Genomic DNA, 1,153,433 nt, shown 5'->3' with positions numbered 1-1,153,433 from the left:
ATTCATAAACATGAAATAATAAATTATACACAGTTAGGGTCCAAGAACAGAAACCCCCCCCCCACTCAAGTGTTATGGCCCACTACATACAACTATCATTCAGAAAGTCAATATCCAATCCATATAAGCAATCTATCTATCCACATCTTCACAGCCTGATAACGTCACATTTGTCATGTGCACAGTATCAAGAACCCTTGAAAAGTCCAAGAATATTACTGTATATATGCAAGTCTCCTATACTCATTTTATCATAAAATGCAAGTAGAATACTAAAGCAAGGCCTAGCCTTCAATCATATGATTGTTTGGATTCAGAGATGAAGAGACAAGGCAAATGAAAAGACCCAGTAGCAGGAACTGTGATGGTATAGTGCATAAGGTGATGTGCTTAGAACAGAAATATGACAAACGTAAGCAGGTAAAGGGATCTTAAAAGCTTATGGCAGGTGAGCTGTCTTTTCAACACTTGAAGCATGCCTTCAGGCCAGCATCAACTATCACTACTAGATTTTGAATCTCAGTGAATCACACTTATAGTACCAATACACCTGTTCAAATGGCATATAAAAACAGGACATTACTTTGTTGTAGGATTTTATTCCTTCACTAGGGAAATCAGGCCAGTAGTTGATAAAAAAAAAAATTAGTGTTACTTTAGCATACTGTTTGAACTGCAGTGTAACTTGCACATAATAGAGATATGACAGAAACATAAGTTTTTTTAAATTTGCATTTGTACCAGGTTTTGGGGAATAGGTGCATTTTCAGTCAAGTCTATTCTGCACTGAGTATCCAGGGCATGATCAGAAAGGCCACATTTACCATAGTTAGTACATTCCTATCTGAAAAAAGAAACATAAAATGACACATTAACTTTTAATAATTATGGTAAATCTGGCCTTTCTGATCATGCCCCCAGATACTCTATGCAGAATTGACTGGAAAGGCACCTGTTCCTTATCACACCAAAACCTGGTATGGATACAAATTTTAAATAAAGCCTGTGAAATAATCAGCTATCTTTAATCTCAACAATTATGGTATAAAAATCTCAAGAATATGGATGCACATATTTGACCCACAACCTTTTGTTAAAACAGGTTATAATTATTACAACTTTGGTATTCCAGGATCTTAGTATCATCTGTTAATAACATACCACAATACTTACTTCATATATTGTTGAAAGTTTATTTTTCACTTGGTTAGAGTATAATAAAATTAGTTGAATCCTTTATCCAAGTGTGATCAAAGTTTGCGCCTGAAAGTATCTTCAGGACTGGGGTAAGGTGGTACAACACCAGGGCAACTCGTTGCAAAGGTGGGCAAGCTACCAACACTCCTATCTTAGTATCTCCTATAATGCAAAACACATCTCCTTGCAGATATGTCTAATGTTATGCATTAAGGGAAGGGCCACTACCCAGACTAGTTTCAACCTTTATTGAGGTCGAATGGGAGTTCATGTCTCTCATCATCGGCCTTTGGAGAATAAAGCATGCTGAGGGTCAGCAAACAGTAAGAGAGGAGAATAATGAAAGATAGAGTAGGATAGTAGGAGGTAAAAGAGGCCTGTCAACCTGTTTAGCCTTATATGGCTAATTGGTCTGTGACACATATTCTCAATTTATCTGTTAAAAAAAAAGAAAATTTAACCATACAAATTTTGACTAAAGTTCACTTATAAATTTATCCTTAATAATTTCGTAAGTTATCTATGAAGGAGATCCATTGACCTTTTTTGAAAACAATATTTTCAGTTAGAACATTTTTTTTTTTTATATATATATATAAATTACATAAAAATTAAAGGACTTAAGGTCCGGTCAGTTGAGCTGAAAGGGAACAAAATAAGGAACTTACAGACCTGGTACCACTGGGACTTAGAATGGGGTAGAAGACTGGCCCGGGAGATGCCGCTCACAAGGAGCAGCACCGCCTCGCAGTAAGCCTTCGCAGCCCGGGTTCTCAGATCTACCCCCCTTATTTGGAGTAAAGGAAACCGTGCCAGCGAAAGCTTTGTGGCGAGGAAGAACAGAGTGGTTGTTACTTTTCCTAGGGAGAGTTAGGTGGAGTTTTTGGAGATACTAAAGAAATATACAGGGCTTGATTCGTCCCTGTATAAGAAAGCATATTTTCGGTGGTTTGCAGTATTCGTTCACAAATTTAAAGTCGCCTAGTAGATGTCTCTCTTGCGCAAGAAATTTAGGAAGGTAAAAAAAGAAACCTTTCCTTATTCCTGCGTACATTAAATTTGCGTCCCGTACCTGGGATTTTTTCCGTACCTTCCAGATGTAATACTTTAAGACGTTAATTAAAAAAATGGCGAATTTTTGGCTCTTGTTGACTGGTGGCGGGAATTGCAGGTGTATGACCTCTTCTAGTGATAGCATCGGGATTCCCAGTGCTGTGCTCAGTCTTTGCCAGACGCGTTGGGCTGGTTGGCAAAAATAAAAGAAATGCTCCACCGTTTCCACGCCCTGGCAGACATCACAAAAGGGATCGCATGGACTGGGTATGTACCTAGATTTAACCTATTTCACCAGGAGCTGGCCATAAGCTATTCGCCAGGCCAGATCCCGATGAAAAGGCTGTCCCCAGCTATTCTTGATGTTTTTAAAGAGAATTTCATTGTTTGTCCCGAGGTTTGGTGTATCATGCCTGGAGAGTTGGAAGAAATCCCAGTATACTGCTTTCGGTTTGTGTGTGAGGATTTCTGTTCCTTTGTCTCTAAGTACTGCGAGTGATTTTACTAGTGTGCGGTACCACTTGGGCACAACCCTTGCACGGGGTCCAGCATAGTCTGTGGTTCCAAAGAGGGGGAGGAAAAGTCCTATAAAATATCTAATTAGGAGGCCTGAAATATGGTTTGAGTTTAAGGCCTTCCGTACGGTTTTGAATGTATTTGCATAAAGCAAGCTTTTGAGATCAGGCAGAGCATACCCCCCTTCTTCATGTTTTAGTTGCAGGTATTGTTTTTTAACCTCATGTTTTTTTTCATTCCAGAAGAAATCTATGAGTTTTTTGGATAATTGGTTTTCTTGTAGCAGTGTGATGCCTGTGATATTGACTGTGTGCATCAGCATTGGGGTAATGATTGTTTTTATCACTGTGGCTCTGCCATAAAAGGAGAAAAAGGTCGGTTTGAATAGACTTATCTTTTCCGTACTTATTTCCTGTAATTTTTTAACTGGTAAAGCTAGCGACTCAGAAAAGGGAACTCCTAGTATTGTTAGCGGCTGCGTATGCAGCGCTAAACCGTAGGGAAGTCCGGTGTTATGGAAATTTCCAAAATTTTTGATTTTGGTTTTTTGGGCATTAACTCTGAGACCACTGACTATGCTGAAGTTTTGCAGTATGTCAAGATAGATGCAGATAGACTCAGTCTCTGAGTGTGGCCACTACATCATCTGCATATGCTACTATTTTGCACTGTTTGGAGACTTGGGGCAGTGGAATACCATTAATTGCAGAGGTGTTCTCTATTCTTTTGATGAGGGGTTCTAATGCTAGGGAAAAGAGAAGGGGACTTAGTGGGCAGCCTTGCCTAACCCCTCTCTTTATACGGATTGGTTCTGTCCTATTAATAGACATTAATAAACCCATTAATAGACAATTGTGTCGAGGCCTCCGCATACATATGTTTAATTGTACGCCGAAGTCTCGGGCCTATGCCTACTTTTTTTAGGGTGTTCTGTAAGTACGTGTGGCTGACGCTGTCGAACGCTTTTTCCAGGTCGGTGGAGAGAAGTGCCAGGGGGTATTTTTTTCCTTGGCCAGTCTGATTAGGTCTCTTAGCAGGAAGAGATTAAATTCCATAGATCTACCTGGGATTCCATAGACCTGTGAACTTGTTATTATGTTTTCTATTCCGCCCTTAATGCGTGTACAGATAATTTTTGCGAAAAGTTTATAGTCTAGGTTAGTTAAGGAGATGGGACGCCAGTTATTTGACAAGGTCCGATCTCGGTCTTTTTTGGGGATAAAGATTGTATAGCTCTTAGCGAATTCCTTGGAGATGTTTCCCGAAGTGAGGAATTCGTTAAGGATCTTTACTAGTGCTGGCAGTACAAGGTCCCCGATAGATCTATAGAATTCTATCCCCAGTCCATCTGGCCCTGGGGTCTTTTTTGTCTTCATCGTTTTGCATGTGGCTTTTATTTCAGCTACAGTTATCGGCCTGTCATGTAGGGCACTAAGATGCTCGGGAAAAAGGTTTGACGTCCCACTCACTGAAGTCATCCGTGCCCTGCTGGTCAGCGAAGATGCCGAGATACTGCTGGTGAAAGTGACGGAGTATTTCATGGGTTGAATTTAGAATCTGGCCTTTCTCCTTGATCTGGTAAATCGTTCCTTCATCGTTTGCTGCCACCCGTTGTTGATTGTAGAATGCGGCGGAGGGTGTTTCCAAATTTCTGAGATAGAGTCTCGTGCGAAAGTCGAGGTCATCGACTCTACTCTGTCGCTCTTGCTGCAGCTCTATTTCTACCTGTCTGATAAGATATCCGTAGGGAACTCCGCTCCGTTCACTTGACCGGTACCAGCCGAGTTCCCTGGAGAGATCCCTCAGCCGTTTACGTTGTTGGTAGACCCTTTCGCGCCCACATTTTTGAAACAGTTCCTTAGCCTGCCACTTAAAGTGCAGCCAGTTTTCCCAGTCCCAGTTGATGTTTGTCCATTCATCACAGAGTTTCTGTAGCTGGTCGCTAAAAAGACTGGGAAAGGTAGGAGGAAGCCTCCAAGGACCTCTGGCTGTTTCCATAACTTCTGGGAGTGTAATTTTTAAAATGACCAATTTGTTGTCTGTTGACATGTTGTGTGCTGTGGTGTGATGTGTCCTTTGAACATACTGTTCCAAGTTTTGGGACACGTACACCCTATCTAGTCTCGTCGATATCTGGCCGCGGCACCACGTTGTTTCTACCTTCGATGGGTTATTCCTCCTCCAGACATCGACGAGATCAAAATTTACACAGCATCTTTTTAGAGCGGCGGTTCCGGAGTTTGCGTTCCCGCCTACTTTGTCCAAACGTGTGTCTTCCACACAATTCCAGTCCCTGGCTACTATTAGGTGTTCTGCTCCCAAGAGGTAGTTTTCAAGGGCAGAGAAGAAACCGCTTCTGTGGTATGGGCTGTTCGGGGCGTATACTGCAACAAGCCGGATGGTACGGCCACCTTACTTCCAGTCTACCGTTATTAGACGTCCCATGGCATCCTTCTGGACGTTGAAGAACCCCCTCGCAATTGGGGGGCGAATTAGTATCCCCACCCCTCGCGAGTGAGCATCCCCAAAGCACCAGTAGCTAGTGACTGGGTAGCTTCTCGAGAAGTTCTCCACGTCCCAATGCTTAAAAAAATGGGTTTCTTGAATCAGGAGGATATTAATTTTGTACCTTAACATTAGCTTCCAGACAGTGCTTTGTGCAAAGGGGTTGCGTAAACCGTTGGTGTTTAATGTGGCAATTTTAAAATCCATGTTGGTATTTGGAGGAAGGGGGGGGTGTTGTCTGTTTGTTGCTCTACATGTTCCACCTGTGATTCACTATCGGAGCTGTTTGGAATATCCATAACGAGGTCGTTTTGAAATTCCATTTCTGTGATGCTATAAATGTCCGTGCTGCAGATATGTGAATGGGGTTCTGCAGGTTGGTCCGCTACTGGGGATAGGTTTACTGTCTTTGTTACTGCCTCCTCAAGGGGCTAGGTGCCTTCGCGTTGGCTTGTAGTTTGGATGTTGTCCATTTCATCTTCTGACGAGAGTAGGCTGCTTTGTTTAGCCTTTTTTGCCTCTTCTGTTTCTGCCTCTCTTGTGCACTTTATTGGGGCGCTGGTTGTTACAACTTCTTCCTCTTTGCTGCAGGTTTCGAAGTTGGCTGTTATTTCCTTGATGTGGCGGGTTGCCCTGGGTGTCTTACCCGTTACGGGTTTCATGGAGGTTGTGTTTTCTGCTAGTGTTTCTTTTTCGGTCTGTTGCCGGAGCTCTGGAAAATCGCTCCCTGATGATACCTCAGGTGTACCGAGGGGTATAGCCCTGATCAGTATTATGGTCCCTCCGGCTGCTTCTGAGGTTGTTCTGTGCGAGCACATGTTCACTTTATGGGTCAAGTCCCCACATTTAAGACAAGCTTCTGTGCAGTTTACTATTTTGTGCTCTGTTGATTTGCAATTTGTGCACTTTAGTTTTGGGCATTCTGCCCCTAGGTGACCCTCAGAGTTACATCGGAAACACAATCTTTTAACCCCCGGGTAGTTAACCATGACTCTTGTTTGGCCCACTAAAATGAAGTTGGGAACTTCCTTTTTCATATCCATCTGTACTTCAACGTCGCCTGTTTTCCAGCCTTTGTAATATGGATGTTCAAATGCTTTGATATTAATAATATCGCCCCATTGGCTAAAACATTTCTTGACGTTGTCTTCATTCTCCAGGTATTCCCAGGGAAATCTAGTTATTCTTAACGTTTTTCGTAAACTCCCTATTAAATAAGGTTTAATTGTTTGTCCCGCACAGGGAAAACCTTCTAATAATTTGCTTCTTGTTTGGTCATTTTTAACTACAATTTGGAATCTTTCTTTTGAGTATACGGTGTGAAACCGTATATGTTTTCTGCCCCTATTGTATCAATCAGAGCTTTTACTAACGTCCGCTCAATCTGGGAGCCGCTTGACTTCGATGCCAAGCGTTCTAGTTCTGGGTAAGAATAACGGCATTGTTAGGGGAAGACCTAACTACTGGCTGTAGAAGGGGGGGGGGGGTAAAGGAGGGCGAAGTCGGGGAACGCCCGGTGTCCCTCACAACAAGCAAAGAGATACCAGAAGGAATGGATAAAAGAGCCAATAATAAGAAAAAAGGTCTTACCAACGCCGAGGTACTTCTGTAGAAAGTGAGCATGGAGCTCTCTCTTCGAGCCGCGGGAAATGGATCCTCTTTTCGACTGGTAGGCACAGGTTCTTTCTTCTTCGAACTGGAGCTGTCTTTCACGTCTTGGCGAATAAGGTCTCTTCAGTGGGAGCCAGGCCCAAGTGGAGATACCAGGCAGAAGCATTAGCAGATCATCTCTACCTATAGGAGTTGCCAAATGGTGTGCCACCCTTTTTTAATAAATTACTCTGGATTTAGAGAAAGATGTTGAAAGTTTTTCACTTGGTTAGAGTATAATAAAATTAGTTTAATCCTTTATCCAAGTGTGAGCAAACAAAGTTTGCACCTGAAAGTATCTTCAGGACTGGAGTAAGGTGGTACACCACCAGGGCAACTCGTTGCAAAGGTGGAGCAAGCTGCCAACACTCCTATCTTAGTATCTCCTATAATGCAAAACACATTCCTTGCGGATATGTCTAATGTTATGCATTAAGGATAAAGGATTAAACTAATTTTATTATACTCTAACCAAGTGAAAAATAAACTTTCAACATCTTTCTCTAAATCCAGAGTAATTTATTAAAAAAGGGTGGCACACCATTTGACAACTCCTATAGGCAGAGATGACCTGCTAATGCTTCTGCCTGGTATCTCCACTTGGGCCTGTCTCCCACTGAAGAGATGTACCTAACCTGTGCGACCCATTCTGCGATGTCTGCCGGGACGTGGAAACAGTGGACCACTTCTTTTATTTTTGCCCACCAGCCCAACGCATCTGGCAGAGACTCAGCACAACATTGGGAATCCCCATGCTGACAGTAGAAGAGGGAGGTCATACGACTACAATTCCCGCCACCAGTCCAAAAAACCCAAAAGTTCACTATCTTCCTAATCAATGTACTAAAATATCACATCTAGAAAGTATGGAAAAAATCCCAGGTACGAGACGCAAATTTAATGTATGCAAGAATAAGAAAAGGTTTCTTTTTCTACTTACCCAAATTTCTTGCACAAGAAAGGCACTTACTAGGAGACTTTAAATTTGTGAATCAATACTGCAAACCACCGACAATATGCTTTCTTATACAGGGACGCATCAGGCCCTGTATATCTCTTTAGAACCCAAAAAACCCACCCCAGGAAAAAGAATAACCACTCTGTCTCCCCTAGCCACAAAGCTTTTGCTGGCACGGTTTCTTTACTCCAAACAAGGGGGGGAAAGCTGAGAACCCGGGTGGCGAAGGCTTACTGCGAGGCGGTGCCGCTCCTCGTGAGCAGCATCTCCCGGGCCAGTCTCTTCCCCATTCTAAGTCCCAGTGGTAACAGGTATACAAGTTCCTCAGTAAGTTCCTCTTCATTCCTACTTACCGGACCTTAAGTCCTGTTATTTTAGATTTAAAATAAATATTTAAATAAGTCCTGTTATTTACATCTTGTTTAAAAAAAAAAAAAAAATTATTTTCCTGGAATAAAAATAAGGATATTATATCTAGTAACATAAAAAGAACCTCCATTAACACTGGAGTAAATCATTACTTTAGATAAAATAATATGTGAACTATAGACAAAAGTCTATGTTTAACCTTTTTTCTGAACAGATAAATTGAGATTATATGTTACAGACCAATTAGCCAATAAGGCTAAACAGGTTGACTGAGGCCTCTTTTTACCTCCTACTATCCTACTCTATCTTATATCATACTCCTCTTTTACTGTCTGCTGATCCTCAGCATGCTGTATTTTCCAAAGGCCAATGATGAGACACATGAACTCCCATTCTACCTCAATAAAGGTTGAAACTAGTTTGGGTAGTGGTCCTTCCCTTAATGCATAACATCAGACATATCCACAAGGAGATGTGTTTTGCATTACATTATAGGAGATACTAAGATAGGAGTGTTGGTAGCTTGCTCCACCTTTGCAACGAGTTGCCCTAGTGTTGTACCACCTTAACCCAGTCCTGAAGATACTTTCAGGCGCAAACTTTGTTTGCCACACTTGGATAAAGGATTAAACTAATTTTATTATACTTCATATATTGATTAGGCCACAAGTATTGCTTTATCAAAAGTTAATTTGAATTTATTCTCTGGCATGTAAAACAGAACAGAGGGAAGGAGTTTTGCTAATGATAGACAAAGAGTAGAAGTGCCTCAAGAGGACAGGTATGCAGAGGGCAGTTCATTTGAAGCTCAAATTTGTGTGAGATAGAGATCAACAAGATGAAATATATAATTGGCTGCTATTATATAACACAGGGGGTAAACGGAAGAATATAGATAGTATACATTGCCAAATTACCATGATCAGTGCAGGTCGAGTAATTATTATGGGGATATAGACTGGAAGAAGGAATGATCACAAGGAAGGAAATGGAGTTTATACAGTAAAGAGATAATTACCTAAGACGACACATATGGGGTGCTTAAGGGTCAAAGCTATATAATTGAGAGGAGGCCTCCACATAGCCTTGATAGGAATGCACAGAACCGACCACGGCTTCTGACATAATGTCCAATTGTCACCTTCTCGTGGTACACCCTGTTGGGTATCTATCTGGATACCGAACGAACGAGGATGGGCTGGCAATTTGGGATTTAGCCGACCAAATTGTATTCTTATTAGCTTAAACCAATATACAAAATGATGGTACAACATGACAAAATTTCATGCCAGCTGGGGTGTCACCCGGTTAAACAAGGCCCCCGTTATTTTTGCCAGGGAACCAGGGCGAACACCAAAAAGTCAGCTACTGGAACAAATCTAAAAGCACACGCCAACTCAACATCACCAGAGTTAAAGATCGGTATTATCAACATAAGAAGCCTGAATGGCAAAAAAATGGAGCTAGCTAAAGAATTAGATAAGTACCAGATCGATATAATAGGGGTGACTGAAACAAAAAAAGACAAAAATTGGTGAGATCTTTCTCAGCAATAAATACAAAATGTTATATTCAGGAAATGACAATTAAGGAAAAGAAGGAGTAGCCATAGTATTCAACACAAAATACGAGGCTAATTTTCTTGAATGGCAGGCAGTCTCAAGTAGAGTGATGTGGGCAAATATCAGAATGGGGAATTGCACAATTAGACTTATTTGTGCCTATGACCCACCAGAAGGTTCTACTAAGTTAGAAGTGGAGGAATTTTTTTTTTTTTTTGATGCTTTAGAAAAAGCAACTGACACAATGAAAAGGGAAAAGTTGGTCCTTGTTGGGGATCTAAATAGCAGAGTAGGAAATGATTGTCAGACATACAAAAATATTTTGGGAAAATTTGGAGAAAAGAGCAAAGCTAATAATAATGGCAAATACCTGTTGGATTTCTGCTCAGGACATGGACTGGTTATTATTAACACCATGTTCCAACATAAAAATGTGCACAAATTCACATGGAGAGAAGAGGTAAGGAATAAGAAAAGTCTCATTGACTATGTTATTGTTGATACTGATGTTTTCTCCTTGGTGCAGGACACCAGAGTGTACAGAGGATTTGAAATTGAAAGTGATCACTATTTAGTCTTGAGTAGGATAGAAATGAATTTCATATTGAAAAGAATGACATGTAAGAAAGTTTTAAAGCAAATAAGTCAGCTTTTGCTCTTAGAGAATACAGAGACAAATGTAAGAAAGCAAAACAAAAGTCGTGGGAAGACGTTGGCAAGAACATAGAAAATAAATATCAAGAAGGTGGTAAGATATTCTGCAGGTTTTTGAAGAAGCTTAGAAATGGAGGAAAGAGTGCTGTAAAAGGAGTTAGAGATGATAAAGGTGACATGAAAACAGGAGAAAAAGATATCCTTGAAGTATGGAATATTTACTTTGAAAAATTGCTAAATGAAACAAGCAGTGATAGCACAGTGGTAAAAAACACTCAACAGGCATACAGTCAGGAATACATATCCATATTTGAAGTAGAAAAAGCCATCAAAGGCTTGAATGTGGAAAGGCAGCAGGAGTAGATGATATTCAACCAGAAATGCTGAAGTATGGTGGTATAAGTCTTACAGTGGCTGCACTGCATGGTTCAGAAAGCCTGCATAGAGGGAAGAATTCCGGATGATTGGAGTAGAGCTCTAATAGTACCCATATATAAAAAGGGAAATAAAACTGAATGTGTGAATTACAGAGGTATTTCCCTACTGAGAGTTCCTGGCAAGATCTATGCAAGTATACTTGAGAAACGGTTGAGAAGAATTGTGGAAGAAAAGCTTGGTGAAGAACAAGCTGGATTCAGGCCAAATAGAAGCTGTCAGGAAAAGATCTTCACTTTACGACAAATAGTTGAGAAAGCCTAGGAATATAACAAAGACCTGTATTTAAGTTTTGTCGATCTGGAAAAGGCATATGACAAGGTGCCAAGAGAGGAGCTATTCAATACGCTACAGCTATATGGTGTCAATGGAGCATTATATCATATCAAACAATACTTAGTCTTTATTTGAGTTGTAAGTCAGCAGTTAGAATTGAAGTACAGGAAGATGGTTTAATGTTAAATCTGGTGTGGGACAAGGATGTACATTATCCCTTCTGTTATTCATTATCTATATGGATCACATTATGAAGGAAAGTGGTATTAAACATGATATCAAAATTGGAGATAATGTCAGCTCTTTGCATTCTGCGGATGATGTTATACTTCTAAATAAATCCGCTACAAGTTTGCAAGATTCTCTGACTAAATTGAATAGCTGTTGTAATAGATATGGTATGAAGGTCAGCAATAAAAAGACAAAGACAATGAAAATAGGCAGAATCACTGAAAATGTCAACTGTGTTGTGAATGGAGAACCTGTGGAACAAGAAAAATATTTCAGCTACTTAGGCATGATTTTTACTGAAGATGGTAAATTAAATATAGAAATAGACAACAGAATCAACAAAGCTGGTATGGTAGGCAGTCAATTGAATAAATTCATATGGAATAAGAGAGAAATAAGTCGGAACACTAATTTAGTATACAAGACAGTGTTCAAACCAGTTTTAACTTATGAATTTGAGAGCTGGGTCAGAAGTAAAACACTTGACCAAAGACTAGAGACTGCAGATATGAGAGTTCTGAGAAAGATTATAGGCATGAACAGATGGCAATATCATATTAAAAATGAGGATATTAGGAAAGAACTTGACATTGTCAGCATCCAGGAATGTGTTAGCAGAGCTAATCTCAGGTGGTATGGTCACTTAAACAGAATGGGTGAGGAAAGATTAGCAAAACAAGTGTTCTCTGCCAGGTTGGCAGGAAAACAACCCAGAGGAAGACCAAGATATAGGTGGATTGATACAGTACAATGTGCCTTTGACGATAGAAATATAAGATCTGATAATGATAACATTGGAGTCTTGACAAGTAAGAGACTGATTTGGAGGGAAATTGTAGATAGGAAGTTAGTAATGATGTAAATTTTTCATGTAGTACTATCATATCCTGTACACCCCTTGAGTGTACATGTCAGGAATTTGATGATGATGGCACATAATGGAAAGGATAAGAGATGAGGGTATTGGATCTGGTTATAGCATCAGAGAACATATCAATATCCAATTTAGTCACATTGTCTCCACTTAAGGAAAGCTAGCAAGTGGGCTTGAGCTGGAAGACTGCAAGAAGTTTTCTGCTAACTACGAGGGTGGTCTGAAAAGTTCTTGGCCTTGACAAGAGATGGCAAGATTTTTTTTTTCTAAGTTGATACATCTGTCATAATATGAAGAAGTCTGTTAAAGAGAACTAGTTGTGCCATTAAAATTTGTTTTTATTTCTTATCTCGATTTCCTGGTCATTTAATCCTAAAAAACATGTACCTCAACTGAGTAAATCAGTCTTCTAACACAGCGCTTCCCAAACTGTGGGCCGTGGCCCCCTTGGGGGTCGTAGGTTTTGTTGAGGGGGGCCGTGAAATAATGAAAACAAGTTTAAAATGTTTTAAGACTAAGTAGATTTTTTTTATTTTAAAAGAAACGTATTTAACTTTTATTATTTATGATTTCTTTTTTATTTTTTATATTTTAATGCAAAAATTCACACATTGGTGTTAGTTCACAAACTTTGCTTCCTGCGTATTTCGGCGCTTAATGAATATTAGTAAATACTGCTTATTCGTATGTTTCATTTCAAAGCAGTGGTTAACTGTATTTGCTTCGAATGCTCTCCAGGGAAGAAGGGTGAATGTTTTTGATGAGAACTGACGTGTTACTTTAGACTGAGCCTGATTACATTGCATACAAGGTTTCTCAGTAATCTCACATTGCACTGGTGCTAACACAGTGTCATTCTTACTGTCTCCCCCTCTGCACGAAAAGTGCAAGAGGTCAAATACCCGGCAGGCCCCACCCGCAATGAGGACCAGTGGTGGTATTAAGGTTTTATAGGGAGGTAGGTTTCTAACTGTGGCCAAGTGAGATATTGATACTTCTTTTCCCAAACTAGTAGGTTCTAAGACGACTATGCTAGTAGACAAACTCAGTCTACAGGACATTTGCTAGCAGGCTTCAAGTCCGGCAGGATCATATATTGCTAGTAGTCTGTCTAGGTCTACAGGATACTTTGCTGGTAGGCCCCCGGCCCTGCGGGATTATTATACTGCTTTTAACCCATCTCTGCTGGCAGGAAATCACCACTTTGAGATGGACAACATCAAAGATCACATCCAGTTCCTTAACAAGGAACAGTCTCTAGAAGTGCTCAAACTTATAAGCAAATTAGAAACTGACTGGCCAGGATTTATAAAAGAGTACATTCACTCTAATGATGGAGAGGAGGAGGAGAAAGGTAGGGAGGTAGGTTAGAAACCTACCTACCTACCTCTGTGAGATCCTCAGATCTCACAAGAGGATCTCATTGCTGCTCTGTCACTAAAATCCCCCTGTCAAAACATCTCTCAAGGGGAGCACTCTTACAAAAGAAGAAGAATCATAGAAGACCAGATGGATGAAGACACATGTACATTAGAAGTCCCAAAGAACACCGAAAAGGTTCCACCAGTAATACTAAGGGACAAGGACAAATGGTCCATTTGTCCTTGTCCCTTAGTATTACTGGTGGAACCAGTAATACTAAGTACCAGTAATTTTTCCTGGGCAAAAAATCAAGATGGAGTCAAAATCCAACCAGCCTCAGTCACTGACTAGACAGCTGACAAGACTAATGGATAACAAAAGTCTCCCATATCATACTTTTGCTTTACCCAGTGAGAAATATCTCAAGGTTGTGCTTGGCAGAGTGACCGAGGGTGTCACCTGTGAAGAAGTCACCACTGACCTTATGAGTCGGAACCTAACACCAGTGAAAGTGAGCAGGCTGCTTAGGGCAGATAAGCGGCCAATGCCACTGATACTTGTAGAAATTGATAAGACACAAAAAGAGATCTATGAATTAACAACAATATGCGGCCTCAGAATTTCTACTGAACCACTAAGGAAGAGGTCAACAGCTGGGCAGTGCCATAGGTTTGGCCATGCCCAAAAACTCTGCAAGGCAAATTACAGGTGTTTAAAATGTGGCGAGAGCCACCAGACAGTCATGTGTACAAAACCAAGATCCACTCCAGCTAAATGCGCCAATTGTGGAGGACCTCACCCTGCAAACTACAAGGGATGCATTACACACCCAAATAACTGAGGGCTACAAAAAAACTACCCTCCCAACACAATTCAGTGATGCTCAAGACAGCCGTGCCAGTCACACCCCAGCCCAAACTATCTCTATCAAGAAAGGAAACAAATGCCTAAAACTTATGCAGAGGCAGCACGAACAAAGGCTACTCAATCTCATGATCATATAGGCTCAAATCTAACATCAGTACTAACTGCCTCACTAGCTACCATGCTACAAGAATTCAGTATGACGAATCCTTCACCGTCCTCCACAAAAAGATTCCTACAAGGCACCCACTCAATTCTGACAGCCCTCAACAATGAATAGAAGAAAATTCCATCCCAACTCTCTCATGATCAATATAGGTGTTAAAGTCCCATGGCAGAATACAGTCAAATATCTTGGAGTAATTCTGGATAAAAAACTACAATTCACCAACCATATAGAACACATAAGTTCAAAGACATACAAAGCAATAGCGCAGCTCTACCCCATGATCAACAAAAAAAGTAAATTCGATACTCAGAACAAACTGCTCATATACAAGATGATAATACGCCCAGTCATAACTTATGCATCTCCTGCTTGGAGTCATACTTCTAAAACAAATATTCAAAAGCTGCAGAGAATACAAAACAAATGTCTGAGAATGAGTTTGGATGCTCCGTGGTTCATCAGAAACTCCCAAATTTACAGAGACGTCAGCATTCCCTACATCACATCTCTTCTTCATGACTAGCTGAAAAGTTCTTCAATAAGACAATTAATCATCCGAACCCACTGATCAAACATCAGACTATAATGAAGCAGATTTCTGCAAGTACAAGAGACCCAAGTCAATTCTATGCTCAGCTGAACACAGTTAATCTCACTGCCCTTTCAGGGCGAGCATAAAGCTGAATAATTCTCCACCCAAAGAACTTTCCTTTTCAGATGGAGGGGAATATGAAAAGCATTCATGCTTCACCCATCAAGTCAGCCGTTATGCGTGGGAAGCTCCAAATCTTCCTGTCCCTTTCATCACGCGTTCGTAATCAGGGACTGTAGATATTGACTTTATATACATATCAAAACTCGTTTTATATTATCACTGTCATCCGAGCTAGTTTTCTGTTACCAATAAAAGTTTCGCATATACTTCACACATGAAAAAAAGCTTAAACAAGTTCATGTGGGGAGATAGTAACTCGCTTGCAGTGGTAAACAACACGCCCTCTCTAACAGCCACTATACTGCAGAGGCAATAAAAACAAGTACTTTTATTATGCCAGTGAAAAAGGTATGAGGAGTCTGTGTAATATATTTCTCAAGAAATAGTGCAATTAGAGACAACTGGGATAAAAACACACTAATTAATGAATCACATGTCCCCTCATACATAAACTATGCTGTATAGACTGAAACAAAACCATATGTTGCATGGCAAACATAGTATCTAACTAAAAACTATTGTTATTAATTAGATGTGCGAGTTCGATTTCCCAAGGCAGCAATAAAATTCAACCAAACGTGTTAAAATTCGTAAAAACGTAAAAGTGTTAAAACTAAGTAACACATATATATCTAATGAATGTTATAGCAGTTTCACATATGGAATTCGGTTGAAAAGAGTTAGCATTTCAGCTCAATTGTCAGCTATGATTTTATCTTTCAGTTGCGCGATCTTTTGTTAATACCGCACCAATCATATGCATGTTTTAATAACCCCTTTGCTGTCTGTTTCGCGTTAGGCTTAATTACCGTAAAGGGAGAAAAGTCACAAAAGAGAAAAATGTTCCTGGTCCGGGGATCTCTTATTCAGGTAATATTCACTAATTTCATGTTATCAGTCTGTGGTGTGCCAGTATCGGTAAGTGGTGATATTATTTGATCTATTCTACGTTAAAAAAAAATTAATCCCGAGATGGATAAGTGGCTGATAAAAAATATTAAAAAAAATCCCCACGAACAATCAGAAGAAGCAGAAACAGACTCAAAAAAAGACAGTATTTCATATTTTACCAGAACAGCCTGCATCATCTTGAGAACCAAACGGTAAGAGGCAAAAAATTTAATATATGCATTTGATTTTTGCGATATTCGCTGTGTATGTTTTGTATTGAATATAAATACAATAAATATTATTATAATATATCTCTCTATTACGATTTTTTTCCGAGGGGGGGGGGGGCGTGAAATATTTTAATTTTTGCAAAGGGGGCCCTGACATCCAGAAGTTTGGGAAGCACTGTTCTAACACACACACACACACAAATAGTGAAACTAATTTAGGAAAGGTGTGACAAAAATATGCTCCCTTCCCTGTCATCCACAGCTTAGCAAGCTATGTTGGATACCACAAGTAATAATTTAAAAGACCCTAAAGTGGCATAGTTAATTTCTATCTAATGCAAATTGTGGAGCATTGTAATGTATCATTTTGTCTGCCCTGCCCACTGTTTAGTGGGCAGGGCAGACAAAATGATAAATTCTTTCATTTTTTTCCCCACCTTATTTTACTACACACAAAGAATCTTCACAGTTTCTTCCCTCCCCACTTACTGTTTCTCATTAATTGGACACATAAAAACAGCAAAGCTCCCAATTTCTCCTCATTGTAATGAAAAGATGTATCTCATTATGGTATACACTTTAATTTACTTGTGAAAGTGCATCGCCTTCACAAGCAAAGTTTGTATGTGAAGATACTTCATGCATAAACGTTTGCTAACACTTGTATAAAGGATTATACAAGAATATGATTTCTTAGCAAGATTAATTTGAATATAACCAAGTGAAAAAATCTATCTCTAATTTAGAGTATTTTAATAATAAGGTAATACATGCTTTGCTACTTGGTCGTGCCTTATTAATTTACTAACTTCTTATAATAGAGTAATGGCTGAGTTGGATGAAGGAAATGGCTACACGATGATTGTGCAAGGCATTTGACAGAATACCACATGGAACTCTGTTACACAATTAGAACAAATGGGGCTGGATATGACACTGGTTAAGACAATGGCTGCTGGACAGATATCAAAAAGTGATATATGGAGGGGAAGAATTGAAACAAAAACAGGTGATTAGTGGTGTGCTGCAGGGTTCAATGCTGAAACCATATTGCTGTTTAATTGTACAAAAATGATGTAGGAAATAACCTGAAAGGAAATATTCAGTTGTTTGCTGATGATGCAAAATTAAGAAGAGTAATAGTTAATCAAGGCGATGTAGATGGCTTGCAGTAAATAAGCTGTCGGTATGGGCAAAAGTTAATGAGTGCCAGTTTAATATCTAGAAATGTAAATTTCTAGACATTGATGGCACTGTACTCCAGGAAAATAGATGAAGCTAGAGTTAGGGGGTAGTGGTAGAGTTAAAGTTTAGAGGACATTTTGCCAAGGTTGCTAAAGTAGCCTATAAGATTGCTTGGCTATTGAAGAACACATCAACAAGTTGTTATTCCTCTTTATAAGGCTTGATATGCCCACATCTGGTCTCCTGGGTTTCTTGAGGATGAGGAAGCAGTGAAGAAGATTCAGAAGCGATGACCAAGATGGCAAGTGGCCTGTTCTCTATGAGGACTGCAGAAGTTGGTTGATAGGAGAAAAAGAGGGAATATGATAGAAACATTTAAGTTGCTTAAAGGGTTTTATAGGATAGATGCAGTGGAAATGTTTCAGCACTTAGCCAGAGAGAACAGGACAAGGGCATCTCTGGAGGTTAAAGGTGTGGTTACTAGTGGTATGAGGAGTAGATTTTTTGCTTGGAGAGTTGTGAATGGGTAGAATGGGTTGCCAGAGTCAGCTGTGAGTACTTTGTTAATGGGTTCAAGGAGAGGTATGATAGATTGTGTCTCCAGTGACGAGTCTTCAGACTCCATGGAGGTACCCATATAATAATATATATGATTTCTGCATTCCTTCAGCCTTGTTATCTCTTCTGGGTGAAAGGAAAACTGATCTGGGTAGTGACTCTTCTCATAATGCACAGCATCATACTTGTACAAAATCATATGGGCTTTGCATTATGGAATACTAAGACAATTAATGGGAGTCAGCCTCTAATATACAAGTAACATAGTTGTGAAGATGCTTCACATGCAAAACTTCGTTTGCTAACACTTGGATAATAGATTAAAAAGGAATATAATTTCTTGCCAAGCTTAATTTGAATTATAACCAAGTGAATAAAACTTTCAACAGCTTAGATGCTAGTTTCACTAAATCTTCAAAAGATTATGTTAATAGATTGTAAGAAGGATCAGATGAATCTTTGTTGAATGAGAAGGATTTAGAAAGAGTTGATGAATACAAATATTTAGAAATGTTAGGTGTGAACATTCAAGTTGGAAACAATAGGAATACAACTAGTCAAGGTAAGAAATGAAGCTTACTTAAAGGCTCCACTTGCAAAACAAAGGAAATTCTGATGGTTATACAAGTATCTGTCATGGAAATTTTGATTACAGCTCAACTTTATGCTTGCAGGTTTTTTTTATCATGATAGTTATTGAATTTGGTTGATTATTTGTAATTTGTTGAATTTATATAACAGGACATGAAGAGGAGATTTAACTGAAGTTTATAAGTTGATTAATGGCATACACAAAATACAAAGCTTGTTGCATTTGTGAGGCTGGATGGCCAAGCAGAATAATACATTACCTTACTGTTATCTCGATAGCAACATAAAAATTATTTGCAGTTCATGTAGAATCTTGAAGTTCGTTTTCAAACTCAGCAAAATAAACTATGCAATAAATTTTATGGATTTAATTTCTGCAAAATTAAGAGTTGTTGAACTAACTTCTTTATGAATTTCTCAATAAAGAAAACAAAAAAACACTTAATTTATTTTCTTTTTTTTTTTAACTTTGCCATCTTAGATTTACATCATATTTTATTTAGTCATGAATAACCATAATAAAAGTATACTAAGCACAATAGACTTGTGCACAGTCTTGAAGATTCATTTTATATGACTTAATTATACTATGGTATTATTACAAAACTGTAGATAAGTTTGAACTAAAAAAAAAAGTAACTATTGAATCTATATAAAGAATAATTACAAACAGGAAATACTGCATCAAATTCATATTGGGATACTGATTTAAAATGGAAACATAAATGTTATTTCATTCATCCAATACTCAATTTATTAAAATTGATAATGATCTAAGCCTACTATATTTCATTCAAAAATATTTAAGCTCCAGTTATACAAAGGCAATTTTAAATTTCTTTAGCCAGCTTAAAATTATATTTCTCAATATAGTAACATAAAAACTATGCAAAGAAAGAAAGAAAGAAAGAAAGAAAAATTGGAATAAGTTTTGAAAAAAAATGTACCATACAAAAAAAAGTGCATACGTTTTAGAAAACATTACAGAAAATATAGAAATAAAATAATAAAAAAAACCCTACAAATTCTGATATTCTTGGTGGACTCCTAATCTTATTATTCAATTCAGCTGCTCTAGTAGCTCAATTCTATAGTTCAAACTTTAATCAAAGAAGTTATTAACTACAGGAATAAAGCTTACATCCTAATGGGTGAACTGTATGACATACACTGCATGCATGTTACCTAATGATCAGAACTCGTCCACAAACTTGTCATTAGAACTCCTGAGTAGAAGTTACATAAACTTATACTCAGAAGAGAAGCACAAATGTTTCACTGCTAAGAATATTCATATGTTCATATCATATTCATATAAATATCTTTTTTATTGATTATACATCATGTGGTTAGTTAGAGGACTGCTGTACCTTCACTTTCTTGCATTCATTATATGTATACAGAAAATAGTCATTATTACATGAAGATACCCTTCACTGTTAATTTAATATTTCTATTTTCTAAAAGCCCTTGATCAATTTAATATTTACAATATTTTCAGAAACTATTAACTACAACATTTTTTTTCTCCTTCAAATATTTAGTGACTGGCTGACAAGTGCAACTTGCCAAAGCCAACAGGCTGAACGTATAGTGATCTAAATTGCCATAGATAGAAGGCACTAAGTGATAGCTAAACAAACTAGATGACACCTAATATCAACATCGGTAGTAAGTGTTAAACAAAATGCAGTCTTCCAAGTAAAATTATTTGCAATGCCTTTGACTAAGCAAACGTTTTAAGGTATTTTCAGTACAAAGAATGTTGTTAAACACAAGGAAAAATAAAAAAGAAATTGCATAATTTCTTTCCATAAGTTGAAAAAAAAAAAAAAGATGACTTTTATTTTAAATTGTGTTGTAAAACCATGGCTGATATTAGATAAGTCAAATAATTCCCTTTATTACTTACTATAATTAGAAAAATGACATTAAAAATATAGCAGTCTGATTTTTCATAATCAATGTACCACAAATAAATCTGAAATACTATATCATCCATGACTCTTGCATACATGTAAAAACATTCCAAAGACTAAAAAATGCTACTCTTCATTACTCTTACTAAAAATATTTATCCAAACAAATACTACAAAATGCACTGTTTATTATTAGAATATGACAGCAGACAAATAAAACAACTAACATTAAGTGAAGACAGTAAACATGCTAAAATAAGCACCTCCCACTTTTATTAAATTATCCTTAAACTTTTAGTCTTTGATTCTGAATTAATTTACAAGGGATTTCTATAAGACACTTGTTCAGAGAATTCTAAAACTTGTTCAGATATAACAATTGTTCAGTGAGCATAATTTATAATACTGGGTCAGATGAGAGCTTCTTTTTAGGAATTATATTTAACTAATATGAGTTATTTATTAGTTAATTAACCTAGATTTATGCTGAAAATGCTCAGTTGATATTTTCATAACTGGCAATACCAGTAGTTACCATGAACAAGCTTGGAAGCTTTTTTTTAATTTTTTAATATTAATGAATTTATTTACAAAGTGAGAGGTAAAAAAAAAAATAACATACCTTATGTTACATTTAAGAAAAGAAAAGGAAAGGAAAGGAAAGGAACTCACTGCATTTTTTTTAAAACAGTAACAGGTTGTGATCCTTGGAAGAAGAGAAGGCTATTCCAGAATGAAAGAGAAGACTGCTTTTGAAGTCTGATTGAAATGAGGGTATTGGTCAGCTGTTGCTGATTTTTTTATTTTTCATAGAATTGGAAGCAAGCATGGAGGAATTATTGGTACTAGTTCATTGAGTAATTGCTATTGAGGTACTTTGTGTGTGTGTGTGTGCGCACGTGCGTGCGTGTACATGAAAAGCAATGTAATGAGGTGTCAGTAGCCAGAATATGGGTTTAGGGAGATTTCTGGTACTCTGCCTCAGTTATGTGCCACAGCATTTCAATGTAGAGCAGATGTATAATGAGAATAGTTTTAAATACAAGAAACTATAGCTATAAAGAAGATATGGGCTGTGTGTAAGGATCTAACCATTAACAAACTTTTTTTTGCAAGAAACAAGGCATGACAGTAATTTACATACACTGATATTGAATGAATTTTCTCCTCAGAAGACAGCATGGAGATCTACATTTAAAGTTTAAGTTTTGAATGAGGCGTTAACAGTGAAAAAAAAAACAGAATACAGTATCGTCTAAGATCAGATCTACAACATCTGAGCATAATGTTAGTAGTGCACTGTGTGTGCACGCATGCATGTAGGAAAACTTCCATCAAACTGGAAAATCTACAGGAATGGATCTTTTAACCTTAACACAGTTATAAAATTATATTTACTTGTTTTTCGAAAGTAAATAAATAATTGTGGAATCACCATGCCTGCTTCTTCCATGGAATGGAAAGATAAGAAAGAGAGAGAAGTAAATAAAGCAATTATACATTATCCCTTTGTCTTCTGTGATACACACAGGAGAGGCGAACCCTTTGCCTCTCTACAAAATGTCACATCTGATGTTATACGTAACCACTGCAATTGCAGCTATTCTTAAGATATATTGTGAAAAAATTACTACAACAATTTTAGATTTCTTTGGCATTTAGTTTTTATTCACTACATTAAATCAATTATATCAACTAAAGAATTTCCAGTCTTGAATTACATAATAAAATTCGTAATAAACATTTATGTTAATCAGATATCTTAAAACCTAAATAAAATCTGTTTGCAATAGAATGTTTTAACAAAAATCTTGAGAAACTACTATTATTCATATACAATAAGATAGTTTCTTGAGCAGTTTAAGGATTCCAATATATATATATATATATATATATATATAGGAACAAGATACAGTTGACTCACTATAGCAAACCTGTAGGGAACCACAAGAGTATTTTATCATAGTGGATAGTTTGTTATGGTGAACTTCCTTTAGAATAGCAGTGTCTATTGGGCTTTGGTTGGGACTTGTTCTTATAGTGCATGGTTTGTTATAACAGTGTTTGCTATAGTGAGAAGAAGTAACAGGAATGGAAGCCTGCTAATAAGAATAAAATTATGACATCCGTGTCTTCTTCATTTTGAAATAAATTCCACTTGGAATTTAACTTAAGGAATCAGCAGTTTCAAAAAATTCGAGACAGTTTGAAATATATCAAGCCTGATGACTGCAGATGGTATGAAACTTATATCTGATATTTTTCATACTAATTACAAAACACAAATAGGCTGATTAAAGCAGAAGTTGACTTCTCAGACAGTCATAGGCATCAGCTATGGAACTTTTGGATGACTATCTACTAGTGCGACCACAGGATAGCTGTCTTGCACTGGAATGGAATCACTCAAAAGGAATGACTCTGGAAAGTTTCAGAAGTATATACAAATATATTATATTATAGTGTGTGTGTGTATGGCATTCCAAAAATTAGCTGCTTACAGTTAGCTCTAGACTACTGATTTTTGTAAAGCTGTAACTTTCTATTTAAGTTGTATGATGCTACTACTACAATAGACAAATTCTAAATGATTAATTTTCTTTAAATCTGCAGCACTATTTGACATATCAAGCTCAAAGCTGCATCTCTATGAATGAAATATGAAAACTAAATGGATGTTTCCATTTTTATTTTTTGTTTTGGTCCAGTCCCTTTATGTAAATGTTGAGATAAGTATTGAATAACCTATCGATTAGTCCAAGAATTCTCTAAAAAAAATAAAAGTCTTCATAGCACCAGTATAATCTCATTAATTATTACAACTTCTCAAATGACTTTTCTATTTGATAACAATTCAAAACAATGCTAAATAAAATTTTGAGATAACAATAATTCAAGCTGTAGAGCAGGCTCATCACAACATGATAATCATATTAAGATAAAAACCATATTCATATCGCTCTTCAGACAGAGACTCAAACCAAGATATCAAAAGAAAGAAAAACAGTAATTATATATTAAAATAGCTTTTTTTTTTTTTACTGCACATATAACATGCACCATATTAATAATTAAAATTTCCAAGCATTTTCCACAGACTTACTTTACAATAATTTACAAAAGGGCCTATAAAACAAAGATCAAGTGGTCTATCTACTGTTTATGAGCAATTGTATAAATGCTCCATATACTTATCATAATCAAAAATTAGTACAGAAATCTTTATTAATGCACTGAAAAAAAAAACAAAAAACCTTACACCCTTCCAATAAACAGGCGTATATGAAAACATAACATCTGTAGAGAAACAAGGAAGCTAGTATGCATTTAATCACTGCAAACTAATACTTTATTTATGAACTGTTTACAAGACAGACATTTGTCACATTATTAATGAAAAATAATGCTTATGTCACATAGTGCATATAATATTTGTTCCCATTATTCTCTAGCTAAATTTTAAGAAATTATTGATTTAGCACATCTGTTTATCATAATTCTGACAGCCACCTTGCAGATGACAGTAATACAGCTGGGATTTTCCATAGGGCACAAGGAAAGATATCAAATAGGCTAAAGGATTAGGAGTTAGAAGTAAACAGAACCACAGAAATATACCAATCGAACATCATGATTGTTGGCAGCTAGCAGTTACTGCAGATGAGTTCTTTTCACAGTTCTTTAGTCCATTTGTTATCTCTCAGGAGACTCCCAGCTATAAACATTTGTAGTATACTTCTATACACGGTAACTGAGATACAAACGATACAAACATGAAGCTATAAGAGCTACACTGATTGGAATGACCCAACTTTTCCAAGAGCTTAAAAGAGAAAATAAAATAGCAACATTAATGGCTAAAAACATATGAAACAAAAATGATTTTATATATACAAAAAACACACACACAAAATTATTATATATATACAAGGTGATGAGTGAGAAGAAAATTCTGAATAAATTAATGTCTACAATACGTGAAATTTGATTCAATGTTTTTTTTTTTTTAATGACTTGACAAATTCATTCAGACATTGATTTGATGATAAAGCTATCACTAAAAGCTCACTGCATATTTATCTGCAAGTAATGTAATTACATCTCTGATGAGATAAATTGACTAATTTCTCTGTGAATGTGAAACATATTCATTAATCATTGGATGCAATGTGCTGTAACACAACTTATCATAAAATAAAGAGTTCAGTTTATAAGTTTATGAAAGGCAGTTTTACTGCTGACAAGGTTCAGTTTGGAAACCTGCTGTCACACACAGTAGGTTTCCCACTGTTATGTTAACTGAATAATGCACTCCAGCAGAATCTCATCATTTATCTATTCCCCAGATCCAAAGACAAAGCATATTTCTGCTCCAGAGAATTAGTCCGTCAAAGAATGAGGATTGTCATACTGTCATAAATATTTAGACAAACTTCATAATACAAAACTTACGCATCATAGATTTGCATGCAACAGTTCTCTAAAAGTTAACATTCATTTATAAAACCATTATTATTTATTATAATAATTATATTATAATTATTAACATTTTTATAAAACCATTGCATAATCTTACTATTAAACAACCTTAAATCTTTAATTTCTATGCTGCATATTAGCACATTCACTAATGCTAGAACAGGTTTAATTTTTAGTCTATGCTGGCTACCAAAAGTCCTAATATGTTTACTATTATGGATATTTAATTTCAAGGGATAAAAATGAATATCATATTGAATATACTAAAAGTTTAAAAAAAAAACTGAAGAGTTTGAAAATAAGGACAAAATTGTGGAGACTCAATGACAAAATCTAGTTTACTAAAGTTCATTTTAGTTTCTTGGCTGATTTTACATATTTTAGTGTGACAAAAAAGATGTCAACTACCCAGATAAATTTGGCATACACAGACATTTGTTAGGCAGTTTCTGGAAAGGCAATCAGTTTGGCCCATAACTTTCATTAATATTCAAATTCATTCATTTAATCACTCTTTATTGCTGTCATCAATTTTCAGTGTATTCCTTCAAGGCAGCACTTAAAAGTGCCGTATGCTGTACCCATTGGCTACCTTCCCGATTTTTCTCTCTCTCAGTGGTCAACAGTTATATTTTTCTAATCCAACTGTAACATGCATAAGCTCAAACTGTTTTAACACTGCCTAGTATGCTGCTAACTTGATGTTACAAATAAATATACTCAGCTGGACTCCCATTACACAAGCCTTACTTATTCAGTTATTTACTGGGCCTAAATAGCTATTATATGTTTAACCTATTCTATAGGTCCACGATTGAAAATGAATGCATCTGACCATTTCCTGTTTTTCTATTTATTTTCATACAAAATTTATCATATCAATTATTTAATTTGCTTTTGTAAATTTATTAAGGAGGATGTCATCTGCATAGAGTAAAGAACCAACTCTAACTCCTATTTGCATATTATTATTATTAAGAGAGAGACCTCTAGGGAGTCAGAGACTCATCGAGGGAGGCCACACACTACACACACACCAGCTATTCTTGAATTCATTCACACTGCGTGCACTCACAACATCCAAAGGCAATCCATTCCAACCACACACCACCTCTGAAAGAAAAATATGGCCATCACCCCTTCTTGGCAGCCGTCATTCTCAGCTTCAATTGATGGAATTAAAAAATTCCATCAATTGAAATCCTGTTTGACCCTTTCAGAAGTTTGTAAGTCTCAATCATATCTCCCCCCTCTTTCTCCTGTTTGCTAGTGTCTGCAGTCTACAAATTCTCAATCTGTCTTCATAATCAGTATTCCACAATCCTGATATCCTTTTTAACACTCTCCTTTGTATTCTCTACAATATATCAGAATCACAACAGAAACCAGGAGATCAGACCCGCAAACAATAGTCCAAGTGAGGTCTTATCAAGGCCTTGTAAAGAGGCAAAACAACATCCTTATCTTTACATGTGAGCGTTCGTTTCAGCATTGCAATTATCTTTTGAGTTGTATTTGCAATCTTTGCCACATAACCCCTGAACTTCAACTTCCTTAACACTCCAATATCCCTAGACTCATCAGTTTCTTCTAGCCTAATCCCACCAATATAATGCGACACTGGATATCTAATCATGACGAAGTGAATGACTTTACATTTACTGCCATTGAATTGACACCATTTTCCCATGCCCACAATTCCAGTCTATTCAAATCATTCTGCAAGACTGATTATCAGCAGCATTCCTGATTACCCTATCTATCTTTGCATCACCAGCAAATAACTGTATGTCGCTTGTCAAATCCTTCCCAATATCATTAATGTACAGATTGAATAACAGTGGGCCAAGCACTGATCCTAGTGGTACACTGCTTGTTATTATTTTTATTATTTTTTTAAATCTTTGTACTGGCTATGAGCAGTACTACCCTTACATCACTTCCAGACTTGATATAGGTGTAAGTCTTTACAAGCGTTTTACCCTATGCCTGTTCTAGTTATCATTGTAGTCATTCTCTGGTGGCAATGCCATGCCATTAGTTTGCCCTGTAGGGCCTTCAAGGAAAGAACTTTTATATCCTTCTGCATAAGCCAAAGCTGTTTTAAGTCCTTATAGCTATCTGTGCTCCATACACCATGTAAAGAGATGGTGGCACCGCTAAACCTCGGAGTTTCCCATGCTCCTCCCGTATCTTGCTAACTAGATCTTGGTAATTCTTAGAATAGTTTACCTTATTATTATGGCTATAGGCTAGTGGGTGCCCTGTTCCCACCATCTGGGCATCAACTACCCAAATGTCACCATCTCTTTTTAATCACTATCCCTGACTTACGCAAACCCGCGGAGGTCCTATAATGTGGTTCGACCATGGTCTCCCAACTTTTGTTCTTAAAGCAGTTGTTCAGAATGGAGACCACGGCGCCATGCCTCCGCACGTGGACCGCATGGGAGCGGAAGCAACACTGGGCTATATGAGACAACGTCTCAATGTAGTGGCAGCCAGCCCTACAGTTTGAGTCATCACTACCCCATCAAGCTGTGCGGGCTCGAGTGGGCGGGGTGATCCTCGTCCTGATAAGGTCAATATACCCGAACCCAGGGAGGAGTCTGTTGCCATCCCTTACCCAATCATGCTGGGGAAGTACCAGATATGACTCTTTGAAAGGAGCACCATCTAGAGAACAGTGCAGCAGAGATGCCCATCTCTTGTGTTCTGCAGGTGCTGACTCAATTAAGGTAACTTGATAATAGGACCAGCCTCTAGCCCACCTAAAGTCTTCTTGTATTAATGGGCTATAGAAAGCCTCTCTGCAGATAGGGGAAGAAGATAATTCTAACTTTGCGATTCTGGACAGCTGCAGGTGTGAGATCAGCCATCTAAGTGATGGAATCCCGAGTCAGGCGTCCTTCACCCTCGAGTGGAAATATGCAGTAGGAGTGTCAAGCAGCAGTCGGAGCAATGATCTCACAACTGAACGGATAGCCCTGTCAATTCGGGACAGTACCGAGATATATGTTCTACCAAGCACCAACTTGTGGTAAAAGCGACTTAGGAGATAGTGGGAAAGGAAAAACAGTCTTTGCTGGGGCTTGAGAGGAGCTTTCCTCAAAGAAGTGATCCCAGCTTCTAGGATAGAAGATCTTCCCTTTGGGGTGAACATGATACCGAGGTATCTCCACTCTTCCAGGATGGTCAAAGCATGCAACGGCCTCCAGTGCAGGGGAAACTCTATAGTCTCGACCTTAAGCTTCTTGTCACGACTAGAGGGGACAAGAGCTAAAGAGCAGGATGGAACCCCGAGTCAGGCGTCCTTCACCCTCGAGTGGAAATATGCAAGAGGAGTGTCAGGCGGCAGTCGGAGCAATGATCTCACAACTGAACGGATAGCCCTGTCAATTCAGGACAGTACCGAGACATATGTTCTACCAAGCACCAACTTGTGGTAAAAGCGAGTTAGGAGATAGTGGGAAAGGAAAAACAGTCTTTGCTGGGGCTTGAGAGGAGCTTTCCTCAAAGAAGTGATCCCAGCTTCTAGGATAGAAGACCTTCCCTTTAGGGGTGAACATGATACCGAGGTATCTCCACTCTTCCAGGATGGTCAAAGCATGCAACGGCCTCCCGTGCAGGGAAAAACTCTATAGTCTCGACCTTAAGCTTCTTGTCACGACCAGAGGGGACAAGAATTTTCTCTATTTGAGGCCTTAATAGAAAGGCCTCAAATAGAGAAAAAGTCAAATGCCCGGTCGAGGAGTTCCTGCAAGCCTACCTTATTAGAGGCTACGAGAATAAGATCGTCTGCAAAGGCCATAGCATTAAAGGAAGAAGCGCCTAAAGAGAAGCCTATGTTTCTTCACTCTCTTCCTAGCCATATAGGCTTCTCTCTAGGCGCTTCTTCCTTTAATGCTATGGCCTTTGTGGACGATCTTATTCTCGTAGCCTCTATGACACATTTGAAGAAAAGGGGAGATAGAGGAGATTAAACCTTGCAGACTCAGATCCCCATATACCACTTTTTGATATCTGTCAGTCAGCTATCCTCTTATCCATGCTAATATTGTATAACCCAAACCCATTTACTCCAATTTATGCAACAGTCTTCCATGCTGTATTCTGTCAAAATCCAAAAGTATCATGGTGTATCCATTCCCCTCTTCTAGTTCAATGGTAACATTGTTATTATAGAATGTGAGTAAGTTGTTAAAACATGACCTTCCCTTAGTAAACCCATGTTATTCATTGCAAAGTAGAGATTCACTGTCAATCCATTTCTGAATGGGGCCCTAACCAATTTTTCCAAAATCTTCACCACCGCTCCTGAGATACTAATTGGTTGATAGGTGGATACATCGGTCTTTGCACCACCCTTATGCAATGGAATTACCATACATTCCTTCCATTCCAGCAGAATCTTCCCTGTTCTGAGACTCATATAAAACATCCTGGTCAAAGGAATGGCGTTCAGCTGAACACTCTTTTAGCACACGTGCTGATATTCCATCAGTCCCTAGTGCTGAATTCTTATTCAATTTGTGGAACAGCTCTAATACCTTGGCCTCACAACATGCATTTCTTCATCTAGTGAAGAGGTAAGAGTGAGCTCAATGTTGCGTTCACCAGGCTGATAGATTTTAACGAAATGGGCACTCATTAACTAAACAACCTCTTCTGCATCTGTAACCCTCACGCCACCTGATTTAGAAGAATTAATAGACACATTAACTTTTCATACTCTTTCTTTTTTTTTTTTTTTTTCATACAGTTTCTCTTCATATTCAGACTTTGTTTTCCATACAACAGTTGTGACTATTCTAGTGTCTGCTGCTTATAACATTGATAACGGACATCATCCTTATGCAAACGGTATTCCTTCCACATCTTCCTTTTTGTACGAATCTCTTGCTTAATAAGATTACACATCCATTTGACTCCTACACTATTTATTCCTCGAACTCATGTTCAATATAAATTTTCTGTAATAATGCAATCCATATTAACCAATTTGTTTGGCTAAATTGATAACTTGTCTGTGTTGCAACCAACAGACTGTTTCACATCTCAGTCTGGAATATATTTTTCAAATGTCTTTAGGCAGTAGACAATTTTCATTGCCCAATGGGATACTGCCTCTCATATAGGAAGCTTGGAGTTGATTTTAAAAATACTGCACTCAGTTTCTGGAGATAGATTTTGGAGTATCTAACTCTAAGATATGCAAAGCACATCTTTGCATTATGGGAGATACTAAGGCAAGTGATGAGAACTTATACCACCTTTACCACGAGTTGCCCCAGTCCTGAAGATACTTCAGGTGCAAACTTTGTTTGCTTACACTTGGATAAAGGACTAAACTAAATATAGAATTTATAGTCTAACCAAGTGAAAAAACTTCAAACAAATAGATTTCTGTTCAGAATATGGACTAGTTATTACTAACATCATACAAAAAATAGGAAAGTCTTCGATAATGACATCAACCCATTGATTCAGAATTGAAGCACATACAGTGAATTTGAAATAAGTGTTCGCCATTTAGTTTCAAGTAAAAAACAAAATGCAAAAAAGGAAAAAATATGTACAAATATGTTAAAAAGCATCAAATGTGGATAAAGGTGAAATGTAAATTCAAATATTATTCCATCACATTTTCAATTTCATTCCATCTACTTCAATGGCCTGTCACAGTCAAGTAAATAAACTGAGCAACTACTGTAACAAATGTGGTATGAAAATCAGAAGTAAAAAATAAAGGAATGCAGAGAACCAACCAGGGCTTCTGACCTAATGTCCGATCCTCACCTTCTCGTGGTGCACCCTGTTGGGTATCTAACTGGATTCTGAACGAACAAGGATGGGCTGGCAATTTGGTATTTAGCAACAATAAGAATACAACCAAATTGTATTCTTATTGGCTTAAAAACCAAAATACAAAATGATGGTACAACATGGCAGAATTTCATGCTGGCTGGGGCGTTCATCCTATTAAAGGAAACCAGAGCGAACAGCGAAAAGTCAGCTACTGGAACAAATCTGAAAACACACCCCAACTCAACATCACCAGAGTTAAAGATCGGTACTATCAACATAAGAAGCCTGAATGGCAAAGAAATGGAGCTAGCTGAGGAATTAGATAAGTACCAGATCGACATAATAGGGGAGACTGAAACAAAAAAGACAAAAACTGGTGAGATCTTTCTGAGCAATAAATACAAAATGTTATATTCAGGCAATGACAATCAAGGAAAAGAAGGAGTAGCCATAGTATTCAACACAGAATACGAGGCTAATCTTCTTGAATGGCAGGCAGTCTCAAGTAGAGTGATGTGAGCAAATATGATAATGGGAAACTTGACAATGAGACTTATTTGTGCCTATGGTCACACAGAAGGTTCTACTAAGGTAGAAATGGAGGAATTTTTTGAGGCTTTAGAGAAAGCAACTGACACAATGAAAAAGGAAAAGTTGGTCCTTGTTGGGGATCTAAATAGAAGAGTAGGAAATGATTGTCAGACATACAAAAATATTTTGGGAAAATGTGGAGAAAAGAGCAAAGAGCAAAGCTAATAATAATGGAAAATACCTGTTGGATTTCTGCTCAGGACATGTACTGGTTATGACTAACACCATGTTCCAACATAAAAATGTACACAAATTCACATGGAGAGATGAGGCAAGGAATAAGAAAAGAAATAAGAATATGTTATTGTTGATAGTGTTGTTTTCTCCCTGGTGCAGGACACCAGAGTGTACAGAGGATTTGAAATTGGAATGATCACTATTTAGTCTTGAGCAGGATAAAATTGAATTTCATATCGAAAAGAATAACATGTAAGAAAGTTTTAAAGCGAATAAAAGTTAAGCAGCTCTCAGATGTGAACTGTAGACTAAAATACACAAAGATTATTGAAGAAAAAATGAAAGAGTTTGAAAACTGGAACCAAACCTTGGAGATTCAGTGGCATGCCTTGAAGAAAACCTTGATTGATTCAGCCAGAGAGGCATGTGGTGAGGTTGTCTGCATGGAAAGAAAAATCAGAACTCCATGGCAGACACAGGAAGTTAAAGAGACAGTGAAGGAAAAGAAGAAAGCATATCAAAAGTTCTTGGCAAATAAGTCAGCTTGTGCTCTTAGAGAATACAGAGACAAATGTGAGAAAGCTAAACACTGTGTAAAACTAGCTAAACAAAAGTCATGGGATAACTTTGGCAATAACATAGAAAATAAATATCAAGAATGTGGCAAAATATTCTGAAGGTTGTTGAAGATGCTTAGAAACGGAGGAAAGAGTGCTGTAAAAGGAGTTAGAGATGATAAAGGTGATATGAAAGGAGAAAAAGATACCCTTGAAGTACGGAGTAATTACTTCAAAAAATTGTTAAATGAAACAAGCAGTGATAGCACAGTAGTAAAAAACATTCAACCAGCATACAGTCAGGAATACATATCCCTTGAAGTAGAAAAGGCCATCAAAACCAAAAGAAACACACGTATTAACCACAGCGAAAATTATTTAATCGTAAATATTTCATCCTAAGTATCTCAGGACATCATCAGTACAGTAGTTTAAACAATAATATGAATAACATAGTTAGGGTGCATGATTACAATAGAATCTCATTAAATGTGCGTAACGTGTTACAGAAGTAAAAAAAAAAAAAAAAAAAAAAAAAAAAAAAAAAAAAAAAAAAAAATTATTTTACAGAATTTTGTATGACAATTTCCCATATTTTAGGAATAGTAAGAACGTCATTGCGGTTTAAATTTGGTCTGTGCAGTAGGGCTTCAGAACTTTCTTTATATAAATGTTCATGTTTATATAAAGATCTATGTAAAAGTTTAAACTTTTCCCAATGGATCCTATGGCTTGGATGCTTGGATTTTCAACTCCGTGTTGAGAGAGACCAGATTTCTGTGGTTTAAAAAGACGAATGTGGTCTTGATGTTTTGAGATGCGTTTCTGAACAGACCTACCTGTCTGTCCAAAGTAAGACAATTTGTATGAGCATGGAATCTCATAAACACCAGGCAGTATCATAAGTGAGAGTTTGTCCTTAGAAGGTAAATAATTTTCACTGTGGTTAATACATGTGTTTCTTTTAGTTATGAACTCACCAGAGGTTTCATTATTTAAAAAATCCATCAAAGCTTGAAATGTGGAGAGGCAGCAGGAGTAGTTGATATTCGACTAGAAATGCTGAAGTATGGTGGTATAAAAATCTTACAGTGGCTGCACTGCATAATTCAGAAAGCCTGGACAGAGGGATGAATTCCTGATGATTGGAGTAGAGCTCTCATAGTACCCATATATAAAAAGGGAAATAAAACTGAATGTGAGAATTATAGAGATATTTCCCAACTGAGTGTTCCTGGTAAGATTTATGCAAGTATACTTGAGAAACGGTTGAGAAGAATTGTGAAAGAAAAGTTCGGTACAGAACAAGCTGGTTTCAGGCCAAATAGAGGCTGTCACTTTATGACAAACAGTTGAGAAATCATGGGAATATAACAAAGATCTGCATTTAAGTTTTGTCAATCTGAAAAAGGTATAAGGGGGACCAGAAAGTAATCAATTATTTTTAATAGGTCATTTTTAGTCAATTGTTTTTCTTAAATAAAACAGATAAATTATTAAATTTTAGATTATTATTTTTAATATGGCGGACTTTAAAGATGAAGAGCACCATTACGTCATTGTAAGCTGTTTTTGTTTCACCAAGGATAGAATGCTACCAAGGCTACCAGAATCATTTGTTCAACTTATGGAGATGTATTGAAGGTTAACAAATGTCAGTGATGGTTTAGGAGATTTGCAGAAAAAAATTTTGATCTTTCAGATCATCCTCGATCTGGAAGAACTCTTACTCTAGATGACTATGTTCTTAAGACTCTCGTTGAATCAGATCCAAAACAAACCATACAAGAATTAGCAGAGAAACTTAATTCATCATTGTCAACTGTCCAAGAGCACTTACATAAGAGTATCAAAGTTCTTAAACAGGGTGTATGGGTACTGCATTAACTGTCAGAAAACAAAGCACAGAGATGGGCGATTTGTAATTCATTGTTGACAAGACAACAAAATGACCCTTTTTTGGAATAAGTCGTAACTGGTGATGAAAAATGGGTGCTGTATAAGAATAATAAAAGCAAAAAACAGTGGCTTTCTCCAAATCAAACTCCAATTCCAACACCAAACGATGGACTTCATCCACAAAAGGTTCCGTTGTGCATTTGGTGGGATAATTCATGGAATTATTCATTACGAACTCATGGAACAAGGTAAGACTATCACAGCAGCCATCTACTGTGAACAATTAGAGCGACTACATCAAACACTGTTAATCAAATGTCCTGTGCTTGTCAATCGAAAAGGGGTAATTTTGCAGCAAGATAATGCAAAACCGCATTCTGCAAGAATGACTCAAGAAAAAATTAGGCAGTTAGGATGGAAACTTCTACCACATCCTCCATATTTGCCAGATATTGCCCCTAGTGACTATCACTTATTCAGGTCCTTAGAACACAACATAAGAAATAAAACCTTCTGTTCGCAAGATGATGTCCAAAGGAGTTTGATATCATTTTTTGCCTCCAAAGAAAAACTTTTTTCAAAAAAGGAATTCTAAACTTAGTAGATCGTTGGAATAAGGTTATAATTAACGATAGCGATTATAGAATTGAATAATGTTAATTTGTTCTTTAATAAAATTTATATTAAAAATGTAGTTCAAACAACTGATTACTTTCCGGTCTCCCTTATATATGGCAAGATGCCAAGAGAGATGCTATTCAATACACTACAGTTATATGGTGTCAATGGGGAATTATATCAAGCAATACTTAGTTTTTATTTGAGTTGTAAATCAGCAGTTAGAATTGAAGGAAGTACAGGAAGATGGTTTAATGTTAAATCTGGCAATGAGACAAGGATGTACATTATGAAGGAAATTGGTATCATCATCATCATCAAATTCCTGCCATGTACCCTCAAGAGGTGTACAGGATATGACAGTACTACATGAAAAATTTACATCATTACTAACTTCCTATCTACAATTTTCCTCCAAATCAGTCTGTTGCTTGTCAAGACTCCAACATTATCAGATCTTATATTTCTATCTTCAAAGGCACTTTGTACCGTATCAATCCACCTATATCTTGGTCTTCCTGTGGGTCGTTTTCCTGCCAACCTGGCAGAGAACACTTGTTTTGCTAATCTTTCCTCTCCCATTCTATTTTAGTGACCATACCACCTGAGATTAGCTCAGGTAATTGGTATTGGTATAGGAAATTGGTATTAAACCTGATATCAAAATTGGAGATGTTAATCTCAGCTCTTTGTTTTATGCGGATGAATTTATACTTCTAAATAAATCCGCTACACATTTTCAAGATTCCCTGACTAAATTGAATAACTATTGTAATAAATATGGTATGAAGGTCAGCAATAAAAAGACAAAGACAATGAAAATAGGTACAATTGTTGAAAACGTCAACTGTGTTGTGAACAGGGAACCTGTGGAACAACTAAAATTTCAGCTACTTAGACATGATTTTTAGTGAAGATGGTAAATTAAATATGGAAATAGACAACAGAATCAACAAAGCTGGTATGGTAGGAAGCCAATTGAATAAATTTATATGGAATAAGAAAGAAATTAGCCAAAACACTAAATTAGCTGTATACAAAGACATATTCAAGCCAATTTTAACCTATGGATCTGAGAGCTGGGTCAGAAGTAAAACCCTTGACCAAAGACTAGAGACCGCAGACATGAGAGTCCTGAGAAAGATTAGAGGTGTGAACAGATGGCATCAATAGCAATATCATATTAAAAATTAGGATATTAGGAAAGAACTTGACATTGTCAGCATCCAGGAATGCGTTAGCAGAGCTAATCTCAGGTGGTAGGTCACTTAAATAGAATGGGCGAGGAAAGATTAGCAAAACAAGTGTTCTCTGCCAGGATGGCAGGAAAACAACCCAGAGGAAGACCAAGATATAGGTGGATTGATATGGTACAAAGAGACGATAGAAATAAAAGATCTGATAATGTTGGAGTCTTGACAAGTAACAGACTGATTTGGAGGGAAAATTGTAGATAGGAAGTTAGTAATGATGTAAATTTTTCATGTAGTATTATCATATCCTGTACACCCCTCGAGGGTACATGGCAGGAATTTGATGATGATGATGAAAAAATATAAAAACAGGAATGGAAACATGGAAATGTTTTCCGTGGAATGGAACTATGGAAAACATCAACACATTTGCAGTGAAGAACCTACAGCTTTGCATAATTTATTCCCATATGGAAATAGAATATGCAAAGCTGATATAGTGTAGAGTCAGGCGAATAAATTTATATGAAATAACAGAAATTACCCAAAACAGAAAGGCAGTAGTTACACAACAGTTGTTCAAATGAATTTTAATTTAAGATCTGAGATCTGAGGTTTATTATTCTTATTAGTGATAATCCCATACATGAGAGGTTTGTAAACATATAGCATGTGAATTTTGGTTTAGAAATAAACAACCAATGAAAGTGAAGGCACATGAGAGTTCTGAGAGTAAACAGATATCAACGGTGGCAGAATCATATGAAAATATGAATATATTAAGAAGGAATTTGGCTTTATTAACATTCAAGAATATGTAAGCAAGTTAATCTAAGGTAATTTAAAACAGGGGAAGAAAAGCTAGCAAACAGGTTTTTGACACCAGGATAAAGATCCTGGTGTCAAAATTATTGACAGTGCACTTTCTCCAAATCCTGCCCCTCCCCACAAAATTATATCTAGAATTGATTTTCTATTTTATTGTTTAAATCCCCAAACAAATTTTCTATATCAATTCGCATTTTGATATTTTCTATATCAACTGCCTTCTCTGATGATTTAAAAGAATTCTCTTACTTGATTCTTACTAGAATCAGTGTGATTATAAGCAAAAGTAAGTCTCATTATCCAATTTTCCACTATGAAATCAATTATAGTAGTCCTACTTGAAATTTGTTACTGCTCAAGTAAATTTATCAGTGTTTCATGTTAATTACTACAGCTAACCAACTCCTCTCCCTCTAATCTCTAGTACCTGTTTCAACAATTCATCTGAACTATTATTTAAATGGATCTCACCTAATTTGCTCTTCTTAGTTTCTGTAACAACATAAATAAAGTGTTTCCATAATCTCTAACAACACTGCTAGAATAGGAAAAGAACAAACTCCATTTGTTCTCTTCTAATGCTTCGCATATTGTTATTTTCTTCAGTTCTGCTGGACTGATTCAACAATCTCAACATGAAGTAAAAGTACCTATATGAATTGTATTACAAGGTTGGTATCGATTTGGATGCTGAACAAAAATGGACTAGTTATATGGGACTTAATTGATATCTGGCTTAGCCAGTCTCTAGAATGTGGTAAGCTACAAGAAGATTTAAATAAATTTTTATACCGGAATTAACTTACGTAAAACATTATTTATCCAGGTGTCTACCAGATTCCTTGCTCCCGTGGGTTATCTTATTTTGGACAAACAGGAAGATCTGCTTTTATTCGGCTAGAAGAACACAAGTCTTATATTCAATATTTTGAATCTGAACAGCCTGGACTTGCAGAGCATGCCATCAACATTAGACAGAATTCATTGGAAGAAGACAAGAGTCCTTCACTAGTCAGTTCCTCATGGAATGGCTTTATAAAGCAACATGTGAAACTTTACTACACTCTCCCAACTTAAACAGATCTGATGGTCTACATCTATCACCTTTGTGGGAGATGATACTTTTTAAATCAACTAATCTTTCCTAACTTTTTTAAATTATATATATATTATTTTTTTTAATTTAAGAGATTTTTTAAATAAGTTAGAAAATTTAATGACCTTTTTTAGTTCTATTACATTAGATATTTAGGTGGCACTTTTTTTTAATTGTCAGTTATTGTTCTATTAGCTTTGTACTGAAGATACCTTTGACACTCAGGCAAAAATTATACTAATAAATAATATTTTACGAGTTAATTCTGGTATAATTTATTTAAATATGCTTACTCACAGTATTTCCTCATTGAAACACTACAGGAAGATAAGATGGGATGTAGACACTAGATAATAAGTCTTCACTACTGTTCTAATTAGAAGGAAATTTCCTTCTGGTTATGTAGCTATCCTTTCAGCAGTGACCCATTTCACTTTCAGTATACAGGTAGTCCTCGACTTTCAACGGCCAAAAATTATTATTAAAAATTCTCTAATTTAACTTTGCACCAGCATATACATACATATATCATTATATGTGATATATGTATATCACATATAATGCTTTATATGTGATATATACATATATCACATATACCAACCTAGTAATACAAATCAGAACAACAAGAATGGGCCAGCAATTTGGGAGCCAACCAAATTATATACTCCAACTGAGTATATAATTCCCCTCCCCCAATGACTGTAGTGGGGGAGGGGAATGAGATTCTAACGAGCATCCTCAAATTAAAAATAGAAATTTTAAATATAGATACCTATCATCAGATGAAGATGAAGATGGCCAATGAATCTTCTCCTGAAAACAATAAAATACCTTATTTTACAGGCAGTCACCACAATATATATATATATATATATATATATATATAAAATCATTGAATAGAGAAAATTAAGAGATTTCTTTTAAATTTTATTTGAACAGATTAATTACTTAAGCACTCATTTCTCATATTAAAGTCTTTAGCAAACACTAATTCATACAAATATTGGTACTTGACTTACAATATGAAGCTGAATTGTGGAGTAAATTTAAAACAATAGTGGAAAGTATAAGACCCCCACAACAAACACAAATCTTAAAATCCCAGAATACCAACAGAAATTGATGAACAGTTCTATTTCTTGCATTGAGATGAGGACTGTACACCGGGAAGGGAAGAAAATAGTGCGAGTGAGTGAGAGGTCCCACAGAAATTACATTTCTTTGGAGTTTTTTTTCTACTGCTGAAGCAGTGTCAATTGTTAAGAATTAAACACAGAAGTAAATAAAATATAAAACAGAAATTTTAAAAAATCAGTAATAATTTAACAAATATAAAATTTGATTTTTAAGTTGCGCAGTGAAAAATATATGAAAAGATAAAGGGTTACTACAATTTCTAGACTGTGTTTTTGTCAAAACTGCATTGAACATGGGTTACTACAATTTGTAGACCGCGTTATATTGAAACCGGGTTGTATAAGTACTGTGTTATACGAGGGTTACCTGTACTGACCATTTAAAACTAAATATTTAGAAATTTATGTACATTGAATCATACAAATACAACATTTATTTTACAAATGATATTCTATATTTTTCAATTTAGCTACTTGAATACAAATTTACTATTTCTAGATATACACAAAGCTTTTGACTCTGTATTGCATGAAATTTTAATAAAAAAAATTAGAAGTCATAGGAATACGAGATACTGCCCTAAACTGGTTCAAAAATTACTTAAATGCCAGATCACAAATTGTAAAAATAAGTAACAGCAGCTCCAAAACAGTAGACTGCAGTGTACCACAAGGATCTGTCTTGGGACCAATTTTATTTAATATTTATATCAATGACTTCTGCAATCTTAAACTAAACAGTAAAATAAATACTTTTGCAGATGATACAGTACTGATTTTCTTGACAGACAAAGCCGAAATGAAAACCATCGTGAATGCTGATCTTTTGAAAGTATCAAATTGGTTCCAGTCAAACAAACTCAGTCTGAATGTCTCAAAAACTAAATACGTACCAGTAACTGTACCAGTCATGCAATGGGGGAAGTCCATCTTGCATATAAATGTCTTATCCAGGCATTGTCATTGCTGAAGTTGCGGAATGATGAAATTGTTCAGCATATTGCAATATTTCTGTGCAGTAATGGAACAAGTTACTGATCCTGTTGAAGTGATGTCATTAAAAAAGAATGGCCCTATTATAAAATCTGCTGTGAAGCCAAATGGTAATTTTTGGTGAATGTAATGGGAGTTCTTGGAGCACATGGGGTGAATCAGAAGCCCAAATTCAACTATTTTGGGTGTTTACAATCCCATTTAGATAAAAATATGCCCCATCTTCCCACGGAATTTCCAAGGCTATGCATCATCAACAATCTGACCAGAAACATCAGAGCAAATGTCAGTCACTTATAATCATTGTGTAACAGCTGCTGTACGTGGCTCATCCTGTATGTCTAAAATGGAATAATTTTGTGCAAGACTCTGCTCTCCAGCCAAGAGGCCATGCCATGGGTTCGAATCCCACCATGGGCATGGATGTTTGCGATCCTACAAACTTTGTGTGGAAAGGGAATCTACAACCCTACCACTTATTCTAGCAGAAGACATCATTGCCAAAACCATGTGAGGTACAGCATCTATGGACGTTAAATGTGGAAAAAAACTTTCCATACTGTGGAATAAGGCATATCCAATTGTTGCACTACTCCACAGGCACTGCTACTATCAGTAACATTTTTTGTATGATCTATCAACAATCACAGTGGCAACTTCTTCAATTATCCATGACATTGATTTCCATCCTCTGCCAGGTCAAACTTCCAAAGATCCTGTTTCTTCAAATTTTCAAATCATCAATCTAACTGCATTAGGACCTTTACACAAGTTCTGGCAGGTTCTAAACTCACAAAGAGTGGCTGATGCATTGCGCTCGCTAAGGTAAAATAACTTTACAAGTAACATGAGGTAAGTTAAAATGAGGTGAATGTTGAACATGACTATCAACAGGAATGCATATGTGAAGTTTTCCTTTTACTTTATAGTTCTTATGATGGCAGTAAAACAGGTGTTCAACTAATTTTTATGCAAATTTCCAGCTTCCTAGGCTACAACAGTGCCATATTTCCCTTTTGGTGAATTTTTGAACTTTTTTTTGCAGAATCCTCCTTCCCATGTCTTGATTAGTCCCCCTACCAAATTTGGTCACATTCTGGTTGTTAGATCGAGCTACATAAGGCTCCAAATAGGGAAGTTTCATTATGACCACCATATATATACACACACACACACGTGTGTATATATATATATATATATATATATATATATATACAGGGTGGCCAATAACACATGTGCACGTGTATTTTTTTTTTTTTTAATACACTTATCTACATTTATGTTGAGGAATCAGCTCTGTAATGATTACACAATTAGCAAAAGGCTGCTTTGTTAATTTCAGATTTTTTTTTCTTCTGTTTACTATTAAACTTAGTTGTTTTCAAAATGATCCCTCATCTTTAAACTAGACGCCATCAGTTTAGCCAATTCTAATCCAGTTCTTTAAATTTTCTGCCAATGTGTTATTCTATATTCTTTCTAAATGATTTTACCATTATTCTGTTTTCAAATACAATAATTGTATAGTTATACTACTATACAATTATCTGATTTGTGTTCCTAATTTTCTTTATTATTGTTACATCTTTCATTTTTTTTATCAAGTTTGTAATCTAGTTTTATTTATCCACAGTTTCTGTTGCATATATTAGTACTATGCCTGACAGCTCCTTTACAGATTATTTCTTTATTTATGTTCTTAATTCTTCAGAGGAGAACATTAGGTCACCATAATATAATGATTGGCATTTACTACTTGGTCTTGTAGTTAATTGTGTATCATTCCATATTCTTAAATGTTTTTATTAACTTAATTATATTGATTTCGAATTTATCCTGCAGATTCTCTAGCATCTCATAACTCCATTAAACCTCCAACATGAATTTTCCTCCTCTATTGATATCTTCAGATTTTTTTCTTTTCCACTTCACTACAAAAGGCATTTAAAAGCTAGTCAATGTGGTTACGATATCTTAATTAATCCTCCCTGTACTGCCTCACATTGTGGACATAAACAGGTAATGTAGGCAATGCCACCAGAAATATATACTTCTAGATGGTCTACTCTAGGTATGAAGGTGACATTAGTATACCCAACTAACATAAGGGGAATTCTATGGTGCTGTTAGCAGCTCACCAGAGAATGTTATACCTAACTGCTCAAAGAATTCAGCTTCAAAGACAACCATACAACTACATCAGAAATGACAATTGCAAGTGTGTATTCCATAGCTTTTTAAACATGTAACTAAAAATTATCACAGCTACAAGCAGTAAAACTTATATTGATTCCTTCTAATTGTCCCAATACCAAAAATGTTTGAATAACTAGCACAGAGAAAAATGAAAGTATCTGGAAATCATTAGCCACCAAACCAGCCACGATGTGCTTAAACATTAATAACACAGGCCTGCAAAATTGTCATGCAAATTTTCGAGTCATGAAAAGTTGTTTAGAAACTATTAACTGTTAGAGATTTATTTTTGACTGCTGATGTCAAATATCTCTTCCATTTTTCTCTATCAAGTAAGGATTTTTCACAAAATGGATCTCAATATTATAGTAAAATAGCTTTAAAACCCATTATATTAAGTAAAATAACAGGATTTAAAATATTCTGTATGCATTTTTGGAATGAAAGTATTGGAAAAAAAAATTTTAAGTAATTAAAGATTAATCTTTAGTACATACTTTATATGTCGCTGTGGTGTCTTTTTCCTTCAAAGCTTCTTTTTGAACTTTTTCTGTGAAATTCTTTTCCTGGGTCGTCTCTGTGCAACATCCAGCAATAGTCTGCCATCATGTTGATTTCCACCTGCCTTGATGCCTTCTTTCCATCTCCTTGCTCTTTGCTGACAGTTCCCAAATTCTCAGGAAAGTAGTCTAAATGAGAGTTGAGAAAGTGCATTTTTAAGCTCATCCCAAATCCTCAAATTTCTGTAGCAAGTCTGCCACAATCATTTTATAGTTGGGATCCTTGTGATTTCCTAAAAATTTGGTCACCACCTCTTTCAAAGCTTTCCATGCTTCTTTTTTAACAGTTGCCATTTTTTCTTCAAACAGTTTATCCTTCATACGTTTCCTGATGTCCAGACCAATAAAAATATCTTCTTTCAAATTTGTTGTAGATAATCCTGGAAATTTTGCACAGATGTATTTAAAACACTCTCCTTCTTTCAACAAAGTCTTGACAAATTGCCTCATCAATCCCAGCTTTATGTAAAGTGGGGTAAAAGGATTTTTTCCCGAGCAACCATAGTTTTGTGTAACACATTTTTACTTCCAGGTTCTAATGCGACTCTTTCTGGTCATTCCTTCTTGATCCATTGTTGCTCTCGATCTCGGCTGTTCTACTCACATAAAAAGCACGGGTATTTGGTGTATCCTCTTCATTAGGTGAATTTTTCAACCTCTTGAAGCCATTACAAACACCATTTAAAACACAGTTAAACGAATTTTAACAAATGATATCAACACTATTACACGACACTACGTAAAAACATTAAAAAACCCACAAGCACATTAAATTAAATCTTCACACTAACTTAGAAAACATGCCACCTTTCAGAAATATGATAACTTTAGTAGTCAACGACTAAAGTTCAACTAAAGAATCACAGAAGAAAATGTGTCTGTGACAACAGGAAAGTCATCCGTTATCTCGGCAAATCAGATTCAAAGTAGTCATCTGCACTCCTCCCTCTCCTATCTTAAGAATGAGAAGTTTCGTGGAAATTTCTTTATTTATCATAAAAAGGCACTTATACAACTAATTAGTTGTAAATAAAGGAGAATGAAAATAAATACCAATGCGCTGAATTTAAATCCAAATACTACTAATAAAAATGATAAAATTAGTGGGTGATAGAATTTTTTTACTATTTTTTCTGAACTCAGCACCTAAAAATCTATAAGAATCAATTATTACTTCTCAGACAACTTTTCGATCGCAGGCCTGTGTAATTACATAGATGCAAAGTGGTCACTGAAGTTAATATATCATTTGGATACAGCATGGGTACGAAGCTGATATTTTTGATGCATTTTATTCCATATGGGCAATTAAATAGAATAGAATCTTCTATCCAAATACAGAGTGGAAGTATGCTTGCAACATTATGCTGTTTTTTTTTGCAGAAACCACTGCAACAAAACACTTATCCAGATAATGGCAGACATTAAGCAATGCACGAGTTTCATCACCTGTACCACTACTTCTTGCATATTGGAAGCTTTAAGCAACTGAAACCATGCTCCGATTTCAAAATAAAATCTCATACTTTTTCACTATTTCTCTTAACATGCAATGTGAGTGATGTTTCCAGAGTTACAATAAACATCATGGAGAGATCCAACATTCTTTTTAAAGGTATGGCTCATAATGCTGATACCACTATTCTGCCAGAAAAAGAGTCTTAATAATGGTATGTGAAGGTAAACAACTGCCAATGTCATAATTTACAGAGGAGTTGGGTGAAATTCTCCATGTCTATGGCTTGAAAAATTTAATAGAAATTCATTAATGTATATTCAGTATCTCTCAATTTCAACTCATTTAAATCCATATCAATCATGAAAGAAAAGAAGAACAGATTACATCCAGAAAAGGGCAAACCTCCGTAAACTTGATTCACGTATACAGTCTTGATTCTAACCTCAATGTTCATTGGTATCACCAATCTGCAAAAAATTAATTACTTTTCCTATGAGCAACTGAAATTTCAGCTTCTACTAGCATTACTCATCTCAGTTTCACCAATTACACACACTGATTCTTTTCATCTAAGGTGAAATTTATGAAATATGCCTGCTCTAATATTCCAAGTCATACATTCCAACTTAAAAATCTCCTCTTTTTGTTCCTCTCTGGCATCATTTGCTCTCTCTATTGTTTCTCTAACAAGCTGGTTTTCAGTGAAATTTTCCTTTTTCTGTTTATACTTAAAAGCTTAAGCTAGTTACTAGAAATTATTAACACACCCAGAAGAAATTTTAGAATGGCTGAAACAATAAACTAACATCATGTACAAACACCAGATATGCTTTCTACTCTTTTGCCCAATCCAACTTCAACAGACAGAAGCATGGTTCTACTGTATCATTAATTACAGAAAAATCCAATCTCCTAGCTTTTTACTTTTCCAATTCTTGTACTGATGATTATGGTAAACTGAATCCTTTTTGATTTTTTGGCTGGGAACAGATAACAAACCTTTCCAAAACTGAGTCCAATGTCATTCCTACAAATGTTCTAAAGATTCGTATTCCAGAGTTCTATATCACATTTTTTTTTATTTTTTATTCTTTCCTATTTTACTGGGTCTACCTTCACTTTGAAATCAGTCACTATACCTAAGGACAACATCTATTTATCAAATTATTATTCAAACTTCCAATCTTTCTAAAATAACTATGCTATCCTGGAAATTTGTCTGCTAATGATCAATTACCATGGATTATACAACTGCTGATCAAGAAAAGGTCTTCTTGCTTATGCCATCTGCCTTTCGACAAATGGCAAGAATAATTACAAAGTGGCTGCTCTTGATATCTTAGACATTTCATTGGATTCGACAAGTTCCCATACTGCATTTTCTAATTTCTGCAAGTGGATAAGTTTTCTTTTTGGAACCAAATTTATCCATTCTTTAATGAAGGTTCTGATGACTTTGTTCATTTCAATGCTAGTAAAATCTAATCCTGTCTTACAAAAAAAAAAAGAAAAAAAAAAAAGAATTTCTTTTCTTTCTTACTTTTGACAAAATGCAAATCTCTGAAAAAAATAAGATTTCTCTTATTAGGATAATTCTAACTTTCAATATTTCTTGGCATAAACATGGCAAATACTGCCAGCATTTTCAAGGTTTTATCTCATCACAATTATTAAATAATTCTCTTACTCTCCTCTAAGTATTAAAACAAGTGCAAGCAGCTAATGAATACTTCGACATTACTCCAAATTCACACAATTTTTTTTTTTTTTCTCTCATCATTCTGACTTTGGAAATAGGTTCCTCTTATTTATCTGTGTTTTCTAAAGCTTTTGTTGAGGAGGAAGGGGTACATGTGTACTATATTTGAACAACTTCTTATTACAAAAAGTCTAGCTCATTTGGTATCAACAATGCAATCTGATTAAACCTTTTAAGGAAATATTTCAAATTTTTATGAAGTGAGTAACAGTCAACATATGAAAAAAAGTAAACAAAAATATATTTGTTACTTCTAACATTTCTTCCCCGTTAAAGGACAGAGAAAATAAAATAAGAAACAGGTAAAACAACATTCATAGCTGACAAACATTGAATAACATGCATTTGTTCTCTTTCTTGCAGTATCTGAGCAAGAGAAACTATTCGAGTTCAAAAGAAACAATCAAAAGTTACGTAAATTAAATACAAAGGTTACACATAAGTAAACACACACACACACACACAATATATATATATATATATATATATATAAATTATGGACAGTTATTTAAATTTTTGCCCCAGAATTATTTGCGGAGTATCTGAGTCTGATTCTGGCAAATTCTGTGGCTAGTGTCAATGACATGGAAAGAGAGGTCAGTTTATCAATTCAAGTGTCTCGGTGATGACCTATGCATTTAATTAACATAAGTGTTCACTATTTCCTTTGAACTCTATAATAGTTTGTTCTCTTGCTCACAAAGTTGTGAGTGTGAGCAATAATGTGAGTTGTTAATGTTGTTTACTGTTCCCTTTTTATTTTCTCTCACTCTCTGACAATGTCCTTGTAACAAGGATGAAATACTGGAGGTAGTATTTCATCCTTTCACCTATTTTTGCATTTTTTTCCCTCCCCATGTTAGCTGTTATTCGTTTAAAAAAAAAAGATGCCCTTTGGTTGGAAAGATAGATTCAAATCCTGTCTAGTGTGAGACAGTCTTGCATGGAGGTAACAGGATTTTTCATCCTGCAATTAGGTAAACTGACCAGAAGAACACATGGAATTTGTAGAAAAAACATTTATATGCATAATATTAACCACCTTATCCTATTAAAATTATGGTAATGGAAAGGGTAAACACCACTGATGAATGACTTGAACTGAAGAGCCATGCTGGATTTCTGGCATTACTACTTAATTTTCCCCAAGCATAAGAATTCTCCAAACTACTATAGCTGATGAAATACAATTAGAAACCTCTAACATTTTAAATAATGCTAAAACAATAACTAGCAACCTCACCAAAAGTGAATTAGCAGTTGTGAAATCTTTAAAAGCAAGTCAGGATATCCTAATTCTTGCTCCATGGTTATTTTAAACCAAACAACTCGCTTCAAAAAAAAAAAAAAAGTATCAATTAGTCTCAGACAACAGTACCTATCAAACTGGATCCACTAATCAGATTAAAAAGAAAACAGTAAAATTACTTGAATCAGTCACTTCCTGGCCTGCAGATATTGTTAAAAAACTACTTCCTTGCTACGCTAGTCCTTTGATAATTTATGGTTTGCTAAGATTCATAAGCAGAACATACTGCTTCAGCTGATAGTTGAAGGTATCGAGAGCTAAATTATCATTTAGCCAAGAAGCTAGTGTCAGCACTCAAGGAGAAGGTAGGTCATTCCCCCATTTTATATATAAAAAACATACAACACTTCGTAAACAAAAATTCAGGACATCATACTTGATAAAAGTGATTTATTAGTCAGTATTGATATCTCTGTCCTTTTCAAAAATGTTACAAGATAAATTCCTGCTTGACATCAGAGTACTCTTTGCCCAAGTACTATGTCATGGTTATTTTGTGTGGCAAAATACTTTTTACCTGCAAAAGAAGACAGAGCCATGCATTATCATCATCATCAAATTCCTGACATGTACCCTCAAGGGGTGTACAGGATATGATAGTACTACATGAAAAATTTACATCATTACTAACTTCCTATCTACAATTTTCCTCCAAATCAGTCTGTTGCTTGTCAAGACTCCAACATTATGAGAGCTTATATTTCTATCCTCTAAGGCATTTTGTACCGTATCAATCCACCTATATCTTGGTCTTCCCCTTGGTCAATTTCCTGCCAACCTGACACTTGTTTTGTTACTCTTTCCTCGCTCATTCTGTTTAAGTGACCATACCACCTGAGATTAGCTCTGCTAACGCATTCCTGGATGCTGACAATGTCAAGTTCTTTCCTAATATCCTCATTTTTAATATGATACTGCAATTGTTGCCATCTGTTCACGCCTTTCTCAGGACTCTCATATCTGTGGTCTCTAGTCTTTGGTCAAGTGTTTTACTTCTGACCCAGCTCTCAGATCCATAAGTTAAAACTGGTTTGAACACTGTATACAGCTAATCTAGTGTTCCGACTAATTTCTCTCTTATTCCACATGAATTTATTCAATTGACTTCCTACCATACCAGCTTTGCTGATTCTGTTGTCTATTTCTATATTTAATTTACCATCTTCAGTAAAAATCGTGCCTAAATAGCTGAAATGTTTTACTTGTTCCACAGGTTCTCCATTCACAACACAGTTGACATTTTCAATGATTCTGCCTATTTTCATTGTCTTTGTCTTTTTATTGCTGACCTTCATACCATATCTATTACAACAGCTATTCAATTTAGTCAGAGAATCTTGCAGACTTGTAGCGGATTTATTTAGAAGTATAACATCATCCGCATAAAGCAAAGAGCTGACATTAACATCTCCAATTTTGATATCATTTTTAATACCATTTTCCTTCATAATGTGATCCATATAGATAATGAATAACAGAGGGGATAATATACATCCTTGTCTCACACCAGATTTAACATTAAAGCATCTTCCTGTACTTCCTTCAATTCTAACTGCTGACTTACAAATCAAATAAAGACTAAGTATTGCTTGATATAATGCCCCACTGACACCATATAACTGCAGCGTATTGAATAGCTTCTCTCTTGGCACCTTGTCATATGCCTTTTCCAGATCGACAAAACTTATATACAGATCTTTGTTATATTCCCATGCTTTCTCGACTATTTGTCGAGAAGTGAAGATCTGATCCTGACAGCCTCTATTTGGCCTGAATCCAGCTTGTTCTTCACCAAGCTTTTCTTCCGCAATTCTTCTCAACCGTTTCTCAAGTATACTTGCATAGATCTTGCCAGGAACACTCAGTAGGGAAATACCTCTGTAATTCTCACATGCAGTTTTATTACCCTTTTTATATATGGGTACTATGAGAGCTCTACTCCAATCATCGGGAATTCGTCCCTCTGTCCAGGCTTTCTGAACTATGCAGTGCAGCCACTGTAACTCTTATACCACCATACTCCAGCATTTCTGGTCGAATATCATCTACTCCTGCTGCCTTTCCACATTTCAAGCCTTTGATGGCTTTTTCTACTTCAGTATGGATATGTATTCCTGACTGCATGCCTGGTCAATGTTTTTTACCACTGTGCTATCATCACTGCTTGTTTCATTTAGCAGTTTTTTAAAGTAATTACTCCATACTTCAAGGATATCTTTTTCTCCCGTTTTCATGTCATCTTTATCATCTCTAATTCCTTTTAAAGCACTCTTTCCTCCATTCTTAAGCTTCTTCAACAACCTCCAGAATATTTTGCCACCTTCTTGATATTTATTTTCTATATTCTTGCCAAAGTCCTCCCATGACTTTTGTTTAGCTAGTTTTACATAGTGTTTAGCATTCTTGCATTTGTCTCTATATTCTCTAAGAGCACAAGCTTTGACAGGAACTTTTGGTATGCTTTCTTCTTTTCCTTCACTGCCTCTTTAACTTCCTGTGTCCACCAGGGAGTTCTGATTTTTTTATCCTTACAGACAACCTCACTACATGCCTCTCTGGCAGAATCAATCAATGTTTTCTTCAGAGTTTGCCACTGAATCTCCAAGGTTTGATTCCTGTTCTCAAACTCTTTCATTTTTTCTTCAATAATCTTTGTGTATTTTAGTCTACAGCTCACATCTGAGAGCTGCTCAACTTTTATTCGCTTTAAAACTTTCTTACATGTTATTCTTTTCAATATGCAATTCAATTTTATCCTGCTCAAGACTAAATAGTGATCACTTCCAATTTCAAATCCTCTGTACACTCTGGTGTCCTGCACCAGGAAGAAAACATCACTATCAACAATAACATAGTCAATGAGACTTTTCTTATTCCTAGCCTCTTCTCTCCATGTGAATTTGTGCACATTTTTATGTTGGAACATACTGTTAGTCATAACCAGTCCATGTCTTGAGCAGAAATCCAACAGGTATTTACCATTATTATTAGCTTTGCTCTTTTCTCCAAATTTTCCCAAAATATTTTTGTATGTCTCACAATCATTTCCTAGTCTGCTATTTAGATCCCCAACAAGGACCAACTTTTCATTTTTCATTGTGTCAGTTGCTTTTTCTAAAGCCTCAAAAAATTCCTCCACTTCTACCTTAGTAGAACCTTCTGTGGGACCATAGGCACAAATAAGTCTCATTGTCCAGTTCCCCATTCTCATATTTGCCCACATTACTCTATTTGAGACCGACTGCCATTCAAAAAGATTAGCCTCGTATTTTGTGTTGAATACTATGGCTACTCCTTCTTTTCCTTGATTGTCATTGCCTGAATATAACATTTTGTATTTATTGCTCAGAAAGATCTCACCAGTTTTGGTCTTTTTTGTTTCAGTCACCCCTATTATGTTGATCTGGTACTTATCTAATTCCTCAGCTAGCTCCATTTCTTTGCCATTGAGGTTTCTTACGTTGATAGTACCGATCTTTAACTCTGGTGATGTTGAGTTGGGGTTTATTTTCAGATATGTTCCAGTAGCTGACTTTTCGCTGTTCGCCCTGGTTCCCTGGCGAAAACAACGGGGGCCTTGTTTAACCGGGCGACGCCCCAGCCGGCATGAAATTTTGTCATGTTGTACCATCATTTTTTATATTGGTTTAACCAATAAGAATACAATTTGGTTGGCTAAATCCCAAATTGCCAGCCCATCCTCGTCCGTTCAGTATCCAAGTAGATACCCAACAGGGTGCACCATGAGAAGGTGAGGATTGGACATTACGTCAGAATCCCTGGTTGGTTCTCCGCATTCCTTTAAAGGCTATGTGGAGGTCTCCTCTCAGTTATACAGCTTTGACCCTTAAGCACCCATGCATTATCCACCTCCCTAATTGCTAAATTTTTATATGGAAGCTTTTGAGCAACGTGCTCTAGGTTCCTTTACTTCAAAAACCCCGTTTGGCAATATTAGGTATGTTGACAATATTTTTCATTATCCAACCTCATGGTAGCCAAGCTTTAGAAACCTTCCTCAGCTGCCTAAACAAACACAATACAATTCACAATTGAAAACACACTTCCATTTCTGGACCCAACAGTCACACCTCTTCCTTCTGGCAGTCTTTGTTTACGGCAAGCCTACACATACTGGCCAATATATATATGAAAAACTTACCGACACCAATAGAAACACTATGTGTCATTAACACACTAAAGAAAGGGCTTTAGGGATTTGCTCCAATGAGCAAGCACTTAAGCATGAATTAAAAGTTATCAGCAATACTTTCCTAAAAAATGGCTACAGCAAAATTCTTCACAAGACAGCACCCAATAATAAAAATAAGCTGGATTACAATAAAACTACAGCCATTCCATACATTAAAGGGATATCAGTTCAAATAAACAGAATACTACAGAAATACAACCTAAATGCCACCTTTAAATCTGCCAAAATGAACTAATTCAATTCCTCCACGGATCACTGTCATTCCGAGGCCCATCCTGTATTCAGTATACCTGTACTTTGCCCTGTATAGGTGAAACTGGATGGACAATTGCTATCCAAAAACAAAAGGTACATAAGAGACACATTAAGTTTAATGGCAGATCTGTTCTGATCATGCCCTGGGTACTCTACACGGAAAGGCACCTGTTCATTACATCACACTAAAATGTGGTATGAGTGCAAATTTAAAGAGGCATGTGAAATTCTGATAAACCAGCCTGGTCTTAACAATAATGATGGTCTAAAAATCCCTAGAATATGGATGGCATATATTCCATCCACATAACCTTTTCTTCTAAGAGTTGATTACAAATTATAATTAGGAGTCTAGTAATCCAGGATCTTAGCCTTAATATAACAAACACTTAGGTTAAATTATTGATTAGGTCACTACTATTGCTGCATTTAAAGTATTAATTTGAATTTGTTCTCTGATCATATTATATATATATATATATATATATATATATATATATATGATATAGCTTTGATGTAGGGTCCCCCCCACTAGAGATCAGGATTTGCTGAAGTCCTGATCAATATTTAGGACTTGCTTCATGAAGTCCTAAATATTGTTCGCCAGCAGGTAAAATGGGTACCCTTGGTAGCTGGGCTGAAGTATAAAGGTTTGAGAACTTTGCAAATTTGTAGAAGTTTCATGCAACCAAATTTGATGAGATCTGGGCAGTTTCTTAAGACAGAAGCAGATTCAAGGAATAGTCTTTTGTATTTATATTTGCTGCAATGGAGTAGAGCGGCCTTCTTCCAGCATATCCTATGGCAGGTGTTCAAAGTATAGTAAGCAAGTCCTGAATGGTTGTAATGAAGGAAACAGATATAGCCATTCAGCACTTGTACTATATTCAGAATTCTGATGTTATTTGTACTGCCTCATTAGACATAGAAAGATAGTTTACAACTGCAATGGAACTGATTAACACCCGACAGGTCTAGGGACTGTGGCTGGTCTTTGGTGGAGCAGATAAGGAATGCCAGTTTTTTTACATGGTCTGTGAGCGGTTATAAAGGTGTATTTTTTTTGGATTTTAGTAAAGCTTCTCAGATGTGTTTCAGATAAATGGAATTGTGATAGCTTTGGTGTAGTCTCTGTTCTGGGTTCTAAAGTTCCATGTGGTAATCTGTCAAATATCTTTGCAAAATCCAGTAGTATCATTATGTAGCCATTCCCTTTATTTACCTCAGCTGTCACTACAGTAATCCTCCTCCTTATTTGGAGATACGTTCCAAGATCCCCATTGGATACCTGAAACCACATATAGTACCGAACTCTGTATATACTATGTTTTTTCGTATACATACCTATGATAAAATTTAATTTATAAATTAGGCACAGTAAGAGATTAATAACAATAACTAATAATAAAATAGAACGATTATAACAATATGCTGTAATAAAAGTTATGCAAATGTGAATGGAATCTTAGCAACCTCAGCATATGATTTTTTCTTTCTTTATGAAGTCGAGAACTTTCACCTTTTCACTTAAAGCACCTTACGGCTTCTCTTTGGCATATCCGAATTGTCAGCATCACTACTCTAGCGATTTGAGGCCATTATTAAGTAAAATAAGAGTTACTTGAGCACTGTGATACTGTGACAATCAATCTGATAACCGAGTTATTAGATTAATTTAGATAAAAACCTTTAGAGAGGACTACTAAGTGACTAACAGGCGGTTAGCATATATAGTACAGAGTGGATACATTGGACAAAGGATGATTGATGTCCTGAGTGGGGCAGCGAGAGATTTCATCACGCTACTCAGAACAGTGCGCAATTTGAAACTTATGAATTGTTTATTTCTTGAATTTCCCATCTAATACTTTAAGCCCAGACTGACTGCAGGTAACTGAAACCATGGTAAGTGAACCTGTGGATAAGGGAGAAAACTACTGTATTATAAACATTTAGTAACTTACTAAGGCATGCTGCCCCTCAGGGAAGCATATTCACTCATTCCTCAATTCTCTTTGAGAGTTTAGGAATTATAGACGAACTCCTGGTCTATAATTTGCTAGTGCAGTCTTAGATCCTCCTTTATACAAAGGATTTTTTTTTGCTCTCTTCATTCCCTTGGGACTTTGCCATTTCCCTTGTGCATTCTTGTTAAACATAAGCTGATATATCATCTAATCCCACAGCTGTATTTACATTGAGATTCTGCAATATCCTAACCACCTTCAATTCACCAACTTCTGTTGTTGCACCTGTAACCAATCTCACATGGATAATACACCCGTGAAAAGCAGTCATTCAACAACTCAACTATTTTGTCTGCTTCAGTCACCTTACTATCGTCAACACTCAATGTTATCCTTCCACAGCCATTCTTCCTCTTTCCTTCTAACATAATGAAAGAATTCTGTGAGATTTCCTTTGGCTTGATCAGATTTCCACTTTAAGATTACAAAGAAAAAGCAGTTCAAAAAGCTACAGTTATGTGGGGAGAGCAATACATGGCCAAATTAGAGGAGCTTTAATTCAGCAAGCAGTTAGAATTGAAGCAGGTAGAGAAACATGGTTTGATGTTAAATCAGGTGCAAGACAACAGCACACATTATCATGAATGATCATCTTGAATGATGGATCACATTATAAAGGAAAGTGGGGTTAAATCTGATATCAAAACTGATGATATTAATCTCAGTCTTTACTTTATGCAGATGATGATGTATTCCAAAATACAAGTCTACAGATTCCCAAACTATACTAAATAAAAGCTGTAATAAATTTGGTATGAAAATCGACAATAGAAAAACCATCATCATCAAATTCCTGACATGTATCCTCAGGGCTATACAGGATATAATGATAGTACTATATGAAAATGTTACATCATTACTAACTTCCAATTAAGAATTTTCCTCCAAATTAATTTGTTATTTGTCAAGATTCCAATATAATCAAATCTTATATATTTCTGTCATAATTTAGCTCTGCTAACAGTGTCAAATTTCTTTCCTAATATCCTAATTTTAATATGATCTCAAACCACATAGGTGTAGTGTTCAGTCCTTGATCAAGTGTTTCACTTCTAATCCATCCATAAGTTACAATTCACCTGAACACTGTGTTGTATACAGCTAGTTCAGTGTTTTGACTAATTTCTTTCTTATTCCGTATAAGTTTATTCACTTGAGTTCCTACCATACCAGCTTTGCTAATTCTATTGTCTCCATTTCCATATATAATTTCCCATCTTCACTAAAAATTGTGCCTAAATAGCTTAAATGTTTTACTTGTTAGGGGTGCTTAAGGATCAAAGCTGTATAACTGAGAGGAGACAACCACATAGCCTTTAAAGGAATGCAGAGAAGCGACCAGGGCCTCTCCCATAATATCCAATCCTCACCTTCTCGTGGTGCACCCTGTTGGATATCTACTTGGATACTGAACTAACGAGGATGGGCTGGCAATTTGGGATTTAGCCGACCAAATTGCATTCTTATTGGTTAAATCAAAATAAAAAATGATGGTACAACATGACAAAATTTCATGCAGGCTGGGGTGTCGCCAGGTTAAACAAGGCCCCCATTGATTTCGCCAGGGAACCAAGGTGAACAGCAAAAAGTCAGTTACTGGAACAAATCTGAAAACACACCCCAACTCAACATCGCCAGAGTTAAGGTACTATCAACATAAGAAGCCTGAATGGCAAAGAAATGGAGCTAGCTGAGGAATTAGATAAATACCAGATCGACATAACAGGGGGTGACTGAAACAAAAAGACAAAAACTGGTGAGATCTTTCTGAGCAATAAATATAAAATGTTATATTCAGGCAATGACAATAAAGGAAAAGAAGGAGTAGCCATAGTATTCAACACAAAATACGAGGCTAATCTTCTTGAATGGCAGGCAGTCTCAAGTAGAGTGACGTGGACAAATATGAGAATGGGTCACTGGACAATGAGACTAATTTGTGCCTATGGTCCCACAGAAGGTTCTACTAAGGTAGAAGTGGAGGAATTTTTTGAGGCTTTAGAGAAAGCAACTGACAAAATGAAAAAGGAAAAGTTGGTCCTTGTGGGGGATCTAAATAGCAGAGTAGGAAATGATTGTGAGACATACAAAAATATTTTGGGAAAATGTGAAGAAAAGAGCAAAGCTAATAATAATGGTAAATACCTGTTGGATTTCTGCTCAGGACATGGACTGGTTATGACTAACAGTATGTTCCAACATAGAAATGTGCACAAATTCACATGGAGAGAAGAGGCAAGGAATAAGAAAAGTTTCATTGACTATATTATTGTTGATAGTGATGTTTTCTCCATGGTGCAGGACACCAGAGTGTACAGAGGATTTGAAATTGGAAGCGATCACTATTTAGTCTTGAGCAGGATAAATTGAATTTCATATTGAAAAGAATAACATATAAGAAAGTTTTAAAGTGAATAAAAGTTTAGCAGCTGTCAGACGTGAACTGCAGACTAACATACACAAAGATGATTGAAGAAAAAATAAAAGAGTTTGAGAACAGGAACCAAACCTTGGAGATTCAGTGGCAAGCCTTGAAGAAAACTCTGATTCAGCTAGAGAGGGATGTGGTGAAGTTGTCTGCAAGGATAGAAAAATTAGAACACTAATGTGAACACAGGAAGTTAAAGAGGCAGTGAAGGAAAAGAAGAAAGCATATCAAAAGTTCCTGGCAAATAAGTCAGCTTTTACTCTTACAGAATACAGAGACAAATGTAAGAAAGCTAAACAGTGTGTAAAACTATCTAAACAAAAGTCATGGGAGGACTTTGGCAAGAATATAGAAAATAAATATCAAGAAGGTGGCAAAATATTCTGGAGGTTGTTGAAGAAGCTTAGGAATGGAGGAAAGAGTGCTGTAAAAGGAATTAGAGATGATAAAGGTGAAATGAAAACAGGAGAAAAAGATATCCTTGAAGTATGGAGTAATTACTTTGAAAAACTGCTAAATGAAACAAGCAGTGATGACAGCACAGTGATAAAAAACACTGACCAGGCATGCAGTCAGGAATACATATCCATACTTGAAGTAGAAAAAGCCATCAAAGGCTTGAAATGTGGAAAGGCAGCAGGACTAGATGATATTCGACCAGAAATGCTGAAGTATGGTGGTATAAAAGTCTTACAGTGGCTGCACTGCATAGTTCAGAATGCCTGGACAGAGAGACAAATTCCCGATGATTGGAGTAGAGCTCTCATAGTACCCATATATAAAAATGGAAATAAAACTGAATGTGAGAATTACAGAGGTATTTCCCTACTGAGTGTTTCTGGTAAGATATATGCAGGAATACTTGAGAAACGGTTGAGAAGAATCGTAGAAGAAAAGCTTGGTGAAGAACAAGCTGGATTCCGACCAAATAGAGGCTGTCAGGATCAGATCTTCACTTTACGACAAATAGTCGAGAAATCATGGGAATATAACAAAGATCTCTATTTAAGTTTTGTAGATCTGGAAAAGGCATATGACAAGGTGCCATGAGAAAAGCAATTCAAACTCTACAGTTATATGGTGTAAATGGAGCATTTTAGCAAGCAATACTTCGTCTTTATTTGAGTTGTAAGTCAGTAGTTAGAACTGAATGAAGTACAAGAAGTTGGTTTAATGTTAAATCTGGTATGAGACAAGGATGTACATTATCCCCTCTGTTATTCATTATCTATATGGATCACATTATGAAGGAAAGTGATATTAAACATGATATCAAAATTGGAAATGTTAATGTCAACTCTTTGCTTTATGCGGACGATGTTATACTTCTAAATAAATCCACTACAAGTCTGCAAGATTCTCTGACTAAATTGAATAACTGTTGTAATAGATATGGTATGAAGGTCAGCAATAAAAAGACAAAGACAATCAAAATAGGCAGAATCATTGAAAATGTCAACTGCATTGTGAACGGAGAACCAGTGGAACAAGTAAAACATTTCACCTACTCAGGCACGATTTTTAGTGAAGATGGTAAATTAAATATGGAAATAGACAACAGAATCAATAAAACTGGTATAGTAAGAAGCCAATTGAATAAATTCATATGGAATAAGAGAGAAATTAGTCAGAAAACTAAATTAGCTGTATACAAGACAGTGTTCAAACCAGCTCTCAGATCCATAAGTTTTAACTTATGGATCTGAGAGCTGAGTCAGAAGTAAAACACTTGACCAAAGACTAGAGACCACAGATATGAGTTCTGAGAAAGATTAGAGGCATGAACAGATGGCATCAATGGCAATATCATATTAAAAATGAGAATATTAGGAAAGAACTTGACATTGTCAGCATCCAGGAATGTGTTAGCAGAGCTAATTTCAGGTGGTATGGTCATTTAAACAGAATGGGCAAGGAAAGATTGGCAAAACAAGTGTTAGGTGGTTTGGTAGGGTACAAAGTGGCTTAGACAACAGAAATATAAGATCTGATAATATTCATGTCTTGACAAGTAACAGACTGATCTGGAGGAAAATTGTAGATAGGAAGTTAGTAATGATGTAAATTTTTCATGTAGTACTATCATATCCTCTACACCCCTTGAGGGTACATGACAGGAATTTGATGATGATGATGGCGATGACGATGCTTATGTATATTCTTACTTTAAACTAGTCGTGGCATAATTATAAATCCCATAAACTTCTATCTTATTCGAATTTTTTTAGGAGAGTGCATTGGCAAAATCAGTCCAATGTGTTGTTCACAAACCATTTAATTAAGTCAAAAGGAATTATTTACAGAATGATTCACATATATACACAGTCATTATAATACTCTTGCTAGTCTCAATTCCTTGTAATCTAACCTTAGTCCTAAGCTAATTCACAATCTAGCATAGCATTAATTGAAGATAGGGCATACCTTATTTAAGCCTAATTCAATATTAATATACATTATCTCATGAACATACACTTGACATACATTCCTGTTCAGTATAACTACTTACAATTTTTGTTCAGCACACAGTTTTTCACATTAACTTTTGTTCACATGTAAGTCTTGTCTTTCTTCCCACTTGCTGACTCGTTCCTGTTTTCCTGCTAAATTTCTTCCTTGTCAAGGTTGTTGACTATGCATTGCCGTATAGGACCCTTAACATGGCGGTGATGTACAGCTCCTTCCTTTTGAGACGATCAACGCTATTTCTCATGTGGCAACGGACCTAGGTAGAAGACTTGGAACCCGCATCACTTCTCTTTAGATTCCTGACAACTACTTTACTTGATGGTGTGCTCAGGTAAAAGAGAATATTTAGACAACCCTAAGGCAAACGATGCTTCTCTTTCAACTTCCAACAGTGAACTTGGTGTGAAATTATAAACTTTACATCAGATTAGAAATAAATTAGTTTGACATGTTTGGCAATTTTTTTTTATCAATTAATAACTTTGATTATCATTTATCTATTCATTTTCAATCTATTTATTCGTTTAATTTGCTACATTTGTTAAGAAACGAATAATTTGCTACATTCAGGTGCCTTGCGGTCGACATCTTGGCCACACCTGCTATAGAGCGTGATAAATAAGATATAGTAGAAACAGGTAGATGATAGTTAAGGCAGCCAAACCATTCACGAATAGTAAGTAAAGAGAAAGCAGACACAAAGGAAGGTAGTGGAAGTACGAAAAATAGAATACAGAAAGTAGTTTAACAAAATAACGCAGTCTTTATTATTACAAATGGCACAATCTGCTATATGTGTTATTACAATACCAAATTTATCACTGCAGTTATTCAATTTAGTCAGAAAATCCAGCAGACTTGTCCTGGATTTATTTAGAAGTGTATCATCATCTTATTGTTATTCTTCATTATAGAGATGAAGAATAACAGTAGAGATAATGAATACCATCGTCTCACTCTGATTTAACATCAAACCATCTTACCATGCCGCCTTAACAATTTTAACTGCTGATTTACAATCAAATATAAAGTAAGTACTGCTTGAGGTAATGTCCCACTAAACCATATAACTAGTTTTGAACAACTTTTCTCTTGGCACTTAGTCATATGCTTTTTTCCACATCTACGAAAGTACTGATCCTGACAATTGGCATGAATCCAGATTGTCATTCTGCAAGATTCCCTTCCATAATTTTTCTTAGCCATTTCTCAAATATACTTGCCTAAATGTTATCAGAAATACTTGGTTGGGAAATTCCACCATAATTCTCACATTCAGTTTTATTTCCCCTTTTTATAGATAAGTACTACTTTACTACGAGAGCTCTTACTCTAATCATCCAGAATGCAAACCTTCGACCAGAACCTCTAAATTATGCAGTATAGACACTTAGAAACTTTCATATTTCCATATTTCATCATTTTTGGTCAGATATTATCTGTTCCAGCTGACTTTCAACATTTCAGATTTGTGATGCTTTTTCTACTTTAAGTATTCATGTTGGAAGTTTAATGGAGATTGACAGCACTAAGAAAGGATTAAAAACAATTTTAATGCTTCCAGTATTTTATCTCAGTCACTGAGACATCTTCAGAGAGTACACCAGCACTTGTAACACACACAAAGGCAACATGATATTGAATGAAAGACATGGATATGTTTTAAAGTCCTATCTAGGTACGTGCTCTCTAAAGGCATTTGTAGGAGGCGATTCCAAAAATGTTGTTTCGTTTTTAAATTTACTGTGATGGAACATGGTGGTTTTTTCCACCGAAGATTCTGGCATCCAATACATGATCAGTGAGACCGGATTGAACATAGTTTTGATTGCAGATATAAGTTTTGTGTTCATCCAACCTTTGAAGAGACAGGTACATCATCCAGTTAGATGAACATACGATGCAAAGCCCACACATGACGATGTGTGCTTTGCGTTATGGGATACTAAGACAATTGATGTGAAGCCATTAGCCTCTATATGCAAGTAGCCTAAGTCGTGAAGATACTTCAGAGGCAAACTGTTTGCTTACACTTGGATAAAAGATTAAACCAAGAATTTAATTTCTTGGCATCTTTAATTTATAGTATAATCAAGTGGAAAAAAAACTTTCAACATTTAAGAGCAAAAGCTGACTTACTTACTAGGGAACTTTCAACATGCTTTCTTCTTTTTCTTGACTGCTTCTTTAACTTCTTGAGTCCACCATGGAGTTTTTGATTTTCTAGCTGAATCAGTCAATGTTTTCTTCAGGATTTGCCACTGAATCTCCAAGATTTGGTTTTCATACTCATTTTTTCTTGAATAATGTTTGTGTATCTACAGTTCACCTCCAACAGCTGCCCAACTTCGATTCATTTTGAAGCTTCCTTACACCCATGTCTTTTCAATAAGAAATTCAATTTTATCCTGATCAACACCGAATGATCACTTTCAATTTCAAATCCTCTATATACTCTTCTGTCCTGAATCAGAAGGAATATTGAGATCAGAAATAATACAGCCAATGAGATTTATTTCTTGCATCTTCTCTCCATGTGAATTTGTGCACATTTTTATGTTGGAATATGGTGTTAGTAATAACTAGTTCATGTCCTGAACAGGAATCCAACAGATATCATTAATATTAGTTTTGCTCTTTTCTCCAACTTTTCTCAAAACATCTAATAATCATTTCCTACTCTGCTGTTTAGATCTTCAACAAGGACCAACTACCTGTCATTTTCATATTAAACCTAATAGTGTAATTTATGTTATTTGCTAAATGACATCGATAAGATTTCAGAGATCAAAGGATCTTATCCTACCCCCCCCCCTGCAAAAAAAAAAAAAAAAAAAAAAAAAAAAAAAAAAAAAAAAAAAAAACTAGCACTGAAACAAATCAGAATAGTGAAATCAACTCCATTCAAGTTTAAGATCTGAAACCAGTACTAGTAAGTAAATGGCATCTTCCATTTAGAAATTTGGATTTTAGAGCAATCTTTCATTTATTTTCTAGTAAATTCTTATAGACTAAAAACCTAAAGAATACACAGAAACTCTGATCTTCAAGAACTTTACAAAATGGATAAAACAGTATGATTTATACAAAAGGGATCAAAATGGGTTTACTAAATCTCAACAGTTTACTGCAATCATGAAAATTCACTAAGCACAGAAGTGCATTTATATTTTAAGGGATGATAAATGAACTTAATTCCAGTAATATTTGCAGTAACAATGTTGAAATATATATCACAAGTATACAGAACATCAAATAATATTCAAGAAAAGTTAATATATATAGTTTAAGGATAACTGCAATGTAGTACACTAATATTACTACTCAGTACTTACTGCTGTTTCAGCTATTTTCTTGCGATCTGTCTGAAAAATAAAACAAGAATTATATATAAATTTATTGATGTACAATCAATTCTCACTACAGCAAAGTTGTAGGGCCCACAGAAACAGTTTGCTATAGTGAATTTCCTTTAGCACAGTACTATAACTGTGGGACTTTTCATTGGCTTGTTATAATAAGAGTCAACTCACTAAAACAAAAATATTAATTTATAAATAAGTATACAAATGAAACAATTATTAAAAATGGTAAGCATGAAAATGATAAACAGTTTACCAATAGAGAGGAGAAAATATTGACTACTCTTAACACTTAATGTCTGGGATTGCTAATTTAAAATATTCATGCTTCTGATGTATTAAAGTAATACAGAAATCTAAAGAAATTGATCAAAAATGCCAATGAGTACAAAAACTTACTGTTTATTTTAATGAGTGTACATTAGAGAAGAATAATCAGCAGCAAAAGAGACTTAATCAATAAAACTGATAAGTGAACCATTAAAGAAAGTTTTATATACTCAGTTATTTTAACCAATGTTGTTATAGCTGATGACTATAACTGAACCTATAACTTTTTCTATGCTTTTTTTTTTCCCCAGCTAATTCTTACATGAATCTTTATAGATAATTTTTTTTTCTCCTCCTGGTAGGAAAAACCCTACAACTCAGAAAAAGTAACCATAAAAATCCACCCCATTCTCTACATACAATACTGGTTAGGGTAAGAAACACAAGATGTCAGTCAGTGGTTATCTGTTGTATTTGCATTGCTGTTCACCAGAATATTCACTCTGTAGTTTTAATGAGAAAGCTGTCACTTAATAAACCATAAATTCAGAAGTTGCATCATGCAGCAAAAGTGCTTTTAATTCTCTCTGTTGGTTCCAGTTACAGAACCACATATTGCTGTTAAAATACAAAAAGAAAAAATGTTTCCCAGAAAGTGAAATTACTTAGTTAATGGTCTTAAATAGTAGTTCATTTAGATATTAATTTTTATGCAATGTACAGAGCATCCCCCCCGCTGAGATGTTAATGTTATTTATATTATATAGGGACACACACACACAATTATATCCCAAAATATAGTATTTTCTTTCTACTTCTTTTTTTTCCTTTTGTAATTTTAAGCTTAAATGAAAGAAACTGTTATGCACGTTCATAGAACAAAGCAGAAAATTGGGAAATCAATATTAGATAATGCAGTTAACCGGCATACTAAACAATGTTTTCTTTTATACATGAATCTAGGATTGTAAATAAAGAGAGATGAGTTTGAGGGCTTACCAGTCTGCTGAAAGATTATTTGTATGAAAAGTGGCAACAGAAGATGTTTTAAAGAAAATCTGAAGAGAATATTTTGAGGGGACATGAGAGAAAAACAAGATGAAATGTTTTTCATGACAACAGATGAGAGGTGTCCACTTAGGGTAGAAAACATTAACGTGCTTCTAATCAGTATGGCTTACATCTGACAGACAGCACTCATTGCCAAACAGAAGTGAAATTATATCCATAACACATAGCATGAAAACCATTTCAAAAAGAAAGAGAGAGAGAGAGAGAGAGAGAGACTTGACACTTGAACACTGCATTATTAATATTACATGGGATATCTCAATGGAGTCAAAGGGTTCATCATGGGACACCTATACTAATCATTATTCATACAATAACTATCATACATTCCTTACATTTATTCCTTGTGAGGCACTCACAACTACCCCTGGCAATCTATTCCACTCATTCACCTCTTCAAGCAAAGAATCTTGTTCCTACATCCTTACTAACCACACTCTTATATAACTTGAGGTGATCCCTTGTCCTCTCCCTACTCATCATATATAGAAAAATTTCTTTTGTCTCAATCTTGTAGAATCTTTTTAATAATTTCTAAGTTTCTAAATCATAATCCCCTTTCTTCTACCTGTTAACTAAACTTTGCAACCCATAAACTTCAATCTATCTTCACAGAGAGCATTCTCCAGGCATGTCACTAACTCAGTCACCACTTCCTAATCCCCCCAAAAAATCCAGGTGATCACTGTGTACAGTAGTCAAACTGCAACAGAATCAGAGCTTTAAAAAGAGGGATGGTAACCTCCATGTCTTTACTTGTCAATGTAAAGTAATCTTTCCAAGTAATCTTTTGATTTATTTTGCCAACTTTTGTAATATGTCCTCTGAATTTAAATCATTTGTCCACGATCATCCCCAAATCCCTTACTTTGTCAATTTCCTGTAATCCAGTACCATCAATATGATACAAAGTATGTAATCTTTTCATTCCAATGTACATATCACCTTTATCAACTATTGCCCTCAACAGTTTTGCTTTACCAGCAAAGACAACTGAATATCCGCTCTCCTTAAATCCTTCCCTATATCAGAGAAAGTTGTTGGAAGTTTTTCCATTTGGTTATAGTATAAATTATATACTTGGTTTAATCCTTTATCCAAGTGTAAGCAAACAAGTTTGTGCCTGAACTATTTTCAGGAGTGGGGCAACTCGTATAAAGAAGCAAATGACTCTACTCTGATGTCTACAAGCTGCCTCCCGCTATCCATGCCACCAACCACATATCCATTCCCATTTGCAACAACTTATGTAATGCATGGTATTCGATCAAATGCTTTTGCTAAGTCTTACAGCATAAATCCTTATCTAATGCTGTAAATTAAAGCTACCAAGATATTATATACTTGGTTTAATCCTCTATCCAAGTGCAAGCAAACAAAGTTTGCACATGAAGTATCTTCAGGACTGGGGCAACTCATATATAGAAGCTGACTTCACATCACTTGCCTTAGTATCCCATAATGCAAAGCACATATCCTTACGGGTATGTATAATGCTATGCATTATGGGAAGGGTCACTATCCAGACCAGTTTCGACCTTTATTGAGGTCTCATCAGTGGGAGCTAGACCCAGAGGTGATCTAAGGTTGAAATAATGCCGAAGTCTTAGTATCGTATCACCTCTCTGTCTGGCTTCCATCGATAAGACCTCAATAAAGGTCGAAACCAGTCTGGGTAGTTACCCTTCCCATAATGCATAGCATTATACATGTCTAGGGCAAATGATGTGAAGTCGTTAACTTCTATATACGAGTTGCCCCAGTACTGAAAATATTTCAGGTGCAAACTTTGTTTGCTTACACTTGGATAAAGGATTAAACCAAGTGTATAATTTCTTTGTAGCTTTAATTTACAGTATAACCAAGTGGAAAAACTTCCAACAACTTATCTAATGCTGTTGTCACTATTATAAAATGCAAGTAAATTACCAAAGTCGACCTACCTTTTACAAAGCCGTGCTACTCCTATAGAGTATCATATCCCTATCCGACCATTCCTGAATTTTACCTTTAACCAACTTTTCAAATACTTTAATCACTACTCCCAAGATGGTAGCTGGTCTGCAATTTGCTACTTCCATCTCAGAGCCTTTATGTAATGGAATTATCTTATCCTCTTTCCACTCCATTGAAACCCTGCCAGAGCTGAGACACTTAGATTAAACTCATTCATCACAAGCACTGCCAGTTCTCTTGCACATTCTCATAGCACAAAGACAAACATAGCATCCAGTCCTGTTGCTATTTTCACACTGATATTTTTCAATATGCTGAGCACCTCCATTCTCACATCTGCAACAATCTCCAGCTCAATAATGTCCTTGCAAAGTGATCATTTAGCAACTCAAATATTTCTTCTGCTTCTCGCACCTTCCTACCAATGACGGTGATTAAAGTTATCCTTTCACAATAATTCTCTCTCTCTCTCTCGTATTTACTGAAAAGCAATTTTGGAATTCCCTTTTCAAAATTTTGGAATTTTGAAAGTGGGAATTCAAAATTGGGAAATTTTGAATTCCCAATTTTGAATTCAAAATTTTGAAAGTGGGAATTTTGAAAGTTGCCCCAGTACTGAAAATATTTCAGTACTGGGGCAACTCGTATATAGAAGCTAATGACTTCACATCATTTGCCTTAGAATCCCATAATGCAAAGCACATATCCTTGGCCTGTTTAGCTAATTTTCTCTCATTATCTGATTTAGCTTTTTTACCACACTGGTCACCATTCATGCCAGAACTTTGTTTTGCAGCTCATGCTTTATATTCTGCTTGTCTATTTCATTCTGACTTGGTTTATCCTCCTGATCCTGGGTATGCAGTCTAATACTGCTTCTCTCAAACAATCCCTGACCACTTACCACACTCACACTACTGACATACTTTCCTTGTAGCTTCCTAAGCTGACATTGCTCCAAGCTACCTCCTAAGTTTTCATAATCACAAGCTTTGTTGAAGTTCAATATAAACCCTTTCTTGTTGGCTGAGAATTCCACAGAACAACACTGCAGGTCACTTTACCTGATCAGAAGTGAAGTTGCTGTTTCTAATGGTATTACCAGAGCCAACACTTCAATCCTGGTCCTCCACCACATGCGTTTCATTTAATTATTCCTTACTGTATAAATTCTATTTTCAACTTGCCATGTGCCGTTTCATCCTTTCAAATTTATATCCCCACAGATCTTAAAAGTCCCCCATAAATGCTTCATATGCACTCATTGTGCCAATTTGCTGTTGCGTGGCATCCACATATGCCTCTGGATCACAGGTCTATAGCAGCAATCAGCAACATATTTTATCTTATTGGCCTTTATCTCACACCAGACAGTCTTAGATGAACCATCTCCCTGAGATCTAAAGTTCTCATTAATTTCTGTTTTTATTGTTAATCACATTAACAATAAAATATTATTAATGATAGCCAAAGGGCTATCATTAATAATAATAATATTATTAATAATAATAATATCCCATTAAATAATAATAATATTAATAATATTATTAATAATAATAATATCCCATTATTAAAATTAATAATATCCCATTATTAAAATTAATAATATCCCACCAATGTCTTATTCCCTCCATCCTCTCTGAAAATACAATATCCCTTCCATTCTATTTCTGTAACTAAATCATTCTCTGTCGATGAAGTCTCACTGATCACTTTTGGCCATGTCAAGCCTACCAATGCCAGAAACTCCTCTCTTTTATTTCTGATACTTCTCGTATTCGTGCACATGCATTTCCTCTAGGTATTTTTTTCCTGACACTAAGAGTCTGTTTTGCTAACCTTTCCCTGTTCAAGTAACTATTCCACTTGAGATCAGCTCTGCTCACACGTTCCTGAATTCTAATATCAAGTTCTTCCTAATAGCTTCATTTTTAATATGTTTCCATCAATGACGCCTAATTCCAATATGTTAATTTTAATGTTTCTATCAATGATGACTCTCCCAATGTTTTCTCACAACTCTGATATCTGTTGTCTTTAGTCTTTGATCACCAGTTTTACTAACTCAACTCTCAGATAAATAGCTTAGATCTGAACAATGTCTTGTATCCTGTACAATTACTGTTTTAGCTAATTTCTCTCTTATTCAATATTATTTAGCTGATTCTGCATGATATGGTTTTTCTTATACTGTCTATTTCCATATCCAATTTTTTGGCTAAACAGCTGAAATGTTTGTTATTCTACATTCAATATGCAGCAGATGTTTTCAAGTGCTCTCCTTATTTTTATACTCTGCCTTTTCATTGCCAATTTTCATACCAAATTTGTTATAGCATTTATTTAATTTAGTTAAGAAATCTTGCAGACTTGAAGGGTAGAACATCATATGCATGAAGTAGGGCTGATATTAATATCTCCAATTTTGATTTCTGGACAAATGCCATTATCCTTCATAATGTGATCCATATAAATTATGAATAACAGTGTAGACAGCATATGTATTTGCCTAACACCTGACTTTATATCAAACCATCTTCCCATTCTCCATTCAGTTCTAAATGCCAACTTACAACCCAAATAAGCTATGTATTGCTTTATGTCTTATTTACACATCATATAACTGTAGTTTTTTTAAAACTTTCTCTTGGCACCTTGTTCATATGCCTTTTCCAGATATACAAAATTTAAATCCAGATCTCTCTTATATATACATGATTTCCCAACTATTCCTTTTAAAGTGAAAATGAGATCATTATTTGGCTTGAATCCAGCTTATTCTCCATAGTTTACCTCCCACAATTATTCTTAGTATGTTAACAAATATGCTTACATAAAACACTCAGTAGAGAAATTCATCTGTAATTTTCACACTGTTTTGTTTCCCTTTTTATAAATGGATACTGTGAGAGCTATATTCCAAAAATCTGGAATCAGACTGAGCCTTCAGAATTATGCACCACAACCACTATAAAACTTTCACACCTGCCATATCTCAGCATTGTTAGTCGAATATCATCTACTCCAAGTAACTTTCCATATTTCAGGTGTTTGATGGCTTATAAGACAAATAAGTCTCACTGTTTAATTTGAATTTATTTGCACACATCATTCTGACTTATACTGCCTGATGAAATAGCAGTTTAATGTTCAATATTATATGCATTCCTTTAATTCTCTCATTATTGCCTAAATATAATGACTAATTTGTTATTTGGAAGAAACTCACCTGTTTTGTTTTTTTATGTTTTGGTAATGCCAATTATACTGACATGATACTTCTCTACTTCTGCCAGTTCTGCTGATAAAACTCAGGCTGATGGGCCTATCTTTAATTCTCCTGATATTGATATTTGACATAAATAGAAGGTTGTGTTTAACTGGAAGAGGTAACAGCCCAGCCATCATGGCCTTTTATCTTGTTGTACTATCACTGTCCTTTGGTTTATGGCAATACAGAATATAAAATGTATAAGGGAATTATCTGCTTCTCTGATCAAGCTGTTTATTTTGAACCTTAGTACTGAGAAGGTGATAATAAAGTAAAAAGAGGCAAAATACTTTAAGTCATGAGTTTCTATCTCTGCTCCATCGTCAGTTTGAAAAAAAAACTGAATGAACATGCTATTCTTCTGTTGCAATGCATGCCTGCTTAGTCAAATACTTCACTTAAAACAAAAACTTAAAATAACAACAAAGCTTCATATGTTTATAGTTGTTCATAACATTGGAAACAGTCAAATAAAAAAATTTGGATAAGATATTTTGGTCATTTTCTGACTGATCCTCACATTACATGTATATATAACTGACATATTTCTTACTATAAGAAATATCATTCAATGAACAACAAAAAATTTACTTTTTTTTTTTTTTTTTTTTAGGTTCACAAGAATACATAAGCATATATTAGATTTTCTCTCTTCGTCTATCTAATGAATAGCAGTATTGAGGATCCTTGTTATAATTTGTCAGGTAAACAATTCAACTTTACTTGAAATCAGACTAATTTTAGTTACAGAATTATAGGAAAATCCAGATATTAAATCGACTGTTTTTATTCATGTTTCTCTTTGACTGATTAAATTAATAAAAAACAAAGGTTATTACTTCACAAAGTTCTCCAATCATATACTGTTTCATTAGTTCCCTAGCATCTGTCGAGTGTCCAATATCTTCGAATGCTTCAGAAGCATCTTTACCTGAAAAGAAATTTGATCAGTAATTCATACTTGATAAAAATAAAACATTAATACATCTATAATTTTTTAAATATCAGTTCAGTAATGTTTTCTACTTACAACTTCTGAGAACTAAATCTTTTTCTTTGTGTAAGTCCACAACTAACAAAGAAAATTACCTTTTTCTGTAATCTGAACTGCTGTAACTCAGTTGATTTGACCACAGTTCAAATTCTATCTAGGAATTTGAACTGTGATGTGAAGAATCTTTTATAAGGACTATTATATTTACGTCTATTTTGCCTGCTTCTGTTTAGGAGTGCCCCTGTTTAAATGTCATTGGCTTTTTTACTCACGGATTCTTAGGGCATTCTAGATGTATATTTACCAATAAATATATGTAGCATAAACGAAGAAAAATTTACACATACCTTTTTATGGGTGTTGTGGCTTTTCTTCTTTCTGCGATGTCCAAACTACTGTGTGTGTGTGGGGGGGGGGGGGGGGGGGGAGTAGGCAATGTGGGAGAATTAAATAGAAATGGAAAAAACCATGAGTAAAAAAGCCAATGACATTTAAACAGGGGCACTCCTAAACAGAAGCAGGCAAAATAGCGTAAAATTCTCCCAGAAATAATATCCATAATTTTATAAGGACTTTTCAATGGAAGATGAGTTAGCCAGTCTCATATGGAAGGAGCAGATTTTTCTCTCCCAGACACACAGGTTGTTGTTGTTCCTCCTCCTGCAAAACTGGCTAGAGAACACAAGCAATTAACAGACAAAGATACATTTGAAGTAGATTAATATGAGGTAGCTACATGAGGCAAACCAATATTCTTTTCTTTTACAATGAATCCTAAGATTATGGAAATGCCATGTAATAGGTTTTTATGCTGAGTAGTTGGACAGTTATTCTATTTGAAAAGAAACTGTTTCATCCATATTCTATCTTATACAGCATAAGGAAATAAACGCGTGTGCATGTGGAATATCTTCAAATGAGATATCCATTATAATTCATATGGATAACCCTCACTTCCCAGACCAGTATCAACCTTTGAGAAGGTATCTGTATATCTTTATGGCTAATTTTGCAACTACTATCATGGAGCCAGCAGAGATAATCTCTTGTAATAAGGAATGGAAAGGTTAAGAACAAGATGCATTTTTTCCTTCAAATCCAAAAGATTGAATGGTTATTCTGAAATTACAGCTGAAGCAACCAAAGCTATGAAGCAAATACATTGTTATTTAGCTGCAAGTGGTTCGGCTAGTTTACTGGTTTTTGTAGGATGACAAATCCAAAGGCACACTGTCATTACTAAATGCATAGAGAGAGAGCTAAAAGAAAGGAATGAGCTACTGTATGACTATTCTAAATTTAGTTTAATCCTTTATCCAAGTGTGAGCAAACAAAGTCTGCATCCGAAAGTATCTTCAGGACTGGGGTAAGGTAGTACAACACCAGGCAACTCGTTGAAAAGGTGGAGCAAGCTAACATCACCCATATCTCAGTATCTCCAATAATGCAAAACACATCTCCTTGTTAGGCCCAAGTGGAGATATCAGGCAGAAGCATTAGCAAGGTCATCTCTACCTATAGGAGTTGCCAAACGGTGTGCCACCTTTTTATTAAATTACTCTAGATTTAGAGAAAGATGTTGGAAGTTTATTTTTCACTTGGTTAGACTATAATAAATTTAGTTTAATCCTTTATCCAAGTGTGAGCAAACAAAGTTTGTGCCTGAAAGTATCTTCAGGACTGGGGTATGGTAGTACAACACCAGGCAACTCGTCGAAAAGGTGGAGCAAGCTAACAATCGCTCCTATCTCAGTATCTCCCATAATGCAAAACACATCTCCTTGTGGATATGTATAATGTTATGCATTAAGGGAAGAAACGCTTAATAGGTTTACATTAACAACTCCTATAGATAGAGATGACCTTGCTAATGAAGAGACCTCAATAAAGGTCGAAACTAGTCTGGGTAGTGGCCCTTCCCTTAATGCATAACATTATACATATCCGCAAGGAGATGTGTTTTGCATTATGGGAGATACTGAGATAGGAGTGATGTTAGCTTGCTCCACCTTTGCAACGAGTTGCCTGGTGTTGTACTACCTTACCCCAGTCCCGAAGATATTTTCAGACGCAAACTTTGTTTGCTCACACTTGGATAAAGGATTAAACTAAATTTATTATAGTCTAACCAAGTGAAAAATAAACTTCCAACAGTATGACTATTCAATGAGTTTAGTGACGGTTCTTTTGTAATTTGTCTAAAAAATAGCAAACAGATTGCAGAAATTGGAAACTTAATATTAAAATAAAGAAATAAATAAAAAATCAAAGCTCTGAAATGGTGTTTCAGAGGCATTAATTCTCCAAACATTTCTTCTGAAAGGACTGTTCAGAATCACTGCCTCAGAGTGAGGCATTGATTCCCAAAATATTTTTATATAACTGGCAGCTCAAAACCTGCTCATGATGTTTAAAGTCCTGCTAGATAACCAAGAACTTTCAGCAGTGAATTTTCAGTCTTATCTACTAAAAGCATGAATGATTTCAAAATTGTTTATGCTTTTAGTAGATAAGACTGAAAAGATATTAAGAAATTATATACTTGGTTTAATCCTTTATCCAAGTGTAAGCAAACAAAGTTTGCATCTGAAGTATTTTCAGGACTGGGGCAACTCGTATATAGACGCTAATGACTTCACATCACTTGCCTTAGTATCCCATAATGCAAAGCACATATCCTTATGTATAATGCTATGCATTATGGGAAGGGACACTACCCAAACCAATTTCTATCTTTATTGAAGTCTCATCAGTGGGAACCAGATACCTAGTCCATATCCTGAACAGAAATCAAGCAGGCACTTTTCCTTTTTATTAAGATTTGTCTTTTTCACAAATTTTCTGATATTTCTATATGCCTGCAATTCATTTCCCACCCTTGATGTCCAGGAAGAAAACAAAAAAGCTGATTATTGTGGGATGTTTTAAAGAGATGGCAAATGAGGAAACAAAAGCTAGTAATATGGAAGTGAAAGGAAGTAGGAATGAGGAAGAATTCAAAAGAAAAGTACAGCAGAACGAGAGGGAACAGAATGAAATTGCTAAAATGCAAGATTTGAAGAAAAAGCTGTTCAAAATGAGAAATGAAATGAGGAATACGCAAAGTGATATTTGATGTTTAGTAGAAACAAATGAAAGAAAAAAGAGAAAAAGAGGTAATGAATAACTCGAGAACAGTAATGCATGGTGATTCCATTATTAGAGATTTGGTAAACGAGAAAGTGCATAATTGCTGCTTTCCCAGTGGGAGAACAAGAAAGATAATTCATGCTTTGGATATGAGGAAGTGAGCAAGAGAGTGGTAGTTGTAGGAACAAATGATTTAGCTAGACATAAAAAGAGTGCAAGGATGGATATCAAGAGGTTAATGAAATATAACAGTATAGTGGGAAAGGTTGTCAGTATGTTCACAAGGTATGACAATGATTTGAGATGGAGAGTGAGATTTATGAATGATATGCTGGAAGAGTATGTGAGGAGAAGAGAGAGTTCAATTTGTAGATGTGTGACATGTATTTGAGGGAAAAATGGATTTGTTACATATGTGACATATTGCATCTGAATGGCATTGGAGTGAGAAATGGAAAAATATGAGATGAGGAGAGTGAAAGGGATGATACTGAAGTACTTGGTAATAAAAACAGTAGTAGTAGTAGTGTGAGATGGAAAGGATAGGCATACAAGAACAAGGAAATGGGGGGAGGGGTGAACAGGGAGACATGGCATAGGGCGAGTTGATGCTGGCAGCAGTAGTGAATTTGTGTATGGGAAAGATCAACATAGGAATGAAATGGACTGGGGTGTGAGGGGAGAGGGATAGTTGTTAAGAAGGGGATAATGGGGTGGGGCAAGGGCTGATGTGATAGGGGGAAATCATTACCAACAGATGGCTGGGTAGGACTAGTTAGAGACCTAAAAGTGAACTGCTGTGTTGCCAATGTTGACAAATGCAGGAGCATCAGAAATAAGCGAGACAACTGTTTCACTGATTGAGTTTATTTGCCCAAAAATTGTGAAATATGGTTGGATGAAGATAATATCTTGACAGAATAGAAATGGAAGAATGCAATGTTATTTGCAAGTACAGAAAGGACAAGAAGTGAAGGAGGGGGGGGGGGGTATTATTGATGATAGTAGGGGAATTATTATTATTATGTAACACCTCCAGGAAGTCCAAAGACTTCACCGAGAGAGGGTACCTACTCTACACCTCTCCGTCACTTCACCAACCGTAATTACCAACATCTACACCAACGCCATCTACCATCGACCACCACCACTAGTATTTTCACAAACAAACAAACATCCACGTCCATAGCGGGATTTGAACCCACAGCCTTGTGGATGGAGAGCGGATACGCTAACCACTCGGCCAACCAGGCTGGCTACATTATGTCCACATAATGTAGACAAGAAAGAGGGAAATACGCATACCAGTCAATGAATTAGAAACCTTGCAGAAATCAGGCTTCCAAATAGGCATGTGGCTGCCAATACCAATCCTCTTCAATTCCCTGTGCATAGTTCAGTGTGATATGGATTGGGAACAGCCTTCATCAAATGCTTTGGTCAACTGCTGCACACGGGAAATTCTGTTTACCTGTAAAAAGCCTTTTCAGACAACAGCAAACTCATTCCTGACAAGACTGTTTTAGGACCACAGTTACACCTCTTAGATAAGCAATGTGAATTATTTTTCCACTCATTAAACACTTGGGATCTGACTAGTTTCTCAAGTACCTTTTGAGAAACCAAGCAGCTCTGCTGTTTTCAAAATTTCAAAGTCTCATTTTCCTTAATTCCAATGTAGCCATCACAACCTAACATCAAAATTAACAATTTTCATTTTGTACAACAGATTTAACACCTCACACAGTACTGGATGCAGATTATACACAGAAAAGGAGATAGCCTGGAAAGAGCGCAATGAATCTGTATAAATTACACACTTTTGGTAGTAGTTTTCTTTTATATGCACAAGTGCAAGCTGAATGACATTCAACTCTTCTGTATAATTACTGCAATCAGGTGGGCGATGGTAATATCAGAAACAGTGGTACAGCCAACACAAGTGTCAGTTCTTGAATCATTGGTATAGATGGGCAAGAAATCTGAGTACTTGATGGCATGTCACTAGATGTCATAAGGGAATGTACCAAGAAGTTTGATCAAGGAATGTTCCATCAACCTTGGCCTACCTGCTTAACAAAGTCATGCAACAGAACAAGTCCCAAAGGAGTGGAAGGAAGGTAAAACTGTTTCAACTTCATAAAGGTGGTGATCAGGATAAGGCTCCAAATTATAAGCCAGTCTGTATATCTGGAGTTGTAGCTATGGTATCAGAGAGGTTGGTGAGAGAAAGGATACAACAAATGTGGATAACATATTCTTTGTGCTTGTCAGCATGGGTTTGTTAAAGGGAGGTCATATTTTACCAACAAGTTGATGAATGTGTTGGGCAAGAGTGAAAATGAATGACTTTCTGAAAAATATTATAACAAGATTATGTTGACATATTTTTAGAAAAAACAATAAAACCAAATAATCACTGGATAATACCTGAGATAATGTGATTAAGGGAGAAGAAAAGACAAGCTAAAGCACATCTCGATAAACTATATAATGACCAAAATAGAATATATTACAGAAGCCTACAAAACCAGCTAGACAGAATGTACCGAAATGCAAAAATAGACTAAATGATGAAGCAGACAAATGTACAGAAGCCTGTTACACTATGACTCCAAATTTCTCTACTCTACAGTTAAAGAGATTACTGAAGACTACATTCATTCACCTCTCACCATGAGATTCACAGGACAAGGTAACTGGAAATATTACAGAAATGGAACACATCTGATAAAACTACTTATCTAATACCTTTAAACATAAAAGCTTTCACTCACATATACTGACCAGTGAGAAAGATACAGCATCCATAATCCTAGAAGAAAAAGTATTCCTTTCACACTTAATCAAAAATGAAATCATCAAAAGTGTCTGGATTTGATGAAATATCCAGAGTTCTATAATAGTGGACCTGATCCAATTAAACAGTTAACAAACTTTTCAATAATATTTTCAGTGGGACTACCCTAATGATTGGGAAATAGGCAAAATCTTACCTGTACATAAAAAAAAAAAGTGATGTTCGAAAATGTAACAATTATAGACCAATTACTCTTCTTTTCACTCATACAAACATTTTTGTAAAAATAATACAGAATCATCTAAATAACATTTACAAACAGCTAATAGAAGAAGAACAAGCTGGCTTTAGAAAAAACAGATCAATAATTGACGATATCTTTACTTCTTCGTAATCTGGTTGAAATCACATGGAACAAGGGGAAGAGACTTTTATTGCTGTTTTTATGGATCTTAAACAAGCAGTTGATTCTGTTGATAGAGGAAAAATTATTCAACAAAGACTATGAAATACTAAGATTTGTTTCAAAGTGAATCAGCATACAAGTGCAGTAGTTAAAATATAAAAATATCAAAACGAAACAAAAACCTTGAAATCAAATGCAGAGTTATGATGCCCACACTCCCCATGCCTTTTAAACATTTCATTTCCATTTCTCAGAACTTGTTAAAAAAGCATTGTCCTCAACAAAAGTAGTAGTAAAAGTTAATGGAAGACCAATCACACATCACATATGCAGATGTAGTAATTATAACAAATCAAATCTCTAATACCATCTTTCAGAATTACAAAAAACCTGCAGAAATTATAATATGATTATAAATTCAAGTAAAACAAAGATAATGAAAATTAGAAGACACTCAGAAGATATACAGATAACACTTAATCAGAAAACCACAGAACAAGTTAATGGTTTTAATTACCTAAGAGCATGCTTGACTTCAAATTTAAATGGCATAGCAACAATAAAACAGATTCTCCATAGCATGGTCATTGATGAATAGACTTAATAAAAATTGGAAAAACAACAACATTCCTAGAACCTAAAAATAAAATTACATGCAAGTATAATACTACCAACAGCTCTCTACAGGGCAGAAATTTGGACCTTAGAGAAAGAAGCAGAGAGGAAACTGTTGGCTTTTGAAATGAAATCCTTCAGGAAAATCATAGAACTCATTGGACAGAACATAAGACTGATGCATAAGTTCTGCAAGATTTGAATATCTGTAACTCAATAATTCTTGACACAGTTAAAAAGCATCAACTCTATTTGTTTGGTCACACCAAGTGAATGAAATCAGGCAGATTTCCATGCATGGTATATGAGGGTAATATGAAGGGTACATGACCCAGGAGAAGACCAAGATTAACATGGTACAAGGCCCTTAGAACTGCAGTGGACTTTCAAAGCTGTTCACACATGAAAGAACTTGCTCTGTACAGAGCATGGTGAAAGACTCTTATACATATGGGACTCAACCTGTTTTGAGGACAAAAGAGAAGAAGATGCATATACAGTTGTATATTTAAATTTTGCAAATGTTTCTGAAAGACTGCCACACCACAAGTTGCTAAACTGAAGCATATGGGATTGTATGATAGATTATTGATATGGATGGGCAAGTGAGTGGCTCACAGACAGGTAGCAAGTTGTGTATGGGGATGCAATATCCCAGAAGAAGTCATGTTGTGCTGCATGGGTCTGTTTCAGCACCACTGTTATTTAATTTGTATATTAATGATATTGGAATGGTTTTAACTGGTGATATACAACTGTTTGCAGATGATGAAAACCTGCCTAGTGATTAGGAATCAAGCAATGTTGTGGCCTTACAGGAATTTAGATTGTATGAGTGGGTAACAGTATGGAACTGACAGTTCAATATTGCCAAGTATGTACTTTGTGAAGAAATTTTGGAGAAAAGATATCTTGGGGTGATGGAGGACAAGGATCTGAAGTTCAGAGATCACACTGAACAAGTTGTGAAGTCATCACCATAGTGATGCAGAGGATCTTAACGTGCAAAAGTAAAGTTCTGGTTCCACTGTATGAGGCCTTGATCAGGCCTCATGGATTACTGTGCATAGATTTGGTCTTAGGATATGCAGACAGAATGGAGATAGAGGGAATATAAGAGACATTTAAATTGGTAAAGAATTGTTACCAGGTTAGTGTGGAAGAAACTTTTCACAGAATGGAAAAACAGGGGTAGAACAAGAGGACATCCCTGGAATTAAAGATACCAAGAAATTATATACTAGGTTCAATCCAATTATCCAAATCTAGGCAAACAAAGTTTGCACCTGAAATATTTTCAGGACTGGGGCAACTCATGATAAAGGTGGTATGACTTCGCATCACTTGCCTTGGTATCCCATAATGCAAAGCACACCTCCTTGCGGATATATATAATGCTATGCATTATGGGAAGGGTCACTACCCAGACTGGTTTTGATCTTTATTGAGGTCTCATCAGTGGGAGCCAGACCCAGAGTCAAGTGATGTGAAGTCATACCACCTTTACCACGAGTTGCCCCAGTCCTGAAAATAAATCAGGCACAAACTTTGTTTGCTTACACTTGGATAATAGGATTAAACCAAGTATATAATTTCTTGGTATCTTTAATTTATAGTATAACCAAGTGGAAAAAATTTCAATGACATCCCTGGAAGCTGTCTAAGGAGGGTGTGAGCAGGGGCATAAGGAGCAGGTTCTTTGCATGGAGAGTGGTTGGTGAGTGTAATGCAGTTACCACTACCTGACACTGTGGTGAATACATGAGTTTAAAAACATGGTTTGATGGGCTTAATGTGTGTAGTTTTTTGACTCATGAAGGTATTGTGTTAATAATAATAAACTGAATAACTAACACCAAATGCAGTACTTCTGCCAGTTCAACTTCTTTTCTATTAATGCTTCTTATGTTGTAGTACCAATCTTCAATTCTGCTGATGCATAGTTCAAATTAGCTTATTCATGAAATGGGAGAGGAAACAAAAAGAATATGTACGCAGAGGATATTCATTTTATTATAGCACATACAAACATGCATGCTTTTTGTTTAGTCACTCCAACATATAGCATATACACTGTTTGGAAAGACGTCAACAGACACCATGTAATAAGTCACATGTTTGTAGTGAGTATAAATTGGAGAAATACAATGCACCAAAGTCACTGCAACTGTGTCCATGCGAAATAGATGTGAAAAAGGAATTGAGGAGGATAGGATGCCATGTTGCAGGCCTATCTGTTCAGCAAGTTGTTGACAAAATGTGCCTTCCCAGGTCAACAATATGTGATACCATACTGAAACAGTCTCATTGACTGTTGATCAATCACGGGGAGTCAACTGCAAGCTACCTGAAGTGGACAACCCACTACACTCACCAAACATAACCATAGAGTGCTGCCAAGCATAATAGGCAAAAATAGTCATTCCTCAGCCGACATGTTGAATGTGGAGTTCCAGGATCGATTGGAACACGAATCAGCACAAAAACATTCAGAACTGAAGCAACAACATGGGTTTTTGTGATAGGACAGGAATATGCAAGCCCCACATTACCCAGACCAACATGCTGCATGTGTCATTTATAGAGGTGCAAAAAAGCATGTACGGTGCAACAGCAAAGATTGGAAAGCTGTATGATGGAGCAATGAATCACAACACACCCTCTACCAAGCAGATTCATGGATGTGGCAGATGCCCAGTGAACATCTCTTACAAGAGTGCATAACCCCAACTGAAATTTCCAGGTGGCAGCATGATGGTATGGTCCTGTTTTGGCCTCAGAAGTGGTACCATGAATATTGAACTATGAGAGGTATCTGAACATTCTGGACAATGCAATGCTTCCTACTTTGTGGTGTTTCTCAGAACTGACCATTGTCTCTTTCAGCAAGACAATGCTGAAAGGCTGCTGTAACTGTGTGGTTTTGGAAATGAAGGTCGCCACACTTGACTATCCTCCATAGAGCTCTGATCTCAACTCTACTGAACATCTCTGGGATGAACTGGAGCATCAGGGGAGGTCAAGAGATGTCTACCCTACAAGAAACATTCAGAACAAAATAGCCAAAAATTTCCTGAGTCATCATACACTTGTGGAAAGTAGTATGCTCGTAGGATTGTTGCAGTCATTGCAGCGAAAGGAGGTTCTATATCTTATTAAGGTGGGTGCAATGGCTGTTTGTTCCTTACACTATGGTCTCCATTAACTTCTTTCCAAGTATATCATCAGAAAGGGAACCACTTTGGCATCCATTATAAAATAAAAATCCTTGTGTAAAAAAAAATTTTTTTTTTAAAATATATATATATATATATGCATACCTCCTTGTTCTAGTAAAACTTCTTCTCCTCCTGGATGCTAGAAAAATAAATGGTTAAACCATTAGGAAAGTATTTAAATATATAAATGCTATATTTTTAGATATTAAATTTTCATAAAATGTATAAATATGCCATGATCTTAAATAGATTTGGGATTGTACTTTAAACAGTGTATTAAAAGAAAATGACTTGATTGGAATATTGTAATGAATGGAAATATTCAGTACAATAACCTAGTCTTCACTAATCTTTTCATAGAATTTGTCCAAAAATCAACGTTCATGAGAGGACAAAAGACTCATCATGGGAGAGTGGTGGTTATAAAAAAAAAAAAAAAAAAAAAAAAAAAAAAAAAAAAGATGTGAAATGATATCAAAAAAAAAAAAAAAAAATCATGATATCTGTTTTGAAATTAAAAAAAAAAGCCCTCTCCCATATACTTACTATCTACTTGCTTCATGTTGTTTAAGGAAATTAACAAAATAGAACAGATAACTAAAAATATTTAATTACTTCCTATATTTCACCTAAGTAAAATCAGCATCTTCAGGGATTAATACATTGGTATTAAACATGCGCATGCAGACACACTTCAGTAACAAAGATGAAACAGGAGAAATACAGGATGACCTCTAAAGTTCTATACTTATGTCACCTATTGGCTTTTGTTTACTGTTGATGGCTATTAGGCTGACTGTCTGTAGATGAGGGTTTCTCGTGTGAGAGGCAAATACAACCATATTTGTTAAAGTTGGGATAGTTGATAAAATCGGTAAATTTCCTAACAAGGGCATGGTCTGCTAATCCTGAGCAGCCATAGTGGTGGAAACAGATGCAATCCTGGTGCTCCAATATATGGATATTGGCTATTCTACCTGTTTGCCATAGTATAAACAGCTGCAGCTGCAACAGTTCATACTGTGGGTACTTATACACTCCAGGTAAATCCAGGGGTAGTAAACTGGTCTTTGGAGGAGCCAATAAGGGTTACTAGCTTTTTTTTGTGTGTGGTTTATAAGTGTTAACAAGATTGTGCTTTTTTATGATCTTGGCCACTTTCCTGAGGCACCATGAATATAAGGGATGGTGATGGATTTGCTACAATCTATGTTTGTAAAGGGGGGGGATGTTAAAATTCTTTTTATGTGGGGAGAGGTGTAGCCATTGGTGAAAAGATGCTTTTTTTTATGTGGGTAAGATCCATGTTGAGTGCAGTATTATCTGAGCAAATTAATTTTGCTTGGTGGACTAAGGTTTTTATAGTTCCAAATTGTTGTGAGGTGGGGGATGATGTAACTGTTGATGGATGTATTTACCTGTGTGTGTGTGTGAGGGGGGGGGTCTGTAGACTGTGACAGTCAGAGAGACATTTGGCTTGCAACTAGGGTATCTAGGATGGGCAGATTATAATATTTGTGAATTGGAACCTAGGATTGCAAACACACTGTCCACATAGTATAGCCAAATAGTGGGTTTAAGAGAAGAATTTAGGGCATTCTTTTCAAATGTCTTCATGAAAAAGTTGGGCGAGAGGGGGGGGGGGGAGCACATGCCAGTACTCTGTTTGTAGAATTTTCCTTGCCAAACAAAATAGCCAGAGTTCATAGTGAACTACAGGACTGAGATATTGGGAAGAAATTCTGCTTGGATTCTTAAAAGCCAAGATGTTCTTAAGTGGGATATTTCTTTTCCACTGTTTAATGAGAAATCCCATATCTTTTTAAGATTATGGCATATTTAATAAGCCCTTTATCACAGTTTGAAAGATCCTTTGTTTTTCTCATTGTGATCAACACTATTGACAATTACTGACAGCAGTATTCTTAAATAATTGCCGAGAACATGTGATGATGCACGTGACCAATCATTTTGCATATATACTATGTAAATGATGTTTACATAAGTACATCTGCATAAAGGTTTGTAATTCAGTGGTCCAGTATGCATATATGTTTGGAATTGTAGTTAAGCCAATTTTAATAAAAGACAGACTGTCATAAAACAAAGTACAATTACAGCATAAATGATTTCAATGCAACTGGATTTGAAAGAAGATCTAGAAATGGCAAAAAGAAATTCAGAATTTCTTAATAGAAAAGAGATTACTACATAAATCAACTAAACATCTGCTATTCAAAAAAGAAACAGGGATATAAACTATATAAATTTAAAAAAAAAAAAAAAAAGACAAACTGTTCCTAATCACACGATAATGCATTTAAGTGTAATTAAAAATACAAATTTAAATAAAATTTTAAAGCTGATTTAATATTGCTAGCTGATAAAAATAAAATAAACTTTGGTAATAATATAGAAAATAAATATGAAGAAGGTGGTAAGATATTCTGGAGGTTGTTGAAGAAGCTTAGAAATGAAGGAAAGAATGCTGTAAAAGAAGTTAGAGATGATAAAGGTGACATGAAAACGGGAGAAAAAGATATCTTGAAGTATGGAGTAATTACTTCGAAAAATTGCTAAATGAAACTAGCAGTGATAGCACAGTGGTAAAAAACATTCAACAAGCGTACAGTCAGGAATACATATCCATACTTGAAGTAGAAAAAGCCATCAAAGGCTTGAAATGTGGAAAGGCAGCAGGAGTAGATGATATTCGACCAGAAATGCTTAAGTATGGTGGCATAAAAGTCTAACAGTGGCAGCACTGCATCGTTCAGAAAGCCTGGATAGAGGTACGAATTCCTGATGATTGGAGTAGAGATCTAATAGTGCCCATATATAAAAAGGGAAATAAAACTGAATGTGACAATTACAGAGGTATTTCCCTCCTGAGTGTCCTGGCAAGATCTATGCAAGTATACTTGAGAAATAGTTGAGAAGAATTGTGGAAGAAAAGCCTGGTGAAGAACAAGCTGGATGCAGGCCAAACAGAGGCAGTCAGGATCTGCGACAAATAGTTGAGAAAGCATGAGAGTATAACAAAGATCTGTATTTAAGTTTTATCGATCTGGAAAAGGCATATGACACGGTGCCAAGTGAGAAGCTATTCAATACGTTACAGTTATATGGTGTCAATGGGACATTATATCAAGAAATACTTAGTCTTTACTTGAGCTGTAAGTCAGCAGTTAGAATTGAAGGAAGTACAGGAAGATGGTTTAATGTTAAATCTGGTGTGAGACAAGGATGTACATTATCCCCTCTGTTATTCATTATCTATATGGATCACATTATGAAGGAAAGTGGTATTATACATGATACCAGAATTAGAGATGTTAATGTCAGCTCTTTGCTTTATGCGGATGATGTTATACTTCTAAATAAACCCGCAACAAGTTTGCAAGATTCCTGACTAAATTGAATAACTGTTGTAATATATGGTATGAAGGTCAGCATTAAAAAGACAAAGACAATGAAAATAGGCAGAATCGTTGAAAATGTCAACTGTGTCATGAACAGGGAACCTATGGAACAAGTAAAACATTTTTACTGAAGATGGTAAATTAAATATGGAAATAGACAACAGAATCAACAAAGCTGGTATGGTAGGAAGTCAACTGAATAAATTTATATGGAATAAGAGAGAAATTAGTCGGAACACTAAATTAACTGTATACAAGACAGTGTTCAAACCAGTTTTAACTTATGGATCTGAGAGCTGGGTCAGAAGTAAAACACTTGATTAAAGACTAGAGACTGCAGATATGAGAGTCCTGAGAAAGATTATAGGCATGAACAGATGGCATCAGTGGCAATATCATATTAAAAACGAGGATATTAGGAAAGAACTTGACATTGTCAGCATCCAGGAATGCGTTAGCAGAGCTAATTTCAGGTAATATGGTCACTTAAACAGAATGGGCGAGGAAAGATTAGCAAAACAAGTGTTCTCTGTCAGGTTGGCAGGAAAATGACCCAGAGGAAGACCAAGATATAGGTGGATTGATACAGTACAAAGTGCCTTAGATGAACAGAAATATAATATCTGATAATGTTGGAGTCTTGACAAGTAACAGACTGATTTGAAGGAAAATTGTAGATAGGAAGTTAGGAATGATGTAAATTTTTCATGCACTACTATCATATCCTGTACACCCCTTGAGGTTACATGTTAGGAATTTGATGATGATGGCTGACTGACATATCAAAAAGTGGTATATGGGGATGCGAGTCTGCAAGATTTATGGTATTCAGTAGTGTACCACAAGGATCAGTGCTTGGTCCACTGTTATTCAGTCTATACATTAATGATATTGGGAAGGATTTGACAAGTGAGACAGAGCTATTTGCTGATGATGCAAAGATAGGTAGGATAATCAGAAATGCTGAGAAACAGCTGCGAGCCCGGCATCTTCAGTGGCTGGGGCACCTGTACCGTATGGGCCCCAAAAGGACTGTGACACAAGTGCGGGAGGCCTGACCCCGATCAGGGAGGCTGAGAAGGAAGACCTGCAGGCTGTCTGGCTGGAGAGCAGAACGTGGTGGACAGTCGCAGAGGACCGTGCCCAATGGTGACATGTGGTGCTTGAGGCCAAAAGTCCCCCTGGGCTGATAGTGCCTGGCTAATGTAATGGAATGTATGCAGTACTGCAGAATGATTTGAATAAGCTGATATTGTGGGCATGGGAAAATGGATGTCAGTAAATGTACAGTCATTCACTTTGGTATGATTAGATATCCAATGTTGTGTTATATTGGTGGGATTATGCTTGAAGAAACTGATGGGCCTACGTATCTTGGAATGTTAGTAGATAGGAAGTTGAGATTCGTGGGATGTAGCAAGGATTGCAAATACAACTCGAAAGATAATTGCAGTGCTCAAACAAATATTCACATGTAAAGATAAGGATGCCCTTTTGCCTGTTTACAAGGCCTTTGAAGACCTCACTTGGACTATTGTATGCAGGTCTGGTTTCTGTTGTGATTCTGATGTTTTGGAGAGAGTGCCAAGAAGAGTGTTAAAAATCATATCAGGATTGTGGAATACTGATTATGATGACAGATTGAGAATTTGTAGACAGGAGAAAGGAGTGATATGATTGAGACTTGCATATTTCTCAAAGGGTCATACAGAATTTCAATTTATGAAGGGTGGAGAAAGGACAATAGGACATCCTTGGAAGCTGAGAATGAATGCTGCTATGAAGGGGATGGGGACTAGATTTTTCTCTCATAAGGTGGTGCATGATTGGAATGGATTGCCATTGGATGTTGTGAGCACAAGCTGTGTGAATGAATTCAAGAATAAATATGATGCTGGTGCATGTAGTATGTGGTCAACCTCGATGAGTTTCTCACTCTCTGGAGGTCTCAATAATAATAATAACCGAGATCTGTATTTAAGTTTTGTAGATCTGGAAAAGGAATATGACAAGGTGCATATTGAAAATGCTACAGTTGTATGGTGTCGATGGGGCATTATATCAAATAATACTTTGTTTTATTTGAGTTGTAAGTCAGCAGTTAGAATTGAAGGAAGTACAGGAAGGTGGCTTAATGTTAAATCTGGTGTCAGGCAAGGATGTACATTATCCCCTACGTTTTTCATTATCTATATAGATTACATTATGAAGGAAAGTGGTATTAAAACTGATATCAAAATTAGAAATGTTAATCTCAGCTCTTTATTTTATGCAGATGATGTAATACTTCTAAATAAATCTGGTACAAGTCTGCAAGATTCCCTGACTAAACTGAATAACTGTTGTAATAGATTTGGTATGAAAATCAGCAATAGCAAGACACACACAATGAAAATAGGCAGAAGCACTGAAAATATCCACTGTATTGTGAATGGAGAACCTATAGAACAAGTAAAACATTTCAGCTACTTAGACACAATTTCAGTGAAGATGGTAAATTAAATATGGAAATAGACAACAGAATCAACAAAGCTGGTATGGTAGGAAGTCGACTGAATAAATTCATATGGAATAAGAGAGAAATTAGTTGGAACACTAAATTCTGTACACAAGACTGTGTTCAAACCAGTTTTAACTTATGGATCTGAGAGTTGGGTCAGAAGTAAAACAGTTGACCAAACACCAGAGAATGCAGATATGAGCGTCCTGGGAAAGATTAGGGTGTGAACAGATGGCATCAATGGCAATATCATATTAAAAATGAGGATATTAGGAAAGAACTTGACATTGTTAGCACCCAGGAATATGTTAGCAGAGTGCTAATATCAGGTGATATGGCCACTAACTAGTGTTCTCTGCAAGGTTGGCAGGAAAAATACTCAGAGAATGACCAAGATATAAGTGGACTGATGCAATAAAAAGTGAATTAGAATGAGAAATATAAGATCTGATAATGTTGGCGTTCTTGACAGGTAACAGATTGATTTAGAGGACAATTGTAGAGTGGAAGCTAGTAATGATGTAAGTTCTTCATGTAGTACTATCATAATATCCTGTACACCCCTTGAGGGTACATGTCAGGAATTTTTTGATGATGATGATAATACTGATTCAGATCACAGTTTATATTAACACCACTTTAAGTGAAAAACTGCAATCCATGAATTATTCAGAATGCAAAGTGCATAATGAAATCAAATTCCATTATATAAAATTATGGAGAAAAATAAGTTGATGAAACTCAAATTTATGAACAACAGGTTTTGATTAAAAAAAAAAAAATTAAAGTTCACATAATATATTAGGATAAGTATATCCACTTTATTTTATCAAAAATGTTTAAATAATAATAAAAAAAATACTTAGGTGAGAATCTATAACCACAATGCACCTTAATTGTTGTAGAAATAAATAGAACCATCATCATTTTATGAATATGGACTTTCAAGAGATTTGTACAAGATATGATAGTCCAACAATAAGTTTTCATTCCTACTATGCTACTAGTAAACTATTTTCTTTCAAATTAATTTGTTATTTGCAAGGTCTCCAATTTGGTCAGCAGTGCTTAGAAGCCACTGCTAATCCAACTAATCACTGTTGTCCAGTGGGTCTCTTTCCTGCCATTTTAATTTAAATACCTGTTTTGCTATTCTCACATCTCTTAACCTCTTAAAGCAACAATATGGTTCACATTAGATTAGCATTTACGGATTCTGCCAAGTGGTGTGCTGGTAAATTTTTAACAACAGGCTTGCAGAAGAGGAAAAAAAGAATGTGTGTATGTTTATTGCAAGTTTTACTGATTTATAACAATTTATAAAACAAAAAATTCAAACAATAAAATATGTATTTTTTATTGTAATTTCCACATAACCAATTTGATTCTCAAAATATTTTAAATTCTTTAGCTGAGCTCTTGTATCCACAATCAATCTACTGTTATGATTCAACAATGAGAAATGGAATTGTCCTAATCTGCTCTTTTCCTAATAAAGTCAGCATTAAATTCAATATGTAATCCACTGTTAAACTATTTTTCATCATTCCTTGTACAATTACATTCATTAAACTGAAACCTAGCTTCAGCAGTACTGATGCAGCAGTTTTTTTTTTTTTTTTTTTTTTTTTTTTTACTTGCAAGGACTGAAACATCTTTTGATTTTTAAAGATAGTTCATCACATGACCAAGTAGATGGCTCTAATAAATTGAAATAATTTAAATGTTTTCATCACCTGATAAAAGAAATTCAGGTGTTGAATAATATTTTCTAGTAATGTATTCCTAGGATGAGCACTCAATTTAGTATTTTACAGTCTAATAAATTTAGTTTAATCCTTTATTCAAATGTGAGCAAACAAAGTTTGCACCTGAAAGTATCTTCAGGACTGGGGTAAGGTGGTACAACACCAGAAACTCCTTGCAAAGGTGGAGCAAGCTACCAACACTCCTATCTCATTATCTCCCATAATGCAAAACACATCTCCTTGCGGATATGTCTAATGTTATGCATTAAGGGCAGGGCCACAACCCAGACTAGTTTCGACCTTTATTGAGGTCTCTTCAGTGGGAGCCGGGCCCAAGTGGAGATACCAGGAAGAAGCATTAACAGGTCATCACTACCCATAGGAGTTGCCAAATGGTGTGCCACCCTTTTTTTAATAAATTACTCTGGATTTAGAGAAAGATGTTGAAAGTTTATTTTTCACTTGGTTAGAGTATAATAAATTTAGTTTAATCCTTTATCCAAGTGTGAGCAAACAAAGTTTGCACCTGAAAGTATCTTCAGGAGTGGGTAAGGTGGTACAACTTCCCACTGAAGAGACCTCAATAAAGGTCGAAACTAGTCTGGGTTGTGGCCCTGCCCTTAATGCATAACATTAGACATATCCACAAAGAGATGTGTTTTGCATTATGGGAGATAATGAGATAGGAGTGTTGGTATCTTGCTCCACCTTTGCAAGGAGTGTCCTGGTGTTGTACCACCTTACCCCAGTCCTGAAGATACTTTCAGGAGCAAACTTTGTTTGCTCACACTTGGATAAAGGATTAAACTAAATTTATTATATGCTAACCAAGTTGAAAAATAAACTTTCAATATTTTACAGTCATTGATAGTTGGCAGTGTAACTTGCTCATGTCCAGGTGGCTGCAGGGTTGGTTGTTAAGTCCATTGACGATTCTCTTGTCACCATTTCGCCTGGAATCTTCTGATACTCCTCAGTGGAGAAATATTCAGACAATGAACCAGAGTATTACAGACTATCATACTTCCTTCCACACCTCAATTGAATTCCAACACAGGCTGCCATGTAGGAAAGGAGACCAGGAAAAAGAGGCACAAAGGATGCTGAAATAAGCACACGACAGATATCCCATGTCACCATATATAAGCTTATCACTCAAATGCCGTTAGCCATTGTGGATTGAAAATTTAATTTGGCAAAATTTAACAATCAGCTCTTGCAAGCTGGCTCCAGCACACCACTGATTCTGTCATTGATAAACAATTTACTCTCCTAATTTTTCTGAGAACTCTTGTATTGTGGTCTTTTCATCAAATGGTTTATTTTTAATCCAGCTCTAATTAACTGTAACAGCTAAAACCAGCATGAACATAGTACTGTTAGTTTGCTGTTTAAACTAACTTTTTTTTTTATTATTCCATAAACATGTTCAAATGACTCCCTACTACACCAGTATCACTTTTCTATTATCTATTTCAATATTTAATTTGCCATCTTCACTAAAAAAGTTTCACACCAGCTTCATACCAGTCATTCTGTGGAAGAGAAGCATGGACAATAAGAGAAGGAGATATGAAAAGAATCACTGCAGCAGAAATGAAATATATAAGAAACAAGTTATACACAAGACTAGATAAAAAGCAAAATGAAGACATACTGAAAGAACTAAACTCAACACTAATAATGGGAATAATATAAAAATACAGAACTAAATATAATTTCTGTAAAGAAGGCCTAATAAAGCTTAACGGTATAACTAACACCAAGAGGAAAAAATACATTTACTAAACACTAATATTTCACTGGTTTTCTACCCACCACCATCATAGTACAATGATAACCGTTACATGCACACAGCACTAAACCAAGTAATCTCTTGGTTTATGACATGAAAGAACATCTAGGAAAATGAGTTACAAACCAAAGAGTCAAAGACAAAGGGATACTGATAGAATGCTAGGCAAAGACTGAAACAGACAACCTGGCCTAGATTTGTGAAAGAAGACAACTAAACATTTTAACTCAATAGCTGTTGTTCTACAGGTTTCTAGGTCTAGGACAATGTTGCCAGCCTGTGTGGTTGAGTGGATAGTATCCCTGCAATGCAACCAACAGGCTGTAGGTTCAAATTCCCAACATCTGTGGCTGCCTTCAGGACTCATCAATGTGGCATGAGACCAGTTAATGATAGTCATTTAGATGATGCTATCTTGCTTAATAAAGGCCAGCAGTGGCTTAAAAAAGTGTAGCTTGATCTTAAGTAGGGTTCTCAAATTACCTAATCAATAGACAATCTACAAACCAATGTGCTATAAGTGTCTGACTTGACATCAGATGGATAAAAAAAGAAAGTTAACAATTGAAAATTCAGTTACTGGTTTCCATATTCCTATCTATTTTTCATAGTTTTTTCTCTTACTGATTTTCACACCAAATTTTTTACAGCAGTTATCAAGTCTTCAAGATAACAGTAAGTAGAAATTTATTATTGCTAAATGTTTATTTTGTTATAATAGAAATAAATTTGAAGTTCAGAGCAAATATTGCAAAGGCTATGAAGACAACCTAGAGAACTGCTGCATATTGAGGAAGACACTAACCAACAGAGATTAAAGAGTGGTACATTCATTGTATAAAGCCTGATCAAGGCCACGGGAGTAAATTTGGTCACTGGGATTCAAAGAAGATGGATTAATAGTAGAGAAGGAGCAGAAGCAGATAACAAAAATGTCAGGACTGTAGAACATTGGTTATGAGGATGGACTGTAATCTTTAGTTAGAGGAAAAGGAACAGGTAACATTATTATTATTAGATACCTCCAGGGAGTCCAAGAACTCGTCAAGGGAGGGCACCTGCTCCACAATTCCATCTCCACCATGCAATCACCAAATGACCACAAATACGCCAACACCATCTACTGCCGAACACCACTGGTATTTCCACAGACAATCACATACATCCATGCCCACAGCCTATTGGCTGGAGAGCAGATATGCTATCCACTTGGCCAACCAGGCCAGCTAACATGACAGACATTTAAGCTGTTGAGAGTTATTTCATTAATGACACTAGGGAGATTTTTCATATGGCAAAAAAGGATAAGAGGCCATCCCTGAAAGTGTTGTTTAGCAAGTAAGAGGAGAGGGTAAGAAGAAAGGTTTTTGCACAGGGTGGTAGGAGCATGAAATTCAGTGCCTACGAGGGTAGTGAGAATGCAGACAGTGTTCAAGGAGTGGTATGATATGTGTTAAGGATCTCCTATGATTTAGTCCTTAGGGAATACTTTATCAAAGCTGATCCACAAAGCTGAAGCAGATGGAATGTAATTATATATAATAATAAAATGCAAATACTTATATAATTCTATATACAGATAATGATGTCACTGAAATCTGAATAGAGAACAAAATATAAATGTGCACTGTAACAAATTGATGTTCTTATTCTTTAATTTTCTAGAGTTATATATTTCAGAATGATTTGTTCTTGGCATTAAGGTCATTTGAAGGCATTTAAAACTAGATAGCAATCTCAATACTCTCCTGCATACTGATTGAAAGATATCTGACATATGTACATTTTGTTTATCAATATAGGTTGGTAGTTTCAAATTATCAATAATTTTAAATCAGAGTAAATAATTTACTCTCTAGTAACAAACTAATCTTCTAACACAAATCATTTAGTCATTTCACAATGAGTTAGAGGTCAAGTAGAAAAAATATTTTCTGTATCAACACAAACTACTTTCACAATATTACTAAGAAATTTCTTACCCATAATTTGTTTTAGGTTAGCTACAATTAATGAGTGTTTTCTAGCTATGACCACATAACCTTGTGACCTACTTTTCAGCCTACATTCATGGATCAATAAAACAGTGTTTTATTCCATAGATACTCAATGAAGTTTAATTAAAAAGAAACTAAAAACAATTCTATCTCAACTGAACTTGTAAAAGTTTTAATTACCAGGAATTAAAATAGATTACTCAAGATTTTTTTTGCAATCACATTTGTTTTCATTTTATATTTAAGTCAAAATCTGTTTGTATTTACTAAAAGAAAAAATTTAAATTTATGCAGACTAAATAGAGAGAGAAAATAAAAATTCCAGAAACAACATATGTAATTGTTTTTCAAAATGTATGCATCATATTTTTTTTTTTTATAAAAAAAAAAGCAGAGCTGTGTTTTCCCTAAATAAAGTTAACTTGAAACATTCTTAATAATAAACCAACATGAAAAAATCAAGAAGAGATATATAATTACATAATTTACATTCACCAGCCTGGTTAGCATATCTTTTCTCTAACCAACAGGATGTAGGTCTGAATCCCACCATGGGAATAGTTGTTTGTGATTGTCTTTATGTGGAAGATGAATTTCATTGCCTGTTGTGAGTTTCCCACCATCCTGCTTACTGAAACTCTGAAGTGGTTTGAAAAAGTTCCGTGTTTAATCTATAGAGTAGAATTTCTGTATTATGTTAAAAAATAAAAAAGACTATATATATATACAGGGTGTTCGGGATAAATTTGATATATTTATAATTAATTATATTTTTCCGTAAGTTACATGTATTAACACACACTTCTCTTCATTTAAAAGTTTGGACCCTTCTTCATTCATATACAAGATGTCAGAAAGGATGGATAGCTGGAACCCACCTGAATCATGGAAGAGAATAACTTGTATCATGATGATTTGTGCCCGCCATCAAAATAAGGATATTACGACTGCTGCCCAATGCTCCCTGAATACAGTAAAAACAATCAGGCATGAACTAGAGACTTGCAATGGTGACTACGAGGATGTAGCAAGAAGAAAGATCCCTAGCAGACGATCTGATTGCGTTCGTACAGCAGAATTCCTCGCAAATCTGCAGGAACAGGTGTTGAAGAACCCTGGCATTGGAATTCGGGCTTTGTTCGTGGAGTTGCTAACTGTAGTCAAGCCCTGGATAACAAGGGTAGCCAATGGTAGGCCGTATGTATGGCAGCAGGATTCGGCCCCTTGCCACACCTCTGGGAAAAGTCAAAAATGGTTGTCTGAAAATTTCTACGACTTCACCAGTCCAAATGTTTGGCCTCCAAACTCCCCAGACCTTAACCCCATGGATTATTTTGTATGGGGCGCAGTTGAAAAAGACACCAATCGCACTTCCAGTAATACAAAAGCCCAGTTAATGGATAAAATTAAAACAGTTTTTGCGGCCCTTCCCAGGGAGACTGTAGCATCAGCTTGTTCGAGGTTCCGAAGCAGAATTGAAGCTGTGATCGATGCTAATGGTGGTTATTTTGAGTAAATCTTGTTGATAGTATTGTAATTAACTCTGCCTGTAATGTTTTTTTGTCAATTCATTAAATTTAATAGATACAAAGAAGATTTTCTTTTTCCTTACGAAACTGTCAAATTTATCCCGAACACCCTGTGTATATATATATATATATATATATATACAAAATTGATAAAAACAAAAACAAATTCTTAGCCCACCCACAATACTAACGTACTATAGATTCACAACATTTCTTGGTATTCTTATTTCTTGGTAAAAAAAAACTGATCAAAAATTGATGAGTATTAAAAGTTAAATTTATTAGAAATAAGTGGGAAATTATAAACTAAGCTAGTATTATATATAGTTCTTGGTCAAGTGGGTATTCTTTTTCCCACTTGTAGTGCATGTGCAATATTGCTCATTTTAAAATGAATGGCAGAAAAGTGATTTGAAATGACTAATTTTGCATAGCTAACTGGTCCAATCTAGATAGAGAAATGGTCAAGTAACAAAAACTGACTGGAATTAAGTGAAATTTTAAAGCCAGCAAAAATTGTTAATATAGTTGTTACTTTCAGCTTATACTCAACACACTATAATTAGCTAAGAAGCCAGTACTGACTCCACAAAAGGGGGGAGGGGTGCGAGGGACACTGGAAGTAAAGTGATTCTGCATGCCAGCTGCTTGATACGGCATGGAATTGACTGGTATTTACACATCAGGCAACTTTCCAACAAGCTAGCAAATAACCCTGCCACTTAGCCTACCAGATCATGTCTTGAGGGAATATGAGTACAGTATAGCAGCATGCGAGCCTCCGTAGCTCAGTCAGTATAGACAAAGCCCTTTAGTCAGAAAGATCTGGGTTCAATTTCCATCAATGATGCGAGGAACCTTTATCTAGTTTTTTCGATGAAAGGTGAGTCAGCCAGTCTCATGCAGATGTAGGGGATTTTTTTGCCTGGAAACTCTGGTTTTTCGTCCCCCAGAACATGCATGGATTACAGTCCCAGCCATATGCTGGCCTGAGCCCAGATAAAATTGGGAGGGTTTGGGAAAGCAAACTACCCTGTAAAGATCTCACCAGGAACACCCACAAAAAAAAAATTTATGGGCAATGCCTACAAAGTCACCTAGGGTCGGAAAGGACTGAAAGGGAAAAACCGCCACCACCACCATAACAGTATGCAGTTGACATTATAAGGGCTATGCATGGACAGCAGGATCGGGCATCTCCCTGGGAGGAAATGATTATTAATATATGATACTTCCAAGGACTAATCATGGAAATGTTTAAGTTTTCCTTTATAAAGTATCCTACCATAAGTTTCCAAATCAACAAAAATTATACTGCAGCTCAGGAAACACTTTCTTGTGCTGGCAGCAAAAAATAAACATGGCAGAAAAACATTAAAAAAAAATGACAAAGGCATAACAAAAATACAGCCAAAAAGAAGGGGGGAAAAAAATCCATGCAAAAAAAATAAGAATTCCACATCAACTTCAGAATTTGGGGCCTTAATAACAATGCACACTTCCACCAAAACCCGATATAAGTGGTACTGCACGTGCACAGAATTTATGATTAATACTGTGCTCAACAATCTAACTTACATTCTACATGATTACTTCCAGAAGAAGAGTATGTGCATTCTTATATTTGACATCCCATGCCAGAGATGCCAAACCATAAATAGCATGGTTGAGTGATGATATTGCCAATCCTCTTTATGATTAAGATTAAAATTGCCACACTATCCTGCTTCATTTGCTGCCTTTACCACTCCTCTCCAATAATACCATTCTGACTTCGTTATTGCTGAAAACTGATTTTTCTACAATTTATTTACACAAACAGTGAGATCATAATTCAAAAAACTGGCTTTCCTTGTTAAACAAGAGATGTCAAGTATCTGTTGTCAGTAATGATTTACAATAAACCATCCATTTACTGACCAGAATAACAGGCAATTCTCATCATTCTCTCCACACCTTGTGTCTTTTCTTAATCATTCCTCCTCCTAAATACAGAGCAGAATAACACCTCTTCATGGTAAGTGGCAACAACTTCCATTTCTTTTTACTACAGACAGTGGCGTAGCTAGGAAGGGGGGGGGGGAAGTCTGCCCTGGGAGGAATTTTGTGTTTAAGAAATCTTGCCATACTGTCTATAGAACAGCAACTGAGTGATGAAACAGACTTTGATGTCATCGACGATTTTGCTAACAGAAAAGCAAGAAAAATAGCATTTTATAATGTTGGAATTAAAGCTTTACTTCAAAAATAAACATAGTGTTTTAATTTATTTCCCTATATATCATTTTGACTTTTTGTAGTATTTTTCGTGGGTATTGAGAGGGGCGGCAAAAGCTCTCGTTATGCCACTGACTACAGATCAATCTTCAACCTAGCAAATCATAGCCATTTGTCCTTTGGCACTACAACAGTATTAAATGGTAGGACCACACAAGTAAAAAGACGTTTGATGAGCTTGGTATGTGACAGCTTGTACCTCCAGCAATAACTCTGTGGAAGCATTCTGACAGAAAGTTTTCCTCCTGCTCAAATGACAAATAGCATATATGTCAGCATATGGACGACCGGCATATAAGATGATGCCTAAATTTTAGGTTTTAAGCTTATGTCAGTTGTATAAGACAACTCCTTTCTTGTATTAATGCAACGTTGTTATATCCGTTATTTTTTTGCATAGCACAGATTTAGCATTTACTCTAATTATCCTAATTAAAAGTGATTAGCCCCAATTTTAATTAATTATTAATTCTGCATTTTTTTAAATTTTAGAGTATTAAAATTGTTATCATTTAAAATCATGGAACCAGCAACAAAATGAAGAAAGTATGAAGCTTGATTTAAAATAAGGGTAATTGAAATGGCAAAGCAAACTAATAACTATGCTGCTGCAAGAAAGTTTGACATAACCGAGAAGATGGTAAGAGAATGGAGGAAGAAAGAAGATATTTAAAAAAAATTGCCACAGAAAAAATGTGCTATGAGAACGGGGATCACCTGATGGCTGCAACTGGAAAATCACATTGCAGAATGGGTATTCGAACAAAGGCAGAATGGTTATCTTGTTACAAGAAATATGATCAGAACATATGCACTAAAATGGTCAAGATTGAATTCAGATGAAAGTATAGAATTTCAAGCTACTTCAGGATGGTGTAATCGTTTTATGAACAGACAAAATCTGGTAATACAATAAAAAACGAAAATTGCCCCAAAACTACCAGCAGATCTCGACCACAAACTTACCAGTTTCCATAAATTTATTATTCAGCTGAGACAAGAACATAAATTTCTATTGTCAAATATTGGAAATATGGATGAAACTCCTATGAGCTTTGATATAATAAGCAATAAAACAGTGGAGTCTAAAGTTAGTAAGAGTGTGCTAGTTCGAAGTACAAGTCATGAAAAAACAAGGTTTACGGCGCTTAAATATAAAGAGCCAACAGGCTTCATTTCGGCGATATACACACTATTTAAATTAAGGGAATATTAAAACCGAATAAGAAACTCAGAGATTGGAATCAGAGTTTCATGCCAAATATAGTAAACTATAAAAATATCGGCGAATACTAGCGTGAGTTAATGCAAGCATCCTAGTACGTAGTACAATACCGGGCAACTCGTTGCAAAGGTGAGTAAAGTTCTGATCGCTATTCTTTGGTATTTTCCATAATGTAAAAACACACTTCCTAGGAAATGTATGCTGTTATTACATTATGGTAGGAGGTCACTACCCAGACCGGTTTCAGCCTTTTTTTGAGGCTTCATCAGTGAGTAGCTAGACCAAATTAATACCAAAGGGTATAGCAAAAAGAACTTATATACTCTGCCATACGAGTTGTCCAAAAGGTGCACCCATTAAGTTGCTTAAATATAAAGAGCAACAGGCTTCATTTAGGTGATATAAACACTATTTAAATTAAGGGGATATTAAATCCCAGATTGTTTTAAAAATGAATAAGAAACTCAGAGATTGGAATCAGAGAGTTTCATGCCGAATATAGTAAACTATAAAAATATCAGCAAATACTAGCGTGAGCAAATGCAAGTAGTCCTAGTACGTAGTACAATACTGGGCAACTCGTTGCAAAGGTGAGTAAAGTTCTGATCACTGTTCTTTAGCTACTCAATGATGAAGCCTCAAAAAAGGCTGAAACCGGTCTGGGTAGTGACCTCCTACCATAATGTAATAACAGCATACATTTCGTAGGAAGTGTGTTTTTACATTATGGAAAATACCAAAGAATACGATCAGAACTTTACTCACCTTTGCAACGAGTTGCCCAGTATTGTACTATGTACTAGGACTACTTGCATTAGCTCATGCTAGTATTCGCCGATATTTTTATAGTTTACTATATTCGGCATGAAACTCTCCGATTCCAATCTCTGAATTTCTTATTTGGTTTTAAAACAATGTGGGATTTAATATCCCCTTAATTTAAATAAGGTTTATGGTTGTGTTGTCATGTTTGGCTGATGGAATCAAGTTAAAACCAATGATCATCTTCAAACGTAAAACTAAACCTAAGATAATGGTGTTTTTGCACATTTTCAGGAAAAAGGTTAGATGGATGAAAATGGTGTGAAATTATGAATAAATAATGTGTGGAAAATGTGACCAGGCAGTATAATGAAACAGTTTATTAGTATGGGATGTTTTGTAGTCATTTAACTGAGAATACTAAAAGTCTTCTAGAAAAAAATAACACAAAAATTGCTGTTAAACCAGGTGGTTTAACTTCTATATTGCAACCACTAGACGTCTGCTTGAACAAACCATTTAAAGATCAAATGTGAGAAGAGTGGAATAATTGGATGTTGATTGGAGAAAAATCATTTACAAACGGTGGATCTATGCGTGCTGCATCACTTGATATGTTGTGCAATTTTGTGATCAAAGCATAGAATAAAGTAAAAGTAAAGACTATAATAAAATCATTTAAAAAGTGTGTTGTCTCTAATCTTATAGATGGTACGGAAGATGATCTGTTGTGGGACACTGATTATGATGACAATGAAATCAATTCACCAGATTCGAACTAGGATCTATATGACGATCATTTAAACAATGAATCTGAAGAACTACTTTCAACAGACGAAGAAAATTAACACGAAAATTGAGATTAATAATTATTATTTGTTTTTTAAGACTTACATCTATTGTAATATTTTAAATAAATTTATGTAACAAAAAATTAATCTGATCTGTTTATAAACACTGCCTATTTTCTTATATAACGATGTATCGTAACTACCTAAATGTTCATCCAAGAAATTAAGCTTTCCTTTTTTTTATACTCACCGTATAAGACAACCCATGATTTCGAGGGGTTTTCTGTAGTATTTGAGAGTTGTCTTTCTTTCGTCTTATGAGAGCATTTACTGTATATGTCAGTATGCTGACATATACAGTAAATGCTCTTGTCCTCTTTTTTGAGTTCAATTTCTGCGATTTCATTGTTACTATCTTCTGCCAGAAAGATATCAGAAAAATATTCATTAGTTCTAGATCCAGTAAGTCTTCAGGTCCAAATGGTATACCTCCCCAAGGAACTCGAAGTGTTGGAGAGGTATTTTTTCGTACCCGAACTCTCGGTCGGTGCGTAAAGTATTTTCTAAAATAAAGAGGCTTCAGTTTAGTGATGTAAAATTATAACTATGAGTTTCATACGAAATGTCTTCTATAAGGTCTACGCTAGGGCAACTTGTAAATGTCGGCAAGTGTATTCCCATAAGCTCTCTGATCAAATTTTGTATGAAACTTTCATAGTTTCTACATTCAGCTTTGAAATAATGCTGGATTTAATATCCGCTCGATTTATATAATTTTACATTGCCGAACTGAAGCTTTTTGGCTCTTTATTTTAGTAAATACAGACTTATGTTTCTACAGAAAGATCTTAACACTGATATGTGGCAGAATCCACAGCAGTTCCATTATAAATGTTTACACATTTTTTTGTGGTTTTGTAGACTTAGCCGATTTCGGTAAATGCTCACCACTGTTGGTCTTGTGTTTTTCTTTTGCACAATTGTGCACGGCCAGTTTCAATCTCCTCCTCAAGAAAAAAAAAAAAAAAATCATTATCGCATCTGTTACATTTACATTTTCATCTCACTGGATACAGAAGTATCCACTCCTTATTGTGCTATTTCGTAATGGAATCATGTTGGGTTTCAGGGGTGAAGCCATAATGGTTGATGCTATTAATGTGCTCCAAAGAAAAGCAGGCAAGATCAGTGTTCAAGTGTAAGTATGCAATCATTGTGAAATGGTGTATATTTGAGAACATTCATACATGTGTGTTCCTCTTTTGATATTTTCTTTCTTGTCACCTTCTCACCATAAGAGAACTTCAGAAATGGTAGTAGCTGACTATCCCATGATAGAAGGTTCTTTTTATCTTTTTTTTATATTCTTCAACCTTTTGGCATGCTCTACAATAAGATGGATTTCTCATGCTCTTTAAAACTTCCATATTCTCTGACATTTACAGCCTCTGAATGGATTAGGGATGTAGTTTCACAGAAGAATCAAGATATCATGCTTTTGCAAATGCTGAAGTCTGAGGAGTGTCAAAAAAAGTAAGAATGATATTCTTGGTCAGAACCAAATTACCATCCTTACTTATCAGAATGCACTCATTCTGTCGTCACTCATTCTTTAAGTTCTGAAAATATCTCCTCACCCAAAACATCAAGATCCCATTCTGACTCCTCTAAAATACATCAGGGTTTTATGGCTGTTATGATAATTAGTATTCCCAGATACCAATTGATCAGAGTAATTATTCTGAATGTTGCTGACATTTTCATTGAAAATGTTATCTGAATGTTTTTTTTTTTGGGGGGGGGGGGGATGTTGGGGGAGAGCATCCTGCATATCCTTTTAAACCATTCTGAACAAAGAGCAATTTTCTCTGTTGTACATCATTCACCTTGCATGAATGAGGAATAATGGTACCCCCCCGCCCCCAAAAAAATACATTCAGGAGAATGTAGGAGGAGGAGATATATTCAAAACTTAAAGAATGAGGGATGACAAATTATAAAGTGCATTCTGATATTTAAGGATGGTAATCTGGTTTTAACCAAGAATATCATCCTTACTTTTTGACACACCTCAGTCTCTTCAGCATTTGTAAAAATGCATGATATCTCAACTGTCCTATGAGAATGACATTTTCCATTTCTTACTTTTATTAAAAAAATTGTGTCTAAGGTTTCTTGTACCTAGTACAGAAGCTACTGAGGGACCTGCTAAATTTAAGGATGAAGGATTTGTACTCAGATATTTCAGATTTGGTATCAAGATCTTTGATACCAAATGACCAAGGAAGTGGAATGCCAAGAGACTACAAGAGATCTTATGAGCACTGCAGCAAGCACCAAGAACAGGTGCTTCACATGTGGGAATTTGTAAAGCTGCTTCATAATAACACTCTTGTTACAGCAAGACCATTCATAATCACAGCCACTGAACCTAGAGCCATTTTTGAATTGTGTACTGTGGAATGCTATTTATTGTTTGTTCTAAATTCCTCTCCTGCCCGAATTTTGTTGATAAAATTTATTCCATTTAAAAGAAAATTGAGACAACTTGAAAAATTATGAATAAATGCAAATTTTAATATTGTTATTATGATTATTATTAGACCTCCAGAGAGCCAGATATTCATCAAGAGACACAATGCATCACCTGCACCAGCTATCATACTTTTCTTTAATTTGTTCCCTCTACTGATATCCTATATGATCCTTTCAAAAGTAGGTCTTTATCATGTCACCCATCATCTGTTTGCTAGTGCTTCTACTTCACAAGTTCTCAATCTACAGCAACCTACTGTTTATCAAAGACAATTTGACATTCTGATAATTCAAGGGTGAGATAATTGAAGCATAATTGCATGGTTCTAAAACCAGAAGTTTGCTGGCATGTAAGGGTTGTTCTTCTGAAGGTCAGATTACTGTATATATACACACACACACTCTACAATCCCAATATCATCTTCATCTTTCTTTCAACCCCTCCACTATAACCGGAATAATCTTGAAAACCATGAGACCAGATCTGTGCACAATAGTTCAGGTAAGGTGATATCAATACCTTATAAAGAGACAAAAATGACTTCCTGATCCTTACAAATCAAAATACATTTCAGAATTATTATTTTCTGAGCTGTATTTGCAACTTTGCTATATTCCTCTAGAACTTCGACTTCCTATTAATTACAATTCCAAGATGTCCTAGTCTAATCAGTTTCTTCTAGAATAACCCCACCGATGTACTATGCCATTGGAAAACTTACCCCAGAGTGCATAACTTCAAAATTACTAACATGCAACACTGATATCCACTTTCAATTTTCCAGTGTTACATGCTAGATCTGCAAAAAACTGTCTCTGTTCAGATCCCTCCCAATGTCATTAATGTCAAAATGAATAATAATAGACCAAGAACTGATCCATGGGGGATACAACACTGGTCACCTTAATTCTTACAGACTCACATTCCATATAACAATTTTTTCATACTTGTCACAGTCAGTCATCCCCCTTATCCCCCCCAACTTATGCAACAGCCTTCCAAAAACCTCAGGAAAGGCTAATAATATCAAGGTATATATATCCATTCCCTGTCAACTCATCTGTAATATAAAATGTGAGCAAGCTACTCCAACTCTCTAAGTAAACCCATGCTGTTCATTTCAAGTATAGATTTTCTGAACACAATCTATTAACTTGAGAAATTTAACGGGTCCAAAAATTAGGATGACAAGTTAGTGACTCCCAGTTTTTGGAATTCATCATTTTTTTTTTTTTTTAAAGCTAAAACTCTCAGTACATTTATATAGTTATTGCAAAGCCGTCAATTCATTTTCGACTTCTCTGCAAGTGTTGAATAAAATATCATGACTGCAAGTTTTATAATGACTATTCAGCATCTCTTCCAACTTTATATTTTTTGATAAATCACTATGTAATATATAAATCACAATAAATTACTATTCCATACAGAAGGATGACTGGAAACAATATGCCAACCTAGAAACCTTATGGCAATGCCACTATTCTGTGTGAACAGAACTTAAGGTAAATTTACATGGAATGTTCAAAAAAACAATTACTAACAATAATAAAACATGTACTTAAAATGAGAATAAGTGGGGAATTAAATATAATAGGCTGTCATAAATAATTCTGAGATTTTATTTTTATTATTCTAATTACACAGTATTCTAGATTTAATCTGATTGGAGCAATTTTAAACTAGTCTAATATCTTTAGATGAGGATATACCTTCTAAGAGGAAAATGTTCTGTGTGTCCTTCACAAAAGACAGTCACAACTACCTTGAAGCAGCAGGTATGTCATACAATGGGCAAAATGTGTAGAATGTGAAAAAAAAAAAAAAAAAAAAAAAAAAAAAATTTAAAATAACTACTGAAAATAAATCACAATTTTTATAGTATCTGAACCATATTAGTGTTCTTTCAAATTAAATTTCCTCTAACAGTGGTTGCTTTGTAACAATCGAAATAACTGTTTAGCAGTGATTCTAAATATAAATTCTCTGCACCCAGTCATCATTTTGCACAATTCTTAACAGTAGTGAACTCAGGATTAAATCTTGGTGGTGGTGGTGGGGGGTGTTGAGTAGATGATTTGAGAATACACACTATGCATAGCATACGACCTGTGACTGCGCATCTGCAATGATCGCTAATTCGTTAAGTAGTATAGAAATAGAAGACACGAAACGACATAAATAAAAAAAAAAAAAAAAGAATTTAATTAGGAAAAGCTTTTTGCAAAATTTTCTAGTTTTTTTTTTTCTCTTTTTCTTTGGAGGGCGCCAGGGTCCCTTGGCCCCCGCCTCGGGGTGCGCCACTGATTCTGAAATCTTTCACGATATTTAGTTCATGACAGAATAACTTGTTAAATTTTTATAAAACTTGAGATATCGAATTTTAATAAAATCTGTCCAGCCAGGACGTATAATAATAATATACATTTTTATTTAAGGAAAAAACTTAAGAGGTGTTGAGGAACTTCGCAGAACGCAGCATAAACAACGGTTCTGTAGTTTGCTCTTTCCATCTGAGAAGATGACCACAAAAACAAGGCACACACAAAACTCGCAATGTTCCTTAATCCTATTTTCATAGTAAACAGAACTATTTCCAACCCGCACAAAGACTTATCCCCAGTGTTACATCATGTCAAAAGTAAAATATAACTTGATAAAGTTCATCCAGAATGGACATTCGCACAGCGACAAGAAGTGATTAATGAAGTAGTCAACTGCCTACTTAATGTGATTTAATTAAAAACTATGCAAGATGAATACTCAGCTTTAAGTAATATTTATTAATTCTGCAAAAATGGGCAATTGGAAAAACAGACAACACTAACAGATTTTTGTGAACTGGATTAGAGCAAATGCTTGGCTTCTAAATATCGTCCATCCATTATCTTCCTATAATATACTTGATTGTATGTCTACAGAAGTGATACGATATTATTGTTTGCGTGTATTTATACTCAATGAGAAGATTATACATACTGCATATCGCAATGATAAGCCGCTAGTACAGTTTTACAAGGACACCTGCAATCTCGTGAAATGGGGAGGGAGTAGAATGGAGTAACCGTTTTAGTGAAGACAAATACATCACTTTAGCGTCCTTGACGCTAGAAATTGTTTCACGGGAAAATATGTCAATCAAAGATTAACAAGAAATAACGTGAACATGGTTCCGAGTTCTAAAATAGAGAAAAATGTAAACTGAATATTGTACTGCGGCCCTTTGAGTTCTAATAAACAAATTCATTATATATGTGTTGTACAGATTACATTATTTTTAATTATACGCAAATTGAGTATACGGCTATAACTGCATGCAGTGAATCTAAGGAGAAAGGAGATGATAACCGATTTTTTTTTTCTTTTCCATATAGATAATAAAATTCGATTATATAAGCGTAGTCATTCGAAATACATAATATAAGAAAATTCTTGATTTTACAATCTGACCGGATAAGGATTTTTTTTTTTTTCAAGTTTTATCCATTTTTATTGTAATCCTTACCCCATACAAATTGTTCCAGCATACAAGTATGCTACTGGGTGAAATATAAGCATAAAATAAAGGCGCAATCCAATTATTTGGCTCAGGGTAAATAACTGCCACCTGGCAGTAGTATTTCCTACTCAGATGTTACAATATTCGTGTGAGAAACTGGGAAGTTATCGGTAAAAGAAGTATGGGAAACAGGACACCTATCAACCAGCAAAATGCTAAATATTTCACTTCAAACCACTGGTAATACGTTATTAAGTGCTGAACAACAGTTGCTTCAGAACACACCCTGCAAAACCTACCTGTAACCTTCATTTTTGAGACACTGCTTCCTCCATTAGTGAGTGAGACAGCCAGTTTCCTATCCTTTTTCTTGTTCATTCTACCATATTATTATTATTATGTGACACCTCCAGGGAGTCCAAAGACTCATCAATGGAGAGTATGCCAACAGCATTGGACGCTTGGTCCCCTTCCAACTACTAACCTCGCTCAAACTTGCTTAACTTTTTGTGTGAGCCATTAGTAGCAGGCTCTACCAATCAACCAACTTTTGCAAGTAAACCTGCCTACCCTCAGTAACTCAGTTGGTAAAGCTATTGCTTGTTTAACAAATACATCATGCCTTATGCAAGTCCTGTGCAAGATTGATGCTCAGAAGTTTTATATCCTCTTGGGTTAAAAATGAAAACCTAAAGCAAGTCCCATTCCCCAAAAAACTAATGCTGAACTTCATCTTGTATCAGTACCTTACCAACCTAATCCACACCAGATATATCATTGCTGAACAGATTTGTTGGTTATTTGAAACTTTTTTGGGCAATGCTTAAGCAGTGGCTATTGCAGAATTTCTTGTGCCAGGACTCTTAATTAACAGCAGCCACGAGCACAATCAGTCATAAGAAGCAATATATAATCTAGCATCACTATCTTATTAAGATCAGGTTCATCCTCCCCACTTTAAATGGAGTGCAAAATTGATTCTATATGTATACCTCCTCCATAAAACCTTTCACAGAAACATTAGTTCAAAGAAAAGCATGTGAAAAATTTTCTTATTTTCCTCATCTTTATAATTTGCTGTTTTTCTGAATATTTATAAATGAAGTCTAGAAAACATTCTGAAAACTAATCTAAAATAAATCTTTCAGCTGAAAAAACAGGAAAACTTTAAAACAAAATCTCAAAATTGTCAACCAAGATAAAGTTGGCAATATTACCAACTAGCTGTTGATTTGAGTATTACAGATATATTACTTAACCCTCACCATACTATCTGTCTCTATATTATCTCTACATTCTATTATACTCAACCAGAATCTACTTTGCAGTACTGGCATAAGCTTATATGAAGTGATGTGCCTTTATAGAGTGAGTGTCAAAGGTCACTCTAAAAAGGCACATCACTTCATTTTAAGGTTTAAGGTAATGAAATCATCACAATGAAATAATTAAACAATCGTCTAATAGTTGTGATACTTCATCTCTGTTATGGAAACATCATCGGGAATGAAATATAAAATTTGGAATAACATAGAGAAAAATGCACAATAAGTGGAATATGCTCAACTAGAACCCCTAACTAAGTCCTAAGATAGGTGCTGGTAGTTAGATTTGGCTGTTGGGCAAGTCTAAGAATTACTATCTCCCAAATCTTGGGAAGTTTCACATAACCATATTTATTTAATTATTCATTTTAATCTGCTGCTGATTCCAAACAGTTTTAAGCTTGTACTTGCTACAGTGAAGCCCAGCAGTTTTCCTCCATTTGATACTGTGTAATTTAAAGCATGGTCAGCTATGGCAGCAGATATTTGTGTTACTCAAGATGCTAACAGATCTCCCAGTTTGTCCATAATACAAGATACAAGAACAAGTGACCTTGTAAACATCTGGAACAAAGAGGGGTGGAAGGTGATCCTTAGGAGAAGAGACAATGACATCCAGCTGAATGTGAGGAGCTCCCGAATACAGAGAATAGTAATAGCACCACTACAATCTGTATCTTGAGATAAATGTGAGGTGATGGGAGAAACTACTTTGATCATCTTTTTTGGCATTGTAGCCATTCGATAAGAAGGAAACTTGATTGGAACAGGGGTTGGAGACTGTTAACAAGGGTTTTAGGATAACACTGTTGGAAAGGGTGATAGGAGAACTTGTATATGCAGCTACCTATGTGGATAGAGTTGCTATAAACTGAGAAAGAGTACCATTGGGAAGCTGTGTATTTAGTGTTGTCTAGAAAGATATCATTATTTTCTTTTTTGCATAACAAACCACAGGGTCTTTTCTCATGAATTTTTTCATCTAGTCTGGTTAAAAGATCGGAACAATATTTCCCGGTTATTGTTTTACCTTTTCAAGATAATTAATAAACAAAATGCCTTTAGCATCCCAAAACACCATGCAATGACCTTTCCTGCTGCTGGAACCAACTTTGCCTACTCTGACGCTAAACAACCGGCTTCTGTCCACTGTTTTGACTGCTGTTTGAATTCTGGTGTGTAATAGTGAATCTAAGTCTCATCCATAGTAATAAATTGATGCAGAAAATCAGTTTTATTCTTGTTAAAACACTCCAAGCACTGTTCAGAGATTTTCATGCAAGTGCGTTTTTGATCTGCTGTGAGCAAGTGTGCACCCATCGTGTGCAAAGCTTTTTCATTTGCAAGTCTTCATGCAAAACATATCCTACACATTCTTTTGAAATGCCTATAGTCTCAGTAATTCAAGCACTTGAACTCGCCGGTCATCCAATACCATATCATGCACTCGATCAATGATTTCTGGTGTGTTGTTACACTTTTTGGACATCCTTCACGTGGATCATCTTCAAGGTTAGTACAGCCACATTTAAACTAGGCAGCCCATTTCTTAATTGTCGAAAACGAAGGAGAAGAGTGCCCTTAAACTTTTATGAATTAACTTCGAATGAATTTCTTTTGGCGTTAAACCTTCTTTTACAAAGAATTTTATAACTGCACGATACTCAATTTTATCAATTTCAAGGGATGCAGACAACACTTTTGCTTCAGACAGCTGTATAAAACAAACTACTTGTAGAATGACTTGCAATTTCACATGGATGCTTATGAAAACTGTAGTGCCGATAGCGTTGCCATCTATTGAGGCTGAGAACTTTCAGACGACGCACATAAGAGGGTCTGAAAATTGCAGTATTAAGAGTGTTTTTTGAAATGCTCCATATAGAAATTTGCTACGATAGAAGAACCCATAACTGTATCCTATGTTTATACACAGGTTGGAAAGAAGTCAATGGACATCCCTATGGGCAAGATACATCATGCCATGTAATGAGTCACGTGTTTGTAGCCAGCATAAATTGGAGAAATATGATGCTCCCAAGTCAGTGTAACTGTGTCTGGGTTAAATAGCTGTAAGAAGGGAACTGATGAAGGGAAATGCCTGGAAGAGACATTGTGAAGGATGCCATGTTGCAAGCCTATCTGTTCAGCAAATTGTTGACAAATTGGGCAATCCCAGGTCAACAATCAGTGATACAACACTGAGATGGAAGCACACAGGGAGTCGACTGTAAGTGCTACCTGCAGTAGATGATCCACCACATTTACCAAACCTGACCATAGGATGCTACAAAGAATAATATGTAAAAACATGGGCTTACTATGGTAGGACAACAATATACAAGCCCCATATTACCTGAACTAACATGCAGTCTTCAGTGGAAGCAAAGAGCATGTACAGTGGGATGTGGAAGCTTGGAAAGCTGTAGCTGTATTATAGAGTGATGAATCACACTACCCCCCTCTACTGAGCAGATGGACAGGTGTGGCAGGTGCCTGGTGAATGACTCTTACCAGAGTGTATAGCCCCAACAATCAAATTCGGAGGTTCTGGTGCAGTGTTATACTCCCGTTTTTCCTGGTTTGGCCTCAGACCTCTGTTTGTGGTGCCATAAACAATGAACTCCAAGAGGTATCTCAACATTCTGGACAATGCAATGCTTCCTACTTTGTAATGTTTCTACAGAACTGACCATTGTCACTTTCAGCAAGACAATGCACCTTGTCATAAGGCTGCTACTGTTGTAACTATGTGGTTTGTGGAAATGAAGGTCACCACACTTGACTGGCTTCCACAGACTCCTAATCTCAACACTACTGAACATCTGTGAGAACTAGAGCATCAGGTGAGGTCAAGAAGTGTCTGCCCCACAGCAGTCCTGGACCTCATTACAGGAAGAATGGTCCAAAATTCCCATTGATTGTTATCCTATGCTTGGAAAGTATGCCCCATGGGATTGCTGCAGTCATCACAGCAAAAGGAGGTCCTACATCTTACTAAGGTGGGCACACAAAGTATCACACCATAGTGTGAGGAGCAAACCACTATTCATTGACTTCTTTCTAAGCAGTACATGGTGTCTTAAGTAAAGTAACCAGTATGGATGGCGAAACGGAAGAGATCAGTAATGCCAAGAGAAAAAACATTAAGTTAATATATCAAAAAAGGATATTGGTGAATAAAGAAGGAATATCAAAACTAACTTGGATAATGTCACCAAAAGAGATAATATGGATATCATCACATGTGAGAAGTATACCCATTACAAGGAGTTCAGCTGAATTAAACTTTTGACATGTTTGTATGACTAGAATTTCAGCTCAGGAAAGATTATTATTATTATTATTATCTGAGACCCATTGAGAGAGGCTATAAATCATCCAAACCAGCTATCATACCTTCCTTTAAATTCATTCAAACAAGACGCACTCACTACCCCTAAGGGCAAATTATTCCACTCACTCACTGCTCTCTAGGAGAAAAAGCTTCATATTCCAATCCCATATTCTCCAGTTTATGCAACGGCCTTTCGTGTGGTATCCTATCAAATGCCTTCAAAAAATCCCACATTATCATAGTATATCCATGGAAAATTAATGTTTGGAAAACATTGATTTTCCAAACATTGTTTGGAAAATTAAAGTCACCCATAATGATCATTCGTTTGATACCCATAAGGATAATTGGCGATGCATTTCTTCGTCCCCTGCAACTGAACTATCAGGTCTGTAGCAACACCCCTACCGTATACTTCATTCTGTTAACCTCCACTTCACACCAGATAGACTCAATCTCATCACTACATGGGGCATTGTTACCATCATTGTTTTCTTGTGTTTCTACACTAACTGGACTTAAGTCATCTGATATCATTAGTAGCACTCTTCCTCCTATCTCTTCTGTCATTCCTAAAAATAGTATACCCATTACACTTAATCCCACTTACCATATCTGATTCTGATAGCCCGGTTTCACTAATGCCAACAATCTTAAGCCATGTCATATTCAATAAAGCAACAAACTCAACCCCTCTGTTTCTAATGCGCCTGGCATTTGTGTATAAGATCCCACAGGAAAGGAAAGAATATGTGATAACCTATTGTTCAAGGGGTAGTACAAAGACTGATGTGTCTACCTGTCAACTTATCAGTATCTCTGGAGTGGTACTGAAGGTTTTAGAGAAGTTGATAAGAACTAGCATACAGAAATGGGTTGACAGACAAAATATACTTTGCAAGGAATAGCATTAGTTCAGTACAAGATGGTCATGTCTGCGCAATTTTCTCATTTTACAATGCTACAGCTGAGTTGGAATATAATTTTGGTATAAATTGGAGGATATAGAATTGGAGTGTTGACTTGGATAGGCAGGTGGCTGCTGATGGAAAAGTATCAAAGTGATAAAGAATGAATAATATAAGCACGTAAACACAAGAAAGATATTTAATTAACCAAATAATCTGGATTGGCTCAGCACGGGATTGAAACTAACCACAACATCCTTTGGTCAAAAACTTGCCTCTTACATAGATCCCGTTATAAATTTGAACATTTATTCAAAGAAAGTGTAGAGGCCTTACTCCACTGTCCTAACCTGAATCGAAATGACTGTATATCTATATCAAAAATCTGGGAAAGTCTAATCAGGATAACTCTTTAATTCATATTAATTTTATGTTATTTAATATTATTAATTAATATCTTTATTTCAATCATGTCTCTGCTTAAAAATATTCCCTTTAATACTTAGTGATATAACATCACGCAGCTTGTTCTATTTTTAAATGATCTATTGTTAGTATTCCACCTTGTATTTTTTTTTTAAAACTGTTCTTGTAGTGCCACTGAAGATGGTCTGCTATTTCCAGACCGAAATATTTGGTTAATTAAATATCTTTCTTGTGTTTACGTGCTTATATTATTCAGTCTTTATGTCACAAGTATTCTTAAAACATCAAAATGATAAAGTTCAGTCAGGTCTAGCTGACCAATCCCTGGACACCTTGCAGAGAATCAAATGGAGAAAATTAGTGCTTCACTTCAGCAAATACAACTTGACTCTTGTTTTGGAATCAGCAAATTTAGAAAAATAAACAAACCCATAAGGTTGTGTGAAACTTCTCTTAATTCTTAGACCTCCCACCCCACAAAGAGCACCTTTTTAGGACTTGAGGCTTCTGATTAATATCCTTCATTTATTTTGTGTGTTATTACAATTTTTATATTGTATCCCAACTTATGACATATGTTGCTAAGAGAGATGAATTGTTGGAACTATTAAACCATTTCAATGTGCTGATTATTCCACTCAGGTTTTAAATAACCTGAAAATGAGTGTAAACTAGACCTAAAAAATTGGTACGCACAGTCTTACCAATTCCATCACCCTCAAATATATCTGAAAACTAATGGAAAAGGTTATCACCATTAGCCAACTTCTTCACTAGAGGCCCACCATTTAATCAGTTATCACCAAAGTGCATTTCACTATTCTCAATCCCCAGCAGATCTGAACCAGATCTACCACTTCTGGACATAATCCAATGGAATAATTTCAAGAATCTTGTGTGGCTGCTCTATTGACATTTCTAAAACGTTTGGATTGGGTTTAGCATACACTTACTAAGCAAACTTCCATTTTATGGTCTTCTTTCTATCCTTTGTAACTGAATGACCAATTTCTGTCCTGTCAATGTCAGAATACACACTTGCTTTGTCCAATATGGCAATGATGTGTTTACTAATAAGGACACTAAAACTTTTCAAATTTACTACATTGCACCTAAGATCAAATATCTTAAAAGCAGCTATCCTTTTCCTATCAGACTTCTTTAGGCTTCAAGTCTCACATCCATAAGTCACTGATGGAAAACAGCTGCATCCAAAATCCTCAACTTTGTTCCTGTGGGGGATAGATCCATCCTTCCAGATTTTAGACAAATTCTCTGACTGACTGGTTTAGCCATTCCTAATCTTCTTCAGATGTCTTCTAAACAGCAATTCTTCACGTTAATAATGGATCCATGGTACTCAAATTTGAATTCCTCAATTCTTTCTCCATTAAGGTACACCTGTTTCTCAGGAGCTTCCCTGTCTGTATTTCCTTTGAGAACCATAACCTTTGTCTTGCTAGGAGAGGTGAAGTCCTCTGTTCTTTATTGATCTGATTAACTTTGTCAAAGACTTGACTTAGTTCTTCCTTGTCATTAAAGGACTACTGTATCATCAGCATGCTTCAGATTACTGACCAGTCTATCATATATCCTAATTCCTGTGCTAAGCTCATCCAGTACTTCACACACAATGTCCTCAGCATAGATACTAAACAGGTGAGGAGAAAGTAGGCATCCTTGCCTAACTCCCCTTTCCAACCAGCACCTGTTCTTATTGTGGCTTCTTGATCACTGTACAAGTCACACACACACACACACACTAAAAAAAAAATAAATTCACATCTCAGCTTATCACTGCTTTTGGTATTGGAGTAATCCTGTATTTGCAACCATTTCTGCAATATATTTCCAGAACTTCACTGTCTCATTCACGATCATCCCTATGTTTCCACTTCTTGCGCAGGTTACTGACCTGGTTGACCAGGTGGTTAGCATATCTGCTCTAACCAACAGACTGCAGGTTCGAATCCTGCTGTGGGCATGGGTGTTTGTGATTGTTTTTTTGGAGGAAGATGAATTTCACTGTTTGAAACACTGTCTAGCTTAAAAGAAAAGTTCCATGTTTGGTATTTGGAGCAGGGTTTCTGGTTTATGTAAAAATTTAATAAATACAAAAAAATTATATGAATTTAATTAAAAAATATCCTTAGCACACTCATGATACTAATATAGTATAGGATTACAACCTTTTCAGAATAAGAATCAGATAAAAAAACTTCTGCCAATTCTGAACTAGTATCCTCACTATCAGTTCAAATCATGTTTCACCACCCACCCCCTTTTAATGCGAATCTCACTTAGGAAAAGATGTAAACCTACTATACCTTTTAGGACTATGAATGGGATAAGAACATGGAACTTTTTTTTTGAGCCACTTTAAGCCCTCAATAGGTATGGGAGCAGTCTCATAAGGGGTGACAAAAATTACCAAAAGACCAGGACTATCACTATGATTATACACAATTGGTTTCTCTCTAATCAAAAAACAGTAATACAAGAGTGGGCTGAAATATGTTCTCGGCCTAATAATGAAAAAAATGAATTTATAATTTCAAATTTCTTTTAACATAATCTCCCTTAACACTAATGCATTTATTCCAGCGATGCTCCAGCCCCATTATCTCTTCCCCGTAGTGGTTCTCAGTGATATCTGCAAAATACCCCCTCTACAGCTGCAATCACCTCTTGATTCGAAGAAAAAGCTGACCAGTGAGGAAGAGTTTTAGTTTTGGAAAAAGAAAGAAATCAGAGGGAGCCAAATCTAGGAAATAGGGTGGATTTTCCAACAATTCATAGTGCAGATCCCTTATGTTTCCCATTGTCAAAACACCTTTGTGGGCAGGTGCATTGTCCTGATGAAAGATGATTATTTTCTTCTGCAAACTGGGTCTTTTCTCACAAATTTTTTTGTCTAGTCTGGTTAAAAGATCAGAATAATATTCTCCAGTTACTGTTTTAACCTTTTCAAGATAATTAATAAACAAAATGCCTTTAACATCCCAAAACACCGATGCTATGACCTTTCCTGCTGATGGAACAGACTTTGTCTTCTTTGGCACTGAACAACCAGCTTTTATCCACTGTTTTGACTGCTGATTGGATTCTGGTGTGTAATGGTGAATCCAAGTCTCATCCATAGTAATAAATCGATGCAGAAAATCAGTTTTATTCTTGTTAAAATGCTCCAAGCACTGTTCAGAGATTTTCATGAGTGTGTGTTTTTGATCTGCTGTGAGCAAGTGTGCACCCATTAGGTGCAAAGCTTTTTCATTTGCAATTCTTCATGCAAAACATATCCTACACATTCTTTTGAAATGCCTATAGTCTCGGTAATTCATGTACTTTGACCCATCGGTCATCCAATACCATATCATGCACTTGATCAATGATTTCTGGTGTTGTTACACTTTTTGGACATCCTTCACGTGGATCAGAAGAGTGTCCATAAACTTTTATGAACTTCGAATGAATTTCTTTTTTCGTTAAACCTTCTTTTACAAAGAATTTTATAACCGCACGATACTCAATTTTATCCATTTCAAGGAATACAGACGACTTTTGCTTCAGACAGCATGGATGCTTATGACAGCTGTACCAACTTAGAAAAAAAAAAAAAAATCTTGCCAGTAGTGTTGCCATCTATGGTCAAGGCCGAGATTTCAGCCTTGACTAATTTCAGACACCCTTGTTTACAAGTTAAACAGCACTGATCCAAGAATACGAGTAGATCCTTGCAACATTTTTTTTTAGTACTTCCTGCCTTATATGCAAAAACTTAATCAAGCTTGAGTGCAGTTAGTAGTTGGAGTGGGTTCAATCATTCGATAGTGTTGGCACACTCTCCTTCGATGAGTCTTTGGACTCCCTGGAGGTGTCACATAATAATAATGCACAGCTGAATGATTTATTAGACAGCTGGTGTCCTATCTAAAATTTTCTTTTTGTCAATTTCATAAAACAACCTACATAACAAAATGTAATACAGTTTCAGTAACAATTTACTATGAAAGTGCCTTGTGGTAACTTCTAGAATGCTAAAATTGGGAGGAAGTAAAGTTTGATTCTGGTTTTCAACTAGAGCTTTTTTAAAAACCATTTTTTCCCCAAATTCCTGAGTTAGTTGATCTTTGGCACAACAAGCAATATTTGTTCAAAAAATTCAGGGTTAAAAAAAAAACTGACTACAGAACTCTCACCTTTTCAGACAATAATACAACATAGGATTAGGAACAAGATGGTGACAGTCACTCTTCATATGCAAATCAAAATCAGTGTATTTTTTATTATTATTATTTAACACCTCCAGGGAGTCCTAAGACTCACTGAGGGAAGACGCCCACTCTACATCTCCACCACTCAACCTCATCCACAAACCGCCTCATCTACACCAATGCCATCTACTGTCCACCATCACCACTATTATTTTCACAGACAATCACAAACATCCATATGTATCTAATTGTATTTTGAATATTGATCTAAAGAAGTCTGATTACCAACTACAACAATTATAACCTTGAATATGTAATTATAACTGTAAATATTATAACCTCAAATCTAGTCTGTCTGCTGTTACGCTTGCAAATTCTAATTAAGTCCAACATATCTCCTTTCAATGATTAATATGAAACAATATAATGAACTTTGTATTTGAAAAATGGAGAAAAAATTTATACTTGCTGTTTTGCAAGTGAATGCTTATTTTCCACACTACCATATGAAAACTAAGCATCACAATGAATGCCCATCATGATAACTTAAGCAAATAATTTTTTGTAAAAAAATATATCAAAAACAAATTGAGAAACTATGCTATAACCTTGACTACTTATTATGCAGTGCATAGGGTCTGAAAGTTTACTGTTACTTCCATCCTTCCTTATGCATGAGCAAGATTTTCCTTAATTTCAGCTTTATCTATTCAATTAGCTATTACATCAGACAAGAGGAAAAGCAACAAGGAAAGTGTTAACTGCATTAGTCAAGAGATAAAAAAAACAAACAATAAAAGAGGGAATGATATTGAACTTTTACATTAAAAATGACTTAATTACCTATGACCTATTTCCTATGTATGCGCAACATAAATAAAATTTTATTTATAATTCCAGAATGTAATAGCACTTTCAGATATGAATTTACAATCCACAAGCAATGCATTAATTAGAGAAATACAACTAAATTAAAGGAAGCAAAATTTTCTAAAATATTATGTTACTTTCATGAAAAGAAAGCAATGAACACGGCATGAGTGTGTGTGAGGTGCAGATAAGGATTCAGAAAGAAGAAATCTATTGACATTTTTCTTAAAAAGCTGGAAGTTAAATAGTTGTTGGGAATTATGGTCTCTGTGACTGTCTTATTATTATTCAGTTTGTCTCTGTGAGGATAGAGATAGACTGAATGAATGGGGAAGATGAGAAGCAGGTTTGATATATTTACAGTTGTACTGTAAAGGGATACTGGATGGCTGCTACCCCTTGTTTTAACAGACCCAATGGGAAGCAGAAAGAATTATCTTTGCCACTTCATGAGAGAGCGGTGGCCAAGGAAGTACCTGTACAAGAAACAGAGCTGAAGCTGTACACCTGTTAGAGGTGGGAATGAGTCTGTAGTATGTAATGTTATACATGTCCTACAGATACATGCATAGTTATTTCATGATAGACTGATATGATAAACTGCTGCAGTAAATATCAGGTAGTTATTTCAACTGCAGCAGTTTAACAAGAGATTAAAAAAAATATATTAAAAATAAAAATGTCAAGGCTATGCTTAGTTTGGAGTTCTGGCCATTTCCTGTCTGGGAGTAGTGACCATCAGCCCCTGCTGCACACCCTTGCTCAATAAATTTTTCTAATATTCCATTCATTACCATGAAATAAACTAGCATATACTGCTAATAAACAAGCCTTTCTACTCGTTACAAAAAAAAAATATATATATATATATATATATAATTAAAAAATCACAAAATAACAAAATTTCATGTAAAAAACACTTCTGGACTGATGTTAGAATTGAGCCTCATTCAGAGATCAGCTCTATCATCAATGACACACACATCACCACTGAGGCATCCAAACCTGATATTATTCATCAGGTTTATTGTATTATTCATCAAACCTCAAATGGCATCATCTGCGACTACATCTTTCCACATTACATTGTGCAAGATCTGCCCACATCCTGCTCTTCCTTTACAAGAAGGGCACGATTGTGTGCATTTGTTAGGTCTGATATTCTATGCCAAAGGTTATCAGACATGGAATCCCATTTATATGATATACTTTAGCTCAAGATTTCCTCACCTCACCTTGTCGCCTTCATTTGCGACACTACCACTCTCTTAACTCAGATAACTTAACCAACCTATTTGATCATCTCTGAAAGTCAATCACATACAGTCTAGTTACCCTAACTGTGAGATAATCTTTCCTGGAGATTTCTCATTACTCAGATCTAATAACCAAAATTATTCTCAGTGGGGAGTGCTTTTATTCCCCACTCTACTCAAAATCCTTGACTGTTATCAAAGCTCTAGTTCTCTAACAAGTGCTAAAGTAATCCAAGCCAAAAGGCCAGCATAAATTTAATGGCTTAACAAATTCAAAGCTGATTTTATAAGAAGGTACTTCTTTTCTGCTCAACTCTTGATACTACAAATCTTAAATTTACCAACCCTTAGAATACTGCTCTCACATTTGGGGTGGTGCATTTTTATCTACTTCAGAATGCTTGATTGCATTCAGATAAATGATCCCTCCTTCCCTCCCTCTGTGACTTCCTCCAATCACTTTCCCACAAAATTTCTATGGATGCTGCTCTGCTGAACTGCCCACTACCATTAATTCACTTTCCTCTAATCATGTATGAGCAGCTGCTGGTTGACACATCCATGCAGTTCGACTACAAACTTACTATAACAACTTCTCATCTTTTTCCTTCATTCTGCATATCACTGTTTTTTGGAACAATCTTCCTTATACTATTTTCCCCAATGATTACAATCTCCCAGCTCTTCAAGAAATGCATCAATAATTTCCTTTCTTTTCTCTTATCACTTACTCGCACATCAGTGGTGTGCCATAGGTTCTCAGACCTCTCGTGTGTGGAGCTGATATGGGGAGACAGAGGGGGAAAGAAGAGAAGCAAGCATGACAATGGTACCAGAATATTAATGGAAGTTATACTTCAAAATCTTTACAAGGCTTCCTTCTGACTCATCTACAACAGGATCATTATGATTAGCCATAGCAATTAATTTATGAATGCTACAGATATGTGCTCTTACCTTGAACCATTCAAAAAGACAATACTGAAAGGTATGAAAAGATATAGGAAACATGTTAAGGCTGAGCTGAGCACTTGGTGCTGATAGGTGACATGACTGCCAAACAAGGCAAAGATATATATATATATATATAAAAGTGACATCGCGTGCCCATTTCGGTTGGGTGTGCTGTTGTGTGGGTTATGCAACCCACACTACAAATTTCACGTGAATTTGACCGTATACATGGACACCAGCAGAAAATTTTCCGGGGGGGAGGTGAAGACAAAGCTTGGAGACAAATAATTACATCAATAAATTTTTAGAATTATTGATGTAATTAAATAATTACATCAATAAACGTCTTTTAGCATTTTTGATGTAATTATTTGTCGATGTAAACTATAAATACATTATTTTCATTTTACATCGATTTCAATGATCTTTAATTCTTGGAAAAAAAGGTATTCGGAATTAATATAGTTTTCAGCACAATTTCATATAAAAAAAATTTACTGGCATATTTTATTAAAAATCAACTAATTAACCCCAAAATCCTAAATCAAATTTCAGTTTAAAAGCAAAAAAAAATCATAAAACTAACAAGTAAAATAATATTAAATTACATACACTTAACTTTTAAAAATGTATTTTTCTGTTTAAATTTGTTTCACTATAAATTTACAATTCACACTTCACTCAGTGAAGTGTGATTATGTATATATAAGTATATTAAAAGTTTATTTTCCACTTGGTTAGAGTATAATAAATTTAGTTTAATCCTTTATCCAAGTGTGAGCAAACAAAGTTTGCGCCTGAAAGTATCTTCAGGACTGGGTTAAGGTGGTACACACCAGGGCAACTCGTTGCAAAGGTGGAGCAAGCTACCAACACTCCTATCTTAGTATCTCCTATAATGCAAAACACATCTCCTTGCGGATATGTCTAATGTTATGCATTAAGGGAAGGGCCACTACCCAGACCGGTTTCGACCTTTATTGAGGTCTCTTCAGTGGGAGCCAGGCCCAAGTCGTGATATCAGGCAGAAGCATTAGCAGGTCATCTCCACCTATAGGAATTGCCAATTGGTGTGCCACCCTTTTTTAATAAATTACTCTGGATTTAGAGAAAGATGTTGAAAGTTTATTTTCCACTTGGTTAGAGTATAATAAATTTAGTTTAATCCTTTATCCAAGTGTGAGCAAAGGGGTTAAGGTGGTGTGTACCACCTTAACCCAGTCCTGAAGATACTTTCAGGCGCAAACTTTGTTTGCTCACACTTGGATAAAGGATTAAACTAAATTTATTATACTCTAACCAAGTGGAAAATAAACTTTCAACATCTTTCTCTAAATCCAGAGTAATTTATTAAAAAAGGGTGGCACACCAATTGGCAATTCCTATAGGTGGAGATGACCTGCTAATGCTTCTGCCTGATATCACGACTTGGGCCTGGCTCCCACTGAAGAGACCTCAATAAAGGTCGAAACCGGTCTGGGTAGTGGCCCTTCCCTTAATGCATAACATTAGACATATCCGCAAGGAGATGTGTTTTGCATTACATTATAGGAGATACTAAGATAGGAGTGTTGGTAGCTTGCTCCACCTTTGCAACGAGTTGCCCTGGTGTGTACCACCTTAACCCAGTCCTGAAGATACTTTCAGGCGCAAACTTTGTTTGCTCACACTTGGATAAAGGATTAAACTAAATTTATTATAAGTATATTAAGAATGTATATTATGTATATTATGACAATAATATATGAAGACATATTATTGTAATATTCATTGAATTTATATTAAAGATTTTGCGTTTGTAAGCTTTTTCGTGCTTCTTATCAATAGAAATGAAACTTATACAAATAAGCATATATTTACTAATATTCATTAAATGTCAAAATATGCAGGAAGCAAAATTTGTGAACCAACACCAATAAAAAATAACAAAAAGGAAATAATAAATAATAAAAATTAAATACGTTTCTTTTAAGATTAAAAAAAAAACTACTTAGTCTTAAAACATTGTAAATTTGTTTTCATTATTTCACAGCCCCCTCAACAAAACTCACGGGCCCCGGTTTGGGAAGCGCTGGTCCAAAGTACCCGACAAGCAATCAAACTGCTTTTGATAATAATTAAAAACAGGTTTAGAAATTAAGTAAGCCAAGTTTAAAACTTGTACTAATGCCAACTGTAATTCAGATAACTCATTAGAAGTCACAACAGAAATAAAATCGAACTTCACAAATAGTAGTTATAAAAACTCTTAAGTAAATCTTAATGATGCAAAACCTTAGAGAAATGTGCACAATAAACAAATAATCAATTCAAAAAAATAAAAAATAAATAAAAATTATAGTGAAAATGGGAAGTGGAAAATGAGGGCAGCAAAGCAGGTGTAATAATAACATAATAATTTCAAGGAAATAATGCTCAAAACATCAGAAGACTTAATCCTTCAGAAAACAAGGAAAAACTGGATGATTCATGAAATATGGACTTAATTAAAAACAGGCAAAAAGAGAAACATAAGTAAATATATAAAATTTAAGGAAATAACTCAAAAATGTGAGGAGGCAAAGGATGACAAATGTCAAGAAATTGAAGACTTGGTCGCCATGGTTTTACAAAATACAAAATAAAACTTGCAAAGGGAGGGAGGAAAAAAAAGCAACAAAAACTCAAATATATAAAAAAGAAACAGATGGTCCTTCAATTCTAACTAAAGAAAGAAATTCAGATATTTCTTTCTTTAGTTAGAACAAAAATATAGATATTTTTGAGAACGGGGCTGGTTGTGGGATGACCAGGGGACATCCATGGAAGCTGGGCAAAAGTGTGGTTAGTAAGGGGATTAGAGCTGGGTTCTTTACTTTTAGAGTGGTGAATGAGTGGAATGGGCTGCCAGAGTCTGTGGTGAATGCTGTGACAGTGAATGAGTTTAAAGCGAGGTATGATAGATACTGTATGAATATCGTATAGTTGTTATGAACATGATTTGGGGCCTCCCTCAATGAGTCTAAGGACTCCCTGGAGTTGCCCGTAATAATAATAATATCTTCACATGGAGCAAGTTGAGGAAGATAGGGAAGAATAAAAATTGGTAAATATACAAGATGGAAAAGTTAGGGAAGAATATAGACTGAGGAGATGGATAGATCAGACATCAGCAAGAAGTGTACTGGGAGAGAGGGCTGATCCTGAAAATGAAGATAACCAGTAACATGCAAAGCTCTAGAACTACCACCACCAATATTCAACATGTTCATTAATAATATTTCATAAGGTTTAACTGTGGATATTCATTAGTTTGCTAATGGAGAATGACTGATCTCTTCAGTTGTTGTGTGCACTCCAGGTGGAAGATTTTGGATCTAGAGTTCAGGGAACACACAGTATATTGCTACTGTGATAGGGTGAACACTATTAAATTCAGATGAAAAGATGACTATATCATTAATATTCATATAAGACTACATCTAATCTAATGTGTAAATATTTAGTCACCTCATTTCCACTGTTATAAAAAAATTCTGGAGCAAATACCACAAACCAGGTTTGATGATTATGAGAAGATGAGAACGTAAATTATGGAGTTTGATGGATAGACCGAGAAGAAGCAATACAATACAGGTTTGGTTGGTGAGGAGATTTTAGCATAATGTGTATTCAATTTTTTTTTTAAACAGTAAATAAGGAAATGAATGAGAAGCCATTCCTGGAAGTTGTAGATGAGCGTGTTGAACAAAGATATTTCTTCTTATTATTATTACTACAGGCAAGACACCGTAGATTAATTGGGGCATGTCCCTAAATGCCATTATGCCAAGTGCTATCCAATATTCCTACAATATCTATCATACTTCACTTTGAACTGACATGGCACTCACAACACTCTCATAACCTATTCCACTCATTCACCACTCTCCAAATAAAAAATCTCATGCTTACACCCTTGCTCAATTTCCAGGGATGATGCCAAGTTCTGTCCCAACAAACATGATATGAAAAATTTCCTCTATCAATCCTGTAAAAACCTTTCAGTAATTTCTGTCTCAATCAAATATACCTTTCCTGCCTATCAATCAATATTTGTAATCCACAAATCTTCGACCTATCATCATAAGAAGTATTCCCCTCAGCTGGCTCCCCTACTCTTACAGATCAAGCTGGTAGGGAAGTTGAATTATTTGCCATCAGTCATAACACAAATAGTCAATCTACCAACCAGAACATGACAATCCTCACCATTCTGCCAACATTTTTGACCTTTTCTTTCTCCCTCCAAATATACCGTGGATGTCTGCTGTTCCCTTGGCAACTCTTACCACAATCTGATTCAAGTCTCCTTCTCTGCAGTTCATCATCTGCCCAGCCAATCTCAGCCACATACCCTATGGCACTATTATTGTGCCAACTGGGATGATGTCCAGAATTTTTATCTGCTTTCACTCTCATGATCCAAACATCTGCAGTGAACTGGTAACCAAAATAATCCTCACTGGAATGAGAACATTCATTCCCCACTCCAGTGCAAACTGACCTATATCGAAGCATGGTTCACAAAAATATGTGCCTCTGCCATCCATGATAAAAATGCAGCTTATGCTCAATGGCTTAAATTAAAAATTCCAACTTCTCATTCAGCTTACATAACAGCCAGAAACATGTGCAAAAAAGTTATCAATGATTCCAAAACAGATTTTGTAAGAATGAAATGCAATAAATTTGCATCCTGCTCAACTGGAAGTTAAGTCTTCTAGTTCCACAGTAACCTCATCTAAGGAAAAGGCAGAAATCTTGGCATCAGTCTTATGCTCCAACTGCTGCCTGGACAACCAAAGCAAATCACCTCCCATATTTCTGCCCACTGCATATCTCCTCTGGACTTTCATCAAAAGGACATTTGAAAAATCCTCGTTAATCTTGATACTAATAAGGCTCCTGGTCCAGATACTATTCCTCTGGTTGTGCTCAAGACTTGTGGTGAGAATTGATCCCATTCTCATCTATATAAACTTTCATATTCTACTGGCATCTACCGCATAGCATGGAAGAAAGCCCACATTCAGCCTGTACTCAAAAAAGAGAGACAAAAGTCAGACATCTATCATCCCATTGCTCTCATCTCAGTACTTTCAAAAATGATGAAGGTTATCAACAACCAGCTTCATCAGTTAATTAGTGATCACTAATATGAATTCTGTCATTCTTGTATAGTAGGCCAGTGCTTCCCAAACTTCTGGATGTCAGAGCCCCCTTTGCAAAAATTAAAATATTTCACAGCCCCACTCGAAAAAAAAATCGTAATAGAGAGTTATACTATTATAATATTTATTGTATTTATATTCAATACAAAACATACACAGCAAATATTGCAAAAATCAAATGCATATATTACATTTTTTGCCTCTTACAGTCTGGTTCTGAAGACGATGCGGGCTGTTCTGGTAAAATATGAAATACTGTCCTTTTTTTTTTGAGTCTGTTTCTGCTTCTTCTGATTGTTCACAGGAATTTTTTTTTATTTTTTATCAGCCACTTATCCGTCTCAGGGTTAAATTTTTTAACGTAGAATAGATCAAATAACATCACCACTTACCGATACTGGCACACCACAGACTGATAACATGAAATTAGTGAATATTACCTGAATAAGGGAATCCCCAGACCAGGAACATTTTTCTCTTTTGTGACTTTTCTCCCTTTAAGGTAATTAAGCCTAACGCGAAACAGACAGCAAAGGCAGGTTATTAAAACGTGCATATGATTGGTGCTGTATTAACAAAAGATCGTGCAACCGAAAGATAAAAGCATAGTTGACAATTGAGTTGAAATGCTAACTCTCTTCAACCTAATTCCATATGTGAAACTGCCATAACATTCATTATATATATTACTTAGTTTTAACACTTTTAGGAATTTTAACATGTTTGGTTGAATTTTATTGCTGCCTTGGGAAATTGAACTCACACACATCTAATTAATAACAATAGTTTTTAGTTAAATACTGTGTTTGCCCATGCAACATATGGTTTTGTTTCAGTCTATACAGCATAGTTTCTGTATGAGGGGACATGTGATTCATTAGTGTGTTTTTATCCCAGTTGTCTCTAATTGCACTATTGGTTGAGAAATATATTACACAGACTCCTCATACCTTATTCACTGGCATAATAAAAGTACTTGTTTTTATTGCCTCTGCAGTATAGTGGCCGTTAGGGAGGACGTGTTGTTTACCACTGCAAGCGAGTTACTATCTCCCCACATGAATTTGTTTAAGATTTTTTTCATGTGTGAAGTATATGCAAAACTTTTATTGGTAACAGAAAACTAGCTCGGATAACAATGATAATATAAAACGAGTTTTGATATGTATATAAAGTCAATATCAACAGTCCCTGATTACGAACGCGTGATGAAAGGGACAGGAAGATTTGGAGCTTCTGTGGAGAGCATTTGAAGTAAATACAATTAACCACAACTATATAAATACGCAGGAACAAGATTCAAAGAAAGAATCATTATTTTTAAATAAAATTTACTCAACTGGTATCCCCCCAATAGAATGGAAAAAAGCAATTGTGATTCCTATCTTTAAGAAAGGTAATAGAGATGACCTAAAAACTATAGAGGTATCAGTATACTAAATTCCTGTTACAAAATATATAGCAGAATATTAAATAACAAACTAATGAAATATTCCGAAAACTTTATTCTAGAAGTACAGAATGGATTTAGAAAAGGATGATCATGTATAGACCCAACCTTTTGCCTAAAATTAATAATAGAGAAAAGAAGAGAATATAATTTAGAAACACATATTGCATTTATTGACTTTGAAAAAGCATTTAACAAAGTTAAAAGAAACATTCTATTTCCTTTCTTTTAGGCTTGCACGGTGATCCGAATGCATTTTTGGAAATTATGGAGACAACTACCGTGTTTGAATAAAAACTTTAGTTTACTATTACTAAAATTTTACAATTCGACGTTTCGACCTTTATGTTAAGGTCATCTTCTGGAGCGTACAAATATACACAGGAAACAAGCTATACCACAATCATACTGGTTCGTTAAAGACACTGACTAACCGCTACCACAATTATTATTATTTTTTTTTTTTTTTTTTTTTCGCCAGAGGTCAGGCCAACAATTGTGGTAGCGGTTAGTCAGTGTCTTTAACGAACCAGTATGATTGTGGTATAGCTTGTTTCCTGTGTATATTTGTACGCTCCAGAAGATGACCTTAACATAAAGATCGAAACGTCGAATTGTAAAATTTTAGTAATAGTAAACTAAAGTTTTTATTCAAACACGGTAGTTGTCTCCATAATTTCCAAAAATGCAAACATTCTATTTAACATATTAAAAGAAAGACAAATACCAAATAATATCCTAAAAGCTATCACAAGTATATATGAAAATAATCAAATACAAATAAGATTAAATCATGAGCTATCATATACAAGAGAGATAAACCAAGGGGTCTGACAGGGATGTCCCCTCTCAGCAACTCTTTTTAATATCTACTTAAATGAAATAATAATAAAATGGAGTAAAAATTTACATCAAGGAATTAAACTTTCACCTACAGTTAACTTAAACACTCTCCTCTTTGCAGACGACCAAATAATAATTACAAATTCTGAAGATAACTTACAGAAAGCTATTTCAAATCTAAATGAGATATCCAAAGATTATGGTATGATAATATCAATGGAAAAATCAAAAACTATGGCCTTTAAAGGACAAGATCCAGCAAGAACTAAAATAGTAATAGATAACAAGATCTTAGAACAGGTGAATTCATTTAACTACCTAGGATGTATGATCACATATGAAAATGAAAAAGATATAAACGTAAAAATTGCAAAATATTTAAAAATAACAGGAGTAATTAACTCTATATTTAAACCAAACCTAGTTCAAAAATAAACCAGGCTAAAAGTATACAATACATTAGCCTTACCAGTCTTAATGTATGGAAGCGAAATCTAAACAATAAAACAAAAAGACAAACAAAGACTAACAGCAGCAGAAATGAAGTTTATGAGAAAAACTGCAAAGTATACCATATTTGATCACAAAAGAAACGAAGATATTATGAAAGAATTAAACCAAGAACCAGTAACAGAAAAAATTAAAAAATATAAACATAAATGGATGGAACACGTTCAAAGAATGAAAACAGAAAGATTACCAAAACAAGCCTTAAAGTACAAGCCATTAGGAAAAAGAAAACCAGGACGACCTCTTAAACGATTCAACGATGACTTCTAAGGCCGGAACAGGCCATGCTAGGCCTAAATCCTTGATACGTATGATGATGATGATGACAATTAACCACTGCTTTGAAATGAAGCATATGAATAAGCAATATTTACTAATATTCATTACGTGCCGAAATACGCAGGAAGCAAAGTTTGTGAACCAACACCAATGTGTGAATTTTTCCATTAAAATATAAAAAATAACAAAAAAGAAATAATAAATAATAAAAGTTAAATACATTTCTTTTAAAATAAAAAAAATCTACTTAGTCTTAAAACATTTTAAATTTGTTTTCATTATTTCACGGCCCCCCTCAACAAAACCTATGGCCCCAAGGGGGCCACGGCCCACAGCCCACAGTTTGGGAAGCGCTGCAGTAGGCCACCTAGCTAATCTCACTTACCTTTGGATTTAGGCCATGGAAAGATTTGGAGAAACTCATGTTATTGCTCTCAATATTTCTAATTTGATCATATCTGGCACTTAGGCCACCTGAAAAAACTGCCATCTTATGGCCTCCCATCTACACTCTGTGATTGGATTGCCAGATTCCTCACTGGCCATTCATTTGTGTCATGGTTGATGGCTTCCTCTAATCAGATTTCCCAATCAATGCTGGAGTGCCTCAGGGTTCTGTGTTCTCACCTCTGCTGTTCCTTCTTTACATCAATGACCTCCATTCTCTGACTTCAAATTCTATTCACAGCTTTGCTGATGACAGTACTCTTTATTCCTCATCATTCGATAAACCCTGCAGTACCCTAATGTTAGATGCCTCAAGATCTTAACCAGTGACTTGAACACATAAATTTCAATGAGAAAAAAAAACAAAAAAACTCGAGCCTGCCTTATTATTACCTGAAAGAAAAATCCTTCCTCATCACATCTCATTTTTTATAATGTTCCAATTTCCTTTCAAGATCATTTTTCTCTTCTTCGGTTGACTGTCACATCCAGTTTACCCTGGCACAAACATATTACTCACATATCCTATAAAAAGATTGGTGTTCTTTTCCATTCTAAACATTACTTCTCTTCTAGAGAGTTTTTTTACCTTGGACTTGCACTACCTGCAGGGTCAGCTAGACTTGCAACACTTGCAGGTGCAAACTTGACTGACTTGTCTGTTTGCTTACTTGGGAAATGGAGTAAAAAACCAGGTTTATATTTAAAATAGCTTGGTATCTTTAACATTACTTCTCTTCCTCTTAACTCCTAACACTGTATAAGTCTCAGATCAATCCAACTTTGGAGTATTGTTCATGCATTTTGGGCAGAGAACCCAATACCTCTCTAAGAATTTTTGATGATATTGAAGAAAGCAATCCACTTAATAGATGACCCTTCCTTCACAGACTCCCTTCAGTCATTTCATCATAGGTGTTCTGTTTCAACATTGTGGCTTTGCTATAAGTACTCTCATATGGGCATTGCTCCTCTGAATTTGCTGCAACCATTCCTCCACTTTTTTCTAACCATAGAAGAAATAGATTGTTCCACCAAACTTCTCATCAGCTTCATTCATTCTATCCACTTCTATTCTGTGGAACAAACTCCTCCATACTGTTGTTCCCACTGAGTACAACCTCCCGCTCCTTAAGAAACATATCGACAGGTTTTTTTTTTCTCCTTAATCACTTGCCCACACATGGCACTGTCGTGTTATAGATCTTGTATCGACAGACGTGCTACATCATGATAACTTGCCACTAGATCTTCTCTAACTCTTCCTCATTCCCAAGAACAATAGGTGACCAGATCTGTGTAATGAAGTCTTATCAAGGTCTTATAAAGAGATATAACAACCTACTAATCTGATAAACTGTTTTAGGCACTTTTGCAAAATTCCCTCTAAATTTCAATTCCCTATACACAACACTCCCAAATCCAAGGCTTCATCAATTTCCTAGAGTACATTTCCATTAATATGGTACGTCGTCCGGTAGCATCATCTAGCAAGAGGGTTGCAGCAGATGAGTAGCTCCTCTCCATTTTTCTCGGTCTATTGCCTCCGTCATTCTTAAACCAGTTCATTCCACGATGTCATTGAACCACTCTCTAGTTGGTCTTCCACGTCTTCTCTTCCCCTCAACTTTCCCTTGTAATATAGTTCTTGTCAAGTGTCCCAAAGAACCTCTCAGAAGTTGTCCTGCAAATCTGGTCTTTCTTTGCATAATATTCTTGAGCAGTGTTCTTTCCATCCCAACTGTTCTTAAAACTTCTTGATTTGATATTCTCTCTGTATAGCTAATCTTTTCCATCTTTCTATAACACCACATTTCCAATGCATTAATTCTTTCCATATCTCTCTTTCTGAGTGTCCATGACTCACTTCCATTACTTGCAATACTCCAAACTGTTGCTTTAACTATTCCAACTCTAACACCTATATGGTACACAGATGGTAATCTTTTCACTCCAAAATGCATAACGTTACAACTTGCCACATTAAACTGTCATCTAGGAGCCTCTGTAGCTCAGTTTGGTATAGACAAAGTCCTTTGGTTGGAAAGACCTGATTTTGATTCCAGTCCATGTGAAGAACTTTTATCTAATCTCTTTCAACTAAAGGTGAGTTAGTGGATCTCATACAGAGGTAGAGAGTTTTTCTCCTGGAAACTCTGGTTTTTCATCCCTCAGAACAGGCAAACCAGTAGAACACACGCAATTTATAGACAAGAATACTTAGAGGCATAGGGATAACTGCCTTATCCTCATATTGCAGTTAGAAAATCCAAGGGTACTTGAAAGGCTATGGGCACTTAAGTGCCTGTTAAAGCCACTGAGTGAGTGAAACTGACATCTCTTCTCCTTTGTCGATACTGCCAGTATATTTAAATCATCCAGCAAAATTTGAACATGTGTATTGACTATTGCTCTACCTAATTTTCCATCATCAGCAGATAAGAGCCCTCAGTAAAGGTCAAAACCGGTCTGGGTAGTGGCCCTTCCCTTAATGTATACATGTCCACAAGGAGATGTGCTTTGCATTATGGGAGAGACTGAGACAAGGAATGATGAGAGCTTGGTCCACCTTTGCTACGAGTTGCCAAAGGATGTACCACTTTACCTCAGTCCTGAAGATATTTTCAGGTGCAAACTTTGTCTGCTAACACTTGAATAAAAGATTAAACTAAATTTATTATATTATAATATACTTTAATGTTGGCAATAATGTACTTTTACCACCACCCCTGAGATACTGATTGGTCTATAATTTGCTACTGCAGTCTTAGAACCTACCTTGTGCAAGGGAATTATTTTGCCCTCTTTCCACTTTCTTGGAAGTACACCACAGCCGAGACTTCAATTAAAGAGCCTAGTCAAAGGCATTGCACATTCTCTCAAAACCCTAGATGATATCCCATATCATTCCACAGGTGTATTTACATTGAGATTCCATAATATCTCAAGAACCTCCAATTCGATACCAGGATGATTACCCTTGCAAAGTAGTTACTCAGTAACTCAACAATTTTATCTGCTTCTGTCTCCTTGTGACTATCATCACTCATTAAGGTTAATTTTCCATAGTCACTTTTCCTCTTACTTGCCAAATAACAAAAGAACTCTGAGATTTCCTTTGGTCTGCTCAGCTAATTCTTCTCATAATCAGATCTTGTACTGTTCATGAGTTTGCCAGTCACCTTTCTCATTATATATCCTCCACAGCATTTTTCTTCTTCTGCAGCTAGTGCTTAATGATATTACTCATCCATCCAACTCCTACCCAATTATCCACATCACCGTTTTATATCCATCCCCATTCGCTACAATTTTTTTCAGAATTCCATGCAGTATCGTATCCTGTCAAGTCTTTGCATAGTTCAGCAATATTATAATGTAGCCATTACCAATATCCTACTCAACTGCCACTGTATTATAAAAGGTGACTATGTTACTGAGGCATGATCTACCTATCACAAAACCATGTTGTCTCCAATAAAGTATCCCATTCCTAAAGTTTCTACTTAACTACTTCTCCAATATACCTTGACTACCAATCCTGAGATACTGACTGGGAAATAATTTGCTACCTCAGTCTTGGAACCTCCTTTATGCAGTGGAACTATTTCCCCCTCTTTCCACCTCCCTTGAGACCAACACAAACCTGAGACTTAGCTTAAACAACATGGTCAAAGGCACTACCAATTCCCTAACAACTCATAATACAGAAGTTGATATATATATATATATATATATATATATATATATATATACACACACACACACAGACTAGACAGTGAGTCTAAGATGCCAGAATTAGTGCGGGATAATGGACAAAGGCAGACAAGACAGAAATACAGATTGCCTGGATGGGAGCAGCATAGTTGAAAGACTTGAATGATGGAGTAAGAAATTGTGGGAAGAAAAGGGGGAAAGCTACTGAGTCTATATACCAATGTAAGGAGCATTAGGAATAAGGATGCAGTGTTTGTTGCCTTACAGTTAGTCCACAGATCATTGGTGTCAGTAAGACTTGGTTAATGGAGAATGAAGTACACGTGAGAATAAAATAATGAGTACATTTTTCGAAAAGATGCAAGAGGAGAATGGGTATTACTAATCATTTCAGAAGAGTTGTGTTCTCTTAATGTGGAACTTGAAGAAAACAATAACGATAATGGTTTTGAAGCCATTTGGTGTGAGGTTCAGGTTAGTACAGCTTATATATTTAGTGGGATGTTGCTACAGGACAGAGAAGAGAATACAGAAGATGATTCAGAAATTTCACACAGAGGAGACTAGTGAGCAACAGGAGGATAATAATAACTAACTACGACAGCACTGACTGAAAGCAGGAACAACTAACTTATGCAGCAAGCGGTTGAAGCAACACACTCAAGTCCCATGTGTTGCAGCAAGTGGTTGAAGCAACATATGGGACTTGAGTGAAAGACTTAATAATATGTCATACACCGATAATAGAAGATGTCACCAGTGGCAGCTCGTCCATAAGGGCTGCAGCCCCTCCAGTATAAAATGAAAGTTCCTGTTTTATTATCACCATTCTTAAATTTTTATATATTTATCTAAAAACCATTATATTCTTGTTTATAATACAATGCTTCTTGATAGTATTTTATATAATTCATTTTGTAGCAATAGTCAATGTGTTGTGCAGGCTAGGGATAGTACTGGCTAGTATGCTCAATGCTAGAGCTGCATTCAACGCAGACCGCACCAAACTGCTGCCTAGTGGAGATAATGTAGTGGGGGTAATGCTCAATTTATGTGCAGTTTGGGCTGGTAGCACTGCAGTTCAAGATACACTGCTACTAAACAAGCACAAACAACACAAATTAATGTCATCATTATCGTAGGTAAATATTGTGCAGTTTTTCTTTTTCTATTTAATTTTAGCAGTTATTTTATATCTTTGTAGAAATGAATGAAGAGAAGAATTCTGTTAAATTTTGTTATATTTAGGTTTTATTAATGATATAATTTTTTTCGATCCATATTGATTTTTTTTCTTTTTTTTACTTTTATTGCTACAGCCACCACCTGCAAATTCTTACGAGCTGCCACTGGATGTCACCACAATGGCACCAACAGAGGCTTTGAATGGGAGAGTGGCTAGGCAAGTACAAGCTACACAGAACAAGAAAGATGTGTGGAATTACAGATTTGTTTTGTGATGTGAAGTGGCTTAATCAGCTGAAGGGGAGAGAAATCGGTAGTGCCTTGGAAAGTCGACAGAATCAATTACTTATGGCAATGTCAATTATAAGGAAAATAAATAAAGGAGTAAAATGGATGAATCATAAAATTATGCAGGAGCTTCTGGGAAAGAGGACATTATAGAGGAGATATAAAGAACAGGATTTCCCTCAGTAGCATGAGGAGTACAAGGTGCAGGGCTAGGAAAATTATAAGAATAATAAGAAAAGAGAAATTGGTATATGATAAGAGATGCTGAAGCAATAAAGCAAAATCATAGAGAATTCAACAGTTGCTAGTAGAATAAAGAGTAAATATGGAAGACTGACTTAAGTTGCTGAAGATGGAACATGAATTACATCTGCTGAAGATATTGTGGAAATTTCAATGAATATTTGGTTAGTGTAATTCATGTGTGTGTGTTATGGGGGGGGGGGAGTTAAGGGTAGTGTTGGATAGCAATAGGAAGGAGGAAAGAAGACTGACAGTTCAAGAATGGAAAGCGTTTAGAATATTAAGCAACGTGCATGTTAACAATGCTGTGGGACTGGATGGGATATCACCACATATACTATAGGAATGTGAAAAACAGCACTCCCCTTCACTTGGTTGTTGAATAGAAATCTGTCAACAGGAATAACAATCCCAGAATAAAAAAAGGGGGGAAAGAGGGGTAGTGCTACTGCATAAGGGAAAATACAAGTCAATAGTGTCAAACTGAGTAGGCTAGGCTAGTGTGTATTGATGAAGGTGTTAGGCTAGTTAAAGACAGAATACAAGCCTAGATTGATGAGAATGGAAATCTTTCAAGAAAGCAGCATGGGTTTGTTAAGACGAGGGTCATTCTTTAGAAACTTGGTTATATTTTACAATAGGGTGACTAGTGTATTGGATAGTCTGCATGATAAACTACTGTTGAAACTGCACAGAATGGAATGGTAGTCATTTGGTAGCTTGGTTACAGGGATGGTTGACTGAAAGGTGCCACTGAGTTGTGTATGGAGGTGCAGTGTCCTGAAAAATGAAGGTTATGAGTGGTTCACAGAGTTCTGTTCTGGGAACACTGTTGTTTATAGTTAATGGTGTGAAAGGAGACGTTCAATTTTTTGCTGTTGATGCTAAATTAGAAAGAGAAATGTTAGGAAGCCTGATATGTTGTTATTACAAGAGGATTTGAATAGGTTGTTGCTTTGGGCTGAAGAATAGTGATGATATTTTGATGTTGCCAAGTGTAAAGGTTTGCAGTTTGGCCAGAGAAAATGAGGTGGCAAGGGAACTGAAGATCAGGAGACACATTGCAAAAGCATTACCCAGAAAATTGCTGCAGTAATGCAAAGAATGCTGACATGGATAAATAGGTAATAGTTCCATATATAAAAACTATTAAGCATTATTTGAATTTCTGTGCACAAATCTGGTCACTTGACTTTATTAGGAGAAAGTGCAGAGGCAAATAAATAAGACTGTTCTCAGAACTCTGGAATATTGAGGACAAGGACAGATTGAGAGAATGTGATCTTCAGAGCTTGGCAGATAGAAGAGAGATTATATGGTGAGAGGAGCCTATCAAATAGATACAGGAAATTACTGCATATGATGATGGGAGAACAAGAAATCATCCCTGGAAACTGTACAAAGGTCATATAAGTATGAAAATGAGATTGTTTGCTTGGCAAGTGGTTAATAGGTAGAAGGAATTGCCAGAGCAGGCAGTGAATGTTTCAGCAGTGAATGTATTCAAGGCAGGGTATAACGGTTATTGTGATCTGTGAGTGTTCAACCTCCAGCAATGAGTCTTCAGACTCCATGGAGGCCTGGATATAATACTAATAACAGTTATGGGATTAGATGGTCTGCTGCAGTTCTATCATTTATATTTTTACTCAAAATTATTGTTCCATAATCATTCTTCCTTTTACTTGCCATATACCAAAAGAACTCTGGGATTACCTTTAGTCTGCACAGCTGATTGACTCCCAGAACTTGATTTCAACTTCTTACCATACTGGTCACCCTTTTAGCCTGTGCTTTGTGCTGCTCTTATTTCCTTGAATTCCCATAACAATTTTTTTTCATAAGGGCTTCTGCTTAATGATGCTGTTCATCCATTTAACTCCCACTCAATTTATCCTCCTGACTCTAGGTATGTAGCTTGCAATTACTTCCCCTTAGACACTGCTTTACTACCTCCCATGCACTGTCAACAACCAACTCTTCCAGTTTTTCATGCCATGACATTGCTCCAAGCAGTCTCCTGAGTTTGTTGCACTTAATTCCATATATCTATCTATCCCAATGGCTTTAACAGGCCTTTAAGGCCCACAACCTTCCAAGCATGCTTGGATTTCGTAACCGAAATACGAGGATAAAATGGTCACTCCTATGCCTCAAGGTATTCTTGGCTGTATCCCTGTGTGTTCACGGGGCCGGTTTGCCTGCTTGCGGGATGAAAAACACCAGATAAACTGGCGGAAAAAACCCTACTGCCTGCGCCCAAGACCGGCTAACTTGGCTATGGCTGAGGAAGATCCTTCAGCTCCTCACATCTCCGACGGGAATCGAACCTAGGACACTCCTTCCCCAGACATATGGTTGCGAAGCGCAAAGCCACTAGGCTAACCGTGCAGACTTAATTCCATATATACTTCCTCTTAATTGAAACGCTTATATGGAAAATGAGTATGTGAACAGTTTATATGTTGTTGGTCAGGACTTCCACACAATGAGCCAATTGCCTTCATGGAGGTGGATTAATAATGGGACTGACATTCAGCTTATCTTCCACTAGAAAATAAATAAACAAATAATGCAACAAAAATATGTTAACGTAAAGAGAAACTGGACTGATAGGATGCTGGCAGAATGTACAAATAAATAAGCATGTTACATGTGTAATGAAGATTTAAAATTTTATTCTGTGAGATCTAACCTGAAGTCAGAAGAATGAATAAATGTATATTTCACTAGTTAAGTTGGAAGGAATTTTACAAATTAAACCAAAGAATGAATGAATGTATATATGTCACTCCCTATCTGATGGATGGGCTATGGGCTTTTCATAACTTCATTGTATTTCTATACCAGTGCCATAGAATAAACTTTCACTAGTGATATCGCTGCTTCTTGATTACCTACTGATCTAAATATGTAATATTTAAACTCGTGACTTCTTATCGCGTTTAAACAACCAACACTGAATTCTGATCAGGTGCAATTTAAAATAATAGTATTTTGTGTTTCATATGATTGATCTGAAGCTTGAAAATCTTCACTATATTATTATGTAACATAGGATAAAAGTGAAATTACACAGTTTAGAAGGCCATCGGATCTGTGTTAGAACGAGAGAACAACCTCAAGGCCATCTCTCTCGCGTACACACATACGCACACACACAAAAAAAACGGCCAATGTAAAAATATTTATCTTACTAATTTCAAAAAGTAACACAATACATAAACAAAAACACATGCCAATTATAAGATACCAGTGACAGCATTTTCCATACTGTAATACACTAAGATGTACCAACCTCTTCCAGGAATTTTGTAACATCATACACATTTCCATGTATTAAAACCCACGCGGATGTCTTGTTACAATGCTTCGCAACTTCATCCAATGTGAAAATTTTCGTTTCCGTTTTCTCTGACATTATATACTTTAAAAACAGCTAAAATAAAAGGGTCAATCCCGTTCCGTTCCTTATTACACAGTTAAAAAAAATAAAAACACTAAACTACACTGAAACTACGCGTCACTATCCTACGGCAGCCAGCTAGTATAATACGAAAGTTCGCCCAAGTATGATATACACTTCGAAATCCACAAGTGGCTATTTTCGCTCCACACGATTTCTATGAAAACCAGCTCCATCTAGAGAGGGATATTTCATGCACAAATATAAAATATTATTTTTATGACGGACGATTTGATAAGTCCAAGATATTCTGTCATATTTTTTTTACATGAAAAATCATGGAAATGTTGCTCAGGAATAAATCGCTTAGATTATTTAGCTTTAATAGAGAGAGAGAGAGAGAGACTATAGATAAAACATGTTCACCTCAAAAGTGACATTTATCTGGAAGAAAACAAAAATTAATAATGTCTTTAGCCTAACTTCTCAAATTTGAAATAAATAATGTGATTACAGTATAGACAACTGTTTGCTATGTATTTCTATATAGTAAACAGTTGCTATACTGAAATCACGTTATTCACGTGGTTCTTCAATCAAGTTTGCCCAGGTCCAGGAATAAGCAACCAAGAAACTTGGTTGCTTAATCCTGAATCTTTCGAATTTTTAGAATCTTTAGACTCTTTAGTTCGCATAATACAATCGGTTAAAAGAAGGTATAATAGAAAGACCATTCCGATTTTCATCTGCAAATCTGAAGTCCTAGAAGTTACCACAAAGTTATGGAATCAATTTTATTATTATTATTATTATTATTATTATTATTATTATTATTCATGTATTAATTATATTTAATTGTAACAAAATGAAAGCAGTACTCTAAACTGAAACTTTTGTATCATTGTGTTATTTATTATTATTATTATTGCTATACATACACCTCCATGGAGTCCGAAGACTCATCGCGAGAGACCCACTTTATCCATACAATCTATCATACTTTTCATTTTAAAAGAAAAAGTACTCACAACTGTCTCTGGCGACCCACCACTCATTCACCACTCTCCAAGCAAAAAATCTAGTCCTCACACCCCTGCTAATCATACCTTCATTCAACTTCCAGTAGTGAATCCTTGTTCTGGTCACTCTGGCCAAGTGCTGAAATATTTCCCCTGCATCTATCCTATAAAATCGTTTAAGCAACTTAAATATTCCATCTTTGTCTCCTATCAACCAACTTCTGTAATCCATACACCTTCAATTTATCCTCATAGGGAACATTCCACAGGCGACTCATCATCTTGATCACTTGCTCTGAATCCCGTCCACTGCTACCTCATTCTCAAGAAACCCAGGGGACCAGACTTGACCACAGTAATTAAGATGTTGGTGTATCAAGGCCTTATAAAGAGGAATTACAACTTCCTTATTTCTACTTGTTACTGTTTTCTTCAATTCTTTGTTTATCTGCTTTTGTGTACATGTAATTTCTTTACAAAAGAATAAATATTTAAAAATATAAAGAGAAATCAGCTAACGCCTTTTTATTCCCGTATGTACAGGGAGTAGGCAAGGCCGTTTAGTCCTATCTAACTTTTGAAGACTGTTGAGGACATTCAATCTCCACTGGTATCCAATCAGAGATAGCTGGCCCAAGGCTATCACTAATTAAGTGACACGCAGTGAAGAGAGACGGCTCTACAGGTCCGGCCGTCTAGTGGTCCCTAACCCTAACACTCGTATTTTTTTAATGTCTGAAATAATGTGGGTTCTACGGTCGATTTTCTTCAGTTTACGGCATGAAAAACCCGAGTTTCCGGAAGAAAAAACTCACTTTCCCGTGCCAGAGATCGACTAACTCGGAAACCAGTCGAAAAAATGCTTAGAAAAATTTCCTCTACTCACCGACTAGACTCAAAATGAAGTCTTTTTTCGTGCGGCCAAGCGCCGTGGTATGCAAACGCCACATCCACTGAGCTACACAGGCTCTATTATTTAAAATAAATAAAATAATAAATCAGCTAACTCCTTTTATTCCCTTATAAATTTAATAAACTTATAAACTTATTAAATATAAATGATTTTTATTAGTAATGATAAGATAGCAGCAGTAGCGTTTTTTAAAATATGGAATCTCTGGCTCAATCATCAGTAATGCGTGTATTTTGGTCAGAAAGACGTGAGTTCAATTTCGTCATAGTATGAGGGAAATCTTTAAATTGACTTTCTGTATCTTGTATTAATGTTGCTACACATTTACTTCACAAAATGCATTTACAGGCCTTAAATATAATCATCATTCTGCCTTAATACTAATATCCAAACTTAGTGTAAGTGTTGTTGTTGTCAGCAAACCATTCTTTTTGATGAGTTTGATAAGGTGGATCACTTTTGCATATCATGCTCAATGACTGTTCTAAAATTTATTATTATTATTATTATTATTATTACTAGTAGTAGTAGCATATAACACTTCCAGGGAGTCAAGGACTCATCGAGGGAGGTTACAAATCATCCAAACCAGCTGTCATACATTCCCTTAAATTCATTCACAATAAATGCACTCACTACCCCTAAAAGCAAACTATTTTACTCACTCATTGCTCTCCGGGAGAAAAACCTAGCTCTTACCCATTTCTTGACTGTGAACGAACTTAACTTTCATAAATGACCCTAAGTTATCTTCCGACCTTCCATAGACTGAAAATTTTCATCTGACGATATCGTATAACACCCATGCAAAAGTTAATACGAGTAGACCTCTGTCATATCACTCCCTTTCTCCTGTCAGAGTGTAATCCACATATTTGCAATCTGTCCTCATAATCTAAATCCCATAATTCAGACATAATCTTTGTAAGTCTTCTTTGCACTCTAAAGAGGCAAAATGACTCACATAAAGAGGCAAAATGACTTCCTTATCCTTAGAAGTCAAGGTTCGCTTCAACATCCCAATTATCCTCTGAGTTGTATTTGCAAATTTTGCTATGTGACCTCTGAACTTCAAATTCCTATCCACCAATATGCCAAGATCCCTTGCCTCCTCAGATTTTTGCAGCATAACTCCACTAATATAATATGCTGCCTGAAATCTAGTATGCCAAAGTGTATAACTTTACACTTACTAACACTAAACTGATAGCTATTTTCGTTTGCCCAAATTTCCAGCATATTCAAATCATTTTAGTAAGTGCTGAATATCAGTAGATGAATATCTGATATCTGAAGATGAAGATAATATCTAATGATGAAAAGGGCAATGTATTGATGAATAAAGAAAAAAATGTAGTGCGGTGGACAAGATACTGTAGTGAGTTATATGAAGAAAAACTAGATTCAGATAGGGTTTGGAAACTGACTGAAGAATTGAAGCAGATATCACCACTAGGTAATGAGCATGATATGGACATTTTAAGAGGAGAGGTAGAAAAAGCAATAGGACGGCTAAAACACAACAAGAGTCCTGATAACGATAACATTACTGGAGAAACGATTAAATATGGTGGTGAAAGTATGGTTACAGAAATGCACCAACTATGTAATATGGTATGGATAGAAGGGAAAATGCCAGAGGAGTGGATGAAATCAATATTAGTAACATTACACAAGAAAGGAAATAAACTAGAATGTAAAACGTATAGAACAATTGCCTTGATAAGTCACTTTGGTAAAGTGATGATGATCATATTGCCAGAAAGAATGAGAACACAATTGGAAGCATACCTTGAAGACGAGCAAGCAGGATTTAGGAAGGATAGAACTACAATTCAATAGATTTTGACAATGAGGTTAATAGCAGAGAAAACTTGCAGAAAAAACAAAAACATATATACTTGCTTTGTTGATTTTCAGAAAGCATTTGACAGTATTGACCAGAAAGTGACATTAGCAATTCGGGAATCCTATGGAATTGATAAAAAAACTAATAGCTATATTAAAAGATGTTTATCAGAATGCAATTGCAGCAGTTAGAATAGGTGATGATTTGGGGAAATGGTTTAAAACAAGCAGAGGTACTAGACAGGGAGACCCAATACCACCAAGCATTTTCATCGCAAATTTAGAAAGAGCAATGGATAAAATGAAAGAAGGTGCCAAAGGAATATCTGTATACGGAATGAGAATTAACAATCTGAGATTTGCAGATGACATTGTTATTATTGAAGAAGACAAAAGAGAACTACAAAAAACACTGAAACTGTTAAATGAGGAAGGGAAGAGATTTGGACTTGTTATGAACTTTGAAAAAACAAAGACAATGGTATTTGGTGAGAAGAACATGAAACAAAAGATACAAGTGGATGGAATTGATATAGAAAATGTAGAACAATTCACATATTTGTGAAGTAAACTGACATATGACTTGGACTGTAAAAAAGAAATAAAGATCAGGATTGCAAAGGGAAGAATAAATCTGAAGGCCATGGATAACATCTGTAAAAGTAAAGTGATTAGTCTGCAAACAAAACTAAGAGTATTGGAAACATGCATCTTCAGCAGTGTACTGTACTGATCTGAAACGTGGGTAATAAATAAGGAATCAAGAGAAAGAATTTTGGCATTTGAAAGAATTTGTTACAGGAAGATTCTAAGAATAGGATGGGTACAGAAAATCACAAATGAAGATACAACCAAAACAGAATCTAATGCAGAAGATTATAAAACGGAAGCTGCAATTATTTGGACACATCTGTAGAATGTGTGAGGACCGGAAGATAAAGACATTTATGTTTGGTATTTTGGATGGTTTAAACAGAAGAGGCAGACCATACAGAGAATGGATAGACGATATAAAAGATTGGTGTGGAATGAGTGTATAAAAACTGTGACTTTGTGCACTGGACATAGAAAGGTGGAAGAAGATAGTGAAACAGGCATCAGACATCAACGGGCAGTGAGCCCATGGTTCGTGATGATGATGATGATGAATATCAGTAGTTTCCCTGATTGCTCTGCCTATCTTTACATCATCGGTAAACAATTGCACATCTGATGTTAGATAATTCCTGATGTCATTGATATATAGATGGCCCAAGGACGGAATCCTGAGATACATCACTGGTCACCTTAAATCTGTTAGAATCACACCCACTGTATACCACGTTTTGATATCTGTCAACCATCCCCTGATCCAAGCCAAGAGTTTCTATTCCAATACCATATTCTCCAGTTTATCCAACAACCTTTCGTGTGGTATCCTATGAAATGCCTTAGAAAAATCCAACATTATAAACTGTATCCATTCCCTTTATTCAACTCGGCTATAATATTGTTATAAAATATGAGCAAATTATTAAAACATGACCCTACTTTAGTAAACCCCATGCTGCTTGTAGAGTACGCTTGTTTGTTTACCCATTTCTGTATGTGAATTCTTACCAACTTCTCTAAAATCATCACTACCACTCCAGAGAGATACTGATAGGTTGTTAGTTAGATACATCCATTTTTCCACCACCCTTGTACAATGGAACTATTTTACATTCTTTCCATTCCTGTAGTATCATTCCAGAGCTGAGACACAAGTTATACAAACATGTGAAAGGCCTAGCCAATTCTACTGAACATTCCTTTAGCAAATGGGGTGATATTCCATATGTCCCTATTGACAAATTCTTATCCAGATTATGCATTAGTTGCCGTCTTCATCCAATATAGCAATAGCACTGTGCACCATGTTACATACCTCTTTGATTTATCTTAGCAGAGAGGGTTCATTAATTGAAAAGTCTCATTTGCTTCCAACACTAGATTAGCATCTGCATTCAATAAAGTTTTACTTTCACATTCATTCTTTCTTTTGGTTTGTGGCATAATGATATAATTCTTTTCGACTGCCTTTAGCTTACTTTGATAATTATTTTCCGTACTCTTCGATTTAGCTTTTCGGCTTTTGTGTTATCCAAGGAATTTGGCTTCTGAATTGTTCAAAAACTTCTGAATTGTTTTTGATCAATTCAGAAGTTTTATTTTATTTTTATTTTTTGTAGCTTTCTTATATATTTCCTCAAATATGAATTTAACGTTGTTGTATAGAGTATCTATTGAATCTTGTGACGCCATGTGTGTTTTCAGTCAACAATAAATAAAAAATCAGCTAACTCCTTTTTATTCCCGTATAGGGAGTAGGCGAGGCCGTTTAGCCCTGTCTAACTTTTGGAGGAGTGGGCCGTTCAGTCTCTACTGGCAGCCAATCGGAGATAGCTAACTCAAGGCTATCACTAATTAAGCGGCACGCAGTGATGTAAGGCTCTAAATAGATGGTATGTTTACTTGCCGCCATTTTAGATCTAGGGTCGCCGACAGTCGCATTCGTGACTGTCGGCGACCCTAGATTCAAAATGGCGGCAAGTAAGTGTACCTTCTATTTAGAGCCTTACAATGAAGAGAGACGGCTCAACAAGTGCCGCCATCTCGTAGTCCCAAACACAATATATTTAATGTCTGAAATAATGTGGGTTCTTCCGTCGATTTTCTTGAGTTTACGGGACGAAAAACCCGAGTTTCCCTGAGAAAAAACCAGCTTGCCCGTGCCAGAGATCGATAAACTTGGGAACCGTACGAAAAAAAGGCTTAGAAAAATTTCCTCTAGTCACCGACTAGATTCGAAAGAAAGTCTTCCTTTGTGCAGTCAATCGCTGTGGTGTGCAAACGCCAGATATACTGAGCTACGCAGGCTCGATTTTTCTTATTAAGGAGTTGACTTATTTCTTCATCTATTATTATTTTGTGTTGCTTTTCAGATGTCAAGCATTCCTTGGATATTGTTTTAGTGTGCAGGGTAAGAGCCGTGAGATAATCATCTGATACCTTACACTTCATTACTGCTGCAGTGTCACTCTTTGGTGGTATCCGAATGTTCATATGGTCTACACAAGAGGCAGTGATAGCATTTCCGACTATTTCTTCTCTAGTACATGATGCTATGGTTGGTATTAGGTTATACATAGATATATGTATATAGGTTATACGTATATCTATGTTATACAGCATAATAACACAGTACAATCTAGGTATTGTACAGTGTTGTTATGCTTTTCATTTGCAATATTGATGTTTATATCACCGATTATCATTAGGTATTCAATTCTTGGCGTGAAAGCCGGCAAGAATTTTTATCAAGTTTAAGTTTGGTGGCCTGTAAACAGAGTTTATTATTAAGGAGTGCTCTCGATTGGCAGTATTAATTACTTCTATACAAAGGATTTCCGCATGCTCAAACTTATAAACAGTTCCATTTTTATTAATTTATGTTCGATAAATATTAATATTCCACACTTCTTTTTGTTTGCCGGCAGGATCTATGTTGTTTAAAGCAGTGCTTCCCAAACTTCTGGATGTGAGGGCCCCCTTTGCAAAAATTAAAATATTTCACGGCCCCCCTTGAAAAAAAATCGTAATAGAGAGATATATTTTTATAATATTTATTGTATTTATATTCAATACAAAACATACACAGCGAATATTGCAAAAATCAAACGTATGTATTACATTTTTTGCCTCTTACCGTTTGGTTCTGAAGACGATGCGGGCTGTTCTGGAAAAATATGAAATACTTTTTTTTTTTTAGTCTGTTTCTGCTTCTTCTGATTGTTCGCGGGAATTTTTTTTTCTATTTTTTTTATCAGCCACCTCTCCATCTCAGGGTTAAATTTTTTTAACGTAGAATAGATCAAATAATATCACCACTTACCGATACTGGCACACCACAGACTGATAACATGAAATTAGTGAATATTACCTGAACAACGGAACCCCCCCCCACGGACCAGGAACATTTTTCTCTTTTTTGCTTTTTTCTCCCTTTAAGGTAATTAATCCTAACGCGAAACAGACAGCAAAGGCAGGTTATTAAAACGTGCATATGATTGGTGCTGTATTAACAAAAGATCGCGCAACCGAAAGATAAAACATAGCTGACAATTGAGTTGAAATGCTAACTCTCTTCAACCTAATTCCATATGTGAAACTGCCATAACATTCATTATATATATATATATATTACTTAGTTTTAACACTTTTACGAATTTTAACATGTTTGGTTGAATTTTATTGCTGCCTTGGGAAATCGAACTCACATCTAATTAATAACAATAGTTTTTAGTTAAATACTGTGTTTGCCCATGCAACATATGGTTTTGTTTCAGTCTATACAGCATAGTTTCTGTATGAGGGGACATGTCATTCATTAATTAGTGTGTTTTTATCCCAGTTGTCTCTAATTGCACTATTTGTTGAGAAATATATTACACAGACTCCTCATACTTATTCACTGGCATAATAAAAGTACTTGTTTTTATTGCCTCTGCAGTATAGTGGCTGTTAGGGAGGACGTGTTGTTTACTACTGCAAGCGAGTTACTATCTCCCCACATGAATTTGTTTAAGATTTTTTTCATGTGTGAAGTATATGCGAAACTTTTATTGGTAACAGAAAACTAGCTCGGATAACAGTGATAATATAAAACGAGTTTTATGTATATAAAGTCAATATCAACAGTCCCTGATTACGAACGTGTGATGAAAGGGACAGGAAGATTTGGAGCTTCTGTGGAGAGCATTCGAAGTAAATACAATTAACCACTGCTTTGAAATGAAACATATGAATAAACAATATTCACTAATATTCATTAAGCGCCGAAATACGCAGGAAGCAAAGTTTGTGAACCAACACCAATGTGTGAATTTTTGCATTAAAATATAAAAAATAACAAAAAAGAAATAATAAATAATAAAAGTTAAATACGTTTTTTTTAAAATAAAAAAAATCTACTTAGTCTTAAAACATTTTAAATATGTTTTCATTATTTCACGGCCCCCCTCAACAAAACCTACGGCCTCCAAGGCGGCCGTGGCCCACGGTTTGGGAAGCGCTGGTTTAAAGCATGGAATGTGGAGGACAGTTGCTTCTTCATTAGTAAGAGATACTTCAGTTAGAACAGTATATCAATAACACCGGTGTCATTCATCAGATGTGCCTGTAACATTAACCAAAGTTTTCGAATGCTTGTGACGTTATTTTTTTTTAATAATGATAATATTTTTTATTGATTGCTAAAATATTTACATATACGATAAACATCTTGAGTGACATTGCAACTTATAATTTTACAGAATTCAGCACTAAGTGCTGCAATTTCTACATTGGATTTCAATAATTTTTTTAACACTTCATTATGTCTTGCATACATATAATAATTACATTATAAAATTATAGAAATTAAGAAAAATATAAAAATTACATTTTTTTTTTCAGATAAATTACATACATTATATGAACACAACTTTGCATAACAAATACTTTCTCATACATAAAGCTTTTTTTAAAATAATAATAACAATAACTGTTTAATAACGTATATTCTTATAATATTCATAATGCTGATTATTACAGATGTTTTTAATTATTAATTAATTTTTTAAAAAAAAAATTTTAACGTTTTATTATTTCTCATTTGTAATAATAACAATTAATAATAGAAATAATTACAATTATTATTTCTCATTAATCTTTATTTATATATATTTTTTATTTTTTATTTTTAAAGTTTGAGAAAGTGATTATTCATACAAATTTCTGCATCTGCTGATTACTTGTACATGAGTGAGGCAAGTTAATCCCACCTACTTCGAACCTTGGGTTAGCTTTTACGAAGAGTGGGATTTAGCCTTCATTATTTGTGTTGTTGCTACTGTTTATGTGTGGGGTGTAGGCATTGGATGCTAGTGATTTATAATGTGTATATTAGTGTTAATGGTTTCTTAACTTTGTTGGTATATTTCCCAGAGTTCGTTTTTTAATGTTCTGTAGTTATCTACGTGTTTTAACTTTCTTGGTAGGTTGTTGAGTTACGTGAGTATCTGATGTGATCTCACAAAAGAACCGTATGAGTTGTTGAAGGGTGTGGGGATGTAGAGAGTTGTTGTAGGTCGTGTTATACGATATGTGTCTCTGTTGTTTCGATAGATGATGTTGAAATAATTCCTTGTTAATGTCATGTAGTGTTTCAGGTTTTTAATGCTCAGAATTTTGTATATCGCCATGTGCTTGTCGGATATTGGTTGTGGCGTAAGGTGTCCAGATCACTGTTGACACGATTTTCCTGTGTAGTGTTTCTAATTTTGTTAGGTGGCTGTTTGATGTATTTGCATAGACTGTTATTCCGTATCTGAGTAGGGATTCGCTTGGAGGGAATAATATCTTTAACTTGAAAGAGTTTTGCTGCGATGATCCGGAGTTTAGTGTGTAGGTATTCTATATGTTTTGTCCATTTAAGGTGGGAATCTATATAGAGACCGAGGTATTTTTGCGTGTTTTACAGGTTCGATTTCGGAACATTGGCAGGTATTTTTGCTGTTAATGCAGCAGTATGTCTGACAGTGTATCGATAGTGATGTAGGGCGTATGATTCATGGGTTGTGTATTATCAACATCTGTGTTTTGGTGCCGTTGATTAGAATTGCGTTTTAGTGGAAGTATGTTGTGATTTCGTTTAGGTAGTATTTCGTTCATAATAATAATAATAATAATAATAATAATAATAATAATAATAATAATAATAATAATAATAATTATTATTATTATTATTATTATTATTATTATCATAGAGAGGGCGCTGTGTAGGCATACGAACGGTCGCACGGTGATATCGCTGCTCCAGTTTTTTATAGTTCTAAAGTGGTTCCAACTCCTGTTTTAAGTTGAAAGTGCTCCCAAGTAACCCTACTCATCACGCCGAAGACAGTGACATAAAATTCAACGAGATCGTATAAGAAGAAACCAAATTTTGAAGTGTTGAAAAGGGAACAGAGAGGACCGTGGTCAACAACCAGCGAAGAACAAAGGACGTCGCCATCTTTATAATCACGCCTCTCCGCCTAAGGGAAGAAAGGTGAGTCATGAAGTGTATCAAATGCCTGGAGGAGTTATCGTCCAACGGAAATAATATAACTTGTACGAAATGCAGTAGGACTCTACACTTAAAATGTGCCGGCTTTTCAGAAACAACCGGGCAACATAAATATGAACCCGATGTAACACGTGAAGAATGGAAGTGTGTAATCTGCAAGAGGAACAAAGAAACGCACGTAAGGCAACCACCTACGATGCAGCCGATTATACCGGAGGCGAAATCAGATGACGAACTGAACAGACAAAAAAACGCAGGTGAGTCCTATAATTTAAACTCTTTAAGTATACTAATAGAAAACGGTCTAGTGACTATAAAAGCCAGCTTAGTATATCTTGTGCAAGAACTCTTTAAGAAACAGAACGAACAAATAACAAAAAAATCTAGCGAATATGAAGATTTGGTAAAACATAATAATTTAGCAGTTATAGAAGTGTTGCAAACGGTAAAAGACATTAAAATGAGCATTGACGCACTAAAAGACAGGCAACACAATTTGATGAAAGAGACATCCGAACTCCGTCAAGAACTTCATTCTCTAAAACTACAATACGAACGTTTAAATCAGCAACAACATAAAAAAGATCTTGTCATAAACGGTCTTCCTGAAACTGCACCTACAGAAAACCTCAGAGACGTGATTTTAAAATTAGGCCATGTAATTGATATCCCCCTACAGCTTAACGACATTCAGTCCGTAAATCGGATTCCTAGGAAGAGCAAAAACCAAGGCTTCTCACGACCTGCCCCAGTCATAATTCGTCTTAAGAGCAAGTCCACAAGAGACAATCTCATAAAAGCCAGCAGGCAGAAAAAACCAGTTGCCAAGGACTTGAACGCACAGCAAGACAATACACCAATCTTCCTATCCGAATATTTAACACCATTCAACCAGAATCTGTTGTACCAAACACGAAAAGCAAAAATGGAAAAAAATTACCAATTTTTGTGGACCAGAGATGCCAAAATATTCATAAGGAAGTCACAAACTTCAAAGCCGATACAAATTAAAAGCGCAGAAGACATAGAAAGGCTGCCACTGTGAAGAAAAAAGCCTCCTAAATAGTTCAAAAAGAAGCCCGCAATAAAAAAAGAACGTGAACCATCAAGACAGATGCAATAACACAGGATATATCGGCAATTTCACTTTGATCCGACCTTTCAGATCATTCATTTGACCTCCCAAAGATCTGCCTACTTCCAACACAGCAACCAAATCAATAACAAATATATGTATATATAACCAGTATCACCCTCAGATAAGCTAATTACAAAGCTTCGAGGGTGCAGTTGAGTAATATCCCAGTAGTAGTATTTATCTAACATTATTCACTTAACATTCTGTAATGAATTCTAGTAGTAAACAGAAAATGTGATAGTAATACTTCAGTTATATATTTAAGTTTAAAATTATATATTTAATTTACAATTTAAATTTAAAAAAATTATTATTATGTGAACTGCAACATAAGTAATATTGTTTAACTTGTGAGTCATTAATAACAAACACCATTACCATGATTATTATTAATGGTAATAATACACAAAAAAAAAAAAAATTATGTATATTCTAAAATCAAAAATTCTGTATAATCCTTATACTAATTACTGTAAATATTATTATTGTATGAAACTGAGACATAATAACTTTTTTTTTTTTTTTTAAACAAAAAAAAAATTTAAAAAAATAAATAAATAAATAAAAAATTACTACTATTATACTCAAAAAAAAAAAAAATTATTATTAAGGGCAACAGGGCAACTCCATGGAGTCGACAGACTCATCGAGGGAGGCGCTAACATCATGTCAAGAATAACTATTCCACATTCACACAGTATCTATCATACCTCGTCTTGAACTCATTCACCGTCATGGCACCCACAACAGACTCTGGCAGCTTATTCCACTCATTCACCACTGTCCAAGTAAAAAACCTAGCTCTAACACCCTTGCTAACCACATTCTTGCTCAGCTTGCATATATGGCCCCTAGTCTTCCCACCACCAGTCCTATTCTCAAAAATATCTTCAGAATTAATCTTATAGAAGCCCTTCAGTAATTTGAATGTCTCAATTATATCAACCCTTTTCCACCTATCAACCAATTTCTGCAACCCACAAATCTTCAACCTATTCTCATAAGGTTCATTCCATTGACCTGCTATCATCTTGGTCACTCGTCTCTGGATCCTCTCCACCTCCTCCTCCCCATCAAGAAGAAACCCTGGCGCCCATATCTGGGCACAGTAGTCTAGATAGGGTCTTATCAAGGCTCAATACAGAGGAACAATAACTTGTTTGTCTCTGTTTGTTATTTTTTAAAGTATTTTTCAGAACCCAAGTGATTTGATGAGCTAATTTGGCCACTTTTGCGATGTGAACCATAAACTTCAACTCCCTATCCACCAACACTCCTAAATCCCTGGCCTCGTCAATCTCCTGGAGTACGGTTCCACAAGTGTGATATACTGCTGCTAATCTTTTCACCCCAAAATGCATAACCTTACACTTTGGTACATTAAATTGATATCCTTTCTCCTTAGCTCAGTCCTCCAAACGATCCAAATCATCTTGCATAATTTTGACATCCTGTGCACTCACTATTGCTCTATCCAACTTTGCATCATCGCCAAACAAATGAACACTTCCTTTCAATTTGTTCATCGTTAATGAACAAATTGAAAAGTAGTGTTCCAAGAACAGAACCCTGCGGCACACCACTAATCACAGGCAGGCCGTCTTTTGGACTCTACTCCTGAATAAACCACTCTCTGATATCTCTCCATCAACCATCCTCCTATCCATCTCACCAACCCTATATCCATCCCCCATATGCTGCAATTTACTGATTAGAATTCCATGTGGTATCCTGTAAAAGGCCTCAGCAAGGTCCAGTAGAATCACTGTAAACCCATTACCCTTATCCAGTTTAGCCATTACTGTGTTATGAGGAAGTTACTGAGACATGATCTACCTTCTCAAAACCACGCTGTTCCCCACAGAGTATCCCATTTTCATCTATCCAATCCTGTATTTTTCTCCTGACTAATTTCTCCAAGACCTTGACAACGATTCCTGATATGGTGATCGATCGGTAATTTACAACATCAGTCTTGGAACCTCCTTTATGCAGTGGAACTATTTTCCCCTCTTTCCACACCTTCGGGACTAACCTAGACCCGAGACTCAAATGAAACAAAATGGTCAAGGGCACTGACAAATCTTTAGCCGCTTCACGTACGACACGAGCTGGTATACCATCCAATCCCACAGATGTATTGACATTGAGGTTTTGTAATAGACTATTCACCTCCACTTCATTCACCACAATTCCTGTATATATGCAGAAGGTACAATTCTGAAGGTACATCAAAAGTACAATTGCTAGTATATTCTAGCATTATTACATCTATGTGATGGTTCACATTCATTTTTTTTTGGTGTGTTAGTCTTCTTTTTGATCTAATTAGGAGAATTTTGTTTTCGCTTGAACAGTTTATCTATGTTTTCTGACTTTTCATTTGTATACACTTTGAAGTCTGTAACTTCCTGATGAATATCTTATCATCTCTGATCCACAAGAATTAGTAATTTTTTTTTCTGTTTTTCGTTTTCTTGCTTGGAACAACAGATTCTGGCAGAACGGTGTTAAATACTCAGATAGGAAGACTGTAATATCTTGCAATGAGTTCAAGCTCTTGACAACTTTTTTTTTTCAGTCTGCTGACTTTTACGAGGTTATCTCTCATGGACTTGCTTGTGAGAAGAACCAAGTTTGTAGAGGGTCATGGCAAGCCTTGCCTTTCACTTTTCTGGGGAATCCGATTTACTAACTGAATGACATGAGATTGTAAAGGGATATCATTAGCATGGCCTAATTTTAAAACTACACCTTTGAGATTTTCTGTAAGTCTACCAGGTCCACCAATAATAATAATAACAATAATAATAACGCTAAAGCCTTTGATTCCCTTACAGGAAGTAACGAAGCTGTTCCAGCCATATCTAACTTTCGGAGACTAAGGGGATTTTCAATCTCTTCTGGAGACCAATTAGAGATAGCCGGCCCCTGATTATTACTAACAATATCCGGCATCCGGTGAAGAGAGGCTGCTGGCAAGTGCCGCCATCTCGTCGATCCTAATCCTAACACTATTTTTTATCATCTGAGATACTGTGGGTTCTAGGTCGATTTTGTTGAGTTTACGAGGCAAAAAGCCCAATTTCCAGTTCGGATAAACCCACGTGCCCATGCCAGAAATAGACTAACTCGGGAACCAGGTGAAGAAAAGAAATGCGGGTGAACAAGGGCCATAGAGTGCAAACGCCACTCTACTGAGCTAAACCGGCTATCTTTAATAATAATCAAAAAATCAGCTAACGCCTATGTTGTTCCCGTATAGGGAGTAGGCGGGGCCGTTTACCTTATCTAACTTTGGAGACTGAGTGGGCAGTTCAATCTCCACTGGTAACCAATCAGAGAGATAGCTAGCCCAGGACTATCACTGATTCATTGGTACGCAGTGAAGAAGGCAAGCTAGTGCCGCCATCTCGTGGTCTCTAACCCTAACACAATATTTTTAATGTTTGAAATTAGTGTGGGTTCTACGGTCGATTTTCGTGAGTTTACGGACGAAAAACCCGGGATTCCGGGAGAAAAAACCCGCTAGCCCGTGCCAGAGATCGACTAACTCGGAAACCGGCCGAAAAAAGGCTTAGAAATATTTCCTCTAGTCGTCGACTAGATTTGAACCACCAAATCCTTTCTTCTTGCAGGTAATTGCTGTAGAGTGCAAATGCCACCTCTACTGAGCTACACAGGCTCTCTTCACATTAAAAATATTGTGTTAGGGTTAAAGACCACGAGATGGCAGCACTAGCTTGCCTTCTTCACTGCGTACCGATGAATCAGTGATAGCCCTGGGCTAGCTATCTCTCTGATTGGTTACCAGTGGAGATGGAACTGCCCACTCAGTCTCCAAAGTTAGATAGGGTAAACGGTCCCACCTACTCCCTATACGGGAACAACATAGGCGTTGGCTGAATAATTTTATTTATTTATTTTTTTTTTTATTGCATGGCATACATTTGTTACAGTTATTATATACATTACACATTTTTTTTTTGCTGTGTTGGGAATTAATTTTTTTTTTTTTATATTTAAAAGAATTTTTTTTTATTTTATTACATTGCATATACTGTATTTGTTACAGTTATTGTATACATTACATACATTTGATTACATATGATACATTACTTACATTTGTTTACATGTGTTACTTACATTACGTACATTGGTTTACATATAATACATACGTTACATACATTGGTGTTCATGTGATACGTACATTACATGCATTTGTTTACATATGATACATCTTGGATGAGAAGTAATTGCTTTGCTTTCATCCTCGAAGCTTATATGTAAGCTTATCTGAGGATAAGCTTACATATTAATATTAATAATTATTAATTTTAACATTATTATTAATTATTAATAAAATTATTAATTATTAATTACATAATAATAATAATAATAATAATAATAATAATAATAATAATAATAATAATAATAATACCCTGAAGGAACGGAACAAGGCCTTGTCCTGGTGGAGGGGATTGCGTGCTTCAGTGATATTGAGAGCTATTCTTGTGGTTGCATTGCTGCCAGCAGGGCCACTCTTGTCAGGCAGATCTCAAGGAGCCAGACTAACAGTGTTCCATCCCCCATTTAATGGTGAAAAGGAAGAAGAGATCCTTACCAGATCAGTCGATGCCCAGGTCATCACGAACTGCATCAGATGTTGAGGATCCTGGGCATCAGGCGACAAGTGGGCTACAGGACACAGCTCTCCTTGCTGGAAAATCAGGACAGGAAGCTGAAAAGCGACTGGAAGAAACCAAACGTAAAAAATGGACTGTAGAAGAAAACAGAGAAATTATGAAATGTTTTTACAGATCAACACCAGGAAAACGAGGTTTCAGAAAGCGTATGCATTTAATTGGAAACAAAAATTCCCAGAATCTGCAATAACAGAATAAAGACTTTTGGACAAAAAGAATTTCATTTTCCGTAACATAATATTTACTGAACTTGAGCTATAATAGTTACATAATAAACCAACAACTCCAGTAACAGAAATTCATCAGGCGGCAGCTATATCAAACTTTGGAATTCAACTCAGTAAACATGAAGCTGACGACATACATCAGATTGTTTTGACAGAAGGGCAGTGTAAAATGAAATCAGGGATATTGGAACATATGAACTCCATAAACGACCGTATAAAACTCCACAATTAAAAGCTTTACAACAATCTAAGCTAAAACAGCTCCTCTCAGATGCAAATGCTGTCATTGAAACCATCACAATCAATAGTATAAAGGAAACAAATCAGCTCCTATACAGCACAGCCTGTATCATTTCAGTGAAGCTTGGTTGCAAACCAAAGGAGCAAAAGCTGAGGATGAAACAATCTGCACCATGGAAAATCCGGTTAGAATGAAAGGTCAACAGGCTTCGAGCTGATCTAAGCAACTTAAAGAGTTTTAAAGAAGGACGGTTGAAAAATAATAACATCAAAAACAAACTGATTAACACATATAATTTGGCCAACAAAACAATTGCTGAAGTTACTAAAGAGCTAAAACAAAGAATTACAGCGACTGCACAGAAAATTAAAAGATATGAAGCAAGAATAAACCAATATGTAAAAAATATGCAATTTCGACAGAACCAACGTTAGTTCTTCCAGTCGATCCAGAGAAATACAAATGCAAACTATCATTCACCCGGAAAAGAATAAACATTCAAATTTTGAAAGTCAATCTGGGATAATCCTATTGAACACAATAAAGTTGCTTCATGGATTAATGAAATAGAATCAGAAATGAAACAAAAACAAATGCAAAATGTCCTTATCACTAAAGAAATGGTCAGTTCTCAAGCTAGAAAATTAAAAAACTGGAGTGCACCTGGCAAATACGAACTACATGGATTTTGGTTAAAACATCTAACCAGTCTACATGATCGAATGACAGAACAATTTAATTATTTGTTGCAGTCTGGCTCAGTGGAAGACTGGATGTTATCTGGGAGCACTTTTCTCTTCATGAAAGATAAGGATAAGGATGCAGATCCAAGTTACTATCGTTTAATAGCATGCCTACCAACTATGCTTAAGCTGTTCACTGCAATCATGGCAAATTCCATATACCGCTACTTATCAGATAATGAGATTTATCCGATTGAACAAAAACAGACAATTTTCAAAAATCTAGAGGAACAAAAGATCAGATCCTTATTAATAAAATGATTCTCAGAAACTCAAAAAGACGAAAAACTAAGTTAAACATGGCATGGATAGATTACAAGAAAGCATTCGATTCCCTCCCACACTCCTGGATCCTAAAATCACTAAAAATATTTGGAATTAGCAAAAACATGTTCGTTTCTGGCTACTGCTATGAAATTATGGAAAACAACATTAATAGCGAATAATGAACGATTTGGAGATATCAGCATTAAACGTGGAATTTTCCAAGGTGATTCCTTGTCACCATTGCTCTTCAAACATTTCTTTGATACCTTTGTCAATGATCCTGAAGAAAACAAAACTTGGATATGAAATTCGTAAATGTAACATTAAAATTTCTCATCTGTTGTATATGAATGACTTGAAGCTATATGGAAAATCAGCCCAGCAAATAGATTCTATATTGAACATAGTTCGTATTTTCAGTCAGGACATCAAAATGGAATTTGGTTTAGATAAATGCGCAATTTTATATATTAAACGAGGAAATATTAACGACACTAGCAATTTTAATGTTTATCAAGAGAAATATATAAAAGCAATTTCAGCTGACGAACACTATAAATACCTAGGATTATTAGAAGCCAATTATATTCTCCACTCGAAAGTTAAACAACAAGCAGCATCAGAATACATCAAAAGAGTTAGAAATATTATGAAAACAAAACTAGATGGATTAAACACAATTAGAGCAATGAATTCTTGGGCTATACCAGTGATCCGATACACAGCTGGCATAATAAATTGGACAAAAAAAGACCTGGACAAACTAGACCGCAAAACTAGAAAATTAATGAATATGCATCATGCATTACATCCACGAAGTGATGTTCACCAGTTGTACCTACGGAGGAGAATAGATGGACAGGGTCTGCTGCAAGTGAGACAGACTGTGGAAGAAGAAGAAATTGGTTTAAGAAATTACATTGACAATAGCTCTGAGCCAATGCTTCAAGCAATTACACAAGAGGGTCTTCTAAAAGCAACAGGAAACAAATCCGATTAAAAAAGGAAAAACAAAATATCCGATATGTGCGCTGGAAAAATAAGTACTTGCATGGCCAATTTCTTCGAGATACTGAGGACAAAATTCGCGTGAACAAGACATGACAATGGCTACAACACAGATACATTAAAAAAGAAACAGAAGGATTTATTCCAGCAGCTCAAGAACATGCATTACAAACTAATGCAATCAAAATAAAAATTTTCAACATCAATAATAACAGCAGATGCAGATTATGCGATCAGAAAGATGAGACTGTAGAACATGTAATTAGTGCCTGCAGCAAAATAGCTCAAACTGACTATAAATACCGCCATGATCAAGTGGCCAAAATAGTTGATCGGCATGTATGAAAAAAATATGGCTTTCCTACTTCTGATAACTGGTGGCTGCATAAAATGGAGACTGTATTGGAAAACGAAACAGCAAAAATTCTCTGGGACTTTCGAATACAAACTGATCGGCATTTGGAACACAATAGACCTGACATCACAATTATCGAACATCGACAGGTGTGGATTATCGATATCACAGTACCCAGTGATAACAACATTAACGACAAAGAGCTGAAAAAAAATTACTAAATAACGAGATCTGGCAATCGAAGTTGCTGAGTGTGGCTTAAACACACCAAAATCATCCCAATAGTTATCGGTGCTCTTTGTGCAACTTTAAAGAAGCTGTCCAACTATTTACGGCAATTAAAAATCAATGAAGTGACCCTATGTGACCTACAAAATATAACATTACTTGGAACAGTCCATATTTTACGAGGCTACCTGATGGACTATTCTTAGATTCTTGGGTAGAATCTGAATTGTTCTGAATCACCAGTCATATTTTATTTATATGATATCTTGTTTTGACTGTGTATCAATTATGTGAATAAAATAATAATAATAATAATAATAATAATAATAATAATATTTTTTTTCATATGATAATATTTTTATTGATGTGCTAAAATATTTACACATACAATAAACATCTTGAGTGACATTGCAACTCATAATTTTACAGAATTCAGCACAAAGTGCTACATTTTCTACATTGGATTTCAATTAAAATTTTAAAAAATACTTTTTTGCCTCTATATTATGCATTTACAACACATGTTCTTCTAATATTAACAAAAAAGATTATACAGAATTTTTGAATATATAATAATAATAATAATAATAATAATAATAATAATAATAATAATAATAATAATAATAATAATAATAATAATAATAATAATAATAATAATAATAATAATAATTTATTATTTTTTATTATTATTATTATTATTACTACTATTATTACGGGCAACTCCAGGGAGTCATTGGACTCATCGAGGGAGGATCCAAATCTATCAACCAATTTTTGCAACCCACAAATCCTCAACCTGTTCTCATACGGTTCATTCCACAGACCTGCTATCATCTTGGTCACTCGCCTCTGGATCATCTCCACCTCCTCCCCATCAAGAAGAAACCTAGGTGACCAAATCTGAGCACAGTAGTCTAGATGGGGATCAAGGCTCGATACAGAGGAACAATAACCTGCTTGTCATCGTATTCTTCAGCAACCAAGTGATTTGATGAGCTGTTTTGGTCACTTTTGCAATGTGTCCCATAAATTTCAATTCCTTATCTACCAACACTCCTAAATCACGTGCCTCATCAATTTCCTGGAGCACGGTTCCACCAATGCAGTAAACTGCCGCCAATCTTTTCACCCCAAAATGCATAACCTTATATTTTGCCACATTAAACTGACATCCATTCTCCTTAGCCCAGACCTCCAATCTATCCAAATCATCCTGCAAAATTTTGACATCATCTGCATTCACTATTGCCCTACCCAACTTCGCATCATCCGCAAACAAATGAACTGTTCCTCTCAGATCATTTCCTATATCATTTATGAACAAATTAAACAGCAGTGGTCCAAGACCAGATCCTTGTGGCACACCACTAGTCACAGGCCGTCTTGTGGACTCTACTCCCGAGCAAACCACTCTCTGATATCTCTCCGTCAACCACCCTCCTATCAATCTCACCAACCCTATGTCCATTCCCATATGCTGCAATTTACTGATTAGAATTCCATGTGGAATCCTGTCAAAGGCCTTGGCAAGGTCCAGTAGAATCACCGTAAACCCATTGCCCTTATCCAGTTCAGCCGTCACTGTGTTATAATACGTGAGCAAGTTACTGAGGCATGACCTACCCTTCACAAAACCATGCTGTCCTCGATACAGTATCCCATTTTCTTCTATCCAATCTTGTATTTTCCTCTTGACTATTTTCTCTAAGACCTTGACAATGATTCCTGATATGCTAATCGGTCGGTAATTTACTACAGCAGTCTTGGAACCACCTTTATGCAGTGGAACTATTTTCCCCTCTTTCCACCCGCTCGGGACTAACCCAGACCCGAGACTCAAATTAAACAAAATGGTCAAGGGTACTGACAATTCTTTAGCTGCTTCTCGTACAACACGAGCTGGTATACCATCCAATCCCACAGATGTATTGACATTGAGGTTATGCAATAGACTACTCACCTCCACTTCATTAACCGCAATTCTCGTATAATCTACTGGTTTATTCGTTTCTGCAATGTCACCACCTGGATGATATACTTATGCAAAGTGCTCACTCAGTTACTCAACTATCTCAACTGATTCAGTTACCTCCCTACCATCGGCATTCTTTAAAATCAATCTGCCATGTACATTTTTCCTTTTACTTGCTACATATCTAAAAAACTGTTTAGGATTCTCTTTAGCCTGCATGGCCAATGTTCTTTCGTAATCCTTTTTCTTTTCTTACCACACTCGTCACCCTTCTGGCCTGTGCTTTATAACGTTCATGTGCCTGCCGGTCACCCTTCTCCTTAAATTCCCTCCATAGTTGTTTCTTTTTTTGCAACTCAAGCTTAATGGTTTTATTCATCCATTTAACCCCTACTTGATTTATTATTCGGACTCTAGGTATACAGTCAGCCATTGCTTCATGCAAGCACTTCTTAACTACCTCCCATGCACTATCATCTTCTAGTTCTTGCAGTTGTACATGCCATGGCACTGAACCAATCAAACTCCTAAGCTTGTCATACTTTCCAGCCCGATAATTCCACATGTACCCTGTCTTAATTGAAAATTCTACACCTTTAGCCACCTCCCAAGTTAAGACCCTATGATCACTCTCACCGATTGGTGGTAATGTGGTCATATTTGTTACAGCCAAATCCTCAGATGTAATTACTCGGTCAAGCACTCTCTGACCCCTAGTATTTTCCATTACATGCTGTCGCAGATAGTTATCCCTTAATAACCGCATAAAATCCAGTTCCTTCCTCCCGTGTGTCCTCTCCTCACTCCAATCAATGCGACCATAGTTGAAATCTCCCATAATAATCACCCTCCTTCCACCCATTTCTTCTATTTGCTTGTGCATACTGTCACCACCATCTTTTCCATCACCTGGTCTATAGCAGCACCCAATTGTATATTTAGTTCTGCTAGCCACAATCTCACACCAAATGGCCTCAAATGTGCTCTTTTCTCTATCCTGCAATTCAACTTCTATTCTCCTTGGCTGGAGCTCATCAGCTATCATCAACAATACTCCTCCCCCCATTTTATTCTCTCTGTCATTCCTGAACACACTATACCCATCACATTCAATCCCACTAGTTATATCATCTACAGTCAGCCATGTTTCACTAATACCTATAACCTGTGGTCTGGAAGTGCCAACCATGGCCAAAAACTCTTCCTTCTTGTTCCTAATACTCCTAGTATTAGTGTACATGAATTTAAGACCCCCATTAGCCCCAACCCGACCTTGATGCCTTATATTAACTATCCCACTCTGATTTGTTGTCCTTATTTGCTCTGGCATATTATATTCATTCTTACATTCAACTGCCTCCATAAGGACTGTATCTCTACTCCCCCCCCCCCTAACAAATCTAGTTTCCCTGAATTTGCACATCCACTACATTCAGCAACACTTTCTCAAGTCTTCTTACACCGTAACCATTCAAATGCAAGCCATCCATCTTATATAGATCCTTTCGCCCATCAAACTCACTCCACACATCCACAAATTCCACACCACTCGTCATACATAACCCACGCATAAAGTCATTTGCAATTATAGCCCTCCTTTTAAACATTTCACTGTCATACCGTGGCAAAAGACTAATCATTCTAACTCTCTCACTCTTTTCTTTTGCTACCTCAAACAATTCATTCAGGTCTTCTATCATTTCCATTTTATCTTCTTTCAAATCATTCGTACCTGCCACAACAATCATTTCTTTCACCCTTTCCTTTTGCTCTCTAATAGACGCAGTTACGTCCTTTATGGTCGCACCAGGTTGGTACGATTTTGTCAAATCCTCTACTAACACACCTCGTACTAACGAGTCTCCATACAGCACTCTATCCTTCATTTTGTTCATGTTCACATTCATACGTCTATTTTTCCTGTCATACCTTTTATGTCTCAGATAAATTGCATACATAGATGCTGTAATAATTTTATATATATAATATTTATAACACATTACAATTGTGAATATCAGATACTTGCAAGTTAATAATTTTCTTCCTCGAAGCTTAGCAGAGCTTATCTGAGGAAGATAATAGATGACAGAGGGTGGTGGTTTCATGGTTATGTTCCTATACTGGTCACGAGCCAGGTGTTGATTTTACTGTTTGTTGGTACGTGCTTGGAAGACTTCGACTGCTATTACAGTTTAACCTTTTTTTTGTGCAAATAGGGTTGGATTTAAACATGGTGTGTTTGTTTCTTTGTGTTCTTGTAGTGAAGGTTGTTGAGAGGGGGTTTGTCATAGGTGTGTGTGTGGGGGGAGAGAAACAGGAATTGCTTTAATTTTCATTCTCGCTATAATATTTATATAGCTCCTGTTTCAGCTCTCTGTACGCTTCTAGGTTTCTATTGTCGAACGGCAGTTTGTTCATCATGTCAGGTACGTAGAAGTTTCAGTTGGCTTTGCCGTTGAGATTGTTGTACTTATACGTTATGTAGTTTGTTGACTGTGGTCTTGTTATTTGATAAGTTGTTCTGGTTACTCTATATGTTGGGCTGTAGTAGTATTTTAACATGACTGTGTAGTGGCATAAGTGTTTCACCTTAAATATTTTGTGTTTTGTCCGTGCTTCCTGCATAAGAGTGGGTTGTTCCCAGAATATCAGTTTTACCATTTTATCTTGCAACCATTGTAGCCTGTTAAGTCTGTAGTCTGCGCAGAATGCATATGATGTGATTGCATATCTTAAAATGTTTTCACATAATGCTTTATAGATTAGTATTTTTATTTTGGTTTGGCAATGTCTTTTAATCTTTTGCTTGCTATTATCCTAAGCTTGGTATATAGGTAGTTTGTATGGCTATTCCAACTTTGATCAGCATCGAAGTGAAGTCCGAGATAGCGTGTTGTTTTCACCTGTGTGACGATTGTGATTTTAGGTGGATTAATGTTGGATAGTGAGATATAATAATAATGATAATAATAATAATAATAATAATATATAAATAAATTATATATATAATAAATATATAACAATTTTATCCATTAAACGAGGAAAAATCAATGACACTAGCAATTTTAATTTTGATCAAGAGAAATATATAAAAGAAATTTCAGCCGACGAACACTATAAATACCTAGGAATATTAGAAGCCAATGATATTCTCCACTCGAAAGTTAAACAACAGGCAGCATCAGAATACATCAAAAAAGTTAGAAATATTCTGAAAACAAAACAAATGGATTAAACTCAATTAGAGCAATGAATTCTTGGGCAATACCAGTGATCCCATACACAGCTGGCATAATAAATTGGACAAAAGAAGACCGCAAAACTAGAAAACTAATGACAATGCATCATGCATAAACCCACGAAGTAATGTTGACCGGTTGTACCCACCGAGGAGAATAGGTGGACGGGGTCTGCTGCAAGTGTGACAGACTGTGGAAGAAGAAGAAATTGTGTTAAGAAATTACATCAACAATAGCTCTGAGCCAATGCTTCAAGAAATTACACAAGATGGCCTTCTAAAAGCAACAGGAAACAAATCCGATTACAAAAAGGAACAACAAAATATCCGATATGTGCGCTTGAAAAATAAACCCTTGCATGGCTAATTTCTTTGAGATACTGAGGACAAAATTGACGTGAACAAGACATGCCAATGGCAACAAAACGGATACATTAAAAAAGAAACAGAAGGATTTATTCTAGCAGCTCAAGAACAGGCATTACAAACTAATGCAATCAAAACAAAAATTTTCAACATCAATAATAATATCAAATAGCTCAAACTGACTATAAATACCGCCATGATCAAGTGGCCAAAATAGTTCATTGGCATGTATGAAAAAAATATCGCTTTCCTACTTATGATAACTGGAGGCAGCATAAAATAGACACAGTATTGGAAAAGGAAACAGCAAAAATTCTCTGGGACTTTAGAATACAAACTGATCGGCATTTGGAACACAATAGACCTGATATCACAATATTCGAACATCGACAGGCTTGGATTATCGATATTGCAGTACCCAGTGATAACAACATCAACAACAAAGAACTGGAAAAAATTACGAAATATCGAGATCTGGCAATCGAAGTTGGCCGAGTGCGGCTTAAACACACCAAATTCATTCCAACAGTTATCGGTGCAACTTCAAAGAAGCTGACCAACTATTTACAGCAGTTAAAAATCAATGAATTGAATCCATATGACCTACAAAAAGTAGCATCACTTGGAACAGTCCATATTTTACGACGCTACCTGACGGACTATTCTTAGATTCTTGGGTAGAATCTGAATTGTTCTGAATCACCAGTCATATTTTTATTTATATGATATCTTGTTTCGACTGTGTATCAATTATGTGAATAAAATAATAATAATAATTTTTTTTAACATTTTTATTATTTCTCAGATAAATTACATACATTATATAAACACAATTATGCATAACAAATACTTTTTCGTACATAAAGATTTTTTAAATAATAATAATAACAATAACTGTTTACAACGTATATTATTATAATATTCATAATGATGATTATTACAGATGTTTCTTTGCAATTTTACACTCTATATATACAATATCAATGGATATAATCACTTTATATTGCATACTTTTGTTACAGTTATTACATACATTACATACATTTGATTATAAATGATACATTACTTACATTTGTTTACATATGATACTTACATTACATTACATGCAGTTGTTTACATATAATACATACATTACATACATTGGTTTACATATGATACGCACATTCCATCCATGCATTCGGTTACATATGATACGTCTTGGATGAGAACTAATTTCTATGCTTTCATCCTCGAAACTAATATGTAAGCTTATCTGAGGATGACGCCAGTTGGTTATTATTTATTGTTTTTTTTGCTGTGTTGGGAAGCTATGAAATCTATGATTGAGAAATTCGCACGCACGCACGCACGCACGCACACACACACACACACACACACACACACACACACACACACACACACACACACACACACACACACACACACACACACACACACACACACACACACACACACACACACACACACACACACACACACACACACACACACACACACACACACACACACACACACACACACACACACACACACACACACACACACACACACACACACACACACACACACACACACACACACACGATAACTTGAAATGTGTAGATGTGTCACTGAACTGGAAGCCTGAGCGAATATATTGTGTTTCATTAAGTTTGTATGGTATTTTGGGTGCGTGATTCTTGTTCATAGTACGTCCTTAGAGCTCTTTTCAGGCTATTGTAGTTTGTAAGGTTTCTGTATTCAAAAGGTAATTTGTTTATCATGTCTGGGATGTACAAGTTTCGCGTGGCCTTTCCGTAGTGATTATTGTATTTATATGTGATATAATTCGTTGTCTGAGGTCGAAGAAATGCAAATGGCGGCTCGCGTATTAGTTCAGTGCGATAGTTTTGAATGATAAATGATATATATAGAGGTAAGCGTTCTTCATTTTCTGAAATTTCATATGCTATTGATTTGCGCATTTAGCTAATCGCTCGATATTGCTGGCAATCCTTTTCATCTGCAATATCCTCTACAAAATTTCTGCTGGCAGGTCTCAAGACCTGCGGGATTTCTAATTGCGATCATAAGCAATTTTCCAATCACTACCTACTAGATATAACAACAAATAAAACAGACATGGATAATATTACTGATCTGCTAGAGCATCTAAACAAAGAGCAAGCATTAAAATTGTTTAAATTACTGCTTAAAAAATTTAATACTGAATGGCCAGGTTTCCTAAACCTGTACACACAGCCGGAAGAATCCGATGATATGGAGGGCGAAGTGGAAGAGATCAATGACACATCCATCTCCCTGCCCGAGAACCACAGTCAGACGGTCTTCAGAGGAGAACAGACGGGCAAGAGACGAAGAATCGAGGATGATCATGTGGAAAACGAAACACCCTCACAAATAGTCCCTGAAAAAAGGGAAAAGGTCCCCCCGGTAATTCTCCGTGAAAAAGAAAAATGGACCACAGTTGCAAGAAACCTAAGAGAACATCAAATTGGATACTTCTGGGCCAGAAACACCGACGAAGGTGTAAAAATTCAACCAACAACAGTCACAGACTACAGAGGAATAACAAAAATGATGGATAACAACAAACTACAGTACCACACCTTCGCACTAAGCAGTGAAAGAAATCTAAAGGTTGTACTGCGAGGTGTCACCGAAGGCATTACCTCCGAGGAGATCGCGGCTGACCTTACCCAGCAGGGCCTAACACCTATCAAAGTCAGCCGGATGTACAGATCCGATAAACAACCGATGCCATTAGTATTAGTTGAGATACAGAACACACAGAGACAAATTTATGACATAACTGTGGTCTGTGGACTTAAAATATCAACAGAGCCACTCAGGAAAAGGGCATCAGCAGGGCAATGCCATCGTTGCCAAAAGTTTGGCCATGCCCAAAGACTCTGTAAAGCCGAGTTCAGATGCCTGAAGTGTGGCGAGAAGCATCAAACCATTACATGCACAAAAGCAAGAACCACACCAGCCAAATGTGCCAACTGTGGAGATCCCCACCCAGCAAACTACAAAGGATGCAGCCACCATCCCAGAAATCACGGAACTACAAGACCCGTCCAACCTCCCCCAATCTGGACCACCACTCAAAGCATCTCTGCTGCACAGTCATCAAACCATCAAAACCCAATCCAAGTCAGGAAAGGGCTCAACCTTCCACCAAGACCTATGCAGAAGCAGCCCGCCCAAAGGACACAATACAAAGCAATCAAATGGGCTCCAACATCACAGCAATACTGACTGCTTCGCTAGCCACTATGCTGCAGGAATTCAGCAGAACAAACCCAACTCCATCCTCCACAAAGAGATTCCTGCAAGGAACCCATTCCATACTCACAGCACTCAACTATGAATAAAACAAAAGTAAAACCTAACTCGCTTCTAATTGCAGCCTGGAATGCCAATGGCCTCACCAACAAAACATTAGAACTACAGGAATTCGCACAAAGACACAACCCGGACATAATGCTGATCAACGAGACCCACCTAAGGCCTGCCAACAACCCAGAAGTGAGAGGATACACAATATACCGAACGGACAGACTCCGCTCCAGAGGGGGAGGCACTGCCATCTACATCAAACCATACCTCCACCACAATGCCATATCCAACCCACAGACTACAAACCTGGAAACCACAGGAATACAAGTCCACACAAACAATTCTGGAAGCCTCAAGATATTTGCTGCCTACAACTCACCAAGCAATCCTCTACTGACAACAGACCTGGATGCAGTCCTCAACACCACAGACCCCACCATCATAGTTGGTGACTTGAACGCCAAACACACAGCATGGTTCAGCACCACCAACAACAGAAGTGGTCGCATACTACACAACTATTCAACACTTAACTCAGTTGTGGTAGCAGGACCCACTGAGCACACTCATTACAGCCCTCATGGCAGATCAGATGTACTTGACATAGCTATCCTTAGAAACATCAGTTATCAATACAAACTAGAGACGCTCAATGAACTATCATCCGACCACAACCCAATCCTGATCAAACTTGGCATGCAAGATCAACTAGCCCACCAGCACACCTTCATATCGTGGGATAGGCTAGCTAAAATCCTACCAGAATACATTGGTCCTGTACCAATCATCCACAAAAAAGAAGACATAGATGAAGCAATAAGCAATTTAACAAGCCAAATTAAAAAAGCACTAGAAGCAGTCACCAAAACCACAACCAACCACCCATCCGGTCGGCTCCCAGAAAACATAATGGACCTCATCAGAACAAAAAACAAAGCCAGGAAAAGATACCACAACACAAGAGCCCCACAGGACAAGAAAACTCTGAACAAGTTGAACAACCAAGTCAGAAAAGCACTTCAAATCCACAGGAACCAGGATTGGGACAATAAATTATCATCACTCAACCCAGAAGATCACACAATATGCAAATTTCTGAAGATTCTGCGCACTAAACACAATCCCCTACCGCCCATGCAAACTGCTCATGGAAAGGCGCACACTGATAAAGAAAAAGCAGAAGCAATAGCAGAAAACCTAGAAAAACAATGCAGCCCGTCATATGATAATATAAACATCACCCACATATATAAAGTCCACCAGCAGGTCAAGCGTACCTTAAGTCAGTCCGAAGACAAACCAGCCAGCATCATCCCCACTACTCCAGTTGAAATAACCAACATCATAAAACATCTAAACAACAAAAAAGCTCCAGGGCCAGATGGAATTACTAACAGAATCATCAAATTACTTCCTAGAAAAGCTATTATGCACCTGGTTAACATAACCAATGCAATATTGAGGATACAACACTTCCCCTCTGCATGGAAAACAGCAGGCATCATACCAATAAAAAAGCCAGGAAACAATCCGCAACTCCCGCAAAGCTACCGTCCAATAAGCCTGCTTTCCAACCTGGGAAAGATTGCTGAAAAAATTATCCTTTCAAGACTACAAGAAAAATCAGATCAATTAGAAATAATTCCAAACGAACAATTTGGCTTCCGCCGTATGCACAGCACAGTGCAACAAATACACCGACTAGTGGAGCATATCACTCAAGGATACAACTGGAACCTTCACACAGCTGCAGTTTTTCTGGATATTGCCAAGGCCTTTGATAAGGTATGGCATCAAGGATTACTCTATAAACTCATTCAGGCCAACATTCCAACAAACCTTACCCATCTAATAAAATCATACCTCACTGACAGATCCATGCAGATAAAAATAAATGGCACCATCTCAACTAGGCGCAAAATCCTGGCAGGAGTACCACAGGGATCTCTTTTGGCTCCTTTACTTTTCACAATCTACTTAGCTGACATTCCACAGAACCTGAGGACTACCATCACAGCCCTATATGCTGACGACACAGCCATAATGACAAGATCTCTCCGCCCACACCTGGCGATCAGTCGTCTCCAGGATACTATCACAAAGCTAGAGAAATGGTTCACGGACTGGAGGATACAAGTAAACCCCGTCAAAAGCTCAGCTATACTGTTCACCAGACGCAAAGCCTTCATCCAAGATGACATTGAACTTCTCGGAAAAAAGATACCATGGCAGACAGAAGCCAAATACCTTGGAGTACAGCTAGACAAAAAGCTAAATTTCAACAGCCATATCAAGCTCATGGGCACAAAGACATCCAGAACCATAGCCCAACTCTATCACCTGATCAATCGCAACAGCAAATTGGATAAACTCAACAAGCTGTTATTATATAAGATGGTAATTCGACCAGTAATCACATATGCATCCCCGGCACGGAGTCACACATCCAAATCTAACATCCAGAAACTACAGAGGATACAAAACAAATGCCTGCGGATGATCATAGACGCCCCATGGTTCGTCAGAAACACGCAGATCCACAGAGAAACCGGAACCCCTGACATCCGTTCTCTCCTTCATGACCATGCGGAAAAGTTCTTCAGCAAGGCACATTCTCATCCCAATCCACTAATCAGACAAGCTTCCAGTTATAGTGAACATGACTATCAAAAACACAAAAGACCCAAGGCAATCCTGCTTTCAGCAGAACAGAGCTAACTCCATAGTTCACAAAGTGCGAGCATAAGTCTCACAACCTCCCCATCAAGCTTCTCCACACAGATAAAGGGGAAAATAAAAAGCATTTTATGCTTCACCCAGCAAGCCAGTAACGTTGTTGTTGTTGTTGTCTGAGGTCTTGTTATACGGTATGTATTTCTGACTGTCCTGTAGTTGGCATCGAAATAATATTTTAGCAAAGCTGCATAGCGACATAAATGTTTTGCTGTCAGTATTTTGTGTTCTGACATTGCAGTGTATATAAATTTCGTTATTTTCTCTTTGTTCCCAAAAGATCAGTTTTATCATTTTGTACTGTAGCGACATTAATCTATTTAATTTGTAAGGTGCACAGAAAGCATACGTTGTTATAGCGTATATTAGTATACTTTGGAATTTTCTTAGGCGTATGGGAACTATATCTTTTAACCTGTAGAATTTGCCACTTATTGTTCGGAGTTTGTTTTTTAGATGGTTTATGTGGCTATTCCAGTTCATATCTGCATCGAAGTAAATTCCAAGGTATCGTATTGTTTCAACCTGAGTGATTGTAGTGGTTGGTTTTGCTGTTCTGTGTGTTTTTTATGTTGGAAAGTGGATGTCGGATGGTTATATATTTGTTATCAACTGGTCGCGTCAGTGGATATCTGATTTGTCTTTTCTGAATTTAGGTGTATGGAGTGAGCCAGTCTATGATCAGATTTATGTCATGTTGCATATTTGTTTGGGCTATGCTTGCGTTATTGTGGATGGATATTATTGCTGTATCGTCTGCGTATTGGAATATCTTACCTTTGAGTGGTAGCTGATTAATATCGTGCGTGTAAATGTTGAATAGATTTGGGGAGAGTACATCTCCCTGTGGTACTCCACAGGTTACTGGTAGCTCTCTGCTTCGGTTTGATCCGATACGTGTGATATGCTTTCTATTTTGAAAGTAGTTTGTAAACCACCTGTGAAGAGGCCCCGTCTATTCCAACATGCCTCAGCTTTTTTAACAAGGTTTGATGTGTGAGTGTATCGAATGCTTTAGTTAGATCAATAAAGACTACCGTGGCAATTTTGTTTTTGTCTAAGGCGGTATTAATTACGTCTGCGAAGTCTTCCAAGAGAGATGTTGTTCCCTTATTTTTCTGAAAACCATATTGTGTTTTGGGAATAATATAAAAGATCTCAGTGTATGCTGTGAGTTTTTTCGGTATGATCCGCTCCATAATTTGAAAGATAATTGGTAATGTTACTATGGATCTTTAATTGCTGATTAAATTTCTTTTTCCATGTTTGTATATGGGTGTGATTATGGCGGTCTTTAGCATACTAGGTATCTGTCCTGTTTTAAATATTTTATTTATTAATTTTAGTAGGATAGGACTTAAACTAGTTGCATGTTGCTTTATATCTTTAGGTCTGATACCATCAATTCCTGTGCCTTTGTTTGGTTTGATTTGATGTACTGCAGAGAGAAGTTCCGCTTCTTTTATGGTTGGGAACCATAATGTCTGTTTTGATAGCGGTCCAAGTGGAGGGTCACGTTTTGTGATTGGGGGAATATTTCTGAGCAGTTCTTGGATGGAGTATGCAAAGTATTGGTTAAAGTCATTTGCTAGTTGTTGGATAGGTTTTTCGTCTTTCATGAAGCTGTGTTTTATGGTTTCGGAGACGGTGGTGTTGGAAACACATATTTAACACAATAATTTAACACAATAATAATAATAATAATAATATTTTTTTATTGATTTCATTTCTGAAATATTTATACAATTACAATAATCATCTTTAATGACATTCCAACTCGTAATTTTTACAAAATTCAGCACTGAGCGCTGCATATGTGATTCATTTTCTACATTGCATTTCAATTAAAGTTTTGATAATAATACTTTTTGCATCTATATTTAAACAAGAGTTCTTCTAATATTAACAATGAAGATTACATGCAATTTGTGAATAATGAATACTAATAATAATAGTATGATAATGTCTCAGATAATTATATATATGATTTTTACAGATGATTATTACAGATATTTTTTGCATGTTTACACATTATGTATAAAATAACAATTTTTTCATTTTCATCATACAGAGTATTTACAATTAATGCATATTACACTTGATACCCTGTACATTATACTGTACGCAGTTTAAGGCACATTATTTCTTTTCAATCTTTTTTTCTTTGGATACAAATTCATATATATTATTTTTTTATTTTTATAAAGAATTGAATAACTAGAATTGAGATTTGAGTAAAAAGGTTTTAATATAATAACACGACTAGGTTCGGCTTGTAACAGCCTTCATCAGGTGACATTATAAAAGATAGAAAAAAGAAAAAACACTAAAACACTGACGCTTAAATAATATACATATCTGTATCTGCATTATTATTATTACACACCGTACTGACTGTTTTGTTACATAATTTGCAGTGTTTGATTATGAGGATTACGTGTGTATGAATGAGGCGGATTAATCCCACCTACTTCGAAGCTTGGGTTAGCTTTTATGAAGAGAGTAGGATTAGCCTTTACTATTTATGTTGTTGTTACTGTTTATGGATGGAATGTAGGCATTGGATGCTGGTGATTTGTGATGTGTATATTAGTGTTAATGGTATATTAACTTTGTTGGTATATTTTCCAGAGTTCGTGTTTTAATGTTCTGTAGTTATCTATGTGTTTTAAATTTCTTGGTGGGGTGTTGAGTAGCGTGGGTATCTGATGTGATCTCACAAAAGAACCGTATAAGTTGTTGAAGGGTGTAGGGATGTAGAGAGTTGTTGTAGGTCGTGTTATACGATATATGTCTCTGTTGTTCGATAGGTGATGTTGAAGTAATTCCTTATTAATGTCATGTAGTGTTTCAGATTTTTAATGCTCAGGATTCTGTGTATCGCCATGTGCTGGTCGGATATTGGTTGTTGCGTATAAGGTATCCAAATCACTGTTGACACAATTTTCTTATGTAATTTTTCTTTTGTTAGGTGGCTGTTTGATGTGTTTGCATAGACTGTTATACCATATCTGAGTAGGGATTCACAGATACCCCGATATAGGAGTTTTTTTACTTGGAATTTGCTGCGATGATCAGGAGTTTGGTATGTCGTTATTCTATATGTTTTGTCCATTTAAGGTGGCAATCTATGTAGAGACCAAGGTATTTTGCATGTGTTACAGGTTTGATTTCGGGACATTGGCAGGTTTTTTTTTTTGTTAATGGAGCGGTATGTGTGACAGTGTATCGATAGTGGTGCGGGACGTATGATTCTTGGCTTGTGTATTATCAACATCTGTCTTTTGGTGCCATTGATTACAATTGTGTTTTGGTAGAAGTATGTTGTGATTTCATTTAGATCTTGTTGTGCTTTGGAGAGAGTCCTGTTAATGTCTGTGTAGACTGCTAGTAGTGCGGTGTCATCTGCGCACGGAAATATTTGATTTCTTATGGCCATGTTATGAACATCGTTAATGTGTATGTTGAATAGAATGGGTGATGATATGGAGCCTTGAGGGATACCGTGTTTTATTTGTATACCCCGGCTGTGACATGTACCTATTTTTGTTACTTGTGTGTGTCCTGTTTGAGAGGTAGTTCCTGAACCATGTATGCAGTGTTCCTCTTATACCTATTGAGTATAGTTCGTGAGTAGTATGTCATGTTCAAGTGTATCAAATGCTTTGGTTAGGTCGAGCAGTATAAGAACGGCGAACTTGTTTTTTTTTTGAGAGCTTTGCTTATTTCGTTAAAAGTAAAGGTGTAGTTAAATGATTCTGCTAGTTTCTTCTGGTTCTTCTCCTGGCTGAAGTTCTTAGTGTTAAAATCTCTTTGGGGAGGTTTTCCTTTTTCTGGTTAATTGCTCATTAAGTTTGGACCATGTTTCTTTCATAATGTTACTTTCATTATAACACACCGTAATAGAGTTACTTTCATTATGAAAGTAACTCTATATTATTTCACTACTAATTTTGTTGTTAAAAAAAAATCAGCTAACGCCTATTTGTTCCCATATAGGGAGTAGGCGAGGCCGTTTACCCTATCTAACGTTTGGAGACTGAGTGGGCAATTCAATCTCCACTGGTAGCCAATCAAAGAAATAGCTGGCCCAAGGCTATCACTGATTCATCGGTACGCAGTGAAGAAGGCGGCAAGCTAGTGCCGCCATCTCGTGGTCCCTAACCCTAACACAATATTTTTAATGTCTGAAAATAGTGTGGGTTCGACGGTCGATTTTCTTGAGTTTACGGGACGAAAAACCCGAGTTTCCGGGAGAAAAAACCCGCTCGCCCATGCCAGAGACCGACTAACTCGGGAACCGGTCGAAAAAACGCTTAGAAAAATTTCCTCTAGTCGGTGACTAGATTTGAACCACCAAATCCTTTCTTCGTGTAGTCAAGCGCCGTAGAGTGCAAACATCACTTCTACTGAGCTACTCAGGCTCTACTTAGCTACACAGGCTCAGTAGAGCCTGTTGTTGTTAGTTTTGTTGTTGTTGTTAATTTTGTTGTTAGTTGATTTTTTGTGTTTTTGTACAATATTTGTAGGTGAATGTCATTGGGTGACTTTTTACTGTCTTTGATAAAATGTTTCTAATTGCAATGCTGTTAAAGATTTCCTCATTTATCCATGGATTATTTAGTGCACATGTCCTGTTTCTTTGGTGTTTTATTGCTTTTCTGTATATTTCTGTAAACAGAAATTTGAGACTGTCGTATAAAATTATTGTATCATTTATAGTAAGTACTTGTTCCAGTTTGTGTCTTTCATAAGGTTATCAGAGATTCTTTATACTATGATGGTTGTGTGGTGTTAATCTAGTGGGGTTTTATAGCATGTAACTGTGGTCTTGTGGGGTGATTGCGATAAAGTAGTGGTCAGCTAATTTAGTGGTGATACCGATGACGTATGTGTATTAGTAGGAGCTCGTATGTTTATGTGGTTTATGCATGATTGTGTTAGTGAGTCGTTTAGAATTCCTTCTCTTGTTGGGGAACTTATAGTCCGGTTTATATTGTACTGGCTTAATATATCAAGATATATATTAGTAGTTGGAGAGCCACGGTCGAGGGTGTTAATATTAATATCACCTATTAGGATAAGTCTATCTGTTACCCAACTAGTGCACAAAGTAGACTTTGTGCACTAGTTGATGTGATTTAGCCATTTTTCTAATTATTGTAGGAAGCTGAGTGGGTATCTATCTGGGGGGGGGTCTATATATTGTGTTTATCATCTATTTTGGTTGTAGTTAGTCATGATTTCCAATTGTAATGTTTCTGAATGTTCGAAAGTAGGTGTGGTTTCGGTCACATTGTGCTTTTCATTTACAAATGCGATTATGTCGCCTTCTCCTTTTTGTGGTCTACATAATGTGTTGCGTTGGTAGTTGTTAATGTTATAAACAGATGCATCTGTATCATATATAGAAACTTCGGTTAAGATTAGAACATCGATATATATCAGGAGGTTGTTGAGCAGGGTTGATTGTGTAAGCCAGAATTTCTTTGTGCTTCTTTGTGTAGTATGGTGAATTAAGAATTTGTACAAAAGTTACCTATCTAATTGTTTAAAGATTCGATTACAACACAACACAATTAACGTTTTCCTATTGAATATATTTGACAGGATTTATTGTAGCTATATTAGTGTGAGAAAACAGTGTAAAACTTATTCTTTGTAGTATAGAAAGGGGAGATTAAGCACCATATTGGGAGACTAGTTAGATCGGAGTCACATAAGACGATATGAATGCGAGTGTTATTGTCCTTTCGCAAAAAGACCAAAAGGAATCCTTACTCCATAGAAACTTATAGTTTTTTTTTTGTTTTTGATCCCTTCGCTTGGTACAATAAGTTTCTGTAATATGAGGTGCAGTGTTTTCTTATGTAGATTGAAGTTGAGGGTTGCCTGTTATTGAGAACTGACGTTGTTGGCTTTACCTTCTGACTCACAACTAGGATGTGATCTCTCAAGCTCTTTCTGGTGAAGCGTGCTATTACAGGTGGTGCTGTCTTTATTTCGTTGTGGTCCTCGATTTACAGAAGCGATGTCAGTAGATGTGACTAGTATGACAAATTGCTGTGCAATCTCTTGTATTAGAGAGTTCAGCTCTTCTGACCCTGCTTTGGGTATCCCATCTATTTGCAGTTCTTTTTTCGTTATTTCTATATGACATTTTCGTTTTGAGACTTAAAGGTTTTCAATTTCTTTCTCAACCCTTCGTTCTCTCGTTTAAGAATCTGTTGTTCTTCCACTACTGTTCACAGATCAAATTTAACAGTGCGCACAGGTTTAAGCATTTCGTCCACGCTGTGTTACTCCACTATAAACAGTCTTTGTAATCCTTAAATTTTTGATTGATTTGCGCCATCTGAGAATTTAGTATTTTTTTCACCTTGTTCGTAAAGGAATCTAAATTGTCAATATCGATATCAGTGAGGTGAGGACACTTCCCTTTCCGTATGTCGCTGCTTTTGCCAGGGGACTGATTTTTTGCATCTCAGTTTTTCTCGACATTGTGGGAAATGCCATGCGGTATTACACTGGTAGTATGGCTTCTGTTGACAACCACAGAAAGATGGACCATCCCTTTCTTCACACAATAAGGTATTTGTCTGCGCTTCTGATATGAGATAATGAAGCAACTGTTTCTATTAATGCTACTAATAAATCAGATATATCGTTAAAGAGAAAGATTTGCACTTATTGATTGAAATAATTAATAATAATAATAATATACAAACAAAATAGGGTCGCTTAAGGATAAAAGTAAAATAACTGGGAGGAGACCTACACAAGGCCTTTCAGGAATGCAGAGAACCGACTCGGATTTCTAATCTAGTGTCCAATCCTCACTTTGAAGTTCTGCACCCTGTTAGTAGGTATCTACTGGGTACTGAACGAACGAGGATGGGCTAGCAATTTGGGACTTAGCCGACCAAATTCTACTCTCTATTGATTAAACGGGGAGACTTCCCAGCAGGAATGAAATCTCATCATGTTGCACATATGATGGTACAACATGATGAGATTTCATTCCTGCTGGGAAGTTGACCGGTTAAATAAGGACCCGCTGTTTTCGTCAGGGAACCAGGGCAAACAGAAGCAGGTCAGCTATTAGAACAAGCTCCAACTGAGCATCTGGAAGAAGAAGAAGAAGAAGAATAAACCCGACCTCAGAAGAACTGAAGATAGGAACCATCAATATAAGGAATATTAATGGAAAGGAAATCGAACTTGCAGAAGAATTACAAAAGTACCAAGTGGACATAACTGGCATTACTGAGACATATAAAACAAAAACCAGGTGAGACCTTACTAAATAGTAAGTATAGGATGTTATTTTCAGGCAATAAGGATCAAGTAAAAGGAGTAGCGATAGTATTCAATGTCAAACATGAAGATAATTGTTTCGATTTGAAATAAGTTTCAAGTAATGTGGGCAAACTTCAAAATGTTAACATGGACAATGAAATTTATTTCTCCTAAGGTCCCACAGAGGGTTTTTCCAAGGAAGAAGTGGAAGAATTTTTTGAGTCATTAGATCAGGCAACTGACATAAAGAAAATGGAAAAAGTGGTCGTTGTTGGAGATCTGAACAGCAGTGTAGGAAATTAATCCCACCAAGCATATAGGACCATTTTGGGAAAATTTGGTGAAAAGGAAAAAGCTAATAATGGTAAGTATTTACATAACTTCTGCTTAGAGCACGGACTAGTCATTACGAATATCATGATTCAACATGAAGATGTGTACACGTTGACATGAAGAAGGCAAAATAAATAATAAAAGCCTCATTGACTATATCATTGTTAATAGCGATATCTTCATGCTGGTTCAGGATATAAGATTCAGGATATGTACTAAGCAGAATAAAAATGGATAGCACATTGAAAGGAACAGTATGTAAGAAAGTTTCAAAAAGAATTAAAGTTTAGCAGCTTTTACAAGTAAATGGACACGACTATACAAATATTATTGAAATAAAAATATAACAAATTGAAAACAAGAAACAAACCTTGGAGTTTCAGTGGCAAACTCGGAAGAAGGCAATGATTGACCAGCTAAGGAGGTATGAGGTGAAGTTGTCTCCAAGGATAGAAAAATAAGAACACCATAGTGGACACTAGAAGTTAAAAGAGCAGTTCTGGATAAGAAGAAAGTATATGAAAAATTCCTAGAAAATAAGTCAACAGATGCCTTAAAAGAATACAGAGAAAAATGTAAGAGAGCTAAGCTGTGCGTAAAAGTAGTTAAACAAAAGTCATGGGAAGATGTAAAAATAAATATCAGGAAAGTGATAAAATGTTCTGGAGGCTAATGAAGATGCTTATAAATGGAGGAAAGAGAACTCTAAAAGGAATCAAAGATGATAAAGGTGACATGAAAAAAAAAAAGAAGATAAGGATATTCTAAATGTTTGGAGTAATTACTTTGAAAAATTGTTAAATAAACTAAGAGGTGACACCACTGTACTACAAAATTTTCAAGAGGAATGCAAAAGAGGAGTACATATCAATAATTGAGATAGAAAAAGCTACAAAAAACCTGAAATGTGGAAAGGCAGAGGAAGTAGATGATATTTGACCATAAATGCATAAGTATGGAGGTATAAAATTTTACGGTGGCTACACTGCATAATTCAAAGGCTCCGAATGTGGAATTCCCAATGACTAGAGTAGAGCTCTCATAGTACCCATCTATAAAAAAAGGGAATAAAACTGAATGCGAGAATCACAGAGGGATTTTTCTACTAAGTTTTCCGGGTAAGATATATATGCATGCATACTTGAAACGAGGTTGAAAAACATTGTGGAAAAGAAACTTGGAGAAGAACAAGTTGGATTAAGACCCAAATAGAGGTTGTCAAGATCAGATTTTCACTTTAAGATAAATAGTTGAGAAATCGTGGGATATGACAAGGATCTGTACTTACGTTTTGTAGATCTGGAAAAGCCATATGGTATGGTGCCTAGAGTAAAACGTTTCAAAACACTACAATTATGTGGGATGAATGAAGCATTATACAGAGCAATCCATCCATCCAGTGCCTTTAAACGCCAACTACCTTCCAAGCATGCTTGGATTTCGTAACCGAAATAAGAGGATAAGATGGTCAGCCCTATGCCTCTAAGTATTCATGACTGTAATCCGTGTGTGTGTTCAGGGGGCCGGTTTGCCTGCTTGCGGGATGAAAACCCCCAGATAAACTGGCGGAAAAATCCTGCTGTCCACGCCCAAGAGGGGCTAACTTGGCTATGGCTGAGGAAGATCATTAAGTTCCTCACGTTGTCGACGGAAGTCGAGCTTAGGACACTCCTTCCCCAGGCATATGGTTGCGAAGCTCAAAGCCACTAGGCTGACCACGCAAATTTATACAGAGCAATGAATAGTCTATATTTAGTATGTCAATCAGCAGTTAGAATTGAAGGAAATACAGGAAGATCGTTTGATTCAAAATCAAGGATAAGAAAAGGACGCACGTTATCTCCACTCTTATTCATCATCTATATGAATCACATTATGAATGAAAGTGACCAATCCTGATATTAGAATTGGAGATACCAAACTTAGCTCTTTGCTTTATGCAGGTGATGTTGTACTCCTGAATATATCCAGTGCAATCTCCAGGATTCACTGACTAAATTGAATAGAAGCTGTAACAAATTTGGAATCAAAATCAGCAATTAAAAACACCAAAAGTATGAAAATAGGCAGAAACATAGAAACCTTCAGCTGTATTCTGAATGGAGATCCTATAGAACAAGTAAAATATTTCTTTCCTAAATAGGCACAGTTTTTAGTGAAGTTAGCAGGTTAAATTTAGAAATGTACAACAGAATATGCAAGGCTGGTATAGTGCATAGCCAGCTGAATAAATTTATGTGGAATAAGAGAGAAATTAGCCAAAACACGAAACTAGCAATATACATGATAGTGTTTAAACCAGTTTTAAGTTATGGATCTGAGAGTTGGGTTAGAAATAAATCACTTTATCGATTACTAGAGACCACAGGTAAGAGGGTTCTGAGAAACATTAGGGGCGTGAACCTATGGCATCGATAGCAGAATTATATTAAGAATGAAGATATAAAATTCTTGAATGCCAACATTATTGGCATTCAAGAATATGTAAGCAGAGCTTATCTAAGGTGGTATGGCCACTTAATAGAATGGGTGAAGAAAGGTTAACAGAACAGGTTTTGATGCCAAGATGGTAGGAAAGAGACCTAGAGGAAAACCAAGGTCTAGGTGGATTGATTCAGTCAGAAGTGCTTTAGAAGTGCGAAATGTTATATATGACAATATTGGAGTGCTCACAAATAGTAGATTGATTTGGAGGATAATTTTTGATAGGAGATTAATAATAATGCAAACTTAATCATGTATTTCTGTCACAGTAACCTCAACGCCACTTGGGGATACATATCAGGAAATTGATGATGATGATAATGATAATCCAGAACGTTACAAACAAAATAGCAAAAGTCCTACAAGAACATAACGTAAAAGCTGCCTTTGGACCTCTACTCACAATCTTACTTGTCAATCATATCACCCTATGAAGTGACCAGCAGTTTATAAAATCTATTGCATTTGCGGTATTTGTAGCGTTGGTCAGATGGACAACTGGACAAAAATTCGTCAAAAAGATCATCCAGAGATGTGGAGAAAAAAACGAGCTCATAAAGCTGAATTGGCCTTTCATATCGACAATGGATACCATCACTGTAATTGGCAAATCATCCAAATACCATACATAGAATTTGATACTTATGTACCCAAGTTTAATGATGCTAGTGAGATGATACGATAAAGGAGCCGTCGTAATATAATCCAAGGCCTGATATTATATGAACTCTGGGAAGTATAGTTAAGAGATCTCCGTATCGTGATAAAGCGATGAGACAAAGTATGCTATATTCAGTAAAAATGACCCACGTTTATGATATCTCCTTTTTCATTCAAGGTCTCGTGTTGAATGAATTAAAAAGAATATGCTTTGTTATAGAAATCTCAATGTTAATACCTCTTTTTATTTGCGTTTTATTGAATCAATCTGAAGAAGTATTATTCTTCGAAACTATTTATTGATTTATTAAATTGTTTTATATGTTTTATGACAGTATTAATTAAATAAATTATATTGTTGTGTTAATCCTTTAATTATCTATTTCTTACTTACTATGATTTATTGGTAAACAAGCGAAAAACTTTCCATAACTATTTCTAATTCAGCACATTTTATTAATATGGTGATACGCCATCTTACTACTTGTATAATGAAAAATATATGACTACTGCGTTGCATTTTCCCGAGTGTACATTGCACTGGCTCCGACCCAACTCGAAACCTACTTTCTCCCCTTCTGCACGAAAAGTGCATGATGTCAAATGGCTACGCAGGCCCCACGGAAAAGAGGACAAGCGGTGGTGGACACTTGGTTTCACAGGGAGGTAGAAAATTTGAATTGAGGTCAAGTGGGAACACGACACTCGCCCCTCTACATCACGCGTTTTCTGATCCACGGACTTTTGCTAGTAGACTTTTGGGTCTACAGGATTTTCGCAGATAGGTCTCCCGATCTACGGGGTTTTGCTAATAGGCTCTCGCGTCTACAGGATTATTTGAGGAGCAACGCTCTTGTATTCCAAATTCTTGTATTCAAGTAAATCTCAGATAAGTCAATAAATATGAGTGAAATTGATCCCGACGGTTTTATAGAAACACTTGAATGCCATCCTTGGTGTTCGGGAGCCTATTATCATCGCTGGGGATCTAAATTCCAAACATCCATCTTGGAGCAGTAAAAATACCAACAAAAATGGCTGCATCCTTTTCAGTTACGCAGGATTTAACTACGCTGTTGTGGCAGGTCCTACTGGCAAAGCTGACATCCTAGGTATTGCCATTCTGCAAAACATTAAATATCAGTACAGCCTCAGAACATTAAATGAACTGTCGTCAGATCATAACCCCGTCCTACTTCAGCTAGGAAAACAAGAACAACTGTGTCCCCCCTTCTTTTTTCACAGCTTGGGAAAAATTATCTAAAGTACTTCCGGAATATATTAGCACTGTTCCCTGTATAAGATCTAAGGAAGAAGTTGACATAGCAATAAACAATCTCACAAATCAAATCAAGGAAGCTGTAATAGCAGTCACCCAAACTACAGCTGCCCTGAAGCCCATCGTCTTCCTGAAGACATTCAGGGACTTAATAAGAAAGAAAATCAAATCAAGGAAAACATATGATACACATGCTCCACAAGACAAAATAATCCTTAACAAACTGATTAGCTTAGTCATAGATGCTCTCAAAAATTACAGAAACCAACTATGGGAAAATAAGTTAATATCTATCACCCCTGATGATCATTCCATCTGGGGAGGCTCTTGAAGAATCTCAGAAACATGAGTAAATCTCTCCCCTCCCCCTCTCCAATCAAACCTGGGCCTTACTCATATGGATACAGAAAAAGCAGAAGCCATAGCAAGGAATTTGGAAAAGCAATGTAGACCAGCATATGAAAACTTAAACATCAACCATATATACAGTATTCATCACCATGTCAGATACACACTAAAACTCTCTAACAATAGTTCCAGCTTGATCACACCTACTTCATCAGTGGAAATAATTGCCATCATAAAGAACCTTAAGAATTAAAAAATTCTTGGCCCTGATAGCATTACAAACAAAGTTATCATATTATTGCCCCCAGTAAGACTATTGTGCATCTCATTAACATAATTAACGCAATCCTCAGAATTCAATATTTTTCTTCCTCTTGGAAAATTTCAGACATAGTCCCAGTACATAAACAGAGCAAAGATTTACATCTACCTCAAAATGTCGTCCTATTAGCCTGCTTTCAAATCTAGGAAAAATTGCTTAAAAATCATCCTCTCCAGACTCCAAGATTCACTAGACAAACTAAAAATGATTCCACAAGAACAATTTTGATTTCGCCAATATCATAACTCCACCAAAAAATACATAGATTGTTCAAGTATATCATCACAGCAAGTAATTAGAAACAACACACTGGAGCCGTATTCCTAGGCATCGCAAAAGCTTATGACAAAATTTGGCACTATGGCCTGTAAAAAAAAAAAAAAAAAAAAAAAAAAAAAAAAAAAAAAAAAAAAACAGGTAACGCCTTTTTATTCCCGTATATACGAGAGTATGCGAGGCCATTTAGCCCTATCTAACTTTTGGAGACTGAGTGGGCAGTTCAATCTCCATTGGTACCCAATCAGAGACAGATGGCCCAAGGCTATCAGTAATTAAGCGGTACGCAGTGAAGAGAGACGGCTCAAATGTGCCGCCATCTCGTGGTCTCTAACCCTAACACAATATATTTAATGTCTGAAATAATGTGGGTTCTACGGTCGATTTTCTTGAGTTTACAGGACGAAAAACCCGAGTTTCCGGGAGGAAAAACCTGCTTGCCCGTGCCAGAGATCGACTAACTCGGGAACCGGTCGAAAAAAGGCTTAGAAAAATTTCCTCTAGTCGCCGACTAGACTCGAAACCAAGACTTCCTTCGTGCGGCCTAGCGCGGTGGTGTGCAAACGCCACATCCACTGAGCTACACAGGCTCTGTAATATAAACTCATTATTACTGCTAACATTCCGTTGAAAATGGTATTGTTAATAAAATCATATCTCATGGACAGATCAATGCAGGTCAAGGTAAACGGAACTGTTTCAACCGAACGTCATATTCTAGCTGAGGTTCCACAAGGGTCCTTACTTGCCCCTAGTCTGTTTTCAATCTATATGACAGATATCCAGCATAACCCTATATCATCCATCATGACCCTTTATGCAGATTACATGCCTGCATTAGCTCACTTCATCTACATCATGTAACCAAAAACTTCAAGAAAACCTACAAGTTGAATAATGGTTTTCCGACTGGATATTACAAGTTAACCCTCAGGAGAGTGTAGGTGTGCTTCACTAGAAGATTAGCATCTCCCAAAGGGGACATCTTTCTGTTTAATACTAAAATTTCAAGGCAAACAGAAGTCAAATATCTGGGAGCACTGCTGGACAAAAGATTGAGCTTAACAACCATATTAAGATATGCAAATTTCTAAAACAATTGCCCAACTTTACCTCCTGATTAACAAAAACAGCAAATTAAACACAAGAAACAAACTGCTTCTTTACCAGATGGTGATACGTCCTATAATTATACATGCTTCTTCAGCTTGGAGCCATACCCCTAATACTAATGTTCTTAAATTGCAACTAGTTCAAAACAAATGTTTACTAATGATTCTAAATGCTCCATGGTTCGTCGGAAGCATACAGATTCATCGGGACAAAAATATCCCATATATCTTCTCTTTCTTACTCTCTCTAGCAATAAAGTTCTTCTGGAAAACGACTTCACACCCTAATGAACTGATACAACAAGCCGTAAACTACAATGAAAAAAACCCCTACAAACATATAACACCTAAAGCCATCTTAATATCAAGTGAAAATACGTAAACTCCATGCCCTCACAGGGCGAGCTAATAGCACATAAATTTTCCCCTTCATTGTATCTTAGATATCAGACACCGAGGAGTATAAAAAGCATTTTGCTTCACCCTTTGAAACAGTAATATTCTGTGTTCTGAGTTCTTTTCCGAGTTTATCTACCACTTACCGAACCTTATTAAAAGTCGAAACCTGTCCAGGTAGTGGCCCTTACCATAATGCAGGGTAATATATCCGAAAGCGTGTGCTTTGCATTATTGGATACTGAAGAAATAGATTTTAGGTCAAAATCCTCTATATACATTTCGTGAAGGTACTTCTAGTCATGATGATACACCTGGTATCATCATGGCAAAGCATATTCACGAGGTGAATACGTGTATACTTCACCTCGTCATGAGGATAGGTCATATGCAAATCATGTTGATTTTGTTTGGGTAAATGATTAAAACAGAAATGTAACTTCTTGTCTGATAGATTTTCCTCTCTGCGAGAGGAGAAACTCCTAGTCTAGCTGATCCATCCGCATGAGATCGACTAACTCACTTTCAATTGAATAACTTCTTTTGAAGATTCCCTTTCATGAGAATATCGAATTCAAATATTTTTCAGTCGAAGAGCGATCTACATAGTCATTCTTACATCTCACTATGGAGGCGTTCGAATTACATTTCTGTCTTGACTCACACTTCGTGTGAGTGTGATGGGCAATTACCTCCTTCATTACACAGAATCCTGGGTTTCACCTGGTCGCTTCCTTCTATATATGGTGAACCATTTCTGGGAACCAAACATGAGTTTCTTCAAGCCACTTCAGGTCATTGATAAGTGGGACAGTGGTATCACACTGGAATGTGATATCTAGTGCCTACCATTCTGGGTGAAAAATGTCATTCTGGGTGGCATGTTTATTTCCGTCCTTCTGAAAATTTGATTCTTTTGCTGTCTGCTATTTTGTCCTGAACATAGACAGTGTTGAACATTTCTCGAATCCAAATACCATATAAATGATCTAATGAAAATTCGAGCAGTATTGTGCAGCTACTCAATTTTTGTGGATGGTTTTCTGTATCGTTTAAGATCATCCATGTTTATCATGGTGAACAATTTTTCCTGCTTGATTTTATGTTTCATCGAATTAATGTTGAAAAAGAATCAATGCTAAAATGAACAACAAGGTTGAATGAATTACTTTGGAAAAGTCTCTTGATATTCACTACACCAAGATTGTTTCAATTGAGTATTAAGTGAGTTTCCCACATGGTCATAAGTGCTGACTGGGATTTCTTGATGTTTGTACACACGACAAATATTTGTAGACATTTTTCTAATCCGAGTAAGTAGCAAGAAGTCAAATGATTTCTTGTAATCAAACCAAGGAAAGATGTTTGTGTTTTGTCTTTGAATTTTTGAAAACTATTTTATCAATTAACAAATTGTCTTTTGTTCCTCTGGAGTTTCTGTAACAATTATTATTATTATTATTATTATTATTATTATTATTATTATTATTATTATTATTATTATTATTATTATTATTATTATTATTATTATTATTATTATTAAAAGGGAGAGGGGAAGAAATTGTCTATTGTCAGATGTGGATCATATTCATGTTGGCCATCATTCATTACTACGATTATATACTATAGTCCATTCTAGAGTCCATCCCACATAGCAATTCAGGTCAGTGAAAAATGCACATTCTGATCCTCTCACTTTATGTAGAAATGATGATAATAACCAAAGAGGTTCTATATGCCACAAGTGCATTATCTTCATGTAAAAAAAAAAAGAAATAAAAAAAAGAAAAAAATACACATAAAGAAAAATACTAAGATTAGTTTGATGAGCCCAACTGTATGTATAGTTGAGGTTTTACCTTAAGTAAATGCCATTTACTTGTGGTCTCACGCTTTGTAAGTGCAGCTTTTTTAGTGGTGCAGAGATGTTTTCACAGTTAAATTTTGCTATTGTAGTTTATAATGAACATCACAAAGTAATGCCAATGTAATTATTACTTTAAAGAATTTTGTAGCACTCAAATTTGACAGTTAAGCTTTCTACTAACTGGTACATTGGTACTCTTATGAGTAGTAAAAGTTTTGAAATATCAAAAGGTTACGTTGCAAAACATTGAACTCTTACATCCATCGAAGGGTGTTTGTTGTTTGTAGGGTGATTCTATGCATATGCATTTCTTTTTGTAAAGCGTTTTGGTGATATGCACAAATGATAACAATGCATGTTTTGTTTTGTTTTTTAAATGCTTGTGTAAAATAGTGTTACTATTCAAGTCTTGCAACATGATGTTTACTTTTCAAGGAGAAAGAAAAAAAAAACATTGATCCTGAGCTTCTATGTTTTTACTATGATAATAATCTCCCTGATAGCATGTAAGCTGTGCACGTTTTTTTGTAGTTAATGTTCACAAACTTTCATCACCCTTAATCTTGTATGCCTGGTACAGCCAGCAATGTGTTCGTCTTCATCTTGAGTTTGAGCTTACGTAGGTGACTAGCATCTTCACTGTTTAGTTTTTTTTATATAAAATCATGCCATTGCTGCCTTCCTCACAAATGCTGAGGTGGCACTGTAATAAACGTTTTATACACTGATGGATGTTTACCTAATGAGCAATGTGGATGTGTAAAGTCCATGTACTGCTAGACATTTTGTGGTCTTATTATTAAAGTAATGTGATTTGAAATTTTTTTTTTTTTTTAAATTAAGTTAATTTGATTTTTTTCTTATGATAGTCCTTCCCACTATAGATCCTGTAATATTTTTTTGCGTAATAAGTAGACGAACTGTTTATTTAGTGTCGTAAACAAATATATTTTATGTAGAATGGACCACACCAGTGTGGTCGATTCTACATTTTATATAGTGAACCCACATGTTGCAAAAGGGATAGAAAAAACAAATCTCTCTTGCATCACTGTTTGTAATTGTTATAAATACAAATAGTTATTACATAATTATTAGTATGCATTGCATTAGTAAAATGAATCATATTAAAACTGTATGACTTATATATAGCAACGCCAATGTAAAAAAAAAAAAAAAAAAAAATCGGATTTCATGAAATATTCAGGAATTAATTGAAGATTAAGTCAGCAGCATGCTATTACTGTTATCCATTATTATTAGCGAAAGCACAGATAGATAGATAGATAGATAGATAGATAGAGATCATATCTTATTTTGCAGTGACTTAGCAAAACTGTGTTTATCGATAACCAATCTACAGCAATTCATGACGAAATCTATATCAAAAGAGATAAATTCTTTATCTGACTAGCGCTGTCATATTCCTTTTTTTATGCTTATTCTTGTTTCTCAATTTTTTGATAACTGTTTATTTAAGTCTCTTGAATTTATATTAATTATTCATGTGAACCACCTAACTTATTTTCAATGCTTAAAACTGAAATTACCTTTACTAGCCCACATGAGCAAGTAAAGGTTTCGATAGAGGCTAGATCTCAAAAATTTACCTAATCGGGCTCTTACGGGTCCTCTACATCAGTGCTTCCCAAACGTATGAATGCCAAGGCCCCCTTTGGAAAAATTAAAATATTTCACGCCCCCCCCCTCGGAAAAAAATCCTAATATTGACATATATTATTATAATATTCATTGTATTTATATTCAATACAATTTATATTCAAGATTATGCGTTTATAATCATTTTTGTTTCTCATCAATACCTTTGAAATGAAACTTATATAAATAAGCATATATTTAGTAATATTCATTAATCGCCGAAATACGCAAGAAGCAAAATTTGTGAACCAACACCGATGTGTGATTTTTTCCATTAAAATATAAAAAAGAACAAAAAAGAAATAATAAATAATCAAAATTAAATACGTTTCTTTTAAGATTAGAAAAAAAATCTACTTAGTCATGAAACATTTTAAATTTGTTTTCATCATTTCACGGTCCCCCCCTCAACAAAACTTACGGCCCCCAGTTTGGAAAGCACCGCTCTACATAAAGAATTGTGGATGTTCTGAAAGGTTCAAAAGGTGTTCTACTTGATATTTATAAGTGTTTCGAATAATTCCGAGCAAAAGACATTTGCTCGGAATTATTCAGTCATAGTGAAAGAGAATTTTGCAAGAGAACATTTGTATTTTTTTTTTTTTAGTTACAGTGGGCGAGGCGAAAACCACGCGTTACCATGTCGTATTTTAACATGGTAGTGACGGATACGATTCACCTGTCATTAATGATAAGATATTGGATTCATATCATGCTATTGTTTTCATTATCTTCCTATATGAGAAGAAATAATTATTATTACGTGACACCTTCGAAGAGTCCAAGGACTCATCGCGGGAGGGCACTCTACTCTACTTTGCTAAATACATTTTACCCTCTCCACTACTACTTAAGACTGTAAAAATTAGAGCATTACCACTACTTAATCCTCCTACTACGACGCTACTGCCATCAACGCCACCTACCGCCCATCATCAGCAACAACAGTATTTTTTGTCTGAAAATTACTTGTGATCTAAAGGCCGATTTGTTTGTACGCGAGATGAAAAAAAAAAAAAAAAACCTATAAGAATTCCCCTCGTCTTCCAATTTCACTATGGAGGCACTGGAATCCTTGTTAATAATAAAATCTTTGTTAACTTATTTTCTAATACAAACATGTAATTCCAAAGTTTCCAAACTTTTTCATGTTTCTGAACATTAATAATAATAACTGAATCATTATTAGTTCGTTATTAATTATAATTAATAACGAATTAAAGGCAATTAATAATTATTAATTGCATTTAATGTTCAAAAACTGTTTTCACAAACCTCTGTATTCATAAATGTAATCTTATAATACCTTTCTTATAAATAAACAAGAGCAATAAAGCATTTATTAACAACTTTCTGAAACTGACACAATCAGTAATCGATGAATTTATTATAATTTATTTCTTATTTAATTATGACTTTGTAATTAAAATGAAAAGCCAAACGGCTAGTTTTCTGGCAACTTAATAGTTATTAAAGGGATAAAAATCCTAACTTACTGGCTATATAAAAACAAAGGATTTTTATCCCTTTAATAATTACACATACACACGTCTTTTTAGCCAGTGATCGTTAATTGGGCTAGAAACGCAGAATATAATTTACGGACAATCGATATATTTGTCGGTGAATGCATTTCTGGTTTTGAATTTAATTACTCTCATTTAAATTTTAAGGAAGGAATTTCTGGTCAATCGACATCGTTTCAACAGATGACAGCAAATACAATAAAAACTGATTTTTTTTTTTTTTTAAATCTAAATTCAGTCATCTTTAAAGGTATTGTGAGGAAAATCTTTTGCAAATACGTTTTTATTAATACATGATTTATACAAGTTTGGACATCAGCTGTTTATGGAATACATAAACAGCTACATAAATCATGAAAGATCAATGCAAGGTTCGCAGACGAAAAAGGTGGCTTGACGATGTATGTTGAAATGTCGGCTTGATGAGCAGAAGAGAGAAATATAAAACTTAAAATGCATTGAAGAAAAAAAAAAGAGCAAGACGTCGTTAAAATGAAAAATATGTCATGAGAAACGAATAACAAATATTAGGCAGCATAAATTTTGAAAATTATAATATTATAAATTTCTTTAATATGTAGCTTTGAATATAGGATCGCATCAAAAACGGCTATTGAAATGTCTGTAGATTTTAGATTTTTAGCTGTAAAAAATACTATAAAACTTTTATTGGTATATTATGGGTAGGTATTTTAGAAGACAAAATAAAACAAAAAAAAAGTTCTGTACCTGCTCTTGTTGGAACAGCCTTTCAATTAGCAGAAATGAGATATACAAATGGGCCATAAATATAAAAAATGGGTCATAAGTAAGCACACCTAAGAAGCTAAAAGAGTAATCTTCCTGCTCACAGACAAGGAAACTTTTAGACCGATCTAGCACGTCATGTATGTGGTATATACATGACGTGCTAGATCAAATACATATGGTATTTGCATCGGGCCGTTATGTTTATATACATTTGTGTATTTGCATATAATTCGATTCTCATCGTGATCAATAGCACACGGAATCTTTATTAGCTTGTTCAATTGAAGGTGAGGTAGAAGTTTCAAGTAGAGTTTTTTCGCTTGCAAAACAGACAAAATTAAATCTGGGGGAGTATATTAGGTTAGTGTCGTGTTGGAGTGAACGCCACCATGATTCCTTTGAGGCACCATGTAACAGTGTTACTATTTATAATAATAATAATAATAATAATAATAATAATAATAATAATAATAATAATAATAATAATAATAATATAACAGTCCTTCGATAATCCAAGTTATACCTCAGTAGCCTGCTGATGGAAAATGACTTATTTGCTGATTCTGATAACAAGAACATTCCCTCCTTCTTCTGTAAAGTAGCATGTTCATATTCTGTTCTTCTATCACTAAAATAATTCAAATTAGGAGCGGTTCTTATTGTGTAAATTACTGGAATAACTAAGACTATGAGACTAAGTGTATTATGTCTGTTAGTTCTTCGTATTCCTCTTGAAGGCTTGTCTGTTTTCTGGGATGCAAAACCCGAATTCCGGTGAGGAAAAATCACTCCACATCCGTATGAGACCGGATAATTCACCTTCATTTGAAAACCGCTGATAAAGCTTTCTCGCGCATTGGGTTTTTTTTTTTAATCAAAAGGCCAAATGGAATCTATTATATTTTTCTATTTTATTTTGTCTATTTTATTTTTCCGTGAAAGACAGTAAATATTCTTAAAGAAACCCATATTATAATATGGTTCAATTTTTATACTGTTCCTCCCTCCCTCCCTTCCTTAGCGGCATTCACTCTCAACTTCCAAGGATGCTCTCTCGACCTTTCCCCACCCTACATAAAATGAAAAAATCCATCTCCTGATATCCTGTACGACCCTGTCGGGAGTTTGTAAGTCTCATTTATATCACCCACTTGTCTTTCTCCTGTTTGCTAGTGGCTGCAGTCCACAAATTCTCAATGTATATTCATAATCTGTCTTCCACAATCCTGATATCATTTTTAACACTCTCCTTTGCACTCTCCCCACTGTATCAGAATCACCACGGAAACCAGGAGACATGTCCTGTGCACAATAGTATGAATGAGGGCTTATCAAGACCTTGTAAAGGGCAAAATGACTTTCTTATCTTTACATGTCAAGGTTCGTTTCAACGTATATATATTTTCTAAGTTAATGAAAAAAAAAATCAATTTTTTTTTGATCAAGCAGCCGTGGTAATCTTAAATAGCGATGAACTTTGTTCGTAACCTTCGATCTAACTATTGGCACAGGTTAAATAACCACGTGGTTATTTAATCATTTTCTGTTTTCTTAGTATTACAATCATAGATTTCATCTATGATCAGAACCACCCATTTAGATATAATGACGCCATTTGTGACAAGTGCTTCCATCTTGTGGGCATTAACAGAATCTTTAAATTAATTTATTTTAAACAAAATTGGAGCTATGGTCTTATTTATAGCAAGTGTAGATATAAATCTGCATAGAACGAAGAAGGCTAAAGTATTAACAGTAAATATGAATAATAAAGAGGAAGTATTCATGCTATTCATTTCGTTCCTTTATTTATTCCAGAATTCTATATACCACGCTTAGATTTCGATCTCCGAGTTTCGTATCCGGCTTTAAAATAATGAGGGATTTATTATCCCCTTAACTCTCAATATAGCATTGTAATGAAAGAGTGTGAAATCGGGAATAAATAATGGGATATTAAGAATGCTATAACGTCTTATCACGTGAATTACCAAATATTAATAACTGTTCATATGGAGCTTTACTTTCAAAGATGTACAACTTACATTTGCCTTAGAACGACTGAAAAGAAGGATGCATATCCTGAATTGCAATGTGCAATCATTAAACTATTGAAATTCGCTCTTTCTTATTTTCAAATTTTAAGTTATTTCAGTGTATTTTGTAAGTTACAGCGAATTTTCATTTTATTAAATTATACTAGTATTAGATTCTTCTTTTAACCCTTAATCCGAGTGTCAGCAGTTTGTGCGTGATATATCTTCATGACTTCGCTACTGGTGTATGGAGCAGACGACTTCGCACCAACTTGCTCTAGTATTCTATAATGCACAACACACTTGTTTCCGAACGTATATATTGCTATGCTTTAAGAAAAGATCAATGTACAGAACGGTTTGCCTTTATTTGTTTATCTATTAGTGTTTATTTATTTATAACCGGCCTGGTTTTGCCACTAACCAAGTACGCAAGTTGGCGGTTTGGGGGTAGGCTAACCATTCGGTTACGCATACCCTCTGTTCTATGTTTGGTCTCTAAAGCAGGGTTTGAGGACTATGTAAAAATAAATAAAATATTACAAATTGATAATTGCAATTCTTCTTCTTCTTCAAGTGTCATCCCCTAGAAGGAGGTTGGCAACCATGTCACGAAACCTTTTTTTTTCTTTTGCTGCTCTGGAACATTTATGGTAATTCAAGTGAGTCCAGTCCTTAATATCTTCAAACCACATTCCTCTCCCTCTTTTTCCATCCAGTTTCCCTTCTAATATTAATTTCTGAATGCCTTCTTGTCTAGTTAGATGTCCAAAATATTTAAGTTTTCGTTCTTTTATGATTTTCATTAATGTTCTTTTCATTTTTGCTTTCTTTAAAACATCTTCGTTTTTCATTTTCTCTGTCCATGGTATTTTCAACATTCTTCTGATGGTCCACATTTCGAAAGCTTCTAATTTTTTCTCTGCTTCTTTATTTAGAGTCCAAGTTTCACTGTTGTAGAAAAGGCTTGACTAGATATAGCATTTTATTAATCTTTTTCTTGTGTCTATATTAATGTCTCTGGATGTTAGAACAGTTTTCATATCAGTAAACGCTTTTCTTGCTATCTCTATTCTTCTTTTTATTTCTTTAAGGGAATTTCCTCTGTCTGTAAACATTTGTCCCAAATATATAAAAGACTAAGCCTGTTCAATTTTCTTTTCGTTAACAGTTATGTTCAGTTTCATATTTATTGGTTCTTTTGATATAATCATGCACTTTGTTTTCTTTAGGTTAATGGTTAGTCCCATGTCTAAGCTTCTGTTATAAATTTCTGTGATTACGTTTTGAAGATCATCTTCAGATTCAGCTATAAGAACTGTGTCATCTGCATACCTGAAGTTGTTGAAGTTCCTACCTCCGACATTTACACCCTTCAGTTCTGAAATATTTTTAAAAACTTGCTCACTATATACAGTAATACACAGGATATTCATTTTTATTGAGGAATAGATATTTTTTACTGTCTGTTGTTTCTGAAGACTAGAATGAAAATGTCTCGATATACCATTAAAAAACTTTGTAACCTCAACAGATGCTATACTGCACAAGCAAAAGAAAAAACAATTAGCATTCTTCCCCTAATATCGACTTTCAAATTTTCACTTCCAGTGAACATGTATAACAACTGTTTTTAATATACATCAGATGCGAAACACGCTCACCTCATGACAAGTGACAACGTTCAATTGGATTGGTTGACACAATAACCAATAACAGATGCTAAAATTTTAGCTCAAAATTTTAGCTCACTCAAAATTCTCAGCGGATTAAAAATACTACAGCTCTAAGAATTTTTCCCACTGTGCCCTCTTCACATATTTTCAAAGGGCAAAAGTGTATGCATTTCGAAAGCACACCCGGGCTATTAACGCGAATGTGTCGCAATTTACGCAGCGAAAAGTGCCCTCTTCATGAAGCACTAATGCTTTATTACCCTCCTGAGGCATTAGTATATGGATTAGTATATTGTGTTCAATTTTAATTCTGCAACTAATTGGGGGAGTCTTTAACGTGAATAAATACAAAAAATATAATATGGGTGATACTGATATTTCGTCGATGATCACTGCACACCTAGCACACCCATAGTATTCACCCCTGATATATATATATATATATATATATATATATATATATATATATATATATATATATATATATATATATACATCATATATATATATATATATATATATATATATGTTAAGAATACCAAGTAATTTTTAAACCTGGTTTTACTCCATTTCCCAAGTAAGCAAACAGACAAAAAGTCAAGTTTGTGCCTGCAATTGATGCAATTCTAACTGATCCTACAGGTAGTGCAAGACCAGGTCAACTCGTGGTAAAGGTGGGGCAAGCTCCGATCATTAATCTTAATATTTACCCTTAATGCCAAAACACATCTCCAAGAAGGGGATGTATGATGTTTTGTATTAAAGGCAAGGGGCCACTACCCAGACCGGTTTCGACCTTTATTGAGGCCTCATCAGTGGGAGCTAGGCTAGAAAATACCAAGATTTAGTAATACAGAGCTCATAAGTATTTTACCAGAACAAGTTGCCATAAGGTGTTTTAACCTTATTAAATAAAAAATCTCTGGAGGAGATATAAATGTAGAAAGTATTTTACCTTGGGTATAATAAATGTTAAGAATACCAAGTAATTTTTAAATCTGGTTTTACTCCATTTCCCAATACGATTTTGTCACACCTTAATTAAGTTCTTCCCTGATCATTACGTCTCTGTAAATAATTTTCTCCATAACTTGTTTTTCTTTGTTGTTCGTTTGTTCTTTATTACTATTTCAGATTGCCTGCTTCTTTCTCTTCTTGGTCTTGCTAAGGACCGTAATGAGAATGAAGCCGGCAGTTCGAATTTTTCAATTTCAATTTCTCAATATTATGAAGAATAACATTCATTGTTAAGTTTAATTTTTTTGTAAACATTTCTGATGACTTCTTGGACAGTGCATTATATTTCAAAATAAACTGTGTTTAGCAATATTTTATCCTGAACAGCATAAGCAAATAGAGGTATGTATGTAGAATGTTGTCACACAAGCCATCTTCTTCTTATTCTGCAGCTTCTCCCACTTAAGTGGGGTCACTATTGATGATGAGTCTCCTCCACATCCTCCTGTCTTGGGCTGTCACCACATCCAAGTTCTTTATCCTCAAGTCCTCTTCTACCAGCTCCCTCCATCTTTTCTTTGGCCGCCCAAGCTTCCTCCTTCCTTGCGCATCCATCTAAATGACCCTTCTTCCCACATATTCGTCCTCCCTCCTCATCACATGACCAAACCATCTCAACCTTGCCTCCTGTATCTTCGCTCCTAAGTTCGTAACTTTTACTGTTCCCTGTTCCCCTCACATAGTTATTTCTCAGACGATCCTTTCTGGTCACACTGCATATCCACCTAAGCATTCTCATCACTGCTGCTTCCATCCTGCGATGTTATTTTTTCTCAGGACCACAGTTACTATAGCATACGTCATAGCTTCCCTCACTACTGTCCTATAGATTTTGCCTTTCAGATTGATCGGCACCCTCTTATCGCATAACACTGCAGCCATCTCCCTCCAGTTCCTTCAACCCGCTTGTATCCTGCATCTCACTTCCTTCACAGCTCCTCCATCTTCTTCTACTGCTGAACCTAAGTATCTAAAGTCCCTCACCTTCCTGATGACATTTTTTTCCAGCTCCAGATTTGTCTCCTGGCCACCGCCCACTGTGCAACACATATACTCTGTCTTACTTCTGCTCAGTCTCATACCACTCTCTTATAGTACTCTTCTCCATCTTTCCAGTTTAGTTCCCGCTTCTTCTCTTGAATCTGCACACAGCAAGATGTCATCTGCATACAACATTGTCCAAGGCGCATCTTCTCTTACCTCCTCCGTCACCACCTCCATCACAATATTAAACAGAAACGGACTTAATGCTGACCCTTGATGCAAGCCAACTGTTACGTGAAAACTTTCTGTCTGTCCCAGACAGGTCTGAACACTTGTCTTCACATTTCTGAACATCTCCGCACCAACCTGACATATTTCTCTGGAACCTTCTTCTCCCTGACACACCTCCAGACTTCTTGCCTTGTGGCACTCTATCGTATGCTTTCTCCAGATCAATAAATGCCAGAAGTAGCTCCCGTTGTTTCTCGAAACTTTTCCATCATCTGCCGTAACCCAAAGATAACATCTGTTGTTGATCCACCAGGCATGAAGCCAAATTGTTCCTTTGCAATCTCCACCTCCTTCCTCAATCTTCCATCAAGAACCCTTTCTAGGATTTTCATTGTGTGGGACATCAACTTTATTCCTCTGTAATTCTTAGTCTTGTGCATCCCCTTTACCCTTGTAGATGGAGACAAGAGTACTCTCCCTCCATTCCTCGGGTATATTTTCCTGTTGGAAAACTTTCATGAAGATGTTCCACAGCAGGTCAAACATCCCTCTTTCCCGAGTGCCTTCCATGCCTCCACTGGAATCCTGTCGGGGCCCACCGATTTTCTATTCCTCATCTTCTTCATGGCCTCTGTGACGTCTACTGATGTCCTGCACCATCCCCTCAGAAGGCTGCCCATCTCCTCTGTGAGTCCTTGCATTTTCCTCATTCAAAAGTCGCTCAAAGTATATTTTCCATCTGTTTCTTATGTCCACATCCCTCCATAATACTCTTCCTTCAGCGTCTTTGATCTGCCTCATATGTAAGATGTCCTTTGCTGCTTTATTTCTACATTTCGCTAGTTGGTAAAATTTTCCCTGTCCTTCCTTAGTTTCTAATTGATCATACAGATCTTGATATGCCATGGCTTCTTGCTGTTTCTCTCTATACACCTCTCTGTTCTCTTCCACTCTTGATTCATCCCACTTCTGCTTTGCCTTCCTCTTAGCTGTCACTGCCACTTGTACATTATTATTCCACCACCAACCCTCCTTCTGCTCTCTAATCCTTCCAGATGTCTCACCAAACACCTCGAATGCACAGCTCAGGATTACTTTTGAATTATGTTTCCACCAATCTTATACACTTTCCAGTCCATCCGAAATCATCTCTAACACCCTCTCCCTTAAACGATTCCTCGTGCTCTCTTCTTTTAAGTGAAACCACTTAATTGTCTTCATCCCATGGCTTCCAGAGGTTCTTATCTTCGATCTTATTTTAAAGTGCGCACAGCAGTCGGTTTTGCTGTGCACTTGATCTGTTGGAATTACGTTACAATTTATCACAACCTTAACATGTTTTCTTCTAGTCAAAATGTAGTCAATTTGTGAACTGTTGTTACCACTCCTAAATGTTATCAAATGTTCTTCCTTCTTGTAGAAAAACGAGTTCACAATTGTCAGATTAAACGCTACTGCAAAGTCCACATCCCTCTCTCCTTCCTGGTTCATCATTCCCACTCGGTGGCCACCATGCACCCTTTCACAGTCTCTGTTCTGTCTCCCTATGTATCCGTTCAAGTCTCCTCCGACAATCAGCATCTCGTTTTCTTCCAGTTTCCCTCATTTTTTCATCTAACACGTTCCAGAACTCATCTTTCTCTTCTGCTGTACAGCCAATTTGTGGGGCATATACACATAATACGACCACCCGCTCTTCTCCAAGAACCAATTTCATTCTCATGATCTTGTCGTTCCTTCTACCCACTTCCAATACTTCGCCCTTCATTCTGCTACACACCACAATTCCTACACCATTTCTTCCCTCGTTATTCGCTCCAGAGTAGAACAATTTATATCCATCTCCCAGTTCCGTTGCCTTTCCCCCTTTCCACCTTGTCTCCTGCACACATAATGTCAAATTCCTCTTCCTCGTCATGTCTGCCACCTTTCTTCCCCTTCCAGTCATGCTTCCAACATTCAGTGTTCCCACTCCCAACATCCGCTCCTCCTGCTGGGATCGCTTCTTTAACCGCACCCGCCCTTGATGCGGTAGCCCTCGTCCACTTCTCGCAGCTGCAGGGCGATGTGGCTGTTCGTCGCTTAAGGGATACGTCCTAGCCCTTATATCATTTTCTCTTTGACTCATATCATAGCTAGAGCTGGCCGTGAAGTTTTACGACCGGATGCCCTTCCTGATATTAACCCTCGCCATTTATCCAGGCTTGGGACCGGCACCTATTGAGGCTAGCTTGCCTCCTTCGGTGGCTGCATAACACGAAATGACTTAGGAAGATAGGAAAGATTCACCCCAGCCATCGAATACTCTAATATCATCGGGGAAAGGAGCAAAGAGAGGAGAAAGAAGGAAAGAAGGGGGAGAGACCAGTTTACAGAATAATATAACAGATGTATATTACATGAAGTAAGGCATGGTCCAGCATCTGGTACCTCGGGTTTGCCATGCCGGTACTCACTAAAGTGAGCCCTTCAGGAATGATCTAAAGTGAGTCCTCACACAAACCATCCAAATATTGAAATAAGCTAACTTCGCTCCCTAGATTGTATCATCGATGAAGCATTGTCCTTGGGAAGTTATTTATATATCTATCAATCTATTTGGCTACACCTGCGTCTGAGGCAGAGATATCCATTTTGTAGTACAAACTGAAAAAAAAATGAGAGGCTAAATATTGAGTGTTTCATAGAATGGAAGCGAACTCAATGGCAAGAGTGATTTGTTGATATGCTCTTACTAAACGCCTTCATATCGCCATTGGAAGAGGTGAATGGAATAGGCCTGATTTCGATTCTCGCTGTGAAGAGAAGAACCTACGTTTATTTTATTTATTTATTTATTTTTAGATGAAGTTGATTTAGCCACAATTGTGACAGGTTTTTTATTTCTTTTTTCTTTTTCTTTTCTTTTTTTTCTTTCTTTTTTTTAAATCCTGCACACAAGCAAATAGACTGGAGCAGTGTTTCTCAACCCCCGGTCCGCGAAGAAATTTGACTGGTCCGGTTGCAAACAAATTTGCAACCGACACCTTGATGTAAATGTTGAAAGGGAGCAAGAATAAAGAAGCCATTAAATTTTGTATGTTTATTTCGTCATTATTATATACCTACTTTATAAGTTATGACATGATGAATATTTTAAATATGTTTTTTTGTACTTTTTATATTGCCGGGCAACGAAATATTATTTGAGATTTAACTGGTCTGCGATAGACAAAAGATTGAGAAACACTAGGCTAAAGGATACATGCTATTTACACAGAAACAATAAAACAAGGTGGAGGACAGAGGGCTTGGTGTGATAATGTTCGTAGTTTTTCTGCAGAGTTGGAGAGTATATTGTTATTGATAATTTTGTTGGAATCTATTTTATCCTAATCAGGTTAAAAACTAAAAATGTAAATTATAAACTAACCAAAATATACAACTTAAACAGCTAAACAAATAGCCTGTGTAGCTCAGTGGATGTGGCGTTTGCACACCACCGCGCTAGGCCGCACGAAGGAAGTCTTGGTTTCGAGTCTAGTCGGCGACTAGAGGAAATTTTTCTAAGCCTTTTTTCGACCGGTTCCCGAGTTAGTCGATCTCTGGCACGGGCAAGCAGGTTTTTCCTCCCGGAAACTCGGGTTTTTCGTCCTGTAAACTCAAGAAAATCGACCGTAGAACCCACATTATTTCAGACATTAAATATATTGTGTTAGGGTTAGAGACCACGAGATGGCGGCACATTTGAGCCGTCTCTCTTCACTGCGTACCGCTTAATTACTGATAGCCTTGGGCCATCTGTCTCTGATTGGGTACCAGTGGAGATTGAACTGCCCACTCGGTCTCCAAAAGTTAGATAGGGCTAAATGGCCTCGCCTACTCCCGTATATACGGGAATAAAAAGGCGTTAGCTGATTTTTTTTTTTTTTGAACAGCTAAACAAAAGAGTATTTTTATAATATAAAACAGGAGTGTAATTTTATATTACCTTCACTTTATTGTGCTGTTATATTATACTACTGTCACAATCATTTATATTCATCCCTCAATCCATTTTTCTGTATGTGGGGATACAGTGATTCCATATGGCCCTCTATAGTAAGATTAAATTCTTAACTTTTTTTCATGAGCGAATCAAAGCCAAATGTGATGCGGCTACAAACTAATTTGATAATCAGAAGAAAATGACAACCTGAATGAACCAACTAATACAATTATTTTAAGCATCAGTTGAAATGAAAAAGATTCAAAGAGAGAGGCGGCCAGCATATCCATGAACAGCACAAGCCAGATCAGTGACTGGTATGATAAGGAAAGCAAACTTGGAGTATAGGAGATTAGCTGAGAAAGCCAAGTAAAGTATAATCCGAAGGAGTTTTTTCATATGCGGCAAGTAAAAGAAAGAATAACCATAGTAGAATGAATTTGATGAATTCAGATGGTAAGCAGATGACTGAAGCAAAGAACTTGAATTGTTGACTAATCATTTCATGAGTATCATCTAGATGAAGATATTTCAGTAACAGACTTTACCGGGCTTAATGTAGATGTAAGGGTAGAGGAAGCTGAGGTACATAGGATATTATACAATCTAAATGTAAATACAACTATAAATTTGGAAAGGATATCGCTGGTTGATATTAAGAGAATGTGCCAGGCAGGAAATGGGTAGTGCCTTAGACTAGATGGTTAATCCGAGTTTCAGCTATGGTACAGTCCCGAGGGAAGGAAGGGAAAATAGTTCTGAGACAAAAGTAGCAAATGATTGACCAATTCTCACTTCAGAAGTGGTGGTCAATATATTGTGGAAGTTGGTAAAAGAAAAAAAAAGGAATGGGGTACTGTATGGGGGCAGCATATAGGTAGATCATGCTTCAGTAATTTTTTCATATTTTATAATAAAGTGACAGCTGAGTTGTATAAGTGTAATTACTATCCTATTATACTGTTGCAATTGGCAGACACATTCAACATGATACCGCTGTAATTCTGATACATAAATTGCAGTAAATGGGTATAGGGAAATTGGCAATGTTGATAAGCAGGTGGGTGATAGACTCTTCACAGCAGGTTATTCAGGAACAGATACCCGACATAGGCTAGTGACTAGTGAAGTGCAACAGGGTTCTGTATTTGAGACAGTGCTATTTATTTTGTGCCTCAGAGAAAATATTCAGTTGTTTGGAGATGATATACAATTAGGTAGGTCAAGAATCAATAACGATGGTGACCATATTTACAGGATGATATGAACAGACTTGCACAAGCATACGATAGGGATTAACGGGAATTTTGGACTATTCTTCCTGTAGGCATGTTATGAGGTCCTGGACTGTTGTGGATATGATAGGGATATGTTGTGGGACAGACCCAAACCGACATTCCGGTTCATCCCACAGATGTTCAATACGGTTGAGATCAAAGTTCTGTGGAGTCAAGTGTGGAGACATTCATGTCCACAAACTACGCAGTTACACCAACAGAAGCAGTCTAACGAAATGGTACATTAACTATAACACTTTTTTTGAAGGTTAGTCAAGTGAGTTTTAATTTATCGTCCTACATGTTTCACCGATTTTTGCTATCGGCATCTTCAGGGAATACAATTAGTAAGAAGGTAACAGACTAAGTTTTTAACTGGCAGTTCTAATTCATACAAAATTAGTATTATTACATCTCCAATCACAATACTAATTTTGTATGAATTAGAACTGTCAGTTAAAACCCTAGTCTGTTACCTTCATATAGATTTACCAATTGTATTACCTGAAGATGCCGATAGCAAAAATCGGTGAAACATGTAGGACGATAAATTAAAACTCACTTGACTAACCTTCAAAAAAAGTGTTATATTTATTATACAAGTAGTCAAGAAAGAAAATCACACGAAATGGTACATTGTTTTGCTGAAAAAGACCATGGCCAATTCCATAGAAACACCACAAAGTAGGAAACATTGCATTGTCCAGAACGTTCAGATTTCTCTGAGTTCAATGCTTGTGGTTAAGTTTCTAAGAGAAACAACCCTAGTATGGCTGTAAGAGATCAGCTAACTCTCCTTGAATTGAAAAAACCATTTAAAGATTCCATGATAATTATTAGTATGAGACGTCTCCAAGGAGTCCAACGACTCATCAAAGGAGGGCACTACTCTACAACTCTCCGTCTTCACAATTCAGTCTACCAACTACAACGAACCACAACTACCACCATCATCATTCACAACAACGCCATCTACCACCACTAGTATTTTCACACACAATCACGCCCACGGCGGGATTGGAACCCGCAGCCTTTCGGTTGGAGAGCGAATACGCTAACCACTCGGCCAATTAGGCCGGCAAATAATAATATATAAAATAAATTTGCTATCGCCTTTTATTTTCGATCGAAGAAAGGGTTGGAAAAGTTCATCTATAGATTTGAAATGAGAAAGAACAGCTTTTATCGGGAGGTCTAGCGCAGTAGATGCACCCGCCACTTCTACAATCAGGTAAACAAAAGTTTATTATTATTATTAATATTAAATATTTGGTTACTTGACTATAAAATAACAACGATATTTCTTAACCTTCCTTTAATCAATCTTTTCCGATGATTAGAGAATTTCCCGCCAGGTTTGCCGCAATCGTTGTACATGTGCTATTGGATTGTTTTTCGGATGTTTGTGTGTAAATTGTGTTTATAGCTACAATAACAAATCATGATTTTGGAAGTGTTGATTTCGATTAATCTGAAAATTTCTGATAACTGAACACGATAGCTGAACTAAAAACAAAATTACCCTTTTTCGAAAGAAGTTTCTGTATTTTGATCGCAATGGTATGTAGTCTGATTTTTCAGTCACTGATTTTTATTTTATTAGATTATTTTAGTTTTAGTGTTCTCGTTGGTTGGTAAATTTCATAGGATTTCTTCAGGTATAAAAGCGAAAACTAGTAGACTAAATAGTAGAAATTAACAAAGGTAACAACCAATCTAGTTATACAAGAGTGATGATTTAAAAAAATTTCTCATTGTGCGTTACATTATTGAGTATGTTGTGCCTGCTTACGCATTCATATACATGTGCTTGGCTAACGATGGCTAGGATGTATTCCAGTAAGTTGATATTTGGGTTTATATTTAATGTTTTGGATCCAGTGTCATTTCTAAGGGTTCCCAAATTCTTATCTCGGTTATGTATTAGTTCAGAAATAAAATACTACCAATAACCTCGACATGGTCTTACTTTGGTATTGGTTGTGTTCTTCAATACATTGCTCGATAGCCAATAAATATTAAGATATTTTAGTGGGTCTTGTCGCGGTTATTGGTGGTATTTTATTTGCAATTAGTCTTAGTTTGGTTGTGATTGCAATTCTGTTATCTCTCCACAATGGTTTTAACTTATGTAGGACCACAGTTGCCTTAGCAATTTGGTATTTAATGTCGGTTTTGGAGCGACCATCTTGACTCAGCGTGCTTCCTAGATAAGTGAACTTGTTTACATTCTCAATTTGTTTATTGTCAATTTGTATCTTTAAGGGTTCAATGTCTGATTTTGAGGTTATCATTGTTTTTTGCAGGTTTATGTATAATTCATATTTTTTTAATGTTTTGAAAATGCGGCTGGTTATCTTTGTAATTCTTCTTCACTTTCTGCCAGAAGATCGATATCGTCTGCAAAATGTAAGTTGTTTATTCTTAGTCCGCCAACTACTATTCCAGTGTTATATTCATGAAGAGCTTCATCTATGACATATTCCAGAAAACAATTAAAAAGAAAAGGGGACAAGATGCATCCCTGTCTTATCCCCCCCTGTTCTGCTCGGAATGGTTCACTGTTGTAATTTTTAATTTCAATTCTCATATCAGATGAGGAGTAAAGAGATTTAATAATCCTAATGATTTTATTGTCTATACCATAATATTCTAAAATTTTCCATAATGCCTCATGCCATATTGAGTCAAAAGCTTTTTTAAGGTCTAAAAAAGTTGTGACAAATTATTTTGTTATGTTCTATGTATTTTTCACCTACTATGTGTATTGTAAAAATATGGTCAAGTGTACTTCTGGACTTCCGGAAACCTGCTTGTTCATCTGATGGTCTGCTTTCTATTTTCTTTTCGATTCTTGACAATAATATTTTTAACAGGATTTTGCTTGGATGGCTAATAAGGCTTATTGTTCTATAGTTGCTACATTTATTGCTGTTTCCCTTTTTTAGGAATAGGTACAAGGGCAGAAGTCTGCCAATCAGAAAGCCAAGTCTCTGTGTTCCGTACATCCTGAAATAAATTTAGCAAGGTTTATATGATGATGTCACCTCCTTCACGTTATTTAGCTAATTTTTTTCGTATAACCATGAGTCCAAAGAAGGTGAGTGTAAAGAACAGTGGTGAGCAAAGGAAAAAGGTGATATCCATGGAATTAAAGTGTGAGATAATAGACAAACATGAGCAAGGTGTAAGAGTAATAGACTTGGCAATGCAGTATGATCGCACTACTTCTACGATATGTACTATTCTGAAGCAGAAGGATCGATAAAGGCTATAACTCCAGTTTAAGGGCATTAAAATTATTTCAAAGTTACGCAACTCTGTCTATGAAACGATGAAGAACCTGCTGATTTTTTGGTTGACAGGGAAGCAGCTCGCAGGAGACACCATGACAGAGACTATAATTTGCGAGAGGGCATGAGCCATTTGCACAGATTTGCTGCAGCAGACCCCAGATACTTCAGCACAGGAGGCTTCAAAAGAGCAGTTCAAAGCCAGTCGGGTGGTGTGGTTCGAAAATTTCTGAAAAAGGACCGGCATTCACTCCATTGTCAGGCATGGTGAGGCAGCAAGCTCTGATTCTTAGGCAGCTGAGGAATTTGTAAAAACCTTTGCTGAATTGATCGAAGCCAAAGGATACAACCCCCAACAAGTTTTCAACTGTGACGAGACAGGGCTCTTCTGGAAGAAGATGCCAAGCAAAACTTACATAATGGCAGAAGAAAAGAAGATGCCAGGTCACAAGCCCATGAAGGATAGGCTGACCCTCGCACTGTGTGCAAATGTGAGTGGCGACTGCAAGATCAAGCTGCTGCTCGTATACCACTCAGAAAATCCCAGAGCCCTTCAAGACACAAGGTTTTAAAAGAAAAACTGCAGGTTATGCAGAGGGCAAACCCAAAGGCATGGGTCACCAGGCAGTTTTTTGTGCAGTGGGTCAACTTTGTCTTTGGTCCTGCCGTTAAGGAATACCTGGAGGTCAGTGACTTACTCCTGCAAGCCCTTCTCGTCCTTGCCAATGCTCCTGCCCACCCACCAAACCTTGAGGACGACATCCTCGAGGAGTTCAGCTTTATAAAGGTTCTCTACTTTCCACCCAACACCACCCCTATTCCTACAGCCCATGTACCAACAGGTGATCTCCAATTTTAAGAAACGTTTTACCACACATATTACAGAGAGCACAAACCTCACCCTTCGAAAGTTCTGGAAGGACCACTACAACATTGTCATATGCCTCAAAATTATTGATATGGCCTGGCAGGGTGTTATAAAAAGGACTTTGACCTCTGCATGGAAAAAGCTGTGGCCTGAGGCTGTGGCTGAAAGGTACTTTGAACGATTTAGACCTGAACAGGAAGTGCTGGAGGAGATTGTCTCCCTTGGAAAGTCCATGGGCCTGGAGGTGGATGAAGGAGACATCGAAGACCTTGTCGCCGCACATCCTGAGGAACTGACGATGGAGGAGTTGACGGAACTACACACGCAGCAACACACAAAGATTCTGCAGGAGATTGGTATAACCGCAAAGGTGCTTATCTCTTCAAGTGAGATAAAGAAAGTGTTGGCAATGTTTGAAAAACTTTCGGACTTTGTTGAAAAGAAACACCGTTAATCAGATCTGTTTAAGTTAGGACAGTAAAGTAAAGTTTTATAGGTTTTCTTTATAAAGACATTCTATGAAGAAATGACATTTATGAAGGACTGGTCTTGTTTCAATAAGCTCTATATTTAGTGTTGATAGCATGCTCTGCAAGTCCATAGTTCTTTTGATTATACCAATTCACAGTATTTCATTATTGTAACAGAAGAATTAGACTGGACATTGAGGGTTTCCCGAATTGCAGAGTTTCTGACTGTCGAGTCGTCAGCCCCACAACCCCTTTCAGGAACCTCATTTCAACCACTTGGATTCATGTCCGCATTCTTTCAGTCATTACCCAGCTCTCGTGACCATAGGTGAAGATGTATTGAAGACAGCCAGTTTTGCCTTCTGGCTTAACTCCCGCTTCAGTACTACCGAACGGCCAAGCTCCTGCAATATTGCGCTTGCTGAGCCAATTCGAGTATCTAGCTCTACGTCCCACTTTCCATCACTCGTGAATATGGACCCAAGGTATTTAAACTTCTCCACTCACATGTAGAGTGCACTGGGATGGTTGTCTTGAGACCACAAATGTTTCCATTTTGGCCACACTGATCTTTATCCCAGCTTCTGCACAAACAGCTACAAACCTAGCTGCTGGATGTCATCTGTGGAAGAGCTAAGCAGAACTAGGTCATCTGCAAAAAGCAGCCATCCAATGCTACATCTCCCAATTCTGACACACTCACTGCCTCAGCTGTGCCTATCAATCCAGTCCATAAATATTATGAAAAGGAGGGGTGACAGTACACACCCTTGGCGGAGATCAATGGAGACCATGAAAGGTTCAGACTTTGTGCCGTTTACTCTGACACAAAACTCCGGGCATTCATACTGGGACTTGATGGTAGCTAATAGTTGGCCATCCACTCCATGCTCCTGTACTACTTGCCAAAGCTTATCTCGAGGAACCCGGTCATATGCCTTCTCCATGTCCACAAAACATGTGTAGACATTCTTGGCATATTCCCAAGATTTCTCAAAGACTTACCTTAAACTGAAGATTTGGTCAGTTGTGCTTCTACCAGGATGAAAGCCACATTGTTCTTCCTGGAGCTTTGGCTCAACTATGCTCCTGCACCTTCTTTCCTAGGCAGGCTGAGCAGAGAGAGATGTCACGATAGTTGCTGCTGTTATATTGTTGTCTGTCATATATTTAATTTATTTTTGGTATTTTATATTATGTGTGTTCTTCTGCTTATATCACTTATCTTATTTATCTTATTCACCATTATAATCTATTAACACAATTTGGCCAATTCTTAGAATGATTACGTATATTAAATAAATTGATAAAGGATTGACTTTTGAATAGAGTCTGATAATGGTCTGGAGTTACCTCCTAATCGGGTTCTGGCAATATTTATTTGTAAAAGCTGTGCCAGCCAGCTTCCTAGGTTAGAAATTCCTTTTAACCAAAAAGTAACCCTCAGAAAATATACAAAGTAAATCAATCTATTAATTACTTCTTATATCAGTTTTATCTATCTCTCTTAAAACACTTGTAGATTGCAGTCGTGGTCTCTCTTGCTCAGATTCAAATATTAGCAAGTGGTGCATTGGATTCGAATCAAGGCACAAAACAGGTTAAGATAATCAAGATACATTTATTAGATTCAAAAGATTACACATTTACAATAAAAACATTCAATAGGAATAGAGTTATCCCAAGTTATATGGTTAGACATATCAACTGTAATTCACATATCACATCTAAGAATAGGCTCATTTCACTACACAAAATTCTAGCTAGCATCCCTTAAATATGTTTACTATCTTACACATATTCTTAAAACATTCACATCGATAATTCTATAGATCATTACGTATGGCAAATTAACTACTACTCATTCAGACAAATATTAAAGAAATAGCTATTTGGTTCTAAACACGGGTAACTAAAATCTCACTATAGTTCTTCATACAAGTTTAGAGTTATATAACCTAACATCTAGTTTCTTCCATGACACATTATTCCGTTCTTTCTTAACAAAGGAATTATAAAGGGTTTTACATTACCACATTCCTGTAACTTATTCCGTGTATCCTTTCTTTATAATTTCCCTCCGAATGTTCGATCTCATCCTTAGTGATTATAACTCACGGCTAGGTTTGGCCTTCTTTGTTCTGATGTTTCATCGCATTCTTGACTGGAAACAGCATGGATTGAATCGATCCACGTGGACGTATGTGGCGGCCAGTTTCTTCAGGCTTACTCGGAAAGGTACCTAACATTTCTTCATCTATTCCTTCCGCCCGACATCGCGAAACAACAGAGAATATCTGCCTGCTATCGACTAGACCTCGAACTGGAACTCTTCCTGACTCCAGCAACTCCCGATGGAAAATCCTAAAAAAAGCCCTGAATGCAGGGGGGGGGGGGACAAACCCATTTTATACTTCGTATCTCTAGTGCCCTCTTTCACTCAAAACTTTCTGCCCAACTCCTGATTCATTCCTATCTTTCTGGAATCTTCCATACGATTGCTGCGTCTTCCCGGAAAAAACATTGTGCGCGTGCCATTCGCACAATGGCACGCGCACAATGGGCTACAATTTATCCGAGGTTGTCGTTAATGGACTTTGATCCTTCTTTATTATGCTCTGACATATATCTTAAAGAGAAACTTCTTACATTATAATCTTTTTACAAAAAAATGACCTTTTTTTCACTTTTAATTAATATTACAAAATTTTGTATTAGTACAATTCTTTAACCAAAATTTGGTAACTTCACTTATTTACAAGTATTTCTCCTTTTAGTTTTTTTCTTTTTCTTGTTAAATTCTAAATGAGATATTTCTTAGTAAAAATATTTTCATTTAAAATTCAACACTGCTATCTCTCTGGTCTCCCTTCTTGAAGACTGGTATTATTATGCCTGTCTGTCATTGCTTTGATGCTCACCCAGATATCCAAGCAGCCTGACGCACTCCAGTCAGCCAGAGACCACTGTCTTGATTTAAGGCTTTTAGCATTTCTAGCCAAATTTCATCATCACCAGCAGCCCTGCCCATTAGTGATTTTATTGCTAAATGGACCTCTTCTGCTGTGAGAGACTAGTCATCGCCTTGATCTGCACCTCTTGAATGTCCACAACTGCTGTGCCACCTGGGTTGAGAAGGCTCTCAAAGTATTCCCTCCATCTGTGGAGGATATTCTTCTTGGTTGTTAAAAGTGCATCAGAAGCCTTAATTGCCCTTGCTGTGCACAATTTCCTCCCTCGAAGGTGGCGGATGGTCTGCCAGAATACTTTGTTTGCATTTGCATAGGATGAGCCTAATCTTTCTCCAATGGATTCCCAAGCCTTCTGTTTTGCTGTCTTTACTGCCTCAGCAGCAGGTTTTCGCACCTCAGTGTGCCAGAAACGCATCTCAGGTGACCTGACCCTAAGCCATGTTAAGTAGGCCTCCTTTTTTGCCTGGACAGCTTTTTGGACCTCTTGGTTCCACCAAGAGCCTCACTAACTGTTGCCACGCCAAGCCGCTTTCTGCCACAGCATGAGAGTGCAGAGGCAGTGATAGCTTTTCTGAACAGCTCCCACTTCTCCTCAACATCTGCAGTATGTTTGGGAATCTCTTTGAATCTGGAGCAGATGTTATCTGCAAAATTCTTCCTCACAGCCTCATTTTCCAATGCTTCCCATTTCACGCAGTATAGCTGCTTAGGTCTACCAGCATTGATGTTAGTATTTGGTTTCTTGCCCCTCTCCTCACACGAACTTCCAGCACTGAAGATAATAGGTCTGTACCTTGTATCCTTGTACCAGGTATACTTAGGGACTTCTCGGTGCTGGAAGAAGGTGTTCATTATGGACAAGCTGTTATTACAGCAGAAGTCCAATAATTTCAACCCATTCGCGTTTAGGTCAGGGTCTCCATTCCTCTCAACCACACCCCCTCTGTCAGGTCATCTGTTCCAACATGTGCATTAAAGTCATCCATTAGCAGGACTAATTCCATTTCTGTCACCCTGTCAAAAGCAGCATCCACTTCCTTTAGGAAGGTAGAATATTCTGACTTCAGATTAGGTGCATGGCTTGCACCACAGCCAAGTTGTGGTTTTTCATCTGGAGCCTTAACACCCACATACCCATCCCCCCCAGTGGGATCCACTCAGCAACACAGTCTGACAATCGGGGTCTTGTGAGTATTCCCACACCCGCCTGAGCAGACATTGTCAGGCTCACACCAGAGTGGTCAAGCTTCCAGCGCCTCTCCTCTTGGTTGAAAAAAGCCTGACTAAATCTAGTTGGTGGTGCTTGGTCTCCTTGACCAGTTCCTTCTCTTTCACTGTCAGAGAAAAGATGTTCCAGTTCCCTAAAGTCATAGTTTGGTGCCATTTTCGTCCTTTTGCAGAACCATTTCTTTGTACTGCCCCTAAACACCTCCTCAAACAGGTAGCGGGCCCATTGATGGAGTTTCCTCTAGCAGAGTGCTGAGGAATGATGTCTAAGGGAGACTGTAACATGTTTTTCGAACGGGTCCCTCCCCCTAAAACCTGAACGCATCCCTTGGTAACCTGCACGATGGACCATGCGGTATGACCCTTTGTATGATGACCTGACCATGTTACATGTTTGGTTATACCCTAAGAATAAGGAATTACTCATCGTAAAAACTAACAAAAGTAGTACAACAGTTGCTTTAAATAGAAAATATTTCATTCAAAAGATGAACTTACTCGTGTCTCATGCAAGTACCTACTGTAAACTACAACTCTTAAAAAAGAATCAAAAATAAAACTAAAAGATTGAAAGAGTTTACTTCTTGGCCTGGTTGTGAAAAAATTAATACCACACTATTCAACACTGCAAATGTTTTGGACATATATAAAACTTACAGCCAAACATGCTATATCCTCAGTCTTACAAGAGAACGTTGCTATAGGTACCTATCTCCCCAAATGAAAATTACAACTTTAAATTAAAAATAAATTAAATAACTTTAAAAAGTCAAAAGGAGATCATAGTTTTTATTTATTTATTCGGTAGTAAGTCAACTGAATAAATTTATATGGAATAAGAGAGAGAGAGAGAGATTAGTTTAAAACACTAAATTAGCTTTATACAAGACGGTGTCCAAACTATTTTTAACTTATACACATGAATGCTAGGTTAGAAATAAAATTCTTGTTCAAAACTGACTGGAGAGTCCCGAGAAAGATTAGGGTTCTGGACAGATGACATCAATGTCAGTATCATATTGTTAGCATTCAGGAATGTTTTAGCAGATCTAATCTCAGGTGGTATGGCCACTTAAACAGAATGGGAGAGAAAAGATTAGCAAAAAGTGTTCTCTGCCAGGTTGGCAGGAAAAAAGACCCAGAGGAAGATCAAGATATAGGTGGATTGATACAATTAAAATTGCCATAGAAGAAAGAAATAGAAGATCTGATAATATTGGAATGTTGACAGATAACGGACTAATCTGGAGGAAAATTGTTGATAGGAAGTTTGTAATGATGTAACCTTTCATGTAGTACTATCATATGATCCTGCACCCCCCCCCCTCCCATGAGGTTATATGTCAGGAATTTGATGACGATGCTAAATACTTTGTCAAACCAGTAAATCATTATAGTAATATACAGTATCCAACTAAAAGTAAGGTGCAAGAACCAGATGTCATAAATAGGGAAATTACGACTAGCAAATGTAATTATTAAATTTACTTTTTTTTTTTTTTGTAAAAATTTTAAGTTTCTGTAACAGGTAACCAAGTAGACACTAGAATGTAAATAGATAATTTGCTAGCTAAAATTAATTATTTACAGGAGATGTTTCACCACCTTGAGCTAGCATTGGAGTCAATTTAACACCACACACTCAGTGAAGACACAAACTGAAAAAGGAAAAAAAATGTAGTGCTAGCTTAAGCTAATGAAATGTTGGCTGTAAATAATTACTCTTAGGTATTAAATTATTTACATACCAGTGTCTATATAGTTTTTTGTTGAAGAAATTTCATCATGAATAATAGCAACATGTATGGAAATTTAAACATGGACATTATTCTGGAATTTATTCCATTTGTTGTTCTTAATTCAGACTTAGTTCTAATTTGCTTCCTTTTAAGCTAAATCACAATCTAGAACATGACAATGCTGACAATAAAGCATACCTTGAATAGGCTTAATTCAATATCAGTATGCATTATCTTATTATACCCATGAACAGACACACTTGATGTACATTCTTGTTTAGAATTATCACATATATTAGTATTTATAATTCTCGTTCATCACTGGCTTTTACATGAATATTTTGTTCACACGAAAGTGCTCCTTTATTTTCCCTTCTTTCCTTTTGCTGGCTTGTTCTTGATTTCCCGCCAAATTTCTTCTTTGTCTGAGTCATCTTTTATTCTATGCCCTTAGGACTCTCATGACTTTCAGTGCTCTTTCGATTACTGACAACTGACCTCACGTGGTGCCAAATAAGACTTACGACTCTTCTCTTTCAATTACCGACAACAGACAACGGACCCAGCTACCCTAAGACCTACAGCTATTCTCTTTTGATCACTGACAGCAGACCTCTCATTGTGGGGGACCCAGGTAAGAGAAGGTGGAAACCCTAAGACAAAGTCCTCAACGTCTTGCCTTATGTAGGCCTGGACCTCCGTTGTACTCATGCACTCGAATCTCTCGAAATTTCCATATATGGTCACATATTGACATCTGTCCATGATGATGTCATACTTTGTGCATCTTTTGAAATTGCCATATATGGCAATTCTTAGAATTCTTCACTATTGTTAGAATTAGACTTACTGATAATTAATTAGTAATTAGACATTATTTTAACAAATGCTTATGGTTAAATCATTACAAATCCAAAATAATATATTACAGACAAAATGTGACATTTCTTTAAGTGCAATCTCCTAAAAAAAAACATGTAAAAGCAAACATGATAAGTTACATAGTTACATATAATGAGAGATTTTACAGACTTATACACTGCTTGGAAAGAAGGCAATGGGCACCACCGTGCGAAGAACAATTAGCCAAGGCACCCATCTTAATAAGATGTAGGAACTCCTTTCACTGTGATGACCACAGCAATCTTGCAGGGCATATGATAGTGATCATTGGGGATTTGGAATTTTGGGCCATTCTTCCCTTAGGTATGTAATGAGGTCCTGGACTGTTGTGGAGTGGACGCCCCTTGACCTCACTTGACACTCCAGTTCATCCCACTGATGTTCAGTAGGGTTGAGATCAGGATTCTGTGGAGGCCAGTCAAGTGTGGTAATGTTCATGTTCACAAACCACACAGTTACAGCAGCAGCAGCTTTATGAACTGTGCATTGTTATGGATAATGAACAACCCCTAAGACTCCATCATCATTAAATTCCTGATATATACCCTCAAGGGGTGGTGTACAGGATATGATAGTACTACATGAAAAATTTACATCATTACTAACTTCCTATCTACAATTTTCCTCCAAATCAATGTTTCCTGTCAAGACTCCAATATTATTAGGTCTTATATTTCTGCCTTCTAAGGCACTTTTTACTGTATCAACCCACCTATATCTTGGACTTCCTCTTGGTCTTTTTCCTGCCAACTTGGCAGAGAACACTTGTTTTGCTAATCTTGTCTCTCCCATTCTGTGTACGGGACCATACCACCTGAGATTAGCTCTGCTAATGCATTCCCGGATACTGACAATATCAAGTCCTTTCCTAATATCCTCATTTTTAATATGATATTGCCATTGATGCCATCTGTTTATGTCCTTAATCTTTCTCAGGACTCTCATATCTGTGGTCTCTAGTCTTTGGTCAAGTGTTTTACTTGACCAAATTGACCTTGATGAGATTTAAATCTAGGCTAGACCTAGATTTAAATCTCATCTAGGATGCAAAGAATCTTTATAAGGCCTTTTCATCTGAAGGTAAGTTAGTCTCTTATAGAGATAACCTGGAAGTTCCAGTTGTTCATCCTACAAGATTAACTGGCAATAGAATACGCACAGCCAAAATAAACTGTGCATATAGGATTAATTGCCATGTAGCATTTCATTCTATCCACCTATGTGGATGGAATGAAAAAGCAGGAAGAGGAGTTGGTTTATTAAATTTGGAAGTGGTTTATTAAATTTGGAATTAAATTTGGATGATAAATGAATGTTGACTGTTGGCTGCTCTTGTTATTATAGTTTTGAAAGAAAGAGGAGGAACGATGGTTTCTAGATCTGCTGAATGTTATCCATAAAAGTACTTAGAAGAGACAGGGAAGAACTCAAATGTGTGTGTGTGTGGGAGAGAGAGAGAGAGTGACTGGAGGAAATCTCTGAGAAAGGAGTCATCATTTAATCAGATTGTCTTCTGTATATCACTGAGTAATCTTGGAGAGGTTTTGGGCATATCCCAAATATGTTTGCATTATTATGTGGCTGGATGAATTTGGAGGTTGCAGAAGCTATTGCTGAGATGTATTTGTGCCAGGAAAAGCTTTCAGCGTAAGTAAGCACTAGAAGAGAAATCTGTATTATAAAAATACAAGTAAGGGAAGTTATGTGAGATCTTTCTTGCAAGAAATTTAGACAGGCTATGTTTTGCTTAACGCTGTGGTTGACAAGGTTATTGTCACCCCACTGACAAATACCAAGGCCAAAGTTAAGGACATTACTTATGGAAGATCTTGAGGCTACTCTACTGCAGTGTTTCCTAAACTTTCAGTACCTGTATACTCCTTTTAAAATTTTAGTAACACTGGTGTTCCCATGCTCATGGGTAAAGTTACAATATTTAATCATCATTATCAATTTATTGATATGTAGACCCAAGGGATGTTCAGGTTACTATGTGAGCACTACATGATAAAGTTTACATTATTATTAATCTCCTATCAACAATTTTCCTCTAAAGAATATGCACAACTGACAGCCAAAATAAACTGCATATAGGATTAATCATTTCATTTCATCCACGTAGGTGGATGAAATGAAAAAGGAGGAAGAGGAGTTGGTTTATTAAATTTGGAGTTGCTTAAGGGTCAAATCCAAATAACTGGGAGTAGATCTCCAAATGTGAAGATCCAACTGGGGCTTCTGACCTGATGTCCAGTCCTCACCTGAATTCATGCGGTGCACCCTGTTTACTGGATTCTGAATGACCAAGGATGGGCTGACAATTTGGGACTTAGCTGACCAAATTATACTCTGTATTGGCTTAAACAAGAAATGCACATGATGAGATTATATTTCATTAAAACATAATCAAGAAGGTATTTATTTTACCATTGGCATTGTATTGAAAGTTTATTTTTCACTTGGTTAGAGTATAATAAATTTAGTTTAATCCTTTATCCAAGTGTGAGCAAACAAAGTTTGCACCTGAAAGTATCTTCATGACTGGGGTAAGGTGGTACAACACCTTAGACATATCCGCAAGGAGATGTGTTTTGCATTATGGGAAATACTGAGATAGGAGTGTTGGTAGCTTGCTCCACCTTTGCAAGGAGTGCCCTGGTGTTGTACCACCTTACCCCAGTCCTGAAGATACTTTCAGGCGCAAACTTTGTTTGCTCACACTGCATTGGTAAAAAAGGGAAGGATAAAGGATTAAGCTAAATTTATTATACATTGGCATTATAATAAGTTGCAAACATGTGAAACAGTTGTTTTATTTATTTATACAAATCCATCATATATACATATATATATATATATATATATATATATTGAAGGAATACAATTGAATAGAAGCAGAATACCTAAACAAATTCTAAATTACCACCCAAAAGGTACTCGATGCAGAGGAAGACCCTTAAAAAGATGGAATTGAGTCTGGAACAGGCCACTTAGCCTATAAGCCTGGAAAGGAAGAAGAGGAATACAATTTAAAGTCATTCAAATCAAATGTAAACAAATTCTTCCTTTTCCAACTCACTATCTATACACGGTACTAATGTACTATAGGTTGACCAACTAACCTCCTGTGTATGGGCCCAACATAAGCCAAAGTTGAAGGTGTAATTCTAACCTTATAGTCCTATATGATGTTAGAAAGTTTTTTACCTTGGATGTAAAATACGTTAAAGACCCCAAAAAAATTTATATACTTGAAGGGTCAAAGCTGTATAACTGAGAGGAGACCTCCACATAGCCTTTAAAGGAATGCGGAGAACCGACCAGGGATTCTGACATAGTGTCCAATCCTCACCTTCTTGTGGTGCAACCTGATGGGTATGTTGGGTATCTTCCTGAATACTGAACGAACGACGATGGGCTGGCAATTTGGGATTTAGCCAACCAAATTGTATTCTTATTGGCTTAAACCAAAATACAAAATGATGGTACAACATGACAAAACTCCATGCCAGCTGGGGCGTCTACCAGTTAAACAAGGCCCCCCCTGTTGTTTTTGCCAGGAAACCAGAGCAAACAGCAAAAAGTTGGCTACAAACAAATCTTAAAACACACCCCAACTCAACATCACCAGAGTTAAAGATCGGTGCTATCAACATAAGAAGTCTGAATGGCGAAGAAATAGCGCTAGCTGAGGAATTAGATAAGTACCAGATCGACATAATAAGGGTGAGTGACTGAAACAAAAATGACAAAAACTGGTGAGATCTTTCTGAGTAATAAATACAAAATGTTATATTCAGGCAATGACAATCAAGTGAAAGAAGGATTCAACGAGGCTAATCTTCTTCAATGGCAGGCAGTTTTCAGTAGAGTGATGTGGGCAAATATCAGAATAGGGAACTGGACACTGAGACTTATTTGTGCCTATGGTCCCACAGAAGGTTCTACTAAGGTAGAAGTGGAGGAATTTTTTGAGGCTTTAGAGAAAGCAACTGACACAATGAAAAAGGAAAAGTTGGTCCTTGTGGGGATCTAAATAGCAGAGTATGAAATGATTGTCAGACATACAAAAATATTTTGGGAAAATGTGAAGAAAAGAGCAAAGCTAATAATAATGGCAAATACCTGTTGGATTTCTGCTCAGGACATGTACTGGTTATTACTAACACCATGTTCCAACATAAAAATGTGCACAAATTCACATGAAGAGAAGAGGCAAGGAATAAGAAAAGTCTCATTGACTATGTTATTGTTGATAGTGATGTTTTCTCCCTGGTGCAGGACACCAGAGTGTACAGAGGATTTGAAATTGGAAGTGATCACTATTTAGTCTTGAGCAGGATAAAATTGAATTTCATATTGAAAAGAATAACATGTAAGAAAGTTTTAAAGCTAATAAAAGTTGAGCAGTTCTCAGATGTGAACTGGAGACTAAAATACACAAAGATTATTGAAGAAAAAATGAAAGAGCATGAGAACAGGAACCAAACCTTGGAGATTCAGTGGCAAGCCTTGAAGAGAGCCCTGATTGATTCAGCCAGAGAGCATGTGGTGAGGTTGTCTGCAAGGATAGAAAAATCAGAACTCCTTGGTGGACACAGGAAGTTAAAAGAAGCTGTGAAGGAAAAGAAGAGGGCATATCAAAAGTTCCTGGCAAATAAGTCAGCTTGTGCTCTTAGAGAATACAGAGACAAATCTAAGAAAGTTAAACAGTGTGTAAAACTAGCTAAACAGAAGTCATGGGAGGACTTTGGCAAGAATATAGAAAATAAATATCACGATAGTGGTATAATATTATGGAAGTTATTGAAGAAGCTTAGAAATGAAGGAAAGAGTGCTGTAAAAGGAGTTAGAGATGATAAAGATGACAGAAAAACAGGAGAAAAAGATATATTTAAAGTATGGAGTAATTACTTCGAAAAATTGCTAAATGAAATACATATCCATACTTGAAGTAGAAAAAGCCATCAAAGGCTTGAAATGTGGAAAGGCAGCAGGAGTAGATGATATACGACCAGAAATGTTCAAGTATGGTGGTATAAAAGTCTTACAGTGGCTGCACTGCATAGTTCAGAAGGCCTGGACAGAGGTACAAATTCCAAATGATTGGAATGGAGCTCTCATAGTACCCATATATAAAAAGGGAAATAAAACTGAATGTGAGAATTACAGAGTTATTTCCCTATTTAGTGTTCCTGGTTGCAAATATTCTTCAGAAACGGTTGAGAAGACTTGTGGAAGAAAAGCTTGGTGAAGAACAAGCTGGATTCTGGCCAAATAGAGGCTGTCAGGATGAGATGTTCACTTTACGACAAATAGTTCAGAAAGCATGAGAATATAACAAAGATCTGTATTTAAGTTTTGTCAATCGGGAAAAAGGCATATGACAAGGTGCCAAGAGAGAAACTATTCAATATGCTACAGTTATATGGTGTCAATTTTTATACAATTATATGTAGAGCAAGTGAGACAATACAAATACCTTGGTAGTATAATACAAGAAAATGTGACATGGAAATAAAAGAAAGAATTAACAAAGGAAAATATGCCTTTTATAGCAAGAAAAATTTGTTTATTAATAAAATGAATAAAAATCTAAAGAAAAGGCTATTAAGTGCTATATTTGGAGTATGACCTTATATGGGTCAGAAACATGGACAATTAGGAAGAAAGAAGCTGAAATGTTGGAGGCATTTGAAATGCGGTTATGGAGAAAATAAAGTAGACTGAAAAAATCATCAATGAAGAAGTATTACAAAGAGTTGAAGAAGAAAGGAATTTACTAAAGACCATAAGAAGAAGAAAGCATAACTGGATAGGACATGTATTAAGAGGAGACCGCCTACTGAAAAGAATGATAGAAGGGAAAATTGAAGGAAAGCATCCAAGAGGAAGAAGACGACTAACGATGCTTGATGATATAATGGGAACAAGAAGATAGAAGGAAATGAAAGAGGAAGCAAGAGACAGAGGAAATTTGGGGAAGAGAATCTGCTGAGTTATACCATTGGACCTGTCAAGAGACAAAACACTAATGATGATGATGATGATATGGTGTCAATGGGGCATTATATCAAGCAATACCCCATTAACACTATATAACTGTAGCATTTCTATTTGAGTTGTAAGTCAGCAGTTAGAATTGAAGGAAGTACAGGAAGATGGTTTAATGTTAAATCTGGTGTGAGACAAGGATGTACATTATACCCTCTGTTATTCATTATCTATATGATCACGTTATGAAAGAAAGTGGTATTAAGTATGATATCAAAATTGGAGATGTTAATGTCAGCTCTTTGCTTTATGCAGATGATGTTATACTTCAAAATAAATCTGCTGCAAGTCTGCAAGATTCCCTGAGTAAATTGAATAACTGTTGTAATAGATATGGTATGAAGGTCAGCATTAAAAAGATAAAGACAATGAAAATAGGCAGAAACATTGAAAATATCAACTGCATTGTGAATGGAGACTTATAGAACAAGTAAAACATTTCAGCTACTTAGGCACAATTTTTAATGAAGGTGGTAAGTTAAATATGGAAATAGACAACAGAATCAACAAAGCTGGTATGGTAGGAAGTCAACTGAATAAATTCATATGGAATAAGAGAGAAATTAGTCAGAACACAAAATTAGTATTATACAAGACTATGTTCAAACCAGTTTTAACTTACGGATCTGAGAGTTGAGTCAGAAGTAAAACAGTTGACCAAACACCAGAGAATGCAGATATGAGTGTCCTGAAAAAGATTAGGGGTATGAACAGATGGCATCAATGGCCATATCATATTAAAAACGAGGATATTAGGAAAGAACTAGACATTGTCAGCATCCAGGAATGCGTTAGCAGCGCTAATCTCTTTTCGTATGGTCACTTAAACAGAATGGGTGAAGAAAGAATAGCAAAACAATTGTTCTCTGCCAGGTTGGCAGGAAAATGACCCAGAGGAAAACCAAGATATAGGTGGATTGATACGGTACAAAGTGGTTAGGATCTGAAATTGTTGGAGTCGTAACAAGTAACAGACTGATTTGGAAGAAAATTGTACATAGGAAGTTAGTAATAATGTTAATTTTTCATGTACTACTATCATATCCTGTACACCCCTTGAGGGTACAGGGCAGGAATTTGATGATGATGATGGTTTTAATCATCATCATCATCATCAATCCTTTTCCCAAGTAAGTAAAACAAAGTTTTGTGCATGAAATATATTCACGCCTGAGCTACTTGTGTGTGTGTGTGTGTGTGTGTGTGTGTGTGTGTGTGTGTGTGTGTGTGTGTGTGTGTGTGTGTGTGTGTGTATAGAGGCTAATGACTTCATATCACTTGCCCTTCCCATTATGCATAGAATCATTCAAGCCTGAAAGGGGGTGTGCTTTGCATTATGGGATACATGCTAAGGCAAGTGGTATGAAGTCATTAGCCTCTATATATATATACAAGTAGCTTAGACATCAATATATTTCACTCGCAAAACTTTGTTTTGCTTACTTAGGAAATGGATTAAAACCAAGTATATAAAAGTATATAAAATTTCTTGGTATCTTCAACGTATAGTACCGGTGTTAGTTTTGTCCACACTTTTTTTTAACATAAAAGTGGAATACTTACCTGATGTGATGACTTGTTGGTATCTAAGTTATTCAGGATTTTTCTGTTTTCTTTTTGGTGAAAAACTAGGGATTGCATCCTGATTTGGTTCCCATGTATAATTTGGTAGCACATCTCAGAATATTGTTTTATTGCTTTATCCTTGAGGAGTCACTTGCAATGTCACCTTACACTGCAAGTGATATTGGGGGGGGGGACTAAAGACTGATGCTTTTTCTCTGAAGACCAAACATGACAGCTGACTACTTCAGGCCTCAATGGAATCCCGAAGTATTATCTCCTTCAACTAGAGAAGATATGCCTTTTACAATGACTAGTATGCCAGAGCCCTGTTTGTGGAAAGAGGCTACACCACTAGAAGTTGGAATTATTATTATTACAGGTATCTCCATGCAGTCGGTAGACTCATCGTGGGAGACCCAAACTAGCAAGACAATATCTGTCATATCTCTTCTTGAATTCATTTACAGACGAAGAGCTCACAAAAGTCAGGCAGTGAATTCCACTCATTCACCACCCTCCAGGCAAAATACTTTGTTCTCACACCCTTGTTAACCACACTCTTCTTTAATTTCCAGGGATGACCTCTTGTTCTTCCATCACTATCACACAGCTGAAACATTTCCCCTGCATCAATCCTATAAAAACCTTTCAGTAATTTAAATGTTTCTATCATATCCCCTCATCTCTGCCTATCAACCAATCTCTCAATCCACAAGCTCTCAATCTATCAATGTAGGGAGCATTTTTTACATCACTCACCAACTTAGTCACTCTTCTCTGAACCTTCTCCACAGCCTCCTCATCTCCAAGGAATCCAGGTGACCAGACCTGAGCACAGTAATCCAAATGTGGAACTTTCAACGCTTTAAAAAGGGGGATACTAACCTCTTTATCTCTGAATGTCAGTGTGTTCCTCAACAACCAAGTAATCCTATGTGCAATCTTGGACACCTTAGCAATGTGTCCCCTGAACTTCATCTCCCTATCTACCAACACTCCTAAGTCCCTAGCCTCATCAATCTCTTGGAGTACTGTTCCATCAATGTAGTGCACAGCTGGTAATCTTTTAATCCCAAAATGCATAACTTTCCACTTTTCCACATTGAACTGACATCCATTACCTTTTGCCCATTCTACCAGCGTATTTAAATCATCCTGCAAACTTTCAACATCAGCTTGATTTTTTATTGCGCTTCCCAACTTTGCATCATCAGCAAACAACTGAATATCTCCCTTTAAGCCATTTCCTATATCATTTATATACAAATTAAACAACAGTGGCCCAAGCACAGAGCCTTGAGGCATACCACTGGTCACCTGCCTCATCCTAGACTCGGCTCCTCCATACACCATCTCCTGGTATTTCTTCCTGAGCCATTCTCTTATCCATATCACCAATTTAGTATCCATTCCCATCTGCTCCAATTTGCATAACAGTGTTCCATGGGGTATCCTGTCAAAAGCCTTAGCAAAATCCAGAAGTACCACTGTATAGCCAGTTCCTTTGTCCAACTCAGATGCCATTCTATTATGAAAAGTTAATAGATTGCTAAGGCAGGATCTTCCTTTAACAAAACCATGTTGGCCTCTATAGAGTATCATATCCTGATCCACCCATTCTTGAATTTTGTCTTTAACCAACCTTTCCAATACTTTTACCACTACTCCTGAGATGGTGATTGGTCTGTAATTAACTACCGCTGTTTTAGAGCCACCCTCATGCAATGGAACCACTTTGCCTAACTTTCACTCCCTAGGGACCATACTAGAGTTCAAACTTAAGTTAAATATCCAAGTAAGAGGGGGTTGATAATTCCTTTGCACATTCACGCAACACTGGAGCTGATATTCCATCTAAATCTACAGTAGTGTTTGCATTTAAATTTTGCAATATATTAAATACCTCTGATTTCTTAGCTTCAATTCTCACATTAGTTATTGCTACAGGTACAGAGATATCCTCACTTGGGTGATAGACTTTTGAAAAGTGATCACTCAGTAACTCTACTATTACATCTCAGTTAGTCACCTCAATACCATCAGCACCCACTAAGGTTATCCTTCCAAAGTCATTCTTCCTTTTACTTGCCACATAGCGGACGAACTCTTTGGGATTACCCTTGATCTCCTTGGCTAAGGCCTTCTCATAATCTGATTTAGCTTTTCTTAATATGCTGGTAACCTTCCTAGCTTGAGCCTTGTACTGCTCATGGGTGTACTGATTGTTTCTTCTTGTACATTCTCCATAACATTTTCTTTTTTTGCAGATCATTTTTCTGTTAAGAAGGGGGCATTTCCCCCCTGCAATATGTTCTGCCATGGGATGGCTGCAAGCTCACTCCGAAGCTTGTTATCTGAATATAATTGCCTAACCTGTAGTTCCGTATATACCCGCTTCTTAACAGAAAAATCCACAGATTTTGCAACTCTCAAGTCAATACCACATGATCGCTTTCACCAATTGGAGGTAACGAGGGCACCTTACTTATGCATATATCATCTGAACCAGTAACCAGGTCCAACACTCTCACACCACATGTCTCTTCAGTTATGTGCTGTTTCAAGTAATTATCTCGTAGAAGATGTATGAACTCCATTTCCTTTTTGCTACGTGATATTTCTTCCTTCCAATTGATATCACCATAATTAAAATCCCTCATAATAATCACTAAACCTGCACTAATTTGCTGATACATGAATTCAATATTCAATATCTCCCCCTGTATCCCTAGCCTATAGCAGCATCCAACTGTATATTTGGTTGCGTTGGTCACTATTTCACACCAGACCGCCTCAAATGAACTCTCATTCACATGATATACTACTTTCTTTGGCTGCAATGCATCAGCTATCATCAACAGTACTCCTCCCCCTGTTCTATCTTTTCTATCCTCCCTGAATTGACTTAGCCATATTCGTTTAGTAGTCTGCAGATGAGATTAGAATGTTTGGAATGCATTAGATTGTAAGGTAATTTAGTCTACTTGCAAAATAATTGTATTTACATAGTTCTTATTGCATTTTTCTGTAGCTTTTAACCAAGATTAATACTTTACTATCATTCAATTTATTTGTTTTATTAATAGCCAAAAGTCACTTCCCAGAAGCATCACAATATGTTACATCCAAACAGTCGAAAAGCTGCCCAACTTGCTAGGAAACAATGTCATTATTCAAAATTAAACAGGTATTTTTTATTATTATTAATAATACTTGTAGCAAGGCTTATACGTTGGTCATACATAACTGGTAATTAGCTTAAGAAATTAACAATGCATATAACGGATATTAATTAAAACAAACTTTAATGAATACCTTCAATATTTTGGCAACGTCACGTTGCCATCTTCAGGAACATACAAATATGGTATGTGCACGCAGGCACTAACAAAAGCAAATGAGGAAGAAGGCAAGAAACTTCTGCCAAAGACCAACCACTCCTCCCCTAGACCTACCTGGTGTATACCAGGTCCCTTGCAGCTGTAAATTGTCCTACTTTGGCCAAACAGATAGGACAGCGAATATCAGGATTTGAGAACACAAAGACTACATCCAGTTTCACCAGTGCAGCCACTATGGGCTGGCAGACCATGCCTTAGATACCTGCCATAGAATTCGTTGGAAGAAAACTAAAATAATACACCACAGCAAGTTCATATGAAAGATTATTCATGGCATCATCAGCAGCTCTAAAAAATATTCCAAACCTCAAGAAATTTGGGTGCATGAAACTACCCCAAATTTGGGAAGCCTACATTATGAGAACTTCAGCCCAGCGGCAAAGACAACCCAATTAGCTCACTAGAGTGCACCATTAGGACTTTAGGAACAATATTAGTTTCTTGCCTTCTTCCTCATTTGCTTTTGTTAATGCCTGCTTGCACATACCATATTTGTATGTTCCTGAAGATGTCGAAATATTGAAGGTATTCACTAAAGTTTGCTTTAATTAATATCTGTTATATGCATTGTTAATTCCTTAAGCTAATTACCAGTTATTATTAATAATAAAACTTAACCTTTTGATTCCTTAAGCTAATTACCAGTTATTATTAATAATAAACCTTAAGAATAAGATAAGCATTGAGTGGTAACCCTCTCTTGGAAGATTGCTGGTTTCAACATGTTAGAAACAAGAAAAAAGTTCTGTATGTCTAATCATTTGAATCTGTAGTATCAAAAAATAATGTGAAGAGGAAAAGTTTTGAATTTAATTCAAGAATATTGCTTAATGATTGCATTTTTACTTTGCTTCTGAATTTTTATACACTTGTCTGAAACCTCTATAAGAACTTTTTAAGTGAAACTTCTTTCAGTGCTTCTATGAATTAGCCAAGATTTTTTCTCCCAGAAACCTGAAACAAAAACTTAGATAAACTGGCCAGAGAATTTGTGCAGTTGGCAAAAATGCAAAGTTAAATAATCAGACAAAGCAGCTGCATGGATAACTGTCCTACCACTGCATTAATTAGTAACTATGGTGCTAAATTTCTTGGCTGTTACAGGCCTTATACATAAGATTAAAAATAAGTAGCAGTAAAATACAGACAGCAATGAACTTTATTTTTTAATAAAATGATATGATTTGCTGATTAATTAATAATAAGACAACCAGTCTACTGTTATATAAAAAAAATTAAGAACTAAAAAAAGTGTAGTAAAATTGCAGTCAGTGACTTAATAAAGTCTTGCAATATTTTAAGCCATTTCAGGCTTACCATAAGCAAGAAGGTATTCTTATACAGGATAATGAAGTAACTTTGAAATTTATAATTTGCATTTATAATGAGAACCTATAACATTTCCATCCAGCTGTTTGCGTATTTTTCATTTCCATAGGAAGTAACCTGTACATATATGGTGAATCTAAATAATTCAGTTATGTCAAGAGGGAAATGTGGCTTAATGAGGTTAAGGGTCTCTGTCAAATGTCCATTAGTGAATAGTGAAGTAATATTGAAACTGAGCATGACCAGAATTTATCAAAGTTAGAATTTTTATTAATGTTTTAAAGTGCAGAGAGTTTTTAATTGATGAGGAAGAGTTGCCTGTAAGGGAGGAAAGTGCTTTGGATAAAGATTTGGCCAGTTTGTAGGAAGGGCTGTCTATAGGTCGAAGGGGTGGGGGTATTAGGTTTGTGAATTTTATTGGCCTTGTATATCTGGAGTGGTTTGACATGATAAAGTTGGAGTTCTTTGCTAATTTCTTTGGGCCAAGATATGACTTTTCTTAAATAATTTATACACTTTTTTCTTACGATTTTGTAGGATCCCAATCTGTGATCTAATAATAGAGGATTCTTTAAGATGATTCATTTTTCTGTTGTAGTCTGCTTAGTTCATAATGACTGTAACATTTCTCTTATCAGCTTTAGTTACAATAATTTACTTGTTCCTATATAACTTTTTCATGATATTTCTTTAGGTGGAATGATATTTTTAGGAGGTTTGGATTGTTACAATACTAGTCATATCCAAACAAATGTTATTAGTCATTGTGAATTTAAGATAGCACGTTCTATGCTAGTCATAATTTTCAGATTTGGTACTGTTTTGGACATGAAGGTGAAATTATGCCCATGACCAAGTGTGTTTGACTGCATCTTCTGAGAGTGTCTGCAACGATAGATTCAACACTAAGCATTCTTGTCGTGGTTGTAGTCGGGAATAGCTTCACTGGTGAAGTGCTGCAAACATTTTCAGATGCCGATTCTTAACTTTTTCAAATTCTTTACTAGCAGCATTTTCAGATGTATTGATTATAATTGACTGCAGTTCTGGATTAAGTATTTCCAAAAGCTTTTCTTGTAACATGGTGATAGCAGTGTTGATTTTTGCTAACTTGATGTGAGTGCTGCCAATCTGTTCTCAAATTAGCACTGATCTTGTCTGCGTATAAATACTTTAGCTTTTGTGGAATTCAACTTTAGTCAGAATCTTAGACAGTTTGGAATGGTGTTGAAAGTTTATTTTTCACTTGGTTAGAGTATAATAAATTTAGTTTAATCCTTTATCCAAGTGTGAGCAAACAAAGTTTGCACCTGAAAGTATCTTCAGGACTGGGGTAAAGTGGTACAACACCAGGGCACTCCTTGCAAAGGTGGAGCAAGCTACCAACTCTCCTGTCTTAGTATCTCCCATAATGCAAAGCACATCTCCTTGCAGATATGTCTAATGTTATGCATTAAGGGAAATGCATAACATTAGACATATCCGCAAGGAGATGTGTTTTGCATTATGGGAGATACTAAGATAGGAGTGCTGGTAGCTTGCTCCACCTTTGCAAGGAGTGCCCTGGTGTTGTACCACCTTGCCCCAGTCCTGAAGATACTTTCAGGCGCAAACTTTGTTTGCTCACACTTTAATAAAGGATTAAACTAAATTTAGTTTGGAATGGTATTTGTGTCCTGGCATTTATTTAAGAAGGCCAGTTTATTTGGTTGTCAGTTACAATTTAAATTGTTTTCCTCAGTGCTCTGATGATGCTGGTTACTAAACCAGCAAAATATTAATGAGTCGGATAAAGAAATTTTTCTCTCTCTTGATGTTGTTTATACCGTAAAATAGTTCAGAGTCCTGTAGTGAAAAATGTATTAGATGAACTTCAATCAAACTTGTTATAAGTACATTCTAGAACATGAAGTTTTGATTTACAGAAAAAAAAAAAAAACAAGTACAAAATTCTGCCACCAGCTGACAATTAGCACTAGAATCACATGATACTTGCATAATCTCAGACAAGTTGGTGGATACCAGGAAGACTGAAATGGATTTGTGTCATTCTGATAAGGAAGTGCTATGGATCTCACCTTACCAGAACATGTGTTGCTAGTCAAGCTTTGCTATCAACAATACAGTGACGCTAATGCAGTGCTTTGAGAATTCTGGTGTTTGAAGGATAGGAGAAAAGGTCTAATGACAATTACAAATCTTAGTAAAATAATTTTATAATTTGAAAATAGCAAATTTTCAAAATGTAACAAAATATCAGTGAAGCCAGTACATGGGTGCAAACAGATTATTCCTCAACAAGTTGACAAAGCTGCAACTGCCATCGCGGAACATGGTATGAACAATGCACAAGGGTCCAGCAGTGCTTGGGCTATATAAAGGCAACTGGAAATGCCATACTCAGCTGTGTGGAAAATCCTGCATCAAATGGTGAAGTTTTCCCCCTACAAGATCTTCCATACTCAAACTTTTCTTCATGGTGATGCAGAAACCCTACTGCAGGTTTGCCCTGATGTTCTTATTTCGAATAGAGATGGATGATGCATGGCCATAGAAGATATTTTGGAGTGACGAAGCACATTTTTATCTGAATGGTAGCGTGAACTCATGCAGTTGCCGCATTTGGGCTGCAGATAACCCTCATATGTTCCATCAGACCCCTTTACATTCACCAAAAGTCAGTGTGGTTTCACTACATCGTTTATTATTAGTCTGTACTTTTTCGAAGAACTTTGCCTGACAGGACCAGTGACGTGTACCATATCTTCTGTTAGATATCGAGAGAAGCTGTGCATCGTTGTTTTTCTGCAACTGCAGCAGTGACGTTGCCTTAGCTCTACCATATTCATGCAGGATGGAACATCACCTGACATTGGATTGCCAGTACAGCAAATGTTACAAAAACACTTCATAGAACACAGAGTGATTAGTCATGCATTTCCCACAGCATGGCAACCTCGTTTGCCTGGTTTTAACTCCTGTGACTTTTGGTTGTGGGACCATCTGAAACGCTTTCCGTATAAAGGATGTTCTGATTTAGCAACCTTGAAAGACAGAATAATGCACCATGTGAGGCAAATCAATGTAGATCTGTTGTGTTCCACTGTACAAAATGTCATTCATAGAATGACATTTTGTACAGCATTTTTAGAATGCTGAACTTAAGATGTTCTAACTTTCAGATGTTCTAAGAATGCAGTTCTTAGAACATCTGAAAGGAGGACATAATGAACCACATCTGTAAGTTATATGAATGTTAAAATTGATTTGTTGTGTCTCTTCTAGCCACTGTCCCCTGCTGTCAGAATTGATACTATTTGTTATCTTCTGTAAATAAAAACCCCATGTTCCAGAGTGTACTTACACCAAGTTTGGTTGAATTTCGCCTAATACATTTTTTGCTACAGGGTTCTGAACACTTCCTCTTTAATTATGGCCACCCTGTATATAATTTTCATCTTTTCCTCCACATGTTAGGTTCATTGGCCTGGTATGGCTGAATGCTTCAATTCTTGTAAACCTAGTTAATGCTTATCAGGGAAGTCAGTCTTATCGATATTTTCTGCTGTGTCTCAGTGCATTTGTGTGGGAAATAAAATCCTGCCGTGTGGTATTAGACTGCTAACTCTTGCATTTATTTGGAAAATAATTATAAATATACCTTAGATCGGAAGATTTCTTCTTATGCTGGCCTTGTTGGCTGAGTAGTTAGTGTATCCACTCTCCAGCCAGAGGGCTGCTGGTTCGAATCTTGCTTTGAGCATGATGTTTGTGATTGTCTGTGAAAATACTAGTGGTAGTGGGCTGTAGATGGTGTTGGTGTAGTTGCAGTTCGTTGTAGTTGGTGGAGACAGAGAGTTGTAGAGCACGTGCCCTCCCTTGATGAGTCTATGGACTCCCTGGACGTGTCATGTAATAATAATATTCCAGTTTTAATTTGGCATCATAGTCCACTGTCTTAGACCATAAACATCAACTTGCTGCTAAAGTTTAATACAGCAGTTGCTAAGGATATGAATGATCTTGAAAATTCATGATAAAGTAAACTGAATGGTCATCAGGAGTCAAATTGGTTTTTGTGGAGTGTTGAAATGAGCATATGGTATACGGATGTGATTTTGTTTTTGTAAATATTTCATAATATTGCTAATTATCTTATTTTCCTGTTTATGACTGCAATTATGTTTTTGTTCAATAATATTTGTTGTGTCTTTTAAATAAACAATGTTTTACTTGGCTACAAACGAGTAGCCAAGGTGTCCTTGGCTACTCGTTTGAATTTTCAATATACTGTATGCTCAGAGTACTCATTACCAAGTGTGATTGGCCTATGATATGATAGTGCTAGAGAAGGGGGAGAGAGAGAGAATGTTGAAAATGTTTTGTGAGCAAGTGCTAAAAATGTGGAACTTGTCAGAAACAGGAAAATGAGGTGTCAAATGTTAACGATGAAAGGTGTAATATCGAGAGTGTTTGTAGAGAAGGTAGTTGAAGAGTGAGTGATAGTGGATGAAATAAGAATGAGATTTTGAAAGAAGAATGTAATGTGAATGATGAGGTGACACTGAGAAGAGAAATAGTATACTTATGTGGAGTCTTTCATTGGACAAAAACGATCTTGAGCAAGTTGAGAAGTGACTGGCATGTGACACAGCAGAAGCAAGAAAGAAACTGAGAATAAGGAGAGATTACTATATGAGGATTCTGTGATAAGAGCTGTTCTTAACAAGAACATGATAGTGTGTTTCTTGGATGCAACCTGGTTTTCCCTTTCAGTCGTTTCCGACTGAGGTGATTTTGTAGGCATTACCTGCATAGTATTCCTGGTGAGATTTTTATAGGGTAGTTCACCAATGCTCCCCCCCCCCCCCCCCCCGAATTTTATCCAGGCTGGGACATATTCATGACTGTAATCCATGTGTGTTCACGGGGGCCAGTTTGCCTGTTCTGGGGTATGAAAAACCTAAGTTTCCAGGTGAAAAAACCCTACCTCCATATGAGACTGGCCAACTCACCATTATAAATTTAGGGACACAAAAACACACATGTTGAACAGATTATTTTATTAATTACTAATAAAATAAAACTTGAATAAATTTAGTTTAATCCTTTATCGAAGTGTGTGCAAACAAAGTTTGTGCCTGAAAGTATCTTCAGGACTGGGGTAAAGTGGTACAACACTGAGCGACTCCTTGCAAAGGTGGAACAAGCTACCAACACTCCTATCTCAGTATCTCCCATAATGCAAAACACATCTTGCAGATATGTATAATGTTATGCATTAAGGGAACGGCCACTACCCAGACTAGTTTCGACCTTTATTGAGGTCTCTTCAGTGGGAGCCAGGCCCGAGTGGAGGTACCAAGGCAGAAGCATTAGCAAGGTCATCTCCTCCTGTAGGAGCTGCCAAATGGTGTACCACCTTTTTATTAAATTGCTCTTGATTTAGAGAAAGATGTTGAAAGTTTATTTTTCACTTGGTCAGAATATAATAAATTTAGTTTAATCCTTTATCCAAGTGTGTGCAAACAAAGCTTGCGCCTGAAAGTATCTTCCGGACTGGGGTAAAGTGGTACAACACCGGGCGACTCTTTATTGAGGTCTCTTCAGTGGGAGCCAGGCCCAAGTGGAGATACCAAGGCAGAAGCATTAGCAAGGTCATCTCCTCCTATAGGAGCTGCCAAATGGTGTACCACCTTTTTATTAAATTGCTCTTGATTTAGAGAAAGATGTTGAAAGTTTATTTTTCACTTGGTCAGACTATAATAAATTTAGTTTAATCCTTTATCCAAGTGTGTGCAAACAAAGCTTGCGCCTGAAAGTATCTTCAGGACTGGAGTAAGTGGTACAACACCGGGCGACTCCTTGCAAAGGTGGAGCAAGCTACCAACACTCCTATCCCAGTATCTCCCATAATGCAAAACACATTTCCTTGCGGATATGTATAATGTTATGCATTAAGGGAAGGGCCACTACCCAGACTCGTTTCGACCTTTATTGAGGTCTCTTCAGTGGGAGCCAGGCCCAAGTGGAGATGTCAAGGCAGAAGCATTAGCAAGGTCATCTCCTCCTATAGGAGCTGCCAAACGGTGTGTCACCTTTTTATTAAATTACTCTGGATTTAGAGAAAGATGTTGAAAGTTTATTTTTCACTTGGTCAGACTATAATAAATTTAAAGGATTAAACTAAATTTATTATAGTCTGACCAAGTGAAAAATAAACTTTCAACAAAATAAAACTTGACGTTTCGACCCCTGTATCGAGGTCATCATCGGAAGGATACAAGTGTATAAGGAACCAAGCTACATGCTCTACCCCTGTATACTGGTAAACTAAATCTACATATTAATTAATCCTTTTTCCTAGCCTGATCTCTAGTGATAAAAAAAAAATAATAATAAAAATATATAAAAAAATATTAAATAAAAAAATATAAATACAACTACAATAAACTGCTAAAGTCCTCATGTATTAATATTCTTCTGAATTTGTACAGTTCTGATATAATATGATTTCTTTCAGTTGCTGTTGAATGTTACAAACACTTCACCAGGTTATCTTCTTGTAGTGGGATTTTTCTATGGCTAGTTTAGCTCGTTATACAGGTTGTAGTTGGGTCCTCCACATTCTTGAAATGGTTAGGCTATCATTTTTGTTGAGATTTGGATTGTGTTTGAGTATTTCACGTGACTCTTTAAATTTTCTCTCAAACCAGGTTTTGGTGCTGTGTAGGGACTTGGTATTTTTCCAATCAATTATGTGGTATGTTTGGAGTGCGTGGTCAGAAAAGCCAGTTTTCCCAAAATGGAAGTATTTAATGTGTCGTTTGTGTATGTATTGGCCTGTGTGTGTGTAGGTTTACCGCAAACCTACACACACACAGGCCAATACATACACAAAAATTCTTACCACCACCCAACACAAAAACTAGGTGTCATAAGCACCCTTAAACACAGAGCTCTAACAATTTGTTCTAATGAACAAGCTCTAAACCAGGAATACAAGATCATCAACCAAACATTTATAAAAAATGGATACAGTAAAAAAACTATTCACAAGATCCTCCATAAAGATACCAGTAAGAACAAAAAAAGATTTCAGGAATGCTATTGCCATTCCTCATGTTAGAGGCATTTCTGAAAAATTAGACAGAACACTATGCAAATACAGCATTAAAACCACCTTTAAATCCCCAAACAAGTTAAGACACCTACTCAGTTCTTCTAAAGATCCTCTTCCACACCTAGCCCACCCAGGGGTATACAAAATACAATGCACATGTAACATCCCATACATAGGGGCAACAGGGCGAAGTATCCCAATCAGACAAGACGAACACAAACAACACATTAAATACCTCCATTTTGGGAAAACCGGCCTTTCTGACCACGCACTCAAAACATACCACAGAATTGGTTTGAAAAATACAAGTCCCTACACCACACCAAAACCTGGTTTGAGAGAAAATTTAAAGAGTCATGTGAAATGCTCAAACACAACCCAAATCTCAACAAAAATGATGGCCTGACCATTTCAAGAATGTGGAGGACCCATCTACAACCTGTATAACAACCTAAACTAGCCATAGAAAATTCCCACTACAAGAAGATAACCTGGTGAAGTGTTTGTAACATTTAGAAAGTATTTTTAACTTGGGTATAATTATGTTAAAGATACCAAGCAATTTTGAACTTGGTTTTACTCCATTTTTCCCAAGTGAGCAAACAGACAAAATGTCAAGTTTGCGCCTGCAATTGATGCAAGACTAGCTGATCCCACAGGTAGTGCAAGACCAAGGCAACTCGTGGTAAAGGTGGAGCAAGCTCTGATCACTAATCTTAATATTTACCCTTAATGCCAAAACACATCTCCAAGAAGGGGATGTATGATGTTTTGTATTAAAGGCAAGGGGACCACTACCCAGACCGGTTTCGACCTTTATTGAGGTCTCATCAGTGGGAGCCAGGCTAGAAATACCAAGATGAGACCATCATCTCCCACTGATGAGACCTCAATAAAGGTCGAAACCGGTCTGGGTAGTGGCCCCCTTGCCTTTAATACAAAACATCATACATCCCCTTCTTGGAGATGTGTTTTGGCATTAAGGGTAAATATTAAGATTAGTGATCAGAGCTTGCTCCACCTTTACCACGAGTTGCCTTGGTCTTGCACTACCTGTGGGATCAGCTAGTCTTGCATCAATTGCAGGCGCAAACTTGACATTTTGTCTGTTTGCTCACTTGGGAAAAATGGAGTAAAACCAAGTTTAAAATTGCTTGGTATCTTTAACATGTTTGTAACATTCAACAGCAACTGAAAGTTGCTGTTGCATATAACAATCAAAACTGTACAAATCCAGAAGAATATTAATACATGAGGACTTTAGCAGATTATTGTAGTTGAATTTATATATATATTTTTAATTTTATTTATTTATCTATTTTTATTTATTTTTTATTTTTTTATCACTAGAGGTCAGGCTAGGAAAAAGGATTAATTAATATGTAGATTTAGTTTACCGGTATACACGACTAGAGCATGTAGCTTGGCTCCTTATACACTTGTATCCTTCCGATGATGACCTTGATACAGGGGTCTAAACGTCAAGTTTTATTTTATTAGTAATTGATAAAATAATCTGTTCAACGTGTGTGTTTTTGTGTCCCTAAATTTATAAATATGAATGCTGATCACTGTGTAACCTTAAAAGAAAGAATAACTCACCATTAGTCGAAAGAGACCAGATAAAGATTCCTCATGTCACTGACGGGAATCAAACCCAGGTCTTTCTGACCAAAGGGCTTTGTGTATACTGACTGAGCTATGGAGGCTCTCTTGGTTGCAAAGATTAAACATGTCAGTGAAGCTATTAATATGCATATGAGGGAAGAAAAAAATTGATTGTTTGGTACAAATGAAAATGTGAAAAATATTCAGTGAGAGAAGATATGAAAGATGTTCTGGAAGAAGTATAAAAGATGAGTGAGAGAGAGTTATGATTGTGAGTCTGCTGCCTTGGTATATGAGAAAAAGAGCCATAATTGTGAATAAGTCGATGAGAAAATTGTGCAGGAGGAATGGTGTAGTTTTTTACATGTTTGGAGTGAATTTGAAGGAGATGAAAGGACTTGTATACATCTAAATGCATAATTGCATTTAAATGGTTTTGGAGTTAGGTATCTGAAGAAAGTGGTGTTCACTGAAAGGCTGAAAGTTGTTTACTTTCCTTCTTAATTCTAAGAATGCAGAAGGTTTTTTTATATACTAAGTAAAGACGGTTGCCTTGAAATTAACCGATATTAAGAATAAGAAATGAATTTTTTCTCATACATTGAATGAGAGTTAGGAGGATTGTGCATAATCAATGTGGATTTCTGACAGTTTGAATTTTGAAAATATGGAGTTTTCAGTGGTTAAAAAATAAATAGTCAGGTATGTGGTAGAGTGTTTATTATTCATGAATCGGCAGTTCATGCTGCGATAGATTATCAAAAATACCATTCTTGGCCTCAACAGGATGCACCATGCTTTTGTATGACATTGTTTAGCTCATGCTTAGCACATTGACTTCGGGCACTGTCCGCACATGGTATTACTGCCTGCCAGAACTCCCTTCAGTGTGTGTATGTTGCTTCCACTTTGGGCAAGTGCATTTACACATAAAGTTTATATGGTATGTTAGTTACAACTTTTTTTGTTAGTATTTTATTTGTAAAATTAGCATTTGGGAACTGTCTTAATGATATTGAAAATCTCAATACAATTTGAACTGATTTCAAGCTATATATATATATGTATGATTAAATAAATTTAATAACAAAGTCAAGAGATACCAAAATATAAAAAATATTATTTATTTGAGTGCATAACTAGTTTCATTTTCTTAGAAAACATCATTGGGTGCATTAAATACAGAAAATATACATTACAAGTGGCAGCTATAAATTAACTTGCAAAAGTATTGCTGACATTCTGGATGCCATAGTACTGGTCGGCATGTTCATGCAGGCATGATCTTGTGTATGCCAACGTTGGATAGCTGACAAGTGACAATCAGATTGGTTATAGCTAACGTTAATATTAAGATGGAGCAGATTGAGACAATTTTGTTGATTCCACAACTCCTCTCTTCTCTCTCTCTCTCTCAGATTACTGGATGAATGACAGAATCTTCCTCGTTAGGGCAGCAGAGTTAAGAACGTGATTAGATAGTGTGCTGGCTTTAGTTCTACCACTATCTAATCATGTTCTTTATTCTGCTTGCCCTAACACGGAAAATTCTGTCCAGTGATCATCCTGTGATCTGGAACAAATTAGAAAACATTTTTAAATGATACAATGAACTGGAGAGAAGAATTGTTGAATCAACAAAAAATTGTCCTCAATCTGGTCCATCCTAATACTGACCTTAGCTATAACCTATCTGATTGTCACTTTTCAGGCTATCCAACATTGGCATACTGCATACAAGATCATGCCTGCATGAATGTGCCCAACAATACTGTGGCATCTAAAATACTTTGAAATGTCAGCAATACTTTTGCAAGTTAATTTATATGCCTCTTGTAATGTATATTTTTGTATTTCTCTTTTCATGTTATGCACCTGATGATGTTTACTAAGAAAATGAAACTAGTTGTGCACTCAAATAATAAATAGTATTTTTTCTATTTTGGTATCTCTTGGTTTCTAGTCATTACATTTATTTAACTATGTCATATAGCCTAGTAAATCTGTTACATCAAATATACACACATCTTTATTTGCTTTTTTTTTTTTTTTTTTTTGCACCCAATGACTGTGTTATAGACAGTTGTTACTATTTATTTTCTACAGCTGAAAATTTAAAACAGGATGTTAGGACAAATGTTTTTAGTTAGTACTGTGTTTGGTGCTATAATAAAACTGTTTTTCATTATGAAGGATCCTTCCATTTGTCTCTAATTACATCAATTGTTACTAAACTTAGTACGTTAACTTTAAATGTCTCTGTGCTGTATTTAGTGATACCGTATAACTACCTTGTTGTTCTTGCTTCTGCAAAATAGTGTCTGTTGAGAATATTTTTATTCCACTCATTGGAAAAAACGTGAGATCTATTATTGATAAGACAGAAAAGTTGTTGAAATAAAGAAAAAAAAATTGTAATGAAAGTAGAATTCATTAAAGAGTGGATAATTCTGATGATGATGATCAGAAATTATTTATGTATATATTATTATGTAAAGAGTGTGTACTGATCATCGGTGAATAAAATAAAATTTTTAGAAAACAAAGTGAGATATAAATAAAACATAAATATACAGGGTGTCCACAAATGTTTACTGATTATAATATATTATAACTCTTCAGTGGATACTTGAAATGGAACACAAAGTTAGACTTCAATGCATAACATATGGGAAAAAAAGTCAATGAACAACTTCAACATGTGCACTGCCGGTAACACGTAAAATATCCAAGCGGTAATCAATAGCACGCCACATATCCTCCAGCATTTGTTGTGTGACTCCTTCAACTGAATTTCTGATGCGCTGCCAAAAGGTCTAGAACTGGTGTTGCATAAACAAGATCCTTAACATATCCCCAAAGAAAAATGTCTAGGGGTGTAATGTCTGGTGACCTCGGGGGGCCATGGGATTGGACCATCTCTGCCAATCCAGCGATTCGGGAATTCTTGATTAAGACGATTGCAAACATCATGAGACCAATGAGGAAGGGGTTCCGTCTTGTTGAAAGATAACATTTGGTTGCATCTCCTGTAGTTGGGGAATGGCATAATTATTGAGCATGTCTAAGTACACATTTCCATTAATTTCTTTTTCAAGAAAGAAGAAAGGGCCAATTACTCGATCATGCATTAGTCCACACCACACATTGAGTTTTGGACTAGCTCGAATGTGTTCTCTTATGGTATGTGGGTTTTCAGATCCCCAGATCCTTACATTGTGTCTGTTGACTACTCCACTCACGTAAAATGTTGCCTCAGCAGAGAAACAAACACGCTGCAAAAAATCATTGTCCTCATTGATGCGGTTCAAAATGAGGTTAGCAAATTCTTCATGCTTTGGATGATCATCTAGCTTTATCTCCTGGACAATTTGGACTTGGTACGGAAATAATTTCAAATGTTTGCATACCACTTTGTGGACTGTACTCCTTGGCATTTGAAGTTTTAGTGAAGCTCTTCTGATTGAATTCTGTGGTGACTGGGTGAAGGCAGTTCGAACTGCCTCAACTGTTTCCTTGAAAACCGATGGTCTGCCACTGCTTGTACCCTTATGAACTGACCTTTTTCTGAAAACTTTGTCTTCCATGACTTAATGAGCTTGACATCAGGTGGTTCTTTCCATACTGTGCCCTAAACATTCATTGCACTGTAACTGGAGATTTTTGTTTCTGCTAGCCGCAGAACACATTGGGCTTTTTCCTGTACTGAAACCATTTTTAAAGAAAATCAGCAGCAGCGCTCCTGGTGCCAAAAGCAATATACTGAAGATACCAGTATGGAAACTTTATGAGTGCCCAAGTTTACTTGCAACAGAATTTATTCAGTTAGTTTCATTGTTAAAATATTATAGCCAGTTGAAATCAGGGTAATCATTTGTGGATACCCTGTATATACATAAGAAGCATAACAAATTGTTGTGATATCTGTCAGTCAACCATTCTCTTACCCATGCCAATAGTTTATAATCCAGTCCCATATTCTCCAATTTGTGCAACAGTTTTACATGCTGTATTGTGAAAAGCCTTAGCAAAATTCAAAAGTATCATAGTGTATCCATTCCCCTTTGTCTAACATTATTATCAAATGTGAGCAAGTTGCTAAAACATGACCTTCTTTTTATGTCCAGGATGAAAAACCCAAGTTTCCAGAAGACAAAATTCTGCTACGTCTGTATGAGATTAACTCACTTTCTGTAAAATGTCCATATAAAGATTCCTTTTGTTGTGACAAGAATTAAACTTGAGTATTTTCCAATCGATGGGTGCAAAGTCCCATTGGTTTTCTAATTTCACTATGGAATCACTTAAATTGTTGATATTAAATCACTGTACTAAGTGATAATGTTGTAGATAGGGATCTCTCTCTCTCTCTCTCTCTCTTGTAAGCAGATGTATGTCAAAAAGTGGAGACATTATTATTATTATTACATGACACCTCCAGGGAGTCCAAAGACTCATCGAGGGAGGGCACTGTCTCCACCACTCAGTTCACCAACTACAACTACTTTCATCATCTACACAGCCATCTACCGTTGATCTGTCATAATCAATCTCCTAAGAGGAGATTGGTTATGACAGATTTGCTGTCTTTTTTTTTTTTTTAATATGATGAAGTCACAAGTGAAATAGAACAGCTAAAGTGTAATGGCTTTGAAGTGATTTATTTGGATTTTAGCAAAGACTGATAGTGTTCCACATAAAAATCTACTGATTGCAATGTGCCAAATAGATATTGATGACAGAAAGTAATGTTTAGAGGTGGGGGGGGGGTGCTCTGAACAAAAGCTAGATTATGAGCAGGATCCTACAGTGTTTGGTATTAGGATCCTTGCTTAATACATTCATAAGTTATTTTGGTTCAGATGTTTGTTAGGAATAAAATTTTTCCTTTGTTCATATAAAGTTGATTAGAGTAGTCACTTGTTTGAATGACCGAAGTTCTTTATAGGATGATCTTAAAAACTTGGATTAATTTACATTAAAATTTGTGTGAAACTATCATCCTCCTTATTGGAGGTTTGTGTTTGATCTCTAGAACAGAATTTCTGGACTTTGGGAAAAATAAATAATAAAATCCTTATCCCACTTACAGTACTAATATTCTATATGTTTACAGCGGTTTTTTGGATGGGAGTCGCATAAAAGATTGATAAAGTTTAAATGGACAGATTTTAAATGTCATGTTGTACCATCATTTTATATTATATTCTATTCATATTATAGAATTTGAGAACAGGAACCATACCTTGGAGGTTCAGTGGCAAATCCTGAAAAAAACATTGATTGATTCAGCCAGAGAGGTATGTGGTGAAGTTGTCTACAAGGATAGAAAAATCAGAATCCCATGGTAGACACAGGAAGTTAAAGAGGCATTGCAGGAAAAGAGGAAAGCATATCAAAAGTTCCTGGCAAATAAGTCACCTTGTGCTCTTAGAGAATACAGAGACAAATGAAAGAAAGCTAAACACTGTGTAAAACTGGCTAAACACAAAAGTCATGGGAGGACTTTGATAAATAAATATCAAGAAGGTGGAAAGATATTCTGGAGGTTGTTGAAGAAGCTCAGAAATGGAGGAAAGAGTGAGTGCTGTAAAAGTAATTAGAGATGATAAAGGTGACATGAAAACAGGAGAAAAAGATATCCTTGAAGCATGGAGTAATTACTTTGAAAAATTGCTAAATGAAACAAGCAGTGATGACAGCACAGTGCTAAAAAAACACTGACCAGGCATGCAGTCAGTAATACATATCCATACTTGAAGTAGAAAAAGCCATCAAAAGCCTGAAATGTGGAAAGGCAGCAGGAGTAGATGATATTCGACCAGAAATGCTCAAGTATGGAGGTATAAGCATCTTACAGTGGCTGCACTGCATAGTTCAGAGGGATGAATTACAGATGATTTGAGTAGAGCTCTCATAGTACCCATATATAAAAAGAGAAATAAAACTGAATGTGAAAATTACAGAGGCATTTCATTACTGAGTGTTCCTGGTAAGATATATGCAAGTATGCTTGAGAAACAGTTGAGAAGGATTATGGAAGGGAAGCTTGGTGAAGATCAAGCTGGATTCACGTCATTTAAACGGAGGCTGTCAGGATCAGATTTTCACTTTATGATAAATAGTTGAGAAATCATGATCATATAACAAAGATCTGTATTTAAGTTTTGTAGGTCTGAAAAAGGTATATGACAAGGTGCAAAGACAAAAGCTATTAAAAAACACTACAGTTATGGTGTTAATGGAGCATCATATCAGGCAATACTTAGTGTTTTTCTTTTTATTTGAGTTGTAACAGTTAGAATCGAAGGAAGTACAGGAAGATGATTTGATGTTAAATCCAGTGTCAGACAAGGATGTACATCATCCCATCTCTTATTCATTATTTATATGGATCACATTATGAAGGAAAGTGGTATTAAACCTGATATCAAAACTGGAGGTGTTAATCTCAGCTCTTTGCTTTATGCAGACGATGTTATACTTCTAAATTTATCCGCTACAAGTTTGCAAGATTCCCTGACTAAATTGAATAACTGTTGTAATAGATATGGTATGAAGGTCAGCATTAAAAAGACAAAGACAATGAAAATAGGTAGAATCATTGAAAATGTCAACTGTGTTGTGAACGCTGAACCTGTGGAACAAGTGAAACATTTCAGCTACTTAGGTACGATTTTTAGTGAAGATGGTAAATTAAATATGGAAATAGACAGCAGAATCAATAAAACAAGTATGGTAGGAAGTCAACTACTGAATGAATTTATATGGAATAAGAGAGAAATTAGTCAAAACACTAAATTAGCTGTATACAAGACAGTGTTCAAACAAGTTTTAGCTTATGGATCTGAGAGGTGGGTTAGAAATAAAACATTTGACGAAAGACTAGAGACCACAGATATGAGAGTATTGAAAATATCAACTGCATTGTGAAATTAGAACCTATAGAACAAGTAAAACATTTCAGATACTTAGGCATGATTTTTTAGTGAAGATGGTAAATTAAATATGGAAATAGACAACAGAATCAACAAAGCTGGTATGGTAGGAAGTCAACTACTGATTAAATTTATATGGAATAAGAGAGAAATTAGTGAGAACACTAAATTAGCTGTATACAAGCCAGTGTTCAAACCAGTTTTAACCTAAGGATCTGAGAGGTGGGTTAGAAATAAAACACTTGATGAAAGACTAGAGACCACAGATATGAGAGTCTTGAGAAAGATTAGAGGTAGGCATCAGTGGCGATATATTAAAAACGAGAATATTAGTGTTAGTATCTAGGAATGTGTTAGCAGAATTAATCTCAGGAGATATGATCACTTAAACACAGGACTGTCACCAAATTAGATCGCGTCCTGAGGCAAACATTTAAATATCGCCTCTAATGGATTATAAGACAAAAATATAAGAAAATCTCCAATTGCTATTTTGTTTTTATTACAAGAGAAACATTAATGCAAAACGATTACATAATAATATTAATTAAATGTTTTAATTAATATTGCTCTACTGGCATATAACACAATAGAACTCTTTATATGCTTTTCTAAATTTAAGTTATAAGCTACGTTCACCTCTCTCGATATACTTGCTATACCAACCAATCTTTCTTGGGTCATTGCTGTTCACAAATAATTTTTAATCAGTTTAAGCTTGGAAAAACTTCTTTCTGCAATTGCTATGCTAACAGGAATTGTTAATGTAGCGACAGCGTCTGCTAATATGGCTGAACGAGCACCCTTATTAAGCTGCATTGTGAGGCAGGCTGCCTCTATGCTATACCCTGTCAAATAGTACTGCTTAAACAGAATGGGAAAGGAAAGATTAGCAAAACAAGTGTTCTCTGCCAGGTTGGCAGGAAAATGACCCAGAGGAAGACCAAGATATAGGTGGATTGATACGATAAAATCTGCTTTAGAAGATAGAAATATAAGATCTGATAATGTTGGAGTCTTGGCAGGTAATGGATTGATTTGGAGGAAAATTGTAGATAGGAAGTTAGCAATGATGTAAATTTTTCATGTAATACTATCATATCCTGTACACCCCTTGAGGGTACATATCAGAAATTTAAATGAGTAAAGAGGCTTATGTGCTGGCGGTTCATGTTAATTTATTGAATGGTATTAATTCATAATACAAGAATAGTAAGAAAATAATATTTAAGTTATTTGCTGATATTTTGCAGGTATTTTATCCAGCATCTTCAGAGCACAATGTATGCCAAACTTGGTTTAAAAATTGTAACAGACAACACAAAGGACTATAGTCCTAATTGGTACCAATAATAGGAGTTTAGTCCTAAAGTCCTATTATTGGATAAAGAGAGAGAAAAAAAACACGTATCAATTTGATCTTAAAATGATCTTCCAAATTTTTTTTGTTACATTGATACAACTATCTTTGTTGAGGTTTGGGAATGTTTTAAAGCTGCTGCTGATTCTAAAAGCAATCTCTCTGACTTATGACTTCTGTATAGCATTTTTGTTTTCTTCCATTTTTTTTCTTTGGATACCCCTTCACAGAGGATGAAATGGAAGAAAGCAAAAGTACTACACAGAAGTCATAAGTCTGAGAGATTATTTTTGGAATCATCAGCAGTATGTACTACTTTACAACATTCCCCAAACTTCAACAATATGGTGTGTCAATTTAACAAAATTCTGGGAGATAGTCATTTTAAGATCAAATCAATACTTGTTTTTTTTCTCTTTTTATCCAACAATAGATGGCGTCAATTAGAATTTTAGTTCCTTGTGTTATCTGTTACAATTTTTTTAACTGGTCTCACTGTTAACTGAATTGATGCTCGATACATTACTAGCAAAATATCAGCAAATAATTTAAATAAATATTAATTATTTTGTTATTATTCTTGTGTTGTGAATTAATACCATTAAATAAATTAACGTGGACAAGTTTAGAAAAAAGTTAATGAATAGAGGAATTTGAGTATTTTAGTTTATTGGTGCATAACATAAAAAAGACAAATACAGAAAATATACATTACAGGAGAACAACCGCTATAAAGTTCCAAATGTATATTGCTGGCATTTGAAGCTGTTCTGAATTCAATAGTATAGCTTGGCACATTCATGCAGGCATGATTTCATATATGCCAAACTTAGCTGACGAATGACAATCAGAGAGGTTATAGTTGAGGTTAGTATTAAGATGGATCAGATTGAAGACAGTTCCTGCGGATTTTACCATTCTTCTCTCAAGCTAATGCACAAGCATATGCATAACATCTAAAAATGTTTTCTGGTTTGTTCCAGATCACTGGATAAGTGAATAGAATCTATATAATTAAGGTTAGCAGAATTAAGAACATGATTAGATAGTGCGCTGGCTCTAGTTCTGCCATATGTGATGTCTCACATGCTCTTCCATATGCAACCCAGTGACCATCTTTGGTACTCCAGCTGTCTCCGTCAGATGACAATGACTGGTATTGGGCAAATGGCCTTTGATTTGGCAAATTGCCTAATTTTTTTACTTAGTGATAAATATTTATGTGGCATCTTGATAAGGGGCCAAAATTTTATAAAAATAAAATTAAAATCAAAATTATCAAAAAACAGAATACTGAAAAATCACTACACTTTTTTTTGATTAGACATTGGCTCAGCATAAAAGATGCCACAAGTGCATGCTGCTATTTAGAAATTGTTCTCCTTAGAAGGTATATGCTGTATAACCTGAGTCAATGAAAGGAGTGATGAATCATTTATAAGCTGTGGTTTGCCACACTATGACCCCTGTACTCCTTTTGCCAATTATCTCAGAGGGATAATCTTGAGTGCTACATCTCCTGTCATAAGTAAACAGCTTGTTGTTCCAAATAAGCGAAGAAAACTCACTCCAGTAATTTTCTTGATTTGGTTTTGTTCTTGAAGATTTGTCTCAAATAAGCAACCACCTCAGGTTAGCTGGATTCTGCTATATATAAAGTCTCCATCAAACTACTGACTGATTGCTCTCACTTCAGTGCTTTCCTTACTGATGGTGAAAATCTTCAACAGTCATCTCCTTCACTATCTAGAGGCCTGCCAATTAATCAGTGACCACCAGTACTTTCTCTATGTCTTCCATCATAGGTTCTGTTCTATCTCTTATACATAAGCAACCTACTCTGTCACTAATCATCCTTTCCATAAACACCCATTTGCCCTATGCATTTGACAAACTGCGTAGTGCACAAACATCTCAAACTTCACGATTTGCAACCACTGCCATAAACACTAATTTCCATAACATCCTTTAGTGGGATGAAGATAACACAGTCATCTTTAGTACTACCAAAATGCAGTCTTTCCTTTATTTTTCTTGTGGTGATCTTTTTTACCAGTCCTCAGTAATATACAAATCACTAGACATGATCAGATCACTCTCTTCTGATCTTTAATCAGTTGGCTTAAGCATTGGTTTCCATTCAAGACCTTTTTGCCCATCCAGCTTTTAATCCTATATAAATCCCAAATCTGTCCATCCTTATACTACTGTTCTCATGTTTGGAGTGATGCACCTAACACCTCAAAAATTGTTGCTGCTTTCAGAGACAGCCTCCTTAGCTCTGTCGGTTTAGAGAGACCTTTGGTTGGAAAGATTTTGGTTTGAATCCTGTCTAGAGTGTGAAGAACCTTTATATCAGATGTTTTCATTTGAAAGTAAATCAGCCAGTCTCATACAGGCCCCCCCTTCCCCCCAGATATACAGGTTTTTCATCTCACAGAGCAGGTAGCCCAACCACCAGAACACAAGTAATTTACAGAAATAATAATATACTCGCCTCATAGCCTTAGTTGCTTTGGTTCTAAATCCAAAACAAGCAAACAAATTGTACAGAGCAGTTCAGATGAAAGATAATCCCTTCTTACTGACTCAATACAACCATTTTCTCAGAGAGACACTGTCTTTTCTATAGGTATTTCAATGGACACTGCTGTGCTTCACTGGCATCTATCATTCTTCTGCTGGGCCTTTTAAACATGAGAAACAGCTGCCAACCATCTTTTTTTCAGTTTATCTGCAAACACATCAAAACTTTCACTAATATTTTATTTTATCTGCCATATGTGATGTCTCTTCCTCTGTCCTCTGGAACAGCCGTCCTCAAAAATGGTTGCCCTTGTTCCCCAATAAGTACAACCTCCATCTCTGAAAAATATCATTAGGGTTCTTTTGCTCCTCATGTATGTGATTGATACATGCAGGAGTTTGTTGCATTTGACCGAATCAAACTCTCTTTTGGGCATAATAAAATGCTAATGAAGAGAGTGAGAATAAATATAAGAAATTAATATTTTACTGTTAAAGTAGAAAATATGTGAAATGGCTTTCTTCAGCTGTTATGTGAGTAGTGAATTTATGTAACTTGAATAAAGAATTAGATAGCTGAGATATATCTGTGATGTTAAAACTTATGTATGATGATTGTCTAATTTGACATTGTTGAACAAGTCTGTTTTGTTATGTGTGTATATGTAGAAATTCATATGTAAAAATAAATAAACAGGAGAAAATAAGCTGAGTTGAATATACATAAGCCAACGTATATTAACATCCCAACCGGCCATGACGTCTGTAGACATACAGCAAAATCTGGATGCAATTTTGTAACACACCTATTAAATAACATGGATAAGAAGTACAATTTGGTCTCACTATTTCATTCACCACGGCCAGTAGAGAGGTTAATGACGTAGAATTTTATGATACGCGTATCAATTTGACGACAGTGGTGATTAGTTATTATATGTTTTTTTTGAGTTAGTGGTTTTCAAACTATGGGGTTGGCTTTGCTCTGAATGCTGCAATTCCTCCTTAATAACCTTGAACACATTTGGTAGTAGCTATATATATATCCCAGTATAAATATTAATTTGGTAATATGGAGTTCATGCATTTTGCCATGGATTCATGCCTCCTTATGGCACAGACTGATTATAATAATGATACGGTATAGGTTTCATTTACAATGGAGGTTTTTTTTTTTTAATACCAGTGAAGTTTTCCAAATCCAAGAATTCTATGGTAATACCTATCTCTCCCCCCCCCCCCCCAAAAAAAATGTTGGCGAGTAGAACATTTCCTAGCATTCATATTTCATTTGAGTTTGTGGCTGGGGGAAAAAAATATATATATATATTCAAAGTAGATTGAATGACTGGAAGCTGAGAAATAAAAAAAATAGAAACACTATTATTTATTTAATTAAAATGCACAACTACTTTTGTCATCTTGTTGGGCACATAAGCACAATCATGGTCTCATGAACACTAAAGTTGGACAGCACAGTGACAATCAGATATTATAACTGAGGTTGGTGTTAAGATGTGATGGATTGAGGACTATTTCCTTACATTCCACAATTCTTCTTTCAAGTTCATTATAGCATTTAAAGTAGGGTTACCATATTCTAAAATGCCAAAATGCTGACACCCCATCGCCTGACCAACTCTTTCCGGACACAAACATCTAACACAAAAATAAATACATATGTTTGAAATCTTTACCCTTGAGCTTTTCGTTAATTACATGTGATGAGTATGCTTATTAGAACACATAAAAATATGAGATTTTAAGTGTCATCATAAGTCTTATGAAACAAGAGTAAGCCTACATGAAAAAGAAGACTTATCATACTACATACATTACTTTGCAGCCCATGCATATTTTCACTAGACCCTAATTTTCTTTGGCAGTTCTTTGTTTCGACACAAATGGTCGAACATATTTTTACATGTGAAATGTCTGTAATTAACTTAAGTATAAAGAGCTAATAAGCTTCATTTCAGCAATGAAAACATTACTTAAATTAAGGGGATATTAAATCCCACATAGTTTTAAAACCGAATAAGAAACTCAAAGATCGGAATCAGAGAGTTTCTTGCCGAATATAGTAAACTATAAAGTATCGGCGACACTAGCGTTAGCCAATGCAAGTGATCCTAGTACGTAGTACAATACCGGGAAACTCGTTGCAAAGGTGGGGGAAGTTCAGATCGCTATTCTTAGGTATTTTCCATAATGTAAAAACACATTTCCTAGGAAATGTATGCTGTTATTACATTATGGAGGGAGGTCACTACCCAGACCGGTTTCAGCCTTTTTTGAGGCTTCATCAGTGAGTAGCTAGACCTAATACCAAAGTGTATAGCGAAAAGAACTTATGTACTCTGCAAAACTCTCTGATTCCGATCTTTGAGTTTCTTATTCGGTTTTAAAACTATGTGGGATTTAATATCCCCTTAATTTAAGTAATGTTTTCATTGCCGAAATGAAGCTTATTAGCTCTTTATACTTAAGTAACTTAATGGTTGCACCTGTTTGGAAAACTCGTTCGCAGAGTACATAAGTTCTTTTCGCTATACACTTTGGTATTAGGTCTAGCTACTCACTGATGAAGCCTCAAAAAAGGCTGAAACCGGTCTGGGTAGTGACCTCCCTCCATAATGTAATAACAGCATACATTTCCTAGGAAATGTGTTTTTACATTATGGAAAATACCTAAGAATAGCGATCTGAACTTCCCCCACCTTTGCAACGAGTTGTCCGGTATTGTACTACGTACTAGGATCACTTGCATTGGCTAACACTAGTGTCGCCGATACTTTATAGTTTACTATATTCGGCAAGAAACTCTCTGATTCCGATCTTTGAGTTTCTTATTCGGTTTTAAAACTATGTGGGATTTAATATCCCCTTAATTTAAGTAAGGTCTGTAATTAAATTTAACTATAGCAAGTCCTTTCACAGATTCTATGGTAAGTCTATTTCTTTTCTTGGTCCACTGAGCTTGTATTAATGAAATGAGCCTTTCAACACTGGCAGATATTTTCATTATCAAAATGCAGACATGTCCACATAAATGCTGACGTGTGGTAACCCTAATTTAAAGATGTCTGATTTGCACCAGGTGACTGGATGAGTGATAGAATTTTCATCATTAGAGTCAGCAGAATTAAAGACGTGATTAGATAATGTGGTGGCCATAGTTCTGCCATATGTGATGTCTCTCATATGTTCTTCCAGATGTAATTAAGTGGACTTTTCGGTCTGACCCAAATAGGGTATGTTGCAGTTGCACCAAAAACAGAAACACCACGATATTTTAAGCTGTTATGTTTTTGTTTAGGTGTACTGAGTAAGGAACAGAGCTAGCGTAGAGGAGTGGAAGAAGTCTGGATTTTAAATTTCTTGCAAGCATTAGCTAACTTAGGAGAAACGGATATGATATACTGTAGAGATATATAGCATTTTAAGTCATTCCTATCTTCAGTATGGTGAGAAGGTGGATTAAATAGTAGCTTTCTAACTGTCTGGTTAGAATAACTGTTTTTCTGAAAAGGTTGTAAGAAGAATCTCTACTTCTTTGTTGATATCCTCTTTTTCACAGAGGAGGAAGCGAGCACATTTACCTAATATAGAGTTCATGCCAAGTTTTTGAGGTGGATAATGATGGGATTGTGCATGAAGATATTGGTGTGAGTGGGTTTTCTATAAATAGAGATTTTTATTTTTTCACATACACAAGTGTGATATCTAGGAACCGGAGAGAGCCATAAACTTCTAATTCTAACATAAATTGTATTTTTGGGTGTTGACTATTGAGATAGTTCAGAAACCTCTTTAAGGAATCAGGTCCATAACTTTAGATTAAGAAAATACCATCTATATATCTCTTTATATAACCTAGACTTTAATGAGAATAAAGAGATAGCTTTTTCCTCAAATGTTTCTGAGTGTAAATTTGCTAGTATAGGAGATTGCCCATGGCCAGCCAAAGTTCTGTTTATAATAGTATCTTTAAGAAGAAAATAACCAGAATTATGTATAGAGTCAGGGAAACTATAATTATAATGAGAATATTCATGTAAGAGCAACAATGTTATGTAACTGTGTTAATGACTGGAATGGGCTCTCGTGTTAATGACGGGAATTGTTCAACATAATCATTTCCATGATGATCATGGAAATGATTACGAGAGAACAATTTTGACTTTGTCTTCATCCATTTCAAACATCCAATGTGTGCAAAGATGTCTGCATATATAAGGCATTGGAGAAGAACAGATCTATAAGTTGCCCAACTGCATCATGCAGGTAGATTATTATGTCTGTACAGGAATGCGAGTTTGTTGCCTTGGTCAATATGTTGGGACCTCAGATTATAGGCATTGGCTATCAGAATCAGACACACTAACTGGTATTGAGTGTAAAGGGTACAGTATTTTTAGGAAGGATGGACAGGATAGGAGAGGAAAGCACGTGCTGTTAATGATATCTGATGACTTGAATTCATTTATTGTTGAAACCTATGATTGTAATACTATCATAGGTTTACTATGATACTATCATACCATCATAGCAGCAGGTCAGTAACAGTTTTTCATGACTGTGAGTTGAAGCCATCTGGTGTTAGGTGGAATCTAACAAGATCAAGTGGGGAGTTGTTACAGACCTGGTGGATCAATTGCTGGAGATGAAGACAATGGGCATGAAAAGAGTAATCATAATGTGAACTTGAATTAGCCAAGCATTGATTGGGTAAGAGTAAAATCTCATGAGAAGAATGAAACTGAATTTATTGAGCTGTTGTGAGACAACTTTCTCAAACAGCATGTGACTGAAGGAACTCGAGTTCAAAGAAGTGTCAGAGGTTGTTTCAATTAAAGATATAACTATTCTTTCTCCAGTTGGTGACAGTGATCATGTGATACTCACTTGGGAAGTGGCTAAGTTTATGAATATTCCATTCAGAAAAGGTTATTTGCTGAACTACAGAACAGGAAATTATGACCAACCGAGGAGTATACTGAGTTCAGCGCAATGGTGTCTGTTGCTGGATGAGAAGAATATTGACAGTGCATGGGAAGCATTTAAAAAATACTTAAATGATACAATATTAAAATGTGTCCCTAGAGTTCGAAGAATAAATAGGGTAGGAGTCAAATGGATGTGTAATCTTATCATACATAAGGATGATATGTTATGAAAATTATAAGCAGCAGGTCAGAAGAGTCGCAACTGTTGTATGGAAAGCTAAGTCTGAGTATGAAAAGAAACTGGCTCTGCAAGCTATAGATAACCCTAATGAATTCTATTGATATGCTGCAAGTAAAAGAAAGAATAAATGTGAAAGAATAACTCTACTGAATGCAGATAGTGTGATGGTGACAGATGCAGAAAAGGTTGTTCAACTAATGAGTGCCCATTGAACTTGCTGATACCTCTTCACTGGATGAAGAGGAGGTATTAGAATTGTTGCATAAACTGAATTTTAGACTGGTTAAAGTTTGCACAAACTGAATAAGAATTCAGTTTGTGCAAACTTTAACCAGTCTATATAATTTTTGTCTCAGAACAGGGAAGATTCTGCAAGAATGGAAAGAATGTATGGTAATCCATTGCACAAGGGTGGTGCAAAGACCAATGTATCCAACTGTCGACCAATCAGTATCTCAGGAGTGGTGGTGAAAAATTTAGGAAAAGTTGGTTAGGGCTCTCGCATTCATAAATGAGTTGGTAGAGAATCTCTACTTTGTATAATGAACAGCATGGGTTTACTAAGGGAAGGTCAGGTTTTAGCAACTTGCTCGCATTCTATAATAATGTTACTATTGAGCTAGACAAGGGGAATGGATACACCATGATACTTTTGAATTTTGCTAAGGCATTTTGACAGAATGCAGCATGGAAGACTTGCATAAATTGGAGAATATGAGTTTGGATTATAAAATATTAGCAAGGATAAGAGGATGGCTGACTGACAGTTATCAAAAAATGGTATATGGGGGATGTGAGTCTGCAAGATTTATGGTAACCAGTGGTGTACCACAAGAATCAATGCTTTGTTCACTGTTGTTCAATCTTTACATTAATGATATTGGGAAGGATTTGACAGGTGACATACATCTGTTTGCTAATGATGCAAAGATAGGTGGGGTAATAAGGAATACAATTGATATGCAGTACTTGCATAATGATTTGAATAGGCTGGAATTGTGGGCGGCATGGGAAAATGCATGTCAGTTCAGTGTCATTAAATGTAAAGTCATGCACTTTGGCATGATTAAATATCCATTGTCGTACTATATTGGCAGGATTATGCTAGAAGAAACTGACCAGGCTAGGGTTCTTGGAGTGTTAATAGATAGGATGTTATAGTTTAAGAGCCATATGGCAAAGATTGCGAATACAACTCCGAGGATAATTGCAATGCTGAAATGAACCTTGACATGTAAAGATAAGGAAGTCATTTTGCTTCTTTACAAAGCCTTGATAAGACCTCAAGATTATTGTGCACAACTCTGGTCACCTGGTTTCCATTGTGACTCTGATATGGTGGAAATGTGTTAAAAATGATATCACGATTGTGGAATGCTGTATATGAAGACAGAGTGAGAATTTGTAGACTGCAGATACTAGTAGATAGGAGAAAGAGGGATGATATGATTGAGACTTATAAACTTCTGAAATGATCATACAGGATTTCACTTGATGTTCTTTTCCATTTTATGAAGGGTGTGGAAAGGGTAAGTGGGAATCCTTGGAAGCTGAGAATGAATGTCATTAAGAAGGGAAGAGATCTAGAGTTTTTTCTCATAGAGCGGTCTGATTGGAATTGATTGCCATCTGATGTGTGTGCAACAGTGGAAATGAATTCAAGAACAAGTGTGATAGCTGGTGTGTGTGTAGTATGTGGCTTCTCTCGTTGAGTTCCTGGATGCCTTTCTTAATAATAATTAATGCAGTGGGTTAATAGAGACATAACTTTTTTTTTGATAAGTTATCCTTTAAAATGCAATTCTCGTATATGTGGATCGTGTTGTATTTTATATAGTTCGTTTATTGGTCCAGTTATTTTCAAAAGCCATCTTACTATCACATTTATATATACGTAGGCTGTTCAATAAGTTATAAGACTATGTTTATACAGAAAACAGATTACCTTTAATCGTCATCATTTACACGGTCTTTTTCAAAGTAACTACAGTGGGATGTGATATATTTGTCCCAACGTTGCGTCCACTTCTTAAACACATGTGAAAGTCCATTTTTTGAGAGTTCTTTCAAAATTGCCTCTGCAGCTTTTACACATGCTTTGTTGCTTTTGAAATGGCAGCCTCTTGGTGGTTTCTTGAGCTGAGGAAACAGCCAGAAATCTCACGGTGCGAGATCAGGACTGTATGGAGGGTGTAGTAGGATATCTGTGTTGTTCTTCTGCAAAACGTCCACTGCACAACCAGCAATATGTGGCTTTGCCTTATCGTGGTGCAATAAGAAGCCATTCTTCAGCAATGGACGCTTCCTTTTGACGTGCTGTACCTTTGTCCGTAAAACATCTGCATAGTATGAGCCGTTTACAGTATTCCTGGGTTCTATAGCATGTTGGTAAACAATGGCTTCGTAGTTAAAAAAAACATTATGGTCATAACTTTACCAGCTGATTTTACAGTTTTTGCCTTCTTGGGGGTAGGCAAAGACGGATGCTTCCATTCACTGCTTTGTTGTTTCATTGTAGGGTCATAGTGATACAACCAAGCTTCATCTGCTGTAATGATGCGTTTTAAGAAGTTGTCGCCTTCTTGTTCCAGTCTTTCTTTCTGTTCTGTGCACACATCCACTCGATGCTGCATTTGTTCCGGTGTCAAGAGTTTGGGAATCCATTGGGCGCAAACACGTTTCAGTCCCAAATGTTCATGAGTGAACACTTCCCACAGAAATATTCAGGACAACATGCAGCTGGCATACTGTAATTCTGCGATCCTCCTTGATGATAATCACTGCTGTGTTGATCATTGTCTCTGTGATGGATGTTGAAGGTCTTCCCTTACGTTCAAGATCTACTTAAAAGTTTTATGCCAGCGAAAAACACTTGCCCTCGACATTGCTTCATCGTGAAAAGCTTCGCGTATCATGTTAAAAGTGTCCGATGGCGATTTTTGCAAACACACACAAAATTTAATCGCATAACGCTGTTCCAAGGATGCTTCCATTTCGACGACTGGTCGCAGCTTGTAGGCGCGTCGAAACAAGCTTGCATTTAGTCACGTGACGCTCTGGCACATCAGCCCATATACGCCATCTATCAACCTCTTTTGTTAATACAGACAGCAACATTTCTTTATTCCACACAAATTAATATTGTGATGAGTGGTTTCACGGCAGTAAAATTAGTCTTATTACTTATTGAACAGCCCTTGTAATTTCAGCATGAGAAATTACTGCAGCTGTTAGATGAAGTACCTTTGTCTGTATATGTTGTGAATGCATCCAACGTGATGGATCCCCTTCCATTCAGCAAAGACATTCTGCCATCCTCAGTGACCTATAGTGAGCTATGGGTGTCACACACAGATTTACAGTTCATGGTTAACTCCAAACACTTCACCAGGCAAATATCTGCTAGTTTTAAATTGTTAAATTATTATTCTTAAAGTAGTCATAGTGCTATAATCATTCAATCAGCTCCATGTTGATATGAAGTTGACTCAAAAGATCTCTGCTATAAGTTGAAGTTTAATATTCTACCTGACTCATTCTGTCTTATATGTGTGTGTATATAAAGGTTATAAATTATATATGGTTTACTGTTTTTCAGGAGAAAAGATGAATTGAATATCAAACAGTTTTCTAAATGTAAGTCATAGTTTTAATTATTAAATGAAGTAATTGGTATAAAATTTGAAAACATTTTGCAGGCTTGGATAATTCAAAATAGGGTTGATAAACTTAGCGCTATAGCCTGGTGTTTTGGTTGCAGATACTTGAAGGTGTAATCCCAGTATGTTCAAGTATAGTTTCTCATTTTGGATAAAGAAAATATAATGCAATGTACTTGAGCCTCCATAGCTCAGTCAGTGTAGACGAAGCCCTTTGGTCGGAAAGACCTGGGTTCAATTGTCGTCAGTGACATCAGGAAACCTTTATCTGGTCTCATATGGAGGTAGATGGTTTTTTCTCCCAGAAACTCAGGTTTTTCGTCCCTCAGAACAGGCATACTGGCCAATTGAACACAATTTACAGACAAGAACACTTGTCTTAGGGGTAACCGTTATGCCTTATCCTTGTGTTACGGTTAGGAAATCCAAGGATGCTTGGAAGGCCATGGGCACTTTAACTGCCTGTTAAAGCCACTGAAAAAAAAATGCACTCTATTATATTGGTGGTAATGTATACATTAGGAATCATGAAAAATGATTTGGGAGTAATGAATAGAAAACAGTTGTAGTTTAATAGGTTATCTATAATGATGATGTTTACACAAATGATTACTAAACTGATGCAGAGGATGCTCACAAGTTGTGACAAAGTAATTCCATTATACAAGTCATTGATCTGCATTTGAACTATTGTGCACTGATTTAATCATCTGGTGTGTGCAGATATTATCCTACGACCCATGGTGTCACAGACTCATCTAAGAGATCCCTTTTGTCATACACACAGCTCATCATATTGTGCTTTAAACACATCCAAATTCTCTGCAGACACCACACTCTCAGGCAATGCATTCCAGTCATTCACAACTCTCTCCATGCAAGAAACCTGCTTCTTCTCAGTCCCTTTTCTGACATGCTATAGGTCTTGTGACCAGTACTATGTCAGAATTCTTGTTGAGAGGCTTATACGCTGGTTAAACATGATAACTAATATTTAAGGAATTGACAGCATATACTAGAAATATAGATTAAATAAACTTTAATGTATACTTTCCGATATTTCGGCAAACGTCACGTTGCCATCTTCTTGGGAACTTACTACAAAGACACGTGCACACAAGTACTAATAACAGCAAATAAGACTGAATCTAGGAAGCTAGCGTTTTCCTAAAGTCCTGATGGTGCTCCCTGGCGGGCTATATTGGTAGTTCTTGGCCTTTGGGCTGAAGTTCTTCTGATAAAAGTTTCCCAAATTTGGGGCAGTCTCATGCATCCAAATTTGTTGAGGTTTGGCATGTTCCTAATCAGCCTCGGCCGTTAGGAACATGCCAAACCTCAACAAATTTGGATACATGAGACTGCCCCAAATTTGGGAAACTTTTATCAGAAGAACTTCAGCCCAAAGGCCAAGAACTACCAATATAGCCCGCCAGGGGGCACCATCAGGACTTTAGGAAAACGCTAGCTTCCTAGATTCAGTCTCATTTGCTGTTATTAGTACTTGTGTGCACGTGTCTTTGTAGAAAGTTCCCAAGAAGATGGCAACGTGACGTTCACCGAAATATCGGAAAGTATATATTAAAGTTTCTTTAATCTATATTTCTAGTATACCTGTCAATTCCTTAAATATTAGTTATCATTACTATGTCAGAAATTACAAAGATCAGTTTCTGATATGATTGAATTATTAATATTTTTTTAAAGAAATAATCAGTACAAGTGATATATTGATGATTATATAACTGGCAATACTGAAGATGGCAATGAACACTTTGCTAATCTTTTCTCTCCTATTCTGTATAAGTAACCATACCACCTGAGATTAGCTCTACTAACACATTCCTGGATGCTAATAATGTCAAGTTCTTTCCTAATATCCTCGTTTTTAATATGATATTGCCATTGATGCCATCTGTTCACTCCTATAATCTTTCTCAGGACTCTCATATCTGCAGTCTCTAGTCTTTGGTCAAGTGTTTTACTTCTGACCCAGCTCTCAGATCCATAAGTTAAAACTGGTTTGAACACTATCTTGTATACAGCTAATTTAGTGTTCCGACTAATTTCTCTCTTATTCCATATGAATTTATTCAGTTGACTTCCTACCATAACAGCTTTCTTGATTCTGTTGTCTATTTCTATATTTAATTTACCATCTTCACTAAAAATCGTGCCTAAGTAGCTGAAATGTTTCACTTGTTCCACAGGTTCTCCATTCACAACATAGTTGACATTTTCAATGATTCTGCCTACTTTCATTGTCTTTTTATTGTTGACCTTCATACCATATCTATTACAACAGTTATTCAATTTAGTCAGAGAATCTTGCAGACTTGTAGCGGATTTATTTAAAAGTATAACATCATCTGCATAAAGCAAAGAGCTGACATTAACATCTCCAATTTTGATATCATGTTTAATATCACTTTCCTTCATAATGTGATCCATATAGATAATGAATAATAGAGGGGGATAATGTACATCCTTGTCTCACACCAGATTTAGCATTAAACCATCTTCCTGTACTTCAATTCTAACTGCTGACTTACAACTCAAATAAAGACTAAGTATTGCTTGATATAATGCCCCATTGACACCATATAACTGCAGCGTATTGAATAGCTTCTCTCTTGGCACCTTGTCATATGCCTTTTCCAAATCGACAAAACTTAAATTCAGCTCTTTGTTATATTCCCATGCTTTCTCGACTATTTGTCGTAAAGTGAAGATCTGATTCTGACATCCTCTATTTGGCCTGAATCCAGCTTGTTCTTCACCCAGCTTTTCTTCCACAATTCATCTCAATCGTTTCTCAAGTCTACTTGCATAGATCTTGCCAGGAACACTCAGAAGGGAAATACCTCTGTAATTCTCACATTCAGTTTTATCTCTCTTTTTATATATGGTTACTATGAGAGCTCTACTCCAATCATCGGGAATTTGTCCCTCTGTCCAGGCATTCTGAACTATGCAGTGCAGCCACTGTAAGACTCAGCATTTCTGGTCGAATCTCCTGCCCTTTCCACATTTCAAGCCTTTCATGGCTTTTTCTCTACTTCAAGTATGGATATGTATCCCTGACTGCATGCCTGGTTGGTGTTTTTTACCACTGTGCTGTCATCACTGCTTGTTTCATGTAGCAGTTTTTCAAAGTAATTACTCCATACTTCAAGGATATCTTTTTCTCCCATTTTCATGTCACCTTTATCATCTCTAACTCCTTTTACAGCACTCTTTTCTCCATTCCTAAGCTTCTTCAACACTCTCCAGAATATTTTGCCACCGTCTTGATATTTATTTTCTATATTCTTGCCAAAGTCCTCCCATGTGTTTTATTTAGCTAGTTTTACACAGCGTTTAGCTTTCTTTCATTTGTCTCTGTATTCTCTAAGAGCACAAGGTGACTTATTTGCCAGGAACTTTTGATATGCTTTCTTCTTTTCCTTCACTGCCTCTTTAATTTCCTGTGTCCACCATGGTGTTCTAATTTTTCTATCCTTGCGGACAACTTCACCGCATGCCTCTCTAGCTGAATCAATCAGGGCTTAATTCAAGGCTTGCCACTGAATCATCAAGGTTTGATTCCTGTTCTCAAACTCTTTCATTTTTTCTTCAATATTCTTTGTGTATTTTAGTCTACAGTCCGCATCTGAGAGCTGCTCAACTTTTATTCGCTTTAAAACTTTCTTACATGTTATTCTTTTCGATATGAAATTCAATTTCATTCTGTTCAAGACTAAATAGTGATCACTTCCGATTTCAAATCATCTGTACACTCTGGTGTCCTGCACCAGGGAGAAAACATCACTATCAACAATAACATAGTCAATGAGATTTTTCTTATTCCTTGCCTCTTCTCTCCATGTGAATTTGTGCACATTTTTATGTTTGAACATGGTGTTAGTAATAACCAGTCCATGTCCTGAGCAGAAATCCAACAGATATTTGCCATTATTATTTGCTTTGCTCTTTTCTCCAAATTTTCCCAAAATATTTTTGTATGTCTCACACTCATTTCCTACTCTGCTATTTAGATCCCCAACAAGGACCAACTTTTCCTTTTTCATTGTGTCAGTTGCTTTTTCTAAAGCCTCGAAAAATTCCCCCACTTCTACCTTAGTAGAACCCTCTGTGGGATCATAGGCACAAATAAGTCTCATTGTCCAGTTTCCCATTCTCATATTTGCCCACATTACATTACTTGAGACTGACTGCCATTCAAGAAGATTAGCCTCTATTTTGTGTTGAATACTATCTATTCCTTCTTTTCCTTGATTGTCATTGCCTGAATATAACATTTTGTATTTATTGCTCAGAAAGATCTCACCAGTTTTTGTCTTTTTTGTTTCAGTCACCAGTATTATGTCAATCTGGTACTTATCTAATTCCTCAGCTAGCTCTATTTCTTTGCCATTCAGGCCTCTTATGTTGATAGTACCGATCTTTAACTCTGGTGATGTTGAGTTTGGGTGTGTTTTCAGATTTTTTCCAGTAGCTGACTTTTCTCTGTTCGCCCTGGTTCCCTGGCGGAAACAACAGGGGCCTTGTTTAACTGGGCAACACCCCATCCGGCATGAAATTTTGTCATGTTGTACCATCATTTTTTATGTGATATTCTTATGGTTTAATAAGAATACAATTTGGTCGGCTAAATCCCAAATTGCCAGCCCATCCTCGTTTGTTCAGTATCCAAGTAGATACCCAACAGGGTGCACCATGAGAAGGTGAGGATTGGACATTAGGTCAGAAGCCCTGGTCAGTTCTCTGCATTCCTTTAAAGACTATGTGGAGGTCTCCTCTCAGTTATACAGCTTTGACCCTTATCTCTAATGCTTTAAAAAATTCTTCCATTTCTTCCTTGGTAGAAACTTCTGTGGGACCTTAAGCACATATCTCATTTGTCCAGTTCCCCATTCTAATATTTGCACACATCACTCTTCTTGATATTGCCTACCATTCAAGAAAATTATCCTTATATTTAGTGTTGAATTTTTTATTTTTATTTTATTTATTGTTGATTTTTTTTTAAATATCCCGATAATGTAATAGTTTACAGCCTGGACCCTCACATCTGCACATAACTATTGTTTATGGTGCTCAGTTTCAGTGTGTTGTATTTGAATTTTCCATTATACTATATGCCAAAGATGGTTTTTGTATCACAAACCAAATATTCTTATGTCAAGCATGAAAATTGAATTTTATTAAAATATTTTTAAAACTGTGGTTACGTGTGTTTTCATTTTAACATGGGATTGAAAAGTAGATTGTGTATTCTTTTTCTTATCATAACAGAGAATCTGTGGAACAAAGAATAAACCTAGTGGACAAGTGTCCTTATAAATCACTATATTTGTGACATGAATTATATGGTTTAATAGAGCATATATCTTCTGGAAGAATGAGAAATGAAGGGCCTCCATCTGACTGGCCAAGAAAGGAATACAGTTATCATTTTCAGTTTCAAGCATAAATTATATCCTTGAATTAATGACATTAATTTTGTTTACAAGTTCTTGGAGATCTGATTTTACCATGCCACATGGCAAGAATATCATTCATGAACCTGTACCATACTGAAGAGTTAAATGTTCAATGCAAAAGAGTTGTTCAGATTTCTTCATGAGCTACCTAGCACGGTTGAGAACAGATTACAGCCATTGCTGTATGATGTGTGTGTATGGTGTGTGTACACGCGCGCGCGCGCACACACACACAAAGGGTTGTCTGAAAAGTAATCAACCTAACAATAAAAAAATGAATTCATAATTTCAGAATTATTTTTATTTTTCAACATAATCTCCCTTAAGACTAATGCATTTATTCCAGTGCCATTATCCCGTCTCTGTAGTGGTTCTTAGTAAGATCTGCAAAATACCCCTCTACAGCTGCAATCACCTCTTGATTCGAAGAAAAATACTGACCAGTGAGGAAGAGATTTAGTTTTGCGAAGAGATTGAAATCAGAGGGAGCCAAATCTGGGGAATAGGATGGATGTTCCAACAATTCATAGTGCAGATCCCTTATTTTCCCACTGCTAAAACACCTTTGTGGACAGGTGCATTGTCCTGATGAAAGATGATTTTTTTCTTCTGCAAACCGAGTCTTTACTCATGAATTTTTTCATCTAGTCTGGTTAAAAGATCGGAATAATATTCCCCAGTTATTGCTTTACCCTTTTCAAGATAATTAATAAACAAAATGCCTTTAGCATCCCAAAACACTGATGCCATGACCTTTCCTGCTGATGGAACTGACTTTGTCTTCTTTGGTGCTGAACAGCCGGCTTCTATCTGCAGTTTTGACTGCTGTTTGGATTCTAGTGTGTTATGGTGAATCCAAGTCTCATCGATAGTAATAAATCGATGCACAAAATCAGATTTATTCTTGTTAAAACACTCCAAGCACTGTTCAGAGATTTTCATGCGAGTGATTTTTTGATTTGCTGTGAGCAAGTGTGGCACCCATCTTGTGCAAAGCTGTTTCATTTACAGTCTTCGTGCAAAATATATTCTACACGTTCTTTTGAAATGCCTATAGTCCAATTTCACGCACTTTGATTCGCTAGTCATTCAATACCATATCGTGCACTTGATCAATAATTTCTTGTGGTACACTTTTTGGATGTCCATCACGTGGATCATCTTCAAGACTGGTACGGCCATGTTTAAACTCGGCAGCCCATTTTGTAATATATAGAATTTTCGAAAACAAAGGAGAAGAGTGCCCATAAACTTTTATGAATTTCTTTTGATGTTAAACCTTGTTTTACAAAGAATTTTATAACTGCACGATACTCAATTTTATCCATTTCGAGGGTTATAGACAATGTCTTTGCTTCAGACAGCTGTATAGAACAAACCATTTGATGGAATGACTTGCAATTTCACATGGATGCTTATGACAGATGAACCAACTTAGAAAAAAAAAATCTTGCTGATAATGTTGCCGGCTATGGTTGAGGCCGAGATGTTCTCAGACCACCCTCATATACATATTATATGTGTATATATATATATTATTATTATCTGAGACCTCCATGGAGTCAAGGACTCATTGAGGGAGGCTGTAAATTACCCAAGCTGTCTATCATAGCTTTCTTTAAATTCATTTATACTAGATGCACTCACTACCCCTAGGGGCAAATTATTCCACTCACTCACTGCTCTTTAGGAGAAAAACCTAGCTCTTACTCCTTTCTTGACTGAGAACAACCTTAACTTCCATGGATGCCCCCCCCCCCCGTTCTCTTCCCGCCTTCCATAACGAAAAATTTCATCATTTGAAATGCTAATACCCATTCAAAAGTTTATAGACCTCTATCATATCAACCCTCTTTCTCCTGTTAACCAGAGTCTTCAATCCATATGCTCACAGTCTGTCTTCGTAATCTAAATCCCATAATCTGGATATAATCTTTGTAACTCTTCTTTGCACCCTTTCCACAGCTTCTTTATCCCCTTGGAACCTGGCAGACCAAATCTGTGAAAAGTAATCCAGGTGTGGTCTTATCAAAGCTTTATAAAGAGGTAAAATTATTTCCTTATCCTTACATGTCAAGGTTTGCTTCAACATAGCAATTATCCTCTGAGTTGTATTTGCAACTTTTGCTATGTGACCTTTGAACTTTAAATTCTTATCCATCAATACACCAAGATCCCTTGCCTCTTCAGTTTCTTATAGCATAACTTCACTAATATAATATGCTGCTGTGGTATCCTGTCAAATGCCTTAGAAAAATCCAACATTATCAGTAGTGTATCCATTCCCTTTATTCAACTCGGTTGTAATATTGTTATAAACATATATATATATATATATATATATATATATAAACACCTGTGTGGATATTTCTGAGAACCAAGCAAGAAAGAAAGTGCCATTGGGAAGATATTTGATTAGAGTGTCCAGAAAAGACTTGGTATTTTGTTTTTCTTTATAGAACTAGATTCTATTAGTGCTGGTTGTTCAGGTGGAAGAGAAGGAAAGGGTCATCAATGTATCATAGCCATATAGGTGATTTGAGAATGGTAGTATGAAAAGTATGTTTTACAACATGCTCTGTATAGAAATTAGCTAGAGGATAGAGGGTACAATGGGCTTTCTCCTCTAACCAATCATTTCCCACCCAAAGCCATCGCCCAAATCTATGCTCGTTGTGGGACATGATCCTGCAGTCTGGTAGTTGCTTGCAGAATGGGTATATGAACCACTCAGCCAACCAGCTTGGATGTAGATTATTCATTTAGTAGCTTTATAGCTGGGATGAAAAATTCAGTCCATTACATTTCCTAATGGAACAGATTGTTTATAAACTTCAGAGAAACCATACAGTCTCAGCAGATATCCATAGTATGTTCTTTGTTTCTTTTTGCATCTGAATTCTAGCATGTAATACTGTAGATTCTAAGTGACTTCACTTGCACATTTGTTATACATTGCACTTTCCATCACTAAACAGATTTTATTTGTTATTGTTCTTTGTCTCTTTTATAGTGGAAAAGCTGAAGTGGTTTAAAAGTAATGTTGACCTTACAAAGACTGAGCTTTCTCCAGAGGATGTGCTGGATGCTGTAAACAGGTTAGTAATATTTTTCAGTTTCAAAATATTGCCTTGCTACCAATCTGCTTTTAATGACGTAATACATTCCATTAGCTGTTGTTCTCTAGCATATTTCAGTGAAGTTATAAACTATTAATCGTTATGAAATGCTAAACAAGTATTTATTCTATTTGGTATGGGCTGTTGTGAGTTGTTGGCAGGGGTTAACATTTATACTACACAATGCTTACTGCATCTTGTCCTCCCTTCCCTTATATTTCACACTCTTCAGAAGATAGTAATATTATTATAGTAAAAATTGCTTTTACCAATAAGTGAATAAAAAACATGAATTACAAGAGTCTATAGAGTATGAATTCCAGTATTCATTGCCAAATACAGTAAAACAGTTTACAATTTGGGTATATGCTATCATGGAGGCAATTTATCACCAGAAACATGGAGTGGAAGCTTTGACAATAATCAACCATGACCTTTAGCCATTTCACGAGCAAGTAAAGAACTCTAATATACATAGTATCTAGCCTTTGATCAAGTGCTTTATTTTTAACCCAGCCGTCCAGTCCATAACTTAAAACTGATTTAAGCACATGTATACTGCTAGTTGGGTGTTATGGCTAATTTCTCTCACATGCCATACTCACTGCTTGAAAAGAAGTCAACGGACACCATAGTGAGAGGAACAAACAGCCATGGCACCCACTTTAATAAGATGTAGGACCTCTTTTTGCTGTGATGACTGCAACAATTCTATGAGGCATACTTTCCACAAGCGTACAATAGCACTCAATGGGAATTTTGGACCATTCTTCCTGTAGGCATGTAATGAGGTCCTGGACTCTTGTGGGTGAACGTCCCTTGACATCACCCAATTCTCCAGTTCATCCCACAGATGTTCATAGGGTTGAGATCAGGGCTCTGTGGAGGCCAGTCAAGTGTGGTGACATTCATGTCCACAAACCATGTAGTTACAACAACAGCCTTATGATGCAGTGCATTGTCTTGCTGAAAGAGACAGTAGTCAGTTCCATAGAAAAGCCACAAAGTGGGAAGCATTGTACTGTCCAGAATGTTCAGATACCTCTTGGAGTCCAGTGTTTGTGGCACCTCAAATAGAGGTCCGATGCTAAACCAGGAAAAACAGCACCAAATTTCATAGTTGGGGTTGCACATTCTGGTAAAGGACATTCACCAGGCGTCTGCCACACCCACACCTGTCCATCTGCTGGGTAGAGGACATAGCATGATTTGCTGCTCCATAACAGAGCTTTCCACTGTACATGCTCTTTGCACCATTTTTTTTTTTCATGGTAGGACTGTAATATACAAGCTCCACATTACACAAACCAACATGTAGTGTCGTCTTCAGTATTACAGTCCTACCATGAAACCCATGTTGTGAGCCTCAGTTCTAAATGTTTTTGCGCAGATTCGTGTTCCAATCGATGCCCAGAACTCTGCATTTAATGTGTTTGCCGATGAATTGTGTGTGTGTGTGTGTGTGTGTGTGTAGTGGGTCATCCACTGCAGCTAGCACTTGTAGTTGACTCCCTATGCTTCCATCTCAGTATGGTATCACTGATTGTTGACCTGGGATGGCCCAATTTGTTAACAGTTTGCTGAACAGATAGGTCTGCAACATGTCATTTTATTACAACATCCTCTTTCAAATTCCATCAGTTCCCTACTTGCAGCCATTTCACCGGGACACAGTTGCACTGACTTGGGAGCATCATATTTCTCCAATTGATACTGGCTACAAACACATGACTCATTGTGCAGCATGATGCACCTTGCCCGTGGGGGTGTACATTGACTTATTTGAGTTTGGTTTGTTTTATTTGTATTTAAGTTGATGTCCATAACTCCAGCTTCACCATTCTGTAGCCCCCCTGGCCACATAAGCTAGTGTGTGTGTGTGTGTGTGTGTGTGGGTGTGTGTGGTGGGAAGGGAAGGATTGGCAACATTCATTGTTGACTGGAGTGAATTTATTTGTTATGAATATCTTTGGTAACCCATATATCCTTTTGGCAGGGTTAGAGAAAATACCACACTCTGCTGCAATTTCGTGTTTGTGTATTGGCAGATTCACCACATATTGTAATGAATTCTTTGATTGCAACTAAATTTGTGTGTGGGGGGGGGATGCGCTTGTTTAGGATATATTAGAAAACAGTAATTATGGAGAATGCTATATTTGGTTGGTATATTTGTATTACTAAAAAGTGTAAATATGTGAACCATCATTAATGAGCCATGTGAGAATGACAATATAAGGAAAAGAAAGAACAAGTGTGAATAGAAATGTTTTTATTGACAAATGAATAATTAATAATATATATTTGTTATATGTGTGTATCCTATAAGTTGCTGGGTCAAGCAAATAACATGCGATCGTATAAACTCTAGAAATATATATTTTCATTTATGATGGACATAATTAAAAAAAAACTATGAGGTGAGGGAAAGAGATTTGTTTGCAAACTAAATAACCAACCAGTAATAAACAGCAGCTATATACCTTTGGTAGCTTAGTAAATAATTATGGGGAGAGGCTGATCCAACTAATGTTGATCAGGTGATTCATTCACATAGGTGTAGCAAGTTTGTATTGTTACAGTACAGTTTGTATGTGTGGTGTATGTTTATTTGTTTAATTTATATTTTGCTTTGTTTTCTGAGAATTTCTTTTTTTCACTGATGATCAGTATGCACTTTTTTACATAGTAAAAATACCTAAATAATTTCCGTTCATCATTGGAATTACCCACCCTTTTACAAATTCTACATTCATTGCATAACTTTTTTCTTTTTGTCAGCAAAATGTACAATACCTATTATTCATAAGGCTGAAGAGTATGCCCCTTCTGTCTTATCAATAATAGATATCTGGCATATGCTAGTATTTTGTTATAATTCAACTACTTATAATACATAGAGGTATTCAAACAGACACTATACTACAGAAGCAAAAAAAAAAAAAAAAAATGTTTTATTACATGTAGACACGAGTATAATTAGACAACTAGAAGAATCCCCTCTCACATACGCTTACTGCATGCACGGTAAAACAATTTATTGTAGCATCAAACATAGTATCTAACTATGTTTGATGCTACAATATGATCCAATTCTGATATGACTATATCAGAATTGGAGACATCCCTATTTCTGATTATTTGGGAAACTGTGGAGAACATATATGCAATAACAACAGGAAAAAATTAATTGATTTTTTAGTATTTAATAGTTTAAAAATCATGAATTCATTCTTTAAATATAAAGACTGCTATAAATATACTTGGTCAGCACACAGTTTGCAGACAATTATAGATTAAGTAATAGCTAATAAAAAAACTTGCAAAATTCATTCTTGATACAAGAGTATACTAAGGTATACTCTTGTATCATGGACCACTTTCTTCTTGTTTCATACATAAGATTTCCACCTCATTGGTTAATGAGAAAAGCCCATTCATCTGAAATAGGGAAATCTCTTTTCAGATTGGCCTTTTAAATAACCTTAGCATTAAATGGCTCTATAAAAAAGGAATTAATGAAAAAGTAGCAAATATGAACTTAGGCAAAACTGTTGAGGAAGAATGGAATAACATCAAAACAATTATAACAGACGTGGCCAATAAATCACTGAGAAAGAAGTGGAAATGGTGGAGAAGAAAGGGAATTAGAAGATGGGATGATCAGATTGCCCAAATTATTGAAGACAAAAGAAATGCTTTTAAAAAAATACTTAGCAACAAAATCTCAAGATGGCTGTAGAATGCAAGAGAAAAGGAGTGATCACTAAACAAGCTGTAAGAAAAAAACAGAGTCCTAGGATAAATTTGTCTCTTAACTTGAAACAGATATTACATGCCTACAGTCCAAAACTTTTAAAATAATAAATAATTTAAATAGAGATCTAAGAGAAAATGCATGTCTTTCACTCACTGATCAGAATACTTGGCTAAGCTATTATAAAAACCTTAGGGCTCATAATAAAGATTTTGAAACAAACTTCAATACTGAGACACTCTTAGATCCAGTATCAATAGACGAGTTAGAAACTGCTCAAAAAGTTGTGAAAATCATAAAACATCAGGCGAAGATGGGATAAATACTGAATTAATCAAATGTGCAAGCCTAAACCTCAAAATTTTTTTCCTTAAACTAATAAATAAAATATGGAATGGTGAACCATAACCAAAAGCTGGCAAAAGGCAATAGTTATTCCTACACACAAGAATGGTGATATTAACAACTGTGAAAATTCTAGAGGAATTAGTCTCCTAAACTCTGGATATAAAATCTGTAGTAAAATTCTGAAAAATAGACTGTCCCATAGAAATATTCTGGTTTTGTGACCACATGTTTATTATTATTATTATTCCTGATACCAAGGAGTCAAAGACTCATCGCAGGGGGACACCTACTATACAACTGTCTCAACCATTACACCGAACCTCTACTATGAATCATCTCCATCTACCGCCCACCTCCACCACCACAACTACTAGTATTTTTTTGTTAGATTTTTTTTTATTAGAGAACTGTTTTTAAAATACTAAACAAGTACTAAAAATAAGCTGACAAGTTTTGTTAGTTGTAAGACTAACATCTTCAGGGATAAAGAGAACTAACAGTTTAAAGCGCAAACTATAGCAAATTACGAAAAAATATTCACTTGAGATTGACTGTCTCAATCATATTGCCTATCTTTTCCGCCTATCAACCAATTTCTGCAACCCACAAATCTTCAACCTGTTCTCATAAGGTTCATTCCATAGACCTGCTATCATCTTGGTCGCTCGTCTCTGGATCCTCTCCACCTCCTCCCCATCAAGAAGAAACCCTGATGCCCATAGCTGGGCACAGTAGTCTAGATGGGGTCTTATCAAGGCTCAATACAGAGGAACAATAACTTGTTTGTCTCTGTTTGTTAATTGTTAAAGTATTTTTCAGCAACCAAGTGATTTGATGAGCTAATTTAGCCACTTTTGCGATGTGAACCCTAAACTTCAACTCCCTATCCACCAACACTCCCAAATCCCTGGCCTCGTCAATCTCCTGGAGTACGGTTCCACCAATGTGATATACTGCTGCTAATCTTTTCACTCTAAAATGCATAACCTTACACTTTGCCACATTAAATTAACATCCATTTGCCTTAGCCCAGTCCTCCAAACTAACAAATCATCCTGCAAAATTTTGACATCCTGTGCACTCACTATTGCTCTACCTACCTTTGCATCATCAGCAAACAAATGAACACTTCCTCTCAGATCCTTTCCCATATTGTTAATGAACAAATTGAACAGTAGGTCCAAGAACAGAACCCTGCGGCACACCACTAGTCACAGGCCATCTTTTGGACTCTACTCCTGAATAAACCACTCTCTGATATCTCTCCATTATGAACATCAAAAAAGTTCATTAAAAATCCAAATAACAGATAGATACAACCGTTAATGTATGTTAGTTGGAGACAATGCTATTTGTTGTCGCATTCTGTGGTTCATGCTCACTCTGTCTGAGGTTTGAAGTGTGTAAATTTTTAATAAACAATGACCAAACTTGATTTAAAATCAAACCTTGGTTTTTGTTGCATTGTGTAGGAATTTTAGTCATATTTGCTGCCTCTTTGAATTTTCTTGTGAAACAATTCTTATCAATATAGGACATGTTTGTTCTATCCCAGAGTACATCATGACCGGTAGAAGCTGTGTTAACCACAGAAACCTACGCATGAATATAGACTGTCCCAGTTCTATGAAGATTAGATAGAAGAAAAGCAGAATGGATTCAGGATGCAGATGGACACTTTACCTTTAAAATTTTATTGGAAATGCATAAAGAGTATAATGTGGAAACCCATATTGCTTTTATTGATTATTCTAAGGCATTTGATAGAGTTCCTCATCATCTTAAAGCAATCCATGATACATATATACACAACATTATTGTAGTAAAAGTTAATGGAAGAATCTGACTGGAAACCTATAAACGGGAGTAAGGCAAGGCTGTAGCCTATCACCCATTCTCTTCACAATCTATATGAATTCTATAGTAAGACATTGGAGACTCACAGTACATGGTTATATCCCAGTTAATAAATGTACTAATATACACTGTCAAAACAATTAGGGGATATTGTAGTTTGTCAGATAATTATAAATTTCTGCAAATAATTATAACTATTGGGTACTTTATACATGAATAAATATTTCTTACTTATGGATAGGGTGTAATTGATGAGATATTGTTTAAATAATCGATATTTATTACAAATTTAACAAATTATACATTTTAGCTTGAAATAATTATAATTTACAAGAAAACCAAAATATCCTCTAATTGTTTGGAGCAGTATAGATACAATACTGTTTGCAGATGATCAGGCTATACTTGCAACCCTGAAACTGATCTGCAATACTCTATCCATCATCTTAATAGTAAAAAAATTTAATATGAAAATTTCAAAAGAGAAGACAAAGGTACTTCCATTAAGGAAAGAAAACCAGTAAGAAATAAAATCTGTTTGGATAATGCAATTATTGAACAAGTCAACTCTTTCAAATTCCTTGGATATCACCTAACCCTACAGAGAAGAAAAAGACATAGAAATGAAAATTACAAATTCAGTAGAGCTTTAAATATTACAAATCAAGTTTTTAAACTCTCGACGGTACAAAAGCATACCCAGATTAGAGCTTATAAAACATTGGCAAGACCAGTGCTGACTTATGGAAGTGAGGCATGGACAGTCAGAAAAAGAAATGAGATTTATGAGGAGAACTACAGGATACACCTTGTTAGATCATAAAAGAAATCATGGAAGAAATGAATGAAAAACGAATAATAGAATATATCCACAACTATATGGAAATGGAAACAGCACATTGAGAGAATGGACAACAGTAGAATCATCAAACAAATCCTTGAATACAAACCTGTGGGGAAGAGATCAGTTGGAAGACAATATAAAAGATGGAATGAGACTGTAACAGGTCCTGAGGCCTAATACAAGATAGGAAGATGATGATGAAGGTTTGAAGTAGTATTTTGTATGAAAAAGTTTTTGGGTGGCTGCAGAAGGTATAGTTGAAATATGGTTGTGCCAGGAAAGATCAGAAGTGCATGGCATTCCAAGAAGAGAAATCTGATCATGTTTGGATATCTCAGTGTTACTGAAGATAAGAGGGAGGGATGCGAGCTCTTTCTTGTGAGAGATTACACAGGGGTTTTGGTGGCATTGAAGTTTACATGGTTGTCCTTGCCCCACTAGGGTATAGCTGGATCTGAGTTCAGGTCCCTAGTCATGGTAGATCTTGAGGATTCTAATACTTGAGCACTAACATTGTTCAATGAAAAGGAAGAATGGAGTGCACTGTTGTCGGCAAAGCTATGGATAGGATTGGAAGTCTGTGAGATCAGGTCGTTTATAACCAGAGATAGAGAATGGGTGAAAGAACAGAACCCTGGGGGTACTTCTGCATTGGTAAGGAAATCTGAGTAGAGTAACCCGTCCACCATGACACATAGTGAATGACCAGTGAGAAAGTTACCGATCTAGTTGCAGAGTAAGGAAGGCATACCATAGGATGGCAGTTTGGTGAGTAGACTTGTGCCAAACCCAATCAAATGCTTTTGAAATGTTGAGGGCAACCACATGAGTTTCTCCAAATTTCTCCATGGCTTGAGTCCATAAGTGGGTGGTGAAAGCGAGATCATCTGTAGGTCATGAGTGGCAGAATCCATACTGCTAGTCGCCGATTAGTTGGTATGTCTGAGTGGTTCAAGAGTTGGTTGTTGATGACCTCCATAATTTTTGAGAGAACAGAAGTGAGAACAGTTGGATGATAAGTCATTGGTTGACTTTTATCACATTTCTTTGGAATGGGCTGGATGTGGACCTGTTTCCATGTTGTTAGGTAGATGCTAGCTGAATAGGATAGATTGAAGAGGCAATAAAGGTAGGTGTTAGTTCTAGGGCACAATTTTTTTTTACAGGACCAGATGCCTTGTTTACGTTCAAGTTATTCAGGATTCTTCAGATTTCTTTTTGTCAGAAGATTGGAAGACATGAAAGGGAGCTCTTTGTGGAGTGAAGGGAACTTTCCCAAGGTCATCAATGCAGGAATAGGAAGAGAAGAATGATGCAAGTAAGTTGGCCGTGTCTTTTGGTGAAGTGACTACAGTACCATCTGGATGTGAGAGTGGCAGAAACTTGGGTGGGCAGAAGTTGCATCCATTGGCCTTTAACATATGTTTATAACATATGGGCAGTGTGTACATATATGTAATGGTTCCTACACATTTGGTATTTTGTAGCAATGTATTGATTCATAATTAACGCTTGTTGTGTTGTACATTTATATCTGTATGTTCATCCAAAACCCAGGTGAAGCCACTAGGTTATGTGGCGAAACTAGTAGGTGACTTAGTAGTATTAAATCTTTACGACCAAGTGTTAAAGTTGCTAGATTTTTTAATATGCTTATTTTGTTATTTTAATGAATTCTTTTTTGTTCTGAATCTTTCAGATAATTGAAAGGAGGGACACCAAAGATCTGGGTTGAGTATAGAAGAAAGCTTGCTTTATAGCAGTGTGTTATAGCTACGCTTGCTTTATAGCTAAACTTGTTTTATTGAGGTGGATGTGAATAGCATCAACTTTGGATAGTAGGAGCAGAGCACATAAGCTCTGGCCATTTCCACTTTGCTAGATTTTTTAATATGCTTATTTTGTTATTTTTATAAATTCTTTTTTGTTCTGAAGCTTCCAGATAACTGAAAGGAGGGACACCAAAGAGCTCTGGGTTGAGTATAGAAGAAAGCTTGCTTTATAGCAGTGTGTTATAGCTGTACTCGTTTTAGTGAGGTGGATGTGAATAGCATCAACTTTGGATAGTAGGAGCAGAGCACATAAGCTCTGACCATTTCCACTTCCTTTGCATTGTCTGCATGCATATTTAGTCTTTTATTATACATTAGACAGAAATAGAATAATTGGAGTCATTAAACTGAAAATTTCATTTCTCAGTGCTGTCAATTCATTTCTCTCAATTCCATTAAATTTACAAAATGACTGAAAGCAAATACCTCTTAAATAATATGTATAAGTACTGGTACTTGATAAAGTGATGATTATAATTTGCTTAGATATATATAAGGAATTGCTTATTTTCTTGAATAACTGAATTTAATGAATTATTTCTAGATATTTGCACAGGTTTGATGTTGAACTAGAGCAAATAGATATTGTTAACAGCATCAGAGGTAGAAAATCTAATCAGCACGCTGCTAGACAAGACGGCATTCAATTTAAGATAAAGCGGGAAATTGAAGAGTTTGATACATGTGGGTTAGGTATGTCAACTATAATTTTTTTTAATTAATTTTTCTATGATAATCTTGCCCTTCCAAGTGCAACTGTCCACCCAAGGTGCAAAATGTGAGGCACTTCTTAGTATTGTAGTAAACTGAATTTGCTTAATCATACAAGAGGGAGGGGGGTCTGGAAAGTTCTGATAAACACCTAGAACAAAAATGATATTAAAGCAACTGATATAACCACAAGGAAGAACGTACGAGGATATAAGAATATAAGTTACCTTCATAACTCTGCTACCAGTATGTAATTAAAATAACAACACTGGGTTTATGCCATAAAGACTTAATACTATTAGTCACCTACTAGTTTCACCACATAACCTAGTGGTGAAATCATCTGGGTTTGGATGAACATACAAATATAAATGTACAACACAACAAGCATTAATTATGAATCGATATGTTACTAAAAATATCAAATGTGTAGGAATTGTTACACAAGTACAACAAAAACACATGGGGTGTGGATGCTGGCATGTGGAATCAGAGATGATTCCTTTTACCGTACTCTTTCTTCCATTTCTAAGCTTTTTCAATAGTCTCCAGACTATTTTGTCACCTTTCTGATATTTACTTTCTATGTTCTTACCAAAGCATGTTTAGCTAGTTTTACATAGTGCTTTGTTTTTTTACATTTTTCTATGAATTCTCTAAGTGCACAAACAGAATATATCTAGTAATGTGATGGCTTCATAACCTTAGCTGCATGAGCCATAATTTCAAACAACTACCATCTTCTTGCTTATGTCACCCTGTCATGCAGATGCCATGAAAAAGTTTGTAGAAACTCAAGTGGCTGTTTTTAAGGCTCTCAGTATAAAAATTTCTGAAAATCTTTCATGATCTTCTAAAATTAGAGAAAAGTAACTAGCCAGGCTCATTGTGATTTTCCAAATATTGGGGAAGTCCACCCAACCAAATGTGTTGAATTTGAATTGGTTTCAATGATCTGCTCTTGATTCCAGAAAAAGTCTTTTCATGCTTGTGTTTACTATGGTGAAGCATAGTAGTTTATGCCCTTTGATTCTGTGTATGGTGTTCAAGACATGTTTTCCAGATGGATATTAGCAGATCTTTCGGCTATACAAGATGTACAAATAAGGAATCTTTGTATACCCTGGAATTGAAAAGGAAGAAAGATGTTTGTGTGTGTGGGGGGGGGGGGGGCAATCAACTCGACATAAGATTTTGAAAACAGTGCAGGTTCAGAGTAACCATAGATATAAGGAATGGTAATTGTATTACTGTTATTTGTTTTTCAAACTCCGGAATGTTCAGGTGAAATTTGAGATAATTTCTGGAATAATCCCCTTGAAATAAATCTTTTCTCTCTTACTACTCATACTGGTAAGAAAATGATTCATTTGCTATTCTTGTTAGGCATATTATGTTTTTTTTTTTTTTTTTTTTTTTTTTTTTTTTTTTTTTTTTTTTTTTTTTTTCAAACTGAAATTTGATACCTATATTAGTGACAAATGTGTATCTGCGAATAGAGCACAACTTACAGGATGATATACCATAAATATATATGAAATAGAAATAGAATAGCACTCAATATATTTTTTTCAAACCTGCTAACATTTCAAGAACTTTTACATATTTATATATTTGTTAGATGTTTTTGATCCTACTTAGGGGGGGGGGGGTTTAAATCATCAGTTTTCTTCTCATCTTGTGAGATACAAGTACAGCACCAACATGCACATACTTTGCCTTTTTTTAGGATTGATTTCAGAACATTTGAACAATTTTTGTTATTGAATTCAAACTTTATTATTTACAGAGTTATAATACACGCACACAACAACAGGGGGGTAATAATGCAAGCAAATGTTTCAAACAAAAGCAGAATAGTATATTTAAAAAGTTCATGAATGTGTTTGAGTTTAGGGTTTTTTTTTTAATATGAAACATCTTATCTGTTAACAAAGAGGTGAGCATGGTGTCCTTTTTTTTTTATATATGTTGAGTCTATACACAAGAGGTTGGTTAATCAACCTATAGTATTTTAGTACTGTATATGAGCAGTGGGTTTGGAAAGGGAAGATGTTTACATTTGATTTAAAAGCCTGTATGTTGTATTCCTTGGGAAACACATAAGGAGAAGACTGTTCCACAACACAACAGTAACAGGGATGGAGGAGGAAAAGAAACTTGTTCTGTGGATTTCAAGGTGTACTGTGAAGGGATGTTGGGGCAGCTGCATGTGTTCCAATGGACTTGTTACTGAGTAGAGGAATTATTGATGCTATTTCATGTGAACATTTGCCATGGAAATATTTACAGAATAACACATGTTGCAGAAACCAAACACTTGTGTGAAAGTCAGAGGAGTGAGTTGGTAAGAGATGGGTTATTAATCAATCTAATTGCCCTCCTCTCTATTGAGTCAAGCATTTTGAGGGAGCTATTAGTGGTCCCACTCAAAATGTGAGAGCAGTTTTTAATAGCTGGGTGGATTTGTGATTTCTCTAAGGCTAACAGCTGTTCAGATGTAAAGTAACATCTTGAGAGAAAGAGAAATCCTAGTTTTTTTAGAAACTGAGGAGGCAATGCTAGTGATGTGTTTATGCCAGGAGAGGCTTGATGTCAAGATGATTCCAAGAAGAGAAATTTCCTCTTGTCTAGATATTTCAGTGTTGTCTCATATCACATTCCCGATATGTACACTCAAGGAGCTATGCACGATACTGCAATAGTACTTACATTATTACTAATTTCCTGTCTGCAGTTTTCCTCTCATTAAAACAGCAAATAAAGCTATTCAGATATTTATATAATGATTTAAAAAAAAAAAAAAAAAACTGATATCATTGCTCACCAGTTTTGAAATTAACTTACTGAGTTTATTTTTATGTCAAGTAGCTTGGTCAGTTTCATCCATACTGTTTGGTTTGAGTCCCATATAGGATGTGGAGAACCTTTATCAGGGCTTTTCCTCCCAGAAAGGTTGTTTCATCCTATGCAGATGGGATTAACCGTCTTATCAGAGTATTAATTAGATTTCAGAAAGGCCATTAAGCTTAACACACACACACAAGGAATGAGAATCATGAGCAGACATCTACTGTATTCACATAAATTTTGAAATAAATAGAACCGTGTTTAATAGAACAGTATTGTGGTATTATGAGTAGTAGAGATGATCTGTTCCATTTCATTAGTGGACTTGAATATTCTTGGTAAGTTCTGTATAGTAGCTGGTATTTGGTTATGTACATCTTGCACAAATGTAATGAGCTCCAGGAGATTTAATGGATTCTAATTCTTGCAGTAATAGTAGTAATCTGATTCTTGGCATCTTTTGAGAACAATCTGTGAATGAAGCATATGTTGTTAAACAGATTATCTAATTTACCAGTCTGTTTAGTAATTTTCTTTCCTGTGAAAGATGAGAGGACATAATTTTAGAGTTACTGGTGGCACATGGATATGTGCATGATTCTTAGAAGCTGTTTTAAATGCAAATATTTGTTTATAGAGAGTGCTGAGGTCTTATAACATCATCCCAGTTTAAATTGGGTTGATGCCTGTCCTTATCTGAATTTGGAAAATTAAACATTGCTTAATCCTCTAAAAGTATATATCAATCATTCATTTGTGTTGAAAGACTGATAATGATATCGTTGCATCTTAGATGGGATTTGAACTTGGGTTCATCATCATTACTGATTGAGCTGCAGAGGCTCTTGGCGTGTATAGATGCCATCTACTAACCATGGCTAGATTTATGCATAATCTAGACAAGCTACAGCTTAGGGCCTCCGAAAAGCTATTAAACCTAAAATTTACTCAATGGCCTGTCATAACCAAGTAACCCGATATCTTAGGAACCTGATTACTGCTTATGATAGGGTGTTAATCCTATCTGTATTGTCTGTAAATTGGGTTTTTCTGGCTGGTATGCCTGTTTTGCAGGATGATAAACCAGGGTTTTCAGGAGGGGAAACTATGTCACCTTTGGCTCTAGCAGCCTGACTAATCAGCTTCACTTGAAAAGCCCTGATAATGGTTCTTTGCATCCTGGACCAAATTTGAACCCAGATCCTTGCAACCTGTGGGCATTGTCAATATCTACACAGCTATGTAGGCTACATTAGATATATAACTTGATAATTTGAACAACATTAAATATAGTCAATTAAACATAGTATTAATATGCTTTATTTCTGTAAACAAACCTTCCTTTGTTTACAGACACTGTCCACAGAGTATGGCAGCGTTTCTCAAAGTGTGGTACATGTACCCCTGGGGTACTTGGCAATTTTCAGCTATATCATTAACGCATGGAATCATTATTAAGAAAAAAATAATTATTTTAAACATATATATTTCTCAATAAATTATATATTATATATGAATTCTCCTACTCAAATTTTGAGTTACTATCTCGCTCCCTGTGGTAAACAGCACTCCTTCCCCAACAGCACCACTATACTAGTTTTTATACTAAGTAGTTTTATTTTATCACTAAATAAGTTACAGAGACATTTGCAGTCTCTGTAATATATTTCTTGACAAATAGTGCAATTGGAGACAAATGGGATAAAAAAAAACAGTACTAACTAATGAATCACATCACCCCCTCCAACAGAAACTGCTGTATAGACTCAAGTAAAACCATATGTTGCCAGTGCAACATATGGTTTTAGTCTATACAGCTTGAGTCTATACAGCACTCTGTCATGAACATCTTAAAACTAAGAAATATGTAGTGAACTTGTTTCAGATATTATGGAATTCGATTGAAGAGAATTAGCATTTCAACTCAACTGTTGGCCTACCTTTGTCTTTGGTTCATGTGATCTTTTGTTAATACTGCACCAATCATATGCACACTTCTTCATACCTGCTCTATCTCTACTGACCTACCATTGCTGTCTGTTTCTCGTGCTGCTTTTACCTCTCATTAGTCATTTGTGAAGGATTGTTCATTACGTATCTCAAGTCTTGTAAATTACTGTTAATTTTTGCTTGAAACAATGGGAAAGAAGATGATGCTATTTGGGTAGATGACTTTGACGATGCACACAAGGAAATTGTTCTCGGTGCCAAAAGTAGCGATAGCGAATAGGAGCTTCTTGGTAAGTCGCACCATTTTCAGTTTTTTTTTTCTGAAAACTTTAGTTTCCGAATATCCCCGCATATATCTTGCACCACGATTTTTTAGATTTAATTTTGGGAAAAAAGTGAGAGTTATGTTCGAATAAATACAGTAATTTTTTAGCTTTCAAATTCTTAAGTATGGTCATTGGTTAAAGACTGGATTTATAAAACGCACAAAAGAGAGCAATATAGGAAATACAAGTAGCTGTAAGCAGCAAGAAAATGTTGATATTGTATCTGGATCAAATGAAATCGATAAGGGTGTGTTGTCTGACATCTCTAGAGAACCAACTAGGAAGAAGATGAAAAATCTTCGTAAGTATGATATGAATTATTTGAAATGTGGATTTTCATGGACAAGAAATGAAGAACCGATTCCAAATTTTGTTCTATTAAAAATAAATCTTTTTTTTTTTTATATGAACATATAAATTCAAATAAAATAGACATTTACAATGCAATATACTTTATTTATTTATTTATTATTATTTTGATAAGGTGGTACTTGGTAATAATGAAAATTTAAGAAGGGGTACACGGATATCTGAAGTTTGGGAAACACTGGAGTATGGTATATCTACTTAGAATCTAAATCAAAAGTATGTAAACCAAACATTGGTGACATGCTATAAACATTTTCATATTATTTTTTGCTATGTAAGCTATAACTGATCTAGAGAGATTTTGTTAAGAGATAGGACAAAAGAACATTCTTTATTGTACCAAGAATCTGAAATAAATATTCACATGTAAAGATAAGGATGTTATTTTGCCATTTTACAAGGCCTTGATAAGATCTCACTTGAACTATTGTGTGCAGGTCTGGTTTCTGGATTTCCATTGTGATTCTGATATATCAGAGAGAATACAAAGGAGAGTGTTAAGAATGATATCTGGATTATGGAATACTGATTATGAAGACAGATTGAGAATTTGTAGGCTGCAGACACTAGCAAACAGGAGAATGAGGGGGGGGGGAGATATGATTGAGACTTACAAACTTCTGAACGGATCACACAGGATTTCAATTGATGGAATTTTTTAATTTATGGAAGGTGAGGGAAGGACGAGAGGGTATCCTTGGAAGCTGAGAATGAAGGCTGCCAAGAAGGGTATGAGGGCTAGATTTTTCTCTCAGAGGGTGGTGCATGATTGGAATGTAATGCCTTTGGATGTTGTGAGTGCAAGCAGTGTGAATGAATTCAAGAATAAGTATGATAGCTGGTGTGTGTAGTATGTAGCCTCCTCGATGAGTCTCTGACTCCCTGGAGGTCTCTCTTAATTATAATCATAATTATTATTATAAGCATTATGGGTGGAAACAGAATGTAGTGTGGATAGTTAAATGATTAACTAAATACTTTTAGCGACAGATCATGCTACAGTATTTTCTTTCTGATTTGAAACAGCAGTGGAAGCTTATCGAGTTGTATTTTACAGTTGATTATTGTCAGTATTTTGTCTTTACCAAGACTAAAGCTTTTGATTTGTTATAATATGTCTTGACAAGGTGTTGATTGCATCATACCATTATAACATAATGTGGAACCCTATGGAAAAATGATTTCTGAAATTTGACTTTTCTAGGAGTGTATCTCATTGATATAACATGAGTTGAAGTTTTAACTGAGGCAGGAGTTTAGGGTTCCCTTGTATTAATATCCTCATTATAGAAATCCACTATTTACTTTGAAATAACATGAGCCTCCATAGATAGCACTGATACCCTTTGGTTGGAAAGATCGAAGGGAGAGACCAAAGACATGGATTTATCCCATCTAAGACAGATGGGATATTTTTTTACAGGATCTGGCCGGAGAATATACACAATTTACAGAGAAAAATTATTACACTCGGTAGCATTATACTCATCATCGTTATCATCATCATCAATTTCCTGCCATGTACCCTCAAGGGGTATACAGGATATGATAGTACTACATGAAAAATTTACATCATTACTAACTTCCTATCTACAATTTCCCTCCAAATCAGTCTGTTACTTGTCAAGACTCCAACATTTCAGATCTTATATTTCTATCTTCTAAAGCAGATTTTACCCTATCAATCCACATATATCTTCGTCTTCCTCTGAGTCATTTTCCTGCCAACCTGGCAGAGAACACTTGTTTTGCTAATCTTTCTTTGCCCATTCTGTTCAAATGACCATACCACCTGAGATTAGCTCTGATAACACATTTGCGGATGCTGACAATGTCAAGTTCTTTCCTAATATCCTCATTTTTAACATGATATTGCCATTGTTGCCATCTGTTCATGCCTATAATCTTTCTCAGGACTCTCATATCTGCTGTCTCTAGTCTGGTCAAGTGTTTTACTTCTGTTAAAACTGGTTGGAACACTGTCTTGTATACAGCTAATTTAGTGTTCCAACTTCTTCTTCTTATTGTGCTATCTTCTATCGAAGGTCAGTGACCATCTTGGCGAACAACTAAAGTGTTCCAACTAATTTCTCTCTTATTCCATATGAATTTATTCAATTGACTTCCTACCATACCAGCTTTGCTGATTCTGTTGTCTATTTCTATATTTAATTTACCATCTTCACTGAAAATCGTGCCTAAGTAGCTGAAATGTTTTACTTGTTCCATAGGTTCTCCGTTCAAAACATAGTTGACATTTTCAACGATTGTACCTATTTTCATTGTCTTTGTCTTTTTAATGCTGACCTTCATACCATATCTATTACAACAGTTATTCAATTTAGTCAGAGAATCTTGCAGACTTGTAGCGGATTTATTTAAAAGTATAACATCATTTGCATAAAGCAAAGAGCTGACATTAACATCTGCAATTTTGATATCATGTTTAATACCACTTTCCTTCATAATGTGATCCATATAGATAATGAATAACAGAGGGGATAATGTACATCCTTGTCTCACATCAGATTTAACATTAAAAACCATCTTCCTGTACTTCCTTCAGTTCTAACTGCTGACGTACAACTGAAATAAAGACTAAGTATTGCTTGATATAATGCCCCATTGACACCATATAACTGTAGCGTATTGAATAGCTGCTCTCTTGGCACCTTGTCATATGCCTTTTCCAAATTGACAAAACTTAAATACAGATCTTTGTTATATTCCCATGATTTCTCCACTATTTGTCATAAAGTGAAGATCTGATCCTGACAGCCTCTGTTTGACCTGAATCCAGCTTGTTCTTCACCAAGCTTTTCTTCCACAATTCTTCTCAATCGTTTCTCAAATATACTTGCACATATCTTACCAGGAACACTCAGTAGGGATATATCTCTGCAATTCTCGTATATTCAGTTTTATTTCCATTTTTATATATGGGTACTATGAGAGCTCTACTCCAATCATCAGGAATTTGTCCCTCTGTCCAGGCATTCTGAACTATGCAGTACAGCCACTGTAAGACTTTTATACCACCATACTTCAGCATTTCTGGTCGAATATCATCTGTTCTTGCTGGTTTTCCATATTTCAAGCCTTTGATGGCTTTTTCTACTTCAAGTAATGATATGCATTCCTGACTGCATGCCTGGTCAGTGTTTTTTATCACTATGCTGTCATCACTGCTTGTTTCATTTAGCATTATAGTGGTTTAATAAAATAGTGCTACACCAGCTCATGTATGCCTTGTGGCCGTTATATCATCACATGGTAATGAATTATTTTTGGTTAAAATTTGTAATAAAATAGCAAGTACAAGTAAATGGAATTTGAGTATGTTTAAATTTATGTGTTCGTTAGACATACTACTAAAGAATTTAATGGTAATTTACAACACAGAAGTTAAAAAAATAATTAAATAGTTTTATTTGAGTACTTTATTTAACAGTAACTGAGGCATTGTCACCAAAAAAAATCATAGAAGACAAAGTAATTTGAATAAACACACAGAATATCAAGCAGCAGTAATAATGTCATGAACCAATATGGACAAAGTGAATTAGCAGACCATGTGTTTGATACCGTACATCCACATAGATGGAGGAGGACTGATGCTTTAAAAGCTACAATTCAAAAGTGACAGATTATTCTGGGAATCTGCTGCAAAAAACTTCCAAACATCTGGGAGAATAATTGTACTTTTTAATAAAAAAACTGACCACCTTTGACTCTCCCCAGATTACATGGTCAAAATAATTGAGCGGTTGCTTGCACAAGTTGAGAGCAGTGGCTGCTTGTCTTTAAATAAAGGCAGGGAGGATGTTTCTGTATATGTTTTGAATGTAGTGTATCTGTTAAACTTACAGAAAACTTTAGCTATTCATTTGAATATTCCTTTCAAGTGATGGGATGATATTGATCAATAATATGTTTAATACTCCTTATGTTATAATAGTTGTTTATTGTTAAGCTTTAAAAAAATGCTTAATTTGAACAGTTGTTTATTTTGTTAGATTTTATATTGTGTAGCTTTTGAAGGCAGAAGTATGATACCATTCTGCTAAGCAAGATGTTGTTGAGATTCATTGTAGACATACCTCATCATCATCATTGGCTTGACAGCCCTTTTTCAGAAACTTCTGCCAGCCTTCCTTCTTCATTGCTAAGATCCTTCAGTTTTTAACTCCCAAAGTCTTATTATCCTGAATCATTCCATCTTCCCATCTCAATTTAGGTTTTCCAATTTTCCTTCTAGCCTAGCATTGAATATCTTCTTAACAACTCTGTTATTATCCATGTGTATAGTATGCCCTGCCCAACTTAATCTATTGACTTTAATGTACTTAATAATGTCTGGCTCATTAAACAATCTATACAGTTCATAATTATATCTCTTTCCTCCACATTCCATTATCTTGTGCTGCTCCAAAAATATATCTGAGAAACCTTCTTTCAAATAGACTAACAGTCTTTCATCTATCATTGGTAATACCCAGTTTTCAGAGGAATAAGTTAATACTGGTCTTATAAGCACTATGTACATAGTGTTTACTAAAACAACAATCATCATCATCACAAGTTTTTCTTGTTACTGTCATATATTTTGTTTTTTCTTGGTTTATCTGCAGATGCATCTTCTTTGCTGCCTTTTTCTCTCATTGTTTTTTGTGTCCTTCTTTTAAAATTGATATCATCTGCATATGCCAGAACTTGTATTGACTTGTAAAAGATAGTTCCTCTTGTATTAATACCAGCATCTCTAAATACCTTTTCAAGCACTATATTGCAGGCTAATGCATCCCCTTGTCGAACATCATTTTTTATATGTATTGGATCAGACAACTTGTTTTTATTCTAATCTGACAATGAATGTTTCCCATTGTAGCTTTAACTAGGGCAGTAAGTTTCTGAGGTATTTGTAGTTCCTTCATTGCAATAAATAAATTAGATCTGTATGCTATTATGTGTAGCTCTATATTGTTATTATAAAAGATGGTGTGATTCAATTCCAAATTCATAGCATTTTTCAAGTATTTGACATATAGTAAAAATCTGGTCATTTGTAGATTTTCCTTGATGGAATCCAACTAATGATCATCAGTAGCACTCTCTACATAGGGGTAAAGTCTCTTGAATAGAATGTTGGAGAAAAATTTTATAGGTGGTACATAATAAATTGATTCCTCTGTTGTTACAGCAGTTCATTACATCACTTTTCTTATATATAGGGTATATTATACTCGGATTCCACTCATCTGAAATTGATTCATTAATCTAGATTTTGGTTCTGTTCCTTTCTGGAATAAAAAATATTTCCTCTACAGTTTTACAAGTATGATTCCTTTGCTGCAGTCATCTATATTCTCGTTCTTTGCTGGAGTCACATGTTTGCATTCCACATGGAACATACTTTCTACTTATTGGTCTGGAGTCCTAAGCATGCTGCTGGAGCAGTTAGATAAATATAACTTACATGTTACTGCTATACAAGAAATGAGATGGATAGGAGAGGAAATCATAGAAAAGAAGAATTTTATAGCTGCCAAAAAAAGATCACACACGTTTGGAACAGGCTTCATTCATCTAACCAGTGGTTATATTCAACTCTGCCTATTTTTTGTAATACTATATCTGCTATTCTCGCTATGACATTCTTAAGAGTTTCCCAGGCATCATTAACACTCACTATCAATTAGAATTGCTTTCATTAATTTTTTTCACTTTACCTTGTATTTGAGATTTTGCTTCTAATCTTTGATATAACTAGATAGTGGTCAGAGTCAATATTGCCCCCCCCCCCCCCCATGTGTAGGATCTGACATCCATCATATTGGACAAGCATCTATTAAGATGTGATCAATTTAGTTGAAGTTGCTTCTTTTTCAGGAGACTTCCAGGTTATTTTATGGATGTTTTAATGATTAAACATTATACTGCCAACAGTTATGTTTCTTGAACAAGATATATGGTTTCAATCTATTCCCTTTATTACTGTCTTCATTATGTCAGCTATATCCCAATGGTGGACCTGTATGTATCCTCTTTGCCTATCTTAGCATTCAAATTACCTGTGATAATTTTAATATCCTATCTTGGGCATTCCTCATCGATTTTATCTAAATCATCATAAAAGAGATCTTTTCAGCATCATCTTTTCTTCAGTTGAAGCATGTGCACAGATAAAACTTTAGTTAAAAAAACCTTTAATTTGTAATCTACAAATTCTAGGTGTTTTGCATTGAAGTCCATGATAAGGTGTTTCATTCTTGTGTTTACAATGAAGCCTGTTCCAAACGTGTGTGATCTTTTTTTGGCAGCTATAAAATTCTTCTTTTCTATGATTTCCTCTCCTATCCATCTCATTTCTTGTATAGCAGTAACATGTAAGTTATATTTATCTAACTGCTCCAGCAGCATGCTTAGGACTCCAGACCAATAAGTAGAAAGTATGTTCCATGACCCAATTCTCAAATCCTTTAAAACATTTGTAATTTTTTCATCATTTAGTCTGTCTGGCTTATTGTTTCCTCAAATTTCGTGACAAGATCATTTTTCCAGGGTGGGGTTGTCAGCCCCATGCCTGATCCCCAGGAATCGTGGAGGACGAATATTTTCTGTTAGGATTGTCTCCTTCAGATGACTGGTCCCAATTTGAAAGCGCTGGGAATTCACTTATATGCCCTTGCATAACTTAGCCATAAAACATTGCCTAGGAGCCACGAGGACATGCATCAGACTTGTAGGAATAAATGGCATTTCCCGAGTTTAATTAGTACACATCTGTCAGCAAGATATGCACCCTCGAGACCACATACTACCCCTTTGACTTCCCCTCAATAAATATCGGTATACGAAATAAATCCATCAGAGAAGCTGATGGATTTTACTTCAAAAACAGCTGTCGAATGAAAAGTAAAACTGGCCACCTTTGACTGTGCCTGGTTTTAATGATAAAATGAAAGGTGTTAATAGCAGTCTTGAAAGAAAAAAAAAAAAAATTGGAATTAAGTTGAGAGATGATGTCAAAGCTGATGATTATTTTCATATAAGAAGATGATCTTTGATTTTATTCTTGATTTCACTGGTATTCTTTGTTTAAAAAAACTGAATGGCCTAAGAAAGAACTAAAGATTAAAAAATATATATTTTGGCATTCAAGGTTCAGGAATTCATTCAATTCTAGATTAGGCAGAAGAATATCATTTCCCTCCACTACCACCACCACCACCACTACTACTACCTTAACTAACATATAACTCTTTATGCATGGTGGTGCAGACATAACTTTTCAGCTGTTGAAGATCTGTGATTGAATTTTGGTTACCAAGTTAAGTTTATTCATTTGACTTTTAATTGTATTTCTGTTATTGATTCTGTTCTAGATTGATCTTCAAGCAGACAGTTTCTAGTCATATTAAGAATTAAGAAAAGTGTCAATACTTTTATCTGATCTTGTAATGCTGCTATTCTGTTATAGTGAATGCAGAGCATATAAGGATACCCTATTATTTTCTCCAGAATGCTACTGACCTCTTTTACCATAAAATTGTAATATTTCCCCTAATAAAAGCAACATCTACTATTAGCTTGAAGACACTGCAGTTATTCACCCAGTCTCTTCCACACTGGTTTGGAGGAGACTGGGGAAATGGACTTTATGGAAAACACTGAAGAAAAACTACTCATCACCATATTTTCTCATCATGGTGTTGACTTCATTGCTATTTGATCATACATTATAATAGAACTTTTATGGTTTTAATGAAAATTAATAATCTTTATGCCTTGTCTGTTTATCACAAATCCACTTGGATTTGTGGTAAACAGACAAGGCAATTTTGTTCACAGCTTGTATCTTTTCAAGATCCTGCTTAAAATAATACCATTAGTAGCAAATCCTTGTATATGTAATAAACAATATCTGCTCCCAACTTCGTCTGCAAAAAAAGGTTACCAATGTGAAATATACTGGTTTCACTTAAACTCAAAAATGTAGATGAAATAATTTTGCAAACAAAAGCATATCTTGGTTTTAAATGTTTTATGTCTATATATTTAGTGTGGCTGTTTAATTGAACATCCTTCATGGAGATAAAAGTGACTCTCCTTTTCATAATATTTATCACACTTTAATCAGTGTTTTTATTCTTTTTCAGAAATTCCAGATCTTTTAGATAAAAATTCATATGAAATTTTCAGGTATGTATAAATTTAAAAGTACAAATTAACTATTTAAGTTGGGATATAATAAGGATGGCTAATTTTCTTTGCATGAACTAATATTCAGATCTTTACCAGAACCATGGTATAAATGTAAATATTGAATAAAAGATTTTATTTTTAAATATATGTATTTTTCAAACTAACTTGTTGATAATTACTTTGCATCATATTTTGTCCCCCCCCCCTTCCCTTACTGTGAAACATTTTGTGTGCTTGGTGCCTGTCCTATTGTAATCAGGAAGTGTTTGGGTCATGGCTGTTTAATTTGTACATGAATGATCTGAGGTGGAATATTCAGTAATTATGCTGAACTGACAAGAGATAGATGATGATTCTCTGCAGGATTATTTGAATAACAGACACTCTGAGCAAAGAATAGTGGTTGCCAATGTAATGTGGTAAAGTTATATCTTTTAGGCAGAAGAAATTGCATGCTGTGCATTTTATTGATAATTGGACTGTGGAATGAGAGTTGAATGTCAGTGAATATTTGCAGAAGTGTGCAGATTAGAGGATCATGTGGATGTTAAGAAATATTCCAAAAAAGCGGGAATAAAATAGTTATCCCTTTATACAAGCCTTTGGTATGCTCACATCTGGATTATTGCTTGCAAATATTTTTTTGGGATCTCAAATTATAATCCCAAAAACTGAAGATTTGGGGATTATAGAGTTTGGCTAATATGCAAAGAGAGAATATGATAGAAACATAAGTTGCAAAACATATTTTATAGAATATGTGTCAAAGAAATTTTCCAATATGTACTGGACAGGAGACAATAAAAGGACATCTTTAGAAGTTGTGAGGGAGTTGATAGCAAGGTTATGCTGGACTAGATTTTTTAAAGAGAGTTTTGAATGAATGGAATTGATTGTTAGAGGAACTGTTAGCACTTCCTACCAAAGTCTTTAGACTCCATGGCTTTGCACATATAAAATAATAGTTTTCTTTTAATTTCACGCATTTTTATGTTAAGTGTTTAAATAAACATTGATCTCATTTGTATATATTTGTATATATCACATACTACCCGACTCCTGGAGCAGACCTTTTAACCATTCATGCAATTAATTGGCTACCATATTGATTTTCAACTGCATATGAAGAATTGAGACAACACTACAGTTTTGTTTTGTCAAAATATGTTGGAAGGTTGATTTTTTAACTATTATTATTGCACAGGCACCTTCATGGAGTCTGAAGACTCATTGCAGGAGACTCAAACTATCCACACAGTCTATCATACCTCTCCTTTAACCCATTAATACACAAAGCACTCACACCCCTACTAACCACACGTTATTCAACTTCCAGGGATGACCCCTTCCAGCCAGGTGCCAAAACATTTCCCCTGCATTAATCCTATAAAACTCTTTAAGCAATTTAAATGTTTCTAACATATCCCTTCTTTTTCTCCTATCAACCAACTTCTGCAATCCACATGCCTTCAATCTATTCACATAGGGAACATTCCACAGGTCACTTGCCTCTGAATCCTCTCTCCACTCTTCCTCATCCCCAGGAGACCAGAACTGAGCACTGTAATCCAGATGTAGCCATATCAATGCCTTATAAAGAGGAATAAAAGCTTCCTTATCTCTACTTGTTGCCCATGTTCTTCAATAGCCAAGTAATCTAATGGGTAACCTTAGCAGTATGTCCTCTAAACTTTTAACTCTCTATCTACTACCACCCCTATCTATTTTCTGGAGTACAGTTCCATCAATGTGGTACAGAGCTTGTAATCTTTTTATCCCAAAATGCATAGCTTTACATTTCTCCACATTAAACTGACAACCATTGTCTTTTGTGCATACTTAATTATTTAGCCTATTAAAATCGTCCTGCAAGTTCTCCTAATTTTCCTAATTTCACATCATCAGCAAACAACTGATTTCCTTTCAGGTTATTTCCTATATCGTTTATCTACAAAATAAACAGTAGTGGTCCCAGCACTGAACCCTGCAGCACACTAGTCACCTATTTTTGCCTTCATTGTGCTCCTCCATATATCACTTTTTGATATCTGTCCAGCAGCCACTCTCATCCACATTTGTTTTAATTTGCATAACAGTGTTCCATGTGGTATTTTGTCAAATTCCTTTGCAAAATCCAGTAAAATCATCATATAGCCATTTCCTTTATCCAACTCAGCTATTATAAAAAGTTAGTAAATTACTAAGGCATGACTGACCCTTCACAAAGCCATGTCCCCCCCCCCCTCCATATGGTATCCACCCATTCTTGAATTCTCTTTTTGAACAATTTTAGTTTGCTACTGCAATCTTGGGACCTCCCTTATGCAAGCGAATAATTTTGTACTCTTTTAAATCCTTTGGAACTCTATTAGAGCTGAGGCATTGCCAGTTTACTTGCACATTCTTGCAAAACCCAAGCTGAGATCCCATCTAATCCCACAGCTGTATTTACATTGAGATTCTGTAACATCCTAACAACTCCAATTCATTCACCTCTGTTATTCTCACATTAGTGTCTGTCACATATGTTACTGTAGTAACATCATTTGGATAACATACCCTTGCAAAGTGGTCACTCAGTATCTCAACTATTTTATCTGCTTCTGTCACTTTGTCGTCACCATCATCGCTCATTAAAGTTAATTTTCCATAATCATTCTTCCTCTTACTTGCTACATGACGAAAGAACTCTTTGGAATTTCCTTTGGCCTGCTTGGCTAGATTCTTCTCGTAATCTGATTTTGACTTCCTTCCTTATAATGCTGGTCACCTTTCTTGACTGAGCCTTGGACTGTGGACTGTTCATGAGTTTGCTAGTCACCATTCTCTTTATATGCCCTAAACAGCATTGTCTTCTTCCGCAGCTCATGCTTAATGATATTTTTCATTCATCTAACTCCTACCTGATTAGGTTAATTTATTTTCACGATATTGATGACATCACAGAATGATAAGAAAATAATTATTATTTATTAACTTATTTGCTGGTATTATATCTAGCATTTTTAGAGCACAATCAGTTTGTCGCAGTACGCAAAGCAACAACAATTTGGTATAACGGTGAGACTAGTTTAAAAATTATAACAGACAACATTTATATGTTGATAGGATATTAGAAAAATTGGAGTAATTGTGCAAGAATTTCCCCAGGCCCATTAAAATAATTTTAAATTATGTAGTAGTTTTGAATTTCAAAATATGCTTGCCCTTTTGTTTATTATGCTTCTTGCTTATTTTTATTTAGAGCCTGGAATTGTGAATTACAGTATTTAACAGCAATGAAAATGAAAAGGGAAACCAGGAAAACCTTGCAGTCCCTCACAAAGTGTGAAAACAAAAGGATTTTAAGTTTGACTGAAAATATGGCTCATAAAATTCATGATGCTGTAATGGTAGAGAACACCTGATATTATTAAAGATCTGCTTGCAGGTTTCGTCTTGTGCATGTTACTTATAGAACGCTTGCAGTGTATTATAGTACAGAAACTTTGTGTTATATTCATCATCAAATTCCTGCAATGTACCCTCAAGGGGTGTACAGGATATGATAGTACTACATGAAAAATTTACATCATTACTAACTTCCTATCTGCAATTTTCCTGCAAATCAGTCTGTTACTTCTCAAGACTCCAGCGTTATCAGATCTTATATTTCTACCATCTAAGGCAATTTGTACAGTATCAATCCACCTATATCTGGGTCATTTTCCTGCCAACCTGGCAGAGAACACTTGTTTTGCTAATCTTTCCATGCCCATTCTATTTGAGATTAGCTCTGCTAACGCATTCCTGGATGCTGACAATGTCAAGTTCTTTTCTAATATCCTCATTTTTAATATGATATTGCCATTGATGCCATCTGTTCACACCTCTAATCTTTCTCGGGACTCTCATATCTGCGGTCTCTAGTTTTTGGTCAAGTGTTTTACTTCTAACCCAGCTCTCAGATTCATAAGTTAAAACTGGTTTGAACACTGTCTTGTATACAGTTAATTTAGTGTTCTGACTAATTTCTCTCTTATTCCATATGAATTTATTCAGTTGACTTCCTACCATAACAGCTTTCTTGATTCTGTTGTCTATTTCCTTATTTAATTTACCATCTTCACTAAAAATCGTGCCTAAGTAGCTGAAATGTTTCACTTGTTCCACAGGTTCTCCGTTCACAACGCAGTTAACACTTTCAATGATTCTGCCTATTTTCTTTGTCTTTTTATTGCTTACCTTCATTCCATATTTATTACAACAGTTATTCATTTTTTTTAGGGTATCTTGCAGACTTGTAGCAGATTTATTTAGAAGTATAACATCATCTGCATAAATAAAGCAAAGAGCTGACATTAACATCTCTAATTTTGATATCATGTTTAATACCACTTTCCTTCCTAATGCGATCCATATAGATAATGAATAACAGAGGGGATAATGTACATCCTTGTCTCACACCAGATTTAACATTAAACCATCTTCCTGTACTTCATTCAATTCTATCTTCTGACTTACAACTCAAATAAAGACTAAGTATTGTTTGATGTAATGCCCCATTGACACCATATAACTGTAGCGTATTGAATAGCTTCTCTTGACACCTTGTCATATGCCTTTCCTAGATCGAGGAAACTTAAATATAGATCTTTGTTATATTCCCATGCTGTCTCAACTATTTGTCGTAAAGTGAAGATCTGTTCCTGACAGACTCTATTTGGCCTGAATCCAGCTTGTTCCTCACTGTGTTATTTATAAATTAATTACCTTAGTCATTTATATATTATATATATGTAACAATTTCCTGCCCCACATATAATAAAAAGTTGAAAAACCTATACCACATCAATAACATTGGAAAATGTAAATATACAAAAATTGGTAGACAATTCCATGAAAAACTGTTACTGCATACTGAACATCATTATTATTCAAAACTGCTTTCAGAGATGTTTGGTATATCTTTGTCAACAAAGGTGACATTAGCTACTACCACTGTGGAATACTCTCATTTAGAACTATTATTGCATCCTCCTTCCATTTCCTATCTTCATTTGTACAATCCACATGTCGAGCAACATTGAAGATAAGTGTTTATTAACAGTGTATAATTTTTCTTCATTGGATATTTTTAGTTTGTAAGAGGTAGTCAACATTCTGAACTCCCACCACTATGTGAAATGTTAAAATTTGAAAGATTGTTCATTGAACAGTTTAATCTGTTACTTTGCTATTCCTTTATTAAGATAATTTGTCATTGGCTGAGAATGTCATATCCAAAATTTACTGGATTTCACACATTAATTATTGGATAAAAATCATGTTTCACTTTTAGAACATTGGAACTTACATATGTCATATTATCTATTTCTGTAAACTTACTCAGTGAAACTAAATATCTCATTACATTTTAAGAAATAATACAGTGAGCCCTTGTTTATATGGCCGCCTTCAGGCAGCTGAACCAGTTAACCAAAATTTTTAAAGTAATTGAATAATTAAAAATCATTTTCAAAAAACTTTTTATTTCTCGTGTGTGTGTGAGAGAGAGAGAGAGAATTCTCCTCACATATGAAGACGCTTCTACAATTTGGTGGAATTGGGAATTGTCTGATCAATCTTAAGTAGATATGGTATAGCCATATACAGTGGTACCTCGACTTACAAACCGTTCGGCATACTTTTTTCATATCCCATTTTGACTTCGAGATAAGAACTGTGATGGTTTCCTTTTCAAATTAACTAAAGCCTGTTTTACATTATACTTTTTTTAACTTTTACCCCTAGTACTAGAAATGGGCGTAATGCAGAGTACAGCACCAGCATATATGTATGCACATTTAGCTGAGCTCGTGCTGAACTGTCTCTTGTGTAACGATTGTTGTTACTTCGTCGTATTTATCTGCAATACGACGAACTCTGCATGTATTTGCTTTTTTGTGTATCTATTTCGGTATTTGTATAAACAAACGATACACTTTGTGAAGATTTTTTAGGTTTGTATTTATTATATAAAAGAAACGAAGAAATTATGAAAGAATTAAACCAAGAATCAGTAATAGAAGAAATTAAAAAATATAAACATAAATGGATGGAATACTTTCAAAGAATGAAAATAGAAAGTTTACCAAAACAAGCCTTAAAGTACAAACCATTAGGAAAAAGAAAACCAGGACATCCTCTTAAACGATTCAACGACGATGTCTAAGGCCGGAACAGGCCACTCTAGGCCTTAATCCTTGATATGATTTATATATGTGTACTGTATGTATTTCTTTTTATAAGTGATGTGCTTAATTGTAGCTTCACGTTTATTTTCTGAATAATTTACCAGATAAGCGTCATTTCATGATCAGGGTATTATTTTCAACATGAGGCCAAAGAAAACTAAGAAAGAAGAGAAGATGAAGAAAATTACAATAGAAATTAAGAAAGAGATTGTGGAAAAATATGAGAAAGGAGTCAGGCAAAGTGATCTGTGCAAGCAGTATGACTTGTCCAAATCCACCATATCTACAGTTGTCAAGAAAGCAGATTTTTATAAGGAACTGGATGTGGCCAAAGGAGTATCTATCGTGTCATCTCGAAGAAATGGTTATGAAAGAAATGGAAACTTTAGTACTCGTCTGGATTAATGACATGCAGCTGTCATTAATCCATAGTGTATATGGATTAATATACACTATGGATATAAGAGACAGTACATCTCAAAACATGATCTGTTTACAAGGTCAAACTATTTAGAAAGATCTTTTGCAGAACCTGCCATCCACTAGCAGTAGCAAAGACATCTGCAAAGAGTTTAAAGCTAACAAAGGATGGCTTGAGAAATTCAAGAATAGAACCGGTGTCAGTGCTAACAAAGAAGCCGCTGAAAGGTTCATGAAGGAATTTCGGAAACTGACGGAGTCAGAAGGTAACAGACCAGAACAAGTTTTCAACTGCGATGAAACTGAGTTTTCTGAAAGAAAGTGCCTAAGAAAATGTTCATCACTAAGGAGGAAATGGCATTGGCAGGACACATGCCAATGAAAGACAGACTAACTTTGCTTTTTTGTGCCAATGCCAGTGGGAACCTGAAGATAAAATCTCTGTTGGTTTACCACTCTGAAAATCCTAGCCTTCAAAAAATAGAAAGTTAACAGGCACAAACTCAGCGTTATGTGGAGAGGTAACAGCAGAGGCTGGGTAATCAGACAGTTCTTCTGTGAGTGGATGACAGAGGTCTTTGCTCCCACAGTGAAACTGTATCTACAAGAAAAGTGTTTATCTGAGAAAGTTCTTCTTATAATGGACAATGTTCCAGCACATCCACCACAGTTGGAAGAAGATTTGGATGAAGAGTTTTTCATCAAAATTAAGTTCTTGCCTCCTAATACCACACCACCTATAACCAATGGATCAGTATGTTATTTTCAACTTCAAAAAACTTTATACAAACGCTCTTTTCCAAAGATATTTGAAGTTATCACCGACACAGAATTAACCCTCAGGGAATTCTGAAAGAATCACTTCAATATTCTTAATTGTTTGCGTCTTATTAGTCAGGCATGGGAAGATGTTTCTGTGAGAACTCTGAAATCAGCCTGGAAAAAGTTATAGCCCGACTGTGTCCGAGGAAGGACCTGAAAGCGAAATTGACATTGTAGATACAGTTGTCTCCCTGGGCAAGACCATGCATTTGGAAGTTGAAGCAGACGTAGAGGAGCACAACGTTGAGCTGACCACTGAAGAGCTACAGGAGTTAAGAAGAGAGCAGGAAAAAGAAAGGGATGAGGAGGAAAAACAAATGTTTTCAAAGGATGAAGAGGACAGCAACAAAAAGGGAGCAATTCCAACAAATGATGTAAAAAAAATCTTGCAGTACTGGGGCGAATTGCAAGAATTGGTTAACAAGTGGCATCCAAATCAAGGTGTTGTTTCTAGACCCACCAACATTTACAATGACAATGTCATTAATCACTTTAGAAGGGTGTTAAGGAAACGACAGATTCAGTCAATGTTAGATAGGTTTTTAAACCTCTGTCACCTAAGAGACAAAAAGAAGCAACTAATGACAACAAATCGAAAACCCCTGAACCACAAAGTCAGCCACAAGAAAATTGATTTTTTTAAAAATTTAATGGAAGATGATTTTCATATTAATCATATAAAACCAAAGATTTCATAAATAAAAATTAATATGGAATGGTATACAAAATGCATATTTATAGTGTAAAAATGCTCCTTCTCACACCTCCGTTTCTTTGCATTTTCTTCATTTAGTTGAGAATAGTTTTTTATTTTATTTTTTTTAATTTTTGAATCTGGGAATGAATTAATTGATTTGTTTCCCACAAGATATAATGGAAAATTGGCTTTCGAGATACGAACTGCGGTCAGGAACGAATTAAGTTCGTAAGTCGAGGTACCACTGTATGTGAAATTAAAGAGATGCTGTTTCTACAGTGTGCTATGGATTTCTGTTGAAGTGCAAGAGCTGAGTTGAATGTGCACCAAGCTATAATGCACAATGCTTTTATTACTGCTGTGTGTTAATATTTTCAATAAATATTTGCATTTGTATATTTATTGACAGACAAGCTAGTGAAAAGAGAATTACATATCAATGCATAAGGTAGAAAAAGCTGTCAAAAACTTGAAATGTGGAAAGGCAGCTGGAGTAGATGATATTTAACCAGAAATGGTTAAGTATAGAGGTATAAATGTTTTGCCGACAATGTCAAGTTCTTTCCTAATATCCTCGTTTTTAATATGATATTGCCATTGATGCCATCTGTTCACGCCTCTAATCTTTCTCAGGACTCTCATATCTGCGGTCTCTAGTCTTTGGTGAAGTGTTTTACTTTTGACCCAGCTCTCAGATCCATAAGTTAAAACTGGTTTGAACACTGTCTTGTATACAGTTAATTTAGTGTTCTCAGTAATTTCTCTCTTATTCCATATGAATTTATTCAGTTGACTTCCTACCATACCAGCTTTGTTGATTCCGTTGTCTATTTCCATATTTAATTTACCATCTTCACTAAAAATCGAACCTAAGTAGCTGAAATGTTTTACTTGTTCTATAAATTCTCCATTCACAATGCAGTTGACATTTTCAATGTTTCTGCCTATTTTCATTGTCTTTGTCTTTGTCTTTTTAATGCTGACCTTCATACCACATCTATTACAGCAGTTATTCAATTTAGTCAGGAAGACTTATGGTGGATTTATTTAGAAGTATAACATCATCTGCATAAAGCAAAGAGCTGAGATTAACACCTCCAGTTTTGATATCATGTTTAATACCACTTTCCTTCATAATATAATCCATATAGATAATAAGAGGGGATAATGTACATTCTTGTCTCAGACCAGATTTAACATTAAACCGTCTTCCTGTACTTCCTTCAATTCTAACTGCTGACTTACAACTGAAAGACTAAGTATTGCTTGATATAATACCCTATTGACATCATATAACTGTAGCATATTGATTAACTTCTCTTGGCACCTTATCATATGCCTTTCCCAGATCGACAAAACTTAAATATAGATTTGTTATATTCCCATGATTTCTCAACTATTTGTCGTAAAGTGAAGATCTGATCCTGACAACCTCTATTTGGCCTGAATCCAGCTTGTTCTTCACCCAGCTTTTCTTCCACAATTCTTCTCAACCGTCTCTCAAGTATACTTGCATAGATCTTTCTAGGAACACTCAGTAGGGAAATACCTCTGTAATTCTCACATTGTTTTATTTTCCTTTTTATATATGGGTACTATGAGAGCTCTACTCCAATCATCGGGAATTCGTCCCTCTGTCCAGGCCTTCTGTGCAGCCACTGTGAGACTTTTATACCACCATACTTCAGCATTTCGGGTCGAATATCATCTACTCCTGCTGCCTTTCTACATTTCAAGCCTTTGATGGCTTTTTCTAATTCAAGTATGGATATGTATTCCTGACTGTTGTTTCATTTAGCAATTTTTCGAAGTAATTACTCCATACTTCAAGGATATCTTTTTCTCCCATTTTCATGTCACCTTTATCATCTCTAATTCCTTCTACAGCACTCTTTTCTCCATTTCTAAGCTTCTTCAACAACCTACAGAATACCTTACCACCTTCTTGATATTTATTTTCTATGTTCTTGCCAAAGTCCTCCCATGACTTTTGTTTAGCTAGTTTTACACAGTGTTTAGCTTTCTTACATTTGTCTCTGTATTCTCTAAGAGCACAAGCTGACTTATTTGCCAGGAACTTTTGATATGCTTTCTTCTTTTCTTTCACTGCCTCTTAACTTCCTGTGTCCACCATGGTGTTCTGATTTTTCTATCCTTGCGAACAACCTCACCATGTGCCTCTCTGGCTGAATCAATCGGGGTTTTCTTCAAAGTTTGCCACTGAATCTCCAAGGCTTGGTTCCTGTTCTGAAACACTTTCATTTTTTTTCTTCAATAATCTTTGTGTATTTTAGTCTACAGTTCACATCTGAGAGCTGCTCAAGTTTTATTCGCTTTAAAACTTTTTTACATGTTATTCTTTTCAATATGAAATTCAATTTTTCCTGCTCAAGACTAAATAGTGATCACTTCCAATTTCAAATCCTCTGTACACTCTGGTGTCCTGCACCAGGGAGAAAACATCACTATCAACAATAACATAGTCAATGAGACTTTTCTTATTCCTTGCCTCTTCTCTCCATGTGAATTTGTGCACATTTTTATGTTGGAACATGGCGTTAGTAATAACCAGTCCATGTCCTCAGCAGAAATCCAACAGGTATTTTCCCAAAATATTTTTGTATATCTCATGATCATTTCCTACTCTATTTAAATCCCCAACAAGGACCAACTTTTCCTTTTTCATTGTGTCAGTTGCTTTTTCTAAAAGTCTCAAAAAATTCCTCCACTTCTACCTTAATAGAACCTTCTGTGGGACCATAGGCACAAATAAGTCTCATTGTCCAGTTCCCCATTCTCATATTTGCCCACATTACTCTACTTGAGACTGACTGCCATTCAAGAAGTTTAGCTTCATATTTTGTGTTGAATACTATGGCTACTCATTCTTTTCCTTGATTGTCATTGCCTGAATATATAACATTTTGTATTTATTGCTCAGAAAGATCTCACCAGTTTTTTTCTTTTTTGTTTCAGTCACCAGTATTATGCCGATCTGATACTTATCTAATTCCTCAGCTAGCTCCATTTCTTTGCCATTCTGGTGGTGATGTTGAGTTGAGTTTTCAGATTTGTTCTGGTAGCTGACTTTTCGCTGTTTACCCTGGTTCCCTACTGAAAACAACACGGTCCTTGTTTAACCAGGTGACGCTCCAGCCGGCATGAAATTTTATCATGTTGTCTTGTAAATTATAAAGTTATAAAAATAATTTACAAACGTAGCACATTTATTTTAAAATATTCTTAATATACAACAGTGTAGAACATGCAACTGCATACAGAATCATGTTAAGACTTGTCGAAACGTGTCTTAGCCATATTAGCATGTGTGGTGTATAAAAGCCTGGCTTATTGCACTGACTTCCGCAGTGTATAATTATCACTTCAATTGTAAAGTTGTGTCACCTACCACCCATTATTTTGTTAAAACTGGCAGAGTAACATGATATCCTGGAATTCATGGCTTGGAGAACCATTGGTTGATTGAAAGCTGGACAAACACAGCAAATTGTCGCTCAGGCATGTCTTGTATCTCAAAGCATAATTTCGCGACTTTGTTATCTCTTTCTGGAGACGGGAATTGTTTGAAATCATCTTCATTGCATAGGTTTATATGCTTGAAGACCAATGGTTTGCATTTTGCACTTACTGCAAATCACAAAAGAGCCCGAAGAATTTGGGCACGGGAACACCGCAATTGGACAAATGAAGATGGGCTCGTGTACTTTTTAGTGACGAGTCCAGGTTCTGTCTGTAACCAGATAACCGATGTATCTTGATATAGCGTGAAAGTCGCACAAGATATCCACAGTTTGTTCGAGAAAGACCGCAACATCAAGGTGGCAATTTGGTATGGATTGGAATGACTACAGGTGGCCATACTGATCTCTATTTTATCAGAAACGGTTCTTTAAACAGCCCAGAGGTGAGATTTTGGAACCTATAGTTCGTCCATATGCTACTACAATTGGCCAAGAATTCATTTTTATGGATGACATTGCTCGTGCACACTGTGCGGATTGACTGACCTTCCTGTTCACCGAATTGTAATCCAATCGAACATGTCTGGGATGCTTTAGGTAGACGCGTTTCTGCTCGACTGGTACCACTGCAATAGCTTCAAGAGCTCGAAATTGCTCTCACATAAGAGTGGGGAAAATATCCCACAAGAATTGTTGGATCATGTTATCTGGTCCATGCAATCAAGGTGTACTGCTGTTCATGGAGACCATATGCCCTATTAAAAATTGACAAAAGGATTTTTAGCTATTGTTGTTAAAATGATTTCACTCTGAAATGTATAATTTGTTAAATTTGTAAAAAAAATATTAATTATTTAAACAATATCTCATCAATTACACCTATCCTTAAGTAAGAAATATTTATTCATGTATAAAGTACCCAATAGCTTAATTATTAAAATATTTATAATTATCTGACAGAAACTAAAATATCCCCTCAGTGTATATGGAACATATAGGACTTCTACTTATTTAACCTTGTTACCTGCTTCAGTCAGGCTCTCAGAAACATCGGTAAAAGTCAAAACCAGACTCACTTCCGGCAATGTAAAAACATCATCGGATACTAATTTATGTGATATCAGCAATTTATATGTTAAAGTATAGTAGTCCTGAAGTTACTTCAAGTTTATACTTGGATGTAGGATTAAAACAATATAATTTCTTGTTATGTATAATATATAGTGTAACCAAGAGGAAAAATTTCCATCTCCTCTTAATGCATTGTGACTGTCTTTTTCAGGGCACGTATGTAAGAGGGTGGTCTGAAAAGTTCTCGGCCTAACAATGAAAAAACGAATTTATAATTTCAAAATTATTTTTATTTTTCAACATAATTTCCCTAAAGACTAATACATTTATTTCAGCACCATTAACCTGTCCCTGTAGTGGTTCTCAGTAGATCTGCAAAATATCCCTCTACAGCTGCAATCACCTCTTGATCGAAGAAAAACGCTGACTGGCTAGGAAGAGTTTTAGTTTTGGGAGGAGATAGTCAGAGGGAGCCAAATCTGGGGAATAGGGTGGATGTTCCAACAATTCATAGTGTACAACCCTTAATTCTTCCATTGCCAAAACACTTGTGAGCAAGTTCATTGTCATGATAAAAGATAACTTTTTTTCTTCTGCAAACCGGGTCTTTTCTCATGAATTTTTTCGTCTAGTCTGGTTAAAAGATTGAAATAATATTCCCTGGTTATTTTTTACCCTTAAGATAATAAACAAAATGCCTTTAGCATCCCAAAACACTGCCGCCATGACCTTGTCTTCTTTGGCGCTCAACAACCAGCTACTGTCCACTGTTTTGACTTCTGCTTGGATTGTGGTGTGTAATGGTAAATCCATTCTCATCCATACTAATAAATCGATACCAAAATTCAGTTTTATTCTTGTTAAAATGCTGCAAGCACTGTTTTGTGATTTTCATGCTAGTGCGTTTTTGATCTGCTGTGAGCAAGTGCAGCACCCATCTTGCTCAAAGCATTTTCATTTCCAATTCATGCAAAATATATCCTACATGTTCTTTTGAAATGCCTATAGTCTCAGCAGTTTTACACACTTTGACTCCCCAGTCATCCACTACCATATCGTGCACTCGATAAATGATTTCTAGTGATGTTACACTTTTTTGGACGTCCTTCACGTGGATCATCTTCAAGGCTGGTACGGCCACGTTTAAACTCGGTAGCCCATTTGTTAATTGTCGAAAACGAAGGAGAAGAGTGCTCATAAACTTTTATGAACTTCAAATGAATTTCTTTTGGTGTTAAACCTTTTACAAAGAATTTTATAACCACATGATACTCAATTTTATCCATTTCAAGGGATACAGAAAACATTTTTGCTTCAGACAGCTGTATATGAAACAAATTACTTGATAGAATAACTTTCAAGTTCAAGTGGATACTTTTGACACATGTACCAACTTAGAAAAAAAAATCTTACTGATAGCGATCCAGCAATAGGATTGAATACAATTAAGAACAAAATAATCGATTTGGACGGTGGAATCAAATCCCACTTATAACACGAAGACCTCGATATGACTACAGTGTACATAAGTCAAGAAAAAACTGAAGGTTTTATTCTAATAACTCAAGATCCGAGGTTACAAACCAATGCAATTAAAGAAAAAAATTGCTCAAACCGATTTCAAATATCTCAAATTAATGATAACTCTTATTATTACTTCAAGTTTTTTAGGAGCAAAAGACAAAAATATAACAAACGAATTTTAAAAATATTCAAAAGATATGGTAAGCGTAATAGGTACAAGATATTTAACTAGCAATAAATTGAATTCGTCCATCAATCCCTTCAAACTGTCACATGGTAGAGGATGAAACTAGACGGAACCAGGGTATTTCATCTGGAGATTGCATTTACATCCTAGTAGGGTCAAGCTTAAAGTATAAATGGAAGTAATTCCAATTTGTCCAGCAAAATATTTGCTGGCAAAAAATAAAAAGGATATGGGTGGCTCTCCTGAATTATGCTGTAAACATATATCAGAAAAAACCTTACAGAATATCTCTCTGCAATAGCCCTTTGCACAATGGACTATCACAGAAATAGGAAAACTATAAAAAAAAAACAAAAAACCTGTTGCTGGTGACTAGAGAATATTTAAATATAAAGAGCTAATAACCTTCATTTCGGCGATATAAACAATATTTTAAATTAAGGGGATATAAAATCCACATTGTTTTAAAACCGAATAAGAAACTCAAAGATTGGAATCAGAGAGTTTCATGCCGAATATAGTAAACTATAAAGTATCGGCGATCACTAGCGTGAGCTAATGCAAGTGACCCTAGTACGTAGTACAATACCGGACAACGCGTTGCAAAGGTGGGGAAAGTTCAGATCGCCATTCTTAGGTATTTTCCATAATGTAAAAACACATTTCCTAGGAAATGTATCCTGTTATTACATTAGGGAGGGAGGTCACTACCCAGACCGGTTTCAGCCTTTTTTGAGGCTTCATCAGTGAGTAGCTAGACCATAATACCAAAGTGTATAGCGAAAAGAACTTATATACTCTGCTATACGAGTTTCCAAAGAGGTGCAACCATTAAGTTACTTAAATATAAAGAGCTAATATGTAATAACAGCATATATTTCCTAGGAAATGTGTTTTTACATTATGGAAAACACCTAAGAATAGCGATCTGAACTTTCCCCACCTTTGCAACGACTTGTCCGGTATGTCCGGTATTGTACTACGTACTAGGGTCACTTGCATTAGCTCACGCTAGTGATCGCCGATACTTTAGATACTTTATAGTTTACTATATTCGGCATGAAACTCTGATTCCAATCTTTGAGTTTCTTATTCGGTTTTAAAACAATGTGGATTTTATATCCCCTTAACTAGAGAATATAATATTTAAATGCGAATTTCTGCTTAGAAACAGGTAAATGATATAACCTGGAATGTTAGATTATTGTACCGTCATGGCGAACTCAAGATACTGCAAAAAGGATTAATACGCTATGAAATGTTCATCATTGTTTAGCCAGAATCTGGAGAATTAACAGAGGAGTGAAATCCTTGCCACCATGAAGGAGGGCGATAAACATCCTGAGTTCTTGATCCAAAAGAATATTAGCACTGTGTCATACACTTCGAACCTGTGAACAGCACGAGTTGAACTTGAACTTAATTGGTTGATGGACTGAGTCCTTGACTATCCCTTCATCTGGATTTTAGATTGTGGGTGATGAGATTATTGTGGGTAATTTACCCGCTCATTGTGAGCATTGAGGCTGTATCAGCTTTCTCTTGCGATGGAGGATTTCGGTTTTTTATGTTTGAAACGATCTGAGGGCTTGTAGTCTGCTGCCTGTCGAACTAACTGATTTGGGTGATTATCCGTGATTGTGAAGAATTTCTCTGCAATGCTTGTCATGTAGGTCTTAATATCTGGAAGATTGGCTTCTTGATGTAACTGGATGTGTCTGATGAACCATGGGGCATTAAATGCCATTCTTAGGCATTTATTCTGTATTATCTGAAGTCTGTTGATGTTGCTTTTAGTTGTGTGACCCCAGGTTGGAGAGGCATAAGTTAGTTGCGGTCTGATTACCGATTTGAAAAGTAAGATATTGTTGCTTATGCTTAGGAAGCTGTTCCTGTTCAAAAGTGGATATAGCTGTGCTATAGTCTGACTTGCCTTAGTGGCAACACTATCCATATGTGACTTGAAGTTTAGACGTCTATCAAGATGAATTCCCGGATATTTGGTAGAATTGCGCCAAGGGATGATTTTACCAAACATTTGTATGCTTGTATTCGGTTCTGCTTTACGTCTGGTGAAAAGTACTGCAGAGCTTTTGTTTGGATTAATTGCGATACGCCACTTGGTGTACCAATCCTCCAATTCATTGACTGCTCTCTGCAGCTTGATTGTGGCCAGGTGTGGATGGAGGGATCTGGCTATAATGATTATATCGTCGGCATACAGAGCGGTGATAGCTGGAGACAGTTTGGGGAGATCTGCCATGTATATGGAGAAGAGTAGCGGAGATAGTAGAGAGCCTTGAGGTACTCCGGCCGTGATTCTCCTCTCTGTGGATCTGATACCATTGAGTTTTATTTTAAATTTTCTGTTGTGTAGATATGATTTGATAAGTAGCACTAGTGGCAATGGAATACCAACTTCGTGTAGTTTAAAAATTAGTCCACTCTATCAAATGCCTGAGTGATGTCTAGAAAAACTGCGCCAGTGTGTTGGTGCCATTCATACCCTTGGGTTATATGTTCGATAACTCTGTAAATTTGTAGCGTTGTGGAGTGATATTTCCTAAAGCCGAATTGTTCATCTTGAATTATATGGTTGATATCTGTTGCCTCTTGAAGCCGTGCGAGAATAGCACGTTCGGCTATCTTACATATGCATGAAAGAAGGCTGATTAGTCTAATTTTCAGGAAACTGTGTATTTTTCCCAGGTTTGGGAATTAGGAAATCGTCGGCAATTTTCCATCGTTGTGGGAAATAATATAGCCGGAAGATGGCATTAATGATGGCTACTAGATGCATAACTCCTTTGCGAGGAAGTAACTTGAGTACCTTATTTGTTATTCCATCTGGACCTGGAGCCTTTTTTTTATTTAGTTTTCTTAAAATCTCATATACTTCTGTTGGTGACACAGATTTGTTATTGGATTGGAATGAGGCATTTTGAGTTATTTTACGCACTTGGGTGTGAATTTTACTTATGAAATTTATATCTGTATTGATATAATTGGGGCTGCATTGTTTTTCTAAACTGTCAGCAAATGCTTCAGCTTTTTCCTCGTCGTTGTAGACATTAGATTCACCTTGGATTGGAGGAAATGTAAAACGCTTTGAACGGAGTGATTTCATCATTTTCCATATTGATTGATCCTCTGTGTTTAATTGGAGAATTTTGTTATTCCAGAGTTGGTTATGGTGGTCCTTTAGGGCATATCGAACCTGGTTTGTTGCTCTATCGACTGCTTGTTTATCCGCTGGGTCCATTGTTCTCTGATATTGTCTTCTTAATCTGTTTTTCTCTTGGATAAGACGTTTTATATCCTGTGGAAGTTTATTTGATGGTGTACATTTGGTTATATTTGTTACCTGCGTTATAGCTGTCAGCAGTCTTCACTGCTTTTTCTACATCTTCAGCAGATGTTATATGCGGTATTGGACCAAGGTTTTCCTGGATGGCTGAGGGAACAGCACGAGTTGGTTGTCGAAAGAAATGATAAACACCTAGAACAAAAATGATATTAAAGCAACTGATATAACCATACGAAACATATCTTAAAACCTTTTAACACTGATGTTTCATCAAATTGTAATAATTTGTTCTCTTTCTTCTAGAATAGATATATGAGAAGACGTAAAATTAATTATTTTTTGATCTAGGTGTTTATCACAACTTTCCAGAGCTTCCAATATATATATATATGGAGTTAGGGTTAGGCCGTTTTAGCCCTAGCTCACTTTTGAAGACCAAGGAGCAGTTTAATCTCAGCTGGTAGCCAATCAGAAATGACTTATTAAAGAGAGTCACTAATTGTACACGAACCCGGTGAAGTGAAACAGTGACAAGTGCCACCATCTGGTGGTCCTAATCCTCAAAATATATTTATATGAAGTGTAGTTGGTTCTACAGTCGATATTCTTAGGTATTCAGGTATTAAAAAAAAAAAAAACCTGTAGAAAATCGCGCTTGCCCGCGCCAGAGATTGATTAACTCTGTAACCATCTGATGAAAGTTTTAGAACTAGTTGCTCTGTCTAGTCGGAGAGTATAATGGAACATAGAGGGTTCTTTCTGTGGACAGGTTGTGCTAAAGACAAAACACGTCGCTTCGACTGAGATACACACAGGCACTTCTGATTTTTTGAGAAATGTCTTTTAAATGACAATTCTCACAATGAGCTACAAATAGTAGCTCATTGTGAGAATTGTAAGCGCCTGCTCATCCAGAGCAGGAGCTTACAAAACTCAATACCCACAAAATGTCAGTGGGGAGCAAACATGATTTGATTTGAAAAAAGCAGCAATAAATGGACGAGTCCACATTTTAGGATGGCAGTTGAAGGCCTTAGATTTTGGGTAGAATCTGAATTGAACTGTCACCAGTTCAATTATTGTTGCCATCTGTTGATTTCTGGGTGTTTCTATTTTATGAATATGCGAAATAATGAGTATTATTACTAAATATGAAAGTGTGGGATATGTGATTTTTTACACAGTAAGTGTAAAATCGGTTGAAAATAATCATACTAAAGACAGGTGTGAAGGAAAGGCTACCAGGTTGAAATATTTGTGGGATGCTTCTAGAGTCCTAGGGGTTCAGCTGCAGGAGTACGAATTACACTGATGGTGACTAAACAACTAATAATTATGGGTGAATTAAATAATCTGATCTTTGGGCAGCAGAAAACTCTCACAATAAGGAGAATTTATTAAGCTGTTTTGCAAGACAGCTTTCTGAAGCAGCATGCATTAGAAGGAACTCTAAGTAACACTCATTGATACCGAAGGTTCATGGGAAGTACAAGGGTGGCCTGAAAAGTTCTCGGTCTAACAAAAAACGAATTTAAAATTTCAAAATTATTTTTCTTTTTCAACATAATCTCCATTAAGATTAATGCATTTATTCCAGCGCCATTATCCCGTCTCTGTAGTGGTTCTCAATAAGATCTGCAAAATACCGCCCTACAGCTGCAATCACCTCTTGATTCAAAGAAAAATGCTAACCAGCGAGGAAGAGTTTGTTTTAGGAAGAGATAGAAGTCAGAGGGAGCCAAATCTGGGGAACGGTGGATTTTCCAACAAATCACAGTGCAGATCCCTTAATTTTCCCTTTGCCAAAACCTTTGTGGGCAAATGTATTATCCTCATGAAAGATGAATTTTTTCTTCTGCAAACCGGGTCTTTTCTCACGAATTTTTTCTATTCTGGTTAAAAGATCAGAATAATATTGCCTGGTTATTGTTTTACCCTTTTCAAGATAATAAAATGCCTTTAGCATCCCAAAACACCATGCTATGACCTTTCCTGCTGATGAAACTTTGTCTTTGTTTCTGAACAACCTGCTTCTGTCCACTGTTTTGACTATTTTGATTGTGGTGTATACAAAATCAGCTTTATTCTTGTTAAAATGCTCCAAGCACTGTGCAGGCTTTCATGCTAGTGCGTTTTTTATCTGCTATGAGCATCTTGGGCAAAGCTTTTACATTAGTTTTGGAAATTTCATGCACTTTGACTCGATGGTCATTCACTACCATATTGTGCACTTGATGCATTATTTCTGGTGTTGTTACACTTTTTGGAAGTCTTTCAAGTGGATCATCTTCAAGGCTGGTATGGCCACGTTTAACTTCGTCAGCCCATTTCTTAATTATCGAAAACGGAGACGAGTGCCCATAAACTTTTATGAATATCGACTGAATTTCTTTTGGCATTAAACCTTCTTTTACAAAGAATTTTATAATTGCACAATACTCAATTTTAACCATTTCATGGGATACAGACAACACTTTTGCTTCAGACAGCTGTATAAAACAAATTACTTGATAGAATGACTTGCAATTTCATATGGATGTTTATGACAGATGTACCAACTTTTCAGACCACCCTACTAGCTGACTATTAAGACAGGTTTTATATATATACTGAACTATCAGACTGAAAACCTCAGGAGAACATCCTCTTTGATTGATCCAATATTATCAGTTACTGAATGGGAAAGACAGTAATGCAGGGGAGACTTTGAAGGTGTCTATACGATGCAGTATCTGAATGCGTGCTAAGTGTTTGAAGAACAAATGAAATGGGATTGAAATTGTTATGCGCCGTTATTCAGTACGATATATCAGATGATGAAAGATCCCACAGGAATTGAAAGAATTGATAGTTCCATTTTACAAGTGTGGTACAAAAAACATTCGTCTTTCGACCTCCGTATCTCTGAGTGGTGATTATAGTGAAGTTGGTGAGAACGTACGAGATAAACTATTTTTCCAAGAACAGCATGTAAAAGGGAGGTCATGTTTTACCGATTTATATATATTTTATATTATCGCTGATATGGATAAACAGAATAATATTTATATATTAAATGCGGTTTACATAACTGGATGGCATGGGAATTGAATATAAACGATTGACTTAGATGAGTAGGTGATGAATAGGTATCAGAAAATGGTATATGGGGAATGTGAATACATCGGTTTTAAGGTGATCAGGCCACTCTCGTACTTCTCATGACCGTTCATTATCAACTCTGTCCCAAATGGTGTAAGAGGAAACTCGACATCAGAGTGTTAGACTTAGAGTTCCTACTAATGTATACTGCTTCAGAAAACTATCTTGCAAAACAGCTTAATAAATTCTCCTTATGAGAATTTTCTGCTGCACAAAGGTCACATTAATTCACCCATAATTATTTCCTGTTTAGTCACCATCAGTGTAATTTGGATTCCTGCAGCTGAACTGCCAGGTCTCTAGTAACATCCCACAAATATTTCAATCTTTCCTTCAAAACTATCCTTGGTATGATTATTTTCAAGCGTTTTTACTTACTGTACAAAAATCACATGCCATGCTTTCATATCTAGTAATACCACTCATTATTTTGCATATTCATAAAATGGAAACACCGAGAAATGAAGATTGCAACAATTGAACTGGTGACAGTTCATTGCGGATTCTGTCAAAAATCTAAGACCTTCAACTGCCATCCTAAAATGTGGACTCGTCCATTTATTGCTGCTTTTTTTCAAATCAAATCATGTTTGCTCCCCACTGACATTTTGTGGGTACTGAGATTTATAAACACCTGCTCTGGACGAGCTTGAGCAGCTATTTGATAACTCTGTGAAATTGTCATTTAAAAGACATTTCTCACAGTCATAGAAGGTATACTGTCCTGTGTATTTTGTCCCAAAAACCTAAGAATATCGACTGTAGAACCCAATACTACATTTCAGATAATAAAGATAACGCCTTTTTATTCCCATATAGGGAGTAGGTGAGGTAGTTTAGCCCTATCTAACTTTTAGACTGAGTGGGCAGTTCAATTTCCAATTGCAATCGGAGATTGAACTCCATATATATATATAAAAAAAACATTAGCTAACCTCGATTTTATTCCCATATAGGGAGTAGGCAAGGTGGTTTAGCCTTATCTAACTTTTGGAGACTGAGTGAGCAGTTCAATCTCCAATTGCAGCCAAACAGATATCTGGCCCGAGGCTCTCACTAATTAAGTGGCGCACAGTGAAGAGAGACGGCTCAACAAGTGCCGCCATCTCGTGGTCCCTAACAATATATTTAATGTCTAAAATAATGTGGGTTCTACGGTCGATTTTCTTGTTTATGGGACGATAAACCCCAGTTCTGGAAGAAAAAAAACCCTTGTCTGTGCCAGAGATCCATAAATCGGGAACCGGTCGAAAAAAGTCTTAAAATTTCCTCTAGTCGAAGGCTAGATTCAAAAGGAAGTCTTCCTTCGTGTAGTCAAGCGCTGTGATGTGCAAACGCCACATCCACTGAGCTAGACAGGCTAGCTGGCAAGTTCTGATAAACATCTAGATCAAAAAATAATTAATTTTATATATGCTAAAAGAAAAAGAACAAATTGGTTTTAAGATATGTTTCTTATGGTTATGTCAATTGCTTTAATATCATTTTTGTTCTGTGTGTTTACAGAACTTTTCAGACCCAACTTTTACTATTTACAGGTTCGAAATCTATGACACAGTGCTAATATTCTTTTGGATCAAAAACTCCGGAAGTTTATTGCCCACTGGGAGTGCAAGAATGATTTCATATCTGTGTAAAGAAAGCGATTTCACTCATCTATTGTTAATTCTCCAGATTTTGGCTAAACAATGATGGACGTTTCATAGCGTATTAGACCTTATTGCAGTATCTTGAGTTCTCCATGCCGATATAATAATCTAACATTCCACGTTAGATCATTTATCTGTTTCTTAGCAGAAATTTGCATTTAAATATTATTATGTTCTATGAATGGTCAACAGCAGGTTATTTTTAATGGTTTTCCCGAGTTTCCGTAAAAATCGTCCGAAGGACGATTATGCCGTGAGATATTCTATAAGGTTTTTCTGATATCTGTCTACAGTGTAATTCAGGACAGCTACCGAAATCCTTTTTATTTTTTGCCAGCAGGCATTTAGCTGGACAAATTGGAACTACTTCCATTTGTACCCTAGGCTTGACTCTAACATGATCGTATAAATGAATTCTCCAGACGCCATATGGTAGTTTCACCTTCTACCACGATGTGACAGTTTGCAGGGATTAATGGACGAATTCAACTTATTACTAGTTAAAGATCTTGTACCTATTACGATTACCATATATTTTACTATTCTTTTCTATTTTTGAAATGTGTTTGTTATATATTTTGTCTTTTGCTCCTGGAAAACTTGAAGTAATAATGCAGTTATCATTTATTTGAGGTATTTTAATTGCTTCGAGCACTTTTTTCTTTAATTGCATTAGTTTGTAATGTCCGATCTTGAGTTATTAGAATAAAAAAAATTAGCTAACGCCATTTATTGGCGTCTGAGTGGGCAGTTCAATCTTCACTGGCACACAATCAGAGATAGCTGGCCCAAGGCTATCACTTATTAAGCGGCCTGCAGTGAAGAGAGATGGCTCAACAAGTGCCGCCATCTCGTGGAGAAAAAAACCGCTTGCCCGTGCCAGAGATCGACTAACTTTGAAGCAGTCGAAAAAAGGCTTAAAAAATTTCCTCTAGTCGCCTACTAGATTTGAAACCAAAAAGTCTTACTTCGTGCGGTCAAGCCCCGTGGTATGCAAACGCCACATCCACTGAGCTACACAGGCTATTAGAATAAAACGTTCATTTTTTTTTTTTACTTATTCATGCTGCAGTTATTTCAAGGTCTTCGCGTTATTAGTGGGATTCCACTGCCCAAATCGATTATTTTGTTCTCTTTCTTGTATTCAATCCTATTGCTCTTAAAATTTTGAACTTTTGATCTGGCTTGGAGCATTTCCATAGTACTAATGTGACTACAATTTTCTACTGTGCTTGTCTGATCTGCAGATCCCTTTTGCGTATTTTTCGTAGATACTTTCGGTCGACATCAATTTGTGAATATAATATATGATGGACAGTCATTAATTTTCGAAGTTTGCAATCTAATTTATCCTGATATTCAGCCTCGGTCTACTATTCTAGCTCGGTATCAAATAACTGGTAGCGCCTGAAAGCTTATTGCTTTCGAAACGTATTCACTATCAAAATTTCTTCTGAGAACACCATTATTTTTATTTCAATATTAACAATCACACTTGAGTGACTCCCAGCATCATCAGTTGTATTACTAAATATTTCATTTCTCCCACATAAATAGCAAATAAAACAATTCATCAGCATAATCCAGGTCTAATATTCTAACACTGCAGCAATCCCCTGTTCTTCCATTGTAGAGTCTTGTTTTGCTTATCAAAATAAATTGCAAAACTAAATAGAGAATATGTCAGGACACACAACGTCATACAAATGCTTTATCAACTCGGGCACAAGCTCCACTCATATATATATTGAGCAGTCAAAATTCTTATAAGTTTGTCAAGTATTCCGAAAGTATTCCATTAGTCTTTTCCTATAAATTTTCCTTATCGACAGAATCAAAAGCTTTTTGAAGTCAACAAACTCGTGATAACAGGTTTCTGAACATTTCTCAAGAATTTGTGTCGTAGAAAAATATTGGGTCTGTGCAACCTATTTCCTTTCTAGCTCTGCCTTGGTCATTTCCAAGTTGGTTGTGAATCAAGTATTTCATCTTTTTGAGTATAATGATGTAGACGGCCTTATGTAGAATAGATAATGAACCATACCGTCTGGGGAATTTGCAACCAAGGTAACCACATTGCCTCCGATTGATGAAAGTGACCATGCGGTTTTGACTTGGGAGATTGTAAAACATGAGGAATATTCTTCCAAGAAGTGGAAAATGTCGAACTACAAGTCAGGTGATTATGACAAGCTTAAGATGAAGCTTGAATCTGTGCCATGGGATAAATCCCCACAAGGGAAGGATGTTAGTAGTGCATGTGAGATAGTTAAGGATCATCTAGAGGATGCAATATTAAATTGTATACCTAAGATAAGGTGGTTTAATCAGGTATGAGTTAGATGGATGAGTAATATCATTAAGCACGAGCTGCTGAAGAAGAAAATGCTCTGGGTGCATATATATAAAGAGAAAGATACCCAGCAAATTCACGAACAGTGTAAGGCTCAGGCAAGAAAGGTGATTATCTTGGCATGGAAGGCAAAATCAGATTACCCGAAGAATATAGCCAAGCAGTTCAAAGTATATCCCAAAGAGTCCGTTCGTTATGTGGCAAGTAAGAAAAAGAATGACTATGGAAGATTAATCTTAATGAGCGATGATGGTCACGAGGTGACAGAAGCAGCAGATAAAAGTCAAGTTACTGAGTGACCGCATTGCAAGGATATATCATCCTAGTGAAGTTACTGGTTTAATATATGTTATAACACTAATGTTGGAACAGAGGTGGATGAATTGGGGTTCTTAGGATATTGAAAACTCTCCATGTAACTACACCTGTGCGATTAGATGGGATATCAGATCGCTTCTTTTTTTTTTTTGAGTTTGTAAAGGGAACTGGAAATGCCTCTGTCTAGGCTCTTTAATTTAAGTCTTAGCTCTGGTAGAGGTCCATGGGAGTAGAAAGAGGGCCAAATAATTCACTTCCATAAGGGAAGTTAAGTAATGAGCGATGATGGTCACGAGGTGACAGAAGCAGCAGATAAAATAGTCAAGTTACTGAGTGACCGCATTGCAAGGATATATCATCCTAGTGAAGTTACTGGTTTAATATATGTTATAACACTAATGTTGGAACAGAGGTGGATGAATTGGGGTTCTTAGGATATTGAAAACTCTCCATGTAACTACATCTGTGCGATTAGATGGGATATCAGATCGCTTCTTTTTTTTTTTTGAGTTTGTAAAGGGAACCGGTAATGCCTCTGTCTAGGCTCTTTAATTTAAGTCTTAGCTCTGGTAGAGGTCCATGGGAGTAGAAAGAGGGCCAAATAATTCACTTCCATAAGGGAAGTTCTAAGACTGCAGTAGCAAATTATAGACCAATCAGTATCTCAGTTGTGGTGATAAATGTACTGGAAAAATTGAATTCCAGAAAGGATAAATAAAAATATTATTACTGTATGTGGGGCAACATGGCTTTGTGAAAGGTCAGTCATGCCTCTATAATTTACTAACTTTTTATAATACAGTTACAGCAGAGTTGGAAAAAGGAAATGGCTACACAATTATTCTGCTGAATTTTGCTAAAGCATCTCACAGAATACCACATGTAAAATAAAACAAATGGAATAAGAGGGGTAGGTACTGGACTGATATGAAAGAGTGGTATATGGAGGGGCAGAATCGAGATGAAAGCAGGTGACTAGTGGCGCTGGAAAGTTCGGTGCTGGGACCATTGCTGTTTATTTAGTATATTAAAAAAAATCAGCTAACGCCTTTTTGTTTCCGCATAGGGAGTAGGCGAGGCCATTTTATCCCTATGATAGCCAATCAGACATAGCTGACCCAAGACTCTAATTAATCGATACACAATGAAGATGGCGGCTAGCAAGTGCCGCCATCTCTTGGTCCCTAATCCTAGCATTATTTTTATGTCTGAAAATAGTGTGGGTTCGACGACCGATTTTCTTGAGTTTACGGGACGAAAAACCCGAGTCACCGGGAGAATAAACCACCTTGCCAGTTCCAGAGATCGACTAACTCAGGAACCGGTCGAGAAAAGGCTTAGAAAATGTTCCTCTAGTCGGCGACTAGATTCAAACCAAAGTCTTTCTTCCTGCGGTCAAGTGCTGTAGAATGCAAAGGCCTTCTACTGAGCTTGACAGGCCCTGAAAGGAAATATTCAGTTGTTTGCTGATAATACGAAATTAGGTAGAGTAATAATTAATCAAGGCTATGTGGTGAGCTTGCAGGATGATTTAAATAGGCTGAATTATGGGCAAAAGATAATAGGCATCAGTTAAATGTGGAGAAATGTCAAGTTATGCATTTTTGAATAAGTAGATTACAAATAATGCATCGCATTGATGGCACTGTACTACAGGAAATAGATGAAAGGTGGTTTTAGACAGAGAATTAAAGCTTAGAGGACCTACTGCTAAGGTAGTCCATAAGATTACTTTGCTATTGAAGAATACAATAAGTAGAGATAAGGAAGTTGTTATTCATCTTTCTAAGGCCTTGATACATACACATTTGGATTACTGTGCTCAGATCTGGTCTGCATTTCGTGGGGATCAGAAAGTGGTAGAGATGATTCAGAGGTGAGTGACTAATATGATGGTAAGTTGTTTGTGGAATATTCCCTATGATGATAGACTGAGGCTGTATGGATTGCAGATGTTGGTAGATAGGAGAGAAATAGAGTATATGATAAAAAAATAAATCAGTTAACGCCTTTGATTCCCTTATAGGGAGTAGGCGAGGCCTTTATACCCTATCTAGCTTTTGGAGATTGAATAGGCAGTTCAGTCTCCACCAGTAGCCAAACAGTGATAGCTGGCTCATGTCTCTCACTAATTATAGCAGGCACCGATGAAGAGGCTGCCAAACAAGTGCTTCCATCTCTTTGTATATAACCCTAACAAGATATGTTACTGTCTGAAATAATGTGAGTACTACAGTCAATTTTCTTGAGTTTACGGGAAGAAAAACCCGAGTTTGCGGGAGGAAAAACCCTCTTGCTTGTGCCAGAGATCGACTAACTCGGGAACCGATTGAAGAAAGGTTTAGAAAAAGTTCCTCCAGTCGGCGACTAGACTTAAATCTAACTTAGCGACCAAGCGCGCATCCACTGAGCTACACTGGCCTGGAGTATATGATAGAATCATTTATTTTGCTTAAAAGGTTTGTAGGATTGATGCAGGGAAAATGTTTCAGCACTTGGCTGGAGGGACCAGAACAAAGGGGTCATCCCTGGAAGTTGAATAAAGGTATGGTCAGTAGGAGTGTGAGGACTAAATTTTTTTCTTGGAGAGTTGTGAATGAGTGGAATGGATTACCAGAGTTAGTTGTGAGTGCTTTATCTGTTAATAGTTTCAAGGAGAGGTATGATAGATTGCGTGGATAATTTGGATCTCCCGCGATGAGTATTCGGACTTAATGGGTATGCACGTACAATAATAATAGTAATGATACCACAATCTTGTAGGCTTTCTCTTTTCTAAAACCTCTGCAACTCATCATGGCAAATTCTGGTATTATTAGCGTGGCATATTTCTTCAGTATTAAAATATACAGCGAAAGCCTTTAGATTAATTTTCGAAGCTTCAATGATAATGTGCTCTTAGTGGTCAGATAATATTGCTGCACTTTTGCATGTCCTAGTTTAGCATACAACTTGCCCATATTCTATTAATTACAAAATAATCATTCATACTCTTGGTTACAAAAAGACAAGACCCACTTGAACTTGGAAATATCCTTATACCCGAAATAGGTGTTGGTTATTCTCAGTCCATTTAACTTAATTAACTTGAAGTGTCTCACACCATTGTCACTGAAATTACCAATTGTACACTGTCCAATGATTGGAATTGGACAGTGTATTTCGAATCAGTAGCGTACGGTGGTAAGGTAACATAACATTGTAAATTATTCATTATGAAAAAGCAGATCTGGTTATTCATAATATCAATCCTTCTTTTCCGAAATGGTAAGGGCTACGAAATTTGGAAGATGCAGACTTTTTTTTGCCAACTCTTATCTACAGTTTTTAACCTAATCTTGTATTCTCAGAAGGTATGTACAAAATATCTTCAACACTGTTTTGACTTATCAAAGGGATAAAAATAAATCGTTTTTTTTTTTTAACTTGTTGAAGTACACAGTTTATTATTATTCCTGATACCTCCAAGGAGTCCGAAGACTCATCGCGGGAGAAAATCTTCAACTGTCTCTACACCTTACCTCTACTACGAATCAACGCCATCTACCGCCCACCTCCAACACCACCACAACTAGTAATTTTTGTCTGTAAATTGCGTGTGTTCTGAAGGGCCGATTTGTATGTATGCGGGATGAAAAAACCGAGTTTCCTGGAGAAAAAACCCTGCTACCTCCGTATGAGATCGGCTAACTCACCATCGATTGAAATCGACCAGATAAAGATTCCTCCCGTCCCGACGAGAATCGAACTTAGGCCTATTCCAATCGAAGGGCGCAATGTACCGTCGTTCTTTCAATTGCGCTACGGAGGTTACAGTTATCAGACAAACTGAAGGAGTAAATAGCTGCACTTACTTTCTCGTCTGCAGGCCTTCCTATTACTTGGACAAAGCTAATTCTTCACTTTTAACTAGTGAAGGCCTTCTTCCAAGCAACGCTGGTCTTATCCGTTTTATAGTGAATGTCTTGGTATTCATAACAGTTCATGACAATTTCTTTCAAATAAATAACTGATATAAATCATAAATAAAAAAAATTTATTCAAACAAATGACTGATAGAAATCATAAATAAATAAATTTGGCCGTGTAAAGAACAAGTATCACAAAAGGAAAATACTAACATCTTTAAAGACTACGGACTTACTGACTTTACTTTTTTATGTCCGATAAAAAAGGAATTCGCCCACTTTGTTCGCAATGCATCTAAAACAGATAGAATATATCCTTCCAAGCTATCGATGTATAATTGTTAAATGCGATAAACATACTTCAGTCGTCTTCAGAGATCATCACTTGCTAGAGGACAAACCTCAGTTTTCCCAAAAATATTTATTAATTGGTACTTTCCCCTTATGAAAATTCAATCAAAACCTAACCGAGGAAAGTGAATTTAATACAGAAGTGAACAAAAATAAGCACAAAAATTTGAAATAGCAAGATGTTCATGGGAAACATTTATATTAAATAGCAAAAGGAAGCTAGCCAATTAGGAAGTAAAATAAAGCACCAGAGGAAGATAGAATAGGAAGATGTTAAGAATTATCTAGCCTATGCCACTCAGACAAAACAAACAGACAAGTAAATACAGAAATAGATATGTTAAAAAATAAATAAAAGAACTACAATACAAGGAAATAGAAGCTCCTAGACGGGGAGGTAGGTTCGAAACTGTCGAAAATGAACACCAGAACGCAAATAACAAAGAAGCATGAAAGCATTGCATTATCAAGGGGAAATACTGCAAGAAGACGCAGACTTACTGAATCAAAAATTCAGCTAACGCCTTTTTATTCCCGTATACGGGAGTAGGCGAGGCCATTTAGCCCTATCTAACTTTTGGAGACTGAGTGGGCAGTTCAATCTCCACTGGTACCCAATCAGAGACAGATAGCCCAAGGCTATCACTGATTAAGCGGTACGCAGTGAAGCGAGACGGCTCAAATGTGCCGCCATCTCGTGGTCCCTAACCCTAACACAATATATTTAATGTCTGAAATAATGTGGGTTCTACGGTCGATTTTCTTGAGTTTACAGGACGAAAAACCCGAGTTTCCGGGAGGAAAAACCTGCTTGCCCGTGCCAGAGATCGACTAACTCGAGAACCGGTCGAAAAAAGGCTTAGAAAAATTTCCTCTAGTCGCCGACTAGACTCGAAACCAAGTCTTCCCTCGTGCGGCCAAGCGCGGCGGTGTGCAAACGCCACATCCGCTGAGCTACACAGGCTACACAGACTTACTGAAGGTGTCTCGCAAACATTTACAGCATTATTCACAGAAAGAAAAGATCGATACCATCGAAAGTAATAAAATCACGTCAATGATTTATTGATGCCAATCATGTCAAAGGCAGAAGAAAATGACGCCCCATTACAATCGCAGAATGCAAGAATACAATAAAGTATCTCCCAAGAGGAAAATCTCCCGGAACAGATGGTCTAACTAGTGAATTTCATAAAAGGTATTTTCAAAAGTTTGAAAATTTATTTATGAATATGAAATGTTGAAATACAGACATAACTGTAAAACGTGAACACTCGATATAGTGATACAGTTTCCGATCCAGAAAGACTGAAGAATATAAAAGATGGAGAAGTATAACTTTTTTTTGTTAAATACAAGATTATAAAATTATAAAAATAATTTTATAATCTTGTATTTAAAAAATACAAGCTTTAAAAAATAATACAGGATTATAAAAAATACAAACAGAATACATAAATTTCTACAGAAGCTTGTATCACCTGATCAAACATGTGCAGTAAAAGGAAAAGTATAGCAGATACCATAACATATCAGACATGAGTATATGAGTACTATCAATTGACCAACAAGCCATGCATATTATTAAGACAAAGAGCATTTGACATTCTGAGCGATGAGTACATCTTCGACGTAGTAAAAGAAATTGGTTTTGGAGCAAACTTCAAGAGCTGGTTGAAAGAAAGCCGTGTAATAATAAATAAAAAACTATACGCACGTACCCAAATCAACTGTTCGAATATAACCCTATTTCTATTCCCCCACTCCCTCGTATTAGTACTTGAACTACTAAATAGAGCAAGGCAAATAAATCAATTCATGGAACTAATGTTCATGCAGTAATTGAACCATAACTGTTATGCCGATGATATAACACTCACACCATAAAAAGTGAAAAATCTATGGCTGAAACAATACGAATATCGGTTTCCTTCGGAAAAGTCTCAACTCTTAAATTAAACATGACATGATCTTACTGTATGATAATTGACAACTGGAAAAATGAATTTAAAAGACTCAGGAATGTCGAGAAAAAAAATTATTTACCAGTGTCAGGAATCGAAATTAGAGGCCTGGATACCTGTGCAGATCAGTGGAAAGGGAGCATGAAGAAACATCTTTAAAAATCTTTAAAACAACAACATCTAAAGCAATATGCGAATAAGACATTTCTGTGAGAACTAAGCCAGGATTTGCAATATATTCTTAGCATCTCGCTTGTGGTACAAAGTAAACAATATCCCATACCATGGAAAATTGACAGATAAAATTCAGAGGCTCCTTGCAACATATTTAGTGTTCATAATATGAACCAATGCGACGTACACTACTCTTCCACGAAATAGAAGTTAGGGTCTAGACCTGGTCAATATACACCTGAAAACATTGATAACCAGATCCATAATTGCAGGAAAAGCACAAAATAAGTCATACCACGAATATACGATTGCCTTTCTAAAACAAATGCCCTGACAAAGTCAAGTGTTCTCTTTCTTTGATTAAACAAAGACCACCATAGAGAATTTATTAAATACCAAATCACGAGCAGTGTATGCAAACATTTCTAGATTCACTTTCCCTATACCCCAGCACTGAGAACAAACAAGAAGAGAGATCATTCTAATCCCTGCTCTTAACAATGTATTTCGACTTCTAATAAGTCCGTCCATGATACAAAAATGTTTTTCTTCAAAGTGCATCAGGCATGTTTGTTGATCAACATGGCGGCTGTTGCAAAAGGCATACTTGGAAAATCCTGCAACCTGTAAATTTTATAAAGAACCAGAAACATTTAACCACATGATAAACACACACATATCCATCTGCTTGGTAGAAAGTGTGGCGTGATTCGTCCTCTACAACACAGCTTTCCAAGCTTCCTCGTCCCACTGTACACACCCTTTGCACCACTGAAGATGTGTATCCCCTACTCCCCGTTTCCTTTCTTATTTCTTCGATAACGAAATAGTATTCCAATTGCTATTTGTTTACGTCCTCTATCCGAGTATCATGGGAAATATACAAATAGCAATTGGAATCGATGAACATTATCTTAGTATCCACTTCATCGTTGCCAAGTGCTATGAATATATGGCAGAGGTAGTGCGCACAAGGTTAGGATACAACATGCAGCATAATACGTAAGATGCACGAGATTCACACATAAGGGCACACATATCTGATTGTCCTCTTAAGGAGGGAACTGCCATTTTTCATAGAGTAAACTGCGTTGTCACACTTCGATTTTTACTAAGACTGCTGTTTGTGGGAGTGAACTGACATACTTTCGCTGTAATGTAGCTGGCGAGTGCTCGGTGAGAACTCTCTCTGGCACTGTAGATTGCCTCATGTAGAACTCAACAAAATTTCCCCTCATTCAATAATAACTATTCTGTTGCATGCTAGTATACTTATCCTGACTCTTGAGAATGTTGTGAGCGTCAACATGAGTGGTACGTTATTCACTCGATGTCTAAACAGCATCACGTGCTTCTTTTCAGAAATAAAAGGCATTACGTAATTTATTTACTACAATAAAGATCCAAAAGGCTTCAGTTCGGCGAAGCAGAATTATAGAACTCAATCGGATATTAAATTCAGCATTATTTAAAAGCCGAATGTAGAAACTATGAAAATTTCGTACCTCAGTTTGACCAGAGAACTTACGGGAATACATTCGTCAGCATTTACGAGTTGCCCTAGCGCGTACCTTATAGAATACATGATCTCTTGCCCAGGAGTCAATATATTCACCTTCTATTGGTCCATTTTGATAAGGTTTAACTAGCCTGACAGCTGTTTCAAACTTGTTGGTTTTCCTCAGAGACCAGGCAGAAACCTTAAGAGAGAGAAAACTTTCGTTCAGTACTAAGGAATTTGACAATTGACATTTATGACTTAAGGGGTGAAGCGAAAAGCTTTTCATATTCCCCGTTGTCTGTTACGGTCACAGTGAGGGAAAATATTATGAGCAGTTTGCTTGGCCACAATGGGCAGGGAGATTATACATCACTAAAGGAATTTAAAATGGCTTCTGGTCTTTTGTGTTTGAATGTATCCGTAGGCACATAGGCTACAACTTGCTTAACTAGATCACTGGGATGAGTGGACGTCTTTACGAAGAGCTTTACAGCTAGTTTGTAGGAAGGAGAAGATATAATTGTATCTCGGTGAAGTTGATGATTTCTGACGAACCATGGGGCGTTTAGGATCGTTCTCAAGCATTTGTTCTGAACACGTTGCAATTTGATAATATTTGTAGTGGAGGTTTGGCTCCAGGCTGGAGTAGCAAAGTAACTATAGGACGAATTGTCAGATGGTATAAAAGCAGTTTGATTCTGATGTTTTAGCTTGCTGCTGTTTATTAGGGGATAGATCTGTGCGATGGCTTTAGATGCTTTTGTACATGTAGGCTTGATGTGGTGGTTAAAAGTTAATTTTTTTGTCGAGGACGACACCTAAGTATTTGTTTCCGTCTGCCAGGGAATTTTGTTGTTGAATAATAAGATGTCTCCTACAGGAGATATCGACCTTTTTGTGAAGAGAATAGGTGAAATTTTTAAGGGATTTACTTGCAGTCTCCATTTGGAGAACCATCTTTCTAATTTTAGAAGGTTTTCTTGAAGTTTTCTAGTAACGAAATGTGATCGGAGAGATCTGACTAATAATACTGTGTCATCTGCATACAGGGCCATGATGGATGACATTGGGTTGTGCGGTATATCAGACATGTATACAGAGAACAGCAATGGAGCCAGTAGTGATACCTATGGCATTCCGGCCAAGATTGGTCGCCGAGATGAGATAGTGCCGTTAATCTTGACTTGCATGGTTCTGTTTTAGAGATATGAACTAACTAAATGTGTCAATTTCATTGAGATACCAGCTGAGAGAAATTTATGTAACAATCCAAATGCCATATTTTGTCAAATGCTTTGGATAGGTCAAGGAAAACAGCCCCGTGTATTGACGCTAGTTGTAGCTGGTAGTAATGTATTCCACCATTCTGTAGATTTGGTGAGTAGTACTGTGGTATTGCCAAAAACCGAACTGTTCTTTAGAAAGGATGTCTAGTTCATTTATTGAGGTTTGAAGACGTGCGGGGATGACATTCTCCGCAATCTTGCCTAGGTTGGAGATGAGACTGATTGGACGATAATTTTCAGGCAGATGATCTTTGCCTGGCTTATGTGTAGGAATTACATCGCCAAGTTTCCAGGTGGAAGGAAAATAGTGAAGACTTACTATTGCATTTATAATTATGTTCAGGTGCACTACTGCTTTTCGGGTCAGAAGTTTGATCACCCGATTAGTAATGCTGTCTGGCCGAGGAGTTTTTTTGTTCTTTAATTTTTTAATAATCTTATATATATGATCAAAGTCAAGGTTTTTCATACGAAGGCCTGCATTGCTCCTCCAAATTATTTGCTATAACTTCTGCTTTGTCTACATCTGTGTGAGCAAGGCCATGGTCAGAGAATATTGGGGGAAGGGATTTGTCTTTGTTTCTGATATTTCTGATTTTTCAGTAGTCCCGAGATGGAGTGATCAGTATGTGAAATAGAGGCTCTTTTCTTCTGATACTTGGTCTCTATGAGCTTTGAGTGCATCTCTTACTGCCCCATTTAGCCTGTTTAGAGCTGTTTTATCTTGTGGTGCACACGTATTACGGAATCTTTTTCCTAGTTCTGTTTTTGTCTCTGATCAAGTTCATGATGTCATCAGGCAAATGATCTGGCTTGCACGCAGATTTGTAGGAAGTAGCTACCGTTATAGCAGAATTAATTTGTTGTGTGAGATTTGTAACTGCAGTCTCTACTTCTTCTTTTCTGCATATGTGAGGAACAGGTCCAATATAATCCTTGAGTGCTGTTGACAGTCTTTCCCATTCTATGTAGGAGCGAGAAGGAGGAAACAGGTATTCTTGTTTTCCCAGCTGTAGTAGAATTGGGTTGTGATCGGATGATTGTTCATCCATAGATATGATACTGTATTGAAGTTTGATATCCTGCAGGTTAGCTATATCCAGGATGTCAGCAGTGCCAAACGTACTGAGATGAGTTGGTTCGGTGGGCCTGTCACAACAGCGTTGCTTGATCCTAAGTAATTGGAAAGGATGCAACCATTCTTGTTGGTGGTTGTGCAATTCCATGCAGGGTGCTTGGAGTTCAGATCCCCGGCTATAATGATGGGCTCTCTGATGCATCAGATGGCATTTAGGTAAGAGTGTCGTAGAGATTTTTGGGGAGGGTTGTAAGCTGAGTAGATTTTCAGTTTGCCAGTGGAGCTGGTGACTACTTTTACACCTATGTTCTCAAGGTTAGTGGTTGAAGGGCTGCTCAAAGATTGGTGCTTAATGTAATTTTTAATAAAGATGACAGTGCCGCCGCCTCTGTAGCGTAATCTATCATTTCTGCATAGGCGATAACCCCTTATTTTGGGATTGCCTGAGGATCTTAAATGAGTTTCACTGATTAATATAACAACTGGTTGATACTTATTTGTGAAATCTCGGAGTTCCAGAATTTTGTTTTTGAGGCCATTTGCATTCCACGCAACGATCTGAAGAGATGCTGGAATGAGTTTGTTACTATTCATTTATGAGAGCTGTGAGGATGACCTGTGTTTCACGAAGAAATCTTTTAGTGGAGGTTGCAGTAGGGTTTGACAGGCTGAAATCTTGTAGCATGTTTGCTAGTGATGCCGTAATAACAGCTGTTAGATTTTTAGGTGCTATTGGTTGATTTTGTTCTGGTATTGGTCTATTTGTACGGGTCACATCGGCATAACTTCGTTTTTGCTTTTGGGTGTCTCTATTTTTGGAGGTCTCCGACTGAGTGTGGCCGCTGAGTCTCCGGTTTTGATGCTTGGGCCTCTGGTGTTCTTATACTGTAGGAGGAGAGCTGATTGACTGTCTCCATACGTCTGTTCTTTGGATGCTGAGTACATCCTTTGTAGTTCGCAGGATGAGGGCCACGTAGTTGGCACATTTGGCCGAGGTGGTCCTCTGCTTTGTGCAAGTTAGTTGGGTGGCTGTCCCCACATTTCAAACATCTATATTCCGCTCTACATAGATTCTTGGCATGGCCAAACTTCTGGCACCTGTGGCACTGCCCAGAAGATGATCTCTTCCGGAGTGGTTCTGGTGTGACGATGAGTCCACAGACTGTTTTTAAGTTGTAGATATTTTTGCAAATTTTATGAATCTCTACTAGGACTAATGGCATGGGAGTCTTGTCTGCTTTGTACATTCTGCTGACCTTAACTGGAGGCAGATCCTGAGAATTAAGGTCAGCAGCTGTTTCTACTGTGTCAATGTCTTCACAGAAACCACGAAGGACCACTTTTAATTTTTTTCCGAGCTCAGCGCAAAGGTATCATACTGGATCCCTCTATCGTCCAGTTCTTTGGTCAACCTTCTATAGTCTGTCACTGTTTCTGGCTGGATCTTTATGCCTTCATCCATGTTTTTGGCCTTAATGAAGCCAATGTGCAGATTGGACATTGTGGATCTTAAAGCTGCCCATCTCTACTTTTCTCTAAGGATGATCGGAGGCACCTTTTTTTTGTGAGAAATAGCGGCATCCGAACCCTGAGCATTCTGTTCCATTTCGTTGTTGTGCGGTTCCTCTGTTGTTCTTCGCTTTTTGCGTGCGCGAACTTCTACAAAGTCTGAAGGAGTAGAAGGCAGCGAGTCTAACTGATCTGCGACAACGTCTGTGACACTTTCCGGGGGAAACGTGTCGTAAAGTTTCACACTTCCCGGCCAATTGTTGTTAAGTAGTTCACCTAGTCTTATAAATTCTCTATACACCTCCTCGAATATTGTCTCATATAGCTGTTTTTCCATGACTATCAATGTGAAGTATCTAAAGTTGAGAAAATAAAAACCAAAAAAAAACCCCCCTCACCGTGCAGTTGAAGCCTTACCAGCACTTATACAGGACTCTGAAGTTTTTGGGTAAGAGCACTGATATATAATGGCGTGGTATTCAGGACACATTTACAACAAATATCACTTTCCGGTCACTCAGTCGGTCTCTTCACAACTTAATCATAATCTCCAGAATCACAGATTTCCTAGATTTCCCCACTTTCTGTCAATACTAAGGAATTGGAAGTGTTGGAGAGGTATATTTTTCGTAAGCAAACTCTCGGTTGGTGCGTAACGTATATACTAAAATAAAGAGCCAAAAGGCTTCGGTTCGGCAATGCAAAATTATATAACTCAAGTGGATATTAAATCACCCATTATTTCAAAGCCGAATGTAGAAATTATGAAAGTTTCGTCGAAATTTGTCCACAAAGAATATGGACGTTTTGGCAAGCGATCATGTCTTCTATAAAATCCTCACTAGGGCAACTCGTAAATGCCAAGGAGTGTATTCCTGTAAGCTCTCTGGTCAAATTTCGTACGAAACTTTCACAATTTCTACCGGTCCTGGGCGTGGACAGTAGAGTTTTTATCACCAGTTTAGCTGGGATTTTTCATCCCGAAAGCAGGTAAACCGGCCCCGTGAACACACATGATAGAGTCAGGATATAGTACGGCATGGAAGGCAACGGGAAACCACTTTGCTCATAGTAATTTCCCTAGATTGTGGTGTGTATATCTGCCCCTAAACAGCCGAAAGGCTATAAAAACAACAATAATACACCCTATGTAATGTATTTTATATACACCACCATACCAAACTTTCTGCTTCATCGTAAGCTGCATGAGTTATGCTATATTTTTCTTTGTTCTGTTTTAATGTGTCAATCAGTGTATTATTGTATTAAATATTATGAGTTCAACGGTCGATTTTCTTCGGTTCCTGGATTAAAAATCCGAATTTCTGGGAGAACGTCCTATTAGTATATAGGCAGTAATATGGTTTTAAGGGAACTGGCATTTATCTTTGCAGTATCTTCACCATCGTTCCATATACCTACATCAGCATTAGATGCCTACAGACCATCCTTAAATTTTTCATCTGTATGGAGTGGAAGGGGGGGAGGCATCCAGGGTCTTGAGGGTGTTGATAGTGGGATACTTGATAACGGAAAAGGGTATGTACAGAACAATGTCGAATAACATAAATGGCTAAAGTAAAAGTGCCCTAACGCAATCGTCATTAAAATTCCTAATAAAAGTCATTAAAATATAATAAACATAATTAGGCAAACTAGAAGGGAAATTTTAAAGCTAAAGGAGAGAAAGATATTTGATAATTTATTACTTTTTGATGAAAGGGTAAAATTATCTCGAAGCCTCTATAAAAATTGGGGTATTATTTAATTATCCTCCTCAGAGCTGCTTTACTGAAACAGTTTTTGTAAATTTTTGTAAGCGTCGGATATATTATATCCGACGCTACTTGTCTTAAGAGACAAGTAGCGTCATCGCCCCAATATGCAAATCTTTATGTAAAAGTATTAATCTCTGTAGGAGAAATATTCATTGCTAGTTACTGTGTGTGTTGGTGGAGGTTAATCTCATTGATGACAAATACATAAAATAATGGAGCCTCCTTAGTTCAGTCGGCATAAACGAAGCCCATTGATCACGAAGACCTGAGTGTCGATTTCCGTCTATGACGTGAAGAATCCCTATCCGATCTCTTTTAATTAAAGAGGTGAGTTAGCCGGTCTCTCTCTCTCTCTCTCTCTCTCTCTCTCTCTCTCTCTCTATATATATATATATATATATATATATATATATATACACACACCTAATCATTCATTAGGAGGGCTCAACCCGCTCCCCCACAAGAGATGGGGGAGAAAAAGGGGTGAATCCCATACGAATAAATATATAATTAAAAATAAAATAGTCAGCTAACGCCTTTTATTCCCATATAGGGAGTAGGCAACTTGCAAATAAACACGAAGTAGGTTTAAATGCCGGTAACTACTAAAGGTATATTATATCCGAAAATAAAAGTTACTATTATTTAAATTAAGGGGATATTAATCCCAGATTGTTTTAAAACCGAATAAGAAACTCAAAGATTGGAATCAGAGGATTTCATACCGAATATAGTAAACTATAAAAGTATCGGCGACTACTAGCGTGAGCTAATGAAAGTAGTCCAATCTCGGGCAACTCGTTGCAAAGGTGGGTAAAGTTCTGATCGCTATTCCTGGTATTTTCCATAATATAAAAACGTTATTATATTATGGTGGGAGGTCACTACCCAGACTGGTTTCAGCCTTTTTTGAGGCTTCATCAGTGAGTAGCTAGACCAAATAGATACCAAAGGGTATAGCGAAAAGAACTTGTATACTCTGCTATACGAGTTGTCAAACAGGTGCAACCATTAACGCATACATTTCCTAGGAAATGCATTTTTATATTATGGAAAATACCAGGAATAGCGATCAGAACTTTACCCACCTTTGCAACGAGTTGCCCGAGATTGTACTACGTGCTAGGACTACTTGCATTAGCTCACGCTAGTAATCGCCGATACTTTTATAGTTTACTATATTCGGTATGAAACTCTCTGTTTCCAATCTTTGAGTTTCTTATTCGGTTTTAAAACAATGTGGGATTAATATCCCCTTAATTTAAATAATGTTTATATCGCCGAAATGCAGCCTATTGGCGGTTTATATTTAAGTATAAAAGTTACCATTGTGAAATAAAAAAAATTATCTTATTTTAAAATTATTATTTTTAATTCCTTCTGTTTCTCATCTGGAAAAAATTATCAATCAAACTGAAATATCTATCTATCTATCTATATAGGGAGAGAGAGAGAAATTATATTCTGATTTTCTTATTTTGCTTTGTGCATAATTTAAATCGTTAAATGCGGTTCTTTATTTATGTGAAAGATATATGTATATAATTTCCTAAATATAACTATGCTTATGGATAATTTTTAATATAACCTAGATATGCTTAAGAGATATAGCATCTGGTTTATGTAGTGTGCTTGTCGATAAGGGTCGCTTTATATTTTATACCTATTATAATTGGTATAAAACTGTACTAACTCAAATTTCTCATTGGCTGGTGCTGTACAGTTATCCGGCTGTCAAGGGTGTAATGGCGACCTCCTGAAGTTTCAAGTGGACCAATGCTAATAATTTTAGCAGGGGAAATTTTTAGTAGATATTAGCAATTTGTCTATAGACATGGCCGTCAGAGAAGATTTCTTGGCATTGTTTAAAGATTTAAGTGGAGCAAAGAGAATAGACATAATGTGTGGCTTACTAAGTATGTGTTTTCCTCTGGAGCTGAGATTTTTTGGGACGTGCCTTGAAGATCTTGGTAGAAAGGATTACTATCATCTCAGGGAAGTAGAGCAGAAAGCTAATGACTTTTCTTATGTTTCCAAATTAACTGATATCAGAGACACTGTACTCAGAAGTAAATTGATCGTATCAGTAGCTTTGCTGCGGGCGCAAAATCGCGAATGTTCTAATGCAATATACAAGATTTTAATGGATGCAACCGAAGTAGAAAATTTGCCATACTTTTGTACTTTGGCTGATGAAAAGATGATAAGTGAAATACTTCTTTTATTTTCAATGGTTATTCATCATCCGGCCTTTACATTTGAACAGAAAGCAACCTTAAGTAATCGTGTTAATACGATGGAACAACTTAAGAATACACCACCCACTCCTCCACAACTAGAGAAACAGGTAATGCATTTCAAAATATATTGTTTGTTAATACTGATGTCTCTGGTTTTCATGTGATTGGATTAAGTTAAAATTCAGTTTGAATTTGTTTAAATTCAAAATGCAATTTAAATGAAGGTTAAGTAAAAATTTGCTTAATCAATGGTGGCCGTTGAATACTTCTGCATACCCATAAATTAACTCTAGAATTTGCAGCCTATAATAATAATAATCATAAAAAATTAGTGTTGTATACGTGGGACGATAGCGGGGAGAGATGGGCGTAGAAACTTAAGTAGTCGGGCTTCGGTAAATTAGAAAAATAATGCAGTTAATTGTCCAAAAGTGTTTGGAAACTTAATGTTTTCTTTCACTCACAATTTAATTTCTGCATTACATAGAATGCAGTAATGCTGCATTAGAAATAATATAGGAATAGCATTTCATATTAAAATTAATATATTTAAAATATTAAACAACAGATTTTTGTTTAATCTGTATATTTATGATATTGGAGGCAATTTACAGATTGATATCCAGTTGTTTGCTGACAATGATAAGTTGGGAAGAGCTATAGTAAATAAAGATGAGGTAATGATTCAGCAGGGTGATTTGAATAGGCTTTCATTGTGGTCAGAGATAATAGTTATTCTTTTAATGTGCCAAAATGTAAGATTATTCACTTTGGATTGAAAAAGTTTGTCTTTGTATTCTATTGATGAGGTTTCATTGCTGGAAATTGATTGGGTCACGCTTTGTCGGGTGATTTGAATAGGCTTTCATTGTGGTCAGAGATAATAGTTATTCTTTTAATGTGCCAAAATGTAAGATTAATCACTTTGGATTGAAAAAGTTTGTCTTTGTATTCTATTGATGAGGTTTCATTGCTGGAAATTGATTGGGTCACGCTTTGTCGGGTGATTTGAATAGGCTTTCATTGTGGTCAGAGATAATAGTTATTCTTTTAATGTGCCAAAATGTAAGATTAATCACTTTGGATTAAAAAAGTTTGTCTTTGTATTCTATTGATGAGGTTTCATTGCTGGAAATTGATTGGGTCAGGGATCTAGGAGTTGTGATTGATAGGAAACTGAAGTTCAGAGATCATATTGCCAAATTTTGCAAAACAGTTCAGAAAATCACTTGGATGCTCAAAAATACACCAACAGAAAAGTCATTATTCTTCTTCATAAGACTCTGATATGTCCACATCTGGACTATTGTGCTCATATTTGGTTGCATGGGTTTCTTGGAGATGGTTGAGAGGATTCAGAGGTGTGTAACCAAGATGGTTTTGGGCTTGTGGAATGTTCTGTATGAGGATAGGTTGAGGATTTGTGGGTTACAAAAATTGACAGATAAGAAGGAAAAGAGGTAACATGATAGAAACATGCAAACTTCTAAAAGTGTTTTATGGAATGGAGGTAGATGAACTTTTTTTTGAGTATATGGCAGGTGGTGACAGAACAAGAGATCATCACTGGAAGTTGAGTAAAGTTTTAGTTAGCAAGGATGTGAAATTATTTTTTTTTACTATATGGGTGGTGAATGAGTAGAATGGGTTGGCTGAGGTGGTTGTCAGTTCTTCATCAGTGAATCAATTAGGAGAGATATATTAGGTATTGTGTTAATAGTTTGTTCCTCCCATTTGGAAATTTTGGATTCATTGTAGGGAGGTATAATAGGTATATTGTGAACAATATGTTTGTAGGCCTCTGCAATGAGTCTTTGAACTCCAAGGAGAATACCTGTTAACATAATAATAAAGTGCTTGTGGTGCTGCCAGTCCTTTCAGCATTGTGCGCACTGGTATTTAACTCCAGATTCTTATGATTGCTTTGAGATGAGTCTGTATATTTGCGTGAGTTCATTTTAAGTGATATTTAAGTCAAAGCTGCAATGTGCCAAAAGATTTTTCTATAGTGTTATTTCAATGATAAAATTTTGATTTCTTTGAAAACGTTATAGTTCAACTATTCAACCGTACTCATGTAAATGAAATTTCCAGGGAAGTGGACTTTGAAAAAGGAGAAAGTATGCATGTAAACAAGCATTGGGACAGCCTCTTAGCAAATTCATACTAATTGTCAATATTTTCAGGTTATTTCTTCAGAATATCCTGGGGGGGGGGGAGAAGCTTTAATTTTGTCTCGCATCTGCTTTAGAAAATTGATTCGTAATAAAATTCTAATTTAGTATTTCATATATAATATATTGGGAAATAAAAGATGATAGTGGATTTATATTTACTTTTAAACTGTTATTTATTTTATTATTATTATTACGTGGCACATCCAGGGAGTCCAAAGACTCATCTAGGGAGGGTACCTACTCTACAACTCTGTCTCCATTACTCAGTCCACCAACTACAATCAACCACAATTACACCAATGGCATTTACCGTCTACCCTCACCACCACTAGTATTTTCACAGATAATCTAAACATCCATGCCCATGTGTGGGATTTGAACCTGCAGCCTTTTGGCTGGACAGCGGATACGCTAACCACTCGGCCAACTAGGCAGGTTTAACCAGAGTTAAACTAGATGCCCCTCTCCCCTCCAAAAACAAACAAACAAGATTTCATTGTGCAGTTGACTTGTTATGGAGGTGGAGACAGTAGTTAGGTGACAAATGCAGATAATGTAGTAGAGCTATTTAATGCTCACTTTATTAGGGTGTTTTCATCTTGGAAAAGTAGGCTTTATTCCTGGAGATATAAGAAGAGGATGTATTTTGAATACTGAATCTGACTGTTTGCTGAGTCCTGCAAGGGAACAACTTCCTAACAACTGGATGTAGGCAAGATAGTATTATTACATAAGGACAGGTTAAGAGTAGAAGTATCAAACTGTAGACTGGTTTGTGTCACATGGTTATGGTTTTGGAAAAATCAGTAAGAGGTTGTATACAGAATTTGGCAGATGAGAGCAGCATTTATGAAAAAGCATAATTTGGTAAGATATAGAAATACTTACATTCTTGTAAATAATCTGGCTACCTTTTTAACAAGATTCTAGTAGAATTGTAGACATTGATAAAGAGTAACAAGAGCATTTGATCATAAACCTATACTGCCATTTTTCCAAAGGCAATTGGCAGGGTGCCAGTGATAAACTGATATTTAAGTTACAGCATATGGGTTAAATATTAGGTTAGTGAATCATATTGGAGATTAGCTGTCTGATAGATATCAGAGTTGTGTATGAGGGTGTGTTTATCAAGGAAGGAAGATCATAAGTGAGAGTATCACAAGGTTCAGGACTGAGGTCCCAACTGTGTAATCATGTCAGTGACTGAGTAATCTTGTTAGTGGATTGTGAGAGGAGATATTCAGGTTGCAGAAGATAAACTTATAAGGGTAATTAGTTATGGTGCCAATGTTGACCCTTCAGGAGGATTTGAATAGGCTGGACAAGTAGGTAAATGAATGGAAATGCCATTTTAATGCAGCTAAATGCAAGATCTTCGCATTTGGAATCCGTTGCTAAAAAGTTTCATCCTCTATTTGTGGTACTTGACCAGAGGAAGTAGAGGAGGAGGCAAGGGATCTGGCTAATAGAAGTTTGAGTGTAGGGGTTTAATATATCATGAAGGTAATGAAGGTAACCTGGCGTATTGCTGTCATACAGAGAACATTGGCCAACAGATCAGAGTGACTCCATTGTGTGAAGTTCTTATTGGTGATCAGACCACATCTTGAGATTGTGCTTAGATCTGGTCACTGGGATTTGAAGATAGATTAACCTTGAAGAGGGGTACTAAGGCAGGCAGCAAAAATCACAGGATCGTACAGTGTTAGGACTGAGGGAATGCAGACTGAGTTTGGTATGTGGTGATATCTTTGAGACATTTAAACTTGTTATAAGAATGATGTTGACATATCTTTCATATTGTAAGAATGAGGGGCCATCCCCTGGAATGGAAGTGACTCTTTTCACATAATAGTGGTAGGAGCATGGGATGCAGTGCACCTAAAATGGGTGGTGAAAGTGCAGGAAGTGACTGAGTTTAAGGAGAGGTACTTTGTGTTGTCTTAGGCAGATCTCCTATGACTGTCTTGTGTCTCCATCTGTGGACCACCCATTGGATAAATGAGTTGTGGTTTAATTTACCATCAAAGAAACAAACAAAAAAGACATTTAAGTAAGATACAACTTTGTTATTCATTTTCAAATGTTAAGTTTTTCATCATATGTTCTTAACGTAATAAGAAATCCAAAATCTCCAATATTCAAAGTACTATATGGTAAATATCTCGAGTTCCGTTTTTATTATTATTATATCAACTCTCCTGGTGTCAAAGACTCATCAAGGGAATTATTTTATCTCTTAAACTTGAAATACTTCTGAAAGTATTCATATTACATAAAACATATTAGCAAAGTAGGTATTTAATGATGCTAAGATGGCAGGAAAAAGAGACCAGATGAAGATCTAGAGGAAATTGATAATGATGATGAAATGTTTTGACATTGATAAGAACTAGAATCATGATGCTGTAGTGTGAGGAGCAGATTTTTACATGCAGATTGGTTTGTGGGAGGGGATGTATTGTCAGAGCACATTGTGAATGCAGGGAGTGTGATTTTAGGTTTTCAATATGATAGACATGTTGATGGTTGAATTGACCTTCCATGACAAGTACACTGACTATGTACTATAATAATGATATAATTTTTGAATTCCACAGATTTTAATTTTATTAATTTCATTTGTATTCCTTTTCAAATGTTCTTTTGTCTAAGTTGCTATCTTTCTCTTTTTTTTCTTTTTCTTTTTTTTCTCTCTCATGCTGAACCATAAGCAGTTATGAAGTAGGTCCTCTGCTGAAAAATTTCACTTTGCCATTGCATGCAGTTATTAAAACATCAAGAGTATCTGAGAAAGTCTATCTGTACACTTGATTATTATTAATAATAAAACTCCATGGAATCAGCAGATTCAGTTCAGAGGTTTCATTCAATGTGTTATATTGAACTAAGATGAACTATGCATTCTGTTTACTCTCCAAGTAAATCCCTTGTTCTCGGTCTCTTCTTTGACAAAGAACAGACTGAGAACAAGGATAGTTTCTTGTTCTCAGTCTGTGGAACTAGACCAGAGAAAGTAGAGAAGGCAAGTGATCTTGCCAAAGGTGTTGATAGTTAAGAGAAATTTGAGGTGTAGTGGTTAACATGTATTATTTCTCCTGTAAAATCTCGCCAGCTTAAACATCTGTTGTCATCCAGAAATTTCTATATACCCTCGAGTATGTGTAGAATATTATGATAATAAAGTTTGCATTATCATTGTGCTATTAACAATTTTATTTCTCCAAATTAATCTGCCACTTGTCAGGACTCCAGTATTGGTCTTTGAAAAGCACTTTTGGCTGCATCATACCATGTAGATCTTGGTCTTTTCCTTACCATCTTAACATCAAACACCTGTTTTTTCCAGCCTTTCTCTTCCATTCACTAAGTCGTCATACCATCTTCCATCAATTCTGATTGCTCATTCTTTAATGCTAATGAAGTTTTCTTTTTAATATCTTTGTTTTTCATATGATGCTGCAATTGACATCTGTTTGCTCCTTTGATTTTTTTCCCCTCAAAACTTATCTTTAATTACAGAATTTTAACTTAAGATTCATGTTAAAATTAGTTTGAACACCGTTTTATTATACTGCTAGTTTTTCAAAATACCAGCTTTGTTTATTCTGTTATATACTTCCATATTTCATTTGCCATTTTCACTAAAAATTGAGCTTAAATAGCTAAAATATTTTGCTTGTTATATAGGTTTTCCATTGAGAATGCAGGTGGTATTTTCCATGTTCCTATTTTTATTGCAAGTTTTCATACTGTCAAAGAATCCTGAAGAACTATACTGGGCTTATTTAGTAGTATGACATCTTTGTAAAGTAAAGAGCCGGGTTTGATGTCTTTAATTTTGATATCGGGTTCAGTGCCATTTTCCTTCATAACATGAACCATGTCGATGATGAATAATAGTGGAAATAGTGTGTATCATTGCCATAACTTGACAGATTTCCCACTTTCATCTTGTGTGTTAGGCTTAATGGCTGTTTGGCCAAGTAATTTGGCTTTTAGAAAATATAATTAATGCTGTGATGGGCAGTTAATCCTGTCAGCATAGTGTATTATGGCTATAAATCACATGTTACTCTGTCAGGTTTGCTTGTTCTATGGCATGAAAAACCAATGTTTCCAGGAAGAAAAACCCTTCTGCATGAGATTAGCTTCTAACTCATGTTCAGTTGTGAAAATCCTTGATAAAGGTTCTTTGCATCCTAGACAGATTCATTTGAAGTTCTTGCCAGCCAGAGGGCATCATTGAAACGGACTGAACTATGGAGGTTCTAGCCACTGGCTTGCAACTTAAATATAGGCTATGTATTATTCTGTATAATGCACCATTTCCTTCCATATATTGTAGCATTTTAATAAGTTATACTCTTGGCATCTTGTTATATACCTTCTCTTAATGATGCCTTAACTACACTGGAGTCAAAAAGCTAAGGACGAACTACATTTTTACCTGTATATGAAAAAAATTTCATGACTACAGCCAAATGTGGCTGTAGTCATAGCCAGCATACTAATAAATTATATTACACAAAAAATGTTATAAATTTTGTACACATTAAATTGCAATATGCTTTTGGCAAAAGTTACAAATTTCCTGAGGAAGTAGTTAAGGAATTAATGTAGTGCTTGCAGAAAACTATGTGGAGAGACATTTTGATGTGGAATATGTTCACCACGAATGGTGATGCAGCTTTCATGATGTCGTACCGTGCTTGGTACCAAGCGATTCAGGAGTTCTTGCTGCAAACTGGCCCACTCTTCCTTCAGGGCAAGTATAAGGCCTTGTTTGTTTTCTGGAAAGGAATTTTGAGCAGCAATGCATCTCTCTATTGCATCCTAAATGTGTTCTAAGCGGTTGAGATCTGGAGAACGTGCTGGCCACTTTGATTTGATTAATATCCTTGGTCTCCAGAAGTATCTCTACTGCTCGTGTATGATCTGTTGTGACATTGTCATCCATAAAAATGAAGTTTTCCCCTACAGAACCATGGAACAATCAAAGATGATGTTGAAGAACTTTGTTGCACTATCGTTCACCAGTCATAGTCCTCTTTGCCAACACTTGTAGCTAGCTGGGTGTGTCCAGTAAGCATAATGCCTCTCCCTACCATGACTCCAGCACCTCTGTATCCCTTTTAAGAACATTCTCATGGCAGTAAGCAGTACCACTTTCATGCCAGATCAAGCGTCATTTAGAATCGGAGGAAAGACTAAAATGACTCTCTCATCTGTAAAGAGTACATTAGCCCACTGGCATCTAGTCCAATTTTTGTAGACACAACACCACTAAAAACATCTTTTATGAAAGATGTGGATAAAGGGGTTCAAGACTATAAACATTCGGGCATATAAGCCTACTTGTTGCAGACATCTTGCCACAGTTTGTCAAGATATCTGCATACTGTGCTTGAATGGAGCCGAATTGCAAGCCGACCTGCCTTGATCCATCGTTTACATTTTGCTGTTATAACCAAAACAAAAATCTGTCTTCATGCTCTGTGGTAGAGCGAAGGTGACCTCTTTGGGCTATATCTTGGCCTTCAACTTTTTCTTACTGTTTTTTGCTTCATATAAATGCTGTGCGTCTAAAAATTTAAAGTAATTTGAAACCACTTATTTTAGTTATGAATTTAATTTCAACTTCTAAGTGTATTGTACGGGGGGGGGGACAGGAAGTCAGTGCTCATTGGTATTTGATGCTTTTTCACTATTCATTTCCAGATGACTCAATCCTGCTAACTCTTTGTACTCCATTCCTTCACATCATCTGCCTATTCTTGTGATTAGGATGGGAGAGAGAAACTCATGATCATCTCTAGAAGCCAAGTAAGGATGGGATTAGTGTTCTTGAATCTAATCTTTCTTTTACCTTGCGGTGTTGAGGATTTATTAATCATCGGACCTCAAGCTGATCACAGGATAAGGTGGTCATCCCTATGCCCCAGTGTATCCTCTGTCCTGTAGTGTTGAGTTCTCAAGGCTGCTTTGCCTGCTTTGTGGGATGAAAAACCCCAGGATAGACTGGGGAAAAAACCCTACTGTCCATGCCCAAGACTGGCTAACTTGGCTGTGGCTGAGGTAGATTCTTCAGCTCCTCGCGTCACCGATGGGCATCGCCCCTAGGACACTCCTTCCCCAGGCATATGGTTGCGAAGCGTACAGCCACTAGGCTAACCACACAAACTTATATTGTGTTCTTGAATCTTTACTTAAAAACATTGGCTTAAGTGAATGTTTTTAAGGAAAGGTGTGAGATGTACCAATGCATGACCCTCAAGGGGATCATTCCTCAATGATTTTCCAGCTCCCCTCCTTGAAGATGGCTATACAGTAATAGCCCTGTATCTCCGAGTTTAGCGCTGAGCTTTATTACAATTTTTTTTTGACTCAATTATTATATAACATTCCATTTCCTGTTATGTTTAAATGGCTATCCCATATCTGAATAGCTCTGTTAAGACAACATTGCTGTTTATTATTGAAATTACAAAGTATTTTCTAATAAACAAATGTATAAAGTATCTGTTATTGCATATACACAGACAAGTGTAAAATGTTGCATATAATCGTATGCATAACATGAAATTATACATCTGCATAATTTTGAATATAATCATGTAATTGCCTTATTAATATTATTTATATGGGTACTCCATGGAATTGAAAGACTCATCAGAGACTCACTCTGTCCATTAACACAATACCTATCATACATCTCCTTAAACCTATTCACTATTGGAAGCTCAAAACACTCTGGCAATCCATTCTACTCATTCATCACTCTCCAAGTAAAGAACTCAGTCTGCCCACCCATGCTAAACTCTTAGGCCACTTCCAAGTGTGACCACTGGTTTTCACCTACTCTCCATGTATTGAAAAATTTCTTTTGTGTCAATCTTATAGATTCCCCCAATCCCCAAGAAACTCAGGTGACCAAATCTGCTCATATTGTCAACATGTTGCTGAATCATAGCCTTATAAAGAGGGCTAATAGCTTCCCTATCTTTACTCATCAATGTGTTCTTCAGCATCCAAGTAATCCTCTGAGCTGGTTTGCCAACTCTTGCAATATGTCCTCTGAATTTCAAATCTCTATCCATCATCACTCCCAGATCCCTAAGCGTCGTCAATTTCCTGTAAACTAGTACCATCAATATAATATGAAATATGTAATATATTAATCTCGAAGTGCATTCATTGCCTTACATTTTACAACATTGAATTGACAAATGTACAAATTAAAGAGTAGTCATTCTAGTATACAGTCCTGGGGCACTCCACTTGTCAACCTCATATGCCTTAATTCCATACCACCAGCCTCATGTCCATTCCCATTTTATCCAACTTATGTAATAATTTTTCATGTGGTATTCTGTGCAATGTCTTTGCAAAATCAATCGGTATCATGGTGTAGCTATTTCCCTTTATCCAGTTTGTCACCTTTATAATGTGAATAAATTACTAAGGCAGGACCTAGCTTTGTAAAAGGTATATTCCTATCTACCCATTCCCAAATTTTACTTTTAATCATCTTTTCCAATGCTTTAACCACCACTCCAGGGATACTAATTGGTCTGTAATTTGTTACTTTTGCTTGGAGCCACCTTTATGTAACGAAACTCTTACACTCTTTCTCCACTCCCTTGGAACTTTGCCAGAGCTTAGATAAACAACATCAGAGGCACTGCCAGTTCCCTTGCACATTCTCATAGCACACGAGCTGACATCCTATCAAGGCCCAGTGCTGTATTCACATTGATATTTTTCAGTACACTATCTCCAGTTCATCTACCTCAGTGCCGGATCAGTCTCTGTCACCACCTGGATGATATATCTTGCAAAGTGATCACTTAGTAACTGAACTATTTGTTCAGTGACCATGCAGTCTTGGTCCTCTGGTTTATCCTCTGCTTCTGTCACTTTCCTACCATCAGCACTGAGTGAAGTTATCTTTCCATAATCACTGTTTCTCTTACTTGCTACCTAGTGAAAAAAAACTCTTTTGGATTTACTTTGTCCCGCTTAGCTAATTTTCTCTCAAAATCTGATTTAGTCTTCCTTACCATATTAGTTACCCTTCTTTCTTGTGTTTATACTGATCACCTTGTTTATATTTCTTTTTTTGCAGCTCCTGCTTTATATTACTAGTCATACACTTAATCCCAACTCGGTTTATCTTCCTAACTCTGGGTATGCACTCTGATACTGCAATGCCTCACTCAAACAATCCTTAGCTGCTTCCTATGCACTAATAATATTCATTCCTTGTAATTTTTTATGCCAAGACATTGTTCTGACATGAAATTTTGACATGTTGAGCAACCTCCCAGGACTTGACTGCACAGTCACTTTCCATGATTGGAGGTAGGTTACGACTGCAATTACAGATAGCATCTTCTGATGCTATTACCAGATCCAACAATCTCAAACCTCTGGTCCCTTCCATCACATGCTGTTTCATCTAATTATCCCTTTTAGTATCTGTTTAAATTCCTCCTTCCAATCTATATCATCATAGTTGAATTTTCCCATGATAATTGCTCGGCCTACACTCATTGTGCCAATTCTCTGATCATGCTATTCACATCTTCTGTACCCCCTTCCCCAGGTCTATAGCTGCAACCAACAGTATTTTTTGTCCTAGTGAACTCTTTCTCACAAACAGCATCAAATGAACCATTTCCATCAGATCTACATTCTTCCTTAATTTCTATTTTTATTGGTTAAAGTTCTTCAGCTATCATTAGTAATATCCCTCCTCTTGTCCTATTTTTCTATCTTCTCAGTAAATACAATATCAATTATATTCTATCTCTCTAACTACATCATTCTCTGCACTGATGCCAATAATTTTTGGCAAAGTTCAGCTAACCAATGTCAAAAACTCCTCCTCTTTATTTCTGATACTTTGGACATTTGTGTACATGCATTTCAACCTTCCCTTGGGCTCACAGTTACCCTTACATAATGTGATTACTTGCCCATTCAGATTTGAAACCTAGGAAACTTCTCTCAACTCTTCACAATCATTCCTGCCCTTGTATTTATATATTCCGGGGATGGCTATTTCTCACAGTCATTTCTGCACTCACTCATTTGTACCAATGGTGGCTAGAGATGTGCTTGATTTGCTTCCCCCTCTTTAATATTTCTAATTTTCCTGGTTTTGCACTTCCAAAATCTCACTGAACAACAATTTCTTCAAGCACCCAACTCCAAAATTTAAGTGCAGTCCATCTGGCGTATGGACTGCACTTTAAATGATTTTGGAGTTGCATTTAAATGATTCTTACAGCCATCAAATTCACTCTACACATCTATAAATTGATGTCATTCATCCTGCACAATCTTCTCATTGACAATCAATCATTGTCCGTATAAATTCTGTCTTATCAAACCAAGGAAGTGGACTCACAACCTTCTTACTCTTCATTTTTGCATCTTCTAACTACTCTCTCATATCTTCTCTCATTGTATATTTCTTGCCTTTCAAATCATTTGTGCCTGCCAAAACAATTGGCTCATTCACTTCTTTCTTCTGTAAAGTTAAAGCTTCACTAACATTCTTTATCTTCACACCTGGAAAACATTTTTTTGTTACTTTCTCATTAAGTATATCTCTTATCATCAAATACAATACTATCTCTTTTCTCCCAGTTTCTTTTATGCTTTTCCCATTCACTCTTTCGTCCATTCTCCATCCTTCTGCACCCATGTTACTCATTTGTCTAGTCACTCGAGCTCGTGTTGTCCTGTGAAGGAGTCTGCATCTGCATAAGCATTCAATTTCTTTTCATGCTAGCATCTCATCATCCACATTATTACTTTCAACCACTTTCAAACTCTCATTTGTATTTCCTGCACCATCATTCACTGCTTCAGCTACTTTCTTCACAACAGTTCCAATTCTGCCTTATATCCATAATATCAGTCACTACAGTCTTTCGCTCCCAACATGACTCGCGTTTCTTATACTTGCTTATGAAACATTTCTGATAATCTCTCCATTCTCGCTCTCATATCATAAAAGAAATACATTAAAGAGAGAGTACGTTGCACTAAATCCTGCACGTTGATATCAGTCAACATTGATGTCTTGGTCGCCATTATTCTCTTACACATTGGTGCCATAATGAAGAATGTTTTTGAAAGAATATTGCATAATAGTTGTCAGGCCTTAACAACACAGAACAAAATTAAACAAAATACTGCAAATTATATTTAACAATATCTCCAGTATCTACTAAAAATGACTTATTTGAGTAACATGTGTATGTCAGCTGTTACCTAAGATGATACTATTGCCCTCCTCATTTTAATATGGCAACTGAAGTTTGGACTGGAAAGTTTCATCTATTTCTGAAACATTGGTAACATGGAACAGTATATTTTCTTGAATAATCTTCCTGGTAATAATCGCTTCCAAGTCCTAATCGGGTTCATATAAATTGCCTTTAATAGTGTTTTAATGGGGTACTAGCAATGTGATTCTGCCAAGAATCCGGTCCCCTTATTTTCATCTCAAAATTCATGTTTAATCAAAAAAAAGTCATTGGAAGTTTATTTTTCACTTGGTTAGACTATAATAAATTTAGTTTAATCCTTTATCCAAGTGTATGCAAACAAAGTTTCCAACTGAAAATATCTTCAGGACTGGGGTAAGGTTGTGCAACACCAGGCAACTCCGATCAAAGGTGAACCAAGCTCTCATCACTCCTTGTCTCAGTATCTCCCATAATGCAGACATGTATGCTGCTATGCATTATGGGAAGGGCCACTACCCAGACTGGTTTCAACCTTTATTGAGGTCTCGTCAGTGGGAGGCAGACCCAAACATGGAGATACTAAGGCAGAAGCAATAGGAGAGGTCATATTTACCTATAGGAGTTGCCAACAGGTGTACCACCTTATTATTGAATTACTCTGGATTTAGAGAAACCTTACCCCAGTCCTAAAGATATTTTCCGGCACAAACTTTGTTTGCATACACTTGGATAAAGGATTAAACTAAATTTATTATAGTCTAACCAAGTGAAAAATAAACTTCCAACATCTTTCTCTAAATAGTACAGGTACTTTCTCTAAGTAGACAGGCATAATCCCTCTCCCTCAAGACTGATTACAGTACCTACATCATGCTACCTAAAAAAAAAAAAAAAAAAAAAAAAAAAAAAAAAAAAAAAAGGAAATGCAAAAACTTGTAATGACTATAGAATGATCAGTCTAATGAGTCATTATTATTATTACCCCAAGATCTCATGGAGTCAAAAACTCATCTGGGAGGTCCTTTTATCACACATAAGCTCATCATACCATGCCTTGAACACATTCAAACTCCTTGCAGACACCACACTCTCAGGCAAGGCATTCCAATCATTCACAACTCTGCATGAAAAAAACCTGCATGTTTTCAAAATGTTTCTGAAAATAATAATTCAAAAAAGAATATACAGAAAATGTGAAGTCACCATCAGTGATACCTAATTCAACTTTATAAGCAGTTTGGGAATTAGAGAGAGGTTCTTTTCTGTTCTCAAATCTTATTCCAAAACTGTAGTGACCAAAACATGGAATATTCATTTGCTTCATCAACTTTGAGAAAACTTTTGGCAAAGTCCAACATACTAAAATGATTAAATTATTAAAAAGAATTGGATTAGATGATAAAGACATCAGAATCATCAAAAGCATCTGTTCAAGTTAATTACATTTTTACAGATTCCATTAATATCGAATGAGTAGTAAGGGAAGGATGTGTGCTGCTGCCTCTCCTTTTTAACATGTGCCCAGAAGCCATATTTCAAAAAATCTTAAAAGGAAGAGAGGAAAGGATTAATGTAAATGGTGAAATCACCGGTAATATCCAATATGCTGATGACACAGCTCTGTTTGCTGACAATATTCAGGATCTTCAAAACTTCTGGAACTAGTGAATGAAGAGAGTGAAAAAATGGGATTAATATATCACCAAAACTAAATTCATGGTCATAAGCAAGAACCCAATTCTTGATTCAGCACTTTCTTTAAACGGGGGAAACAAATATTAAGAGCGAGAAAATTTAAATATCTCGGATTCTGGTTAAATGAAGAATGCAATCCAGAAATGGAAAGAAAAGTTAGAATTGAAATGACAAGAAAAAATTTTCTCCTGATGAAATCAACACTGTGTAACTACAGCTTAAATTTAGAACTTAGAGTATGTATGGTCTGTACCTGTACAGTGCAGAAACTTGGACCTTGAAGACAATATTGTGGTTATACAGACAAATGTTAAAAATCCCATGGGCAACAAAAACATCTAATCAAGACTTACTGGAACAAATTGGGAAATCACATGAACTTGTAGATACTATAAAAAAGAAGAAAAACTGCATGTCTTGGTCACCTACTTCGTAATGAAAAATATAAGATACTTTAGTTGATTATAAAATGGAAGAAGAGGACAAGGAAGACTCAGAAAATCTTGGCTGGCATACATCAGACAGTGACTAGCATGAGCTCTGAGGGACTGTTCAGAGTGGCTGAGGATTGCTGAATTTGCCAAGGTGGTTGCTTACCTCTAATAAGAGATTGCACTCAAAAAAGAAGACTAAGAGTAAAAGTAAAGGATTTTATTTTATTTTTATAATTATCCAATTTTTATGTTCTAGATTCTTCACATGAAGATGAAGAATTAGATACTTTCTACCAGCAACTACAGAATTCCCTCCCCTCCTTTTTTTTTTTTTTTTTTTGACAAAAACAAAAGGGACATCCTATTAGTAATGGGATTTATACCAGACATGAAAGATGTAATGGGCAAATTGGAGTGGAAGAGAAAAACAGAAAGAGGCAAAAGCCTACTGTAATTCTATAAATATGATCTATTCATATCAAACACCATATTTTTTCATAATCATCACACTAATACACATGGACATTTCCAAATAGTATGATTAAAAATTGTACTGTATTGATTTATATTCTGATCAAAAAATAACTGAAATTCCTGAATTCAAAATGTAAGAACACTAAAGAAACCAGATTTTGACTTTGATCATGAGTAATAGCTTATTTAAAAATTTAAAATAAGCATAGGTTTGTTATTTAAAAATAGCAAACCAAAGACCCTTAGCAATACTATTAAAAAATCCTGAAAGATATAATTGTGCAAAACAATTATGGAACATAATAGAAACAGAGTTAAAGAAAATAACCTTTGATAAGGTTGAAAACAGGGCAAAGCAGTTATGGTAAATGCTGCAAGAAAAACACTTAGTGCAACAATTAAAGCAAATAATGAATGGAAAACCACAGAAATTTTGGAAACCTTAGGAAAAAAAAAGCTGCAGAAATACTTTGAAAAGAAAATACAGAGGAAAATAAGCAACATTATAAAAGACTAAAAAACAAAATAGATAGAATGTGCAAACCTGCCAAAAATGCTGTTAGAAAAAGAAAAAAAAAAGCAAAAATGTATGAAGAATTCAATAAAAAGAATGATAGCAAGGCTGTATATAAAATTATAAAAGAATTAACAAACTCACTCTAAATCACAACTAAAAATGAAATATAAAAATAATATGGAAGCTGGAACAGTTCAAAAGATAAAAGAAAAATGTTTGGAAAGAATATTACCAGATCCTTTTCCATAAGGAAGAAGACTGGGCAAGAAATTTTGAATGCAGTAAGCCAAATGAACTTGTATAAGTCACCTAGTTATGATGAACTTCCTATTGAACTCTGGAAATAGGTAGCATAGCAGCCATCAGTTTCCTACTTGAACTTTTTAAGTAAATAATATATACTAATAAAATTCCAGATTCCTCTAAGGCAGGCATCATAATACCAATTTTCATGAAGGGAGATAAATGAAGGTGTGAAAATTATCGACCCATAACATTAAGTCATAGCTATAAAATTTTCACATACATTATACAAAATGGAATTCAGACTTGAATGAATGAAACAACAGAAGATCAAGCAGGCTTTAGACCTAAGAGGTCTACTATAGATCATAATTGTACTTTTCTGCCAGGCTATTAAATGTAAAACTCATATACTGCAGTTTTATTGGTTTCAAACAAGCATTTCATTTCATTGATAGGAACAAAATGATAAACATCTTAAATTCTATTAAATTAGATTCGGAAATACAAACCTTTATTATGAATTATTTATGAAAAATACCAAAGCAACTGTCAAATTTAATAAAATAAAAATAGACAAATTCAAAGTAGAAAAAGGAGTCATGGAGGGTTACCCACGCTCTCATCAAATTTGTTTACTATCCATTTCGAAGAGCTATGCAAAATCATAGCTAAAGAACCAAGTCGACAAATAAATGGCATGAATATCAACCATATTCAATATGCAGGCATATTGATTATGGTTGAATTATTCTTGCAGTATCTAGAGCACAGTTAGAAAAGACAATAAAAATTTTAAATGAAGAGTGCAAGACTTGGAATGAAAATCAATCTAAGCAAAACTAAAACAATGTAAAGTCAGCTTAAAAAATCATATACTTGAACAGGTAAAGCAATTTACATATCATGGCAGTCTCATTACTCAAATAACCTTGACAACACAGAAACAGTTAAATGCAGACTTAACATAGGAATGTCTAATATGAATAAATTAAACAAAATATAGAAAACTAACAGCATTTCAAAAAAGCCTCAAACTAAAACTCTATGAAACGATTATTATACTTATGGCAACATTTGGAACTGAGACATGGAGACTCAGCTCGAAAGTATAGAAAGTCAGAGCATTAAAAATTAAATGCTTAAGAAAACTAACTTACTGGTCAGAACACAAAACAAATGAGCAGGTCAAATGTGAATTAAACCATAGAGACATCATAGATATAATTCTTAAACAACAATTAAGATGGTTTGGATACCTCCAGAGAATGTCCTTTCAGAGATTACCAAATAAAGCCTTGAATGGGAGCATTGGAACAAGATGAGCAAAAGGCAGACCAAAAAGAAGGGAAGTCACAATTATTGAGCTTCAGAGAGATGATAGAAATTGCCAGATGACAAAGATTTCTTATTCTTAGAGGTCTCTCTCTTGTAGTATTTAAAATTGATGCATTATTATTTTTATTTCATCTTTACACCTAGTGGGATGGATGAAAAAGAAGGTCTGGATACTCTAGTAAAGTATTTCAGATCTGTGTTTTTAGTTTGGTTGTGCTCTTTGGAATCAACCCGATGTTAATTAGAATGATGGTTTAAAAATTTCTAAATTCTGGGAAATAGTAACTCTGAACTCTCACCAATAATCCTACCTTCAAATTGCAATATGTATCTGTTATGGGTACACTTTTTTTTAAAATTTCTCTCTCTCTCTCCTTCCCCCCCCCCCCCTTCCTCTCCACTGTTCATGTACTCGCGTACAATAATCGTTTTTCTTATGTAAGACTCCTTATGATATTCAAGATGCAAATATCTTGATTTAATGTTAGTAATAAAATTAAATTTAGAACAGTTTAACCATAAAATTACTATGCCATCCTTATCTTGAAAATAGATTTGCCTCCCTTGCCTTTCGGCCATGTTAATGACTGAGTCCTATGTTCCCACGGTCCTAATAGTACCCACACAAGTGGCCAGAGATCAGTAGAATAGAACACTATAATCTTAGTTCAGTTCTTTCTTACTTCATTTAACTTCACTAGCTGGTTGTGTGTTTCACTCTGATGTGATCTAAGACATCACAAAATCTTAGTGCATTATATTAACTTCTTTATTTCATTATGTAATTTACGTGTATAGTCAATTAAACTAAATAGAATTTTAGCTTGGACATTAATTGGGGTCTGAGTTTTAATATTAATAAATGTAAAGTGCTGCACTTTGGATGTAGAGATATAAGGATGCATTCTATATTGGTGGAGCTGTTCTTTAGGAAGGAAGTGTGTGAGATTTGGGATCTTGTGGTGATGCTAGATGGTGGACTAAATTTCTGACAGCTCATTGCAAGTGTTGCAAAGGCTGCACATTGTATTGCTACTATAATAAGAAGCATCGATATGTAGGAATAAGGGGATTATGATGCCTCCGTGTAAGGCATTGATTAGATGACACATGGACTATTGTTCTCAGATTTGTTCACCTAGTTTTCACTGTGATGTGGAAACACTGGTAATTGGTCCCCAAATCTTCTTTTAAGTGATATCAGGACTGGAGTGTTCGTTAGGTATAATAGTTGAGGGAATGTAGATTACAGGGTTTGGTGGAAAGAAGAATGATGTTTGTGAGGCTATTAAAGCACAAAAGGGTAAAGTGAAAGAGTTAATTGTTTTGGTTGGAACAAGTAATTTGAAAGGAGAAAAGTATGTCGTGAGGAAGGACATGAAAGAATTACTGGAAGTAACAAAAGAAAAGAGTGAGAGTTAAGATAGGGAGTCTGTTGCTGTGGTATGACAGAGTAGAGCTGAGGAGGAGGGCCATAATAGTGAATGACTTGATGCATAGGTTATGCAGGAGGAATAATGTGGAGTTTGTGGATGTGTGGAATGAGTTTAGATGGGCAAAAGGACTTATAAAAGAAGGATTATTTGCATCAGAATGGATTTAGTGTTCAGTCTGGAAAAAGTGTTGTTGAATAAAGTGGATGTGCAAAATCAGACAAACTAGAGCTTTTAGGGGGGGCCAGGAGAAAGCTGAAAGTGGATATGCAGACATCATTTAGGCAGTTGAGTGTAAGAATGTGTGTAAAATGCCTAAGTTAGTATCATTTGTAACAAATTAGAATGGGATAGTTAGTGGAACACATAAAGATCTTTTGTACTTTGTGTACACTAATGCCAGGAGCATTTGGAATGGGGGGGGGGTTGGCATTGGTTAGTTCATTCTGGCCAAAGATTATTGGCATTAAATGAGACATGGCTGACAGAAGATGATATAGTTAGTGGAATAGAATGTGAAGAGTATAGTGTGCTCAGGAAGGATAGAAAAAAGAATGGGGGGGGTGTTGATGATGATAGCTGATGAACTGCAATCAAAGAGAGAAGTTCAGCTGCATGCCAGTGAAAATAGCACATTAAGGCTCGTGTGATAGAGGCCAGCAGAACAAAATATTGTTGTTCTGCAGGGGATGGAAAAGATGATGGGGATAGTATGCATCAGCAAATAAGCTCAATGAGTGCAGGGCAGATAATTATTATGGGAGATTTCTATTATGGGAACATATATTGGAAGGAGGAGGAGAGGACACGTGGGAGGAAGGAAATGGAATTTATGCACTTACTAAGGAATAATTACCTGAGGTAGCATGTGATGGAATATGTATTAGAGGTTTCAGAGTACTTCATCTAGTAATTGCATATGAGAATTTGTCTATAACCAATATGACCATGTTGCTGCCAATTGGTAAGAGTGATCATATGGTTTTGACCTGGGAAGTGGCAAAATGTGTAGAATTTCTGTTGAGGCGGGTACATGTGGAAATACAGGGCCGGTAAGTATAAGTATGAAAAGCTTAGGAGATTGCTTGGATCAGTGCCGTGGCATGTGAAACTGCAAGGGCTGGATGTTGATAGTGCATGGGGAAGTGGTAAAGGAGTGTTTGAGGGAATGGCAGACTGTACACCTAGTCAGGAGAGTAAATCAAGTGGGAGTTAAATGGATGAATATCATCATTAAGCTGGAGCTGCAAAAAAAGAAAAAAATTGTAGGGGGAATTCAAGGAGAAAGGTGCCAGCAGGCACACGAGCAGTACAAAGCCATTGGCCAGAAAGGTAACTAGTATGGTAAGAAAAGCAAAAGCAGATTATGAAAGGAAATTAGCAACGCAAGCTGAAGACAATCCCAAACAGTTCTTTCGATATGCTGCAAGTAAAAGAATAAATGTACACGGCAGAATGATTTTAAGGAATGCCGATGGTAGGGAGGTAACTGAATCAGTCGAAATAGTGGAATTACAAAGCAAACACTTTGCAAGAGTATATCATCCAGGTGGTGATATTGCAGGAATTTGGGAACCAATGGCTTATATGGGAATTGAGGTGAATGAAATGGAGGTGAATACTACATTACAGAACCTTAATGTGAATACATCTATGGGGATAGATGGTATACCAGCTCAAGTCTCAGCCCTGGGTTAGTCATGAGGAGGTGGAAAGAGGGGAAAATATTTCTACTGCATAAAGGATGCTCCAAGACTGATGTAGCAAATTGCCGACCGATCACCATATCAGGAGTCGTTGTCAAAGTATTGGAGAAGTTAGTCAAGAGCAAAATACATGAATGTTTTGATGTAAATGGGATACTTTTTGGGGCAGCATGGTTTTGTGAAGGGTAGATCATGCCTCAGTAACTTGCTCACATTTTTTGATACGGTGGTGTGCCACAGTGCTCTGTTCCTGGGCCATTACTATTTAATTTATGCATTAATGATATAGGAAAGGAACAGAGAGAATCAGTTCAGTCGTTTGCTGTTGATGCAAAGTTAGGTAGAACAATAATTAATGCAAATGATCTTACACTTTTTCAGAATGATTTGGATAGACTGGCAGTCTCGGCAAAGGCAAAAGGATGTCAGTTGAAATAGTAGAATTACTAAGCGAACACTTTGCAAGAGTATATTATCAAGGTGGAGATATTGCAGTAATGAGAGAGGCAAAGGCTTATATGGGAATTGAGGTAAATGAAATGGAGGTGCATAGCATATTACAGAACCTTAATGCAAATACAGCTAAGGGATTAGATGGTATACAACGCTCGAGTTTTACGTGAAGGTGCGAGGGAATTGTCAGTGACCTTGACCACATTGTTTTGATCTAAATCTCAGCTCTAAATTAGTCCAGAGTGGATGGAAAGAGGGGAAAATAGTTCCATTGCACAAAGGAGTCTCCAAGACTGATGTAGCAAATTACTGACCGATCAGTCGTCTATGAGGAATTGCTATCAGGGTACTATTGGAGAAGTTGTGCAAAAACAAAATGCAGGAATGAAATGGATAAATGGAAATGCAATACTGTATTGGGGGACACATGGTTTTGTGAAGGTATATCATGCCTTGCTTAAATTTTATAATACAGTGACAACCGAGTTGGATAAAGGTTTACAGTGATATGCTGAAATTTGCAATAGCCTTTGACAGGATACCACATTGAATTCTAATCAATAAACTGTAGCACATTGGAATGGATATAGGGTTGGTGAGGTGGATAAGAGGCCTGTGACTAGTGGTGTGCCACAGTGCTCTGTTCCTGAGCCATTATTATTTAATTTATGCATTAATGATATAGGAAAGGATCTGAGAGGATCAGTTCAGTCGTTTGCTGTTGATGCAAAGTTAGGTAGTGCAATAATTAATGTAAATGATCTTACAATTTTTCAGGATGATTTGAATAGACTGGCAGTCTGGGCAAAGGCAAATGGATGTCAGTTTAATGTGGCAAGGTGTAAGGTTATGCATGGGGCAAAAAGATTACCACCTATACTGCATTGATGAAACTGTACTCCAGGAAATTGACAAAGCCAGAGATTTGGGAGCGTTAGGGAATAGGGAGTTAAAGTTAGGGCACATAGCAAAATTGGCAAGCAGCTTAAGATTACTTGGTTAGTAAAGAATATCTTGATGAGCAGAGACCACGTTATTATTATTCTTTATCGAGCCTTGATAAGACCTCATCTTGATTACTGGTGGTGACAGATCTAGTCACCAGGGTTTCTTGGTGATAAGGAAGAGGTGTAGAAGATCCAGAGGCGATTGATCAAGATGGTAGCAGGTCTATGGAACGAACCTTATGAGAACAGATTGAAGATTTTGGATTACAGAAACTGATTGACAGGTGGAAAAGGGGTGGTATGATTGAGACATACAAATTACTGAAGGGTTTTTACAGAATTAATCAGAGGAAATGTTGAATTTTGGGCCATCCATGGAAACTGAGCAAGGGTGTTTAGAACTAGGTTTTTGGCTTGGAGAGTGGCAAATGAGTAGGATAGGTTACCAGTCTGTTGTGGGTGACATGACTATGAATGAATTCAAAGCAAAGCACAATATGTTGGATAGTGCTTGACATGATGTTTAGGGCCTCCCTTGATGAGTCTGAGGACTCCATGGAGCAGCCCATAATAATAATAAAAGCAGACAAAAGAAAAAAAAAATTGCGGTGAAATAAAATGCTGATAGAAGTAGCTTTGACATTGACTATACATCTTTTTGACCACACATGCACACTGTGTGTATGTGTGTGAGAGAGAAAGAGAAATTACTACACTATATATAATGAAGTGAAAACAAAAGTGTAAAATTAATATCAAACATGAATTTTATCAACATTTAAATACAACATAAAAAATAAAATAAAAAAACTCAAACAACAAAAACAGGAATACTGCCATGGATGTGTTTGCTCTAAGCATAGAATTCATTTTTATTCAAGGTATCATGAGTAAAACTCTGTTTTACTCATGATACCTATATTTTCAGAAGATGAGAGTTTATCTCCCTGTTTAATGATAAATATCTGCTCTCCAACAGACACCATACTGCAAATGCAAGAAAAACAAGTAGCCTTTATTTACTACTAAATACAGTATGTGCACAATTAGTCAGTGTACGAGGGTATGGGGGTGTGCTGAAAAGTTGTGATAGTCACCATGAAGGAATTGAAGTAGAACCATGTAACATACACATTATTCTACACCCCCCCCTCTACAAAGTGTTATACACTTGTTACAGTGCTGCTGCATCATTTGCAATCTTCTGAGAAAATGTCTTTCCTTTTTTGCACAAACCAGTCCTTAGTTGCAGATATCACTTCATCATCTGTGATAAATTTTGTTCCTTACAAGTGTTTCTTTAAATTTCGGAATATGAAATAGTCAGATGAGACTAGGTCTAGCAAATAGGGTGTGTGAGGCACACATTGAAAGCCTAAGTTATGTACACAACTTAGGCTTTCAATGTCTGCCTCACCCACCCTAAGTTGTGTTGGGGCACAGTCCCTTTTGTCTGTTGGATTTCGTGAGCAGGTGCATTGTCCTGCAAAAGCAACACACCTCTGCTCAGTTTCCTGTGGCATTTTTTCCTTCAGTGTTCAGCCATTCTCAGTTCACTACTGGCTTTAAGGTCCTTCCAAGATTTTCTCCACTTGGTCTTGTCTAGGCTGATTGTTGCCATGCCTCCATATTTCCTTTAGAACTGTTGAATAAACTACTACTGTAAATAGTTTCACCTTTTTTGAAATATGGGTAATGATTACATCATCCATATCCCAAAAGACAACTTCTTTGGCTGTGGAGAACCTTTGTTTCTCTACTCCATTGACTTGTTTGGCTATGGGTCATAGTGATGAAATCATGTTTATCAACGTCACATATGAACCAAAAATTTGCACCTGATTTCTCAAAATGATCCCAAATCCCTTGAGATGACAGCACACGTTCTCTCTTTTGGTCAGCATTTACACATTTGGGGATTCACTTTGCTGAGAGTTTCTGCATGTGGATAATAATCCCAACTTGTTTCCTGGATATTCCCAGAGCGTTTGCAGTGTTTTTGACTGGTTGTTCATCAAGGATCATGGTATGCACTCCTTTGATGTTTTCAAGTGTGATTGCTGTGGAAGATCTTCCCTACATGGCGACATCTGTTATCTCAGGATGTCCATTTTTAAACTTGGCCACCCACTTGGCAACTCTTTGATATGCTTGGGCACAGTTCCCTAAAGTCTCACACAATGAATCTTTGTGGAGTTTTCTTGCATCATGAAAAACTTGATGATAGCCACTGTCTTTGAATTTCTTCAAAACATCTGACATCTTATGTATTATAAAAGAAAAAGAAGAAATTATTACAATTTGATGAAACTTGGGGGTTAAAGAGTTTTAAGGTATGTTTTTCTTTTAATTATATCAGTTGCTTTAATATAATTTTTTTTTTCTAGATATTTATCAGAACTTTACAGTCTTTTACAGACTGTAACAAATCTAGAGGGGATCCAGCTTATTTCTGTAGTTCATTGTTTGTCAACTCTTCTAGCAGTGTGGGCTGCTCATTTCCATCTTAGGGTTTTCACATGGATAATAATGTTTTCCAATCTTGTCATTCCTCCTTCATTCCATCATTCTTCTCTGAGTGGTTTCCAGCTTTTGGTTGTGTCTCTGGGTAAGGATCCAAGTCTCCAATCCATAGATAAGAATTGGTAGCTACTGGTTAAATACTTTTCTCTTTATTCATAAAGGTAGGGTACTCCTAAAGATATTATGGTTTTTACCAAATGCACTCCATGCCAGTTTCACACACAAATTTCTCCCTGGATTCTGTCATAATTTATAATCTTTTGACCTAGGTAGATGTAGTTATTTACATTTTCCAACATTACATCCTCAACATATATATATGATTTATTTGTGAAGTTGATGTACATCACTTAAGTCTTCTTCAAGTTCATCCTCACTCCCACTTTACTGTACTAGTTCCTGAATCATGTTTTGTAATTCAGGTGGAGTATTGGCAAAAATAATGTCATAAGCAAAATGTAGAAGGGTAAGGCAGTCTCCATTAATTTTTGATTCCTTTCTTTCCCAATTCATTGTTTGCAAACCACTCTGTTGTGCTGCATTAAAAAGCTTTGGTGATATGATGTTGCCTTGGCATATACCTTTCCCAATTTTGAGGCTTTGCTTCTTCAAAAAAGTGTGAATGGTGCTGTTATAGTCTCATAGTTGTTGGCAATAATTGTAATATGGTTGTCATCTATAAAGCAAGACTTCAGGGAGTTAATGACTGCTGATGTTCTTATGGAATCGAATGCTTTCACTCAGTTAATGAATCCAAAGCAGAGTAGGAGTCTGTAGTCGTTGGCCCTCTCCATTAGTTCTCACAGTCCTTGTATGATCTGTGGTGCTTAAACCACTTCTGAAACCTGCTTGTTCACATGGCTGAGCAAAGGATAGCACTCCTGTAAACACTTTGTAAATTACAGGTAAGAGACTAATAGGTTGATAGTTTTTCAGTCTTCTCTGTCTTTTTTTTTTTTTTTTATGTAAAAGAATCACTGTAGCATTGTTCTACTCCATGGGAATTTAGTTTTTGTCAAGGCATTTAGTAAATAGTTGGGCAAGTGCTGTCTCCACCTCTGGACTAGCAGCTTTTAAGAAGTCCGCAGTAATACACCCTTCTCCTGGGTCTCTTCTTCAGCTCATTTTCTTGATAGCATGGGCAATTTTCTCTCCTTTTTCTTTAGGTATGACTTTTTATTGTACCATTTTCACCTTAACTATATAGTTTTCCATAGAATTCTACAATCTTCAAGATGTTAGGAGCAGCTATTTGCTTGCTTCCATTTCTCAGTTGGTTCCAGGTGTTGTTCAGGCTGTGGTTATTGTCAGTTGTTTTAGGAATAAGCTCACAGTTGTACTTTGTCTTTTATAATACACTTCTGTACAGTATTATGAAGTTGAGCATACTCTGCTGCAGATGATAGATTTTCTTTGTTGAGCTTCATATTTCTTCCTTTCTGCATGAGTATTCTGGTCTTTTCTGAATGCTTTTTTTCCAGGTTCTTTAATTTCTTTGTCTCCTATTTATATTCCAGTTAATGTATATTGGAGACATTTGGAATGAAAATGATCTGTGTAATAAACATCCTCCTCCCACAGATGCTATATGCTGTGATTAAGATGCTACTAATTTTGTAGTAAAATTTTAATCAAGAACATTCCAACTAGCATGTCATATATATTTAAAATCTTCTAAAAATGTGCCCATTCAATGCAGAAAGCAGACAATATACCTTCAAGTGAGTTTCTCTTGAAGGGAAACATGGGATTTCTTTTAACACTTTCATGCTCAGTGTGAAAGTGTTAAGCTACAAAATCTATGGGATACATTCTGATATTTTCTATTATATTTCATTTTAAAAAAATTATTGCAACCCTAAACCAATTTGATGGGTCACTAATGGTTCGTGACCTACAGTGTGAAAACCACTGTGCTAATTATATTACAGTTACAATTATGTAGATGGTCAGTATTATGTCTGTAGAAGAGAAATTTTGAGCAGTAGTTTTAGTAACAGATTTCATTGGCCGATTCATTTTTTCCGTGACTTTCTTGTCGGCCATTGAAATCAAGTTTTTTTATATAGAGAATTTCAGAAAAAAAATTACTTGATTAAAAAAATTGATATATACCAATAAATAATTATGCTAATTTCATTTTTATTTCTTTACGGTATAATTAAAAGTACATAATTAAAAGTATACATACTTTCATTTAGGTAATACCTGATGGACTTCTACAAAACAAATGTGGAAACTCATTGTCTACATCAACTATACCTTCAGCAGCTTCATTGCCTAAACTGGTAACACAAGCATCTATAGCAACAACTGTTGCCATTACACCTACCACAACTACATCGCATCATCAACAAGGAGATTCAGGTGTAAAAAGTTCAGAAAGACGTAAGTAATCTTTCCCCTAGTCAGTGATCATTATATTACAGATTCAAATAATTGTGTAGTTTATTGGTATTATGACTAAAACAAGATGTTTTGAACAGTATTTTTTTGTAGAAACAGATTTCATTGGCTCAGTCATTTGTCCAAGTATTATAATTAGTAAATGCATACTCCCTCCATAATGTGTGTGTGTGGGGGCATTCGTTATACTATTTCAAAGATGATTTTGCATGTGATCAGTCGAGTTGTTTGGCACTGTTATGAATGTTTCCACAAAACTGAAGATTTTGAGATTATCTTTCCTGTAACTTTTCAAAATAAATTTAAAACTAATTATTGGAGGTGAGATTATTGGAATTTTAAACTGATTATTGCATGTGAAAGAAAGATCAAACGATTATTACAGAAGATGGTTTGATGTCTACGATTCTAATATCAGGTTTAATGCCTTGTTCTTTCATAATGCAATTCTTATAGATGATGAATAAGAGTGGAGATAGTATACACCCTTGCCTTGTGCCTGGTTTTACATCTTTCTGTATTTCTTTGTTCTAATTGTTGACTCACAACTTACATATAGACTATATATATTGCTCTGTATAATGTTCCATATAATTGTAGTGTTTTGAAAAACTTTTCTTTGGGCATCTTGTCATATTCCTTTTCCAGATCTAACATTGAGTACAGATACTTGTTATATTCCCATGGTTTCTCAACTGTTTGTTATAAAGGGAAAATCTGATCTTGACATCTTTTGTCCTGAACCTAGCTTGTTCTTCTCCAAATCTTCTTCCACAATTTTTCTTATCCTCTTCTGAAGTATGCTTGAGAAGATTTCTCTGTCTAGCCAAAGTACGGTATATCACAGTTGCACCAAATCTGGTAGATGCTGGGATACTTGGGGTTGTTATGCCTAGGTTTAGGTCGGCTCAGTAAGGAGCGGAGTTTCAGTAGAGGTGTGAATAAAGTCTGTATATTGTATTTCTTAAGAAGCTTGGCCAATTTGGGAGAGACAGAGCTGATGTAAGGTAGAGAAACATTACCTTTTAACACTTGTGGTATCTTCATTATGACGAGGGAGTAGACAGGAACAGGAATTTAATAGTTTTCTGGGAATAGCCATTCGGTTACCATGAGGATACAACATGAAGATTGGTGCAACTGTGATAAACCATACTTTGGCCAGACAGACAAATCCATTGAGTTATGCATAGAAAACATCAGAGAGACATAAGTTACTGGAGAATGTGATTCAGTGCTCTGTTAAGCCATGTTCTGTTTTCTGCAAATTCTAATGAAGAGTCTACTAATATTTTCCATTGTTACGATGAACTGGAAAGAAAGATAGTAGAATCTAAGGAAATCATTGTTAATCCTATACATCTCAGTAACAACCTAAGTTATAATCTATCTAACTGTCATTGTGCTGCTATCCAATATTGGCGTACACAAGATTGTGAGTGCACACCGTATGCCCAACAATAAAGTTGGAGAGAGAACATTTTTAAATACACAAATGTCAATGCATTGATGTTTAAATGTATACGCTAACCTTTTTGTACTGTTTAGAGTTAATTCCTTTACGGTTCTTGTTGGTTATGAAATTTGTTTTTATTTCTTATCTCGGTTTCCCAGTCATTTAATCCTAAAAAACATGAGTAACTCAGTCCTCTAGCACAATGCTTCCCAAACTTCTGGATGTCAGGGCCCCCTTCGCAAAAATTAAAATATTTTACGGCCCCCTCGAAAAAAAATCGTAATAGAGAGATATATTATTATAATATTTATTGTATGTATATTCAATACAAAACATACACACATCGAATATTGCAAAAATCAAATGCATATGTTACATTTTTTGCCTCTTACCATTTGGTTCTGAAGACGATGCGGGCTGTTCTGGTAAAATATTATTGTCCTTTTTTTGAGTCTGTTTCTGCTTCTTCTGATTGTTCGCGGGATTTTTTTTTTATTTTTTATCAGCCACTTATCCATCTCAGGGTTAAATTTTTTTAACGTAGAATAGATCAAATAATATCACCACTTACCGATACTGGCACACCACAGACTGATAACATGAAATTAGTGAATATTACCTGAAATGGACCAGTAAATTTCTCTTTTGTGACTTTTCTCCCTTTAAGGTAATTAAGCCTAACGCGAAACAGACAGCAAAGGCAGGTTATTAAAACATGCATATGATTGATGCGGTATTAACAAAAGATCGCGCAACCGAAAGATAAAAGCATAGCTGACAATTGAGTTGAAATGCTAACTCTCTTCAACCGAATTCCATATGTGAAACTGCCATAACATTCATTATATATATATATATATATATATTTTAACTTATGGATCTGAGATCTGGGTCAGAAGTAAAAAACTTGACCAAAGACTAGAGACCGCAGATATGAGAGTCCTGAGAAAGATTAGAGGCGTGAACAGATGGCATCAATGGCAATATCATATTAAAAATGAGGATATTAGGAAAGAACTTGACATTGTCAGCATCCAGGAATGCGTTAGCAGAGCTAATCTCAGATGGTATGGTCACTTAAATAGAATGGGAGAGGAAAGATTAGCAAAACAAGTGTTCTCTGCCAGGTTGGCAGGAAAACGACCCAGAGGAAGACCAAGATAAAGGTGGATTGATACGGTACAAAGTGCCTTAGAGGATAGAAATGTAAGATCTGATAATGTTGGAGTCTTGACAAGTAACAGACTGATTTGGAGGAAAATTGTAGATAGGAAGTTAGTGATGATGTAATTTTTCATGTAGTACTGTCATATCCTGTACACCCCTTGAGGGTACATGGCAGGAACTTGATGATGATGATGATATATATATATATTACTTAGTTTTAACACTTTTACGAATTTTAACACATTCGGTTTAATTTTATTGCTGCCTTGGGAAATCGAACTCTCACACACATCTAATTAATAACAATAGTTTTTAGTTAGATACTGTGTTTGCCCATGCAACATATGGTTCTCTTTCAGTCTATACAGCATAGCTTCTGTATTGAGGGGGCATGTGATTCATTAATTAGTGTTTTTATCCCAGTTGTCTCTAATTGCACTATTTGTTGAGAAATATATTACACAGACTCCTCATACCTTATTCACTGGCATAATAAAAGTACTTGTTTTTATTGCCTCTGCAGTATAGTGGCTGTTAGGGAGGGCATGTTGTTTACCACTGCAAGTGAGTTACTATCTCCCCACATGAACTTGTTTAAGCTTTTTTTCATGTGTGAAGTATATGCGATACTTTTATTGGTAACAGAAAACTAGCTCGGATGATAGTGATAATACAAAACGAGTTTTGATATGTATATAAAGTCAATATCAACAGTCCATGATTATGAACGCATGATGAAAGGGACAGGAAGATTTGGAGCTTCCGTGGAGAGCATTCGAAGTAAATACAGTTAACCACTGCTTTGAAATGAAACATATGAATAAGCAATATTTACTAATATTCATTAAGCGCCGAAATACGCAGGAAGCAAAGTTGTAAACCAACGGCAATGTGTAAATTTTTCCATTAAAATATAAAAAATAACAAAAAAGAAATAATAAAAGTTAAATACGTTTCTTTTAAAATAAAAAAAATCTACTTAGTCTTAAAACATTTTAAATTTGTTTTCATTATTTCACGTCCCCCCCCCAACAAAGCCTACGGCCCTCAAGGGGGCCGCAGCCCACAGTTTGGGAAGCGCTGTTCTAGCATATATATAATTATTTTATTTTATTAGTCAGGATTGCAGTTACTGATTTATGAGTAACTGCAATTCTAACCTAACCTAACTCAGCTGATTTAGACTAAATCCTTATTTCTCCTGAATCTAGGTTGGAATATGAATTTCTGAATAAGTATTCAGAATTATAGTGTAGCTTCTCTAAAACTTTTTTTACTGCTTATTTGTTGATTTTAGGTTAGACACTCTAGTTGCCTTTTTAGTGTTTCAGGTTTGTAAGGACTTTTTCTACCTCAAATTTCTACTTGAGTAGAAAAATCCTGAAGTTTGCATTCTTCTTGAATTTTTTCTGATTCCATCTACTCTATTTAATAATTTTTCTAAGAATGACGTCTCAAATATACTTGTTTTTAGTTTTTATGTCACCTTTCTCTTTGATTCCTTTAGTACTCTTTCCCTCCATTTCTAGGTTTTCTTAATAGTATCCAAATGATTTTGCTACTTTTTTTTTTTGCAGAACAGTTTTTGCATAGTTACTATTATTGTTGCAGTAACCTTCATGGAGGCAATAGACTCATCATGAAAAGGCCACTAAACCAGTGACATGTCTATCATATTGAACTTTAAAATTATTTACATTCCACTCACTAACAACTCCACATAAAAAAAAAAAAAAAAAAAAAAAAAAATCTACTTGCACACCCTTCACCACATCTTTATACAGTTTCCAAGGATGTTTTCTCATCTTAATGTCCACTCTTTTTATAATTCCTTCTGTATTAATCTGGTAGAATCCCTTAACCAACTTAAGTCTCTTTTCATGGGACACATGATAATAATGAACACATTTTTTGTATCCTTGCAGACAACTTCACCATATGCTTCCCTGGGTAGTTTTTCACGGTTTTCTTAGATTTGGCGATTGTTTTCAACATCTTCCCCATCTTCCGCCACTAATATTGAAGGAAAGCAGTAGTTGATGGCTTTGAGGCTATTTGGTGGGAGGTAAGCACAAATTTTAAATGTTTATTCGGGTGTTACTACAAGCCAGGAAATGTAGAGACAAATGAATGACAGAATGGTGATAATAATGGATGACTTTAACTGTGGAAGCAGAAAACAGTTAGTCATCCATTATTATCGCCGTGAGTAAGGAGATTGAATTCCTTGTGCTACTGGGGGGACAATACCTTGCACAGCATGTAGTTGAAGCATTACATGAAACAAGAGTATTGGATTTAATATCTTTTAAAGGGATAATACAAGATATCGCCAGATGCCAAGTTGGTAGAGTGATCTTGCAATTTTGACATTGGGTAGTGGCTAGGCAAGCACAAGCTTCATTGAAAAGAAATGTGTGGAATTACATAGCAAGAGATAAATGAAGGAAAGAGATTGGTGATATGCAGTGGCTTCATCAATTGAAGTGAAGAGAAATGTTTAACTGATTAGTTAAGTAACTGATTTAAGACTTGGTCCAAAATCAGTTACTTATGGCAAGGTCAGATTGTATTCCTAAAGTTAAGAGGATAAATAAAGTAGGGTTTGAAATGGATGAATCATGGAATGATGCAGGAACTCTTGAGCATGTTATGGAGGACATATAAAGAGCAAGTTACTGCTCAGCAGCATGAGGGATATACAGGCTAGGGAGGTGATAAGTGTAGTTAGGAAGAAAAAATTGGCATGTATAAGATTGGCTAAAGCAGTAAAACAAAACTCTAGAGAATTCTACAGTTTCTTTACCAGTAGAAGAAAGGGTGAATATGGTAGGCTGACTTTAGTTGCTGGAGATGGAACACAGATCACATTTGCTGACAATGAAGTGGAAATGTTCATTGAATATTTTGTTAGCATATTTATGTAGGGGTTAGGAGTAGTGTAGAATAACAATAGCAGGAGGCCAGAAGGTTGACACTTCAAGAATGGGAAGTGTTTAAAATATTAAGCAACCTTAATGTTAATAAGACTGTGGGACTAGATAGGATATCATCATGTATTGTGTGTGTGTGTAGGGGAAGGGGGCTGAAAAGTTCTGATAAACACCTAGAACAAAAATGACTGGTTTGTGCAACAAGGGAAAGACTTCATTCTCAGAAGATTGAAAATGATGTAGCAGCATTGTAACAAGTATATAACACTTCATGAGGAATATGTAGAATAATGTGTAAGTTGCATGGTGATTATCACAACTTCTCAGCACACCCTTGTATATTACAGGAATATGCAAAAGATATGGCAGTGATCTTGACATAGCTGTTCAATTTGGATTTTCCCTTATGTGCTGCTACATAAGGAGAAAATGCAAGACACTAGTTTCCATTTATATGCCAGTGTGTGTATCAAGTATAGTGGTGAAAGTGGTAGAGAGGGCTGATTAATGACAGAATACAAACCTAGATTGAAAATAGAAATCTTTTGAGAGAGTAGTATGGTTTTGTTAATGAGAGATCTTGCTTTGGTAACTTAGATGCTGAATAGGGTGACTAGTTTTGTACATAGGTGGTGCATGTATAGTGATTTATTTATGTGAAATTTGATTGAGTACCACATGATACACTACTTTTGAAATTGATAGGATGAATTGATCGTAGTGGAAATTGACACATTAATGGTGTTAATGGGTAAGATTTGAAGAGTAGGGAAAACTTCAAATATCTGGGAAGTATACTTTCTAGTGATGGAAGTTTAGACCAAGTGATAACGGAGAGAACTTCATTAGGTCAGACTTTTTTTTTTAAGTGTAAGTAGCTGCTTTGGGGCAGTGAGGTTCCACTAAAGAGCAAACTTTGGAATAACAAAAGTTACTTTTTGCCCATTTTGACTTATGCATCAGAGGCATGAAGATTATTAAGAGACATGAATAGGATACAAGCAATGAAAATGAAAGATTTAAGGCCAATGTTGGCAAGAACAAGGAAAGAGAATAAGAAATGTGGACCTTTAGGATAAATTTAAAGCTAAAAAGTGTTGAAAAAAATGCTTATGAACTCTCGCTTGAAGTAGTTTGGACACCTAATGAGAATGAATTTAAAAAGAATACCAAGAAGAATGCATGAAATGAAATTTGAAGGGAAGAGACCAAGAGGAAGACCACAGTAAAGATGGAGAAATCAGATAAGAGAAAATCTAGAAAAGAGAAACCTGAACTGGTGGGATAGAAAGATATGGAGAGCTTTGATCAGCCTGGCATGACAGTTTTTGTTGGAACAGTTGCTGCTAAAGAAGAGGAATTAATAGTCAGTTGTAGCTTGGTTATAGGAATGGTTAACTGACAGGAGCTGTTGAGTTATGTATGGGGTTGCATTGTCCCAAAAAGAAAGTAATGAGAGGATTCCATGGTTCTGGGACCATTGTTTAGTTTATCATCAATTTCCTGATTATGTACCCCTGATGGGTGTTCAGGCTACGATGACAGCACTACATGATTAAGTTTACATTATTACTAATCTCTTATGAATAATTTTCCTCCAAATTAGTCTGTTACTTGTCAGCACTCTAATATTGTTGTCTAACATTTCATTTTTCTAAGGCAGTTCCTACTGAATCAATCCACTTACACCTTGGTCTTCCTGTGGGTCTTTTCCCTGCCATCTTGGCATCAAACTCTGTTTTTCTAATCTTTCCTTTCCCATTCTATTTAAGTGACCATATCACCTCTAATTAGCCCTGCTCATGCATTCATGAATGCAAACTTTGAAGTTCCTTGCTGATGTCTTCTTTTTTAATATGATTTTATTATTGATACCTCTAAATTTTTCTAAGAACCATAGTCTCTAATCTTTGACCAGGTGCTTTTTTTCTAATCCGACTCTCAGATCCATAACTGGTTTGAACACTGTCTTGTATACTGTTAGTTTGGTATTTTGGTTAATTTCTCTCTTATTCCATATAACTTTATTCAACTGGCTCCCTACCATACTACTTTGTTTATTCTGTTGTCTATTTTCAGACTTGCCATCTTCACTAAAAACTGTGCCTAAATAGCCAAAATATTTCACTTTTTCTGTAGGCTCTTCATTCAGAATGTACCTGAAGTTTTCTCTGTTATTTTCATAGTTTTTTTATTGCTCATTTTTGTGCCAAGTTTGTTACAGTTGTTATTCAAGTTATATGGAGAATTATGGAGACTTTCACTGGATGAGTTTAGGAGTACATCTGTAAATAAAACAAAGAATTAAATTTGATATTTCCAATTCTAATATCAGGTTTAATGCCACTTTCTTTCATAATGTGTGCATCCTTGTCTTACACTCAATTTCACATCAAATCATCTTCCTCTACTTCTTTCAATTCTAACTACTCAGTGACAACTTAAGTATAGACTATATTGCTCTGTATAATGTTCTGTTTACCATATACAACTATAGGGTTTTGAATAACTTTTCCCAGTAAATCTTGTTGTATGCCTTTTTCCAGATATAAAAAAAGATCCTTGTCAGATCCGTACAGATCCTGTCATATTCCCATGATTTCTCAACTATTTGCCATAATGTGAATATCTGATCCATACAACCTCTGTTTGGCCTGAATCCACTTGTTATTCTCCCAATTTCTCTTCCACAATTTTTCTCAACCTCTTTCCAAGTATGCTTGCATAAATCTTAACTGAAACATTAGTAAAGAAACTCTTTGCTAATTTTCACATTCAGCCTTATTTCCTTATATAGATAGATAGATAGATGGGAACTATGAGAGCTCTATTTCAATCAACTGGAATTTGACCTTCTGACCAGGCTCTCTGAATTAAGCAGTGTAACCACTGGACCTTTTATACTTTTATACTAGCATTTCTGGTTGAATATCATGTACTCAACTTCCTTTCAACATTTCAAGTTTTTGATGGCTTTTTCTACCTCAAATATTGAAATATACTCCTATTTGCATTTCTCGAAATTTTCTGCTACACTTCTGTCACTTGTTTCATTTAAGTCTTTCAAAGTAATTATTACAGACATCTAGAATATCCTTATATTCAGTTTTCATGTCACATTGATCTTCTTTGATTACTTTTCTGTTTCTAAGCTTTTTCAAGAATACTTTGCCACCTTTCTGATATTTACCTTCTATATTCTTACCAAAGTCTTCCCATGACTTGTTTCACTACTTTGAAAAATACCTTAGCTGTCTTACATTTTCTCTGTATTATTTTAGGGCATCTGTCCACTCTTTTGCTAGGAACTTTTGGTATGTTTTCTTCTTTTCCAGGACTGCTTCTTTAACTTTTTGTGTCCACCACGTGGTTCTTATTTTTTTTCTCCTTGTAGGCAACTTCAACACATGCCTAACTAGCTGAATCAGTCAGTGATTTCTTTAAAGTTTGCCACTAAGGTTTGAAGATTTGGTTTTTCTTTTCAATCTGTTTCATTTTTTCAATAATGTTTGTATAGTCGAGTCTGCAGTTTACCTATAAAAGCTGGTCAACTTTAATTCTTTTTAAAACTTTCTTACATCATACTGTTATTTTCAGCGTGATATCCATTTTTGTCCTGCTTAGCACTAAAATGGTGACTTCCAATTTCAAATCCTCTGTACACTCTTGTATTCTGAACCAGCATAAAGATATCACTATCAACAATGACATGGTCACTGAGGCTTTTCTTATTTTCTCTTCATGTGAACTTGTGCACATCTTTATGTTGAAAGATAGTGCTAGTAATGACTAGTCTGTGTCCTGAGCAGAAGTCCAGTAAATATCATCATTATTAGTTTTGTCCTTTTCTCAGAATTTTTCCAAAACATTCCTATGTGTCTGGTGGGATTCATTTCCTACTCTGCCATTCAGATCCTGACAAGGATCACTTTTTTTCCATTTTCTTTGTCAGCTGCCTGTTCTTATGACTCAAAAAATTCCTCCACTTCTTTCTTAGAAGAATCTTTTGTATGACCATAAGCACAAGTAAGTTTCATTTCCCCATTTTGAAGTTTGCCCACATAACTCTACTCAAAACTGCTTTTCAATCAAGTTTATCTTCCTGGTGGGTGTTTATTGTTATCACTACTCCTTCATTTCCTTGATCATTGTTTCCTGAATATAACATCTCATATAACATCCTATCTCACCTCTTTTTTTTGTCTTTGTTTCAGCGATGCCAATTACATCTGTGGTATTTTTGCAGTTCTTCTGTAAGTTCGATTTCCTTTTTATTGATAGTTGCAATCTTTAGTTCTTTTGATGTGGGGTTTTTTCTTCTAGATGTTGAGCTTGAGTCTCTTCCAATATCTGAATTTTCACTGCTCACCCTGGTTCAGTGATAAAAACAGTAGGTCTTGTTAACTGGACAATGCCCCATGAAATCTCATCTTGCACCATCATACTGTTTGTGGTTTAAGCCAATAGAGAGGGGTACAATTGGCTGGTTGAGTCCCAAATTGCTAGCCCATCCTTGTTCATTCAGTACCCAGTGGGATACCTACTAACAGGATGAACAATATGAAGGTGTGGATTGTCCATTAGATCAGAATCCCCAGTCAGTTCTCCGCTTTCCTTGAAGGTATACTTCTAAATTTTTTAGGAAATGACAATGTAAGCTAAATTATTAATTATAAAAACTTTAATAACTAACTATATTTTGGCAATGTTAAATTGCCATCTTCAGGGATCTCAAAAAGATATGCACACGTAGGCACTCGCACTTAGCAAATGAGGCTGAAGAATGACAACTGAAGTCTGTCCTAGTCCTAAAAGGTGCCCCCCAGTGTGCTAAATTGGGTTGTCTTGGTCGTTGGGGGGGGGTGACATATCTTATAATGTATACTTCCCAAATTTGGGGCAGTCTCATGCACCCAAATTTGTTTAGGTTTGGGAAGTTTTTCAGAGCTGAGGATGATTCAAGGAATTTTTCATACTTGTACTTGCTGTGGTGTAATAAAGTAGCCTTCTTCCAGTGTATTTTGTGGTGCAAGGCCAGCAAGTTCTGAGTGGCTGTATTGGTGGACCCAGATGTAGTCCTGATGTTGGCTGTCCTGCCTGTTTGGCCGTAGTAGGATGGTAGAAGTGCTGAACGTCGACCTTTGGATGATCCTTTCCAATGTCTTGAATTCTTCAGCAAAAAAGAATTTCAAAGAATACGATGTTAGCACATTAAAAAATTTGAAAATTTACAAAAGAACTGTTTCCAAACCACAACCACCTATCAACATGGTAATAAACCCTATCCTCTCTTGCCCTGAAGCAATCAGCGCACTCGTGCATGACTACAACTTTGCTATAGCACCTAAAAAGATCCTTGCAGAAGAAATAATGATACAGGTAAAACAGGTATCAGCAGCATTCCCAACCATATTGCCAACAATATCAGATGGATGTAGCCAGTATTTTTACCTAAGCCAAGCCACCAGAAAGTAACCTATCAAAAGAAGAATTCAAAGCTCTGCAAGAAATGAAAAGCAACAAAAAAAAAAAAGTAATTACTAAAGTGGATAAGGGAAATTCAACTGTGGTTCTAAACCAATCGGATTACACAGGTAACTTGCCTCTTTACTTTCAGATCGTTCTACCTACCTCTCTATTGCATATGATCCCACCAACACTCAAATCAGAACATTCCATAGACTCCTTAAGAAGGTTACTTCTTGGCCTGTGTAAGTGACTAACAGACTAAAACCTTTTAGCTCTATATCCCCCCCCCCGAATGTATGGAAATACCATAACCATGTACCAATTTGTTCTGTTGTGGATGGCATTGATTTCCCCCACATACAAATTAGCCAAACATTCAGCCAAAGTGCTCACACAATATACTGGCAACACACCTTCATACATATAAAAACACTCAGCCCACTTTACACCAGTATACAAAACCTCTCACTCTAGCACACTAACATAATGGTAGGTTTTGATGTCTCCTCCTTATTCACCAATTTCCCACTCAAAGATACCTTAGACCTCATCCAAGCCAGATTTCTTCCCGATATCTTCACCCTATTTCAGTTTGCGATGAACTCTGTTTTGTTTGGCAAAGAAAATTCTACAAATTGATAGAGAGGACAGCCATGGGTTCACTTCTGCCTCCCCTGGTGGAGACCTTTGAAGAAAAAGCCTTAAATTCTGCCCCACATAAACCCACTCTTTGGCTATGCTATGTGGATGATGTGTTTGCCATTTGGCTGCATGGCTTGAATACACTCCACAATTTCTCAACACTTAAAAAATAATCAACATCCCAGGATCTATTTTACCTTGGAAAAGGAAAACAACAGTCTCTCTTTCCTAGACACTGATTACATGCCAGCCTGATAGATCCCTGATTTGTTCTGTTTGCAGAAACTTACACTTACAGGTAAATACATTCACCAGCAGTCACACTCCCCTTTCTCCAAGCAATATGGGATTATAAAACTCCTATATAACGGCAAAATTAATCAGTTCAGATAACAGTGCCCTAACTACTGAACTTAACCATATATTTAATATCTTCTTAGCCAATGACTACAACCCCCAAAAAATATTAAAACCAGTTAACCACAACTCCCCCCTCCCCTTCATAGCAGAGATTACTCTGAATCTATCACCATTCCATATATCTGGGGTACATCCGACTGCTCCACCAAAGACCAGCCACTCCTGGACCTACCCAGAGTATACCAGGTCCTTTGCAGTTCCAAACTGTTCTACTATGGCCAAACAGGCAGGACAGCCAATATCAGGATATCTGAACACAAGGACTACATCCGGTTCTACCAGTACAGCCACTCAGAACTTGCTGACCATGCATTAGATGCCCACCACAGAATACTCTGGAAGAAGGCCACTTTATTGCACTGCAGCAAGTACAAAAGATTATTCCTTGAATCATCTTCAGCTCTGAAAAACTTCTCAAACCTCAATAGATTTGGACGCATGAGACTGCCCCAAATTTGGGAAGTATACATTGCAAGATCGTCAGCCCAACAGCCAAGACAACCTATTTTAGCCCATTAGGACTCTACAGACGACTTCAGTTGTATTTCTTCACCTGCATTTACTTAGCGTGAGTGCCTGCATGCACATATGATTGTTTTGTGATCTCTGAAGATGGCATTGTAACATTGCCGAAATATAGGTAGTTATTAAAGTTTTTATAATTACTAATTTAGTTTGTTGTAATTTCTTAAAAAATTGGAAGTATGTTTATTGAATGTATAAACTTATCTACAGGAATTCCTTAAAGGCGATATGTAAATCTCCTCTCACTTATTTGGCTTTGACCTTTAAGTTACCCAGTTTAATTTATATATCAGTGTTATAGTCCAAAGTTTGAGAGGAGATATTCAGTTATATGAGGAAGAGCAATGTCAGAAGTACTGACATGTTATTGCAAGAAGGTTTGAATATGTTAGTGCTTTTGGTTGAAGAATGAGATTTCAATTCAGTTTTGCTTATTGTATAGTTATGTACTTTAGCCGGACAAGGTGGAATGAGGTTTATTATATATGAGAGGAACTTTGTTTAAGGAAGTAGAGGAGGGGAGGGATTTGGATCTTGGTGGATAAGAAACTTCAGTTCATGGGGGTCATATAATGAAAGTTATAATTTTTACCCATAAAACTGCTGCTATAATGCGAAGAGCTCTGACAAGTACTGATAAGGAGGTTAGTCTCATTTCACTGTATGAGGAACTAATCAGGCTTCTTGGATTTTCCTGCATAGATTTGGTCACCTGGCTTTATTATGATAAGGAAACTTTGGTGTGTGTGGGGGAGAGAGAGTGCAAAGACAAATAACTAGGACTGGATGTTGAGTATGAGGGAATGTGGTCTGTAGAATTTGGTAGATAAGAGAGGTGATATGTCTGGAACATAAGTTGGTGAGAGAAAACAGTCAGATAGATACACAGTAATGAGAGAACAAGAGGTCATCCCTGGAAACTGTACAAAGATCATGTAAGGAAATTAAAATGATATTTTTTGCAGGTGGGTGATGAGTGGAATGTGTTGTTGGAATGGGTAGTGAGATATTTTATGCTGAATATCTTTGAGGTAAGGTATAATAGTTGTGGTGGGCTGAGTGTTTGACCTCATGCCATGAGTGTTTAGATTCCATGGAGGCTTGGAGAATACTAATAATTTTATGCAGATTGCATCTGAATGTCATTTTTATCCTTCTGTACCATCACTTTCTGTTGTGCAATCTGAAATATCTATATGCACAATAACATAAGACTTGCTTTTTTATGCATTTTCTTCACATGAATTCACAGGTTCATGAATTCGAGATCTATGTATAATTACAAATATATACTGGAATCAAGTGGCCTCAATAAGATACAAAAATTCATATTCTGACAACTTTGAAATCAAAAAAGGAGTAACACTAGGGTGTGGCTTATCACCCTTATTGTATAATATATATAGTGAACAAGTTCTTAAAGATATTGTAGAATTGAAGGGTATGAAAGTAGGGGGTAGAAACTATAACAACTTCAGGTATGCAGATGAGAATCAAAACTTAATTACAGAAAATTACAACAGAAGCTGAGACATGGGATTAATTATTAACCTGAACTGTCAAAGTGCATGATTATATCAAAAGAACCAATAAATAAGAAACTGAATCTAACCGTTAACCAAAAGAAAATTGAACAGGTTCAGTCTTTTATATATTTGGGGCAAATGTTTACAGATGGAAGAAATTCCCTTAAAGAAATAAAAAGAAGAATAGAGATAGCAAGAAAAGCCTCTATTGATATGAAAACTATTCTAATATCCAGAGACATTAACATACACACAAAAAAGATTAATAAAGTACTATATATGGTCAAGCCTTCTCTACAACAGTGAAACTTGGACTCTTAAAATTGAAGATAATCTACTTGTACAGAAGTTGATTTCAAGCAGAGTGAGAGTAACAAATTTCAAATTAAAAAATTGGATAAGGCAATTAAGTATATTAAGGCTCTAAATAAAGAAGCAGAGAAAAAATTAGAAGCTTTTGAAATGTGGACCATCAGAAGAATGTTGAAAATATCATGGACAGAGAAAATGAAAAACAAAGTTGTTTTAAAGAAAGCAAAAATGAAAAGAACATTAATGAAAATCATAAAAGAACGAAAACTTAAATATTTTGTACATCTAACTAGACAAGAAGGCATTAAGAAATTAATATTAGAAGGCGAAACTGGATGAAAAAAGAATGAGAGGTAAACCCAGGAGAATGTGGTTTGAAGACATTAAGGACTGGACTGGCTTGAATTACCATAAATGTTCCAGAGCAGCAAAAGAAAGAAAAAAGTTCCATGATGAACTTCCTTCTAGGGGATGACACTTGAAGAATTCATGAGCATTTTTATTATGATGAATCTATAGACTTAAATTGAAATACACCTGTAATATGAGCCTTGCCCTTCTCAGCAATTTTCTTCACATCTGTTTATATGCAGGATGTGTTTCATATTCTGTTATTTTTGGGTTTCATATAGGTCTCCAACAAGAACAGTCTTTTACTTTGTGTCGGCTGACCTTTCCAATGACTCAAAATTCCTGTATTTCTTTCATACTGGAACCTGCAGTAGAACTGTAGGCACAAATTGCCTTATCCAATATTTTAATTTGAAATTTGTTACTCTCACTCTGCTTGAAATCAACTTCTGTACAAGTAGATCATCTTCAATTTTAAGTGAAAGAGGAAGAATGTAATTTATCATACTTTGGACAAACAGGCCGTTCTGTGGAAAAAAGAATGAAGGAACATCAGCATTATATCAAATACATGAAACCTCATAAATCTGGTTTAGCACAACTTAGCATTGACACTAAACATAATATCCAGTGGGATAAAGCTTGTCTTCTCCACAGATGTAGGTTTAAATATGAACGCCTTTTTAAAGAAAGTTGTGAAGCCCTTTTACATCGGCCAAATTTGAATCGAAATGACTGTCTCTCTCTCCCAAAAGTTTGGGAGATTCTTATCTTATGCAACTGTCAATGAATTCTTAAAAACTACAGGTAGTTTTTAAGAATTATTTAATAATATTTTATTAATTTTAATCTGGCACACGGCAACAATTTAATTGGTAATCCACCGACTGTTCTGTACTTTGTATTCCATTCCTTTTAACTGTTTGTTCTACACTGATGATGTACTGTTACTTTCAGTACGAAATATTTGTACATTTAATTCATTAAAGTTATTACTGTTGGTTTTATACGGGTTAAGTTATTAATTGTAATCTTTCTAACAAACAATGGCTATGATGTAACTCTATAGTCTTCCAATTATACCCATTCTGCTAGTAAAAACAGTATGAATTGTGACACACTGATTTATCAGAATTACATAACTGAAGTTTGATCTTTTTTTTAACTGTACTTGTGGAAAACTGCTCTGTCTGTCATAATACAAAAAGACTGAACAAGCAAGAAATTCTGTTAACACTTTGATAGGAAAGGGGAGGAAATTTATTCTTTGGAGAGTGCAAGAGAGAGAGAATGTTTAAATTTCCAGCATCTCCCTTCCATATGTCAGGTCTGAAAAAAAAAACTCTACACTGCTATGACAAGTAAACCTTAGAATCTATTGGGTTGCATCCAGCTGGATGGAAGGAAATTTTTTGACAGGAAAATATATTCAAGTACTGTCTTTAGGCTTTTAAAATAAAAATATTAATATCCTTATTTCTATTCAAATCTTGTCTTCACATAATAATGCTGGTGCTATAGCCCCCCTCCCTCCATGTGAGGCACCTGTTTGTGATGGAGGGAGTGGGGAACAAACACCCAGTTGATGGTACTGGTACTTTTTGTTCTTATTCGTTTTCTATACCTCTTTGTTACTATCCTGCCTTACAGACCACTATCACTGGGATCCAACACCCTTGCCTCTGTGTTTGCAATGCAGTGTGGCCCGTCGATATCTGGAAGTAGGGATGGGATCCTGGTAGTCTTACATTACTTTGATTCTGCTTTGGCCAGACAGGTAGTCCTGGATGGCCCAGCCAGGATCACTTGGCTAGTAGGCTTACCTACAAGGGTGTTGCAGTGGGTCCCCCCCCCATGGTCTGGGGATAGGGTCCAAGCATTTCACCCCCGAGTACAATCACTGCTTGCCAGAGGGTGGACATCCATGTGTGACTCCATGGTGGGTAGGGAGCTAAGGCACTGAACTCAACTTCTCCTGGGAATGAATACTTCTTCATCCTCTTGTTTATCAAGGGTCTCCAATCAGGTTCAGAAACCACAGTGTCATCAATAGGAAAACCAAACTAAGAAAGCTGAATTTTGCAGTTGTAATCCTCAGAGATAGTGTTCATCCTTACGTTTTGTACACCAGGGTATATAGTCAGTCTCACAAATTTCCCTTTAGGCAATGTGAAGTCTAGTGCTCAAGAAACATCAGTACTCTTTCAAATTCAATGCCTCTTTCAGTTATGGAAGCTACACTTTAATATATGCTTCTGTTAGGTTTAAAGCCATGTTGTTATTAAGGGAAATAAGGCTGCAGATACTGCATCTAGGTCAGCTCTTACCTCAAACATCCAATCCGTGTATGCTTGTACCATACACATATTACTGACAGATTATCAGACAAAAATTACTATGTCACTTGCAGTAATCTTGTAAACAAGAGACTAATAATAAGCTCTACCAAATTAAGCCTGAAATTAAATTATGGCAAAGTTTGAACAAAATTTGTTCTTTCTTCACTCTCTCTACGAATTAATGATATATTTATGAAACTGTCACTTACTTAAAGAGAAACTTAACATTTAATGAAGTTAAAATGACTGAAGTCATCCTTCATATCTGATCAAAATGCAAAACTTGAGTACAGTACAGTGACACAGTGTAAATTTCATAATGATAACTGTAGGCTAGACAGTGTTCTAATTATCAGGAATTGAGCAAACTAGTGGATAAAAAGGTGGAAGAAGTACACACACACACACACACACACACACTGCCTAATCAGAAATATGGCTACTGTCCTAACAGTTTGCTGCCAGAACTGCCACCATTCATGGACTCAATGAGACCTTTTGAACATTGCAGAAATTTTGCTATACATCTCATTAGAATTATTTCCATAGATCTGTGATTGTTTAAGGTGGAGGATACAAACACTGGATCTCTTGATTCAAGTAGAGATAGTGAAAATCTGTGAAATTCAAATTCAGTGACCATTGCAATACTTGGAAGTTGCTGTTATGTTTGGCAAGCCACTCTTGAACAATACCAGCAGCATGACACCAGTGATGTCTCTCAGATGCAAACTAGACCTTGCAGACTGGGTTGAGTCAGTGATTAGACATAAACACAGGGTATCTTGAATGGACAATTACTTCAGAGGCCCATGTGCAGATACAGTTGAACTGTGATCTGGGAATCTGCTATTCATCCCCTTGTTAAATTTGTGGTATGCCTTTTCACATTTTTTTGTCAGGCTAGCACAAGTTGAGACACCTGCGTTCATCACAAACATTGAGGTGTGGAAATTTACCATTGGTTCAGTAACTCATCATCAAATTCCTGATATATACCCTCAAGGGGTGTACAGGATATGATAGTACTACATGAAAAATTTACATCATTGCTAACTTCCTATCTATAATTTTCCTCCAAATCAATCTGTTACCTGTCAAGACTCTAACATTATCAGATCTTATATTTCTATCTTCTAAGGCAGGGATCAGCAACCTTTTGAGACCCGCGGGCCATATTCAGCTTTTGTTTTTACATAGGCTGTTCAATAAGTTATAAGACTATATTTATATAGAAAACAGATTACCTTTAATCGTCATCATTTACATGGTCTTTTTCGAAGTAACTACTGTGAGAAGCAATGCATTTGTCCCAATGTTGCGTCCACTTCTTAAACACGTGAAAGTCCGTTTTTTGAGAGTTCTTTCAAAACCGCCTCCTCAGCTTTTACACATGCTTTGTTGCTTTCGAAATGGCAGCCTCTTAGTGGTTTCTTGAGCTGAGGAAACAGCCAGAAATCGCAGAGGGCGAGATCAGGACTGTATGGAGGGTGTGGTAGGATATCTATGTTGTTCTTCTGCAAAACATCCACTACACAACCAGCAATATGTGGCCTTGCATTATCGTGGTGCAATAAGAAGCCATTTTTCAGCAATGGAAGCTTCCTTTTGACGTGCTGTACCATTGTCTGTAAAACATCCGCATAGTATGAGCCGTTTACAGTATTCCCGGGTTCTACAGCGTGTTGGTAAACAATGCCTTCGTAGTCAAAAAAACATTATGGTCATAACTTTACCAGCTGATTTTACAGTTTTTGCTTTCTTGGGGATAGGTGAAGACGGATGCTTCCATTCACTGCTTTGTTGTTTCATTGTAGGGTCATAGTGATACAACCAAGCTTCATCTGCTGTAATGATGCGTTTTAAGAAGTCGTCGCCTTCTTGTTCCAGTCTTTCTTTCCGTTCTGTGCACACATCCACTCGACTGCATTTGCTTCGATGTCAAGAGTTTGGGAATCCATCGGGCACAAACACGTTTCAGTCCCAAATGTTCAGCCATTATTGAGTGAACACTTCCCACAGGACAACATGCAGCTGGCGTACTGTAATTCTGCGATCCTCCTTGATGATAATCGCTGCTGTGTTGATCATTGTCTCTGTAATGGACGTTGAAGGTCTTCCCTCGCGTTCAAGATCTTCCACATTTTGCCTTCCTTCCTTAAAAGTTTTATGCCAGCGAAAAACACTTGCCCTCGACATTGCTTCATCGTGGAAAGTTTCGCGTATCATGTTAAAAGTGTCCGATGCTGATTTTTGCAAATGCACACAAAATTTAATCGCATAACGCTGTTCCAAGGATGCTTCCATTTCGACGACTGGTTGCGGCTCGTAGGTGTGCCGAAACTAGCTTGCATTTAGTCACGTGACACTCTGGCACATCAGCCCGTATACGCCATCTATCAACCTCTTTTGTTAATACAGACAGCAACATTTCTTTATTCCACAGAAATTAATATTGTGATGAGTGGTTTCGCGACAGTACAATTAGTCTTATTACTTATTGAACAGCCCTCGTAATAATCAGGCCTCAAGCGTTTAATTAATACATACAGAAAATAGTGAGTGAAAAAAATACTTAAGTTATCAATTTTTATTATATAAATCTTAAAAAACACAGATTATTATTTTTATGGCTATTTAGCCTATTTTTGTTTAGAGGAGTAACATGGGAATTTCATCATCATCAAATTCCTGCCATGTACCCTCAATGGGTATACAGGATATGATAGTACTACATGAAAGATTTACATCATTACTAACTTCCTATCTACAATTTTCCTCCAAATCAGTCTGTTACTTGTCAAGACTCCAACATTATCCGATCTTATATTTCTGTTGTCTAAAGCACTTTGTACGGTATCAATCCACCTATATCTTGGTCTTCGTCTGGGTCGTTTTCCTGCCAACCTTGCAGTAACTCCTCTTCTGTAGTTATTCTTCCATTCTTGGAATATTTTACAGTACTCCCCAGAAAACCTGCAGTATTGCAGTTTGTAGACAGTTTTTTTGTTATAATTTAAATTAAATTTGCCAAAAAATTATATTGTTTAATCCTTTTATCCAAGTACAAGAATTTGCATGTGAAATCTCTTCATGACTAGGCTACTGGCTTCACATTAATTACCTTAGCATCCCACAATGCAAAGCAGATATCCTTTCAGATGCATGTAATGCTCTGCATTATGGGAATGCTGCTATCCAGATCAGTTTTGACCTTTATTGAGGTCTTATCAGTGGGAATGCAGAAGTCATATATTTCACACTTGGTTATAATTTAAACTTTCCAAAAAATTATATTCTTGTTTAATCTTTTATCTAAGCTTAAGCAAACAGACTTGATATGTGAAGTATCTTCACAACTAGGCTACTTGTATATAGAAGCTAATGACTAAATATGAATTGCTTTAGTATACATTCCATAATGTTGTAGTATTATACATGCCTGAAAGGATGCTTTCTTTACATTATGGGATACTAAGGTAGTTAATGTGAAGTCATTAATTTCTATATATACAAATAGACTTGTCATGAAGATACTTCATGTACAAATTCTGTTTGCTTGGGTTGAAGGTTAAATAAGAAGGTGGAAATATCCAGGAAACTGGATACTTCCACCCTTCAACTGATATACCACAACCATACTTTTTTTGAGTCCATCTAATGACTATTATTCATGTCACTATGTTCGAATGAACACTATGCTACACTCGGCCGGTACCTGTATTGACTTTCACTGGTAAGTGTGCCATCTCTCTCTCAGGATGAAATAGGTGATTATCAAATATGGAAGTGGGCATAATGTTTTGAATGGGCTGTGTGTATTGGGGGGGGGGGGGGTTCCTCCCTCATTTTTAAAATGTCAAAACAGAAGCTTTCACAAATAGGAAGGTGACTCAACTATATCTAGAGAAGAAGGAAAACGAGATTCTGAAAAGAAGAGGAAAATGAATATCTAAGAACACGAAATCAAATGCAGACTTAATTGGCCAAGTAGATCATCACCATTTACCAGCCAGCAGGTGATAAGCCAGAATCTTTTGCAGACATGGATGTTTGTAAATGTCCATAGGTGGTTCACGAATATCATTATCCATTGTGAAACCAGCACCCTGCTTATTGGAGCCTGAAGTGATTTGGAAAAGTTTAGTTCTGGTTGAAAGGCTTATACATTGGCTATTCATAACTATTATTTTTCAGAAAATAATAACATATACTATAATTATTATAATTAATTATATTATAATTAATATTATAAAGATTAATTATAATAACTTTAATTAATACTTCATATATTTTGGCAATGTCATGTTGCAATTTTCAGGGATCACAAGACAATGATATGTACATGCAGGCACTAACACTGGGTATATGAGGCTGAAGAAAGACAACCAAAGTCAGGGCCTAGAGTCCTAAATGGCTCCCTCCAGTGAGCTAAATTGGTTGGCCATTGGACTGAAGATGAGTGCTTTCAAATTTGGAAAGTTTCTTAGGGTTGAGGCAGATTCCTTAAACTCATTCACTGTCACTCACAACTACCTCTGGCAGTCCATACCAGTCATTTGCAAAGCTCCAAGCAAAAAAAATTCTAGCCCTCATGCTCCTCACCAACTAGACTCTTGCATAATTTCTAGGGATGACTCCTAGTTCACTTCCACACTTGTCATGTATTGAACAGTTTCTTTTGCATCAATCTTATGGAACCCTTTTAGTAACTTATAAAAGGGTTCCGTAAGATTGGTGTTGTCATGTTCTTTGTTTTTTTGCCTGTTAACTAAACTTTGCTACCCACATACCACACACCTTCAGTCTATTCTCCTAGGGAGCATTCCACAGACTTCACCATCTGGGTCACTTCTCTCTGGATTCTTCCATCACCTTCTCATCATTGTGACCAAATTTATGCTTAGTTAAGATACAACTATATCATTGCCTTATAAAGAGGGATAATAACTTCCCTTTCTCTATATGTATTTTTCAACATCCAGGTAATTCTTTGTCAACTTTTGCATTATGTACCATTATCCCTAAATTCCTAACTAGCCTCAAATTTTTTGGCAATCCAGTACTATCAGTGTAATACACAGCATGTAATCTTTTTTCATCTCAAATTGCCTAACAGTACACTTTACCATACAAAATGGACAACTGTTATTATCCATGACACACATTGCCAATTTATTTATGCCCTCTGTCCAAAAAGAAACCGAACTTTTGATAGAAAATAAAACACAGGCCAATTATAATTATTCAAATAATTTATTTCAATCAATATACTCTCCCTCAGCTTAGATACAGCGTTTGGCATGGTCAATTAATTTGTTAAATGAGTTTTTTATATCGGTTTTTGGGATACTGTTGAGGGTCGTGGTTACTGCCACTTGAACGTTTTCAGTGGTGTCATATCGCTTTCCTTTCATTGGCAAATGAAGTCAGGGGAAGAGAAAGAAGTCACAGGGTGCTAAATCAGGTGAATACAGCGAGTGATCCAACACACAAACTTGGTTTTTGCTCAAAAACTTTCTCACACTGTTCTAACGATGAGATGGTGCATTATTGTGCAAAAGTGACCAGCTGCCTGCATCACGATATTCATGCCGCACATGATGAATCCTTGCTATAAATCGCTTCAAAACTTTGAGATAAAACACTATTGACTGTTTGGCCAGGCAGAACGAATTCTTTGTGGATAATGCCCTTGGAATCGTAGAAACAAATCAGCATTGTCTATTTACTTTTGACTTCTCCAAGTGACTTTTTTCGGATGCCCTTCTTCTTCTGATGGTGTCCACTCAGCACTCTGATGGTTTGTTTCAGGCTCCTACTCAAAACATCACGTTTCGTCACCAGTACGATCGTTTCAAGGAAGTTTGAGTCCTTACGAGCAGTTTTAACGACCTCCTTGCAGTGTTCAATTTGATACGTTTTTTGGTCGTCGGTCAACTTGTGGGGAACAAATCGCGAATTCAATTTACGAAGGCCCAACTCTCAAGCAACATGTTGTGCACAGCTGATTTTGGAATCCCAAATTCATCTTCAATCAATCTCACGGACGATTTCGGGTTTTCTTTGATGAAATCGCACTTTTTGGATGTTAACTTTTGCTCAGTTCAATTTTTGGACTTTTCGTCGTCCTCAAGTGTCTCATGACCATTTTGAAATCGCTTAAGCCACTCATAAACTCGAGTATGGGATAAGCATTCATCACCGTATGCTTATTGAAGCATTTGATGCGTTTCGGTAAAACTTTTATCTAGTTTAACACAAAAGTCAATCGCAGCTCTCTGTTTGAAACTCATTTTCCGACCATTCGTCAAAACACACTGTCACTCTTGGCACTATAACCCGGCTTCTAATGAAACATATGTCATAAACAGTTGACACAATACTACTGAAGGTTGCCGCTTTTGACAACCAGAAGATACAACAGGCTGCGCCACTAGTTTCTTCTATTTTCGAAAAGTTTGGTTTCTTTTTGGATGGAGGGTGTAAATCATCCTACAGATCTGTATGTTGCCTTTTTCAAATTAGACCAACTTAAAAGCATTTAAAAGTTTAGCCAAATTAAACTAATATAGTACAGTATGATAAGCAAAGTTATCTCAGTTAACTGAATTTATATAAAACATCAAAATTACACTATAACCACAAATAAAGTATCATAGGCATCGTCAGTACAAGATCACAGAATGGCAATTAAATAATAACAGGCAATTCTAAAAAAGTGTCACTGTAGTAGTTAATCTAAGAGACTTAAAAAAAGGTCAGTCATTTCCTAACTTATTTTTAAAAAAATTATATAAATATAATTTTGAGATATGCCATTTGACTGCATGCACATTTATAGAAGAGCACTTGTAGAATCTACAAGTGCTCTTTGGACATTGGAAGAAAAGATCTTTATTGTTGAGCATTATTTTAGTTCATACGGAATTAGTAGAGCAAACAATCTTGTCAAATGGGGCTTCCTCACTAGTTCTGATAACTGTGAGTGTGGGACAGCTCAGTGCATGAAACACCTTTCTTGCCTCCTTCACCTTGCACCAAAGAAGACCTTACATCTTGCACAGAAAGAGCTGTTCATATTTGTAATATATCCTAATTAGCTATAAATAATGTTGTACCAATCATTTATTAATGTACCACTTGTGTTTGGATACAAAACAAATAAGTAGGTCAAATGGTCCAAGCCTATAACATGTTTGTGAGTAGTTTGTTCATCATTTCCATAAGTATGCTCCAAGCAATAGTGTCATCATTGCCTTAATTGAGAGGTTCCAATGTCCCAGGAGTGTTCTGCCACAATGCAAAGGACACTCAGGGAGACCACAAATGAAATGCAGTCAATGCCAAAGAGTGGTAAATCTTGGGATAGTGAGGCAGTCACATACAGAGAATCTTATGGAGCTGGGTACCTTTTTTGTATGTCATTCAGATGGGTCAGTGTTTAACAGCAATGGATTATGCCGAACGGCAGGAATACTGTGTATGTGTGCTGGCCAATGTCTATGAAGATCTGTCCTCCTGCCTTAATGTCTGGTTTTTGGACAAAGCATTTTTCATCTAAGTGGTCATGTAAACAGATGAACCTACAGGTTTCTTGGTCTTGTGACAGGAATTTGTCCAAGAGAAACCTCTTCGCAGCGAGAAGGTCACTGCATGTGCAGTTTCCAGCCATGGTGTAACGGGGCTCTACTTAATTGAAAAGGGTGGTGTAACCGTGATGTTGAATAGTAATCACACAATCAAGAATGTGTTGGCTCCATTCACCCAGTATTTGCATAGGATGTGTCGTCCAAAAACATTCTATTTTGTGTGCACAGGTATTCCAACAGGATGGAGCAACCTGTCACACATCACAGAATTCCCGTACCTTCACGTTCTCCTGATCTCACTTCACTTAATGCCTTCGTTTGGGGTATGTTGAAGGAAATGGGCATTCCACTGTAACCTCCTTCAAACCTTGATGAACTCAGGGATAAAATTATACAATATGTCCAGCAGATGTCCCAACCCTTGTTCTACAAGATGACAGAGAACCTTTGCATGTGCTACAATGCCTGTCTTGAAAGACAGGGTGCCCATTTTGAGCATGTAATCTACCGTAGTTAATGCTTTATTCAGCCAAGATTCCACTAATAGTTGTGGATGTACATATCATCATGTGCAAACATAAACATATATTAATAAACCTGTTTATTCCATAACATATATCATTGTAGTTATTCAGTACTGTTTTCACCATACTGTACATAGACAAAATAAAGTTAGCACTTTTAAATCTGCTTATCTTTCCAATCTCCTGCAAAGGGGATAGACATAGACCATCAGATCTATGTAAGATATGACAGTGAATTAAATTTCACATTTCTTTATAAAAATGTTCTATGAGAAAACGACTTTTCTGAAAGACTCTTGTCCCAGCAAACTCAATGTTTAGTGTCGATAGCATGCTTCACAAGTCCAGACTGTTCAGGTTCATGATATTTAATATAAGACTTGTGTTCTTCCAGATGAATAAAAGCTGATCTTTTTGTTTGTCCCCCACAAGAGCAAGGAAGAATCAGATTCTTCCTTGCTATTGTGATATTTGCCTGGATAACTGAGAGGTGGAAGTTTGTCCTTAGGAGAAGTGCAAAAGGTAGAGATTTTTCTAATGGAGAGAAAGGCAACAAAAATATTCAGTGGTTTTAAAACTTTTGCTATGTATTCACTAATGCCATGCACAAAAGGGATAGGAATGTGAGCCATTTCTTCTGTATTTGAAGAGGTAGAGATAACATAACTTGGCTTTTTTGATGAAAGAATCCTTAAAACCATTAGATAAAAAGGTGGAATTAATGTCTTAATTCTTTCTGTAAAGGTTCGTTTGAAGAACATAAAGAATGGGCACAAAGTACTAGTCTTAATAGTTCCAACCTTCTGACTAAGATGATGCGATTCAGCATGGATATAATGGTCTGTATAAATCTTCTTCCAAAAAAAAAAAAAAAAAAAACCTGAAAAATGTAGGCAGCCATCTGGTTGATGAAGAATTAGATCTAAAAAAGGCTAATTGTTTATTTACTACTTCTGTAAAGTGAATTTGGATCCTGGGATGAAGTACATTTAATTTAGAAAGAAACTGATGTAACTTAGAGAAAGAGCCATTCCAAATTCTGTGTAGGTGAAATGTTATCAACAATACCTTGTTCAAATGTTTCATGAAGAAGTTGGCAATAGTAGGAGAAATAGGATTGCCCATGGTTATTCCTTCGAGTTATTGATTATAATTTGTTTTTAAAGTATAAATAATCCAGAATGTATTACAAAATCAAATAGTTCAAGAATTTCCTTCAGATTTTATTAAAGTAATTCAGTGCTGCCAGATAAAGGAATATTAGTAAACAAGGATATAACATCTAAACTAATCATATCTGAAGCATCTAGATGATCAGAAATTTTATTTTTAAAATTCAAAGTGTTTTTATTTCTCATCATCATCATCTTAGTCAAAAGGCTGGAACTATTAAGACCTTAGTATATTGTGCCCATTCTTTATGCTCTTCAGATATTCTTTTACAGAAAGAATTAAGACATTAATTCCACCTTTTCTACATAGTTAGTTTTTAAGGATTCCTTCATCAAAAAGCTTTTAACAATTACGATCTCTACCTCTTCAAATACAGAAGAAATAACTCGCATTCTTATCCCTTATATGCATGGCATTATTGAATGCATAGCAGAAGTTTTCAAAAAAACCATTGAAATATTTTTGTTGCCTTTCTCCACATCAGAAAAATCTCCACCTTTCTCACTTCTCCTAAGGACAAGTTTCCAGCTTTTAGTTATTCACACATCAACCAGATTCCTTGCCCTAGTGGGTGATCTTATTTTGGAAAAACATCAAGATCTGCTTTTATTGATCTGGAAGAACACAGGTCTTATTTTAAATACCACAAACCTGAATAGTCTCAACTTAAGGGGGTATGCTATCAACACTAAACATAGAGTTTGTTGGGACAAGAGTCCTTCAGAAAAATTTTCTCATAGAACATCTACATCTATTCCCTTTGTGGAAAATGGTATACTTACAAAATCTATTAATCTTTATTTTGTCTATGTATATATTTATATAATTTATTTTATTTATTTATTTTTAAATAGGTTAGTAAATTGTTGACCTTTTTTTAGTTTCTTACATTAGCTACTCAGGTGGTGCTTTTTAGAATTGTCTGTTATTGTTTAATTGCCATTCTTTGATTTAATGATGACGCTTATGATACATAAGCAAAAATTCTTCATTAATAAAGTTTTTATGTGAGTCTTCCTCCATTTTTATAATTCTTTTCATTATGAAAAACTCATGGTATTTCATTATTGAAACAAAGTAGATTTCTCTTCCACAATGTGCCCTTGAACTCCTTGGAGGTGTCACATAATAATAATATAAATCTTTTCTTAATGGAATTTACTTTGTAATCAGTTACTTTTAAGTTTGTATAGTTTATTTATTTTTCTAATTTTCATATTTTTCAGCAAACCATTATTTCTAATTTTTATTAAACATTTGCAAAGAATGTTACATTTTGTAATGGACAATACCATTGCATATAATTTTAAATATTAATTATAAATTCAAATTCTGATTTAACTCTTAATATTTTATTTGCTTAGCAAAAATTGTTGATTTGGAGCTGAAAGGAACATCTAAGAAGAGATCATATAGAATACAGGTAATACAGTTCTATTATTATAATTATTGCAAAAGTTCAAAATGTATAGTTTTTTTAATCAGGCTAGGCAACTCGTAAATAATTCTCATTGCATTGAGCTCTTTTTTATGGTTGATGAAGAATTAGATCTGTATGGGGCATACTTGGAGAAGGTAAACAAAGTTGGAATTCTTGGATTATGTTGCTTGCCATTTTCCTTGCAGTTACATATCTAGTTTAGGCATTTTTGTACTTGTTTATTGAATAATTTAAAAATATTATAATATAAATTCAATGTGAGTTGATTAGATTCTTTGGATAGCCATTTTTTATTAATGTCTCTGATATATGAGTAATTTCATCATAGAGTTCTTTTTCTTCTGAGATGATGTTCGTAGCTCTATTTTTGAGCATATGTATTATACTGAGCTTCTGGGAAATATGGCGAGTTGATTTGAAATGAAGGTAGCATCTGGTGTGTGTTGGGTTCGGTAAATTGTTAGTTTGATATGTCCATCTGCTAGTTTCTTGATAAGGGTATCCAAAAGTGGTAGTTGATTATCTTTTTCAGTTTCTGGTTGTGTTAATATATGTTCAAAAAGATTGATTATCTTTTTCCAGTTCCAAAGTGAATTTTATTTTTTGATGAAAAGAATTAATTTTGGTTAAAAAGTCGAAAAGAGCTGTTTTTGTGTCCCTCCATATTATGAAGCTATCATCTACATACCTCCACCACGCTAAAGGTTTTGGGTCTGATTTTGAGAGAATGTCTGTTTCTTGCTTTTCCATGAACAGATCTGCACAGAGTAGCGAAAGGGGACTGCCCATAGTTAAGCCACTTAGTTGCTCATATCGTTTCATTCCATTTAAAATAATTAGATTTAAAGCAATGGTGAAAAAGGTGAGCCGTATCTTCTGGGAAGAGATTGTATAGGATACTGATAACTTCTTCTACTGGGATGTTGGTAAATAAAGATACCACGTCCAAGCTAGCGAGAAAGTCTTTAAGATCGAGATGCTTTTCAATTTTTCAATAAAGTGCTTTTAATTCTTAATGTAAGTGTTCGATTTTCTGATATGTCCTTTTAGGAGGTTGGAGAGGTGTTTGAACAATAAATATGTGGGAGCATTTCTTCCGTCAACGATCGGGTGTAGTGGAACTCCACTTTTGTAGACTTTTGGGACTCCATACAATCATGGCGTCAATGGGTTTGTGACTTCAGATTTCGTTGCAAGTCTGTGGACCAACTAGTCATGTTCCGTAATAAGTTATTAGTGTCCTTGTGGTTTTTCCATGTTGGGTTCGACTCTAATATGTGATACATTGATGGATCTGATAGTAATTTTGGCTATGTAGTCTTTAGTGTTTAAAATGACTGTTGCATTACCTTTGTGTGCTTTTAAATTGGTTATTTGTTTATCCTTCAAGTTTGAGAGAGCTCTTTTTTCTTGCAGTGTTATGTTTAGGTTAGGTGGCTTTGAAGTTGAAAGGATAATAGCACTCTTCGATCTCAGATCATTTGCCATTGTTTTTTGAAAGGACGAGAGTGCTTTCTCTATGTTACTGATGATGTCGACCTTAGGAATATGACCAGAAACTGAAATATTTCTTAAGTATTTCAGTTTCTGGTTGTGTTAATATATGATCCGAAAGGTTAAAAATCACTTTTTCTTTAGGGAGGCTCGGCTGGAGAAAAAATGATGTTATAGGAGATGTTAATAACAACAGAACAGATGGCTCGGGTCTAGCCCATCATTTCTGGAGTACTAACCATACTGTGTACCTTCCCAAACTGTGGGCTGCAGCCCCCTTGGGGCCATTAGTTTTGTTGAGGGGGGCCATGAAATAATGAAAACAAATTTAAAATGTTTTAAGAGACTAAGTGTGCCATGTCAGATGTGTATGTAAGATGCTAAAAATGTAATATTTGCATTTGATTTTCGCAATATTCGCTGTGTATGTTTTGTATTGAATATACCGTATTTTTCAATAGATAATGCGCACGTTATCTATACAAAAAAGTCGAAAGTCGTTAAAAATGAACATGCGTGGTATACATTTGAAAGGTATGAGAGGTGAATCAAATGTAATAACAAAACCAAGGTAGAATAGTGCAATGTTCAATATATATTACTTAATATTTATTGAACATTGCACTATTCAAATCCAAAAAATTCTTCATCAGACTCATTATTGAAAGAATCGATTGCATTAAAAATTTCGTTTGGTATTTCTTCAGCTTCATAATCATTGTCACTGGACGCCACTGCATTCCCTTGTGCTTTAATTAAACCATTTCTAACACAGTTTCACTTACAGCAGCCCAACTTTCTACAATCCACGTAATTATATCTTTATATGACGTTCTTTTCAAGGGTGTTTATCAAAGGTTGTTGATCTTTATGTAAAACTAGAGATGAAATTAGCTTAACCCTGATGCAAAGTTTGAAGCATCCCTAATTTTGAGCAAGTTACTTGTTTCATCACAAGCTACTTGCTCAAAATTAGGGATGCTTTGAACTTTGCACCAGAGTTGAGCTAATTTAACATGGGTTAAAATAAATCAGGATACCATTGCAATTAGAAATAGCACTGGGTTCTGCCTTTATCAGATGCAGTAATTTAGCTTAGGTAATATTAAATGATACCTTTTGCCATTTGGCTATTGTCTCCAAGCTATTTATACACAGACACACACGCACACTAAACTGTATACATTCCTGGAATAAATTTTATAATAAAATAAATTGAAGATTACTTTTCCTCAGTATACTAATCAGAAAAATCTCATTGGTGTCTGGCAGCATAGCAAATTCACTTTGTTAAATCAAATTGTATGATGATACAATTAGAGTTGAGTTGGCTATTTATTAATAATGATATTCATTTTATAGGTGTGATATTCATGTTTCCTCTTTAGCATAATACAAGTAACTGTACTAGAAAAAAATAGCAGCAGTGCACATCAGCATTTGGTATACTTTTAAAATGCTTATGTATTTATACTGTAATGTTCTTACACTATCCTATCAAGAGTCATCTCCATCAGGAGGTTAGCTGTTCTTGATCTCCATGTATATCTATTTTTTTTTTCCCCCTTGTATCCCTAAATGTTAGTATGTTTTTCATTCTGTTAAAGGATAATTATTTAATTTCTATTCTTAGCCTAATCTCTGTGATCTTTTACATTTTCCACCTATAATTAAATGCCCTAAATAAGTGTAGCATTTGACTTGTTTCTCAAATTTGGTTTTCTGCTTTAATTTTAACTTTTGGGGGTATATTTTCCTCTGCTTATTATCATAACTTTTGTGGAATTTAATGTAAGGATATATACTTTGGGAATTTATTTGATGTATTACTTTATTGAAATTATTCATCTTTCTCTCTCTCTCTCTCTCAGCAATCAGTACGGTATCTTCTGCGTAACAAATGTTATTTATATTCCTTCCTCCTATTTACATCTTCCAGCTCATCTATACTTTCAAACATTTCTTCACTATAGAATTTGAATGGAAGAAGAGAAATTACACAACTCTGTCTAGCACCTTTCTTTAATTTGAAATGTATCACAGTTCACTGTTGATTTTTTTTTTATTTGTAGATTGAGTCAATATATACTTTATCAGTCATATATATCGGGGATGCTTAAGGGTCAAAGCTATATAACTGAGAGGAGACCTCCACATAGCCTTTAAAGGAATGCGGAGAACTGACCAGGGCTTCTGACCTAATGTCCAATCCTCACCTTCTCGTGGTGCACCCTGTTAGGTATCTACCTGGATACTGAACGGCAATTTGGGATTTAGCCGACCAAATTGTATTCTTATTGGCTTAAATCAAAATTTCAAATGATGGTACAACATAACAGAATTTCATGCCCAATGGGGCATCACCTGGTTAAAAAAGGGCTTGGCCCCCATTGTTTTTGCCAGAGAACAAGGACAAACAGTGAAAAGTCAGCTACTGGAACAAATCTAAAACCCACCCTAACTCAACATCATAAAAGTTCAAAATTGGTACTATTAACATAAGAAACCTAAATGGCAAAGAAATAGAGTTAACTGAGGAATTGGATAAGTAACAGATCGACATAATAGGGGTGACTGAAAACAAAACAAAAAAAAAAAAAAAAGGCAAAAACTAGTTGAGATCTTTCTGAGCGATAAATACAAAATGTTAAATTCAGGCAGTGACAATCAAGGAAAAGGAGTTGCCATAGTATTCAACACTAAATAAGAAGCTAATCTTCTAGAATGACAGGCAGTCTCAAGTAGAGTGATGTGGGCAAATATGAGAATGGGGAAACTGTACAATGAGATTATTTGTGCCTATGGTCACACAGGAGGTTCTACTAAAGTAGAAGTGAAGGAATTTTTTGAGGCTTTAGAGAAAGCAACTGAAACAATGAAAAAGGAAAAGTTGGTCCTCCTTGTTGGGGATCTAAATAGCAGAGTAGGAAATGATTGTCAGATATACGAAAATATTTTGGGAAAATTTGGAGAAAATTGCAAAGCTAATAATAATGGCAAATACCTGTTGGATTTCTGCTCAGGACATGGACTGGTTATTACTAACACCATCTTCCAACATAAAAATGTGCACAAATTCACATGTAGAGAAGAGGCAAGGAATAAGAAAAGTCTCATTGACTATGTTATTGTCAACAGTGATGTTTTTCCCACTGGTGCAGGACACCAGAGTGTACAGAGGATTTGAAATTGGAAGATCACCATTTAGTCTTGAGCAGGATAAAACTGAATTTCATATTGAAAAGAAGAACATGTAAAAAAGTTTTAAAGCGAATAAAACTTGAGCAGCTCTCAGATGTGAACTGTAGACTAAAATAAACAAATATTATTCAAGAAAAAATGAAACAGTTTGAGAACAGGAACTGAACTTTGGAGATTCAGTAGCAAGCCCTGAAGAAAACACTGATTGATTCAGCCAGAGGCATGTGGTGAGATTGTCTGCAAGAATAGAAAAATCAAAACTCCATGGTGGACATAGGAAGTTAAAGAGGCAGTGAAGGAAAAGAGGAAAGCATATCAAAAGTCCCTGGCAAATATGTCAGTTTGTGCTCTTAGAGAATATAGAGACAAATGTAAGAAAGCTAAACACTGTGTAAAACTGGCTAAACAAAAGTCATGGGAGGACTTTGGTAAGAACATAGAAAATAAATATAAATAAGGTGACAAGATATTCTGGAGGTTGTTGAAGAAGCTCAGAAATGGAGGGAAGAGTGCTGTAAAAGGAATTAGAGATGATTAAGGTGGCATGAAAACAGGAGAAAAAGATATTCTTGAAGTATGGAGTAATTATTTTGAAGAATTGCTGAATGAAACAAGTAGTGATGACAGCAATGTGGTAAAAAACACTGACCAGGCATGCAGTCAGGAATACATATCCATACTTGAAGTAGAAAAAGCCATCAAAAGCCTGAAATGTTGAAAGGCAGCTGATGTAGATGATATTCGACCAGAAATGCTAAAGTATGGAGGTATAAAAGTGGCTGCATTACATAGTTCAGAAAGCTTGGACCGAGAGATGAATTCCTGATGATTGGAGTAGAGCTCTCATAGTACCCATATATAAAAAGGGAAATAAAACTGAATGTGAGAATTACAGAGGTAATTATCTGCTGAGTGTTCCTGGTAAGATTTATGCAAGTATACTTGAGAAGGATTGTGGAAGAGAAGCTTGGTGAAGAACAAACTGGATTCAGACCAAATGGAGGCTGTCAGGGTCAGATTTTCACTTTACGTCAGATAGTTGAGAAATCATGGGAATATAACAAAGATCTGTATTTAAGTTTTGTATATCTGGAAAAAGCATATGACAAAGTTCCAAGAGCGAAGCTATTCAAAATGCTACAGTTATTATATGGTGTTAATGGAGTATTATATCAAGTGCAATACTTAGTCTTTATTTGAGTTGTAAGTCAGTAGTTAGAATTGAAAGAAGTACAGGAAGGTGGTTTAATGTTAAATCTGGTGTCATACAAGGACATACATTATCTCCTTTTTTTATTCATTATCTATATGGATCACATTACGAAGGAAAGTGGTATTAAACCTTATATCAAAATTGGAGATGTTAATCTCAGCTCTTTGCTTTATGCAGATGATGTTATACTTCTAAATAAATCCACTATAAGTCTGCAAAATTCCTTGACTAAATTGAATAACTGTTTTAATAGATATGAAGGTCAGCATTAAAAATACAAATCCAATGAAAGTAGGCAGAAACATTGAAAATCTCAATTGCATTGTGAATGGAGAACCAATAGAACAAGTAAAACATTTGAGCTACTTAGGTAGGATTTTTAATGAAGATGATAAATTAAATATGGAAATAGACAATAGAATCAACCAAAGTAGGAAGTCAACTGAATAAATTTATATAGAATAAGAGAGAAGTTAGCCAAAACACTAAATTAGCTATATGCAAGACAGTGTTCAAACCAATTTTAACTTATGGATCTGAAAGCTGGGTCAGAAATAAAACACTTGACTAAAGACTAAAAGACTAGAGACTGCAGACATGAGAGTCCTGAAGAAGATTAGGGGCATGAACAGATGGCATCAATGACAATATCATATTAAAAATGAGGATATTAAGAATGAACTTTCAGCATCCAGGAATGCATTAGCAGGAGTAATCTCGTGTAATTTGGTCACTTAAACAGAATGAGAGAGGAAAGATTAGCATAACAAATGTTCTCTGCTGGGTTGGCAGGAAAAATACCCAGCAGAAGATCAAGATATAGATGGATTGATAGAGTAAAAAGTACCTTAGAAGATAGAAATATAACCTCTGATAATATTGGAGTCTTGACAGGTAACAGACTAATTTGAAGGAAAATTGTAAATAGGAAGTTAGTAATGATGTAAGTTTTTCATGTAGTACTATCATATCCTGTACACCCCTTGAGGGTATATATCAGGAATTCGATGATGATGATATGATGATTCAATGCGAGATCCTTGGATGTGGTGCGAACCTTCGTCAGTATATTTTCAAATCAATCATCATTCTAACACTTTAATATGGAAGAATAAATCGTTTGCTACATATCATTTTAACAAGTCGATTAATATCCTTCCTGCACTAAGTTTTAGATTATGAGCTTCCATCTTTTTTTTTTTTTATTTTTAAGTACAGATTCTCTCATAGTCATTATGCAGGAGACCCTACTTGTCTTATAAGATTTCAAGAAACCTCTGCATAGAAATTGCTCTTGATATTTGATCATTTGTAGCACAGTGGTCTGTAATTGGTTATCTAGTTTCCACTCTATTTGAAAGAATGATTGATTGCTTTTTAAGTGCAAAAGCAATATATATTTCTCTTTGTCCATCCTTATTTCCATTATTCTGAGACTGAACTTGATGGATTTTACTCAGATTTGGTATTTGAATTATAAAAAAATTTGTCATGCTTCCAATTTTGGTTTTGGTCAGGCCATTTGCAAGGATACAAAATGTGTAGAAATTATATATTGTAATAACTGTTCTTCAATAGAATTTAATAAAATTCAGGATTAAAGAAACACATGGTGTTTATGTGATTCAATTTTGATTTTGATCATCATATTTCCCTTTTCAAAATGAATTGAACTAATATTGATAACTGAATATGCTAGTTGTAATTTAATGAAATTTGGTATTTAAGATGTCTGAAAAACCAAGCCATTTCATACTGCTTTCATTCGGACCATTTGTAGGGGACAAAATTAGGTAAAACAAGATTTACATATCTTACAGTACATAAGCCCAAGTTTGATGTACAGTGATATAACAAGGTACTGGCTATTTATATATCTTAAAATTGCATAACTTAGAGTACATGAACTAAAATTTAACTGGTTGATGTACACAGTGATATAATTCAGTAACTGACTACTCGGAATTTCATATTTAGAATTTCTTATAAAGTGAGGTGTCATTTCATCATCATCAAATTCCTGCCATGTACCCTCAAGGGGTGTACAGGATATCATAGTACTACATGAAAAAAATTACATCATTACTAACTTCCTATCTACAATTTTCCTCCAATCAGTCTGTTACTTGTCAAGACTCCATCATTATCAGATCTTTTATTTCTGTCGTCTGAGGCATTTTGTACCGTATCAATCCACCTATATCTTGGTCTTCCTCTGGGTTGTTTTCCTGCCAACCTGGCAGATAACACTTGTTTTGCTAATCTTTCCTCGCCCATTCTATTTAAGTGACCATACCACCTGAGATTAGCTCTGCTAACACATTCCTGGATGCTGACAATGTCAAGTTCTTTCCTAATATCCTCGTTTTTAATATAATATTGCCATTGATGCCATCTGTTCACACCTCTAATCTTTCTCAGGATTCTCATATCTGCGGTCTCTAGTCTTTGGTCAAGTGTTTTACTTCTGACCCAGCTCTCAGATCCATAAGTTAAAACTGGTTTGAACACTGTCTTGTATACAACTAATTTAGTGTTCCAACTAATTTCTCTCTTATTCAATATGAATTTATTCAGTTGACTTCCCACCATACCAGTTTTGATGATTCTGTTGTCTATTTCTATATTTAATTTACCATCCTCGCTAAAAATAGTGCCTAAGTAGCTGAAATGTTTCACTTCTTCCACAGGTTCACCTTTCACAACACAGTTGACATTTTCAATGATTCTGCCTATTTTCATTGTCTTTGTCTTTTTATTGCTGACCTTCATACCATATCTATTACAACAGCTATTCAATTTAGTCAGAGAATCTTGCAGACTTGTAGCGGATTTATTGATAAGTATAACATCATCTGCATAAAGCAAAGAGCTGACATTAACATCTCCAATTTTGATATCATGTTTAATATCACTTTCCTTCATAATGTGAACCATATAGATAATGAACTGCAGAGGGGATAATGTGCATCCTTGTCTCACCCCAGATTTAACATTAAACCATCTTTCTGTACTTCCTTCATTTCTAACTGCTGACTTACAACTCAAATAAAGACTAAGTATTGCTTGATATAATGACCCATTGACACCATATAACTGTAGCATATTGAATAGCTTCTCTCTTGGCACCTTGTCATATGCCTTTTCCAAATCGACAAAACTTAAATACAGATCTTTGTTATATTCCCATGCTTTCTCGACTATTTGTCGTAAAGTGAAGAACTGATCTTGACAGCCTCTATTTGGCCTGAATCCAGCTTGTTCTTCACCCAGCTTTTCTTCCACAATTCTTCTCAACCGTTTCTCAAGTATACTTGCATAGATCTTGCCAGGAACACTCAGTAGGGGAATACCTCTGTAATTCTCACATTCAGTTTTATTTCCCTTTTTATATACGGGTACTATGAGAGGAGCTCTACTCCAATCATTGGGAATTCGTCCCTCTGTCCAGGCTTTCTGAACTATGCAGTGCAGCTACTGTAAGACTTTTATACCACCATACTTCAGCATTTCTGGTCGAATATCATCTACCCCTACTGCCTTTCCACATTTCAAGCCTTTGATTGCTTTTTTCTACTTCAAGTATGAATATGTATTCCTGACTGCATGCCTGGTCAGTGTTTTTTACCACTGTGCTGTCATCACTGCTTGTTTCATTTAGCAGTTTTTTAAAGTAATTACTCCATACTTCAAGGATATCTTTTTTTTCCATTTTCATGTCATCTTTATCATCTCTAACTCTAACCTCCATTCCTAAGCTTCAACAACCTCCAGAATATTTTGCCACCTTCTTGATATTTGTTATCTATATTCTTGCCAAAGTCCTCCCATGACTTTTGTTTAGCTAGTTTTACACAGTGTTTATCATTCTTGCATTTGTCTCTGTATTCTCTAAGAGCACAAGCTGACTTATTTGCCAGGTACTTTTGATATACTTTCTTCTTTTCTTTCACTGCCTGTTTAACTTCCTGTGGCCACCATGGAGTTCTCATTTTTCTATCCTTTCAGACAACTTCACCACATGCCTCTCTAGCTGAATCAATCAGGGCTTTCTTCAATGCTTGCCACTGAATCTCCAAGGTTTGATTCCTGTTCTCCAACTCTTTCATTTTTTCTTTAATAATCTTTGGGTATTTTAGTCGACAGTTCACATCTGAGAGCTGCTCAACTTTTATTCGCTTTAAAACTTTCTTTTGCATGTTATTATTTTCAATATGAAATTCAATTTTATCCTGCTCAAGACTAAATAGTGATCACTTCCAATTTCAAATCCTCTGTACACTCTGTTGTCTTGCAACTGGGAGAAAACATCACTATCAACAATAACATAGTCGATGAGACTTTTCTTATTCCTTGCCTCTTCTCTCTATGTGAATTTGTGCACATTTTTACGTTGGAACATGGTGTTAGTAATAACCAGTCCATGTCCTGAGCAGAAATCCAACAGATATTTGCCATTATTATTAGCTTTGCTCTTTTCTCCAAATTTTCCCAAAATATTTTTGTATATTTCATGATCATTTCCTACTCTGGAAATGATCATGAAAGGACCAACTTTTCCTTTTTCATTGTGTCAGTTGCTTTTTCTAAAGCTTCAAAAAATTCCTCCACTTCTACCTTAGTAGAACCTTCTGTGGGACCATAGGCACAAATAAGTCTCATTGTCCAGTTCCGCATTCTCATATTTGCCCACATTACTCTCTACTTGAGACTGACTGCCATTGAAGAAGATTAGCCTCGTATTTTGTGTTGAATACTATGGCTACTCATTCTTTTCCTTGATTGTCATTACCTGAATATAACATTGTGTATTTATTGCTCAGAAAGATTTCACAGTTTTTGTCTTTTTTATTTCAGGTACTTATCTAATTCCTCAGCTAGCTCCATTTCTTTGCCATTCGGACTTCTTATGTTGATAGTACCGATCTTTATCTGGTGATGTTGAGTTGGAGTGTGTTTTCTGATTTGTTCCAGTAGCTGACTTTTCGCTGTTTGCTCTGGTCCCCTGGCAAAAACAACAGGGGCCTTGTTTAACCGGGTGATGCCCCAGCCGGCATGAAATTTTGTCATGTTGTACCATCATTTTTTATTTTGCTTTAACCAATAAGAATACAATTTGGTCGGCTAAATCCCAAATTGCCAGCCCATCCTCTTTCGTTCAGTATCCAAGTAGATACCCAACAGGGTGCACCACGAGAAGGTGAGGATTGGACATTAGGTCAGAACCCCTGGTCGGTTCTCCGCATTCCTTTAAAGGCTGTGTAGAGGTCTCCTCTCAGTTATGCTGCTTTGACCCTTAAGCACCCCGTGTTTCATTTGTATTTTAATCTGGCTCTTTGTAAGTGGCAGAATTAAGAAAGAAATGATTATTTATCTGGAGCATCTTCCCAAAAGAGGTTTTTTAAAATTTTTTTTTGCTAATTTTGGTTGCACTTATCAGACTTCCAAAAGTATCACTGCTCTTTGAATAAAGTATGAAGGTGCATTTTAGAAATCATGCTTGCATGTACATGGCACCTGGTGTGCTGATGAGTAACCTTGAAATGTGTTTAGTATCCTGTATGAAAAGAAGAATAAACAGCGGGCATGGGCTAAGATAATACTTATGTTAATTACCATCAGATATTACCATATTACTGCAACTTATGTTAACTATGGAGACATAAATATGTTGATTATGGAGCCAACTACCGTGTTTATTCAAACACGGTAGTTGTCTCCATAATTTTCAAAAATGTATTCGGATCACCGTTTAAGCTTAAAAGAAAGGATTATGTTAAAGACACTTATGAATGAATTTCTAAGATAATACTTATGTTAATTGGTCAAGCAGCTTTCTGCTTGACCATATTATCATCAGATCGTTTCATAGTTGGGGGAGGGGATCCCTCTGTCATGCACACTCACACAGCTTGTCATACAGTGCCTTAAATACACTCGCATTCTCTGCAATCATCACACTCTCAGACAGTGCATTCCAATCATTCGTCACTCTCCATTCCATAAACCTACTTCTCACTCTCTTGTTCACACCCTCCTTATACAGCATCTAGGGATGACCTGTGTCTACCTCCATTCTATGAAAAACCTCATTCACATTAATTGGCCAATAAGCACCTTACCAACTTAAATGTCTCATATCTTCCAATCATCTTCCTGCATTTTCTCAACCTTTCTTCATACTCAGCGTTCCAGAAATCAGCTTTCTCTGCTATCATCAGTTCTCTTTCTGTCCTATCTGTCTTCACAAAAAAAAAAAAAAAACATCATATCCCTTCATTTCTATTCATGTCAGAATGTTTTTGTGTTCTCATCCAACTATATCTTACATATTCAGATATTTTGTAGGTGAATGAACTTGATCCTGGCAATAATGTCTTTCCACTTCTTTTTGGATACTTATGGAAATGGCATAAGTATCCAAAAAGAAGTGGAAAGACATTATTGCCAGGATCAAGTTCATTTATAAACTAATGTAACAGCTTATTTCTGAATCTCTGACAACTCCCACCAGTAGCCCCACTTCTCAAATGTGACCTTCGTATCTCTACTGCTGCCATTCCTCACTTTCACAACCATTTCCACAATTCTCTCCAGACCCATATGTCCCTTCCAAGCTATTCCATTCCTTTCTTGTGTGCTCTTGCATCAACACTTCTCACATAGCATCTCTTGTTTGCCTTAACTCTCCCCCACCCCTCATTTCCTTATCTGTTTTGCTTTCCTATTCTCTCATTCCCCTCACTCACATTACTTTCCTATTCATTCACAAGCACTCCATCAGTCTCTTACCCTACAGTTTCTACTTTTTTGCTGTTCCAGATCATCTCTTACTTCCTCAGATCTTCTATTCAAGGGAGTCATTACTCCCCTTTCCAGTCAATTTCAAATGGAATTTATATTTTTCTTATGGAAATTTTGGTTTTTTATCTCACAAAACAGACAGAATGGTTAGAAGAGCACACCAGTGCAATAAGGTGGATTTGAGTTGTTGGTGAAATAATGAAAAAGAGTTCTGCTGAAACTGAAGGTGAAAAGCATAATAGTTTAACATCTGGCATATGCATGAGTCATATCTGGTTTGATTTTAATAAACATTTCATAGCACAACTATTTTATTTTAAATGTGAATCAATTCATAATAGATGTCAAGTAGTATATAAATAAAAAAATTATAAAAATTTGGAAAGACTAATTGAAATCAATATATATAGACTAAAACTGATTTAAAAAAAATTATCAACCTATCAAAGGTCTTCAAAAAAATCTAAACATATCACCATATATGTATCTCCCTTGTCCAATGAATCAGTCACCTTGTCGTAGTAAATAAGCAGATTGCTAAACATGACTTTCCTTGAACACATCCATGCTACTCATGATGGGTAGCATAGATGTGTTCAAACTATTATCAACTCAGTTTGAAATCTTACCCCTTGTCATCCTCTCCAGACATGCACAGATTGGTCTATAACTGTGGTGGTGAACCTTCTTATGTGCGCGTGCCAAAAATTTATAATTTGAGTTGTTGACGTGCTGGGGAGTTTTTAATAGGGGAAAAATTAATAGAAAATTAATCTAACTTAATATATTTATTTATAAATTTATAATATATATTTATTTATAATATTTTATAAATAATTTATAATTTTATGAAAAAAATTATAATTTTATAAATAATATATTTTATTTATACAGTAAAACCCCTTTTTTACACTTTTCAGGGAACTGATGGAAAAAAGTGTAAATAGCAGGAAATGTAAAAAAACATTAAAAAAAAAAGGCTAAAAGATGACTTACAGTATGACTTACAGACTTACATTATGTGAGTCTACATACTAGATTACAAAATTTAATAACTGAAAATAAATGAATTTACAATTACATTTATCTATTTAAAAAAATATTTCATTGTTGATTGTTTTTGTTTTTCGTTCTTTTTGACATAACACCAGATTGCTTTGCATTGAGTTCAATGCTTGACCTGTTTTTTATTATCGTGTTCAAAGTGGACACGGAGAATCCATGATCTTTTGCTAAATGCGCACGTATTCTGGCATGCCAATCTACACATTGCAGAATTGCCATCTTTTCTTCTACTGAAATACATTTTCTGTCTTTTTTCTCCATGTTACTAACATGGATAATCCACCACCGCAACTTGAAAGCAACTTTCACACGCTAAATTACATAGCAGAAATTCTGCAATATCAATTCATACTGTGATTGAAAAATCACGGTATCGCTTATCACTACATTACTGCTGCAAGCGTGCAAGTCACCGTGATGGTGGAAACGAAACTACAGCCGAAAGCAGCGCCATCTGGGAACAGAAATGCGCAGATTTCAGCAGAAATTGATTCGAAAATCAGTATTGCCACCCTAGAAAAAAACGCAGATCATGGGAAATAACATCCACATCAAGTTGTTAATGGTGGGAAAACAATATATCATAAGAATAGGCCTTAAGATGGGACCAACAGAAAATGACGTAAATGGCAGGAAAACGTAAATTGCGGGAACTTCAAAACGGGGTTTTACTGTATCTATTTATATATAAATTTATATTATTCAGTGTAAAATTGATTATTATATTATTAAATAGATTTTAATGATGTTGGTTTGAAAAAAAAAACAGTGAGAAAAATATTTATGCATTGTTAGTAACTCACCATAGAAATCAGCTGAGCAGGGGAAGCAGCAGAAGGATGTCAACTTGTCAGCAAAACGCTTGCCGTATTTACTCGAATATAACTTGCCCTCGCGTATAACTCACACCCTTGATTTTACTTTACGAAAAAATACTTTAAAATGTTTTCCATATACCTCGCACACGAAAAATGTTTTTAAACATGTTTGCATCGAGGCGATAGTAATATGCGCCCTGCTGTTAACAACATGCCCTTCGCAACAGCCATTATATTGCAGATGCAAGAAAACCAGGTCCTTTTATTGTATCTCTGAATAAGGTACAGAGCCTTTTGCAGTCTGTGTAATATATTTCTCAAGAAATAGTGCAATTACAGAACAGCTGGAATAAAAACTGTGCTAACTAATGAATCACATGTCCCCCTCTCACAGAAACTATGCTGTATAGACTCAAGCAAAACCATATGTTGCACCGGAAACACAGTATCTAACTAAAAACTATTGTCCAGTTTTTCAGTTACAAGAAATAAGTGTTTGTTTTACTGCATTTGAAATTCTCAATGTCATTATGACAGATCACAAATAAAACTCTACCACGAATTGAAACATGCCATATAATGTGTGTGTGAATTCGCCTGTTGGCTCAAATGCAAATAAGCAGCAATAAAATTCAACCAAGGGTTGAAACTTCGTGAGTTGAGCCCGCCAGTAATGAGAAGTTCTGTCAGAGCGATAAATGACACCCCATTATGAAGGCGTTAAAATTAAGAAATATATATGTATATATAGTGAATGTTAAGACAGTTTCAGATGTTATGGAATTCGGTTGAAGAGAATTAGCATTTCAACTCAACAATTGTCGGTTGCATCTGTATTTGGGTCAAACGATCTTTTGTTAATACCGCACCAATCATGTACGTCTTCATAGTTGCTCTCTCATGTAAAATAAAATTTAACTTGTACGTATTGTAACAATTTAAAAAAAAAAAAGGTTGAATAATTTATAAGCGTATAAAAGGATATCACCTGTAAATCGTTGACTTGCCAGCAAAATTCTCGAACTTGCCACTGGTTCGCAATCTAGGGTCTATAATATCTAACTTCAGTCTTATTACCCTTTTATGAAATAGTGCAGTGTCAACCTCTTTCCACTACTTTGAAAGTTGCATGTCTTGTTAAAAAGGTATGTTAAAGATGCTGTTTGTACCCTGGAACATTCCTTTAATACATGTAATGATATATGTTCCTCATGATGCCACATGAGGACCTTACATATGACTTAATGAGGATGAATACCTTGTTAATTGAATATCCTCTTCAGCTGCTACTAATCTGCCATTTTCATCCACTAGGATCATTTCCATAATCGTTCTTCTATTCTTGTGCATATCTTAAAAATTATCTAGGGTTTTTCTTGGCTTGATTGGCCAAATTCTGCTCATACTGCACTTTTTGTTGTCTTTACCTTCTTGGAGTGTTCTTTGAACTCCTTATGCAACATTATTTTGCCTCATCTTGTTGCTGCCTCCATAAAGCTTTCTTTTTTCTTGATTGCTGGCTATTCTAATTTTTACCTCTTTTTTTTTGGGGGGGGGTTCAAGTCATGCATCATGTGGCATCCAAGATATGTGAAGTGTTCCACATTTTCCAGTCAAAATCCTTTTGTGGTAATTTTGTTCAGTAACTCCTGTTGTCTGAATGTCGTTTTAGTTTTTTCAAAATTGACATTCAATCCATATCTTTTTCCTTCTGCGTATGGTGTTTGCAATGTCCATTCCAACCTTGCTGCATCTTCTTCAATTAGGATGATATCATCTGCAAAGCAGAGGTAGTTTATTGTCATGCCATTTATTGAAATACCTCCACCTTCTTTAATCTTATCTGGTGTTCTTCCCAGATGTGTGATGAAGATGAAAGGTGATATTGGGTTCCCTTGTTTTGTGCCTTGACTAGTGGCAAACCAATCTCCAGTCACACCTACTATCCTGACTGTTGCTGTATTTGGCTGTTTATATCTTTCAACAGGTGGATCAATTTATTGTCCACATGATAGGATTCCAAGACTGCCCATGTTATATTTTGGTCAAAATATTATCAAAGGCTTTTTGGAAGTCCACGAAACAGCAGTACACCCAATTCTCCATTTACACAGTAGATGGTTCCAGAAAAACCATGTAAAAAAGTACATATGAAAAAATAAAAGAATTGTCCCAGATGTGAAAATCCAATACAAACAATAAGTTATTTTCAAACAAAACATATGAAAATCATTGAATAAAACTTATTTAATTTTAATGGAATATTTTTTATTTTTAATATTTATTTAAAATATATACATATATCTTTCTTGAAGAAAATAGTGTCACTAATAACAGAAATTCATAAAGGCCAAAATACACCTGTGCATATGGTTATTAGTAAAATTTTATTCTCTATCTCTTTCTGACAGTGGCCACATTCTTTTCTGTGAGACTGGAATGAAATCACTTCCATCACTTGAAATGCTCTTTGTATTGTAATGGCAAAACGTTTTCTTCAGTAAAAATAACTAAATTTGCACTTATTTCTAATAATTCTGAAGATTGATTTTTTTTTTTCTTTTTTTTTTTACCACGAACTCTGTAATTAATCGTTGAGATCCTGTTTTGACTAGATCTTTGCATGATTCTTCATATCGCACCATACATGACTTCAGTTCACGTTTAAACTTTTACCTCGTTCATTATTTGGATCATGTCTAAAAAAATGACTTTGCAGTTTACTAGCCATTTGAAGCCCTTCTTTGATTAATCCTGCAGTGAGTGGAATCTCTTCATCATCATCATTTTTCTTTTTCATCGAGATTCTCAAGAACAGCTTCTATTATTTCATCATCACTAACAGCCCTGTCAACCATCAATTCTTCAATATCTGCAGACAAAAAATCATCAAATCCTTTTCCATCAACTGCATGTGCTAATCTGATGATATTGGGATATTCAGTTGTATGCAAAGATACAAGAGTTTTCTTTTTCACGCATTTTGGCTAAGTGGCTTTCCAACATGCATTTAAAGTTGATGGTCTCAATTCTGATAATGCCAACTTAGCAAGTTTGATGCAATCCAAAATAGAAAATTTCTTCCACACATCAATAACTGTCAGGAAATTATCCTTATCTAGTTTATCCAAAATGTATTGGAATGTTCTTATATAGTAAGTTTTGAAGGTAGCAATCACACCCTGGTCTAGTGAAGTGTATTAAGGATGTTGTATTAGGTGGCAGAAAACAAAATTTCGCATTTGGGTGTTCTAAAACAGAATGGCCAGGGGCATTATCTATAATCAATAAAACTTTAAAGTCCAGATTTTTTCCCCCCATCAAATAGCGTTTAACTTCTGGAACAAAACATTGATGGAACCATTCATTAAAAATTTCTTTTGTAACCCAACCTTTCATTGCCTGTAGTCTTAGGGATCGATTAATGAGTAATGATTTTAATATACGATCTCCTGAAGCATTGCTGCAAAATAATAGTCACATGATCCTTAGCTGCTTTTAAGCCACCAACACTTTTTTTTTTGTGATTTTGCTATATAAGTTCTACTTGGCATTTGTTTTCCAAAAAAAAAAAGCCAGTCTCATCTGTGTTCCAAACTTTATCAGGAGCATAGCCACCATTTTCAATAATATGGTGGTTTTAAGTACATATGTACTGTTCAAGGAAATTATAATTATAATGGAAATATCCTTTTTAACAGAACTCAATTCAAACAGAAATTTTAAATAAGTGCCATTTGAACCATGTTAAATCAAAATATATCATGTATAAATTGAACTGCCTTTATTTTCTAAACCGTTATTTCAAAATTGTGTAAACAGAGAATTAGCTGTATATCTTTTTGCCCTTTCTTCAAGCTTTCTCTGCTATTAGTCTTAGGGCGAGTATTTGTTGCACTGTACTTCGATCTTTTTAAAATTCATCTTGCTCATCAGGAAGATGTGCCTCCATGTGACCTTCAGGTATTCTGTAAGTATCTTCATCAGCACTTTGCCAAGATGACTCATTAGTGCAATAATTCTGTAATTGGTGCATTCTAAAGCACTGCCTTTCTTATGAAGACAACCAAGATCAATTTTTTTCCCCACTCTTCGGTGGACATACCCTGATCTCCATATTTCATTACATAGCTTATGCATTCCTTTTACAATCAATTCTTCCTCCATATTTTAGCATCTCACTTGTTATGTTGTCATTTTTAGGACTCTTGTTGTTCTTGATGTTTTATAGCCTTGCTCACTTCCTCTTCCAAGATGTCATTTTCAAAGATCTCTGCTAGTGGAGAGATTGCTTTTAGTTCTTTGATTACTTCTGTTGCAGTATTATAGTTCGCTGAAAATATCTTGTCCATCTGTGTATGATTTTGGTCTTGTCCATGAATACTTTATCATCTTCATCTTTGACTGCTACTGATCTTGTTTGCCACTTCCTATTGACATTTCTTATAAGTTTTTATAGACCTCTCTAGTTTTGTGTTCTCCATAGTATTGTTCAATGTCTTTGCATTGGTCCTCGTGCCATTTGGCTTGATCAGATCTTGCTGATTTCCATACTTCATTGCATTTTTGATGATACAACTCATCTACTGCTGCTGAAATATCTTTAAAGTTTCAGTTCTCTTTTCTCTATTTATTTCAGGGTTTCAGGGTATCTATTTCAGGGTTTCCTGATTATCCATTTCTTGTTGATCTTCTCTCTTTCAGGAATTACTTCCTCTACTGCTTTTTTTGGTACTCTTGTCAGTTGTTCTGCTCTTGTATTTATATTTTGTTTTTCAACTGTGGTCTTAAGCTTAGTTTCCAGTATGCTGTTCTTAACCTGTCTTAATAGTCTTGAGATGTCTCTAGCTTTTTGGAACTTTCCTTTGTACTTCTGTTTCAGTTTTAGTCTTATATTTGCAATCACTAAGCTGTGATCCGAATCAATATCAGTTCCTTGAAATGATCTGCACTATTGAACTGATGTTTTCTGGTCTGTTGATATCAGGTCGATCATATTCCTATGCCTGCCATCGAAGGAGCAACAATGTCCATTTACGACAATCTTTTTGTTGGAATTTGGTATTGCAAATCATCAGGTCATTATCAGTGACAAATTCTAGAAGCATCTCTCCACATTTGTTTCTTTCTCCATATCCAAATTTTCTCATAACCTTTTCCCATCCTGTGTTATTTCTGCCAGTCTTTGCATTCCAGTCTCCTCCAATGATGAGTATATCTTGCTTCAGCACCTCATCAATTTCTAGTTGTAGATCTCTGTAAAATCTCCTAATGTCTTCATTTGCACTCTTTGCAGTCGGCACATATACTTGAATGATCATGATTTTAAATTGTTGGGCACTGAATCTTGCAACCATTATCCTTTCACTAACTAGTTTGAATCCTATCATTGCTTGACAGGCCTTGTTACTTAGCAGGAAACCTATGCTGCTTCATGCCTACTTTCCTTTCCTTGCCAGAGAAAACTCTTCCACCATTTGTTTTCTCCTAACAGTATCTATCTCATTTCTGAAATACCCAAGATGTCGCATCTATATTTCTTCTTGGAGCAACTGCAATTTTCCAGTTGGCCATAGTGTGTGGACATTCCATGTACCTATTGATATTCCATCCCTTACAGGCTTGAGTTTGATTTCTTTGTTTTCAGTAGCTGATTTTTCTATCCCACCCTGATTGCTCAATTGGGGATGCAGACCTTGTTTGACTGGGTGATGTCCGAGCCGGCATGAATCTTTTCTCTTGTTCTTTGGCATCAGATTTCAATCATGTTTTCCCTTTACCAGCACATTGAGACTTATGTGACAAACCCTCAGTCTTCTTTGAAGAGCTTGGGAAAGATGTAAGAAAGAGCACATAGGTTATGTTTAGGCTTAGGACAGCCTAAGCTTGCCTCGATGCAGTACCATCATTGGACTCCTGTGGCATTTTATGGAGTTATTGGAGTTGTCCACTAACCCGCCACATCTTGTTAGTATTGCTGCTTCTTTTCTGAGACCGCTTATTAGCTAGTCACCATCTCTGGTGGCATTTCCCGATCTGCAACCTGGGGGAAAGACCTCAGACCGGATGACATCTCAATATAGTAGGCCTTAAAGGCTGCTATTAACACCATGCGCCATTAGTTGTGGAAGTGAAATTATGTTTGGCAAAAGAAAAATCGTTTTGATAGGAATGCATGTTTGAAGTGAGCCAAGGGTTAAAGATGGCTTGGAGCATTGTTCAATAGTAAAAGCAAGCACCTTGAGTTCAAAATTATTTTGTTTGCAGTAATGCTGGAACCTATCCTCTAATTACTGGACATCATCAGATGCCATACAGTCATTCTGTTACTCGGTGATGTGCCAGTTTGGTCCAAGTGTCTGTCCAGAAAAGCATAAGCTTTTCTGGAGGCCTGATCAGTCACTCCAGACACCATCCATTCATCTCATTGAGGGTCTGTCCCTTTCTCTTTTTCTAGTAAATCCTTTCAACGAGTCCAAAGTATTTCAGCTTTCTTCTGTCAATATTCTTCAGGCGCCTTAAAGTTCTACTGATGCTTTTTAGCACCCATTCATTTGTCTGGCTTTCTTTATATGATAACCTCAACAGACTGCTTTAGGTTCCAAGTCTTGCATTCATAAGTTACTGGATAGTAGCACAAAATTTAGTTGACAAACCAAGTTGGCATTTCAGAATGATAACTATTGATTTTAACTTCACATCCCCAGATACATTTGCATCCATCAATAGTGTTAATCAGTTTTTGGCTCTTTAAACCTAGAAGCACTTTTCTCATCTTAGGAGATCAGGTTTGGAAGGCAAGCATTTCCAGAATAGCATATTTAATTCACATTAAATACCAAATTTAGTGGATGCCTTCCTTGCTTAATGATATACAGAAATTCTGCTGTTGCCATTGCCTGAAATTTGGCAATTAAGGCTACACTTGTCATTCTAATACAAGTGTTTTTAATTTCTCAAACTATCCACGAGAAGCTACAAGTCTCTTTTTTTTTTCCCAGCTTCCTGTGCCACTAAATGGTTAAATAACTAATTCTTTTGTGTTGAATTGTCACCTGAGTTAGTGGCATATGGAAATGTCATATCATATACCCAAACACTTAACATTTTTTTTTGTCTTTATAATGTTACTGTGTGTGTATGTTAATTTAGATGCATTGATGGCACCACAATTGTGCACAGAATTCTTGAGTTTATCAGGCTGATTTAAAATTGTTTTTAAAGGTGATTGTGTTACATGACGTTTTCTCCAGCTACTATCCTTTTTTCGTTCTTTTGATATACTAACAATATTTTATTTTATAAAAAAAAAAAATTAAAACTACATATAATTACATATATATTCTTACAGTATGTATGATATCAGTGATCTTTAAATACTACTCTCCATAACATAGTGACTTTATTTACATAAAAAAATGCACACTACAAATTTATGTTCTCATAGACAGGCTTATACGTTGGTTATGCATTACTAAATCACTTAAGGAATTGACAACGTGGATACGAATATAAATTAAATTGCACTTTAATAAATATTTCCGATATTTCGGCAACGTCACATTGCCATCTTTAAAAGGAACTTACAAAAAAGGCACTTGCACATAGGCACTACAACACAGTAACTGAGAAAGAAGTGATGAAGCTATTGTTCTCCTAAAAGTCCTGATGGTGCCCCCTAGCAGGCTAAGTAGGTGTTCTTGGCCATTGGGCTGAAGGTCTGCTGATGTAAGCCTCCCAAATTTGGGGCAGTCTCATACAACCAAATTTGTTGAGGTTTGGAGAGTTTCTTAGGGCTGAGGCTGATTCCATAACTAGTCTTTCAAATTTGTATTTGCTACGGTGTATTACTGTAGCTTTTTTCCACCGTATTCTGATGCGTGTATCCAGAGCATGGTCTGCAAGACCAGAATGGCTGTATTTGTGAAAACGGATGTAGTCCTTGTGTTCCGAAATTCTGATATTCGCTGTCCTGCCTGTTTGGCCAAAGTAAGACAGTTTACAGCTGCAAGGGACCTGGTTATACACCAGGTAGGTCTAGTGGAAGTGGTTGGTCTTTAGTGGAGCGAATAAGGGATGCCAATTTTCTGTATGGTCTGTAACAGGAGGTCAAGTCATGTTTTTTTAAGATTTGGTAATTTTTTCAGAGGTGCCTCGGATGTAGGGAATGGTGATGGATTTAGAGTAATCCTTGTTGTGGAGGTGGGTTGTGGTTTGTAGGTTTCAGTATTTTTTGAATGTTTTTGGGGAGATAGCCATTGGCTGAGAAAGTGTTTGGAATGTGATTTAGTTCAGTGTTTAGGGCCATTTCGTTAGAACAGATTAGTTTAGCCCTGTTGTATAGTGTTTTCACTAATCCGTATTGTTGTGTGTGTGTGTGGGGGGGGGGGATTGTTGGTGAATGTACCTGCCTGTATGGGTGGGTTTTCGATAAACAGAGAAAACCAAGGTTCCATCAGGCTGGCGGGTGACTAGTGTATCTAGGAAAGGGAGGCAGTTTTTTTCTTTTTCCAGGGTGAACTTGATTCTGGAGTGTTGGTTGTTTAAGTGTGTTAAGGAGAGGAGTGTATCAGACACATGTGGCCAAATAGCGAACACATCATCAATGTACCGAAGCCATATGGTTGGTTTTTTGGGGCAGAGGCTAAGGCTTTTTCTTCAAAGGTCTCCATAAAGAAATTGGCCAAGGGTGGGGAGAGTGGTGAACCCATGGCTGTCCCCTCTATTTGTTTGTAGAATTTTCCCTGCCAAACGAAATAGTCTGAGTTCATTGTGAACTGAAATAGGGCTGAGATATCGGGAGAAAATTTAGCTTGGATTAGCTGTAAAGTTTCCTTGAGTGGGACCTTTGTGAATAAGGAGGAGACGTCAAAGCTGACCATTATGTCAGTATGTTGGAGTGTAAGGTTTTCTATGCTAGCTTTGAAGTGGGCTGAGTTTTTTTATGTGTGATGGTGTGTTGCCAATATAGTGTGTGTGAGCACTTTGGCCAAATGTTTAGCTAATTTGTATGTGGGGGAATCAATGCCATCCACTATGGGACGTTATGGCACATTTTCTTTATGTATTTTTGGGAGTCCATAAATACCGGGGGGGGGGGGGGTATAGAGTTAAACGGCTTTAATCTGTTGGTAACTTACGATTGAAGGTAAACATACAGAACAATTGAATGAATCATCGGAGAATAAAAATGATGACACTGATGCAATGAGTGAGATTGCTTTATTACGTGGAGTGATACATAGGGCAAATCGGCAGCTGGAGTGTTGGCAAAAATGTTTCCAAGCGTACCGACTAATAATCGGCAAAAGTATGATAGAAAAAATAAGGGTATGATAGTGAGTGTAAACAAAATGAAAGAGCGTGTGTTGTATGAAGATTCCTTAGTAAGAAGTGTGTTAGTTAAGAGTTTAACAAAATCGTACCAACCCGGTGCGAACGTTAAGAATGTAAGCGAGTCAATTAGAATGCAAAAACAGTGGGTGAAAGAATTGATATTGGTAGCAGGTACAAATGAGTTGAAAGGAAACAAAAAGGCTATGAGTGAGGATGTGAAGGAATTGCTTGAGGTAGCAAAAGAGAAGAGTGAGAGAGTTAGGATGGTGAGTCTGTTGCCGCGGTATGACAGTGAAGAGTATAGAAGGAAGGCCATAATTGCTAATGACTTTATGCATGAATTATGTTTGAGTGGTGTGGAATTTGTGGATGTGTGGAATGTGTTCGATGGGCGAAAGGATTTATATAAAATGAATGGTTTATATTTGAATGGGTTTGGTGTACGGAGACTTGAAAAGATGTTGTCGAATGTAGTGGAAGTGAATGTGCAGAATCGGGGAAAACTAGAGTTATTGAGGTGGGGGGGGGGGGGAGTAGATATGCAGATTTTAGGGAGACAGTTGAGTATATGAATGTGTGTAATATGACCAAGTGAGTAGGAAAGACAGAATGTGATAGTTAGTATAAGGCATCAAAATAGGGATGGGACAAATCGGCTTCTGTAATTCATGTATACAAATGCCAGAAGTATTAGTAGCAAGAAGGAAGAATTTTTGTCCTTGGTTGGCACTTCCAGACCACAGGTTATTGGTATTAGTGAAACATGGCTGACAGAAGATGACACAGCTAGCAGGATTGAATGTGAGGGGTATGGTGTATTCAGGAGTGACAGGGAGATTAAAATGGGGGGAGGAGTGTTATTGATGATAGCTGATGAGCTACAGCCAAGAAGAATTGAAGTGGAACTGCAGGACAGAGAAAAGAGCACATTTGAGGCTATTTGGTGTGAGATTGAAACTAGCAGAACAAAATATACAGTTGGGTGCTGCTATAGACCAGGTGATGGAATAGATGGTGGAGATAGTATGCATAAGCAAATAGAAGAAATGAGTGGAAGGAGGGTAATTATTATGGGAGATTTCAACTATGGTAACATTGATTGGAAGGAGTAGAGGACACATGGGAGGAAGGAATTGGATTTTATGTGGTTATTAAGGGATAACTTTGCGACAGCATGTAATGGAAAATACTAGGGGTCAGAGAGTGCTTGACCTAGTAATTGCACCTGAGAATTTGGCTGTAACGAATATGACCACGTTGCCACCAATTGGTGAGAGTGATCATAGGGTCGTGACATGGGAGGTGGCTAAAGGTGTGGAATTTACAATTAAGACAGGGTACATGTGGAATTATCGGGCTGGTAAGTATGACAAGCGTAGGAGATTGATTGGCTCAGTGCCATGGCATGTACAACTGCAAGGGCTAGAAGTTGATAGTGCATGGGAGGCGGTTAAGAAGTGTTTGTATGAAGCAATGGCTGACTGTATACCTAGAGTCCAAATAATAAATCAAGTAGGGGTTAAATGGATGAATAGCACCATTAAGCTTGAGCTGCAAAAAAAGAAACAACTATGGAGGGAATTTAAGGAGAAAGGTGACCGTCAGGCACACAAACTGTATAAAGCGCTGGCCAGAAGGGTAACAAGTGTGGTAAGAAAAGCAAAAAAGATTACGAAAGAACATTGGCCATGCAGGCTAAAGGGAATCCTAAACAGTTTTTTCAATATGTTGCAAGTAAAAGAAAAAAAATGTATATGGCAGAATGATTTTAAAGAATGCCAATGGTAGGGAGGTAATTGAATCAGTTGATTTAGTTGAATTCCTGTCAGTTGTTCCTGTCAGTTGAATTCAATGTCCATACATCTGTGGGATTGGATGGTATACCAGCTCATGCCGTAAGTGAAGCGGCTAAAGAATTGTCAGTATCCTTGACCATTTTGTTTAATTTGAGTCCTGGGTCTGGGTTAGTCCCGAGGGGTTGAAAAGAGGGGAAAATAGTTCCACTGCATAAAGGAGGTTCCAAGACTGCTGTTGTAAATTACCAACCGATTAGCATATCAGGAATCATTGTCAAGGTCTTGGAGAAATTAGTCAAGAGAAGAATACAGGATTGAATAGATGAAAATGGGATACTGTATGGGGGACAACATGGTTTTGTGAAGGGTAGATCATGCCTCAGTAACTTGCTCATTGTTTTATAACAGTGACTGCTGAACTGGATAAGGGTAAGAGGGTTACAGCGATTCTACTGGACCTTGCCAAGGCCTTTGACAGGATATCACATGGAACTCTAATCAGTAAACTGGTGCAGATAGGGATGGATATAGGGTTGGTGAGATGGATAGGAGGGTGGTTGAAGGAGAGATACCAGAGAGTGGTTTATTCAGGAGTGGAGTCCAAAAGATGGCTTGTGACTAGTGGTGTGCCATAGGGTTCTGTTCTAGGACCACTACTTTTCAATTTGTTCATTAACGATATAGGAAAGGATCTGAGAGGACGTGTTCGCTTGTTTGCTGATGATGCAAAGTTGGGTAGAGCAATTGTGAGTGCACAGGATGTCAAAATTTTGCAGGATGATTTGGATAGTTTGGAGGACTGGGCTAGGGAAAATGGATGTCAATTTAATGTGGCAAAGTGTAAGGTTATGCATTTTGGAGTGAAAAGATTAGCAGCAGTATATCACATTGGTGGAACCGTACTCCAGGAGATTGATGAGGCCAGGGATTTGGGAGTGTTGGTGGATAGGGAATTGAAGTTTAGGGGGCACATTGCAAAAGTGGCTAAATCAGCTCATCAAATCACTTGGTTGCTGAAAAATACTTTAACAAGTAGAGACAAACATGTTATTGTTCGTCTATATTGAGCCTTGATATGACCCCATCTGGACTACTGTGCCCAGATATGGGCACCAGGGTTTCTTCTTGATGGGGAGGAGGTGGAGAGGATCCAGAGACGAGTGACCAAGATGATAGCGGGTCTGTGGAATGAACCTTATGAGAACAGGTTGAACATTTGTGGGTTGCAAAAATTGGTAGATAGGTGGAAAAGGGGTGATATGATTGAGACATTCAAATTACTGAAGGGTTTCTATAAGATTAATCCAGAAGATATTTTTGAGAATAGTACTGGTAGTGGGAGGACTAGGGCCATACATGGAAGCTGGGCAAGAATGTGGTTAGCAGGGGTGTTAGAGTAGGTTTTTTACCTGAAGATTGGTGAATGAGTGGAATAAGCTGCCAGAGTCTGTTGTGGGTGCTATGACTGAATGAGTTCAAGGAGAGGTATGATTGATACTGTGTGAATGTCGAATAGTTGTTCTTGACATGATGTTAGTGCCTCCCTCAATGAGTCTGTCGACTCCTTGGAGATATAATAGAAGAGCATTAAGCTTACCTGTGTGGTCCTTTTGGTTAAGTACTACAGTTGGATTTCCCTTGTCCGCTTTGTTGATAACTATTTTTTTATTATACCTCATATCCTGCATAGCTTTATATTCCTTGTTGGTTATGTTGGTCTTGCTTTGGAGAGGACACAAGCTACATCCAGTCTTAAACTGTTGGCAATTTGATTTGGAAGGTGGCAGATTCCGCGTTCGATCTGGATCATAATATCCTCACTAGGTATTTTTCTGGCAGCAATGGCGAAGTTGTGGCCACATGAAAGCGTGTCGAGTGCTTCAGGGTGACTGTAGAAAGGTTGATTATGGTGTTGGTAGGAAGTTTTGGATTGATTATTATTAATTATTATTATTATTAAACAAGACCTCATGGAGTCAAAGACTCATCTAGAAGGTCCTTTTATCTCACACACATCTCATCATTCCGGGTCTTAAACACATTCAAACTCCTTGCAGACACCACACTCTCAGGCAAGGCATTCCAATCATTCACAACTCTGCACGAAAAAAACCTGCCTCTCACTCCCCTACTCGCACCCTCTTTATACAGTTTCCAGGGATGACCTCTGGTTCTCCCCTGATCTCCCACTATTCTCTGAAGAACTTCTCCACCATTGATCCTATAACAACCCCTTACCAACTTGTAGGTCTCTATCATATCTCCCCTCTTCCTTCTCTCCACTAGACTCTGCAAATTACATCTTTTCAATCTTTCCTCATACTCGACATTCCAGAGGTCAGAAACTACCTTAGTCAGTCGCCTTTGGACCCTTTCCAACATCTCTTCATCCTTCTGAAAACCAGGTGACCAAATCTGGGCACAATAGTCCATGTGTGGCCTAATCAAAGCCTTATACAATGGAACAAGAATCTCCCTACTTCTACACGTCAGTGTCCTCCTCATCATTCCCAGAAGTCTTTGTGTTGTCTTCACAATTTTGGCGATGTGTCCCCTAAATTTTAGATCCTTATCCACTATCACTCCCAGATCTCTTATTTCCTCTACTTCCAACAATATATTCTCACCAAGCATAAATTCTGCATCCCATCTTTGTTTTCCAAATTTTAAAACCTTACATTTTGCAACATTGAACTCGCATCCCCATTTGCTTGCCCAATCACTCAATTTATTCAAGTCTTCTTGCAAGGCCACAACATCTTCACTACTCTTTATGGTTCGTCCCAACTTTGCATCATCTGCAAACAACTGAATATCTCCATCCAAATCTTCGCCAATATCATTAATATACAAGTTAAATAGTAATGGCCCTAAAACAGATCCCTGAGGCACTCCACTAGTGACTTTCCTTTTCCTGGATATTGCACCCCCATACACAACATGTTGATACCTATCAGATAGCCAGTCTCCAATCCAATGCACTAATATCCAACCCCATCTACTGTAGTTTGACTGTCAACTTATCATGAGATACTCTATCAAATGGTAGAGTTCTTTTTTAATTTTTCGAATTTTTTCATCTGTCTACCTCAGAATGGTAAAAACAATATACAACAGGGCTGAACTAATCTGTTCTAAAGACATGGCCCTAAACACCGAACTAAATCACATCCTCAACACTTTCTCAGCCAATGGCTACCCCTCCCCCCAAAAAAAAAAATCCAAAAAATATTGAAACCTACAAACCACAACCCCCCCCCCTCCCCCACAACAAAGATTACTCTAAATCCATCACCATTCCCTACATCTGAGGCACCTCTGAAAAAATTACCAAAATTAAAAAAACATGACTTGACCTCCTGTTACAGACCATACAGAAAATTGGCATCCCTTATCTGCTCGACTAAAGACCAACCACTTCCCCTAGACCTACCTGGTGTATACCAGGTCCCTTGCAGCTGTAAACTGTCTTACTTTGGCCAAACAGGCAGGACAGCGAATATCAGAATTTCGAAACACAAGGACTACATCCGTTTTCACAAGTACAGCCATTCATGGTCTTGCAGACCATGCTCTGGATACACGCATCAGAATACGGTGGAAAAAGCTACAGTAATACACAGTAGCAAATGCAAATTCGAAAGACTAGTTATGGAATCAGCCTCATCCCTAAACAACTCTCCAAACCTCAACAAATTTGGTTGTATGAGACTGCCCCAAATTTGGGAGGCATACATCAGCAGACCTTCAGCCCAACGGCCAAGAACACCTATTTGGCTCGCTAGGGGCACCATCAAAACTTTTAGGAGAACAATAGCTTCATCACTTCTTTCTCAGTTACTGTGTTGTAGTGCCTATGTGCACATACCTTTTTTGTAAATTCCTTTTGAAGATGGCAACGTGACGTTGCCGAAATATCGGAAATATTTATTAAAGTGTAATTTAATTTACATTCGTATCTACGTTGTCAATTCCTTAAGTGATTTAGTAATACAAATTTATGTGTACACTGCGGCATGTAATTTGCTAACTTCATTCTTAGGAAATTCGTTCAGTCTAAGGTATTATTGTAATGGAAATTTGCTGCAAGTGAGGAATGAAGCTAAAGTTTAGAGGGTACATTGATAACATAGTTAAGTTATCATATCAGATATTTGCAATGTTAGAAAATAACTTGTAGAAATAAGTTATTTTCCCACTTTACAAGATTTTGATAAGATCACGTATGAACTACTGCATGCTTAATGTGGTTGCCTGGATTCGATGGAGATAAGAAAACATCGAAAATGCAGAAAGTGATGTGGCCTGTGGAATTTTGCATATGAAGCCAGAGAATAGAAAGAGAGAAGATATAATAATATCATGCAAGTAATTCATGTTAGAGGCTTAATGAAGTAAAACAGCACTGTGAAAGGATTAAAAATAATATGAATAATATTTAATTTTTCCATTATTTCATCTCTCATTGAGACATCTTCAGGAAACACAATATGAGACTTGTAACGTACTCACAGCATGTTTTAATGGCACATCATGATCAGGTTTTCACTTTGCACCAAACAGTTGAGAAACTAGGAATATAATAAAGATCTCATCTTACAGGCTCTTTGCATGTCATATAATGACTGATTATCCTCTCCTTGAAAAGATTCCTTCATGTTTTTTTTTTTTTTTTTAAATACAACCTCAAAGCCACCTTTAAACCCCCTGAAAAATTAAAAAGCTTACTCAACTCATCCAAAGACCCACTCCCTCTGCTGGCCCGACCCGAAGTATACCGTATTTATTGCACCTGTAATATACCATATGTAGGGGAAACAGAATGCACAATTTCTATCAGACAAAAGGAACATAAACGACACATTAAATATAATAACTATGGTGAAGCTGGTCTTTCTGATCATGCCCTGAACACTCTACATAGAATTGACTGGAAAAGCACCAGTTGTTTACATTATACCAAAACATGGTATGAACACAAATTTAAGGAAGCCTGTGAGATTCTTATCAACCATCCCAACTGAACAATAATGATGGTCTAAAAATCCCAAGCATATGGAAGGCACATATTCTACCCACGGAACCTTTCTCTCCAAGAGTTAACTATAAACAGGACTGTAGATAATCCTAAATCAAAAATGACAGTTGTAATGATAAAAATAGGACATCATTGTTACTGAAAGACAACTATTTATATAATAAAAAAGTTTTTCTCATGTTATGTTAAATAGAATTTAGCTTTGATGTAGTTTCTAAATAATTAAGCTGTAAAAAATTTTTTTTTTTACTAGAGGTCATTACAGTAGAATAACCCGTGATCAAATCATTGGTTTCTTTAGCTTATTGTGTGTAATGTGTGTGTAATGTAACTCAGCTTGTCCTTGTATATTTGTATATACTCCAGATGACGATCTTAATATGAAGATTGAAACGTCAGGAAATTAAAATAGTTATTTATAACCCGGTTGTAAAGTCCGTAATTTCTAAAATGAATGCCGATCACCATGCAATGCTAAAAGAAAGGATTCATTCATGGAGTCTCCTTGGTTTCATTGTGGTGATAGTGTTTTATAATAATAATATTGTAACTGGAGAGAATAGTGATAGCAATTGAGTTTGAGTTAAGTTAAAAGAAGCCTTTCACAAAAAAAAAAAAAAAAAAAAAAAAAAGACAAGGTCATTTTGGTTCTTAATGTGCAAGGTCCAATTGGGATATGTAATATTTTACTATGTGTGTATTTTGTATTTCTCATAATATTCATTACTTCAGAAAATTTTTTTAAGGAAAAGTATTTGCAAACCTTTTAATTTTTTTTTTAAATAGCAGTTTGTCTTTTCCCTTCATGTATATATATTTTATATTTAAAAAAATAATAAAAGATTGTCATTAAAAATTTCTTATGAATCCCCTTGTGTGCGTGTGTGAGAGAGAGAATGAATGAAATAATAAGAATGATGTTTATGTTATATTTTTCGCTATTTTTAGGTAGTTTGGTCTAATGGAAAACAGGCTGAAGTGCAGAAAACATACAAGGAGATTAGTAATTTTCACAGAAGGGTAAAGCTTTACTTCATGTTAATTTTTGTGCTTTAAATTGCAGTTAATTTACAATTAACTTAGTCTTTTCAATCCTTTGAAGGAAGTAGCTTAAGTTATTTGTGAGATCTCCATACTAGAGATCTCACAAATATTACATCATCAATACAGATAGGTCTTATGTTTTTCCTCTTCTGAAGCACTGTTATCTGCTTTAATCCATCTTTATCTTCCTCTGAGTCTTTTTTCCTGCCATTTTTAGAGCCACCTCAGTTCATTTGGCATTGACAGTGTCCTTTAGTTGAAAAGATGTAAAGTTCATATCCCTCTAGTTGGCAGAAAATTTTCATACTGACTTTTCAATTGAAAGTCAGCTGGGCTTATATGTAGGGATCGGAGATTTTCCTCCTCGTAAACTTTTTATTCTGTAAAACCTGGAAGAACACATGCACAGTTAAGATATAATACACAACTAAATTGTGAAGTTATAACTCCAAATAGCTCTGCCAGTTTTGCTTTGAATATCTGTTTTTGCTAATCTTTCATTCTGTTTAATCGATCTTGCCTACTTTAGATTAGCTTTGTTTACATATTCTTGTAAACAAGATTGGTTTGAACACACTTTTGTATACCAATTGATAATCTGGTCTTCTGGTTAATTTTTCTCTTATTCTGTATAAATCAGTTTATTTGGTAACCTCCCCCTTCCCATGCCTTTCACCTGTTTTCATATTTAATTTATTATCTTCACTTAAATAGCAATAGCTGAAATGTATACATTTTGTGAGTTCACTATGTGCAGGTGGTAATGATTTTTATTAACTAGTGCAAGACCCTGCTTGTTAGAACCCTGAAGTAGCTTGGAAAAGTACAGTTCTGTCTCTAGAGGAAACCAGATTGTTTTAATGTTAATGTTCTTCTAAATTTTTCATAGTAGTTCAATTATGTTGAAGACTTATAGCAGATTTATTGAAGCTTTTAACATGTGCACAGAATTTAAAAAAAAAAAAAAAAAAAAATCTGAGTTCACTTATCTCCAATTCTAATATCAGATTTAATTGCTTCATGATGTGATCAGTATAGATGATAACTTAGTGATAGCATACAATCTTTTTTTTTTTTTTTTTTGAAAAATGTACAAGATATTTTGATGTAAAGCAAGGTTGTACACTGTCAATGCTGTTATTCATCATCTGTACTGATCAGGTGTAGATTTTATGAGTATAAATTAGTTCTTGTAACTCAGTTTTGTGTAACTTTGCAGATGTTTTTTTTTTTAACATAAATTTAAAATAAGATTATACAGTTGCTCTGTAAAATATTTTTTATGCTACATATATAAAGTTGACAGGAGTTTTCCCTATCAGCAGTTTGGGTTTATTTTTTCATCTTGAAAAACTTGCTAGAGGAGAGAGAGCACATGCAATTAGCAGATAACAAATATTAGTCTCATAGCTTTAAGTTTCTTGGGCTATAATTCTAGCCAGCCTAACCAATATACTTGTGTTTTTGTTTAAGGGAAGAAATGAGTCTAGGGATAAGAGCCAGTATTTTGCCTTGGTCATCAAGGTATCTTCAGACATAAAAGTAAGAATATGCATGCAGAAGAAAGGAAATAGTAGAATTAGTACTGCTAAATGGCATAATCTTGCAGTCCTGATTTGTGCCCTCTACACATAAGGTAAAGAGATTTTGATTGTTCGACTTACATTCTCACAAGTTTCACAGATTTTTGTTAAGATTTTTGAGACAGCATTATTTATGATGAGAGACTCTTATGGCAGATTCCAAAAACAGTTTCACAGATTTAAATCTGCATTTGTTTTTCTCCACTGAATAACATAATCTGAGTCAGTGGCATGGTAAATTCATCCAGTAGTTGTTGGCAGTTTTTCCATTTTGGCTTAAGTAGTTGGCAATAGTAGGTAGGATCCTGTAGGCACCAAAAGAATTCAAGAAAGAAAAATTCTTCATCTCAAGAAATTTATTTAAAAATACATACACAAAATAGTAGCCTCTATTGTCATGCACATATCATAATTAATCATTTATCATTCAGCTCAAGAAACTATCACAGCTAAAATTACTAAGTAAAAGAAATGTTAAGTCTGCGGATCATCTGAGAAAGGTATCTATAGCATCCTATATACTACCAGAAATATCTGGCAAGACATAGCCACTGTTTTAAAACACAAAGCCTCCCAAATGGAATCTCTACTACCTTGAATTTACTGTACTTAGTAAATGTTAAGTCTGCAGATCATCTCAGAAAGGTATCTATAGCATCCTATATACTACCAGAAATATCTGGCAAGACATAGCCACTGTTTTAAAACACAAAGCCTCCCAAATGGAATCTCTACTACCTTGAATTTACTGCACTTAGTAAAATGGTTTCTGATATGTGTACTGGTTAATTCTTACTCAAACACAGATTACACATTCTAAATAATGTTACACCCTGTCCTTAAAGGATTAGGTAACTTAATTTTATTCTGTTTTCAGTTTTTTAAAGCATTTACCTCAGAGTTTAATTTAATTTTATTTACTTAAATATAAAGAGCCAATAGACTTCATTTCGGCGATATAAACGTGATTTAAATTAAGGGGATATTAAATCCCGCATTGTTTTTAAAACCGAATAAGAAACTCAAAGATTGGAATCGGAGAGTTTCATGCCGAATATAGTATAATGAACCATAAAAGTATCGGCGATTACTAGTGTGAGCCAATGCAAGTAGTCCTAGTACGTAGTACAATCTCTGGCAACTCGCAGCAAAGGTGGTAAAGTTCTGATCACTATTCTTGGTATTTTCCATAATGTAAAAACACATTTCATAGGAAATGTATGCTGTTATTACATTATGGTGGGAGGTCACTACCCAGACCGGTTTCAGCCTTTTTTGAGGCTTCATCAGTGAGTAGCTAGACCAAATAGATACCAAAGGGTATAGCAAAAAGAACTTATATACTCTGCTATACGAGTTGTCAAACAGGTGCAACCATTAACGCATACATTTCCTAGGAAATGCATTTTTATATTATGGAAAATACCAGGAATAGTGCTCAGAACTTTACCCACCTTTGCAATGAGTTGCCCGAGATTGTACTACGTACTAGGATTACTTGCATTAGCTCACGCTAGTAATCGCCGATATTTTTATAGTTTATTATACTATATTCGGCATGAAACTCTGATTCCAATCTTTGAGTTTCTTATTCGGTTTTAAAACAATGTGGGTGACTTCAATGCAAAAGTGGGAAGAGGGGGTGATGGAGAAATTGTTGGCGAACATGGCTTAGGCACCAGAAATGACAGAGGAGATCGCCTAATCCAGTTCTGTCAGGAAGAAGATCTAACAATAGCAAATACCTGGTTTAAACTTCCACCCAGAAGACTGTACATTTGGAAATCAAATTGATTATATACTGATAAATAAAAGATTCCACAGTTGTATAAAGAGTGCAAAGACTTATCCTGGAGCAGATATCTCATCAGACCACAATCCCATAATTGCAGAAGTACGTCTTAGATTAAAATCAGTTAAAAAATCACAAAAGAAGAAAAAGAAAATTGATGTAGAAAAACTGAAAGACCCGAACATAAATAAAAGTGCCAAGACACAGCTTAACCTGCGATTACAACAGATTAACATAGAAGAAAATAAAAGTGTGGAATCTCTTTGGAATAGCTTAAAGAATGCCATCGTAACAACAAGTATTGAAAAAGTAGGTTATGTGAATAATATAAAACAACAGGAATGGATGACAGATGAGATTCTTTCTCTTATTGATACAAGAAGAATGTACAAAAACAAAGATCTTGCCAGGTATACAGAAACACATAACATCATCAAGAAAAAAATAAAAGAAGCCAAGGAAAATTGGATGAAAAATTTATGTACTGAAATTGAACTGCTTCAGAAGAAACATGATAATTTCAATCTGTATAAGAAAATCAATGAAATTTCTGGAAAACTGAGGAAAAAGCAAATAGTGTCTCTAAGAGACGAAAATGGAAAAATAGTTCTAGAAGAAGAGAATAAAGCACAGATTTGGATAAAATATGTAACAGAACTTTTCAATGATACTAGACAGAAGCCTATAAATATAAAAGATAACATTCAAGGACCAGCAATCATGAAATGCAAAATAGAGAATGCTATACGAACAAGTAAAACAGGAAAAGCCAGTGGACCAGATGGTGTGCAAACAGAATTTTTAAAATTAATAGAACCAGATAACATCAAACTTCTTGAAAAACTATTTAATAAAATATATGAAAGTGATGAATTTCCATCAGATTTGCTCAAATCTACATTTCACTGTCCCAAAGAAACCCAAAGCAAATTCCTGTGGTGACTTCCGACTTATTAGTCTAATGAGCCAAACATTAAAAATATTTTTGAAAGTAATTCAGAATCGTATTTATAGAAAAAGTGAAGAAACTCTAAGTGAAACACAATTCGGCTTTCGGAATGGTTTTGGTACTAGAGAGGCCCTTTTCTATACCCAAATATTGATACAAAAATGCATAGAAAAACAGAAATCTTTGTGTTTCATAGATTTTGAAAAAGCATTCGACAAAGTCAGACACACTAACTTAATAGAAGTCCTTCAACAAATAAGGCTAGACGAACAAGACATAATACTAATAACAAATCTGTATTGGAATCAGTCAGCTACCGTTCAATTAGACAACATTACCACCAGTGATATTAACATCAAAAGAGGAGTGAGACAAGGATGTATGCTCTCACCACTCCTGTTCAACATATATGCTGAGGTAATCTTTAAAAAAGCATTGGAAGAATGTCCAGAGGGAATCACAATAAATGGAAAGATTGTTAACAACCTATGATATGCAGATGACACCATGCTAATTGCAGATAATATTATGGATCTCCAAAAACTCATTGACAGAGTATACATAGAAAGCCAAAGAATGGGACTAAATATAAACATCAACAAGACAAAATACATGATCATCAGCAAACATCCAGCCTCATCATTGAAACTGACACTCAATGGGAAAAATATTGATCAACTGTCAAGATGTAAATATCTTGGTTGTTGCTGGCTTAATGAACGGTGGGATCCAGAAATAGATATAAAGACGAGGATTGAAGTTGCACGGCAGTCCTTCATGAAAATGAGAACACTATTCTGTAATAAAGACCTAAACATGGAAGTCAGATGCCGAATGCTGAAATGCTACGTGTGGTCTCTTCTGCTCTGTGGAGTTGAAACATGGACATTGAAGGCGACAACTATCAAGAAAATCGAAGCCTTTGAGATGTGGCTATACAGAAGAATGCTAAAGCTATCATGGACAGAAAAAATTACCAATGAAGATGTCTTAAAATCCATTGGCAAAGCTAAACATCTTGTACAAATAATCAAGAAACGAAAAACATCATATCTTGGCCACATCATGAGAAACAGCAAATACCAACTTCTACAAACTATTTTGATAGGAAGAATTGATGGCAAAGGAACTAGAGGAAGAAAAAGAATATCATGGTTTGACAACATCAAGACATGGACAGGAAAGAGCAGTGCACAACTGCTCAGATTAGCACAAGAGTGCAGTGTGTTCGCCAACCAAGATGGTCGCTGACCTTTGATAGAAGATAGCACAATAAGAAGAATTTAAATTTTAATTAATTTTATTTATTTTTATGAATAGAAGGTTATAAACCAATTATAATTAGTACTGTGGATAAGGTGGAAAAACTTGCTCTCTAGAACAGGATTCAAGCTTACCTAATTTTTTTGGATATATTCATATCTAGTCTTGACTAAAAACTGATCAAACCCATGACATATTATTTGCAGAGCATAAGCACTGTCCACTTGGCCAGCAAATCCAGAAAATCTGTTTTTCATTCTTTTATTCCACCTTTATCATTTCTAATTTCTTCTATAGTACTTTCCTCTATTTCTAAGCTCTTTTCAATGTGTTTTTCAAACTTTTCTCACCACAACCCACTATAAAAAAAATATATAAAAAAGATATCCTGCACATATACATGCATGCACACTGCACCTTGATCTTCAGTCAAAAGAAAGAGAAGTGAGACCCCCTCCCTCCCCCCTCCCAGAGGAGTTAGGTACTACAATACCAGGTCAACTCGCCTTAAAAGTGGAGCAAGCTCAAAACGCCTTACTATCTTCCAAAAAAAATTTTAATATTTTGTGTCTTGATGGGACCATACTAGATTTTTGATATCTGATATGAAAATCTGAAAAGCTCGTATGAAAAGCTGTTCTTATGAAATGAAAGATATGAAATCGATTTTTTGAAAGTTTGGAGCTTGATCCACCTTGAACATTGAAAACATCAAATGCATCTTGAATGCAGAATGTATAGAGCAAGTAAAACATTTCAGCTATTTAGTTCAGGCAGATTTCTTATTAATTTGCTGTTTTCACTTTTTAGTGAAGATGGCAATTTAAATTTGGAAATAGACAGCAGAATTAGCAAAGCTGGTATGGTAGGAAGTAAACTGGATAAATTTATATGGAATAAGAGAGATCTTAATCAAAACACTGAACTTCTGTATATAAAATCCACAACTTAAACCAATTTTAAGTTGTGGATCTGAGAGCTGGATTAAAAATAAAACTCTTGATCACAGACTGGACCAGTCTGTGATCAAGAGATAGGGAACTGAACAGATAGCATCAGCGGCAGTATCGTATTAATGAGGATATTAGGAAAGAACTTGACATTGTTAGCATTCAGGAATGTGTTAGCAGAGCTAATCTCAGCTAATATTTTTCCTGCCAAGATTACAGGAAAAAGGCCCAGAGTAAGACCAAGATAAAGGTGGATTGATACAGTAAAAAGTGCCTTAGAAGACAGAAGTATAAGATCTAATAATATTGGCAGATAACAGGCTAATCTGGAGGAAAATTGTTGATAGGAAAAAATTTGTAATGATGTAACCTTCATGTACTATCATAAGATCTTGCACACCCCCTTGAAGGTATGCTGTCAGAAATGTGATGATGATGATGGTGGTGGTGGTGGTGGTGGTTACTTATTGAAAAACAGTGTACTCTTTTTTTATATAATGTATAAACAAAAAGTTAATATTAAATACAATTTATTAGCATTTAATTACAACATATAAAACAATAAAAAACAAATTAGGAAATATAGTTTTTAATTCAAGAAAGTGTGCTTTCCATAAAACAGGTTCATTTTTATTCACAAGAATAAACAAATTTTCGTTCACTAGGCCTATTCTTTCCAAAGGCTGAAATGCAATTGTCCCTTTATACTCGCAAACATCCCTTCCCCAGGATACCATACTTTAAATGCAAAAAAAACAAGTAGCTTTATTGCATCACTAAATACAGTATGGGAGGTGACAAAGTCTATGTACTATATGTAGTGACAGTTAGTGGAAATTGAGACAGACAGAAAGAAAATGACCATGCATAATAATAATAATAATTTTAAAAAGAATTTTTTTCTCCCACAGGCACTACTGCATACAGGCAGGCAAAACAAATTTTATTGTAGCACAAAATACAGTAACTAAATACCTTGTCTTAACATCCCTTTAAAATTTTTAGTTTGTAGGAAATGTGGTCACATCTGTTTCATAATGCTGTCATTAGGAGCAAAAACCAACTGATTTATGTAAAGCAAGTTTTCAAAAGCAAATGTGTATGTGTGTATGCATGCATATGTACGCATGCATGCGCACACGTGTGTTTATGCTTTCCTCTCTATTAGGAGGTAATTTATTTCCTACATGCTCATTGCATACAATGCATATATTACATCACGCTAAAATATTACATCGCGTTTAAATATGAACGTTTGAAGTAACCTTTAAATGTTCATATTTAAAACTGTCACCTCTATCATTAGCTAGTGTTTACCAGATTTCTTGTGAATGCAATTTGACATACTTTGGTCAGATAGACAATTATGCGGATAAAAGAATTAATAAATATCAATATTACATTGAATATGTGAGACTTCAAAAGTCTGGTCTAGCACAGCATAGCATTGACACTACGTGCAATATCTGGTGGGATGAAGCTCATCTTTGTTAATGTTATGCTTAATCTAAAGATGATTATTATGAATGTGTGATTGTGTGGATTGGACTTATTAAGTGTGTGTAAGGATGTCAGTACAGGTGTTAGCTTTGCATCTGAACTAGCTGTTTGTTTCACCTGACTGTATAATTTGAGTTTCAGCACAGGGAAGATTCTGCAGGAATGGAAAGGATGTGGTATGATAATTCTATTGCACAGGGGTCATCTTAGATTAGATTAGGGTGTTTGTTCAACGTTTCACAAGCTTCCATATATTTGCATTTATGCCAAGTTTTAGTATGACGCAAAGAACATGTTCCTTTCAGTCAGTAATTATATTGGTGATGCATGATTCTCATCTGGAAACAAGAATGCAAATTACCCGTTCAGTTTAACAATTTTGGAACATAAAGTCTTTCTGATCATGCTCTTACCACTGTACACCAAATTGGTTGAAAAGGAAGCTTATGAAATTTTGATCAACTATTATAATATTAGATTAAAATCAAATATTATAATCTAAACCAGGACTTCTCCAACCTTAGGTAATCTGAGGGCCGCATTAAAAAAAAAATTTATCTGAGGGCTGCATCACAATGCGTACCTAGTAATTTGTTGAGCAGCAGCGACACAACTTCGAAAGCTGAACAAACGAACAACAGTAATCGTGCACTAATCGCGTGCTTGCGTTACCCGTGAGCACCCGGAGCATGACCGTTTGAACAAAACAGTGTAAGAACACTTCTTTGACAGATCTAATATTTGGAAAACACGTGGGTATATAGTGATGTAAAAGCACCAAATAAAATTACTAACTTTGATATTATCGATTAGTGATAGAATTAAAATATCTAATACACATTCGATTCAAATTGTCATTTTATTTTTTCGCTCATGAAAATCGAAACCCACAGGCAAGCCACACAAAATCGCACCATGGGCCGCATGCGGCCTGTAGGCAGTGCTTTGGACAGCCCTGATCTAAACAATAACAGTGGCTTAAAAATACCAAAAATACAGGTGGAAACATATTCAACCCATGTAACTTCTGCATTAAGTTCTCCAACAAGATCTCACTTTAAGATTCTAATTTTAGCTCTTATTTCATATATTGTCCACAACCAATAGTGTTTTATTTTAATTTGTCTGTTAGTAGTCTCCAGCCTGACAGATAGGAGGACTAACTTTGATATGGTAGATTTTTTTTTGCCAGCAGTCAGGCCAGTATCATTAAGGTACCATTTCATTTCTATATTAGTTATTTTAACACGGTGATTGGTTCCATAATGCTGATCACAACTATGAGACAAATAATAATTCTGAAGATCAAATATCATTCTCTAGTGAGAGTTCCAGCTTTTAGTTGCCTTCAGAGTTTATTTTTAATACACTTTGTTGATATGATTTAAGATTTGTGATAATTATCTGTTCCTTCATTTTAGAAATTATGGACTTTACAACCATGTTATAAATAATTATTTTAATTTTCCCAACACTTCGACCTTCATATTAAGTTCATCATCTGGAGTATATACAAGGACAAGCTGAGTTACATTTCACACAATAAGCTAAAGAAACAATGATTCGATCACAGGTTATTCTACTGGCATGACCTCTAGTGAAAAAAAAGTACAGATAAAAATTAATTATTTAAAAACTGCATCAAAGCTAAATTATTTTTAAGGTAACATGAAACATTCTTTCATATAGATAGTTTTCTTACAGTAACAATGATATCCTATTTTTAACATGACAATTGTTATTTTAGATTTAGGATTCTGGATTATTTACAGTCCTGTTTATAGTTAACTCTTAGGGAGAAAGGTTCCGTGGGTAGAGTATGTGCTTTCCATATGCTTGGAATTTTTAGACCATCATTATTGTTCAGATCGGGGTGGTTGATAAGAATCTCACAGGCTTCCTTAAATTTGCATTCATACCATGTTTTGGTGTGATGTAAAAAACTGGTGCTTTTCCAGTCAATTCTGTGTAAAATGTTCAAGGCATGATCAGAAAGACCAGCTTCACCATAGTTATTATATTTAATGTGCATTTATGTTCCTTTGTTTGATAAGAAGTGTGCATTCTGTTTCCCCTATATATGGTAGATTACAGGTGCAATAAATGTGATATACTCCAGGGTGGGCCAGCAGAGGGAGTGCGTCTTTGGATGAGTTCAGTAAGCTTTTTAATTTTGCAGGAGGTTTAAAGGTGGCTTCGAGGTTGTATTTCCGTAGTATTTGTTTATTTTATCTGATGCCCCTTTAATGTAAGGAATGGTTATAGTTTTATTGTAGTCTGGTTTATCTTTGTTTTTTATGAGGTCTTGTAGAGAATTTTGTTAATAGTGTTTTGGCTGTAACTATTTTTTAGAAAAGTATTGCTGATAACTTTGAATTTGTCTTTCAGTGCTTGTTCATTGGAGCAGATATTCAAAACCCTGTTTTTTAGAGTATTAATGACACCTAGTTTTCGTGTTGGGTGGTGGTAGGAGTTTATGTGTGTGTGTATATGCATACACCCACATAAATATAGCAGTGTGAGGACCTCTGCAAGAAAAGGATATGTGTGGAACTACAAGGAGGGGGTGATTATGAAGAGCTCATGAGACAGCTTGCAGGTGGAGCATGGAATGAGGAGTTAGCTGGAAAAGAGATCAATGCAGCTTTGGGGATTTTCAAAAACTGTCTAGTAGATGCAATGTCTAAATATATTTCAAGGGTGAGAAGGTTAAATAAGGTAGGTGTGAAATGGATGAATAAAGAGATTAAGCATGCGATACAGAGAAAAAGGGCATTATGGAGGCAGCATAAGATAAGTGGAAATAACCAATTCCATGAGGACTGCAAAGACCAGGTAAGGTGGGTGACTTGGTTGGTGAGGGTAGCTAAAGAGAGGTATGAACAGCCGTTAGCTAATGAAGCCAAAAAGAATCCTAACGAGTTCTTTCGACATGTAGATTCTCGTAGACAGGCTTATACGTTGGTTATGCATTATTAAAACACTTAAGGAATAGAACAACGTAGTTAAGGATATAAATTGAGAAAACCAAGGATCCATTAGGCTGGCGGGTGACTAGTGTGTCTAGGAAAGGGAGGCTGTTGTTTTCCTCTTTTTCCAGAGTGAATTTGATTCTGGGGTGTTGGTTGTTTAAGTGTGTTAAGGAGAGAAGTGTTTCAGAGCCATGTGACCAAATAGCGAACACATCATCAACGTAGCGAAGCCATATGGTTGGTTTTTGTGGGGCAGAGGCTAAGGCTTTTTCTTCAAAGTCTCCATAAAGAAATTGGCCAAGGGTGGGGAGAGTGGTGAGTGGAGGGTGGAATAAGAGGAAAACAACAGCCTCCCTTTCCTAGACACACTAGTCACCGGCCAGCCTAATGGATCCTTGGTTTTCTCAGTTTACAGAAAACCCATCCATACAGGCAGATACATTCACCAACAATTCCCCCCCCCCCCTCACAACAATATGGAGTAGTGAAAACACTATACAACAGGGTTAAACTAATCTGTTCAAACGACTTGGCCCTAAACATTGAACTAAATCACATCCTCAACACTTTCTCAGCCAATGGCTACCCCCCCCAAAAAATATTAGAACCTACAAACCATAGATCCCCTCCCCCCACAACAAGGATTACTCTAAATCCATCACCATTCCCTACATCCAAGGCACCTCGGAAAGATTACCAAAATCTTAAAAAAGCATGACCTGACCTCCTGTTACAAACCTTACAGAAAATTGGCATCCCTTATCCTCTCCACTAAAGACCAACCACTTCCCCTAGACCTACCTGGTGTTTACCAGGTCCCATGAGGTTGTAAACTGTCTTACTTTGGCCAAACAGGCAGGACAGCGAATATCAGAATTTTGGAACACAAGGACTACATCCGTTTTCACAAATGCAGTCATTCTGGGCTTGCGGACCATGCTCTGGATACACGCCACAGAATACGGTGGAAGAAAGCTACAGTGATACACCGTAGCAAATACAAATTTGAAAGACTCTTTATGGAATCAGCCTCAGCCCTAAGAAATTCTCCAAACCTCAACAAATTTGGTTGTATGCGACTGCCCCAAATTTGGAAGGCCTATATCTGCAGACCTTCAGCCCAACGGCCAAGAACACCTACTTAGCCCGCTAGAGGGCACCATCAGGACTGTTCACCATTAGGAGAACAATAGCTTCATCTCTTCATTCCCAGTTTCTGTGTTGTAGTGCCTACGTGCACGTAACTTTTTTGTAAGTTCCTTTAGAAAATGGCAATGTGATGTTGCCGAAATATTGGAAAATATTTATTAAAGTTTATTTTAATTTATATCCTTAACTAAGTTGTTCTATTCCTTAAGTGTTTTAATAATTCAATATGTAGCCAGCAAAAGAATGAATGATTATGGAAGGATGGCATTGATTGGAGAAAATGGTATAAAGACAGCTGTTGCAGAAGGTGTGGTAGAGATACTTAATGAGCAGTTTATAAAGGTCTTTCAATCTTGTGAATGACTTCATCGAGAGATTGAGAGCAGTTGATGATGGGAAAGATACTTACTGTAAGTGGGCAAGAGGCATATGGGGTGGTGAACAAACTAGATGTAAATGCAGCTGTGGGACTTGATAATATGTCACCATGTATTCTGAAGGAATGTGCCAGGGAGTTGACGCCAGCTCTGACATATTTTTTTTAATAAGAGTCTCGCACTTGGTCAAGTTCCTAAGGAGTGGAAGGAAGGCAAGATTGTGCCACCTCATAAAGGAGGTGATAGAACTCAAGCATCAAACTATAGATCTATCTGTGTGTCAGGTATTGTAAATAAGTTGTTGGAGAAGCTTGTGAGAACTAGGATCCAGAATTGGGTTCACAACAATGGTATCCAAAGGCTTCTGGCAATGATGTGGAGGACACTGACTTGTAGAAGTAGGGAGATTCTTGTTCCATTGTATAAGGCTTTGATTAGGCCACACATGGACTATTGTGCCCAGATTTGGTCACCTGGTTTTCAGAAAGATGAAGAGATATTGAAGAGGGTCCAGAGGCGATTGACTAAAGTAGTTTCTCACCTCTGGAATGTAGAGTATGTGGAAAGATTGAGAAGATGCAACTTGCAGAGTCTGGTGGACAGGAGGAGTAGGGGAGATATGATAGAGACCTACAAGTTATTAAGGGGTTGTTATAGGATCAGTGCTGGAGAAGTTCTACAGAAAATAGTAGGAGATCAGGAGAGAACCAGAAGTCATCCCTGGAAGCTGTATAAGGAGAGTGTGAGTAGAGGAGTGAGAAGCAGGTTTTTTCATGCAGAGTTGTGAATGAGTGGAATGCCTTGCCTAAGAGTGTGGTGTCTGCAGAGAATTTGAGTGTGTTTAAAGCACAGTATGATGAACTGTGTGTTTGATAAAAGGACCTCCTAGATGAGTCTTTGACTCCATGGGGGTCTTGGGTAATAATAATAATAATAATAATAATATTGGCCAGTATGTATCGTTTCAGGAATATACCACCGCATGGAGAAAGCGTTACTGAACTTTCAAGTTACTTGAACGCAGATATTTGAAATATCCTTAAAGATTACAGACAACACGTTGAACCATATCCTTCAAACTAAGAAAGAAAATCTTATATCAAAATTTCATAAACTGAAATTTCGACAAAAAAAGGACATATTTGAATTTCTCCACAGTGAACGTTAACAACCAACCAGAAGCAAGAAACAACAGGAGCCACCAGTGGCCTTTCAGGCAACAGTAACATAGTTAATCTATCCAACCACGTCTTAAATAAAGATGAACTCTCACTGCTCAGCAAAGGCCTAAATTTTGCCATAGCACCCAGATCGATGAACAAACTGGATTTTATTTGTAATATTGAAAGAGGCTTAAGATTCATAGCAGATAAAATACATTTAGAAACTGCCAACATTTTAAATATAAATTATAAGAAAACAATAACAAGCAACTTAACGAAACATGAATTAACAGCATTGAAATTATTAAAATCAAATCCAAACATAGTAACAACTAGAGCCGATAAAGGAAGTGCCACCGTTATTCTTAACCGGACCACATATTTAGAAAAAATGAATCTGCTAGTCTCGGACAATAGTACATACCAACTTGTTAACTAAGACCCAACCAATAGAATAAAAAAGAAAATAAAGAAACTACTTAAATCTATTACTACATGGATGGAAGACACAGTCAAAAAACTACTTCTGCACTATGCTCGTTCCTCGAGAATTTACTGTCTACCAAAGCTACACAAACAAAACACACCACTCCCGCTGATAGTCGAAGGTAAAGATAGCCCGAAATATCACCTAGCCAAGAAATTAGCGACAACACTCAAGGAGTTAGTAGGTCATTCCCCCTCCTATATCAGAAACACACAACACTTCATAAACATAATCAAAGACATTACATTAGAAAAAGATGATTTATTAGTCAGTTTTGATGTCTCTGCCCTCTCTACGAATGTCTCAATCAATGACACAATCCTTCTTTTACAGAACAAATTCCCTCCAGATATCACGGTGCTCTTTGTGCATGTATTATGTTCTGGTTATTTTGTATGGCAAAATGCTTTCTACCTACAAAAAGAAGGTACAGCCATGGGCTCGCCATTATCCCCCCCCATTGCCAACTTTTATATGGAACATTCTGAGCAACTTGTTCTAGATTTCTCTCCTTTAAAACCCAAAGTCTGGCTTAGACACGTTGACGATGTTTTTGCGAACTGGTCCCATGACCGCCACACACTGGACACTTTCCTTAGCCACCTAAACAAACAACACAAACGCATACAGTTCACAATTGAGATTAAAAATCAGAACACACATCCGTTCCTAGATACACTTGTCACACATCTTCCTTCTGGCAGTCTTTCCTTCACTGTTTACCGGAAACCAACACATACTGGCCAATATATACACATAAACTCCTGCCACCACCCAACATAATTACAAGGTGTCATTAATATTCTAAAAAAACAGGGCTTTGAATATCTGCTCCAATGAACAAGCACTGAAAGATGAATTCAAAGTTATCAGCAATACTTTTCTAAAAAATGGTTACAGCCAAAACACTATTAACAAAATTCACTACAACACCTCATAAAAATCAAAGATAAACCAGACTATAATAAAACTATAACCATTCCATACATTAAAGGGACATCAGATAAAATAAACAGAATACTACGGAAATACAACTTAGAAGCCACCTTTAAACCTCTTGCAAAATTAAAAAGCTTACTGAACTCATCCAAAGACCCACTCTCTCTGCTGGCCTGCTCTGGAGTATACCGTATTTATTGCACCTGTAATCTACCATATATAGGGGAAACAGGACGCACAATTCCTATCAGACAAAAGGATCATAAACGACACATTAACCCTTTCTGCCCTAGTGATTCCAATTGGAATCACTAACTGTTTTGGCTTTCGTAACCCAGAAAGCCAACACAGTTAGTGGCTTTCGTAGCCCATATTACATGGCGAATGAATTCCAATTGGTATTGTATGTCATAGTTCCATTTCTTTAATATAATAACAGGTATGTATTATACGTATAAATCTTACCAATATTGGTATTTATGACTTAGTAGAATAATATGCATATATTGGATTATAGAGCATAAGCTCAGAAGTAATATTTGCTACCAGAATATAATGATTCCATATGCAATCAGTCGGTCGGAATTCCTATCCTGAAATGTATTTTTCGTCAAAATACTTGATACTCTTGCTTTTTTAGACCTAAAGACAAAATAAATAGAAAGAAATTTTTTTCACTTTGAAAAAAAAAATTCAGGTCAGAAAGGGTTAAAATATAATAAATATGGTGAAGCTGGTTTTGCTGATCATGCCCAGAACACTTTACATAGAATTGACTGGAAAAGCACCAGTTGTTTACATCACACCGAAACATGGTATGAACGCAAATTTAAGGAAGCCTGTGAGATTCTTGTCAACTACCCCATTCTGAACAAAAAATGGTCTAAAAATCCCATTCATATGGAAGGCACATATTCTCCCCACGGAACCTTTCTCCCTAAGAGTTGACTATAAACAGGACTGTAGATAATTGAGAATCCTTAATCTGATGTAACAGTTGTCATGTTAAAAATAGGACATCAATGTTACTTAAGAAAACTATCTATGTGAAAGAATGTTTCATGTTATCTTAATTAGAATTTAGCTTTGATCGTAATTAATTAATTTTTAATTTTATCTGTATTTTTTTTTCCAATTAGAGGTCATGCCAGTGTTTCTTTAGTTTACTGTGTGAAATGTAACTCAGTTTGTCCTTGTATATTTGTATATACTCCAGATGATGACCTTAATATGAAGATCGAAATGTCAGGAAAATTAAAATAGTTATAACACTGTCGTAAAGTCCATAATTTCTAAAATGAATGCTGATCATCGTGCAACACTAAAAGAAAGGATTATCTGTTCCTGATTTAACACATTATCTTGTTCCTACATCATATCATTTAGCCCCTCTATGATGGAACAGATGTTTATTTAATTAGCCACTTCATTGAATAGAATATTGAATAGAAATTTGGATAAAACAAGAACACTGTTGTGTCCCAATTTATGATTATTATTCTAACAATTATCCTTACAAGTGAAATTCTACTTATCTTTATCCAACTTTCATCTATGTACAAGATATTACCCAAAATACAAATATTTAAGCTATTTCTCCCCTTAGTGTCCCTAATATTTATATTATACTGTGCCTTTTAGGACATTTAGTTTGAGATAAAATACAAAAACAAGGAGCAATTACCAAAATATGTCTGAATGTGAAACAATATTGCAGTCGTGACACTTTATCTCGTAACTCATCTAATATTCTCCCCTCCTGCATGATTAGGTTCGTACATTTTCAAGTGGTGCATTGGGCAGCAATTTCAGACAACTGTATTATCAATGAATAAACTCATTAGCATGGTACAATTCAATTTCTAATATATATAACTCAATTCAATACTAAGAAAACATTTACAAAATAACATTAGCTAATCACAAGTATTTGGCTAAGATTCTATATGGGTATTGCAATCATGCTGCCATAACAAATTCAACACATACAATCGTGTATAATCCTAGATCTAATTAACACTTTAGTTAACCCTGTATTAGTCTGAATATGCTGTAGCACATGGACATATGTGATCAACTCACTCTATTTAACTATCTAAAACTATGTAGATTAAACTATCCTTTCACTGTGTTAACACATAACTTTGACATTTAAAACCTTCCTATAAGTTTCAATACACATGCATAAATCTCAGGACACTTGAATAGTTATATAATTAATATTAACAAGCATACTCTCATTACAATCAGTCATGTACTATAGTCCTAGTATAATTTTCCTTAGTCTCATCAACTGTTCAGTAATAGAACAATGATTACAGTTACCTACGATTTCAATTAACATGAGATTTTTACAGTACCTTTTGACTTGGGTTTTCTATATTGGCCTCTACTGTTTTTCCGATTGTACTATCCTGGGATGAACTCCTCTATAATCTGTCACTCCTAAGTTCTTTTGGCATTAAACTGGGCTTTTGCGATCTTAACTTTTCGTAATTGAATTAAGGACACACTTAGAATCATCTATACAATGGCTGTGAAACTCACCACGTGGGCACTGACTTCTTTACAGACTTCTATCTCTCGTTGTTGTCACAGAATGATGAAACACATAGACAATACCTTCTTTCCTTTAGCTAAATGGCATTCCTCGTTTCTTACCATAGGAATACGGAATCGAAATCCCGCTTACTTTTGTTTTCTTGTTGTGTCGGACGGAGATTAACTCCAACCCTGCCACTCAGGAAAACCTCGTGAAAAACCTAAGCGAAAAAGCTCGTGAAGAAACTATCCAGGAAAAAGCCTCATGAAGGGGGGGGGGGTTCCTAACCCTTTTAAACCTGATCCCTACCGGCACCTTCTTTAATTTCTTTTCTCTGCCTCTTATTGGATTCGACTTCACCGACCAATTAGGGTGGTGTTTTTCTGCCAAACATCCTGCTGCAGTCGGCGAGCACGTGACGACGTCTCATTTCAGGAATTGACCCTGAGCGATTAGTCTTTTGCTTTTGCTAGCCTCAAATTAATCAAAATAAATAAGAATTTACTTAATATTTTAATCTCTCATTTCAAGTGTTAAAACTAGCCTCTCACATACAATTTCTTATGACTAATATTTTGTCTTTCTTAACTAATTTTTTTATATCACAACTGTAATATATTCCTTCTTTTATTAAGTTCAACAAACACCTTTTTTTTTTATATATTTTTACTTGGATGCAAGAATATTTTTCTTTCTTTAAATAATTTATGAATTAGCTCTTATACAGGGGTTTTATTTTATTTTCTCTTCATGTTACACACCATGATAACTGAAAATTCCACATAGTGAAGGTATCAGGGTGTAACAACACTCAAATAAGCCAGTCAAGGAGCTATCACAGTTATACTGAACATTAAAATTGCATTGTAAATTTTGTTTGAGGTGCCTGTCATAGACTTGTTGTTACACACCATAATTCCTCCTCCTCCTCCTCATCATCATCAAATTCCTGCCATGTACCTCAAGGGGTGTACAGGATATGATAGTACTACATGAAACAAAAATTGCATCATTACTAACTTCCTATCCACAATTTTCCTCCAAATCAGTCTGTTACTTGTCAAGACTCCAACATTATCAGATCTTTTATTTCTGTCGTCTGAGGCACTTTGTACCGTATCAATCCACCTATATCTCGGTCTTCCTCTGGATTGTTTTCCTGCCAAACTGGCAAAGAACACTTGTTTTGCTAATCTTTCTTCGCCCATTCTGTTTAAGTGACCATACCACCTGAGATTAGCTCGGCTAATGCATTCCTTAATGCTGACAATGTCAAGTTCTTTCCTAATATCCTTGTTTTTAATATGATATTGCCATTGATGCCATCTGTTCACGCCTATAATCTTTCTCAGGACTCTCATATCTGCGGTCTCTAGTCTTTGGTCAAGTGTTTTACTTCTGACCCAGCTCTCAGATCCATAAGTTAAAACTGGTTTGAACACTGTCTTGTATACAGCTAATTTAGTGTTCCGACTAATTTCTCTCTTATTCCATATGAATTTATTCAATTGACTTCCAACCATACCAGCTTTGCTGATTCTGTTGTCTATTTCTATATTGAATTTACCATCTTCACTAAAAATCGTGCCTAAGTAGCTGAAATGTTTTACTTGTTCCACAGGTTCTCCATTCACAACACAGTTGACATTTTCAATGATTTTGCCTATTTTCATTGTCTTTGTCTTTTTATTGCTGACCTTCATGCCATATCTATTACAACAGCTATTCAATTTAGTCAGAGAATCTTGCAGACTTGTAGCGGATTTATTTAGAAGTATAACATCATCCGCATAAAGCAAAGAGCTGACATTAATATCTCCAATTTTGATATCATGTTTAATACTGCTTTCCTTCATAATGTGATCCATATAGATAATAAATAACAGAGGGGATAATGTACATCCTTGTCTCACACCAGATTTAACATTAAACCATCTTCCTGTACTTCCTTCAATTCTAACTGCTGACTTACAACTCAAATAAAGACTAAGTATTGCTTGATATAATGACCCATTGACACCATATAATTGCAGCGTATTGAATAGCTTCTCTCTTGGCACCTTGTCATATGCCTTTTCCAAATCGACAAAACTTAAATACAGATCATTGTTATATTCCCATACTTTCTCGACTATTTGTCGTAAAGTGAAGATCTGATCCTGACAGCCTCTATTTGGCCTAAATCCAGCTTGTTCTTCACCAAGCTTTTTCTTCCACAATTCTTCTCAACCGTTTCTCAAGTATACTTGCATAGATCTTGCCAGGAACACTCAGTAGGGAAATACCTCTGTAATTATCACATTCAGTTTTATTTCCCTTTTTATATATGGGTACTATGAGAGCTCTACTCCAATCATCGGGAATTCGTCCCTCTGTCCAGGCTTTCTGAACTATGCAGTGCAGCCACTGTAAGACTCTTATACCACCATACCTCAGCATTTCTGGTCAAATATCATCTACTCCTGCTGCCTTTCCACATTTCAAGCCTTTGATGGCTTTTTCTACTTCAAGTATGGATATATATTCCTGACTGCATACCTGGTCAGTGTTTTTTTACCACTGTGCTGTCATCACTGCTTGTTTCATTTAGCGGTTTTTCAAAGTAATTACTCCATACTTCAAGGATATCTTTTTCTCTCATTTTCATGAAACCTTTATCATCTCTAACTCCTTTTACAGCACTCTTTCCTCCATTCCTAAGCTTCTTCAACAACCTCCAGAATATTTTGCCACCTTCTTGATATTTATTTTCTATATTCTTGCCAAAGTCCTCCCATGACTTTTGTTTAGCTAGTTTTACACACTGTTTAGCTTTCTTACATTTGTCTCTGTATTCTGTAAGAGTAAAAGCTGACTTATTTGCCAGGAACTTTTGATATGCTTTCTTCTTTTCTTTCACTGCCTCTTTAACTTCCTGTGTCCACCAAGGAGTTCTGATTTTTTTATCCTTGCAGACAACCTCACCACATGCCTCTCTGGCAGAATCAATCGATGTTTTCTTCAGAGTTTGCCACTGAATCTCCAAGGTTTGATTCCTGTTCTCAAACTCTTTCATTTTTTCTTCAATAATCTTTGTGTATTTTAGTGTACAGTTCACATCTGAGAGCTGCTCGACTTTTATTCTCTTTAAAACTTTCTTACATGTTATTCTTTTCAATATGAAATTCAATTTTATCCTGCTCAAGACTAAATAGTGATCACTTCCAATTTCAAATTCTCTGTACACTCCGGTGTCCTGCACCAGGGAAAAAACATCGCTATCAACAATAACATAGTCAATGAGACTTTTCTTATTCCTAGCCTCTTCTCTCCATGTGAATTTGTGCACATTTTTATGTTTGAAAATGGTGTTAGTAATAACCAGTCCATGTCCTGAGCAGAAATCCAACAGATATTTGCCATTATTATTAGCTTTGCTCTTTTCTCCAAATTTTCCCAAAATATTTTTGTATGTCCATAATACCATAATTCCTTTGTTACTGAAATGTTTGTTATGGATATTTAATCACTAAATACAAAAGTCTTGTTCAGGTTAGGTCTCCTGAATTTAGTCCGTATAGGTTGTCTTATATGCTTGCTTGAATTATCCATGCTGTTCAGAAAGATAAATTGTTGTAAGATTTGTCAAATAGAATAAACCTTTCTTTTAGTGTTACACAGTGATCAGCATTCATTTTTGGAATTATGGATTCTACAACCATGTTAAAATAACTCTTTTTATTATCCCGACATTTCGATCTTCATATCAAGATCATCATCTGGAGCATACGTAAATATACAAGACAAGCTGTGTTACATTTCAAACCATAAGCTAGAGAAACAATGATTTGATCACATGCTACTCACTGTCATGACCTCTATTGGGAAGAATAATTATTATTATTACGGGTATCTCCATGGAGTCAGTAGACTCATCGCGGGAGACCCAAACTAGCAAAACAATATCTGTCATATCTCTTCTTGAATTCATTTACAGACAAAGAGCTCACAACTAAGTCAGGCAATGAATTCCACTCATTCACCACCCTCCAGGCAAAAAACCTTGTTCTGACACCTTTGTTAACCACACTCTTCTTTAATTTCCAGAGATGGCCTCTTGTTCTTCCATCACTATCACACAGCTGAAACATTTCCCTTGCATCAATCCTATAAAAACCTTTTAGTAATTTGAATGTTTCTATCATATCCCCTCTTCTTCGCCTATCAACCAATCTCTGCAATCCACAAGCTCTCAATCTATCAATGTAGGGAGCATTTTTTATATCACTCACCAACTTGGTCACTCTTCTCTGAACCCTCTCCACAGCCTCCTCATCTCCAAGGAATCCAGGTGACCAGACCTGAGCACAGTAATCCAAATGTGGAAGTATCAATGCTTTATAAAGGGGAATAATAACCTCTTTATCTCTGGATGTCAGTGTGTTCCTCAACAACCAAGTAATCCTATGTGCAATCTTGGACACCTTAGCAATGTGTCCTCTGAACTTCATCTCCCTATCTACCAATACCCCTAAGTCCCTAGCCTCATCAATCTCTTGGAGTACCTTTCCATCGATGTAGTACACAGCTGGTAATCTTTTAATCCCAAAATGCATGAATTTACACTTTTCCACATTGAACTGACATCCATTTTCTTTTGCCCATTTTACCAGCTTATTTAAATCCTCCTGCAAACTTTCAACATCAGCTTGATTTTTTATTGCACTACACAACTTTACATCATCAGCAAACAACTGAATATCTCCCTTTAAGCCATTTCCTATATCATTTATATACAAATTAAACAACATTGGCCCAAGCACAGAGCCCTGAGGCACACCACTGGTCAATAATAATAATAATAATTACATCAAGCTAGATTTAATTTATGATTACATGAATAAACATTCTTGCTTACAGATGGTTTTCCTTCCAATAACAGTGATGTCCTATTTCTATTATTACAATTGTTATTTTTGATTTAAAAAAAAAAAATTATAAATTACAACATGGATAAACATTTTTTTTCTTTATTTTATTTTTTAGTATTAAAGTTGTTATTTTAGATTTACGATCCTGGATTTTCTACAGTCCTGTTTATAGTTGTTCTTAGAGAGGAAGGATTTGTGGGATGAATATATGCCTTCCACATGTATGGGATTTTTAGACCATCATTATTGTTTAGATTGGGGTGGTTGATAACGATCTCACAAAAAAAAAACGGAATAAAAGATTATTATAAATATATAAAATCTCATGCAAGCGTGCCCGTACTCACACACATCTCCTTGTTTGGCAATGAATAGTGTTACAGATTACCTGAATAGTTACTGAGGGAACTCGCTTATTTCTATATTATTCTACTGTACAGGGCACGTCATTTGGTGTTATAAGATTGAATGTTCATTATTTGTAATCTAATGGCTTGTGAAGTTTTCCAGCCTTATTACTTTATATGCCATAAGAGGAAATGTATGACCTAATGCCACAGGTTTCATCTTTTTGATGATTTCAAGTGTTATTTTTCTTATGGGGTAACTGTGTTACTTTGATGCAAACAAAGTATACATGAAAATAACACTCAAATCTATCCCCCCCCCCCCCAAGGTTTCTCTTAGTAGCAAACTCCAGCTCTTTTAGCATATCTGGAAATCTCTTGGACTTCTGTTTTTAATCAAAAGTCAGTTGATTCAATAGTTTAATCAACACATTACCACGGATTGGAGTACTACCTACAATAAAGAAATTGGTCATTTTTGCAATAATACTGCTACAAGGACTTGTTTACAAGGCTAACTGCTTGCTCTCCTGGATGATGCTCCCTAATGGACACTCCATTCTTTCCGAAGTGCATGTCACTAAAATGGTTTAGGCTCTTTAAGAGGTGTTTGCATTTTTCTAATAATAATAATTATGAGCTTATTGTTCATCCACAACTAAACAAAATTTTCTCAATATATAAATGTCTAAATGAAAAATTCAAATTATCATATAACCTATTCATGATGTGACCATTGATGAAAATCTGATGCTTTATTTTAATACCTTCTTGGTTGGGTGCAATATATTTCATTGATAAGACCTAGATTCAGAATAAAGTTTTGTATGTTATATAAATCAGACTGTGTTTAGTCTACTAAAATTCATGCAGCAATAAACACTCCTAGACCAGGATTATAATGACCTTCTTATATTTTCAGAAGTCATTTTGATTTTCATTAGACCTTTATTAGGAAAGGATCATTGTTCAACTACTGACACTTTTTGACATTTATCCATCTAGCAAATATATTGATAAACATCGAACATGCACATATGGTATCAAACAAGAAAAGAATTCCTCCCAGAGTTAAAGAAGAAGAAACTGAAAAGAGGTAAAAAAATAGCATTGCAGCAAGGCAAAGTAACCTAATGAAATGGGTCATTCAATGGTTAATTCAGATATTGTTGTAATTCCCCACATTGTACCTGATTATTATTACCTGACACCTCCATGGAGTCCAAGGACTCATCTACAATTCTGTCTCCACCACTCAATCCACCAACTGACCGCAAACTACACCAATGGCATCTACTGCCGACCACCATCCACTAATATTTCCACAGACAATCACAAACATCCATGCCCACGGCGGGATTCGAACCCACAGCCTTTTGGCTGGAGAGCTAACCACTCGGCCAGCCAGGCCGGCCAATTATAATAATATTCCTTCCATCTTTTGGAGTTAGCTGTATTGAATTCATACATTCTGTAGGAAAAATTGCACCAAAATGAAGCCCATTGATTTCAGAATGGAACTAATGGGCCTTCTATTTGGAAAATACATTTCATTTTTGAGTATTCCTGCTTGTCTTGGAACAAGTCCAATGTCTTTTAGGCTTACTGTCTGTCATTTTCCAGAAGCTATTACTCCCATAGAAAAGAAACCAGCAAGGATGTGTGCAAAGAAAAAAAAGATGCAAATTGGGGATGAGTGCAGGAATCGAGATATTCCTGCCCTGATTATGATGTTGGGTTATGTATGATTCCATACGTCAGAGATTACCACACATTAAAGTTAATTTTTAAAATGATTTCTGATTATTTTTTTATTTTTGTAACCTTTCACAAAGGAATTGTCACTTAATTAAAAAAATTTAATTGGATTATATTTTTGTACTCAGTCGAAGTTTTGTACTCTTGAGGTGGATTTCATTATAGAAAAATGATTACTTTATATATACATAAAAAAATTAAATTTACTAACAAGAATTTGTTTTTCTGAATAGTTCATTATAGCATAATAGAAAAAAGGTATTTTTTGGTCAGCTTTCTCTCAAAAAATTAAGAGGTTAATATATCTATATGTGAACTTTGGGCAGGAAACGATTGAATGTTGTGTATTATATTATATTGATAAGTTTGGACTACAGGAATTTGATGAGGCTGGGCTTTTGGGGGATCAGTGGTAAACAAGAAGTTGAAGTTCAAGGGATATGTTGTAAAAAAGGACAAAACCCATATGATGATGTAGAATTTAAGACATCGTTAATATGCTAAATTAGGAGATTATCCCTCTTTTTAATGCTTTCATATGACCATCCCTGGACTGTTCTACTGAGATTCAGTCGCCTAGGTTCCTTGGGAAGTTGTGTGAAAAAAAATGCCTTGTGAAAATAGACTGAAAGTTGGTATCCTTAAAATTGTAGCAGATTTCAGAAAATTGGAAGTTATAATAGAAACATATGTTAATAAAAAGGTTTTGCAGAGTAGATGCTGAAGAAATTTTCCATTTCATGTTTGAGGGGAATAAAAAAAAAAAAAGGCTATCCCTGAAAACTTTTGTGAGGACTGGATTTCATGATAGTGAGTAGTGAATGGGTTTGTCTGAAGTGAAGATGAATTCTCTGTAAAAATGGTTTAAGAAGAGATAATAGGTATTGTATTGTAGTGAGTGTGAATCTCTCACAGTGAGACTTGAGACTCCATGGAGATTCCTGTGTAATGACAATAAAAATAAATGACTGTATGCCATCTTGAATGTAATCAGTGTGCAGCTGAAACTTCACAGTGCCTTAAGCAGGATTAGATTGAATACTAATTAATGATACTTATTATATGGTCATCTCCAAAGAGACCCTATATTAAGTATAAAGAAAATAGAATTTCTGTAAACATATGGAATGCATTGAATTATAAGAAAAGCATAAAATAAATTATGAAGAGAAAGTCAAAGTAAGCAAATTAACCACTTAAAATTTTATTGGTTTTATGTAAGTTCAGGCTTTTTTCCCCCCCTCCATATTCTGATTTAAATATAAGTGTGACCTTTCATTTTAATCATCGTCAATTTCCTGATAAGTACATCCAAGGGGGGTGTTCAGGTTACTATGACAGCACTACGTGATTAAGTTTGCATTATTATTAATCAGCAATTTCCCTCGAAATCAGGCTATTACTTGTGAGCACTCCAATATTGTCTATCTAACATTTTGTGCTTTAAAGCCACTTATAACTGAATCAATCCACCTAGACCTTGATCTTCCTGTGGGTCTCTTTCTTCCCATCTTGGCATTGAACACCTGTTTTGCTAACCTTCTCTTACCCCCCCCCCCCCCCATTCTATTTAAGTGGCCAATACCAGCTTATATTAACTCTTATATCAAATTCCTTTCTGATATCTTCATTTTTAATATGATTCTGCCATTGATGCCATCGGTTCACTCCCTTAATTTTTCTCAGAACCTTCATATCTGTGCTCTCTAGTCTTTGATCAAGTGCTCTATTTCTGGTTTCAGGGCATTTCATCCAATCCCTAGATTTAGTCTATTACTTTTCTCGTCCAGTAGGAGATTTCGTCCAATGCTATTTGTCTAATTCTTCATATTAGTCCAAGGAGTTACTTATAACTTGTGATCATTAATAATAGTCAGTTGACACAAAAGAGAAGGGCGCAAGACAATATGCGTGGTCCACACGCACATGTTAGGTTAGTTACTTGACACATTGGTTAGTCAGTTGACACAGCTGGCAATAATAGTCAGTTGACACAAAAGAGAAGGGCACAAGACAATATGCATGGTCCACCCTCATGTTTGGTTAGGTTAGTCAGTTGACATCGATGGGACAAATTGAGATTGGACGAATGTTCCCTTGGACAAAGTTATAAAAGGACAAAAAATCTTGGACCATCTGCCTTCAAATCCTATTTCTAACTCAACTCTCAGATCGATAACTTAAAACTGGTTTGAACACTCCTGTATATTGCTAGGTTGGTGTTTTGGCTAATTCTCTCTTATTCCATATAAATTTATTCGACTAGCTACTCACCATATCAGCATTGCTTATTCTGTTGTCTGAAATAGTTTACTTGTTCTTTGCTCTTGCTTATTTTCATAGTTTTGGTCTTTTTATCACTGATTTTCATGCAAAATTTGTTACAGTTGTTATTCAATTTAGTTAGAGAATCCTGGAGACTTACACTAAATGTGTTTAGGAGTACATTTTCTGCAAAGAGCTAAGTTTGATATCTCCAATTCTAATATCAGGCCCAGTGCCACTTTCTTTCATAATGTGATCCAGATAAATGATGAATAATAGTGGTGATAATGTGCATGTTTGTCTTACCCCTGGTTTTACATCAAATCATCTTCCTGTATTTCCTTCAATTCTAACTCTTTCCTCTATTTCTAAGCTTCTTCAATAGCCTCCTGAACACTTTGTTCCATCCTGATCTTTATTTTCCATACTATTCCATATTCTAACTGCTGACTGACAACTTAAATATAGACTATGTATAATGGCTCTGTATATATAGCTGTGTGTGTGTGTGTGTGTGTGTGTGTGTGTGTGTGTGTGTAGCTCTGTATAATGTTTCATTCACCCAATACAACTGAAGTGTTTCAAAAAGCTTTTCTCTGGATACCTTGTCATATGTCTTTTCCAGATCTACAAAACTTAAGTACAGGTCCTTGTTATATTCACAAGATTTCTCAACTATTTGTCTTAAAGTGAAAGTCTGATCTTCTCAACTTCTATTTAGCCTGATCCTAGCTTTTTCTTCTGCAAGTTTCTCCTCCACAAACTTTCTCAACTTCTTTTCAATTATGCTTGCAGAAATCTTACCTGAAGCACTTAGTAGGGATATTCCTCTGTAATTTTCGCATTCAGCTGTATTCCCTTTTTTATAGATGAGTACCATGAGAACTGTACTCCAATCATTGGGAATTCAACCTTCTGACTATGCCCTCTGTATTATGCAGTGTAGCCACTGCAAAACTTTTATACCTCCATAGTTAAGCATTTCTTGTCGAATATTGTCCACGGCAGCTGCCTTTCCACATTTCAAGTTTTTGACAGTTTTTTCTACCTCAAGTATTGACATCCTACTCCTCTTTGCATTCCTCTTGAAAATTTTCTTGCAAATACACTTCTGTCACTGCTTTCTTCATTTAAGTCTTTCAGAGTAATTACTCCTGACATCTAGGATGTCTTTCTCTTCAGTTTCATGTCACTTTTATCATCTTTGATTTCTTTACAGTACTCTTTTCTCCATTTCTGAGCTTTTTCAATGGCTGCCAGTGTAATATTTAGTAATTATATTTTTATTTACTGTTAGTAGTTGGTACTGTTGTCTTTATCTGTTGACTGCGCCTTTGTATTATTTTCTTCTTATCTTATCTTTACTATGTTTACTTCAAAATTTTCCCTTCCATTATATCTATACTATACTATATTATTGCTTGTGCTCCTTACAGTTACTATCCATTTAATACACCTTACCTTATTCTAATCTGATTAACTTAGTCCCTGCTTGTAATCCTTTGTACTTCCCACAAGTGCTCGTGCTGTTAGTGAAAAAGGCCTCTGAAATAGGCAATTCACAGTTACAGTTTACTATCTCCCACACTATGTAATTCAGGAAAAATTTATATTATTTATCGACTGCACCATCCTGAATTAATTTTATAGCACGAAAAGATTATAACATTTATAGGATAGATCACTTTCTAAAATAAACCTTAGTTATTCAGTCATGTCAGTTTCTCTATTTTAGACACACAGGTTCGATTATTTTTTGTGAGACAGTGCGTCAAAGATCAGGTGATAATTTTTAACAAACAAAACATGTTTATTTAACCTTAAGCAACTTTTACAATATATACACAATTGAACAATTTCTCTCTAATGCCTATCTTGAGCTCAAATTGTAACCTTCACAATTAAACCTGCTACTCACAATACTTAAATAACTTGTTTACAAATCTAGGCAATTACTGGCTGTTGCAAATGACGTTGTTGGCTAAACATTCTTTCTTAATATATGCTAGCTAACACTCGACCTCAGTTATCTCTTATGGTGACTTTACAATTATTTTAACAGAGCTATGTTCACTGGATATACGTACAACTCTTAATCGTCACCATTAGTACAATAGAATCGACTCACAAATTTGCAGTATCTCATACAGTCCTACCAGCTTTGAAGATTGTTCGTTGGTGGTTCTGCTGACTGCTTCCTTCCATCCTATATACTGGCCTTCACTAAACGGCTCTTGGCGGTTGTCCTTCTGTAGTTCTTTCCCGGGAATTATAGCATTGCTTGCTGTCGATACTGGATCTACTGTAGGCGCTGTGTACCTGGTCTCACGTGGCACGTTCCGTTACTGGAAACACATCTCCGAAGAATAAACTGCCTCTCCTAGGGGTCACGCTCCAACAAAATTCTTGGGAGTCCGAGCCGGCCAATGAACTACAGCAAGAGGAAAAACTGAGAGCCTTTTCTGAGGTTCTCAAGACCTCTTTTATACGATCCGAAGTTCTTTGTTTTGGGGTCGGAGATCCCCCAGATCTTTTGTAAACATACTGCTGTCAATTGTCTTGATCTTCAGTTTTTGGCAGCAAAATCTCCACATACGAGTGACCTTCAGCACCTTTGTTTACTCTCAGGTCGCCAACATAATGCTGTCTAATCCTCTTAACTTGAGGCAGAAATACGTTAACATTCGGTTACTTTTACAATTTTGCATCGGAATTTTACATTAAATCATCATTATGTACAACGTGAATCTTTACAATATTTTATAACTCATGTACAATTCTGTCATTCTTTTAGTCAGCTACCTTTACAAGTTAACAATTGATATTTAACTGTTAAGATACAGTAATATAAAAACTTTGTACCTCTGTAAAATCGATGTCGGAGAATTTTAACAAAATTTCACCGCATCGAATTTTACACCAGAACATTTTGCCACCTTCCTGATATTTATTTTCCATACGCTTACCAAAGGCTTCTCATTACTTTTGTTTAGCTACTTTTACACATAGCTTACTCTCTTACATTTTTCTCTGTATTCTTTTAGGTCATCTGCTGACTTATTTGTCAGGATCTTTTTTGTATGCTTTCTTCTTTTCCAGCACTGCTTCTTTAACTTTTTGTGTCCGCTATGGTGTTCTTATTTTTATATCCTTGCAAACAACTTCACCACATATCTCCCCAACTGAATCAATCTGTCTGTCTTCTTTCAAGTTTGCCACTGGGACTCCATGGTTTGTTTCTTGTTTTCAGTTTGTTTCATTTTTCTTCAATAATGTTTGTATAGTCAAGTCTACAATTTATCTGTAAAAGCTGCTCAACTTGAATTCTCTTTAAAATTTTCTTACATATTGTTATTCTTAATGTGATATCCATTTTTATTCTGCTTAGTACTAAGTAATGGTCAGTTCCAATTTCAAATCCTCTGTACACTCTTGTGTCATGAACCAGCATGATGTCACTATCAACAATGACAGTTATTGTTGACAGTGATAATTCAAATTAATTTTATTTTTTTTAAATATACACATGTTATAGGATTTATTGCAAATTGTGTATATTGATAAAAATTTGCTGATACCATTACTTTTGTAAATTACAAAACTTGTTTTTTTTCTTTCTTATTTAGTTAGCACATTTATCTCCAGAAGAAGCAAGAGGTAACATGCCTGACAAGTATATTCCTTCATTGCCAAGTGAGTGATATGTTATATTTATAGTTTTTGATTTTTCATGTATGTTTTTACATTCTTCAGTAGCAGATGCATTTCTTATATTTTTGAAGTTTTCAATGCAGATAGTAACATATCTTCCTCTCTCTGTATAGTGGGCTAAGTTGCAGTCACACAGGACACCTTATACACATTCTTGTGGAATGTGTCCTTAAAAGAGAACAGTTAAGAGTTACTAGTTTGATTTATGGGTTTTAAAAGTGTGTGAAGACTGTTTAGCTTTGATTATCTTTTCTGATGTAAAGATAGCCAAAGTGATAAATAAACATAATCAAAACTATTCCCACCAATATCAAGGCAGATCTGCCTTGCTAGGGGTGGCAATAGTTTTGCTGTAGTCTTGGTTATCATTGAAGGGCATGTAGTATTTTGACTCTTTCACAGAGATGGTAGACATTGGCTTAAAAGTGTATAAGGAACATAATTAAATCATCCACAAAAATCAGCATCAGTTTTGGTAATGGAATTATTATCATCAGCAGTGAAGTGCTACCTAAAACTCTACAGGTTTAACGGACTTAATTCGGGAGTCATTTCAGGACCTGTTTCAACTTAACTGCAAATTCTTGTCCATTGTCCTTAGAGAACACCATTAAAAGGTTTGTTCTTTCCTTTCATTCTTTGTAGTTTTAACAAAATGTATATCACTTGTAATTTTTTAGTTCTGTTTTTCACCATTAATATGCTGTTTTAATTATTTCCTTATGGACTTCATTAACCGAGATGATCAAAATCGGATTTAGAAAATGCAGAAATGTTTAACTGCAGGAATTTGAATCGAGAAAAATACAAATTTATTTACAAATGAATACTCACAAATGATGAAACTCTATAAATAAACTGTCACTTCTCACTTCAAATATTTCGAAAAAGAATTGTCTTTTATATCTATAGTGATATAGATTTAGCCCCCCCTCCAAAAAAGGAAAAAAAAAAAGAATGAAATAAAAAAGAAAAGAAACCTTAGTTTAGAAATTTACAGCCTGTTAGCATGTACTACATTTAATCTCTTCTAGATAAATGTTTTTGGTTTTTGTGACTGCTGTTCAAAAACAGTATTTATTCTTCTATGCTAATGTGTAGTCAAAGTGCAAATTATCCCCAGTCAAATACATAACTTCCACACAGTTAATAATTAGTGAAAATAGTTCTTTCTTCCAAATGAAGTGAGGCACATTCTTATTATAAGTGCAGCCCTAGAAAATTGTACTTGCTTTTTTTTTGTATTCTCTTCAAATATTTTCTGTTTTCTGAGCTATGCTCCCAGCATTCCCAGGTGTATGATGCTAACTCCTTTTGAACATGGTATTGCATAACACCAATGAATCATACTAACAACACTTAATGGCTGACAGCTGGCATTGATCACATAACATATAAAAAAACATCTTTGAAAGACAAAATATATCTCATCCAAAATTTCGAATGAAGAAGAGATTCAATAAAGCAACTAGGTATGTATAATAATTTGCCATTCATATATATGTGGAGCAATGTGCTGGTATATTTTAAGTTTCTATACATTATATTATTTCATTTGAAACCTGTTGCAAGCGAATAAAAAAAAAAAAGGTAATTCATAAGCAAATTTTAAAACCCATTCTCTTAATTGGACTGCTTTAACAAATTTTAGTAATAATATAGAGAACAAAAAAAAAGTTGCAAATATTTGGATGAATTGGATAGTTTTACAAGTTTTTAGTCTAACAGCTATAAACTCCTCTAGTCTGGCCCTAGAAGATGCCATTAGGATATTTGTTCTTTTGTCCTTTATAATTTTGAATTGTTTACAAAATTATTTGATTGTTTGTATTTACAGTGACAGTTTTGTACTATGAAAATTTTGTTTGAATTCAGAGAAATATCAGTAGTTTAATAGATTCATTTATTTTGTTTGTGGGTTGTTTATACTGTTAAAGAAATAAGATGAGTGAAGATAAATTTATTTAGTGGCAGTCAATTTCAGTACATTGCAAGAATTTCGCAGTGACAATTCAACACTTTTTTTTACCTACATGTAGAAAGTTATGTGTGAAAGAAAAAAGTTCAGTCTTTATAGGGCAGCTGACAGGAAGGATGGAAGAGCAGGCTATTGTTCGCAGGCCAAATAATGGACTATTGAATGAATTCCTAATATATATACAAGGGTGGTCGGAAAAGTTCTTGGCCTCGACCATAAATGGCGACACTATAGGCAAGATTTTTTTTTTTTCTAAGTTGTTACATCTGTCATAAGCATCCATGTGAAATTTCAAGACATTCTATCAAGTAGTTTATTTTATACAGTTGTCTGAAGCAAAAGCGTTATCCCTTGAAATGGATAAAATTAAGTATCACGAGGTTATAAAATTCTTTGTAAAAGAAGGTTTAATGCCAAAAGAAATTCATTCAATGTTCATAAGTTTATGGGCAATCTTCTCCTTCGTTTTTGACAATTAAGAAATGAGAGTTTAAACGTGGCTGTACCAGCCTTGAAAATAATCCACGTGAAGGACATCCAAAAAGCGTAACAACACCAGAAATCATTGATCAAGTGCACGATATGGTATTGGATGACCAGCGAGTCAAAGTGTGTGAAATTGCTGAGACTAGGCATTTCAAAAGAACGTGTAGGATATATTTTGCACGAAAAAGCAATTGCAAATGAAAAAGCTTTGTGCAAGATGGGTGCCACGCTTGCTCACAGCAGATCAAAAATGCACCCGCATGAAAATCTCTGAACAGTGCTTGGAGCGTTTTAACAGGAATAAAACTGATTTTTGTGTGTAGATTTATTACTATGGATGAGACTTGGATTCACTATTACACCAGAATCCAAACAGAAGCCAAAACAGTGGACAGAAGCCAGTTGTTCAGTGCCAAAGAAGACAAAGTCAGTTCCATCAGCAGGAAAGGTCATGGCATCGTTGTTTTGGGATGCTGAAGGCATTTTGTTTATTAATTATCTTGAAAAGGGTAAAACAATAACCGGGGAATATTATTCCGATGTTTTAACGAGACTAGACAAAAAAAATTCGTGAGAAAAGACCCGGTTTGCAGAAGAAAAAATCATCTTTCATCAGGACAATGCACCTGCCCATGGGTGAAATTAAGGGATCTGCACTGTGAATTGTTGGAACATCCACCCTATTCCTCAGATTTGGCTCCCTCTGACTTCTATCTCTTCCCAAAACTAAAACTCTTCCTCGCTGGTCACCTTTTTTCTTCGAATCAAGAGGTGATTGCAGCTGTAGAGGTATTTTGCAGATCTTACTGAAAACCACTACAGGGACGGGATAATGGCACTGGAGTAAATGTATTAGTCTAACGGAGATTATGTTGAAAAATAATTTTGAAATTATGAATTCGTTTTTTACATTGTTAGGTTGAGGACTTTTCAGACTACTCTTTGTGTGTGTGTGTGTGTGTGTGTGTGTGTGTGTGTGTGTGTGTGTGTGTGTGTGTGTGTGTGTGTGTGTACACATACAGGTAACTCTCGTATCACACAGATGTTAGGTTCCATAGAAATGCTCCATTATTTTATTTAATTCAGGTAATTCATGTAAGTTAAGATAATATAAACTTATAAAAATTACAAATTGTTCGTACCTTCATTGCACATAATGCATAAATGTTTTAGGCAAAATAAAATAAAGTGCATACTTTAATTGTCATCACTGTCTTCAAAATGAACATTTTTTAGATGTTCTTTATTTACAAGTGGCTGGACATCGTCATCACTTGAAATCTGTTGGACATCATTTGTATAATTCTCATTGCCTACTTCGGCTGGTTTAGTTATCAAGAAGTCAGTAATAAGACCTTGCTTACCACTATGCTGCAATTTTTTATTAAGTTCATAATATGGAGCTAAATAAATATCCAATTGTCTCGTGAATTTTCCAGAGGAATTTTTATCCATGAAGTAACTTTCTTGTCAAGTCCAATCCTTCTGCTAATTTTTTTAAACTGAATTCTTTAATGGATTCATCACAATCAGAATCTTCAACAGATCTTTCCCTACCACGTGGTTCAACGTCATCTATTAATTGTACCAGTTCCTCCTCATTTTAAATCTGTTTCTCCATCAATTAATTCACTAATTTTGTTTTCAACCATATCACAAAACCCTCTAAGTGGCCATTACTAAGAGTATAATTTTTTTTTTTTTTTTACCTAAAAAAGCATTACATATTGTATATAACTCACCAGAAATAGTGCTCAGCTTGAGATTAATACACTTATGATTTTTAATGCACTTTCCTGGCAGAAAACGAAGACAACTTTCAATAATAAACACTTTATACGGTAAACAATTGACATGTGCGTGCTAAAGGGTATTTCCCCTAATATAAATTTGCTACTTATAACTACATGTGTGATACGGACAGATGCAAATTTAACGAAGATAAAATTTGATTTTTAAGTTGCGCGGTGAAAAATATATGAAAAGATAAAGGGTTACTATACTGTGTTATATCGAAACTGTTGTATTAGTACTGTGTTGAACAAGGGTTGCTACAATTTGTGGACCACGTATAAGTACCGCGTTATACAAGGGTTACGTGTGTGTGTGGGTGTGGGGGAATGTTTGGAAAACTTTAAAAATGGCTTTGATTTGGTGGGAATTATGGTTTAACAAAGTTATGAGGCCATTGTATTATGTTTGTTAATTGCATATATTCTCTTGTTGGTTTATCTGTTTTTCAGGAGGAAAAATCTAATGCAATTGCAAACAATCATTTTTGAGCAACTCTTGTGATGTAAACTGTATACTCAGATGCACAAATATTTGTGAGGAAAAGTTGGAGTTTGAAAATAAGAATGAAACCTTAGAACTTGATGGCAAAAATCCTGAAGAAAAGGCTTATTCACCTGGTTAAGGTAGGAAAGTATTTGGTGATGTTATGTGCAATGATAGAAAAACAAGGACTCCATGGTGGGACACAGTTAAGTTAAAGAAGCAGACCATGAAAAGAATAAACCATAGAAACTTCCTGGCTGGTAGTCAGCATGTATTCTTATAGAATATGTGCTATAAAATTCTGAAATTCCATTCTTGCATATAAAAGCCCTTTGCTTGAATTCTTAGAAAAGCCTGATGTACAAAAGAGGCTGAAATTTATATTTAAAACCACTTTGTTTAAAATAAAAAAAAAAAAAAAAAACTCATAAAACATTATTTTTAGTCATTATAATATGAAAGTTTTGATGCATATCTGTATCATGTTCTAATTGTAATTTTTGTATCAAAAATATAAATAGATAATTAATATTTTTCTTACTGCTTTTCTATATTCTTATAATATGATTTTTTTATTTTATTTATTTATTTTTATTTTTTTTTATGTTGGGTCTCATACACAGGAGGTTGATTGGTCAACCTATGAATAATACTGTTCTTGGGAAGACAGTTGAGAAAGGAGGAAATTGTTCAGATTAGATTTGAATGCCTGTGCATTTTCTTTTTTGGGAAACACATAGAGAGGAAGTTGTCCCAAGAGTACAGCAGCAGTAGAAATGGAGGAGGAGGAAGAGAAACTTGTTCTATGAGTATGGAGTTGAACTGTGAAGGAATGTTGGGTGGTAGCTGCATGTGTTTCAATGGATTTGGTAGAGAGGGAGGGAGGAATTATTGATGTTAGTTCTGATAAATATTTTCCATGGAAATATAGTTATAGCAGATGAATTCAGTAGATAGTAGTTGATAATGCCTGTGCAAGAGTGGTTGGAATGAGTTGGTAAGATATGAGCTATTAATCAGTCTGATTGTTCTCTTCTGTATTGCATCGGACATTTTTTTAGGGAGCTCCTACCCAGATGTGAGCAGTATTTGAAGGGTGAGCAGATTTGTGATATGTACAGGGTTAATAGTTGTTCAGAGGTAACATTAATGCCTTGAGTGAAAGAGGAATCCTAATTTTTTCAATGTCAAGGAGGCAATGGTTGTAATGTGTTCATGCTGAGAGAGTCTTGATATTAGGATAATCTCAAGGAGAGAAATCTTCTTCCTAGAGATTTGGATGTTATCAGAGCTGCCATGTTATGTCAGAGTGAATGTATCCATAAAAGCCACCCTCCAGCTGAGAGTAGTCGAAGAGTGCACATTTGGGGAAGTTGTAATGATAGTACTTGGAGAGGCTGAAATTTGGGTTTTGTCAGGAAAAACAGGTGGTATTTTAAGCAGACTGGAGATGGAAGTGGACACTGAAGTTGGACCTGAGACCACATATTATATGGGCACCTCCATGGATTCCAAAGACTCATTGCAGGAGACCCTATCTATTCATACCTCTTCTTGAATCCATTAACAGACAAACCACTCACAACTGACTCTGGCAACCCATTCCACTCATTCACCGATTTTTTTTTCAACTTTATTCAACTTCCAGGGATGATCCCTTGTTCTGGTCCCTCTAGCCAAGTGCTGAAACATTTCCCTTCCTATAAAACCCCATTGAAGCCAGTGGTTATTAGCCTTCTAGTAGTCGCCCCCCCCCCTAAGTATCCTAAAATATTTTCATGGCCCCTATTTTGTAGTAAAATAATAATAAACTTTAAAATAAAAAAAAATAGTAGTTTTACTTACTGATTATAATGACAAAAAAAATCAAACAGAAATCAACCTTACTTATATTACTATAAAAAACTTTACTGTATTTATATTTAGAAAATTAAAGAATGTGCTTTGTTTGCTCATTTTATAAGGAAGTAAATTTTAAGAAATAATAAATCAGTATTACAGCACTGAAAGTTTCGAAAAGTAATTGCATTCAAGTAGCACTTAACAATGTTAAGTTCTATGTATTCATACTAGTATTGTTTAAAACTTCAGAGAATTGCTTCTATCACAAGTTCACACATCCAGTAGGCAGATGTCACAACTTGCAGTGTTGCCAGCAGTGAAAAGTCAACTTGTGACACCACCACAAAAGAAACTACTGCATTAAACTGCATAATTCAGATTACTAATACAAAACGATACAAGTTTGAAATAAAGAGCAAAAAATAATTATTTTAAGTGATTTCAAAATTTTAAAAACTAGAAACGTTTTATAATCCCCTCCTGGTTAAGAATCACTGCTTTAAGCAACTTAAATGTTTCTATCAACCAACTTCTACAATCCACATACCTTCAATCTATCCTCATAGGGAACATTCCGCAGACCACTCACCATCTTGGTCACTCGCCTCTGAATCCTCTCCACCATTTCATCCCCAAGACACCCATGGGACCAGACTTTTATTATTATTTGACACCTCCAGGGAGTCCAAAGACTCATCAAGGGGAGGGCACCTGCTCTTGAGCTCTGTCTACACCTCTCAATCCTACAACTGACCACTACTACACCAACGGCATCTACTGTCGACCACCACCACTAGTATTTCCACAGACAATCGCAAACATCCATGCTCATGGCAGAATTCGAACCCCCAGCCTTTTGGCTGGAGAGCAGATACGCTAACCACACGGCCAACCAGGCAGGCAGACTTGAGCACAGGAATCCAGGTGTGGGCATATCAAGGCCTTATAAAGATGAATAACAACTTATCTTTATTTGTTAATGTGTTCTTCAATAGCCAAGTAATCTTAAGGGTACCTTAGCAATATGTCCTTTAAATTTTTAACTCTCTGTCCACCACCACCCCTAAATCTCTAGCTTCATCTATTTCCTGGAGTACAGTGCCATCAATGTGATACACTGCTTGAGATCTATTTATCCCTTACATAACTTTACATATCTCAACATTAAACTGACACCTATAACTTTTGCCCATACTGACAGCTTATTTAAATCGTTCTGCAAGCTTTCCACATCATCAAACAACAGAATATTTCCTTTGAGTTTATTTCCTATATCATTTATGTACAAATTAAATTGCAATGATCCCAGCACTGAACCTTGTGGCACACCACTAGTCACCTGTTTTTGCCTCAATTCTGACCCTCCATGTATCACTTTTTGATATCTGTCCAGCAGCCACCCTCTTTCACTTAACCAGTGTCATATCCATGCCATTTGTTCTGATTTCTGTAACAGAGTTCTATGTGGTATTCTGTCAAATGCCTTTGCAGAATCCAGCAAAATCATCATGTTACTCTATTGTAAAAAGTTAGTAAATTACTAAGGCATGACCAACTCATCACAAAGCCATGTTAACCCTCATATAGTATCATATTTTTATCTATCCATTCTTGAATTCTCTTTTTTACCAATTTTTCTACTACTTTTATCACTATGCCTGAGATACTGATTGGTCTATAATTTACTACCGTAGTCTTAGAACTTCCCTTATGCAAAGGAATTATTTTGCCCTCTTTCCACTCCCTTGGAACTCTACCAGAGCTAAGACTTAAAAAGCCTAGTCAAAGGCATTGCCATTTCCCTTGCACATTCTCGCAAAACCTTAGCTGATATCCCATCTAATCCCACAGCTGTATTTACATTGAGATTCTGCAATATCCTGAGAACCTCCAATTCATCCACCTCTGTTCCCACATTAGTGTCTATCACATAGATTAAAGCAGGAACCTCACTAGGATGATATACTTGCAGAGTGATCACTGAGTAACTCAACTATTTTATCCATTTCTGTCTCCTTGTGACCATCATCACTCATTAAGGTTAATCTTCCATAGTCATTCTTCCTCTTACTTTCCACATAACGAAGGAACTCTTTGGGATTTCTTTTGGCCTGCTCGGCTAGATTTTTTCATAATTTGATTTTGCCTTCCTTGCCATGCTGATCACCTTTCTTTTTATATACCTTCCACAGCATTTTCTTCTGCAGCTCATGCTTAATGATATTACTCTTCCATCTAACTCCTACCTGATTAATTCTCCTTACCCTGCGTATACAATTTAATATTACTTCCTCTAGATGACCCTTAACTATATTCCATGCACTACTAACGTCCTTAACCTGCATTGTTATATGCCATGGTACAGATTTAAGCTTTTTCCTAAGCATTTCATAATCATCTGTCTTATAGTTCCACAAATACCCCTTTTTGATAGACTATTACTCGTGTTTTACAATCTTCCAAGTCAAGACTGCATGGTTACTTGAACTAGTTGGAGGCAATGTTGTAACGTTGGTTATGAATAGCTCTTCTGATCCTATGACCAGGTTCAATACTCTCCCACCTCTAGTCCTCTCCATTACATGCTGCCTTAAGTAATTATCTCTTAGCTGGTGTATAAATTCTATTTCCTGCCTGCTATGTGATATTTCTTCTTTCCAGTCTATATCTCCATAGTTGAAGTCCCCAATAATAATCATTTGACCTGTACTCACTGTACTAATTGAGCAATCCATGTCTTCCAGATCACCTGTGGAACTCCCTGACCTATAGTAACAACCAATTGTATATTTTGTTTTACTGGTCTTAATCTCACACCAGATTGTTTCAAATGAACAGCTATCCTCCTGCCTGTCTCCTATTCTTTTTGGCTGCAGTTCATCTGCTGTCATCATCATCAGTACTCCTCCCCTCATCATATCTTCCCTGAAATTACTGAACCCTTCACATTCAATCCCTGTAATTACATCTACTTGTTAGCCAAGTCTCACTAATGCTTATAACCTTTGGTGAGGTTGCACTAACCATTGCCAAAAATAATCTTGTTCCTGATACTTCTGGCATTAGTATGTAGAAACTATAGCATTCCTTTTGTCCCCCACCTTTACTTTCTGAATTGACTACCCTATTCAATATTTTTTCAGTATTCAATATTTTGCTTGAGAGACTAGATTTATCACACTCACTGACTTCCACCCTAATTGCTTAAGTTTCCCTTTCCCTGAATTTGCACTTCGACATGCTTGGTGAACAAAGCTCTCTCCAGGCACTTAACACCAAAACCATTGTAGAGATACCCACAAATTCAACATCATTCCTTTTGTACAATCTATGTATATACTCATTGGCTATCAATGCCTTCCTCCTCAGTTCACCTTTCCAACATGACCATTAATTTTCATTTCACTTACTACTTCATCACTGTACTGTTTTCATATTTTGTTAACTGCTTTTCATAATTCATGTACTTCTAATGGATTATGTCCACACCTTCTTGCTCTTCAGTTTTTGCCTCTTGTAACAACACCTTTACATCCTCTCTCATAGAATACTTCTTGCACTTTAAATCATTTGTACTAACCAAGACAATTTTCCTTTGACTTACTTTTTTGCACCTGGATGACATGGCTAATAGTATGAATTTTTGCACCTGCTCGGCTATTTTGTCACACTTTTGTTCAAGTACTCCCCTGATCCATTGAGTCTCCATACATAATTTTCTCCTTAACTTGATTTTCTTGTTTGTTTTCAGTCAGTCTTTATATTCCTTTGGATCACCTGCTTCTTTCTTTTTTCAAAGAATGAAGAATATACTTGTCAAGTAGATCTGGAAGTCTCTGGAGCATTTGTTTTTAACCAAGTGAGTCATTCATATTCCCTTTGCAGTAATGTATTTTGGTTTTCAAGTTGGCTTTTGACAGTACTCAATTTCTGTAGTCCATGTGCGATATTTCAGCACTACTGTGTCAATTTTCTTCCAGTGGGTGGCAAAGTCATCATCCTTGTTCACATTGACTGAAAGTTTGGCTAGGCTTGTATATGTGACTGAAGAAAACTGACTTTCAGGTTAGTTCTGATGCACTCACCAGTGCGTCACAGGTTACTTTCATAAATTGCAGGAGGGTCCAAAGTGGCATCTGATGATTTTTCTGCAAACAAAACTAGATTTCTTCCATTAGTTTGTGTATTGTGGCTTTTGGTGAGGAAGTTGAGATAAATGGCACTATTTTTGGCTTGATTGCACAATCAACGTGATGAGATTACAGAGCTGGCTGATATCAGTGTCAGGTGACTTTTTGTTTAAACTGATTGTGGATCTGCTCTAGCTTAGCTTTATTTAATTTTATTTTGTAGGAGAAAGATTTTTTGATAGCAGTGAGGCTCTGCTCCAAACTTTCAATGCATTTTTCTAAGTTCAGGAACTGTTTTACTGAAGGAAGGCACAGTGGGCAGAAGGAAGACTGGTTTACATTTGTGAGAGGTTTGTGTTGATTTTTATATACTGAGCATATGAATATTGGCAACAAAAATCGCACAGAAGGTGTTGTCTGATGTCTAGTCTAGCTGTGACACTTCATAGCACCATTGATTTATCAGTGCTGGTCATTGGGCTTTGTTGCTGCCATCTTTACTTTAATAGTGAAAGATGATATGAACTGATGAAGAATTTGCTGTTAACAAATGAAAAAAAAAAAGTATATATATTTTGTTCTTGAACTAATCTGATGATCAAGATTTTCTATTTTTCAAGCTCAGAGTATAAGAAGAATTATTTTTAATGCTATAGAGGAAAATTAGTCAAATCAGATATCTTTATCGTGGTGTTTTTATAAAGTAAAGAGGTATGATTAATAGACATAGAGGATAGTATGTATCCATTCATATTTTGTATTTTATAGAAAGTTTCAAAAGATAAATCAGGTTGCCTATGAGAATAGTGCCTTTTGGCTTCAGAATTGTCTTGGACTTGCACTACTTTCACTACATGAGCTCTGCCGAGGACTTCATATATTGCTTCTTTTTTTTTTTTTTTATTAAAGATTTAGGTTTTGCTGGAATGACAACTGTTTGAACTGTCAGTTCTTGTAATCTATCTCGTCCATCTTTTCAGATTTCCTTAGTTTCTTACAGCAAATGTGAAATAAGGACTGAAACGAAGCATTTTAACTTTTTTTTTTTTTTTTAATAAAGAGGAAAGAGATTTCTTATCCTTGTGTGTGAGAGAGAGAGAGAGCTGTTCTGAGCATATGTGATAATTCTGTCTCTTCATTGATCTCTTTGAATAAATGGCATAAACAAAAAAGCAGAATATTGGAATGTCTAAACAAAGGCAGAATTGCTAAGGGAAATAATCAAGGAGAAAAAAAATATATCAGCATTCATTAGGTAATATCTACATTGGAGTAATAATGTATATTTAAAATAATTACATTTCAACCTACATATTAAGGATGTCATCATCAGGACTACAGACACGAAGAAGAGATATAAGCTGCATAATGATTCACTGCAGTATGCTACTGCATTACTACTTTGGGCAGCTGTTGACTCTAACCTGATTTCTAGTGAGGATAAAGTTATCAGATGGAAATTAATTCCCTGAAGTGCTCTTATTTTGCAGTCTTACAGCAATCTCCTGTTTTATCCAACCATCAAAACAATTACCTTTCAATTATTATTAAGACAGACCTCCTGGGAGTCAAGAACTCATTGAGAGAGGCTATACTCTTTGCACCAGCTGTCATCCTGTTCTGAATTCATTCACACTACATATGCACACAACATCCAATGGCAGTCCATTACCTCCTTCTTGACAACATTCATTCTCAACTTCCAAGGATGCTCTCGCATCCTTTCCCTACCTTCCATAAAATTAAAAATTTCATGTACCAAAATTCTGTGCAACTCTTTATGAAGTTTTAAGTCTCGATCACCTCGGGGTGCTTAAGGGTCAAAGCTGTATAACTGAGAGGAGACCTCCACATAGCCTTTAAAGGAATGCAGTGAACCGACCAGGGCTTCTGACATAATATCCAATCCTCACCTTCTCGTGGTGCACCCTGTTGGGTGTCTACTTGGATACTGAACGAATGAGGATGGGCTGGCAATTTGGGATTTAGCCGACCAAATTGTTTTCTTATTGGTTAAACCAAATTAAAAAATGATGGTACGACATGACAAAATTTCATGCCGGCTGGGGTGTCGCCCGTTTAAACAAGGCCCCCGTTGTTTTCGCCAGGGAACCAGGCCGAACAGCGAAAAGTCAGCTACTGGAACAAATCTGAAAACAAACCCCAACTCAACATCACCAGAGTTAAAGATCGGTACTATCAATAAGAAGCCTGAATGGCAAAGAAATGGAGCTAGCTGAGGAATCAGATAATTACCAGATCGACATAATAGGGGTGACTGAAACAAAAAAAAGACAAAAACTGGTGAGATCTTTCTGAGCAATAAATACAAAATGTTATATTCAGGCAATGGCAATCAAGGAAAAGAAGGAGTAGCCATAGTATTCAACACAAAATGCGAAGCTAATCTTCTTGAATGGCAGTCAGTCTCAAGTAGAGTAATGTGGGCAAATATGAGAATGGGGAACTGGACAATGAGACTTATTTGTGCCTATGGTCCCACAGAAGGTTCTACTAAAGTAGAAGTGGAGGAATTGCCTGAATATAACATTTTGTATTTATTGCTCAGAAAGATCTCACCAGTTTGAGGCTTTAGAAAAAGCAACTGACACAATGAAAAAGGAAAAGTTGGTCCTTGTTGGGGATCTAAATAGCAGAGTAGGAAATGATCATGAAATATACAAAAATATTTTGGGAAAATTTGGAGAAAAGAGCAAAGCTAATAATAATGGCAAATATCTGTTAGATTTCTGCTCAGGACATGGACTGGTTATTACTAACATATTGTTTCAATGTAAAAATGTGCACAAATTCACATGGAGAGAAGAGGTAAGGAATAAGAAAAGTCTCATTGACTATGCTATTGTTGATAGTGATGTTTTCTCCATGGTGCAGGACACCAGAGTGTACAGAGGATTTGAAATTAGAAGCGATCACTATTTAGTCTTGAGCAGGATAAAATTGAATTTAATATTGAAAAGAATAACATTTAAGAAAGTTTTAAAGCGAATAAAAGTTGAGCAGCTCTCAGATGTGAACTGTAGACTAAAATACAAAAAATTATTGAAGAAAAAATGAAAGAGTTTGAGAACAGGAATCAAACCTTGGAGATTCAGTGGCAAACTCTGAAGAAAACATTGATTGATTCTGCCAGAGAGGCATGTGGTGAGGTTGTGTGCAAGGATAAAAAAATCAGAACTCCCTGGTGGACATAGGAAGTTAAAGAGGCAGTGAAGGAAAAGAAGAAAGCATATCAAAAGTTCCTGGTAAATAAGTCAGCTTGTGCTCTTAGAGAATACAGAGACAAATCTAAGAAAGCTAAACAGTGTGTAAAACTAGCTAAACAAAAGTCATGGGAAGACTTTGGCAAGAATATAGAAAATAAATATCAAGAAGGTGGCAAAATATTCTGGAGTTTGTTGAAGAAGCTTAGGAATGGAGGAAAGAGTGCTGTAAAAGGAGTTAGAGATGATAAAGGTGACATGAAAATGGGAGAAAATGATATCCTTGAAGTATGGAGTAATTACTTTGATAAACTGCTAAATGAAACAAGCAGTGATGACAGCACAGTGGTAAAAAAACACTGACCAGGCATGCAGTCAGGAATACATATCCATACTTGAAGTAGAAAAAGCCATCAAAGGCTTGAAATGTGTCAAGGCAGCAGGGGTAGATGATATTCGACCAGAAATGCTGAAGTATGGTGGTATAAGAGTCTTACAGTGGCTGTACTGCATAGTTCAGAAAGCCTGGACAGAGGGACGAATTCCCGATGATTGGAGTGGAGCTCTCATAGTACCCATATATAAAAAGGGAAATAAAACTGAATGTGAGAATTACAGAGGTATTTCCCTAGTGAGTGTTCCTGGCAACATCTATGCAAGTATACTTGAGAAACGGTTGAGAAGAATTGTGGAAGAAAAGCTTGGTGAAGAACAAGCTAGATTCAGGCCAACTAGAGGCTGTCAGGATCGGATCTTCACTTATGACAAATAGTCGAGAAAGCATGGGAATATAACAAAGATCTGTATTTAAGTTTTGTCGATTTGGAAAAGGCATATAACAAGGTGCCAAGAGAGAAGCTATTCAATACGCTGCAGTTATATGGTGTCAATAGGGCATTATATCAAGCAATACTTAGTCTTTATTTGAGTTGTAAGTCAGCAGTTAGAATTGAAGGAAGTACAGGAAGATGTTTTAATGTTAAATCTGGTGTGAGACAAGGATGTACATTATCCCCTCTGTTATTCATTATCTATATGGATCACATTATGAAGGAAAGTGGTATTAAACATGATATCAAAATTGGAGATGTTAATGTCAGTTCTTTGCTTTATGCGGATAATGTTATACTTCTAAATAAATCCGCTACAAGTCTGCAAGATTCTCTGACTAAATCGAATAACTGTTGTAATAGATATGGTATGAAGGTCAACAATAAAAAGACGAAGACGATGAAAATAGGCAGAATCATTGAAAATGTCAACTATGTTGTGAATGGAGAACCTGTGAAACAAGTGAAACATTTCAGCTACTTAGGCACGATTTTTACTGAAGATGGTAAATTAAATATAGAAATAGACAACAGAATCGGCAAAGCTGGTATGGTAGGAAGTCAATTGAATAAATTCATATGGAATAAGAGAGAAATTAGTCGGAACACTAAATTAGCTGTATACAAGACAGTGTTCAAACCAGTTTTAACTTATGGATCTGAGAGCTGGATCAGAAGTAAAACACTTGACCAAAGACTAGAGACCGCAGATATGAGAGTCCTGAGAAAGATTAGAGGCGTGAACAGATGGCATCAATGGCAATATCATATTAAAAATGAGGATATTAGGAAAGAACTTGACATTGTCAACATCCAGGAATGTGTTAGCAGAGCTAATCTCATGTGGTATGGTCACTTAAACAGAATGGGCGAAGAAAGATTAGCAAAACAAGTGTTCTCTGCCAGGTTGGCAGCAAAATGACCCAGAGTAAGACCAAGATATGGGTGGATTGATACGGTACAAAGTGCCTTAGATGATAGAAATATAAGATCTGATAATGTTGGAGTCTTGACAACTAACAGACTGATTTGGAGGAAAATTGTAGATAGGAAGTTAGTAATGATGTAATTTTTTTCATGTAGTACTATCATATCGTGTACACCCCTTGAGGGTACATGGCAGGATTTGATGATGATCATCATTTCACCCATCTTTCTCTTTGCTAGTGTCTGCAGCCTACAAATTCTCAGTCTGTCTTCATGATCAGTATTCCATGAACTTTATCATTTTTGACACTCTCCTTTTTACTCCCTCCACTGTATCAAAATCACCACAGAAACCAAAAGACGAGGCCTGCTTGCGATAGTCCAAGTGAAGTCTTATCAAGGCTTTGTAAAGAGGCAAAATGACTTCGTAATCTTTACATGTCATGGTTCGTTTCAGCATTGCAATTATTCTCTGACTTGCATTTATGATCTTTGCTATGGGACCCTTGAATTATTCTCTGACTTGCATTTATGATCTTTGCTATGGGACCCTTGAACTTCAACGTCCTTCTATTCCAAGATCCCTTGTTTGATCAGTTTCTTCTAGCATAATCCCACCAATACAATACAATGGATATCTAATTACACCAGAGTGCATGACTTTACATTTATTAACATTTGAGTAACATTTGAGTAACATGGTCCAAGGAATGATCTTCGAGGCACACCACTGGTTACCTTGACTCTTGCAGATTCACCCCCCCCCCCAGCATATAAGAGTTCCTTATATCTGCTGATCAGTCATCCTCCTATCCATGCCAATAGTTTATAATCCAATCCCATATTTTCCAATTTACGTAACAGTATTCCATGCTGTATTCTGTCAAAAGAATCTGAGAAATCAAAAGTATCTGATGTTTCCATTCCCCTTGTCTAACTCAATGGTAGCATTATTATAGAATGTGAGCAAGTTGCTAAAACATGACTTTCCCTTAGTTAACCCATGTTGTTCGTTGCAAAGTAGAGATTCTCTGTCAACCCATTTCTGAATTAGAGCTCTAACGAACTTGTCCAAAAATATTCACAACCACTACTCCTATGATACTGATTGGCAATAGTAATGTAAAATAAAGTTGACTGTTGTAAAATAATATCGGTTGCTGCTATTGTGAATTTCTATTAATCTAATATCAATTTTCTATTTACTGTCAACCGCGCCTTATATTATTCTTTACACGTGCACTTTAAGCTTAACTTATTTCTTTTACTTTACTGAAATAAAATTATGCTCTGCTTAATATAGACCTCACTATTAATCCTTTATAATCATCTGTATGTTTGTACTGCTGTGGAATGACCTTCGTTTTCAGTCTATTCATGATAAGCAGGTTATCAACTCTCAAACTATGTAGTTTAGAAAAATTTATTATTTTTTTTTTTTTACGACTGCACCATTCTAAATTATAAATATAGCTTAAAAGTTTAAGTATGGAACATATACAAGATTAAGCTTAACATATACAATCCTTTATAGTTAGTCGTGGCAATTCTTACTTAAACAGTTTGTGCAACAGCTCTAGTATGGTACTTTCTCATACATAAGAGTTCTTCATACATACATCTTTTTCTTATGAATCACTTGCTTAATTAGATTACACATCCATTTCATTCCCACTCTATTTTTTGAACTCTTGGGACACATTCTAATAACACATAATTTAAGTATTTTTTAAACACCTCCCATACTCTGTCGATATCCTTCCTATCCAACAATTGATACCATAGCACAGGACCCAACATGCTCCTTAGGTGATCATAATTTCCTTCTTTGCAGTTCAGCCTGTAGCCATTTTTGAATTGAACATTCATAAACTTAGCAACTTCCCAAACGAATGCTACATGATTACTATCACCCACCAGAAGCAGAATAGTATGCCTTTTAACTGAATCCTCCCCTTTGACACTGTAATCAGATTTAACACTCTTCGACCACAAGTTCCTTCTCTCACATGCTGCTTGAGGAAGTTGTCTAGCAGCAGCTCAATAAAAATTAGATTCATTCATCTTGTGCAATTTCACAGCTACCCAATCAATGTTCGGATAATTAAAATATCTAATTATTATGGTTACTCTTTTCACACCCATCTTTATTTGGTGATACATTTCTTCATCACTAGCGACCTATCCACCAGGTCTCTAACAACACCCCATTATATATTTAATCTTGTTAGACTTCACCTCACAACAGATTGCTTCAAATTCACTGCCACATAACACTTGACAGATTTCAACTCAAACTGGATTCAAGTCATCTGATATCATTAGCAGAACACCCCTTCTCTCCTATCCTTTCTAAAAAAAATACTATACCCTTTGCACTCGATAATTGTATTCTGCTTCTGATAGTCGGGTCTCACTAATGCCTACAATATGAGGTTCCAATATATTTATCAAGGCAACGAACTCCTTTGTTTCTGATGCTCCTAGCATTTGTGTACAGATACCTGCATGATACAGTTCGACAATTTGCAGATCTCTGTTCTTATCTTATTCCTAACTTATGCAGACATCTTTACACTTGCTTGATAGATCTGAACTGCATGATTTCATAATAATTATTCTCTTTTTCATAATTTCCATAATAATAACCATTCCGATCATTAACATAGTTAGCTAACATTTTCACTCTTACACACAGATTCTTCTTACACACTGATTCCTCTCATCATAATTTAGTTTCTCTGACTCTGTGGTAGGTCTCATATCAATTAATAATTATTCAAGACTTTTAATGCCATATGCATTCAAGTGTGAGCAATCCCTCGTTATACAAATCCATTCTTCCCTCAAACTCACTCCACACATCCAAAAACTTACGTCCATTTCTTCTACACAGCCTACACGTTGAATTACTTGCTATTATTGCACTTCTTCGTAATTCATTTCCATCATATTCAAGTAATATACTAACGATTTTTACTTTTTTCTCTCTCTTGCTTCTTCCAACAACCTTTTCATATCCTTTCTCAATTAACTGACCCTTGCATGTCAACCAACTTCTGGTACAGTATCTTGTAATTGTACTTCATTTATCCACCCTTCAGTTATTAGAATGGCCTAGATTGCTTTCTTAGTGTGGTTGGATAAATGGTAGATTACTGTACACTAGTTTTAGCCTGTAGTTCTTTTCTCATTGCTTGCTATATCTGATATCTGGGATTTGAGTTCTGGCTTTGAGAATTGTTCAATTCCTGCACTACAGTTCTTTGATTTGTGACTCAGTTGACTTAAGAGTTATATTATCCTTTGTATCTTGTGAAACATGTTGCAAATGATATCATCCATATCCAAGAGACAAAAATTAAGGCCGTAGAAATAAATTTAAAGAATAGTGAAATGGGAGACTTTTAGTTGTGTGATCAGTTTTCTTTAATAGAAATGTAGGGAGAAGAATGGATTTGAGTTTTGTTCACCTATGCTATATGCAGAACAAGATTTTATATATTTCAAGCTATAAAATTATTATTCTGAATGTTGAAAAGGAAAGTATGTCAAGTTAGATGACTGTATCCTGGTGTGTATTAATGTAAAGAGATAAGCAATTTGTTATATTTGATGTATTCAAGGAGGTTTAATGATCAATGAGGATTTTTTTGACTGATGCCCTTAACTATTAAACAAGAATATATATATATCTTTTCTGACATTTAGTCATGTTCAATTCAAACAGTTTGTGAATTTTTTTTATGCTGAAGATTGGTTAAAATGAATAGTCTTTCCATTTATTTTTGAAGCTCTGAGGCAAATATGCCAAGATTTTAATCAGGTCATATTGAAAATACTCCATGCATGAAAGACACATTAGACATTGTTTTGCATAGTAACAGTCACTTTATTTACTTTACTGTAAATTCCTTTAATTAATTTTTTATATTTACTACTGTTCTTAAAATATTTTTTTAAATTAAGTGAATTCTCTTCCAAAAACCAGAGATTTTATTTTGCTGTCTGCTCACGAAAAATAGTATTTAAGCCTGAATATTTGTTTACTAATTCTGCATGGAGATGATATAGCATGCAAAGCTAAACAGTACGGTAAGTGTTTATCCCGGGAATTTAACTGGCTGAACTTCCTTAAAAGGTGTAGGGACAATGGAATCATGCCTACTTGTGTAAAGTTTAAAGCAAAATTACACTCACAGCATCTACAGATGCTCCAGCTTTGCTTTGTGAACAAGTCACTGCTACTCGTGCTAAATTATCTACTATTAATATGCCATTAGCTTTCTTCAAGTTGAACTATCCTCTATTCTCAACCCAAACTTTGGAGTATTCTGTTTGGTATTTCTGAGAAATCCTCTCATAAGAATTTCAGAAGATAAAGGACAAACATAAAAAATTTAATAATCTTCATAGTTCTTCTCAGCTGCAGTCAGCTATTACAAGTTGTCATTAACTTGTCATCAAAAATACTCAATGAGTGTGCCATTAAGTGTGCTTAGCCTTGGTCAGAACTTTGTAGTAGCACCTCAGCAAGTTCCTAGTTTATAAATCATGTGGCATATAGAAACATGGCATATGCAACTTATCTCCTAATGTTGCCCACATCAGGCTTGACATTGCTAAAAAGAAATCTCTCCAATAGCCAGCTGCACGCAGTACATAAAGTCAGCAAAGACAACAATATAATCATTATTAGAACTGACAAAGGTGATGCTACTGTTCTCATTTCCAGTGATCAGAAAATGAAAGTACTGCTTAGACTGCATCACTTATAAACCATTAGATTATGATCCCGCTAAGTCTCAATAGAAAACATTAAGAAGGCTTCTAAAATGAGTCGCTCTCAATTATAGTGAAGAATTTATGGAGACACAACACACGTTAGAATAATTACTTTACTCAACATAGGAAAGTAACATTAGACGTTTCGACCTCTGTATTGAGGCCATCATCAGGAAAAATACATATGTATAAGATACAAGCTGCATTGACACTGCACTATACAAAAGTAAAATGAATCTAAATGCTTGTTAATCTTTTAACCTAGCCTGACCTCTTATTGGTGGAGGGGATTAAATAAAATAAAAAAATTTAAATACAAATAAATTTAGAAATGTTTAATGTAGTTCCATTTTTAAGTCTTCTCGTATTGAGATTTTCTTCTGGGCTTGTTCTGGTTGTTATAAGGGTTGCAGATAGGTCCTCCACATTCTTGGAATGATTAATCCATCATTTTTGTTCGAATTTGGATAATGTTTCAGCATTTCACAATCTTCTTTGAATTTTCTCTCAAACCAGGTTTTGGTGCGGTGTAGGGACTTACTGCCTTTCCAGTCAATTCTGTGGTGTTTGGAGTGCATGGTCTGATAGGCCTGTTTTACCATAGTGGAGGTATTTAATGTGTTGTTTGTGTTAGTCTTTTCTAATTTGGATAGTGCGTCCTGTTTCCCCTATGTAAGGTAGGTTGCGGGTACATTGGATTTTGTAAACCCCTGGGTGGGCCAGGTATGGAAGAGGATCTTTGGAAGAGCTAAGTAAATTTCTTAATTTTGTCAGGGGGTTTGAAGGTAGTCTTAATGTTGTATTTAAGTAGTGTTCTATTTTTTCTGAAATACCTCTAATATAGGGTATGGCTATGGCATTCTGGTAATCTTTTTTTGTTTTTAGTGGCATTTTTATGGAGGATCTTGTGAACCATATTTTTATTGTAGCCATTTTTTACAAATGTTTGGCTAATGATTTCAAATTCTTGGTTCAGAGCTTGTTCATTAGAGCAAATTGTTTGGGCTCTGTGTTTGAGGGTTTTCCCACAAGAGGTCAGGCTAGGTTAAGATTAACAAGCATTTAGATTTATTTTACTTTTGTATAGTGCAGTGTCATGTACCTTATATCTTATACATATTTTTCCATGATGACCTCAATACAGAGGTCAAAACGTCGAATTTTACTTTCCTAATGTTAAGTATAGTAATTATTTTGACATGTGTGTTGTTTCTCCATAAATTCTTCACATCTTGGCCTCTAAAGTTAAAAAAAAAAAAAAAAAAAAAAAAAGAAAACTCAAACCTTTTAGTCTCCCTCCTCCCCTGGATATACAGATTGCGAAAAATTCATAAAGCCAACTATCCTTTCCATCCCATACTAATGCTACTGAATCTCCTCCTTTAAATTAGCCAAACAGTTATCTAATACTTTAATTCCACTTTCAGCCACCCTTTTTTATATTAAAAAAAAAATTCTTCAAATTTCAAATCCTTAATCCAAAATTTAGTTTTAAACAATAATGATGTCATGGATCTCTGACACTAAATTTATTGAAAAATGCTCTCCCCCTCTGACATTATTGATCTCTTTAATTTTGCTCTCCATACTGTTTTTTCAAGAAGGGCATTTATATAAACAGAGGGTATTTCCATGGGCTCCCCCCCCCCCCAGCCAATTTCTATATGGAGCATTTTGAAAAACATGCTCTTGATACTGCTAGTCTCAAACCTTCTTTTGGGTAAGATGTACTGATGATGTGTTTCCTATTTGGCAATATGTTTCAGAGACATTACTCTTTCCTTCTCCACCTCAACAATTCATCACCCTAGGATTTAGTTCACTGTTGAAAAAGAAACCAATAGCTTGTCTTTTTAAAATACCCTAATTGTACGTCTGCCAAATGACACTCTCCCTTTCATTTGCAATTTACAGAAAACTCACCTACACAGGTAGATACATATATAAACTTCCTTACCATTCCCTTAATGGTATTACTTAACAATATACCATCAAACCCGTGCCATTACTATTTCCTCTCATATAGTCTAATTTCATTTCTTCCACCTATTGTGTATTATTTCTTCCACTTGTGTGTTATTACAATTTTAACATTGTATTCCTGAAGATGTCTCCATGGCAGATGAAATATTGAAATGATTAAACCTACTGTTATGCTGTATTTATTCCATTAAATTGTATTATGAGCATTATCTAAAAATGAATCTTTCCCACTACCACTCAGGAGGACCATAAAATATCTCTTATCTCTGATAAATATTATTACAACTTTAATCTATCACTAAATCATTTACTTTCAGCACATACAAACAACATGTATAATGTGCATAAAGTTTGCACATTATACATGTTGTTATATATACATGATGAAATGCCCATCTCCCTTTTGCCTTCATGCAATACCAAAGTGTGCGAGGCCACATATCGATGGCAGCACAAACAACATTCACTGGAAACTGCTTGCTTTAAATCCACCTTCAGACTGGTAATGCTAAGGTGTTATTTCTTGCAGACTACTCTGTCAAGCTCCAACCACAATTTGAACACCAATGGATTCAGATAGGATGTGTGGCTGTGCACATTGGCCTCCAACCACTGTTGTGTTTTTGCCTTGTGTGCATTGGCTGAGTCCTGTTGGAAGGTTCATTGCCTACCATGAAATAAGGGGTTGTTCAGGGGCTGTACCCTGAACAACAGGGTACAGCCCCTGGTACAGTTCAAGTGTATCAAGACACAGTTCCAGCACAATGTTTTGATATAATTTGACAGAGGTTTTCACTCCTTTCTTGCAGAAATACTACTGGGATACCCTGATATGCTCTCCCCCCCACACACACACATGCACTAAACCATCACTTAATGGCCTCTCTGAAATTCTCAGTGATATGTGACCATCTGGGGTTTATACCCGATCGTTTTGGCAGTTAAAGAATCTTCAGTGGTGAAAATCTACTCATCTGTGAAAAGAATATCTCTGTCTGCATAACCACACCATCTCCCTCATTACAGCCAACTTTTCATTCTTCACATGTATCCTACTACTATTCTTTTTAATGTCACTTGTATACTCTCTCTCATTCCTGTCTTCTGCTGTGCCATCACACACATTTTCACATGTATTCCCTGCCCATCCTTCTCAACTCAACTGTCATACCGTGGCAACACACCTGCTGTCTTAACTCTCACTCCTTTCTTTTGCTACTTTCAATAATGTTCATTTCCTCCCTCATAACATACTTGTCTCCTTTATTCATTCCAGCTAAAACAGTTAACTCTTTCACTTTACTTTTGCATTCCACCTTGCTAATAGCATTAATCTTTGCACCTAGGAAGTATGATTTCATCATGCTTGTTCAAGCACACCTCTTATAATAGAAATGCTGTACAAGATTCTAATTAATTTTTCTTTCTCTCTTAATCAAGCATTCTTTTCTCACACTTCTGTCTCTCTGTTCTCAGCTGAACCACTCACCAGATGTGTCTTCATTTGCTTTAACTCATAATTCATCCTTTGTATCACTGTGCATAACCACACTATCTTATTCATTACAGCCAGCTATTCATTCTTTACATGTATCCTACTACTATTCTTTTTAATGTCACTTGTACTCTCTCTCAACATGACCTACACTTCTGACACTCAGTTTTGTAATATTTTTGGCACACATTTTCATCAGTCTTGCTTTCTAACCAAAGTCCATTCACCTTCGGTATGAGTACATTTCACAGACACTGTACTGAATGAAGTCCCTCTGGTCAAATTCCTTGAACAGTGATGCTTTGGAATGCATTGTTTTCTTTGCATTGATGCCATGCTATGTAAATTTTTGGTGCTGAAAGATAAGTTCTTTTTGGAAGTATTTATTGACAATTAAGTCATCCTTTTTGCATCATTTTATTTATGAGTGTTTGTTTGTTTGATTAACTGTAAAAGTGGTGGGCTTAATTTTCTTGTCTTTGCATTAGTGCATATGCCATGCTATGTAACTTGACATACAAAATAACTTGTATTAACTTATTTAAATTAAAAAAAAATTGACTTAAGTCTAATTAACCCCACAATATAATGTAGTTCTAGTACAATTTTTAACTAATATTTTCATTTTTCTAAATAACTTAGCTTTTGGAACTCTCTAAACTCAGGCCACATCCACTGAGCTACACAGGCTCTCAAGAGAGCCTGTGTAGCTCAGTGGATGTGGCGTTTGCACACCACAGTACTTGACTGCACGAAGGAAGACTTTCTTTTGAATCTAGGAAATTTTTGCTGGCATGGTTGGACAAGTGGTTAGCGTATCCGCTCTCCAGCTAAAAGGCTACGGGTTTGAATCCTGCCATGGGCATGGATGTTTGTTGATTGTCTGTGGAAATACTAGGGGTGGTAGTGTGCTGTAGATGCCGTTGGTGTAGTTGGTGAACTGAGTTGTGGAGACAGTTGTAGAGTAGGTTCCCTCTCTCTCTCTCTGAGTCTTTGGACTCCCTGGAAGTGTCATGTCATAATAATAAACACAGGAACTGCTACGAAATGCCATCTACTCAATGAAACCATGATATTTGATATTTGTTGCAAAGAGTTATTAAGTAAATCCGGGGCTAATTGGCTACTGCTGTAACAGGCCATTTTAAAATGCAAGAAAAAAAATGAATTATATAATTCATTAAGCTACTGATATTTCAACTGGATTTTAATTTCAGATGCAAACAAATCTTCAAATCACATTTTTGAGAAGAGAAAATATAAATGATTTTCAATAAATGCAGCATGACATGTTACTTAGAATGGGCACTTAGAAAAGGTAACCCATCAAATGGTTAAGAAATTATTCATATTTGATAAACCAAATTAGTTTATAGAAGTATATTTTGGCCTAGGATTGATATTATTCTTGAAAAATGTATTTGATTTGTTTCTTTACGGTAGTCTTTATTTTACAGGTTTCACAGCAGGTAATAATAGTCGTGGAGAAATTGCCAAAGATCAAACAACCCAGATGGCAGAATATGTAAAGTACTGTGTCATTTCTTATTATTTGTATAAAACATATATTTTAGTGTAGTTATATCATTAAAACTGCTTCTTTTATCTTTTATTTATTTATTTTTTTAAATCATTTCTTTATATGACATATCAATTGACTGTTTTGATTTTGACATCATCCTTTTAAGTTTTTTATTAAGCCCAGTGGCTTATTTCAGTCTCATTCCATTTTTTCCTTTGTCGTTCCTGACTTCTGTGTTCTTCAACTATGGGGGGGGGGGGTATTAGGATATCATTTTGGGTAGTCTTGAACTGTCCATTTTTTTTTTTTTCAATATGGACAGTTTAAGTATATTTTCAGCTTCAGTATATTATTACATATGGGCACCTCTATGGAGTCTATAAATGTATTGATGTAGTGTATCTCTCATTGCTAGAGAGAGAGAGAGAGAGAGATACACTTCATCAATACCTGTTGTATTTTGCCTTGAACTCATTCACCAACAAAGCACTAACAACTGACTCTGGCGATCCATTCCACTCATTCACCACTCTCCAAGCAAAAAATATATATATTTATCATGCCCTTGTTAACCAGACTTATTTCCATAGATGAAGAGGCTTGGACTCAGAGAGGCTCACTTGCCTCTGAATCCATTTTGAATCTCCAAGAAATCCAGGTGAACAAGTTTGTCCTCAACAATCCAGATGAGGCCTTATAAAGAAGAACAATAATCTGCTTATCTCTGCTTGTCAGGGTGTTCTTAAATTAGCAGGTAATCCTATCTGCTGCTTTAGCCACTTCTGCAGTGTGCTCTCAGAACTTCAACTCCCCATCCACCAACATCCCCAAATCCCTGGCTTCATCAGTTTCCTGAAGTACATTTCCATCAATATTATTATTATTATTATTACGGGTATCTCCATGGAGTCAGTAGACTCATCGCGGGAGACCCAAACTAGCAAAACAATATCTGTCATATCTCTTCTTGAATTCATTTACAGACGAAGAGCTCACAACTAAGTCAGGCAATGAATTCCACTCATTCACCACCCTCCAGGCAAAAAACCTTGTTCTGACACCTTTGTTAACCACACTCTTCTTTAATTTCCAGAGATGACCTCTTGTTCTTCCATCACTATCACACAGCTGAAACATTTCCCCTGCATCAATCCTATAAAAACCTTTTAGTAATTTGAATGTTTCTATCATATCACCTCTTCTTCGCCTATCAACCAATCTCTGCAATCCACAAGCTCTCAATCTATCAATGTAGGGAGTATTTTTTATATCACTCACCAACTTGGTCACTCTTCTCTGAACCCTCTCCACAGCCTCCTGATCTCCAAGGAATCCAGGTGACCAGACCTGAGCACAGTAATCCAAATGTGGAAGTATCAATGCTTTATAAAGGGGAATAATAACCTCTTTATCTCTGGATGTCAGTGTGTTCCTCAACAACCAAGTAATCCTATGTGCAATCTTGGACACCTTAGCAATGTGTCCTCTGAACTTCATCTCCCTATCTACCAATACCCCTAAGTCCCTAGCCTCATCAATCTCTTGGAGTACCTTTCCATCGATGTAGTACACAGCTGGTAATCTTTTAATCACAAAATGCATGACTTTACACTTTTCCACATTGAACTGACATCCATTTTCTTTTGCCCATTTTACCAGCTTATTTAAATCCTCCTGCAAACTTTCAACATCAGCTTGATTTTTTATTGCACTACACAACTTTGCATCATCAGCAAACAACTGAATATCTCCCTTTAAGCCGTTTCCTATATCATTTATATACAAATTAAACAACATTGGCCCAAGCACAGAGCCCTGAGGTACACCACTGGTCACCTGCCTCATTCTGGACTCGGCTCCTCCATACACCACCTTATGGTATCTCTCCCTGAGCCATTCTCCTATCCATATCACCAATTTAATATCCATTCCCATCTGCTCCAATTTGCGTAACAGTGTTCTATGGGGTATCCTGTCAAAAGCCTTAGCAAAATCCAGAAGTATCACTGTGTAGCCAGTTCCTTTGTCCAACTTGGATGTTATTCTATTATGAATGGTTAATAGATTGCTAAGGCAGGATCTACCTTTAACAAAACCATGTTGGCCTCTATAGAGTATCATATCCTGATCCACCCATTCTTGAATTTTGTCTTTAACCAACTTTTCCAATACTTTTACCACTACTCCTGAGATGGTGATTGGTCTGTAATTCAATACCGCAGTTTTAGAGCCACCCTTATGCAAAGGAACCACTTTGCCTAACTTCCACTCCCTAGGGACCATACCAGAGTTCAAACTTAAATTAAATATCCAGGTAAGAGGGGTTGACAATTCATTTGCACATTCACGCAACACCCGAGCTGATATTCCATCTAAGCCTACCGCAGTGTTTGCATTTAAGTTTTGCAATATATTTAATACCTCTGATTCTTTAGCTTCAATTCTCACATTAGGTATTGCTATAGGTATAGAGATATCCTCACTTGGGTGATAGACTTTTGAGAAGTGATCACTCAGTAACTCGACTATTACATCTGATTTTGTCACCTCAATACCATCAGCACCTACTAAGGTTATCCTTCCGAAGTCATTCTTCCTCTTACTTGCCACATAGCGGAAGAACTCTTTGGGATTACCCTTGATCTCTTTGGCTAAGGTCTTCTCATAATCTGATTTAGCTTTTCTTACTATGCTGGTAACCTTCCTAGCTTGAGCCTTGTACTGCTCATGGGTGTCCTGATCGCCCTTCTCCTTGTAAATTCTCCATAACATTTTCTTTTTTTGCAGTTCAAGCTTGATACTACTGCTCATCCATCTAATGCCTGCCTTGTTTGACCTCCTGACCATAGGGACACAATCTGATATTGCTTTCCTCAGATACCCGCTGATTTTATCCCAAGCACTGCTAACATCTTTCCCTTGCAATATGTTTTGCCATGGGATGGCTGCAAGCTCACTCCGAAGCTTGTTATAATTGCCTAACCTGTAGTTCCAAGTTAGGCAATATGGAACATAGCTGGTACACACTCCATCACCTTACACTTAGCCACATTAAATTGACATCCAGTCTCATTTGCCGATACTGCAGTCTGTTTAAATCATCTGTAAAATTTCAAGATCCACATCGTCGTTATTGACTTTATCCTTTATTGACTGTTTCTCTACCTAATTTTGCATTGTCTGCAAACAGCTGAATATTTCCTTTAAAATAATTTCTTATAATTAATGTGCATTTTAAATAGTAGTAGCCTAAGTACAGAGCCCTGTGGAACACCACTAGACACAGACCCTCTACAGGACTTCTCCTGAATAGACTACTGTCTGATATATCTATTAATCATCCTCTTATCCATATCACAACTTCATCTTCATACCTTTTGCAGTAATTTATATATCAGAAATGCAGTATCCTATCAAATGCTTTTGCTTAGTCCAACAGTATCATTTTGTAGTCATTACCTTTACCACCTCATCTGTCACAGCATGATCTACCTTCACAGAACCATACTGCTACCCATCCCCCCCATACTGTATCCTATTCCTGAATTTTGTCTTTCATCAACTTCTCCAGTATCTTATCACCACTGCTGAAATGCTGATTGGTCAGTAATTTGCTACTTTGTCTGAGCAATATGCTGTACTAATGCTTCATTTTCCTCTTCACGAGGGTAATAAAGCATTAGTGCTTCATGAAGAAGGCACTTTTCGTTGTGTAAACATTGCGTCGCATTCGCGTTAATAGCCTGGGTGTGCTTTCGAAATGCCTACACCTTTGCGCCCTTTGAAAAGATGTAAAGAGGGTGCAGTGGGTCAAATTCTTAGCTTTCTAATATTTTTAAATCGCTGAGAAGGTGGGGCTGGGCAAGCTAAAATTTTGAACTCGCCTAACAGCTGTGATTGGTTATTATGTCAACCAATTCAATTGAATGTTGTCATTTGTCATGAGTTGAGCAATTACTATATCCGATAGCTTTATTACAATCAGCTGTTACACGTGTTTTCTGGAACTGAAAATTTGAACGTGGATGTTAGGAGAAAAAAAACTAAATGTTTCTCTTGCTATGCAGTATAGCATCTGTTGAGGCTGCAAAGCTTTTTTAACAGTATAGAGACATTTTTATTCTAGTCTTCGGAAACAACAGACAGTAAAAAAAAAATCTGTTCCTGAATAAAAATGAATATTCTGTGTATTATAAGATGTTGATCTACAACAAAATACCAGCATATATGAGATTGATAAGACAGAAGAACTGCTGATACCATTTAAAAAAAAACAACTGATGAATGTAGGATTCTTGAAAGTGTGGATAATTCCAATAATGATTGGATGTTATGTATACTGAGTTTCAGTAAACAAAAGAAATTTCTTGGAAAATGGAGCGAAATATACACAAACCAGAAAAATACACATAACATGGGCAACAAATTTTACGAGATGATTTGCTGCTCCATCAAATATTTATTATTATTACATGACACCTCCAGGAAGTCCAAAGACTCATCAAGGGAGGGTACCTACTCTACAGCTCTCTGTCTCCACCACTCAATCCACCAACTACACTAATGCCATCTTCTTCCCACCACCACTAGTGTTTTCACAAACATCCATGTCAATGGCGGGATTCGAACCTTCAGCCTTTTGGCTGGAGAGCGGATACGCTAACCACTCGGCCAACCAGGCCGGCTTTTTCCTGCCATTCTCCGTCATCAAACTCTCCTCGTAAGTTTTTTTTTTTTTTTTTTTTTTTTAATTATCCCATCATAAATTCACTTATTCATATCTAGACTTTATAGGATCATGCTATTTGCTCTACCCAGCAACTTATAGGACACACATATCACAAATGTTAATTATTAATAATTCGTTTACCATTAATGAAAGTATTTCTACTCACACTTATTCTTTTCATTTCCTATTCTAATATGTCTTATAAATAATGGTTCACATATTTTCATCTTTGAGTATTTCAAATATACCAACCAACTATAGCATTCTCCTTCATTGTTGTTTTCTAATAAATCTTAAAACAGACAGATTATTCCCCCACTGTAGAAGTATTCAAAGTTATCCTGCAATTAATTGCATTGGACCAATTAAGATGAGCGCTGATGCGCTATGCACTCTCAAAACTTTCATACATTGATTAAAAAAAAAAAAAAAAAATGCAATCATACGGTCATGGGCGTCTTCAGAGGGAGGGAGGCAAACGGGTAACTCCCCTCCCTGGGCTCAAGTAAAAAATTACACAAATTATAATCGTAAAAGCGATTGAGACATGTAACCTTATGTTTTTTAACCTTATATGTAAGCTTTGTCTGTCTTAAAATTTTATTATGAGTTGGCCTGTTTCGGCCCATTTCTGGGTAGCCATAGAATACATGTTTTATTGCAGCAATAAAACAGGTGTTCCTGTTTTTGGTTCATCTTTTTCTGATTCGTGAACAGCGAGACCAGTTCATTTTCCCTCTGTGTCTAGCTAGTCACTGAGTGAAGTGTAAATTGTAAATTTACACTTCACTCAGTGAAACTTCACTGTAGTGAAACAAATTTAAACAGAAAAAATACATTTTTAAAAGGTAAGTGTATGTAATTTAATATTATTTTACTTGTTAGTTTTATGATTTTTTTTTGCTTTTAAACTGGACTAATTTAATTTAGGATTTTGGGATTAATTAATTAGTTGATTTTTAATAAAATATACTGGTCAATTTTTTTATATATGAAATTGTGCTAAAACTGTATTAATTCTGAATACTTTTTTTCCCAAGAATTAAAGATCATTAAAATCGATGTAAAATGAAAATAATGTACTGTATTTATAGTTTACATCGATAAATAATTACATAAAAAATGTAATTATTTGATTGATGTAATTATTAAATCAATAATTATAAAAATTTATTGATGTAATTATTTGTCTCCAAGCTTTGCCCCCCCCCAGAAAATTTTCTGTGCATGCACGGCCATGCATACAATCAAATCGACATGAAATTTGTAGCGCGTGTTGTATAACCCACATGACAGCACACCCAACTGAAATGGGCATGCGACACCACTGATTGGTACCCTCACTTGCTTCTTCCCTTGCAACTTTAGTTTCCCCTGATTTTGCACATCTCATGCTACTCCAGTCAGTAATACTTTTCCTAAACTCCTTACCAAATTCATTCAAGTACATACCATCTGCCTTATATAGTAAGTCTTTTTTGCCATCAAACTCACTTCACACATCCAGAAACTGTACACCATTCTTCTTACAGAATCTGCACATTGAGTCATTTACAATTATGGCCCTCCTTCACATCTCCCTGTGAGACAGAGAGTGTAAAGACACTGTCTTTACACTCTCTCTGCTACTGTCAATAACTCTTTCATGTCTTCTCTCATACCTATTCTTTACCTTTCAGATCATTTGTACCTGCTAAAATGATCAACTCCTTCACTTTCCCTTTTTTTTTTTGCATGCTAATAGCTTCACTAACATCATTAATCTAATCATCTGAGAAACATGATTTCGTTGTACTTTCATCATGCACTCCTATTACGTAACTCCATTTAACCCCTATGTTTCATCAAATTGTAATAATTTGATGAAACATAAGGGTTAAAGGGTTTTAAGATATATTCTGTCTTGTGGTTATATCAATTCATTTAATATCAGTTTTGTTCTAGGTGTTTATCAGAACTTTTCAGTCTCCCCCTCCCCCCCCCTTTGTGTATATATAATAAAATGTACTTATTAGCAACACTATTGTTTAATTTGAATGTAATGTTTTAATTGCAATAAAAAAGGGCTAAGAGGTGATATCTGTCTAAAGAACAAGTTACATATATTAGCTGCTCAGGCTCAAGTGAAATTGAGTGGCATTTTATTAATTTATCATTTTCACTCAAGTGAGTGAAAAAGATCATTGGAATAAGTAGGGCTCTTATGACCATTTAATAATAAAATGGTCATAAGAATAAGTATTATTGTACCGGTATCTTCATGGAGTCAGAAGACTCGTTGTGGGAGACTCATTATTCAAACTAGCAATCATTCACTGATGAAACACCCAGAGCCACCTCTGGCATCCCATTCAGCTCATTCACCACCCTCCAAGCAAAAAATCTAGCCCTAATCCTTTGCTAACCACTCTTACACAGCTTCTGCTGGTGATCCCTTGTTTTCTCTTTTCCTGCCATGTACTGAAAAAAAAAGTTATCAGTTCTATAAAACCTCTTTAAATAACTTTAATTCTTCTTTCGTGTCTCCTCTTTTTTGCCTAACAGCTAACTTTTGAAGCCTACAGACTGCCGATCTATTCTCATAGGAAGCATTCCGCAGACCTGCCATAATCTTTGTCAAACACCTCCACAAGAAATCTGGGAGTCCAGATTTGTATACAGTGATCCAGATATGACCTTATTAAAGCCTTATATATGAAACAATAACCTTTCCATCCCTCCTTGTTAGTGTATTCTTCAATAACCATGTGATAATGTGTTGCTTTGGTTATCTTTGCAATATTTCCTCTAAACTTTAACTCCTTGTCCATAATCACACCCAACTCCCTGGCCTCATCACTTGCCTGCAGTTCAATTCCATCAATATATAGTACACAGCTTCTCATTTCTTCCCAAAATGCATCACCTTACATAACATTAAACTGGTAGCCATTTACCTCTACCCATATGGGTAGTCTCCTTAAGTCTTCTTGCAGGATCTCTATATCACCTTTATTTATCATTGCTCTTCCCAGTTTATCATTGTCAGCAAACAATTGAATATTTCCTGTCAGATCATTTCCTGTATCATTGATCTATGAAATAAACAACAGAGGACTAAGTACTGAGCCCTTTGGTACACCACTGGTAACTTGCCTTCTCCTGGACTCAACTTGTCCGTAAAAAAAATTCTATCTGTCCATCAACCACCTTTTAATCCAAATCAATAGATCCATCCCTGTTTCCTTCAATTCATGCGACAGAAATTCTATGTGGAATCGTGTCAAATGTTTTGCCAAGTCTGGCAGTATCACTGGGTAGCCATTTCCCTTATCCAACTTAATTGTTACTTGATTATAAAAAGTAAGCAAATTACTAAGGCAAGACCAACCCTTCAGAAATGTTGTCCCTTATAGAGTATCATATTCCGATGCACCTAATTCTGAATTCTGTCTTTCACCAATTTCTCCAATATCTAAACCACCACTCCTGAGATGCTGATTGGCCTAATTGGCTACTTCGTCTTGGAGCCTTTATGTAAAGGACTATTTTGCCTGCTTTCCACTCCATTGGTACCTTCCCAATATTGAAGCTTAAATTAAACATATTGGTCAGAGGAGCTGACCTTGCACATTCTCATAATACATGCTCTAATCCCATGGCTGTTTTCATATTGAAGTTCCCTGTCACATTGGAATTTGCAGCTTCTAGATCAGCTCATACTTTCTTGACATACTGTTTGATGGTCCCTTACACTGGCTACACACACACAGGTTATACAATCAGTTAATTGCCTAATAGCACTGCCGAACAAATTGCATGAGATTAAGCCCCTGAAATTAAGCATTTAGTCAACATAGGAACAGAAGAGAAGTTGTTCTTGCTGGGCTCTGCATAGGTCAGTCATCTCCCACACACTTATTTACTGAGGGATGATGACCCACCTATGTGTGAGAAATACAACACAGTCTTACTATTAGTCATATTCTGGTGGAATGCTCACATAAGATAAATGAGATTTTTATTTATCTGGCCAAGCCCTATACACTCAGGCATTTGTTATCAGACTTTGGACAAATTCTATGACATTTTAAAATTTTTTACAAACCAAAATTTATTCAGCCATTTGATTATTACTGTATAAACATTCTTAATTTTGTTTTATTTAAGTAGATTTTTTCTTGCATAAATCATAAATACCACTCAGTTTTATGGATGTCCTTTATTGTGCACAAAATGTGCATAGTTCTTTTGAAAGTACGTACTTATCAAATTACCCTTGAGGGTATGTAAACACAGTTTTTTTTATCCTATCAACTGCTGTGCCATTGTAATACTTTCTAGTTTATATTAAATGACTGTTATCTTGTCGTAGTCATAGTTTTTTCTTTATCCTTATTTATATATATAACATTATGTGCTATGTTGTTGTCACTCATAATATATCACTTTATCTCTTTACTTTATATCGACTTCTAATTCCTCTTAGGGGTTTCTCTATATACTCAATCTTACTCCTGGTTTACTTCCCTTTTGTCCTATTCTCAGGTACTCCCCCCTTGCACCTGGGATCTCTAGATATTTATTTGAATTTCAAGACTGCGCCTCAGAAGTTCCCCTTTTGTTCAATACCTTAGTTGAACAAATAACATATCTTAACTTAGGCACAGTTTGCAGTCATGGCCTAAATTTCTATATTAAACTAAAATAACCTAAAATAAGGAGCCTGTGTAGCTCAGTGGATGTGGCGTTTGCACACTACCGCGCTAGGCCGCACGAAGGAAGTCTTGGTTTTGAGTCTAGTCGGCGACTAGAGGAAATTTTTCTAAGCCTTTTTTTCGACCGGTTCCCGAGTTAGTCGATCTCTGGCACGGGCAAGCAGGTTTTTCCTCCCGGAAACTCGGGTTTTTCGTCCTGTAAACTCAAGAAAATCGACCGTAGAACCCACATTATCTCAGACATTAAATATATTGTGTTAGGATTAGAGACCACGAGATGGCGGCACATTTGAGCCGTCTCTCTTCACTGCGTACCGCTTAATTAGTGATAGCCTTGGGCCATCTGTCTCTGATTGGGTACCAGTGGAGATTGAACTGCCCACTCAGTCTCCAAAAGTTAGATAGGGCTAAATGGCCTCGCCTACTCCCTTATATACGGGAATAAAAAGGCGTTAGCTGATTTTTTTTTTTTTAACTAAAATAACCAGTAACTTCTGGGTTCCCACCTTACAGGTCCGAATTAGTTTTATTTGGGATCAGTGCATTGCAAAAAGATTAAACTGAGACAGAATCATTATGTATTAATAAACAATCAAAATTTAATTACTGGTCAGATAGTTATATACAATACATGAAATTAATACTTTGTTCACTTTAGAAATTCTAGGTCTTGAATATATTCTCAGGTATGATCCTTAATGAACTCTCTCAAGCCCTCTCAATTAAATCTCAATTGGTACATTTCATATTACAAGTTTTTCAAAGACTTATCACATATAAACAAGCAAATATTCTAGGTGCGAATAACAATGTTAATTTAGCCTTTACACATGCATCATACATACATCACACATCTCTTAGATTCTCACTCTCTAATTTAAGAACTTAGTTTTGAGACTGGTGATCACATTAGCATAATTTCATCCTTTCTAGATTAAATATTCCTATTATTGACAACAAGCAATCAATTTAGCACATACAATTATAAAAAAAAATTCAGTTAGCCCAATTACTTCCTAGGGAATTCAACTACACTCGTGTTTATCTTATCAACCATTTATACTGATCTAAGAGTAATTCATGAATGTTAAAATTCTTATTTTTTCTATACCAAACAGTTCTTTAGGGGAATTTTCTTAATTTGCACACATAAAAGAAATGAACATACTGACTCACATGGGTCTTTGACTATCTTGCACACGTCTTCCCTCCTTGTTTCGTTTATTTTCTACCGGTACTTCAGGGGTCTCTTCTCCATTCCGTGTTTTCTTCTTTTCCTTGATGGGAGTCTCAGGACACTGTTGAGGGATCGCGTCAGCCAATGGGATACTGGATAGGTTTCTTCTGGCGTCTGAACTAAGTGGCGAGGAACTGCGTAGGTCGATGGGCATGCATGTACTCAAACAGAGCAGCAAGGCTTGGACCACGGCAAGTTTTCTCCTTAGACTGTAACCTCCTGTTTATCCTTTGCTTCGGACTGGGAACTCCCTTCGTGGACAGACTCCCATCTCTCCCCTCCAGAACTAATTGGCACCTCTTGTGGACTGGATGTGTTGCAAACAGTGCAACCATTCAAACATCTACATTATCAGCCGAAATCATTACTTTGGCACATGAAATTGGTGGAGAAGGTTTTGATACATTTAACCAGAATGATATAGATGAATTGCTTGTGGATAATGCCTTAAGTGATGATATTATTGGATATTGATTAACTTTAGATATCGTCGAAGATCCAGAAACCGATAGTAAAGCGGAAGAAAAACCTGTCTCCCTCACTGCAAATATAATTCGAGAAGGTCTTGAACTGTGCAATGAATAGGAAAATCATTTTCTTGTTAATGACACAAATTCTGAATGAGCCTCTAAATTCCAATGGGAGCTGAAGAACAGTATGTCTGGATATCGCGAGCTGTATAAAAAATTAGTAAAATCATAGCAAATTTTAATCACTGATTACATTGTCAGAAGAAAAAAATCAGCACACAGAACGAGGGTGAAGTAATTCTGTTTGTGAAGAACCATTGCCTTTACCATACAGATCTGATGCACTTGCTATCTCTTCTGGTGATGAGTGATTTTGCACCATTTTGCAAACATTGCCGAATATTGTCTAATAGCGACGATAAATCTGATAAAAAAAAATATTTAAAAAAAGTGTTACTTTTCAATAAAATTAATGAACAAAGCTTTAAAACAAACTCTGGCATTCTTATTTTCCTGAATTTTTATAAACTTTTTTTTATGCAATTTTAGGTTTATTTTAATTCATTGCTTCAGTTTTGTGCAGTTTTAAAAAATTATGGAACGTATCCCTAATTTTTCAACTTAAGTTAGGTCTTTTTTGTGTGATTTTTTTTTTATATGCGGTTTTCTGTGGAACATATCTACAGCATAAAAAGAGACCTCCAACTGTACATCAGTCTTTCTTCTCAAACAGTGCATTTCTCTAAAAAAAAAAAAAAAAAAAAAAAATCCATTTGTATTCTGGCAATAAATATTTTTTTGCATCAAATTTTGTTTCTCCTAAAAAGTAAATTTTAATCTTGAAGCTAATATGGTTATATTTTTTAAGATGAGATTCAAGCAGTACTTGAGTTTGTGTTACAATATTCCTTGATGTAAAACAGGTTCAGATATGTTCAAGCCAGGAGACGCCCCAATTCATTTTTAAAACTAGTACTACATAATCTTAAGAGTCAACAGTAACTGCAAAAGAACAATTAAATTATATTAGTTTAAAATTTTAGTACTGTTAACAACTAATTCATAGTAAAAAATATTCTAGAACCTATGAAAAGAAACCATTATATGTTTAAAAATAATCCTTACATGTTGGAATTTTTTTAGGTTTGAATTCAGCACTTTGAAATGTATTTAAATAACCCAGATTAATTTGTTACAAGAAAGTTAATTTGTTGACCAGTGTTATTTACCATTTAGTCAGTATTATTACGGATGTTATTCATCATTGGAGTAGACTATGATAGGTTTGAAGTATCTTGTATATATAGTTAGTATAAAAAGTTCAGAGTTTAGCATAGATGATTCTTATTCTATAGAAATTTTTTCTTGTTTTTCAGAAATTAAAATTTAAAAAAAATTAATCTTTTCAGGAATCTGGTTCATCATTTGCCACTTCACATCTTGAATAGCGATTTGGTGTTTACTTTCTTCCAGCCTTTGTCTGGTGGTCGTCCACCTCCTGTATTAGTTGGCAGGACCACTACTCCAAGTACCTTATACTGTAATACATCAGTTAACAGTCTTCCATGGCATCTTCTGAATCTTTGCAATTCTCAAGTAGCTGTGAACTCTACTGCATCTTCTGAAGGACGGTGTTTTACCCGTAATAACAGGAATGTGCCATTTAATGCAAAGCAGAACAACAGTATTTCTTCTGCTCAGAACAGGTTGCAATATTAATTTCTTTAGCTAGTTTTCATATAGTCTATTACATGCTAATATACTATCCCACCAAAATTCATTGGACATATTCAGATATAAACAATTTTTTTTTTATTAGTAGAAGTTAATTCATTGTTAAAAAGTTTTTTACTGATTTCTAGTTTTTTTTTTAAAGTGGTATTTTGCTCCACACCTTCTTTGAATCATTACATAGTTTTAGTAATGAACATATGGAAAAAGTAGCTGTATGCTACTTCTACATTAGAATATGTTGCAGGTGTTCTCTCATATTGAGGTCAGGATATTATTTTGACCATTACAATCTTCTGATGTTCTCTTCAGATCATATGTTTACAGTAATTTCTTTGTGACAAGGGACTATTATGATTTTAGAAGTTGTAAGAAGTGGTATCACAAAATTGTTCTACTATAGTGTAGGATATGCACACTTCTGCATGAACCATGTGGGAACTTGCAGTCATGATTCTGTGCACGATGACTGGCAGACCTAATCTATACAGTGAAGCAGCTCCAGCTTTACATTACTTCCTCTAAGTTACATTGAAGGGGCAACATACTCAGGTGAAAAGAGTGTGTAGTGTAACTTGTTGCTCCACAGAAGTTTTTTCATAGTCCAGATTTTATATTCTTTGATTCATGCCACCAGCATATTGTGTTTAGCAAAGTGTGTCCATGGTATGTAGAAAGTTGCTGCCCTCATGCTTTTGTTAAAAACAATGTAGAATGGCATGGAGCAAGGAATATAAAATTTGGATTTCGGGGTGGGGGAGAAACTGTCCTGTGGAGCGGCACTTGTCCAAGATGTGATCGGTAGGCTCTTGCCATATCATGGATATTAACAGGCAAAAGTCAGTATGCCTTGAGAAGGCCAATTACCTCTTCTCATCACAGGGAATCTGTGTTCAGAGATGCAGTCAGCCATGGCGATCAAACAGCAAGATAGATACAGCAAGAGAGGCTGTCAGCTATGAACTTCCATTTTTCAGCACATTGTCAACTATGAATTTGGGAATGCCTAATTATTGCATAATAGCACATATACATTTTTCCCAAATGGCTCAACCTGTCACTTAACTCATTCTGTGTTGAGATAGCTACAAGCTTGGAATGACTTCTCAAAACTACAGCGAATCTTTATACACTAAGAAATTATATTAGCATAATAGACTAGTATAGAACTTATTTGATTAATTAGAAAATGTCTTAAATTATTTGAGATGTCATTTTAATTATTCATTACATGTTTGTACATTGTTTTTCTGAATGTCAGAAAACTTAATTGTTGTGCTATTCATATATTAAACTCTTTGATGGAAATATTTGGACAAAATGGCCTTAATTGTACTACATAAAGACTGAGTTTAATTTGTCTTTCAATACTGATAAGGGAGAGTATATTGAGTTAGTTGTATTGCTAACTCTCATTGTAGATAATGTCATTATAGTGAAGTAATTCATTGAAACAAACTATTGATAAGCTCCAGCCAAATCCCCATTGCATCATTCTAAAAATCTTATAATATTTTCTGTGAGTCAACTCATCATGAGATGTCTCGCATATCTATCGTATTGAACCTTAAACTCATTTACGCTCCCATAGTACATTCTAGTTCTGGTATTCCATTTATGTTGGAACATAGTGTTAGTAATGACTATTTCATATCCTGAGCAGAAATCTAGTAGATACTTACCATTATTATTATTCCTGTCCTTTTCTCCATATTTCCTTAAAACGTTTCTATACGTGTACTGGGATTCATTTCCTACTCTGTTGTTTAGATTTCTAACAAGTACCACTTCCATTTTGTTTATCAGCTGCCTGTTCTAGTGAATTAAAAAATTCCTCCACTTCTTCCTTAGGAGAATTTTTGTGCGACCATGGGCACAAATAAGTTTCATTGTCCATTTCTCCATTTTGTAGTTGGCTCACATAACTACTTGAAAATGCCTTCCAATTTAGAAGTTTATCTTCATGTTTGGTGTTGAATACTACTACTCCTTCCTTTCTTTGATTGTTATTGCTCAAATACAACATTCATTGTATACTTGTTATTTAGTAAGGATCTCATCTGTTAGTCTTCTTTAACTTAATAATGTTAATTATATCTATATGGTACTTTTCCAGTTCTTTGGTAAGTTTGATTTCATTTCCATCGATGCTTCTTATATTGATGGTTCCTCTCTTCATTTCTTCTGACATTGGATTTGTTCCTCTTCTTCTAAATGTTGAACTTAGTTTGTTCCAGTAGCTGACTTTTCACCATTTTTATTATTATTATTATTTGACACCACCTCCAGGGAGTCCAAAGACTCATCGAGGGAGAGTGTGCCAACAGCATCAAACGATTGGGCCCTTCCAACTACTAACCACGCTCAAACTTACTTAACTGAGCCATTAGTAGCAGAGGCTCTACCAATCGACCAACCTTTGGTTGTCTCCTCTCAGTTATACAGTTTTGACCCTTATGAGCAGAAAATAGCAAATCAGGCAAAGAAAATCGTAGAGTTTTTTTTTAGATATGTGACAAGTAGAAGGAAGAATGATATGATAAGATGATGTCAATGGATGAAAATCGTAGAATGGTAACTGCTACAGAAGACGTTGAGGTATTCAGTGATCAATTTATAAGGATGTTTCATCCTCATCATGGTGGAATCATGAACTTGTGTAGAGGACATAGGAAAGGATGGTTTAATTGTAAATATGCAGAAGGTATTTGTGGAAATAACCTTGATGCCAATAAGGCGATAGGATTTGATGACATATCACCACCTGTCTTAAGGGAGTGCTCCAGGGAATTGGCAATAGCATTGGCATGCCTGTTTAATAAGAATCTTACAACAGCACTGTTCCAAGAGAGTGGAAAGGAGGTAAAATAATTCCACTACATAAAGGTGGTGATAAGGCAGTGTTTACAGATTATAGGCCAGTCTGTATATCTGGAGTTGTAAAGGTACTATAGAGATTGGTGAGAAGTAGGATACAAAAATGGGTTGATAATTGCAGTCTTCTCTGTGATTATCAGCATGGGTTTGTTAAAGAGAGAGATCATGTTTTACTAACTTATGTACTATAACAAGGTGACAAATGTCTTGGTCAAGGGAGGTGCATATACAGTGGTGTACTTAGATTTTTCAAAGGCTTGTGATAGACTGCCATATGACAAGCTGTAAAATAAATTGAAATGGATGGAATTGGATAACATACTTCTGAATTGGATCGGGGTTGCAGTATCCCGAAAGAGGAAGGTCATTAGTGAAGTGCCACAGGGGTCAGTTTTAGGATCATTGTTGTTTGATTTGTATATTAATGATATTGGGATGGGTTTAACTAGCGATATGCAGATAATGCAAAATTGGGGAGAGCAGTACAGAGTCAAGCAGAGGTTATGGCCTTAGGAGAACTTGAATAGATTGAATGAATGGGCATGTAGGTGGATCTGTCAGTTCATTGTTGCAAAGTGTAGGGTTTGAAATTTGGTAAACAACGATGGAATGCAAATTACGCATTCCATGTATTCATTCAGGGGCCACATTACACAAGTTGCGAAGACGTCACATTGGAGATAATGGCAATGATACAGAGGACCCAGACATACAGAAATAAAGAGGTTATGATGCTATTGTATAATGTGTTGATCTGTGAATTATTATGTACAGATTTAGTCACTGGGGTTTCATGGTGATGATATGTTAGAAAGGGTCCAGAGAAGATTCTTAAAGGTGGTCAGTGGACTTTGGAATGTGGAGTACGAGGACATATTGAGAGAATGTAAATTGCCAAGCCTTGAATGGCTGGGGTAGGGGAGGTATGATTGAGACAAATAAGACATATTATCACATTGACATAGAAGAGATTTTTCATAAAAGGCTATTGGTGGAAACTGTATATGGAGGATGTGAGGAGCAGATTCTTTACATGGTGAGTTGGTGAATGGAATGCATTGCCTCACTGTGTTGTGAATGTAGACACATTGAATTTGTTTAAGGCATGGTTGGATGAGCATTATGTGCAATGGTGTGTACCTCCCACGATGAGTCTCTGACTTCATGGAGGTCAGATGTTAATAATAATAATAATAATAATAATCTCCTGTCAAATCATTTTCTATAGTATTCATATACAAATTAAACAACAGAAGACAAAGTGCTGAGCCCTGTGATACACCACATCATTTGCCTCCCAATTTATGTCCCCATAGTTGAAATAAGCTTAAGGGTCAAAGCTGTATAACTGAGAGGAGACCTCCACATAGCCTTTAAAGGAATGCGGAGAACCAACCAGGGCTTCTGACCTAATGTCCAATCCTCACCTTCTCGTGGTGCACCCTGTTGGGTATCTACCTGGATACTGAACGAACAAGGATGGGCTGACAATTTGGGATTTAACCGACCAAACTGTATTCCTATTGGTTAAACCAAAATACAAAATGATGGTACAACATGACAAAATTTCATTCTGGCTGGGGTGTCGCCCGGTTAAACAAGGCCCCCATTGTTTTTGCCAGGGAACCAGGGCAAACAGCGAAAAGTCAGCTACTGGAAAAAATCTGAAAACACACCCCAACTCAACATCACCAGAGTTAAAGATCGGTACTATCAACATAAGAAGCCTGAATGGCAAAGAAATGGAGCTAGCGGAGGAATTAGATAACTACCAGATCGACATAATAGGGGTGATTGAAACAAAAAAGACAAAAACTGGTGAGATCTTTCTGAGCAATAAATACAAGATGTTATATTCAGGCAATGACAATCAAGGAAAAGAAGGAGTAGCCATAGTATTCAGCACAAAATATGAGGCTCATCTTCTTGAATGGCAGGCAGTGTCAAGTAGAGTGATTTGGGCAATTATCAGAATGGGGAACTGGACAATGAGACATTTGTGCCTTTGGTCCCACAGAAGGTTCTACTAAGGTAGAAGTGAAGGAATTTTTTGAGGGTCTAGAGAAATCTACTCACACAATGAAAAAGGAAAAGTTGGTCCTTGTTGGGGATCTAAATAGCAGAGTAGGAAGTGATTGTCAGACGTAATGTTTTGGGAAAATTTGGAGAAAAGAGCAAAGCTAATAATAATGGCAAATACCTGTTGGATTTCTGCTCAGAACATGAACTGGTTATTACTAACACCATGTTCCAACATAAAAATGTACACAAATTCACATGGAGAGAAGAGGCAAGGAATAAGAAAACCCTCATTGACTGTGTTATTGTTGATAGTGATGTTTTCATCCTGGTGCAGGACACCAGAGTGTACAGAGGATTTGAAATTAGAAGCGATCACTATTTAGTCTTGAGCAGGATAAAATTGAATTTCATATTGAAAAGAATAACATGTAAGAAAGTTTTAAAGTGAATAAAAGTTGAGCAGCTCTCAGATGTGAACTGTAAACTAAGATACACAAAGATTATTGAAGAAAAAATGAAAGAGTTTGAGAACAGGAACCAAACCTTGGAGATTCAGTGGCAAGCTTTGAAGAAAGCCTTGATTGATTCAGCCAGAGAGGCATGTGTTGTCTGCAAGGATAGAAAAATCAGACCTCCCTGGCGGACACAGGAAGTAAAAGAGGCTCTGAAGGAAAAGAAGAAAGCATATCAAAAGTTCCTGACAAATAAGTCAGCTTTTGCTCTCAGAGAATAGAGACAAATGTAAGAAAGCAAAACACTGTGTAAAACTAGCTAAACAAAAGTTATGTGAGGACTTTGGCAAGAACATAGAAAATAAATATCAAGAAGGTGGTAAGATATTTTGGAGATTGTTGAAGAAGCTTAGAAATACAGGAAAGAGTGCTGTAAAAGGAGTTAGAGATGATAAAGGTGACATGAAAACAGGAGAAAAAGATATCCTTGAAATATGGAGTAATTACTTCGAAAAATTGCTAAATGAAACAAGCAGTGATTGCACAGTGATTAAAAAAAAAAAAAAAACACTCAACAGGCATACACTCAGGAATACATATCCATACTTGAAGTAGAAAAAGCCATCAAAGGCCTGAAATGTGGAAAGGCAGCAGGACTAGATAATATTTGGCCAGAAATACTGAAGTATGGTGATATAAAAGTCTTACAGTGGCTGTACTGCATAGTTCAGAAAGCCTGGACAGAGGGACGAATTCCCGATGATTGGAGTAGAGCTCTAATAGTACCCATATATAAAAAGGGAAACAAAACTGAATGTGAGAATTACAGAGGTATTTCCCTACTGAGTGTTCCTGGCAAGATCTATACAAGTATACTTGAGAAACGGTTGAGAAGAATTGTGGAAGAAAAGCTTGGTGAAGAACAAGCTAGATTCATGCCAAATAGAGGATCTCAGGATCAGATCTTCACTTTACGACAAATAGTTGAGAAAGCATGGGGATATAACAAAGATCTGTATTTAAGTTTTGTCGATTTTGAAAAGGCATATGACAAGGTGCCAAGAGAGAAGCATTTCAATACGCTGCAGTTATATTGGTGTCAATAGGGCATTATATCAAGCAATACTTAGTCTTTATTTGAGTTGTAAGTCAGCAGTTAGAATTGAAGGAAGTACAGGAAGATGGTTTAATGTTAAATCTGGTGTGAGACAAGGATGTACATTATCACCACTGTTATTCATTATCTATATGGGTCACATTATGAAGGAAAGGGGTATTAAACATGATATCAAAATTGGAGATGTTAATGTTAGCTCTTTACTTTATGCAGACAATGTTATACTTCTAAATAAATCTGCTACAAGTCTGCAAGATACCCTGACTAAATTGAATAACTGTTGTAATAAATATGGAATGAAGGTCAGCAATAAAAAGACAAAGAAAATAGGCAGAATCATTGAAAATGTTAACTGCGTTGTGAACGGAGAACCTGTGGAACAAGTAAAACATTTCAGCTACTTAGGCATGATTTTTAGTGAAGATGGTAAATTAAATAGGGAAATAGACAACAGAATCAAGAAAGCTGTTATGGTAGGAAGTCAATTGAATAAATTCATATGGAATAAGAGAGAAATTAGTCGGAACACCAAATTAGCTGTATACAAGACAGTGTTCAAACCAGTTTTAACTTATGGATCTGAGAGCTGGGTCAGAACTAAAACACTTGACCAAAAACTAGAGACCGCAATTATGAGAATCCTGAGAAAGATTAGAGGTGTGAACAGATGACATCAATGGCAATATCATATTAAAAATGAGGATATTAGAAAGAACTTGACATTGTCAGCATCCAGGAATGCGTTAGCTGAGCTAATCTCAGGTGGTATTGTCACTTAAATAGAATGGGCGAGGAAAGATTAGCAAAACAAGTGTTCTCTGCCAGGTTGGCAGGAAAACGACCCAGAGGAAGACCAAGATATAGGTGGATTGATACGGTACAAAGTGCCTTAGATGATAGAAATATAAGATCTGGTAATGTTGGAGTCTTGACAAGTAACAGACTTATTTGGAGGAAAATTGTAGATAGGAAGTTAGTAATGATGTAAATTTTTCATGTAGTACTATCATATCCTGTACACCCCTTGAGGGTACATGGCAGGAATTTGATGATGATGATAGTTGAAATCCCTCATATTAATTTCTCAACTTTTACTGATCATGCTAATTTGCAAGTGCATGTCTTGTACATCCTCCCTTATATCCTCTGGATTATAGAAACAACAGATTACATATTTAGTCCTGTTGGCCTCTATCTCACACCAGATATCGTCAAATGAACTGCTCTCTGAATCCGTGTTTCCCTTGATATTTTTCGGCTTTAATTCCTATACTATCATTAGCAAAACCTACCCCCCCTCCCGCACCTCCATCCTTTTTCTATCCCTCAGAAGACACTATATCTCTTCCATTCTATTCCTGTTACCATATCATTCTCTGTCAACCAAGTCTCAACTTCTGGCCAAGTTATGCTAACCAATGCCAAAAACTCCTCAACCTGATTTCAAGTATTTCTGCACTTCCAAAGTCTAACTGAACAACACTTTCTCAAGACTACTGACATGAGATTTATTTAAATTCAAGCCATCCACCTTATATAAGTCCTTCCTTCCAAACTCAATCCACAAGCTTCACACCATTCCACTTGCACAATATGCACACTGACTCATCTGTGACCATGGTCTCCATCTCAACTTGTCTATCATGCCATGGTAACAGATTCACAACTCTTACTCTCTCTCTCTTCTTTTTCACATGCACAAGCAACTCTTTCATGTTTTCTTGCATACCACATTTGTCACTTGTTAAATCATTTGTACCAACCAAAAATAAACATTTCTTTCACCTTAACTCTCTGCATCCTTACAGCATCAATGACATCTTGAATCTTAGCTCCAGGAAAACATGATTTTGTCACACCCTTCTCAAGGACTCCTCTTATCCATGAATCACCATACAAAATCCGATCATTATTCTCATGCTTTTGCCCTTTTATGCTCTCCTCTCTCTTCCTTTTCACTTCTGTGGCATGCCATTTGCCAGGCATTTCTCTAGCCCTCAATATCAATTTGTTCTATGAAGAATTTCATGTAAGTGTGCAATCTTTTTCATTATCATTTGGTCATTCTGTTCATTTTTAACCACATCGTTCTTAGTCACTTATATAACTTGTAACACTAACTAAGCCAATCACATTATCACGCATTTCGTCTTTCAACTTATTGTTATCATTCTTTGTCTCTTCACACTTTTGGGATTCAGTCAAGAAACACTTTTGGCAAACACGTTCTCCAGTTTTTCTCCTTCCAGAAATCTCTAGTTCTACAAAGACCATACATTTTACACATGATGCAGTGAATATCTTCATGTACATCAAAATCTCCTGCCATCGTTTTGTTCATCAGCACCATGACAAGAAAACAAATATTAAACCTTTGGAAATCAGAAAATTAAGTTACAGTTAATCCAACAAACACTAATAAATATAATGATGCAAAAAAGATTCTTTCAGCCAATGTGATGAGCATTGTGTGCAATAGTGTCTACCTCCCACGATAAGTGAATCTGCTGAAAGAACTTCAGCAGAGAAATTCGCATGTGAACTATCAAATCACCAGAAACTCAAAATTTATCTATAAGTCAGCCATTCTCTGATGTGTAAGCAGTTAAGAATTTCATCAAGAGGAATTGGTGTTATATATCATAAAAACAACAGAATTGGAAGATGATTTGTCAAATACAAATCCCAACTTACTACATATGGTTATTAATATATCAAAAAAATGCAGACACTAAAGCAGTTGAAAATCGTATTGTCAATCTCGATAAGAAATACTCATCCTTACTAGAATTGCAGAAAAATACAACCAAATTACCTACAGACAATTCATTTAACTCACCTGGCTGTCCTCTAGCAAAGATGAGTATTAGTATATTGTCATCCTCATGACCTGAATGTGTTAGCACGAGGCCACAAGCTCATGATTTCGTCCAAACGAATTTCCTATTTAGATTCATGCACAACATGGAAAAGAACATCGGTCATCTGTCTAGTAATGAAGCTATTATATTACGTTTTGAAGTAGCGAAGGTGATCTCTGAAGCACATCCATTAGAACTGGATATTCTGCCATCAGAATTAAAATTCTTAAAGATAATAGCATAGTTATCATCCAAGCTTACAAAAGTAACACCATTGCAGAAATTCTTGCAAGAATAAAAGACATAAAACTGGTAGAAATAGGCAAGCTTTGACATTGTCTCTCTTACAGATATCCCTCACAAAGAGAGAATAGAATTTTTAGCCCAAAAATTTCCATTGGACATATTCAAATTTACAATTATATCTGGTTATAAACAAGATGAAGGAACTGCAGTATGCTCATCCCTGTTGCCTAACCTAGTCAACTTTAACACCTAGAAGAAAGAATCTTCTCTTCCGACCCAATACCAACAATTTGGTTTTGGCCTGGTTGACTAAGTGGTTAGCGTATCCGTTCTCCAGCCAAAAGGCTGCAGGTTCGAATCCCTCTGTGGGCATGGATGTTTGTGATTGTCTGTGAAAATACTAGTGGTAGTTGGTAGATGGCATTCATGTAGATGATGGTAGTTGCGACTTCTTGTAGTTGCTGGATTGAGTGGTGGAGACTGAGTTGTAGAGTAACAAACTCACCCAACCTCGATGAGTCTTTGGACTCCCTGAAGTGTCATGTAATAATAGTAATAATTTGGCTGTGGTACATTGATGGCATCTTTGCAGTTTGGAGTCACTCAGAACTCCACTGATTTCTACAAAAGAAAATCAATATCCTACATCATCGAAAAGGCATTTCCTTTCTAGATGTACACAGCCAATGAAGCAAGATGGAACCATTTCCAGTTCTGTCTACCAAAAACCAACTTTTATAGGTTATTATATCCACAATACATCAGCCCACCATCCACCTCAAAAATATGGCATCACAAAATCTCTAAAACAAGAACTGAAAACTATCAAACAAACAGCCTTACTCAATGGCTGCAATCCAAGAATAACTCAAAATAATTAATTTTGTGTTATTCTTGGATTGCAGCCCAGACAAAAAAGTCCATGGGACTGCTATACCATATATTAAAGCCATTATGAAAAAATATAAACCGAAACTCATTGGTAATTATAAACCCATCAACCAAATTCAAAACCTGCTACCATCTCTAAAAAGACAAACTCTCACTACTGATGCTATCTGGTATATAAAAAAGTATCATATTCATGTAACTTATCTTACTATGGACAAACAGGAAGATCTGTCAATAAACATATCACTGAACATCAAGACCACAAAGCTTATCAAACACTGCAAATCTGGTCTGGCACAGCATGGCATTGAAAACACAGGATCCAGTGGTAAAACACCAAACTGCTACACAGATCCATGTAAAGCATGAACATTTATACAAAGAAAGTGCTGAAACCCTACTTCATTGACCTAACCTCAATCATATGACTGCTTTACTATTCCAAGAGTATGGGAAATTTTCATCCTCGTGTTAAATAAATTTATAATATCTTATATTTTAACTTGTCTATTTTAATTTCTTTTTAGCCTAATAGTATTAACCTATGAACATGCAACCATACATAGAGGGATTCCAATTTATAAATTAAAGATGCCAAGAAATTATATTCATGGTTTAATCCTTTATCCAAGTATAAGGATGAAGGATTAAACCAAGTCAGGGTTCAGGTCAACTTTGTGTAGAGGCTAAAGATTTCACTTCACTTGCCTTAGTATCCCATAATGCAAAGCACATCTCCTTACGGACATGTATAATGCTATGCATTATGGGAAGGATCACTACCCAGACCGGTTTCGACGTTTATTGAGGTTTCATCAGTGGGAGCCAGACCAAGAGGTGATCTGAACCAACTGTGTCTTAAGAACCAAGAGGTTCTTAAAACATAGCTGAACATTCGCAGTAGAAGTTCAAAAAAAAAAAAAAAGTCCCAGCAAGGACATTAGATCTCAAGTTCAGTCATAATGTGATTTAATGCAGGAGGAGATATGAAAATTCTTCTTTCAAATGAATTCATTCCTGGCTTTCTGCATTTTTTTGGGAGTGCCTCGTGACAATAGCAAGAGTTGCAATACCGAAAAGCTATCGGCGAATCCAAGTGTAAATGATCACTTGGTAGAACAACACCAAGGCAACTCGAAGCAAAGGTGAGCAAGCTCCCTCACTATCCTTGATATTTTCTCATAATGTAAAAACACAGCCCCTAGGGGAAGTAATACTCTAATTACATTATGAGGAGAGGTCACTACCCAGACCGATGAGACCTCAAAAAAGGTCTCACTGATGAGACCTTTTTTGAGGTCTCATCAGTGAGTAGGTAGACCTGGGCCGATAGTTTTTCGGTATATATGAAACTCATAGATTCGTAGTTCTCGATCTTAGTTTTGCTTACTGGCAGTTGAACAACAAGGGATTTGTATCCCCTTAATTATTATTAAGGATGCCAGAAAAGTAGCCGTTTGGCTTTCAATTTATGTTATAATATACAAGCACACCTTTATGGCATTCGTATAGCAAAGGTATGCAAGTTCTTTTCACTTAAACCTTGTTATTATTCCAGGTCTACCTACTCACTGATGAGATCTCAAAAAAGGTTGAAACTGGTCTGGGTAGTGACCTCTCCTCATAGTGTAATTACAGTATTACTTCCCATAGGGGCTGTGTTTTTACATTATGAGAAAATATCAAGGATAGTAAGGGAGCTTGCTCCACCTTTGCTTCGAGTTGCCTTGGTGTTGTACTACCAAGTGGTCATTTACACTTGGATTTGCCGATACTTTTTCAGTATATATGAAACTCAGATTCGTAGTTCTCGATCTTAGAGTTTTTGCTTACTGGCAGTTGAACAACAAGGGATTTGTATCCCCTTAATTATTATTAAGGATGCCAGAAAAATAGCTGTTTGGCTTTCAACATATATTGCTCTGTTTTAAAATTTTTGTCCATTTTTAAAATAAATTCAAATTAAATACATTAAGTAATCTGCCTAGTGAATTTATTATCATCTAAATTGCAGGTCAGTTGCCATTGTGTTGTGGATGTTTTTAGATGCAAGATTATTTTCATTGTCTGGTGTAATACCACTGCCATCTTATTTTAGAGGCCAGAATTGGCTTGAAATCTTGTTTGGTCTCCTGAGTACAGTTCATGAGTCACCTAGCTTTTTGTGGTGTGACTATTATTAAAAATGTAATTTGATGAATTAGCTGACTTTGACAATAAGGAAAAAGAAGAAAAAATTTCCTATATGAAATTGGGCCATTTCGAAATCCTGTATCTTGCAGGTATGAAAATATTATCACATAACGTTTCCAAAGAGTCACTCATTGTGGGAAGGCATTCCACACAGCTGCTTAAATCTCTATCTACACCCATGTGCTACAACCTACACATTATTGCTGCAATCCATCAGCCACACACCCACACATACACAATGCCATCTACAGCCACTAATAGTATTTTTTCATAATAATGTTTTATGGTATAAGCAACACCAAGAGAGTAAAAATATATATTTATTATACTTATTGATATTTTGCTGGTTTTCTAACCAGCATCATCAAAGCACAATTATAACCATGATAGGCATGCTTTTATTAATGTAAATTAATTTTATGGTTATCTGATCCATAGAGGATACCATATAAGGACATCAGTCTGTTGTCAGTTGCAATTTAAATTGTTTTCCCCAGTTATGTAGCTTAATGTTGTGTGCTGGTTAGACAAACAGCAAAATATTAACGTGAGTGTAATAAATATATTTTTTTCTCTTGGTAAACATACTGTAAAACATTATAATGAATCATTGACACCTAAGCCTTTTTATATGTATTCAAATTGTACTTTTTTGTTTACCAGGGCTTGTTTGTCTGCCTACAGGATGAAAACCCAAGTTTCTAGAGGGGGGAAAAAAGCTGGTAATAGTAATTACCAAACCATGGTTTGGAATACTTTATTAGGAGGACTATTTCAGAGGACAGAGATAAGTATAATGAAAGAGGAAGAGAAGTAGGTTCAGTGTGTTTGAAGTTGCACTGAAAAGAGATGCTGGGATCCTGCTCTTATTTAACAGGTCCAACAGAAGTTGAGGAATGACTGCTGTCAGTTCAGTGGACCAGTGACATGGAAGTACCTGTAGAACAGATACATTGCCGAAACATTGTGAACTTGAAGCTTGGGATGTCTGTGGGATAAAAGTTGAAGTGAATCTATAATGTAGAGATCATCTGCGAGCTGAATTGCTCTCCTCTGGACAGCATTGAGAATTTTTAAGGTGATTTTGGGTGCATCACTCCAAACATATGAGCAGTATTCTAAGGATGGGCAAATTTGGAATTCGTATTAGTGGCTAGGTGGATGAAAAATAGCATGAGAGTGCCTAATTTTTTAGATGCTGAGGAAGCAACTTATGTGATGTGTTTATGCCAGAAGAAGCCAAAGGTAAATGTTAGTCCACAAATAGAGATTTGATCCTTTCTGGTGATAATAAGAGTAGGTGGTATGGGATCTCTTCTGTGAGCAAAAAAGCAAAACTGTGTTTTGGTGGCATTGAAGGCAACCAAATTGTCCTTGCCCCATTAAAAGATGGTATGGAGACCAATGTTTAAGACTTCGATTGATCATCCCAAGCTTCAAGATCAAGTTGATCTTGAAGCTTGGGATGTCTGAGCACTGCATGGTTATTCAGATGAGTGGAATGGTGGAGAGTATTCTCATCACCAAGCTGTGAATAGGATTAATGGTGATTAAGAGTAGATAATTTATGTATAGTAGAAAAAAGCAGGTGATAAAACAAAACTGAGGCACCTCTTGCATTAGTGGTAATGCTCGGGGGGGGGGAGCAATCCACCATGACATGCAGTGAATAATCACAGAGAAAGCTTGATTACCCAGTTACATGGGATTGCCATCCGTTGCAGGTAGACCAACGGATGGCAATTTGCTTAGCAAGCCTTAATGGCAGACATGATTAAAAGCTTGCAAAATGTCAAGAGTGACAGTACGTTTTTTCTCTAAACTTTCCATGGCACATGTCTGGTGGTGAGTGATGTAGGCTAAGAGGTCAGCTGTTAATTTTGAATTGTAGAATCCATACTGGTAGTCACTGATTACCTGGTGGGCTTCTAGATAGTGGAGAAACCATTGATGATCCTCCTCCTCCTTTTTGAATATATGTGTGTGTGTGGTTTTTTCCACATGTTGTGGTAAGTGCCAGCAAAGTAAGAAGATAGTGGAGACAACAGGACAGGTTTTTGCTGAGGAGTACATTTTTAGTACAATTGGAGAAGTGCCATCAGGACCAGAAGATTTTAGTATCCAAATTGTTTAGTATTCTTCTGATATCCTTTTTTTTGAAAAACTTCAGGAGGCACACTGGGTCCCAGATTCTGGTGGATGATTTGCCTTGGTCTTTGGGTGCTGTAACAGTGGGGACATCTTTTTGGGGGAGAGAGAATGTTTGGGTCAGAAAAGTAGAAGCAGTTGTCATACTATGGAAAGGAAGAGCAGAAATCACAGAGGTTATTTCACTTGGTACTTAAAGGTACTAAGGGAAATTTATAATGCCAAAGAACATGAGGTTGGAAGTAAGTTTTGGAGGAAGGGCATTCTGTAAGAGATGAGAAGGTGAGCTCTATAATGTATCTGGAATGAGAATGGTTCTAAAGAGATTAGAGTATTGGAAGAGTGAGGAGAGTTATCAGGAATTTGAATAGGTAGATGTAAACTCAGTTGTCAGACAGTTGTCATACTATGGAAAGGAAGAGCAGAAATCACAGAGGTTATTTCACTTGGTACTTAAAGGTACTAAGGGAAATTTATAATGCCAAAGGACATGAGGTTGGAAGTAAGTTTTGGAGGAAGGGCATTCTGTAAGAGATGAGAAGGTGAGCTCTATAATGTATCTGGAATGAGAATGGTTCTAAAGAGATTAGAGTATTGGAAGAGTGAGGAGAGTTATCAGGAATTTGAATAGGTAGATGTAAACTCAAAGTGAGTTGTATAAATGTATGTGTTACATTTAGTATGGTAATAATTAATTTATATTTCTTGGTTCAGTTTTATTTACTTGGGTAATTTTTATGTGAATTCCACCCATGAAGGGTTGTAAATCTATTCTGCTTTAGTATGGTGGACTTAAGTATTCTGCGTAAATATGGGTGGACTAAGAATTACATAATCCATTTCTCCTACTTAAAACCACACATGGAATTTTTTAAGCCACCTCTACTCCAGTAAACAAGGTGATAGTCTCATGCAAGGCAGTGATATTTGTCCATCACCCTAATGACTTTCACGAACATGTCCACGGCAGGATTTGAACCACTAGTCTGGTGGTTGATGAACAGAAATGCTATTCACTATGGGTTTTCTCCTCCAATAAAGAAATACCTTTACAGCATTTCCATTATATTAATTAACAGCTTGCATATAGTTGACTTTTGCTTGGGAACTCTAATTGTATTTTTTGAGTATATACTAGAAATATTCACTGATTCAGTCTGCTTGAATCTATAATGAATATATGAAATTCCTTATAGTTAAGATGTTCATCTTAGAATGAAATATCATGTTTAAATATAGTTTTTGTCCTAAAAATTTGTTAGTAATTCTTTTACACATTTCCAATAATAAAATTCAATCAGTATTAATAGGTGGCCAGCTGGTGCTACATCTCAGACATCCTCTATGTCTTCCAAGTCATCTTCTCCTCAAGTATCACCACCTGAATCATGTAATAATTCTCGATCTGGATCCCCATGGACTCAACCTCCAACAAATACAGACTGTTTACAATTCGAGCAGCTAAAAATCCTTGGCCTTGAAAAGCATTTTGATGTTCTGAGGCAACGTAAAATACAAGAAGTAGGCAACAGTTGCATCATATTTGTAAAACTCTTAATTTCTGTTAGACATTTTCTTATATTACTATGAATTTTTATATTAGGCAGGTGCTAAAAGTTTTAATTAATAAAAGAAGTTTTTAATGTTAGTTATTTTACTTACGGGACTCATCTTTGAATTTTTGCAATTTGACTCGCAACACAAGAGAGTAATAAGAAAATAAATAATACAGTCCTCGACATATGATTGGTTTTTTCTCTGGGGCAGCCACTTAACTGGGACAAAGTGTTCTAGTCCCAGTTAACTGGAATTCATTCTATATCAAACTTAGCTCTTTGTTTTATGCAAATGATGATTAGTAGTAGTAGTAGTAGTAGTAGTGCATAACTGCATAAAGCAAAGAGCTAAGTTTGATATATGGCAGATTCCAGTTAATTGGGACTAGAACACTTTGTCCTAATTAAGCAGCTGCTCCAATTATATGAAATTTTATGGAAAAAGCTAAAATATCACAGTTAAAAATGTTTAAAAATAGACAAACTTTCAGCATACCTTTTGTTAACCATGTTTTAATTTAAAAAAACTAAATGTACTCGTCATTATACCTGAAGAAGTTAATTATATGTAGGTACTGTATGCCCACAGATGCGAGACCCTTCGGCACTTCTATGCATCTCAAAAGAAGGAGAATCCATTTCTATATTAGAGTAATCAGTGGGATGAGTGTTTATTATTGTACATCAGAAAATTAGCTTTTCTTTTATGAAAATTCTAGTTCTTAAAGTGGTAACTATTTTGCTGTACAACAGTTGAACATTTATGTATAAAGCACGTGACTTCACGTGTTGGTGGCCAATTCATACATCCATTTGTGCCAAGAATTGACTATTCTTGGCACAAAGCCAAGGTCGGTTCTTCGAAGTGTGGGTGTACAATACAGTATCTATTAAAGAAGCATATTTTCTCTAACAGTTATTTTGGAGAAATTTATCGAATGTACCCTGACATGTGTTCCTTTTCTAGACTTCAACTGAACAAAATCAGCACAGGTATGTAATTCAGATAAAGGACTGCCTTGCATAAAGCAGCATCGTAATTCAACAATAAATTTCCTGGCTTCCTGGTTAGTCACTCGCTCATGTGAGGTGTGTTATCCTCATTACTTGTCTTCTGTGGTCTTATGTAAAGATCGCATGTTGATATTTACATATGATTGTAACAATGAAGGCTATTGTCAATGCATAAGAACTCTTCATAGTTTCTGATTTGGTGCAGCTCCAAAATGATTTCATTTTCATTATGAGTCATATCTGTCATTTTCTGGTCTAAATTCTTAAAGCCACAATGAGCAAAGCAGTTTCAAATTGTTTTGCTACTTATTTCTCGCCAACTATCTGCAACAAATTGTACTGCCTGTAAGATGGTAACCTTTGTGCTGATTTCTTTGGTTGTTGAAGATGGCGCGAGTGGATTTTCTTCAATTGTTTCAAAGATGTAATGTACCAACTTTCCACGATACAATGTCTAATGATTATCATGTCCAGTGGCTGTATGAGGGATCCGGTGTTAGCAGGAAGAAATTCAAGTTGAATGTTTTTCAAACAATCTAATTGAAGATGTGCCACATAGTTGTCCAGAAGCAGAAGAAAAGAATCTTTCTTGAATTTCGTTGCAATTCTGCATCCCAACTCATTAGCCATTCCTGAAAAATAACAGAAGTCATCCATGCATTCATGTTGGCATAATGCAGAACTAACAAACTATCTGTTCTAAGCCCTTTAAAGCATCAAGGCTTGGCTCTTTTTCCATAATCAACAGCTTCCATTTGTCACTTCCCAACATGTTACAGCAGCACTACACGGTAACTCGATCCATTGCTTTTTTTTTTTTTTTTGAACCTGACAGCACTGCAAGTTTAGCTCAGGGAACCATGTGGTGTGGCACAGTAAAACAGACCTGTTTCATCAGCATCATAGATTTCCTCAGGACCAAACTTCCACAGCAATTCGGGTAGTTTAGTTGATTTCCACTGTTCAGCACTGTCCTCACTGTGTGCCTTAAATTTTATTTCATGTCTGGTTTTCCATCACGATAACCAACCATCTGTAGCTTTAAAACTCACATGGCCCAGCTTTCTGGCTAACTCTTCTGATTTGGTTTTTAACATTTGACCATTATGCCTGGTGTCCAGTTACAATAGAGAACCATTGATTTAGAGCCTCCTCCACATCTGGATCCTTGCCTTCTCACCTCTCTTTTTGGGCTTTTCCCTGTTGTCCATCATGTGATGCCCATTCTTCTCACAATTTGTTCTGCTGTCCTAACAAACGTGTAATTGTAAATTTTGGAACACTGGTTATCTCTGCCAGCTGATGACTGGTGTTAGATGGTTGGCTCTTTATTTTGTCAAATAAGGTGATTTGATTTACTTCATTAGATCTTTCCTAGCATCTTGACGGGGGTCCAATAAAAATAATAATAATCTCTACACTGTTAAACTTTTACTAAAAAATTAACACACACCTGTTTTAATCAAAAATACACTACCAGCAGTCACTGTAAGTAGAATTGCTGTTGTCAAAATACACACATCTCTCTCTACTCTGTATCTCGGCACTTACTAACAGCAACACGCTCTATGGAACTCGCTACACGTGCACCATCTACAGCCACTTTCCTGATGAAGCAGCAAGGTTGCCCCAAATAAGCGAAACAACTTTGGTTATATTTTTGATTTGTTTCCGTTTTTCAGGATTTGTCCTAAATAAACAGCTGCCCTGATTAACTGATGCCCCAATCAAACCAGAATCTACTGTATATGCTTCTAATATCTGGTTTAATGCAATTGCTTTCCTAACGTGATCCATGTGGATCGGTGTTTCCTAAACTTCCAGTACCCACACACTCCTGAAATTTTGTTGACACAAGCACACCCTTCTCAGTCAAAGGCAGATTAGGAAAAGTTAGTATTTCATTCAAACATGATTTTTTTTTTGTTTAACATTTGCATAATAAATTAATGGCTCACACTCATTACCTTCATTACGAATATTTGATCCTGATGCATCAACATGCTCTTTGTGACATTTACCACAGTCATTTGCATTTCCTTCACTATTTTCTGTTGTGTGTTTCATTTTCACCAGTAATCCATCTTAGAAGGTTTAAGAAGTACAAAAGAAAGATACTAATTATTATTGGAGTGCACTTCAGTCTTGGTTAATAACAACACAACTTCTGGAAAAGTAAGAGTATTATCCACACTTTATAACCTGTACATTCGTCACAACTTGACATGATAAAAGATACATAGATGCATGCATGGATGATGAAACAATTGCTGAGGATTATTATCATTTAAATGCAATAGAATTCGAACCACACTGTTGGAACGTGATTGTGCTGTTGTGGCCCTAACAGTGGCTCAGCTGATACATGTAAAGAGACAAGTTTTGTTTAAAACTTGCTTTAGTTTTTTTTAGTATTTGAAAAATTAATTCTGGAATAGAACTACACATATCATTTTTTATTTTGGTTTAACCAATAAGAATACAATTTGGTCGGCTAAATCCCAAATTGCCAGCCCATCCTTGTTCGTTCAGTATCAAAGTAGATACCCAACAGGGTGCACCACGAGAAGGTGAGGATTGGACATTAGGTCAGAAGCCCTGGTCGGTTCTCCGCATTCCTTTAAAGGCTATGTGGAGGTCTCCTCTCAGTTATACAGCTTTGACCCTTAAGCACCCCAGTTAGTAATGATGTAATTTTTTCATGTAGTACTGTCATATCCTGTACACCCCTTGAGGGTACATGGCAGGAATTTGATGATGATGAACTACACATATCTTTAATAATACAGATCCTCATTTCTCTGTTTAAGAATATACAGTACATGCTGAGTAGCTGTTATCATAGTATGTTGTTGACAATAATGTTCTCTAACTGTATTTTGTTTGCAGTTACATTCGTATGGAATAGAAAATCTGAAGCATTTAGGATTAGCAGATGTTGATGCAGTAAAGCTGTTGAAACATTTGGATAATGTTGCGTAAGTATACCTTTTTCATGTGTTTGTTAAAATAACATATTCCAGTAGACTTCATAAACTGTAGTTTAAGGATAGCCAATTCGATTATCTTTATACTAATATAAAGTTTAATATTCTAAATAGTAAACTGTCAGAGTACAAATGTTTATCCATTGTCTCCACATGCATGTACACACAGCTCCATTCTTTCATTGTAACATTGTATAATGCTTTTTTTCACAACACTTCCATTACCTTTTAATAATACTGAGATCTCTATGCAAGCTCAGATCTCTTCCTTGGCTGACTTACATCACTTTGCTGTGCTGCAGAAACTAATGTCCCTTTCTGAGTGAGCTTCAATAGTGTAGTAGGTATTATTGATGCCATTGGTTTGAATTCCATCTAGGATGTGAAAAACTTTCTAAGGGCTTTTCAGCTAAAAGTGAGTTAGCCAGTCTCACATGGAGATAGTAGGGTTTTACATCTCCAAAACAGGCAAACTGGCCAGAAGAACAACATACATAATTTACAGATATAATATGTTGACCTCTTAGCTTTAGTTGCTTCAGATGAAAATCCAAAACAAACAATTCTTTTCTGCTCAAGACATTACTCTCACATATATAACTTCTAGCACTACACGAGGGTGTGCTGAAAAGTTGTGATAATCACCATGAAGGAATTTAGGTAGAACCATGTAACTTGCACATTGTTCTACATATTTCCTACAAAGTATTATACACTTGTTACAATGCTGCTGCATCATTTGCAATCCATGGAGAAAAAAGACCTTTCCATTGTTGCACAAACCACTCCTCAGCTTCAGATATGACTTCAACATCCGTGGTAAGTTTTGTTCCTTTCAAGTGTTTCTTTAAATTTGGGAATAGGAAATAGTCAGATGGGGCCAGGTGAGGCAAATATTGAAAGCCCGAGTTGTGTATTGTCTGTTGGGTTTCATGAGCAGTGTGAGCAGGTGCATTGTCCTGCAAAAAAAAAGCAACACACTTCTGTTCAGTTTCATGTGGTGTTTTTTCCTTGAGTACCTCCTTCAGTCCCTTCAGAGCTGATGAATAAACTGCTTCTGTAACACTTTATTCTAGGTAAGGATTACACATCCATATCTGAAAAGACAATGGCAAGAACCTTCCCTATTGACTTTTGTGTTCGGAACTTATTTGGCCATGGAGAACCTTTGCTTCTCCACTCCATTGACTTGTTTGGTCTCTGGGTCATATTGATGAAGCCATGTTTCATCAATAGTCTTTGCAATATGTTTGGCTATCATTTGTCTATCATCGAGGATCATAGCATGCATTGCATTGATGTTTTCAGGTGTGATCGCTGTGGAAGGTCTTCCTGACATGGTGGTGGGGGGGGGGGAGCATCTGTTAACTCAGGATGTCCAGTTTTAAACTTGTTACCCATCTGGCACCTGTTGGATATGCTGAGGCACAGTCCCCTAAAGTCTTGCACAAAATTTGGTGAATCTCAGTTGTGGACTTTTCTTGCAGCATAAAAAACTTGAAAGACATTATTACAATTTGATGAAACATAGGGGGTTAAAGGGTTTTGAGATGTGTTTGTTGTGGTTATATCAGTTGCTTTAATATAATTTTTGTTTTAGGTATTTATCAGAAATTTTCAGCCCTCTCTCTCTCTCTCTCTCTCATAAATCCATAAAACCTCCCCAAAAATGCTTGATTTTCTCCAGAAGACAAGTCTGATTAAATGATCACCCTCTTGCTGTCTTTCACACAGATTCTTTCTCTAGTCAGTTTCTTATAGGCATTTTCTTCTTCCATAGGCATTTTATGGACTCTGAACTGGCTGCCACCATCCTGTAAATATATGAACAGTTGCCAGTCAACATCCATTCATTGATCAGCTTCAAACCTACCAAATAAAACCAACTTCTTGTCCTCCTCTTTCATTCCATCTACTCTGTCTTCTGGGACAGTCTTTCGTATACCATTTTTACTGACTACAACTTTCAGTTCAAAAAAAACATATTGGAAGATTACTTCTTTCTCCTTAACTGCTTTCCCACTCAGCTTGATGTGCAATAAGATTTGTAATTTTTTGTGTATGCGGGGTGGATATTGAAAGAAAAATCTGAAACTTAAATAATTTCACTAAGATATTGAGAAATTAGAGTTTCTATAGCCCAATCAGTTTTGATGAAGCCCTTTGGTTGGAAGGACCCAGGTGTGAATCCCATTTAGGATGCAAAGGACCTTTATTATGCTTTTCAGTTGAGGTGAGACCAGTCTTATCTGGGAGTGGCATTGTTTTTCTTCCACATGGAATGTGGAAGAAAAACTTCTATGAATGGTATTGGCTAAAGAGCAGCATAATTCATAACTTAAAAGATCTGACATAGTAATAGCAATTCTGCTGAATAAATTCTTTCTCGTAGCAGAGAAAGAATTTATGATTATGAAAACCCTTTTTAGTTTGATTCTTGTTGGGGGGGGGTGCATCACACATTTTTATTTTTCATGTAATGTACCTGATTTTGATTTACATCATTTAAATTAAACACTTTTTGATACACCTTTATGACAAGCTAACAGTAAGCTATTAAAATCCCAATTTCTATCATATTATGAATAGTAGAGATCTATAAAGTTTAGTCAATAAATAGTATTGACTGAAGAACATGTGATGCAGAAGTGTGAAATGGGGTAAATAATTTGATAACTTGTTCCTCATACACAGTGGCTCTCATTTATAGAAACTGTCCTAAGAAAAAGATCAAAATTTGCAAAAAGAAATAAAATATCTACTGAAAAAGTGGAAATAAAATTTCAAAATATATTCTAAACTTAATAAAACTAACGTTCTTAACACTGAGTCCTATCGATGTAAATATACATTGATCGCATATGAAACCAGTATCCCATTGATATATATTTACATCGCTAAATTAAAAATTCCGAAAATAATAATATATACTTGAAATTCATTATCCATGAGGATGGTTGACTTTTATCAATAAAAAAAGAATTTATATTAGTATATGGTAATAATGCCTGCCCATCAGCTGCATCATGTATGATCGCACATGTTCATGTTTATATTACATCGCACTGTCATAACTGGCTGCTCCAATCTAAACAATATAAGGGATTCACAACTCTCTCCTTGTGACCTGAGAGATCAGTTTGAATTTCTCTGTCACCGCGGATAGATCAGGACCCAGATACCCAAAGCAGCAGCATCATCAAATTCCTGCAATGTATCCTCAAGGGGTGTACAGGATATGACAATACTACATGAAAAATTTACATCATTACTAACTTCCTATCTACAATTTTCCTCCAAATCAGTCTGTTGCTTGTCAAGACTCCAACATTATCAGATCTTATATTTCTATCGTCTAAGGCACTTTGTACCGTATCAATCCACCTATATCTTGGTCATCCTCTGGGTCGTTTTCCTGCCAGCCTGGCAGAGAACACTTGCTTTGCTAATCTTTCCTCTCCCATTCTATTTAAGTGACTGTACCACCTGAGATTAGCTCTGCTAATGCATTCCTGGATGCTGACAATGTCAAGTTCTTTCCTAATATCCTCATTCTTAATATGATATTGCCATTGATGCCATCTGTTCACGTCTCTAATCTTTCTCAGGACTCTCATGTCTGCGGTCTCTAGTCTTTGGTCAAGTGTTTTACTTTTGACCCAGCTCTCAGATCCATAAGTTAAAACTGGTTTGAACACTATCTTGTATACAGCTAATTTAGTGTTCCGACTAATTTCTCTCTTATTCCATATGAATTTATTCAATTGACTTCCCACCATACTAGCTTTGCTGATTCTGTTGTCTATTTCTATATTTAATTTACCATCTTCAGTAAAAATCGTACCTAAGTAGCTGAAATGTTTTACTTGTTCCACAGGTTCTCCATTCACAACACAGTTGACATTTTCAATGATTCTGCCTATTTTCATTGTCTTTGTCTTTTTATTGCTGACCTTCATACCATATCTGTTACAACAGCTATTCAATTTAGTCTGAGAATCTTGCAGACTTGTAGCGGATTTATTGATAAGTATAACATCATCCGCATAAAGCAAAGAGCTGACATTAACATCTCCAATTTTGATATCAGGTTTAATACCACTTTCCTTCATAATGTGATCCATATAGATAATAAATAACAGAGGGGATTGTGTACATCCTTGTCTCACACCAGATTTAACATTAAACCATCTTCCTGTACTTAAATTCTAACTGCTGACTCACAACTCAAATAAAGACTAAGTATTGCTTGATATAATGCCCCATTGACACCATATAACTGCAGCGTTTTGAATAGCTTCTCTCTTGGCACCTTGTCATATGCCTTTTCCAAATCGACAAAACTTAAATACAGATCTTTGTTATATTGCCATGCTTTCTCGACTATTTGTCATAAAGTGAAGATCTGATCCTGACAGCCTCTATTTGGCCTGAATCCAGCTTGTTCTTCACCAAGCTTTTCTTCCACAATTCTTCTCAACCGTTTCTCAAGTATACTTGCATAGATCTTGCCAGGAACACTCAGAAGGGAAATACCTCTGTAATTCTCATTCAGTTTTATTTCCCTTTTTATATATGGGTACTATGAGAGCTCTACTCCAATCATCGGGAATTCGTCCCTCTGTCCAGGCTTTCTGAACTATGCTGTGCAGCCACTGTAAGACTTTTATATCACCATACTTCAGCATTTCTGGTCGAATATCATCTACTCCTGCTGCCTTTCCACATTTCAATCCTTTGATGGCTTTTTCTACTTCAAGTATGGATATGTATTCCTGACTGCATGCCTGGTGAGTGTTTTTTATCACTGTGCTGTCATCACTGCTTGTTTCATTTATCAGTTTTTCAAAGTAATTACTCCATACTTCAAGGATTTCTTTTTCTCCTGTTTTCATGTCACCTTTATCATCTCTAACTCCTTTTACAGCACTCTTTCCTCCATTCCTAAGCTTCTTCAACAACCTCCAGAATATTTTGCCACCTTCTTGATATTTATTTTCTATATTCTTGCCAAAGTCCTCCCATGACTTTTGTTTAGCTAGTTTTACACACTGTTTAGCTTTCTTACATTTGTCTCTGTATTCTGTAAGAGTAAAAGCTGACTTATTTGCCAGGAACTTTTGATATGCTTTCTTCTTTTCCTTCACTGCCTCTTTAACTTCCTGTGTCCACCAGGGAGTCCTGATTTTTCTGAATCCTTGCACACAACCTCACCACATGCCTCTCTGGCAGAATCAATTAATGTTTTCTTCAGAGTTTGCCACTGAATCTCCACGGTTTGATTCCTGTTCTCAAACTCTTTCATTTTCTTTTCAATAATTTTTGTGTATTTTAGTCTACAGTTCACATCTGAAAGCTGCTCAACTTTTATTTGCTTTAAAACTTTCTTTCATGTTATTCTTTTCAATATGAAATTCAATTTTATCCTGCTCAAGACTAAATAGTGATCACTTCCAATTTCAAATCCTCTGTACACTCTGGTGTCCTGCACCAGGGAGAAAACATCACTATCAACAATAACATAGTCAATGAGACTTTTCTTATTCCTAGCCTCTTCTCTCCATGTGAATTTGTGCACATTTTTATGTTGGAACATGGTGTTAGTAATAACCAGTCCATGTCCTGAGCAGAAATCCAACAGATATTTGCCATTATTATTAGCTTTGCTCTTTTCTCCAAATTTTCCCAAAATATTTTTGTGTCTCACATTCATTTCCTACTCTGCTATTTAGATCCCCAACAAGGACCAACTTTTCCTTTTTGATTGTGTCAGTTGCTTTTTCTAAAGCCTCAAAAAATTCCTCCACTTCTACCTTAGTAGAACCTTCTGTGGGACCATAGGCACAAATAAGTCTCATTGTCCAGTTCCCCATTCTAATATTTGCCCACATTACTCTACTTGAGACTGACTGCCATTCAAGAAGATTAGCCTCGTATTATATATATACTATGGCTACTCCTTCTTTTCCTTGATTGTCATTGCCTGAATATAACATTTTGTATTTATTGCTCAGAAAGATTTCACCAGTTTTGGTCTTTTTTGTTTCAGTCATCCCTATTATGTCAATCTGGTACTTATCTAATTCCTCCGCTAGCTCCATTTCTTTGCCATTCAGGCTTCTTACATTGATAGTACCGATCTTTAACTCTGGTGATGTTGAGTTGGGGTTTGTTTTCAGATTTGTTCCAGTAGCTGACTTTTCGCTGTTCGCCCTGGTCCCTGGCAAAAAGAACGGGGGCCTTGTGTAACCGGGCGACGCCCCAGCCGGCATGAAATTTTGTCATGTTGTACCATCATTTTTTTTTTTTTTGGTTTAACCAATAAGAATACAATTTGGTCGGCTAAATGCCAAATTGCCAGCCCATCCTCGTTCGTTCAGTATCAAAGTAGATACCCAACAGGGTGCACCACGAGAAGGTGAGGATTGGACATTAGGTCAGAAGCCCTGGTCGATTCTCCACATTCCTTAAGGCTATGTGGAGGTCTCCTCTCAGTTATACAGCTTTGACCCTTAAGCAGGGGTCTAAAATGGTTCATGAGTGAACGCAAATTAGAACAAATCTTGAGGAAATACTTGATAATGAAGGATCTGAATTAGATGATTGGGCAGACAGTGATCCAGAAAAAGAGGAAGCAGATCTACCCATAAATGAGAGATCTGAGTCAAGTGACAGTGATGCAGAACTTCGAACGAGGAGTGACCAAATTCGAGGCCATTCAGTGGCAACTTTTGTGGCCAATAGTGGATATCAAATACGATCCCTCAGCCATACTAGGAAAAAATCCAACCTGATCAGTATAGATAAAAATGATTTATTTGTAAAATACTTCACTTGCCATTTAAAAGTCACTGTAAAATCACCTTACCCTCTAATTTTCACATGCCCAAAATTCCAGCCTATTCAAATCAGTCTGCAAGTATTATTTATCTATGATTACCCTACCTATCTTTGCATCATCAGCAAATAGTTGTATGTCACATATGAAATCCTTCCCAGTATCATTACTGTACAGATTGAATAACAATACATCAACAACTGATCCTTGAGGCACACCACTGGTTACCTTGAATTTTGCAGATTCATGCCCATATATGACGTTTTGATATCTACCAGTCAGCTATCCTCTTATCCATGCCAGTAGTTTATAATCCAATCCTATATTCTCCAATTTATGCAACAGTATTCCATGCTGTATTCTGTCAAAATCCTTAGCAAAATCCAAAAATATTATGGCATATCCATCCCTCTTGTCTATCTCAGTGGTAACATTATTATAGAATGTGAGCAAGTTGCTAAAACATGACCTTACTTTAGTAAATCTATGCTGTTCATTGCAAAGTAGAGATTCTGTGTATACCCATTACTGAATGCGAGCCTTAACCAACTATTCCAAAATCTTCATCACCACTCCTGAGATACTGATTGCTCAATAGTTGGATATGTTGGTCTTTGCACCACCCTTGTGCAATGGGATTAACATACATTCCTTTCACTCCTGTGGAATCTTCCCTGTTCTGAAACTCAAATTATATAGCCTGGTCAAGGAATAGCCAGTTCAGCTGAATACTCTTTTAGCATCTGTGCTGAAATATCATCAGTTCCTATTGCAGAATTCTTATTCAGTTTGTGCAACAGCAGCTCTAGTACTTCTTACTCATCCATGAGTTTCCTCATACAGTGAAGAGGTAGCAGTGAGTTCAATGTTACATATACCAGGTTGATGGCCTTTAGCAAAATGGTTATTCATTAGATGAACAATCACTTCTGCATCATTTACCCGTATACCATCTGCATTCAGTAGAGTTATTCTTTCAGATTCATTCTTTCTTTTACTTGGCATCATAACGAATTGTCTTTAACTTGTAGAGCCAGTTTCTTTTCATACTCGGACTTAGCTTTCCGCATAACACTAGTGATTCTTCTGTCCTGCTGCTTACAATTATCGTAACTGACATCTTTTTCTTACAAATCTCTTGCTTAATTAGATTACTCATCCATTTTACTCCTACTCTATTTATTCTTCAAACTCTAGTGACACATTTGTGAATGGAATATTCATAAACTTAGCCACTTCCCATGTGAATACTACATGATTACTGTCACCAGAGGCAGAATGGTTACATCTCTAACTGAAACCCCAATCTGACACTATAATCAGATTTAACAATCTTTGACCACGAATTCCTTCTGTCACATGCTGCTTGAGGAATTTGTCTCGCAACTACATAAATTCATTTTCATTCTTCTCACGCAATTTCACAGCTGCCTAATGTTCGGATAATTTTAGTCCCCATTATGATCTCTCTTTTCACAGTTCTTCGTCACTAGCAACCAATCCACCACATCTCTAACAACACCCCACTGTGTATTTAATCTTGTTAGACTCCAGCTCACACCAGATGCATTCAAAATTGTTACTAGTATTCCAGTCATATGTCTCAATTCTACCTGGATTCAAGACATTTGATATCATTAGCAGCATGCCCCTCCGCTACTATTCTGTATATCCTTAAAAATACTGTACTGTTTGCACTCGATACCATTTAGTCCATCTGTTTCTGATAGCCAAGTTTCACTAATGCCTATAGCATCAGGTCCCAATATATTAACTAAGGTAACAAACTCTACTTTGTTTCTAATACTCCTAACATTTGTATACAGACATAATAAATTACTTGCATTCTCATTATTCTCTTTTGCATACACTTGTCTGTGGTCTGCATGACACAGTTTGACAACTTGCAGATCTCTGTTCTTATCTAATTCCTTACTTATACAGACATTGTCACGCATGCTTGATAGATTGTTTCATCTGGTTTGGACCTTTCTCTCTTCGTAATCATAATATTTCCCTAATAATATCAGGTCCCAATATATTAACTAAGGTAACAAACTCTACTTTGTTTCTAATACTCCTAATATTTGTATACAGACATAATAAATTACTTGCATTCTCTTTTGCATACACTTGTCTGTGGTCTGCATGACGCAGTTTGACAACTTGCAGATCTCTGTTCTTATCTTAAATTTAGTTTAATCCTTTATCCAAGTGTGAGCAAACAAAGTTTGCACCTGAAAGTATCTTCAGGACTGGGGTAAAGTGGTACAACACCAGGGCACTCCTTGCAAAGGTGGAGCAAGATACCAACACTCCTATCTCAGTATCTCCCATAATGCAAAACACATCTCATTGCAGATATGTCTAATGTTATGCATTAAAGGAAGGGCCACAACCCAGACTAGTTTCAACCTTTATTGAGGTCTCTTCAGTGGGAGCCAGGCCCAAGTGGAGATACCAGGCAGAAGCATTAGCAGGTCATCTCTACCTATAGGAGTTGCCAAATTGTGTGCCACCCTTTTTTAATAAATTACTCTGGATTTAGAGAAAGATGTTGAAAGTTTATTTTTCACTTGGTTAGAGTATAATAAATTTAGTTTAATCCTTTATCCAAGTGTGAGCAAACAAAGTTTGCACCTGAAAGTATCTTCAGGACTGAGGTAAAGTGGTACAACACCAGGGCACTCCTTGCAAAGGTGGAGCAAGCTACCAACACTCCTATCTCAGTATCTCCCATAATGCAAAACACATCTCCTTGCGGATATGTCTAATGTTATGCATTAAGGGAAGGGCCACAACCCAGACTAGTTTCGACCTTTATTGAGGGGGGGGGGCTTAATTTGAAGAAATGCCAAGGTCAGAGTGAGATAAAAGGCCGGATCACAAAAGGAATACATGAATAAGAAATCAAACCAGTCTCTGACATCATAGGAAGAGTGAAACATGGGCTGGGAATACTGCTCAAGGACAAGATCAATGATGAACAAAAGAAGTACTGGATTGGATTCCAAGGGGCATACAGGATATGATAGTACTACATGAAAAATTTACATCATTACTAATTTCCTATCTACAATTTTCCTCCAAATCAGTCTGTTACTTGTCAAGACTCCAACATTATCAGATCTTATATTTCTATCATCTAAGGCACTTTGTACCGTATCAATCCATCTATATCTTGGTCTTCCTCTGGGTCGTTTTCCTGCCAACCTGGTGTTGAACACTTGTTTTGCTAATCTTTCATCACCCATTCTGTTTAAGTGACCATACCATCTCAGGTTAGCTCTGCTAATGCATTCCTGGATGCTGACAATGTCAAGTTCTTTCCTAATATCCTTGTTTTTAATATGATATTGCCATTGATGCCATCTGTTCATGCCTCTAAGCTTTCTCAGGACTCTCATATCTGTAGTCTCTAGCCTTTGGTCAAGTGTTTTACTTCTGACCCAGCTCTCAGATCCATAAGTTAAAACTGGTTTGAACACTGTCTTGTATACAGCTAATTTAGTGTTCTGACTAATTTCTCCCTTATTCCATATGAATTTATTCAATTGACTTCCTACAATACCGGCTTTGTTGATTCTGTTGTCTGTTTCCATATTTAATTTACCATCTTCACTAAAAATTGTGCCTAAGTAGCTGAAATGTTTTGCTTGTTCCACAAGTTCTCCGTTCACAACGCAGTTGACATTTTCAATGATTCTGTCAATTTTCATTGTCTTTGTCTTTTTATTGCTGACCTTCATACCATATCTATTACAACAGTTATTCAATTTTGCAAGGGAATCTTGCAGACTTGTAGCAGATTTATTTAGAAGTATAACATCGTCTGCATAAAGCAAAGAGCAGACGTTAATATCTCCAATTTTGATATCAGGTTTAATACCACTTTCCTTCATAATGTGATCCATATAGATAATGAATAACAGAGGGGATAATGTACATCCTTGTCTCACACCAGATTTAACATTAAAACATCTTCTTGTACTTCCTTCAAATCTAACTGCTGACTTACAACTCAAATAAAGACTAAGTATTGTTTGATATAATGCTCCATTGACACCATATAACTAGCATATTGAATAGCTTCTTCTTTGGCACCTTGTCATATGCCTTTTCTAGATCGACAAAACTTAAATACAAATCTTTGTTATATTTCCATGGTTTTTCAACTATTTGTCGTAAAGTGAAGATCTGATCCTGACAGCATCTATTTGGCCTGAATCCAACTTCTTCACCAAACTTTTCTTTCACAATTCTTCTCAACCCTTTCTTAAGTATACTAGCATAAATCTTACCAGGAACACTCAGTAGGGAAATACCTCTGTAATTCGCACATCAGTTTTATTTCCATTTTAATATATATATATATATATATATATATATATATATATATACAGTAGAACTCGGTTATAACGATCACAGTTACAGCGAATTCACGTTTATAACGAATAATTTTGAAGGTATATTTGAATTACATTTGATTTAATGCATGTATACGATTTATTACGAATTCGTTTCACTGGAATAACAAACGAATAATACACGTTGGTCATTCCTTTACTGACATTTCGTACGTACACATTTTCTGGCTGTGGAAAAATGTTGGGAGTCAAATGGAAAATTTTATCGGTTTCCGAAAAAGTAGAAATTATACGGGAGGTGGAAAGTGGCCAATCAAATCTGACAGTAGCAAAGAAGTATGGTTTGTTCCCATCAACAATTTGGAAGAATCGCGAGTTGACTCTGAAAGCTTTTGAAAACAATTTATCAAAGTGTAAAAAACTTAAAAAGTGTAATAAAAGTGACGTTGACGAGGCACTTCTTTCGTGGTTTAAAGTGCAATGAACCACTGGCTTACCTATTAGCGGACCAATTTTGAAAGTTCAAGCCGAATAATTTGCTGTTCAACTTTATTATAGCGATTTTAAATGCAACAATGGGTGGATTGATCGCTTTAAGAACAGAAACAATATTGTCTATGCAAAAGTAAGTGGCGAGGCATTGTCCATTGACAAAAACGTTGTTACTGATTGGATCAAGAATGTATGGCCGGACGAAGGTATGGATACAACAACCTTTATAATGCAGACAAAGCAGGGTTTTTTTATAGTTTAACGTCAATAAAACTTTTCAATTTAAAATCGAAAAGAGCATTGGCAGAAAACTTATCAAAAATAGACTCACAGTTTTAGTTTGTGCAAACATGACCGGTAGCGATAAAAGAAAGCTTCTTGTAATTGGAAAATCGGCAAAGCCTAGATGCTTTAAAAACATAAAGAAACTTCCCGTTGATTATACAGCAAATAAGAAGGCCTGGATGACATCTTCAATTTTCGAAAATGAAATTCACAAGTGGGATAAAAATCTTCGCAGTGAAAACCGGAAAATTTTGTTATTGATAGACAACTGTCCTGCCCATCCTGTAGTGGCTGATTTAACAAACATAAAACTTGTTTTTTTGCCACAGAATGTGACAGCTGTCTTGCAACTACTTGATCAAGGCGTAATTAGATGTTTTAAATCCCATTTTCGTCATCTGTTAGTCTTGGAACTGATGGAAAGCAGAGAAAAATCTGCAGAAAATGCTTATGCTTACGACTCGAAGATCAGTGTACTTCACGCAATACGTTTAATGAATGATGCTTGGAATTTGGTGTCATCGTCTACGTTACAAAACTGTTTTAAGAAAGCCGGTCTTGCGGAATGCGAATCTGAAGAAGATGAAGAGGATAACTTACCGTTATCAGCGTGGTTAAAAGCATGAAACTTGAAAATTTTTGAAACGTGCACAGATTGATAATTTTATAGACATTGATGATGGCGTCGCAACTTCACAACGACAGACACTGACATCTTAAAACAAATCTCTCATACACCAGAAGAAGATAATAGTAGTAGTGACTCAGAGGAAGAAAATTATGCAATGATGAGAAAATCGTTACCTGGTGTGAAGCAGAAAGTGTTTTGCATATTTTAACAAGATTTATGGTATCGCGATCTGTAAATTCAGATGACACATTCAAGCATCTTAGTGGTATAAGGAACAATTTCAAATGCATGAAATATGCGTATTGTGCAAAGCAAAGCACGCTTGATGATTTTTTATGTAAAAATGTGAAGTTTTAAAAATAAATTTTTGTTCTTTATATGTATGTATGCACATATGTATTTATGTTACCCAATATACCTATGCTGAGAAAAATCTGAAAACATTTTTAATTCGCTCAAATTATGACCTTATTGGATATAACGAATAACAGTTATTATGAACAAATATATGCGGTCCCGTGGAATTTGTTATAACTGAGTTCTACTTCATATATATATATATGGGTACTATGAGAGCTCTACTCCAATCATCGGGAATTCGTCCCTCTGCCCACTCCTTCTAAACTATGCAGTGCAGCCACTGTAAAACATTTATACCACCATACTTCAGCATTTCTGATCGAATGTCATCTACTCCTGCTGCCTTTCCACATTTCAAGCCTTTGATGGTTTTTTCTACTTCAAGTATGGATATGTATTCCTGGCTGTATGCCTGTTGAGTATTTTTTTTACCACTGTGCTATCACTGCTTGTTTTATTTAGCAATTTTTCGAAGTAATTACTCCATACTTCAAGAATATCTTTTTCTTCTGTTTTCATGTCACCTTTATCATCTCTAATTCCTTTTACAGCACTCTTTCCTCCATTTCTGAGCTTCCTCAACAACCTCCAGAATATTTTGCCACCTTCTTGATATTTATTTTCTGTGTTCTTTCCAAAGTCCTCCCATGACTTTCGTTTAGCTAGTTCTACACAGTGTTTAGCTTTCTTACATTTGTCTCTGTATTCTGTAAGAGTAAAAGCTGACTTATTTGCCAGGAACTTTTGATATGCTTTCTTCTTTTCCTTCACTGCCGCTTTCACTTCTTTTGTCCACCATAGAGTTCTGATTTTTCTATCCTTGCAGACAACTTCACCACATGCCTCTCTTGCTGAATCAATCAGGGTTTTCTTCAAGGTTTGCCACTGAATCCGCAAGGTTTGGTTCCTTTTCTCAAAATCTTTCATTTTTTCTTCAATTATCTTTGTGTATTTTAGTCTACAGTTCACATCTGAGAGCTGCTCAACTTTTATTCGCTTTAAAACTTTCTTATATGTTATTCTTTTCAATATGAAATTTGATTTTATCTTGCTCAAGACTAAATAGTGATCACTTCCAATTTCAAATCCTCTGTACTCTGGTGTTCTGCACCAGGATCACTATCAACAATAACATAGTCAATGAGACTTTTCTTATTCCTTGCCTCTTCTCTCCATGTGAATTTGTGCACATTTTTATGTTGGAACATGGTGTTAATAATACCCAGTCCATGTCCTGAGCAGAAATCCTACAGGTATTTGCCATTATTATTAGCTTTGCTCCTTTCTCCAAATTTTCCCAAGATATTTTTGTATATTTCATGATCATTTCCTACTCTGCTATTGAGATCCCCAACAAGGATAAACTTTTCCTTTTTCATTGTGTCAATCAATCAGGAAGTTTGAATATTTTTTCTAGGCACGCTATGAATAATTTTGGAGATATTGTGTCACCCTCTTATACTTCTCCATATTTCCACAGAAGAGATGTTTCAATGGAAATGAATTGTTGCTGTGGCATTGATGTATGCTGATTTGATGGTCTTGACATATGGCTCCTCCACTTGTTTGTTTCGTAATGCTTTAAGTACTGCACAAGTTTTTACTGATGAAAGGCTTTTTCATAGTCAATAAAACCAAGAACTTACAGAAAGCTATTTTAGATCTAAATGAGATATCCAAAGATTATGGCATGATAATGTCAACAGAAAATTCAAAAACTATGGCCTTTAAAGGACAAGATCCAGCAAGAACTAAAATAGTAATAGATAACAAGATCTTAGAACAGGTGAATTCATTTAACTACCTGGGATGTATGATCACATATGAAAAAGATATAAACATAAAAATTGCAAAATATTTAAATATAACAGGTGTAATTAACTCTATATTTAAACCAAACCTACCTAGTTCAAAAACAAACCAGACTAAAAGTATACAATACGTTAGCCCTACCAGTCTTAATGTATGGAAGCGAAATCTAGACAATAAGACAAAGATTAACAACAGCAGAAATGAAGTTTATGTGAAAAACTGCAAAGTATACCCTATTTGATCACAAAAGAAATGAAGAAATTATGAAAGAATTAAACCAAGAACCAATAATAGAAAAATTAAAAAATATAAACATAAATGGATGGAACACGTTCAAAGAATGAAAACAGAAATATTACCAAAACAAGCCTTAAAGTACAAGCCATTAGGAAAAAGAAAACCAGGACGTCCTCTTAAACGATTCAACGATGACTTCTAAGGCCAGAACAGGCCATGCTATGCCTAAATCCTTGATACGCATGGTGGTGATGATAAAACCAAGACATAATGATAACTGATATTCATTACACCATTTCAACAATCTGTTGTACAACTTGAATATGGTTCATTGTAATAAAGCCACTTCGAAAGCCTACCTGTTCTTTTGGTTGTGCTAGATCTAGTTGTACAAAACCTATGTGCTAAGACTTTGGTAAACACTTTGTAAACCACAGATAGCAGACATAATGTCTTCTATCTCACCTTTTTTATGTATCAGAATAGGGTAGCCTTCTTATGTGTTCTTGATACATCATTTTCTTTAGACATAAGGTAAATAGTATTGCTGAGATTTTGTAGATCATTTCTCTACCTGCTTTTAGAAGTTTTTAAAAATAATCATAATTTAAAATTCTGAATATTTTTGCATATTGTTTATGTTAGTATGTTTATTAGTTTTAGTTTCGTAACACGCATTGTCGGCACTTGCGATGTGCATGTTATTGAAATTGTTTTGTCAAAATGAAATGTAAAGAAGTTAAAAAAAAAAAAAAAATTTATATTGTTACTATTCAAATCCAGTAAGATATACTTACTGGATTTGAATAGTCATGTTACTTTAAACAATTTTATTGTAGTTTAAAATATTAAGTTTTGTGTTTTTTCTGAAAACATCCTCGTTACATTAACGGAGACAACGTGTCGGCCATTATATTTAGTTTCTCACTTGCCACTTTCATGGAGTGCACATGCTTGCCAAGAAGTTTGATGTGTGATTGACAACTGACAAGGAAAGTGTTTGATATCAGAGTAACGGCTGTAAACAACGGAGTGTTTGGAGAGAAAATTAAAACACATGCCAGCAGATATTTAGATTCGGAGGAAATTGAGTTTTTTTATGACAGTCGGAGGAAAATTAATAGTATATTCCGAAAAGGGAATCATAGAACTGTGAATTTTTTAAAGTGGAAGAGTTAAGACTGTCAATAAGCATTAGTGAATAAAAGAAGAAATTGCTATTTATGTTCTAAAGGAATGTTCGAGAAAACTCTGATTAGGAAGTTTCGTCTGTCTTAAAGACGCCGGATCTAACTCTTATTTCTACTAAAAAGAGGCAGAATTGAGTTAGGAAGAATTAATGTGTGCTATATGTGTGATGAGAAAGGGCCTTGACATAGAGAGAACCTGGCTATGAACATTTTGTCATTGTGAAAACAAAGTGTTTAGTCTAGTCTTAAGTGTTAAGTTTATTTTTAAAAAGGCCTTGAATCCAATTATATTTGTAGTTATGTAATATTGTTTGAAGTGTATATATATATATTGCTTTTGTTTTATTAAATGTGTTTATTTTGGTCTTGAGTCAGTGATTTATTTGGATTCTGAAAGAAATAGTAAAAAATAGGTCATTGCACCAATCGGAGTGAACCCTTGTGCATATATAGGTACACTCAGAATTAAAAAAAATAATTGTTAGAAACAGAGATCATCTCTATAAACAGGATTAATATTATTACAAAAATCTCTTTCTTTATACAAGTTCATCTAACTCCATCCTCACCTGTAGCTTTTCCATTTTGCAAGCTTTGGATGCTTCACTTAACTATTTCTGGTAGAATCTGTGATACTTCAGCTATTTCGTAGTTGTTTTCTTCATTTATTTCATCCTGATGTAATACTGAGTAAAATTCTTCAATTCTTTTTTCTGTAGCATATCTATCTCTGGTTATGATCCCATCTTGTAGTTTGACTGCAACCATCTGTTTATTGCTATTCGTCATTCTGTTTGGCTTTTTTGAGATTGTTTTTTCATTTGTTTCGTTTTGCACAATTCAGTGTATTCAATTTTATTCTGTAGGTTATTTGATTGTTTCATTTCTTCGTAAGCTGTTTTGTTTCTTCAGAAATTTTGTCTTGTTTCTGTTCTGGTACCAGCTATTTCAAATGAGCATCGTAAAAGGTTTTGGGTAATAACATCATTACTTTCTGATGGATCAGCATTGTCATTAATAATAAGATTTTTAAATATGTTGTTTAGTTCATGTTGGAATATCTCTTTTAATGTTTAGTTTATGTACATCTATGTTTTGCATTGATCTTAGAAACATTTTCATCTTTCTTTTTAGTAGTTTATTTGAATCTTACCACATACCATATAATGATCACTTCCAAAGTTGAAGGTGTTTATAACAAAACATTCTTGAAAGATGTTTTTCTTATTGCTGAGGATAAAGTCAATTTCACTAGTTTTTCCATTTGGACTTTTCTATGTCCTCTTCCTCCTATGTGTTTTTTTTTTTCTCCTTGGAAAAAAGAATTCATGATGTACAGGTTTTCTTTTTCTGCAAATTCTATTAACCTTGCTCCTCTATTATCTCTTATGCCATATCCAAAATTTCCCATTGAGCTTTCATCTGACTGTTGTATACCAATTCTAGCATTAGTCTCCCATTACAATTCTGAAATGATGTTTTCCTTTATTGTAAAGTTGGGATACATCATAATAGAAGTCTTCAATTTCTTCATCAGTATGACTTTTTGTTTGTGCATAGACCTGGAGATCTTAGGAGTGTATCTCTTTGAGATTTGAACAACAATACTTGCTATTCTACAGATCTACTGTCAAATTCTATTATGCTGTTCTTCAATTTTTTGTTAATCATGAATCCAACTCCACTGATTCTTGGCCTCTATAATGCAGTATTTTTTTTTAAAGTTAGACACAGGCTAAGTTAGACTATTATGTCTGACTTCACGCAGTCATAGAATGTCCCATTTTATTTGCTTTAGCTCTTCAGTTAGCCATGCTTCACTGCTCAGAGTCCTACAGTCTAAAGTTCCAAGGTCTAGTTTCCAATGGCAGCATTATCTGGTTACCCTGGATTCTTAGCACCCTCTGCCTTTATGTTTAACTGCCTGCTGTCATAAGTAGTAACAATCTGGCCTCCTGGGAATAAGGGTCATTTTATTTCTGTTTGATTCATCTTGGAAGATTGGTCCATAATTCACCACGTTTGCCACTGTGGGTTGGTGAATGGTAATGTTTACACATAGGATCACCAGTCCCAAAACCACTGGTCCATGGCTCTTTATTCAGTATATTCAGAGCTGCTCTGATATCCAACAGATTGTAGTCGGGGTTTCCCCTATATATACATATATACATATATATATATTATGAAAAATCTTGGCAACATTGCTCAAAACTGGAATGATAAATCAAGTCTAATTTTTACATAAGGGTCAAAGCCAAGTAACTGGGAAAAGAAGCCTTTTAAGGAATACAGAGAACCAATTCTTGCTTCTGGTCTAATGTCTCTCTAACTTGTGGTATGCCCTTTAGTAGATTTATCTGATCTATATGCTTTAATACTTTGTAATTCAGGTTCCCTGATGATATCTATGTAACAATGAATGAAATATGTTGGAGTTTTGGTAAATTTTATTTTTCTAAACATTAAAAAATTGATTGCATTTGGGAAATTTTTTACTTTAAGCACATGCTTTTAATTATCCTTTCATGTGTTAATTTTATGGTTTCGTAATTTTAAATAGAAAAAAAAATTGGGGGGTAATTAATGGTTCTAGAAAGTAGTATGTTGAATGGCAGTGAATTGCATTAAAAGCAGTGATACTTCTAATATTATCGTCAATGATATATGACACAATAATATCTTGCACTGTGTTTTTTATTGTCAATTTAGTGGGTTTTTTTTTTTTAAGACAAAAACTTAGCTGTTTGAATAGTTCAAAATTGAATTTTTACAAATTTATTTTACATGAAGAATACCTGTGTGTATTGTTGTACGTTATTAAAAAGCAGTTGACTATTAAAATACATATTTATCTTTAAAAAAATTCTTGGTATAGGATTAAAGCTGTGTATTCATTGTTTTACTTAGATAATTAATTTAGTTAACTGCCACTATTAAAACAAAAAATTGATGTTTCTGTACATTTGGATATTCTTGCCTTAAACTTTTATATGATAGTCCTTTGTCTTACATGTTAGCGCATAAAACATCTGGTTTTAATCTGGGATATTTTCATTCTGAAGTTGCTGAAAAAGAAACTTCTTAAGATTTCTGTAAATGAAATTGTTTTAAAAATTTTGGCAAGAAGGCAGGAAAAACGAGAAACCCTTTTAAAAATTTAAATGCAACTTATTTTTGACTTTTAACTTCATGAATTCTGGTTTCCAAATGGCCTGTGTAACACTTGTGGGAATGGCATTTGCAATTCTCTGCTCGATTCTATTGCCCACTAGACGAATTTCTGCTAAGCCTTTTTTCCACAGGTTCTGAGTTAATCGATCTCCAGTATAGTTTTTCTTCCTGTAAATCAAGCAAATCAACCATAGAACCTACACTATTGTAGACGATAATATGTTGTGTGTTAGGGACTATAATATGATGGCAGGTGCCTGCTGTATACTCTCTTCACTAGATGCCATTTAATATTGATAGTTTGGGTTGGCTGTTTCTGATTAGCTATGGGTGGAGATTGATTGCCTCAGTCTCCAAAAAAGCTACACAGGGCTAAAAACTCCCTCACCTATTCTCTTTGGGAAATAATGGCATTAGCAGATAATTATTATAATTGTAGTTCCTCTTTTTAAATCACAACTTACAAATTTGTAATATATTAGGTATTGTATTTGTCTGAAATTGAAGTTCAAATGGAAGAAGTTTGATTATTCCAGACTGATGTTGAATATCAAAAATAGTTTCTCTAGTATTTATTAGGGAAGAATGATAAGTTCTTTCAATGATTTTATTTTCCAAGTTGTATTGATGTAATAACATCAGAGGAAGGACCTTATTTTAATATATAAGAAATAAGTGCCTTCAGTCACACTCCTTGATGAAAGGTAGAACCATATTTTATGCTTGTGTTTCTTGCTGTATGAAAATGAACTTTTGAGCAAAACATTCAGGTATGATGTAGAATGGTTTATCTTTTTAATTTTTTTAAAAATATTAAAGTATATAAAAAGTACTATGTGAAACATGAAATTCTGCATTGAATTTTTAGCTTATTAGTTCAGCTGAAAGTGCTGTTGATGGTAATTTTTGTCATACTAGATGTTGCATTAAACGTTGTCTCTTGTTTACAAATTTGTTATTAAGAAGTTTTGTTTTTGATTTTCATAATATAATTCTGAGCATGTTTAATGTTTGTGAATGTGCAAGGAGTGTTTACAAGCCTCATCTGATGTTTAATAAAAATTAGCTTCAGTGGATTCTTCTGTACATTTTTTTATTTGAGATTTTTTAGTTAATTTATAAGAAGTCAAGTTTTTTTTTTTTTTTAGGAAATTTGACTAATACTAATGATCTCCAAAATATCAGTGACCTATTAAATTCAGATTTATATAAATTAAAATATTCTTCTTCCTTCATTCCTCTTTTACCCTTGCATTGTCAAGGGTTTTCCATTCATACACAAGGATAAGGTGGTTAGCCCTATGGCACCCATTGTATCCTATGTCCGTAGAAGTGTTCAGTTCTCAAGGCCGGGTTGCCTGCTTGCGGGATGAAAAACCCTGCAGTCCCTGCCCAAAACTGGCTAACTTGGATATATCTGAGAAAGATCCTAAGCTCCTCACATTAGCGACAGGAATCAAACCCAGGACACTCCTTTATTAGGCATATGGTTGTGAAGCGCATAACCACTCAGCTAACTGCACAGACTGTAGCAAACTGTAGTAGTGAACTTTCATCTTCATACAACTGTTGAATGGCAGGACACAACAGATACTTCTAACATGGAGATATCAGTGCCACTAATTATCCCTTCTGGAAAATAAATAAAAACAAAGTTCATTCCACAGATGAGACAAGACACCAGATTACACCATGGTAAATTCGATGGATTAGGTAGATGAATATTTAGATTTTCAGGAGAATAGTATACAATTCACAGGGACTTCAAATGGCTTAATCCAATTAATAAATTTAAATATAGAAATTTAAAATTATGCTGAAACTAATGAATGGATAATAGAGATGTTTTATTAAGGCATAATATATTCAAGTGTATTGTGTATTTTGAGATATTTCATAATTTAAATTCATTTGTTTTAAAACTAAAGATTGTTTTTCATCCTTCTTAGAACACCTAAAATTGAATCCACCATTAAACCTGTTTCGAATTCCCAAACAAGCAGTGAAAATTGTTTTTCATCTGACTCCTGTAGTCCACCTCAGAGTCCACCTCCATCTGAACCTTGTCAAACTTCACTTAGTTCAGGATCAGAAGAAAATTATAATACTAGGGGTAAGCAGCTTGTTTTGCTTCTTTCATAGTTTTTTTAATGAAAATGGTTTCTCAAGTGTGATGTGATACTGATTTATAGATATTTTTCTCTTTTCCACAATGATATCAAGGATAGAATTGCCCTAATGAAAGACATCTTGATTAGAACTGTATTTATTTATCATCATTTGAAACTAGAATTTGAAAATTAGTGCTTTAGTTAACTTATCTGACAGCTGCATTTTCAATCCTTAAAGGTTTATCTACAGCACTTGTTATAACATGTGCATCCACATCATCCCATGATGTGGTAGTACATACATTTATGAGATGCATTGCTCTTTTAGCATTTATTATTGCTATATGGAAAGGTCTGGGGAGATCGCCAGCTTGGTTGGGCAAGTGGTTAGCATATCCACTCTCTAGCCAACAGGATGCAGGTTCGAATCCTGCCAAGGGCATGGATGTTTGTGATTATCCTACTAACCAATTACCATATGTACTGCTGTGACCTGTGTGGTGCAGTATGACCTTTGATGTCTTTACGCCATTTAAAAAAAAAAAAAAAAAAAAAAAAATCAATCAATCTGGGGAGATCCACATGTCTGAACACATTAAAGACATTGAAAAAAAGAAGACAGCATAATCAGGTTTAATATCCCATACAACAAACACAGGCCATCAAGTACTTTGGCAAGAAAAAAACCGCAGATCCCCACACATTTTCAAGACTTAATCCTTCATTAGTTGGTCTATTTTCATTAAAAATCTAACTATTGCATACTTCGGATGTGACATGTACCATGCTACAGAACATGATAGCAACAACTAGCATTGTTCCAACATCATCACCTATCGTCAGTAGTACTAACGACATCAGTCCAAAGACTTACAAAACTTGTAGGGTTATATTGTCCACTTTATTAAGCTTGTTAATGTCTACAAACTTACCGTCTAAGTACTGAAAATTTACTATAGAATTGCTAAACCACAAACTAATGTATTAAAACTTTTCATTATTTAAAATTTAAATTTCAATATTCTGTTTCTTCTGTATGTACAGTGTGATCAGAATTAAAGTATCCCTGTTTAATGCCTTGGGAAGTACCATCCAGGGATCCAAATGTTGCAAAACTTTGCAGGAATGCATTGTGCATCATACAGAAGCATTATCTGAGGGGGAATGGGGGGGTAGTTCCAGAATTTCCTACCAGGGGCATTGTAAACGACAACTGCATGAAATTTGCATATCACACAACTCGGCAGGAGCCAGGAGAGTTTAAAAAGGTGGACATAAGATTTTTCATTCTGGTTGTTAATAATATCCACAGTGATGGCACTAACCTTGCCCAAACTTTCTTTGCTACCTAAACAACTGCAGTATGGTCGCTGCCTGAACAAATGACATCCAGATCCACTATCTCCATGTGCTCTGCAATGAATGATTAGTCGTTTTGAAGACATAGGATCGCTGGGAGTTAGACCTGGCCGAGGTTGCAGATCAATCAATTCACGACAAGTGAATTAAGTTGCTGCTGCCTTTTGTGGAGCAGGCCATGAATAACAGCGTTGGTTACTGCAGTCCGCATGCTGTATCAAGACACAGTATGTGCCTTACACAACCACCAGGAAAATTCTACAGAAGATTCTTCATTTCTATTCATTCAAGATAATCCTGACACACTAGTTGCTCCCTCAAGACTTTGAAAGTTGACTGATATTCACTTTAACATCCTTGCGTGAGTGGAATCGGATGCTGCATGACTGTGGATGATTTTGTGGGGACACGAGGCTCACTTTCATCTGAAGAGAGGTGTGAATACCCACAATTTTTTGTATGTTGGGCCCATATATGAGAGGTTGGTTAATTAACCTACAGTACATTAGTACTGTGTATGGGTAGTGGGGTTGGGAAAGGAGAAACTTGTTTGCATTTGATTTAAAAGCCTGTGTATTGCATTCCTTGGAAAATATATCAGGGGAAAGACTGTTTAACAGTACAGCAATAGTAGGGATGAAGGAAGAGGAAAAGAAACTTATCCTGTTGATTTCAAGGTGTACTGTGAATGGATGTTGGGCAGCAGCTGTACGTGTTCCAATGGGCTTAGTACTGAGTGGAGAAATTATTGATGCTATTTCAGATGAACATTTGGCATGGAAATATTTATAGAATACACAAATTGCAGAGACCAAATATCTGTATGAAAGTGAAGAGAGTGAGTTGATAAGAGATGGGTCATTTACCTGGTTGGCCAAGTGGTTAGCATATCTGCTCTCCAGCCAAAAGGCTGCAGGTTCGAATTCTGCCACGGGCATGGATGTTTGTGATTATCTGTGAAAATACTAGTGGCAGTGGACAGTAGATGGCGTTGGTATAGATAATGTGGTTCGCTGTAGTTGGTGGGTTGAGTGGTGGAGATGGAGAGTTGTAGAGTAGGTGCTCTCCCTCAATGAGCCTTTGGACTTCCTGGAGGTGCCAAGTAATAATAATAATAATTGCTTGCCTCTGTATTGAGTCAAGCATTTTGAGGGCACTTTTAGGAATCCTACTCCAAATGAAAGAGCAGTATTCGATAGCTGGGTGGATTTGTGATTTGTATAAGGTTAATAGCTGTTTAGAGGTGAAGTAACATCTTGAGCGAAAGAGAAATACTCTATTTTTGGAAGCTGATGGTGCAATAGTTGTGATGTGTTTATGCCAGGAGAGGCATGATGTCAGGATAATTCCAAGAAGAGAAATCTCATCTTGTCTGGAAATTTGAGTGTTATCAAAAATAATACTGGGGGGGGGGGGGTTCTTTATTTGTGAGAAATAAGACAACTGGGTTTTATTAGCATTGAAGTTGATGAAGTTATCAGAGTTCCATTGGAGGATTGCTTGAAGGTCAGAATTGAGGGTAGCATTGGTTGATGTTCTGAAAGTTGAAGTGAGTTGTGTAGAGTACGGTTTATCAAATGAAAGGGAGGAGTTCAATGTGCTGTCATCTGCAAAACTGTATTAGGTTGGAGGTGAACTGAAGTAGGTCATTGATATATACAGAAGGAAGAGGGTTGGTGAGAGAACCTTGTGGAACCCCCACATTAGTTGGACAGTGAGTGGATAAGGAACCATCTACTATCGCACATTGTGTGTGTGTGTGTGTGTGTCCAGACAGAAAGCTGGCAATCCTACTGCAGAAGTCCTGAGACAGTCCAAATGATAGGTGTTTGCTTAGTCAGCCTTTGTGCCAGACCCAGTCAAAAGCTTTAGAGATATCAATTGCAACCACTTGAGATTTGCCAGATTTCTCCATGGTATTTGTCCAGAGATGGGTGATATATGAGAGTAGATCTCCTATTGATTGGCAGCGATGGGATCCCTACCGGTGGTCGCATAGTAGCTGGGTGCCTTCAAGCTAGTGTAGGAGTTGAGAATTGGTTTTCTCCATCACTTTAGATAGGACTGAAGTGAGTGAGATAAGGTGGTAGTTAGATGGCAGTGATTTGTTGCCCTTCTTAGGAATGGATTGAATATAGGCCATTTTCCAGGCTTTGTGATAGCCAGTGGAGTAAGAGAGTATGTACAGGTGGCATAGGATATGAGTCAGTTCTGGTGCACAGACCTTCAGGACAATTGGAGGAATGCCATTAATGCCAAGAGACTTAGTGTCTAATATAGACAATCAGTTCCTGATCTCTTTCTGGAAAAAATATATGGGGGCATTTGCCATTGTCAGTTATTTGTGCATTGGAGGCAAAGTGTGATGCCAGAAGATAAGTTTTTTGCTAGGTATAAGCTATAGTATTCAACAAATTCCTTTGCATTTACTTTACCCAAAGTTACTGACTGGTGCAGGTTTACAGCTTTGTTTATCATTGGACTATTCTTCTTTCAGGACATTTGCCAGTTGGGTTCCGTAACCTACTCAGTTACTGCTAAGGGGTATTGAGATATAATAAACAATTTTGTTGTGCCACATCTACAACAGTGCCTGTGCATGGATTGTCATTTTCATGGATGATAGAGCCCTTCTACACATCAGTTAATCTGATAGTTATTCATGTTTGAGTTAAATGTTGTTGTAACAGCTTCCAAATTGCCTTTTTTTTGAGAGAGGATATCATTCTCTTCAATGAAGTTCAGGGTGGACATATTCCATACTGAAATGTCTCTCCACATAGTTTTCTGTAAGCACTGTACATTAATTCCTAAACTACATCCTTAAGAAATTTATAACTTTTGCCATAAATGTGTGGCAGTTTAATTTGTATGAAATTTATGTCCACATTTGGCTGTAGTCATGAAATTTTTTCATATACGGGTAAAAATGTAGTTCATCCTTATCTTTTGGACACCAGTATATATTGATATTATCATAACCTTTTAGCTTATGTAGTATAGACATTTAATTTGATTTTGTCTGCGTTTTTTATGTGACTTCCATACATAAAAGGTTTTTGTAAACCTGTAGTAGATTGGTACTGTGTGAGCTAAGGATTTTTTTAAATTTTTTTTTATTTTCAATTTTGTATTAATTTTATATGTTATTATTTTGTATGTCATCCAGAAAAACCCTGTTTAGAGGCTAAACATGGAACTATTTAAGCTACTTCCGGCCTCTAATGGCTAGGGGGGGGGGTTGTCTCATATCAAATAATGAAATTCATCTCTCACCTAAAGTTACAAAAATAATCCAATTAAACCAAAATAAAGATCATATCTTACATACCAAAGTTTGTTAAATAACATCCAACCAAAGTAAAATTATTGATATTTGAATTCTTTTGACTTCAATATGACTATGAAAAATGACTTGATTGTAATTAGAATTAGCATACTAAAATACTACAGATCCTGAATATCAAATTGCAATAAATTATATCCAACAGAGTAGGGTTATTTGCTTTATTATCATCATCAAATTCCTGATGTGTACCCTAAAGGGATATACAAAGTACTGTGACTGTACTGCTTGAAAAGTTTATATTATTAGTGACTTCCTGTTGACAATTTTCTTGTGAATTAATATTCTGCCAAGACTCCAGTATCTAGATTTTATATTTTGCTGCTCTTGTTGTATCACTTTACCTAGATTTTGGTCTTCCTCTGAGTCTTTCTTGTATTCTGTTTTAAGTGGCCATACCACATTCTTCTTGAATGAGTTCCCTGATATTGCTAGGTTATTTGTATGGACAGTGTATTTACATACTGTGTGATTTCCCAGTGTATTTACTGCTTGAATATTTGTACTGATTCAAATTCTTGTTTGATAATTGCAGATATTAAATGAACACTAATTCAAAATTAAATGATTAATGGGACTACATTTTGTGTTCCAATAAAAATTAAAATGACTAAACCAAACAACAAAAGTTTATTTTATCCTCCCTCTAAATATACTGCTTTATGCAGCCCATGAAGATATATGCTGGCAGTTGAATATGCTCCCGTCTGTGATGTTTTTATCACATTCAGGTGTAAGTTTCCAGTTATTTGGTTTGCACTGCTGTTTTAAACATATTTTGCTGTTGAAGGTTAGCTTTAGATGAATCTTTACAAAGGCATAAAATGTTCCAGAAAGCAAAAGGACAACCCAGAAAAGAATCTGCATGCTCTAACATTGTAACTCTGAATTAATCAAATTGCAATGATTGCAAATCAGGTAATTGAAAAACATGTTTGAGGGAATGTGGATTACAGAGGTTGGTGGATAGGAGGAAAAGAAGAGATAATAGACCTTCAAGTGAGTTTAGGGATTTTATCAGATTAGTACAGAAGGAATTATAAGAAGAGTGGGTGTTAAGATGGGAAGAATGAGAGGCCATTTCTATAAAGGTGTGGTGAAGAAGGGTGTGAGGAGATTTTTTTTTTATTTTTTTATGTGGAGAGTCATTAGTGAGCAGAATGCATTGCCAGAGTGCATTGTGAATGTAAGTAGTGTAAATAACTTCAAAGCTCATTATGATAAACATGTTGCTGGTTAAGTGAGCCTCCCCACAATGAGTCTGTTTACTCCATGGAGGTTACTAAAAGAATAATATTTGGTTGGTGAGAATGAAATCTTCTTTGGATCAAACAATATATAGAATAATAAAAGGTGGAATTAGATGGGATTTACTATATTATAAATGGATCACTTAAGGGTTAAATCTAGATAACTGGAAGTAGACTCCCAAATAGCCTTTTAAGAACTTCCAAATTGTCAAAAACTGATCCTCACCTCATTGTACACTCAGTTAGTATGCATCTGCCTAGATAATGAACAAATGAAGATTCATTGACAATTTGGGATTTTTCTGATAAAATTATATTCTTATTCATGTCAACCAAAACAAAGTGATCGTACAACATGGTGGAATTTCATTCCATGTGGAGCATTGCCTGTTTAAAGAAGCCTCTGCTGTTTTCATCAGGGAACTAAGGTGATCAATGAAAACAGCAGAGGCCTCATTAAACTGGAACAAACTTCAAATTACTATCTGCAGAATTCAAGATTGGCAACCATCAGTGTAAGACAGATCAACAGAAAAGAAGTAGGACTGCCCGAAGAGTTGAAGAAGGAACAGGCCAAAAAAGCCAAAAACAGATAAGATTCTTCTAAAAAACCAATATAAGATATTATATTCAGGCAATAATTATCAGAGAATAAGGAGTATACTATTCAGCACTAAACATGAGAATAATCTTAAATGGCAGACAAATCAAGGAGAGTGATTTGGAAGTTTATGTTTGAGAAACATGAAAGTGGGAAATTGGACAATAGACTTATTTTGTCATTGATCAAACAAAGGTTGTAATAAGGAAGAAATAGAATTTTTGAATCAGAGATGGCAGCTGATAACTAAGAAAAACTTAGTCTTGTTTGGAAATCTGAACAGCAGAGTAGAAATGAATAACAAACATAAAAATATTTTGGCAATATTTAGAGAAAAAGAGCAAAGCTAATAATAATGAAAGTACCTACCTGGATTCCAGAACATTGAATAGTCATCATTAACACCATGTTACAACAGAGATATGCACAAATTCAAGTGGAGAGAAGACAAGAAATAAGAAAAGTCTCATTGACTATATTCTTAGTGATATCTTCACACTGGTTCAGGACAAGAGTATATGAGAGATTTGAAATGGGAAGTGATCATCATTTAGTTTAGAGGAGTATAAAATTAGGAAAGATTAGCAAAATCCGTGCGGTTAGCCCAGTGGCTATGCACTTCGCAATCATATGCCTGGGGAAGGAGTGTCCTGGGTTCGATTCCCGTCGATGACATGAGGAGCTTAAGGATCTTTCTCAGCCATAGCCAAGTTAGCCAGTCTTGGGCGTGGACAGCAAGGTTTTTCCCCCAGTTTATCTGGAGGTTTTTCATCTCGCAAACAGGCAAACCAGTCCTGTGAACACACGCTGCTACAGTCAAAAATACATCCCCCCCCCTCAGCGGCAGGCTTGGTGACAGGCTGGCTGGGGGTTGTACTAACAAGAGTTGTATCTACATAACATGCAAACCCTGCAATGGAAGCAGCAAAAATGCGCAGAGGAAGAAGAAAAATTAACAAAACAAGTGTTCTCTGCCGGGTTGGCAGGTAAAAGACCCAGAGGAAGACCAAGATATAGGTGGATTGATACACTAAAATGTGTCTTAGAAGATAGAAATATAAGATCTGATAATGTTGGAGTTCTGACAGGTAGCAGACTGATTTGGAGGAAAATTGTAGATAGGAAGTTAGTAATGATGTAATTTTTCATGTAGTACTATCATATCATGTACACCCCATTGAGGGTATATATATATCAGGAATTTGATGATGAGTATAAAATTAAGTATATTGAGTATAAAAGTGTATAAGAAAGTTTTTAAAAGAATCAGAGTTAATTAGCTTTCAGAAATGTAGAATTAACTATTTAAAATTAACTATTCAAGAAGAAATGATAGACTGAAGACAAGAATTAAACCTTGACGTCTCAATGGCAAACTGGAGAAAACATTGATTCAACCAGGGAAACTTGGTGAAGTTGTCTGCATGGATAGAAAAATTGGGATTCCATGGGTTGTTAGGCAATGGCAAGAGTTTAGAAAGAATATAGAATATGAGGAGTGCTGGTAAAATGTACTGGAGGCTATTGAAAAAAAAAGCTTAGTACTGTGACATGAGAATTAAAGATATTCTGGAGGTCTGGAGTAATGAAATGAGAAGTAACAGAACAGTGGTAGAAGATATTGAAAAAGAATAGGCAGGAATTATATATCAATACTAGAAGTAGAAAAAGCTCTCAACCCAAAATGTGGAAAGACAGCTGCAGCCTAATTCAGAGAGTTGAATTATAGGTGATTGGAGTAGAACTCTCATAGTACCCATCTATAAAAAGGAAAAATAACTGAATGTGAGAATTAGCCAGGTAAGATTTATGCAAGCATGCTTGAGAAAAGAAGAAAAATTGATAAGGAATAAAAGAAATGTGTAAAAACTGGAGTGATGAAAATGTGCTGTTTACAAAACAGCTTCAAACTGGCTTCGGACAAAGTAGAGGTCAGTAGGATCAGATTTTCACTTTAAGACGAATAGTTGAGAAATTATAGGAATATAACAAGGAACTTACAACTCAAATATAGTCCATTACTCAATATAATGTCCCATTTACACCCTGAAATTGTCAATCTGGAAAAGACATATCACAAGGTGCCAAGAGAAAAGCTAATAACTATTGCCTAAAAACACACAATTATGCGGTTTAAATGGAACATATCAAGCAACTCGTAATCTATATTTGAATTGTAAGTCGGCAGTGAAAATTGAAGGTACAGATATTTAAAGCAGGTGTGACACAAGGGTGCATGTTATCTCGACTATTATTCAGATCAACTCTTTTCTTTGTGTAAATGATGTTATACTCTTAAATAATTCCAGTCTGTAGGATTCCTTAACTTAATTGAATAACTACTGTAACAAATTTGGCATGACATTCAGCAGTACAAAGGCTAAGACTGTGAAAATGGAGATCCATTAGAACAAGTAAAACATTTCAGCTATTTAGGTACAATTTTTAGTGACGATGGCAGATTAAACTATTGAAATATACAATGGAATTAGCAAAGTTGATGGTTGAGAGTTAGCTGAATAAAATTGATAAGGAATAAAAGAAATGTGTAAAAACTGGAGTGATGAAAATGTGCTATTTACAAAACGGTCTTCAAATTACTAGAACAAAAAAACAAAACATATTTGCTTTATAGAAATGTGTAATGACAATAACACACACACACACACACACGGGGTCCTTGACCTACGTTGTCCTCGACATGCGTTGTTTCGACTTTACGGCGGTAATCCCATAAATAATTTAAAAAATAAATTTCGTCTTGAAGCAGCGCGACATAAAATTCAAACGTCGCGGGCGAACTTGTTTGTGAGCGAGGTAGAAGAATACGCTGTTACGCAGAGTTTGTTTGGGAGGGGTGGCGTCGCTTGAGTCCCAGCATACACTCTTTGGGTACCACATGCTTTGTTTATATCTGCTCTCTCACTTTTTGTGACTTTTTACCCTTCAATATGACTCCCAAACATAAGGCAGACTCTTCCGATGGTGGTGTGTCGAAGAAAAGGAAAGCCATTACGTTAAAAGTGAAATTAGACGTTATTAAAAGGGGAGAAACGCCAACAAACATCGGCTGCGCATTGAACTTAAGTCGTACCACAGTTGGGACTATTATCAAGGATAAAGTTCGTATCCTTGAACATGTGAAAGGATTGGTGCCCATGAAATCGACTGTGATTACGAAAAAAACGTAGTAGGCTCATAATTCAGATGGAAAGTCTTCTTGTTCTTTGGCTGGAAGACCAGCATCAATGCCGTATCCCAATTAGCCTCATATTAATTCAAGAATATATAGTACAGAAAAATTCTCATTTTTTTTACTATACAGTAATTATGTTCTCCCTTTCATTTTCCAATGGTCTAGTTCTGTTTCTTGATATATACATATGACTTTAGGGTGTTTTAGGTTAGGTAAGTAACTTAGGCTTGCATCAAAAATCGCCTTACGTTGGTCTGCAGGAATGGATCTCCGATGTGACTCGAGGACCCCCTGTATATTAAAAAAATGGGCTAAAAGAGTTTATATTAAATTCTGATTTCCTTTACATGTGTCAACTGTTTATCAAAATATCTAGTAACAGATCTTTACAGTGAAGAGTACAAGAAGGTTGTGAGAAGATTTGTAAGCTAATCATTATCCTGTGTTGTCTCCAGGAGGTTGACTACCATGATGTGACTCATGGTTGACTACGGGTGTTAAGGGTAATGTGGTAATGAAGATTCTATCTCTTCCACATTGCTATAAGTATCCATGGCTGTAGATCTGTGTGTTCATAGGACATGTTTTGCAGGATGAAAAACCTTAAAAGAACCTAAAAATTTGTAAGGTACATGTAAAAAAATAGCAAGTTTATATAACAAACTTGTGTTTCTGAAGTGGCATCACAATGCTGATATAATTTTATTAAAAATCAAGCAGGCTGTTAAGTTGCATACCGCACATAGGATTTATTAGTGCTAGTAAGACCTGATTATTAGTTCAGATATATTATATTAAGAAACTTTTCAAATGCTCAAATCAATGAGCTTTGAAACTGTCAGAGGGGAAATTGTTGATAGGAAGTTAATAATGGTGTATTTTTCATTTAGTACTATCATAATATCCTGTACATCCTTTGAGTGTACATGTCAGGAATTTAATGATGATGATGATGACAATTACTGAAATAATATGGGCTCTGAGTTGAATCTTTGCCGATTATAGCATCGCCACCATCTGCTCTTTTGTGATGGCAGTGTTAATGTTGTGTTTGTAATATTCAAAAGGTTACTTGAGAGCATTTTGTTGTAGTTCCTAGAATTTCTGTTTCCTTAGCCAGACAGGCACACTTAAAGTGTAAGCAAAGATTGATTCATAAGTTTGAATTGTTAGAACAAAGAAACCAGCACTTGGTTCAACTGCCCCACCCATCTTTTTTATGTTACTTCCACCCACAAAAGGTTATTAGCAAACCTGCAGCACATTTTCTATTGTGGATGGGCTAAGGAAATTTTTTTTTCTATTTTTATCAGTTTTATTATATATAGATAGATAGATATATAATAAGTCTGGAAATCCCACTCTAGATACCAAAAATGGAACTTTTTCAAGCTTCTTCGGGCCTCTATCACCCCTTGTTGGCCTCACCGGGTAATGAAATTCATTGCCCACCTACATTTCATTCACAATTAGTTGAATGTATTATCAAAAAGTCTAAATTTTACATTATCCCATCAATAGATACCTTATTTAGAATTCATAAGTTTGATCTCTCTAACTTATGGATTTTTTAGATCCATAAGTTAAAATTGGTTTGAACATTGTCTTGGGAGGAAAAAAGCATTAGATACACTTAGATTGACATAAAGTAACAAACTATGGTTTGAAATTGTGCAGGTGGTTTTTTTGTAAAGCTAAACCTTCACCTTTTGAATATTACTAACACAGCACTAACATTGCCATCACAAAAGAGCAGATGCAAATGATGGTAATGCCATAATCAGCAGAGATTCAACTCGAAGCCCAAATTATTTCAGTAATTGTTATCGTCATCAAATTCCTGACATGTATAGGATATTATGATAGTACCACATGAAAAACATATACCATTACTAACTTCCTATCAACAATTTCCCTCCAAATCAATCTGTTATCTGTCAGATTGATATAAGTAATAATCTAAATCCCAACATTATCAGATGTTGTATTTCTGTCTTTTAAGGCACTTTTTACTGTGTCAGTCTACCTATATCTTGGTCTTTCTCTGTCATGCCAACCTGGCAGAGAACACTTGTTTTGCTAATCTTTCCTTTACCATTCTGTTTAAGTGACCATACCACCTGAGATTAGCTCTGCTAACATATTCCTGGATGTTAACAATGTCCAATTCTTTCCTAATATTCTCGTTTTTAATATAATATTGTCATTGATTCCATCTGTTCATTCCTCTAATCTTTCTCAGGTCTCTCAAATCTGTGGTTTCTAGACTTTGGTCAAGTGTTTTATTTCTAACCCAGCTCTTAGATCCATAAGTTAAAATTGGTTTGAACATCGTCTTGTATACAGCTAATTTGGTGTTTTCGGTAATTGTATTTATTATTATTATTTCAAACCAAAGAGAGTCCAAGACTAATCAAGAGAGGCTATACATTACCCAAATCAGCTGTCATGACTTCCCTTAAACTCATCCACACTAGATGCACTCACTGCTCTGTGAGAGAGAGAAAGACCTATCTTTTACCCCTTTCTTGACTGCAAACAAACTAAACTTCCATGGATGCCCCGTGTTCTCTCCCAATCTTCCTTGTAACAAAAACATTTGTCAGATGATATCCTATAACACCCATTTTAGAAGTTTATGCACCTTTGTCATATCACCCTCCCCCTGTTAACCAGAGTCTGTAATCCACATACATGCAATCTCTGCTCATAATATTTGTAGCTCTTCTTTGCACCCTTTCCACAGTTTCGTTGTCATTTTGGAACTTGGGAGATCAAACTGCACACAACAGTCCAGGAGCAGTCTTATCAAGGCCTTATAAAGAAGCAAAATGTGACTTCCTTATTCTTACATGTCAAGGTTTGCTTCAACATTGCAATTAACCTCTGAGTTTTATTTGCAGTATTTGCTATGTGAACTTCAAATTCCTATGCATCATTACACCAAGATCCCTCGCCTCATCAGTTTTGTGTAGCATAACCTAGCTAATATAATATGCCACTGGAAATCTCATCTTACCAAAGTTCATAACTTTATACTTACTCTCATTAAACTGATAGCCATTTTTGTTTGTCCAAATTTCCAGCTTATTCAAATCATTCTGCAAGTGCTGGATATCAGTAGCATCCCTGATTGTCCTGTCTATCTTTGCATCATCAGCAAACAATTGAATGTCTTTTAGACCCTTCCTAATTTCATTAATGTGCAGAATGAACAATAATGGGCCCAAGGACCAAACCTTGAGGGTCACCTTAAATCTGGCAGATTCACACCCACTGTATACCACTTTTTGATATCTATCTGTTAACCATTCCCTGATCCAAGTCAAGAGTTTATATTCCAAACCCATATTCTCCAGTTTATGCAACAGCCTTTTGTGTATCTTATCAAATACCTTAGCCAAATCCAACATTATCATAGTGTACCAATTCCCTTTATACAACTCGTCCGTAACATTGTTATAAAATATCGGCAAATTACTAAAACATGATCTTCCTTTAGTAAGCCTATGCTGCTCCTTGCAAAGCATAGCTTTGTCTATCCATTTCTGTATGCGAATTGTTACCAACTTCTCTAAAATCTTCACTACCATAGATAGGTTGGTAGTTAGACACATCACTTTTTGCACCCCCTTGTACACTGGAACTATCATGCATTCCTTAACTGAGACTCATGTTATTCAAGCATGTGAAATGCATAGTCAATTTGGCTGAACATTTCTTTAGAAAATGTGCTGATATTCCATCTTTCCCTATTGATGAAGTATCATCCAGATTATGCAACAGCCACTCAACTTTATTCTCATACACCTCTATCTCTTCATCCAATGTAGTAGTGGCACTGTGCTCCATGTTACATACACTTGGTTGATATATCTTTGCAAAGTGAACACTCATTAATTGAACAATCTCAATAGCTTCTGACACTATATTACTTTTTGCATTCAATAAAGTTATTCTTCCACATTCATTCTTTCTTTTGCTTGTGGCATAACACCAAAATTCTTTTAGGATTGCCTTTTAGCCCACATAGCCAATTTTTCATACTCTCATTTAGCTTTCTGCACAACACTAGTTACTTTTCTAGCCTGCACGCTATATATATTTCATAACTCTTCTCACTCTTATTCTCACAATATTCTTTCCACATCATCTTATGGATCTTCTTGTGCTTAATAAGATTGCACATCCATTTAACTCTCATCCTATTAAAGGTATCAAAATAAATGATTTTGCTAGGCATTTTCTTTACATGCTGACCTTATTGAAACATTGCAAATTCATCATGCTCATTTTCCCCGCATATCTAAGGTTACCCAAGTTACACTAAGCTGATTATCTGTTATGTCACATAGTTTATTGTATTGGCTCTTCCAGCTATTATCTAGCTAAGTATCTTTCTAATCTTCTTCAAAAAACGTCACCAGCCACACCAGATTTTATATAAAAAGTAGGAGTGATTGGGAAAAATTAAAGAGATATATTTGCTGGTAAAGGAAATTATGGTTTCCTTTGATATAGTTCCTGTATTTTATAAGCATACCACTCCAAGAAATTTTAAGAGTTTTAATAGATGATTTTCCAAATGACAATGTTAACTTGCTTAAATTTACCATTAATGCAGGATACTTCATGTGGAAGAATAAATTGTACAAGTTAGTTGAGGAAACAACCATGGGCAGTCCTATTTCTTGGACTTTGGCTGATTACCTTATAGAACATTTGAAAAACCCACTTTTCAACACCATTTCTCCTCAACATCATATTTTGTTGATATCTTCACAGTTTAGTCCTATTATAAAGCAGAATTACTTCAATTTTTGAACAAAATAAACTATACGTGGGTGGTCTGAAAAGTTCTTGGCCTAACAATGAAAAAATTGATTTATAATTTCAAAATTATTTTTATTTTTCAACATAATCTCCCTTAAGACATACATTTATTCTAGCGATGCTCTAGTGCCATTATCCCATCCCTGTAGTAGTTCTCAGTAAGATCTGTAAAATACCACTCTACAGCTGCAATCACTTCTTGATTCAAGAAAAAACACTCAAGGAAGATTTTTAATTTTGGGAAGAGATAGAAGTCAGAGAGAGCCAAATCTGGGGAATATGGTGGATGTTCCAACAATTCATAGTGCAGATCCCTTAATTTTCCCATTGCCGAAACACTTTTGTGGGCAGGTGCATTGTTCTGATGAAAGATGATTTTTTTCTTCTACAAACCGGGTCTTTTCTCATGAATTTTTTTGTCTAGTCTAGTCTGGTTAAAAGATTGGATAATATTCACTGGTTATTGTTTTACCCTTTTCAAGATAATTAATAAACAAAATATCTTTAGCATCGTAAAACACCGATGCCATGGCCTTGTCTTCTTTGGCGCTGAACAACCGACTTCTGTCCACTGTTTTGACTGCTGTTTGGATTCTAGTGTGTACTGCTGAATCTAAGTCTCATCCATAGTAATAAATTTACGCACAAAATCAGTTTTATTTTTGTTAAAATGCTCCAAGCACTATTCAGAGATTTTCATGTGAGTGTGTTTTTGATCTGCACGGCACTCATCTTGTGCAAAGCTTTTTCATTTGTAATTCTTCATGCAGAATGTATCCTATACGTTCTTTTGAAATGCTTAGTCTCAGCAATTTCATGCACTTTGACTTGCCCATCATCCAATACCATATCGTGCACTTGATCAATGATTTCTGGTGTTGTTACACTTTTTTTTTTTTTTGGACGTCCTTCATGTGGATCGTCTTCAAGGATGGTATAGCCACATTTAAACTCGGCAGCCCATTTCTTAATTGTGAAAAACAAAGAAGAAGATTGCCCATAAACTTTTATGAACTTTGAATGAATTTCTTTTGGCGTTAAACTTAAATTCTCATCTCTGTCTTTATCTAGTGCTTATCAAGTGCCCTGTTCTTACCAACTTTGCTACTTTGGATCGACTTGCTGTTCTGCTAATATCAGAATCCAGGAACATCAAGACTACATAAGATTTTTAAAATCACAAAGTGCAGGCCTTGCTTCTCATGCCATAGACATCAGACAGGGTTTGTTGGAATCAAAGATTTTGCACCACAATAGATTTAAATCCAATCATCTATTCCTTTAAACTGATGAAAATTATCGCAGTAATCTTAACTGATCAGATTGCAAGTTTTCAGAGTTTGGGGAAGTAATTGCAATGAACTGTTCATAATTTTGATTGTTATTTAGTTAACTTTGAATTACATAACTATACTTGGTTTCTTGGAATTTTAAATGGTACTTTCTCCTGTTTACTGAGCTGTGACCAAGAGATGAATTATGCTCATGCTGAATGATTCGTGTTTCATGTTTTGAATGCTGTAACCAGTGTCTTTTACATTCTCTGAATGATGCTCATGTTACAGTTGGAAAAATATATAGGAGTTTGTATTAAATTTTAATTTCCTTTACATGTGTTAACCATTTTTTAAATATATATAATACTGAGTGTTCAAATTAATTTTAACTTGTGCATTTCAGAGTTTGGTTAGAAATACTTGATTAAAGAATTGGAAACTAGAGATTTGAAAATTCTGAGAAATGTTAGGGCAATGAAAAGGTGGCATTGATGGCAGAATCATTTCAAAAATGACAATATTGGGAAGGAACTTCATTAGCATTCAGGAATGTATGAGCACAGCTAATCTAAGTTTATATGGTCATTTGAACAGATTGGTAAGATGAGCAAAACAATTTTGTTACCATTATGATAGAATAAAGGCTCAGAAGAAGATCAAAACTTGGGTGAGTAGTTAGAAGTGCCTTATAAGATCAAAATATATTTTCATCTTCTACAGCACTTCTATGGTTGCCAACCTCCTCCTAGGGCAGTGTTTCTCAAAGTGTGGTACGCGAAAGGTCGTTAGAGGGTACGTGGCAATTTTCGGCTATGCATAATTAAAGGAGTGCTTATATTTTTCAACAAACAGTTCAATTAGAGACAACCAGGATAAAACGGCACTAGCTAATGAATCACATTCCCTCTCCAACAGAAAATTATTTATAGACAAGCAAAACCATATGTTGCCGGTGGAACATGTGGTTTTGCATGACACCATCCCCGTTGTTAACATGTTAAAACTTAGAAATATATAGTGAATGTGTTTCAGATATTATGGAATTTGGTTGAAGGGAATTAGCATTTCAACTCAACTGTTGAAATGCTAATTTTCTAATTGTCTTTGGTTCGCGTGATCTTTTGTTAATACCACACCAATCATATGCAGTTCTTTGCTGCTCTACGTATCTCAAGTCTTGTAAATTACTGGTAATTTTTGCTTGAAATAATGGGAAAGAAGATGACGCTATTTGGGTAGATGACTTTGACGATGCACACAAAGAAACTGTTCTCGATGCCAAAACTAGTGATAGCGAGTAGGAACTTCTTGGTAAGTCGCACCATTTTCAGTTTTTTTCTGAAAACTTTAATACTTTAATTTCCGAAAATTCCCGCAAGTATCTCACAGCGATTTTTTAGCTTTAATTTTGGGAAAAAAGATAGAGTTGTATTCGAGTAAATACAGTATTTTTTTTTTAGCTTTCAAATTCTTACATATGGATCATTGGTTCAAGATTGGATTTATAAAACCCCCAAAAGAGAGCAATATAGCAAATACAAGTAACTGTAAGCAACAAGAAAACATTGATATTGCATCTGGATCAAATGAAATTGATAAGAGTGTGTGTCGTCTGATATCTCTAGAGAACCAAAATTTAAAAATAAATCATATTTTTTGTTTACATGAACATATAAATTCAAATAAAATAGATATTCAATTTTAATTAATATTTTAAATTAAGTTTAATTAATTTATTTTTTTAATTAATTAGGGGGTACTTGGTAATAATGAAAATTTAAGAAGGGGTACGTGGATATCTGAAGTTTGAGAAACACTGTTCTAGGGGATGACACTTGAAGAATGGCACTTCTGTCAAGACTTCAACATTGCCAGATCTAATAAGACCTGATGATATTGGAGTCTTGACAGATATACTAATTTAGAATAAAATTGATGATAGGATGTTAGTAATGATGTGAACTTCATGTAGTAGTATCAAAATATTCTGTACACTCCTTTGAGGACGAGTCAGGAATTTGATCTATTACAGATTTATCTTCTGTTTACTGTTGGTTAATGTATCTGGTGTACATAAATTAATAAAATTATCTGTAAACTACTTTTCATTCCTTGGCTAGACTGCTTGATTAATTTGCATTTCAGTCAGCTCTCATAGTGAATTTACTTTAAAATATCTTTGTTCCTAAGGAGATTTGGTCATGACTTTTCAGTATTTTGTTATAACGATGTGTTTTGTATAGTGAAAGAGTAGGCAATAAACAGTCATTAGTTCTTAAAATAAATGCTACTCTACTACAATAGTTCTATGAAATATGTATGCAGTTTATTAAGATGACATGTGCATATAGACATGAATCAAGTTTGATGTGTTAAAATGATTTGTATTATAGTAGTCAAATTTTTTATAAGAATGATAGTTTGCAGTACATTTCTTTAAATCCCATTACAACTGTATAACTGGATATTCTTGCATGCTCACAAATCTGTTGGAATTAAATAAAAATTTATGTAAACAAGTTGGGTTATTAATCATATTCCTGACATGTACCCTCAAAGGGTACATGTCAGGAATATGATGATATAGTCTATGTTGGAGTTGTAGTAAGCAGCTACAATTGGAAGTCGGCTTGATGTAAATTCAATGCTAAGACAGACAAAGATGCACATTATCTCCACTCTTACTTGTCATCTCATATGGAGTGCATTATTAAAGAAAATGTCATTAAACCTGATTTTAGAATCTGCGATATTAAAATTTATTAAAACTATTTGTTTTATGCACATGATGATTTACTCTTAAACACATCCAGTGCATGTCACAACAGAATTCTCCAACTATATTGAATAAGAGCTGTAACAAATATGGTATAACAACCAGCAATAAAAAGAGCAAAACTGTGAAAATTTAGCTGCATTCTCAATGGAGAACCTGTAAAACAAATAAAATATTTGTTATTTAGACAGTTTTTAGTGAAGATGGTAGTTATATATGGAATTAGACAAGAAAATAAACAAAGTTGGTGTGGTAGGAAGCTAGTTGAATAAGCTTATATTAAATAAGAGAGAAATTAGCCAAAACGCTAAACTAGCAGTATACAAGACAGTGTGTTTAAACCATTTTTAAATTATGGATCAGAGAGTGGGGTTAAAATAAATCACATGATCAGACTAGAGACCATAGATATGAAAAGTTCTGAGAAAAATTAGGGAGCGAGCAGATGTCATTAGTGACAGAATCATTAAAAGTGAAAACATTTGGAAGGAATTGACATTGTTAGCATTTAATAAGGTGAACAAATCTAAGGTAGTATGGTCATTTAAACAGAATGGGAGAGGAAAGGTTAGCAAAACAGGTGTTTGATACTAAAATTGCAGAAAAAGACCCAGAGGAAGACCAAGATCAAGGCAGATCAATTGTCAGAAGTGCCCTAGAAGCACGAAATGTTAGATATGACAGTATTGAAGTGCTGACAAAAAATTGTTGATAAGAAATGAGGTAGTAATGTAAACTTAATAATGTAGTATGGTCTTAGTATCTGTGCATCTCTTGAAGGAACATATCAGGAAATTGATAATATATTGATAATTTAAATTGATATATAGCATATTCATAACTTATTTTAACAGTGTTAGATCAAACAAAACTAGATTGTAAAAGGATGTTTATTAACTTGTTTATAAAAACATGTATTTCTTTATAAATCAAATTTAGCTTTTCCTGTTGTGTGTGAAGTTCTCTGTGACTTAGCCTGCTATGGAGAGACATGAAGATTTAACATCTGCCTTGGAGCACATAACAAATAGATTTCTTTACCATTATTACAACAAGTTAGAACAGGCAAACCACTCTTTGGACACCTCTTAGATGGAAGCAACGGTGTAGAAGGGGCATTGTATTCAAATATGAGTTTGAATGTGAATTTATATTGGGAATATTAGCATTTTTGTGTTCACTGAATGGACAGCTATACCTTTTTAAAATCCATGAACTGTGTAGGTGTTTTTTTGCAATTCTGTTCTTTAATGGTGTTGTCGAAGCTTAATCTGAACATTACATTCAGCTGGCTTCCGATCCTGTTACGGCTGCGTAATTTTTCCCCACTCTCCCCTTAGGTCTTTTTTTAATCATGACTGAATTACCTAATCTCTGTCATTGATTTCAGGAGTTGTATGTCATGAGCCTTGAAGCTGTTAGTCAAATGTCAGGCTGTTTGACTCGGTGTTCTCTCAGAAATAGTACAATATTTTAAGTAATGGCTACCTACATGTAAAAGTAAAGTAGAATTTATTAATACTACACTATATATTTCACTCAATATGTCATGAGCTTTCTCCCTGAATAATGCTCATGACATATTAATACTCCTATATATTCTGCTACCCATCATAGTATTCAGCACTAAATACGAGGCTAATCTTCTTGAATGGCAGGCAGTTTCAAGTAGAGTGATATGGGCAAATATCAGAATGAGAAACTGGACAATGAGACTTATTTGTGCCTATGGTCCCACAGAAGGCACTACTAAGGTAGAAGTGGAAGAATTTTGTCAGGCTTTAGAGAGAGCTACTGACACAATGAAAAAGGAAAATTTGCTCCTGGTTAGGGATCTAAATAACAGAGTAGGAAGTGATTGTCAGACATACAAAAATATTTTGGGAAAATTTGGAGAAAAGAGCAAATTTAATAATAATGGCAAATACCTGTTGGATTTCTGCTCAGGACATGGACTGGGTATTACTAACGCCATGTTCCAACACAAAAATGTGCACAAATTCACATAGAGAGAAGAGGCAAGGAATAAGAAAAGTCTCATTTACTGTTATTGTTGATAGCGATGTTTTCTCCCTGGTGCAGGACACCAGAGTGTACAGAGGATTTGAAATTGGAAGTGATCACTATTTAGTCTTGAGCAGGATAAAATTGAATTTCATATTGAAAAGAATAACATGTAAGAAAGTTTTAAAGCGAATAAAAGTTGAGCTTGAAATGTGGAAAGGCAGCAGGACTAGATGATATTTGACCAGAAATGCTGAAGTATGGTGGTATAAGTCTTACAGTGGCTGCACTGCATAGTTCAGAAAGCCTGGACAGAGGGACGAATTCCCGATGATTGGAGTAGAGCTCTCATAGTACCCATATATAAAAAGGGAAATAAAATTGAATGTGAGAATTACAGAGGTATTTCCCTACTGAGTGTTCCTATGCAAGTATACTTGAGAAACGGTTGAGAAGAATTGTGGAAGAAAAGCTTGGTGAAGAACAAGCTGGATTCAGGCCAAATAGAGGCTGTCAGGATCAGATCTTCACTTTACGACAAATAGTCGAGAAAGCGTGGGAATATAACAAAGATTTGTATTTAAATTTTGTCGATTTGGAAAAGGCATATGACAAGGTGCCAAGAGAGAAGCTATTCAATATGCTGCAGTTATATGGTGTCAATGGGGCATTATATCAAGCAATTCTTAGTCTTTATTTGAGTTGTAAGTCAGCAGTTAGAATTGAAGGAAGTACAGGAAGATGGTTTAATGTTAAATCTGATGTGAGACAAGAATGTACATTATCCCCTCAGTTATTCATTATCTATATGGATCACATTATGAAGGAAAGTGGTATTAAACATGATATCAAAATTGGAAATGTTAATGTCAGCTCTTTGCTTTATGCGGTTGATGTTATACTTCTAAATAAATCTGCTACAAATCTGCAAGATTCTCTGACTAAATTGAATAGCTGTTGTAATAGATATGGTATGAATGTCAGCAATAAAAAGACAAAGATAATGAAAATAGGCAGAATCATTGAAAATGTCAAATGTGTTATGAACGGAGAACATGTGGAATAAGTAAAATATTTCAGCTACTTTGGCACGATTTTTAGTGAAGATGGTAAATTAAATATGGAAATAGACAATGGAATCAACAAAGCTGGTATGGTAGGAAGTCAATTGAATGAATTCTTATGGAATAAGGGAGAAATTAGTCAGAACACTAAATTAGCTGTATACAAGACAGTGTTCAAACCAGTTTTAACTTTTGGATCTGAGAGCTGGTTCAGAAGTAAAGCACTTAACTAAAGACTAGAGACTGCAGATATGAGAGTCCTGAGAAAGATTAGAGGCATGAACAGATGTCATCGATGGCAATATCATATTAAAAATGAGGATATCTGGAAAGAACTTGACATTGTCAGCATCCAGGAATGCATTAGCAGAGCTAATCTCAGGGTATGGTCACTTAAACAGAATGGCAAGGAAAGATTAGCAAAACAAGTGTTCTCTTCCAGGTTGGCAAGGAAATGACCCAGAGGAAGACCAAGATATAGATAAATTGATACTGTACAAATTGCCTTAGACGATAGAAATATAAGATCTGATAATGTTGGAGTCTTGACAAGTAACAGACTGATTTGGAGGAAAATTGTAGATAGGAAGTTAGTAATGATGTAAAATTTTCATGTAGTACTATCATATCCTGTACATCCCTTGAGGGTACATGGCAGGAATTTGATGATATATTCTGCTCAATAATTTCTAATTTTGTTTTTCATGTATGAAGCCACTACTTAAAATATTGTACTGTCCAACATGCATGTTTCTGTTAAATGTCTAGTCTCTCAGAACCTGGTTTTTCTGTTCAAAATAGACATTGGCCAGTGAATGCACATGCTCCAGACATTCAAATGATACCTTGCAAGTTGAATTGAGTTGCTGTAGTGCTAATTCTGAATAACTTGAAGGCTCTTGCTGAGGATATATGTAGCATATTTTATTTGAAAAAAATCATAGTATGATAATGAAAATTGCATTTTCTTTTTATTTATATTTTTTTGTAATAGGCATGCAAATCAAAATCAGCAAAAGTTGGAGCTTAATATTATCCTTAATTATCACGACTAGTAAATATTCATGAGCCTCCGTAGCTCAGTTGGTATAGACGAAGCCCTTTGGTCAGAAAAAACCTGGATTCAATCCCTGTCAGTGATGTGAGGAAGCTTTATCTGGTCTCATATGGTGGTAGGGATTTTTTCACCCAGAAACTCTGGTTTTTCATCTCCCAGAACAGGCAAACTGGCCCTGTGAACACATGCATCTACAGACATAAGACACACACCAGGAGGTGTAAGGCTAACCGCCTTATCCTCAGGTTGTGGTTGCAAAGCCCAAGAATACTTGGAAAGGTCATAAGCATTTTAGTGCCTGGACCACTGATAGGATGATAGTAAGCGTTCATAGCAATCATGTTAAAGTGGTTGTGAGGAATAAAAAAAGAGTGCTAGTGAATAATATTACATTCCTGTATATATTTATATTGTGACCTCTATAAAACATTTTCTGAAACTATCATGTTCATTCTTATCAACATATTAAACTTCTTTATATGCATGAATTGTATTTTTAGTTATTGTTTATCCTGCTTTTAATTTGATTTTAATCCTGATTTGTTTTTGACAATTATTTCATTTCAGGACCACCTGTTGGAGGTATTTTTCATAAAACTCCACGTTCTGTTTGTGCAAGCAGTACTAGTAGCAGCAATGATGAAGGAACAGATGTATCTACAGCTAAAGGTCATTCGAGAAAACCATCTTCTGTGAGAGAACGAAGCAGAATCTCAGTTCCTTACATTTACACATCATCTCAGCCTAGAAGTTATGGAGCACCTTTTACAATAGGAAATAGCAATAATAACAACAATAATAATAACATTCTGCCTGGTGCTCCATTTCCTCAAACTCTTGGCCTCCCATCTAGTCTACCACTTAATACTTTTCACGCACCAGTTACGTCAAATTGTAATACTACATTACCTGTTCCCCACTTTGTTTCTGTAAATAGTTCCATTGCTTCAGCTGTAACTACTACAACTTGTGGTACAGGTCAGATTCATAGGGAAGCTCCATGTGGAGATGGTAAAGCACCACAGCAGACAATGCCAGTGAATAGTGTTTCAGGTTTAAAAAATTCTGCATATTACATTCCACCAGTTAGTAGTTCAACGTGTGTTAATACGACAAACTCCATGTCTGTGCCAGTCACATCACCTTCTATGGCAATGCAATATGGATACCTGGGCTTTTTGCCTCAAGTGATTCCTCAGCCTATGCTTCATCATGCAAATAATGGATTTCCTCCTGTGAGTCCAAGTTTTCTATTTCCTCTTCTTCACAGCATGCCTCCAGGACTATTGCCTGAATTACTTTTAGCTAACCAACTTCATCATCCACCTCCAGGCTGTCCACCACAGCCATCAGCACCAACCAACAATACACCAGTTAGGACACCTGCTTGTTATAACTGTGGAAGTACAGGTCATAGAGGACATGAATGCAGAGCTGCTACGGTAGATGATTTGAACAGTTCAGGTTGGTATAGTCACTAATATGTATTAAAATATTCACTTAAATCTAAGTGAATATTTGTGTGTCTAATATGTTCCTTTTCATGGCAGATGAAGTCATTTAATGGAAAGATCTAGTTCTCTGTAGACCTAGACCATCCATTCATAATCAGAATATTTATAATCTGTTAAGATTGTTATATAACATTGAGCACAACAGTTTACTATTAGTATAACTGTCAGGTTACTATATTATCATTATAATGCATTAGTAGTATATCTTACTGCCTTATATATTTGGGCACTGTTATGGTGACTCATAAGCAGGTGCCTGAATGTCCCTTGCTCTTTGTCTCCTAATTAACCATAAAAGTAATGATAGCTTGAACTATTGCAGTTATTTTATGACAATCATAAAAGATGCTTCACAAAAAATTCCAAAGAAACCGATGAAAACAAAAATCCAGCCCCCCCCCACACACACACTCCTCAAAAAAATAATAATTGCAACATAAAATATTTTCTCATCCACTTCACCGACATTGATGTCCTTAGCACTAACAAATAATCTGTACCTCAATTGACATCACTAACACTGGCCATTAGATCTTGAGATTGTATCAATAAATCCAAAACCTACATTGTTAACTTCTGAATTTGCTGACTTCATCATTCTCCATATTTAGATAACTACTGTGATCGCTGATTGTTTAGGTGATTTTCTATTATTCAGACATCTAAAACAGTAATATTGGACACTGCTTCATCTCTATTTCTGTTGATCAAATTGATAGGGATGCTAAGGCTATTACTGTTAACAGTGACCTAACACAAATAGTAAAACTCACTAGAATACCAGATAAATCTTTCCAATCTTGCCATTCAGATATACTATGGATGTTGGATTTTTTCTTAGTTACTCACACATAACTTGCATATGGAATATAGTGAAGTTGGTTCCATAGCAATTTTGCTTGCTATTAAACATATTTCACCCAACCATTGTCATTCTTGTGCCCTTTGGAAGATTCAAATTCTGTCTAGAACATGCCCTTTTATAAGGAAGTTTTTTTCATTTGAAGGTGATTTAACCTGCTGCAACTCCTGGGAACATATATCTCTTGTCCCACAAAGCAATCAAACCAGCCAGGCAGCAAATGTAATTTACAAAAATAATAGTGGCCTCATGGCCTGAATTTAGCCACCAGCAATATGGATTCTGCCACTCTTGATCCACTTCAAACATCCTAGTAGTCACTATCAACCTTTGAGCATAAGCCATAGAAAGGTTTGTTGAAACTTATGTTTCCATGAAAGCATTTTTCATCAGCTCCCTCTTCTCAGATTTCCTAGCCTTCCTAGAGTACTTTCATCCACTCTGTGCATAAACGATCCTCTCTTAAATGACCTCAAACCTATCCATAATTTTTTTTTTTTTTTAATGAGAATATACTCCACTCTTCTTCATTTGACAAACCATATAGTGCAGTTATTTGAAGCTTCAAGTTTTTACATAACTAATGCCTTAACCCCCCCAACCAGCCATGACATCTATAGACGTCAAGCTAAATCTGGATAAGATTCTGTAACACCCACTGAATATCATGGATAAGAAGTGCAATTAGGTTCCACTATTTCATCCACTTTGCCGCTAGGGAAGTTAAACTCTTCCTTGCCATTATTCTTTTCACACACACACACACACACACACACACAAAAAAAAAACGCTTGTCATTTCTTTACATTTTGATAATAATACCTAGATCTCTAAACAATATCAGATTTCTCCTTTTGGACTGGCTATAACTGTTAAAGACTGGCTATACCTCCAGTCTTTCATAGAAGAACACACATCTTAGCCACAGCCTCTAAAAAACTAGGTATCATTTTCTGCTCAAGATACTGCTTTTTGCTGCACAACTCTTAATGCTAAGTAACTCAAATCTGTCCAACCATAATTGTTCCTATATTTGGAATGATATACCAAAAACCTCCTTAAAAATGTTTGATGCTGTCCAGAAGAGAACAATGTGATAAATTAACAATGAGAATGCTACTCTGACAGTACTACATGATTAACTTTACATTATTGTACATATAGAAAAGCTCAACTGTTCTTATTTATAATAGTGCTTCATCATATAAAAAAACACCTGGAGAGGTAAAAATAAATTAATTTATTGAATTGACTAATATTTTTATGGTTTTCTGCAGAGCATAAATTATAACTGTGAATTTCCTAAGTTTTCTTCTATTACTTGTCAGAACTTTTTAAATGTATCAACTTTTTAATCGAATCAATCCACCCAAATCTGGGTGGATTGATTCGATTAGACAGCAGGAAAAAGACCCAGAGGAAGATGATTTTTTTGGCTAATTTCTCTTATTCCCTATAAATTTATTCAGCAAGCTCCTCATCATACCAACTTTGCTCATTCTCTTATCTGTTTCCATATTTAATTTGCCACCTTGACTAAAACCTTTGCCTGAATAGCTAAACTATTTTACTTGTTTTATAGGTTATCCATTGGGAATGCAGCTGAAGTTTTCTATTTCCTGCCTATTTTCATAGTTTTGATCTCTGTCTTTTTTTGTTACTGATTTTTATGCCAACTTTGTTACACTGTTATTGAATTTAGTTAAGGAATCCTAGAGACATTTTATTTAATGTTTAGGAGTGCATCATCTGTGTAAAGTAAAGAGCTAAGTTTGATTCTCCAATATTAACATCAGCTTTAATGCCACTTTCTTTCATAGTGTAATCTATTTGAATGATGAATGAGAGTGGAGATAGTGTGAACCCTTGTCTTACACTTGATTTTGCATCAAACCATATTCTGTATTTCCTCCAGTTCTAACTGCTGCCTTACATCTTAAATATTGTTGCTCTGCATAACATTCTATTTACCTATTTACCAGACTGTAAATAATTCTTTGGAACAGCTTCCCTCACTCAGTCTCCCAAAAAAAAGTGTACAATGATATATGAAAGGTTTTGAAACTTTTTGTATGTGGGATGATTAAAAATGTATAAAATTAACTTAGTATTAAGCTGATAATTATACCCTGAGTACAAATATTCTTGTATAGATAGTCATACAGAATGACAGTTAACAGCAGATGTTCTGTAGTTGTTCCCTCTTCAGAGTAAAGTGATCTTGAATGTTCGATTAAGTCTCTGAATTTTTGTTTGAGGCCTTTGTTTTCATCACACACACATTTGAAATACATAAACAATCGTGCCATCATACATCAATTTCAGAGTTTTCCTTTATACAGGAGAAAAAATTTGAAACAGTACATCATTGTTGTGAGTACATATGGTACAATGACAGAATCTTGTATTAACAAAAATCCTCCCATCTGAGAAATGTCATTATATAAATAAATTCCAGTTTCATTTAATCTACCACATCCTGCTGTTGAATGTGACTTCTGCCCTTGATTGTTTCTGCTGCATCTTGATAGCACCATGGTAACATGACCTAAAGCAAGGGTAGACCTCTCAGGTATTCTTTTAATATATTAAGTTCTCTTCTTGAATTGCCTTTCACATCTAACTTATCTTGGCAAACATCCCAAAACTATAAATCCCAAATCATCCTTCAGAATGCTAGATTGCATTAAGCAGAATGTCTTTCATCCATAAGAGAGTAATCTGCTTATTAGATTATTCACTTTCTCATAGACATTGCTTCTGCATTGTTTTTTTTTTTTTTTTTTGTAAGTACAGGGTGTTCGGGATAAATTTGACATATTTATAATTAATTATATTTTTCCGTAAGTTACATGTATTAACACACACTTCTCTTCATTTAAAAGTTTGGACCCTTCTTCATTCATATACAAGATGTCAGAAAGGATGGATAGCTGGAACCCACCTGAATCATGGAAGAGAATAACTTGTATCATGATGATTCGTGCCCGCCATCAAAATAAGGATATTACGACTGCTGCCCAATGCTCCCTGAATACAGTAAAAACAATCAGGCATGAACTAGAGACTTGCAATGGTGACTACGAGGATGTAGCAAGAAGAAAGATCCCTAGCAGACGATCTGATTGCGTTCGTACAGCAGAATTCCTCGCAAATCTGCAGGAACAGGTGTTGAAGAACCCTGGCATTGGAATTCGGGCTTTGTTCGTGGAGTTGCTAACTGTAGTCAAGCCCTGGATAACAAGGGTAGCCAATGGTAGGCCGTATGTATGGCAGCAGGATTCGGCCCCTTGCCACACCTCTGGGAAAAGTCAAAAATGGTTGTCTGAAAATTTCTACGACTTCACCAGTCCAAATGTTTGGCCTCCAAACTCCCCAGACCTTAACCCCATGGATTATTTTGTATGGGGCACAGTTGAAAAAGACACCAATCGCACTTCCAGTAATACAAAAGCCCAGTTAATGGATAAAATTAAAACAGTTTTTGCGGCCCTTCCCAGGGAGACTGTAGCATCAGCTTGTTCGAGGTTCCGAAGCAGAATTGAAGCTGTGATCGATGCTAATGGTGGTTATTTTGAGTAAATCTTGTTGATAGTATTGTAATTAACTCTGCCTGTAATGTTTTTTTGTCAATTCATTAAATTTAATAGATACAAAGAAGATTTTCTTTTTCCTTACGAAACTGTCAAATTTATCCCGAACACCCTGTATATTCATTGGCAAACTGATTAACATCCATACATACACAGTTCATCCAAGCAACTATATAATGACAGTTGTGTTTGTAACATACAAACTAAATTTGTGCAAATATTTCATGAAATTTGGCAGACACCAGGTGATAAAGGCAGCTGGAATATACAACGTTTGACCAGAGCTCACATATGGAGATGTAAGTTTTACATTTGCTTCCTTGTGTAATCCAGAAGTCAGATTCCAGATTGAGTAGAACTCTCATAGTATCACTCTGCAAAAAAGGGAAATAAAATTTGATGTGAAAATTAAAGGAAATTTCTACTGTGTTTCGAGAAAGATTTATGCAAGTATATTTGAGAGCAGTGTATAGAAAAATTGTGGAACAGAAAGTTGAACAAGCCATGTTGTCCAAGAAATGGGGAATATAACAAACATCTGTATTTTAGTTTTGTAGATCTGGTAGAGGCATATGACAAAGGCACCAAGAGAAAAACTGTTAAAGCACTTCTTGTAGAAAGGCTTGTATGTTGGCAACACATGACAATTTAATTGTTTAAGGAATTTACAATGTATACTGGAATATTAATTAAAAGAAAAATAAGGAAATAGTAATCACCAAAGCGGATAAGGGAAATGCCCCTGTGGTTCTCAACCAAAAGGAATACACAGGTAAGCTTAATGCTTTATTATTAGATCGGGCTACCTACCTCCCTATTGAATATAATCCTACCAACTCTCAAATTAGAACACTCCATAGGCTCCTTAAGAAGGTCACTTCTTGGCCTGTGGAAGTGATCAACAAATCACTTCCACCTCCCCCCCGATTATATGAACTTCCAGAAATACATAAAATAAATGTGCCATTTCGTCCCATAATGGACAACATTCATTCCCCCACATATAAATTAGCCAAGCAAGCCAAAGCTCTTGCACACTATACTGGCAACACACATAAAAAAAAACTCAGCCCACTTCAAAGCCAGTATTGAAAACCTCTCACTCCAACATACTGACATAATGGTCAGTTTTGACGTCTCCTCCCTATTCACAAATGTCCCACTCAATGAAACCTTAGAGCTCATACAAGCCAAATTTCCTCCTGATATCTCAACCATATTTCAGTTCACAATGAACTCAGGCTATTTCGTTTGGCAAGGAAAATTCTACAAACAGATAGAGGGGACAGTCATGGGTTCACTGCTTTCTCCACCCTTGGCCAACTTCTTTATGGAGACTTTTGAAGAGAAAGCCTTAAACTCTGCCACACAAAAACCCACTATTTGGCTTCATTACGTGGATGATGTGTTCGCTATTTGGCTGCATGGCTCAGATACATTCCACTCCTTAACACACTTAAACAACCAACATCCCAGAATCCTGTTCATCCTGGAAAAAGAGGAAACAACAGCCTCCCTTTCCTAGACACTCTAATCACTCGCCAACCCTGATGGATCCTTGGTTTTCTCTGTTTATAGAAACCCACCCATACAGGCAGGTACATTCACCAGCAATCCCCCCCCCCTCACAACAATATGGGGTTATTTAATACACTATATAACAGGGTAAAATTAATCTGTTCAGATGACAATACTGTAACCATTGAACTAAACCACATCCTTAATACTTTCTTAGCCAATGGCTACAACCCCTAAAAAATGTTAAAACAGTAAACCACAACCCCTCCTCCCCTTCACAATAAAGATTATACTAAATCTATCACCATTCTCTACATCTGGGGTACCTCAGAAAAAATAACCAAAATCCTTAAAAAATATGACCTGACTTCTTGTTACAGACCATATAAAAAGTTGGCATCCCTTATCTGCTCTACCAAAGACCAACCACTTCCCCTAGATCTACGTGGGGTATACCAGGTCTCTTGCAGCTGTAAATTGTCCTACTTTGGCCAAACAGGCAGGACAGCAAATATCAGGATTTCAGAACACAAGGACTACATCCGGTTTCACCAGTATAGCCACTCTGGGCTAGCAGACCATGCTCTAGATACCCACCACAGGATACGTTTCAAGAAAGCCAAAATAATACACCGCAGCAAGTTCAAGTATGAAAGATTATTCATAGAATCAGCCTCAGCTCTAAAAAAACGTTCCAAACCTCAGCAAATTTGGGAGATTTAAATCATGAGAATATCAGCCCAACGGCTAAGACAACCCAACGCTAGAGGGCACCATTAGGACTTTAGGAACAATAGTAGTTTCTTATTTTCTGCATCATTTGCTTTTTGTAGTGCCAGCGTGCACGTGCCATATTTGTATGTTCCCATGAAGATGGCAATGTTACATTGCTGAAATATAGGAAATATTTATTAAATTTTCTTTTAATTAATATTCCAGTATATGTTGTAAATTCCTTAAATAATTTAATAGTCATGTTAAAGCACTACAATTACATAGCATAAATAAGATATATCAAGCAACACAGTCTATATTTGAGTTGTAAGTCAGAAGCTATAATTGAAAGAGGTACAGGAAGGTAGTTTGTTAAATCAGATGTGAGACAAGGGTACACACTATCTCCACTGTTATTCACCATTTGTATGAATCATGTTATGAAAGAAAATGACATTAAACCTATCAAAATTAGAGGTGTTTAATCTCAGTTCTTTACTTGATACAGATGTCATAATCTTAAATTAATCCTTTATAGGTTTGCAGAATTCTTCAACTAAACTGACAACTGCTATAACATATTTGGTTTGAAAATCAGCAGTTAAAAAACACTAAAAATAGGCAGAAGTACTGCCTATTAAATTCATCTGAAAACTTCAGTTTTCAGATGCATTTAAAATTTACTTTAATGAAGAACCTATAGACCAAGTAAAATATTCAACTATCATCATCAAATTCCTGCCATGTACCCTCAAGGGGTGTACAGGATAGGATAGTACTACATGAAAAATTTACATCATTACTAACTTCCTATCTACAATTTTTCTCCAAATCAGTCTGTTACTTGTGAAGACTCCAACATTATCAGATCTTATATTTCTGTCATCTAAGGCACTTTGTACCGTATCAATCCACCTATATCTTGGTCTTCCTCTGGGTCAATTTCCTGCCAACCTGGCAGAGAACACTTGTTTTGCTAATCTTTCCTTGCCCATTCTGTTTAAGTGACCATACCACCTGAGATTAGCTCTGCTAACACATTTCTGGATGCTGACAATGTCAAGTCCTTTCCTAATATCCATGTTTTTAATATGAAATTGCCGTTGATGCCATCTGTTCATGCCTCTAATCTTTCTCAGGACTCTCATATCTGCGGTCTCTAGTCTTTGGTCAAGTGTTTTACTTCTGACCCAGTTCTCAGTTCCATAAGTTAAAACTGGTTTGAACACTCTTGTAACAGCTAATTTAGTGTTTTGGCTAATTTATCTCTTATTCCATATGACTTTATTCAACTGACTTCCTACCATACCAGCTTTGTTGATTCTGTTGTCCATTTCCATATTTAATTTGCCATCTTCACAAAAAATCGTGCCTAAGTAGCTGAAATGTTTTACTTGTTCCACAGGTTCTCCGTTCACAACACAGTTGACATTTTCAATGATTCTAGCCACAATTTATGTAATAGAGGAATCAGTCAACAAAGCTAGCTGCATACAAGAGTGTTAACAATTCAGTTTTAACTTATAGATCTGAGAGTTGGATTAGAAATAAACAATTTTTACCTTCTGAAGGCATTAAGCAGGACAGATTAGCCCTCCCTATCATTTTGAGGAATCGTAGGCAGACGAGCTGGCCTAAGGCAGTCATCTTCCTCATTCTTGTGGTCTCTAACATTATGTATTGTTGTCTGAAATAGCTAGAGTTGTATGGCTAGTTTTTTTGATGTGGGATTAAAAATCAGTTTCTGGTGGGGAGCTGAATCAAAATACCTACTTGCCTGTGCCAGGAACCTACTGTGGAACCAATTTAAAAAAAAAAAAAAAAGCCTAGAAAAAATCTAGTAGAGTTTTTCAAACTTTTTTTTTTAATGCAATCAACAATATGAAATATATTTTGCAACACAGTACACATATGCATGAAAAATGTGCTCCCTTGATCATTCATGACATGAGAATTTTAAGTTTGAAGGTAAAAAAAAATTGAAAAGAGGTGTTTCAGTTTAATCGCCATTTTTATTTATGTAATGCTAATTTTTGTTCCATATTTTGTGCTGTAAATTGGGCTTATATTTGCAATCGCAGCTCACATCAAAACTAGAGGTAAATGTGTGTTTTCTAATTGCATATCCCCTTGCAAAAGAATATGTAACTAATCATACGATTTTTTCATTTCAGTTACCTCTAAATGCTTATCCTTGCCTCCTTGTAAAAAAAATACAGAACTGCACATTTTGCAATTACAGCAATTCCTCGATTAGTGCGCCTAATGCGTTCTTTAAAACAGGCACATTAATCGAAAACGCACTAATCGAATATAATAACCTATGGGAAAATGTATAATTCGTCCCTCAGATTTCTTTTTTGACCCTTAATTTTTATAAAAGAATTAGGGTATGTCTCAGGACCTAGTTAAAGGAAAACCATGAAGCTTAAAGACAATAAAACATATTCAGAATATAAATTTATTCATTTACATAAATTTAACATAGTTTGGTAGGCAAACTAAGTTAGCTCAATTTTGAGATCTTACAAGGTGAAGTGGAAATGGCACTGTGGGAAATGAAGAATGGAAAGGCCTCAGGAGAAGATGGAATTATGGTAGACTTCTTAAAACTGGGAGGAAGCCCTGTCATCAAACAGCTGACTAAACTCTTTAATAAATGCCTAAAACAGAGAAAAATTCCAAAAAAATTGGAACAATTCACTTCTAATATTAATTTTTTAAAAAGGCACTAAGGAAGAAATTAAAAACTACAGACCTATAAGCCTACTCCCCACCATATATAAAGTTTTCACAAAAATTATAAATAATAGAATAAATTCTAAACTAGAAGGAATGCAATCCTGTGAACAAGCTGGATTTAGAAAGAATTACAATACTTTGGACCATATTCACACATTAAGACAGCTCATTGAAAAATCAATTGAATACAATAAACCCTTATGTCTGGCCTATATAGACTATGCAAAAGCATTTGATTCAGTTAAAACATCTGTGACACTAAAAACACTTGAAACCCAGGGAACTGAGAAACCATATATTGAAACACTGAAACATATTTACAATAATGCAACTTCTGTAATTAAATTATATAAAAACAGTGAAAAGTTCCCAATACGAAAAAGCATCCGACAAGGCAACACCATATCTCCCAAATTATTTACAGCTGCACTAGAGGAAGTCTTTAGAAGCTTTGATTGGGAAACAAAAGGAATAAATATAAATGGAGAAATGCTGCATCATCTGAAATTTGCAGATGATATTGTCCTGATAGCAGATAATCTTGAAGATCCAGAAGAAAGGCTAAATCAGCTAAATGAAGAATCCAGAGTAGGATTAAAAATAAATAGAAAAAAACAAAAATAATGATGAATAAATATATTAACCATAGAACTGTCAAAGTTGAAAACCATGAAATAGAACAAGTTACTTCATATGTATATTTGGGCCAATTGTTATCCTTTGAGGAGTGCCAAAGAAAAGAGATTGAACAAAGAATTCACCTTGGTTGGATGGCTTATGGGAAAATGAGAGCCATTCAGAAGTAACATCCCTATGAGTCTAAAAACTTTCAACCAGTGCATACTTCCTGTCCTAACATATGGAGGAGAAACATGGACTTTAACAGAAGCCCTAAACAGAAAGCTGAGAACACAACATTGCATGGAAAGAAGTATGCTAAAAATAATATTAAGAGATAGGAAGACAAATACCTGGATAAGATCTCAAACAGGTGGCATGGATATTGTAAAATACATTAAACAGGCTAAGTGGAGATGGGCTGGCCATATTGCCAGATGCAGTGACGGGAGATGGACTAGAAAAACAACAGAGTGGAGACCAATGGATGGAGCAAGACAAAGAGGAAGACCGAGAAGAAGATGGAGGGATGAACTGGAACAAATTGCAGGAGTGAGATGGATGGGAGAGGCAGAAAACTGAGTGATCTGGGAAATCATGGGGAAGACCTTCGTCCAGCAGTGGACAGAACCAAAAGGTTGAAGAAGAGTTTGGCGGGCATTCTATTTCTTTTTATCATACAGCTGACGGTATGGCCCTATTGCCTCTTCTGCAAATTTTACTGGTTCTCTCTTCACCATGGTCAGTTTCTAAGCATCATCATCAAATTCCTGCCATGTACCCTCAAGGGAGGTGTACAGGATATGATAGTACTACATGAAAAAAATTACATCACTACTAACTTCCTATCTACAATTTTCCTCCAAATCAGTCTATTACTTGTCAAGACTCCAACATTATCAGATCTTATATTTCTATCGTCTAAGGCATTTGTACCGTATCAATCCACCTATATCTTGGTCTACCTCTGGGTCGTTTTGCTGCCAACCTGGCAGAGAACACTTGTTTTGCTAATCTTTCTTCACCCATTCTGTTTAGGTGACCATACCACCTTAGATTAGCTCTGCTAACGCATTCCTGGATGCTGACAATGTCAAGTTCTGTCCTAATATCCTCGTTTTTAATATGATATTGCCATTGATGCCATCTGTTCACGCCTATAATCTTTCTCAGGACTCTCATATCTGCGGTCTCTAGACTTTGGTCAAGTGTTTTATTTCTGACCCAGCTCTCAGAATCATAAGTTAAAACTGGTTTGAACACTGTCTTGTATACAGCTAATTTAGTGTTCTGACTAATTTCTCTCTTATTCCATATGAATTTATTCAATTGACTTCCCACCATACCAGCTTTGCTGATTCTGTTGTCTATTTCTATATTTAATTTACCATCTTCACTAAAAATCGTGCCTAAGTAGCTGAAATGTTTCACTTCTTCCACAGGTTCTCCATTCACAACACAATTGACATTTTCAATGATTCTGCCTATTTTCATTGTCTTTGTCTTTTTACTGCTGACCTTCATACCATATCTATTACAACAGCTATTCAATTTAGTCAGAGAATCTTGCAGACTTGTAGCAGATTTATTTAGAAGTATAACATCATCCGCATAAAGAAAAGAGCTGACATTAATATCTCCAATTTTGATATCATGTTTAATACTGCTTTCCTTCATAATGTGATCCATATAGATAATGAATAACAGAGGAGATAATGTATATCCTTGTCTCACACCAGATTTAACATTAAACCATCTTCCTGTACTTCCTTCAATTCTAACTGCTGACTTACAACTCAAATAAAGACTAAGTATTGCTTGATATAATGCCCTATTGACACCATATAATTGCAGCGTATTGAATAGCTTCTCCTTTTCCAATCGACAAAACTTAAATACAGATCTTTGTTATATTCCCATGCTTTCTCGACTATTTATCGTAAAGTGAAGATCCGATCCTGACAGCCTCTAGTTGGCCTGAATCTAGCTTGTTCTTCACCAAGCTTTTCTTCCACAATTCTTCTCAACTGTTTCTCAAGTATACTTGCATAGATGTTGCCAGGAACACTCACTAGGGAAATACCTCTGTAATTCTCACATTCAGTTTTATTTCCCTTTTTATATATGGGTACTATTAGAGCTCTACTCCAATCATCGGGAATTCGTCCCTCTGTCCAGGCTTTCTGAACTATGCAGTGCAGCCACTGTAAGACTTATACCACCATACTTCAGCATTTCTGGTCGAATATCATCTACTCCTGCTGCCTTTCCACATTTCAAGCCTTTTCTTCATATTCTTCAGGATCTTCCCACTGTGTATCTAAATTTAGCAGGTCAGAATCACTCAACTTTTCAGAATGAGATTTAATTAACTTAGATTCATTTGAGAAACCTCTGAAATCATTTGCACAATGTGGAAGAATGTGCTTCCAAACAGCTCACATATTGCTAGCAGTAATTTCATTCGACTTTGTGACTTTATAATCAGGCTGAGATTTCTCTGATTTGGCTAGAAAAGTCTTGGAAAGCATTCACTTCCAAAAAAGGCCGGTTTCATCTGATCAACAAATATTTAAAACTTCAAAATCTGTGGATATTTCCTTATCTGTACTTGTAGCTTCTCCTGTGATTAGAACATTATGTAGGCTATTTCTCTTTTTGAAACGCTCAAATCACCCAGCTCTTGATTCGAAGAAAAACGCTGACCAGCAAGGAAGAGTTTTAGTTTTGGAAGAGATAGAAGTCAGAGGGAGCCAAATCTGGGGAATAGGGTGGATGTCCCAATAATTTATAGTGCAGATCCCTTAATTTTCCCATTGCCAAACCACCTTTGTGGGCAGGTGCATTGTCCTGATGAAAGATGATTTTTTTCTTCTATATAAACCGGGTCTTTTCTCATTAATTTTTTTGACTAGTCTTGTCTGGTTAAAAAATTGGAATAATATTCCCTGGTTATTGTTTTACCCTTTTCAAGATGATTAATAAACAAAATGCCTTTTACAAGTAGCATCCCAAAACACCAATGCCATGACCTTTCCTGCTGATGGAACCGACTTTGTCTTCTTTGGCACAGAACAACTGGCTTCTGTCCACTGTTTTGACTGCTGTTTGGATTCTGGTGTGTAATGGTGAATCCAAGTCTCATTCATAGTAATATATTGATGCACAAAATCAGTTTTATTCCTTTAAAACGCTCCAAGCACTGTTCGGAGATTTGCTGTGAGCAAACATGGCACCCATCTTGCGTAAAGTTTTTTTCATTTGCAATTCTTCATGCAAAATATATCCTACATGTTCTTTTGTAATGCCTATAGTCTCAGCAATTTCACGCACTTTGACTTGCCAGTCATCCAATACTATATCGTGCACTTGATCAATGATTTCTGGTGGTGTTACACTTTTTGGACGTCCTTCACGTGGATCATCTTGAAAGCTGGTACGTCCATTTTTAAATTTGGCAGCCCATTTCTTAATTGTCGAAAATGAAGGAGAAGAGTACCCATAAACTTTTATGAACTTTGAATGAATTTCTTTTGGCTTTAAACCTTCTTTTACAAAGAATTTTATAACCACATGATACTCACTTTTATCCATTGCAAGGGAGGGATACAGACAGCACTTGTGCTTCAGACAGCTGTACAAAACCATCTGCTTGATACAATGACTTGCAATTTCACATGGATGCTTATGACAGATGTACCAACTTAGGGAAAAAAACCTTGCCAATAGTGTTCCCATCTATGGTTGAGGCTGAGAACTTTTCAGAACACTCTTGTATTTGATAAATGATAGAGGCAGTACCATTTATCTGCAACATATGGATGTAATGGCATGTTATCATTTTATAAAGAATTTGTTAAAATTTAACTGAATAAAATACAAGAAATTCATGGTTTTTTCTCAGTTTTGATGTGAGCTGTGATTGTAAATTGTTTTTTGTGTATTTAATGGGGGTACTGGGCATTATAAATACCTGTTTTGCTGATTTTGTTGTAATGGAATATGACCAGTAAGAGGATAGGACATGTACACATCGTTTTATCTTTAGAGAATGCTCAGTCATACCATCAGATAACTAGTTAATTGCATTGTGGCGACCTAAAATAGATATGCAACAGACAGCAGTAATTTGCTGAAATGGTTGGCCATGTGGTTTGTGCACCTGCTACCAGCAGACTGCATGTTCACCACTGTGAGCATGGATGTTTGTGATTGTCTTTATGTGGGAGATGAATTTTATCACCTGGTGTGAGACCACTGCATTGCTTATTAAAGACTTGAAGTGACTTGAAAAAGTTACATTTAGTCTCTAGAGCAGGATTTCTGGACTATATTTTAAGATAAATTAAAAATACAAATATATAATTGATAAAAATAGATTATTTCAAACTATTAAGTTTGCAAATAATCTTTCCTGGGTGGGAGCAACGTGGAAAAAAAAAAAAGTTTGTTTCCTATCCAGTGAATATGCAGAATTTGATCCTTAATAGTGGTTATTAAAAACTTAATGTTGAAAAAATGTTTTTTTTTTTTTTTTTTTTTTTTTTTTTTTTTTTTTTTTTTTTCCAAAATATTTTATATTGATTCTATGTTTTTAAATTCTTTGAATTGTCAATGTTTCAGTATCAAAACGTACTGATGTAATTATATATGTAGACAGAACTGAGAAAGAACCAAAGGAATTTGTTTTTGTAATCTCTAGCAGCACCAGGAAGATACTTTTTTTGTGCTCCCAGCACTTAAGCCTTAACACACAGTTGCAAAATGTGAAGCCAGGAGATTGACTTTTTTTGTGGGTTGACTTTTTCTTTTTTTATGCAATAGAGCCATCTGGGTGTTGGACAAAAGTCACAACCAATTGCTTTGGCAGGAGATCAAAAGGCTTGACTGCCATTTGGATAGGCTGTAAGTTTCCTGCTTTTTACTATTTTGAAAGAGTTGATAGTTTTTTGGCAGTATTTCTTGTTTGAGTATAATCACTAAAAGAGGATGGAGTTCTTGGTGTAAGCCAGTTGTGGTATGCTTGATTTTTTTTATTTGTGCAGCCTTGACACATCTTTTGGAGAACCAGGACTTTGGGGGATGGCAGTTCAGAGTAGTGTGGGGAATGTATATTTCTATGCCAGTAAGGATTATAAATTAAAGATACCAAGAAATTGTATACTTGGTTTAATCCTTTATCCAAGTGTAAGCAAACAAAGTTTGCACCTGAAGTATTTTCAGGACTGGAGCAACTCATGGTAAAGGTGGTATGACTTCACATCACTTGCCTTAGTATCCCATAATGCAAGACTCATCTCCTTGTGGACATGTATAATGCTATGCATTATGGAAAGGGTCACTACCCAGACCGGTTTCAACCCTTATTGAGGTCTCATCAGTGGGAGCCAGACCCAGAGGTGATAACAAGTTAGAAGTAATGTAGAAATCAGTACTTCAACCTTGGTATCACCTCTGCTATCATAATGCATAGCATTATACATGTCTGCAAAGAGATGTGCCTTGCATCATGGGATACTAAGGCAAGTGATATGAAGTCAATACCACCTTTACCATGAGTTGCCCTAGTCCTGAAAATACTTCAGGCACAAACTTTGTTTGCTTACACTTGGATCTTGGATAAAGGATTGAACCAAGTATATAATTACTTGGTATCTTTAATTTATAGTATAACCAAGTGAAAACACTTTCAACAGCCAGTAAGGATTACTTCAGTGATGCACTCAGTGCAACATTGGGTTGGAAAGCCAGAAACAAAAGTCCAACCATGGGAATGAGGCATGGAAATCACAGAGGCTGTCCCAGTTGGCACTGTTATAATTCCAAACTAGTCTTGTGTGGGAGTGGCTGTGGGAGCATTGTTGCATGGGGAGGAGACAAGCACTAGATTATGGTTGGATTACCTAGGGAGGATCACTACATTCACTCTATTATATTTGGACAGGTCACTTGAGAAGAAGAAATCTAGTGTGTTTAGGGAGTGGGTTGGATTATCTAGTATTTTGGTTGGCATGTGAACAATTTCTATAAGGTCATTAGTGATGGCAAATGTTTCAGCATCTCTACCTGCTAGATCTGTATGACTGGAAGAGGAATGCCAGTTAGTGTTGTGGATATTAAAATCTCCTGGGAGGATAAGTTCACTGATAGGGATAGTGGGACTGGAGAAAATTAGTGTTTAAGGAGAGGAAATTAGAGCTCAGAGTGGTTGGTGGCATTGGAGGAGAGATAGTGACGGAAGTGAATTTGATTGGGTGGGAAAGAGAGATTTTCAACTGAAGACGGTCAAAACTAAGCAATTCTAGGTTGGTCTCTCTCTCTCTGGCAAGGTATGTCAGAGCAGACATATGTGCAGATGGCATCTGTACATATGTCTGCGGGTTGAAAGGAGTTAGAGTGTGTAGTTTGGAAAGTTGAGATGAATAGTGCTGGGAGTGGTAAAATTTAAGTTTCTGCCAAGAAGATTAGTTAGGTAGGTTTGGTAGACTGGAGATGGTAGTGGGTACTATTAAAGTTGGAGTTGAGACCACAGATGTTAGTGAAGTAGATATGCAAAGTTCTGTGAGGCATATATTTGATCACAAGGATCTTGAATATTTTCTATACAGTGCCTGCATACTGGTCTCCATGGTAACTACTAATAGTGGCACTGTTTATTGCACCAGTTTTCCTTGCTTGTAGTCAATGACCCAACTGTTGTCTCCTTCTGGCATTTTTCTTCAAATTGATTCTTGTTCTCTCTGGGTGAAAGTTAGATCAGGTTGAGCATGTATTGGAGGTAAGTGCCTTTGAACTTGTTATTAATCTACTACTGAATTCCGTGTGCTGCTTTCATTAAAACAAAAGAGCCATATATCTAGTTCTCAAGCAGATAAAGGAAAAGCTGTTGTTGTGGTAATGGATAAGGCCGACTGAGAGGAAGATAGACTGCCTTTTATAGGATGCCTCCACCTTTCAAGAAATTAGTTATAACGCTACAAAAACACAGATTAAACAGTTCAACTCCTTGATGAAGTTGTTAGCTAGGATCAAAATATAGAGTGTGAGTTATGCACTCATTTTGGAAGTACTCCTCATTTATACAGTCTTCTAAAAATCCATAAAGGAGGCATATAACCCATTGTAAATTGTGTTGCCTCTCCCACATATAGAAGTGCTAAATTTCATTCTCATTTATTAATTGCCCATACTGGACATTCATCAAGAATTCCACACATTTTCTTGAAAAAAATCAAGGATATTAATATGCAAGAGTCAGATAGTTTAGTCAGTTTTGACATTGTTTCTTTGTGATGATTTCCTGCCTGATGTGGAGATTTTTGAATTCGTTATACAATCAAGATATTTCAGCTGAAAAATAAGATCTATAAGCAGATTGAAGGCACAACCATGGGAAGCCTTTTGAACCATCTGAAAAATATTTTATTTTCATCCATTCATTCCCAACCCTCTGTTTTCATTATAACAATGACATTTTTGCTGTTATCCTCATTCTGAAAACTGACTACCTTCCTACATCAGATCAATAGCCTTCACCCAAGTTTTCAATTCACTATGGAAAAAGAAAATACTGGTAGTTTACCATTCTTGGACATCCTTCCTACTCACACAGCCTTCAGTATTTTGTCAACCAGAAATCTACCTTTACTGGCAGATATATATTCATCAAAGTCTGTTCATTACACCACCCAAAAAATTGGTGTTGTCAAGTCATTAATTAATAGGGTGCATAGTGTTTGCTCCTTTCCCTCTGGCTCCCTCATCAAATTCAACAGATAACTGGCTCCTACATTCCGACACCTAAGAATTCTTAGATATACCACAGGGTTCTATCTTATATTTCTGGCATCTTTGAACCTGTTGATTCTCTGAAACTATGGAATTAAGGTAAATTAATTTCACCTTAATCCCACATATTTTCCTATCAACAAAATTTCTCATCTAGTACCCTCTGCAAAAGATGAACTTTTGCCTCTATCTTTAGTTGGTGTTTATCAGCTCCCTTATAAATAATTTGACATACTTTAAGCAGACAGACTGTTTTCTAGAAAAAAAAAAAAAAAATAATAATAATGAACATTAGTACTGCATTGAATACTTGAAACCTCAGAGGTCTGGTACAACATGGTATTGATACTAAACATGGTATTGTTATAAAGGGATTTTAATTGTTTAATTAATTTGATAATTATCTATTCTGTTGGCTGCACCAATTGTTTTGATAATTATCAATTCTCGTTTGTTATGAGATATTCTCTATAACGATTATTTCTATTTCCGAGTGTTTTTATTTATATGCGCAAGGGTTCAATTCTGATTGGTGCGATGACTTTTTACTATTTCATTCAGAATCCAAAAAATCATTGAATTTTGTATTGAATTGAATACAAAATATACACATTTAATAAAACAAAAACAAAAAAACAATATATACACTTCAAATAAAATTTCACAACTACAAAATTTCTGGATCCAAGGCCTTTTAAAATAAACTTACTCTTTAGAGATCACCCATTCTCTGACTCATTCTATTACTGGTTTGTTTAACATATACTTAATCACGTTTACTAGACTAAACACCTTTGTACGCAATAACAAAATGTTCATAGTCAGTTTCTTTGTTAAGGCTTTTTTCCGAAGATATAAGATTCTCTTCTTCTTTTTCATAGGATCCTTTCTCATCTCCCTTATGTAGCACACATTATTCTTCCTGACTGAAGTAAGATATTCTGAATTCACCGAAGTATACATACTCTTACCTCATGCAGTTCAATTTTTGTACCAGCAAAAAAAGTTTCTTCTACTGCTTTATCTAAGTTGCTAAATTCAGTCTCCTTTTCCAATAGAAATAACAGATAGATCTGGCATCCTTAAAACAGATGAAATTTTCAATCAGCATTTCCTCGAACATCCTATAGAACGTCAATCGCAATATTTTCTCTTATTTACCAATACTTATTTATAGTTCTAACTCGTCCACTTTAAAGCTCAGAATTCTACGATTCCTTTTTCGGAGTCTTCTATTAATATGCCCCTCAACTGTCACATAACTTAATTTCCTAAGAACAAAATTTTGCCGGCCTGCATTCTTAAACTTCCATTAGCTCTCTCTTGTGTTCCTCGATACCGAACACTCTCTTCTTGTTTCCGTCACCTTGATACTGAACACTCTCTCTGTCAGCTGTCAATCCCCCATCAAACTCCTTGACGTGCACTCCATGAAAGTGGCAAGCAAGAAGTTATGTATAATGGCTGACGTGTCGACTACGTTAGCATTACGAGAATGTCTTTACAAAACACATATCTTAATCATTTTAAATCATAATGAAATTTCTGAAAGTAACCCAACTATACAAATCCAGTAAGTACATTTTTTTTTTTTAAGTGCTTCACATTTCATTTTGACAAAATAACATCAATAACGTGCACATCGCCAGTGCCGACAATACATATTATGAAACCAAAACTAATAATGTACTAACGTAAACAATGAGTAAAATATTTAGAATTTTAAATTATGGCTATTTTTACAGTATCCTATGGGATGGGGCTCATCTTCTCCATGGAAGCAGTTTTAAATATTAATACCTTTCAAAGAAATTTGTGGAGACCTTTTAACACTGACCTAACCAAATTGGAATGATTCTCCCCTCCCCCTTTTCCCCCAGAAAAATATTTGGGAGATTCTCATTTTATAAAATAGTTTTTAATATTATTGTTCTAGCCTGTAGCAACTATTTTTAATTAGTCAACCGATTGCCGATCTAATGATCGCTTTAATTTCGTTATTTTATTTTATACACACACACACACACACACACACACACACACACACACCTTGTATTCCTCTTCCTTGATCTGCCTATTATTTCCACACGCTGATGATGTACTGTTAATTTCAGTATGAAATATCTATGCTTTTCATTCAAGTTTATTATTATGGTTATTGTATTATTGTCATTATTGTATATATTCTAAATGTAAGATCTTTTGTGAAGACAAAATCTGGTACTTTAAAGTGGCTTTACACTTAGATTGTGACAAGAAAGTGGCTTATCTCTTTCTTTTCATTGTGGTGATGAATAGTGTTCTAGATATAGTTAATGATGAAAATGAAGAAACAGCTGTTTGCAGATGTGGTGATTAGGGCACATTCATAAGAGCTACAGAAGAAATTGGACAAATGGAACAGAGTGACATGGGTTACATAGTAATAGTAAGAATAGTGAGCATGTTTTAAATAATAGAGAAAATGGACAAATTGATGGTGTTGGGCAGGTCTTGAAGAGTAGTGAAATATATCACATTTCATGTGATATTGAGGATGGCTTCACTGGGCTAAAGCTGTTTTTACCAGTGTAATGGGACACACTGAAGTGTAGGCTTTTGATTAATAGAAGTTACTTTTTTGTCTGTTTTGAATAGGCAAAATGGACCAAAAGGATCTAAAATAAACGCTCTCATTTCCATTGTTGTTAAAAACAAAAGATAGAATAAGAAATATAAACATTAGGAATCTTGGAAACTTCCTGAGCTCAGTCAGATTAGACAAAGCCCTTTGGTCAGAAAGACATGGGTTTGATTCCCGTCAGTGATGTAAGGAACCTTCATCTGGTCTCCTTCGACGAAAGGTGAGTTAACTGATCTCATACAGAAGCTGGGGGGGGGGGGGGGGGAATTCACCCGACATAGGACACACCAGGATGGATAGGACTATCCACCTTATCTTCGATGCAGTTGCAAAGTCTAAGAATAACCTCAACACTGTAAAAGGTAGAAGAGGAAGGATTAAGTAAAGTACTGTAAAAGGTAGAAGAGGGAGGATTAAGTAAAGTAAAAGGAATCTTGGAGTTGTGAACTCCCACTTGAATCCACTGGTATTAACAATATAATGAGAATGAATTTAGAAAGAATACCAAGAAAAATCTATGAAATTAAAATTGGTTGGAGAAAAGTGGAGAGAGAAACTTTGAGTAAGAACAGTGTTAAGATGGAATATAAGGAAATAGAAATGGAGAGCTTTATATCAACCTGACTTGACAGTTTCTGTTGGAGCACTTGTTGATTAAGTTGTAGCTACATCTTGCCAAAAAACAAACCTCACCATGTTAAACCACCATAGATATATGGGTTCACAAAAATCCAAGTAGAGCCAAACAAAAATTGTCAGAATCAGATTTTTATTTTATGACTAGTTGAGAAATCATGGGAATACAACAGGGATCTGTATTTCAGATTTGTAGATCTGGAAAATTAATTCTTGGTACCTTGCCATTAATCAATGACAAGGTACAAGAAAAAAGCCCTTCAAAGTGTTACAATTATGTGGTATAAATGGGATATATCAAGCAACGCAGTATATATTTGAATTGTAAGTCAGCAGTTCAAATTGAAAAGAGATTATCTGTTGTTCATCTATATGGATATCATTATGAAGTGACATTAAACCTAATATTAAAATTGGAGACATTAATCTCAGCTCATTTTTCTTTGAGTGCCAACTCCTTTTGGAAGTCGGCAACCACCTTGGCAAAATTTGAGCGATCCTCAGCCATTCTTTACTTTATATAGATAGACCCCTAAATAAATCCAGAACAAGTCTGAAGGTTCCCCTAACTAAATTGAATAACTACTGTAATAAATTTAGTACAAAAATGCACTGTGAAAATAGGCAGGAATTGAAAGCATTCAGCTATTGAGGCTCAATAGTGAAGGTAGTAAATGAAATATAGAAATAGACAAGACAATTTGAGAAGAATTAACAAAGAATACGTTTTATGTGAAATAAGATAGAAATTAGTCAAACCACTAAACTAACCTATACAACACTATCTTAAAGCACTTTTAACTTATCCATCTGAGAGTTGGGGTAGAAGTAAAACATTTGATTAAAGACTGGATACCACATGTACGAGGTTCTGCGAAAGATTATGGGAGTGAACAGGTCATCAATTGCAGAATCATATTGAAAATGATATTAAGAAGCAACTCAGCATTTTTGGCATTCAGGAATCTGTGAAAGCTAATCTCAGATGGTATAGTCATTTAAACAGAACGACAGGGACAAGGTTATCAAAAACAACTGTTTTTTTACCAAAATGACAGGATGGATCTAGAGGAAGGAAAAAAAATTGGAGTGGATTGATTCAGTAGGAAGTGCCTTAGAAGACTGATATAAGATCTAATAATATTGGAGTCTTGATAATTTTGAGAAAAATTGTCTATGAGAAATATTAGTACTACATGAAATGCTTATATCATTACTATCATATCTTATTCACACCCAAGGATGCATATCAGGTATTTGATAATGATTATTATTTAATATCAATCCAATTGGTACGGGCACCTGGTCAGAATGCCACAAGAGAGTTAACCTCAGCAGGCCCTCTTTGCCAAGCCAGATGGTGGGAGGCCACGTGGAAGGCCAAGGACTCGCTGGATAGATTATATCCAAAACCTTGGGTGGACACGTTTGGGAATCCCACTAGAACACCTGAGCTTGGTGGCAGAGGATCATGACCATTGGAAGTTCCTCTTGCAGCTGTTGCCCCCACAACCCAATTAGGAAAGTTGGGCCTTGAAGATGTATGTATCGATCTCATCCAAAAGGTTGCAAAACTGGAGCATAGGAAATGGGCCTCCATCAAGCAGGTTGGTGGTAATCTCATACCAGACAATGAAATTTATTTACTGTGCACAAGTATCTAGTCAAGGAAATGATCTGAAGACTATTTCAGGATAGTACCATCCCCTCTCCAATCCCCTAGAGCAGTGTTTCTCAAACTTCAGATATCTGTGTACTGCTTCTTAAATTTTCATTATTACCAAGTACCCCATTATCAAAATAATAAATAAAATAAAAAGGTATATTTCATTGTAAATGTCTTGTTTGAATTTAGATGTAAACAATAGAATATGATTTTTTTTTAATAGAACAAAATTTATAAAGATAATATAAATTTTTATTTAAATTTATCATCAATGAGAGAAGTGAAATTGCTTATGGTGGTATAAAATTTCAGCAAAATTTGGCTCTATAGTTGTTAATTTCAATCTCACATGCAATTCCTCTTCATCTTAATATCTACAAGGGTGAAAATCCAACTTTGCACAGATATGAGCTTGGTGGCAGAACCTTAGAGGAAAACTGAACCTTAGAGCTTTATCTGTTAATTCAGGAAATTCATTCTGTATTTGCAGCCAAAGTGATAATGTAATCTCGTTGTATTTATTTTTTAGGAAACCACCAGAAGCTAGTTCTAAAAGTTGTTCTTCTATTGGCGACAGACCCTTTGGCATAGATTTGTTGATATTGAAAGTTTATCTTATCTATTCAATATTAACGTCCAATTCAGGGAAATACTTTTCTAGATTCATTTGTAAGCTTTGTAATTTTCACATCATCATCAATTTGTTCATTTGAACTTGCAAGCAATTCGTGAAGAGATGGAAGCTTGTCAAATTCTCCATTACCAACCTGCTTTTGCGATAACTTCATCTTTGCCAATGTGGCATTCACTTTATCTTGGACATGAAATATAGAAATTTTCTTGCCTTGTAAAGACAAATTAAGATTATTTAATATATCTGCCAGATATATTTACTATGCTAATTGACTGAGCCATTTCCAATTATGTAAATGTTTTTCGATTCAAAATTTTCATCAAGAAAAACTTGTAATTCATTCTGAAGTTCAAATAAACGAGTAAGGACTTTTCCACAAGAAAGCCAATGAACATTGGTATAGAAAAAAAAGTTATGCGTGATTACTTCCCATTTCTTCACAAAGTTGAGAGAAAAGTCTGGCATTTAGAGGACAGCCTTTAATATATATGATTTTTAGCTTCATCCAGAACTTTTCTTCGCTCTGTAGATATCATATTTAAGAATTATCTACAATTTAGCACAAGAATATTTTAATATTTGCCAATTTCAGTCTGAAATTAACAGACTATCATCAATGGCTTCATAGAACAGTTTTTACAAGGTGGAATACAAACAGTTGATCATTCAAAAGTAGAACGAGCCGTGATGTTACATTGCTAAGCACTAAAGAGAGGTAAATTTCATCAGAGTGGTGAATAAATTATAGGTATTAATTCATAATTTCATATAACAATCTTAATTTATAAACTCAATTAAAGATAACATTAGACTAATGTAAGAATTAGATCTCAATTGAAAAAAAAAAAACTTAGTGTGTTATCCGGATTAAACTTTCCCATATTTTTGAAAGGATAGGCAATCGTTTAGATTCAAGTTAGGGCATTGAAGTGAGGCCTCAGCACTCTCTTTGATAGGCGTTTGAATTTATAGCGACATCTGTGTGGAAGGTGAGTCCTGGACTAGAGAATATTGTGGCTTGTCTCTATCCCGTGTTGTGCCAATCCAGACTTATCAGATTTCTTGTGAAGAATGTATGATTGATGTTCTTATATTCTTTTTTCTATAGACCGTCTGGTTTGTCCAAAGTGTGACAGATTGCAGTCACATGGAACTTGATATATACCAGGCAGCGACATAGTTGACGTTTATCTTTAGAAGAGAGGAAGTAGGTGGATACTTTGTTAAGCGGGATATAAGTGGCTGTTAAATCATATTTCTTCAGAATTCTTGAAATTGGTTCTGAAATTCTGGAAATATATGGAATTCGAACTCGACGAATTGATTCTTTGTTATTCTGGATTGGATTGTAGAAATCGAACAGATGTTTTGGAGAAGCCATTTAATTTCGTGTAATGTTTGATAGTTGAAAGTTCTTTCTGTAATTTGTGCTGAGTTGAGCAATTAGTTCTAGCTCGTCGAATTAAACATTTTATGATTCCTGTTTTTTGATAAGGATGATGGGCAGATTGTTTGAGAATGTAACGTCCAGTAAAAGTGGGTTTTCTATAAACTATTGTTGTCAGAATACCTGAAGGCGAGTGGATGAGAAGGATGTTTAAAAAGGATAACTTGTTGTCTTTTTCAATCTCCATGGTAAACTTGAGAATTGATTTTGGCTAAAAAAGGAAGATTAAGGAATCTCTGTTGTGAGGCCACACTGAAAAAATATCATCTATATATCTAACCCAAAAGGATGGTTGAGGGTATATAGATGAAAAAAAAGGATGTCTTTTAGATGTTCCAAATAAAAGTTGGCTAGAGCAGGTGAAAGTGGACTTCCCATGGCTGTTTCTTCCACTTGGTTGTAGAATTTGTTTTGACACAAGAAATATCCAGAGTGCATCACGAAACCGAATAATTTTATGATATCTTGTGGAAAGATGTCAGCAAGTAAATGTAAAGTCTCTTTGAAAGGTACATTTGTAAATAGAGATTCTACATCGAAGCTCACCATAAGATCAGTAGGTTGTAATGAGATATTTTTTAATTTGTTTAAGAAATCAGAAGAGTTTTTCAAAAAAGAGTGTGATTTGCCTATATGTGAGTTCAATAATTTTGCTAAATATTTGGCTATGCAGTAAGTAGGTGAATCAATACAGTCAACTATAGGATGGAGAGGAATGTCTGTCTTGTGCATTTTTGGTAGACCATAAAATCTAGGAGGTCTTGCAAAATGGGTTTTTAACCTTTCTATAATGTCTGCATCTAAACTTATAACCTCATCTAGAAGGGAATTTAATTTCTTCTAATCTTTCTAATCTCCTTCTGAAAAGAAAGCACTACATTCCTTAAGAAGCAAGTCACCTTGTTATTACTAAAGCAGACAGTAATTACGGATTCTTCAAATTACAGAAGAAAAATTTCTCTTTTACTTCGAAATCACTCAACATACCAAGAACTTGATCATGAACCCACTAACAGGCAACTGAAGAAATTAAATTCTCTTCTAGATGAGTTTATAAATTTAGATGCAGACACTTATAGAAAGGTTAAAAATGCATTTTGCAAGACCTCCTAGATTTTATGGTCTACCAAAAATTCACAAGACAGACATTCCTCTCTGTCCTATAGTTGACTGTATTGATTCACCTACTTACTGCATAGGCAAATCATGCTCTTTTTTTTTTGAAAAAAACTCTTCTGATTTCTTAAACAAATTAAAAAAATCTCATTTACCACCTACTGATCTTATGGTGAGCTTCAATGTAGAATCTCTATTTACAAATGTACCTTTGAAAGAGACTTTACATTTACTTGCTGACATCTTCCCACAAGATATCATAAATTATTCGATTTCATGATGCACACTCTGGATATTTCTTGTGTCAAAACAAATTCTACAACCAAGTGGAAGGAACAGCCATGGGAAATCCACTTTCACCTGCTCTAGCCAACTTTCATTTGGAACATCTAGAAGACATCCTTTTTTCATCTATATACCCTCAACCATCCTTTTGGGTTAGATATATAGATGATATTTTTTCAGTGTGGCCTCACAACACAGATTCCTTAGCTTCCTTTTTAGACATCCTTCTCATCCGCTCACCTTCAGGTATTCTGACAACAACAGTTGACAGAAAACCCACTTTTACCGAACGTTACATTCTCAAACAATCTGCCCATCATCTTTATCAAAAAACAGGAATCATAAAATGTTTAATTTGACGTGCTAGAACTAATTGCTCAACTCCCCACAAATTACAGAAAGAACTTTCAACTATCAAACATTACATGAAATTAAATGGCTTCTCTGAAACATCTGTTTGATTCCTACAATCCAATTCCATATGTTTCCGGAATTTCATAACCAATTTCAAGAATTCTGAAGAAATGGTTAACAGCCACTTATATCCCTCTTAACAAAATACCCACCTATTTTCCCCTCTTCTAAAGATAAATTCTCAACTATGTCGTTGCCTGCTTTATATCAAGTTTCATGTGGCTGCAATATGTCATACTTCGGACAAACCAGATGGTCTATAGGAAAAAAAAGAATACAAGAACATCAATCATACATTCTTAACAACAAATCCCGATAAGTCTGGATTGGCACAACATGGGATAGAGACAAGCCACAACATTCTCTGGTCCAGGACTCTCCTTCCACACAGATGTCGCTATAAATTCAAACATCTATCAAAGAGAGTGCTGATGCCTTACTTCAACGCCCTAACTCGAATCTAAACGATTGCCTATCCTTGTCAAAAATATGGGAAAGTTTAATCTGGATAAGTTTTTTTTTCAATTGAGACCTAATTCTTACATTAGTCTAATGTTATCTTTAATTAAATTTATAAATTAAGATTGTTATATGAAATTGTGAATTAATACCTATAATTTATTCATCACTGATGAAATTTACCTCTCTTTAGTGCTTAGCAATGTAATATCACACGGCTCGTTCTACTTTTGAATGATTGTTTGTGTTTCACCTTGTAAAAACTGTTCTTATCAAGCCACTGATGATAGTCTGTTAATTTCAGACTGAAATATTTGGCAAATATTAAAATATTCTTGTGCTAACGTGTTAATAATTCTTAATTTCATGTCACAAGTGTCTCTCAAGAGTAGATATCATATTTATAGCCAAAGCCTTCCTGTGTATGCAGCAGTGTGTTGACTTTGCATCTGGTGCGACAGCTTGAATCCTTGAAACAAGCTCTTTTTTAGATCTGATAATAGATTTTGCTCTGTCCGTACTTATTCCAAAGTTTCAACAACTTTTCCAAACAAGCTTGTTTTGATGCATGAATGTATTTATATTGTTGAATATTTCTTCTCCTGTTGTATGTTCTGGCAAGGGTTGGCAAAATAAAAGATCATCATGAAGTTTTTGATTTTTTTTCATACCTAAAGAACCCTAGAAGATTTGCAAAATTTGTTATGTCGGTGGATTCATCGAACTGCAACGCATAATAATGACTCTTATGTACATCAAATAACAATGTTTGTTTTATATTTTCAGCCGTTTCAGTGATGCTTCAATGAACAATACTATTTGTTAGATAAATCCAATCGAAAGGCCTTTTTGCATTATCTCCAATCATAATTTCTGCTGTTATTTTTGCTACACGCTTGACCAAAGTTTCATCAATTATTTTTGCTGCCCCACATTTTGCTATTAATAGCAACACACGATATGAAACTTCTAAAGCTTTCACATTTTCACCTCCTGACACGATCACACCATTTCTTGAGATTTTCTTTTACATTTTTTTAGTTTATTTTCAAAAAATTCTGCAGATTTGTCCTTGTATTCATTATGTTTTGATCGAAACTTACTTACTTATTACTCTTTACACCAATAAGGTGCATGAGGCCACGAGTTTAGCGTGCCATCCTCTTCGGTCCAGTGGCGCTTCTCTTGCTCTTCCCCATCTCGACCATCCTACTTTGTTTTGTTCTTTGATTACCATCTGGCGCCATGTCATTTTGGGTCTTCCACTCTTCCTTTTACCATCAGGTGCCCATGTCAATGCTATTCTTATGTGTTCTGATGTTGACATTCTCAATACATGGCCTATCCATGTCCATCTGCATTTCTTTAACTCTGTTGTAATGGGTTTGGTTTTGTTGTAAATTTCAATATTTGAGATTTTATTTGGCCAGTAAATTTTAAGAATTCTGCATAACATTTTGTTTGGAAGGCATCTATTTTATTTTCCTGTTGTTTGGTTAATTTCCATGATTCACTTCCATAAAGTAATACTGATTTAACAGTTGAGTTAAAAATTTCCACCTTAAAGTTTGTTTTTATGTTGGATGATTTCCAAATTTTTCTGTCAAGTTTTAAATGTGTAGCGATATTTTTTTTATTCTTATTGCAGTGTCTTTGTTGGTACCACCTTCCATGTTGACAGTTGTTCTGGGGTAATTAAGTGTTTGTCACTTCTATTTGATTTCCATTTATAAAGATTGGGTCATTCTTTTTACTGTTGATTTTTAATATTTTGGTTTTCTTCTCATTGATGTGTAAGCCTATTTGTTTAGCAGTTTCCTCTAACTTTGCTGTCTTAATTTTCATGTCTTCAAATCTAGATGATAGTAGTACAATGTCATCAGCACGGTCCAAATCTTCTAATGTGTCAGTGTTCCATCTTATTCCAGTTTTCAGGGTATGCCACATTATCCAATCTTTGACAATGATGAAAAGTGTTCCAGACATGACATAACCTTGCTTAACACCACAACTTTTGAAAGCTGTTCCATTTAACAGAATTTGTCCTTTACTTCCATCATACAAATCTTTTATATTTATTATTTTGTCAGGAAATCCATAAATTTTCAGGATTTTCCATAGACATTCTCTGTCTATGCTGTCGAAAGCTTTGGCGAAATCAATAAAATTGAGTTACATAGTTTAATTTAGTTCAGCACTCTGTTCAATTATGTTTCTAAGAATAAAAATTTGATTCATTGTGCTTCTTCCATTTCTAAAGCCTGCTTATTCTGTTCTCAGAATTTTCTCAGTGCTATTTTTTATTTTATTTATTATGATTCTAGTGAAGATCTTTGATGGTACTGATTCCTCTCCAATTGGTGCATTCTGTAAGATCACCTTTCTTTTGGAATTTTTACTATTTGTGATTCTTTCCAGGTACCCGGAACCTTCTCAGATGTCCATATGATATTAAACAGTTTCTACAGTATAGTTGCTGATGTTTTTAGGTCAGCTTTGAGCAGTTCAGCACTAATGTTATTATTTCACTTGCTTTTGGATCTTGATTTCTTCCATGATTTCTTTCACTTTGATCTCTCCCATGTTTACAGGAAATTCAAATTGATTTGGTATCTCTTCGAAAGGGGATTCGATATTTGGATTTATAGAGTCGTGATTAACAATTAATAATTCTTCAAAGTACTCTTTCCATCTTTGTTGGACTTCTTGCCCTTGAGTTAGTAGTTGACCATGTTTATCTTTAACCCCACATTCATTCATCTGATAGGTTCCTCCAAGTTGTCTTATAATTTTATAAACTACTCCAAGATTTCCAAAGTATCATTCGCTCTCTGAATATCCTCAGTCAACAGCTGATAGTAGTTTCTCTTGTCATTTCTGGCGGAGCGCTTTACCATCTTATGTACTTGATATTGGTTCTGATATTCTCCACGTAATCTTTTTGATTTGCAGTTGTTTATCATCGTCATCATGCCTATCAAGGATTTAGGCCTAGAGTGGCTTGTTCTGGCCTTAGAAGTCATCGTTGAATCTTTTAACAAGACGTCCTAGTTTTCTTTTTCCTAATGGCTTGTACTTTAAGACTTGTTTTGGTAATCTTTGTTTTCATTCTTTGAACTTGTTCCATCCATTTATGTTTATATTTTTTAATTTTTTCTATTACTGATTCCAGGTTTAATTTTTTCATAATTTCTTCATTTCTTTTGTGATCAAACAGAGTATACTTTAATAAATTTAGTTTAATCCTTTATCCCAGTGAGAGCAAACAAAGTTTGTGCCTGAAAATATCTTCAGGACTGAATATAGTGTTGTACTATCTTACCTGAGTAAGTAGTGCAACTCGTAGCAAATCTCACCGGGATAAAGGATTAAACTAAATTTATTATAGTCTAACCTAGTGAAAAATATATTTTTAATATCTTTCTCTAAATCCAGAGTAATTTAATAAAAAAAAAAATAATAAAAAAAAAAGGTGGCAAGCCTTTTGGCAATTCCTGTAGGTAAAGATGACCTTGCGACTGCTTCTGCCTGTTATCTCCAACTCTGGGCCTGGCTCCCACTGAAGAGACCTCAATAAAGGTCGAAACTAGTCTGGGTAGTGGCCAATCCCTTAATGCATAACAGTATACATATCCACAAGGAGATGTATTTTGCATTATGGGAGATACTGGGTTAGGAGTGTTGGTAGCTTACTCCGCCTTTGCTACGAATTGCCTGGTGTTGTACTACTTACCCAGGTAAGATAGTACAACACTATATTCAGTCCTGAAGATATTTTCAGGCTCAAACTTTGTTTGCTCTCACTGGGATAAAGGATTACACTAAATTTATTATAGTCTAACCTAGTGAAAAATATACTTTCAACATCAAGAGTATACTTTGCATTTTTTCTCATAAACTTCATTTCAGCTGTTATTAATCTTTGTCTTTTTGTTTTATTGTCCAGATTTCACTTCCATACATTAGGACTGGTAGGGCTAATGTATAGTATACTTATAGTCTGGTTTGTTTTTGAACTAGGTTTGGTTTAAATATAGAGTTAATTACACCTGTTATTTTTAAGTATTTTGCAATTTTTAAGTTTGTATCTTTTTCATTTTCATGTGTAACCATATAACCTAGGTAGTTAAATGAATTCACCTGTTCTAAAATCTTGTTATCTATTACTGTTTTAGTTCTTACTGGATCTTGTCCTTAAAAGACCATAGTTTTTGATTTTTCTGTTGATATTATCATACCATAATCTTCGGCTATCTCATTTAGATTTAAAATAGCTTTCTGTAAGTTAGTTATCTTCAGAATTTGTAATTATTATTTGGTCATCGGCAAAAAGGAGTGTGTTTAAGTACACAGTAGGAGAAAGTTTAATACCTTGATGGAAAATTTTATTCCATTTTATTATTTCATTTAGGTAAATATTAATATAAATATTAGTAATTACATCTCCTAATGATTCATATAATTACTTTTTTATCAGTCGCTATCATACGCTCTTTGCATTGTTGCAGGCTTGCAATGTACATTCATATACGAAGCTGAACAAAGATTCACGAGTGATCGCCTGTGAATTCGCAAAAACTATTCAAATGAAACAGTTATCACAATTTGAGTAGGAGAATTCATACATAATATATATATTGAGAAATATATACGTTTAAAATAATTATTTTTTTCTTAATAATGATTCCATGCGTTAATGATGCATAGCTGAAAATTGCTACATATCCCCAGAAGATCTTTCACATACCCCTGCGGGTATTCGTACCGCACTTTGAGAAACACTGCCCCACAGTAACCATTAGCCACTTCATTCTGAATAATTTTTATTGGTTATTATTGATTTTGAATTAATTCCAGACTTCAATATATGAATGTGTATGTGCACACATGCAAACACACACATCCTGTAGTGGAATTGTAATCCATTTCCGAGTGTTGTTCACAATAATTAAATAGCCATCTAGGACTGTCCTGAATCCTCAAATCTGAAATATAAAATTTGTATTTTGTACATGTTGTCGAGGTTCAGGACAAGACAAAGTTTTATGACTAGTGTTAGAAATGAGATGGTTGGTGATATAGTAATGTTTTTCCCCTCTCTTTAGCTCCTGCTTATGGCAATTTGCTTAGTTAGCCTAGCTCTAAAAGAAAGATTATGTAAAAAATAAATAGTGCTACACCACGTTGTAACATGTAATGCTATGTATTATATATTACAACTTCATGTTTTTGTATGTATTCATCATTTTTAAATTAACAAGGATTGCACAAATTAATATGCTAATATTGTATCTAATTTTTTCTCCTAGAATGAAATGTTTTTATTTTGCGCTCTACCTTTAAGTTTGCTATTCATGTCTATAATGGCTCAATTTTTATAATCAACATTTATGTTTCATTAATAACTACCCAAATATGCATTACATGCATATTATTCACTCATAGTATGCAATAATTTTTCTTCAGATTTGGGAGGGTCTAAGAAGTCCTTGCTTTTTAATGTTAGTGGGATGCTGCTTTTGTGGTTTGCAGACTGATATTTTCTCTTGTGTGCATTAATGGTGCTATATATATATATATATATATATATATATATATATATATATATATATCATATTAGTTTTAATGGTAACAATTTTTATCTGGTATTATTTAGATAATTTTCATTATTTGTAATTATAGAGACTGAAAAAAGCTTCATCTGCATCTAATGATTCCCGAGTTTTTCATTACTGGTTTAAAAATAAATGAATAAAAATTTGCAAGCTGTAGTTACAATTATATATGTTTATCTTACAGGAACGTTTCGTCTGAATTATGCACCAACATCCAGGGTGGTGGAAACACATAATTGAGGTAGCTGAGATTCTGTTAATCCAAAGTATTATTTCTTTGAAATCTTTTATCTGAGTGGAATATATATACTGATCAGAAACTTGCACTGTGACTATAAAAATGGAATGTACTTAGTAGAACAAAAAAAAAGTTTGAAGTTTTTCTCTGGATCTCAAATATTTAGCTGACTTAGGCCATAAAACTTGTATTGAGCATATGACTAGATGTACTGGTGCTACTGTTTATCACGTAATCAAGTTGATGCAAGTTTGATAAAACTTGGCTTGAGTCTGCTGGCTACTCTAGTCATGCAAGTGTTAATACGTTGTATTCCTTGTGATAAAAGATGCTGTAATAAAAGTAATTTGAGCCTTCAAAAATGAAATAATAAAAAACAGTGTGTGCTCTCTACCTCTTGGCATTCATCTGTTTTCAATTAAAGGATGCAATTCTGTTTTCAAAGACTGATATAAACTGTGCTTCTAGAATTAAAAAACAATAAATAAAAATACAAATGCATGTTTTGGACCCAGGCTCATGTCTAGGCTGATTGACAAGGCAGTGGTAGTCAAGTGTATTTTAGCCAGATTGTAATATAATGCTACCACTGTCACAAGTGATGTCTTCTGTACAAATTTTTATTGCTTAAAATATCACCTAAGTCACAACTGCTTCAGAATGAAGTCCATAGTTATGTACATATCGCAAACTCGAGCCTGGTTTTAGGCTGGGTAAAGTGGTTTAACATCCTTTGTTGCCAGATGTATCAATATTGTAAAAAAATTTGACAGTTAAACATTTTGTAATTATTTTATGTACTGCAAGTTAAGTGTACAAAACATGTTGCTTCGAAATAAAGACTCAAGAAATATCACAGATTAAATTCTTGCTGGTTTGCCTCTTTTGTCATTCTTTAAATTACATAAACATGATTAAGTTTGTTTGTTTGTTTTTTTAAAAAAGCCTATATATATAGTGCTTTTGAAGTACTAGTTATTTTTATGTTATATCATACATGTTTGATCTGATCTATGATGTTAACAAAATTTAACTTTAACATTAATATCCTTATTAAATGTATTATCAAAGGGATTAATTAATTTTAAATTAAATTTCATTCTGCAAACTTGAAAAAATTGCTAAACGAAACAATCAGTGACAGCACAGTAGTAAAAAAACACTCAACAGGCATGTAATCAGGAATGCATATCCATACTTGAAGTAGAAAAAACCATCAAAAGCCTGAAATGTGGAAAGGCAGTGGGAGTAGATGGTATTCGACCAGAAATGCTCAAGTATAGAGGTATAAAACTCTTACAGTGGCTGCACTGCATATTTCAGTAGGCCTGGACAGAGGGACTAATTCTGGATGATTGGAGTAGAGCTCTCATAGTATCCATATATAAAAAGGGAAATAAAACAATGTGAAAATTACAGAAGTATTTCCCTACCGAGTGTTCCTGGTAAGATTTATGCAAGTATACTTGTGAAACGGTTGAGAAGCATTGTGGAAGAGAAGCTTGCTGAAGAACAATCTGGATTCAGGCTAAATAGAGGCTGTCGGGATCAGATTTTCACTTTATGACAAATAGTTGAAAAATCGTGGGCATATAACAAAGATCTGTATTTTGTAGATCTGGAAAAGGCATATGATAACGTGCCAAGAGAAAAGCTATTCAAAACGCTACAGTTGTATGGTGTCAGTGGGGCATTATATCAAGCAATACTTGGTCTTTTTTTGAGTTGTAAGTCAGCAGTTAGAATTGAATGAAGTACAGGTAGATGGTTTAATGTTAAATCTGGTGTGAGACAAGGATGTACATTATCCCCTCTGTTATTCATTATCTATATGGATCACATTATGAAGGAAAGTGGTATTAAACATGATATCAAAATTGGAGATGTTAATGTCAGCTCTTTGCTTTATGCGGTTGATGTTATACTTCTAAATAAATCTGCTACAAGTCTGCAAGATTCCCTGACTAAAATGAATAACTGTTGTAATAGATATGGTATGAAGGTCAGCAATAAAAAGACAATGAAAATAGGCAGAAGTGTTGAAAATGTCAGCTGCATTGTGAACAGAGAACCTGTGGAACAAGTAAAACATTTCGCCTACTTAGGCACGATTTTTAGTGAAGATGGTAAATTAAATATGGAAATAGATAACAGAATCAACAAATCTGGTATGGTAGGAAGTCAGTTGAATAAATTCATATGGAATAAGAGGGAAATTAGTCAAAACACTAAATTAGCTCTATACAAGACAATGTTATACAATTTTAACTTATTGATCTGAGAGCTGGGTCAGAAGTAAAACACTTGACAAAAGACTAGAGACCGCAGATGTGAGAGTACTGAGGAAGATTAGAGGCACGAACGGATGGCATTAGTGGCAATATTAAAAACGAGGATATTAGGAAAGAACTTGACATTGTTAGCAGAGCTAATCTCAGGTGTTATGGCTGCTTAAACAGAAGGAGAGGAATGATTAGCTAAACAAGTGTTATTTGTTGGGATGTAGGAAAAAGACCCAGAGGAAGACCAAGATATAGGTGTATTGATACAGTAAAAAGTGCATTAGAAGATAGAAATATAATATCTGATAATGTTGGATTCTTGATAGGTAACAGATTGATTTGGAGGAAAATTGTAGATGAGAAGTTAGTAATGATGTAAGTTTTCATGTAGTGCCATCATATCCTGTACACCCCTTGAGGGTACATACATATCAGAAATTGGATGATGACTGCAAACTCAAAATTCTTTCATTGAACTTGAAGTGTTGGTTACCTGATTTAAAAATTTATATAGAATAACATTGGCAGCACTAGTTAAATTTAATTATTGAAATTTTGTCACTGTGACAACTGAATTATGTCTGCCTACCTGATATCCTTACCTGGCTCCCTTTCACTTGGAATCAATTCCATGGAAGTTAGAAGTTGTTATCCATGTTTGATATTGTGGATGTGTATTTGTGTCTCACAGCACATTCCAGGACATCTACTGTTCAGTCGACTTAAGCCGTTCTTCAAGATGGGCAATGTCCTCCATATGTGTCCTTGAGTAAATTGCCTACAGTGTAGGCAATCTCAAGGACAATAAAATATACTTCACATTATACTACTTCCACCAACCTGGAAGAAACCATGCGCAAGGTGTTCATTAATTCATGCTGTTTGTGCTGTATTGTATATCTGCATGTGTGGAGCAGAAATAAGCCAATCATCAGACCAGTATGCTGATGACACCCGATGCATTTTGGCAAAGAGAGGCTTCAGTTCAAGACCTCCCTTTACACATGAGGATAGTATTTCATCACAAGAGTTGTTGCATTCCCACTCCATTATTGTGACATTAGCAGTAATAACATCACATGTCACTAATCTTGCATCTTTCAGTAACCATAGTGTATGCTTTCTGTGCCTTTTATAGCTCATTAATGATGTGGTTTCTCCATTTTGGAGCAATTCACCACATTTAGACTACCAGTAACCAATAAAGCATGCCATACTAAATATGGAACCATGAGATGCTTGAGCTCCACTCCTTGATAGCATGCCTCTTCCCATGACTTTTTGGTTTGAAAGTTATTACTTCTTTTAGAGAAAATTCAGTAGCTGGTCTCAAATGATTACTTGTTCATCCCACAGAGCTGGAACAATGGAGAACACTTGCAGTTAACAGATAAATCTGCTGGACTCAGCCTTACTTCAGTAATATCACCCAAAATGAAATCATACAAAATGTAACTAGAAATCAGCAGGGAGTTAATGGCCCACTGGCCCCATTCCCAACCCTTTATCAGTAGGTCACATTTTACAACTAGAGGTAAGCCTTCCTATGTTACCTCCCAAGAGCAGAATTGCAGAGTAGTTATGACATACACAACCTTAAAGTAAATAAAATAAATCAGGTAACTTCTTTTATTCCGTATATAGGAAACAGGCATGGCAGTTTTAGCACTATCCAGGAACAGACCAAGCTTTTTAATCCATGGTAAATTTATAGCTACATGCCATTTTAGTGTGACAATTTCACTAATTGGCAAAAATATCCTGTCACTGGCAACTGCTCCAGCAGAGTAGTGTTCCTATGCCTGTAGCACTAACTTTTGGACACGGGGACAGTTCATTCTCCACTGGTAGCCAATCAGAGATAGCTGGACTAAGACTCACTAATTAAATTATATAAATGGAATCTGATGATAGGAGTATCTCGTGGTCCTTAATGTAGTATATATGATTTGTCTGAAATAATGCAAGTTCTTCAATTGATATTTTTTAGTTTACAGGAGGAAAAAAAAAAACATTTGGTCTTACCCAAGATTGATTAACTCAGAACTGGCCAAAGAAAGAGTTAGAAAAAGTTCCTGTTGTAGATTCGAACTCAGAATAGCTTTCTTCAGACAGCCTAGTGCTATGGTTTCCATTAAGCAGGAAAAAAGGCCATCATCCATAATAATATATTTCATTTCAGTGGAAAATTAGGATAGCATAGCTTCAAGAACACATAGGGTTGTTGATAATTGAGCAATACTGTAGAAATAAGAGTGAGAGGAGTCATGATATATATATATATATATATATATATATAAAGCACAAGCCAGAAAACTTGAGTATTGTACCAAAAGCTGACCTGGAATATGAAAAAGTTGCTGTGCTGGCCAAAGACAACCCAAAATAATTTTAATTATGCCACAAGTAAAAGAAAGATATGAAGCTGATTATTGAACACATTCACAAGTAGAGATAAGGAAGTTGTCATTCCTGTTTATATATAAGGCCTTCATATGCTCACATCTGGGTTCCTGTGCTCAAGTCTGGTCCCCTGGGCAAAAGTTTAATGTGGAGAAATGTAAAGTTATGCATTTTTTGGGATAAACTGATTACAAGCCGTGTATTAAATAGATTGAACTATACCTCGGGAAATAGATGAAGGTGGGGGATTTGGGAGTAGTAGTGGATAGAGGGTTGAAATTTAGAGGACATATTGCTAAGGTAGCGCATAAGATTGTTTGGCTATTGAAGAACATACAAGTAGAGAGAGAGAGAAAAGGAAGTTGTCATTCCTCTTTATAATGCCTTGATATCCCCACGTCTGGTCCCCTGGGTTTCTTGAGGATGAAGCGTAGGAGAGCCAGAGGTGAGCAACAAAATGGTGAGTAGTCTGTGGAAAGTTCCCTATGAGGATGGATTTAGGGTGTGTGGACTGTGCAAGTTGTTTGATGAGTGAAAAGAGGTAATATGATAGAGATATTTAAGTCACTTAAAGGGTTTATAGAAATGCTGCCTGGGAAATGTTTTTGCACTTAGAGCTAACAGAACACTAGCTCATCCTTGGAAGTTGAATACAAGTGTGGTTAGTAAGGGCTTGAAGGCGATTTTTTGTTTGGAGAGTTGTATAAGAGGAATCGGTTGCCAAAGTTTGTTGTGAGTGCTTTGTTAATAGGTTCAAGGAGAGGTATGATATATTGTGTGGATAGTTTGGGTCTCCCACGATGAGGCTTTGAACTCCATGGAGATGTCCATATAATAATAATGAACATGGGAGAATAACTACTGAATGCAGATGGCACCTTTGAGTCAGAAGCAGATTAGTTCAAATCAAATAATGAATGCTCACTTTGATAAGATATATCACCTGGTGTATATATATATATATATATACAGGGTGTTCGGGATAAATTTGACAGTTTCGTAAGGAAAAAGAAAATCTTCTTTGTATCTATTAAATTTAATGAATTGACAAAAAAACATTACAGGCAGAGTTAATTACAATACTATCAACAAGATTTACTCAAAATAACCACCATTAGCATCGATCACAGCTTCAATTCTGCTTCGGAACCTCGAACAAGCTGATGCTACAGTCTCCCTGGGAAGGGCCGCAAAAACTGTTTTAATTTTATCCATTAACTGGGCTTTTGTATTACTGGAAGTGCGATTGGTGTCTTTTTCAACTGCGCCCCATACAAAATAATCCATGGGGTTAAGGTCTGGGGAGTTTGGAGGCCAAACATTTGGACTGGTGAAGTCGTAGAAATTTTCAGACAACCATTTTTGACTTTTCCCAGAGGTGTGGCAAGGGGCCGAATCCTGCTGCCATACATACGGCCTACCATTGGCTACCCTTGTTATCCAGGGCTTGACTACAGTTAGCAACTCCACGAACAAAGCCCGAATTCCAATGCCAGGGTTCTTCAACACCTGTTCCTGCAGATTTGCGAGGAATTCTGCTGTACGAACGCAATCAGATCGTCTGCTAGGGATCTTTCTTCTTGCTACATCCTCGTAGTCATCATTGCAAGTCTCTAGTTCATGCCTGATTGTTTTTACTGTATTCAGGGAGCATTGGGCAGCAGTCGTAATATCCTTATTTTGATGGCGGGCACGAATCATCATGATACAAGTTATTCTCTTCCATGATTCAGGTGGGTTCCAGCTATCCATCCTTTCTGACATCTTCATAGATGTCAGAAATAAGAATTCAGCAATGGGGACATTGCTGAATTCTTATTCATGTGGTGTATGGGGTGTCGAGGAAAGATAGTACCCCTCTCCACTTGGACGGTCACGCATAATTGTTCAGGTTGATTGGTTCTCACTGGACATCTAACTTATGGCTCCAAGAAGCTACTGTAAACTGGTAGCGGCCACACCTTGGTAAACTGTCTTTCCCCACAGGCTAAACTAAGGGAGGGTGGCCAGATATTTGATCTCAAGCAGCAACTATTCGGTGAATCGGCTGCAAGTGGTGATTGACACCTGATGAAACTGAATGAAGTGAAACCAGCCTAAAGATGCATGCTAGCTCGACTGTCGCCTGGTCAAACAAGGGGTGTGCCCACTATTAGGGAACCAAGATAGTGAAGGTGAAAAACATGTTATTGGAACAAATCATCACCTAGTAGACAAGAAAAACAAGTATAGCAAAATAGAATGTAAGAACCCTTCACCAGGAAGATGCATTGGAAATATTACTAAATGAATTACACTACAGATGGGAAGTGATTTGACTTTGTGAAACCAGATGGACTGGAAATGGAGAATTTCACTGGACAGTACAAAATAACTTCAGGCAGGAAGGAGAACAAACACCAAGAGGGAGTAGCACTTATATTAAAACCGAAACTCGAAACTCTATTGTCCTACAATCCTATCTCACCTAGAATAATTAAAACAAGATTTAAAACATCAATTGGATCGCTGACTATTATTCAAGTATACTCACCAACTTCAACATCAGCAGAAGAAGACATTGAGGAGTTCTACACAGATCTGCAAAAAAGCAGTACAGGAGACATCATGTCAGGACCTCCTAATTTTAATGGAGGATTTAAAAGCAAAAGTAGGCAAAAACGGTGATACATGGCCATGAGAAATCGGACAGTTTGGGTATGGCAAAAGTAATGAACATGGCAAAAGACTGCTAAACTTCTGCTCATATAATAGACTAACAATAACCAGACAGCCATCCTGCCAATTACAGAGGACGTAGTTTTTATTTTAAAAAAAAGATTTACTGGGAGGAACACTCCTTCCCAATAAATGTCAAACAAGATGATCATACATCCACTGAAATAAATTTTAATAAGCAGGAAGGAAAGCTACAATCAAATAAAACTTATGCAGATATGGTACGTTCAAAGAAATCATCACACATTGAGTAAACAAATCACAACTTAACTGTAGTCATAACTGCTTCATTAGATATCATGTTACAGGACCTCAGTAAATCCAGCCCAAATTTGATTTATGTAAAAAGATTTTCTCAAGAGTCACTCCATTTTAACCGCACTTACAATGAATACAATCAAAATCCGTCCAAACTCTCTGCTGATCCCTGCATGGAATGCCACCGTCCTCACCAACAAAATTCTTGAACCGCAAGAATTCGCACTCAGATACCACCCATTAGTAATATTAATTAGCGAGGAGCATTTTCGGCCAGCAAACAATCCAAAATTAAGATAATATATACACTATATAGAAACGACAGATTTCATGCCAGAAGTGGTGGCACTGTCATTTATATTAAAAACTACCTCAAACATAATGCCACCACCAAACCCAAAACTTAGAGATTACAGGAATAGAAGTTCACACCAACAATGCTGGAAAATTCAAAATCTACGCATCGTACAGCTCACCTATCAAACTATTGATGTCGGATCCATACGCCATAGGCATCAAAAATTCCACCATCATTGTAGGGGATTTAAATGCCAAACATCACGCATGCAACAGTAAAACGACCAATAGAAATGTTCGTATACGAAACAATTATATGAGGTTCAATTACATTGCCGTAGCCGGTTCCACTAAATCTACCCATCATGGTCATTTTGACAGTCCGGATGTTCTGGATATTGCTACCCTAAGAAACATCAGATACCAGTATCAGCTACAAACGATAAATGAACTGTCATCAGATCATAACCCAAATTGGGCACTCGAGAACCATTTACCCCATCCCATTCCTTCATAGCTTGGGAAAAATTATTCAAAGTAATCCTAGAACACATTGGTCTAGAGCCCACCATACAAAAACAGGATGAGATAAACCTAGCAATAGCCAACTTCACAAATCAAATCAGCAAAGCATTAACAGCAGTCACCAAGACCAAATCTCCTTATAAGCTTAACCCGGACGATATTATGAATTTAATCATAGAAAAAGAATAAAGCTTGGAAAAGATATCACAATACACGAGCTCTGAGCTACGTGTAGCTAAGTAGAGGTGGCGTTTGAACTCTACAGCGCTTGCCCGCACGACAAAAGGAGTTCGAATCAAGTCGCCGACTAGAGGACCTTTTTCTAAGCCTTTTCTCGATCTCTGGCACAGGATAGCGGGTTTTTCCTCCCGGAAACTCGGATTTTTCGTCCCATAAACTCAAGAAAATCGGCCGTCGAACCCACACTATTTTCAGTTATTAAATATATTGTGTTAGGGTTAGGGACCACCAGATGGAGGCACTTACTAGCCGCCTTCTTCACTGCATGCCGATTAATTAGTGATAGCCATCTCTGATTGGCTACCAGTAGAGATTGAACCCCACTCAGTCTCCAAAAGTTAGATAGGGCTTTAAAACGGCCTCGCTTACTCCCTATACAGGAACAAAAAGGCGTTTGCTGAATTTTTTTTTTTTTTGCGAGCTCCACAAGATCGAAAAATCCTTAATAAAATGAACAACCAAGTTAGAGAAGCTCTTAGAAGCTACCGAAATCAAAAATGGGAAATCTTCTTTCTTCTTCCCTTTATTAGGCCTTGGCCTGTTACGGAGCTATCTTTAGCCATACCAGTCCCTAGGAGAAGGTGGCTAGCCCTATGCCTCCCTGTGTGTCCTATGTCTGTAGATGCGTGTGTTCACGGGTTCGGTTTTCCTGTTTGTGGGAGGAAACACCCAGATAAACTGGGGAGAAAAACCTTGCAGTCCACGCCCAAGACCGGCTAACTTGGCTATGTTTGAGAAATATCCTTAAGCTCCTCACGTCGGCGATGGGAATCGAACCCAGGACACTCCTTTCCCAGGCATATAGTTGCAAAACGCATAGCCACTCGGCTAACCGCGCGGATGAATGGGAAAATAAGCTAACATTTCTTAGTCCTGAAGGCCACTCAATATGGAAATTTTTGAAAATCCTTCGTAACAAACAAATATCTACCCCATGCAAGCCAAATGGGATATTGTATATACAGATGCAGAGAAAGTCAGAGCTCTTGTCAGCAATCTAGAAAAGCAGTGCAGTCCAACGTATGAAAATATAAATACTAATCTCTCTTACAAGATTCACAAATCTGTCAGGCGTACCTTAAAACAACCCACAAAACAACTTAGAGCTGATTAGCACTAATCCTCCAGCAGAAATAAATAATATCATTAAACATCTCAAGAACAAGAAAGCACCAAGTCCTCACTGTGTCACAAACAAAATCATCGAGCTGCTCCCATGCAAAGTTATAATGCATCCTGTCGACATCATAAACGCAATACTAAGATCGAAATATTTTCCTCCAATATGTAAATATGCCGACATTATTCCCATACATAAGCCAGGAAAAGATTGGCAGTTTCCTCAAAACTTCTGACCCATCAATTAACTATCCAATTTAGGGAAAATTGCAGAAAAAATCATCTTATCTAGATTGTAAGAAACAACAGATAAATTAAACATCATTCGAAATGAACAATTCACTTTCCGGCAAACTCATGGACTTGTCGCATATATTACTGCAGGATATAACTGGAAACAACACACTGGTGTTGTATTTCTAGACGTTGCAAAGTGTTCTGATAAAATCTGGCACCAAGATCTTCTATTCAAGCCTGTGGCGGCTGGTGGCTTGACATGGTGGGGATGCTGCAACTGTCGAAATATACATACACACTGTAAGCACAGTGTATATGCATGTTTAAAAAAAATAAAATAAATACAAAGTATACATGTTTGGATATAAATATAAATAAATTAATAAAATATCAAAATTATGGTAAACATTTAAAAAAATTAAACACGAAAAAGTGTTTACTTTTTTTTGTTTAATAAACTGATGAGACCTCAATAAAGGTCGAAACCGGTCTGGGTAGTGGCCCCTTGCCTTTAATACAAAACATCATACATCTCCTCCAGGAGATGTGCTTTGTATTAAGGGTAAATATTAAGATTAGTGATCAGAGCTTATTCTACTTTTACCGAGAGTTGCCTTGGTCTTGCACTACTTTGAGGGTCAGCTAGACTTTCAATACGTGCAGGCACAAACTTGACTTGTTTGTCTGTTTGCTTACTTGGGAAATGGAGTAAAACCAGATTTAAAATAGTTTGGTATTTTTAACATTTGAGATATCATCAGCAGGAACCAGACAAAGAAGTGATACAAAGGTTGAAGTAATGCAGAAGTCGTATTTCCATATACAAGTAGTCACAAGGTGTCACACCTTATTTCTAAAATACTCTAGATTACGATCTGGATTATCCTCTGGTATATCAGCAGAGGAATCTTGTCTATAGGGACCATAGGGCTGGGCCCCACCTATATTTGTATAAGTAGCCCAATAATTTTAGGTTTAAAAAATATGTTTCTTGTAATTATTATTTTTTGATCTATTTCCAACATGTTTTATTGATTAACCACTGAGCTACACAGACACAAGCCTGTGTAGCTCAGTGGATGTGGCGTTTACACACCACGGCGCTTGGCCGCACGAAGGAAGACTTGGTTTCGAGTCTAGTCGGCTACTAGAGGAAATTTTTCTAAGCCTTTTTTCGACCGGTTCCCGAGTTACTCGATCTCTGGCACGGGCAAGCGGGTTTTTCCTCCCGGAAACTCGGGTTTTTCGTCCCGTAAACTCAAGAAAATCGACCGCAGAACCCACATTATTTTCAGACATTAAATATATTGTGTTAAGGTTAGGGACCACGAGATGGCGGCACATTTGAGCCGTCTCTCTCTTCACTGTGTACTGCTTAATTAGTGATAGCCTTGGGCCATCTATCTCCGATTGGTACCAGTGGAGATTGAACTGCCCACTCAGTCTCCAAAAGTTAGATAGGACTAAATGGCCTCGCCTACTCCCCGTATACGGGAATAAAAACACGTTATCTTATCTGATTTCTGATTTTTATTGATTAATAAAAAAATACTGCAGTATTTTGTGGCAATATTGTATAATGAGACTTAGAACGATCTCTTGGGCCAGCCACGGTTGGCCCCATTTTATGGGTGTAGAACACAGGGCATGTATGAGCATGTACACTAGCGATCGTATTTGTTTACTGGGTGCAACACTTATCTTATGGACAGATTAGTCTGGCCCAGTCACTGTGTTGCACGTACGTACATAGCGTGCGATTCTTTGATTGTGAACCACATGCACTAGCAATCGTGTTAGTTTACTAGGCATAACGCTTATTTTGGGACCCATTTAATCTGGCCCAATCACTGTGTTTGTACGTAAATAGCGCACAATTCTTTCATTGTATTATTGTTCATTCTCGTTGTTGATCTATTTTATTGATTAATAACAAAATTACTGTAGAGTTTGGTAGCAGTATTGTATAATGCAACTTAGTATGGTCTCTGGCCATGTATGAGGTATGTACAGTAGTGATCATGTTTGTTTACCAGGTGCAATGCTTATTTTAGGGCCTGTTTAGTCTTGCCCAATCACTGCATTTGTACGTAAATAGCGCGCGATTCTTTCATTGTCTCATTAATTCTTCTTGTTGTTCTTCCGTTGAATTAGTAGTATGGGTGTCACTAGTGACAAGCTCAAGATAAGATAAGGAATCGAAACGTGTTTGAGATGATGACGTTATTGTGTGTGTAACGTCTTGAGTTTCTAATGCTTGGCATATCCCTGGGGGCATAGGTGTCAATGGGTTCAGTTCTCGTGTTTTGTTTGCATATGGAATTATGGGTGATTATTAGAGATAAGGATTCGTGTCGTGATTGTGGAGACACTACTGACAAGATCGATCAAGATATGATAAGGAATCGTGTCGTCAGTGTGTGTTATTATCAGATGTAGATAAGTGATGTCATTTGTTAGTTATAAATAAGGGATGTTATTGTTTTGAATGGAAAAGGGAGATATATTAGTGGATAAGAAATCGCGTCGTGATTGGTGGGAACACTTTTAACCAGATCAAGATCAATAATATGATAGCTGATGAGCTCCAGCCAAGGAGAATAGAAGTTGAATTGCAGGATAGAGAAAAGAGCACATTTGAGGCCATTTGGTGTGAGATTGTGGCTAGCAGAACTAAATATACAATTGGGTGCTGCTATAGACCAGGTGATGGAAAAGATTGTGGTGACAGTATGCACAAGCAAATAGAAGAAATGGGTGGAAGGAGGGTGATTATTATGGGAGATTTCAACTATGGTCGCATTGATTGGAGTGAGGAGAGGACGCACGGAAGGAAGGAACTGGATTTTATCGGGTTATTAAGGGATAACTATCTGCGACAGCATGTAATGGAAAATACTAGGGGTCAGAGAGTGCTTGACCTAGTAATTACATCTGAGGATTTAGCTGTAACAAATATGACCACATTGCCACCAATCGGTGAGAGTGATCATAGGGTCTTAACTTGGGAGGTGGCTAAAGGTGTAGAATTTTCAATTAAGACAGGGTACATGTGGAATTATCGGGCTGGAAAGTATGACAAGCTTAGGAGTTTGATTGGTTCAGTGCCATGGCATGTACAACTGCAAGGACTAGAAGTTGATAGTGCATGGGAGGTAGTTAAGAAGTGCTTGCATGAAGCAATGGCTGACTGTATACCTAGAGTCCGAATAATAAATCAAGTAGGGGTTAAATGGATGAATAACACCATTAAGCTTGAGCTGCAAAAAAGAAACAACTATGGAGGGAATTTAAGGAGAAAGGTGACCGGCAGGCACATGAACGGTATAAAGCGCAGGCAAGAAGGGTAACGAGTGTGGTAAGAAAAGCAAAAATGGATTACGAAAGAACATTGGCCATGCAGGCTAAAGAGAATCCTAAACAGTTTTTTAGATATGTAGCAAGTAAAAGGAAAAATGTACATGGCAGATTGATTTTAAAGAATGCTGATGGTAGGGAGGTAATTGAATCAGTTGAGATAGTTGAGTTACTGAGTGAGCACTTTGCAAGAATATATCATCCAGGTGGTGACATTGCAGAAACGAATAAACCAGTAGATTATACGGGAATTGTGGTTAATGAAGTGGAGGTGAGTAGTCTATTGCATAACCTCAATGTCAATACATCTGTGGGATTGAATGGTATACCAGCTCGTGTTGTACGAGAAACAGCTAAAGAATTGTCAGTACCCTTGACCATTTTGTTTAATTTGAGTCTCGGGTCTGGGTTAGTCCCAAGCGGGTTGAAAGAGGGGAAAATAGTTCCACTGCATAAAGGTGGTTCCAAGACTGCTGTTGTAAATTACCGACCGATTAGCATATCAGGATTCATTGTCAAGGTCTTAGAGAAATTAGTCAACAAAAGAATACAGGATAGGATAGATGAAAATGGGATATTGTATGGGGGACAACATGGTTTTGTGAACGGTAGATCATGCCTCAGTAACTTGCTCACGTTTTTTAACACAGTGACGGCTGAACTGGATAGGGGTAATGGGTTTACAGTGATACTACTGGACCTTGCCAAGGCCTTTGATAGGATACCACATGGAACCCTAATCAGTAAACTGGAGCAGATGGGTATAGATATGGGGTTGGTGAGATGGATAGGAGGGAGGTTGAAGGAGAGATATCAAAGAGTGGTTTATTCAGGAGTGGAGTCTAAAAGATGTCTTGTGACTAGTGGAGTGCCACAGAAATCTGTTCTTGGACCACTGCTTTTCAATTTGTTCATCAATGATATTGGAAAGGATCTGAGAGGAAGTGTTCACTTGTTTGCTGATGATGCAAAGTTGGGTAGAGCAATTGTGAGTGCACAGGATGTCAAAATTTTACAGGATGATTTGGATAGCTTTGGAGGACTGGGCTAGGAAAAATGGATGTCAATTTAATGTGGCAAAGTGTAAGGTTATGCACTTTGGGGTGAAAAGAATAGCAGCAGTATATCGCATTGGTGGAACCATACTCCAGGAGATTGATGAGGCCAGGGATTTGGGAGTGTTGGTGGATAGGGAGTTGAAGTTTAGGGGGCACATTGCAAAAGTAACTAAAACAGCTCACCAAATCACTTGGCTTCTGAAAAATACTTTAACATGCAGAGACGAACAAGTTGTTCTTCCTCTGTATCGAGCCTTGATAAGACCCTCATCTGGACTTCTGTGCCCAGTTATGGGCACCAGGGTTTCTTCGTGATGGGGAGGAAGTGGAGAGGGTCCAGAGACGAGTGACCAAGATGATAGCAGGTCTGTGGAATAAACCTTATGAGAATAGGTTGAAGATTTGTGGGTTGCAGAAATTGGACGATAGGCGAAGGAGGGGTGATATGATTGAGACATTCAAATTACTGAAGGGTTTTTATAAGATTGATCCAGAAGATATTTTTGAAAATATAACTGGTGGTGGGAGGACTAGGGGCCATGCATGGAAGCTAGGCAAGAGCGTGGTTGACAAGGGTGTTAGAGCTAGGTTCTTTACTTGGAGTGTGGTAAATGAGTGAAATAAGCTTCCAGAGTCTGTTGTGGGTGCTACGACCGTGAATGAGTTCAAGGCAAGGTATGATAGATACTGTGTGAATGTTGAATAGTTGTTCTTGACATGATGTTAGGGCCTCCCTCGATGAGTCTGTCGACTCCTTGGAGTTTCCCGGAACAATAATAATAATAATAATAATATAAGGAATCGTGACGTAGATGTGTGTTACTATAGAGTTTGGAATGTTTGGAATTTTACTGGGGCCGTAGTCTGTCAGGGACATCACGTGGTGTGTTCGGTTCGCGTAAAGCATTGGGGGTGATATTTAGAGTTGAGCAATCGTGTCGTTATGTGTTTGGAAATTTCTGGGGAACATATGTCTCTCTGTGATATCACATGGTGTTTTGGTTTGTCTATGGAATTGTGGGCAATGTTTTGAGATAAGATATCATGGAATTTTCGCAGGGTGACACACATCCATCATTGTCAGCATGTTTTATCTTTGGTTGCCTATAGATAGGGGTACTAATTTTCCAATACATTTTGAGGTATTTCTTTTCTGTTAAAGGGTGGGTGAGAATTCTTAGAGTAGAGTTGTAATGACAGCAGTGTTTGGGGTTTTTTTGAATAATTTATTTAAATGCTGGTGTCCCTCAAACATACACCTTTTTTTTTGCTCCGAAGTTATCATTATCAGTTGGAAGTGACATCACTAAAGCTTATTGGCAAATGACAACCTCTTTTTCGAATTAACGTTATCTTGTTTACAAATGTTTGGGTAATGGTGTTTTTTTAGTTTACATGAAGAGAAAAACCAAACGGCGTTTTAAAAAAATTAATTAAAAATAAAAGGAGACATAAAAGCTTACAATAACTTTTTTGTATGTAGTCTAGAAATTCTAATGATAATTTAAATTTACTTACAGTCTTTCCAGAATGATTCTGCTTAATGCAAATAGATATTCCAAAATACTTGAATTTTTATCCACACCACAACACACAAAAACACAATCTTGAAAGAACGAAATTTCTGTATTAACCTGAAAATATATTTGACTTTTGTTCCTTAGATTTTCTGTCCGTTTGTGTTTTTATTCTCAAGGTGGCGAGAGTAACTTGAAACTGTCTTTTGCTGACTAATATATCCGCCAACGATCGGTAATTGTTGTCTCTACTTGTGAACTTTTCTGACTGAGGAAATTGGAATTCTCCTGGTTTTACTTGAGGCTTTGATAATATTTCCCACACGACAATCCGAACGCCACCTTTTTCATCACTCATATTCTCCCTTTGATGTTTTGCATGGTATTATCAGTTCGGGGAAGTACGACTGTTTTCCTAGTGTAAAATTCTTATGATACATATCCTAAAATTATTCATATCTGATCAAGGATTTTATACACTTATTGTTTTCAAGTATGGCTTTGTTTGTTTACATTTTGTGTAACTCGGAAACTGTAATTTATTTCAAATGAATATTAGTTCTGTAATATATATACTTTGTTAATTTCTATGTTACTTTTTATTTGACTGTAATATTATTAACAAATTGTATTAACTGAATCTAACATACAGAAATTAAATAAAGTGAAAAAAGACAGTATTTTTTTTCTTCTTATTCTTTTGATTTCACATTTGCGCTGATGTTCATGCTATACGATTTCCCACTTGTGCTTATGTATTATTCACGTGATTTTTCTCCAAGTGACATTTCAAAACAGGTTGAACTGTGGGTTTCACATAGTTCAATTATGTGAAACTCATTTCCGTTAGTCCCAATTGACTGTTGTCCTCTCAGCCCCACATTTATTTCAGAGTAGGGATATATATATATATATATATATATATATATATATATTTTAACACAATTATTATATTAGATATTCTTTCCAATACAAATAAAGAATTATTTATGCTTATTTCAAATGAAAATTAGCTCAGAAAGAAAGAAAGAAAAAAAATATTTTTACCCTGAAATAAATATTTATGATCACAGCAAACAAGAAATTCATGAGCTTTTTCAAAGTTTTCAAATTTGTGAAAATATTGTTTTCATCATTTGGTATCATTTAAATGAAAAACGGGTCTGACAATCAAGTTTGTTAAGTTTTTTTTTTAATTTTCTCTTCCAGTGACGAGTATTATTTGGTATACGCATGTTGATTCGCTTGCTATCTGCATGCTACGATACTTTTTTTTTTCACTTTTCAGGTGAAATATTCTCTACTAAAATTCTGCCTAATAATTTAATATCCGTTTCTTTTTGCTTCCAAGAGTTGACACAGTTTCAGTTAGTGGATTTTCAAAAAAAAAAAAATCTCTGGTTAGTTTGTGGCATGAAATTTCAGAAGGAAAAAAAATGTTGTGGTCTTCTTAAATTTGTATAACACATCAACGACACCTAATTTGTTCATTTAAATTGACACATTTTATTTGAATGAAATATTATTTACAAATTGTATTTACTGAATCTAACATACAGAAAATAAATAAAGTGAAAAATACAATATAATTTTTGTTCCTTAATCTTATTGTTAAATTTGCATTGTTGTTCCAAGGTACTTCCATGCTTGTGGAATTGCCATCATGTGGTTTTTGACAATGTGACTCTCATCTGAAAGTTAATTTTCATTTGATGATCACTGGGAATTTATTACTGTAGTAAAACTAAGGGTTGCATATTTATTTTTTTGAAACCAATACATGTATTTCTTAACATTATTAAAAGCAGGGACTCTTTCTTTATGTTTTCCAAAAGCAATTAATTGTACACGTTATGTTTTCACGTTTTGGGCATCCAATTTCATTTAAATCAAGAACAGGCCTCCCTATTAAACTGGTTAATGTTTTTGATTTTTCTCTTCCTTTGGCGAGTAATATTTGATATTTGCATGTTGATTCTATCATCCAATTTCTTAGTTTGTCCAGAGATAGTGAACCAATTTCCCACTTCAACTGATGGTTATATTTTATTAACCAAGAATTCTGTTTTTTTAACGCTTTTAGGTAATTCTTTCCAAGTACAAGGTGATTTTGACAATGCATATCTTACAATAATTCCATCAGAAATGCAAATTTCTTTAGAAAATAAATTTGAAGTCTTATTCAAAAGCAATTGAGAATCAATTATTCCAATGATAACTGAAAATTCGTATTTTTCACCCACTGTCGATTTTTCATATACGTTTTCCTTCATTCTTCTTCTTAGATTACTTCATATGGCACCACAACTAAATAGTTACTTTATTATTATTATTATTATTATTATTATTATTATTATTATTATTATTGTTATTATTTCACTGATTATTAGCTCTGATCTTATATTTTATGTTAACTTTGTGTTACAAATTCTAAATAATTAGAACTTTTCAAAATGAAACTTTCAAAGAATTTTGTGGCTCACCTGTTATTTTTACATTATCAAACACAAAACATCGCAACACAAAACAGCAGCTGCAGTGGATGAATGATTACCTTAAGTCCAAAGTCACTCGATTCTATGGTATTTTCTTATAATCCTGTTTACTATGCCCTACCCTGAACGTTCCTTCAAAAATGAACCTTTTGCACAGATGACTCAACGACATGTTTTCACATGCTGTTGGATATACTGTTGGTGTGCTTTTGTCTTACTTTTGTGGGGAAAGGTAAAGTTTGTATTTGTGTTATCTGGAGAATACAAATATTTTTTCTATACGAAACTTTAAGAGTTTAAGTCACGTTTTGGGGTTAATTATCTGCTGTCTCTCTGTAAAACAACCAAATTCTAACAGTTCGGATTTTCGATTATGTGAACGAATTGTTTTCAGATAACTCAAACAATGTCAATAGGTAGCATTAGGCAATTTCTAAAATAATCAATTACATGGATATCAGTGTTCAACACTTTTTTTTCACACCAACAGTATATCCAACAGCATGCAAAAACATGTTGTTGTGTCATCGGTGCAAAGGCTTAATTTTTGAAGGAACAGTTAGGGTATGGCATGGTAAGGGTAAACAGTACTATAAGAAAATACCATAGAGTCGAGTGACTTTGGACTTAAGGTAATCGTTTATCCACTGCAGCTGCTGTTTTGTGTTGTGGTGTTTTGTGTTTGGTAATGTAAAAATAATGGGTGAGCCACAAAATTCATTGAAAGTTTCTTTGTGAAAAGCTCTGATTGTTCAGAATTTGTAACAGAAAGTTAACATAAAATATAAGATCAGAGCTAATAATCAGTGAAATAATAATAATAAAACTAATGATAATAAATAACTTTATTTGTGGTGCCATATGAAGTAATCTAAGAAGAAGAATGAAGGAAAACGTATGTGAAAAATCAACAGTGAGTGAAAAATACGAATTTTCAGTTATCATTGGAATAATTGATTGTCAATTTCTTTTGAATAAGACTTCAAATTTATTTCATAAAGAAATTTGTATTTCTGATAGAATTTTTATAACACATGCATTGTCAAAATCACCTTGTAGTTGGAAAGAATTATCTGAAAGAGTTAAAAAACAGAATTCTTGGTTAATAAAATATAACCATCAGTTGAAGTGGGAAATTGGTTCACTATCTCTGGACAAACTAAGAAATTGGATGATAGAATCAACATGCAAAAATCAAATATTACTCGCCAAAGGAAGAGAAAAATCAAAAGCATTAACCAGTTTAATAGGAAGGCCTGTTCTTGATTTAAATGAAATTGGATGCCCAAAACGTGAAAACATAACGTGTACATTTAAATGCTTTTGGAAAACATAAAGAAAGAGTCCCTGCTTTTAATAACTTTAAGAAATACATGTATTGGTTTCAAAAAAATAAATATGCAACCCTTAGTGTTACTACAGTAATAAATTCCCAGTGATCATCAAATGAAAATTAACTTTCAGATGAGAGTCACATTGTCAAAAACCACATGATGGCAATTCCACAAGCATGGAAAAACCTTTGAACAACAATGCAAATTTAACAATAAGAAGATTACGGAACAAAAAAATAGATTGTACAATTAAGGAACAAAAAAATATATTGTATTTTTCACTTTATTTATTTTCTGTATGTTAGATTCCTTAAATACAATTTGTAAATAATATTTAATTCAAATAAAATGTGTAAATTTAAATGAACAAATTGGGTGTCGTTGATGTGTTATACAAATTTAAGTAAGACCACGACATTTTTTTTCCTTCTGAAATGTCATGCCACAAACTAACTGGAGATTTTTTTTTTGAAAATCCATTAAATGAAACTGTGTCAACTCTTGGAAGGAAAAGGAAATGGATATTAAATTAATAGGCAGAATTTTAGTAGAGAATATTTCACCTGAAAAGTGAAAAAAAAGTATCGTAGCATGCAGATAGCAAGCGAATCAACATGCGTATACCAAATAATACTCGTCATTGGAAGAGAAAATTAAAAAAAACTTAACAAACTTGATTGTCAGACCTGCTCTTCATTTAAATGATACCAAGTGATGAAAACAATATTTTCACAAATTTGAAAACTTTGAAAAAGTTCATGAATTTCTTGTTTGGTGTGATCATAAATATTTATTTCAGGGTAAAAATGTTTTTTTTCTTTCTTTCTTTCTGAGCTAATTTTCATTTGAAATAAGAATAAATAATTCTTTATTTGTATTGGAAAGAATATCTAATATAATAATTGTATTAAATATATATATATATATATATATATATATATATATATATATATATCCTTACTCTGATATAAATGTGGGGCTGAAAGGACAACAGTCAATTGGGACTAACGGAAATGAGTTTTACATAATTGAACTATGTAAAACCCATAGTTCAACCTGTTTTGAAATGTCACCTGGAGAAAAATCACGTGAATAATACATAAGCACAAGTGGGAAATCGTATAGTATGAACATCAGCGCAAATGTGAAATCAGAAGAATAAGAAGAAAAAAATACTGTCTTTTTTCACTTTATTTAATTTCTGTATGTTAGAATCAGTTAATACAATTTGTTAATAATATTACAGTCAAATAAAAAGTAACATAGAAATTAACAAAGTATATATATTACAGAACTAATATTCATTTGAAATAAATTACAGTTTCTGAGTTACACAAAATGTAAACAAACAAAGCCATACTTGAAAACAATAAGTGTATAAAATCCTTGATCAGATATGAATAATTTTAGGATATGTATCATAAGAATTTTACACTAGGAAAACAGTCGTACTTCCCCGAACTGATAATACCATGCAAAACATCAAAGGGAGAATATGAGTGATGAAAAAGGTGGCGTTCGGATTGTCGTGTGGGAAATATTATCAAAGCCTCAAGTAAGACCAGGAGAATTCCAATTTCCCCAGTCAGAAAAGTTCACAAGTAGAGACAACAATTACCGATCGCTGGCGGATATATTAGTCAGCAAAAGACAGTTTCAGGTTACTCTCACCACCTTGGGAATAAAAACACAAACGGACAGAAAATCTAAGGAACAAAAGTCAAATATATTTTCAGGTTAATACAGAAATTTCGTTCTTTCAAGATTGGGTTTTTGTGTGTTGTGGTGTGGATAAAAATTCAAGTATTTTGGAATATCTATTTGCATTAAGCAGAATCATTCTGGAAAGACTGTAAGTAAATTTAAATTATCATTAGAATTTCTAGACTACATACAAAAAAGTTATTGTAAGCTTTTATGTCTCCTTTTATTTTTAATTAATTTTTTTAAAATGCCATTTGGTTTTTCTCTTCATGTAAACTAAAAAAACACCATTACCCAAACATTTGTAAACAAGATAACATTAATTCGAAAAAGAGTTTGTCATAAGCTTTAGTGATGTCACTTCCAACTTATAATGATAACTTTGGAGCAAAAAAGGTGTATGTTTGAGGGACACCAGCATTTAAATAAATTATTCAAAAAAACACTAAACACTGCTGTCATCACAACTCTACTCTAAGAATTCTCACCCACCCTTTAACAGAAAAGAAATACCTCAAAATGTATTGGAAAATTAGTACCCCTATCTATAGGCAACCAAAGATAAAACATGCTGACAATGATGGATGTGTGTCACCCTGCGAAAATTCCATGATATCTTATCTCAAAACATTGCCCACAATTCCATAGACAAACCAAAACACCATGTGATATCACAGAGAGACATATGTTCCCCAGAAATTTCCAAACACATAACGACACGATTGCTCAACTCTAAATATCACCCCCAATGCAAACGCGAACTCAATACACTATGTGATGTCCCTGACAGACTACGGCCCCAGTAAAATTCCAAACATTCCAAACTCTATAGTAACACACATCTACGTCACGATTCCTTATCTTATGTTGATCTTGATCTGGTTAAAAGTGTTCCCACCAATCACGACGTGATTTGTTATCCACTAATATATCTCCCTTTTCCATTCAAAACAATAATGTCCCTTATTTATAACTAACAAATGACGTCACTTATCTACATCTGATAATAACACACGCCGACGTCACGATCCCTTATCATATGTTAATCGATCTTGTCAGAAGTGTCTCCCCAATCACGACACAAATCCTTATCTCTAATAATCTCCCATAATTCCATATGCAAACAAAACACGAGAACTGAACCCATTGACACCTATTCCCCCAGGGAAATGCCAAGCATTCGAAACTCAAGACGTCACAGACACAATGATGTCATCATCTCAAACACGTCACAATTCCTTATCTTATCTTGATCTTGATCTTGTCACTAGTGATACCCATGCTACTTTTATTGTTTTTAGTGTGTTTAATTATTGTTGTCATTTTTTGTTATCATTTATTTTATAGTTTAAATTTTTATTACGTCCATTGAAAATAAATTTAACTCTGAACAAAATCGATAGTTTATTGGAAAAACGTTTCTCGTTTTTCCAATTTTACAAAAATTAATAGCTCAATGCATCAGTGGAGTCTGACTAAACCGTATTATAATAGAAATAATAATTATAAATCAATAATAGAACCACTATATAAATATAAAAAAATCAAATTTTTTTCGGCCCCTTGCCCCACCTGTTTCTATTGTCAACAACCGCCACTTTATATAAGTAGTATATGATTTCTGCATTACTTCAATCTTGGTATCTCTTGTAGGTCTGGCTCCCACTGATAAGACCTCAATAAAGTCAAAACCGGTCTGGGTAATGTCCCTTCCCATAATGATATGCATTATACTCTGTGAGGATGTGTGCCTTAAATTATGGATACTCCAAGGCAATTGATATGAAGTCATTAGTCTCTGTATATAAGTAGACCAGTCATGAAGTTACTTCATGTGTAGACTGTGTTTGCTTACACTTGGATAAAGGATGAAACCAAGAACCTATACTCATCAAGATCTCATCAGTTCGCAAGAAGACTTCTCAAACTTAAAGCTCATCTGCAACCAGTGTCTGCTTAACCACTGATATCCCTAACAGCCTTCAATGGGGGTGAAGATAACTTGGTCTTTAATGCTATAAAAAATGCAGTCTTGTCTGTCAGCTAACCTACCCTTTTACCATTACTGAGTTATATACATATCACCATACAGGATGAGATCTCATTCCTCAACCACCTTTGGCATCTCCGAGCATGAAAACATCACATCAGTAATTGCTTGGCCGCTATACTTAAAAATATACTTTATTTTCAAGTATAGCGTTATAAAATAAAAATAACTTTTATTTATAACGGTGCGACTACTAATCCCGATCTTCTTCAATTCCCTAGGCATAGTTCAATGAGATATACGAGGTCTAACACGAATAAAACGAGACTGTGTCTGTATCTCTTTTTATTTAACAATTTGAGAAAATCAACTACGATCTGCTTCAAACCAGTTTCCTTCTGAGTTGACACACAGCTGCGTGCGATGCTGCCAACGTTCAAAGCAATTCTGCAAATCATTTTCTAAAAGACTGTTGAGGGTCTCCGTCGTTTTTGCTTTCACATCTTCTACTTTGAGCACCGACTTGATCTTTGGGAAGGGGTAGAAGTCTCAGAGAGCTAGGTCTAGCGAATAGGTTGGATGCTTAAGCACAGTGATGTTGTGATTAGCTAAAAATTGCTCCACAGACAAAGCATTGTGGGCTGGCGCCTTGTCGTGGTGCAAAATCCAACTGTTTCTCCACAATTCTGGTCGTTTTCTCCTCACGCGTTCTTGCAATTTCGTCAAGACTTCAAGGTAATATTGCTGTGGCTGCTGTGAACCCATTCTGCCATTACAATACCCTGAATATCGAAGAAAACAATCAACATGGCCTTGAACTTCGAACGACTCATGAGTGCTTTTTTCGGTCTTGGAGATGTTGCTGACTTCCACTGCACTGATTGTCGCTTGATTTAAAGGTCCAAACACAGTTCCTTGCAACATTCTTTTTGTTCATCTGACAACATTTCTGGAACCATTTTTGTACAAACCTTTTTCGTGTTCAATTCTTCCTTTAAAATGCATTGAAGACTTTTCCTATCCAAAGGAACTTTCTTAGTTACAGCTCGAACACGCAATCGTCTGTCTTTTCGAATCACACTTTTTTATGTTGTCATCAGTAACTGTTATGTGTGGGTGGCCTGGGCGATGATCATCTTTTACGTTTTCTCTGCCTTCCGAAAATCGTTTGTGCCATTCAAAAACGCGTGAACGAGACATACGCCCTTCACCATAAGACTCAGTCAATAATTGAAAAGATTTCCGTAGAGGATTTCTTCAGTTTCACAAGAAACGTGATGTTAATTAGCTGTTCACTCTTGCACTCCAACATTTTCCGACCGAGAGCAAGGAAACGTCAATATTTGAACACGCATCCACTTGTACTGAGTAAAGCGATGAAGTTAAGCATTGCTCTAACTTGTCTATAGTGTTAATCCCAAGCTATAGGGTTAGTCTCGTTTTATTTTATTTTTTATTTTATTTTTTTTTTTATGTGTCGGACTTCGTAGGTTGGGAAAAATCTTCATTAAATGCTTCAGTCATTTGCTGCACACAGGAAGCTCTGTTTGTCTGCAGAAGCCTTTGCAGACGACGGGAGATCTCCATCCTGATGGACTGTTTTTGGACCACAGTCACCTTTTAGAGAAGCAATGTCGGTTATTTTTTCACTGCTTAAACACCCCGAATATCTTACCTTTTGAGAAACCAACGATTATTTGCTAGCATTCTTAAATAGCTGCTTAGAAACATGGTTATCAAGTATTTTGCACATACAATGTCTAAATGACGTTTACGTATATCTGCATAAAGGTTTCTAGTTCAGCGGAGGTGTGTACCTTTAGGAATTGTTCATTTAATATCTCTACTATATCCTCTTCAGTGGTTATCATTTTATCATTCCATTCAACCAGTATAGCCACGAAATGATCCTGCAAATCGCTTTCCGATCTAGGATGAGTAAACTGTAGGTTACTGTATATTGGAGAATAGTTTTAAGTAAGTAAAAAAAAAAAAAGAAAAGAAAAGAAAAAAAAAGAAAAGAAGACATGTTTGGTCTCCAGAAAAGATATTTTACGTATTTTTTTCCAGGTTGTGTAAAACACATAATACACGAAACACATACACTGACTGAAAGGAATAAACACGTTTACATAACATATACACTATCTATACCAAGAAGTTATATAAATTGTTCATATAATTTATTGTTTTTTTGTTGAATGAATTAAACCATACTTGGTTTAATCCATTCTCCAAGTGTAAGCAAACAAAGTTTGCACCTAAAGTATCTTTCAGGACTGTGGCAAAGGTGATATGACTTCACATCACTTGCCTTATTATCCCATAATGCAAAGCACATATCCTTGCAGAAATGTATAATGCTATGCATTAAGGGAAGACCGGATTAGACCTTTATTGAGGTCTCATCAGTGGAAGCCAGACTCAGAGGTGGAATACTAAGGTGGATACTAATGGAAAAGTCATATTTCCATATACCATTTGCCAAAAAAAGAAAAAAAAATATATATATATAGTTTTATGAAGAATCATAAAATGATTATTCTGTCATATATATATATATATATATATATATATATATATATATATATATATATATATATATAACTTCTCATCACTTGACTCAGTACACTTCGATAATGGATTAAACAAAGTATATAATTTTTTGGTATCTTTAATTTATAATATAACCAAGTGAAAAACTTTCAACAACATATGCACTAAAACTAATAATAATAAATCAGCTAATGCCTTTTATTCCCTTGTCCGAGTCCTTTATACCCTATCTAGCGTTTGGAGACTGAGTGGGCAGTCTCCAAATGCTAGATATCGTTTGGAGACTGCCCATCGGTAGCTAATCAGAGATAACTGGCCCACGTCTATCACTAATTATAGTAGCCACCATAGCCACATGAAGAGGCTGGCAAACAAGTGCTGCCATCTCTTGGTACCTAACACTAACAGGATATATTACTGTCTGAAATAATGTGGGTAGTCGATTTTCTTGAGTTTACGGGATAAAAAACCCGAGTTTCCGGGAGGTAAAATCTGCTTGCCTGTGCCAGAGATCGACTAACTCGGGAATCGGTCGAAAATAGGCTTCGAAAAGTTCCTCCAGTTGGCTAATCGATGACTGAACTTGAACCTTAAGTCTAATTTTTCGAGCGACCAAACGCCGAGGACGCAAGTGCCATTTCCATTGAGCTACACAGGCCTATACATACCAATAATTGTCCGGACACTTTAGCAATTTACAATTCATACCAGCAGGCGAACCTTAATATTGGGTGTGTCCACCTTTGACTTTGATCACCTCCTGCACCCTTTCAGAGAGACTTTCCACCGATATGCGGGAGACATCAGGTGGAATTTGTCTCCATTGCTCCATCAAAACAGCACTTAGTTCAGCGGAAGATCGAGGAGGTGTTTCAGTCGCCTCTCCAACTTGTGCTATGTTAGAAGGGGTCAGGTCTCTGCACAGGCCAACGCAGTCGTTTAACACCCATATCTTCATATCATTCCATAACAGCTGTAGCTTTGTGGCATGAGGCATTGTTGTCTTGATAGTTACATAGGTCTGTTCCATAAAAACTCCACAGTATAGGCAGCATGTGATTATCCAGAATATCAAGCTGCCTACATGCAACCATAGACAACGACCAGTGGTCTCACTCCAAACCAACTGAATACATCCCACACCATTATATCTCCTTCACCACCAAACCTTACTGTGGGTACAACACACTATGGTAGCAAGCGTTCACTAGGGTACCACCACACCCACACCCTGCTATCAGATTGGAAACAGATGAACTTTGATTCCTCCCTCCAGTTGAGGATATGAACTGGACAATTTTCCACTGGTCAATTGTCCAGTTCATATGCTGTACCAGCCTTGTCGGATATATGCCGCTGCTCGTCTGTGGAAAACTAGTAAATGGAATTTTTTTTGTACAGTATGTGCTCACTATGGTGGTACTGGCGCTCTGGAACTCATCACGGATGGTCTGTGCCGAATTGTAGCCGGTTTTTGTGTGCCATCCGTTTTAACACCCTCTCGTCTCTGTCAGATATTTTAGGCGTCGCCCTGGGTATTTTCCTTCAGTAGTGATGCCAGAACGTCTCCATTTGTTGATCACATCGCCAACCGCTGATTTTGGATGCTCCAGTTGAGCTGCAATGGCACATATGGACATGCTGACACCTCTCTTGAAGTTACTGAGTTCACGGCGTGTTGCCATACCACCTGTGTTTCATTGCTACGACGAAATACTGCTTCCCACTATCTGTACACCGTTTTTTTTTTTTGTTATTAACAAACCTGGAATGTTCAACAACTTCAAATAGACAACCATTGGTAGATAGTTTAAAGGGAATATCATGCTAAGTTTCAACTGCATCATAAGTTAATCCAATAAAACTGCAGTTTTTTTTTTCGATAAGTACACTTCACTTAATCTAACCTTATAATTTATTTTTCGGCGAACTGTTCATTCGATAAATTGTAATTTTTCGATGAACTGTTGATTTTTGGTGAACTGCCTTTCGGTAAACTGTGTCTTCCATTAATTACTGATCGATGAATTGTTTTTTTGATGAAGTGTTTATTCGATTAATTCTCTCTCAGTAAATTGTCGTTCGATGAACTGTCTTTCGATGAATTGTTTCCGGTGAATTTTCTGGATACAAGCATACTGTAATAACTCCCTTATCTAAATTTAGCGCTTCTACTAAAATCTTTGTTAAAATATTCCAAATTTACGATAAAAAAATACTGATAAACTCTTCCAACATATCAAGCAAAGTACCTTATCTCTCAGGAATATTCTTTCTTCTTTAGCTGCTTTACATTATATACAAACATTGATATTCCCCAAACCATTGACATTATCCACACCCTGCTTATAAATTACCAAATCTTATTGGATCATAGAAACTTATCTTCTACAGATAAATTCTTTCTCGATATCAAATTATTTTTAATACAATGCCCAATTTTACAAATACATTTTTGGTCTTCCTATGCGTCAGAACATTAGTGGTATACTAGTTGAACTTTTTCTTTCCTAGATATGGAAATATACTCCTTATTCCCATATTTACCGATGGACGTTGCTTATTACAGTAGATAGGTAAATGATGTACTGTGCATCAGCAACGTGGATGCCATACAACGGTTAACCCGTTTACTCAACACCGTTAGTCCCAAATTAAAATTCTCAGTTGCACACGAATAAAATGAAACCATACATTTCTTGAATTTGGTCCTTATTATATTCGATCACCATATCAATATCAAAGTATACAACAAACCTGAAACGCTTGAAATTATGGGACAAATGGAATAGACTGGTTTGTGTATCTTAACTTGTCCAGAAATTGTGGGTGAACGGTTTGTGCGAGGAGTGATTTTTTAGCAGGCGTGTTTATCTAATATGTGTTCTGCCTTGAACTGGTGTAAACGTTTTTACATTTGTTTCACAATGTTAGGATTGGGATGTTCAGAGATTGCTTTATAAGTGTCTGGATCACTGGTGATGTCAAGAACATTATTATGGTAATCTGTTTTTGTTTATCGGCCTTATTAAAAATAAAATTGTTTTTTTTTTAAATTTTTTATAGCATGTAAAAGTCTTGGTGGGAAATTCTGAAAAGGAAATATTTCACTATTTATGATATTATTTATATTTTTGAAGTCACGTCTTTGTTTGGTTCACTTTCTAGTTTTGTTTGGGCTTGAATGGTGTATTATTTTCTAGGGAAAGTTTTTGGAGGGATAACAAAATTTAGATCTATATTTAATACTTCTGTTTAACCAAGGAAAAGCATATAGTTAAATAAATTTATATACTAACTAAAGGCATTATATTTACTTGCTTTGGGTGCAGAGAAAGTGAGGATGGGGGAGGAAGGTGGAATGTGATAGTCTGTGTTGATGAATTGGTAAGACTTTTCCATTTTTCATTATGATGTTCTTCTATTAAGCAGGAATCAATATTAATTTTTAAAAAAAATCAGATAATGCCTTTTATTCCCTAATAGGGAGTAAACGTTTTAGCCTCTCTAACTTGTGGAGACTGTGTGGGCTGTTCATTCTCCACTAGTAGTCAATCAGAGACAGCTGGCCCCGGCCAAAATTATCACCAGTTATAAGCAGCAACCTATTAACTATCATACAAGTGCTGCCATCTTGTGATGCCTAACTTAACTGGATGTTATGTTGAATTTTTTCTTGACAATTATTCATAAGACTATTACACTTTTTTTAATCTAATCTTTGTCAAGTAGCTTTGTTTTATCCTCCTACATGTTTCGCCAATCTTTTTCTATTGGCATCCTCAGGGAATACAAACTAGTAAGCTAAAATGAAGGTTACAGACTAGGTTATAATTGATGGTTCTAATTCATACAAAAAAATTGGTATTGTGCGTGACAATGTGCGTGTCTCGTTAACGTGATTTATTCGTTATGGCTCATGACGTAATTGTTATGAAAGTTCATTTCTTTGATGTTTAATGATCTGATAAAAGTTTTCCAAATTTCTGGTAAAATTAGACCTTGATTCTTGTTTAGGTTTTCAGTTTTACGGGCGACTCTAGCTGCTTCTTTAAAGGTTCTTGAATGGTAGTTATCTTCTATGTATGGCATAAAACTCTTATCCCATTCAATGTGATGGTTAGTAGAGGCAAAGTGGCACGAAAGGCCTGAAATGTCTTGTCTGTTATTTCTGACATATCCTATGTGTTCTTTCTTTCTCGTTTCAAAGCTTCTAGAGGTCTGACCTACGTAACTAATACCACATGAGCAAGGTATATTATATACTCCAGAGTACTTGTAGAATGGGTGAGGATCTTTCGGTGATCTTAAAAATTTCCGAATAGTGTTGATTGGTTTGAATGGCACTCTGATCTTATGTGGTTTTAAAAGGTTAGCTAATTTTTTGGAAAGGTTGTTGACAAAAGGAATCGCAATTGTACTGATGTATTGGACGTCATCACGTTTTCGATGTAGTATATCAGTAAAGAGAATCTTGTTATAGAGTCTTTTTGGGTAACCATTTAAAGAAAGTTCTCTGAATATTGTGGTTAATTCCGTTAGTAGGTTATCCTTGTCTGTCGTAATCTGTATAGCTCTTTTCTTGAGACTATGGATAATGCTAAGTTTCTGAGCTATGTGATGAGCTGAGTTGAAATGGAGGTAATGGCCAGTATTTGTAGGTTTTCTGTATACAGATTTTTTTAAGAATTAAAATTTAATTCAGTAATACATCCAACCATAAAAAAATCAGATTCTAATTTTGTTCCACCCATTATTTATCAATTTCTGGTTATAATGGTTTATTAAAACAGAAGTAAATAACTGAATATTTTAGCCCAGTATTTTGCCAAAAAGTAACTGAGTCATTTTGAATCTCCTGGGCAAAGTCAAAACTTTTTTAAAACAAAATTGAAATGCGGAATTACAGTTTTCTAGATGATCAGAAGTTTTTTTACTCGTATATCCAAACTTTTTTTTTAACATGTAGATCCCATCCATGAATGGTTGGGCAACTTATAGTTTAGTATTGTGGATGGACATTAAGAAACGTGTTCATATTTGATTGAAAAGGCTGTGGATTGTATTACTTGGGAAACACATCTGAAGCCTTTGGCTCTTCACATATCTAGTAACATCTGATAGTATGCTGTTCTTTGTGATTGGAGTTGAACTGTGAGGGGGTGCTGGCTGATTGATGCAAGAGTTTAGATGGACTTGCAACAGGTAGGGGAATTATTTATGCCAATTTTGATGAATATCAGTCACAGAAATACTGTATTTATAGAAGATGCAGCCAACTGATGAAACTGAATACCTGTTTGAAAGTGAGTGGAGTGTGTTAGTGAGAGAAGAGTAATCAATTAACATGACTGCCATTTTCTGTAGAATCCAATATTTCTAGGTAGTTCTTAGGGGCATCACCACAGATGTGAGAGCAGTATTCAATGGTTGGGAAGATTTATGTTTTGTATAGTTTAGGAGCTGTTTATAATTAAAGTAACACCCTCGAACGAAAGAGAAATCCAAATTATATGGATGCAGAGGAAATTAGACTTATCACAAGAAGGTAAATCTCTTCCTAAATAGAGATTTTGGTATTAATAAGGGTAAGACAAAAAAGAAAAGAGCTCATTTTTGTAGGAAATAATGCAAAGCTGTGTTTTTCTAGCATTGAAATTAAGAAGGTTGTCCAACTACATTCATAAATGTTTTGAAGATCAGAATTTAAGAGAGAGAGTTACATTTCTGCATGTTGTGGTGATTTCTGCTTTGCAAGGTTTGTCAAATGCAAAGAATGAGTACAGTGTGCTCTCATCTGCAAAACTGTATTGGATTGGCAGTGAGCCAGTAGATTATTTATATATAGAAGAAAGAGGGTAGGTGAAAGAACAGAACTTTGTGGGACTCTAGTATTAATTGTACAGTTAGAAGATAAGGAACCATCTACCATCACCTGTATTGAGCGTCCAAGCTGAAAACTGTTCTACACAATTGCAGAAGAGGGGATGAGCAAATGACGGGAGTTTACTTATAGATCTTTGCACCAGACTCATTCAAAAGCTTTGGAGATATCAAGGACAACCACTCGAGATTTGCTAAACCTTTCCACAATGTTTGTCTGGTGACATAGGCTAGCAGATTCCCTGTTGATCGGAAGTGATGGAATCCACGCTGTCATTTATTAGATGAAAGTTTCAAGATAATGCAGCAATTGGGTGTTAATGGTTTCTTTCCAATGATTTAGGAAACTTGAGGTGAGAGAAACTGGACGGTAATTTGAACGTTTGACGATTTGTAACTTTTCTTAGGAATGGGTTGTATAAAGGGTAATTCATAGACATCAGAACACATACTAGTTGAAAAATAGTGTACATAGGCAGCATAGAGTGGGAATCAACTCTGGAGCACAGATTTTCAATCCGCAGAAAACCATTAGTTCCAGGAGACTTTTTGGTATCCAACTTGAGCAAATTTTTTCTGATCTCTTTCTGGAGAAAGGTCAAACACAGCATTGGGTGTTTGGAATGGTCGGGACATTTACAATGATTAGCTAATGCAAGAATGGGAGAAGTAGGAAATCAGGAGGTTGACCATTTCTGTGTGTGATGATGCAGTTACACAAATAGTTCAGGTGTGAATTATTTGTGTGAGATAGTTGTGATTGCAAATGCTGTACTTTCTAATGGCTCGATCTCAGCAGTGGGAAGCACGCTGCTAGTGTTGTGAAGTTAAAGTCACAAGGAAGATGACGTCACTGTTGGGAAAGTTGGTTTGAAGAAATCAGCATTGAAGAAAGGCAATGGAGAAGTTCAAAGCTTCTGTTGGCATTAAAAGAGCAGTAGAGACAGCATATAAATTTGTGGAATGAGCTAGAGTGATTCTTAGCCAAAGGAGGTCTAACTTAGGAGATTCCAGATTGGATTTAGTATGGTATATTGGAGTAAACTTATGCACAAACCTCACCTCTGAGGAAAAAGGGAAAGTAGAAAAGAGAAGAGTACTGATTGAGGAACGTTTGCATTTATAGCAGGCAAAATAGGTGAGGTTTGGCTATCTGGAGGTGCAAGTGAACATAACTGAGGTTAGAAATGAAACCCTGCATTTTTATGAAATGGATCTGAAAGTTTGTGTGAAGTTGGCTGTTAGCTATATGGGTCCCACACGATATCTATGCTATATTTGAGTTCAGGTTTCTCCACTGGTTATTTCAGTTTGTTTTTTTTTTACTAATGCTCCTTCTTTATAATTAATTGTCCATACTTTGTCTCCACTTTGATGTTTCACTTCCAGTTGTCATAAACCCATCATTGTTGGCACTGAGTGTAAGTCAGATCTGGTCGGGTTTGTCCACGGGTTGATAAGGAGCTGGTATATATTAGGATTAGGGAACAAGAGTTGGCGGCACTTGTCAGCTTCTTCTCTTCACCAGATATCAGTATAATTAGTGATAGTTTGGGGCCAGATATCACTGATTGGCTACCAGTGGAAATTGAACTGTCCACTCAATCTCCAAAAGTAAGACAGGCCTAAAACGGCCTCACCTTCTCCCTATACGAGAATAAAAGATATTAGCTTATTTTTTATGAGAACATTATTAGTGTATTCAAGAACAGAGCTAGGGCTATATGTCGCTTGTAGAAATAGCGCTAGCTCTGTGTTATTGTTGTCGAGTCCACTGAAGAGCATCTAGATATTACAGTTGATCTGTAGAACTGCTTTGGCAATCTGTTGAACTTTGATGACGTAGAGCTTTTCTCTAGGGTTATTGTCAATTTTCTGTAGAGCAGCAGCAGCAATTGCTGGACAAGAATAGATATGGGCAGGTGTTAGTTCAACTCCTAGACAGTTCTTGCATGCTTCATAGCTCCTACTACCATCTGATTCTATTTTCATGCCCTTAAAATGTTGTCCTTAGACTGGTATAATTGTGGTTATTTCTCTAGTTTCATTAATTGCACTGATTTCATTTCTTCTTCTTGATAGCTTGTTTTACCAATCTTATTTTGGCGGCAGAGTTAGCATCAGTTAGTGATAGTGGATGTAATTTAGAGGTAACTTGCTTCTTTGGCTAGTCTGTGTGCTCTTTCCTTGTCTTCAATATTTACATGGGCTGGTATTCATTGCAGTGTACAGTTCTTATAATTCAAATTTAAAGTTGTTAGTCGATCATGAATTTCCCGTCTGAGTTTCGAGTTTTGTTTTTCTATTTTTTAATGCCTGAAGTGAGGATTTTGAGTCACTGTTGATGGTTATTCCCCCTGTAATGTTTATTACAGAATTGAGAGATAGAACTTGACAGTAGTTTGTATGGTTTGTTCATTCAGAAGTGAAGTTTGAAGCTGTTTTGCCAGGCTGTGGTTTTGATTTGCTTTTCCTCGCCTCCAGGTAGAGTTAGAAAACCCCTGAACCTCCTTGGTTGAGTGCTTCATCAGATGATCCATCAGTGTAGGCGATTACATGGTTTATATTATTTAAGTGATGTATAGTGTCAAGTCCGTTTCTTTTATTTTCTTGCCGTGAATCCTTTTTTGGACATGGTTCTAGGAGATTTAAGTTTATCAATGTTTTATTTTTTTTTGGTAGAATATGGAAAAGAATGGCTCTTTGCTTATTTCAATGGACAGTGCTCTAAATCGATCAGTTGTCTAATTTCATGATCATATTGTAAAGTAGATGATCTCTAGTCTAGATTTTCCGGTCCGGGCATCGAATGAGTGAGATGTGATCCTGTTGTTGGTTCCTGATTCTGTTAATGAACTTAACTGTAGAGCGTTTCTTCTGTCTTCTAGAATGTGAAGCCCACACTCTTGTTAAGCTTTTATTAAATTATTTGTGGATGACACTGCACCTATAATAATTTTTGCTGCCCTTCATTGTACTCTGTCAAGTTTTTCTTTTGAGCTAGTAGAAGCTGGAGCCAAGATTACTGAGGCATATTCCATAGTGGGTCTTATGAGTGTATATGTAGTTTTGAGTGTCTTCGGTTTTGCACCCCATTTTGTTCCACCAAGCATTTTGCTGATATTACTCTTTTTAAAAGTTTTATTAGATATATTTGGTATTTGGCTGGTATATTAAATATATTATATATTTGGCTGGTATGGTGGGAAGTCAATTGAATAAATTCATATGGAATAAGAGAAATTAGCCGGAACACTAAATTAGCTGTATACAAGACAGTGTTCAAACCAGTTTTAACTTATGGATCTGAGAGCTGAGTCAGAAGTAAAACACTTGACCAAAGACTAGAGACTGCAGATATGAGAGTCCTGAGAAAGATTAGAGGCATGAACAGATGGCATCAATGGCAATATCATATTAAAAACGAGAATATTAGGAAAGAACTTGACATTGTCTGCATCCAGGAATGCATTAGCAGAGCTAATCTCAGGTGGTATGGTCACCTAAACAGAATGGGCGAGGAAAGATTAGCAAAACAAGTGTTCTCTGCCAGGTTGGCAGGAAAACGACCCAGAGGAAGACCAAGATATAGGTGGATTGATACGGTACAAAGTGCCTTAGATGACAGAAATATAAGATCTGATAATGTTGGAGTCTTCACAAGTAACAGACTGATTTGGAGAAAATTGTAGATAGGAAGTTAGTAATGATATAATTTTTTCATGTAGTACTATCATATCCTGTATGCCCCTTGTGGGTACATGGCATGAATTTGATGATGATGATATTTGTAATATGATTTGTAAATTTCAGTTCAGTCACTAGTATTAGGCTTAAGTATTTTGGAGACTGTTTTTTCTATTTTGAATTATATATATCGATTTTGGGGTTGTAATTATGTCTGTTTTTTCTATCAGTGGAGAAGATGCTCAGTTTTGTCTGGGTTTATCTGTAATTTAAGTTCCTTTGCCCATTTTTCTAAGCCTTTTATTGAATTATTTAGGACTTTTTCAGATTGTTGAGGATTACTGTTTGTGTGCCAGATTGCTATATCATCTGCATAGCATGCTATTTTAGTGTCGTTTATTATGTGAGGATGGATATTGTTCATACAGATGAGAAATTGGAGTGGGCTTAAAACAGAACCTTGTGGGACCAGCCCAAGTTTGATGCATGTTGGAATAAATTCCATTAACTTTTACTTTAATTTTTCTCCCTTTCATGAAATCTGAAATCCAAATTAATGCACCCCCCCCCCTTATTCCAGTGTTGTATGCAATTTTTATTAATTTTTGCCTCCAAACGCTGCTGGGAGCTCAAAGAATATTCCTGTTATCTTCTTTGGTGATTTTTCTTGAAAACCATCTATGCCTGATTGGCAAATAAAATAATTAATCTTCTGTACTGTGCTGACACTTGTATGAAGATTGGTAGAAGTTGATCTTGTTATTTTCTAAGAGCCAATTCATAAGTCTGGTATGTATTTTTCTTTCGTTTAGTTTATAGAGTGCTGGTGGTCTGTAGCTTTTGTAGTCACTATGGTTTTTGATAGGATTCAGTAAGGGTATAATGATTGATGTTTTACAGATTTTTGGTAGTTTACTTGTATTCCAGGGAGTGTTAAGTATCTTCATAAGGCAGTTTTTGGCTATTTTCCCCATGTTTTTAATCATATGTCCAAAGAATAAAATCAATTCTGGGTGATTTGTCAGGGTCAATTTAAGTAATTGCTGTTTCTAATTCTGTCATTGTGAAGACCTGAGTAAAGATGTCATCAGAAGGATAAGTTCTGGATTGTATTACCAAATGTTTTGCAATTTTCCTGCACTTTTTTTTGTCTTTGTTGTATTTCAGTTTGCTTACTTCAGAGTAATGTTTGGCTGGTATATTTGCCATCCGTTTGTTGTTGCTGTTGTAATAATTCCTGAGGACTCTGTTCAAAGAGATTTAAGTTCTTTTGTAAATCATATGTCCAAAGAATAAGATCAATTCTGGGTGATTTGTCAGGGTCAATTTAAGTAATTGCTCTTTCTAATTCTGTCATTGTGAGGTCCTGAGTAGAGATGTCTTCAGAAGGATAAGTTCTGGATTGTATTACCAAATGTTTGCAATTTTCCTGCACTTTTTGTCTTTGTTGTATTTCAGTTTGCTTACTTTCGAGTAATGTTTGGCTGGTATATTTGCCATCCGTTTGTTGTTGCTGTTGTAATTCCTGAGGACTCTGTTCAAAGAGTGATCAGTATCCGGAAGTGTTGCGTTATTTAATAATCTGATGATATTCTAGTGTTGTGAGTCTTTTCTTGGATCTAGTCTATTGCAGAATTCTTCCCACCTTTTTTGTTTGCAGTAAGAAATTTCATCTTCTATGTTTTATGTTAATTCTATTAACTTCTGAATTATTTTGTTTTAACTGTTCATTGATATCTCCTTCGGTGATCATTGCATTGATATTATGATCTTTCCAAAATGGATCCCAATTGTTTTTCCTGATTCCTCTGGAAATTTAATTTTTTGCAGATCTCTGCATGTTTTTGGTTAATTCTAGTAGTTGCTGATCAAGTTCTTTATTAGCGGCTGTGATAGTGCAATGTGTTTCTAATAGATGTATTTAGGCCAATTTGCTTTTCTGAAGTTCCAAGATCTCTTTGTCTGTGGTTTTTTGGCTAACTGAAATTTATTGGTTGTGATAATAGGTCTATGATCACTGATGGCATTCTTTAGTGAGTTGACTTGGTTGCTTAAGTAGTTCTGTATTTATATGTGTTATGCGTTTTGGTAGAAATATCTTGACTGATACGATTTCTTTTATAATTAATGTGTTTGTTCCGTAAGAGTATAGCTAGATCTCCAACAGAACGATCCGGTCTGTCTTTCCTTAATGTTGAATAGCGTTTGATTTGAAGCTTCAGATTTTGATTTAGTTTCGTTTCTTGTAAGCATGCAATGTGGGTGTTATTTTTGTATAAAATGTTTTTAAACTCTTCCATCTTTTTTTGAGTACTGTTGATGTTTAACTGAAGAATGCTGAGAGTCGTTGTAGCATATTTCTCATCGAGATTCCGGACTGCGACTTTCGACTACCCTGGACACCGTAGTTCTGATCACAAGACGCTCTTCATGGAATTGGGTGTGTCAATGCTCCGTTAGCCAGCAATTTCCCGGGTTCTCTGCACGGTTTGATGTAACAATCCAAATGAAAAAAAAAAAAAAAGGTGATAGCAGGATTAGACAAAAGAAAACTTTAATAAGATACCATTAAGTTTTCTGGGTGTGATGTAACCATCAGGCAATAGAATATACCCATTAAAATTATACATTTTTGGTCGTTTTATAATAGAAATACAATTTTATTAATACAGACCAGTATTTTACAATAAAAACATTTATTCAAACCTACCAGTTTGAATAAATATCCAGGAGTATATTACATTCCCTACTATATCAAGAATGGTCAACATTTTGTAAATAAACTCCAAGCCATTAAGACTGCACCAACTGACATGCTAGCCAGCCTAGATGTTGTATCCCTTTTCACCAATGTTCCAGTAGAAGAGGTAATAAACATCATCCAAGACCTGTTTCCTCTAGACATCACACAGATGTTTAGACACTGCCTTCAATCTAATTTCTTCAAGGTTAACAACACCATATACCAACAGTTAGAAGGCCTAACAATGGGAAGCCCACTATCTCTATCTTGCGCAGACCTTTTCATGGAAAAACTTGAAAAAGAAATTCTCTCTGCAATCTCTCCGAGACCATCTACATGGTGGAGATATGTGGATGATATATTCATCATATGGCAAGACAGCTTAGACAACCTAAAATCGTTTGTGGATAAAATCAACTCAATACATAGCAAGATAAAATTCACTCTGGAAGTAGAAAACAACCAACTGCATTTTTTAGATATCTTGATAGAAAAACAACCTAACAGTGTCAAATTATCCATTTACAGAAAGCCCACAGATACTGGAAGATATCTTCACTATACTTCAAACCATCACAAGTCACACAAACTGAGTATTATCCACATGTTGAAACATAGAGCGAAAAAGTTTATATCAGAAGAGGAGGATACACAGAATGAACTCTCACTAATAGCTAACACATTATCACAAAATGGATATCCTCAAAACATCATCAAAAAATATCTATACAATGACAACCCCAGACAAGAAGAATCCCACCGTCAGCACATTTCTACTGTAGTGATACCTTTCAAGTCAATTTCTTATCAAATAGCAAGAATACTAAGAGCCCACAACATCAGAGTGGTCTTCAAACCAACCACCAACATCAGACAAGTTTTAGGATCTCCAAAAGATAAAGTTCCGTTCTACAAATATCGAGGAGTATATTACATTCCCTGCTCCTGTGGTCTTGCCTACATCGGACAAACTTTACGAAGTTTAGAAATTAGACAAAAAGAACATGTTGGTGATGTAAACCACAACAGAAGCATCTCTTCCGGCTTAGCACATCATTTCTGCATGTCTAACCACACAATAGATTGGCAAAACAGCTCCATGCCATATCTCGATGACAACTACAGGCATCATGTATTTAAGGAAGCCACAATAGTACTAATAACCGGCAGAAACCTCAACAGAAATCAGGGTGTAATTCTAAACAGTTCGTGGAAAAACTTGATCCTCTCTCTCTCAATCAATCTGAACTACAGCTAGCCAGTAATCACATTATAAGTCTACAACAAACACGCATGCGTGATAATGAATAAGAACAATAAGTCATCTCTGTCACGTGAAACCTGTAACCATAGATACTAGTTTGATTTACAACGTTTTTTTATGTTCCTTTTAATTTGCATTTACTAACTTTCATATCTCCGTAATGCCTTGAAAAAGCCAGATAGGTTGCTGGCGAAACTGGTAGGTTTGAATAAATGTTTTTATTGTAAAATACTGGTCTGTATTAATAAAATTGTATTTCTAATATACCCATTAGGCGAAAGAAACTTTTTCATGCTACCATATTGGAGCTTCACCCTACAAAGCAATCCCCCTACTTCTTGCGACTTCTGCCCTGCACGTGGGCAAATGCCCCGAACGTGCGGTTGGACTTCTGCAAGGCGCTAGCTCTGTGTGTATGTGTTTTTATTATGCCATATATCTGTGCGGGATATGGCGATGTGAACTGATATTCAGATAACCGTCAGTGTGTAGAGGTTGTCTCTAAAGGTGTATGAGAAACAGTTATATAAAATTCTGTAACTAACATGCTTAAAAATGCCATAGTAAACAATAACTTTTTGCTTTACGTACAAAGTGATGGCATGAGACTGAAACAGGCCACTTGGCAAAAATTCATGATAGGAAGGAAAAGCGCTATTACACTCTCCCATTTTACTTTATTAACAAGTAAACTTACAATATCTAAGATCACTCATCATCTTAGTCACTTGCCTCCGGATTCTCATTTTCTTCATACTTCAAAGAAACCCAAGTGGCTAGATGTTTGCACAATAATCAGGATGTGACTTATGAAAGTTATGTAAATTGCCGGCAAAGGTTGGTCAATTGGTAGGTCTCTGCTACTAATGGCTCGGTTAAGTAAGTTCGAGCACGGTTAGTAGTTGGAAGGGGCCCAATCGTTCGATGCTGTTGGCACACTCTCCCTCGATGAGTCTTTGGACTCCCTGGAGGTGTCAAATAATAATAATAATAATAAAAATAAGAAGAGTAACTTTCTATCTGCATGTTCTTTAATAAACAAGTAACCTTATGAGCACTTTTACAATATGCCATATAAAGTATGAAGTTCATATTTTACAATATGAACTTCATACCCCAAATCTCGTTTCATCAATTTCCTGGCTTACAATTCTGTAAATGTACTACAGAACTTATAATCTTTTCATCCAAAAATGCATAAATTTACACTTTTCCCACATTAGCTGAGGGTGTAGGCATCCTTTGCTTACACTCTCAGCCAGTTTAAGCTATTCTGCAGATTCTCTACATTCACGTAACTATTACACTCAAAAAACAACTAGATATGCCAAGTTGGAGCATAAAAAATGAAGAAATTTTACAATTCCTGAATAGAAAACCAATCAACTGTTACATAAGTAAATATAAACAAAAATGTTTCGAACACCTAAATCGAATAGACAATAGTAGCAGGCTGTCAAAAATACTACACAGATATAAAATAAATGGCAAAAAAGAATTCGAAAACCAAGAATGTGATGGCATGAGACTAAAACAGGCCACTTGGCCAAAATTTATGATAGGAAGAAGAAGAGCTATTACAGTCTCCAATTTTACGTTATCAACAAAAAATTAGCTAAAGCCTTTTATTCCCCTATAGGAAGTAGGTGAGGACGTTTTAGCTCTAACTTTTGGAGACTGGGGAGGCAGTTTAATCACCACTGGTAGCGAATGCCACCAGTGAAGAGATGCGGCTGATAAGGGCTGTTATCTCGCAGTCCCTAATCCCAATACTATGTTTTAGTGTTTGAAAACAAGAGGGGTTCTACCCAAGTTTCTGGGAGAAAAACCCGCCAGAGATCGACTAACTTGGGAACCGGTCGAAAAAAGGCTTAGTAAAAGATTCTCTAGTCAGCGACTAGAATATAACTTGCGATGCTTTTCCTTCAGGCAGTCTATCGTTATGGATGATACATGCCACTTCCACTGAGCTACATATCAATAAACAACTCAATATTTCATTCAAATAAAATAGAGAAATGCTTTAAACACAGTATTCTGCTTCCACCTGCTTTCCTTTGGATTATGCTTCTGTATATATTACTTTATTTTATCTGTCCCTCAGAACTTGTATCACACCAGCAGCTCCATCTCCATTTTGCTCTAATCTGTGTAACAGAGTTCATGTAGTATCCTGTTAAATGCCTCTACAATATAAATATCATGTTGCCATTCCTTTAATCCAACTCAACTGTGAGTTTTATTTCCATTTCAATTTGTTTCTTAAGTTGTTTTATGATATCATGCATAGTTATGTTATAAGAAATTGCCTTGTCTGATCCCATTACTTTTTTGTGTATTTGTATTATAAGCTAATCAGCTTATAATTACAGACTATATCATAATGACATGCTAGTTCATTCAGTACTCCTAGATGGAAGTGAGACTTGGAGCCTCTAAAGAGAAGAAAATAAGTTGTTGGCATTTGAAATGAGAAGCTACAGCCATGCAAATATTCTATACACTGATCATATCACAGATCCTGAAATAAGGCAAAGATTCTTGGCCCTGCAAAAGAATCAATCCTTTTGCAGAGCCAAGCACCATAAGTTATTTAAAGGCCATGACCAAGTTATCTGACTTGGTCATATCAGCAGGTCCTTGAAGGACTTATTCCAGGAATGGAAAATAGAGTAAGAACTTGAATAAACTGGATAAATATAAAAACCGGAGAGGTGAAAGTTAAGTGCCATTCAAGGACTGAATGGGAGATTTCTATGAGAACTGTTTCCTGATAAACACTCAATGGTCATATTATGGACTATGGCAATTGGGTCAGAAATGCCTCAGTGAAATGTTAGGTACGATAACAAACTGCTTGAAAAGAAGTCAATGGGCATCATAGTGTGAGGAACAAACAGCCATGGTGTCCATCTTAATAAGATGTAGGACCTCCTTTCACTGCAAAGACTACAGCCTTCCTACAGGGTATACTTTCAACAAGCGCACCATAGTGATCAATCATTGTTGTAGGGTGGATGTCCCTTTACCTCATCTGACACTCGACATCATCCCACACATATTCAATAGGGTTGAGATCAGCGTTCTGTCGATGCTAGTCAAGTGTTGTGACATTCATGTCCACAAAACATGCAGTTATAGCAGAAGCTTTGATACAGTGCATTGGCTTGAAGAGACAATGGTCCATTCTGTAGAAATACCACAAAGCAGAAATCATTGCATTGTCCTAGATATCTCTTGAAGTTCAATATTTGTGGCACCACAGGTCCAAGGCCAAACCAGGAAACATAATATCATACCATCACACCTCCACCTCCGATTTAATAGTTGGGATTATGCACCCTGGTAAGACATTTGCCGGACATCTGCCACACTTGTCCATCTACTCGGTAGAGAGCATTAGCATAATTAAACAGAGCAACTACTTCAAATAAGTCAATTACCACATGGCCCGAAGATACGGTCAAAAAACTATTTCCACACTTCGCTCGTTCCTCAAGAATTTGCAGACTATAGAAAATACACCACTCCGGCCTATAGTTGAAGGGATAGATAGCCCGAATTATTACTTAGCCAAAAAAGTAGCGGCAACACTCGAGCAGTTGGTAGGTCATCTCCCCCTCCTATATCAAAAACACACACTTCATAAACATCATCAAAGACATGACAAACCAGACTACAATAAAACTATAACCATTCCTTACATTAAAGGGACACCAGATAAAATAAACAGAATACTACAAAAATACAACCTCAAACCAACCTTTAAACTTACTGCAAAATTAAAAAGTTTACTCAACTCATCCAAAAACCCCCTCTGGAGTATACCATATTTATTGCACTTGTAACATATCATATAGAGGAGAAACAGGATGCACAATTTCTATCAGACAAAAAGAACATAAACGACATATTAAATATAATAATTATAGTGAAGCTGGCCTTTCTGATCATGCTTTGAACACCTTAAAACACTAGTTGTCTACATCACACCAAAACATGGTATGAATGTTAAGGAAGCCTGTGAGATTATTACCAACCACCTCAATCTGAACAATAATGGTGGTCTAAAAATCCCAAACATATGGAAGGGATATGTTCGACCCACGGAACCTTCCTCTCTAAGAGCAACTATAAACAGGACTGTAGAAAATCCAGGATCCTAAATCAAAAATAATAATTGTAATGCTAAAAATAGGACATTGTTACTGAAAGAAAACTATCTGTAGGAAAGAATGTTTATTCATGTTATCAGAAATAGAATTTAGCTTGATATAGTTTATAAATAATTAATTTTTTTTTTTCACTAGAGATCATGTCAGTAGAATAAAGTGATCAATTCATTCGCTCTCTAGCTTACTGCATGTAATGTAACTTAGCTTGTCCTGTATATATTTGTATATGCTCCAGATGATGATCTTAATAAGAAGATCGAAACGTTGGGATATTAAAAGTTATTTATAACATGTTGTAAAGTCCATAATTTCTAAAATGAATGCTGATCACCATGTAACACTAAAAGAAAGGATTAATAAATGGTGGTCTGAGTCAATATTGCATCCTCAGAAGAATAGAACTCTCATCGTCCGGTAGCATCCTCTAGCAAGAGGGTTGCAGCAGATGAGCATAGAACTCTATCCAATATTTCATTTGGTTTACTTGTTAAATTTATTATAAAACCTACTGTAAATATATACACCTGTTATTTCTCCATGATATCCTGTACTGACTTTTGTGATTAAAGAACACATATTATTTTAAATTTATGTAATCTTATTCCATTTGAGTTTTCATTGAATTAATAACTTCCTCCTAGAATTAAATTTTTTCAATCCTTTTGTCATTTAATCTCCTGCCATTATTATTAATTCAATTCATGAGCTCACCATACAAACTCTGCTTATTCAGTTGCTGATTTCCACATTTGCCATCTTTACTAAAATTTATGCCTAAATAGCTGAAATATTTTACTTGCTCTACAGCTATTTTAGGCAGGAGATGAATTGCATTGCTTAGCATGAGACTACTGTCATGCATATTGAAGACTTGATAAAGTTCCATGTTTGGTCTCTAGAGCAAGGATTTTGGAATCTGTAAAAAATACATGCTTATTCCAACCACTGCACAAATGTACTATAGGTTTACAGATAAATCTTTAGTGGGTAGGAGTCACATAAAAAAAATATTATCCATTCAGGATGCAGCTGAAGTTTTCTGCATTCCTGTCTATTCATAATTTTCGTCTTTTTATTGTCGATTTTCTTGCCAAATTTGTTACAGCAGTTAATCAATTTACAAGAATTCCAATACTTGTACTGCTTTATTTAGGAGTAAAACATGAACTGCATAAAATAAAGATGCTGAGAGGAATATTTTTAATTTTGATATCATCCCAGGTGATATCTAGTTCACTGATGCAACTAATTTGCTTTATGTTTTGCACCACTTTCATTAAAGATAATTATTTCTTTCCTAAAATTTAAGTCGGAATACAGACTTAACGGATACACACACCAACATCTTACAACCAGTAAGTTTTCCAGTTTAAGTAACTCTCTTCTAGTGTGTAATGACTACTTCAGAGTGTGAAAAATGAAATTCTTGAACAGATACAACATACATGTGAGAGAGAGAGAAAAAAAACATGGTATGGCATTTAAAGAAATTGTCAAATAACTTTTTTAAATTGTTTATCATTTGCAACGAATATCAGTAAATGTAATATTATATTATACAAATCCACATCCAAGTATAATGAAAGATTTTGTCCATGGGGCTGTACTAAAATCACTATTCCATCATATCTAATGATAGAATTATTCCAGATGTTCATTATAGTGAATGAGCTTTCATCCACAGATCCATATTTTGCTGAATATGGTTTTTTTTTTTTTTTTTTTAAATATCAACCACATACAAGGTATAAAACCTATAACACAACAGTGCTGTATGTGGATTAGTGGTTAAGGCATAAAACAGGACCCAGTTGTCTTTATTGAAGAACTCCAAAGTCCTTGCAGGAAATGGTGTATGGAGACCATTCCAAAGAGAAAATGTAAAATGGGATGAAAGAGATGATGAGTTTTTTTTATTAAGTCTCAAGCTGAACTGTGTAAGGTTGATGTACAGCAGCTGCCAATGTTTTAAGTATCTACAGAAAAGTAGAAAATAATGGTGGCCACTAGATGAAGTAACACATGAAAATTGGCAGAGTGGCAGAGATTTTCTCAGAACAATCATCAAAAAGTCACTGGAATACATGAGAAAAGGGTCATCATATCTCCTACTGTCCTTCTCTGGACAGCATCAAGCACCTACAGAAAAGTTTCTGAAGTGCCAATACAAATGTGAGAATAGTATTCAAAGGTTATGCAAACCCAGGTTTAATGTAGTGTAAAGAGTTGTAAAAGTAGAAAGCAGAGAAATTTGATCTTGACTACAGACCTGAATATTCTCAAAGGTAAGGAGAGTGAAATGAGAACTTTCTTATAATAAATAAAAATATGAATGCCCACAGACTAATCATTTTAATAATGTTGGAAATGTCCATTTACAACATTATTAAAAATCAGGCTTCACTATATTATTATATAATATATGTAGGTTTTATTTTATAATCCTTTTCTACTATATCTTTTTCTATTTTCATTAGGATTTCTATGACTGATAATTTGTGTTTGCTTCTTGTGTATGCCTAAGTTTGATGCTTTACTGTATATATCGTGCATTGCAAAAGGAGACAGTCTTTTCACATAATCAGGATCAAATATATCAAATTTCTCTTGAGATAATTTTGATGGTCTGTTCTGAGGAATAGGCTGATCTTCACAGAGTACTGGGTTACTGGCATGTTTTCCTCCTTGAGGTAGTGGTAAAGAATACTGAAAAAATTTAGAAATACAGTTTTTAAATGAATATATTTAGCAGTCATATAGCAAGTTTTATATATAATTTATTTAAAAAAAAATCATCTACAGAAGCTGAGTTTAAGGAATTATAAATGTTTGTGACGGTCTTTAGGTAGAAGATGAATTTTGCCCTGTGTGGGACCACTGCCCTGTTTATTGAAGGTCAGAAGTGGCTTTAAAAATTCCATGTTTTATCTCTAGAGGAGGGTTTTCAATCTACATAAAAATATATATTTAAAAAAATAGAATAAAAATAAAAATTTTTTTCTTAGCTGTTTCTCAAGTATATGCATAAATCTTACCATGAACAATCAGTAGAGAATCTGCTTGAAATTCTTGCATTCAGTTTTATTTCCCTTTTTATAGATGGGTGCTGTGACAGCTCTACTGCAATCATTTGGAATTTGAACCTGTGACTATGCCTTCTGAATTATGCAATGCAGCCACTGGAAAACCTTTATACCTCCATATTTCAACATTTCTAGTTGAATATCATCTACTCCAGTTGCATTTCCATGTTTCAGATTTTTGATGGCTTTTACTACCATCATGCTGTGACTGCTTGTTTCATTTAGCAGTCTTTCAAAGGAATTACTATAGACTTCTAGAATATCTTCAATTTTGAAGTCACCTTTATCATCTTCAATTTCTTTTTTGGTAACTTTCCTTCATTTCTAAGCTTCTCAATAGACTCCAGAATATTTTGCCACCTGCCTGATATTTATTTTCTATAACTCTTACCAAAGTCTTCCCATGATTTTTGTTTAGTAAATGTTAAAAATACCAAGCAATTTTAAACCTGGTTTTACTCCATTTCCCAAGTAAGCAAACAGACAAACAAGTCAGGTTTGCACCTGCAAGTGATGCAAGTCTAGCTGATCCTACAGGTAGTGCAAGACCAAGGCAACTCGTGGTAAAGGTGGCATAAGCTCTGATCACTAATCTTAATATTTACCCTTAATGCCAAAACACATCTCCAAGAAGAGGATGCATGATGTTTTGTATTAAAGGCAAGAGGCCACTAGCATCCCCTTCTTGGAGATGTGTTTTGGCATTAAGGGTAAATATTAAGATTAGTGATCAGAGCTTATGCCACCTTTACCACGAGTTGCCTTGGTCTTGCACTACCTGTAGGATCAGCTAGACTTGCATCACTTGCAGGTGCAAACCTGACTTGTTTGTCTGTTTGCTTACTTGGGAAATGGAGTAAAACCAGGTTTAAAATTGCTTGGTATTTTTAACATTTACTATACCCAAGGTAAAATACTTTCTACATTTTGTTTAGTAAGTTTTACTTAGTGCTTCTCTCATACATTTTTTTTCTATATTCTCTAAGATCACAAACTGACTTACTTGCCAGGAACTTTCAATATGCTTTTTTCTTTTTCTTGACCATTGTTTTAACTTCCTGAGTCCACTATGGAGTTCTGATTTTCCTCTCCTTGCAGAGGAAAATCAGTTCTTATTTTCAATCTCTTTCATTTATTTCTTGAAAAATGTTTGTATATTTGATTCTACAGTTCAACTCTGAAAGCTGCTCCACTTTGATTAGTTTTTAAAACTTTCTTACACACTCTTCTTATCAATCAATTTTATTCTGTTCAACACTCAATGGTGTGGAGCTAACTGAATAAATTTTTATATGGAATAAGAGAGAGTGTTGAGCAGGATAAAATTGAACTCGTATTGTAAAGAAGGGTTTGTAAGAACGTTTTGAATCAAATGAAAGTTGAACAGCTATCAGATGTGAACTGTATTCTCAAATACACCAACATGATTAAAAAAAATTTAAAAAGTTTGAAAACAAGAATCAAACCTTGCAGATTCAGTGGTAAACCTTAAAGAAAATTTTGACTGATTCAGCCAGAGAGGCATGTGGTGAAGTAATCTGCAAGGATAGAATAATCAGAACTATATGGTGAACTCAGAAAGTTAAAGAGACAGTCAAGGAAAGACAGAAAAGAAGAAAGCATATTGAAAGTTGCTAGCAAGTAAGACACCTTGTGCTCTTAGAATTACAGAGAAAAATGTAAGAAAGCAAAGTACTGTGCAAAATTTGCTAAACAAGTCATGGGAAGACTAGTAAAATATTCTGGAAGCTATTGAAAAAGCTCAGAAATGGAGAAAAGAGTAAAGGAATTAGAGATAATAAAGTGGACATGAAAACGGAGGATAAAGATATTCTTGATGCATGGAGTAATTACTTTGAAAGATTGCTAAATGAAACAAGCAGTTCAGCTTGGCAGTAGAAAACACTCAACAGGAATGCCATCTGAAATATATACCTGTACTTGAAAGAGAAAAAACTATAACAAATCTGAAATGTGGAAAGGCTGCTGGAGTAGATGAAATTTGACCAGAAATGCTCAAATATGGGAGTATAAGAGTTTTATAGTGGCTACACTGCATAATTCAGAGGGTCGAATTCCAGATGATTGGAGTAGAGCACTCATAGATACCCATCTATAAAAAAGGGAATAAATTTGAATATGAGAATTACAGAGCATTCCTGGTAAGATTATAGCTTAAAAAATTGTGGAGGAGAAGCTTGGAGAAGAATCCAAGCTGGGTTCCGGCCAAACAGAGGTTGTCAGGATCAGATTTTATATAAAATAAATGGTTGAGAAATCATGGGAATATAACAAGATCTGTATTTAAGTTTTGAAGATCTGGAAAAGGCATATCACAATATGCCTTTCAAAATGCTTTAGTTATATGGTGTAAATGGGACATTATATCAGGCAATATATAGTCTCCATTTGAGTTGTAAATCAGAAATGAAGGAGGTACAGGAAGAAGATGGTTTGATGTTAAATCAGATGCAAGACAAGGAAGTACATTATCTCCACTTGACTCATCATCTATATGATACACTTTATGAAAGTAGTATTAAACCTGATATCAAGATTGGAGATGTTGATCTCAGCTCATTATGCAGATGATGTTATATTCATAAATAAATTCAGGACAAGTCTACAGGATTCCATGACCAAACTGAATAACCATTGTAATAAAATGTATGAAAATCAGCATTAAAAAGATAATGAAAATAGGAAGAAACATTGAAAACATCAAATGCATCCTGAATGGAGAACCTACAGAATGAGTAAAATATTTCAGCACAATTTTAGCAAAGATGGCAAATTAAATATAGAAATAGGCAGCAGAATTAGCAAAGCTGGTATGGCAGGAAGTCAACAGAATAAATTTATATGGAATGAGAGAGAGAGAGAGAGAGAGAGAGAGAGAGAGAGATTAGTCAAAAAACTAGCTGTATATAAGACAGCTAGTTTAGTGTTCAAAGGTCTTTCAAGATGTTCAAACCAATTTTAACTTATGGATCTGAGAGATGGGTTAGAAATAAAACTCTTGATCGAAGACCAGAGACCACAGATATGAGTCCTGAGAAATATTACGGAACTGAACAGATGGCATCAATGACAATATCATATTAAAAATGAGGATATTAGGAAAGAAATTGACATTGTTAGTATTCAGGAATGTGTTAGCAGAGTTCATCTCAGGTGTTATGGCTGCTTAAACAGAATGGGAGAGGAAAGATTAGCTAAACAAGTGTTCTTTGCTAGGATTCTGGAAAAAAACCCAGAGGAAAACCAAGATGTAGATGGATTGATACAGTAAAAAAGAATGAAGATAGAAATATAAGATCTGATAATATTGGAATGTTGACAGATAACTGGCTAATATGGAGGAACATTGTTGATAGGAAGTTAGTAATGATGAAACTTTTCATATAATATTATCATATTATGTCTGGAATTTGATGATGATGATGACAGTGTGTCGAAGTCAGGTTAGAAATAAAGTACCTGATTTAAAAAAAAAAAAACATCTGAAAAAAGAGAGTGAACATACGGCATCAATAGCAGAATCACATTAAAAGTGAAGATATTAAGAAGGAAAGAATGTATGAGCAGAGCTACTCTAAGGTGGTATTATGGTCACTTAAACAGAATATAAGAGGAAAGGTTAGCAAAGCAGGTATTTGATGCTTAGATGTTAGAAAAGAGATCCAGACAAAAATCAAGGTCTAGGTGGATTAATGCAATCAGAAGTGCTCTGAAAGACTGATTTATAAGATCTAAGAATGTTGGAGTGCTGAGTAATAGACTAATTTGGGGGAAAATTGCTGATAGGAGATGAGTAATAATGTAAACTTAATTAAGTAGTACTGTCACAGTATGCTCTATAGTTCTTGAGAGCACATATCAGGAATTTCATTCAGATAATCTAAAATTATCAAAATTCCTTAACTGTGCTTAATTAATGACTAACTTATTCATACATTTGTATTTTTTTACACTTTCAAATTAAATATTAAATAAATAATTTTATTTAATAATTTAGATACAGCTGGAAAATAGTATGAATAATGCACAATGAAATGAATAATACTAGCATGTTTCAGAATTATATATCTCAAATGCAACTTACTCTTGTTCCTCTGATGCTGATGGGTTTTCGAAAATTTATATTAATAGTTTTAGTGCCATGCTCATCGAGTGTTACAGCAACTCGCTTCAGAGTTTTGTTGCCACAGTTGGGACAAAATACCTTTGTCATAACACTTGTTGTCCTACAAGGAAATAATATTAATTAAATTTTGTTTAAGAAGGAGTACATTCAAAACTCAGGTATTTAAAATATAAATGAAACAGCTACTAACCTAAAGCATGAATGACATCGTAGTATAAAAGTCCTAGGATTCTTAATCAACATTCCTTCTATAGAAACAGCACAAAGCCCTATTTGAATCAATACATTCTGTAATAAAGGAAGAAACAGAGATTATTTTTATGATTATACCAAAGTAATTAGCAAACTGGAAGTTTATTTTGCAATTGGTTAGACTATAATAAATTTAGTTTAATCCTTTATCCAAGTGCAAGCAAGCAAAGTTTGCACCTGAAAATATCTTCAGGACTGAGGTAAGGTGGTGCACCACCAGGCAACTCCGAGCAAAGGTGGACCAAGCTGTCATCACTCCTTGTCTCAGTATCTCCCATAATGCAAAGCACATCTCTTTTCGGACATGTATACTGCTATGCAATAAGGGAAGGGCCACTACCCAGACTGGTTTCGACCTTTATTGAGGTCTCGTCAGTGGGAGGCAGATCCAAACGTGGAGATACTAAGGCAGAAGCAATAGGAGAAGTCATATTTACCTATACAAGTTGCCAACAGGTGTACCACCTTATTATTGAATTACTCTGGATTTAGAGAAAGATGTTGGAAACTCATATAGGTAAATATGACCTCTCCTATTACTTCTGCCTTAGTGTCTCCAAGTTTGGGTCTGCCTCCCACTGACGAGACCTCAATAAAGGTCGAAACCGGTCTGGTTAGTGGTCCTTCCCTTAATGCATAGCAGTATACATGTCTGCAAGGAGATGTGCTTTGCATTATGGGAGATACTGAGACAAGGAGTGATGAGAGCTTGGTCCACCTTTGTTCGGAGTTGCACCACCTTACCTCAGTCCTGAAGATATTTTCAGGTGCAAACTTTGTTTGCTTACACTAGGATAAAGGATTAAACTAAATTTATTATTGTAATTAGCAAATGTTTTCGGATTATCAAAAATGCACTCGAATATATTTTTCGATGTACCATAATTAATAATTTAGAAAAACCAGATATGACAATGAAATATATTGTGGTACAATCTTCTGGATAAAAAGTTTTCAAACACTGCAACAAAAGTAAAAAGGTGCTTCAAAAAATAAGGGAAAACAGCACATAGCACATGCTGTTATCTTATTTATTCTTCAAAGAATAGAAAAGAAAATTTTATTTTTCATAGTGAAAGTTTGAATGGGAAAGAGAACATCAGCATCATCTATTTCCTTTTAGAATCAAGAGATGACAATACACTGGGTGTTGTACTACTGCACCATCAACTGTAAGACCTGGACATATGCAGAGGTGTACAACATGATTCAATTTCAACATGTGTGCATGTGCTGGTAGGAAGAGAGATACTTCCAAGATGAGTGCATTAATTAATAAATTAACCTATTATTACCCCCCCCCCCTTGATGGTGTTTTTATCATGGTACGTGTATGTGGGAGGGAAGCTTGTGCATTCCAGTGATCTTGTGAGCTATACCTGTAGTATCATTGCTACCAGGAGGGCCTCCAAGCCAGACAAGTGAGGGAACAGATGAAGAGTCACCCTGGTCCTCCAGGCTGACAACCTCATCCCATAAAAAAATCAACTAGTCACAAAACATGTACCAAGTAATCTTCACTGGACAGACTTAAATAAATATCGACCCAGTGCTTGGAATAATGGTTTATGAATAGGTTCACAGAACGTGCGAAGCTTGTACAGAGTTGGATCATTTCAAGAAATCATACATGAATTAAATAGAAATAAAATGGATATAACACCAATACAAGAGACCAAATAGATAAGGAGAAAGATAACCTTTTGCTACTTTATGATGGAAACAACTATGATAAATATGAATTTGGAACAGGTATCATCATTACGAAAAAATTGTGGACATCACAGATTCACTGATCTAATTTGAAGCTTTTAATGAAAGAATAAGCAAACTAAGAGTATGGCAAAATGGTTCAAGATAACCCTTAATTCTATGAAAAAGAATCTGAATTCAAAGAAAAAGAAAAAATTCCCCAGCAGGATATAATCATCTTATTAGGCAATTTCAATGCAAAAATTGGAAAAGAAATTGAAGAGACAAATATTAATGGAGAAAGATTAATTCATTTGGCCACATCCAGAAATTTAATAATAAGCAACCTTTCCTTGACCGGTTCCCAAGTTAGTCGATCTCTGGCATGGGCAAGTGGGTTTTTCTTCCCCCAAACTTAAGAAAATCGACAGTAGTACCAACATTATTTCAGACAGTAACATATCTTGTTAGGGTTAGGTACCAAGAGAGGGCGGCACTTGTTTGTCAGCCTCTTCATCGGTGGCTGCTATAATTAATGATAGACATTGGCCAGCTATTTCTGATTGGCTACTGGTGGAGATTGAACTGCTCACTCAGTCTCCAAAAGCTAGATAGGGTATAAAGGCCTTGCCTACTCCCTATAAGGGAATAAAAGGCATTAGCTGATTTATTTATTTTTTATTTTACATGAAAATCTCCTGATGGTCATACATTCAATCAAACAGACCATATCATAATCAATAAAAGACATAGGAATTGTATTCAGAATATCTAGAGCTTCAGAAGAACTGAGTGTAATAGTGACCATTTTTTAACTGGTCACCATCACACTTAAGGTTAAAATAAGCAGTAAATATTTTTCAGCATATGCAAATCAACTGAGATACAATATTAATAAACTAGATATAACAGAAGAGAGAAGAAAATACATGAGTGTGAATTAAAACAGAAATTGAAAAATATGCAACCAGAGGAGAATAAAAATATTGAAAACATCTGGAATCATATCAAGGATAGCATAAAAGTAGCAGCAGAAATTTCAATTGGAATTCAAAGTAAAATACAGTATAAAAATGGTTCAATGAACAATGTGAATTGACAGTAAAGAAAAAGAAAAAAAGATAGCATCAAGGAAGCCAATAAAATAATAAGACAACAGAAAATAAAATTTTTCCATGAAACTAAAAACCCAAAAAAGCTACATATGAAATAGCAATAATCAACAATAGCAATGGACCAACACTAGCTACTAGGATGACATAGCAAACAGGCAGAGAGAGTACTTTAACAAACTCGTAAAGTGTGATGAACCTAATGTCTTTCAAACAGAATACTTATCATACTTGTCACCCAGAAATAATTAAACCTTCAATAGCTGAAGAAGAGGAAAGTATAAAGCAGCTCAGCAGGACTCAAAAACAACAATGCACCAAGTACTGATGGAATAGTAGCTGAACTCGTTAAAAATGGGGATAGTGAATTAAACACTCGTATACATAAGCTGGTAAAATTAATATGGAAAAAAGAAGAGATACCAGCAGAATGGAAAGAATCTGTTATCATTCCAGTATATAAAAAGAGAAACAAATATGTAATTTGATGCAGATATGTAATGACTATTGCTACTGTAAGCAAGCTACAAAATTTTATCTAATATTATACTAAAAAAAAATCCTACTTTATGCTGAAGAAAATATTGGTGAATATCAAGAAAGATTTCAAAGAAATAGATCAACAGTCAGCCAAATGTTTACACTTACACAGATACCAGAAAAAAAAAATGGGAATACAATCTGCAGGTTCAAATTTTACTTGTAGACTTTAGAAAAGCATATGATAGCATTCGTAGATTAGGCTTTTAGGAATACTTCATAAGATAATACGTTTAATCAAAATATGCATCACTGAGAGCCAGCATTAGCTATTGAATTAGATCTGAACCTTTTGATATTAAGACAGGATTGAAGGAAGGAGATGCCCTTTCACCCATCCTTTTTAATTTAGCATTAGAAAAATCGTAAAAGATAACACAAACAAAACAGTAATATTAAGATATGCAGATATATGCCTCGTTGGAGAAAATGCTGAAGACATTAGAACAACATTTAGAAAAGTCAAAACTGTTGCTGAAAAACTAGGATTACAAATCAACCATGATAAAACTGTATATTTAAATGTATGCAGAAATCACAATCAAAGGGAAAACAACCATTTTATCATTGATAACCTGATTTAAAAGTGCCAACTCCTTCAAATATCTTGGAACATTGATTACTCAAGATAATAAAATTAGTACAAAAATAAAAGCAAGAACACATGCCTCCGATAGATCTTATAATTCGCTACACCATTTATTATCTTCCAAAATTCTATCAAGCAGAATTAAAATAGAAATATACAAGACAATCATTAGACCTATTATTTCACATGGAGCAGAAACCTGGAGCATAACAGACCAAATGCAAAGCACTGTAGATCTTTGAAAATAAAATCCTCAGAAAAGTCTTCATTTTTTATCCAGCTTCTTGAAGATACCTTTAAAAGACAACTGACTCCCCTTTTTAGCTACAATCTGAATCATTTATGAACAATGCCTGCTAGAAATCCAAAATATTCAATTCTATTTCCCTCCATTTCGCACTGTTTGTTAGGAACGATGGTCTGTCATGGCCAAATAGCTGGGCATGTTTGAAAACTGATTAATGCCCTGAGAGGACAGTTAATCCTATCCGCATGTATTATTGTTGTCAATTTCATGTGTTGTTCTGGGTGGTTTGCAGGATGAAAAATTCTGCCACCTTCATGAGACTGGCTAACTCACTTTCAACTGAAAAGTTGTGATAATCATTCTTCACATCCTAGATGGAATTTGAATCCAAGGTCTTTCCAAACTGAGGTCATCACTGAAACCGAGTGAGGTACAGAAGCTTATCCAGAATATTAATAACTCAGTAAATTATTTATTTATTTTGTTCTTTTGGCATTGTTTATACTGTTAAGGTCTATTGTGAATAACCTAACATTTATGTCCTGTAAGCCAGCCTACTAATTCTTTCTGATGTAGATGTCTTACCAATATACATGTAATTTAGGATTAATACAAGGGTTTAAATAACACAGAACTGGAGTAATTTGATGTGGCTGTTGATTGAAATTATGGCTGAAGGAAGGCTATAAAGCTAATATACAGGGTTAGCCTAAAAGAAATAGACACTTTCAAAGTTTTGCAGAAAGAAGAGTTTTAATAGCATGGCTGAAATACTTGCATGGTTTGAAGAGTACGTCCTGAAGTTTACATGGGTAAGTTACAAGTGTTCTATGTGTGACACTTTTGTAACACAACAAATATCAATGCGACAGTCCAGTTCTTCCCAAACACTTCTCAACATGTCCATGTCGACAGTCACAGCAGCTACTGTGATGCGTTGTTTAAGATCGTCCACACTTGTAGGGAGGGGAGGAACAAAAACTCTGTCCTTTATGTACCCCCATAAGAAGTAGTCACAGGGTGTTAAATACGGACTGCTTGGTGGCCAACATGTAAGAGCCATGTTCTGGGCGGTTGAACGTCCAATCCAACACCGAGGCAAATTTTCATCCAGGTAATTTCTAACTTCAAGGTGCCAGTGTGTTGGAGCGCCATCTTGGACAAATATGAAATTGTCATCGTCTTCTTGTAGTTGAGGCATCAGCTACTCACGTAACATATCTAGGTAAGTTATTCCACGCACTGTTTTTTCCTGGAAAAAGAATGGTCCATACGCCTTTTTACAGGATACAGCACAAAAAACGTTCACCTTGGGTGAATCCCTCACATGCTCCACTACAGCTCTCGGGTTTTCAGTTCCCCACATACGAACGTTGTGTTTGTTCACTGTACCACTAACGTGGAACGTTGATTCGTCACCGAAAATTAGCCGGTTAAAGAAATCATCACTTTCTTCACTCCATTGCTGCATGTCCATACAGAATGAGTGATGGAGGATTTTGTCGTTTTCACTGAGGTTCTGCAATAATTGCAACCGGTAAGGGAACATTACCGGTTGCAATTATTAAGGAAACTTGAGGGCTTTTTTTCTATAAAACAGTACTAAATGCTTTCTGATGTAACAAACAAATTTCAATTTATAAAGCGTTTAAACTGTCTATTTCTTTTAGGCTAACCCTGTATATTTTGCATGTTCTCTGACTGTTTTTTTCTATTCTTCAGGACGAGTGGTTGGTTGTTTTGGATTTATGGATGAAGAAACTAAGGCCATGAGGTGAGTGGATTATGTCTGTCAACACTATTCTGATTGTTTTTTTAATAAGGTATGGAAATCAAGGTGTAATAACTTTGTCCAGTGAAGCGGTAGTTCTTTTTATTATTATTATTGGTATCTCCATGATTGGGAAGACTCGTTGCAGGAGGTCCACGCTAACTTATTCACATAATATCTATAATGTCTCTTCTTAAACTTATTCACTATCACAGCACTCAAAACTAACACTGATAATTCATCCCAGTCATTCATTACTCTACAAGCAAAAAATAGTCCTCACACCCTTAATAACCATCCTTATTTCTCTTCCTACTTGTCATGTAATGAAAAAATTTAGAGAACCCTTTTAGTAACATAGTTTCTTATCATGTCCCTTCTTTTCTACATGTTCACTAAACTTTGGAACTCACACAACTTCAATCTATCCTCACAGGGAATATTTTCTAGGGACCTATCACTATCCTGGTTACTTTTGCCGATGTGTTCTTCAACATACAAGCAATTCTTTGAGCTTTTTTTTGCCAACTTTTGCAACATACCCTTTATACTTCTTTAACTTTCTGTTCGCTACCACCTCTAAATCCCTAGCCTCGTTAATTCACTGTAATCTAATGGCATCAGTATAATATACAGAGTATAATCTTTTCAACCCAAAGTGCACAATCTCCTTACATTTTGGTCTATTAAATTATTAACCATTATTCTTTGCCCATGCTGCCAATTTATTCAAATCATCTTGCAGGATCTCCATATCATCTTTATTACCTGACCCCCCCACCCCAGTTCTGCATCATCAGCAAAATATTATTATTATTATCTGGTAAACATGAGGGATGGAGAGAGAGGAAGCTGCTAATCTTACATGGATGGTAACCAAGAGGACATTTTGTTGATAGGAAAAAAATGTAGGAACTAAACTGTATCTTTTCAGGATTTCAGCAAGCAGAGATGCTTGCAATGTAAGGGACTCACCAAATAGGTTCAGAGTTCTTGGGGATGGGCTTTTACGTGTTCAGGATGTGTTTATACTTCCTTGTGGTGAAACCATTCTGTAATAAGATACATTGAATTATGCTCAAGAATTGAGCATAATCCAATACTCAGGAATTGAGTATAATATGTGCAATATGTGCTCTGTTGAACAAAGATTTGAAGGTGCCTATTTTTTAAAAATGGATGATTAAACAGATGTAGCAAGTAATCCAGAAGGGGTATGAGAAAGGAAGGCAAATTAAATAACATTAAATAAAGTTAAATAAAGGCAAATTTTCCATCCTTTTCTTTTCCCATGGTGAAGTTGATGCATGAGTGATAGTATTGATTTTGGTTTAAAAAGGTAGACAGAAATACTTCTGAGTCAGGCCAGATAGCAAACACATTAATCCACATATTGAACCCAAAAGGAAAGTTAGGGTTGGTTATTATAGACAAGTCTCAAGATTTCATTGAGCATCAATATAGGCTGTGGTCAATTCATTATAGCGAACTTGAATCAATCAGGATCAGTTTGTTACAGTGAATAGTTTGATGTAACTATTGTGCTTATGGAGTTTTGGTCAAGCTTTTTTTTTTTTTTTTTTGGGGGGGGGGGGATTTGTTGGTGATATTATTTATTTGTTAGTCATATTAACCATAAGACAGCAATTATTACTAATTTCTGACAGAGTTAGATTAGGATTTGTAAAGTCAGCGTTACTAAAACTTCTTTATAGATTTTTTTTTTTATCATGTACTACTGTAAAAATTTGATGTAGCTTAATAATGCCAGAAAGCCTTACATCAATTTCTACAGAAGTCAAGCGCTGTGAGGATGTTATAAGAATAACCTGTATATAGTTAAAATAGTTTGTTAATGTAAATAATCCCATAGGGACTGTCTGTACTTACTGCCCTAAAAAGGAAAATTCTAGATTGTATACACAAAGGCAATACCTGCCACCAGAAAACTTTGTATATCAGCTCCTTATAAGGATACGTGAAAGTTGTTGGTGAATTCCCCTGTAAACACTCAAGGTCAGTGTCAGACGGACCGACAAACTTCAGATGCACTTCTGCTGCCCGAAACAAATAGGATTAAAGGAGTGTAGAAGAAGATCAAAGAAAGGGTCAGTGTCAAGGAAAGAACAAGGGATCGTACTGAAATATTTGGGGTCCATGTTTTCGTGCAGGGATCCGAAAGAAGGTGAATAAAAGGAGTTGTCCGGAAGATCGAGTATCGGTTATCCATAGGTCATCATCGGTAACCCGCAGGTCATCACTGGTATCCCAGCGGTTATCTGTCGGATGTAAGCCATCGAGGATGCAACTTCAGGAGAAGTCATGCCAGTGGTCTGAAAGAAAGATGACAGATGTCGATCTGCCAGGCAAAGCATTAATCTGATGACAAACCTTTGCTGGGAGCTATTGTCCGAACAGAGGAATTTTCGAGCAGGAAATAATTGCTCTGTTAGTTTAACGTGCACGCAAATACTCCTCAAGCCGAAAATCTTCGCTGAGTGACAGTAGGACAGCATCCCAACAGAAGCTGTCAGTAAATCTATCGGTGGCGTAAAAAGGGAGAGAAAAAGCCTGATACGGGGGAAAAGGTCAGGACTCCAATCTGAAGTCAGGAAATGAGAATATGCAGCGAAGAAAATCGAACTCATAAAACGAGTTCGATTTTTTTCTTCAATTTTGTGAATTATAGGAGAACTTTATTAGGGAACTGTTAAGATTAAACTGCTGAATTTGAGCAAAGTTAATTTAAATTGGATTTAAAGTGTTTAATAAGTAATAGCAGATTATGTGTGTAACAGTCAGAAAGTAACTGTTTGTTAATGGTGCATTTTGCCTAGAGTATTATCTTAGTATCAGAAGGATTGAACTTTTATGTGTAATGATATTCTTGTGTGTATAACAATTAAGGAGCAACAGTTTGTTAATAGTATAATTGCTTAGAATAGAAACTTGATATTGGAAAGGAGTGGATGTATATGCAACATGATTATCATAAACTGAAGGGGAATCTTAACATAATTGTGCTATTTAGAACTAAGCAATATTTTTTCTTTGATGAATAATAGTGTAAATTGTTTTATGGTAAACAAACGTGTTGTTTAAACATTAATAGTGTCGCCTGATATTTAATTTTTCGATGCTCTGTTCCAAAAAATATTAGAGTCTATTAGCGGGATCCCAAGAGAAAGGATAGATAGTAGACCACAACTGCAGATATTATTTAATCAGGGGTAATTTGAATATAAAGGGAAGACTATTGGATGCACTTACCACTTCTTATTACTAGAAAATGGACATCAGTAACGCAGCATATCAAATAAATTTTCTGGTGTTCACGGAATAAGAAGGAAAGTGCAGAAGGCAGTTAGAATAAGCAGAAAAAGTCATAGCATAAAGTAATATATATATACATAGGAAGGAATAGACTAACATTATAGAAGGCGCGGAAATACCTAAAGTAAAGAAAGGTAAAGAAGATATAAAAGGATAGATTGAGATATATACCCCCCCCCCCCCCGTTTACACTATCTATTCCTCACAATGATTCATTGTATTGTTTAAATTTACTGTATATGAGCACCCATGATAGTCATATAATTATCGCATATCAGTACACTGGCATGTCAAAGGATTAGATAATGTGGAAACCCAGATTATGTGAACCAAAGTCCACCACTGAGGTCGCTTAAGGGTCAAAGCTGCATAACTGTGAGAACCTCCACATACTTTTAAGAAATGTGAAAACAAACCTGACCTCTGACCTAATGTCCAATCCTAACCCTATCATGGTTCACCCAATTAGTAGATACTAAATAAATGAGGATGGGCTAACAATTTGGGATTTAGTAAACTAAACTGCATTCTTATTGGCTTAAAACAAAATACAACGTGATAGAAATTCATGCTAGTTCCCATGAAACTTGAGCAGACTCCACAAACTCCAAAAATACCATCAGCGGAATTCAAAATTAGTACCACATAACATAAGAAACATGACATCAACAGAAAAGAAGCAAAACAGAACTATAAGAAGTACTAAGATGATATGATCTAAATAACAAATTTAAGATGTTGGATTCAGACAATATCAAGAATGATGTGGACAAACATCACAATGGGAACTGGACAACAAAACTTATTTTTTGATTTGTGCTCATGGTCCCACAGACGAATGGGAGGAATTTTAATTTTTCAAAGCACTAGAAGGCAGCTAACAACAAAAAAAAGAAGAAAAAGTTGGTCCTTGTTGGAGATCTAAATAGCAGAGCAGGAAATGGTAATCAGACATACAGAAATGTTTTGGAGCAATATGGAAAAAAAAGAGCAAAGAACTAGAGTCGGGGTATTGGGAGGACGATAAGGATTATCTGTGAATTCTGACAGGAAGGTGAATGACTTACATAGTTTGTTACTGACTGCAAGCAATTCAGCTTCTCTTCCAACTTGGTCTATTAAATTAGAGAAGGTAACAAACAGAATTACTGATGTTGAAATCTTTATCATCATCATCAAATTCCTGCAATGTACCCTCAAGGGGTGTACAGGATATGACAGTACTACATGAAAAATTTACATCATTACTAACTTCCTATCTACAATTTTCCTCCAAATCAGTCTGTTGCTTGTCAAGACTCCAACATTATCAGATCTTATATTTCTATCGTCTAAGGCACTTTGTACCGTATAAATCCACCTATATCTTGGTCTTCCTCTGGGTCGTTTTCCTGCCAACCTGGCAAAGAACACTTGTTTTGCTAATCTTTCCTCTCCCATTCTATTTAAGTGACCATACCACCTGAGATTAGCTCTGCTAACGCATTCCTGGATGCTGACAATGTCAAGTTCTTTCCTAATATCCTCATTTTTAATATGATATTGCCATTGATGCCATCTGTTTATGCCTCTAATCTTTCTCAGGACTCTCGTATCTGCAGTCTCTAGTCTTTGGTCAAGTGTTTTACTTCTGACCCAGCTCTCAGATCCATAAGTTAAAACTGGTTTGAACACTATCTTGTATACAGCTAATTTAGCGTTCCGACTAATTTCTCTCTTATTCCATATGAATTTATTCAATTGACTTCCCACCATACCAGCTTTGCTGATTCTGTTGTCTATTTCTATATTTAATTTACCATCTTCAGTAAAAATCGTACCTAAGTAGCTGAAATGTTTTACTTGTTCTGCAGGTTCTCCATTCACAACACAGTTGACATTTTCAATGATTCTGCCTATTTTCATTGTCTTTGTCTTTTTACTGCTGACCTTCATACCATATCTATTACAACAGCTATTCAATTTAGTCAGAGAATCTTGCAGACTTGTAACGGATTTATTTAGAAGTATAATATCATCCGCATAAAGCAAAGAGCTGACATTAACATCTCCAATTTTGATATCAGGTTTAATACCACTTTCCTTCATAATGTGATCCATATAGATAATGAATAACAGAGGGGATAATGTACATCCTTGTCTCACACCAGATTTAACATTAAACCATCTTCCTGTACTTCCTTCAATTCTAACTGCTGACTCACAACTCAAATAAAGACTAAGTATTGCTTGATATAATGCCCCATTGACACCATACAGCTGCAGCGTTTTGAATAGCTTCTCTCTTGGCACCTTGTTATATGCCTTTTCTAAATCGACAAAACTTAAATACAGATCTTTGTTATATTCCCATGCTTTCTCGACTATTTGTCGTAAAGTGAAGATCTGATCCTGACAGCCTCTATTTGCCCTCAGACTGTATGTGTGATCAACTTTAGAGAGAGATAATAAAAAAAAAGTGTCAGTATATAGTCATCAGAATTAGGAAAGTGGTAAAGGCAGCAAATGAGGCAAGGACATCTTGAGCCAAAGCAAATCATATAAAGGAGAATCTAGGTCTGATGACCTTTTGCATGGGACCTGACAAAAGCACATGTGAAGAGCAAAGCTAATTATAATAAATAAAATTAATGGTGAAACAGGTGAAAGGAGCACTGGGATACGCCAGCAGTGATGGAAAAATCAGATGAAAATGAACCATCCAGATTGGTATGCAACGAATGACCAGAGAAAGAGAGAAAGCTGGAAATCCACTCATGAATGAATCACTATGAATTTCACCAAATCTTTCCATGGCCTCTGCCCAAAAGTTAGTAAGGTTAGAAAGGAGGTCTGCTAGAGAATGGCAGAATCCTCGTTGATCACTAATTAACTAATAGATGGCTAAGTAGCAAAGAAACTAGTTGTCTTCTCCATAATTTTTGAGAGTATTGAGGTGAGAGCAACAGTGCAATTATTTTATGGCTGACTTTTATCAACTTTTTTTTAGGAAAAGATTTCATTAGATCAGGACAAGTGCATGGATCAGTAATAATGAAGCATGGAAAAGAGACACAGAAATCTTAATCATCTTATTTGCAGGATTGTAATGCCACAGAATATGAAGGATGGATGATCCGCAGAAAACGAAATATGGACAAGGTTATGATTCGAGTTGCCGAGAGAACTAATATCGATGGTGTTTGGAGGACAAGCTGGTTAGTGAAGAGTCGAGGGTATTGGGAGGACGATAAGGATTATCTGGAATTCTGACAGGAAGGTGAATGACTTACATAGTTTGTTACTGACTGCAAGCAATTCAGCTTCTCTTCCAGCTTGGTCTGTTAAATTAAAGAGGGTAGCAAACAGAATTACTGATGTTGAAATCTTTAAGAAAGACTATTTGAATGTTTGGGTAATCAGACTGTATGTGTGATCAACTTTAGAGAGAGATAATAAAAAAAAAAAAAGTGTCAGTATATAGTCATCAGAATTAGGAAAGTGGTAAAGGCAGCAAATGAAGCAAGGACATCTTGAGCCAAAGCAAATCATATAAAGGAGAATCTGGGTCTGATGACCTTTTGCATGGGACCTGACAAAAGCACATGTCCCATCCACCTTACAGAAGATATCATGCAATGATGCAATGTAAGAAATTTAGGCAAGCAGTTGTGGAATATGCCAGTGAAAGTTCAGTGATGAATAATGGATCAGGGGTTTGGATGTCTGTAGGCAGTAATTGTTGATGATTATTAAGACCCAGAATGTTGGTAAAATCTGTATTCCATGTTTTTTAACATGGAATTTTGTTTTGTTAGATTTCTTTGGATGTATTATTATTATTTTTATAATTTTTTGGTTGCATTTTTGATATATTAAAAAAAATTCTTTGTAAGTTTTTGTGAATTTTTTTTAAATCGTGAAACAATAAATAGTTACTTCATACCTTAATTGGCATTTCCTCCATAAAATATCACAAGAAGGAGCAGCTGATATATAGTACATTACTAGCTGATTAATGGTCCGAAATTTAATATCATGCCTGTTGACTTTCAATATCCTATAAGAAAACTATAGAATCTCCAAGAAGAAGAAAAGTGGATGAGTTGTACTAATCAGAAGAGAAAGAAGATCAGATCAGAGAAGGTAAAAAAAAAAAAAAAATGAGTGATCACTGTTTAAAGGCAATTTAATTAAAAAAAAATTCAGTTTGCTCTGTTAAAATTAAAGACATTAGCTCATTTATGTATTGCAGATCCATATCCTTTCTAAGATCATTATTAACTAACTTTATTTTCTAAATCATGTACAAAAGTGTTCTCAGGTGCTAATTAAAATTTTTCTTCTGTATATTTTTACTTCTTTTTTTTTTTAATATAATGCATATATATTTATTTTACATTTCTTTTTATATTTTATTTTAAAAGTTAATGTAAAACTTGCCTGCATTGCAAAATCTGTTGTTACACATGCTACTGAAACTGGATTTTCATCCAAAGATAAACAACTCATTTGCTTTTTCACTTCAGCTACATTGTCAAGTGTTATCCACTCACTATTTTTGCCATCTTTTGTGCCATTAACAGAATTATGGTTAGGAGTATTTTGTTCTTTGCATAATTTTTCCTCTTCTGAATATTTTGTTTCTATCAGAGTTTCATCATTATCCCTCATAGTACCATCACCAGCAAGGACCTTCATCTCAGAAGACACATCTTTCTTATCACTTTCTGGCTTTTCACTTTCAGAATCCTAAATGAATATATTAAGAAAATATGTGTAGAAAGTTTATTTTGTGAATATTTACTTACTTACTACAAAAATGTATCAAATTTTACATAACCATTCCTTAATAATATACTCTGAAGTTTGTACCAATTTATTAGTGTCACCTTTGCATTTCAATTAGTAAATGATCACATTCCATTTATTCATTCTGATTAATTAATCAAGCTCCCATAAAAGAAACAGGAAAAAAAAATCAATAATCACATGTTTTAAGGTAAAAGAGCATTTCACTAATGTGTAACTAAATGAAACAGACTAGACAGCAGAAACTAGCTTGCCTTTTGGATTTCTACCCTTCTTCCTCCCTATCCTTATTTCTCTATTTCAGTAATAGAGATTTGTAATTTTTTCAAAAACAAAACACTTGATTTATAACTGGATCTGAGTGAAACTTCATTTCATGTTGTACAAAACTTATAACGTTCTTTTAACAGGTTAAAAAACAGAATTAAACTATGTTGTGCTCTGAGTATGTGGTTATTGTGAAAAACATTACCTTGTTTCACATTAAATTAGTATCTATTACAAAGTTGCATTATGCATATTACTTACTGTTAATCCAAGGTTCTTTTTTACACATTACCCAGAAGAGGATATTTAGCTACAATCCAATAAAAGTGAACGAGATGAAAAGATAACCAATTTCCAAAAGAAGCTATTCAGGCATTGTTATCACTACAAGAATGTGACACTGTGGTGAGTCACTCTCTGTTACCTATTGCAAAATCTCTTGTGGGAAAATTTTGCTTTGCTAATTTTTCACAATCAATTTTCCAGTTTGTTCCTCTCAATATTTAGTAATATTTAAAATATAATGTACTAAATAGAATGTTACTGTAAAAATGCATATACATTGACTGTATGTAAAGCTGTAAGTAGGGATTATGCCAGACTAGTGATGATGAAACACCAACCAAAGTTGAACGAACGAGTAGAAATGACATCATCGCTAAAGGCTAATCCTGAAAAGACAGTATAGAGAACACAGAGAGACATTTTGCATAAAAGGAGATTGTGGCTTTTGTTCCGGTTGGGGGCTTTTGCCTTCCTGTCGTTGAGGCTTTTCACCTTTTCTTCGTTTGGGCTCCCTTCTCATTGCAGAGGCTCTTCTCCCGTCACGGGTTTACTGCATGTCGAGCGCTGTAGGATCTTCGTCTCCAGAAAGAGAGCAGTCACACGCAAGCCTAGCAGTAACTACAATTGATTCCATATCGAACATCCGACAGAGAAAGGATCTACAAGAGACTGCGTGAGATGTCCGAGCAGCAAGGAAGTTAACCAAAAAGAAGATGCAAAAATCCTGTTGAAGTATGCTGTAATTTGTTTGGACTCTTTATTTATGGTAAAAAATGTAAGTAGGCACTACTTTTGCATTTGTTAAGGAAGTGTATCTCGGAATTGTGAAGGTGCTTACAAGAAATCTATTGTAAATAGGTGCTACCACAAGTTTTGTGGAAAAATTGTTTGTTAACTTGTGTATTTAAATAATGAATGTGTGCTTAGTTATAATATTGGGAGCAGTACTATTATGATATTCTATGTGGTTAGACAATTGTTAAGTCAGTCTTTAAGGGGAGGATTCTGTCAACTAGCTTATACAGTGAGTGAGTATGTGCATAAGTTATGTCTAACAAGTTAATCTAGTAATTGTGTGCATTGTGACTTTTGTCATACAAATTGCATTATCTGCTTGTATAAGGGTTAAGTGAAATAATTTCACAGTATTTCGTGTGTAATGTACTTCTTGTCTAGTTTTAAAATAAATGTTTTTGCTTTGTAACAACTTAGTCTGTTCTTTGGCTAATGCACTATCTCCAAAAAATGCAAACCTGCGGGCATGAAAAGATACGAATAGTCACGACTTGCATATAGAGAATTTGGATATATTTAGTGATTAATTCCTGTTTCACCTCACCCTAACTTTCAAACAATATTTACTCAAATTAGACGGCGCAGTCGAAAATAAAATAAATTTTCTAATCTGATTTGTATGAGAGTGGGTAACTGCATACATTAAATAAACGTAGAACAAATTTTGGTTAATAGCGGGGGGATAGAAATTGGTCACGGTAGGATTAACCTTGAGAGGTTTATGTTAAAGCAGTTGACAGACCTAACTTAGTGTAGTTGGAAAGAGTAAAGTTAAAAGTTAAGTCAAGACAAAATAAGCTAAGTAAATAATTAACATATTATTTAACACTATGCACTGCTATATTAAATGCTCTCAAACTAAGTTACTTTCCTTTTTATACAGCTATAGTTAATAGTGTTATTCTACATTGTTACTTAAGAATAAGGTAATTCACCAGCATGCTAAAAAAAAGAGTAATAGTTGTCTCTTATGCATATGTTCTTAGTGTTGGTTTACTTATATTCAAGAATGAAAAATACAAGTTTCTAGGAGAAAAAATCTTGTAAGCTGGAAGTGAGACCAGATAATTCACTTCCAGTTATAATTATGTTTATAAAGAATCTTTGATTCCTAGATCTAATTGAAACCTTGGTCTTTCTAAGCATCAGGGAACCAGGACAAGCACCAACTTCTGGAACAAGCTCCAATTTAACATCTATAAGAAGAAGAATAAACCCAGTCAAAAGAACTGAAGATAGGAATTGTCAATATAAGGAGTATTAATGGAAAGGAAATTGAACTTGCAGACAAATTGGAAAAGTACCACATGCACATAATTGGCATCACTGAGACAAACATATAAACAGGTGAGATATTACTAAATAATAAGTATAGAATGTTATATTCAGGTAATAATGATTGAGGAAAGGAACGAGTAGTTCGACACCAAACACGAAGACAAACTTCTTGATTGGAAGGAAGTTTCAAGTAGAGTTATATGTACACATTTCACAATGGGGAAATGGATAATGAAAATTATTTATGCCTATGGACTCATAGAGGGATCTCCTAAGGAAGATGTGGAGGATTTGTACATTGATAGCAAAACATGAACGATTGACAGGAACATGATAGAGTGCAAACAATAATGGGAGACATATAAAGAAAGAACTAGAAGAGTATTAAATTCTAACAACAAAAATGCAGATTTTGCAATTAAATTTTGAAATGTTATGTTAGCTTAAATTAATATCTAAAAACTAAATATGTGCAGTCTGTATTACTAAAATCAATAATAACCTAAAAACTTCAGCAGCTAGTCAACTTTGTAATTGGTAACCTACAATTACAAAGAAGAAGCCACAAGTGATGATCATTAGTCAACATTAATCAGCTTCTGCATCTTCAGTTTAAGGGGAAGGGAAAAGTGATTAGCTCAGCTGGTGTTAACAAGTCAGCTTCCTAACTAGACAGAGATTTAATGATGGACAGCTGGTATAAACTGTCACTGCACTCTCTCTCAGAATGTATGTAAATTAATGAAATATGGCAAATTATTCTTTTAATTCAAAGTCATGATGTTTGTGTGGATACAGGTTATTATATGCTTAATAGATTCTTTATCCTTAAGTTAAAAAAAAACTATACTGATTTAGATTTTTTGATTTTACTTGTGCAGAATGCACATATTTAATTCATTATAAAGATTTGTGTAAGTGTGACAATCAAAATGTAAACATTAATTCTGAATTTTCAGTTTTAAAATTTCATACTATTCTAGTTTTTTCTTATTTCTTCCATTATTGCCTAATTTGTACTTTTTCATTTTGATATTTTGTGTTGTTTATGTTTTGTTCTTACCAATTCTTTGTGTTCTGTGATCAGTGTATGACTTCCTGTCGACTCCCTTTGTTCTATTTCCTACCAAACATGAAGATTATTCTGTTGACATTTCTATAATTATTAATATGGGATGAATAATTTATATAAAAATGAAGATAAATTTCTAGATTTGAAGGCAGTTTTAAGTAGAGTTATATGGGTACATTTTGAAATGGAGAAATGGACAATGAAACTTATATCTATGGTTCCATAAAAGGTTCTCTTAAGGAAGTGGAAGAATTTTTTGAGTCATTACAGCAAGCAGCTGACATTGGCAAAAGTGGTCATTGTTAGAGATTTAAACAGCAGAGTAGGAAATAAAACCTACCAGGCACATAGAAATATTTTGAAAAAATTTGGAGAAAAGCACAAGACTATGGCAAGTAGGGTAATAATTTCAACTTTAAATATGAGAATGATCTTCTGAATGGGGAACTGGACAATAACACTTATTTGTGCTTATGGTCCACAAGGAGACTCATCTGAGGAAGAAATCGAGGAATTTTTTGAGACATTAAAGAAGGCAGTTGACATAATGAAAAAGGAAATGTTGGTTATTGTTGGAGATCTAAACAGCAGAGTAGGAAGTGATTATAAGACATATAAGGATGGTCTGAAAAGTTCTCAGCCTAACAATGAAAAAAACAAATTTATAATTTCAAAATTATTTTTATTTTTCAACATAATCTCCCTTAAGACTAATACATTTATTCCAGCTATGCTCCAGCACCATTATCCCATCCCTGTAATGGTTCTTGGTAAGATCTACAAAATACCCCTCTACAGATGCAATCACCTCTTGATTCGAAGAAAAACTCTGACCAGTGAGAAAGAGTTTTAGTTTTGGGAAGAGATAGAAGTCAGAGGGAGCCAAACCTGTGGAATAGGGTGGATGTTCCAACAATTCATAGCGCAGATCCCTTAATTTTCCCATTGCCAAAACACCTTTGTGGGCTGGTGCATTGTCCTGATGAAAGATGTTTTTTTCTTCTACAAACTGGGTCTTTTCTTTTTTTTCGTCTAGTCTGGTTAAAAGATCGGAATAATATTCCCTGGTTATTATTTTACCCTTTTCAAGATAATTAATAAACAAAATGCCTTTAGCATCCCCAAACACTGATGCTATGACCTTTCCTGTTGATGGAACCGCTTTTTCTTCTTTGGGCTTAAACAACCGTGTTCTGTCCACTGTTTTGACTGCTATTTGGATTCTGGTATGTAATGGTGAATCCAAGTCTCATCCATAGTAATAAATCAATGCACAAAATCAGTTTTATTCTTATTAAAACGCTCCAAGCATTGTTCAGAGAGTTTCATGCGAGTGCGTTTTTGATGTACTGTGAGCAAGCGCGGCACCCATCTTGCACAAAGCTTTTTCATTTACAATTCTTCATGCAAAATATATCCCACATGTTCTTTTGAAATGCCTATAGTCAGTAATTTCATGTACTTTGACTCGCCAGTCATCCAATACCATATCATGCACTTGATCAATGATTTCTGGTGTTGTTACACTTTTTGGATGTCCTTCAAGGGGATCATCTTCAAGACTGGTACGGCCACGTTTAAATCGACAGCCCATTTCTTAATTATCGAAAACGAAGAAGAAGAGTGCCCATAAATTTTTATGAACTTCGAATGAATTTTGTTTGGCATTACACCTTCTTTTACAAAGAATTTTATAACCGCACAATACTCAATTTTATCCATTGCAAGGGATATAGACAACACTTGTGCTTCTGACAGCTGTATAAAACAAACTACTTGATAGGATGACTTGCAATTTCACATGGATGCTTATGACAGAGGTACCAAATTAGAAAAAAATAATCTTGCAGATAGTGTTGCCATCCTTGGTCGAGGTCAAGAACTTTTCAAACCACCCTCATAATCACTTCCTACTCTGCTGTGATTATGACATACAGAAATATTTTAGGAAAATTTGGAGAAAATAGCAAAACTAATAATAATGGTAAATGCTTGCTGGATTTCTGTTCAGGACATGGACTAGTTATTACTAACACCATGTTCCGATATAAAAATGTGCACAAATTCACATGGGGAAAAGTGCAAGAAATAAGTAAAGTATCATAGATCATGTTATAGTTCATAGCGATGTTTTCCCAATGGTTCAGGGCACAAGAGTACACAGAGGATTTGAAACAGTAAGTAATCACTATTTAGTTCTGAGCAGAATAAAACAGAATTTCATATTGAAAAGAAGAGTGTGTAAGAAAGTTATAACACAAAAATTCAAAGTTGACCAGCTTTCAGAGGTGAACTATAGACTCAAATACACGATCATTCAAAAAAAAAAAAAAAAAAATGAGAGATTTTGAAAACAAGAACCAAACATTGGAGATTCAGTGGAAAGGGCCTATGACAAGATACCAATAGGAAAGCTCTTTAAATCCTACAGTTATATGTTGTACATGAGACATTATATTGACAATATACAGCCTTTATTTAAGATGTAAGTCAGCAGTTAGATTTGAAGGAGGTACAGAAAGATAGTTTGATGTTAATTCAAGTGACAATGGTGCACATTATTACCACAGTTATTCATTATCTATATCACGTTATGAAGGAAAGTGGTATTAAATCCCTAAATCAAAATTTGCGATGTTAATCTTAGCCATTTACTTTATACAGATCATGTTATATTTCTGAATAAATCCAGTTCAAGTGTACAAGACTCACTGACTAAATTGAATAACTGTTGTAATAAATTTGGTATGGAAATCAGCAATAAAAAAAAACAAAGACAGAAAATAGGCAGAAACACTGAAAACATCAACTGTATTCTGAATCATGAACTATAGAACAAGTAAAAACATTTCAGCTATTTAGGCATAATTTTAGTGAAGATTTGCAATTTAAATATGAAAGTAAACAAAACAGTAAGTAAAGCTGGAATGGTAGGAAGTCAGCTGAATAAATTTATATAGAAAAAATAAATTAGTGAAAGCATTAAATTAGCTGTATACAAGACAGTGTTCAAACAAATTTATTTTAACTTATGGATCTGAGAGCTGGGTTAGAAATAAAACACTTGATCAAAGATGGAACACCACAGATAGGAGAATTCTGAGAAAGATTAGTGGAGTGAACACATGGCATTAATGTATTAAAAATGAGGAATTAGGAAAGAACTTGCCATTGTTAGCATTTCATAATGTGTCAGCAGAGTTAATCTCAGATGATATTGTCACTTAAATAGAATCAGAGAGGAGAGATTAGCAAAAAAAAAAGTGTTCTTTGCCAGATCGGCAGGAACACCAAGATGTAGGTGGAATGATACACTAAAAAGTGCTTTAGAAGACAAACATAACATCTGATAATTAAAGTCATGGCAGATAACAGATTAATTTGGAGGGAAATTGTTGACTGGAAGTTAGTAATGGTGTAATTATTCACGTAGTACTATCATAATATCCTGTAAACTTTCTGGAGAGCATGTCAGGAATTTGATGAATATCAATGGTAGCAAAATGTTCTGGAGGCTATCGAAAAAAAAAAAAAAAAAAAAGAGCTTAGAAATGGGAGAAAGAGCATTGTAAAAGGAATCAGAGATGATAGTGTGACATGAAAACTAAAGATAAGGATATCCTTATCTTCAGTTTTAGATGTCCAGAATAGTTACTTCGAAAGACTGTTAAACTAAACACGCTGTAAAAGAACAGTAGATAGAAAATTTTCAACAAGAATATAATCAAAAAATGTCCAGAGGAAGCTGGAGTAGATGATATTAGATCAGAAATGCTCAAATATGAGGTATGTGAATTTTGCAATAGCTACACCGCATAATTCAGAGAGCCTAGTAAGAAGGTCAAATTCCAGAAGATTGGAGTAGAGCTCTTATAGTTCCTATATATAAAAACTGGAATAAAGCTGAATGTGAGAATTACAGAATTTCTCTGCTAAGTGTTCCAGGTAAGATTTATGCAATTATATTCAGAAAGAGGCTGAGAAAAATTGTGCAAGAACAACTTGGAAAAGAACAAGCTGAGTTCAGATGAAATAGTTCAGATTAAGGATATTGCAGATATCTTCAATATCCTTAATCAGGTCTCTCAGAAACTTTAACATAATCAGGTCTTTGAGAGCGACCTGAATAAAAAGCATTTGTTCCAGGAATAATTTATGCAGACTTACATTTAAAAGATTTTAAAAAAATCCAGAAAAAAATGGAGAACAAGCAAGATAAGGTAATTAAAACATACCAAGACCAGAATTTTTACCTTAATAACAGTCTTGAAACTATCAAATGAAAAGAGGAATGGTTTGTGTGTGTGCATGTGCAGAATACAGACGCCCTAAGGTTCTCTGGCATTCGTAGAGAATTATGGAGAGTGGAAGCTATTTATCATGACATGCATTGAAAGACCATGAAGCAAACTGCAATCCAATTGTAAAAAATGGATGGCAGACCATTAGATGGTAAATCATCTACCAACTAGATCTTTGTACTGGACTTAGTTAAAATGCCCAGAGCGACCATATGAGTTTCATGAAACCTTTCCATGTCTTGTGTCCAAAGTATAGGATGATAGTTGATGGTTAACACATCAATTTTTTGATTTTGCAGCATAAGCTTGATTCTATGCTGTAAGACATAGGCCAAATGAGTATGAAAGACTGAAGATTGTAAAGAAAATATACAATGAGTGCTAATTCTGAAGGACAAGCTTTAAACACAATTCAGAAGGGAGAAATATAAATAGGATAAGGAGATTTGTTGTTATCTAAGCAATTCAAGCTGATGGCTTTCTGAAGAAAGATCAGAGGAGGAATACACTTCAGATATTCTTGGTAAAGGGGAACTCATTTTTATCTTGGTCATCTGAAGTGTTGGGTGATGTTACAACAGTACCATCTTGGTGTGTGTGTGTGAGAGAGAGAGGGGTAATGGGCAGAAAGCCATTTTCTGCACTTGGCCCTTTCACAGGCAAGGACTCACAGTTTAGATTTATTATTATTACGTGACACTTCCAGGGAGTCCAAAGGCTCATTGAGGGAGGGCACCTACTCTTCAGCTTCTGTCTCCACTACCCACAACTACACCAACGCCATCTACCGCCCATCACCACCACTAGTGTTTCCACAGACAATCACAAACATCCATGTCCACAACAGGATTCAAACCTGTAGCCTTTTGGCTGGAGAGTGGATAAGCTAACCACTCGGCCAACTAATGCTATTGATTTCTTGCAATTGCTTCGTTCTGCAATCTTTGTTGTGTGTGAGACTATAGTTTTGATTTTATGCCACTTGTCATATGAGAAATTTTTTCTTGCATTGTCTTGGCACACTTGTATAGTGGTCTACTGTTCTCAATGGTTTGGGAATGACAAAAAGAAGAATGACTGGGTCAGACACTCTAAGGAAAATTAAGTTGGGATATGTTGGTCTCACTCAAAAAGAGGGGAGTTGGTATTATTATTATTATTAAGATTGACCTCCAGGGAGTCAGGGACTCAAGGAAGGCCACATACTACATGCACCAGCATGTAGTATCATACTTGTTCTTGAATTCATTCACACTGAACACACACAACATCCCATGTCAATCCATTCCAATCGGGCACCACTCTATAAGAGAAAGATCTAGCTCTCACCCCCTCCTTAGCAGCATGCATTCTCAGCTTCCAAGGATGTCCTCTTGTCCTTTCTCCAACTCCTCCATAAAATAAAAAATTCCACCAACTGAAATCCTTTATGACTCTTTCAGAAGTTTGTAAGTCTATCATATCGCTGCACTTTCTCATGTTTGCTAGTATCTGAGGTGTACAAATTCTCAATCTGTCTTCATAATCAGCATTCCACAATCCTGATATCATTTTTAACACTCTCTTTTGCAGTCTTTCTACTATATCAGAATCACAATGGAAACCAAGAGACTAGACCTGCATGCAATGGCCTTGTAAAGAGGCAAAATGATTTCCTTATCTTTACATGTCAAGGTTCATTTCAGCATTGCAATTAACTTGAGTTGTATTTGCAATTTTTGCTATATGACCCTAACTTCAACTTCCTGTCTACTAACACTTCAAGATCCCTAGCCTGATCAGTTTCTTCTAGCATAATTCTACCAATATACTACGACACATTGGATATCTAATCACATCATAGTGCACGACTTCCTGATTACCCTATGTGTTTGAGTTGGGAAGGAGTTATGGAACATGGATGAAAGACTTGCAGGCATATCTCCATTGAATATTCTCAACAATTATTACTTGATAATTAACAAAAAAAAAAAAAAAAAGTGTCTACCTCAAATTCCCACATCCTTGTGATGGAGTGTAGTATGGGAATTTAAGGTAGACACTTTTTTTTTTTTTTTGTTAATTATCAAGTAATAATTGTTGAGAATATTCAATGAAGATAGAATGCTATTCAATGGAATTAGAAAATGCAACAAAATTATATAAAGCTAATGACTTATCTATGTTTTCATTTTCCTTAAAATGATAACTTTGGCTGTTTCAATGGAAATAGCCAAAGCTGTAAAGAGAATGCTACTTTCTGGAGTACAGTGATACTTGAAGAATGTCACCGAAAAAAAGAAAAGAAAAAAGCAATTGTTCCACTTCACAGATTTAATGGAGGAGCATCATTATAATCAAATTCCTGACATGTATCCTCAAGGAGTGTACAGGATATGGATAGTACTACATGAAAAATTTACATCATTACTAACTTCCTATCTACAATTTTCCTCCAAATCAGTCTGTTACTTGTCAAGACACCAACATTATCAGATCTTATATTTCTATCGTCTAAGGCACTTTGTACCGTATCAATCCACCTATATCTTGGTCTTCCTCTGGGTCGTTTTCCTGCCAACCTGGCGTTGAACACTTGTTTTGCTAATCTTTCATCGCCCATTCTGTTTAAGTGACCATACCATCTCAGGTTAGCTCTGCTAATGCATTCCTGGATGCTGACAATGTCAAGTTCTTTCCTAATATCCTCGTTTTTAATATGATATTGCCATTGATGCCATCTGTTCATGCCTCTAATCTTTCTCAGGACTCTCATATCTGTGGTCTCTAGTCTTTGGTCAAGTGTTTTACTTCTGACCCAGCTCTCAGATCCATAAGTTAAAACTGGTTTGAACACTGTCTTGTATACAGCTAATTTAGTGTTCCGACTAATTTCTCTCTTATTCCATATGAATTTATTCAATTTACTGCCTACCATACCAGCTTTGTTGATTCTGTTGTCTATTTCCATATTTAATTTACCATCTTCAGTAAAAATCGTACCTAAGTAGCTGAAATGTTTTACTTGTTCCACAGGTTAGTTCAACTTGTTCCCCATTCACAACACGGTTGATATTTTCATTGTCTTTGTCTTTTCTGTGGGATCATAGGCACAAATAAGTCTCATTGTCCAGTTTCCCATTCTCATATTTGCCCACATCACTGTACTTGAGACTGCCTGCCATTCAAGAAGATTAGCCTCGTATTTTGTGTTGAATACTATGGCTACTCCTTCTCTTCCTTGATTGTCATTTCCTGAATAACACATTTTGTATTTATTGCTCAGAAAGATCTCACCATTTTTGTCTTTTTTGTTTCAGTCACCCCTATTATGTCGATCTGGTACTTATCTAATTCCTCAGCTAGTTCAATTTCTTTGCCATTCAGGCTTCTTATGTTGATAGTACCAATCTTTAACTCTGGTGATGTTGAGTTGGGGTGTGCTTTCAGATTTGTCCCAGTAGCTGACTTTTTGCTGTTCGCCCTGGCGAAAACAACAGGGACCTTGTTTAACTGGGTGACGTCCCAGCCAGTATGAAAATTTGTCATGTTTTACCATCATTTTCTATATTGGTTTAACCATAAGAATACAATTTGGTCGGCTAAATTCCAAATTGCTAGCCCATCCTTGTTTGTTCAGTATCCAGGTAGATACCCAACAGGGTGCACCACGAGAAGGTGAGAATTGGACATTAGGTCAGAAGCCCTGGTCGGTTCTCCGCATTCCTTTAAAGGCTATGTGGAGGTCTCCTTTCAGTTATACAGCTTTGAACCTTAAGCACCACATGTGATAAATTTTTATCGCATTTTAAAAATACTGATTATAAGGGCTTAGACAAGAACACACAATGGAGAGCTCCTAAGATGAGGTGTAGGACCTAAAAGCTCTAGGACACATTAATTCTTACATGAGCAGCATGTTATACATGCGGATGCATTGCCATCTAATGACTGAAGACAATAAGTACTATTAAAATAGTGGACAGTAGTTGTTGAGACTGTTAGGAAAAACAGGTTAGGTTTACAAGATTATGAATGGGAAAGTGTGTTGCATTGTGTGTGCCTGCATGTTTGTTTACCACAGAGTTACTAAAATTATTTATGATGTATTACATGTTTGAGTTAAGAAGGAGTTGTGGAACATAGATGAAAGATTTGCAGGCATGTCCCCTGTCTAGTGAGTGATTACTAGCAGGTCAAGAGCCCTCTGATGTGTTACTATCAGGGTTCAATCCCATTTATTATATAACCACCAACTTGCAGAAATGCCTTATTGGGTAGACAGTTGAAGTTCATTGGTGCAAGGACAGCTGCAATGTTGTACCTCTAAATGAATGGGACAAAATGAATGTTGTACCTCTAAATATTCCATGCAATATATTTGGCATGACCCTGATTCTGTCATCTCCACTCTATGTAAGAAGACAGGGCAAAAACTCTCATCAGAAGACTAAACATAGCAGATACCACTCAGTCATCAATAAGCAAGGTAATGGTTAACAAAGAATCCCCTGAGGGGACATATCAGGAAATTGATAATGATGAAATTCAACCTAATGCATCCTGAATGAAGAACCATATAGAACAAGTTAAAAATTTCAGCTATGTAAGCACAATTTTTAGTAATGACAAATTACATATGGAAACAGATAATAGAATAAGCAAAATCAAAACTGGTAGTGGAGAGCCAAATGAATAAATTTATGTAGAATAAGAGGTAAATTGTCTTGTTTAGCTATATATAAGACAGGGTTCAGTCCAATTTTAACTTATGGATGTGAGAGATGGGTTTGAAATAAAACAGCTGATCAAAGAATACAGATTCTAAGTAAAATAAGGGGAGCGAACAAATAGCATTAACAGAAAACATATTAAAAATGAAGATATTAAGAAGGAACTTGACACTGTTGACATTCAGGAATTTGTGTGAGAAGAGGTAATCTCAGGAATATGGTCACTTAAACAGAATGGAAGAGGAAATATTAGCAAAATGTGATGCCAAGAATAAGACCCAGAGGAAGACTGAGATGTAGATGGAACGATACAGTAGAAGTGCCTGCTTTAGAAGACCAAAATATAAGATCTGATAATATTTGAGGGAAAGTCAATAGGAATTCCGTAATAATGCAAAATGTTCATGTAGTACTATTATGGTATCCTGAACATCACAAGAATATGAGATAAAAATCGATATATGACATATAATGTTAACCAATCCCTTGGATTAGTTGGCATTATATATTTTTCTTTGTGTGTGTGTGTGTGTGTGTGTGTGTGTGTGTGTGTGTGTGTGTGTGGCAATAGCTGTTTCACAGCTCCATTTGTGAAACACACTATAAGAAGGTAAAGGCATTGACTCAGCATATTTTGAAAATCAACAGTTAGAACTGCAGGATGCACACAAAATGGTTTGATCTTAAATCACACATAAGCCAAGGTGTACACTGTCATCACTGTATTTATAATTAAAATGGACCACATTACACAGGAATCTTGTATATAAGAAACAGGAGAGAAATGAGACAAAATAACAGGTTAGCAAAATATAAGATGGCTCAAATTGATTTTCACTTATGTAATAGATACATTGGAGGAAATTAAGCACATGAACACTATCAAGTGTGTGTGTGTGTGGGGGGGGGGGGTTAATGGTCATAGCCAAATAACTGGGAATGCAGAGAATCAACTGGGCTTCTGAACTAATGTCCAATCCTCACTTTCATGTGGTGCACCCCATTAGTAGTTATCTATTGGGTACTTGACAAATGAGGATGGGCTGGTAATTTGGAACTTAGCTGACCAAACTGTACTCTCTTGTATGGGTACAGTTTGGTCAGGTATGGGCGGATTAAACCACAAATGCATATGATTCATTGATTTCAATGAATCATATTGAGCTGAATCTCAATTCATTGATTCCCCCACATACAAATTAGTCAAACATTTAGCCAAAGCGCTCACTCACTATACTGGCAACACACCATCACACATTAAAAACTCAGCCCACTTTAAAGTCAGTATAGAAAACTTCTCACTCCAACACACTGATGTAATGGTCAGTTTTGACATCTCCTCCCGATTCACAAATGTCCCACTCAAGAAAACCCTAGAGCTCATCCAAGCCAAATTTCCTCCTGATATCTCGGCCCTATTTCAATTCACAATGAACTCGAGCTATTTCGTTTATTAAGGAAAATTCTACAAACAGATAGAGGGAACAGCCATGGGTTCACCACTCTCCCCACCCCTTGTCAACTTCTTTATGGAGACTTTTGAAGAGAAAGTCATAAATTCAGCTCCACAAAAACACACTGTTTGGCTTTGCTACGTTGATGATGTGTTCACTATTTGGTCAAATGGCTCAGATACATTCCACTCCTTCTTAACACACTTAAAGAACCAACACCCCAGAATCCAGTTCACCTTAGAAAAAGAAGAAAACAACAGTCTCCCTTCTTAGACACTCTAATTACTCGCCAGCCTGATGGATCCTTGGCTTTTTTTCTGTTTATAGAAAGCCTACCCATACAGGTAGATACATTCACCAGCAATCCCCCCCCACAACAATATGGGGTTATAAAAACACTATATAACAGGACAAATGATGACAATGCCCCTAACCACTTAACTACACCACATCCTTAACACTTTCTTAGCCAATGGCTACAACCCCCCAAAAATATTAAAACCAGTTAACCACAAACGCTCTCCCACTCCCCTTCATAATAAAGATTACACTAAATCCATCCGGGGGCAACTCTTAAAAGTTAACCAAAATCTTAAAAAAATATGATCTGATTTCTTGTTATAAACCATATAAGAAATTGGCATCCCTTATCTGCTCCACCAAATATCAGCCACTTCTCCTAGACCTACCTGGAGTATACCAGGTCCCTTGCAGCTGTAAACTGTCCTACTTTGGCCAAACAAACAGGACAGCAAATGTCAGGATATCGGAACACAAAGACTACATCCATTTTCACCAATACAGCCGCTCTGGGCTTGCAGACCATGCTCTGGATACCTGCCACAGAATATGCTGGAAGAAAGCTAAGTTATTACACCAGCAAATTTAAATACGAAAGATTGTTCATGGAATCAGCCTCAGCTCTAAAAAACTTACCAAACTTCAACAAATTTGGGTGCATGAAACTGCCCCAAATTTGGGAAGCTTGCATCTTGAGAACTTCAGCCCAACGGCCAAGACAATCCAATATATAGCCCACCAGGGGACACCTTTAGGACTCTAGGAACAATGTTAGTTTTTTCTCTTCTGGCTCATTTGCTCTTTGGTAGTGCCTGTGTGCACGTGTCATAGTTTTGTGTTCCCATGAAGATGGTGATGTGCCATTGCCGAAATATAGGAAGTATTTATTAAAGTTTATTTTAATTAATATTCCACTTTAAGTTGTAAATTCCTGAAATAATTTAATAGTCATGTGTTACCAAAGTATAAACCTATCTGCAAGAACCCTCAAAGGGTGTACAGGATGCCTTCTCATTTAACCACCTTACTGGCCATTATGGATCAAATAAGTATACGCTTTGTATCCATCATATATTTCAATGTGATATCAACGACATTACAATTTTAATATGCACTTCACATCCATGATAACCTTGATTTTTGTTTAACTACACTACTGGCCAAGATGTCTTGGCCGGCAGCGTGGTTAAACAAAAACGAGTCCTTCAGTCTGGTCTGTTTTCTTTAGTTAATCCATTGCTCACTTTACAATTCAGTTCATTGTTATCATTTATTGGTATACTTGCAAAGGGCATGTACCAGATATTGTGATAGTCCAATACTCCGTAGTATTTCATGACTAGTTTCTTGTCAACAACCTTCTTTCAAAAAACAATCGGCTCTCATTGTATATATATATATTTTTTTTTTTTAAAAATAATTATACTGACTAGGAACACTGAGAAAGGTATGATAAAAATTTTAATAAAACACTACTAGTTTCGTCGGAACACCGACTTCTTCAGGTGTGTAAATAATTACAAAAAACTGGAACAAATAACAAGTTAAAAAACATGGACTTCTCATATAAACAAATTGGGAATAGCAACAGTCAAATTTGAACTAGTGTCCGCGTGGCAAGTCAAGCGTGAGTGGCCACTGACTCGAGAGCGGCAGAACTGACTGTTGCTATTCCCAATTTGTTTATATGAGAAGTCCATGTTTTTTAACTTGTTATTTGTTCCAGTTTTTTGTAATTACATGCACACCTGAAGCAGTCGGCGTTCCAACGAAACTAGTCATGTTTTATTAAAGTTTTTATCATACCTTTCTCGGTGTTCCTAGGCAGTATAATTATTTTTTAAAATGTCTACAAGCTGAGTGAATAGAAGTTATAATATATATATATACATATCACTAAAAGTTTCTCAACATTTTTATTTAATAAATTGCACTTATTCCATGCATAATATATCATTATTATAATAAATTTAGTTTAATCCTTTATCCAAGTGTGAGCAAACAAAGTTTGAGCCTGAAAGTATATCTTCAGAACTGGGGTAGGGTGGTACAACACCGGGAAACTCATCGCAAAAGGTGGAGCAAGCTAACATCACTCCTATCTCACTATCTCCCATAATGCAAAACACATCTCCTTGTGGATATGTATAACATTATGCATTAAGGGGAGGGCCACTACCCAGACTAGTTTCGACCTTTATTGAGGTCTCTTCATGGGAGCCAGGCCCAGACGTGGAGATACCAGGCAGAAGCAATAGCAAGGTCATCTTTACCTACAGGAGTTGCCAAAAGGTGTGCCACCTTTTTATTAAATTACTCTGGATTTAGAGAAAGATGTTGAAAGTTTATTTTTCACTTGGTTAGACTATAATAAATTTAGTTTAATCCTTTATCCAAGTGTGAGCAAACAAAGTTTGCGCCTGAAAGTATCTTCAGGACTGGGGTAAGGTAGTACAACACTGGGCAACTCGTTGCAAAGGTGGAGCAAACTAACATCACTCCTATCTCTGTATAGGTAAGGTAGTACAACATCTCACCCCCAATCCTGAAGATACTTTCAGGTGCAAACTTTGTTTGCTCACACTTGGATAAAGGATTAAACTAAATTTATTATAGTCTAACCAAGTGAAAAATAAACTTTCAATATCATTATTAATTTTTATATATGTATGTGAATATAAAACAGGTGAAAACAGTATTAGTTAAACATTATCCAGTGTTTACATTTATATTATGCATATAACTATGAGTACATTTAAATGACACTAACTGCAAATCTCAATTAATGTTAAATATTTCTTACCCTTTCAGGATAATAAAATCCAGGAAGAGATATTTGAAGCTCTTTGTTATGCAAGTGTGGAGTAACCTATAAGAAACACATACAAATATAATTTTAATAGAATATTTACCAAAATTATTAGCATACAATGATAATAACTGGTTAGAAATATAACAGTTCATCAAATGCTATGGATATGAGGAAAATTTGAGAAGCAAATCTGTAGGCAAAGTAGAAAGAAGTTCTGCTCTCTAACCTACAAGATTTTGATTTGAATAAGTTGCACTGCAATATGAAATGTTTGTGGATGTCTTTAGGTGGTAGATAATTTTTAACGCCTGGAGTGAGAATACTACTCTGCATATTAGAAGCCTGAGTAGTTTTAAAAAAGTATAATTTTTAGTTTCTAGGATAGGGTTTCCAAATTATATAACCCTTAGTTCAATGGTACTAAATGTGCTAGAGATTTGTAACCTTTTACAAGTGAGATGGTGGGATGTACATAAAAAATAAAGGTTAATAACAGAACCATATTAAAAATGAAGTTATCAGAAAATAGTATTATTATATTGAAGAATGGATAACCAGCTGATCTAAAATCATAAAATCTTAGATTTTATGATCACCTATACAAAATAGCAAAACAATTTTAAAGGTGAGGTAAAAATCTCACATAATAGTGATTTACTTATTATGTTCATTTTTTATGGGTAAACTGAGTGTAAAGTTTGCTAACAGGAATAAATTATATATATATATATATATATAATTTATATATATAAATATATAAATTATTCCAATCTACTCCGTGTTGGCGGCCTTCATCATTTGTGTTCACTGAAAATAAGATGCGACTTGAGAGTGCGCTTGCTCTGATTCTATTGTATGAAATGTCTCTCTGATATTCCTCTAGCTGTAGGAGGATTGACTTCTCAGTCTGGCCATAGTATGGCCTCCCACAATCACATATTATTTTATATATACTGGGGAACTGAAGATGGTTATGAGCTTGTTTTGGGTGGCTTACATTAATAACAGCAATCAATAAGTTTAAAGACACTTGCCCCGAGGGAACAAGGACACCATCCCTGAAGACCACTTGAAGAAAAATCCCAAAATGGAGACAACAGTTGGATCATCGACTACAAACAAGTTAAATTAGTGCAAAAATCAAGTGATGCTAGTAGCCATCATGGAGACAGTATGCATGCACTGCATTAGAAATTTGCAAGACCCTTGCGGTCAAACATATGCATCATAGAACCTTGCATATCCACTTCGCCAACATCCATGGCCTAAACTCAAACCTTAATGTTCACCACCATCTACAGTCTACCAAACCCTACTCTTTCTGGCAGAAACACAAAGCTCACCTACCTGCAGCACTATTCATCTCAATCTTCCAAACTACACACTTTTCCTCCCAAGAGATTTTAATATCCACAACACCAACTGGCTTTCCTCCTCCAGCAGTACAGATCTTGCAGGCAGAGATGCTGAACCATTTGCTGTCACTAACGACCTTACACAATTGTTCAGATGACAACCAGAATACCTGATAACCTGAACTATTCTGTAAACATCCAAGACCTCTTCCTCACCAACGACCCTTCCAAATACACAGTGAATGTAGTGCCCCCCCCCAGGTAATTCTGAACACAGTCTAGTGCTCATCTCCTCCCCCATGCAACAACACTTATGCAGCCATTCCCATACAAGGGTACTTTAGCATTATAAACGTGCCAAGAGGACAGCCTCCATGATTTCTGTGCCTCATTCCCATGGTTGGACCTGTTTCTAGCTTTCCAAACCAAACATATGCACTCAAGTTATCACCAAAGTAATCCTCACCGGCATGAAAACATATTCTTCACACTACTCTGAACTGCTATTCCCTTATCCCGGTTCTCCAAAAGATGCACCAAGGCTGTAAAAATGAAAACCAAGCATACCATAACTGGCTCAAATCGAAAACTCCATCCTCCTTTAAACTTACACTCAAGCCTGAAACAGATGTAAAAAAAAAAAACAAAAAAAAAAAAAACAAAAAAAAAAAAAAAAAAAAAAAACATTAATCAATGCTTCCAAAACAGAGTTTGAAAGAGCAAAAAGCAGGAAATTAGCAGCCTATCCAAATGTCAGCCGAGCCTTCTAGTCTCTTGGCAAAGTAATTGGTCGTGACTTCTGCACAAGACTATTCTCACCCCTATCATATCCAGATGGCACTAATGCATCATCACCCACTGAAAAGCCAATCTCCTGGCCTCACACTTTGCTTTCAATTGCATGCATAAATGACAATGGTAAATGTTCCCCCCCCCCCCCCCACAACCATTCAAGATGCCCAACATACAATACCCCTATATCCCTTTGCTAGAAAGAGATCAGAAAAACACTGTTCAAATTAGACACAAAAAATTCTTCTGCCCCTGATGGCATTCCTCCAATTGTCCTGAAAGTTTGTGCACCAGAACTGACTCCTATCCTATCCCACAGCCTGGAAACTGGCCTATATTCAACCCATTCCCAAGAGGGGCGACAAGTCACTGCCATTCAACTACTGCCATATCTCATTCACCTGAGTCCAGTCTAAAGTAATGGAAAAAATCATCAATTCCCAACTCCTACACTATCTTGAAGGCACCCACCTAATAAACGACTGCCAGTATGGATTCCGTTGCAGCCGATCAACAGTAATCTGCTCGCACATATCACCCATCACTGGACAAATGGAGACGTTTGGCAAATCTCAAGTGGTTGCACTTGATATCTCCAAAGCATTTGACAGGGTCTGGCACAAAAGCTTACTAAGCAAACTACTACCAATGTTTGGTCTGTCTCAGGACTTCTGTAGTTGGATTGCGAGCTTTCTCTCTGGATGCACACTATGTACGGTGGTGGATGGTTCCTCATCCTTGTGGAACACCATTTAACTAATGTGGAGTTCCACAAGGTTCTGTCCTCTCACCACCCCCTCTTCCTGCTATATATCAATGACTTACTTCAGTTCACCTCCAACCCAATACACAGTTTTGCAGATGACAGCACATTGCACTACTCCCTTTCATTTGATTACTCTACACAACTCACCTCATCCTACAGAACATCAACCAGCACTGCCCTCAATTCTGATCTCCAAGCCATCCTCCAATGGGGTTCAGATAACCTCGTCAATTTTAATGCTAATAAAACAGTTATAACACTTTATGAGATATAAGACAGAACTGTCTTATTTCTCATAAAAAAAGAACCATTTTCTCCCAGTATTATTTTTGACAACACTCAAATTTCCAAATAATTTGAGATTTGTCTTCTTGGAATTATCCTGACATCAAGCCTCTCCTAGCATAAACACATCACAACCATTGCATCCTCAGTTTCTAAAAAAACTAAAATTTCTCTTTTGCTCATAATGTTACTTCAACCCTGAACAGCGGTTAACCTTATACATATCACAAATATGCCCACTTTTTAATAGGTGGGCATATATAAGTTGGGGTCCCTAAAAGCTCCTTTAAAATACTTGACTGAATACAGAGGAGAGCAATTAGACTTCTTAATGACCAGTCTCTTACCAACTCACTCCCCCACTTTTGCACAGCAGTTTGGTTTCTGCAATATGTGTATTCTACAAATATTTCCATGGGAAATGTTCATCTGAAATAGCATCAATAATTTCCCCTGTTTTGTTTCACAAGGAATACAATATACAGTCATTTAAATCAAATGTCAACAAGTACCTATTTTCCCAACCCACTATCCATATATGGTACTAATGTACTATAGGTTGATCAACCATCCTTTTGTGTATGGGTTCAACATAAATAAATAATGAGAGGCTGGAGAATATAATGGGTAAGGATGTTTAAGGAGAGAGAAATGTAAATCGTGAACTGTTGATAGAACTGTGTGACAAATATAACTTAGTAATAGGTGGCACAATCTTCCAGCATAAGAAAATACACAAAGTAACCTGGGTGTCACTGGTAAAACACAATCAAATGGATCATATTGCCATCAGCAAAGGTACAGGAAAATGTTATTACAGGAAATGAAAGAAGTGTGATAGTGTCTCAGATCATCACATAATAATGGGATCTACACATACACAAAATCAGCATGGGAAAACATTTAATAGACAGAAATTTAATACTGCTAAATCACAAAATGCTGAAGTCTGTAATGAGTTTAAAATAAAGTTAACGGAAAATGTGGATAGAAATTTTGATGGAGGAGAGAATGTGAGGAATGATAATGATCGTCATCAAATTCCTGACATGTAACCTCAGGGGGGGTACGATAATTATGAGAGTACTACATGAAAAAGTTACACAATTTGTAACTTCCGATCAACAATTTTCCTCCAAAGTAATCTTTAATCTGTCAAGGTTCCAACATTATCAGATCTTATATATTTTTCTTCTAAGACACTTTTTAATGTATCCATCCATCTATCTACATCTTGGTCTTCCTCTGGATCTTTTTCCTGCCAACCCGGCAAAGAATACCTGTTTTGCTAATCTTTCTTGTCAAATTCTATTTAAGAGACCACACTACCTGAAATTACTAAGTTTTACTAAATCACTTAAGGAATTGACAACGTAGATACGAACATAAATTAAATTACACTTTAATAAATATTTCCGATATTTCGGCAACATCACATTGCCATCTTCAAAAGGAACTTATAAAAAAAAGGCACGTGCACGTAGGCACTACAACACAGTAACTGAGAATGAAGTGATGAAGCTATTGTTCTCCTAAAAGCCCTGATGGTGCCATCTAGCGGGCTAAGTAGGTGTTCTTGGCAGTTGGGCTGAAGGTCTGCTGATGTAAGCCTCCCAAATTTGTTGAGGTCTGGAGAGTTTCTTAGGGCTGAGGCTGATTCCATAAATAGTCTTTCGAATTTGTATTTGCTACGGTGTATTACTGTAGCTTTCTTCCACCTTATTCTGTGGCATGTATCCAGAGCATGGTCTGCAAGACCAGAATGGCTGTACTTGTGAAAATGGATGTAGTCCTTGTGTTCCGAAATTCTGATATTCGCTGTCCTGCCTGTTTGGCCAAAGTAAGAGAGTATACAACTGCAAGGGACCTGGTATACACCAGGTAGGTTAAGGGAAAGTGATTGGTCTTTAGTGGAGCGGATAAAGGACGCCAATTTTTCATGTTTTTTTAAGATTCTGGTAATTTTTTCCGAGGTGCCACGGATGTAGGGAATGGTGATGGATTTAGAGTAATCCTTGTTGTGGATTGTAGGTTTCAATATATATATATATATATATATATATATATATATATATATATTTTTTTTTTTTTTTGGGGGGGGGGTAGCCATTGGCTGAGAAAGTGTTGAGGATGTGATTTAGTTCAGTGTTTAGGGCCATGTCATTAGAACAGATTAGTTTAGCCCTGTTGTATAGTGTGTTCACTACTCATATTGTTGTGTGTGTGTGTGTGTGTGTGTGAAGGGATTATTGGTGAATGTACCTGCCTGTATGGTTGGGTTTTCTATAAACTGAGAAAACCAAGGTTCCATCAGACTGGCGGGTGACTAGTGTGTATAGGAAAGGTAGGCTGTTGTTTTCTTCCTTTTCCAGGGTGAACTTGATTCTGGAGTGTTGGTTGTTTAACTGTGTTAAGAAGGAGAGGAGTGTATCACAGCCATGTGGCCAAATAGCAAACACATCATCAACATAGCGAAGCCATATCTTTGGTTTTTGTGGGGCAGAGGTTAAGGCTTCAAAGGGCATAAAGAAATTGGCCAAGGGTGGGTGGAGAGTGGTGAACCCATGGTTGTCCTCTCTATTTGTTTGTAGAATTTTCTCTACCAAACGAAATAGCCTGAGTTCATTGTGAACTGAAATAGGGCTGAGATATCGGGAGAAAATTTAGCTTGGATTAGCTCTAAAGTTTCCTTGAATGGAACATTTGTGAATAAGGAGGAGACGTCAAAGCTGACCATTATGTCAGTATGTTGGAGTGTAAGATTTTCTATGCTGGCTTTGAAGTGGGCTGAGTTTTTTATGTGTGATGGTGTGTTGCCAGTATAGTGTGTGAGCTCTTTGGCCAAATGTTTAGCTAATTTGTATGTGGGGGGAATCAATGCCATCCACTATGGGACATAATAGCACATTTTCTTTATGTATTTTTGGGAGTCCATAAACACAGGGGGGGGGGGGGTATAGAGTTAAACGATTTTAATCTGTTGGTAACTTCTACAGGCCAAGAAGTAACTTTCTTAAGGAGCCTATGAAGTTTTCTGATTTGCGAGTTGGTGGAATTGTATTCGATAGGGAGGTAAGTAGCCCGATCTAATAAAGGACTACAGTCGCATTTCCCTTATCCGCTTTGGTGGTAACTATTTCTTTATTATTCCTCATTTCCTGCAAAGCTTTATATTCCTTGATGGATATGTTGGTTTTTGGTGGTCTTGCTTTGGAGAGAACACAAGCTACATCCATTCTTACACTGTTGGCGATTTGATTTGGAAGGTGGCGGATTCCGCGTTCGATCTGGATCATAATACCCTCACTAGGTATTTTTCTGGGAGCAATGGTGAAGTTGTGGCCACGTGAAAGCACGTTGAGTGCTTCATGCTTCAGGGTGACTGAAGAAAGGTTGATTACGGTGTCGGTAGGAAGTTTTTGATTGACAGTCGAGTTCTTTTTTTAATTTTTTCATCTATCGACCTCGTATTTTTTCAAATTCCTTGTCTGCAGCGGTACATGAAACATCATGTAAAATTGACCAAAGCTCGTGATTTAAAGTGCACGAAAGCTGTTCTTCAAAAGCACAAATAGCTTTGTTAATGTCCGCTAAGCGAAACCATGTAGCGACGATTTGTTTCTGCAGCAAAGCATAGCTGGCATGGTTATATACAGTCCTAAGAAACTCTCCAAACCCCAACAAATTTGGTTGTATGAGACTGCCCCAAATTTCTGAGGCTTATACCAGCAGACCTTCAGCCCAACGGCCAAGAACACCTACTTAGCCCGCTAGAGGGCACCATCAGGACTTGCACGTGCCTTTTTTTTTATAAGTTCCTTTTGAAGATGGCAACGTGACGTTGCCGAAATATCGGAAATATTTATTAAAGTGTAATTTAATTTATGTTCGTATCTACGTTGTCAATTCCTTAAGTGATTTAGTAATGCATAACTAACATATAAGCCTGTCTACGAGAATTACCTGAGATTAGTTTTATTAACACATTCCTGAAAGCTAATAATGGCAAGTTCTTTCTTAATATCACCATTTTTAATAATATATTGCCATCTGTTGCCTCCACTAATCTTTCTCAGACTATCATATCAGAGATCTACAGTCTTTGATCAAGTGTTTTATTTCCAACCCAGCTCTCAGATCCACAAGTTAAAATTAGTTTGAACACTGTCTTGTATACAGCTAATTTAGTGTATTGACCAATTTCTTTCTTATTCCATATAAATTTCTTCAGCTGACTTCTACCATACCAGCTTTGCTAATTCTGTGCTGTTTTGTCTATTCCCATATTTAATTTGCCATCTCACCTAAAAATTATTTTATACGTTCACTATTCAGGATACACTCAAGGTTTTCAATGTATCTGTCTATTTTCACTATCTTTGTTTTTTTTTATTGCTGATTCCATACCAAATTTATTACACAGTTATTCAATTTAGTCGGGTAATCTTGTAGATTTATGCTGGATTTATTGAGAAGTATAACATCATCTCCATAAAGTAAAGAGCTAACATTAACATCTACAATTCTGATATCAGGTTTAATACTACTTTTCTTCATAATGTGATCCATATAAATAACGAATAATAGAGAGGATAATGTACATCCTTGTCTGGCAGCTGAATTAAATTACGTATTGCACAATATAATGTCCCATTTACACAGTATAACTATAGCATATAGAAAATCAATATCAAGAAGGTGGCAAGATATTCTGGTTGTTGTTATATTTAAATTTGAGGTTATGCAAAATACATATTTTTTTAAAATCCATTACCTTATTCACAAATGGCTCGGTGTTCAGATGATCTACACCAAAATTTTCTTTTTCCAATAGGTATGTCAAGGCTAATACTTTTATATCTGTTGCTGACAAACTCGGATAATCACCAGTTTTCTTAGAAAATTCTGTTACTGTTATAGAAGAATTAAAAGAACTGCAATTAGTAATTTTTCGTTAAATATTTTCAAATCCTATATGGTAATAGTAAAATAAAGTGAAGAAACCTTTTAAGTTTTTGTCTAACTCCTGCTACCATTTTTTCTACAAAATATTTCAGATATCGAATAAATAAATAATAATAATAATAAAATTTGTACAACAGACATCAAGTCAAGATCTCCTAATTGTAATGGGGGACTTAACCGCAAAAGTAGGCAAAGACTGGGATACCTGGCCAAAAGTAATCGGAAAGTTTGGGTATGGAGAAAGCAATGAACGGGCTGAAAGACTGCTAAACTTCTGCTCAAATAATAGACTAACAATAACCAACACTGTCTTTAAACAACCAAAATCCCAAAGAAACTGGACATGGATATCATCAGACAGATAAACCAAGAATATGATAGACTATATTATTGCAAACCAAAGATGGAAATCAAGTATCCTAAATTGCAGATCCTTTTCTGCAGATTGTGGATCAGACCATAAGCTAGTACTAACAAACCTAAGAATAAAGTTAAAATCTGAAAGCACATTTATAGTCAAAAGGAGACAATGTAAAAAAACTACAAGACAACAATATTCTAAGAAAATATCAACTAGAACTAGATAAAACCTGAAGGAACTACTAAAACAGAATATAAACATCGAAGAACATTGGTGCAAATTAAAGGAAATAATATTAAAATCGGCAGAAAATACAATAATTTACACAGAAAGAGAAAAAGGATTGGATCTAGAATGAAGTAAAAAGGTTAAGCATGAAACAAAAACAGAAATGAATATAATAGATTAACCAGAGAAATTAGAAAACTAGTTAAAAGAGACAAGAATAACTGGTTAGAAGAAAAATGCAAAACGGCAGAGAAGCTATCAAAAGAAAATAATCTCCATGGATTATATAAACAAATAGACCAAATTAGTGAGGCACGGATAACAAAAATTATAATGATCAAAAACAAAGAGGGACAACTAATTGAAAGTAAAACAAAAACAATTGGGAAGAATACTTCAGAGATTTATATAATAAAAACAATTCCCAGGATATTACTATTCCAGCCACTGAAATGGAAGAGGAAACAAATATCTTTACCAAAGAAATAATGGGAAATACCTGTTGGATTTCTACTAACGACGTAGACTGGTTATTACTAACATTATGTTCTAACATAAAAATGTGCACAAATTCACATGGAGAGAAGAGGCAAGGAATAAGAAAAGTCTCATTGACTATGTTATTGTTATTAGTGATGTTTTCTCCCTGGTGCAGGACACCAGAGTGTACAGAGGATTTGAAATCGGAAGTGATCAATCACCATTTAGTCTTGAGCAGGATAAAATTGAATTTCATATTGAAAAGAATAACATGTAAGAAAGTTTTAAACCAAATAAAAATTGAACAGCTCTCAGATGTGAACTGTAAAATAAAATACACAAATATTATTCAAGAAAAAAAATGAGAGTTTGAGAGCAGGAACCAAACCTTCGAGATTCAGTGGCAAGCCCTGAAGAAAATATTGATAGTTTCAACCAGAGAGCATGTAGTGAGGTCGTGTGCAAGGATAGAAAAATCAGAATTCCATGGTGGTCACAGGAAGTTAAACAGACAGTGAAGGAAAAGAAGAAAGCATATCAAAAGTTCCTGGCAAATAAGTCAGCTTTTGCTCTCAGAGAATACAGAGACAAATGTAAGAAAGCAAAACACGGTGTAAAACTAGCTAAACAAAAGTCATGGGAAGACTTTGGCAAGAACATAGAAAATAAATATCAAGAAGGTGGTAAGATATTCTGGAGGTTGTTGAAGAAGCTTAGAAATGGAGTAAACAGTGCTGTAAAAGGAGTTAGAGATGATAAAGATGACATGAAAATGGGAGAAAAAGATATTCTTGAAGTATGCGGTAATTACTTCGAAAAATTGCTAAATGAAACAAGCAGTGATAGCATAGTGGTAAAAAACACTCAACAGGTATACAGTCAGGAATACATATTCATACTTGAATAAGAAAAAGCCATCAAAGGCTTGAAATGTGGAAAGGTAGCAGATGATATTCGACCAGAAATGATGAAGTATGGTGGAATAAAAGTCTTACAGTGGCTGCACTGTATAGTTCAGAGGGACGAATTCCCAATGAAATAAAACTGAATGTGAGAATTACAGAGGCATTTCCCTACTGAGTGTTCTTGGTAAGATTTATGTTAGTATACTTGAGAAAAAGTTGAGAAGAATTGTGGAAGAAAAGCTTGGTGAAGAACAAGCTGGATTCGGGCCAAATAGAGGCTGTAAGGATAGAAAAATCAGAATCAGATCTTCATTTTACGACAAATAGTTGAGAAAGCATGGGAATATAACAAAGATCTGTATTTAAGTTTTGTCGATCTGGAAAAGGCATATGACAAGGTGCCAAGAGAGAAGCTATTCAATATGCTACAGTTATATGGTGTAAATCTGGTGTGAGACAAGAATGTACATTATCTATATGGATCACATTATGAAGGAAAGTGGTATTAAACATGATATCAAAATTGGAGATGTTAATGTCAGCTCTTTGCTTTATGCGGACAATGTTATACATCTAAATAAATCTGCTACAAGTTTGCAAGATTTCCTGACTAAATTGTATAACTGTTATAATAGATATGGTATGAAGGTCAGCATTAAAAAGACAAAGACAATGAAAATAGGTAGAATTGTTGAAAATGTCAACTGTGTTGTGAAAGGGGAACCTGTGGAACAAGTAAAACATTTCAACTACTTAGGCACGATTTTCAGTGAATATGGTAAATTAAATATGGAAATAGACAACAGAATCAACAAAGCTGGCATGGTAGGAAGTCAATTGAATAAATTCATATGGAATAAGAGAGAAATTAGTCGGAACACTAAATTAGCTGCATACAAGATAGTGTTCTAACCAGTTTTAACTTATGAATCTGAGAGCTGGGTCAGAAGTAAAACACTTGACCAAAGACTAGAGACCACAGATATGAGAGTCCTGAAAAAGATTAGAGGTGTGAACAGATGGTGTCAATGGCAATATCATATTAAAAATGAGGATATTAGGAAAGAACTTGACATTGTCAGCATCCAGGAATGCGTTAGCAGAGTCGTTTTCTCTGTGCCAGGTTGGCAGGAAAACGACCCAGAGGAAGACCAAGATATAGGTGGATTGATACGGTACAAAGTGCCTTAGACGATAGAAATATAAGATCTGATAATGTTGGAGTCTTGACAAGTAACAGACTGATTTGGAGGATAATTGTAGATAGGGAGTTAGTAATGATGTAAATTTTTCATGTAGTACTATCATATCCTGTACACCCTTTGAGGGTACATGTCAGGAATTTGATGATGATGATGAAGAAATAATAGCACACAACATAGAAAAACTCAAAAAAAAGAAAGCACCTGGCATTGATCAAATACACACAGAATTCTTAAAGGCAGGAAAGGAACAACTTCAAATAACATTAAAAACATTATTTGAAAGGATCTACAAAAATGAAGCAGTGCCTACTGATTTGACCAAATCAGTTATAACTCCTATATACAAAAAAGGAGATAAAACAGAATGCAATAATTATAGAGGCATTAGCCTTCCCAGTATTCCAAGTAAGGTGTTTACGAAAGTACTGAAAAAAAGTAAATTAAGCCATATATAGAACTAGCACTAGGAGAAAAACAAGCAGGTTTTAGACCAGGATGAAGCACAACTGATCAACTATTCACCTTAAGACAGCTAATAGAAAAGACACTACAGTACAACCAAAGTTGCTACATAAATTTCATAGACTTTCGTCAGGCATTTGATTCAATCCATAGAAGAGAACTATGTTGGAATTCCCAATATAACAATAAGAATAATAAAGAATCTGTACGAGAAATCTGAAAGTGCAGTACGAATGGAGGACACCTTAACCAACTGGTTCCACGCAGAGAGCGGAGTAAGACAGGGTTGCAATCTGTCACCAGACCCGTTCAATCTTACACTGGAAGAAGCAACCAATAAGGCCTTAAACAATGAAGACTCTGGAATCAAAATATATGGGAAAAGTGTAACAAATTTAAAATTTGCAGATTACATTGCATTACTTGCAAGCACAGAAGAAAATCTACAGCGAATTTCTGATAAAATAAAGGAGGAGTGTATAAAATCTGGATTAAACAGAAATATACACAAAACAAAAATTATGCAAATAGGAAAAAGAAGCACCAATCTGAAAATTGAAATTGATAGTAAGAATCTAGAGCAGGTAGAAAACTTCACCTACCTTGGAGGAGTTATTGAGTACAATGGTGAAATTACAAAATACATAAACAGATGAATCAGTCAAGCATCCCAAACTCTTGAACGACTTAATAAAATATAGCAGTCAAGAGACATCAATCAAGTAATAAAAGTAAGAATCTATGAAACAATGGTCCTCCCAATACTCCTCTATGGAAGTGAATGCTGGGATCTCAAAAAGGCTGAAGAGAAAAAATTATTAGTTACTGAAATGGGTTGGTAAGAAGATTACTTGGAGTATCTCTGTTGGATCGACTAAGACATAAGGAAAACGACTAAAACAAGAAATAACAATAATAGACAAAATCCAAGAAAGAAGACTGCGATGGCTTGGCCATGTGACCAGAATGGGAACAGAAAGACTACCATCTAAAGCCCTGAATACAATGATGGAAGGTAAAAGATCCAAAGGACGGCCCAGAATTAGATGGATAGACAAAATAAAAGAGGACCTGAAAACCAAATCACAACAAGTGACACCAAACTGGACAGAATTGTTCGGACTCTCCCGGGACAGACAGAAGTGGAAAGAGTTCACTCGGCCTCATCATCATCCACATAGATGATGGAAGAGAGAAGAAGAAGAAAAATAAAACTAGGCTGTTTTGTGAAACAAGATTTCATATTTGTTTTGAAATGTTCCTGTACAAACGCTGAATAATAATGGGGGATTCATTTCTATTGTGGCATCAATGTTTCTCTGGGCTTTCTTTCTTAACCAAATTTATCTGCTGTCTTTCATGTTTCTATATTTCTTTCTTTATATCATTGAAATTTATTGATGTTTCAATCCAGTCACACTTGATACATGCACAGCCTCAGTTTCGTTTTAAACTGACAGAGATTTTGCTTTGGCATCTCACGAAAGTAGACATAAATGGAAAAAATTGTGGAAAATCATATCTAAGATGCCATATAACAACTAAGAAGACAAGTGACAACAGGCAATATTCTAAAAAATTTTAAATCCCTACTTTTATAGTTATATGGTGATCAGCATTCATTAAAAATTCTGGAAACTGTGTTATAGTTAAATCTCAGGTTAATATAAAACAAAATAATAACTTGATGCTTTGACCTTAATATAATGTCATCATCTGGAGTATATACATATATACAAAGAAACAAGCTACCTCACAATCTACATGGCATGCAAAAGTCACAGTACTTTGGTCAACTGTTAAAACTACTGGCCTGACCTCTGGTGAAAAAAATCTTACTACAAAGCTAGAGGCCCTGTTATTATTATGATTATTTTCTTTTCCCAGCCTGTGACTTTTCCCCACTGATGGAGTAAAGGCCTCTCCCATTTTGGGTCTACTTCTCCCATGGTGACCACTCCATCTTGGGAGTTTATTCATTTGTATAAATTAATATATGAAGGTGGAAGACGATCACAAATATCCGTACCCAGGCGGGATTCAAACCTGCAGCCTGGAGAGCGAATATGCTAAGTACTCGGGCAACCAGGCTGGCATTATTATTATCTATTTGGTTACAAATCATTAAGCTAGAGAGCAACATGCTCTCACGGAATTACTCACATAAATTGGAACAAGACAGTATATGGTGGCTAATAAGAGCTGAAATTATTGCTTAGAGTCCAAAAGTAAGGGCTGGAAAGCTTGAACTTAAGTGGACTGAATGTGTGCAATACAAATTCTAGTGATTTTTATGCTATCATTATTGCTAAGATTTTTTTTTTTCACCGGAAGTCAGACCAGTAGTTTTAATGGTTGATCAAATTACTATGACTTGTAGATTAATGCAGCTTGTTTCTTTGTATATATGTGTATACTCCAGATGATGACCTTGATATGAAGGTCAAAACATTGAGTGATTATTTTGATTTATATGAAACTTGTAAAAATAACCATAATTTAAAATTATGAATATTTTTACAAATTGTTTATGTTAGTATGTTATTAGTTTTGGTTTCATAACACTCATTGTCGGCACTTGCGATGTTCCTGTTATTGATGTTATTTTGTCAAAATGAAATGCAAAGCATTTAAAAAAATTTATGTACTTACTGGATTTGGATAGTTGTGTTACTTTCAGAAATTTTATTGTGGTTTAAGATTATTTAGTGTTGTGTTGTGAAAAGATGTTCTTGTTATGCTAATGGAGACGAGTCAGCCATTATACCTAACTTTGCTTGCCACTTTCACCGAATGCGCATGCTCAGCGAGTAGTTTGATGCATGATTGACAGTTGACAAGGAGAGCATTCGGTATCGAAGTAATGGGGATAACAAGGAGAGAGCTAATGGAAGTTTAAGAATGCAGACCAGAGGAATTTTGTTCTTATGAAGTTTATTTAGTTTTATGTGACAATCGGAAAAATATTAATAATAGATTCCGAAAAGGAATAGTAAAACTGTGAGTCTTTAAACTGGAGGAGTTGAGACTGTCAACAAGTAATTAGTAAATAAAAGAAGATATTGCAGTCGATGTTCTAAAGGAATGTTCGAAGAAATGCTGATTGGAAAGTTTCATCTGTCTTAAGGATGCCAGATATATTTGTTAGTTAGAATGTATGTGGGATGAATTTGTAAAACGGCAATGGAATTAGCTCAATTTAGATATGTTGTTTTTGAAGTAGTAGAAGAAACTTTTATTTCTCAGGTATACAAAAATTAGTAAATTGTGCATTGAATTGAACTGCAACAGATAAGAGTATTTATAGCTAAGTGAGGAATAATATTGTATACTGAATAAGGGTAATAAGAAAGGATCACATGGAAAAGAAGAACAAGAAATGTTTATATTTTCGGAAAAGGCCCTAACAAAGAAACTGACTATGAACATTTTTGTTGTTGTGAAAACAAGGTGTTTAGTCTTGGTAGACGTGATTAAGTATATGTTAAATAATCCAGTATTAGAATGAGTCAGAGAATAGGTGATTTTAATATTATTGATTGGATAAGAAAATGTCTAAAGTGTAGATTTATTTTACAAGGCCCTGGATTCAGTATTTTGTAGTTATTTATGTAATTTTATTTTAATGTATATATTGTTTTAGTTTTATTAAATGTCTATATTTTTTGTATTTAGTCTTGAGTCAGTGATTTTCCGGATTCTAGAAGAAACAGTTAAAAGTCATTGCACCAGTCGGAATTGAACCCTTGTGTAATAATAAATACTCGGAATAATAATAAAAAAAAACCTTTACAGAGATTTAATCATCACACCAAATGAAGATTAATAATAATTATCAAAACAAATGACACAGCCAACAGGATTGATAATTATCAAAATAAATAATTCTCAAAACAAACTGATGATTTACTATAACATGGTAGTTGTTTCCAGAATTTTTAATAATGTAATTCATCTTTTTTTTTTTTTTTTTAAAGATGAAAGTTGAAGAATATTGTTGAATTCTAGTAAGCAATAAACGAAAATTACTGCTTATTAGAAACTAAGTTTTAGGGATGTAAGAGAACATAATCATTTTCTGGGTTTCAAAAAAAAGATCACAGTAAGAGAAACTTCCATGTAATTTTCCATTGTATCCTAAAATGGAGTAAGAGTTAATTAGTCAACAATTAATATCAAGGGTTTGCAAACCACAACATTATGTCCAGGAATATTTTTGTAACTAAGTTAAACTATATGAATCATTTTGTTCTACTCCTACACCACTCATCCTTAGCAATATTTTCATTGTAGAGTACTTGGATTATCTAACCAGGCCAACCCATAATACTAATGTGCTATAGGTTTCATACTACAGTGAATGAGATTGTCATTTAAATGGTTTAATGCAAATGAATGATGTAACTTTTATTTGATTTTTTAATGACAATCCCAATGATCTGACATCATTGTTCAAAGGTTTGACATGGAGCATTTTGTAAAATGTAGTGTGTGCACGTGCTACGTATTTATTGCTGAAAAACAATGGATTACGGTATGAGAGTGGAGGGATAATTTGTCATAGGTGTTTTATAAACCAGAAACATGAAACCTGTCAGAAGAGGTAAAATGAAGTAATGGAAGTTAATGCTGAAAGCCACAAAACTGAAAGTGTTGTAGTAAATGGAGTTATGAGATTAAATGATAGTGAAAAAAATGTGAAAGAGAGTATAAATGAGCTGGTTGAAAGTAGTGTATGAGAAAGTTAGGCCAACGGATGCAAGATAGCAAGCATGATTGATAGCATGCACTCGACCTGGTAGAGATAGCAAAGAGCTGCGAGAAAGTAATTCTGGATATCAAAGTGAAGTTGGTGAAGATGAGGCAAGAGATGAAGCAAATGTGGAGTGAAATGAGGAAAATAACAGGTATATATGAAAGAGAAAGAGAGAAAGGAAGTCTGGGATAAAAGACAGCAATGTGAAAGAGGTGTCCAATGATTTGAGTGCGTCTATGTATGGGGGTATTCATTTATTATAAATGTGGTTAATGAGAGGATGATAAAGTCTGCATTCCAGGGATAGATTGAGCAGAGCTTCCTCATCGTATTTACTGCTTCAATTAGTAGATATGAGGAGGAAATGAGCAAAAGAGTTGGTAGTGGTAGTTAGCACAAATGATCTGGATGGCAACAAAGAGAACATAAAGATTAATATCAGGAAGTTGCTGAGGAGAGTAAAAGATAATAATGTGGAAGGAAAGATAGTTAGCATGTTGCCCAGGTATGATAATTTTGAGTTGAGATAGTGAGTGAGGATTATGAATGGGATGCCAGCAAGAGGTGTGAAGAGAAAGGAATTCATTTTGTGAATGTGTGAGATGAATTTGAAGGATGGGTAGAGCTATATACAAGAAATGGCTACATTTAAATGGATTTGGAGAAACTGTTGCTGCAAGAGAGAGTAATGACTGAAGTGAATCTGAGGAAGCAAGAGGTGATAGAGGCGACATGGAAGGGCAGGAAAGTAAGGCTCATTAATGAATAGGTAAGTGCCATGAAAAATGATGACAGAGAAGGAACACAAGACAAACAGGGGATCAGGGAGACACCGCATAAGAAGAGTGGATGTCTGCGTGTACAAGAAAGGACTGTGATGACTAAGATTGTGGAAGAAACAAACAGGCTTGGGGAGAGGTGTAAGATGAGTGATGACAGAAGAGTGGCCAAGGGGTCATATCTGAGCAGTGGGTTTGGTGTGAATTGTTATAGATTCAGAACATAGTATATATAGTATATATGTTTATAAATGTCAGAAATATTTGAAATAATGAAGAATTGAATGGAAAGAAGATTAATGCTGCTTGGGAGCTGTTCAGGAACTGTCTGGAAGAGGCAATGTCAGAATGCATTCCAAAGGTTAACAGGTGAAGCATTCAATTTGGAAGAAGGAGGCATTACGGAGGCAGTGAGGGAGATTGCCATTAAAATGGTCTAATGTAAATGAATGATGTAACTTTCAGATTTTTCAATGACAATCAAAAATATCTGACATTGTTGTTCAAGGGTTTGACATGGAGTATTTTGTAAAATGTATAAGATTAGTACAATGGTAACAGTCAGTGTTGTATGAGGAGTACAAAGAGCAAGCAAGAAAGATGACCCATTTGGTAAGGCAAAAGTGCAGCATGACCAGCTTTTAGCTAATGAGGCCAAAAGAAATCCTAGGAAGTTTTTTCGATACATAACCAGTAGAAGAAAGAATGACATTGGCTGGAAAAGTGGTAGAATGATAACTACTAATGAGGATATAGTAGAGATGTTAAATAAGCAGTTTGTAAAAGTATTTCATCTTCGTGAAAGTAACATCATGTAGAGTTAGAGATCAGTGAGGAGGAGCTACTGATGCGACTAAGAAGGAGGTATATGAAGAATTCAGTAAACTTGAAGTTAATGAGGCTGTAGACTTGATGGTATATTACCGCACGTTCTGAAGAAATGTTCCAGGGAGTTTAGCTTACCTCTTTAACATGAGTTATTCAGTTCCAAAGAAATAGGGGGAGGGCAAAATTGTTCTGCATAAATGAGGTGATAAGACTATGGTTTCGAATTACAGGCTAAATTATTTGTCTGGAGTTATGGTAAAAGTGTCAGAGCTAGTGAGAACCATGATTCAGAAACACTGACTGGATGGAACTGAATACAATTTTGTATTTATTTTCAATCATATCATTTGTGTGGCAAAATTGGACAAAATTATATTGTTGCCCCCATGCTAACCCAGCGAATCTGGATTTAGCTACTTTTTACAAGAAAAAAAAAAAAACAGTTCCATTCTTGAATTAAAAATCAATGTCTTCAAGTTTTGGAATTTGTTGCTGCAATTATTATCACTTTATCACTCTTTTTAACTTATTCAGATAAATTTTGCCCATCAGTTATACATAATTAATAGATAAACATTTGTTTAATGTTAAAAATGTGTTTTTTCATATTCACCAGTTTAGCATGGTGACAATGATATATCTACAATAAATAATAAGCCAAAAACATTTTTGATTTTGATGTTTGACATTTCACACACCTTACTATAATTTTTAATGCATTTAGCAGATTTTTATCACAATTTCATAGAGCACAATGAATATTACACATTTCTCATCCAGACACCAACACCATTAAATGGTCCTCACAAAACGAACAGAAATACTGAAAATCAAAATATCAATTTTAAAGTAAATTTTTTATTGTCTTTACAGCCTAAGGGCATTATCAATACTGACTAAGCTGTGGAGGCACTATTATTATTACCATGTGAATCATTCTGTCAAAAAAATAATCACATCGCAACCTAACTGAATCATAACTAATCAAAAATTGACCAATTTTTGTTTATATCTTATGTGCATGTGCAGATGTAATAGTTATATGAATGACAATGAGCATGGATATGAATATGCAGAAGGAATGGAATGCTTTGAATTTGAACATTTAGAGTGTGTGACTGGTGAAGGAAAAGAGAAAGTAGCCTAACTAAACCACACAGACTAGACTTAAGTATAAGAAAAAGGGAAGAGGTAACTTATGTCTATACATAAATGCCAGGAACATTAGAAACAAAGTGGCTGAGTTTGTTGCTTTGGTGCACATTATGTGACCTAAAATTGTTGGCATTAGTGAAATATGGCTCTCAGAGTTGGATGTAGCAATGGAATCGAGTGCAAATTACATAGTATTTCTAGGAATGACAGAAGATATAGGAGAGTAGTACTAATGAAAGTGATAATGTCCAATGCAGCAGCGAGCTTCAGGATATCTGGTGTGAAGTAGAGGCTAACAGGGTGAAATATATAGTAAGGTACTACTACTACAGACCTGGAGGTTCATTTACTGAGGATGAAGTAATACACTGCCAAATTACCCTAATCAATGACATCATGCTGAAGGTTTAATGGAGTATAAACAGCACAAAAAGGAATAAAAACTATTTTAATTCTCCCAATATTTCATCTCAATCATAGAGACATTTCAGGGAGAACAAACTAAAACACACAAAGCAACACAAAACTAAACGAAACATGGATGTAAGACTAGAGTCCTACCTAGATGGGATACCCTCTGCAGGAGCCTTTGATTGTAAATTGGGATCTTGAAGGATTAATATTTCCCATATATTTTGGGAAGTTTCTTGCATCCGTATTTATTTAAATTAGGTTAATTTCTGAAGGCAGCTGTCATGAGGCCTAATAGAGAATGCATTGTCTACATATCTTAGTCAGACAGAAGGTTTGAAATAGCTATAACACACTGATACTAAATAGGTAATTATTATGGGTGACTTAAATTATCCAAATATTGATTGGGTAGCAGAGAAAACTCATGATAAGAATGTAGAAGAAATTACTGAGCTGTTGCAAGACAACTTTCTCAAGCAGCATGTGAAAGAAGCAACTCGAGGACAAAGAGTGTTAGGTTTGATCATAGTATCAGAAGGTGTCTCAGTTAGCGATGTGAATGTTTTGCCACCAGTTAGTGACAGCGATTATGACATACTGACCTGGGAAGTCAACTTATGGATGTTCCAATCAGGATAAGTTACATGCTGAGATCTGGAAATTATGAAAAAATCAGGAGAATACTATCTTTAGTTCTATGGTATGTTACTGAATATTGGCAGTGCATTGAAGCTTTGAAAATATGCCTAAACGATGTGGGATTTGAATGTGTCCCTAGAATTCAAAGAACAAACACGAGATCAAAATGGTTGTGCAATATTATTAAGCAAGAGATCTATAAGAAGAGGATGACATGGAAAGAATATCATGAGAATAAGAGGGAGAAGTTCGGGAATATATAAAGCACAGGCTAGAAATATTACGAGTATTGGTTAGAAAGCTAAGCTGGAGTATGAGAAGAAATTGGCTGCACAGGATAAAGGCAATCCAAAAGAATTTTATACTGCAAGTAAATCACAGAACGAATGCAGAAGAACAACTTTAGTGAATGCAGAGTACCCTCGTATCAGAAATAGATGCAACATGAGAAGGAAGTTCAAAAGCTGTTACATAATAACCTGGATAAGAATTTAGCAATAAGAACAGCATGTATGTTAAAGGAAAGTTAAGCCAAAGTGCTAGCAACTTTGGCTAGGCCCTTTACTTGTCTGTATAATTTGAGTCTTAGCTGAGGAAAAATCCCATTGGAATGGAAGCAAAGATTTTAGATAAGTTGCAAGAACTTGCATACAGAAATGGGTGGATAAATAAGTTATACTTTGCAAGGAATGGCATGGATTTACTAATGGATGATCAAGTCAGATCAATTTACTCATATTTTATAATAATGTTATGGCTGATTTGGATAAAGGGAATGGATAAACTGTGATACTTTTGGACTCTGCTAAGGCATTTGATAGGATACCACAGAAAGACTGTTGCCTAAACTGCAGAACATGAGATTGGAATATAAACTATTGGCTTGTGGGTGGCTGATGGGCATGCATCAGTAAGTAGTATGTGGAAGGGGGATTGTGAATCTACCAGATTCACAATTAAGGTGACCAGTGGTATGTCCCAGGGATCAGTCCGTGGGCCAAGGCCTGACAGGCGATCTTCAGTTATTTACGGATAATGCAAAGATAGACAGGGAAATCAGAAATGCTACTGATATACAGTCATCCCCCGACTTACGTCTGGGTTCCGTTCCATCCGGCAGGACAAAAGTCGATACATTAAATCAACAGAGTTATAGGTGTTAGGGACTTAACCGTAATAAGTATACTGTCATTTTAATTTTTAAACCTTATTATAAAACTATACTGTGTGTTACTGCCACTATTCCAGTGTCCTTTGGTTATTCCTCTTCTTCTTTTCATCATAAACTTGTTCATAGCAAGCAAACGCATCATGTACTTTCGTTTCTACTAATAAGTAGCATTCAAGATTGGGGTCCATGTCTTCAGCAATTTTGAGAACATTGCTAACTGCAAAGAACATTTTTGCAAGACCCTTCACTGTAAATTGTTTAATTACCTCTTCCTGTTTCTCTTTTCCCTCTTCTTTTTCTCGTTTTTTCTCTTCTGCAACAGTTGTTCCTCCAGTTCAACCAATTCTTCAGGGGAACTTTCTATGAGTTGAATTATGTCGTTATCATTCACTTCGAGATTCGGAGTGTTTGCTAGGCCCACTATTACAAATTTCAAAAATCATGCACAGACCTTTTTAATGTCTTTTTCCATATGCCACTCATGCATTGAGAGGTCACTTCGTCCCATGACACAGCAATATTTTTAATAGCATGATAAATATTGAATGTTTTCCAGAATTGCATGAGAGTCTGGTCATTTCCTTTAGTGGCAGAAATGGCTTGTGAAAAAGTTGTCCGTGGATAATAAGCCTTACACACTGCAAGAACTCCTTGATCCATCGGTTGGATCAACGAAGTGGTGTTTGGAGGGAGAAACATGTACTTGGTGACCTGGAGCATTATCTAGAATTAATAAAATTTTAAATTCTGCATTTTATTTCACAAATAGCTTTTTATTTCATCTGCATAACAGTTAATTAAGGCATCCTCAAACAATTTTTGAGTCATCCACAACTTCTTATTGCTCTGATAATGAACTGGGAGTATGATTCCTAATGTTTTTGAAGATTCGTGGATTCTCACTGTGCCATATCACAAATGGTTTCAGTTTATATTCAGCCACATTACCCGTAACAGAATCGTAATACAAGCATTAAGAGCTTTGAAATTAGGTATAGATTTTAGCTTTTTGTGGATGAATGTCCACTCAGGCATTTTTTTTCCAAAACAAGGATGTCTCATCCATATTAAATATTTGATTTGGCAAATAATTTTCCTCCGTAATAATTTTATCCAATTTTTCCACAAACTCCTCGGCAGCCTTCTTAGCACTTGCAGATTCCCATACATTTTCACATTATGCAGCGCAAAATGCTGCTTGAATCTCATGAAGCAACTGGAAGAAGCATTGAATTCATAGTCATAATCGGGTTCTGCTTTCTCCTTCAACATGTTGAAGAGACTTAGTGCCTTAGCGGTTATGGTCGCAGTGCTAAGGGATATGATTTTCCATATCACTGATAGGACCTTGTCGTTACTTTGTCACTATGTTGAACTTGCAACTTCGTTTCAAGATCAATTGCTCGCCTCTTTTTCAAAAAGCTTTTTAATTGGGAGTGTAGGGGCCATGTTGCACAAAATATCGCGAAATATATAATGATAAATACACAAATAACATATTTTTCAAACAAAATCAACAGAGGAACTGTTGAAGCCAAGTGACGACTGCCGAGGGAGGTTGCTGCTGAATGTGTTGTTGAAACTGCATCATTGCTAATAAAAACCTTTTTACTTTAAGCTTGCTTGTGTCTTGTTCGAAAATGTTATTTATTCCATTATGGGATCACGGACGTATCTCCGAAAGGACGCAAGTCGAGGGATGACTGTACAGCATTTACAGAATGAGTTGAATAGGCTGGAACAGTGGACATATGATAATGGCTATCAATTCAATGTTAGTAAGTGTAAAGTTATGCATTTTGGTGTGATGAGACATCCAATGGCATATTATATTGGTAGGATTATGCTTGGAGTAACTGACGATGTCTTGGTGTTATGTGGATAGAAAGTTGAAGTTCAAGGATAACATACCAAAAAGTGCAAATACAACTCAGAGGATTATTGCAATGTTGAAATGAACACTGACATGTAAGGATATGGAAGTCATTAAGCCTCATTATAAGGTCTTGATATGACTGAATCTGGTCCCCTGAGTTCCAAAATATTAAAGAAGCCATAGAAAGGCTGCAAAGAAGAGTTACAAAGATGATATCGGGATTATGGAATGTTGATTATGAGGATAGACTGAGAGTATGCGGACTGCAGACATTGTTAGGCAGGGGCAAAGGTGAGCGATGTGATAGACGTGTACAAACTTTTAAGAAGGCATTATAGGATATGGGTTAATAAAATTTTCATTATTTTTCATTCATAGCCGCTAGAGGGCTACATGGTGTGTAGTGTTTTCAGAGAGCTCCCGAAAGCAAAGTATAATTTTGAGTGAAAATTGGAAAATTGGTTTAAATTTTAGCACAGTATTGTTTATTTTTGATAGCTTGTTGTGTCTGTGTGATTTTGGTGTGAATTATGTTTTATTTAACTTAGTATTTTAACGATATGTTTCATAGAATAGCACATGGCGGCAATGCAATGTAAGATAATGGCGTCAAAATATGATGCCTTTGTTCAAAAACTATAATGTGAGGGAGTTTGTCCAATGTGATGTGTGTGGGATGTATGCATTCCCGAAGGAGGCTGGAGTTTGGATGGAAAGTGATAGCGGTGGGAGAATGTGCAGAAAGTGAAGCAAAGTAAGGAACTGAAGTATGTGTCAGATTGTGAGATAGTTATGGTTGAAAAAAGCCAGAATGTGAGTGAAAATAGTGGCTTGATAGGGAATTGCGATGTTGTACAAGATGGCAATGAGAGCAGTGATCAAAGAGAGAGTGAAAGCAACTATACAGAGAGAGAAAATGGTTTAAATGATGAAAAAAACGAGGAATTATTTGTAGGGAGTGAGATTGCTAGGTTGTGCGCAGCAAGAGTTGGAGCACCTGCAAAACTCTTTCCAGAGTGCCTCGGCTAACGGAAATAAACAAGTGTTTGAAAGGAAAAATAAGCGTAAGAGTGGGAGAGTTTCTGAAATGAAGGAAAGAGTGTTGTATGGTGACTCGTTATTAAGAGGAATGATAGATGGGAGTTTAACTAAATCGTACTAACCGAGTGCGAAATTTAAGGATGTAAGTGAGAGTATTAGAGCGCAAAAACAGAGGGTGAAAGAATTGATAGTTGTGGCGGGTACGAATGAATTGAAAGGAGATAAATTTTATATGAGAGAGGACTTTAAAGTATTGTTAAAGGTAGCGAAAGAAAAGAGTGACAGAGTTAGGATGGTGAGTCTGTTGCCGCAGTACAACAGAGAGGAGTTTAGAAGGAGGGCCATCATCGCAAATGACTTTATACGCAGGTTATGCAGAGGGTGTGGTGTGGAATGAGTTTGATGAGTGAAAGAATTTATACAAGATGGATGGCCTGCATTTGAATGGATTTGGTGTGCAGAGACTGGAAAAAGTGTTGCTGAATGAAGTGAAAATGGATGTGCAGAACCAGGGAAACTAGAACTACCAAGGGGGGAGGGGGGAGGGAGTGGATATGCAGACATCAGTGAGACAGTCGAGTGTAAGAATATACAAGAATGTATGTACCCGAGCCAGTACTAAGGACAAGAAATCGGAATGGGATAGTTAGAATAATGCATCAAGATAGGGGTGGGAAAAAGGGACCTCTGCATTTCATGTATACTAATGCCAGGAGTATTAGGAACAAGAAGGAAGAATTTTTGGCCTTGATTGGCTCTTCCTGGCCACAGGCTATTGGCATTAGTGAAACATGGCTGACAGAAGATGACAAAGCTAGTGGAATTGAATGTGAGGAGTATGGTGTGTTCAGGAGGGACAGAGAGAATAAAATGGGGGGAGGAGTGTTAGTGATGATAGCTGACGAACTGCAGCCAAGGAGAATTGAAGTTGTATTGCAGGAGAGTGAAAAGAGCTCATTTGAGGCTATTTGGTGTGAGATTGAGACTGGCAGAACAAAATATATAGTTGGGTGCTGCTATATACCAGGTGATGGAATAGATGGTGGAGATAGTATGCATAAACAAATTGATGAAATAAGTGGAAGGAGGGTAATTATTATGGGGGATTTCAACTATAGTAACATTGATTGGAAGGAGGAGAGGACACATGTGAGGAAGGAAATGGATTTTATTCAATTATTAAAGGATAACTATCTGAGACAGCATGTAATTGAAAATACTAGGGGTTTGAGAGTGCTTGACCTGGTAATAGCATCTGAGAATTTGAACCATAATGAATATAAAATTGGTGAGAGTGATCATAAAATTCTACACCTTTAGCCACCTGGGAGGTGGCTAAAGGTGTGGAATTTTCGATTAAGACAGGGGTATATGTGGAATTACCGTGCTGGCAAGTATGACAAGCTTAGGAGAGTACATGGCACGTAAAACTGCAAGGGCTGGATGTCGATAGAGCATGGGAAGTGGTCAAGGAGCATTTATAGGAGGTTATGGCTGATTGTATACCTAGGGTCCGAATAGTAAAACAAGTAAGGGTTAAATGGATGAATAACACCATTAAGCTTGAACTGCAAAAAAAGAAACCACTGTGGAGGGAATTTAAAGAGAAAGGTGACCTGCAGGCACACGAACGGTATAAAGTGCAGGCCAGAAGGGTAACGAGTGTGGTTAAAAAAAGCAAAAGCGGATTACGAAAGGAAACTAGCTATGCAAGCTAAAGAGAATCCCAAATGGTTCTTTCAATATACTGCAAGCAAAAAAAAAAAAAAAAAAAAACTGTACATGGCAGAATGATTTTAAGGAATGATGATAGTAAGGAGGTCACTGAATCAGTCGATATAGTGGAATTACTGAGCGAGCACTTTGCAAGAGTATATCATCCAGGTGGTGACATTGAAAACAATGAAGGAATCAGTCGATATAGTGGAATTACTGAGCGAGCACTTTGCAAGAGTATATCATCCAGGTGGTGACATTGAAAACAATGAAGGAACCATTAGTTTATACGGGAATTGTGATGAATGAAGTGGAGCTGAATAGTTTATTACAGAGCCTTAATGTGAATACATCTGTGGGATTCGATGGTATACCGGCACAGATCTTACGTGAAGCGGATAAAGAATTATCAGTGCTCTCAACCATGTTGTTTAATCTGAGTCTTGGGTCTGGTTTAGTCCCGAAGGTGTGGAAAGAGGGGAAAATAGTTCCACTGCATAAAGGAGGATCCAAGACTAATGTCGCAAATTACCGACCGATCAGCATATCAGGAGTCGTTGTCAAGGTCTTGGAGAAAGTAGTCAAGGGAAAAATACAGGAATGGATTGATGAAAATGAGATACTGCACGGGGGAAAGCATGGCTTTGTGAAGGGTAGATCATGCCTCAGTAAACTGCTCGAGTTTTATAACACAGTGATGGCTGAACTGGATAAGGATAATGGGTTTACAGTGATACTGCTGGACCTGGGTAAGGCATTTGACAGGATACCACATGGAATTCTAATCCGTAAACTACAACATATGGGAATGGATATAGGGTTGGTGAGATGGATAGGGGGGTGGTTGATGGAGAGATATCAGAGAGTAGTTTATTCAGGAGCAGAGTCCAAAAGATAGCCTGTGACTAGTGGTGTGCTGCAGGGTTCTGTTCTTGGACCACTGCTGTTTAATTTGTTCATTAACGATATAGGGAAGGATCTAAGGGGAACAGTTCATTTGTTCGCTGATGATGCAAAGTTAGGTAGGGAAATAGTGAATGCAGAAGATGTCAAAATCTTGCAGGAAGACTTGGATAGATTGGAGTTCTGTGCTAAGGAGAATGGATGTCAATTTAATGTGACAAAATGTAAGGTTATGCATTTTGGGGTGAAAAGATTAGCAGCAGTATACGACATTGGTGGAACTGTACTCCAGGAGATTGATGAAGCCAGGGACTTGGGAGTGTTGGTGGATAGGGAGATGAAGTTTATGGGGCACATTGCAAAAGTGGCTAAATCAACTCATTTGGTTGTTGAAAAATACTTTGACGAGCAGAGACAAGCAAGTTATTGTACCTCTGTATTGAGCCTTGATAAGACCTCATCTCGAATACTGCGCCCAGATTTGGTCACCTAGGTTTCTTCTTGATGGGGAGGAGATGGAGAGGATCCAGAGGCGAATGACCAAGATGATAGCAAGTCTATGAACCTTATGAGAACAGGTTGAAGATTTGTGGGTTGCAGAAATTAGTTGATAGGCAGAAAAGGGGAGATATGATTGAGACATTCAAATTGCTAAAGGGTTTCTATAGGATTAATTCTGAGAATATTTTTGAGATCAGGACTGGTGGTGGGAGAACTAGGGGCCATCTATGGAAGCTGGGCAAGAGTGTGGTTAGCAACGGTGTTAGAGATGGGTTTTTTTTACTTTTAGAGTGGTAAATGAGTGGAATAAGCTGCCAGAATCTGTTGTGGGTGCTATGACAGTGAATGAGTTCAAAGGCAAGGTATGATAGATACTGTGAGAATGCCGAATAGTTGTGTGGACATGATGTTTAGGGCCTCCCTCGATGAGTCTAAGGACTCCCTGGAGTCGCCCGTAATAATAATAATAATAATAATTATGTGGAAGGTGGGGACATTCAGAGAAGTTAAGTTCTTGTGTGTTAAGAAAGGGATCAAAGCTAAACTTTTCTCTCACAGAATTGTGAGTGAGTGAGTAGAAGAGATTCCTTGTTGAAGTAGTGAGTGCATCCAGCATGAATGAGTTTAAGAGAAGGTATAATAGATGGCATGAATGACATGACCTCCCTCCATGAGTCCTTGACTTCCTGGAGGTCTAAGAATAACAATATTGCATATATGGCATGGAAACATTTATTCCCCATTCCACCTTAAGTTTCTGTCCTATATCTAAGCCTTGGTTCTCCCACAGGTTTGCTAAAGCTGTACAAGAGGAGAATCGAGCATACCATAACTGGCATCCAAAAATTCATCAACCTATACCAAAGCCTGGAATAGCTTGCAAGAAAACTATCAATACATCAAAAAATTACTTTGAAAGAACTAAAAGCAGGAAACTTGTATCCTAACCACATGGCAGATATGCATTCTGGTAATGCTTAGCCCAAGTCATTGGTCACAACTTCTGCCAAACATTGCTTCCACCACTGTTGCATCCTGATGGCTCTCTTCATCACATCATCACACTGGCTTCCTACTTCTCCTCCAATTCTTGTACTGATGATTTTGGTAAATGCCCCCCCCCCCCGAACCATCTTATGTCCAGTGTTGTTCTTTTGCCGAAAAGAGAACAGGAGAATTTTGGTCAAATTGGATATCAAAAAGTCTCATGCTCCCAATGGCATTCCTCCAATTATCCTAATACTCTGTGCTTTAGAGCTGACTCTCATGTCATCTTTTTTTCATTCTCTCATTCCACTGGTATTTACCCTGTAGTATGGAAATGAACTCATATTCAACCTATCCCTAAAGAGAGACAAATCAATACCCTTAAACTATTGCCCAATTTCTCTTATTCCAGTTCTTTCCAAAGTAATGGAAAGAACTATCAACACTCAACTGCAATGCTATCTCAAAGAACCTGAAGCTAATAAATGACTATCATGTGGATTCTTTCAGTTTCGGTCAACAGGTGATCTACTCACTTATGACACCCACATTTGGACAGATATCATGGAAAAGTTTGGTGAGTCCAAGTGATCGCCCTTGATATTTCCGAGGCTTTTGACTAGGTCTGTCATAAAGGCCTGTTAAGCAAACTCCCATCATTTCGTCTACTTTCTGACTTCTGCACTTGAACTGTCAGCTTTCTGACCAGATGCACACTTTGGTTGATGGTGGATGGTTACTTATCTTCTAAGTATACAACCAATGTAGGGATTCCACAAGGCTCTGTTCTTTCACCCACCCTATTCTTTTTATATATAAATGACTTACTCCAGCAAATTACCAACCCAATAGATAGTTTTGCTGATGACAGCACATTGCTTTCCTCCCTTTCATTTGACAAACCTGGCAATGAACAAATCACCACAATCTTCAGAGCCCTAACCACTACACTTAAATACAGATCTCCAAAACAATCATCGGTGGGGTTTGGATAATTTGGTCAATTTCAACGCAAGCAAAACATAACACTGTCTCGTATCAACAAAAAAGAACCATTCTCTTCCAGCCTTACTTTTGACAACATCCAAATCCCCATGCATGATGAGATTTATCTTCTTGGAAAAACACTAGGCTCAAATCTCTCTAGGCACAAATGTATAACAAATACTGCTTCCTCTGCTTCCAAAAAGATAAGTTTCCTTTCCCCTCAAAGCATTACTTTAACTTCAAACAACTCCTAACTTTATACAAATCACAAATCTGTCCAACCATTGAATATTGCTCCCATATATGAGGTAGTGTCCCCAAAAGCTCCCTGAAGATACTGGATTCTGTATAGAAAAGGTCAGTGTATCAATGAGTAGGGAATCAATGATTCCCTACTCATTGATACACTTTGCTAACTTTCACAAAAACTGGCTCAGTTTCTACTGCTCATCTTCTACAAATACATTATCTACCAATAATTGTCCTGACATCCCTGTTATTTGAAGTTATTGAACATTCCAGGTTTATTAATAACATAAAAACCTGTGTATAGATAGTAGGAAGCAGTATTTCACTGTAGCAGCAGTTGGACACAGGTGGTATGGCAACACGATGCGAACTCAGTGACTTCAAGAAAGGTGTCATCATGGACTGTCACATTGGTGGCATGTCCATATGTTCCATTGCCACTAAACTGGAGCATCCAAAATCAACGGTTGGCGATATGATCAACAAATGCAGACGTTCTGGCATCACTAGTGCAGGAAAACACTCAGGGTGGCTGCCGAAAAAGATTGACAGGGACAGGAGGGTGTTAATTAAAACGGGTGGCAAGCAAAAACTGACTACAATTGGCACAGACCATCTGTGATGAGTTTTAGAGCGCAAGTACCACCATGGTGAGCAATAATACTGTACAAAAAGTACTCCATTTACTGAGTTTCCATGAACAAGCAGTGACATACAAGCCAAACATCATAACAACGAACAAGGCAGCTCGTCCGGCTTGGTGTAAACAGCATGCGAACTGAACAACTGACCAGTGGAAAATGGTACTCTGGGGCGATGAATCAAGGTTCACCTGTTTCAAGTCTGATGGTAGGGTGTGGAGGCAGCCAGCCTGGTGAACGCTTGTTACCATAGTGTGTTGTACCCACAGTAAAATTTGGTGGTGGAGGAGTAATGGTGTGGGGTGCATTCACCTGGTTTGGAGTAAGACCACTGGTCATTGTCCATGGTTCCATGAAGGCAGCTCAGTACCTTGATATTCTGGATAATCAGGTGCTGCCTACACTGTGGAGTTTTTATAGAATGGACCCCATGTTACTATCAAGACAACAATGCTCCATACCACAAAGCTGCAGCTGTTATAGAATGGTATGAAGAGATGGGTGTTAAATGACTGCCCTGGCCTTTGCAGAGTACTGACTTAAACTCTACTGAGCACCTGTGGGACAAATTGGAGCAACAATTTAGGTCTAGAACAGAACAGTTGTGATCTGTCACTGAAGTCAGTACTGATTTGATCGAAGAATGGAGACAAATTCCACCTGATGTCTGTTGCACATTCGTGGAAAGTCTTCCTCAAAGGGTGCAAGACGTGGACACCGATATATCAGGGTTCGCCTGCTGGTATCAATTGTAAACTGTTAAAGTGTCTGGACAATTACTGGTAGACAGTGTACTTCTATGGCCACTGTTCATTAGAATAAGCATCAATAATACCTCCACTCTTTGTCAAATCAATTCAAATGCATACAGTAACTAACAAACATTTCCTCATAGTGCATTTCCAAATTCACAAAACAAATTTCTCCTTCTCTTAGTTCATCCCTTTCACTGCTGCTCTCTGGAACAGTTTTCCAAGGAATACAGTCTACAGGTTTTCAAGATAAATGTGAACAAATTTCTTCTTGCCCATCCATGGTACTAGCGTACTATAGGTTGACAAATTCTCATGGATGGGTTCTCCATAAAAAAAAAATAAAAATAAATATAAATAATTATAACAGCATGTCATAGTAACCTGAACACCCCTTGGGGGGTACATATTGGGAAACAGATGATGATGATATAACAGCCTGCATGACCCGTGGCTTATTTGGTCAGATACAAGCATTGCATGTCATTTTCTGTCTCTTGGTTTAAAGACTGCTTCCTCCATCCACTCTATATACTATAATTACAGTTATTGATAAAATAACTCAAAATAATAACAATTACTCACTGGAATAATGGAATTTAATGAAGTTTGGTATTTAAGATCTCTAGGTAAGACAAGGTTATGTGATCTATGTACTGTTGTTTATCATTATGGATTAAGGAAATTGGCATTAAACCTGATGTCAAATTCAGACACTAAATTCAATTATTTTCTTTAAGCAAATGACATTATACTCCTAAAAAAATCAATTACAATTCATAAAGGGTGAAGTGATCTTTCTTGGTTGTATATACAAAAGTTGGAGAAATTTGGAAATGCAGTTATGTTTGAAACAGTTTCTTTAAGTGAACTGGCACTTTACAGAAGGTTTATAAATTAAATTAAAATATACAGAGAGTTATATTACTGGCTTGGCGATTTCACAAAAGAATTTTGTGCATGGAGCTAAATAATAAAGTGTAAAGTATGCATTTTGATATATAAAGATTACAAGCAGTATAGCACACACTGAGGAATTGTACTCCAGGAAATTGATGAAGCCAGGGACTTGGAGTTAGTAGTAGATTGAGAGTTGAAGTTTAGAGGACATATTGCTAAAATAGCTAGGGAAGCTCACAGGATTACTTGGTTATTGAAGAACACACTAACAAGTAGAGATAAGGGAATTATCATTCCTCTTTATAAAGCCCTGATACAATCACACATCTGGATTATTTGTGCTTAGGTGTGGTCACTTTGGTTTCTTGGGGATGAGGAAGTGGTGGACAGGATGTCGAGGCAAGTGACCAAGATGGTGAGTAGTCTGCGGAATTCCCTATGAGGATAGATTGAGGGTGGGTTGCAAAAGTTGGTTGACAGACAAAAGAGGTGGGTGGGTATGATAGAAATGTTTATTACTTCATCGTATATCACGCAGGCCTACACATTTTAATGCATGAGCTTCCGTAACCAATAATCCTGTGGAATAGGTTGGTTGCTCCTTATTCCTGGTAGTATTCCATGTCTGTCGAAGTGTGTGTTCATGGAGCCGGTTTGACTGCTATGCGGGAGGGAAAACCCAGGTTAAACTGGGGGAAAACCCTACTGTCCATGCCCAAGACCGGCTAACTTGGCTATGGCCGAGGAAGATCCTTAAGCACCTCACGTCGTTGATGGGAATCAAACCTAGGACACTCCTTCCCCAGGCATACGGTTGCGAAGCGCAAAGCCACTAGGCTAACTGCATGGACTTTAAATTACTTAAAGGATTTTACAGAATTAATACAAAGGAAATATTTCAGCACTTGGCTAGAGGGGGAGAAGAACTTGAATCCATTCCTGGTAGTTGTTGGAGAGTGGTGACTGAATGGCATAGGTTGCCTGAGTCAGTTGTGAGTGCTTTGTCTGTTAATGGTTTCAAGGAGAGGTATGATAGATACTGTGCTGATAGTTTAGATCTCCCACGATGAGTCTTAGGACTCCATGGAGGTGCCTGTGCAACAATAATAATAATAATAATGAGTTAAAAATCTTGAAAACAATACACTTACCATGCTTGATGATTTCTGCAGGAACATCTCGAAATTTAAGTTCATATGGTAGAAATTGTAGTCGCTGTTTGGTTGCTTTATCTCTGATTTCTCTCACAACATCAGGTACTGTGTAAATATTGTCCCCAATATTCTATAAAAGAATGTACATAATTGTTACAACTACAATAATCAGCTAACCACATGATCAAAATCCTTAGTAATACAAAGGTCAAACAGAATTTTCATTTTTCAATAATGACTTAGATTGATATCAAGACCAGCATATTTAATCACAAAAATCAGCTGCAAAAAAGAGAAACAAGTTATTATGCATAAGTGAGAATGATGTGAAAGCTCTTACTATCTGGGAATAGTGAGAAATGACTGGGCTGGTTTGGAGAGTTACTGTATCTGTTACTTTTTAGCAATGAACTAAGGAGGATATTCTAGTTCCACTTCTTCAGAAATTGTGATATTTAATATGATGATCATTCTTACTGATATCCATATTTCTAGAGCATCTATTATTAGTCCTGTAGATAAAGCATTTATACAGTGGTGGAAAAATGAGTTGTGAAACATAATGTACCGAGCCAATCTCAGGAGGAGTATAACTGCATACTTGGAGGGAAGAAACATGGGTGAAGTGTTTTAAATAAGCATATCTGATAAATCTATCATAGTGAATTCTATAAATAAACAAATGTACGATATTTTTCCCAGATTCTGCCAAAAGTCTCCAAATTTTGGAAGCTAGTTTGAAGAAAACACTGATTGATTCAGCTAGATAGCTGGAAGTTGTCTGCAAGGATCAAAAAAATCAGAAATCCATGGTGGACTTAGGACATTACAGAGGCAAACGTGGAAAAGAAAAAACAAAAACATATTGAAAGTTCCTAGCAAGTCAGCACGTGCTTTGAGAGAGAAAAATGTAAGAAAGCAAAATAGTACATAGATAAACAAAAGTCATGATTCTGAAGGCTATTGAAAAAAATACTGTAAAAGGAATCACCAGTGATAACGGCAGAATGAAAACTGAAGGAATACATGGCCCCATCCCATCTTCCCCCTCATGTTGAACTGAATGGCCTGTCACAGCCAAGTAATTTGGCTTCTTAAAAACCTGACAATGCTTAATGATAGGAAAGTTAATCACATCTGTACTGTCTGTAAATTGAGTGCGTATTTCTTGCTAGTTTGCCTGTTCTGAAGGATGATAAATCCAAGTTTCCAGGAGAAAACCCTGCCATCACCTCCCACTAAGACTGACACTCCCATTTGGTTGAAAAGTTCTAATAAAGGTTCTCCACTTCCTAGACATGTTCCGAACCCATGTCTTTCTAAGAAAAGGACATCTATTGTCCATGCTGAACTATGTCTGGAATAATTAATTTGAAATATTACTCTCTATGAAATAAGTGAGAGAACAGTGGCAGAAAAAGTCATCAAAAACCTGAAATGTGGAAAGGGAGCTGGAGTAGATGATATGCAACCATAAATGCTCAAATGTGGAGATAAAAAAGTTTTATGGTGGCTGCACTGCAAAATTCAGATGTCCTGGTCATAGGGTCAATTCCAGATGACAGTACTGGAGCTCTCACTATATCCATCTATAAAAAAGGGAAATAAAACAATTTGAGAATTACAGAGGAATTTCTATACTGAATGTTCCAGGTAAGATTAACTAGAGAAGAGTAAGAAAAATTATGGAAGAGAAAATTGGAGAACAAGTTAGATTCATGCCAAACAGAGGTTGCAAGATGCAGATTTTCATTTTAAGACAAATAGTTCACAAATCATGAAAATATAATAAATATCTGTATTTAAATTTTGTAGATCTGAAAAAAAAAGAAAGGTTAGCAATAAAAAAAATACATAATCTATATTTAAGTTATGTTAAAACAGAAGCAGGTACAGGAAGATGGTTTGATGCAAATTCAGCTGTAAGACAAGGATGCACTTGATTGGCAATATTATTTGTTGTCTATATCAGTGGCATAAAATGAATCTGTCATGTGGTTTGATTTTTGCAACATAAATTATATAAAAATATTAACATTCCAACATCATTTCAAAGTCGAATATGTGTAGAAAATTCAGAAGTTTTGAAATTTTGACCAGAGAGCTTATGAGAATACAATACTTACCATCAGAGTTTCTTTAGCTTGCACTACTTAAAAGATGAGCAGCACCAGGCATCTGTATAGAAAGAACTGAATAGCTCTTTCTTTGATGATTACTATTACACAATGACCTAGAGTTCACCTATGAAAAATATAAATCTCTGATATGGGATTGCTTTAGTATTGAATGGGAGTTTTTGCTCTTTTTGCTGGCCTCTGAGGAGAACCAACCAGTTACAGATCAGTGACACCTCTATCAAAATGCACAAATAAAAGGAATATATGGATGCTTGGGCAGTGCTTGTGTCTTTTATATAGTGCAAGCTAAGGCAATTCTGATTGAGTTCTCATAAACTCTTTGGTCAAAATTTTGAAACTTCCAAAGTTTCTACATATATTCTGCTTTGAAATAGTGTTGGACCTTTAATATCAACTATTGCTGTACAAAAGCTATGTATATTTTAATTTAAAATATTTTCCATTCTCTTTTTTAACAAAGATTACCATGCATATACTTAACACACTGTTATTAATGATATATATGAATGAAAAAGATATAAATGTAAAAATTGCAAAATATTTAAAAATAACAGGTATAATTAACTCTATATTTAAACCAAACCTAGTTCAAAAACAAACCAGACTAAAAGTATACAATACATTAGCCCTAACAGTCTTAATGTATGGAAGCGAAATCTGGACAATAAAACAAAAAGACAAACAAAGATTAATAACAGCAGAAATGAAGTTTATGAGAAAAACTGCAAAGTATACCCTATTTGATCACAAAAGAAATGAAGAAATAATGAAAGAATTAAACCAAGAACCAGTAATAGCAAAAATTAAAAAATATGAACTTTTTTTAATTTTTATTATCCCATGGTATTATTACACCAGATCATAGAGGTCAAATGCATGTATTTTATACCGCAGCTTTTCTGGGTTGTTATAGAGTTCACATTTGGAAATATTCATACAGTTTAGCAAATGCACTGGTGATGCTTCCTCGATGTTACAGATTTTGCAGGTGGGGAAGACTTTTATGCCATTGCTAAACTTGATTGGTCTTGTGTGGCTGGTCTTGAGGCGAGAGATCATGGCAGTGGCACTGCCATTAAACTTGAAGTTGACGGCAGCTCCTGGATTTTCTGCTGAGTACCAGTGGTGAGTCATGTCCTGAAATTGTTCTTTTTATGTTTTCTTTTTGGGTGGTTTTAAAAAGATTGAGATCTGTGGTATTACTTGATAAATCCAAGTTTCCAGGAGAAAACCCTGCCATCACCTCCCACTAAGACTGACACTCCCCTTTGGTTGAAAAGTTCTAATAAAGGTTCTCCACTTCCTAGACATGTTCCGAACCCATGTCTTTCTAAGAAAAGGACATCTATTGTCCATGCTGAACTATGTCTGGAATAATTAATTTGAAATATTACTCTATGAAACAAGTGAGAGAACAGTGGCAGAAAAAGTCATCAAATACCTGAAATGTGGAAAGGGAGCTGGGATGATATGCAACCATAAATGCTCAATTGTGGAGATATAAAAGTTTTACAGTGGCTGCACTACAAAATTCAGATGTCCTGGTCATAGGGTCAATTCCAAATGAAAGTACTGGAGCTCTCACTATATCCATCTATAAAAAAGGAAAATAAAACAATTTGAGAATTACAGAGGAATTTCTATACTGAATTATTCCAGGTAAGATTAACTAGAGAAGAGTTACAAAACCCAAAGGAGTTTATATTTTTCACAGATTCCTTAGCAGCCCTTCAAGCTATTAAGAACTGCTACACTAGCCATCAAGAAATACTTAGAGACATTGCAAAAAACATAAACTACATAAGGATTCTGAAATAATCTCCAATGGATCCCATCCCATGTGGGATTAAAGGGAAACGAAACTGCAGATGAAGTAGCAAAAATGGCAGCAAAATATAAATATAAATGGATGGAACACGTTCAATGAATGAAAACAGAAAGATTACCAAAACAAGCCATTAGGAAAAAGAAAACCAGGACGTCCTCTTAAATGATTCAACAATGACTTCTAAGGCCGGAACAGGCCATGCTAGGCCTAAATCCTTGATACGCATGATGATGATGATATATATATATTTAAAGAAAGTCTCTAGGATTCTTTAATTAAATTGAATAACCGTTTTAAAAATTTGCCAATTCAGAATAAAATTTTCAGTAAATGTCATTATTGAATTGGCAATTTGTTAATAAAAAGAGACAGGAATATGGAAAACAACAACAACTGCATTCACAACAGAGAATGTATAGAACAAATGGTCCATCAATGGGCATGATGTGAAATATATACCCTAGAGAAGTCAACTCAACTCACTTTTCTGTGGTATGGTCTGATGTCACAAATGGGGCACTGGTCTGAAAAGTATTATCACCTTATATGCATGTCATCTCTGGCTTCAGCAACTCATTGATGAAGCCTCAATAAAGGCTTAAACCGGTCTGGGTAGTGACCTCCCACCATAATGTAATAACAGCATACATTTCCTAGGAAATGTGTTTTACATTATGGAAAATACCAAGAATAGCGATCAGAACTTTACCCACCTTTGCTGCGAGTTGCCCGAGTTTGTACTACGTACTTGGACTACTTGCATTAGCTCATGCTAGTAGTCGCCGATACTTTTATAGTTTATTATACTATATTCGGCATGAAACTCTCTGATTCCAATCTTTGAGTTTCTTATTCGTTTTTAAAACAATGTGAGATTTAATATCCCCTTAATTTAAATAATGTAAAATATTTATCCTTTGATATGAGCATTTGTTGTCAAATATCATTTACTTCATCTGCCTTTCCTCATTTAATGTTTCAGATGGCTTTTTCTGAGTTTTTTTGAGGTGGCATCGGAGAAAGATGACTGGTGGAAATCAAACTGAGTTAAGTTTGATTTTTTCGTAATACTGGAAAAATTGTAAGCATTTCTGTGAAATTTTATTTATTAGTGAAGTTGAGACTTTAGAGAAGTGTTTGTTGAGGGTGCTGGTGCTTTTGATTGCATTTTTTGTGTGATTACAACAAAGGCAAATTGTGGTCAGAACGAGGAATATGACACACACAGCACAAAAATCTAATGTGATCGGTGGTACAGATTTACTGAAGATGGTTCTTCGTTGTGAGTGTAGTATGTATGCACAGGATAGAACAGAGGATGTGTTTGTGGAGAGGCTGAACAGGGAAAGTGACAGGGTTGGTGCTTTTGATTGCATTTTTTGTGTGACTGCAGATTACAATAAACAAAGACAAATTGTGGTGAAAATGAGGAATATGACACACACACAGCACAAAAAATCAAATGTGATCGGTGATAGAGATTTTCTGAAGATGGTTCTTTGTTGTGAGTGTAGTATGTATGTATGCATGGGATAGAGCAAAGGATGTGTTTGTGGAGAGGTTGAACAGGGTATGAAGCTGCAGAAAGTAAGCTATTGGATGGACTGTGATGTCTTAAATGAGAAGTGAAAACAAGTTGTGTACATTAGACATAAAGCAAAGACAAGCATAACTGCAGGATGGAAGAGCATGACTAACAGAGCAAAAGCAAGCATGAATGACAGAAAAAATCCAAGTACAATTAGCAATATGAAAGAGATCTCAATTGCTAGAATGCAGGACTTCAACAATGATATGATAAAGGTTGGAAACAAGATGCAAAGGAAATTACAAGTTTGGTGGTTGTGAATGGGAAGACCATAAAACAATCAAATGAAATGCAGAGGGGTTAAAAAAAAAGTGGTAAATGACTCCAGAGTGATGATGTATAGATTCTGATATTAAAGATGTGGTGGATGAGAGAATGAGTAATGCTTTGGATATGAGAGATATATGTGTGTATATGCAAGGAAGGTGGTGGTAGTGATTGTGGGAACAAATAATTTGGATGGAAAAATGAGGATGGATATCAGGAGACTATTGAGGAGAGTGAAAGATAGCAAAGTAGTAAGAAAGGCAGTTGCCCAGGTATGAAAACAATGAGTTCAGACAGGTATAACAGCAAAGCTGTGTGAGGAGAAAGGAGTGCAGTTTATTGATGTGTAGAATTCATTAGGTAAAAATGGAATAGTATAAAAGAGATGAATTGGATTTAAATAGATTTGGTGTGAATCAAATGGAAAACTTGCTGCTAAAAGGAAGTATGATGAGTGCTACATAAGGGTTCAGAGGTGATGCGAAAGAACAGGAGAGTGGAACAGCTGCGACTGAAGTGTTTGTGAAAGGAGAAGAGAGTAGTGAGAGATGAAAATGAGAGAAGAGGATAGGGAAATGAGAGGCAGGGGTCGAGAGAGAGATGTGTAATGAAAGTTGAATCAGGAAGCCATAATGAATACGTGTGTATGAGGATGGGCAACATAAGAATGAGATGGGCATGGATGCATGAGGAATAGTTGAGGCTGGGAGGATACAGGTGTAAGGGATTGCAAAGAGATTACAAGTTTGGTGGATGGACCAAAGCAGGTATGGAAAAGTAACAGATGAGAAGTGGCATGGATAGGACTGGTTATAGAAAAGAAACAAACTGCTTTTCTGAATACCAGAAATTTCAGAAATAAGGAAGATGAAATGGTTGCATTGACTGAGTTGATTCACCAGAAAATAGTTGGAATAAGTGAAGCATGGTTGGATGAGGATGATATCCTAACTAGAACAGAAATGGAAGGTGTAATGTTTTTTTGTAAGGATACGAAGGACAAGAAGGTAGGAGGAGTGTTCATGATGATAGTAGGGGGAAATGATACCCATATAAGGTGGAGATACAAGGAGGAAATGGTGGACCTGATTATGAAATCCACTATTTAACCTCACTCTAAATCTCTACTTCACTACAGGCTATGGAGTGAGGTAGAAACTTAGTTGGATGCTCCCACAGACCAGGAAATGTGAAGACAAATCATCATCATCAAATTCCTGACATTTACTCTCAAGGGGTTGTACAGGATATGATAGTATTACATGAAAAATTTACATCATTACTAACTTCCTCCAAATCAGCCTTACTTGTCTAGACTCCAACATTATCAGATCTCATATTTCTATCGTCTAAGGCACTTTGTACCGTATCAATCCACCTATTTCTTGGTCTTCCTCTGGGTCGTTTTCCTGCCAACCTGGCAGAGAACACTTATTTTGCTAATCTTCCTTCAACCATTCTGTTCAAGTGACAATACCACCTAAGATTAGCTCTGCTAACGCATTCCTGGATGCTGACAATGTCAAGTTCTTTCCTAATTTCCTTATTTTTAATATGATATTGCCATCATCTGTTCATGCCTCTAATCTTTCTCCGGACTCTCATATCTGCAGTCTCTAGTATCTGCAGTAAAAACTGGTTCGAACACTGTCTTGCATACAGCTAATTTACTGTTCTGACTAATTTCTCTTTTATTCCATATGAATTTATTCAACTGACTTCCTACCATACCAGCTTTGTTGATTCTGTTATCTATTTCCATATTTAATTTACCATCTTCACTAAAAATCGGGCCTAAATAGCTGAAATGTTTTACTTGTTCCACAGGTTCCCCATTCAAAACACAGTTGACATTTTCAACGATTCTACCTATTTTCTTTGTCTTTTTAATGCTGACCTTCATACCATATCTATTACAACAGTTCTACAACTTAGTCAGGGAATCTTGCAAACTTGTAGCGGATTTATTTAGAAGTATAACATCATCCGCATTAAGCAAAGAGCTGACATTAACATTTCCAATTCTGATATCATGTTTAATACCACTTTCCTTCATAATGTGATCCATATAGATAATGAATAACAGAGGGGATAATGTACATCCTTATCTCACACCAGATTTAACATCTTCCTGTACTTCCTTCAATTCTAACTGCTGACTTACAACTCAAATAAAGACTAAGTATTGCTTGATATAATGCCCCATTGACACCATATAACTGTAGCGCATTGAATAGCTTCTCTCTTGGCACCTTGCCATATGCCTTTTCCAGATTGACAAAACTTAAATACAGATCTTTGTTATATTCCCATACTTTCTCAAATAATTGTCGTAAAGTGAAGATCTGATCCTGACAGCTTCCATTTGGCCTGAATCCAGCTTGTTCTTCACCAAGCTTTTCTTCCACAATTCTTCTCAACCGTTTCTCAAGTATACTATAAATCTTGCCCGGAACACTCAGTAGGGAAATATCTGTGTAATTCTCATATTCAGTTTTATTTCCCTTTTTATATATGGGTACTATTAGAGCTCTACTCCAATCATCAGGAATTCGTCCCTCTGCCCAGGCCTTCTGAACTATGCAGTGCAGCCACTGTAAGACTTTTAAACCACCATACTTAAGCATTTTTGGTCGAATATCATCTAGTCCTGCTGCCTTTCCACATTTCAAGCCTTTCATGGCTTTTTTCTACTTCAAGTATGGATATGTATTCCTGACTGTATGCCTGTTGAGTATTTTGTACCACTGTGCTATCACTGCTTGTTTCATTTAGCAATTTTTCGAAGTAATTACTCCATACATCAAGGATATCTTTTTCATCCATTTTCATGTCACCTTTATCATCTCTAACTCCTTTTACAGCACTCTTTCCTCCATTCCTAAGCTTCTTCAACAAACTCCAGAATATTTTACCACCTTCTTGATATTTATTTTCTATGTTCTTGCCAAAGTCCTCCCATGACTTTTGTTTAGCTAGTTTTACACAGTGTTTAGCTTTCTTACATTTCTCTCTGTATTCTCTAAGAGCACAAGCTGACTTATTTGCCAGGAACTTTTGATATGCTTTCTTCTTTTCCTTCAATGCCTCTTTAACTTCCTGCATCCACCATGGAGGTCTGATTTTTCAATCCTTGCAGACAACCTCACCACATGCCTCTCTAGCTGAATCAATCAGGGTTTTCTTGAAGGTCTGCCATTGAATCCCCAAGGTTTGGTTCTTGTAAAATACACAAAGACTATCAATAATCTTTGTGTATTTTAGTCTACAGTTCACATCTGAGAGCAACTCAACTTTTATTCGCTTTAAAACTTTCTTACATGTCATTCTTTTCAATATGAAATTCAATTTTACCCTGTTCAAAACTAAATAGTGATCGCTTCCAATTTCAAATCCTCTGTACACCAGGGAGAAAACATCACTATCAACAATATGCAAATTGGCCTAATGGGCAAGAAAAGGATGATCGTTATGTGTGATTTTAATTATGGGTAATACTGAATGGTAAGTAATCACAAAGGATATCTTACAAAAGTGGCAAACATCAAAGAAAGATGGAAAGAATATACAGAAACCCTTTACAGAAAGGACTCCAAAATTAATGAAAAATTTGAAGAGCAGGTTATACACAGGAGCCATTACCACTGGAGAGTAAAGTGAGATGGGCACTGCAACAGTTATCCGGTAAGAAAGCATCAAGAGGAGAATGAATACGTATTGAGCTGCTCAAAGCCCTAAGACAAGAGGAAGTTAAAATTTTAAGCGCTCTATATCAACGAATTTTGATAACTATATGGCCTAGGGAATGGAAAAAATCACTTTATATATCTAGGTGATGCAAGAGAGTGCAAAAATTACAGAACTATAGCACTGATTTCTCATGCAAGTAAAGTCTTACTTAAGATCATTCAGAAAAGACTGGAACTATTCGTGAAGAGAGAAATGCCAGATGAACAGGCAGGATTTCAAAAAGGCAGAGGAACAAGAGATCAGATCTCCAATGTGAGATGGATAATAGAAAGAGCACGACTATCAAAAGAAAGTCTACCTTTGTTTCCTTGACTACTTTAAGGTTTTTGACTCTGTAGATGTGAAACTGTGGAATGTGTTAAGAACAATGGGGGTCCCAGAGCGTTTCATTATTCTTCTGAGGAATCTTTATTGTGAACAAGAAGCTACTGTCCGAACAGATCTTGGAGAAAGTGAGTATTTCACAATAGGTAAAGGGGTGCGACATGGATGTATCTTATCTCCGTACGAATTGTACAGCGAATACATTTTAAGAATGGCAGGGCTGGAGGAGTCTTCAGTTGGAATTAAAATTGGTGAGAGAAATATTAATGCTAAATATGGCCTTAAACTTAACCTCAAAAAGACAAAAGTTATGGCAACATGTGAAAATGACTTTGATGTAGATGGGGAGAAAATGGAAGCAGTTAACAATTTTGTGCTCCTAGGATCCGAATTGATAAAGATGGGTATTGTACTGAAGAAGTTTGAAGATTATTACTCGGAAAGAAAGCAATGACAGATTTAAGCAAGATCTTTAACGATATCAGCCTCGCAACAAAAATAGATTCGTGAAAGCAATCGTATTCCCTGTAGTACTGCATGGATGTGAAAGTTGGACCCTGAGAAAGAGTGAAAGAAGGAAGATAGATGCATTTGAATTATGGGTTTGGAGACGCTTACTAAGAATACCATGGACTGCAAAGCAAACCAATAAATCAGTGATAGACAGAATAAAGTCAGATTGCTCCCTCGAACCTATGATCATCAAGCAAAAATTATCATGCGTTGGACATATTATGTGAGCAAATGACAGTTTGGAGAAGATGATGATGCTTGCTAAAGTTGATGGAAGCAGGAGAAGAGGAAGACCAAGAATTAGATGGGTGGAGATGGAGTTAAAGAAGCAACTGGAAATTCTGAAAGATATGACCAGGGACAGATCTGAATGGAGAAGAGAACGTCACCAGGAGTCGAAAATGACTTGATGGAACATAACAACAACAATACTGAATGGAATGGCGAAATAGCATCTGGGAATAAGATGAATTTCATGGGTTCTTGAGGGATGATTTTAGGTAATATGTAATGTAAGGTACACGAGGGTCGAGAGATCTGATAATATTGGAAGATGTGAATTGGGTGTTTAATCTTCCTCTATTCAATGAGTGATCACATGGATTGCAGCAAATCATACTGAGAAGGTCTGTGAAGATAGAATCTTTGCAATTCCGCATATTTCTTGGCAACTATGAAAACTCAGAGACAAGTGGGAGCTATAACGAGGAAAGAGGTATTGGGTGAGTCTGGCGTGATTGAGCATTGATCAAGAACTATTTAATAGCAGCAATAGTTGAGTGTACATTCTGAAAGTTAAAAAGTCTAAATAAGGTAGGAGAACAATGGATGAATGAAGACATTAAGCATGCAATCTGAAAAAAAGCTATATGAAGATAGAACAAGATGAAATAATAATCCATTACATGAGGAGTACAAAGAGTAGGGCAGGCCAAGAAGGTGACTTAGTTAGGACAGCTAAAGTGAAGTATGAGCAGATGTTGGCTGATCATTCCTACAGTTCTCAGGATATGTACAAGTAGAAGAAAAATATTATGGTAGGATGATGTTAGTGGATGAAGATGGTAAACTGTCAACAGATGAGCTATTCATTGGTAATTTACCAGGATATTTTATCTTCATAAATGTGATCTCAAGAGGTATTTTTTTTAGAGGGTATGGTGGAGGATAGCAAATTTGATGCTAATAAAGCAGCAGCAGAACTTAACATATCACGGTGTCTTAAAGAACTGCTCGAGGGCAATATTCCATTCAATTTTTGCTGGTCCACATGTTTGTGGGTGGTAACCTGTACTCACAACAGCGAAAGTCACAAGACCCACAAAGTCTTAATTTGATATGTTTAAAATTGGTAATGACATCTTTGTTAAAAGATCTTGTGCACTGCATGCTAAATATTTTGATAAGAGCAACCTAAATGTCACTCCATCAGCCACTTAAATCCTGCCTATACACATATTTTATAGACAATTATATCACATTTGTCCAGTCACTCAAATTTAAAGAAATTTGCAGTTTTTTTTTTTCACTTCAATTTGAAAGTGATATTTTGAGAGTTTAATACACTAAAACCACTAATGTAATATTTCTCATATTGATGTTGCCTTTTTTTCACTATTTATAACCTGTAAAATTGTGAGCACTAAATTAATTTGCTTAAATCTGTGTTACTACAAAAATTCACCAATGTTTGCTGAGTTCAAGCGACTATACTGTCTAGACACTTCTCTCAACAAACATGCCATTGCAACTTGGTGATGTCAGAGTCAGTTAACCCACTTGGTGCAAACTAAAAAGTAACTAATTAGAGTGCATTAAGTTAGACTGGCTCAAAATAATATTAAGGTAAAGACACTGGACAAATTACTAAAGAAAATAAGAGACAAGTATGATTTACCATATACTTAATTTTTATAGCAGTATGTTCATAAATTATTGACTATATAGAAGAAATTATGAAAGCATACATTTTGTGAGTGCAGTTACTAGGCATATGTGCACTCTTTTTTTTTTACAAGTGTGTAAAAAAAAAAGTGCACTCTTTTTTTTTTTACATGCATATGTTAGCTTACAGGGAACATTGGGAGTTAACAGTACCTCTGGTAGAGCTGTTTAAAAAGTCTTGCAACAGGGCAAGTTCCAAAGGAGTGGAAAGAGGATAAAATTGTACTATTCCATAAAGGGGATCATAAGTCTGAGGTTACGAATTACAAATCAATCTGTGTGTCCAAGGGTTAATGGTTCAAGTGTTGAACAGGGCTAGAATTCAGTACTGGGCTAATAATAGAAGTATTTTCTGTGATGGCCAACAAGGGTCTGTTAAAGGGAGAATGAGTTTTAGCAAAAGGAGGCAACTTCATTGGATAAGGGATACACATATATAGTGGAATGCTTGGATTTTTGAAAGGCATTTGATAGAGTTCCATGTGACAAGCTGGTAACTAAACTAACAAATGGGTTTGGATAAGAGACTAGTGAGTTGGATAGGTGACTAGTTGTCAGACAGGTACTAATAGATTGTGTATAATTAAAGGGAGAGAGAATCACAAAAGAGAAAGATCACTAGTGAAGCATCATAGGGATCTATTTTGGGATCATTACTGTTTATTTTAAGTTACCCACACACAAAAGGTATGAGAACCTATAGCTCTAAATTAAAGAAGCCAAGAAATTATATTCTAGGTTTAATCCTTTATCCAAGTGTAAGCAAACAAAGTTTGCACCTGAAGTAACTTCAGGACTGGGCAACTCATATATAGAGGCCAACAACTTCACAGCACTTCCCTTAGTATCCCATAGTGCAAAGCACATATCCTTTCTGACATGTGTAATGCTATGCATTATTGGAAGGGGCACTACTCAGCAGTGGTGTCGAGTGCGCATTTCGGTTGGGTGTGCTGTTGTGTGGTTTATGCAACCCGCGCTACAAATTTCACGTCAATTTGACTGTATGCATGGACATCCGCAGAAAATTATCCGGGGGAGGGGGGAAAGCTTGGAGACAAATAATTACATCAATAAATGTCTTTTAGCATTTTTTTATGTAATTATTTGTCGATGTAAACTATAAATACATTATTTTCATTTTACATCGATTTTAATGATCTTTAATTCTTGGAAAAAAAAGTATTTGGAATTAATAGTTTTTAGCACAATTTCATACATAAAAAATTGACCACCATATTTTATTAAAAATTAACTAATTAAACCCAAAATCCTAAATCAAATTATTTCAGTTTAAAAGCAAAAAAAAAAATCATAAAACTAACAAGTAAAATAATATTAAATTACATACACTTATCTCTTAAAAATGTATTTTTCTGTTTAAATTTGTTTCACTATAAATTTACAATTCACACTTCACTCAGTGATTCACTAGACACAGAGGGCAAACGAACACTGGTCGCTGTTCACAACAGTTCATTTTTTTCACAAATCAGAAAAAGATGAACCAAAAACAGGAACAAGTGCTTAATTGCTGCAATAAAACGTAGTCTATGGCTACCCAGCCGTAGGCCAAAAAAGGCCAATCTATAATAAAATTTTATGACAGAAAAAGCATCCATTGGTCGAGGGTGTAAGGTTACATACCTCAATCACTTTTACGATTATAATTTGTAAAATTTTTTACTCGATCTGGGGGAGGAAAGTTCCCCATTGTTCCCCCCCGTTGCAGACCCACATGACTGTATGATTGCACTTTTATCGATGTATGAAAGTTTTGAGAGTGTACAGCGCATCAGGCCTAATCTTAATTGGTCCAATGCAATTAATTGCAGGATAACTTTGAATACTTCTGCAGTGAAAGAACAATCGGTTTGTTTTAGGATTTATTAGAAAACGACAATGAAGGAGAATGCTATATTTGAAATACTCAAAGAAGTTGAATATTTCAAATTGGAATACTCAACTTCTTCTCGCACCTCAAATTGAAGTTGAGTATTGTACAGGAAAAATGCCTGTACACCGTTAAAATATTGTGCAACCTCAACAGATGCTATACTGCATAGCAAAAGAAACATTTAGGTTTTTTTCTCCTAACATCCACTTTCAAATTTCCAGTTATAGAAAACATTTAACAGCTGTTTGTAATACAGCCATCATACAGAAAGCGCTCAATCCATGACAGGTGACAATGTTCAATTGGATTGGTTGACACAATAACTAATCCCAGATGATAGGTGAGCTCAAAATGTTGGCTCACCTAGCAATGCCTTCTCAGCGGTTTAAAAAAGATGAGAATATGTGAACCATCATTTAAAAGACATGTGAGATATAGGAAATGAAAGGAAAGAATAAGTGTGAGTAGAAATACTTTCTTTAATGCTAAACAAATTATTAATAATTAACATTTGTGATATGTGTGTCCTACAAGTTGCTGGGTAGAGGGAATAACACGAGCCTATAAAGTCTAGACATGAATAAGTGAATTTATGATGGTATAATTAAAAAAAAAAAAAACTTACGAGGAGACAGTATGGCAGGAATAAATATCATTTGATGGAGCAGCCAATCATTTCGTAAAATTTGTTGCCCATGTTATGAGAAAGGTGGATGCTCTGAGGGGAGGTGAGAGCATGTGTAGAAAGGAATGGGATGACCTAGAATCAAGAGGAAACAGTTGGAATTGAAAAGGGTTTTAAAATGAAAAAGCAGAAGGGGGAAATGGCCCCAGTCGAGCATTGAGAGATCACATCAAGTAGGTGGTATCAGTGGAACTATCTGTAGATCAAGAAATGAGCTGTTGTGTTTGTATACAAATGCTAGAAGTATAAGATACAAGGCAGATGAAATGGTTGCATTAATTGCATCTGTTCACCCAAAGATTGTCGGAATAAGTGAGACATGGTTGGAAGAGGAAGACATCTTGATAGGAATAGAGATGGAAGGGTATGATGTGTTTCGTGAGGATAGAAAGGGTAAAAAGGGAGGGGGCGGTGCTATTGATGATAGAGAAAGAGTAATGTCCATACAAAGTAGAGATGCAAGAGGGAAATAGTGCCAGTCGTTTTGAGGCAGTATGGTGTGAGATAGAGATGAAATGAATCAAATACTTGGTTGGATGTTGTTATATATACCAGGAAATGTGGGTGGTGGTGATAATGAAATGTATAATCAAATTAGCCAAGCAAATAAGAAAAGGGTGATCATTATGGGTGATTTTAATTATGGCAATATAGACTGGAATGATGAGATAGTAACTGGAAGTAAAGAAAATGAGTTTCTTGAGGGATAACTACCTCAGACAGTATGTAACAGATTGCACACAAGGATTGAGGGGCTTGGATTTGGTCATCTCATCAGAGGATGTAATTATAAATGATGTGTCAAATCATCCACCAATTGGTGAGAGTGACCATGAAGTGATTACCTGGGTGGTTGCCAGCAGTGTGAGGACCTCTGTGTGAAAAGGGTATATGTGGAACTACAAGGGGGGGGGGTTGATTATGAAGAGCTCAGGAGACAGCTTGTGGTGTAACATGGAATGAGGAGTTAGCTGGAAAAGAGATCAATGCAGCTTGGGGGATTTTCAAAAACTATCTAGTAGGTAGATGCAATGTCTAAGTGTATTCCAAGGGTAAGAAGGTTAAATACAGTAGGTGTGAGATGGATGAATAAAGAGATTAAGCATGCAATACAGAGAAAGAGAGCATTGTGGCAGCAACATAAGTAAAGTGGAAATAACCAAATCCATGAGGTATCTACAAAGACCAGGCAAGGAGTGTGACTTGGTTGGTGAGAGTAGCTAAAGAGAGGTATGAACAGCAGTTAGCAAATGAAGCCAAAAAGAATCCTAAAGAGTTCTTTCGATATGTAGCCAGCAAAAGAAAGAATGATTATGGAAGGATGACATTGATTGGAGAAAATGGTATAAAGACAGCTGTTGCGGAATGTGTGGTGGAGATACTTAATGAGCAGTTCATACAGGTCTTTCAATCTTGTGAATGTGACTTCATGGAGAGATTGAGAGCAGTAGATAATGGAGAGGAGAGATTGACTGTAAGTGAGCAAGAGGTGTATGAGGAGTTAAGTAAACTAGATGTTAATAAGGCTGTGGGACTTGCTAATATATCACCACGTATTCTGAAGGAATGTGCCAGGCAGTTGACACTTGTCTTGACATATTTTTTTAATATGAGTCTTGCACTCGGTCAAGTCCCTAAGGAGTGGAAGGAAGGCAAGATTGTGCCACTTCATAAAGGAGGTGATTGAACTCAAGCATCAAACTATAGGCCTATCTGTGTGTTGGGTGTTGTGGTTAAGTTGTTGGAGAAGCTTGTGAGAACTAGGATACAGAATTGAGTTAACAACAATGGTATTATTTTTGATGGACAGCATGGATTTGCTAAAGGGAGGTCATGTTTTAGTAATCTACTTACTTATTACAATAAAGTGACTGCTTACTTGGACAGAGGAGAAGGATACACAGTGATATATTTGGATTTCGCAAAAGCTTTTGACAAAGTACCTCATGATAAATTGATAGTCAAACTGGAGCAGATGGGGATGGATATTAGATTGTAGATTGGCTGTCTGATAGGTATCAACAAGTTGTGTATGGGGGAGCGATGTCAAGGAAAAGGAAAGTCACCAGCGGAGTGCCTCAGGGATCTGTTTTAAGGCCATTACTGTTTAACGTATGTTAATGACATAGGTGAAGATTTGGATGGAGATATTCAGTTGTTTGCAGATGATGCAAGTCAGGACGAACCATAAAGAGTAGGGAGAAAATGACTGGAAGGAATCTGTAAAGGGGTGGAGGTTAATTGAGTATATTAGCAATTTTCTCTCTCTTTTTTTTTTTTGAGGTTGAAGTGGTTTAGTGAACAATTTTGTCTGTCTGATGTGAAAGTCAACCCAAGAAGAGAAAACTGATCTTAACTAAAGATAAAAACATTATCAGTAAAAAGTGAAGTAAGATCGTTCTGAGAAATAAGATATTACTTTGTTTTGATAGCAGTGAAATTTGCTATCACATCGATAGCAAATGCTTAAACATTGATCTTCACCCCATTTCAGAAGCTCAATGTTTAAGGGAGATTGGTATGGAAGATTTTGAAGCATGAATCATTTCAGCACTATAAAGTTTTTCAAACAAAGAGGAATGGAGTGTACTATTCATCAGCAAATTGTGGATAACATTTGAGTTAGTGAGATAAGGTCACCGATGTACAGGAGGAAGAGTGTGGATGTAAGCACAACATCTTGAAGTACCCCAATGCTGGCAAAGAAATCTGATCAGAGAGAGAGAGCTGACAAATCTATCAATAAAATGATGACACAAATAAGAGGTATCTGTCTGACATATTAGAAAGTAGCATATATAGAGGAAGAACAGTGTCAAAGAGAATTAAGGAGACAAGTGCAGTATAATAGGGCTCTGTCTTTGAAGCATCGATGTTTGATTTATATTATTATTATGTGACATCTTCACAGAGTCGCAAGACTTATTACATGGGGCAGGGTGCTGCCACTCTTTACACCACACAACAGAACACAATCCACACCAACTTACTATGCAGTATTTCTGTGTTAACTGTGCACTTCTAAGGCTGAGCTGGATGTTTTGCATTAAAAAGTTTGAAAAAAAAAAGTCTATACAAATATTCTTTTTGTCATGATGAGAATCCATACATATTAATGAAGTCATATCAACTTGCAAGTAGAGATACAGTTGTTTGTCGATGATGCACAGGTAGGAAGATGTAGTGACTGCAGTCTTGCACATGCATGAGACTTGGAGGAAACTGCAATATGTATAAGCTGGTGAGTAGCTCATCCAAGCAGTCATCATCCATGAATCATAGTTGCCAACAAGGTGCCAACGGCATGTTGGAAGAGCATTAAAGGGGTCAAAGATGGGAAATGTCAGCAAGAAATCACGTAATAGCATGATGACAATACATGTTTTTGAGTCTTACATTATATACATTAAGTTATACTTTAATCACTAACCATTACTGTAATGTCTCATTAAACTGTGTTACTATCTGGCCTCCAGTGCCTGCTTTTGTAACTGTAGTGACAAGAATCGGGTCCTAACCAACACAGAGAAATCCCAATGAATTAACACGTGAAAAAAAGTCCATATATATATATTTTTTTTTGTCATGATGAGAATCCATATATAAATAATATATATAAACCTGAAAAGAGAAACAGGGCTGTTTGTTGATGCACAGTTAGGAAAAGCAGTTAAAAAAGTACTCTGAAAAAGAATATTTTTTAATGAAGTGGATATACTACTCGCTGGGAATTGGAAAATGAATGAGTTTTAATGTTCTCAAGTATAACGTTTTGCATTCTATTTTAAGAATACTGATTTAGATGCTATATTAGCCAGGGACACATGAACGATGGTAATAACATTGCCTAAGCTAGCTAATAAGTTGTGAAGTTAAATTACGAAAAAGGATAAAGAACTGACTGTTTTTCTTTCCTGTTTCTTTTTTTCTTTCTTTTTTTTTTTTTTTTTTTTTTGAGATGTGGGAACTGGAGGAAGCGTAGAGATAAGCAATTAAGATATCAGGAAATTATGAAACAAGACCAGATTATGAGATCGACTCAGGTTGGCAACCAGGGAATTAGAAAAAAAAAAAGCGGATAGTTAGGGATAAAGTAAGTAGTGGAGACGGTAGGTTGTGAGCAGTAGAATGGAATATCATTCCTCGATGAGTCCCTGAAGGTATGACGTAATACTAGAAGGGAAAAAAACGTCTTTAATAGTCAGTTGTTTTTTCGATAGTATTATAATACACTGTAAATGAAACAATTCCATTAGTAATGATTTTACTTGCATATAAGTACATTATTTACAAATAAACATTGCTGCATATTGAATTAATCAAAATAAGACTTACATGTGCTGGGCAATTCTTAATTAAAGAACCAGAGTCAAGCACTAAATGACCTATCTTACTATTGCAAAGCGTGGGAGCTGCCATTTTAGAGATACAAACACATATTCTCGTCTATGACGATAATTATCGTATGTGGAAGTCACGTGAGCTGTGATGTCGACGAGAAGGGAAGTGCAACAGCGAACGGGTGATTGCAGATTGATGTAGATATAATTTGTTAAAACATTAAGTTCCGAAGTTCTAGTAAGCAAAGTTCATTTCGTAAATATTTTTGATGTACAAGTTTGTCTTCTGTACATACATTGCCTTGTCATATAATAGGTAGGAATCAATTGTAATTTTAAAAATTTATCATCGCCTTTACCAAATATTCTTCATCAGTTTATTCCGTAACATGGTTTTCAATTATTGCTTACTACTTCGATGGTTGTCATGTGAAACATTTTGCCAATTTTTCGTGATAAGAGGAAGTCTTTGTAACTAGATAAAGTTGTGTTGCTGAAATAGGAGTTGCGTGTCATTACTGTTATATAGTGGTTGCATTAGCACACGAAAGCAAAAATATAGGTCTGCAATTTTAGGAACTTATGCGCATGTGGAAGTGTAAATAAACAAACGAAAAAAATATACCTTTGGAGAGTGGTACAAGCAGCTTCATGAGAATAGTAACAGGTGACTTGATTTTTTTTTATTACATAATAAATGTATTACATTTGCAATGTTGACACGCTTCCTTAATTTGTAATTAAAGAAAATTTAAATGTTATTAAATGGACTTTTTAATAATATCACACTGACATCATTAGGTCCAGATGACCCGATTCATGGAAACTTTGGTATGTTGAAGAATCACTAGTAAATAAGTATTTGGTATTTATTATAATGTTATCAGTATATAAGGATAATAGTTTGACGATATTCTACGGAAGGCTTACTACTTTTGCCAAGAGAGAGATTACTTTCGCATAAACTACAAGTTAGATTTTATTTTTAGATATTCAAATGCTGCAAGCCAATGTTGATTTGCTTAAAAAGTGGGGAGAGGTTATAACCTCTGCTAGGTATGTCACGTATATTATAATCACCATGCTCATTATCTTCGTACATCGGAAGTTTTTAATTATAAATCGAAATACATTTTTATAGTTATGAATTTTTTCTGTATGGTGTACTTATATATGGAGTTAGTTAACCAAACTTACTCCACTTATAAGTACCCATACAGAAAAAATGCAACTTTTTATCGTTTATTTTCCATGTTAAGAGTTTCTGAATAAATTAAGTGTCTTGGCACCGATTTCAATATATTCTGATTTGATGCTGATATTCCATTCATATTTGCTCCCAAGTTTTGTAATAGTTTCCCATTTGGTGTTTTATCAGACACTTGCAAAGTCAAGCAGTATCACAGTGTAGCCATTTCCCTTATCAAATTTTGCTGTCACTGTAGCTGCCCACCATAGAGTATCGTATTCCTATCCTCCCATTGATGGATATTCCCTTTAACCAAACTTATCCAATATTAAACCATTCATAAGATGTTAGTTGGTCTTTATGTTGCTAATTCTGTTATCTGTATTGCACCATATAGCCTCAAATGAATCCTTTCCCCAGATCTAAAAATCCTACATTATCTTTGTATTTTGTTGGTCATAGTTATGTGTCAACAGCAATACCCCAGTCCTCTCCTTATCCTTATAACTATATCATTTTCTGTTATTCTTTAAATAGCCTCTTAAACTAATACCAATGTAACAGGCATGTATTATTGGAACAGAGGATATAGTGGTCAGTGTCCACTCTGCTACCAAGCCAGATTTTTGTTTATTGTGGGTGATGTACATCTGGTGTTACTGCAGTTGTAGAGAATATCATGTTTATCTTTTGTGAAGAGTAACCAGGAGGAGATTTGTTAACAAGGTAGAATATAGAAAATAAACTATCTTTTCAGGATTTTTGCAATTGCTTCAGAGTTGAAAATGGTTTTAAAATGAATAAGCAGAAAGGGAAATGGCACCAGTCGAGCATGGAGAGATCACCTCAAGTGAGTGGTATCAGTAGAAATGTAGATCCAAAATGAGCTGTTGTTTGTATACAAATACTAGAAGTATAAGAAACAAGGCAGCTGAAATGGTTGCATTAATTGCATCTGTTCACCCAAAGATTGTCAGAATAAATGAGACATGGTTGGAAGAGGATGACATCCTGACAGGAATAGAGATGGAAGGGTATGATGTGTTTCGTGAGGATAGAAGGGATAAAAAGGGAAGGGGGAGTGCCATTGATGATAGAGAAATAGTTATATCCATACAAAGTAGAGATGCAAGAGGGAAATAGTGCCGGTGGTTTTGAGGCAGTATGGTGTGAGAGAGAGGTGAATGGAATCAAATACTGGGTTGGATGTTGTTATAGACCAGGTAATGTGGATGGTGGTGATAATGAAATATATAATCAAATTAGTCAAGCAAATAAAAGGGTGATCATTATGGGCGATTTTAATTATGGCAATATAGACTGGAATGATGAGCAACTGGAAGTAAAGAAAATTAGTTTCTTGAGTTTTTGAGGGATAACTACCTCAGACAGTTTGTAACAGAGGGCACACAAGGATTGAGGGTCTTGGATTTGGTCATCTCATCTCATTAGCTGGAAAAGAGATCAATGCAGCTTGGGGGATTTTCAAAAACTATCTAGTAGGTAGATGCAATGTCTAAGTGTATTCCAAGGGTAAGAAGGTTAAATACAGTAGGTGTGAGATGGATGAATAAAGAGATTAAGCATGCAATACAGAGAAAGAGGGCATTATGGAGGCAGCATAAGAGAAGTGGAAATAACCAATTCCATGAGGTCTACAAAGACCAGGCAAGGCGGGTGACTTGGTTGGTTGTGGGTAGTTAAAGAGAGTTATGAACAGCAGTTAGCTAATGAAGCCAAAAAGAATCCTAAAGAGTTCTTTCAATATATAGCCAGCAAAAGAAAGAATGATTATGGAAGGATGACATTGATAGGAGAAAATGGTATAAAGATAGCTGTTGCAGAATATGTGCTGGAGATACTTAATGAGCAATTCATAAAGGTATTTCAGTCTTGTGAATGTGACTTCATGGAGAGATTGAGAGAAGTAAATGATGGGGAGGAGAGACTGACTGTAAGTGAGCAAAAGGTGTATGGGGAGTTGAGTAACCTAGATGTGAATAAGGCTGTGGGACTTGCTAATATATCGCCACGTATTCTGAAGGAATGTGCCAGGCAGTTGACACCTGTCTTGACATATTTTTTTAATATGAGTCTTGCACCTGGTCAAGTCCCTAAGGAGTGGAAGGAAGGCAAGATTGTGCCACTTCATAAAGGAGATGATCGAACTCAAGCATCAAACTATAGGCCTATCTGTGTGTTGGGTGTTGTGGTTAAGTTGTTGGAGAAGCTTGTGAGAACTAGGATCCAGAGTTGGGTTGACAACAATGGTATTATCTTTGATGGACAGCATGGATTTGCTAAAGGGAGGTCATGTTTTAGTAATCTACTTGCTTATTACAATAAGGTGACTGCTTCCATGGACAGAGGAGAAGGATACACAGTAATATATGTGGATTTCATGAAGGCTTTTGATAGAGTACCTCATGATAAGTTGACAGTCAAACTAGATCAACTGGGATTGGATATTAGATTAGCACATTGGATTGGAGACTGGCTATCTGATAGGTATCAACAAGTTGTGTATGGGGGAGCGATATCCAGGAAAAGGAAAGTCACTAGTGGAGTGCCTCAGGGAACGGGTCTGTTTTGGGGTCATTACTGTTTAACTTGTATGTTAATGATATAGGTGAAGATTTGGATGGAGATATTCAGTTGTTTGCAGATAATACAAAGTTGGGACGAACTGAACCATGATGAGTATTGAAGATGTTGTGGCCTTACAAGAAGACTTGGATAAATTGAGTGATTGGGCATGGAAATGGAGATGTGAGTTCAATGTTGCAAAATGTAAGGTTTTAAAATTTGGAAAACAAAGATGGGATGCAGAATTTATGCTTGATGAGGATATATTGTTGGAGGTGGAAGAAATAAGAGATCTGGGGGTGATAGTGGATAAGGATCTGAAATTTAGGGGACACATAGCCAAAATTGTGAAGAGAACACAAAGGCTTCTGGGAATGATGCAGAGGACATTTACTTGTAGAAGTAGGGAGATTCTTGTTCCATTGTATAAGGCTTTGATTAGGCCACATATGGACTATTGCGCCCAGATTTGGTCACCTGATTTTCAGAAGGATGAAGAGATGTTGGAAAGGGTCCAAAGGTGACTGACTAAGGTAGTTTTTAAACTTTGGAATGTCGATTACGAGGAAAGATAAGATTGAGAAGATGTAAATTGCAGAGTCTGGTGGACAGGAGGAAGAGGGGAGATATGATAGAAACCTACAAGTTGGTAAGGGGTTGTTATAGGATCAATGCTGGAGAAGTTCTACAGAAAGTAGTGGGAGATCGGGGGAGAACCAGCGGTCATCCCTTGAAACTGTATAAAGAGGTATAAGTAGGGGAGTGAGAGTCAGGTTTTTTCATGCAGAGTTTTGAATGATTGGAATGCCTTGCCTGAGAGTGTGGTGTCTGCAAGGAGTTTGAATGTGTTCAAGGCACGGTATGATGAGCTGTGTGCATGATAAAAGGACCTCTTAGATGAGTCTTTGACTCCATGCGGTCTTGGAGTAATAATAATAATTATTATTATTATTACCCCAAGAAGACTAAATTATTATTATTATTACCTTATTAAGTAGACTAAAAACATCTTTAACACTAATAAGCCAGTCCCTAGGAATCCAGAACGTATACAGTGAATCCTAGCTGCATACATCACAGGTATGCAGTTAGGATTCACTGTATAGGTTCTGGATTCCTAGGGACTGGCTTATTAGTGAGATGTTTTTAGTCTTCTTGAGGTGAAGTCGTTCTGTCGAAGTTGTTTTGGATGGTGTATAGTTCTAGACGGAGATTCTTGGGACAACATTGCTCTCAACAACAAAGATCTGTGACCTGAAATGACACCATCCAAAGTCTCATGCTATGGAATAGCTTCACCTCAAGGAAGATAAAACACACCTGTACTTATAAGCTGCTTCCAAATTTATTTGATAAGGTTTAATTCTATACGTTGCAGATATCTCACCTTTTCTTATGCAAAAGAATCCCATTTCATCTACTCTTACCCTCAGTAATACAAAAATCACCAGATAAGATTAGATCTCCTTGCTTGGATAATGTTTACTTCCAGACTTTCCTAGTATAAACATATCACATCAATAGCCTCCTCAGCATCCAAGAAACTTGGCATTCTCTTTTGTTCAAAAGCCTATTTTACACCCAACCAATTCTTACTCTATGCAAATACCAAATCTGCCCATGCTTAGAGCAGTTAGGCTTATAAATGATCCCTTTTACAACTTCACTTCATCCTCTATCTCACATGCCTAGTGTTTCAGCACTGTCTATTCTACAGGTACTTCAATGGTCACTGCATAAACACATCACATCAGTAGCCTCCTTAGCATCCAAGAAACTTGGCATTCTCTTTCGTTCAAGAGCCTATTTTACATCCATCGAACTCTCTCCAGTGAATTGGCAATCATCATTTGTTAATCAATTGCTCAGCATCCCTTTATTGTGCAACTGCAAACACACTGATCCTACTTCTGTTCTATATCTTTTATTCCGTCCACCTCTGTCCTCTGGAACAGCCTTCATCATGAAGTATTCCCAAACAAATATAACCTGCAACTATTAAAAAAAAAATCAATTAACTCCCCTTTGTCCTCATCTGCATACCACACATACCACTGATGTGCTTATAGGTCCTTTGACTGTATGGAATCAATATAAAAAATAAAGCAACAACAAATCTCTGAATCAATTGCAAATGATAACCATAATCTCCTTTTTTTCCACAAACGATAAACAGGATCTTCTCCCCCTCCTTGGTCTTTTTTTATCTGTCTTCTACCCACAGAAGGCTTTAGTATGTCATTGCTGTCTGTAGGCTTAAGGAATTTTTTTGATTATTTTTTATATATTTCAGGTACCCTGTTCGAGAAACCACACATGAAACTTTTTCAAGCCACTTCAGGTCTCCTGTAAGTGAGACAGTAGTCTAACACCAATGATGAAATTCATCTCCCATCTAAAGACAATTGCAGCCATACATGTCAAAGTCAGGATTCGAATCCAGAAACTGTTAGTTTGAGTGTGATTATGCCAACCTCAACCAACCAGGTTTAATGTGATTGTCTATACTCCAACTTTGGGTAAAAAGAATGTTTAGTTAAAAAAAAAAAAAACGGTAATCTGACCTGGCATGCAATAATAAATTATTAATTCGTATGAATATGTCACAAATTAAAGATGCCAAGAAATTATATTCTTGGTTTAATCCTTTATCCAAGTAAACAAAGTTTACTTGGATAAAGGATAAAAGCGCAAACTTTGTTTCTAAGTTTGCGCTTGAAGTAACTTCAGGACTAGGCAACTCGCATATAGAAGCTAATGACTTCACATCACATGCTTTAGTATCCTATAATGCAAAGCACATATCCTTAAAGACATGTATAATGCTATGCATTATGGGAATGGCCACTACCTGGACTGGTTTTGACCTTTATTGAGGTCTCATCAGTGAGAGCCAGACCCAGAGTTGATACCAAGGTTGAAGTAATGCAGAGGTCATATTTCCATATACGAGTAGCCAAAAGGTGTCACACCTTATTACTGGCTCCTACTGATGAGATCTCAGTAAGGTCTGGGTAGTGGCCTTTCCCATAATGCATAGTATTATATATGTCCGAAAGGATATGTGCTTTGCATTATGAGATACTTAGGCAAGTGATGTGAAGTCATTAGTTTCTATATATGAGTTTCCCAGTCCTGAAGTTACTTCAAGTGCAAACTTTGTTTGCTTACACTTAAATAAAGGATTAAACCAAGAATATAATTTCTTGGCATCTTAATTTGTGACATAACCAAGTGAAAAACTTGTATGTGTTTCCAGTACTCATTAATCATGACATCCTGTATTTGGCCTGAACCCAACTTGTTCCAGTTCATGTTCTGCAATTTTTCTTAAGATATATGAAAGCAAACTTTTTATACACCCTGTCTGGAACACTTAGTAGAAAAATGCCTATGTAATTCTCACAATGAAATTTTTTCATTATGAGAATTGTGCTCAAAAAGTTTCCATCTGTAAAAAGACAAAAAAAAACAAACAGATTTTTTTGAGCTTTACTTCAATCATCTGGACCTCCATATTTGGGCATTTCTGGTGAAATACTATCTACCATAGTTGCCTTTACACATTTCCAGCTTTTGCTACAAGTATATATACACTTCTGATTGCATTCCTTTTTAATCTTTGAAAGTAATTAATGAACATGTTGTCTGAACTTCAGATCACCTTTAGATTTTAAATCTCATCTCTCCCCTGAAGCACAGTTTCCCATACTGTACAGTACATAACTCTACATTTCAAAGTGCAATTCCTTGTACTCAACAATATTAAACTGTAACCCACTCATTTATCTAAGCAAAGAGTATTCAAATCATCCTGAGGGGAATGAACATTAGCATTATAACTGCCTTCCTTGGAATTATTTCTCAAACAGCTGAAGATTCACATGAAATATCACTAACAAATAAGTTAACTGGAGTGGCCCAAAAACAGAACCCAGAACCCTGTTGCACTGGATACCTTCATTTTTTTAGAGATACTGTCTCATCATACATAACTTGCTGTTATCTTCCAGAGCCAGTCAATTTAACCTATCTATGTATCCATTTCCATCTTCCCCAGTTTTTTACACTAGCTTGTCATATGGCAGTATATGAAATAGCTGCAAAATCTTAGAATATCTTCCTTGTAAAGAGGACTGTGACGTCACCTACACCGGCTCTACAATTAGGTCCTTATGGACTAGATTACATGAGCACTTCAGGGATTGCAATATTCCCATTCTGGAATATCTGAACACAAACATCGCAACATCAAAAAGAAAAATAAAACACAGAGTACAGGGAAGACTGAGATTGCAGCTCACTCCCTCGAACTAAAACTTATTCCCCAAATTGACAAGGCCATAATCATAGACAAACAAGACAACGAAACAGTGCTAAGAATATCCGAAACTATTGCCATAAAATGTGATGAAAATTCTATCAACGTCCACCGCCCCTACCTAATTTCCGAATGTTGGACGATCCAGAACCTACAATTTAAGCCATGCCTCCAGCCATGTAGTGACAACTAATGCCCTTATATGTCAGGGCAAAGCCCTACACTCATTTCCGACAAAGTTCCGAGGATGGTCACACGACCGAAACGGTTCCACACCCCGTTAACCCTTTCCCAGTTGCCACAATAGTTTTTACCCCCCCCCCCCCTCACAAAAATGCGCCCTAATTCAAAATAATATATGTATACATTTATATATATATTATTAATATTAACCTGGGTTATCGAAACTTATTTTCCCGTGTCTAAACTCCCCCCCCCCCCCGCTTGTAAACAACTTTCAGCAAGATCATGGAAGTGGAAGACATCGTAGAATCAAAAAAGGTATGTACCAAATTTTTCCACCTCTTTTATTCTACCTTAATTGCCTTCTATACTCACCAATAATTCCCTAAATATATACCCCTCTTGAGTATTGATAGCCAATGTATTTAAATAAGGGACACTCCTAAACAAAAACAGGCTTAATAGCCGTAATTATAATAATAATGAAATATGAGTTTCCTTCTTCAGCATGTTTATTGCCTTATTATAAAATTTAAGCAGACTTAAGCAAGACCTGCATTTCACAAAATAATGCTGACACCATTATAAAGAATCCTATGTACATCAACCCAATTTAATGTAAGTTACTTTTATTTGCAGTTATATAGGTTGGTCCATAATTGGAAACATCTGTTCTAGAACTGTTCTTATGCACTGCTGCTATTTTGCTTTCTTCCTTAGGGATCTGTCCCATTTGAAGACATTAAACAACTGGGTTAAGAGCTGATTCTTTCACACACATTCCTGAAATATACTTGGTGATATGTCATTCATTCTTGTATCCTTGTTAACATAACTCAATCAATAGTTTTGATTGAGTTATGTTAGCAATCAGTTATGATCAGAAGAGAATCAAATGATTCTCTTCTGATCCCTCCATTTGCTTCCCTTCTAGATGTTAAAATAGCATCATTTATGCTAGTATGAGATTTGCTGATAAAGTGCTCCTTAAATAATTCCACTACACCATAACATTCACCAGTATCACCCTTCCATAACTGTTCTTTCTCTTGCTTGTGCCATATGTATTTACTTGTATTTCTTTGTATCCATGAAGATGCCTTGGTGACAGAGGTGAAATGTTGGCTTAATAATTCATCATAAAAAATTATGGAAACAACTGCCATGTTAGAGTAGAACTTCAGTTTAATATAAACCAAAATAATCACTCGATATATATGTTTATATATATACACACAAACAGGGGTGTCGGCAGATTAGATTACCCCCTGAGGCAAACAGTTAAATATTGCCCCTGATGGATTATAAGACAAAAATATAAGAAAATCTTCAATTGCTATTTTGTTTTTATTGCAAGAGAAACATTAATGCAAAACAATTACATAATAATATTAATTAAATGTTTGCTCTACAGGAATTATTAAAATATATTAAGCACATAAACTAAACTAAACTACAAAATCTGAGAATATCACGAAATATGAGTTTTCTTCTCCAGCATGTTTATTGCGTTATAAAATTTAAGCAAGACTTGCATTTCACAAACTAATGAAAAAGCTGCGGGTTCGAATCCTGCTGTGAGCATGGATGTTTGTGATTTGTGAAAATACTAGTGGTGATGATGGGCAGCAGAGGATAATGGTAGTTGTGGTTCGTTATAGTTGGTGGAGACTGAGAGTTGTAGAGTAGGTGCCCTACCTTGATCAGTCTTTGAACTCCCTGGAGGTATGTAATAAGAATAAATGCCGTGTGTTTGTAAAACATCTTGTTGCCATAATACGGCACCAACCGCACTATGGCTGAACGAGTGCCCCTATTAAGCGGCACCCTGAGATAGGGTGCCTCTATGCTACACCCTGTCGACGGTACAGCACACACATGCAAAGAAACAAGCTGCACTACAATCTACATGGTATGCTAAAATTACATTGATTTGGTCAACCATTAAAACTATTGGTCCGACCTCTGGTGAAAAAAAAAAAACTTACTACATCAGTGCTAGAGTCCTGTTATTATTGTCTATTTGGTTACAAAAATATATTAAGCTAGAGAGCAACATGTTCACACGAAGTTATTCATATAAGTATACATATAAATTAAAACAAAACAGTATGGATGGTGGCCAATAAAAGTTGAAATAATTGTTTAGAGTCCTGAACATCGTGACATGAGATAACTTGGATTTCTCACATTTCAACAGGGTGTAAGCAGCAATCAATGCAATCACAGCATAGTGAGAACACCCAGATTTCGAGACAAGCTGAGATTTCTCTTCTTGGAATTACACTGACATCAAGCCTCTCCTGGCATAAACACATCACAACCATTGCATCCTCAGCTTCTAAAAAATCTGGATTTCTCTTTCACTCGAGATGTTACTTCACCCCTGAACAGCTGTTAGCCTTATGCAAATCACAAATGTGCTCAGATATCGAATACTGCTCTCACATGGGGTGAGGTCCCCAAAAGCTCCCTCAAAATGCTTGACTCAATATAGAGGAGAGCAAGGTATTGGCTAATCAGGTTAACCATCACTTTACTATAACTGACATAAAAATCCTTAATTTCAAACAATGAAAAATGATTTTAAAAATAATAATTTTTAATAAAGAGCTTTTTATTCATTCATCGTAAAACAATATATGACCAGTGGTGGTGATTAAATAAAAAAAATGTAACTCCAGATCTAAGAATTTCTGGAACATGAACAAATTATTTATATTACAACCTTTCAAAGAGCCTGTGTAGCTCAGTGGAAGTGGTGTTTGTACTCCTTAGCACTAAACCTCCTGAAGAAAGAGCATCATCAATTTGATTCTAGTCATTGACTAGAGGAACTCTTTCTGTGCCTTTTTTCGACTGGTTTCCGAGTTAGTTGATCTCTGGTGTTTTTCATCCCATAAACTCGAGAAAATTGACTGTAGAACCCACACTATTTCATACATTAAAAATATTGTGATAGAGACCATGAGATGGTGGGACTTGTTGAGCCATCTCTTCACTATGTACTGCTTAAATTAGTGATAGCCTTGGGCTTCCCATCTCTGATTGGCTACCTGTGGAGATTGAATTGCCCACTCATTCTCCAAAAGTTAGATAGAGCTAAAAATGGCCTTACCTACTCCCTATAAGGATATAAAAGGTGTTTACTGAGAATGATGGTCTTACAACACTTGTTCTTGAGTAAGTGCAGTTTTTTGAAAACTATATTTGGGACTTTGTACATGCATTTATTTGAAATTAATAAGAGAGTAGGAAATTACCTATGTAAAATCTCGTATAGAAAAAAAAATAGAAATATTTTTTCTATGTCGATTTTACATGGGCAATTAAATTACATATTATACTTGTAAGTAAAAGAATGTGTAACTGACTGTACTGAGATAAATGTTGTAACTAAATGTTAAAATATTTGAATAAGAACCACTAGATTTGCAACTAAAATTAAGCTCAGACTGGATTAGGCTAGGAGACTTAAGGCTGACAACAGTCGCGAAGGTCACCGGATTATGAGTTTTCCCGCCAAAAGCCAGCAATAACATGGGTGATGGAGAAAACTCTCCAGTAAATCCGGGAGATTTTAGAGAAAGGCCAAGGTCGGGAGAATGATATAAAAGATAGAGATTGAGTCCTTTCTTTTAAGCTTACACTGTGATCCGAATGCATTTTTGAAAATTATGGAGACAACTACCGTGTTTGAATAAAAACCTTAGTTTAATATAACTAAAGTCTACATTCGACGTTTCGACCTTTATGTCGAGGTCATCTTCTGGAGCGTACAACTATACACAGAAAACAAGCTACACTACAATCAAACTGGTTTGTTAAAGACACTGACCAACCGCTACAACAATTGTTGGCCTGACCTCTGGTGGAAAAAAAAAATTATACATCAATGCTAGAGTCCTATTATTAGTGTTATCTGTTGGTTGTAGAAATACATTGGACACAACAACAAGTACCTATCTATATACATATATTAACATCGTGTACATTCCAGCCAGTTGGTATGGAATGGTTTCTGATACTACCTGAAGATTGGCTAGAGTCCTGTATAGGACTCTAGCCAATCTTCAGGTAGTATCAGAATAACACTAATAATAGGACTCTAGCGTTGATGTATAATTTTTTTTTTCCCACCTGAGTTCAGGCCAACAATTGTTGTAGTGGTTGGTCAGTGTCTTTAACAAACCAGTTTGTTTGTAGTGTGGCTTGTTTTCTGTGTATAGTTGTATGCTCCAGAAGATGACCTTGACATAAAGGTCGAAACGTTGAATGTAGATTTTAGTTATATTAAACTAAGGTTTTTATTCAAACATGGTAGTTGTCTCCATAATTTTCAAAAATGCATAGAGATTGAGTGGCTAAGGGGCTCTTGTTTCGAAGTTTGTTTCCTGTGCCAGGCCTTTTAGAGGACGGGGAGAGTCACGTTCCCGTGAGCAGCAGTTCCGACAAAGATGGGAATTTCGCTAGTAACAGAGACGGCCTTTTCAAGATATCCCACTGTGAGATTCCCCAATGATCTAATTGCGTGCTGAATTATCACAGCCGTGTCCTAGTGCCCGATCGAAAGTTAGCAGGGATGAAATGGAACGTGCCCGTAAGCCTTTAGGATCTATGACTGTGTAACGAACTAGAAAGATTGTAAGTAGAATGTTTCATGTAATATCCTTGATTGTGAAGCTCAGATGACAAATGTTGATTCTGTTATCTAGTGACATAGAAGGTGTTAGGAAGAATTGGAAAGTCGTATTTTAGTTTGAGTGTGAATAGTAGAATACAGAGATCTGCAGATTTGCTTATGTTATGTAATGCTAAGAGCGAATATGGTTTGAGTTTTGCCTTTTATTGTTTACAACGTGAGAGAAAGTTAAGTGTATTAAGTATCGTCCAAGTGTCTGGAAGGTTATGTGTAATTATGATTTCTTTGTCTTAAAGCTTAAGCAAAATGCTCAGTTGATTTTGTGGAGAGTTAGTACACATGACAAGTATTGTCTCCAGTGTACTCTTTTTGTCTTAGTTAGAACCAGACATGTGATATGTATTTGAATGTTGTATATAATTTGTCTTAGTAAGAATAAACATGTTGTTTTTGTTAATAGCTTGCCTGATCTTGTTTAGCCAATGCACTTCTCATAAAAATACCAAACCTGTGTGACCTAAGAGTAGTAATATCCATGACTGACTGATTACTTAATAGGAGTTGCTTGAGATAGAGTTAAATTATGAGTTATTTTGTGCATAGCTGAATATTTCTCTTGTATGTAAGGCAAGGAACAACAATTCTTTTACACGACCCTTAATGGCACATTTAATAAAAAAAACAAATTTTTAAGGATCAATACAAGTGAAATACAGCAAAGTAGATTAAGGACTTGGCTTCAGCAAAGAGGCTTTTCTCACGTCTACAATTCAAGCACGTGCAAGAACATATTTATGGCCTTGAGAGAGGGAGGGGGGAGTACAACTAAATTAAGGACTAAAGGATTAAGATTAATTGCAAGTTTTTTGTGTGAATTAGAAATTGAAGTCTATAGACAGTTTGAACTAGCTTAAGCAACTACAATATAAAATAAATAAGAAAAATATTACAATGGCACAGTAGACATTAGACATCCATTCGTTAAATCCTTAAATAATTAATAAAAAGTAAATATGATAATTTTTACATCTATATCCTGTCATTAAGCAATCATCTACTCTATTATGAGTGATAGTCCTGCTATGCTTATGCCAGGCAGTGAAATCCATGTCTCACCTAAACTTCTGCAGCTGTTGGGTGGAAAGCAAGTATGCTAACCACTTGGCCAACAATTCCAGCAGACATGCTATTAATCAAAAATTGAAAATGTGACTATAATAATTAAAATTAAAAGGTTCCCATTTAGTACCACAGTGGAAAAACCAATCTTGCATATTCCGTTGCTATTTTTTGAGAGAGAGTAAGAAATGGTGATATCAAATTTTGGAATTGCTCTAAATATTCATAACTGCTTAAAATTACATATTTTCCTGCAGTAAGAAAGATTTATTTATGGTAATATACTGAATACGAAAAAAATCTTTTTTGTGCTTTAAGTCTAACATGTTAAGTTCTCTTATCCTAAATGCTTATAAATTTGTTCACAAAAACAATGAAAAGAATATCTGCTCCAGAGGTGGCAGATAATCTTGATTTTGTAAATTCTAGTGCAAGATTTTGACAGGTGATCATGGAATCTGTTGTAATGTTTCTGAAATTGTTGAAATTCCTACCTTATTTCTTACTTTACTACCTGTTTCCTCAATTTCCATTTTCTTGTTAAATGCCCACTGATTCACATCTCTAGCATAACTGACATCATCTATCCTCCATCTGAAACTCTGCTGTGTTGATTCATGTACATATTACTTATTACTTTATAAAACTTGTGAATTAACTGTTTTCTGTTTATTTGTTGGGTTGTATTCTTCCACTTCGCAACACTGATATTAAAATGGTCCATTTTTAATACTTCAGTTTGCTACTTAATAGGCTCCTATGATGCTATGACTGTATATAGCTATGAAATGCCACAGTCCTCTGTGGTGTATGAATTTAATGGGTCTTTCATCTTATCTATTTGACTTATCAAATTAAGTCAAAAAGTAGAACAGCCTCATGTCGAAGTGGCTGTTCTACTTTATATTTGTTTGGAGACTATGTGGTGTATTTTTTTTTTTTTTTTAAATATATAATAGCGCCTCCGTAGCGCAATTGGAAGAACGACGGTATATTGCGGCATTCGATTGGAATAGGCCTAAGTTCGATTCTCGTCGCGGCGGGAGGAATCTTTATCTGGACGATTTCAGTCGAAGGTGAGTTAGCTGATCTCATATGGAGGTAGCAAGGTTTTTCATCCTGCATACAGACAAATCGGCCCTTCAGAACACATGCAATTTACAGATAAAAAATACTAGTTGTTGTAGTGGTGGAGGTGTGCGGTAGATGGTGTTGATGGAGATGATTCGTAGTAGAGGTTTGGTGTAGTGGTTGAGACAGTTGGTGTCCTCCCGCGATGAATATTCAGACTCCTTTGAGATATCAGGAATAATAATAATAATAATAATGCATTTTAACTGGATATGGGAATCCTTTCCTTCATTGTTCTCAAGTTATCTTTATGAAAACGCTATCATGCTATTATAACAACTTTAATTAAAATATCAGGAAACACACACACACACACACATAGAGAGAGATACAAGCTACATTATGATTCATTACTACAGTATGCTGCAACATATCACTTTGGTCAACCATTCACAAAAATAAATATATAAATACTAATTAACTAAATATGTAAAAATATATATAAGTATGGTGGTAAGGTTTATACCATATGTTGCTCCTCATAAGTGTAGTTTTTTTTAAAAGAAATTTCCATAAATTTAATTAATACTTCCAATATATCACAAAGTCAAACTGCCATCATCAAGGAACATAATATATGTGCACACAGGCACTGCACTGAGAAATGAGGTTGAAGATTGTCAACTGAAAGTGGACTAAAATTGGGTATCCTCAGCTGTTGGGCTCAAGTATGAAGGATGAGAGCTTTCCAAATTTGGAGCAGTTTCATGCAACCAAATTTGTTGAGGTTTGGGTAGCTTCTTAAGCAGATTCAAGGAATAGTCTTTTATATTTATATTTGCTGTGATGTAGTAGAGTTGCCTTCTTCCAGCATATCAAAGGCAGGTATCCAAAGTATGGTCATCAAGCCCTTCCTGAGTGGTGGAAGTGGATATAGTTCTTATGTTCAGCAATTCTGATATTGGTTGTCCTTCCTATTTGGCCATAGTAGGATAGTTTAAGGGATGCCAATTTTTGCATATGGTCTGTAAGTGGTTGTAAGGTTGTATTTTTTAGGATTTTAGTTTTTTTTTTTTAGATGTGCCTCATATCATATACAGGGTGATTCAGAACTCTTGGGCCAAACTTTAAGGGGTGATAGAACACACCTAAACAAGAACTTTTCATCATACAATGCATAGTCCAAACTCAAGCGGTGAAGCGCTAGGGGTTAGCAACTACTGTGTCAGGAAATGAAGAAACACAAGAATGACATTTGAAATTTGAAACAATTACAGAACATAAATTAAAGAATTTTATTGAACAAATTGTAGAAACTGCTCAAAAGAGTGACCGCCAACATTACTTCAGTCTTCACACCTTTGACATAGTGATTGGCAAAAAAAACCAGGCATTTCTCATACAGTGGCAGCGATGATAGAAATCATGGCAATGACGTCTTCATTGGAATCGATGGAGCTATCGTAGATCAGGCTTTTCATATGGCCCCATAGAAAAAAATCCAGACATGAGAGATTGTGCGATCGTGGCGGCCAAGCGATGGGACCACCCGGACCAATTCATCATCCTGGAAAGGTTGCATCCAAGGCATTCCACACATCCACACTGAAATCGGGTAGCACTCCATCATGTTGGAACCACATACGTGTCTGAATGTTTGCTGGAACAGGGTTCAGTAATTCTGGCAAGACCTCTTGTAAAAATACGAGGTACGTTCACCCATTCAGTCGTGCTGGCAGAAGGTATGGGCCAATCAGTCAAATGGCCATGTAGGATTCCAGCCCAAACATTTATGGAGAAACACCACTGGTACGAATGTGGACGTGTGGCATGCGGATTTCTGCTTGCCCACACATGATAATTGTGGGTATTAAAAATGCCCTCATGTGTAAAGGTACATTTGTCAGTGAATAAGACGTGCATCAAAGTCCAGCTGCACTGCAGTCTGCTGCAGGAACCACTGTGCAAAATTCAGATGAGGCCGATAATCTGCAGGTGTTAAGGCATGCACCCCCTCTGTGCATGGTAGGGGTATAATCGTTTGTCTCGTAGAACTCGCCACACCGTCGATTGGGGCACACGTACAGTATGGGAAATTGCTCGTGTGCCACATCCGGGATGATCTTCAACCCTACGTAGAATTTCCTCTGTAACATGTGCTGTCCTTGCATGCCGCTGACAAAGGAGTCCATTTCGCACAGATACTGGTACAATCACTGAAAGGTTTTACGATCAGGCACGCGTCTGGTCGGAAAGTGTTCTAGGTACAGTCTTTGGGCTTCCCTCACATTCCCGTCCAAAGCTCCGTAAATGAAATGCATGTCAGCCTTCTCCTGATTTGTGAAAGAATCCATCCTTTTTTTACACTCCATGGTAGAAATAACAACGAATGCAAAAACAAGTGCTTATAAGTATTCACTGGAAAGTGCCCTCTAGCTCTTTGCTGCTTGAGTTCGGACCATGCATTGTATGACAAAATGTGCTTGTTTGGGTGTGTTCTATAACTCCCTTAAAGTTTGGCCCAAGAGTTCTGAATCACCCTGTATATACAGAATGGTGATAGCTTTGGTGTGGTCTCTGCTTACGGAAAGCCTTCATAGGATAGGATTAACAGGGCTAAATTAATTAGTTCAGATAACAGTGTCCTCTCCACTGAATTTGACCACATACACAAAAACTTCTTTGTCAAAGGCTACAGTTCTAGCCATATCCAAAAAAAAAAATATTAAAACCACACCTTTTCTCTACTGTACACCAAAGCTCTCACCATTCTCTATATCCAAGGCTAAAAAAGTAACTAAAATCATAAAAAAAAAATACACCCTTACAACCACTTACTGACTATATAAAAAATCAATACGATAACATAAGAAAAGAGTGAATAACATATTTTATTTAAAAGCCATATATTTCAACTTGGAAATTGCATGTCATCATCAGAGCAGACCATACAACGTATTTTTGATTCCTATAATCCATGCTCAAACAACATATAAACAGTACGAAGAGTTCCTATCCCATATATTTCTGGCATCTTAGAACCAATATCTAGAATGCTTAAAAAAAAGTATAATCTAGTGGTGACAGTCATTCTTTTTAACAAACTATCAGATGGTTCCCATTTAAAGATAAATGATTCCCTCTCACTGTTGCTAGTGTCTACCAAGTTCCATGTGACTGTCACCATTCTTACTTCACACAAACTCGATGCTTTGTGGAGAAAAGAATGCAAGAACACCAATCTTACATCATTAATAGGAAATTTGAGAGTTCTGGCCTCGCATAACATAAAATGGAAACTGATCACAATATCCTATGGTCTGAAATGTGCTTACTCCATCGTTACCACCATAAGTTGGAATATTTATTATTATAATACAGCTATATTGCCTGCTTCAGTTTAGGAGTGCCCCTGTTTAAATGTCATTGGCTATTTACTCATGGGTTCTTAGGGCATTATGAGTGTAGATGTACAAAAAGTATATGTAGCTTAAGGAATAGAAATTGCACATACCTTTTTCTGGGTGTTGTGGCTTTTCCTCTGTCTGCGATGTCGAACTGCAGAGTGTGTGTGTGGTGTGTGTGTGTGGGGGGGTAGGCAGTTTGGTAGAATAAGTTAGAAAACTATTATAATACAGCTATATTGCCTGCTTCAGTTTAGGAGTGCCCCTGTTTAAATGTCATTGGCTATTTACTCATGGGTTCTTAGGGCATTATGAGTGTAGATGTACAAAAAGTATATGTAGCTTAAGGAATAGAAATTGCACATACCTTTTTCTGGGTGTTGTGGCTTTTCCTCTGTCTGCGATGTCGAGAACTGCAGAGTGTGTGTGTGGTGTGTGTGTGTGGGGGGGGGGTAGGCAGTTTGACAAGCTTCAGCCCAGGGGAAATTCTCCATGTATTATAATAGTTTATAATGAGGAGTAACATGGGAGTTTTCCCAGAAATAATATACATAAGTTGGAATGTTTATTTAAAGAAAATACTGAAACTTTACTTCATCGTGTGAATCAGATATGAGAGCATCTTATTTTGATTGCACATCATCGAGTTTTTAAATTAGAATTAATAATGCAATGCTACTTCAGTTTTTCCTTTATATTGTTTGATGTATAACATCACTCAGCTCTTACTGTTTTAAATTTCTATTGTTCATATTCTACTTTGTATTCAACCCTGATACCACTGATGATGACCTTTGAGGTTGAAATATATGGCTTTTAAATAAAATATATTATTCATTCTTTCTTTGTGTAATTGTGTTAATTTCTGAACTCTTATGGCACAAGTATTGCTAAAACAACAGCTAACATCCAAATTGTTGAACATAAGGACTATATCTGTTTCCACCACTCAGGATTTGCTGACCATGCTTTAGGCAGCTGCCACAGGATATGGCAGGTGCCCAAATTTGGGCAGCTCTCATCCTCCGTACTTCATTCCAGCACCTAAGGACATTCATTTTAGTCCACTATGGGTGCTATTTAGGACTTTAAGCTTACATTCTGTTGACAAGCTTCAGCCCAGGGGAAATTTTCCATGATTGCTGCGCAAGCTCATTAATTGAGAAAGAAGTAATATTTATTTGTTAATAAATACATGCATTTATAAGCATTCCGTTTAGGCTTTTATTTTTGTAGACAGAAGACATCTTAAGCTTGCGCGGCAATAGTTGAGCTTTGCGTTGTGTATTGAAGGCCGATGCTTGTTTGTCTAGTCAAAGCTACCTCGGCTTGCTCAGTTGTAGGAGCTTTCATGTCCTCACTGCTGCACTGTGATTTTATGTGCGCGAATAGCCATTCCGCTCCCTTCACGGCATCTTAACGCAATCAAAGTAGCTCTAGCTAGTGAGCTTCAGCCAGTCCTTACAAGTGTGTGCGTGTTGCTTGGAAAAATTCAGTTCCAACCAACTTTTTATGACGATGTTATTGACCAGTTCATAAAGAAGAACCGTAGGGTAGAATTTGTATTCAAGTAGCTAAATTGACAAAGATAGAATATCATTTATAAAAGAAATGTTGTATTTGTATGATTAAATGTACATAAATTTCTAAATATATAGTTTTAAATGGTCAGTAATTCATTATTCTGCTAATTAGACTTCAGTCATACCTCTCACTCCCTGAATGATACCAAGAGCAAGCATGAATTTCAAGACCAGCATTTTCCCCTGCATCAGCCTCATTACTCAGTGTAGTGCCTGCATGCACATATATTAAATTGTGTTCCCTGATGATGTCAATTTGAATTTGCTGAACATATTGGAAGTATTAATTAAATTTATTTTAGTTAATATTAGTCTACATCATAATTTCCTTAAAAAACTATAGTTATAAGTAAACAAATCCATCAATAGCTATAGGCTGTAGTTTAATTTTATTGAATCTTGTCATCACACAAGATAATAGGATTCATGGCAGAATATCTCATTCACTGCAAAGTGCTCCCAACCTTTGACAACCTACTTGATTCATTTGCTACTCTCCAAACAAAATATCTAATCCTTGTTAGTCGTACTCTTACACAACTGTTGTACATCCAGGAGTGAGGTTCACCGGTCGATATCTGATATTAGTCTGTCATTCACTTACACTTGGATGATATATTCCTTTTCCTTTCTTTTAGTGAACCTTTTATTTTAGTCAAGAATATATCATTTGGATGATATATTCTTGCAAAACAATTAGTTATTCAGCTTCTGTCACCTCTCTTCTATCTGCATTCATTAAAGTTAGCCTTCCATAGAATACCATATATGAATTACATACTTGTTTGCAAAATATTTGATTTTTTTTTTTTTTTTTTTTTTTTTACTTTTGCTGATCAAAAAACCTAGATGTACATATTTAAATCTTGAATATGTACACCTAGGTACATATTTTTTTTAAGTATTTGTATTATATATATATATATATATATATATATATATTTATTTAAATTTTATTAATATGTATGTTCATATTTGCAGATTAAATTTTATCTTAGAATTTTTACACTACAGGAAGTGATTTTTAATGTACATATGTGATATTAAGAAATCTTTGCCTTCACAATTTTTTTTACAAAAGGTTAGTTGGAATTTTTTTTTTATTCATAAAAGCATGATTAAAAATACATCACATCTCATTGCTGTGTGCTTTTAATTCTGTTTATTATTTAAAATTTTTAAAATGCATATTACTTGATTTGATGCTGTACATGCATTGAGTTCTTTAAAAAACAACATAAATTCGGACTAGCAGTTCAACAGAGACAAATCATCAAGTGTTATGGTAGCATACAAAATAGCTATGTCAATTAAGTTCTTTAAAAAGGGCATCGTAAATTAAAATACTGTAATCAATGAAAAACAAGAAACAAGGTATGATCCTACATCAGACTTGGTCATTTTCATCAACACCTGGTGCAAATGGAGCTTAGACACCATGCATCACATTGCTAGCCATTACATCATCATCATCATCATCAAATTCCTGCCATGTACCCTCAAGGGGTGTACAGGATATGACAGTACTACATGAAAAAATTACATCATTACTAACTTCCTATCTACAATTTTCCTCCAAATCAGTCTGTTACTTGTCAAGACTCCAACATTATCAGATCTTATATTTCTATCGTCTAAGGCACTTTGTACCGTATCAATCCACCTATATCTTGGTCTTCCTCTGGGTCGTTTTCCTGCCAACCTGGCAAAGAACACTTGTTTTGCTAATCTTTCCTCTCCCATTCTATTTAAGTGACCATACCATCTGAGATTAGCTCTGCTAACGCATTCCTAGATGCTGACAATGTCAAGTTCTTTCCTAATATCCTCGTTTTTAATATGATATTGCCATTGATGCCATCTGTTCATGCCTATAATCTTTCTCAGGACTCTCATGTCTGCGGTCTCTAGTCTTTGGTCAAGTGTTTTACTTCTGACCCAGCTCTCAGATCCATAAGTTAAAATTGGTTTGAACACAGTCTTGTATACAGCTAATTTAGTGTTCCGACTAATTTCTTTCTTATTCCATATGAATTTATTCAATTGACTTCCCACGATACCAGCTCTGCTGATTCTGTTGTTTGTTTCTATATTTAGTTTACCATCTTCAGTAAAAATTGTGCCTAAGTAGCTGAAATGTTTTACATGTTCCACAGGTTCTCCATTCACAACACAGTTGACATTTTCAATGATTCTGCCTATTTTCATTGTCTTTGTCTTTTTATTGCTGACCTTCATACCATATCTATTACAACAGCTATTCAATTTAGTCAGAGAATCTTGCAGACTTGTAGCGGATTTATTTAGAAGTATAACATCATCCGCATAAAGCAAAGAGCTGACATTAACATCTCCAATTAGCCATTACAAGACAATCCAAATCACGTGTGTCCAACTTTTTATTCTGTTTCAAATATACTGTAGTATTATATTTAACTAATGGTTATACACATGTAAGAGAAAACTATATAGAATTTATTTCTCTTATATATTTCACTCAGTATATCACGAGCTTCATACAGGGAGAAGGCAGAATTGTCTACAACAGGTGCAACCTGACAGTTGTAGCTGTACAAGTAAGAGGAAACACTAATAGAGTTTCAGATTCTGTTCATAATATAAATGTTGTGTCCAATTCTTTTGCCTTCTCGCTGAATGAATCACCGACATATTGAGGGAAATATATGAGTAATAAGTTCTATTTAATTTTCTCTTAGATGTGCGAAGCTGCTATTTAAATATTATACTATGTCTAACATGCATTTTTCTATTAAACATCAAATATTCTGTGTTACTGTTAATGCACATGTGCTTGTTAATTACTAGTAAATATAATAGCAAGCAGTCTTGTAGAAGTGGCCTTCACCTATAATTCTTGGTCACCCAAAGAAAGCTGTTCTCAGTTTGCATCTTATCACCTACTAGAGGTGATAAGATGTTAACCCAAGTTAGTTGACCTCTGGCACAGGCAAGTGGGTTTTCTCTCCTGGAAAATTGGGTTTTTCATTCTGCAAACTCAAGAAAATCGGCCGTATAACCCGCACTATTTCAGACAATAACATATAGTGTCGGGACCACTAGATAGTGGTACTGTCTGATGTCTCACTAGATGCTGTTTATAATTACTAATAATCTTATGCCAACTATCTCTGATTGGCTTCTGGTGAAGATTGAACTGTTCTTAGCTCCAAAAAGATAGGGCAAAACTGCCTTGCCTACTTTCCTATACAGCAGTGATTCTCAACCACTGTGCCGTGGCACTTTGGTGTGCCACGAGATTTTTTAAGTGTGCCACCACTGCGAATACCCATACACAAGCGGCATCAGACAAGTAGTTCAATCAGTTTTACCTTCCTAGTGGGGACTGGCTGAACCAATGCGCATTGGTTATTATAGTTCTGACTACTGGCTAACAAAGCTACATATTAGTTTAGTCTACTAGTCGCCCACTTGATGTGTGCATATGGTTAGTTACAACTTATATATTCGTTTTCATACGTGCAATACCACAATATTGCGTAGTCAAACTTAATTAAAACAGATTCAAAGGCAATATACAATATGTCGTTTTTAATAATTTTTTGACAAAATTATTTTTATTTTCAATGAACCCCCTAAAATGGATAAATGGATAAAAAAAAAAAAAGAAAGCTTAACAACGATAATGATGATGCTAGCGATCATGCTAACGAGCCCAGTACAAGTAAAGATGTTTCCTCCACCAAAAAATGAATGTAATGTTTATCGTAAGTATAATGATGACTTCTTAAAATTTGGATTTACATCTACAATGGAAAATGATAAAACTGTTCCCGAGTGTGTGGTATGTGGTTGTAAATTATCGAACAGCGCTATGGTTCCGAGCAAGCTCCAACGTCACCTGCTCACTAATCATCCTTCGCTAGCATCGAAAGACAAAGCCTACTTTCAAAATTCATTATCTGCAAGATCCAAGCAATTAAAGATTTTTAAAAAGCAAATTAGTGTGTCTGAAAAAGCTCAGATGGCTTCTTATGAAGTGGCTGAATTAATTGCTCTCAAATTAAAATCTCATAATTTGGCTGAAGAAATTATATTACCTGCTTGTCGTAAAATTGTAAAAAGAATGATCAGTGAAGCAGCAGAAATTGATGTTTGTAAAATACCACTTTCAAATGACACAATTCATCGCAGAATTATAGACTTGTCCTGAAATATTGAAGAAAATACTGCTAAAACTCTTGCAAATTCAAATTTTGCTTTACAAATCGACGAAACAACTGATATTATGGGAAAAGCACACTTAATTGCATTCGTTTGATTCATTCACGAAAATGATATAATTAATCAATTTTTATGTTGTCGTGAATTATCTGATTTCACAACAGGAAAACATATTTTCGATGAAATTAATTCTTATTTACAAGAAATTAAATTTTCGTGGAATTGTGCATTGGCATTTGTACAGATGGTACTCCGGTTATGACAGGATCTATAAAAGGATTTGTAGCACATGTAAGGGAACATAATGCAGATATGTTAGTTACCCATTGTTTTTTGCATCAGGAAACACTCATTACAAAACAATCGCCATCAGAATTGAAAATAGTGCTGGAACAATGTGTTAAAATGATTAATTATATAAAATCAAGACCATTAAAAAGTCGCCTGTTTAGTCAATTATGCCAGGCTATGGAGTCTAAATACAAATCATTGTTACTACACACGGAAGTCAGGTTGTTATCCAGAGAGAAAGTTTTGTCTCGCATGCTTGAATTAAAAAATGAGATAAAGATATTTTTTGAACAAGATAATAATGATTTTGTTGGTTTGTTGGATGACAAAATATGGTGTGCTAAGCTGGCTTACTTATCTGATGTTTTTGTTATTTTTAATAACATAAATACGAGTTTGCAAGGACCGAAAGAAAATATTTTAAACTCAACCGATAAATTGTTGGAATTTCAAAAAAAAATACTTTATGGAAGAATAAAGCACAAGAAGGTAGTTTAGAAAAGTTTGAGTCAGTTCCAAAAGATTGTTATAAAATAATTCATAAAATAGTTATTGATCATTTGACAATACTAGAGCAAAAAATTGTTCATTACTTTCCAAATTTAGAAATAAAAAAATTTGATTGGATTCGGAATCCATTTGTGATAAACGACACATCGGTGTATGAACTAACTTTGAAAGAAGAAGAAGAATTGATTTCTGTGTGTAATAACCGAGATTTAATTTTAAAACATTCAGAAGAATCAATTAATTCGTTCCGGATTAATCTTAGATACGATTATCCAACAATATCACAAAAAGCTTTAAGTGTGTTATTACAATTTTCCACATCTTATTTGTGCGAATTCGGATTTTCGGCTTTGACTGATATAAAAACGAAAAAAAGATCCAGACTTTTAAATCTGGATCACGAAATGAGAGTAGCATTATCATTTATACGCCCAAATATAAATGAAATTATCAAAAAAAAACATGCTGAAATTTCGCATTAAATGTAATTTATCATTAAATAAACATTTTGTTTACTTTGTAATTCAATTTCATTTTATATTTTATTGCAAATTATTCTTGTATGCTATTTTTACAAAATATATTATAGGTACATGAATTAATTAACCAAGTAAAATTCTTTTAAATTTATCTTATTGTTAGTGTGCCGCCAAATTTTAAAATTATTAAAAGTGTACCGTGATGAAAAAAAAAAGGTTGAGAATCACTGCTATAGAGGAATAAAAAGCATTAGCAGATTATTATTATTTATTTATAATAGCAAGCTTATTATGTTTAGGAGTGCCCCTTTTGTTAAACTTGACCAGAACCTTGTAGTTTAATGATTAAAACACATTAATAAAATGCGTGCTAAAAATAAATCCAGAAATTAAAATAAAAATTGCTGTATTATATTACTGAAAATAATGAGCCAAAGGCATCATTCTGGCAAGATCACACTATCCATGTTTACGAATATAATTATCCATTGAAGTTCTAAAGTCAGCTTAAATGGAATTTTATGAGAATAACATTTGGCATAGTACTTTCCTTTGGTTTGCACTATTTAATATGTAGGGGCATTCGGAACTTTTGCTTCCATCCTAACCATCTAGTGGCTCTTGAAAACACTGTGTCCTATGGTAATTTTGTGCTTCCATATTGGACTGCATAACATATCATGACTTCAATTATAACCATATCTGCATTGGGGGGAAAAACTAATATATTTGTTTTAAGATATATTACAAAACCATAATTCTATATTTTATTGGTATATTTGAAGTACCAAAAGGTGTAAATGTGTGAACCATCATTAATGAGGCATGCAAGAATATCAGGTATAAGGGAGAGCAAGAACAATTGTGAATAGAAATTTCATTACTAGCAAACAAATTATTAATAATTAACGTTTATGATATTAGGCAACTCGTATAGGTAAAGAACTTCTCCATTGCTTCCACCTTAGTATCACCACCTCTGAGTCTGTCTTCCACTGACGAGACCTTAATAAATGTCAAAACTGGTCTGGGTAGTGGCATTTCCCTTAATGCATAGCATTATACATGTCCGTAAGGAGATGTGCTTTGCATTATGGGAGATACTAAGACAAGGAGTGATGAGAGCTTGATCCACCTTTACCACGAGTTGCCTTACGCAAACTTTGTTTGCTTACACTTGGATAAAGGATTAAACTAAATTTATTATGTTTGTGATATTATATGTGTCCTATAAGTTGCTGGGTAGAGCAAATAATGTGAGATCTTATAAACTCTAGATATGCATATTTGCAATTATAATGGCATAATTAAAAAAATATATATATATTTGATATTTGTAGAGTGAAAGAGACTTGTTTGTGACATATAAATAACTATTGAATAATAAATAGCAGCTGTACATTTGGGTAGCTAATTAAATATGTTGGGGATAATGTGATTCATTTAGACATGGGATGAATACATGTGGGTTAATGGAGCATCAGATCATCTTAAAAATTTGTTGTGTGTTTCGTATATTTATTACTTGTTATGTGTATTTATTTCTATGTTTTATTTATATTGCTTGGTTTTCTAAGAATTTTCTTTTATTCACTGATGATTGGTATAATTTCTAGTCATCATCAGAATTATCCACTCTTTTGCAAATCCAAAATTTATTGCTTTTTTTCTTTTTCTTTTGTCACCTGTCTTTTCAGTAATAGATAACTCCATATGATAGTCGTTTGTAATAGATCAATGGATACAACCACTTCTTATAATACATAGATGGATTAATTTTTATTCTGGAATAGATGAATTTTTACTTACTATGTCTATTCATTCTGAAGACTGGAATAAAAATGTGCCTATAATGTGAAAAAACATTCAATCTTCAACAGACAGTATACTGCAGAAGCAAGAAAAACAAGTAGTTTTATTGTATCACTAAATAGAGCACCAAGATATTTGCAGTCTATGTATAGTCTATTTACAGTCTATTACATTAGTAGAGTCTCTGTAGCTCAGTCGGTATAGATAAAGCCCTTTGGTCAGAAAGACCTGGGTTCGATTCCTCTCCATGATATGAGGAACCTTTATCTAGTCTCTTTCGACTAAAGATGAGTTAGTTCGGGTTTTTCGTCTCTCATAAGAGGCCAACTGGCCCCATAAACACACACACACACACTTGGATTTACAGCCATGAATACTTACGACAATATGTGAAAGAATAGAATCCTCGCCACATGTTGTTATGCTTGTAGTCTACCCATGAGTCACATCATGGTAGCCAACCTCCTAGATAGGAGATGACACACGATTGGAATGGAGTGTAATCAGAGATACTAGAATGGCACTTCATAATGAATCTGCTCTGCTGCATGCATGCGAGCAGAGCAGATTTATTGTAGCACTAAACATAGTCTCTGACTGTTGAAAGTTTTTTCACTTGATTATACTATAAATTAAAGATGCCAAGAAATTATTATATTACTTAGTTTCATCCTTTATCCAAGTGTGAGCAAACAAAGTTTGCATGTGAAGTCAATTCATGACTGGGCTATAGAAGCTAATGACTTCACATCATTTGCCTTAGTATCCATTAATGCAAGGCACATATCCTTACGGACATGTAAAATGTGGCCTTTCCCATAATGCATAGCATTATGGAAAGTGCCACTTCCCAGTTTCGACCTTTATTGAGGTATGTTTACATGTGGGGATACCTCTCCAAAAACTCTCAGTGATCTACAAGATCACTCTGAATCTTACTGAGTGATCCTGAAGGATCTCTACTAAACTCATTACTCTTGACCTGAATCACCAAAGAACAGGAAACTCAGCAGTAGTTCCGCTTAGTGACAGGCAAAAAACAATCACTGAGTAGAGCCTTTCTACTCATCAAGAAGTAAGCAAGCCTAATAACAAGCATTAATAAATGTCATCAGTATGATCCAGACCTGGAGAACACAAGTGCTATTTTTATTGGACTAATGTTTATTATTGTTATTATTATTGAGGTCTCATCAGTTAGAGGCCCAGAAGTGATACCAATGTTGAAGTAATGCAGAAGTCATATTTCTATATATAAGTGGTCAAAAAGTGTCACAACTTATTACTAAAATACTCTGGATTAGAGATAGATGCTGAAAGTTTTTCTACTTGGTTATATTATAAATTAAAGATGCCAAGAAATTATATTCTTGGTTTCATACTTTAAACAAGTGTAAGGAAACAAAATTTGCACGAAGTAACTTCATAGCTTGGCTATTTGTATATAGAGGCTAATGACTACACATCACTTGCCTTTGTATCCCATAATGCAAAGCACATATCCTTATGGATATGTGAAATGCTATGCATTATGGGAAGGACTAGTGCTGGCTCTAGGGGTCCTGATGCCTCGATGCAAATTTAAGTTGAGTGCCCCATACTTTTTTAAAATATATAGTTAAAATTTAAATGCTAAAAACTCAAAACAGATATATTTTATGTAAAACTGTACAATTTGAAAAATACACATATTAACAACACAGCAAAAATCGCAAAACGTACAAAAATGCATGTAGACTAGAATTACAGATACATTGTCAATTACTGGCTATGAGCTATTTTAACTGGAAATGTACAAGCTAGAAAAATTGCACAATGATAAGAATAATTTAATTTTTAATGGAAAAAGCAATATACGAAAAAAATTCAATGATTTAAAATTTTACTTTTCCTGATTGTATGGAAATAAATTCATCCAAAACTTCACTTGTTTCTAGTTTCTTGCAGATATCACCTTCTATAACGATCGTTGTTGATAGTCTTTCCAGTGAAATACTACATCTTAGATATGTTTTAATTAGTTTGTCTTGAAAATGATCATTCTCCACTTTCAGCGATCATTTTCAGTCTTGAAAATGGAAGTGTCAAAAATATTCTAAACAAAATTGTTAAATTAATAAAGATGCTATCTAAATCATTTGTGTATATATATATTGTAATATTTTCGGTGGGTCTAAGCTGTAACTGTCTTGTATGATGTCCTTTAGAATTTGTATTTCATTATATAATTTGATGGCACAAATATTCTTTTCTTCACCATCAGTCAGTGCAACTTTTAAATCATCACAGTGTTTCCTTAAAGTGTACCTCATTCATGTTAGAAATTTCCTTGAAACTGGATAAAAACAAATATGCTAAAAAGTGACGTCAAGAGATTAAACTTTTCAGCCAAAGAATTAATAATAGTGTCCACAACTGGGAAAAAAAATGTAATTTTAAAGTTAGATTGCGGATCAGCTGGCACTTCGTCCAAACATTCATAACAGAACAATCTTTTCTTATGTCTGCATAATATACTGCTTTTGAACTCGGGAGAAATTTCTAAATCTAATGCTAGCTCTTTTGCCAATTCAAGTATAACATTAAAATTTCCATCCGATCTAAATTCTTCAGTAATTAGTGATAGTCATGGGCCAGCTATCTTTCATTGGTTACCGGTGGAGACTGAACTACCTACTCAGTATCCAAAAAAAAGCTAAATAGGGTTTAAAGGCCTTGCCTACTCCCTACAAGGAAATAAAGGCATTAGCTTATTATTATTATTAATTTATTCACATAATTGATATATACAGGATATATATAAACAGTGCCATACCTTGTATAGCACTGTTTTGAACAATGCGGGTTTTGGTCTAACGCGGTTTTTATTATTACACTAACATTGTCAACACTGACCGGCAACTACTGGGCACCGCAAGTAACAGTTGAGAGCCACGTTTATGCAGTAGTTAATTGATTGACTCTCACTTAGACGCATTCTTTCCCCATGGCATTTTATTATTTACGTTAATATTAGTATTTAATATTTTTTTATTATTTAAGTATGAGTGAAAAGAGACAAAACAAAGAAGACACTGTTGGAGTAACTAAAAAACACAAGTGGTTGACATTAGAGAAGAAACTCGAAATTATAAAATGTCACGAGAATGGCTCTTCGTTCGCTAAAATAGTACATGAGAATTCAATGAATGAGTCATCTGTATGAACAATTATTCAGAGCAAAGAAAAGATTAAACAACATGGAATGAGCACTGATTCTTATTTGTCAAAAGTGATCACGAGAAATCGATCTTCTACAATGGAAAATGTGGAATGCCTTCTAATCATCTGGATTGAAGATTTCTAATCAGAAAAAGATTCCTTTGAGTCAAATGATAATCCAGGCAAAAGCAACAAGTCTATATGACAAAATAAAAGAAAATGAAAGCAAAAATGAAGGAGGTACAACCAGTGAAACTTTTATAGCAAGTCGCGGGTGGTTCTACAATTTCAAAAAGCATATGGGACTCCATAATGTAAGAATCCAAGATGAAAGCACAAGTGCTGACACTACAACTGCAGAACTATTTTCCTGTGAATTGAAGGAGCTTATTGAGAAAGAAGGCTACACAGATAATCAAATTTTTAACGCTGACGAGACTGGCTTGTTCTGGAAAAGACCATCGTGCACATTTCTAGTAGAGAAGGAAAAAACACAAGCTGGGTATAAAGTGTCAAAAGACCGATTGACACTTTTACTAGGAGGTAATGCATCAGGTGATTTAAAATTGAAGCCACTGTTAGTGTACAGAGCTTAAAACCCAAGCGCTCTTAAGGGCTTTACAAAGAACAATTTACCTGTTCATTGGCGTTTGAATAAAAAAGCGTGGGTGACTCATTCAATTTGACTGGTTTAAAACTTTTTTTTGCCCTGAAGTTAAAAGCTAATGTAAAAAGAATGATATTCCTTTCAAAATTTTGCTTTTTCACACGCCTGCCTAATGATACACTTACCTTCACTGTATACAGAAAACCCACACGCAGGCAGATACTTTCACAAACTCTCCCACCACCACCCCTCTCAACAATATGGCATTATTAAAACTCTTACCAAGAGAGCCCACAATCTTTGTTCCAGTGGAACCGCCCTCACTACTGAGCTTAACCACATACACAGCACTTTCCTCTCCAATGGCCACGGTGATCACAGTATCAAAAAAAAAAAAAAAAAAAAAAAAAAAAATCAACTCCTCCCCCATTCCCCGTCCTTCTCGTCAACAAGATTTTAAAAATGTCATCACCATACCCTACATCCGTGGCACATCCGAAAAAATAGCCAAGATACTAAAACAGTACAACCTACACACAGCATATAAGCCCCACCGCAAACTTGCTACCCTTATCCGTTCTATGAAAGATCAGCTCCCTCCTCTCTCTGCCTGGAGTTTACAAAGTACCCTGTTCCTGTAAGCTGGCGTACTTTGGACAGACAGGCAGATCAGCATCCATCCGTCTAGAGGAACACAAGTCTTACATCTTCAAACACAACTATGGCCATTCAGGCTTGGCTGACCATGTTTTGGACACCACCCACAGGGTATCATGGAAGAAAACCACCATGCTCCACCACAGCAAATTCAAGAAAGAGAGACTTTTCTTAGAAGCAGCAGCAGCAGCTTTTAAAAACCAACCAAATCTCAATAAATACGGTTGCATTAAGCTTCCGAAGATTTGGGAAACACTCATCACCAGAGTTCCCACCTTACATTCCAGGCCACCTACTACTGCCCTTAGAGGGCACTCTACCTAGATAGGACTTTAGTGTCACCCACGTGGTTGGGCTTAGTATTGTTTGTTATTTGTGTATATGTTACATTAATTGTTTTTGTAATCCCCGTAGATGTCCTAGTGACTAGGACGAAATATAGGAAGTATTAAATTCTATTTTAATTCTTTTTGAGTGTTGTAAAAAATCCATTAAGCCTCCAACATGATGTCCTCACAGCACTTAAGCCTCTACACATGCACTTAAACCAAATTCTATTTTGATGTTCTGACTGAAAAATATGAACTGTGTTCAGTAAAGAGTCTCTTTGCTAGGCCAATTTCCTTATAACTTCGTCATCCCTATACAACAGATGAGAAATTTAAATATTATATTTAGGAATTTCATATCCAAGTTTTGTTTCAAAATCATAGAGAAAGGTATCAAAGAAATGGTGACAAGGAATCTCATTGGAAAATTCCACATTTAATGATATCTCCAAGTCATTCATTATTGACTATTAAAGTTGTTTTCCATGATTTCATAGCAGCAGCCATAATAATAAAGATGCTAATTTTTGCCAATTCCGAATATTTGTAGTGATTTTAAGATCCAAGAGTGTGGGAGGGAATCAAATGCTTTGTCGTAGTCTATCCATGCCATGTTTAAATTAGGTTTTTGTCTTTTTGAATTTCTGAGAATTATTTTATTAATAAGGTTCTAGTCTTTTGTTCCTCTAGATTTTGAAAATTATCTTTTTGTTCAATTGGATAAATCTGATGATCTGATAAGTAGTGGTATATGGAATTTGCTATGATTGCAGTGAACAGCTTAAGCATAGTTGGTAGGCAGGTTATTGGATGATAGTTACATGGGTGTGCACCCTTATCTTTATCTTCATGAAAAGAAAAGTATGCCCATATATTATACAGTCTTCCACTGAGCCTGACTGTATAATATCTGGGCATACTTTTCTCTTCATAAAAGAAAAGGGTGTGCACCCAAGTAACTATCGTGCAATAACCTGCATACCAGCTAGTTTTTTAATTTTCTAGCTGGTGCACTGACTATTTCTTTGGTGGCAATGATATTTTTCATTTGCTTTTGTTTCATTTCTGATTCTGTTTCCTTAATCCATGAGGCATCTTTGTTATGTTCAGTAGGATTATCCCAGATTGACTTCCAAAATTTGAGTGTTTCTTCTTTTTTCTGGTGAATGATTGTTTGCATTTGTATTTCTCTGGAGAGACATTATTATTATTATAAATTCTTCAGTAAAGACATTATTTAACGCATTTACAGATCCACTTAAATTTGTGTTTGGATTTTTTAAAATTTATTACGTGACACCTCCAAGAAGTCCAAAGACTCAACGAGAGAGGACACCCACTTCACAACTCTCCGTCTCCACTACCCAATCCACTAACTACAGCAATCCACAACTACCATCATCATCTATACCATCATCATCTATACCAATGGTCACCAAAGTGGTCGATATCGACCCCCAGGGGTCGAAACATTGTTAGGGGTCGAGAGAAAAATATAAGACATCATTGTACGGGTAATATTTAATTCGGTTAATTTGGATTACCTCCATCCTAAATGACAACGCAATTAAGAGTGAATCGTGGGAACAGTGATATAAATAAGACCTGTAAGATGGAGCAAGGTCATGAAAATCGTTACAGAGGCCAATCAAGTAGGCCAAAATGACGTATTTACCAATAAACGGATGTTGTGGTTCCCGCCCAGCAGGTGCGGCGGGAGCGAGATGGCAACACGTGCGTGGTTGCTTATTTACTTATAAACTTACACGTATTTGATCCCAGTCTCATATTTGCGCATTGACATACAAGTGAAAGTTAATGTTCTAAAATTAATCAATATACATATTATAATTCAATCATTATTCATTCACGAACTAAACTTCTCTATTTGAAGAGTTGAGCAGGGCTGGTAGTAATACCAGTGATATTAATACCAGTAGTTTATTAATATTAATATCACTAGTAATTCCAGTGATATTACTAGTGATAGTAATAGTAGCAGTAATAGTAATATATACTATCTTATACATACAATAAATACTGTAACTTTAAAATAAGCAATCTAAAAACTCACATAAGCGTCTTTTTCGCTTGTCCTATTATAATTACGTAATAGTAAAATAGAGGGGGGTCGATAAAACGTTAAGAAACTCTTGAAGGGGTCGACGGTCAAAGAAGTTTGGCGACCCCTGATCTATACCAACACCACTAATATTTTCACAGACAGTCACAAACATCTATGCCCACGGCAGGATTCTAACCTGCAGCCTTTTGGCTGGAAAGTGATATGCTAACCACTTGGCCAACCAAGTGGTTAGCGTATTTTATTTACTGCATTGATCCTGCACAAAATTCGTACCAGATTATAAGTGAACATAAAAATCCATAATCTTTGTTCAGAGCTAATTTTTTTGTTTCATATTTTGTATTATTGTCTTCAATTTGAATATTATCATAAATTTCCACAAAATAATCTAAAACTTCTCCAATATTATATCTAAGTGAACGAACAGCGTCAATCCTCGCTTCCCATCTAGTATCAAATAAAGTTTTAAGTGCATTTTTGGTGTACTTTTCCAGTAGTACATCTCATCATTTAGTCAAAGCATTGAAAAAATATATATTTATATAAATATATATTTTAGCACTATACAAGAAATTATAAATTTCTTCTATAGTGCTAAAAAAATAAAAAATCACTGTTTCAGTATTAACTCGAGCAGCATCAGCAATCACCAAATTTAATGCTTGTGTTGTACACAAGACAAATAATGCTTGAGGGGTAATATTCGATAAGTATCTCTGAATGCACGCTGTGTTTTCCTCTCATGTCCACTCCATTATCGTATCCTTGTCTCCGCAAATTTTTAATATCTAACTTTAAATCTTTTAATTTATCTAAGAGATATGTTGATAAACCTTCACACTTTTTCAGAAATTTAGTTAGCTGCCTTTTCTGTTTCTCTTTTTCAAGTTCTTTTGCTGCTTTCCTTTTTTTTCACTGATTTGTAAAGGCTGCTTAGGTTTAATTTTGAATTTACTTATTTCAGCATGAATTAACTACACATTCACTGTGTGTTTAGCACTCAACAGTTCGATGATTTATTTATGATGCCCAAATGTCACTTTGCAATAGAGGTTAACCTGGATACACGTGAACGCCTTACGTACTAACTGACGAATGCGTGCTGCATGTAAAAAAGAATGTCGGTAGTGTAAGGCTGTCTCTGTAAAATGACGCCACACAAGTGCCCGGCTCGTTTAGTGCTCCTACAAAATAACTTGGGGTGCTTAAGGGTCAAAGCTGTATAACTGAGAGGAGACCTCCACATAGCCTTTAAAGGAATGCAGAGAACCAACCAGGGCTTCTAACCTAATGTTCAATCCTCACCTTCTCATGGTGCACCCTGTTGGGTATCTACTTGGATACTGAACAAATGAGGATGGGCTGGCAATTTGGGATTTAGCCGACCAAATTGTATTCTTATTGGTTAAACCAAAATAAAAAATGATGGTACAACTTGACAGAATTTCATGCCGGCTGGGGCGTCGCCCAGTTAAACAAGACCCCTGTTGTTTTTGCCAGGGAACCAGGGTGAACAACGAAAAGTCAGCTACTGGAACATATCTGAAAACAAACCCCCAACTCAACATCACCAGAGTTAAAGATTGGTACTATCAACGTAAGAAGCCTGAATGGCAAAGAAATGGAGCTAGCTGAGGAATTAGATAAGTACCAGATCAACATAATAGGGGTGACTGAAACAAAAAAGACCAAAACTGGTGAGATCTTTCTGAGCAATAAATACAAAATGTTATATTCAGGCAATAACAATCAAGGAAAAGAAGGAGTAGCCATAGTATTCAACACAAAATACGAGGCTAATCTTCTTGAATGGCAGTCAGTCTCAAGTAGAGTTATGTGGGCAAATATGAGAATGGGGAACTGGACAATGAGACTTATTTGTGCCTATAGTCCCACAGAAGGTTCTACTAAGGTAGAAGTGGAGGAGTTTTTTGAGGCTTTAGAAAAAGCAACTGACACAATGAAAAAGGAAAAGTTGGTCCTTGTTGGGGATCTAATTAGCAGAGTAGGAAATGATTGTGAGACATACAAAAATATTTTGGGAAAATTTGGAGAAAAGAGCAAAGCTAATAATAATGGCAAATATCTGTTGGATTTATGCTCAGGACATGGACTGGTTATTACTAACACCATGTTCCAACATAAAAATGTGCACAAATTCACATGGAGAGAAGAGGCAAGAAATAAGAAAAGTCTCATTGACTATGTTATTGTTGATAGTGATGTTTTCTCCCTGGTGCAGGACACCAGAGTATACAGAGGATTTGAAATTGGAAGTGATCACTATTTAGTCTTGAGTAGGATAAAACTGAATTTCATGTTGAAAAGAATAACATGTAAGAAAGTTTTAAAGCGAATAAAAGTTGAGCAGCTCTGAGATGTGAACTGTAGACAGAAATACACAAAGATTATTGAAGAAAAAATGAAAGAGTTTGAGAACAGGAATCAAATCTTGGAGATTCAGTGGCAAACTCTGAAGAAAACATTGATTGATTCTGCCAGAGAGGCAGGTGCTGAGGTTGTCTGCAAGGATAAAAATATCAGAACTCTCTGGTGGACACAGGAAGTTAAAGAGGCAGTGAAGGAAAAGAAGAAAGCATATCAAAATTTCCTGTCAAATAAGTCAGCTTGTGCTCTTAGAGAATATAGAGACAAATGCAAGAATGCTAAACATTGTGTAAAACTAGCTAAACAAAGTCATGGGAGGACTTTGGCAAGAATATAGAAAATAAATATCAAGAAGGTGGAAAAATATTCTGGAGGTTGTTGAAGAAGCTTAGAAATGGAGGAGAGAGTGCTGTAAAAGGAGTTAGAGATGATAAAGGTGACATGAAAATGGGAGAAAAAGATATCCTTGAAGTATGGAGTAATTACTTTGAAAAACTGCTAAATGAAACAAGCAGGGATGACAGTATAGTGGTAAAAAACACCGATCAGGCATGCAGTCAGAAATGCATATCCATACTTGAAGTAGAAAAAAACAATCAAAGGCTTGAAATGTGGAAAAGCAGATGATATTCAACCAGAAATGCTGAAGTATGGTAGTATAAGAGTCTTACAGTGGCTGCACTGCATAGTTCAGAAAGGCTGGACAGAGGAACGAATTCTTGATGATTGGAGTAGAGCTCTCATAGTACCCATATGTAAAAAGGGAAATAAAATTGAATGTGAGAATTACAGAGGTATTTCCCTACTGAGTGTTCCTGGCAAGATCTATGCAAGTATACTTGAGAAACGGTTGAGAAGAATTGTGGAAGAAAAGCTTGGTGAAGAACAAGCTGGATTCAGACCAAATAGAGGCTGTCAGGATCAGATCTTCACTTTACAACAAATAGTTGAGAAAGCATGGGAATATAACAAAGATCTGTATTTAAGTTTTGTCGATCTGGAAAAGTCCTATGACAAGGTGCCAAGAGAGAAGCTATTCAATATGCTACAGTTATATGGTGTCAATGGGGCATTATATCAAGCAATACTTAGTCTTTATTTGAGTTGTAAGTCAGCAGTTAGAATTGAAGGAAGTACGGGAAGATGGTTTAATATTAAATCTGGTGTGAGACAAGGATGTACATTATCTCTTCTGTTATTCATTATCTATATGGATCACATTATGAAGGAAAGTGGTATTAAACATGATATCAAAATTGGAGATGTTAATGTCAGCTCTTTGCTTTATGCGGATGATGTTATACTTCTAAATAAATCTGCATAAAGCAAAGAGCTGACATTATTGTCAGCTCTTTGCTTTATGCAGATTTATTCTTGCAAGTCTGCAAGATTCTCTGACTAAATTGAATAGCTGTTGTAATAGATATGGTATGAAGGTCAGCAATAAAAAGACAAAGACAATGAAAATAGGCAGAATCATTGAAAACGTCAACTGTGTTGTGAATGGATAACCTGTGGAACAAGTAAAACATTTCAGTTACTTAGGCATGATTTTTACTGAAGATGGTAAATGAAATATAGAAATAGACAACAGAATCAGCAAAGCTGTAATGGTGGGAAGTCAATTGAATAAATTCATATGGAATAAGAGAGAAATTAGTCGGAACACTAAATTAGCTGTATACAACAGTGTTCGAACCAGTTTTAACTTATGGATCTGAGAGCATGGGTTAAAAGTAAAACACTTGACCAAAGACTGGAGACCAGATATGAGAGTCCTGAGAAAGATTATAGGCATGAACAGATGGCATCAATGGCAATATCATATTAAAAATGAGGATATTAGGAAAGAACGTGACATTGTCAGCATCCAGGAATGCATTAGCAGAGCTAATCTCAGATAGTTTGGTCACTTAAATAGAATAGGCAAGGAAAGATTAGCAAAATAAGTGTTCTCTGCCAGGTTGGCAGGAAAACGACCCAGAGGAAAACCAAGATATAGGTGGATTGATACGGTACAAAGTGCCTTAGACGATAGAAATATAAGATCTGATAATGTTGGAGTCTTGACAAGTAACAGAATGATTTGGAGGAAAATTGTAGATAGGAAGTTAGTAATGATGTAATTTTTTTCATGTAGTACTATCATATCCTGTACACCCCTTGAGGGTACATGGCAGGAATTTGATGATGAGGACAAAACAACTTGAAGATTTTGCTGAATGTTATTAAAAATCGCAGTATTTATTACAATATATTTAGTGAACATCCACATTTAATAAACACTAATAACACGTCTTTTTTAATTTATTTTTTCTACTCGCTTCAGCAACCTGATGCAACTCATCGCCTGCTTATTGCGTTAAGCTCGACCTGGGAAGGGCCACTACCCGGGCTGGTTTCGTCCTTTAGTTTGATCTTCTCTATGGATAGGTGATATCAAGGTTGAAATAATACAGAAGTTATTTTTCCATATACAAGTAGACAAACGGTGTCACACATTGCTAGAATACTCTGAATTAGAGACAGATGTTGAAATTTTCAATATCTATCTCTAATCCAGAGTATTTTAGTAATGAGGTGTGATTTTCATAGGATATGTTGTGCAAAAAACATTCCATTTCGTGCATACGTATTCCAACAAGGCAGAGCAGCCTGTCACACATCATGTGGTTATCTTTAAGTTCTGATCTCACATCACTTGATGCCTTCATTTGGGGATATTATTAAGAGAGACCACCAAGGAATCAGGGACTTTTGAGGATAGCCACTAAATGCACCAGCTATCATACTTATTCTTGAATTCATTCATACTGCTTGCACTCACAACATCCAGTGGAAATCCATTCCAATCGTGCACCATCCTATGACAGAAAAATCTAGCCCTTACTCCCTTCTTAGCAGCATTCATTCTCAACTTTCAAGGATGCCCTCTTGTTCTTCCCTCACTCTCCATAAATTGAAATCCTGTATGACCCTTTCAGATGTTTGTAAGTCTGAATCATATCACCCCCTCTTTCTCCTGTTTGTTAGTGTCTGCACTCTACAAATTCTCACTCTGTTTTCATAATCAGTATTCCACAATCCTGATATTTTTAACACTCCCCTTTGCACTCTCCAATATATCAGAATGACAACTGAAACCAGGAGACCAGACCTGCACACAATAGTCCAAGTGAGGTCTTATGAAGGTGTCGATATTCTTCCCATCCAGCAACCGATCCCATTCCGCTGAGCTCAGTATACTCCTCAGTTGGTCATAATTTTCTGCTTTGTAGTTCAGCATGTAACCTTTTCTGAATGGAATATTCATAAACTTAGTCATTTCCCACATGAGTACCACATGATCACTGTCACCAACTGGAGGCAATAGTTACGTCTTTAACTGAAACACCTCCTGACACTATAATCAAATCTAACAATCTTTGACTTCCAGTTTCTTTTGTCACATGTTGCTTGAGGAAGTTATCTCTCAACAGCTCAATAAATGCATTTTCATTCTTCTCATGAGATTCTACTGCTGCCCAGTCCATATTTGGATAATTAAAGTCTCCCATTATGATTACTGTTTTCACGCTGATCATTTCTATTTAGTGATGAAGAAACATATCTTGTTAAGATTGATGAAAAAATGCATTATTGATGATCAAAATGCATTTTGAGCTTGTTAGATTCCACCTCACACTAGATAGTTTCAAACTCAGTGCCACATGAAATATTGTTAGTAGTACTGCAATCATAGGTCTCAACTAACTAGATTCAAGTCATCCAATATCATTAGCAGCACCCCCTCCCCCTCTCTTATCCCCTCTAATGCTAGCAATCTGAGGTCCCAACATATTGACTAAGGCAACAAACTGTACCCCTTTGTTTCCGATACTCCCAGCATTCGTATACAGATATAATAATATCTGCATGTTCTTTTATATACTCTTGTCTGCAGTCTGCATGACGCAGTTGGACAACTTGCAGATCTCTATTCTTCTCTAGTGCCTTATGCATGTAGACATATTTACCCACATTTTTTGGTTCCCAACCAGACGAACATAAAGTTGAAATCGTTCTCTCCTCGTCAGCATTTCCACAACAAAGTCCATCACACTTATATAACATTGTCGCTCTTCCACTTGCATTCTCACCATTCCTCCATTTATAATTTAGTTTCCCTGGCTCTCTTTGTTAGGTTTCATACCAGTTATTAGTTTTTGTAGACTCCTGATACCATTCACATTCAGGTGTAGGCTGTCCTTATACAAATCTAATATTCCCTCAACTTCACTCCACACATCCAAAAACTTGCATCCATTCCTTCTACATAGCCTATGCATCAAATCATTTTGCCATCATAGCCCTTCTTAATTAATTTTTATCATATCGAGGTAAAATACTGACGGTTTTTGACTTTCTCACTCTTCAATATCACATCATTGAAGTTGAAGGAATGGGTATTCCACCATGACCCACCTTCAAACCTTTATAAACCAATGAACAGTTAGACGGCCACAACTGCATCGAATGAACTATTTTGAGTAATTTCTCATTACTTGTGTTTAAACTTTTAGTTACCTTTGACCCCTGAAGATGCAAGTCAAACGACTTATGAAACTTATCGGTTTTTTTTATTTTTATTTTTTATTGATATTTATCTTAATAAACATGTGGTCCAATTACCGGAATCTTTCTTATGAACTGCTAAATCACAGAAACCTATACGCCTATCCCAACTCTTGTTCTCCAAGATTTGGATGCACTACGAAACTTGTCATGAAAGACATGATGCACATTTTGAGTACATAATCTACCATCTTATTATTAATACTTTATTTATTCAGTACTTTTTTTTGCATATTCTCCTTCTTCTTAAGCTTTCATGAACCATTAAGGTTCTTAGCTGTGGACTTCACAACCGTAACTCGAGGATAAGCCCTATGCCTCCCGGTGTGTCCTATGTCTGTAGATGTTCACTGGGCCAATTTGCCTGTTCTGGAAGACAAAAAACCCAAGTTTTCGGGTGAAAAAATCCCCTACCTCATATGAGACTGGCTAACTCACCTTTAGTGGAAAAAGACCAGATAAAGGTTCCTCACATCATGGATGGGAATTGAACCCAGATCTCTCTGACCAAAGGGCTTTGTCTATATTGACTGAGCTATGGAGGCTCATTTTTTTTGCATACACACATATATATGCACAGTATTTTGTTGTATAATGAAACCTGTGGAGCATTCATGACTAAACACACACATGTAACCATAGTGATAAGATTTTTTAATAAGTGTATATTTCGTCCTAAGTATCATAGGGCATCTTCAGTACAGTTAACAAGAACTGTTAAGTTGAACAGGAAGTTGCTAGAAAAAGAATCTACATAAGGTTTCTCCTTCCTGGATGTACACATCCATAGAAAAGAAGATGGTTCTATCTCCACTTCTGTCTATCGCCAGCTGACATTTTCAAGTCGCTACGAGGATGGTCTCAAAAGTTCTTGGCCTAACAATGAAAAAACGAATTTATAATTTCAAAATTATTTTTATTTTTCAACATAATTTCCCTTAAGACTAATACATTTATTCCAGCAATGCTCCAGCACCATTAATCCATCCCTGTAGTGGTTCTAAGTAAAATCTGCAAAATACCCCTCTACAGCTGCAATCACCTCTTGATTCAAAGAAAAACACTGACCAGCAAGGAAGAGTTTTAGTTTTGGGAAGAGAGGGAGCCAAATCTGAGGAATAGGGTGGATGTTTCAATGATTCATAGTGCAGATTCCTTAATTTTCCCATTGCCAAAATACGTTTGTGGGCAGGTGCATTGTCCTGATGAAAGATGATTTTTTTCTTCTGTAAACCGCATCTTTTCTCGTGAATTTTTTTGCATACTCTGGTTAAAAGATCGGAATAATATTCTCCGGTTATTGTTTTACTCTTTTCAAGGTAATTAATAAACAAAATGCCTTTAGCATCCCAAAATACCGATGCCATGACCTTTCCTACTGGTGGAACTGACTTTGGCTTCTTTGGCACTGAACAACCGGCATCTGTCCACTGTTTTGAACTGCTATTTGGATTCTGGTGTGTAATGGTGAATCCAAGTCTCATCCATAGTAATAAATAAACTCACAAAGTCAGTTTTGTTCTTATTAAAATGCTGCAAGCACCTTTCAGAGATTTTCATCTGAATGCATTTTGATGTGCTGTGAGCAAGTACGGCACCCATCTTGCACAAAGCTTTTTCATTTGCAATACCTCATGCAAAATATATCTTACACATTCTTTTGAATTGCCTATAGTCTCAGCAATTTCACGTGCTTTGACTCGCTGGTTACCCAATATCATATCATGCACTTGATCAATGATTTCTGGTGTTGTTGCACTTTTTTGAATGTCCTTCATGTGGATCATCTTCAAGAATGGCATGGCCACGTTTAAACTTGGCAGCCATTTCTTAATTGTCGAAAACAAAGGAGAAGAGTGCCCATAAACTTTTATGAACTTCGAATGAATTTCTTTTGGTGTTAAACCGTCTTTTACAAAGAATTTTATAACCATATAATACTCATTTGTATCCATTTCAAGGTATACAGACAACACTTTTGCTTCAGACAGCTGTATAAAACAAACTACTTGATAGAATGACTTGCAATTTCACATGGATGCTTAAAGTTCTCAGCCTCGACCATAGATGGTTGAGGCTGAGAACTTTTCAGATCACCCTCGTACATTCACAATTCTTCGGCTCATCATCCATCTCAAAAATTTGCATCATTGTCATTGGTAACCAGTGCACACAGACTTTGCTCCTCTGAAGAATCTTTAAACCAAGAATTGTTAATAATGTAAAATAGCCATACAAAATGGATACAACCCCAAAACAACTCAAAAAAACCATACATCAACCTAGACAAGAAGAAGCCCGTAGGATTCCCATACCTTATGTTAAAGGCATTTCCAAACATCTTTCAAAAATTATGATTGGTGAACTGGCTGCTACCTGCAGAACCAATCAACTAGATCCTCAATTTTTTACCTTCTCCTAAAGAGAAACTCTCACCTCTGATGCTACCTGGCATGTACGAGATCTCATGTTCCTGTAAATTGTCTTACTGTGAACAGACAGGTAGATCCATTAGCAAATGCATTTCGAAACATCAAGACCATATCCGTCTTATCAAACCACTGAAATCCGGCCTCACATGACACAGAATTGAGAACCCAAACCATAGGATCCATTGGAAAAAGTCAAACTTCTACATAGATCTTTATATAAACGTGAACGTTTATATAAAGAAAGTGCTGAAGCCCTACTTCACAGACCCGGTTTGAACCTTAATAATGACTTTCTTACTATTCCTAAAGTCTGGGAAATTGATATCCTAAATTGTGTAAAATAATTAGAGAGAGATGATATGATAGCCAGAGAGCATGTGTCCCAGATGAGTCTTTGACTCCATGAGGTCTTGGGTAATAATAATTTTATATATGTTATCAGATTTTAATGTAACCCCCTTTTTTTTCTCTCAGATATATTTTAATATAATTCTATAACGCGCTACTGCACGCATAGATGGATTCCATTGTAAGCATGCACCCTAACTGTATGTGATTCCTAGTATTGTTTGAATTAACTGTACTGAAGATGTCCTATTATACTTAGGACGAAATATTTACTTATTAAAAAATCTCATTACTGTGATTATGTGTGTATGTTTAGTCATATGCACAGTATACTGTGCATATGACTAAACATATACATAAACATATTTAGAAGTGTCTCCTGTATATACACATATACAGGAGACACTTCTAAAATGTTTGGCCAAATTCTCAGTACTTGTTTTGATGCTGATAACTAAAGGATCACATAAACATCGTCCAGAGAGCATGTGTAAAACTGCACTTCATGCATATTGAAAAGGTAACAGGTTTGTATTACAGGTAGTGACTATATATTGAAAATGATCAAGGAGAGCAGTTGTGTTTGGATAAATAACAGCAAATGATGTTCGACATGGAATCTTAGCAGCAGTATATACTGCAAAGCATTGGCTGAATGATTCTCATACATGTTTAAAAGTCTTAGAGTATTCTATATTGTTGTACAACCATCCACAGTCCTTTGGCAGAGAGGAGAGCCTGTTCATTAGGCAGTAGTGTTGCATAATCAATGCCCTCAGTTATCCTCATTCAAAGAAATCCAGTGGATTTATATTGGGAGATCATACTGGTCATTTAAGAGGCCCACCTCTACCTCTCCATACTGAGATAGGTATGATTGAGATGCTCCCAAAATAGTGCAATGAAAATGTATTGGCACCTGATCATGCATGAGCCACATGCACCAGGATGTTGATAATGACATATCCTCTAACAAAATGGCAATAGTCAGTAAGAATGTGTTGTAAACAGTGGACCAATTAGTTAGTCTCCAATGATGCTGATCCAAGCATTCACATAATATCTTTGCTGTGCTGGCACACTTGATTTCACGTAGATTCATGCCAGAGATGCATGTTGTGCAAGTTCACTATGCCATTGTGATTAATTGAGATTCGTCTATAAAAAAGCACTGGAATTTCAGTGGCTTTTACAAAACTTTGCAGATGCCAGTGAAAAACTGACATTGAGATATCTGTACACATTATAAGGATACAGTTGCTCCAGATGACAGATTTGTCATGGAATGTTGATGCAGCCACTCTTCTCATGCTAGTTCCAGGCTCTAACCCAACACTATGTCCTAGTACATATTCCTCTAACACAGATGTATGCATGTCTGGATTGTCCCTGATCTGTGAGCTGTCTTTGATCTTATCTCTCATAGATATTGTTGGATGGTTGCAAATGTAGTATGTGCGGAAACGCCATCCTGTAAAGGAGATATGCTTCCGTGTAATTTCCATTCACTTGTTTGTATGCGAAGAAAATATTAGCCCATTCAGGATTGATAAATGGAGTCAGCATGTTCACAGTTGCACATACTTAATCAATGATAACAATTGCATAAATTTTTCACCTGCATGTAAAGTTGTCTAATATGGATGCTTAGTGAAGTGACTGCTAGTTCACCTTAGGTAGCCTTATTGCAATTAGACTTTCATGATTGTGACACCCTGTGTCATGCAAATAATCATTTCCATACTGCTATGCCTACCATGCAGTCATCCATACACAGGGAGAGTGATTAGTTTCATGCTGCATTTTGTACTCCAACAGTGTGCTATATCTACAATAGAAAGTATTTCTGTCATTGTGTTTATGTCAGAATCCTCAGTAATCTTCCTATCTTTAGGCTTTTTCCAACACCCAAGTAATCCTTTGACTTATTTTGCCAACTTTTGCAGTATACCCTTTGAGCTTCAACTCCTGTCCACAATTACCATAACTCTCCCAGATCCCTTGTCTCATCAGTCTCCTGCAATCTAGTATCAAAAATGTGATACACAGTATGTAATCTATTCAATCTGAAGTGCATTACCTTGCGCAACATTAAATTGACAATCATCATCATCATCCTTCACTTAGACTGCCAAGTTATTTAATATAGGTAATGTACATATCCTGCAGGATATCTACATTAACTATATCAGCTGTTGCCCTCCCCAGTTTTACATCGTCCAGTTTTGCACTGAATATCTTCCCTTTAATCTTCTGCTATATCATTAATGTAGTAGAAATTAAAGAATTCTGGTCCTAGTATACAGAGTCTCGGGGTACTCCACTAGTCACCCCTCATTTGCCTTGATTCCACTCCACCATACACCACCATCTTTTGGTTTCTAATTAAATCCATTCCTATTTGCTGTCCCCTATAGATTATCATATTTATGTCTACTCTCTGAATTTTACCTTTAACCAACTTTTCCAATACTTTAACCACACTCCAGAGAAACTAATTGTTCTGTAATTTGCTACTACTGTTCTGGTGCCACCTTTATATAATGGCACTACCTTACCCTCTTTCTACCTCTCCTTGTATGGGGCACCTGTACGTGGTGGAGGCAGCCTCCCAGTGATGGTACTGGCTCTTTTCATTCTTCCTCTTTTTTTCTTTCTCTTCTTCCCATATATTCTTCTATCTATTTCTCTTGAGTTTTTATGCTATCCTGTTTACCAGACCACCATCACTGGGATCCAACACACTGCTGCTATGTTTTTCATGTGGTGTGACTTATTGAGATCTGGAAAGGGGATCCTGGTAGTCTTACATCTCTTTGGCTTCTGCCTCAGAAAAGGTGGTCTTGGACAGTCTGGCCAGGATCATTCAGCTAGTGATCATGCATGCCAAGGTAAATGGAGTTGCCAAGTAAGGTTCCTGTGCCATGGTCAGGGCCCAAGGCTTGCTGTGTTGTTGGTATAGCATCCTAGGTAGCTTTGGCATTCCATTCCCCAGTGTAGTCATTGCTTGCCAGTGGGAATTCATGTGTGGCTCCTTGTTCAGTGGGGAGCTCTGGTGCTTTTTATTTTATTTAAAAAAAGGATTTTTTTAAATAAAAAAATCTTTTGAGCATGATTTTTTTATCCTCAAAATTTTCCAGGGCCCTCACAGGATCCTGATCAAGTAGTGATACCAGATGCATTACTTGATTACAGAAGTAAAAAAACAGATGTGATAACAGTATAAATGTATCAGTTCTTCTCATCATTCATGCAACAGGTTAAAAGTCAATAAGAAAAATGACACCCTTCTTTATTCAAAAGGATTTAGGGCTGGCAGAACTCCCAGAACAGTTAAAAAAAAAAAAAAAAAAACTAGTCTGTTGATATCCTTGTGTTCATAAGGATATCAGCAAACTATATCATGTCTGGGGGTTGTCTGCTGTCTACAGTCTGTTGTATATTCCTTGATATGCAGCAGACTGTATATGAAGGATATCATATCAACAAAAAATTACTCAGTGCAACATCGGTGGGCGAAATACCAATTACAGGGACACCTCATAAATTATTACATTAAGGAGAGTGATATCAGAATGAGATCATCTTGATGTTCCAGATAAGGAAAGCATGTTTAGAGCTTAAAGATCAAGGAGTAGTATGAGATTCATCCTGATGCATAGAGATGTTATTTCATTCTAACTAGGAATATCATCCTTACTTTTGATACACCTAAATTTCCACCATCTGTAAGAGCATGGTATCCGAGTTTACCTGTTAGGCTGTATATCAGATGCATTACTTGATGCATCTGATCCACAGAGGTGCTTTAAATCTCAGAAATACAGACATGGCTAAACTGTTTGTCATGGTTCTACCACCTGTGCCCTATCCTGTAGTAAAGAGCTGGATAATAACTCTTGCTCTGCAAAGAAAACTAAATGTGTCAACTCAAGGAGATTATCTGTCTACTCCTGTGCATGCCAGAGGTGGAAAGATGCAAAAGAAATACAAAAGATAAGAACAGAACAAATATGTCAGGATGCAAAGATGAAGCTAGCCATTACCACTCCTATCGTGAAATCTTCCTATTCTGAAAAAGTGACAGTTAAGAAAATATCAATAGCAACTCAACAAGCCTGTGTGAGTGTGAGTGAGTGAGCGAGTGAATGCCTGCATGTGTTCACACACACATCTTATAAGGCAGCAATTTTCATTCTTAAAGCAATCAGTTTCATTAAGATTATTTGATGAACAATTTTTTAACATCTCAGTTGTCTTGCAAGCAGTAATTCATTTGTGATCACTAAAATAAACCAAAGCCCTGTTATTGCATTGAGGATGACCACCTGAAAGTGTTAGTAGTACTGAGAGTATTTTTTTTTTTAATGTCAACTTAGTTGAATGGATACATAGCCAGACTAGCATTCATTGTTAAATTAGTCCCTGGCTTAAAATTGCTACAGGGAAGATTTCTTTTTTCTCTCTCTCCTTCATGGAGTGGTAGCAATGCATTGTGAGAGAGTGCATATACCAAAAGATACCTATAGGGTGTCTTTTGGCCTCTACTCTGATAATTAGTTTGGCCTTCCCTACTGTGCTGGGTTTGCTGATCACCTTTTTCTTTATATGCCCTCAACTTTTTTTTTTCCTGCACCTCCTGCTTAATGAAGCTACTTGTCCATCTAACTCTGACCTGATTTAACTTCCTGACTGTGGGTGTGCAGTCTGATACTGCTTTCTTCAAACATCCTTTGGCCATCCCCCCTCCAGATTGTTATGCCACAGTACTGCTCTAAGCTGACTTCCAATTTGTCATAAATACCTGCATTGTAATTACACATATATTCCTTTCTTTTAGTGTTGCGTGGTGATCAGCATTCAGTTTAGAAATTATGGACTTTACAACCGTGTTATAAAAAACTTTTAATTTCCTGACGTTTCGATCGTCATATTAAGATCATCATCTGGAGCATATACAAATATACAGGACAAGCTGAGTTACGTTACATACAGTAAGCTAGAGAAACAATGATTAGATCACAGGTATGATCTCTAGTGGAAAAAAAATATATATATTTAGAAACTACATCAAGCTAAATTCTATTTATGATAACATGAATAAACATTCTTTCTTATAGATAGTTTTCTTTCAGTAACAATGATATCCTATTTTTAGCATACAATTGTTATTTTTGATTTAGGATCCTGGATTATCTATAGTCCTGTTTATAGTTACTCTTAGAAGGTTACGACCCATGGAACCTTCCTCTCTGGCAGTTTCCCAGGTCAAGACTGCATGATTGCTTTCCAAAAATGTTGGAAATGTGACTGCATTGGTTAAAGTAGTTGCAGTAGTGCTATTACTATTTTCTATATCTTAGTTTAAAAAAAATGACAAATTTATGTCATTTTTCTGTTAACTAAGAAAAAAAAAATTAACTTTGCGATTTAATTTATAATAATGTCCAGCTAAATTTATAACAGCTTACTACAATTGCTGTTAGTATATATTTTGGGTATGTTAACAGCCAGCTAACAAAACTACACTTAACTACAGAAAAATAATGAAACTATTTGTTCTTAGCAAGGCACATTAGTCACACATCTTTCAAATACTTTTCTATAATGTGATGTTCAAATAAAACAACACACACACACACACACACACACACACACACACACACACACACACACACACACACACACAATGGAAAACACAAAGAGTTACACTAATTACCAGCATGACAATATGATATTAAAATGGCCATGTCTTCTAATGATATGAGCTCTTGTTGCAAACTATTATTTATGCTACATTAGTCACACTGTATTTTGTCAACTGCCACAAACTCTGTATAACAGATAACACTATATGTCTTCCCCCTTTTCTGCCACACTTTATTTCCCATTCTCTATATCCAACATATGTCTGGATAGATAATAACAAGTGCTGCATAAATATAAGAATTATAACCTTATATCTAATATGTAATAGCATAGAAAAATTGCATTAACTAAATATTCACTAAATTATATTTTTGTTTATAGATCATAACGTTTATAATCTGCACAATGGGAGTATTATTTTTGCCATCTTGACTACTGCAGAAAATAACAGAGGTCTGTAAATTTTATTTTAATTAATTCAGTTAGTTTATTATTATTATAAAATGGTGCTATGGAATGGATATTAAGAACACTCACTTAATTTATTCATCTATGTACAAAATATTTTGGAAATATATCCAATTTAACATATTGAAATAAGATAAGTCATGTATTTCTGTTATTACATTTTAAAAACATGTAATTTGGCATTTAAATTCTTTATTTTGTGAATTTCTTAGCATCTTTGTGTTATATAGTTGACAGTAACTATAGAATCACACGTGTACCATAGTAAAGATTAAATTTATTATTCAGATTTTTGTTTTACTGTGTAAAGAAACAGTAGAATGCATGTTTAAATTGGAGTTCCTCTATGCATACAGTCACGTATTCATAGGTTAAAACTGTTGGGCTGAAAATAAATTAAAATATCTGAATTAAAAAATAAAAATATAAGCGATTACAAATTTATTTAACACAGCTGACGATAACAATTTCCCACACTTTTTGAATAGTAAGGCAATTATTATGATTGAAATTAGGTCGATAAATAGTGCTGCAGGATTTTCTTTGTTTAAATGCTAATGTTTATATATGGATCTATGTAGCAGCTTGGTGTTTTCCTATTGGATTTTTTAGCTAGTCTTTTCAATCCCATGTTGTGCCAGGCCATATTTGTGAGGTTTGATAAGACCGATGTGGTCATGATGTTCAGAGATACGTTTATTGGCAGATCGTTCTGTTTGTCCGTAGTAAGACAAGTTGCACAAACATGGTACTTTGTATATGCCAGGTAGCATTAGTGGTGAGAGTTTGCATTTTAAAGGTAGCAGGTTATGAATTTGGTTGATGGGTTTATAGGTAGCATTGAGTTCATATTCTTTCATAATTTTTGCTATCCTTTCAGAGATGCCTTTAATATATGGTATAGAACTATTATAGCGGTAATTCTTAAATGGCAATTAAGAAGGTTTGGACACTTCCAGAGAATGTCCTTTCAGAGATTACCATATTATTATTCTTACATACCAAGAACTCACTGAGTGAGGGCACCTGCTCTACAACTCTCCGTCTCCACCACTCCACTAACTACAACTACCTTCATCATCTACACCAGCGCCATCTACTGCTGACCACCACTATTTTCACAGACAATCACAAACATTCATGCCATAGTGGGATATATAGTCTTGAATGGAATCATTGGAGGAAGACAAGCAAGAGTCAGACCAAAAAGAACTTGGGTACAGTCTTTGAAGGAAAGGTCACAATTATCAAACTTCAGAATGATGACAACAGAAATGGTTAGAGATAGAGCCAGATGGTAAAGATTGGTTCAGAGGGGAACTCAACCTATTATCTCATGGTTGAGAAAGAAGAAGATAGTAATTCTATGATCTTCTTGTCTGGGTTGCTGTATAGAAGAGTTATTATTTTTTGAGTTATTCTTGGATTATAGCCATTTAGTAAGTTTGTTTGTTTGATAGTTCTGGTTTTAGAGATTCTTCAGAAGAACAAATCTTGTATGCTCTTGATACTAGGGATTTTATGAGGTCATAGTTTTGAAATGGATTGTGGACTGATGTAGTGGATATAATAACCTGTAAAAAGTGGTTTTCGGTAAATAGAAGTGGAAATGGATTCATCTTGCTTATTTGGATGTATACATTTATAAGGGAAATACCTTTTGATGATTGTTTTTCTAGTGGGAACTTAATACAAGAATGTAGGGTATTGATTTTTTGTAGAAATGAGTGGAGCTCTGGTTCTGTGTGAGTCAAAACTGCAAAGATGTCATCAATGTACCACAGCCAAACGGTTTTGAGTCGAGACAGAAGATTCTTTCATCGAGGTGTTCAAGATAAAAGTTGTTTAGGTTAGGTGATGGGGTGAGTCCATTGCAGTTCTTTCTTGTTTATATATTTTTTCTTTCCACATGAAGTAACCAGATATAATTGTACATTTGAATAAGTCTGTGTCCCATGGTAATTTTTTGCCTAGAAATTCTGTTGTCTCTTGTGAGGGATATTTGTGAACAGAGAGACAATGTCAAAGCTTACCAACAAGTCTGTATGTGCAGTTTTTATGTCTTTTATTCTTGCAAGAAATTCTGTGGAATTTTTTTTTTTTTTAATCAAAGAAACTACTTTCCCAGTGAGGGAGAGGAGAAGGTTAGACAGAAATCTTGAGAATTTATAGGTGGGACTGTCTATAGAATCCACAATAGGTCTAAGTGGACAGTTCAGTTTTATGTAATTTTGGTGAGCCATATATTCTAGGGAGTCTTGCATGGTATGTTTTGAGTCATTTGATGGTTTCTTGATCTGTGTTGTCTCATCCAGTAACTTGCTGAGTTTATTGAATTGACTTTTGGTTGGATCTGTATTAAGCTGGAAGTATGTATTCCGATTGCAAAGAAGTAATTTCATTTGTCAGTGATACAATTTGGAATCAAAGACTACAGTGGTATTTTCCTTGTCACATTTGGTGATAACTATGTTATTATTGCATTTTAAGGACTTCAGGGCATTTAATTCTGATGGCAGAATATTTATTTCTGGTTGTTGTGCATCATAGATCACCTTGGCTACTTCAAAATGTAGCCTATTAGCTTCATTTCTAGATAGTTGACTGATGTTCTTTTTATGTGCATGAAATCTAAATAATTCGTTTGGGCAAAATCAAGAACTTGTGGCCCTGTGCTAGTAAGTTCAATTCATCTTCAGTTAGAGGATGTTGGATAAGTTAACAACCCATTTGTCCATAGGTAGTTGGGTTGTATTTTTTTACTATTGTTTTAGTAAGGTTGAGTATTTCTCATCGACATTTCTAATACTTTTTTTCAAAGGCTTTAGTGCCTGCTTTTTTTGATATGTTAATAGCCATATGTAGTCATGATTTAACGTATTTGGCAGATCAGCTTCCCATTCTTTTTTTATGGTATTTATCATCATTTACTTTTTTGAAACTTGTAACTGATTAATCACCAGAAAGCAGCTACCTTTTATAAAAAATTTCCTTTAACTTAACAAAAGTTGGTATTAGTTTAGTGCATCTGCACTTCTTTAAAAAAGAGATTCTAGCATGCAGCTTACTCTGTTTCAGTTAAAGCTTTCCTGCTAAGTTGCTCTTCTGTGCTGTTGACTCCCCGTGAAGGAATGAGATTTTCTTGTATCATTAGACCAGTGGAGTATTCGTAAATCTATGGAATCACACAACAGTAAAATTTAAATTTATTATGTAGATATTTCATCTTACGTTTCGTAAGACATCATCGGTGCAAAGAGTGAACAGCAATAAGGAATTTGAATAAAGAAACAGTAGAATACAAGTGAGCGTGTGTGTGTGTTAAATTTTAATCCCTCTGTGCATACATTCGCATGTTCATAGGTTAAAACTATTGGGTTGAAAATAATTATCAGACCTCCATGGAGTCAAGAGACTCATCGTGGAAGGTCCCACTCTCATGTACACAACTCATCATATCTTGACTTACGAGGTAAATGCATTCACTCTCTGCACTCACTACACTTTCAGGCAATGCATTCCAATCACCCACCACTCTCCTTGCAAAAATCTCCCCTCCTTGTTCACACTCTCCTTATACATCTTCCAGTGATCACCCCCTTGTTCTTCCCCTGCCTCTAGACATTCTATGAAAAATCTCATCTACATTAATCTGGTAATTACTCTTACCAACTTATATATCTCAATCATGTCCTTCTCTCTTCTTTCTATCTACTAGGCTCTACAATGGACTTAGTCCATTATCTCTGCACCCTCTCCAACAACTCATCATCCTTTTGAAAATTAGGTGACCAACTCTATGCACAGTAATCCATATGGGCCTGATCAAAGCCCTGTGCAGTGGAATCATAACATCTTCTACGTGTCACTGACTTCTTCGTGTCAGTGTTTTCTGCATTATTCCCATAATCTGCTGTGTTGCCCTCGCAATTTTAGCAAAATATCCACAGATTCAGGTCCCTATACAACATCATCCCTAGATCTTTCATCTCCTTCACCACCTCCTCTAAGATATCCCCACCAATCCTATACTCTGCATCCCATCTTTCTTCTCCAGATTTTTAAAACCTTACATCTTGCTATATTAAACTGACATTCCCATACTCACCCATTCACACAGTCTATTCAAGTCCTCTTGCAAGGCTACAACATCTGCTCTACTTCTCATAACTCTCTCCAACTTTGCATCATCTCTGAACAACTGTATGTCATCATTTAAGTCCCTTCCAATGTCATTTACATATAAATTAAACAGTAATGGCTCCAAAACAGATTCCTGGGGCACACTACTAGTGACTTTCCTCTTCTGGGATATCAACCCCCCCCCCCCCACACACACACACAACCTGCTGATACCTATCAGACATCCAATCTCCAATCCAGTGCACTAATCTACTGCCCAACCCCATCTGTTCCAGTTTAACTACTAGCTTGTCATGTGGTAATTTATTGAAATCCTTTGCAAAATTTAAACATACTCCTGTATATACATCCCCCTTTTCCAAATGTATTCATTACCTAGATATAATGAGTAAGCAGATTGCTAAAACGCGATCTTCCTTTAGCAAACCCATACTGTCCTTTAAAGAGAATTCTGCTGCTGTCGATCCAGTTCTGAATCTTTGTCCTCACTAACTTCTGCAACATCTTGATCACAACTGCAGACAAGCAATTTGGCCTATAATTTGAAGCCATAGTCTTATCTCTCCCTTTATAAAGTGGAACAATTTTGCCCTCTTTCCACTCCATTAGAACTTGGGCCGATCCAAGACACGTTAAAAGGGTAAGTTGAAGCTGTTAACTCCGAGGAACATTCCTTCATGAGAAGGCGTGCTACACCATCAAGTCCCATGACCTTATTGACATCTAGTTTACTCAGTAAATGTATTCACATGCCTCCTGCTCACTCACCATCATTGGTCCCCCCCCCCCCCCCCCCCCCATCATCACCTCTTGAACCAGAACTTGAGAGCAATAGGATTGCTCTCAAGTTCTGCATTATGTTACAATCACAAGGATGGAATATTTTAATGGATGGTCATTTCATTGAAATTGCCCATGATGATCACCCTTTTCTTATTAGCCAGACAAATTTGCCTAAACATTTCTTTCTCACTGCTTTTCACACTACTAGGCCTATAGCAACATCCTACTAAACATTTCATCTTGTCCACCTCTACTTCACACCATACTGCTTCAAAACCACTGTCATTATTTGCTTCTTGCACATCCACCCCAGATGGACAGAACTCCTTGTCTGTCTTCACAAAAGACTACATATCCCTCCATCTCTATTCCTGTTGAATATCATCCTCGTTCAACCATGTCTCAATTATTCCAACAATTTTTGGCTGAAAAAAGTGTATTAACACTACAAAAAATTTAATTCCCCTTGTTTTGGATACTTGTAGCATTTGTAAACATACACACTAGTGCATTTCTGTTTCTATAACAAATCCTACTGATCCCACTTCTCAGATGATTCCTTCACACTACTACCCCCCCATCCATTTCTCTGTCATTGCTGATATTATATTCCCCCCCCCCCCAAATGTCACCCATACATTAATAGTAATAATTCGACACACAAAATCAGTTTTATTCTTGTTAAAACGCTCCAAGCACTGTTCAGAGATTTTCATGCGAGTACATTTTTGATCTGCTGTGAGCAAGTGCAGCACACCCATCTTGTGCAAAACTTTTTCATTTGAATTCTTCATGCAATATATCCTACACGTTCTTTTGAAATGCCTATAGTCTCAGCAATTTCATGCATAACCACACAATACTCAATTTCAAGGGATACAGACAACTGTATAAAACAAACTACTTGATAGAATGACTTGCAATTTCACATGGATGTTTATGACAGATGTACCAACTTAGAAAAAAAAAATTGTGCCGATAGTGTTGCCATCTATGGTCAAGGCCGAGAACTTTTCAGACCACCCTCGTATGTAGCTTATCTCTTTTATACAGCTCTATTCATCCCTCAAATTCATTCCACACATTCTCAAAATGAACCCTTTTCTTCTCATGCAACTCTGCTGGTATACCATTCATAATCTTTACTTGCCTTCTCAACTCATCATTACCATACTTGGGCAACACCCTGACTACTCTACCTACCACGCTTTCACTCTCATGAACAGGCTTCTGACATCCATCCATCCATCCTTAAATTATTCTTGTTACCAATGAAATCATTTGTGCCAACTACCACTACCAACTCTCTTGCTCATATACTCTTCTTATCCAATGATTGAGTCATTAGATAAGAGGAGTATGCTCATTTTATCCCTTGGAAAACAAACTTTCTGCACCTTTTCACTCACCACACCTCTAATCTTCAAATCCTCATACATTGCTGCTCTCATATGATTTGATTCTTGTAGATAAACTTATATGTTGGTTATACATGACTTAAATTTTACAGGAAATGACAACGTATACTAAAATATTAATTAAAAAACTTTAATCAATACCTTCCTATATTTTGGCAGTGTTACATTGCCATCTTCTGGGAACATAAAAACTATGATTTGTGCATGTAGGCACTACAACGAGCAAATGAGGCTGAAGAAGGCAACTGGTGTTGTCCTAGAGTCCTAAAGGTGCCCCTTAAATTCTCAAGACAACCCAATTTAGCCCTTAGTGGGCTAAATTGGGTTGTCTTGGCTGTTGAGTTCCCAAAATTGGGACAGTCTCATGCACCCAAATTTGTTGAGATTTGGGAAGTTTTTTAGAGCTGAGGCTCATTCCAAGAACAATCTTTCATATTTAAATTTGCTGTGGTGTAATAATGTAGCTTTCTTCCAGCGTATTCTGTGGCAGGTATCCAGAGCATGGTCGGCAAGCCCAGAGTGGCTGTATTGATGAAACCGGATGTAGTCTTTGTGTTCAGAAATCATGATATTAGCTGTCCTGCCTTTTGGCCATAGTAGGACAGTTTACAGCTGCAAGGGACCTGGTATACTCCAAGTAGGTCTAGAGGGAAGTGGCTGGTCTTTGGTGGAGCAGATAAGGGATGCCAATTTTCTTATGTGCTTTGTAACAAGTAGTCAAGTTATGTTTTTTTAGGATTTTTGTGAGCTTTTCAGACGTGCCCTGGATATACGGAATTGTGATAGATTTAGTGTAATCTCTGTTAAGAAGGGGGGAGATTGTGGTTAACTGGTTTTAATATTTTCTGGATTTTTTAGAGGTTGTAGCCATTGGCTAAGAAGATGTTAAGGATTCGATATTTCTTTCAAATCTGTCATGCCATTCTTTATCACATTTCCATACTGATCCATAACTCTCCTCAGTTCATTCCCCATACACTTAGTCTATAGCCTCATCTTTGCTGACTCTGCCTTCCATCTCTTCAATTACTTTCTCACTGCCATTTACACCAATTGCATTTTCTGTACCATGTATGCCACTGTCTTACTGGCCACCGCCTCATACTCACTGCCAACTATGCCCACTCTCTTACTACTCACTGCTGCCAACTTGTTGCCACTCAACATTGCTAACTCACTACCACTTTTGTCTGCTGGCTTACCTTTACTGTTCAAGCACTTAACTGTACCACCAACTTTGCTTACTTCTGTAGCTACACCTATGATCTTTTACTTGCTACTCCTCACATTCAGTATCTCATAATCCATAAGTATGCTACACTTCTTGCACACCCATACTCTCTCATCTCTCCTATTAATTCTCTTCACGTAAATATCTTCAATCTCTCCCTAAACATATATATAGCATTCACAGCACCTCACCGTTTTCGAAACATATATGCCACTTACATTCACCCTTCACGTTGATCTACATCTTACTGTCGTTTTACACACAAACAAACCTGTACACAAGAAACACAAAGAAATTTAATAAATACAGAACTTTACACCGAACACTACTGATCACAGCTATTATACAACAGTATTTAAATAACAATTTATCACTATTACCACACACAGTTTAAAATTTAAACTTATCTTTTCACAGTGATCTCGACAAGCACAGTTCTCTCTTTGCCACCGACATTCAAACACATCCATTAAAATACTGTAATAAACCTATTGAAACTAACAGCTAATATTTCATGATGAAATTAACAGTACATCATCAGCATGGGACAAACAAGCATTTCAAAGAGACAGAATACACAGTAAATATACAGTAGTGGGATAATAGCAAGCCATATCTAATCAGCACTGGTATTTACTATTGTACCAGCAATAGCAAGTACTGCAAGCTGGAAGGATCATATCAGATAAATAATTATTGTTGATATTTGTTGCCATAAGCGCCTTCAGTCTTCTGGGGAGGCTTTCCACTAGATTTTGGAATGCTGCTGCAATACTTTCTTTCCATTCTTCCTGAAGAGTTTTAATGAGGTCTGTCACTAAGGTCAGTCAGTTTGGACTGGCTTGCATCAGTATTCCAATTCATCCCACAGGTGTTTGATGGGGTTGGGATCAGGGCTCTGTGCAGGCCACTCAAGTTCTTATACCCATCTCATCAAACTATTCCTAACTTTAGTCAAACTATGCCTCTGTATTTATACAGGGGCATTGTCAGTTAATATGTATTCACTAAACTGTTGCCACAAAATTGGAAGTGCAGAATTGTCTAGAATATTATTATACACTGCAGTGTTAAGATTCCTCCATCACTGGAACTGGAAGGGGGGGGATGCCTGAGCCATGAAAAATCCCAGACTCTTATTATTATTATTGCACAACACCTCCAGGGAGTCCAAGGACTTATTGCAGGAGGGCACTCTACTCTACTTTGCTAAATATATCTCATCCTCTCCACTACTACTACTACTTAATTCTAATACGACCCTACTACCATCAACGCTATTTACTGCCCATCATTACCATCATATTTTTTGTCTGTAAATTGCTTGTGTCCTGAAGGCCGATTTGTCTGTACATGGGATGAAAAACCCTGCTGCTTTCATGTGAGATCGGCTAACTCACCTTCAATTGAAAAAGCCCATATAAGGATTCCCCTCATCACAACGAGAATCAAATCCAGCTCTTTTCCAATTGAAGGGTGCAATGTGTTGCTGTTCTTCCAATTGCACTGTGGAGGCAAGCTAATTATGCCTTCTCCTACACCAAACTTCACAATTGGCACAACATATCTGTGCAAGGAGTATTCTCCTGGCATCCAACAAACCTTGACTTGTCCAGCAGACTGCCAGATGGCAAATCCTTCTGGATTCACCATCTAGCAGTCTGGAAATGTTATCTGGAATGATGAATCCAGAAGGATTCATCATTCCAGATGATATTTTTATTGCCTCAGAATCCAATAGCAGTGAGCTTTACACCACTCCATCCAACTCTTGGTATTACCCTTGCTGATATTAAGGTTTTGTGTAGCTGCACAACTATGGAAACCTATGTTCTTCAGTTCTCGATGAACAGTTGTGGTATTTATATTGTTTGCAGAGATATTTCAGAACTCAGTAGCGAGCGGTGTAACCGAGAATAGGTTTTTTTTTTTTTTGTACCATGCACTCTATTACCCAGTAGTGCGATCCTTGTCTGTGATGTTATTTGGCCTACCAGGTTGTAATTGTCCTGTTGTTGCTGCTAGGCATTTCCACTTCGCAGTAAACATCATGTACAGTTGATTAGGTCTGCTGTGCAGCAGGGCAGAAATTTGCCCAACTGAGTTGTTACAAAAGTGGCATCTTATGATGGTACCACATCAGAAGTCACAAAAGTGTAACAGTACATCCCATTTTACTATCTGCTAATGTCTATGAAGATTGCATGCTTATGTGCTTCCTTTTATACCTGTGAGCCATACTTGTGGTGTAATATAGCCATATCCACTATTATGCAGGGGTGTCTGGATATTTTTGATAGCATATCTGCACATTTTCCAGTCAGTAAAATTTCTAATCTTTTGTCATCTGTGAAAGACAAAGCTTCACCACTAGCTCTCTTGACATTAAATGTTGAATGAGCTGGACCTTTTATTCACTGAGTTAAAGTGGTCAATTTATGATCCTTAATCTGTATACAAAGCAAAGGTTCTTGTAAATCCTTTAGTTTCCTATTTCCCTACCCCAGACATACCTCAATTTAATGTTTTTACTGGTGACTTTGAATTCTTATTGTATTTTTTTTCTGCTTTCTATTTTCCCTTCCATTTATCTAAAACTGTCCATTCCTCTCCCATTTTAAACCATCTGTTCTATGGCTTTAGCTCTTTTTGCTCCTGTTACAATTTTTGACCTCCCTCCCTCTCCCGAAGTCCCCCCAAACAAAAGTTGTCTATCCTGTTCTTTTGCTCAAGCAGATTGTCCACTCCAGGATTGTTTCAAAAGAATTTATTAGTGGTCACAATGCTCCTGTTTTTGTTTTTACTCTCAATAGCCTAAAATAAGACAGGAGAATAGTAAAGAGTAATGTGCTTTAAAAATGATGTGCTCTTATAAGTTTACTATCTGTTCATGTATTTGTGTAGAAAATAACTGAGATTAATTTTTTTTTATGTACTGTCAAGGAGGATTTTGATTTGTCTCTTGTTTCTTTTAGGTCAGAAACTCTGAATTGTAAGGAGGATGAGCGAAGTACCACCTAGTAGCTCGTTGTTTGAGCTGAATGTAACAGGTAGAATAATGCATCAACTTTTCTGTTTTTATTTACAAAATCAGAATATCACGTGTTAATTAAAGGACTCATTCGTTTCTGCATAGGATGTTATATTCGTGATGCATTTCATGGTCTATTTAAATGCTAACTATAGCCTTTTACTACCCTCACTGTGGATCATAAAAAACATTTGCATGTTTTTTTGTACAATGCCCATAATAACTACTTAGTAATTGATCAAATGGGGTATTAATTGGCAAAATAAGCATTGCATGAATTCTCGTAAAAATTTTTCAGTCAGTTATATTTCATGTTTTATCTTTAAAATATTGTAGCTTAATTTCATCAAGCTTAAACAGCTACAATTGTCCACTGAAACTGTTCTTAGAATTATTGAAAATGTAAGCAAAAAAAAATAATAATAATGATACAATATTGCACTCCTAATAGCACAAGAAGATCTGTAGACTGAGATCTTTTCACTCTGATTATTCTTTCAAACACCCACTTTGCTAACCCCCCCCCCCTCAACCTCAAAACTGTTTCATTGACCAAATCAATTTAGGTTTGCTCATATACATTCTTAATATAAACCATGTCTGGTTCCTTTCTAATATCTTCATTTTTAAAGTAATTCAGCCGTTGTATCTAATATTTTTGCTTTTCATTCACTCCTCTGATATTTTTAAGAATTTTCATTCTCATTCTTGCAGATCCTGTTTAATTATGATATGTCATATATTGATTTAACACCAGACTGATTATCTTCCTAGTCTTGATCATGTAATTTAATACTACTTTACTCAACTATTTGCCACATACTACAGATGTCTTTCCATTGCTGTTTTTTAATGCCATGACACTGTTTCAAGCTGCTTCCTTAGTTTCTTGTAATCACCAGCTTTGTAATTCCAAATATAACTCTTCTTAATTGAAAATCCCATGTGTTTAGCCACTTTCCAGGTTATGAGAAAATTTTCTGTGCTATCAGGTGATCCAGTACATCCAAAACATAGGTAACTTCCATCATATGCTCATTTAGGCATAAATCAGCTGAATTCTATTTAGCTACAATTTTGAACACAGCGCATTCTTGAATACTATCAATGTCACATTTATTTCTAATATTTTCATTTTTTATAAATTGCTACCATTAATGCCATCTGTTCACTTTATTTTTCTCATATCTTTGGTCTCTAGGATTTTAAGCAATGTTTTATATTTAGTCCAACTCCTAGATCCATAAGTTAAAATCGTATGAATACTGTCTTGAATACCAAGGTGGGATACAAGCTTTATTTATTCTGTTGTCTACTCCTATATTAAAATTGTTATCTTAGCTTGCCTAAATAGTTGAAATATTATACTAGATGAAATTTTATGTTTCCTATTGAGAATGCAATTGGTATTTTCATCGTTCTTTCCTATTTTCACAGTTTGTCTTTTTATTGCTGATGATCATACCACATTTGTTACAGAAGTCATTCAATTTAGTTAGAGAATCCTGAATATTTGTACTGGATTGATTTAGGAGTATAACATCATCTGCATAAAATAAAGAGCCCAATTAAATAACTTATTTAGATAAGAATTTTCATGACGTTTTCTTTAGAATTGTGTTCTATATAGATCAGTAAGAACAAAGATGGTCTGCAATCTTCTCTTACACTCAATTCAGAGTAGGCATGATAGTAGATCTACAGACTGAATATCATCATCATCAATTTCCTGATATGTATCCTCAAGGGGTGTTCAGGCTACTATGACTGCATTACGTGATTAAGTTTACATTATTATTAATTTCCTACCCATAATTTTTTCCCAGATTAGTCAGCACTCTAGGTCATTTTTTATGCCATCTTGCCATCAAATACCTGTTTTGCTAGTCTTTAAGTAATAACCCTACCAGCCATATATTAGCCAAACAATATTAAGTTCTTTCCCGATGTCTTCATTTTTAATATGATTTTGTCATTGGTGCCATCTGTTCAGGGCCTCTAATTTTTCTCAGAATTCTCATATCTGTAGTGCTTTATTTCTAATCCAACTCTCAGATCCATAACTTAAAACTGGTTTGAACACCATCATGTATACTGCTAATTTGGGGTTTTGGCTAATTTCTCTCTCTCTTATTCAATATAAATTTATTCATTTGGCTCCCCACCATACCAGCTTTTCTTATCCTGTTATCTATTTCCAGATTTAACTTGCCATCTTCATTAAAAACTGTGCCTAAATAGATAAAATATTTTACTTGTTTTAATATAATCTTTCTGCTCACTTGGAACTTTGCCAAAGCTGAGATGTACATTAATCAATTTTGTCAGGTGCACTGACAGTTCTCTTGCATATTCTTGTAGCATATGTGCTGACATACAATCCGGTTTCAGTGCTGTTTTCACATTGATATTTTTCAATATGTTGAGTACCTCAGTTCTCACATCAGTAACTGCCAAGTCACCACCTGGATGATACACCTTTGCAAAGTGATCAATTAGCAACTCAAACTATTTCTTCTGCTTCTGTCACTTTTTCATTTATTTTGGCCTGACAGCTCACTTTCTTTCAAAATCTGATTTCACATTCCTTACTATGCTATTATTTCTAGTATGGTAAGGAATATACGATAAGAACCCTGTATTACTAGTATACATTTTCTTTTTACGAGGGAGTGCTGAAAAGTTCTGATAATCACCATGAAGAAATTGAGGTAGACCCACGTAACTTGCACATGTTCATTCTACATATTTCCCCACAAACACTTGCTGCATCATTTGCAATCCTCAGAGAAAAAAAGTCTCCTTTGTTGCACAAACCAGTCTTCAGCTGCAGATATGACTTCATCATCTGTGGTAAATTTTGTTCCTGTCAAGCATTTTTTTAAATTTGGGAATAGGAAATAGTCAGATGGGGCCAGGTCTGGTGAAGAGGGTAAGTGAGGCAGACAAATTTGTGTATTATTTGTCAGTAATCCAATATTGTCATACCTAACATTTTGTTCTTCTAAGGCAGTTCTGACTGAATCGATCCACCTAGACCTTGGTTTTCCTCTGGGCCTCTTTCTTGCCATCTTGGCATCAAACACCTGTTTTGCTAAACTTTTATCACTCATTATATTTAAGTGGGCCATCTTAGATTAGCTCTGCTTACACATTCTTGAATAGTAATAGTATCAAGTTCCTTTCTAATATCTTCATTTTTAATATGATTCTGCTATTGACACCATCGATTCATTCCCATAATTTTTTTCAGAGACTAGGTCTCTAGTCTTTGATCAAGTGCTTTATTTCTAATCCAATCCTCAGATTCATAACTTAAAATTGGTTTGAACACTGTGTACTGCTAATGTATACTGCTAGGTTGGTGTTTTGGCTAATTCTCTCTTATACCTCCATCTTCACTAAAAACTATGCCTAAATTGCTGAAATATTTTACTTTTTCTATAGGATCTCCATTCAGAATGCAGCTGAAGTTTTCTATTCTCCTGCCTATTTTCATAGTTTTGGTCTTTTTATTGCTGATTTTCACGACAAATTTGTTACAGCTGTTATTCAATTTAGTTAGGAAATCCTGGAGACTTTCATTATATGTGTTTAGAAGTACATCATCTGCATAAAGCAAAGAGCTAAGTTGAACATCTCCAATTCGAATGTCAGGTCTAATGCCACTTTCCTTCATAATGTGATCCATATAAATGATGAATAAGAGTAAAGATAATGTGCTTCCTTGTCTTATCCCTGATTTTACATCAAATTATTATCCTGTATTTCCTTCAATTGTAACTGCTGACTGACAGCTTACATATAGACTATATATTGCTCTGTATAATGTTCCATTCACCAAATACAATTGTAGTGTTTTGAAAATCTGATCTTGACAACCTCTATTTGTCCTGAACTCAGCTTGTTGCTCTTTAAGTTTGTCTTCCACAATCGTTCTCAACCTCATTTCAAGTATGCTTGTCTAAATCTTAGACAAGCATACTCTTGGAACACTTAATAGCTAAATTCCTCTGTAATTCTCACATTCAGCTTTATTCCCTTTTTTTTTTCTTTTTTCTTTTTTTTTTTATAACTACTTCAGTCATCTGGAATTCGACCTTCTGACCAGGCCCTCTGAATTATGCAGTGTAGCCACTGCAAAATTTTTATACCTCCATATTTAAGCATTTCTAGTTGAATATCATCTACTCTATCTGCCTTTCACATTTCAAGTTTTTGATGGCTTTTTCTACCTCAAGTATTGCTATGTACTCCTTGGGTTAGGTTTAACAATTCTATTGTTAACCCATCTTCTTTCTATATCATGATCTTATACCCTCTTTTACTTGTGCTGTCGAGGGTTTGTTAATCATTGGACCTCACACCATTCAGAGGATAAGGTGGTCAGCCCTATGCCCTGGTGTATCCTATGTCCTGTAGCGTTGAGTTCTCAAGGCTGGTTTGCAGGATGAAAAACCCCAGGAAAAACTGAGGGAAAAACCCTACTGTCCACGCTCAAGACCGGCTAACTTGACTATGGCTGAGGAAGATCCTTCAGCTCCTCACGTCACCGACGGGAATCGAACCTAGGACACTCCTTCCCCAGGCATATGGTTGCGAAGCACACAGCTACTAGGCTAACCGTGCGGACTAGTGAAATTATTCAAATTTGTAGCCACATCAGATTACTTCACATGGAAAGATAAAATATATAAACAACAGGAAGGAACAGCAATGGGCTCATCTTTATCACCTAACTTACCAACTTTTTTTTGAACACCTAGAAGATAGAATTTTTGCTCTTGACCCCAAACCAACAACCAACTGCACTATTTTGATGACATCTTTGCAGTTTGGAGTCACACACAAACAACTCTACTTGTTTCTATACAAAAAATCAACACTCTGCATTCTCATATCAATTTCACACTAGAAAAGGAATCATTAATGTATTAATTAATGTAATCCTTTCTTAATGTACTCATCCAGTACAAACAAGATCCATTTCCACTTCTGTCTACCGAAAACGAACTTTTTCAGGTCATTATATTCATAATATATGAGCTCACCATCCATCTCAAAAATATGGCATCATAAAATCTTTATCATCCAGAGCACACAAGATTTGTTCTTCTGAAGAATCCCTAAAACAAGAATTGGATATTATCAAAGAAACAGCCGTACTAAATGGATATGATCCAATAACAACCCAAAAACTAATTAACCACTCTCCTTCAAATCAACCTAGACAAGAAGCCCACAGGACTCCTATTCCATATATTGAAGCCATCTCTGACGTGTGGCAAAAATTATGAGAAAGTATCAACTCATTGCTATCTACAAACCCATCAACCAAATTCACAACTTGCTACCTTCTCCAAAACACAAACTCTCACTAATGAGCTACCTGGAGTATACTAACTACCATGTTCGTGTAACTTGTATTTCTATGGACAAACAGGAAGATCTATAAATAAACCTATCTCTGAACTTCAAGACCACATCCACCTTATCGAACCTCAGAAATCTGGCCTTGCATAATCGAAAATGCTAACCACAGGATCCAGTGGCAAAATGCCAAGTTACTACATAGATCCACATATAAATGTGAATGGTTATATAAAGAAAGTGCTGAAGTCTTACTTCATAGACCTAATCTTAATTGAAATGATTGTCTCACTATTCAGAAGTTTGGGAAATTGTGATCCTCAGTTGTATTCAATAATTTATCTGCTATATTTTTATTTTAATTTCAGCCCAGTACTCTTTAATCCATGAACCATGCGACTGTATACATAGAAGAATTTCAATTTAAGCATATGCATTTCTGTTTTTTGAATGCAGTTCCTATTGTTCATTAGTTGCACTGATTATGTCTTATGACACATAAGACATAATATTTACATAATAAAAAAGTTATTTACTGTGGCATATGTGTTATTTTATAGTTAACACATCTTTTCTTTTCTTGCTGAAATAGTCATGAAGAATAATTGCTCAGACATTTTCATTAAGCATTCGACATTCTGACTAATATACAAAGGCTTGATACATTGTTCTGTCATTCATTATTAACTTAACAGTTCCTCATCGGAGAGTAGATAAAGATGCATATAAAAACTTTCCAAGATCACAGAACTTACTCAGTAGTCTATTCTTACTTTCCAGCTCTCATTCTCTTACTTGCGTATTAGCTTGCTGGCTTCTCATTATTCAGCAACAGCTATTGTAAAAACTCGTGACTGATGTGCATGCCTGTTACTGAGATTGAAAGCAAAACTCTGGTGACAGACAGCATGGCTGCCATTAGTACAGTGTTGCATGTTCTAGTAGTGCATGGCATAAGAATACTTCTTCTTCAAGTCATCCTCTAGAAGGAGGTTGGCAACCATGTCACAGAACTTTTTTCTTTCTTTTGCTGCTCTGGAACATTTATGGTAATTCAAGCTAGTCCAGTCCTTAATGTCTTCAAACCACATTCTCCTGGGTCTACCTCCCCCTCTTTTTCCATCCAGTTTCCCTTCTAATATTAATTTCTGAATGCTTTCTTGTCTAATTAGATGTCCAAAATATTTTAAGTTTTCGTTCTTTAGTGATTTTCATTAATGTTCTTTTCATTTTTGCTTTCTTTAAAATATCTTTGTTTTTCATTTTTTCTGTCCATGATATTTTCAATATTCTTCTGATGGTCCACATTTCAAAAGCTTCTAATTTCTTCTCTGCTTCTTTATTTTAGAGTCCAAGTTTCACTGTTGTAGAGAAGGCTTGACCAGATATAGCACTTTATTAATCTTTTTCTTGTGTCTATGCTAATGTCTCTGGATGTTAGAACAGTTTTCTGTGTGATCAGAGTCAAACAGTTCTTTTTCATATTCTTTCCATCTCTTTATATCTTGTGTCTCTAGTAGCATTTTTCCATTTTGATCTTTTATACAAGGATTATGGGTGAAATTTTTCTTTATATTTGTCAGATCATTGAAAAATGTAAAAGGCTGAACCTATTCAATTTTCTTTTTGTTAACAGTTATGTTTAGTTATTTATTGGTTCTTTTGATATAATCATGCACTTTGTTTTCTTTAGGTTGATAATTAATCCCATGTCTAAACTTCTGATGTAAATTTCTGTGGCTAAGTTTTGAAGATCATCTTCAGATTCAGCTATGAGGACTGTGTCATCTGCATACCTGAAGTTGTTGAAGTTCCTATCCCTGACTTTTACACCCTTCAGTTCTGAAATATTTTTAAAAACTTGCTCACTATATATATTGTACGGTAAGGATGATAAGACATATCCTTGAAAGTTTATTTTTCACTAGGTCAGACTATAATAAATTTAGTTTAATCCTTTATCCCAGTGAGAGCAAACAAAGTTTGCACCTGAAAATATCTTCAGGACTGAATATAGTGTTGTACTATCTTACCCGGGTAAGAAGTACAGCACCAGGCAACTCGTAGCAAAGGTGAAGCAAGCTACCAACACTCCTATCCCAGTATCTCCCATAATGCAAAACACATCTCCTTGTGGATATGTATACTGTTATGAGTTGGCAAAAGGTTTGCCACCTTTTTTTTTTTTTTTTTTATTAAATTACTCTGGATTTAGAGAAAGATGTTGAAAGTTTATTTTTCACTAGGTTAGACTATAATAAATTTAGTCTTATTTTTCACTAGGTTAGACTATAATAAATTTAGTACTTTAATAGTACTTACTTAAATTTAAAAAATAGTACTTACTTAAATTTAAACTTTCAACATCTTTCTCTAAATCCAGAGTAATTTAATAAAAAAAAAAGGTGGCAACTCCTATAGGTAAAGATGACCTTGCTACTGCTTCTGCCTGGTATCTCCAACTCTGGGCCTGTCTCCCACTGAAGAGACTTCAGTAAAGGTCGAAACTAGTCTGGGTAGTGGCCAATCAGTTAATGCATAACAATATACATATCCACAAGGAGATGTGTTTTGCATTATGGGAGATACTGGGATAGGAGTTTTGGTAGCTTGCTCCACCTTTGCTACGAGTTGCCTGGTGTTGTACTACTTACCCAGGTAAGATAGTACAACACTATATTCAGTCCTGAAGATATTTTCAGGCGCAAACTTTGTTTGCTCTCACTGTGATAAAGGATTAAACTAAATTTATTAAAGACATATCCTTGTCTTACTCTTTTTTTGATTTCAAAGTTGTCAGAACATGTATTTTTATATCTTATTGAGGCCATTTGTTTCCAGTATATATTTGTAATTATACATAGATATTTTCCTTTTAATCCATTATTCTGTAGGATATGTATTAATTTCTTGTGATCTATTGAATCAAATGCTTTTGTGTAATCAATAAAACAAAGATATATGTTTTTCTGGTTATCAAGGCTTCATTCACATAATGTTTTCAAATTGAAAATTCCTTCTCATGTACCTTTGTCTTTTTGAAAACCTGACTGAGTGTCTTCTATTTCTACTGACAAAGTGCCTTTTATTCTTTCTAGGATTATTCTCATATATAGTAATTTTGTAACATGGTTTGTTAAACTTATTAGTCTATATTCTGAACATTCAGAAGTACTTGGAATTTTGGGAATAGTGACAAAGATGGATTTCCTTAGATCATCAGGGATGTATCCTGTATCCGTTATTAAAAATAACCTTTAGGTCATTAAGTGTGTTTTCATTTACTTTCTTTAACAATTCGATAGGGATCTGATTACGGCCTGGTGTTTTGCCTGTTTTCATTTGACTTAGAGCTTATTCTATTTCTTCATATGTAATTGGTTCACCATCCATATTTTGTATATCTGGTGCATCTGTGTTATCAGAGTCAAACAGTTCCTTTCCATATTCTTTCCATCTTTTTATGATATCTTGTGTCTCTAGTAGCATTTTTCCATTTTGATCTTTTATACAAGGATTATGCGTGAAATTTTTCTTTATATTTGTCAGATCGTTGATTGATTTATGCATTTCTTTACTATTGTGTTTCTTGTCCAATTCCTGTATTTCTTTACATTTTTCATTTAGCCACTTGTCTTTAGCCTTCCTGCATTCATTTTTTATAATTTTACCGAGTATTCTATACTGTTGTGTACTTTTCTTTTTCCGTCTTTTATTTATAAGTTCTGGTATTGATTCAGTCATCCAGGGTTTTTTCTTATTGTATTTAATTTTTGGAATAACCTCGTTAGCTGTCTTATATATTCCACTTCTAAAATTTGACCACCTGCTTTCAATTTCCTCTGTGTTACAAAGTATATTGTCTTCTGTTTTATATCCTACATGATCTAATTTTTCCCTAATTTCTGAGTTAAACACCATTATGTTGTCAGGTATGTTCAGAGCTGTCAAGTCTTTCAGTATGATTGTTTTTAGAAATGTTTTTTAGTTTAATTTTTAAAGTAGCCACAACAGGGTTATGGTCTGAACCTATATCAGCACCTGGGTGTGTTTTTATGTTGGTTATATTATTTTTGCATCTATTATTTATCATTATGAAATCTATTTGGTTTCTTATAGAGTTATCTGGGTTTGTTCAAGTATATAGTCTGTGCTTTGGTTGTTAAAAGAAAGTATTCATTATGTGTAAGTTGTTTTGAATGCAGAATTGTATCAATCTCTCACCTCTTTCATTTTTTTTGCATAATCCAAATTTTCCAACAACTGGATTTTCTTCCCTTTCTCCAACCTTTGCATTCAAGTTACCCATCACTATGAGTATCTCATTTGATTTTACATATTCTATAGATTTTTATAAGTTGTTATAAAAAATCTATTTCTTCATCATTGTGAGTCAATGTAGGGGCATAAACCTGGATAATTATGATGTTAAAAGGCTTTGTGGCTAATTTAATAAGTATTATTCTTTCATTTATGCACCACAGCCCCATAAGACATTTAAAGATGTCTTTCTTAATCATGAAATCCACTCCATATTCATTCTTCTCTCCACTGGAATATACAAATGTAAAGCCATCTTTTTCTAGTTTTCCTGTGTTAGGCCATCTTGTTTCACTACTTCCCATCACATCGACTTTAAGTTTTTTCATTTCCTGTATAAGGTTGTCAAAATTCCCTAGTCTTGAAAATTGGAACTTAGAATGTTCATCATGAAATGCATTTGCAGCACTCATTTTACTCACGGTTTCAGTGTCTTCTTCCCCGTAACTATTTACAGTTTGGGACGTAGAATACTACTATAAACAAATATATAATATACACCCAGCATTATTTCTATGTAAATTCCTAAGGATTACAACATACAGTAAGTCAATTTTCTACTAAAATACATTTTAAATCTCCTTTTTGTACAACTACTTCTCAACCACATGGTGAATGCAATAATACTAGGCATACAATTGTATTAATAAGTGTATTACTTCATCATTTAATAAAACTTCAACCTTTTTATGAAATTTTCTCAGTACATATAATACTGTAAAAAATGAACACAATAAATAAAATTATTACATGAGATATTTACAGCATTAAATCTAATATCAAAATTGGACATGTTAATCACCTCATCACTATACAGATTCTGTAATACTTTGAAATAAATCCAGTACAAGTCTGCAAGATTCCCTGAGTAAACTGAATAACTGCTGTGATTAATTTGGTATGAAGATTGCTAAAAAGACAAAGTCAATGAAAATAGGCATAGGCCATTGAAAATATCAACTACATTCTGATTGGAGAACGTACAGAACAAGTAAAACATTTCAACTCTTTAGGCACAATTTTTAGTGAAGATGGCTAATTAAATATGGATATAAGCAGCAATATTAGCAAACCATGATATGATAGGAAGTCAATCAAATAAATTTATATTGAATAAGAGAGAAATTAGTCAAAACACTAAACTAATTGTATACTAGACAGTGTTCAAATCAATTTTAACTTATGGCTTTGAGAGTGTTGTTGGAAATAAAACACTTGATCAAACACTGGAGATCACAGATATGAGGGTTCTGATTAAAGTTACGGGAGAGAACAGATGTCATCGGTGGCAGAATCATAAAAAGGAGGCTATTTAGGGAAAACTTGACATTGCTAGCATTCATGAATGTGTTAATAGAGCAAATCTCGCAGGGGGGGGGGGGTTATGGTCACTTATAACTTTAATGATGTAATGCAGTTTGTCTCAGTTAATGTGTTCTTGGACCAATTTTTAAATTTTACAGGAGGGGAGAAATCCAGTTTTCTGTGAAGTCCTTTTGTGAGGCCCTCTGACTCACTCTCAATTAAAAATCTCTTATGATGGAGTCTCATTCTTGAAGGAGAGTCAGACCCATATTTCTCTGTTCAAAGAGCACTGTTGATATACCCGAGTTGTTATAGAGGTGCTTATAGTTTCAGCATACATACTTATTTGACTGTTATATGTATGCCTATGTTTATTTCTACTATAATATTTAATAATATAGATGATTTCACTGCATGTGTGTTGTTTTCATTTAGTTGTGTCTGCCAAACTAAATTCTTCGGGTATTCTCTTCAAACCTAATCCTTATGTGGAATTAAGTGTTGATGGAGGTGTTCCTGTAAAGACTGATTACAACAAAAATACATGTAGTCCTAAGTGGGATGAACAGTTTCCAGTGTAAGTGAATTTCAGGTATTTATTTCAAAAAAAATTTATTAAAAAAAAAACAAACATATATATATATACATACATACATACACAGTAAACCCTCCATTTAACGAACTTTGGTTTAATGGACAAAATTTCCGGTCCGTATGTCACGTGAAAATTAACAGCCTGTTAATTTTAAAATGCTTTTAACCAAGATTTGCTTATAATTAAATTATAGACAGGTTATTTTTTGTTATTAATTTCCTGTTATTTTTAACAAATTTTGGCAAATAGGCCATCATATGTTGGAAAAACACTATAGTAATTTAGCCAACATAAATGAGTCATCGCTCATAAACATGTTCGCCGAATGATTAGGACGTGATAATACCAATCACATTGTAGTTGGTTCTTTTGTTGTGTGCCGTGACTTTCTGTAGCAGTTTTATCACACACATTTTCGTAATTTTAGGGAGTTAATTATAAAAAAACAGCAGAATTCAAAAGTTCAAAAAAAACTTCATAGTTTTTTCAAAGCAGGATTACCTAAACCAAGCATCTCAACATCAAACATTAATTTCACATTAATTTACCTAAAAGTGTGTTTAAAACAATTTTTTTGTTGTTAAAGTGCTATATTGATAAAATTGCAGTATAATGTTACAGATATTTTTATTTTAAAAAATTCACAATTTAATGGACACCCCTTAGCCCTTATTAGTTCGTTAAATCAAGGGTTTACTGTATATATTAATATTTGTTAGTGTTCCATGTTATTTGTTGCATTTGGGAATGATGTTCATAATAATATTATTGCTTTAATTAATGTTCTGAACATCTTTTCCAAATCCAGTAAGCTACAATTAATTACCAATTAAATAACATGAAATACTAACTAATTTCTCACTTTTGATTGAGAAAAAAACATTTTCTTTTTTTTTTTTTTGATAAATTTCATTCTTTAATGAAAATGTTTATCTCTGTTATGTTTATAATCACTAATTTTGAGCAGATCTGTTGAAACTCCTGTCAAACTATGAAACTTTTCATTCAATCAAGAGAAAGAAGAAATGAAAAAACAAAAATATTTTCAATGATTATGTAACTAAGATCAAAACAGATAGATTGTGTATTTTTAGGCAGAATTTTAAAATGGACGTTATTTCTTCTTGTATTTTTTATTTTTTTTTTTATTAAACATGTTTAATTAAGAATGAACAGATTACAAAAAACAAATTATTAAACTGGAACTATATTTACCACTATAAAACTTTGTGGATTATTGTTATCATTTCCTGCTGAATACTCTCATGGGGATTGGCCAGATATTATGACAATCTAAAACAATATTTCATGGCCAGCTTCTAATCAATAACTTTCTTGGCCTAATTTGTCAGATCTCATATTTCTTACATTTTGCATTCTTACATTTCTAAAATACTCCTGATTGCATCAACCCATGTATATCTTAGTCTCTGGGTCTTTTTTCTTGTTATTTTTTGCTTCCAGTACTTGTTTCACTAGCTTTCATTAGTCTAATTGATAACATTGAGGTCAGCTCTGCTTACACATTTTTGAATATTAATATCAAGTTCTTTTGTGATATCTTTTATGTGATCCTGCATTGGTGCTATATGTTCATACCTGCAATTTTCTTCAGAATTTGTATAATTAGTGGTCTTCAGTTGTAGTCTGTTTTATTTCTAACCCATTTTCCAGATTCATAAATGAAAATTTGTTGTAAATCTGTTTTATGTACTTCAAGCATGGCCTTTTAGTTGATATCTCTTTTGTTCAATATAAATTTATTCAGCTGACTTCTCTCCACAGCAACCTTACTAATTCTGTTATCTTTTATTATTATTATTTATCACTCTCACACATGAGAAGTAGCACATCGGTGCCACGTGTAGAAAAGAGTTAAGAGAGAAGGAATTTGTTGATATTTTTCTTGAAGAATTTAAAGGTCATTGTTGAAGAATTCTTCCTTGGAGAGGAAGGGAAAGAACTGTGCGTTTTGGTAATAAGACTGTGTTTTCCTTGCTCTATTGGAGAGTGGCATAGGAGTTTTTGTTTACATTGTTACATAAGAGTAATTGATGCTTTGTGATGATTAGGTGGTATATGGGCATACTATCAACAAAACTATCAATACAGTTGCTTAAACTTTTGTGATGTGCCTTCATTTGGAAATGTTCTGGAAAAAAAAATCATAATTAAAAAGAAAGCCATGTTTTTTAGCTTTGCATTCCTTATAGCATGCTTCTTCAGAAGGAAAAATATAAATATAGATATATACATAGTAATTCTAAATTATTGTCAGAGTTTCTGTGGCCTGTAATTTTCAAACTGGAAACAACAAAGCTTGCAGAATATGAGAGTGTAACTCAGAAAGTTTTATTTGGGGCAATGCTATACTTGCTGCAGCGATGTCCGGGAGATAATATGACATCGTACTTTAAAATGGCGACTGTTAAAGAGAAAGCAATGTGCATACTTTAGTTTTTCAAAACAAAGTCTGTTATCACAACACAATGTCATTATAAAACTCAGTATGGAAAGCATCCACCTTCAGATAATGCCATCCGATGTTGGTTATAGCAATTTCAAAAGACTGGTAGTGGTCAGCACTAAACAGTAACTGGAAGACCTAGCATTTTACAGGAAGATATTGCTCGAAACTATTTCCAATTTGCCCAAAACATTTTGTCAGAAGTCGCAGCTGATGAAAATTACCTTAGGAGATGGATATTTAATGATAAAGTAGCATTTTGATTAGAGGGAGAGTAAATCATCATAACTGCAGAATATGGGAATCAGAAAACCCTCACACCATTTGAGTATTTGAAAGAGATAGTCCATAGGTGAATGTTTGGTGTGTTTTGTCATGTTTGGAAGTTAGCGATCTTTTATCTCTGTAGAAAAAACAGTTACAGCGGTGAACTATCTGGACATGCTGCAGCTCTATCTGTTACCCCAGTTGGTAGATCATTAGCCAAATGTGGTGTTCCAACAAGATGGATCTCTGCCACATTGGACTCATATTGTCCAAGAGTTTCTTGATGCATTTTCCTGGGTGCTGGGTTGGACGTGACTGATTCTGTGGCCTCCACACTCGCCTGATATTATGCTGCTTGATTTCTTCCTATGGGGACACTTGAAAGACATTGTTTACCAGATTCCTGTGACCTTCCTCGATGAACTGAAGACCAGAATTGTTGCTGTGATAGAAATAGTTACACCGCAAATGATGGAGAACACTTAGAGGAAAATTAATTATCGCTTGGATATCTTACGTGGCACGAAAGGTACACATGTTGAAGTTGTTTAGAATTCTGCATTATTGATTCTATAGGTAATAAAACTTTTTGAGTTACACTTTCATATTCTGTAAGCAGTTTTATTTTTACTTTCCAGTTTGAAAATTATACGTCAGGGAAACCCCGACAATAAGTTAGAATCACCCTGCATATATAATGATATTATCAGAAAAAAACGATACCATTCAACAATTTGATAAATATTTGCATATGTAGTATTTCTAAGATCTCTATGGATTTCTGCCTTATGTTGGTGGTGGTGGGTTGAAGTGCTTGCACTTGTGTTTTTGTGATCCTGAGAGTGATGCCATTTGTGTCTTGTACCTGTATATGTCCATGTAGGTGGTAATGTTATGGCAGAAGAGGCTTTAATTGCAATTCAAAAAGATCAGACTGGCTGGAAAAAAAATGATATATTTCAGTGGTTGGAAGGGCACACCAGAATAGGGATTTCAAGTCATCTTTGTCAGACTATGACGTATTGTGTATCTGCATAGTGTATCAACACTCACATTAAGAGATGTCACATATATGCAGGTGTCTTTTTAAATAGGAACTAACACTTCACTCCTGCACAGTATTTTTATTATTATAAATTCTCCTCCAGGGAGTTCAAGGACTTATTGAGGAGAAGGACCCATTTAGACACTTATACTTACAATCTATCACATCTTTTCTTGAACGCATTGACAAGGATCGACTCGCAATTTAATGAGACCATTCCACATACTTGCTATGAGAAGCAAGTATGTGGAATGGTCTCATTTGTGTCTATAATGTAAGTTATCTTTACTAACTTGTTTCTCTCATAACACTTCTCGTCTGTTCCTCAAACTTTGAAGACACCATTCCTTAATCTTACCTCACATGCACAATTCCATAGGTCAGTTACTATTTTGGTTAGCCACCACTGAATATTTCTACCATCTCCCATAAGCCCAGATAAAACCACATCTATGCATGTAAATGCAGTTAGATAAGGGGAATACATATACCACAAAACTTCTGGATTTTTCTAAGCCATTTTGACATGATTCACAATGAAGTTAGTATACGAAGAAGAATAGTATTGCAAAATGAACTTGTGGCATGAATTGGTGAGTGATATATCAGAAGGTGATCTATGGTATTACAATTTATGAGGAGGGTGGAGATGATCTGTGGTACATTACATGGTTCTGTACTTGGACTATTGCTGATTAACATATATGTTAAAGATATACTAGGGAAAATTTTTATCATCATCATCAAATTCCTGACATATACCCTCAAGGGTGTAGAGGATATGATAGTACTACATGAAAAAAATTACATCATTACTAACTTCCTATCTACAATTTTCCTCCAAATCAGTCTGTTACTTGTCAAGACTCCAACATTATCATTATCAGATCTTATATTTCTATCGTCTAAGGCACATTGTACCGTATCTATCCACCTATATCTTGGTCTTCCTCTGGGTCGTTTTCCTGCCAACCTGGCAGAAAACACTTGTTTTGCTAATCTTTCCTTGCCCATTCTGTTAAGTTACATTCATATGCCACTTGATATAATACAAGGATGGGCCGGCAATTTGGGATTTAGCCGACCAAATTGTATTCTTATTGGTTAAACCAAAATAAAAAAAAATGATGGTACAACATGACAAAATTTCATGCCGGCTGGGGCGTCGCCCGGTTAAACAAGGCCCCCGTTGTTTTCGCCAAGGAACCAGGGCAAACAGCGAAAAGTCAGCTACTGGAACAAATCTGAAAGCACACCCCAACTCAACATCACCACAGTTAAAGATTGGTACTATCAACATAAGAAACATGAGTGGCAAAGAAATGGAGCTAGCTGAGGAATTAGATAAGTACCAAATCGACATAACAGGGGTGACTGAAACATAAAAGACCAAAACTAGTGAGATCTTTCTGAGCAATAAATACAAAATGTTATATTCAGGCAATGATAATCAAGGAAAAGAAGGAGTAGCCATAGTATTCAACACAAAATACGAGGCTAATCTTCTTGAATGGCAGTCAGTCTCAAGTAGAGTGATGTGGGCAAATATGAGAATGGGGAACTGGACAATGAGACTTATTTGTGCCTATGGTCCCACAGAAGGTTCTACTAAGGTAGAAGTGGAGGAATTTTTTGACGCTTTAGAAAAAGCAAATGACACAATGAAAAAGGAAAAGTTGGTCCTTGTTGGGGATCTAAATAGAAGAGTAGGAAATGATTGTGAGACATACAAAAATATTTTGGGAAAATTTGGAGAAAAGAGCAAAGCTAATAATAATGGCAATTATCTGTTGGATTTCTGCTCAGGACATGGGCTGGTTATTACTAACACCACGTTCCAACATAAAAATGTGCACAAATTCACATGGAGAGAAGAGGCAAGGAATAAGAAAAGTCTCATTGACTACGTTATTGTTGATAGTGATGTTTTCTCCCTGGTGCAGGACACCAGAGTGTACAGAGGATTTGAAATTGGAAGTGATCACTATTTAGTCTTGAGTAGGATAAAATTGAATTTCATATTGAAAAGAATAACATGTAAGAAAGTTTTAAAGCGAATAAAAGTTGAGCAGCTCTCAGATGTGAACTGTAGACTAAAATACACAAAGATTATTAAAGAAAAAATGAAAGAGTTTGAGAACAGGAACCAAACCTTGGAGATTCAGTGGCAAGCCTTCAAGAAAACACTGATTGATTCAGCCAGAGAGGCATGTGGTGAGGTTGTCTGCAAGGATAGAAAAATCAGAACTCCCTGGTGGACACAGGAAGTTAAAGAGGCAGTGAAGGAAAAGAAGAGAGCATATCAAAAGTTCCTGTCAAATAAGTCATTTTGTGCTCTTAGAGAATATAGAGACAAATGCAAGAATGCTAAACACTGTGTAAAACTAGCTAAACAAAAGTCATGGGAGGACTTTGGCAAGAATATAGAAAATAAATATCAAGAAGGTGGCATAATATTCTGGAGGTTGTTGAAGAAGCTTAGGAATGGAGGAAAGAGTGCTGTAAAAGGAGTTAGAGATGATAAAGGTGACATGAAAACTGGAATAAAAGATATCCTTGAAGTATGGAGTAATTACTTTGAAAAACTGCTAAATGAAGCAAGCAGTGATGACAGCACAGTAGTAAAAAACACTGACCAGGCATGCAGGCAGGAATACATATCCATACTTGAAGTAGAAAAAGCCATCAAAGGCTTGAAATGTGGAAAGGCAGCTGGAGTAGATGATATTCGACCAGAAATGCTGAAGTATGGTGGTATCAGTCTTACAGTGGCTGCACTGCATAGTTCAGAAAGCCTGGACAGAGGGACGAATTCCCGATGATTTGAGTAGAGCTCTCATAGTACCCATATATAAAAAGGGAAATAAAACTGAATGTGAGAATTACAGAGGTATTTCCCTACTGAGTGTTCCTGGCAAAATCTATGCAAGTATACTTGAGAAACGGTTGAGAAGAATTGTGGAAGAAAAGCTTGGTGAAGAACAAGCTGGATTCAGGCCAAACAGCGGCTGTCAGGATCAGATCTTCACTTTACAACAAATAGTTGAGAAAGCTTGGGAATATAACAGATATCTGTATTTAAGTTTTGTCGATTTAGAAAAGGCATATGTCAAGGTGCCAAGAGAGAAGCTATTCATTACGCTACAGTTATATGGTCTCAATGGGGCATTATATCAAGCAATACTTAGTCTTTATTTGAGTTGTAAGTCAGCAGTTAGAATTGAAGGAAGTATAGGAAGATGGTTTAATGTTAAATCTGGTGTGAGACAAGGATGTACATTATCCCCTCTGTTATTCATTATCTATATGGATCACATTATGAAGGAAAGTGGTATTAAACATGATATCAAAATTGGAGATGTTAATGTCAGCTCTTTGCTTTATGCGGATGATGTTATACTTCTAAATAAATCCGCTACAAGTCTGCAAGATTCTCTGACTAAATTGAATAGCTGTTGTAATAGATATGGTATGAAGGTCAGCAATAAAAAGACAAAGACAATGAAAATAGGCAGGATCATTGAAAATGTCAACTGTGTTGTGAATGGAGAACCTGTGGAACATGTAAAACATTTCAGCTACTTAGGCACGATTTTTACTGAAGATGGTAAATGAAATATAGAAATAGACAACAGAATCAGCAAAGCTGTAATGGTGGGAAGTCAATTGAATAAATTCATATGGAATAAGAGAGAAATTAGTCGGAACACTAAATTAGCTGTATACAAGATATTGTTCAAATCTGTTTTAACTTATGTATCTGAGAGCTGGGTCAGAAGTAAAACATTTGACCAAAGACTAGAGACCGCAGATATGAGAGTCCTGAGAAAGATTAGAGGCGTGAACAGATAGCATCAATGGCAATATCATTTTAAAAATGAGGATATTAGGAAAGAACTTGACATTGTCTGCATCCAGGAATGCGTTAGCAGAGCTAATCTCAGGTGGTATGGTCACCTAAACAGAATGGGCGAGGAAAGATTAGCAAAACAAGTGTTCTCTGCCAGGTTGGCAGGAAAACGACCCAGAGGAAGACCAAGATATAGGTGGGTTGATACGGTACAAAGTGCCTTAGACAATAGAAATATAAGATCTGATAATGTTGGAGTCTTGACAAGTAACAGACTGATTTGGAGGAAAATTGTAGATAGGAAGTTAGTAACGATATAATTTTTTCATGTAGTACTATCATATCCTGTACACCCCTTGTGGGTACATGGCAAGAAATTTGTGATGATGATGTCTTTTTATTACTGATTTTCACACCAAATTTATTACAACAGTTATTCAGTTTAATCAAGGAATCTTGCAAACTTGTACTGGATTTATTCATAAGTATAAAGCTTATACTTAGCTCTTTACTTTATGCATCATCTGCATAAAGTAAAGAGCTAAGATTAACATTATTGGATACCCTAAACATCACGCCAAGAACTATCCAACATTTGTGCACTATCTATCATACTTTGCTTTGAACTCATTCACAGACATGGCATCCTCAACAGACTATGAGGAAAACTAAACTACTCTCTTTCTCAGTTCGATGGATGGCCCCTAATTCTCCCCCCCCCCAGACCTGTTCTGAAAAAATTCCTCTGAATTAATCTTGTAAAAACCCCTCAATAATTTGTATGTCTCAATCATATCACCTCTTTTTCGCCTATCAACTAGTTTCTGGTGCACACAAATCTTCAACCTCTTCTTGTAAGGTTCATTCCATAGACCTGCTACCATCTTGGTCACTTGCCTCTGGATCTTCTTCATCTCTTCTCATCGCCAAGAAACCCTGGTGACCAGATCTGTGCATGGTAGTGAAGATGGGGTCTTATGAAAGCTCAATTAACCAAGTAATTTGATGAACTGCTTTAATCACTTTTACTATGTGCCCTCTAAACTTTTAACTCCCTATCCACTAACACTCCTAAATCTCTGCCATCTTGAATTTCGTGGAGTGTAGTTCCATCAATGTGGTATACAGCTGGTAATATTTTCACTCCAAAATGCATAACCATACACTTTGTCACATTAAACTGACCTTCATTCTCCTTTGCCTAGACAGTCAATCTATCCAAATCATCCTCCAAAATTTTATCGATATTGTAAGTTTATGTCATCTGTATACAAGATGAATCATATGTCTGTCAGTACCTGCATCACATTGTCTTATATGATACAAAACACTGCAGATGTTGTACATATTACTAACACTAGCATTGATATATAAGCATTGATAACGAAGAAGCAACAATATGATTGCTTTATGGTAGCCTTAGCCTATACACTAATGAATGAATCATTATAACATTTTTATTTTATGCTAATTAATTTAACAAATTAACAACAGTTAATTTTATGCAGTTGTGATTTAAACTTCATCTTTATGTTTGTTTACATTTCTCTTGACTGCAAATAGCGCGATGTATGGTCTGTAAGCGTTTGTCTGTGCAAGTTTTGAAATTTTAACTTTTTATAATTGATTTGTATATTTTATGGTAGTAAATGATAAAATAGACTACTATCTACATATATTTAGGCATTCATGACATACCTAACTTTTTCTTAATGTATTCAATATTTTTAGGCTACGTGGCTCATTTGTAAGTTTTTTCAAATTGTTGCAAATCTCCAAAAAATTTTCAATTTATTTATTCAAAAAAATCTGTGTATGAGTGGACCTGCGCAGTTCAAGCCCGTGTTCTTCAAGGTCAACACTACTTTCCGATATCTCTCAATCAACCAACCCTATATCCCCCATGTTCTGTAGTTTACTGATTAGAATTCCATGTGATATCCTGTCAAAAGCCTTTGCAAAGTCCAGCAGTATCTGTAAACTGTTGTTTCTCTACCTACGATTATTAAATTTTCTTTTATCCTTTCAAGTGAATCTCAGCTTATCTTTATTCAAAATTTAACCATGTACGAGATATTACAAAATTCAAATATTTAAGCATTTTCTCCCCTTAGTGTCCCTAATATTTATATTTTACTGCGCCTTTCAGGACATTTAGTTTAAGATATATAATTCGAAAACAAGGAGCAATCACAAAAATATATCTGAGTATAAAACTATTTTGCAGTCGTGACCCTTTATCTCGTAACTTAATACATTAATTTCCCGTGTGATTAGGTTCGTACGTTTTTTCAAGTGGTGCATTAGGCAGCAATTTCAGACAACTGTATTATCAATGAACAAAAGTTTATTTAAAATCTTAGACATGGTACAATTCAATTTCTATTCTGTAAAAACACAATTCAATACTAAGAATAAAATTACAAAATTACACAATCAAAATACAAGTACTAAGGTAAAATCCTATATGAGAATTTGCGATCATGCCATCATAACAGATTTTATACATATAAATGTATACATATAATCCTGGAACAAATTTACACTTTACCTAACCTTATACTAGTCAGAATGCTCTATATTGCTATAATACCATGGACATTTATATTTATATTCAGTTTACCTTATCTAACTTACAAAAGAAATCAATATAGGCTAAACTATCCTTTCGCTATGCCCGTACATACATTTGACCTTTAAGACCTCTCATATGAAATACCATGTGCATACATAAATCTCTAGCACATGAATGCTTATCAAATAATACAAACTAGATTACTCTCTTTCCACTCTGACTTGTACTAAAGTCCTAGTTTATCTTCAACTGTCCAGTAATTAACAATGATTGCAACTATATGCGATTTCAATTGATACAAGATTTTACAGTACCTTTCTAGGACGAACCCTGGTTTTCACGACCTACACCTTTCGTGCTTGAATTAAGGACACACACAGGATCTTCTACATTATCACTATGGAACTCATCACGTGGGCACGAACTTCTGCGTGGATTTTCCTTCCCTTTTTTTACGAGTACTGGATAATGAAATACATAGACAATTTCTTCCTTCTTGTAACTATACGGCTTTCCTCGTCTCTTGCAATAGGAATATGGGATCTAATTCCCACACACTTTGTTTCCTTGTTGTGTTGGAAGGAGATAACTCCTACACTGTCACTCAGGAAAACCGCGTGCTACCTATACGAAGATTTTGTGAAGAAACTCCAAGGAAAGAAAAGTCCTGTGTGTATGTGGTGGTGGTGGTGGGGGGGGGGTGTTCCTAACCCTTTTATCTCCATGCCCGCTATCGGCACCTCCTTCAATTTCTTTTCTTCCACCCCTACTGGAGTCGATCCTACTCACCAATTAAAGTCGCGTTTTTCTGCCCAAAACATGCTACGGTTCCTTTGCACGCAATTCTCACATGACGACGTCTAACTTCGGGAATTGATCTTGAGCGATCGTCAGTTGTTTTAAGCTAGCCTCTATACTAAATTAATCCCCTTTTTAGAATTTACTTGAATATTTTAATCTCCTTTTTTTTTTGAAGTGTTAAACTAGCCTCTCACATACAAATTCTTATCACTAATCTTCTTTGTCTTACTTAACCTATTTTTTCCAAATCCTTTTTTTTTTTTTTTTTTTTTGTAATAAGGTTTCCTTCTTTATTGTTTAGTTAAATAAACAATTTCTGCTATATTTATTTTACTTGGATGCAAGCATATTTTCTGTCTTTAAATATTTTGTATTAGCAACTTACATAAGACTTTATATTTTTATTTTCTTGTTACACCATGATAACTGAAATTTTTACATTCTTGGTTATCAGGGTGTAACAAAACCACATTACCTTTATCCAACTCAGCTGTCTCTTATAAAACGTGATCAAGTTCCTGTGGCATGATCTACCCTTCACAAAACTATGCTGCCGCCCGTAGTATTCCATTGCCATCTACTCATTCCTGTATTTTGCTCTTGACCAACTTCTCCAGTACTTTCACAACTCCTGATATTTTATGTTTTATGTCTTCTTCCTTGTCTTCTCTTCAAGGATTAGGCATTTGCCTGTTTCAGCTTCACTGGTCTTTCCAGCTTGTCGCTGGTCTTCCTATCTCTCTCTCTCCCTCCCTGAGGTCCATATCTATCCACCTCTTCTGATAGCTGATATCTTTCCATCCTAGATAGATGCTCTATCCATTTCTTTCTATATTCCTTGATCTAAAACACACCCCAACTCAACATCACCAAAGTTAAAGATTGGTACTATCAACCTAAGAAGCCTGAATGGCAAAGAAATGGAGTTGATTGACTGAGGAATTAGATTAGTACCAGATCGACATAATAGGGTGACTAACACAAAAAAGAAAAAAACTGGTGAGATCTTTCTGAGCAATAAATACAACATGTTTTATTCAGGCAACGAGGAGTAGCCATAGTATTCAACACTAAATATGAGGCTAATCTTCTTGAATGGCAGGCAGTCTCAAGTAGAGTGATGTGGGTAAATATCAGAATGGATAACTGGACATTGAGACTTATTTGTGCCTATTGTCCCACAGAAGATTTTACTAAGGTTGAAGTGGAGGAATTTTTTGAGGCTTTAGAGAAAGCAACTGACACAATGAAAGAGGAAAGGTTGGTCCTTGTTGGGGATCTAAATAGCAGAGTAGGAAATGATTGTCAGACATACAAAAATATTTTGGGAAAATTTGGAGAAAAGAGCAAAGCTAATAATTATGGCAAATGCCTGTTGGATTTCTGCTCAGGACATGGATTGGTTATTACTAACACCATGTTGCAACATAAAAATGTGCACAAATTCACATGGAGAGAAGAGGCAAGGACTAAGAAAAGTCTCATTGACTATGTTATTGACGTTACTGATGTTTTATCCCAGGTGCAGGACACCAGAGTGTACAGAGGATTTGAAATTGGAAGTGATCACTATTTAGTCTTGAGCAGGATAAAATTAAATTTCACTGAAAAGAAGAAAATGTAAGAAAGTTTTAATGCAAATAAAAATTGAGCAGCTCTCAGATGTGAACTGTAGACTAAAATACACAAAGATTATTTATTTATGCATGCCTGTTAAAGGAATGTTGTCTTTGTCAGCTTTTGTGGTAACATTATTATTGTTGTATTTTAGCAACCTCTGTTGCTTCCAATTCTGAAGGTGGAATATTAATTTCAGGAAACTTGACACCATGAATAACTTTTGAAATTTCAAAATGAATTCTGTTGGCATCATCATTAAAAACAATGATAAATATATTTCTTCTATACTTTGTAGAAAGTCTCAAAAAGAAACTCATTTTGGAGAATAGCATTCTTATGGCATGTGATATAACTTTTATTTAGTCTTAATGCGTGACCAGATAAATTTGCTATCTGTTTAGTTTAGTTATCTTTACAAGACCATTCTAGTAAGAATTAATATTTATTATTAAGATTGGTATTACTTGTTCAAATTAAACATATTTGGTCATTTGAAAGTTAAGCGTAAAGAAAGTTCATACTGACCATATACAAATATTTTAACATTCTTTGCCTACAGTTTCGCTAGCAAACTGCCTAGCTTTTTCAAGGCGTTGACGGAAAAGTATAAAAAATACTAGTAAATGCAAATTGAAAGGAACATTAAAAACATTGTAAACACTCTAGTAGCTAAGGTTGCACGTTCGCTTGACAGAGACTGAGTGGACTTATTGTTCTTAATCATTATCACGCATGCATGTTTGTTGTAAACGCATAATGTGATTACTAGCTGGCTGTAGTTCAGATGGATTTAGAGAGAGGATGAGGTTTTACCATGAACTGTTAAGAATAATACCCTGGTTTCTGCTGAGGTTTCTGCCAATTTTTAACACTACTGTGGCTTCCTTGAATAAATGATGTCTATAATCGTCATCTAAATATGGCATGGAGCTATTTTGCCACTCTATCGTGTGGTTAGACGTACAGAAATGATGTGCTGTGCTAAGCCGGAAAAAATACTTCTGTTGTGGTTTACATCAGCTCTCTCTGTCTGATCACCAAACTCCGTGAAGTTTGTCCGATGAAGGCGAGACCACAGGAGCAAGGAATGTAATATACTCCTGGATATTTGTAGAATGGCGCCTTGTCTTTTGGTGATCCTAAAAATGTTTGATGCTGGTGGTTGGTTTGAAAATCACTCTGATGTTGTGGGCTTTTAGTATTCTGGCTATTTGATAAGAAATTGACTTGATGAAGGGAATCACTACAGTAGAAATGTGCTGGGAGTTTGGTTCTTCTTGTCTGGGGTTGTCACTGTATAGATATTTTTTGATGATGTTCGGAGGGTATCCATTTTGTGATAATGTTTTGGCTATTAGTGAGATTTCAGTCTGTGTATCCTCCTCTTCTGATATAAACTTACGTGCTCTATTTTTCAACATATGAATAATGCTTAGTTTGTGTGTCTTGTGATGGTTAGAAGTATAATGAAGGTATCTTCCAGTGTCTGTCGGCTTTCTGTAAATAGATAAATTGACACTATTTGATTGTCTTTTTATCAAAATGTCTAGAAAATACAGACGGTTGTTGTTGTTTTCAACTTCCAGAGTGAATTTTATCTTGTTATGTATGGAGTTGATTTTATCCACAAACGATTTTAGATTTTCTAAGCTATCTTGCCATATAATGAAAATATCATCAACATATCTCCACCATATAGATGGTCTAGGGGAGATTGTTGAGAGAATTTCGTTTTCAAGTTTTTCCATGAAAAGGTCTGCACAAGATGGTGATAGCGGACTTCCCATTGCTAGGCCTTCTAATTGTTGGTATATGATGTTATTAACCTTGAAGAAATTAGGCTGAAGGCAGAGTGTTTAAACATCTGTGTGATGTTTTTTATTTTTATGCTTAACTTTCAAATGACCAAATATGTTTAATTTGAACAGTTTAATGAAACACAAAGTTCGGTGCATGAAAAGAGAAAAATGCAGAAAGGCCTAACTTTTAAAGTACGTAACGTTTCTTAAACATTGCAGAGAATTGTCCTTCATCCCAAAGTTCCACATAGTCAAAGGTCATATAAACTCTATATCAGCTAAAAAATCTATCTACTCACTTCATTGGCACTTATATGGGAAAGGATTCAGAACACGGGGTACGAACTTAAAGTGATATTAATTGCCGTAGGTTCTTTTATGAAATTTCCAACAATTTAGAATATATCATATGGAACCAAATAGATCAAATGATACAACGCAGTTATTAATAAACCTTCAAACTTTATAAAGAAAAACAAATTAAGAAATTCAGTCAACTTTACAAGAAAAAATATCAGACACAGAACAACCTCCCAGATGACAAAGTGATTTTCAATTTGTCGAATCATAGTCTGACAAAAAATGAATCTGACATTCTCAAAAAAGGATTTAACTTTGCAATTACACCAAAGCACATTCCTAAAATGGATTTTATGTGTGGAATTGAAAAAAGCCTATATACATTACTGCAAATTGCAGCCAACACTATTAGATTCAAAAGTACCATAATCCTAGCCAAAGCTAAACAACCTATTCTCAACATGTCTCCTTATGATAGAAAGGCAATCCTTAACTTAAAGAAAAACAAAGATATTATCATTACCAAGGCTGATAAGGGAAATTCAACAGTCATCCTTAACTCTAAAGACTTATAAATTAAACGTATTACTATCAGACAAGTCTACTTATAAGATCCTAGACAAAGATCCCACCATAAAAAATGACAATGAAACAAACCAACTAATCCGTAATTGCAACATTTGGCCAGAAGTGAAGAGGAGAATAAAATCCTCACATCCCATTACTCCCAGACTATATGGGACACCTAAAATACATAAAAAGGATATACCTCTCCATCCAGTTGTTGATGGGAGATCATCCCCAACTTACCTTTTGACTAAGCATCTTGTAAACTTATTAAATAACAAAATAAGATCAACAGAATCCTATATCAAGAATAGTCAGCATTTTGTAAATAAACTCCAATCCATTAAGATTGAACCAACAGACATACTAGCCAGTCTGGATATTGTGTCGCTCTTCACCAATGTACCAGTAGAAGAGGTAATAAACATCATTCAAGACCTCTTTCCTCTAGACATCACACAGATGTTTAAACACTGCCTTCAGTCTAATTTTTTCAAACTTAATAACACCATATATCAACAATTAGAAGGCCTAGCAATGGGAAGACTGCTATCACCATCTTGTGGAGACCTTTTCATGGAAAAACTTGAAAACGAAATTCTCTCAACAATCTCCCCTAGACCATCTATATGGTGGAGATATGTTGACGATATTTTCATTATATGGCAAGATAGCTTAGAAAATCTAAAATCGTTTGTGAATAAAATCAACTTCATACATAACAAGATAAAATTCACTCTGGAAGTTGAAAACAACAACCATCTGTATTTTCTAGACATCTTGATAAAAAGACAATCAAATAGTGTCAATTTATCTATTTACAGAAAGCCGACAAGCACTGGAAGATACCTTCATTATACTTCTAACCATCACAAGACACACAAACTAAGCATTATCCATATGTTGAAAAATAGAGCACGTAAGTTTATATCAGAAGAGGAGGATACACAGACTGAAATCTCACTAATAGCCAAAACATTATCACAAAATGGATACCCTCCGAACATCATCAAAAAATATCTATAATGTGACAACCCCAGACAAGAAGAACCAAACTCCCAGCACATTTCTACTGTAGTGATTCCCTTCATCAAGTCAATTTCTTATCAAATAGCCAGAATACTAAAAGCCCACAACATCAGAGTGATTTTCAAACCAACCACCAGCATCAAACATTTTTAGGATCACCAAAAGACAAGGTGTCATTCTACAAATATCCAGGAGTATATTACATTCCTTGCTCCTGTGGTCTTGCCTAAATCTGACAAACTTCACGGAGTTTGGTGATCAGACAGAGAGAGCACATTGGTGATGTAAACCACAACAGAAGTATTTTTTCCGGCTTAGCACATCATTTCTGTACGTCAAACCACATATGGCAAAATAGCTCCATGCCATATTTAGACGACGATTATAGACATCATTTATTCAAGGAAGCCACAGTAGTGTTAAAAACTGGCAGAAACCTCAGCAGAAACCAGGGTATTATTCTTAACAGTTCATGGAAAAACCTTATCCCCTTTCTAAATCCATCTGAACTACAGCTAGCTAGTAATCACATTATGCGTTTACAACAAACACGCATGCGTGATAATGATTAAGAACAATAAGTCCACTCAGTCTCTGTCACGTGAACGTGCAACCTTAGCTACTAGAGTGTTTACAATGTTTTTAATGTTCCTTTCAATTTGCATTTACTAGTATTTTTTATACTTTTCCGTCAACGCCTTGAAAAAGCTAGACAGTTTGCTAGCGAAATTGGTAGGCAAAGAATGTTAATATGTTTGTATATGGTCAGTATTAAACAATAAGTTTTTTATTCTTATTGGTATTACTTTTTTCAAGGGCTCTCATGCTAGAATTTTTTTGATATTGATAACTACAGCAATACATATGGCTGTTTTATGTGTTTCTCAACCAAAAAAGATTTTCAGTAAACCTATAGTACATTAGTACTGTGAGTGGGTTAAGAATTTTTTTTTTCTATTTTTTATCTATTTTATATATATATATATATATTATATTTTTTTTAAATTAATTTTTTTCAAATTCCAGAAACCCTGCTCTAGAGACCAAGTGAAACTTTTTCAAGCCACTTCAGGCCACTTCAGGCCACCAATAAGTAGGGCGGTGGTCTCACACCAGGTCTGTAGCAGGATTTGAACCTGTGACCTGTTGGTTGGAAAATGAGTTCGCTAACCACTCAGCCAACCAGGCCGGTTGCAATGTATTTGAAAGATCAGTACTCACCAATTGAATGTTTTAATAATGTTTAGAGCTAAATCTCAAGCAATTACAAGTTTAGAAATTTATACCTGATTAAGAACAAGGGTATGGTTGGCTTCGAGGTAAATATTTTGATTATTGTTGATTTCACAGCTTCTTTAATCCTAGCAAATATAAGTATTCATTTAGTGTGTGTGTGTGTGTATACAGCTCTTAAAAAGGGAGAACCTCACATTTAGCTTATTGTGGATTTATGCAATGTGCTATGAAAATTCTCCAGTTTTCATAACATATTGCTCTTTTTTGTTGTAGACTTCCTATATAAGGAATAAAATCTCCTTATATAGACTTTCTTTGAGATTTCCACATTTAAATACAATATATTCATCATGGTAAAATAAATATTGTTTGTTATTTACTATATTTATTTATTTATGAATTTATTTGCTGTAGAATAAGATCAGTGTGATTTTAATACAGAAAAACAGAAATACATGCATTAATATGATAGAATTCTTCTAAATTTGCATCCATTTAGCAGCTAGGGTGTGTGTGTGTGTGTGTGTGTGTGTGTGTGTGTGTGTGTGTGTGTGTGTGTGTGTGTGTGTGTGTACACTGCTGCTTGGAAAGAAGTCAGTGGACATCCCCCATATGCAAGGTGCATCGTGTTATGTGACAAGTTTGTAGCTAGCATAAATTGGATGAATATGCTGTTCCCAAGTCAGTGTAATTGTGTCTGGGTGAAATGACTGCAAGAAGGGAACTGTTGGAGTTTGAAAGAGGCATTGTGATAGAATGTCATGTTGCAGACTTATCTATTTGGCAAATTGTTGACAAATTGGGTCATGCCAGGTCAGCAATCAATGATGCTATACTGAGATGGAAGTGCAGAGAATCAACTGCTAGTGGTACCTACAATGGATGACCCAAACATGACTGTTGGGTACCAAGAAGGATAATATGACCACTGTCCATTAGCCAACACATTGAATGCACAGTTGCTGGCATTGACTGGAACATGAATCTGCACAAAAATATTCAAAGCTGAGGCTCACAACATGGATTTCCATGGTAGGACCACAATATGCAAGCCTCACATGATCCGAACCAGCGTGCAGGGTCATCTTCAGTAGCTCAAGAGTATGCACAGCGGGATGTGGAAGATTTGAAAGCTGTGTTATGAATCATGAATTTGAAATTTATGAATTTGAAAGCTGAGCAATGAATAATGCTACATCCTCTACCATGCAAATCTCACGCTGCTGTCTCCGTTTGTCATAGTAATCCTAACTATGACAAATGGTATGGTTTTCCTGGTTTGACCTCGGACCTGTGTTTGTGTTGCCACAAGCATTGAACTCTGAGAGGTATCTGAACATTCTCGACGATACAATACTTTTTACTTTGTGGCATTTCTACAGAACTGACCATTGTCTCTTTAAGCAAGAAAATGCATCATGTCATATGGCTTCTGCTATAACTGCATGGTTTGCAAACATGAATGTCACCATGCCTAACTGGCTTAAACAGAACCCTGATCTCAACCCTATGGATTATCTGTAGGATGAACTGGGGCATCAGGTGAAGTCAAGAGACCTCATTACATGCCTGCAGGAAGAATGGTCCAAAATTCCCATTGATCGCTATCGTATGCTTGTGGAAAGTATGTCCCCATAAGATTCCTATGGTCATTGTAGCAAAAGGAGGTCCTTCATCTTATTTGGGTGGGTGCCATGGTTGTTTGTTCCTCATATTATGGTGTCTGTGACTTCTTTCCAAGTGGTGTACACATGCACATGTACTCTTAAAAAAATGGTTTGTGCTGAACTGTCTTACTCTATCATCATAATAATAAAGAAATTTGATGGTTATTCATGCTGAAAAAAAAAAAAAAATAATTTTTATTATGTTTTTTTTGCCTGAAAGTAGACATTGTCAAGAAAAAAAGGATAACATGGTAAACAAAGTAATTTGAATAAGAACATAAACATCAAGCAAATATTCAATTTTGATTTTTTTTTTTTCAATATATATATCTATATAAAGGCTTGTCACTCCTTATTCCAAGCTTCATTTTCGAGTGTTCAATCATAGTTCCCTCATGAGAGATGGTATATTGGGTGAAGGTACAATAGAGCTGTATGCAGTATTAGCCAGGTACAGTGGCAAATGTAAGTAATTTTTGTATTTAATATAGATATACATATGCATGCTGATATATCACTGATAAAATATTAATACTTAAATAAATACAATTAAATCAAGTATAACTGCAATTATTTTCAAAATTGCACAAAATTTTTTAGCATGATCAGAAAGCAATTTTATTATTATTATCATCAACACCCAACCTCCATGGAGTCAGAGACTCATCGCGGGAGGTACTCATTATTGCATGCAATGCTCATCCAACCAATTTTAGTGTTGCTTTTTTTTGGTTGCTTTGTTAACTATATGATTTTTTTAAGAATTGCTTTCTGACAATGCTGGGCAGAAAGCAATATATATCTCAGCTTTTGGTCTAAATTTTGTTCACTATCTTCCTTTGTATATCTACTGATTTCAGATATCTCTTCATCGCTGTGCTCATCCTCATTTCAAAAACTTTGCAACGTACAAACAATTTAGAACTCAATTATGTATAACAAAGCTGATCTCCATAGCATTCTCCAATGATGAATAATAACCCAGTTGACTTCATTCCTGCCTTATTTCTCACTCAAAATAAATTCATTCTGCTTGATTTTTGATTTGATACCAACCAGATGATCAATCATTTTAAAAGATTCTTGTTTCATGGAATAGCATATTTCCAATATTCTTTTGAGATAAACATTCTCAGCATTCAAACATGCGTTGTTTCTGTTCATTGCCTCATTTAAAGCTTCTGTGAGCAGTTGTCATCTGAATTTGCAACTTTAATTTTGTTACTTTTTAAAAATAAAAATTCATGGTTGATTGCAGTAGTCAGAATTTATACTCAATCCAGCCTCAAATTCATTGTATTTATCTCCTCTCCTCTACTCATTCTTCTCTACTATTTCTGTTCATTGAACCAGGCCACTTCCATTAGCAGATTTGAGAAACTACAATCTATAGCCATTTAAAAGTAATATCAGTATGGTACTGATCTTTGTCTGCTCATGGTGTGTACTCTGTAAGTTTTAGCTTTTCACAGTGAGATTGATGTGTTTGTGTCTTAAACTGTACAATAATAAATTTAGTTTAATCCTTTATCCAAGTGTGAGCAAACAAAGTTTGCACCTGAAAATATCTTCAGGACTGAATATGATGTTATACTACCTTACTGGAGTGAGGTAGTACAACACCGGGCAACTTGTAGCAAAGGTGGACCAAGCTAACATCACTCCTATCCCAGTATCTCCCATAATGCAAAACACATCTCCTTGCAGATATGTATAATGTTATGCATTAAGGGATTGGCCACTACCCAGACTTGTTTTGACCTTTATTAAGGTCTCTTCAGTGGGAGCCAGGCCCACAGGTGGAGATACCAGGCAGAAGCAATAACGAGGTCATCTATGCCTATAGGAGTTGCCAAAAGGTGTGCCACCTTTTTTTATTAAATTACTCTGGATTTAGAGAAAGATGTTGAAAGTTTATTTTTCACTTGGTTAGACTATAATAAATTTAGTTTAATCCTTTATCCAAGTGTGAGCAAACAAAGTTTGTGCCTGAAAATATCTTCAGGACTGAATATGGTGTTGTACTACCTTACTAGGGTAAGGTAGTGCAACTTGTAGCAAAGGTGGACCAAGCTAACATCACTCCTATCCCAGTATCTCCCATAATGCAAAACACATCTCCTTGCGGATATGTATAATGTTATGCATTATGGGATTGGCCACTACCCAGACTAGTGTCGACCTTTATTGAGGTCTCTTCGGTGGGGACCAAGCCTAGAGGGGGAGATACCACACAGAATCAATAGTGAGGTCATCTTTACCTATAGGAGTTTACTCACACTTGGATAAAGGATTAAACTAAATTTATTATAGTCTAACCAAGTGAAAAATGAACTTTCAACATCTTTCTCTAAATCCAGAGTAATTTAATAAAAAAAAAAAAGGTGGCACACCTTTTGGCAACTCCTATAGGTAAAGATGTCCTCGCTATTGCTTCTGCGTGGTATCTCCACCTGTGGGCCTGGCTCCCACTGAAGAGACCTCAATACAGGTCGAAACTAGTCTGGGTAGTGGCCAATTCCTTAATGCATAACATTATACATATCCGCAAGGAGATGTGGTTTGCATTATGGGAGATACTGGGATAGGAGTGATGTTAGCTTGGTCCACCTTTGCTACGAGTTGCCTGGTGTTGTACTACCTCACCCCAAGTAAGGTAGTACAACACCTGCCTTACCCCAGTAAGGTAGTATAATACCGTATTCAGTCCTGAAGATATTTTCAGGTGCAAACTTTGTTTGCTCATAATTGTTGGATAAAGGATTAAACTAAATTTATTATACTCTAACCAAGTGAAAAATGAAGTTTCAACATCTTTCTCTAAATCCAGAGTAATTTAATAAAAAAAAAAGGTGGCACACCTTTTGGCAACTCCTATAAGTAAAGATGACCTTGCTATTGCTTCTGCGTGGTATCTCCACCTGTGGGCCTGGCTCCTACTGAAGAGATCTCAATAAAGGTTGAAACTAGTCTGGGTAGTGGCCAATTCCTTAATGCATAACATTATACATATCACAAGGAGATGTGTTTTGCATTATGGGAGATACTGGGATAGCAGTGATGTTAGCTTGGTCCACCTTTGCTACAAGTTGCCCGGTGTTGTACTACCTCACCCCAGTAAAGTAGTATAACACCATTTTCAATCCTGAAGATATTTTCAGGAGCAAACTTTGTTTGCTCACACTTGGATAAAGGATTAAACTAAATTTATTATAGTCTAACCAAGTGAAAAATAAACTTTACTTTCAGTAGATGTATTTCGGTGATTACACCACATTTTTTTATTATTCAGATTTATAAAATACTGAAATAATAGTTCCCAACAAGTTTCGTAAATCGTAGGATTTACATCTTCAGCGGGTAAATAGTATAACTTAAAGTTTAAACAAGAGAATTAATAAATACAAATCATAACCATCTGGCTATTCATAAAACCCACACTTGGATAAAGGATTAAACTAAATTTATTATAGTCTAAAAAGGTTATTTGAGTTTTATGAATAGCCAAACGGTTATGATTACGCCTGCAAAATTTCAGTAACTTTGCAATAGTAAAGTTCTGTATTACCATATTTACTCGAATATAACTTACATAGCAAACTATTTGACATAGTCTGGGCACACTCCAAGACAAAACAGAGATGTGGCCAGTCACTAAAGAAGAGACAGGAACCTCACCACGTAACCTTCTGCAGTAAACTCTGAAACAGAGAACCATGTCAGATTTAAGCAGTAGAGACAATGTTGGACCCTCTGCAACATTTGTCTGTTGGAAACATTACTGGGAAGAAATGGGGAATATAAGACAGATACTATGAAAATAGTATCTGTCTTATATTCCATAGTATCTGTATCTGTCTTCTCTTAAGGCTTGCAACTTGGAATGTAAGGTCCAAAATTGACATTGCTGTATCAGTGAAGTCAAATGGACTAATAGTGGAAAAAATAAACAGAAAGAGCCATTCAGTTATATACTCATGTGGAGACAGTTGTAGGAATGGAATAGCATTTGTACTAAAAAATAAGATTGCACAATCCTTACTTAAATTTTGGCCAATAAATGACAGGAAAATTGCAGCTCAACCTTTTAACATTTTTATTGTCTAAATATATGCACCTACTTCTGATTAACCAGACGAAGATGTAGAATGTTTCTATGAAGGCATTCAAAATGTGCTTAACAATGCTAAATCAGATGACATAATGATCGTTATGGGAGATCTAAATGTTAAAGTAGGCTCAGAAAAGATCTCTTCCTGCATGGGAAACCAGAGCCTGGGAAAAGAAATCCAAGAGGAGAAAGATTAATACAGTTCTGTGAAGAAAACAATCTGGTAATAACAAATACTTTATTTAGCCACCCTCCAAGAAGACTTTACACATCGAAATGTCCCAGAGGTGGTTGTAGGAACCAGATTGACTATATAATGATTAAAAAAAGATTCCAGAATAACATCTTACAAGCCAAATCATATGGGCTGATATTGGATCAGATCACAACCCTGTGGTCATTAAAGCGGCAATAAAATTAAAGAAAACAATGAAACCTATAAACATAGAAATATATGATCTTGGCTCTCTTAAAAATCACGAAATACAAGATAAATTTTTAAAGGAACTGACAAGATCCAATGCTGTTAACTCTCCACCAAGTATCCCTACCCTAAAGATAAGATTAGATGGATAGATGGAAGAAATTTAAAGAGGGCATAAAAAAGATTCCAGAAGTAAAACAAACAATCCCAAATTTGAGAAGATAAGTGAACTCTGGATGAATGACAAGATATTGAAAATGATGGAGGAAAGAAAAAAACGCAAAAATCGTCCTGAATACACGGACTTGAACAAGGAGATCAGGATAAAATGTAGGATTGCAAAAGATCTATGGCTTAACAACAAATGCAAGGAAATTGAACTTTTGGACAAAACCAGAGAACTTAATGAAAAAGTTAGATAGCTAACTAGCAAATCTTGCAAAAGGGCTGGCTCTCATTGCATTAAAGATACCAGTGGAGTCCCATGGACTGCCAAAATACTAATTTAGAAATGTTAGAGATGCTTGGAGAAGATAGGACTCTGTTGAAAACCATTAAGAAAAGGAAGACCACCTACCTGGTCACATACTAAGGCATGAATCCCTACAAAAAACACTTCTAGAAGGAATGATGCAAGGAAGAGGAGGAAGACAAAGAACAGATTGGATGGGAAATATTAAGAACTGGACCTTTTTTTTTTTTTTTTTTTTTTTGTCGTATGAAGAATGTAAAAGAGAAGCATGAAGCCGTACATAGTGGAAGCTCATGGTAGTCTACCTCCTGGAAGGAGATGACATCTGACAAGATAACTTACACTTTTTCCCCAAAAATTAAAGTTAAAAAGTTGTGGTGCGAGATATATGTGGGGATTTTTGGAAACTCAAGGAAAAATAATTAAATTGACATTTATAATTAAATTCTCAGTATTCATTATAATTTATAATTGTTCACATTATTTATAAAATGAATGTATTTAAATTTTAATTATGAATGCTATTTACGCGATTGATTGCTCACCTTCATCACATGACATATTTGAATCTTTAGCGACAATGCTTCTGTAATTAAATTAAAACAAATAATTTCATTATTGCTTGACCCTTTATCATTTAGCAATCATAAGATCACCATGATTTAAAAAGACTGAAAGTAAGCTCAGAAAAGATCTCTTCGTGTATGGGAAACCAGACCATGGAACATGGGTATGACTTACCAAGAATCTACTATTCGCTATCACTACTACTGGTCTCACATATGGTTGGTGTGGTATTAACAAAAGATCATGCAACTCAACAAGAAAGGCAAGCTGACGATTGTCGAGTCAAAATGCTGATTCTCTTCAAATGGATTCCCAAATATCTGAAACTTCCATAATAACATTCGCTGTCTATCTCTTAAAGATTTAAACTTTTTTCATGTGCGAGGTATATGTGAAGTTTTTTAATTTCTTTTTTCATAAAGTAAAATCGGGATGTGAGGTATATATGTGAGAGCGAGTTATATTCGAGGAAGTAGAGTATTTATTTATTTTTGTGTTTTAGGTGACATACCACGTTATTTAATGGAGATATGAAGTAGCATAAAAGAAAAAGGATCTCCATAGCTGGTTTTCCTTACTAACCTTCAGTGTCCATCCATTTTATAATTAACACTGAATACACCAAAGAAATAAATTATTAAGCTGCTAATATCTCATTAGATTTCAAACCAGCATCTTCAGAAAATCATAGAGATGTTTCCATTGTAACTGGATTTAAAAAAAAAAAAATAATATTCTATCAAAGCACTTTAGCTGTGAATAAACTTCTTTATCCAGCCCTAGTTAGAATATTAGTTTACAATTTGAATTTGTGCTCTGAAGATGATGGTTTGAAATCTGGCAAAATGTTAACAGGTTAGTAGTTTGATTAATTTTGCTCCTTTGCTGCCATGTTCATATCTTCAAGTATGAAATTAATAATCTAACACTCATAAATCTTTCAACACATCTTTGGCGAAGATGTTGAAAGATTTATGAGTGTTCGATTATTAATTTCATACTTGAAGATACGAACACAGCAGCAACCCTTTGTGATTGGAACTGATATATAAAAATAAAATGCTTAACCAATAAAAGGTTTCTCATTTTATTTATCGTTGAAAGTGGTGCTGTGGCTATCTTATCCATTGAGTTCTCAGATTTAAATTATTGCAGTTAGCCAAGCACATAGTGGTAATGCTAATTAAATATATATATGATTGCACAGAGTACAACAGAATGCCATTGTAATTGTGCATAATTGATTGAAGTTTGCAACTTGCAATATTGTGCTGACTGGAATATTACCTGCTTTGAGTATACCAATGGAAAAGGAAAAAGATATCCTTGGAGCTGATTAACCACTATTGGGAAAAATATTCTTTTCATGGAGCTGATTTACATTACTGTTGAGGAAAATATTCTTTTCTTTGAGCTGATTAACACTACTATTGAGAAAAATATTCTTTTCTCATTACTGTATCATTCCATGTCAATCTTGTCTTTCTCTTTAATCTTTTTCCTGTCAACATGTCAAAAAACACTTTTTGCCTCCCATTCTGTTTAAGTGACAGTACTGCTCGAGATTAGCTCTGCTAACATATTAATGAATGCTAACAATGTCAAATTCTTTTCTAATATCCTCATTAGGAAAGTCTCCAGAATATTTAATATGATACTGTGATTGATGATATTTATTCACACCCACAATCTTTCTTGGAACTTTGATATCTTTAGTACCCAGTCTTTGCTTAAGTTTTTTTATTACTAACCCAGATCTCATATCAAATTGGTTTGAGCACTGTCTTGTATGTAGCTAGGTTAGTGTTTTCAGTAACTTCTCTCTTATTGCATATACATTTATTTAGTTGATTTCCTACCACACCAGCTTTGCTAATTCTCTTGGGTATTTCCATATTTAATTTGTCATCTTCACAAAAAATTGTACCTAAATAGCTTAAATGGTTTACATATTCTGTAGATTCTCCATTTAGGACACAGTTGATTTTTTTCGATGTTTTTGCTTATTTTCATTTGTCCTTGTCTTTTTATTGCTGATCTTCGTACCAAATTTATTACAACAGTTATTGAATTTAGTTAGGGAATTTTGTAGCCTTGTACTGGATTTATTCTGAAGTATAACATCATCTGCATAAAGTAAAGAACTGATATTAACATTCCCAAGTTTGATATTAGTTAATGCCACTTTCCTTAATTACGTAATCCATATAGACGATTAACAACAGTGGAGTTAATGTGCACTCTTGTTTCACACATAATTTAACATCAAATCTCCTTCTAACATGAAACATTTAACATTAAACCAATTCTAACTGCTTACTTACATCTTAAATATACACTGTATTACTCGATGTCACATTTACATCATACAACTTTTTGAGATCCACAAAACTTAAATACAGATCACTGTTATATTATTATTCCCATGATTTCTCACCTATTTGTCTTAAATAAAAATCTGATCCTGACTACCTCTATAAATCTTGACCCCAACTTGTTCTTTGCTGAACTTCATTTCAATAAATTTTCTTAGATTTTTCTGAAGTATACTTGCATAAATCAAAAGCAGGAATGCTTATTAGGGAACTTTCTCTGTAATTCTCACATTCAGTTTTATTTCTTTTTTCATAGATGGGTACTATAAGAACTCCACATCATATTGTAAAAATAATCATAATTTAAAATTCTGAATATTTTTACGTATTGTTTATGTTAGTATGTTTATTAGTTTTAGTTTCATAACATGCATTGTCGGCACTTGCGACGTGCCCGTTATTGAAATTGTTTTGTCAAAATGAATTGTAAAGAAGTTAAAAAAATTGATGTACTTGCCAGATTTGAATAGTTGTGTTACTTTAAAGGAATTTTATTGTAGTTTAGAATTATTAAGTGTTTGTGTTTTTTGAAGACATTCTCTTGTCGCTAACGTAATCTGTGTGTCAGCCATTATACCTAACTTCTTGCTTGCCACTTTCATGGAGTGCGCATGCTCATCAAGAAGGTTGATGTGTGATTGACAACTGACAAGTTCGGTATCGAAGCAACGGGAGAGTAAACAATATTTAGATTCAGAGGAAATTAAGTTTTTTTTTGTGTGACAGTCGGAAGAAAATTAATAGTAGATTCCGAAAAAGGAATCGTCGAACTATGAAGTTTTAATGTGGAATAAGTATTGGTAAATAAATGGGAAATATTACTAGGTGTTTATAATATAGATGTTTATATTACTAGATGTCTATAATATAGACGTTTTAAAAGGAATATTGGAGGAAACGCTAATTGGATTCAGTAGATTCTGAAAAAGGGAGTCATAGAACTGTTTTTTTTTAAAGTGGAAGAGTTAAGACTGTCATTAAGCATTAGTGAATAAAAGAAGTTGCTATTTACATTCTAAAAGAATGTTCGAGAAAACTCTGATTGGGAAGTTTCATCTGTATTAAGGACGCCGAATCTAACTGTTATTTCTACTAAAAAGAAGACAGAATTAAGTCAGGAAGAATTAATGTGTACTACATAAGTGATGAGAGGATCCTATGAAAAAGTCATGTTTTCGGAGAAGGGCCTTGACAGAGAGAGAAACTGACTATGAACATTTTGTCATTGTGAAAACAAAGTGTTTAGTCTAGTCCTAAGTGTAAGTTTATTTTTCAAAGGCCTTGGATCCAATTAATTCTTAGTTATAGTTATGTAAAGTTGTTTGAAGTGTATATATATTGTTTTTGTTTTATTAAATGTGTTTATTTTGTATTTTGGTCTTGAGTCAGTGATTTTTGGATTCTGAAAGAAATAGTAAAAAAAAGGTCATTGCACCAATCGGAGTGAACCCTTGTGCATATATAGGTACACTCGGAAATAAAAAAAATAATTGTTAAACAGAGATCATCTCTATAGACAGGATTAATATTATGATAATATCCTCTATATAAACGTTATTATTAAATAATGGTGCAGATTGACAGAATTGAGATAATCTCTTTCATTTTACAATATCGAATTCGACTGTGACCAGGCATTCTGAATTATGCAGTGTGTGTGTGTAGCCACGCTAAACTTTTATGCCTCCATATTTGAACATTTCTGGTTGAATATCATCTATTCCTGCTGCCATTCAACATTTCATGTTTTTGATGACTTTTTTTTCTACACTTCATTTATTGGAATCGGTTGAATATTTTCTATAACTGTGCTGTCACTGTTTGTTTCATTTAGCAACCTTTGAAAGTTATTATTCCATACATCTAGAATATTTTATATTCAGTTTTCATGTAACCTTTATCATTTCTGATGTAATCTTTATCATTTATCATATCATTCCAGAATATTTAGTCACTTTTCTGATATTTATTTTCCTTGTTCTGACCAAAATCTTCCCATGAAAAATGTCATGGGAAGATTTGAAAGACTTCAACTCTGAAAGTTGCTGAACTTTAATTAGTTTTAAAACTTTCTTACACAGCCTTCTTCTTGATAAGAAATTCCTCTTGAAGCTAAATGATGATCACTTCCAATTTTGAATTGTCTGATACTCTTGTATCCTGAACTAGTGAGAAATCATCAATATCCACACTTAAATAGTGAATGAGACTTTTCTTATTTCTTGCATTTTCTGTATATCTTGCATGTGAATTTGTGCTCATCTTTGTTGGAACATGGTGCTAGTAATATCTAGCCCATGTCCTGAACAGAAATCCAGCAAGTACTTACCATTATTTTAGCTTTGCTGTTTTCTTCAAATTTTCCCAAAACATTTCTATATATCTAGTAATCATTTCCTATTCTACTGTTTAAATCTTTGGAAAAAGACCAGTTTTTCCTTTTTTGTTGTGTCCTTCTCTAATGCCTCCTCCACTTCTTCCTTAGTAGAACTTTCTATGGGATCATATGCACAATGAAGTTTCATTGCCTAGTTTCCATTCTGATTTTTGCCCACATCAATCCACTTGAAAATGCCTTTCATTCAAGATTATCCTTATATTTACTATTGAATGCTATAGCTATTTCATCTTTTTCCTGATCATTATTGCTTGAATATAACATTTTGCAGTCACTGCTTAGAAAGATATCTTGTTTTTCTCTTCTTTGTTTTGATAACACCTGCTGTGTTGATCTTGTACTTATCCAGTTCTTATTCTAGTTCTTTTTTTTTTTTTTTTTTTCATTGATGCTTATGTTAATGGTGCCAGTCTTGAACTGTGTTAATATTGAGTTTGGACCTGTTCCAGTAGCTGACTCTTTGATGTTCACCCTAGTTTCCTGATCATAAGGCCTTGTTTAACCAAGTGATGCGCCAGCCAGCATGAATTCCATCATGTTGTATCATCATTTTGCATTGTAGTTTAAACCAATTTAAGAATAGAGTTTAGTTGGCTAAATCCAGAATTGCCAGCTCATTCATGTTTGTTTTGTATCTAGGTAGATACCTAACAGTGCACTGTGAGAAGATGAGGATTGGACATTAGATCAGAAGCCCTGATCGATCCTCTGCATTCCTTAGAAGGCTACATGGAGGTCTCCTCCCAGTTATTTAGCTTTGATATAAGCACCCACGTATCCCAACCTTGCCTACTAAATTTCAAGACCTTGCACATTGCGACATTAAACTGATAGCCCCATTATCCACTTTCAGCATTATTCAAATTAAACAATACTGGTCCCAAAACAAATCCCCTCTATGGCTTGCCACTAGCAACTTTCCTATTTTTCAGATACCACTTCCCCTACACAACTGCTGAGCCTCTACTTAAGCCTTGAGCCTTAACCTTAAGCCTTAACCACTTAAGCCTCTACACAAGAAGTACACAACTGCTGAAGCTATCTGATATCCAGTCACCTGTCCAAGTCACTAGTCTGTTATGCAATTCTATCTTTTCCAGGTTAAGTTACTAGCTTATTGTGTGGTAATCCATTAAAGGCCTTTAAAACTCAAGAATACCATTATATATTCGTCTCCTTTATCCATTGAATTTGTCACTTTATAGTACTTAAAGAGATTGCTAAAACAAAGGATGACCTTCTCTTTAACAAATCCATGCTGATCATCATAGGGAATATTTTTCTTGTCAACCCGATTCTGAATTTTTGCACTCATTAACCTCTCCATTACCTAAAAACAAACCCAGCCACCTACATTAGCCTGTAATTTGAAGGATAGCTGGAGCAGTCTTATTTCTCTTTTGTGAAGTGGAACAGTTTTACCTCTTTCCAATTCTTAGAGACTTATCCTGTTGCAAGACTCATGTTAACACATTTACATTAGGCTGCGTTTCTTATGCATGCTTCATCTAGCGAGAGTTTGCATATAACATATCCTTTTGCATTGGATGTGTACATTTTTACACATTTATTAACATACATGGCACACTGTTCTCAAGTTTTTTCAGTAGAATTTTCATTTAAAACTAATGCTTTTCAACTGCCCTTCATAGTATAGAAAATATTACAAAAGTAATGTGTATATATATACACATATATATATAAATATGTATTATGTATCATTTTGCTTTTAAAAATATTATGCTTTACATAAATGAGTTGGTTTCTGTGCCAAGTAAAATAGTAAAATATATAAAGTATATGTGAATATTTATGATCTTTCTGGTTTATGATTATACCATTGTGTGTTATCCACAAAAAAAAAAAAATAAAAAAATAAAGTACATTTGCCACCAGTATTCTCTCCCCTTAACTCTAGGCATATAAAGTTGCTTTTTTATAAGATATTATGAAATGACTATATGCAAGTGCACCACTGTGAGCTATATTTTCCAGGACTATTGTTTTAATTTAGTGAAACATTGCTTTGAGAATGTGTGTTCAAATTATCAGTCAATTCTATGAACTTGCAATTATTTTATATGCTGGTGTTATATATTACTATTTACATAATGATGGATATTTTGCATTCTTATTTACATTCAGCTCAGTGATCAAAAATAAATATTTATAAAAAAAAAAGTCATTGTTCTTTTCATAAAATAATTAGGTAATTTATATATATATATATATATATATATATATATATATATATATATATATATATATATATATATTATTAACAGAGAAAATTGAAACTCATGTAATATGATATTCTCATTCTTTTCAGTCTCAAATAATTTTGAGACTGAAATAATGAGATTTTCCATAAAACCCCAGAATTCACTTTTTAACCTCAAGTGATTTCCAAATTTGAATTTGAAATTAAAAGTTACTATCACTTACCATTAAGTAGAATTAAAATGAATATCACATTAAAAAAAATGGTAGGTGAGAAAGTTTTTAAATGAATTGAAGTTGAGCAACTTTACAGATAAACTCTAGACGTAACTATACCAGCATTACTGGGGGGGGGGGATGATTAAGCAATTTGAAAACAAGAACCAAACCTTGGATTCTAATTGGCAAACTGCAGAAAACATTGGTTGATTCAGCCAGGTGATGAAGTTTTCTGCAAGGATAGAAACATATGAAGACCATATGAAAAGTAGAAGAAAGCATACTGAAAGCTCCTAGAAAATAAGTCGACAGGTACCCTAAAAGAATACAGAGAAAAATGTATTTAGGGCTAAACTATGTGTAAACATAGTTCAAAAAAACAAACAAAAGTCATGGGAAAACTGGTATAAATATCAAGAAAGTGGCAAAAGGTTCTAGAGGTTATTGAAAAAGCTTAGAAATCATGGAAAGAGTATTGTAAAAGGAATCAAAGATGATAAAGGTGACATAAAAACTGAAGATAAGGATATCTTAGATGTCAGGAATAATTATTTTGTAAGAATGCTAAATAAAACAAGCAGTGACAGAAAAGTAGTAGAAAATTTTCAAGAGGAATGCCGACAGAAGTAAATATCAATACTTTAGGTAGAAAAGCCATCAAAAAACTCAAAATATGGAAAGATAGCTGAAGTAGATGATATTTGACAATAAATGCTCAAATATGGAGGTATAAAAGTTTTGCAGTAGCTACACTACATAATTCAGAAGTCCTGGTCAGAGGGTTGAATTCTGGATGATTGGAGTAGATATCTTATAGTTTCCCCATCCATAAAAAAGGGAATAAAGCTGATTGTGAGAATTATAGAAAGAGTACTGTCAAAAATAGCACTAATTAAACCTGATATTAGAATTGGAGATGTCAAATTTAACTCTTTTCTTTATCACATGATGTGTTCTCCTAAATATATTTAGTGCAAGTTCAAAAATAGCAAATATCATAATCACCATCTCTTATATGGAATAAGAGATAACTTAAAACCAGTTTTAAGTTACAGATCTAAGAGTTGGATTGGAAATAAATCACTTGATCAAAGACTAGAGACTGCAGATATGAGAGTTCTGAGAAAATTTAGGAGCATGAACAGATGACATCAATGTCAGAATCATATTAAAAATGAAGCCATTAGGAAGGAACTTGACATTGTTTGCATTCAAGAATGTGTGAACATGGTTAATCTAACAGTGGTATAGTCATTTACTGAGAAAGAGGAAAGGTTAGCAAAACAGATGTTTGATGCCAAGCAGGAAAGAGACCTAGAGGAAGACCAAGGTCTAGGTGGGGATACATATCAGGAAATTGTTGGTGATGTGATTTCCAAAACCATGATAAGCCTTGCTAATCTTTTATTATTATTATTATTACGACACCTGCAGGAAGCCCAAAGACTCATTAAGGAAGGACACCTACTCTACAACTCATCTCCACCACTCAATCCATCAACTACAATGAACCCTAACTACCATCATCAACTACAATGAACTGCAACTACCATCATCATCTACACCATTGCCATCTACTGCATACCACCATCACTAGTATTTTCACAGACAATCACAAACATCCATGTCACGGCAGGATTCAAACCCGCAGCTTTTTAGCTGGAGAGCAGATATGCTAACCGTTCGGCCAACCAGGCCAGTTAAATGTAATATTTTTAAGATTAAATAATTTATTGTAATATTCTCCCATTTAAAATAAAGTTAAACATAAAAAAAAAATATGAATCAGCTTTTAATATTTTTTGTAAGTGTGAATGCTATGAAGGAGAAATCCCCTCCATGCCACAGGTAGAAGACCACAAAGAAAGTGACAGTTTCATAACATTCAACTCATTATCAGCGTATGTTAAATTTAGCAGTTTACCTTTCTACATGCAAGTGAGTCATGTGTTTATCTTCTCCCATGATGTATAGCTAAGAATACTTCGGTTTCACTTAAGATTTGATTCAGTCTAAAGCGATTGAGACAGTGTTTTTTTTTTTTAAACAATTGACTTCTTAAAACACATTTCTTCCTGTTTCAAGTCAAAGACTCACTGTGTCGACTGCCTTTAGTTTTTCATCGCTTTACATTTTAATACTGAGTACACTGGGAGAATTACTATTCTTTTTTTTTTTAAACAATTGACTTCTTAAAACACATTTCTTCCTGTTTCAAGTCAAAGACTCACTGTGTCGACTGCCTTTAGTTTTTCATCGCTTTACATTTTAATACTGAGTACACTGGGAGAATTACTATTCAGTTGAATTGCTGGAACTTGAGAGTTATAAATTGTACATCCCCTGGGGTATCCAGGGAACTTTCTCCCCACATTTTCTGCACATATGTACAACTTAACCTGGTTTGGAAGTGGCACAATCGAAGTGTCATTCAACCTATTGCATTGGTCTTTTGCCGTAGATGATTTAGTTATCATATATGTCCCTTTTCGATGATGATCGATGTCATGACAGTTATGAGGACCTCGTTATTTGCACAAATAGCTTTTAATTCTATTGTCACCTTTAAAATTATCCAGGATTTTCTTGGGTTTCATGGAAATAAACTTTGAAAAATGAAGCCTTTTCTTTCTTTCTTTCTTTCTTTCTTAGAGGAAAAAAATGCAAGGAATATGTTCATGGTTGTTGAATCTTAGAAAACATTTCCGTTACTGATTATTTTGAAATAGGCGTATTAAAGGCATTTTACTTATTTCTTGCTACAGTAAAACTTTGTTTTGCCTTCAGTGCAGTGGTGTGGTGGTAAAATAAATAATAATAAGCTAACACCTTTTATTCCTTTATAGGGAGTAGATGCGTCCTTTAAACCATATCTAGCTTTTTGGAGGACTGAGTGGGCAGTTCAGTCTCTATCCGTAGCCACTCAGAGATAGCTGACCTATGTCTATCACTAATTATAGGCAGCCACTGATGAAGAGACTGACAAATAAGTGCTGCCATCTCTTGGTACCTAACCCTAACAGGATAGGTTACTGTCTGAAATAATGTGGGTTCTACGGTCTATTTTCTTGAGTTTACAGGATGAAATACCCCAGCTTCTAGGAGAAAAAAACCTGCTTGCCTGTGCCAGAGATCAACTAACTCAGGAACCAGTCAAAGAAAGGCTTAGAAAAAGTTCCTCCACTTGAACTATAAATCTATCTTTGTGCAGAGGATGCACGTGCCACTTCCACTGAGCTACACAGGCCGGTGGGGGTTGGGAGGATTTATTCAATATACTATTTATTCATATCTCCTCCCTTTTTAACGAAGCTATTCATAAATTCATTCGTGCATCATCATCCTAGATGGTGACATGTAGGTATAGATGACATGTAATGTATAATTATTATTATTGTTGTTGTTCCAGGCAACTCCAAGGAGTCGACAGACTCATCGAGGGAGTTCCTAACATCATGTCAAGAATCAAGAACAACTATTCGACATTGACACAGTATCTATCATACCTTGCCTTGAACTCATTCACGGTCGTAGTACCCACAACAGACTCCGGAAGCTTATTCCACTCATTCACCACTCTCCAAGTAAAAAACCTAGCTCTAACTCCTTTTTCAACCACGCTCTTGCCCAGCTTCCATGCATGGCCCCTAGTCCTCCCACCACCAGTCATATTTTCAAATATATCTTCTGGATCAATCTTATAGAAACCCTTCAGTAATTTGAATGTCTCAATCATATCACCCCTCCTTCGCCTATCGTCCAATCTCTGCAACCCACAAATCTTCAACCTATTCTCATAAGGTTCATTCCACAGACCTTCTATCATCTTGGTCACTCGTCTCTGAATCCTTTCCACTTCCTCCTCATCACGAAGAAACCCTGGTGCCCATAGCTGGGCACAGTAGTCCAAATGGGGTCTTATCAAGGCTCGATACAGAGGAACAACAACTTGTTTGTCTCTGCATGTTAAAGTATTTTTCAGAAGCCAAGTGATTTGATGAGCTGATTTAGTCACTTTTGCAATGTGCCCCCTAAACTTCAATTCCCTATCCACCAACACTCCCAAATCCCTGGCCTCATCAATCTCCTGGAGTACGGTTCCACCAATGCGATATACTGCTGCTATTCTTTTCACCCCAAAGTGCATAACCTTACACTTTACCACATTAAATTGACATCCATTTTTCCTAGCCCAGTCCTCCAAACTATCCAAATCATCCTGTAAAATTTTGACATCCTGTGCACTCACAATTGCTCTACCCAACTTTGCATCGTCAGCATAATGGATGACATAGGGAATGAATTCTCCATCTTAGTATTTATTACATCACCTATAATGCTGTATTCTGTTTATATTCACCTATTCTTTTCCATATGTGCCAGTAAATGCAAATTGTTCATGTCTGATTAATGCAAGTTAAAATATAAGCATACAATCCAATTATGGAAATTCTCTTAATGAACAGTTACTTATATCAAATACTTGAAAAATGCACTTGTCTGCTCATCCATGATGATTACATTTTTAGTTTTAGATGAGAATTCAAGGAGAGGTATGATAGATTGTGTGGATAGCTTGGATTTCCTGTGATGAGTCTTTGGACTCCATGGTGGTCCAATATATAATAATAATAATATTTTTTAATTTTATAGATGGTTTAAAAGTAGCATTAAGATATAATGTGGTATTTAAAAGTAGCATGCACCATTATGATCTTAATGCTACTTTTAAAACACCTATAAAATTAAAAAAAAAAAAACATATTCAATTCCTGCAAGGATCCGATCCTTTTTCTCCCTTGACCAAACCTGGGATATATAGAATCTGTTGCACCTGGCATTTACCTTATATTGGTGGAACTGGACGCACAATTCCAATCTGTAAAAACAGAACATAAATAACACATTAAAATTAATAATTTTGGTAAAGCAGGCCTCTCGGATCACACTCTTAACACCCTACACCAAATTGATTGGAAAGTATCTGTTCCTTATATCATAAAAACCTGGTGTGAATGCAAATTCGAGGAAGCCTGTGAAATTTTGATCAACCATCCTAATCGAAACAATAATGGTGGCATAAAAATTCCAAGAATTTAGATTGCACATATTCAGCTCATGTTAAGTTCTTTCCATTTCTCCAGCAATTCCTTATTTTAAGATTCTAAGCAATTATTTCAGTTAAACTGAAGTTTTACTATAACATGGTAGTTGTTTCCATAATTTTTTAATAATGAAGGTTGTAACATTATTAATATTGTGATGGAGGAGGTGAGAGAAGACATGCCTTGGACTATGTTATATGCAGATGACGTGCTGTGTGCAGAATCGAGAGAAGAAGTGGCAGCTAAACTGGAAAGTTGGAGGAAAGTACTGGAAGAGAGAGAGCTATGAGACTAAGTAGAAGTAAAACAGAGTATATATGTTGCAAAGTGGATGGCAGCCAGGAGACAGATCTAGAGCTGGAAGGAAATTTCATCAGGAAGGTCAGTGACTTTAGACACTTAGGTTCAACAATGAAAGAGGATGGTGAGGCTGAGAAGGAAGTTGGATGCAGGATACAAGCAGGATGGAGGAACTGGAGAGAGATGGCTGGAGTGCTATGTGATAAGAGGGTGCCGATCAATCTAAAAGGCAAAATCTACCTGACAGTAGTGAGACCAGCTATGATGTATGCTATGGAAACTGTGGCCCTGAGGAAAAATAACATCAGCAGGATGGAGGTAGTGGAGATGAGAATGCTTAGGTGGATGTGCGGTGTGACCAGAAAGGATATCTGAGAAATGACTATGTAAGGGGAATGATGAAAGTTACGAACTTAGAAGCAAAGATACAGGAGGCAAGGTTAAGATGGTTTGGTCATGTGATGAGGAGGGAGGAAGAGTATGTGGGAAGAAAGGTCATGCAGATAGATGTGCAGGGAGGAGGAAGTGCGGGCAGCCAAAGAAGAGATGGAGGGGAGATGGTGGAGGAGGACTTGAGGATGACGAACTTGGATGTGGCTACAGTCCAAGACAGGAGATTGTGGAGAAGACTCACTACAAACAGCGACCCTACTTAAGTGGGAAAAGCTGCAGAAGAAGAAGGTTGTACCATTATGTTTGCTCTTGTTTAAGTAAATACAGGTTGGTGTGGTAATTCTGAAATTACTAGCTCATTTGTTCATTGTCAAGCAAATATCTACTACATGTGTTAAGACTTAAGTGCTTGGAGAAACTCATGTTAGTGACTTAATGGAATAAAATAGCACTGAGAAAGGATTCAAAATATTATTTAATTTTTCCAATATTTTGTCTCAGTCACTGAGACATCATTAGGGAGTGCAATGTGAGACTTGTAACACACACAAAGGCAACACAAAACTGAGTGAAACATGAATGAAAGACTAGAGTTCTAACTAGGTGGGGGACCCCTTTGTGGGCATCTGTTGACAGCCTAGGATGTCTAGCCCTGGTTAGTTTCCTACATTCCAGTTACCTAGCTTTTAACAAGATTTTATGAAGTATAAAAAATAGACAAATTGTTCTTAAAAATCATGTTGGAGGTTTAATGGAATATTTACAGCACTAGGAAATGATTAAAAACTGATTTTAATGCTTCCAGTATTTCTTCTCACTCACTGAGACATCTTCAGGTATTACAAATAACTCTTGTAACACACACTCAAATACAATACTAAGTGAAACACATGACTCTAAACACCTATCTAGGTGGTGCGCCCTCTATGGGCATTTGTAGGTGGCCTGAAGGATGTAAAGTGGGATCTCTGATAATGTTTCCCAAATTTTGGGAAGTTTTATGCAACCACATTTATTTAAATTTAGTTGAATTCTGAGTGCTGTCGCATATTCTAAAAACAGTATATAGAGTTTCCTGTTCCTGCAAGTTAGCCTGCTGTGGACAGACAGAAAGATCAGCCAACATCCACATGGAAAAACATAAAAAATACATCTGCAGTCATGACAATGTCAATCGTTCCTTGCAGACCATGCTTTTGATACAGCTCATAGAATCAGTTGGAAAAAGACCGCTATTCTCCGTCACATTAAATTTAGAAGAGAAAACTGTTTTTAGAATCTGCAGCTGCTCTCAGAAATCAGCCTAATTTAAATATGTTTGCATTAAACTTCCCAAAATATGGGAAACACTAATACTTCAAGATCTCAGTTTACATCCTAGACTGCCACACAGAGAGCACCCCATCAACTTAGGACTCCAGTCTTTTGTTCGCATGCTTCACTTAGTTTTGTGTTGCTTTTGTGTGTGTTACAAGTCGTATATTGTACTTCCCAATGATGTCTCAGTGACTGAGATGAATATTGGAAGAATTAAATAAGTATTTTTAATCCTTCTTCAGTGCTGTTTCATTCTATTAAGCCTCTAACATCAGATATCTACTTGGGTACACTATGAGAAAGTGAGGATTGGACACAGTCAGAAGCTGTGGTCAGTTTCCTGCATTCCAGTTAACTAACTTTTAATGACATTTTATGAAGTATATATATATATATATATATATAAAAGAAAATTCTCCAAAACATACTCAAGTTAGGAAGTTTTTTTGTAATATTGATGAATGCTATTTACATAGCAGAAATATACTGACTGATCTTTCTAACATAAATTTACCACTAGAATATCAGGATGTATTTTAATTTTAATATATTTTATTCATTAAACTATTTACAGTATTTTAACAGCATTTATTTCTAATGTTAATGCTATTCTGAAAACTTTTTTATTTGCTAATAAAGTGGAAAAAGTTCCCCTGCCAGTTGATTTGAATAGTGGAAGTAGATCAGGCCGTTCTTCTAGTCATGTGTTAACTGTTTTGGATGGCATGCATGTTGACTTAGCTCGATTTCCTCCAAGAGGACACATAGATAATTCTAATACAGAAGGTAAAAAAATATAAATATTGAATATTATAAAAATCTCACTTCTATTTGAAATAGACTCAGTATTTCAATAAGAATGGAAAAGATGTATCCAATTGGATAAATCCTTTTCTTTCTTATTTAGAAAGAAAATTTGAATTAATTATAATTGAATTAGTCACAAAAATAAATGTTTCTATTTTTAGAAAGAAATTCTGCAGTTTACAAACTTACTAAACACAGTGTTTAGTCAAACAAATCAACTTGCCTTCATTTCAGGCATTAGTACCCGAAAGGTATTAATACCTTGGCTATTCTAAACAGTATTTTACTACATTGAGCCATTAATGTTTTTTCCATAGCAATTTTAAATTGGAAATCATTGACAATTATTAATAATTTTAGATAAAAGGTATGATTTATAGGAATTAATGGAAACTCAGTCAGTACTCACTATAGTAAATTCACTTGCTGTAACCAGGTATCAAGATGTCTCAACCAAATAGCATCAGTGCTGTATTAGAGAACATTTGTTCAAGCAAATCTTCCATTATGCAGTTGACCCCCACCATACACAACAATGCTATAGCAATTTTGTTATGAAGTCTTTTGTGTATGTATGAAGACTTGATGAAATTGTAATGTTGGCATTAAACCACATAGAACAACTTCATAGTAAAAAATACTGTCAAGTTTTTTTCTCTGTGGTTTAATGCCAGAATTACAATTTCATCAATGATGTAGTAGACTCACTTACTATAGCAAACAACTTCTGACAAGCCCAAACCAAAGCACCATATGTACGATGTTATGCTGAAAGAAATTCACTGTAGCAAACCATCTGCTATAATAAACTATTCCTGCGGTCCCTACAGGTTTGCTGTAGTCAGAATTGACTGTAACAAACTATTCTTTTGATCTTGAGTGAGATCTTTCTAAATAATAATAAGATTTCTTGAGGTAATAGGAATCAAGAAATGGAGTGTGAAATAATCAAGTTTGAAACAAGTTAGGCACAGTACATCATCAGTGTGGAACAAACAAACAATTTGAATACAAGGCAAATGCAACAGTTACTTAACCAATAACAGCAAGCCCCACACTCTAGAAGATTCATATCAAATATCAGTAGATGAATTTCATCACCTGTTGTAAAACCACTGCCCTACAGATCTAGTGTGGTTAGCCCATCCACTCTCTGCCCAACAGGCTGTGGATTCAAATCCTGCCATAAACATGAGTGTTTGCAATTGTCTTTAGGTGGTAGATGAATTTCATCACCTGCTGTAAACTGCATGTCCAAGGATGTCTGCATAAGTAAGGCCCTAGATAACAACAGAGATGTCGTCCAACTTGTCATATAGATTACAGAGAAGAATGTACAAAAAAAGGAAACTTATGTCTTTATATGAATACCAGGAGAATCAGAAAAAAAGGAGCAGAGTTTGCTGCCTTGATCAGTATGTTGGGATCCCAGATTTTAAGCATTAGTGGGACTGGGTATCAGAAGAAGACCTAACAGGTATTGAGTGTAAAGGGTATAGTATTTTGAAGGATAGATTGAGATAGGAGAGGCGGGGATATGTGCTACTAATTACTTAAAATTATAATAATGGAATTAACTCACATAAAATATTATTTATTAGTTGAATTTTCGCCTGAGTATCACAGGCCAGGCGTCTTCAGTACATGTAAAAAGGCTAATTAAACAATAACTGACAATTCCAAAGGGTGCCATCTAAGTAGCTCATGTAAGATAACTAAAAAAGGTCATTATGTTTTCTAATTTATTAAAAAAAAAAAAAAAAAAAAAAGAATTTTTAATTATTTGCCAACCAGATGGTAACCTACATTTCTCAGTCTATAGGAAGGAGACTCATACAGGCATTATATTCATGCTGAATCTCATTACCATCCCAGTCAAAAGGTGGGAACAATTAAAACACTGGTTCATTGGGCCCACTCCTTTTGTTCTTCAGAGGAACTTACAGAAAGAATCGCTATATATTATTTCCTCTTTTCTATCTAATGGATATAAGAATTCTTTCATCAAAACAGCTTTAAGTAGTTTTGATATATCTTCCTCTTCAAATACAGAAGAAATAATGCATGTTCCTATCCCCTATGTACAAGGCATTAGTGAACGCATAACTAAAGTTTTAAAACCAATAAATATTTTTGTTGCCTTTCGACATATCAGAAAAATTGCCACCTTTTTCTCACTTCTCCAAAGGACAAGCTACCAAATCTAAATCATCCAGGTGTCTACCAAATTCCTTGCTCTTGTGGGTTACCTTATTTCGGACAAACAGGAAGATATGCTTTTATTTGGATAGAACACAAGTGGTATATTCAATACCTTGAACCTGAACAGTCTAGACTCGCAGAGCATGCCATCAACACTAGACATAGAGTTCATTGGAACAAGACAAGAGTCCTTCACAAGTCGGTTCCTCATGGAACAGCTTTATAAAGAAACATGAAACTTTACTTCACTCTCCCAACTTAAACAGATTCGATGGTCTACGTTTATCCCCTTTGTGGGAGAAAGTACTTTTTTAAAGAGTTAATCTTTCCTAACTTTAATTGTGTGTGTGTGTATATACAGTAAACCCTTGCAGAACACGATTTTGCACATATGCGTTATCTTAATTGTTTCCATTTAATTTGTCCAACGCTAGAATTTCATTCATACGTGGTATGCTGCAGAGCATCGGCCAGCAACCCTGCTTGGCGCTGCCCGCTAGTTGAGTGACCCAAGCCGAGTTGCGATCAGCTCAGTCACGTTAGCAGAGCTGTAATCACGTATTTATCCTCTTCTCCTTTTGCATTTGTATTTCTTTTAATTTCAAAAATTCAATATGACATCTAAGAGGAAGAATGAAGATGATAAAGCAGCAAAACGACGCAAAGTTTTGACATTATCTCAGAAAATTGAAATTTTAGATAAGTTGAAAAATGGTACACATCTTTCATCGCTTGCAAGAGAACTAGCTATAAACGAATCAAGCATAAGTACAATACGGGAGATTGAAGAAAAGATCCGGTCTAGTGTCAAAGCTTCTGGCGATACTTCGGCAAAGGTTGCTCAAGTTTCAAGAAGAATTCTGCAATTGGGAAAGATGGAAAAAATATTAATAGCTTGGATTGACAGTCAAGTAAATGAAAAAGGCTCAGTTGTGGATGGTGTTGCTATTCGAAACAAAGTTTTAGATTTGTTTTCTTTTGTTTTAAATAAAGATGGCCAATCGTCAGAGAAAATTGACTTTCAAGCAAGCAAAGGTTGGCTTGAAAACTAAGCTTCGTTTTAATTTGCACAATGTAAAGCTTCAGGGAGAAGCTACCTCTGCAGATAAAGAAGCAGCAGAGAAATACAAACCCCAATTTTTGAAATTCATTGAAGAGAGGGGTTAGGTTCCGCAACAAGTTTTCAGTGCAGATGAGACGGGCCTATTTTCTAAGCGAATGGGACAACGAACCTACATCACAAAGACACAAAAGGTTGCCCCAGGTTTTAAAGCTTTTAAGGATAGACTCACTTTGTTTTTTTGTGGAAATGCATCAGGCGACTTTAAGTGCAAGCCTCTGCTCATTTATCGATTTAAAACGCCTCGTGCATTGCAGGGAAAAATTTTTGAGCAATTGCCCGTTGTGTGGAATTGGAATAGAAAAGCTTGAGTAACAAAAGCCCTCTTTAATAACTGGTTTGAAAATTTTTGTTAAAGAAGTCAAACATTACTTAGAACAGCAAAACCTGTGCTTTCAAGTTCTCCTAATTCTCGATAATGCTCCAGGACACGATGCTGAAGCCCTCACAACATTGCATCCAAATGTAGAGGTTTTATTCCTCCCACCTAACACCACTTCCTTAATCCAACCAATGGATCAAGGAATTATAAAAACATTCAAAGCCTATTATGTCAGGCATGTTTACACCTCTACAAATAAAGCACTAGACAAAGGAAAGCAACACAAGCTAATGGCATTTTGGAAGCGATTCAACATAAGCCAGTGCATAGAAATTATAAAACTCGCGTGGGAACAAGTGAATTCATCAACATTGAATGCTTGCTGGCATCAGCTCTGGCCAGAAGTTGTCAACAATTTTAAAGGATTTCTATCGATTGAAAATGAAGCCAAAGAAATTGTACAAATTGCAAAAGCAATTGGTGGCGAAGGATTTTCAGATATGGAAGAAGGAGAAGTCAAAGAATTAATCGAGAAATGACGAATGAAGAATTGGATGATCTTGTAACACCAGCTGACAGTGAAAGCAGCGATAGTGAAGAAGAAGCTAAAACGCCTTTAACTTACAAGAAGTTAAACGAATTATTAAAAAAGGTACAGGAACTGTTTGATTTTGCAATGGAGATTGACCCAAATGAAGAAAGAAGAAGACACTTTATGAAAGGCATTGAAAAACTCTGCACTCCTTACCGTGAAACTTTTAAAGAGTTGTGTCAGTCATTGTCCCAAGCAAAAATCACCATCTTTTTAAAAAAATAATTGTATCATGTACCTACTTATTAAGCAGTAATAAAAATCCTTTCAATTAACATTTGTTTCATTTTTCCCTTTTAATTACAACAATATTTAGGTTAGTTTAAATTATACATACTATCTTAATTTGAACTATACCTAACACATTTTTTTCCATAGAAAGTTAACTTTGCAGAACGCGATTTTGCTGTGCGCGCAATGTATTAATGACGTAACCCCCACGTTCGGCAAAGGTTTACTGTATGTATATATATATATATTTAAATAAGTTCATCATCATCATCAAATTCCTGATATGTACCCTCAAGGGGTGCTATCTTATCCTGTAGGTACCCCTTGAGGGTACCTACAGGATAAGATAGTACTACATGAAAAATTTACATCATTACTAACTTCCTATCTACAATTTTCCTTCAAATCAGTCTGTTACTTGTCAAAACCCCAATATTATCATTATCAGATCTTATATTTCTATCGTCTAAGGCAAATTGTACTGTATCAGTCCATCTATATCTTGGTCTTCCTCTGGGTCGCTTTCCTGCCAACCTGGCAGAGAACACTTGTTTTGCTAATCTTTCCTTGCCCATTCTGTTTAAGTGACCATACCACCTGAGATTAGCTCTGCTAATGCATTCCTGGATGGTGACATTGTCAACTTCTTTCCTAATATCCTCGTTTTTAATATGATATTGCCATTGATGTCATCTGTTCACGCCTCTAATCTTTCTCAGGACTCTCATATCTGTGGTCTCTCTAGTCTTTGGTCAAGTGTTTTACTTCTGACCCAGCTCTCAGATTCATAAGTTAAAACTGGTTTGAGCACTGTCTTGTATACAGCTAATTTAGTGTTCCGACTAATTTCTCTCTTATTCCATATGAATTTATTCAATTGACTTCGTACCATACCAGCTTTGTTGATTCTGTTGTCTATTTCTATATTTAATTTACCATCTTCAGTAAAAATCATGCCTAAGTAGCTGAAATGTTTTACTTGTTCCACAGGTTCCCCCGTTCACAACACAATTGATATTTTCATTGTTTTTGTCTTTTTAATGCTGATCTTCATACCATATCTATTACAACAGTTACTCAATTTAGTCAGGGACTCTTGCAAACTTGTAGTGGATTTATTTAGAAATATAACCTCATTCGCATAAAGCAAAGAGCTAACATTAACATCTCCAATTCTGATATCATGTTTAATACCACTTTCCTTCATAATGTGATCCGTATAGATAATGAATAACAGAGGGGGATAATGTACATCTTTGTCTCATACCAGATTTAACATTAAATCATCTTTCTGTACTTCCTTCAATTCTAACTGCTGACTTACAACTCAAATACAGACTAAATGCTTGATATAATTCCCCATTGACACCATATACTGTAGCGTATTGAATAGCTTCTCTCTTAGCACCTTGTCATATGCCTTTTCCAGATCGACAAAACTTAAATACAGATCTTTGTTATATTCCCATGCTTTCTCGACTATTTGTCATAAAGTGAAGATTTGATCCTGACAGCCTCTATTTGGCCTGAATCCAGCTTGTTCTTCACCAAGCTTTTCTTCCACAATTCTTCTCAACCGGTTCTCAAGTATGCTTGCATAGATATTGCCAGGAACACTCAGTAGGGAAATACCTCTGTAATTCTCACATTCAGTTTTATTTCCCTTTTTATATATGGGTACTATCAGAGCTTACTCCAATCATCGGGAATTCGTCCCTCTGTCCATTCTTTCTGAACTATGCAGTGCAGCCACTGTAAGACTTTTATAACACCATATATTCACCTGCTTGGTGTCGCACTGATTTTATCGTCGCCTTGTCGAGAGGTCCTGAAAAGATTAGTAGTATTTTGTGTTAACATTGGCAATTTTACTAGAATTTTAAGTAGTATTGTTTGCTTTTTGTTTCTTGGTGTGTCTGTGCAATTTTTGTGTGTTTTCTGTTATTTTAAGTATTATTTTTAAGATAAGATAGCGTACATATGGCACCGATAAAGAAAAAAAATGGTGGCCAGATCGCCATGTTTGTTTAAGTGTTTTGATGTAAACGAATTTGTGCAATGTGCTGTCTGTGAGATGTATGCTTTGCGAAGAGCGGTGGGAGTTTGGTTAGAGGGTGATAGTGGAGTTAATGTGTGCAGAAAGTGTAAGGAGAATGAGGATCTCAAGCGTGTTTTGGGTGGCGAGAGTGATGTCGTTAACAATAGTCAGAATGTAGAAAATGGCGGTGTGATAGAGAATTGCATGGTAGTGCCAGATAGGTGTAAGAGCGTCGTTGAAAGTTTAAATGAAGGTAGAAATACAGAACAAATGGATGATTTGATTGATAATGAAAATGGTGAGATAAATGCAAGTAGTGAAATTGCGCATTTGAACAGAGCGATACACAGAGCAAAAAGGCAACTGGAGCGTATGGAAAAATGTGTGCTGAACGTACCGACTAATAACTGGCAAATGTCTGACGACAAACAATAGAATGTTTGTAAACGTCAATAAAATGAAGGAGCGAGTGCTGTATGGGGATTTGCTATTAAGAGGTGTGATAGTTGAGAGTTTGACGAAGTCGTACAAGCCGGGTGCGAACATAAAGGACGTCAGCGAATCTATTCGAGTGCAAAAACAGAGGGTGAAAGAGATGATCATCGTGGCAGGAACAAATGATTTGAAAGAGGACAAAATGGAAATGATAGAGGATGTGAGGGAATTACTTGATGTAGCAAAAGAGAAGAGTGTGAGAGTTAGGATGGTGAGTATTTTACCGCGGTATGACAGTGAAGTGTTTAAAAGGAGGGCTATAATTGCCAATGACTTTATGTGTGGGTTATGCATGGAGAGTGGTGTGGAATTTGTGAATGTGTGGAATGAGTTCGATGGGCGAAAGGACTTATATAAGATGGATGGGTTACATTTGAATGGAGTTGGTGTAAGGAAGCTTGAAAAAGTGTTGATGAATGAATTGGAAGTGGATGTACAGACTCAGGGAAACTAGATTTATTAAGGGCGGGGGGTAGATATGCAGACTTTAGGGAGGCAGTTGAGTGTATGAATGAGTATATTATGCCCGAGCGAGTGCGAAAGACAACAAATCAGAATGGGATAGTTAGTATAAGGCATCAAGGTAGGGATGGGACAAATGGGCTTCTGCAATTCATGTACACTAATACCAGGAGTATTAGGAACAAGAAGGAAGAGTTTTTGGCCTTGGTTGGCACTTCCAGGCCACAGGTTGTTGGTATTAGTGAAACATGGCTGACAGAAGATGATAAAGCTAGTGGGATTGAATGCGACGGGTATAGCGTGTTCAGGAGTGATAGGGTGAATAAAAAGGGAGGAGAAGTGTTATTGATGATAGCTGATGAGTTGCAGCCAAGGAGTATAGAAGTTGAACTGCAGGGCAGAGAAAAGAGCACATTTGAGGCTGTTTGGTGTGAGATAGAATCTAGCAGAACAAAATATACAATTGGGTGCTGCTATTGACCAGGTGATGGAATAGATGGTGGGGATAGTATACATAGGCAAATAGAAGAAATGAATGGAAGGAGGGTAATTATAATGGGCGATTTCAATTATGGTAACATTGACTGGAAAGAGGAGAGGGCACATGGGAGGAAGGAATTGGATTTTATGCTGTTATTAAGGGACAACTATCTGCGGCAGCATGTAGTGGAAAATACCAGGGGGCAGAGAGTGCTTGACCTAGTAATTGCAACTGAGAATGTGGCTGTAACGAACATGACCATGTTGCCACCAATTGGTGAGAGTGACCATAAGGTTATGACTTGGGAGGTGGTTAAGAAGTGTTTGCAGGAGGCAATGGTTGACTGTATACCAAGAGTCTGAATAATAAATCAAGTAGGGGTTAAATGGATGAATAAGACTATTAAGCTTGAGCTGCAAAAAATGAAACAATTGTGGAGGGAATTTAAGGACAAAGGTGACCAGCAGGTGCAGGAACAGTATAAAGCTCAGGCCAGGATGGTAACAAGGGTGGTAAGAAAAGCAAAAGCGGATTACGAAAGAAAATTGGCCATGCAGGCTAAAGAGAATCCCAAACAGTTTTTTCAATATGTTGCAAGTAAAAGGAAAAATGTTCATGGTAGAATGATCTTAAAAAATTCTGAGGGTAGGGAGGTAACCGAATCAGTCGGTATAGTGGAATTACTGAGCGAGCACTTTGCAAGAGTATATCATCCAGGTGGTGACATTGCAGGAATGGAAGAACCAACAGCTTATACTGGAATTGTGATGAATGAAGTAGAGGTAACGAGTCTATTACAGAACCTCAATGTCAATACATCTGTGGGATTGGATGGTATACCAGCTCATGTTGTACGTGAAGCTGCTGAAGAATTGTCAGTGCCCTTGACCATTTTGTTTAATTTGAGCCTCAGGTCTGTGTCAGTCCCAAGGGGGTGGAAAGAGGGGAAAATAGTTCCGCTGCATAAAGGTGGTTCCAAGGCTGCTGTTGAAAATTACCGGCAATCAGCATAACAGAAATCATTATCAAGGTCTTGGAGAAAATAGTCAAAAGGAAAATACAAGATTGGATAGAAGAAAATGGGATAATGTATCGGGAACAGCATGGTTTTGTGAAGGGTACGTCATGCCTCAGTAACTTGCTCACGTATTATAACACAGTGACGGCTGAACTGGATAAGGGTAATGGGTTTACAGTGATTTTACTGGACCTTGCTAAGGCCTTTGACAGGATACCACATGGAATTCTAATCAGTAAATTGCAGCATATGGGGATGGATATAGGGTTGGTGAGACGGATAGGAGGGTGGTTGACGGAGAGATATCAGAGAGTGGTTTTTTCAGGAGCAGAGTGCACAAGACGGCCTGTGACTAGTGGTGTGCCACAAGGATCTGTTCTTGGACCACTGCTGTTTAATTTGTTCATTAATGATATAGGAAAGGATCTGAGAGGAACAGTTCATTTGTTTGCAGATGATGCAAAGTTGGGTAGGGCAATAGTGAATGCAGATGACGTTAAAATTTTGCAAGGTGATTTGGATAGATTGGAGGTCTGGGCTAAGGAGAATGGATGTCAATTTAATGTGGCAAAATGTAAGGTTATACATTTTGGGGTGAAAAGATTAGCAGCAGTTTACTACATTGGTGGAACTGTACTCCAGGAAATTGGTAAGGCACGAGATTTAGGCGTGTTGGTGGATAAGTAGTTGAAGTTTAGGGGGCACATTGCAAAAGTGGCCAAATCAGCTCATCAAATCACTTGGTTGCTGAAGAATACATTGACCAGCAGAGACAAACAGGTTATTGTTCCTCTGTATCAAGCTTTGATAAGACCCCATCTCGACTACTGTGCCCAGATTTGGTCACCTAGGTTTCTTCTTGATGGGGAGGAGGTGGAGAGGATCCAGAGGCGAGTGACCAAGATGATAGCAGGTCTGTGGAATGAACCTTATGAGAACAGGTTTAGGATTTGTGGGTTGCAAAAATTGGTTGATAGGCGGAGGAGGGGAGATATGATTGAGACATTCAAATTACTGAAGGGTTTCTATAAAATTAATTCAGAAGATACTTTTGAGAACAGGGCTGGTTGTGGGAGGACTAGGGGACATCCATGGAAACTGGGCAAAAGTGTGGTTAGAAGGTGTTAGAGCTGGGTTCTTTACTTTTATGAGTAGTGAATGAGTGGAATGCGCTCCCAGAGTCTGTGGTGGATGCTGTGACAGTGAATGAGTTTAAGGCGAGGCATGATAGATACTGTATGAATGTCGAATAGTTGTGATGAATATGATTTGGGGCCTCCCTCGATGAGTCTAGTGACTCCCTGGAGTTGTCCATAATAATAATAATAATATTTCAGCATTTCTGGTCTAATATCATCTACTTCTGCTGGCTTTCTACATTTCAAGCCTTTGATGACTTTTTCTACTTCAAGTATGGATATGTATTCCTGACTGTATGCCTGTTGAGTGTTTTTTTCCACTGTGCTGTCATCACTGCTTGTTTCATTTAGCAGTTTTTCGAAGTAATTGCTCCATACTTCAAAGATATCTTTTTCTCCCATTTTCATGTCACCTTTGTCATATCTAATTCCTTTTACAGCACTCTTTCCTCCATTTCTAAGCTTTTTCAACAACCTCTAGAATATCTTACCACCTTCTTGATATTTATTTTCTATATTCTTGCCAAAGTCCTCCCATGACTTTTGTTTAGCTAGTTTTACACAGTGTTTAGCTTTCTTACATTTTTCTCTGTATTCTCTAAGAGCAAAAGCTGACTTATTTGCCAGGACTTTTGATATGCTTTCTTCTTTTCCTTCACTGCCTCTTTAACTTCCTGTGTCCACCATGGAGTTCTGATTTTTCTATCCTTGCAGATTCTATCCTTTTCTATACTTTCTATCCTTTTAAATAATTTTTTTAGTTATCTTACACGAGCTACTTAGGTGGTGCCCTTTGGAATTGCCAGTTATTGTTTAAGTAGCCTTTTTACATGTACTGAAGATGCCTGTGATACTCAGGTGAAAATTCTACTAATAAATAATATTTTGTGAGTTTATTCCGTTATTATAATTTTAAATAATATGTCTACTCATGGTATTACGTGCTACTAATCATATAAGATGACTTGAATCCAGTTAGCATTGAGATCCATCACTGTAATACTAGTAACAGTTTTTTTCATGTAGTAGCAGTGAGTTTGAAGCCATCTGGTGTGAGGTGGAGTCTAATAAGATCAAATACATATTGGGGTATTGTTGCATACCTAGTGAATCGGTTGCTAGTGATGAAGAAATACATCACCAAATAAAGATGATGAGCAAGAAACAAGTAATCATAACAGGAGGCTTTAATTATCCAAACGTTGATTGGTTAGCAGTAAAATCTTATTTAGTCTTATGAGACAATTTCTTTAAGCAGCATGTGACAGAAAGAACTCGAAATCAGAGTGTTATATCTGATTGTAGTGTCAGAGAGAATTTCAGATAAAGACATAACTATTCTGCTTCTGGTTGGTGAGAGTGATCATGTAGTACTAAATTGGGAAGTGGGTAAGTTTATGAATGTTCCATTCAGAAAAGATTACATGCTGAATTGCAAAGCAGGAAATCATGACCAACTGAGGAATATCTTGGGTTGAGTACAATGGTATTGGTTACTGAATGGGAAGATTATCAACTGTGCATGGGAAGCAATTAAAAAATACTTAAATGATGCAATATCAGAATGTGTCCTTAGAGTTTGAAGAATAAATAAAGGAGGAGTCAAATGGATATGCAATCTAATTAAGCATGAGATTTGTAAAAAAAAAAGTTGATGTAGAAGGAAACTGTGTGTGCACAAAGATGATGTCAGTTATAAAAATTATTAGGAGCAGGCTGGAAGAGTCACGACTGTTGTACAGAAAGTTAAGTCTGCATGAAAAGAAACCGGATCTGCAAGCTGAAGACAACTCAGAATAATTATATTCTTAGGCTGCAAGTAAAAGAAAGAATGAATGGACAAGCATAACTCAACAGAATGCAGATGATTTTTTGGGTGACAGATGCAGAAGAGATTGTACAAATAATGAGCACTGAATTTACCAAAAGCAGGTGCTCATTAGTTTAACCTACTGTATACAACATTGAGCTCACTATGCACTTTCACTGGATGAAGAAACTTGGAGGTGCTATAGCTGTTGCACAAACTGAATAAGAATTCTGCAATAGGGACTGATGGGATATCAGCAGGGATGATATCCTATCCATGTTGATATCAGCAGGGTATATAATTTGAGTCTCAGAACAGAAAGATTCCACAGGAGAGCAAAAGGAATGTATGGTAATCCCATTGTACAAGGGTGCAGCAATACTGATATATCCAACTATTGACTGACCAGTATGTCCGGAGTGGTGGAGAAGACCTTGGAACAGTTGGTTAGGGCTTGCATTTAGAAATGGGTAGGCAGAGAATCCCTGTTTTGCAATGAACAGTATGGGTTTACTAAGGGAAGAGCCGTGTTTTAATAACTTGCTCACATTCTGTAATAACGTTACCATTGAGTTAGACATGCGAAATGGATACACAAATATATTTGGATTTTACTAAACTTTTGAAAGAATACAAAATGAAAGTCTGTTGCATAATTTGGAGAATATGGGATTGGATTATAACTTATTGGCATGGAAAATAGGATGGCTAACTGACAGATGTCAAAAAGTGGCATATGTGGGATGCAAGTCTGCAAAATTTTAGGGTGTGAGTGGTTTGAAACAAAGATTACTTCTTGGTCCATTGTTATTCAGTCTATACATTAATGACATTGTGAAGGATTTTAACAATGGCATATAGCTATTTTGTTGATGAATCAAAGATAGGCAAGATAATTAAGAATTAACTGATATGCAATATTTATAGAATAATTTGAAAAAATTGTGGGCATGCAAAAATGGCTGTCAGCTCAATGTTAGTAAATGTAAAGTCATGCACTTTGGTGTTATTAGTTATCCAATATCATATTGGAGGGATTATGCTAGAAGAAACTGATCAAGCTAGGGATTTTGGAGTTTTAGTAGACATAAGGTGAAGGTCAAGGCCATATAGTAATGATTGCAAATACAACTCAAAAGATAACTACAATGCTGAAATGAACTTTCAAAAGAAAAGGATGTTGTTTTGCATTTTTTCAATGCCTTGATAAGACCTCATTTGGCCTATTGTGTGCAGGCCTGGTGATTCTGGTACAGTTGAGAGATAGTGCAAAGCAGAATGTCAGAAATGATATTAGGATTGTGGAATACTGGTTATGAAAGCAGATTGAAAATTTGTAGACTGCAGACACTAGCAAATAGGAGAAAGAGGAATGATATGATTAAAAGGGTCATACAGGATACCAGTAGATGGAATTTTTCATTTTATGGAGGAGAGGGTCGGGAAAAGGGCAAAAGGGTATCCTTGGAAGTTGAGAATGAATGCTATCGAGAAGGGGGTGAGAGCTAGATTTTTCTCTCATAGAGTGCATGATTAGAATGGATTGTCATTGGATGTTGTGTGTGCAAGTAGTGTGAATGAATTCAAGAACAGAAATGACAGCTGGTGTGAATAGCATGTGGTTCCTCATTGATAAGGCCTTGACTCCCTGGAGGTTTCTCTTAATAATGATAATAATTAAAACAAAAAGAATAAATAGAATTTTGAAAATATTGCATATTTTATATCTTAACTATTTTTTGTTTTCAGGCAATCACGAGTCATCTCATTCAAATGGTAGTTTTCGAATAAATAGCAGAACACAACGAACTCTGTTTGTAGATGACACAGAATCATCTCATTTAAACAATGGTATAGGAGGTGCCCGCATACGACCAAGGAGACCTGGAAATCATAGTCCAGCCTCTCCAAGTGGAAATGGTTCTCCAGGTGGTATGTCTCCAAATAACAGTGGAAGAAGACAAGTTCCAGATCCGAGACATCAGTCATTACCTGCTATTGTAAATGATTCAACTTCAATTTCTCCCACAGTTGGTGAGTTTTAAAAATTGTTGCATAGTATTAGTTGTTATTTTCTTGCATATTTATTTTTGAAGTTTGACAGAGTTCCCAATAAGAAGTCATTACAAAAATTAATGGCATGTGGTAGCATTGTTCTGCTGATTGACCCAATCCTGTTTTATTGGACAGTTAAAGTAGCCAATAGTTTGAAAAATTTCAATATTTTCTACTTCCTATCATCATCATCAAATTCCTGATATGTACTCTCAAGGAGTGTACAGGTTATGATAGTACTACATGAAAAATTTACATCATTACTAACTTCCTAGCTACAATTTTCCTACAAATCAGTCTGTTACTTGTAAAGACTCCAACATTATCAGATCTTATATTTCTATCGTCTAAGGCACTTTGTACCGTATCAATCCACATATATCTTGGTCTTTCTCTGGGTTGTTTTCCTGCCAACTTGGCAGAGAACACTTGCTTTGCTAATCTTTCCTCGCCCATTCTGTTTAAGTTACCATACCACCCGAGATTAGCTCTGCTAACGCATTCCTGGATGCTGACAATGTCTAGTTCTTTCCTAATATCCTCGTTTTTAATATAATATTGCCTAATGCCATTTGTTGATGCCTCTAATCTTTCTCAGGACTCTCATATCTGCGGTTTCTAGTCTTTGGTCAAGTGTTTTACTTCTGACCCAGCTCTCAGATCCATAAGTTAAAACTGGTTTGTACACTTATATAGAGCTAATTTAGTGTTCTGACTAATTTCTCTTTCAATTGACTTCCTACCATACCAGCTTTGTTGATTCTGTTGTCTATTTCCATATTTAATTTACCATCTTCAGTAAAAATCATGCCTAATAAAAATAGAACTCTACTCCAATCATCGGGAATTCGTCCCTTTGTCCAGGCTTTCTGAACTACGCAGTGCAGCCACTGTAAGACTTTTATACCACCATACTTCAGCATTTCTAGTCGAATATCAACTACTCCTGCTGCCTTTCCACATTTCAAGCCTTTGATGGCTTTTTCTACTTCAAGTATGGATATGTTTTTTACCACTGTGCTATCATCACTGCTTGTTTCATTTAGCAGTTTTTCAAAGTAATTACTCCATACTTCAAGGATATCTTTTTCTCCCGTTTTCATGTCACCTTTATCATCTCTAATTCCTTTTATAGCACTCTTTCCTCATTTCTAAGCTTCTTCAACAACCTCCAGAATATCTTACCACCTTCTTGATATTTATTTTCTATTGCCAAAGTCCTTCCATGACTTTTGTTTAGCTAGTTTTATACAGTGTTTAGCTTTCTTACATTTTTCTCTGTATTGTCTAAGAGCAAAAGCTGACTTATTTGCCAGGAACTTTTGATATGCTTTCTTCTTTTCCTTCACTGCCTCTTTAACTTCCTGTGTCCACCATGGAGTTCTGATTTTTCTATCCTTGCAGACTACCTCACCACATGCCTCTCTGGCTGAATCAATCAGAGTTTTCTTCAAGGCTTGCCACTGAATCTCCTAGGTTTGGTTCCTGTTCTCAAACTCTTTCATTTATTCATCAATAATCTTTGATGAAAAAATGAAATCTTTGTGTATTTTAGTCTACAGTTCACATCTGTTCTCAACTTTTATTTGCTTTAAAACTTTCTTACATGTTATTCTTTTCAATATGAGATTCAATTTTATCCTGCTCAAGACTAAATAGTGATCACTTCCAATTTCAAATCCTCTGTACACTCTGGTGTCCTGCACCAGGGAGAAAACATCACTATCACAATAACATAGTCAATGAGATTTTTCTTATTCCTTGCTTCTTCTCTTCATGTGAACTTCTGCACATTTTTATGTTGGAACATGGTGTTAGCAATAAACAGTCCATGTCCTGAGCAGAAATTAAACAGGTATTTGCTTTTATTATTCGTTTTGCTCTTTTCTCCAAATTTTCCCAAAATATTTTTGTATGTCTGACAATCATTTCCTACTCTGATATTTAGATCCCCAACAAGGACCAACTTTTCCTTTTTCATTGTGTCAGTAGCTTTTTCTAAAGTATCAAAAAATTCCTCCACTACTTCTACCTTAGTAGAACCTTCTGTGGGACCATAGGCACAAATAAGTCTCATTGTCCAATTCACCTTTCTGATATTTACCCACATCACTCTACTTGAGACTGCCTGCCATTCAAGTAGGTTAGCCTTGTATTTAGTGTTGAATACTATGGCTACCCCTTCTTTTCCTTGATTGTCATTGCCTGAACATAACATTTTATATTTATTGCTCAGAAAGATCTCACCAGTTTTTGTCTTTTTTGTTTCAGTCACCCCTATTATGTTGATCTGGTACTTAACTAATTTCTCACGTAGCTTTATTTCTTTGCCATTCAGGCTTCTTATGTTGATAGTACCGATCCTTAACTCTGGTGATGTTTAGTTGGGGTGTGTTTTCAGATTTGTTCCAGTAGCTGACTTTTCGCTGTTCGCTCTGGTTTCCTGGCAAAACAATGGGGGTCTTGTTTAACCGGGCAACGCCTCTGCCGCCATGAAATTTTGTCATGTTGTACCATCATTTTGTATATTGGTTTAAGCCAATAAGAATACAATTTGGTCGGCTAAATCCCAAATTTCCAGCCCATCCTCGTTCGTTCAGTACTCATCAGGGTGCACCATGAGAAGGTGAGGATTGGACATTAGGTCAGAAGCCCTGGTTGGTTCTCCGAATTCCTTTAAAGGCTGTGTGGAGGTCACCTCTCAGTTATACAGCTTTGACCCTTAAGCTCCCCATATTTTCTTCTTTGGCAGAGATTTTGGTGTGTCTAATTGTTGATCCACCTTTGGTATGTTTTTAATGTGCTGTACGTTTATAATCTTTTATGGACGGGATGGGGTGTAAGGTATGGGTAGTAGGGGTAGCACCTCTGCCTGCTTAGCAATCACATCGAAATATTTGGTGGCTGGGTGGAATTGATCCCCACTGCACATGCAACTCTCACTTATGGCTCCAAGTAACTGGTGGTGTGCTCCAGTGGCCACAGCCTGGGACCGTGCCTCGACTCACATGCAAAACTAAGTGAGGGTATCAGCATTTTATGCTGTAGTGAAGGAGAGTGTCTCCTCCTTGTTGTACTTGAAGATTGGAATGGACCAAAATTTAATTTGACAATGGTAACAAAGGCATGAGAGCAAACTATGTGACATAGTCCGGGCACTTTCTGAGACAAAACAGAGATGTGGCCAGTCACTGTGGAAGAGACTGAAACCTCACCACGTAACCTTCTGTAGTAAACCATGAAACAGAGAACCATGTCTGATTTAAGTAATAGATACAAGATTGGACCCTCTGCAATTTTTATCTGTTGAAAACATTTCAGGGAAGAAGAAGAGAAAGAAACTGGGGAATGTAAGACGGATACTTTTAAAATAACATATGACGAAGGTACCTTAAACTCTCCAGGGGAGTTTTTCTGATCCTTCACACCAGAAAACCAAGAATCTTCTCTTAAGGCTTCCAACTTGGAATGTACGGTCCTTATATGAAGCTGGGAAGTTAATAACCTCATACAAGAACTTAAAGCAATGAAAATTGACATTGCTGTATCAGTGAAGTCAAATGGACTAATAGTAGAAAAATAAACAGAAAGAGCCATTCAGTTATATGCTCATGTGGAGACAGTCGTAGGAATGGGATAGCATTTGTACTAAAAAATAAGATTGCACAATCCTTACTTGGATTTTTGCCCATAAATGATAGGATAATTGCATTAAAAATTGCAGCTCATCATCATCATCATCATCAAATTCCTGCCATGTACCCTCAAGGGGTGTACAGGATATGATAGTACTACATGAAAAAAATTACATCATTTTTAATTTCCTATCTACAATTTTCCTCCAAATCAGTCTGTTACTTGTCAAGACTCCAACATTATCAGATCTTATATTTCTATCGTCTAAAGCATTTTGTACCGTATCAATCCACCTATATCTTGGTCTTCCTCTGGGACGTTTTGCTGCCAACCTGGCAGAGAACACTTGTTTTGCTAATCTTTCCTCGCCCATTCTGTTTAAGTGACCATACCACCTGAGATTAGCTCTGTTAACGCATTCCTGGATGCTGACAATGTCAAGTTCTTTCCTAATATCCTCATTTTTAATATGATATTGCCATTGATGCCATCTGTTCATGCCTATAATCTTTCTCAGGACTCTCATATCCATGGTCTCTAGTCTTTGGTCAAGTGTTTTACTTCTGACCCAGCTCTCAGATCCATAAGTTAAAACTGGTTTGAACACTGTCTTGTACACAGCTAATTTAGTGTTCCGACTGATTTCTCTCTTATTCCATATGAATTTATTCAATTGACTTCCCACCATACCAGCTTTGCTGATTCTGTTGTCTATTTCTATATTTAATTCACCATCTTCAGTAAAAATCGTGCCTAAATAGCTGAAATGTTTTACTTGTTCCACAGGTTCTCCATTCACAACACAGTTGACATTTTCAATGATTCTGCCTATTTTCATTGTCTTTGTCTTTTTATTGCTGACCTTCATACCATATCTATTACAACAGCTATTCAATTTAGTCAGAGAATCTTGCAGACTTGTAGCAGATTTATTTAGAAGTATAACATCATCCGCATAAAGCAAAGAGCTGACATTAACATCTCCAATTTTGATATCAGGTTTAATACCACTTTCCTTCATAATGTGATCCATATAGATAATGAATAACAGAGGGGATAATGTACATCCTTGTCTCACACCAGATTTAACATTAAACCATCTTCCTGTACTTCCTTCAATTCTAACTGCTGACTTACAACTCAAATAAAGACTAAGTATTGCTTGATATAATGCCCCATTGACACCATATAACTGAAGCGTATTGAATAGCTTCTCTCTTGGCACCTTGTCATATGCCTTTTCCAGATCGACAAAACTTAAATACAGATCTTTGTTATATTCCCATGCTTTCTCGACTATTTGTCGTACAGTGAAGATCTGATCCTGACAGCCTCTATTTGGCCTGAATCCAGCTTGTTCTTCACCAAGCTTTTCTTCCACAATTCTTCTCAATCGTTTCTCAAGTATACTTGCATAGATCTTGCCAGGAACACTCAGTAGGGAAATACCTCTGTAATTCTCACATGCAGTTTTATTTCCCTTTTTATATATGGGTACTATGAGAGCTCTATTCCAATCATCGGGAATTCATCCCTCTGTCCAGGCTTTCTGAACTATGCAGTGCAGCCACTGTAAGACTCTTATACCACCATACTTCAGCATTTCTGGTCGAATATCATCTACTCCTGCTGCCTTTCCACATTTCAAGCCTTTAATGGCTTTTTCTACTTCTAGTATGGATATGTATTCCTGACTGCATGCCTGGTCAGTGTTTTTTACCACTGTGCTGTCATCACTGCTTGTTTCATTTAGCAGTTTTTTCAAAGTAATTACTCCATACTTCAAGGATATCTTTTTCTTCCGTTTTCATGTCACCTTTATCATCTCTAATTCCTTTTACAGCACTCTTTCCTCCATTCTTAAGCTTCTTCAACAACCTCCAGAATATTTTGCCACCTTCTTGATATTTATTTTCTATATTCTTGCCAAAGTCCTCCCATGACTTTTGTTTAGCTAGTTTTACACAGTGTTTAGCATTCTTGCATTTGTCTCTATATTCTCTAAGAGCACAAGCTGACTTATTTGACAGGAACTTTTGGTATGCTTTCTTCTTTTCCTTCACTGCCTCTTTAACTTCCTTTGTCCACCAGGGAGTTCTGATTTTTTTATCCTTACAGATAACCTCACCACATGCCTCTCTGGCAGAATCAATCAATGTTTTCTTCAGAGTTTGCCACTGAATCTCCAAGGTTTGATTCCTGTTCTCAAACTCTTTCATTTTTTCTTCAATAATCTTTGTGTATTTTAGTCTACAGTTCACATCTGAGAGCTGCTCAACTTTTATTCGCTTTAAAACTTTCTTACATGTTATTCTTTTCAATATGAAATTCAATTTTATCCTGCTCAAGACTAAATAGTGATCACTTCCAATTTCAAATCCTCTGTACACTCTAGTGTCCTGCACCAGGGAGAAAACATCACTATCAACAATAACATAGTCAATGAGACTTTTCTTATTCCTAGCCTCTTCTCTCCATGTGAATTTGTGCACATTTTTATGTTGGAACATGGTGTTAGTAATAACCAGTCCATGTCCTGAGCAGAAATCCAATAGATATTTGCCATTATTATTAGCTTTGCTCTTTTCTCCAAATTTTCCCAAAATATTTTTGTATGTCTCACAATCATTTCCTACTCTGCTATTTAGATCTCCAACAAGGACCAACTTTTCATTTTTCATTGTGTCAGTTGCTTTTTCTAAAGCCTCAAAAAATTCCTCCACTTCTACCTTAGCAGAACCTTCTGTGGGACTATAGGCACAAATAAGTCTCATTGTCCAGTTCCCCATTCTCATATTTGCCCACATTACTCTACTTGAGACTGACTGCCATTCAAGAAGATTAGCCTTGTATTTTGTGTTGAATACTATGGCTACTCCTTCTTTTCCTTGATTGTCATTGCCAGAATATAACATTTTGTATTTATTGCTCAGAAAGATCTCACCAGTTTTGGTCTTTTTTTGTTTCAGTCACCCCTATTATGTCGATCTGGTACTTATCTAATTCCTCAGCTAGCTCCATTTCTTTGCCATTCAGGCTTCTTACGTTGATGGTACCGATCTTTAACTCTGGTGATGTTGAGTTGGGGTTTATTTTCAGATTTGTTCCAGTAGCTGACTTTTCGCTGTTCGCCCTGGTTCCCTGGCGAAAACAACGGGGGCCTTGTATAACCGGGCGACGCCCCAGCCGGCATGAAATTTTGTCATGTTGTACCATCATTCTATATTTTGGTTTAACCAATAAGAATACAATTTGGTCGGCTAAATCCCAAATTGCCAGCCCATCCTCGTCCGTTCAGTATCCAAGTAGATACCCAACAGGGTGCACCACGAGAAGGTGAGGATTGGACATTAGGTCAGAAGACCTGGTCGGTTCTCCGCATTCCTTTAAAGGCTATGTGGAGGTCTCCTCTCAGTTATACAGCTTTGACCCTTAAGCACCTCTTGCAGCTCAACCTTTTAATATTTTTATTGTCCAAATATATGCACCTAATTCTGATTAACTAGATGAAGATGTAGAATGTTTCTATGAAGGCATTCAAAATGCACTTAACAACGCTAAATCAGATGATATAACTATCATTATATTCTTGTATTTCAAAAATTTGGTTTCAGAATGCAATTCATTCTGAATGCAATAAGAATGCAATTTGGTCGGCTTAATCTCAAATTACCAACCCATCCTCGTTCGTTCCATATCCAGGTGGATACCTAACAGGGTGCACCACGAGAAGGTGAGGATTGGGCATTAGGTCAGAAGCCCTGGTCGGTTCTCTGCATTCCTTTAAAGCTATGTGGAGGTCTCCTCTCAGTTATACAGTTTTGACCCTTAAGCTCCTCCATCATTCTATATTTAAAAAAAATATATAGAATGATGAAATAACATTGGAGAATTTCGTGCTGGCTGGGGCTTCTCCTGGTTAAACAAGGCCCTGTTGTTTTCACCAGGGAACCAGGGTGAACAGCGAAAAGTCAGTTACTGGAACAAATCTAAAATACACCCAAACTCAAATATCACCAGAGTTCAAGATCGGTACTATCAACATAAGAAGCCTGAATGGCAAACAAATGGACCCAGCTGAGGTACCAGAGTAAGTACCAAATCGACATAATAGAGGTGACTGAAAAAAAGGCAAAAACTGGTGAGATTTTTGTGAGCAATAAATACAAAATGTTATATTTAGGCCATGACAATGAAGTAAAAGAAGGATTAGCCATAGTATTCAACACTAAATATGACGCTAATCTTCTTGAATGGCAGTCAGTCTCAAGTAGAGTAATGTGGGCAAATATGAGAATGGGGAACTGGACAATGAGACTTATTTGTGCCTATGATCCCACAGAAAAGGTTCTACTAGAAGTGGAATAATTTTTGGGGGATTTAGAGAAAGCAACTGACACAATGAAAAAGGAAAAGTTGGTCCTTGTTGAGGATCTAAATAGCAGAGTAGGAAATGATTGTCAGACATACAAAAACATTTTGGGAAAATTTGGAGTAAAGAGCAAAGCTAATAATAATGGCAAATGCCTGTTGGATTTCTGCTCAGGACATGGATTGGTTATTGCTAACACCATGTTCCAACATAAAAATGTGTGCAAATTCACATGGAGAGAAGAGGCAATAATATTACTATCGACAATGTTATTTTGGATAGTGATGTTTTCTCCCTGGTGCAAGACACCAGAGTGTACAGAGGGTTTGAAATTACGAGTGATTACCATTAAGTCTTGAGCAGAATAAAATTGAATTTCATATTGAAAAGAATAACATGTAAGAAAGTTTTAAAGCAAATAAAAGTCAAGTAGCTGCCAGATGTGAACTGTAGACTAAAATACAAACAGTTTGAGAACAGGAACCAAAACCTTGGAGATACAAGGCAAGCCCTGAAGAAAACACTGATTGATTCAGCCAGAGAGGCATGTGGTGAAGTTGTCTGCAAGGATAGAAAAATCAGAACTCCATGGTGGACACAAGAAGTTAAGGAAGCAGTGAAGGAAAAGAAGAAAGCATATCAAAAGTTCCTGGCAAATAAGTCAGCTTGTGCTCTTAGAGAATACAGAGACAAATATAAGAAAGCTAAACAAAAGTCATGGGAAGACTGGTAAGAACATAGAAAATAGATATCAAGTAGTGGCAAGATATTCTGGTGGTTGTTGAAGAAGCTGAGAAATGGAGGAAAGAGTGCTGTGAAAGGAATTAGAGATGATAAAAGTGACATGAGAAGTGAAAAGATATCCTTAAAGTATGGAGTAATTACTTCGAAAAGTTGCCAAATTTCGACCAGAAATTCACAAGTATTCTGACATGTACCCTTAAGGGATGTACAGAATATGATAATACTACAGAAAAAACTTACATCACCACTAACTTCCTATCTACAATTTTCCTCCAAATCAATCTGTTACCTGTCAAGACTCCAATATTATCAGATCTTATATTTCTGTCTTCTAAGACACTTTTTTACTGCATCAACCAACCTATATCTTGGTCTGGGTCTTTTCCCTGCCAACCTGGCAGGGAACACTTGTTTTGCTGATCTTTCCTTTCCCATTGTGTTTAAGTGACCATGCCACCTGAGATTAGCTCAGCTAACACATTCCTGGATGCTAACAATATAAGTTCTTTCTTAATATCCTTGGTTTTAATATGATATTGTCATTGATGGCATGTGTTCATGCCTATAATCTTTCTCATGACTCTGATATCTGTGGTCTCTACTCTTTGGTCAGAGCTTTTATTTCTAACCCAGATCTCAGATCCATAAGGTTAAAATTGGCATGAACACTGTGTTGTATACAGCCAATTTGACTAATTTCTCCTTTATTCCATATAAATTTATTTGGTTGACTTCCTACCATACTGACTTTGTTGATTCCGTTGTCTATTTCCATATTTAATTTACTATCTTCACTAAAAATCATGCTTAAATAACTGATCTATAGGTTCTCCATTCACAATGGATGAATCTGGTGTCAGACACATCCTTGTTTGACACCAGATTTAACATTAACCATCTTCCTGTACTTCCTTCAATTCTAGCTGCTGACTTACAACTCAAATAAAGACGAAGTATTGCACCATACAACTGTATCGTTTTGAATAGCTTCTCTCTTGGCACCTTGTCATACGCTTTTTCCAGATCTATAAAACTTAAATACAGATCTGTGTTATATTCCCATGACTTTTCAACTATCAGTCGTAAAGTGAATATCTGATCCTGACAGCCCCTATTTGGCCTGAATCCAGCTTGTTCCTCATGAAGCTTCTCTTCCACAATCCTTCTCAACCGTTTTTTCTCACGTATGCTTGCATATATCTTACCAGGAACACTCAGTGAGAAATGCCTGTGTAATTCTCACATTCAGTTTAATTTCCCTTTTTTATATATGGGTACAATAAGAACTCTTCTCCAATCATCCAGAATTCATCCCTCTGTCCAAGCCTTCTGAACTATGCAGTGCAGCCACTGTAAGATTTTTATATCTCCATAGTTGAGACTTTCTGGTCAAATATCATCTATTTCTGCTGTATTTCTTTCCACATTTCAGGCTTTTGATGGCTTTTTCTACTTCAAGTATGGATATGTAATCCTGACTGCGTGTCTGGTCAGTATTTTTTACCACTGTGCTGTCATCGCTGCTTGTTTCATTTAGCAATTTTTCGAGGTAACTACTCCATACTTCAAAGATATCTTTTTCTCCTGTTTTCATGTCACATTTATCATCTCTGATTCCTTTTACAGCATTCTTTCCTCAATTTCTGAGCTGCTTCAACAACTTCCAGAATATCTTACCACCTTCTTGATATTTATTTTCTATGTTCTTGCCAAAGTCCTCCCATGACTTGTTTAGCTAGTTTTACACAGTGTTTAGCTTTCTTACATTTTTCTCTGTATTCTCTAAGAGTGCAAGCTGACTTATTTGCTAGGAACTTTTGATATGCTTTCTTCTTTTCCTTCACTGCCTCTTTAACTTCCTGTGTCCACCAGGGAGTTCTGATTTTTTTATCCTTGCAAACAAACTCGCCACATGCCTCTCTGGCTGAATCAATCAGTGTTTTCTTCAGGGCTTGCCACTGAATCTCCGAGGTTTGGTTCCTGTTCTCAAACTCTTTCATCTTTTCTTGAATAATGTTTGTGTATTTTAGTATACAGTTCACATCTGAGAGCTGCTCAACTTTAATTCGCTTTAAAACGTTCTTATATGTTCTTCTTTTCAATATGCAATTCAATTTTATTCTTCTTGAGATTAAATGGTGATCACTTCAAATTTCAAATCCTATGTAGACTGGTGTCTTGCACCAGGGAGGAAACATCGCTGTCAACAATAACATAGTCAATGAGACTTTTCTTATTTCTTGCCTCTTCTCTCCATATGAATTTGTGAACATTTTTATGTTGGAGCATTATGTTAGTAATAACCAGTCCATGTCCCGAACAGAAATCCAACAGGTATTTGCCATTTTATTAGTTTTTTTTTTTCTCCAAATTTACCCAAAATAATTTTATGACACTGACAATCATTTCCTACTCTGCTATTTAGTTCCTCAACAAGGACCAACTTTTCATTTTTGATTGTGTCAGTTGCTTTCTCTAAAGCCTAAAAAAATTTCTGAAATTCTTCCTTGGTAGAACCTTCTTTGGGACCATAGGCACAAACATGTCTTATTGTCCAGTTACCCATTCTTACATTTGCCCACGTCATTCTACTTGAGACTGCCTTCCATTCAAGAAGATTAGCTTCGTGTTTTGTGTTGAATACTATGGCTACTCCTTTTCCTTGATTGTGATTTCCTGAATAACACATTTTGTATTTATTGTTCAGAAAGATCTCACCAGTTTTTGTCTTTTTTGTTTCAGGCATCCCTATTATGTCGATCTGGTACTTATTCAGTTCCTCGGCTAGCTCCATTTCTTTGCCTTTCAGGCATCTTATATTGATAGTGCCAATCTTGAACTATTGAATTGGGGTGGGGTTTTAAGATTTATTCCAGTAGCTGACTTTTCACTGTTTGCCCTGGTTCCCTGGCAAAAACAATTGGTGAGGATTGGGTCAGAAGTCCTGGTCGGTTCTCTGCATTCCTTTAAAGGTTATGTGGATGTCTCTGATTTCTATTTGCACAGTCTTGAATTTGTCTTTAACCAATTTGTCCAAATCCAGTTTGCCTCAGAACAAAATGTGAGATTGAGTGGTTGGAGAAACACCTAGTGGATGGTATGACACAGAAGGGAGAGAAGGGGGGAGATGCAATGAGAGTGAAAGCAGAGTGTGAAAGAGCAGAAGTATGAGATTGAGGTTTGGTTTATCTATGATGATTCATTGATAAGAGGAGTGCTTTAGAAGAATGTGACAATCATGTTTTTCTGGTGTCAAGATTAAGATTGTTAGTGATGACTTTAGGATTCAGAGAGTGAAGGTGAGAGATGTTTATTATGGCTGGTACAAATGGTTTAACAGGCAACAAGAATAGTATGTGAAAAGATATGAAAGAGTTACTGGTTCATGTGAAAAAGAAGAGTGAGGATGTAAAAGTTGAGTCTCTTGCCATTGTATGAGCAGAGACAAAGAGCTATGATTGCAAATGAGTCAGTGTGCAGATTGTGCAGGAAGAATGGTGTTGAAGGAAGGATTTATATAAGGTGGATGGCTTGTATATGAATGAATTTTTCATCAGGATTCTTGAGTAAGTATTGGTCAGTGAAAGTTCAGAAGTGCAGAGTTGGGGGGGGGGAGAACTAGAATGTTTTGGAGGGATGGGGTCTGGGCAACCTAGCAGTTAGGAATTAGGAAGTGATCCCATGATGGTATATGTAGCACTCCATATTCTTAACTTTAGTGGACTAAACAATACAAAGTGTAAAAGAGATTGTAGAATTAAGGGATATTGCAGTTTATGTATACTAATGCTGGAAGCGTAAGAAATAAGGGTGAAGAGTTTTGGGCATTGGTTAACTCAACTTGCCCAAAAGTTATAGACATTATTGAGACATGGTTGACCGAGAATGATATAGTCATAGAAATAGAATGCAAAGGATAGGATCTCTTCAGGAAGACAGAAGGAACAGGGTGGGGAGAAGGGAGTTTGCTAATGACAACAGATGAATTGAAGCCACAGAAAGGTAGAAGTATGTCATTTACAGCTATCTGGTGTGTGTGTGTGTGTGTGAGAGAGAGAGAGAGAGATAGTGGTTAACAGGATGAAATATTTAATTAGTTTCTGCTATAATCTAGGGGATATAAGGGAGAATGTTGGTGATATGCACTATCAAATTAGGATATGAGAGCAAAGGCACCAACTCTGAAGACAACTAGAAGAAAAATGCCAAAATGGAGACAACAGTTGGATGATAGACTACAAACAAACCAAACGCCACTAGTAGCCACCAAGGAGACCAATATGCAAGAGCTGCATAGGAAATGTGCAAGATGCTTGTGGTCAAATCCATACATCACAGAACTTTGTATATCCACTTCACCAACATCCATGGCCTCAACTCCAACCTTAATAGTGTCCACTACCATCTGCAGTCCACCAAGCCCCACCTACTCTTTTTAACAGAAACTCAAATCTCACCTTCCCCCAACTATCCATCTCAACCTTCCTAACTATACACTATTTAACTCCATTTGACCCAAGGGTGGCATCTGTGCATATATCCACTCTGGCATACCCTGCCAGAGGCACCTAACCTAGAATCGCCCTATTTTGACCTCCTTTGGTTGAAAATATCCTTCCCCCACCCAGTGAAATTCATCTGCTGTCTCTCCTAATATCGCTCCTAATTATCGCCCTCTTAATACCACCAACCACTCTGAGCTTTTTCATTTCCTCTCCTTAAAAGTTGATTTTCTCCAGTCCCACTCTTCTAACAGTAAAATCATCCTCCTGGGTGATTTTAATGTCCATAACACCAATTGGCTTTAATATTCCAGTTGTACAGATCCTGCAGGCATAGATGCTGAAACATTTGCCATCACTAATGACCTTTCACAAATTGTTCAAAAGGCGACCAGAATACCAGCTAACCCGAACCACTCCCCCCAAATACCCTAGATCTCTTCCTTACCAAATGACCATCCAAATATGCAGTGAATCTAGTGTGCCTCCTGGTAATTCTGACCACAACCTAGTGCTTATCTCCTCTCCCATTCAATAACGCTTACACAGTCACCCCCACACAAGAGTAGTTTGGCATTGTAACACTGCCAATTGAGCATAATAGTCCAACCATGGAAATGAAGTATAGTAGTCTCCGAGACTACCATGCTTCATTTCCATGGTTGGACTATTGTTTCCAGTCTTCCAGTCCAAACATATGCACCAAACGTATCACCAAAGTAATCTTCACTGGTATGAAAACATATATTCCCCACACTACTCTGAAATACCGCCCCCTATCTGGTTCTCCAAAAGATGTGCCAAGGCTGTACAAATGAAAAATCAAGCATACCACAACTGGCTCAAATCAAGAACCCCATCCTCCTTCAGTGCCTATACTGAAGCCCGAAACAGATGCAAGAAAAGTATCAATGCTTCTGAAATAGAATTTGAATGGGTAGGAAGCGTGCAGCCTGTCCAAATAGCAGCCACACCTTTTGGTCTCTCGCCAAAGCAATTTGTCGTAACTTTTTCCCTACACTATTGCCACCCCTATCATACCCAGATGGCTCAATTGCATCATCACCCACAGAAAAAGCCAATCTCCTGGCCTTGCACTTTGCTTTCAATTGCATGCATAAATAAATGACAATGGTAAATACCCAACATACAATGCCCCCTATATCCCTTTGACAGAAAGAGATCAGAAAAATACTGTCCAAATTAGACACAAAAAAGCCTCCTGGCCCTGATTGAATTCCTCCAATTGTCCTGAAAGTTTGTGCACCACAACTGACTCCTATCCTATGCTGTCTGTACATACTGTCTTACTTCACTAGTATATATATATCCCAAAGCCTGGAAACTGGCCTATATTCATCCCATTCCTAAAAAGGGTGTCCTCCCACAATGAGTCTTTGTACTCCTTGTCACGAATAATAATAATAAAATCACTGCCCTCTAACTCTACCACCCTATCTCACTCACTTCAGTCCTATCCAAAGTGATAGAGAAAACCAAAACTCTCAGCTCTTATTCTACCTTGAAAGTACCCAGCTGTTAAGCAACCACTAGTACGGATTCCATTGATGCCGATCAACATACATCACCCATCGCTGGACAAACACCATGGAGAAATTTGGCAAATTTCAAATGGTCGCACTCGATATCCCTAAAGTCTTTGACCGGGTCTTTCACAAAGGATTATTAAGCAAACTCCCATTGTTTGGACTGTGTCAGAACTTCTTTAGTTGGATTGCCAGCTATCTCTCTGGACGAACCTGTACGGTGGCGGATGATTCCTTATCCTCTCACCATTTAACTAATGGGGAGGTTCCACAAGGTTCTGTCCTCTCACCAACCCTCTTCCTGCTATATATCAATGACTTACTTCAGTTCACCTCCAACCCAAAACACAGTTTTGCAGATGACAGCAGATTGCATGCCTCCCTTTCATTTGATTACTCTACACAACTCGCCTCATCCTACAGAACATCAACCAGCACTGGCCTCAATTTGGATCTCCATGCCATCCTCCAATGGAGTTCAGATAACCTCGTCAATTTCAATGCTAATAAAACCCAGTTTTGTCTTATTTCTCATAAAAAATAACCATTTTTTCCCAGTATTATTTTTGACAACACTCAAATTTCCAGACAATTTGAGATTTCTCTTCTTGGAATTATCCTGACATCAAGCCTCTCCTGGCATAAACACATCACAACCATTGCATCCTCAGCTTCCAAAAACTAGGTTTTCCCCTGTTACTCAAGATGTTACTTCATCTCTAAACAGCTGTTAATCTTATACAAATCGCAAATTTGCCCAGCTATCAAATACTGCTCTCACATTTGGAGTGGGGCTCCTAAAAGCTCCCTCAAAATCTTGACTCAATACAGAGGAGAGAAGTTAGTCTGATAAATGACCTATCTCTTACCAACTCACTCCCTTCATATAGACATTTGGTCTCTGCAATTTGTATATTCTATAAATATTTTTCCATGGAAAATGTTCATCTGAAACAGAATCAATAATTCCCCCACTCTGTACTAAGCCCATTGGAACACGTACAGCTGCTTCCCAACATCCTTTCACAGTACACCTTGAAACCCACAGAACAAGTTTCTTTTCCTCCTCCTTTATCCCTGCTACTGCTGTGCTGTGGAACAGTCTTCTCCCTGACATATTTCCCAAGGAATACAACATACAGGCTTTTAAATCAAAGGTAAAAAAGTGTTTCCTTTCCCAACCCATTACCCATATACTGTGCTAACGTACTATAGGTTGACCAGCCAACCTCTCGTATATGGGCCCAACATAAAAAAAAAAAAAGTCAATTATTAATGGGGGACTAGTTTTTTTATCTGGTTATTACAGTCAACTCTCATTATTGCAAATTTGTAGAGACCGCAGGAATAGTCTGTTGTACGGGATAGTTTGCTGTAGTAAACCTCTTATGACAACATTGTACCTAATTGGGCTATGGTTGGAACTTTTCAGTAGTTTGTAATAGTGAGAGTGCACTGTACTGTCATAACTATTCTTATTGCTATTTTTATAAAAATTTCTTTTCAGGTTCTCCAGATTCATTATTACCGACCTCATCATTTAGTAATGCTGTTGTGAGTAATGGAAATCAGTCTGCCTCTCCTGCTCTTGGAATGAATACTACAAATATAAGTACTAATGGTACAGTTGGTACACCAAGCTTACCTAGTCAAGGAGCTAATCCATCATGGTCCAGTAATATGCGTAATCCTACAAATAATAGTGGAGATGAAGAACCCCTGCCCCTTGGGTAACTATTTATTGTTTGCTGATATCAATTATCTGACATATTTATCAGAAAAGAAATTATATATTTGGTTCATAATTTAGAAATCAGCTATACTGTAAGATGACTGAAATCTCATTTATGATAAACAAATTGTGTAATTACATTTTTCTAAGATGGGTTTTACTTAAAGGTGTGTGTTTAAGATGACACACCTTGAAGCTTGATTTCTTTTTCATAGGTAGGAATATTTCATATTAAGTTTTTCTCCTTTATGTATCAGTATGCTATCAAGAAGTAACAAAAATTCAGTACACTGAAGAACTCCAAAATGACTGTGATAAATTTTTGTTTCTTGTTAAATTTCTGATCCTTTTTTTCCAGAGTTATATGTTTTTTAGGAAGAGGAATAGGGTTCAGGTCACCTGTATCTTTTTGCTGCATATATCATTGTGCCACCATTATATACATATAAAACTGTTATTATTATTTCAGATATCTCCTTGGATTCAGAATACTCATGTGAGATCCATTATTCACACTCCAACTATGATTCATACAGTACCTGTCTTATCTTTCTTTAAACTCATTCACTGATGAAGTACATCAACCACCACTGCTGGCAACCCATACCACTCATTCACCACTATCCAAGCAAAAAATCACACTCTTGCTAACCACACTCTTACACAATTTCCATGGATGCCCCTCATTTTTTCCCTTCCTATCTTATACCAAAAAAAAAGTCCTCAGTATCAATAAAAACCCCTTCATTATCTTATATATTTCTATCTTGCTTCTTCTGTTTTGCCTATTAGTTTTTGAGGCAAACAGATCTTTGATTTCATAAAATATTAATACCAGAAATTAAAATTACCATTGCATTATAGCCATTTGTGCTAAAGGTTGTGCTGATAATAGACAGTTGTTTAAAAGAGAATTTGTAGAACAAATTCTCTTTTAACTGCCAAAAATCCAATATTTAATATAATATTGCCATTTTATGAGCTCTGTCAACATAATCAATAATTATGACCTTTGTTCTAACACTCTTCAAGAAGAAATTACCAATATTTGTATTCCATATGTTAATGAACTTTCTGAAAAAATAGCAATGTTACTTCGACAGATTAATGTATAAGTTGCTTTCTGTCTAGTTCACAAACTTAATACATTCCTTATCACACCAAAAGATAAATATTCTCCTCTATCTTATCCTGGAGTTTATAGAATCCGCTGCTCTTGTGGCTTATGTTATGGACAAACTGGTTGATCTGCACAAATTCATCTGGAAGAACACCAGGAATACATTTCTCTTAACGAATCCAACAAATCCAGTTTAGTTAACCACATTTTATCTACAAAACACAGAATTCAGTGGAACAAAACCAAAGTGTTACATAAAAGTTACTTTTTTCTAGAAAGACCATACAAAGAAAGCTGTGAAGCACACGTTCACAACCCAAATCTGAACAGAAATAATTTGCCTAAAACTTTCTCAATTTTGGGAAGTTATATTAACCAATACTCACCATTCATGTGTTCCATAATTGTAATTAAGTTTTGTTTATAAATTAAAAATAATTAACTAAATCAATTTATTGAAATTTATTTTGAATATCTATTAATGCAGATGGAGCTATTCTCCTGCAGCCAGTATTGCACATAATATCACGTGCTTGCAATTAAGTTATTCTTTTTTTGAGTTTTCCTATAACTGCATTGACAGTGGCTACAAAATTTAAATGACAATTCATCATCATCAAATTCCTGACATGTACTTTCAAGGGAATATGATAGCACTACATGAAAAATTTACATCATTACTAACTTCCTATCTACAATTTTCTTCCAAATCAATCTGTTCCCTTTCAAGACTCCAACATCATCAGATCTTATATTTCTATCTTCTAAATTTTAAAAGAGGTATACCGTGAGTAGACATATCGATACAAAATTAATAACGGAAAACTCACGTACAAAGATTATTTAATAGTATAATTTTCGCCTGTGTGTCACAGGCGTCTTTATTACATTCTAAGCTCAAATTAAACAATAACTGACAATTCCAAAAAGCACCACCTAAGTAGCTGGTGTAAGATAACTAAAAAGGTCAATAAATTTCCTAACAAAAAAAAAAAAAGTTAGGAAAGATTAGCTGAATTATAACATACTATCTCCCATAAAGGGGATAGACGTAAACCGTCGGATCTGTTTAAGTTAGGAGAATGAAGTAAAGTTTCACATGTTTCTTTATAAAGGCGTTCCAAATTGAAGGAAAAGCAATGGGCAATTCTCTTTCTCCTGCGATCTCCAATTTCTTTATGGAACATTTTGAACAAAATATCTTTGACAAGATTCCTCCCAGACCTACTCATTGGTTCAGGTATGTCGATGACATTTTTGCTGTATGGAATGGCTCTTCTGATGAACTTCAACAGTTTCTCACTAAGTTAAACGCACTTCATCCTAGGATCCAGTTTACCCTAGAAGTAGAATCAAATAAGCAGTTAGCCTTTTTAGATCTTCTAATTCTTCGTCAACCAGATGGTAATCTACGTTTCTTGGTCTATAGAATGAAGACTCATACAGACCAGTATATCCATGCTGAATCTCATCACCATCCCAGTCATAAGGCAGGAACTATTAAAACTGGTTCATCGGGCCCACTCCTTTTGTTCTTCAGACGATCTTTTACAGAAAGAACTGCAATACATAACTTCTTCCTTTCTATCTAATGGTTATAAGAATTGCTTCATTAAAAGAGCTTTGAGTAGTTTTAATATGTCTTCCTCTTCAAATACAGAAGAAATAATGTGCATTCCTATCCCTTATTGTACAAGGCATTAGTGAACGTATAGCAAAAGTTTTAAAACCACTGAATATTTTTGTTACCTTTTGACCGTTTAGAAAAATCTCAACCTTTCTCACTTCTCCTAAGGACAACTTCCATACCTTAATTATCCAGGTGTCTACCAGATTCTGTGCGCTTGTGGATTATCTTATTTCGGACAAACAGGCAGATCTGCCTCTATTCAGCTAGAAGAATACACCAATCTTATATTGAATACTTTAAACCTGAAAAGTCTGGACTTGCAGAACATGCCATCTTCACTAGACATAGAGTTCATTGGAAAAAGACAAGAGTCCTTCACAAAAGTTGGTTCCTCATGGAACGCTTTTATAAAGAAACATGTGAAACTTTACTTCATTCTCCTAACTTGAACAGATCCGACGGCTTACGTCTATCCCCTTTATGAGAAATAGTACTTTATAAATCAGCTAATCTTTCCTAATTTTTTATTGTATACATTTTTTTTTTTTTTTTTTTTTTTTTTTTGTTAGGAAATTTATTGACCTTTTTAGTTATCTTACACCAGCTACTTAGGTGGCACTTTTGAAATTGTCAGTTATTGTTTAATTTGAACTTAGAATGTACTGAAGATGCCTGTGACACACAGGCGAAAATTATATTATTAAATAATCTTTGTACGTGAGTTTTCCGTTATTAATTTTGTATCATTCTATCTTCTAAGGCACATTCTACTGTATCAATCCACCAATATCTTAGTCTTCCTCTGGGTCTTTTTCCTGCCAACCTGGCAGAGAACACTTGCTTTGCTAATCTTTTCTCTCCCATTCTGTTTAAGTGAACATACCACCTGAGATTAGCTCTACCAACACATTCCTGGATGCTAACAATGTCAAGTTCTTTCCTAATATCCTCATTTTTAATATAACATTGCCATTGATGCTAATCTGTTCACACACCTAATCTTTCTTGGGACTCTCATATCTGCAGTTTATGGTCAACTCTAGTCTATGGTCAAGTGTTTTATTTCTAACCCAGCTCCCAGATTCATAAGTTAAAATTGACTTGAACACTGTTGTATACAGCTAATTTAGTGTTTTGACTAATTTCTCTCTTATTCCATATAAATTTATTCAGTTGACTTTCCACTACACCAGCTTTGTTGATTATGTTGTCTATTTCCATATTTAATTTACCATCTTCAAAATTTAGATCATCATCATCATCATCAAATTCCTGCCATATACCCTCAAGGGGGTGTACAGGATATGATAGTACTACATGAAAAATTTACATCATTACTAACTTCCTATCTACAATTTTCCTCCAAATCAGTCTGTTACTTGTCAATACTCCAACATTACCAGATCTTATATTTCTATCTTCTAAGCCACTTTGTACCATATCAATCCACCTATATTTTGGTCTTCCTCTGGGTCGTTTTCCTGCCAACTTGACAGAGAACACTTGTTTTGCTAATCTTTCCTTGCCCGTTCTGTTCAAAATTTAGATCTTCATCTAAAAATCTGCCTAAGTAGCTGAAATGTTTTGCTTGTTCTATAGGTTCTCCATTCACAATGCAGTTGATATTTTCAATGGTTCTGCCTCTTTTCATTGTCTTTGTCTTGTTATTGCTGACCTGCATACCATATCTATTACAACAGTTATTCACTTTAGTCAGGGAATCTTGCGGACTTCTAGTAGATTTATTTAGAAGTATAACATCGTCTGCATAAAGCAAAGACATTAACTTCTCCAATTTTGATATCAGGTTTAATACCACTTTCCTTCATAATGTGATCCATATTCATAATGAATAACAGAGGGGGATAATGTACATCCTTGTCTGACACCAGATTTAATGCTAAACTATCTTCCTGCACTTCCTCTTTCAACTGTCAACTTACAATTTAATATAAGATAAGCTAAACAAAAGTCATGGGAAGACTTTGGTAAGAACATAGAAAATAAATATCAAGAGTGTGGCAAGATATTCTGGAGGTTGTTGAAGAGCTCAGAAATGGAGGAAAGTGTGCTGTAAAAGGAATTAGAGATGATAAAGGTGATATGAAAACTGGAGAAAAAGTTATCCTTGAAGTATGTAGTAATTTCTTTGAAAAATTGCTAAATGAAACAATCATTGACAGCACAGTGGGAAAAAATGTGACCAGTCATGCAGCAGAAGTAAATATCCATACTTGAAGTAGAAAAAGTCATCAAAAGCCTGAAATGTGGAAAGGCACCTGGAGTAGATGGAACCACAACATATGTGTTAGAATAATTACTTTACTTAACATTAAGCAAGTAAAATCAATGTTTTGACCTCTGTATTCAAGTCATCATCAGGAATGTACGTACATACATATGTTATCGTGATGATGACCTCAATACAGAGGTCGAAACTTCAATGGTTGCTTGCTTAATGCTAAGTAAAGTAATTATTCTAACGTGTGCTGTATCTCCATAAATTCTTCACTGTGCATGCTGACCACTGTGTAACCTTAAAAGAAGAGTCAAAAGAAAGATCATTGATATAAAGGAGGAATAGAATGGGTGAGAGTTACAGAATCCTAGATACTCCATTCACTGACACACAAAGAACTACCAGGGAGAAAGCTAGCAAAGCAGTGACTGGCAGAGGAAGATCATAGGTTGTTAAGAAGACTTCAGTGTCAGACACAACAACAACCATCTAGATATCAAGAGTAACCATATGAGTTTCTCCAAATCTATTCATGGCCTGTGTCCAAAGGTAGGTAAAGTAAGTGAGGAAGTGTACTGTAGAGCATGAATGGTGGAATCCATATTGGTGACCACTAATTAACTGATGGGTCTCGAGGTAGGGAAGAAGATGGTTGTTGATGACCTTGTCACATTCAAGAGTGCTGAGGTGATAACGATGGAATAATAGTTTGATGACTGACTTATCTCCCTTTTTATTACAGACTGAATAAAGGAATATAAAGGAATAAATGAATATGGTGTAGGAGATATGCTTATTATTATTCCTTTCCTCCTCTTTTACGTTGCAGTGTTGAGGATTTTCTATTCATTTAACTGCAACCTATCACAAGGATAAGGTAGTTAGCCTTATGTCTGTAGATGCATGTGTTCACAGACTGGTTTGCCTGTTCTGTGGGACAAAAAATCCGAGTTTCCCTGTGAAACCCAGGAAACTCGGGTATATCATGCAAAAAAGGGACACTGAGTCTAATTATCATATTCAAATGAGTGGTTCTGTCAGTGGATGTGCAAATAAGCCACAGTATAAAAGCAGGCATTTTGCAGCTGTTTGTCATTTCATGTCTGGAGTACTAACAAGATGTGATAGCAATATTCTTGGGATGTGATAACAAAATTCTTGGATATGGCTGCAAGACATCATTTAACTGATTCATTCAGGTGGCAAGCTAGACACCAGTTGAAGTCAGAAGGAAGGAGTCAAATGGTTGCATGCAATTCATTATGTGATTCACAGACTGGTGAACCAATTCTGGTAGTCACAAATAGCATCCCAGAGATACAATGTAGGAAGACCATTGGCTACAAATGCAATGGGTAACCAATATCTCAGATTGTAATAAATTATACAAATGGAGGAGACTTATATAAAACTTATTTATTTGTAGAATTTTTACCTAAGTTTCATAGGTAGCTTCAGTACACAATTATGGAACAACAATCAAACAATAACAGAAAATTCTAAAAAAGTGCCACCATAGTAGCTAATGTAAGATAGCTAAAAACAATATTTTTAGCTATCTTAGCTATCTTATTTAGTTAGGAAATTATTAATCAATAATTAATAATTTCCTAACTAAATAAAATAATAAAAATAGTTTAAAAATAATCTTTCCTAACTTTACATATGCATATGTAAAGTTAGGAACGATTAGTAGATTTAAAAAGTACTATCTCTCATAAAGGGGATGGAAATAGACCATCGGATCTGTTTCAGTTAGGATAATGGATACATTCTACGAGGAAGCAACTTTTATGAAGGATTCTTGTCTTGTTCCAGTGAACTATGTTTAGTGCAGATAGCATGCTCAGGAAGTCCAGACTCTTTAGGCTCACGATATTAATATAAGACTTATGTTCTTCAGTATGAATAAAAGCACATCTTTTAGCTTTTTCTATCTTCTGGACCCAAGACCAGTGTGTGATGGGGGTGATGACTCCGATACAGAGTGATACCAGGTGTGCTCTGATCTGCAGAGAACCAAGGACACATTTCATTGGGTGGATTCACCAACCTGTATATGCTTCATAGCAGAGCCACGAATGCTAAAATTTAGAGATGAGGTCCTGGAGCTCTATGATAATCTGTATAAGAGAGTGTGATAAGAGAGACATTTATCCTACAAAACAATAATAGTACAAAACAGTGTCCAGAGAAGTGTTTTTCAAAACAGTACAATTATGAGATAAATGGAACATTATACAGGATAAAAAAAAATTGTCTATATTTAAGTTCTAATTCAGCAATTAGAATTGAAGCAAATACAGGAAGATGGTTTGATGTAAAATTAAGTGTAAGATAGGGATGCACATTATCTTCATTCTTTTCATCATTTATATGGATCACATTATGAAAGAAAGTGGCATTAAACCTGTTATTAGAATTGGAGATATCAAACTTAGCTTTTTGCTTCATGCAGTTAATGTTTTTCTCCTGAACACATCCAGTGCAAATCTACATGATTCTCTAACTAAATCAAATTACAGCTGTAACAAATTTGGCATCAAAATCAGCAATAAAAAGACCAAAAGTATGAAATTAGGCAGAAATGTAGAAAACTTCAATGCCATTCTCATTGAAGAACCTATAGAACAAGTAAATATTTCAGTTATTTCATACAATTTTCAGTGAAGATGGCAAATTAAATTTGGAAAGAGATAACAGAAAAAGCAATTTGCCTTCCTAGCATATTCACTCTCCAGCCAAAAGGTTGTGGGTTCGAATCCCACCATGGGCGTGGATGTTTGTGATTGTCTGTGGAAATACTACTAGTGGTGGCAGGCGGTAGATGGCATTGATGTAGTTGGTGGATTAAGTGGTGGAGACAGAGAGATATAGAATAGGTGTCCTCCTTCGATGAGTCTTTGGACTCCCTGGAGGTGTCACATAATAATAATAATAATAATAATAATAATAATAAAAACTAGTATGGTGGGGAGCCAGCTAAATAAATTTATGTGGAATAAGAGAGAGATTAGCCAAATCACCAAAGTAGTAGTAGCTGTAGTATGCAAGACAGTGCTCAAATCAGTTTTAAGTTATAGATCTGGGAGTTAGGTTAGAAATAAAGCACTTGATCAAAGAGTAGTGACCACAGATAAGAGTGTTCTGAGAAAAATTAGAGTGATTAACAGATGGCATCAGTGGCAGGATCATATAAAACTTAAGATATCTGGAAGGAACTTGATATTGTTTACAATAATATGTGAGCAGGGCTAAACCAAGGTGTTATTGGTTACATAAACAGAATTAGAGAAAAAAGGTTAGCAAAACAGGTGTTTGATTTTAAGATGGCAGAAAAAAGACCCAGAGGAAGACAAAGGTATGGGTGGATTGATTCAGTCAGATGTGCCTTCGAAGAACTAAATGTTAGATATGACAGTATTGGAGCATTTACAAGTAGTAGACTAGTGTGGAGGAAAATTATTGATAGGAGATTAATAATAATGTCAACTTAATAATGTAGTGCCGTCATAGTGGCCTGAACACCCTTTGAGGGTACATATCTGAAAATTGATGATGATGGTGATCGTCCTCAAGTTAAAGCTCCTGGACCAATATCTTCAATGGAATGGCCAGCCAGATCTTCTGTTAATCCTATTGAGTATGTCTGGCTGCAATGTTCTAGGTAGATGTTTTGCTACTTTCTACCCCCCCCACCCCAAAAAAAATCAGAACCTTGACTGACTTAGGAGCTGCTTTGCAGGAGCAGTGGTTGTTATTACCAGTGGTATCCAGAGCTACTGGATACCATTAGAAACAGTATGAAACATCATTGTGAGTATTGTAATTTCTGTTAGTGTTGACCACGTTACGTATTGAGGCCATTTGAAAATCTTATTTTGATCTTGTTTTTGACCATTGTCTTCATGTACTTGTTTGTTACTGAATTAAACTATTTATCTATAATTTTGTGGGCATTTCTTCTACATATCTTATCATACTGCTTTTCACTGAATTGCATAGAATTTCATCATGTAGTTTTTGAGTAATACTGATTTTTCTCTTTGTTCCTGAATTTATTAAAACCAGCATATTTAGCCAGGTATTTTACAAGAAATAACATTTATGTACGTGAGTATCTATGAAATAATTTCATTATAGCTAATTAAATTTAAAATAAATGTTGTGTTCCTTGATGATCTTAGCATCAAACTTTCTTTAGAAGTGCCAATCTGGCTGGCTGAGTGGATAGTGTATCCACTCTGCCAGCCAGGCTGTTGATTTAAATTCCACATAAAGCATGAATTTTTTTAAAAAAACATTCTCTCGACAGCTTGTATACCTTAACATCTGCAATGGCTGTGTCTTAATAACAATAAAGTAACTTAATGATTATGGATTTCAGGAAATATTTCCATGTAGCTCTAAATTCTTTTACTCCCTTTACTTACTAGTGAAACTATAAATTAAACGTTTATCATTACTGTCTAAATTTAACACATTTGTTGTACTTTTTTAAGTTGTTTACTTGAAATATTTTTTAATTTAATATATTTAGCATACTGAAGTTAATACTAAATAAATTAGGCTAAGACAGTGTTAGATTTTAAAATGAGATTTTAAAACTAGTAATTGTATATGGAAAAATGGAAAAGCAAGAATATAAGACAGTAAACAAAAGAGAGAGAAAACAACTAAAAAGACAAGAAAAGTAAAAAACATATTATACATGTGGTATGATAACCATTTTTGAATAATCGTCACCAGGTTATGACAGATGGAATCAGAAAACAAGTTTCCTCAAAGTTCAGTACTAAATAAATTAAAAGAAGAAATCTTTCAAGTAAACATCTTTAAAAAAAGTACAGCATATATGCACTTTTAATAAAATTTAATCTGTATTAATTTATAGCCTTATGGGTTAGGTAAAGGGGTCAGCTCCTCTTCTAATAAAACCTAAGCATCCATTTTATTACTGTTAATAACTTATTTAGTGCATAAAAGAAACAAGAAAGATAAATCAAATTAAGAAAGTAAGGATTTATTTTTGCTTCTTAAATGGTGTCCTAAAAGTTCATATTTTTGTACATTTATGTTCAAAAATCTGAGTGTTGAGAAAGTTACAGAGATTTTTGAATAATAAAAGTTATTTTAGAGTTCCTTTTTCAATGAGCGTTGAACTTTAAACAGTAGAACCACTACATTTGATATTTGGCTTCCTCTTATGATGTGCTTGTATTTTAATGACAGCATAATGAAATAGCTATTTGGTGTTTTTATCATCATCATCATCATCAAATTCCTGCCATGTACCCTCAAGGGGTGTACAGGATATGACAGTACTACATGAAAAAATTACATCATTACTAACTTCCTATCTACAATTTTCCTCCAAATCAGTCTGTTACTTGTCAAGACTCCAACATTATCAGATCTTATATTTCTATCGTCTAAGGCACTTTGTACCGTATCAATCCACCTATATCTTGGTCTTCCTCTGGGTCGTTTTCCTGCCAACCTGGCAGAGAACACTTGTTTTGCTAATCTTTCCTCTCCCATTCTATTTAAGTGACCATACCATCTGAGATTAGCTCTGCTAACGCATTCCTGGATGCTGACAATGTCAAGTTCTTTCCTAATATCCTCATTTTTAATATGATATTGCCATTGATGCCATCTGTTCACGCCTCTAATCTTTCTCAGGACTCTCATATCTGCGGTCTCTAGTCTTTGGTCAAGTGTTTTAATTCTGACCCAGCTCTCAGATCCATAAGTTAAAATTGGTTTGAACACAGTCTTGTATACAGCTAATTTAGTGTTCCGACTAATTTCTTTCTTATTCCATATGAATTTATTCAATTGACTTCCCACGATACCAGCTTTGCTGATTCTGTTGTCTATTTCTATATTTAGTTTACCATCTTCAGTAAAAATTGTGCCTAAGTAGCTGAAATGTTTTACTTGTTCCACAGGTTTTCCATTCACAACACAGTTGACATTTTCAATGATTCTGCCTATTTTCATTGTCTTTGTCTTTTTATTGCTGACCTTCATACCATATCTATTACAACAGCTATTCAATTTAGTCAGAGAATCTTGCAGACTTGTAGCGGATTTATTTAGAAGTATAACATCATCCGCATAAAGCAAAGAGCTGACATTAACATCTCCAATTTTGATATCAGGTTTAATACCACATTCCTTCATAATGTGATCCATATAGATAATGAATAACAGAGGGGATAATGTACATCCTTGTCTCACACCAGATTTAACATTAAACCATCTTCCTGTACTTCCTTCAATTCTAACTGCTGACTCACATCTCAAATAAAGACTAAGTATTGCTTGATATAATGCCCCATTGACACCATATAACTGCAGCGTATTGAATAGCTTCTCTCTTTGCCACCTTGTCATATGCCTTTTCCAAATCGACAAAACTTAAATACAGATCTTTGTTATATTCCCATGCTTTCTCGACTATTTGTCGTAAAGTGAAGATCTGATCCTGGCAGCCTCTATTTGGCCTGAATCCAGCTTGTTCTTCACCAAGCTTTTCTTCCACAATTCTTCTCAACCGTTTCTCAAGTATACTTGCATAGATCTTGCCAGGAACACTCAGTAGGGAAATACCTCTGTAATTCTCACATTCAGTTTTATTTCCCTTTTTATATATGGGTACTATGAGAGCTCTACTCCAATCATCGGGAATTCGTCCCTCTGTCCAGGCTTTCTGAACTATGTAGTGCAGCCACTGTAAGACTCTTATACCACCATACTTCAGCATTTCTGGTCGAATATCATCTATTCCTGCTGCCTTTCCACATTTCAAGCCTTTGATGGCTTTTTCTACTTCAAGTATGGATATGTATTCCTGACTGCATGCCTGGTCAGTGTTTTTTATCACTGTGCTGTCATCACTGCTTGTTTCATTTAGCAGTTTTTCAAAGTAATTACTCCATACTTCAAGGATATCTTTTTCTCCTGTTTTCATTTCACCTTTATCATCTCTAATTCCTTTTACAGCACTCTTTCCTCCATTCCTAAGCTTCTTCAACAACCTCCAGAATATTTTGCCACCTTCTTGATATTTATTTTCTATATTCTTGCCAAAGTCCTCCCATGACTTTTGTTTAGCTAGTTTTACACACTGTTTAGCTTTCTTACATTTGTCTCTGTATTCTGTAAGAGTAAAAGCTGACTTATTTGCCAGGAACTTTTGATATGCTTTCTTCTTTTCCTTCACTGCCTCTTTAACTTCCTGTGTCCACCAGGGAGTTCTGATTTTTTTATCTTTGCACACAACCTCACCACATGCCTCTCTGGCAGAATCAATCAATGTTTCCTTCAGAGTTTGCCACTGAATCTCCAAGGTTTGATTCCTGTTCTCAAACTCTTTCATTTTCTTTTCAATAATATTTCTGTATTTTAGTCTACAGTTTACATCTGAGAGCTGCTCAACTTTTATTCGCTTTAAAACTTTCTTACATGTTATTCTTTTCAATATGAAATTCAATTTTATCCTGCTCAAGACTAAATAGTGATCACTTCCAATTTCAAATCCTCTGTACACTCTGATGTCCTGCACCAGGGAGAAAACATCACTGTCAACAATAACATAGTCAATGAGACTTTTCTTATTCCTAGCCTCTTCTCTCCATGTGAATTTGTGCACATTTTTATGTTGGAACATGGTGTTAGTAATAACCAGTCCATGTCCTGAGCAGAAATCCAACAGATATTTGCCATTATTATTAGCTTTGCTCTTTTCTCCAAATTTTCCCAAAATATTTTTGTATGTCTCACAATCATTTCCTACTCTACTATTTAGATCCCCAACAAGGACCAACTTTTCCTTTTTCATTGTGTCAGTTGCTTTTTCTAAACCCTCAAAAAATTCCTCCACTTCTACCTTAGTAGAACCTTCTGTGGGACCATAGGCACAAATAAGTCTCATTGTCCAGTTCCCCATTCTCATATTTGCCCACATTACTCTACTTGAGACTGACTGCCATTCAAGAAGATTAGCCTCGTATTTTGTGTTGAATACTATGGCTACTCCTTCTTTTCCTTGATTGTTATTGCCTGAATATAACATTTTGTATTTATTGCTCAGAAAGATCTCACCAGTTTTGGTCTTTTTTGTTTCAGTCACCCCTATTATGTCGATCTGGTACTTATCTAATTCCTCAGCTAGCTCCATTTCTTTGCCATTCAGGCTTCTTACATTGATAGTACCGATCTTTAACTCTGGTGATGTTGAGTTGGGGTTTGTTTTCAGATTTGTTCCAGTAGCTGACTTTTCGCTGTTCGCCCTGGTTCCCTGGCGAAAACAACGGGGGCCTTGTTTAACCGGGCGACGCCCCCGCCGGCATGAAATTTTGTCATGTTGTACCATCATTCTATATTTTGGTTTAACCAATAAGAATACAATTTGGTCGGCTAAATCCCAAATTGCCAGCCCATCCTCGTTCGTTCAGTATCAAAGTAGATAACCAACAGGGTGCACCACGAGAAGGTGAGGATTGGACATTAGGTCAGAAGCCCTGGTTGGTTCTCTGCATTCCTTTAAAGGCTATGTGGAGGTCTCCTCTCAGTTATACAGCTTTGACCCTTAAGCACCCCTTGGTGCTTAAGGGTCAAAGTCTTGGTGTTTTTAACAACCTGCATTTTATATATTGCTGTATTATTATAATCAAATTGATAGAAAATAATCAATTTTATTATAAATTTATTATTTTAAAAATTGTACTGTTAATCAGAAGTCTGCATTATTTATTGTAGGTGGGAAGTTCGCTATGATCAGTTTGGGCGTAAATATTATGTAGACCACAATACCAGGAGTACTACATGGGAAAGACCCCAACCTTTACCACCTGGGTAAGAACCACATAACAGATACCTTCATTAAAATATTTATTAATTATTATTATTGTTATTGCATGGAAATCTCAATAGAGTCTGAAGACTCAAAGTGAAAGCTTACAATATCTAAAATACCTCTTCTTGAACACATTCACTAACAAAGCATTCACAACAGACTGCAACATATTCCACCCTAGTCCTAAGGATTCTTACTCATTTTCGAAGATTGACTTTATGTTTAACTCTTTGCCAAGTAAAATTTCCTGTTAATCCTTTAAAACCCTTTTAGTAACTTAAATGTTTTTATCATATACCCTTTCTTTTGTTTATCAACCAAACTTCTGCCCACAAACTCAGTCTGTTCTCATATTGAGCATTCCATTGACTATTCACCATCTTGGTCACTCTCCTCTGGTTCCTCTCTTCCACTTCCTCATCTCCAAGAAACCCAGGTGACCAGATCTGTACCAAAGCCTTATAAAGGGGAATAATGACTTTGTTATCTTTGCTTGTTGGTGTTCTTCAATAACCAAGTAATCCTATGGTTTCAACATTAAACTATCATCCATTATGTTTTTGCCACACTGTCAGCCTATTTAAATCAGTTTACAGGCTCCACTTTGCCTTGATTAACTATTACGCTATTCAGTTTTGTTATCTGCAAACAACTGAATATTTCCTTTCAAATCATTTCATATGTTATAGGTGTTCAAATTAAATAGCAGTAGTCCAAGTACAGAACCATGTAGTGCCACTATATATTATGCACTTGGCCTTTTAATCCCATACCCATTATTTATTATGTATTATTTATTATTCTTGCCAAGGAATTATATGCTTGTTTTATATTTTGTCCAAGTGTAAGAAAAACAGAGCCTGCATGTGAAATATCTTCATGACTAGGTTACTTGTATATAGAGGCTGATGAACTTCACATCAGTTGCTTAGTAGCCCATAATGCGAAGCACATAACTTCAGGTGTTATTATGCTATGCATTAAGGGAAAGGTCCCTACTCAGACTGTTTCAATCTTTATTGAGGTACAGTTTAAGAGGTGTACCTCTCTCAAAAACTCTGAGTGATCTGCAAGAGCACTCTAAATATCATGGAGTAACTCAGAAATATCACTCCTAAACTCATCAAACCTTTCATCAGTCACTCTGCTCAATTACAGGCCTGAAACCAAAAATCTACTTCATGTAATCCAGTCCAAAGGTGAACATTATTAAAACGTCATCAGTGGGAGCCAGACCCAGAAAAGATACCAAGATTGAATTGAGCAGATATGATATATGTCTCATATACATGTAATAAAAAGATATACCACATTACTGTTAATATTCTCTGTATTAGAGAGAGATTTAGAAAGTTATTCACTAGGTTGCAAATTAAACTTGCCAAAAAATTATATTCTTGTTTTATTCTTTGTCCAAGTGTAAGGAAACAAAGCTTGTTCATAAAATATCTTCATGACTAAGCTACTTGTTTATAGAACCGGTCATGACGTGTATATATATGTCCAGGTTACCATGGATGCAAAGTGCATATTAAAACTGTAATACCATTGATATTAAATTGAAATATATATGATGGATACGAAGTGTAGAGGAGTGATGTAGTTTATCCATATTGACAGTGACATGATTAATGGAGAAAACACATGTAAAAGTCATGAAAACAGTAATCTTTTTTCATGACTTTTAATAAAAATACTTCATGCAAACTGGAAGAACAGCTGATATCTGCTAGAAGAGCATAGAAAATATATCCATCGTCTGCACTGCAGCTGTTCTGGAGTGGCAGTCCAAGCCATAGATACAGAAACAGATACAAATCAGAGAGACTGTTTTTGGAATCTTCCTTAGCATTATTAAATTTTTCTAACCAAAATTCATATACATCACAATGCCAAAAATCTCAGAGACCATCTTTATCAAATCTTCAGCAAAATTCCACCATTGCACCATAGAGGGTGTCAGTTAGAACTGTAGGAGGCTGCCTTTTGAAATTAATCTGTCTTCCTGCTGGTGTGTCTGTGCGCATGTGATAAGTTTTTCTTTGTGCCTCTGAAGATGTCTTGGTGACCAAGGCCAAATATTGGCTTATAATTAAGAAATAAAATTTAATTAGTTAACTATTACTTTTAGACATGTATTTTCTTCATTAAATATCAGTATGAACATGCTCAGTGAGCAATGTTTTCTTTGGACACCTAACTCCAAATTCATTAATTGCTGTCCATCAGCCTTACATAATTTCTTCTGTCCATTGAATTCAGTCTAAAGGTCTACAACCAATATCCCCTCTAATTTTTGTCAGCCCATGTGCATGTCATAAATGTTTTGTGCACAAAAGTCCAGTCTCAGACTCAATGTGTGTACTAGCCTGTGCTCACAATAGCAAAAGTCACAAGCTAGAAATTCTTAATTTGATATGCCTAAAATTGGTGTATTACATATTAACATAAATAACATTTTTTATGAAAAATAACTATATTTTCAAATACCATCTTAGTATTATACTGAATATAGTTTTGAACCTTGTGGACCCCCTGAAAGGATCTTGAGGACTCCCAGGGATTCACAGATGACACTTTGAGAAATACTGGGTTAGAATAATATTGGAATGGTGACATTCGAGAAATTTGAAATAAAATAATTGATTTATCATATAATTCATTTTTATAGGATTTTAAAAATTATTGACAAATTAGAAATTCAGAAAGTAAAAAATTTGTGTGCACATTAGATGTGTGTGCTCCCTTTTTGGCTGGTGTGCCCAGCTTACGCTAAATGTTGTCTACACCCTTCACCATCCTTCTTCACAATGTACACATTAAGTCACTTTTGATCATTGCCCTCCTCATCTTGACTATCAAAACCTGGCAGCAGACCTGCAGTCTCTGCTCTCTCTCTCACCTTTATTATTTCTGATAACTAACTCATTCATATCTTCTCTTATACCATATTTTTCACCTTAAACATTAGTGTCTGCCAAAAACAATCAGCCCTCACTTTATATCTTTGCATTCTATGATTTCCAGAGTTTGATAAATTGCTTTATTTTTAACCCATCTCTCACATCAATAAGTTAAAACTGGTTTGACCGCTGTCTTGTCTATGTATAATTTGATATGTATTCCATATAGTTTTATTCAACTGATTTTCTACCATATAAGCTTTGTTTATGCTGTGTATTTTCTGTATTTAGTTTGCTATTTTTGCTGAAAACCAGTTTTTAAAATTTTTTTAAATTGATTATTCTTGCTTCTTTTTGCACTTTGTTCTTTTTTATTATTGATTGTCATGCCAAATTAGTTACCACAGTTATTCAATTTCATTAAAGAGTCCTGAAGTCTTGTACTGAATTTATTTAGGAGTGTAATGCTATCTGCTTTACAGAGTTCAGTTAAATATCTCTGATTTTGATATCAAGTTTAATGCCACATTATAGTTTAATGAAGATGGAATAAATGACTACAACATCTGCATAATGTTGTATTCTGGCAGTAAGCATCAGGGAAAGACATGAGTAGTTATAGCATTTAGCACTAAACATGAAGATCTGATATCTGAATTCCATATGATAATAAATGCCTACTATCTTGAATGGCAAGCAATTATGAACCCACAGAAAGTTCTACTGAAGAAGAAGTGTATGAATTTTTTTGCGTCATTAAAGAAGACAGCAACCTGAAGAAGAAGGAAAAGATAGTCTTTGTTGGTGATCTAAGTAACAGAGTAGAAAATGAATATTAGTCATATAGAAATGTGGGAAAATATGGAGTAAATATATAAATAATTATATATTTACTAATAAAAATAATGTTATTATCTTCTGGATTTCTGTTCAGAACATGGTCTACCCTTTATGAACACCTTGTTTCATCATAAAGATGTGAATTCACACTGAGAGAAGACAAAGACATAAAAAAGTCTCATTCATTATGTTATTGTTATGTTTTTGATAGTTTCACACTGATTCATAAAAGTAGAGTATACAGGGAAATTTGAAAGTGATCACCATTTAGTTTTGGTGGGATGAAATTAAGTATGAATTAAAGATGCCAAGAAATTATATTCTTGGTTTCATCCTTTATCCAAGTGTAAGCAAACAAAATTTACACATGAAGTCACTTCACGGCTAGGTTACTTGTATATATAAGAGACTAAAGACTTGACATAATTGGGAAGGGTCACTATGCAGATTGGTTTCGACCTTTATTGAAGTGAAAAAAGTAAAGGGCTGCTCATCGTAGGCCTAGAGTAGTTAGTATAGTGGGTGCAAGAGAGCCTAATAGTATTAGGAGAAAGAAAATACAGTACGAGAGAGAGAGAAAAGGCCTCAGCTCTTTTATATCATCATATAGTTGAAGGTTATCAGTTTTCCTTTTCACCAATCTCATGTAGATGAACAACCAAAAGACCAATTGTGAAACTAAAGCACAATGATGACTGATAGCCAGGTGGTTAGCCTTATCTTAGTTAACTGCCTTGAGTTGGCTTTCTCTGCCTGGTATTTCTCTCCAGTCATCCCTGCAATTGACCATAAAACTCATTGAATTCAGAAGATGAAACTATTTAAAAAAACCTCTCATAGCAAAAATAGACAGAATTTTATCTCCTCCTGGTGAATATTGCATAATGTTATAAAAGAGACATTTTGTTATAAAGAGGGATTATTTATTAATTAATTATTATCAATCCTCGTTTGTTATAAAATTTTCTCTATAATGATTATTTCTATTTCTGAGTGCTTTTATATATGCACAAGGGTTCAATTCCGATTGATACAATGAAAAAAGGTTTCTTCTACTGCTTTATCTAAGTTGCTAAATTCCCTCTCCTTTTCCAATAGAAATAACATATAGATCCGGCGTCCCTTAAAACAGATGAAATTTTCCAATCAGCCTTTCCTCGAACATTCCTATAGAACGTCAATTTCAATATTTTCTTTTATTTACCAATATTTATTTACAGTCTTAACTCCTCCACTTTAAAGGCTGACAATTCTATAATTCCTTTTTTAGAATCTTCTGTTAGTATTCCTCCCACTGACACATACAACTAAATAAACTTCATAAGAACAAAATTCCTCCATCTGCGTTCTTAAACTTCCATTAGCTCTCTCTCGTTTTTTCTCTGTTACTTCTATACCAAATGCTCTCTTGTTGTTTTCGTTTCCTCAATACTGAACGCTCTCTCTGTCAGCTGTCAATCACCCATCAAACTCCTCGCTGAGCATGCACACTCCATGAAAGTGGCAAGCAAGAAGTTAGGTATAATGGCTGACGTGTTGTCTCCATTATTTTACGAGAATATCTTTACATAACACAGCACTTAATAATTTTTAACCACAATAAAATTTCTGAAAGTAACACAACTATCCAAATCCAGTAAGTACATAAATTTTTTTAAATGTTTCACATTTCATTTTGAGAAAATAACATCAATAATGGGCACATCGCAAATGCCAACAATACATATTATGAAACCAAAAGTAATGTACTAGCATAAACAATTTGTAAAAATATTCATAATTTTAAATTATGACTGTTTTTACAATAATATTGATGATCTACACCAGCGCTTCCCAAACTATGGGCCACGGCTCCCTTGGGGGCCATAGGTTTTGTCAAGGGAGCCTGTGAAATAATGAAAACAAATTTAAAATCTTTTAAGACTAAGTAGATTTTTTTTATCTTAAAAGAAACGTATTAAATTTTTATAATTTATTATTTCTTTTTTGTTATTTTTTATATTTTAATGGAAAAAAATCACACATTGGTTCACAAATTTTACTTCCTGTGTATTTCGGCGCTTAATGAATATTAGTAAATATATGTTTATTCATATAAGTTTCATTTCAAAACAGAAATCTAAGAATTGCAGTTTCAAATATTTCACCAGATATTGGGGTAGCAATATTGAAACACATCCATCCATCGCATTAAATTGTTATTAAACTTCTTTTATGTTTTTAATTCTTTATTAATAATCGTTTTACGTTTCATGTGTTTGTACTTCAAATGTACAATAACAATATATCTATCTATATAAAATATGAAATGATGTGCCATGTCAAATGTGTATGCAAAATGCTAAAAATGTAATATTTGCATTTGATTTTTGCAATATTCGCTGTGTATGTTTTGTATTGAATATAAATACAACAAATATTATAATGTTATATGTCTATATTACGATTGTGTTTCGAGGGGGGGGGGGGAACCGTGAAATATTTTAATTTTTCCAAAGGGGACCCTGGCATCCAGAAATTTGGGAAGCACTGGTCTACACCACCTAGCTAAAAAATTAATATAGCTTAAAATGCTTTTTTCTAAAAAAAAAAAAAAAAAAAAAAAAAAAAAAAAAAAATTGTCTGACTGAACAATAAAATTTCCACAGTACAATGTTATGAAGCATTTGGATGTCATATTGCTGGTTTTCAAATCCATGTTTTTTTTAACCTTCCATAAATGGTATTTTAATTTATAAAAATCAAAATTTTCTTTCCATGGTGGGTACTGCAAAAAAAGAACTGTTCTGTTGTAAGTAATTGAATGTTACATAATCTGTTCCAAATACACAGGGCAAGAGGGCAGCTGTAGAATGCATAGCCTACTGTTGTACATGAAGACAAAAGTTCTAGATCTGAAGTGAGTACTTTGAAAGATTGCAAATGAGACAAGTGATAGAACAGTGGTAGAGAAAGGTAGAATAGTAATTCTCGATGAGTGGAATATCTCATAGTACTCACATATAAAAAGGGAAATAAAGCTCAATGGGAGAAATGAACGAATGTGAGAATCATCACTACTGAGTGTCCCATCTAAAATTTATGCAATCCTATTTGAGAATAGGATAAGAAAATGTGACACTTTGTATCAACACTAGTTTTGTTGATATATATTTGACTGCACTGCACTGGTGAGAACTAATGCACATGTGATCATTGGTCTCGCCAGTGCAATGCAGTCAAATCGCAAACCGAAGTCAGCGGGTGCTTGCATCTGGCTAATATTAAAAATGAGAGAAAAAGAAAATACCTATTTTGAGGCATTCAAAGTACTTAAGGATTACACAGAAATATTGAGTCCCTTAGGACCTACTGCAGGGATTTCATTTGGTGGAGATTTTAGAAGAAAATATTTTGGAAAGTGATAAAATATGGCAGCACAAGTTAAGAACAACTTATTCCAAAGTACCACCTGTCAGTTTGTGAAGGCTCAGCAGTACAATAATTTTGTCTTTTGGTTTAGAAGCTTTCACCATAGTGCTAAGAAGAAGATTGATTTATGGTCAGCATGCAAAAAAAGAATGCATACTTAAAGAAAATCTTAAAATGCAGTTTTATCTTCATCAAGCAGCTCCCATAATAGATCCATGTACAAGTACAGCAGTGTTAACTTGAACTGACCATCAAAACTTTAAACAATTTTTAACACTTTTACATTAAGTATTAGCAGCTGAAATTTTGTGATCATTTCTAGATGAGCTCCTTAGCAAGAAAATATCATTTGAGGTTTTGACCCAACAAACCAGACCATGTTGAAGCAATACAGAACAGCATTCAATCTGTTATTAAGTGAGTCGCTCTTTTATTGAATTTAAATGCAGTAGTATATGAACATTCTGAAGTAGCAATGAGAGCAAACATAAAATACCAATTGTACAAAGTTTCTACAAGTCAATGATGATATATTTTTCCAACCAAGAAATCAGGTACACAAACATGAAATCCAGAGTATATTAAAATATGGTGATGTCATTTTTCTCTCTAGTTGAAAAACATCACTTCATTCACTGAGACATCTCTCAGTAATACATGTCTAGCTTCTGCAGATGAAACCTCAAATAAAGTTTGAAACTGTTCTGGACATGGATCTTCACCATAATATGTAGCTTATACATGCCTGAAAATAAGTTGTCCTATGCGTTATAGATAAGTGGACAAATTAATGTGAAGTAAGTTGCATAAATCCATCTATATAAATGAGAAAGCAGTCAAATGCTTTCTCATAGTTGGCATTCTGATATAGCCAATCAACTATGAGTTATCTAGCAATCAATGTGTTAAATTCAGTGTTAGGACACTCACTCACCACTCTTCAAGCAAAAAATCTAGTCTCAAAACCTCACTTGCCAACTGTGAACTAACCTCTGCAAATTAATAGTATGCAATACCCAATGAGTATTGCATAGATCTGACACCAGCTTGGCCACTCTTATCAGGACCCTCTCCACCACTTCCTGATCCACCAAGAAACCCAGGTGACCAAATTTGTGTACAGTAGTCAAGATCAAGACAAATTATACCTTATAAAGAAGGATAATAATTTCCCTATCTTCACTTGTTAATGTGTTTTTCGAAACATAAGAAATCCTTTGGGCTATTTTGCCAACTTTTGCAATATGCCGTCTGAACTTCAGATCTCTATCTACCATTATCCCCAAACCTTAGCCTCATCAATTTCCTGCAATCGAATACCATCCATAATATAGGATGAAAAGATAGCACAGTATGCAATATTTTCATCCCAAAGTACATAACTTTACATTTTACAACATTAAACTGAAAACCATTATTCTTTGCCCACAATGCCAATTGCTTTAAATCATCCTGCAATATTTTCTTCCTTCAACTGTTGCCTTTTCCAGTTATGCATCATCAACAAGCAACTGAATACTTCCCTCTTAAATCATTTCCTATATTATTAATATACAAATATACAAAGTTAAATGAAAGAATAGTGGCCCTAGTACAGAGCTTTCAGGCACTCCAACTAGACATCCTTATTTGCATAGATCTACTCCACCTTATGAGGTGCTATCAAAAAGAAACGACTGTGATGGATACTTGATGACAGATCAAGTTACAGTATCACGCTGCCAGGTGTCAAGGGCATAGACATTGTTGAGTCAGCATGCCACATGGAATCAATTAGTGTTTTCTTCAGGATTTATTACTGAATCTCCAAGGTTTGGTTTTTGTTTTCAAACTCTTTCGTTTTTTCTTCAATGATGTTTGTGTATTTTGGTCTACAGTTCACCTCTGGAAGCTGTTCAACGTTGATTCATTTTAAAACTTTCTTAAACACTTCTTTTTGATATGAAATTTAATTTTATCTCATTCAAACCTAAATAGTGATTGCTTCCTATTTCAGATTTTCTATATACTCTTGTGTCCTGAACCAGTGGGAAAACATCGCTATCAACTATAACATAGTCAATGAGAATTTTGTTATTTCTTAAATCTTCTCTCCATGTGAATTTGTGCATATTTTTATATTGGAACATGGTATTAGTAATCCCTAATCTATGTCATGAACAGAAATCAAAGAGGTGTTTACCATTATTATTAGCTTCATGCTTTTCTCCAAATTTTCCCAAAACATTTCTGTATATCTGGTGATCATGTGATATGTTGTTTAGATCTCTAACAATGACCAAATTTTCCTTTTTCATTGAGCCAACTGCCCGCTCTAATGCCTCAAAAAATTCCTCAATTTCTTGTTAGAACCTTCTGTGGGACCATAAGCTAAAATAAGTCTCATTGTCCAGTTCCCCATTCTCATATTGGCCCACATCACTCTACTTGATATTGTCTGCCATTCAAGAAAATTATTATCATATTTAGTGTTTAATACTATAGTTACTCCCTCTTTTCTCCAATTGTCATTGCCTGAATATAACATTTTGTATTAGTTTCTTAGAAAGATCTCACCTGTTTTTGTCTTCTTTGTTTTGGTAACACCTATTATGTCGATTTGGTACTTATCCAATTCTTCTGCTAGTTTCATTTCCTTTCCATTGATTTTTCTTATGTTGATGGTGCCAATCTTGATCTCTGCTAATGTTGAGTTGGAATTTGTTCCAGTAGATGACTTTTTGCTGTTTTTCCTGGTTCCCCAATGAAAGCAACAAGGGCCTTGTTTAACCGGTTGATGTCCTAGCCACAATGAAATTCCATTTCATGGTGGCTAGGACATAGTGGTATATTAACAATCCATTTGTGGCCTAATCAAAACCTTATACAACGGAATCTCCCTACTTCTACACGTCAGTGTCCTCTGCATCATTCCCAGAAGCCTTTGTGCTGTCTTCACCATTTTGGCAATGTGTCCCCTAAATTTTAGATCCTTATCCACCTATCACCCCAAGATCTCTTATTTCCTCTACCTCCAACAATATATTCTCACCAAGCATAAATTCTGCATCCCATCTTTGTTTTCCAAATTTTAAAACCTTACATTTTGCAACATTGAACTGGCATCCCCATTTCCGTGCCCAATCAATCAGTCTATTCAAGTCCTCCTGTAAGGCCACAACATCTTCACTACACTTCATAGTTCTTCCCAACTTTGCATCATCTGCAAACAACTGAATATCTCAATCCAAATCTTCACCTATATCATTAATATACAAGTTAAATATACAGCAATGGACCTAAAACAGACCCCTCAGGCACTCCACTAGTGACTTTCCTTTTCCTGGATATCGCTCCCCTATACACAACTTGTTGATACCTATCAGATAGCCAGTCTCCAATCCAATGCACCAATCTAATATCCAACCCCATCTGCTCTAGTTTGACTGTCAACCAATCATGAGGTACTCTATCAAAAGCCTTTACGAAATCCAAGTATGTTACTGTGTATCCTTTTCCTCTGTCCAAGGAAGCAGTCACTTTATTGTAATAAGTAAGTAGATTACTAAAACATGACCTACCTTTAGCAAATCCATGCTGTCCATCAAAGAAAATACCATTGTTATCAACCCAACTCTGGATTCTAGTTCTCACAAGCTTCTTCGACAACTTAACCACAACACCTGACACACAGATAGGCCTATAGTTTCGATATGCTTGAGTTCGATCACCAGCTTTATGAAGTGGCACAATTGTGCCCTCCTTCCACTCCTTAGGAACTTGACCGAGTGAAAGACTCGTATTACAAAAATATGTCAAGGCAGATGTCAACTCCCTGGCACATTCTTTCACATACGTGGTGTATATGAAATATATACACCACGTATATGATGTATATATGGTGTATATGAATACGTAGTGATATATTATCAAGTTCCCACAGCCTTATTAACATCTAGTTTACTCAACTTCCTATACACCTCTTGCTCACCTAGAGTCAGTCTCTCCTCTGCATCATCAACTGCTCTCAATCCCTCCATGAAGTCGCATTCACAAGATGGAAAGATCTTTATGAACTGCTCATTAAGTATCTCCACCACACATTCTGCATCAGCTGTCTTAATACCATTTTCTCCAACCAATGTCATCCTTCCATAATTATTCTTTCTTTTGCTGGCTACATGATTGAGAAGATGTAATTTGCAGAGTCTGGTGGAAAGGAGGAAGAGGGGAGATATGATAGAGACCTACAAGTTGGTAAGGGGTTGTTATAGGATCAATGTTGGAGAAGTTTTACAGAGAATAGTGGGAGATCATGGGAGAACCAGAGGTCATCCCTGGAAACTGTATAAAGAGGGTGTGAGTAGTGGAGTGAGAGGCAGGTTTTTTCGTGCAGAGTTGTGAATGATAGGAATGCCTTGCCGAGAATGTGGTGTCTGCAAAGAGTTTGAATATGTTTAAAACACGGTATGATGTACTGTGTGTGTGATGAAAGGACCTCTCAGATGAGTCTTTGACTCCATGAGGTCTTGGGGTGGTAATAATAATAATAATATTATATTAAGGAGGATTAAATTACAGTTATTAACATCAGTACAATTAAAGCTAAAGATTTTCCTTTGACATGTTCTGTTCATGGCTTGGTTGGTGTATACTTTATTTGGCACAAAGACAACACAGGTCATACTGTGCCATGCCAAAGGTTACAACTAAGTAGTTACAGAAAATTGTAAACAATATGTCTGTACAAAAATCTAGTTCCACAAAGCAGCATCTACAGATAAACAGAACTGTTGCAGTGGTCACAGTAACACTCAAGGTCAGAAGTTATTACGGTGGTACAAAAATAATTAACAATATAAGTTAATACACAAAAATACGTAACACCAAGCCAAGGAATGCAGTATCTACATATATTAAAATCATAACAGGTGCTTTTACAGCAGCAGAAAAATAGGCAAAAATCAATTATTATACAATATGCATGGATGAAAATTAAATTTAGCAATACATATAAACAGAAATACTAGAAGGCACACAAATCGACAAGTTGTCCTACAGCAATACATGATTAGACAAAAAATAAACTAGTAAATAAAATGCATATACAAAATTTAAGTTAAACAATGCAGTATCTGCATACACTCATGAGCAGTTGAATTGGAGATACCTGCCATGTTAGTGAAATGGTGCTGTAGTCGCCCCGGTGAATGGAATAGTGGCGCGTGATGAGGATGTCGTCAGACCTTGTACTGACCATCTGAGTAATATTCGAGCACAGAATGGGGAAGACTCGAGATCTCGGCAAATTCGATCGTGGCCAGATGTATGGGGCACTCCATCTCCGAAGTCGTGCAGGCACTGGACTTTTCACGGGCCACTGTATCAAGAGTGTACTGTGAGTACATGAAATAGGATAAAATTACAGCCGCTAGGGAAAACTGCCGTGGTGTACAACGTGTCAATGACATCGGACGCCGTCGTCTAGCTTGGATGGTAACGGTGGATAGATGGGTCACAGTGCCGCAGATCACTCTCCAATTCAATGCTGGACAACAATGACGTGTGAGTTGCCACACCATCCAGATCCATCTCCTTGCTATGGAGTACAGAAGCCACCACCCAACTAGGGTATCTCTGCTCACTGCACATCACAAGGCACAACGATTAGCATGGGTGCAGGAACACTGCCATTGGACCCTCGACGCATGGAAAAAGGTCGCCTGGACTGGTAGGTCAAGGTACATGCCGATGGCAGGGTACGAGTGTGTTGCCAAGCACATGAAGCGATGGTCCCAGCAGGATACAGTTCAGGCCAGTGGTGGTGGTATCCTCGTATGGGGACTGTTTACATCTGGATGAAATGGGTCCCCTGGTACATCTACCATTGTTCCTCACCGGCGAACGATACAAGGACCTGCTGTCAGATCATGTGCATCCATTTCTGCGCCTATAGCACCCTGCAGGAAACCTGTACCTACAGCAAGACAATGCACCATCCCACTGCTCCCGAATTATGGCTGAGTGGGTGAATGAACACTCCATGGACATGAGGATGCTTGGCTGGCCCCGAAGTCCCCTGACCTCAATTCTATTGAACACATCTGGGATATTGTCCAGTGAGATATACGTGCCCTGGACCCTGCTCCGACCAATCTCCGTGCATTGTGGGCTTCCATGCAGCGGTCATGGATCAGTTTGGCTTCCCCAACACTTCCGGTGCTTTGTGGAGTCCATGCCATGCTGCATCGCCTTAGTCATCAAGGCAAAAGGGGTGCTACCTGCTACTAGGTAGGTATCTCTAATTCAACTGCTCATGAGTGTATAAACAAAAATATTGTAGAAGTTTCAGCAGTACATAAATAGATAACAGTACAGGTTAACATATGCATATACAAAACAAGTCAAGGAAAGCAGTATCTACATATAGTAAGATTACAACAAATGTTGTTACACTAATACATAAAGAGTCGGAAAGGAATTATTATACAGTATATGTGCATAAAAATTAAGTTTAGCATTGTGGTATTTACATATTAACAAAATTACAACAGGGTGACACAAATATACAAGATCAAGCCCTACAGTAATACATACTTGGTCAAAATTTAAACTTAATGAATGATATGTATGTATAAAAGTTAAGTTAAGCAATACAGTATTTACATACAGGGTGATTCAGAACTCTTGGGCCAAACTTTAAGGGGTGATAGAACACACCTAAACAAGTACTTTTCGTCATACAATGGATGGTCCAAACTCAAGCGGTGAAGCGCTGGTTTTTGCAGTCATCATTATTTCTACCGTGGAGTGCAAAAAGGATGGATCCTTTCACAAATCAGGAGAAGGCTGACATGCATTTCATTTATGGAGCTGTGGATGGGAATGCGAGGGAAGCCCAAAGACTGCATCGAGAGCGTTTTCTGACCAGACGCGGGCCTGATTGTAAAACCTTTCAGCGATTGCACGTTATCTGTGCGAAATGGGCTCCTTTGTCAGCAGCATGCAAGGAGTGTTAGAATGCCACGTGTTACAGAGGAAATTCTACATAGGGTTGCAGATCGTCCTGAATGTAGCATGCAAGCAATTTCCCATCCGTATGTGTGCCCCAGTCGACGGTGTGGCGAGTCCTTCGAGACGAATGATTACACCCCCTACCATGCACAGAGGATGCACGCCTTGACACCTGCAGATTACTGGCCTCGTGTGGATTTTGCACAGTGGTTCCTGCAGCAGACTGTAGTGCAGCCGGACTTTGATGCACATGTCTTATTCACTGACGAATGCACCTTTTTACATGTGAGGGCATTTTTACCCACAATTGTCATGTGTGGGCGAGCAGAAATCTGCATGCCACCACACTTCCACATTTCGGTGGTGTTTCTCCATAAATGTTTGGGCTGGAATCCTACATGACCATTTGATTGATTGGCCCATACCTTCTACCAGCACAACTGAATGGGTGAACGTACCTCGTATTTTTACAAGAGGTCTTGCCAGAATTACTGAACCCTGTTCCAGCAAACATTCAGACACGTATGTGGTTCCAACACAATGGAGTGCCACCCAATTTCAGTGTGGATTGCGGAATGCCTTGGATGCAACATTTCCAGGACGATGGATTGGTCTGGGTGGTCCCATCGCTTGGCCACCACGATCGCGTGATCTCTCATGTCTGGACTTTTTCTTATGGGGCCATATGAAAAGCCTGATCTACGATAGCCCCATCGATTCCAATGAGGACGTCATTGCCAGGATTTCTATTGCCGCTGCCGCTGTATTAGAAATGCCTGGTGTTTTCGCCAATGTACGCCAATCACTACATCGAAGGTGTGAAGCCTGCATTAATGTTGGTGGTCGCTCTTTTGAGCAGTTTCTGTAATTTGTTCAATAAAATTCTTTAATTTATGTTCTGCGATTTCTGCAATTGTTTCAAATCTCCTCTGTCATTCTTGTGTTTCTTCATTTCCTGATGCAGTAGTTGCTAACCCCTAGTGCTTCACCGCTCGAGTTCGGACCATGCATTGTATGAAGAAAAGTGCTTGTTTAGGTGTGTTCTATCACCCCTTAAAGTTTGGCCCAAGAGTTCTGAATCACCATGTATAAACAAATTTGCAGTCAAATGTGTTTGTACAAATTGATTCTTTCTAAAAGAATCAAAGAATCTGCCTGAGTCTGGTAGCATTTCCCTGAATGTATATGGCTTGGTTAGATAGGTGAAAATTTCATTTTTCTATTGTGTAAATTGTTGACACTCTACTAGAATATGATAAATAGTGAGATGCATTTTTCACATATGGGAGGGTCATCAGCTCTTAGTAAATAAGAATGTGTAAGGTGACTGTGACCTATGTGGAGCCTAGCAAGAACAACCTCATCCCTTCTCTTTGTATTGACTGGAATGCCAGTGCTTAATTTCAGGTTTAATGTCATGTAATTTGTTTGTCAATGTTTCCTGCCATGTTGACTTCCACTGAACAATTAGCTTTGATCTTATAAGCTGTCTGTAGTCTGTATATGGAACTGTCAAACAGTATGTGGGAAGGTATGAGCTGATTTAATTTTTAAAAGAGGTATACCGTGAGTAGACATATCGATACAAAATTAATAACGGAAAAAACTCACGTACAAAGATTATTTAATAGTATAATTTTCGCCTGTGTGTCACAGGCATCTTCAGTACATTAAGCTCAAATTAAACAATAACTGACAATTCCAAAAAGCGCCACCTAAGTAGCTGGTGTAAGTTATCTTACACCAGCTACTTAGGTGGCGCTTTTTTGGTATAAGTTATCTTACACCAGCTACTTACGTGGTGCTTTTTGGTGTAAGTTATCTTACACCAGCTACTTAGGTGGCGCTTTTTTGGAATTGTCAGTTATTGTTTAATTTGAGCTTAATGTACTGAAGATGCCTGTGACACACAGGCGAAAATTATACTATTAAATAATCTTTGTACGTGAGTTTTTTCCGTTATTAATTTTGTATCGATGAGCTGATTTAGCAGCTGCATCTGCAGCTTCATTTCCCTTAATTCTGATGTGGCTGGGAATCCAGCAGAACTGAACATCAAAATTAAGGAGTTTCATTTTGTGAAACAGGTGTAGCACCTCATAAAGTACTGGATGTGGATTATACATAGAAGAGGAGATAGCCTGTATAGAGTTCAATGAGTCTGTGTAAATTATACACTTTTGGTAGCAGTTTTCTTTTATATGCACTAGTGCAAGCTGAATGGCATGTAACTCTGCTGTATAATTACTACAGTCTGGTGGGATCTGATTTAAGATAATAATGTCAGGAAACAGATAATAATGTGATAATAATGTTAGAAAACAGGAGTAGCCATAGTATTCGTAACACAAAATACGAAGCTGATCTTCTTGAATGGCAGTCAGTCTCAAGTAGAGTAATGTGGGCAAATATGAGAATGGGGAACTGGACAATGAGACTTATTTGTGCCTATGGTCCCACAGAACGTTCTACTAAGGTAGAAGTGGAGGAATTTTTTGAGGCTTTACAAAAAGCAACTAACACAATGAAAAAGGAAAAGTTGGTCCTTGTTGGGGATCTAAATAGCAGAGTAGGAAATGATTGTGAGACATACAAAAATAATTTGGAGAAAAGAGCAAAGCTAATAATAATGGCAAATATCTGCTGGATTTCTGCTCAGGACATGGACTTGTTATTACTAACACCATGTTGCAACATAAAAATGTGCACAAATTCACATGGAGAGAAGAGGCAAGGAATAACAAAAGTCTCATAGACTATTATTGTTGATAGTGATGTTTTCTCCCTGGTGCAGGACACCTGTACAGAGGATTTGAAATTGGAAGTGATCACTATTTAGTCTTGAGTAGGATAAAACTGAATTTCATGTTGAAAAGAATAACATGTAAGAAAGTTTTAAAGCGAATAAAAGTTGAGCTGCTCTGAGATGTGAACTGTAGACTAAAATACAGAAAGATTATTGAAGAAAAAATGAAAGAGTTTGAGAACAGGAATCAAACCTTGGAGATTCAATGGCAAACTCTGAAGAAAACATTGATTGATTCTGCCAGAGAGGCATGTGGTGAGGTTGTGTGCAAGGATAAAAAAATCAGAACTCCCTGGTGGACAGAGGAAGTTAAAGAGGCAGTGAAGGAAAAGAAGAAAGCATATCAAAAGTTCCTGTCAAATAAGTCAGCTTGTACTCTTAGAGAATACAGAGACAAATGGAAGAATGCTAAACACTGTGTAAAACTAGCTAAACAAAAGTCATGGGAGGACTTTGGCAAGATCTTAGAAAATAAATATCAAGAAGGTGGTAAGATATTCTGGAGGTTGTTGAAGAAGCTTAGAAATGGAGGATAGAGTGCTGTAAAAGGAGTTAGAGATGATAAAAGTGAAATGAAAACGGGAGAAAAATATATCCTTGAAGTTTGGAATAATTACTTTGAAAGGCTGTTAAATGAAACAATCAGTGATGATAGCACAGTGGTAAAAAAACACTAACCAGGCATGCAGTCAGGAATTCATATCCATACTTGAAGTAGAAAAAGCCATCAAAGGCTTGAAATGTGGAAAGGCAGCAGGAGTAGATGATATTCGACCAGAAATGCTGAAGTATGGTGGTATAAAAGTCTTACAGTGGCTGCACTGCATAGTTCAGAAAACCTGGACAGAGGAATGAATTCCCAATGATTGGAGTAGAGCTCTCATAGTATCCATATATAAAAAGGGAAATAACACTGAATGTGAGAATTACAGAGGTATTTCCCTACTGAGTGTTCTTGGCAAAATCTATATAAATATACTTGAGAAACGGTTGAGAAGAATTGTGGAAGAAAAGCTTGGTGAAGAACAAGCTGGATTCAGGCCAAATAGAGGCTGTCAGGATCAGATCTTCATTTTACGACAAATAGTCGAGAAAGCATGTGAATATAACAACGATCTGTATTTAAGTTTTGTCGATTTGGAAAAGGCTTATGACAAGGTGCGAAGAGAGAAGCTATTCAATACGCTACAGTTATATGGTGTCAATGGGGCATTATATCAAGCAATACTTAGTCTTTATTTGAGTTGTAAATCAGCAGTTAGAATTGAAGGAAGTACAGGAAGATGGTTTAATGTTAAATCTGGTGTGAGACAAGGATTTACATTATACCCTCTGTTATTCATTATCTATATGGATCACATTATGAAGGAAAGTGGTATTAAACATGATATCAAAATTGGAGATGTTAATGTCAGCTCTTTGCTTTATGCAGATGATGTTATACTTCTAAATAAATCCGCTACAAGTCTGCAAGACTCTCTCTGACTAAATTGAATAACTGTTGTAATAGATATGGTATGAAGGTCAGCAATAAAAAGACAAAGACAACGAAAATAGGCAGAATCATTGAAAATGTCAACTGTGTTGTGAATGGAGAACCTGTGGAACAAGTAAAACATTTCAGCTACTTAGGCATGATTTTTACTGAAGATGGTAAATTAAATATAGAAATAGACAACAGAATCTGCAAAGCTGGTAGTGGGAAGTCAATTGAATAAATTCATTTGGAATAAGAGAGAAATTAGTCGGAACACTAAATTAGTTGTATTCAAGACAGTGTTCGAACCAGTTTTAACTTATGGATATGAGAGCTGGGTCAGAAGTAAAACACTTGACCAAAGACTAGAGACCGCAGATATGAGAGTCCTGAGAAAGATTATAGGCATGAGCAAATGGCATCAATGGCAATATCATATTAAAAACGAGGATATTAGGAAGGAACTTGACATTGTCAGCATCCAGGAATGCGTTAGCATAGCTAATCTGAGGTGGTATGGTCACTTAAACAGAATGGGAAAGGGAAAGATCAGCAAAACAAGTGTTCTCTGCCAGACTGGCATGAAAAAGACCCAGACCAAGATATAGGTTGGTTGAGACAGTAAAAAGTGTCTTAGAAGACAGAAATATAAGATCTGATAATGTTGGAGTCTTGACAAGTAACAGACTGATTTGGAGGAAAATTGTAGATAGGAAGTTAGTAATGATGTAATTTTTTTCATGTAGTACTATCATATCCTGTTCACCCTTTGAGGGTGCATGGCATGAATTTGATGATGATGATGATGATGATGTCAGTAAACACAGCAGTACAGCCAACAGAGGTATTAGTTCTTGAACCATCAGTATAGATGGGTAAGAAATCAGCGTGTGCTACTACTTTGTGTGCATTAAACAATTGCAGGTAGATGGAGTATGAGATTTCTGTATCTGACAAAGTGAGAGGTTGCAGGATGGTGTGCAAACCTGCAATGGACGGATGCTATTATGTTTAGTGTAGCTAATGTTGTTGTCAACATTTATACTAACAGCTTGCACAGTTTCTTTATTTCTGCATTGGGAAGCTCAATATCACACACGTCAAATTGCTATACAATCTTTTGGTATGCGTGTTAAAGTATGCGGAGAGATTTTATTTTTAGGGCATAATTAAGGGATAACTGTTTCCACCGAAGTGATAGAGCTGGTTCATTTGCTTCAACATAAAGACCTTGAGTGGGTGATGTGCGAAAGGCAGTAGCAATCCGTATACCCTGATGATGGATGGAATCCAACCATCGTAGGTTACTCTGTCTTGCAGAACCATATACTTGGACACATAATCCAGCTTTGAACGTATAAGTGCATGATAAAGATGGAGCAATGAAGCTTGATCAGCACCCCGCTCGGTTGAGGATAGAGTTCGAAGGTGGTTCAAAGTTTTTTTTGCACTTTTCTGTTAGTTGACAAATGTGTGCTAGAAATGTAAGTTTTCTGTCAAAGATGAGTCCCAAGAACTTGGTGTCTGTAGCTACTGGAATAATAGTATGTCCCATTCATAATTCAGGATCTGGGTGATGAGTACGTTTTCGATAGAAGTGTACACAGACAATTTTTTCTGTTGAAAACCTAATCCCATTATTAAGAGCCCACAGAGAGACATGATCAATTGCTTGCTGATGTTGTCTTTCAGTTACCCTTGTGTTATGTGAGTGACAGTAAATTGTGAAGTTATCAACATATAGAGCATTGTCTACATTGAGAGGAAGCTGTTCAGTGATTGAGTTAATTTTAATTGCCAGAAGGGTCACACTTAAGACACAGCCTTGGGGAACACCCTTAGAGATAGTGTTCTTCTTACTCTGACTTAGAAAGTTCACCTGGACAGAGAGTTTTTAATAAATACAGGGAGGTGTCCTTTGAGACTTAGGTTATAGAGGTCTTTTAATATGCCATATCTCCAGGCTGTGTCATAAGCTTTTTCCATGTCAAAGAAAACTGAAACTAGATGTTTTCGCTTCAGAAATGCATCTCTTATACAAGTTTCTAAACTAACCAAATGGTCTAAAGTTGAATAATGTCTACGGAAACCACACTGTGTACTAGAGAGAAGACTATTGCTTTCTAAATACCAGAGAAGTCTGGCATTAACTATTTTCTCTAGTATCTTGTGTTGGATCTTTTCCTGGTTTTGGGATAGCAATGACAATTGACTTATGCCAAGAATTTGGAAACTCTTCCTCTTCAAGTATTCTATTGTATAATAACAGAAGAAGATCCTTAGAAGATGATGGTAGATGTTTTATCATTTCATAATGGATGTCATCAGGCCCTACTGCACTAGGGTGAGATTGTAGAAGATCTCTTTTTAGTTCCTCCTTAACAGATGGCTGATTATATGGCTGAAGAATGTTGGTAGAAAAATTAAGCCTTTGTTTCTCTTTTCTGCTCTTTCAGTATTAAAAATTCAGGAGAACATGAAGCTGTTGCTGAGATTCTAGCAAAAGTTTCTCCCAAAGTGTCTGCAATAGCTTTAGGATTAGCAATAACACTTCCATTGTGATCTAAGGTGGACAAACAATGTGTACTATATCTGCCTTTCATTTTCTGGATTTTATCCCATACAATTTTTGGACTGGTCATTTGATTAATTGATGTAGTAAATTGGATCCATGATTATTTTTGACTCTTAAGTTTGATGTGGTGGGGTATCTATGAAATATGCCTCATGCTCTGTGTTGATCTTTTTTGGCTGTCTGACATTTGCATTCCACCAAGGCTTTGGATAGAATGGAAACTGAGATGATGTTTTAGGGATGGAGGCTGCTGCTGTCTGGACTCTGTTATATACTTTACTGCTTCATTGATGTATTAAGACAAATTTTGGGAACAAAAAGAAGGACTGGCTATGGGCTCTCCCCGGCTTTAGCTAACCTATATATGGAACATTTTGAAAATAATGCTTTAAACAATTATCATAAAAAACCGAAAATTTGGCTAAGCTATGTAGACAATATTTTTATCATATTGCCAGGAACAACAGAAGAACTAACTGCTTTCAAAGATTGCCTAAATAATATACACAACAACATAAAATTTACTTTGGAACAAGAAGAACATAAAAAACTTCCATTTCTTGATATCCTAATAGAAGTCAATGAAAAATATAATAAACTATCCTTCTCCATATATAGAAAACCCACCGACACAGGAAGATTTCTTAATGCGGCCTCACACCACCATCCCTCGCAAAAAATAAGTTTAATTAAAACCTTGAGGGACAGAGCTTATAATATTTCCAGCACAGAACAACAGAGAAATGAAGAATTTCAATATTTAACACAGATCCTCAAAAAAAAAAAAATGGTTATGAACCTAAGACAATAAAAAGAATCCTCAACACACACACCGACTACAAACATCTCACAAACGCAAGATTTCAAGAACGTAATCACACTTCCATACATCAAGAAACCGACAAAATGGCCAAATTACTAAACAAACATAACATTAAAGTTGCTTTTCTACCTCTGGAAAAAATTTCAAGATTTCTACATCCCCCCCCCAAACCCCAACATCATCCTTTAAAAAAACCTGGTGTTTATAAAATGCATTGTTCCTGTGGCATCTGCTACATAGTCCAGACGGGAACATCAGGGGAAATTTGCATGAACGAACACCAAAAAGACGTGCAAAAAAGAAGAGAACCCAAATCAGGCCTAGCATACCATACAACTTCCACTGGCCATAATGTACTCTGGCAAAAAACAAACATGTCTTACATTGAAAAAAAATTGTTACATAAGAAAATTTAAAGAAGCTGCAAACATGCTTAGAATTCCAACGCAATGCAACAAAAACCAGGGCCTAATTCTACATCAAGTTGGTCACCATTGATAAAAAAAAATATACCCAAGTCTCAGACAATGTGAACGTGACAGCATCCAGCATTGTTCAAACTTAGCATTGCACTGTATCTGCATTTGGATATTTAATTTAATGAACAGTGAAATGGCCACAACTGCATAGAATGAACTATTTTGAGTAATTTCTCATTTCTTGTGTTTAAACTTTTAGTTACCTTTGACCCCTGAAGATGTAAGTCGAATGACTTATGAAACTTGTCCGGTTTTTTTATTTTTTATTGTTATTTACCTTAATAAACATGTGGTCCAATTACCGGAATTATGAACTGCTAAACCATAGAAACCTATGCCTACAAAAAAAAAAGTACGTTTGATATAAATTATTAGAGTATTTGTTCTAAATTTACAATTTTGAATGTGATTACTTTATAAGTTCCTTTTTTTTTCTTGACTATATTTTTGTATGTCTTGTCACAGTATCTTTATATTATGTTACATTAATGGCAGCTGCCATAAGTCTGTTTACTGTTACATTATTGCACCTACGTTTCACACTGCATTTTACAGAATTTTGTGACATGTTGTGATTGTGGAATATTCATCAATGGTTTGTATAACATTATCAACTTCAATGCTAGCAAAACACAGAACACAGCTCCACATTATTTCCCACAAAAAAGAACCCTGTTCTTCCAATCTTACTCTTGACAATACTGAAATCTCTATTCAAGATGAGATTCACCTTCTTGGAACTCTAACCTCAAATCTCTCTTGGCACAAACCTATCACAAATATTGCCTTCTTTGCATCCATGAAATTACACTTTCACTTTTGCTCAAGACATTTAACTCCATACAGCTTTTAATGTTATTCAATTATTTTTCACAAATTATTATTATTATTATTCAGGCCTCCATGGAGTCAAAAGACTCATCCTTCCTAAGAACATAAAGTCTGTCAAGACTCATCGAGAGGAAATCCCTCCTAAGAAACACAAAGTCTATCATTCCACTCCTTAAACTCATTGACTGTTCTCGCTCTCACCACTCCATCAGGCAATGCATTCCACGGTTCAACCACCCTCCACACAAAGAAACCACTCCTCACCCTCTTGCTCACAGTTTCCTTTCGTAACTTCCAGGGATGGCCTCTTGTCATCACTCCTTCCCGCTGTTCAACCAAGCGAAAGAACTCCCCAGTGTCAACCCTGTAACCACCTCTTAACAGTTTAAAAGTCTCAGTCAAATCTGCCCAACCATTGAATACTGCTCTTATATATGAGGTGGTGCCCCTAAGAGCGCTCTGAAAATATTGGATTCTATACAGAAAAGAGCAGTTTGATTGATTGATGATCCCTCTATCGCTAATACACTCCACTCGCTTTTGCTCAGACATTCAGTATCTGCAGCCTGCATCTTCTGTACTTAATAGTTCTATGGCAGCTGTTCATCTGTTCATCAGAATTAGCATCTATAATTTCCTCACCCTGTTTCAAATCGGTTCAGATATGTGCATATTTTATATGGCTACAACCTATATAAAATAGATAAAATATTACATCCCCCTCCCCCCAATTCCTTTTACATCCAATACACTGAATTCCAACATACCCGTTCCCATCCTGTATGTTAAGGGTGCATCGGAAAAAATAGCCAAAGTTCTCTGCACATGTGATATCCATACTATTTTCAAATTTTTCATTCAGCTAGCTACTTTCATATGTTCTCCTAAAGATTGACTAAATCCTATTGAACATCTGGGAGTGTATAAAGTTACTTATGCCTGCAGTTTAGCCTACTTTGGATAGACTAGTCAGTTAACATCCACCTTGAAGAATGTAAAAATTACATTCAAGATCATCTTTATTGCAAGTTGAGATTGGCAGACCATGCTCTGGATACTCATTCACATAGGATCAGATGGAAAAAAACATTTATGTTACATAAAAGTTGTTATAGGTCTGAGAGGCTATTCTTAGAATCAGCATCAGCTATGAAGCATTCTCTCATTCTAAACAAGTATGATTGCATTAATTTACCAAAGATCTTGGAAACTATCATATTAAGCTATTTTAACACCTAATAGCTGGACTTCTCTATATTAATTTTGTAGTTATCTGACCATAGCGGGTGCCATGTAAGGACAATGGGTGTCAGTTACAATTTGAATTGTTTCTACAATTACTTGGTTTTGTGTTGCGTGCCAGTCACAGCTATCATTGCTGTGACAGGCAGAAAACCAGTGAAATATTAGTGAGTTCAAAAAAATTTTTTTTCCCTCTTGGTATTGGTTACTTGTTATCTTATTATTGGTATGTATTTTAATTTTAACTACCAAAAAAAACCCAATCTACATTATGAACTAATTTGGTTAGTTCTAACTCATTAAAATAAATGCATGTAGTCATATATGATAATATTTATTTGATGTTTAGAATGAGTTAGAACTTTTTTTTTTTTATGTTGTAGTAATATATATTTGCATTAATATAATTATCATATTTATATTTAACTATTTGAAATATCAACAGCTGGGAGATGAGAAGAGACAATAGAGGGCGAGTGTATTATGTTGACCACAACACCCGTACTACCACTTGGCAACGGCCTACAGCAGAAAGTGTTCGGAATTACCAACAATGGCAGTCTCATCAAGCCCAAGTTATGCAGCAGTGCCAACAAAGATTTCTTTATCATGTAAGGAATTATTACTTTTTTGTTGCTTAAGTAATTTTTTTTCAAACTTATTCTCTTTGCACCATATAGATACCACATCAGTGAGAAGAGAAAAGATTTTTCTTTCTTTCTTCTTCTTTTTTTTTTTTCAAACTGAAGTTTTCATTGGTAGTTACTAATATTCTTAATTTCATTTTAGTTTACAGTCCATTAATTGGTAAAAGTGTAACAATCTGAATATTTTAACCCACTTCAAATATTTTGTAGTATTTCCAGACTGGGTTATTGCAATGTTTTAAGCTCTTCAAGTGCATCAAGAATATCAGCATTTCACAAATTGAGCAATACAGGATTCTTAATTACTGGTTCTTAATAATATATCTTGAAACAGACACAGTCCTTATCCCCCCCCCCCCCCCCCCATCACCACTGATATGCCAAATGGAAGTATAAGAAAACATCTTGTCTCACTGCCAAATATGCACCTAGGCATGAACATTAAATATTAAGGGCTAGACTCTTATAATTTTACTTCATTTATGAAGAATATTATTAAATTGAAAACTTGCATTTTAGGTTTTAGTGTAATCAACCATTATAATATGGTTAATTACCATTAAACTCTGCTTAGATTGTTTGTAAAATTTTAAACCTTGATAAAATAGCATTCCAATAGAGAAACACATAAAACATGTTTCTGCATTTGAGTTACTCTTGTAAGTTGCTCATCATACAGAAGTAAACTAATTAATTGGTCACAAAATGTTTTACCTTGCAATAACTGACAGCTTTTTAGTTGCAAAGTAAAATGTTTTGCCTTGAGATAGTCATGTATGTAGACATTTAAGAAGTTGTTTTAGATCATGCCTTAACCTGAAAATAATGCAGTTAGCAAACTTAGCTATTGTTCTTCCATTCATGAAGATAATGATTATATGTACTGGAATTTCTCTCAACAAGCCAGAATTTTCACTCATTTTAATATATTTGATAGTTCTTGATATATTTTTTTCAAATATATTTGATAAGTTTTTGTAGCAATTGGATGATTTTCATCTTTCAGTGAAACATCATCACTGCCACTGTACTCACTGGGGACTTGAAGTGGCAGCATGAAACATTCATGTTTGATCTCTGAAGTGGAGTGGCTAGTTGATCTGATCACTAGCTCATTCAGTACTGAAAATAATATATACCTGTCACTTCAGTCAGTCATTCTCTCTCTTTCATGCATAACGTGACATTCACGACAATAACATATTAGTTATTGTCAATTTTCTATTTTCAGACAATTTTAATTGATAATTAGAATGCTTTTCATTGGAAAATGTTTGGCAAAGGTTTAAATATGTGGAAACCTTAATAGGGAATGACAACTTGCTTAGTAGTCATTCTTTTTACACAAAAAATTAATTAAATATTATTTATTTTTTCCCTGAACTAGTTTTTAAGATGATAAAAATGGTACTGGACTGTATCTGATACCATTTAATTTGAAATCCTAAAGTAGAGAAGGTGGGCCAGTCAACTTGCTCATTTTTCCATTGCTATATCTGTTGTAGTACATAATTGCCCATGTAAAAAGGTCGTTATCATGGGAAAATGGCCACCCTCATTATAAGTTGTATTCAGTTTCCTACTTGTGAATAGTGGGAAGTAGGATGAGCAGACAGTTAAGTCAATAGCAGTGAATGTTATCATGGGAAAATGGCCACCCTCATTATAAGTTGTATTCAGTTTCCTACTTGTGAATAGTGGGAAGTAGGATGAGCAGACAGTTAAGTCAATAGCAGTGAATGTTCAAGTAGACGTGTAGAATTTGCTGAACAAGTTGCTTCCATGTTCAAGAGGGAGAGATTGTTGTTATCGTGCATAACAACAATCTCAAAAAAATTACTTCAAAATAAATACAGAGGGACTTCCAAAAAAGTCATTAAATTAGCATCTTCTAGTATAAAATTCTATCTTATAGCATAACTGCTTACTGATGAAACAAATCATTTTTGTGTACGTCACAAGTGGATATAATCATGTTAAACAGGCAATTCTCATTTATTTACTTATCATATGATGATATAACAGTGCCAGGATGCACAGGACATCCTTGGTCACTCAGCACCATCTTATGAAATTAGTATATTACTATTGGTAGTAATGTATTTTTGCCTGTAAATTTCATGTATTCTACTGGCTAGTTTGCTTGGTTGCCAGAAGAAAAATTCAAGTTTCTGCAGGTAAAAACTCTGCTACCTTTGTATGAGACCTACTAACTGACCTTGAAAAGCTCTGAACAGGATTCGAATGTGAGTCTAAGCAAAAGGGCTTTGTCTCTACCAGCTAAGCTACAAAAGCTCTGCAATTCTCATTAAACTGAACACACACACAGCATAAATTTTTATCCAAGCCACATAACATTAATTGATCTTAAGAAAAGTCACTATAGTGAAAGTTGACTGTAATCAAGTAGAACACATAAATAATTGATTATCAGATCAATAATCAAAGCTAACAATTTGTTATGTAGTTAACTACTAAATGACTGGTTTTCCAAACATAGTACACTTTATAGATAACAGCTCATATATTTTTGCCAAAAATTTTTCCAGAAAGTGAAAGGCAAAAAAACACCAAAAGCAAATATCAAAAAATGAATGATGCCACTGAAAAAACATTGTTAATTTTTCAATTGTAGTTCTGTTCTTAACTTAAACATGCAATTAATTTGTCTAGCTGAGCAATTAGACATGTATGAATATTGAAGTTAACAGTCATGAGTTGTAAATACTCTTCCATATGGCATTGAACCTCACCAGAAGATTTTAGAATTTTGTTGGATATATGCTGCAATATATACTCAAAATATATTTGCTGGCTTTTTTGACTGAGTGTATAGTGTTTCTACAATCCAACATAAATAGGTCGCAGCTTTGAATCTCACTGTGACATGGATTTTGGTAAATGCCTTTAGGTCTCAGATAATGATAATTGCCTGCTGTGAGATCATTGTTCTGCTTAGAGGCTTGAACTATATAGAAAGTACTGTATTTGGTCTCAGGAGTAGGGTTCACAGTACTGATGTGCTGCTGTAGTTTATAACATTTCACAAGTGTTATCACATATCTAAAAAACTTATATGTAGAAAGTTTTTTCAGTTGGTTATAATTTAAATTAAACATGCCAAGAATTATATTCTTGATTAATCCTTTATCCAAGTGTAAGCAAATAAAGTATGCATGTGTAAAGTATCTTCATGACTAGGCTATTTGTATATAGAGGCTAATGACTTCACATCAGTTGACTTAGATTTGGCCCTTCCCTGTGGGGCACCTATGGTGAAGGAAGACTTCCCAGTGATGGTACTGACCTTTTCATTCTTTCTCTTTGTTTTGCTTTTCTTTCTCACTCTACTTCTCTTGAATATTTTTTACTATCCTTTTTTCCAGACCACCATCACTAGGATCCAATGTCCTGCCACTGTATTTGCCATGCAGCACGACCCATGGACATCCAGAAAAGAGGGGGGGGGGATCCTTATGGTCTTTCACTGCTTTGGCAAGAAACACTATAAGACTGGCAGGATTTCCCAAAACTGTCGAGAAATTATGTTCTGGTGATATCCTTGTTGAAACATCATGTCAGCAACATTCTGAGAAACTGCAGAGAGCAACATTAATGGGTCGAATACCAATTTCACTGACATCTCATAAAACACTCAATGTTCATAGTTTAAAGATCAGGAAGCAACAGATGTGAAGCGCATCCTGATATATAGGGATGATCACCTGGTTTCAACGAGGAACATCATCCTTACTTTTGATATACCTAAGCCTCCAATATCTGTAAAAGCAGGATATCTCTACTGTCCTGTTAGAATTTACATCCCTAATCCACTAAGATGCTTTAAATGTCAGAAATATGAACATGCCCAAACTGTCTCGTCATGGCTTTACCACCAATGTGGTTATGAAGAGCATAATAACAAATCTTGCTCTAGAAAGAAAGCTAAATGTGTCAACTGTCATTGAGATCACAAAGCTTACTCCTATGCATGCCAGACATGGAATGATGAAATTCAAAAAATGAAAACAGAATAAAACTTATTATATCAGGATGCAAAAAGGAAGTTAGCCAGCACTACACCTCTTCTGAGATCTTATGCTGAGAAGGTGGCAGTAAAGAAATGTCAACAGCATCTCAAACATGTATGCTTATTCCACCATTTGATAATTTTTCCATACCTGAACTTTACAATCATGAGTGCATCAAATGCATATCTATAGTCTCACTCCAGAGACAACTCCGAAAATGGTCCCATTTGATGAAAACCTACTTGTCAAAAAAAATTATGACAAGGATATCGCTTAAAGATAAACCACCAGACACTCCACAGAAAAAATGGATACTTTGATATTTGCTGAAAGTAACTTGGACTTACTCACTGATCTTGACACATCCAGTGATGTATTGGGTATGGACAATGGTCATCGATACTTTCCAAAATCCAATGATAAATATAAACCCAACAAGGGTAAATCCTCAAATTCCAATCAGACAAGTCTATGAAGCCTATACAACAGGAAAATTTTTACAATGGAATTGTAGTGAGTTTTGCCAGAATATTGATAATATCAAGGTTTTACTGCAGAAACACAAATCTTTTTGTTTCTGTCTGCAGGAAACATATTTAAGATCCAGTGAGGACCCGACCCTACCTTAAAGAATTTCATTGTTGTACACAAGGACAGAACTGGAGATGATCCTACTCATTGAGAAGTGGCTATTCTAGTGGGCATTCATTTCCACCATACTGCTCTGGAAGTGGTAGCAATTATCTTATCCATTTCGGGAGTGGTGGTTAAGGTTCTTGAGAAATTGATAAAAATTAGAATTCAGGACTGGGTGACAGCAGTATGATACTTTATAAGGGGCAACATGGTTTTGTGAAGGATAGATCTTGCCTTAGCAATTTGCTCACTTTCTATAATGATGTAACGATGGAGTTGGATAAAGTAAATCCTTTTTCAGTGATCCTGCTGGACTTTGCAAAGGCATTTGACAAGATTCTGCATGGAACTCTGTTGCATAAATTGGAGCAAATGAGTATGGATCCGAGGCTAGTGATTTGGATTAGAGGGTGGCTAGTGGATAGATATCAAAGAGTGGTTTATGGTGGAGCGGAGTCCAGTAAAAGGCAGGTGACTAGTGGTGTGCCTCAGGGCTCAGTGCTTGGTCCTCTATTTTTAATTTGTACATCAATGATATTGGGAATACTTGGAAAGGAGATAGCCACTTGTTTGCTGATGATACAAAACTGGGAAGAGCGATAGTTAATTCAGATGATGTAGATATCTTGTAGGTTGACTTAAATAGGCTGATGGTTTGGGCTAAACTAAATGGCTGTCAGTTTAACGTGGCCAAGTGTAAGGCAATGCACTTTGGAAGGATGAGATCACATGCTGTTTACTATATTAATGGAACTGAACTGCAAGCAGTTGATGAGGCTTGGGACTTGGGAGTTATTGTGGACAGAGAGCTTAAGTTTCGAGGGCATATTGCAAAGGTTGCCAAAACTTAACATCAGATTACATGGTTATTGAAGAACACACTGACAAGTAGGGATAAGGAAGTGATTGTCCCATTTATAAGGTATTAATAAGACCTCATTTGGACTAATGTGCACAGATCTGGTCACCTGGATTTCTTGGTGATGTGGAAATGGTGGAGAGGATTCAGAGGTGGGTTACGAAAATTGTTGCAGGCATATGGGATGCCTCCTATGAGGATAGATTGAAGATCTGGGGGCTTCAAAAACTAGTTGATAGACATAGGAGAAGAGATATGATAGAGGCATATAAATTATTAAAAGGGTTTTATAGGATTGATACTGATAACTTTTTTTAAGACCAGTGCAGGAAGGGAGAGAACGAGGGGTCATCCCTGGAGATTGTGTAAGAGTGTGGTTAACAAGGGTGTTAGGACTAGATTTTTTGCTTGGAGGGTTGTAAATGGGTGGAATGCGTTGCCAGAGGTGGTTGTGAATGAGTTCAAGGGGAAATATTACAGGTATTGTGTGAATAACAGTTAGTATGTCAATGTTGGGTCTCCTGCAGTGAGTCTTTTGACTCCATGGAGGCACCTTATATATAATAATAATAATATTTAACCACTGAGTGCTAAATGAAATCAATCTTGATAACCTTATCTTGCAACTGCCTGAACCCATACTTTTTATGGATGATTTAATGATCACAATATTTTGTGGGATAGTGCCCACACAAATAGAGGATGTCAAATTATTGAAAGAATCCTTGATTTTATTGACCTCTTCCTTTTGAATAATAGACTCCATACTTTCTTCCATATGCCACTGCTCATATTCTGCAATCAACCTAACAGTCTGCATTCCTGCCATTGTTCCACTACTTACATAGGATGTTAAAGACAACATTAGAGAAGATCATTTCCTTGTATTTGCACATTGTCTTCATATGAACCATGTTCTCCTACACAGATGCTCATATCGAAAATGAATTAGGCTGACTGGAATACTTTTTCCCATTTTGCAAAATTTAATGCTGATGCAGTTAGTCAAACACCTATTGATGAAGCAGTAAAGTATGTAACAGACTGCATTGGCCAGGCAGAAAAAGTCTTAATTCCAAAAGCGTCATCTCAATTTCCACTCCATCCAAAGCCTTGGTAGAACCCGGAATGCCAGGTAGCCAAAAATGATCAACAAAGAGCATGGAGTATATTTGGTAGATACCTCATTATATCAAACTTAACAGCTTTTAAGCATGCTCGGGCAAGAACACATTATGTGAGACATCAGAGTCAAAAACAATCTTGGATCCAATTTACCTCATCAATTAATCAGACAACAGTGCAAAAATTGTATGGGATAAAATCCATAAAATGAAAGATAGATGTATGTTTTATATCTACCTTTCATTTTCTGGATTTTATCCCATACAATTTTTAAGGTAGACCTTAGACCATAATGGATGTGTTGTTGCTGATCCCAAAGTTATTGCAGACACCTTGGGCAAAAATTTTGCCAGAATCTCAACAGCAGCTTCATATCCCCCCCCCCCCCTGAATTTTTATTATTGAAAGAGCAACAAGAGAAATAGCAGCTACAATTTTCTGTTATTGGGCTTACTCTGTACAATCAGCCATTTGTTAAGAAAGAACTAAAAAGAGCTCTTTTGCTGTCTCACCTCAGTGCAGTAGGGCCTGATGATGTCCATTATGAAATGATAATACATCTTCCATCATCTTCTTTGGATCTCCTTCTCTTACTGTATAAGAATACTTGCAGATGAAGTGTTTCTAGATTTTAGCATAAGTCAGTTGTCATTGCTATCCCAAAATCAGGAAAGGATCCAATACAAGCAAATAATTATCGATTTATTGCTCTGACCAGCTGCCTTTGTAAGATATTGGATAAAATGGTTAATGTCAGACTTCTCTGGTATTTAGAAAGCGGTGATCTCTCCAATGCGCAATGTGACTTTTGTGGACATCATTCAACTTTGGACCATTTGGTCTATTTGGAAACTTGTAGAGGAGACTCATTCTTGAAATGATAACATCTGTTTCAGTTTTATTTGACATGGTAAAAGCTTATGACACAGCATGCAGATGTGGCCTATTAAAAGATCTGTATGACCCAGGTCTCAGGGATACCTTCCTGTATTTAAAAAAAACTTTCCATCCAGGCAAGCTTTCAAAGGCAGAGTGGGAAGTATGTTATCTTGGCCATATCATCGACAACAGGATGTTACCTAAGGCTCTGTTTATTAGTGTGATACTTTTTTGCTATCAAAGTTAACCCATTCATTGTAAAGCTTCCTTCCACTATAGACAATGATCTATATAATGATGACTTCATAATTTACTGTCACGTAACATGAATGAATGTAATAGAAAGATAACTTTAGCAAGCAATTGATCAGGTTTCTCTGTGGGTTCTTAGTAATGGGTTCAGGTTTTCAACTGAAAAAACTGTCTGTGTACATTTCTGTCAAAAACTTACTCTTCACCCAGATCCTGAATTTAGATTGGGACAAACTGTTATTCCATTAACAACAGAAGCCAACATATATTATTTACTAATTTATCCCAGGAAGAGGCAGTATATTGTGCATGGCCTGAAACATTATAGGTCCAATGAAACTGCTAATAAATATTCTTCTTTTTGCAGTATTGTCTATACTTTTTCTTTCTGACCTCATCATATTTCTTAAAACAATGCTGGCAAGATGTATTTATCTTATTTGGGTAATTACGTTGCCAGTAACATCCATGGGTCCTTATGCTTTGTTTGATCCACTTGATTGCTTACATGGGAGGGGGCTGTTTGGTCCTGATTCATCCCATGCTGACCATGCAGCCAGGTTTGGCCTTTACCTGTCTACATTAGCAGGGCATATTAGTATTGACCACCTTGGGTGACTGTTCTTGGAAAATACACTCCAAAAATGCATTACCCATACTATTGGTTCAAACTTTTTCTCCCCATCCCTTCCACGATCACGATGAGGCTACAGACAGGATTTAGGGCATGTCGTTAGGAGTATTTCTATTGACATTTAATAAAATCATGAAACCTTAGCTAATGCAATTGAACATTATTTAACAGAACAATATGTAAGACACTTTGAGTTAAAGTTGAGCAGCTTTCACATGTAAACTGTAGAGTCAACCATACATTCAGCATTCAAAAACAAGAACCATACCAAACCATGGAGTCTCAGTGGCAAGAAAATTGGAAGAAAATATTAATCGAATTACCTAGGAAGGTAAGTGGGTAAGTTCTCTATAAGGACAGAAAAATAAGAAAAAAACACCATGGTGGATCCAAGAAGTAAAAGGAGTCCTACCGAAAACTACTAGCAAATAAGTCAGCAGATGTCTTAAAAGAATACAGAGAAAAATGCAACAGAGCTAACCTATGTGTAAAAGTAGCTTGTCAGTCCCCAACACTCCAGTACTGTTGTTCTTCTGTTCAATGTGTTCAATTGAACACGTTGTTCTTCTAAGCCACTTCTGTCTGAATCAGTTCACCCAAATCCCAGTTTCCCTCTGTCTTTTTCATGCCATATTGACATCAAACATCTGTTTTGCTAACCTTTCTTCTCCTATTCTGTTTAAGTGACTATAATACCCTAGATTAGTCCTGCTATCATGAATGCTAAAAATGTTGAGTTACTTCTTAATATCTTCATTCTTGAAATGGTTCTGCAATTGATGCCATCTGTTCAGGACCATTTTCTCAGAACTCTCGTATCTGTGAACTCTAATCTTCAATCAATTGCTTTATTTCTAACTCAGTCCTCAGATCCATAACTTAAATTGGTTTGAACGCTGTCTTTTATACTACCAGTTTAGTGTTTTGACTAATTTCTCTATTATTCCGTATAAATTTATTCAACTAGTTCTATACCATATTGGCTTTGTATATTCTGTTGCCTGCTTTTAAATTTAATTGCCATCTTCACTAAGAACTGTGCTTAAATAACTGAAATGCTTAACTAGTTCTATAAGTTCTCCATCAAGTATGCAGCTGTTTTTTTATTTTTATTTTTTTTTATTTTTTATTTTTTTATGTTTGTACCTATTTCCATAGTTTTTGGCTTTTTACTGCTAGTTTTCATGCCAAATCTGTTACATCTGTTATGTAATTTGGTTAGAGAACCCTGGAGATTTGCACTGGATGTGTTTAGAAGTACAACGTTATATGCATAAAGCAAAGAGCTAAGTTTGATATCTCTGATTCTAATATCAAGTTTAATGCCACTTTCTCTCATAAGGAGATCAACATACGCAATGAAAAAGAGCAATAATAATGGGCATCATATCCTATACACCCCTTGATGGCACATGTCAAATAATTTGATGATGATACTGTTATATCATACAAATTGAACATTATAGAGACTAACACATAGTCAGCAGTTAAGTTGTAAGCCAGCAGTCAGAATTCAAGGAAAGACAGTAAGATTGTTTGATGTGAAATCAGATGTAAAAGACAGGGATGCCCATTATTATTGCTCTTTTTCATTGCGTATGTTGATCTCCTTATGAGAGAAAGTGGCATTAAACTTGATATTAGAATCAGAGATATCAAACTTAGCTCTTTGCTTTAAGAGCAAAGAGCTAAGTTTGATATCTCTAAGTTTGCATAAAGCAAAGAGCTAAGTTTGATATCTCTGATTCTAATATCAAGTTTAATGCCACTTTCTCTCATAAGGAGATCAACATACGCAATGAAAAAGAGCAATAATAATGGGCATCCCTGTCTTTTACATCTGATTTCACATCAAACAATCTTACTGTCTTTCCTTGAATTCTGACTGCTGGCTTACAACTTAACTGCTGACTATGTGTTAGTCTCTATAATGTTCAATTTGTATGATATAACAGTATCATCATCAAATTATTTGACATGTGCCATCAAGGGGTGTATAGGATATGATAGTACTACATGAAAAATTTACACCATTACTAACTTCCTATCTACAATTTTCCTCCAAATCAACCTGTTTCCTGTTTAAACCCCCATTATTATCAGATTTTATATTTCTATCTTCTAAGGCACTTTTTACTGTATCAATCCACCTATATCTTGGTCTTCTTCTGGGTCTTTTTTCTGCCAACCTGGCAGAGAACACTTGCTTTGCTAATCTTTTCTCTCCCATTTTGTTTAAGTGACTATACCACCTGAGATTAGCTTTGCTAGCATATTCTTGGATGCAAAGAATATCAAGTTCTTTCCTAATATCCTCGTTTTTAATCTCATATTGCCATTCATGCTTGGTGTTCATGCCCCTAATCTTTTTCAGGACTCTCATATCTGCGGTCTCTAGTCTTTGGTCAAAGGTTTTATTTCTAACCCAGCTCTCAGATCCATAAGTTAAAATTGACTTGAACACTGTGTTGTATATAGCTAATTTAGTGTTCTGACTAATTTCTCTCTTATTCCATATAAATTTATTCAGTTGACTTCCTACCACACCAGCTTTGTTGATTCTGTTGTCTATTTCCATATTTAATTTACCATCTTTACTAAAACACATGCCTAAGTAGCTGAAATGGAGGAAAGATTTACTTGTTCTATAGATTCTCCATTCACAACGCAGTTGATATTTCCAGTGCTTCTGCCTATTTTCATTGTCTTTGTCTTTTAATTGCTCACCTTCATACCATATCTATTACAACAGCTATTCAATTTAGTCAGAGAATCTTGGAGACTTGTAGCGGATTTATTTAGAAGTATAACATCATCCACATAAAGCAAAGCGCTGACATTAACATCTCCAATTTTGATATCAGGTTTAATACCACTTTCCTTCATAATGTGACCCATATAGATAATGAATAATAGAGGGGATAATGTATACATCCTTGTGTGACACCAGATTTAACATCAAACCACCTTCCTTACTTCCTTCAATTCTAACTGCTGACTTGCAACTCAAATAAAGACTAAGTATTGCTTGATATAATGCCTCATTGACACCATACAACCGTAGTGTTTTGAATAGCTTCTCTATTGGCACTTTATCATAATGCCTTTTACAGATCTACAAAACTTAAATAGAGATCTTTGTTATATTCCCATGATTTCTCAGCTATTTGTCGTAAAGTTCAAATCTGATCCTGACAGCCTCTATTTGGTCTGAATCCAGCTTGTTCTCCACCTAGCTTCCCTTACACAACCTTTCTCAACCGTTTCTCAAGTATACTTGCATAAATCTTACCAGGAACACTCAGTAGAGAAATGCCTGTATAATTCTCACATTCAGTTTTATTTTCCTTTTTGTATATGGGCACTATGAGTGCTCTACTCCAATCATCTGGAACCTCTGTCGAGTCCTTCTGAACTGTGCAGTGCAGCCACTGTAAGACTTTTATACCTCCATACTTGAGCATTTCTGGTCGAATATCATCTACTCCAGCTGCCTTTTCACATTTCAGCTTTTGATGGCTTTTTCTACTTCAATTATGTTTATGTATTCCTGATTACATGCCTGTCAGTGTTTTTTACCACTGTGCTTTTACTGATTGTTTCATTTAGCAATTTTTTGAAGTAATTACTCTATACTTCATATCATCTTTTTCTACAGTTTTCATGTCACCTTTATCAACTCTGATTCCTTTTACATCATTCTTTCCTCCATTTCTGAGCTTCTTTAACAACTTACAGAATATCTTGCCACCTTCTTGATATTTATTTTCTATGTTCTTACCAAAGTCTTCCCATGACTTTTGTTTAGCTAGCTTTACAGAGTGTTTAGCCTTCTTACATTTGTCTCTGTATTCTTTAAGAGATCAAGCTGACTTAATTGCCAGGAACGTTTGATATGCGTACTTCCTAATGTGTTTTCTGATATAATAGTATTATTGTGAAAAGCTTTTCTCTGTGCACCTTGTTGTATGCCTCTTTCAGATCTGCAAAGCTTATGTACATGTCCTTGTTATATTCTCATGATTTCACAACTAATTGTCATATAATGAAAATATGATCTTCACAGCCTCAATCTGGCCTGAATCCCACTTGTTCTCCTTGTTTCTCTTCTACAGTTTCAGTCTCAACCTCTTTTCAAGTATACTTGAAGAAATCATACCTTGAATATTTAGTACAGAGATTCCTTTGTATTTCCCAAATTCAACTTTAGTTGTCCTTTTTTTGTATAGACAGGTACCATGAGTGAGAGCCCTACTGACGTTATCCAGAATTCAAGTGACTGACTAAGCCTTCTTAATTATGCAAAAGGTCTGGTCTGTATTTAAGCTGTAAGTCAGCTTAAATATATAAGGATATATAAGAAGATTGTTTAATGTAAAATCAGATGTAAGACAAAAGTGCACAATATCTCCACTCTCATTCATCAACTATATGAATTGCATTATGAAAGAAAGAGGCATTAAACCTGATATTAGAATTTGAGATATCAAACTTAGCTCTTTGCTTTATGCAGATGATGTTGTACTCCTAAACACATCTAGTGCAATTCTCCAGGATTCTCTAACTAAATTGAATAATATCTGTAACAAATTTGGTATGGACATCAGGAACACAGAAAACTTCAGCTGTATTCTGAATGGCAGTCCTATTCAACAAGTAAAATATTTACTTGTTGTAACAAGGAAAATATTAGTGAAAATGGCAAATTGCATTTGAAAATATGCAACAGAATAAACAAAGCTGGTATGGCAGGGGGGGGATATGAATAAATTTGTATGGAATAAGAGAGAAATTAGCCCAAACATAAAATCAGCAGCATAAAATACATTCTTCAAACTAGTTTTAATTTATGGATTTGAGAGTTAGGAGTTAGAAATAAAGCACTTGATGAGAGATTAGAGATCATAGATAACATCAGTGGCAGAACCTTATCAAAAATGAAGATAGTAGGATGAAACTCAGCTGTCAGCACTTAAGAATGTGTGAGTGGGGCTAATCTAAGCTGGTATGGTCACTTAAACAAAATGGAAGAGGGAATATTAGAGGAGTGGGTGTTTGATGCCAAGATCGCAGGAATAAAAACATGAAATACCAACATCTAGTTGGACTAATTCAGTCGAAAGTTGTAGGGAAGGCAATGGCTGATTATCTACCAAGACTTTGCTTGCAATAGAGAAGAATCCCTATGGCATGGAACAGTCCTTTAATAATAATTTATTTACAAAAAATAAAAATGAAAAATATTGTCTCATTAGTTTATTCAAAGCAGCATATAAAACATTTAAAAAAATTAATAAATAACAGAATAATGCATCAGATTGAATATATGTAATCAGAAAAGCAGATGAGGTATATATGTGATTACACTACATTGACCATATCCTTAGATAAATTATATTAAATTAACAGCAAATAAACTATTCCAAAAGTTTGGGAAATTGTTATCCTCAATTGTATTAAATAAATTTATCTGTTATATTTTAATTGAGTTTAGTTTTAATTTCAGTCCAGTAGTTTTAATCCATTAACACACAACTGTATATGTAGAAGGATTCCAATTTAAGGATGCACACTACTGTTTTTTTTTAATTCATTTCTTATTGTTGTTCGATAATTGTACTGATGATCTCTTATGATACGTAAAACAAAATATTTACATAATAAAGATATTTACTGTGGCATACGTGTTATTCTATAGCAATTAAATTCTTGTTCGATCCTTTATCCAAGTGTAATTCGTCGAAGTTTGTGTGTGAAATATCTTCATTACTAAATTACTTGTATGTAGACGCTGTTGACTTGACATCAGTTGCTTGTTTGCTTGCTTACACTTGGATATGCTTCCTGTGGTGTCTCTGGAGGAGAGGATGTTTTTTTGACTATATAGGATGTTTTAATTCCAGTCTTCAGAAATAGCAGATATAAGTAGAAATCCATTTATTTCAATGACTAAATATAAAGCATATGTTTTACAAGAAAAGGACTACATCTGATGATCTTCAAAAAAATATGAGTTTTATTTTATTAAATCTGAGTTTTATTCCATCCATTCATCAGTGACAAGAATATAATTTCTCATCAAGTATAATTTACAAAAAAGCACGTCCTCATTCATAGGGATGGTAATATGCTTCCAGTGAGGAATTTCATCCTTACCTTTGATACATCAAACCTCTGACTTTTGTAAATGAAAGATAACTTCAGCTGTCCTGTAAAGTTCTCTCTCTCTAATCTACTGAATTGCTTTAACGTATTCATGCTGTATCTTGCACATTAAATTGGAATTTGCTTGACTTGTTTAGCACATCTCTACCACATCAAGCAAGCACATTTTTACGAATTTTCAACATTTATGGCATACCAGTTTCAATTTTTTCAGTATATTTTTATTTGTGAAGTTAATATTTCTAAACTATGTTAATGATATAGAAAAATCTCAAATATAATTCTGAATTCAAGATTATATATATGTTTTACGAACCTGTATATTTTCAAAAGGAAAATACTATGAACTATATGTGGACCAGTTAAAGTGAATAATGAATAAGGTATAATAATGAAGTGTATGATTTGTTTAGGGAACCAGATATTATTTCATTCATAAAAATTGGTCGCCTGCAATGGGCTGGACATTTAATAAGAATGGAAGACCTAAGACAAGTAAAGAAAGTCTTACTCTCTAATCCAGGGGGTAATAGATCTAGAGGAAGACCAAGAACTAGATGGGAGGATAATGTGACAGAAGATGCTAAAACTGTTGGGGAATGGATTGGATGACTAATGCAAAAAAATAGAGAACAGTGGCAGAAGCTTCTGAAGAAGGTTAGGACTCTCAAAGGGTTGTTAAGCCGATGACGATGTTGTATATTTTCTGTGGCTGCACATTTATTATAGTGCTAATAAGTACCTAACTAAATACAATGTAATAACTTCTACTTTGTTTTACTTGTGTCTGGGCATTGCTGAATTTGGGAAGTGTTTGGGAAGGAAGGCATTTTTCACTTTGCAGGATCATTTTTATTCAAATTGTTTTTAATTACACTAATTATGTCATTTTCACTAAACATAGTAATATTGTCTCAGTATTGTATTTAGTTATTATTATTATTATTACAGGCAAGTCCAAGGAGTCCTTAGACTCATCAATGGAGGCCCTAACATCATGTCAAGAACAAATATTCGACATTCATACATTATCTATCATACCTCGCCTCGAACTCATTCACAGTCATGGCACCCACAACAGACCTTGGCAGCTTATTCCACTCATTCACCACTCTCCAAGTAAAAAACCTAGCTCTAACATCCTTGCTAACCACACTCTTGCCCAGCTTCCATGTATGGCCCCTAGTCTTATTCCAGTCCTATTCTCAAAAATATCTTCAGAATTAATCTTATAGAAACTCTTCAGTAATTTGAATGTCTCAATCATATCACCCCTTTTCCACCTATCAACCAATTTCTGCAACCCACAAATCTTCAACCTGTTCTCATAAGGTTCATTCCATAGACCTGCTATCATCTTAGTCACTCGTCTCTGGATCCTCTCCACCTCCTCCCCATCAAGAAGAAACCCTGGCACCAAAATCTGAGCACAGTAGTCTAGATGGGGTCTTATCGAGGCTCGATACAGAGGAACAATAACCTGTTTGTCTCTGCTTGTTAAAGTATTTTTCAGCAACCAAGTGATTTGATGAGCTGATTTAGCCACTTTTGTGATGTGTCCCCTAAACTTCAACTTCCTATCCACTAACACTCCCAAATCCCTGGCCTCGTCAGTCTCCTGGAGTACAGTTCCATCAATGTGATATATAGTTCGCCCACCAATTAGAGATCCTTCGACACTTCTGCGCATGTCAGAAAAAGGAGAATCCATTCCGATAATAGGGTAATCAGTCCGTATTGTGGGATGAGTTGTTTATTATTACAGGTCGGAAAATTAACTTCTCTTTTATGATTATTGTAGTTAACTATGTTGCTTATATAGCTGTTGGAAAATTTTACCTATAAAGCACGCGATTTCACGTGTTGGTGACCAATTCGTATGTCCTTCATTTCTTTCTCCCCTTCAGTATGAATCGACTATTCTTGGCAAGACACCAAGCAGAGACGTACAAACGGTGGGCGAACTATACTGCTGCTAGTCTTTTCACCCCAAAATGCATAATCTTACACTTTGCCACATTAAATTGACATCCATTCTTCTTAGCCCAATCCTCCAAACTATCCAAATCATCTTGCAAATTTTGACGTCCTGTGCACTCACTATTGCTCTACCCAACTTTGCATCATCAGCAAACAAATGAACACTTCCTCTCAGATCCTTTCCTATATCGTTAATAAACAAATTGAAAAGTAGTGGTCCAAGAACAAAACCCTGCGGCACATCACTTGTCACAGGACTAGTGGTGTGCCGCAGTAATTTATTCAGTAGTAGAGTTTTGGACTCTACTACTGAATAAACCACTCTCGAATATCTCTCCATCAACCACCCTCCTATCTATCTCACCAACCCTATATCCATTCCCATATGCTGCAGTTTACTGATTAGAATTCCATGTAGAATTCCTGCGAAAGCCCTTAGCAAGGTAGAATCACAATTACTTTGATTTACTTCCTGTGGTGTCTCTGGAGGAGAGTTTTTTTTTACTATATAGGATGTTTTAATTCCAGTCTTCAGAAACAGCAGATATAAGTAGAAATCCATTTATTTCTATGACTAAATATAAAGCATATGTTTTACAAGAAAAGGACTACATCTGATGATCTTCAACAAAATATGAGTTTTATTTTATTCATCATCATCATCATCAAATTCCTGCCATGTACCCTCAACGGGTGTACAAGATATGACAGTACTACATGAAAAATTTACATCATTACTAACTTCCTATCTACAATTTTCCTCCAAATCAGTCTGTTACTTGTCAAGGCTAAAACATTATCAGATCTTATATTTCTATTGTCTAAAGCACTTTGTACCGTATCAATCCACCTATATCTTGGTCTTCCCCTGGGTCGTTTTCCTGCCAACCTGGCAGAGAACACTTGTTTTGCTAATCTTTCCTCTCCCATTCTATTTAAGTGACCATACCACCTGAGATTAGCTCTGCTAACGCATTCCTGGATGCTGACAATGTCAAGTTCTTTCCTAATATCCTCATTTTTAATATGATATTGCCATTGATGCCATCTGTTCACGCCTCTAATCTTTCTCAGGACTCTCATATCTGCGGTCTCTGGTCTTTGGTCAAGTGTTTTACTTCTGACCCAGCTCTCAGATCCATAAGTTAAAACTGGTTTGAATACTGTCTTGTATACAGCGAATTTAGTGTTCTGACTAATTTCTCTCTTATTCCATATGAATTTATTCAATTGACTTCCCACCATACCAGCTTTGCTGATTCTGTTGTCTATTTCTATATTTAATTTACCATCTTCAGTAAAAATTGTGCCTAAGTAACTGAAATGTTTTACTTGTTCCACAGGTTCTCCATTCACAACACAGTTGACATTTTCAATGATTCTGCCTATTTTCATTGTCTTTGTCTTTTTATTGCTGACCTTCATACCATATCTATTACAACAGCTATTCAATTTAGTCAGAGAATCTTGGAGACTTGTAGCGGATTTATTTAGAAGTATAACATCATCCGCATAAAGCAAAGCGCTGACATTAACATCTCCAATTTTGATATCAGGTTTAATACCACTTTCCTTCATAATGTGATCCATATAGATAATGAATAACAGAGGGGATAATGTACATCCTTGTCTCACACTAGATTTAACATTAAACCATCTTCCTGTACTTCCTTCAATTCTAACTGCTGACTTACAACTCAAATAAAGACTAAGTATTGTTTGATATAATGCCCCCTTGACACCATATAACTGCAGCGTATTGAATAGCTTCTCTCTTGGCACCTTGTCATATGCCTTTTCCAAATCGACAAAACTTAAATACAGATCTTTGTTATATTCCCATGCTTTCTTAACTATATGTCGTAAAGTGAAGATCTGATCCTGACAGCCGCTGTTTGGCCTGAATCCAGCTTGTTCTTCACCAAGCTTTTCTTCCACAATTCTTCTCAACCGTTTCTCAAGTATACTTGCATAGATCTTGCCAGAAACACTCAGTAGGGAAATACCTCTGTAATTCTCACATTCAGTTTTATTTCCCTTTTTATATATGGGTACTATGAGAGCTCTACTCCAATAATCGGGAATTCATCCCTCACTCCAGGCTTTCTGGACTATGCAGTGCAGCCACTGTAAGACTTTTATACCACCATACTTCAGCATTTCTGGTCGAATATCATCTACTCCTGCTGCCTTTCCACATTTCAAGCCTTTGATGGCTTTTTCTACTTCAAGTATGGATATGTATTCCTGACTGCATGCCTGGTCAGTGTTTTTTATCACTGTGCTGTCATCACTGCTTGTTTCATTTAGCAGTTTTTCAAAGTAATTACTCCATACTTCAAGGATATCTTTTTCTCCTGTTTTCATGTCACCTTTATCATCTCTAACTCCTTTTACAGCACTCTTTCCTCCATTCCTAAGCTTCTTCAACAACCTCCAGAATATTTTGCCACCTTCTTGATATTTATTTTCTATATTCTTGCCAAAGTCCTCCCATGACTTTTGTTTAGCTAGTTTTACACACTGTTTAGCTTTCTTACATTTGTCTCTGTATTCTGTAAGAGTAAAAGCTGACTTATTTGCCAGGAACTTTTGATATGCTTTCTTCTTTTCCTTCACTGCCTCTTTAACTTCCTGTGTCCACCAGGGAGTTCTGATTTTTTTATCCTTGCACACAACCTCACCACATGCCTCTCTGGCAGAATCAATCAATGTTTTCTTCAGAGTTTGCCACTGAATCTCCAAGGTTTGATTCCTGTTCTCAAACTCTTTCATTTTTTCTTCAATAATCTTTCTGTATTTTAGTTTACAGTTCACATCCGAGAGCTGCTCAACTTTTATTCGCTTTAAAACTTTCTTACATGTTATTCTTTTCAATATGAAATTCAATTTTATCCTGCTCAAGACTAAATAGTGATCGCTTCCAATTTCAAATCCTCTGTACACTCTGGTGTCCTGCACCAGGGAGAAAACATCACTATCAACAATAACATAGTCAATGAGACTTTTCTTATTCCTAGCCTCTTCTCTCCATGTGAATTTGTGCACATTTTTATGTTGGAACATGGTGTTAGTAATAACCAGTCCATGTCCTGAGCAGAAATCCAACAGATATTTGCCATTATTATTAGCTTTGCTCTTTTCTCCAAATTTTTCCAAAATATTTTTATATGTCTCACAGTCATTTCCTACTCTGCTATTTAGATCCCCAACAAGGACCAACTTTTCCTTTTTCATTGTGTCAGTTGCTTTTTCTAAAGCGTCAAAAAATTCCTCCACTTCTACCTAAGTAGAACCTTCTGTGGGACCATAGGCACAAATAAGTCTCACTGTCCAGTTCCCCATTCTCATATTTGCCCACATTACTCTACTTGAGACTGACTGCCATTCAAGAAGATTAGCCTCGTATTTTGTGTTGAATACTATGGCTACTGCTTCTTTTCCTTGATTGTCATTGCGTGAATATAACATTTTGTATTTATTGCTCAGAAATTATTTTATTGTTTTATTTTATTAAATATTTTTATTCCATCGGGCCATGAGTGACTTTAACAGGCACTGAAGCTCCCATAGCCTTCCATGTATCCTTGGATTTCCTAACTGTAATATGAGGATAAGGCGATTACCCTATGCTTCCAAGTATTCTTGTCTGTAAATTGCACATAAACTGTACTGGCAGGTTGTCTGTTTTGAGGGGGGGGGAAACCCTCTACCTCCATATGAGACTGGCTCACGCATCTTTAGTCAAAAGAGGCCAGATAAAGGTTCCTCATTTCATGGGCGGGAATCGAACCAGGCTTTTCTGACCAAAGGGCTTCGTCTATACTGACTGAGCTATGGAGACTCGCTCTGGGTTTTATCATGTTTAAAAACAAAAAAAAAAAAGAATTTGTAACTAAACAATGTTGCATTGTTTTTCATTCAATTCAAGCCATACATGTAGCTATACAATACAGTACTATTCTGTGACTGCGTTCAGGCAGGTGTGAATTTCTCACTGACTTCCATAATATAAAGTAGTTACCATGCTCACATTACAAAGTGTGATTGTGTTGCTTTGCATTTTTGATGTCTTGTCTTATTTTACATTTATCCATCTTAATACTGTACAGTAAGTCAAAACAAATGAATATTATGGAGAGTGATGTTAATAAAAAGAAACAGAAAAGACAAACCATCAATGAGTGTACATTTGACAAAGAAGAAATAGAATAAGTATTCTTTAACATTTATTATGACATAAATATTTTATTATTATAATTTGTTTGATTTTAAAGGATATATTTTCATTTCTTTGGTTAAACAAATCATTATTTAAAAAACTTGTTTTTGTTGACCTTTATTTAGCATTATTATGGTCAAATGTCATAGTTGGGAATGTAATCTCCTGGTTTTAATGTTAAGTCCATGGAAAATGTTCCACTTTTTTGCTTTACAAGCTTGCACTAGGAACTAATTAACTTATAAAGTTGGAAACCACTTCTGCCAACCAAATATATGATTTCTGTTAATTATTGGTTTCTGATATATCCTGAAACAGACACTAACCCATCTACACAGGTTTGGCTTCTATCGAATCACATGCCTTGATTTATGGTATCCTTCCAATTGTTATTGGAAGGATACCATAACACAATCTCATGTCACCTCAAAGTCAAGTATGGAATGAGACAATTCATCCATGTCCAGCATGAAGGTGCTAAATGTCAGAAATATAGGTGTGTAAAAACTGTCTCATGGATCTACCAGCTGTGCCCAGCATAACGATAAACACAAAAATAAGCCCATCAGCAAAATAGGCATAAATGCTGTTCTGTCTTTATCTTTGGTATTATCATTTTCCCATTCCTTTGAATTTAAAAAAATGATATAAAAGATTAAGACAGAATAGAACACTTCACAAGGCAGAAACTTATTGTCATTATATCTGCTTGAAAGTCGTTTTAGGCTGAGAAGGTGATAAAAAAAAACATCGAGAGGGATACAGACTGTCCCTACTTCAGTTTTTTTTTCTTCTTTATGACTGTGTCAATTATACCTGATCATTATGATCTTATTTGTTTTTCATTAGAGTGCATTAATACCATCATCCATTATTGAATTGCTCCTGAAACAACTCCTTTTTAGGAGTTGATTCTGCTGAATGAGCACCTTCTAGCTTTAAAAATAAAAAAAAAGGACAAAATTAGTACATAAAGAAAAACCTCCAGACACCACTTTTTAAAAAAATTGAAATTGATATCTTCTCATCTATGACAGTGAAAGAAAGCATAACAAACACTTGAAATATGACATATACGTATTTTTTAGAGAAGGAGATGGATTCAAGCCATCTGTACTACTTGAATGATAAAGAGATACAAAAGATTAATAGATGCTTGCGCCATAATAGTAAAACTCGATTACCCTACAAAAGGAATGATTAAAGTAATTAATAAACCTTCAAATTAAATATTAATTTTTATGGCTATTTTGCCTATTTTTGTTTATGAGTACCCCTTTTTATGATGTCATTGGTTTTTACTCAATTTTTAAGACATTACTGATGTTTTAAAGATATAGATATATGCAGAATATAAGAAAGGAATAATTTTGGACATACCTTTGTAGAATGTTCCTGGTTGTCATCTTATTGAGCAGCATCTGACCTATGGCAATATTACTGAAGTATGACTGAGGGGGGGGGGGGGGTTGGAAGTGTGGAGATAGAGAGATGTGGGAGAATTGTGAGTTAGACACAAGGTATGTGAAATTAAAACTCAGGTTTTAAGCTAGGTGGTTAATTCTTGGGGAAGAAGTTGAAGGATAGAAATTTTTTGGGGAAGGAGAAGGATTGAATATGATGAAAACAAGATTAGGAGTGAGAGTAATGGGGTGTGAGCCATTTAGACTGTGTGTTGTCTTTGGAGCTCATGGGAAAAGTGGAGGCTATGTCATGTCAGCTTGGTGTTTTTGTCTTGGGTGTATCTGTGTTGTTTTCTATTGGTCAGAGTCGTGAACTAATTTTTATGTTTAGGAGCTTCCAATTCTAGGAGATTATATGGGGGCAGTGAACGTTTATTGAGTTTTTGTCACATTTTACGGCTATTGTTTCCAAATATTCTAAGCATTGTTTCATTTTCCTGTATGTCTACTATTACGACCTTTGTCAATTTGCAGGGTATGCTTCTGAATATCCCCCTTAAATCTTCTGCTATATTATTCATTTACAAATTAAAGATTTAGTAGTGGCCTTAGCACAGATCCCAGGGTCACTCTAATATTCATCCTTATTTGCCTTGATTTCATTTCACCATACACTACCTCTGATGCCTGCCTGTCAGCCCCCCCCCCCCCCCCCCCCCCCCCCCCATCCATACCACCAGTCTCATATCCATTTCCATTTGCTACAACTTATGTAATAGTTTTCCATGCAGTATTCTATCAAATGCTTTTGTGTAGCCAAAAATGGTGTAATCATTTTCTTTATCCAGTTCTACTATCACCTTATTATAAAATGTGAATAAATTACTAAGGCAGAGCTACATTTTACAAAGCCATGCTGTCCCTTAGAGTATCTTATTCCTATCCACTTGTTCCTGAATTTAACCTTTAACTAACTTTTCCAGTACTTTAACCACCACTTCAGAGATACTAATTGGTTTCGTAACTTACAACTTATGTCTTGGAAGTTGCAGCTTTATGTGATTGAACTATGTTACCCTCTTTCCACTCCCCTGGAACCTTGCTAGAGCTGAGACTTCAACAAACTTGTCAGAGGCACTGGCTATTCTCTTGCACGTTCTTGTAACACATGAGCTGGCATCCATCCATCCATCCCCACTGTTATATTTACATTGATATTTTTCAATTTGTTAAGTGCCTCCAGTTCATTTACCTCAATTCTTATATCAACCACTTTCACATCAATAACCAAAGCCTCACCTGGATGATACACCCTTACAAAGTGATCACTTAATAACTCAATTATTTCTTCTGCTTCTGTACTTTCCTACTATCAGCACTCAGTAAGGTTATTCATCCATAATTATTCTTTCTCTTACTTACTACATACAAACAAAAAAGTTTTGGATTTATTTTGGCCTGCTTAGCTAATTTTTTCTCGTGATCTGATTGAGCCTTCCTTACCATAATAGTTATCCTCTCTTGCCTTTGTATTGTTCATGCACATGCTGATTATATTCCTTCCACAATGATTTATATATTTTTGCAGCTCCTGCTTTGTATTGCTATTCATCCACTTAATCCCTGCATGGTTTATCCTTCTAACCCTGGGTATATAGTTTGATACTCCATCTCTCAAACAATCCCTGACCACTTCCCATGCACTACTGACATTCTGTCCTTGTAGTTTCTTATGCCATGGCACTGCATCAAGCTGCTACATAAGTTTGTCATTAATTGCCAGGTTTATTATAGTTTCTCATAAACCCTTTCTTGACTGAGAATTCCACATGTTGAGCAACTTCCCAGAAGTCTGCATGATCACTTTTCTCAATTGGAGGTAGAATTGTTACTGTAGTTATAGATAGATCTTCTGAGGCTATTAACAGATCTGACACTCTTAAACCCCTGGTCCTCTCCATCATATTCTGTTTCAGGTAATTATCCCATAGTAACCATATAAATTCCATTTCTATTTTGCCATGTGCCATGGCAAGATAATAACAGTTCTTGTTATCAGCTCTGCACCATATTTAAACCATGAAGCAAATTGGTAACTCTCCTCCATTCAACTAAGGACAAACTCTCTCCTTTATCACATCAAGGTGTGTACATTGTGACCTGACTTACTATGGACAGACAGGAAGAATACATAAAAAAACACTAATTTTTATGGCTATTTTGCCTATTTTTCTTTAGGAGTACCCCTTTTATGATGTGATTGGCTTTTTTACTCAAGTTTTTTTGGGCATTAGTGATATTTTAAAGACATAGATACATGAAGAATATAAGGAAGGAATAATTTTGGACATATCTTTGTAGACTGTTCTTGCTTGGAGCAGCATCAGGTGTATAGCAATAAACTTTTATATACCACTGCTGAAGTACGACAGTAAGGAAGTGCGGGGGGGGGGGGGGGATGTGGAGATAGAAAGATGTAGGAGAATTACGGATAAGACCAGGGTATGTGAATTTAAAACACTCTGGTTTCAAGGGTGGGCTGTGAATTCTTTGGGAAGAAGGTGAAAGATAGAAATTTTTAAGAGAAAGGAGAAGAATAAAATATGATGAATCAAGATTTGAGGCAGGAGTAACAGGGTGTGATCTGTTTTGACTGAGTGTCGTCTTTGGATTTCATGGGAAAAGTGGAAGCTATTATGGCAAGTCGGGACTAGCAAACCATGCCTTGGATATCCCTTCACACAGGATCAAATGAAAAAAAAAAAAAAAGTGTTGCACAGAAGTCATAAGTCAGAGTTTGGTTTTGGAATAAGCAGCTTTAAAACATTCCCCCAAACCTCAATAAGTATGGCTATATCAGTTTACCAAAAATCTGAAAGGCAGTCATTTTAAGATCAAATTAATACTTAATAACTCTCCCTTTTTCCAATAGTAGTTCCTTGTGTTGTCCATTAACGTTTTAAACTGGTCCCAACTGTTCTAAATAGTTGCTGTTCATGTACTGTGACAAACTGTTTTTTGTATTCCGAAGATGGATATTATACCAGTAAAATATCAGCAAATAAGTTAAATACATATTAATTATTTTCTTATTACTCTTGTATTGTGAATTAATACCATCAACTAAATTATCACAATGGTAGAGAGGTGACAGGCAGATGAAATTGTTGAGCTGTTAAGTGACCACTTTGTGAGGGTATATCATCCAAGTGAAGATATTGTTTTGGTGATGTGGCAGGGCCTGATGTGAGAACAGAAGTTGATGAATTGTTGGAGGTACTTAAGATATTCCAGAAGCTGAATTCAAATACAGCTCCTTTTCAACTATTCCACTCACTCACTGCTCTATGAGAGAAAACCTACCTCGTACCCCTTTCTTAAGTGATAAATTCATCAGACAATATCCTATAACACCCCTCTTTCTTCTGTTAACCAGAGTCTGTAATCCATATGCTCGCAATCTGTCCTCATAATCCCATAATATCGTCATAATGTCCTCATATAATCCAGATATGATCTTTGTAACTCTTCTTTGCACCCTTTTCACAGCTTTATCACCTTGAATATCCAGGAGACCAAATCTGCGCACAATAATCAAAGTGTGGTCTTATGTCACACAAAAAGCCTTATAAAGAGGCAAAATGACTTCCTTATCCTTAGATGTCAAGGGTTACATCAATATCACAATTATCCTCTGAGTTTTATTTGCACCTTTTGCTATATGACCTTTGAACTTTAAATTCCTATCTACCAATATGCCAAGATCCCTTGCTTCCTGAATTTCTTGTAGCATAATCCCACTAATATGATATGCTTGGAAAAATCTCATCACATCAAAATGCATAACTTTAAACTTACTAACGTTAGACTGACAGTCATTTTCGTTTGCCACCCCAGATTTCCAGCCTATCTAAATCTTTTTGTAAGTGCTGAATATCAGTAGTATCCCTGATTGCCATGCCTATCTTTTTATCATCGGCAAACAATTGTACATCTGATGTTAGACCCTGCCTGATGTCATTAATGTATAGATTGAACAATAATGGCCTAAGGACTGAACTCTGAGTACACCACTAGTCACCTTAAAGCTGGCAGATTCACACCCACTGTATACCACTTTTTTGATATCTGTCTGTCAACCATCCCCTGATCCAAGTCAGGAGTTAATATTCTAATCCCATATTCTCCACTTTATGCAACAGCCTTTTGTGTGGGTATCCTATCAAATGCCTTAGAAAAATCCAACATTATCCTTTCCCTTTATCCAACTCAGCCATAACATTGTTAGAAGATATGAGTAAATCACTAAAACATGACCTTCCTTTAGTAAACTAATGTTGCTCCTTGCAGAGTATAGCTTGTTTGTCTACCTATTTTTGTATGCAAGTTCTTACCAACTTCTCCAAAATCTCCCCTACCACACCAGAGATACTGGTAGGTCAGTAGTTAGACACATCAGTTTTTGCACCACTGATGTACACTGTACAATGCACCCTTGTACAATGGAACTTTCATACATTCCTGCCATTGCTGTGCTATTGTTCCTGAGCTGAGACTCAAGAGATACAAATGTGTGAAAGGCCTAGCCAATTCAGCTGAACATTCCTTTAGGAAATAGGCCGATATTCCATCTGTGTCTGTTGACAAATTCTTATCCAGGTTATGCAACAGTTCTCCAACCTCATTTTCATGAACCTCTAACTCTTCATCCAATGTAGCAGTAGCACTGTGCACTATGTTACATACACCAGGTTTATATATCTTAGCAAAGTGAGCACTCATTAATTGAAAAATCTCATTAACTTCCCACACTTGAGTACCATCTACGTTCAATAAAATTATTCTTTCACATTAATTCTTTCTTTTGCTTGCAGCATAATGATAAAATTCTGTTGGATTGCCTTTAGCTTGCATGGCCAATTTCTTTTCATACTCTGATTTAGCTTTTTACAAATACTCCTTTCTTTTTTGGCCTGAGCTTTATATATTTTACAACTGCTCTCATTCTTATTCTGACAATATTCTTTCCAAATCATCTTTTTGTGGATCTCTTGCTTAATATGGTTGCACATCTATTTCACTCCCAGCCTATTTATTCTTCAAACACTAGGAATACATTCAGATACAGCCTCATTTAAGCACTTTTTCAGATTCCCATGCATTGCTGACATTTTTACCATTCAGTAATTGATACCATGGAACCTAAGATAGTATTCTCCTAAGTTGATCATAATCATAATTTCCAGCTCTGTAGTTAAATATATAACCTGTTCTAATTTGAGCATCAGTACAATTTGATACTTCCCAAGAAAGCACATCATGATCACTCACTAACTGTAGTAAAATAGTCATATTCTTAACAGAGACCCTTCTGACACTATGAGCAGTCTTTGACTTCAAGTTCCTTCTTTCACATGCTTCACATGCTGCTTGAGAAAGTTGTCTTGCAACAATTCAACAAATTCCTCTTCTTTCTTATCATGAGATTTCTCATCTACCCACTCAATGTTTGGAAAATTAAAGTCACCCATGATGATCACTTGTTTGTTACCCAGAAGGCTAAAATGGCAATGCATTTCTTCATCCCTGCAACTGAGCCTCCAAGTTTGTAGTAACACCCCCACCATATATTTCATTTTGTTAGCCTCCACTTCAAACCAGATAGACTCAAACTAACCCTACATGGGACATTGTTATCTTGCATTTCTACCTTAACTGGACTTAAGTCATCTGATATCATTAGTAATACTCCTCCTATCTCTTCTGTCATTCCTAAAAATAGTATACCCATTACACTCAATAGCAGTAACTTATATCTGATTCTGATAGTGAGGTTTCACCGGTGCCAATAATCTTAGGCCACATCATATTCAATAAAGCAATGAACTCAACTCCTTTGTTTCTTATGCTCCTGGCATTTGTGTACAGTACAGACATAACAAATTACCACCTAACCTATTCTTATAATTAGATATGTAATCTATTTGGCCTTGTTGTAGAATTCTTTCTTTTCCTCCGCAGACATATTTAAAAGGTCTGAACCCAAAGTATATTTTTCCACCCCTTCATCACATATCAAACCATTTCGAAGGCATTCATATCTTTATTATGTTTGCATACCATAGCTGAACTTTCACACACATTTTTCCCATTCCTCCCTTGATGATTACCAAGAAGTAATTTCTCCAAGCTTCTGATGCCAAACGAATTCAAGTGCAGGCCATCCCTCTTATTCGGGTCTTTTCTGCCATCAAACTCACTCCACTATCGCAAAACTTGCATCCATTTCTTCTACACAGCCTATGCGTGAAATCATTTGCTATCATCGCCCTCCTCCTTAACTCAGTACTATCATATCTGGGTAGCAAACCTATAATTTTTACTCTTACATTTCTTTCTCACTTCTTCCAACAGACCTTTTATATCTTCTCTCATACCACATTTGCCACTACTTATATTATTAGTACCTACCAGAACTACCATCTCTTTTACTTTTCTTTTTTGTTTTTCAATTATGTTTGCCATATTTTTAATTTTTGCCCCTGGGAAACTACAAGTGGAGACTTCCTCAGCAAGTGCAAATATTAAGATTGAATCACCATACCATATAACCTTAGATTTTAACTGACTTACCTTGTCATTAATATTATGATTACCAAGTTCAGTGCGTTCCTGCCTATTTTTGTTCTGATCTTTTTTTTTTTATCTTGTCTAAGCTTAGTTAAATGTTTTTTCCACTTTTTCTAATTCTCTGGTCAATTTTCTAATAATTTCTTTCAATTGAGATATTTGTAATGTCAGCTTATCGTCAGATAAATTATCATCATCACTGCAGCAGTACTTTTGTTCATCAGGACAAACGCTTTCCTTAGTGGTAACAACATGAGCTTTAGACACTTCTCTGTTGTGATGAGTTTTCGGTGCCATTCTTAATAGTAGTAAAAACTAATATTTCTGCAGTTATGTTATAAAATGCTGTAGTACAATAATTGCACTAAAAACTACAATAATATACTAAAAATACAAAATTAAATATAAGAAAACACTCAATAATAAATTTATTTTAATCCTTTATCCAAGCATAAGCAAACAAAGTTTGCACCTGAAATATCTTCAGGACTGAGGCAACTCGTGGTAAAGGTGGAGCAAGCTCTCATCACTCCTTGTATTAGTATTTCCCATAATGCAAAGCACATCTTCTTGGAGGGAAGGGCCACTATCCAGACCAGTATCGACCTTTATTGAGGTCTCGTCAGTGGGAGCCAGATTCAGAGGTGGTGATACTAGGGTGGAAGTAATGGAGACGTCATATTTACCTATACAAGTTGCCAAAAGGTGCCTCACCTTATTATTAAATTACTCTGGATTTGGAAAAAGATGTTGGAAGTTTGTTCCCACTTGGTTAGACTATAATAAATTTAGTTTAATCCTTTATCCAAGTGTAAGCAAACAACTTTTGGCAACTTGTATAGGTAAATATGACTTCTCCATTGCTTCCACCTTAGTATCACCACCTCTGGATCTGGCTCCCACTGATGAGACCTCAATAAAGGTCGAAACTGGTGTGGGTAGTGCCCGTCCCTTAATGCATAGCATTATACATGTCTGCAAGGAGATGTGCTTTGCATTATGGGAGATACTAAAACAAGGAGTGATGAGAGCTTGGTCCACCTTTACCACGAGTTGTCTCAGTCCTGAAGATACTTCAGGTGCAAACTTTGTTTGCTTACACTTGGGTAAAAGATTAAACTAAATTTATTATAGTCTAACCAAGTGGAAAAAACTTCCAACAAAACACTCAATAAATCAAAAAAAATCGCAGATCTTTCAGGAGCTCTCTAACAGCACTTCTTTTCACCAGATAGTCTTGAACCCAACCTCAAATATGTACTGGAAAGTTCTCAACAAAAACTGTGTAATTGATATACACAATGTTTAACAAAGCCAATATATTGAATGTATGAATGTATAATGAATTATATTATTTTGAAAATAATATAATTCACACATAAAAGAAGAGTGTACATTAAGAATGTAATATTCTTCATATAAATAACAAAAAGCTATAACACATCGTTTTATAAGAATAAATATTTTTACATTCCACAATAATTCACTGATGTGCACTTAGAAATTACTGATAAGAAAATGAAATTTAAAGCATTACAAGGTTACTCTCTACGTGAAAAAAAAATGTGATTAATCAATTTTGTGAATTATAAGTAAATAACATGAATATTAATATTTCAGACTCCAGTTCAAGTTGAAGATGATGATCCCTTAGGATCTCTACCTGAAGGATGGGGTAAAGTATTTAATTTGCAAATTGTATATCTTTATAAACTTTGTTAAAATTGTTTGCTGCTAGAAACCTTTATAGCACTATCTTTATAAAGGACTTTTCCTGCATATTTTTAATTATCTATTTGTGTGGAAGGAAAAGTCTTTCAGCAACCCACAGATTTAGAGGGGGGGAGGTGTATATCTGTTTTTTTTTTATATGCTTTCTTGCTTGCTTTCCTGTCACACGTGATTTAATTTTCCATTTGTTACTTGTTTATGAACTTCCATAAAATGTAGCCAGTAGTTGTTACAGAAGGAGTTGTGTATTATGATTATTCATATTTGTGTGAGTATTTAAAAAAATGAAATATTTTATGTAGTTTACAAATCACATGATTATATAGATATACAAAATATATAAATTCTTTAGGAAAACTACTGAACCATTACAGTCAAATTTAGCTGTAACCTTGTAAATGCCATTCTTTCATCTAATCCATCCACTCATCCCAATGTAATTGGCCTCCATTACTGCAGGAGTGCCCATTACCCTCCCCAATTATATATAAACATTACTTTCTTTCTTTCTTTCTCCTATTGATTGCTTTGTTGATTATGGTCAACCCCCCCCCCCCCCATTCTTTCTCATGCTCATTTCATAAATCTTGTAGTGCACAATAACTTAACATGATAACCAACCCACCGACTGTTCTGTACTTTGTATTCCATTCCTTTTAACTGTTTGTTCTACAGTGATGATGTACTGTTAATTTCAGTATGGAATATTTGTACCTTTATTTCATTAAAGTCAATTACTGTGGTTATCGTGTTGAGTTAATTTTACAGTTATTATGCCACGGGTACCTTTAAAGATGAGAATCATCTTGTTCCCTCATTGCTACAGAAATACATTTCTGGCCTTCTAATCATGATAGATTTCACCTTTTTGAACTGCTGCTATTATAAAAATCCCAAACCTGTCCAATCTTGGATTACTGTTTTCATATTTCTTTTCACCAAAATCTTTCCTTAAATTCTTGATACTTTCCACAAGCAAGCAGTTTGGCTGATAAGTTATCCTTCTTCCTTTCTTTTTTCCTAGTGATTCACTTCAGCTATGCTGTTTCTGTTTTCTATTGGTACTTCCATAGGATGCCATTTTACTAAACTGTCATCCATCAGTTATCCACTTTCTACTAATCCTGTTATAACATGATCAGTAGCTGCCCATCATAATTTGACAGTCCAGCTTTTTCTCCTTTCATCTTTATTCCCTGGAACATTCTTAATCATGAAATGTTTTCTAATGGCAAGAAACCCTCTATAAGATACCTGGCATTGTTGTTGTTATGGTGCATAGGTTCTGCAACCTACTATGTGGAATTTCTCTATGTAAAAATGACTGTTGAAAATTGGTTTTTATTATGTACTGCAATATTTTATTAGTGTCTGTGTCTTATTAGTAAGTTCGTTGCACTTGATAATTGCCCTTGACTGTTGTTTCTAATAAAGAAAATGTTTGATTCATATGATTCATTGTAATAAAGTGGTTATTACAATGAATATAATAAAGTGATTATTACTATTTATATGAATCATAAACATGATTGATATAAATTAAATTCATCTAATATCATTACCTGCTATGCTACTAGATTTTCATTAAATATGATAAATAATTAGACCACCAGTGGGAAGGTGATGTGCAGTTATACAGCTCTTCCCTATCAGATATCAATCCCATTTTCTTGTGGTATGGCCTGTTTCCACAAATGAGTATATCTTCTTTGTTGGAGGAAACACTAGCTAGATCCACAAGGTGATAGATGAACTTCATCACCCATTGAAACAATACACCAACACCCTACTTATTGGATGTTCAAAGTGGTGAAAGTGATACCTCCAGAGTAGGGATTCTGGTTTTGACCTGCCCACCTATCCTCCATGCATACAATGATACCTTTCAAGGGCATGCCAAACATATTTAGTGACCCAAAACCATCTCTGTTTTGAGAGTACAGCAGTAAAAATGGCAGTGTCACTGGCCAACCATGGGATAGTATATGGGCCTGAATTTGTTAATGACTAAAGAGGCCAGTCGGTTGACACAATCCAGCTGCCAGATCATGCCTGAAGGGATCCAAATGGTGATATGTGGGAGACATTCTTTCAATTCTCTCAGTTGAGAGTGTGTCTTCTCACTGTGTGTCTGTTCTTTGTCCTTTCATTAAATTCATAATCAATAATGAAATATACAGAAAACAGTGATAGTATCAGTGTGATTAAAATCAAACAAAATATACACAACAAGTCAAAGTCCCTACAACAGGGGCTCCCAACCTTTTTGTTTCCTAGAGCACATTCTAAAATACCGATAGGGCAATGGGCACCATCTATTTTTTCAAGCAAATTTTTTGAATTTGTTTGTTAATTGAATACATACAAAGTTAAAATTATAATCAAATGTTTTATTACTTAAAAGTTTACATTATATAAAAATGTAAATATATATATGTAAGTTAGTGTGATCTTTGGTATTGCATTTCATTGGCCAGTGCTTCATAATTAGGAGAATATGATGATATTCCAGTTCTTAAACTGGAATGAACAACTTCGAATGCGCATCTACTTTACATTGTATGCATTTAATACTTGTCATGTGTCATTAACGCATGCGTCATATAGCATGCCATGAATTGTTGCGTGATTATTTCAAACTATACGGCACCTGGTTGAACAGCGGTGGGCACACACAAATTGGTCGACGGGTGCGATGGTGCACGCGGGCATAGGGTTGGGAACCCCTGCCCTACAAAAAATCTCTTTCCCATTCACTTTTGCTGACATCTGTAGCATAAAGCTAATATATGACTATGATGTACACTCACTTATAGACATTTATACTAGATACCTTTCTCTTGAAAGAAATTAAATTGCATACACATCAATGACTGTCACCTTCAATGATTCCTTTCAAAGGATGGTGCCTGTGCCATTGTGAAATCTGACATTACTTGCCAGCGAATGCGAAATTTAAAATCTCCCGTGTTTGATCTCCTCCAGGCTGAAGGTTTCATTATCCAATTTAATAATATTTATTGGCTGTATATACAGCCAATATATACTTTCAAAATTCCAAAAACCAGTGAGTCCTCTTTACTTTCCTCTTTTGAAACTTGACTTTCTGCAATCCCAGCTATACAAATCGTGAAATTATTTTACGAGGTGACTTCATTGTTGCCAATCCCAACTGGCTTCCCTTTTTCAACACTGCTGACCAAGCTGGATAAGATGTGGCAGTATTTACTATAAGCAGTAACCTAATGCACCTCTCCATCTATCAACCTGAATTCCTGATAATCCTTTCCAATTTCCCAGTGTCCTTGATTTTAACTAGATCTTCATTCAGATAATTTTGTTGCAGTCATCTCTCTTCTCATAATTCATATCATGATATTGTTTTCAAGTTTTCTCTCTCAGAAGGCTCCATTCTGCAACTCATAACCCTTTGAACTTGGACATTACAGTGGTGTCAAATGTAAGACGACCTCTGGAACTTTCACTCTTCCTTTCATTAGCCACTGCTCTACTGATCCAGACCACCTGCTCTGAGTGAATTGCAGAAATTATACTCATTGGCATGAAGGTATATTGTTCATTCTATTCAAAAGTCCCGTCCCTTTTCCGAGCTTTGATTCAAACAAAAGGTGTACAAAGTATACTGGTTTCCAGAAATTAATTTCATTTCATGCAGTTCAGTGAAAAACATTATGAGATGTGGAAGATACGCCCCAAAAAAATTGTAAATAAAAAGTTTAATTCAATAATGAATGGCTACATGATGACATTGTTCAGAAACTAGAAGTCAAAATGAGATTGTCAATGCCTCAATAAGGAATATGGTCTCTCACAGCAATGCAGTGTTTACAATGATGTTTCATATTGTCTATGATGTGCCCAGGAGCTCAGTTGATAACTAACAACAACTACTGCTCCTGCAAAGCTTTCCCCAAGTTCCTCAAGGTTTTTTTTTTTTTTTTTTGTTGAGGAGAGAGCATCAACATGTTTACTAGATCATCCCAGACATGCTCAATAGGATTAAGGGCAGGAGATGGCTGGCCAGTCCATATGCATGATAGTCTCATCTTGAAGATACTGGTCTACAAGCTTTATTCAACAAGGACAAACATTATCTTCTTGTAGGGTAAATGTCACCTACATACAGATGGACATAGAGGTCCAGGACTACATCTCTGTAAGTTGCAGCATTCATGGTTCCACTAGGTAGCACATACAGGTTGGTGCGTCCACCCAACAAGATGTCTCTCAAACTATTACACTATCTCCATCATAAGTGTTCCTTTCACAGATATTAGAGGAATGATAACACTTCCCCGGTTCTCTCCATATCAGAGCATGCCTGGTATCACTTTAGAGCAAATCAGGACTCATCTGCAAGCAGTACCAATCCCCATTGGTCTTGGATCCAGTTGATGTTAAGCCTGGTCCATTTCAACCATTCTGGAATAGGATAGGAACACACAGACTGCCAGTCACCTAGCATACCACTAATGAAAGCTCTCTATACAGTTAAATCAGATACAAATGTTTCTGTAGCTGACTCAAAGTTAAATAGTAGTTTATTCATGCTGCCACTCCTGTTGTAGCAAGCAGATAATTGGAGATATCGGTTACCCACTGTGGCCTTCCTTACTTTAACAGAATGACACATCCAACCATCTATTTACCTCCACATGACTTTGGCCATCCTCTAGTCTTATGATGGCTCACCTTGAATTCATTGGTTAAATGATGTCTTGCAGCCATATCCAAGGATTTTGCTATCGTGAAATGTTTTGTTCTCGCTCCCGACACAGAATGAAAAACTGCTCCACAATGCCTGCTTTTATGCCATGGCTCATTTGCATATACTGCTGACAGTGCCACTCTTTTATATACGATAACCACACTTTCATATGTCCCCCCTTCTCTGAGTCATTGCAAATTTTCTCTATTTTTTAATTTATGGAAACCAGTGTAGTTCAGGTTATCACCGTGGTGCATCAAGAACACAAGTTGCATATGCAATATAGGTTAAAACATTCAATAAATGCAAAATAACATATCCAAATCTGACTTCACTTCGTAAGAGTAAAGAGTCAGAACCCCTCCTCCTGTTCAAATGGCAGCTATGCCTTTTTTGTCCCTTGCAAAGGCCATTTGTATACAACTACTGCTCACCTGCATTTCAACCTTTCAAGCAGTTCTGTTTTCAATTACAATTTAAATTGTTTTCCTCAATTATTTACTTCAGTGCTGTGTGCCTGTCACAGTTATAATTGTACTCTGATGATGCTGAGTAGAAAACCAACAAAATATAAGTGAGCGTAATAAATGTGTTTTTCCTCTCTTGGTGTTATACCATGAAGCATTATTATGAGAGAATACAAACAACTGAGACACTAAAAATTTTGTCTCAATAGCATCTCTTCTAGTTCTACTCAAATATTGTGCTTCATGGCTAACACATGTCCTTTCTTTTCTCTGCAATGTTTTATACTCAGCTGGCATTTATCTCACTGCATTACAGAATATAAATTATCTATTCCATTTGAAATAGAGAGAGAAAAGTCTGCAGTAAATTACTATCCTATTTCCTCACCTCATTCCTCTGCAAAATATGAAGAAAGTCATCAACACTCAGCTTCTCCACCATCTCTAGAGGCCTTCCAGTAAATCACTGACCACCAGTATGGATCCTACTATGCCAAATCAATGGCTGACCTCTTCCTATATCAACCATTGGATATTTATCAGTTCGATTGTGTGTGACATCAAAGCCTGCTCAGTAATTTGTATCCTTCCATCTACTCACCATCTGCAATTGGATATTAACTTTCTCTCTTTTATTCATTTCATGTCACAGTGATGGCCTCCTCTCTTCAAGCTTCACTGCTGATGTAGAATTTTCACAGAACTCTGTTCTATTATTTTATTTATTTATTTTTCCTATACATACACCTATTCTTAATCACTTCTATCCACAGCTTTACTGATGATAATGCTCTCCATTTATACTCATTCAACAAACCATGCAATGTTCAGCCATTACAAGCTTCATCTGTAGCCAGTGCCTTAAAAAACTCAGATCTCAGTGGCATTCTTCAGTGGGGTGAGGATAACCTGGTCACCTTCAGTGCCATCAAAATGCCTTGCATTTTCTTGTACAAAAGGGATCTCAGCTTCTCTTACCTCCAGTAATTCACAAATCACCCAACAGATTTCTCTCCAACTGAAATTTACTTCCAGCCTCTCCTGGCATAAACACATCATGTCAGTAACTTCCTCCATCTCTAATAACTAGGCATCCTTTCTGCCTATTTATTTTCTTAATACTACTTCTCACCCATCCAGCTACTATCTTTGTTCAAATCCCAAATCCACCCATCCTATAATGTTCACATGTTTGGGGTTATACTTTCTCTGTCCTGAGGGTTGAATGATAAATAACCCCCTGCCTCAGTAACTTACTTCAACCTTTATCTCTTAGACACACCGTTTCTGCTCTGTCTTTTGTAGTGGTACTTCCATGGATCCTGTTTAACTAATCTAGGTACCATCATTCATCCACTTTTGATTCAAACAAGAGCAGCAACTGTCCAACATCTCTTTTCAGCACAACTGCAACCACACTGAACTTGCTCCTCCTCTTGTTTCATTCCATCTTCCTCTATCCTCTGGACCAGCTTTCCTACTGAAGTGTTCCCAAACAACTACAACTTTCATCTCTTCAAAAAAATTGCAAACAGATTTCTTCCTTCTCATCTGCATCCCACACATAGCTGTGATGTGCTATAGTTTTTTTTCTTTCCTACCTCTTATGTATGGGATTGATCTAAAAAACAAAACATACAACTAGCCAGTTAGCATAGGGGTTGCACTCAAAAAAATCCTCACCTTTTCAAGTTGAGGATTGGGTGGTCAAAAGCACTTTGATGTTGAATTTGGACTTAATATCGAATAACAAAGATGGGTTGGAAATTTAATAATTGGCTGATTGATTTATATTTTGTATTAGCTGAAACCAGAACATGCACTTAGTGCCAGCTTACCGATTGCCTAGTTATATAAAGGGGCACTTATTCTTTTTTTACCATCAGGGAGTTAGGGCAAACAGTGAGAAGCCCACTAAAGGATATTGATTGAAACACAACTACAAATAAGATAAAAGTTAGAGGAGTCTCTGAAATGTGTTCGCAAAATTGAATTACTAAGATAAAGATGAAAACAAGTGATATTCCATTAAGTCATAATTATAAGATGACTTTTTTCAAACAGTTAGCAAAGGAGGGAATAGCTCTAGCATCTGACATAAAACTTGAAAACAAATTGAGTAGGAGACAGTTATAAATAGGCTCCTTTCTTTTAGGGTTACATGGTGATCAGCATTCATTTTAAAAATTTTATGGAATTTACAACTGTGTTAAAAAATTTTTTTTATTATCCCGACATTTCGATCTTCACATCAAGATCATCATCTGGAGCGTACATAAGTATACAGAACAAGCTGAGTTACATCGTTAACTGTAAGCTAGAGAAACAATGATTTGATCACATGTTATTCTACTGGCATGACCTGGTGAAAAAAAAAAATTAATAAATAAATAAAAAAAATAAAATAAAAATTTTTACATCAAGCTAAATTCTATTTTTACAATGCAGAAACAATTGGTGTCCTATTTTTAGTATTACAATTCCTATTTTTGATTTACAATACTGGATTTTCTACAGTCCTGTTTATAGTTGTTCTTGGTGAGGAAGGTCGAATATATACCTTCCATATGTTTGGGATTTTTAAACCATCATTGTTGTTCAGATTGGGGTGGTTGCTGATAATCTCACAGGCCTCCTTGAATTTCCGTTCATACCATGTTCTAGTGTGATGTAGACAGCTGGTGGTTTTCCAGTCAATTCTGTGTAAGGTATTCAGGGCATGATCAGAAAGGCCAGCTTCACCATAATTATTATATTTAATGTGTCATTTATGTTCTTTTTGTCTAATAGGAATAGTGCGTCCTGTTTCTCCTATATATGGTATGTTGCAAGTACAATAAATCCAGTATACTCCAGGGTGAGCTAGTGGAGGGAGTGGGTCTTTGGATGAGTTGAGTAAGTTTTTTAATTTTGCAGGAGGTTTAAAAGTGGCTTTGAGGTTGTACTTTTGTAGTACTCTGTTTATTTTGTCTGATATTCCTTTAATGTAGGGAATGGTTATAGTTTTACTGTAGTCTGGTTTGTCTTTGTTTTTTATTGTGGTTTTGTAGAGAATTTATTAGTGCCAAAAAATTAGCAGCAACACTCAAGGAGTTGGTAGGTCATTCCCCCTCCTATATCAAAAACACACAACACTTCATAAACATCATCAAAGACATTACATTAAAAAAAGATGATTCATTAGTCAGTTTTGACGTCTCTGCCCTCTTTATGAATGTCCCAATCAATGACACAATCCTTCTCCTACAAAACAAATTCCCTGCAGATATCATGGTGCTTTTTGCGCATGTATTATGGTCGGGTTATTTTGTATGGCAAAACGCCTTCTACTTACAAAAAGAAGGCACAGCCATGGGCTCGCCATTATCCCCCCCATTGCTAACTTTTACATGGAACATTTTGAGCAACTTGCCCTAGATTCCTCCTTTCTAAAACCCAAAGTCTGGCTTAGATACGTTGACGATGTTTTCGCGATCTGGTCCCATGGCCGCCAGACATTAGACACATTCCTTGGCCACCTAAACAAACAACACAAACGCATACAGTTCACAATTGAAATTGAAAAACACAACACACTTCTGTTTCTAGATACACTTGTCACACGTCTTCCCTCGGGCAATCTTTCCTTCACTGTTTACCGAAAACCGACACATACGGAACAATATATACACATAAACTCCTACCACCACCCAACACAAAAACTAGGTTCATCAACACGCTAAAAAACAGAGCTCAGACGATTTGTTCCAGTGAACAGGCACTGAAAGATGAGTTTAAAATTATCAGTAATAACCTACAAAAAAACGGATACAGCCAAAATACTATAAACAAAATTCTCTACAAAACCACAATAAAAAACAAAGACAAACGAGACTACAATAAAACTATAACCATTCCCTACATTAAAGGAATATCAGACAAAATAAACAGAGTACTACAAAAGTACAACCTCAAAGCCACCCTTAAACCTCCTGCAAAATTAATAAAAAAATTACTCAACTCATCCAAAGACCCACTCCCTCCACTAGCTCACCCTGGAGTATACCGGATTTATTGTACTTGCAACATACCATATATAGGAGAAACAGGACGCACTATTCCTATTAGACAAAAAGAACATAAACGACACATTAAATATAATAATTATGGTGAAGCTGGCCTTTCTGATCATGCCCTGAATACCTTACACAGAATTGACTGGAAAACCACCAGCTGTCTACATCACACTAGAACATGGTATGAACGGAAATTCAAGGGAAGCCTGCGAGATTATCAGCAACCACCCCAATCTGAACAACAATGATGGTTTAAAAATCCCAAACATATGGAAGGTATATATTCGACCTTCCTCACCAAGAACAACTATAAACAAGACTGTAGAAAATCCAGTATTGTAAATCAAAAATAGGAATTGTAATACTAAAAATAGGACACCAATTGTTTCTGAAAGAAAACCATCTAAAAGAATGTTTATTCCTGTCATTGTAAAAATAGAATTTAGCTTCATGTAAAAATTTTTATTTTATTTTTTTATTTATTTATTAATTTTTTTATTTTTTATTTTTACAAGAAGTCACGCCAGTAGAATACCATGTGATCAAATCATTGTTTCTCTAGCTTACAGTTAATGATATAACTCAGCTTGTTCTGTATACTTATGTACGCTCCAGATGATGATCTTGATGTGAAGATCGAAACATCGGTATAATAAAAAAGTTTTTAACACGGTTGTAAATTCCATAAAATTATAAATAGGCTGATTGACAAGATTTCAAAACATAAAATTGGATTATGGAATTTATTTGTTCTTATGTTCCCATTGAAGGTTTGAGTGCCGAAGAAGTAGAAAAATTCTTTGAGTTATTAGAAAGGGCAGCTGATAGGAGAAAAAAAAAGTTCCTATGTTTCTGTTGTAGATTCTAAAAAAAAAAAAAAAGAAGAGTAAGAAATGAATCTGATCTTATTGGAAAACTTGGAAATGTTCTGGGAAAATTTGTAGAAAAGAGAAAAGGTAAATATCAGCTACTAGATAAATCTTGTCATAGACCATTAAGAAACAAGAAATTGTTTCTTAATGGTCTAATTGATTGGATTATTGTTGACATTGATATCTTCGGGTTACTATAGAATATTAAGAGATTACAGTGGATTTGGAGTAGGAAGTGACTATCTAGTTCTTAGGAGGCTAAAATTAAATATTATAATGAAATGCAAATTTCTAAAAATGTTTTTAAATATTTCAAGTTTACTATGTTTGAAAATGAAAACTAAAATCTATAAAAATATTCAGTAATAAAAAAAAAAAGAGTGAAGTAGTGGAAATGGCACTTGCAACCTCTAAGCTAGGCAACCTGAAGATTGACTAAGTTCAAGGCTAGTCACCGACCGAAGGAACTTTTTCTAAGCCTTTCTTTGACTGGTTCCCAAGTTAGTCGATTTCTGGCACAGGCAAGCAGGTTTTTTCTCCTGAAAATTTGGGTTTTTCATTCTGTAAACTCAAGAAAATCGGCCATAAAACCCGCATTATTTCAGACAGTAACATAGCTTGTTAGGTTTAGGTACCAAGAGATAGCAGCACTTGTATGCCCTTCTTTTCATTGGTTGTGGTTTATAATTAGCGATAGTCATGGGCCAGCTATCTTTGATTGGCTACTGGTGGAGCTTGAATTGCACACTCAGTCGCCAAAAGCTAGATAGGGTTAAAAAAAGCTTTGCCTACTCCCTATAAAGGAATAAAAGCCATTAACTTATTTTTAAATACATATTTAAAAATATGTAACAAGTTTTAGAGATCCAGTAGCAAATCTGAAGAAATCCAAGGAATCACATGGTGAAATTGTCTAGAGAAGGGGGATGAAGGGAAATGAGAGAGAAACAGAGATTTTGTGGTGGATTCAAGAAACTCAGGTAAATAAGAAATCATATTGAAAGTTTCTTGCTTGACCAATCTTGGCTAAAAGTTATAGGCATTAGTGAGATGTGGTTGACTGAGGATGATAAGGTCATTGGAATAGAATGCAAGGGATATAGTGTCTTCAGAGAGGACAGAAGGAATGGGATGGGGGAATGGGTTTTACTAATGATCGGGAGGGACAGGAATTCAGAAGGAATATCATTTGAAGCCATCTGGCATAAGATAGAGACCAACAGGATTAAAATATAATTGGTTGTTGCTATAATCCAGTGGGTATAAGGGAGAATGAAGACAACATGTACTTACAAATTATCTGAGACAACATTGCATGTTGTCTCAGATAATTACCTGAGACAGCATGCAATGAAGGGGGACACAAGGTTCAAGAGTGCTGGATCTGATCATTGTATGAGAGAACTTAACACTGACTAATCTAACTATGCTGCCTATGCTTGGAAAAAAGTGATCCTGTAGTCTTGATCTGGGAGATTGCCATACATGCAGAATTTTTTGTTAAGTAATATATAGCGGTGCCTTGGTTAACGATGGTAATCTGTTCCAGGATTACTGGCGTTATCCAAAGCGCGATTCCCCATAAGATTTAATTGAAAATCGATTAATTTGTTCCGGTCCTCCCCACAACCATAGTACATATTAAAAATGCACATAAAACTAATTTAAAATGTCATAAAAATATGGTAAATATAATTTATTTATTATACAGTACAGTATAGTATATGTATTTGCTACAAAAAAATTGACATTAATAAAATGAATTGTTCATGAAAACAGTTTTTAATTATCAATCTTCACGAGAAGGAGAATTGGGCTCACTTCAGAGTTTTTTTGACAAATGGACCTGTAAAAAACATGTCTAGGGTTGTTTGCTTCTGCCTCATTTTTAAAATGTTTCTGAAAAACTGCATGGACTTTTCATTAAATAGATCTGCAGTTCTGATAACCTCAGATTTGCTTGGATTCCATTTCATAGCAACATTTTGAACTTCTTCCCACTTTGCCAAAACATTTTTGATTTCAGCAGTCGTAATTTGTTCTTTCTCTCCATCCTCATCTTCAGATGAAATTTCCATATCCTTTTCTTCACATTGCTGCTTGAAAAGTTCTTTTAGCTTGTCAGTAGTCAGTTCTTGGTCATGCATCTCCAATAATTTTTCAACATCTTCTTCCTCTACTTCCAAGTTAAGATCATGAGCAGTTGCCACAATATCCTTTATCAATTTTTGTCCTTCATCTGAAGTTTCTTCATTACCAAAGGAAGGACACAGTTTCCTCCATGTTGCTTTGAGACATTTCATTGTTACTTCTTGCCAAGCTTTTACAATTAGTCTAATTGCTATGACAATGTTGAATTCTTCTTTCCAAAATTTTCTTAGGGTTATGTTGGTAGCCTCGCACATTTCAAAGCACCTGGTAAAAAGTGCCCCGTGTAAAGTTTTTTAAAATTTGCAATTATCAGCTGATCCATAGGTTGAATCAGAGATGTAGCCTTGGGAGGAAGAAAAATCACCTTGATAAAATCTAATTCCTCTGGTAGCTCTTCTTGTATGCCCGTTGGATGGCTAAGTGCATTATCCAAGGTTAAAATGGCTTTTAGAGGCAGATTGTTTTGCTCAAGATAGGCTTTGACAGTTGGTCCAAACACTTTGCAAATCCAGTCTCTAAATTCTATTCTTGTGACCCAGGCTTTGCTGTTAGACTTCCACAAAACACCGAGATTGGATTTAGAGACATTGAACTTTTTGAATGCTCGGGGATTCTCTGAATGGTAGATTAACATTGGTTTTACCTTGCAGTCTCCACTTGCATTTGCTGCTAAAAGCAATGTTAACCTATCATTACCAAAGGAAGGATTCATTGGTTTATATCCAGGAAGTGTTTTTTCTTCTTTTGTGATAAATGTCCTGTTGGGCATTTTCTTCCAAAATAACCCAGTCTCATCACAATTGAAGACTTGTTGAGGTAGGTATTCTCCTTCTTCTATAATTCTTGTAAAGCTATTGACAAATTTTTCTGCTGCTGCTTTGTGCACTAGCTGCCTCTCCGTGTCTCACTACACTATGAATTCCTGTTCTTTTTTTAAAGTTGTCAAACCAACCTCTGCTACCTTTGAAATCATCATCATCTACCTCAGAACTTGATCTCAAAGTCTTCTTTTTCAAATCTTGATAAATCTGTTTAGCTTTCTGACAGATTGCATTTTGAGATCTAGTATCGCCTGCCATTTCTTTTTCTTTGATCCAAATTAGTAATAGAATTTCCATTTGCTCAAAAAGAAGCCCTCTGACATTCAACCTTGAAGTTCCCTTAGCAACCTTAGCTACCATAAGTTCTTCTTTCTTAGCCAAAATGGTTGATATTGCAGAATGGTTTCATATATTCGAGCTAGCTGCATAACTTTCACACCTTCATGATGTTTTGCTATTATTTCTTTCTTCTGTTCAATAGGGAAAATTTTTCTGTTTTTTTTTCCTCACTAGCTTTCTTTTTGGGACCCATTTTGTCACACAGTAAAAAAATTCACTCTATAAAAAAAAGATATGCAAAATACGGTATTATTACAAATTGTACAACACTAAGACAAGGGATACAAAGAACATATCGTCACCTGAAAATAAAAGTAAAAGTTCAAAAAAAAACTTTTTGAAATAAAAGTTAACAGTTAAATATGAAACCTGCAATTTTTGACTTAGTGCATTTTGCTTGTAAGGTGACATATATTGGATACAGCACTTACCGTAACATACAACGATTACTATACAGATGAGATTTGATTTTGTCTTTTGATGGCGAACGAACAGTGACATGCCCACGCCGATTTATTGTCTATATGAACTAACACATAAAAAATAAATGCTTAAATACTCATTTTCATCATAAAACACATTTATAGCCACAAATTTTAAAATAAAGCACAGTACGCTACAAGAAAAGAAACAATAAACAGAAAACGTAAACAGCTGGCTATGATGGATCAAACATATCTGGGCTTCACAGCTATGCCACGTGGCTATTCTCTATTCGACAATGTCTTCCCGTGCTTGGCTGAGTGCGATCGGAAATTCCGGTTTTTTAGATCGGATAGAGGTTCACATAATCGAGAGTCGTTAACCAAAGCCTGTATCGTTAATCAATAGATTTTTTTCTTACAGCCACTCATCGTTAACCAAGTACGTCGTTATCTGAGGCCGTTGTTAACCAAGGCACCACTGTATATGGAATTACAAAGCAGGTGATTATGACAAACTGAGAAGTCAGCTTTCAGCAGAGCCATGGCATAAGAATTTGGAGGGAGAGATGGTGCATGGGAGGTGGTCAAAGGATGTTTGAAGAAAGCAGTATCTGAATGTATGTATACCTGGTCAGAAGAATAAATCAGATAGCAGTTAGATGGATGAATAGCCTCATTAAGCAGGAGTTGGATACAAAGAAAAGGTTGTGGAAGGATTATAAAAAAAATGCTGATCAGCATGCCCATGAGCAGTATAAGGTGCAGTAAGAAGGCTGACCATTATGGTAAGGAAAGCCAAAGCTAATTATGAGGGAAAGCTAGCTAATGAAGCCAAACAAAACCTTAAGGAGTTCTTTCACTGTTTGGCAAGTGAAGAAGGAATGACTATAGAAGGATGACTTTAAAAAGTGCTTATGCCTTACATGGAGAGGTCATTTCCATGTAACAGAACCTAACCAAATAGTTGATTAGGTTCAGGCACAAACTTAACTGTTTTACTTACTTTGGAGAAGGAGTAAAAAAAAACCAAGTTTATAAAATTACTTGTATCCTTAATATATATTATCCCCAAGGTAAAAACTTTTCACATCTTTTTCTCATCCAGAGTTTCTTATTCAAAGTAAAAGCACCTTGTAGCAACTTGTATAGGTAAAGTTGATAAGGCTCTGTATTACTAAAAACCATGGTAATGGTGAATCCAATACCCTTGGAGGGTAACGGATGGCACTGCTGTAGCTAATGAAGTTCTAACTGAGGCTCGGCTATTGCTGTTACCCTCCTGCCATGATCAGAGCTTTAATATCTCAATAACACCTTATCCCTACACTTTCCTCTACAGATAACGGGGAAGATGAAAAGCATTCTTGCTTCGCCCCTTTAAGCCAGTCCTTATAAGGATAAAACCATGGTATTTCAGGTCTAGCTACTCACTGAAGAGACCTCAAAAAAAGGTTGAAACCGGTCTGGGTAGTGACCCCCCACCCATAATGTATAACAGTATACATCTCTTAGTGAGATGTATCTTACATTATGGGAAATACTAAGAATAGTGATCAGAGCTTTACCCACCTTTACAACGAGTTGCCCTGGTGTTGCTACCTTTAGACTTGAACTACGTTCAGGCACAAACTTAACTCTTTTGCTTACTTGGGAGAAGGAGTAAAAAAAAACCAAGTTTATAAAATTACTTGGTATCCTTAATATATATATACACACACACACACACACACACACACACACACACACACACACACACACACACACACACACACAAGGGGAAATATATAAATAAAATATATATTTTTATTTATTTACTTCATTATTATTATTATTATTTTTTTTTTTTTTTTTTACCAGAGTGGTAGCACTTGTTTTTATGTTAACCAATTGCTGGTCTTATTTAAATTGCTTCTTTTTTTTTTTTTTTTTCCCTTTTTTTTTTATATAACTACACTGTACTGTTATTTTCTGTATGAAATATTTATTGCTTACTTTGTAAATATTTTTGTTTATATTGTTTACTTTGTTTATTTTTTTAGTATTTACTTGTTTTTCAACATCTGTCATGGATTCCTTTCAAAGTTAGCTTTAAATTAATTCTGCTCGTAAAGCCTTATAATCTTCTTTTACTTCATTTTTATAGTGGGTTCATTTACCAATATTTCTCTATGTAAAAAATCTCCTTCCTCACACCCTTCTTCACCCCCACTTTTACACAACTACCAAGTAAGTCCTCATCTTTTCCCCTTCTTTATAATCCCTTCTGTTTTATTCTGATAAAATCTCTCTATCACCTCTTTGCTGCCTATCCACCAAAATCTACAGTTTACATTCCTTTAATCTCTCTTCAGTACTAGGATTATTGTGGTATAATTTACATGTTGTTCTCCATTTGACCTTTGGTATCTATAATCCCCCCCCCCCTCATGATGCTGATTGATCCCTTAGGGGTCAATAGCAGAGGGGGGTACCATGCACACTTGTGCCTGATATAACATCAAACCATCTTCCTGTGCTTCGTTCAGTTATTGTTGACTTAAAATTTAAACGTATATTTTATATGTTGCTCTGGTTGATGTTCTGTTGACACTATATAAATATAGCATTTTTGAAGGATTTTCTCTTGGCACATTATCACATATCTTTTCTGATCTGCAATACTGATTCTTATAATATTCTTATGATTTCCTGACAACACTGTTTCTTTTTTTAAGTTTGCTTGCATAAATCTTTCCAACAGCAAATTCTATGAGAAGAAATAAATACAAATTTGATGTTGAAACTATCTGGACTCTTGCAACTCCTCTTTAATTTTTCCGTTTGATTTTATTTTTCTTTATATAAATGAATACTATGTCATATGTATGATAGCTCTATGTCAGTCAACCAGAATTTGACCTTCTAAGCAGATCAAATACACACACACACACACACACACACACACACACACACACACACACACACACACACACACACACACACACACACACACAGTGGTGCTTCGAACGTTCCAGAGTTTAAACACTTCAGAATGCAAGAAATTTGATTCGCAGTTCGAACTATAGTCCAGGAACTCAGAGTCGTATAGCATTAGACAGTTTCGGCATGCCATCGGGCATGCTTCTCCCCCACTAATTTCCCTTACTCACTTCCCTGTGCCTGCGCAGTGTGTGTCTGTCTCAGTCTGCTGTGCTCGATACGTTTGTGTAGAGAATTTTTAACTGTTTTTGGCATTTTTTTTTTATTGCCCATGGCATCCAAGAATGTAGAAAGAACAAAACAAAAGAAAAGTTGTAGTATTGACAATTGAGATGAAAAAAGAAATTAACATGAAACACGAAAGCAGTATACATTTGATGGATCTGGCAACGGTGTTTAAAATGTCAAAGTCAACAATAAGTAGCATTCTTAAGAATGAGGAAGCAATAAAAGCAGCAAATGTGGCTAAAGGTGTGACAACATTGACCTCCAGGAGATCACATGTTATTGAGGAGATGGAAAAACTCCTTTTAGTGTGGATAAATGAGAAGCGATTACATGGTGACGTTATTACTGAGAGAATTATTTGTGAGAAACCAAACATCTGCATAGTGAACTTAAGAAACGCACCAGTACTGAAAATGGGGAGTCTAAAGGAAGTAGAGGCTGGTTCGATAAATTAAAAAAACGAACTGGGATCCATAGTGTTGTCATGCACGGAGAGGCTGCAAATGCTGATGTAGAAGAAGCAGACAAATTTATAAAAACCTTCAAGGAGTATGTGGATAGTGAGGGATTTGTATCTCAACAGGTTTTTGATTGCGATGAAACAGGTCTTTTTTGGAAAAAAATGCCCAAAAGGACCTATATCACAAAAGAAGAAAAGACGGCACCGAGATATAAAGCTATGAAAGATAGAATTACTTTGCTGCTTTGTGGTAATGCTACTGGAGACTGTAAGATAAAGCCTTTGCTCATTTACCATTCTGAAAATCGACGCTTTTTTAAAAAGAACAATGTCATAAAGAGCAAATTCAGTGTTATGTGGAGGACCAACACGAAAGCATGAGTTACCAGAGAGTTTTTCACTGAGTGGATTTATCAAGAATTTCTCCCACTGTAAAAGCTTATCTTACTGAAAAAAAATCTACCATTAAAAGCTCTTCTAGTGATGGACAATGCTCCTGCTCATTACCCAAATTTAGAGGAGGATTTAGTTGATGAATTCAGTTTCATCAAGACAAAGTTTTTGTCGCCCAGTACCACTTCTATCATACAACCCATGGACCAGCAAGTGATTTCAAACTTCAAAAAACTGTATATTAAAGCTATGTTTCAAAAGTGCTTTGAAATAACCAATGCCACCGAACTGACTCTTAAAGAATTTTGGAAAGAGCATTACAACATTCTTCGTTGCTTAAGGATCGTTGATAAGTCATGGAAAGAAGTTTCTATTAAAACAATGATTTCTGCTTTGAAAAAACTCTGGCCAGATTGTATTTCAGTCAGTGAAGTAGTAAGCTGTGAAGAAGAGTCTGTTGTAAATGAAATTGTGTCTTTGGGTAAAGCTATGGGATTAGAGGTGAGTGATGAGGATGTAGAGGAGTTAATAGATGATCATAAAACCGAACTCAGCACAGACGAACTTCAACATCTTCATGATCAACAACAAAAAGAAGTGGAAAAAGAAATTTTTATGGAAGAGAAGGATGCCAAAGGATGCATTTCCAATGCTGACCTTCAAGAATTGTTCTCTGTTTGGGTTAGAACACAAGCTATTGTGAAAAAATGGCATCCTAATAAGACAGTAGTGACCAGAAATATCAACTTATTCGATGACAACGTAATGAGTTATTTTAAAAATATCAAAGAAAATCGTCAGCGCCAAACAACATTAGATAGATTCTTCTCTGCAGAAAAAAGAGAATGTGAATCAGCATTCTCGACTCTAGCTAAGAAGCAGAAAGAAGACACTTAACAATGAGAGCATTGTTAAGTGTCTTTGTGATTTCGTCGATTGTGATCAGCGCCAAACAACATTAGATAGATTCTTCTCTGCAGAAAAAAGAGAACGTGAATCAGCATTCTCAACTCTAGCTAAGAAGCAGAAAGAAGACACTTAACAATGAGAGCATTGTTAAGTGTCTTTGTGATTTTCGTCTTTGTGATTTTTATATTAAAAAAATATTCTTCACTGTTATTTTTATGTTGTAATAATTAAAATTAATAAAATAAATATAAGATTATTTTGTTTATTTTTTTCTAAGTTATTAACATTAAAAAACCTAAAATAGATAAAAATAAAACAAGATAAAATAAAAAAAAGTTATTGAAATTTTTTGGATATGGGAACGGATTATTTCGCTTTCCATTATTTCTTATGTAAAAATCTTGATTCGGACTTTGAACGATTCATAGTTTGAACGGGTATCTGGAACGAATTAAATATGAACTATGAGGCACCACTGTATTTATTATTATTATTATATATATTATTTAACAGCCTGTGTAGCTCAGTAGAAGTGGCATTTGCACTCTACTGTGCTTAACCGCACCACAAAAGACTTCAGTTCGAATCTAGTCACCAATTACAGGAGCATTTTTCTAAGCCTTTTCTCGACTGGCTCCCGAGTTAGTCGATTTCTGGCATAGGCAAGCAGGTCCCCCCCCCAGAAACTCAGGCTTTTTGTTCTGTAAACTCAAGAAAATCTGCCGTTGAACCACACTATTTTCAGACATTAAAAATATTGTGTTAGGGTTAGGGACCACGAGATGGTGGCACTTGCTACTCGCCTTCTTCACTGGGTATACCATTATTTAGTGATAGCCTTGGGCCAGTTATCTCTGATTGGCTACCAGTGGAGATTGAACTGCCCACTCAGTCTCCAAAAGTCAGATAGGGCTGAAACGGTCTCGCCTACTCCCTGTGTGGGAACAAAAAAGGTGTTAGCCGATTTTTTTTATATATTATTTATTATCAGGTATATAGGCACTAAATATTGTGCCTATAATGAAATGTTTTACTTGTTCTATAGATTTGCCATTCAGGATACAGTTTTTTTTTTTTTTTTTTAATGTTTCTTCCTATTTTCATTGTCATTGTCTTTTTATTGCTGATTTTCATATCCAAAGTATTACAACAGTCAGGGAATCATTTTAGTCAAATCAATTTAGTCAGGGAATCATGCAGACTTGTATTGAATTTATTCAGAAGTATAACATCATCTTTTTAAAGTAAATAGCTAAGATTAACATTGCCAATTTTAATATCCAATTTAATACCACTTTACTTCATAATTGATTCATATAGATAATTAATGATAGTGGAGATAATGTGCACCTGTGTCATACACCTGATTTTATCTCAAACCGTCTTCTATATCTTCTTTAATTCTAACTGCTGACTTACAGCTTAAATAGCTTATGTATTGCTTGATATAATATCCCATTAGACCATACAACTGTACCATTTTGAAGAGCTATCCTCTTGGCATCTTGTCATATTCCTTTTCCATATCAAAAAAACAAATCCTTGTTATATTTCCAAGATTTCTCAACTATTTGTCTTAAAGTGAAAATATGATCCTGACAATCTTTATATGGTATGAATCCAGGTTGTTCTTCGCCAAGCTTCCCTTCCACAATTTTTCTTGCCCATTTCTCAAGTATACTTGCATAAGTTTTACCAGGAAAACTCACAAGATGGGTACTATGAGAGCCCTACTCCAATCATCTGAAATTCGACTCTCTGACCAGGTCTTCTGAATTATGCAATGTAATCACTGTAAAACTTTTATACCTCCATATTTGAGCATTTCTCGTGATATTCTTGGATACAAAGCTATGTGCAAGATTAATTAGGAATTTAGTTTTATTGTTTTCTTTTTTTATTTTGAATAACAAGTTTAACCACTTGGAGTGTGGAAGGAATAAGTTAAAATATATATGCTCTCCCACACACAGAATGATGGCAGAAGAAACCTGGATTATGGAATAACAGAAAAGAGAGGAGCATAACGTTATTATTATTATTCAGGCCTCCATGGAGTCAAAAGACTTGTCGTGGGAGGTCCTTCCTAAGAAACACAAAGTCTGTCAAGACTCATTGTGGGAGGTCCCTCCTAGGAAATGTTTATCATACCACTCCTTAAACTGATTGACCATTCTCGTTCTCACCACTCTATCAGGCAATGTATTCCATGGTTCAACCACCCTCCATGCAAAGAAACCACTCCTCACCCTCTTGCTCACAGTTTCCTTTCGTAACTTCTAGGGATGGCCCCTTGTCATCACTCCCTCCCACTGTTCAACCAGGCAAAAGAATTCCCCAGTGTCAACCCTGTAACCACCTCTCAACAGTTTAAAAGTCTCAGTCATATCACCTCTCCTTCTATCCACCAAACTCTGCAGACCACATTCCCTCAGCCGATCCTCATCACTAACATTGTACAGTCCTGAAACCATCTTTGTTGTCTGCCTTTGTACCCTTTCCACAGAAAACTGTGGAAAGGGTACAAAGGGTATAATAATAATAACATTATGCTCTCTCTTTTCTGTTATTCCTTAATCCAGGTTTCTTCTGCCATCATTCTGTGTGTGGGAGAGCATATGTATTTTAACTTATTCCCTCCACACTCCAAGTGGTTAAACTTGTTATTCAAAATAAAAAAGAAACCTGGATTAAGGTTTCTTTTTTAATTGCTGCAATAATGAGAAGGACATTGACCTGCAGAGATAAGAGAGTTATCGTTCCGTTGTATAGGGGACCACACTTCGACTATTGTTCTCAGATTTGGTCCCCTATACAACGGAATGATAACTCTCTTATCTCTGCAGGTCAATGTCCTTCTCATTATTGCAGCAATCCTCTGTGTTACCTTCACCACCTTTGCAATATGTCCCCTAAATTTCAGGTTTCTATCAATCATCAACCCCAGATCTCTTGTCTCCCCTACTTCCTCCAGTGTAGCTCCTGCCATAGAGTATGCAGCGTCCCATCGATGTGTCCCAAACCTCAAGACCTTACATTTTGCTACATTAAACCGAGACTCCCCCATTCATTTGCCCATCTGTCTAGCTTATTCAAATCCTCTTGCAGGGCTACCACATCTGTACTATTACTAATAACCCTTCCGAGCTTCACATCATCTGCAAACAACTGACTATCCGCTTGCAATCCACTGACAATGTCATTGATATAAAGGTTAAACAATATAGGTCCCAGTACTGAGCCCTGTGGGACCCCACTTGTAACCCTCTGCCTCCTCGAAACTGCCCCACCGTACACAACTCTCTGATACCTATCGGACAGCCAATCCTATGATCCAGACCCATGTGCTGCAACTTAATTATCAGCTTATCATGCGGCACCCTGTCAAATGCCTTTGCTAAGTCCAAGAAAATTGCAGTATATGCCTTTCCCTCATCTACTGCTCTTGTAACTTTATTATAAAAGGCTAGCATATTGTTAAAACAATAGTGCCCCTTCACAAATCCATGTTGACTCTCACAGATAACATTACCCTCATCTGCCCAATGCTGTATCACTAATTTCTCCAAGATCTTAACAACTACTGATTACACACAAACTGGCCTATAATTAGACCCTTCCAGTCTGCTACTGCCCCTATGCAATGGCACTATCTTACCTTCCTTCCATTCCCTGGGCACCTTACCCATAGCCAGACTTTCATTGAAAAGCCAGGTCAAAGGAGCTGTCAGTTCTTTAGGACATTCTCTCAAAACTCATGGTGAAATACCAGAACCACAGCTTTACTGATATTCAGAGTACTCAGTATTTGGAACACACTCTCCTCCTGTACCTCTAAACCTCAAATCTGCCCTATCCCTCTAGTATTAAAATTTACTCCTCCAGGATGAAATACTCCAATAAAGTGTTCATTGAACAATTCTACTATGTCCTCTGCATCAGTCACTCTATTCCCATTTTTATCTCACAATGTCATTCTTCCACAATGATTTCTCCTCCTACTGGCCACATAGCTAAAAAATTCCCTAGGCTTTTCTTTGGATCTTAGGGCCAATCTCTTCTCATATTCCAGTTTCGCCTTCCTTACCATACTAGTTACTCTCCTGGCCTGTGTCTTATATTCTTCATGCATCTTCTCTTTACCTGTCTCCTTATATCTCTTCCGTAGCCTCTTTTTCGCATGCAGTTCCTGTTTAATATTGTTTGTCATCCACTTTACTCCAAATTGTGTCCTCTTTTTCACTCGTGGAATACAGCTTACTATTGCTGCTAACAAATATTCCTTCACAATTTCCCAAGCACTAATTATATCCCATCCTTCCAATTCCTCCCGCCATGAAACTTCCCCACGTTGACGTCTAAGACTATTATAATCACCTGCCTTATAATTCCACATACGTTCCCGTCTCTTTGATACTCCTACATGTCTATTCATCTTCTAAGTCAAAACCATATTGTCACTCTCTCCAACTGGTGGGAGAGATGTCATCTCAGTTATTATCAACTCTTCTGATGCTATGACCAAATCCAAAACTCTTGAACCTCTTGTTCCCTCTATTACATATTGCCTGAGACATTTGTCCCTCAAGAATTCTAGAAATTCCATTCCCTTATTGCTACATGCATCTTCCTCTCCCCAATTTATACTGCTGTAGTTAAAATCTCCCATAACAATCATTCTTCTTGCACTTGCCGAACTCAACTGTCTAAACATCTCTTGGTCTCCACCCTCTGTGATCCTTGGTCTGTAGCAACACCCCACTAAATATCCTGTCTTGCCTACCTCTACCTCACATCATATGCTTTCAAAATCATTAGTGTTGCTGCCTTCCAAAGCCTCCACTCTTAGAGGACATCACTTATCATAAGCAGTACTCCACCACCACGCTTTCCCTTCCTATCCAGCCGAAAAATGCTGTACCCAGCTACTTCTATTCCTGTTATTATATCCTCTTCTGTCAACTACGTCTCAGTGATCCCAATAATCTTTGGCCAGGCTGATGCCACCAATTCCCATCGTTTATTCTGGATACTCCTTGTGTTAGTATAAAGCATAAAAATGCCAATATTTCTATACCCAGCATTATCCCCTCTAGACTCAACTGGGCTCAGAATTAATCTTGTTTCACCTATGAAACGTAAATTACAGGTGAACAGTATATTTAGTATAATCTTGGATAGTTCAGGAGATCCTGGAAAGAGCCGAATAATCTCTTTGATTCTGAAATAGGTTTATGTTGTGTGGTAATTGCATTGTTCTAACAGACAGGTATGATGTGTTTGAGTGGAGGGGCAATAACATGATTGCGGGCATGGAGAGGAATGGAAATCATTGGCTTTTGGTTAGAAGTTATGATTTTTGAGGAAGTGTGAATGGAAGTAGGCAGTTTTTGAAATTACTTTTAGAGAAGGGAGGGTGAATTGATGTTGTGTTTTGCTGCAGTATCATAACAGGAAGCTTATAAAGTTTGTGATTATGAATGGGTATATGATAGCTGAGAGTGTATGAAGAGAGTGCTTGAATATGTAGATTGTAAGAAATAAATTGAGAGATAGTTTTTTGGCAGAGATGATTTACCTCTTAGTGAGAATGACAGCGAAGCTGAGTAGACTGCTGTTAAGTGGAAGATGGGATAGTGTATCCATGTAGGGAAATGAGAATTAGATGGTAGCACCGTGAATCTAAGCTATCGTGATAGATTTGAGATGTACAATGATGGTTTGAGAGATAGAGCATTCAGAAGGAAAAGCCTCAATGGTGGGAGAGGAAGATTGTAAAGACTTGGGGAAATGATATGGTAAGATTTTCAAAAAGGAAATGGAATGGACAGGCCAGTGACTAGTTCTGCTCTGTATTAGGAATACAGGAGCAGAACTTGTGGCTGTGATAAAATTAGTTGGTTACAAAATCATTGGTGTCAGCAAGTCTACATAAGATTGAATACTGAATGGAATAGAATAAAATGGATATAGGTTTTTTTGAGCAAAAATAAATAAAAGAAGGGATGAAGATTGCTGACAGCCCATAGGAGTTGTGTCCTTTCCAGATCAGTTATAGCCTTGAGGCTGTTTTGTGTGGGACTAATTAGGTGATTGGGAATTTTAGATATTTAGTAGAGCATTATTCTAAGCCAAGTAATGTAGAAGGAAGTGATTTTGAAATGTTTGGACAAATCCTAGTCAAGTTGGCCTGGTGATTAGCATACTTCCTCTCCAGCAACCAATAGACTGTTCATTTGAATCCCATCCTATAACAAGGATGTTTGTGAATGTAAGTGGGAAGTGAATTTCATTACCTAGTGGAGAAGTCCCACAAGTGGATGTTTAACTGTTTTGAAAAAGATCTATCTTTGGTCTCTAGAGCAGGCTTTCTATATTTTTCTGTAAAAAATAAAATAAAATCCAGAAAATCTCTTATCCAATCCACCTATCTATTGTACTCTAGGTCTATACCTGTCACGAATGAGAGTCGCATTAAAAGAAAATGAAAAGAAAAGGACAAAAAATCACAATCATGAATGACAAGGTAACTTTAACACTTGAAAGCATTAACTGGAAGGAGAAAACAGTAGGTGAATACAGAGAATGAGTTCATTGAATTTCTTAGAAATTAATTACTTAACAAGTTTTACAGGCATCATGAATATGAGTATTGGATTTAATGTCTCATATACTTAGAACAGAAAAATTCACATAATGCCACCATTTGATGAAAGTGATTATGTGGCCATTGCAAGCTTCACTGAAGAACAGATGTGTGAAAGATGTTCTTCCAAATGTTCCAAAGAACATTTGGAAAGGGCGACTGAGACAAATAATGGTGGACAAACTAAGAAACTGATTGGTAACCTTTCATATCATGATCAGTTGAAGTGAAGAGAAATTAATAGTGTCTGTTACTTGGTTCAAGATTATATCCTAAAATTAAAAGTCTAAATAAAGTGTGTGGTGAAATGAATGAATAATGAAGTTATTCAGGCACCTTTGATGAAGAGGGTGTTATTCAGGAGTATAAAGCAGAGGATACTCATTGCAGGCTCAGAAATAAATAGTATAGTAAGGAAAAGACATCAGCATATGAAAGGGGGTTGCTGATAAAAAATCATAGAGATAGATGGCTACAGTTATGTAGCTGTTAGAAGGAAGAGTAACATTTGGTAAATATACAGTGAAAATGTTCAACAAATATTTTATATGTATTTCATGTTTACTGGTTGAGAATAGCGATGAATAGAATGGAGAAGGAAAAATGACAGATTGGCAATTCGTGCATGTTAATTGTTTGGAATTTTATGTAACTTAATATTAACAAAGCTATGGGACTAGATAGAATATCACCATGTGTATTATCACGTGGTGATAATACCCTGCAACTCAACGATAATATCATTGACTTAAAGATGAAAAACAAAGGTCCCCTGTACTGATATATGTAGAACTTCACTTGCATCCATAATGGCTAATACAGCCTACTTTCATTTAGGAGTGCTCCTTTTATTACAATGGCATTGGCTCTTTACACAAATTATTTTCAAATAAAAATTATTTGAAAAAAACCCAGTTTTTTTATATGTATAATATTATTATTATTATTAAGGGTGGGTAGAGAGCATTTGGGAGTGGGGGGGGGGATGAGAGAAGGATCTGAAGAGGAATTATATTTTGGGGAAATGGAGGGATTTAAGGGAAAAAGTCAGGGATGAGAGTAACGGGGTGTGAGCCATTTCGACAGGCGTCGTCTTTGGAACTCATGGGGGAAGTGAATGTTATGCCATGTCGTTGGTGTACTTGGGTTATCTCCTATTGGTTGGAGTCATAACCTAATTTTTATGTTATGGCGCTTCCAACTTTTGGAAATTATGTAAGGTCTGTGGATGTTTATTGAGTTTTCGCCACATTTTATGGATATTGTTTCCGATATTCTAAGCATTGTTTCGTTGTCCTGTATGTCTAATATTATGGCCTTGTTGATTTGCAGGGTATGTTTTTATTCAAGGACGTGGACTGCTATTTCAGTTTTTCCTGTACTTTGTGTCCTGTTTTTCTTTTTGTTTTTGTGTTTTTTATTGTTTAAATGTTCTGAAAGGATGCTACAGTCACAGAAGTGTTCTTGTAGTCTTGTCCATAAAGATCTGATAGTACAACCTGTGTAGGTGACATCACAGTCCTTTTGGGAAATTTGTAAACAACGTTGTGGTGTTCTAATATTTCTTTGTGTGTGTGTGAGATTTTGTAGGTTTTAAAAGTGTTGCCAATTTTTGGTTTGTGGTGAACATGAGCTTATAGTCACTGTTTTTGAAAATGTTTTTGTAGGCTTTATGTGTTTTGGATGTATGGCAGTTTGATAATTTCTTGTGTTGGGAAGTTTGTTTTGGTTGTCAGTTGTTTTGCCTGGTTTTTGCTGTTTTGTTTGCATAATTTATTAGTTGTGCTGGATAATTCCGATTTTGAAAAATTTGTGTTAACTTCTTTATTTCGTATTGAGATAATTACAGTTTGTTGAAAACTTGTGAGAATTTATGAATTGTGATAGGATGACCGATTTTTTAACCTGAATATGGATGGTATGAGTTAAAATGGAGGTAGTTTCCGATATGTGTCAGTTTGTGGAATATTTTCATGGCTATTTTGTTGTTTATTCTGACTAATGTCAGGTTTATGAAATTGATGGATTTGTCTTGTTCGGTTTCTATGGTGAATTTTAGTCTGTTGCTGTAATCGTTAAGCGACGCTTCTAAGGTGGTGTTGTGTGTAGGTTCTCAAATGCATTTTTTTTTTTTTGTACAGACTGGAGTAGTTTAAATGTGCCTTTAAAATAAAATTATATTCGTCTGGATATGATTGCAGGAAAAAATCTTAAGGTTTAGATATATGAATGATTTAGTTCAGATACTCTGCAAAATTCTCTAACTTGCATTGATAAAATTTTATGTTATTTCCTGTTTGTGCATTTGAAAGAAATAATGTAATAGTATTATCAGAAGTACTTTACATATTTCTAGTGTGAACTTTCAAAAAAAAATAATAATAATTTTTTTTATGATTAACCCATTTTTTTTAAATGTTTCTTTTTTTATTTTTTCAGAAAAAAGAGTTGATCCCAGTGGAAGAGTTTATTTTGTAAATCACAAAAACAAAACTACCCAGTGGGATGATCCTAGGACACAAGGGTATGTAATTATGTGATGAGATTTTAAAATTTCTTTTATATGCTAAAAGCTATATCAGGGTTCTGTGTATTGCACTTGTAAAGGTAATGATACTGAAGTACATATAAAAACTTCATTCTCATTTGAAGGTGTAATTTGCCTGTAGAGTATTCCGAGTGTGTTCCTCTTGAAAAAAGTAGATATGTTAGCAGCATTCTACTTTCAGAATCATCTAGATATTTAATTTATCTGCCTTACAAGGAAAGCTATACATGTTTTGTTGTGGCTATAGCTTTTACTGTTTAGTAGATTTCTCAAAAGAATCCTATAATTTTTTTGAAATTTTGCTTGACACCTGATTTTTAAATTATCTGAATCATTAAGTTGGCTAAGCTTCTTCACTGTATTACAGCACTAAAACAATAAATCATTAAAAAAATTAGCTGGCTTATGTTTTGCTTGATTTCAAACCAGCATCTTTAGAGTACAACTGCTCATTATAATAAATGAGCAACAATGACTCCATAGGAAACATTTCAGATCGTAATGGATAAAAGATCCAAGTCCTAATTTGGCACCCTATTATAGACCTATCATTGAACTGCTGTGTTTATTTACAAATACCAGAAGTATCAGAAATATGGAGGTGAAATGGTTTCACTGATTGAGTTCAATCACCCCAAAATCATTGGAATAAGTGAAACATGGTTGAATGAAAATGATATTCCAACAGGAATAGAAATAGAGGGGCACAGTATTTATTGCAAGGATAAAAAGGACAAGAAGGGAAGGGGGAGTGCTGCTGATGATAGCGGGGTAATTATGTCCACATGAAGTAGACATGAAAGAGGGAAATAGTGGCATTGGTTATGAGACAGTTTGCTGTGAGGTGGAGATTTACAGAAGACATTTATTGGATGTTGCAATAGACCAGGAAAATGGAAAATGGTGGTGATGAAGAAATGTATAAGGAATTTGGATTAGTGAACAAAGGAAGAGTGATTAATATGGACAATTTTAATTATGGCAGTATAGATTAGAATGAAGAGATGGCATTTAGGAATAAGGAAAATGGATTCTTTAGTTCTTGAGAGACAGCTATCTCAGGCAACATGTAAAGGAGGGCACTCAAAGACTGAGAGAGTCTTACAGCTGATCATTTCATTGGAGGATGTAATTGTGAGTGGTGTTGTACTTTCCTCCAATTGGTGAGAGTGATCATGAAGTAATCAGCTGGGCTGTGCCGGGTCATATCCAGACTTCTGTGAGGAAATGATATATGTGGAAGTACAAGGCTGGTGATTATGACAAGCTTAGAAGACAGCTTGGAGCTATATCATGTATTAGTTGAGTAGTAAGGAAATAAATGGTGCTTGGGAATTGACAAAGAAATACTTAATATCAGTATTATTCTGACGGTCAAAAGTCTAAATAAGGTAGGTGAAAATGGATGAATGAGGTGCTAGCATGAAATCTGGATGAAGGCACTTTGGAGGCAGTGCAAGATAAATAATGGTATTAACCAGTTATTGACTCAGAAGGCAACAAAAATGCAGTATGAGTAGAAATCGGCAAATCAGTTGAAGAAAAACTCTAGAGAGTTCTTTAGATATGTGGCAAGTAGAATGAAGAATGATTGTGGTAATATGATGTAATGCTATAATGGTAAATACCGTAGAAGACATTGTTGAGGTATTCAGTGAACAATTTAAAAGGTGTTTCATTCTCATCAAGGTGAAATCACAAGAAGCTCAAGTGTAGAGGAAATAGGAGAGGATGGTTTAATTATGAGTAAACAGTTGAAATAAGGAAATAAATAAGACAATAGGATTTGATGCCATATCACCTCAGTTCTTAAAGAAATGTTCCAGGGAGTTGGCAGTAGACATGCATGTTTAATGAAGTCTTACAACAGCAGCAACAGTCACAAGAGAGTGGAAAGAAGATAAAATTGTTCCACTGCATAAAGGTGGTGATAAGGCTGTGGCTACAAATTATAGGCCAATCTGTATATCTGGAGTTGTGGTTAAGGTACTGAAGAGAGAGATTGGTTAGAAGTAGGATACAGAAATGGTTTAATAACGGCAGTATTCTCTGTGATTGTCAATGTGGATTGTTAAAAGGAGATCATGTTTTATGAACAAACTTATGTAGTTTAACAAAGTGACCATTTTATTGGACAAGGGAGATGTGCATACAATCATATATTTAGATTTTACAAAAGCTTTTGATACACTTTCATACAGCAGCTATTAAATAAATTGAAAAAGATAGGAGGCATAACAGACTAGTGAGTTGGATTTGTGACAGGCTATCAGATAGGTATCAGTAAGTTGTATACAGGGTTAAGTATCCTGAAAGTCACTAGAGGTGTAGGTGTGCCCTAGGGGTCTGTATTGGGGCCACTGTTATTCAACTCAACATATATGTTTATGATATTTTATATTGGGATGGGTTTAGCTAGAGATATGCAACTATTTGCAGATGATATAAAATTGGAGAGAACAATGTGTAATCATGCAAATATTGTGGTCTTATAAGAGGACTTCAATAGATTATATGAATTATCATCATGCTCTGCAACAATGCACTGCCAGTTCATTGTTGCAGAGCACAAGGTTTTGAAATTTAGTAAGCAACTGTGGGATGCAGAGTATATATTTGGTGGGCATCTTTGAAGGAGGTAGAAGAAATGAGAGATCTGGAGTGTTGGTGGAAAAGGACTTGAAATTCAGGGGTCACATTGCACAAGTTGTGAAGTCGTTATATCGGATAATGGCAATGATATGGAGGATCTTGACATGCAGACATAAAGATGTTATGATTCCATTGTATAAGGTCTCATGTGTTATTGGGCACAGGTTTGATCACTGCGTTTTCATGGTAATGAGGATAGTTAGAAAGTGTTCAGAGGTTGCTCTGAAATTTGTAATCTCTTTATAGGAGGTACTCAGTTAATTAACTGAAGTTTGGATAATAGAGTTTGCTATATATATATAGACACACACACACACACACTGTTGAGTTAAAGAGTAGAGGCATGTATAATGTGGGAAATGAAAGAGATGACACTTGATGCTTGTTGCTGGTTGTTTTATTGTTACCAAAGTGAAGTTAATGCTTTTCTTCATAAAACTCTGACTAGGGTTGGATCAATCATTTAACCTCAAAGTGAAAATTTTGTTTATGAAATATTGTTCCCTCCCCAACCTCACTAAATGCCAAACTCACCCTCCTGCTAAAATGTGCATGCTAACTCTTTTGGGATAGTAAAAGTGCTGTTATCTGGAACTGAATGGTGAAAGGTACAACAGTAAATTCACAAAGCTATGTAAAGAACTATGTAAAATTGAAACAGCAAATAAGTAATATTCCTGCCAAGGAACCGCCCTTGTGTTTGTAATATGACAATATGAGGCTGCACACAAGCGTGTTCACTTCAGTGTCTGTTAATCTAGATTTCAAGTAGTTCAAAATCCTTCACATAGCCTAGACTTGGATTCATTTAACTTTTTGTTATTTCCTAAATTGAAGACATGTCCCAGGAATATCACTTTGTAAATGTCAAACAGGTCAAAGCATAGGTGAGAATATAAGATTCTGAAAGCAAATTGTAGTGAAAAATAGAATGTGAAAAGAAAGTAGAGAAATCAGACTGTCTTGTCTTATTTCATTGGTATATATTTTTGGTTCACAGCTGTCACAAAGAAGTGTTACTTTTAGAACATGAATAAATTGTCTTATTATTCAGAGGAATTTCTTCAGCTGCCATTTGTCTGATACTCTCTTACTCTCTCCATTTTTCCCCCCATGGAGACTTTTAACATTGATAATGATATCCATTTTCAGTTCTCTTGAAACTTGTACTAGCTGAGAAATCACTACATATCTGGTTTTAATATTGATTACATTTAATTTCCAAGATGTATTTTCTCTCAGTCAGAAATGTTTGTTACTTTTTTTTTTAAATTGATGGACTATCTCTTCTTTGTTTAGTAACTCATATAGATACTTAACAGAATGCACGAGGGAAGAGGAGCTGGAAATGGGACCAGGTGACAGTTGTTTATCCACATTTATTGCAGGATGTGGAGTGACCCTCTTCATTGTCTGGTTTTTGACACCCAGGAAAAACTTTTTTTTTTTCCTGTATTCAAGTGCAGTTGTTTTCTTGATATAAAGTAATCAACATTACTGGAAATTTTTGATAGAATTTAAATTTGTTCATTTTTTTCAGTTTTATTTATGTAATGATAATTAACTATAATATGTATTTAATGATATTCATTAACCATGACCATGAAATTTTGACTATTACAGAATGGAAGAACCTTTACCTCATGGTTGGGAAATAAAGCATACACCTGAAGGTGTGCGATACTTTGTTGATCATAATACAAAAACTACAACTTTTGCAGACCCTCGACCTTCCTATGCCAAAGGGTATATCTTTTTCTGATAGCCTTTTTGTGTTTTATATATATATATATATATATACATACATATACATTTTTTTTCATGTACATTTGCTCCCCCCCCCCAAAATCCCTATTGAACATGTATTTATTAAATTTCACTTAAATCTTTACCTTTGATTCATTCATATTTGTTTTGCACCTCTAAAAATGTTTTCTCTACCTTACATGTGTACACTTAAAATAAAATTTAAATCTAATCTAGGTGATATTTCTGTACCTGAAGTAATGAAGTGTGCAATGAAGCTTAAAAAAGTGTTTCTACAGTGTCATTGATGTTTATTGATTAAAAATGAATCCTTGAGGAAAAGTTGGTCCCTATTGGAGGTCTTAACAACAAAGTAAGAAATGAATATTAAACATATAGAAATGTTTTGGGAAAAGAGAAAAGCTAATAATAATGGTAAGTACCATCTGAATTTCTATTCAGGACAAGGAGCAGTCATTACTAATACCTTGTTCCAACATAATTTGTGCAAATTCAGTAGAGGAGAAGAAACATGAAAAAAGAGTTTTGTTGACTATGGTATTGTTGATAGTGATGTCTTTGTGCTGGTTCAGGATAAAAGAGTATATGGAATTTTGAAATAGGAAGTGATCACCATTTAGTTTTGAACAGGATAAAATTGAATATCATTGAAAAGAAAAGTGTATAAGAATTAAAATAATAATAATAATAATCAAGTCCAGTAGCTTTCTGGAGTGAACTGTAGACTCAAATATACAAATATTATTCAATGAAAGAGTGTGAAGAAAAGAATCAAATCTAGGTGATTCACTGGAAAATTGAAGAAAAGATTGATTGATTGATTCAGCCAGTGAAGTATGTAGTAAAGATGTTTGCAAGGGTAGGAAAAGCAGAACTTCATGATGGACTTCATGGTGGAAGCTGTCATGAAAAAGAAGAAGAAAACGTATTGAAAGTTCCCAGTAAGTAAATCAAAGTGCTTAGAGTCTATTAAAGTCTATTTTCTATAAGAAAATAGAAAATAAATAATATGGCAAAATATTCTGAAGTCTGTTGAGAAAGAATAGAGCACAGTACTATAAAAGAAATTACAGGTGATAAAGGTGAACATGAAAACCAAAGATAATGTCCTTGATGATGTCTAGAATAATTACTTTAAAAGATTGCTACAAGAAACAAGAAGTTATAGAACAGTGATACATTTAAGAGGAATGTAATCTGGAGAACATATCAACAGTAGCAGTAGAAAAGGTCATCATAAACCTGAAATATGGAAAAGCAGAGGAGATGATATTCAACCAGAAATGCTCAGATATTATAATGAAATTCCTGACAGGTAACTGCAGAGTGTGTGTATGTGTGCGTGTGTGCAGGATATTTTCACAGTACTATATGAATAAGAGTTCATCATTACTAACTTTTTATCGGTAATTTTTTTCTAAATTAATATGTTATTTATCAAGACTCCAGATCAGATCTGTATTATGAGACGTGTATATTGATGTCTTCTAAAGCAGAGTTTTTCAAATGTTTCTCACCACAACGTGCAATAAAAAATACATTTTACATGCTTGCCATAAAATATACAAAGATTCATTTTTATTCCTGCCAATAAACAGAGCTTTGCTCACTATGCCTATTTTTTTTTTTTTTGGGAAGATAAATGAAAGTTATAAATATCTCCTTCCCAACACACATCATACTGCAAACTCAAGAAAGATGAGTAGTTTTATTTTACCACTAAATACAGTGTGGAGACAAATAATCGATCTACTATGTGTTGCGATTTTAGTGTAAGTTGGAAACATCTGGAATGAAAATAACCTGACTCTGAATAATGATAAACAACTTCCCTCCCATAGATACTATATGTTATCATCAGTGGCGGCTCGTAGCTTGAAATTGTGAGGGTACTGCAACTTTCAAAATATACATACACACTGTAAGTACAGTTTACGTGTTTGGATAAAATATCAAAATTATGGTCAAAATTAAAAAAAAAAAATTAAACAAGACCAAATATTGTTTATTATCGATAAAATTATACAGTTTGGTATAATTCAAAATTACTTAAAAGTAAAATCCATTCTTCTTGTTTCGTTTCGAGCGAAAAGATCAATACTTTTCCCTTGATGTTTGTGTGACTGTTGAAGAATTTTTTCTCCGTTGAAATGATCGCAAGTGCATTTAACCTATCCTGATTCATAGTGCTCCTCAAAAATGTTTTTCATTCTCTTTAATGCTGAAAAACAGCATTCAGGCTCTGATGTAGTCATAGGAATTGTCAAGAAAATTTTTATCATTACAGTAATTTCACTAAGAACACAATTTAAATTATTTTCTGTTATTAATTTTAACAAGTCAATTAATTTACAATAATCATGCATGTCGGGTCTACTGTAGAATACTCAAAGTTCAGTTTCAAGTTTTTCTTTGTTGATAATGGGATATGCTTCAGTGGGTCAATTTTATTACTTCTGTAGACAATTTATTCTTAAAATTGCCTAAATTGCCTATTTCTTCTGTAGTCAATTTATTCTTAAAATTAGCTAATTTATCCTTGTCAAATAATTTAGCAACTACTAAATGTTTAGTGAAAGAATACCTTTCCTTCATATCAACACATTTGCAGCCATACTTCCTTCGATTCAGCAGTGAGCATCTTTGAAGGGTTCTCACAGTACTCTGAATTTCTTATTGTCAAAATAGCAGTTTTAAAACTTGTTATATATTCATGTACTTGGAATACATCAATTTCACAAGATTGCATTTGATTGTAAATTACTTCAACATGAGGCATTATCTGATAAAAAAGCTCCATCCCGAGCATGAATTTTTCCTTATTTAGATAGTGTAAAATTCCTGTTGCGGCTTCTGAAATAGTTTGATCTGCATTTGATGTTGACTGAATTTTAGCAAGGCAGCTTTTTAACAGTTGCAAATTTTCGTAAACTTTGTTTACTGTGTGTATGTTAAAGTTCCAATTTGTAATAGATGGGCGTGGAATGGCGCCATTTATATGCTTATGAAGAATTGTTACACGTCGTGGTGATCTTTAGAAAAATGTTGATATAGCCATAATATTGGAGAAAAATTCTTGAGTTCCGCGTAACACTTGCTGCATTTTTCATTATAAGATTCAGTTGGTGAGCATAACAATGAGTGAAATGTGCATTATTATAAAATTCTTTAACTTTTGCTTGAATTCCCCCTTTTTTTATCCTTCATGACATTTCACCATCAAATGTCTGAGCTATTAGTTTTTGTCTATTACCTTGAAGAATAATATCTAACTACTCTAGAATACATTTGGATAAGCCATCTGCAGTTTGATTCTCTGATATAAAGAATCCCCAAAAACGTTCAGATATTTCTTCATTCAATAAGTATCGAAAAACAATAACCATCTGAGAGTGTTCTGAAATATCCGTTGTGTCATCAGCCATGACAGCTACAAATGAAGCTTCCTCAATATCCTCATTTACTTCATTTTGGTATATTTGAAAAAGACAATCGAGTATCTCATTCTGAATAGTCTTAGAAACACTATAATAAGTTTAGTTTAATCCTTTATCCAAGTGTGAGCAAACAAAGTTTGTGCCTGAAAGTATCTTCAGGACTGAGCTAAGGTGGTGCAATACCAGGACAACTCATGGCAAAGGTGGAGAAAGCTATCATCACTCCTATCTCAGTATCTCCCATAATGCAAAGCCATCTCCTTGGGAATATGTCTAATGCTATGCTTTAAGGCAAGGGCCACTACCCATATCAGTTTCGACCTTTATTGAGGTCTTGTCAGTGGGAGCCAGGCCCAGTAGTGGAGACACCAAGGCAGAAGCAATGAGAGGTCATCCCCACCTATAGGAGTTGCCAAAAGGTGTACAACCTTATTATTAGATTATTCTGGATTCAGAGAAAGATGTTGAGAGTTTATTTTTCACTTGGTTAGACTATAATAAGTTTAGTTTAATCCTTTATCCAACTTTGTTTGCTCACACTTGGATAAAGGATTAAACTAAACGTATTATAGTCTTAGAAATACCTTTAAAGACTGTACTAATTTCTAAATGGTTTCTTAAATCTGGATCTAATTTAAATGCTAAATTCACTAATCCCCTAAATAGACCTGGATTTGCCAAATCATCTTTTCGTCATGTACACATAAAGGAATTTCAGAATTTCCACAAAATAACATGCATTCAGTTATCTTGGATAAAATTTCACGGTTTTTAGCAACCTTTTTGTTATGCTCATTAATTGAAATTCTGTAGGCCTCACTAAGTTTTTGTTTAATATCTACAGTTCCTAAAAGCAACAAAGAAACTGTATTTTCAATATGTTTTTTTGATGGTTCATGTTTTTCAGTTTTTTCTTTCATTTTATTTATATTTACAAAACCATCCTTTGTCCATTTCATATCACCTCCAAACAACAAACACAAAAAACAAAATAGTACATTTTTCACTTCACAACTACATAGGTAACTTTTCTTTTTATACCGCTCTCTATTAAAACTTCTAATGTACTTCTTATCATTGCTTATTTGTGGCTGAGATATTTGAATATCTGGTAAAGGACGGCTTCTTTTTTTAATAGAAACTTTCTCAGCGAGAGTCAACTGTGAAAATTTAAGTTTTTGTAGTTCACTTGCATTTACTACTGTCACAGAACTTATTTCTTGAGGTTGCATTTCTGAGGTCATAATTGTCAATAACCCCAATAATGTTCTAAAATAAAAACTATAACAAATGTTATGCCTTTAATTGTAATGTCCAAATATTTAAAGATACGAAGTAAACACGATAAGCATACGAACACTACTACTGGCACAAACTGCATATAAACAACAGTGGAACTGCGCGATGGACATTGCCGCATTACGCTAATAGCTTGATCTCATTATGACTTGCATATGCTTGCTCACGTAGCAATATGATACTGTGGTAAACACAGTGCTTCTGGCATCTTTTGGCCTCCTAGTGCTACAAGAGGGATTTTTATTATTTTTTTATACAAAATAAGAGAATTGTATAGGATTGTTGATGATAAAATTAAATATTACAAGCAAATATAAATAAATTAATAAATATATTTATATATTGAGAAAAATTGGGGGTGCTGCAGTTCCGCAGTGTCTATAGTGTGGTTTTAGAAGAGGAGAAAGGATGCACAGATGCCTCTTTCACAATGCAACAGATCATAGAAAAAAGAATTTAACCGTCCCACTTTCTTCTATTTATTGACTATGAAAAGGTGTATGATAATTTGAACAGAAATCTACTCTGGAAAATATCACAGGATGATAAAATACCTCCTAAATTAATTAAAACAATGAAAAGTCTATACAGAGAAACAAAAATTTGCATCAAATTTGCAGATGGAACATTATCAGAACCTATAACTATAAAGGAAGGAGTAGGACAAGGTTATGGCTTATCCCGAATCTGTTCAATGTTTATATGAATAGAATCCTAAAAGAATGGAAAACAACTGTCAAAGATGGAATTAAACTAACAAATAAACAGCTAAATACAATACTTTATGCAGATGATCAAGTTGCTAATTTCAAATTCAGAAGATAAACTCCAAATTGCAAATAACCATCTAAATGAAATAGCAAAAAAATTTTAAATGAAAATCTCTAAAACAAAAACTATAGCAATGTAGTATGGAAACACCATTCAAAATGTCAAAATTATGCTTAACAATAAAATAATAGAACAAGTTACAGAATTCAAATACTTAAGAAATTTGATCTCACAATACAACACTGATTCACAATTGGAAGCAAGACTACAAATTTACAGTAGAATGAATGGCATAATTAAAAGAACTTTTGGAAAACAAATGACTAAAGAAACTCAATTAAGATGACATAATATGACCTCTAAAAACCATCTCTCAAATTTGGATTCTAAAACAAAGAAACAGACAAAGATTGGAAGCAGCACAGATGAAGTTTCTAAGACCTTTCCTGGGACTCACTAGATTAGATAAAAAGAAAAACACAGAAATAAGAGAACGATTATATACAAAAACATCATACAAAAACAGAAGAATATCAGCAAAATTAGCTACACCACATAGAAAGGATGAATAACAATAGGATCCTCAAACTAGCATATAAATATAAACCTACAGCAAGAAGATACCACAGACATCCAAGACGAAGATGGAAAGACTAACTTCATCTGCAGAGCAGGAACAGGACATAAAAAGCCTATACCTGAATTGCTTAGACGACGACAAAGTCGGCAGTAATTTTACAACTAAAATTTAATCAAAATCATTCAAAGTAGCATGTTTTATTTGACACTTTGTGAAAATGCACCTGCTCAATGCAGAAGGTATATAATATACCATCAGGTGAGTTCTCTATTGAAGGAAAAGGTGGAATGTGACAACACCCATTGTGAACATGTTAAAGTTATGAAATCATTGAGATACAGTCTGATGTTTTCTATTATGTTTTGATTTAAAAATATATATGTATATATGTGCGTGCAAATAAGTAAATATGTATGTTTGTGTGTATTTATTATGACCCGCAGTTTGAAAAACACTGTTTTAAGCCACTTTTTACTATATTAATCCTAAGAATCTTTTTCCTGCTATCCTGGCGAAGAACATTAACCTTCCCTCTGTTATTCTCCTTAAATGACCATACTACTTAAGATTAGCTTTGCTAAAACATTCCTGAATGCTAAAAATGTCGTCGTCCCCCCATAACATCCTCATTTTTAATATGATACTTCCATTGATGGCATCTGTTCACTCCTATAATCTTTCTCAGAACTCTCATGTGTGGTCTACAGTCTCTAATCAAGTATTTTATTTCTAACCCAGATCTGTGATCAGTAAGTCACAATTAGTTTGAACACTCTTGTATACAGCTAATGTAGTGTTTTGGCTAATGTTTCTCTTATTTCCATATAAATTTATTTAGTTGTTATTATTCACTTTGTATCATACCTGCTTTATTAATTCTGCTGTTCTATTTCTATATTTACCTTGCCATCTTCACTAATAATTATGCCTAAATAGCTGAAATGTGTTGCTTGTTCTATAGGTTTTCCATTCAGGATGCAGTTGATGTTTTTATTGTGCTTGTCTTATTATTGCTGATTTTTATACCCAATTTACAGCAGTTATTCAATTTAGTCAGGGAATTCTGCTGACTTGTATTGGATTTATTTAGCAGTACAATTCTGTCTTATGTCTGTACATAACTGCTATCTAGGAGTATCAGAAACAAAGAGGCAGAGTTTATTGTCTTGGGTAGTATGGTGGGACTTCAGGTTGTAGGCATTAGTGAGACCTGGCTATGAGAATCAGAAATACTAACCAGTATCAAGTGCAAAGGACACAGTATTTTTAGCAAGGATAGACAGGATAGGAAAGAAAGGGACATGATGCTAATGATATCAGATGATTTGAATCCAGTTAATGTTGACACCTATGATTGTAATACTAGTAAGAGTTTTTCATGTGACAGTGAGTTTGAAGCTATTTGGTGTGAGGTGGAATCTAAGAAGATCAAATACATACAGGGATGTTGTTACAGACCAGATTGATCAGTTGCTAGTAAAGAAGAAATGCATCACTAAATAAAGATAAAGGATGTGAAAAGAGTCATCATAATGTGAGACTTTAATTATCCAAACATTGATTGATAACAGTAAAATCTCATTGGAAGAATAAAACTGAATTTATTGAGCTGTTGTGAGACGGCTTCCTCAAGCATCATGTGACAGAAGGAACTCAAGGTCAAAGGGTGTTAGATTTGATTATGGTGTCAGATGGTGTTTCAGTAGAAGACATAACTATTTTGCCTCCAATTGGTGCCAATGATCAAACAGTACTCACTTGGGAAGTGGCTAAGTTTAGGAATGTTCCATTCAGAACAGGTTACATGCTGAACTACAAAGCAGGAAATTATGAACACCTGAGGAGTATACTGAGTGCAGCACAATGGTATCAGTTGCTGGATGGGAAAAATATCGACAGTGCATGGGAAACATTGAAATATACTTAAATGATGCATTATCTGAATGTGTCCTGAGAGTTTGAAGATTAAATAGGTTGGGGTCAAATGGATTTGTAATCTTATCAAGCAAGAGATTCACAAGAAAAGGATGATGTGGAAGGAATACTGTCCGCATAAGGATGGTGTCCGTTATGAAATTTATAAGCAGCAAGCCACAAGAATTACAAATTTTGTTATGGAAAGCTAAGTCTGAGTATGAAAAGAAACTGGTTCTGCAAGCTAAAGATAGCACTAAAGAATTCTATCATATTGCAAGTCAAAGAAAGAATAAATATGAAGAATTACTGTACTGAATGCAGATGGTGTTGAGGGTGACAGATGAAGAAGAGGTTGTTCAACTAATTAATAAAAGCTATCAACCTGTTTTATGCAACATTGAGTTCACTGCTTCCTCTTTACTGGATGAAGAAACTCAGGTGCACGAGGAAGAGGAATTAGAGCTGTTGCACAAACTGAATAAGAATTCTGCAATAAGGACCAATAGAATATCAGGGGTGCTAAAAGAGTGTTCAGCAGAACTGCTATTTCTTTAACTAGGCTATATAATTTGAATCTCAGAACAGAGAGGATACTGCAGGATTGGAAAGAATGCATGATAATCCCATTGCACAATGGTGTTGCAAAGATCAATATATCCAGCTATTGACAAATCGATATCTCAGGAGTAGTGGTGAAGATTTTGGAAAAGTTGGTTGGGGAATGGAATTGACAAGGGAAATGGAAACACCATGATACTTTTGGATTTTGCTAAGGCTTTTGACAGAATAAAGCATGGAAGACTGTTGCATAAATTGGAGAATATGGGTTTGGATTATAAAATATTAGCGTGGATAAGAGGATGTCTGACTGACACATCAAAAAGTAGTATCATCAGAATTCATGATCGGTACTATCAACATAAGAGGCATGGATAGCAAAGAAATCGAGCTGCCGGAATTGGATAAGTACTAGATCAATATAATATAGGTGGCTGAAATAAAAAAGACAAAAACTGGTGAGATCTTTCTAAGCACTAAATACAAAATACTGTATTCAGGCAATAACACTCAGGGAAAAGGAGTAGCTGTAGTATTCAACACTAAATATGAAGCTAATCTTCTTGAATGGCAGGCAGTATCAAGTAGAATGATGTGGATAAATATCAGAATGGGGAACTGGACAATGAGACTTAAGCTTCTACTAAGGTAGAAGTGGAGGAATTTTTTAAGGCTTTAGAGAAAGCAATTCATACAATGAAAAAAAAAGAAAAGTCAGTCCTTGTTGGGAATCTAAATAGCAGAGTAGAAAATGGTTTTCAGACATCAGAAATATTTTGGGAAAATTTGAAGAAAAGAGCAATGCAAATAATAATGGCAAATACCTGTTGGATTTCTGCTCAGGACATGGACTGGTCATTACTACACAATGTTCCAACATAAAAATGTGCATAAATTCACTTGGAGAGAAGAGGGTGAGGAATAAGAAAAGTCTCTGACTATATTATTGTCGTTACTGATGTTTTATCCCTGGTGCAGGACACCAGAGTGTACAGAGGATTTGAAATTGGAAGTGATCACTATTTAGTCTTGAGCAGGATAAAATTGAATTTCATATTGAAAACAAGAACATGTAAGAAAGTTTTAAAGTAAATAAAAGTTGAGCAGCTTTCAGATGTGAACTGTAGACTAAAATACATAGAGTTTGAGAACAGGAACCAGACCTTGGAGATTCAGTGATAAGCCCTGAAGAAAACAAGGGAGGCATGTGGTGAGGTTGTCTGCAAGGATAGAAAAACCAGAACTCCATGGTGGGCACAGGAACTTAAAGAGGCAGTGAAGGAAAAGAAGAAAACATATTGAAAGTTCCTGGCAATTAAGTCAGCTTGTGCTCTTAAAGAATGCAGAGATAAATGTAAGAAAGCTGCACACTGTAAAACTAGCTAAACGAAAATCATGGGAAGACTTCGGTAAGAACATAAAAAATAAATATCAGGAAGGTGGCAAAATATTTTCGAGGCTGTCGATAAAGCTCAGAAATGGAGGAAAGAATGCTGTAAAAGGAATTAGAGGACAAAGGGGGACATGAAAACTGGAGAAAGAGATATTCTTGAGGTATGGAGTAATTACTTTGAAAAATTGCTAAATTTATTTATTTATTTTTATAGCAAAAGCAGCTACAGGTCAATGTCCAGACCAGAAAGCAATCCAGGGCCTCATCTGTCACTTCGTGGATGTCCTGGAAACCACCAACATGGGCAGTCATTCACAATATGAGCGATTGTCTGGGCCACAGGGGAACAGTCGCAATAAGGGTTGTCTGATAGTCTCCATTTATGCAGTAGGTAGCCACGTATGCCCTGGTCAGTTCTGATCACGTTGATAGATGACCAAATCTTCCTAGGAAGGACAAAACCAGTCTGCAGAGCACAGGAATCTTCAACCAGGAAACCATTTGTTGAAAGATTGTTGGACCGGTTTTCTCTCCACATGTTAGGTGTTGATGATAAGGCAGCTGAAGAGAGTTCGTCCATGGTCCAGAAAGGATTTCCTGATTTAAGATGAATAATAGGTGGATTTATGAGAGTCTGATGCAGGAGTGGGTTGCTCATTACTTTATTAAATACTTTACTCGAGGCTTGTCTTCTCCATATATTTGAAGCAATGTTAGATAGGACAGGCAGCCAGGGAAGGGGGGGGGGGTGCTTCTCACTGTCCCACTAATTGTGCACATGGTAGATTTTAGCTGGGTATCTGTAATATTAGTGTGCGCACTTCTTTCCCAGACAGGGGCATAGTATTCTTTTGCAGAGAATGTGAGGGCTAGTGCAAATGACCTTAAGGCACTAGCACCACAACTCCAGGTTGTTCCAGGAAGCCATGAGATGATATTATTTCTCATTTTAACTTTGTTGGACAGGATGGTGATGTGCCTTTTATAGGTTAGGCGTCTGTCCAGGCTCACTCCAAGGTATTTCCAGTGAGGCTCATGTTTTACCATTTTTGTCACTGAAAGAGAGGTTGAGGTGTCAATTCGGCTCTGCATTATTCAGGTGGAATGCAGCGGACACAGTTTTTGTTGGATTTGGCTTCAGGTACCACTGCTTGAAGTACACCTCCAGGATGTTCAGGTCTGTGTTCAAGGTTGTTTTCAGGTTGGCAAAGGAGGTAGACTGGTGTAGGATAGTGAGATCATCAGCATATCATATTTGCTTGAGCTGGTATGTGGTAAGTCAGGCATGTCGATGTTAAATAGTAAAGGGGATAACACAGAGCCCTGTGGAAAAACCATTGTGGAGGAATCTGGGCATGCTCTTTTTTCCACTAATATGGACCTGGATCTTTCTGTTGGAGAGAATGGATTCAAAAACTGGAAAGTTGTTTTGCCTCTTATGATATTACTCAGCTTTAGGAAGAGATCCCTGATCCAGACTGTCATAAGCTGATATTAGGTCGATGAAAGTGACTCCGGATTTAAGTTTCTTCTGGAAGCCTGCTTCAATCTTTGTTGTCAGGGCCAAGACCTGGTCACAGCAACTTCTTCCTGGCCTGAAGACAGCTTGCTCAATAGGGAGTGCTCTTTAGATGAGTGGTGAAATTCTTTTAAGGAGAATCCAAGAGGGTATCTTTGGAAGCTGAGCATGAATGCTGCTAAGAAAGGGGTGAGATCTATAATTTTTTCTCATAGCTGTGTGTGATTTAAATGGATTGCCATTGGATAATTTGTGTGCGTGTGCGCATGCAAGCAGTGTGAATGAATTCAAGAACAAGTCTGGCAGCTGGTGCTTGTAGTATGTGACCTCCTTTGATTGTTCCCTGACTCTCTGGAAGTCTCTCTTAATAATAATAACATCGACGGCATAAAGTAAAATGCTGAGAATAAAAACTGCAAGGTTGATATTAGGTTTGTTTTAATATCACTTTCCTTGATAATGTGATCCATATAGATGATGGATAACAGTACAGATAGTATGTGCCCTCGTCTCACACCTGGTTTAACCATTTTCCTGTACCTCCTTCAATTCTGACTTCTGACTTGGAAGTTAAATATAGATAATGTATTGAATACAACAAAATTATACAATAAACACTTTAATAAACTTGAATGAAAGTACAAAAACTTTATACTGAAAATAATAGTATGCCATCAGTGTATGGAAACAACAAGCAAATGAAAGAAGAGGAATACACGGTACCACTGATGTTGCAGGCCCATTTATATTGGGTGTGCTGTTGTGTAGCTTATGCGATCCATGCTACAAAATTCCCATCAATTTGACCATATGATTGCATTTTTATTGAAGAATGAAAGTTTTAAGAGTGCATAGAGCATCAACACTCATCTCAGTTGGTCCATGCAGTTAATTGTAGGATAACTTTGAATACTTTAATTTATAAATTAATATAATTTTAAATATAGAAAGCATAAAGGTCAAATGAACAATGGTCATGCTTAATGCATGCCATTTATATGAGAAGTACAAAGGGTTTATGCTTCATAGTGAGATTAGATTATCATTGGCAAATACTAGAGTGAGACACAGATAATGTGAATTTGATATGATTTTTAAATACAGCTATATATAATATGCACAAAAATCGGAAAATGTGATTACTTTCAAAATTATTATTTTTCAGGATTGAACCACATAAAGGCTAAAATAGCTCGTTTTACTTAATGTTCCAACCTCCTTCGACTATAATCATGCAATCCACAAATGCTCTGGCAGAAATTGTTGCATTCAAAATGTAACTGTAACATTCAGAAAATGTTGGTTACATTTTGTCCATGTTTACTCATTATAAATATGGAAAAAAAGTTATAAAATTATATATTAAAAACTTATCTATATTGGTGTCCTAAATTCCAGCTCACACTTGACACACGCAAAACAGATGAAACTCAGAAAACAAAAACAGCAACACACAACAAATGACCATGCTCGATTGGATTGATTGACACAATAACCAGTCAGCCACTGATTTCTGGGTGCTATTGTCTCAGCCTGCCTCGCCTTTTTGGTCATTTAAAACTACTGGAAAGCTAAGAATTTGACCTGCTGCATGATCTGTATGTCTATTCAAAGGGCTCAAAGGTGTCCATGTTTGTGACTGCACATCTGGGCTATTAACGTGAATTCACATGATGCAGTGTTTATACTTGGAAAAGTGTCTTCTTCATGAAGTATTAGTATATAGAGTTTAATTTAAGGAATCACATGAAGCCATGAAACAATTAGATAAGTACCAGATTGACATAATAGGGGTGACTGAAACAAAAAAGACCAAAACTGGTGAGATCTTTCTGAGCAATAAATACAAAATGTTATATTCAGGCAATGGCAATCAAGGAAAAGAAGGAGTAGCCATAGTATTCAACACAAAATATGAGGCTAATCTTCTTGAATGGCAGTCAGTCTTAAGTAGAGTAATGTGGGAAAATATGAGAATGGGGAACTGGACAGTGAGACTTATTTGTGCCTGTGGTCCCACATAAGGTTCTACTAAGGTAGAAGTGGAGGAATTTTTTAACGCTTTAGAAAAAGCAACTGACACAAAGAAAAAGGAAAAGTTGGTCCTTGTTGGGGATCTAAATAGCAGAGTAGGAAATGATTGTGAGACATATAAAAATATTTTGGGAAAATTTGGAGAAAAGAGCAAAGCTAATAATAATGGCAAATATCTGTTTGATTTCTGCTCAGGACATGGATTGTTTGTTACTTACACCATGTTCCAACATAAAAATGTGCACAAATTTACATGGAGAGAAGAGGCTAGGAATAAGAAAAGTCTCATTGATTATGTTATTGTTGATAGTGATGTTTTTTCCCTGGTGCAGAACACCAGAGTGTACAGAGGATTTGAAATTGGAAGTGATCACTATTTATTCTTGAGTAGGATAAAATTGAATTTCTGAAATTAATAACATGTAAGAAAGTTCTAAAGCGAATAAAAGTTGAGCAGCTCTCAGATGTGAACTGTAGACTAAAATACAGAAAGATTATTGAAGAAAAAATGAAAGAGTTTGAGAACAGGAACTAAACCTTGAGATTCAGTGGCAAGCCTTCAAGAAAACACTGATTGATTCAGCCAGAGAGGCATGTGGTGAGGTTGTGTGCAAGGATAAAAAAATCAGAACTCCCTGGTGGACACAGGAACTTAAAGAGGCAGTGAAGGAAAAGAAGAAAGCATATCAAAAGTTCCTGGAAAATAAGTCAGCTTTTACTCTTACAGAATACAGAGACAAATTTAAGAATGCTAAACACTGTGTAAAACTAGATAAACAAAAGTCATGGGAGGACTTTGGCAAGAATATAGAAAATAAATATCAAGAAGGTGGCAAAATATTCTGGAGGTTGTTGAAGAAGCTTAGGAATGGAGGAAAGAGTGCTGTAAAAGGAGTTAGAGATGATAAAGGTGACATGAAAACAGGAGAAAAAGATATCCTTGAAGTATGGAGTAATTACTTTGAAAAACTGCTAAATGAAACAAGCAGTGATGACAGCACAGTGATAAAAAACACTGACCAGGCATGCAGTTAGGAATACATATCCATACTTGAAGTAGAAAAAGCCATCAAAAGCTTGAAATGTGGAAAGGCAGCAGGAGTAGATGATATTCGACCAGAAATGCTGAAGTATGGTGGTATAAAAGTCTTACAGTGGCTGCACTGCATAGTTCAGAAAGCCTGGACTGAAGGACGAATTCCCGATGATTGGAGTAGAGCTCTCATAGTACCCATATATAAAAAGGGAAATAAAACCGAATGTGAGAATTACAGAGGTATTTCCCTACTGAGTGTTCCTGGCAAGATCTATGCAAGTATACTTGATAAACGGTTGAGAAGAATTGTGGAAGAAAAGCTTGGTGAAGAACAAGCTGGATTCAGGCCAAATAGAGGCTGTCAGGATCAGATCTTCACTTTACGACAAATAGTCGAGAACGCATGGGAATATAACACAGATCTGTATTTAAGTGTTGTCGATTTGGAAAAGGCATATGACAAGGTGCCAAGAGAGAAGCTATTCAATACGCTGCAGTTACATGGTGTCAATGGGGCATTATATCAAGCAATACTTAGTCTTTATTTGAGTTGTAAGTCAGCAGTTAGAATTGAAGGAAGTACAGGAAGATGGTTTAATGTTAAATCTGGTGTGAGACAAGGATGTACATTATCCCCTCTGTTATTCATTATCTATATGGATCACATATGAAGGAAAGTGGTATTAAACAGGATATCAAAATTGGAGATGTTAATGTCAGCTCCTTGCTTTATGTGGACGTTGTTATACTTCTAAATAAATCCAGTACAAGTCTGCAAGATTCTCTGACTAAATTGAATAGCTGTTGTAATAGATATGGTATGAAGGTCAGCAATAAAAAGACAAAGACAATGAAAATAGGCAGAATCATTGAAAATGTCAACTGTGTTGTGAATGGAGAACCTGTGGAACAAGTAAAACATTTCAGTTACTTAGGCACGATTTTTACTGAAGATGGTAAATTAAATATAGAAATAGACAACAGAATCAGCAAAGCTCATATGGTTGGAAGTCAATTGAATAAATTCATATGGAATAAGCGAGAAATTAGTCGGAACACTAAATTAGCTGTATACAAGACAGTGTTCAAACCAGTTTTAACTTATGCATCTGAGAGCTGGGTCAGAAGTGAAACACCTGACCAAAGACTAGAGACTACAGATATGAGAGTCCTGAGAAAGATTAGAAGCGTGAACAGATGGCATCAGTGGCAATATCATATTAAAAAAGAGGATATTAGGAAAGAACTTGACATTGTCAGCATCTAGGAATGCGTTAGCAGACTAATCTCAGGTGGTATGGTCACTTAAATAGAATGGGAGAGGAAAGATTAGCAAAACAAGTGTTCTCTTCCAGGTTGGCAGGAAAATGACCCAGAGGAAGACCAAGATATAGGTGGATTGATACGGTACAAAGTGCTTTAGACGATAGAAATATAAGATCTGATAATGTTGGAGTCTTGACAAGTAACAGACTGATTTGGAGGAAAATTGTAGATAGGAAGTTAGTATCGATGTAAATTTTTCATGTAGTACTCTCATATCCTGTACTCCCCTTGAGGGTACATGGCAGGAATTTGATGATGATGATGATATTTCTATTCCGTGGGTGTGCACCACACACCTAGTACAACCTGAATATACACCCTTGCAAGGTACATTAAACAATCAGTTTAACAATTAAAAGTGGTTATCCCATGAAAGAATTTAATATTAATAACTAATATTAAAACTATTTTTGATGGCTACATAAAATCGAAATCTAAACTTTTGAAAGAGAGAAACATTATGATTCAGGTTATGTAAAAAGACCACAATTTTCTTTTAAAATGTGTTAGTTCATATTTAATGCTTCTATGAAGAAGATGAGTTTCATCTCACAGGATACTGTGTTTAATGTCAATATTATTCTGTACAAGATCAGGCTTCGGAGGTTTAAATTTCGCATATTCACAGTAATACTGATGTTTTTTTACAGAATGGCTTGTCTGCCCAAAGTATGTAAAATTAAATTCACAAGGGATCTTGAAAAACACCGGCTAAAGATAGAGGTGACAGTTTGCATTTTTAGATGGACCAGACGAGAAATTATGTTGATAGGAAAATATGTAAGATTAAGGTGTCAAAATTCTACCAATAGGTATCAGAGATACCAGAAATATAAGGGATTAGATCACTGCAGTCTGTTGAATAATCCTTAGGTGTTGCAGTATAAGAGACAATTATCTGTTGGAATTGATGAGGGTTGTAAATTTTTAATCATGAGAACTCTTGTTGTAAGTTTGAATGAGAAGAGCACACGCGTTATGCTCTCTACTAATTAATGACTTGACAATGCCAATTTTTAGGGAGGTGTGAAGTCAGACTTTTGAAAAATGTATCATCACTAAAGGTAGATTTGTGATAACCACTGGTTGACAAAGTACCAAAGACTATGCTAGTAAAAAGGATCAGATAAAATGATCAGAGTTTTGAAAAATGTATCGCCAGTAAAGGTAGGTTTGTGATAAACACTGGTTGACAAAGTACCAAAGGCTATGCAAGTATAGTTCGCCCACCGATTAGAGGTCCCTCGACACTTCTGCGCATGTCAGAAAAAGGAGAATCCATTCCGAAAATAGGGTAATCAATCTGTCTTTTGGGATGTGTTTGTTTATTATTACAGGTCGGAAAATTTAGCTTTTCTTTTACGAACATTGTAGTTTTTAAAGTGTAACTATTTTGCTTGTATAACAGTTGGATAAATGTACATAGAGTATTAACAAAATTAAAAAAGGTATAGCATAAACAAAAATTTAACTAAGTTTATTTTTACATAAGTTTTCTATAAAATAAAAATAATTATACAGAAAAACAGAAATTTTTTCAAATGAACTTAGATATTCTAAACTTACAGTTGAGAGAACTGAGACACTTTAATGTCCTAAACCGATTAATTATTTATGACTTGTTGTGACTCTTTTAACAAACCCATGCAAGATAAGGTTGGAAAAAAATACCATTATCAAATCCTTTTAATCTTCATATCTGAATCGGTGTCCGAATCGCCATCACTTTCACTTAAACTGATCACCAAAGGTTCGCATAATTCTTCGATAATTCCGTCTCTGTCCCAATATATATTTTCCAATTAGGTGACATGAAAGCAATATTTTCTCCAGTTTTGAACTGTAATACTTTCACTCGCTTGTTCTGAAAGCTTAAAAAGTTTTGACATGTCAATATCTCCAGTTACGTTGCAATGGCAAATGAAACTTTTCACTTCTGCCCAAACATACTGAATAGCATTAATATCGCAATGATATGGTGATAGCCTCAAAGCTAGAAATCCATGCTCTTTGAGCATTGTGTCGAATTTAAATAGTTTAGTTGTGAGCGAGTTTCTTTTGACCAAATTAAGCAATTCAATTTTTCGCATATCTGGGGAATGAGAAATGTTATTTGCAGAGAGCCAATCCATAAGAACTTGCTTCTTATTAGACCAATCTGGAACTTTGTTTAATCGAATAGAATGATATGAGGCGTTATCAATTATAACAACAGCATTTTTAAGAAGGTTTGGAATCAGTTTTTCTTCTGCCCACTTTTCGAAGATCGTAGAATTCATTTGCCTATGGTAATTGGCTTTGTTTAGTAAGTTTGAATTCGGTAAAAAAACCCATTTCTCCAACCACACACAAAATATATTATGCGCAGTGAGGCATTTCCAGTTTATAGCACTCCACATTGCTCATTAGACTGCCAACATTTTCCATAAGTTAAATTACTATCAATCCAAGTTTCATCTAGATACACAATCGGTCTTTTCTCCTCCCTGAAACATCTTATTGCTCTCAAATACTGATAAAACAATGTCACTTCGCTCCATGATAAGTTTCCTTTTATTCTGGGACTTTTTGAAACAAAATCCGATTTTATGAAGTATTTTCCTTAAAGTTTCCCTTTTCCAAGGAAAATTAATTTTTTCTTTAAGCACAGGAATAAATTTCGGAACAGTTGGCACTCTTTTCTCTACCACGTAAAATTCGTGAATAGTTCTTATGATGTCTACATCAAAATCATTCAAAGCTACGGTTTCGATGGTTTTCTTTACTCTGGCGCTTTTTTTTAGGAGATTTAAATTTTGGCATACCTTCACCTTTTGATTCCCTACGAATTCTTTTAACAGTCGATCCCGATATGCCCGCAATTGCACTTGCATGTTTTATGACTTGAGAAAGGGGAACAAGGAGACGGCCTTCTAACGATTCTTTTTTGCAGAATGTCAGCACATTATTCAATATTCTTTGGCAAGAGCTACTGAAACATTTAACAACAGAACTTGTTGACTGTACTGGATCCATCATACAAATTAATAATAAAAAATAATGCAAAAAAGCGACAACAAAAATCAAGCTAGTACTAGTACAGCGACAGACAAGAAAGCATGTGATTTCGCATGTTGGCAACCAATTCGTACATCCTTCATTTCTTTCTCCCCTTCAGCATGAATCAACTATTCTTGGCAAAATGTCAAGGAGAGAGAGCTACAAACGGTAGGCGAACTATAAAATGGATGTCCATGAATGGTGAAATACTAGCATTCTCTTTTTCCATGGTGAATTCAATGCATGGGTGAAGGTTATTGATCCAGTGTAGGAAAGTGGCAAGTTCATTTTCAATATGAGGTCAACCCTCAAAAACATAATGAAACCAAATAGTTGGGGAGGAATGGATGAGAACAAAGTATTTTTCCGATGGTTCAAAATAGTTTACTAAAGGTGGAGACACAGGGTTACCCATAACTGTGCCTTCAATCTGTTTATAGAATCTCATTTTTCCATTTGAAATATCCTGATTGTGTAACAAATTGAAAAAAAATTTCACATCAGGAGGGGAAATCATTATATTGTCAACTAATAGTGTTATATAATGGAATATTGGTGAATAGAGAAACAATGTCAAAACTGACTAACCAATCTGGCTCTTTTGTTTGAATATCCTTGATTTTTTTTCAAGAAAATGTGTGGAATTCTTGAAGAATGATCTTGTATTGTATGCACACAGTTCATAGAACCAGGCTATTCTTGACAATGGCTATTCTTGACAATGTGCCAAGAATAGCCAATTCATGCTAATGGGGAGAAAGAAATAAAGGATGTACGAATTAGTCACCAACGCACAAAATCACATGCTTTATACATAAATTTTCCAACTGTTGTACAAGCAAAATAGTTACCACTTTAAGAACTAGAATTTTCATATAAGAAAAGGTAATTTTCTGACGTATAATAATAAACACTCATCCCATGAAACACATTGATTACTCTAATATAGAAATGGATTCTCCTTCTTTTGAGATGCATAGAAGTGTCGAAGGGTCTTGCATCTGTGGGCATACAGTATTGTCCAATATGGACAATTAATACATGTAAATTAAACTTAGCAGTTCTATATATGAAAAAGTCAATACAGTTCACAATGGATCATATTGGACAACCTCCTTTATGGGGTTTTAGAAGACTGTGTTAATGAGGAATCCTTCCAAAATGAGTACACACTCATTTTTATTCCCTGATACACTGCATTTTGATTCCCAGCTAACAATCATCAAGAAGTTTGTTTAATCTGTGTTTTTTTTAGGGGTTATAACTAATTTCTTAATAGGTAGAGGTAGAGCTCCAGAAATCCATTCATCACAGGCGAGTTGGCATAGACAAGTGGCGAGTAAATTTTCAGCTTAGTTCTGAATGCTCAAAATATATTGCCTTATTTTCTTTGCATAATTTACACTTTTTATTTCTTTTTCATTTTAAGACATCTCATTCACTATCAAATTATTTGACTATGGATGGCCTCCAATGAATGTAATAAAAAGGTTTTATTTATTTTATCCAGTAAATAGTATTTTATGTAATTAATTTATAAGTTAATCCCTGCCAAAACTTAGTTTGCTTGAAGATGTTCTCGAAGATCTGACTCGCCGCTGTTTCCAAAAATTGAATTGCAACCTATGTGATTATTTATCATTAGTGGCATTATTTATCTCTCATCCTCTGTTATAAACTTAAGCCCAAGTGCATTCACAGATTATTTTTGAAATAAATTAACAAGTATCCTCAAACAAGATTTCATTTTGCATAACTTGCATATCATTACCATTCTATTAAGCAGAGAAAAAAAAAATACCAGATCAATTTTCATTTGTTTCACTGCCAGCTAATACAAAATAAGACAAATTTATATTCTTATTCTCCCAAACTCTCACTATAAAGAAGGTATGCAGTTGTAATGCAGTATTGGTTTCAGCTTATTTTCACAACATGAATTAGCTTAACCTAAGTATAGTGCTGGCTCTATAGGTCCTGGTGCCTCTATAAAATTTTAAGTTGAGTTAAGTTTACTAATTCTTTAGTAGAGTCGATTACATTATTTATTGCATTTATAGAGTCACGTAAAATTGGTATTTGGATTCTGAAGCATTTTACTTGCTACATTGATCCTGCACAAATTTCATTCCAGATTATAAGTGAACACAAAAATCCATAATCTTTAATTTTCAATGCTGATGTTTCATATTTTGTATTATTGTCAATTTGGATATTACCATAAATTTCCACAATCATGACCATCATCAAATTCCTGACATGTACCCTCAAGGGGTGTACAGGATATGATAGTATTACATGAAAAATTTACATCATTACTAACCTTCTATCTACAATTTTCCTCCAAATCAGTCTGTTACTTCTCAAGACTTCAACATTATCATATCTTATATTTCTATCATCCAAGGCACTTTGTTCCACATCAATCCACCTATATCTTGGTCTTCCCCTGGGTCGTTTTCCTGCCAACCTGCCAGACAACACTTGTTTTGCTAATCTTTCCTCTCCCATTCTGTTTAAGTGACCATACCAACTGAGATTAGCTCTGCTAACCCATTCCTGGATGCTGACAATGTCAAGTTCTTTCCTAATATCCTCATTTTTAATATGATATTGCCATTGATGCCATCTGTTCATGCCTATAATCTTTCTCAGGACTCTCATATCTGTGGTCTCTAGTCTTTGGTCAAGTGTTTTACTTCTGACCCAGCTCTCAGATCCATAAATTAAAACTGGTTTGAACACTGTCTTGTATACAGCTAATTTAGTGTTCCGACTAATTTCTGTCTTATTCCATATGAATTTATTCAATTGACTTCCTACCATACTAGCTTTGTTGATTCTGTTGTCTATTTCCTTTTTAATTTACCATCTTCACTAAAAATCTGCCTAAGTAGCTGAAACGTTTTACTTGTTCCACAGGATCTCCGTTCATAATGCAGTTGACATTTTCAACGATTCTACCTATTTTCGTTGTCTTTGTCTTTTTATTGCTGACCTTCATACCATATCTATTACACAGTTATTCAATTTAGTCAGGGAATCTTGCAAGCTTGTAGCAGATTTATTTAGAAGTATAACATTGTCCGCATAAAGCAAAGAGCTGACATTAACATCTCCAATTCTGATATCATTTTTAATACCACTTTCCTTCAAAATGTGATCCATATAGATAATGAATAACAGAGGGGATAATGTACATCCTTGTCTCACACCAGATTTAACATTAAACCATCTTCCTGTACTTCATTCAATTCTAACTGCCAACTTACAACTCAAATACAGACTAAGTATTGTTTGATATAATGCCCCATTGACACCATATAACTGTAGCGTATTGAATAGCTTCTCTCTTGGCACCTTGTCATATGCCTTTTCCAAATCAACAAAACTTAAATACAGATCTTTGTTATATTCCCATGCTTTCTCAATTATTTCTCGTAAAGTGAATATCTGATCTTGACAGCCTCTATTTGGCCTGAATCCAGTTTGTTCTTCACCAAGCTTTTCTTCCACAATTCTTGTAAACCGTTTCTCAATTATACTTGCATAGATCTTGCCAGGAACACTCAGTAGGAAAATACCTCTGTAATTCTCACATTCAGTTTTATTTCCCTTTTTATATATGGGTACTATGAGAGCTCTACTCCTATCATCTGGAATTCATCCCTCTGTCCAGGCCTTTTGAACTATGCAGTGCAGCCACTATAAGACTTTTATACCACAATACTCCAGCATTTCTGGTCGAATATCATCTACCACTGCTGCCTTTCCACATTTCAAGCCTTTGATGGCTTTATCTACTTCAAGTATGGATATGTATTCCTGACTATATGCCTGTTGAGTGTTTTTTACCACTGTTCTACTACTACTTGTTTCATTTAGCAATTTTTCAAAGTAATTACTCCATACTTCAAGGATATCTTTTTCTCCCGTTTTCATGTACCTTTATCATCTCTAACTGCTTTTACAGCACTCTTTCTTCCATTTCTAAGCTTCTTCAACAACCTCCAGAATATTTTGCCACCTTCTTGATATTTATTGTCTATGTTCTTGCCAAAGTCCTCCCATGACTTTTGTTTAGCTAGTTTTACACATTGTTTAACTTTCTTACATTTGTCTCTGTATTCTCAAACAAGCTGACTTATTTGCCAGGAACTTTTGCTATGCATTCTTCTTTTTCTTCACTGCCTCTTTAACTTCCTGTGTCCACCATGGAGTTCTGATATTTCTACCTTACCACTTGCCTCTCTGGCTGAATCAATCAGGGTTTTCTTCAAAGCTTGCCACTGAATCTCCAAGGTTTGATTCCTGTTCTCAAACTCTTTCATTTTTTCTTCAATAATCTTTGTGTATTTTAGTCTATAATTCACATCTGAGTACTGCTCAACTTTTATTCGCTTTAAAACTTTCTTACATGTTATTCTTTTCAATATGAAATTCAGTTTTATCCTGCTCAAGAGTAAATAGTGTTCACTTCCAATTTCAAATCCTCTGTACACTCTGGTGTCCTGCACCAGGGAAAAAACATCACTATCAACAATAACATAGTCAATGAAACTTTCCGTATTCCTTGCTTCTTCTCTCCATGTGAATTTGTGCACATTTTTATGTTGGAAAATGGTGTTAGTAATAACCAGTCCATGTCCTGAGCAGAAATCCAACAGGTATTTGCCATTGTTTGATCATACTTCCGTGTTTTTGATCTGCAATCTTGTTTTAACTCTGTTCTTAAACAAGTAAAAGTTGCTGGTTTATTGCTAATTTAAATATAGAGAAATTTATATTTTTAGACTGCGCCACTCTATATCTAGATTAGTCTAATGAAATGTAGTGAAATCAAGCATAGACTAATTTTATATCAACATTATTTCTTACATAGACCGAGTTTATCTCTTATCTTTAAAGCTCCTGCTAGGTCCGATAATTTCATGGACGGCGCAGTAAAGGAGATTCAGGCAAACACAATTTTAAAATCATCAAAACAAAACATTTAATTCAGGGATATATATTATACATATAAACTCAATTCTGAAAACAAGATAATATAAAAGTCTTAGCTTAACTGGTCACAACATCTTACAGATTCCGTCTATGGGCATTCTGCCATCAGTCTTATAGCTTTCACAACATTAAAGTAACTTTTAATAGACTTCAATGTCATAAAATCTCTTAGTAACAAATTTTACTATTATCGCCACAGTCAGTAAAGTCTCAATACATTAATGGTGGCAACAACTGCTTCATGAGTATACACTTTCATACTTCATACTCCGACTGATTTCAGCAAAAAACGTTATAGTTAATGTGGGGATTAACAGGAGGAATTACACACATATCTCTGCACTGAAGTAACATAAAATTGGACAGTTCTTACTGGATAAATCCTTTGCTCATCAATTTCACTATGGGCATGCTTTATAACTATATTTACTTCGCACACTATAGCAACACTATTTAGAATAAATCTTCTCTATGAATACTGAACTATTAATGGTCACACTTCACGTGTATAGACATACTTGGATAAAGGAAAATGCTCATTCCTTCTTTAACACTATTCGACCAATTCAGCTCTCTGTTAAAGTTCCATGAAACTAATGGAACACGTTGTAATTCTTTAACTTCTAGAATTATTCTCAGTTGCCTATTACTTTCCCGGTCCTTAAAAAAGTCCAATTATAGCACTAAAGTTCTAGACACAGCAATCCTTTGCATTCACTTTGCTGCCTCTAGTATTCTCCTCGTCTGTGTGTGCTATACTCAATGCTCTCGTGACCCAGAATGGTCAGTCCTGAAAAAGAGAAGCCCCCTGGATTTCTCCGCTCTCAGCTTATATACCTCCCTTCTTTTTTCCGCCCAAAATTGTTTCTCACACTTTCCTATGTCAATTCCTTCTCTGCAGTTGAATACCATATCTCGCGATCTATGCACGCACTAGCTATTCCTAGCCCGTCACCATAGTAACAAACAAAATAAAATAAAAACAGAAATATTGCATAACATTATATCTTTACATACTGGTAGTGATATATAAAAAATGAAAATATTATAATTCACATAAGGCATATTAAACTTATATATACAATTCCTTATAATATTAAATTAGGAATAATCAAAATAAACAGAATAATATTTCAATACAAGGTCCTATCATTGCTAATACATATTTTAGATTAATTAATAAAATTTAATAAATAAACTCAAGGCAATTACATGAATAATAATTTACAATCATGGTATTAATATCAATTAATTTTTACAAGTGTAGCCTTTGGTATGGTGGATTAAGTTGGATTCTGTAAGGAATAGTAATAACTTAAATTTCTCCTTATTCAGAATCCAACACCATTATTATTAGCTTTGCTCTTTTCTGCAAATTTTCCCAAAATATTTTTGTATGTCTGACAATCATTTCCTACTCTGCTATTTAGATCCCCAACCAGGAACCAACTTTTCCTTTTATATGTCAGATGTTTTTTCTGAAGCATTAAAAAATTCCTCCACTTCTACCTTAGTAGAACCTTCTGTGGGACCATAGGCACAAATAAGTCTCATTGTCCAATTCCCCATTCTGATATTTACCTACATCACTCTACTTGAGATTGCCTGCCATTCAAGAAGACTAGCATCATATTTTGTGTTGAATACCATGGCTACACCTTCTTTTCCTTGATTGTTATTACCTGAATATAACATTTTGTATTTATTGCTCAGAAAGATCTCACCAGTTTTTGTCTCTTTTGTTTCAGTCACCCCTATTATGTCAATCTGGTACTTATCTAATTCCTCAGCTAGCTCCATTTCTTTGCTATTTAGGTTTCTTATATTGATAGTACCGATCTTTAACTCTGGTGATGTTGAGTTGGGGTGTGTGTTTAGGGTTTGTTCCAGTATCCGACTTTTTGCTGTTCACCCTGTTCCCTGGTGAAAATAACGGGGGGGTGCCTTGTTATTTTGTCATGTGTACCATCATTTTGTATGTTGGTTTAAGCCAATAAGAATACAATTTGGTCGGCTAAATACCAAATTGCCAGCCCATCCTCGTTCGTTTAGTATCCAGGTAGATACCCAACAAGGTGCACCACGAGAAGGTGAGGATTGGACATTAAGTCAGAAGCCCTGGTCGGTTCTCCGCATTCCTTTAAAGGCTATGTGGAGGTCTCCTCTCAGTTATACAGCTTTGACTCTTAAGCACCCCAAAGAATCTAAAACTTTTCCAATATTATATGTAATTTGCAGTAACAATAACAAAGCGCGTAGCGGATCAGTCTTCGCATGCCATCTAATATTAGATAAAGTTTTAAGTTCAGTTTTGGTGTACTTTTTCAGTACATCCCATCGTTTAGTTGGAGCACTAAACTCCAACTAAACGATGTTGGAGTTTAGTGCTCCAACATCGTTTCGTTGGAATAATTAGTTTAGAGCACTAAACTAATTATAAATTTCTTGTATAGTGCTAAAATAAAAGTTATTGTTTTCGTATTAACTTGAGCAGCAACGATCACCAAATTAATCATTCTTTCATTTTTATGGTATGGACAAACCTGACAATAATTGTCATTTGTTCAATATGGCTTATGTCAGGGGTGCAATCTAGTATTATAGAAAAATATTTGGCATTAGTTATCATCTGAACAATGGACCAAACAATTTGATATTAAATTCATTTTGAATATTTTTACCTAAATGAGTGATTTGTTTTTTTCCGAGTCTGGATTTTGGCCAAATGATTTGCAGTAACAATATGAAATTTTCAAAATAATTCTACCAATTAAAAAATGCTGTTGTCTTTCTCTTAAATAATATCCGATGTGGCATGAAAAGCTAGCACTGCCTTGCAAGATAGTTTATTATCTCAACTATTCTAATGAGAACAGCACGTTAATGTCATTTCTCAATTTCATATGCTTGTTCAGGTTTACAGTCTATTATGGTATGATCTTTTAAATGTTTTTTAACTCTAATCCACTTTATGAAATGTTTTAAATGTGATGCACTTCCTTTGTGAGTAGTAAGAGTTTTTGATAAATTTTACCAATTAGAATAACCATTGGTAGTTAATATTTTGCAGCAAAAATAAAAAAAACATGGTTTGCAGAAGTGGAATACACGAGCCATGTTCTTGACAAAATTTCATTCTTTGCTACTTTACAATTATAATAAATGTTACTTCAACCACAATCATCACGCAAATAAAAAAATATTTTTAGTTTGTTTTGGTCCTTGTTTTATGAGAAATTTTCGAATAATACCATTAATAATTGTAGGCCAAGTTGCTGGATCACTTGAATTAAAACTGGTTTGGAAATTTGTAGTTTCACGTATGGCTGATGTTGATGGTTCTAATAAATCAAAATTGGAAGTCCTCTTTGATAGCCGTATAGAAAGTTCTACAAAATATGTGGAATGTTGCATTGCTTCATTTTCATGTTGTTTGTTGTCTTCATATGCTATTTTTGTATCTTCAGACTTTTTGAGAAATTTACTGTTTCTCTTTTTAAAGTTCGTTTGCTGTTTTTCTTTTTTTATTTATAGCTACGGATAATTTTTTTCGTCTCCATTATGTACAAATTCAGAAATAAATCTATTGAACAAAAAATTTGGTAAGAGATAAAAAAATAAATCGAAATAAAAATAAATACTTAAAAGAAATGCATATATTTTTCGTTGATTTGTAAAGCCTTACATTAAATTTTGAATCTACTTACCGCAGTGTGAATTAATTACACATTCACTGTGTGTTTTTCATTCAACAATTTGATGATTTACAGTGCCCAAATTTCACTTCTTGATAGAGGTTAAGCCAGGTACACGTGCACGTAAAAACAGAAAGTTGGTAGTGTAAGGTGCCCCCCGTAACAAAACGCTCCAGGAGAGTGCCCAACTTGTTTAATGCTTCCAAGCCAGCTCTATAATATACATGCAGTTTTTGCTAGATGTTAAAAGTCACAGTATTTATTACAATATATGTAGTGCATATCCAGATTTAATAAATGCTAATATTAAAATGTGTTTTTGTTTTATTTTTTTCTACTAATTTCAGCATCCCTTGAAGAAGGCACCCCAATGCAACATGTCATCTGCTTAGTGTGTTAAGCAGCCCTGTATATACGTTAACATTGTGCACGATGAAAAGGCTTTTTAATACTGTTATTTAAGAAACAAAATTATGTTTGCAAAGGCGAGTTGGAGACTGGATCATGTTAGTGACATAACATCTTGCTCCAATATTTTTAGTACTGACCATTTTCTATTGTTTTTGTAAATTTTATTATTTGTCTTTCCTGTTGAATTTTTTTTGTGGATAATTTATATAAATTCACCCTTTGTTATGGTAATAAAGAAATACAAACTACACTTTCTTGTTTTGTGAAACTGATGATGAAAGTAAGAGACCAGAAAATATTACAAAGCTGGATAAAATAGTTCTGTTGTCTCATCAACTAAAAGCAGTAAAGACTTGCTTTCCAAGATAGATGAATAAAGGAATTCAATTGGCTGTGCTATGAAGATGCAGTATAATCTATAAAAAATATCCTGGGATACTGAAAGAAACTCTGGATTACTACAAGATTTTTGAGGTCCTGTCAAATAGGAGACCTTTAGGGTTGATGAGATGTTAAATTTTCACAAAAAAATGCTAGGATATAGACTTGCCCAGAACTCACCCAGTAAACATATCTCTAGCTACCTGGGACATGTCTCTTACCAGATGTAACCCTGATTTTAAAATTCAGAGGTTGTGGTGTGATGGTATGGTCCTATTTTTCCTGGTTTGGCCTCAGACCTCTGTTTGTGGTGCCATGAACATTGAACTTCAAGAAGTATCTGAAGATTCTGAACAATGCAATTTTTCCTATTTTGTGGTGTTTCAACGTAACTGACCACTGTCTCTTTCAGCAAGACAATACATCATGACATAAGACTGCTGTAACTGCATGGTTTGTGGACATGACACCACACTTGACTGGCCTTCAGAGAGCCCTGATCTTAACCTTATTGAACATCTGTGGGATGAACTGGAGCATTGGATGAGATTCAAGGAATGTCCACCTTCCAACAGTCCATTACCTCATTACATGCATACAGTAGAATGGTCCAAAATTCCCACTGATCACTATCATATGCTTGTGGCAGGTATGCCCCGTAGGATTGCTGTGGTCATCGCAGCAAAAATGATTAAAGTGGGCACCATGGCTATTTGTTCACACTATAGTGTCTGTTGGCTTCTTTCCAAGTAGTGTGTGTGTGTGTGTATGTGTATATATATATATATATATATTTATTATTATTATTATTGTTGTTGTTGTTCCAGGCAACTCCAAGGAGTCGACAGACTCATCGAGGGAGGCCCTAACATCACGTCAAGAACAACTATTCGACATTCACACAGTATCTATCATACCTTGCTTTGAACTCATTCACGGTCGTAGCACCCACAACAGACTCTGGAAGCTTATTCCACTCATTCACTACTCTCCAAGTAAAAAACCTAGCTCTAACACCCTTGTCAACCATGCTCTTGCCCAGCTTCCATGCATTGCCCCTAGTCCTCCCACCACCAGTCATATTTTCAAAAATATCTTCTGGATCAATCTTATAGAAACCCTTCAGTAATTTGAATGTCTCAATCATATCACCCCTCCTTCGCCTATCGACCAATTTCTGCAACCCACAAATCTTCAACCTATTCTCATAAAGTTCATTCCGCAGACCTGCTATCATCTTGGTCACTCGTCTCTGGATCCTCTCCACTTCCTCCCCATCACAAAGAAACCCTGGTGCCCATAACTGGGCACAGTAGTCCAGATGGGGTTTTATCAAGGCTCGATACAGAGGAACAACAACTTTTTTGTCTCTGCATGTTAAAGTATTTTTCAAAAGCCAAGTGATTTGGTGAGCTGTTTTAGTCACTTTTGCAATGTGCCCCCTAAACTTCAATTCCCTATCCACCAATACTTCCAAATCCCTGGCCTCATCAATCTCCTGGAGTGCAGTTCCACAAATGCGATATACTGCTGCTATTCTTTTCACCCCAAAGTGCATTAACCTTACACTTTGGCACATTAAATTGACATCCATTTTTCCTAGCCCAGTCCTCCAAACTATCCAAAGCTTCCTGTAAAATTTTGACATCCTGTGCACTCATAATTGCTCTACCCAACTTTGCATCATCAGCAAACAAGTGAACACTTTCTCTCAAATCGTTTCCTATATCATTGATGAACAAATTGAAAAGCAGTGGTCCAAGAACAGAGCCCTGCTGCACACCACCAGTCACAAGCCGTCTTTTAGACTCCACTCCTGAATAAACCACTCTCTGGTATCTCTCCTTCAACCACCCTCCTATCCATCTCACCAACCCTATATCTATCCCCATCTGCTCCAGTTTACTGATTAGGGTTCTATGTGGTATCCTATCAAAAGCCTTGGCAAGGTCCAGTAGTATTACTGTAAACCCATTACTCCTATCCAGTTGAGCCGTCACTGTGTTATAAAACTTGAGCAAGTTACTGAGGCATGATCTACCCTTCACAAAATCATGTTGTCCCCCATACAATATCCCATTTTCATCTATCCAATCCTGTGTTCTTTTTCTTGACTAATTTCTCTAAGACCTTGACAATGATTCCTGATATGCTAATCGGTCGGTAATTTACAACAGCAGTCTTGGAACCACCTTTATGCAGTGGAACTATTTTCCCCTCTTTCCACCCCCTCGGGACTAACCCAGACCCGAGACTCAAATTAAACAAAATGGTCAAGGATACTGACAATTCTTTAGCTGCTTCTCATACAACACGAGCTGGTATACCATCCAATCCCACAGATGTATTGACATTGAGGTTATGCAATAGACTACTCACCTCCACTTCATTCACCACAATTCCCGTATAATCTACTGGTACATTCATTTCTGCAATGTCACCACCTGGATGATATAATCTTGCCAAGTGCTCACTCAGTAACTCAACTATATCAACTGATTCAGTTACCTCCCTACCATCAGCATTCTTTAAAATCATTCTGCCATGTACATTTTTCCTTTTACTTGCTACATATCTAAAAAACTGTTTAGGATTCTCTTTAGCCTGCATGGCCAATGTTCTTTCGTAATCCTTTTTTGCTTTTCTTACCACACTCGTTACCCTTCTGGCCTGCGCTTTATACCGTTCGTGTGCCTGCCGGTCACCTTTCTCCTTAAATTCCCTCCATAGTTGTTTCTTTTTTTGCAGCTCAAGCTTAATGGTGTTATTCATCCATTTAACCCCTAGTTAATTTATTATTCAGACTCTAGGTATACAGTCAGCCATTGCTTCATGCAAACACTTCTTAACTACCTCCCATGCACTATCGACTTCTAGTCCTTGCAGTAGTACATGCCATGGCACTGAACCAATCAAACTCCTAAGCTTGTCATACTTTCCAGCCCGATAATTCCACATGTACCCTGTCTTAATTGAAAATTCTACACCTTTAGCCACCTCCCAAGTCAAGACCCTGTGATCACTCTCACCGATTGGTGGCAATGTGGTCACATTTATTACAGCCAAATCCTCAGATGTAATTACTAGGTCAAGCACTCTCTGACCCCTAGTATTTTCCATTACATGCTGTCGCAGATAGTTATCCCTTAATAACCACATAAAATCCAATTCCTTCCTCCCGTGTGTCCTCTCCTCACTCCAGTCAATGCGACCATAGTTGAAATCTCCCATAATAATCGCCCTCCTTCCACTCATTTCTTCTATTTGCTTGTGCATACTGTCACCACCATCTTTTCCATCACCTGGTCTATAGCAGCACCCAATTATATATTTAGTTCTGCTAGCCACAATCTCGCACCAAATGGCCTCAAATGTGCTCTTTTCTCTATCCTGCAATTCAACTTCTATTCTCCTTGGCTGAAGCTCATCAGCTATCATCAACAATACTCCTTCCCCATTTTATTCTCCCTGTCATTCCTGAACACACTATACCCATCACATTCACTCCCACTATCTATATCATCTACAGTCAGCCATGTTTCACTAATACCAATAACCTGTGGTCTGGAAGTGCCAACCATAGCCAAAAACTCTTCCTTCTTGTTCCTAATACTCCTAGCATTAGTGTACATGAATTTAAGACCTCCATTACCTCCAACCCTACCTTGATGCGTGATATTAACTATCCCACTCTGATTTGTTGTCCTTATTTGCTCGGGCATATTATATTCGTTCTTACATTCAACTGCCTTCCTAAGGACTGTACATCCCCCCCCCCCTAATAAATCTAGTTTCCCTGAATTTGCACATCCACTACATTCAGCAACACTTCTCAAGTCTTCTTACACCGTAACCATTCAAATGCAAGCCATCCATCCATCTTATATAGATCATTTCGCCCATCGAACTCACTCCACACGTCCACAAATTCCACACCACTCGTCATACATAACCCACACATAAAGTCATTTGCAATTATGGCCCTCCTTTTAAACATTTCACTGTCATACTGTGGCAAAAGACTAATCATTCTAACTCTCTCACTCTTTTCTTTTGCTACCTCAAACAATTCATTCAGGTCTTCTATCATTTCCATTTTGTCTCCTTTCAAATCATTCATACCTGTCACAACAATCATTTCTTTCACCCTTTCCTTTTACTCTCTAATAGACTCAGTTACATCCTTTATGGTCGCACCAGGTTGGTACGATTTTGTCAAATCCTCTACTATCACACCTCTTACTAACGAGTCTCCATACAGCACTCTATCCTTCATTTTGTTCATGTTCACACTCATACATCTATTTTTCCTGTCATACTTTTTATTATTGGCTGGTTCATTCAGTCAACTTTTGCTCATACACTCTAGCTGCTGTTTTGCCCTTTGTATCGCACCATTCAACAACGCGATCTCACTCATTGCGTCTATCTCATCTTTTTTATTCTCAGTAAAACCATTAATACTATCACACATTCACACTCTCACAATTCTCTGGTACAACCTCGCCGTTTCTTGTCATATCCCTATTTTCTTCGTTCTGAAGTTTGACAAAAATGTATGTGGGACTGATATATATATATTTCAGTCCCACACACATTAGGTTCCAAGACCTAATATATGACAGTGTCGAATGTGTGTAAATGATAAGATAAAAGAGAAGTTTGATCTGTTTTTTGAAAGCCTGAAGGTTGTAGTGATTGCAGAAGACAATTCCAAAAAGCAATGATGTAGAAATGAGAGATTGGTTTGATAAGTTTGTAGTTGAACATATGGGTGTTAACTTGCAGCTGCTCATGTTTGTATATGAGTACAGAAAAGTGGAGGAATAGCAGCAGCCAGTTCAGAAGAGCAGGCCCATGGAAATACCTATTGAAGGACATCATTCACCAACAGAGCATCCATGGTAAAGCGACTGGAGAGAGTCATTGAGAGAGAGAGGGTTCATCACTTAAGCGAATTGCTCATTTGTATATACCATTGTCGTGACGACTCCTTTTCTGACGTGTTCTAAATCTATCTAGTTTCAAGTCACTTTTATGAATAATACAACTAATTACGAAATGATCACCGATCCAAAAGTAGGGAAATTTATATTTACACTGCGCCACCCTATTCTTAGATTAGTCTATATAAATAGTAGGATCAGTTCTAAATTAAGTTAGCAGTCATCTCATTAGGCCGAATTATCTATTATCATTTTTACTTGGGATTCCCGCAAGATTCGAATATTTATGAACGGTGCAATAATAAGGAATTCAGGCAAACACAATATTTAGATCAACAAAATAAAACATTTAATATATGATATGGTCAACAAATACAAGAACTCTATTTTAAAATGGAACTATACAATTAACTTAACACATCTTCTTAGGTCACTGATGCTAATTCAATGTTCTAACTTTCATATTCTATTCACAGTCTCAAAAACACAAATCTTCTTATCTCAAGTTAATATAACAATTTCACACTTATTCAGTCTTCAAGGTGTAGGGCGAATGAAGAGGATTATCCGGAATTCCAATATTTCTCTGTGGGTTGCTGGACAATTTGTATTTAATCATTGCTGATAGCAAATAGTTCAATTTCTTTACTGTCTTTATCTGTGAAGTAGACAATAGGCAGCCAGTCAGAATTATGAATGTCTAAATTGGTAAGGAAGGTTATTTTCCTATTTAGGATAGTATTAGATTGTATATGATCAAATTTCAGAGATAGCTAGTCAATGAAGTCAGTGAAGTTTTTGTCGGAGTTTGGAGAAAGATGGAGACCAGATGAAGGCAATAAAATGAGGTAAGGAAATATTGAGCTAGAGCAGATCATATAAAGGAGATTACATGTTCGATAACCTTTGGCATAGGATATCAGACTGGACTAAAGCACAGATCCCACTCTTCATGTGAAAGGCATTATAGGAGATGTAACGAGGAAAGTTGAGCCAAGATGTTGTTGCTGTAGAGAGTGCCTGTTGTGGTTCGGTGATAAATAGTATATTAAGTTGGGTGACTGTAGGTAGTGGATGAAAAACCCTGATGTTAGTGTAGTGAATCTGGAAATTTTTTTTGTGTGGAATTCTGAGGGTTTTTGATTTTTTTTTTTACGATGTATATATATATATAAATTTTTTTTTCTTTTGCAATTTTGGTAATGGTTCAGATGTTATCAGAAATTATTTTTTGATGTTTTTTTATATTTTTAGAGATTTTTTGGTGTTTTTTTTTGTGGAGATTTTTTTCATTGTGGTGATTTGGGGATTTGTTTTGCATTGTTGATCATGGTCATGAGTAAAAAAAGAATAGGAAATTTAAAGAGTTGGGGGGTGAAGGACTCTGAAGTCATTGTTCCCTCACAGAGAGTAACCAAACTTCAATCCAAGCATTGCCTTGGACAGTGCTCCTCCCTTTTATGCTGCTTACTCAGACTCCCTTCAGGCATAACCTGGTGAAGTAAGCAGCAGCAGGATTATTTGCCAGTTGATTGGGAAGCATCCTGAAGAATAACCATCAGGTTCATTCTCATGCACTACATGTGGCTTGGTTGTGAAAACTGCTTTATAGTTGTACCCTCAAATGGAGGAGCTGCTCGTTTCTTGATTAGATTTCAAAATCGAGGAGCAAGAACAGGGAAGCCTTCACCCACACTTCATGTGGTGGGGGGGGGGGGGAGAAAGCACAACCCTACTGTAGAGACAAAATATGGCACAGGCCACTTAACTCCTTGAAAAAGTGGGACAGTGATGTTTTCACCAATTGATGAAACACATCCACTATCTAGGGGTCTAGTTGGCATTTTAGCCAATTAAGGATGGTATGCATTTAAGATGGCAATAGTCGTTCTTTGGAAACAGGTCATACCACAGAAAGGTAGGGATGACTTGGCTGGGAGAGGCTATATATTGTGTCACAGTTTGTTAACTTGTACATTGTAACTAGCAAGTGTTCATTTCTTGAAAGTTCTTAAGTAGAGGTTTGCCTGCTTTGCAGAAGTGGACAAAATATCTCAAAGGATCACTTGGATCTTAAGAAACACACTGACAAGAAGAGATAGAGAAAGTTATTATCCCTCTTTATATTGCTTTTATATAATCATGCATAGACTGCTGCAAACAGAGCTGATCATTTGGGCTCTTTTGGGTGGTGTAGGAAATCCAGAGACAAGTAATCAAAGTGGTGACTTGCCTGTGGAGTACTGATGAAGATTGACTAAAATTTAGTATTTTGAATAGTTGATCGTTTGAAAACAGTAGATTTTATGGAGTAGATGTTTAAGAAATTTTGCAAGAAATGACTGGATATGAATAAGCAAGGACTGGCCACTCCTGGAAGTTGTGTGAAGATGTGATTAGCGAGGATGTAAGGATTAGATTTTTTTCGTGAAGAATGGTAAATGAGTGACATGGGTTGCCAGAAGTGTTCTTGAGTGATATGCCAGTGGACCAGTTTAGTGTGTTAGTGTGGAATTTCCCACGGTGTGTCATCAAAGTGTAAAATCTCGCGAGAAATTAATTTTTCAAGAGAATTTTTGCTAAAGATTTTCCAGTTTTTTTTTTTTTTTTTTGTTAAATTTATAAAGAAATAATGTGCTTAATAAAATGCTAAAATATAAAAGTAAAATTGCTGTCAGTATGCACCTACATTTTAGACTTGTTGGTAAAAGCTTAGTAAGAGTTAAGCCGGATTAGCGCTGAATTCCATCCAAATCATAATGTCAAGCGGCCAGCGATGACGTCAATTTTGTCCTTGCTTCTGGTTAATTCTGGGATACTCTTAATTAAGAACAAAGGACTGAAAATGGAATAAAAGGGGATGCAGTGCTTCAGTGGCGTACTCAGGATTTAATCTTGGAGGGGGCCGAGCACTCAAGATTTAATCTTGGGGGGGGGGGGGGGGGGGGGAGTTGAGTAGACAATTTGAGAATACACACTATGCATTGCATACGACCTATGACTGAGCATCTGCAGTGATCACCAATACATGATACTCGTGATCTCCTCTGGCTTGGCTCGGGCAAACGAAGTAGCGCCCGAGCACTACTTTGTTTGCCCTGCATTCACAGTGGCCAGGATTCCTGATAGCTAATAGGGTATTCCCACCTTATGTGACCACTAATTCATAAGTAGCATAGAAATAGAAGACACAACATAAAAAAAAAAAAGAATTTTAATTAGGAAAAGATTTTTGGAAATTTTTCTAGTGTTTTTTCCCTTTTTTTTTGGAGGGGGCTAGGGCTCCTTGTCCCCCTCCCTGGGTGCGCCAATGCAGTGCTTGGTTCAAGGTCTTTTTCTTGGCTCCTCACCTTTGACTTCTACGGGAGCTCCTTCTTTTGGTCCAGGAGGATTGTTCTTCCTGCCACCAGTGCTGGATGTTTCTCTGCCGCCAGTTCTCTCTAGGTAGCTACGGCAGAACCCCAGTGAGCCCGACGAAGTAAAACACTCGAGGACTGACCAGACGGAAGACGTTCCAGTCTTGATGTATGTTGCAGAATGTAAATCTGACTTTCCACTCGTGATTGTTAGCAAGTAAGCCATTATTTAATTGTATTGTGTTATGAGAATGTAACTCGAAATCATAAGTGATTGCGAGAGGTTATTTGTTAACTGGCAGTTAAATTGAATCTGGATTAAGGGAAGATTATGTATTGTTAAGTGTGTGTAATTCACAGGTTGCTTGTGATAGTGTCACAATTAGTGCTAATTAAGTATTGCATGTGGCGGAAGAAAGTTGTTACAATTCCTCTTGGAATATATATATGCTTGCTTGTAAGCTAAATTGTGTCACAGGAGACACTTTTATGCCAAAGTACAATAAGGTTTCTGAAAGTGAATGCACTGTAAGTTCTGTTGCTTAGATAGCAAATTGTGTTGCGAGTTAAAGAGCTTTTGATTGAATTAATCTTTTAGCAGCTTTTATGTGCCCTGTACCATTTCCCTTAGATCAAAAATAAATATGTTTTTGTTTTGTAATTACCTGGTTCTTATTCCTTAGCCAATGCACTATCCTGAACAATTTAGCGAACCTGCAGGAATAGTAAAAAATAACTAGCCACGACTTGCATGTATAGAAATCATGCTAGCGTATTAATTTAATTTTTGTTATCCTCTCACCCTAACTTTCAAGCAATAGAAGGTCAATTAAGTGCTGCAGTCGTTATGAAAAAAGAAATTTTTTAATTGATATTGCGCAAATGTTTAGGAATTGCTACATTAGACAGGCTTACTACACGAGGTCTAACTAACCACAGAAAAGGGGGGGGGGGATATAAATTTAAGTAAAAACTTAGATGGATGGATAAAGAAAAAAAGAATAACCAAACGAATATTTTACAAAAGTGATGGTCCACTTAGTCTATAGAGATGGTCATATAACACTGATGATCATTATTATTTATTTGATTTCTCTTTTTCATCCAAGAAATTCGGTTTTCTCTTTTGTTCAAGATGTTTCCTTAACTCTTTCCAAACCACAGTTTTCTCCAGCCATTACATACTGTTCTCACTTTTACGAGATATGTTTAAGAACTATCTGAAATCCTTGACTTAGTATAGAAGAAAGCAGTTAGATTGATTAATTACTTGTCTCACCAATTATTCACTGCACTATAATACAGTTCAGTTTGGATGCTTTTTGAATTTTCTATAAGTATTTTGTGGTCACTACTTATTATGATTGTTATCAGTAATCTCACTCCAGTACTTGCACAGAGACATATCATCACCCGTCAACATGTAATACAAGCGGCTGCCTGATCCTTTGTACCCTACTGCGTGAGAGTACTGTTGCCCTGCCTTTGCCATATTTCAATTTACTGGCCTTATTTCGTCATTGAGACAGTCATTATTGTAGCTCTTTACAAATCTCATTAACCCTTTATACTTGAGCAGATTTTGTTTGATGTGTTTTTAAATTTCTACAAATGACTAAGGTTGATAATTATATAAAGAAATATACATTTCTTTTAATAAATAAGTGTAGTTTATTTATTAATTTCCATTATCCACAATTATATATTTCCTTTACTGCTTATAATGACATAATAATTTATTTGTACAGTGTATGCTGCTGAAAGAATTTGAATAATTCATTTCTTACTTTAAAAAAAAAAAAAAGTGAAGCATTCTTTGTACCTTACTTTGCATAACAAAACCAGTTTGTTTATTTTGCATTATTTTTATATTTCAAATTTCAGAAAAGTGCTGTAATTATTTCAGCGAGTAAACATTCTTGCTAGATGTCATTATACTGAATTCAACTGTGCAGGATTTTTTTTTTATTTTACTTATTAATTGGCATGCTTACTAATTTATAAAGCTTTATTCTTTGCAGTCCCAAGGGAGCATATGGAGTGCCTTTAGCCTATGAGCGAAATTTCAAATGGAAACTGACACAGTTCCGCTATTTATGTCATGTAAGCTCTTTTGGGGTTTTGAATTTTATGATTAATGGCAGAAATTTTTTTAAAAGAAATTATTCATTTTTGTTCATTGTTCTATGTGAAGTCTGAATGATATTAAAAAAATTGCTATGATAATGATTTAATATTTGAATTTCTCCCTTTAAGGGGGTGGGAGAACAGTACATAAAAAATAATAAAACGAGTTGTTGAATACTCTTGCTCCCAGATCACTATTGCTTGAATGTAACATCTTATAGTCAGACAGCATTGATCAGGGAAAGGAAATAGTATTCAACACCTAAACATGGAGATGAACTTGAACAATTCCAAGTATAGTGATGTGGGAAATATTCAAAATAGGGAATGAAAAATATAAACATACAGGGTGTTCGGGATCAATTTGACAGTTTCGTAAGGAAAAAGAAAATCTTCTTTGTATCTATTAAATTTAATGAATTGACAAAAAAACATTACAGGCAGAGTTAATTACAATACTATCAACAAGATTTACTCAAAATAACCACCATTAGCATCGATCACAGCTTCAATTCTGCTTCGGAACCTCGAACAAGCTGATGCTACAGTCTCCATGGGAAGGGCCGCAAAAACTGTTTTAATTTTATCCATTAACTGGGCTTTTGTATTACTGGAAGAGCGATTGGTGTCTTTTTCAACTGCGCCCCATACAAAATAATCCATGGGGTTAAGGTCTGGGGAGTTTGGAGGCCAAACATTTGGACTGGTGAAGTCGTAGAAATTTTCAGACAACCATTTTTGACTTTTCCCAGAGGTGTGGCAAGGGGCCGAATCCTGTTGCCATACATACGGCCTACCATTGGCTACCCTTGTTATCCAGGGCTTGACTACAGTTAGCAACTCCACGAACAAAGCCCGAATTCCAATGCCAGGGTTCTTCAACACCTGTTCCTGCAGATTTGCGAGGAATTCTGCTGTACGAACGCAATCAGATCGTCTGCTAGGGATCTTTCTTCTTGCTACATCCTCGTAGTCACCATTGCAAGTCTCTAGTTCATGCCTGATTGTTTTTACTGTATTCAGGGAGCATTGGGCAGCAGTTGTAATATCCTTATTTTGATGGCGGGCACGAATCATCATGATACAAGTTATTCTCTTCCATGATTCAGGTGGGTTCCAGCTATCCATCCTTTCTGACATCTTGTATATGAATGAAGAAGGGTCCAAACTTTTAAATGAAGAGAAGTGTGTGTTAATACATGTAACTTACGGGAAAATATAATTAATTATAAATATGTCAAATTTATCCCGAACACCCTGTATTTGTTTATATGATCCCACATAAACTTCTACTAAGGAAGCAGTGGAAGGAATTTTTTTCAGGTCATGAACAAAAGAAGTTAGTTAAATGGAAAATCATATAACCATCACATTGGCAATCTGAATCCATTGGACTTCAAATTGTGGATGGAGCTTGAGAGAGTAGCCTGCAAGAAATGACACCCTTGCATCACCATCCTGAAGGTGGATTTTGAGTGAACAGTGGCAGCATTTCTTTTGGATGTTGTGCATGCTACCATCAACCAATATGTGACATCACAGGATTTTGGGGGTTTGTGTAGGCAAAAGGGGAACATTTTAAACATTGAGTGTTGAGTCTCTTATTTCTTTACTGTGAACTTGCTTCCAAAAAATTTTCCACCTTCATGATAGGACTTGATAATATATCACCGCGTATTCTGAAGGAATGTGCCAGAGAGTTGACACCTGCCTTGACATATTTTTTTAATACGAGTCTTGCACTTGGTCAAGTCCCTAAAGAGTGGAAGGAGGGCAAGATTGTGCCACTTCATAAAGGAGGTGATCGAACTCAAGCATCAAACTATAGGCCTATCTGTGTGTCAGGTGTTGTGGTTAAGTTGTTGGAGAAGCTTGTGAGAACTAGGATCCAGAGTTGGGTTGACAACAATGGTATAATCTTTGATGGACAGCATGGATTTGCTAAAGGGAGGTCGTGTTTTAGTAATCTACTTACTTATTACAATAAAGTGACTGCTTCCTTGGACAGAGGAGAAGGATACACAGTAATATACTTGGATTTCGCAAAAGCTTTTGATAGAGTGCCTCATGATAAGTTGACAGTCAAACTAGAGCAGATGGGGTTGGATATTAGATTAGTGCATTGGATTGGAGACTGGCTATCTGATAGGTATCAACAAGTTGTGTATGGGGGTGCAATATCCAGGAAAAGGAAAGTCACTAGTGGAGTGCCTCAGGGATCTGTTTTAGGGCCATTACTATTTAACTTGTATATTAATGATATTGGCGAAGATTTGGATGGAGATATTCAGTTGTTTGCAGATGATGCAAAGTTGGGACGAACCATAAAGAGTAGTGAAGATGTTGTGGCCTTGCAAGAAGACTTGAATAAATTGAGTGATTGGGCAAGCAAATGGGGATGTGAGTTCAATGTTGCAAAATGTAAGGTTTTAAAATTTGGAAAACAAAGATGGGATGCAGAATTTATGCTTGGTGAAAATATATTGTTGGAAGTAGAGGAAATAAGAGATCTGGGAGTGATAGTGGATAAGGATCTAAAATTTAGGGGTCACATCGCCAAAATTGTGAAGACAACACAAAGACTTCTGGGAATGATGAGGAGGACACTGACATGTAGAAGTAGGGAGATTCTTGTTCCATTGTATAAGGCTTTGATTAGGCCACACATGGACTATTGTGCCCAGATTTGGTCACCTGGTTTTCAGAAGGATGAAGAGATGTTGGAAAGGGTCCAAAGGCGACTGACTAAGGTAGTTTCTGACCTCTGGAATGTCGAGTATGAGGAAAGATTGAAAAGATGTAATTTGCAGAGACTAGTGGAGAGAAGGAAGAGGGGAGATATGATAGAGACCTACAAGTTGGTAAGGGGTTGCTATAGGATCAATGGTGGAGAAGTTCTACAGCGAATAGTGGGAGATCAGGGGAGAACCAGAGGTCATCCCTGGAAACTGTATAAAGAGGGTGTGAGTAGGGGAGTGAGAGGCAGGTTTTTTTCGTGCAGAGTTGTGAATGATTGGAATGCCTTGCCTGAGAGTGTGGTGTCTGCAGGGAGTTTGAATGTGTTTAAGACCCGGTATGATGAGATGTGTGTGAGATAAAAGGACCTCCTAGATGAGTCTTTGACTCCATGAGGTCTTGTTTAATAATAATAATAATAATAATAATAATAATCTGTTTTCTCTATTCTTCCCAAAGCATGACTTAATGTATTTAATGTTTATCTATCTTAATATATTGCTTTCTTATATTTTCTATGAATTATATAAGTACCATAACTTACTTTACAGAAATGTTTTCTTTTAGGAACACATTTCTAATTTCTTGAGCTCACCGTAATTCTGATGTTTCTAACCTAGTGGTTAAGTTCAACAGTTTTTCTCTAGTTCAGTCATTTAATGTTTTCTTGAGAATTTTTCCATTGGGTTCCCTCTGAAATCATTCAGTTTGCTCTGAATGCTGCATGACTTTGATTTTTTAAAAACTTTAATGTGTATTACTTTTTCTCTCCAGTGTGACGATACTAAGTTTCATCCCCTACAAAGCTGCATAGCATAATTTTTTTTTGTGTTTTCTCTATATGAATTTATGCATATTATCTCTTTGGTGAAAACTAAGTATGACTGATTATTGTTACTGTTCTAAACAGAAATCCAGAAGGCACTTACTGTTGTTATTAGCTCATTTTTCCATAAATAATTTTGTATATCTGGATCCATTTTCTGTTTTGCTGTTTAGGTCTCCATTGAAAATGATTTTTTTTTCTTTATGAGAATTGCATTCTCCAGTGATTCAAAAATTCCCCTGCTTCTACCTTACTTAAAACAATCTCCGAGACCATAGGCACAAATAAATAAATTTCATTATCCAAATTCCCATTTTGAAATGTTCTTGTATTATTCTAATTGAAATTGCCTGCCATTCAAAATATTTATCTTCATGTTTACACATGTTATCATATTCATTATAAATTAAAGATACCAAGAAATTATATACTTGGTTAAATACTTTATCCAAGTGTAAGCAAACAAAGTTTACTTCAACCTTAGTATCACCTCTGGGCTTATCAAATCAGTTATTCTTACAATTAAAAAACAGCCACGTGAAAGCACCTGCTATTCCTACCGTATACGAAGTACAGATGGCGGCAACAAATGTCAGTGATGAAAGAGTACCTTGAATCTCGTCAGTGTATCACCATCGATCGCAGACAAACCAAATGACAACATGAATTGCTGCAGCTGTAAAGCTGAAGTTGCCAAAAAAAAAAAAAAAAAAAAAAAAAAAAAAAAAATACTGTGTGATTTCTGTTGCCACTGGCTATATGCTTCCTGCGCAAAAATAGATGAATAGGTGCACAAGCTTTTTATCTATCTCAACCAGCCTGTTTTCTGTTCACTGTGCCTTCCTTCCATAAAACAGATACTAAACTTAGGCAGTCAAGTTGAAAACCTCAAACAACACCTTAATACTATGATTGAAACTTTCTTTTCCTAAATCTGAATGCTGGAAACAAAGCTCGAGCTACTCAATGACCAGCGTCCAATCGCAACTGTACCTTTTGCTCACTAATGAACTTCATGACCTAACTGCATCAACGGTACAAGAGTTGATCGAGGCCAAAAACAGGAAACGCAACGCCATTACTTTGAACTTTTTGGCGGAAAACTGTAAATCATTAAAAGAAAACATCAGCAAATTAGCAGGAGAATGCAACTCCGATGCCAGAAATATTGTCAGATGCCATCATTTCGGACCTTAAACAAAAGAAAGGATGGAACAACTTTCCACATCTCGTGAAGGTGACCTGTGACACACCGACAAACACATCCAAATTAATCACTATTTGGATATGCATCCTTGATATTCATCATCGTGCATATCAAGGATTTAGGCCTAGCATGGCCTGTTCCGGCATTAGAAGACATTGTTGAATCTTGTAAGAGGACGTCTAGTTTTCTTTTTCCTGATGGCTTGTACTTTAAGGCTTGCTTTGGTAATCTTTCTATTTTCATTCTTTGAACGTGTTCCATCCATTTATGTTTATATTTTTTAATTTTTTCTATTACTGATTCTTGGTTTAATTCTTTCATAATTTCTTCGTTTCTTTTGTGATCAAATAGAGTATACTTTGCAGTTTTTCTCATGAATTTCATTTCTGCTGTTATTAATCTTTGTTTGTCTTTTTGTTTTATTGTGCAGATTTCACTTTCATTAAAATAGGACTGGTAAGGCTAATGTATATATACTTTTAGTCCGGTTTGTTTTTGAACTAGGTTTGGTTTAAATATAGAGTTAATTACACCCGTTGTTTTTAAATATTTTGCAATTTGTACGTTTATATCTTTTTAATTTTCATATGTGATCATACATCGTAGGTAATTAAATGAATTCACTTGTTCTAAGATCTTGTTATCTACGCTGCCGTGATAATCAGGTAATCCCAAATTGTGTAAAATTTAAGCACTGTTTCTGTTCACAAAAGGCTCTTCGAATTTATAACCACACTAGCTTCGCCCTGCTATGAGAACAAATTATCGCAACGCGCGTTCTCCTAGCTGATGCAAACAAGACTATTCCAGCGCTAGAGGAGGAGCTTTCCAACACGCTGAATCACGACCTTTGGACAATTCTATATGACGTAGTGTGCACTTCTATGAATAAAGAATTTGAGAAAATAAGGAGTCAATACATCAAGAAATTTGATAACCTGAAAAAGAACTCTATCTTTGAACCAAAACTACTACTCAAAACTGTAGTCAACCCTTCTTCCATGGATTTGTAGCCTTAGGCACTCAACGTTCTTACACATGGCCACAATTTTACCATTGCTCTGAGAAAAATACCGACCGAAGAAATAATGATTCAGATTTAACGCAGTATCCGCCACCTTCCAAACCACATCGCCAACAATATTAGACTGGATGTAGCTTGTGTTCTCATTCTCACCAAAGCAAGACCATCAAAAACCAACATATCCAGTAGTCAATACAAAGCTCTACAGGAAATGAAGAAAAACAAAGAAATAGTAATCACCAAAGCAGATGAAGGGAATGCCACCGTGGTTCTCAACCAAACTGACCACACAGGTCAGCTTAATGCTTTATTATTAGATCAGGCTACCTACCTCCCTATTGAATATAATCCCACCAACTCACAAATCAGAAAACTCCATAGGCTCCTTAAGAAGGTCACTTCTTGGCCTGTGGAAGTTACCAACAAATTAAAACCTTTTAACTCTAGACCCCCCATATATACGGACTTCCAAAAATACATATACAAAATGTGCCATCATGTCTCATAGTGGATGGCATTGATTCCCCCATGTACAAATTAGCCAAACATTTAGCCAAAGAGCTCACACATAAATAACTCAGCCCACTTCAAAGCCAGTATAGAAAACCTTACACTCCAACATACTGACATAATGGTCAGTTTTGACGTCTCCTGCCTATTCACAAATGTCCCATTCAAGGAAACCTTAGAGCTCATCCAAGCCAAATTCCCTCCCGATATCTCAGCCCTATTTCAGTTCACAATGAACTCAGGTTATTTCGTTTGTCAGGGAAAATTCTACAAACAGATAGAGGGGACAGCCATGGGGTTCACAACTCTCCCCACCCCTGGCCAACTTCTTTATGGAGACTTTTGAAGAGAAAGCCTTAAACTCTGCACCACAAAAACCTACTATACTGCTATGTTGATGATGTGTTCTCTATTTGGCCACATGCCTCAGATACACTCCTCTCCTTTTTAAAACACTTAAACAACCAACATTCCAGAATCAAGTTCACCTTGGGAAAAGAGGATAGCAACAGCCTCCCTTTCCTTGACACACTAATCACCCACTAGCCTGATGGAACCTTGGTTTTCTCAGTTTATAGAAAACCCACCCATACAGGCAGGTTCATTCACCAACAATCTCACCATCCTCCTCATGACAATATGGTGTTATTAAGACACTACACTACATAACAGGGCTAAACTAATCTGTTCAAATGACAATGCCCTAACCACTGAACTAAATCACATCCTTAACACATTCTCAGCCAATGGCTACAACCCCCCAAAAATACTAAAACCAGCAACCCCCCCCCCCGTCACAATAAAGATTATTCATTCTAAATCAATCACTATTCCCTACATCCTGGGTATATACCCCAAAGCCTGGAAACTGGTCTATATTCAAACCCATTTCTAAGAAGGGCAACAAATCACTGCCATCTAACTACCACCCCATCTCACTCACTTCAGTCCTATTCAAAGTGATAGAGAAAACCATCAACTCTCAGCTCCTATTCTATCTTGAAGGTACCCAGCTATTAAGCAACCACCAGAATGGATTCCGTTGCTGCTGATCAACATGAGATCTATTCTCATATATCACTCATTTCTGGACAAATGCTATGGAGAAATTTTGTGAATCTCAAGTTGTTGCATCTCTAAAGCTTTTGACCAGGTCTGGCACAAAGCTTTACTAAGCAAATTCCTATCATTTGGACTATCTCAGGACTTCTGTAGTTGGACTACCAGCTTTCTGTCTGGACGCACACTATGTGATGGTGGACGGCTCCATATCCTCTCACCATCCAACTAATGCTGGGGTTCCACAAAGTTCTGTTCTCTCACCAACCCTCTTCCTTCTGTATATCAATGACCTATTTCAGTTGACCTCCAATCCAATACACAGTTTTGCAGATGACCGCACATTGCACACTTCCCTTTCATTTGACAAACCTTTCTCTACAGAACATCAACCATCACTGCCCTCAATTCTGACATCCAAGCTATCCTCCAATGAGACTCAGATAAATTTATTAACTTCAATGTTAGTAAAACCCAGTTATGTCTTATTTCTCACAAAAAGGAACCATTTTCCCCAGTGTTATTTTCGATAACTCTCAAAATTCCAGACAAGATGAGATTTCTCTCTTGGAATTATCCTGACATCAGGTTTCTCCTGGCATAAACACATTCCAACCATTGCATCCTCAGCTTCCAAAAAAACTAGGATTTCTCTTTCACTTAAGATGCTACTTCACCTCTAAACAGCTGTTTACCTTATACAGGTAACCCTCATATAACAGAGATGTTCAGTTCCATAGAAATGTTGCGTTATATAAATCGCTTTATGTCAGATTGCATAGAAAAAGTAAGGTTATGTTCCGAAATTTTTTCCTTTTAAATTATATAAACAACAGTGACATACCCAACAAAAATATACATTTTTGTTTAATTCAGGTAATTCATGTAAGTTAAGAAAACATATAATCTAAACTAACATTTCAAAGATGTTCTTTATTTACGAGTAGCCAGATGTCATCATCACTTGTAATCTCTTGGACATCATTTGTATAATTCTCATTGCATACTTTGGGTGGTTTACTTATTAAGAAGTCAGTAATAAGACCTTGCTTACTACTATGCTGCAATTTTTTATCAAGTTCATAATATGGAGCTAAAAAACATCCAATTGTCTTGTGAATTTTCCGGAGTGCTTCATTGGGGGATCGTTATCCGTAAAATAACTTCTTAACTTTCTTGCCAAGTCCAATCCTTCTGCTAATTTCTTTAAATTGAATTCTTTAACGGATTCATCACATTCAGAATCTTCAGCAGAACTTTCCCTGCCATTTGGTTCGACATCATCTATTAACTGTACCAGTTCCTCCTCATTTAAATCTATTTCTACATCAGTCAATTCACTGATTTCGTTTTCAACCATATCACAAAAGCTCTCTAAGTGGCTGTTTCTATAAAAATAAATTTTTTCATAAAAAAACATTGCATATTAATTATGTATGTAACTCACCAGAAAATAAAGTGCCCAGCTTGAGATTAACACACTTATGATTTTTAATGCACTTTCCTGGCAGAAAAATTAAAACAATTTTCAACAATAAACACTTTATATGGTAAACAATTGACATGCATGCATGCATGGCAAAGTGTATTTCCCCTAATATAAATTTGCTACTTATATCTACATTCACAATACGGGCAGACACAAATTTAATGAAGATAAAATTTCATTTTTAAGTCACGTGGTGAAAAATATATGAAAAGATGAAGGATTACTACAATTAGTAGTAGACAGTATTGTATTGAAACTACGTTGTATAAGTATATAAGTACTGCATTATACGAGGGTTACCTGTACAAATCTGCCCAGCTATTGAATATTGCTCTCACATTTGGAGTGGGGCTCCTAAAATCTCCCTCAAAATGCTTGACTCAATACAGAAGAGAGCAATTAGGTTGATAAATGACCTATCTCTTGCTGACTCACTGTCCTCACTTTCATATAGACATTTGATCTCTGTAATTTGTGTATTCTATAAATACTTCCATGGCAAATGTTTATCTGAAATAGCATCAATAATTCCCCCAGTACTAAACCTGTTGGAACATGTACAGCTGCTGCCCACCATCCTTTCACAGTACACCTTGAAACCCACAGAACAAGTTTCTTTTCCTCCTCCTTCATCCCTGCTACTGCTGTATTATGGAACAGTCTTCCCCCTGATGTATTTCCTGATGAAAGAGTCCTTGACAATAATTATTCTCCCTTTTGAATAATATATTCAATATTTTCTTCCATATGTTTACCCAATCATATTCTGCAATTGATAATTGCCAGCAAAGCTTGGTCAATTGGTAGAGCCTCTGCTACTAATGGCTCATGCAAAAAGTTAAGCAAGTTTGAGTACGGTTAGTAGTTGGAAGGATCAATCATTTAGTGCTGTTGGCACACTCTCTGTCGATGAGACTTTGGACTCCCTGGAGGTGTCAAATAATAATAAATATTACAATCTGTTCCCCTTTCATTATTTGCACAATGTATTCACAGGAACCATGTACCCCTACAGGGATGCCCATGTGTAAAATGGACCACGTTGACTGGAACAATTTTTGCAAAATTTAATACTGATACAGTCAGTCAAACACCTATCAGTGAAGCAGTCAAGTATGTAACAGGCTGCATTGTCCAGGCAACAACCTCCATTCCAAGAACATCATCTCAATTTCTCTTTCCAAAGCTTTGGGTAACCCAGTATGTCAGGCAACCAAAAAAAGATCATCAAAGAGCATGAGGTATATTTGCTAGATACCCCACCACATCAAACGTAATAGCTTTTAAGTGCTTGGATCAAAGCAGGTTATGTAAGACTTCAGAGTCAAAAATAATCTTGGATCCAATTTACCTCATCAATTTATCAAATTACTGGTGCAAAAATTGTATGGGATAAAATCCAGAAAATGAAAGATAGATACAGAATCCACTGTAGATCATAATGGAAGTGTTATAGCTGATCTCAAAGATATTGCAGACAGTTTCTGAGAAACTTTTTCCAGAATCTCGGAAACAGCTTCATATCCTCCTGAATTTTTAATATTGAAAGAGCAGCAAGAGAAACAAAAGCTATTTTTTTCTACCAATGGGCTTGAGCCATACAATCAGTGATTTATTAAGGAGAACTAAAAAGAGCTGTTTTACTGTCTCACCCTAGTGCAGCAAGGCTTCATGATATCTATTATGAAATGATAAGACATCTACCATTATCTTTTGTTGTAGAATAGAGTAATTGCAGAGGAAGAGTTTCCAGATTGTTGCATAAGTCGGTTGTCATTGCTATCCCTACCAGTGAAGAAACTAACACAAGCAAATAAGTGTCGATTTATTGCTTTAATCAGCTGTCTCTTTGTAAAATATTAGAGAAAATGTTTAATGCCAGATTTCTCTAGTATTTAGAAAGCAGTGATCTTCTCTCAAATACACAATGTGGTTTTTGTAGACATCGTTCAGCTTAAGAGTATTTGTTCCATTTAGAAACTTGTATAAGACATGCATTCCTGAATCAGGAACATCTGGTTTCAATATTCTTTGACATGAAAAAAAAACTTATGACATAGCCCGTAGATATGGTATATTAAAAGACCTCAGCACCGAGTTAGCTTTGTATTTGGAACACCTACCTAATAATGCGTTGGTCCCCCTTTCTGTGCAGTCACGGCTTTCAGATGCCTAGGAACTGATTCCACAGTATCAAACATTCTCCATGCATAACTTCACCCATGTCTGCTGCAACTCCGTCAATTCATGCTCATTCCAGAGAGAAGGATTAGTAGTTCTCACACCCCACACATGTTCAGTTGGATTATAGTCAGGGGAGTTTGGAGCCCAGTGCAATGTGGCGAATTCATTGTCGTGTTCCTCCAACCACTCAGTAGTTGTACAAGCCCAATGACAAAATGTATTATCCTGTTGAAAGATGGCATTGTGAGTGGGGTAGACCTCCTGCAGGTATGGATGGAGATGGTTGCTAACAGGTTCCTGTAGCATTCACCATTCAGTGTTTGTGGGATCATAACCTGGGGTGTGCCAGGAAAAAGCTCCTTAGACCATAACACCACCTCTGTCAGCTTGTTGAACCTTAACTGTGCAACCAGGGGATAGGACTTCATGCTGTTTATGCCAAACGCAAACCCAACTCAGCACAGTGCAGCAGGAAACGGACTCATCACTCTAGATGACCTCCTTCTGTCTGTCAAGGTTCCATTGATGACGTTCCTTGGCCTATGCAAGGTGTCGTTTGCAATATTGACCCATCATCATGGGTAACCTTATTGGTCTCTGGCTGTGGAATCCCAGGCAAAGCAAGGTATGGTTAATGGTCAAACTGCCCTGCTGTTGTACTGGTAAGTGAGCTGTGTGACTGTTGTTGTTGTTGCTGAGATACCAGTTGTGACACTCGATACTTACCTCTAGGATCAATCGCACATGGCTGACCAATGTGAGCCCTTCTACTGGATGTGTGTTCATGGTTAACCCAGGCCTGTTACACCCTTGATAGTAGTACGGGAGCAACAAACAAGTGATGTGGCTACTTCCGAAATACTGCCACCTTCCATTCAGGCCCCAGCTGTCTGCCTGCTGCCAAATTGGCTTAAGTTGCCACATTTCCCCATTACTGGAAAATGTTTACTAATTATGTACAGAGGATAGGTGTGCCCATTTATGGTAGCTGCATGTGATGTTGATATCATGTGACTCTTCGGTATTGTGCTGAATATGTAAATTGGACAGGAGGGATGTCCTAATGCAAAGCTAACTCAGTGTATAACCTAGGTCTCAGAGGACACCTTCCTTTATTTATTAAAAACTTTCTGTCCAGGTGAACTTTCCAAGTCAGAGTGGGAATTATGCTATCTTGGCCATATCATTTTCCCCACGGCTCTGTCTTAAGTGTGTCACTTTGCTATCAATGTTAAGTCAATCACTGAACAGCTTCCTCCCATATGATGATGACACGACTTCACAATTTACTGTCATCACTCTCGTAATATGAGGGTAATTGAAAGACAGCTTCATTAAGCAATTGATCATGTTTCTATATGGGATCTTAGTAATCTGTTCAGGTTTTCAACAGAAGAAAGTGTCTTTGTACACTTCTGTTTAAAATGCACTCTTCATCCAGAGCCTGAATTAAGAATGGGACAAACTGTTATTCCAGTAGCAACAGAAGCCAAATCCTTGGACTCATCTATGACAGAAAAACTTACATTCCTTGCATGCATTCATCAACTAAGGGAAAAGTACAAGAGAGCATTGAATCTCCTTTGCATACTATACTATCCTCTACTGAACTGGTGCAGATTGATCTTCATTGCTTCGTCTTTATCATTTGCTTATAATGTCTTAAAGATAAAGTCTCTTCCAGATAATCCTGATATTGATATTGAGTTTCACTTACACATTCTTTTAGCACGCGTGTTAAAGAGACTATGCAAGCTTTTGGCATGAATATTGACAACATTGACTGTACCAAACATGACGGCATCCATCCTATAACCTCTCACTTTGTCAACTACAGAAGTCTTATACTCCATCATCTGTCTACCTGCAATCCAGTGCTGTATGAGGTGTTACATCAGTTGTGCATGCTGAAAACCCTTAATTTTAATGTTTGGTTGTGCTGAATTCCCAACCACATTGGAATTAAAAGAAATGAGACTGCAGATGCAGTTGTAGTCTCGTTTATATACTCAAAGTATAGTTTATATACTTTCTCTACTTATGGTTTGATGTTACCATATATACAGACAGGTTATAAGATCAAAGCTAATTGCTCATTTACAGTCATCATGACAGGAAGCATTGACAAACAAATTACACAACATTAAGCCTGAAATTAAGAATCAATGAAGACAGGAAGTTGTTCTTGCTAGGCTTCACATAGGTCACAGTAAACTTACACATTCTTATTTACTGAAGGCTGATGGACCCTCCTGTGTCAGAAAAAGGCAATGCACATCTTTTGTCATATTCTTGTGTAGTGCCAGCACTTTACACAAGAGAGAAATGAAGTTTTTACCTATCCTGCCAAGTCATATACACTCAGACAGATTACATGATGTTCTTAACCTTCTACAAAGAATTAATTTGTACAAACACATTTGACTCTAACTTTGTTTAAATGTAGATACTGCATTGCTTATCTTAACTTTTGCACATATATATTATTTACTAGTTTATATTTGACTAGTTATGTACTTCTACAGCCTTTGACCTCGTGTATTGCTGTAACCTTTCGTATGCCACAGTATGACCAACCAATCAATTATCAGCAAACATCTGTTTAATTTTGCCTGGGAGGCCTCTGCTTAGGGCTATGACCTTATTAGGTTTGTGACAGTTCTAGAAAGAAATGAAATCTTTGATAAACATCAAGCAAGAATGGTAAGAAGTGACCCAGGCAAAAATAAGCAAATGCTTGCTGAATAATAATATCACTGTAAAATTGCTACTGATGATAAACCCTAAACAGGTTGCTGCATAGGGAGATGATGGAAAGGAAGCACAAAGGTGCTGAAATATGCTTGCCCCAACTGGATTTTCCAGGTCACCATATATTAGCTCATTCTCTTTACACCACTTTTAAACCCGGATATCAAACTTGCAACCAGTATGCATTCTCCTAAGGACAGACATATCCAGTGTGCGTCAAGTGCCTTGTTTCTACAACTTGACATTTTATGAACAGACAAAGACCATTCACCTCGAAGAACATAAGAAATATATATCTCCTTCACACAGAATTTAAATAGAGGAAAACAACTTTACTACATGGAAGCTGTGACAAATCTGTAAAGATATTTTCTGAGCCATCATCAGTGCTCTCCTGTTGAAACAAGTATATCTGTATTCATTTACCTAAAATTTAGATGACTTATTTTGAGACCACCTTCACCCCACCCATAGACTACATATATATTCAGCCCTAGAAGATGCACAGACTAGGACTCTTAGCTCTGGATTTTTCAAGTACAGTTTTTGAATTGTTTCTAGTAGTGACTTGTGATCTGTGACCATTTATTTTGTGCTTGGAAAATGCTGATGTGAATCTAGTGCAGTCTAGTGAAATATCACCAAACTTAATAAATTACTTAATTTATTTTGATTTTTATGGTGTTGTTAGTTATTACAGTTAAATAGGTTTTATTAAATAATTTATGTTCATCCAGGCTATTGTAATAAATAGGTAGATGTTAGCTATTATTTATAAGATTAATAACATATTCAGTTCTATTAGTTTAGTTAACTCATTGTCTTAGTAAATAACTATTGTATTGGATGTTATGCAGAAATATCAACAAGACATCTGATACAACATTTATACAAATATTTTGAATAAATATGCATTTGACTTTCCCCTTTCAGATGTTCCAGGTTTAACCTTTTATGGAATATCATATCCAAGTTTAGCCTAAATAATAATACATTAATTATTATTATGATTACTGTGTAAATACGTCTTGAATAATAGAAATATAGGTTATTTGTTTTATCATTAATTATTTATTTATTTTTGTTAGTGCAATGCCTTGCCTAGCCACATCAAAATAACTGTTTCCAGACAAAACATATTTGAGGATTCCTTCAGTCAGGTATAGAAAATGTTTCTTTTTGTACATAATAAAATATTTTTTACATTATAAAATATATCTTGTATGTAGTCTTTATTTAAAGAAAGTATTTTGTAAATCACATACAAAATTGACATTTCCATATTAATGGAGAGAGAGAGAGATATTTTCTTTATAATAAATCTGAAAACAAACCCCAACTTAACATCACCAGAGTTAAAGATCGGTACAATCAACATAAGAAACCTGAATGGCAAAGAAATGGAGCTAGCTGAGGAATTAGTAAAGTACCAGATCGACATAATAGGAGTGACTGAAACAAAAAAGACAAAACCTGGTGAGATTTTTCTAAGCAATAAATACAAAATGTTATATTCAGGCAATGACAATCAAGGAAAAGAAGGAGTAGCCATAGTATTCAACACTAAATACGAGGCTAATCTTCTTGAATGGCAGGCAGTCTCAAGTAGAGTGATGTGGGCAAATATGAGAATGGGGAACTAGACAATGAGACTTATTTGTGCCTATGGTCCCACAGAAGGTTCTACTAAGGTAGGAGTGGAGGAATTTTTTCAGGCTTTAGAGAAAGAAACTGACACAATGAAAAAGGAAAAGTTGGTCCTTGTTAGGGATTTATATAGCAGAGTAGGAAATGAATGTGAGACATACAAAAATATTTTGGGAAAATTTGGAGAAAAGAGCAACGCTAATAATAATTGCAAATACCTGTTGAATTTCTGCTCAGGACATGGACTAGTTATTTACTAACACTATGTTCCAACATAAAAATGTGCACAAATTCACATGGAGAGAAGAGGCAAGGAATAAGAAAAGTCTAATTGACTATGTTATTGTTGATAGTGATGTTTTCTCCCTGGTGCAGGACACCAGAGTGTACAGAGTATTTGAAATTGGATGCGATCACTATTTAGTCTTGAACAGGATAAAATTGAATTTCATATTGAAAAGAATAACATGTAAGAAAGTTTTAAAGCAATCCAAAGTTGAGCAGCTCTCAGATGTGAACTGTAGACTAACATATACAAAGATTATTGAAGAAAATATGAAAGTGTTTGAGAACAGGAACCAAACCATTGAGATTCAGTGGCAAATCTTGAAGAAAACCCTTATTCATTCAGCCAGAGAGGCATGTGGTGAGGTTGTGTGCAAGGATAAAAAAATCAGAACTCCCTGGTGGACACAGGAAGTTAAAGAGGCAGTGAAGGAAAAGAAGAAAGCATATCAAAAGTTCCTGGCAAATAAGTCAGCTTTTGCTCTTACAGAATACAGAGACAAATGTGAGAAAGCTAAACACTGTGTAAAACTGGCTAAGAAAAGTCATGGGAGGACTTCGGCAAGAACATAGAAAATAAATATCAAGAAGGCGGCAGAATATTCTGGAGGTTGTTGAAGAGCTTAGAAATGGAGGAAAGAGTGCTGTAAAAGGACTTAGAGATGATAAAGGTGACATGAAAGCGGGAGAAAAAGATATCCTTGAAGTATGGAGTAATTACTTCAAAAAATTGCTAAATGAAACAAGCAATGATAGCACAGTGGTAAAAAACAGGCATACAGTCAGGAATACATATCCATACTTGAAGTAGAAAAAGTCAAAGGCTTGAAATATGGAAAAGCAGCAGGAGTAGATGATATTCGACCAGAAATGCTGAAGTATGGTGGTATAAACATCTTACAGTGGTTGCACTGCATAGTTCAGAAAGCCTGGACAGAGGGACGAATTCCCGATGATTGGAGTAGAGCTCTAATAGCCGATATATAAATTTGGAAATAAAACTGAATGTGAGAATTACAGAGGTATTTTCCTACAGAGTGTTCCTGGCAAGATCTATGCAAGTATACTTGAGAAACGGTTGAGAAGAATTGTGGAAGAAAAGCCTGGTGAAGAACAAGCTGGATTCAGGCAAATAGAGGCTGTCAGGATCAGATCTTCGATTTACGACAAACAGTTGAGAAATCATGGGAATATAACAAAGATCTGTATTTAAGTTTTGTCGATCTGGAAAAGGCATATGAAAAGGTGCCAAGAGAGAAGCTATTCAATACGCTTCAGTTATAAGGTGTTAATGGGGCATTATGTCAAGCAATACTTGGTCTTTATTTTTGTTGCAAGTTAGCAGTTAGATTGAAGGAAGTACACGAAGATGGTTTAATGTTAAATCTGATATGAGACAAGGATGTACATTATCCCCCTCTGTTATTCATTATCTATATGGTTCACATTATGAAGGAAAGTGATATTAAACATGATATCAAAATTGGAGATATTAATATCAGCTCTTTGATATTTGGTCAAGTGTTTTACTTCTGACCCAGCTCTCAGATCCATAAGTTAAAACTGGTTTGAACACTGTCTTGTATACAGCTAATTTAGTGTTCTGACTAATTTCTCTCTTATTCCATATGAATTTATTCAATTGACTTCTGACCATTCCAGCTTTGCTGATTCTGTTGTCTATTTCTATATTTAATTTACCATCTTCAGTAATCATCGTGCCTAAATAGCTGAAATGTTTTACTTGTTCCACAGGTTCTCCATTCACAACACAGTTGACATTTTCAATGATTTTACCTATTTTCATTGTCTTTGTCTTTTTATTGCTGACCTTCATACCATATCTATTACAACAGCTATTCAATTTAGTCAGAGAATCTTGCAGACTTGTAGCAGATTTATTTAGAAGTATAACATCATCCGCATAAAGCAAAGAGCTAACATTAACATCTCCAATTTTGATATCATGTTTAATACCACTTTCCTTCATAATGTGATCCATATAGATAATGAATAACAGAGGGGAATAATGTACATCCTTGTCTCACACCAGATTTAACATTAAACCATCTTCCTGTACTTCCTTCAATTCTAACTGCTGATTTACAACTAAAATAAAGACTAAGTATTGCTTGATATAATGCCCCATTGACACCATATAACTGTAGCATATTGAATAGCTTCTCTCTTGGCACCTTGTCATATGCCTTTTTCAGATCGACAAAACTTAAATACAGATCTTTGTTACATTCCCATGCTTTCTCGACTATTTGTCGTAAAGTGAATATCTGATCCTGACAGCCTCTATTTGGCCTGAATCCAGCTTGTTCTTCACCAAGCTTTTCTTCCACAATTCTTCTCAACCGTTTCTCAAGTATACTTGTATATATCTTGCCGGGAACACTCAGTAGGGAAATACCTCTGTAATTCTCGCATGCAGTTTTATTTCCCTTTTTTTTTTATATATTGGAGCTACTATGAGAGCTCTACTCCAATCATCGGGAATTCGTCCCTCTGTCCAGGCCTTCTGAACTATGCAGTGCAGCCACTGTAAGACTTATACCACCATACTTCAGCATTTCTGGTCGAATATCACCTACTCCTGATGCCTTTCCACATTTCAAGCCTTTGATGGCTTTTTCTACTTCAAGTATGGATATGTTCCTGACTGCATGCCTGGTCAGTGTTTTTTATCACCGTGCTGTCATCACTGCTTGTTTCATTTAGCAGTTTTTCAAAGTAATTACTCCATACTTCAAGGATATCTTTTTCTCCCATTTTCATGTACCTTTATCATCTCTAACTGCTTTTACAGCACTCTTTCTTCCATTTCTAAGCTTCTTCAACAACCTCCAGAATATTTTGCTACCTTCTTGATATTTATTTTTTATATTCTTGTCAAAGTCCTCCCATGACTTTTGTTTAGCTAGTTTTACACACTGTTTAGCTTTCTTACATTTGTCTCTGTATTCTGTAAGAGTAAAAGCTGACTTATTTGCCAGGAACTTTTGATATGCTTTCTTCTTTTCCTTCACTGCCTCTTTAACTTCCTGTGTCCACCAGGGAGTTCCGTTTTTTTTAACCTTGCACACAACCTCACCACATGCCTCTCTGGCAGAATCAATCAATGCTTTCTTCAGAGTTTGCCACCGAATCTCCAAGGTTTGATTCCTGTTCTCAAACTCTTTCATTTTTTCTTCAATAATCTTTCTGTATTTTAGTCTACAGTTCACATCTCAGAGCAGCTCAACTTTTATTCGCTTTAAAACTTTCTTACATGTTATTCTTTTTAACATGAAATTCAGTTTTATCCTACTCAAGACTAAATAGTGATCACTTCCAATTTCAAATCCTCTGTACAGGTGTCCTGCACCAGGGAGAAAACATCACTATCAACAATAACATAGTCAATGAGACTTTTGTTATTCCTTGCCTCTTCTCTCCATGTGAATTTGTGCACATTTTTATGTTGCAACATGGTGTTAGTAATAACCAGTCCATGTCCTGAGCAGAAATCCAACAGATATTTGCCATTATTATTAGCTTTGCTCTTTTCTCCAAATTTTCCCCAAATATTTTTGTATGTCTCACAATCATTTCCTACTCTGCTATTTAGATCCCCAACAAGGAAAAACTTTTCCTTTTTCATTGTGTCAGTTGCTTTTTCTAAAGCGTCAAAAAATTCCTCCACTTCTACCTTAGTAGAACCTTCTGTGGGACCATAGGCACAAATAAGTCTCATTGTCCAGTTCCCCATTCTCATATTTGCCCACATTATTCTATTTGAGACTGGCTGCCATTTAAGAAGATTAGCCTCGTATTTTGTGTTGAATACTATGGCTACTCCTTCTTTTACTTGATTGTCATTACCTGAATATAACTTTTTCTATTTATTGCTCAGAAAGATCTCACCAGTTTTGGTCTTTTTTGTTTCAGTCACCCCTATTATGTCGATCTGGTACTTATCTAATTCCTCAGCTAGCTCCATTTCATTGTCATTCAGGCTTCTTATGTTGATAGTACCGATCATTAACGCTGGTGATGTTGAGTTGGGATTTGTTCCAGTAGCTGACTTTTCGCTGTTCGCCCTGGTTCCCTGGCAAAAACAACAGGGAGCCTTGTTTAACCGGCCACGCCCCAGTCGGCATAAAATTTTGTCATATTGTACCATCATTTTTATTTGGTTTAACCAATAAGAATACAATTTGGTCGGCTAAATACCAAATTGCCAGCCTATCCTCGTTCGTTCACTATCAAAGTAGATACCCAACAGGGTGCTCCACGAGAAGGTGAGTATTGGACATTAGGTAAGCATTCCTTTAAAGGTTATGTGGAGGTCTCCTCTCAGTTATGCAGCTTTGACCATTAAGCACCCCTGGTAGGAAGTCAGTTGAATAAATTCATATGGAATAAGAGAGAAATTTGTCGGAACACTAAATTAGCTATATACAAGACAGTGTTCAAACCAGTTTTAACTTATGGATCTGAGAGCTGGGTCAGAAGTAAAACACTTGACCAAAGACTAGAGACCGCAGATATGAGAGTCTTGAAAAAGATTAGAGGTGTGAACTGATGGCATCAATGGCAATATTATATTAAAAATGAGGATATTAGGGAAGAACTTGACATTGTCAGCATCCAGGAATGCGTTAGCAGAGCTAACCTCAGGTGGTATGGTCACTTAAACAGAATTGGTGAGGAAAGATTAGCAAAACTAGTGTTCTCTGCCAGGTTTTCAGGAAAATGACCCAGAGGAAGACCAAGATATAGGTGGATTGATACAGTAAAAAAGTGCCTTAGACGATAGAAATATATGATCTGATAATGTTAGAGTCTTGACAAGTAACAGGCTGATTTGGAGGAAAATTGTAGATAGGAAGTTAGTAATGATGTAAATTTTTCATGTTGTACTATCATATCCTACACCACTTGAGGGTACATGGCAGGAATTTGATGATGATGATAATTAATAAACATAATAAACTTCATTAGTAATGACTGAGGGTGCATTTTTGTATGAAAAAATTAAAAAAACTTAATTAGTATATGAGCAATATAGGGGATTTTTTCACTTCACTGTAACTTTGGTCTGTAAACTGGAAAATTGGTCATTTTGGTCATTCCCTCCCTCATATTATTGCAAAAAAAAAAGGTCATTTTTAATCTTTATGCACTGTTTAAAAACCACCTGCATATACACAGTTTATAGCCAAAAAACACTGTTGGTGGCATAGATGGAATTGTGTGTATTGAAGATTTTGTAGAGGAGACAGTGGCTTGTGTAGAAGGGAGAGGATCCACAGTCATCCCTATATCCTTTTTCCATTGGGAGAAAGAAAACACTCTAAGAGCATTAAAATAGATAAGCAATGAGATCTGAAAGATTTTTTTTAACTGCTATTTTTGGTTTTATTTATCTGTAAATAATTTTTTTACCAATCTTTATTTTAAAATTATATTTTAAGTTTTAATTATGTAGTTGGATGTTTTTTGGATTAATACCAGTGCATTATATCAGCATACCTGTTATAATACCCTAAAAACTTGGTACCTGCTGAATAAATGATTCATGCATCCATTGCATTAAGTTGTGGCTGAAGGCACTGTCTTACAGGTTTAGCTTTCAGTCATTTAATTTGCCATCATTCAGAATGCAAATCATAATACAGCAAATACAACATGTCAGTTTAGCATAATGTAATAATTAATTTACAATACAGTTATAGTAAATTATTCTGGGACTAATAGAATATGGCAACCAGTTGTGATAGGAATCTAAAATTAGCCCGAAATACTATGTATTAATTATTATTATTATTATTTATTCACATAATTGATACATAGTCAAAACAAGATTTAAGCAACATTATATAAACAACAAATATTATTTAAACAACAATTTGACTGCTGATACAGAACAATTCAGATTCTGCCGAAGCATCTAAAAATAGTCTGTCAGGGTAGCATCGTAAAATATGGATTGTTCGAAGTAATGCTGTTTTTTTTAGGTCTATGGGGTCGTTGATTTTTAATTGCTGTAAATAGTTGGAGAGCTTCTTTGAAATTACGCAAATTGCACTGATATCTATTGGGATAACTTTAGTGTGTTTAAGCCACAGCCTGCCAACTTCGATTGCCAGATCTCGATATTTAGTCATTTTTTCCAGTTCTTTGTTGTTAATGTTGTTACAACTGGGTACTGCAATATCGATAATCCAAACCTTTTGATGTTCGATAATTGTGATGTCAATTCTACTGTGTTCCAAATGCCGATCAGTTTGTATTCGAAAGTCCCAGAGAATTTTTGCTGTTTCATTTTCCAACATTGTCTCTATTTTATGCTGCCACCAGTTATCAGATGTAGGAAAGCCATATTTTTTGCATACACGCCAATGAATTATTTTGGCCACTTGATCATAGCAGTATTTATAGTCAGTTTGAGCGATCTTGCTGTAGGCACTGATTAGATGTTCTTCACTCTCATCTTTCGGATCGCATAATCTGCATTTACTGTTATTATTGATGGTCAAGATTTTTGCTTTCATTGCATTAGTTTGTAATGCCTGTTCTTGAGCTGCTAGAATAAATCCTTCTGTTTCTTTTTTAGTATGTCTATATTGTTGCCATTGCCACGTCTTGTTTATGTCAATTTTGTCCTCAGTATCTCTCTAAGAAATTGCCCATGCAAAGGTTTATTTTTCCAGTGCACATATCGGTTATTTTGCTGTTCCTTTTTGTAATCAGATTTCTTTTCTTTTGATTTTAGAAGGCCCTCTTGTGTAACTGCTTGAAGCATTGGCTCAGAGTTATTGTCGATGTAACTTTTCAAGCTAATTTCTTCTTCTTCCACAGTCTTTCTCACTTGCAGCAGTCCCCATCCACCTATTCTCCTTGGTAGGTACAACCGGTCAACATCACTTTGTGGATGTAATGCATGATGCATAGTCATTAGTTTTCTAGTTTTGCGGTCCAGTTTGTCCAGGTCTTCTTTTGTCCAATCTATTATGCCAGCTGTGTATCGGATCACTGGTAAAGCCCAAGAATTCATTGCTCTAATTGTGTTTAATCCATTTAGTTTTGTTTTCAGAATATTTCTAACTTTTTTGGTGTATTCTGCTGCTGCCTGTTGTTTAACTTTTGAGTGGAGAATGTCACTGGCTTCTAATATTCCTAGGTATTTATAGTGTTCATCAGTTGAAATTGCTTTTATTTATTTTTCTTGATCAAAATTAAAATTGCTAATGTCATTAATTTTTCCTCGTTTAATAGATAAAATTGTGCATTTATCTAAACCAAATTTCATTTGATGTCCTGACTGAAAATACGAACTGTGTTCAGTAAAGAGTCTATTTGCTGGGCCGATTTTCCATATAACTTCAAGTCAACCATATACAATAGATTGGAAATTTTAATATTATATTTAGGAATTTCGTATCCAAGTTTTGTTCAGAATCATAGATAAAGGTATCAAAGAAATGTTGAAGTGCAATGGTGACAAGGAATCACCTTGGAAAATTCCACATTTAATGTTTATATCTCCAAATTGTTCATTATTGACTACTAAAGTTGTTTTCCATGATTTCATAGCAGCAGCCAGAAAGGAACATATGTTTTTGTTAATTCCAAATATTTGGAGTGATTTTAGGATCCAGGAGTGTGGGAGGGAATCGAATGCTTTCTTATAGTCTATCCATGCCATATTTAAGTTAGTTTTTCATCTTTTTGAATTTCTAAGAATCATTTTATTAATAAAGATCTGGTCTTTTATTCCTCTGGATTTTTGAAAATTGCCTTTTTGTTCAATCGGATAAATCTGGTTATCTGTGTAGTGGTATATATAGAATTTGCTATGATTGCAGTGAACTGCTTAAGCATAATTGATAGGCATGTTATTGGGCGATAGTTACTTGGGTCTGCACCATTATCCTTATCTTTCACGAAGAGAAAAGTGCGTCCAGATATCATCCACTCTTCCACTGAGCCTGACTGCTACAAATAATTAAATTGTTCTGCCATTCGGTCATGTAGACTGGTTAGATGCTTTAACCAAAATCCATGTAGTTTGTCTTTGCCAAGTGCACTCGAGTTTTTTAATTTTCTAGCTTGTGCGCTGACTATTTCTTTAGCGATAATGACATTTTGCATTTGTTTTTGTTTCATTTCTGATTCTATTTCCTTAATCCATGAGGCATCTTTATTGTGTTCAATAGGATTATCCCAGATTGTCTTCCAAAATTTGAGTGTTTCTTCTTTTTCTGGTGAATGATTGTTTTCATTTGTATTTCTCTGGAGAGACTGAAAGAACTTGGTTCTGTCGAAATTACATATTTTGCACATATTGGTTTGTTCTTGCTTCATATCTTTTAATTTTCTGTGCAGTCACTATAATTCTTTGTTTTTAGCTGTTCAGTAACTTCAGGCAATTATTTTGTTGGCCAAATTATATGTGTTAATCAGTTTGTTTTTGATGTTATTGTTTTTCAGCCATCCTTTAAAATTCTTTAAATTGCTCATATCAGCTGCTCAAAGTTTGTTGACTTTTCATTCCGACCGGATTTTCCATGGTGCAGATTGTTTCAGCCTCGGCTCTTGCGGTTTGCAACCAAGATTCACTGTAATGTTATAGGCTGTGCTTTGTGTCCTTGATTTGTTTCCTTTATGCTGTTGGTTAGTGTAGATTTATGGAATGCTTTCAATGGTGGTAGTCTTATACGGTCAGCTATGGAGTTCATATGTTCCAATATCGCTGACTTCGTTTTACACTGCACTTCTGTCAAAACGTTCTGAGGTATATCGTCAGCTTGATGCTTATTGAATTGAATTCCAAAGTTTGATATAGCTACCTCCTGGTGAGTTGCTGTTAGTGGAGTTGTTAGTTTATTACGTAATTCTTGCTTGTCACCTGATGCCCAGGATCCCCAACATCTGATGCATTTCTTGATGATCCGGGCATCAACTGATTCGGTATGGATCTCTTCTTACTTTTCCTCATTAAGATGGGGGATGGAACACTGTTAATCTGGCTCCTGTTGAGTCCTGTCTGACAAGGGTGGCCCTGCTACTGCCAGAATAGCTCTCAACATCACCGAAGCACACAAACCCCACTGCCACGACAAGGCCGTGTTCCTTTGGAGGCTTTCTGTGTTATTTCATGACTTTCTAAGGAGTCCAGTGGCTCATTTTCTGGTGTGCATTCCACATAACCCATTGTATCCACTACTAACTTAAGAGCCCCTGTTCCTCACATCCATGACATGAGGAACTTTTATCTGGTCTCTTTCGACTAAAGATGAGTTAGCTGGTCTCATACAGAAGTAGAGGATCGATTTTCTATGTTTAATAGTGGTCATGGTATCTAAGTATTCTGTTATCACTGTTCCTAAATAGTTGAGTTGTTCATCCATTCAAGGAGAGGTTTACTTTTTCTTCATTTTTTCTAATTACCAGGATTTTTGTTTTGTCCGTATTTATGGTCATGCTATATTCTTTAGCCATATTGTTTAGTTTGGTTATTAGGTTCACCATTTTTTCTTTTGTGTCCACTATCATTATGATGTCATCTGTGTATTTTATGTTATTAAGGTTATAACCATTTAGGTTGACTCCTTTTTCTCCTTCCAAGGCTTGGTTAACCATGTCCTCTAGGTATGGGGAGATGGGACATCCATGGGCTACTCCTTTATTGATGTTTATTTTATCTGTTGTTATGTTGTTGAATTTAATTATTGCTTCTGTGAGACTATAATATTTTTCTAAAAGTTCAGGGAATCTTCATTGATTTGTTTCTGTTTTAATATTCTTAATAAAGTTATTCTATTTATTGAGTCAAATGCCTGTTTAAAATCTATAAAACAGTAGTAGATATTTTTGTTATGCTCCCAGTATAATTCTGCTACTCTTTATATTATGAAGATCTGGTCTTATATGGAGCGATTCTTTCTGAAGCCTGCCTGTCTTAAGAATAAAGAACACATACAAGATTCTGTTCTGTAAATACTCTTGTAAATATTTTGTAAGTGTGGCTGAGAATGTGATTGGTCTGTAATTTTCACAGTTTTTATTATCACCTTTCTTGTAAATTGATATGATAATTGCTGTTTTCCTGTTTCAATGATTTTGTTGAAAAGTGTGGTAAGGAATTTTAAAGTTGTTTGCTTTCCTTCTTTCCAGAGTTATTTCATTTGCTTTAGAGCATTCTCCACTTCAGATGGAAGGATCATTAAGGCATCATGTCTTGAGTTAGTGTAGGGCCTTGTTATTAGGCAATTGTTCTTTTCATTCTTGAAGGTTTCTTGGTAGTGTTCCATCCATATTGTTTTTACTGCATTTGGATTTCCTATTTCCTCACCCTGATGGTTGATCATTGTTAGAGGCATTTGGTGAAAAGTTTTTTGTAATTTCTTTGTGTTATGTAATTTAGAGTATTTTCTGCTTTTTTGTTTAGACAGTTTTCTTCAGCCTGTCTGCAGAGTTCATCAATTTCATTTTTGAGTTGTTTGTATTTCTTCTGAGGTATGTCTGCTTATTTTTGTTTTTAGTTTTCTTTTTTCTTCACATTTTTCTAAAATTTCAGATGACATCCATTTATTATTGGGTCTCTTATAAATTCCTAAAGTTTCCCTTGCAGAATTAACTGCTGTTTCTGTTCCTGTTTTCCAGATGTTTTCGGTTTCATCTATTTGAGTCCCATTTATTTCTTCAATTTTCCTAATATAGCCTAATCATATTTGATTATTTTTTAACTTTTCCATGTGGAGTTTATCAATCCTATTTCTTTTATAGTTGACTTTGAATTTTATCCACATTGTTGCAGAGAGGAGTTCATGATCTATGTCTAGCTCTAGGCTTTTGAGGATATAATCTATACAATTTCATATTTTCCACCTGGTGAGGTCCAGGTGTATTTAAAACTAGGTCTATGGTAAAACATTGTATTTAAGATGACGAGATTGTTTTCTTTGCAGAAATTGAGCATGGTTTCTCCCTTTCATTTTCAGTTCCAATTACAAATCTCCCTATTACGTCTTTTTGCTCTTCTCTGAAAGTTTTGATTTTAGTGTTGAAATCCCCGATTATGAATAAGATGTCTCTGAAGTTAGTATTATCTATTTCTTTTTGGAGATCATTGTAGGATAGTTCGATGTCTTCTTGATTATGACTTGTGTCCAGTGCATAAATCTGAATAACCTTTATGTGTAGGTTCTTTTTCTTTGGCATTTAGTCTAATTCCTATTATTCTGGATGAGATAGGCTGATATCTCATCTCAGCTGATATTTGCAGTAAGATTTTGTTTTATTAGAATTGCAACTCCTTCTCTATGTACATTGTCTCTTCTTCCCGAATAGGATAATTTGCATTTGCACTCTGGAATGTTTAGGCATTATTCTATCCAGTGAGTTTCTGAGATTCCTATAATATGCCACTTTATCCTTTTCAGATTTTCTTGTAGAATTTGGAGTTTTCCTGCTTTGTATAAAGATCTGATTTTACAATAGCTATATACTTATCACATTTTGCTGATCATGTAGAAGATTTCTCACCAACACTATGTGAGGCTCGTGTTGGTGCATCGGCTATTCTATATGCAGTAGTATGAGATGTATTCCTGGTAGTTGTGTAATCCATGGAAGTTAGTGGCATTTTAGTGTGGCTGGCTTGCCATTCCACTGCCACAACCTTTGGACCACAGTTTCTTATTCTTTATTTGGAGCAACCCATTGGGGCTTCCTCATCTGCCACCTGGGATACACCTGGTAGGAGTCTAGTCTCCCCCCAGGCTGTGCAGTTAAGGGATAGATAATTCAGAAGGGTTGGTCTAGAAACCAAACATGGAGATTTTTCAGGCAACTTAAGACCTCCGAGCAGGTTGGTAGTGGTCTTACTTTACTCTGGGTGCTTGATGAAATTCATCTACATTTGACTCAACTTAGCAAATATGTAGGAACTACAGAAATTGCATGCTATAGCAAATGGTTTACTATAGTGAACGTTCTTTAAAACAATATTATAAATTGACATTGTTGGAACTTTTTGATAGTTTATTATAGTAAGTTCATTTGTTATAATGGTGTTTGCTCTAGTGAGAGCCATCAGCACTCTAAAATAGGTTTTCAACCTTTTGTGGATGTGTAAATGTTTTTGCATGCTTGCAAGGTGGAGTAGGGGAGAAAAAAAAAGTAAATGACAGAACAGGAGTAGAAAATCCAATCGGATAAATTTGGAGATGCAGAACTTTTGCAGTGGCCACTGCATAATTCAAAAGGACTAGATAGTGGAATTATGGATGAGTTGAGTTCACTCCTAATAGTGGTTCCATGAAAATTCATTGCTGTTCATCAAAAGACAGTTTACCTAATGGCAATTCATTGATTAAACAATTTATCGAATAAACAATTTGTAGATAGACAGTTCATCGCAAATGCAATTGATTGAAAAAACAATTCACCGATAGTTTTTTGATGAATTCTTTCATAATTCATCGAAAAATTAATTTTCGTGAAAACGATTGCTTTAAAGTTTTTGATTTGAATACCTAATATCACCGAAGATGTAGACAACATATGTAGATGGTCATTGAGATGTAATAATTATTTTGTTATTTTGTTGTTTTTTACAACGTTATTCTGTAAGCATTTCTGCTACTATATTATGTAGGTAGCCATTTACAAGGGCTGTTTGAAAAGGTTGGTAAAAAAATTAAGTTAAACACATTTTTTTGGGAAAAAAATCACCTTTATTTCTCAACATCAAGGTCTGCATATTTGGTCCAGCGAATTTCCAATTTTTTCATCCCATCTAAAAAGTGTGATTTGTCAAATTGTGCAAAATAGTCATTGACAGCCTTGATGACATCCTTGTTCAAAGAAAATTTTTTCCCACCAAGCAAAATTTTGAAGTTTACAAGAAGAAGTCACACAGGGCCAAGTCTAGAGAATGCTGTGGATGTAGAACCAGTTTGAACCTCAATTCATGCAATTTTGCCATTGCGACGGCTGATGTGTGGGACAGTGCATTGTCTTGATGAAAGAACATTCATTTTAGAAATTATGGACTTTACAACCATGTTATAAATAACTATTTTAATATCCCGACGTTTCGATCTTCATATTAAGATCATCATCTGGCGCATATACAAATATACAGGACAAGCTAAGTTACATTACATACAGTAAGCTAAAGAAACAATGAATTGATCACAAGTTATTCTACTGGCATGACCTCTAGTGAAAAAAAATTAATTATTTATAAACTACATCAAGTTACATTCTATTTCTGATAACATGAATAAACATTCTATTTCTGATAACATGAATAAACATTCTATTTCTGATAACATGAATAAACATTCTTTCTTACAGATAGTTTTCTTTCAGTAGCAGTGATGTCTTGCTTTTAGCATTACAATTATTATTTTTTTTCCCCACTAGAGGTCATGTCAGTAGAATAACTTGTGATCAATTCATTGTTTCTCTTGCTTACTGTATGTAATGTAACTTAGCTTGTCCTGTATATTTGTATATGCTCCAGATGATGATCTTAATATGAAGATTGAAATGTCGGGATATTAAAATAGTTATTTATAACACAGTTGTAAAGTCCATAATTTTTAAAATGAATGCTGATCACTGTGTAACACTAAATGAAAGGATGATGAAAGAACGCTTTTTTTGTGTGCCAATTTTGGCCATTTTTTCTTCAGTTCTTCTTTTAAATGACATATAATCGATTCCTGTTATTGTCTTACACTTTTCCAAATAGTCTATCGTGATGAATCCCAAAAAACAGTGGCCATCACCTTCCTAGCTGACAAAACTGTCTTCTTTTTTTTCGGTACTCTTTCACCAGGCATTGCCCACTGTTTTGACTGCTGCTTGGACTCAGGTGTGTAGTGGTGGATCTAAGTTTCATCTACAGTCACAAATCGATGTAAAAAATCCTGCGAATTGCAATTAAACATCGCCAAACGCTGCTTTGAAATGTCTTTTCGCATGCGTTTTTGATCAAGAGTCAACAATCACAGTACCCATCATGAACACAGCTTTTTCATGTGCAATTTTTCATGCAGGATATTACACACCCATTCAGTTGATATGCCTGCAATCTCAGCAATCTCATACACTTTCACTCAGCGGTTCCATAACGATACTATGTATTTTGTCAATCATTTCCTTCATAGTGACCTCAGTCGGGCGTCCGGAGTGCACTTCATCTTCGATGGACTTACGACCACGTTTAACCTCATTTATCCAAAAATAAATGGTCTTTAATGCTGGTGCAGAGTCCCCATGAACTGCATCTAACTCAGCTTTGATCTGTGCAGCCGTCCACTTCTTCAAATAAAAGTGTTTTAGAACTGCATGAAACTTCTTTTTCTCCATTTTTATGAAAAATGCAAACACCATCATTTTAAATATTTTCCAAACAAGAACTACGCATCGCACTGGCTAAAATTTTTCCAGGGGTCATGAAAAAGATGATACATGCTGATACTGATATGAATGAAAGAATTGTATCAATGTCTATTGGAAATTTACCAAACTTTTCAAACAACTCTTGTATCTCTATACAGAAAAGTCCATTCTACTTAATTTTTTCACAATAACAATGGTTAGATTGAAATCAAAACTGACAAATTTTAATAAGGGTCTTAATTATAAAATTTCATTAAATTTCATCCAGGCTGGAGTGGAATTATTAATATCAATTCAAAACTTCATTACCAAAATTTTTTAAAAGTGATCCTGTTGGAACTAAAACTGAACCCCACAGTCTTCTTGTTTCTTTAACAAATTCCGATGTTTGCATGTATTTCACTAAGTCATAGAGTTGTTGCAATATAAAATTTAATGCACTTTGGGATGAAAAGATTACATACTCTGTATCAGATTGATGGTAATAGGTTACAGGAAATTGATGAGGCTATGGTTCTGGGGATGATGATTGATAGAAATTTGAAATTCCATGGACATATTGCATTGGATGTTGAAGAACACATTGACAAGTAAAGATAGGGAGGTTATTATCCCTCTTTATAATACCAGCCTGGTTGGCCGAGTGGTTAGTGTACCCGCTCTGCTGCAGGTTCAAAAGGCTGCAGGTTCAAATCCCGCAATGGGCATGGATGTTTGTGATTGTTTGTGAAAATACTGGTGGTGGGCAGTAGATGGCATTGGTGTAGATGATAATGGTAGTTGCAGTTCACTGTAGTTGGTGGATTGAGTTGTGGATACGGAGAGTTGTAGAGTAGGTCGATGAGTCTTTGGACTCCTTGAAGGTGTCATCACATAATAATAATAATAATAATAATAAGGCTATGATTTGGCTATGATTATACATGTTATATATATGTTAAGGCTATGATTAACAGTTGCCACATGTTGACAACTGTGCATAAATTTGGTCACCTGCATTTTTTGAGAATCAGGAAGTGGTGGAGAGATTCAGAGATGAGTGAACACTCCGATGACATGTCTGTGAAATGCTTCCTTTGAGGATAGATTGAAGGTGAGTTGAGTTTTGCTTACAGGCAGAGTAAATGGGATATGATAGAAAGTTATAAGTTACTGAAGGATTCTACAAGATTGACACAGAAGAATTTTTCAATACATGGGGAGTAGTGGGAAAACAGGGAATCATACTTGGAAGTTGTCTAAGAGCATGGTTAGTAAGGGTGTGCAGACTAGGTTCTTTATTTGGAGAGTGGTAAATGAGTGGAGTGGATTGCCAGAGGTGGTTGTTCTTCTCAGTGGGAACCAAGAACTGATCTTGAATGGCATCTAGAAGTTATTGTTTTCCAAAAATCATCAAAAAGTTCCTGAGAGAACAAATGATACATGTTCTGTGCTTTTTTTTCCGTAGTTGTACTATCAGTGGTTTATCTGAGATTATTTATTTATTTTATATTCTTTATAAATTAAATTGTATTAATATAATATATAAGTTAATATATTAATTTATATATATATATATATATACAGGGTGTTCGGGATAAATTTGACATATTTATAATTAATTATATTTTTCCGTAAGTTACATGTATTAACACACACTTCTCTTCATTTAAAAGTTTAGACCCTTCTTCATTCATATACAAGATGTCAGAAAGGATGGATAGCTGGAACCCACCTGAATCATGGAAGAGAATAACTTGTATCATGATGATTCGTGCCCGCCATCAAAATAAGGATATTACGACTGCTGCCCAATGCTCCCTGAATACAGTAAAAACAATCAGGCATGAACTAGAGACTTGCAATGGTGACTACGAGGATGTAGCAAGAAGAAAGATCCCTAGCAGACGATCTGATTGCGTTCGTACAGCAGAATTCCTCGCAAATCTGCAGGAACAGGTGTTGAAGAACCCTGGCATTGGAATTCGGGCTTTGTTCGTGGAGTTGCTAACTGTAGTCAAGCCCTGGATAACAAGGGTAGGCAATGGTAGGCCGTATGTATGGCAGCAGGATTCGGCCCCTTGCCACACCTCTGGGAAAAGTCAAAAATGGTTGTCTGAAAATTTCTACGACTTCACCAGTCCAAATGTTTGGCCTCCAAACTCCCCAGACCTTAACCCCATGGATTATTTTGTATGGGGCGCAGTTGAAAAAGACACCAATCGCACTTCCAGTAATACAAAAGCCCAGTTAATGGATAAAATTAAAACAGTTTTTGCGGCCCTTCCCAGGGAGACTGTAGCATCAGCTTGTTCGAGGTTCCGAAGCAGAATTGAAGCTGTGATCGATGCTAATGGTGGTTATTTTGAGTAAATCTTGTTGATAGTATTGTAATTAACTCTGCCTGTAATGTTTTTTTGTCAATTCATTAAATTTAATAGATACAAAGAAGATTTTCTTTTTCCTTACGAAACTGTCAAATTTATCCCGAACACCCTGTATATATATGCTCATTTTAATATAAACTGACTAAAAATCCGAGAATTATAACAAATTGAGATTTATTTGAAAACGCAACATGTTTCGTTGGGATTGACTTCATCAGGCATTAAGAACATAGAAAGCTATTAAAAGACACTGAAAAAAACATTGAGACACTCTAAAGCTATACAATTATACAGCTATAATATTCGACTGTAAATTACAGTTATTATGAACTTGAGCTATAGTCTGTGTTAAAGTTCTATCGTTGTACACTTTTGCGTGTGTGGAACCACGTGATCTCCGGTATCTGATAATAGAGCTGAAAGAGTCAGGCAAATTATAGCTGAGATTATTGTTCATACGAAGAGGGTCCAAGGTGATTTCTTTGGACTCGATAATGCGGTGTTCTACTTCATCGTGGCAAATGTGTAGGTTTGAAGTTGTTGTCCAATTTACTTCATGTTGGCATCTTTCGTTGTTTGTGTTTAATGAAAACAGAACATGGCCTGATAGGGCAGTAGCTCTGGTTCTCTTGTAAGCAATGTCTGTCTGGTGTCCCTCGAGACGTAGGAGGATCGATTTCTCTGTTTGGTCATAGTAAGGTTTTCCACACTCATATGTGATTTTGTATACACCTGGGAATTGTAGAAGATTGTGAGATTGTTTGTAGTTGCTGAAACTTGATCTTATTTTTGGAAGAGTCGAGAAGCACGTTTGTATGTTAAATTTCTTTAAGATTCTACTCAGTTTTTTGGATAGTGTGCTGATATATGGCAAGGAGATATAACCTTTGGAGTTGTCCTGTGTCTCTACGTTGCGATGTTGACAGTGGGATAATTGTTTGTTGATACTTTTTAAAGAGTAGCCATTGCTTTTAAAGGTCCATTTAAGATGTAGTTCTTTTTCACCTGACAGTACAGATCTTGCACAATTCGCAAGAGTTGATATAATACCCAACTTTTGTGCTGGAGATGGTGATGTGAGGATGCATGCAAATATCTGTCCATGTATGTTGGTTTTCTAAATATAGAGACTTTTATTGATTCAGATGTCTTGGTGAGTTTAACATCTAGGAAACTATTTTCTTCAATCTCCATGGTCAATTTGATATCCTGATGGAGGTTGTTTAAGTGGTTGAGAAACCTGTGAAGATTCTCAATACCATGCTCCCATATGAGGAATATATCGTCCACATATCTAAGCCAAATTCTTGGTTTTAAACTAAAAGAGGAGATTGCCTTTTGTTCAAAATCCCCGAAAAAAATGTTGGCTAATATATGAGAGAGGGGGCTTCCCATAGCTAATCCTTTGACCTGTTTATAAAGTTTACCTTCGAATTCAAAATAGCCAGAGTTTACACAGTGAGATAGTAGAGAGAACATTTTATTTGAAATCTTGTTCTTTTAAATATGAAGAACTTCTTGTGTCAGAATGTTGGTCAAGAGTGCTGCCATGTCAAAGCTCACCATGATGTCAGAAGATTTGAGTTTTAAGTCCTTGATTTTAGAGAAAAAATCTGTTGAGTTTTTAATATAAGAAGAAGATTTTCCTGCATAAGCTTTTAACGATGATGCCAGATATTTAGATAACCTGTAGGTGGGTGAGTCAATGCTGTCTACTATAGGTCTCAGTGGATAGTTTTCTTTATATACCTTAGGGAGACCATATAGCATTGGAATGAGTGGGTGTAAAGAACGGATGGAAAGCCACGTATTTCATGGAATTTCTGTGGTCTTTTGTAGGAGATTATTGGTTCTATTGTGTATTTCTCTTGTTGGATCCCTCTCAGTTTCCGAATAACTATCTGACTCTAACAATGTTAAGATTTTTTCTCGGTAGTCTATTTTATCTATTGATAAAATAGACTATAAGGAGAATTGCATTCCCCTTATCAACTTTTAAGATGATGATGTCCTTGTTAATTCTTAGAGATTTTTAATTGCAAGGCTCTCACCGGTGGATATATTATCAGAAGGAGGTTTTGCATTGTTGATTGCAAGAATTGCTTCTATGCGAAGTAAACTCGCGTCTGCGGTAGGAAGTAGCGAAGCTGCTTTCTCCATCTTAGTTAAAAGTAGTTCTTTAGGAATGCATTTTGGTGCCAATACGTTCTTTACATCCACTCATTCCAAGGCTATATGGTCTCCCTCAGGTACATAAAGAACTACAACATCTTAAATGGACCTTTAAAAGTAATGGCTATTCTTTAAAAAGTATCAACAAACAATTATCCCACCGTCAACATCGCAACGTAGAGACACAGGACAACTCCAAAGGTTATATCTCCTTGCCATATATCAGCACACTATCCAAAAAGCTGAGTAGAATCTTAAAGAAATTTAACATACAAACGTGCTTCTCGACTCTTCCAAAAATAAGATCAAGTTTCAGCAACTACAAACAATCTCACAACCTTCTACAATTCCCAGGTGTATACAAAGTCACATGTGAGTGCAGAAAACCTTACTATGGCCAAACGGAGAAATCTATCCTCCTACGTCTTGAGGAACACCAGAGAGACATTGCTTACAAGAGAACCAGAGCTACTGCCGGATCAGGCCATGTCCTGTTTTCAATAAACACGAACAACGAAAGCTGCCAACATGAAGTAAATTGAGCAACAACTTCAAACATACACATTTGCCATGATGAGGTATAACGCCGCATTGTCGAGTCCAAAGAAATCACCTTGGACCCTCTTTGTATGAACAATAATCTCAGCTATAATTTGCCTGACTCTTTCAGCTCTACTATCAGATACTGGAGATCGCATGGTTCCACACACGCACAAGTGTACAACAATAGAACTTTAACACGGACTATAGCTCAAGTTCATAATAACTGTAATTTACAGTTGAATATTATAGCTGTATAATTGTATAGCTTTAGAGTTTCTCAATGTTTTTTTCAGTGTCTTTTAATAGCTTTCTATGTTCTTAATGCCTTTTGAAGTCAATCCCGATGAAACATGTTGTGTTTTCAAATAAATCTCAATTTGTTATAATTCTCAGATTTTTAGTCAGTTTATATTAAAATGAACATATCCAACCTCCGAGTTAATAGTAGTATTCACACACACACACACACACACACACACACACACACACACACACACATAGTTAGTTAAATATATAATATATATTTAACTTTATAAGTTAAATTGTATTAGCTTCACCATGTTTTATGCTGAAGAAGTTACCACATAATTAGTTGAAAAATTAGTAGGTTTTGTTAAGAACTGCTTTAGCATTTATTGCTAATAAACTCCAGTCATTAAAAATCAGTTTTCTTTCAGAATATTCTTATGGTTGTGGTATTTATTCTCCTAACGTGGAGAAGAAATACCACAGTAAATTCTGTTTGGTAGTATATCATACATTCTGGGTCTTACCTGGAATGTACAGTGCCCCCCCCCCCCCCCCCAATCCTGTTTTTGTAACTTTACTACCACTTCCCCCTTTTACCCAAAAGAAAATAAATAAATAAAGAAAACAGAGCGAAGGCTCTGTTTTCTTTATTTATTTATTATTTTTTTTATATATACAGGGTTTTTTTTTTTTTTTTTTTTTGCTTTTCTTCTCAGTTTGTCCTCAACATATAACCAACTAAACAATAAAATCCCTTTACTCTCATCCTTCATATTACTTTGCTTTGATTTTTATTTTTCCCGGTCATAATCTCTTGTTGAAAGCAGCTGCTCTGAGAACATTGCAGGTGGATATCTATAGAAACAATGAATTGTGATAATTTTCTTTTGGTGGAAATGCTTACTGAAATGATTACTTATCTATAGTTAGTATGTTAACCTTTTATTTTGTGAAATACAACTCTCTTAATTTTGTTGATATAGATAATGAGGGTGCCACCCCATGAATTACGTCGAAGATTATTTATTACTTTCCGTGGAGAAGAAGGGCTGGATTATGGTGGAATAGCCAGGTAATTGCTATTTTTGTTCATTCTGTGTGTTGCTCTCAATCATGCATCCATTACGTTAAGTCTAATGCAAAAAATAAAATAACATAAAAAGTTTTGAACTGAAATATAAGAACTTTTTTTTTAAAATTGTAATAATTTGTCAAACCAAGCTTCAACTAAGCATTGGAAAATATAACACCAGTTGTGGAAGGCTAGATGGCTAATATCCCTTTGTAAATTTTATTTTGCAGTAATTTTGTTTACACAGTTGTTTTGTTGATACAATACAATAATGTTTTTTTTTTTTTTAAGCATCTGTGTAGTTTATGTCCTTTCAATGGATTTCTATAGCTGACTCTAATGCAAACTTATATGAGCTAAAAAAATGCTTTGATATTGAAGAAAGTTTGTTATGGTGAATTTCCTATTCATTGATGCTATCAGATATTTTAGTAGTTTGTCATTTGTGATTTCTCTGTTGTAGTATTGACTCTATATATATAAAAAAATGAAGCCCTGCAGTATAATGACATTAATTAGTGGTATTAAAGTTTAATAAATAAGCTCATGAATAGATAATATTTTTTTTGTAGGGTCATGAAAAATATTGTCACAGGTATAGCTATTATGTATTCAGACTCGTGACAATCATGTTTAGCCTCTAGTGTAGGATTCTCAGATTATTGAACTCTTAGCACATTCACATATTACTGATGTACCACAGATTTAACATCTTTTCATGAGCTGGATTGTCACTTAAAAAAAATTAGAACTTTATTAAGATATTTTCAAGTGGACTAATATTGCCAGTTTTAGATTCAGGTTATGTACTTTTTTTTATTATTATTATTTCACAGCAACTCGGGTTTTTTTTTTTCTCTGAAGCAAACTAACCTTAATTTTGTTGATAAAAATAAAATAAAAATACAGCTTCAGCAGAAAACCCATTATGATTAGGTTAGGTGTTATTTTTTTCTGAATGGGAATTATGAGGATTTGAAAAGGCAATATAAAGAGAACATTAAAAAAAGGGGGAGGTGGTAAGAGAAATAATTTCTAGGTTAATTTATTTAAATTATTTCCTCTTCCTTTCTTATTTCCTTCTAGAACAAATAGATCTATTGACAACAAAATAATATTAAATTCAGCATCCATAAACTCCACAAAATCCAGAAATGTCCAATCACTAAAATGAAATACTACTATACTGATCTCACTCACAATAACAAACTACAGGAAATCAGCCAAAAACCATCCCTTAGTTGATGCTGCAATGAAAAATTGGTTATGTACTTTCATAACTGTTCATGTAACAAACTATTCCTCTTTTAATTTGATTTTGCTATAGTCCATAATTAAAAGATGTCAGTAAGTAAGCTAGATTGCTGGAAGAAAACCTCTAAATTTGTCTTGAGAAACCTGATTGGAGAAAACCAATCAGGTTTCTCACCTAATATCCTATCCTCACCTTCATATGGTGCAACTCGGCAATAATTATCTGCCTGAGTACTGAAAACAAGTGTGAACAGGCAATTTGTGACATAGGTGACCATATTGTATTCTGTATTAGCTTAAACCAAAAATGATGGTGAAATATGGTGCAGTATCATGCTGACAATGTTGTCGTTAGATTAAAGTCCCCAGTTGGTTTCATTTAGAGAACTAAGGTGAGGTTTGTGAAAAGTCAGCCACTGAAACAAACACAAACTAAACATCAACCGAATTCATGACAGACACCATCATCATAAGAAGTATAGATGGGAAAGGAAGGAAATTGGCAAAAGAACTAGGTACCATGTCGACATAATTGCTTTTGCTGAGACAAAAGACAAACGTGTGGTGTTCTGCTAAATAATAATTATAAGTTGCCATATTCAGGCAGTTTATTTTATTTATTTATGTTTATGGTTACATGAAACTGGTAAGTGAAGAGTACAGTCATGATTTCCAGCAACAAATGATGAAAATCTTAACATATAAAAGTTCATTACATAAAAGGCACAACCAGCTTTCTAAGTCTTTCCTTTTTTTTTTTAAATAAAGCAAAAGTAACTTGTCATAATCAAGCCAGTGGCAATTATCATCCTACTGTAACAAGTATGACAAGGCTGCATGTTCTCACAACGCTTCACAATATAAATGAAGCTGTATCCTAGGTTTAATTAGAGAGCAGTTGTGTCTTGTGTGAGAAAACTTGATCCATTAGAGGGGACCCATTTCACATTACATCATCTTCTAACACGAGGAGGAGTTCTGTTGATACCATTACGAGGGCTATGAGAGTGACTACGAGAACAACGTCTTCATGGTGAGATGGGGCCGTGATCTTCTGTTTCTTCTATAACCACCGCCACACCAACCACAGGTCAAGGTCCAGGCTGGAAAACCAATTTAAGGCCTCATCCGTCACTTTGTGGATGTCCTGTAGGCCACCACAGTGAAATTGGCGCCTTGGGCAGTCATACACAATATGAGTAATCGTCTGAGCCATGGGAGAACAATCACAATAAGGGTGATCTGATAGCCTCCATTTATGTAGAAGGTAGCCACATCTGCCCTGACTACTTCTGATCCTGTTTATTGATGACCAAATCTTCCTAGGAAGATCAAAACCAGGCTGCAAAGCACAGGGATCTTCTACCAGGAAGCCATTTTGCTATACGTTCACTGATGTATACATCAGTGAACGTATAGCAAAATTTTAAAATTTTTTAAAAATTTTAAAATTTAAAATTTCAAAATTTAATATTTTAAAATTTTTGCTATACGTTCACTGATTTTGCTATACGTTCAGTGAACGTATAGCAAAATTTTAAAATTTTTTAAAAATTTTAAAATTTAAAATTTCAAAATTTAATATTTTAAAATTTTTGCTATACGTTCACTGATGTATACATCAGTGAACGTATAGCAAAAATTTTAAAACCACTGAATATTTTTGTTGCCTTTCGACCGTTTAGAAAAATCTCCACCTTTCTCGCTTCTCCAAAGGACAAGCTTCCACATCTTAATCATCCAGGTGTCTACCAGATTCCGTGCTCTTGTGGATTATGTTATTTCGGACAAACGGGAAGATCTGCCTCCATTCGGCTAGAAGAACACCAATCTTATATTGAATACTTTAAACCTGAAAAGTCTGGACTTGCAGAACATGCCATCTTCACTAGACACAGAGTTCATTGGAGAAAGACAAGAGTTCTTCACAAAAGTCAGTTTCTCATGGAACGCCTTTATAAAGAAGCATGTGAAACTCTACTTCATTCTCCTAACTTAAACAGATCCGACGGCTTACGTCTATCCCCTTTATGGGAGATAGTACTTTACAAATCAGCTAATCTTTCCTAACTTTTTATTGTATTAATTTTTTTTTTTTTTTTTTTTTTTTTTTTTTAGGAAAGTTATTGACCTTTTTAGTTATCTTACACCAGCTACTTAGGTGGCGCTTTTTGGAATTGTCAGTTAGTGTTTAATTTTTGTGCCTAATTGTACTGAAGATGCCTGTGACACACAGGCGAAAATTATACTATTAAATAATATTTCTACGTGAGTTTTTCCGTTATTTATTATGTATAGTTATGTCTACTCACGGTTTACCTCTTTTAAAACTTATACATATACTTGCTTGATCTGGTATTGAGGTAGATCATACACGTAGATGTTAAAAAGTATAGGGGTTAACACAGTGATCTGAGGAAGACTGTTCCAAAGGAATCTTGGCCTGCTCTTTTTTCCACCAATATGGACCCAGATCTTTCTGTTGGAGAGAATAGAATCAAAAAGTTGTAAAGTTTTTTTTACACTTTATAATATTTCCTAGTTTTTGGAGGAGGTTCCTGATCCAGAGAGTGTCATAAGCAGATGTTAGGTCAATGAAAGTGGCTCCACATTTAAGTTTCTTCTGGAAACCTGCTTCAATTTGAGTTGCCAGGACCTGGTCACAGCAACTTATTCCTGGCTTGAAGCCAGCTTGTTCAGTCGGGAGTGCTCTTTCGATGAGTGGTGAAATTCTTTTAAGGAGAATTCTTTCAAAGAGCTTAAAGATGGTGCAAAGCAAGGAGATAGGTCGCAGTGTTAAGTTCTGAATGAAACTGAAATTTAATACATTTTATGTTTCCTTCAGACGTAACACGCATTAACATTTCTGGGGCCAATATTGATATATCAGATGAATAAAGTTAATTGTAATTTATCAGCAACACTAATAATTTGAATAAATACTTATCTGTATATTGTGTTGTAAACTATTAATGTAAATTTTCTAATGCTTAAGCTATGTTAACTTTGTGTAAATTCTTGTGCATTGCTTGGAGAAAGTTAATCGGATTAGATACTGATGGCCAGAAGCTAAACATATGCACCAAGTAGGAAGTGCACGTAACCTAGCTCGGCATAGCTTAGTGATCTCAGTGGCGATCGGAAACTCCGCTCCGCTGAAGTGTCTATGGGAAGTTCGCCAGTCAACGAATAATCCAGCGGAGCGGAGTTTCCGATCGCCACTGAGATCGCTAAGCTATGCCGAGCCAGTTTACCAGAGAGCGCCGAGCACCCACCTTCTTTGGTGGACATATGTCTAGTTCGGACCTATCAGTAGAATAATGCAGATAAAGTCAACTGAAGAAGGAACCAAGAATCAGAAGTTCTGTCGTGATATATGTGAAGGTCAAATAGTTCCCCAGCCTTTGGTAATGTGGAAACTTTGATTTGTTTAGTAATTGTGTTAAAGAAGGAAATCTGTAATTGTAAGAGGGACATTAGGTTTTGACGGCTACAATTAATGAAAGGACTTTAGTGATTGTGTTTAAGAAAGTAGTGAAACTATAAGTTTTGAATGAAGGAATTTGTGTGTAAACACATAGAGCTAACTTTGTTGTTGATAAGTGAATAACCTTTAGCATTGAAGTGTATAAAATGCATGATTGACCTTAGATAGAATTTCCTACATGAATTGATGTTTTTACATGTTATGGGAGAATTAGAAAAGTTGGATAATTATACTTATTCCTTAAAGTTAGTGCAATTATATGTCAGTATTTGTTCATAATGTATAAACTGTCTGATTTGTGATTAAATGTTTTTCTTTAAGTTTAATTGATGACTTGCCTGATTTTCTTTCTATTGCACCACTCATTAAGTTTGAACCACGGCGGGAGGTAAATTACAAGGAAGGCCATGACTGTGAATTAAGTTTTAGTTGCTTGATAAGGTGTTTACGAGATCTAGCAAAGATCTCGAACTGCCCATAGACACTTCTTGATAAGGTGTTTAGAATTTATCAGAGGTGTTTACGAGATCTAAGACAGTGTGCTAAACTGAGTTCTGGTTCCTTGATTTTGCACTGTTCAACAATCTAGGATTCAGGGTGTCGCAGTATAATAGAAATTTTCCCTGAATCTGAAAAGGAATCACCACCAGTATTGAAACAAAGGAATTGGTGTTGCCTGACGACAATCCCTATGTCTTCTATCCACGTAAACTATTCTTAAAATTGGTTAATGGCCCAGATTGAATATTGAGACTGCTTAAGAATTTAGGTATGTTAACTTGATGCACTGAGCAAGGTATTTTATTGAAGTTAGGATAAGGAATTTATATGAGGGGATAAGCTAGGAAAAGATCATTATAAAAGCAACATATATATACATATATAAAGAAGAGTACGGAGATATTACAGCAGGTTTTTCACATCATTTGATCTTTCCCTGGTTTCGGCACAGCAATTATGTTAGCTTCTGGCCACAGCTTTGGTAGTTTACCAGTCATGGTGATTTCTGAGAAAAGGGCGGCCAGCCATGTTGACCAAGATGTTTTAGGAACTCAGGGAGTATACCATCCACTCCTGCAGCTTTGTCATCCTTGGTAAGTTTTAAGGCTATTTGTACCTCTTCCAGAGATACTGGGTGTACGAGTTCAGGAAACTCAGGATTTGTCTAGTGGAAGCTTGTACAGCAATTTTCCTGGTAGAGCTGGGATGAATCTTGGAGGTTTTCAATAAATGGTTAGCCATTTGATCAGGAGTTATCTCTGTTGTTTTGTGTGTTGTTGGCTCTGCTCCACCTAATTTCTCAAAAGTGACCAGCTTCTCCAACTAGATGTGACGAAATCGAGTTCATTGATGGTTGAGATCCATCTTTCCTTTCTGTTTTTATCCAGGGTTGATACGAGCTCCTTAGCAATAGTTGGATCTTCAGATTCTTCATATTTGGCTAGGAGTTCCTCACTTTCTCTACTACGACATGGGATACATTGTTTTCTGTAGCCTCTATGGATAGAAGCTTTTGCTGCAGATTTGAGTAGTTTAACAAATCTAGGATAGCAATTAGGAGTGGGTGGAATTGCTCTAATGGTTTGCTCGATTTGTTTCTGAAATGCAGTCCATTTGGACCTGCAGAGATTCCATCTAACGATTGGTGTTCTGCTGATGACTGGGATTGATGTTCCTATCTCTATTAATGTAGGACAATGTTGACTATTAGGGAATCTGTTAAGGTCGGTTCTGGTTGATGGTAGAAGGTGGTCTTCAGAGTCTTTAGTGACTATGCACAGATCTGGGGTGTAGGTTCTGTTCCATCTGGCTGAGTAAAGAGTGCCATCTTGCTTGGCATCATAATTCAAATTCAGGCAGTAGTGATTTGAAAGGAGTAGCTATAGCATTCAACACCAAATGTGAAGGTAAACTTATTGGCAGTGAGTCAATTTCAAGTAGATATGGCCAAATTTCAAAATAGAGAAATGAAGAATGATATTTATTTCTGCCTATTGTTCCACAGAAAGTTCTACTAAGGAAGATGTGGTTGAATGGTTTAGACAGAGAAGGCAGCTCAGGAGTTGCAAAACAACAGTGAAGGAAATTAATCCCAAGCATATAAAAATATTTTATAAAATTTGAGGAAAAGAGAAAAGCTAATAATAAGTACATCTGTATATCTATTCAGGACATGGACTATACATTACTATCATTATGTTCCAACATATTCACCTGGAGTGAAAGCACACACAAAAAATAAGAAAAGTGTCATTGACTATGGTATTATTCATAGTAATATTTTCACACTAGTGCAGGACAAAAGAGTATATGGTAGACTTCAAATAGTTTTGAGCAAAATGAAAATGAATATTATATCGACAAGAAAAATGTGTAAGGAAATACAAAAAGAAACAAAGTTGAACCAAATATGAGCTGTAAGTCCAAGTATGTCAATATTGTTAGAGGAAAAAACATGTATGAATTTGAAAAGATAGACCAAACCCTGGAGTCTCACTAGCAGAACACTAATATACTCAAAGCGTGAAGAGTGAGAAAGTGAAAATAGTAAGTATATTACCTTAATATGATAAAATGAAGAAGGGCTCTGATGGCAAATTATTCAATGCATAGGGTGTGGAAAAGGAATGGAAGCGAGTTTTTGGGTGTGTGGAGTGAGTTTGCGGGAAGATCAGATTTGTACGAGAGGGATGGCCTACACTTTAATGCATTTGGCACCAGGAGTCTTGAAAAATATTAATTGATATAAGATCTCACACAGAGAGTCAGGGAAACTGACTTCTGATGGAAGGAATAGTCTGTGTGTGTGTGTGTGTGTGTGTGTGTGTGTGTGTGTGTGTGTGTGTGTGTGTGTGTGTGTGTGTGTGTGTGTGTGTGTGTAAGAGTGACAATGTTTGGTAACTGTGTTAATGATGTGAATGGTCATTATTATGAAAATGATTATGAATAGAGAACGATTCTACGTTTATTCACTTCAGAGCTATCAAGCATGTGTAACAATGTCTGCATTAGTAAGGAACTAGATAAGAACAGAGATCTTCAAGCTGTCAAACTGTGTCGTGTGGATCAAAGACAAGTCTATGCAAAAGAGCATGTAGGTAATTTATTATGTCTGTACACAAATGCTAGGAGTATCAGAAACAAAGGAGTAGAGTTTGTTGCCTTGGTTATTATATTGGAACCTTATGATGTAGGCATTAGTGAGACTTGGCCATTAGAAGAAGATGTACTAACTGGTATCGAGTGCAAAGAGTACAGTCTTTTTAGGAAGGATAGACAGGATTGGAGAGGAGGGAGGCTTGCTGCTAATCATAGCAAAAGTCTTGAATCCAGTTGGAGTCGAGACCTATGACTGCAATACTAGTAAAAATTTTTCATGTGGCGAGAGTTTGAAGCCATCTAGTGTGAGGTTGACTCTAACAAGATTAAATACACAGTGGGGTGTTATTACAGACTTAGGAGATCGGTTGCTAGTAACGAAGCACATCAACAAATAAATATGATGGGTACAAAGAGTAATTATAATGGGGGACTTTAAGTATCAGAACAGTGAATGAGTAGCAATGAAATCGCATGAGAAGAATGAAACTGAATTTATTGCAATATTATGAGACAACGTCCTCAAGCAGCATGTGACAGAAGGAACTCGAGGTCAAAGATTAGATGTGATTATAATGTCAGATGGGGTTTCAGTTAAAGACGTAACTATTCTGTCTCCAGTTGGTGACAGTGAGCATCGCACGATCACTGTCATCCCCCCCCAAGAAACCTTGAAACCTCAAGGATCAGTCATTTGCACATTGTTATTCAATCTGTACATTCATGACATTGGAAAGAAATTGGCATGTGACATACCGCTATTTGTTGATGATGCAATGCAAAGATCATCATCATCAAATTCCTGCTATGTACCCTCAAAGGGTGTACAGGATATGATAGTACTACATGAAAAAAATTACATCATTACTAACTTCCTATCTACAATATTCCTCCAAATCAGTCTGTTACTTGTCAAGACTCCAACATTATCAGATCTTATATTTCTATCGTCTAAGGCAGGGGTCGGCAACCTGCGGCTCGCGAGCCACATGCGGCTCTTTGGATGTGAAGCTGCGGCTCTTTAGTTCCATACGCAAATATTATTTATTTTATCAAAAAAAAAAAAAAATTAAAAATCGTTCTGAATCGATTAACGAGGATTAGGCACCGATTCTATCTCTCAGCCACTTGTACTCACTTTTCACCGCACCCCTCCCCCGTGACATGCATCGTCACTGTCGTCAGTCCGTCGGAAGCTCTCGGAAGTTTATATGTTTGGCAATTTTCATTGATTTCGGCATAGCTGGGCATAACACCTTTACTCATAAACTAAGTATCTAATATTTGTAGTATCTAACAAACTAGAGGGGAAGATATAGCGAATGCCGTGCAAAAATGCCTTGAAGACAATAAGATCTTGTGGCTCTTTAAAAACTTTTTAAAATTTTGTGGCTCTTTAAAAACTTTGAAATTTTGTAAATTGTAATATTTGACTCTTCCGACTCAAAAGGTTGCCGACCCCGGGTCTAAGGCAATTTGTACAGTATCAATTTATCTGTATCTTGGTCTTCCTCTGGGTCATTTCCCTGCCAACCTGGCAGAGAACACTTGTTTTGCTAATCTTTCCTTGCCATTCTGTTTAAGTGACCATACCCTGAGATTAGCTCTGCTAATGCATTCCTGGATGCTGACAATGTCAAGTTCTTTCCTAATATCCTCGTTTTTAATATGATATTTCCATTGATGCCATCTGTTCACGCCTATAATCTTTCTCAGGACTCTCATATCTGTGGTCTCTAGTCTTTGGTCAAGTGTTTTACTTCTGACCCAGCTCTCAGATCCATAAGTTAAAACTGGTTTGAACACTGTCTTGTATACAGCTAATTTAGTGTTCCGACTAATTTCTCTCTTATTCCATATGAATTTATTCAATTGACTTCTGACCATTCCAGCTTTGCTGATTCTGTTGTCTATTTCTGTATTTAATTTACCATCTTCAGTAATCATCGTGCCTAAATAGCTGAAATGTTTTACTTGTTCCATAGGTTCTCCATTCACAACACAGTTGACATTTTCAATGATTTTACCTATTTTCATTGTCTTTGTCTTTTTATTGCTGACCTTCATACCATATCTATCACAACAGCTATTCAATTTAGTCAGAGAATCTTGCAGACTTGTAGCAGATTTATTTAGAAGTATAACATCATCCGCATAAAGCAAAGAGCTAACATTAACATCTCCAATTTTGATATCATGTTTAATACCACTTTCCTTCATAATGTGATCCATATAGATAATGAATAACAGAGGGGGATAATGTACATCCTTGTCTCACACCAGATTTAACATTAAACCATCTTCCTGTACTTCCTTCAATTCTAACTGCTGACTTACAACTAAAATAAAGACTAAGTATTGCTTGATATAATGCCCCATTGACACCATATAACTGCAGCATATTGAATAGATTCTCTCTTGGCACCTTGTCATATGCCTTTTTCAGATCGACAAAACTTAAATACAGATCTTTGTTACATTCCCATGCTTTCTCGACTATTTGTCGTAAAGTGAATATCTGATCCTGACAGCCTCTATTTGGCCTGAATCCAGCTTGTTCTTCACCAAGCTTTTCTTCCACAATTCTTCTCAACCGTTTCTCAAGTATACTTGTATATATCTTGCCGGGAACACTCAGTAGGGAAATACCTCTGTAATTCTCGCATGCAGTTTTATTTCCCTTTTTTTTTTTTATATATTGGAGCTACTATGAGAGCTCTACTCCAATCATCGGGAATTCGTCCCTCTGTCCAGGCCTTCTGAACTATGCAGTGCAGCCACTGTAAGACTTATACCACCATACTTCAGCATTTCTGGTCGAATATCACCTACTCCTGATGCCTTTCCACATTTCAAGCCTTTGATGGCTTTTTCTACTTCAAGTATGGATATGTTCCTGACTGCATGCCTGGTCAGTGTTTTTTACCACTATGCTGTCATCACTGCTTGTTTCATTTAGAAGTTTTTCAAAGTAATTACTCCATACTTCAAGGATATCTTTTTCTCCCATTTTCATGTCACCTTTATCATCTCTAACTCCTTTTACAGCACTCTTTCCTCCATTCCTAAGCTTCTTCAACAACTTGCAGAATATTTTACCACCTTCTTGATATTTATTTTCTATATTCTTGCCAAAGTCCTCCCATGACTTTTGTTTAGCTAGTTTTACACAGCATTTAGCATTCTTGCATTTGTCTCACTATTCTCTAAGAGCATAAGCTGACTTATTTGACAGGAACTTTTGATATGCTTTCTTCTTTTCCTTCACTGCCTCTTTAACTTCCTGTGTCCACCAGGGAGTTCTGATTTTTTAATCCTTACAGACAACCTCACCACATGCCTCTCTGGCAGAATCAATCAATGCTTTCTTCAGAGTTTGCCACTGAATCTCCAAGGTTTGATTCCTGTTCTCAAACTCTTTCATTTTTTCTTCAATAATCTTTGTGTATTTTAGTCTACAGTTCACATCTGAGAGCTGCTCAGCTTTTATTTGCTTTAAAACTTTCTTACATGTTATTCTTTTCAATATGAAATTCAATTTTATCCTGTTCAAGACTAAATAATGATCGCATCCAATTTCAAATGCTCTGTACACTCTGATGTCCTGCACCAGGGAGAAAACATCACTATCAACAATAACATAGTCAATGAGACTTTTGTTATTCCTTGCCTCTTCTCTCCATGTGAATTTGTGCACATTTTTATGTTGGAACATAGTGTTAGTAAATAACTAGTCCATGTCCTGAGCAGAAATTCAACAGGTATTTGCAATTATTATTAGCGTTGCTCTTTTCTCCAAATTTTCCCAAAATATTTTTGTATGTCTCACATTCATTTCCTACTCTGCTATATAAATCCCTAACAAGGACCAACTTTTCCTTTTTCATTGTGTCAGTTGCTTTCTCTAAAGCCTGAAAAAATTCCTCCACTCCTACCTTAGTAGAACCTTCTGTGGGACCATAGGCACAAATAAGTCTCATTTTCCTGTTCCCCATTCTCATATTTGTACACATTACTCTACTTGAGACTGACTGCCTTTCAAGAAGATTAGCCTCATATTTTGTGTTGAATACTATGGCTACTCCTTCTTTTCCTAGATTGTCATAGGTAAGGTAATTAGGACTGCTTGCAGAATGATTTGAATGGGCTGGAATTGTGGGCATGTGAAATTGGCTGTCATTTCAATGTTAATAAATGTAAAATCATGCACTTTGGTGTGATCAGATATCCAGTGTCATATTATAGGAGGGTGTTCTGAAAAGTTCTTGGACCAACAATGAAAAAACGAATTTATAATTTCAAATTTTTTATTTTTTTTCAACACAATCTCTCTTAAGACTAATACATTTATACCAGCGATGCTGCACCTCCATTATCCACCCCTGTAGTGGTTCTCTGTAAGAACTGCAAAATACCCCTATACAGCTGCAATCACCTCTTGATTCGAAGAAAAACACTGACCAGTGAGGAAGATTTTTAGTTTTGGGAAGAGATATAAGTCAGAAGGAGCCAAATCTGGGGAATAGGGTGAATGTTCCAACAATTCATAGTGCAGATCCCTTAATTTTCTCATTGCCAAAAACACCTTTTTGGGCAGGTGCATTGTCCTGATGAAAAATGAATTTTTTCTTCTGCAAACTGGGTCTTTTCTCACGAATTTTTTCATCTAGTCTGGTTAAAAGATCAGAATAATATTCCCTGTTTATTGTTTTACCCTTTTCAAGATAATTAATAAACAAAATGCCTTTAGCATCCCAAAACACTGTTGCCATGACATTGTCTTCTTTGGCGCTGAACAACTGACTTCTGTCCATTATTTTGACTGTTGTTTGGATTCTGGTGTGTAATGGTGAATCCAAGTCTCATCCAAAGTAATAAATCGACACACAGAAAATCAGTTTTATTCTTGTTAAAATGCTCCAAGCACTGGTCAGAGATTTTCATGCGAGTGTGTTTTTGATTTGTGCAGCACCCATCTTGCGCAAAACTTTTTCATTTGCAATTCTTCATGCAAAATATATCCTACACATTCTTTTGAAATGCCTATAGTCTCAGCAATTTCACGCACTTTGACGCCAGTCATCCAATACCATATCGTGAATGGTATTGGATAACACCAGAAATCACTTGATCAATGATTTCTGGTGTTACACTTTTTGGATGTCCTTTACATGGATTATCTTCAAGGCTGGAAGTTCCAGGCCACATTTAAACTCTGCAGCCCATTTTTTAATTGTCGAAAACGAAGGAAAAGAGTGCTCATAAACTTTTATGTACTTCGATAGAATTTCTTTTGGCGTTAAACCTTTTACAAAGATTATAACCACACAATACTCAATTTTATCCATTTCAAGAAATACGGACAACTGGCTTCCGACAGTTGTATATAAAAAAAAAAACTACTTGATAGAATGACTTGCAATTGCACATTGATCCTTATGACAGATGTACCAACTTCAAAAATGATATTGGGATTGTGGAACAGATTATGTAAAGAGATTGAGAATTTGTAGACAAACTTCTGAAAGGGTTATAGACAATTTTTGTAGATTGAATTTTTCATTTTAGGGGTTTGGGGAAAGGATGCAGGGCCATCCATGAAAGTTGTGAATAAATGCTGTGAAGAAGTGGGTTAGAGCTAGATTTTTCTCTCATAGAGTATTGCATGATTAGAATGGATTTTAACTAATGCACTTTAGAAGGAATCAGATATGAAAGAATTGAGGTAAAAATTGATTATAAATATGTTCAGATTGTTTAGAGCAAATATTTTGAAAGATTGCTAAATGAAACAAGAAATGAACAGCAGTTCAAAATTTATGTATCTGAATAAATATGAAAGTTTTACAATGACTATTAAACATAAATCAGGATGCTTGATTAGCAACTTCAGTTCCAGATGATTGGAGTATCTCTCTTATAGCACTCATCATTAAAAAGGGAAATAAAATTGAATGTGACAGTTACAAAAGAATTTCCCTAGTTCTGTGTAAGATTTATGCAAGCATACTTGATGTAAGACTGAGAAATATTGTAGTAGATAAACTTTGGGTAGAACAACATGAGTTTAGGCTATATAGAGCTTGTAAGGATGTGATTTTTTTTACTTTATGAAAAATAGTTGATATTTGTTGTTTTTGAAATATATCAGTGATATCAAATCCTATATTAAAATTGGGGATGTTAATCCAGCTCTTTACTTTATACAGATCATGTTATCCTCCTAAATAAACTCAGGAGAAGTCTGCAAGATTCTCTGACCAAATTGAACAACTGCTGTAATAAATTTGGTATGGAAATCAGCATTAAAAAGACGAATACGATGAAAATAGGTAGAAACATTGAAACACAATCAACACCTGATACAGCTCTGATTCTTTTACTTCAAAATTCTCCTAATACTTGCCTCCCTTTTGTATATTGCACCCCATCATTTACACCAGTATGATATATGCTGAATATCCTTTGCAACTACTATTCTGCTGCCATGACTATCCATCAGTGTCAACCTGCCATAATTATTCTTTCTCTTGCTTGTCATGTAGCAGAAAATTTCCCTTGAATTAACACTCAATCTCCTCTTATTCTGTACCTTTTCTTTCTTTACCATGCTCATCACCTTTCTAGCCTGCCCTTTGTACTCTTCATGGATCCAATCACCACCACCGATTTCACTATTCATCCATCTCACTCCTACTCTATTTTCTCATTTAACCCTTAGTATGCAGTTATACACTGCTTGTGTCAGATACTGCCTTGTGAATTTCCATGCATTGTTAACATCCTTACCACTTAGCTCATCTACCCAACATACTGAATGCTACCTGACTACAGAGCTTTGTATAATCACCCACTTAATATATCCATTTTTGGCAGTAATCTTTTCTTGTTTCATCATTTGCAACTGCATCTTGTGAAGTTATCAACAAATCCAAAAAAAAAACTCTAGTTGCTTCAGTCACATGCTGCTTAAGATATTTATCTCTCAAAAATTAAACAAACTCACTCACCTTGTTCCTATACACTATCTCCTCCTTCCATTCTATATTCCTGTAATTAAAGTTTCCCATATTGATCACCTTCTTTTTACATGCCAAACCAATTTGCCAAAGCATTTCAAAGTCAGTATTTTCTGCATTCCCTGACCTATAACACATCCTGTCGGATATACTAGCCTGTAAATTTCAACTTCAGACCACACAGATTCAAAATCTGTGCATGAACTATCAAATTCTACACTTTGTGGACACACTTTCTCTGCAATCATCAACAGAACCCCCCCCCCCCCCCCCACCTCCTTTCACATTTCTGTCCTGGAAAATTATATATCCTTCCATTTCTGTCTCTGACATCATGCTGTCCCCAGACAACCTTTTCACTTATTCCAATTACCTAATTATCAATCAATGGAACAAACTCAGCTCTCTTGTTTCGAATACTCCAAATTTGCATATAACATAACAATCCCTGTGTCTTTGAGGCTATTCTACCAGCACCAATATTCTTTATTCTAGCTGCTGTACCACATCTCTCTCTCTCTCTTCTGTCTGACCACTCTGGTTTCCCTGATCCTGACTCTGATTTCCATTCCTATCTGTCTCATCTTCACCTTTATGCATTCCATCACCTTGTGCTGCTGCAACCCCATCTTTAGCCTCATATCCATCTTTCTCATGTCATACAGTCTATTTAGTTATGCTATCCCGCTTCACAAGTGGACTCTGATCATTTACTATATTATCTTCTTGACTCTGTGCCTTCTCCGAAAACAATAGCCTTTCTAAATGCTCAACACCAACCATATTCAAATGCAATCCATGAACTTTAAACCATTCCAACTTTCCTTCAAATTCACTCCAAACATCGAATTTACAAATTGAATCCTCTTTGCCTCACACAGCTCAGCCATCTTACTATTCATTATCTCTGTTCTTCTTCTTAATTCACTATTGTCATATCTGGGCAACACTTATTTTCAGCATGGTTATAGGGTGGTCTCTTGTTATGAATCGGCAGACTGGAGGTGTCACATAATTAAAAATTTATGAATGATTACTATATTGTTATTGTATTAATTTATCTTCCAGCTGTAACTATCTGTGTTTCTTAAACCCATAAATTCACTGCACAGATTAATTTTTGTATTTTCAGAAAGCGTGGTGGAACAATCTAACAATCTTCTACCCTAATCTATCTTACTGATATTAACTTCAATTAAATCTCTTTTCTGTATCCTGTAAAGTATAGTTAAGTATAATTTTATGTGAAGTATAATATTTGTGAAAAAGATTTTTTATATGATTCCCACTCATGATAGGTTGAAAGCCTGTAGTGCAGCAATACCATGAGGAGCTAAGAGTTTTTATTCTCTATTTTTAAACTGATTTTTTAAATATTTTATATATACCGGTATATATACACTCAGGTCTCTTTTTTTTATGTGGATTTTGAAGTTATGCGGTGCATAACTCAAGATACCAGGCCTTTTGACACTTTTGCACATGTCAACAGAAGGAGAATCCATTCCAATAATAGGGTAATCCAGCATTTTCCAAACTTTTTCTATGACGGAACACTTCACAAATCCTGAAATTTTCATGGAACACCTTGGTTATTTTGTAATGTATTAATTAATAATTAATTGTTAATTTAGCTGATTTTTATTAATTAATAATTGACCATTAATTAATAATTAATTAAACATAAGCATCATTAAATTAATTTGTGCTGATTTTCATTGACATGTCCCATTCTAATTACCAAAAATTTATAATATTATTATAAGTACTTACAAGTGAATGCAGACTTTTTTTCCTCCTGTGTGCTGGTAGTTTTTCCCCTCCTTTTGTACATCATGGAGATCGCTTTGTAGGCTGGAGGTGGATGAATCATTATCTGTTGCATCAGATAGTGATTCAAACACCTTCAATAAGAGATTTCCTAACACCAAAATTAAACAAAGTTCCTTGTCTCTTATTATTACTTTTAAAAAATATTACATTAATCATACTTTTTCAATTTATATTGGATAAACTAGAAAATGAATCATTAACAGTAACTGACGTTTTGAAAAAATTTTCTATTTTGGACTGCTTAAATCATGTTGCATCTGCTATCGCTGAAATAAGACCTGAATTTAAATGCCTGCTGGAAAGCAGCTTGGCCTGGATGTGTTGCAAACAGTGCAACTATGCAAACATCTACATTATCAGCTGAAATCATTATTTTGGCACATTAAATTGGTGGAGAAGGTTTTGATACATAATTAAATATGTATCAAAATTTGCATATTTAATGTAAATATGCAAATTTAGCCAGAACGATGTACATGAATTGCTTGTGGATAATGCCTTAAGTGACAATGATATTATTGGATATCGATTAACTTTAGATATCGTCAAAGATCCAGAAAACGATAGTGAAGCGGAAGAAAAACCTGTCTCCCTCACTGCAAATATAATTAGAGAAGGTCTTGAAATGTGCAATAAATTGAAAAATCATTTTCTCGTTAATGAAACAAATTCTTACTGAGCCTTTAAATTCCAATGTGAGCTGAAGAACTGTATGTCTGGATATTACGAGCTGTTAAAAAAATTAGTGAAATCATTATCGCAAAGTTTAATCACTGATTACATTGTCAGAAGAAGAAAATCAGCACAGAACGAGGGTGAAGCTAATTCTGTTTGTGTAGAACCATTGCCTTTACCATACAGATCTGATGCACTGACTATCTCTTCTGGTGATGAAAGTGATTTTGCACCATGTTTGCAAACGTTGCTGAATATTGTTTAATAGCAACGATAATTTTGATGACAAAATGCAAAAAAAAAAAAAAAAAAAAAAAAAAAAATTGTTACTTTTCAATAAAATTAAATGAATAAAGCTTTAAAACAAACTTAGACATTCTTATTTTCCTGAATTTTCATAAACTTTTTTTTTATGCGATTTTAGGTTTATTTTAATTCGTTGCTTCAGTTTTATGCGATTTTAGAAAATTATGGAACGTATCCCTAATTTTTCAACGTAAGTTAGGCCTTTTTTGTGCGATTTTTTTATATGCAGTTTTCTTTGGAATGTATCTATAGCATAAAAAGAGATCCGACTGTGTATGTATGGTATATATATATATATATTTTTTTTTTTTTTTTTTTGTATTGTTATTTATTTTTTTACATAGTCTGAAACCCTGCTGTAGAGACCAAACATGGAATTTTTTCAATTAACTTCAGGCTTCCAATAGAGCAGTGTTAATTGAAATCATAGAAATGAAAATAATTGGTCTCAGGTGCATTGTAGTGTGAACATAATCTGTTGCTGCAGCATGCTAATTGATTGTTTATAAACAATCAGCCTTAACTACTACTCAAGTTCATATTCTGAGATTATTATTTTTATTTTATTTTCACAAGATCTATAGCATATCAGTGCAGTGTGTGGGAATAATTTAGGATTGAGCCAGATTAATTTGAGTACTATTTTACAAAGTGTAGTTAGACATATTGTAGTTTAAACTTTCTCCTGCTATATATAGTAAAGTAAAAGCATAGTTACTAATACTATTATGAGTATGGCATTTATGTAAGCAATTTAAGGATTTTGTGTTCAGTACTCAAATAAATTAAGAGTTCATGAATCTGTTTTTTTTTATATAAATAACAGTTTTGTTTAATTAGATATGTGAAGAGCCAAAGGCTTCAATTCGGCGACATATAACTTGTTTAAGTTAAGGGATATTACATCCGATATAGTTTCTTAGCCGAATAAGAAACTCAAAGAGTTTCATGCCGAATATAGTAGAAACTATATAAAGTTCGGCGATTCCAAGCGTAAGCAAATACCTGGATACTGCAGCACTGATCCCAAAGGGTAGTGCAAGCTGGGGCAACTCGTGGTAGAAGTGGAGCAAGCTCCGATCACTATTCTTGATATTTGCCCATAATGTGAACTTAGCTCCTAGGAACTGTATTTTTGTCCACATTATGAGAGAAGGTCACTACCCAGACCGGTTTCGACCTTTATTGAGGCCGAATTGAAGCCTTTAGCTCTTCACATATCTAATAATTTATTAGAGCACCTCACGGCAATACTCGTAGAAGGGGTACAAGTTCTGTTCGCTACAAACTTGATATTAACTAGGTCTGGCTACTCACTGATGAAACCTCAATAAAGGTCGAAACCGGTCTGGGTAGTGACCTTCTCTCATAATGTGAACAAAAATACAGTTCCTAGGAGCTAAGTTCACATTATGGGCAAATATCAAGAATAGTGATCGGAGCTTGCTCTACTTCTACCACGAGTTGCCCCAGTTTGCACTACCCTTTGGGATCAGTGCTGCAGTATCCAGGTATTTGCTTACGCTTGGAATCGCCGAACTTTATATAGTTTCTACTATATTCGGCATGCTCTTTGAGCTTCTTATTCGGCTAAGAAACTATATGGGATGTAATATCCCTTAGTTTTGTTTAATCTTACTAAGCTGCTATTTCTTTTGCATTACAGTTACATTCTATAAACATTTCTTTTTGTTTATTTTAATTTAAGGGAATGGTTTTTTCTGCTATCACATGAAGTGCTCAACCCAATGTACTGTTTATTTGAATATGCTGGAAAAAATAACTATAGTCTCCAAATAAATCCTGCCTCCTCTGTTAATCCTGACCACCTCTTGTATTTTCGATTCATTGGTCGATTTATTGCAATGGTAAGTATCCATTAAAAATATAAGCTGATTTTTTTTTTAATGTTTTTGAGATAGGTATCTATATTAAACCAGTTACTAGTCCTTATAGATAGTAATACATTCTGTCTAAGTATCATTTAACAAGTGTTAATTTCTCAGATTTGCAAAAAAAAAAAAAAAAATCTCAGTAATTTATGATTGTGTCATACATTTAAAAAAGTACTCTTCATCACAAAATAGCAAATGATGTAGCACTGAATGCAGAGAATGCAGAGTAACTACAAACAAATAACTGTAGTAAAGTCAGTTTTGGGATATCACCAGCTGATCATTACTGAAGATATATCATCCTATTATATTCTTCCAGTTCATATTCACAATGAATATGAACTGGAAGAATATAAGGAATCTGAAAAGGAATGAAATTGCATCCCTGCTTCTTTAAGAGTAGCACTGAAAGCACATAAATACTGTAACTTTTTTTGGGAATTTACTGTGGGGAGAAGTGCAAAGAATGGGGCAGTGTGAATTGGCAGGGCATGATATAGTAATGGATTATGTGACATCACTCAGTGAAAGTAGTGAGCAAGGAAGTGGCAATTGAATAGCAGGTTTAAGAATAAATGTAGACAAGTGAAGAAAGTAAGTAGCCACTGATAGGTTATGAGTAAATGAAGTAAAGATTATATAAGGAAAAATTTTTAAAAAACAACAAAATTTGTTTCCTTCAAACAAACTACACTGACCATAGATATGAAAAAAATAGTTCATGAATTGAGTCCTGCTGTACTCAACAAGCCTTGATTCTCCAAGAATTTTGCCAAAGAATTCCAACATAAAAATTTAGCATACCTTTAGTGGTTCAAGTTGAAAACCACAGCACTCTATTACTGTCCACAAAATGTGTTATAAAAAAGAAAGACAGACAAAATGTGAATCCATGGAGACGTTATAAGGACCAAATGCAAAAATCTTGCCTCCTGCTCAGAGAGCAGTGAAGTCTTCCATTTCCTTGCTGAGGCTACACATACCAGCCACTGAATTAGAAACCTTTATGCAGATGTACATAAATGTCACTTATGCAGTGTATATTCAAAATACTTGTTCACATGTGTCACAACATGGTCCAGGTAACTATTTAAGAATGCTGCTGGTCAGTAATCATCAGTAGTGTTGATCACAGTAGGAAAAACAAAGGATTTTTCTGAGTTCAATAGAGGGCTTATTGTTGGTGTCCATCTGGCTGGATCTACAATTTTGAAAACTGCAGAGCTGACTGGTTTCCCAAAAGGTGAGATATCTGGAGATGTTTAATCAGTGGAAATATAACTCACATTGCTTGTCTACCTGTAGTCTCACGATAGTCTATCAAGAATGATATTGCCATCTTCTGAGAAGGCTTGTATGGACAAATAGAACTTCTTGTGTGAGCATTTAGCCACTGCATTTAATAAAGATTTTTGATACTGAGAGGTAGTTGTTCCGATTCAGTTTCAGTCAGTGGAGTAAGACTTCAGTTCTTTCTTTATATAATTTGTATATATAATATTTTATTTAATTTATATAACATTCGAACTTATGGCAACACCGATGAAGTAAGCACATTTCAGAATATAGAATACTGTCGTTGATATCTTTTCCATATTGTGCAAGGCCAGATTTCTCAGGTTTCCTATTGATGATGTAAGGCTGGTGTTCTTACATTGTTTTCTCTACTGAACATCCAGTTTGTCCAAAGTAAGAGAGGTGACAATCACATTGGACCTTCTAGATGAAAGAGTGTTTATCTTTAGAAGACAGGAACTATGATGAATGTTTGTTTGTTGAATGGAATAAATGTAGTCATTAGATTATACTTATTTTAAATTCTGGAGATTGGTTCTAAGATGCCAGAAATGTACAGGATAGGGACTTTACATACTGCTTCCTTGTTATTTGAGCTAGGTTATAAGAATCAAAAATATGTTGTGTGGTGCACTCTAAAAATCCATTTAGTTTCATATATCATGTGATGTTTAAAACTTCTTGGGTGTTGCAGTGTAGTACATATAATGTGAATATGACTTAATAAAATTTTAATGATTCCAGTCTTTTGACAGGGATGGTGAGCAGATTGCTGTTGAATATAGCATCTGGTGAAGATAGGTTTTCGATAAATTGAAGTAATTAGTTCACCTGACATTGAGCAGTAGAATAGGATGTCTCAGAAGGATAATTCTTCTTTTTCTGTTTTCATAGGGAAATTAATTAGGTGGATCTAGATTGTTTACATTATCTAGAAAGGCAGGTAATGTTTCTTCGTTGTGGGGGCCAGATCACAAAATTGTTGTCTATATCACATACTCAGAGTGTAGGTTTGGGGTTGTATGGATGAGAAAAGAATGTTTGGTAAATGTCTGAAATAGAAGATGGAGAGAGTAGACTCCCCATAGCAGTTCCTTCAATTTGCTGTAGATTCTGGTTTAACGAACAAAATAACCAGAGTGAATGACCAAGTCAAATAATTTTGCTTTATCATGTGGCAAGGCTTGTGAGAGCAAATGAAGCATATCTCCTAGAGATAAGTTAGTGAAAATTCAAATCAGATAATCTGCAATTGTTACCAATATCCACCCTCAAATCACTTTCACTGTTGAAGAGGAAAAAGAAGGGGGCACATACCTTCTTTGGATACCTTAGTGACAAGGCAATCTGATGGGTCCCTTGCATGGTCAGTGTTTCAGAAGCCCACACATAAGCAGAAATCTATATGCCACCTCACATCACCATTCTGCCCAAAAAACTGGCATGTTCAAACCTGTAGCCTTTAGGGTAGAGTGACTGGCAGTGCATCTAAAAAAAGAGGCCCTACTTGACTGTTTAAACAGAATGGTTACAGCTAAACTCTTCCAGAACTTCTAAAAAAGAACAACCTTCAATGTCCCCAACTTGACTATATACACAGTCTGAAAAAAAATTTAAATGAATACTCCCATTGCAAGGTGCATTTTGTCATGTAATGAGTCATGTGTTTGCAGGTATAAATTATAGGAATATGATGCTCACAATTCAGTACAACTGTGTCTGGGCAAAATAGCTGTGAGAAGGGAACTGAGTTTTAAAGAGGCATTACAATAGGATGCTATGATGCTGGCCTATCTCTTCAGCAAATTGTTGACAAACTGGGCCATCCCAGGTCAACAATCAGTGATACTATACTGAGTATAGTATCACTGATATTTACATATTATCTGGAAGGATAATATGTAAAAATCGCCATTCATTGGCCGACATATTGGATGCAGAGTTCCAGGCATCAACTGGAACATAAATGTGCACAAAAACATTCAGAACTGAGGCTCACAACACGGGCTACCATGGTAGGACTGCAATATGCAAGCCCCACATTACCTAAACCAAAATGCAACATTGTTTTTAGTGGTGCAAAGAGCATGTACAGTGGTATGGGAAAGCTTGGATGAATCATTCTACATTCTCCACTGAGCAGATCAGTGAGTGTGGTAGATGCCCAGTGGACATATCTTACCAGAGTCTGCCCTCTCTGTCTGCCCTCTGTTTGTGGTGCCACGAACATTGCATGCCAAGAAGTATCTGAACATTCTGGATATTCCTACTTGGTGGTGTTTCCATGTAACTGTACATTGTCTCTTTCAGCAAGACAATACAACATACATATCATAAGGCTGCTGTAACTGTGTGGTCAACATGCATGGTTTATGGACAACATGAATATCGCCACCCTTGACTGGCCTCCACAGAGCCCTGATCTCAACCCTATTAAACATCTGTGGGATGAACTGGAATGTCAGGTGAAGTCGAAGGATGTTTTACCCACAACAGTCCAGGACCTCATTACCTGCCTAAGGAAAGAATGGTTCAAAATTCCCATTGATCGCTATCATCTGCTTGTGGAAAGTATGCTTCACGTGATTGCTGCAGTTTATACGCCATATATCCTTACCTAATATCAAGGGTACAAGATAAACTGGGCTCACTATTGAAACAACATTAAATCAGAACAGTTTACAAACCTCTGGACAAAGTCTTCAATTTCCTCAGACAAATTAAGGACTACTAGGATCCTTTCTAGGTGTCCATAGTGTCCCGTGTCAGTATGGGATCCAGTATTTTTGACACACAGGACAGAACCATCATTTCCAGAAGAAAAGAACATAAAAATATATTTGGTATGGAGTAACCCAATATATCTTAGAATTAAAGACCATTTCATCAGATTCAAAAAAGCAAAGATACTACATAGATCCTGGTTTAAATCACAGAGACTGTACCAAACTGGCTCATGTGCTATAAAACCCTTTGAACTGTAACAGAAATGATGGTGTAAATTTTGGTGTATGTACTGTCCATTAGCAATACCCATGAAACATCGGTGCAGAAAGCACCATGGTCTCCTTCCTTGCACATAATTGTCCTTGTTCTGGGAGCCATTATAATTCTGTTCTCTCTTAAGTGTGTATCTTAAAAATGCTTTTGATAATGCTAGCTTGATCTAGCAAAACATCAGGTTGTAAATTCTTAATTTCATTATTAAGTTTAGTTATTTCATCCCTGTGTGTAAGTACTTCAATAAATTTTCAACATGAAACTACAACTATGGGAATTTTGGTGTGGAATTTCTCAAAATGATATTCAGTTGTTAGAATAGTATCACTGCTTGTAGATTAAGTTACCAGTGGAAACAGTTCTTCATTTAGAGCAACAAGAAGGATTGATGTAAATGTTTTTATGCCAATCACGAAGTAGACATCAAGTGGAAAAGAAATATCATCTTGGGTACACTGCTGATAAACGCATCATGTCCACCATTACTGATCTGTTCCTTATAGTTACGATATCTGCTTTGATATTGTTCATAGTTGTAAACCATGTAGGATACAATGTATATTCTATTGTGATATGAAGCAAATAGCTGATGAATACTCAAAAAAAAAAAGAAAAGATAGAGAGATATGTAGCAGGAAAAAAAAGGGAATGGATATAGAAAAAGGAAATAGAATGTTGTAAATGATTCCCTTTAAGAAATAAAGACAATAAATGTAAGGAATAAATTAATGCATGGTGCTTTTCTCTGGATTGTTTATCTAAATTCCTCATGAGAAGTTAATGGATCTTCACTGTTGTAAATTTTGTTTTTGATTAAAGATTAGAAAGCAGGCTCTTCATTGTGTTTCTGGAACTATTGACTGTCAAGTGAAAATACAGGAACATTCTCAAGTAGTTATGTTTTAACCTGGATAGTTGAGGTTTATGAAATAAACTCTTCATGTTTTTGATGCTTGTTTTAAACATAAATTCCATATACTTACACTGAAATAGTTGAACACACAGGTATAAGTTGTAATTTCTTTATAATTGTGTGCAAGGAGATTTGATGTGGCTGTTTCCTTAGAAAAGTTAAAGATGAATGAGAAACATGTGATTTCAGTTTCCAGAAGTTTAGTTAAGCTTTCTGTTGTGTCTGTTTGACCACTTTTTTAATATAATTTTATTCTATATGTTGTGTGTGTGTGTATATATATATATATATCAAATGCCTGCAAAGTTAGAAATTAACATATCTATATTACTATATATATATATATATATATATATATATATATTTATTTATTTATTTATTTATTTATTTTATTCATTCATTTATTTATTTATTTGTTTATTTTATTCATTTATTTATTTATTTATTTATTTTTGCACCATACTGTATCTATGCTTTCTTAATCAAATACATAATGAAGAAACTTAGTTTTCAAGTATATTGCAATGTGAAATACCAAATATATACATGCCTGGGAATAGAACCTGTAAAATAAATTAGGGGAAAGGTATTTGTATTAATTGGCACAGTGCAACACAGGAAAGTTCTAAATATTAACATATTCAACAATTGGCACACATCAGGATATGAATATAGAATTAAATTTTGTACAGTATGATAAGCATTATCATAACCTTAATAAATAGAGCTAGAACCATCTGCTGGGACCATGCTAGCTTTTTCACTCAAATCAATCACATTCAGGACACTTTTAACCAATGGCTTTTGCTTTCACAAAATGAACAGCTCTCTTCATTCTCCAACCTCCTCTCCTGTTCAAATCCTGTACTTAACATCCTTCACACCACATTGTTGTCTATGGCATTCCCTTCTCCTGAAGACTTACATACTTCAGACTGTTAGATCTGCTAATATCCATTACAATCATCATCAGCATCATGCTGGTCAAGGATTTAGGCTGATCTGGTCTTAGAGGTCATCGTTGAATCTCTTAAGAGGATGTCCTGGTTTATAATATTGTAATATTCTTCATAATATCCATTACAAGAATACAGAAACTCTGATTTATAACTGATTCTCTGATCTACTTCTGTTATGAGAGGGAAGTCCTCTCCCCCCCCCAATGGATCTAGTTCTGTATACAGAAGGATGTAAATCAGAGAGACTATTTTTGGACTTTGCCACAGCACATTCTTTCTAAACTTAAACAAATTTGGCTGCATCAAATGATGTTCTCCCAAAAATCTTGTACCACCATTTTGATACCTTCAGCAAGACTCCATCACTCCACTCTTAGAGGATACCAGTGATTGCATTCCTGCTGGTGTGCCTTTTTGCAGATGCTTAATATATTTCTTTGTGCCCATGAAGATTCCTTGGGGACCAAGGAAAAGTATATTCTTAGCATTATTCAAATTAGATAGATAAATTTAGTCAATTATTCTGTTTAGATGTATTCAAAATTATGAATGGGAAGTTTTGTCTTTGTAATTTACTCACTTTCTGCACTAAAGTGACTGCGAGGTTGAAAAAGAATAAAGATGCTGTGGAGAAAATTATATTGTAGTATATGGTAGGGGAAAAACAAAAAGTCTTATTCTGCATGAAGCCTGCTTCTGTTCAGTTTGCATATCAGTGATATGTGGGAGCGATGGGTGGGTGGGGGGGGGTCCAGTTGTTTAATAGACTGATAGTTTGGGCAAAGAATAATGGTTGCAAAATTAGTGCAACTAAGTGTCAGTTATGCTTTAGGATGAAAATAAGCTGGCTGTATAATACGTAAATGAAACTGGTCTTCAAGAAATTGATAAGGGTAGAGTCCGTGTGTTAAGGTTTAAGTTCTGGGACGGCATCATGTTGGATATTTAATGGAATATTTGCAGCACTAGTCAAGGATTAAAAACTAATTTTAATGCTTCCAATATTTCTTCTCAGTCACTGAGACATCTTCAGGGATTACAAATAACTCTTGTAACACACACACACAAATACAGCACAATAATAAATGAAACATGTGGCAACTCTAAAGTCCTACCTAGCTTGTGCACCCTGCATGGTGGTTTGTAGGTAGCCTAGGATGTAAAATGAGATTTCTGACAATTATTGTTTCCCAAAATTGTTAAATTTTGAGAAGTTTTATGCATCTGTATTTATTTAAATTAGGTTGATTTATGAGTGCCGCTGCAGATTCTAAAAACATTCTTTCCTTTTTAAATTTACTATGGTGGAGCATGGTGGTTTTCTTCCAGAAGATCCTGTGGGTTGTATCCAATCAGGGGTGAATATTCCAGGTGTGCGGTGCTCATCCACAAAATATCATTATCACCGATATTATATTTTTGCATTTATTCCTGTTAAAGACTCCCCAAATTGTTTGTAGACTTCGTGTGATTCCTAAAATTTAACACATTCGATGCATAAACATCTTTTCGAAGGGCACCTTTGAGCCCTTCGAAAAGATGAAAAGCAGACGCTGTAGGTCAAATTCTTAGCATTTTAGTATTTTTAAACCGCTGAGAAGGCAAGACTGGGTGATAACATTTTAAGCTCACCTAGCAGCTGTGATTGGTTATTTTGTCAACCAATCCAATTGAATGTTGTCGCTTATCATAAGTTGAGTGCTTTCTGTATCTGATGACTGTATTACAAACAGCTGTTGCACGTTTTCTTTTACACATGAAAAATGAAGAGGCCATCAGAAAATCTGTTCTTTGTGAAACAAAATTAGGTGCCAAGTAGTCATCGTATATGTGAGACATTATAAAAGTGAAGGTGGAAAAGGCCCCTAATGATTATGGATAGAAGATTGCTCACCTTTAGATGGAAATGTCATCAAACAGAAAACATTATGGTTGTATAAACAGATTGAGAAAAGGAGTCAACAACATCAAACAACAATTGTGTTTTTTCCACAAGCAAAGGTTGGCTTACAAAATTTCTCAAAAGATACTCACTTCATAATGTAAAAATAAAAGCAGAAGCCGCAGCTAGCAAATTTCTTTCAAAACTGTCCAAAATTATTGAAAATGATGGCTACACTCCTGACCAAGTTTGGAACACAAATGGGACCGGCCTCCGTGGGAGCCTGATTTTGGACATATTCTGAGACATAACTGCCTATAGAGTTTTTTTCCCTCAACAGTTACTTCTCGAAGGAACTGTTGAGGGAAAGAGAAGGGTGAAAAATATAGAAGACTGAACCTATCTCTCATATGGGGAATGCAGCAGAGAGCACAGAATAGGACATGGTGGAGACTCATGGTAGTCAATCTCACGGAGGGAGAAGACACCTGACAGGACAGGACTGAAGAAAACGTTTTGCCATTGCAGTATGAACAGGACGGCCAAAGTGTTTCAAGTGATGGAAGTGATTCAATTCCAGTCTCACACAAAAGAATGCGGCTACTGTCAGAAAGTGACGGCGAATAAAATTTAATAAGCATTGGGCCTTTTCGAATTTCTGTTTTATTAGTGACACATTACTGTATTTTCTTTAAGAAAGATACATATGTATATACTTTAAATAAGTATTTAAAATAACAAGTATTCCATTAAAATTAAGTAGGTTTTATTCAATGATTTTCATATGTTTTTTGAAAATAACTTACTGTTCCTATTGGGTTTTCACATCTGGAACCATCTTCTATCTTTTCATATGCACTGCATTTTTTATACATGGTTTTCATTTACATGGTTTTTTTTGGAACCAATCTACCATGTGAATGGATTGATTAAAGTTTTTTATAATAAATATCGTAGTATATGTTGTCATTTCCTGAAAAATTAAAAGCTAGCTATAATTCATTTTGATTATTAAATCCCTTGTAAAATTTGCTGTGCCATTGTAAAGTCTTACTTATTCTTTTTCTTTGTTCTCTAAATTTTCTGTCTAGATACACTTGTACTTAATTAATTTATCTCTAACACCTTAATTATCCTTTTAATTTAAATATTCTCTTGGGCCGTTATTCACTCTTAAGAACGATGCTAGTGGATATAAGACAAAGGAATTGCTAATGGTCAACACCAATTCCTTTGTTTCAATACTGGATCTGATTCCTTTTTCGGATTCAGGGAAAATTAATATTATCCTGCACCACCCTGAATCCTAGATTAACAAAGAGTGCAGAACCAAGGAATCAGAACACAGTTTAGCATACTATCTTATTTCACTATAACTTATTTATGCAGTCGTAGCCTCCCCTATTTAACTTATCTCCCGCTGTGGTCCGAATTTTATGAGAAAGTGCAATAGAGGAGAAAATCAGGCAAGGCACCATTTAAACTTAAAAAGCAAAACATTTAATTACAATTGAAGCATCTTACACTTTATGAATACACACTAATAAAGCAGTCTACAATTTCTAAGGAATGAGCATTAATCTCTCTATCTTTATCATAACATGCAAAACAAAGAACTTCATATATAGTTTACAACTTCTATTTGATAGATCAAATATACTCTTCTATACTCTTCAATACTGAAGGACATTTGCTAATTGAATTTCTAATTTAGCTCCACGTGCTCTTACAATAATTCTTTCACTAAAATTTCATAATCACTCTACTATAAAAAGAATATTATCTCTAGAGTCCTTCCTATAATTACAAACTTTCTTCTTATATACACAATTACTTATAAAAACATAGACTGTACATTACCAACTGCTGGGGAACTGTTTGGCCACTTCACATAGCACGACTGGACAATCACTTTCGATTCCCGGTTCATTCTGCTTTTTCTGAGGCATTCTCCAAGGGTCTGAGCTGTACTTATACCTACTTCCACTGCCGAAAGTAGGTATACGTTGTTCACTGGTCAACTGGCACAACATCGTAACGATATCTCCGGAAATATCGGAGATTTCCTTCCGCCGGGCTGATTGATGACCGGTAAACTTTCAGGAATTTCACGGCATAGTTCCTCATTCTTTATCTCAAATCCACGTCGAAAAGCCTTGGACGAGAAGGAGCCACAAGGAGGTTCCAACACACCAGAGCACGAGTCCAAGAGCATAAGAGTAAGAGCGTGTTTTAGGCGCTGCAATGACTTTTTAAATCGCGCACTACCGATTACTTCTACGTCATCATTTTCCTCCTCCCCTTTTTCCATGTCACCCTACGTCATCCAGTACTTAGTGCCACACACGGAAATCTTAGCCTGCTCTTCCGAATGTGTGTTGGGGGGGGGGGGGGGAACTACGTGCTTACCTAAAGGGTGCAACTGGTGTACTTGTAGCACGTGTTTAGATTCCAGCCATTTTCACTTAATCAGCTTATCTTCTCTCCCAGCAATTTGTAAGTACTTACACAAAAGCAGCAAGGTTTAAGAATTTAAGCAATTTACAATATTTTACCTTATAACATAAAGTAGTGAAAAAATATCCTCAATTTAGTAATACTTTGGTAAATTACAAGAATTTAGTAAGCCCAATATATCAATATGTGATTCAAAAATGTAAACCCATGTTAAGTCTGTAGGAAACGTGAATTCATTTAATTTTAGTTTCCTTCAGAACTTAACACCATAATTATTTTCTATATTTCCCAATTTAAAGTAAGTTCCATTAATATTTTTATTATTTGAAGAAATAACTGCAATATGTTTTTTCTGATTTTTTTTGCTGCATTGTTTTTTAAATACAATGTTCTCCATGAAATTAAATGATAGCTTTATTATTATTATTATTATTATTATTATTATTTGACACCTCCAGGGAGTCCAAAGACTCATTGAGGGAGAGTGTGCCAACAGCATTGAACAATTGTTCCCCTTCCAACTACTAACTGCACTCAAACTTACTTAACTGAGCCATTAGTAGCAGAGGCTCTACCAATCGACCAATTATTATATAAAAACAGAGGAAATTATGAACCCATCTATATTTTATAGCCAAATGTAGAAAGAAAGTGAAGTTTCAGAAATTTACTGCTGAGAGTGTGAAATCAAGAGAAAAATCTGAGTTGTCTTGGCTTGCACTATTTAAACAACAAACTCTGCCCACAAGTCTTATATTCACACTACTTAAGAAATTTTTGAAGTGTCTTTTAAGTAACGCATGAAAAATGGATTGATATGTTTATTTTACAATGCTGAAATGAATACATTTAGGCTCTTTTTTGATAAGTACTCTTAAGCACCAACTGCTGTTCACTTATAAAAAATAGAATTCTCTGAAACAGAGTTGCTTTGGTACCGAATGAGAATTTTTGTCATTTAAAGGTTTCTGCCTGATCTCTGATGAGAACAAACAGTTCAAAACAGCCCAGTGAAACCTTAATCAAAAGAACTAATAAAAAGCAAATATATGAGGATGGTTTGAAATGTTCTCAGCTCGACCATAGATGGCAACGCTATCAGCAAGACTTTTTTTTTCCTAAGTTGGTACATCTGTCATAAGCATCCATGTGAAATTGTAAGTCATTCTATCAAGTAGTTTTTATACAGCTGTCTGAAGCAAAAATGTCTGTATCCCTTGAAATGGATAAAATTGAGTATCATGCAGTTATAAAATTCTTTGTAAAAGAAGGTTTAACACCAAAAGAAATTTATTTGAAGTTCATAAAAGTTTATGAGCACTCTTTTCCTTCTTTTTTTCAACAATTAAGAAATGGGCTGCTGAGTTTAAACATGGCCGTACCAGCTTCAAAGATGATGCACATGAAGGACGTCAAAAAAGTGGAACACCAGCAGAAATCATTGATCAAGTGCACGATATGGTATTGGATGATTGGCGAGTCAAAGTGCTTGAAATTGTTGAGACTATAGGCATTTCAAAAGAACATGTAGGATATATTTTGCATGAAGAATTGTAAATGAAAAAGCTTTGCAAGATGGGTGCTACACTTGTTCACAGCAGATCAAAAATGGACTTGCATGAAAATCACTGAACAGTGCTTGGAGCATTTTAACAAGAACAAAACTGATTTTCTGCATCAATTTATTACTACAGATGAGAATTAGATTCACCATTACACACACCAGAATCCAAACAGCAGTCAAAACAACGGACAGAAGCTGGTTGTTCAGTGCCAAAGAAAACAAGGCCATGCGTCAGTGTTTTGGGATGCTAAAGGCATTTTGTTTATTAATTATCTTGAAAATGGTAAAATAATAACCAGAGAAGGCGAATATTATTCCAATCTTTTAACCAGACTAGACAAAAAATTCGTGAGAAAAGACCTGATTTGCAGTAGAAAAAAAAATCATCTTTCATGGACAATGAACCTGCCCACAAAAGTGTTTTGGGCAATGGAAAAATTAAGGGATCTGCACTATGAATTGTTGGAACATCCACCCTATTTCACAGATTTTGCTCCCTCTGACTATCTCCTCCCAAAACTAAAACTTTTCCTTGCTGGTCAGCGTTTTTCTTCGAATCAAGAGTGATTGCAGCTGTGTAGGGGTATTTTGCAGTTCTTACTGAGAACCACTACAGGGACGGGATAATGGCACTGGAGCATTGCTGGAATAAATGTATTAGTCTTAAGGGAATTATGTTGAAAAATAAAAATAATTTTGAAATTATAAATTTGTTTTTTCATTGTTGGTCCGAGAACTTTCCAGACCACCCTCATAAAATCCACTAGAAAAGAGAGGACCAAAGTCAATAAATACAATATACCTACAAAAATCAAAATAGTACCAAAGCAACTGATCAGAAGCTTTAAACTCAACTATTCCTGATGTGAACAAATGAATGTCAGTGTGAGGTCTGAATGAATGAATGTCAAAGTAAGCTCTATAGGCAGCTGATTTCCAACATCACTCCACAAAAAATATGCTAAGAAATAGAGATATCAGAAAGAAAAATAGTAAAAAAAAAAAAAAAAAAAAAAAAAAAAAAAAAAAAAAAAAAAACGTGGATAACTGAATACTTAAATAACTTAATAAACAAGAAAGAAATGTTATGCAAGAAACCTAAAAAGAATCTCACAAATGCACAGATTGAAAGAATATAGGTAATTTAACAAGCTTGTGAAGAAGAAAATCAAAAAGGGAAAGGCAGACTTCATAGTGAATTTTAACTGCAGCAATAATCCAAAAAGAAACCTAAAAAGAATCTCACAAATGCACAGATTGAAAGAATATAGGTAATTTAACAAGCTTGTGAAGAAGAAAATCAAAAAGGGAAAGGCAGACTTCATAGTGAATTTTAACTGCAGCAATAATCCATGAAAATAATGTTATGTAAATATTCCTCACTTACACTTTACTTAAAACTACAGTCAATGAAATGAACACTTTTATATATGTGTGTGTGTGTGTGTGCGTGCGCGCACGCGCACTGCTTCAAAAGAAGTCAATGGACAGCTTAGTGTGAACAACAAACAGACATGGCATCCACTTTAATAAGATGTAGAAACTCTTTTCTCTGTGATGACTGCAGCAATCCCATGGGGCATACTTTCCATACTGATACAACAGCCATCAATGGGAATTTTAGGCCATTCTTTCTGTAGGCATGTAATGACATCCTGGAGTGTTATGGAGCTAATGTCCCTTGGCCTCATCCTTGCGCCTCTTTATTCTATAGATATTCAATAGGGTTGAGATCAGGGATGTGTGGAGGCAAGTCAAGTGTGGTGATGTCCACAACCCATGCATTGACAATAACAGCTTTATGTCAAGGTGCATTGTCTTGATTAAAGGGACAGTGGTCAGTTCCATAGAAACAAAGTAGGAAGCACTGCTTTCTCCAGAATGTTCAGATACCTCTTGGAGTTCAGTGTAGACCAATTTGCAATGAAAAATAGACTTATATTTTCTGAATTCAATAAACTTCTTCAATAAAAACCAATATAGATTTCTTGGGAACAATCAATTCACACAATCATGTATATTACCCATATATTAGAAGTTCAATAAATGGCACCTTGAGTGAATACCAACTTTTTCTTTCTATCAAAATTGATATTTACTTGAGGCTCAGTTCTGGGTCCTATCTTATTTTTGATCTATGTAAATAATCTCTGTTCAATGGAATTGAAAGAGGACCTAATTAGTTATGCTGATATGGCAATAGTTTTCTCTTCAAGCAACATACTTACCTTAAAACACTAAACATGGAAACAGATTTAATTAAGTATGCATTGATTGATGGTTCAATGAAAACAAAGTCAAAATGAACATTCAGAAAAACTAAAGTTATCCTATTTAAACTGAAGAACAGTGAAGCAGTATTGCCAGTTAAATTACCATCCCACTTCCTATGACCCCAGAAGTGACTCCACGCAATACTATTTGGAAGGATCACGCTTACAAGTATTTGGGCATACACATGGATCATATTTGTTGAAAGTTTTTCGCTTGGTTACACTATAAATTAAAGATGCCAAGAAATTATATTTATTCTTGATTAAATCCTTTCTCCAAGTGTAAGCAAACAATGTTTATGCATGAAGTATAATTTGCATAGGTCATAATTTTAAATGCAAAGTCTATATCAAAGCAGTTACATAAAAAATTTATATACACATTTTATAGAATGCATAAAACATACAAAAATACCTTTTGGCAGATTACACAACAGAATATTAAAGAAAGTCTTCAATTCTAATCATACTGCAGTTACCAACTCTAATTTACTTCTTCTCAAGGTCAGACAGATATACAGAGTGGCCATAATTAAACTTCGCTTACTCAGAGCCTTATGTAGCTCAGTCTAACAACTGGAATGTCACCAAATTTGGTAGGGAGACTAATCAAAACACAGGAAGTAGAATTCAGCAAAAAAATTTAGTTTGAAAAGTTGCCAATAAGAGAAATATGGTGCTGTTGTAGTGCCCAGGAAGCCAAAAATCTTCATTAAACAAAGTTGAATACCTGTTTTGCTGGCATTATAACAGCTATAAAGTAATGGGGGAAACTTCACAAATGCATTCCTATTGATAATTGTGTTCAACATGCACCTCACTTTACCTTATCAAGCATTACTTATAAAGTTATTTTACCTTAACAAGCGCAATGCTTCAGCCACTCTTCGAGTTTAGAACCCACCAGAAATTGCATAAAGGTCCTCTCTGTCAGGCTAATGCAGTTAGATTGATGATTCAAAAGTTTGACGAAGCAGAACTAGTGCCACCATGGGTAATTGAAGAAGTTGCCACCATTGTTGCTGACAAATACACAAAAATGTTGTTGCTAGTAGTAGCACCTATGGAGTAGTCCGACAGTTGAACATGTTCCACGGTACAGAAAGTCTTGCGCATAATTATTACGTTTTATCCACACAAGATCAGCTGCTACACGATGATTATGATAATAACTGACATTTGTTTTGATGTTTCTCATCATATTGGAAGCTGATGCTGCTGCCTTGGAAAATTCTGTGGGGAGATGAAGTTGATTTTTATTTCAATGGAACTGTAAACACCCAGATTGTTGAATTTGGTCTTCTGAATCACTCCATGTGCTCCAGGAACTCCCATTTACATTCACCAAAAATTATCATTTTTCTGTGGTTCACAGCAGATTTTATAATAGGGCCATTCTTCTTTTGAGGATATCATTCCGACAGGACCAGTAACTTGTTCCATTACCATGGAAATATTACGATATGCTGAACAGTTTCATCATTCTGACTTCAGCAAGCATTTCCCCACATTGCATGACTGGTATACAGCAGTATATTCCATTGATATACATAAAATTATATACGAAATGTTTCATTTCAGTTTAGTCTTTGTTATTTATTTCTCAGTCCATTTTAATGCTTTTTTTTTTTTTTTTTTTTTACATTGTACAGTGCCATCCCCTCCCTCCCCATCAGCAACTTTTTTTTTTGCAGAATCCTTCTTCACATATCTTGATTAGTCTCCCTACTATAGTGACATTCCAGTTGTTAGATCGAGCTACATACACTAGTGGCCAAAATTGTGGAAACCTTTTGGAAAAAGTGTATTTCTGAAGTTTGATGGCTCATAACACCACTTTTTTTGGAGTAATACCATAAAATTATATATCAATGGAAAGATAATTTAATAAAGAATGTAATGCAATAACTTTTATGGAGGATTTTTTTTTTATTAGAACAGCAGTTATAAAGAAGAAAATGAAACACATAGAAAAAATGAGATATACAAAAATTCTCATAATGTGAGTTAATACTTAGTTGGGCTAACCTTTAGTGTTAATTACGGCCTTACAACGTCTTCCCATGGAGTGAACCAAGTTTTTTAGTTCTGCAGCTGTTATAATGTGAAATCAAGATTGAATTATTGCTTTTATTAATTTGGGTTATATTGCTGGATTGCTTCTGACTAACAAGTTTCTTTAGTCGGCTCCATAGATTTTTTGGGTCTGGGCTATTCCCAGGCCATTCCAGCAGTGGAATATGATTATCTTGAAACCACTTTTTGCACACAGCAGCAGCAATATGAAATGGAGCTGATTCTTGTTGAAATATAAATGCTTCGTTATCTTGGAAAAGATCACGTGCAGAAGGCTTCAGTTTGGGCTCAAGTATTTCATTTATGTATTTTGAGGCATTTATATTCCCATTAATCACGCAAATTCTGCCCACACCTTTTGATGTCATACAACCCCAAATCATAACACTAAGTGGGTGTTTCACGTTAGGTGTAATGCAATCAGGATGCAAATCTTCTCCAATTCTTCTCCTTATGTATTTTATTCCATCACTACCAGACAGGGAAATTTTGGTCTCATCACTCCAAATAACACTGTCCCATTGTTCTGCTGTCCAGTTAACATTGGTTTTAGCCCAGTTTAATCTTTTCAACCTTAATTTAAGAGATAAAAATGGCTTTTTTCGTAGAATTCTAGCATTTAGACCAAATTCCTGCAGTCTGCGCCGAAAAGTTCTTGCACTAAACTTCACATTGTATTGCGCCATTTCATCTTGTATACACTATTCTTTTTCAGGACTCTCATATCTGCGGTCTCTAGTCTTTGGTCAAGTGTTTTACTTCTGACCCGGCTCTCAGATCCATAAGTTAAAAGTGGTTTGAACATGGTCTTGTATACAGCTAATTTAGTGTTCCGACTAATTTCTCTCTTATTCCATATGAATTTATTCGGTTGACTTCCTACCATACCAGCTTTGCTGATTCTGTTGTCTATTTCTATATTTAATTTACCATCTTCAGTAAACATCGTGCCTAAATAGCTGAAATGTTTTACTTGTTCCACAGGTTCTCCATTCACAACACAGTTGATATTTTCAATGATTCTGCCTATTTTCATTGTCTTTGTCTTTTTATTGCTGACCTTCATACCATATCTATTACAACAGCTATTCAATTAAGTCAGAGAATCTTGCAGACTTGTAGCGGATTTATTTAGAAATATAACATCATCCGCATAGAGCAAAGAGCTGACATTAACATCTCCAATTTTGATATCATGTTTAATACCACATTCCTTCATAATGTGATCGATATAGATAATGAATAACAGAGGGGATAATGTACATCCTTGTCTCACACCAGATTTAACATTATACCATCTTCCTGTACTTCCTTCTATTGTTTTATTTCCCTTTTTATATATGGGTACTATGAGACCTACTCCAATCATCTGGAATTTGTCCCTCTGAACTATTCAGTGCAGCCACTGTAAGACTTTTATAACTCCATATTCAGCATTTCTGGTCGAATATCATCTACTGCAACTATGGATATGTATTCCGGATTGCATGCCTAGCAAGTGTTTTTTTTTATTGATGTGCTGTCATCACTGCAAGTTTCATTTTTACAATTTTTCGAAGTAATTACTCCATACTTCAAGGATATCTTTTTCTCTAGTTTTCATATCACCTTTTTTATTATGTGTAATTCCTTTTAGAGCACTGTTTCCTCCATTTCTAAGCTTCTTCTACAACCTCCAGAATATCTTGTCACCTTCTTGATATTTATTTTCTGTATTCTTGCCAAAGTCCTCCCATGACTTTTGTTTAGCTAGTTTTACACAGTGTTTAGCATTCTTGCATTTGTCTCTGTATTCTCTAAGAGCGCAAGCTGACTTGTTTGACAGGAACTTTTGATATGCTTTCTTCTTTTCCTTCACTGCCTCTTTAACTTCCTGTGTCCACCAGGGAGTTCTGATTTTTTTTTATCCTTACAGACAACCTCACCACATGCCTCTCTGGCAGAATCAATCAATGTTTTCTTCAGAGTTTGACACTGAATCTCCAAGGTTTGATTCCTGTTCTCAAACTTTTTCATTTTTTCTTCAATAATCTTTGTGTATTTTAGTCTACAGTTCACATCTGAGAGCTGCTCAACTTTTATTCGCTTTAAAACTTTCTTACATGTTATTCTTTTCAATATGAAATTCAATTTTATCCTGCTCAAGACTAAATAGTGATCACTTCCAATTTCAAATCCTCTGTACACTCTGGTGTCCTGCACCAGGGAGAAAACATCACTATCAACAATAACATAGTCAATGAGACTTTTCTTATTCCTTGCCTCTTCTCTCCATGTGAATTTGTGCACATTTTTATGTTGGAACATGGTGTTAGTAATAACTGGTCCATGTCCTGAGCAGAAATCCAACAGATATTTGCCATTATTATTAGCATTGCTCTTTTCTCCAAATTTTCCCAAAATATTTTTGTATATCTGACAATCATTTCCTACTCTGCTATTTAGATCCCCAACAAGGACCAACTTTTCCATTTCATTGTGTCAGTTGCTTTTTCTAAAGCTTCAAAAAATTCCCCCACTTCTACTTTAGTAGAACCTTCTGTGGGACCATAAGCACAAATAAGTCTCATTGTCCAGTTCCCCATTCTCATATTTGCCCACATGACTCTACTTGAGACTGACTGCCATTCAAGAAGATTACCCTCGTATTTTGTGTTGAATACTATGGCTACTCCTTCTTTTCCTTGATTGTCATTGCCTGAATATAACATTTTGTATTTATTGCTCAAAAAGATCTCACCAGTTTTTGTCTTTTTTGTTTCCGTCACCCCTATTATGTCGATCTGGTACTTATCTAATTCCTCAGCTAGCTCCATTTCTTTGCCATTCAGGCTTCTTATGTTGATAGTACTGATCATTAACGCTGGTGATGTTGAGTTGGGGTTTGTTTTCAGATTTGTTCTAGTAGCTGACTTTTCGCTGTTCATCCTGGTTCCCTGGCAAAAACAACGGGGGCCTTGTTTAACTGGGCGACACCCCAGCTGGCCTGAAATTTTGTCATGTCGTACCATCATTTTTTTTTTTTTTTTGGTTTGACGAATAAGAATACGATTTGGTCGGCTAAATCCCAAATTGCCAGCCCATCCTCGTTCGTTCAGTATCCAAGTAGATACCCAACAGGGTGCACCACGAGAAGGTGAGGATTGGACATTATGTCTGAAGCCCTGGTCGTTCTCCGCATTCTTTTAAAGGCTATGTGGAGGTCTCCTCTCAGTTATACAGCTTTGACCCTTAAGCACCCCTGTGCCATTTCTTTAATTTTATTACGTTTTACAAGCTCACTAAATGAAGAACACAAAATAATTCAACCAATTTGATAGCAATCACATAACACACTGACAAATGTCCTCCTCTCAGCTCCAATACATGACATCAATAGCTGAATCCTACTGTGACCTTATTGGCTCATTACCAAAACAAGATGACACCTGATTGGCTTTCTAAATACTCATGCTCATTGGCTACATTCAGCTAAGGAGTGCAATTAGATTGATTAATAACCCATCTCTTACCAACTCACTCCTTCAATTTTTGCACAGGTATTTGGTTTCTGCAATATGTGTATTCTGTAGATATTTCGATGGCAAATGTTCATTCATGAGAAATATCATTAATAATTCCCTCACTCAGTACCAAGTCCATCGGAACACATGTGGCTGTTGCCCAACATCCCTTCACAATACACCTTGAAATCCATAGAACAAATTTCTTTTCCTCCTCCTCCTTCATCCCTGTGACTCCTGTATTGTGGAATAGTATTCCCCCTTATGTGTTTCCCAAGGAATACAATATACAATCCTTTAAATCAGATGTAAACAAGTTTCTCCTTTACTGTAGGTTGATTAATCAACTTCTCATGTATGGGCACAACATAAAAAGACCGGTATTTTTTCTGGGTGACCAGAAAAAATACTGGTCCTCAAGCAAGATGGTTTGTTTTTCCAGATTCTGCAAGAAAATATCCTGCAGCATTATTTCACCTCACATGAAGAAAACTCTACCTCTGTTAATGAAGGCTCAAAAATGAGAAATCAGTAGCAAGCTTTAAGAGAAAAGATGAAGACTATTTCTTGGAGCCATAACTGTTGCTGATACATTGCTCATCTTTGCTTAGATAAATACTAATACACCAAAGTAGAATTCTGCTAATATTCAATGCCTAAAAATTCTTCCTGAGATATAATAACTACCTCTAATCTACGCTCCTTATATAAAAATATAACATGCAAGGTAAAAGAGCACAGCATTTGTGTGTATGTGTGTATGTACACACACACACACATATGTTACAAGTGTAAGTTAAAATGTAGTTGTAACTGCTGCCTCAAGAAGTCTGAAGTATACATGATAATGCCCAAGTCATGGACGGATCACATAAATCCCTTAGATTAAATTCTGCAGTACAGAATTTTGAATTAAAAGGTTAAATATAATGTAAAATGCAAATAAATGCATAAAATAATAATAATAATCAGAGTAGGAAATGATTGTCAGACATACAAAAATATTTTGGGAAAAATTTGGATAAATGAGCAAATAATAATAATGGCAAATACTTGTTGGATTTCTGTTCAGGACATGGACTGGTTATTACCAACACCATGTTCCAACATAAAAATGTGCACAAATTCACATGGAGAGAAAAGGCAAGGAATAAGAAAAGTCTCATTGACTATGTTATTGTTGATAGTGATGTTTTCTCCCTGGTGCAGGACACCAGAGTGTACAGTGGATTTTAAATTGGAAGTGATCAATTTAGTCTTGAGCAGGATAATATTGAATTTCATATTGAAAAGAATGACATGTAAGAAGGTTTTAAAGTGAATAAAAGTTGAGCAGCTCTCAGATGTGAACTGTAGACTAAAATACACAAAGATTATTGAAGAAAAAATGAAAGAGTTTGAGAACAAGAACCAAACCTTGGAGATTCAGTGGCAAACCGTGAAGAAAACACTGATTAATTCAGCCAGAGAGGCATGTGGTGAAGCCGTCTGCAAGGATAGAAAAATCAGAACTCCATGGTGGACACAGGAAGTTAAAGAAGCACTGAAGGAAAAGAAGAAAGCATATCAAACGTTACTAGCAAATAAGTCAGCTTGTGCTCTTAGAGAATACAGAGACAAATGTAAGAAAGCTAAACACTGTGTAAAACTAGCTAAACAAAAGTCATGGGAGGACTTTGGCAAGAACATAGAAAATAAATATCAAGAAGGTAACAAGATATTCTGGAGGTTGTAGAAGAAGCTCAGAAATGGAGGAAACAGTGCTCTAAAAGGAATTACACATAATAAAAAAGGTGATATGAAAACTAGAGAAAAAGATATCCTTGAAGTATGGAGTAATTACTTCGAAAAATTGTAAAAATGAAACTTGCAGTGATGACAGCACATCAATAAAAAAAACACTTGCCAGGCATGCAATCCGGAATATATATCCATAGTTGCAGTAGATGATATTCGACCAGAAATGCTGAATATGGAGTTATAAAAGTCTTACAGTGGCTGCACTGAATAGTTCAGAGGGACAAATTCCAGATGTCCCTCTGAACATTATCCCCTCTGTTATTCATTATCTATATGGATCACATTATGAAGGAAAGTGGTATTGTACTTGATACCAAAATTGGAGATGTTAATGTAAACTCTTCGCTTTATGCAGATGATGTTATACTTCTAAATAAATCTTCTTACAAGTCTGCAAGATTCCTTGACTATATTGAATACATGTTTTAATAGATATGGTATGAAGGTCAGCAATAACAAGATAAAGACAATGAAAATAGGCAGAAGCATTGAAAAATCAACTGGATTTTGAATGGGGAACCTATAGAACAAGTAAAACATTTCAGCTACTTAGTCACGATTTTTAGTGAAGATGGTAAATTAAATATGGAAATATACAACAGAATCAACAGAGCTGATATGGTAGGAAGTCAACTGAATAAATTTATATGGAATAAGAGGGAAATTAGTCAAAATACTAAATTATCTGTATACAAGACAGTGTTCAAACTAATTTTAACTTATGGATTTGAGAGCTGGGTAAGAAATAAAACACTGACCTAAGACTAGAGACCACAGATATGAGAACAGGTTTGAGTGTAACAGCACTTTCTTACTATACTAGTCACCCTTCTTGATTGCACTTTGTACTGCTCATGAGGATGTTGATCATCTTTCTTTATATTTTCTCCACAGTTTTTAAGCTCTTTTTTTTATGTCTTCTCATCCACTTAATCTCCATTTGGTTTATCCTTCTAATCTTGGGTATGCAGTCTAATACAGCTTCTATCAAACAGTCCGTGACCAATTCCAATGCACTACAGACATTCTTTCTTTGTAGGTTCTCAAGTCATGGCACTGTTCCAACATGCATCCCAAGTCCATCAAAATTACCAGCTTTGTAGTTCTACAAGTCCAAATACAAGTCCTTTCTTGACTGAGGCTTCCACATGTTTAGCCATTTCACAGAACAAGACTGCATGGCCACTCTCCCCAATTGGAAGCAAAAAGTTTACCTTGGTTATGGATACATCTTTCTTTTGATGCTGTTACCAGATTCAACACTCTCAAACCCCTGGTTCCCCCCCCCCCCCCCCTCTATAAATTGTTGTTTCAGGCAGGGCTTTTTTTTTTTTTTTCAGCCAGAACGTAAAAGTTGACTGGAATGCGTTCCAGACCGTTCCGGCTGAAAAAAAGCCCTGGTTTCAGATATTTGGCCCTTAGCATCTGTGTAAATTCTGCTTCCATCTTGCCATGACTCTTTCTTTCCTCCCATCTCTGTCCCCATAATTGAAGTTTCCCAGAATAATTGCTTGGTCTACACTAATTTTGCTAATCTTTTGATGCATGGCATCTACATCTTCCTGTGGATCCCCTGTCTTTAGCAGCATCTATCTCACCAGACAGACTCAAATGAGCCATTTCCCTCACACCTAACTCCTCTTTAACTTCTTTTTTGGTTGTAGTTCCTCCACTATCATTAGGAATAACTCACCTTCTATCCGAATCCCTCTATTCCCTCCCAAAATACAATACTGTTTACATTCTATCCTTGTAACTATATCATTTTCTGTCAACCAGATCTTACCAATGCCTATAATTTTTTGGCCAAGTTGAGCCACCCTTTGCCAAAAACTACTTTTCCTTATTTCTGATACTTTTTTTGCATTTGTGTACATACATTTCAAGATTCCTTTGGACCCACAGTTACCCTTGTGTAATGTCATTACTAATGCATTCAAATTGGAAACCTGTGAAATTGCATTCAGCATTGCATAATCATTTCTGTACATAATCCCATTTATCCCAGGGCTGGCCAGTTACATGCTTGAATGCACCCCACCCCTTTCATGCTATGATTTCTGACAGATCATAATAAATGATTTCATCATTATATTATGATCTGTTTTTATAGTTTTATTACATTTTGCACACTGTCATCCACTATTTCCACATTCTCGAGAACACTTTTGCTATCTTTCCTTACATCATTAATATTCATCACTTCATTTTTCCTCTTTTTGCACACAACTCACATTTCTTCCACTTACAAGAAATGCAAGTCATGCAGAAGATTATCTCCAAAGACAATTATTTAAATTCCAGTAGATATGTAGCAGTTTTAACATGATAATACCATGTTAGCAATTGAAACTAAATGGAAAATATATTAGAACAAGTATAGTTAAATACTTATGAGTAACTGTGAGGAGTTAAAAAATATAACACAGAATGAAGTAAATTGACAATCCATGAAGATAGCTAATAAAATATACGATGTATAAATTCAACTATATGGAAAAGCAAGATCTAACAAAAGTAACAATAGTAACAACATATAAATCAGTAGTCTGATCAGTATTACTTTAACGTGTAAAACAAGAATAGAAACATTAAAAACATGATAGTAAATACACATGAAATGAAAATGTGAAAATGGTCAATAAAACAAAATTTGATATAGACAAGGAAAAGATTTATGAAAATGGAAGAAACATTAATTAAATAAATTAAGAGGAATAGATCAGGAAAAAGGAGAAAAAAAGATTGTCTGCATCATTGAAGTATTACAGATATATTAATATGAAGCTTAAAGGAAGAAAAAGATGTCTGCTGCATAAATTTTTTTCTCCCCATCTGCTTTGGCACACAGTTGCAATTTGTATGTTAATGAAACAAGAAAAAAAAAAATTTCTCTTTTGAAGTTGTTTATAATGCATAAATTAATATATTATGATCTATTTTTTAATAATTTTATTAATTCGATTTCATTACTTTTCAGGCACTCTTTCATGGTAAATTTATATATAGTGGTTTCACACTACCGTTCTATAAACGAATGCTAGGAAAAAAGTTAACTATGAAGGATATAGAATCCATTGATCCTGAGTTTTATAATTCTCTTGTATGGATTAAGTAAGTTTATAAGTCTTTGTGTTATTTACTGAAGAAGGATATATGGAATACTGTTAATAGAGTAGATAAAAATTTTGTCCATTATTGTAACACATCACACAAAAGGAAGTAGTGATACTAATCTGATTAAGAAGAGATGGTAAAATAGCCTTTTGGCTTATTTCCTTGATACTAATCTGAGTTGATATTTTGGGTCCAGTCCAGAACTTTAGTATAGAAATATTCTTCATTTCCCTTGCTTTTCCCAGTGATTTTTCAGTTTAAAAAATTATTTTGAATAGGCTGGTAATTTTATAGGGACACTATTCTGGTTTTTAAAAAAAGGATTTTAGAGAATGGAAATGGGGAAATTGTTCAGTGAGATGGGTGGGGTCATCCCAGGATGTTGAGGAGTGTGGTTAGGAAAGGGTATGAGAACTAGAGTTTGTTTTTGTTGAGAGTTAGCGAAACAAATTATTGATAGAAGGGACTTATGTGATGGTGGTTATTCATAACAGCTCTTCATGATATAAACAACACCAGAATAATCTTATGTATTTTTTATAATGAGAAACTGCTATGATTAATAGGCAGTAGATAGATAGTGTGTGTGGGCAGATAGATCTCCCACAATGATAAATCTTTGGTCTTTCTGAAAGTTTTTTGGTCACTTGGGCTTCTTAGGATAAAAAAGGTTAACCTTCCTTATTCTAACAAGTTAACCTTCCTTATCATAATGGTTATCAGTATGGAATATTGTTAGCCATTATCTTTCACATTTCAATCTAGTCTTCACAGGAAGATAAACATATAAACCTCTACTTTCCCATAGGTATTAAACTCACTGAGAAGAAGAAGGAAGCATATAAAGCTTAGTTTAGTTATGGTAGACAGGAGAATCAGGAACAGTTCACCCATTGTAAAAGACTTCTAAATTCAACTGCTATCTGGAAAATAAAAATGTATTAACTATAATAATTAAACTCAATGTTTTCAGTCTCTGTATTGGGGCTATTGTCAGAAGTCAATATATATGCTTCATAACTTATTTTAACAGTATTAACAACACCAAACAAAATAATGTTCAACACCTAAGCTTGTCTGTTAGATTGATGATTCTTCGCAGTGATGATATTGTATACAAAGCACGACAGTTCAGTAAGTTGAAACTGAAATTGCCAGAAAACTGAAAAGATTCCTCAAATGATGCTGTGACAGGGATATTATTCCAACCTTTCTCAGATTTAAAGAAAAGTTAAATTCTGCAAAGGCACATTGTATTTTCCAACATGCGAGGTTAGCATTCCTGTAGGAACAAATCACCTCGCATAGAGTTTACTAAGTTAAACAGCTTTATCCCGCTCTACATGAAGAACTAAGTAACGTTTTAAATGTGGACTGAACTGTGGAATCTCCTACATCATATCTCTTGAAGAAAATTAAAATCCTACAACAGCACTAATGTACTACTTTCTGACTGCAACTTCAACGAGATCGCGTAGTCATAAATTTATCATGACAGGTGCTTACTGAAGAAGCTAAGCTAAAAATTCTCAAGTTTGTGTCATAACTTTGCCTTGCACCCAGACAAGTTCCAAAACTAGAAATCATGATGAATGTAGAGTGGGGCATCTATTATCTTTCACCTTTAATGGCTAATAATGTGCATTTATACATAGCAAGCATCCTAAACAAGGCTAAACCACCAAAAAGTAATAACTGCCTTAAAAATGTTGTATAGGAATAGAAATATTGCTATTACAAAAGCTGATAAGGGTAATGCAGTGGTTATCATGGATTGAGACGATTATAACAAAAAATGCACAATCTTCTATGTGACTGTTCTACTTACTAAATTATGGATAGAGACCCTGCTACATGGGTGGTCTGAAAAGTTCTTGGCCTCAACTATAAATGGCAGCACTGTTGGCAAGATTTTTTTTTCTAAGTTGGTACATCTGTCATAAGCATCGATATGAAATTGCAAGTCATTCTATCAAGTAGTTTGTTTTATACAGCTGTTGGAAGCCAAAGTGTTGTCTGTATCCCATGAAATGGATAAAATTGAGTATTGTGTGGTTATAAAATTCTTTGTCAAAAAAGGTTTAACACCAAAAGAAATTCATTCGAAGTTCATAAAAGTTTATGGGCACTCCTTAGCAAACATTTACATGGAGCACTTTGAAAGCAAAATACTTACCACAGCTACATATAAGTCGCTAGTGCAGTTATGCTTTGGATGATGTGTTTGCCCTTTGGCCTCATGGACAAGACACTTTGGATACTTTTGTCACTTACCTAAACAGCTAGTACCCAAAAATTCACTTCACAGTAGATAAATAATCTAATAGCTGTTTGCCTTTTCTTGACACCTTAGTCACCCAGCTTTCTAATGTGTCACTTATCTTTTTCCATTTACAGAAAGCCAAAACACATGCATGCACGCACACATACACAGAGAGAGAGGAAGATATCTACATAAACAATCGCATCATCATCCAGCCCAACAGTATGGTATTTTAAAAACACTTAGGCAGAGCCAGAGTGATTTGTTTTAATGATACAGCTCTTTATCTGCACCATACAAGAAAGTATGGTGCAGATATTTAAGTTCTGCACCATACTTTCTTGGCCAATGGGTACAATTCCTGCAAAATAGATAAAATACTACATAGGCGATTTCTTCTCCCTCCTCTAATACAAAGGAACAAAACATTACTATTCCTATTCCCTATGTCAGAGGTGCATCGGAAAGAATAGCCAAAGTATTAATAATTCATGGCCTTCGGTTGTTAATTTAATGCATGTTAAATTAACAACTATTACTCCCCCTCCTCCCTAGTCTGCTCTCTGGATAAACTTCATCCTCTAGCATATCCAGGAATATATGAAGTTCTTTGTGACTGTTTTGTATGTCTTAGAGAACATACAAAATACGTTTGCTACCAATTATGGCAAGTCAGGACTGGCAGACCATGCTTTGGACACTTCTTCACACAGGATTAGATGGAAGAAAATTAATGTCCTATTTAGAAGTCATTACAGATCAGAAAGATTATTTTTAGAGCCAGCCATGGCTATAAAGAATTCTCCTAACCTGAGCAAGTATGGTTGCATTAATTCTCTAAAAATTTAGGAGACTGTTATCTTAAGATCGAATCCTACATAGCTGTAATACTACTTTTTTTTTTTTACATTAGAGGGCACCAAATTAGGACTTTGGATTTTTAGTCCATTACAATTTGAATTGCTTCAGTTACTCATTGTCGTGTATAAACGATAACATGCTGATTTGAAATTCAGCGAAATATAAGCCTGTTAAGAAACATCTTTTTTTTTTTTTTTTTTTATAAAATAGTTCGTTTGGTGTTGTTAATACCTTAAAATAAGTTATGAATAATATTCAACACTTAAGCTTGTCTATGGGATCATTAATCATGGATACACCAATATTAAAAGATGATGACTGGTAAATTGCAAAATTCTTTTCACTACCCATACTACCCTCTCATCTCCTAGTAAGAGTTAAAACTTGAATACTGAATGAATGAGAATGGACTGGCTTGGAATTTAGCTAACCAGATTGCATTCATTCTTTATTAGTTTAAACCAAAACAGAATGATTGTACAACATGGTGAAATTTCATGCTAGCTAAGGTATCATCTACAGGAACAAATGCCAATTCATCATCCACAGAATTGAAGTTAGGTACTATTAATAATAAGAAGTGTCAATGGAAAAGAAATTGAACTGGGAGAAGAACTAGAGGAGTACTACATGGACATAATTGGGGTTACTGAATTGAATTACACCAAAACAGGTGAGATCCTGTTAAATAATAAGTATAGGCTGTTATATTCAGGCATTAGTGATAAAGAAAATGGAGTAATGATAGTATTTAACAGCAAACATGAAGACAAATTCCTTGATTGCCATAAAATTTCAAGTAGAGTCATGTTGGCAAATTACAAAATAGGGAATTGGACTATTGGAATAAACTTATTTTTCACTGTAACTCCACAGAAGGTTCTACTAAAGAAGAAGTGGAGGAATTTTTTGAATCATTAGTGAAGGCAGCTGACATAAAGAGGAAAAGCTGGTCCTTATTGGAAATCTAAACAGCATAGTAGAAAATGGGTTTCGTGCATACAGAAATGTTTTGGGAAAATTTTGAGAAAAGGGCAAAACTACTAATAATGGTAAGTTCTTCTAGATTTCTGTTGGGACACAGACTAGTCATCATTAATGTTTCATCATAAAGATGTGCACAAATTCACATGGGAAGAAGACAGAAGAAATGACAAAAGTCTTGTTGACTTACATCTGATCCGCTCATGAAAGGGCACAAGACTTCACATCAGTGTCATGTGTGTAGGAGCAGGGTAAGAAGAAAGGAGGAATGTGTTTACATCTTTTTTGACTAAACTAAAAGTTATAGTCTTTGTTGAAGACACAATAAGTGAGGCACTTCCAAAGAACAGAGGTAGATGGAATGAAAGAGGTGGTAAAGAAGTTGGTTTGGGAAGTTTGGAGCTCGACTGTAAATGGACATTGCCCAGCAGTTGCTTTTGTTCTTTTGGAGGAAAACATAGGAATGATAGTGGCAGTTCAGTAGAGCATGGTCCATGAAACTACTTGTAGAACAAACATAAGGCACAACATCTGTGAGGGGAACTGGGGAGAGAGAGAGAGAGAGAGAGAGGGATCATCAGTTAACTGGATTGTCCTCTTCTGGATCACATCAAGCAATCTTAGAGGATGTTTTGGTTCACCATCCTGAATGTGTGAGCAGTATTCCATTGTTGGGTGGATTTGACATTTATTCAAAGTTAGCAGTTGTACACAGAGTAGCAGTAGTGTGCACTCAGGATTTAATCTTGGGGGGGGGTGAGTAGACGATTTGAGAATACGCATTGCATACGACCTATGGCTGAGCATTGCAATTATCGCTGATTCATAAGTAGTATAGAAATAGAAGACACGACACAACATATATTAAAAAAATGAATTTTAATTAGGAAAATATTTTGGGTGTTTTTTTTCTTTTTCTTTGGAGGAGGCCAGGGCCCTCTGGCCCCCACTCTGGGTTCTCCACTGCAGAGTAGCTTGTATGTACACAGAGTTGACAGCTGCAGAAGCTATGACCAAGATGTGTTTGTACCACAAAAGAATGGAAGTGTTAGGACAGTGCAAGAAGGGATCCTATGTGTACTCCAAAAGCGAATATCATATTGAAAAGAATAATAAATAGGAAGTTTTAAAATTAATCAAAGTCAAAGATGTTGAGAGTTTATTTTTCACTTGGTTAGACTATAATAAGTTTAGTTTAATCCTTTATCCAACCCAAGAAGTTCTTGGTCTACCAGGAGATCTTCCCTCTAATTTTCCCTCCCATGTTTCCAGCCTATTCCCTGCTAGTCTACTTTCATTTTCTCTTTATAAGGTCCTTCATCAGTGCTCTTTCAGTTCTGATTCACTTCAGTGCCATTTTACTATTTATTAGTTTTTTTCTCCTTCCAAGAAATGTTCATTGCTCACCTAAAGCACCACATCTCAAAGGCTTGCAATTTCCTGATTATGGATTGTGTATATGTCCATGTCTCACACCCATAATTCAGTGTGGACCACACATAGAATTTTATTATTTTTATTTTATCATTCTTATATCACTGTATCGTCTCGTACAGTGATAAAAGATGTCACCATGATACCACAAGTTGGGGAGAGTGATCATGTGGTCTTGATGTGGGGAGTGATTAAACTGGTACAAACTTCATAGAACAAGAAATATATATATATATATATATATGGAATTACAAAGTATGATGGTTAAGGAAATTGGTGACATGCAATACAAGATCAGTTGAAGGGGAGAGAAATCACTAATGCCTGTGATTTGGTCCAGAATTAATTACTTATGGTAATATCAAATTGCATTTGTAAGGTTTGGAGGATAGATAAATAAATTGAGTGAAGGGGATGAATCATGGAGTTATACATGAATTTCTGAGAAAGAGGTTGTTATGGAAGAGATATAAAGAACAGAGTACCCTTGAACAGCATGAGGAGTATAAGGTGCAGGGTAGGAAGGTGACAAGTGTACTGAGGAATGTGAAAGAGACTGGCATATGAAAAGAGATGGAATGAAGCAGTAAAGCCAAAACCTTAAAGAATTCAATAGTTATATTGCTAGTAGAAGAAAAGGTGAATATGGAAGGCTGATCTTTGTTGTAGGAGGTAGAACATGAGTCACATCTGCTAAAGATATAGTGGAAATGTTTGAAGTTATTTCTTCTAGTGTGTTTCATATTTGGCATGGTAAAAGTACTGTTGCGTGACAATAGTAAGTAGGACAGAGAATTGACAATTCAACAATGGGAAGTGTTTAGAATATTAAGTAACTTTGATGTTAATAAAGCTGTGGAACTGGATAGGATATCACCACATATATTACAGGAATGTGCAAAACAGCTTATAGTATCCTTGACTTGGTTGTTCAAAGAAAACTGCAACATGAAACAGTTCTCAGAAGAATGGAAAGAAGCAAAAATAGTGTCACTGCATAAGAAATGATTCTAGTCAGTAGTATCATAGTAACTATATGCCCGTGTGTATATCAAGTGTAGCGATGAAAGTGTTAGAGAGGTTAGTTAGAGATAGACTGGAAACCTAGATTGATGAAAATCATGGGTTTGTTATGGAGAGGTAATGCTTTAGTACTAGGTTACATTTATTGGATGGGAGATGCTTATAATGTGATTTACTTAGATTTTGCTAAAGCATTTGATCAAGTACCAGATGATAAACTACTGTTGAAATTGAGTAGCAAAGGAGATGGATAGTCATTATTTAGCTTGGTTACAGGGATGGTTGATGATAGGAGCCAGCAAGATGTATATGGAGATGCAATGTCCCAAAAAGAAAGGTTATAAATGGGTGCCACAGGGTCCTGTTCTTGGACCATTGTTGTTTAGCATATAGTTCATGATGCAAAAGGAGATATTTAGTTCTTTGCTGATGATGCTAAATTAGGAAGATCAATATGAGAAAGTTCTGAAGTGTTGTTGTTGTTATAAGTGAATTTGAATAGGTTGGTGCTGTAGGTTTGAAGAATGAGGATGTCGGTATTGCTGTGTGTAAAGTTATGCACTTTGGCCAGAGAAGATGGAATGGAACCATATTAAAGGATCTGGGGATCTTGTGGATAGGGAAGAGAAGTTCAGGGAACATATTTCAAAAGTTGTAAGTGCTACCTAAACAATTGCTGCTATAATTCAAAGAATGCTGACATGTACAGATAAGAGGTGATAGTTCAACAGTGTAAGCTGCTAATTATGCCTCATTTAGATTTCTCTATACAGATATGGTCACTTAGCTATATTGATGATAAGGAAACATTAAAGAGAATGCACAGGTGAATGAACTGTCTCAGAACTCTAATATTGAGTTTGAGGACAAATTGAGGGTATGTGGTCTTCAGAGCTTAGTAGGTAGAAGGAGGAGGAGGGTGATATGATTGAGACTTAAGTTGGTGAGAGGAGCCTATCAAATAGATGGAGAATTATGCATAGGATCATGGGTGATTTGAGAACAAGACATCATTTATAAAAATTGCGAAAAGGTCATTTGAATAAATAGGTGAAAAAGAGATTTTTGGCTTGGTGAATGGTGAATGAGTGGAATGCTTTTCCAGAGTGGATAAATGATTGCTCCAACACAAGGCAAGATATGATAATTATTGTGGTGCGTGTTAGACTTCCTGCAATGAATCTTTGGACTCTATGGAGACTCTATCGAAGTAATACTAATACTATTTTAGTTTATTTCTTACTGATGTCATTTATAATTTCATATTCTAAAATGCTTCTTTTGCCTTAGCTGTTTTTGATTTTAACTGTTCTGTCTTTTATAATCATTACTCCTAAATAATTATAACAGTATTACCATTTTGCACGAATCTCATTGATACTATTAATTTGGATTTTGTTACTGTTTTCTGCTTATTACCATTTAGCATTTGATTAGTACTTAATACTAAGTCATAATTCTGACTTTTTTTTTTATTAGAATTTAGTCATATTTTGATATTAAGAAATTATATACTTGTTAACTTTTTTATCCTTTATCCAAGTGTAAACAAACAAAGTTTGCACCTTATGACTTCACATCACTTGCCTTAGTATCCCATAATGCAAAACACATCTCCTTGCAGACATGTATAATGCTATGCATTATGAGAAGGGTCGCTACCCAGACTGGTTTCAACCTTTATTGAGGTGTATTTAAGTAAAGACCTCTCTAAAAATTAGGACGATCCCTACACCACTCCATAGTGGCCGAAAGACCATCAAACTCAGTGTTGTTCCACTCAGTGACAGACTCACTCCGTCACTGAGAAGAACTTCTCAGCATCGGCTCTACCCAGTGGCAGGCTCGCCCCACCACCAGCCAGAGCCATAATCTCAGTGGTGGCCCTACTCAGAGACAGGCAAAAACCTATCCCCAAGCAGAGCCTCTCAAAGATAGCCCCCACCAGTTCCAACCCCTATCGAGGTCTCATCAGTGGCAGCCAGACCCAGAGGTGATGATACCAAGGTTGAAGTAATGCAGAAGTCATATTTTCCTATATGGGTTGCCAAAAGGTGTCAAACCTTATTATTAAAATAATCTGGATTAGAGATAGTTAGTTGTTGAAAGTGTTTCCACTTGGTTATACTATAAATTAAAGATACCAAGAAATTATATACTTGGTTTAATCCTTTATCCAAGTGTAAGCAAACAAAGTTTGCACCTGTAGTATTTTCAGGACTGGAGCAACTTGTGGTAAAGGTGGTATGACTTCACATCACTTGCCTTAGTATCCCATAATGCAAAGCACATCTCCTTGCAGACATGTGTAATGCTATGTATTATAGTATAACTAAGTGGATAAACTTTCAACAACTAACTATCTCTAATCCAGAGTATTTTAATAATAAGGTGTGACAGTCCCTTTTGGTAACTTGTATATGAAAATATGACTTCTGCATTACTTCAGAATTTTTTGGGTCTGAGTCCCATTAATGAGAGACCTCAATATAGGTCGAAACCACTCTGGGTAGTGACCCTTCCCATAATGCATAGCATTATACATGTCCTCAAAGAGATGTGCTTTGCATTATGGGATACTAAGGCAAGTGATGTGAAGTCATACCACCTTTACCATGAGTTGTCCCAGTCCTGAAAATACTTCAGGTGCAAACTTTGTTTGCTTACAGTTGGATAAAGGATTGAACCAAGTATATAATTTCTTATATACTTGGTTAATATATACTAACCTCACTTGTTATCTTTAATTTTGTTATTCTATTTTTGATTTAACTGTGAACACCACATCAGCAAATCTAATATTGTTAACGCTATTGCCATTTATTTTTATTCCCATTTAAATGTCTTCATATTCTCTCGTTATCATTTCACTATATATAATGAAATGCACCGGTTATATACCCTCGTCTTACTCCTCTTTCAATATCTGTTTTTAAATTATTAATTTGATTTATGATTTGTGTCTTCTGATTCTAGTATAATTCTATTATTATTGTTATTATTATGAAGTCTTTTGTATTAATTTGAAGGTTTTTAAATATTTGTATTAATTTTTCATGGCTTACTGTCAAATGCTTTTTAAAAGAAACCTACGAATCATAGATACCTGTATATAAAATCAATAAAAATAGGGGAAAAAAAATTCTCTAGTCTGTCCACAGTATGTGAATGTACTATAGGTTTATAAATAAACCTTTTGTTGGTGGGAGCCACATAAAAAAAAATAAATAAATAAAATGAAAGTTTGAAATCTTTACACTCTACTGCATTATTCTTTTTTGGTATTGGAATGGAGATAGATTTTGTGGAATCTTCTTAAATCAGCTGATATTCCATATTCTGTCATTTTACTATTAAGTAGTTCTTTTATTACTTTTTACTATTTTCTTCTTTAAGCATACCTGGATTGTTTGAGTTAACACAGATCAAAGGCTTGCCTGGCTTGTGGTCATTCTTCAGTTCTGCCTTTGTATCTTATCTTCTGGATTTCACATTCTTATCTTTTTAACTGTTGCCTTCTTGTTTTCTATTGGTTATTTTTATATTTTGGGTATATCTCTGACAGTCCAAGTGTTTGAATATCTAATTGTTCCTTTTCTCTACACATGTTTACTTAATTTCCAGGTTGGTTTAATCCTCTCACATCCCATATACCAATTTTAACATCTTGTTTATATCTTTTATTTCTAACCTTAGTGTTGCAGCAATCCATTATTCACTTTGAGACTGACAGATTTGTGATCAGCACTAGTCATTTCACATGACAAATTCTTCTCATATTTCCAACCTCTCATAATTAAACTTCTCATTGGGGCTAGTACAGTACTTGGACTCAAGAACCAGTTACAATATTCAAATTAAGGTGGAACAAGTACTTGGGGAAGGCATTCTCCCACTGCTTAGAGCTGAGTTTCTCATTTGGGGAACTGTGGAACCTCAGTGTTTTACGATATGTTGCTTCGCACTCCATGAGGGATGATTGTTGGGAAAAAAAATAAACATTGTATAAACAATATATAAAATAATAAATAAATAATATTATATATATATATATATAATATTCATCCAAGCTTGATTTGCTTCTTAAGTAAAAGGCTGGTTAGATTCCACTAATTCGAGCCCTACCCAAGGGCCTATGAATTGTAGAAATACCTTCTGAATATGAATGCTGTGCCATACAAAGCAGTCTTTTGCAACTACCTAGATTTTAATCCATCTAACTTGAGTGCTTCTAAATGTTTTTCAGTGTTTTGGGAATGGTGCCTAAAACACCTATTATTATGGGAACAACTTTGGTTTTCTTTTGCCAAATTTACTCAACTTTGACTTGCAACTCGCGATACTTAGTAATTTTTTCAGTTTCTTTTTCGTCAATTTGGCTATCTCCTGGTACTGATATTTCGATAAACTGAACACCCTTGTTTTCACTTTTTTCAAGCACTGTTATATCGGGTGTATCACATTTGTTTTGTCGGTCTGGATTTTTAAATCCTAGAGTATTTTAGCTTTTTCATTCTCAATCAACTTGTGGTCAACTTTATGCTTCTAGTAGTCTTTAGATACAAATACAAACTTACTTAATAATTACTGACCATTTACAAAAAACAAAACTACATTAGAGCCTACCAGTTTCGCCAGCAAACTGTCTGGCTTTTTCAAGGTTTACAGAGACATGAAAACTAGTAAACGCAAATTGAAAGGAACATAAAAAACATTGTAAACCAACTAGTAGCTAAGGTTACACGTTTGCGTGACAGAGAGGACTTATTGTTCTTATTCATTATCAGGCATGCGTGTTTGTTGTAAACGTATAATGTGATTACTGGCAGACCACAAGAGCAAGGAATGTAATATACTCCTGGATATTTGTAGAAAGGCACCTTATCTTTTGGGGATCCTAAAACTTGTCTGATGCTGGTGGCTGGTTTGAAGACCACTCTGATGTTGTAGGCTCTTAGTTTTCTACTGTAGTGATCCCTTTCATCAAGTCAATTTCTTATCAAATAGCCAGAATACTAAGAATACAAGAAGAATCACGCTCCCACTTGTCTGGGGTTGTCACCATATAGATATTTTTTGATGATGTTTTGAGGATACTCATTTTGTGATAATGTGTTGGCTATTAGTGAGAGTTCAGTCTGTGTATCCTCCTCTTCTGATATAAACTTCCTGGCCCTATATTTCAACATGTGGATAATGCTCTTGTGATGGTTTGAAGTATAATGACGATATCTTCCCGTATCTGTGGGCTTTCTGTAAATAGATAATTTGACACTATTTGATTGTTTCTTTATCAAGATGTTTAAAAAATGCAGTTGGTTGTTGTTTTCCACTTCCAGAGTGAATTTTATCTTGTTATGTATTGAGTTGATTTTATCCACAAACAATTTTATGTTTTCTAAGCTGTCTTGCCATATAATGAAGATATCGTCAACATGTCTCCACCATGTAGATGGTCTAGGGGAGATTGTGGAGAAAATTTCTTTTTCAAGTTTTTCCATGAAAAGGTCTGCACAAGATGATAGTGGGCTTCCCATTGCTAGGCCTATATCTATACGGTGACAACCCCAGACAAGAAGAATCACACTCCCAGCACATTTCTACTGTAGTGATCCCTTCCATCAAGTCAATTTCTTATCAAATAGCCAGAATACTAAGAGCCTACAACATCAGAGTGGTCTTCAAACCAACCACCAGCATCAGACAAGTTTTAGGATCCCCAAGAGATAAGGTGCCTTTCTACAAATATCCAGGAGTATATTACATTCCTTGCTCTTGTGGTCTTGCCTACATCGGACAAACTTCACGGAGTTTAGAAATCAGACAAAAAGAACATGTTGGTGATGTAAACCACAACAGAAGTATCTCTTCCAGCTTAGCACATCATTTCTGTACATCTAACCACACTATAGAGTGGCAAAACAGTTCCATGCCATATCTGGGTGACGACTACAGACATTATGATGCCTTATTTTTCCATCTTTCGGTTCTCACTTTTACTTGGTTGGTCTTGTACTCCAATTTTGTCTCCATGAGTTTAAATAAACCCTCTTTCCTACCTCAATTAGAAATTTTTCCATTGTTTGCTGCAGATAATCATTCAGATTTTGATTTCTTCTTCAACAACTTGCTTTACTTGTAGTAATCCTCCGTCTTCTTTTTTGTGTGATAGGTAGAGCCTATCAGTGTCATGCAGGGATTGAGGGCATGGTGCATTGTCATTAATTTTTGAGTTTTTTGGTTTAAATCCTCCAACTCTAGCTGGGTCCATTCAACAATGCCTGCTGCTGTATATCTCAAAACAGGTATGGCCCAGGTGTTAATTGCTTTTATCAAATTTCTAGCGCTATGCATTGACTTAAGGAGTTTTCTTAGCCACCTTATGTATCTGCTCTAGTTTTTTCTTTGATCTTATTGTGCAGAATTTGTGATGCTTCTAAAATTCCCAAATGTACCTATCTTTGAATTTTATTGCCTTGATTTTTTCACCATTGAACAACTCGATTTCGTTCAGGTCTTCAAACTTCCCTCTTGTTATTCCAACAATTGTGCATTTGTTTTATATATATATATATATATATATATATATCCCACTGTGGGCATGGATGCTTGTGTCTGTGGAAATACTAGTGGTGGCATTGGTGTATTTGCGGTCAGTTGGTGGATTGAGTAGTGGAGACAGAGTTGTAGAGCAGGTGTCTTCCCTCGATGAGTCCTTGGACTCCCTGGAGGTGTCAAATAATAATAATAATAATATATATATATATATATATATATATATATATATATATATATATATATATATATATATAATATTATTTATTTATTATTCTTTGGAGGAAGGCAAAATGGGGAAGATTGATCCAAAGAACTGAAATAGATGGAATAAAATAACAGTGACTCTTGTTCTAATGATTTTGGAGGAAAGTTGCAGAATTTATTTATATATATATATCATTAAGGTCTGTTTAACTCAGTGGAAATGGTGCTTGCATCCTCTATGCTAGGATTCAAGCGCACTATTTCAGACAAAAACATGTCCAGTTAGGGTAAGGTCCCAATAGATGGCAGATTAGCTACTGATGGACATTGAACTGCTCATCCAGTCTCTAAAAACTAGATAGAATAGAAAAGGCCTCCTCTACTTTTGAATCAGCTAACCCCTTTTATTCCTTATAAGGGAATAAAAGGGGTTAGCTGATTTATTTATATATATATATATATATATATATATATTTTTTTTTTTTTTTTTTTTTTTTTTTCTTCAAGACCTATAGCACATTAGTGCTGTGTGTGGGCAAGAAGAAAGGGAGAAATCTGTCACATTTTTTTTTGAACAGTTGAAGGTTGTATTCTTTTGGGGATGACAGAGTGGGGAAGACTGGTCCAAAGAACAGAAGTTGATGGAATGAAAGAGAAGTTTGTTCAGTGAGTGTAGATGGACTGTAAAAGGGTTAGCAGTTGCTAATGATTTTGGAAGAAAGTTGTAGAATTTTTATTTTATTTTTTATGTTGAGCCCATACACAAGAGGTTGGTTGATCAACCTATAGTACATTAGTGCCATATACAGGTAGTGGGTTGGGAAAGGAGAATTTTGTTTACATTTGATTTAAAAGCCTGTATATTGTAATCCTTGGGAAATACATCAGTGAGAAGACTGTTCCATAGTACAGCACTACATAGCAGGGATGGAAGAGGATGAAAAGAAGCTAGTTCTGTGGGTTTCAAGGTGGGCTGTGAAAGGATGTTGGGCGGCAGCTGTATATTGGGCTTATTACTGAGTAGGGGAATTATTGATGCTATTTCAGATGAACGTTTGCCATGGAAATATTTATAGAATACACAAATTGCAGAGCCCAAATGTCTATGTGAAAGTGAGGACAGTGAGTTGGTAAGAGATGGGTCATTAATAAGTTTAATTTCTCTCCTCTGTATTGAGTCAAGCATTTTGAGGGAGCTTTTAGGAGCCACACTCTAAATGTGGGAGCAGTATTCGATAGCTGGGCAGATTTGTGATTTGTATAAGGTTAAAGTGAAGTAACATCTTGAGCAAAAGAGAAATTCTAGTTTTTATGGAAGCTAAGGATGGAAAGATTGTGATGTATTTTTTGGAAACTGAGGATGCAAAGATTGTGATATATTTATGCCAGGAGAAGCCTGATGTCAGGGCGATTCCAAGAGGAGAAATCTCATCTTCTCTGGAAATTTGAGTGTTATCGAAAATAATACTGGGTAAAATGGTTCTTTTTTGTGAGAAATAAGACAGCACTGGATTTTACTAGCATTGAAGTTGACAAGGTTATCTGAGCCCATTGAAGGATGGCTTGGATGTCAGGATTAAGGACAGGTGGTTGATGTTCTGTAAGTTGAAGTGAGTTGTGTAGAGTAAGTTTTGTCAAATGAAAAGGAGGAGTGCAATGTGCTGTGTTTTTGGGGTGGTGGTCAACTGAAGTAGGTCATTGATATACCGAAGGAAGAGGATTTGTGAGAGAACAGAACTTTGTGGAACCCCAGCTGAGAGGATAGGGAATATCTACCATCACACATAGTGTGCATCCAGACAGAAAGCTGGTAGTCCTACTGCAGAAGTCCTGAGACAGTCCAAATGATAGGAATAAGCCTTTGTGCCAGACCCTGTCAAATGCTTTAGAGATATCAAGTGCAACCACTTGAGATTTGTCAAATTTCTCCTAAACATCCTAAACATCATGTCAAGAACTATTCAGCATTAGCACAGTATCTATCATACTTTGTTTTGAACTCATTCACAGTCATCCCACCCACAACAGATTCTGGCAGCTTATTCCACTTATTCACCACTCTCCAAGTAACAAACCTAGTTCTAACATCCTTGCTAACTACATTCTTGCTCAATTTCCATGGATGGACCCTAATTCTACCATCATACCTGTTCTGAGAAATTTCCTCTGAATTAATCTTTAAAAAACCCTCAGTAATTTGAATGCCTCAAATTTCTTTACCCCAAAATCTTCAACCTATTCTTGTAAGGCTCATTCCATAGACCAGCTACCATCTTGTCACTCACCTCTGGATCCTCTCTACCTCCTCCCCATCACCAAGAAATCCTGGCACCCAGATCTGTGCACAGTAGTCAAGATGGAGTCTTATTAAGACTTGATAAAAAGGAACAATAACCTGCTTATCAAAGTATTCTTCAGTAACCAAGTGATCTAATGACCTGCTTCAGCCACTTTTTCTATGTGTCCCCTAAATTTTAACTCCTTATCCACTAACACTCCCAAGTTTCTGGCTTCGTCAATTTCCTGGAGTAAGGTTTCACCAATGTGGTATACTGCTGATAATCTTTTCACTCCAGAATGCATAGCCTACACTTTGCCACATTAAATTGACATCATGTGTATTCACTATTACTCTGCCCAACTTTGCATCATCAGCAAATAACTGAATAGTTCCTCACAGATCCTTTCCGATATTGTTAATGAGCAAATTGAACAGTAGTGGTCGAAGAGCAGAACCTGTGGCAGTCGCTAGTCACAGGCCTTCTTTTGGACTCTACTCCTGAATAAACTACTCTCTGATATCCCTCCATCTTATCCATCTCGCCAACTGTATATCCATCCCCATGTGCAACAGTAAACCCCATACCCTTACAAGTTACCAAGGCATGATCTACCCTTCACAAAACCATTCTGCCCCCCTCCCATACAGTATCTCATTTCCATCTATCCATTCCAGTATTTTGCTCTTGACCAACTCTCCAATATTTTGACAATGACTCCTGATATGCTGATTGATCAGTAATTTGCAACGGCAGTTTTGGAACCTCCTTTATGCAGTGGAACTATCCCCCCCCCCTGCGTGCGGAACTAACCCAGAACTAGAACTGAGACTTAGATTAAACAATATGATCAAGGGCACTGACAATTCCTTTGCTGCTTCACGTAAAAGTTGAGCTGGCATACCATTCAATCCCACAGATGTATCCACATTAATGTTCTGTAATGTGGTATTCACCTCCATTTCATGACCTCAGTTCCCGTATAAGCCATCAGTTCCCTCAAGCTCTTGCAAAGTGTTCACTTAGTAATTGTACTATTTCAACTGATTCATTTACCTTCCTACCATCAGCATTCCTTAAAATCATTCTGCCGTATACATTTTTTCTTTTTCTTGCAGCATATCGAAAGAACTGTTTGGGATTCTCTTTAGCCTACCTTGCTAACTTCCTTTCATAATCTGCTTTTGCTTTTCTTACCACACTAGTTACCCTTCTGATCTGTGTCACCTTTCTCTTTAAATTCTCTCCACATCTTTTTTTTTTTTTTTGGCATCTCCAACTTAATGCCGTTATTCATCCATTTAACTCCCGCTTGATTTACTCTCCTGACTCAAGCTATGCAGTCAGCCATTACCTCCCCCAAGCAGTCCTTTACCACTTTCCATGCACTATCAACATCCAGCCTTTTCAGTTTTACATGCCAAAGCTTGTCATACTTACCGGCCCAGTAATTCCACATATACCCTGTCTTAACTGAAAATTCCACAAATTTAGCCACCTCCCAGGTGAAGACCATATGATCACTCTTACCAGTTGGTGGCAACGTGGTCATATTCATTATAGTCAAATTCAAGCTCTCTCGAACTCTAATATATTCCATTACACACTGTCTCAGGTAATTATCCCTTGTTAACTGCATAAAATCCATTTCTTTCCTCCCATGTGTCCTCTCATCCTTCCAATCAATGTTACCGTAGTTGAAATCCCTCATAATAATCCTCCACTCATTGGGTCTATTTGTCAGTGCATACTATCTCCATCATCTATTCCATCCCCTGGTCTACAGAAGCATCTAACTATATATTTTGTTCTGCTGGCCTCAATCTCACACCGGATAGATGTGCTCAAATGTGCTAGTTTCACTGTCCTGCAGTTGAACTTCTATTCTCTTTGACTGCAGTTCATCGGCTATCATCAATAACACTCCTCCCCCTATTCTTTTCTCTCTATCTTCATTCATTGTCTTATATCCATCATTATATCCATCTTTGTTCTTTGAAACAGTTTCTACCATACAGTTTTTCCCTATGAGTACAATCCCTAATTGTTTAAAACCCATTTTAATGAATTAATTTTTCTGTTTGATCACTTGCCCACAGATGACACCGTTATGTTATAAGTCTTGGACCTTTCATGTGTGGGATCATTATTAAAGTGGGGAGGAATGATTAGGTATGTTTTGAACAAATTATAGCTTATAGTCCTTTTGTGAAGACCATTCCAAAGCATAAAGGTAGATGAATAGAACAAGAAATTGATTAGTATGTTTGGAATTGGACAGGGAGTGAACAAGTCTTGATCAGCAAATTGCTCATGTGTTTATCATCCCAAGGAAAAATGGAAGAATGATAGCAGGTAGATTAGTAGAAGAGTGCTCATGAAAATACCTCTAGAGAAGTCATCAGGTAGAAACAGTATGCCTGTAAGAAAGTGACAGGATTGAGTCTGTGAAGAAAATGGAATTTAAGATCATCCTCTCTGCACAACAGACATTTTTAGAGTGGCTTTTGGTGCACCAAAAGACTCTCTAAAAATCATATGTTAGAATAGTATTCTAAGATTTGGCAGATTTATGATTTATAGTGTTAGAATTATACAAATAACAAATAATATCTGGAGCAGAAAATGCCAAATGTTTTGGAAGCAGAAAATACTACGGATATGCTGATGCAAGTAGAGTGAGATGTTTAAGTCAATTGAAGAAGAGTTATTGAATCTCGCATGAAAACCTTGCCATTATTAAAAGTTATACGGACATAAAGTGTGATTTTTCTTCCTTGAAAATTAAGCCAGGTTGTGTTTTAGTGGCATTGAAGTTAGTAAGGTTGTTCTTATTCTGCTGAAATATGGTATGGAGATCGGTGTTTAAGACATTGATTTTGGAGGATCTTGTGTTTTGAGATATTTGACATCATAAGGTTTGACAGATAAGAAGAAATAGAGAATACTCTCATCATCATCAGAATTATAAATAGGATTTGAAGTTCATTTATGAATAGGAGAAAGAGAGTAGATCAAAATATCAAGTTGTTGCAACTAGGTGTGTTCTTTCATGCTCACAGTTTCTTCATGTGGTAAGTTATTATCAGCAAAATATTTTGTGCACAAATTTCAGGAATGGTTCTAGGAAGTATGAGAGTGGCTTTACTCTATCTCTTTGGCATTGTTCTGTCCATTTGCAACTTAATTGAGAATGGGAATGAAATGGAATGAGCTATTTATGATAAGTAATGACTTCTATCCAGTCTGAGCAGTATCCCTGTGCATCCTGAAAAATTCAGGCTGTTCTGTGAATGAAGGTTAAAGGGATAGTAAGTGTGCTACTCGCTGTCAGTAGGTATACCTAATAAACTCAATTTTATGTTTTTTTCTGTTATTTTTCAACATTTGATATAGTGTTGGATATATATATAGTTCATATATTTATTTCTTCTACTTTTCCAGAGAAAATAATATTGAAGAATGTGGCCTGGAGTTATTTTTCAGTGTGGACTTTGAAATTCTAGGTCAGATTCAGTCTCATGAACTAAAATCAGGAGGTGGTGAAATTAAAGTTACAGAAGAAAATAAAGATGAATACCTTCGGTATGCTTCTTTTATTGTTATGAAATTAATATTGGACTATGTTTATTTTATGAAATTAATATTGGACTATGTTTATTTCATGATAGTTTACACTTTCTTGGATTAAAATTGATTCCATTTGAAGATAATTATAGTTTTTTTCCCTTGCTTTCAGAGTAAATTATAATAAACAGGAAATTATATTCTTGTTTTACTCCTCAATGCAAGCATGAGTGAAGAAAGTTTATATGTAGAATAGCTTCAAAATAGGCTACTTGTATATATTACCTAGACTGATTTCAACCTGTATTATGGTCTCATCAGTGGGAGAGAGAGATATCCATGGAGATATTTCCTACTTTGGTCTGCTTCCCACTGATAAGACCTCGGTAAATATTGAAACTTCTTTGAACAGTCACCCTTTCCATAATTCATAACAATATAATCATCTGAAAGGAAGTGTGTTTTGCATTATGGGATACTAGGGCAATTAGATGTGATGTCATACTGACTTCATATACAAGTATCCTAATTGTGAAGATACTTCATACAAAAACTTTGCTCATGTTTGGATAAAGAATTAAAACAATAATATAATTTCTTCTTCTTCTTCACCATTCCTGTCAAGGGGTTTTCAGACAACTATGAGAGCACTACATGATTAAGTTTACCTTATTATTCATCTTCGATCAACAATTTTTTTTCAGATTAGTCTATTACTTGTGAGCACTCCAATATTATATCTAACATTTTGTAATACTAAGACAATATAAAGAATTCAGACTCCCTCTGGTAATGTGTTTCTTAGACTACTCTAAAGCTTTTGACTGTGTACAGCATGTGAAACTGTGGGAAGTAATGAAAAGAATGGGTTTTTCTCAACACATTATCAGGTTGATAGCCAACTTGTACGGGGAGGCAAGAAGCCACAGTAAGAACAGGTGTTGGATTGGCTGATTGGCTTCAGGTTGGGAAAGGAGTTAATGCTTAACTTTCTCTTCAGTTGTTTAGTATATTATGTGAAGGGCATCATGCGTGAAGCATTAGATAAGCTTAAGACAGGAATTAGGATAGGTGGTAGGTTGATCAATAATCTGAGTATGATACCATACTCCTCTGTAATAACAAGGAAGAACTAGGACAAATTCTTGATAAAGTTAACAAGATCAGTAATAACAGAGGACTTCAACTCAATCCTAGCAAGACAAAGATTATGGTTCTCAAAGGAAATATAGAGAGGGAAGCTCTTGAGAAAAAAGTGTACCTTAATGGAGAAAGAATTGAGGAAGTCAACAAGTTTGAGTACCTGGGATTCATTATTAATGTGAAGAATTGCTGTTCAGTAGATGTCAGAAGAAGATTAGGAATGATTAGAATTTAGGAACAGTCAGAGACTTGTCTAAATCTGGAAGGATGGGTCTATCTCCATGGGAACAAAGTTGAGGATTTTGGATATGGTTGTTTTTCCAACAGCGAGTTATGGATGTGAGACTTGGAACCTAAAGAATTAGATAAGAAAAGAAGCTGCTTTTGAGATGTGGCGTTAAAGAAGCTGTTGAGGATATCAGATACTGAAATGCATACAAATAAATTTTAGATAAATTTTAGAATAAATGTTAGAAAAGATCAGTAGAACTTTAAGGCTCCTTAAGGACAGTGACAGAAGAAAGTTAAAAAAATTTTGGACACATTGAAAGGATGGAAGGAAGACTTCTCAGAACAATAATAGAAGGTAAAGTTCCTGGAAAAAGAGGAAGGGATAGACCATCAGTGAGATGGATTAATGGTGTGTGTGTGTGTGTGTGTGTGTGTGTGGAGTGACTGATCTTCAGAGAGTGTTGAAGCCGACAGAAAAGCATACAACAGGACTGTATGGCGAGGCCTGATATGTGTCACATCACCGAGCATTGGAGTGACCATATGGTCACTCCAATGCTTAGTGATAAAGCACTTGATCAAAGATTAGAAACCACAGATATGAGGATTCTGAGACAAATTAGGGAAGTGAACAGATGGCATCAATGGCATAATCAATTAAAAATGAAGATATTAGAAAGAAACTTGACATTGTTACGTTGAAGAATGTGTAAGAAGACTTAATCTAAAGTGGAATGATCATTTGAATAGAATGGGTGAGGAAAGTGTACCTAAACAGGTGTTTGATGCAAAGATCATAGGAAAGAGACCCCAATGAAGACCAAAGTCTAGATGTGGATTGATTCGGTCAGAAGAAACACAAAATTGTCTTCAGACCGAATCAATCCATCTAGAGTTTGGTCTTCCTTGGGGTCTCTTTCCTACCATCTCTACATCAAACACCTGTTTTGGTACCCTTTCCTCACCCATTCTATTCAAATGATCATTCCACCTTAGATTAGCTCTTCTTACACGTTCTTGAATGTAATGATGTCAAGTTTCTTTCTAATATCTTCATTTTTAATTGATTTTGCCACTGATGTCATCTGTGTTTCCACTCCCCTAATTTGTTTTGGAATCCTCATATCTGTGGAATATAATCTTTGATCAGGTGCTTTATTTCTAACTCATCCTCAAATCTGTAACTTAAAAATGGTTTGAATGCTATCCTGTATACTACTAGTTTGGGGTTTTGTGCCACTTCATAAGGGAGCTGACAGAACTCAAGCTTCAAATCATAGGCTCATCTTTGTGTCAGTTGTTGTAGTTAAAATGTTGGAATGGCTGGTGAAAACCAGGTTCCAGAATTGGGTTTCACAACATTGGTATTATATTTGATGGACAGCATTCGTTTGCTAAAGGGAGGTCATGTTTTAGTAATCTACTTACTTATTACAACAAGGTGATGGCTTCATTGGACAAAGGAGATGGATACACAGTATCCATTACTTAGATTTTGCAAAGGCTTTTGCATACCACATAAGCTGATAGCCAAACTAGAGCAGATGGGGGTTGGATATTAGACTAGTTCATTATCTGATAGGTATCAACGAGCTGTGTATGGGGAAGCAATAGCCTAGAAGAGGAAAGCCCTTAGTTGTGTGCCTCAAGGTCTGTTTTAGGGCCATTGCCGTTTAACATGTATATTAATGATACTGGGGAAGATTTGGATAGGAATATTCAGTTGTTTGTAGTTGATGTAAAGTTTGCACAAACTATGTGCAGTAGAGCAGATGTTGTGTCCTTACAAGAAGACTTGAATAGATTGAGTGCATCGCACAGGAATGGGGATGCCAGTTCAATGTTGCAAAATGTAAGGTTTTAAAATTTGGGAAACAAAGATGGGATGTAAAATTTATGCTTGGTGGGGATATATTGTCAGAGGTGGAGGAAATAAGAAATTGGGTGTGATGGTGGATAAGGATCTAAAATTTAGAGGGCACATTGCCAAAATTGTTTTTACAACATAACAAATTCTGGAAATGATGCAGAGAACACTGACTTGTAGAAGTAAGGAGATTCTTGTTCTATTGTATAAGGCCTTGATTAGGATACACATGGACTACTGTGTACAGATTTGGTTACCTGGGTTTCAAAAGGATGAAGCGATGTTGGAAAGGGTACAGAGGCTAAGGTAGTTTCTGATCTCGAATGTTGAATATGAGGGAAGGTTGAGAATATGCAATTTACAGAGCCTAGTGGATAGGAGAAAGAGGGGTGATATGATAGAGATGTACAAGTTGGTAAGGGGTTGTTATAGAATCAATGTTAAAGAGGGCTTTCATAAAATGGTGGGAGATAAAGAGATAATCTCTGGAAGCTCTATGAGGAGGGTGTGAACAAGGGACTGAGAAGCAGGTTTTTTGCATGCATAGTTGTGAATGATTGGAATGCTTTGCCTGAGAATGTGGTGTCTGCAGAGAATTTTAATGTGTTTAAGGCACAGTATGATGAGCTATATGTATAAGAAAGGGACCTGCTAGAGTCTTTGACTTCATTGGGTCTTGGGGTAATAAAATTATTAGCCAAAAGAAAAAAAAAATTCCGAAATGTGATGGGTAACAGAACAATATGTTTAGCTCTCTCAAAGAAACAGGCTATCCATTTGGCCACATGGTTCAGAGATATTAGACTCATTCTTCCTCCATCTGAACAGCTCTGCACAAGAAATAAATAAAATAAATAAATTAATTAAAAAACTATCTTATTTCCAGACACCATCACTTATCTCCCTTATGGTACAATATGATATAAAATATCCTACTTAATGGAGATCCAACCTCTATTTAAAAAAAAATAAAAAAAACCTCTCCAGCTGATAAAATTAACAATACTTTTTCCTCCCTGTATCTCACACTCCTTTCAACATACAGATTATAGTAATTATTATTATCCTCAGACATCAATCAAGAAAGACCCATTGTGGTCGGTCTCAATGTCACGCAAAGTTAATCAATAAAACAGACCCTTGAGGCACTCTGCTAGTGACTTTCCTCATCTGGGATATTGCCCTTCTATATACATCTTGCTGATACCTTTGAGACAACCAATCTTTAATCCAGTGCACTAATCTACTATCTAATGCCATCTGTTCTAGTTTAACTATCAACTTATCATGTTGCAATCTATCAAAAACTTTAAAAAATATATACTACCATGTATCCATCTTCCTCATTCATTGCAGCTGACATCTTATTGTATAAATCATCATCATCATCAAATTCCTGACGTGTACAGGAGTGTACAGGATACGATAGTACTACATGAAAAATTTACATCATTACTAACTTCCTATGTACAATTTTCCTCCAAATCAGTCTGTTACTTGTCAAGACTCCAACATTATCAGATCTTATATTTCTATCGTGGCACTTTGTACCATATCAATCCACTTATATCTGGGTCTTCCTCTGGGTCGTTTTGTAGAGTAGTACAATCTTGCCTTCCTTCCACTTCTTTAGAACTTTATCAATGTAAAATTCATATTAAACAAGTACACCAAGGCAGATGTCAACTCCCTGGTACATTCCTTCAAAACATGTGGTGGAATCCAATGGGAAAGGGGGGAAACTACTGTGTTTCATTGTAGCTAATACAAAAGAAGGGATCTCCTCGCCCCCATCACTGACCTTGGAATCAACAGAAATTTGAAAAAAACAACCAAATCCCAATAAATACGTTTGTGTAAAACTTCCCAAGATTTGAAAAACAGTAATTCTTAAACCTCCCAAAGCTGCCTACCGGTGTCCATACCAAGCACACATCTAAAAAGTATAGATTTTCTGTTATGTTTTGTTGCTTATTTGCATCGTTATAGTTCTCATATTGTATACCCAATGATGTCTGTAACAGAGAGAGAGAGATGAAATATTGGAACCATTAAACCTTATCATGAGCTTCAACTAACACCCTTTTTACTTATTAGTCGCATAGTCTAAGCTTTGCAGCAAAGACTTTGGCCCATAATGCTTCAACGTGTATTACTGGAAGATCCCATATTCCTTCTAAATAATAAGTGTAAAATAACATATTCAAGCAAAACAGACTTCCTCTTGCAATCGTTTCATCTTGCCTGTAAAAATCAAAAAGATAAATGCATGCTAAACCCATAAAAACTATAAAAAATAATATAGCTTTGTTATACTTTTTCAAAAATTATTAAATTTAACATATTTCTTGATGCTTTTATACAAAAAGGCTCACAAAGGAATATAATCTGGTTTTTTTTTTTTTAATGTAAACAAATATGTATGTTATTGTAATGAAGAGAAAACATTTGGTAATAAGTTAAATGAATTTGAGTTCTTGAGACACAACTATCTTTGTCAGTATGCAAATAAGGAAACATAAGGAACAAAATTCATATGGACCTCTGATGAAGTGAATTACCTGGGTCCATATGAATTTTGGGAGGAAAGGATATATATATGGAATTATAAGGCTGGTAATTATGAAAAGTTCAGGAGACAGCTTGGAGCTGTAGCATGGAATGAGGTGTTAAGTGGGAGGGAGGTAAATGCTGCATGAGAACTGAACAAAAGATATTTAATATTAATGTGCAAATGTATTCTAGTAACTGGCATTTGGAATGTGGAGTATAAGACAGATTGAAAGAATGTACAGGTAACCCTCGTATAATGCAGATGTTAGGTTCCACAAAAATGCCACATTATATAAATAGCGTTATGCGAGACTCAGATCACATAGAAAAAGTAGGGTTAGGTTCCGAAATAATTTTTTTTTAAGATTATATAAACAATGACATATCCAACAAAAATATTTTTTATTTAATTCAAGTAATTCATAATTCATATAAGTTAAGAAAACATATAAACTATGACACAAATACATAGTATAAAATTATAAAAAATTATAAATTGTACGTAAACTTCATTGCGCATAATACATAAATGTTTTAGGCAAAATAAAATAAAGTGCATAATTTAATAGTCATCACTCTCTTCAAAACTAGCATTTCATAGATGTTCTTTATTTACGAGTGGCAGACATTGTCATCGCTTGAAATCTCTTGGACATCATTTGTATAATTCTCATTGCATATTTCGGCTGGTTTAGTTATCAAGAAGTTGGTAATAAGACCTTGCTTACCACTATGCTGCAATTTTTTATTAAGTTCGTAATATAAACAAATATCCAATTGTCTCGTGAATTTTCCAGAGCGCTCCATTGAGAGACCATTCCTTTTGCTGATTTCTTTAAACTGAATTCTTTAACAGATTCATTGCAATCAGAATCTTCGGCATTTGGTTCAACGTCATCTATTAATTGTACCAGTTCCTCCTCATTTAGATCTATTTCCCCATCAATCAATTCACTATTGAAGAGATTGGAGCACTTATAAAGAAGTTTGAAGGTTGAGTCTTATGTGCCTGATTGAAACTGAATGTATCTTCAGCAATAGTGCACTCAGGGTTTAATCTTGGAGAGGGCTGAGCACTCAGGGTTTAATCTTGGAGAGGGCTGAGCACTCGTGATTTAATCATGGGGGGGGGGGGGGGGGAGTTGAGTAGACGATTTGAGAATACACGCATCTCATACGACCTAGCATCTGCTGCGGTGATTGCTAATACATGATACCAGTGATCTCCTCTGGTCCAGCTCAGACAAACGAAGTAATGCTCGGTCTGCCCAAGCACTGCTTCGTTTGCCTTGCGTTCACAACGGCAGTGATTCCCGAGAGCTATAGGATAATCCCACCTTATACGACCGTTAATTCATAAGTAGAAATAGAAGACATGACACAACATAAATAAAAAAATGAATTTTAGTTAGGAAAACATTTTAAAAAAAATTGCTGGTGTTTTCTTTTCTTTCCTTTTTCAAATTGATTTAAATTGTTCAATTGTTACCTTGGCAGTTTACAGTGGGTGGGTTTATCCCTGTTAACAAACGCGTATATCGCAAAAGCGCTCTATATATTTTTTTTTTTTTGACATAAAAAAAAGCATTACATATTGTATGTAACTCACCAGAAAATAAAGTGCTCAGTTTGAGATTAACATACTTATGATTTTTAATGCACTTTCCTGGCAGAAAACAAAGACAATTTTCAACAATAAACATTTATACTGTAAAACATGTATGCTAAAGGGTATTTCCCCTAATATTAATTCGCTACTTATAACTACATGCATAATACGGGCAGATGCAAATTTAACGAAGATAAAATTTGATTTTTAAGTCGCGTTGAAAAATACATGAAAAGATAAAGGGTTACTACAGTTTGTAGACTGGCTTATATCGAAACTACGTTGTATAAGTTCCACGTTCAACAAGGGTTACTACAATTCATAGATCGCTGTTTACAGTGCGTAAACTGCAATCTACGAATTTGCATACAAAGCCTCATGAATAGAAGGAATTAACCAGTGTAGTTAATCAGTCTGTGATCCAGATACTCTCAATCTGTCCTCATAATCTACTTTCCATGATCCTGATATAATCTTTGTAAATCTTATTTCCATTCTTTGCAATCCAGATGTGGGCTTGTAAAGAAGAAAAACTTTCTTATCCTTACATATCAAAGTTTGTTTCGCATTACAATTATCCTTTGAGTTGTATTTGCAGTTTTTGCTATGTGACCTTTGAACTTCAAATTCCTATCCATCATAATGTCAAGATCTGTAGCCTGACCAATATCTTTATTGCATAGCCCTACTAATATGATATGCTGTTGGAAATCACATTACACCAAAATCTATAACTTTACACCAGGGGCCTTCAATGCATGGCCCACAAAGTTCTTTGTTGTGGCCTGCTGGCCATTTTGAAAAAAAAAAAAAAATAACTACTAAAGAATAAAACGTGATTAAATAAAAAACAATTTCAATGAATTCCAGATTCACAAGGAATGCTGTGCATTGATACTTTACATAAAATCCTATAAAAATAAATATTAAATAGACATACTTCTTCGGCCGTCTGCCAGTGCCAAGCGGTACTTAAGTACTAGTACTAACGTCGCAGGTAGATGGCTGAAGCAGTAGTTCATTCGAGTGTGCTGTCTAGTGCCTTCCAGATACGAAGGTTCTCGATACTTCATTATTTTCGTATAAATACAAGAGGATCTCATCCACATCAGTTGTGAACAGTAATATTCGTGTATAAGCACACGTAGGTTCGTCGTGTCAGCCACAGCTTATTGTGGTTTTATATTGCTAGACTTTTTTAATTAGTGTGATACATATTCAGTGTATAATAACTGTTACACGGCCATTTTGGATCATTTTTTGGGTTCACCTTCCATCATTATGGCATCTACGAGTAAAAAGTGTAAATCGAGTGATTCTTGTTCGGTTTTTAATTAAATGTGGACCAATTTGTACTTTTTTGTGCCGATCGACGATAAGCCAGTGTGTTTAATTGAGTCAGTGTCAGTATCAAAAGAATACAATAGAAAATGACACTATGAGACAAAGCGTGTGTCCAATTTCAATCACCTTCAAGGGCAGCTTCGCATGGACAAAGTGAACCGTCTCCAAATTGATTTAAATTGCCAGCAGGGTACATTTAAAAGGCAGAGGGAAGAGAGTGAAACGTGTGTTAGAGTAAGTTATGTAATAGCTGAAAAAAATAGCTAAAAAATCAAATGCCTTCGTGGATAGCGAGTTTGTGAAAGAGTGTCTCATAGCTGCTGGGGAATAAGGAAGTGTTTAAAAAACCGAGTTTGGCTGGGGTAACAGTAGCACGATGTCAAAGAACTTGCTAATGACATTGAAGGAACTTTAGAAAAACAGTCATCCGAATTTACGCCATATTCACTTGCTTTAGATGGGAGCACAGGTGTGAAGGATAAAGCACAACTGGCTATCTTTGTCCATGTCATTGATCAACAATTCAAAGTGACAGAAGAACTGCTAGCACTCGTACCTATGAAGGGAATGACGAAAAGCACTGATATTCTTGAAGCCGCCAAGAAAAAGCTCCAGCGTTTTGACCTCAGTTTAACCAACCTCGAGGGTGTAGTAACTGATGGTGGCAATGCTATGGTGAGAAAGAACGAAGGGTTTGTTGCACTTATACGGAAATAACTGGAACTAGAAGGAAAAGATTTCGTCCATTACCACTGTTTAATCCACCAGGATAATTTGTGTGCAAAAACTATTGGATTTGAGAATGTCACGATGAAAGCTATTGTGACTGTCGTCAACATTATTAGGGCAAGAAGATTAAATCATCGTCAATTCCAAACATTTTTGAACAAAGAGTGCAAGATGGCTCACAGCGATGCGGTTTATTATAGTGATGTGCATTGGTTGAGCAGAGGGAAGGTTCTTAAAAGAGTTTTCGACTTAAGGAGCGAAATACAACAGTTCATGCAAACCAAGGGGAATCCGATTGCGGAATTTAACGATCCAAAGTGGATGACAGACTTTGCCTTTGTGACCTACATCTTGTTGCATATGAATGACCTAAATACGTAGCTACAATCCAAAGATCAACTGTGCACACTCTGTTTGATCACATCAAAGCTTTTATGGCCAAGCTCAAACTTTGGGAGGCACAACTTGCAAAAAAAAAAAAAAAAAAAAAGACTTAACTCATTTTCAGCTTCTCGCTGAGTCTAACTGTTCGTCTCTTGATGAACATGCTACAAAATTAGCCGTGTTGCGAAGTGAATTCGAAGAGAGATTTAGTGATTTTCTTAACCAACAGTCTTCTTTATATTTATTTTCAATGCCATTCAGTGTCAATGCTGCCGAAATGCCAGGCTCAGTACAAATGGAGCTGCTTGAACTCCAAAACATTTCTTTGAGAGAAAAATTATTCAATGTGTCCTTGCTTACATTATACAAAGACTACATTTCTGAGGACGCATTCCGTAATCTTCGTCAGGATGCTTTGAAGATGTGAGCTTTATTAGGAAGTACATACTAATGTGAGCAGTTCTCCAGAATGAAGCATGTGAAGTCCAAGACAAGAACTCAGAGTATGGACCAACATCTCGAGAATATTCTGCGCATAGCGACTTCTAACATTGATGCCAACATCGACAAGCTCTCAAGGAAAAACATTGCCAAATTGCCCATTGATATTTAAAAAATGAATGTTTTCTTCATTAAATTATCTTTTTTCAAGTATCGATTATATTTACTTATCATGAACCCAACTCCTATCTATGCTCTTAAAGCTAAGTTGGTTTAATTTTATAGGATTTTATGTAAAATGTCAAATGCACAGCTTTCCTTGTGAATCTGGAAAGCATCTTACAGTTCTAAATACCGCAGTATAGCTTAGTGGCTCGTGGGCTTCATTGAAATTTTTAATGCGGCCTGCACTTTTTGAATGGTTGAAGACCACCCCTGCTTTACACTAACAAAGTGATATAGCCCTTGTTTGACCAAATTTCCAGTCTATTAAAATAATTCTGCAAGTGCTTGATAACAGTAGCATCCCTGATTGTCCTTCCTATATTTTCATCATCAGCAAACAGAACATCTCCTGGTAGATCCTTCCTACTTAATGTTATTAATGTATAGATTAGCGCCTCCTAGCTTAGTTGGTATAGACAAAGCCCTTTGGTCGGAAAGACCTGGGTTCGATTCCCATCCATGACGTGAGGAACCTTTATCTGGTCTCTTTCGCTGAAAGGTGAGTTAGTCGGCCTTGTAAGGAGGTAGAGGGGTTTTCTTCACCTTGCAACTTGGGTTTTTCGTCCCTCAGAACAGGCAAAACCAGCCTGTGAACACACACATGGATTTACAGTCATATTTACGATGACAGTAATGACGGATGGGACGGATGAGGAATGGTGGGGAACCCCATATAAATAAATTTTAAAAAAATGTGTAGATTGAACAACAGTAGTCAAATTTTTATATCCATTCCTGAGATATATCACTAATCACTTTAAATCTGGCAGATTCACACCCACTGTATACCAGTTTTTGCTACTTGTCTCTCAACCATCTATTTATTCAAATCTAAAATTTGTACTGCAAATCCATATTCTCCAGTTTATGCAGCAACCTTTCATGTGGTATCCTATCAGATGCCTTAGCAAAATCCAACAGTATCATAGTGTATCCATTTACTTTATCCAACTTAGCCATAATGTTGTTATAAAATATGAGCAAATTGCTAAAACATGACCTCCTTTTAGTAAACTCATGCTGTTCCTTGCAGAGTATAGCTTATCTGTCAACTCATTTAAGTTCTTAACAACTTCTCTAAAATCTTTTACACCACTCCAGAGATACTGATAGGCCAGTAGTTATACACATCAGTTTTTGCACTATTGTACAACGGAACTATCATACACTGTTTCTGATGTGGTATCTTTCCTGAACCGAGACTCAAGTTATACAAACATATACCAGTCTTGGTCTTTGATATACCATATATCAAAGACCAAGCCAATTCAGCAAGTCATTTCATTTAGATTATGTGCAGACTATTACCAAATTCTTATCCAGGTTGTGCAACTGCTCTTCCATCTTTCCTTCTCTTGCAGCACTGTGCACCATGCTACTTACACCTGGTTGACATATTTTAGTAAAGTGAGTGCTCATTAATTGAAGAAGATCATCAGTTTCTGACACAAATGTACCATCTGCATTCACTAAAGTTATTCTTCCACGTTCATTCTTTCTTTTACTTCCAGCATAATTATAAATTTCTTTTGAATTACATTTAGCTTGCATAGCCAATTTCTTTTTGTGCTCTGATTTAGCTTTCGTACAATACTCATTACTTTGTAGTTAACCAGTCTGTGATCCACATACTCTCAGTCTATCTGCATAATCTACTTTCCATGATCATGATATAATCTTTGTAAATCTTATTTACATCCTTTGCACAGCTTCTTTATCTCCTTGGAACCCAGAGACCAAATCTGTGCATAGCAATCCAGATGTGGGCTTGTAAAGAAGAAAAATAAAGAGGTTATACTTATAATTCATAGCTCCTCTTATTCCCATGATATTCCTTCACATCATCATCTTCTTCTTATAATTTTTTTTGCTTAATAAGGTTGCACATCCTTATTACTCTAACCCTATTTGTTCTTCAAACTCTAGTGATACATTCAGATATTGCTTCATTTAAGCAATTTTGCCAAGATTCCCGTGCATTGCTGATATCTTTCTTATTCCGTAACTGATACCACGTGTCCAAGGATAGTATTTTCTGAGTTTATCATAATTGCTAGATTTGTAGTTCATTATATAACCTGTCCTGATTGGAACATCCATATAGTTGGCTACTTCTTAAGTATTTTTCTAAATTGATATATCTGTCATAAGCCCATGTAAAATTGCAAGTCATTCTATCAAGTAGTTTGTCTTATACAGCTGTCTGAAGCAATTTGTGTTGCCTTTATCCCTTAAAATGGATAAAATTGAGTATCGGGCAGTTATAAAATTCTTTGTAAAAGAAGGTTTAACACCAAAAGAAATTCATTCGAAGTTCATAAAAGTTTATGGACATTCTTCTCCTTCATTTTCGACAATTAAGAAATGGGCTGCCAAGTTTAAATGTGGCCGTACCCTTGAAGACGATCCATGTGAAGGACGTCCAAAAAGTGTAATACCAGAAATCATTGATCAAGTGCACGATATGGTATTGGATGACCAGCGAGTCAAAGTGCGTGAAATTGCTGAGACTATAGGCATTTTAAAACACTATACATATTGTTATATGTATAGTGTTTTGGCAATGGGAAAATTAAGGGATCTGCCTATGAATTGTTGGAACATCCACCCTATTCCCCAGATTTGGCTCCCTCTGACTTTTATCTCTTCCCAAAACTAAAACTCTTCCTCTCTGGTCAGTGTTTTTTGTCGAATCAAGAGGTGATTGCAGCTGTAGAGGGATATTTTGCAGATCTTACTGAGAACCACTACAGGAACAGGATAATGGTGCTGGAGCATCACTGGAATAAATGTATTAGTCTAAAGGGAGATTATGTTGAAAAATAAAAATAATTTTGAAATTATAAATTCATTTTTTAATTTTTTGTTAGGCTGAGAACTTTTCAGACCACCCTTGTATATGCCTGCATGAGAAAGTTGTCTCTCAACAACTTAACAAATTTTTTGTCATTGTTATCATTAGGTTTCTCTTCTACCCAATCAATGATTGAATAATTTAAGTCATCCATAATGATTACTCGTTTAGTACCTGTTCAATTTTGCTATGCATTTCTCTATCCCCAGCAACTGAACTCTCAGGTCTCTAACAACACCTCACTACATATTTTGTCATGTTAGCCTTTTCAGATAATCTCATACTCACCATCGGGCTTTTCTTATACACTTTGCTTGGCACTATTGGAAAACTTTATCTTTTCCCTCCCGAGATATACTTAAAAAATCCAATCCCAAAGCATTCATTTCAGTCCCTTTGCCAGATACATATAACTATGCTTAGTGGCATTCATCTCACTTCACCTCAATTTCACAGCAACATATGAAGCATTGGTACTAAGTAATGAGATATTTCTAAATAACAAGTGTAACATGATTTATTCAAATGATAAAGATAAGGTGAACAATCACTAGCTAAAAAATATAGTTGATAAAGCTTCATGAATAAAATATAACATGTGCGTTTCAAAAAATATAGTAAAAAAAATGACTTCTGACCTCCTGCTCTTATTTTATAATTATATGCCAGTGTGAGGTGTTTTTCTTTTTTTTTTATTTTAGGTTAATGACAGATTGGAGATTTTCCCGAGGCCAGGAAGAACAAACTAAAGCATTCCTAGATGGTTTTAATGAAGTATTACCACTTGAATGGCTGCATTATTTTGATGAAAGAGAATTAGAGGTGAGCTTTCTAGTTCTTTTAATTCAGCATTCATTATTATTATTATTAATGCTTTTCCTCTTTATCTTGTGAGTGGTCATAAACATAACTGTATTTATGATTAATGGTGAAGGAATTTTTTAACTTGCATTTGTTATCACCACTAGCAAACAGCTAGAAATTAGTCTTAGTATTAAAAAAAAATGCAGTTACCTGATGGACTACAGAAAACTTGTAGAGATCACAGAAACAGTTTTCTTAGAGTAGATCTTTTACTATAGCTTTTTTTTATAGTGTAGCATTGTGCCTATGGAGCAGCATATGAAACAGTGGAAAAGAAGTGAGATCCTTTTGAAAAATAAGATGATTTATTTAATCAGCAAAGATTGTGAAAATAAGAGTATAGCCATAACAATTAATACCCAGCATGAAGATGCCTTAAATGAAAGACATTTGTGACAGAAACTTAATGTTTCTATTATTTAAGTAGAGAGAGAGAGAGAGAGAGAGACATGGACAAATTTAGAAATGAGAGATTGAACAATGACTTCTTTGTGCCTTCTAATTTCTAGGTGCCAGTAAGAATGATGTAGAGAAATTATGAGTTGTTAAAAAGTTTATATTATTTTCACAGACCTAAACTCTGTATTGGACACAAGATCTTATGAAGTTTTCTACAACAAAAAAAAATTATTATTATTATTACATCCCCAAGCAGTTAGAAAACTAATTGCATGTGGCCCACACTAAATATTTTTCACACACACAATACCTATCATAACTGTCCTTAAAAGTTATTCCCTGTCAGAGTACTCACAACTATCTTTGGCAGTCCTTTCTAATCATTCACCACTCTCCAAGCAAAAAATCTAGTCCTCACACCTTTACTAACCACACTCTTACAAAACTTCGAGGGGGTGACCCTTAGTGTTCTTCCTGCTCATTATGTATGGAAAAATATCTTTTGTGTCAGTCTTATTCGGCCTCTTTTGTTTCTTAAAGTTTCTATCAGATCTGCTCTTTTCTGCCTGTTGACTAAACTTTGCAACCCTTACTCCTTCAAATCTATTCTCATTGGAAGCAATTTTGGTCATTATCCTCTTCACCACCTTCTCATTCCGAAGAGACTCAGATGAAAAAATGCGTGCACACAGTAGCTAAGATGAGGCCATATCATTGCCTTATAAAGAGTGATAATATTTTCCCTAACTCTACTTGTCATTGTTCTTCAGCATCCAAGTAATCCTTTGAGTTATTTGGCCAATTTTTGCAATATGTCCTAGCATCATCAGTTGCATGCAATCCGGTACCATCATTGTAAAGCACAGTATACAGTATTTTCATCCCTAAAGTATATCATCCTTTAACCTTATATTTTGTCATATTAAACTGATAACCATTATTCTTTGTCCATGTTGCCAGTTTATTTAAATCATCCTGCAAGATCTCTACATCATCTTTATGATCATTCTCAATATCAATATACAAATTAAATGTTAGTGACCTTAATATATAGAGCTGTGAACACTCCATTGTCCTCACTCTCATGGATTCTACTCCACCACCATATACTACTCTGTTTGTCAGCTACCGCTATCCATTCTACCAGCTTCATATCCATTTTAATTTGCTGCAACTTATGTAATAGCTTTCTGTGCAATATCTAGCAAATGCCTTTGCAAAAAAGGCAGAGTTTAAGATCTCCATAAAGAAATTGGCTAGGGGTGGAGAGAGTGGAGGACTCATGTTTCTTCATGAGAACTTCTCCATCCGGGACCAATTTCTTTTATGGAGACCTTGGAAGAAAAAGTGTTAAACTCTGCCCCACATAAATTCACAAATCCACTGTTTGGCTACACTCCACAATTTCTCAACACACTTAAATAATCAACAGCCCAGGATCCAGTTTACCTTGGAAAAGGAAAATAACAAGAGTTTTCCTTTCCTAATCACTCTGATTACATGCAAGCCTGATGGATCCCTGGGTTTCTCTGTTTAAGAAAACCTACACATGCATGTAGATACATTCACCAGCAGTCATAACCCCCCCCCCCCCTCGTCTCCCAACAATATGAGAGATTATAAAAACTCAGTAGTTAGGGTATTGTTATCTGAATAACAATAGTTTAGATAACAATACCCTAAATACTGAACTTAACCATATCCTCAACACCTCTTTAGCCAGTGGCTATAACCCCCAAAAAATCCAAGAAATATTAAAACCAGTTAACCACAACTACCCCTCCACCTTCATAACAGATTACTCTAAATCTATCACCATTCCTTATATCCAGAGTACATCTGGAAAACTAACAAAAATCATAAGAAAACATGACCTCACAACTAGTTACAAACCACATAAGAAATTCGCATCCCTTATCCACTCCAACAAAGACGCCACTTTCCCTAGACCTACCTGGAGTATACCAGGTCTCTTGCAGTTGCAAACAGTCCTACTACAGCCAAACAGGTAGGATAGCCAATATCAGGATATCTGAACACAAGGACTACATCTGGTTCAACCAATATAGCCACTCAGGACTTGCTGACAATGCATTAGACACCCACCACAGAATATGCTGGAAGAAGGCCACTTTATTACACTGCAGCAAGTACAAGTATAAAAGATTATTCCTTGAATTAGCATCAGCTCTGAAAAACTTCCCAAACCTCAACACATTTGGGTGCATGAGACTGCTCTAAATTTGAGAAACTTGTATTCTAAGAACATCAGCCCAACAACCAAGACAGCCCAATTTAGCCCACTAGTGGGGACCTATCTAGGACTAACTTCGGTTGCCTTTCTTCAGCCTCATTTGCTTAGTGTTAGTGTCTTCGTGCACATATCACTGTTTTGTGATCCCTCAAGATGGCAATGTAACATTGCTAAAATATAAGTAGTTATTAATTAAAGTTTTTATAATATTAAATATACTGTAGTTTACGTTGTCATTTCATAAAAAATTAGAAGTATGTCTAACCAGCATATAAGCTTATCTACAAGTTTATCTATTCATTCCTGTATTCTACTTTAAGAAATCATCTAATACTTTAACTGGACTTGCACTGTAATTTGCTACTATTCATTGAACCATCATTATATAATGGAATTATATTTCCTTCGTTCCACTCCCTCAGAATCATGCCAGAGCTAAGACTTAAACAGCTTAGTTAGAGACTTCCAGTTTTCTTGCACATTCACATAATGCAAGACATCCAATCCTGCTGTTATATTGGCATTATTGTTTCTTAATGTGCTCAGCACATTAAGAAACATTAATTTCAGTTTCAGTTTCAGTCTTGAATTTATGATGCCAAGTTTCTTTCTAATATCTTCATTTTTAATTGATTTTGCCATTGATGCTATCCGTTTACTCCCCTAATTTTTCTCAGAATCCTGATATCTGTGTCTCTAATCTATCAAGTGCTTTATTTCTAACCCAACACTCAGATCCATAACTTTAACTAGTTTGAACATTGTCTTGTATACTGCTAGTTTGGTGTTTCTTATTCCATATAATTTTTATAGCTGGATACCACATACCAGCTTTGCTTAATATTTTGTCTATTTCCAGATTGAACTGTCATTTTCACTAAAACTTCTACCCAAATAGTCGAAATATTTTACTTGTTCTTTAGGCCCTCCATTCAGAATGCAATTGATGTGTTCAATGTTTTGGTCTTTTTATTGCCCATTTTCATGCCAAATTTTGTTACAGCTGTTATTCAGTTTAGTTATCCTGGAGACTTGTGATATATATATATATACTAGGGGGGATCCCACCCCCAGAGTTCCGGGCTGGTAAGACAAAAAACCTGACATAAAAACATTTCAAATTTTGGCTTATCTTTTTATATATATAGAATAGATATATGTGGTTAGGACTAAGACATTATCAGCATAAAGCAAAGAGCTAAGTTTGATATCTCTAATTCTAATATCAGACCTAATGCCACTTTCTTTCATTATGCATCCTTGTCTTGCCCCCCTGATTTTATATCAAATGATTTTCTTGTATTTCCTTCAATTCTAACTGCTGACTTAGAACTTAAAATATAGACTATGTATTGCCATGTTTAATGTTCCATTTACCCCATATATATTGTTTTGAAAGCTTTTCCAGATCTACAAAACTTAAGTACCGATTCTTGTCATATTCTCATGATTTCTCAACTATTTCTTGACAACATTTATTTGGCCTGAAGCCAGTTTGTTCTTCTCCAAGTTTCTCTTCCACAATCTTTCTCAACCTATTTTCAAGGCATAAATCTTACTTGGAACACTTAGTAGAGGAATTTGTCTGTAATTCTCACATTCAGCTTTATTCCATTTTTATAGATGGGAACTATTAGAACTTTACTCAAATCATCTGGAATTTGACCTTCTAACCAGTCCCTCTGAATTATACTACTGCAAAACATTTACACCTCCATACTTAAGTATTTCTGGTCAAATATCATCTACTCCAGCTGCTTTTTCACATTTCAAGTTTTTTCTGTCTCAAGTATTGATATGTACTCCTCTTTGCATTCCTCTTAAATGTTCTAGTATGGTTCTAGCACTTCTTGTTTCATTTAAAAGTTTTCCATTGTAATTATCCCAGACATCTAGGATATCCTTATCTTCAGTTTACATGTTACCTTTGTCATCTTTGATTCCTTTTAAAGTACTCTTTCCTTCATTTCTAAGATTTTTCAATGGCCACCAGAACATTTTGCCACCTTCTTGCTATTTATTTTCTGTATTCTTACCAAAGTCTTCCTGTGACTTTTGTTTATTACTTTTACACATAACTTAGTTCTCTTAAATTTTTTCTGCATTCTTTTAGTACATCTGCTGACTTATTTGCTAGGAACTTTCAGTATGCTTTCTTCTTTTTCCAGGACTACTTCTTTAATTTCCTGTATTCACTATGGTGTTCTAATTTTTTTGGAGACAACTTCACCACATGCTTCCTAGCTGACTCGGTGTTTTCCTCGGAGTTTGCTAGGCTCAAAAGTTTTTAAACTGGTGTTCATTTTTTCTTTGGTAATATTTGTATAGTTGAGCTTACAGTTTACCTGTAAAAGCTGCTCAGTTTCAATGTAATATTCATTTTTATCCTAGTTAGTACTAAGCAATGGTCACTTTCAAATCCTCTACACACTCTGCATCTTGAACCAACATGAAACATCACTATCCACAACGACATAGTCGATGAAGTGTTTCTTATTTTTTGTATCTTCTCTCCACATGAAGTTTTGCACATCTTTATGCTGGAACATGGTGTTAGTATTGACTAGTCTGTGTCATGAGCAGAAATCCATCAAATACTTACCATTATTATTAGCTTTGCCCTTTTCTCCAAATTTTCCCAAATCGTTCCTATATGCCTGGTGGAATTTATTTCCTGCTCAGTTGATGAGATCTTCAACAAGGGCCTCTTTTTCTTTTTTTTTTTTTTTTTTTTTTTGTCAGTTGCCTGTTCTATTGACTAGAAAGATTCTTCTACTTCTTTCTTAGAAGAGCCTTCTGTGGGACTATACGTGCAAAAAAGTTTCATTATCCATTTCTCCATCATTCTATTTGAAATTGCTTCCAATCAAGAAATTTATCTTCATGTTTGATGTTGAATACTATCACTACTCCTTTATTTCCTTGATCATTATTGCATGAATATAACATCCTATACTTATTATTTAGTAAGATCTCACCTGATTTTGTCTGCTTTGTTTCAGTAATGCCAGTTATGTCTGAGCAGTACTTTTCCAATTCTTCTGCAATTTTGATTTCCCTTTCATTCATTTCATTAATACTCCTAATATTGATGATTCTTATCTTCAGTTCTTCTTATGCTTGTTTTATTCTTTGTCTTCTAGATGTTGAGTTGGAGTTTGTTCCAGTAACTGATCTCTGACTTTTCACTGTTCATCTTGGTTTCAGTGAAGGCCTTGTTTAACTGGACAGTGTCCCAGCCAGCATGCAATTTCATCATATTGTATCATCATATGCATTTGTAGTTTAAGCCAATAGTTTAACTGAGTTCTGAATTGCCAGCCCATCTGCATTTGTTCAGTACCTAGCAGATACCTACTACCAGGTATCTGCACCATGTGAAATTGAGGATTGAACATTGGTTCTCTGCATTCTTGAAAGGCAATGTGGTCTCCTCCTAGTTATTTGCCTTTAACTCTTAAACGACTGTGAAGGAATATTTTAAAAAGAATTTAATAAAAAAAAAAGCTGTAAGCAGCATGCCCATGAGCAATACAGCGAAAAAGAGTGAAAAAGCAAAAATGACGTGATTCCTCCTCCCCATACCTCTCTTTTTTCCTGGTTTTCACATTTCCAACCTCTTGTTGAACAACTTGTTTAGCCAGTTTCTGTCCATTGTTGATTAAAAGTTTTTTCATCAAATTTATTTCATACATCTATAAACTGCACAGCATTCCTCCTGTTACAATCTTTTCAATGACTTATTTGCAGTCATAATCCTTCTTCTCAGTTAATTCTTATCATATCATGGCAGCAGACTTGGTCTTAAATCTCTCTCTCTCTCTCTCCTGTTTCTTTTTCCAGCAAATACCTTCATATTTTCTCATTTCATTTCTCACCTTTCAAATCATTCGTGCCTGCTAAACCAATGAGCTTGTTTACTTCTCTTTTCAAAATAACAGTTTCACTAGCATTCTTGATCTTTACTCCCTGGAAATATGTTTTCATCATATACTTATCAAGTACACCTCTTATCATCGAATTATCAATACAACTCTGTCTCTTTGGAACCATTCATGTTGGATATCCCTTCAAGTGCCACTAATGTCAATATATTTTCATTTCTGCATTTACTAATGCTAAGAACTTATTATTGTTATTCCTGATGATCCAGGCATTAGTTAATATGCATACTAATCATCGATCAAACTTGACCGGTTCACCTAAGGCAGCCTGAGTCGCTTTCTTAATAAAATTCCATATTCTACTGTTGCAAGCATTTTTCTTGTCAGTTACAACTAATCCTGCCATTTGGGACCATTCCAGTAAGATGTTGATCCCTGTGTCCTAAGTTTGCTATAATTGCTGTTTTTTTTTGTAGATCCACCTATGTCTCCTCTTAACTGAGAAATCAACTTGTTTAGTAACTTTTTTAGAAAAATATATGGTCTCTTCCCCCATTCAGAGGAAAAATTACTATATTTGTCATTAATTTAGACCTCTCATCTTAAAGCACACATCTTGACTTTTATGCAACCACGTTAGTCATATTTCATACCTCTGAATTTCCCTGAATGTATTTGGGTACCCAAATACATTCAGGAAAATTTGCTAAGAGGATAAATCTGATAAATGACACTTTTATAAGAGTTATTTATTATAGTATGTAAGCATACAAGACCATTTCCTTGTTTACTGTGTGTGTCCTTTTATGTTCTGTTCATCCGATTTAATTTTTTGTACATTGTTAATGTTTCGTAAAATAAAAAGAAAACTTAGCAAAATTAGTCACATCTGTCACATAACTTCAGCTTCTCAGTTTGAAGATACGTGAAAGGGTTACTGACTTCTATGTGTTCCTCCATTCATGCAGTAATCACCATTTTTCAACCATATGAGATTGCACTGGCCATGTGACTGCAGCTTCAGAATGTATTGCAAATAAAACGCCAGCAATTTTCAAATACAATTCTTTCAGCCAGTATTGGAAATATTAATAATATTTCCAATTAAAAATTAGAAAAATTTTAAATATTACTTGATATTATGTTCTATAGAACATGTCAAATAATATTTTTAATGCAAAAGTTTAGTCGCTAGAAACAGTTAATTAATTGAGAAAAAAATCGAGATGAGATTTTCATATGACAGTGTTGGTTCTTGTTGGTAGCTCGCCTATGAAATGATTTTTTAATAAAAATGTATGAATCAAAATTTATATATATTGATGTATAGGTGTACTTGAAATACATTATGGATACAGTTTGTTTTCATCTTTATGAATCAAATACATATATGTTTTTTTATACATACTTGATTTGAGCAATACAGATATGTTTGGCTTAATAATAAAATAATATTCCTTTCAGAAATCTTCATTTTTAATTTATTCATTCATGCATTTTAAAGAAATTGTAATATCCTGATTGAACAGATAAATGCTTATATTACAGGTTAATCATAGGCATATTAACAACAATAATCTTACATTTTTAATAATATAGCTAATGTTATGTGGCATGCAAGAGATAGATATTGAAGATTGGCAGCGTAACACCATCTATCGCCATTATACACGTAATAACAAACAGATAATTTGGTTCTGGCAGTTTGTTCGAGAAATGGATAATGAAAAAAGAGCAAGGTTGTTACAATTTGTTACTGGTACATGCCGAGTTCCAGTTGGAGGTTTTGCTGAGCTTATGGGTGAGTATTTTTAACCTTTTATGTGTGTGTGTGTATATTGACAAGGAATTATATTCTTGTTTTAATCCTTTACCTTAGCATATAAGCAAACAAAGTTTGTGTGAAAGTATATGCTTACATATTTGTTTACACTTGGGCAAAGAATTAAAACAAGAACATAATTTCTTGTCAAATATAATATACTTTCTAACCAGCAGAAAAACTTTTCATATATAATATATATATATATTATGTGAATTCAACTGTGAAGGGTTGTAAACCTATAGTGCATTAGTACTCCAGAAACCCTGCTCTAGAAATCAAATGTTGAACTTTCACTCCTGGCCTCCAGTAAGCAGGGTAATGAAATTCAGCTCCCACTTAATGATATTCACAAAACAACCACAGTGGGATTCTAATGCTGCCATCTGTTGGTTGTAGAGCAGATATATCATCCATTCAGTCAAACAGACTGACAAATACAAGGCATGTTCAAAAAAAGACCAAACTTTTGCTATAAAGACTTTATTGCTCATTTTAGAACATTTTAAGCACTATCCCCTTCAAAGCAGTCTCCTCTGCTGGGGATTACTTTGATCATTCCCAATGTTTCTTCCATTGTTGGAATGCTTCCTAGAATGCACTTTCTGTGCAGTTTTCTTATTGCATTTTCCTGAATCTCCTCTATAGTCTGGAAATGACATCCTTTTCAAAGTGGGAAACAGTAAAAAGTCTGGAGAATAGAGTGGATGGGGCACAATGGATGTCTGATGTTTTGTGATTGTCGATTGATGCATTGTCATGGTGTAACATCCGTCTGATTTTTCCACAATTCAGGCCTCTCCCTGTGCACAGCAGCCCTCAAATGTGCAAAAATTCCCAGTGCAACTCTTTGTTTACCATCTGAAGATGTGGTACAAATTCATAATGGACAATGCCTTTCCAATCACAAAAAAACACAACCAACATCACCTTGATCATTGACTGACTCATCCATCAACACTTAAACCACTCATAGCACTGTGTTGTCAGTCCATGGCACACACAAACACACACACAGCTTTTAATTCACAATTATATATACTACTAAAACACACATATGCATATACCATTTTCATCTAAAAATAATATAGCTATTTACCATTATGATGCTGAATATTGTTCAGTATCTAATCTGCATATATCCACTATCATTGATTTGTATTAACCGAGTTATGTTGCAGTAAATGAAAATAAAAAATAGTACATTTAAATTATATTTCACATATATGAGGTGTGTCAGGGGGGGAATCTGGAAAGCTATAACACCTAGAACAAAAATGATATTAAAGCAACCACAAGAAAGAACATAAGTTACCTTCATAACTGCTACTAGTATATTCTTTGTTGTGGTTATATCAGTTTCTTTAATACAATTTTTGTTCTAGGTGTTTATCAGAATTTTCCAGACCTCCCCCTCATACTTTCTAGTTATATTTCATATTATACTTTCCAGTTAGGCAATACTTAAGGATCAAGCCAGAAAACTTGGAGGAGATCTCCATACAGCATTTGGAAATGCAAAGAACTGACTGGGTTTCTGATCTAGTTCACCTTCATATGAAGCATCCCATTAGTGGGCTCAACCAGAAATTAATGATGGTACACCATGATGAGATTTTATGCCAGCTGAGGTATAGCCTCAGTTAAACAATACCAATTCTGTTTTCATCAGCAAACAGTGAAAAGCCAATTACTGGAACAAACACGTCAGAAGAATTGAAGATGGATGCCAGTAATGTAAGAAGTATCATTGGAAAGGAAACTGAACTTACAGAAGAACTGGGAAAATACCATATGGTCACAACTGGAGTTACTGACACAAAGAAGACTAAAATAGGTAAGATCCTACTAAATAATAAATATAATATGTTATATTACTTAAATTAAGGGGATATTAAATCCCACATAGTTTAAAACCGAATAAGAAACTCAAAGATTGGAATCAGAGAGTTTCTTGCCGAAAATAGTAAACTATAAAGTATCGGCGACACTAGCGTTAGCAAAGGCAAGTGATCCTAGTACGTAGTACAATACCGGGCAACTCGTTGCAAAGGTGGGGGAAGTTCAGATCGCTATTCTTAGGTATTTTCCATAATGTAAAAACACATTTCCTAGGAAATGTATGCTGTTATTACATTATGGAGGGAGGTCACTACCCAGACCGGTTTCAGCCTTTTTTGAGGCTTCATCAGTGAGTAGCTAGACCTAATAATACCAAAGTGTATAGCGAAAAGAACTTATATACTCTGCGAACGAATTATCCAAACAGGTGCAACCATTAAGTTACTTAAATATAAAGAGCTAATAAGCTTCATTTCGGCAATGAAATTACTTAAATTAAGAGGATATTAAATCCCACATAATTTTAAAACCGAATAAGAAACTCAAAGATTGGAATCAGAGAGTTTCTTGCCGAATATAGTAAACTATTAAGTATCGGCGATACTAGCGTTAGCAAATGCAAGTGATCCTAGTACGTAGTACAATACCGGGCAACTCGTTGCAAAGGTGGGGGAAGTTCAGATCGCTATTCTTAGGTATTTTCCATAATGTAAAAACACATTTCCTAGGAAATGTATGCTGTTATTACATTATGGAGGGAGGTCACTACCCAGACCGGTTTCAGCCTTTTTTGAGGCTTCATCAGTGAGTAGCTAGACCTAATAATACCAAAGTGTATAGCGAAAGGAACTTATATACTCTGCGAACGAATTATCCAAACAGGTGCAACCATTAAGTTACTTAAATATAATACTTTATAGTTTACTATATTCGGCAAGAAACTCTCTGATTCCAATCTTTGAGTTTCTTATTCGGTTTTAAAACTATGTGGGATTTAATATCCCCTTAATTTAAGTAATGTTTTCATTGCCGAAATGAAGCTTATTAGCTCTTTATATTTAAGTAACTTAATGGTTGCACCTGTTTGGATAACTCGTTCGCAGTGTATATAAGTTCTTTTCGCTATACACTTTGGTATTATTAGGTCTAGCTACTCACTGATGAAGCCTCAAAAAAGGCTGAAACCGGTCTGGGTAGTGACCTCCCTCCATAATGTAATAACAGCATACATTTCCTAGGAAATGTGTTTTTACATTATGAAAAATACCTAAGAATAGCGATCTGAACTTCCCCCACCTTTGCAACGAGTTGCCCGGTATTGTACTATGTACTAGGATCACTTGCCTTTGCTAACGCTAGTGTCGCCGATACTTTATAGTTTACTATATTCGGCATGAAACTCTCTGATTCCAATCTTTGAGTTTCTTATTCGGTTTTAAAACTATGTGGGATTTAATATCCCCTTAATTTAAGTAATGTTTTCATTGCCGAAATGAAGCTTATTAGCTCCTTATATTTAAATAATATGTTATATTTATTCAATAATAATAATGCAAAGGAAGGAGTAAAGCATTCAACACCAAACATAAAAATAAATTTCTTGATTGGGAGGCAGTGCAAGTAGATTTATGTGGACTAACTTCAAAAGTGGGAAGTAAAAAAAATGAAACTTTTTCCTGCTATGACCTCATAGGAGGGTCTGCTGAGAAAGGAGGAATTTTTTGAGTCAATTAGTCAATGCAGCTGACATAAAAAATGAAAACACTGGTACGTGTTGGCAACCCAAATAGCACATAGGAAATTAATTTCTTCAGCAAATAGAAAAGTTTGGGGAAAACCTAGAGAAACAGGCAAGGCTAATGATAATGGTAAGTCGTATTTCACTTGTTCAGAATATAGACTAGTCATTACTAACATCATGTTTCAGCATAAAGATGTGCATAAGTTTGTATGGATAGAAGACACAAGAAATAAAAGCCTCAATGACCATGTTATTGTTCATACCATGTTATCATGCTGGTTCAGGATATAAGAGTATACAGGAGATTCAAAATATGAGATGATCATCATTTTGTTTTAAGTAGGATAAAAATAAATATCACATTGAAAACAATATGTAAGAAAGTTTTAAAAAGAATTGAAGTTGATCAGCTTTTACAGTAAACTGTAGACTCAACAATACAAATGTTATTGAAGAAATAATGAAACAGAAAACAATAACCAATCTTTGGAGTCTCATTGGCAAACTCTGAAGAAAGCATTGATTCAGCTAGGGTGGTGGGAGAGAAAAATAAGAACATGATGCAATCTTGAAAAAAGAAGAAAACATGAGCAAAAGAATACAAAAAAAGTAAGAGAGTTAAGTTATGCATAAGAGTAGCTAAACAAAAGTCATAAGAAGACTGGTAAGAATACTGAAGATAAATATCAGGAAGATGGCCAAATGTTCTGGTGGCTATTGAAAAAGCTTAGAAATGAAAGAATGACCAGACAAGGAATCAAAGAAAAAAAAAAGTGTCACGAAAATGTAAGATAAAGATATCCTTAATGTCTGGAGTAATTCCATTATAACACAGCTCAATGAAACAAGCAGTGACAGCGGAGTAGTAGAAAATATTCAAGATTAATGCAAACAGAAGTGCATATTAATACATGAAGTATGGAAACTCTGCTGGAGTAAATGGTATTTCACCAGAAATGTATAAATATTGATGTATAAGTGTTTTTCAGTGACTACACTGCATAATTCAGAGGTCCTGGCCAGAAGGTTGAATTTTAGAAGATTGGAGTACAGCTCTTATACAGGGTGTCCCAAAATTCACGCAAGAAGTAATTTTGATAGAAAACACAGGTTTTTAATTAAAAATTGTAATTTCTTATTGATTCATAAAGTATACAGTATAGGGTTATGCATGGAATAGCATATCGGATAAATGGTCTCCACGGCTTTACTGGCACATACGCACTCTTTTTTCGATATTTTCCATGACCGTTTTGCATAAATGTGGCTGAATTTCGTTGATACAGCACTCAATTTCCTCCTTCAAGGCGTGGGTGGTCATGGGCTTGTTGGCATAAACCTTAGACTTCAAAAAACCCCAAAGAAAAAACTCCAACGCCGTTAAGTCACATGATCTGGGTGGCCAATTCTGATCACCAAAACGGGAAATTACACGACCAGGAAATGACTCATGCAGTAATTGAATTGTTTCTCGGGGTGTATGGCATGTGGCACCGTCTTGTTGAAACCACGTCGTCCACATCCATAACTTGCAATTTAAGCACAAAAAACTGGATTATCATGTTGCGATAGCGAGCACCATTAACTGTTATTGCCTTACCAGCCGCATTTTTGAAGAAGAATGGACCGATGATGCCTCCAGCCCAAAATCCGCACCAAACTATGACACGTTGTGGATGCATTTGTTTCTCAACAATCACTCGTGGATTTTCTGAACCCCAAATGCGACAATTTTGTCGATTAACGAAGCCATCAAGATGAAAATGAGCCTCATCGCTGAAGATGATTTTGTTCGAAAATTAAGCATCCACTTCTTGTTGTTCCATAATCCATTCAACGAACTCTCTTCGCTGTGTGTGTGTGTGTGGTCAGTAGGCTTCAGTTCTTGAGTCAGTTGAACTTTGTAAGCATAAAGATGCAAATCTTTCATGAGAATACGCTGTAGAGAGCTTCTCGAAATGCCCAATTAAAGACCACGATGCCGAATTGATGTTCCTGGACTCTCAGCAACACTCTGACGAACTGGTTCGATGTTTTCTGTTGAACGACCTGTTGAAGGACAGCCAGAGTGTAATAAGATCAATAATTGATCCAGTTTCCTTGAATTTTTTAATTAATCTTTTCACAGTTGATGAAGTTAAATCACTATTCCGATCATATTTTGTACGAAAATTGCGAACTGTAGCTGCCAAACCTTCATTATTTTTAAAATCTTGCTCAACAATGAAAATGCATTGTTCTTTCGTGTAGTGCTCCATTTTTAATAACTCTGAACTGTCAGCTGTCACGCTGTCTTTTTTTTCTCGTTGGCAACACTTTACCGCACAAATGGCGCTAAATTTAAATCTTGCGTGAATTTTGGGACACCCTGTAGTTCCCATCTATAAAAAAAAAGGGGGGGAGGGATAAAACAATGTGACATTTAAGAGGAATTTCTCTACCAAGAGTTCCGGGTAAGATCGATCCAGGATACATATTTGAGAAGAAGCCAATGAAAATTGTGAAAGAGAAACTTGGAGTTTTTTCACTTCGTTATACTATAAATTAAAGATACCAAGAAATTATATACTTGGTTTAATCCTTTATCCAAGTGTAAGCAAACAAAGTTTGCACCTGAAGTATTTTCAGGATTGGGGCTCTACTTTACTCATGGTAAAGGTGGTATGACCTCACATCACTTGCCTTAGTAATTTAATAATAAGGTGTGACACCTTTTGGCAATTCGTATATGAAAATATTACTTCAATCTTTGTATCATCTTTGGGTCTGGCTCTCACCGAAGAGACCTCAGTACAGGTTGAAACTGGTCTGGGTAGTGACCCTTCCCATAATGCATAGCATTATACATGTCTGCAAGGAGATATGCTTTGCATTATAGGATACTAAGGCAAGTGATGTGAAGTCATACCACCTTTACCATGAGTTGTCCCAGTCCTGAAAATACTTCAGGTGCAAACTTTGTTGGCTTACAGTTGGATAAAGGATTAAACCAAGTATATAATTTTTTGGTATCTTTAATTTAGAGAAATTTGGAGCTTGGTTCAGACCAAATAGAAGTTGTCATGATCAGATTTTCACATTACGAAAAATAGTTGAAAAATCAGGAATATAACAGGGTTCTGTGTTTAAGTGTTTTTGTTCTGGAAAGGGCATATGACAAACTACCAGGAGAAAAGCTGTTCAAAACACTACATGGTATAAATGGGACATTATGTAGAGTGATACATAGTCTGTATTTAAGTTGTAAATCAGCAGTCTGACCAGGTATGATGATACTCTAGAGGAGAAGCTTCCCCAGTGTCTGCTACCCAACGGAATGAAGTCAGCTGACTAAAGCTTGCTTACTTGGTAAGAAAGTTCTAACAACATAAGAACATTAGCGGATGATGAAAAGATAGAAGAACTGGAATATGAAATATTCAAAATAAAATTGGATATAATATAATTAAGTGAAATTGAAAGAAAATCAGAAGAATTCATAACACTAAAATCAGGAATGTACTTTACTGGAAAGGACTAGAATGTCAAGCAGAGAGGAGTAGGTTTTCTCATAAACAAAAGAATAGCAAACAAGGTTATTAAATATGCTGGAATATCAGATCGGACAGCATATATCATAATGCAGTGCATTATCCCCATCAGAACAGAAAACCATTAAATTAATACAAATATATGCACCAGCCAGCAGCTATGAAGATGAAGAAGCAGAATAATTCTATAACAGTGTCTAATATAATACAGCATGATCCTACAGTCTACACAACAGTGTTAGAAGACTTTAATATGCAACTAGGAAAAAATAAAAATGAGCTTGAAAAGTGTATAGATAAAAATGGCATAAGAGAATGAAATGAAAAAGAAAATATGATGTAAACTTTATGATGATGAACCTCTTGAATACTACGAAGACATTTAAAAGAAAAGACTAATTCAAAAATGAAGTCCAAATCGACAAACAAAAAGTGAAACATTATATTTTATCACCTCGTGTAAGAATATTTAAAGATGTTTCAGTCATTAATCAAATAGGCATAGGAAGTGGTCACAGAATAGTTAGAAGGAAAGAAACAATAGAATGAAAAAATTGTGGGATGAAACAGAATAAAACGAAATATGTAAAGATAAATAATGATACATTAGTGGCCATCAAAAATTATACCAAGAAGAAATTGCAAAAAAAAAAAAAAAAAAAAATTATACAACAAAAGAAATAACATGAATGAAAACAGAATCTACAAATTGATAATATACAGGAAAATCTAAATGTAATCACCATCATAAAGTGTACATACAATTGCAAAAGGATCTACAAGCAGAATCACAAGATTATTGGATGAATCTCAGCCTAATGAACAAACTGAATTCAGAAAAGGGTTTAGCACCATCTGTAGACATAAATCAGCTAAGAGAAAAATGCACAGAATTCAACTTACCATTGTACCTAGGTTTTATAGATTATAAAAAAGCCTTCAATTCAGTTAAAGGCTTTTTTACCCAAATTATTCACTTCAGTATTAGAATGTGCCCTGAGTGAATTAGATCGAGTGACAAAGGGATTACTATTAATGATAAAAAAAATAAATTATTTACGACATGCTGATGATATTGTAGTAATAGCAAAAAGTAGGATTATACATAAACTATGAAAAGACTAAAATACACAAATATCAAAAGAAACGAGATAACAAAAGAACAAATAAGCCTTTATCTTAGGAAAAAACCATTTAGATGCAGTCCATCAGCATTATATAAATCCTTCTTTCTGTCAAACACCTGACCACAGATCAACAAATCCTACATCATTTCTTTTGCACAACCTACATATTGATTCATTTGCTTCCATGCCCTCCTCCTCCTGAGTTCACCTCTATCATAGCTTGGCAGGAGACTTACAATCTTTGCCTTCTTGATCTTCAGTTTTGCTTCTACTCTCAGATCATTTGTGCCAACCAAGACAATTAGGTCTTTCGTCTTACCTTTTTGCATCCAGATGACATGATTAATGCATCAATATTTGTGCACAAGGGAAGCACGATTTTGTTACACTTGTGCACATATCCTGATCATTGAGTCTCTGTACATAATTTTCTCCTAGTTTTTCTCATTTGTTTGCTCAGTCTTTATTATTACTTCAGGCCACTTCCTTTTTTTTCATCTCAGCCCTGCTAATGTCTTGCTGTTTCTGCAACTTTTCAATTTCATGCTTTTTCCTCTGAGGGATAACATTGAAGCATGCTATTTCTTATTTATGTCCATTTTCTCCCATATTTCCTCCTCTGCATGTTTTCTATTAATTCTGACATTTTCCATCCTATCGTTGATACTGTCCACTGTACTAATATTTGCTCCATTCTCTTCACCTAAATGGCACTCATGTTTGAAACATTTACTACATGCTCTCGCTCCATATTCAATATTCTTCCACATATCCTCTAATTTTCACAATCGAAATTTCATTTCACAGGCTTCTTTAAATTTGAATTCATACAAGGTTTTTGCATGATGTAAGGAATGGGTATTTTTCCAAATAATTTGGAGTAGGGTATTAACAGCATGATCTTAGAGACCTGCTTCACCAAAATTGTTAAATTTAGTATGTCGTTTGTGTTCTTTTTTATGGATAGGAAAAGCTTTACCAATATAAGGTAAGTTACAAGTACAATGGATATGGTATACTCCAGGGTGGACCAATGGGGAAGAGGATCTTTAGAGGAGTTGAATATGTTTTTTAATTTTATAGGTGGTTTAAAAGTAGCATGAAGATTGTAATGGTGTAGAATTGTATTTATTTTATCTGATAATGGGATAGATATGGTTTCACTGTAATCTATATATGCATTTTTGATGAAGTTTTATGAAGAACTTAATTGATGGTATTTTTACTAAAAATCTCAAGAATTTGGATGGCACACATCCAACCCATTTAAGTTCTTCAACTTCTTTATTTAAGTTTTCTAGCAAACCCTTCTTTAGGACTCTAGCAGTAATTTCGGCTCTTCTTGGCCACCATATATACTGTTTAGTTTATGCGAGAGCATGTTGCTCTCTTAATGATTTGTAACCATATAGTTAATAATAATAACAGGACTCTAGCTTTGATGTAGTAAGCTTTTCACCAGAGGTCAGACCAGTAGTTTTAATGGTTGACCAAATTATTGTGACTTTAGCATACCATCTAAAGTCATCTTTAGCATACAATCATCTTTAGCATACCATCATCTAGTGTATACACTAGATGATGACCTTGATATAAAGATTGAAATGGTGAGTAATTATTTTGGCTTATGTTAAATTAGTTTATGGAAAACCTCTTTAATGGTTAATCCTAGAACAACCCCTTACCAACTTGTATGTCTCAATCATATAACCCCTCTTCTTCCTGTCCACTAGATCCACAAATTGCATTGTCTCATCCTCTCTTCATATTCATCATTCCAGAGATCAAAAATTATTTTAATCATTCACCTTTGAACCCTCTCCATCTCTTCATCCTTTTTAATACCAGTTGACAAAATCTGTTCACAGTAGTCTATATGTGGCCTAATTAGAGGCTTATATGATGGAACCAGAATCTTCTTCTTTCTGCTAATCAGAGTCCTCCACACACAAACTTCATTGCCAGAAGTTTATGTGTTGTCCAGATAGTTTTGGCAATATGTCCTCTAAATTTTAGATCCTTATCCACCATCAGACCAAGATCTCTTATTTCAAAGATAATACCATTGTTGTCGACCCAGTTCTGGATCATCCTGATTCTCACCAGCCTCTCCAATACTTTAATCTGTGTGTCAGGTGTTTAATCAAACACCTTGACACACAGATTGGGCTATAATTTGATTTTTGAGTTCTGTCAACTCCTTTATGAAGCAGTACAATCTCCTTCCTTCCACTCCTTTGGAACTTGATCCTGCACAAGACTCAGATGCCAACCCCCTGGTACATTCCTTCAAAATATATGGTGATATATTATCAAGTCCCACAGCCTTATTAACATCAAGTTTGCTCAGTTCCCTATATACCTCTTGCTCACATACCTATATACCTTTTTCTCCTCCTCATCACCCAGTGCTTTCAAATTCTCCATGATGTCTCATTCACAAGGACAAAAGACCTTTATGAACTGCTCATTAAATATCTCAACTATATCCTCAACAGTTGTCCTTATACCATTTTCTCCAATCAGTGCCATAATACCATAATTGGATTTAAAAAAAAAAAAAAACTGGCTATATAACAAAAGAACTCCCTAGGATTTTTTTATTTATTTATTTATTTTTGCTTCATTCACTAACAACTGCTCATACTGAACTTTTGCTACCCCTGCCAACCAAGCACCCTCCTTGCCTGTTCTTCTTTGTGTTCCTTATGGAATTGATTATTACCACTCCTCTTATGTTACCACTGTAATGCCTTTTTTCTTTGTATTGCATGCTTAATCTCTTCATTCATTCATTTCACACCTACCTTATTTAACCTTCTGACTTTTGGAATACATTTATACATTGCGTGCTACAGCTGCAAGCTGTCTCCTGAGCTTGTCATAATCACCAGTCGTATAGTTCCTCATGATTGGCAATTACCCAGGTGATCACTTTATGGTCACTCTGACCAACTGGAGGGAGATAGGCACCTCATTTATAATAACATGCTCTGATGGTGTTATAAATGAGTGCCCTCTGTTACATACTGCCTGAGATAGTTGTCCCTCAAAAACTCAAGAAACTCATTTTCTTTACTTCCAGTTGCTATCTCATCATCCCAGTCTATATTGTCATAATTAAAATCACCCATAATGATCACCCTTTTTGCATTTGCTTGGTTAATTTCCTTATACATTTCCTGGCCACTTCCCTTCACATTACCAGGTCTATAGCAACATCCAATGAAGTATTTCATTTTACTCACCTCTATCTCGCACCCTACTACCTCAAAACTACTACCACTATTTTACCCTTGCATCTGTACCTTGTATGGACATAATTCTTTTTCTATCATCAGTAACACTCCACCTCCTTTTTATCCTTTCTATCTCCACAAAATGGATCATACCCTTCTATCTCTATTCCTGTCAGGATGGTGTTGTACATTGTGTTTTTCCTATAAATTCACCTTATTCATTTACAAATCTAATCCTAATATTCCTTTAAGTTGTAGAATTTTTTTTTTTTTTTTTTTCAAATTTACTCCTGTATTATCATGTTATTTTCAAATTATACTGATTTATTCTCTTGGTATAAGTGATTATTATTCTATCTCAATGTTTAATATTTACTATCTTAAAATTCACAGCTAATATTCTTTTCACTATTCTACATGGAGTTGATGTTATTGCATCCAGTTTTCATTCCTTTCTTATTTAAGACTGGCAGTTAGAAAAACTAAATCATATAAATTAAAATGCTTTTTGTTTTGAAATTTAATGATTGCCACTCTTCTCCTTTCAGATGATGATCCGTTGTATGATTTAATAACTTCCCAAGATGAGTTATCTAAGCTAACTCCTTTTTTGTGAGAGGGTTGAGATATGGCTTTATAATAGAAATATATTATCTCATCAAATATCCTCAGTCCAGAATCTCAAACAGTTTAATAAGTTTATTTAAGTATCAAAGAAAAATCTTTCCAGAATTGGGAAAATTATGTCTTTGATACTGAAATAGACTTCTGAATGGTATGGAGATAGGGCACATGGTAACAAGTCCCATTCCTTTTATTTTTTTTTTATGAGCAACAGTTGATAAACTTTTATTGACTTGCTTAGGCATTTGCATTGCAGCCTATATGCTGATGTCAACTCATTCCTCAGTTTACCTGTAAAGTTTCTTACATGCAATCCATTAACTGACTAGTGGTGCTGGTCAGCAGCAGATGGCGTTGGTATAGTTGCGGTCAGTTGGTGGATTGTGAGTACTGGAAGCAGAGTTGTAGAGTAGATGCCCTCCCTTGATGAGTCTTTGGACTCCCTGGACTCAAATAATAATAATAATTAGGTCCTTGAGTGATAAAAGTATTTCTGAGCAGACATTTCAACAAATAATTCCTATAATAAAATGCCATGCTGTGGTATTGGCAACATGATTATAACCCAAGTTATAATCATGTTGGAAAGCTACTATAAAAACCTTGATGAGCTATCCACAAATACCAGTATAAATCTGTTCTGTCTCTGTATTAATGAAGAGTGATCTGTATCACTTTTCATAAACACGGGTAACAGATAATTGTGCTGAATGAGCGGAGTTCTTTTTCTAAAACTAATTATGATGACATAATTGATCATCATCAAATTCCTGACATGTACCCTCAAGGAGTGCACAGGATATGATAGTACTACATCAAAAATTTACATCATTACTAACTTCCTATCCTATCTACAATTTTCCTCCAAATCAGTCTGTTACTTGTCAAGACACCAATATTATCATTATTAGATCTTATATTTTTATCGTCTAAGGCACATTGAACCGTATCAATCCACTTGTTTTGTTAATCTTTCCTTGCCCATTCTGTTTAACTGACTACCACCTGAGATTACATCTGCTAACGCATTCCTAGATGCCGACAATGTCAAGTTCTTTCCTGATATCCTCGTTTTTAATATGATATTGCATTTGATGCCATTGCTTCACGTCTTTAATCTTTCTCAGGACTCTCATATCTGCAGTGTCTAGTCTTTGGTCAAGTGTTTTACTTCTGACCCAGCTCTCAGATCCATAAGTTAAAACTGGTTTGAACACTGTCTTGTATACAGCTAATTTAGTGTTCCGACTAATTTTTCTCTTATTCCTTATGAATTTATTCAATTGACTTCCTACGATACCAGCTTTGCTGATTCTGTTGTCTATTTCCATATTTAATTTACCATCTTTACTAAAAATCGTGCTTAAGTAGCTGAAATGTTTTACTTGTTCAGGTTCTCTGTTCACAATGCAGTTGACATTTTCAACAATTCTGCCTATTTTCATTGTCTTTTTATTGCTGACCTTCATATCATATCTATTGCAACAGTTATTCAATTTAGTCAGGGAATCTTGCAAACTTGTAACTGATTTATTTAGCAGTATAACATCATCTGCATAAAGCAAGGGGCTGACATTAACATTCTGCCTATTTTCATTGTCTTTGTCTTTTTATTGCTGACCTTCATACCATATCTATTACAACAGTTATTCAATTTAGTCAGCAAATCTTGCAAACTTGTAGCGGATTTATTTAGAAGTATAACATCGCATAAAGCAAGGAGCTGACATTAACATCTCCAATTTTGATATCCTGTTTAATACCACATTCCTTCATAATGTGATCCATATAGATAATGAATAACACAGGGGATAATGTACATTCTTGTCTCACACCAGATTTAACATTAAACCATCTTCGTGTACTTCCTTCATTCTAACTGCTGACTTGCAACTCAAATAAATACTAAGTATTGCTTGATATAATGCCCCATTGAAACCATATAACCATAGCATATTGAATAGCTTCTCTCTTGGCACCTTGTCATATGCCTTTTCCAGATCGACAAAACTTAAATACAGATCTTTGTTATATTCCCATGCTTTCTCAACTATTTGTCGTAAAGTGAAGATCTGATCCTGACAGCCTTTATTTGGCCTGAATCCAGCTTGTTCTTCACCAAGCTTTTCTTCCGCAATTCTTCTCAACCGTTTCTCAAGTATACTTGCATAGATCTGGGCAGGAGCACTCAGTAGGGAAATACCTCTGTAATTCTCACATTCAGTTTTATTTCCCTTTTTATATATGGGTACTATTAGAGCTCTACCCCAATTATCGGGAATTCGTCCCTTTGTCCAGGCTTACTGAACTATGCAGTGCAGCCACTGTAAGACTTTTATACCACCATACTTCAGCATTTCCGGTCGAATATCATCTACTCCTGCTGCCTTTCCACATTTCAAGCCTTTGATGGCTTATGCTACTTCAAGTATGGCTATGTATTCCTGATTGTATGCCTGTTGAATGTTTTTTACCACTGTGCTATCACTGCTTGTTTCATTTAGAAATTTTTCGAAGTAATTACTCCATACTTCAAGGATATCTTTTTCTCCTATTTTCATGTCACCTTTATCATCTCTAACTTCTTTTACAGCACTCTTTCTTCCATTACTAAGCTTCTTCAACAACCTCCAGAATATCTTACCACCTTCTTGATATTTATTTTCTATGTTCTTGCCAAAATCCTCCCATGACATTTGTTTAGCTAGTTTTACACAGCGTTTCGCTCTCTTACATTTGTCTCTGTATTCTCTAAGAGCAAAAGCTGACTTATTTGCCAGGAATTTTTGATATGCTTTCTTCTTTTCATTCACTGCCTCTTTAACTTCCTGTGTCCACCATGGAGTTCTGATTTTTCTATCCTTGCAGACAACCTCACCACATGCCTCTCTGGCTGAATCAATCAAGGTTTTCTTCAAAGCTTGCCACTGAATCTCCAAGGTTTGGTTGTTAGTGTGTTGCCCAGATCTGACAATAGTGAACTGAGAAGGAGAACATTTCATTTTTTCATCAAAGATTATTGATGAAAAAATGAAATCTTTGTGTATTTTAGTCTACAGTTCACATCTACAGATGTAAACTGTAGTGTAGTGTGGACTGAACTGTAGTGTGATGGCGAGGGTTGATGTAAGGAAGGGCATTCGGTCGTAAAACTTCACTGCCAGCTCTAGCTATTATATGAGTCAAAGAGGAAATGATATAAGGGCTAGGGCATACCCCTTAAGCGATGCGTAGCCACATCGCCCTACAGCTCATACAAAGGGTGGAGCATGAGTTGCCTCAGCTTGCACTACCTTCTAGGGTCAGTTGCTGCTCTATCCAGGTATTTGCTTACGCTTGGAATTGCCGAACTTTATATAGTTCTATATTCGGCTAAGAAACAATATGGGATATAATATCCCTTAACTTAAATAAGTTCATGTTGCCGAATTGAAGCCTTTGGCTCTTCATTATAATTAGTAATTTAATAGGACACCTCTTGGCAATTCTCATAGAAGGGATGCAAGTTCTGTTCGCTACAAACTTGGTCAACCTACGCACAGATGAGACCTCAAGAAAGGTTGAAACCGGTCTGGGTAGTGACCTTCTTTCATAATGTTGAACAATAATACAGCTCCTAGGAGTTAAGTTCACATTATGGGTAAATATCAAGAATAGTGATCAGAGCTTGCTCCAACCTTTTGTATGAGTTGCCTCAGCTTGCACTACCTTCAAGGGTCAGTTGCTGCTCTATCCAGGTATTTGCTTATGCTTGGAATTGCCAAACTTTATATAGTTTCTATATTCAGCATGAAACTCTTTAAGTTTCTTATTCGGCTAAGAAACAATATGGGATATAATATCCCTTAACTTACAAAAATATTTTGGGAATTTTTTTTTTGTCTGACAATCATTTCATACTCTGCTATTTAGATCCTCAACAAGGACCAACTTTTCCTTTTTCATTGTGTCAGTTGCTTTTTCTAAAGCATCAAAAAATTCCTCCACTTCTACCTTAGTAGAACCTTCTGTGGGACCATATGCACAAATAAGTCTCATTGTCCAGTTCCCCATTCTCATATTTGCCCACATGACTATTCGAGACTGCCTGCCATTCAGGAAGATTAGCCTCGTATTTTGTGTTGAATACTATGGCTACTCCTTCTTTTCCTTGATTGTCATTTCCTGAATATAACATTTTGTATTTATTGTTCAGAAAGATCTCACCAGTTTTTGTCTTTTTTTTTGTTTCAGTCACCCCTATTATGTTGATCTGGTACTTATCTAATTCCTCAGCTGGCTCCATTTCTTTGCCATTCAGGCTTCTTATGTTGATAGTACCGATCGTTAACTCTGGTGAGTTGGGGGTGTGCTTTCAGATTTATTCCAGTAGCTGACTTTCCACTGTTCGCCTTGGTTCCCTGGCGAAAACAACGGGGGGGGGGGGGGGGGGGGTAACCAGGCAACACCCCAGCCGGCATGAAAATTTGTCATGTCATACCATACCATCATTTTCTATATTGGTTTAAGCCAATAAGAATACAATTTGGCCGGCTAAATCCCAAATTGCCAGCCCATCCTCATTCGTTCAGTATCCGGGTAGATACCCAACAGGGTGCACCACGAGAAGGTGAGGATTGGTCATTAGGTCAGAAGCCCTGGTCAGTTCTCCACATTCCTTTAAAGGCTATATGGAGGTCTCCTCTCAGTTATACAGCTTTGACCCTTAAGTACCCCAACATAATTGATAGGGTGTAATAAATTCTTCTGCATGTTGGGTTGTTATTAGCAAGTAATACCTGTTAGGCCTCTGTTGCAAGATTTCTTAAAACTGACATAACCTTATTTATAATCTCTTAAATACTCCTAACATAGAATACTCGAACCATTAGTAAATGAATAAACTTGTAATGCATACAAGTATGTTTTTTTTAAAACCTACTACACTTGTTGAAGCTAGTGTTGTATAAACATCTCCACAGAAGATATCTATGTTGGAGCTAGAATTATTCCTTCTGTACTCCAGTCCACTTCACTCCAAAATTTGTTATTTTTGAGATGTACATATTCTGTGATATGTGATGCTGAGAGACAGTCTGTAACTAATTTACATTCTGAAATGTAGCAAATGTAATACTGAATTCTTGTATTTACAAAGCCTGCTTAATTTATGATTGTTGTCCTTGGTGTTATTTAGAAAAGATAGCTTGTAGTAGCTGACCTCATTGTCTTGATATTGACACCTAGTATGAATATCTTGACAAAAGTATTTATATTCATTTTTCCTGCAGTGGAAAGTGATTGCCATGATCTCATTTCCATTCACCGAGTAAACTCAGAGTCACTTATCATCCTTCCTAGCTTGTTTTAGATTCAATAGTCTTCTGCTTCCTAATTCCTCAGATAAAACTTACTCCTTTTTTGTGAGAGGGTTGAGATATGACTTTATAATAGAAATATACTATCTCATCAAATTCCCTCCCTTGTCAAACTGTCTTAGATATGAGGGTGGTCTGAAAAGTTCTCGGCCTAACCATGAAAAAACAGATTTATAATTTTGATTTTTTTTTTTTCAACATAATCTCCCTTAAGACGATACATTTATTCCAGCAATGCCATTTATCCTGTCCCTGTAGTGGTTCTCTAAGATCTGAAAAATACCCCTGTACAGCTGCAATCACCTCTCGATTCGAAGAAAAACGCTGACCAACAAGAAAGAGATAGAAGTCAGAGGGAGCCTGGGGAACATGATGGATGTCCCAACAATTCATAGTGCAGATTCCTTAATTTTCCCATTGCCAAAACACCTTTGTGGCCAGGTGCTTTGTCCTGATGAAAGATAATTTTTTTCTTCTTGAAACCTGATCTTTTCTCACGATTTTTTTCGTCTAGTCTGTTTAAAAGATCGGAATAATATTCCCCGATTATTCTTTTATCCTTTTCAAGATAATTAATAAACAAAATGCCTTTAGCATTCTAAAGCATCGATGCTATGACCTTTCCTGCTGATGGAACTGACTTTGTCTTCTTTGGCATTGAACAACTGGCTTCTGTCCATTGTTTTGACTGCTGTTTAGATTCTGATGTGTAATGGTGAATCCAAGTCTCATCCATAGTAATAAATCGATGCACAAAATCAGTTTTATTCTTGTTAAAATGCTTCAAGCACTGTTCAGAGATTTTCATGCGAGTGCATTTATGATCTCCTGTGAGCAAGCACAGCACCTATCTTGTGTGAAGCTTTTTCATATGCAATTCTTCACACAAAATATATCCTACATGTTCTTTTGAAATGCCTATAGTCTCAGCAATTTCATGCTCTTTGACTCGCCGGTTATCCAATACCAATGCACTTGATCAATGATTTCTGCTGGTGTTACACTTTTTGGGCGTCCTTTATGTGGATCATCTTCAAGGCTGGTACGGCCACGTTTAGACTCAACAAACCATTTCTTAATTGTCTAAAAATGAAGGAGAAGCGTGCCCATAAACTTTTATTAACTTCGAATTATATTTTTTTTGGTGTTAAACCTTTTATCAAGAATTTTATAACCGCACAATGCTCAATTTTATTCATTTCAAGGGATACAGACAATACTTTTGCCTCAGACAGCTGTATAAAACAAACTACTTGATAAAATGACATGCAGTTTCACATGGATGCTTATGACAGATGTACAAACTTAGGAAAAACTTGTCGGTAGTGTTGCCATCAATGGTTGAGGCCGATAACTTTCAGACCACCCTTGTATGACTGAGATGCAGTTTCTCCAACAGGTCTGATTCAATTTTGACCTATAATATGCACAAGGTATACAAAATGTTATTTAATAACTTTGGCTTTTAAGCTTAAAATTTACTTGATGGAACAACATTTATGAGTGTAGAAGAATAATCAGGTATTCATGAAAGCGAATTACTTATTCTACCAGCAGATCAGACCATGTCATATTCATTAGTGCCTCGAAAGATATGGATGTGCATTATTTTGTGCATGTTGAAGCTTTCTGGTTAGTTCATATTTGAACTCCCTCATGTTTGAAAGCAAAATAATTCTCATGTTCTTTCTTTTGGGGTGGGGGGGGGGGGGAAATCTAGAATAGCCATTATTTGAATCAGAGCACAAAGACTCCTTCAAGTGATACTAGTAATTCTTCTATATTGAAAAAAGGAAAATTGATGGGCTCAATAACTTTTTTTTTATCAGCTAATAGATCTAAAGCACGTCAGAGAAACCAAATCCCCATGACCCACATATGACATTTATTTTTTATAGGCTTTCCAGCCTTTCTTGTGTGAAAGTGATATTTATAAATACATTAAAAAATAGAAGCTTATTTGAAAGTTGTATTTCTGTCAACAAGTATTGCTGTAAGTTTAAACTTCTTAGCATCCCTGAGTTGGCTGGTGCTGCTTCAAAAAAAAAAACTTATCTGAATAAATTTTGACAGAATATTACATTTGTTTCTGACCAACTATTTATCTCTTCATGAAAGATTGAACCAAGTTTTTTAAATAACCTGTTTGGACATTTTTATAGCCTTATCTTCCTTCAGAAGAAATATTGCTGTTATTCCAAAAAAGTGTTTCACAATGGGCTAAAGTAATGCTCTCCAATTGATATGGATTGATACTGTAGAAAGAAAATTTGTGGCCTACAAATGAATAGTAAACCAGATTTCATTTTTGAATTTTCCTTGCTGTTTTATCAATTCTAGTACAACATCCCTAAATCATCAGCAAGCAATGTATGATTATGAGCTTACATTCTTACTTTTTTAATAAATATAATTAATATTTACTTCATTTCAAACATGCTTTCAGCTATGTGCCCCTTGATACTGATTGCAACTTTTGTACATTATAGCATAATCATGTTTCAAATGCTGCAATTATCTTAAATAAAATGCAAACTCTTATAGGAGTTGCAGAAGAAAGAATTATAAGGTTATATTTTCATTAATAAATTTAATTAACTAAATAAATTAATAGTTAAATAAATTCATAATTTAAATAATGAATTTTAAGGTATTGAATTATGCTTAATGAGAAGGTGCATAAGGTTTGCTTTCCAGTGGGTGGATATAGCAAAAGAGTTGGTAGTACACACAACTGATCTGGATGGTAACAAGGAGAATATCAGGAAGTTACTAAGGAGAATAAAAGATAACAATATGGTGAAAAAAGTAGTCACCATGTATCCCAATTACGATAATGATGGTTGAAATGATGAGTGAAGATTATGATGAGTTGCCAGCAGAGTTGTATGAGAAAAAAGGAATTCATGTTCATTTCGAGAATATGTGGAATAAATTTGAGGGATGAATAGAGCCCTATAAAAGAGATGGGCTACATTTAAATGGATTTAGTGTGTGTCAGCTGAGGAAACTGCTTGCTTCAATAAAGAGTAATGACTCAAGTGAATGAAAGACTTGAAGAAACTGGAGGTGGTAGAGGTTGACATGGAAGAGCAGGAAAGTAGGGTAGGAGAGGCTTGTGAATGAAGACGTAAGTAGTGGCATGAGTGAAAAGAATGTGAGAGAAGGAACACAAACAGGGAAAGTCTGTGTGTGTGTGGGGGGGGGGGGGGGCAGGAAGTGGATGATGAATACATGAGTGGATGTGTGCATGTACAAGAAAGGATTTAGATGACCAGGGATGTGGGGGAAACAAACAGGTCTGATGAGAGATGTAAGATCAGTGATGATAGAGAAGAAGAATGGCTGCAGGGAGGATAAAAGAGATGTCATATCAGAGAAGCTGGTTTGGTGAGACATGTTATAAAACCAGAAATAAGCTGATGTGTATGTTTATGAATGACAGAAGTATTCAAATTAAAGGAAATGAAATTGTAGAATGAATAGAGTATATTCATCGAAAAAATTGTTGGAATAAGTGAGACATGGTTAGATGAGGATGACATTCTAACAGTAATAGAGATGATAGATATGATGTTTTTTCATGAAGACAGGGTGGAAAGGATCATGCTGTTGATGTTTTCAGAGGAGTTATTCCCATCTCAGGTGGAGATGAAAGGAGGAAATATTAGCAGTGGTTTTGAAGCAGTATGTTATGAGGTGAAGGTGAACAGAATTGAAATATCTAGTTGGTTGTCACTATAGACCTGGTAATTGTGGAGGGCAGTAAGAAAGAAATATATTTGAAAATTTGTATGACTAATAAGAAAAGGGTGATAATTATGAGCAATTTTAATTTTCTTAATAAAGATTGGAATGAAGAGACAGCATTGGAGAAAATTTATCGAGTTCATGAAGGACAACTACCTTAGGCAGTACGTAACAGAGGGTATGCACGGATCGAGGGACTTGGATTTGATTATCACATCTGAAGACATTATTTTAAATGAGGAGTTAAATCCCACTCCAGTCATGAATGATCATGAAGTGATTACTTGAGTTGTAGTCAGCCATATGAAAACTTCTGTGAACTATAAAGCTGGTGATTATGACGTAGCTCAGGAAACAGCTTGCAGCTATCATGGAATGAAGAATTGGATAGAAAGGAGATCCATGCTGCTTGGGACTTGCATGTGGTATTCTATCAAATGACTTAGCAAACAGTATCATAGTCTATCCATTTCTGTTATCCAACTTAGCTGTAACATTATTATGAAATAGAAAATTGTTCAGACATGACCTCCCTTTAGTAAACCTATGCCTTTACCTTGACGGACCTGTGATTTCAGTCAGGATTTCTCCATTTTCTTCCATCTTTCTTAATCATTGGGTCTTCCTACCTTAAGGCTGGCCTTCCAGGTTCAAGTAATAAAGTAATAAACTTATTACTTATTAAAGTTTATTTAATTTTTAAGTAATAAATAAGTTTATTACTTAAAAAATTTTAAGTAATAAACTTACCAGTTTGTTACTCTGACTGTCAATCTTTGAGTCTAGACTCTTCCTGATTTCTGTGTGTCTTACGTGGTCTATTTTATTTACATTGCACGTTCTTCTTTCTAGTCCACGTGGTTAGCCTAGTGACTGTGCACTTCACAACCATATGCCCGGGGAAGGGGTGTCCTAGGTTCGATTCCCGTCGTAGACGTGAGGAGCTGAAGGATCTTCCTCAGCCATAGCCAAGTTAGCTGGTCTTGGGCGTGGACAGTAGAGTTTTTGCCCCAGTTTATCCTGGGGTTTTTCATCCCGCAAAGCAGGCAAACCGGCCTTGAGAACTCAACACTACGGACATAGGACACACTGGGGCATAGGGCTGATCACCTTATCCTGTGAACGGCTTGAGGTCCGATGATTAATAAACCCTCGACACCGCAAGGTAAAAGAGGGAAAAGGAAGATGAGATTCTTCCTATTGCACGTTGAGTTGTTATTAAGCTTTGTTCTTCTTTTAGAGTTGTGTTCCTTGTTTCACTGCCATAAGTTAATGCTGGTAAGATGTGACTATTGAAAAGATGGGCTCGTATTTCTATGTCTATGTTTTGGTTGGTAATTGTTGAAGGATATCCAAGCAGCTCTTTTTTCTCCTTGCTATTTCATTTGATATGTCATTATTCATTTTTATGGACTGGCCAAGGTAGATGTAATCTTCAACTTTTTCGATGGTGTGGGATTCTAGAGTGATTGTATAATCTTTACAGTATTTGTTTTTCATCCATCTTATTTTTTATGGATGTACAGACAGCCCTTGGTTTACACCGATTCACAATAACGCCGGTTGCCTGCACGTGCTTTATTACTGTAGTCTGGTTGACTGAGAAACGAAGCTAGCAGGCACTCTAGTGTTTGAGTGTTTACCGAGCTACTATGACGTTTAAGTATCAAACCTAGTTTTAATGTTAAATCTACCTAATTGTTCTATTTAATTTTTTTACATACATATGTATTTAAATTGATAAAGTACATAATTACATACCATGTCTGATAATAGAAGTGCAGAAAAATTAGCAGAACTTGATGTCAAGAAGGTGCAGAAATCAATCACACTTGAAAAGAAGATGGAGCTGATTCGAAGAATGGAAGATGGGCAGACACGTGCGAATGTCTGTAGACGTATGAACTTACCTCCATCAACTGTTACTACAATTATGAAAAATGCAGAGAGAATAAAACAGTCTGCGCAACAATCTACAGCAGCACTAAATGCAAAACATCCACATTATAGCAGGGGTAAACTTCATGAAAATATGGAAAAATTATCATTATGGGTGGATGACTTGAATCAGAGAAACATTCCGATGCAGGCTGTTATAACTGAGAAAGCAAAAACAATTTTTGAGGATCTTAAAAAGACAGATGGAGGCGAAGAAACATTTTTAGGAAGCAAAGGTTGGTTCGTGAGATTTAAGTCTTGAAGTAAGTGCCACAGTGTCAAATTATGTGGTGAGGCAGCAAGTGCAGATGTTGCGGCAGCGGCTGCTTTTCCTAATGAATTTCATGACTGTGTAGAACAAGGAAGTTATCCTCCTGATCTCATTTTTAATGTTGATGAGACTGGGCTCTACTGGAAAAAAATGCCATCATGCACCTTCATTTCCTGTGAAGAACGTTCCACTCCAGATTTTAAAGCTGCAAAAGATAGACTTATGCTTTTGTTGGGTGCAAATGTCTCTGGAACTTTGAAGTTTAAACCAATGTTGGCGTACCATTCACAGACACAATGCACCTTCAAGGATCTAAAAGCCATGCTGCCAGTCTATTGGAAATGGAACAAGAAAGCTTGGGTTACACAAGACGTTTTTATAGATTGGTACACAAATTATTTTTGTCCTACCGTGCTTCGCTTCTGTAAAGAAAATGACTTGCCAGCCAAGGCATTGCTTCTCTTGGATAATGCTCCTGGACATCCTCAAAACCTTGCTGAAGTAAGAACACCATTGGATGCCAAGGTTATTTACATGCCCCAAACACATCGCTTTTGCAACCGATGGATCAGGGAATTATATCAATTTTCAAAGCCTATTACCTCTGTATAACATTTATGGAAATGGTAAGTCTTGGACACTTCAGGAAAAACTATTAAAGACTATTGGCAGTCGTTAACAACATCGTGGCAGCTTGGAACGACGTGTCAGCAAAGTGTTTAAAAGGAGCATGGCAAAAACTTCTTCCAGCATTTATGCACAACTTCAAGGAATTAGAGCAAGAGGAGAATATTATTGAAGATGTTACCAAGCTTGTGCGAGAGGTGGGATTGTCACAGCTGAAGATGTGACAGAAGTCTTAGAGAGCCATGATAAACCGCTTTCCAATGAAGACTTAAAAGAATTAGCTGAACAATTAAGTCAACATCCAAAGGAGGAGAAAGAAAACGAAGAAGGTCCTCTGAGAGATATGAAAACAGCCGATTTACAGCGTATCCTTGCAAGCATAGAGACATTGATTGATGAACTCTGCGAAATGGACCACGATTGGGAACGGAGTGCGAACTTAAAAAGGAGTACAATTACATCTATTCGAACTTACACTGAACTCCTTAAAGAAAGAAAAAGAAAATCTAGGCAGTTAACACTGGATACTTAAAAAAAAAAAAAAAAAAAAATGCAGGTGATCCGAAACCAGGAACTTCAACATGGAAATATATAATATCTTTTTGAAGTTTCATATTTTTTGTATATAATTTTGTTTTGTTTTCGTTATTAATAATTTTATTTTAACAAATATATATATATATATGTATTATCAAAGCTTTAAATATAATAATGTTACAAATACTTCATATGCATATTTTTTGACTTCGCGGAACATAACTTCATACCTCCCATTAAAATTGGGTTCGTTTTACGCCTATTCGGTTTATGCCTGTTTTTTCAGGAACGGAAGTGAGGCATAAACCGAGGGCTGCCTGTATTTCCAATCCAATTTTTTGGCAGTTTAGTTTGGGTGAGTGAGATATTAATACCACATCATCGGCGAATAATAGGATATTTAACATTTCGCCATCAATATTTATTCCACCTTTCGTGTCAGTTTTTCGAATGATGCTGTCCAGAGATTAGGTGATAAGACATCGCCCTGATGTACTCCTCTATTTAATTTTAATCGGGCGATTTAAAAGGGTGATATTTGTTGTGCCTTCTTTGTAGATATCTTTTATGAGTTGGATGTATGCTTTTTCTACACCTTATTCTATTAAAGCTTGGAATGCTGTGTTATGTTCAACGGTGTCAAATGCCTTTTTAAAATCAGTAAAAAGAAGACAAAGTGGAATCTGGTATTCTCTGCATCTTTCTGTTAGCTGAGTAATAGTTTGAATGTGATCTATTGTTGAAAAGCCTTTTTTGAAACCGGCTTGTTCTTTGCATCTATTTTCGTTGATGGAGGTTTGTATTCTGTTTAGGATGACTCTGGTGAATATTTTGTGTGTGCGCTAATAGATAGATGGGTCTGTAGTTACTGATGCTATTCCTTACAAAGTATATTTTGATTGTCCACCCATTTCTGTATGTGAGTTCTTATCAACTTCTTTAAAATCATAATGATAGGTCGATAATTAGACACATCAGTCTTTGCACCACCACCATCCTCATTTAATGGGTTTTCATATATTCTTTCCATTCCTGTGGGATCTTCCCTGAGCTAAGACTCAAATTATACAAAATGCCAAGTGCATAGCCAGTTTGGCTGAATATTCCTTTAGCACACATGCTGAGATCTCATCTGCTCCAATTGCAGAATTCTTATCCAGGTTATGCAACAGTTCTAGCAATAGCCCTTATGCACCTCTGTCTTCATTCAATGCAGTGGTGGCACTGTGCACTACGTTACATATACCAGGTTGATAGATCTTGGCGAATTGAGCACTCATTTATTTTGAAGTACCTCATTTGTTTCTGATACTAGGGTACTACATGCATTCAGTCTCTTTTTTAGCTTTTCATACAATACTTGTAAATTTTTGGGGGAGCTTGATCTTTATACAGGGTGATTGCAAAGTCACACAACTGAAAGTTTGAATTTGTACCACTTGTTTCTGAATCGTTATAATCATTTCTTACACCACTAGATGTCACCATCGTATTATTACAAACTATCACAGACACCGAGTTCACTGTGATGTGTGTAGGTTGTTCTCGGTGTAGCTTTGTTTATTGTGGAAGTGAGATGTCTTTTTCCTAGCTGTAACAAGTTTTCATTTTGGAAAATTATTTCACTAATCATTCTAATGCATATGTTGCTGAGGAATTTCACAAGAAATATCCAAGTACAGCAGTCCCTTAAGTCTTTTCTTTATTTTTGCAAGAAGTTTTCAGTGACCATCTCATCTCGAAAGAATTGTGGCCTCTAAGATTACCACCAGGTTTTTTCCTTTGGGGATATCTCAAAGATGTTGTTTATCTGAATAATCCTCTCATACTGAATGAACTAAAATGAGCATTTCAACAGCGATTGAAAACATCAGTGTGCAAGTGCTTCACACGGTGACATCAAGCCTGGTAAAAAGAACACGAGTTTGCATTCCCGAAGGAGGTGGCCACTTTCAATATATGTTATAATGAGGTCCTATTCTTCGTTTGTTATAAAGGTCCAATTATAACCTGTATTTGTAGCTGTTTCATTTTTCATATACTTGTAATTAACCTTGAAATAGATGTGTTATTTCTGGGTTGTGCAAATTTATGATCACCCTATATATTTCACAAAACTTCTCACTCTTATTCTCACAATATTCCTCCCCTATCATCTTCTTATGGGTCTCTTGTTCCCATTCAACAACTGATACTGTGAAACCAAAGATAGTATTCTCCCAAGTTTGCCATAATTTCCAAATTTGTAGTTCAGCATATAACTTGTCCTGATTTAAACATCCATATAGTTGGCAACTTCCTATATCTGTATTGCATGATTACTGTCACCAGCTAGTGGCAAAATAGTCACATCCTAAACTGGGACACCTATTAATGCTATGATCAAATCTAAGACTCTTTGTCCTTGATTTACTTCTTTCACAGCAGCTCAGTAAATTCCTCCTTCAATGTTACCATGAGTTTTCTCTGATACCCAATCAACATTCAGATAATTTTAGTCACACACATAATAATTACTCATGTAGTACTCATCTGGATACTTTGGTGATGGATTTCATCATTCTCTGCTACTGTCAAGTTTATAGCAAAACTCTGCCATATATTTCCAGCAAAGTCAGTGCCACATGGGAAATTATTACCATTATTGCTTTAGTGTATTTGTATCCTAATTGGTTAATACATTAAAAGAAAATAATATTCATAAATGTTTGTCTTTACAGGAAGTAATGGTCCTCAAAGGTTCTGCATTGAAAAGGTAGGCAAGGAAACATGGCTTCCTCGGAGTCACACGTGTTTTAACCGTCTAGACCTTCCTCCATACAAGAGTTATGAACAACTAGTAGAAAAGCTGACTTATGCTATTGAGGAAACAGAAGGCTTTGCACAAGAATAAGAGTAGGCCTGTGATTTTTTTTTTTGATTTTTTTTATTTTTTCCAGTCATGTCTTCCTATGGAGCACCAAAGCAGCCTGGATCTAACAGTTTCAAAATGAGAGCAAGAATATACAGCTAGCTTTGCTCTCTTCCTATTGATGGGGTAATTCCAAACAGCTATAGCCATGGTTGATGATCATGATGTGCAGAGGTGTGTAAATTTTTAGAGGTAACTGAGATCATCTTATCGTGATGGCATTATGATGAAAGTGGTTGTATAGTTCCAGTACTGCTTCAATACAAAATGACTTCCATTTCAGTTAGTTTAAAGCACAACAAAAACACATTAATGGATTTACTTTCCAGTTGTATCCAGCACAAGTGACAAAGTTACTTCTTTTCCCCAGGTCAGGTATAGCTGTATTGGGTTCTTTAGGTGCTTCAAAATCTTCACTCCTCACTAGAATTGGAAACATATCCTTTCTGCTTTTGGAATGGCCAAAATGACACTTAACCAAGGGCAGTGTAATACTGGTGGTTGACATATGTATAATTTGTTGATGAAATACTGAAGATATGTAATTTGTAAATTTTATCTTTAGAGAACTGTGAAATAAGAAAAAAAAAATCAAGCCATTTAAAGAATATAAAGTTATATTATAGAAAAGGATATGGCTGATTTGATATTCTGTAAGCCTAATGTAATAAAAATCTTTTTTTTTTCTTCACTGTCTGTAGCTTATACAGTGGTATCTAAAAAAAGTTATTTTAATATGCCATGGTGTAGTATTAACATTTGTTAATCTAAATTTGTGATTTACAGATAATGGGAATTTAACATCCTATCTATTAATCATTTGCAATTTATAAGCATTAAAATAATTTTCTAACCTTATGTTACACAAAACACTCATACATACATTAGTGACAAAAACAAATGCTGATGAAGTCTGTATTAGTAATCTTGTATCCATGTGTCAAAAGCTAGCTGGAACAGCATGTTGCTGATGCTCGAAATCATTTATGTTCAGCTATTAGCTTGCAGATTTGTAAATGTTGTAGATCTACAGATATATACGTGTTGGAGTAATTTTTTAAAATAAGTTAAAAATACATTAATAAAATTTTTAAAAATCTTGTTTGTAACTTTATACATAATATATTTTATAACAATAATAGAATTATATAGTTTTTATTGCATTAAATTAGAATCTGTTAAGAAATGCTTTACTATGCAACTGTAAGAAAAATCATGGCTTAAAAAATTTCCTAGAGATATATTCTCTACTCTATTTTTTACTTTTTGTTTAAATAATTATTTTAAACAAAATCCTAACAAAAGTCATGGCACACCCCTCCATACAGCTTGTAAAAGAGATCAGAGGTTTTGTTGGAAGGCGTTTTAAAGACATTATTTTAAAGGGGCATGATAACTTGATGTGCTTCTAGAGGAAAATATCTATGTATGGCAGTTTAACATTCAAGTCCACAGGTAATAGTGGACTGAAAAAACTGGAAGGCAACAATTGATAATGAGCCTAAGCTATGCCTAATATACTCACAAGAACTGATACTTAATGAAAAAGCTGGTTACCTCATCTCATTATTGAACTCTATTTTGAGATATAACATCCACAAGCAATTTCACAAATGTTTCTTTAATATGTAGAGTGCTGGATGCCACTGCAGTCCACAATCCTACATGAAAATCATTGACTGGTATGGGCAAAGGTGCACAGAACCTAGGTGGTGTAGCACAATCTAGGCAGTGTGGCCCTTTTACTGTGATGTATGTGTTTGAGTATGGAGGGGTTTGGAAAACGCTTTGTACCTACGCATTGATACAATAGTAAACATTTACAGTTAGCAGCATATGATGTAGAATTACTTTTCATGTTTTTATTATGTTTTTAATCCCTTCACATGCCCCTGACTTTTGGTAGGATAGTGATGCTGAAGTACTTAAAAATCCTTTAGGTTGCATTTGCAGTGTGGAGTGCAACTGACTTTCTCTCATGATAACAAACTGCTGACTAATATCCAGTCTTATGGCATCAGTAGTATTCTAAGGGAAATTCACTTTAGCAAACCTACTGTAATAAACTACTATCAAATAACATTTCAGAAAGCACCATTAGTGAAATTTTGCACCATAACAAGCTATCGAAAAGTCTTAACCAAAACCTTCATTGCATCAGTGCTGATCTAAAGGAATTCACTATAATAAACTATTATTTTGGTCCCTGTGAATTTGCTAAAACAACAGTAGACTGTATTTTACTCATCACTGAAGCTCGTCGAATTTTCATTGGCATCTTCAGATGTATAAAAATGTAATTTTATTATGATAAAAATAGATTGCTATAAGAAAAGACTATTTCTTAAATGTAAATGTACACAGAATAGTGCATCAAAGATGAAAGAGTAATTCCATGTTATGAGAAGTATTGTTATATTTATGATATATAAGAGAGGAATCACTCATGCTCAACATTTATGCTTCTACCACTATTTCATACATAGGTTACTAGTTGAAAGATATCAGATCTGTTGTTTATAGCTTTCCTAGATTCTTTGAATGTAATGCAAAAGGGGAAAAAAAATTGATATTTCAAAAATTTAAATAACTGCCTGTATTTTCAGCATTAAATTCTGTACAAAATAGGTCTTAATACTTTGTATACTTGCTCCTGATGAATTATTTATGTAGCTATTATTGCAGTGACTATAGGAAGGCTGAATATTTTTATGACATACTGGAAATTACCTTCTCAACATGCTATTTAATCTAGTTCCAAAATGTGCATACAAAGCATAAATTTTGTTTGGGATTGAGATGTGAACTGATTTTTGTATTGTAAGCATTGTTTATGTAACTGATGTTTGACCACAAAAAAAAAGCATACAATAGAAAATTATATAATGATGAATATTTTTATATAGTCCTATTCTACAGTGCAAAATGATCTGATCTGATAAAAGCAAACCTTGCAATATCTGACTAAAAGAGAACTTCATTGTTTCTTGTAGATCATACAAGAAATTAATCAACTCTTTTTTCCTATCCTTGGCAGAATTAACATTTTAATTGAGCAGTATATTAATTTTTGTTTCAAGTAAAGACATACCCTCCCTTCTGATGATAAACCTTTAATCCTGTATTGAACAGTGTCTTTGAGCTGCCATCATCTCAAAGATTAATTTGATTTATTTGTCTGTATCAATTTCTTCTAGAAATTGATACAGACAAATTATTTCATAGTGATAATTGAACTGTTCTGTCAATAGATTACAAGAGCAACACTATACCAGCATCTGAGTTACTTATCTAACATTGCACTATGCAGTAAAATGAATGTTACTGATAAACAACAAATTACACGATAACCACAGTAATTAACTTTAATAAAAGTACAGCTATTTTGTACTGAAATATTTCAGTATGAAATATCTGTACTTTTGTTAAAGTTAACTACTGTGATTATCGTGTAATTTGCTGTTTACAGTTATGCCACAGGTACCTTTAAAGATTCATTACTGAATAAACTTATCTATTATGTTAAGCTGACATTGATGTTGGCTACCCACATAATTAGTTTATTGAAATCATTTTGAAGTTACACTACATCAAAATGTTTCCTTCCCAAATTTTGCAGCAACAGCTGAATCGCTCTTCACACCTTAGACTATAATCTACTCTATAATATAAAATGATAAGGCTTTTTTGTAACGTTTTTTGTCAAGTTATTTGAAATGTTTTGAAACTCAGGGCTACCCTGAGTGTCGTCTTCAAAATTCGAGTCATCAGAATTCAAGGAGAACAGGCCTACCAATCTGGAACTCAGAAAGGTGCCCCCCTTTTGCATCATCAGAATTCAAGGAGAACCAGCCTACCAGTCTGGAACTGGGGGGGGGGGGGGGAAACCCCTTTCGAGACATCAGAATTCAAGGAGAACCGGCCTACCAGTCCAGAACCCAACCCAACCCCATTAGAACTCATGGGGTTGGGTGCCGTAGGAGTCAGGGGGTGGAGCCCCCCCACCACTATCAATATAAAAGTTTACACACCATTAATCCCATAACCCTGTTGCACTCCATATTCTGTTCTGGACTCTCATAACTTCCCCCTCCCAAACACATACAACTCTATTCTGTTACACAGTACATAACTGATAATCTATCAATCAACCATACCCAAGTCACAGGTGCTGTTGATGTTCCTTTGTGCATCCTCATAAATGCATATAGTGATAGCCTATCTGTTTACGGTTCTTATCATTCTCCTCTGAGACAGTGTATTTCCCTTATACACAACCGACTGATATCTATAAACCACATCAGTGGTGTGAGACTAGTGTCCTACTTATTGGAGGCCTGAAGTGGTTTGAAAAACTTCCATATTTGGTCTGTAGAGCAGTTTTTCCAGATTATATGAAAATATTTAAAGTCCTCCTCGCCACAGCATATTTGTACCCAAGGTTTACATCCTTACGTGAGTAGGAGCTGTTAATTCTTTTGCATATTTCTCATAAATGCACATCATAATATCTCATCTATTTCCACAGCCTCATTAATGTCATTAGTTAATATCTTCGACACATCATGATCCTCAACTTCCTATCATTCTCTGATTGTTGTATTCAATACTATTCTCCTTTGTGTAGCATGATATACAATAACAAAATGGTCAATAAACATTTCCACTATATATCATCCTATTGCTACCCTAGATGCACCACCTCTAGCAACCAGCTTACTTCTTCTATATGCACCATTCCTTTTAATGGTCATATAACTTATTTTAAAAAAAAAAAAAAAAAAAAAAAAGACCTATAATAACACTTCTGTTATGTTCTTTTTATATTCCATTTTCTCCTTCTTTATCTCTTCATTACTTTTCTTGGATGTGCTTTATGCTTCATATGCAGCTGCTGATATTCTCCAACTTAAAAATCCTTAACGTCTTTTTCCATCCCCTACAGTTCCTGCCTAACCTCATTCTTCATCTGTTTCATGCTTATTCATGTGGTTGAATTAGTTCAAGCTGCTTTCTACTTGTTTAAACTAATTCACAAGTACTATTAATCACCTTACCTCTTAATTCCTGATACCATATGTCCCCAAGCTATTTCTTCTCACTGGAACATGCACCTGTCTGGCACTCATCCTAAATCTCTGTGATCACTCATCTACCAGAAGTGGTATTGATATTTCATTGACTATCACAAAGTCAATGATCTTCTCTCTTTTTTGGCATCACATGCTGTGTCAAGTAATTATCACTGCTTATCTTGAATCCAACCAATTCTAACAATGCTGCAAATTTCTCTCTATAGTTTCTAATACAATCATAAATAAATATAATCCTCCACTTATAGATGTATATCCCAAACAACTACCAGTATCTTTTTCCTTACTTGAGGTGATCTCTATACAGGCTTCCATTTCCTTAATTCCACATATTCTCTCTCACCAAACCATAATCCATCACCACCACTCTCAGTTATAAGCCCCCCCCCCCTCTCTCTCTCTTTAAATCTCTTCAGACATATATCTATTCATCATATTCCAGTCCAGTGTCTCAAACTATTTTAAAGATACTTATTACTTTAATTTATACAATTACACATGTGCCACATTACAAAATTATTTATTGTACAAATATTTCATCTTGTATATCATAAATGAATATGTGTAATTTGAAACACTGGAAGATGTGGCTTTGATGACAGATATATATATTAATTGATTTTCCTGTATATCCATAGTATGAGAGCTTGTACAAACACTGTACTTGGTATATACAGGCAGCATTATTGGTGAAAGTTTGTCCTTTGGAGAAGGTAACAGATTGTGAATTTGGTTGATGAGTTTGAGGATAGCAATGAGTTTGTATTTTTTCATTACCTTTGCCACTCATTCCGAGATGTCCTTGAGGTAAGGAATAGGAGTCCTGTAAAGTTCTTCTCTTGGATGCTGTCCAGGGTGGTGTTATTTTTGTGTGTGTTGTTCTTGAATTATACCCATTTAGTAAAGCTGTTTGTTTAACGGTTTCCAATTCTTGTATGAGCAGTCTCTTGGAGGAACAAATTTTGAGTGCTCTGGATACTAAGATGGATGGTGAGCTAATATATACAAATATAGGGTCCTGTTACAGTTGGTTTTCAGAAGTGGAAAGTGATCCATGGTTCTGTCAGATGTATACAACTAGAAAGGAAATCCTTAGTAATTCTTTTTCTGATGTGAATTTAATTCGGGGATGCAAACCATTGATTTTTTTGTAGAAATGAAAGAAGTTCTGGCTCTGTGTAAATCCAAACTGCAAATAAGTCATCTATGTATCATAGCCAAATAGATGGCTATAATAAATAGCCATCTATTAGGGTTGAAAGTGAAGATTCTTTCCTCTAGATGTTAAAGATAAAAGTTTGCTAGGTTAGATGTTAATGGTAATGAGCCAATCACAGTTCCTTCTACTTGTTGGTAAAGTTATTCTTTCCATGTGAAATAACCAGATTTGATTATGAATTTGAATAGATCCACTGTGTCTGCTGTTAATTCCTGGGCTATCATTTCTAATGTTTCAATATGAGAAATATTTTATGAAGAGAGAAGCAATGTCAAAGGTCACCATCATATCTGAAGATGTTAGTTTAATGTCTTGTATCTTTGTGAGAAATTCTGTGCATTTTTTTTTTTAAATCAGATTTTAAAGCTGATGGCCAATGAGAGGACAGAAATGGTTAGATAGGACTCTTGAGATTTTGTAAGTTAAATAGAGTTGAACAGCCTATTGAATCCACATTAGGTCTGAGAGGACAATTTTGTGTAATTTTGGTGCTCTACATATTCTGGGGGGGTGGGGTTTGCATGATCGATTCTGAGTTTTTAAATAGTTTCTTGATATAGATCCCCCCCCCCCCCAATAGCTTGTTAAGCTTATTTAGGTGCTTTTGTATGATCCTACTAATATGAGAATATGTATTTTGATCCTGCAGGAGTAATTTCATTTTACATTCACAGAGTTTGCTTTGTGACAGTTCTTTTTAAAGACTTCGGGGCTTTCAACTGAGACCACAGAATATTCAATTCCAGTGGTTGAACATTAGAGATGATTTTTATAAATTAGCATATGACACACCCACCCACAATGTGTGTCTGTGATATGCTAATTTATAGTACTCCTTCAATTATGCCATCACGGCAGGAAGTCAATCAGATAACTGAAGGTACAGTAACATGGTAGTGCTGTAGCAAGAGTCAGTTGATCCACTAAACCCATTCAAGGGTCAATAATCAAAGTTTCATTCATTTGAAGTTAATAGCTGAGAAACATCACTGTGTGTGTAATATGTATACATACATGCACTTATGAATGCCATTGAGAAAAGACTAGAAACTTGTTGTACTTCAGCACTGTTTATGGTTGAATAATTTGGGAACCTTACTCTACATATCAAATATGGAAAATTTTCAAGCTACTTTAGGGCACTAATAAA

General features: G+C 35.8%; 6 protein-coding genes and 1 non-coding gene across 13 annotated transcripts; 5 read left to right on the top strand and 2 right to left on the bottom strand.

Moving 5' to 3' along the window:
* Window positions 1-24,090: 24,090 nt before the first annotated feature.
* On the bottom strand, window positions 24,091-135,015 carry LOC150096981 (cytochrome b5-like). Its single transcript, XM_090408153.1, has 6 exons — window positions 134,730-135,015; window positions 80,009-80,045; window positions 69,584-69,675; window positions 62,150-62,179; window positions 38,783-38,823; window positions 24,091-24,587 (listed from the first exon to the last, which is right to left on the bottom strand). The coding sequence occupies exons 1-6, from the start codon at window positions 134,850-134,852 to the stop codon at window positions 24,503-24,505; spliced, it is 408 nt and encodes a 135-aa protein (XP_090264279.1). The 5' UTR covers window positions 134,853-135,015; the 3' UTR covers window positions 24,091-24,502.
* Window positions 135,016-199,182: 64,167 nt separating this feature from the next.
* LOC150096980 (translation machinery-associated protein 16) lies at window positions 199,183-285,120 on the top strand. Of its 2 annotated transcripts, none has more exons than XM_090407966.1 (7): window positions 199,183-199,369; window positions 219,988-220,088; window positions 249,975-250,012; window positions 258,532-258,616; window positions 267,820-267,968; window positions 281,641-281,683; window positions 284,931-285,120. In XM_090407966.1, the coding sequence occupies exons 1-7, from the start codon at window positions 199,367-199,369 to the stop codon at window positions 285,091-285,093; spliced, it is 582 nt and encodes a 193-aa protein (XP_090264092.1). In that variant the 5' UTR covers window positions 199,183-199,366; the 3' UTR covers window positions 285,094-285,120. The 2 variants fall into 2 exon arrangements, with proteins under 2 accessions (XP_090264092.1, XP_090264093.1); XM_090407967.1 differs by lacking the exon at window positions 199,183-199,369 and adding an exon at window positions 212,233-212,331.
* Window positions 285,121-322,142: 37,022 nt separating this feature from the next.
* On the top strand, window positions 322,143-577,925 carry LOC150096979 (uncharacterized). Of its 2 annotated transcripts, none has more exons than XM_090408126.1 (12): window positions 322,143-322,768; window positions 349,071-349,257; window positions 377,069-377,127; window positions 408,859-408,930; window positions 439,527-439,593; window positions 465,026-465,098; window positions 477,633-477,929; window positions 494,072-494,282; window positions 498,221-498,309; window positions 519,654-519,817; window positions 543,146-544,042; window positions 577,007-577,925. In XM_090408126.1, the coding sequence occupies exons 1-12, from the start codon at window positions 322,256-322,258 to the stop codon at window positions 577,060-577,062; spliced, it is 2,685 nt and encodes an 894-aa protein (XP_090264252.1). In that variant the 5' UTR covers window positions 322,143-322,255; the 3' UTR covers window positions 577,063-577,925. The 2 variants fall into 2 exon arrangements, with proteins under 2 accessions (XP_090264252.1, XP_090264251.1); XM_090408125.1 differs by having other exon boundaries at window positions 494,063-494,282.
* A 44,475-nt stretch (window positions 577,926-622,400) lies between these two features.
* LOC150096978 (RNA-binding protein NOB1) lies at window positions 622,401-712,454 on the bottom strand. 2 transcript variants are annotated; one of them, XM_090407877.1, is made up of 9 exons: window positions 712,261-712,335; window positions 696,571-696,723; window positions 692,986-693,118; window positions 667,708-667,844; window positions 659,727-659,792; window positions 642,091-642,399; window positions 628,323-628,420; window positions 628,091-628,232; window positions 622,401-623,608 (listed from the first exon to the last, which is right to left on the bottom strand). In XM_090407877.1, exons 2-9 carry the CDS (start codon window positions 696,607-696,609, stop codon window positions 623,339-623,341), a joined length of 1,194 nt encoding a protein of 397 aa, XP_090264003.1. In that variant the 5' UTR covers window positions 696,610-696,723; window positions 712,261-712,335; the 3' UTR covers window positions 622,401-623,338. The 2 variants fall into 2 exon arrangements, with proteins under 2 accessions (XP_090264003.1, XP_090264002.1); XM_090407876.1 differs by lacking the exon at window positions 696,571-696,723 and having other exon boundaries at window positions 712,261-712,454.
* Window positions 712,440-1,148,606, top strand: Su(dx) (WW domain containing E3 ubiquitin protein ligase suppressor of deltex). 4 transcript variants are annotated; one of them, XM_090407873.1, is made up of 23 exons: window positions 712,486-712,932; window positions 733,345-733,444; window positions 762,351-762,422; window positions 772,988-773,062; window positions 784,474-784,615; window positions 804,197-804,321; window positions 824,397-824,543; window positions 838,224-838,508; window positions 854,838-855,060; window positions 868,821-868,916; window positions 893,743-893,908; window positions 924,381-924,435; window positions 952,405-952,489; window positions 956,789-956,911; window positions 995,656-995,737; window positions 1,010,636-1,010,707; window positions 1,032,205-1,032,293; window positions 1,051,675-1,051,834; window positions 1,076,565-1,076,698; window positions 1,095,752-1,095,892; window positions 1,109,956-1,110,076; window positions 1,118,255-1,118,456; window positions 1,145,781-1,148,606. In XM_090407873.1, the coding sequence occupies exons 4-23, from the start codon at window positions 773,014-773,016 to the stop codon at window positions 1,145,951-1,145,953; spliced, it is 2,670 nt and encodes an 889-aa protein (XP_090263999.1). In that variant the 5' UTR covers window positions 712,486-712,932; window positions 733,345-733,444; window positions 762,351-762,422; window positions 772,988-773,013; the 3' UTR covers window positions 1,145,954-1,148,606. The 4 variants fall into 4 exon arrangements, with proteins under 4 accessions (XP_090264000.1, XP_090263999.1, XP_090263998.1 ...); XM_090407874.1 differs by lacking the exon at window positions 733,345-733,444 and having other exon boundaries at window positions 712,440-712,581; XM_090407872.1 differs by lacking the exon at window positions 733,345-733,444.
* LOC150096977 (zinc finger BED domain-containing protein 5-like) lies at window positions 736,046-736,555 on the top strand. The gene has a single exon (XM_090408105.1). The coding sequence runs from the start codon at window positions 736,046-736,048 to the stop codon at window positions 736,553-736,555; it is 510 nt and encodes a 169-aa protein (XP_090264231.1).
* Window positions 750,184-750,300, top strand: LOC150096976 (small nucleolar RNA SNORA26). Its single transcript, XR_016549866.1, has one exon. It is a non-coding gene; the product is annotated as a small nucleolar RNA SNORA26 (small nucleolar RNA).
* Window positions 1,148,607-1,153,433: the final 4,827 nt, after the last annotated feature.

Source organism: Typopeltis vanoorti, chromosome 18 (genome assembly GCF_054136105.1).
Source record: "Typopeltis vanoorti isolate ZY-2024b chromosome 18, IOZ_Tvanoo_1.0, whole genome shotgun sequence".
NCBI lineage: Eukaryota > Metazoa > Arthropoda > Arachnida > Uropygi > Thelyphonidae > Typopeltis > Typopeltis vanoorti.
Note: the sequence above shows the minus strand (reverse complement) of the source record. Positions and strands in the feature narration are given on the sequence as shown.

Bases quoted from the DNA above. Each gene is read 5' to 3' on its own strand.
- LOC150096981 (XM_090408153.1), bottom strand. From the start codon at position 134,852: ATGTCAGAGAAAACGGAAACGAAAATTTTCACATTGGATGAAGTTGCG. The intron at 62,180-69,583 runs GTAATAACCTTT...TTTATTTTTCAG, and splicing joins TGATTGGAGAACTTTGTGAA to ACAGATCGCAAGAAAATAGC. The intron at 24,588-38,782 runs GTATCTATATTT...TTCTCTTTTAAG, and splicing joins TCATCTTCATCTGATGATAG to CTCTTGGAAAAGTTGGGTCA.
- LOC150096980 (XM_090407966.1), top strand. The intron at 220,089-249,974 runs GTATTTTTTATT...ACTGTTTTTCAG, and splicing joins CATTATTCAAAATTAAACAG to GAGAAAAGATGAATTGAATA. The intron at 267,969-281,640 runs GTATGTCAACTA...ATTCTTTTTCAG, and splicing joins GTTTGATACATGTGGGTTAG to AAATTCCAGATCTTTTAGAT.
- LOC150096979 (XM_090408125.1), top strand. From the start codon at position 322,256: ATGGCCGTCAGAGAAGATTTCTTGGCATTGTTTAAAGATTTAAGTGGA. The intron at 349,258-377,068 runs GTAAGTAATCTT...TTATTTGCTTAG, and splicing joins TGTAAAAAGTTCAGAAAGAC to CAAAAATTGTTGATTTGGAG. The intron at 544,043-577,006 runs GTTGGTATAGTC...TTTATCTTACAG, and splicing joins AGATGATTTGAACAGTTCAG to GAACGTTTCGTCTGAATTAT.
- LOC150096978 (XM_090407876.1), bottom strand. From the start codon at position 712,344: ATGGCAGCTCCCACGCTTTGCAATAGTAAGATAGGTCATTTAGTGCTT. The intron at 667,845-692,985 runs GTAAGTGTATTG...CTTCTATAACAG, and splicing joins TGCAGAAATCATCAAGCATG to TAACAGAATTTTCTAAGAAA. The intron at 659,793-667,707 runs GTAATGGATTTT...TGTTTCTTATAG, and splicing joins CCGAGCCATTTGTGAATAAG to GTTACTCCACACTTGCATAA.
- LOC150096977 (XM_090408105.1), top strand. From the start codon at position 736,046: ATGCTAACGAGCCCAGTACAAGTAAAGATGTTTCCTCCACCAAAAAAT.